Consider the following 1,153,433-nt stretch of genomic DNA (forward strand, 5'->3'; position numbering starts at 1 on the left):
TTCAGTCCTGTCTGGAGGTTTCGCAAGCTGCTTAAGAGGCAAGCTCATGTGGAATTCTTAGAGCAGAGCAAACACCCCAGCCGATGACTTATAGGAGACTCAACACATGTATTTCTGTACTTCTTCCAATTTAAGGCTCCCTAGGCTGGAAGACGGATTCTATTTTCAGAAATGGTGAGAAGTGAAAGTGTCATTTTTTGGAATCTATGAAATACAGTACTAGCAAAGAGGGCCTCTATGGGGACTGGTCATATTATATCACATACTTGGAGTGGGGAGATACGGTTGGAAATATTATACCCTTGACCTCTCTTCCCCAAGGCCCCATCTGTCAGCATGCCAGGGCACATCCTTGTTCTGGGATAAAGAAGAGCAACTGAAGTTTACCCAGATAGAAGCTTCCCCATACCAACAAAATCCTTGTCAACTATTTTAGAAAGAGGAAAAAAATCAACTTAGAGCATTTATTTAAAAGTTAATGATAAAAATGTAAATATGGAAACAAATTATCCCCACACAATCTATATTTTTAAGTAATTTATTCCAATAGAAATATTTCAGAAAACTGTACTTAAATTCATTTTAAGTTAGATTATGCAAACACACTGAAGATCTCACACTCACATTTGCATATTAAACAGAAACAAAAAGTGAGAGAGGAACCAAGCTGCACGTCACTCCAGGAGGTCATAGTGCAAATGAGTACTTCATCTTTGTACCTCAAGTTAACCGGGATGAAGGAGAATAAAAATGGCTTGTGTTTTCCTGTATATTATCATCATTGGATATTCATCCCCACAGATGCTTTTATCTCCTTTAGATTACACTGTGAACGAGTTCCCCACCCCCTCCCCGCACATAACATACTTCAGTCGGCTGTAAAACAATGGATTTGTCAATAATCAAGGTATAGAAACTCTTTTGAGTGTCTGGTGACTTATTATCAGCTACTCTGTCAGACCTAGTAAGTCAATAATTACTGGACTATATCTGTGAATAGTTCTAATAAGTGGTATCTTCATGGGAAAATTAATATTTGTTACCTCATATCTAAAGCACAGCTAAGTATGAAATTTTCTACTTGTCTATTTTGAAAAAAAGTTCAATCCCCAAACATTCTAATTATGTATTCCTTTAATCCCATCACCACTTTGCAGTCCAAATGACTAGAATCAAACTTTAATTTCTACTAACAACCCCTAAGGACGAGTTAACCCTTCATTTGGCTTTAAACACTAAATTTACTTGCCTATTCTAGAACATACTAGCCCTTTAAAAAATGTGAAAATAGCATCTTGACTCAGTTGAACAAGAGTAGCTCCAGATCTTGCAATAATCTCGGAGAAGCAAAATGTTTCCAGGCTTTGCTTTTACTGAGAATTGGCTTACTCTCTTAACTTCTCTTTAATTTATATTTTGGAGCTGTTTTCACTTTCCTGACATAGTATTTTCAAGTAAACAATAACTGGTAGGTTAAGTGACTGCTTGTTTGGTCTGAGTCTTATTTAAATACAAGAATGTACTGAACTAAATCTCACTTCTGGGAAAAGGGACTCTCATTTCGGGATTTCAGTAGCTTTAACAAAACCCAAACAGATCTTTCTGGCTGTACTGCATTCTTTTAAGGATTTTCTGAAAGGACATAATTAAATCTATGTTCAAAACAACAATTTCAACAACACAAAATAAAAATAAACTCAGCTGGATGGATGCTCTTCAAAGTTGTTCTCAGGAGTGCTCATCTAAAGGCTGATTTGGTGGGTTTAATTTTAATCTTCTACCCTGGAAGGAGAGGAGCAGGGACGGAGCTTGTCTGAAAAGACTCAAAGCCAAGGTGGAATGCAACAATTACCTAGAGTGATCTGCACACATTTTCTTAGACCTGCTGTGAGAAAGAGTAAGCTGGTGGAGAGAGGGATAGCACACACTCCTGAAATAAGAGGAGTAACAGGGCAAGTGATTATTGTCATACTCGATGCCCTAAAGTTGGTCTTCAAATTGATAAGGCACTGACCAAATCTTCCCCACACTACATACTTGAGATACCAGTGTAATGAAATTGCTTTCCAAAAGCTTAAAAGTTTGCATGCACAGATGTCTTTCATTGGAATCCTCTAACAAGAGAAAAGTAATTACTTTAGACACAAGCCATTTTTAAGGAAGCAAAACCAGAAATACTTAAATCATTTTGAAAAGGTTGACTTCACACAGAAAATAATTATCACCAATGTGATTAAATAACAATGTTTGTTAGAAAAAAACAGAATACTACTCTGGCTGTAAAATTATAAATTTACTATGTTTGAAAGAAATATAAAAGAAGAGAGAGAGAGAGAGAGAGAGAGAGAGAGAGAGAGAGAAAATAAAAGCAAACCCTAAAAGATCACTGAAGAAGTCAGACAAACCTCACCACTTGCTTTGTATCACTTATTCATGCAACAGCTGTACTACTGTTCCACGGGGACACAGTAAAAATTCATCTTCATTTTCAAAAAGGGATCCAATTATTTCAAAAGCCTTTGAAGCAGAGAATTTTTTAAAATTGATGATTATCTTCTGTTAAGCAACGCTGGTACCCCTTGTTTGCAGAAGAAGATAATATGGTGGTTTAAAAACTCGTTGTAAAGGAATGTGCCTCAAAAAAACAGGAAGGAAATCAATAGTGGATACATTCTTCTAAAAAGTTAATGGATTAAATCTACTATTATTGTCGATTTCTAATTAATATGATGTCCTATAGTTTTGTCTTCAGTAGTAAAGGCATATTTAACTTACAGATTTAACCTTAAAAAAGAAAAAAGAAAAAAGAAAAAAGACTTCCGCTCAAATCATTTGGCCAGGTAAATTCTAGTAATCCTAAGAGAGCAATAGGCCGGGCTGCTCTTGGAGGGCCCTGGTTTCAACTAATACATAAGGTGTATACACTAGAGACCGTAAACATTTTTTCCTTCTATAACAGTGCACCTTGGGCTCCTTTATAAATCTTCTAGAAGAGGAATAAAGCCACTTACAGAAACTTTGCAGCTACAAACACCCTAGTTCTTGACATACAAAAAGACACAATACCAAGACAGTCCATACAGAAAGTAGTGCAATAGTCATATGGCATTTTCCACACAGGAAAACATTTGTCATTGAAGTACATGCCTGGGGAGTAAAAAATACTCAAACTCAAATTGCTTGGATCCCTTTTTGCAATGTTTACGCAAATAATATCTACACAGTGAAGAAAATGTAATAGGAAGGTGTGTTTGATTGGTTCTTTTAATTCTTACAGTTTGGAGGTACAGTAAAAATAAAGCCTCTGAAAAAAATAAGCAGAACTCAAACAAAGAGGGAGCATGAGACCAAAAACAGTGCTCTTCGAGGTCAGCAGTTATTTTTATAGTTGTATTTTAAAAACTGTTATGTTACTTCTGCATGAAAAATAAGCTTCCATGTTCAAACAAACAGTTAAATAAGATGTGCCTCAAACTGTATTTTGGGTGGTATTATACTATTACACCAGGCTGGATAATATACCAATCATTATGTTTACCAAAAAGTAGCTTAAATTATAATGGAATTTCCAATGAGGTCTTCTTGACTTGGAGAGAAACAAATGAGCTTAATATTGGTGGAAATTTCAAGCTTTTGAGTCGCTACTTTACAAATTTATTAAGGGTAGGCCTTACAAGAGGAGAAAAATTTCACCTTCCCACTAATACACTGCCTAAATATTTAATATATTTTGGTAACATTTATTTTTCCTTGAATTATTATTAGGTCTCATTTGGTGAATTACAGATAAAAAATTCACCTACACTATTTTAATTCACTTCCTTCACTGATCTTTGCTTCAAATGCTAAATTCACCTTAAAAAGCAATGAGCAATCTTTTGAATGGACAAATTTGAAGACAAAAATAATGGTGACGTCCGCTGCACGGTTCAGTTTCAGTCAGTCAGAGGCCACAAATCTATATATGGACTTAGTCACCAAACCTGAACACTGTTCTCACGCTGCACAAGCAGCCTCATGTTTAGCGCTGAAAATATCAAACACATCTTCCAGTGGAGCTCTCTCTTTGGCAAAACTGTGGGCTGTCAGGCTCTGACTTCCAGGTGCATATCTCCACAGAAACTTATCTACTTTAGCTTATTTATGACAAACAGAAAACATAATAAAAAATCCACAGGGTTTTCATCCACAGTGTTTTTTAAAAAGCACATACACTGTTAAAAACACTTATTTCTGAAGAGAAATAAACAAGAAAATTAAAACAAAAGTCCGATGTGCAAGGTCTACAGAGTAATACTGCTATGCTGGTTATGCAGAGGGCCTCTTCTCAGCGCCCAGTGTGGGCTATGCTGGGAGATAAAATCACTAGCATAGGCCACATTTTGCCCTCTTCCAGCTCATGTCACTTTTCACAAAACCAGAAGTAATGGTATTACTAACTGTGCTATATGAGAAAGATATTTGAACTCTTAATATCCTTTCCAAACAGAACACTAAATTTAAAAACTAAGCACTCAGGGAAAGCTCTTCTACTTTCCAATGGAGAGATTTTTTTAGCTAATTATTCTAATAAGCAATATTTTCTATTTAAGTTTCATGGATTCAAGGATGAAATACTTATGATTAAAAAAAAGCATAAAATTCTCCAAGAATACAATCTGAAAAATTTTATGTGAGGCCCAAAGTAATAGAAGTCTATCAGAAGTTACCAGTCAAAAAGCACTTCTTACTCTGGGCCACAGCCAAAATCCATGATGCCTCATGAGTTTGTAACATCCAACACACAGCCTTTTTTCAAGTGCCAGTTTTTTGTTAAAACTCTAAGGCATTTCACCTGCAAACATTTTTTGTAACTTAACATTTATTTCAAAAGTTAAATGCATTATTGCATTAAAGAACTCTCACAAAACTGCTTGATCAACTACTGACAAAATATGGTTTCATTGTAAGGACCTATAGTAAGTTTTGAGAAAAATGTTTGTAATAAAGGAAGCTTAAGTAGGAAGGAAAGTTTTGATACTTAAAATTCCCAGCATCTCAGTCTTTCACCTTTTTCCCTTTGAAAATTATTTTGTATGCCTTATAATAAAATACATACACGCATACGTACATACGTCGACTCTCTTTTAAACAAATGTGATCCTGAATCTCATATTGATCAAAAATAATGAAAATGAATAACAAAAAAAATAACTGGCATTGTGCACATGAAACACTGTAAAGGAAACTATCCTGATAAAATATCAATACATCACCCTTGATGATAAAAATCACCTGTGAGTGATAGAAGGGGTAATCCAATTCACTTGAAAAATGTAGTTATTGTAAAATCTTCTTAGAAAAGTTTAGGTAGGGATTACAGTTCTCTACTAAGCAGATCTGTGGTCCAACAATGAACTCATATAGAAGGCCAAGCTTTAAACCCAGCTAAAAACAACCATGTTTTCTGGAGCCCACTTGAAAAAAGTGTCTGGCATATGAACACTCAGCCTTTATACCTCCTGCAGGAAATAATGTACCCCAAACAGTACTAAATTTCAGAAGTTTAGTGTTTTTAAAAATCTCCCCTCATCCAAAACAACCCCCCCCAAATCCCAAACAAACTCCAACAACTCACATTATTAACATTTCTAATTCCTACACTCTTGTTGTGAAAAAGCGAGTGAGGCTGCAGACTAATGGAAGCTCAAGCAAACCTTTCCGCTAGGCTGCTGGTAGAACCCTACTAAGCTGGAGTAGCTTTACACCTCACTTTAAACCCAGCTCCTAATGTAACCCATAAGAAATATGTTTTTCTTTTTAAAGTGTATCTAAAAAAAGGCGATTCTCCCCTCCAAAATTAGTACAAAGTTAAAAGAAATGCAAATTAGCTACGATCTATTCCAAGCACAGCACCGCCAGAAGATTCACACACACTATTTGGTGTTTCATGTTGGTTTTCCTTTCATTCTTTTAAGGCAGTGGTTTCCACAGGTCAGTTCAGAGATAAGAAGCATGGTCCATGGCAGTTTGTTTTGCAACTCCAATTTGTTCTCTGGGAATATCTCACTTCATTCCCTGAAATTAGTGCTTTTTTGGTTCAGAACTCCAGAGGCTGAGATGGAACCTCTGGGCTCTTCCTGGCACAGGATTGGTTTATAGCTGGCGCTCTTTCATCAGGTCCTTGCTTTCACTTAAGATAACAGTTCACCTTGTTTTTTATCAGGCTTTTACTCAAAAGTCATCAAGTTTGTAGGAACCTAAAAAATATAAGCATTACAAACTGACAGTATTTAAAAGGTGTTTTTCAAAGTACTATTTCTTATATTTCCTTGTCATTCTAAGTAAGCCCAAATATTAAAATCTTTCTGACCTAAATATCTTTTTAAAAAAGGAATTTGATAGAAGGTACTGTAATTGTTTATGAATAATGAATAAAATACACTAGAACATTTTTGAGAGGAAGTCACTGAGATGAGTTAATACTTTTTCCAATAAATTGAAATCCGGGTGGGAAAAAGGGCAGAGACAGTATCTTTCTTGTCTAACACAGGGGAGCTCAGGAGATGTTTGCTGAGTGAATAAATGAATGAGGAAAGAGTAAGTATGGCCGTAGTAGTGTGAGATTCCACACAAAATGCTTGTCATCATTTATTTTTTCATTATATGTATTACAATGAATTCCTACATGCAAATTTTAAAATGCAGCACAGATAATTTTATAACAAACATTACTAAGAATTTCTTTGTGAAATCATCATGAAAATGAGTATAAAAGAATAAAACTCATTGCTAGATAAACTCTTACCTGAAACTTTGTGACTCTGAAAAATCTATAGGTTATATAACAGTTTGCTGCTTATAGACTGGATCAAATTTAATTTGATTTCTTTTAAGTCTGAAATTCAACAATAATTCTTAGAAATATGAATATATTTTGTTTTTAAAAATTAATGAACCCTCTAGTCAAGGACTAAAGAGGGCTTCACCATGCTAAAAAAAAATGCTCTTAACTTTTACTACCAGTTTTCCAAAGTTGTGCTGGTAGAGAAATTCATGCATCAGTGGTCATTACTCTGTCCTTTAAAAGAGCTTAACAGTTCCCACACTTTAGCAACCTTTTTCTGAAAACCTGGGATACTAAAAAAAAAAAAAAGATTAATCTCTTATGTGTGTCAGCTTCTGAATGAAAAATTATTTGACAATATAATCATAACTGAACTATAAATACAACAGTACAAATCCAAGAGTGCTTAAATTAAAGTATAAATTCTCAGGGTCTGGTTCTAAGAAAACCAATATTTTAATAAAGTAACACTTTCATTTCCTCCTAAGTTGCCTGACTATGGTTTAAGGTGTTGTACCTGAGTTAGAGTCTTCTACTAAAAGTTTTCAAATTTCACAGCTTCTATTTATAAATTTGCTACTTCTCTGATTCTTCCAAGTATAGGAACAAACAAATTAAAAAAACCCCATTTATACACATCTGGTTGGCTTATTCAGTAGCAAAGTCCACTAATATAATAAAAAGAAATTGAACCTCTATGCTGGTACGCATACCCTGTCTAGATTAATCTTGAAACTTGAGATTGAAAAGAAATGATACAGTACTTTAAGCTACATTTAAAGAAAATGTACGGCATGGAGCTGAATCCTGAAAAACTTGGTTTAGGCAAAAGAAGGTTTGTTTCCTTCATTCTGTCCCAGACACTAACTTGACAGGGGCAAGAAAGTAATTTTTGCTCTATGGTATTTCATGTCCTTAAGGGACATTGTTAAGAATGGTACCAAATATTGCTATTAGTCTTTCATATATTTTTGAAATAAAAATTGTAAGAGAACAAGGCCCATTCCAACAATATTTAAGAAGAATGAATCTATAGGATGAAGACAGAGTTTGTGTCATCTCAGGTCCACGATTTTTTACTTGTTTGACCCTGTGTAGGTCATTTAGGATTTCCGAGCCTTAGTTTCTTCCTTTATCAAAAAAGGGATAATAACTTGGGTCCTGATAGCACACAGTGGAAAATACGTTTATAACCTTTATAAACTTGTATAATGTATTATATTATTCAAAATTAGCTATTGATAACACTTACCATATACTTCTGTATTTCAGTACCTTAAGACAATAAAATTTTCAAATATATTCAACTGAAAACTGGCCTAAAAAAGTCTATGTTTATTTATGTCTGCCCTACCAATTCATGGTTCAACTTTAAATCTGCAACCGGGTTTGGGGAAAACACCACTATGGATTCATTCCCCTTTGTAGCTGAAAGCCTTTGAGTTAGACCATCTTTGTTTCAGTAAAAATAAAAACAAACAAAAAGTCCACATAGTTTTGGGTTTCACTGCAAGCACAGGAACCCGCATAAAATTGTCAATAGAACAAGTAAAGACAAATCAGAATAATTTTTGTTAAGGTGCCATCATATTTTTACCTCTCTAGAGTCTCCTTGCCTCCCACTACATTCTCCCAACAAGGGCTACAGTTCCCTGTTTTGAACACCTGAAGCTTGTTCCATCTTCAGGGTCTTTGTGCACTTACTCTTCCCTCCACCAGAACTTTGTTCCCCCTTATCTTCACATGGCCCTTCCTTCCTGTCATTCATGTCATTGTCATCTCCTTAGGGAGATCTTTGCTGTTCACTCTTATTTATTTAAAGTCTGTCTCTACTCCCATCACTCCGTATCATGTAATTCTATTTTGTTCATACGGTTTTTACGACTTGAAATTTTGTTATTTGTTCGCTTGTTTATTACCCATCTCCTCTCTAAAATGTGGACTTCATGTCTTGCTGACTGTGGTCAACAAGAAATAGAATATGAACAGTTTCCCTACTTCACTCCAAAAATGAGTCCACTTACTTCTCTTTGGAACTCTTTTAAATATATTCGCAATTTATGGACTATTTTGAGGGTTAAGAGAGATGCTTACCTGTTGTTTGTTACTTTGGCAGGCTGCACTCAAGTGCTTAAACCACAGCATTGCATTCATCCTACTGCCAGCTTGAAATTTGTATGAATTTCCTAAAATTATTAAAAACAAAGGGAAACAATAAAAATTGATGACAGTTCTCCGTTTAAGAATTCTATTTCTCTAACACCTGATTTTCCAATACATATAAAACGAAGAGTTCTCTGTGCTACATTCACGTGCTATCATTTATGCAGAAAGTCACTGTTTTGCTGTTTATGAATTGGAAAAGAAGTATTTTGCCTCCTTAAATGCTCTTTAAAGTATATTTAAATAAAATAATCGTTTGGGGCTTCCCTGGTGGCGCAGTGGTTAAGAATCCACCTGCCAATGCAGGAGACACGGGTTCGATCCCTGGTCTGGGAAGATCCCACATGCCGCGGAGCAACTAAGCCCATGTGCCGCAACTACTGAACCTGCACTCTAGAGCCCACGAGCCACGACTACTGAAGCCCGTGTGCCTAGAGCCTGTGCTCCGCAGCAAGAGAAGCCTCCGCAATGAGAAGCCTGCGCACCGCAACGAAGAGTAGCCCCCGCTCACCGCAACTAGAGAAAGACCGCACGCAGCGAAGACCCAACGCAGCCAAAAAAAAAAAAAAAAAAATAATAATAATTGTTTGGCTTCTCTAGATTTGTATGAGTGGATGAGAGTGCAGGATATCACTTCTCAGCACTATTTAGATGATCTAAATATTAGTAGATGCTAATACTGAATTTTTATAGGCCAGAATGCTTTAACATGTTTAACACTTAAATATTAGCTATTTAATGTGATTAAGGATTAATCAGCTAACATCAATATAACCTATGCTTTTAGTTTTTAGTTAACATTTGTCAAAATTATTAGAGAAATTTCTAGGTCTAGTGAGGGCTTATGTGAAAAATCTGAGAAGGCAACTCTTTCTCTTTTAGAAAATTAGAAATTCATTTGTTTCATGTGTGTTGTATGTATTTAGACCTTATGTTGACTCTAATTCAAAACTGACACATAATAAGGATATTTTATATGTTTATATGTATTAAGGTAATAAACTGAGAAAAGAAGAAAGGACTCATGTAGTATAGGTGCCCTAAGTTGAGCTTAATTCCCCTTTTTCACTGACCTGAGTTCTTTTTATCTCCCAATTCTTACTGAGTGCTACTCTTTCCTTTATAACTGAATTCAATGGCTCAAGAGCCTCATCTATATGCAGGTGTTATATAGCTCTTCTTTGAGATTTTCTCAAAGACTTTTTTTCACTTTCAGAGGCAACAGCTTTCTTCACCAAATGTTTAATTACTAAAATAACACTGTTTTGCTTGTTAAACACAGATGCAAACATTAGATCAACCTAAATAGCAGACGTATCTGATCAGCTGGCCACAGCTGCCATTTACCTACTCTCTCCTCCCTTAAGAAGACCATCAGTACAGACTTCATAAAAACCTTGTACTCTGAAACGGTTCTGTCAAACACACTAAGGAACTGATGGAAGACAAATAATTTGTTAACTTAACCCCATGAAAATGATCTTTTATAAATAATGAAGGCCTTTGGGATTGGCAGGGTGGAGGCTGGGGCTTTGAATTCAGAATGTTGAGTAGGAGCTCCTTACTCTGTAAGTCAACCTATTTCATCTAAAAACATAACATTTTGCTATTATTTTTTTCTGTACTAACTTTTTCTGCGTATTTTCTTAAATTTTTACTTAAAGTACCACAATATCCTAAAAGCCGAATATCTGTGGATATGCATTCTAAATAAACAGAAGTCAGAGTATAATTTTACAGTCAGTAAATGGTAATATAACTTCATTTTAGTAGTAGTGAGCTGCTGAAGTGGAAGATTCTGGGCAGATATGAAAGAATTTTCTTTCTGGCTTCCTTTGTGGTGCTTATCAACAGCTGGCAGATTTTACGAAGGAAGAGCTGCAAACACATGAGGATCTGTTCTGATGACCACTGAGGTCTCCACAACTGGCACAGGCAGGGTGAGAAGGTATGATCTGATTCTACTACACAGCCCACCCTCCAACCTCTCTCATCCACTTTTAAAGTTTAAAGTTTTAAAGTTTTTAAAACTCCTATGGTCAATAGCCAACACTTTCACTCATAAATGTCTCTATACATTGTAAGCTAAGTATTATAATTAAAATTATACTTATTTGGAAAGTGGTTTGAGTCAAATTACCAATTAATTTAATTAAAAGTAATGGAATAAAAATCATTTAAAGGAAAACTTCTGCCACATTCAGAGCTTAAGAATAACAATTGATCTCAGAATATAAACGAAGGGGTACTGCATATTGTAAATCTGAGATTTTAAAGTTAACAGTGGTCTATAGATTCTCGAATTCCCTCCTTCCTTTTCTGGTTATTAGCTCTCTAGGGATTATTTGGGTTTTTAATTTCAAGCTTATGCCCATGTAGCAAAGAAAATAAGCTTATTTAATAAGCTTATTAAATAAGCAATTAATAGATATTGATATCTAAAAATATTGCTATCATTAGTATACATTACATTATGTGACACAAATATTTCCCAAGAGATTGAACTACACAAACAATGCCCCTAGTCGTGTATTCCAGTTAAACTATTGATAAATTTTGGCTTATCGAAAGTTGTGTACATGCAATACCTTAAGCCCTAGTTATTTTAATGATTCACCTTTCTCAGAGTCAGTCAGCAAGAAGAGATCTGGATGTTCCGGGTCATCAGCCATCATCACCATCCATCCTACTACAGACACGTTCTTATTTGATGTTGATTTGAACTGAGAGATAAAAAAAATAATTAATGGAAACAAAATTTATGGCTTATTCTATGTAAAAATTAACTGTTAGAGAGCATATTTTCAGTTTCTCCTAGAGAGAGACGAGATTTCATGCTGGTCAGGTCTGCTCCCGGTCTCTTACAACTAAATTCCATGTAGGCATGCCCTCTTCAGATAGTCTCTTATACTTTCCAGATCTTTCCCAGCTTCAACTCTTCATCAAAAGTTAACTGTCCTAGCGTCCACTCCCAAAGACCATGATCTGTTAGTAGATCTGGTAAATTTTTCTGTATTGTTTTTTTTTTGTTACTGTGCTACACCTCACCCCTTCGTTATAGGAAACACACTTCCATTTTAATAGAGGTGTTATCTCCACACACACATCCTTTACTGAATATAACTGACATATAACATTGTATAAGTTTAAGGTGTACCAATGTAATAGGGGTGTTATCTTAAACCTGATAACCTGATGATTTAATGAATCAGCACCGCCATCACAATTCTTAATAATATATTCTTGCCTGTATTTCTCAAAAAGAAGGTATTCTTAGCATGCTTGTTACTTGTCTAGTTATTCTTTATTTTATAAAGTTACACTTTAGTAATGGAAAAAAAAGGGCTGTTATAAAAGCAAGAAATTTAAGTTAATCCTACTCATGAACATAAATGAAAAAATGTTAAATAAAATATTGGCAAACTGAACCTAGCAGTGTATAAAAAAGCTGGTACATGATGGCCAAACTGGATTTATCCCAGGAATATGAGGGTGACTTAACGTTAGAAACCAATGACTGCAACTAAGTTCGGTTTATTTCATGAAAGCAAGCTTAGTTCAACTTTAGATAAATTATTAAAATAAATCACCATATTAACATTAAAAGAAAAAAGTATGATCAACTCAGTTGATGTAAAATAAAACCATTTGCTAAAATATAATGCATATCTGTGTGACTTGGAATGGAACAGAATTTCCTAATTCAATAAGGAGTACCTACCAAACAAACAACAACAAACTCCCCACAAAACCCGAACAAAACAAAGCAGGAAAGAAAAAAACAAAACAAAACAAAACCCAAACCAAAACCCTGCAACGCATGCTCAAGGGCAAAATGCTAAAAACACTTCAAAATCAGTTTTAAGACAAGGATGCCCACCATTGCTACTTCCATCCAACACTGAATTGGAAGACCTAGTCAGCACACTAAGATAACAGGAAAGAAATAAAAGGTATAAGGGTGAGGAAGAAATAAAACTGCCATTACTCACAGATGATATTATCTACACAGAAAATCCACCAAGTTAATAAGAAAGATCAGCAAGGATGCTTGGAAAAGATCAATATAAAAGTCAACTGCGGGCTTCCCTGGTGGTGCAGTGGTTGAGAGTCTGCCTGCTGATGCAGGGGACACGGGTTCGTGCCCCGGTCCGGGAAGATCCCACATGCCGCGGAGTGGCTGGGCCCGTGAGCCATGGCTGCTGAGCCTGCACGTCCGGAGCCTGTGCTCCGCAACGGGAGAGGCCGCAACAGTGAGAGGCCCGCGTACCGCAAAAAAAAAAAAAAAAAAGTCAACTGCAATTTTATACACTAGAATTATAAAAGTCACTTATAGGAAAGGTACCTAGTAATATATGTAACAAAAGACATACAGGAAAGTGTAACAGTTAAAAGACTTTCAAGAAGACCTAAATCAACAGAGAAAAACCATGAGATGAAGAAAAAGGTTCAATGTTGTAAAGATGTCAATTCTCCCTAAATTGGTCTACAGATTCAGTGTCATTTCAATAAAAATTCCAGTAGGGTTTTATGTGGAACTTGAGAAGCTGATTCTAAAACTTACATGTAAGAGCAAAGGATCAGAAATAGCCAAGACACTCCTGAAGAATTAGGCTGGACTTGCCTTGCTACACAAGACTTATAAATCTACAGTAACTGAGACCATGAGCTACTGGGACAAGGACAGACTGACAGGGAGATGGAAGTCTAGAAAGCAATCTGTGCACATAGATGCAAACTCAAACGATAAGAGTGGGCTCTGCAGATCAGTGAAGGAAGAATGGACTGTTCAATAGATGGTGCCAGGAAAATTTCTCATCCGTGCAGAAAAATCAAAATGAATGCCTATTTCATAACACATTTCACACACACACCCCTCTGACTCCAGGTGGATCAAGGATTTTAAAGCAAATTGCAAAACTTTAAATCTATTAGTAGAAATTATAGGAGAATATCTTGATGATCTCCGGTTAGAGAAGTATTTTATTTTAAAAACATGACTCAGAAACTGTTACGCATAAAGGAAAGGATAAATTTTATTACTTTAAAATTAAGAACTATTCACTAAAAACATCACAGAGTAAAAAAAAAACAAATCAAACAAATTGGAAGAAGATATTAGTAACACATAACTGCTAATAGATTAGTATCCAGAGTATATAAGGAACCTTTACCAATTAGTAAGAAAACACGCTATCCAATAAGCAAAAGATTTATCCAGGCATTTTAGAGAAGAAACATGAATGACCAACAACATGAAAAAAACTTCAAACTCATTAATAATCTGGGGTGTATACATTAAAATCACAAGGTACCATTTCATATTTACTAGGTTAGCCAAAATTAAAAAGCCTGACAACAAGTATGGTGAGGGTGTGGAACAATGAAAAACCTCATTATGCTGTTGGTGAGTACGTAAATCAATTTGGCATTTTCTTGTAAAGTTGAACGTTTGCCTTCCTTGGTATATAATCTAGAGAACATATGCACAAAAATATTCATAGTAGCTCTGTTAGATACAGCAATAACCTGGAAAGCATCCAAATATCCATCAGTAGAATGATGAATAAATTATGGCAGATTCATAACGTGGAAGACTATTCAAGTGTGAAAAGGAATAAAGGACAGCTATATGCATCAACAGTGATGAATCTCATCAACAATATATTAAGCAACAAATGGAGTGCTTAAAATTATATATGTGAATCCATTCAGGTACAGTTCAAAAATGAGACAATGTGTTAAGGAAACATATATAGTAAAATCCTGAACAAAAACAAGGCAGTGAGGAACATGAAATTTAGGACAGTGATAGGCTGTGGGTGTGGCTGATAAGGAAGGAAGAGGATGCTATCTGGGAAGTCTTGGATGGTTCTGGTAATGCTCTGTCTTCTTATGCTGCGTGGAGTTATAGAGGTGTTCATTTTATTTATTATTCTTTAAAATGTACATGTATACTATATATTTTTGCATGTATATGTTTCACATTTTAAAGAAATGGGGAAAAGAAGGAACACATCACATTATTTGTAACAACATGGGTACTACAAAAATGAAAGCCAAAGGGATTAGGAAGTTTTAATACTATGGAGAATCAAATTGGCAATACTACAGAACAGCTGATTTCACAGCTAATAATTTATGTCAAAGCAGATAGCATGATTTTCTAATATTCTTTTCCTAGCCCCCAAAACATCTGCATCAATTGCTTCTTTTTTCAATTAAAAAAAAAAGTAATTCAAACAGTATAAGCCCCTTTACATAGAGTACAAATGCCCTCAACCACCAGCTGAATGTCATTCCACTCCCCAGAATTCATCATCCTTTGGGGTGTAGCCATCTGGACCTTTCTCTATGCATTACACCAAAGACTGACTTTTCTGTTGCTGTTCGTTTTTATATACAAATGGAGGTATACTTACTCTGACTTGTGGTTTTTACCTATCAGTATTTCCTTAATAATAAGTATTTTCAGTGTTTGCAGATTTCTGATACTATAAATATTCCAGGAATATTCTTCTATAGATATCTGTGCACTTGTTCAAGGATTTCCATAGGACAGACTTTCAGATAAAGAATCGCTGGTTATTAAGTTATATACTGACTAGAATTGTCCACCACAAAAACAATACCAATTTAAATTTCCACCAACTGTCTATGTTTCCCTACATCCTGGCTAGTGTTATATTATCAATCATTAAAATTTCTGCCTAATGGCCAAAAAAATGGGCATCTTCTTTAATCTGTGTTTTTGATACCTAGTGAGGTTCATCACCTTTTCATGTTTATTAACCATTTATATTTCACCTTCTTTATCTCCCTATTCCATTTTTCTACTGTTGTTTTATTCTTACTGAGTTGTGGAAGGTCTTTATATAGGTTACAGATTTCTTTTTCAGGTGTAGCCTTGGTTTTTAAATTTTAACTTATCAAACAGTATTTATTCACTCATTACTATGCAGAGATAGGCTCAAACATATCTGCAAAAAAATTTTTTAAATGAATACACTTCAATTAAAAATAATTTTACAGTGAATGTTTTCACCTTAAAACATTCAAAAATATAGACATAATAAAACCATAGTCCCCCTCCTTTCTTCCCAGTTATTCTCTCTTCCCAAGTCTGCTCTGCTCCTCACAGGCAAAAACATTCATACTTTAGAGAGCAATAAAACATAGAGGTGTAGACTTCCAGATTTCCTCCTCCCGCATTTATTTATATATATATGAACAGGTATACTTTCATTAGTGACACTTTTTCCTCCTCCAGCTTTTAATTTTGAAAAGGTTCAAACTACAGAGAAGTTGAAACAATGCTACAATGATTACCCATATATCTACATTTTTCATTTGCTTGATCTCTTTGAACATTTAAATGTAAGCTGCACACATAACATTGGACTCTAAATATTTCAACATGTATCTCCTAAGAATATATTACTATATAACCACAATGTAACATATTCAAGAAATTTAACAGTCACAATCATATAAAGTCCATATTACAATTTCTTTGATTGTCCTAATTATGAGCTTTATAGCTTAAAAAGACTTCCTCCAAGATTAAACCAAGGTACATACATTGCATTTAGCTGTCAAGACTCTTTAGTTTCTCTTAATCTAGAACAGTCCTTCTGTTCTCCCTACCCTATTCCATCTGCCAAATTTTGGTCTTAAGAATCCAAGCCAGTTGTCTTATAGGAATGTTCCACAATGTGGATTTAATTGTTTCTTCATGATTAAATTCAGGTTAAATTTTTGGCAAGAACACTACATAGATGGTGCTGTGTTTATATAAAAGATTTTAATCTCTTATCTATTGCTTATGTATAGCTAATATTTTCTTCCAATTTGTATTTTAACTGTTTGAAAATGATTAAAATTTTTTTTCCTTCATTGCTTCTAGTTCTGTGCCCTATCTTTTCTATCCTAAAATTGATACTAAATATAAACATGGGCTTGTCTCTATACTCTATTTTGTTCTTATAATTTTCTTTAATCTTAACAGTTTAAATTAGAAAAGATGAGGAATACAGTCCATTTCCTCGGCACTCAGTTGGGCTCCCTTCACAGCCCACTATGCTCTAATTTCTAAACATTTCATATGCATTATTTATCACTTCATATAATTAAAAGCCCAAACTAGCATATTATTATTCTCTATGTATAAGTACCAATGCCAAACACAAAAAGATATTTAACATATGTATTAGAGGACAAATTCAGTTATTTAATCAATTCTCTAATTTGGCTTCTTTCTAATTAAAGTTAGGAAAAAACAAAAAAAAATTTACCTTATACATTTTACTTCTTTATCATAGTCAACTTCTTTATAATAAGTGAAATCCAGCCAAGTCTCTGGAAGTGGCTAAGTGAACAGTTAACTATATCTGAAGATGACAATTTAATTTAGCTATATCACCCTTTTTTTTTTCCCCCTCCTTTGAGTACAGCAGTACTAACCAGAGGCAATTACTCTGTAAAACGTTCTAGTGAAACTAAACTGTAGCTTTGTCAGGTATGTGGGCATTATAGTCAATTTGACTAGAATACAAAAAACAGTCCTTCACCTCAATGTGAGGACTATATCTAGATAATTCTAACATAAGAGTGAGCAAAAAAGTCAGTGCTCAGGAATTTGTATGATTCCATTCAGGTACAATTAAAGAATGACACAATGTACTGTTTAAGGAAACATATGTGGTAAACTCTAAAGAAAAGCAAGACAATGATTAACATGAAATTCAGGACAGTGACAAGGTATGGGTACCGCTGATAAGGAAAGGTAGGTGATGCTATCATATGGCACTTCCCACATTCATTTAAACCGAAAACGTATTCTCCTCTACCCCTGGTGTGATTAAAGGGCTAAAACTGTGAGAATAAAGAAAAGCTTCTCTAATGATAATGTCTGAAGTTGAACTTGTAACTGGCCTCATCCAACCAAACTTCAAACTAGGGATTATTCTTACTAAAAGGAACAAAACAAAACAACAACAAAACAAAAAAACACTGAATCCCAGTAAATTTAGTCAAAGTGTTTGGTGAAGTAATACCTGATATTAAAATGTATACAAGTAATGTGTGTGTGTTATAGTTTTTAAGAGCCATTGTTAGAATAAAAAAACACGAAGTGATAAATGCCCTCCCCCGCCGCCCCCCTACCGCCTCCAAAAAAAAAGGTCTTCTCTGAATTATGCAGTATCACTGGGTAACGTATAAGTAGTAAAAGAACTTAATTTTTTTTTTCAGTGGCTTACCTTTCCTCAGTATGGTAAACCACTTAATTCCCCCCCCACCCCCAAAATACACAATTTAGAAATAAAATTCCTCTCCAGGGGACTGTGTTAACGCAACATGGAAAATGGAAACTTAGTTTTCCATTTTCAAATATTGTATCACTGGCATAGAAAAAACAGCATGCAAAAAAAAAGATTTATAGGAAGATTCTACATCTGGAGAAAAGAGCATTTCAAAGCTTCTTTTAAACACAAGAAGGTGATCACAGTAACCTTAGTAACTATTATTCCTCTTCACTGCTGGGAAAATCACTCAAACAGAGACTGAGGTGGAAAGAACCAGAGATGCTGGTCCGAATCTTTCATATTTTACAAATTAGGAAACGAGACTCCAAGGCGATAGTTTTCAACCATTTTCTGACCCAAAAAACCCAGGTTTGAGAGGGCTTGGAAGTGAAGATAGATACTTGTAGTGCGCAGTTTTGACATTTGCAATGGAAAAATAGCATTCAAAAACGAAACTACAAAATATGGAAGTTGTTCCAAGACCTTCCTTGGAATGGTCTTACTAAACAAAAATAATTCCATTATAATATTCCAACAAGGAAAGTGTAAGAACTTCTGGGTTAGAATGTGGGAAAAAACCGAAACCCTTGCATCGCATTAGACCTACTTTCTTTACAACCATGAAGAGGCTGTGAAAGTATGCTAACAACTTGGAACAGGAATACTTACATGTTTTCTTTCTGTAGCCTTTAGAGATTTGGCAGCATAGTAGAAAAGTTGTGTCCCACACAAAGCTGCCCAATATTTCGTCCAAGATGCTACCTGGAGAGGACAGACACATGAATATACTACGCAAATGCTACTGGCTTCTCAGTCACTCTGCTTTCTCAGTGCCAAAGATCTTTAGCTCCACTTCACTTCCACCACCTTAGCTTCGAGTTTCATCACTTCTGAAATCTTTATCTCAAATATTCTTATCACGTCCACTCAATACATTCTACTTAGGACTGACCAAACAAAATTGGCTGAATTCTATTTTTTGGGGCTGTCACTCTGTTTTCTATTTCTTCTAAAATTACTACTTAAAATACTTCTTAACGGGATATATTTTCAAGGTTCTCTAAGAACTATATTAGGGAGCAAAGAGAAGTACAGGAGCATCTTGATTTAAACACCCAAAATGTATGATTTAACCAAAATCTATATGGCAGGTATAATAACACTTTAAATTAAATAACATTGTGAGGCAAAGGTGTATCTTAAATTATTTCAAGTGTATTATATATCTGAAATATATTTTATTTCAACTGTCTTCATATTTTTTAGGGTCCTATTCATTTGCTTAATTTTAGAACGTGTATTAAAATATATTAAATTCTTACTGTAGGCTTTTTGCCTTCTTTTAACAAAGTTTTTCTCCTGAGAACACCTTGAATAGTAACAGCTCCTGGATATAAATGTACTGCCAAATCTTCTGATTCTGCAGAACTATAATAATGAAATGAAGAAAAGAAGATATAAGCGCTTTAGTGATTATCAAGTAGGTACTTAAATAAAATGTAATTATTCTTAATTTTAAAACTGTTACTTTATTCAGAATAAGAAGACACTGACAATTATAAAGGCTTACTGATCTGAAATTTGTAAGCTGTCACAAAATTAACAGGAAGTTACTGAAGTCAGCAGATGGTTAAAAAACACATTTTATTGCATATTTGAACAAGTATAATTTAGAAAGAATACAGAGATTCACCCTAGTAAAGATTAAATTAGGGATTTAAGACTTTTCTTCTTAACATGCCACACTGCAGCACTGCTGAAACCTTTTTTTCCCCAGTAGAAACTTAAGTCCTAGTGGGAAAGATGAGGATTCTATTTGTTAAAAGTATTTAAGCATATAAAACTCAAAATAAAAATAGCAGAATCAAAAGGAAAAAAGCAAAAGAAAATCCATGCTTAATTCTAAAATAGGTGAAAGAAGTAATGAAGGCGATTAACAACATATTTAAAAAAACCAACTTTCTGCATAAAATTTAATGACATTTTAATGTCAGCAATGCATCTAAGTGATTATAGCTTAACAGCTCTCCAAGAAAGGAATAACTCCAAACTCAAGATTTCTTTTTCTTGTATCTTAAGAAAACCATCACAAAATAATCAAACATCTAAATATCTCTCCCCAACTCATTTAAGGTCCAACAGTTAAAATAAGAACAATTCCTATATAATTCAATTAAAACATAACACACTGATTAAAAAAAAAAATCTGTCATTCCTCTGGTCATTTGACATGAGCTGCAGAATTGCTACAACAGTGAAGAAACCTGAAGTTTGCAAGTTTACCCCTTTTTTATTATTTAGGTGTCTTCAAAGTGACTTAAAAACTTAGAAACCACTAGAAATTTCATGCTGGAACTATTTATATTCAAGGAGGTATATATTCAAGGAGATTAGACACCATTAAATTGACATAAAATTAACTTTAAAGTCTGCTATTTTGTTGTATTATGAGAATTGGTGGATTATCCATTACTGTTAACCTCTAGCCCCCAATCAATCTACTATACTTATTTTCTTCTGCAGCTAATGTAGTACAGAAAGAGACCAGGTTTAACAAGATAAACAACTGAATGAACATGAGTTTAAACACAGAAATATTATTTAATAAAAAAGACTTGTCTAAATTCAGGACCTGAAGTTAACCTGAAAAATTCTTAAAAAAGATAAATTGAATGTAGTAAATTCTTCGATTGCAGCCTTGAATAACAAGTGGATTTTTGTACTGCTTATCCAATAATCAGCAACATTAGAAAGACCTGTGCAGTTAAAAAGCGACAGATTTGGAATTATTTAAAAATGTTGACATAATGATGCAAGTTCTAGCAATTAGCTCTGGGATCAGAAAGAATAGTTCAAATTTATCTCTAGATTAAATCTTGGAAAGAAAGTTTTCATGGGCATTTTGTTTAGTTTTTAAACCAATTAGTTGAGAAAGAACAGAAATAATATGAGACCACACCCGTGTAAGCCAATCACCAACACCAGAGGGGAGTTCTGTGACCCCTGAATGCAGGGGAATTGTACCTGCTGGCCTTCATGTGGCTTCGATAGCCATTTCGTGCCACTCTTGTCACCGGGCCGAGAGAATGGTATAATCTGTTCCTGTTGGATTCCATTATAAATTGTATATATTACTTTTACTCACACAATCATCATCAATAACCTAGAACAGCATAATAATTTCTTTGTGTAATACAGCTTTCTAAATCCTACAAAAGGATAGTATGTGATTGCTCCTCTTTCTTTTTTTAAAGCATACAGCATAAATTTCAAATTATTGTTTCTTCTACTATTGACTATAAATACTTAAAGGTGTTTATTAGTTCGAACCATATATTTATATACATTCACTTTCACAAATCTGCTAAAATAATTAAAGAGGTATTTATAACCAAACACTATCAAAGCCTGAAAAATACTTAAAATATCCTTTTGTTCATATTCCAGTTCTTGGATTCCACTTTAAATATGATACCTGGATTTATATAACAATAAATTTTTATTGTATGTCCCTATAAAGACAACTAAAAGCAATGTGACCTATAAACTTAAAAGTAATGTGGCTTAGGGCTTCCCTGGTGGCACAGTGGTTGAGAGTCCACCTGCTGATGCAGGGGACACGGGTTCGTGCCCCGGTCCAGGAGGATCCCACATGCCGCGGAGCGGCTAGGACCGTGAGCCATGGCCGTTGAGCCTGCGCGTCCGGAGCCTGTGCTCCGCAACGGGAGAGGCCACAACAGTGAGAGGCCCGCATACCGCAAAAAAAAAAAAAAAAAAAGTAATGTGGCTTAAACACCTTATTTTCCTTTCTTTTATATAAAATCCAAGAAAACTACCAAAAGAGATGAACTGAGTAATAAATAAGGCAGTCTTCTATTTCCACATCAATTAAAATGAATACATGATAAAGCCAATAAATGATAAAAATGGTATGAGTTAATATTCATCCAAAATGGCATGTGATACTTAACAAAGGAAATAAAAACACACACACACACACACACACACACACACACACACGTAGAAACACTGTTACTTCTTTGCCTAGGAAAAGCCAAAAGTAGCACTGTTGATAAATGATATTTAAAACAGAAAGTATTATTTTATCAACTTAAGGGGCAACATATTTGATGTCTATTTTCGAAGTTCACTATCCACAGGTAGCATTTTAAATCCTAGTTCTTTATTCACTTTTTAATATTTCATGTCTGAGTCTTGCTGGGCAGCATTAATTTGCTCTCAAAATGTCCCAAGAGCCACTGATTTAAACTTGGCACAAGCACAGTACATGCTTTTGGCTGCAAATATCTGCAAAGCAAAACTTCTGTCAAAAGAAAAATACTGTTTTGAGATGTGAAGGTTAATACTGTTAAATACCATCTTCATAAGTAACCTGCTGGGATAAGAACAGATTATTTAACACAACACCATTCTGGTTACTCGCTCATAACTCATGCGATTTGAGGAACAATTCTGTTCATCAATGTTTCTTACTTAAATACAGTACACTCTGAAATCAACATCTGATGATATTATGTTCTTACTAGAGGGAAAGAACTAATAAGACAATTTGTACAGACAGCAAGCCAGAGGCAACTCTTGTGTTTTTCCTGTTTCAGGCAAACCCAAATAAAGAGATTGAAAGAGTTGAAAGAGAAATAATATGTAAAAACAAATTGTTAAAAATCCCCCAAAACAAAGAGAACAAAACTTAGGAACACTGACAATTAGAGTAGAAAGGTTCAAAAGCAGTTTGAAATATTAGATTTGCAAGTAAAATCTTAATCACATAATGGTGAGAAATCTTTATTAAGTTTCAAGAACAAGGATCTAATTTTCCAGTTACATCATGAAATTAACCAATTCAAGTATGTATAGTTCAATTTCAAATATATAGTTAGTATAATTGTTTTCTATTAAAAAGTGACTGACAGGGAGTTAGGTAACTGAATATATTCAACTTCATCAATTTTAACATGACATTCAAAATTCAATCTAATCTTGTTGCTTAGAAACTTAGATTGCTTAGTTTATATACAAAAGGGAGCAATTATTTTGCTCATGATTCAAGTATCTTAATATGACAATGGCAGAATGGAAATGGTCAAAGACAGTAAAATTCTAATGGATATTTTTAAAATAACAATTATTTACACTGTTTGACTACGTTTTTAGAAAAATCTTATTTTGGAAGATCAATATGGCATATTTGCCACAAGCAGATGACAGATCTTACAGCTTAAAGCATCAAGGAAAAGAAAACAGAACATGACTTACATTATTTCAGTACAAATCTGTGTGCTTTGTGCAAACTTTGAATTAATGACAATTTAAATTCAAACTTTTAGCTGCTTTACTTACAGTATAATTTAAAATTTACTAAGTCATTTTGCTCTTGACAAATTAACTGAGAATGAATGAAGCTGACCACTCCACTAAATGCCTTAAAATTACTTAAATGAACCATAATTTAAGGAAATAATTTTTTTGTACACATATGTAGGTATGCTGTGATTGGTTATTATTATTTTTAAGTTACAATTTAAAATGTACTAAAATTCAAATATATGTGTCAAGCCTCCAAATAAACATGTCTTTACTAGGTAACACTAAATTCCAGGCTTAAATATTAACTTTTTTTTTTTTTTGCCACCAGCAGGAAGCCTAAAATACTCCCTTGGAGATATGTGATAAATATTATGTCTTTAAATTCACATTATCATATACTTTAAGACAGACAAAATAAACTCAAAATAGTTTAAATGGGCAATTTTTCTTACCTTTCAAAAGCAGGCCATGAAGTCTCTTCACTTAGTTCAGAGCCATCACTGCTACCTAAAATCAAAAGTTATCTTATTTTTTAAACATCGTAATTAGGGTTTGGATGTTGTCTTTTAAAAATAAATACTCTAACGGTGCTTATAAAATGACAGTCACATTATTTGTGGGTGAACATCCACATATCAATTCTTCCTTCTAATAATCATGTGCTTGATTTATTTTGCAATACATTAGAATAGAGTTGACAAGACTACCCAAAATAACAAAATAGCATAAAACATTTTTGCATGTATAGTTACGGCTTAAATTCATTAGTAAACACTTTTCCTACCACCAGAGAATGTACATAAGCACAAAATTTTTCCTTATTAGCTTTGCCATAATTTAAGACCAATATAATTATGCATTTCTTACAGGTTCATGGTATACTACTTCCCTTTGTACTTTTTTAAAAACCCATTACTACCCTAAGGATAAAAAAGCTTAATGACGTTCAATTTTTGCCTTTGGGGACAAGGCAGAAGAGGACAGAATCCTTAAATTCAGGAAAAAAAAAAAAAAAAAGGTGCCATAACAATGTAAAAGTTTCTCTTAAGAGACCCAGAATATCAGTTAAAATAGAAAGTTTTAAATTAGCTTAATCTGAGGGGAAAGAATTTGGAGAGTCTAAAACAGCTTAGGTTGATTTAAAAGTTATTTTAAAGATAATACTGGCTCTCAATAAAATCAATAATTAATACGTCCCTTATGTATCAAGTTGAATCGTCTATCAGACTTTCACAACCAGGGTTCTGTGAGAGGCTCAAACTTGACTACTATAAGGAACCCATTATATGTGATGGAATAACACCTCTTCCATGCATTTAGAATGGCATGAGTTATGTCCCATTCTTTGAAGAACTGAGTAACAGTCACTGAAGTAATTTTCTGGTTGTGTGGTTCAGATAAGAAACTGGAAGTAATCTGTTGCTGGCAGTGGGGTCTTGTAGGTTATCTTTTGATGTAGAATTATGTGATAAAGACTGAAAATTTAAGCATAGTTAGTATGACTTATTTGTAGAAAATAAAAGTTTCTTCCAGAAGCATGAAGTTCAGAGTGGATACACCTCCTTTATCTGGGCAAGACTACTTTAGGTTACCTAGGACATATATACCATGTTAAAAAACGTTAGAGGCCATAGTCCCAAGCACTGGTGAATTTCTCCAGAGTACTTTCTCAAAGCCTCCAAGGGATATATTAATATTGTATGTAAAAGTTACAGCTGAGGAAAAAACCTTTTTGTGATTATGAATTGCGTGTGTGTATTAACAATTACCATCTATGGTTATAGACTTTCTTTTCAGAATGTTTTAAAGCAAACACCCTGGAAGGTAATGCCTATGTCTAATGTTTTAAATTTATAAACAAAGATGTAACAATCTCTACTGCTTATCTCCTTAGCCTTGGAATAATTAAACAATAAATACAAAGGCAAAAATTGAATTAGCCTCTTCTTATTCTAAAAGACAGGTCTCTAAACTAAGACACTAACTCTAATGGAATGAAATAACTATCTTGTGGTAACAAAAAGAACATCTATGGAAAGTAAAAGCCACAAATAGAGAATAATAATCATTATAATACTTATGATAAGTATTACAGAAAAGCCAAATATTCTGTACTGAATTGAGAGCTGTAATTTTTAAAATTACTATTTTTGGCTTAAAGTGACAGGCTAAATTCCGTAAGTGTAACACATTTTTAATTGGAAAAAGGTTCTTCCTCTCTTTTTTGCAAAATTATTCTGTGTATCATTTTTTCAGATTGAGGTTGATATTTACATATAGGCAATTCACAGTATTAACAGAGATGTACTTCAAGAGGCCAACTTGTCTTCTGTTTTGTAAATTTTGTCATCATTTAATCATTTGTATTTATAAAAAGGGGAATATTGGAATAAAACTGCTGAATGGAGCATTCCAGCTCCAAAGCAATTTCACTTTCAGGGTTTGAAACTCTCAAGCGTTAAAGGAAGTCAACATGTTCAAGAAAATGAACTCCTACATTTCTTTCTATTGACTGTTCATCAATATTGAAATGATCGTATTAATTATAATAGGCTTAGCCTTTGAGAAACCTGGCAATTAATCACAGAAGAAGACATTTTCCTCCATTATTCCTTTTAAAAATAAAAATAACACTGTATGGAGATTTCCTAACTCCAAACATCCAAAGAAATAATGCTCATCTAGAAGGTTCAGAAAATAAATAAAAGTTTAGGAAGTAAAACCAAACAAATTCCTCTCTTAATCTCACATCCTTTTCCAGTCCCAATTTTCTGCTCCCACTCCATAATAGCTATCCCTATTTCCTTACCTCTCATTCTCCCATCTCCAAGCTTTGCCCATACTACTCTATAAAGCAAATCTTGTCAAGGTCACCAAGTGACTTTTTTTTGTTTCTTTTACATCTTTATTGGAGCATAATTGCTTTACAATGTAGTGTTAGTTTCTGCTGTATAACAAAGAGAATCAGCTATATGTATACATATACCCCAATATCCCCTCCCTCTTGCGTCTTCCTCCCACCCTCCCTATCCCACCCCTCTAGGTGGTAAAAGCACCTAGCTGATCTCCCTGTGCTATGCAGCTGTTTCCCACTAGCTATCTATTTTACATTTGGTACTGTATACATGTCAATGCCACTCTCTCACTTTGTCCCAGCTTCTCCCCCGGCCCCGTGTCCTCAAATCCATTCTCTACGTCTGCGTGCGTCTTCATTCCTGTCCTGCCACTAGGTTCCTCAGAATCATTTTTTTTTCTTTTAGATTCCATATATACACGTTAGCATACGATATTTGTTTTTCTCTTTCTGACTTACTTCACTCTGTATGACAGACTCTAGGTCCATCCATCCACCTCACTACAAATAACTCAATTTCGTTTCTTTTTATGGCTGAGTAATATTCCATTGTACATATGTGCCACATCTTCTTTATCCATTCATCTGTTGATGGACATTTAGGTTGCTTCCATGTCCTGGCTATTTATTGTAATTAATGCTGCAGTGAACATTGTGCGACATGTCTCCTCCTGAATTACAGCTTTCTCCAGGTATATGCCCAGTAGTGGGATTGCTGGGTCATATGGTAGCTCTATTTTTAGTTTTTTAAGGAACCTCCATACTGTTCTCCATAGTGGCTCATCAGTTTACATTCTTACCAACAGTGCAAGAGGGTTCCCTTTTCTCCACACCCTCTCCAGCATTTGTTTCTAGATTTTTTGATGATGGCCATTCTGACCGGTGTGAGATGATATCTCATTGTAGTTTTGATTTGCATTTCTCTAATGATTAATGATGTTGAGCATTCTTTCATGTGTTTGTTGGCACTCTGTGTATCTTCTTTGGAGAAATGTCTATTTAGCTCTTCTGCCCATTTTTGGATTGGGTTGTTTGTTTTTTTGTTATTGAGCTGCATGAGCTACTCGTATATTTTGGAGATTAATCCTGTCAGTTGCTTTGTTTGAAAATATTTTCTCCCACTCTGAGGGTTGTCTTTTTGTCTAGTTTATGGTTTCCTTCGCTGTGCAAAAGCTTTTAAGTTTCATTAGGACCCATTTGTTTACTTTTGTTTCTTTTTCCATTACTCTAGGAGGTGGGTCAAAAAGGATCTTGCTGTGATTTATGTCACAGAGTGTTCTGCCTCTGTTTTCCTCTAAGAGTTTTGTAGTGTCTGGCCTTAGATTTAGGTCTTTAATCCTTTTTGAGTTTATTTTTGTGTATGGTGTTAGGAAGTGTTCTAAATTCATTCTTTTACATGTAGCTGTCCAGTTTTCCCAGCACTACTTATTGAAGAGGCTGTCTTTTCTCCACTGTATATTCTTGCTTCCTTTGTCAAAGATAAGGTGACCATAGGTGTGTGGGTTTTCTATCTCTGGGCTTTCTATCCTGTTCCATTGATCTATATTTCTGTTTTTGTGCCAGTACCATACTGTCTTGATTACTGTAGTTTTGTAGTATAGTCTGAAGTGAGGGAGGCTGATTCCTCCAGCTCCGTTTTTCTTTCTCAAGATGGCTTTGGCTATTTGGGGTCTTTTTTGTCTCCATACGAATTGTAAAATTTTTTGTTCTAGTTCTGTGAAAAATGCCATTGGTAGTTTGATTGCTAAACAGATTTTTTTTTTTTTTTTTTTTTTTAGCGGTACGTGGGCCTCTCACTGTTCTGGCCTCTCCCGTCGCGGAGCACAGGCTCCGGACACGCAGGCTCAGTGGCCATGGCTCACGGGCCCAGCCTCTCCGTGGCATGTGGGATCTTCCCGGACCAGGTCACGAACCCGTGTCCCCTGCATCGGCAGGCGGACTCTCAACCACTGCGCCACCAGGGAAGGCCCCCATTGGTAGTTTGATAAAGATTGCATTGAATCTGTAGATTGCTTTGGGTAGTACAGTCATTTTCACAATGTTGATTCTTCCAATCCAAGAACATGGTGCATCTCTCCATCTGTTTGTATCGCCTTTGACTTCTTTCATCAGTGTCTTACAGTTTTCTGCATACAGGTCTTTTCTCTCCTTAGGTCAGTTTATTCCTAGGTACTTTATTCTTTTTGTTCCAATGGTAAATGGGAGTGTTTCCTTAATTTTTCTTTCTGATTTTTTGTTTTTAGTGTATAGGAATACAGGAGATTTCTGTGCATTACTTTTGTATCCTGCTACTTAACCAAATTCATTGATTAGCTCTAGTAGTTTTCTGGTGGTATCTTTAGGATTCTCTGTGTATAGTATCATGTCATCTGCAAACAGTGACAGTTTTACTTCTTTTTTTCCGATTTGGATTCCTTTTATTTCTTTTTCTTCTCTGATTGCCGTGGCTAAAGCTTTGAAAACTCAGTTGAATAACAGTGGAGAGAGTGGGCACCCTTGTCTTGTTCCTGATCTTAGAGGAAATGGTTTCAGTTTTTCACCACTGAGAATGATGTTGGCTGTGGGTTTGTCATATATGGCCTTTATTACATTGAGGTAGGTTCCCTCTATGCCCAATTTCTGGAGAGTTTTTATCATAAATTGGTGTTGAATTTTGTCAAAAGCTTTTTCTGCATCTATTGAGATTATCATATGGTTTTTATCCTTCAGTTTGTTAATATGGTGTATCACATTGACTGATTTGCATATATTAAAGAATGCTTGCATTCCTGGGAAAAACGCCACTTGATCATGGTGTATGATCCTTTAAATGTGCTGTTGGATTCTGTTTGCTAGTATTTCGTTGAGGATTTTTGCACCTATGTTCATCAGTGATACTGGCCTGTAGTTTTCTTTTTTTGTGACATCTTTGTCTGGTTTTGGTATCAGGGTGATGGTGGCCTCATAGAATGAGTTTGGGAGTGTTCCTCCCTGTGCTATATTTTGGAAGAGTTTGAGAAGGACAGGTGTTAGCTCTTCTCTAAATGTTTGATAGAATTCACCTGTGAAGCCACCTGTCCTGGGCTTTTGTTTGTTGGAAGACTTTTAATCACGGTTTCAATTTCAGTGCTTGTGATTGGTCTGTCCATATTTTCTATTTCTTCCTGGTTCAGTCTTGGAGGGTTGTACTTTTCTAAGAATTTGTCCATTTCTTCCAGGTTATCCATTTTATTGGCATATAGCTGTCTGTAGTACTCTGTCATGATCCTTTGCATTTCTGCAGTGTCAGTTGTTACTTTTCCTTTTTCATTTCTAATTCTGTTGATTTATGTCTTCTCCTTTTTCCTGATGAGTCTGGCTAATGGCTTATCAATTTTATCTTCTTAAAGAACCAGCTTTTAGTTTTATTGATCTTTGCTATTGTTTTCTTTGTTTCTTTTTCATTTACTTCTGATCTGACCTTTATGATTTCTTTCCTTCTGCTAACTTCGGGGTTCTTTTATTCTTCTTTCTCTAATTGCTTTAGATGTAAGGTTAGGTTGTTTATTTGAGATTTTTCTTGTTTCTTGAGGTAGGATTGTACAGCTATAAACTTCCCTCTTAGAACTGCTTTTGCTGTATCCCATAGGTTTTGGGTCGTCGTGTTTTCATTGTCATTTGTTTCTAGGTATTTTTTGATTTCCTCTTTGATTTCTTCAGTGATCTCTTGGTTATTTAGTAGTGTATTGTTTAGCCTCCATGGGTTTGTACTTTTTAGTTTTTTTCCTGTAATTTAGTTTTTTTTCCTGCTATCTAGTCTCATAGCACTGGGGGTGGAAAAGATAGTTGATATGATTTCAGTTTTCTTAAATTTACCGAGGCTTGATTTGTGACCCAAGATATGATCTATTCTGGAGAATGTTCCATGAGCACTTTAGAAGAAAGTGTATTCTATTATTTTTGGATGGACTGTCCTATAAATATCAATTAAGTCCATCTGGTCTACTGTGTCATTTAAAGCTTGTGTTTCCTTATTTATTTTCATTTTGGATGAGCTGTGCATTGGTGTAAGCAGGGTGTTAAAGTCCCCTACTGTGATTGTAACTGTCAATTTCCCCTTTTATGGCTGTTAGCATTTGCCTTATGTATTGAGGTGCTCCTATGTTGGGTGCATAAATATTTACAATTGTTACATTATCTTCTTGGATGGATCCCTTGATCATTATGTAGTGTCCTTCTTTGTCTCTTGTAATAGTTTTTATTTTAAACTCTATTTTGTCTGATATGAGAATTGCTACTCCAGCTTTCTTTTGATTTCCATTTGCATGGAATATCTTTCTCCATCCCCTCACTTTCAGTCTGTATGTATCCTTAGGTCTGAAGTGGGTCTCTTGTTGACAGTATATATATGGATCTTATTTTTGTATCCAATCAGCAAGCCTGTGTCTTTTGGTTGGAGCATTTAATCCATTCACATTTAAGGTAATTATCGATACGTATGTATGTTCCTATTACATAATTATCGATATGTATGTATGTTCATATCACCATTTTCTTAACTGTTTTGCTTTCATTTTTATTGGTCTGTTCCTTCTCTTGTGTTTCCTGCCCAGAGAAGTTCCTTTAGCATTTGTTGTAAAGCTGGTTTGGTGGTGCTGAATTCTCTTAGCTTTTGCTTGTCTGTAAAGGTTTTAATTTCTCTGTCGAATCTGAATGAGATTCTTGCTGGGTAGACTAATCTTGGTTGTAGGTTTTCCTCCTTCATCACTTTAAATAGGTCCTGCCACTCCCTTCTGGCTTGCAGAGTTTCTGCTGAAAGATCAGCTGTTAACCATATGGGAATTCTTTTGTATGTTGTTTGTTGCTTTTCCCTTGCTGCTTTTAGTATTTTTTCTTTGTATTTAATTTTTGATAGTTTGATTAATATGTGTCTCGGCATGTTTCTCCTTGGGTTTTTCCTGTATGGGACTCTCTGAGCTTCCTGGACTTGACTATTTCCCTTCCCATGTTTGGGAAGTTTTGGACAATCTCTTCAAATATTTTCTCAGACCCTTTGTTTTTCTCTTCTTCTGGGACCCCTATCATTTGAATGTTGGTGCGTTTAGTGTTGTCCCAGAGGTCTCTGGGACTGTCCTCAATTCTTTTCCTTCTTTTTTCTTTATTCTGCTCTGTGGCAGTTATTTCCACTATTCTATCTTCCCGGTCACTTATCCATTTTTCTGTCTCAGTTATTCTGCACTGATTCCTTCTAGAGTATCTTTAATTTCATTTATTGTGTTGTTCATCACTGTTTGTCTGCTCTTTAGTTCTTCTAGGTCCTCGTTAAACATTTCTTGTATTTTCTCCATTGTATTTCCGAGATTTTGGATCATTTTTACGATCATCACTCTGAATTCGTTTTCAGGTAGACTGCCTATTTCCTCTTCATTTGTTTGGGATGGTGGGTTTTTACCTTGCTCCTTCATCTGCTGCATATTTCTCTGTCTTCTCATTTTGTTTAGCTTATTGTGTTTGGGGTCTCCTTTTCGCTGCCTGCAGGTTCATTTTTCTTCTTATTTCTGGTGTCTGCCCCCAGTGGGTTAGGTTGGTTCAGGGGCCTGTGTAGGCTTCCTGGCTGGGGGGACTGGTGCCTGTGTTCTGGTGGGTGGGGCTAGATCTTGTCCCTCTGGTGGGCAGGGCTGAGTCCGGTGGTGTGTTTTGGGGTGTCTGTGAACTTAGCATGACTTTAGGCAGCCTGTCTGCTAATGCGTGTGGTTGTGTTCCTGTCTTGATAGTTGTTTGGCGTGGGGCCTCCAGTACTGGAGCTTGCTGGCTGTTGGGTGGAGTTGGGTCTTAGGGTTGAGCTGGAGATCTCTAGGAGAGCTCTTGCCAATTAATATTACATGGGGCCTGGAGGTCTCTGGTGGTCCAACGTCCTGGACTTGGCTCTCCCACCTCCAAGGCTCAGGCCCGACACCCAGCCGGAGCACCAAGCCCCAAAACCCCGGTTCTTCTCTCTTGGTAACCCTAGTATGATAACGACGTTGACAACGACAACTGCTTTATGGTGCTTCCGGTGCCTGAATGGGGGGGGCGACCACATTTGTGGCAGTGAGACCTCAGGCTAAACTGAACCTTCTGAGAGAACATCCGAAGAATGTCAGTGCAATGAACTGGGTTCTGACTGCAGACTGTCGATGCTTTGGAGGAGGCTAAATAAAAGTCAGGACATGTTAGAGAAAATTGTTTCTTTTTCTTTGTAACATCAAGTAAATCTTGCAGTGGCTCTGGGAGTGTTGTTACCCTTTGGGATCACTGAAGGGTTGTACTTGAGAATCAGATCTTTCAATACTTGCACCTGTTGAAAACCTGCCACAAGCTTTTCAGACATTCAAACCAAGGAACCCACTCTTGAAAGCTACGTCATCATCACGCTCACCCTGGCTGATGCGTCTTCGACGTTGCTGGTGCTCCACCCCCCACCATCTGAGGCACCCAGTGACTTTGATCTTGCCAAATCCAGTGATCAACTCCCATTCTCACCTTACTTCTCTTCTGTGCACTTTATATTGATACATTCAACACTTCCTGCCCTTCAGAGACACCTCCTCTACTGGGCTTTTGTGATACCACACTGTTTTTTTCCTTTGAAGTTTCCTTTGATGGTCCACCATTAAAAGAAGCAATTTTTTTTTTAAAATCACACTTCCAAACGTTAGAATGTCTTTCTTATTTATTTACATTCTCTCCCTAGGTGACCTCATCCAGTCTCATGGCTTGAAATACTATAAATATGCTAATTCTTATACGTGTATCTACAAACCTGACCTCACCCCATTAAGCGCCAGATTCATACATTCAATTACCTACCTGACAACTCAATATGGACCAAACATGTCCAAAACATAATTCTTAATTCCCCAAACCTAGTCATCCTTCACAAATACCTCGACATTTACAAATGGCTGCTCTTCTAGTGTTCTCTGCCTTGGTAACAGCACCACCATCTAACTAGTTGCTTAATCTAAGAAACCGAGAGTCATACTTGATCTGCCCTTTTCCTCATTCCCACATTCCAACTACATGCAGTAACCAATTCAATCAGCACATGTTCTCTTCTCACCATTCCTCAAATGCCTCCCCCTTTGAAGTCAAACCATCAAGCACTTTTCAAACAATTACGAATTATTAACTTCAGTAGCTACTAGTAGTATCATCTCATTATCTACTTTGCTACTTAGCTTTTATCAATTTTTTTCTACTTGTAGTAGGGTTAATTACTCATTCCCAGCTGAGTTTTATTAAAAATCTTATTTTTCATTAAGTTGGAATCCTCTCAGAGAATTATTTCTCACCTATTGATATTCCACTAGAAAGAGTAGAGCTTTCAGCTTGGCCTCGAGATGGTGCATGGGGCTCCATGACGCTATCATCTAATAGATGTCTTGGCCCTGCATTTGGGAACGTTGCACTCTTAAACTCTGCTGTGTTCATTTTATGAATGAAACTGGAAACAAAGAGAAATATTTTTCATATCTTTTATTACTGTTACTAATTCAGGATATAAAAGATACTCTTATATAAAGATTCAGGATATAAAAGATTTACCTGCTATCCTGAACTTACTTCCGAACTCTCATACTAATGAACACACAGATTTTATCATGAGAGCCTCAAACTGACAGTTTAGGGAAAGCTTTTTAGGAAACTAGGCCATATCTTCCTATGTAACAGAGAATACTTTAATTTTATCTTGATTCTTGGGTACATTAAAAATTGTTTTCACATTCACTTTTGGAAAATAGCTATTAAATTTTCACAAAAATCATGACAAAGGTGAACCTTGGGCTCCATTTTGAGAAAACAATCTTGCAAAGCTAAACAAAAAATCAGTTTCCCTTTCTTTATATTTAGGAATAAAAAGAACAATTTTTATAGGCTTCATTTACAGTGACTTATTTGGGTTAAGATAAGTGATCACTCTTGATACTTATGATAATTTAAAATGAAAATGGTATATTGCTTTCCTGATTTTATTTATGATGATGATCTGTAATGTTCATTTCTCTCCCCCAGATGTGAAGGCACTGTTGGAAAAAGCTCATTTCCAAATTAAGGTAAAGGAAGAAATAAATGCCTTTATGCAAACAAGATATTTTACTAAATCAGAAAAAGACTACTGTTACACAAATAAAACTATGCAAGGACACTATTTTCTGTCCAACTAGTAAAATAAATAGAAAAGAAAGCCAACTTAAAAAAAAACACAAAAATTTGAAAGATAAAATTAAAAATGCTGACTTATAACCCAAGCTATGGCACTTCCTATGTCCATGTGGAATCAGGTTCCGAGGGGATGGTGGTGTCTGTGGTAGCAAGGCTCCTTCAGCTGCCACACTTTTTCTTCCACTTTGTGGAGATGCTCCTACTTCAGGACCTAAGGGTTAAATTAAAAAAGAGAGAGAGAGACACACAGACATAGACACAGACACAGACATAGACACACACACACAGGGAGAGGGAGAGGGAGAGGGAAAGAAATTGTTACATGGTTTAAAAAAATTGTTTTATTTGTAATCCTCTGATATGAAATATAAAGTGTGGTTTAAATTTTAACATTAATTCTATTTAATAGACTGAACAAGAGAAATATTTATTTTCTGAATCCTAAGACACAAACCTCAATACATACAATATCCATTAATTTCTATCTATTTTACTTGCACTAAGTAGCCAGTATAAATATCCTCCCCATTTACAGAAGAAGCAGCAGAATTAGAAGAGAAGGGGTAAGGATCTCATATCACAGATGAAACCTGGACTAAACACTCAGGTCTTCTGAATCCTAGTTCAGTGCTCATTTAATTTTACACATTACTTCTTCACTCTTAGTTTCAGCTTCTTCTTAGATAAAAAATGCATAGGGTAGGTAGGTCAAGCATTCAAGTTAGAATTTAAATCTATATTGACACTGTTCAAGCTTATGGGAATTAAAAAAGTGGAACTCAAAAATGTACAGATTTGCAAAGTATCACTTTAAGACTGGAAAGAAAAGCAAACTTAAACAGATTTAGACTGAAATGACTTCCTCTGCTTGGAGTACTCTTCCCCTGAGACACTGTCATGGCTTTGTTCCCTCACTTCCTTCATACCTCATTAGATGGGTCTCCAAATATTTTTAGAATATACAATAATATAAAGCTTAGTGCCAAGGTCTGTTTTAGAATTTTAAAAAGGTTATTACTTATGAATTCTTAAAAAATAAATAATTCTCTTCAATTTTATATTTTTGATTATGTGTGATATACATATAAATCCCCATTGTAATGCAACAGATAAAAATTAAGGGACTAACACTATTTTTAATATTTTCAGTACTTGGTCCAGTATTAGAGTGAAATTAAAAAAAAAATTAAGCCACTAAAATTGACTCTTATAATTATTCAAATTAGAATTTCCCACTTAGACCACAGAAATTTCTAATGTAATCAAGCCTTGTTGCCTAGGACAGTGTATTCTTAACTAAAAAAAGAGTCAATATTCATAAACACTTATTATTTTCTGTTGGTTATATCTATTTTTCTTGATTAGTTGGCATATTTATTTATAAATTTATTTGTATTTATTTGTATGTATTTATTTGTACAAACTACAAGTAAGGAGTTTCTGATTAAACAAGAAAACCAACAGAAAAACGGACATATTTTAATACCAAAAAGAAAACTGTGCATGCAGAATAAAATGTGCTAAGTGTTATTCACTTTGGAGTGTATTCTTTCTTATTAGGTTATCTGGTTTATTACTCGGTAATGAGAGAAAGCTGCACTAACCTACTAAATCCTCCCTGGAAGCAGCAGAACGTGGTGTGCTTGTCCCTGGTTCTATCTTTAATGAAAGCCTGAATTTCAAAAAGAAACAAAGCACATAAAATGATTAATATTTGACAAAATAATATTAAAATCATGTATTTTCTACCAAAAACCTTAAAACATTTTTATAAAATAATCTCAGCTATATATTTTTCTTCAAGAGCAATCTTTAATTAAGTCTCCTTTCTCTTTCATACAAAGCTGATCTTACGGTGATTCCAGGATATATTAGGGAGGGAAAAAAACATCAAAAACTCATATTTAAAATCAGAGAAATCTCCCCAAACGACCCCAATGTTGCCAAACAATTCAACACATTTAAAGATATCTGATGAATAGCTAAAAGGTGATTTAACTTGAGGTTATATTGATAACTTGACAATTAAATTCAGTAACTTTCACATATATTATTAAATATATTATGCAAATTCTTTCTAGAATCTTTACTGGGTGGGCTAATGGCCTCTGTAACACTGAAAATTTAAAAAACACCTTATTTAAAAGTAACCATCCAAAAAAAACAACCAACTCAACTTATCAAAAGAGAGATCTATCTACACAAATAAAAAGGTTATTTACAGGATAAATCCCTTTCCTAAGTCAAAGTTTGTTAGTTGGTACTTAAGTTCCATTTAGGATAAAATATCAGTTTTGAGTTCCATGGCAAAAAGAGATTATAATTCCTATCAGTGGAAACTGTTTCAGGAAATAGGATACTAAAGCAGTTGTAGAAAATATTTTGATGTAGTCCATGAAATACACTTTGGTGTACTCTGTATTACTATTAAGCATTTGTCTGGAAATTAATAAAGACTTTTTATTTTTTAGCGTTCACCAACTGGAACTGGACAATGAAACCGCGCAATACAAATGATATCATACATGATATTATAATGATAAATCTATTATAGGTTCTTAACTTGTATTTCTTTGATATCCTAAAGAAGAAATTATATATAATTGTATTCCAATTATTTGACCATGTAAAATGCATGTATTGAACAGATGTTTTGATTAACCAGAACTCTCTGCTCTTTTTCTTTTTACAGAGTCGTTGACTTTAATTATTTGGGCGCCAGACTATGCTGCATCCATTCACTGAACACCTGTTTTGTGTCGGGCACTGTGCTCTCAGCACTGGAATATAATGGAGACTAAGGCAGACATGGTGTCTCCTCCCTTCTGAAGCTCACAGTTTAGTAGGTGGAAGACAAAGAAGTAAACAAAACAAGTACAATTTCCTAACACAGAACCAAAATAGAAAGGGACAGAAAGAAGGCTATGGGAGAATCACATTGCTATCAATATCAGCTGATAACCAAGAGCAGTATAAAAGCCGAAGCATTTAAACAGCACAGCAGTGAAGGCTAGTCAGTGTCAGTTGCCTGTATCATCATCAAAACACTATATATAACAGTGATGCTGATTCACTGAGAAAAGATATTATGCTCAGTATTAAAATGAAATAACTTTGAAAGATTTTCACCCCAATTAAAACATACACATGTAATTTGTAATATTGATATTGGCTGCCTATATAGATGAAATTGCCGAAAACAGAGGCCTATGGATAAATGAAGTATCATTTTTATTTAAATCTTTCATCATAAAAAAACATTTTTTTTCTAACTTATCACCTTAATGGTTCTTATGTTAAAATGCTCTGATTTTCAACACATTTAATCGGTAGGCTCGTGCAATACAACTGTATCTTTAGGAAAACACTATCTTCTTCAGTTCCCCATATGATGCTCCAACACCACCAAGAGACTTGTAGTTCCCCAAGCAAACAAAGTTTCCCACCCTATTCCTTTGATCATTTCCAAACCCTGGAACACCTTTCTTAACTCTTCATGTGGAGCTAACTCCGACTCACCGGTTCAGATGCAGCCTCAGGTAATAATGTCACCTCAAGCTGTTCATGTTTCTTTTCTCTTCACTTTTCCCACTTAAAGCTGAGTTAGGTCTCCTCTCATCTATGTTCCCATAGCATCCTGGGCACATCTCTAGTATAGTACTGTTTGAATTGTTTCGTAATTATTTGTTTTGTGGATGTATTTTGCATTAGACTGAGCTTCTTAAGGGCAAGAACAAGATCTTACTTTTGTAATCCCAGCAGCTAGCACAATAACTCGTCAATACCAAAAGCTGAATAAATATTTGTTAATGAATATAATGAGAAGGCTGCTTGAGTTTTAGCTACTCATGAAAACAAAAATCAGTATAATAGCATCGCTTTCCTACCAAAATGAAGCTATCTTATAATATGTCAGGTTACAGACAGCTAAAACTACTTAATGGCTTAACTGGCCAACTCTATCCTTTTAGAGTTAAAATTCACCATCCTCTATAATTATGCAACAATTTCTTAGACTTCATTTCTACTGAATAAACTTTAACTTCTTTTAAATCCATTAAGTTTCTTGAGCCGGATATAGAAATTTTACTAAGTACTTACTCATATTTTGAGTTTTAAGATAATCTTCTGTACGTAATTGGACAAAACATGAGTGTTTTGTGCTATGTCAGTAATTAGAGAGATGGAAGAAATAGTGATAAATATGACACAGACCATCAAACTCAAGAAGCTTACAAGCTAGGCCAACATCAGATCTGTGAAACAACTCCAACCTTAAAAAGCCGATCCACTGACTTCATACATTTTCAACTGAATTACCCTGAGAAAATATTCTGTAAAATAAAAATTGATATAGAAATATAAAGTGGTAATAATATGGTATGGTGGAGAAGGTGGCAATAAAGGTGTTTTAAAACATTAATAAAGGTTTAGATACATTTAAGTATAAATACAGAGCTTCTTAATATATTTAATATTAGAAGAAAAGTTATTGCTAGTTGTTTTCCAGAATTGCTAGTCTTTTATTGGTACTAATTCTGTACTGCAGAATTCTTTAAAAATTATTGAAACTTAGGGAACAAGGAAGTTGATCATCACTATCATACGGCATAAGAAAAATTTTATATAATGCATTAATACTGAAAAATAACCTAGTCTTTCACTTCGATAAAATTTTAAAGTATAACCTTTTACTGGAAAAAATATTTGTGGAAGACACCAAGTTAAATTTGAAAGCTTGGGAACAGCACAAAATTTTGAAATTAACAAATGAAGCTACAAGGAAGATGACAAGTCTCAAGAGAAATAAGCTCTTTATCCTCCTATCTTTTGGAAAAAAACCTGGCAGTCATGATGTATAGCTCACCACTGAAAAATAAAAAAGGGTTAATGATTTAAAAAATCCTTCCTCCCTTGGGCAGGACTGTGGATGGTTAAGGAAAAGGAAACGGATATCAGCTGTCTTAAAAGTAAGTTTAAAAATCTTTAATGAAGAAGGATTTGCTTGAGTAGAAAAAAGGGCAAGTGTGGTGCTATACTGAACAAATATGTCTCTAACCCGGAGTGCAGAAGGTTCAATATTCTCTCAATACACAAAAACAACTGAAAACGAGTTCAAAATTGTGTTAAAAATTACCACTAAAGGGCTTCCCTGGTGGTGCAGTGGTTGGGGGTCCGCCTGCCGATGCAGGGGACACGGGTTCGTGCCCCGGTCCGGGAGGATCCCGCGTGCCGCGGAGCGGCTGGGCCCGTGAGCCGTGGCCGCTGGGCCTGCGCGTCCGGAGCCTGTGCTCCGCAGCGGGAGAGGCCACAACAGTGAGAGGCCCTTGTACCGCAAAAAAAAAAAAAAATTACCACTAAAAAAGGAGTAATTTTTCTATTCACAGACTGTTTCATTAATTTTTCAGCCTATTCAAAGATAAATTTCCATAAAGATTTAATGCTTGAATTTAGAGAGAAAGGAAAGAATTTAAAACTAGAACTACCAAACATCAGCTCTCAACAGCTTGAGAAACATGAAATGCTTTTTAATGGAAGAACAGAGGAGGTACTTGTATATTGGCTCAATCACATCAAGTGATTAAAGAGAAATACATGTAAATAACCTTTACCATTGTAAATGTACAACTGGATTAGGCATATGCATGATAAAATGTAGGATTTCGATGTTTAAATACACGGTGATGAAAGGGTGGAGGACAGGACAAAGTTATACAAACCACTTCTGAAGATCCAACCTACTTGTAATTATCATCTTCCACAAACTTTTGTAGTTCTTCTATATACTGAACGGAGTTCAGGTATTTTTGGACGTGAGGCAACATGGGGATATCTAGGCAAAATGTGATAAATAATTATCTGATAAAGTACATCTTAGGCAGAATTTTTAAAGTTAAGCTGAGAAAAATATATTTAAAGGTAAATTAAGGCCACATGGCACCGAAATTTAAATGAACTCTAGAAGGACATTACTGAGGTAAATGTTATTTAATGTAAAACTGGAGGTAATTTAGAAAACTACAGTTGTATATTGTTTGTATAGATTAAAAAAGAAGAAGAAGAAAAAAAAACCCCCAATAGCCCCATTTACAAAGTCCCACGTACTTGAGAAACTTCATGGAAAAAAATCAGAGACATCATTGTGATTTATATTCAAACCTCATCTAAATACAAGATGTAAGGCTCTTTAGGTTTTTTATTTTTCAAGAAGCCTGGCTCACATCTGTAAAGTAGTTTTTTCTTCCCTACTTAGAAATTTCAAATATGATTAATTTAACATTACAATTTGATGTTATGTTAAAAAAAAATTGAGAAAAGTATAAAACAAGAGATTATTTGATATAGCTTTCAGATAATGTAAACTCACGGTTTTTAAACACCATAAAAATTATATAGCTATAATAGTCTATCTTTATTCCCTATCAAACTGAAAGCATCCAAACATTTTGAAACATTAAAACATTTTTTTCGGATCATTTGGGTTTGCAAAAGCTCCTTCTATAAATGTGTTTCCATAAAATACATCTTGCACAAAAATTGGTTATTTTTACTCAACATAGGACTCAAGAAAGCTAGTCAACTGTTAACTAGGATCAAGGGTCTCAGCTCCCTCCCTAACTAACTAAATAAAAGAACTATTTACATAATAGATCGGGGAGATCAAATGAGATGAAGAGAATAGAAAATAATTGTGAAAATTATGTTAGCAAAGTTGCTACAAAATAACAGAAAAGCAAAAGATAAAACTTAGCATTTTAAATATGAAATACTTCAATTCCTTAAAAGCAAGATCTTAAACAAGATGCTAAATGTTAAACAGTGAAATGATACAATCATTATTTTCCTTTATATTAGGATGATGTTCCCTGTTGTGTGAAAAGTGGCCATCAACCTGTGTAAATGAATCATACCATTATCAGAAACTCACCATATTCACAGGACTGCTGTAAATCAGAAATTATTCTAAGGATGTTGTTCATCAAATTTGATCTTTGCTCATTTTCTAGAATGCTGCCAGTTGATGGGTATGCTGAATCAATGTATGTTAAATCTGACAGGTAGATACCTGAAATGACATTAGATAAATGAGTGTTTTCCTACTTATAGTTTGGAAGAGTATAGTTTATAGCTGTATTTCAGTATATGCCATATTTAGAATGTATCATTATTAATACATTGCAGCCTTGTTAAAACATGACCACTGAGGCCTAGATTTCTGTAGAGTTGGGGTCAGACATGCAAGTATGTCTTCTGTAAATGTCCTCTTATCATACCATTTTAAAATACGGCTTGAGGCTGGAGTTAGAAACTCCAGTACCTACCTACCTATGGGTCTTAATGGAAAGAAACTGAGCTCCTGAACTGGCTCTTTTTTGCGGTACGCGGGCCTCTCACTGTTGTGGCCTCTCCCGTTGCGGAGCACAGGCTCCGGACGCACAGGCTCAGCGGCCATGGCTCACGGGCCCAGCCGCTCCGTGGCATGTGGGATCCTCCCGGACTGGGGCACAAACCCGTGTCCCCTGCATCGGCAGGCGGACTCTCAACCACTGCGCCACCAGGGAAGCCCTAGCCTGAAGTTTTAAGTTAGCCAGCCTAACCACTACCTGGCCATAGGGTAGTTACTTAATATTAGTTCTATACCCCCTTGCCTTAAGTTGATAACTGTCACTTGAGTCTTAATTACTTTGAAATTTGTCTCATTCTGGCAGAAACATCTTGTTTCAAAGATTAACAGCTGTGTCTTTGAAACAGTTCATGTGACTACAAATTGAAGTTAACCTTGCCCTTTCTCTGTACCAACAAAAAGAACATATACCCCCAAATAATTTGGTTGTACTAGTTCTGGATATGCAAGGTCACATCTATAAAAAATATTTCCTGAGAGTTTACTATGCACATGTAAAGTGTAAACGACAACTACAGCTGGAGAGAAAAATACACTTTCCTACTTTCTCCTCATTACTGCCCATTCATGAACTCTCAGAGTAAATGCAACTAAAATGATGTACTCATTGCCTTCCAAATAAGCCCTATGTTTTTTCTCATGCCACTTCTTCCATCTTAAATGAGACCTAGCCTCAACTCTGCCCATTTAAATCATATCTTATATCCAGGTCAGTGTCAACTGTTCTTTAGTTTTTTCACAGATTCCAAGAAAGCAATTTAGAAACTGTCTAGTCTAAACCCCTCTTTTTATAGGTGAATACTCTAAGGTCCACAGATATTAAGGAAGTGGCTAATGCCCTGTAAACTGTTAGTGACAGAGCTGGATCTCAGAGTATACACTTGTAGCCCAAGTTTTTTTTATTTTATTTTCTATTACACTCTGTTACAAACTCATACAGTATCTATACCATGCACTTGATCATTTTTAAGACTTTATAATCTTATTGAAAATCTTTTGTCTTTATATCTTATCTGCTCAAGACTATAAACTCATTCAGGCGGTTGCTCTATCTTGCACTCTAAAAAAATGAAGATCCTGACCAGGATTTTCAGACAATTAGCGCTTAACACAATGTAAAAGGCTGGCATGGCAATCCTTTCATTCATCCTAGTATCATTCCTATTCCATTCAGTAAATCTTAACTGTATTCTTTAAGCCACTTATCATAAATACTTCTTTTTCTTTAGAGATTCTCAACTTCATTTTTTATGACTTCAAATAAATCTATAGCCTGGCTCCCTTCCTTTTCCTCACATCTTAGAGGAAGGAGAATCCCCTTCCTCTCTCCAAATCTAACCTGCGATTTTGAACATAATCGCTACTGCCTCCTCTAGAATGTCCACTGTTGCCTTCACTATCACTCACCCTCCAATGGCTCCTTTCCCAAAGCCAATGCACACATTTAAATCTCCTCTATTTAAGAAAACAAAATCAAAGCCACCCTTCCTTTAAATCTGATCCCCTCCTCAAGATAGAACCCTTGCCCCTCCCTCTTTCAACAAACACATTGAAAGAGGAACACAGATTAGTACACTTACCTTTTTTATCCTTCATTCTATTTTTATGTAATATTTGGTACATATAAAAGTTTACTTGGGTCAGGAAAATTGCGACAGACTTTGGAATAGGCAAAAATGATTACTAGGTATATCCTCTCTTCAGTGCCTCCTTTTGGCCTGAGCTATTTTACAACTCTGTAAGTTGTTGAAAACTTGTAAAATACAAATTCTTGTCCATAAAAATACCAATGAATTATGTCCAGTGGGATGTAACTGATGATTGCCCCGTGGATGTTGACCAGTTTTGCAACTATCTGTAAATTCATTTCAGCATTCCTGACTGCCTGCATGTATGTGTGATACTTTGAATTCTCCCTTGAAGTGGCTGTAATAGCTTCCTGATTCCCTTATACATTTAATGATTTAAACAAAACATTTGACATGTATTCATTTTGCATGAGAAGCATAATTTTACCTTTTAAAAAATAACAGTTTAACACATAATATTGGTTGTTATCAAACAATGTAATAAATACCAGTCAACTTAAGAACTACAACCTCAGTACTGCTGCATCATCTACATGCTCTTTCCCTATGTTATCTCCCTGCCTCCTGTCTAGAGGTAACCAACTATTCCAAATTTTAAGATTATTCCCTTGTTCATTTTTTGAGGCACCTGTCTGTATTCCTGCACAATGTATTATTTTACTTTTGCTTATTTTTGAGCTTTAAAAAATCATACTTTATATATGTGTGATTAAATTAAATAATATCAGTAAAGTTAGAATGGGTACACAGTAAGTGATTTTAAAGTGGTTGTTATATCAATTTTTAAAAATATGGTTTTTGATTGCTTTGCCTTACTCACTATTTTGTTTCTAAGACTTACTCATGTTAGGTACAGCTGTAATTCCTTAAATTGAGAATAAACTAATATGTAACTATATCACAATTTACTTATTCATTTTATTTGATAGAGTTTTGAGTTACTTGCCCCCTCCCTCCTTGTTGCTACAGACATTCTTGTAAATGTCTCCTGGTGCGCACGTACAAGAATTTCTCTAGCAGAGATCTATACAGATATATACATACATGTATGTCTTACATTATAATGTTCAACTTTACAAGACAGCGCCACGTTGTTTTTAAAGCTGTATCAATCCATACTCCCACTGACAGTACATAAGTTTCTACTGATCCACACATGCTAACACTTGTAGATAATCTGAAATCCACATCTATCTCATTGCTGAAACTTATTCTGGCAAAGGCATACATGATCTCCTCATTACTAAAGCTTTAGACATCTCTCTTGGTCTCCTCCCTTCTGCTCAGTCTCTCTGCAGTATTTATACTATTCCCTTTGTTTCTTGGTCTTTACTGGCTTGAACCTTCCTCGCGTCCACCCTCCCACCATTCTTCTTTTTCCTCATGTTCCCTGGAATTGGCATTCCCCATGGTTCTGTCACTAATCTTTTCACTCTGCATGTACTTTTTCTGGATTATCTTACTTCTGAGGCTTCAACTGTCACCTAATTGCCGATGACTTTCCAAACCTCTGTATAGAACACACCTCCTGACTTTCATTTTCAATTTAACATGCCAAACTAACCATTATTTGTCCCTAAACACCTGCCATTCCACTTTCCAACCTTGGTTAGTGGTATTATTAACTGCTTTAAATAGCTCAAGCAAAGAGCTCAGGAGGAGCTTACTATCTCGTATTTTTCCAGATTAAGCTATTAGTGAATATAATATGATCACTGAATGATCAAGTAATATATTATATAATATAAATCAGAGGCTAGAAGCTGTCCCAATGTTTTTAAAATCAGGAAATACCATAAGACATATCTACATATGACCCTCTTTTCCTTAAAAAAGGGCGGGGGGGAGATCTGGCAACAATGAGGTATAGCTGAGAAGGGTGTAGATACCATTATACGAGTCATTGAGGATGCCAGTTTGTCATAACCCTATTTTCTTCTGCTCTCTTACTTCTGGTTTACTTCACTTATATACATTACCTGCTTCATTCTTGTTGTGAGCATTTGTAGGCCTTAGAGTATGGAACCCCTGCTATACCTATGTATGTCATAGGAATTTAAGAAATAATTAGTTCTGTGAAATAAGTAGAAACTATTGTAAGCTGACTTTAAATAAAGGATGTTGATCGACAAACAGTTGATGGTAGGGCCTGAGAAAGAGAACTTAGCACAAGGTAAGGCAACGAAGAGGGGAAAGTACACGGTATGCATAGAAAGTAGAAACGCACAGGTTTTATCTAGAAGCAGCAATCAGCAGTTATATGATCCAATGAGAGAGAGTGTGGCCGAATGCTTTGGAGAGAGATTCAAATCCCAGTTCTTACCGCTTAGTACGGAAGTCCTAAGCCAAATTACTTAAAATGTCTAAATCTGTGTCTCCTCAGCCACTGAGTTAATCAACATTCTTGATTTAATGAAATATAAAAGCATAGTTGGTACTCAACAATTACTAATTCCCTCTCCAGCACCCTAATTTCATAGCAGAAGAACTGGGCCAGAGGTAGGTAAAGTGACTTGTCTAAGTTCCCATAGCCAGCGGGGAGTCAGAATTCTCTTTTTTCTCCCACTCCCAGGCCAGGGTTATGTTTGCTTTTAAATCACAGCATCAACTAATAAGAATAACCGTATTCAGGCAAGAGGAGTCATGCTGCAGAATGGGAGGCAGTGACATTATATAACATCAGAATTTAATTATATAACATTAGAATTAAAAAAATGAACAGTTTTATCTCAGGAACATTACACAGTAAGATATAACATATTACAACATCAGGTTTCTTACAACTTTAAAAACTTCTGAACTGGCGACTCAACGTTTAGAAATTCTTCTAGGCTATAAAGAGTATTATATTATTTAGGGGACTGCCTCTTAGAACAGAGTCTAACTCTTGTTCTTTGTAATAAAAAACAAACTCATCAGCCTGCGCCTACTTCTAAGTGAAGTTGAGTACTATTTTTTCAGTGTTCAACTTAAAAGATCTCTGGGCAGCAGACTAAAATGTTTGTTTTATAATTGCCCGCTGAACTATGATAGTTTGTTTCCAGATGGTGCCCTTCCTTCAACCTGCACAGTCTCTCCTTGTTCGGAGCTTTTCAACCTCCTGCTGATCACACTACCCCCACCCCTATTTAAAGCTACAGAGAGGAAATCCTAAAGAGATTTTCCCCCCAAGTCTCCAGCAAATTTTTGGTGACGTAATATGTGGGCTGAACTTGAGTCTCCTGAGAAAGAGAGGGAATCACTATTCAAGGGTACTGTATATACAATCTGGGTCAGCTGCAGCTGGTTACTGAATTTCTCCATGTGGCAGACAGAGCAAAGCCACAATGCTTTCTCTGCTGTATTAAAGACAGCCCGCAGACCAGGAACTTCCACTATACTACTTAAAATTACATAGGTGGCTTGTCAAATTCAATTGATTTGTGCTGTAAGAAGAAAAAGAAGTTCCTTAGTACAGCTTGGATTCAACGGTCCAAAACAAAAATGCAGTTGCCATTAAAGTCACAGACGAACAAACTTCACTGATTTTTAAAAGCAAGAGTAAGAGCAGCAAGTCTCTGGGTTTGCTTTATCAACAGATGCAAAAGGTATTATAATATTTCTTTTACTTTTATTTAAAAATTCTATGTATGTTGAAATGTATAATTATTTTACATTTGTAGTAGAAATTTCAAAATCTCTTATTAATCCAAGAATTTTGGAATATACTACAATTTGTTTAGTCTGAAAAAGGTTTTGTTTTGCAACTTTATATAAAACTGGTCATTATATACTTTATGATGATTAATGAATTATTTGAGGTTCAATTTAATGGTATTTAGTGTATATGTTTATAGACTGATACATACATGCTGGGTTTCAGAAAACAAGTACTTTAGTGACATTAGAAATTTTAACAAGTAACAGATTAAATGTATAAGATTTACAGCACAGTGGTTAAAAACAAAGGGATACAGACTAAAGAAAATAGATGTAAACATGGTTTGTTTCTCTTTACATAGCTACAGTGTATATGCTAAAGATTTACATATACTGTGAAGATATCTTAAAGTATAGCTGCAAAACACAGCTAAGAAGATATAAAATTAACTGAAAGGCTCTGCAACAATACCTCAATTATAGCATAACCAAATATAACCTAAATATTAATATTTCATATTACTAAATATTAAAGATTTAAAACAAGTCTACGGTATTTCTTGCTAAAACTCAAATTTTTAAATAGTTTCATAGGCTTATATGCAACAGTACTTTAACTTGGGCAACAGAAATTAAAACTGCTACAACTGGAATTACGTGAAAAAGCAAAGCGATTGATACATTAAAAAATCCTAAAACCTTACAGATTAGAATTGAGGAGAAGAAACAAAAGGTGATAGAAGTATTGTGTAAGTCGTCAGCATTAACAATAGCAAATAAGAACCCAGAAGATACAATTACTTAAATACATAATTAAAAGACCAAAAATATAGGTCAACAAACACGATTCTTTCAATATTCTATCTGGGGGCTTTGTTTAATTGTATTACTAGAATTATTAAAAATAAAATTACTAGTTACCAACAATGAGCTTTAACACCAAAGACACTTAAATTTGTTATGATCTGGGGTCCTCTGTCCTTTTAAAAATCAAAGAAATTCAAGGTAAGAATCTTCAACAAGCAAAAAATGGTAAAGCTAAATAGGATTTCTTCTACTTTCATGTCCTTTCCTTAAAGATTCAAAACTCTCAATACTGGGAGGATCTCTGTTAAACATATTTTACAAGAAATTCCGATAAAATTTCCAAACAATACTAGATCCGAAATACTGTCATCTCTTTCTTTTTTTGTTGTTGTCTCTGAAAATACAGGACCTCCGTTAAACCTCAGTTCTTACTGAAGCCTTAGGCAAGCATTTAATCTGAAACCCAGATAACTATTTATCCCTTCCTTAAATATCTCCAGGGGATGAAACTGTTCTCAAGTCTCTTCCCAGAACATAATTCACAATCTAGAAGTCTTTATCTAAGGTATCTTTGGTGCTTCATAAATTTAAGTTCATTGCCTCATGCTGTTTTCAGTGCGTGACACAGCCAGTTAAATGCCTCTATGCGTTTACCATCTGAAAGGAAGTATATCCTAACTTTCATTTCTTCTCCCTACTAGCTGGCAATGTAGCAACTATGAAGAGAAATAGTACCAATAAACTTAACTCAAAGCATGGAAGGCTTTTTTTCTCCCCCCCTAAAAACAACCAAGCAAAGACATAGATTTAAACTTAAGTATACTGTGACTAATTTACAACATTCTCGTGGGACCTAGGAAAATTTTAACATATACAGAAAGGTTTTATGATGTAACACAGATTTATGGATCTTTCACTTTAAAAACTGAACATATGTGGGAAAATACAAATAAGAGAATGTTTTCATAAAAGGTAAACAGTAAATGTATTTTAAAAACTCCTTCTTTACTCATGATGTAGCTAGTCTGCTCCTTAAGAAGTGTGGTTCCTTATTCAGCTTTAGGTGACAACGAAGTCATGACTTTTGTAAAGGTTAAGGGAATTGTATTTGTTTTTTTAAAAAATAAACTTTTGGTTGTCTCCTTTAAATATTAACTTAGGTCAGAGTCTCTTATGGTAGACAAGAATTCATCTTATGATTTAATTATACAGGAACCCACAAAGAGCCAAGGCAGAACACACCAAAAGGAAGCTATTGCTATTTTAATTTAGATTTGTATTTTCACATTTTTGTTCTTCCATGATAACACGGATACAAAGTCACATTAGCAGACTTGCATTATATGCTCTTAGTTCTATAAAAATCTGTGTCTGATAGGAATACAAGATCTTCAGTCGGAATACTGTTCAGAAAAGTCTACATGTTTTGAGGTTTCATGATACTCTCTGAATTTTCCTTGTTTTGGTAGCTTATTTCATACTAGTTTATTTAGATAAAATAATTTTATGATCTAAGAGTTTCCATTCCATTCCTGAAGTGACTGAAATGAGTGCATCTGAACACTGGATACGTTAACTACGCAGGAGAAATGCTATACGTTTACCCAGCAGGCTGATGGCTTCTATTTTACTGTCTGCAGTTTTAAAAATAAACCATATCTAAATTCTATGAATCTGCAAGTATAACAAGAAATATTTTATTGGTTTTTGGTACAGGTAACTCTAGTATAGTTAACTAGAGTCCTTTTTAAATAAAATAGATGACACTCGGTCTAAGTTTTCTACTAATGTCCGAAGGCGAAGTATGAAAGCAAAAAACTAAAAGTACTCATCCAAGTGTACTTCTGGCTCTCAGTCAGCAAACAGAAAGCCTTTGACACAAACATGGAATATTACTATGCACCTCCTTCCTATCTTATGTTAGGAAAAGAAAAAGAATTCTGTACATTCCATCCATTCTTTGCTTTATTTTCATTATCACCTGTTTTGCAAACATTACTCATTTCATTTGAAAACACCGAAGTAAGGAGACATGGTCTTAGAAAGCAGTAGTCATCTTTATGACTCTAGTTGAAGAGTCCATATTTCATTGATACAACCTTTAATTTTAGGAGGCTTCATAATCAAGTTAGACAGGTAACTATCAGCTAACAGAATACATATGGAGGGAAAGGAGTGACAGCAGAAAAGTCTGGGATATAAAAATGATCCACAAATACCTGTGCATAATTAAGTTAATGGGTCAATGTAAAGAGATACAAACCACGAAAAGACTGTAAAAGACACGGAACACAAAGTTAAGACTCCTCTGCAGTTACTACATGACGAGGATAAAAATCACAGGTCTAGAAAGTTATGAGTAGAAGATCTGAATCCCAGTTGAGTGTTTTAGCTCCTCCAGGTTTATTTCTTTGCAAAATGGTAGATGTTTACTTCACAGTGCTGTTGTGAATGCAAACAGTTAACACGCGTTAAGCACTACAAAAATATAAGGGATTGCTACAGTGTTGGTGATAGAAAAAAGGTTAGAATACGTTGCCATATGATGTAGTTGTTATTGAAAAACGTGAACCCTGGAGTCTTCTGCCTGAGTTCAAATTCTGGTTTCATGTCTTAGAAGCTGTGAGGTACTTAACATCTGGATGCCAGTTTCTTCATTTGAAGATGAGGATAATAATAATCTACCTCAGAGGGTTGTGGTGAGATGTAAATGATTTAATACGTGTAAAAGGCTGAAACAATGCCTGGCACTTAACACGCACCCAATAAAAATGAACTATTGTTATTGCTGCATTGCTATTTATTAATAGCAGGCATAAACAACTTGGGACCTGGCTCCACAAAGCAAAAAACAAGTACCTGGGTGGAAAATGGGATAGAAAACTTCTTAGTATATCCACTGCCATCCTTCAGAAACAGCAGACAGGAATCAAGTTTATAAGAGAGAGAAGGTGGGCTATACTATAGCAGCTTGTTAATGAACCTGATGGGGTGACACATCTTACTCATTCTAACTGCTACTACTCTTTAGGGAGGTAACTAAAGAAAAAGAAAGCAGCTTTGGTTCTTGGAACTACTCTTATGGTTTCCTCGAGTGTTTCTATAGAAATTGTACTATAAAAGGCAAGTATGTATCTGCCACAGCAAAAATGGAACATTCCAAACACACATTTTAGCGTATGCGCCACTGCTATAAACACTGACTGAAGAGCCAGGGAACCTGAATTCTAGACCTGGTTCTAATATTACCTATTTGTGTGGCTGTGGCCTTGGCTTTCAACATACCCATGTGAGCAAAGAGGTCTTGTCTTGAATGAGATGAGATGGTCTTTAAGGTACTTTCCAACTCTAACGATCAGATTCAATGACAGATGAGTTTCTTTCCTTGGTAATCGTTACAAAAAATTATTAGCATTTTACTAAAATGAAGTTCAGTAGAACTTCTGTTAGAAAAATGAACCTGCTGAATCATATATAAGTTTAGAGCATATATATGATTACGATTTAGGCAACACAATTACCCACAATAATGACTGTGAGCATGCTATCATTCTTAAACTTGTCATCAATCCCAAAAGGACATGTTACAAAAACAAACAAAAAATATGATGCTAAAACTTTCTGGTTTTAGATTTGTCTAAAAATATTTTTTTAATTTGATAGATAAAAAAGATACTTATTAGAGAGGGCCAATTTAATTGAAACCGCACAATATAAATAAAAAACACGGGCAACTTTCATACTAGTTAGAGAAGATGTTTTAATTAATGCCTTACCAACATTATGTACCATTTTCCAAGCCTTAAGATAGCAAGTGAACTTTTTAAAGGTAAGAAAAGTGTCTTATCAGGGTCTCAGAAGCCGCAACAGCACCTAACAATATGCCTCAGCACACAGTGGGCACTCACCACGATCTGCTCATTGAGCTGGGGAACAAAAAGCATTACAATAAGGTGGTAGTTGGAGAGCTCATCTCTGAAACCTAATTTTTAAACAAATAGGAAGGTGCTTAATACTGAATTTAAGAAATTAATAACTTTAATTCTGGCCCAATTTATTAACACCAATAGATATTCAGTTTTTCCCTTAGATACTTTTTTTATGTTACTGACTTTAAAAGTAGATTAATATCAATTCTTTTCTACTTTTTCCCTTCATCTTTTTTTTTTTTTTTTTTTTAAAGACGTCATACAACCTCGTTTCAAAATGAAGGCTTTTATCTGGACCCTAAGTGTGCTATTCTTCCTACTAATGGGCATTGGACATTGCAGAGGAGGACAGTTCAAAATAAAAAAAATAACCCAGAGGAGATACCCTCGTGCCACAGATGGTAAAGAGGAAGCAAAGAAATGTTCATACACGTTCCTGGTACCTGAACAAAAAATAACAGGGCCAATATGTGTCAATACCAAAGGGCAAGATGCAGGTACCATTAAAGACATGATCACCAGGATGGACCTTGAAAACCTGAAGGACGTGCTCTCCAGGCAGAAGCGGGAGATAGATGTCCTGCAATTGGTGGTGGATGTAGATGGAAACATTGTCAATGAGGTAAAGCTGCTGAGAAAAGAAAGCCGTAACATGAACTCCCGTGTTACTCAACTCTATATGCAACTATTACATGAGATTATCCGTAAGAGGGATAATTCACTCGAACTTTCCCAGTTGGAAAATAAAATACTCAATGTCACCACAGAAATGCTGAAGATGGCAACAAGGTACAGGGAACTAGAGCTGAAATATGCTTCCTTGACTGATCTTGTCAATAACCAGTCTGTGATGATCACTCTGTTGGAAGAACAGTGCTTGAGGATATTTTCCCGACAAGACCCCCATGTGTCTCCTCCTCTCGTCCAGGTAGTGCCACAGCACATTCCTAACAGTTATCAGTATACTCCTGGTCTGCTGGGAGGCAATGAGATACAGAGGGATCCAGGTTACCCCAGAGATTTAATGCCACCACCTGATCTGGCAACTTCTCCCACCAAAAGCCCTTTCAAGGTACCACCGGTTACGTTCATCAATGAAGGTGAGTTACCTCTTACTGTTAAAAATGGAAGTACAAGGTTAATATGTTTTATGGTTTATGAGACAATGCTCGTAATACATGCCTATTCTTCATTTTGGTGATGTAATTATACATGAACATTAAATTTTCTGTTTTTGTTTTCTATCAACCAAGAATTGATCTTAAATACATCTCTCAGCTCTAAGAGTTCATAGAAACAGTATATTTCGTGGAAAAAGTAGTCTTTCATCCAAATTCTTACAATCTAAATTACTAGCATTGAGACAGGGATGAGTCCACAATCCACTCCTAACCTCTATGACCATCCTCTCGGACTCCAACTAGATCCTCACGACTGTTAAACAATCCTTTCATTTACCTCTTGATGCTCTTCCCATCACCATCTTCCTCAAAAGGAACATGTAATAATTTGCTTTCACTCTCCTAAAGCCTAGAATTAACCCCCTCTTATCTCCACTCTCAGCACATGCACCACCTACAGCTGTGCTGAGATTAAGTCTACTCAGGCCTGGGTTCCTTGTGCTTTCCTATCTTGAAAACATTTGCACAAAACCCATGCCTTCTTGCCCTCAGTCTCAAGAGGAAAAGATATCCCTCCTATTTTCCAAAGCTAAAATCCTACCGTTGTACCCTGTAACCATGTAAGTATAAGTAAGTCTTCAATACATTAAAAAACCTGAGAATTGATCCTAATATCTCTACCTCTGTTTCTAATTTCATTCCTTCTTCCCTTCATTATCAGTCACTCATCGAGGTGCCCAGAATAAAAAGATGAAGAATTCATCTTTGTTTCAGTCTAGTAATAAGCTCACTGCTAACTTTCTGAAAACATTTCTTTTACACCTACATCCAATTTCTCATAAGCCGTTCTCCTGAATTCTTTACAGGTTGATTTGTTTTCTTGGAGTAAAGGGAAAAAACCCAAATGCCCAAAAGTAAAAAAAAAAAAAAAAAAAAAATTAATTACAGTTCATTCACTTACTTTCTGAAAAGGCAGGACAAAAAACTGCGCACAGACTATGAAATAATTTTAAACAACAACAAAAACACAGAACAAAGACAAAGACTGGAAGTATGTACATCACAAAGTGGACGTGTCTTTCTGCAGCAGTGGACACCACTGACCATTCACATCTCTGCTTTCTTGGGCCTCCACATCATAATACTCTGACTCTTCCTACTTCTCTAGGTCCTTCAACTGGCACCTTTTTCCTTCTCCTATGGCTTAAAAAGGCTTTCTTGAAGATACTCTGTTTTAGAGGTCTATACTCCTTCAAGGCTACAAGTATCACCATTGCTCAGATGACTCCTGCATGGAGCTCTCCCTCTTGATTCTAACCAAAGCTAGATGTTTGCATCTGGTTATTCGACCATTACCTCACATGCTGCTGCTTCCTCTACTGAAATGCCTTCTTTCAGCTTATCTGTCAACCTGGCAGATTTCAAGGCTTAGCTAAAATAGTGTCTTAAATGTTATACCTACTCAGATACAGGCAAATGTATCTAGATGGCTCCTTCCCCAAATTGCTGACTATGCCTTGACTATGTTTTTTACATCATATTACACTGGAGCTATTTGTTTGCATGTCTGTCTCCCTGCTAGACCGAATGCTTCTGGAAGAAAGTGAACTGTCTTTTCATGTCTCTCTCTCAAACATCTAGCCAGGATTAGGTTTGGCATGCTGTACTCAGCACATTGTAAGCACTACAATAAATACTTGAAGAACGAATAAATAAATGAGTAACTAAACCCTAAAACAATCTTTTCCCTAAACCGGCATTCTCCTTTTAGAAATAAGTAAATTATTATTATAAAAGCAATAATTACCGAAGAAAATCTAGAAAACACTAACAAACTTTGTAAAAAGGTTTGCTGAATATCCAAATACTCAGAAATAAACTACAGTTAACACTTTGGTAATAACCTTCAGGTCTTTCTCACCCCTCCCGCCCCCATAAACATGGTAATCAATATTCTTGCAACTTTAAAAATTAACTTTGTTCTTCTTTTTTTTCCTCTATGATTATACTCTCAGGATATAAATTTCTGTAAGTAAAATTGACAGGTAAATGGATTTTGACTTCTCTAGTTTGGTGTATGTTACTACCCGTTTTGGAATTCGCTTGGCTCATCTTTGACACTTCCCTCCTGTCCCACACACGCAGTCAACTAAGTTCTATCCATGTTGCTTTTCAGTCTTTCACGGATGTGTCCCTTATTTCTATTCAGAGCCAGAACTCTAACTTAGATCCAAATTATCTATGGAAGCAGCTAGAGAATAGAGACATCCTGGATTTCTAACTGGGTGACCTTGGCGGGGCTGGGGGCGGGTGGAAAGGGTTCCTCTGTGCTTTAGAATGTCTCTACTCTCTGTAACACAGACACAACATTTCTTATATTCACTGTTGAATTATCAGTTACCTTCACATGTACACACAGTACTTGTACACACATCTAAATAAAATGCCTTCCATCTATAATACAAGCTCCTTCCTGGTAGATGGATACTGTGTCATTTGCAGATGCTAAATAAATGCTGGTTGACTTGATAACTACATTTTTACAGAGATTCTGAAAGTTGTCATTCCAAAGACCTTCATGAAAGTAATTTAACACATTTTATTGTACTGGAGTCATTCATTTTATAGTGTTCTAACTAACAGTAACAACTGGCTAGTGTTCCATTAAATTAGGCAAATGATGACCACTATTAAGATTTCCAAAGGAATAACGTGTATGAAATGATCACCTGGGTATAGAAAGAAAAAAATGTATTTTTATATTCTTTTAAAATGTCTTGTGTAAGCTTTTACTGTATACAATTTACCAGTAGTTTTTACATACAATTTATAAGTAAACATATCTGAAGTGTGTGAAATTTTTTTTAACTGATGGGATGTACAATTATGTAAGTATGGAGATGACTGCCATGGAGTATTTTCTGTGGGTACTGATCTTAACTGGAGGTATCACCAGTTCTAGAAGAAATGATTATTCACATATTCATACACTGACACACGAAAAATGCCTAAGCAAAATGAGATGTGTCAGTTCTAGGTTTTATTACACATTGAGCTGTAGTGCAAAAAAATCTAGTATTACAGACTTAAATCATGCTGAGGATTTAGCATATCAAAGGTCCCATTAAACAGACTTTTGCTTTAATGAAACAATGGTGTATACATCCCAAATAAACCAATCCTTAATGTAAAAATTAAGCACGCGCATAACTTTTTCTGTTATTCATTATTTATTTGTTGTTATAAGTAAACATTAACTTTTTATTTTTTTCTATAAATGTTGGTCTCTGAAATTCAAGGACATAATTAGCTACAAGGGAAACTGCACAGAATTAAGGAAACTTGTTTCCTTTGTTATTGACCCTGGGTAAGTCACTTTGCCTGTGTTTTCTCGTTTGTACAATGAGAGAGTGCTGGTTGGACTGGAAGATTCTAACACCTCTTTCTAGTTCTAATATTCTGTGATTCTTATCAAATATAAACTACTACAAGCAACAATAAATAGACGTGCTATTTTTTCTTTACATAAAACGTGCTAAAATCTTTGTTCATATTATTCTTATGTCAGACTGGAAAATATGTCTAAGCTGTTTGGGTACTTGCACAAAAAAGGGCAAAGATGGATGTCTATTGCTGTACTTACATATGCTTCTGGCACCAAGAAGTTCACATTACTGCACTCTACATGTAGGTACATGATCATTCTAAACTCTTTAAACGCATAATGTATATGTATTATTTAAAAAGTGTCCTAGCCAGTCACAAAAAAGTCAAATACTGTACAATTCCACTTATACGAGGTACCTAGAGTAGTTAAATTTGTAGAGATAGAAAGTAGAAATGGTGGCTGCCAGGGGCTGGGGTGAGGGGAGGATGTGGAGTTGTTATTTGATGGGTACAGAGTTTTAGTTTTGCAAGATGACAAGAGTTATAGAGATTAACTGTACAATAATGAGAATGTACTAATGCCACTGAACTGTATACTTAAAAATGGTTAAGCTGGTAAATTTTATGTTATATATATCTTACCAGCATTTTTTTTTTACATCTTTATTGGAGTATAATTGCTTTACAATGGTGTGTTAGTTTCTGCTTTATAACAAAGTGAATCAGTTATACATATACATATGTTCCCATATCTCTTCCCTCTTGAGTCTCCCTCACTCCCACCCTCCCTATCCCACCCCTCTAGGTGGTCACAAAGCTCGGAGCTTATCTCCCTGTGCTATGTGGCTGCTTCCCACTAGCTATCTATTTTACGTTTGGTAGTATATATATGTCCATGCCACTCTCTCAGTTCGTCCCAGCTTACCCTTCTCCCCCTCCCCGTGTTCTCAAGTCCATTCCCTAGTAGGTCTGCATCTTTATTCCTGTCCTGCCCCTAGGTTCTTCAGAACCATTGTTTTTTTTTTTTTTAGATTCCATATATATGTGTTAGCATATGGTATTTGATTTTCTCTTTCTGACTTACTTCACTCTGTATGACAGACTCTAGGTCCATCCACCTCACTACAAATAACTCAATTTTGTTTCTTTTTATTTATAAGCATTTTTTTAAAAGGTGTTTTAATGACAATTTTATATTTTCATTTAAAATGGTTATAAGAAAAATGCACCTCAAGAGAACAAACTTACTATGAACTTATGCCAAATAACAGAATACTTTTGTTGGTTTACAATAAATAATCTCCAGAAACATTACTTTCCCTCTACCTAAAAAACAAAATGTTTGAGAATGTAACTATACACTTGGCAAACTGCCATCAAAAAATTCTTAACTGTTAATGTTATTCATTGGCTACATTTTGGGTTAGTCTTTCATAAAAGAAAACATTTTCCTTTTACAAATGGTGTATTTATAAAAATACGTTCATTCCTTGTAGGTGAATGAAGTTGAGAAAGTTCCTTCATAGTATGTTAGAGAATAGATCTGAATACCAGGAAACTTGGATTCTGGCCAGGCTTTTCCTAGGCCCAGTTGCTTCTTTTGTAAAAGAGTTTGTTGTGATGATTAAATGAGGTGATGCATGTGAAAATGCTTTGTGTACAGTCTGAATATCATTATTACATTTTTTGAGTGCACTTTCCAATATATGCCTTGCCACGTATGGGAATATAAAAGGTAAGCTTAAAAAGTTAAATTTGAAAAACAGTCATTAGAAACTAAAAAAAATGCTTTTTAGTGGGTAATAAGCTAATTTTCAATTATTTATAATGTTTCCTATTAGTAAATTTTAAAAATGCAATTGGTTTCAGTGGCATATTTATATTAGCACTTAAACTAAGAGAAACTAAAGAAGACTGGTTAAGCAAAGGGGCTGAAACATGATTCCATTAACTACTTATAAAAAATAATCGGTATATTCTTAAGTAACTTCAATATAAAAGCTCAGGTTGCTAACTGCATTTTAAACTTATACATTAATAAAGTAATTCATATTATTACAAGAAAGAATCTATTATCACTTTAGAAAGTATTTGCCTCAAATTTCCCATTCCAGAAATGCTGTTGAATGTACTTACCTTATGCTTAACTCACAACCCGATTAAAAAGTTTACCTCTTAAAAGATTTTACTTGCTGACCAATTATTTGAAAGCTCTAAATTGGTTATGTCTTTTGTCCTATTTCTCCTATCACAAAGAGCACAGGATTGGGACAAAGTAAGAAAATTAATGAGGAATTCAGCAACAAAAAGAAAACGATTTTCCTTTTAAGTAATTAAACAGTTTCTTTATAGAAAGAGAATAGGTAGGTTAAATAAAGATGGTTCCCAGTAAAGGTGCTATTCAAAGTATGAAACCTCTTGTCTTTTGTAGCCCACTGTTCTGTTCAAAATACGGGTTCTTAATGAAAAAATACATGTTGGAAAGTATGTGGCATGACTGGCCAATATTTTTCTTTCTATGATGAATCAGACCTGTTAACTGGAGTTTGTTAGTCTTATACAAATTTTAATCATCAAAGAAACTGAGGAAGAAAGAGACTGGTCCTTCAAATTCAATGTACAGAATTCCATTTTCCCGCTTTGAGAAGAATGCAATTGTGTCATAGAAGATGACTATTTCAAGATTACTCAGTGCAAGTCACAGATGTAGAAAAAAAACTTATGGGTACCAGGGGGAAAGGCGGGGTGGGTAGGGATAAACTGGGAGATTGGGACTGACATATACACACTATTATAAATAAAATATTATAGATAACTAGTAAGAACCTACTGTATGGCACAGGGAACTCTACTCAGTACTCTGTAACGACCCACATGGGAAAAGAATCTAAAAAAGAGTGGATATATGTATAACTGATTCACTTTGCTGTACTCCTGAAACTGACACAACATTGTAAATCAACTATACTCCAATAAAATTTAAAAAAAAAATTACTCAATGCAAACAAAAGGTTAATAAAATTCCTATTTTGAAAGAAAGGTACTTCCAGTCTATACCCTTTGAACCATTAATAACAAATTCCTCAATCATATATAAATATCATAGATAAATAAATCAATTAATTTATTTCTGATAATATAAACCAGCAAGTTAAAACTGGCTTCTCAAAAATAAAGCTGCTACTTTTTTACTAGTCATTTTAAGAATTCCTATTAAGCATTTTGTATGGTACAGAGAAAGCAGTAAAATATTTAATGTAAGAATGATCTATAACCTAATTCTACAGCAGAAAATGAATAAGATATGCAAGTTAATAATGAGAAAATATTTATGCCAAGACCAACAGTATACACTGGGCTAAGGTTAATGGTTTACTTATAAAAATAAACAAATACTAAATTTTGATATTTACTATCTTTACTGACGAGAAAAAAAACAGCTATGAGCACTGCTAATTTTATCCATATGTCTTGGAAAAGAATTTCAACCACATTTTCCTAAGCCTTTATATCAACCAAGTCTAACAGGCATCCAAACTGTAAACATGAAGCCCACTACGAAAAAGTGCGTTGAAAATTAAAGTTGAAGATAATTTTAAATTTGCATAAATTGAAGTCTTATCAAATCAAAGCTGGATCTAGAAAACCCAGAACTCCCCAGTTTGCTTAAACACCCGAGGGCTTATTAAATAGCAGGAAAGGAACAAATGGCATTTTACAAATATTCTGTCAAGATTCAAAACCTTGATGTTTCTAAATATTTTAACAGCAATTCAAATAATCTAATGAAAGTCCAACTTGTGAATATATAGTTAAACATAAAATGTAAACTGTCAAAACTATACTCAAATGAGTGCAGAGCAAACATTTACAAAGATGACATTCATAGAATAAGCAAATTTCTGAAATAAGAGAGAGATCTGTATGTATCGCAACAAAACCACTTCATGTGTGCCTTAACTACAATACTAATAGGTTTTAAAATAAGAGCAATGCTCCTCAGATATCCTTGACTATTGTGAAAGTGGCAATTTAGAAAAAAAATCTGTTTAACGTGGTAAACAACTATGATGACTGCATTCTTAGACTGAAGAAATCAATTTCAACCGTACAGACAACCTCAAGAGCTCTAAGTACCACCCTCCAACCACTGACATTTCAGACATGCAAAATTTGTAACTCCGCTGGAACATCAAGCTCTCTTCTGTCCCCACGCCTCAGCACATTTCACCCATGTGTGGCCTTGATCAGACCCTCTACCCCTAATGGCCAAACTCCTACTCAATCTTCACAACTCAGCTCAGATGGAGCCGACTCCAGCTCTTCCCCACAAATCTAGGTTAGCTAATTCTTAGCCAGTGTTCCCGGGTGCCCTGCTGATTCAATCAGAGTACTCAGCAAGCTGTAGTGGAGTTCTCTCCCCCCACTTCCCACTGGACTCTATGGTTGTTTCCTTAACCCTGGAGCCTAAAGATTTCTAGGCTATCACAGATGCAGAAAAGACATTTCTGGGAAAAATAATGCAGAACTGAGAAAACCACTGTGGCTGCCAGGAATCATTTAGTTCAACAAATATTTGAGCACCTAAGTGGGTTAACCTGTGGATACACAACCAAAAATTACAGTTCTTGCTCGTGAGTAAACAAATAAACACGTTACCATGCATTACACAAAATAATTTAAGATTGAACCTGGAAATCATACTTCATTTAAACTTCTCTACCCTTCTCTGACTTGACTACAATGCGTGTTTCTGTAACGTGAAGTAGCTCATACGTGACTGATAAAAAAGGAGAATAATATCAGCAAAACAAAGTGGTCATATTGATTCATATGGAATTTTCCCCAAGCATATTAATGTTCTGTGCCACAAGTAACTGCAGCTGAACACAAAGTATGCTAACAGCTAACATCAGCTGCTATTTTTAGTGCACAGTTTTGCAGAACACGAGATTTTTCAGGAATACGTTATTTTTCTGCAATAGAAATGACTGTATATTCATCTTTGAATAGTCGCATTAAATTTATGAATTAAATAAACATTTATTACACAAGCTCCTTAAATTACGCAGTAAGTGTCAAGGTCAGCAACGAAGAAGAAAAGGGAACAAAATTACTGAAGATGACTACTTTGTAAAGCATTGTGTTAAAGGCTCTGAATACTCTGTAATTTAAATTCAATAACTGAGAAACTAGATAGCATAAAAATAATTCACACTGAATTTAAATGGAATGTGATCTAATTTATGGCCAGTCTGAAAAGGGCAAACATTATTTTTAGAATAGTCCTCCCTAGCTTAAGAAACTATTTACGAGCTTTCACAAACTAACAAATATCCTCATGACTATAAAAGCATAAATTCTGAACAAAATTTTAGCAAATCAAAACAATCTATACATAAAAACGATAACATGACAAAGTTGAGGTTATCCCAGGAATAAAAGGTTGGTTTGACATTAAAACTACAATCCACAGAATTTATCATATTAACAAAAGAAAAAAGAAAAACCATATCATCATGTCAGTAGATAAATAAAAAGCCTTTGACAAAATCCTAAATCCATTCATGGTAAGAACTCTCAACAAACTAGGAAATAGAAGGAACAAGAATTTTTAAAGTAGTTATTACGGCTTAAAGGAAACTATGTTCATAATAAATGCAAGACTGGAATCTCAGAAGAGAAATAAAAACGATAAAAAAAATAATCAAATTGAAACTCTATAACTAAGACATTTAATACCTAACATAAATATAACCCAAGAAAGATAGCATTACATATTTCCAGTTTCCGCAAATTTTTAATAGTAATCTGTAGTGCTTACAAGTCACTGTATTATAATTTTTAAAAACCTGAAACATAATAAAAACATGGACTAGAGAATTGATCATCTCTGATTTTTGTGTGTGGTTTTCAATTTCCTTGTTATTTAAAATGTGAAGGCAACTTAGTTGATTCATTTGCTTAACAAAAATGTATTGACCATCTACTTAATAGTTAAAACAGTGATGACATGAAGTCAGAAGAAAAACAAAAACAGTCTCCATCTTCAAGGAGGAATCTAGAGGGAAGAGTTTATAGTCTCTAAGAATCCCTTCTAATGACGTAACTGTGGAACTGTTTATTTAATGAGATTAATTCTATCCCAATAAGGCCCCATAAGGGACCCTGTATATACTTGGCACAGTATAGATAACACATTCCTCAAAATTTCAACAATCCTATCATCATTACAGTACAGACTTTCTTGGATGAATTTTACTTGACTAAACTCTCTTACTTTCACACATTTTCTAAAAATTCTACATGTCAGAATTTAAAAATTTTTAGTAAAATATAAAATTTGACAACTGAAATTTCTATACTTTTTTGGTTGTTCTAATAGATCTTTAGGGTAATTCTTATTTCTGAACCACTTCATATCTTGACATACTTACGAAAAAAAATCAAAGCATCAAAACACTGGAGAAGGGTGAAACTAAATAATGTTCAGTAAAACTAGAAGCTGTCTTTCTTTAGATCAAAAATATGGAAATCACAAGTTCAAGAGTCAAGACACTCTACAAATGATTTTACAAAATGTTTTGTCATTTTAAAATTTATGAAAAACTTATCAGTGGATTAAAAAATAGGGAGTGAATTCATAAAACTGTGAGATAACATGGGGACAACTGTAGCACAGCAGTTCAGAGCATAGATGCTGGGATTAGAAAAAAGTGGGTTTAAGCCTATGGTTTAAAGACTAGTTAGTTAACTGTTTCATCTACAGAACATCTGTAAACTATCAGAAAGTCATTGTGTAGATTAAATAAGAAAATTACTATCAGTCATATAAATTGATACAACACTTTAGAAAGGCATTTTGCCAACATTCCTGAAGTGTATTCTTATGAACTGTTGTATGAGGGAAAACGTTAAAAGATTCCAAAAGTTTGGGAAACTGGTTTACTTCAGGGCTTCTCAGTCTTTAATATGTGAATGTATATTGTGTTTCCGAAAGGGTAACATAATATTTAGCAGTCTAAAACTTATTTGACTGTGGTATGCCATTTTCACTGAGCATCTCAAGGGACTAGTGTGTTCCACTGAAATCAAATTTTGGAAACTAAAAATTGGGCACTATGAAGAACTGTAAAGCTGTTTGTACCATTTTGATCCAGTAGATCAATCCTGCAACACTTTTATAAGTATGAAAAAATGAAGCCAATAAGAAGACACTTTGTACAGTGTTATTTATAATAGCAAAAATCAGATAAAACCTCAGTGTCCAATGGCAGTGGAATAAACATGATATATCAACATCAAAGATTGCATATTATAGCTACCGCAGGCACTAGAATGGAGACAATGGAAATGTTTGTTAAAATAAAAAGACAGAATCCAATTTTCTATGTGTGTTAGAATTATAACAATACAAAAATGTATGTATTTGGACAAAGACTTGCAAGAACAGTGGAAGATAAAACAAGTTAATGTTCCAGATAGTGGGACTAGGGTAATTCTTTTATTTAGCTTTTTTTTAAATATAAATTTAGTTTCTTTAACTTGTATTGTGTACACAATACATAAAAAGTGGTATCTGTAAAGAAAGATACAAAGGTAAGTAAGACTCTTGACTAAAAACTACTTTAATATGGCTCTTTTCCTATTAAGTTTCCTGGCAATCAAAGATATTCTGATTACAGGACCATTCAAAGACTGTCAGCATGCAAAAGAAGCTGGACATTCAGTCAGTGGGATTTATATGATCAAACCTGAAAACAGCAATGGACCAATGCAGTTATGGTGTGAGAACAGTTTGGATCCTGGGGGTTGGACTGTTATTCAGAAAAGAACAGATGGCTCTGTCAACTTCTTCAGAAATTGGGAAAATTATAAGGTAAATCAGAGTTTCAGACGTGGGGGAGAGGGAGGAACAAAGCAGCTCTTGCAATAATAGTCATTATATGCAATAAATAAGATACACAGTTAAAAAAAAAACTATCCATCTGTTTTTCATTATCTGCATTTGTCAGAAAGACAATTCTCATCTCTGGTTTTAAAGTCAAAATTAAAACGCAGAAAGGAAACTGAAGATGTACTTTAAAATGTTTCCTTTCAGTCTGAATGACTTACATATGTATTTAATTCTTTGCAAAGACTGATCCTAATTTCATTTTCTAAGAAGACAACTGCTTTTTTAATCATGACCACATTTGTGCCCATTATCAAGTACATTTAATCAGAGATAAACAGTCCTAGAAAAACGGTCATGTGCTGGAGGTCCTATACTTTATATTTACTTACTTATTTATTTAAAAGATTTTTTTGATGTGGACCATTTTTAAAGTCTTTATTGAATTTGTTACAACATTGCTTCTGTTTTATGTTTTGGTGTTTTGGCGGCAAGGCATGTGGGATCTAAGCTCCCCCACCAGGGATTTGAACCCGCACCCCCTGCATTGGAAGGGGAAATCTTAACCACTGGACCGCCAGGGAAGTCCTCTACTTTAACAAGGGGAAAAAATGCTGCAACACAACCCCCCTGAAAACACATTTAATGTTAAGATCAGGTTTACCAAACTTATATTCTGCTGCATACCTGCAATGGCAAATGCTTACTGAAATAGGATAGTTAATTGATTTATTATGTTTTTCAAATATTAACCTACAATCTTTCAAAGAAGGAGCTTTGAAGATTACTGTTTTATCTTCTTACATTTACTAATTTTATTTCTAATAGAGTCAAAGAAGATAATTTGTTCTAGAACAGATACTATCATTTTTATTGAATATCATAAAAATGTTAGATGTCCTATTTGTTTGACTATGGTGGGGACAGTATCTATATACAAAAAATTGTTTCTTTTTATGAGTATGAGAGAAATCAGGAACCCTTTTTAAGGGCCTGGGTAGTTTACTTAGTTAATGTTTTTAGTCGCTATGAATAATTTTAGTCCCTTCTGCCTTTGTCTTATTTGTAAAGTTTGGAGGTAGTTGTGCAAATAAATGCTGACAAATTAAGAGAAAGCAAAACAAAACAAAGTGATTATATGGGACTTCAGTAGAACAGGTGATCTACAAAAGCGGAAGGTCACATTACCACTTAAATTGTCAATATTTTTATGCTATCAAATGTTTAAAACTTATCTATAAAAAGTTTACTATCTCTATACTTATTCATGTAAGCATGCTCTCTGTTTATTAACAGAAAGGATTTGGAAACATAGATGGAGAATATTGGCTTGGACTGCAAAATATCTATATGCTTAGCAATCAAGATAATTATAAGTTGTTGATTGAATTAGAAGACTGGAGTGATAAAAAAGTCTATGCAGAATATAGCAGCTTTCGCCTGGAACCTGAAAGTGAATTCTATAGACTGCGCCTGGGAACTTACCAGGGGAATGCTGGGGATTCTATGATGTGGCATAATGGTAAACAGTTCACCACACTGGACAGAGATAAAGATATGTATGCAGGTGAGTAAGAAAAAACTGATGTGTAGTCTCTGTAGAATCACCACTTTCTACGCATTAAATAGAACCCTGTTATTAAAGTATTGCCATTAAAGTCTTTTCAGAAAGGTTGTTTTGGACTCAAAGAGAATACAACCTGCTGAAAGGAACAGCTTTTAGGAGCTCTTCTCTAAGGCAATCCCAAAGTGTGAACTCTGTGAACAAGGTTCTGTTGTTCTACCTTGATGGGGTGGGGATGGGAAACAAAACATACTCATCTGGAAATAAAACTTCCAACTGCCTAAAATTGCTAACAAATCCCACTGGACCCCTACCATGTGCTAGACACTGTTGTAGGTGCTGAGGAATACAGCAGTGAACAAAGTTCCTGCCCTTTTGGAACTTACTTTCTAGAAGGAGACAAGATGATTTGTTAGGTGGTGACAAGTACTTTAGGAAAAGTAAAACCAAATAAGGGAACAGGGGGTGGGTGCCGTTTTATGTGGGTTGGGCAAGAAAGGTAACATTTGAATGTTACCTGAAGGGAGTGAAGGAAACAAGCCATTTGGGTACATTGGGTAAAGGCACTTCTTGGTAAAGGGGACTAGCAAGACGACTGCAGCATGTGGTACAGGAATAGCAAAAAAGCTTTATTCAGAGGGGAAATAGTCTCTTTAGAAAGACTCATTTAGGCCATCACATAATTTTTAATTTAATTTTCACATACTTTTGCCTTTTTAACCTAGGTTTCTGGCTCTGATAAAGACATACCCCTGAAAGTTGATTTATTTTTACATTCAGCTGTGTCTTGGCAAGCAGCGCATAGGTCTCTATTTCACACCAGCAAAAGAGGAAAACAAATATCATCATAATACATGCCTTATTTATAGAAATTCATTTGATTGCTAATAGTACTATTTCATATTTTTTTTTGCTATTTTGAAAATCAATTTTCCCCAAACTTTACTCTGTTTAGCAACTCCATATCCTTCCCTCCCGATCTCTCCAATCTCTCTCTCTTGCACACAAAAACTACTTGCATTTTATTTACCCTGCTAGCCAGAAAATTAAATCACTTAACAACAACAACAAAAAAGCAGGTACTAAGCAAAGGGCAAAATAAAAACGGCAATTCAAGTGATCTTTCAAGTAGGTGATACTTAAGCAACAGTAACAGAATAAATGAAGAAACAACACTATGAAGATAAAGGTAACTGAAATCAGTAAGAAAAACTCACATTGTTCTAAAAGTAGAATAAGTATTTGATGGTTTACAGAGTACCACACTTAGAAGAAACTTTTACTCTGATGTCTATATTTTTTCCTCAAAGGAAACTGCGCCCACTTTCATAAAGGAGGATGGTGGTACAATGCCTGTGCACACTCTAACCTAAATGGAGTATGGTACAGAGGAGGCCATTACAGAAGCAAGTACCAAGACGGAATATTTTGGGCTGAATACCGAGGTGGCTCATACTCCTTGAGAGCAGCTCAGATGATGATCAAGCCTATTGACTGAAGGGAGACAGTCTCCAATTTAAATGACATAGAACTCTATTTTTCAGTTCCTAAAAATGTAAATGTTACATGTATATTATTTTGCACAATTCATTTCTACAGATATAGTTTTTTAAATGAATTTTACTACAACTATAAAAGGGGATTTATGAATGTAGTCTCATCTTCCCTTAATATACTGCAGATTATTTGTATCTATAATCCAAGTTATTTTAAAAATATTATTGACTAATTACAGGCAAAGTTTGTTCTCTAAAATGTAAATATTTGCCACAATGTAAAACAAATTTTAGCTTTATTTTAAATCAAAATTCAATCATGTTCAAGATCCTTATCAATTTATTTAAAAACTTTATGAAAATGCTATAACTTCCAATGGAAAAATAATTTTAAGATTTCAGCAAAATAATACATTTTATTTATAAAAATATAGACAGGAAATTAGAAGAAAACTCTAGTTTTGCCAACATTCTACATTGAATAAAAGTTACTTCAAAGTGAATTTGTGCCTTTCACATGAAATGATTAAATATAAATTCTTGACAATATATTTTATGTCAATTTCCCAAAAGAATTAAGAAACCCACTGTATTAAAATACGTATCTTTAAAAACAAAAAAATAATGTATGCCGTATTTAAATGGTCAATTTATAAAAACAGAAATATACAAATGAATTTTTCAATATTATCTTCATATGATTTGCTAAACATCAAAATCTCCTGAAATCTATTTTATGTTGTTATATCAGTAAAGTGTTGATATTACAAAAGTGCAGAATATTTAGTGAGCCAATGGTTTAAAGAACTGAATTATAACTCTAAGTTTATTTATTAATACTTTTTCCTCCCTAATTTACTGATCTTCACTATTTAGAAAAAACTTGTCTGCTAGTCAAGTCAGAAAGCTTGGACAGCTTTACAAGCATTACTGCATACTTACGGGTGAGACTAAAACAACTTCAAGAAACTGTTAGATATTTTTCCAATACTGAGATTCAACAGCTTCAGAATGGAATACACAGGGGTTTGGCTAGTCCAAACTGCCAATTCCAGTGTGTGTGTGTGTGTACCTTTAACTCATCTTTGCAACTAACAACTTTATTACCAATCTTCCAGAACAATTTTCTTCTAGAAATTATGTTCTGCTTAGAGCTGACCTTCCCTTAATTCATTTGTGAACTAAAAATTTTAGAGAAATCTCTTGAGACTTTTGCTCAACCAATCAAAACTGAAGATAATTATCTGAACAACTCAAGTCCATCAACACGACCAATGTTTTTGCTCTGCCACATCTCAAAATAAAACTTCTGGTGAAAGAAGGTAAGAGAACATCAAACCCTGAAACCCTGATGTTATTCTTTGTTTTACCTGTGGTCCTTTCGGGATGGCTTTAAAGTCCCTCTCCACCACCCCCAGAACCAGAAAAATCTGCTATAAGATTTCTGGGAGAAATTAGGCATCTAATTGTTTCATCAAATCTTAACTGAATAAAATTTTACTAGGGCATTCCATTTATTTGCAGAACTACAGCATTTCACTTAAACATCCAAAACCCTATTAAAGACCAGTCTTAGAGAATTTTCACAGAAGAGGAATATTATTAAAGCTAGAATCATGTGAAAGTCAACAAACTAGAAAACTGTGCTGAATGCTAACTGCCTTGGCCACAGGGTGCATTGTGCTCTCCTTTATAGAGGTGATATAGCTCTGCTCTGAAGTTCCTGGAAAGCTTAAGAATGACTTAGGCAATGAGTTCCTTGAGATCAAGGAATAAGAAGCAGTATTGGGCTTCCCTGGTGGCGCAGTGGGTGAGAGTCCGCCTGCCGATGCAGGGGACACGAGTTCGTGCCCTGGTCCGGGAAGATCCCACAGGCCGCGGAGCGGCTGGGCCCGTGAGCCATGGCCGCTGAGCCTGCGCGTCCGGAGCCTGTGCTCTGCAGCGGGAGAGGCCACAGCAGTGAGAGGCCCGCGTACCGCAAAGGAAAAAAAAAAAAGAAGCAGTATTATGTCATAGCTAAGCATAGGTCCTGAAGGCAGAACTGCTTGGGTTTGTGGCCCAAATCTACCAGGTACATGTGTTCCCTGGGCCAATTTATGTATTCCTGCCTCAGTTTTGTTATCTATAAAATGGAGATAACAACAGTACCTAGCTCACATAGTTACTGTGAAAATCAAAGGAGGTAATACATGTGGTAAAACATTTAGAATAATGCCTGACACTAGTAAGTACTCAGTAGCCTTTAAGTACCAGATTACTACTGCTCATCTATGTACTTTCTGCATTACCTATCGCGGTGCCTTGCATAGAGTGAGTAATAAATGTACTAAAAGAAACAATATATCCAAATTTTCAGGTGCAAAATTACACTGATCCATGATCTTCATTTGCAAACCTAACAGAGCTATGTCAGCTGTTACAGCAGGTAGTTAAGAGAATGGGCCGTAAGAAAAATTAAGGTAAGAATAGCTATAGTAAGGGATTTCAGCCTAATGAGAATCTTGTCAGAGATTAGATAAGTCACATGTATGGCAGGCAAGGTCCGATAGCTAGCTACTTTACAGGTTACCAAGGAATAAGGTATGGTTGCCTGACATTCAGTAGGATTGAGCTATAACCTTGCAGCTGGTTTATAGAAGGATTATTTATGCTTAGTTATTTTTAATAAATGAAATGAAGCTTATCCTAAAAATGACTTAGACTCTATTCTCCACTCAATGGGATACCATCAATGTCAAGGAAACTTGGCATCTCTGAAGTAGACTTTTAAAACATGAGATATTGGATAAGGCCAATATTAGAAACCATCCCGAAATTTAGTAGATATGAACTAACAAGCTCATCCTCAGGCTCCAAGCCTGGTTGAGTATAAAGATCAAATTTTCAGTCTAATATTCACTTGACTCTATGAGTCATGATACAGGAGTGCTAATTCTTCTAGCATTATATTTCTTAGGACTCCTACTGGTAATAATATAATAAGCCTGTAAAAACTTCCACAATCATGAAAATGTTTCAAATTACTTGTAAACCTTTACTAATGTGATATGATTTTTATATATTTAAATTAATCAATGGTAAGTTAAAAATGATTATATCCTAACAATTTTTTAGTCTTTTATTTAGTGTCTGAGAAAATAAGAAAAGAATGATTCCACTTACGATGATGCCATGACCCCTCCTCAAAAAGCCATCTAAAAATAAGCTCAGTTTTCAATTTTATCAGTGGGGTCAATAGTTATTACATCGTAATTCTATAGATAATTACAGGAAAGACTGAAGAATGAACTCAAAATTAAAACTAAGGACAGATTTCCAAAATATTAATATAATTCCACAATGCTTTCTTTGAACTATAAATGAAATGGTTATAATGCATATCTTTATAGCAAGTGAATTTAACCTCCCTTGCCCCAGTTTCTCCACTTATAATATATGAATAATATCATGTATCTTATACATTGTTGTTAAGAATTAGATAATTTATGTAAAGTATACAGTGTTGGGCATAGAGGATTAAGTTGCAAATAAATGTTACTTATTAAGATTTTTATTATTAGTCTCCTGTTAAGGTTTGCTAAAAAATTTACAAAATACATTACTGAAATATCAGCTGTTGGAAACACTACTGGCAAAGCTGCTGCAACTGGGGGAACCTGATTCTGTTTATGATTAAAATGCAGATCTGTATAGCTTCTACACATGATATTTTTTAAAGATACAAGGCCACTAAGAGAAAAACTATGAAAATGGGAAAGAAATCAATGTAACCCCATCCCCAGCCCTTTTTTTTTTTTTTTTTGCTGTACGCGGGCCTCTCACTGTTGTGGCCTCTCCTGTTGCGGAGCACAGGCTCCGGACACGCAGGCTCAGCGGCCATGGCACACGGGCCCAGCGGCTCCACGGCATGTGGGATCTTCCCGGACCGGGGCACGAACCCGTGTCCCCTGCATCGGCAGGCGGACTCTCAACAACTGCGCCACCAGGGAAGCCCCCCCCGCCCTTTTATATCACAAGTCTTTGAGTGGTCTAAAGTAAACTTCAGAAAATATACTATTAAAGAATGTTAGAAGAATTTTAAATATATAAAAAAGAATGAGGGTAAAAGCGGATATAAATGAGGTAATGGAAAATGGGAATGTAATTCTGGCTAAAGAAAAAGCTAGGGCTAGCTGCCATTTGGTCAGAGCTCATTCTCAAGATTCAAAAGAAAATGACTGAACATGCTTTATTGCTGTTTTAGAATTCAATATGTAATCTTAACGAGAAGAATAAGGTAAAGTAATCCGTGGTGTGTATTATATACAAATTAAACAAAAGAAAGGAAAATGGAATAAAACTCTTAAAATATGAAAAGCCAATGACATTTTTTGACCATTAGGCATTTTTGAGATCAGTGTCACAGACTTCTATACATTTTAACCAAGTAAAATTCTACCAATGGGGCAGGAAAACAATCTCATTAATTCCCAGAGAGCTGCAGAAAGCTTTGGACTTTGTTGAAATTATCTGAATAGAAATGCGAATAAAAAGCTACTATTTTTGAAAATATTTATACATAGATTAGCAAAAATTTCTCTAACGTAAAACTAAAGAACTATATTCTACTCAGAGATCAACATAGGTTAAAAACTAGTGAAACATAAAAGAGGATCAGATAAAATCTGAAAGTCCTTGTAAGTTTAGGCATGCTTTAAACATCTCATTAGCTGTGATGAGGACACCGCTATCAAGGCCTAGTAATGCTATGTACCTCTTTCATGACATAGGATATAGGAGAGATTATTCACAAGGTAATGACATCAACTTGAGCCTTTGGCATTAAAGAGATGTTAAGTTCCACAAAGGAAGGAACAAAGTCCATTTTGATCCCTGTTCTACATCTATCACCAAGAATAGTGCTAAGCAAACACTGGATGGCCAGCTGATGCACCAAAAAGAAAACTGGGGGTGGGTAGGGAGTTGTATACAAAAGTGCACACAAATAAATGTATTGTATTTAAAACAAAAGAAGTTGCTGGAACAATGGGAAGAGCCAGAAAGGGATCATATAATTAATTAAGTCAACCAATAAGTAAGTGCGTGCCTGCTTTTATTCTATATGCTAAACATAGAGCCCTGGACCAAGACAAATTCAGGGCTTGTACACTGCCGAGGGAAAGAGATTAATGAAAACAAAATGGTGCTTGTCAGAGGACAGGGGATGAGAGGGGCACTATATTCCATATTACAGATGGATATAAGAACAGCTTTTCTCTTCTTAAAAAAAAAAAAAAAAAAGGCCTATTATGAAAATCTTTAAGTTGGGGCAGGGGACTTTCTCTACAAGAGATGGAGTCATACGTAGACACATCAAAACAGTGTACTCATGTCCTACAGAAGGGCAGGAGAGTTTAAAAAGACTTCTCTGTAACATTCTGCTTCTACTTAATAGAAAGCAATGTATAGAACTGCAACAACTTATTTCCATAGTTCTAAAAACATATGCTTTCCTTCTCAGAAAACCACCTAAGCTGGTTGAGCTACTGCATCTTCCCAAAATTACATAAATAAAGTAGAAATGAGGTTAGAAAATGCACATGAAAGAATATTTATCATGTTTCATACAACTAAATTATTTTTGCACAATGTTCTTTTTCTCTCTCTCCAGCAAAGCAAAACTTCCCATGCCAAATTCTGCAATAAGCTCCTTAAGATTGTTCTCCAATGACAAGAACAAATGAGTGCTGTTAATGATTTTCAGATTTAAAGCAATAATTCTCATATAAAACAATTTTTTCCTTGAGATTTGCCAAACTATTTCTCTCCAGAAAAACTGTATCCTTAGTCTAAGAATTTTTCACTATATTGTCCAGGCTGACTAATTTTTACCTTGAATGCAAACCAACAGAAGAGACAATTTTTCAAGGGATGATGAGTTGAAAGCCAAGAAAACATTTTCTACTTCTTATAATTTAATCCACATTGAATTATAAATAAATCTGGCAGTATCAAAATAAGAGTTTTGTCAGCATACAAACCTCCATATTCTTTTTTAAGCTTCACAAAAAATGGTTGGTTCTGATCATAATTTTTAGGGGCAAAAACACCAACAGTTTGGATCATGTCTCTCATGTTAAGAAATAGATAATTAGCCTTCACCTTTTCTCTGTGCACTGTAGACAGATTCTTTTGATTGATACATTTGTTCCAAAAGAACCTTTGCAGACATAATGGATGAAGGGTAGCATTATGCAAATTCTGTATATTTGAAGAGAGATAGTTAAATAGGAGCTACCAATATGAATAATGAGCATTATCTTTCAAATGTCTTCGGGACAGGTTCTCTCCTATCAAATGTACAGCATCTTGTAAATGTTGACATTTTTGGCATCTATCTGCACTGGGCCTAGTTTAATATGACTGGTAAAAAATTCTGAAATAAAGAAAAGTTAAATTTAAAAATCATAATCCTAATTCATTTTAAATTAGAACAAAATATGAACAATGTAAATATTAACAGGATATAAACTATTGTAAAATCTTCATTCTTCAATACACTTCGGTATTGAAGATTAGGAATGAGAAAATGAACCAGCTGTCTATGACATAAATAAATCAAGCAGTCAAAAAGTTGTATGAAGTTGAAAATGCTTCACATTTTCTTAGGAAAAGCATGTATGTTTTGATAGATGGAATGAATACATTTAATCTCAAAGTTTGTGATAAAATGAAACTGTCACTACATTAAAAAGACGATTTTCATGCTGGAAATGAACTAAACTGAGTCACAATAACTTGTCTGACAAACGTTTCAATGTTTCACTTTCCCTTCCTAAGTCTACCAAATGTTTGTGCCAAATGTTCCACAATCATCTTACATTCTCAGATGCTTCTTCACAAACTGGTATAGGGATGAATAATTATATGAAGAATCCAATGTATAAAATTATGTAGATGCTAAAGTGTATGTTCTCTATTTTAAGTTAAGTTTTTGCCATTTCCCACCCCCCCTTTTGGCTTCTAATTCTTGAATAACCCTCAGAAACATGCATCTTGCGTCAACAGAGAATATAAGAAGTGGAGGAGGAGAAATCCAGTAAAAAAAAAAACACAAACAAAACTCCCAGGTTTCTAGGGTGGTGGAGCAGTGCAGATAATGCAACACTGTGATCACTAGTAGACTAAGCCAGGAAATAAGATGGGGATCAGGTATGGAACAAGGGGAAAAATGATGAGTTTACTTCTGAACATGCTAAATTAAGAGTTACCAATACATATCTCGTTCAATCAGTATTTGAGTATTTGAGTACCTAAAATGTTACCAGGCTGCAGGAATTACAAAGACAATTAGATGTACAGGTCTAGTCTAAGATTTGGGAGTCATCAGGCAATATACAGAAAAAAACTGCATGAGACTACTCCAAGTGAGCGTATAGAGGAAGAAAAGAAGTGGACTGAGACCTTTATAAGAACAGATTTAAGAGAAAGGCAGAGAAAGAGAAATCGATATAACAAAAGCCAGAAACGTAGAAGGCAAATCAAGAGAGGCTGGTGCTACAAGTGGAGAATTTCAATAAGCAGAAATAACTAGCATCAACCTCTCACAAAATTACAGGTAATAGTGAGAAAGGAGATTCTGGGTCATGAGAATATATAAACTGAAAAAGAACTGAATTGAGGAGTCAATGGAGACCAAACTGAAGACACAGGAAAGATCATGGTTCTATTATTTTCTCCAAACCAACTTCTGCACCTCAATATTTGCCTCATTTGCTTTAACCCACAGGAACAATTACTCTGTTTTAGGTACCAGTGCTGGGAGAAAACAGGTATATTCTTTAATGGAAAACCTTTCCAGATTCCACTATTTCAACGATTTCCCACCCCGCCCCTGTACGTGCATGAGAGTACGCTTATGTGCACATGCACAGACAACATCAAATCTTGTACTGAAGTCTCTACTGTGAATAAATATAAAACAAAGACCTCTGAACTAGACATCAGAGCACAAGGATTTATATTGTTATTTTCTCATTTTCAATAGGAAATAATCTTTTTCTAAAAAATACAAATTACGAAATTTGAGAAAAACATTTCAATGAGAAAAAAATGCAATCATAGAATCAGTAAATTTTAGAATGAGAGTTTAGCAGGTATAATTGGAAAGATGCTAGATCAGAACTTCAGATTTGTCATTAACTAGGTTTTAGGATTATGAACCAGCTCTTTTACCTTTCTGGACTTCGGTTTTCTCAATTGTAATATAAGTGAATTAGATACAAGAGACCACTGTGGTCCCAGCCAGCCTTAAGAAGAGCATGATTCTGGTCCTATGTGTGCTATTTCTAGGTAAAGAAAACAAGGCTTAAAGAAGACAATCCAATGACTTGAAAAGTTAGTATGGTAGAGCCATTTTGGAATTTATGGTTCCCAATTCTCAGTCTAATGTTCTTTACGCTATAAAAAGTTTATGTTTTTATGGAGTAGGAAGATATTGATGACTTTTTAAAATCCTCTATTCTTCCTCTCCCCAAATTACATCTTTCAAGAATGGGCACAGCCAAGGTGACAAGTGGTAAAAAGTGAAGCACATGCAGAATGTCTTTCCTAATATCCAGCTTACAGCCTCTCTGATTGAGTCATGCTTATTATGGCCCTGAACTATTTATCAAAGAAACAGACAAATGGTATGTAGTGGCCACTATCTGTACAGTGCATAGGAGTATTCTGCCTTCAATTCAGGGTGTATAACATTCCCCATTATCACTGGAATTCTAGAATGTCCCACAATGGTCTAATAAGTTCAAGTCTTCTCTGACAAACTAAGGCTGATGCCGTAGAGCAACTGAATGACAGTGTCATCAACTGTCTTTGTCCCTACTTTGTGTTCCGGTCACTGGTATTGTAAAGACTTCAAAGTTTACACTGTAGAGTCTCCTAAACTAGTAACAGGTTTTTCCATTATTTTCAAAAATAGTTATGGTGAAATCCAGTATGAGTAGTTACATAAAAGACCAAGTGGAGATAGGGGAGCAAAGGGGATACTGGGACAAAGCAAATGTTATCATTTGATTACTCTCTACATGGGATCAGACCAATTTATTTTAATGCATATACTAGGTGTATATAATATAAAGTATTTTCTGTATTTAAATTTACATATACATTTAAAATGGTATAGTTTCAGTCTTTTTTATTCAAATACCTGATAAGGCACTACTATTCATATTTTGTTGAACATAAGCTTATAATGTTTAGGTTCAATACTTCTTGGAATTCATCAACACTGTAAACTATACAGTAAAGAGATACATTCTTAGGCAAATAATATGTCAAATACAGATTTGTCTGTCTCAGCACTGAGCTAAATTTCCACAGCTAAACAGCTAATTTCTTCCAGGAAAACAGTAACACCAATATTCATTGAGACTGCTTTTCATAATTCACTGTAAAATATCTGCCAACTACATAAAGCGAGAACTCACAATGTTGCAAATAAATTCATTAAATCTTTTGATCAATTTCTTTAGTTAATGTTAAATATTTTGACAGCATTAAACTTCACTGCAAACTATTGGTTCATTCTTTAAAAGCATTACTAAAATAGGTAAAACATATTGCTTTACCATACGGTCCATCTCTAAGAAGACATGAAAATACACTCCAGGTAATAAGTTAACACATTCCTCTAGTCTATTTTTTCAACTTAACAATCCTTTAATTTCTTTAAAGGACACACGAACTTTTAAAATATATTGAATTTTATATAAACTACTGATTAAGGCAGAGCAAGAACCAGGCATAATGAACACACATGATGTAACTCACCTAAATAGGGAATGCAAGGTGTCATCTTTAAGCTACTTATATAGTCTCTGAGTCTTTTGTAGTTATCTTCTTTACTCATTACATATTCTAATTTTTCAAAGGTAGTTTTGTCTTTTCGACTTAATAACTAAAAAACAAACAGAAAAGCCTAAGTTATTTCCGAATCCGATTTTATTATAGCAAAGACTTGAAGTTATAGTTACTATAAATTTGAATTTTAATTTCAGTTATATCTTCTTTAATTATATTTTGGTAGTATATAAATAAAACAAAATCAAACATGTCTATTAATATAATAAACCCAAATTCATTATTTTTAAAATACAATATACTTTGTATGTACATAAAATAATTAACTTACTAAGTAGTAAATTATACATTATTTCTTATCTTTACTATTTTAAATGGCTAAATAATTTTTATTAATCATTTTCCTAATTTAAAATAATTATGGGGCTTCCCTGGTGGCGCAGTGGTTGAGAGTCCACCTGCCGATGCAGGGGACATGGGTTCATGTCCCGGTCCGGAAAGATCCCACATGCCGCGGAGCAGCTAGGCCCGTGAGCCATGGCCGCTGAGCCTGTGCGTCCGGAGCCTGTGCTCCGCAACGGGAGAGGCCACAACAGTGAGAGGCCCGCGTATCGCAAAAAAATAAAAAATAAAATAATAATAATTATGTATTCATATTCAGCTCAAATGCCCAAATATTTTCATGCATTGTCCCCTGCCTCGTCAAAGATAAATCTTACATAATCATTAAGAAATAAATACTGCATTTCATAATTTAAGTAATAATTTTCCTTGATAAATCTAATCATGGCTAGTCCTACCAGTAACTATAAAACTATGATTTAGGGTTTCCCTGGTGGCACGGTGGTTAAGAATCCACCTGCCAATGCAGGGGACATGGGTTCGAGCCCTGGTCCGGGAAGATCCTACATGCCGTGGAGCAACTAAGCCCGTGAGCCACAACTACTGAGCCTGTGTGCCACAACTACTAAGCCCATGTGCCACAACTACTGAGCCTGTGCTCTAGAGCCCGTGCTCTGCAACAAGAGAAGCCACCACAATAAGAAGCCCACGCACCACAATGAAGAGTAGCCTGCACACCGCAATGAAGCGTAGCCCTCGCTCTCCGCAACTAGAGAAAGCCCATGCACAGCAATGAAGACCCAATGCAGCCAAAAATAAATAAATTAAATAAATAAATTAAAAAAAGAAAAACAACTATGATTTACATGTTTGGATTTTTGACATTTTTTTCTTTGATCCCTTTGATCAGTGCTATATTGCATTACAGTTGATCAATCAACAGCAGCTGTTTTAGGAGGCTTGAGGAGTAGATTTGTAGTGGGTGCCCTTTGAGAAAAAATGGAGCTATCAAGGGGAATAAAAGAAAAGCAGGGTCAGTCACCCAAAAAGTATTAACTAAAAGATTCAGAAAATATGTATTTTTAAGTATTCCAAAGACTCTGAAAAAAATTTTTCTCTTTAAATATGTGAAGTTACTATTTCATTATGATGTAATCAGATTTCACTTTGTATCATAAAATATTTACGTTATTTTATAGTAGGCAAAACACTTCCACCAATAAAATTCTAATTCTCCTATAAGGTTAACAGAAAAGTCAGAGGATTGATTTAAAGATGAGGTGACTGAGATTCAAAGGAGAAGCAGTACATATCAACACTCATCAGTCATCCACTCACAAAGACTAGGTCCTGTTTTTCAGGGTCCTGTTTTTCAGTCTGGTCCTGGAGACAGAAAACTCTAACACCTGCTCTTTCTAGTCTTACAAGTAGTACAGTTGGAATTGATGTTGGAATCTATTTTTCACAGGCTCCAAGAGGCAGATTACCGTTGGATAATCTTTATCAAGAAAATGTCTGACCAATATCCCTCTCTCTTTAAAACACAAGAGTTCAAGGAGTTCTTTGCCTGAATGTTTTAGATAGATTTTCCAGGGTCTGAAACACTGGTTTCACAGCTTTTTGTGGCCCAGCTTCAACACACTTGATCGGCATTTTCAAGATTAGGTGCAACTCTCTGCTTGAGTGACCTGTAAATCCAAACATCCTTTTCTCTCCCACATAACAAAGCATTTAAATGTGCAAAATATACTGACATGACATAGCAGGGATAAAAAGAAACTTATTCTTTTTTTCCAAAGTCAATCATTCTAAAACTCTGGTACAGTATCAGGAGAAACAAATTACTTGGGACTCATAACTGATCTTGACACATCTGAAACACAAAACTAAAGAACCACACAGTCTAACATGTATAAAAATAACTTATATTTTGGAATTTTCATAACAAATCAATAACTAGATTGAAAGGATTCACTCTCCAGTGGCATAGCAGAGACTTGTTTTCAGAAGACTATTTTAAAAGGCTGTGGTAAAATATACATAATATTTACCACTTTAAACATTTTGAAGTATATAGTTTAGTAGCATCATCGGCCAATCACTGCAACCACCCAAGGACAGAACTCTTTTCATCTTCCCAAACTGGAACTCCACACCCATTAAACAGAAACTCCTCATTGCTTGTTCCTCCCAGGCCCTGGTAACCACCTTCTACTTTCTGTCTCAACCAATGTGACTACTCTTGGGACCTCATATATATGGAATCATTCAGTATTTGTCCTATTGTGTCTAGCTCATTTCATTTAGCATAATATCATCAAGATTTATCCATGGTGCAGCATGTGTCAGAATTTCATTCCTTTTTAAGGCTGAATAATATTTCATGCTATGTTTATACCACATTTTGTACATCCATTTACCTGTTGGTGGACATCTGGATTGTTCATACCTTTTGGTTATTGTTAATTATACTGCTTTGAACACTGGTGTAAAAATATGTTTGAATCCCCACTTTCAGTTCTTTTGGGTATACATCCAGAAGTGGAATTGATGGATAAATGGTAACTCTATGTAATTCTAATTTTTTGAGGATAAATCCTATTATTTCTAATCATTTTTTTCTGACTGTGCTGGCTAAGATCTCTATGTTGAATAGAAACGGTGAAAATGGGCATCCTTTTCCTTGATGTTAAAGCGAACGTTGCTAATATTTCCCCCACTTGGATTTTTTCTGGTACATTCCCTTTGTCGGTTTTAAAGAAAACCCCAAACACTCTCAATTCTTCATTCATATGATCTTCTAACGTGACCCGATACCCTACCCCTCTCAATCCTTTCCAACTGTACCCTCTAGGACTCAGGGCCCGTTCTCTGCAAAAGTCCCATCTTTGACCTTTTCTTGAAGCATTCTCTTTCTTTTCTTACAAACGTTGTAACATCAGTCTGGAGTTCAGTTAGGTGCCGTTCTTCCTCCTTTCTCTTCACAATTCCTTCCAGCTTATTGTCACACTATCCTCCCCAAAATCTTCCAGCTGCTAATTAAGTTCAAGCACTAGACCAGTGCTGTCCAATCAAATTTTGTGTGATGATGGAAATGTTCTACGTCTGTGCTGTCCATACAATAGCCACTAGCCACATGTGACTACTGAGCATTTGTAACATGGCTAGAAAGACTAAGGAACTGAACCTTAAATTTTATTTAATCCTAAGGATTTAAATTTAATAGCCACATGTGGCTAGTGGCTATAGTACTGGACAAAAGAACACTAGATTACAACACTTATATTACTGTCATTAATAGAGCTACAAGTTATTTTCCCATCATTAAGATTTTAGTAGTTGGAGAAGAAGAGTCTATGAACCAATATTATTCTTATATCCTGATGACTGCAGTCTTTATACAGACGATACTCCCAATACCCTGGTTTCTAAGTTTCTTCACTCCTCTTTGAATCATCTCATCTTCCACCACTCAGCCTCCACTCCCTAGGACGTCCTGAACCCAATAAATATTTGAGGGCACCAGGATTTCCACCAGTTACCATACTACCTTTTCAATGTTCATTATCTCTTTCCTTTTACTTGGGTTAAACTCCTCGTCTATCACTAAAACAACTTTTACTTTTGACTACTTTATCTCTTATACTATCCTTGACCCCTCTGTGGTACAAACAAGCCTAAAAAAATTCCATCTCTGCTTAAATACAATTATCTGCACTTCTCCAGGTTAATGCTGAACACCTGAACCTGGCTGGAGAGTACATAACTTTCCTGACTGGTTTCACTGTAAGTTCCCGACCAAAAATCTCAAATGGACCTTCATAAGACCTACCAAACCTACAATGTTTCTCTAGTTAATTCACTCTCACACTCTCCTAGATGACTTTCATCCTTTCCTCCTTCTGCAAACCAAGACCTCCCCCACTCTCAACTAATGACCTTGCTTCTTATGTCTTATGAAATAAAGCATCAGAAGAACTTCTGCAGAATCCCACCACCAAATCTACCAACATACCTGTGTCTGTAACCAAATGCATCCCTTCTCTCCTGTTAAAATGGATAAACTGTTCCTGCCCCACTAGAGTACTGGACCTCATTCCCTCGTGCCTAATCTAGTAGGTATCACTGGAGTGACTCTTTTTTCTCTTACTATTTCCTCATTCTATTATATTAGATCATTGCACCAACATACAAATATATTGTCATGGATCTCATCTTCAAAATGAAAACAAAACGCCACGAACCTTTAATATCCTATTTCCCTCCAGCTACTGCCAGATTTCTCTACAGGACCTCACCCCAGTCCTTTACAGCAAAATTCCTCAAATGCATTCTCTGTACTTACTGTCCCATTTTTTTCTCCACCATTCTCTCAAATCCAATCAGTCTTTCACCCCACTACCGTACTGAAGCCACCTCTGCCAAGGTCACCAATCCTTTCCAACTGCCAGATTCAATGGTCATCTCAAAGTTCTCATTTGACACAGGTGAGCACTCTTTCTTGAAACACCTTCTTTACCTGACTGTGGAAAACTTCTACCCGTGATATTTCCTTTGTTGATTACAACCTCATGTTTTAAATACTATCTTTATGCTGATGATCACAAAAATGTATCTCTAGCTCTAACTGTTCTATTAAACTTGTATACCTAACTCTGACCTTATAGTTCCACGTGAATATTTTCTCAGCCAACTCAAAATTGATATGTATAAGATAGAACCCCCCCAACACTCCTTCTCTATACCTCCCTGAATATCAGTAAATTGCATCTGCATTCTCTTATTCGATGCCATCTCTCTGAATTCAGCTCCTGTCATCAACTACTCCTTAGCTTGTTTCACTCTGCCAACACTGACCACCCTGCTATTCTGTGAACATTGCCAGGCCCTTTGCACTGGCTACTTGTTTGGAATTCTCTTCTCTCAGATATGCACATGAATGTTTTCCTCAGTTACTCTAGGTCTCTACCCAAATGTCACTTATCAGAGCCTCTTACCACACATCATAAAAAGGAAAGCACGGAAGTATCTTATATCTCACTTACTCTGCTTTACTTTTCTACAGAGCGTTTATCACTATTTATGATATATCATTCATTTATTTACAGCTTATCTTTCCCCAGAAGAATGTTAGCTGTACAAGAATGGACTTTGTCTGTATCATTCACTATGCATGTCAAGCAATTAGACAGTGCCTGGCACAAAGTGGAATATTTTAAAATTTAATATAAATACCAAAAATTTTATTCAGATTAATAATAGAGCTGCTACTAAATTTAAACAAAATTATTCTCCATGCAATACATGAGGGAGACAACGAAAATAACTTCAAGGAAAATAAAAATTAACTTGAGGGAAATGTATCTCATTTCTAAACCACAATATAAACCAGAGTATAATTCTTTTCCCTAAAACTTCAAAGATGGAATTCATAACTGTATATTTATAATCATTTCCATTCCCTCATTAAGTTCAAATTTTAACAAATAAGGTCATCATTAAAAATAATTTTTAGAGTAGGAAAACCGTTCACTCAGGTGTTTCTAAAATACAAATAAAATATAAAGAGGACCATAAACTGTTCCAAGCTAATGTTTTTCCAGTATAGAAATCTACCCTGATTTTCATGAGAAACATCTGTCTCTTCAGATACTATGAAAAGTGAAAACAGCACTAGGCTAATTAAAAACAAAGTTATATTTTATCAAGTAAAAAAGTGTTTTAAAGTCAGTCAAGTCTTTATTACAGGACAGTAAGAACACACTAACCCTTTGTACAAAATGTAGTAAACAAAATCATTCCTCTTTTACATTAAAGAACAGTATTAAATATGAACAGATTTAACTGAATCTAAAATTTCAGTTATATAAAATCTAAATGAAAAATATCTAGAAACCTTGAGGCCAGTATCCGGTTAATCAACTGTAAAAGTACACAAATTTGCACAAGCAAAAATTCACACCCTGACCTTGTTAAAGTAATAGAACCAAATATGATTAGCATAATACCACAATGTGCAGAAACACTGCCTACTTTCATGTTAACTATCAGATTTCCCATTGTTCCTAAGGAAACAACCTGAGAGTTTATTGACTAAAAAATAATGGAAATCTGAATCAGTAAAATTTTTTTTGAAAATTACAATTTGTATCTTCCTCAAATTTTCCAAAAGCATAATCTTTACATGATTAACACAATTTTTTTTTTTGCATTTACACTTTCCCATCAATAAGCTTGAAATGCTATGTTGTCAAAGATGTTTAAAGAGGTTCTAGAAAAATGAGTTCCTAAAGAGCAGAAACGAAGCACCAAGTTGTTAATTTACCCAAAAAATACCTAACAAGTCTAGTGAAATACTTATTTAAGGAGAGAGAAAAAAGTATGTAGGTTTCAAAGAACAGTACAAAGTACTTCAAAAATCCTTATCTATTATCATAATATTAACCTTACTAAGAACTATAAAAGGAACTAACACATCTTTACTTCCAACAGGAAGTCTAACCTTTCATTAACTAAGGAAAATTACTCACCGCCCATGTTTTAGTCAACCTGAAAATTGGGGCACTCTGTAAGCCAGAAACCACTGCCATAAGTGCGTGAAGGTTATTCAGCTCGTACAGTTTCTGGAAGATTTAAGAAAAGCAGGGAGGAGAGATGAAAAATAAACAGCATGAATACAAGACAACTTTAACAACAAGTATAATCTAGGCAACTGGTAGTGTTCTAGTACTTATTACCCTCATTGTTGAGATTTGTCTTTGGGGTATCCACTATATTTACAGTAAGCTGATTTCGGCCCACAATAGAACTTCCACATTCTAATTTGGCACTGCCCCCAAGCTCTGGGAACAAATCTACCTCTAGTTGTGTAATACATTAAGAAAACCAAAATTACGGCTCAGTATCAAGGTTACCTGGTATGACCATGCATCCTCATTTCTTGTAAGCAGTTTCCTTCCTTATACTGAAATATTACTAGCCTCTGCCTTATGATCTGAGTTTAAAGGAAGGGTCCATGCCCAGGATCCTGATCTGGTGTCCTACTCAGGATCCCCATTATTCCAGGGCTAGGGTTCAAACCTGCTTTCCATAGCCCTCCTCAATTTCCTGCTTCCTCCTGGCTGAATCTTCAAATCCTTTGTTCCTTGTTCATGTTGGGATATCCACCTGCTTCCCAATACCAGACATTGCTTTTTACAGCCTCCGTGCAGAAGGCTCCCATCTAATGCTAGGTTCCAACCGTTTACGGAGAGATCTACTATTTTTGTCAAATTATTGCTAATTGCCCAGGTTTCTTCAAACTATCAAACGCTTACATCTCAATGGTCTTATCATTTAAAAACTGTCCTCACCATGAAGCGACTCCAAGGCAAAAATGGCCTGTTCTGAATATGAAAACCAAGGCAAAGTGAAGGGTTCTATTCTTCTGAAGAACCCTAACTAATACCACCTTAACTCAGGTCTCAAAGAACCCCCATAAAATTTCAAGAAATATGAACTCAAGTAAGAGAAAAAAAGGAAAAGGATAAATACAAGGAAATAATAATTCACAAATGGAGAACATCAGGTATTAGCCTCAAATAAAATGAAGATTAAAAATGAAGGCATTATCTAGAAAGCAACATAAAAGCCAAAGGGTCTTTTAAAAAATGTGAAATAAAAGGTAAAGAGACATCAAAGGAAGAGCAAAAAAGGCCAACATTTATCTTAATGGAGCTTCAGACGGACATGATAAAAAACAATGGGGTAGAAACAATATGAGAGATAATGGTGGATTATTTTCTCAAATTACCAAAAGACACTAATTCCCAGGGCTAGTAAGTTCAAGAAATCCCAAGTAGAGTAAATTAAAAACAAAAACAACTGTAAGTCTGGAATAGCATTTTTCAAGAACAAGGATGACATAACAATGCTTCCAGACAAAAGAAAGAGAACTTTTTAAAAAGATTTAAAAAATGGTGCCAACAGGATTATTCATATGGAAAAATATGAACTGGAATCCATAATTCCTACATATTATATCTAAAATTTCAGATGAATTAAATATCAAAATCAAAGCTGTACAACTTTTAAAGAATAATATAAGAGAAAATCTTTGATATTCTCAGAGGTGAGAGTAAGATATTTAAGTGAGATATTCTTAAATCAGAAAATGAAAGTTACAGATTAATACATTTGACTATTAAAATTAAGAGCATCTATATCAAAAGATAACATGAAAAGAGTTATAAGACAAGTCACAAATAGGAAGATGTATGCAAAGAATATAGCAAAGAACTTTAGTATCTGGAATTATATTTTTAAAACTGCTATAAAAATCAAAGACCAATACTATAATAGAAAATTGTTCAAAGATCTTGAACAGACATTTCAGGAGAGAAAACCTAAACAGCCAACACACAAAAAATGTTATTTTTCACCAGATTCAATGAAAGTTAGTGGTGTAACTGTCATTTCTTTGAAGATAAATTTGTCTTTTCTCCCTATATTTCTAGGGCTTTAACCTGCAGTTGAGCACCAAGAGACTCACACATGAATGCTTTATAAGCAGTGGTACTTATAACAGCAAAAATCTAGAAACTCCTGCCCAAGTTTCTAGGCTGTCTGCCCTACAGATTTCAGATTTGCGTTTCCCCCCACCTAATCACACGAGATAATTCCTTAAATCTTTTTATACATTATATACATATATATATGTGTGTGTGTATTTTTTTTTTCTGTCTCTACAGAACCGTAACTGAAACAACCTACTAAAAGAAGAGAAAGACCTGCCAGTTTTATAACAAACTGAATACAGAAGGCGAGTCTAACTACAGGGATTTAAGAGACAGAAATGAGACAAAAAAATTATGAATTTAGGGCTTGAGATGAAAGTAAACACCGTCAAAAATAACTCAAAGCCTAAGAGTCTGAATTGGAATTAAATGATTATTTGATGAGGATAATGGCAGGTTTGATGGACAAAATTTGGTGGTTCTGAGTGGAACATACAACAAGTACATAAAAAAAAAAACTAACAAAAATACCAGAAAACAATAATGCAAATTCAGGATCTATGGAGAAAAGTCATGGACTTCTATTAGCTAAAACCCAATATTTATCTAACATATCACAAAGAATGTTTTTAAAAATTTTATGACACTTCTGCAAAATATCAAATTTTCAGAAGGCTAGCTCTGCCACCTAGTGCCATAGAATGTTAGAATACAATTGTTCCAAGGTGCTCAAGGGGGAAATATGGAAGAGTTATGACTTACAATAATTACATTTTTACAATAATTTACAATTGTAAAAATGATATCCTCATTTTATTCCATCTTTGTTCACAGGTGAGATAAGTTATGCATTTATTATAAGAATAATGACGGATATGGTTACAATTATACCTCTTTTTAGTTAACATCAATTTGGAGTTGTTACAAATTTTAATAAAATCTTGAATGTTCTATTCCATCCTCCTCTCTAAATTTTGACTATCCTTGAAATCCATGTTTTATTTCTCTTGCTGCATCTCTTATCTACGTTGCTCAATTAAGGTATTTGGTTAACATCCTCATTTATACTATTTAAAAAAAAATAAAGTCTTATCATTCTCCATATGGTTGGCAGAGTGATCTATTTCAAAGGCAAATAATTGATACGTATTTTCCTACTTAATCCTATAAGGCTTTTTCAATCGCCTGCAGAATAGACCAGTATTTTATAAATATTAAACTTCATCATAATCTGACCTCTGCCCAGTCAAATATTATGTAATTCAGCTTCTCTGAGAGAGGGAGGAAAAGTATAAAAGAAAGGGGAGGAAGACAGGAGGAATAAAAGAAAAGGCAAAGGAAACAGGCATTCAATTTAAAAAACAGACTTATATTAGTCAGTAGGCCATATTTTCTAGGGTCGATAAAAAGTGAACATAGTGTCACAGGCAAACATTTACTTACAAGCGTTGCTAAATGATTAAACTCAAAAATAGAAACACAAGTTTGTCTTACCTTAGCAGTTTTAATATAGTGGCTCAAAACTTCTGCTCTAATTTTTAATGTTTGAGCATGAAGAATCTCTCTAACAACCCAAAAGCTTACCTGCAAATAGAAATTAAAAATAGTTGAATAGCAAGATTCTTTACTTACTAGGATCAAATTAATGACAAGAGCTATTTGAGAAACAGATAGCTGTTAAAAAAAAATACTTTCTCTTTCCCTTGATTCACCGCCAGGACATAAACAATCTTCAAATGTTGCATACACTTCATATATACACAGACAGATACAGAAATGTATATAAGTGTGTACACACACATAAAAACATCACTACAATTTTTAATTTATAAAAGCTAATACAAATTTTGAAGGAAAAGAGAATGCAATAAAACCAGAGTGATGCAACATGAGCACTATAAAAGTGTTTTCTGCTGTATTTTGAAACACTTTGGCAGAAATAGACAAGCTCTAAGATCAGACATTGTAAAACATGCTATAGTATGTTTTACTGTGGCTGTGTAATCCCATGCTGCCATTTTATTTACATTGAGTAGAATCATAAGTGTAAAGAATCTCAAGTACAGTTTTACTGGTATGAATAAAATGAAATAAAATATCATAAAGAAAAATACATCTAAGTCATTCTAAAATTAAGATTGTATTTTTAAAATTATGTAATGTTTTCTAATTCAATGAAACCATTTTCAAGATTTCTTTTAAAAAACATTAAAAATCATTCATCAGAATGCTGACTAGATCTGTAACATTACTAAAATGCTCTACTCTGGTGAAAATAGTGGGCTTATCATATGATATAAAGTAATATGTATGTAACATATTCATGTACTATGAAAGCAAAATCAAAGCACTATCAGTTGGTTCAAAATTATACAAACCTAAAAACAGGATGCAGTTAGAAATCTTAGTGCAAAGGATAAAGCCACTGCCTGATATTTTGTCACCTTTTCTTAGTGAGAAATATTTTAGATTTTACTTACAACTTTCACCTCTAAACAAATGTGTAAATGTAAAATGTATATATTTTACCAAGCCATCTTTATATTTGTTACTATACTTGAGCTACTAATGGCAATAATTATCCCTGATTCTAATAAAGTTTACTTCTACAGTATATCTAAAGTTATACTTTAGATATTTTAACAACCTTAGCAAATATTAATTACGATTCAATCTAAACTGCATAATCATTGATTTAATTAAATTTTATGTCAAATACTACGGTAATTAAAAAAAAGAATCTAAAAAAGAGCGGATATATGTATTTGTGTAACAGATTCACTTTGCTGTACACCTGAAACTAACACAATATTGTAAATCAGCTATACTTCAATAAAAAATTTTTTAATTAAAAAAAATAAAAGTAAAAATAAAATTAAAAACATGGCCACAAATTCTTTGTCACTCTTCACATTGAAAGTTGGGGTGTATGTCACCTCTCATTGAACCTAGACAAGCTCATGACTGCTTCAAGAAACAGAAAATTAACAAAACTGATGCTGGCTTCCAGGAAAAGGTCATAAAAGAACATGCAGCCCCTGCCTTGATTGCTGGAACATTCTCTCTGGGACTCCTAAACTACCATGTAAGAAGTCCAACTACCCTGAGAGCACCATGCCAGAAAGGCTAAGTGTAGGTGCTCCCCAGTTGAAAGTCCCAGCTAAAGCCAACCACACCTGAGAACACTGCCCCAGAATGATCAACACTGAGGCATAGATTAATGAAATTACTGGACTTAGAGGAAAAAAATCTTTAGGCCGAGACAAAAAGAGAAAGTGATTTTTAGGGAAAAGAAAATTTAATTATCATCAGACTTTTCAATAGCAACACTCTGCCAGAAAAAAAATGGAGTACTATATCAAATATTATCAAGAAAGAAAATTTCATACAAAGGACAGGCAAACTTGTCAACATGTAAAAAACTCAAGAATTACTGTTCCGATGAACCCTTCCCAAGTAATTTCCTGGAGAACGAGTTTCAGACAGTCAAATGACTAGAGAAACATCAACATGAGGATGGTAGTGAGCATTAAATATGCACTTATTCACAGAAATAAGAGTAACGAGGGTTAAAAGAAGGAGAGTACGTTATATAATGCCTATATGCCCAGACAATATATACAATTATAAAAAATACAACATTTGCAAAACATATAGTTACCTCTTTATAGGAATATTATTGGTATTAGTATTGTTATTCTGAGACTGTTACTTGTTATGTAGGCTAAAGCAAATGAGTCACACAGGATACTGTATCATGCCCTGTGTTCCCTGAAAACCAGATTGTGGGTATGGAAGAAAGGATATGCAGATATAATATGGAAGAGGTGAAGTAAAACTCTGGTCCTGAATTTGAATTAGAAGTATTAATAAGAATTCATGAGATATTTTATCTTTAAATATTTGTGTGTGTATGATATATAGATATCCTAGCTATATCTGCTGAAATGGCCTAGAAATTATGGTCACCCTAGTAGCAATGAGCATTTTTAGCACCCAGGTCCATTTCCCACTATAAGAAACCAAGGTTTATTAAAGAAATGTTGATTCCAGGCAGAGGGCAGGTGATGGACAAAATGAACATGCAACATCTTTCCACACAAATAGCAAAGAAACTGTTAACAAGATTACTAGGGTCTGCCAACCTGAAGAGACTTCCACTGGGCAAAGATGGGACAATGTGAGTTTCAATAAGGGTAATAATTGCAATGGGTTGAAACACATCATCTTTGTTTACATTTATGAGTTCAAAATAAAATTAAAATAAACTACTTGGTCTTCGTTAAATGACAACACCAATTCATTATCTTCAGAACTGCTAAATAAAGAGAAAAAAATCCAATATTTATCCTTCCTTGCCATAGGAAATGGACCTCTGGGTATGCAAATACTAGATGAGGGAAAAATGTCTCTTTATAAAAGCATTCCCACTAATAAATAAAAAAGAATGAAATGAGAATTCACTTTTTAACAACCTCAAATAATGGATCTAGACAACTGCTAACATCAAGAAACAGACCTGATGAAAAAACCCAACACAACCCAGACTCTTGCCAAAGGCACTGAACCCAACTGAACCTTTGGAACCAGAAGCTAATTTCTAGAAAACACAGAACATATTAAACTGCACTGAATGCAGTCTAGACTGTGGGAGACTCTAGAGGTTCCTCCACAGGTAAATAGTAAGGAAAAGGATAAAGGGAGAAACTGTAAATTAAAAAGTGGTGGAGAGAGGAACCAAGATGGTGGAGTAGAAGGATGTGCTCTCACTCCCTCTTGTGAGAACACCAGAATCACAACTAGCTGCTGGACAATCATTGACAGGAAGACACTGAACTCACCAAAAAAGATATCCCATATGCAAAGACAAAGGAGAAGGTGTAATGAGATGGTAGGAGGGGTGCAAACACAATAAAAATCAAATCCCTTAATCGCTGGGTGGGTGACTCACAAATGGGAGAACAATTATACCACAGAAGTCCACCCACTGGAGTGAAGGTTCTGAGCCCCACGTCAGGCTTCCCAACCTGGGGTCCGGCAACGGGAGGATGAATTCCTAGAGAATCAGACTTTGAAGCTTAGTGGGATCTGATTGCAGGACTTCGACAGGACTGGGGGAAACAGAGACTCCACTCTTGGAGGGCATACACAAAGCAGTGTGCACATCGGGAGCCAGGGGAAGGAGCAGTGACCCTAGGGGAGACTGAACCACACCACCGGCTAGTGTTGGAGGGTCTCCTGCAGAGGCGGGGGGGTGGGGGTGGTGGCTCTGGCTCACCATGGGGACAAGGACACTGGCAGCAGAAGTTCTGGGAAGTACTCCTTGGTGTTAGCCCCCCCATAGTCTATCATTAGCCCCACTAAAGAGGCCAGGTAGGCTCCAGTGTTGGGTTGCCTCAGGCCAAACAACCAACAGGGAGGGAACACAGCCCCACCCATCAGCAGACAAGCGATTAAAGTTTTACTGAGCTCTGCCCACCAGAGCAACACCAGGCTCCACACATGACCAGTCCCTCCCATCAGGAAACTTACACAAGCCTCTTAGATAGCCTCATCCACCAGAGGGCAGAGAGCAGAAGCAAGAACTACAATCCTACAGCCTGTGGAACAAAAACCACATTCACAAAAAGATAGACAAGATGAAAAGGCAGAGAGCTATGCACCAGATGAAGGAACAAGATAAAACCCCAGAAAAACAACTAAACCAAGTGGACATAGGCAACCTTCCAGAAAAAGAATTCAGAATAATGATAGTGAGAATGATCCAGGACCTCAGAAAATGAATGGAGACAAAGATCAAGAAGATGCAAGAAATGTTTAACAAAGACCTAGAAGAATTAAAGAACAAACAAACAGAGATGAACAATACAATAACTGAAATGAAATCTACACTAAAAGGAATAAATAGCAGAATAACTGAGGCAGAAGAACAGATAAGTGACCTAGAAGACAGAATGGTGGAATTCACTGCTGTGGAACAGAAAAAAGAAAAAAAGAATGAAAAGAAATGAAGACAGCCTAAGAGACCTCTGGGACAACATTAAACACAGCAACATTCGCATTATAGGGGTCCCAGAAGGAGAAGAGAGAGAGAAAGGACCAGAGAAAATATCTGAAGAGTTTATAGTCGAAAACTTCCCTAACATGGGAAATAGCCACCCAAGTCCAGGAAGCGCAGCGAGTCCCATACAGGATAAACCCAAGGAGAAACACGCAGAGACACAGAGTAATCAAATTGGCAAAAATTAAAGACAAAGAAAAATTATTGAAAGCAGCAATGGAAAAACGACAAATAACATACAAGGGAACTCCCATAAGGTTAACAGCTGATTTCTCAGCAGAAACTTTACAAGCCAGAAGGGAGTGTCATGATATACTTAAACTGATGAAAGGGAAGAACCTACAACCAAAATTACTCTACCTGGCAAGCATCTCATTCAGATTCAAAGGAGAAATCAAAAGCTTTACAGACAAGCAAAAGCTAAGAGAATTCAGCACCAACAAACCAGCTCTACAACAAATGCTAAAGGAAGTTCCCTAAGTGGGAAACACAAGAGAAGAAAAGGACCTACAAAAACAAACACAAAACAATTAAGAAAATGGTCGAAGGAACATACACATCAATAATTACCTTAAACGTGAATGGATTAAATGCTCCAACCAAAAGACACAGGCCTGCTGAATGGATACAAAAACAAGACCCATATATATGCTGTCTACAAGAGACCCACGTCAGACCTAGGGACACATACAGACTGAAAGTGAGGGGATGGAAAAAGATATTCCATGCAAATGGAAATCAAAAGAAAGCTGGAGTAGCTATACTCATATCACATAAACTAGACTTTAAAATAAAGAATGTTACAAGAGACAAGGAAGGACACTACATAATGATCAAGGGATCAATCCAAGAAGAAGATATAACAATTATAAATATACATGCACCCAACAGAGGAGCACCTCAATACATTAAGCAACTGCTAACAGCTATAAAAGAGGAAATCGACAGTAACACAATAATAGTGGGGGACTTTAACACCTCACTTACACCAATGGACAGATCATCCAAAATGAAAATAAATTTCATTTTAAAGCTTCATTTTCAGAAGCTATAAATGACACAACAGACCAGATAGATTTAATTTATATTTATAGGACATTCCATTCAAAAACAGCAGATTACACTTTCTTCTCAAGTGCACACGGAACATTCTCCAGGATAGATCACATCTTGGTTCACAAATCAAGCCTCAGTAAATTTCAGAAAATTGAAATCATATCAAGCATCTTTTCTGGCCACAACGCTATGAGATTAGAAATGAATTACAGGGAAAAAAATGTAAAAAACAGAAACACATGGAGGCTAAAAAATACATTACTAAATAACCAAGAGATCACTGAAGAAATCAAAGAGGAAATCAAAAAATACCTAGAGACAAATGACAATGAAAACACGATGATGCAAAACCTATGGGATGCAGCAAAAGCAGTTCTAAGAGGGAAGTTTATAGCTATACAAGCCTACCTCAAGAAACAAGAAAAATCTCAAATAAACAATCTAACCTTACACCTAAAGGAACTAGAGAAAGAAGAACAAACAAAACCCAAAGTTAGCAGAAGGAAAGAAATCATAAAGATCAGAGCAGAAATAAATGAAATAGAAACAAAGAAAACAAGAGCAAAGATCAATAAAACTAAAAGCTGGTTCTTTGAGAAGATAAACAAAACTGATAAACCATTAGCCAGACTCATCAAGAAAAAGAGGGAGAGGACTCAAATCAATAAAATTAGAAATGAAAAAGGAAAAGTTACAACAGACACCGCAGAAATACAAAGCATCCTAAGAGACTACTACAAGCAACTCTATGCCAACAAAATGGACAACCTGGAAGAAATGGACAAAATCTTAGAAAGGTATAACCTTCCAAGACTGAACCAGGAAGAAATAGAAAATATGGACAGACCAATCACAAGCACTGATATTGAAACTGGAATTAAAAATCTTCCAACAAACAAAAGTCCCAGACCAGATGGCTTCACAGGTGAATTCTATCAAACATTTAGAGAAGAGCTAACACCCATCCTTCTCAAACTCTTCCAAAAAACTGTGGAGGAAGAAACACTCCCAAACTCATTCTATGAGGCCACCATCACCCTGATACCAAAATCAGAGAAAGATACTACAAAAAGAGAAAATTACAGACCAATATCACTGATGAATATAGATGCAAAAATCCTCAACAAAATACTAGCAAACAGAATCCAACAACACATTAAAAGGATCATACACCATGATCAAGTGGGATTTATCCCAGGGATGCAAGGATTCTTCAATATACACAAATCAATCCATGTGATACACCATATTAACAAATTGAAGAAATAAAAACCATATGATCATCTTAACAGATGCAGAAAACAGATGCACAAAATTCAACACCCATTTATGATAAAAATGCTCCAGAAGGTGGGCAGAGAGGGAACCTACCTCAACATAATAAAGGCCATGTATGACAAACCCACAGCAAACATCATTCTCAATGGTGAAAAACTGAAAGCATTTCCTCTACGATCAGGAACAAGACAAGGATGTCCACTCTCACCACTATTATTCAGCATAGTTTTGGAAGTCCTAGCCATGGCAATCAGAGAAGGAAAAGAAATAAAAGGAATACAAATGGGAAAAGAAGAAGAAAGGCTGTCACTGTTTGCAGATGACGTGATACTATACATAGAGAATCCTATAAATGCCACCAGAAAACTACTAGAGCTAATCAATGAATTTGGTAAAGTTGCAGGACACAAAATTAATGCAAAGAAATCTCTTGCATTCCTCTACACTAATGATGAAAAATCTGAAAGAGAAATTAAGGGAACACTTCCATTTACCACTGCAACAAAAAGAATAAAACATCCAGGAATAAACCTACCTAGGGAGACAAAAGACCTGTATGCAGAAAACTATAAGACACTGATGAAAGAAATTAAAGACGATACCAACAGATGGAGAGATACACCATGTTCTTGGATTGGAAGAATCCATATTGCGAAAATGACTATACTACCCAAAGCAATCTACAGATTCTATACAATCCCTATCAAATTACCAATGGCATTTTTTACAGAACTAGGAGAAAAAAAATCTTAAAATTTCTATGGAGACACAAAAGACCCCGAATAGCCAATACAGTCTTGAGGTAAAAAAATGGAGCTGGAGGAATCAGACTCCCTGACTTCAGACTATACTACAAAGCTACAGTAATCAAGACAATATGGTACTGGCACAAAAACAGAAACATAGATCAATGGAACAAGACAGAAAGCCCAGAGATAAACCCACACACCTATGGTCAAATAATCCATGACAAAGGAGGCAAGGATATGGAGAAAAGACAGTCTCTTCAATAAGTGGTGCTGGGAAAACTGGACAGCTACATGTAAAAGAATGAAATTAGAACACTCCCTAACACCATACACAAAAATAAACTCAAAATGGGTTCAAGACCTAAATGTAAGACCAGACACTATAAAACTCTTACAGGAAAACATAGGAAGAATATTCTTTGACATAAATCACAGTGAGATCTTTTTGATCCACCTCTTAAAGTAATGGAAATAAAAACAAAAATAAACAAATCATATCTAATGAAACTTCAAAGCTTTTTCACAGCAAAGGAAACCATAAACAAGATGAAAAGGCAACCCTCAGAATGGGAGAAATATTTGCAAATGAAGCAATGGACAAAGGATTAATCTCCAAAATACATAAACAGCTCATGCAGCTCAATATCAAAGAAACAAACAACCCAATCCAAAAATGGGCAGAAGACCTAAATAGACATTTCTCCAAAGAAGACATACAGATGGCCAAGAAGCACATGAAAAGCTGCTCAACATCACTAATTATTAGAGAAATGCAAATCAAAACTACAATGAGGTATCACCTCACACCAGTTAGAATGGGCATCATCAGAAAATTTACAAACAACAAATGCTGGAGAGGGTGTGGAGAAAAGGGAACCCTCTTGCACTGTTGGTGGGAATGTAAGTTGATACAGCCACTATGGAGAACAGTATGAAGTTTCCTTAAAAAACTAAAAATAGAATTATCATATGATCCAGCAATTCTACTACTGAGCATATATCCAGAGAGAACCATAATTCAAAAAGACACATGCACCCCAATGTTCACTGCAGTACTCTTCACAATAGCCACGTCAGGGAAGCAGCCTAAACGCCCATCGCCAGACGAATGGATAAAGAAGTTGTGGTACATATATACAATGGATTATTACTCAGCCATAAAAAGGAATGAAATTGAGTCATTTGTTGAGACGTGGATGGACCTAGAGACTGTCATACAGAGTGAAGTAAGTTAGAAAGAGAAAAACAAATATCGTATATTAACGCATGTATGTGGAACGTAGAAAACTGATACAGATGAACCGGTTTGCAGGGCAGAAGTTGAGACACAGATGTAGAGAACAAATGTATGGACACCAAGGGGGAAAGCCATGGTGGGGTGGGGATGGTGGTGTGCTGAATTGGGCGATTGGGATTGAAGTTTATACACTGATGTGTATAAAGCTGATGACTAATAAGAACCTGCTATATAAAAAAATAAATAAAATAAAATTCAAAAATTCAAAAAAAATAGTGGTAAACATTTAACAAATTAAAAAATACTGGCAAGGTTAAACTAGCGATCACATTTATGTGATAAAACCACAAAACACCAGACAGTGGGAACTATAAAAGTCAAGACAGTGGGTATTGCTGGAAGAAGAAAGGGTGTGGACTGAGATGAGGCACTTGGAGGAGTTTGTAGAGTAGTTAGTAAAACTTCATTAAACCATATATTTGTTTTGTGTGTTTTTTTGTATCCATGTTTTATTTTACAATAAGTGATTTAAAGTAGGAAATAAGAGAATAATACAAATGACTGGAGAGATCTGAAAATGATAGAACTTCTGAAAATGAAAAAAGAAATATGTGAAATTAAAATTAGGAAGAACTAGAATGAAAAGGTACACGAAGAGAGTGGTCTCTGTTTTTCTTATTCACTAATATATCCCAAACATCAAGACCAATGTAGGAGCTTAATAAATATTTAGTTGAATGAGAATGAAAGCTGAAGTCATTTTATACCAGATTGCAAAGTTTGATGATACCAAATGTTGACAAGGATATGCAGTAATGAAAGCTCAATGCAAATTTGGTACCATCATTTTGGAAAAAAAATTAGACACTGTCTTGTGTAGTTAAACATGGATATACTCTTTATGACACAAATTTTACATCTAGGCACATATTTTTTCAAACAAATCAGTGTTTTTCACCCACTTTATGGTATCAGTTTAGTAAGTCTAAGCAGCAATGTTTTTCAACTGCTTTTTTTTTGCAGAGAAAGATCAAAGTACATATCATCTAATACAAGTAAATATTATTTCAGAAAACTTTAATTTCTGTATTGGGTTGAAATGTAAAATATTTCATCTTATTGTGGGTCATAGTCAAAAAGTTTGAAAGCCGCTGCCTAAGAAACTACTGCACATGGGTACCAAAAAGACTCTTAGAATATTCAGAGCAACATACTTCATAACAGCAAAAAATTAGGAGACACATCTCATGTCCATCCTCAAAAGAATAATAAATTCTTTCTGATACATTCATGCAATGAAACGCTAGAAGATAGCACTGAAAGTACAATGAACGAGAGCTACATACATGACCATGGATATGGCAGAGAAACACACAAGTGAAAAAAGGCATCCAGAGAAGACTACATATAGTCTGATGATATATTTTTCAAAGATGAAAAACAAGCAAGATATACAACATGCTGTTTAGGGGTACAAATATTTCTGGTAAATCTATATATATGGGAATTATGAGACGAGTTAAAATTTTTTTTAAATCAAGTTTAAAAAAATACAAAAGATAGAAGAAAATAAAAATTTTTAGATAATGGTTACCCCCCTTAATTGAGGATAGAACAAAGAATATGTAAAATACTTCAACAGTTTTGGTAATATTCTATTTCTTAGTTTAGGTGGTGAATTCACAGTTGTTTATCAGAATATTTCCTAATATATATTAGATTAACCATACGAACTTGCCAGTTTTGTAGCCTAAACATGGTCAAACATTGGCAATTTCATAAGATTCAAACAAACATTTAACACATTCTTAAAAATGTATCAAATATTTCATTAAGAAGTAAATCCTGGAAAAATTTTATTCATAGGCTATTTTTAACTCTAGTTGCTTTATTCAGGGTTTTATAATCATATAAAAGCATTATGAAAACCTTTTATTTGCAGCCAAACATATGTTAAGCTTTTAAAGACAGTTTCTTAATTTTTTATCATGGAAATCTTTAAATGTATACTGAACTAACAGATGATAGTACTGAAGTCCCCAGTACACATCAACTGGCTTCAACAACCAAGATATGGCCAAGCTTTCTCACCTCCACCCTCACTCTACCCTCAAGTGCCCCATTAATACTGTGAAGCAAATCATGGACAATATATAATTGCATCTATAAATATTTTCTAAAAGGAGTATTTTTATAAACATAACCTAAAATCATTATCATTCCTAAAAACATTAATTCCCAATTATTAGTCAAATTTCCGATTATCAAAAGGTAACATTTAAAAGAAACTTAGACAACCCTTCCCCCAATAAAAAAAAAAATCAGGAAGCCACTGGCCAGAAGGCATGAATACAAGTTATCAGAGAAATAGCCAAAATAGAGTGATTATTAAAATTATGAAAGAGTCAAGTCATAGGAGATTATACAGATACTTAAAATGTTTTCAAAATGATTTTATGATACAATAACATTTCATGGTATGTTAAGACAATAGGACTGTAAATTACACGTACAGCATTATTTCTATGAGATTAGTAAAAAAATAAAGAATGGAAGAATATATACTAAAAATGTTAACAACAGTCACCTCAGGGTGATTTCTCCCCGCACCTTTTAATAAATTTCTACCTTGTTACAGTTTCCCTGCAATGTATGTTACTGTTTCGATAATTAATAAAAAATCATAGTTTTAAAAGGATGGGGGACAGTTCCATTTCTGGTAATGTGGAGAAGCAGGTATCTTTGGAAATGCTCATCTGATTATAATTACAAATTATAAAAACAACTATTAAAAGCACAAGAGAGGAACCAAAAGAAGGCAGAAACTGGAGAACAGATCTTTGGAAAAAGTAAGATGCACTGGGTGAGAACTGCACTTATAAAGTTTATTGTCTGAGGACATTCACCAGTTACAATGTGGAGCACCAGAAACTCAAGCAGAAGACCACAGTCTTAATGGCTTTGAAAGTCAGAGGACAATTGGCTAGAAAGTGAGCGGGGAAATTCTGGAAAGGCGAGAAAAATCCCCCAAATCTATATAAAAACTCCATCCAGGGGCTTCCCTGGTGGCACAGTGGCTGAGAGTCCGCCTGCCGATGCAGGGGACATGGGTTCGTGCCCCAGTCCGGGAAGATCCCACATGCCACGGAGCGGCTAGGCCCATGAGCAATGGCCGCTGAGCCTGCGCGTCCAGAGCCTGTGCTCCGCAATGGGAGAGGCCACAACAGTGAGAGGCCTGCGTACCACAAAAAAAAAAAAAAAAAAAAAAAATTCCATCCAAATCTCTGGCTGACCATGCAATTGTGCACATGCAAGGGAAACTCGAAGAAGCCCAAACAAAGATAAAATCTGGAAAGACTTCTCCAAGGAGAAATATGTTCTCCAAGGAGAGACAGAATTTAGACTTTGAGTCCAGCCAAGTTAACTGCCTGATAAAATAAAAATCAATAATTTTCTAAAGAAGACAACAAAATCCAGAATCTCTATAACATATTATCCATAATGATGACAATACAATTGAAAAAATTACCAGACACACAAAGAAACAGATTCAAAGTTGACTGTTAAGAGAAAAAGCATTAAAAAGAAACAGACTCCAAAATAACTCTTTTGTTGGAATTAGTGACAACTAAATGCAATGTGGGATCCAAAATGGTATCTTGGAACAACAAAAAGGATATTGGTGGGAATACTGAAGAAATTTGAATAGGGCCCTTAGTTTAGTTAATGGTATTGTACCCATGTTAATTTCCAGGCTCTGATAGCTATATTATACTTACCTAAGATGTTAAGATTAGGGGAGGTTAGGGATATACAGAAACTCTCTTTGCATTTTTTTCTAGGTCTAAATTGAAAAGCAGAGATTGTCAGACCAGACCAAAAAAAAGGAAGACCCAACTATATGCTATCTACAAGAAACTCTTTTTTTTTTTTTTTGCAGTATGCTGGCCTCTCACTGTTGTGGCCTCTCCTGTTGCAGAGCACAGGCTCCGGATGCACAGGCTCAGAGGTCATGGCTCACAGGCCTAGCCGCTCTGCGGCATGTGGGATCTTCCCAGACCGGGGCACGAACCCGTCTCCCCTGCATTGGCAGGCGGACTCTCAACCACTGCGCCACCAAGGAAGTCCTACAAGAAACTCATTTTAAAAATAAGACTCTCTGTAACTTCCTTTGTAATTTGCTACCTTCAGATTTCCTAACACCCTCCTAGGAGAAAATGACAGTAATGGAATAACTAAGTAATGGAGCTTATTACAGATCAACTGTAATCTTGATTAGCATAAGAGCTTTTGGTACACTGTGACATATTTGACTCTAACAACCTTTTGGCTTACTTAAGAATAATATGAAAAAAAAAGAGAAGAATATGAGTGCTTAAAAATCTAAAGTCAAATTTATGGGTATTGTTACAATGTTTTTGTATGGCGAAGAAAAAAGTTTTACTGTGATGATAAATTCTGACCACCTCAGAAAAATTTTAAAACTTCTAAATAGCTTAAATAAGGAATTCAGTATAAGACATGTTTGTCTAGGCCCCTTAATAATGGTTTAATCTAATTAAAAAAAAAACTTTAACTCATTTCCATTTTGGGTATACAGTGAACCAAATAACTTGAGAAACTATTTGCTATAAACCCCATTTTTAAACCCCAACCATTTTTAAAAAAGTGTATAACTAACTTGAAAGGAAAAGAAAAGATTTCACTAGAGGTGGAAAAAAAAAAAAAAAAGGAAATAAAGGCAAAAAAGGAGAGGGTACTACAGCTGTCCTTGGAAGATTTCCTGTCAAGAGCATAGGGACTAGGGATTTAATACTCCTTCAAAGTCATAATATAAGGCCTCACACCTCTACCGTCCCCTGTCTGTTCCTATTTAAGGGATCTTCAAAGGGCTACAATTTTGGTGAAAAAGTAGACTAAACAATTCACCTACTGACAGAGGGAGATGACACAGAAGAAGGAGAAAATTAAGCCTTTCACAAGAATTTGTAACTTGCCCTTAATTGGATTTGGAGCTTAAACTTTCAGTACAGATGTTCCCCAACCAAAACACATAACATAAAAAAATAGTCCTACTTCTGTAATAGCCCTTGGTATTGGCAAAAGCAAACAAAATGCCTCTTAGACAGTATACACCCTCAATCTAGGCAGCAGCAAAATTCCCACAGCTAAAGCTTAAATGAACATGAGCTCTCAATTCAAAATTACAAAATCATAAGAAAACAAACCATTTTGAGTAAGGATCAGCAGATACAGAGAATTAGTACTCCCAGGACTTTGGATAATAACAGAAATTATAAAATAAAAAGTTGAAAATGATTTAAGAAATTTTAAAAATAAGAAAAAAAATGACACTAGTGTAAAAGCACACAGATTTGAAACAGATTTGACACATCTGAAAAGAATTAGTGATCTGAAATATAGATCTGAGGAAATCATGCAGAACAGAGCACAAAGGGATAGATGAAATATGAAAGGTTAAGATACAAGTAGGAAAGAATGTCAAGTTCCAGTAAATTTCCAATAGGAATTACAGAAGGAAAAAAACAGAGATCATGCAGAGACAATATTTGAAGAGATATTGGCTGAAAATGCTCTAGAATTGATGTAAAAACTTAAAGCTATTTCTTAATGAAAATTATAAACTGAGAAACTGAATTTCAGAAACTAAATATCAAAATTTTATAAGCAACTCACATGATTAAATCTTCTTGTAAAGGCAACCGCATTTGGTGCAGAACTGTATTTTTCCTTTTTATTCCATCCACAACTTGAAAGCTCCTGAAAAATTAAGTTGAAAATTAAATATAAATTCAGGAAATAGCCCAGTTTTCCTGTTGCATTAATGGTTTCAAAGCATTAAAGACAGTTGTGCACTTTCCCAGAACTGTTTTATTTAATATGAACACATTTAATAGCATAACCATTCAGTTAAAACACAAAAGGAAATTTTATTAGAATATAAGAGGGCAAAATTACTTGTCTATGTGAACACAGATAATTAGACTTATACTCCATATGCAGAATGATGGGTTCTTCTTTCAAGAGGTTTGAATCCCAAGAGGAAAAATCTATCTACAAACAATGAAAGCTGAGCATCCCACAACATAGAGTGAAGCCCACTAGTTGTCAAGCCCCAGTCATTCATTCAGAGCTTCCAATCAGCTTTCTAGTATCTCAATCTTTGAGCTGACAGCCAACGACCCCAGGTATTTGAAGAAACCTCTAATAAAGGGGTGTTTGATCCCCCACAGGGTCTATCAATAGAATTCAAAGGGCACAAGAACTTGGATGTAAAAAAAAAAAAATTAAATTTTTGTTTTACACTAACCTCTAAATGAAATGACGTTCCTTTTAATTATACATGCAGGCTACAAATTATAGAAGAATTGTCAATACATGTGACTTTGTCACTAATAAAAATCACAGATATTTTCATAGCACATTACAACTGGTACAGATATCTCAAAAATATCATTCACCCTCATCACTACTTTGAAGTTGTAATCTCATCACCTATAAATCTTACTTAATATGTTAATAAGGAGGCACATATATTGCCATAGAACAATTTTTAAAAATATTTTAATAAGTGTATCTTATTAGGACTGATTTCCTTTGATATTAAAGAAGCGTTCAGTTCCAGAAGCTTCAGTTTGCCAAAAGGGTTCAAGGTTCAAAATAGGTTAAGAACCCTGCTGTAATACAACCACCACCACCAGAAAGAGACAGAATCCATAGGAAAAAAGAAAAACCTCTGAAGAAATCAAGTTAGGTCAGAGAACAAAAGAAAACTGAGAAAAGAAAAGGACAAAACCATATAATTATTACTTTAAGACAGATATTTCTCCCATTAAATGGCAAAAACAGAAGGATACAAATAAGAAATATTTAGAAAACAAAACTTTTGGACATGAAAATATAATACAAGAAATTTAAAAAATCAACAGAAGAGTTGTGAGATAAAGGTGATAATATCTTTTAAACAATAAGCTAAAAGTAGGAGCAAAAATATTATGTTAATTAGAAGAGTCAACTTCAGTCAAATCCAGTCAACTTCTGAATAATAAAAAGAATTTTAAGAGAATACAGAGAAAATAGAGGAAAGTAACTTATCAAAAAAAAAAAAAATGCTAATTCAAGAAAATACCTCCAGAACTTGAAGGACAAAAGACCTGTCTAATGCCCATTACAAAAGATTAAAAAAAAAAAAAAAAAAGAAAGAAAGAAAAGAAAAAGAAGACTCAAACCAAGGCCTAGCATCAAAAACCTGTAGCACATTGGAGACAAAGAAATAATAAAGTCTATCAGTTCAAAAACAGAACGAAACAAAAACAGATCACCTACAGAAAACTAGGGATCAGAAGGTGTCAGAAATCTCAATAGCAACCCTAGAAGTTAAAAGACAACTGAAACAAAGCCTTCAAAATCCTAGAATTCTTTATCCAACAAAAATATCAATTAAGTATGAAAGTATACCACAGACATTTTCAGACATGAAAGTCTCAGAGAATTTGCCTTATATGCACCTATTACCAGAGAGCTAGTAGAATATGTGTTCCATCAAAACAAACTAGCAAAGAAAAAGGAAGACAAGATCCAGGAAACCGAGGAACCAACATAGAAAGAAAATATTGGAAATTCCCAGATAAACAGTAAAGGGAGATCCTGGGACAAAGCAATGAGCAGACCTTAAGAACAACAGTCCAGATGGTAAGTAGCAAGGATGGAAATTCGAAGAGACATCTCTGAAAGATGAAGCAATATCTGGAGTGTTTGAACACATTGAGAAAACACACTCACTACATTCACGTCTGGCAGAAAAATTAGTGACAAATGTAGAGAAAGCTAAAGTAAGTTATTTAGCTCAAGGAAAACAAAATTTAAGTAAGTAATCATGGCTCAACTGTTCTTTAGCTTTCTCTACACTTGTAAAGAATGGTTGAGCCAGTATTACTTACTCATGTCAAAATTGTGACATAACTACACAGAAAGAGGAGGAAGTAAATTGTGTAAATGTGAGAGGAAGAGAAAATAAGAGACTGAAATCATCTTCTATAGTAGAGAATCAATAAATCATAACCAAAATTGAAAAATCATAAGCAATAGGCATTTAGACATATTATCTTAAAAACATACAAATTCCTCCAAATAAGAAACACAAAGAGACTTGGATGGGCGTGGGGCTCAAGGGTGGAGGCTGGAAGGGTGGGAGCAACAGGACAGTGCTATATTTTGTTCTCCTATGGAAATATATGGCTTCTTAAACATGATATATGCATATCTTCAATAAAATTTTAAAATAAAATAGAAACAAAAAAGAATGAATTGATTCAAGGGAAGACTGAGGAAACAGTTGTGATGATATTATAATGCTTCAAGAAAAAGGTAATGTTCCTTGAGTAGGGTAGTGTCAGTGGATATTGAAAAAAACTGGTAAAATATTCAAGATATTTTGGAGGTAGGCAGGACTTGGTCAAAAACTGGATCCACACAGTGTAAGCTAAGAATGACGTATCCAGAAGTACTACAATTCCCAAGTTTCTGGCTTGAGCAATTGAGACAGGGAATACTGAAGAAAGTGATGAAAATTATCACTTTAACACAATAGATAAACAGTAAATGCTCTGAAGATATGAATTACTTTTTTTAAACCTAAAATTAAATTGCAACTTTCAAATTCGAAATTACTGACGGAAAAAAAAAGTGACAGAAGCAACTCTACAGTAAAAGAAATTTTTGGTACTTGATACTCAGCCTAGATACACGCTCATTGCACATTATCTCCCTGTAGAGACAGAAAATATTTAGTGGTAGATATTAACATAAAATGACATATAATAACTATATTAAAAACATCAAACTTCTAGAAGACATGTTTGTTCTTTCTAAAAATCACAGCCTATTTATACAACCATATAAAGATGTCACAGTTTAGGACAAAATTCCTAGATTTAAATCCATCAACTCTGAATTTGTTTTTTAACCAGTTAATATAATTTCCATATTTATATTAATTCTATAATCAAAGTGTCTCTAACAAATTGTTATTAAACTTATCAAGCCATTTGATAAGCCGTTTTCCTATTATAAGGTTACACTATAATGAACATTCTTGCACCTTTTCTGACATTTCTGATCATTTCCTAAATATATAGTCCTAGAAGTGAAATCACTAGGTCAAAGAGTAGGAACCTTTCAAGGCCTTGATCCTTGTCAAACTGCCCTTCTGAAATACTGAATCATTTATACTAGCACTACTGAGTGTCAGTTCACAAGAGTCATATCAAAACTAGGTATATTTAATTCCCTTTCTATATATTATACTTTAATTTCCCCAACTGTAAGAGGAATTATGGTCACTAAATGTATTTGTTAAATAGAAAATGGGGGTTAGGGGGCCGTAAATCACCTATAAACCCACCACCCGAATAAACCTATGTAAACATCTTCCCAATCTTCTTTATGTGCATATGGGGGCTGGCTTTTGTTTGTTTAAAGTAGCCAATACACCTGTCCTTTTCTGTGTGATCTCATCTTCTGATTTTGTGCTTAAAAAGTCCTTTCTTCCTGAGAACATATGTCTTAACAGCAGCAATAAAAATAATAGTTAAAACTAACATAGAGATCACTATGTGCCAGGCACTGTTCTAAGTGCTTTAGACATATCAACTCATTTGATCCTATCTTTATCATTATAATTTATTATGATAAGAAACACAGACAAAGGTATTAGTGAATTGTGGCCCTATTTTTTACATTAAAATTTTTTTTAATGCTTTTCTGATTCCTCAACTAAGAAATGCTAAGACGTTTTGAAAAATCCATTCAATTTTTGGGACATTTCAACACCATTAGCTTAATGAAAAAATGCTTTTCCCCTTTAATAAAACTCTGTTTGAAGCAGACTGAAAGAAGGCAGGAGTTAAATGAACCTCCAGTCACATTACTTGGGAGCAAATAGGTTAAAATTCCATCGGAGCCCTCCATCCTAAAGAAACTTATAATTAAAAAATAAGAACAAGCAGGTTCTTAAAAACTTAAGATAGTAGTCTCTGCTTCAGAAAACATTTCCCCTTTGAAACAATGTTACATTACTAGCCCATCTAAGACAACAACAAACTAGGGCTATAAAGATAGAGAACAGCATAGTGGCTGCCAGGAGTTAAGGATGGTGGGGAATGAGGGTGGGAGTAGGATGGGTGTGACTGTAAAGGGGTAGCACAAATGAGAAATCTTTTGTGGTGATGGAATAGTTCTGTATCTGGATGGGGGTAGCAATAAGACAAATCTACACAAGTGATAAAACGTGGTCTTCCCTGGTGGCGCAGTGGTTAAGAATCCGCCTGCCAACGCAGGGAACATGGGTTCAAGCCCTGGTCCGGGAAGATCCCGCATGCCGCAGAGCAGCTAAGCCCATGCGCCACAACTACTGAGCCTGCGCTCTAAAGCCTGTGCACCACAACTACTGAGCACACATGCCACAACTACTGAATCCCACGCGCCTAGAGACCATGCTCCACAACAAGAGAAGCCACTACAATGAGAAGCCCGTGCACCGCAACGAAGAGTAGCCCCCGCTCGCCACTACTAGAGAAAGCCCACACGCAGCAACGAAGACCCGACGCAGCCAAAAATAAATTAAAAAAAAAAAAAAAAAAGGTAAAACGTCACAGAACTATACAGACATGTCTTGTACAAACATCCATTTCCTGGGTTTGATATTGTGAATCTAAAATGATCCTTGTACTATTTTTTGCAACTTCCTGTGAAACTGTAATTACCTCAAAATAAAAAGTTTAAAAAACAACGAAAACAAAAACCAAGTTAATGGATTATGAAGTAGGCATTGCACTGGGACTCCAGGAACTCATCCAGTACTTTCTTCTTAAACCTTGACATGCATTTATGGTTAACTGGCCTTAAAGGAATTTTGCCCTGCCCCATCTCAACCTCCCAATAGCCACTAAATATCTCTGTGAGAAAAAAGATGCTTTTCCCTTTGTCTCTGCCTCTTTTTGTCTCAGAACCTAGATTCTTTCTCCAAGTGACACTATACAATCTAAGAAATAAATTCTCCTACCAGATCATCTTGTATTGACAGCTTATCAGCCAGGTCAAGTTATTCTATACTAATCCATTTCCCACGAACACCAAAAAGTTAAAGTAAACTTAGTGACTCAAAAGACGTTTTTTGGGGGGTCTAACTTATGAATAAGACTGATTCAAGTTGAGTACACTGCGTAAATAAGCCTCTGTTTTAGCAAAGGCTAAATGAAACAGAACCGCCTTGATGCCTCTTAAAATTTGTTCAAATGGATTCAACCTTCAATTTTTAAATCAGGCAGTGAAGAGAAATCTTCTAACAGTAACTCACATATACAAAGGCGATTTCTTAATAGTCATTAAAAGTGTATTTGAAAGTATATTCACGGACTGATTTTGAGCCATTAAACAGATTATTTTGGAAGCACGTGGGAAGGCAAACACCACAACTGATGACCACCTACCCTATGAAAGAACTACTGAATTTCTCAGGAGCCACAGCTTCTCTTACGTCTTGTAGGTTTGTTCTGTAAAGTCAAATTCTTGATCTAAATTTCATCTTGTAGGTTCCAACACTTTTAAAAGCACTGCTCTAAGGGTGATGTTGTAGGGATACCTATAGATAGAAGAAGAGAAAAGGCCAATATAGACCAGCATGTAGACAGAGACTGAGGCAAAGGAAAGAAAAAGCAATGGAATTTGTAAAAGACTGTGGGCTGTGGGGGCCCTCAGAGTGAGAAGATGACTGCTGCTGAGGCATTCCTAGGCTCCAAAGCTGGAAGCTTTACCGGGGCATAATACAGCCATTAGCATTCAGCCTGTATGGCTCTTTGGAAAGAAGTCTCAGCCATAGATGAGCGCTCACCCTGAGATGAGGGGCTCACCGCGATTCCTATATTCTTAATGGGTAGAATAAGCCCTGAAACTATATAATTCTAATGGAATATTTAAATCAAAAACACCACCTCACTCTTCCGTAATGTAACGTACTCACATTCTTTCCTCCCCCAACCTCCCTCCTTCCAATACCTTAAAGCCACCTCTATAGGGAGATCAGAGAGAAAGGCAGAAGCTATCTTCTGCCACTGATACTGTGATATACCTACTCTCCTAGTCAACAGTTATCTTCCCTAGTTCTAATCTAAGCCTGCCCTTACTGTATATAAAGGAAGTTCGCAGTAAGGAACAGCAATAATATGAACTGACAAAACAGCTAGCTTTTTCTAGTCCACAAGAAGAGTCACATGTCTTCTTTGCTTTCTTCAAACCTCCCACTATATTCATGGATTTTTACATTTTAATTCTAATGAAAATGATACTTTTCATTAAAACAAGGATAGAATTATGATATTCCTGATGTTGGAATTTTGGATGTTGCCAAGATTATAGGCTGTTTGCATACAGAAGAAATTTCGCATAGAGAAAGCTCTTTATACATAGTCAGAAATATCTCAATTGTAAGTTTTTCAGAAAAGTTTTAATAAGATTCAGAATGACCTATTATGTACTTTCCCTCATTTAACCAGAATTCTTCCTCAATCTCTAGTGCATCCCAGTTATTCAGGAGGGCCTTATCTATCCTTTGTATTTAATGTTTATTGATATAATCTAAATGACTTATTATATTGACCTACCAGAACAAATGATAAAGTGTGGAACTTTCTTCTTTGAATGTAATACACATCACAGGACTTTCAGTCAGAGCCTGTCACTTTATAAACACTTGGGAACCTCATGAGAGAGGTAAACATTATTCAACGTAATGACTACACGACAGATTTCAAGCGCAGTTCACCCCCCTTACTTAAGACTGATCAAAATCACCAGAGAATTGCTATTGGAGAGAAAGCCTGATTGCAAGAGAGCTTTGTGTCATAACTCATCCTGTGTTGAAAAACATAACACTCATTCTGAAGAGAAACCCCATCGGCGTAATGAACGTGGCAATGCCTCCAGGAGAAATACAAGCTTTATAGAGCATCAGAGAATTCATAATAGAAAAAAAACCCCAAAATCCTATGAATGTAATAAACATGGAAAAATCTTCAGAATACAGTCTTTGCTTCCTCGACATGAAAGAACTCACAATGGAGGGAAGCCCTGTAAATGTGTAAGAGCTTTCTAAAAGAAAAAAACCCTTCACAATCAGAAGAGAAATCATACTGGGGCAACCTATGCATATAAGAAATGTGGGAAAACTTTAACAAGAGCTGAGCTTCAACTAAATACCAGAAAATTCATACTTGAAATTAATGAGTGTTTCCCTTGTAAACTTTTGCCCTTACTGAACACTGAAGAATTCATACTAGGGAAGAAAATGGTTCTGAATTGTGGGCAGAGGGGAAAAAAATTCTGCTTCCATAGAATGAGTGTTACTTTATAAAAGTTACATTCTTGGACTGGGTAACAGACTTTTGCAAAAATAACTCCAAACATGATAAACAATGGAAGACGATATGCCTGTAGGCTGTACAGGATAAAGCCTTGGAATGGTCACTCATCAAACGCAAATACTGAACAAGTATTATTCAAGCACTATAGATACATCAGTGAAAAGAGCAGACAAGTTTCTGCCCTTGTGGAATTTACGTTCTAGTGAGACCCCCAATCTCTAAGAACTTGACTTATGACCACCCCCAACAATTATCACCTCCTTAAGACTTCTGCAGTTTTGGTCAAAGTCCTATTTATTACTGATTGACAGCTACACTTAACTGAAGCTCTTACTCTGAAGTCACCCCCCAAAATTATTCTACTTCCAGGAACTTCTCAAAAGACCTAGAAGGTATTTTATTTTATTTATTTATTTAAATAAAATTTATTTATTTATTTTTGGCTGTGTTCGGTCTTTGTTGCTGCGCGCGGGCTTTCTCTAGTTGCGGTGAGCGGGGGCTACTCCTTGTTGCAGTGCGCAGGCTTCTCATTGCGGTGGCTTCTCTCGTTGTGGAGAACCAGCTCCCGGCGCATGGGCTTCAGTAGCTGTGGCTCGCGGCTTCAGTAGTCGCGGCATGCAGGCTCTAGAGTGCAGTTGAAGCACACGGGCTCAGTAGTTGAAGTGCACGGGCTTAGTTGCTCTGTGGCATGTGGGATCTGCCCAGGCCAGGGCTTGAACCCGTGTCCCCTGCATTGGCAGGTGGATTCTTTAACCACTGTGCCACCGGGAAGTCCCTAGAAGGTACTTTAAAGGTCAAGTAGTCCAAAATCCCTTATTTCACACATTTTTTTTTTTTTAAGAAAGGCTGAAGATATGAAATAGGTTGTATTACTGGCACAATCTATAGATGGCAAAGCTGAAACAAAAATGCATCTCTTCTGGCTCATTGCTTTTACGTTTTGCCACTAAAAATTATCTTTTGGGATTCAAAGGGCTTTAAAATTAATTTTAAAGGAAGTCAAATTAAGTAATTAAGCATTTTCTGAGCACCCATTCAGAGAGCTGTGAATGTTGGACACTGATTAAAAAAGAAAAAGAGGCAGCAAAGTACATGGAAATTTACCCCCAAAACTGGTTTAAATTAAAGAACAACAAGAACAAAAAGACAGTGAGCAACTCTGTGGAAGTGAGAGTTGTAAGGACATGTTAACAGAGGGTGAGTGCAGATGATGGAACTACTAACTTTTCTCCTTCCTTGTAATCAGTATAACTTCAGTGCCAGCGACCATATTATTGTGTTTCCTTCTAGTCCCTATCACTAAGAAATGGCTACTTATTAGGAGGAGGGGAGAAGAATGAAAAGACTGGTTTTGTGTGAGAGGGATCACACTATCCATAGAAGCCTCCAAATTCGGCCATGCTGCTTGGGCCAAAGGGCAAGTGAAGATTCGTAGGATTTCTGTAGCACTAGCTATGGGAATATCAGGGCAAAGTGTTCAGATGAAGGGGGATCCACCAGTATAAACAGATAACAGATCGAGCTGAGACCTGTCTCAGGCCCAGCAACCATGTACAGGCACTAAGGAATGTTCATACTTCTAGAGCCAATGAGCAGCAGCCCTGAAAAAACACTGTGCTCTTTTAATAAACAACCTTCAGAGTTCATAGGGAAGGGGAAGGGGAGAAAAGTTATTTAGGAAGTAAAATCGACCGGAGATACTGGAGAACAGAGGAAAGAGGATGCAGGGAGAAGGGAAAAGAATGACTCGAAGGTTTCTGACTGGTATTAAAAATGGATAAATGGTACAAATCATTCAGACAGGGGACCTTAAAAACTAAAACCAGAGCAAACATGTAATTATATTCCTACTAAGTAGTTTTTAAAATTACTGGACTTTTCCTTTACCATTAAATTCTTTTCATTGGTGAACATGTTTTTCTATTCTTCTCTACCATAAAACAAAAAACTAAGAAAGTGTCGAAATCTGTTCTTTTGTTTTCCTTCACTCTGAGGTAATTTCAAGTGTGATACAAGGTTGGAGAAAAACCAGACTTAGCATTATGTTTGCTTCCGATCTGCTTACTTCAAGATGTGATTTCGTTGTCCAGTATTTTACTGACGACTAAGACCAGTCCCTATATAATAAAAAATAATTTTTAACATCTCAAAGATAAGGCCAATAGTTTTTAGAGGGAAATAAAAGGCTTGGAATTTTTCTTTTTTCCCTGAGCAATTCTGAGGTAGACAGTGTAACAGACAGGCAGATAAGCAGCTTTATTCTGAGAAAACCACTGTGCTTCTTATAGCTGCCCCTTTCTTTCTACAAGTCAAGAATAAGTTTAGGGACAAAAGTTTAAACAAATTCTGCTTGATATGAAAGACTTGGGAATACAGAATGCCACAAACTGGTAAGAATGACAGGGACCTACTTAGGGAACAGAATTAATAGGAGTTATATATTTCAATAAGTTTCAAATAACTCAGAAATTGCCTCTATTGTAGAAAACTGAGTGAGACCTGTGTGGTTCAATCACCAATTTGCAAGAAAAATCACTAAACCACATAGTTGGATTCAGAATCTATAATCTTCAAAGCTCAAATTTAGAACACATTTTATTTCAGAAAATGTGAATAAATCATCACCTGAAATAAAGTTACATGTGGATATTCACACATAATAATGAGTTTTGATTGAAACAGTTTTAGTGTAACTTAACTAAAGATCTTTTTAATAGTCTCATTATATATATATAGTTTTTTAAGTTTTACATAAAATTATATATAAAGTAGAATGAACATTGGTATAATGGGCAGAAACATGAAGATAAATTTACTGGGTTCAGTGATAACACTATCTTTTCATATCTGAGGTTAAATTTGGATTTAACAAAAATAATTCATTCTTTAGTAAAGTTAATATTCTAAATACATAATAAGGTAGACACCATTTTATGCTAATAAATGAGACTAATACATTAGATTGGCCACCATCGTGGCTTAAAAAATCTTCTGTTAAAGTTATCAACAGCAAGAGTTTCACATAATAAACAATATCTGTACAAACAGCATGGAAAACAATTTGGCAGTATTTAATAAATTTAAGGATGTTAATGTGCTACAACTCAGTAATTAATGCCCTAGAGTATAAACATGGATGCTAGTCAATGATGTTAGACATAAGAAGCTAAAGAAGAAAAAAAACAGGATACCACTTACATAAAAAAATCTGAAACCTGCAAAAGCACATATTGCTAAGGGATACATATACTTACAGAAAATCTGTATCTAAATGCACAGGAATGATACAGATCAATACTGGATAGTGGTTCCTTTGGTAGGAGGAGGGAAGAGAGGTGAATATGGGAGGACGCAGAGTGGCTTCAACAGTACCGCTTAGGCTGAAGGTTGAGATGAGAGGTTCATCTCATTACATATGCCTTGTTGTATGTCTTAAATATCTCAGGATAAATTAGAAAACATTTTTCTGCCAGATGACAAAGTCCTGTTTACGCTGCCAGATTTAATGTAATCTTGATGATTATATGAGATGGATACATCAGAATATTGTGGTGCTACAGCATTTCTTCCAAGGGTTCCTATTTCAATTTTTTAAGACATTCTCTCATTGAACAAACATTTACTAAACACTGTTCATTTTCTCATTCTAAATACTGAGTTCCCAGTACATGCCAGACAGATAAAATAGTGAAAGCAAAATTATCCGACCTAAGTGTCCTCATGTAGCTTAAAACCTAGCAGAAGTGGCAAGCAATGAACAAATAAGCACATGATTAACACCACTTTGTACCTGATCACGCCTTCCTTCTTAAAAATGTCTTTCACTTGGTTCATCGAATTTCACACTAACCTAGGTTTCCTCCTAAATCACCCGCTGCTGCTTCTCAGTTTCTTTTGTTAGCTCCTCCTCAACACCAAATAGGTCCCTTCTTTTCTGCATCTGTATTCACTCTCTTGGTAATCTCACCTATGCTTTAAATATCCCTACACTGACAACTCCCAAACTTACACTTCCAGTCTGAACTGAAAATATACGCTAGTATATGTTACGTAACTTAACATTCTCTGTGGCTGTCCAACAGGCAGGTAAAACTAAACATGTCCAAAGCTGAACTCAGGGTCTTCCTTCAAAACCCGCTCCTCTGGCCCTTCTCCACAGGCTACACTGCGCAGTCTATTCTATATAAATGGCAGCCCCAGGAGCTATGAACACAATACTAATAATTTTCCATCTCAGAGACTATCAACTACATGTGTCCAGTGTCAGGCCAAAAACCTTGTCATCATCCTTGACTCCTCTTGCACATACAGTGCCTGACAACTTCTCACCACCTCTTCCCTCACACCCTGATGCAAGCCACCTTCATCTCTCACCTGGTCTCCTCGATTCAGTCCTCGGTACCAGCCCCTCCCCACCCCCAGGCTTGCTTCCCCACATACCCTGGTCAGTAGTCAGGAAGAGCTACTTAAAACCCAAGTCAGAAAATGTCACTTGTTTGCTCAAAACCCTCCCCTACCTTCCGATCTTTTTCAGAGGAATGGTTTTCAAGGCACCATGCCATCCAGCCCTCTCTACGTTTCTCACTTTCTACTAGACCCTCGCGCTCACTCACTGCAGCTCACTGGCTTTTGCCCTGGGCTTCACACCTCACACCAGTAATCTTTTCCCTTATGTGAGCATAATAAATGGCTTACAATGGGTAGATGCATAATAAATGTTAGTCTTCTTTTAAAAAAAATGCCTTCCTTGATTTCTTTCTTGTCTCTAAAATACAACACACAGTCATATTATAAAGTCATAAAATAAAAGTATACTGAAAAGCATCCAGGGCCATTGCAGACTTGTATATACTACAACAAACACACTATATTTTGTTCCCGAAAGAACTAAGAACGAAACTTACAGTAGTAAGTATCAGTACTATTTTCTCTGCCTGGAACACTCTTCCCCTAAACACCAGTACGGCTTGCTCTCTCACCTCGTTCAGGTCTTTCTCAGACGGCACCTTTTCAGTGAAGCCTTTCTGACCATCCTATCTAAAACCACAGCTCCCACTGCCCTTACGCCGCCCTGTCCTCTTCTGGCTGTTCCATGTTTTTCATGACACAGTGCTAGTTCACCTCACTCAAATGTAAGATGCATGAGGGCAGGAATTTTAGTCTCTTCAGTGCTGTAAGCCAGTGCCTGGCACAGAATAGACACTCAGTAAATACTTGTTGAACCGCAACACATACATGTAAAACTGCAATTGACAAGGCCAGTGAAGAACAAGGAAGTGCTGGGAGAGCCTGTAGGAAGAGAAGAAAGGCTCACCTGAGAAAGTCAAACTTGATCTGAGAACTGAAGGATGAGTAGCAGTTAACTAGGATGTACACAGGCTCAGTGGTGAGAGGGGCTAAAAGGCCACTGTAGCTAGACCAGAATAAGGTGGAAAAGGTATAAGATAAGGTTGGAGTGGGTAAGAAGAGGCAAAACTTTGAAGAGATTTGTAGATGATATTAGGATAGTTTGTCTTTACCCTCAGAGTGACAGGAAGCCACTGAAGCATTATAAGCAGAGGAATCCGATGAGCAGATTTACATGTTGAAAGATTACCTTGGTTATTGGGTAGAGAAAGTTTAGAAGGGTCTGGGTGGATGTGGACAGATCAGGTAAGAGGGCACTGCAGTAATTCAGCTGAGTTACAATGGTGTCTTGGATTGGGGTGTTGAGAGTAGAGAGAGAATGGATAAATAAGATACTTAGGTTAAAAAAAAAATCAGTGGGGTTGGTGTTAAATGAGATCAGGAAGTGGGGTCGAGGGAATTTTTAAGGTTCACTTCTATGAAGTTTACAAAGCACTGTTAGATGTCCCAGGGAAATAAAAATTTCCCATTGACTTGAAGTTTATGTCCTTAAGTAATAGTCACTGTCTAGATCTTCAATGTCAAACCCCTCTCCACAAATGACTATCAAGCACAAGCACTTGCAATGTGGCAACTCCACATAAAGATGTGCTGTAATTATACAATATACACTGAATTTCAAAGTCTTAGTACAGAAAAAAGAGAGTACAACATCTCAATAATTTTTATACTGATTACAAGTTGAAATGATAATTATTTTGAATGCAGTAGGTTAAATACAATTATTAAAATTAATTTTACTTGTTTCTTTTTAATTTGTAATGTGGCTACTAGAAAATATAAAGTTATAGAAATGGTTCACATTATATTTCTACTGGATGGTACTAATGTTGTATGAAACAGAAATATAGTAATTGCAGTTTATTCAAAAGGAAAAAAATAGGGGCTTCCCTAGTGGCACAGTGGTTGAGAGTCCGCCTGCCGATGCAGGGGACACGCGTTCGTGCCCCGGTCCGGGAAGATCCCACATGCCGTGGAGTGGCTGGGCCCGTGAGCCATGGCCGCTGAGCCTGCGTGTCCGGAGCCTGTGCTCCGCAACGGGAGAGGCCACAACAGTGAGAGGCCCGCGTACCGCAAAAAAAAAAAGGAAAAAAATATGTCTAAGGAGAAGATGGCTGAACTTCAGGGCAAAAAAATGTAATTTTTATAAAGAATTTAGTTTGCTTTGTTTTGTTCGGGGATGTGAGGAAATGAATATTTCAGTTACTATCATTTAAATACAAAAGCCATTTTCTGTTTGTGCCTTATTTATAGACTAGATGGTTTCTCTTCCTCTGTTGCTAAACTAATGGTTCTATTGAGGGTGTCCTCCATGGTAAGCAAGGAAAGTTAGAAAAACACAGAGTTGTGGAAATGACAAAGACTCAGAGATCATTCAGTCCCATCCTTTCATTTTGTTAAGTGACAGACTTGAGATACTCAGACATTAAGTAACTTATCTGAAAAACACAGGACTAATACTGTCTATACTACTGAAGATACAGATGTTTTCTGTAACATCTATGTTATAGTTGACTTGAAAATACTGCAACAAATACACTATATTTTGTTCCCAGAAGAACTAAAAAAATACCTTATGGTACTGAATATGTCGGTATTATCAATGCCTTAGTTTTGAGATACAGAATCATATTAATATTCTTACCTGATAAGAGTGGGAAAAGCATCAGTTTTTAGAATCTGAAAGCCAGTTCCAACACTTAGCTGTGTATCGGGGACAAATGTCATTCTGTTTTCTCATCAGTAAAATAGATACTTCAGTAAAATGATGAAGCCAAATCAACCAAAATGATTCAAACAGTACTATCTATGACTCAACAGTGTATAGCTATGAATGCCACATGAGTTTTTGAGGCTGAGTAATATACAGAGAAGTTACATCAAAAGCTTTAAACATTTAAAAATTAACATACAGTGTAATTTGTCACTTCTGAAACTTCTTAATTGGGGATACTATAATTCACCATCTTGTATATTTTAAAGGAAAATTCTTAAAACTACTCACATCTGGCTGAATGGCTTTAAATACTGGAACATCCATTAGCGTTATCTGACCCTGATATAAAAAGTAAAAAAATTACAATTTCTTGGCATTCCATAATGTGACATATATTTGCAATTAAAATTATATTCTGTACTAAAACATATTGAGTACTCAAATCTTTACCAGAAAGAAATCCCAGTTTTATGAGGGCTTAAGAAAATGAAAATTTAGCCCTTATATCATTAAATATAATTATTTCTAATTATCTCATGCCTATTCATATTGTTTTGTGAGATAAATAAGGTAAAGCTACAAAATAAACAAAACTAATTTTAAACATTTGAACATGGTCATACATTAAATCCAAATAAAAAAAAAAACCTTGGATCTACTGGTTCATAGAGCAGTGTTGTTGTTGTGACTATTAAATCATATCTACTCAAACAGTAATATAAAATATGACATTAATGAAAAGGTATTCTTCCCAATTTATAAGAAGTAACTGACTCTACACTAGTGGCAACTCATATTGAAGGACTTCACAGGGACCTATCTCAACTGTGGCTATAGATGTAAAACAAAATCTAGCAATATACCAAGGAATAATATGCTATGGCCAAACACAGTTTACTCCTGGAATGCAAGAGTGATGCAATATCAGGAAATCAATATATTCTGCTAACAAGTTAAAGGAAAAAGCACAAATAAATGAACACTTACATCAGTTAAGAATTAAAAGTTTTTCTAGGTATCCTTCATGATACTGCAATAATGCCTTCAACTTTAATTTTTTAATTTAGAAAAAAGTAAAAATTCTTCTTACATATGTCAATAAAGTACAGTTAGCTTGGGGAGGTGGTATTGGTAGGGACAAAAGCAATTACCATGAAGGTAAATACTTATTATTACTTACCAAGTTGATAGTGTAACTTACGAAGCTGCTCTAAAAATATCAATGGATTTTCTTACCTTCTCCTGTTCATTCCTCTGCTTGCTCCATTGTTGTGCTACTCTCCCCATTGATTCCCACATCCAGTTTTTTTAAAAAAATCTCCTCTGTTGGGCCTACAAATTCTAACTGAATAGCACCAATATGTAAATTATGTGCAAAAACTGGAGAACAAGAGGTGGGAGGCTTACCGCATATTCTTCTGGTGTAACCTTAAGGACATCAAATACCACAGCATCAAAGCTTTTCTTCAATTCAGAACCTTTGTCACTCAATGACTCAGAACTGCTACTTTTCTGTTAAATTGGAAAAAAAAATGCAGCCATTTAAAAACTGTCTTTCAGTTAAGTGTCATGGAAACTAGACCGGCCTTAAAACTGAGGAAGCTAAAAGTGAGTTAACAAATGCTGTAGAAAAGTTGGGCAGAACACACTGCTTCCTTGGAAAAGCACTAGGAAAAGGGTCGGGCAACTTGAAATCTAACCTCAACTTTAGGTTTTTAGGTTCTCGAGTAAGTTTTCCTGTCTGTTTCCTCACCCTGACATCCTATCATTTCCAAAAGAAATAAAAGATATTATCAATAACAAGTTCAATGATTTTCAAATGGGGTAAAAGAAGTTAGGGGAGAAGGACACACCCATCTATAATTTTTAAAACTAATTTTTATTAAGAAAAAGACAAATTATTTTCCTAACATAAACCACAGGAAAACATTCAGAACTCCATTAACTAAATAACCCAGTCTAGTTTGTTAAGTGAATGTCTGTCTGTGATAGTACAATTGATACTCTTCTTTTTATTATAGTACAGATTTAAGCATTTTCTGCTTTAATTTTGAATTTGCTGTTGCTATATGCAGAACAAAAGGCGGCTTTTGGCCCTGAAAATCTTATTTCTGTTAAATTTCCACTTCATCTGTACTACAAAATAAAAGTGTTATTTTGCAATCAGTTTTGGCTGAAACCAGAGTATCATCCCTGCAAGAACATTTAGATCACTCTCTGTGAAACGGTGGTAGGATATCAGGCTACAGTCAGTGGCAGAAAAAACGAACCAAAGTTTCGTTTACAGAGGTATAATATTATGTATGTCAACCTATCAGTTATTATACATCAATTTTGAGCACCTGTCATTATGCTTCATTTTTACTTCCCTTGCAGTAGCAACTAAATATCAAAATCATTACAAAGGAAGGGATCTGTCATTAATTTTGGAAAATTCTCAACCATTATTACTTCAAATATTTCTTCTGCTCCTTTCTCTTTCTCCTCCTTCTGGCAGCCCTATTACGTACATGCTACACCTTTTGTCATTGCCCCGCAGTTCCTGAATACTGAGTTCCATTTTCCTCATTCTATTTTTTCTTTGCACTTCAGCTTGGGACGATACTATTAACATGTCTTCAGGTTCACTGATTCTTTCCTTAGCTGTCTACTGGTCACCAGTCTACTGGTGAGCCAATCAAAGTCACTCGCCATTTCTGGAACGACGTTTTCGATTTCTAGCATCTCCTTTTGACTCTTAGAATTTCAATATCCCTGCTTCTACTATCCATCTATTCTTGCATGTTGGTCAGTTTTTTCCATGAGAGCTATTAGCATTATTAATCATGGTTATTTTAATTCCCAGTCCGTTAATTCCAAAATCTTTGCCATATCTGAATCTGGCTGTGCTGCTTGCTCTCGCTCTTCAGCCTATGTTTTTTTGTTACTTTTAGCATGCCTTAAAATTTGCTGAAAGCCAGACATGATTTAGTGGGTAACAGAAACTGAGGCAAATAGGCCTTTAGTGTAAGGGTTTACGTTTATTTGTATAGGAGTGATGCTGCTTACTATTTGTTGTGGTTAGAGGTGCCTTCACTTTCCTCTAGTGTCCCTGTTTTGGTCTCTGGGTTTTTCTAGAAACTCCTCCTTAGATAAGAGTCTGTGCCTTGCAGTTCTTTCAGCTGTGATCCTTTACTATTATACAGGAGCCCTGTTGATATGGTGGTAAGGTGTGGGAAGAGGAGAAGCGTTCCATTGCCCTACAATCAGGTACTTTAGTGAGCCTGTGCCCTTCCTTGGGCTGTGACCTTAGGTGCTTCTCAGTACCCCGGACTCCCCTTAGAAAGTAAGACAGGAAGGCTAGAGGGCCCAGAGTTGGGTATTTCTCTTTCCGCAAGTAGGTTAGGCTCTGGTAAAGCAGTCTCCCCTGAGGTCAGGTGGGGAATACAATGTGCTGGGCATATTTTAGGATGATTACTTCCCCCTAGTATATTTCAAAATGGTTACTTTCCCCTCCCTCTGCTGGAAACAGGAGGGATTTTTCTCTGAACCTCACTGTGAGAACTTGGTGGGGCTCCTGGAGGTAAAACTCACAGAAGTGGGGAGGGAGACCTAAAACCTAGCCCCCAGGAGTTCTTAACTCTCAAGCTAGTCCACACACTGCCTCCAGCAGTTTGTCAATTACAGTAAGCTCTCCTACCCTTTCCTGGCTCCAGGGAATTCTGTTCTTGGTAAACAGTGATTCTCTGTATTTGCCTCTTTCTCCAGTTTTCAGGGCATCACTGTCAATTTGCTCTGTGACATCAGTTCTCTGATAGAGCTAAGACGAGTTATTGGTTTTCAGTTTGTTCAGCTTTTATCAAGCTGTGAGGACAGGAGTAATGAATTCCAAGCTCTTTACGTGTCTGAGCAGAAGTCCAAAGTCTCATAAATGGATTTCATATATAGTATCTTATTTCATGTGCTTAACCTCTGTAACTAAGACTAGCTTACAGTATGTTGACAAAGTTACTTTATATTCCAAGACAAATATAGAAATTTATTCATGTTAAGCATTCAAATAGACATCAGTTAAGCAGTATATACTAATCCAATAACTACCAAATAATAAATATATTGTCAAGTAAATACATTCATTTTAAACATAATTTGGTAATTTTCTCCAAGTTTCTAACTCATTCAAGACAGGTGAGCAAATCATAATGGCAATCTTATTGCTTATCAAAGTCAGTAATCATTTTCCTCTTTTCCTTCTTACAAGCCATTAGTAGAGGCTTTAAAAATTATGAGTGATGTGCTTCTATCTGCTTTCCCACTACCAATAAATAAGCTGGTAACGACAAGATGCTAAGCAGTACTGAGACATAATGTGCATAGTAGTAATTCTTTATTCACAACAAGACTAAAAAACTACTGACACTTCTAAATGTCTGAAAAAAGTTTGCCACCACTCTACTGACCAGAAGCTTAAACAAAGGTTAAGTCTAGAAGGCAGAGACAGGAGGAGTCAATCACCCATCAAATACCTTAAGTACTTGTGAGGTTTTCACATTTGTGAAGTTTGCATTTTGATATGTTAACACATCTTTAGTTTAAGAGAAGGTAGAAAAACATATATTTTTAATTTTATCTTCTTGCCACAGCAGGAGGACAATTTAAAAGGCAGACTCCCCCCCCCCACCCCGCCCCTTACTTCTCATGTAGTAAATTATATTACTCTGAGGTCTGATGTAATTCATCCACTTTCAGACAGGCCAACACAATTTTTTATATGAGTGAAATGATCTATTTTATTTAACAAACAATTGTGTACTGTAATACTAGCTCATATGTTTCAGGATACATAGTCATAAATATACTATATACATATACACACATACATTTAACATAGTCAAGAAATATGGTCATAAAAATACCATGTAAATATACATATATTACAGACATATTTACAAACATATATAATCCCTGTCTCAAGTAGGAAGAAAAGCTATGTATAAATTTATGGAAAAATTATTTAAAATGTTTTTTTTAAGTGATAGTTTCAAAAATCAGAAAGCTCCTATCTGTTCAGGGAATCAGGAGAAAACTTCCCTAATTTTTTGAAATAGAAAAGGCTAAGGGTTTATACAAACATCAACAAGATGTAGTATTCTTTCATTAGAATGTAAATTTCACATAAAGAATTAGTAGCAGTTAAATCCATTAGAAAGAAAATTTAGGCTCATTTTGATGGAAGTCTTAAATGCAGGGCTGAATGTGTATTTAGTTAATATTTAGTTAGTAGGTAATGAGGAACCATGGACAGTTTGGGAATAAAATAAAGTATAACAGCTATTTTAAGAATATTAAAATTGAATTACAGTCAAATGTACCAAAAATAGCAGGGAATAGAAGTGCAAGATCAAAATAAAAGGCCACTATAGCATTCTAGACAAGAAATAATAAATGACCAAACTAAGATGGTACTAGTAGAAATAAGGAGTAAAGGACTAGATCTCAGAGATAAGGTGTGGTGGACAGGCTCTAAGCCGGCTGGCAGGCCTCTCTATATCTTGGTGGTCACCCCGCTGTGTAATCCTCTCCACTTGAGTGTGGGCAGGATGAGATGTCACTAGATGATTACATTACAGAGGATTCTAACTTCTGTTTTGTTAGCGGACTCTCCCTGCTGTGATGTGAAAATGGCTGTGGTGGGCAAGGGGAAGCAGGTTAATGCCAAATCTACAGATCTGAACTCTGATGCTAAGGAAACGGTGCTGCTACTAACAAAAGTCAGAGAAAGAGGGTGGCCTATTTTCTTTACAGGTAGTGCAGCAGAATAGAAACAAAGTAACCTGATTTTGTTCATACTGTAAGTAAAAAGTCCATCCATCAGAAATGCTTAATAAAATTCATAAGGGAAGCCAGAGCTAGAGTTAAAAATACAGAAATCATACTCCAATAAAGATGTTAAAAAATACAGAAATCATCTAATAAGAAAAATAATTGAAACTACTGACTTAGAATAGAATATTTTCAATGACAGCAAGGCCTAAGTAATTTGGCTTGGGCAAAATGAATTTATCAAGGAACTCTGAGGTCAAGGCGTTAAAGTGTCATAAACATTTATTCTCATCCTCTATGGTAAGAGTAAAATTAAGGAGAAATATAGAAGCTAAATACAAAAGTTATTAAGGAAAGCAGGCCAAGTACCCTAGATTTACAGACAAAGCAAAAAAAAAGGGGGGGGGGTAGGTGAGCACCTAGTTCAGTCTTTATCTCCATCTTTAACACTCTGAGCTACATCACCGGAGTAGCTTTCAACATTCCAGCCTAATAGGTCTTTGATCTCCTTCAACAGGCTTGGAATCAAGGGATCTGACAGTGTCAATATTATGTCATTCTTTGCCCTATTTGTACTGTTGCCCTCAAGGTTCATAAAATGTAAAAACACTTTGAAAAGAAATTCTATGCATTCTTTAAAACTAAACCCAAGAAAGGGTTTTAAGTAATCATGATTTGTCAAGTATATGAAGTAGGTAGGGATGAACTCCTAAAACGTACAATGAACACATGGATGGTACAATGAAAATAGTTTTTTGAAAACTGAAAAATCCGTAACGCTTTTTCTCAAGCTCTGATTTACATCTGTGACCAATCATAATGCTTAAAAAATCAGAATGCCAGGTAAGAAATTTTACAACTAAACTTTTTAAATGTCTTACCTCAGAAGCAGTAGCAGCAATATTAACACTGCTTGCCTGCCCGTTCATTAGGTCCATGCTTCCCACAACATCAGTCCCTGACGCTAGTTAACAGCAACAGAAGACTGATTGCTTCACGTCCAAGGCCACAAATACATTATTATTCCTGTAAAAAATAAATAGAAAACTTTAACTGTGTGTCTTATTGGAAGTTTAAGAAAAGAAACCCATGCCTGTCACCACGCCAAGAAATAAAATACTTCAAATTTACTAAACTTTATTTTTCACTTCAGTTAAATCACTAAATCTGGTTTGAGGACAATCCTATTATGCTATTTTCAAACGATCAGAAACACCAAATGGCCAGTGGTCAACACATGTTGCTGTTATATTCTTTATCAGCAAAGCAAAGGTATAATTTTTCATTTATTGTGAGAAAAATTCAAAATCTTTTTAGTCTTAAGAAAAGTGAAAAGTGTAAAAAACATGTGGCAAAGTAATATATGGTCTAATGAAATAAATTTTAGAGATCTGAATGACATCCCTAACTCAACCATACTGAATAAGTTTAGCAGTGTTGATAATGTAGTTTACAAAGATATCATGAATAATTAAAAATAAATTATTATGGAGCATGTTATAAAAATACCACAGTACATGATATATTTATTTGTATAGGGCTTTAAAGTTTACTGAGTATCTTTACTCCATTATCTCACTGATCTTCACAACTACCAATAAGACTAAGGAAGATATCATGATACTCATATAACACAAACATAGCCTCTGAGGACACAGGCTGGTAAATGACGAGTCAAGAATAAAATTCAAGTCATCTAAAATTCTAGTCAAATATTCTTTCCACACCACCATAGTTTTTCCACTTTACTGGAAGTCAGAATGTTTACTTGAGAGTCTAATCCCTTTCCACAAAAAACTTGCTGTATATCACTGTGTTGGTAACTTCACCTATCTAGGAGGGAATTTCTTCCTCTCTGTAAAATGACACAAATAAACAGAGTAAGGTCCCTTTCCAACTTTAAATTTCAATGATATCTTTCATAAGAGAAATGGTTAATTGTCTATAAATTAGGTATTTAAAACTATATCTACTTTTTTATTGAAGTGTAATTGACTTACATTATTATATTAGTTTGAGGTGTATAACATAGGGATTTGATATTTTTACACATTACAAAATGACTACCACAATAATCTAGTTACCATCTGTCACCATACAGAGTTATTAACAATACTACTGACTATATTCCTTATGCTGTGCATTACAAAATTGTACCCACTTTAAAAACTTAGTTTGAAATATCAATAATAATTCTCTTGAAATGCTAAGTTTCCTCTCTCTGGAGAAGCAATATAGGACAGTGATTTAGAAGCACAAACTCTAGAAAAAAACTGCTTAAGTTTGAACCCAGGAAACTGTTTGCCTTTTCTGTGTTCAATTTCCTTACCTATAGAACAGAGATAGCAATAAGTACCCACTTCATAGAGTTGTGGTGAGGAGAAATTAATATATTCAAAGCACCTAAAACAGTGCTGACACATGGTAAGAGTGCTATTATAATGACACACACTTTGTCTACTATCTAATGAATCCACACAAGGCTTAAATTCAAGGGAGACTTCTAATTAAAGAAGACAAAAACCTTAGAAGTATACCTCTCACAAAACACATGTTGGTGGGCATCAGCAAAATCCTGACTGCAGAAATAATGAATGAGAATGCCTAAAATATGTTTCCTAGATGTAGCAAAACATGTTGCTGGTTTTCAAATGCTTAAAAAGTATTACTAATGATAGCAGCCTTCAGTCACATCTTCAATTTATCTTCATTTCTTCAGATATACCCTGAGTACCTGCTAAGAGCAAAACATCGTGCTAGAATTTTTAAAATGAGAAATACATTAGAAATAATGATTTTTAAAAAAAAATTTAGAAAACCAATATGAAAATGAATAGAGCATAGAAATACTCTAATTTCCTTCAATCTACAGTATTTATTTTATAAACGTCATTTATTCTTATTAAGAATCTTACTAAGAATCATTTATATTTATAGTACTATACAAAATGAACTTGATAATCCAAATTCTCTCTGAAGGCAACACTCAATTTGCAATGAAATGTCTTCAAATAATTTCATTTCATTCCACATGCTATGCCTGATTAATTTAGATATGAATTCATAAATCAACAGTGCCCCCTAGTGTTAAGAAAAATTAATCAAATCGTTAAAAAAAATGTATCCTTAGTCTAAAACTTATATATCAGATATATAAATGTTATGGTTAATATCTACTGAAAAAGAGGTAATACACCAGGAAAAAACATTAATACATTTGTAAACTATTAACAGTAAAGAACAGTTTTCTCTGCCTGCTTTTAATCAAAATGTCATTTAAATATCCTATGAAAATTGTCATATTAAAACCCATTACATGAAAAAAAAAAGTATAGCAAAGCATACCTCAACAAAAATCTTATTCATAATTACTTACAAATGTACTACATGTCAGTATTTAATACTGTTTAAGTACAGCAAAGCCTCATACGATACCATAAAAACACTGCAAGTCCTAAGAGACAGGCATGGGTTTATATTTTTATAATATGTGCCCCAAGACGTTTCTGTGCTTTGCACACAAAAAAGTTCAAATTAGATAAGTCAAATATATGCCTTAAAATTATTTACTTTTCCTAGCACTATGTATAAACAGCACAATCATTCATAATAAACACGAACATCACAGCAGCTCTTTTCTTAATGAAATTTATTATTTCCTATTCTCTTCTGAAACTTCTAAGGACATTTAATCTGTCCTTTAAAAGGGTTTAAATACCAAAACAGGCATAGTACTTCAATATAATCCCCAAATAGGAAATCTGAAATGTGTAGATTTACCTCCCCTGCTTGAGGTCATAAACTAGATTATTTAAACTGCAGGCACAATCATTCAGTCTCCTAACTCCTCACTTTCTCAATGGTATCCCCACAAAGAAACCAATGCTTTTTTAAAACAGTAAACAAGAGGGTAAAGTTAAAGTGACAACTTCTCACTAATGTAATCTCATTTCATAGTACCAGTTCTTTTCTAAAATAATTTATGCTATCATCATTAAGAATATCATGCTAGGGATTCCCTGATGGCTCAGTGGTTGTGAGTCCGCCTGCCGATGCAAGGGACACGGGTTCGTGCCCCGGTCCGGGAGGATCCCACACGCCGCGGAGCGGCTGGGCACGTGAGCCATGGCCGCTGAGCCTGCACGTCCGGAGCCTGTGCTCCGCAACGGGAGAGGCCACAGCAGCGTACCGCAAAAAAAAGAAAGAAAGAAAGAAAGAATATTATGCTAAAGACATTTAATAGTTTTACAAAACATGCTCTAGAAGAGCTAAGCAACTATAAGGAAAAAGGTAGTGAAATGTAATTAATTACTGCAATTTCTTTGGAAACATTCAGATAGTACAGAATTGATATGCTTACACATGGCTTAAAATCTCAGTACCAGAAATTCATCTTACTATAACTCTGGAGGGGACTTCCCTAGTGGTCCAGTGGGTAAGACTCCACAGCTCCCAATGCAGGGGCACGGGTTCAATCCCTGGTCAGGGAACTAGATCCCTCATGCATGCTGCAACTAAGAGTTCACATGCCACAACTAAGGAGCCCGCCTGCCACAACTAAAGACCCAGAGCAACCAAATAAATAAATAAATAGTAAACTGCCAAAGCTGGGACACTTGAAACTTAAAAAAAAAAACTCGGCAGAAAAAGAAAAAACTACATAGATAAAGGTTATTTAAATCAAGCACTATTTACAATAGTGAAAACCAGAAGTGACTTTCATGCCTTTGTATATAACCACATTAAAAAATTCAAATAGACAATTATAAGAAAAAAAACATAAGTGACAATTTCAACAAAAGAAACTGAACCTTCTTACTGTAAACTTACAAATTTCATGAGAAAAAAAAAGTAACAGGGTAAAGTTAAAACAACATAATTGCAACTCAATATTTAAAAGTTGTTATAGTGCTTGGCTCTCCTTTAAAATTTATTTTAAAATAAATGTTAAAGACATTTTATATGACACTCATGGAAGGTCCAAAGATTTAAATGTCTGTATATCATAGCACTTGCAGCATTTCTGACACTAAGCTAAACTTGCACTGCCTTCTTTATTTTTTTATCTAAGAAAATTAGAGATTAGTCCCAAATTCCCCAGTACTTTGTTTTAATAATTACAGCCATCAAAAGTCTGATGAGTAACGACAACAACAAAAAAAGATTTTGTCTTTGACATGATTGATACTGAGCTATTTTGACAAAAGTTTAATAAAGAATGTGGTTGCCTCTTCAAATCATTTCTGCTATAGCACTAAACAAGATCACCTTTGGTATTTGCTTATAACATGTTCAAGTTATTACAAAAGAAATTAAAAAGAAAGGGGTTCTGATGAACATCCAGGGTTATAAGAGCTCCCCAATGCCTCCCACAGAGAGGTCATTAGTCTCCTTCTTTTTGCTTCCACTGCTCTTCTGTCAGAATTCTATTGCTATATTTTCACACTGATATATTTAAATGTCTCTCCTTAATGAATTTTGAGTTCCTTGATTTTAAAGACCCATATTTAAAACAAAACACAACAGAAAAACCATTATTTTTCATCTTTGCACTCAGGCACATAAACACAATACTGACCTCAATTGCCTATTTAATCTGCGAAAGATGAATAAATGACTGAACAAAAGCAGTTATTCACAGGATAACATTAGATAAATGCCCAATTAACAATAAAAGTATAGGGAGAATGGCAATCAAATACTCAATACACACAATACTACACACATTTAAAAGAATATGATGACTATTTTCTATTTCCAGCAACATGGCTGAAAAACAACGTAAAAATCTTTGTACCACAAGAGAAATTTAGAAATGGACATTGACATCAGTTGGACAGAAAAAGCAACCAAGAGATGAGAATGGAATTGAGACATACACTCCCCACACCAACCCATCCACACACACTTTTACCTAGAATAAAGCCAGAGAGACTGATAGTCTACCCAATCAGTGATAAGATGGTCTGTAAAAAAAATTCTGGTACAGCAAGATAAGAAACTTGTGTGTCTTGGCCTGGGCTTACCACTGTGGCTGGTGGAGGGTGTCTACAAGATGATAATTTGTAATCCTAGGCATGCTCCAGCACAGACACAGAATTTGAATTTATACTACCAGCATGGCCCAAGACCTTCAAGACTAGAAATTCAAATAAAATGTTCACAAGCCAGTGAGACTTCTGGAACCCAAGGCAGATGGAGGGAACAAAATTTGGGGGGCGGGGGGGGGGAACATTCCTTCAACCCAGGCAATGCGGAATTCCCCCTGCCAGCAAGCTCAAAATAGAAATTTACCAACTCTATAAGCAAACAACCCACTGTAAGTAAAAGCAGGAAACACAACAATCATTAGGATTATCTCTTGAGAGCTTTAGATGAAAAATTATCAGATACAGGCTATAAAACCAGATTAAAGATTAAAGCCAGCGGCCTTAAAAGAAGACACTGAAAATACAATAAGACGTTATAAAAAAAAAGCGAGACAGACGTTTGTAAGGGAACCAAATAAAATTTTTAAAAAGAAAAGGAAGATAGAGTCACTGGAGAATTAAGCATCAGATTAACACAACTAAAGAGAGAATTTGTGAAGTAGAAAAGAGAAATGAAATTATGCAAAAATTCTAACGAAGGCTTAATGATATGTAAAATGTGAAGCAAGACTAAAGAAATGCACAATAGAACAAGATCTAACACGTCTAAGAGGAGTTCCAGAGGAAGAGAGATAACGAAAGGCAACATTTAAAGAGAGAAAGGCTGGGAAGTTTCCAAGATAGGGGAAAGACATATATCTTCACATTCAGGAACCACAAACTTTGAGCAGGATAAATAAATAAAAAGAATCATATTCTATATACATCACTTTAAACTGGAGAATACTTATTTAAAAAACAAGTGGGTAAGGTATTTTATTTACATAGGAACGAATTAAATGGAAAGCTTCTCAACAATACCAAAAGACACAGAAGACAATGAAATATTTTCAAAGTGCCAAGAGAAAATAACTGTCAACCTAAAATTCCATACCCAGCTAAATTCTCATCCAAGAGAAGGCAACATAAAGACATTTTTCAGGCAAAGAAAGAATTTATCACAAAATTAGTCCATGCAGCAAGCAAGTAAGAATGTCGTAGTATGTACCTGAAATACTAATTTATCTCTAGGTAGAAAAACTTGTCCTGGTTTCTGTTTAACTTTGTATCGAATAAAAGTAAAGTCAGGAATAGAAACAGTTATGTTAATCGAGACTGTTAGGATGATTAATGATTTTAGATGACTGTCAAAATGTTTAAAAGTTTTAAATTAACCTCTATTTAATAACTATTTTAAAAAATAACTTGCTTTTATGTCAAAAAGAAAAACTATTTCTCCTTTTATAGACACCCTACCATTTGTTTCATACATTAAAATACACAAAACGGTACAACAATAACAAACAAAAGCTAATATTTATGGTGTGCTTATTATCCAGGTCCTGCTCTAAGCACTTTTTCATTAAAAATTCACTCAATCATCAAAACAAACCCTATGAAGTTATTATATTACACCCCATTTTTAGAGATGAGCAAATAGGTAACTTGCCCAAGCTTACACAGTAGGAATAGGCAGCCAGAAGGGAGGGAAAAAAGGAGGACAGGTGGATAGAAAAACAAAAGACAGGAAAGAAGGATAAACTGATGGATAGGAAAAAACTAGGATGGGGGGCGGGGGTGGGGGTGGGGGAGAGACAAAATGAGGGAAGAAGGGAACCAGAGAAGAGAACCTAAAAGGTTGTTCTTCCTCTGAGCAGATTTATAAATGGCTAGAGGGGAAAGAGCAGAAATGAGAGAATCGGAGAATGCTACAACTTGTTAAGCTGTGATTCAGCTTCAAGAGTCGCATGATTTCTACAGGAGAAAATGATGTATAGGTTTATAAAGAAACACAGGTTGAAGAGTATGAAGAAAGGGTAAGTAAAAACCATCAAGGGTGCAAAGTTAAAAGTAAAGGTGGCCCAGAGAGAAGTTATGATGTGGACACTGACCTGCCTGGTGGGGAGAACCTTTCTGATGAGCTCTGGAAAGGTTCAAAGAAGTGACAGGACCAGATTGCAGAGGGTCTCAACTGTCAAAGAGGGGGAATTTAAATTGGAAGGGACAGGCACTAGGCATCATTAAAGGTTTCTGAGTAGGGAAATGACCTTACGAAACTAAAACCAGTATTTCAAGGATTACCATGCAGGGGTATGCCACTGGGCTTTAGGGAAGGTGAGTAATAAACAATACTCCCACCTTTTGCCAAAAAAGCAAAGCACCTGAAGTGACGTGCAGGCCCCTTTCCCACCCAGGCTTCTCTAATCTCTGCTCTCCAGGACCCTCTCCTAGTCTTCTAGTTGTATAAAACTCCCATGATCACATTCTATCCTCTTAACTTCTATCACCTTCATCCTCCATCACCATTCTAATTCAGAATCCCTGAGCCATGAAAATGGCAATCTCAGATGATATTTAAAAGAAAAAAATTTAACAAAATTCATATTAATTTGTGAATGCTGGTCCCGCCCACGCTAAGGGGTAGTGAAAGCAGTTCAGTGGGAAAAGCATAAGATACAGAATACTAATTCTAGGATTTTAAGCAGGTATGTGATGCTGGGTAAATTATGTAATCTCTGAACTCTGATTTAATTCTTTATAAATGAGGGACAATAAAATGTACCTCAGAGAGATGTTGTAAGAATTAAACGAAATCATATAGAAAAAACTCAATGCATCTAAAAATGGTAGAGTATAGCAGCAAGAACACAAATTTTGGAGTTGGAAAGCCCTAGGCTCAAATCCTAGCTTGGGCACTACCAGCCAGCTGTAAGGCCTTGAGCAAGGAACTTCCCTAATATTTAGGCAGAGGCTCACAGTCCATCTATCAGTAATGAGGCTTTAAACAAAAAAACAAACAACAACAACAAACAAAACAAAAGGAGAGGAAGAGGCAGACCTTCTTCTAAATAGAAGGCAGACCTTCTAAATTCCAGAAGCATGTGAATATTACAATATAAACTAATGAATTAGAAAAACTAAGTAAACTATGCCTCTAAACGAACCATTTTGAAAGCATATTTTGACACAAGTACACTGGAAAATAAATTTACTAAACAATTAAAAAAATTTTTTACTTAAAAAATATTCATTTCTTAGAAGTTCTAAGTGTGTAAACATGTTAACTAATAATAACTATATCTTTCAGAACAAAAAGGAGATAAATCTACAAATAGCTTGCAATACTATATCGTTGCATTTAACGCTGAGAGGTCCCTTAAGAGAGATACCACTTTGCATGCTGACTGACTAATTTCTAAGGATAAATTAAACATGAATGTTATAAATCATGTTATGAATTTATTCAGAAGTACACAACTTGAAATTATTCCACGTATCTTTAGTAGTACAGAATAAGTGATAAAAAATTCTAAGCTATGCTTTTTTTTTTTTTGCTTAATTCTTAATCAAAGGATAACAAGCATGTTTCAAACAATAGCAGTTCACATGGATAAGAACACCCTGAAACCGTAAGGAAAAAAAAAAGACGTTCTGGAGAAACTTCAATCACTGTAAAGCAAACCACAATGACAGGTTTAGCAATTTCACACACCACCCAGGTTGAAAAAAAAAAGATAATGTCTAAATTAATCTATATATTTAGAAATCTCCTGTCAAAAGAACTTAAGTTGTTTCCCGGCAAGACTGTTTACTAGATCACTTACCAAGTTACTGTTTAAGCTTAAACATCTCTATATTTTTTCCAGACATATATTTTATTTATAAATATTTTAGGTACATATTTAAGATGATTTTCAAAACAAAGTAAGCTGAGATCTTAAATTAGAAGGAAAAAGATGATAGCAGAAAATTGTTTCACTTACCACACTGCCACTTTAATACCCTACCTAGAGTGCATATATTAAAAGGGCAATGAAAAGAAACTGGTCCACTTAAACCTCCCCATCTATGAAACAGCAGATATTATTTCTCAGTGTAAAGGAAAGCTTAAAAATAATGAAGCTACTTTAAAGAATGTGCTTGGATTAAAACTGTTTTGCCTTAAGTCAATAAAGACCCAACACAAGTCTTTCTGATATAATTTTGTCGCATTTGTACTAAATTGTAGATGTAATGAGATGAACCATTTATAAACTGGCCCACAGCTACAAAGAAAGCTTATATTTCCATGTACCTAAACGGTCTAAAACGAATTAGCTGTAGGGGAAGAGAGACTTTCAAATGACTAGATATTAAAGGGGGAAAAAATCTATTAAATAATGCCTCTAAAGGTTATATTCTACCTCCAGCATAGAAGGTTCACTAAAGATAATTTGCCAAGTGATTCTAATACATAAGAGCTCTGAGATCTCCTATACGACCTGGCCCAAAATATAAATATAGGTTAACCAGAAATTCAGGTAACAGAAAGGAAGTTCCAAGCAAAAAGATGAACCGTGCTTCAAACATTTGTTTGTGTGTGTGTGTTCTGGTGGGTGTGTGTGCATTTTGGCCAGAAGCTCAACTCAGAAGACTAGCCCATAAAAGTCCACTCATAAGACTATACACTACTTGAAATTAAACAAAAATCCCAATACTGCACAATTTTAGCAATTAAAACATAAAAACAATTCAGTTGAATCAGAAATACATTTCTGAATTTGGCAAAAGTGTGCCACTGTAGGCCTAAGAATGATCAGAGAAAGGAACTCAGCTTGTCAGTATGAAATGGTGGAACAGAAAAACAGCATGGCGAGTCAGTGTGACAGGATCAAGACAGACGTCAGGACTCTATGTCGGAGCCAAGGAGCCAAGATTTCAGGTGAGGCAACAGTACAGCAGTGCCTCCCTAAAAACGCAAGACAAAATGGTCTAAAAAGGAGGGCAATTCAATAGCCTGGACACCCAGGAGATTCTTTTTTTTTTTTTTTTTTTTTTTTTTTTTTTTGCGGTACGCGGGCCTCTCACTGTTGTGGCCTCTCCCGTTGCGGAGCACAGGCTCTGGACGCGCAGGCCCAGTGGCCATGGATCACGGGCCCAGCCGCTCCGCGGCATGTGGGATCTTCCCGGATCGGGGCACGAACCCATGTCCCCTGCATCAGCAGGCAGACTCTCAACCACTGCGCCACCAGGGAAGCCCACCCAGGAGATTCTTATACCTGAAACATGAGGCTAAACTGAACATCACAGAACAATCCGTAGGCAAAGGATTATATACAATGGAACACTAGGCAGCCACTAAAATACCACAGGAGGATATACTAGTGATACATGGGGAAATATCCACAACTTACTGCTAAATCAATAAAGCAATCGGACAAACAGTATTTGAGGTATAATCCTTTTTGGTTGTCATTATCATTATAGCATAGAAGAGAGACTGTACCGACATACACTAAAATGTGGCTATCTCCAGGTTTACAAGTCAATTTTTTCCTAACTTTGGAAAATTTTTAAATTAAAAAAAAATTTTTAATTAAAAATTTTTCTACAAAGACTTTACTTTTTAAAAAGTACAAAAACACTGTTTTCCCACAGACTGCTTATTAGTTGCAAGAGGGAAAATAAGTAACTATACTGTGAAGAAACTGGACAACACCTTGACTGAGTGAATCAAATTTACCATCACCAATGAGGAGCAGAATGACATCGTGTGCCTCTGATGTGATACTCCGGGAGGGATTCAACATCACTTATGAGTACTCGAGCTGTGAATGCATAACCTGAATCTAATCTCAAGGAAATGGACAAAACTAAACTGAGGAATATTCCATAAATGCGTTCTTTAAAAAATGCCATTGTTACGAGGCACAAAGAAAAACTGAGGAACCATTACAAACTAAAGGAAAGTCAAGAGGTATGACAACTATACATCCTGTATTGGAGGGCAGTAAATGCTATAAAAGATGTTATAGGGACAATTCATAAAACCGGAATACAGACTGTAGATCAAAGTATTTTATCAGTTTCCTGAATTTGATAACTATATTGTGGTTATATAAAAGAATAGGTTTGTTCTTGGGCTTCCCTGGTGGCGCAGTGGTTGAGAATCTGCCTGCTAATGCAGGGGACACGGGTTCGAGCCCTGCTCTGGGAGGATCCCACATGCCACGGAGCAACTAGGCCCGTGAGCCACAACTACTGAGCCTGTGCGTCTGGAGCCTCTGCTCCGCAACAAGAGAGGTCGCGATAGTGAGAGGCCCGCGCACCGTGATGAAGAGTGGCCCCAGCTTGCTACAACTAGAGAAAACCCTCGCACAGAAACGAAGACGCAACACAGCAAAAATAAATAAATAAACTCCTACCCCCAACATCTTCTTTAAAAAATAAACAAAAAACGCATATGCCCTTTAAAAAAAAAATTTGTTCTTAAGAAATGAAGTATTAAGAGGTAAAGGGAGGGCTTTCCTGGTGGCGCAGTGGTTGAGAGTCCGCCTGCAGATGCAGGGGACATGGGTTCGTGCCCCGATCCGGGAAGATCCCACATGCCGCGGAGCGGCTGGGTCCCTGAGCCATGGCGCTGAGCCTGCGTGTCCGGAGACTGTGCTCCGCAACGGGAGAGGCCACAACAGTGAGAGGTAAAAAAAAAAAAAAAAAAAAAAAAGAGGTAAAAGGATATGAGGCATGCAAACTAATCTCAAATATTTCAGAAAAATAGCATGTATGTGTGTGAGAGAGAAAGAGAAAGAAATGAATGACAAAGCGAATGGGGCAAAATGTTGAAAACTGGTGAATTTGTATAGAGGGCATACAGGAGTTCTCTTTACTACTCTTATAATAACTGTCCTTTCAGTTTGAAATTCTTTCAAAATAAAAAGTTCTCCTGAATTATACAAAACCTCCTCGACGTAAAAATCTTCAACTTGCAAAATTTCAGAGAATACACATCTAATAAAAAGTAAAACTCTTCCTACCAACAGATGGCGTTAGTAGCCATTTATTTAGTGTCATTTTCAACCTCAGAGCCAAAATGATCTCATGAACAAGCCTTTTGGAACTAAGCTACATAAACTCTTAAATATTTTTGCCTCATGCAATAACACAGATGAATATTATTTAAGAGGTGGAAGGTGCTCTGGAGATCTCCCCTTGGAGTACATTTCAAACCCCCAGGTCTTCCTTTATTTTAATATTTGCCTCCCTCATCCCGGGAAATGCGCTACCCCTCCACTCCCCACGGAGAATCACCACTGTAGTAATTTACTATAAAGCAATGTGAAAGCATTGTATCCTTCAAATGTGCAAGAGTAAAAAAGAAGGGGAGGGAAGGAAAATGGAAGTAAAGAAAAAGAAAAGAAGGGACAGGCAAGTTTGCTAACCCCCTGCTTTATTCCAATCCCCCGATTTTACAGTAAGACAACACTCTAATGGGAGGTCATGTGGTCTGGCCAAGCTCACATAATCAGTTAAAGGCAGAGGTAGATCTTAAATACAAGTCTGCTGTTTGCTAAACTTTCGTGCTTTCTACAATGCCAAATTACCCTCTCTCTCTACCAATCCTTAACTGGATGTTTAAATACTGTGGAAATGTGGGGCAGTAGAGGGTAAAATATCTGGTCTCTCTCTCTCTTCACGTCTAACAGAAGTTCATTAGGTGAACATGAGAGAAAATACCACGTACACAGGCTACGAACAGTGAAAACCTTTGTCACTGGCATTCAGGGAACCACCAACAGTTGAGGGCAATGTAATTACAGGGTAAAATGCACGAGTAATGGAAAGCAACAGGAACTGAGTCTGGAGAAGTAGGTATAAAGGGCAACCCACAGTAAAAAGAAAAGCCTGGGCCTTCCCTGGTGGCGCAGTGGTTGAGAGTCTGCTGGTCCGGGAAGATCCCACATGCCGCGGAGCGGCTAGGCCCGTGAGCCATGGCCGCTGAGCCTGCGCGTCCGGGGCCTGTGCTGCGCAACGGGAGAGGCCACAACGGTGAGAGGCCCAAGTACCGCAAAAAAAAAAAAAAAAAAAGCCTGGACTTTATCCTATAGGCAATGAAAAGGCAGAGTCCTTATATATGGGACTATTAAATTATACGATCTTACAAGTTTCATTCAGAAGATATGCACACACACAGTGACAGAAAGATACTCCTGTTGAATTCATAAATCTCAACAAATGGATACCCTTCTGATGACTTCAAGTACAACAGATCCTCATGTTTATGAGGGATCTGTCCCAAGACATCTTGAAAAATCCCCGAATTTGAGAATATTACTATGGCATATAACACATTAAAGTATAACTAATTTTTTTACTCCTACAGACGTTCAATGACTCTAAAAACACTGAAATAATTTCTACTTACAGTACCATACAACTTGCAAAGTAGACTCATTCACATCATGAATCTAAACCACCACAGAATCTTACATTTTACTTTTTAGTTTATCCAAAATCCCTCTTCCTAGATATATTGCCTTTGCTCCTCTTTGGCCTCAGCACTACAAGCTGGCTCCCACAGCAGACGGTGCTGGCAATAATAATTAACTACACACAAAAAACGGAGAATAACAAATTACACGGAGATGTGCCTACCAGTGTCAGACTAGGATCAAATATGTGCCCAGAAAAATTACAAATTATCATATTTCATACACCCTCCCAGTCATTCATGGAAGAGTGAAAACCACAAGTGTTAATTTGTGAGAGACAGAGCTCTATTCTATCAGAACTGACTAGACAAAAAAAGCATCATTCTAATAGCAAAGACCCCACTGGCCTTTTAAAAGCAGCAATGCCTTTAACAACATAAATATTTGCATAGTGACTTGTAGCTCACAAAACACACCCTACCAGAATTTCAGCAGAAGGATTTCAGGAAATTTTGTTTTAGTAAATTTACAACCTAGTTTTCCATTAGAACATTTTATTAAGAGCCAAGAGTTCTGGGTCTCTTAAGATGTTTACTCCTGCGTAAGTTCCTGGGGCCACCCAATGACCAGGAGAAGATAATTTCCTGTATAAATATTGAGGTGTTATGGAGACTGGAACACTCTTCTTTATTTAACAGCCCCCTAAGATAAATATTATATTCAACTTAGGAAACTGAGGCTCATAGACGTTTAAGAAGAGGAATATCTCTTAAGAGTAAAGAAATCTTTCCTGGAAGTTTCCTCCTTCCAAGCTTTTCCCACCCCTCCCCTCCAAAAGAAAGGCTTCCCTACATGTATCAGTCGCCACAATTCCTTCATATTTATTTATGCCAAGGAGGAAATGTGAGGAAAATTTTCACAGAGAATCTGATATTTGAGATGAGTAGATATTGGGCAGATGCAAGGGAAATGGTAAGGACGTTCATGGCAAGAGGAAATAATACTTGCAAAGACAGAATAGGAGAAATTGGCATGACAGGAGAATGTTGGTTAATTCTTTGCAGAAAAAGCATGCGTGTGTGTGTGTGTATGTGTGTGTGTGTGTGTGTGTGTGAGTGAACATGGACAATAAACTGTAAAGGCAGACTGGAGTCAGATCATAAAGCATTAACAGCATGGGAAAGAAACATGCATTTTATTTTCTAAATCAAGATTTCTTAACTAAGAGACTATAAATTAAACCCTGGGGCCATGAAATGCCCAACTCCCCAAAAGCAGGAAAACTGTGTGATGAACACACAAAAATATCATTTTCCTGGATCCACAGCTATCAAATGATGTTTCAAAGGGACTCAGAAATGAAAAGCGGTTACGAATCACTATCCCAGGTGACTGAAAGTCATTGTATAATTTTACAGGTAGAGATATGTGCCATAATACTTTCATTTTAGAAAGGTAACTGGCAACATCTGTGGAGGCTGATGGATTAGGGAGAGAACCTTAAAAGCAGAGGGAGCGATAAGAAGGTACTGCCCTACTCTAGCCAAGAGGTTATAAGTACTTACATAAAAAAAAAAAACTAATTCCAGAAACTTTTCAAAGGTAAACTTGCTAGAATTTGGGTTGTGATCAAGAAAGGAACTCAGCCTGCCTTACCATTCTACTTCTCATTTAAAGTTCCTGTCATCTACTTATCACATACCATCATCAGGAAAAGCCATGCCATACAAGCAGAGCAGCTGCAAGTGAAAAGGTACCTCTTTCTTCCATTTGCAACTGGCCACCACTGGGAAACTAACCAGAAAGTGTCAAATGTTCCAAAGAGAAAATGCTGATAGCCTAGAACAGGGGCTGGCCAACTATAACCCACAATCTGAACCCAGGCCTGTTTTTATAAATTAAGTTTTATTGGAACACAGCCACACTCATTCATTTCTGTATTGTTTATGATTACTTTCATGCTATAAAGGCAGACGTGAATAGATGCAACACAGACTGTATGACCTGCAAAAAAGGCCTAAAGTATTGACTATCTGGGCCTTTATGCAAAGTTGGCCAACTCCTGGTCTAGAACAAAAACAGGGACAGATTCTACCTCAGAAAGCACTCCTTTAGTACAACAGATGGAATAACATGCAGAGGAAGGCTGTAACTGGACAAAATTCAGCCGTATAACATCAGTCTTCTGGGCACAACTGTAGATATATTTGTAGTACCAGCAAACTACTCCTAATCAAATTGAATATACAAAATTCCCAATATTCCTCTACTTGGAAAAATACTGTTCCTCGTAAGCAACATATTAATAAGGACCAATGTTCTCAACCCATTTCAAATCCTTGTTCTTTTCCCTCATTCTTCCACTAAAACCTACTTCTCCCCCAGGCTCTCTTTTTAAAAGGAAAAAGAAGAAAATACTAAAATCCAAGTGTCACCATGTAAGCTGCTGAACTTACCTAATCTGAGAACCAGGGTCTTGGCCTATTTGTGGAATACTGGCAAAAAGGAGGCTAGGCAGACATTTTAAATTAATGAATCTTAAATCTAAATTTCAGATATCAAGGCTCCACTAATTATTTCAAAAACAAACTAGATTTTAGTCCATCAATTAAAATTAAGCTCTACGGGTGGCTTCTACTAGACTAGCGTGGGAAATTATATGTATGGTGGTCATAATTTTTTTAAAACACTTTTTCCAAATGATATGAAAACAAATACTTCAACATATCCAAATTGATCAACTCCAGGTGGCTATATAAAAATCATTATTTCAAAAATGAAAGAGTCTCATAAACACATCATCCTCACATTCCCAAAAGTCTAAGACAATTTTCTCCAAAGGATTTTATTTAGCAACTTTTTTTTGCCAATAACATGTTCAACACAGGAATGTATAATAACACAGGTTTCAAATAATAAGTAGCTAAATTGACTTCAGATACTTTAAACCAAGGTTTCTTAACGTTGGTGCTATTGACATTTGGAACTAGGTAATTCTGTGTGAGGAGGACTTTGCTGTGCATTGTAGGCTGTTTGGTAGTAGCTGAGGTCTCTATCCACTAGATGCCATTGAACTAGTTTTGGCAATCAAACATCTCCAGATACTGCCAAATGTCTCCTGGGGAGCAAAACTGCCTCAGTTGAGAACCACTGCTCCAAACGAATTAAACTTAAAAAAAATTTTTTTTTAAAACATGTTTACTGGTAGATATTGCTTTCCAAGTCAATTGTTACACAGACATGTTGGGTGTCTGAGCTGGAAGGAACCTTGGAAATTATGTGGTCCAAACCATACATTATACAGGTAAGAAAAATAAGGGCTATAGAGGGCCACTTGAGGCAGTTGAGAGCGTAAGAGAGGCAGGAGCCCATGACCCTCAGTTCCAGGTCAGGACACCAAGAGGACCAAAGAGCCAACTCATTTCCACAGGTGCCTACTAAGCATCTCTTATTATCTTTCAAAGAGCACACATTATTTATTTATTTATTTATTTATTTTTGCGGTACGTGGGCCTCTCACTGTCGTGGCCTCTCCCATTGCGGAGCACAGTCTCCGGACGCACAGGCTCAGCGGCCATGGCTCACGGGCCCAGCCGCTCCGCGGCATGTGGGATCTTCCTGGACTGGGGCACGAACCCATGTCCCCTGCATCAGCAGGCGGACCCTCAACCACTGCGCCACCATGGAAGCCCCCAAAGAGCACACATTTTTAATTTGATAGAGTTCATTTTATCAATGTGTCGTTTTATTGGTTGTGCTTTTGGTGTCGTACCTAACAAATATTCGCCTAACTCAAGGTCACAAAGATTTTCTCCTGTTTTTGTCTAAAAGTTTTATATCTTTAGGTGTTACACGTAGGCCTATGATTCATTTTGACTTAATTTTTGTAGACAATGCAAGATACAGACTGAAGTTCATTTGCTTGTATATGGATATCCAATTGAGCCAGCATTTTTTTAAAACAGACTATCCTTTCTTCAATGAATTGCCTTTGTACTTCATTAAAATTCAGTTGTCTATATATTTACTGGACTTATTTTTGGACTCTTCTATTTCACTGATCTATTTCTCTATATTTACACCAATACTACACTGTTTTGATTACTTTAGCTTTATAATGAATTGTGATATCAGGTAGTATTAGCTCTCCAACTTTGTTCTCCTTTTTCAAAGTTGTTTTAGATATTCTAGGTCCTTGCCATTTCTACATGAATTTCAGAATCAGCTTGTCAATTTCTACAATAAAGCCTGCTAAGATTTTGATTGGGTTGCACTGAATCAACAGCTCAATTGGGGAGTGATTTCACCTTAGCAACAATGAGTCTTCCAACCCATGCACAAAGAATATCTCCCCATATATCTACATGTTCTTTAAGTTTTGTTCAGCAATGCTGTGCGTAGTTTTCAGTATTTCATACATGTTGCTATTGTCAATGGTATCGGTTTTATTAAATTTCAATTTCTGACTGTTCGTTGCTAGTACAAAGAAGTGCAACTGATATTTATATATTGATCCTGTATCCCATAACTTCACTAAACTCACTTAATAATACTTTGTGAGGCCAGAATAACCCTTATACTTAAACTAGACACAAACATTATGAGAAAAGAAGACTGCACAAAAATATTCCACATGCAAAAGTTCTAAACAAATTATAGGAAACTGAATGCAACATTTTTCTAAAGAAAATATAGTACATGATGACCAAATGGGGTTTATTCTAGGAATGCAAGTTTAGTTTAACATTTAAAAAGCAATGAATGGGGCTTCCCTGGTGGCGCAGTGCTTGAGAGTCCGCCTGCCAATGCAGGGGACACGGGTTCGTGCCCCGGTCCGGGAAGACCCCACATGCCGCAGAGCAGCTGGGCCCGTGAGCCATGGCCGCTGAGCCTGCGCGTCCGGAGCCTGTGCTCCACAACAGGGGAAGCCACAACGGTGAGAGGCCCGCATACCACAAAAAAAAAAAAAAAAAGCAATGAAAGTAATTCATTCTATGAACCAACTAAAAAAGAAAAACCATGTAATCAACTCTATAAATGCAAAAATAAAAAAGCATTTAACAGTCTTAATCTCCATTCCAGATAATACCAGAGCACATTTTAGAAAGGAACTTCTTCAACCCAATAAAGGGCATATCTGAAAAAACTACAAATAATGTAGTTTTAATGGTCGAAAACCAAATGATTTCTCCCTAAGACCAGAAATAAAACAAGGTTGTCTACTCTCACCACTTCTGTTCCACAGTGTACTGGAGATTCCAGACAGTGCAGTCAAGAAAAAAAAAGAAATAAAAGGCATCTAGAATGGAAGGGAAAAAGTGTCTGTTTTTTTTTTTTGCAAACATGACTGTGTAGAAAATCTGATGGAACCTATGAAACTACTAGAACTATTGATAAATTAAGAAGCACTCCCTCCTCTGAAATTTTCTCAAAGTGTTTCTGTAGAACTGTTATAATTTATTCCTTAAATACTTAGTAGAATTCACTTGTGAAGTCATCTGTGCCTGGAGGTATTCTTTTGGTGGGAATATTTCAATCAAAAATTCAATTTCTCTAATAGATACACGGCCATTCAGGTTGTCTATTCTTGAGTGAAGTTTAGTAGCATGTCTTTTGAAGAATTTGTCCTTTTCCTTTGTTATAAAATTTATAGGCATAAAGTTGTTCATAATATTCTCTTGTTATTCTTTTTTTTTTTTTTTGCGGTACGTGGGCCTCTCACTGTTGTGGCCTCTCCCGTTGCGGGGCACAGGCTCTGGACGTGCAGGCTCAGCGGCCATGGCTCACGGGCCCAGCTGCTCCACGGCATGTGGGATCTTCCCAGACCGGGGCACGAACCCGTGTACCCTGCATCGGCAGGCGGACTCTCAACCACTGCGCCACCAGGGAAGCCCTATTATTCTTTTATTATCTATAGAATCTGTAATGATGTCACCTCTGTCGGTCCAGTTAGAACTTCATCAATTTTATTGATCTTCCCAAAGTCAGTTTTAGGTTTCACTAATTCTGTCTACTTTTTTCTGTTTTCTATACTTAATTTCCACATTGGTCTTTACCGTTTCCTCTCTTCTAATTACTATGTTTTAATTTGATTTTTAATTTCTTAAGGTAGAAGTGGAGGTCATTAATTTGAGATCTTTTTTTTCCTAATATAAGCATTCTATGCTATAAATTCCCCCCAAGTTCTGCTTTAGTGGAAGCTCACAAATTCTGATATGTTGTGTTTTCATTTTCATTCCATACAAAATCTTTTAATCTCTTTGAATTGTGTTATTTAGTTTCCAAGTAAGTTTTCCAAAGTCTTCTGTTAGTAACTTCTAATTTAATTCCATTGTGATCAAAGAGCACAGGATCTCAATCCTTTTAAATTATGGAGACTTGTTTTATGACCCCAAAACATGGTCCATCATGGAGAATGTTCTGTGGACATGTAAGAAGAATTGAGAGGAATATTCTGCTATCGTTAGGTGAAATAGTCTATAAATGTTAATTAGGTCAATTGGTTGACAGTATTGTTCAAGTCCATTATATCTTTGTAAAATATCTTTGTAACTTTCAATGCTCAGGAAAGGGTATTAAAATATCCAACTAAAATTGCAGATTTGACTGTTTCTCCTTGGAGTTCTATCCATTTTGTTTCAGGTATTTTTGAAATTCTGTTATCAGAGGCACAAACGTTTAGAACTGTTATGCCCCCTTGATTAACTGACCTCTATTATTTTGTAATGACATTCTTTATCCTTGGAAACATCCTTTGCTCTGAAGAAATCTACTTTGTCTAATATTACTATAGCCACTCCATCTTTCTTTTGACTATTGTAAGTATAGTATATCTTTTGCCATCCTTTACTTTTAACCTATTTGTATCTTTATATTTAAAGTTATGTTTCTTATAGGCAATGATATAGTTGGGTCTTGCTAAATCCAATCTGTTAATCTCTGCCTTTTAACTGGTGTGTTTAGACCATTTATATTTAATGTGATTAACAATCTGTTTAAAATTAAGTCTATTGCCTTGCTATTTGTTTCTCTTTGTCCCATGTTCTTTTTTTCCCTCTTTTTATGCCTTTTTTTGCATTAAATGAGTATATACTCTGATTTCACTTTATCTCTTTTGATGGCTTATTACTTGTAACCTTTTTAAAAACAGAATTGCTTGAGGATAGTATGTATCTTTTCACTTACCATGGTCTACCTTCAAGTGATATTATACCACTTCACATACAGTATAAAATTCTTACAGTAGTATACTACCTAGTATCATATCTTGCTCACCTAACACTCTGTTCATAAATGCTACCTCTTTGTTAAAAATGGGAGAGAAGCACTAGAGAAATGTAAAAGAAATAGTAGCAACAAACTGAGACCTCTTCCTTGGCTTCATTTAAAAGGCAAATAAGAACTGAGAAGGAAATAGATGCTTAAAAACTAGAACTACAACCATAACACCTGGGTTCAAATCCTAGTTCTGCCACTTACATATTGTATAACATAAGACAAGATGGTTAGCCTTCCTGTTTCTCAGTTTCTACCTCTTTAAAATGAAAGTAACAACAGTACCTTCTTCACCAGGTTATTGTGACAATCCAATGAGTTAACACAAGTAAAATGCTTAGAACAGCACCAAGTAACTATGAAATGGTTAAAAAATAAAGAATACCTCTGAGATATTCTGAGTTCAGTTCCAGACCACCGCAATAAACTGAATATTGCAATAAAGCAAGTTTCACCAATTTTTTTGGTTTTTCAGTGCATACAGAAGTTATGTTTACACTATACTATGGTCTATTAAGTGTACAATGTTATGTCTAAAAAAATGTACATATCTTTATTTTAAAATACTTTATTTGGGGGACTCCCCTGGTGGTACAGGTTAAGAATCCACCTGCCAGTGTAGGGGACAGGGGTTTGAGCCCTGTTCCGGTAAGATCCCACATGCCACAGAGCAACTAAGCCCATGTGCCACAACTACTGAGCCTGCGCTCTAGAGCCCACAAGCTGCAACTACTGATCCTGAAGCCCACGTGCCCTAGAGCCCACATGTCCTAGACCCCATGTGCTGCAACTACTGAACCCTACGTGCTCTAGGGCCCGTGCTCCGCAACAAGAGAAGCCACTGCAGTAAGAAGCCCACGCACCGCAACGAAGAGTAGCCCCCACTCGCCACAACTAGAGAAAGCCTGCAAGTAGCAATGAAGACCCAACGCAGCCAATAAATAAATAAATGTACTCTTTCTTTAAAAAAAATCCTTTATTTCTAGAAAACACTAACCACCATCTGAGCCTTCAGCAAGTCAATCATGTTGTGGGTGGAGGGTCTTGCCTCAGTGTTGATGGCTGCTGTTTGGTCACATTGGTGGTTGCTGAAGACTGGGTGGCTATGGCAATTTCTTAAAATAAGACAACAATGAAGCTTGCCACACTGATTGACTCTTCCTTTCATGAATGATTTCTTTGTAGCATGCAATGCTGTTTGATAGCGTTTTACCCACAGAACTTCTTTCAAAAATTGGAATCAAGCCTCAAACACTTCCACTGCTTTATCAACTAAGTTTTTGTTATATTCTAAACCTTTGTTAAAGGTTTGTCACTGTATCTGCATCAGGAGTAGATTCTATATCAAGAAAACACTTCCTTGCTCATCCCTAAGAAGCAACTCCTCATCCATTCAAGTTTTATCATGAGATTGCAGCAATTCAATCACATCTTCAGGTTCCACTTCTTGTTCTAGTTCTCTTGCTATTTCCACCATAGCTGCAGTTACTTCCTCCACTTAAGTCTTGAACCCTTCAAAATCATCCATGAGAGTTGTAATCAACTTCTTCCAAACTCCTGTTCATGTTGATATTTTGACCTCTTCCCATGGATCATGAATGTTCTCACCGGCATCAAGAATGGTGAATCCTTTCCAGAAGGTTTTCAACTGACTTTGCCCAGATCCATCAGAGGAATCACTATCTATGGCAGCTATAGCCTTAGAAAATGTATTTCTTAAATAATAAGACTAGAAAGTCAAAATTACTCTCTGATCCATGGGCTGCAGAATGGATCTTGTATTAGGAGGCATGAAAACAACACTAATCTTGTACACCTCCATCAGAGCTCTTGGGTAACCAGGTGCACTGTCAATGAGCAGTAATATTTTGAAAGGAATCTTTTTTCTGAGCAGTAGGTTTCAACAGTAGACTTAAAATATTCAGTAAAACATGTTGTAAACACTGTTGGTGGGAATGTAAACTGGTGCAGCCACTATGGAGAACAGTATGGAGGTTCCTTAAAAAATAATTACCATATGATCCAGTAGTCCACTCCTGGGCATATATCCAGAAACGACAAAAACTCTAACTCGAAAAGATACATGCACCCCAAAGTTCATAGCAGCACTATTTACAACAGCCAAGACATGGAAACAACCTAAATGTCCACTGACAGATGAATGGATAGAGAAGATATGGTGTGTGTGTGTGTGTGTGTGTGTGTATACATATATATATATATACACACACACACACACACACACACACATACCCATACACACAGTGGAATATTACTCAGCCATAAATAGGGAATAATACCATTTGCAGCAACATGAGTGGACCCAGAGATTATCATACTGAATGAAGTAAGTCAGAGAAAGACAAATATTATATATCAGTTATATGTGTAATCTAAAAATATGATACAAATGAACTTATTTACAAAACAGAAACAGACTCACAGACATAGAAAACTAACTTATGGTTACCAAAGGGGAAAGGTGTGGGGGAGGGATAAATTAGGAGTTTGGGATTAACAGACACATACTACTACATATAAATTAAATAAACAACAAAGACCTATTATATGGCACAGGGAACTATATTCAATATCCTGTAACAACCTGTAATGGAAAAGAATCTGAAAATGAATATATATAACTGAATCACTTTGCTGTACACCTGAAACTAACACAACATTGTAAATCAACCATGCTTCAATAAAAAGTTGTTTTGAAAAACAAACAAAAATTGGAAAGAGATGTGCTACCCTTAAGGCTTTGTTGTTCCATTGGCAAAGCACAGGCAAAGTAGATTTAGCATAATTCTTAAGGGGCATAGGACTTTTGGAATGGTAAATGAGCACTGGCTTCAATTTAAAGTAGATCCCACAAGCCATGTGGTGCAGCCAAAAATAAATGAATGAATGAATAAATAAAGCCACCAGATGCATTAGCTGGTAACAGTAGAGTCAGCCTGTCCTTTGAAACTTTGAAGCCAAGCATTGGCTTCTCCTCTCTAGCTATCAAAGTCCTAGATGGCATCTTCTTCCAATAGAATGCTGTTTCGTCTACATTGAAAATGTGCTGTTTAGTGTAGCCACCTTCATTAATTACCTTAGCTAGATCTTCCGGCTAAGTTGCTGCAGATTCTCCATCAGCACTTGCTGTTTCACCTTGCACTTTTATGTTATAGAGACGGCTTCTTTCCTTCAACGTCATGAACCAACCTCTACTAGCTTCAACCTTTTCTTCTGCAGCTTCCTCACCTCTCCCAGTATTCATACAATTGAAGAGAGTTAGGGCCTTGCCCTGGATCAGGCTTTGGCTGAACAGAATGTTGTAGCTGGTTTGATCTTCGGTTCAGACCACTACAACTTTCTCCATTATGAACAATAAGGCTGTTTCACTTCTTATCTCAGTTTTCAACATGTCTTCCACACTACGCTTAATCATTTCTAGCTTCTGATTTAAAGGGAAAGATGTGCGACCCTTCCTTTCCCTTGAACACTTAGAGGCCAATGTAGGGTTATTAACTGGCCTAATTTCAATACCCTTTCTTGGAATAGGGGGGGCCCCAAGAGAGGGAGAGAGACCAGCGGGGCTGGGGGTGGGCCATGGCCAGTTGGTGGAGCAGTCAGAGCACACACAACATTTATTAAGTTCACTATCTTACACAGGGGTAAGGTTCGTGGTGCCCCAAAACAATTACAATAGTAACATCAAAGATGACTGACCACAGATCACCATAACAAATATAATAATGAAAAAGCTTGAAACATTGTGAGGATTACTACCAAAATGTGACCCAGAGACACAAAGTGAGAAAATGCTGTTGGAAAAATGGCACCAACAGGCTTGCTCAATGCAGGGTTGCCACAAACTTTCAATTTGTGAAGTGCAATAAAGTAAAGTGCAGTAAAACAAGGTATGCCTGTAAATATAACAAGTCCTATTATTCACAATGAATAAGACAGTATTTTTTAATGCCCTATACACTACCTAAAATAATCTTTACCAACCCACACACTGGGTTGCACTTCTCTAAGTGAATCTACAAGTAAATTAACTACTTAGGCTCTTTTACTTGCAATAAATTCATTCAAGTTACCCCAAATATCATTTTAGGTATATATTATGGTCTTAGTATTGTTGTAAAAGCTTTGTATGTGTCATCTCATTTAATCTTCACATCAACCCCAAAAGGAAAGGATTTACGATGCTCACTTTTTACAGATGAGGAATGAGACAGAGCAATTAAAACAACCTGCCCAAGTCACACAGATAGTAAAAGACATAACCAGAATTTGACTGCCAGAAGTCTGACCCCAAAGCCTGCATTCTTTCTTGGGAAAAAACTGGATGTCGTCTCAAGAAGGGCAGGAGCCACAGACGTACTAGAGGTAATGGAAGAAGAGTATCTACAGAGCCAGAAAGCAGAATCTTCAATCTCAGGCTCTGTGCCTGTCTTTCTCTCACCACATGGTTTCTTGCTTACAGCTTTGTGCTTCTCTCGGACAGATGCCCCATATTCTTTTCTGGTTACCCACTGGCTTTCTCAACTCCTTTATCATTTCTGTACTCATAGCTTCTGCTTATACTTACTTTCCAGTCTCTTAAACTTTAGTTTTACAGGATTCTGCACGAATGTATCCTTCCAGCATCAGCTCCCATGGCTCAATGGCAAATTAACTCCATGTTTCCTATAAATGGCTGTAATTTCCCCCATCAGACAATCCTAGGTTGTTAGCTGGTTTACAGATTAACAGCCCTTAGGTCAAATGCCCACTCCTGGACCAATCAGGTGCAATATAGTTCTATATGGTTAAAAACATAGCTATTAAAGTCTGTTCCTCTGCAGTGTACTGTGGAAAAAGGAGATTTCCTTCAAAGGAACTGTAGGCACACCAGAATTATAAAACACATGTCTAGGACACTGAGTCAGCTAAGTCACCATTAATCTGGGGCTCAAAAGTCTTTTCAGTATTTTTAATCTATTTAGTTATAGTGTAATTAAGGAGTTATAAATACAAATTTTGGTTGTTATTAAGGAGATCATATAATTTACAGGGTCGCACAAGTAAGACATGGGACACAGGCCCAGCAACTGTTAAGTCAAGGGTGGCCATACTACAGCAACAGTATTATGACTGAGAGAAGGAAAAACCCATTGCCATCTATCATTTTCAATTCTGCTCAGAGACAGAAGTAGTAAACATCAATAACCCTATCCATTCCTATAGCTATGTCTATTGCGCCACATTGAACTGAAGCAGAAGAGGGGGGCTAGATATGTTGACACTATTACTACAGCCAATTCACAGCTGCCCTTGCTGCCCACAGACGGCTTCAACAGTACTGCTAGTTCCCTTAAGTTCAAATCTTCAACATTATACCTCTAAAACTCTTTCTGCAGATGAGTTCAACCCTACACCTTTTGGCTTTCTTAATGGCAGAGGAAAGTTTTGAATTGAAAACCTTCTGCTACCTAATTAGCTGAGACCAAGTCATAGGGACAGAAAGGAAAAAGTAAACATATAACTTATTAATGTTACTTTGCTATCAATATTGTTTTAAACCTTCTTGTTGGGAAGATTACCTAATACATATATAACTAGAAGCCCCTCTCCCTTTTTTTAAAAGAACACTGGTTCTAAACAGTTTGGATTTTCCCTCCAGTCTTCATTTACAAATTATCAATTTACAGCCTTAAGAAGAAAGGAAACAGAGTGAGAAGCTAAGTTATTAACAGTATGTACTACCCCTTAAATTTTAATCTGCTTTACTTCTAAGGACTGAATAACCTGCCCATTTTACCAAGTTATTTCCCACTCCATCACTCCAAAAACCCTTCAATCCAAAGCATGCCAAAAAGACTAATTTCTGTTACTATATCTTCAGTAATGCTGTTCCCCAATATTTAAGTTCTTACCACCTTAATGAAACACATTTCTTAAGGACCACTCCTGCCCTCACTGAGCCTCCCTCCGCTCCTGCAAACTGCTCTTCAATCTGACACATAACTACATATGATCTCATGTTATTTACTGTGGTTTCACTCACATAAAAGACTTCATCTCTCACCAAGAAGATGTAAACAATGAGTGCAAGATCTAAAACTTATTCTTCTATGGTAACATTCACAAGTACTGGGCTCACAGAAAACATTCAGAAATACTGTTGACAAAAAGAAGCAAGTCAGGGCTTCCCTGGTGGCGCAGTGGTTGAGAGTCCGCCTGCCGATGCAGGGGACACGGGTTCGTGCCCCGGTCCAGGAAGATCCCACGTGCCGTGGAGCGGCTGGGCCCATGAGCCATGGCCGCTGAGCCTGCGCGTCCGGAGCCTGTGCTCCGCAACGGGAGAGGCCACAACGGTGAGAGGCCCGTGTACCGAAAAAAAAAAAAAAAAATATATATATATATATATATGTATATATATATATATTTAATAGATAATCCAACTGATAATTTTTAGACTAAACCCAACCAAAATCCATAGCCTTATTTTTCAAACAAGTACATCTGAATATATCATTCATTCCTCGATCAAAAAACTGTGAGTGTCCTTTAACTTTATGACAACTGGCTATTTGGATAAAAAGACAAAAATTAGATCTTTCATTAAAATAAATAGGATGAATTAAAGATGAAAAACATTTAAGGCATAAAAACACAAGAAGTAAACATAGGTGAGTTTTTTTTAATGTTGGCACAGGAAAGTCTTGGACTGATAACAGAAAAACAGAAACAGTAGAAGACTGATAAATCTGACTAAAGAAAACATGACACACATAGACAGCAGAACACATGTATTGCATCAATTCTAGGATGAATATTTTCTCATCTTTTAACATCTCTGAAATCAGGATGCCTCTTAAAACTAACAGAGTGTCATGGTTTAACTGACAGCATATTTCTATCCTTAACTGTTGTTACACAGTGTATCTCACAACTGAAGTCAACTTAGATTTAATAAAATAAGTGAGGTGACAAAAAAATAAAATAGGGAAAAGATCTACAACAACCAACAAAAACAATATTCTTCATACATAAAGAGCTCTAACATGTTAAATAACAGGGTGCTTCAACTGCACTGGTTATGTTTCATTTCTTAAGTTATGGGTTAACTGTATTTTTTTTTTCATTACGGTTTATCACAGGATATTGAAAATAGTTTCCTGTGCTATACAATAGGACCTTGTTGTTTATCCATTCTATGTTAACAGTTTGCATCTGCTAATCCCAAACACCCAATCCTCCCCCAACCCCTCGCCTTGGCAACCACAAGTCTGTTCTCTGTATCTGTGAGTCTGTTTCTGCTCCATAGATAAGTTCATTTGTGTCCTATTTTAGATTCCACATGTTAAGTGATATCATATGGTATTTGTCTTTCTCTTTCTGAGGTTAACTGTATTAATCTTTATGTACTTTTTGTTTATCTGACTTATTTCCTTAAAAGACTTCTAAGAGACTGAGCAATAAGAATATAAGATATGAAAAGGAAATTATACACAAATGTCCGAAAACATGAAAATATAAACTTCACTGAAAAAGTTAAAAAATGCAAATTATAACAAGGAGAATTTATTACATTACAGATCAATATTTATGTTTTTAAAGCTAATCACCAAGCCAGTAAGAGTACAGAGAAACAATTATACGCCATGGGCAAAAATACAAATGTACTTAACCTCCAAACAGCAATCCATCCTCCTTTTAGAAATTCATCAAAAGGAAATGATCAGAGGGACTTCCCTGGTGGCGCAGAGGTTAAGAATCTGCCTGCCCACTATGGAGAACAGTATAGAGGTTCCTTAAAAAACTAAAAATAGAACTACCATACAACCCAGCAATTCCAGTACTGGGCATATACCCTGGGAAAACTGTAATTCAAAAAGAGTCATGTACCGCAATGTTCATTGCAGCACTATTTACAATAGCCAGGACATGGAAGCAACATTAGTGTCCACTGACAGATGAATGGATAAAGAAGATGTGGCACATATGTACAATGGAATATTACTCAGCCATAAAAAGAAACGAAATTGAGTTATTTGTAGTGAGGTGGGTGGACCTAGAGTCTGTCATACAGAGTGAAGTAAGTCAGAAAGAGAAAAACAAATACTGCATGCTAACACATATATATGGAACCTGAACAACAACAAAAAGTGGTTCTGACAAACCTAGAGGCAGGACAGGAATAAAGACGCAGACATAGAGAATGGACTTGAGGACATGGGGAGGGGGAAGGGTAAGGTGGGACAAAGTGAGAGAGTAGCACTGACATATATACACTACCAAATGTAAAACAGATAGCTAGTGGGAAGCTGCTGCACTGCATGGGGAGATCAGCTGGGTGCTTTGTGACCACCTAGAGGGGTGGGATAGGGAGGGTGGGAGGGAGACCCAAGAGGGAGGGGAACAGCAGAAACTAACACACCATTGTAAAGCAGTTATACTCCAATAAAGATATTAAAAAAAAAAAAAAGAATCCGCCTGCCAATGCAGGGGACACGGGTCTGAGCCCTAGTCCGGGAAGATCCCACATGCTGTGGAGCAACTAACCCCACGTGCCACAACTAATGAGCCTGGGCTCTAGAGCCCACGAGCCACAAGTACGAAGCCCATGCGCCACAACTACTGAAGCCCACATGTAGCAACTACTGAGCCCTCATGCTGCAACTACTGAACCCCGCGCTCCGCAACGTGAGGCCACTGCAATGAGGAGTACGTGCACTGCAATGAAGAGTAGTCCCCGCATGCCACTAGGAAAGCCCACACACAGCAATGAAGACCCAACGCAGCCAAACATAAATAATAAAATTTAAAAAAGAAAGGAAATCATCAAAAAAGTACAGGCATAAGTATAAAAAAAGCGAACTCTATCACTCTTCATAGTATATAAAAGTTAGAAACAACCTAAGTGTCCATTAAGAGATTGATTAAATAAATTATGATACACCCACACAAAGTGATACAATACAGCCATTAAAAATGAGGGTAGAGAGAAACTGTCTTTCGAAGTGATATAACTAACCTTGGAAGTATATAAAGACTTTCTTTTTTAAGAAGATGACTTTTTAATTAATTAATTAATTTATTTGTTATTCCTGTGTTGGGTCTTCGTTTTTGTGTGAGGGCTTTCTCCAGTTGCGGTGAGCGGGGGCCACTCTTCATCGCAGTGTGCGGGCCTCTCACTGTCGCGGCCTCTCTTGTTACGGAGCACAGGCTCCAGACACGCAGGCTCAGTAGTTGTGGCTCACGGGCCCAGCCGCTCCGCGGCATGTGGGATCTTCCCAGACCAGGGCTTGAACCCATGTCCCCTGCATTGGCAGGCAGACTCTCAACCACTGCACCACCAGGGAAGCCCCTACAAAGACTTTTTATATGAGCACCAGATTTTTAAAAACTTATTCTTTTTTTCTGGCTTAAAGTGTTTTACTTTTCTTATTGAGATATACACAAATACTGAAATGTATTTATAAATTTTTACTATGTAGACATGCATGCAACCACCAATCAGATAAAGATATAGAGCAATTCCAGCACTCCAGAAGTCTTGCTCCCCTAGTCCGAACCCCTAACCACTGCTCTGACTTCCATCAACATAGATGAGTTTGACCTTTTCCTGAACTTCAAAAAGAGAATCACACAGTACATGCTCTTTTGTGTCTGGTTTCTTTCAACATTTTGTGATATTCACCCACATTTGCTAAGTATAGCAGTAGTTCCTTCTTTTTCACTGATGTATAGTATTCCAGTATAGAGCATACTACAAATTATTGCTCCATTATTCTGCTGACGGACATTTGGCTTGCTTCCAGTTGGGAGCTATTATGTAAAAAACTGCTATATTTTTCCAGATTTCATAACTTATTTTATTTGTATTGTTTCTTAATTTAGTTTCAGATAGTTATATTAATAAAACAAAAAGGATCAAACCCAGAAAAACATGATAAAGAAAAAAAACCCTGGTACCTCATCATATAGACAACTACCATTTTAAGATTTATGTTTTACATAACTGAAATGATGTTATAAATGCTGTTTTTTCTAAATCAACCCCTTTTCCTTTACTTTCTCCCTTCTTTCCCTCTCTCTCCTTTTTACCTTAGACCAACTAGGTAACAAATGTTTACATTTGATGTGCAACATTTTCTGCTTTACAAGATCACTTATACTCTCCCTCTCACACACACAGGGTTTTTATTGTTTGTTTTACTAAAATGGGTATTTTATATATTCCTCTGTTATCTTGCTTTTCTCAATTAAATATGGTGAAAATGTCCTCACATCACTGATTATTTTTGCCATGTCTTGTTTTTTTTTAATCAGCTTTGAGTTGTAATTCACATACCATACAATTCACCCATTTACAGTATACAATTCAGGGACTTCCCTGGCGGTCCAGTGGTTAGGACTCTGAGTTTTCACTGCCGAGGGCCCGGGTTCAATCCCTGGTCGGGGAGCTAAGATCCCACAAGCTGCGCAGCACGGCCCCCCCAAAAAAGTATACAATTCAATGGCATGTAGAACTATCACTATAGTCAATTTTAGAACATTCTTATCATTTTAAAAAGAAACCCCACACTCCTTAGACCTCCCCATTCCCTAGCCCCAACCTCAAACAACCACTAATCTGCTTTCTGTCTCTACAGATTTCCCTGTTCTGCACATTTCATATGAATGGAATCATATAATATGTGGCCTTTTGTGACTGCTTCTTTCACCTAGCATAATATTTTCAAGATTTACTGATGATGTAACATGCATCAGTACCTTACTCCTTTTAAGGGCTAAATAATAATCCAATGTATAGATATGTCACATTTTGTTTATTCACTTGTTGGGTAACGGACATTTGAGTTGTTTCCATTTTTTTTGCCTACAATGAATAATGCTGCCATAATCATCTGTGAACAATATTTTGTGGAGACATGTTTTCATCTTCCTTGGGTATATACCTAGGAAAGAACTGCTGGGTCATATAGTAACTCTATGTTTAATCATCTTAAGAACTGCCATGCTATCTTCCAAAGTAGCTATACAATTTTACATTCCTATTAGTGGATGAGGGATTCAATTTCTCAACATCCGCCTCTATACTTGTTATCATCTAACTTTTTGATTCTAGCCATTCTAGTAGTGTGAAGGGGTATCTCATCATGGTTTAACTTCACTTCCCTTATAGTTAATGATGTTGAGCATTTTTTCATGTGCTTACTGTATATCTTCTTTGAGAAATGCCTATTCAGATCCTCTGCCCGTTTTTAAATTGGGTTTTCTTTTTATTGAGTTGTTAAAGAGCTCTTAATGTATTCTGAATGCAAGTCTTTTATCAGATATTTGATTTGCAAATATCTTCTCCCATTTTGTGGGTTATCTTTTCACTTTCCTGATGGTGTCCTTTGAAGGACAAGTTTTAAATTTTGATGAAATAAAATTTATGTCATTTTTGTTTTGTTGTTCCTGTTTTTGGTGTCATATCCAAGGTCATGAAAATTTACCCCTATGTTTCTTCTAAAGTCCATGTCTTTTGATGTGCATATATATTGATTTCTGTTGGGTCTATATCAAGAAGTGAAATTGATGGATCATACGGCATACACATGTAGAGCTTTAGCAGATGCTACCTAAAGAATTTTCCAAAGTGTTTGTACCAATTTTCAAAGCCATCTGAAATGGATGAGTGTCCCAAGTGCTTTCCATTCTTGTCAACACTTAGTATTTTCAGGTTTTTTTCATTTACACTATTTCTGGTGGGTATGTACTCATATCACATGGTAGTTTTAATTTGCAATTCCCTGAAAATTATGTGTGAGTACCTTTCACTTTGGCCATATGGATAATTCATTTCATAAATGCCTTTTCTGGTCTTTTGCCCATTTGTTTTAAAATTGGGTTGCCTGTATTTTTTTTAATTGACTTGTATATTTTTCATATACTCTGGATACAAGTCCACTGTTGTACTATAAGTATTGCAGACACTTTCTCCACTGTGTCACTTGTCTTTTCACTCTCTTAATAGTATCCTTTGATGAACATAAGTTCTTATTTAATGAAGAAAAATTTATCAATCGTTCTTTTCTGGTATTCCTTATGTCTTGTTTAACAAAAACCTCTCCCTTCCATAGGGTCATGTAGATATTTTTCTATGTTTTCCTCTAGAAACTTTATTTTTCACCTTCGATGTTACATCTATAGTTCCTTCAAGGAGCACATAATCCCTATGTTACAAAATTATTTCAGAGAAGAGAAAAAAAGGGAGAGCTTCACAACTCATTTTATGAACCTACCACAACTCTGAAGTCAAACAGATACATATAAATCTCTGATAAATTTATCTACTGATAAAAGTAAATTTTTAAAAAGCTCTAAGGCAGTGGCAAATCAAGTTCAGCAGTTAGAGGGAGAAAAAAACGAATGCAACACAGCTATGTAGGGTTGGACGCAATAATGCAAACTATTAATGTAATACATCCTATTAGCGGATTAATGGAGAAAATATATATGATCATTTCTAACAATACAGAAAAAGCACTTGATAAAATGCAATACTTATGATATTATAAGAAAAAAGTCTTACAAAACTAAGACTAGAAGGTATTTCTTAACCTTTTTTAGTTATATTATCAAAAACTTATAGTAAGGTAGGGGAAATAGGGAGAGGTTGGTAAAATGGTAGTATAAACTTTCAGTTATAAGAAAGTTATAAGAAAAAAGTCTGAGGATTTAATGTATATCATATGGTAACTATAGTTGATAACACTATATTGTAAAACTGAAATTTGCTTAAAAAGTAGAACTTTAGTGTTCTCACCAAAAAAAAAAAAAAGAAAACTGTATGAGGTGACAGGTGTATTAATTAACTCAATGCAGGGAATACCTTCACAATGTATACATATATCAAATTATCATGTTGTATACTTTAAATATCTTACCATTTTATTTGTCAATTATACCTCAGTAAAGCTGAAAAAATACAGTTAATAACATCTATTATGTTCTCTTTTCTGCATAATTTTCCTTTCTTGTTAACGTCTCTGTGTGTGTTTAATTTAATTATGTTAGTTAGTTAAAATATAAATGTAATAAAGGCAAATGTTTTTGTCTTTAGCTGTATCCCCAGCACGAAGAACTATTCCTAGAACACAGAAAATGCTCCATGGCTTTTAAAAAATGAATAAATGAATGATATCTAAATCAAAATTTGCATTTGGGAAAAATTATAGTACTTTCTTTTGGCATTTCTCTAGAAATAAGCAGTTATATACAGGCCACGTTTGTATGTATAAAAATATACACATTTATATGTATATAGTACTTATGTATGAAAATCGTTCTGATGATTAATTTTTAAAACCCTATCTGATAGGGGAAAAAAAACACAAAACCTTCAGTAAGCTGTCATACTTGATGAGATTTTAGAGGTATTCCTATTGAAGTCAGGAACATGAAATTCAGGATCATCTCTCTCAAGTAGGCCCTTAATGCTGACTGGCAATCACACTATATTTCTCTATTCTATTGTCTTCTACTCTATTCTATTCCCCTTCCCACTCTTTGATGATTATGTCACATATTTTCCCTCTTGTCAAACCTCCAATACATACTCCCATTCTTCCCTACTCTCAGCTAATGATCTTGCTTCTCATACATTAACAGAAAACCTCAGATGAGAACTTCCTCAAGCTACCACCATCATGTCTCTTTCAATATATTCTGTTCTTCTCTCCTAATTCTGTAGACAAACTCTCCGTACTCCTAGTAAAGTTCAAAGGCTAATCCTTCCACCTGTGCCACAAGTCTATGTCTATGGCTGATTTCACGCTACAAAAGCAAAGCTGAGTAGTAGTGACAGAGACTGTACTGCCCACAAAGCCTAAAATACTTACTATTCAGCCCTTTAAAGAAAAAACTGGCTTGAGTCTTGTACTAGATCATCTCCGCTCTCATCTAATATGGACACTGCTGGTTGAAAAGGCCCACTAAGTCCCATGCATAAGAATGAAGTTAAGATCCACACAAGACCCATACAACATCAGAGACATATCAGAGACTGATGACAAAGAAAGGATCTTAACAGAAACAGGTCACATATAAAGGATGAAGACTAAAGGACATAAGACTTTTCAAAAATTATAGTACAATCCCTTAAATTTTGAGGGAAAATTATTTCACCTTAGAATTCTATACCCAGACCAGCCAAATTATCAACCAGGTGTCAGGGTAGAAAGAAGATATTTTCAGCAATACAAACATCTCAAAAATTTCACCTCCTCAAATATCCTTTCTTGAAAGTTACTGAGGGATGTATTTCACCAAAACAAAGGGGTAAACTGGAGAAAGAGGAAGACATGGATCGAGAGACCATAGGCTCTAATGCAGGGAAAAGGCAAAGAGAATTCACAGAATCATGAAGGGAAATCACAAGCTAAGACCAAGCAGAGTGGAGAGCCCCCTTGCAGGTCTGAGCAAAAGGATGGAGAGCCCTGGGATTTTTCCAATTAAAAAAAAAAATCGAATGATCAGTTACCTGATGTGTTTGAACATACTGAGACAGTTTCTGGGGAAGAAAAAAACAGAGACAAATAGGAAACTAAGCAAAAAACAAAAAAGAAAAATTTTAACTCCAAGAAATATCATCATAGTACACTGCACAGTTCAACAATAAACATGCATACAAAATCATAATAATGCAAACAATAAACAGCATGCTATAACTATATTAGGAGATAAAGGGAGAGGAACTTCAGGTGGCATAAGAACCCAAAACCATAGATAGACTCATCTTCCACAGGAGGAAGCCAACAGATATCTAAAATTGAAAAACAAGTAATATCTTAAAATATGGACGTAAATATTATAAAAAAAAACAGCTAAAAGTATCAAAAATGGTTGCTCTAGGAGCAGGACCTGGCAGGGAAAGTTGTACAGGGGAGTGGTGTTCTTCATTTTAAGTCTTATAGTACAGCTTTCTTTTTAACTGCACAGTTCTATTATTTAAAGTCAAAAGTTAATTTTTTTTTCAAAGAACAAACAAAACTAGTGAGCTTTGTATCATTTAATACCAATTAACTCACTCACTCCACAAATTTTATCTGGGTATTAACTATGCCAGGTACTTTTCTAGGTGCTCGGAATGCATCAGTGAACAAAACTAAGTCCCTGCCCTCATGAAGTTTATATCCAGAGGGAAGAAGATAATAAACAAAATCAATGTATGCTATAATGTCAGATAAATTAATGTTCTGAAGACAAATAAAGGTGAGGGTAGAGTGTAATGGGGATGCTGTTTAAGTAGGGTTTTCAGAAAAGGGCTGTCCAAGAGTCAACAAAAAGGAAATCGAGATAAAAAGGAAAAATCTGTTTTGAGAAAAGGTTATGTAAATAAGATAACAGAAGGGTACCAATTAAGCTCAAGGTGAGAGCTTCATTTTAAGCCTCTCATACTCTAAAGCCATGTATCATTCAAAAGCCAGTACCAAAGTTCCCTGTAGTGGCATACATAAACTGTCAGGCACCGTCAAGCTAAGTCCTATGAACATTGCTGTTCATACTCTTCCTACATCCCTAACTAGCCATTACTTATTAAAGTGACTGACTAAATTTATACAAACTTTTTTCTCTCCATAGAACAGGTGGATGTCACACATTTCAAACTCCAGTGTTTTTATTCCTATTACATAGTTAAAAGTTTTCCTAAATCAAAAGTTCAAGATGTTAATCAAGAAAGATTCCAGATTAATTCCAAGTTACCGAAACTATTCGCATCCGATCTTCATTTTCTCACTAAAGAGAAACCCTAAACCAGAGTTTCAGGCTATTGAATTATCTTTTTATTGAAAACTGAATAACTAAAAAAATGTAGCATCCAGATTAAAGCAACGTTTTATTCCAAATACAGTTGTTACACAATAAAAACCTCATATTCAGAAAAGAGGACTGATTTTAATGTCTTATTCTCAAAACACTTATAATTAGAAGTGAATCCAAACTGCCTTTTTTTATATAGCAAAAAAAGCAGTACTTTTAGATTTTAAGTAGGTCTTAAAGTTTAACTCACAAAAAGAAAACAAATTCAATTAATTAAATCTCAATTAACTGTTGGGCTTAAAGTTTAAAAATTATTTTGAAATTTCTGGAAAAGCAGGCTAGTAGCTGTAGTATAGCACTGGATGCTGCTGCTCTCCCCATCCACACTCCCCAGCTGGTGCACCGCATTATAGTAAGAGCTACAACTTGGGTTTAGGTTCACTGCTTGCTTATCGGTGGTGTGCTAACATCTTTAAACCCATTTCCTCATCTAAAATGGAGATAATAATGCCTACCTAAGGTCAGTGTTAATTGTTGGCACTCCTGTAAATAAGAAGTACCAAAACATTGAAGTATCGATAATATATATTAAAAAGCTTTGTAATCGGTGAAGAACTACACCAATGTTTGTCATATTTCAATTTAAAAAAACAACTAGCACTTTCAGTCAAAATTCTGATTTTAGTGATAATGGTTATCAGATTCTAAGGAAGAACAACGAGACCTTGGTCCACTCACACATACACAGCCAGAAGAAGAAAAGATGATTTTTTTTAAAATTTAGACTTAAAAAAAAAAAGAATTAGACTCCCTTATAAACAAGTGTCAAGAGAGCATTTTTAGCAAACATTTAACTATATAAACCAAAAGAATAAAGCTGTTTAACCACATGTAAACTGTGCACCATGTGACTGCAGGTAGAATGTTTATTTTTGGTGTACTTGGGAACCAGATGCCCAAAGTACATAAACATCAGCATATTTTTAAAACAACTGTCTTAATGCTTTTGTTCACTGAGTAATAATTCCCACTATTCTTAGAAGGAAAAACACAACAAATATCCTTAATCAAAAAAACTCATCAGAGGGGTTTTTACTTCTGAAACTTTTAAACTAACACTAAACAGTGTTATCTGACAATGAAGCAGTAGACTATTTTTGCCTACTTACCCTTTAAGCTCCATCAGGGCACAGACCTTTTTCTCTGTTGTATCACCAACATCTAGACAACTAACTGGCACCAAATAGGAACCCAATAAACATGTGTAGAATGAATGAATGAACAAACTGGACCTCTGGACAAAAGCTGAAGTGTTTTCAGTTGCAACAGAACAATTTCACCTGTACATCTATCCATCATTCACTACAAAAAACTACTGTCTCAACTGTAATGACACAAAAAGCTGAAAAAGACAAGAACTGGATACATAAACACACACAAATACATCACTCACGTGTATAATAAAAGTACACAAAGTAAAAGATTAACGAAGCCAGTTTCATAGTAGTTATACTTTCCCTCAGGAGATTTTGGTCTGTTCTTCCTGATAATCAAAATATACATTAGAAAAGCATGTTGCAATATTGATAACACAGCACTATCTTTAAAGTTCTGTTGCAATCTGGAATAATTTAGCCAAAATGAACAATATTTCCAGAGTCCCACCCTGAGTATTTTAAAGTCAAATTCAAATTAATTGAAAGAAAGGTCAATGAATGAATCAAATGAAAAAAACGTAGATCTTGCCATTTCAAAATTATTATACTGAATTTTAAAAAGAGAAAATCTAAGTTTAAAATAAATTATGTTAAAATTATTTATTCAAAAAGGCATCTTAGGTCCTTACACATGTCCCTTAAGCTAGTAAGACAAGTACTTTCCAAATCTTTGAAGCTAGATGATAAACTTTATGCCTACAGAGCTCGAGTAAGAGGTTCTTTTTACTAAAATAACACTGTTTGGATAAGTTCCTTTATAATTCTAAAGTCTACAGTAAAATATGCAGCAGTAACAGTAATACACATTATGATTTTACAGCACTAGGATAAGCATAATTATCTGGATGGAACAGGCTTTTACAGCTAGCAAGCTATGACTTGCTATGACTGTAATACTATGCTGCACGGATCGAAAAGTTTCCCAAAATTCTGATGGTCATCTTCAGAGAGACTTACACAAAGTCGATCTGATGGGGAATACAGAAAAACACCAACTCATAAACACTGGTACGAAAACAAAGCTCTCTACAGCAACTATAGCGTTGAAATTTTAAAACCCAGGGCATGTAAAAGATAAAGCTCAATTAATTGCTGCCTGTATTTCCTACTTTACGGTCTTAAACGCCAGGTATTCGATATTCCTTTTTAGCGCTCTCTTAAACAGAAATTTAGTGTTTCAATGGCCCCTCCTCCACAGCTAACATCAGTGCCCTTTCTTCCTCCTCCCTCACCCCTCCCAGTTAAAACAAATTAACATTTGTACTTAGGTACCTCCTATCAGCTCGCAGCTTCTTCCCAAACACGCCCACGTACACTGAAACTGGCCTGCGTCTACAACACAGCTACAGGAAAAGCGCTTTGATGGGGGCAGGTGGGGGATAATGTAGCTCCGCACAGGTTTACTGCTATTTTCCAGATACAGATAACAGCTTCTCACTCCTGTCTCGGGTTTTTTGCAAATCACCTCCAAAGCATGGTGTTTATGAGCCTGCCTAATCCGATACTGCAGTAGAATCCCGGATATTTGCAACTGTTTGATCAGATCGTGGGGAACCTCTTCTTTTTTTCAATACGCCCGTTCCTAGCGGTACAGCACCGGATCTCGGGCAGCGCTCCAGGCCCCGCGTCCTGCCGCGCGCCCGGCCCGGGGCCAGCGCAGGACCGCCCCTCTGGGTACGAGGCCGGCGGGCGACTAGGGCTACGGACCGCTCCGCAACAGGTCACCCTGACCGCGAGACTGCGGGTCCGCAGGCGGCCAGCTGGGCGGCCGGGCTTCGGGGGCGCAGCTGCTAGGGCCGGGGAGGGGGTGTGGCCCGGCTCGGCGGGTCCCGGCTCCCGGAGTCCCAGCTCCAGCTCACCTGAAGGGAGGCTGAGGCGCCGCTGGGCGCCAGGGTAGCGCGGGCGGAGCCCGGGGGCTTCCGCCACCCAGGAGAGAGGGAGGCGAGGCGGGCTCGGAGGGTCGCCGCGCCCCCGGCCTCGGGACAGAGACCCGGAGCCGGGACCCCATGGCCGCCTCCTGACGCCGAGAGCGAGCCGCCGAGGGAGGCGCGGCCCTGGGTTCCCAGACGCCGGCCCCCCTCCTCCCTCAGCCCAAGCTCCGCAGCTCTCTCTCCGCGCCGGGGTCGAGCAGCGCCGGGGCCCGCGGCCGGGAGATCAACACACCGCAGCGCCCGAGCCGCCGCCATTCCCCGCGCCGCCGCCGCTGCGGCTCCGCGCAGCCCGGCGGGGCGCAGCGCTCCCACCTTCCCTCCCCCGCACCGCCCACCGAGGCTCCGCACCAGGCCCACGGCGAGGGCACCGACCTGTGCAGCCGCGGCAGACGCTTCGGAGATTGGACAGACGGCGCCGGCCCCCCCGCTCCGCCGCTTTGCAGCCGCCGCCGCCTAGGCTAGCGCTCGGCGACCGGAGCAGTCGGCGTCTCTCATTCAGCGCCGGCCGCCACCGCGGCCGCTCAGGGGAGGGGAGTGAGCTGGATCCACCCCATCCGCGCCGGGGGTGGGGGAGGAGAGCGGACTGGGCGGGGGCGCGCGCCGAGCAGGCGGGGCGGAGCCGCGCTCGCGCACCAACCGAGCGCGCTCGCGCGGGCCCCGAGCGCCGCGGCCGGCGGGGTCTTCCCGGCGCGCGCCCAGCTAGCGGCTCTTCAGCTGTGCGGAGACCAACTGCTGCAGGGGGCCCGCGGCCGCGGCGCGCGCCAACAGCCGCAGTCCCTCTGCTGGGTGCCCGCCCAAAGGAGGGGCCGCTACCGGCCAAACGAGGGGGCGGGAAGGGTTGGCGGACTGACAGGTGTGGCCCCCGCAGCAGCCCCGCCATCCGTTCCCCGCATCCGGCCCTCCACGGTGAAATCCCCTGTGGTGGCCGTCTCCTTCAGCGCAGGCACCTCTTCTTTAAGGCCAGAGAACAAAGTCTGGAAACACTTGGGCTCCAGATCAAATATCCTGCCCGCGCCAGCCGTGTTTTTAGAAGTCGCTGCGCACAAGTGAGGGGGTTCCAAATGTGAAGAGCCACCCCACTGCCGTAGGATCATAAATTATAGTGATCAATACTCTCACATATTAAGATTCGAGAGGCGTTAGAAGTAGGCCTTTGTGTGATGCCCTTGGCTTAATGAGCAAATGACAGAAATCTGGCATCCCTTGGGTCTCAAATTGATGAGTTCCAGGTGAGCAGTCTATTCACGTTGAATGCAAGAACAAGATTCTGAAATATTAAATCTTTCCTGTGAATGAAAAAGGAATGGATTTGGTTAAACTGTGAAAGGGTGTTGTTTCGGAGGGTGCACTGTATGCGGTGGCCTACTTAGAATTAGCACCATTTGATGCAGTGTGACTATAAATGGAAGGTTTTAAGTGAGGCACCTTTGTATATGCTATCATTAGACCGTTTAGAAATGGATGATTATTGGATAATCTGCAGCCCTTTCTCTAGGCAATATGCAGTAGAATGTGGAAGGAATACTGTGTACCAGCATTGTGCATAAAACATGAAAGGGCCAAAATTATTCTCATTTGGTTTCTTTCCTCTCTTTAATAACCACTAAACAGAATGGATTAATCGTGATATTGAAGAATGCTAATTATTTCCTGCTTTGATTGCCTTGTGTCATAGCCCTTCACTCTAGTTAGGGAAGCTTGAATGCCCTTCAACCCCTTTCTTTCAAATAGTTACTTCTTTAAAGCCTCCCTCTCCCCCACCCCACACCCAAAGGTAGGTTAAAAAACAAAAGCAACAGAAAAAAAAACATAGGTTAAGCTCATGGTTCTTCATTTTTATTTCATTTACTCTTAAAGAAAGTCTTAAAAAGAATCATGATGAACTCACTAGAAGCAGAGAAACCAAAACCAAAACAAAACAAAAGGGCTTCCCTGGTGGCGCAGTGTTTGACAGTCCACCTGCCGATGCAGGGGACACGGGTTCGTGCCCCAGTCTGGGAAGATCCCACATACCGCGGAGCGGCTAGGCCCGTGAGCCATGGCCGCTGAGCCTGTGCTCCGCAACGGGAGAGGCCACACAGTGAGAGGCCCACGTACCACAAAAAAACAAAACAAAACAAAACAAACCAAAAATCTTTCAAATGAGAATAGACCAAGGCACAAAAAAAAAGGAAAACAGACTACTGGTGAAAAGGGGAGAAATGTATGATGCATACAAGAAGTTTTCCCCTAGATGTTAATTGCTTCAGGTTCCAAAGGAACAACAGGCAAAGAGAATTAGCAATTGGAGGAAAAATCCTTCCAGTTGGGTAAATCAAGTTGGGTAAATATTTAATCTTTTTTAAGTGTTAGTAAGGCAGAAATAGAGACACAGATGCAGAGAACAAACATATGGACACCAAGGGGGGAAAGCAGTGGGGGCTGGGATGAACTGGGAGATTGGGATTGACATGTATACACTAACTTGTATAAAATAGATAACTAATAAGAACCTGCTGTATAAAAATAAAATTTAAAAAAAAGAAGTGGCAAAAAAAAAGATTAAGGAAAAGGTAGATGGCTATGTGCCGACAGTAATACATACAATTATATATGTATATATTTATAAGCATATATGTATATATATCCCATTATCACTGCTTTTTAAAAAATGGGAAAACTGAGGAACAACAGGGAATTCTATTTTGTATAAATGTCTTGCAACTACTTTAAACTTGAATTAGGGTTTCATAAAAATAAATGAGCCTGTGTTCCCACATCTGCCAATAATTTTCACAGTTTACTGTAAGAGCAGTGAAGTTTTCATTTGGACTCTGAAGAGAAAAAGCCATGTGACTCATGAAGCTAGGCCATGGAGATACTAAATTCTTATACATACTGAATTTCTTATGTTAATAACTTGTAAAATAGTATTTTTATTAACTTTTAGAGTTATGTTAAGTTCAAATTTCTGAACCTGGTTAAGGTTAAGAATTTGTGTATAAAAACACAGAAAAAAGTTCATTCTCAATGTCTTTTTTGTTTTTGCCATAGGTTAGAAATTATTTTAGAAAGTCAGTGTCCCTTCCGATTCACTGATATGTAAATGAAAACAATGACTTCTTACACCCAAAGAGTACGAGCAGCGAATTTTCTTCACCAGAGCATCTTTTATCACTGTTAAATTCTCTGAGTTGCTTTATGTTTTCCATTTGCTTTTGCCAAAGACAAGAAATATGCAAAGTCTTAGTATAACAAAAAGTACGAATGTATAAAATAGAAATGCCATTATATAAAATAGAAATCAATAAGAATTCAATATGCTTAAAAGTAGTTTCAGAAGAATCACCATTATGTAACAGTTTTATTACTGTCCATCAATATATTTCCAAGGGATAAGCCAAGGAACTCATTTAGATGTAGAACAAGCAGTTTCAAAGACAAGAGACCACCACTGCAAAAAAAAAAACAAATCAACAAACAACTCATCTCATTACAGCTGTCAAAACAAAATCGAACTGATGTCACAAGAAAGATTATTTCAGTAACACCTAATTCTATTGCAACCAGCAGAATTTCAGTAATAACATATATCTATTATTTCTCTGGGCTGTAACCTTTTTCTCAAATATATATATTGGCTGGACATTTTGAAACAATCTGTTATGTTTGTGATAATCTGATTGAAAATATAGGCAAAGTAGCATATCCAAAATTCAAATGCACAGGGGTCTTTGAAGGGATAGACAGACATTCTCCAGAAAACTGACACCAAGTTACTAGGAGAGCCTGCCACAATTCCCAAATCGAGAGAGACATGCCACAGATACTAAGATACGAAGAACAAAGATAATCACCAGTCCGTTCAAATATGAGCAACAAATTTCAAAAGGCGTAAGGCCTTATTTTACGACTGAGCTATCTCTCACAAGGGCAACTCTATGCAGGGTGTGGATCAGCAGGGATGTATTTACTTAAGATTAATGTTTCTCTGGAACAACTCTTGGGGAGACCAGTTAGTGTATAAATAAATGTTTGCATGAACTAATAATTTTCAATATTAACTTTAAGGACAATTTCAGTAATGCCTCATTTATATGGCAGTGTAAGGAAAGGGGGCAGTGAGGGATTGAACATGATTAGATATTCTAGATAACTGAGGTTTTAATCTGCAAGCGCTAGTAATAGCTTCATTTAAACCACTTGTATTGATGTTTTTTCTGAAATATCACTTGTTTCTCTGCCTTAAACTGATAAAACGTGGTGTAGGGACTTTCCTGGTGGTGCAGTGGTTGAGAGTCCACCTGCCGATGCAGGGGACACGGTTTCGTGCCCCAGTCCGGGAAGATCCCACATGCCGCGGAGCAGCTGGGTCCATGAGCCATGGCCTATGGGCCTGCGCCTCCGGAGCCTGTGCTCTGCAATGGGAGAGGCCACAACAGTGAGAGGCCCGCATATAGCAAAACAAAAACAAAAACAAAAACATGGTGTAGCTTAACCTATACCTAATGACCCAGAGGTGTCTTAAATACAAAAGCTGTAATACCAAGATGTCCCCAGAAGCTTAGAAGTACTTAGTACCCTTCACTCTACAATAAATAATCATGGCCTACTATGTTCCTGCACTCCTTTGAGTCTAATTGATCTGGACGGTACTAATGACTGATCCCCCTGCTGTCCCTTCTTGCACCACTGCTACAGCACTGATTGTGTGCACACTCACACCTCCCTTTGAACTGTCTTAACATGCTAGCCAAATAACCAATATTTTAAAAATACATGTATAAAGTAGGAGTAAAGAACCTCAGAAAATGCTAAAGCAACTCTGATACTTTGGGGCATTTACTTAGTATAGAATCCATTTGCCTACTTTCGTATTTTCCTCTATATTTTGAAAATTGAGTTTACCAGATAAGTAAATTATTATCGCATTCTACTTCCTTTATAAAAATTCTAGGCATTGTTCTAGACACTTAATGGAAGGTGAGAATCTTTGTCAGTGATGGTCATCACAGTAGTTTCCTTATACTCATATACCCTGCATTCAAATTAAGGTTAGAATTAAAAAACAGCAACAGGAGTTCATAAATCCATACCAGTAATAAATAGATTAAATAAATAGAGAAGAAGGAAGTACTCTCGCTTATGCTAGAATGTTGAATGCCAACATGTAAATGTGGAGGGAGTACTGGAGTTGAGCAATCATCACTTTGCAATCATAGTAGCAAAGTTTGGGTAAGACAAGAACCATCAATTGATGCCAACTGTAGGGAGAAATTTTGATGAGGAACAGGATATTTGCATCATCTTAGAATTCTTCCTATAGACATCCTATCACTTGCAAGGAAGGAAAAACAGTAATTATACACTGGAGAAGTTGAACAAAACCTTGACCAGGTAATCAAAATTAACATCACGAATGAGGGACAGATGGACATTGTTTGCCTCAAGATGCAATCCCCAGAGGACACAGCATCTAATGAGGAAATGAGGAAATCTAATGAGGAATCTAATGAGGAACTATCAGATAAATCCCAAATGAGGAACTTGCTGTTGTCGTTTTTTTAAGGGGGGTGGGGGCTGTATTCTTCAAGATGTCAATGCCACAAAAGACAAAAAGTTGTGAAAATATCCCAGCTAAAGAGCCATGACAACTAAATGCAACATGAGATACTAGATCGGATCCTTTACTGGAGGGGAAAAATTCTATAAAGCACATTATTAGGTTGATTGGAAAACAGATGGTAGATTGATTAAAGTATTGTATCAACGTTAAAATCACTGAAATTCATAACTGTACTGTGATTATGTCCCTAAATACTGCAGTATTTAGGAGTAAAGGACTAGGATGTATGTAAGGTTGGGGGGGGAATACACACACACACACACACACACACACACACACACACACACACACACACAGAGAGAGAGAGAGAGAGAGAGAGAGAGAGAGAGAGAAAACAAAAGTTATAAAACAAAAGAGCTAAAATGTTAACAATAGGTGACTCTGGGTAAACGGTGTTTGGGTATTCCTTGTAACTTTTCTATAAATCTGAAATTATTTCCAAATAAAAAGCTTTTTTTAAAAAAAGTTATAATTTCAAAAAAAGCAGCAATAAGCCATCCATAGACTGTAACATCCTAATTATTTTAAATGACCACCTCACTGCCAAATCCTACATGCTTTCTAAAATTGTTGACTACCCCCATGAAATCGTCTCATCTCTTGGGTTAAAATTATAGAAACAATGAATTTTACAGTGAAAGGGACATCTTATCCAACGTTTTTATTTTAGAGATGAGGAAACTACAGCTCAGAGATTCAAGACTTACCCAAAATCCTTTAACCAGTTAGCATGTCAGAGCACAATCTTGAGTCTACTTCTATCTCAACAACTACTGAGCTTTCTTTCTACCTGAGCTTACTGCTCAGTTTCTAGCGCTTTCTCTTTTCCTCTTTGCTAACGCTGTTTCCTAAGGGCCTTGTATTCCCTTCTTTTTACGATTATACAGGGAATTTTTATGACTTTACTGTTTCAACTATCACTGCTCCACTGGTGAAACTTACCCAGACTTCAGTACCACATGTCTAATTTCCTCTATGGCCTCTAGATGAGGACACTTATCATCAGTTCAACCTCTACAAGGTCAAAACTGAAATCACCACAGGAAAAAAATAAAACTTATGAGAATACGTCTACCCTTACTGATAATCAGAGAAAGACACGTTAAAACAAGGTATGTTTTGCCTAATAGACTGGCCAGTTAACAAGGTTTATAATATTCAGGTTTAGCCAGAATGTGGACAACAGACTCTGTCAAACACTGATGGCAGGAGTATAAATGAGCATATCTCTTTAGTGGACAATTTGCCAAAAGCAAGGAAAATTTTTAAGGTACGTACCCTTTGACCCAGCAATTTCACACATAGATACTCGTCCTACAAAAATACTGTGGTGACATTCAAAGAACTATACAGGACTGCTCTTTAAGTATTGTTTATAACAGCAAAAATCGGAATACTTAATATCCATCAGTACAGCAGTGGGTAAATACAATTATAATGTTTCCTTGCATACATGAAAACATAGCTGTATATGAACCAACATGGAAAAGAACCCAAACAAGTTGAAGAGAACTGTGTATACCAGTCTCCCATTTCCTTTTAAGTTGGTGCATACATAGAAATCAGCCTGGAGAGCTATGCAAACAAACTATCACAATGGTTACCCCAGGAGAACGGAATTGGGGGAGGAGGAGGGGACTTTCATTTTTCTACTCTATATACTTTATATATTTCTATTGTTTGGTCTTGTGTTTTTTTTTTTTTACCAGAAGCATGTATAGCTTTTATAAAAGCAAGGACAGCAATAAAAGAACTTTCTTTTTAACCTGAAAACTTTTCTTATTCAGTCACCGTTCACATCATTTCTTCTCTTTAACAGGCTTTAGAATCAATGTTAACTCTTTTCCTTCCTTTAATGTTAACTCTTCTCCGTCCTTCCATTTACTCCTTAGCCTTATAAATTTTTTGCAGTTTTACACACCTTCTCCTACACCACTATTTTCATTATGTCACAGGTCTTCTCTACCCTTACTCACCTCCCAGTTGAAAACTCCCCAGTTCCTTATGGTTTACTAAGGCGGCATCCAGGGACTTCTATAACCTCAGTCCACCGTGCTAATTCACCTTATCACCACTCCACACACTAGCCAGGCCATTCTTTGATTTAGTCATTCAATAAGCAAACACTTATTTCTCCTCTTAAGCACCAAATATACTTCCATTCGTTTCATTCCAGCGCAACTTTTCCATGTCCCTCTTGTCTGACATTTCACACTGACATCTCCCCTCTCCAACCCCTGCTGAGGTTATCATGGTATCACTCTCTCACTTTGGAAATTTACTATGTGATGACATACAGTTTTACCAAGTGTGTGTTTCTTGTATCCCCAAATAGACTGTAAGCTCCTGGAGAGCACCATACAATCTCTCTCTCAATCTCTCTTTCAATCTCTCTCTCTCTATCTCTGGATTCATGTTTATTGAGCATTTACAATACAGACAACACATTAAATGTCTATGTCACCTCATTTTGTTCTCAGGACAACCCTGAAAGGCAGGTATTTTTACCATATTTTTGAAAATGAGGCTTAGAGAAGCTCAGTGATTTGTCCAAGGTCATGCTGCTAAGCAATGACAAAGCTGGGAGTCAAATCCAGGCAGTCTGACTCACAATCTCCATGCTGTATTGCCTCCCCAAAAAACTGTGCTTCTTATATATTCTTGTCAATTAACAGCACAACGTCATGTACATAAATGAAGCTTGGAAAATATTTATTGAATATAATATACTTTATGCTAACAATGAACAATTTGACATGAGATACCCAATACATGTTTAATTTTAAAATAGTATTTTCTAGAATCCAGTTTGGTTATAGAAGCTTATTCAAGAGTTCCAGAGTAAAACTGCTTTCAAAAATCTAAATGTTTTTAGAATAATGGGGAAAGTTAAATGGGAAAAAAAGGCATTAGATCCAATTCCCCATTTTGTCCAGCCAAATGTATTAAAAAATATATTATAGGAGATAATTTTCTACCATAGTAGTGTAGTAATAAAGTTGGTTATCACATTACAGATGGGAAAAGCTTACTGTATAACCACTGAGACCCTTTCCCCGGAGAGATGCAATTCTATCTGTGGTTTCACATTCCAGAAAGAAATATTCTTACTCCTTCTGAAAATTAGTAACATAAGCATTTAATACCTCTGTTAGATCAACCAATAAATTTTATGTAATTCTTACTGTATTTAATAGACTTCACTTAGACTTTCTTCATTATGGCTTAACCCAGCATACACAGATTTGAAACTCATTGTTGAACTGGCAATTATACTTGTCTTTAAAAACCACTATATCTATAACATAGTGGTTGTTATTTAAGAGTATTTGACGTGAGAAAGTATAAATAAATGGTGGCAAAATTAATTACAGATTGACTTTTAAACTGTAACTACAGTTGGAAAACATGACTTTATTAAAAACAGCCTAATATGTTAGTCACTTTTCCAAAAAATTGTTTTAAATTTACTGATATCTACTATAACATAAACAATAGCAGCACACACACTGAAACTAAAATAAAACCACTTTAAAACTAATGGGTTTGGGGGCTGAGTTATATCTAAACATAAATATTTACAAAGATGTACTTACGTTTCAGTACTTTTCTTTCTTAACAACATTATTAATTTTGCAATATAACCACAAGAAAAGCAGGGTTTCTGATAGATTAAAAACAAATTTATTGGGGCTTCCCTGGTGGCGCAGTGGTTGAGAGTCCGCCTGCCGATGCAGGGGACACGGGTTCGTGCCCCGGACCGGGAAGATCCCGCATGCCGCGGAGCGGCTGGGCCCGTGAGCCATGGCCGCTGAGCCTGCGCGTCCGGAGCCTGTGCTCCACAACGGGAGAGGCCACAACAGTGAGAGGCCGGCGTACCGCAAAAAAAAAAAAAAAAAAAAAAAAAAAAAAAAAAAACAAATGTATTGACTACCTTCTAAACTTGGTGAACTGAATATACATGTTTATATCTGCTACCTCCCAAAATTCACCTAAAATTATAATAAAGGACGAAAAGAATGGAAGAGGAGAGGATAATGAATAAAAATTTTGGGAAGATGAAAAAAATAAAGGACAAATAGATTTAATTAAGTGGAGAAAAATGAAATTAACTGCCTGCAGAGGAGAAGGGCCAAAAGAAGCCAGCTGATTTGCACAGCAGAACTCTGGAAAGTTTAGGAATTGGAGACACTGGGTACTGAGAAAAGTGGGAATGAAAGTGCCTCTAAAAATAGAATTGGACAAAAGTACTAGAAGGAACAATTGGACACACAGCCCCTGTTCCCCCTCAAGCTACCATCCCTCCCCCACCCCAAAGGGAGAATGGACTTTTGTTCTATAGAATATTAAATCAAAAATATTGAGGAAAGGTATCTGACCTTTACATATGAACAGTCAGTCAAGAATGGCCAAACATCTTAGAAAAGTCTCTAACGCAGAGCTGCCCCTACCTCTAAAAACAAACAACAAACCACAAACAAAAAACGAAACCAAAAAAAAAAAAAAGCACAAAGGGGAAATTTTTAAAAAGTTCAATCAGTACCTTACAGCAAGACACAATATTGCATTTATTAAGACTAATACAAGAAAGTTACAATCAAAGAACAGAAAAAAAGCTCTTATGAATTAAAAATGTAATAGCCAATATAAAGATGTCAACAGTAGGTTGGAAGATAAAATTGAGGAAATTCCCCAGCAAGTAAAAGACTCGAGACTTAAGCATGTCATAACTCTACACTCACCTATAAGTGTGAGCAAACCGATGTTGTTATGAATTGCTGATTAGAAGGAAATTGGTAAAATTTCTGCAGAGGGCAGTTTGGCAATTTCTTTCAAAATCAGAAATATAATTCCCTTTAATCCAGAAATTCCATTTCTAGAAATTTTATCCTGCAGATAAACTCACTTGTATACAAGAAGAACTATAGGGCTTCCCTGGTGGTGCAGTGGTTGAGAATCTGCCTGCCAGTGCAGGGGACACAGGTTCAAGCCCTAGTCTGGGAAGATCCCACATGCCGAGGAGCAACTAGGTCCGTGAGCCACAACTACTGAGCCTGCACACTTGGAGCCTGTGCTCCACAACAAGAGAGGCCGCGACAGTGAGAGGCCCGCGCACCGCGAAGAAGAGTGGCCCCCATGCACCGCAACTAGAGAAAGCCGTCGCACAGTAACGGAGACCCAACACAGCCAAAAATAAATAAATTTTTAAAAAATTAAAAAAAAAAAGAGCTATATACAAGGACAGTAATAACAGAAGTCTGGAAATATACTAAATGTCATCAATTGGAAACTGGTCAAAAAATTATGTTACACCCCTACAATAGAATACAGCCATTAAAAAAAATAAGGTCACTCAAGTTATATTCATATGAAATAATTTCTAAAGTATACTGAAAAAAGCAAGATGTGGAACCGTGTGCTTATATACAGAGAATACATTTCTGGTAAGATACCTCAGAAATAACAATGGTGATTACCTCTGAAAAGGGGTACTGGTGGCTGAGGGTACTGGTGAATGGGAGACTAAATTTCCATTGTGTACCTTTTCATGTCTTTTAAATTTTATATCTATTTCTTAAAAATTATTTTAACCTACTGAGTTAGTGCCTCCATTTATCATTTAAAAGGTCTTAATTTCCAATCAAACCTAAAGCCTTAGTATTTTTGGGTTGAAATGCCCCAAATTGGACCCTGTACTATAATAAACAATCCTCTTGAATCTGACATTTTATTATAATCAATGACTAGGTATATTGTCCTCTCTGGGATTTTTTCTATGTAATTTAACTTATTAAAATTTTAAAAAATTTAATTTATTTTTTGGTTTCTGGTTTTTAATGATAGGACAATACTGATAGCATATGAGCATATAAGACTTTTTTCATATTTGTTGTGTGTCTACCTCTTTACCCACACTTCTGCCATCACCCAGAGCCTGTGCTAGGATAGTGGCCTTAAGTGACTATGAACCGGTACCTGTTCCTCCCTTGACCACCAGGGCAAGCTAAACCATTCCACTTCTCCCAGAATTTGGAATAAGGTCACTGAGAAGCAGTCAGTTGGTCTTGGGAGCCAAACTGCAAGGTTATGCAGCACTCAGTGCATAGCAGAAAAGACACAAGGAAGCAGGAAAAGCAAGCCAGTCTCTGTAGAGGACTACAAGAATGATGAGAGCAGGGACAGAAGCCACATGAGAGATGATTCCTGACTTCCCAGTTCCAGGTCCACTGGCCTTGCTTCCTTTTATGTCATGATGTTTGTCTGCCATGTCTGTTTCTGAAGCTAGTGTGAATAGTTTTCTATTTCTTGTCCCCAACCATTTCCTGGGTAAAATAAGAAGTATGATGTGTGCCCACTGGCCTTGCTTCCTTTTATGTCATGATGTTTGTCTGCCATGTCTGTTTCTGAAGCTAGTGTGAGTAGTTTTCTATTTCTTGTCCCCAATCATTTCCTGGGTAAAATAAGAAGTATGATGTGTAGACTATTTTCAAGTCTTCTTATTAACAACTGATCTTTTATTTATTATTATTTCTCAATATTTATCCTGGAATAAATAATATCATGTTGGGAGCATGGTGAACTAGGCATTAGTCACCATTTTCCAGTAAACCACAATAAACAACTTAACTTTCCTTTCTGTATCCAGTTTCTTTTACTTTAAAAGTAGGATGATAATATTCATGCTGTCTTCCTCATATCTTTATTCTAAAGATTAAATAATATTATAAAAGTTAAAAAAAAACTTTGAAAAGTGTTTCTCTCAGGTTTTATAAGTAACGTTATTTGTTATGTATTATAATGTTAATTTCTAAGCACTTTTCTAAACCACCAACATTAATTTAAATGTTTGGTTCTAGCCAGAAGTTGTAAGACCTGAACAATCATAGTGTCTCCATTTTCTTTCCCTTGTTTTCAAATTGCTGCCCAGAAACATCAGGTCAATGCTGTGTTTACCTTGTTCTAGATGCCTTCCAATTCTCTGCTTCACCAACCCCTGGTCTAGTCTTGCCTGCCAATGTCCAGGTCAGGCTTTTGGACACTGATCAGGGCCCATCTTGCCTAGAAAGGGAATTCAGACAAACTTACCTGGGCAGCATTTAATCGACACACCTATTCTTTCTAGAGGTGTTCATATGATAAACCCATCTTGGGCTCTAAACTCACATTATAGGGCTTCCCTGGAGGCGCAGTGGTTAAGAATGCGCCTGCCAATGCAGGGGACATGGGCTTGAGTCCTGGTCTGGGAAGATCCCACATGCCGCGGAGCAACTAAGTCCGTGTGCCATAACTACTGAGCCTGCGCTCTAGAGCCCACGTGCCACAATTACTGAAGCCCACGTGCCTAGTGCCCGTGCTCCACAGCAAGAGAAGCCACTGCAGTGAGAAGCCCGCGCACCGCAACGAAGAATTGCCCCCCCCCACCGCCGCAACTAGAGAAATCCCGCGCGCAGCAGTGAAGACCCAACGCAGCCAAAAATAATAAATAAATAAACAAACAAATAAATAAATTTACTAAAAAAAACAACTCACATTATAAAAGCTTACTGTCCTGCCACAACCACATTTTAGGGAGGTGACTGAAAAATTAATCACCTTTCAACCTCTATCCCTCTAACTGAAGGACAAAGCTCCACCCTATCCTTACAAACACAAGTTCTTTCCTGACTTTCTTTTCCTTTGATATTTATTTCAATTTGATGTTACCTGTACACATGTCTTTCCATTAGGCAGGGCACCAGTGTGATTTTCTCAGGCTTCATATAACCCACTAGAGGCAGCCAAAGTAGTGCTTAGCTACAAATGAGTTAGGTTTCAAATGAAATATAAATCCTGTTCAATTAACCAAATAAAATTTGTTATATAATCAGCAAACAGAAGTCAAATCTAAAAATAGTATTCAAGATCTAGGACAAGAGATGGAGACAAAAAGTCAGGAAGAAGATGAAATTTTCAGGTAAAGAAATAATTCAACTATTAGAATAGTGGTATTTGCTTTCTACAGGAAGCCTTCCAACATAACCCATCCTGTAGAGAGATTTATAAGAAATGAAGAATCCTCCCTGAATGTCATCAGGAAGAAACGAAGAGTATAGCCAATGTAAAATGAGCTATCAACTTGACAATTGTAACATGCTAAAAATCCCTGTTCAGATGAAAAAAGAATGTGTAATAGTAGGAAAAAATGTAAAAAGAGGAATCTAAAAGGTAATTGTCTAGACTCAAAACTTTTATCTAGTTAAAACAGAAAGGTTCTTAGAGTGGAAAGGGTCAATCTATCTGACTGACACCAAGCAATCTCTTAGCTAATATTTATTCCCAAGATGACTCTATCTACCAGGCATGGTGAGGTGGGAGGTGGGGTGTGGAGAGAGAAGAATTAGGGCTGTATAGATGATCGGTCCTGTTGTCTTGCTAGGTAATTTAACAAATTCTCATCCTGATGCATCTCTTGCCCACTTAGTAAGTTCTCCTCAGCCTCTGTATCCTGATTAAATTTCTCATCCTGCAAAGGATGTCCTAGGGAGGATGAGTCCCAATACCTACTGTAACCCAGGAGACCCCTCCAAAAAGAACAAGATCTCTCTCATGTTCATTATTGCACTTGGCATCTGGGCTCCTTTGTGCACCAGATTAACCCATTTTGTAACGTGCTTAATAGAACTTCTGGAAACCATTGTGATGCTTTCTCCATGGCACTTTCTACTTTGCATTTTGTTAATACGTAACTTATTACAGACCTTAAGCTCCCTGAGGATAAGAGCTTCTTCAGATTTGTAGTCCTTTGTTACCACTATCCCAGTGTCTTGCACAGAGAAGCTTATCATTAAATATTTAACGTATCAAGATTAACAATATTGATAATGGACAAGTCACTTTTCCAGAATCCTTGAATGAAAATGTTTGTAGTGGTAAGCCAGCAGCTCCTTCAAAATCTACGTCATAGCTTACTTTCTCTTTTCTTTCCTTAATTCTTTACTGAGTTTTTATTAGTGATACAACGGTGTATACCTTGATGACATGAGGTGTTTTTATGTTGTATCAGTTCCTAAGACACATTATTAGCAGGTGCTTTCTCTTCCCAACTAGCTTCTAAGTTCCTTCAAAGTGGGGACCATACCTTCAGTCTAATCACACCATTCATAACTACTCGGCACCCAGAATTGAGTAATGTTGACCACGTGTCTTCCATGGATCAGGTGCTTTCTAAGCGCTTCACGCGTATTTAATCCTTTAACCCTTGTGGCAGCTAGTTCAGGGTTACACAGATGGGAAGTGGCAGCACCAGGATTTGATTCAAGGCAGTCTTGCTTCAGGCACATGGTCCTGACCACTCTACTTACTGCCTCCTAGATAGAAAACATTATTGTGGCTTCCTAAACCATGGGTTTAATCTAAAATATTTATTAAAGGCATGATTTTTGGTCAACAATGGTTTGTGATATAGTCAGGTAGAAGAAATTTTTCTCCTCTATTTGTTGTATTGTTTGTATTACTAAAATATCTCCCTTACTCCTATAATTCGATTTTGTTGTTCTCAGAACTCTCTCACCACCACCAAGTTATCCACAGCACTACAACTTCTTTATAGTTTGGTCATGTCTGACACTAGTGTATCTCTCAGAACACCAAACCCAAAGTCCCTAGCTGCTGCTACCTCACATAGGACAGCAACCTCAGACCCACCTGAGGGCAAGTCTCAGCTCTGCTCCTGACCAACTAGGGGACCTCAGACAAGTAGTTGAAATTCCCTCCGCTTCAGCTCTTCATCAGAAAAACAGGGATAATAAAATCTCCATGTGAGGTTCAGAGATGATATAGCTTAGGGGACTAAGACAGCATCTGGCACATAGTAAATGCTCAATTATTAGTAGTGGTTATTATTTTCTTAGCAATTCACCTATCTCTTGTTGCATGAGTAAATCAACACAGAGGTATTCTTAAAGATTTGCCCTCTCACTATTGCTTATTGGTGCTGTTATTTTTTCATTGTGCTGGTGTTAGTATTGATCAGATTATAAGTCTCATTGATGCTTGATCATTGCTCTAGCTCCCCGTCACACAAGAAAATTTGCTATGAGTTGGCTGGTCATTTCACCTCCCTTGGTTAGCTCCACAGCAGTCAAGTAGAGAGAACAATGACATCATTGACCTTGGGACATTTCTTGCAAGTAAAGAATAAATAAAAACTTCCCTATCACTCTCCTAAGGCAAAGATGTTTACAGCTGGGTCTCACAGGTGCTAAACATTCCTGGAAGTTCATGGCAGATTGTACAAGTTGATCTTTATCAATGAGGAATTATTATGATCCAGATTGTTGCAGTACCCAAAAGGAAAAAGAAAAGAAGTGATTGATGCTTACCACGGTCTAGTCTAAAGTCAGGCAGTGTAGCATAATTGAATCTTGCGTTTGGAAGACTTGGGATTTCCTCATTTTCCTCCCCTCTTCCACTTCCTCCAACCGGATATTTGGATTCCTCTGTGAAGACTGGCAGGTGGTCATTCAGCCTCTGCTGGAGAGATGGAGACCTGGGGATTGGGCTCTAGAACTAGCTGTGTCACTAGCCCAGACAACTCAACAACTGCAAGCACCAGTTTCTTCTATTGTGAAACACTGGCTGTCTATCTGACCTGCCCAGCCTAAAACTCCCCCACCGACCCCAGCAAACAGGCAGGCCCCAACTTACAAATGGATCCTGTTCCAAAAGATCATTGAAGCCTTTTATTTGGAACTCAGAAAATATTTCCTGTTGAAAGAGTATAAATGATGGTTGGGATCTCAGGTTTGTCCACAGCACTCTATTTCGTTTATAATGCAGTTAAATTGTGATACTAGTCCAAGAGTAAGAGGGAGGAAAAGAATTTCTGCCCCCTTTTCTGGATGCAAGTCAACACTAGACAAAGCTTTGAAATGTGTGCTATTTACTTTAAAACCCTCTCACTTCCTTTCCTTTTCCTCTCTTCCATTTTGTAATGTCCCTTACTCTGGGCCCAGAGACTTCACGTGTGGCATCCCATTCAGGTTCACTTCACTCTCCAAAGCCCTTAACTATTTTTATCCTCCCCATTCCTATCCATCTCTTTCCGGATTCCTCTCCCACCCCATCCCCTATCTCCAATTCCTCTAGTCCCAGGTCCCCCATCTTGTCCTCCCTTCAAACTTCCACTCCCTCAGTGAAGCAGTCCTCAGATTAGTGAGAAGGAAATCCGATTTAAATGATATATGTACACCTAAGCACAATAAGAGTTGACACTTAAGTAGTGCTTCCTGTGTGTCTGGCACTATTCTAGGCATGAATTAACTCTTTAGATCCTCAACAATCCCGGGAGGGAGGTGCTATATTATTTGCTTTCCACAAATGAGGAAACTGAGACAGAGAGAGGTTAGGTGACTTGTCCAGAGTCACTATGCTACAGTCAGTGATGGAGTTGGGTTCTGAATCCAGGCAGCCTAACACTGAAGACTGCGCTCTCACACTAAACTTCCCAGCGGGATTTGTCTCTTTAGTATGGCATGTTTCTTTCTTCTTTTTTTGGGGGGGGGGGGGCAGGCTTCTTTTTTTATTTTATAAATTTACTTATTTATTTATTTATTTGGCTGCGTTGGGTCTTTGTTGCTGTGTGCGGGCTTTCTCTAGTTGCGGCAGCAGGGTCTACTCTTCGTCGTGGTGCGCGGGCTTCTCATTGCGGTGGCTTCTCTTGCTGCGGAGCACGGGCTCTACATGCGCGGGCTTCAGTAGTTGTGGCTCGTGGGCTCTAGAGCGCAGGCTCAGTAGTTGTGGCTCACTGGCTTAGTTGCCCCGCGGCATGTGGGATCTTCCGGGACCAGGGCTCGAACCCATGTCCCCTGCATTGGCAGGCAGATTCTTAACCATTGTGCCACCAGGGAAGTCCCTTGGCAGGCTTCTTAACCCAAATGAATCTTCACGTTTCAGGCAGCATAACAGACGGGTGAAAATATTCCAGTAGTGTTGGAGAGGATTTTCTGTGATAGGGGGCCACAGAACCAGGGTGGCAAAAAAAAAAAAAAAAAAAAAAAGCTTTGCAGGGCCCAAGTAGATGATGAAAATGAATGAAATGGTGGCTTCACAATAGCAGCTTAGGTTGTATGCTTTCCTCACAGGCACAACCTGTAGGAACCTTCTACCCATCCATAGAAAAAACGCTGGCTCCTGTTTCTCTTGGTTCTCCTGTTCCACATTTCTCTTCCTAGAATTGTACAGATAACGAAACAAAGAATGGTTGACATTTCTCATAACACAATTCTAAGAAAGATGATAGTGTCTTGCGATGATAAATGGCAATCAGCCCTGGTCCCTGATGTGTGAAGCCCTCCCTAGAAAGCCCGTGCCCCTGTGGAGGGGCAGCACTTCTCAGCCCCAGGTGATGTTTAGTCTGCAGGCAGGCAGACAGTGTGACTCCAGAGCCTAGGCTCTCAACTGCTTGTTATACTGCCTGGGTACAAGTGACACCTGGACCACATTTTTAACATACTTCATTGTAATATATTCACTTTCATGGTGAATGTTTGCATATATGAATAAATTAGAAAGATGTCTGTACTTACCAGGACTCCTCCAGTTGTAAGTGCTATAAACTCAACTCGAATTATCTTTAAAACACACCCACATGTGTGGGAGTGTGAGGACATGATGTCAGACAGGAATGAAATGTAGGGGCCAAGCTATATAATCAGGCCCCCTTCCTCCATTTCCCAGATCTTGTTTTATTGGTTTGTTGAACTCATCTACTTCTACAGATGAGAAGATAGCACTCCAGATGCACACGCTTCCAGCCCCATAGGTCTAGAAATGCATGTTTCCCCTCCAGCTCTGGCTGAAAAGTCCCAGGAAAGGTTCATCTTGGTTGTGTGTCTACCCCTGAACCAATCACTTTACCTGGAAAGTTGGATCACTCTGATTAGCCAGGGCTTGTTTACTTACTTGTCACCATGACAGGGGAGAGTGGGTGGCAGATGACAGCCCCCCACCAAGCTCTAATAAAGTGCAAAGGGACAGTTCTCCAAATAAAGAATGGCTCTGAGCAATCAAAAACTATAGCTGTTCACTATAATGTTTGAGTTATCTATCGCATGAAAATTAGGGAAATTTAAGAGAAAAAATAGCTTATGTTGGATAACTCAAAAAATCAGAACTAGCTTTAGGACACTTTGTCTACATAATGTGTGCCTTCTTGATTATGATAAATGTCTAAATAGGGAATTCCCTGGTGGTCCAGTGGTTAATGATTAGTATAATCAAGCATAACTGATGACAATTAACACTTAATCATAAAATATGTATTAGACCTTGTTCTAGGATACTCTTGATCAAATTCTTCTCTATACGTCTAAAGTTACCATGACACATTTCTCATATTTCTCTCTTTTTGGAGAAAATTGTAGAAATAACTAAAATAACTCTAATTTACCATTCTCAAGTAAAATTTCAAAAAGGTAAATTTCAAAATATTGCAGTAACTGAACATGTCATACTTATATGTTATGAAAAATGCCTCTCTTCTAACTCGTGCTAGTTACCTGTTTACTGTTACAAGAAGAGAGAAAGATCTGGCCATTAGGTCATTTGAACCTACCTCCAAATGAAGTATAGTAGAATTATGACTTGCTTCTCTATAGCCAATCATTCTTGCCCCAAGTAAAAGGTCCTTACTTCCTGTCCGTTTGAAGCAGATAACTATTTGTGGGCAAAACCTCTTACGTCTGCCTGAAACCCTTTCCAAAAGTAAATGTGGTACATCCAGGTCTGTTTGCATTTGTGTGTGTGTGTGTGTGAGAGACAGAGAGATTGATTGATCCTCTGAAACCATTGTGACATCGGAGAATTTGTTTAGACCTCTTGTGTGACTGATTACACCACCTGGAATGACAATTGGTTTCAGGGAACCCTCTTTAATGATTAATGAAAGCATTCCTGCCTTTTTGTGTCCTACACATATTTCTGTTAAGGGTGAAGCTTCAAGTTAGGAACAGTGTTGATCTCATATTGGGATGGCCTAAATTCAGAACATTTGAAGCAGTATAGGTAAGTCATTCTTATTCTTTTAAATGAAACAATGTTTTAAAGTATAAACATTTTAAGACATTTAATAAAACTGATGGGTAAAAATTATATGTGATTTATTTTTAAATTGGCATGCTTTATTCAAGAAGCACACAAATGTATTTCAAATAGCATATAATCATACCCAAATATATATCAAATATGATATATTCAAGACATGCCATAAAACATTCCAATTTTAGTCAATCCTCACCTTATTTTAGTTTATAAAATATTTAGTATATTCTCTTTCTTATTAGGAAGAAATGAACTTATATGACCTATGATGAAAATTATACATGTTAAGCATGTGCAAGGGAACACGTATTTTCCAAAATTCTTATATAATGTGCACAGCTACGAGGTTTGAATATCACTGCTCTACAGAATAAAATCTCACCTCCTTAGTATCACTTTTAAAACCTTTCACAATCTGATCCCCAACTATCTCTCCAATTTCAATTCTTGGCTATATCTTGGTGTGAGTTTTTAAGACTCCTAAGCAGGATAAATAATTTTTTTTTGCAGAATGCGGGCCTCTCACTGCTGTGGCCTCTCCCGTTGCGGAGCACAGGCTCCGGACGCATAGGCTCAGCGGCCATGGCTCACGGGCCTAGCCGCTCCACAGCATGTGGGATCTTCCCGGACCGGGGCACGAACCCGTGTCCCCTGCATCGGCAGGCAGACTCTCAACCACTGCGCCACCAGGGAAGACCAGGATAAATAATTTTTAAAACTCATACTTAGACATATAATGTGACTGCAGAACAGCAAAGTGAAAGAGAAGACCTTAAAAGAAGATGGAGAGAAAAAAATATATTACTTTCAAAAGAATGGAAATTAGATTTAACTGTAGAAGTGGAAGTCAGAAAAGTGGTAAAGTAATATCTTTAATGGGCTGAGAGAAAAAAAAAACAAACCTAAAATTGTATAGCGGGCAAAAAGTATCTTTCAAGAATTGAGAGTTTGCCACTTTATTGAAGGAAATTCTGAAGAACATACTTCAAGCAGAAGTAACATAATCCCCAATGGAAAGTCTGAGATGCAAGGAGAAATTAAGAGCAAAAAAAAAGTGGTAAATGCTTGAGTAAATATAAACAAATCTAAACTACATAAAATAATAACAACACCTTGCTAGGTTAAAAATCAGTATAGACTAAAAGCACTTCTACAATAGCATATAAGTCCAGGAGAGATTAGAAATAGAAGATTCTTATGTTATTGAAAGTGAAAGTGTCAATAAGTGTTATACTTTGACAAGTTAAGCGATCAAGGAAGTCAGGTTCTCCTCCTGGAAAGGCCAGCCAGAGAGAGAAACCCTAGAAAGTCCAGGAGGAGAGAAAGGCCCCAGTTTTCCAGCCATCTTGGATCTTGTCCAGATTGCAGCCAGCCCTGCTGATACTACCTAGAACAGAAAGACAAGCCATCCCAGTGGAGCCCCACAGTCAACACACAGAATCATGAAAAATAATAAAATTCTTGTCATTTTAAACCATTGTGTTTTGGGGTTGTTTGTTACACAGTAATAAACACCTGATATAGTACACTAACAAAAAAACCTACAGCAATCATCATAATTAATGGGGACATACTGAAAACATTCTCTTTATTTTTTTTTTAACATCTTTATTGGAGTATAATTGCTTTACATTGCTGTGTTAGTTTCTGCCGCATAACAAAGTGAATCAGCTATACGTATACATATATCTCCATATCCCCTCCCTCTTAAGCCTCCCTCCCACACTCCCTATCCCACCCCTCTAGGTCATCACAAAGCATCAAGTTGATCTCCCCGGTGCAATGCAGCTGCTTCCCACTAGCTATCTATTTTACGTTTGGTAGTGTATATATGTCCATGCTACTCTCTCACTTCATCCCAGCTTACCCTTCTCCCTCCCCATGTCCTCAAGTCTATTCTCTACATCTGCGTCTTTATTCCTGTCCTGCCACTAGGTTCTTCAGAACCATTTTTTTTTTTAAGATTCCATATATATACGTGTTAGCATATGGTATTTGTCTTTCTCCTTCTGACTTACTTCACTCTGTGTGACAGACTCTAGGTCCATCCACCTCACTACAAATAACTCAATTTCATTTCTTTTTATGGCTGAGTAATATTCCATTGTATACATGTGCCACATCTTCTTTATCCATTCATCTGTCGATGGACACTTAGGTTGCTTCCATGTCCTGGCTATTGTAAATAGTGTTGTAATGAACATTGTGGTACATGACGCTTTTTGAATTATGGTTTTCTTAGGGTATATGAAAGCATTCTCTTTAAAATAGAGACAAGATCAGGGGTGCATCTATCCCCAGCTCTGTTTAACATCATACAGGAGATCCTGACAAGAACAAGAAGGTAAGAAGGAAGTTAAAGTATAAAGATTGGAAAGAAACTAACCAGTAAATATTACAAAGAATCTATGCAAAAATTAATAATTAATTAATTAGTTAACAAGAGTATTTAACAAGGCTGATGGCTAAAAAATGGTGTTACTGTATGCCAGCAACAGTTAGAAAATGTAAAATTTTAAAGTTACCTTTTATAATAGCATAAAAAATAAATCTCATAGAAATAAATGTAACAAAAGAAGTACATAACAAATGTCAAAAAAATTGTTTTCAAATTTATTGAGTCATTAAAAATGACCTAAATAAATAGAGAGATATTCCATTTTATGTCTTATAAGTCTTAATTTCATAAGCATGTAAATTCTACCCAGATTGGTCTATAAATTCAATGCAATTTCAATAAAAATTACAACACATTTAAATTTTTTTTTGCAATTTGATAAGCTAATTAAAAAATACATATGTGAAACAAGAGGCCAAGAATATCTTGAAGAAAAGCAAGGTTGGGGGTGGGTCTGGGGTAACTGTCTTACAAGATATTGAGACTTAACCATAAAACTGTAAGATCAAGAGTGTAGTGTTAGTTTAGGAATAGCCAAAATGGCGAATAAAACAGAATAAAGAACCAATAAACAGACCCACAAGGATGTGGAAAGTTAAATTAGGTCTGCATTATCAGCACAGGTCACGGGGAAAGGATCAACAAATGGTGCTGGGACAATGCTATATCCATAGGGAAATAATTAATTTGGACCTCTATCTTATACCATACCCCCAAATCAATTTCAAATGGATTAAATACATAAAAGTATAAGGTAAAACTATAAAACTTTTAGATAATAACACAGGATAATATCTTCATGATCTCAGGGTAGGGAAAGATTTCTTGAACAAGATTTTTAAAACATAAGCCCAAAAGAGAAAGATTAATATATTTAACTGCATTAAACAGACAAACAAAACCTGCTCATTAAAGACAAGCCATGAACTTGGAGAAGATATTTGTGAAACATAATTGACAAATAATTTATAACCAGATATAAAAGAACTCCTACAAAGCAAACAAGAAACACACAGCTCAATAGAAAAATGAGGAAAATATGTTTTAATGTTCTTGTCGCAGAAGAAACGTGGTGCTCAATAAACATATAAAAAGATGTTCAGCCTCATTAGTAATTAGGAAGATGCAAATTAAGATCATAACGTGACACAACTGTATAACCAGATTGGCTAAAACTAAAAAATCTGACAATATCAAGTGTTGACAAGTGTCTTGAGCGATGAGAAAAAACTCTCATACACAGCTGATAAGCATGTAAATCAGGACGATAAGTTTTGAAAACTATTTTTAGTATTATCTAATAAATTTGAAGAGGCACACAGCCAATAAACAATTCCACTGCTAGATTACACCTTAGAGAAACTTACATGTGTGTAGCTTGAGTCTTGTACAAGAATGATCTGTGTAGCATGATTTGCAAAAACCCAACCTGGAAACAATCTAAATATATATGAATAGTAAAATGGATAAGTAGTGGTATATTTCAAACAACAAAACAGCATACAGCTGTTAATGATTTACAAATATATTGGTGAATCTTAGGAACATAATGTTTAATAAAAAGTACAAGTCACAGATGGATACCTATTGTATGATTTCATTTATATAAAGATAAAACACATGCAAACCAAGCAATATAGTGTTTAGGGATAATGAACCCTTGTGATAAAACTATAAAGGAAAGCAAAGAATGCTGTTTACAAAATTATAGTCCTTACCTTTGAGGAGGAAGGGAAGAGGATTATGTGGGGAGAGGTTCACAGGTTAATTTGTTTTCTTAAACTTGAAGATTGAGTACTTGACATATATCTATAATTTATTATTCTTTTCAGTCTACTCAATATTTAGTAAAGATTTCATCAAGTGTTCAAAAACCCTCACGTTTAATCAGGATGACCTCAGGGAGGCACAACTGAAATGCCATTGTAACTCACAAAGCCTAACCTAACCAATCGTGGTGGACTTTGCAAAAAGAAGGCCTTGGAAATGCAACAATCTGTTCAGCTTCTCTGAAAGGAAATGGAGAGCAAGAATCTATCAGTGTCCGGGGCTTCCCTGGTGGCGCAGTGGTTGAGGGTCTGCCTGCCCATGCAGGGGACGCGGGTTTGTGCCCCGGTCCGGGGGGATCCCACATGCCGCGGAGCGGCTGGGCCCGTGAGCCATGGCCGTGAGCCTGCGCGTCCGGAGCCTGTGCTCCGCAGCGGGAGAGGCCACAGCAGTGAGAGGCCCGTGTACCGCAAAAAAAAAAAAAAAAAGAATCTGTCAGTGTCTGCCAAATCCTCCCTCCCCCGCCCCCCATACACCTTTTCCCATTCACTTCCATCCCCTTAATACTCTCACTCCTCCATCGCCACTGTATTCAGTTCATATTAATTTGTATTCTCAATATTTTTCATTTCCCCCCCTTTTGAGCAGATTCCCAGGCCCCTTCATGTTTCCTTGTCCTGGGGATTTTTGCCAGACAAAATTTACCAGACAGCATGAAGTCTAAGGCTCCTCCTGGGGTTTGTAAAAATCTCAAGTCCCTTGAAGAGGAGGATGTGTCAGATGTTCTGGAGGAAAAGGGCAGGGCACAGCAGACCGGAGAGGGGAACCAGGAGGCCCTCAGCACCATGGATTACCTTCTGTCTATATGTTTCAAACCTTCTTGCTCTTCTACTTGCCATGTACTTTTTTTTTTTTTTTTTTTGCGGTACGCGGGCCTCTCACCGTTGTGGCCTCTCCCGTTGCGGAGCACAGGCTCCGGACGCGCAGGCTCAGCGGCCATGGCTCACAGGCCCAGCCGCTCCGCGGCATGTGGGATCCTCCCGGACCCGGGCACGAACCCGTGTCCCCTGCATCGGCAGGCGGACTCTCAACCACTGCGCCACCAGGGAAGCCCTGCCATGTACTTTTGATGCAATGGGACATACTCATATTGTAATGTGACTTCTGGCCCAGGACCTTCATATCTCATTGAGGGGCAAGCTGGCTCAGTAAGCCGTAGAAGCATTCCTTGCAGCTGTTCTGACACTGGAAAACCAGCAATGACTTAACTATTTACAGAAGTGATTGTAAGCCACTAAACCCAAACAAAATGCATCCCCAGCTCGACTTCTCTTTTATCAGACCCCAAAAATGCCTGAACCATTCCAACGCCACCTTACTCAAGGGGAAGTGTGACTGAAGAGAAGTAGGAGTGCCAAGAGGTGGAAGCCTTAACTGATTGCATTTAAATTAGCTACTTTTGTTGCAAAAACATAGGAATGTATGAACATATTAGGAAGGCCCCTCCCATGGTCTTGAGACCCAAGCGAGGGACCATGAAACTTAAGCTTTAATAGCTTCAGTATATCTGCTAGGGGGCTTGAGGGATGTTTGCTGAGTGAGTAAGTGAACCAAATATGAGACACTTGCATTCTAGGAATCTCTTTTGTAGAGTAAGAATTTTCTATCTTACCCTGTCTATCAGGGTCTAGATATGTTATCTTTTACTAACGCCATACTCATCAAATCTTCTGACAAAAAAATTTATCCCCAGGTACCTTACATGGGGGAGGTGGTGTATACACAGCAGACCTGAGTGAAAGTACGTTTCCCAGTGCAAACGGACAAATTGTTAATCTGGGTAGAAATCCGTCTCTTGGGAGTTTGATTTGTGTAGCTGGGTCCTGAGAAACTGACACCTCAGAGTCCCTGACGGAATTCAGTTTCAGAACATGGAAATATGGCACCCAATGGACCCCAACTCGCAAAGCCTCATTGGCCTTTCTCAGGGAGAAGCACCTAATTCAACAAGCATACCTCAAAACTGTCACGCTGATGACTCAAAATAACTCTCAAATTGGGTGAGAATTATAGATTAACTGGATATACACAGGTGAGATTAAAAAGGGGGGATTGCCTTTTTCCCACTGCCTTTCTACACTTAAAAAAATTAATACTTGTCTTCATAATAACTTAAAATGAGAAAGAAAGCTTACTTGCCAGTATGTGGGATTAGGAAAGATTTTTTTTGCAGCTGTGAAACAAGCAGTTCTTAAACCCTCTAGGGCAAAGGCAGCTAAAAGCAGAAACCCCTTAGCAGTTGCTCTAAAATTGCCCAGGGACACATTGGGTATTGCTTCAAGATCATGACCAGATTCTTCATTCCTTCAAGTTTCAGGTGATTTGAGGGGAAGAGGAAAGGACTGAAGTGACATTAACCATTTACCAACTGAACCCATTCTTATATTTTAAGATTTTTAGGGCTGGAAGCAGGCAGATCATTGCACCTAGTCCCCTTATTGTACAGATGGGGAACCCAGGACCAAGGGAAGTTACTCCTGCAAGGTTACATGGTCAGTGGTAGATGTGGGGACTCTGGAATAGGTTTAGGATACTATTTTTAGGCTTAAGAAATTCAGAATTGAGTGTCACAGAGGCTGTAAAGGAAGATATATCATGAGCCAACCGCTGTCCCAGATTGTTTGCTGAAGGGGAGTCAGATCCCCACCACTTCAGCCAAATTAACAGCTGGTAACAGTTGGAGGCAACTGTCATTTCTTAGAATTTTGAGCTCGCAAAAATCTCGCAATTAATGATATTAGGGAAGGGTTGCTCCTGGTCCCATCCATCATTCATCAGAAGGTGCCTGGGACCACCAGCTGTCACATACAAGCTAACTTTTAGCCAGAGCAGAAATTGGAGTTGGAAAGAGGATAAAACCAGTATCCACCAGTGGGAAGCTGGCATTTGAAGAAGGTCCCGGGGGAAGGTCGACCTGGTCTTCTTCAAAAACATACAGGAAAGAAATTGAGGGAAGCATGGCAAAACAAGATAAAAAGTCTCAGATACATATCACTAGGGGAAAATGTGACCGTAAAAGAAAATGATAATAGAATACCTCTGGAAAGATAAATAAAGAACTGATAATTGCCTCCCAGGAGGGGAACCAAGTTTTGGGGCTTTAGGTGTAAGAGAGACATTTCTTTTTTCCTGTATAACCTTTTGTACATTTAGGTTTTGGAATCATGTGAATTTTTAATCTATGTTTTAAAACATTAGATTTTAAAAAAGAAAGTAACAAGGGACTCCTCCTTAAAATTATAGCAGCTTTTCAAAAATCCCTGTGAAACAAGGATGTGACTAGCTTAGTAAAATCCAGCCCTAACCAGGGCCTTTTGTGGCGATGCAGAGTGCGTGACCGAGGGTGTGCTGCCTCCAGCCTTGTCCAGGAGCAGCTGCGTCTGACTGTAGCATCACTTTCTAACATGAGGCCAATGCATGCTCCCATTCCTTTCTAGTATTACTTGCTATAACTACTAAATACCGCCCTGAAACCAAATATTTCCTTTTTTGGAGAAGGATTAAGTATAGGCAGAATGCTATTTTAACAGCTATCATCACGCTGTCTAGTTCAATATAACAAAGTTCGCATCCTGGCCAACAGCCCATACGAGCATGGTTTTGCTCATATTTGTTGGTATATACGGAGGCAGCAGTAAGGATTTTATACACATACACATGCATATATGGTATATACTCTTTTTCTTTAAAACTTCTCTATATACATATGTCTATATATACATATATATATACTTTTTAAGAAAAAGATTTCAGAGACACAGCATTATAAGGAATCAGGTTTATAGAAAATGGTGTCAAATAGGATATGAACTAACCCACGTAGCATGTAGGATGCAGCAACAGAGATGGGTGTGCAGCATAAAAGAACGTAGTGTTCAAGAGGCAGTGCAGCACAGCAATTTCAAGCATCGACTTTGGAGCCGGGCAGTCTAGGAATCCAGCTTTACCACCTAGTTAATGATGCAACTTTTAGCAAATGATTCACCCTGTTGTGACTCAGTGTTGCCATCTGTAAAATGAAACTAATGACAAAAATCTCAAAGTTTCATTATAAAGATTAAGTTAGTTCATAGGTAAGATGTCTGGAATAGCGATTGACCACATGGTAAGCACCAGGTATAAATATTAGCTATTGTCATTCTGCAAAGAACAATTTGGCAACATGGACCCATGCCATAGTCCCTACATGTAAGGATATGTTTGATCAAGGACAATCATGACCTGGGTGAAAAAGTCCTCAAGACAATCAACTTCTCTTAATTCCATGCTCACCCAGCAATTATCTTGATTACTAATCCAACTTTCCAGGTATCTGTCCTCAGGAAAGGGGGTATGGTTTTCTGAATGAGACAAAGGTCATCTGTTTCCTGCCCAGAAGGGTCATCTCCATTTAAAAATTAATGCATTAGTATTCTGGTTTACAGGCCCTTCTCATGTGAGTATTTCACTGAGTCTGCAACTCTGGGGATACACTCAGAAAATCTAGTTTGTGGACTTTCCCAACTGAGGTCCAGAATCTGGATCTTTGTGTAGTTACCAAGGAAATATCACCTCAGAGGCCTCTTGGGGACTAGTCAGCTGTCTCCTTCCTCAGATGAAACCTCCCTGATGCTACTACCTCATTGTAGGTAGGGAGCAATCATTCCACATGCTTGCAAAACACTGTGGTCACTTTGCTTAGAAAAATGTTACTTTTTTACACAGTATTTATGTATAGTAATTGTATTTGAAAACCTGCAGGTTTTTGAACATATATATGACAAAATTGAACTAAGGAAGAAGTTGGTGATTCTATTTTGAAAGCTAAAGCAGAAACAGAAGGGATTGAGCCTTTCTGTAGGGAAGGAACAGGTAGAAAGTACATTCTCAACTATACTTTCCCCTTTTCTCCTACAAGGTCCTGGGTGTTTAGGGCTTATGTTACAATTTGGTAAATTATTTGGGAAAGAAGGTAGTTTTCTGGTGAGAGTCGCTGGAATTGGGATGCCCAGAATCCTAATGCCAGTCTCAGGTTGAGTTATAACAACACTACATTCTAATCCAGTCTCATGAGAGGCCCTCTGTGACCTGCACTAGTCAGTCTCCATCTAGAATAATAGGTTTTATTCTGGGACTCTGGTAAGAGGGTCATTGACAAACGAGTTTGTCCAAGGGAAGGCAACCATAAGAACACCATCTCATGTGTATCAGTCAGGATATTTTTAGTTGCAAGTAACAAAACACTAGCACCAAACTGGGCTAAGCAAAAAGGAGAATTTGACTCATGTAAACTGAAACCACATAATTCTGAACCAGAATTGCCTTCAGACAAGGCTTTGCTGTAGGTTCACATGATGCAACCACGACTCAGATTTTCTCTCCACCTGCTTTTTGGATATTGGCACCATTTTCAAGTAGGCTCTTCCCTTCATGGTCTAAGACAGACATCAATAACTCTCAAGGCTTCATGCATCCTCACCCTCATCCCACACCTCAGAACCAATTTGCTAAAGTCCTGAGATTTACTCTAACTGGACTGGCTTAAGTCAAGTGCCCACCCCTCCTGCCATCACTGTGGCCAGGAGATTGGAATGTTAGCACTGGCCTTATCCTCTACCCTTGGAGCAGGGAGGAAGTCATGGAGTCCCACTTGGAAATCAGGGCTGGTGGGAAAAGGGAAGAGGAAATGGATGTTCCAGAAGTAACCAACAAAGGTAAGTGCTTCATCACATGATGAACATTTAAAGGAATAGGGATCCTCAGCCTGAGGAAAAGAAGACATAAAAAGAACAAAGTAGTTGTCTTTGAAGATCTGAAAGCGTTGTTTGGAGGCAGCATTAGATTTATTCTGTGTAATTCTAGAATTGATGGGTATACTTGCAGAGTGGCAGATTTTGACTAAATTTAAGGGAATGAAATGTAAAAATCTCCCTCCTTCTTTCCCTTCCCTTCCCTGCTACTCATCTTTTTCCATTTCTACTCTTTAGAGATAATCTCTATGAACTGTTATGAAAACCTTTCTTAAGATTAGAGTTGGGCTTCCCTGGTGGCGCAGTGGTTGAGAGTCCGCCTGCTGATGCAGAGGACACGGGTTCGTGCCCCGGTCCGGGAAGATCCCACATGCCGCGGAGCGGCTGGGCCCGTGAGCCATGGCCACTGAGCTGTCATCTAACTAATATTTCTGGTGTGGTCCTAATCACTAGCAAACAAATAATATACACTAAATTTGCTCTTTCATAGAATACAAGAGTAGTTAGTCAAAATGAGATTGTGTCTTGTCCAGACCTGGTAATAAACTGAATCTTAAAAAAATAAATACCATCTATTGAATGCCTACTCTGCTTCACATACTGCTTACTGTTCAGCACATCTCATTTAATAAAAATTTCAGAACAACCCTCTGAAGTTATTATTATCTCCATTTTACAGATGAGAAATGAGGTCTGGAAAGGTTAAGTAACCAAAGTCACACAGCTAATATGTGGTAGAACCACTTAGAACTGGGGCCTAGTTCTTTCTGACTATAAACCCATGCCCTTTCCATATGATGCTGCCTTTAAGCATGTAAGCATGTTTACGTGTGTATAGTGAGGGCAAGTTCATGACACTATGTGGTGTGAAATTATATTGAGAGCAATCTCAAAATACAAATTTTAATCCTCTTTACATATTTGTTGCACATAGAAACAAACAAGCGTATGGGGGGAGGGGAAATCATTGTAAAGAAATAAACATGCCATTTGGGTTTTCAGAGGAGTCTTTAAGTTCTTTGATGCTTAGGTATGTGAACTGCAAAACAGCCTTATTTTTTTTTCCTTTTGTTGTGGATTTGTTTTTGAATGAGTTGTATAGCAATGACACATTTGATTGTTATTTCTTGGGCTTGTTTTGAAATGTGTATTGAAGCCTTGTGAACTTTGCAGTTCCTAGGGTCACACATTTTTTCTTAATGACTGCTAAATGATGTGTTTTTCCCAAAACTCCTAAGGGAGTATGACCTCCTTTAACCAGCAGTTCTTAATTTTCAAAAAATATCCTTTATTTTTACCCTAAGCTGGACATTCCTTTTTCTAGTTTCCCTTTCAATTTAGCAAACCTTCATGTGCTTAGCCTCTGTGAGAGATTCATAAAGAAGACATGGTGGGTTGGGTAATTCTTCTATTATCAGCTCTTCAAACACCCTTCCCCATGCCTACCCTTATTACCATCTTATTATAGCACCCTCTTTATGACTTCTCACAATCCATGATTGTGTCATTTATCTACTTGTTTATTGACTGTCGTGCCCATAGGGTATAAGTTCTAGAGGGTAGAGACCTACCTCTCTTCCTCACTGTTGTGTCCCCAGAAACTTAGCAAGGTGCCTGGCACAGGAGGCTCTGAACAAACATTGTTGACTGATTGAATGAACCTAGCAGTGCCTACCTTGTGATAGGTGCTCCATGAATCTTTCTTCATAATGAGTGAATGAGGCCTGAAGTGGTTAAAGAAGATGGCAGAGTTTGATCTGGTCCTACAGTGGAACATTTAATATTTTGTCTGTCCAGAACAGACATTTCTTTTGCGGGGGGGGGGGGAATGCTCCTTAAAATCATGTGGGAGCTACTACCTGTGAAGTGCTTCAGCGGAAAGGCACATGGCCCAAGCTGAGTCGGTCGCTGTTCTCCATTCCTCTTGGCACACTGATCTGTCCCTGGATAAGCACAAGGTCCCAGCCAGTTCAATCAGTGTCTTTTTATCAATGTTTTTCAAACTTGAGCTGGAGAAAGATATTCCTTTTCCCTTTGGTCAGAAAGCTGCAAGGATGTACATCCAAGGCAGCTATGTCTTCTACTCCCACAGAGGAACTGGTCTGAGAGCATGACGCCAGAGGCAGGAGATGAGTAGAGAGCCCTGGTGGCCAGGGTCCAGCTGACACATCCTTTCAAGGCTTAACTGTTCAGCTTCAAATCTGTGAGCCAATCCAGTGTTCTCTCATAAATCACCCCGCTAAAGAACAAAATGCTTGAGCAGCTAGATTGAGTCCAGAAATCCCAACTAATACAAATGTGAGTAAGTAGACAGGAGTAGGGAGGGGCCTCTGGGCAAAAACACAGAGCTTATATTAAATATGATTTTTTAGGAAAGCTCAGAACTAAACACTTAAGGATAGATATTTATGACCTTCAGCCAACGCATATTACTGCTCTCTCTAGTATGATCCTCATATGCACAGTTAGCTTTGGCCATAAAGTAGGAAATAAAATGTGATAACATGAGGAAATACCTAGACGTAAAACAAAGTAAAAAAAATGGATACAAATAAATACACTGCAAGAGCACAACTATAGAGCACAACAATGTAGTGAAATTGCACAAACTTTAGACTCATACACTTTGATTTGAATCCAGTTTCAATTTACTAGAAGCATGACGATGAGCAACATTGCCTAACACTTATAGCCTTTGGTTTTTTCATCTGTAAATCAGGGATAATATCTCTCAGGGTTGTTGACATATTAAATTAAAAAATAGTAGGTAAAACCCTTAGCACAATGTCTGGCATTCAATAAATGTTACTTATATTCTTTATGTTAAAAATAACACTCACTGCATTTAAAATTTAAAAACACTAGAAGAGGGCTTCCCTGGTGGCGCAGTGGTTGAGAGTCCGCCTGCCGATGCAGGGCACACGGTTTGCGTCCCGGTCCGGGAATATCCCACATGCCGCCGAGCGGCTGGGCCCGTGAGCCATGGCCGCTGAGCCTGCGCATCCGGAGCCTTTGCTCCGCAGCGGGAGGGGCCCCAGCGGTGAGAGGCCCGCGTGCCGCAAAAAAAAACCCCCAAACAAACAAACAAAACACTAGAAGAAACACATCTAAGTGTTCATAGTACTTGTGTTTGGATTTGTTGATTTATTTAACAAATATTTATTGAATGCTGACAAGGAACAGGGACTAGATACTACAATGGGAGACAACAGTGAACAAAATGAAAAAGGTCCTTGACCTCATGGAGCTCAAATTCCTGGGGGATATAGACAATACACAAATAAATAAATTAAATGGTGGGTCACGTGGCCTGAAATGCTATAGTCAGGGAGTGCCTGGTGTTTGTGGGTGTGGAGGTGGTTGTGCAACGGTTTTAAACCCAATGTCCTGAAAAGCTTCACTGAGAAAGTGATAGCTGAGTAAAGACTTGAAGGTGAAGAAGCATGGCAGGACTGTGGATATTTTTTTCCCCTTATATTTGTTTTTCTGATTTTTAAAATGAGCATTTGGAAACTGATTTTTAAATAAAAAAATTTAAATGGAAACTAAAATCCGAATCTTGCTAAAAGTATTTATTATTATAACTTATCTATGGTGTTTTAGCTTTAAAAAATGTTCCTTATCACTTATTCTCAAAACACCATAGCACTGCTGGAAGGCAAGTAATATTTTTCTTCTTGTTTTACAGTTGAAAATGAACTTCCTCAAGGTCATGCAATTTCTAAGTGTTAGAACAGATTCTTGAAATTCAGATATTCATGCTTCAGATCTCGCATTCTCTAATAAATTCCTATTTCTTACAGCTCATATACACAGGATCATCTATCTTCTCCTGAAACTTATCTATTTATCTATACCTCCATGGGTACTGATCAATAACTTCTAACAACTCAGCAGTTATTTATTGTGTTCACTGGAGTGGGAACTGCAATAATATAATAGTCTCTACGCAGACGGGAGTGTATATAAATTTTTGAGTGGGGTTGTATTATTGAATAAGCCATATAGCAGTAACCTATGTGTTATTTAGTATGATGCTTTTTAAATTACCCTTATCTACATTTTTTTTGCTAAATTGTCTTGCTTAGAATGAAAATTGTCAATGATACACTACTAACATCAATCAAGTTTATGTTGTGGAATAACTTGCATATAGTCACTGTGCTCATTGACACTTCTTACCAAAAATGAGAGTTGGAGGGACTTCCCTGGCGGCGCAGTGGTTAAGACTTCACGCTCCCAATGCAGGGGGCCTGGGTTCGATCCCTGGTCCGGGAACTAGATCCCACATGCATGCCGCAACTAAGAGTTCACATGCCACCACTAAGGAGCCGGTGAGCCGCAACTAAGGAGCCCACCTGCCACAACAAAGACCTGATGCAACCAAATAAATGAATAAATGTTCAAACAAACAAACAAGCAAAGGTAGGTTAATAGCTAACTGTTGAAAATTAAGAAATGACAGTTAAAAAAAAATGAGAGTTGGAAAATGTGCCTTGAACTTGTTAGGAGTGAGGGACGAGTCGAATATTCCATTCTTCTAAGAGCCTGATTCCAAGTGAATAGTTCTCATCCTGACTTTCTTTGCAACTTTCCTGCCCACTTCCGTGACAGTTTTAGCTCAAACCCAGCATTTTTACTGCAATTCAGAATCAAAACATACAATTAAACTAAATACAGTAGTGACATTCTAACTAAAATGAATAGTTATAATAAAATACCGTTATTAAAAATATTGGCTTAGAGTTTGATATAATTAACCTTAGAGTTTGATATAATTAACCTTATAACAAAAACATACTTTTTCTATTTGTTAGAATCCTGAAAAATATGTCTGAGTCTTAGAAGCATAGCATTAAAATAAAGTAAGAATGGTCTTTTGTTTCTATAATTCCAAAAAGAAGAAAAAAGGGGAGTGAAGAAGAGAGAGAAAATTTCTTAACTGAGAGCCAAATCATTTGCCTCAAGAAAAGAGCCATGATTTCCTAATCTATGTAGATACATGTAGATATGGATGTAAGTTAAGTGAAATAAAATGTGTAAAAAGACTTAAAATAGTACAAAGTAGTTGTCCAAAATCTGTTCATTGCTTCTTCATCTGAATCTGCATTTGCATAGATTGCAGAAAATTTATGAATGATGGGACTTGGCACTCATCATTTCTGCCTTTTGCAAAATCTCTTTTGTTACTATTTCCTCAGTTATAGTAGCTCATTGACTTAGGTATTAAATTCAATAGAATATTTTTAATTGAACACCCAATATATTTTCTAAGCCTTGTATTAATGAGCATCCCTTAAGTCTCTCTTTTCCTCCCCAACCTCAAAGAAGGGTCAGAGTTGGGGTGACGGGTTTTCTACCTCAGGATCTTTTCAGAAAGGGCATGGGATATTTAAACTTGTGTCATAGTCACAACTTGTACGAAAGCATTCAAATATTTAAAAAGCAAAGTAGATAGTTTGAAGGGCAAAGAGAAAATAGCTTTGATCCTTCATGATTTCACCAGGAGCCATTTGCATGTTCTGTTTTGCAGAGCCTGCACATTTTTCTGCAGATCATAAAGCGTTCTGTGAACACTAAAGCAGAAAACTCCCTAGAGTGGATGATTAATGTAGGTCCATCTTCTCCTGTCCATTCTATCTCACAAAACTTCCCTGAGCTGTAATTCTTGCTTCTGTGCTTTTTAGACTTCATTGCTGGCAAGCATGGGCTCTTCATCACTGGGGGAGAAGGATCTGAGAACAGAAAAAGCAAATGCAATGCTATCCAATGGGGCAGTTTCTAAGTTCCCTGTTGCCACAGCACCTAAGTACTCAGCTGAAGGTGGCTGACCAGGAATACTGGCAGAAAATGCAAATTCATATTTGAATTTGAACTTGAATTCCTGCCTTTCCCTGTGGGAAATGTGGAAAACAAAACTATTCTATCATTAATTTTAGGGTTCGAGGACTTCACTCTTCAAATTTCTGGTGGAGTGAGAGTGAGGTGCGTGTTAGGAAGAAGGATGGCAGGAAAGATTGAAACCAAAAAGGAGCTGCTCTTCTTTGTCGCCCACATCCAAGCCCCCCAGTAAAACTGAAAACTTAAAACTTGTGTCAAGGGGCTTTGAAACTGACTGATCCTCCATCATTTCTTGGAAAGAAAGAAGAACTAGAAGAACTAGTCTGGGTTGATTCCTTAGTAGAGCAGATCCACCGAGGTAATTTCAAATACAGTTGAGCCTTGAACAATGTGGGGGGCTGGGAAGGGGGTTAGGAGTGCTGACCCTCCTTGCAGTTGAAAATCCATCTATAAGGCCCTCCATATCCACAGTTCAGAATCCACGGATTCAACCAGCTGAAGATCAGGTAGCACTGTAGTAGTTACTTGCAAAAAAAAATCTGCTTATAAGTGGATCCGAACAGTTCAAACCCGTGCTGTTCAAGGTCAACTGTACATGAGCAATCCAAGACTACCCATGTCAGATGACTTTTTTTTTTTTTTTACCTATTTTTGAGTTATACACAGCGTAAAATTTACTATTTTAACCATTTTTAGGTGTACAAGTCAGTGGCATTATTACCTTAATTACATTCATGAACAAGTTCATTCATTCATTCCATAGATTTTAATTGAATGCATGCTATGGAACAGGCACTGCTGTCTGTGAACAAAATAAAGATCCCTGGCTGCAGGGGGATTTCTTCATTTTAGCACAGAGAGGTAGAGAACTAACAAAAAACATAATAATTAAATGGACTCTGTGACATGTTGGCTTGTGATAAGGGTTATGGTTGAATTCCAGGTCACAGTGCTCCCAGCATCTGAAGGCTTCTGCGCCCTTCAAACAGCTCTGAGACCTTTGCTCATCCACCTCTTTCCCCACAAAGCCTCGCCTCTGATGACTGCTAGTGCTTTTGGAGGGTTCATTGGTTACCTGACTGGGTAATTAATAAAGAAGGTGTGTTCATTTGAACCGATCACTTACTAAATATACAACAAACCCTGAAGGCAGTTGGGCCTGTCAATAAAAAAGGGTGGAGGTCTCGGCTACACCTAAATAGTGTGCTTTTCCCAAGAAAACACCCTTACCTTTGAGAATAAGAGTCAAGGCACAGAATTCAGACAGGAAGACATGCATTCTTCACCAGTCATGTGAGGAGTTTTTTAAAAAGAGGGGGTTGTATAGAAGCATTTGCATTTTGAAAAGTCTTTCTCCTCAAAAACTTATAAGGGCCAAAGAGGGAAGGGGTGAGGAATAAAGTGGTTTATTGTGCCCCATGATGACAGTGGAAAGGGGATCCTGAAATGCTTGCTTCTGTCAAGTGCAAGGATGCTGTCAGAGGTTTCCTATGAAATGTTTAGCTTCTGCCCAGGTTCTTTCAGGTTGTGAGGAACACTTATATACCATAATAAACATTTATTTAAAAAATATGTTGGAAGGATGGTAACTAGCCTTATCATGGCGATCACTTTGAAATATATAGAAATACCTAGAATAGAAAAATGTATAGAAATACACTGTGCTGTGTCTCAGGAACTAACATAGTGTTGTAGGTCAATTATACTTCAAAAACAAACATAGACTCATAAAAAAAGAGATCAGATTTCTGGTTACCAGAGGCGGGGGAGGTTGGGAGTGGAATTGGATGAAGGCAGTCAAAAGGTACAAACTCCCAGATGTAAGATAAATAAATACTAGGGATGTCATGTACAACATGATAAATATAATGAACACTGCTGTATGTTACACATGAAAGCTGTTAAGAGAGTAAATCCTAAGAGTCCTCATCACAAGGAAAACATATACTTTTTCTATTTCTTTAATGTTGTGCCTATATGAGATGATGGATGGTCATTAAACTTATAGTGGTCATCATTTCATGATGTATGTAAGTCAAATCGTTGTGCTCTACGTCAAGTATAGCTCAGTTTATACAACGCTCTATGTCAATTATAGCTCAATAAAACTGGAAGAAAAAAAATGTACAGGGAGGAAAGTAGTAAGTACGTGATTGTGCAATTGGACTGCACCTTGACCATGATCAAAATTAAGATACCGATGTGGGGCAAAGGGACGCTTGTGCCTCTAACTGAGGTACTCTGCAAGCATGCAACATTACTAATGTGGTACCCTAGCTGGAAAGGCATAACCTGGGAAAACATTAGGTAAAATAAAATGGGAGAATATTCTATAAAATAACTGAACCAATTTCTTTAAAAATGGCAATGAAAGGCAAAAGTCTGAGGAACTGTTACAGATCAAAGGAGACTAAAGAGTGGGGTGACCAACCGTCCCTGTTTGTCTGGGACTGAGTGGTTTCCCAGGACACAGGACTTTCCGTGATAAAATCGGAAAAGTCCAGGCAAACGGGAATGAATCAGTCACCCTCATGAGGAGACACAATAGTTAAATGCAACGTGTGAAATGCGTGATCCTGGACTGGAGGGAAAATGCTATAAAAGACATTATTGGGACAAGCCACAGAATTTGAAATTTAAAAAAAAATTGTGGCAAAATATAACAGAAAATTACCATTTAAACTATTTTTAGGTGTATAGTTCAGTGGCATTAAGTGCGTTCACTACGTTGTACAACCATCGTCACTATCCATCTCCAGAATGTTTCCATCTTTCCAAACAGAAACGCTGTACCCAATAAATAGTGGCTGCCCATTTTCTCCTTCTCCCAGCCTCTGTTAACCACCATTCTACTTCCTGTCTCTGTGAATGTGCCTCTTCTAGGTACCTCATATAAGTGGAATCACACAACACTTGTCCTTTTGTGTCTGGCTTATTTCACTTAGCATGATGTTTTCAAGGTTCATCCATGTTGTAGCATAAATTAGAATATCATTCCTTTCTATGGCTGAATAATATTCCACTGCACGCACATACCACATTTTCTTTGTCCATTCATCTCTAGATGGACATTAGGTTTGTCCCTACCTTTGGGCTATTGTTTTGTTTTGTTTTTTTTGGCTGCACTGGGTCTTCATTGCAGTGCGCGGGCTCTTCGTTGTGGTGTGCAGGCTTCTCTGGCTGTGGCGCGTGGGCTTAGTTGCCCCGCGGCATGTGGGATCTTAGTCCCCTACCAGGGATCAAACCCACATCCCCTGCATTGGAAGACAGATTCTTAACCACTGGACCACCAGGAAAGTCCCCCTTTTGGCTATTGTAAATAATGCTGCAATGAACATTGGTGTAGAAACACGGACTTTTTTTTTTTCTTTTTTGCGGTACGCGGGCCTCTCACTGTTGTGGCCTCTCCCGTTGCGGGGCACAGGCTCCGGACGCGCAGGCCCAGCGGCCATGGCTCACGGGCCCAGCCCCTCCGTGGCATGTGGGATCCTCCCAGACTGGGGCACGAACCCGTGTCCCCTGCATCGGCAGGCGGACTCTCAACCACTGCGCCACCAGGGAAGCCCGAAACACGGACTTTATTAAAGTGTTACATTAGTGTAAAATTTCCTGAATTTGATGCCTGTGGTTGTAGAAGAAAATATCTTTGTTCTAAGGCAATACTCACTGAAATACTGAGGCAAAGGAGTATGATATACACATCCTATTCTCAAATGCTTCAGAAAAAAATGAGACACAAAGGAAATGTGGCAAAATGTTAAAAATTGATGAATCTGTGTAAAAAGTATGTGAGTTCTCCATATTATTCTTGCAAATTTTCCATAACTTAAGAATTTAAAAAATTCATAGAAAGTAAGGGAGAGAGAAATTTTATTTATGACAACCAGGCCTCGTGGAGCTAGAGGAATCTATGAAAAGCCAGCTGTCACAGAGCCTGAAATGTACTAAGAGGAGTGGAAGGTAACTCAGGATTCATCACAGTTTAATTTGGTATCTTGTCCCTCTGAGCGGAACTTGGCCACAGTGCACTTTTCTAGCTCTTTGTTGTTATGGTTTCTCAACTAGTCTGCTTCTTCTTCAACTGCTCCTGTTCCTACCAACTAATTTTTGCAACCTGTCTTGTCCTCTCTTCCTCTTGTCTTCCGCTTGCTCACAGCTTCTGCTTTCTCTTGCTTTCTACTTCCTCTTCTTTAAGTGCGTGTTGGTTGCCACTGCCATCTTCCTCTGGTCCAGGCAGCTGTGATGGGGTCATGTGGAACAGAACATGACAATCTTTGCATAGAAAGAAGGAGCGGCAGCCTTGACATGTAAGCATATTGCTTGGCCAGTTCAGTCCAGCTTAAAACACTATGCCTGTAATACTTGGTTGGTTTAGGGAGTTGGTATTGGGGGCACAGTGGGGAGAAAAGGCAAACCATCAGATCTCACCTCAGGCACTAATGGGTTTTTTTTTTTGGTCACCCTGCTTCTGGGTCTTAGTTCCCCAACAAGGGATTGAACCCAGGGCGATGGCAGTGAAAGCACTGAGTTCTAACCACTGGACAGCCAGGGAACCCTAATGATTCATTCTTGATTCATCTGGGAAATGTGTGATAAAAATAGAAACTATATATAAAAGTTCAAGAGAATTGAGGAGTCAAGATGTCATTATAATTTTGGAGAAAATTGTCAGAAAACCCTTCCTTCCTTCTTCCCTTCCCTTCCTTCCTTCCTTCCTTCCTTCCTTCCACAAAAATTAATTATGTGAAAGGCATTATAATGGATACTTTGGGGAATCCAAATTGTGTAAGATGTGGTCCCTGCCACAAGAAGCTTACAGTGTAGGACAAGGTGTTTTAAATTAAAGGTTGCATCCTGTTAGTATGCATCTGAACTGCATTTTTAAAAAAATGGCATAAAAGGGAAAATTATTTGAGTCCATCACATTTTGCAACAGTAAATATTGTTCAGTGAATTTTTATATGTGTGTGTATATATCCATAGGATTGTGATATTAAATGTATTTCTACTGTGGGCTACAGAAAAACTGTCTGTAAGCTATTGATCTAGTAGAACTTAAGCCTACAGCTTCAGTGATCACCCATATGCTGATTCGTATCTCCAGTATAGACCGTATTCCTGAGCTCCGGATATGGCTATCCAACTGCCAGCCGGACACATCAAGCTCAACCTAGCCAACATTGCCCATATCATCTTCCTCCTCAAAAAGTGCCCTTTGCCTACATTGTCTGTTGTATGATATCAATATCCACCAGGTAAGTCAAGCCAGAAGCCCTGGAGTTCTCTATGGCATCTCCTTCTCCACTCAGTGTTCACACCCAACTGGCCAGTTGGCCTCCTCTTCTCCATCCTCACTGATGGTCCTTGGTTTAGGCCCTGAGTAATTTCTCACCTGGTTTCTTGCCACCCTTTGCTAACTAGTCTCTTTGTCTCCAGTCTTATTTCATGACTCACAAGTCTGTGTATCACGTTGCTTCTCAAGTGAACTTCCAAAAGTGCTAATATGACCTTTTCATTTCTGGTTGGAAATCCTTCCATGGTTCTCTGCTGCCTTCATATTAATGTCCAATCATGAGAGCTAGAGTCTTTCTTGATCTGCCCCTGTGGCTTCTTCAGCCTCAATTACTGATCCTCAGCCCCATCTCAGATTCTAGAGGTACCAACTAACTCTGGTTCCCAAACAGCTCAGGTGTTTTCATACTTCAATTTCAATTTTACTCCTGCCTTGAATCACTTCCTTTATTTCTTTGCCTGTGTCTAAATCCTACCGCTCTTTCTAGACACAGCTCTAGTGTCATCTGGTCTTGGGACCTGTTCTGACCACGTGCCAAGGCTTCCCTAGCATCCTGGGTGTGCCGTTGTCCCAGCAGTGATGAGTCCACGTGGTCATTGCTGTCAGGGTTGTCTTGATTACGAACCAGCTGACAGCAAGGACTCTGGTTTGTTCATCTCTGTAAAACATGCAACTAGCCCAAAGCCTGATACACTCAGCACTGACCAAACATTTGTTGAAAGAAAGAGTGAAGATGAAATCTCTTACTGGCCTACTCCTTGATTGTAATGATAGTATAATGATAATGTTAAATAATTCTTGCAAATACTGTAGTTCTCAAGAGTCATTAGAACGGATAAACAAGGTCCTACTGTATAACACAGGGAAATATATTCAGATCCTGTGATAAACCATGATGGAAAAGAATATTTAAAAAATATCTAGGGCTTCCCTGGTGGCGCAGTGGTTGAGAGTCCACCTGCCGATGCAGGGGACACGGGTTCGTGCCCTGGTCCGGGAAGATCCCACATGCCACGGAGCGGCTGGGCCCGTGAGCCATGGCTGCTGGGCCTGTGCGTCCGGAGCCTGTGCTCCACAATGGGAGAGGCCACAGCAGTGAGAGGCCCGCGTACCGCAAAAAAAAAAAAAAAAAAAAAAAAAAAAAAAAGTCTAAATGTGTAAAAAAAAAAAAAGTCATTAGAACCAGAGGATTACTGATTGGCCAGATGTGCTTTGTCTAATTCTGATTCTATCATTCCCTTTTCCACCTCCCCCTTCTCTGTCTGGTTCCTATAACATGAGAATAAGAGAACATTACCATCTGCTTGTGGGAAACATCCAGGAATTTTCCCACCAACAGATCACTGTTTTTTAACAAAAAAGAAGAAAGTAAGAAAGAGATAGAAAGAGAGAGAGAGAGAGAGAGAGAGAGAAAGAAAGAAAAAGAAAGAAAGAAAGAAAGAAAGAAAGAAAGGAGGAAAGAAAGAAAGGGGGAAGGAAGGGAGGGAGGGAGGAAGGAAGGACTAGAGAAGAAGGCAAGTGGGCAATGTAGATCAAGTTTATTTTATCTTACACCTTCTTTGTTGTCCTTACTGTCCATCTGTAATGCTTTCTACGCCTTAGGGAGGTAGGTAGGCCAGATCCTTTTGGTGCTTACTTTGGATGTGACCCTGCTTGGAAGCAGGGTGTCTGATCCAAAGTGACTTTTGAGGAAGCTTCCAGTCTGGAGTGTATAATGCATGCACCCAAGGCTACCGTATGAATTCATATGTCCCCAGAGAACCATCTAGATTTTCTCTCTATGCTAGGCACTGGGGATATAGTGACAAAGATGATGTGGCCTGTGTCTGGAGGAGGAAGGGAAATATTTTTCTTTGTTCCTATGCAAACTCTTCTGTTGTTTCAAACTTCTGTTTTCTTGGATTTTGCTTGACGTAAGTGAAATGTAGTGCCATTTCTAAGTTATTCAGCAATTTTGTTTCAAAGGGTTCCACCTCTCTGTGACAAGACAGAGCTATTCTTAATGCAAAGGTTTGGAGCCCAGAAATGGGGGCTCCAAAGGTCAATATATTCCTTATCCAAAATAAATAGGCTGTGGAGGCAAAATGGTCTATGAGGTTTACTTTTTTTTTTTTTGCGGTACGCGGGCCTCTCACTGCTGTGGCCTCTCCCGTTGCAGAGCACAGGCTCCGGACGCGCAGGCTCAGCGGCCATGGCTCATGGGCCCAGCCAATCCACGGTATGTGGGATCTTCCCGGACCGGGGCACGAACCCGTGTCCCCTGCATCGGCAGGCGGACTCTCAACCACTGCACCACCAGGGAAGCCCTAAGGTTTACTTTTTTAATATGTAACATGGATGTGATATTATCTACCACCTTTACATGTGAGGATTCACTGAGCTAAAATATGTGAAGTACCAGCAGAGAGGTGGGTACCCAGTGCTGTAACATCCACAAGTTGTGATTTGCCCTTCTAGTGCATCAGAAAACAGAGGGGACACCAAGGCTGAACCAGGAAGCGGCTGGCACAAACTCGGTGTTCCCACCACCCTTGGAGATGCTGTGGTGTCTGACACAGTAGAGGCACAAGCAGGAATTTTTTTTTTAAGTGCAATAAATGGCCCAGTTACAGGCTTGTGAATAAAGTAAACGCTGAAGCATCTTTTAAAGTGTTACTTTGGGGCTACACATAATGTGCCTTTCTCATCTTTGAGGGGAGGTGGAAGTCAGGGAACTATAACACGTTTTACCATCTAATTAGTCACTTGATCTTAATAGAAAAATGACTGGGTCCTTTGGGTTTTGCTCTACTTATCTAGGTCATTTCCAGCTTTTTCTCTCAGTAAATCAATTCTCCACCTCTGTTACACAACATCTGGAATACATATGGTTTCTCAAAATGTCAGCATGTGCACCTTTAGAGCAAAGCTACAAAGTATTACTTAGAATCATAACAAACAATGTTTTTAGCGACAGCAAAATTAGGGAGGGATTTGCTTGAAATTCTGTTGTGGTCATTAAAAACCTGACATTTTCCCAACGATATCTCCAGTGTGTTTTCAGAAACGGCCCTCATTCCCATGGCTTCACACAAGATCCAATACTTCCCGGATTCTATAGCAACAATTAATTACTCCCTGACCGCTGAGTAATGTGAGGTCCTCTTGGCTGGGCTCATTCTCAGATTTGGCTGTGACCTCTAAGTTTCTAAGATGTCCCAAGAGCAAAGGGGCTTCTTCCTGGGATTTTAACTCAAGCTATGGGGGAAATGTGGTTGTAGAGCGCTCTGCTTTTCCCAAGGCTTCGCCTGAGTGTTGTACTGGTGGCAGAACTCTCCCTTATTCTCAGTTTCAACTCTACATGATGCCACACTTGTCACTGACACCTTGCCACCCCCTTGGAAGAGATCACGTCCGCATCAAATAACTCGTCTATGTGACACATTCAGCATTTGCTCTGGTCTGACCCTTCCTACTTATTCAACCTCAGCGTCCTTTTGTATCTGTCATTTGCTCTGCCTCTAACAGATCAGTATTTTTTTCATTGCCCCACAAATACTGTTGTCATATCTGGGCTTTGCTTGTACTCTTCCCCACCTGCTAAGCCCTTTCTTCTTTTTTTCACCTATCCAAATCCTTCTAGCCCTTGAAAGCCCAAATAGAATCTATTTCTTTTAGTGCTCTAATGCTCATTATTCTTCCCGTTCCCAAAACTCCTTTATTATTAATAACTGATATCCATTCATCATTCATTCATTCATTCTTATAATAAGGATTTACTAAGAACCCACGATGAGTTATCACCATTCTAGAGCTCAGGGTACCATAAGACAAAGTCTTTACCCTCTTGGAGCTTTTTTACACTTCTTTTAGTGTGGAAGACAGACCTTACGCAAGTGAAACAAGTGAGTAGTGTAGCTTTACATTGAAACAAGTGCTATGAGCAAAAAATAAAGAGGCAGGATAAGGGCTAGAATGTGACCATGGCAGTGGAGGCTGTTTTTCATTCAGTGGTCAGGGAAGGCCTCTTTGAGGAGGAGACATTTGATATTTGAGCAGAGACTTGAATTATGAGAAGAAATCAGCCATGAGCCAACCCAAGAGAAGGGTGCTCCAGGTAAAGGGAATAGGAAGTGAAGTCCTGGAGATAGAAATGTTCTAGAAAGATGAGGAATGTTCTAGAACAGCAAGAAGGCTAATGTGAGGCAGAGTGTAGCAGGAGATGAGGATGCAGAGGATACAGAGGTGAAGAAACTGTAGGGCTTTAAGGGAGAGAAGAATCATGGGTGACTTCTTAATGTTAAGTCTGAGTACCTGGTAGGGAAAGCCTAGGGGGAGGAAGGAAATAGATTTGTGTGAGCAGGAGAGATGTTGGATTTGGAAACAAGAGTTCATTTTTAGACGTATTAAGTTTGAGATCCCTTTAAGCATCTAAGTGTAGATGTTGGGTAGAGAGTTGGATATATCAAGTCTGAAACCCAATGAGAGGTCAGGCTAGAGTTACAAAAAGCCAAGGGTCTAGACAACAACACCAAGGAAAAGTGTAGATTGAGAAGACGCCAGAGCCCTAGGGCCCGCCAGCATTTAGAGGTCACGGAGAAGGAGACAGAAGGGAGACTCAACTTGTGGCCACTAAAGTTTCCCACATTTCCAAACACATCCACGGCACTGCGTGGTGGGCTTGTAGTTTCACGTGTGCCAGACCTGTCTTGACAACCAAGACGGCAGACTTTTTGTGATCGCTCTCCACAGGAGTGAAGGTAAAGATCTAAAGCAATTTATTGGTGCCTACAGTCTTGGCATGGTCCTTGTTTACTACGTATTTCTTACTGTTCCAAACTTTCTCACAGTGCTGAGTAAACACTGCCAAGCTATTGGGGGAAATATAGCTACTTCCTTTCTCAAGGACTGGATCTGTGAGTTAGTTAAGAATTCTCAGGCTTATTTTACTGGCAGTAAACTGATGCACAGAGAGATTAACTAATTTACGCACAGCCCACACTGAGTCAATAGTTAGCCTGAGGCCACACTGCAGCGATCAGTAGAATGTGTGCTGACTGCCAGCATCCCCTGGAGTGTTGGCTTTTTTTTTTTTAATTGCTAACATATATGGGTGATCTACTCAGTGCTTTACAGACAGTAACTTTTTTTTTTTAACATCTTTATTGGAGTATAATTGCTCTACAATGGTGTGTGTTTCTGCTTTATAACAAAGTGAATCAGCCATACATATACATATATCCCCATATCTCTTCCCTCTTGCATCTCCCTCCCACCCTCCCTATCCCACCCCTCTAGGTGGTCATAAAGCACTGAGCTGATCTCCCTGTGCTATGTGGCTGTTTCCCACTAGCTATCTATTTTACATTTCATAGTGTATGTATGTCCATGCCACTCTCTCACTTCATCCCAGCTTACCCTTCCCCCTCCCCGTGTCCTCAAGTCCATTCTCTATGTCTGTGTCTTTATTCCTGTCCTGCCTCTAGGTTCATCAGAACCTTTTTTTTTTTTTAGATTCCATACATATGTGTTAGCATACGGTATTTGTTTTTCTCTTTCTGAATTACTTCACTCTGTAGGACAGACTTTAGGTCCATCCACCTCACTACAAATAACTCAGTTTCGTTTCTTTTTATGGCTGAGCAATATAGATGTGTATATACTCGCCACATCTTTATCCATTCATCTGTCGATGGACACTTAGGTTGCTTCCATGTCCTGGCTGTTTTACAGACAGTAACTCTTAATCCTCACAACACTCCATGCAATTGGCAACATTGTCCCCATTTTACAGATGAGGAAACTTGAGACATAAATGGAGAATTTCATGTGATAAAGTGGCAGATTTGTCTGGCTCCTAATCCATGCTCTTAACTACAATGTTACATGCCTGCTGAAACAGAATATCTGGGAATAGGACACAAGAGTAGTTGGTATTTAGAAAACACTCTGGAACATTTTTTAAATTAATTTTTATTGGAGTATAGTTGCTTTACTATGTTGTGTTAGTTTCTACTGTACAGCAAAATGGATCAGCCATATCCCCTCCTTTTTGGACTTTCTTCCCATTCAGGTCAACACAGTGCATTAAGTAGAGTTCCCTGTGCTATATACTATGTTCTCATTAGTTATCTATTTTATACATACTATCAATAGTGTATATGTGTCAATCCCAATCTCCCAATTCTTCCCACACCCCCTTCCCCCTTGGTATCCATACATTTGTTCTCTACATCTGTGTCTCTATTTCTGCTTTGCAAATAGAATCATATATACCATTTTTCTAGATTCCATGTATACGTGTTAATATACAATATTTGTTTTTTTCTAACTTACTTCACTCTGTATGACACTCTCTAGGTCCATCCACATTTCTACAAATGACCCAATTTTTTTAGGGCTGAGTAATATTCCACTGTATAAACGTACCACATCTTCTCTATCCATTCCTCTGTTGATGGACATTTAGGTTGCTTCCATGTCCTGGCTATTGTAAATCATGCTGCTATGGACATTGGGGTGCATGCGTCTTTTTGAATTATGGTTTTCTCTGGGTATATGCCCAGTAGTGGGATCGCAGGGTCATATGGTAGTTCTATTTGTAGTTTTTTAAGGGACCTCCATAATGTTTTCCATAGTGGCTGTAACAATTTACACTCCCACCAACAGTGCATGATGGTTCCCTTTTCTCCACACTCTCTCTAGCATTTATTGTCTGTAGATTTTAAAAAATAATTTTATTTACTTACTTATTTATTTGGCTGTGTTGGGTCTTTGCTGCTGCACATGGGCTTTCTCTAGTTGCGGCGAGCGGGGGCTACTCTTCGTTGCGGTGTGTGGGGCTTCTTATTGCAGTGGCTTCTCTTGTTACAGAACATGGGCTCTAGGCACATGGGCTTCAGTAGTTGTGGCACATAGGCTCAGTAGTTGTGGCGCACGGGCTTAGTTGCTCTGTGGCATGTGAGATCTTCCTGGACCAGGGATTGAACCCATGTCCCCTGCACTGGCAGGCAGATTCTTAACCACTGCACCACCAAGGAAGTCCATATTGTTTGTAGATTTTTTGATGATGGCCATTCTGACCAGTGTGAGGTGATACCTCATTGTAGTTTTGATTTGCATTTCTCTAATAATTATTAATGTTGAGCATCTTTTCATGTGCCTCTTGGCCATCTGTATGTCTTCTTTGGAGAAAGGTCTATTTAGGTCTTCTGCCCATTTTTGGATTGGGTTGTTTGTTTTTTTGATATTGAGCTGCATGAGCTGCTTGTATATTTTGGAGATTAATTCTTTGTTAGTTGTTTCATTTGCAAATATTTTCTCCCATTCTAAGGGTTGTCTTTTCATGTTGCTCATGGTTTCCTTTGCTGTGCAAAAGCTTTTAAATTGCATTAGGTTCAATTTGTTTATTTTTGTTTTTATTTTCATTACTCTAGGAGTTGGGTCACAAAAGATCTTGCTGCGATTTATGTCAAAGAGTGTTCTGCCTATGTTTTCCTCTAAGAGTTTTATAGTATCTGGCCTTACATTCAGGTCTTTAATCCATTTTGAGTTTATTTTTGTGTATGGTGTCAGGGAGTGTTCTAATTTCATTCTTTTACATGTAGCTGTCCAGTTTTCCCAGCACCACTTATTGAAGAGACTGTCTTTTCTCCATTGTATATTCTTGCCTCCTTTCTCATAGATTAGGTTATGATATGTGCATGGGTTTAACTGTGGGCTTTCTATCCTGTTCCATTGATCTATATTTCTGTTCTTGTGCCAGTACCATGCTGTCTTGATTATTGAAGCTTTGTAGTATAGTCTGAGGTCAGGGAGCCTGATTCCTCCAGCTCCGTCTTTCTTTCTCAAGATTGCTTTGGCCATTTGGGGTCTTTTTTGATTCCATACAAATTATAAAATATTTTGTTCTAGTTCTGTGAAAAATGCCATTGGTAATTTGATAGAGATTGCATTGAATCTGTAGATTGCTTTACGTATATAAAGGTTGGAGCATCCAAGGTTCATGGGATCTCAAGTTTATTCTTTGAAGCTCATAATCATCTTAAAATTCGTTCTACTAAGCTGTTTATTTTTAATATCTCATCATCCATGTTAAGTTAATTTATTAGAGTCTCATAGACTACTCTGAGTAACAATTTTGTTAAACATAGGCAACAGCTTACAGGACAGTTTATCATTTCCAGAGAGGTAAAGCATGTAACTGTACATTGAACCAGTTTGCATTGTCTGATATGTTGACAATCATTACCTAACAATTTAAAGCCTCATGCCATGGACATTGATGTAGCCTACTCTCAACAAGAATAATGCATCTTTTCCCACTGTATTTATGATTCTACACATTTGCCTACTCAGCTCCATAAACAATAATGAAACAAATCAATCATAATGCCAGCACAAGAGCATGAATGACTCCATGTTGCTGGCTGAGAGGAGGTGGGAATGGGTTGTGTTTACACTCCCTAGGCTAGTAAAGAGAAAGACTTTTGAGGTAGGGGATGGCCCAGAGCCCTCAGAAAAGTCAGTCCATGGAGTATTCTCTGCCAACCTTTGCAGATGGTCTCAAGAGCTTATGGGATGAAAGGGAAATGGAGTCAGAGAAGTATTAAAAAAACAAAAACAAAAAACGGAAATGAATCCAGTTCTTGGGTGAAAAAAAAGATACCTATTGAAGTACAAGGCTTTTAGATCATAGGTGATAACATCTAGTAAACTTATTTCTGTTGACCGGGAATTGTGTTTTACTGTCACAGATCTCCTTGAGTTTGCATCATTTGCACAATGAGACTGGTTTCACCTGTTTGCAACTGTTAAACTCTTAGTCATTAGTTAAGTTGTTTAAGTCAATTTTCCCAGCAGTTTATCCTATACACTTTTTTTAAAATCCCACAATAGAAATCAACCAAGGCTGCACACCTGTTGTATATTGTCAAAGGGAAAAAAAAACAACTATTTGAAGTAGAAATGAGTGAGGCCATTACACTAGAGGGAACTGTAATCTGAATCTTTCATCTGAAAAGATACAAAGAAAGAGAAATATAATTGGGCTAGAGGGTGGAGAAGAGGAAGGTTAGTGGTGGAAGGGTGGGAATTGGGATGAACTTCTAAGGTGTACATCTTGGGTATAAAGTTGTCAGATTTAGTAAAAAAAAAAAAGAAAGAGAAGAGAAAGAAAAATATAAGATGCTAAAATAAATCTGAATTTCAGGTAAACAGCAAATAAGTTTTAGTGTAAGTCTGTCTCATGTAATATCTGAGACAGACTTATACTAAAAAATATTTGCTGTTTATCTGAAATTCACATTTAGCCAAGTGTCCTGTATTTTATCTGGCAACCCTAGTTGAGTAGTGCCTTTTAATCTCAGTTTGAAAAAAATCCTTTTAGAAGACAGATGTTTTCAGGAAACTGGGTCATGGATTCAACAACATAATACTTGCTAATTATGCTGCACAGTGTGATGAGATGATATATTTATTTAATATAAATAAACTAGCAATTGTAATGACTTACACTTAGCTATTCTGATTTGAAAAATCATCCACTTTATCTGTTTGGCATGAGTAGGAATAAACTAAAAATGGACAACACTGATTCTAAGACTTATAGACAAGGAAACATCCATCCATTCATTCATTTACTCATTCTTACTTTTTATCTGTACAAAGGCTTTCTGGTAGTTATGTTTTATTACATTTTATTTTAGTGATCAAATAATTATCATATATAGACTCCCTGATCCAGTTTCTTAAATAATTCTGCATGGTAATAACTTAAATTTAAAGAGATAATAGACCCAGCCAAAGACAAAACAAAGCCCCAAAGAAAGAGCCGACTTGCCACCACCACTTACCACAATCTGTCCAATTCCAATTTGTCCAGGATGGCAATGAACTAGCACATACAGAGATTGAAACAGTATAGGCTTAGAGTTGGGTGCTGAGATTGTAATGGGAGGAAAGAAGGGAGAAACAGCATGAAGGAGAAATAACGTCTAAGTAAAAGAAGTACAAATGCACCAGATTCTGGCTGAGAGAGGGTAAGGCAAGGATGGGGGAAAGATAAGGGAAGGAGGTGTGACCCGAGCTTGGTGGGAAAATGAAAGGACGGCACAGAGATGAGTGAGCAAGTGTGAGGATGAGAGTTTGTAGATTGTCCCATATTTGAGGGGATGTCAGATGAAAGGAAATTTATTTTGTCTAGCTCCAGAGAGTGAAACCAAGGTCAATAAATAGACATAGCAGGAAAACAGATTTTTACACCATTTTGGCAAGAGCTTCCTAAGCTTCAGAGTTGACTGCTGATAGCACAGCCCATCCCTGGAGATGTGTGAAGAAGTAGAGGCTGGCTGACTGGTGGGCAGGCCTGGGGTGGAGACGATTCCTGTCTTGGGTAAGGAGTGGACTAAACAGATGCTCTCCAAGGCCCCTTCCCACCTGTGGTGTATGTATCAATCCAGCAGGGCCTTGCATCTTTTATCAATTGCTATGTCCTCAGTGCCTAGAACAGTGCTTGACACACAGTAGGTCTCAGTAAATCTGTAGGGTCGCAGGGGAAGTGCTTTCTGGAGGAGGTGGTACTGTTTTGGGCCTTGGCCTTGATGTGATAGGGAAAGGGAAATTAGCTTAAATTAAATCAACACACAAAGAGCATCTACATTTGGAGGAGGACAGGCTATAGGGCTCTATTTTGTGGGAGCTACAAATTACATAATCCATGTTTCCCCTGTCCATACCAGCCTGGAGAGGAAAAAGAGAAAAAGATAATAGGCAAAAACAACATTTCTCTGGTTCTCTCATTCTCCTCTGCCTACAGTATTTTCATTCCCTTCAAATTTCTCACCAACTGGGCTTCCCTGGTGGCGCAGTGGTTAAGAATCCACCTGCCATTGCAGGGGACATGGATTCGATCCCTGGTCCGGGAAGATCCCACATGCCACGGAGCAACTAAGCCCATGCACCACAACTACTGAACCTGCGCTCTAGAGCCCACGAGCCACAACTACTGAGCACATGTGCCGCATCTACTGAAGCCCGCGTGCTCCTAGAGCCTGTGCTCTGCAACAAGAGAAGCCACCACAGTGAGAAGCCCGTGCACTGCAATGACGAGTAGCCCCCACTTGCTGCAACTAGAGAAAGCCCGCGCACAGCAACGAAGATCCAACACAGCCAAAACACTAAATAAATAAAAATAAATAAGTTTATTTTAAAAAAAATTCTCACCAACTAGTTCTAGGAGCCGCCAGGGGATGGCCCTCCTGCCTTCTGAACTCACAGCTATTAAAGGGTATTTGATTGTGTTACTTTTCTGTCCTCTGGCTTGCTGTTTTCTCTCCTGCTTTGTCATACGGTGGTGATGTGTCTACATTTCTATCAGCTCCAATGGCCACAGCTTCCATAAACCCCACCAAGCCACCAAGGCTGTGCTGCACCTGCTAAATATGCTCTGCCCACCACCATCAGCGACTGCACTCAAAGTACACATGTTGCGGGAGTGAATAAAAATCTTAAGGGAGAGAACACGGAGTCAGTTGGCAGCAGGAAGAGCAGAAGACACCAACAAGGGAGCCACTGAGCCACCACAACTGCGAAGTTCCAATGGGGGAGGACAACCAGGAGAGCGGCTGCATTGCACAGTGGGAAAGGACATGGCCCTGGAGCCAGAGCAGCTGGGCTGCCTTCCTTCGCCACTCTATGCCTCAGTTTCCCCCATGTGAAGCAGGGACAATGACAGTGCCTCTCATAAGGCTGTTGTGAAGACTAAGCGAGTGAGCAGAGGCAGAGCTCAGAGCTGTGTCTGCCCACGGAAGCCGTTGGTCTGTGAGACCCTTTATTAATGGTGCTGTCATGATTCTCTGAAGATGTCCAGTTCCCCTTGGGGGCCACTGTTCCTGTTTTCCTCAGTGGCACTGCAGCCTTACGATAAACTTTGAACTGAGCAGGTTTCTGCTCCTTGCAACAGAAGGAGCCTAATTACCACTACAGATTTGAATCCTCAGGCGAATGTAATAACTCAGATTCTCAAGGTGGAATTTTCACCACTATCCTTTGAGAAGCAGTAGAGAATAAAATCAACAGGTAGTCAGTACCCACAGTTATCAAATACCCACAGAGCCATCTTTGTCTTGGGGAAACAAGGCAAACATTCACTAAGTGATGATGAAATATTTGAACATCTGTTCATATCTTCAGCAGAAGTGATGATGCTAGCCCCAAATGTATACATTGTGGAAGCAAACTGCTTTCTTGTCTTGGTGTTATAGGCTGTTCAGCCATTAGCAACAAAAAAATTTTTTTAGCTTTATAAGAAATGTAAACAAGGGACTTCCCTGGTGGTCCAGAGGTTAAGACTCCACGCTCCCAATGCAGAGGGCCCAAGTTCTGTCCCTGGTCAGGGAAATAAAGATCCTACGTGCCGCAAGTAAGACCCGGTGCAGCTAAATAAATATATATATATGTATATACATATATTTTTAAATTTAAACAAATTTTTCTTTACCCTGAGTGGATTCCACATTTTGGTCAAGCTATCCTTTTGTTACCTAAGTGGGCCTCAAAGAGTGGCCTTTAATTTCAAATGTCTTGGGAGGAAATAACTTTTCATTATTATATTTTGAAAGTATTTTTAAAATATCTAGAGCCCATCAAGGGAGAAATATCTGCTCGCTGATGGAAATTTAAACCTAGCATTCAAGTGAAAGGTTGGGGCTACAGATATACAGACTTGGAAGGCATTAGTATATAGGTCATAATTGAAGCTCTAGGATCATTAAAGTGAGTGGGAAGAGGGATTGTATAAAGTGAAGAGAGAAAAAGACAAATTACTATTTAGGGCCTTTTTCGAAAAAGCCTTGGTCATCAGCTTTACATGTGGAGCCTGCTGTTCCAGGGCTCCACCCTGGACCCATTAAACCTAAATGACTGAGACGAGGGAAGTTTGTACCTTTTTATGCCCTTCACCCAGTTCACCTACTCCTCTACCTCCCAACCACCAATCTGTTTTCTGTATTTATAAGCGCAGGTTTTGTTTTATTTGTTTAGATTTCACACATAACTGAGATCATAGGATATTTTGTCTTTGCCAGACTTATTTCACTCAGCATAATGCCCTCAAGGTCCATCCAATGTCCTCAAGGTCCATCCCTTGCAAACAAAAGTTTGAGTCCCACAGAACGGAGGGAAGGGTATATTTGCATCAGGCACAGAAAAGGGTGCCAAACAGGAGGTGTAACAAATTGCCTCCTGGCTGGAGGTGGTGCATAGGTATCCATAATGGATTCTTTCCCAGATTTCTTGGTGGTGGCTTTTTCCTTGGCTTGGTTCCTGTAGTGCCTTGGAGCCAGAGAATCAGAGGCAGTGACACATGCAGATGCCGTTAGAGTGAAAGAACGTGGCTCACTTAAAGTAGAAGTGGTAAATTCTCTAAGGCAGCCTCAGCCAGGCCTTCAGTTTATCAGGCTCGGGGCCCCCTCCACGTCCCACTGGGTGAGGAAGCCATAGCAACACAGTCCAGAACCCACGCACTGTGAGAGACTGGGGGGTATCAGCAAGCCACAGGCCTCTGATCCCAATGTTGCCTTTCCAGAGATTGGGGAAGGGGGTCACATTGGACCTCAGAGTTGACTGGAAGCTCCAGAGGGCAGCCCTATGTGCGCTTGGGGCTGGGCGGGTTGGTGAGGCACGTCTGGAGAATTTAGGTGAAGAGGGAACCCGTGTGCCATCCAACAGAATCATGCTCATATCCAAAGAGCTGCAGCTGGCTTGCACATACCAAGAGGCAAGAGTTGAGTCAAACCAGTTGTGAAGGTGTCACTTAAGCCACTTGCTGGGGTGCTTTGCAGTCAATCCTGTAGGATACTTTGACTTTTACCTTGTAACTATTTTGTGAGGAACTCTTTCTTTAATATATAGCATTTTTCCTTAAGTAGTTCCACCTTCCTCTCAGGATGAATCTGCAAGAGTGACTTTACAGAACTTAATGTTGCCGAGGAGTGACAATTGCCAACATGCAGGAATGGGTGGGATTCCTCGTTATGGTGCATGTCTAGAATTGCTATAAACATAGAGGGGGTCATTTTGGAATAAAAATGTTTATAACTTGATCCCGGCATTGAACAACTGGGGCTGTTGAATCCAACCATACACCACTGAGATAGAATTATGTTAAATAACATAAATGTATTTAAATCCAGCCATACATCACTGGGACAGAATGTGTGTGTTCTTCCCCGTTACCTCCCTGAAGGAGCAAATGTAAATCTTAACTCGAGTATAACTTACACTTTCCTTTAGGAGGGAGGAAAAAGTAGGCCTGGGCAGCTTTAATATAACATTTATAATAGCTATTTTATATGTCGTGGAGGCTAGCATCTTAAAATTGCTTTGCCTTCACAGGCACCAAAGAGAGACGATGGAGCACAAAGGGTGGAGGGTGCTTATTAATGTGTTAAGCATAAATGTTTATGCTTATTTTTCCTTGTTATACGTGCTCATTGGAAATATTTCTAAGATCACAGAAATACAATCCCATCCTCTATAGACAAGCAGGGTTAACAGCTTAAATATTCTTGAAATTTTAGATACACGATCACACAGATGATGAAGAAACTACTTTCCATAAAAGGATAGGGAACATGCAAATCCCTGGGAAGCACATTCCCCGTGGGAGGGATGAGATAAACGCTTGTAATGGGCTGTATTAACCATCCTCGGAGACAAGATGCAAACAGTCAAAGGCAACAGCGAGCTGTGGCGTGACTACCGTGGGTAGCTGGACTTCATCCTTGCATGCAAACCAAAAGCCAAGAGATTTACCGAGCTCCCCGACACAGGCGCATCTGTCCCTTCCTTAAATCCGATTTTCTTACCATCTGTTCCTTTACTCCAGCCTTGGCTGTAAACAAAGTTTACGCACAGGGGTGCATTGTGTTGCCAGGCAGCTCTCCTTGCTCGTCTAAAACAGAGTCAGTTCTGGACTGAAAGACTGTGGGTCCCATTATTATCCATTTTCCCTAACAATATGAACTGTGAGAGCGTTGAGAGTAATTTTAGAAATGGCATTTTTAACTTCACTTGGTAAACGTGATGCGACATAACTATCTGGTTTTGAAAATTCTGTAAGGAAACAACACTTCATGCATTGGGATAATTTATAATAGATTGTGAAAAAGGATTTCGCCTGCCTTGCAGAACAGTAAGGACATTGTCGGGATAAGTCCCTACCCACAGTAAACGGATCAAGGAGAAACTGACGTGGCAGCTGCAGCGGGAGGGAACTCACCGCCTCCAAGGTTACAATTTATCATGGCATTGGGGGGAGGAGAGGCGGGAGGAGGTGAAGATGACTTAAAGATGTGTATCTAGGATGTGACGTTGTGTCTCTGAGAAGGTACTAGAAGAGCCGACCATCTGGCAGCTGTGGGGAGGGATCCGCTGATCTCTGGTCTCCAGCTCTAGTTTTTACAGCTATGTCATATTTATAATGCAATCTTCCTGGGAGAAGGTTGGAGTGCTACACATCTTTGAATGGACTTGGTTAATCCTTTTACTGTCCCATGAGTAATGAGAGAAGGAGAGAGGAGCAAACAGGAAAAAAAATTCCACACTGAAAGTGGTCACTGCCATGGCGAAGAAGAAAATAACATTCGCTCTGCTAAGCAACACCAGGAAAAGTAAACCTTGTGATTCTTTTCCATTGAGTCTCAGTCTAGGCCGTGGCAGAAGTGGTCAGAATTCACTCAAAGAGGGTTAATTCTGACCATGCAAATCATTGTCGACGAAAAGTGCCCCCATGGCAGGGGAGGGGGTTTGCCTGTTTTGGGGGCCACAGTCAGGGGACAAACTTTTGGCTAGTACAGCTGGGAGACTGGTGACCTACAGGGAGGACTGTGCAAATAAGTAAATGCATTGAGGATTTCTTGCTGTCAGAAGGGAATTACAAATATGGAAAAGGGAAAGGCTAGAATAAATCCTGTGGTGTTAGACTGGGAGTGGAGAAATCAATGTGAACTCATAGCTTTATGCAGACATGGATATAGAAATAGGTATAAATGTGTGTAGATGTTTGTGTGTGTGTATTCATAGATATCATACATGTACATACACATACACATATGTAGATAGATATATGCTTATATTTCCTAGTTCTGTCTGCTGAGAGGGCTAGAAGCAAAGATATCCCGGTAGCAATAAGCAAACCTCTCTTGCAGAACTGGGCTTCTGAATGTTATTCTCCATTTAATGGAACCAGGGTTCCTTAGAGAAATGGTTGACTCTAGGGCTGGGGTAGGAGAAATAAAAGGTGAGACAGGACCATCTTGTACCACAAACTAAGGCAATGCTTAGAGAATGATGGGGACATATCAAAAAGACAAAAGAGCTGCTTTCAGTGAGCTCCCACTGACCAAGTCTGGGGTGATTTGAGTATCATAGTAATGACAGTTACTGACTTTATCCATTTGAATAAAATAGGAATCCATGAGTCTACAATGATAAAAATTAAACGAAAAAATGGAGGAGAAAGAAAGCCCTATCTTACCATAGAAATCTAAAGGCATTTCTTCACAAAACAGTTGGGAATGACTCAGCAGAGAATCCTGTAAGACACCATCTTCACCAAATGCAACAAGAAAATTAGTAACAGGACAAATTGACATCATGTGTCTCCTGATATGGCGCAATGAGAAGAGCAAGGAATTACTTCTGAGGGATTCTTATTGCAAATGCATAAATCACGAGGAAACATCAGACAAACCCAAATTGCAGGACATTCTGTAAAGTAACTACGTGCTTCAAGAAATGTCAAGGTCATGAAAAAGAAGAAAAAAATGAGGAATTTTTCCAAAATAAAGGAGACTAAAGAGAAATGATAACTATAAAGGACCTGGACCTATTACTGGGTCAACAAGTAAAATTTGTTTTTGTTTTTATTGAAGTATAGTTGATTTACAGGGTTGTGTTAGTTTAGGTATACAGCAAAGTGGTTCAGTTTTTTATATATAATATATATATGTATAGTCTTTTTCAGATTCTTTTCCCTTATAGGTTACATGTATTACAAAATATTGAGTCTAGTAGTTCCCCGTGCTATACAGTAGGTTCTTGTTGGTTACCTATTTTATATATAGTAGTATGTATACGTTAATCCCAAACTCCTAACTTACCCTTCCCCCACTTACCCCTTTAGCAGCCATAAGTTTGTTTTCTATGTCACAACAGGTGAAATTTGAATGGGATCTGTGAATTATATGGATGTTGGATCAGTGTTAATTTTCTGATCTTGATGGTTATACTGTGTAGGAGAATGTTCTTGTTTATAGGAAATACAAAATACATGTTGAAGGATCAAGGAGTAAGGGGCATCATGTCTGAAGCTTTTTCTCAAATGTTTCAGGAAAAAACTTTAATGTATGTGTGTATGAAGAATAAGGCAGATGTGATAAAATGGTAACAATCGCTAAATTGAGCGAAAGGTATAGGGGAGCTTCAAGTACTACTTTTACAACTTTTCTATAAACTTTAAATTTCAAACTAAAAAATATAACAACAGAAAAAAAGCCTACTATGAGCCTCTATGTACACAGACCACAGTGAATCAAACTGAGCGGGTCAATTCAAATGGAATAATAATGAAGCTTAAAGCACGACATTCCCTTACTGAGTCCCTGCCCTCAAGTTGCTCACCAAGGGGTGCGAGGGGTACACTGAAATGATGGGGTGGGAGTGCAAGATAAATGGCGCGAAGAGTCAGCTGCTACAGCAATTCAAGGGAGCCAGAAGGCTCCACTGAGGTGCTGCATGAAGAGGTCCTGGACAGGATTGGGGCAGGAGACTGGTGGTCCTGTTTAGCATATAGCCACAGGATGTAGGCATTTCTGAGAACTCTATTTTCTTTTTGATCGCAGTGCAGGCTGGTCTGTTTCTCACCTCCACACTCTTGCTCCTACTGCTTCTCTTCCCTGGAAGGTGGGCAGTTTATGAGCTTGGAGGATCCACTGTGTCCATTTTTCAAGATTTAGCTCAGATCCCTTTCTTTGACTTTTCTGACCTACTTGCTCTGCTCCAGACCAGAAATTCCTTTTCTCTTGTGCCTCCATTGTTCTTAGTACCTGTATCACTGCACATGTGGCTCTTTACGGAGCTTGTCAGTTTGTCTGTCCATCCCTCCCAGCCTGAGTCTCCTGGACGGCTTTGTATCTTTATATCTCCAATGGATATAGTGGGAGCTTGGGAATCGCTAAAATAAATTAACCTGAGACTTCCCCTAAATGTGTTTCTTCCTCTCCTTTCCATTTTTACTCCTAGGCTAACTAAAGGCTTTCTTTATTCAGTGAAAACATGTCCTGGGCTTTTCAATTTCAGGTAGTGTGAATGCAAATTTGAGGGAAAATCTTTTCTTTTCTATCCTGAGACCATCGGTGAAGGTGGAGGGAGAGATGAACCATGTTGGGAACAGCAACAAGATCCACCACACCAGTGGTTAAATTCTTGATTAATGATTCAGTGACCAACCCACATAGAAATATGCAAACTACTCCTTGGGGTTATGCTGGGGAGGTACCATAATGACCACAGCTGATTGTAAGAGCCAACCAAAATTGTGTTAACCACTGATGCTTGGAAGCTTCTCACGTCAAAACAGCTGCTTAGACCTTCCTGCCACAGTAGTATTATAATAATAATTAGTAACAGCTAACATTCCTATAAGCACTCTTCATCCACGCACCATAAGCACCCAGCAAATGTCACAAATTCTGTGTACTCAGGCGTCACCTGCCCCATCTATGGAATGAGGCAGCACTGGGGAGCAGAAAGCAGCTGCTTCCTACAATGTATTATTGAGGCACCAGTTGCAAAGCTGAACTCCTCCTCTCCTCCATGGTAATTGCAGTTTGAGGTTTGAAAGAACATCTTTTGTGAGTCGATTTCTGTTCCACCTCTTACTGTATACCATTATGAGACTGCTGTCCTCTTAGGAGCAGTAAATCATCAATCTCCTACAGAATGCTGAGAGGTTTCTGACTGGAAAAACCTCTCCTTGCTACAGTGAATACGTAAGTGCTAAAGCTTTCCTCTGTCTGCTGTCTTCACCGGTTTTAAACATTTGTTTGCACCAAGTGCTGTTTCACCCTTGAGGGAGCAGCCTCCTCACCTCATAGGCCAGCTGGCAGCTGTGGAAGAGTTTTCAACACCAGATTATTTTAAGGCATCTGTAAAGTGGGTGAAAACTAACTCTAGTGAAAAACTGTCTTAAAAAAATGAACCTTTTAGAAAGAAATCAGAATAACAACCAAGCCCTGCAGAACAGCTGGCTCCTCGAACACCTAGACTTTTACATGGTGCCTAGCAGTGTCTGCAAGATTCTATCCTGACAACCGTGTCACGGGCCATCTTTAGCAAAGAATAATATGAACCTGCTTTCACATGCTATTCAGCAGGATGACATCGGACCAAAAAGATTGCTGTAATTGCAGTTTCTGGTTTCAGCGATTTCACACTGAAATGGTAAAACCAAAAAAGCTCATTGGCATATGTTATATAATTTTTAAACGTGTACTTAGTAGTAAATATCAGCTTGATTTTGTAGCTTGTTGATATGACCTTAAAGCAAATTAAAAAAACAAACCCGTTTTATTCTTACACATAACAGCACAGCACATTTCTCTGTCGTATGAGATCATACACCAGCACGGCTTAGTATGATTGAACCAAAGCAAATGGAGAAGCTTACAGACCATTACTTCTATATCTGCAGGGTAGTCCCCCAATCAGCCCAGCGTCACATAGGAGGCAGGGCTGTTACCCTCTCTTTACAGATGAGGAAAGGAAGGCCCAGAGAAGATGCATGGCAGCCAGACCTAGACTGTGGTTCTCATGGTCCTAAGTTTAGCTCATGAAGTCATGACATCTTTCTGGGTTAAGGATTATGGTTTTAAAACTGATTGCTCATGCAGCAATTCATTATTATAAATAATCTAATAATTCACGATGAAGGAACTAGAAAACCAGGGCTAGCAACAAGTGTGTGACAGCTTGAATTTTCACCAGCTGTATTCATTGGCTCGAGGCCCGGATGCCATCTGACCTTCAAGCTAGCCAAGCACGTGGGTATTTCTTATCAGCCCTCAGAACCAAAAACTCACTGTGATATTTTAGAGAGCCAGAATTTCGTTAGGGAGGGAAAAGGGTGAAGATAATAAAGATGCCGCCTATTTTGAGATGGACTTGTTATTTCTTCCTGGTTATGGCTCTGAGGGTGAGAAGCATCAATGTTATTAATCAAGTATCTTTTGAGCCCTTACTTATGGGTCTAGCCCTGCATATAGATACTGTAGAGAATAAGAAAAGGTTAAGGTATAATTATAGGCTCAGTGGTTTTCTATCTAGTTGTAGAAAGTAGAAACACATAAGATGCTGTCTGAGCAGCAATGGCAAACTTTGGCCCATTGATCAAATCCACCCGCCTCCTGTTTTTGTACAGGGCATGAGCTAGGAATGGTTTTCACAATTTTAAATGGTGGGAAAAAAATTAAATAAGAATAACATTCTGTGACATATGAAATTAAAATTTAATACCCATCCATCAGAGTTTATTGGGACACAGCCACTCTTGCTTACGTGTGTCTTCTCCGTGCCTGCTTTTGCACTACAGTGGGCAGCAGAGTTGAGTTGTTCTGACAGAGACCATATGGGGCCACAAAACCTAAAATAGTTACTATCTGGTCCTTTCACAGAAAAAGTTTGCTGACCCTGAGGTCGTTAATAATGGTGCTAAGTGGGGTGGTTTAGAGTCAGCTGAAGACCCAGAGGACTTCCACGAGGGGAGAGAGAATTTTGGGTGGGAATAAAGCTTCAAGGAGAAAGTGCCTCCAAGTAGAGCTTGAAGGATAAAGATATTGAGTCTTGCGGTTGGGGGAAAGGCTAGACAGATGTGGCTGTCCAGATGTGGCTGTCCACTTGGCTCCACATTGACAGCAATGTGACCTTGGTAAGTTCTTTAACTTCTATACCTCAGTTTCCTCAGCTATTAAACACAAATCATAATACCCACTTCCCAGGACTGTTGTATAAAGGCCACAGTTAAGATTTCATATGCAAAGTTAGCACATTACCTGGTACAGAGCTGGAGTCTCGTCAATGTTAGCTGTTGATAGTGGTGATTGCCGTTCTTTCTCACATTTGGATATCTATTAATGAAATAAGGCAACATTTCACCTAAAAATTAAACCCTTCAGAGTTTATTAGTGAAGAAGCTTTTAAAATCTTAGAAGATGAATTCAAGCAATTGAATCCCATGAAGTTGTTAAAATGATGTCAAAAAGAATTATAGCACGGGAGTATATTCCCAGTGCGTTCTGTGAAGATAAGTTTCATAAACATGAAAATTCTATTTTGCCAGTGCATCCAGACTGGAAACTCTCTAAGAGAGTCTAGCGAAAGCTATTGACCCCTCTCCTTGATAAATGCACGCTGCAAGTATACACTTGCTTTTGCATACAATCTTAGGGCTTAATGGATCCCTTGAAGCCCATCCCTGGCTTCTAGGTTAAGAACTCATGCTCTAGTTGCTCACTCATACTTATAAAACCCACAAGATATTGATATGTGAACTAGAATGCTAAATTATTAATTCATGAAGAAGAAATAATGTCAAGTGAACTAAAACCCTTGTATTGGCCAATCAGCTCATTATCTTGCTATACAAAAGCTACATGAAAAGCCAAAGCACAATTAAAACTGAGAATGGAATCATAGCAAAGGGAATTAGAGAATAGTCTTAATAGCTCTTGTCGCCAAACTATGACAGTCTAATGCATCAGTTTCCATTGAGAAGTACCCCTGCCAAGGATGCTGGAACAGTCAATCCAGGCCCTCTGCTGTGGACAGTTCTTGATGTTTGTTCTCTTTGCTTTCAGACACAGTGAAGGCTAATCTACTTCTATCATCATTCTTGATAAATAAAGGTACAGTACAAGCAGTTAGACACCCGCATGCAGACATGAGAATTTCCTTACACTATACCTAGTCTTTCTATATATATAGAATATCTGTATCTATATCTATACCTATGTCTATTATCTGTCTATCTATCTATCTATTTATGTATCTAGTCTCCCCATATATAAATTCCAGTTTAGGGTGGGTTTGTTGTGTTAATTTTTCATAATTTCCTTTCAGGAGGGATCTTTGTTCAAATTCAGGAGGTACCTTACTGTCCCCCACCTTTCCCCTACCTCCAATCCATGATGACTCCAGAAGAAAGGGATCCATTGTTTCCTTTCTCCTTCCTTCCTTCCTGTCTCTTTCTCTCTCTCTCTTTCTTAAATAACTTTTAATTTTGAAATAGCTTAAGATGTAAGTACAAGAAATTTCAAAAGTAGTACATAGAGTTCCCACATACCTTTCACCCAACTTTTCCCAATGAAAATACCTTACATAACCACAGCACAGGTCAAAACCAGGGAATTACATTGGTATAATATAAACTCAGGAATAGACCTTAGATTTCACTAGTTTTTGTGTTTTTTTAATAAATTTATTTATTTTATTTTTGGCTGCGTTGGGTCTTCTTTGCTGCGCGCGGGCTTTCTCTAGTTGCGGCGAGCAGGGGCTACTCTTCGTTGCGGTGCACGGGCTTCTCATTTCAGTGGCTTCTTTTGTTGAGGAGCACAGGCTCTAGATGCGCGGGCTTCAGTAGTTGTGACACATGGGCTCAGTAGTTGTGGCTCGCGGGCTCTAGAGTGCAGGCTCAGTAGCTGTGGCACACGGGCTTAGTTGCTCCGCGGCATGTGGGATCTTCCCGGACCAGGGCTTGAACCGGTGTCCCCTGCATTGTCAGGAGGATTCTTAACCACTGCACCACCAGGGAAGCCCAATTTCACTAGTTTTTACATGTACTCTTTATGTGCGCATGTGTGTGTGTGTGTGTGTGCGTGTGTGTGTAGTTCCATGATATTTTAATACACATGTAGACTGAGAAATGAACACCACAATCAGGATACCACAAAGAAACTCCCTTGTGTTACTCCTTAGCAGTCAGTAATTTTCTTTTATAAATACTCCATTTTCAGTGTTAGAAATCTGAGTCCAGCAGACTTTTGCTATTTCAGGCACCTGAAGTTCTTATGCAAATGACCCTGAGGGACAGCAGTTGTGACCTCACCAATCCCTTTCCCTGGGGAGTAAACACATTCACTAATACCAAGGCCTCAATGGCAACTTTTAGACCCAAATTGTCTTGAGTTTCATTTCTTTTCTTTTTCTTTTTCTTTTTTTGCTACACGTGAGCCTCTCACTGTTGTGGCCTCTCCTGTTGCGGAGCACAGGCTCCGGACGCGCAAGCCCAACGGCCATGGCTCACGGGCCCAGCCGCTCCGCGGCATGTAGGATCTTCCCGGACCGGGGCACGAACCAGTGTCCCCTGCATTGGCAGGTGGACTCTCAACCACTGCCCCACCAGGGAAGCCCATCTTTTTTTTTTGGTTAAGCCACTAAGTTCATGATAAATTTTTTACAGCAGCAATGGAAACTGATATACACCATTAATTATGATGTTAGGTGTGGCTTTTTCGCAGATGCCCTTAGTCAGGAAGTTCCTTTTTTATCTTGAGTTTGTTGAGTGTTTTTATCACAAGAGGGTTTTGGATTTTGTTAAGTGCTTTTTTGGCATCTACTGAGATGATCATGTGGTTTTTATCTTGTATTCTATTGATATGGTATATTATATTAATCGAATTTCACATGTTATATACACTTTGCATTACTGGAATAAATCCCACTTCGTAATTAATCCTTTTTATAAGTTGCTGGATTCAATTTTCTGGTATTTTGTTGAGGATCTCTGTACGTATATTGGTCCATAGTTTTCTTTTCTTTAGATGTCTTTGTCTTTGATATCAGGATAATACTGGAGTCACGTTGAAACCATTTGAACTCAGATTGGGACTTGAACCCATGGTCTTTTTTTTTTTTTTTTTAATTATTATTTTTTATTATTTAACACAATACTGTATTTTAACTTTTTTTTTTTGCAGTATGCAGGCCTCTCACTGTTGTGGCCTCTCCCCGTTGCGGAGCACAGGCTCCGGACACACAGGCTCAGCGGCCATGGCTCACGGGCCCAGCCGCTCTGCGGCATGTGGGATCTTCCCGGGCCGGGGCACGAACCTGCATCCCCTGCATCGGCAGGCGGACTCTCAACCACTGTGCCACCAGGGAAGCCCAGAACCCATGGTCTTTTAACTGAGATCACACACTTGGTCTCAGGACTTAATGAAGCTCAGGTTCTTGATGTCTCATTGCAGAAAGAATTCAGTGAGAGATAAAGCGATAGGTAAGAAGTGGGTTTATTTAGAGAGAAACACACTACACAGACAGAGAGTGGGCCATCTCAGAGGCGAGAGTGGCTTGAGTTTCATTTCTGAATCTCTGAATATTTTCTGTCTTTGAGCAAATTTTTTAATGTATATTCCTGCTAATAGGTAAAGTCCAGTAGGATTTTTGAAAGTTAGGATTTCTGACCAAAATTTCTTTGACTATAGTTGCATAATAAAAAATGTCTTAAATCTGTGAGATGTGTTGGTATATACCTTCATACAAATCTAAACTTGCTTCCTCTGGGCTCTGAGGTTTCCTATATATATGTCCTTCACATTGGCTTTTCACCTTGGTGAGTTGCATGTGGACACATTTAGGGCCAATGTCCTCTTATAGAAAATAACACCTGAGGTTACACTCTTCTGAAGTCTACTTTCAAGGAGTTCAGTTTCCTGGTAAATTTTCAGAGCAGTACACTGTTGTTTGCCTCAGAGTTTGCATAAGTACTTTTTCATGACCATCCCCTGAGACAGTCAAAAACTAAATGGTTATTGGAGGCAGCCCAACAAACTAAGTGTTTTAAATAAATAATGACATGTGCATATTGAGTGTAACTATCATAACTGTCTATTTAAGGTCATTACAGAGAACAAAGCAATAATTCAACCCAGGAGAGCATAGCCGAAACATTCTCCAGGACATAATTAATTCTTAGAATAAAAAATCTGGGAGTTGATCAAAGATAAGAGGATGCTTGTCCCATGATGTGGAGAGGAAAAAGGAACCCACAATTGGTGGTGGGAATGTAAAATGGTAAAGCCACTTTGGAAAACAGCTTGGCAGTTTACAGTTAAAAGTTAAACACAAAACTACTTGGAAATTCCACTCTTACCTAAGAGAACTGAAAATATATGTCCACACAAAGACTCACGTGCAATTGTTCATAGCTGCATTATTCATAGACCCCAAAGCTGGAAATAACCTAACTGTCCACCAAGTAGTGAAGGGATATGTAAAATGTGGTATATCCATACAATGGATGCTACTCAGAAATAAAAAAGGAATAAGCTACTGACATATGTTACATCGTGGATGAACTTTAATAACATCATGTTCAGTGAAATAAGTTAGACACAAGAGACCACATATTATATGATTCCATTTGCATGAAATGTCTAGAAAAGGCAAACTTATAGAGACAAATTAGATTAGTGGTTGCCTGGGGCTGGAGATGGGAACAGAATGAGGGCATAAGGGATTGTGTCGGGGGGATAGAAATGTTCCAAACTGATTTATAGTGATGTTGCACCACTTGGTAAAGTTACTAAAAATAATTGAATAGTGCACTTGAAATAGGTAAATGTTCTAATATGTAAAGTGTATCTTGAAAATGCTGTTTAAAAAAACAAAACAAAACAGGAAAGTAACCCATGTTTTTCTGGGAGACAGAAGGATCAGCTAGGGGCAAATGCTCTAAGAAACCCTGACCTTGGGAAGGGATTTTTCAAACCTCCATTTGGCTGAAGCATATGTTGCCAGTCACTCCGCAGAGGCCTCAGCTATCCTCACTGTATTTCTCTCTTTAGAAGGTGTTCTTCCCCTCTCGTTTCTAGTTTGAGACTAGAAACCATTTATAGTTCTGGTGGGTGCATGAGTGGAAGGACCAGCACTTTTGTTGCCTCTTATACCCTCTGCTTCTCTGAATGGAAAGGGCCAGTTCTGCAGATGCTTGCCGGAAAATCTTAGTGGGAGCAAGAAAAGTTTGTCAGTCCAGTCGTAGGGTAAATCTGGCTCGAGGAAATGGGGAAGGGGGTTCACAGGCCTGAAGAGAGAGAGTCCTGGAGACATAAGGGAGAGAAGCGGTGGATTCAGCCTACCTGATTCCCCTGGGGGGAAGGCCCAGGGGGTGTATAGGGGGCACCCAGGCCTGCAGAGAACCCATTCCTCTGGGGAACCTCACACTGCGATGAGAAGCTTCCCACCTTCCAGGGACTTTTGCTGCTCTCGGTAGTCCTGTGTCACCCGTGATATATGCAACACAGCATGGCCAGAGGAAGCTGAGTTGACCAGAGGGTAAGCAAGTGTGGTGTAGACCAGGAGAGGAGCCAGGGAAGAGGAGACACAGTCACGATGCCTGTCCAGTGTCCAGAAGAGGATAGCTTGGGCTAAGAAGTTACATAGGTTGAATAGAGTTGTAAAGTTTGCATTCATAGCTATCATTTATTAGCTCTGAGTTCTTTAGCAAATTAACCTCTAATAATGATCTATTTCTATGTACATTTTGTAGTATACTATACTATCATATTATTCTATAATTATAATTTGCCTAGGGTGGCTGCATTCAGCTGCAGGGTCAGCTGGGGGTTGAGCTCAGCTGAGATGCTGAACCAGTTGGGCCTCCCTCACCATGTGGTTCTTTTTATTCATTAGTTTCATCTCAGAGCCTTAAATGGAGGCTGGGTTCCAAGAAGATAAGCTCCAATGTGCAAGAATTTATCAGCAAGTCATGTTTGCTGATGGGTCATTGGCCAAAAAAAATCACCTGAGTCAGCAGGCAATCAATGTGGGACGGAAGTCTGTGAAGATGTGAATACTGGGGGGTCTGATTCATGTGGGGACCAGCAGTACAACAGTCTACCACACTTTCTAAGCCTCAGTTTCTTCATCTGTAAAATGAGGATGATAATATTTCATTTGGCTTCTTACGCAGAATAAATGAGATCATATACGTAAAGCACCTATCGAAAGGTCTAGTACTTAGTAAGTAATCAGTGGCTATTTGTTTTTATCATTATCACTAACATGGCTATTATTATTATGATTGCTATTGTACTTTCCCCTCAGATTTATCAGAGCGTCGGGAGATGTGAGAGTGAACCAGGAGGGCCTGACCTAATGTAGGAAGTCAGGAAAGACTTTCTTGAAAAAATGAATTTCTTTTTAAAGTTTTATTTATTTTTGACTGCGTTGGGTCTTGGTTGCTGCGCGTGGGCTTTCTCTAGTTGCGGCGAGCGGGGGCTACTCTTCGTTGTGGCGTGCAGGCTTCTCATTGCGGTGGCTTCTCTTGTTGTGAAGCATGGGCTCTAGGCATGCGGACTTCAGTAGTTGTGGCTTGCGGGCTCTAGAGCGCAGGCTCAGTAGTTGTGGCGCACGGGCTTAGTTGCTCTGTGGCATGTGGGATCTTCTCAGACCAGGGCTTGAACCCGTGTCCCCTGAATTGGCAGGCGGATTCTTTTTTTGTTTTGTTTTGTTTTTTTGAGGTACGTGGGCCTCTCACTGTTGTGGCCTGTCCCGTTGCGGAGCACAGGCTCCTGACGCGCAGGCCCAGCGGTCATGGCTCACGGGCGCAGCCGCTCCGTGGCATGCGGGATCCTCCCGGACCAGGGCACGAACCCGTGTCCCCTGCATTGGCAGGCGGACTCTCAACCACTGCACCACCAGGGAGGCCCTGGCAGGCGGATTCTTAACCACTGCACCACCAGGGAAGTCCCTGAGAAAATATTTCAACTGAGGTATGATAGATAAATAAAAATTTACTAGGCTAAAGACATGGAAGCAGCCTAAGTGTCCATCAACAGATGAATGCATAAAGAAGATGTGGTGTATATATATACGATGGAATATTACCTAGCCATAAAAAAGAATGAAATAAGGCCATTTTCAGCAACATGAATGGACCTAGAAATGATCATACTAAGTGAAGTAAGTCAAAGACAAGTGTCATAGGATATAACTTATGTGTGGAATCTAAAAATAGTACAAATGAACTTATTTACAAAAAAGGAAACAGACTCACCAACATGGAAAACATTGGAGTTTTTTTATAGTTACCAAAGGGGAAGGGGAGGGAGGGGTATATTGGGAGTATGGGATTAACAGATGCACACTACCATATATAAAACAAATAAACAACAAGGACCAACCAGGGAACTATATTCAGTATCTTGTAATAAACTATACGTAAAAGAATAAAAAAATTATATAGGTATATAGATATATAAATGTATAACTGAACCACTTGGCAGTACACCTGAAACTAACACAGTGTTGTAAATCAACTATAGTTCAATTAAAAAAATTTACTAGGCTAAAGGAATCCATGGGGAAGAGCATTCCAGGAGAGGGAACAGTGTGTGCAAAGGCCCTGAGGTTGGGTGGGGGGGGAGTATGTAGCAACTACCACAGCCATGAAAACAGCTGATTATACAATGTTAGCATTGTAAACTTAGAGATATTTCCAGGGTGTTATGAACAGGTCCACCTTTAACATTTGCAGGGCCCGGGACAAGAGTATAAAGAAAGGCCCATAGACTAAGTATTTAAAATTATAAAACTAGCTAACAAACTATCAATACAATATGTTCTATCCTCCTACCTTATCCTCCTACCCCTGGCTTCCCAACCCCAGCTCCATCCTGAACCCTGAGGGTTAGGTGCACATGCATGAGGACCCCTCAGATAGCATATCCAAGCTTCTCCCCAGCAGCAAATAGCCATTGCCCAGCCATCTCTCAGCACCCCTCAGGGTGTGTTTGCCAGCTCTGTGGTCCACTTTCAGGATGGACCTAGTCTGGAGAGCTGTAGGTCATTCAAGGATCATTCAAGGAACATTCTGGAATCTTGAGTACCCAGAATATGGTCCAGGAGGGAAGGTCCAGTCTCTGAATGGACACATCCCTTTGGTCCATGGGTTGTTTGTCCTGTAAGGAGGGACCAGTCAAAAGGAGGGTCAGAGAGGAACCCCTAAAACACAGGCCCAGGCTCGGGCCCCTCACACCCACAATAATACTGGTTAATGGGACCTAGGGAAAATAAGTGAGGCCACGGGAGGGGAAGGCTTCCTGGTGGAGGAAATGCCCAAGCCCAATATCTTCCAGCAGAGGAAGCATCTGCTTCAAAATTGAAGTACATGACATAATAAATCTAATGTTCCTTGAAATCAAATATGAAATGTTACAATCAGGTGGCAGATGTTTTAGCTTTGGTTAAGGCATTTCTCTTTTAACTCTTTTATTTGGCAAGATTGCAAGTATTCTGATCAATTGCAATTTCAGTGAAGTCTTACTCTACTAGGCTCAAATATGGCTTAGGGAAGAGCAGAGGGGTCTGTCTGCTCATTTCTAAGTTGTTATCATGCGGATAAGAGAGATTTTTTAATTTAAGGGCTTAACTATGAAAACTTTTTTAGTGACTCATACAATGAGATTTAAATGCAGCCCTTAGTGTGAAATACCCATTTGCTAAGAGTGGAAAGGGGGAAAATATGATTGGGTGAACACAGATTGGAATGCAGAAATGTGAGCCCTGACATATCCTTTCCCTTCCAACGAAATGCTGACCTAGGGCAATCGTTCACCCACGCCCCCTCATCCCCAAATTAGCTGTCCTTGAGATTTAAGCACTAGAATTCTGAGAGATGGAAGGATCAGTTCTAATATTTATTTATTTGCCTATTTTACTGTGAAAATGAGAATTGTGCCTTTGTTTGTGGAAGTCCAAGGGTGGGGAGGATTAAATGCACTAAAGAGAGCCAGGAAACCTTACATTTTTAAATATAGCAAGCTCGGTCATTTGGCCCAAGGGGAAATAGCAATGTCAGGAATGAGCTACTAATTACCAGCAACATCCCAGAAGGGAGGCGAGGAGAGTTGGTGGTGAAAGGGGCTTGGGGGCAAAGGCGTGTGACCCATGGGTGGTGTCTCCTCAGCAGCCTCGTCCAAGAGTCTTTGCAAGAACAGGGCAGCCTCTTAGGGAATTTGTTCCTAATTCTTCCTGCCCCATGCAAATCCCAACAAGAAAGGAATAATATAAAGGTAGATGAGGCCAAAATACCTGCAATGGAGGAGAAGGGGCCGGGGGTGGGGGGAGGGAGGTGAACTCCAAAGTTGCCAATTTGGAAGACTGGGAGAAAAGGCACACCCATACATCAATATTCAATTTAGGGAGAGTTTATTATTATTATAACTATGTTATCAATAGTGAATTTTTACTGAGTGCTTACTATGGGCTTGGCAGTGGTAAAGTTTATAAGTGTTGGTTCTATAAGGGATATACACACCCTATGAGGAAAGTGATATTATCCCGTTTTACAGCTGAAGACAAAGAGGCTTAAAGGGGTTGGGTCCAGGATGGTAGAGAAGATGATGGATTCATTTTGGATTGAGTGAATCAGTTCTAAAGACTGTCAAAAATGAGAAATTGAACCTGGAGGGTGGAGGCAGGGCAGGCAGGGGGGAGAAGGTCATGTAGATCTCCACTGTATACCTTTTTTAATATTTTGAGTTTTGAAGCAAATGAATATACATGCTATCTGTTTAATAAATAAATAAAAATGTAAAAACAACAAAAAATCAGAAATTGATGTTAGGAAAGGTCAGGACTGAAAAAGTAGCTTCGAGAGTCAGGTGGTGTTGAAGACAAGGGTGTGGCTGTGAGTGGAAAACCCTCAGTGATAGGAACCCAGTAGTAACTGGTAAACCAAGAATGGGAGAGACTTTTCTCTGTTTGTCGTTTTTAATCAGCCAATCAGAAGCAAACTTAACACTCTCTTAGGTCACAGCTTAAGGACTCTTAACAGACAAGAGTTAACTCTGGGTTTGTAGAAGTATTTAGAAGGCATTAGGAGAGATTCTTACCGCCTGAGTAATCCAGGAAACATTTATCCTGAAGAGAAGGCTGAGGCAAACTTTTCTAAAGGTACTAATAGAAACTCTCTGGAATGATTCACAGCCCCATTCTTCCTAGAAGTAACTGGTTCAAGCATTTTAGTAAGAGGCCAAGAAAGATAAGCCACTGTGTGGAACTTAATTATGCATCACTTGGTTTCTTTGATGTTTCCTGAACTAAGTAGGATTATTAAATGTTTTATGTTTAATCTGTACCTATTGCAAGCAGAGGTTGGGTCTAAATGCCCAGGAGAACTATTTCTCCAAAGTTCCAGCACTTCCAGCTTCCTGGCCAGCCCTTTGTCAGCACCAAATCAATGATGAATGAACTGGGAGAGGGGAGGTGACTTTTCTGAGAACGGGTAGTCCTCTGTAGGAGAGACAAATGAGAACCACAGAACATCAGCTAACATTAGGCTAATAGGGACCTTGGAGATGACTAGGACAGTGGTTCTCACGCCTGACCAAGCATCACGATTTCATGGAGGACTTGTTAATACACAGGCTCCATCCCCAGAGTTTCTGATTCATGTCTGGGATAGGACCTGAGAATCAGCATTTCCAATGACTTCCAGATGATGTTTTATTTCATCACACCTTGAGGCCCACCGAACTAGTATAATCTCTTCATCTTACAAACAGAAAACCAAAGCCCAGAGTGTATAAATAACTTGTCCTAGGTCCCCTAGTTAATGGCAGAGCTAGGATTAGAATCTTAATCTCTCTTTCTCTTTCCCTCATCTCTAAATTTTCAGCATGTATTTCCTAAAAGTAAAAACACTCTTTCGTAACCAGAGTACAATTACAATATCAGGAAATCAACATTAAAACAATATAAACAATCTACAGACCTTATTCAAATTTTGTCAATTGTCCCACTAGTGTCCTTTATTGGACCAGGATCCAATCCAGAGTTACACAAATTTAGTTGTGATGTCTCTGCAGTTTGCTTTAATCAGGAAAAATTCCTCAGTCTATCTTTGTTTTTAGGACCTTGATACTTTTTGAAGAGTACAGGCCAGTTATTTGGAAGAATGTCCCTAGATTCGGGCTGTCTGATGGTTTTTCATAACTAAATTCAAGTTCTGCTGTTTCAGCACAAATAGCACACCTTCTCAGAGTATCATGTCAGGAGGCACATGAGGTCCATTTTTCCATTTCTAATGATAGGAACCTTGACCCCTTGTTTAAGATGCAATCTGCTGGGTTTTCCCATGATACAGTTATCATTTCATCCCTCTGTAATGAATAAGTATCTTGTGAGGAGAAACCTTGAGACTATGTAGGTTTATTTCTTATCATGCTTCACCCGCTGATTTTGTCATCCATGAATGATTTGTACCTGAAGCAACTGTTAATGTGGTGGTTGCAAAGTGGTGACTCTAATTCTATCCTTTCTCCTACATGTATTAGTTGGACTCCTACTGTAAGGAAAAGTTTCCCCTTCTCCCCCGTTCATTCATTCATTCATTCATATCAGTATGGACTCACTCATGGATTCTTTTTTATTCTAGAATCTATATGTCTTAACACCTAAGTCCACTCTCTTTCCACTCTAGGGCCCAGCTGCTTATAATAGCATTATTTCAGAGATGACTTCTTAGTTTATCACATTGGTTCAAAAACCGAATTGCAATTTTATTCAGACCATAGACTTTATGATAGGTCTCCTCTTTCGTGACAGTACAGGTTCCAAGCTAGAGCCTAGGAATATCAACAGTCTTAAGAGTACTACCGCTGTTGCTCTGGGTCATATTTTCCAGGGTCATAATAACAATTTAAATTTTTTGCCTTAAAGCAATGCCTTCATCATTTCCCACCCACCTTAATTCGTCTTAGGCCATGTGTGTAAGGAGTCGAACCATGCTCATATTATGGTCCTTGAGCTAAAGGAGGATCCCATCCTTGAACTCAGAGAATGGGAGAAGGGTAGGCCCAGCTGGTCATGGCCAAACCTAGGTTTCTAAGAAGGAAAAAACTGCTTTAGTTCTCTCTTTAGTTCTCTCTTTCCTGGTCCTCCCACTCCATTGTCCCTGGGGTACCTGAAGGAGGGACATTTGACTTGCATTTGTACTTGGTTGTATAAGTCTAAAGGAGAATGCCAACTCACAAGTCAATATTTGCCATTTTTGACTACTAACTACATGATTTAAAAAAAAACGAAAACAAGACTTTACCACATCCTTGATTTCACCATCATGTCATTGTGCAAGAAAAATAAATCAGCTATTTAGCAGAAGCAAGATGTGACTTTTTAAAAAAAACCTAAGTGCTTTTTGCTTTTAGAAACAAATATAGCTGACTCAGAACCATAAAGAAATGAAAAATTTCATTTTGGGGTACACATACCTCTGTTCTCTAAGATGTATTCTAAGGGAAATTCCTCTCAGAATTTAGCCACTTATAACCAGTATTAGAATGCTCTGGGAATAAGAACTCAAACTGAACCAGGTTGAGTTGAAATGTCTAACGCCGTGGTTCTCAAGCTATGGTGATACTGCCCCATGAAGGGGCATTTGGTGGAGGGTGGATGTGTTTTTCTGGTTGTCACAATCAGTAAGGTCGGGGTGCTACTGGCATTTAACATGCAGGTGCCTAGATGATAAACATCCCGCCATGCATGGGACAGTTCCATATGCATGAGTTGCCCTGCCCAAAATACCGATAACATCCATGGGGAAACAATCAAAGAGCTTTCCCAGGAATTTGGAATTAGACTAAGACTCCACCTCAGTATAACTGCTCTCTTGAATTGAGGAGTTGTAACCCCAAGAACTGTTGGCTGTGGACATGATTTACATAGTGGATTGGGCAGTAGAGAGAGCTCATCTACAGTGAGAGGGGACTGACACAGATACGTAGATAGAAACGGGGAGAAGTGACAGAGTGAGGCTCTTGCTGACACTCTGCTTCAAGCCCTTGGCTCTGTTTACACTTCAGGCCCATCTATAACCCTGTTGTTGGTTTCTGTGACACCCTGTTGCTTGCAAACAAGGGTGTTAACTTCAGAGAAACTGCCATCTGCCATCACCTGGATGAGCAATGGAGAAAGCTAGTGTGTCCGGGGCAAGAGGGAGGCATCCATGCACCACTGGATGCTGCCTGAAGGCCTTAAGGTTCCTGGTCAGCTACTGCTGGACCAACCAAATGTGGCCTGAGAGGCGGGTGCTAGGAGATGGGTCTCTCCAGAAACTGCATTGTGACTGGAGAGGGCAGTTCCAGAAGAGGAGGAAGTGCTGGACAGCAAATTGTACAAGAGCTCACAGCATCCCCAGTAGGAGGTCAGCCCAGACTGAGACTGGAACTTCTTAAATCTCTTCCATGGAAAGGACCGGCATGAGTTTGGATTAGGTGAGCCTGTTTAATGTAGACCTGACTGCCAGGAGGTTACATCTATGGATTAGGGGTCAGTTAGGAAAATAGCTCCCAGCTGAAAACAGGAAATTCACTTTCTTTAAAAGGAAAACAAAATCCCTCACACTCAAGGGAAAACATCTCTTAAAATGCTAGCCTTGGTTTCTTAATTAGCTTTTTATCTACTCAAGTAGGATACTCAAGTTTGTGTTGAAGATGGTAGGTTTCATTTCTGTTACTATTAGAACTCCACGAGATAGAGGGGGAAGTGGTGGTTTCGTGGTGTATTTCTATGGGCCGCTGCTTCATTTCTTGGCTGTAGTTTCTTTAGCTTTTTGAAAAGAGACATCACAGAGGGAAAATATAATTCCAAGAACTTTGGGGTTTGCTAGCCTACAAACCATTTAACAATGATAAAGGTATGGTTCGGGAGGGGCAGTTATCATTTTCACCTGCCATTTCCAGGCAGTGAGTATAGACAGATGAAGGAAATGTGGTACATGGCATGGTGTTCTGGGACGTGGCTTGGGTTGTGAGATCTGAGTTCTTCCCTGCAAGGCTTCCATCCCAATCTTGCTTTTCTTGGATTTCAAAGACAATGCTGGGATTCCCTCGATTGATCATCAACGCTTTTCCCCGTGATCTTACCCTTGTTACTTCCCACCCAGCATTCCCTTAAGAGTCCTCTCATTCCTACACCTGTCAACATAGGATTAGCTTCAGAACCGGTTGCTTTAAAACATGCATCTTTCAAAAAATGTATCTCACTTTCAGGAATGGAAACAATTTTAAGAACAAGGCAAAAATCAAGTCGTGTGAAATACTCATCTGATTAAACCCCTACAGCTGTCTAAAGGAAGATGTTTCTTACGTTAACATGTCTTCAGCAGCAGAATTTTACCAATTCAGTCATTCTTGTTATTCAACCCTTCCAAGCCCAGAAAGCTCTAGACTGACAGGTAGAAAATAGCACCTGACACATGGAGGGCAATCAGTAAATGTTAGTTGAATTGAATTGAAGCCAAGCCTGAGTTCTAATCCTATTTGTGCTATCAGTTATCAGGGTGAGCTGGGCCTTGCTTTTTGCATTTGTCATAGGGGAAGATTAAAGGACTATCTTATCTGTAAGGTCTCTTGCAACTCTAAAATCTATGAGAAATAAAATGTTTTGTAGTGCAGTTAGTATTCTGAGCCATTTCTCAAGGCTTTTGTCTAACTTTTTGAGAGTTAGTTACATTATTGACCCCTGTGCCCCTGTCCAGTTTGCTTATTACATGCTCAGTGGCCTTCTCTCTGATCCATGAATAGGCCAGGTTCTCCTGCCCCTGAGAAATTGCTCTTGCTGTTCCTTCTGTCTGGGTTGCTTTCCTCCCACACTCTGCAAGGTTGGTTGCTCCTCAGCACTCGGGCCTCAGCTGAAATGTCATCTTCTAAGAAGTCTTTCCTGACGACTTGAATATCTGACACTCTCTATTACATCATCCTATTTATTTCTATGCAGTGCTTATTACAACTTATCTTTATCTTATATGTTTACTGTTTGTTTTAACTCCCTCCCCCTAGACTACAAGCTCCACAAGGGCAGGAAACTGTCTATATTCTTTTTCAATATGCCTTCAGAACCAGGCTTCCAGGAACCCATATACATGTAACGCCTTTTCCAAAATAGAAGAGGCTGCCTCTTCCTCTGAGAAGCCCCAGCCCCTTGCTGGGCACCTGGCTTGGTGAGCCAGGCATGGGATGGATTTCAGCCCTTCCTAGTCCCTTCACCAGGTACCATTGTTCAGTGAACAACCTACACAACTGTGTGCACTCTCTCTGCCTAGCACCATGCAAAGTGCCTGCAGATAACAGAAACATGTTAGTTGGATGAATAAATCAACTCTATTGAGGTTGAATTTACTTACAGTAAAATGCACCATTTTAAGTGTTCATTTCAATGGATTTTGATAAATGCATGTACGCAGGTAACCACTACTGCAGTCAAGATATAGAAATTCCATTACCCTAAAAATTTCCCTTATGTCCTTTTGCAGTTGTCTCCCCTCCCACACACCCCACCCCACCCTACCAACCTCAAGCAATCATTGAATCTTTTCATGGTATTTAGTTACATCTCGCCTCTTTGCAAAATAATTTTTTAAAAAAATATTTATTGACTTATTTATTTGGCTGCACTGGGTCTTAGTTGCAGCCTGTGGGATCTCCCCTGACCACGGATCAAACCCAGGCCCCCTACATTGGGAGGGCAGAGTCTTAACCACTGGACCACCACGGAAGTCCCTGCAAAAGAATTTGAAACTGACCTTAAAAGGGAATAAATATATCAAGATATATATTTATATCAAGGGAATAAATATATCAAGATCAATAAAAGGGAAGGAATAAAGAGGAGAAAGCAAGATTAACAGGCACAAGGGAGATATCCCAACTATAAGGGTCATAGAGCATCTATGAGTGACCTTGAAGGCTGAGGCTTAGCTGTAGCCTCCTTATAGGCCAAGACAAGGAGGGAAAAGTTGTACTTCAATTATCATCTGAGAGGAGGAAGCATTTCATTCATCTCAGGGGAGGTGAACTTTCCCTAGCACAAGGATCCGAGATATTCTTCACTTGGGTTACCAGATAGAAGTTTTGGGAGCATACTCTGAATGGCATCTTCAATGAGAGTTTCATAGCAAATGCAGTAGGGATAGTCACATGTCTATTTCGTCCAGATAATCTTCCGTAAACATTCCTATAGCAAATATTAGCCCTAAATAAGATGATCTCACTCGGTTTTTTCAGAAAAGTGGGATAGTAAACAATTCAAAGTTATCTTCTCTAGTGAGATCTGGAACTCAGGAATCCTTTGCTGTCATGAGCAGAGCATTTGCTTTGAAACCCAGGTGGGCAGGTAGGAGGGTTAATGCCCAGTTGTAAAACTTTAAAGGGCTTGGCCAGGATCCCTGTTTTGATCAAAGGCCTCCCCATCCCTGCCTGGAGCTGTGCTGTGAGCGGGGGATACGTCTGAAAAAAAGCCAGGATTTTCTCAAGGAATAAGTTTTGGAGCTGAGCCAACATGAGCCATGGCTCCGATGAGATGCCAAACGTCTGCGTAGTAGAACGTTCAAACACTAGAAATTGAAAGATATTGTGGGCAAGTGTCGACAGCTTCTCACTGCAGCCATAGAAATTTCTTTGTAATGTCCTTGGGAGACTGAGTTCTAAGCCACCTCATACTTGCCTGTTGATGGGTTAGAGAGGCCCTGAAGTTAATACCCTCTTTCCTACTGGGTTCGAATCAACTGAGAAATAAGACAAAGGGGTCAAGCAAATGGGAGCTAAAGTAATCTGTTCTGGGGAAGTGCGCCTGGTGTCTGTGGGCAAGTGAATTTTCCAGGTCTGAACCCCAGAATCAGGCAGCCTTTCACACCCCATCATAGGCAATACCTGGCCAGCACAGGCTTCTGTAAGAAGTGGGACAAGGAGGAACTGAGAACATCTGGTCCCTAATGGGAATTTGCTCCCAATGGGGGGAGGGAGAAAGAGGAAGGGGCTAGGCACCACCACCTCCCATTCATCCTCCAAACTCACCAGCCAGTTGCTCCCTTCCTCTGGGCTACCAGAATAATTTATTCCCAATTTATTTGTCTGTGGGGACAAATTAGACACAAAAGTACCACGGAAGGGCTTGAAGGCATGTGGTGGACTTGTTTGATATTATTTAAATGTTGGGGGCTGCCTTCTCAAGACAGCAGTCTTTGGGCAGCATCTTCGGAGGCTGAGGTTAAACCTTTCTTTTTGAAAGTAAGTAGCTACCAGCATTGTTTTCTTTCTACTTTTTGACTATACCTGCAGTTAATTTTGGCAGAGGGTGTGTCTATGTTATCTGAAAGTGGTCTCAGCCATTACGATCTATATTAAAAGAAAGAGGAAGCGGGTGGGTCCCAGTGCACCTTTGTTTTACACCACTTAACACTCACTTGTTCCTTCAAGGTCATGCTTTTCACTCCTTGATTTGGGGGCTGGTATCTCAAACAAGATTTTGCTAGAGCACTAAGAACAGTGATCTTGACATATTCATGTTGTGGGATCTGCAGATGGTTCTGCTCAGTGGAGTGCTGGTAAAGGCATAAAAAAAGACTCCCTGAAATAAAGCAATTCTGATTTATAGTGTTTTCTGTCGTATTCTCCAATTTCTATGGGGTAAGTTCTCCCTCCATGGTTGGTTTCAAGATATCAATGTGGCATCGCCAAACACAGAGTTGGGAAGAGGCACACCATCTTATGGTATTTCTACCAAACAGATATAATAGACCCAAATAATCTCAAGAGAATAGATATTATATGTTAGTTTTTTTAAAGCCAGTAAAATAATTAGGAAGTGATACATTATGAGCATTTATTACATTTGTTTTCCATATAATTTAATTGTAAGTTCATATAATTTAATTTGTAATAATGGTTGCTTTTAACAAATTAGCTCAAAAAATTCCTGAAATTTAAGGATCACTTCTTGTAAGCTGGTACACGCCAGCTCCAGCACATCACTCGTTCTGATTAACATAACTAAAAGCCAAAAAAAGATCAGCATCACTACGAGGGGAAAAAGTACCAATCAATGGTCAATACTGCAAAGTCTACGTTGGACAGAGCCCCAACCCTGCCATTTCTTGGGGAAAAGAGCTTCATGTTTCGATGGGCTGTCCAGCAACCTCAACGGGCCTACAGTTTTGAGAGAATAGAGAGGATTTGCCCTTTGAAGAAAATGGGATAATTTCTACTTTCAGTCAATCTAGAGAGAGGAACAATTCCACAAGGCTTAGAGCCCACCTGTCAGAACTTCGACAGTTGTGACAACAAATGTTTTGACATTTGACGTCAGTTTGAGTCTTGAGCAGTTTGCAGTGTTTCAGGGATGCTGTGGCTGGTGGGGCTGATGATCGACTAGGCTGCCCAGCAAAGGAGGTGAGAGGGAGACCAGGGCGGACAGGCTGTGGCAGAGTCAGAACGGACCCCCTCCTATGTTCATCAGGCCAGAGGTTAGAGCATCAGTAATCTCCCCACAAAGAAAAATCTGGAAATGTTTTCATCTCATTTTAAAGGGGACTTTTTAACCTTAAAGATAGTCAGCAAATGGAGATGATCGTATCAGAACAAGAAACTAGCATTTCCTTCTTTTTAAAAGAAAACAAGATTATTTTGTCTCTGACATACACACGTGCAGAGTGGAAAGAGAGGTGTGTTTGGAGTCAGCACCCCTCCAAGCAGCTTGGAAGGGGGCAGAGCACAACCTTTAAAAGAATGACATAGCCATGGGACGTGACAAAAACTGGTTAGAACCAACTAGGTCCAAGATGGCAGAAGATTTGACTTCCAGTAGACCTTGAGCCTCCTTATACACTCATTGTAATGCATTAGCATGCTAAATGACACACCCACCAGTGCCATGACAGTTCTGAGGCCGACCATAAGAGGTCAAAAAGTGGGTGGTGGCCCAATTCCTGGAAATCCCTGCACCTTCCCCGAAATAGTTGGAATAATCCTCCCACTCATTAGCCTATGAAATTTCCCAGCCCATAAAAACTAACCAAGCCATATTTCAGGGCCTCTCGCCTTCTGAGATGGCCCACACTCCATCTGTGGAGTGAGTTTCTCTCTAAATAAATCCACTTCTTCCCTATTGCTTTGTCTCTCACTGAATTCTTTCTGCAATAAGACATCAAGAACCTGAGTTTCATTAAGTCCTGAGACCAGGTGTGTGATCTCAATTAAAAGACTGCAGGGGTGGGGAACCTCCCTCGTGGTTCAGTGGTTAAGAATCCGCCTGCCAGTGCAGGGGACATGTGTTCGGGGGGCCCTGGTCCGTGAAGATCCCACATGCCACAGAGCAACTAAGCCTGTGCACCACAATTACTGAGCCTGAGCTCTAGGGCCCGCAAGCCACAACTACTGAGCCTGTGTGCCACAACTAGTGAAGCCCGTGAGCCACAACAAGCCACCCACAGTGAGAAGCCCACGCACCACAACAAAGAGTAGCCCCCGCTCGCAGCAACTAGCAAAAGCCCAAGCACAGCAACGAAGAGCCAACACAGCCAAAAATAAATAAATTTATATTTTAAAAAAAGACTGTGGGTTCAAGTCCCAATCTGAGTTGCACAGTTATAAAATAACCTAACCTCTGTTCCCTCCTCTGCAAAACCGGGCAGAGTGGGCTTAACGGTGTCCTGTGTCACTGTGAGGTCAGATGAGAGTGTGTGTGTCAAAGTGCCTTGCAGGCTCTAAAGCACTACCAACCCTTTAAAACCAACATGCTGCCTTTGTAAAATTAAAAATTCTTTTCTTGTCTTTTCAAACATTTTCTTGCCAGAGTGTACAGGACTTTGGAATGAGAAACTTGCCTTGCAGTCCCTACTCTGTTAGTTCACTGCGCACCCTGCTGAGAACAGTCATTTCTCTGAGAGGCAATTTCCTCATCTCCAAAATCGGGGGAGAACCAGTTGATTCCCGTTAACATTCTAAAATCCCCTTCACTCTTTTCTTTCAGCTCCTCTTACTACAAGCTTTATCTGTGCTTTGACTTAAAAGCTAACTCTCAATTCTTTCCACATTTGTGAGGCCCCGTTGCTTATAAGAGGCCCTCTTCACAGGGGTAACATTTCTATCTTTGTTTTCAGACCTTGACGGAGGACAAAGAGGATGATTCTGTTTTCTCCCTCAAGTTTCTGAGTCAAACCAAGGAAAACAAACACAAAAGATCCCAAATCACAGCGGTTATATATCCCTTAATATGGTAAAGACCCTGAAAAATGACCCGGGGTTCTTCCATCAATTTGGTCTATTTGCTGAGTTCAAGGTCATTTCAGGTTCAGCAGAATGTCATGCTGTTTTCCCAGCCTTTGGACAGCAAGAGAATGCAAAGCATGTTTTGTAATTAGGTTTTACACACACAGGGTTCCAAGATAAATTCAATACATATGTTCTGATTCATTCACACTTTATTCACTAAATATTCAATATCTAAGAAGGCTTCAGGGTGTTAATGAAAAATCTCATCAAAGTATTCTTTCCTTTGAACTCAGCAGTAATATTTTCCTAAGAATAAGAATGAATAATAGCCAGTAGAGTTTGTGGGTGTTTGAAACACTGCCAAAATCCCTCTTTTCTTAACTTCAGGGTTCCTTTAAAATGGATAATGTACGTAATCATAATTTTTTAAAAAATTTCTATACATGGGGTGTGTGTGTGTCAACTATGCAGGTATGCGCCAGGAATTGTGCTAAGCACTCTACATACATTGTCACTAATGTTTATAACAATGTTTGAAGGTAGGTATTACTTCTCTTATTTATAGGCTCAGAAGGTTTTATGGTTTGCCCAAGGCCAGAGCTGACAGTCACTATGCCAAGATTCTACTGAACTCTCTCTGTTTAAATCTTCTTAGTTAATTTTGTTCAATTCAGCAAATATTTATCGAGTGCCTCTGTGTGCCAGGTGCTGTCCCAAGCCTGAGAAGAAAAACAAGGAAAGACCTTGAGATGCTCCCAGTGAAGGGCTTCTTATTTTTATCCATCAGCATGTGATTGGAGACGGAAGGTAATTGGCGGGTTTATGGGGTTGTGTCAGTTAGGATGTGTTTGACTGTAAATAACAGGAAACCCAATTCAAACTTCCTTAAACAATAAGGAAGACACACAGTGGCTGAGAATGCTAGTTATCCCCAAAGATTCATTTCCCCCTTCTACCAGAAGAACCCCCAATTTTTAGCCAGACGTATGACGTCCCAGAATAAAGGCATTTTTCAGCCACACCTGAAGCTAGGTGTAGCCATGTAACTAAGTTCTGGCATGTAAACAGTGTTACGTGTGTCTCCTGGAAAGTGACTTTCCCTTTACTCTTTCTTGCTGACTGGACTCAGGTGTGATGGCAGTAGTTGGAGCAGCCATTTTGGACTACAGGGGAAGACATTATGTGTTAAGATGGCAGAGCTACCAGATGCAAAGTATACTATCCCTGGACTATCTGCCTGGACTATTTTTTTTTAAACCTGAGAAAGAAATAACCCTTTAGCTTATTTAAGCCACTTTTCCTGGGGTTTACAGTTACTTGCAACTGAACCTAATCCTAACTCATATATTCCCATCGCTCGAAGTCTAGAGGTAGGGTGGCTTCAGTGTTAATTTGATTCGGCAGCTCCGTGGTAATATCAACAAATCAGTTTTGTTCTAGGTCTTTGTTTTGCCTTTGGTGTCGATTTCATCCTATGGCTGAGGCAAGATGGCTGCTAACAAAAAGACCGATATGTGCTTCCTTATCAATTTTCAGAGAGAGAGAGAGAGAAAGAGTGACATCCAGAAGTGTTCCCATAAAAACAATGTAGTTCCTTTCCCAGAAACCCTCCGACATCTTCTTGCTTTTCACTGCCCTTAATAAGGTCAAATGCAGCCAGGGGAATGCCATGAAATGATTGGCTTAGTTCTGATAAAACCAATCACTGTGACAAAGGACCTGGGCTTACACTAATTGACTTGAAGTGATCAGGGTCCACTGCTGGAGGTGGTGTATTTTTTCCTTTTAAATTCGGTACAATATATTCATTTAGGGTCAGTACAGTCATTCTTGGCACTGATGAATTTAACCTTCACAGTTTATACTGTCCTTGAAGGGATCCAATGGTCCACTGTGTAAGGGGGTTAGCATAACACCTTCCTTGTGTGGCTGCTAAGAGGAATCAATGAAATGTGTAGCCCCCCTATTTCAGGAAATAGGAAGAGGCTGGTGGGCGAGAGGGAGTCATTTTACTGGTGAGTCCAAACAAAGGATCCACGGAGTCCCCAGATAAATCCCTTGGAAATGTGCATGGCTTGTCCGTACTACACCCCAGGGTGGTGTGACTCAGGGAGGGCTACTACCTGTGAATTTCTCTTCTATCCCCAACCCCTCCTCCAAGGCTACTTGAGGTGCCTATAATTCCGGGAATTTCTATTCTTTGGGATGAAAATATCTTTCCAGAAAGTCCTCAGTAACCTAGAGGGAGCGACACATTAAACCGCAACACAGATATGCTGACTGAATAAGGTCCCATTCCTCAACCCCCAGCACCGCCACTACCTCCTCTTACACCAGGGACACTGAGCAAAGTGGGCATCTGGGGTGTCATCATAGAAAAGAAAAAGTTTCCAAGTTCTGGCTAATCAAAGGGGGCACGGTGGGATATCAAAATGAGGGTCCCGAGTCGGTCAGGAGAGGAGACAGGGATAATAAGAGTGATCAGGAAGTGGAGATAGTGGGAAAACATCAAAGTCAATTTCAATGACTTAATAATTTAGCCCAGGGCTAGCCCCATGCAATCTATTCTGAATGACAAAATAGCTATCATTTGAGCCTGTGGCTGTTGAGAGACCACAGCTCTATTACTTCCCATCTTGGATGCACCACTGGTTGCCAGAATCTTTGAAGCTTTGTTTCTCCCTCAGCTATCTGGCCTGTGGCATGCCCACATGGCTCAGCACACAACCTTGTTAAGATGACAGGACTCCATTATTCTCCCCCAGATGGAAAGGAGGACATTCATTCAGTACGGAAATCGTGTCAGAGAAGGAGCGAAACCAGAAATACTGGCCCAAAATAGGATTAGAGGAAGCTAAGTTAGAGTGGAAAACAAGTCTTTTCTAATATTTTCAACCAACTGTAAGAGCAATTCTACAGTAAATATCTTTTTTTCTGTAGTAAATTTATTTGAGTAACATCTTCCAACGGGGCGTCAGTTCATTAACTTATTTAAGCTTATCGCTTACAGTAATTAGATATGTGACATTTAATCCCAAACTGTCGGGACCTAACTTATTTTTCTGAAGGGCCATTCCTGAAGTTCTTCTGAAGTGTTTTATTTTACCCTTACATTAGTATTTCTCTAAGTGTCATCCCTAGACCATTCATATACAAATCACATGACGGGGAAGGGTGGTGTTGATGGGGTTGAGGGATAAAAATGCAGATCTCCAAGCTCCACCCACAATCTACTAAACTAGACTCTGGGAACAGGGCCTAGAAATGAACATTCTAAGCCAGTGAGTCATGTGATTTTAATACACTGCAGGTTTAAGCACATTGATTCCTAGAGCATGCCAATCATGATACCTTACAGTTGATGGTACTCTATGCTTTACAAAGACTTTTGTATAGTATCTCATTTGAGCCTCACCACAAGCCTCAGGGAAGAATGTCAGAGCTGGTATTATCATTTCCATTTTATGAAGGAGAGCCCACAGCTCTGTGTGGTCAAGTAACTTGCACGAGGTCACGTGCTCATAAGTGGGGTAGCCTGGACTGTAATTCAGGTCTTACAGCACCAAATTCAGTGCTTCTGCCGTTACCCCGATGGTAACAACATTCCAATTGACTAAACGTGGAATTTCATCTTTAGCCACAGCCTAAAGGGAAATAGTCTGAGCGGCCACAGGAAGGAGCATCATTTATGGAAAGGGAAAATAAAATTATAAAAACTTGGAAGAGATCAACAGCCAGCATACATAAGGTCATTAGTGGTCTAATCATAATGTGGAATCAAACTACAGGTATAAGATATAATTATTTTTATTACATAGTTAGATTTGGCCTGGTTGACTCTATAATCTGAGCAGGAACAATCACGTTTTTACAGTAGTGAACCATGTGATCAGAAATTCAAGTAAGTTACATTCATTTATTTTTAGTGATAATGGTGTTGGAAGGCAGCTATGCTCACCACTATACCACCAGTGCTTGTTTTTTAGTGATAATGGTATTGAATGAAAATCCATGGGACTCAAATCTGAGTCAAGGACATTCGGGGAATTATTCACACCTCTTTTCCTTTTGTCAGCAATCCACGATGTCCCAGTTTCATTCTGAAATTTTAGTGGAATTAAATCTGAGGAACTCAAAAAACTATATCATGAAGTTTGGTTCAATTACAATTTTTAGCCAAGCCAAGCCTGCTAATGAGACACACGTGGGCGACTAGTTTCGCAACCATAGTGTTAGGCAGATGGGTAGTCCCTGCTGAACCCCTACGTACATGGGTGTTAATTTTATGTGTCAACTTGACTGGACCATGGGGTACTCAGATATCTAGTTAAATATTATTTGGGGTGTGTCTGTGACAGTGTTTCCGGAAGTGATTAGTATTTGAATTAGCAAACTGAGTAAAGCAGACTGCTCTCCCTAACGTGGGTAGGCATCATCCACTCTGTTGAGGGCCTGAATAGAACAAAAAGGTGGAGGGAGAGCACATTTGCTCTCTGCTTAACCTTGTCTAAATCGGGACTTTGATCTTTTCCTGCGCTCAGATTGGAACTTACACTATTGCCCCCCACCCAGGCCCTCAGGCCTTGAGGCCTGGATTAGAACTACACCTGCTTTCCTGGGTCCCTGACTTGCAAACGACTGATTGTGGGATTTCTCAGCCACCATAATGGCCTGAGCCAATATCTTATAATCTCAAAATCTCTCTCAACAGAGAGAGAGAGAGAGAGAGAGAGAGAGAGAGAGGGAAGGGTTGGTTTTGTTTCACCTTGATGTCTCGGTGGCCACACTGTGGGGCCATTTAGCCTTGACCCCTTGCCAGCTGCTGAATTTCTAACATAATGCTAAGGAGACCTAGGTTTTGTGTTGGGCCTCTGGCTTTGCTTCATGGCCTCGGGCTTGGCAACCTTCTTACAGTGTGAGAGCATGAAGTGGCTGGTTCATAAAGTCGGAAGGCCCAGACCCTTTTGCAGCATTGCTTCAGAAAACATCCTCTGGTGAGACACTGCACAAGCTGAATAAGTCCTTTGTTAACTTGGAGTCTGCACGAATGTCTACATCACATTTGGTAAAAAATGTAGATTACACTGCTGGGCTTACATCGCTGTAATTAAAACATTTTGTTAATAGTCACTTATGGATTAATTATAGTTGATCCGGAGTTAGAATAAATCCAGGCCATTTTGGGGCAATCTGGGTATACCATGTGATTGTATTTCTCTAAGTACCAGTCAGGCTGTATATTTTTCCATGATCCCTCTTGTCTAATCTTCTGTTTTTTATTTTTTTGACCCCAGAAATGTATCTGTCCTCCACCACCGGAATAAATATACGAGCTTGTTTTCTAATTTTCAAAATAGTTTGCGGTTGTTGTTTATTCTTTGAACCATCTGGGTTTATCAAAATGTAGGATGCATGTAATAGGTATGAATTGTTCCACTGCACTTAAGGTGCAAGAAAAATCACTTTGCTTTGTAGGCCAGGATTAACTCTTTGAGCCCAGTAGTAATTATTTAGGAAGGGGGTCCTCGCCCCCTGCCTCCCCAGGTTGTACCAGGCCCTCAGGGCCCTCTCAGTCTAGGAAGATTGGGAAAGAGGCCTCTGTCATTAATCCATTTGGTCACCAGAGAAGATGCTCCTGGCTCCAGTGTGCATAGACCTCCCGACAGCTGGTAGGCCCTGTAGCTGTACTCTCTCCTCACCAGGCCAGACAGCATGGCAGCTGCTCCCAAGCTGAGGGGCTTGGTGACTGGCCTTGATAATATCCCTGCAGCCATCCCCCACTCAAGGCCCTGCCACCCCCTGGGCACTGTGTGTCCCCCTCTCCTAGTGACCTCAAACCAGAGAACCAACCACTCTCAGCCTGGCATCAAGCCTCTCCCCAACTCCAGACACCTCATCCCCCCATCTCCCCCACCCCAGCCTCCTCCTGCCTGGGAACCAGGCTCGCAAACAAAAGCTTGATCCTAAAACACAAAATGCGTCCCTTGGGAGCCAGGAACACAGGAACACAAAGGCTGACTGCCTTCTCTGAGAGGGGTAAGGGGAAAATTCTCCTCAGTCTTTGCTCTTTGCTGATGAGTCCACAGCAGCAAAAAAAAAAAAGCTTCCACAAAACCATAAACCACCAAAAACAGTCAAGACACCAGATACTTTCTCAATAATTCATTCAAAGTATGACATATATGTATATATAATTATTCCCCTGTTTTTCCTACAGTTTTGCTTAAATAATGTTTCTTTCATCTATTGTTATATTGCTTATACTCCCTTCCCTCCCCCAGTATATTTTGTCCCTAAAGCTGTTGAATTTGTTTCTGGAATATCTATTTATTCAATTAGTGATTTTCCCCCCCTCTCATTGTTTTGATGTCAATACCATACAATTTTCATAAAGATTTAGTTGTTATATGTTTCAAAATCTAATAGGATACTTCAATAAATTAAAAAAATTTGATATTCTTGACTGCTCTTTCTTTTGGACTAATCTCACATTATTTGTCAAGCTGTATAAATTATCTTTAGGGAACTTTAATTCCACTAAATTTGCATACTAATTTAAGATATATTATCTTTACTGTATTCTCTTCTTAACCAGAAGCAAGGAAATTTTGCCATTTTTTGGTCTCCCTTTACTTTTCCTATTATGGTGTTTTACATTTCTTTCAATTAGATAAATATTTTTTATTCCAAGTTGAGTCAATCAAGAATTTATGTTTTTTGTTACTCTTATAGAATGGAATCTCTTTTTCTATGTGTACCACTACCGTAAAGAATAACACCGAATTTGGGGGATTTGTCTTATACACCATAGCTCTTTGTTACCTCTTGTCTCCTAGGTTTTATAAGTATGTAATAATATCGTCTCTCAAAGATACTTTAATTATTCCTTTCCTGTGTAGATGCCTCTGTCTCTTACCCTTCTCAGAACGTTGTTGTCAGCCCTTCAATATCATGCTGAGTGCAATGAGGGGCAGAGGGCATACTGGCTCTGATTCTGTTTTGAAGGGATTCTCCATTTTATATAACATTGGCTCATAGTTTTGGTTTTTTTAAGAAACTTTAATACAGAAACGCTTTTTGTTAAAATATTTAGAGTTTTCAAAAGGAACAAATGTTGATTTGATTTATCTGTTGGCATATTGAGATGATGAAGTCATTTTACAAATTTTTCCTATCAGCATGATGATTTAAAACCTATCCCTTGGGACTTCCCTGGTGGCGCAGTGGTTAAGAATCCGCCTGCCAATGCAGGGGACACGGGTTTGAGCCCTGGTCCAGGAAGATCTCACATGCTGCAGAGTAACTAAGCCCGTGTGCCACAACTACTGAGCCTGCACTCTAGAACCTGCGAGCCACAACTACTGAAGCCCACACATGTAGAGCCTGTGCTCCGCAACAAAAGAAGCCACCGCAATGAGAAGCCCGCGCACCACGATGAAGAGTAGCCCCGCTCACCACAACTAGAGAAAGCCCGTACGCACAACGAAGATTCAACGCAGCCAAAAATAAATTAATAATAAGAAAATAAATTAATTACAAAAATAAAATTTTTTTAAAAACCCAAAAAACAAAATAACCTATCCCATGGATATGTGGGCAATGCAGTCATATCTGGATTTGGCTCATAACTCAAAGCTTAAAAAACAAAGAAGCAAACAAACAAGTAAACAAATCAACCCAGTAGCTCAGAAAGGCCTGAGCTTCTTTATGAAAGAAGCATAATTTACTTGGGAGTGTTCATTCCCAGGAGGTCCACCACTAGCGGTCCTTTGAAAGGTGCTCAACTGATACCCAGACCATTTCTTGACCCCTCCTGCCCACTCCTGCATTTATTTGTCCTGTGGACTGTGGCGAGGCCTCTGCCTGGCCCTGAGGATGTACCTCTCTAACAATCTTCAGCTGAGCTTTGCAACCATGGTGCATTCTTTCTGGTCATTCAATCACAGGGATAAACATTTTAGTTACTGCCTCATACTATGAACCACAGCAATTTTATGTCATAAGATGACTTTCATGTCCTACTATAAGTAGGGTTGGGCTTTTATTGCTAGATGTACACTGACAATTAGCAATAAATAGTAGTTTCTGGTAAGTGGATACTGGGGTGAAATATTACAACCCTGAGTTACACAATCTTGGTTAGAAGAATTGTGTGATGACCTGATATATTTTGGACTATGCCCAATAAAAAAATTTGGACTGTGCCCAACACTCTGTATTGGGCAATGATGGATATTTTTTCTTTACAAGTATTTTGTTAAAGAATCCTTTTAAAAAAACCCACACATATCAAGTTGGCACAGCTTGAAAAAAAATTTAACCCATAGTAAGTGAGGGTGAGGGTATTTGGCAATATCTATCAAAATTGTAAATGCACATGTCCTTTTTCCCAGTAATTCCACTGTTAGGTAGTTATTGTTCATATGCAATTAAATGTGTGTGCAATGTATAAGGACATAAACAGTGTATTTATAATATATAGTATCAAAAAATCTAGAAACATCTTAAATATGTCTAAAAAATGGATTGAAGTAACCCTATGTAAATAACCTCTCCCTTTTGCTTAAGGAAGATGGATACATAAATCATCATAAAAGAGTGTGGATGTTCAGTAACAGAGACACACCCAAGGTTTTATGGAGCACTGGGGAAGTTGCTGAGGTGAGGGGTCAGGAATGGATTTCCATAGAAGATGACGTTGGACCAGTAGGAAGGGTGTTTCAGGCCTCGGGAACAGCATGAGGAATGGTATGATGGTGGGAACGGTAAGCAGTTCAGTGTTGCTGGAACATAAAGGCATGGAGAGGCTAGGAGTGAGGCTGGCTAGAGAGGTGGGCAGGGGACCAGTGAAGAAAAGTCTTGGGTGTCATGGGAAGGAGCTTGGACCTGATCCTGGCAGTCAGTGGTTCTCACCCCTGGCGCACATCAGTTTCCTAGGGAATTTCAAAAAGAAATATGGATGTCTCCTCCCACCCTGTCAGTTAAATCAGAATCTCTGTGGGATGGAAGCTGGGCACTGACATTTTTTAAAAAGCTGCCCAGGTGATTTTAATGTGCAGATAGCATGGAGTAACTGACAGGAAATCTTGAAGGGTTTTAAGCTAGAGATAGATGTGGTTTTAGAAAAATGGTCTTGGTAGTTGGACTTAGAGTATGAAAAGGCAGGCAGGGAGCCGGCTGGCAACTGTTGCAGTGAGCAGGTGAGGGCTGAAGAAGACCTGATGGTGGGCAAAGGTTGTGGGGATGGAGAGGAGAAGCTTATGAACACCTGTTCAGGAGATAAAATAGTTTGAACTTTAAGATTCAGTGACTGGAGAGGAGGTCGGAGGTAGTCAGGGTTGACCTGAGAGTCCTCACTTGGGAAACTGGAAATGCCTCAGACAGGCAGACAGGAAGAAAGGGTCTGGGGAAACTGGTGAGTTCCACTTCGGACATGTGGAATGGGAGGTGGGACCTGGATGTCCAGGCAGAGATCAGGCCGATGGACAGACCAGTCTAATGCTGGGGGTTCAACTAGGTGGAAAGAATTTGCAGTTTGCTAGCTGATGGAGGCTTGTTTTAGCTTTTTATCATTTATTCAGAGTAGCCTCCCCAAAAGTCACTTTTCTACCTCACAAAGGTGTTTTGGGTGTGAAAAGCAAGGGGTGGGCAGCACCCCAGATCAACTCCTGAGATAGGGTGTGATGTGTATCTCCCAAGTGCCTTGAAGTCAGGTGGCTCTCAGAGAGTTCTAAAATTAGCAGAGCAGCTGTGCTTGGTGGGTGGTAATGCTGGGACTCACTGGGCCGAGAACTGGGCCTTCCTGCTGTGGACTCTGTGTGAGTAGGTCAGGGATCAAGCAAGACTCTGTTTCTTTGAAGAATTCCCCCAGGAGCTGCGTGTCATGCCAGTGTGCTCTAAAGGGACAGAAGATGTCTTCTGTTGCCAGGTGAAAGGGAAAGATGGGGAGGGGTATACTAGAAGGAGACCCACTAGAAGGAGAGTCATTTTTCAAGGAAGTTCCCTGTAGAAAGGACACCCTTAAAAGCAGGTGAGGAGGCAGTTTGCATTGGAGGAGTGAGCATTAGGTTTGAAACTGAAAACTCGCTGTGCCGCTCTGTGTTTTGCACAGGAGAGTGTTGTGCAAATGCTTCCTGGTTTTGGTTTTGACTCTCTGGAGTGGTTCAGCCCCGGCCTCCAGATCTCCAGATTAGGGCTCTGCTGCCAGCTCCACCAACCTCTGTGTGTGTGTGTGTGTGTGTGTATAAAATCTCAAACCTCAAAACAAATAAATGGCTGGGGAGACTCAGAGGCGAAGGGTGGTAAATGACAAAATATTTCATCCTAGTTCCATCGTGTTGGATTTTCCCCTCCTTGAGCTTTGGTCTGCAGATTATTACACATGCAAAGGAAGGACGTCTGAGAAAACTAAAAGTGACCAGGTATAGGACTCACTACCTAACTGAAAAACGAATCAGTAACAAGCTGTCGGGAAATTATAAACCCAGGGGTATTAATTTACGTAGCATTTGTCTGGGGATGCTTTTTCTACAAATACCACCATAATCCCAGATAATCCCAGAAGATATTTAGTAGCAAGATTTAAAAAGTAATCTTGACGTGTCCTTTGGGTTAATGTCCTTCATTTGCACAAGTAGTCTCCATTCTCTGTCCAGAGAGGCGCACCAAGCTCTCTCCGTAACTACTGGGTATTGGTGAGAATGCCAGGAGTGGCAGTGAGAGGGAGGGAGGGTATAAAAGGGGAAGGCAGGTGGGATGTGAATGGGGCAACACTTAAGGCCTGAAAAGCAGGACTTTTCAGCTGGGTCTCCTGGTGTAGTACAGAGCTGGAGAAGAGAAACTGCCCCAGAAGCTCTGTCAGTTTGGCCCATGTGTGCCCTGATGTACATTATCCTAGGCCGAGCTGTATCTGTGCTCTGAAATGCTTCCCTTGCTTGAAATATTCTCTTCTGTAATCTTAGGTGTGTTTTCTTGGATGAATTTAAGGGGAGCTTCCAAAGCCAGGAGAGCAAGAGAGCAGCAAGTTCCCTGAGAAGGGAGGGCAGAAAGAGTCCCAGTGGAGAGGAAAGACTGCAGGTGGAGGTGCGTCCTAGAGTTGAGGGCTTTGGAAGAAAGGAGTTGGAGGCAGCTGGGACTGATGATGCCATACAAACCCTCCTTTCTCTTTATACTTCCCATCTTTGTCTTTCTTAATTTTATTGAACACTCAACATTCAACCCATTGACTTTACTTTTTATAGCTGGCAAAGGCCTTTACAATCCTCCTCCAGGGGCCAAGAGAAACCACTGGGCCAGTGTACTCTGTGTCTCTCCCTCACATTTAATGAAATGGTCCAGGGCAACACCCCGCCTCCTGCCCAGAACAGGCCCCAAGCCCCAGAGCCGGGGTATCTCCCCTGCTTCTCAGCTTCTCCTCCTCCAGCCCCTGACCTGGGATCTTGGTGGCTCCTCTTTGCCTTTCTTCAGTCCCCTTCCCTTTATAGCCAGGCTTCAGGGTGTGGTGCATGGCCAGTGGCTGCTTACACTGCAAAGCTACTCCTGGGCAGCTTGAGGCAATCTCAGGCTACTTGCCAGGTAAAGGAGAGGAATTTCCAAGCATGCAGCTGCCTTCGGGAATCATCTAGGGGAGCTATTTATTGTGAGGGACAGGAGGCTCCACAGAGAACCTATTGCCCACCTTTATCTGTGCTCACTTTTCATGCATTCAGATGCAGAGGCTAAACCACAAAACCCAATACAACATAAGATCAGAAAGTGGGCATATCAGCATTTCTGCATGTATTACATACAACGTTCCTTTTACCTTGACCGGTTGAGAGCAAATCTGCCCTATCTGAGGGCACAGGAATGGCATAGGCAGTATGTCTCTTATGTGGCATTTCAGCTTTATAAAGCTTCTCAAAGAGGTGAAGCAGGACATTTTGGTGATAACTTGCTAAAGGAACACATGACTACAATAAAGGCTGATGATCTAGACTCAGGAATTCCATCCCTTCTTATTCCTACTTGGTTGACCATTTGGAGACGCTCTCAGGATCTCCCTTTGCTTCTCCATAAACGGTAAAGGAAACCAACAGTTACTGAGTAACCAGTTCCATGTACGGCGCTAAACACTTCATATAGGTATATCTGTGTAATTTAATCCTTGCAACCATTCTGTGAGATAGGCGCCTGTGATCCCACTTTACAGATGAAAACTCTTTAAGAGTCACCACGAGGTAAAGTAACTTGACGGAAGTCTGAGGGCTCGTACGTGGTGGATCTGGGATCCTAATCCAGCCCATCTGGTGTCTAAGTCCATGTACGTTCTTTACACTATGCTGCCTCCCAGTAAAGAGTTAAATCCCTCTTCTTATCAGGTTTGAAAGAATGAATAAGGAACTACATGAAAAAGCTTTGATAATTATAAATCTAAGTATCTGTAAGTCAGATTTTTTTTTTAATACTTATTTATTTGTTTATTTGGCTGTGCTGGGTCTTAGTTGCTACGAGCAGGATCTTCGTTGCGGCATGCAGGATTTTTTTTAGTTGTGGCATGCGGGATCTAGTTCCCTGACCAGGGATAGAACCTAGGCCCCCTGCATTGGAAGTGCAGAGTCTTAGCCACTGGACCACGAGGAAAGCTCCTGTAAGTCTTAGGTTCTTAAGTATGATGAAAAGAAAATGGAAAGGGATCAGTTAAAGTCTCATAAATTCAAAATGTACTGCTGAGGAATCCTCAAAATTAGAAATTGTAAGTAAAAACAGAGATCTCAATCTTTTCATTCAGAAGAAGCGACTGAGGCTCAGTTTGCCTACAGATTCCAAACTGGTTAATGTGTATGTGCACACTGATAGAACAGCTTCCCAAGCTAGAAGAGCTCTCATCATCAAAAAATGAAGGGTTTATGATAACCACAATTTTAAAGAGGGCTATTAGTAAAGGAAATACAGACTTCCGATAGATTAAAACAGATTTTTAGAAAGAATCCATGACTGCTTTACAAAGTGCCTGTGTGATGGACAAAGACAGGGACATTAATTTCTATTTTCTGCAAGGGAAGGTTTATCTCATTTAATTCAAATCAACCCAACATTCCTCAGGATCTGGAGCCCTAGATCATTCTCCAGATTTGAGCCAGGCCAATGTTATAACATGTACAGGCTTAGACGTCTGAACAAAGTCGTATCATCCCAGAGGAAATGTTAACACCTCACAGAGGCTCTGAGGATAATCCATGACTTCGATTGTTTTGTAAAGAAAGCAAGACTCAGGACTGGTCTTTGAATTGTGACACTCCTCCTAGCAGTGCAGCAACCTCGAATCAACCTAGGTTCTCTGACTAGGTTGGTTTCAGTGCATTTGGTTCTGAAGTGCTCTAAACAAAGACATATTTTCCCTTCTACTCTAAAAAGATATCTGGTCTACCAGCAGAGTCCTATGATCGGGGATGCCACCAACATAAAGAAAATCCAATGTCTTCTTTTCACAGTCTAACTCTTTTGGATAAGATGATTTTCCTATCTGACTACATTTTTCATGTTGGCTAACTCCAGCTGAAGAATATGTCAGAGCCCATGTGGGCTCTTGGCTGAAAGTCTTGGAAGTTGAGGCTGTACACAGAATGTGTAGCCCCTTTCTGGGGAAGAGAGAGGGAGTATTCATAGAATCTGAGCTGGGGGGGGCCTTGGAGAGAATGTGCGGTAGGCAGCCTCTGAAATAGTTCCCAATGAGGCCTGCCTCCTGGGATTCATGCCCCTGTGTACTCTCCTCCCTTGGGTGTGGAGCTGGATGTAGTGAGTCAATTCTATGGAACAGAATACAGCAACAGTGATGGGGTGTCGCAAAGACTCTGACTTCCATTTTGCTTGCCCTCTCTTGCTCATGCTAATGAAAGCCAGCCGCCATGTTGTGAGTTGCCTGTGAAGAGACCCCTGGAGGGAGGCCTCCAGCCAACAGCCAGAGAGGGAATCAGGCTCTTATTCCAACAGTGACTCTTAGTCTAGAATTCAGAGAGGAATTGAATCCTGCCAACAACCTCCTGGGTGAGCTAGAAAGCAGATCCCCTCCACACTGAACCCTGAGATGACTGCAGCCCCAGCTGAAACCTTAATTGCAGCCTCAGAGAGACCCTAAGTCAGAGAAGTTGGCTATGCAGTGCCTGGACTCCTGACCCACAGAATCTGTGAGATAATAACTTTATTGTTCTAAGCTGCTAAGGTTCGGGTTGATTTGTGTCATCTTAGATAACTAATACTTCATCTAATCCAACTTCTATATTCTCAGTGAGCTGATGGAGACCTGGAGAGGTTTAGTATCTAGTCTGAGCTCTCACAGACTCAGACCAGACCAGAAGTCAGGTCCTGGAATTCCCAGGCGGGGCTCTCTCACCAATTTACAATGGCCTTTTGCAATTTGGTGTCACGGAAATTTGCCTGGCATGGCCTTATTTAACCCCCCTTTAAATGAGCCCACACTTTTTCCTAATAGGATAACTCTGTTTCTAGCTGGCCAGGAAGAGGATGGGGCAGAGTCTGGAAGCCTAATCTTGAAGCCAATCTGTCCCTTTCATGGCCCCTGGGCAGGGGTCCCTACTCCCAGCCCAGCCATATTCCAGGCACTGGGCTTTCTCTTCTAGAGTTGGCCCTCTGTATCTGCAGGTTCCACATCCACTGATACAATCAATCTCATATTTAAAAATATTTGAAAAAAAATTCCAGAAAGTTCCAAAAAGCAAAACTTGAATTTGCTGCATGCTGAAAGCTATTTACATATCATTTACATTTTATTTACAACTATTTACATAAATTACATTGTATTAGGTATTATAAGTAACCTAGAGATGATTTAAAGTATATGAAGGGGACTTCCCTGGTAGCACAGCGATTAAGAATCTGCCTGCCAATGCAGGGGACACGGGTTCAAGCCCCAGTCCAGGAAGATCCCACATGTCACAGAGCAGCTAAGCCCGTGCGCCACAACTACTGACCCTGTGCTCTAGAGCCCGCGAGCCACAACTACTGAAGCCCACGCACCTAGAGCCTGTGCTCTGCAACAAGAGAAGACACCGCAATGAGAAGCCCACGCACCGCAATGAAGAGTAGCCCCCGCTCACCACAACTAGAGAAAGTCAGCATGCAGCAACAAAGGCCCAATGCAGCCAAAAATAAATAAATAAATAAATTTATTTTAAAAAATAAATAAAGTATACAATGGGAGGATGTGCATAGGTTATATACAAATACTATACCATTTTCTATAAGGGACTTGAACATCTGGGGATTTTGGTATCCTGGGGGTTGGGGGTCCTGGAACCAATCTCCTGCAGATAGCAAGGGATGACTGTAGCTGAAAAACCTTGACATTTCCAAATCTCTCTGGCTCACAGATTCTAGCATTTTACAGCCTTTCTCTCTCCTTCTACAATTTAGAGCTATCTTGTCCTGTTAATTCTTAGTGAAATGAGCAGTCTCTCCTTATCCCATTCTCCTCAAGTCACAGATTTACGTTGTGTGCTGCCTTTAGCCCTGGGCCTTCCGAGGAGAGGAAATGAGGTGGGTCTGGGAGGGGCAGCACAGTCCCAGCAGCACAGCTTTGAGTGTGTGGATAGAGGATGGAGAGGATGGAGTGGGGTGAGCCTGGGTGAAGCTAGGAGCAGAGGGTTGGGCCGGGCCTGGGGAGTCTGGGCCAAGGCGAGGTGGAGACAGATAGGGAGTCTTTGTTGGGTAAAGGGCCAGCTGGGGTTGTGTGCTATGGATTTGAGCAATGGTATAAGGGTCAAACCACCGTGAGAGGCAGGAGGGGCACACAGCTTGGGAGACAGGACAGCTGAGGGCCGAAAAAAGGGCAAGGCCAGGCAGGGGATCAGGAATTCAGGCCTCAAACACAGGTATTGGCATGAAGTAGACCTTGATGATACTCAATCCTGGGCCTTGATGTGAAAACAGCTGTCTGCCCAGGTGGCCTGTTTGCTCCCAGTTACAGCAGAAACCAACCCCGGGGCATGGATATCCTTCATCTTCAGTGACTTTCCACCTCATACCAAGTGCCCTCACACTCAGAGAAAGGAGGAAGCAGGGTCAGGGCTGTTTGCCTTTCATGCTCCACAGACTGGCTCCCCAGTGGCCTCTGGGGTGAGGGTGAGGTGGAGGGGAGGGGGCAGTGGTGAGTTGTGGTTGTGGTGTATGTTTTCTGCTTTCCGGCACATCTGTGTCTAATAATGATAGAGAAAGAGGGAGGTGGTCTCCTCAGTGTTTGGCTGTTTTAAGATTTGGGGAGGGCTTCCCTGGTGGCGCAGTGGTTGAGAGTCCACCTGCCGATGCAGGGGACGCGGGTTCGTGCCCCAGTCCGGGAAGATCCCACATGCCGCGGAACGGCTGGGCCCGTGAGCCATGGTCGCTGAGCCTGTGCATCCGGAGCCTGTGCTCCGCACGGGAGAGGCCACAACAGTGAGAGGCCCGCGTACCGCAAAAAAAAAAAAAAAGATTTGGGGAGCAGTGGTTGTTGCTGGGAACAAGGGGACAGCTGCTTTGTAAGATTCCAGATGGATCCACAGAAATCTTCGATGCTAGAAACGTTGGCAAGCAGGAGAAATCGTCTACCTCTTCCTGCCACCTGGTGGATACTCCAGCTAATTTATAGACCATTTCTAAGCAGATTGTTCCTGAAATGACCTTTGTATGGAATGGAGAGGGGTCACAAAATGGCAGCATGCTGGGTCCTAGCCTCGGATAAATTTTGATTCAGCTCAGTATTTAAAAAAAAAAAAAAAAAAAAAGAGCCACTCAAAAATCAGGACACTTCACTCAAGCCCAGATTCCTGGCTTCTCTGGCCACACGGAGCTGCATTCCCTTATGGTGTCACGGCAAGGAGCCAGGCAGCCTCCTTCAGAGGGAGCAAGCGCTCTCTAGGGTCCAGGCCTCTCTGGCCCTCACTCACATGACACAGACATAAACACTTGAACCCTGTCTTTTTTACTCATTTACCTTATCTTCCTGGCCCCTGTACCCACCTGAGATTTTTACTCCATGAAACTGAAGGATCACCTGGGCCCAGAAGAGGATACAGGCATCATAATGCAAAGACCAAAATTCCTATACTTCAGATACATTTTTGATACCTGGGAAAGGATTTTCATAATCTCCCTAATTACATATCTGCTCCATGTTATTCTTTCTTCTGTGTTGTACTTTCAGGAGCTCTCATAATAGAAATTGTCTGAAAGAGCCAACTGTACTTATATAATTAGCATAATAATATTGGTCAAAGACAAATTAGCTCTGCACAAACATAAGATGAATACACCGAACCAGTTCTCATTAACCAAAAGAGGTCATACAATGTAGATTATATCCACAGATGCTAGTTTGATCAAAAGTAATCTGCTCTGATTAAAATAGAAAGAAAGTAGCTGAATTATAATAACAGAGAAGCTGCTAAACTCACTGTTGATTTCATCAGGAGACAAGGGATTGGGGACAACTGATGATGATTCTTGAGTCTCGCACAAAAAGAGGCACAGTAGAGTAATTTTCCCATCTAGTGTCAAATTATTAGCCATTCAAATGAACATTCCTAGTTAAATTCAATAGATAAATTGCTTCTGCTCCACGTTTTCTTTTTAAGTGCACTTTATATGATCACACTCAACTACCATTACATAAAACAAATCCCTACACACAGCTGTTCAATATATTCAGATTTAATTTAAAAATGCTTCTCAAAAAGATCACTGGGAACCAGTGAATTCTAATTTCTAGTTTGTCAGAATTGTTATTTTGCTCTATAATATTGAACAGGTGCTTTTTTTTCCTCCCACCCCCACCTCCCTTTTTCCACATTTCCCACTCTGGGAATCATGGACACCAGGGCTTGGGTTCTAGGTCTGTAACAAAGGCCTTTTGTATGAAGACTGAGGAATAGGAAGAGAGACTGTGAAGGTCTGTGGCCTAGAAGACTCTTTAAAAGTATTGAGCTATCAGCATTCCTCAGGATACTCTCCTGGATGTCACAAGGGGCTATGGTTTTTGGAGGATCACATGAGGAAAAGTAGTTAACTTTAAAAAGTAGACGAAGTTTAAAAAAAACAAACAACCAATCAAAAAATGGGCAGAAGATCTAAATAGACATTTTTCCAAAGAATACATGCAGATGGTCAAAAGGTGCATGAAATGATGCTCAATATCTCTAATTATTAGAGAAATGCAAATCAAAACTACAATAAGGTGTCACCTCACACTGGTCAGAATGGCCATCATCAAAAAGTCTACAAACAGTAAATGCCGGAGAGGGTGTGGAGAAAAGGGAACCCTCTTGCACTGTTGGTGGGAATGTAAATTGGTGCAGCCACTATGGAGAACAGTATGGAGGTTCCTTATAAAACTAAAAATAGAATTACCATATGACCCAGCAATCCCACTACTGGGCATATACCCACAGAAAACCATAATTCAAAAAGCTACATGCACCCCAGTGTTCACTGCAGCGCTATTTATGATAGCCAAGACATAGAAGCAACCTAAATGTCCATTGACAGATCAATGGATAAAGATGTGGTGTGTGTATATAGATACACACATATATATATATATATATATACACACACAATATATATATAATGAAATATTACTCAGCCATAAAAAAGAATAATGCCATTTGCAGCAAAATGGATGGACCTAGAGATTATCATACTAAGTGAAGTAAGCCAGACAGACATATACATACACACACACACACACACACACACACACACACACACAAACACACACACGTATATATATGTATATATATGGAACTGATTTGCTGTGCTGTACACCTGAAACTAACACAAGATTATAAATCAACTAAACTTCAATAAAAATAAAAAAACTATATGTATCAAAGTAGAAGGAAAGAACATAGATCAATACAGTGTTTCTAATTAGAATGAGGAACTAGGTCTAAAAAGGATTTAACTGAGAAACTAGGACTCATTGTATTACTCAAACATACACCCTATGGCCGTCTCTGTGAGTAGGCAACTGGTTCTATGGCATGATTACGGGTTACCAGCAAATGACGGTCCCTAAGGAAAGGAATCAAATCCATTTACACCTGCTGTTCTGGTGTCCTGCATTAATTTAATCAAAAGATGTGTACGGAGCCTGCCGCAATGCAGAGACCCTGCCTAATAAATACTGATAACTGAACAATGCCCCACTCTCAATTTGAAGTTTCCTCTATTTAACGGCTCTCCTACCTGCCTACCATAGAGACTGAAATCTGATTAGAGATGCATTTCAAGCTGTATGTGTGTGAGAGGTGGGCAAGCACACTGAAAACAAAACATTTATACCTGTGTGAAGACCACCAAAACGATACAGAGCCCCTGCTTATACACATGCATACATCACACTCTCACTTTGTGGGTGTGCAATAATTTTCTCTCTAATCTCACCCCAAAAATCTGATTTTTTTTTTTTTGGCCATGCCGCGTGGCTTGCAGGATCTTAGTTCCCCGACCAGGGATGGAACCCCTGCCCCACTGCAGTGGAAGCACAGAGTCCTAACCACTAGACCACCAGGGAATTCCCACAAACATCTGATTTAAAAAAAGATTTTTTTAAAAGATTTTTTGATGTGGACCACTTTTAAAGTCTTTATTGAATTTGTTACAATATCGCTTTTGTTTTATGTTTTGGTGTGTTTTTTTTGGCCACAAGGCATGTGAGATCTTAGCTCCCCAATCAGGGATCAAACCCAGAAGGCGAAGTCTTAACCACCGGACCACCAGGGAAGTCCCTGTTTTGTTTTTAATGTGACATGAAATTAAGATTTTTTTCCTTTTCCTTCAGAAGATATTAGAGGATATCTGCATCGTGGGGTGTAGAGATGTTAAAATCCTACTGTTTATCCTTGCAACTCCTGTTATTTTCTCCCATCCCAAGCATGAATATTTACCTCCAACAAAGCCAAAGTTGAAACGCTCAGTTCTTTATTATTTTTTAAAATAATTCATAGTTGGTGAAATGTGCAGTTTTTGAAAAAAAAGAACTCAAAGTAAACAAGGGGAAGACTGATTTCTTTTTAACAGACTTGCTAGCGTGGGACAATTGTGCTGGCAAGGGCAGGACTGAGATGCTGAGGGGAACTCCTGGACCACTACCCAATGTCCCATAGCCTGCCTCGGCCCCTGGAACTGAGTGCAAACAGCAGTCTTAGCTGCAGCAGAAAGGGATGTTTCTCCTTCTTTTTCCTCCTTAAATCAAGGACTTTTCCTCACCAAGGACTCAGAGAGGGCGGGACACGTTTTCTCTCTTTGGTTAGAAAAACACACACACACACTCTACACCTGCAGCTTCTCCTTTCAGGTCCATCACAGCCTCCCTTTTCTGCTTTGCTCAAGAGATGGAGAAGCTGCTCCACCTAATGTCCTGGATCATCCGAGTCCGACATCCCAGTCTAGTTCAGTTCCTAGGATACCCAGGCCCGCCACACACACCCCCCCCACCCCCCCCCCACCCCCGGTCCCAGGCCTTGGCAGGGAATCCCCGCTCCCTTTAAAGCACGGAATCATGACTCTTGCTGAGCCCCCAGGACTTGCTCTTTATCACTCTGGGGGCATTTTCTTTGAATGCAATCCAGTCTTTCAGATTCCCACGTCTAAGAAGCTGCTCTCTGTCCAATGGAACATTCTGTTGCTGTTCGCTGTGAAGCAGTCTTATTTTGTTCTTTTCATTAGGGAATGTTTCCATCAGGGGCCTGCCTGTTGAAAAGGCTCCCTGCTCAGAAAGAGGGTGGCTTTGTCTCTCCCGCTTTCGTGACCTCTGTCAGGAGTTCTTTGAGGCTCCAGACAAGACATAATGGGGAGAAATGCTTAGAGCTGCACTGATAAAATTTTGAGATTTGCAGGGAAACTACTAGCCATGTTCCCTGGATATACTAAAATGTCATCTCTATATTTCAGACGTGACTGGATTGTTTAGTTAATGCTAGAGGGGAAAATAGAGTTTTTCTCAAGGGAGAGAAGCAGAAGGAGAAAACAGGCATATGGACAGCTGACAGCATTCCAGCCACTTTGTCACAAAGAGCTAAATCCACCATTATTTGATCCAAAAATCATCAGCCAATTTGAGTCCCCTGGGAATGATGCTGGGGCTCCAGCAGAGGTAGCAAAAGGCCCCCTCATACGGAGGCAGAAGTATAAATTCTATTCTATTAACTCAATTTCTTAGGAAGGGAAGTAGAGCTCCTTAACATTCGTTATTAATTATGTGTCAGGCACTGGACGTGTGCTTTTATGTATGCTATTTAATTTAATCCTCACAGCAACCTGGAAACTAGGTATTATTACCGCTGTGCATCTTTGGATTTATTTGATTTATTTTTATTTACATTCACGTCACTCACATCCTTACTTGGTCAGGTCACTGCTCAAATATTTTCTTTGACAAGCCTTTCCTGAGCCCCCAGTCCATAACCACAGCACCTGACATTCTCTGTCTTATTTGGATGACCCCTTTGGAGCTGTTACCTTCTGGGTGAATTCCTCCCAATTCCAATTTGTTAATTCTCTCTTCAGCTATGTGTAGCTTAGTATTTATCCTACTGAGTTTAAAATTTTTTCAATGGTTATTTTTTCATAATTTCTAATCTTTATTTCATTTCTGCCTGTTTCAATGCAGAATATATCAGTGGCATATATGCAATGCCTTCATTTATCTCTTAAAGGATTCTAAATGTATATATTTTCAAGTCTTTTTCAGAATTTTTTATTATTCTGTTTTTTTCTGAAAAAAACTCATTCCAATTATTGATTTTATTGGCTATCTTTCTTGGTGTAAGATTTCTTCATGCATTTTAAAGTTGGGTTTACAGGATCATCAATATGTTCAATGCCTTTCTTTTTTCTCTATGCACCCCCCTTCTGGGGTTTGAGTTTTTTCCTGGTTCCAAAGGCACTAAGCTATACCCCTGGCACTGGTGAGCAGCAGGTTTTCCAGGCTCACTTCACAAGCCAAGGAAGCCCTGCCCTGGCTTCTCGTCGTGAGCTCTGAGCATGACTATGGTTCCCATGCCTTGTGTAGAGCACTTTTCCCCTGTGGTGTATCTGCCGAAGCCAAACTTGCAGTTCCTACTACTTACTTCCAGATCAGCCTCTACTCATCACTTGGCATTTCAATTCCAGGACCATGGACATATGTATCTCATTTTTGAGTGTGGTTATGACTTTCAAAATTCTCTTGTATATGTTGTCTATTATTGCTATGTGTTGGAGCAGAGGGGGCTTCAAAGCATTCACCTATAATACCACTGAATCTGGTGAATGGGAACAGGAACTGGGAAAAGTAGTAATAATGGCATAGAACCAGGAGGTGAAAAATGGGCAATTATGTACAGGTTGGAAGAGTAAAGAACTTGAAAAAATGGTGAGTTCAAGTATCACTGGTGAGTTGTTGTGCAGGAACCCCAGTTATCAAAATGGAAAGAAAAGCCATACAATTTAGAGCTGGGTTAAATGGCCATGGCTTCCCAGGTCCTCCCTCCCTTTCCTTCCTTCTTCTCAAACCCCCTTTCCCTCATGCCTTTTCATGTTGGTGATAGCCCTTAGGATGAGCAACCATTCTGGTTTGCCTAGGACTGTCCTGATTTTAGCATTGAAAGACCTACTTCCCAGGGAAGCATCAGTCCTAAGCAATCTGGGATGGTCCATCACCTGAACTCCCTACCTTTCACCTTGTGAGAACTAAGAGAAGACCTCTAATGCCAAAATCAACTTTACTAAGGGATAAGCTTGTGAGACAGTAATACGAGGGTGAAGAAACAGGAGTAGGCAATGAGCCTCTGCAGTCTTGGCTTGGGTGGAGGAAGCCACAGCCCAAGAAATACCTTTCACTTTGAACTGAGTAGAAATGTTGACTAGAAAGGGCTCTTTGAAGTATATGATTCTCAGAATTTACTTACTTGGAGAAATTTGAACAACCAGTGCAAATGGTGTTTATAATTCCGTATATATTGGGTTCTGAAATTACTTGCTTTTAGAAAGGGAGGTTGTATAAACATTATTTGATTTGATGTCTCTAGTCTTCTCGAGTTCAATAGCCATGCTGTCATTATTTAAATATGTAATATTAGATAATATTCAGTTCCGCTGACTCCACATTCATTTTCAGTGATCAAAATCATACATCATTTCACTATATTCAAAGTACCTTTATCTTAGGAATTGGTCAGTTTTATATCACCGCCACAGCCAAAAATATGCTGCCAAGGTTGCCCTTGACTGACAGCAGTCATGGCTAACACAACACTGATTTTGTTTGAATGATGGTGGAGGTCAGTGGTGTGTATCAGCAATGTAGCTTGAAGGGAATAAATTAAGATCGATAAATTCAGTCCAGTCATGGTTGTACTATTTCTCTTTGAAAGAATACTTTCCCATCCTCTCTTGCTGCAAGGAGTGAAATGTTACCAGCTGAGACCAATGAGACACAATAAAAGTTGGCTGGGATTTTCTAGGAAATATTTTGCTTTTCTGATAAAAGGGACAGACTTGAAGGAAAGCTTGCTGCCATCCTTTTTCCCTTCCTATCTGGAAGATGGATGTGATGGCTGGAACAGAGGTAGCCACATTAAGTCCAAGAGGCAATAAGCATAATCATGAAAAGCAATATGCCTAGTAAGTCAAAGTGAGAAAGAGAGAAAGATCCTGAGCCCTTGATAACACAGTTGACTCTCAGGTCACCCCTAAGACCATACCTCCGGACTTCTTGTTTAACAAAAACAAATGTCCTATTCATTTAAGGCACTGTTGATACATATCTCTTTACTTGCCACTGAAAAATGATTTCATACTGAAAAACAAAGTAAATAATGCTTGTAGTAATGGTATATGGCTATGGAAATGGGATAGATGGTGTCAGACTTGCCATGGTTTTTAGTGGACTTTCTTCATTCCATAGCTCTTTATGCTAAATAGGAAAGGAAAGACACTCTTTTGGTTCCCCTCAGTGCTCAATGATTATCAAGTGTCAGTACAAAGAAAGCATGCTACAGTGTACTATCACTGCAGTGGCTGTTCAGGGATGAGTCATGTAAGTCTACAGGTAGATAATGCCATACTAAAATTCTTCTGTGCATCTTGAAAATATAATCTCACTTGTGCTATATTGTTATGGGGCAAAAGGAAATAGCCTGAGGAACAGCAGATCTTCCAGCGCAATGTTTTTGCTGGGAATCTGGACTAAATCCACTGCAAGAGCAAGACAATTGCCTGTAGTGGGCTGGGAGTTATACCCATGAACGTGCTCCCATCTATGGAATAAGAAGAGGATGTGGGAATTCTCTGGCAGTCCAATGGTTAGGACTCAGTGCTTTCACTGCTGAGGGCCTGGGTTCAATCCCAGGTCGAGGAACAGAAATGCCGCAAGCCACATGAGATGGCCAAATAAACATTTAAATGTGAATAAGAAGAGGATTAAATTCACAGAAAGATAGACAATATGAAGAGACAGAGGGCTATGTACCAGATGAAGGAACAAGATAAAACCCCAGAAAAACAACTAAATGAAGTGGAGATTGGCAACCTTCCAGAAAAAAAATTCAGAATAATGATAGTGAAGATGATCCAGGACTTTGGAAAAAGGATGGAGGCAAAGATCAAGAAGATGCAAGAAATGTTTAACAAAGATCTAGAAGAATTAAAGAACAAACAGAGAGGAACAATACAATAAAAGAAATGAAAAATACACTAGAAGGAATCAATAGCAGAATAACTGAGGCAGAAGAACGGAGAAGTGACCTGGAAGACAGAATGGTGGAATTCACTGCTGCGGAACAGAATAAAGAAAAAAGAAAAAAAGAAATGAAGACAGCCTAAGAGACCTCTGGGACAACATTAAACGCAACAACATTTGTATTAGAGGGGTCCCAGAAGGAGAAGAGAGAGAAAGGACCAGAGAAAATATTTGAAAAGATTATAGTCAAAATCTTCCCTAACATGGGAAAGGAAATAGCCACCCAAGTCCAGGAAGCACAGAGAGGCCCATACAGGATAAACCCAAGGAGAAACACGCTGAGACACAAAATAATCAAACTGGCAAAAATTAAAGACAAAGAAAAATTACTGAAAGCAGCAATGGAGAAACGACAAATAACATACAAGGGAACTCCCATAAGGTTAACAGCTGATTTCTCAGCAGAAACTCTACAAGCCAGAAGGGAGTGGCATGATATATTTAAAGTGATGAAAGGGAAGAACCAACAACCAAGATTACTCTACCCAGCAAGCATCTCATTCAGATTTGAAGGAGAAATCAAAAGCTTTACAGACAAGCAAAAACTAAGAGAATTCAGCACCACCAAATCAACTCTACAACAACTGCTAAAGGAACTTCTCTAAGTGGGAAACACAAGAGAAGAAAAGGACCTACAAAAAGAAACCAAAACAATTAATAAAATGGTAATAGGAACATACATATTGATAACTACCTTAAATGTGAATGGATTAAATGCTCCAACCAAAAGACACAGGCTCGCTGAATGGACACAAAAACAAGACCCATATATATGCTGTCTACAAGAGACCCACTTCAGACCTAGGGACACATACAGACTGAAAGTGAGGGGATGGAAAAAGATATTCCATGCAAATGGAAATCAAAAGAAAGCTGGAGTAGCTATACTCATATCACATAAACTAGACTTTAAAATAAAGAATGTTACAAGAGACAAGGAAGGACACTACATAATGATCAAGGGATCAATCCAAGAAGAAGATATAACAATTATAAATATACATGCACCCAACATAGGAGCACCTCAATACATAAGGCAACTGCTAACAGCTATAAAAGAGGAAATCGACAGTAACACAATAATAGTGGGGGACTTTTAACACCTCACTTACACCAATGGACAGATCATCCAAACAGAAAATTACTAAGGAAACACAAGCTTTAAATGACACAATAGACCAGATAGATTTAATTGATATTTATAGGACATTCCATCCAAAAACAGATTACACTTTCTTCTCAGGTGCACACGGAATATTCTCCAGGATAGATCACATCTTGGGTTGCAAATCAAGGCTCAGTAAATTTCAGAAAATTGAAATCATATCAAGCATCTTTTCTGACCACGATGCTATGAGATTAGAAATCAGTTACAGGGGGAAAAATGTAAAAAACACAAACACATGGAGGCTAAACAACACGTTACTAAATAACCAAGAGATCACTGAGGAAATCAAAAAATACCTAGAGACAAATGACCATGAAAACACGATGATCTAAAACTTATGGGATGCAGCAAAAGCAGTTCTAAACGGGAAGTTTATAGTAATACAATCCTACCTCAAGAAACAACAAACATCTCAAATAAACAATCTAACCTTACACCTAAAAGAACTAAAGAAAGAAGAGCAAACAAAACCCAAAGTTAGTAGAAGGAAAGAAATCATAAAGATCAGAGCAGAAATAAATGAACTAGAAACAAAGAAAACAATAGCAAAGATCAGTCAAACTAAAAGCTGGTTCTTTGAGAAGATAAACAAAATTGATAAACCGTTAGCCAGACTCATCAAGAAAAAGAGGGAGAGGACTCAAATCAATAAAATTAGAAAGTTACAACAGACACCACAGAAATACAAAGCATCCTAAGAGACTACTACAAACAACTCTATGCCAATAAAATAGACAACCTGGAAGAAATGGACAGATTCTTAGAAAGCTATAACCTTCCAAGACTGAACCAGGAAGAAATAGAAAATATGAAGAGACCAATCACAAGTAATGAAATTGAAACTGTGATTAAAAATCTTCCAGCAGGGCTTCCCTGGTGGTGCAGTGGTTGAGAGTCCATCTGCTGATGCAGGGGACATGGGTTCGTGCCCTGGTCCAGGAAGATCCCACATGCCACGGAGTGGCTAGGCCCATGAGCCATGGCTGCTGAGCCTGCGCATCTGGAGCCTATGCTCCGCAACGGGAGAGGCCACAAGAGTGAGAGGCCCATGTACTGAAACGAAACAAAACAAAACAAAACAAAAAACTTCCAACAAACAAAAGCCCAGGACCAGATGGTTTCACAGGTGAATTCTATCAAATATTTAGAGACGAGCTAACACCCATCCTTCTCAAACTCTTCCAAAAAATTGCAGAGAAGGAACACTCCCAAACTCATTCTATGAGGCCACCACCACCCTGATACCAAAACCAGACAAAGATACTACAAAAAAAGAAAATTACAGATCAATATCACTGATGAATATAGATGCAAAACTCCTCAACAAAATACTAGCAAACAGAATCCAACAACACATTAAAAGGACCATACACCATGATTAAGTAGGATTATCCCAGGGATGCAAGGATTCTTTAATATACACAAATCAATCAATGTGATACACCATATTAACAAACTGAAGAATAAAAACCATACGATCATCTCAATAGATGCAGAAAAAGCTTCTGACAAAATTCAGCACTGATTTATGACAAAAATTCTCCAGAAAGTGGGCATAGAGAGAACCTACCTCAACATAATAAAGGCCATATACGACAAACTCACAGCAAACATCATTCTGAATGGTGAAAAACTGAAAGCATTTCCTCTAAGATCAGGAACAAGAGAAGGATGTCCACTCTCACCACTATTATTCAACATACTTTTGGAAGTCCTAGCCATGACAATCAGAGAAGAAAAAGAAATAAAAGGAATACAAATTGGAAAAGAATAAGTAAAACTGTCACTGTTTGCAGATGACATGATACTATACATAGAGGATCCTAAAGATGCCACCAGAAAACTACTGGAGCTAATCAATGAATTTGGTAAAGTTGCAGGATACACAATTAATGCACAGAAACCTTGCATTCCTATACACTAATGATGAAAAATCTGAAAGAGAAATTAAGGGAACACTCCCATTTACCACTGCAACAAAAAGAATAAAACATCCAGGAATAAACCTACCTAGGGAGACAAAAGACCTGTATGCAGAAAACTATAAGACACTGATGAAAGAAATTAAAGATGATACAAAGAGATGGAGAGATATACCATGTTCTTGGGTTGGAAGAATCAATATTGTGAAAATAACTATATTACCCAAAGCAATCTACAGATTCAATGCAATCCCTATCAAATTACCAATGGCATTTTTTACAGAACTAGAAGAAAAAATCTTAAAATTTGTATGGACACACAAAAGACCCCGAGTAGCTAAAGCAGTCTTGAGGGAAAAAAAACGGAGCTGGAGGAATCAGAGTCCCTGACTTCAGACTATACTACAAAGCTACAGTAATCAAGACAATATGGTACTGACACATAAACAGAAATATAGGTCAATGGAACAGGATAGAAAGCCCAGAGATAAACCCATGTACCTATGGTCAACTAATATATGACAAAGGAGGCAAGGATATACAATGGAGAAAACACAGTCTCTTCAAAAAGTGGTGCTGGGCAAACTGGACAGCTACTGTAAAAGAATGAAATTAGAACACTCCCTCACACCATACACAAAAATAAACTCAAAATGGATTCGAGACCTAAATGTAAGACCAGACACTATAAAACTCTTAGAGGAAAACATAGGAAGAACACTCTTTGACATAAATATCAGCAACAACTTTTTTGACCCACCTCCTAGAGTTATGGAAATAAAACCAAAAATAAACAAATGGGACCTAATGAAACTTAAAAGCTTTTGCAAAGCAAAGGAAACTACAAACAAGACGAAAAGACAACCATCAGAATGGGAGAAAATATTTGCAAACGAATCAGCGGACAAAGGATTAATCTCCAAAATATATAAACAGCACATGCAGCTCAATGTTAAAGAAACAAACAACCCAATCCAAAAACAGGCAGAAGACCTAAATAGACATTTCCCCAAAGAAAATATACAGATGGCCAAGAAGCACATGAAAAGCTGCTCAACAGCACTAATTATTAGAGAAATGCAAATCAAAACTACAATGAGGTATCACCTCACACCAGTTAGAATGGGCATCACAAGAAAATCTACAATCAACAAATGCTGGAGAAGGTGTGGAGAAAAGGGAACCCTCTTGCACTGTTGGTGGGAATGTAGATTGATACAACAACTATGGAGAACAGTATGGAGGTTCCTTAAAAAACTAAAAATAGAATTACTATATGACCCAGCAATCCCACTACTGGGCATATATCCAAAGAAAACCATGATTCAAAAAGACACATGCATCCCAATGCTCATTGCAGCACTTTTTACAATAGCCAGGTCATGGAAGCAACCTAAATGCCCATCAACAGATGAATGGATAAAGAAGTTGTGGTACATATATACAATGGAATATTACTCAGCCATGAAAAGGAATGAAATTGAGTCATTTGTAGAGATGTGGATGAATCTAAAGACTGTCATACAGAGTGAAGTAAGTCAGAAAGAGAAAAACAAATATCGTATATTAATGCATATATGTGGAACCTAGAAAAATGGTACTGATGAACTGGTCTGCATGGCAGAAATTGAGACACAGATGTAGAGAACAAATGTATGGACACCAAGGGGGAAAGCAGCGGGGGTGGTGGTGGTGTGATGAATTGGGAGATTGGGATTGACATGTAAACACTAATATGTGTAAAATGGATAAGTAATAAGAACCTGCTGTATAAAAAAATAAAATTCACAAATTCAAAAATTCAAAAAAAAAAAAAAAAAAGAAGAGAATTCAGCCAGTGCTCAAGTGAACAATGAGCCCAACCCAAGGCAGACAAAATAGCCTCTCTGTTGAGGGGAAACTAGGTCTTATCTTGGTCAAGGATGAGTAAAGTGATCAAAAATGAATTAAGTGGGGAAATGCTGGAGAACAAGGTAGAGGGAACATCATCTCAAAGACTCAGAGGAAGAACATGCCTGTGAAAATGGTTTACTGCAGGAACCACATTTGGGGAAATGTGTGGCATCCTTAATAGACACAAAAAATGTAAGCAGGAAGAAAAAAATACTAATAGAAACCCAAAGAAACAAATATGTTAAGAACGAACCATGCGACTTCTGAGTACCATTAACCTCTAAGGACCTACAGTGGACCACCACTGCACTAGGAGCTAGGGCTCAGAGGTGACATAAGTATAGTTCTTGACCATCAGGCGCTCACAGTGCAGTGATCTCATTTCAACCAAATACCTTATTCCAAATTGAATTGTAACAGCGAGCTATGATATCATGAGATCCTACTGCATTTAAAAATGTTTATTTTCTGGACACAGCCACTCTATTTTTGAAAGAAATTAAATTATCATCTCCAAAGTAAGTAAGTGCAGCAGGGAATGCACAGAGGAATGGAAACCACTGAATGTTTTTTTGAACTCTGGCTGTTTCATGCAACACACTCTAAGAAAATCCACCATTCTTTAGAAGATATATTTCTCCCAGCTTAACAAGGTAGTGATGAAATGTGCTCAGGAAGAGAGGTCAGGTAATGAGAACAACAAAAGCTGATGCCTCTATCTAACCACCATTCAGCCCTTGGGTTGAGCCATAAGCTATCTGAGAACTCAGATGACTCTGTGCACTAGCACAGGGACATATCAGGGAAGCTCACTCACTGCCTCTGCTACTGACAACTGTTGATCCAACCCTGGCCACCCCTCTACCTTCGGTCTTCCCCCGCCCTCCTCTGAAAACAAAAATTAAGCCAACGCACTCAGAACTTCCTATCTTCTCTTCCTCACCTCTGAGGAAATATTAGTTCACATCAGAAGAGTGCAGGGGGAAGAGGACAACCATTTCTTAACCCATTAATGAAGCTCTTCTCACAGGACCCGCCTTCTGGGTCACACTGATGGACCTAAGGGTGGGAGCGGGCCACAAGCTGGGCCAGTTATAGAGCCCATTACACCCTGGGCACGGTGGCTGGATAAAGGACAGACAGCTGGCCCATGGGGCCAACTGCAGTGTACCTTTGGAATTTATGACCTAAGGACCATAGAGCACAGTGCCCATTTCCTCTCTGTGGTGGAGACTAGCAGCTCAGAGCTCATCAAGATGGTGTTTCCTGCCGTGGGGAGGAAGCTGGCCTACAGTAGAAGGAATGATACCAACACCCAGAAATGCAGTATGACAGATGTGGTCCCAGGTATTCTCAAGGAACAGCCACACCTCGACCTTCCTACAGTCATATTAGGCTTCCAGATACATTTTACTTTGAGTCTCGAGCTTATACTGGGTTTTGACATTTTCAACAAAAAACAAAACAACCGTCACCCACCGATTGTTACACCCTTTGTATGTTTTGGTTTTCCAAAAGAACATTTTTTTCCTGATTATAAAAATGAGACTCATAAAAAGTCAAACAATATTGAAACGTATATTTTAAAAATTAGTGTAATTCCACCATCCAGACATAACCACTGTCTTTTCATATTCTTGAAAGTATTTCTTTCTTTTGAAATACAGATAATTTTATGACTACAATTTTATAACATACCATTTCACCTAAAAATATGTTTTTGTTATTTTTATAAAATAATACTTCTAAATCTACATTTAAAAAATGGGTACCTAGAATTTTATTACATTAAATCACCTTAATGTACCCTGTCCCTTTTGTTGGACATGTAGGTTATTTCAAAAACTTCACTATTATAAAGAACACAACAATGAACATCTTTGTAAGTACAGTTTGGAGCAGTTGATTACCTCTTTAGGGTACATTTCTCACTTCTCAAATTCTAATACTATAACTTGTTTTACGGGACTCAACAAGTTTTGGCAACTCTTCCTGTGGCCTGTCCTATCAGTTTCATATATGTCCTCTTGATTCACTCATTCATTCACAATGCCAACAAACACTTACTGAGTGTATATTATGTGCCAGTCATTGTGCTAGATTTGGGGGAAACAAATGTGGATAAATTTTGGGTTTTATCCTTAAGGAGGAAGGAGACACTAGCATCTATTTAAATCTGACCCTGTGCCAAACACTGTACAGGATTCTTTATCTCGCTTATTCTTCATTTAAAAAAACGAAACAACCACCCTGTGCAGTGGTATTATCTCTTTTATATAAATGAGGAAAAGGAAGTCAGAAAAGTTGAGTAGCTAGTCTAAGATTCTACAGTTAGTAAGTCCAAAGCTGGAATTCTAACCCAGGTCTGTCTGATTTCTTTCTGTCACATGTAGTTTAAGGAGAGAGATGTGAAAACAAATGACAAAAGCAAGCTGTAAGGGCCTTGTAAAATCTGAACAAATGGATGTATTTAGGTCCATCAACCGTGATGACAGCAGTTAGGCCTTAGGCAAATCTCGCAGGAGGCTTTTTATAGGCCAGGTTAAAGGGTCAAAACCCAACCTTAAATGATTTGCCCAACTCCACACAGCTCCAGAAGGCCCTTGGTAAGCAAGAATATTTGCCAAGTGGGACGCTGGGGAGAAGTAGGAGGCTGTTTCTAAACAGACCCTGTTTAGAGAAGCTGAAACCAGCAGGTGTAGTGCAGGGTTCCTGGAAAGCTCAGAACAGCAGTGAGAGAGCAGACAGTCGTATGAAAGAAGAGCTCGGAGAAAAAGGCAAACTGTTGGGAGGTCTGAGGGTTCAGACATCCTGAGTGGCCTCACCCCTTGACTAGGTGATTCCCCAGCAACCCTCGGGATAAGCATGCATTTCACTGGAGGCTGGGCATGGAGGAGCCCAGAAGAATTGCTTACCGGGCATGAGGCTGCAACAGCGGATTAAGCTTGGACAGCCTGTGACTCAGAGTCTGCTGAGGGCTTTAGATTTGTCTGGACAAGACCCACAAAGCTGACCAGGCAGCACCCCACGATGTGCAGCCAGGAAGTACTTCCCCAGTCGACAGGCTTCAGCTCTTTCTCTCCCTCCCTAAGACCTAAAGTGCTGAGCGTGCGCATGTGGGGAGTTTGCCTCTGGAGCTGTTATCTCCATCCCTCGGTTCCTTGTACGTGTTCCACGTGGACTCCTTGTCCTGAGGCTGAGACCCCACTGGAAGGATCATGGCAGAGTGCAGTGAATTTCCAACCTATATCAAACCCCTTTTTTACGCACAAAATCTTGAATGGAACACCAACAGATAAAGCAAACAAAACTGGAGCTGCTCCCGTCTGAGTGGGGACTGCGGATGCCAGGATCCCCTTCCTGTCCCAGGATGCTCTGTGGGGTACACAGTTTAAAAACCACTGCCATAGCTGCAAGACCCCTGAATTTAAAGTTAGAACACCCAGGTTCTAATCCAGGCTCTGCCATGTAGAAAGAGTGTGGCTTTCAAGAGGTCAATTAATCTCTCTTAGACTCCATTTTTTTCATCTGTGAAATGAAGATAGTAATTCTTGTCCACTTCAGAGGTTGCTGTGAGCATCAGGTACAACCACATGGGTAAAAGCAGCTGTAAAACGCCATAGAAGTGTGACATTTTCCTTTCCCTGACTTCACACGTGCATGGCCCATGACTGGTCCACATCCTTGGATAGGGGATGAAGTCACACCACTTGGGACCCAAACAATGTGATTTACTCACTTTTAGGGTTTCCAAAGAGAAACAGTCATTTCAAAGGCATATTTCTTAGGTTTTCCTCCCCTTCGTGTTGTTATTCTTGGATTGCCCTCTTCACTCTTCTCTGACAGACAGACAGACAGACCTACTTCTGTGCCTCAGTCCGCACACCAGGAAACCCAAACCTGCTGCCCTCAGGAGCTCTCTTCTGCAGTCTTCTGTAGCAGGAGCTCCATGAGTGCCAGCTGATTTTGTCTCTCGGATTTATGACTTTCTGGGAAATCCCTTTTAGCAGGGAACAACCAGGCCATCTCCTCTCCCCCTCTAAGCATACCCCAGGTCCATACAGAGCAAAAACGCCGAGTCTCTTCTCTGAGTTGTGCCAGAGAAACCGTTGTGTCTGGCGGTTCTCCCGCTGCTTGGTACTGTCTGTGGCAGCGCTGCATGTGGCGAAAGGCAGTCTGCGGTGGTGATAACACACCCACTCCAGGCCCTCCCACCAGCAAAGCCAGAGATCGCCGGAAGGAGGGTGATGGTGGTGGGAACAGTGGTTTATCGGTGGGGTTCATCAGAGGGGACCATGTCAACTCCTCAGTCACGGGCTGACTTCAATTGTAGGCTTGGTTTGGAGGGTGGTTTAGTGAACGATGGTGCCCAGGCTGTTCTCAGCTGCTCCCCAGCTGCCCACACTGCTAGGGCTCTCCTTCTATTGTGTGGTACTCCAGGTGGGTGACCTGAGTTGTAACTCCACGTTCCCAGAGAGTCACCCGCTAAATATCAAAGGTATATGTATGTTTGCTGTATTAAATTGGAGAGACTTTGTTTTCTGGGTAGGATCTCAGCCAATGGTGTGAATTCTATTGGTAGAGTGATTTCAGGCCAACCCCTTAAGAGAGAGCAAGCTGGTTCTCCTAAAGGGCCAGTGGCTTGGATGGCCCATTACGGGCAGGGTAGAAACTGGATTTCAAATGGGGGAGATAATTCTACCCCACATCCCATAGATGAATAGCGTTTAATTTAGCAGCTACTCAGAAGAGATTTACTTCCTCCTTTGGCACCTGTTTTGACATTTCCTATAGTTTCCTAGCCCACTTGACTTTAGTGGAGCCACAGAGACTCTTTCTGGAACTGCATAGCCCATCTTTGCATTTTCTTTTTTTCTTCTTTATCAGTAAAATCTTGGCACCTCATTTTATTTTTTTAAAATTTTTTCTTTCTTTTTTTATTGATATATAGTTGATGCACAATATTTTATGTTACAGGTGTACAATACAGCAATTCACATTTTTTAAAGTTTATACTTGATTTACAGTTATTCTAGAACATTGGCTATATTCCCAGTGTTGTATGATATATCCTTGTAGCTTATTTTATACATAATAGTTTGTAACTCTTAATCCCCTACCTCAATCTTTCCCCTCCCCCCTTCCCTCTCCCCACTGGTAACCACTAGTTTGTTCTCTGTATCTGTGAGTCTGCTTCTTTTTTGTCATATTCACTAGTTTGTCATATTTTTTTAGATTCCACGTGTAAGTGATAACATACAGTATTTGTTTGTCTCTGTCTTGTTTCCCTAAGCATCACATTTTCTTTTGAGTGACATAGTCCAGTGAAGAGGAAGGATAAATAAGGTGAAAGAAGTGAGGCCACTAGCAGAGAATTCTAGGCCTGAGAGTCCTGGCAGCAAGATCCGCTCTTCTTGCCAGAGGGGCCCTTGTGGCTTTCAGTGTTGGCCTCTTCCCACTACTCAGATCTGTTCCTTGATGGTCCTCTAATATGTGGTCATCCCTCAGGGCCAGGTTTCAGGACTTTGGTGTTCTCCCAGAGGATGACGGAGGAAGAGACATTTCTTTGCCTCTTCCACTGTGTCTGCTCCCACAGCCCATCCCCGTGTGTCTTTCCGCGGTGCCAACGAGACATCACACATACTCCCTGCAGCTACTACCCCAGCCGTCTACACAGGTGGGGCTTCCTGTCATTCAGCCTGCAGGCCGGTTGTGAGTGTGGTGTCACCTGGTGGCCTGGGTCCCAGCAGACCATCCTGACCTTGAGCTCACCAGCTTTCAAGCTGAAGACCAGAGAACTCACTGGTGAATGAGTGTAAAATGTGTTTTGTGCCTACACCCAACATTAACTCTACACACCACAAAGGTATCAGGGAGTGGATGGGATAATTGACATCTCAACTGGTTAACTGGTTTTAAATTCCTTCCCCACCAGACCTTTTACCAGAGCTTTTCATTTCTCCATTTTTCTCCTTTCATTTTCTCTGTCTAACCTCTACTTAGGGAGCTAATCAACCATGACAAGAACAAAATGCCAGCAGCCAGAGGAAGGGGAAAATAGGAGCCGGGATGCTCTGCACACTGAACCATGGGTTCTTGACCTGATCGTATCCCATCTCACAGAGGAAAGTGGGGCTCACTGTCCTTCTCCCTGCTTATAACTCAGGGCACAGACCTCCTCCATGAGGCCCCTACCCCCATGGGGTCCACCTGCCAGGGCAGAAGTGCAGGAAGTGTGGTTTTGCTACTGGGGTGGGAGGGGAGGAAGGAGCTGGCTGTTGCCAAGGGAATAAGGAGGCCTGGGTGAGTCCAGGATGTTCTCAGCCTCAGAAATGGCCGGTGAGCACTGAGACATGCACATCCCCACAGGTGCAGGATGTAGAACAGAAGTGGCCCTGGGTGAGGCTGACAGGGCAGCTGGTGACCCACTTTGCATATGCTCATGGGAGGCTAAAATTAGGTTCTGGCTCACACCAGGTGGATGGACCACATTTAGCTCTTCTCCACCACTGAGCTGGGGGCTTGCTATGCTTTGGCTACGATGGAGCCTGGCTTGCCCTTTCAGAGTCATACATTGGGCTCCAGGTCATCATTGTGTTGGGGTAAAGTCAGGGGAAAATCACAACTACTTCCCTTTCCCCCAAGTCTGGACATAATAGATTTAAAATCTGGCTGAGGGGCTTCTCTGGTGGCGCAGTGGTTGAGAATCTGCCTGCCAATGCAGGGGACACGGGTTCGAGCCCTGGTCTGGGAAGATCCCACATACCGCGGAGCAACTAGCCCCGTGAGCCATAATTACTGAGCCTGCGCATCTGGAGCCTGTGCTCCGCAACAAGAGAGGCCGCGATAGTGAGAGGCCCGCGCACCGCTATGAGGAGGGGCCCCCACTTGCCGCAACTGGAGAAAGCCCTCACACAGAAACGAAGAGCCAACACAGCCATAAATAAATAAATTAAATTCAAAAAAAAAAAATCTGGCTGAGGGATTCTCTGGTGGCGCAGTGCTTGAGAGTCTGCCTGCTGATGCAGGGGATGCGGATTCATGCCCCCGTCTGGGAAGATTCCACATGCCGTGGAGCGGCTGGGCCCATGAGCCATGGCCGCTGAGCCTGCGCATCCGGAGCCTGTGCTCCGCAACGGGAGAGGCCACAACAGTGAGAGGCCCATGTACCGCAAAAGAAAAAAAAATCTGGTTGAAATGGACAGAAGGATTGTCAAGTCTTGCTTAGTCATCCCTATGCCATCACGTCCTTCTCTCTCTTCGCTTTACCCCAAACCTAAAACGTCAAGATCCCACAAGAGAGGCCTCAGCCTGGCATTGCTCATGGACTTTACATGACCCCTTGCCACTAACCCATCTCCTACAACATTACTTGCTGTGCTCGTCACTCTTCTGACCTCTGACTCCATGATGGGCCTTCCTTTCTGTGGTCCAGCCTCTTTCCCTTACCCCCAGTGCTCAGTTTCTCTGGCCTTCAATTTTGCTTCCTTCCTTAACTATGGTTTGCATTTCTTTTGCAGTGAGCCACCTTGAGCCATGCAGGTGTGGGTCCAGCTGTGCAGGACCCAGGAGGAGGGCACCTGGAGGAGGGAGAGGGGTGTCAACCAAAGAGCCCATGGGGAGAGGAGGTCTGCGGGCTGTGTGCCAAGTGGAGATGTCTGTGCCCCTTGGTTTTGTCAGTGACCCCTGGCAGCTCTGGCCTCCTCTCAGCTGTGGGATCTGAACAGACCCCTAAAGTACCAGCCAGGAAACAATGGCCCTGTTTGCCACACCACAGGAGCATCCATGTTTTGCTAAAGGCATGGTGCCTCCACTGTATTTTCGAAAGACTACATGTTAGACAGAGGAATTGTTTTTTCTTTTTAAAAAGGGATGGGGGTGGGGAGGAAAGGGTAGTGGTTTTAGGCAGGATGTGAGGCATCCAGTCAGCTGCTTTACATCAGAGGTTGTCAGGGCTGGATGAAGTCCTGTCCACAGCGGTCTCTGTGACCCTGGGGGAGTGCGCTGGGGAGGAGGCCAGACAGGGTAGAGACGGAGGAGTGCTCAGAAGCCCTGCCCATCTCTACCTGGGGCAGCCTGCCAGGCCCGGTGAGTGACAGCACATCCACTTGTTTGGTCCTGGAAACCAAGGGCTGTTCCCTTGTCAGGAGAAAGCTGTAGATTTGAATGCTTTCAAAATTAAGAGGCTGCTTGTGACTGGACACTGGTCACTAGAACGACAGATGGGCAAGAAGAGGGACTGAAGAGGATGGGCACAGTGTTCAGGAAACCGTCACCCATCATCCCAGATGGCCCGTTTTTTTGTTGTTGTTGTTTTTTTTTTTTTTTTTTCGGTACGCGGGCCCCTCACCGCCGCGGCCCCTCCTGCCGTGGAGCACAGGCTCCGGACGCGCAGGCTCAGCGGCCATGGCTCACGGGCCCAGCCACACCGCGGCATGTGGGATCCCCCCGGACCGGGGCACGAACCCATGCCCCCTGCATCGGCAGGCGGACTCCCAACCACTGCGCCACCAGGGAAGCCCTGGCCTGTTTTTTAACATGGTCTTTTTCCCTAGCTTGCTGACAGTGTGACCTCCACAGAGCCAGCCACCGTGCTGAGCATGCTGGGGGGTGCACCAGTGACCGCAAAAGACACAGAAGTCTCTGTTCCCAAGGATTTAAATATCTGAGGGGGGAGGTGAGATAGGACCCAGGAACAGCCAGCAGGTTCTGTATGAACAAATATAAGAATTACGCGGGGATAGATAGCCACGGGGCAGACGTCCCCCAGCAGCCGTCACAGGCACGTAGACAAACACAACTACGGGGACCCTGAGATCAGCCTTGGAGATTGATCCAGATTCCTCAGATCTGTTGGAAGCTCTCAAATATTATTTCCAGTGGTTTATTCTGGAAGAGATGTTGGCTCCTCTGGGAATCACTCTGGAGCACAATCCCTCTAGAGACCAGCTACAAACATCAGGGATCAGGTCCCTGCAAAGCAAGATCACTCTATGTAGGTGGTGGACCAGGACCCCATAGAAGAGGACCAGGAATAAGGTGGCCTCAACAACAGTGAAAAGGCTGACCCCGTCCAAACCTCCACTCTTAAATCAAGCCGGTCATGCCACTGACCTCACACCTGAGGCACTGTTTTGTTTGCTTATCTTTTTCTCCTGCGTGGAAGGAAACAGTTGCCAGGAAAGGTAAGTTATAAAAGAAAACTACTGCCTTATCCTGATAAACTGGGAACAAACACAGAGCAGTGAAAGCTCTAGGGAGCAGAACCATGGGTTCTCACCCTGGGCACCACTGGCATGATGGCCTGGAGAGTTCTTTGCTCTGGAGGCTGTCCTGTGCATGGTAGGATGTTTAGCAGCATCCCTGGCCTCTGCTGACTAGGCCCTGCCTCTAGCTGTGACAACCAAAAAGGCCTCCTGACACTGTCAAATGTCCCCTGGAGGAAAAATCACCTGCAGTAGAGAGTCACGACTAGAGATGAGGGTGTTGGGCTTCCAGGCTGCACCGGGGACACACCCTCCCACTTGCTTTGGAAAGGGCTTGACTTCCAAAATGGGAACAGAATCACAGGAGGGTCAGTGAAGGTCACGGGGTTCAGCGTGGCTCAAATTCCAACGACATGTGGTGCTTTCTCAAGAAAAAAAAATGTTTGAGGATTTCCAGTGTTGATGTAAATTACTTTTATAGGATCGTTAGTTAAATATGTACACGCATGAAACTGGGCATGCATCCCACAGGCTTGTAACTTCTACAACTATAAAATCAAAAGAGCGTCACGATTTTGACAACCAAACGGCAAACCAATAAATCTTAAGTTAACAGCATTACTTTAACAAGACAGATGGCGTGATTTTGCAGAGTAAATTGCCCCTCACTTTGTCACTGGGTACCGAGTCACTTTTGGGGTTAGGTATTGTCCCCTAACTCACATCTCATACAATATGGTCTCTTCAAACTCCTGTGAAAACTCTGGTTGTGAGCCTTCCGTGAGGTCACTTGGCAAACGCAGACTCTACTCTTGAGGGTCACCTGTGCTTTCACCTTAGTGTCCTGAGACAACTGAAACAGCACATCAGGACCCCAACGTAATCATAATCACAGAGTGATCCTGGCACTGTCAGCTCTAAAGTGGACACACAGAGGACCCAGGTGATGTGCATGTTCTTTAGATTCTCATCAAAACGGTAAGAATTTCTTATTTAAAAAAAATTAAATTTCCCACAGAGAACTCCCAAGAATACACCAGAGACTTTCGGGGAGTTCTAATTAGGGCTGATCCTCTTTGCAGATGAGGATCGAGGCCCAAAGAATTGCCCAGGGAAACGGCTGCTGAGGGTCAGGGATTGCTGGAAAAGGGCTCTTCCTCTCCTCGGGCTGTCTTTCCAGCACTACATTGTAGAATTCTCATGTGAAACTACACATAAGATTTCGCTTATTGTTTTAAGTGTTCATTCAACTGAACATGTTCATTTTTTAAAGGAACTAAATTGAACTAGGAAGTTTCTTTTTTCAAATCTCAATATTTAGTATTTAATAGTTTGTGTACATGTGTGCAGGTGTGTGTGAAATATAACATACATACACAAAAGTGCATTAAAAATTAATATCCAGTTTAGTGAATAACTGTAAAGTGAAAACCCATGAAACCACAGCCGGGTCAAGAAATACAACGTTTCCAGTGCCCAGAAGTCTCGCGTATTCTTTGCTATCACAATCCTTCCTTTCCTCTAAAAGTAACTGCCATCCTAACCTTTCTTATAATGACTTCCTTGCTTTTCTTTATAGTTTTACCCTCTCTCTATGCATCCCTAAACAACAGACTGAGTTTTGCCTGTTTGTTTATGAGCTTTCTACCAAATGTGTCTTGCTTCTTTTGCTCAACATTCTGTCTGTGAAATTCATCCCTGCTATTGCAAGTGGCTCTAGTTCTCACTTATCCTTTCTATGTTGGGCAGACAACCTGGTCTCCAGGTTGGGGCTCTTAGGAACAATGTTTCTCTAGACATTCTTGTATATACTCTGGTGCACAGGATACATATAGACATCTACCTCCAGGGCATTTTCCCACAGTGGCATTTCTTCACTTGTGAACAGGTTGTGTGCATCTTCAACCTCAGTAGACAATGGTGACTATTTTCCAAAATCACTGCTTCAATCCAAAGTTCCACTATCGGTAGTTCCCGTTATTCTCTGTCCTCATTAGCGCTTATTATTGTCAAACTTTAAAATTTTAACTGTCAGGTGGGCGTATAGGGATATCTCATTATGGGTTTAATCTGCATTTCCCCGATTACTAAAAAAATAAGGCACCTCTTGCCACAGTTATTGGCCATGTGAATTTCCTTCTACGTGATGTGCCTGTTCAAATCTTTTGCCATCTTTATTGTCAAATTTTAAATTTTTTAAAATAAATTTTTTATCTTCATCAAAATTTTGCTTGACACAAAAGTATATCCATGTTCCAAGGTACCTCTGCTTACCTGAGGACTATATACAGTTCAAGGCAAAATGTCTTAAGTTCTATAAGCTTGGAAATGATTGTTTTTTGTATTTCACATCATTGAAAAGATAACAGTAGAGGTTCACAGAAAGATACCTATCCAGATCTATTTTTCTTGTCTCCATTTTCCAAATCTAACATCCTTTCATTGAATTTTGCTCCCTCTGTTTCCCTATATTTTCATAGAGAACAAACATACCCTTATACATCACAGTCCTTTGTTAAAATCACCAACTACAGACAAGGTCATTTATTATTCTATTCTGTGTCTCTCAGCACCATGTGTTGTATGCATTGCTACAAGTTAGCTAAATGTCAGTAATGAAGTGGTGCCTCGATTATGTATATGACAATGCAGCTGAGATATTATTAAGTAAAATACGTATATATGGCTCTAATAGTTATGCATATCTTAAAAAAAAAAAACAAAACAGCTCACCCAAGCCTGAGCTCTAGCTTTTGCTCACCTTATCTCCTTTAGACATTTCGGTATGAGCTCACTGGCAAAGAGTGAAGCCCATATAATCTACCATTAAATAAATTATTCAGTAATCTGTGATGCCCTTGTAACATGAGAATCCCCTATTAAAAAAATAAATAGCTGCACTGCCTACGGAGGCATGTGCCTACTATATATAGTCTTTATAGAAGTTGCTTTGCTAGTGAACCCAATTAGGCCTCCCTGGTAATCTACAGAATTGATGTTTGTTGCAGGGTTTTATACTAAGCCATTCATTACACACTTATGTGTGGGTGTGTGATGCATACACACACACCCAGAGGACCAACAGAGAAAGCCCAAGCAGGTGTGAGTTATTTGTTAGAGCTGTCTCATTTTCCCCCTTAACACATTAGACACTCAAATAAGGACAAAATGACTACAGGTCGTCTGTAGATTCAATGATATGCATTTCTGGCTGTATCCAAGCAACTGGGTCTCTATTTTTTTCAAAGTGAACATTCAGTTGTCTGCTAAAAACATCGATTTCCCTCCCAGACAAATAAAAACTTGGACACGGAGTTTCCCCTCTTACCTCTCATTTTTCCCCAGGGGCGAGTATGATGGCCGGAAAGCTGGTGTGGGACCTGGGCTACGTGGAACTGAGGAATCGAGGTGGAAGCTTACAGATCAGAACTGGGCAGAGAGGCTGAATGAATTCTCATTCTGGAAGGGCTGGAAGAGATATAGTCAGATGTCTATTTCTCATAGTTTAATTTTTTGATTAGAAAAATATTTTATGAATATAGAAACATAATTGGTACTTGGACAAAGCAATTCCCTTTATAATGGACCCATGAAGGCGAGAATAGCCCGTTAACTACACTATTCATGCAGTATATGTCACGTTAACTTCTGAGTTGACAATTACTGAAGATTTTTCAACATTGTGCATCAAGTCATCTATCAAAAGCAGACAGTGATAGAATTCTAAGCATATTGAAAAAAAGGGTGGATTGACAAGTGAAATGGAATTACGTGAAAAGCAGCAGAAATTTGGTGGAAAATTGGAATTTTTCCAACACTCCACACAGTTGTTTAATAGTAAAGAAGCTTCTGACAAATAATACACAAGACAGAGAAAGACACAGTATGACATCACTTATATGTAGAATCTAAAAAACTACAACAAACTAGTGAATATAACAAAAAAGAAGCAGACTCACAGATATAGAGAACAAACTACTGGTTACCAGTAGGGAGAAGGAAGTGGGGAGGGGCAAGGTAGGGGTAGGGGATTAAGAGGTACAAATTACTATGTATAAAATAAATAAGCTACAAGGATATACTGTACAACATGGAATATAGCCAATATTCTATAACTATAAATGGAGTATAACCTTTAAAAATTGCAAATCATTGTATTGTATACCTGTAACTTATATAATACTGTATAGCAACTATAGTTCAATTAAAAAAAAGAAGTAAGAAAATAAAATAATGTATTAGGGGAAAAAACAATACACGAAAGCTGCACAAATCAGTTTACAATTAAAAGTTGAAATATAAAGATAGATTTAAAAACTTAAATTACCACAATGAGATTTCACTACACACCCATCAGAATGACTAAAATAGGAAGTACCGTAGTGACAATATCAACTGCTGGCCAAGATGTACAGAAACTGAATCACTCATACATTGCTGGTGGAGAACATTTTGGTAGTTTCTTACAAAGCTAAATATGCAACTACCACATGACCCAGCAACTGCACTCTTGGGCAATTATCCCAGAGAATAAAAACTTATGTTTTAACTTTACAGAAAAACCTGTATATGAGTATTCATAGCAGCTTTATTCATAATAGCTTCAAACTGAAAACAACCCAGATGTCCGTCAGTGGGTAAATGGTTAAATTAACTATGGTACATCCATACCTTGGAATACAACCCAGCATAAAAAGGAACAACTTATTAATATATGCAAAAATTTGGATGGATCTCAAGGGAGCTGAGTCAAAAAAGCCAGTCCCAAAAGGTTACATAGGTTATGATTCATTTATATATCATTCTTAAAACAACAAAAATATAGCAATAGAGAACAGGTTGCCAGCGGTTAGGGCTGGGGGGTGGAGGAGGGAGCAAGAAGAAGATGTGGGGGGTTAGATGTCGGGGGCAACACAAGAGATAGTGATTGATAAACAAACCTCCACATGTGATAAAATAGCAAAGAACTCATACACACACACACACACACACACACACGATGAAGGAAACATGAATAAGATCTGGGGATTAGACCAATGTCAATATCCTGACTCTGATATTGTACCATAGTTTTGCAAGATATTACCACTGGGGAGGACTGGGCAAAGAGCTCATGGTATCTACCTGTATTATTTGTTACCACAGCATGTGAATCTACCTCAAAATAAAGTGTTCAATTAAATTTTTAAAATTAAATGCAATCTGGTATTCTCACAATAGGCATCTGTTAACCTTATTGTAGACAGAAAGAATTCAGATGTGCCGCTATAGAAAGACCAGTGGAGAGGCACCACAGCCTGGAAAAAGTTCAAAGTGGAGGACAAAAGCAGAGGCTGGAGTTATTCCTGCACCTGTGTGTGTGTGTGTGTGTGTGTGTGTGTGTGTGTGTGTGTGTGTGTGTGTCAAGGGAAGGTATCAGCAGAGGTTATTTTTGGGGTTCCAGGGCAGGGTGAAGAGGGAGCTCTTAGAAATAGGGATCTGCTGCATGCCAGTGAGGAAGCTTCCAGAGGCAAAGGAGGGGGACAGATGGCAGCTCCCAATGGGGCCCAAGTTCCAACCATGAGTTGTTTTTTTTTTGCGGTATGCGGGCCTCTCAATGTTGTGGCCTCTCCCGTTGCGGAGCACAGGCTCCGGACGCACAGGCTCAGCGGCCATGGCTCACAGGCCCAGCCGCTCCACGGCATGTGGGATCTTCCTGGACCGGGGCACGAACCCGTGTCTCCTGCATCGGCAGGCGGACTCTCAACCACTGCGCCACCAGGGAAGCCCCAACCATGAGTTTTCCAACTTAAGTAATTCAAACGTACACCATTAGATAGAGCTAAAATTACTCCAGCTGCTGGAACCCAAACTTTTCTCCATGTGTGTGAGTGTGTGTGTGTGTGTGTGTGTGTGTGTGTGTGTGTGTGTGTATGTGATGGATTCAAACCACAGTGGATTATCTTTGGGTGGCTGTGTATTAGTCACCACAGCTTCAATTGTGTTTCTGTTTGGTTATCAAACTGCAATTCCACTGATACCCTCTCCATGAGTGTATTCTCTGTGAGCAACATGAAAAGGAGCTCAGGTTGAATTGCAAACTTGTCCTGAATTTATAATTATAATATGACCTTCCTTATTCAGGCCTCAATTAACTCAGCTTTAGGATAATCCACAGTGAAGAAAAAGTTGAAAAAGAAAGAAAAGAAATGGGGTGAGTCAAGGCAGGCACTGGAGTCTGTTCTCTTAGACCTTGGGTGAGCTCAGCGGAACCTTAAGACCTGGGCTTACTCTGGGCCTCACCCCATCCCAGAGCCAGATGTGAGTGGAAGGGACTGATAATAACCTACTGACTGGTTAGAGTGGGGCTAGGAATCTAGGAGATTAGTGAGAAAAACAAAATAAACTTAGTACTTAGCATTCTGTTCAAGATTGCAAACTTCAATACTGATTTTTTAATAGCATTTCACAACCTGTACCTTACTGGTTCTTTATTCCCACTTCAGAAAGCAAGCAGGTTCTACAGCATATGTTTCTTAATAGCTCTAGTTCTGATTATCTGTCATCTTGGTTCATTTGCTGTCCTTCAAGCACTCATTGTTGTCCTGTGTTTAAAAGACACTTGATGTACTTTATTTAGATATCTTAATAAACCTCTATCAGGAATCTTCAGGTTGAACAGTGAGGTTTATATTTTTCACTCTCCTGATGGCCCACCAGAGTAAAATAGATGGCTTGGGGTAAATATGGCAAAAAGATGAGTTTTGGCGCCAGACAGATCTGCACTTGCCAATTCTGTGACCTCATCAAGTTATTTAACTTCTCTGAATCTGTACGGCAAAACAGTTAAAAGTACAGGCTTTAGGAAGATGTGGTACATATATACAATAGAATATTACTCAGCCATTAAAAAGAATGAAATAATGCCATTTGCAGCAACGCTGATGGACACAGATATTGTCATACTGAGTGAAGTAAGTCAGACAGAGAAAGACAAATATTGTATGATATTGCTTATATGTGGAATCTAAAAAAAATTATAGAAATGAACTTATTTACAATACAGAAACAGACTCACAGACTTAGAGAACGAACTTATGGTTTCCGGGGGAAGGGTGGGGGCAAGGGATAGTTAGCAAGTTTGGGATTGACATGTACACACTGCTATATTTAAAATGGATAACCAACAAGGACCTATTGTATAGCACAGGGAACTTTGCTCAATATTATGTAACTACCTAAATGGGAAGAGAATTTGAAAAGCATAGATACATGTATATGTATAACTGAATCACTTTGCTGTACACCAGAAACTAACACAACATTGTTAATCAACTATGATCCAATACAAAATGAAAAGTTAAAAAAATTTTTTTAAAAACCAAAAAAAGTATGATATGCACCAAGGGGAGAGAAATTTTGTGAACTTTGTATATTTCACCCAGAAAAGACCAGCAATGCATTGTTATTATATCAATGGGATTCAATTATATAAAATAAAATGTGCTCTATAAACATTAAAAAAAGTACAGGCTTTAGGATCAGACCACCTGATTTGAATCCTAGCACCACTACATACTGCCTGGGTGTCCTTGAATAAATTGCTGAACTTCTTTAAACCTTAGTTTCTTTACCTGTCAAACACATGTCACAGCTAGTTTCCCTCCTTCCTTGGTAATAAACTCTTGGTTTTTAGCTGCACACATGGCCTTCTAAATAGAGACCATATTTTTCAACCTCCCATGTAGCTGGGTGTGGCTATGTGACTACCTTCTAAAATATCATGTGCAATTTCTGGGAAGCATACTTAAAGGAAGGGCGTGTGCTCTTCTTCACCTCTTCCTTCTTCTTGTCTCCTGGAATGCAGATATGATTGCTGGAGCTAAGGAGTTTTCTTAGACCATGAAAATGAGGGCCAATGGAGGGTTGTCCGGAACCAGGGCCCAGAGGTCCATGGGGCCCAATCCTGGGCTATGAAAAGAGCTCAGCACTGCCAGCTCTGACCTGGAGCACCATGCCAAGCTTCCCCGCTAGTCAGCTGGAGGACCTGGAGCCCACCAAGGCGGAGCACAAATGCAGAGAAAGTCCTCGCCATAATAACGGCATGGAAAGAAGAAAGATGGCAGAGGAAAGATTCCAGTTGACCTGATTCTCTACACAGAAAATGCTGAAGGCAACCCCCCACCAAAAGAAAACAAAACAAAACAAAACTCAGGAAACTCAGTTCAATTGCAGGGTACAAACTTCATCGATGCTACAGAAATTGGTTGCCATTCTGTACACTCACAACAAACTATCCGAATGAGAAAGGAAGAAGACAACCCCATGGACAATGATGGTAACAACACAAAGAAAATACCTAGGAGTCCCTCTAACCCATGACCTACAAGACCCGAAACTCAGAAAATGGGATGAGAGACATATCAATGAAAGAAAATGAAGACGACACACACCCAACATGGAAAGATAGGTGATGCTCAAAGGTCAGAAGAGTCCGTCTTGTGCAAATGATTCCATGCCCCCAAGGCAATCCATAGAGTGGATGCCATTCCTCTCAAAATACCCACAGACTTTCTCAGACAAGTATAACCAAGAATTCCGAAATGTGTCTGGAAACACAAAAGAACCTAGAGAGTGTCCATATGCTCTTCAGAAAGAAGTGCAGATTTCAGATGTCCCACGCTGCCTGATTTCCAACTAGACTGCAAACCTACCATCATTAAGACAGCATGGTATTGGCACACAAGACATCCACATAGATCCAAGGAATAGAACAGAGAGCCCAGAGAGAAAGCCACGCTTGTGTGGTCAATTCGTCTCTGACAAAGGAGGTGAGAAGGTCCCATGGAGACAAGATAGCTTGTGCAATGAATGGTGCTGGGGAAACTGGACTGCCCCATGCACAAGCATCACACTGGATTCCTTTCTCGTACCACCTACAACAAGAACCTGACACTAAATCGACTACTGCAACGTAAAACCTAAAGCCAGGCCAGGCCTAGAAGAAACCCATAGGCAGTACGTTCTTGGACCTCAGTCTTAGAAACATGTCTGTGGATCAGTCTCCTCGGGCAAGGGAAACAGAAGCACAATAAAGCCAGTTGGGGCTCCAGGCGACTGAAAAGGGTTTTCGACGGCACAGGCAAAGTAGCCGCACGACGAAAAGGCAGTGGAGCTCATGTGAGAGAACACTGATTTGCAAACGATGTAACTGAGACGGGGGATCATCTGGAAAACAGACTGAGAAATTGCACAATGCAAGCCTTCAAGACACAAAAACCCTAACCCGAAGCTTAACCCTAACAATGTATGTGTGTTTACATATGTGCACCTGTAGGTATTCTATACGTAATATACCTAGATTATATATAGTAAAAAAAAAAGAAAAGAAAAAAAAAGAAAATGAGGGCCACATTCTAGGGCTGGCAGAGTTGAAAGCTGAAAGAAGCTGCTGTCCCTGAACAGTTTGAACTTATTTTTAAGTTTTAATGTGAGAGAATACAACCTGTGTATTTAAGCCACTGTTAACGCAGGTTTTTTGTCACATGTATATGAACCTAATCCTAACTGCTGTAATAAGAATCAAAATAGATACCAAGGAACATGAATGAAAAAGGACCTTCAAAAACTCTTTCCTCCATTAAAAACAATGAGAAAACTTGCCAAAATGGTCAGAATCAACTCTTTCCAAAACTCTGAAAATTAACAAAAGGTGTTTTGGTTAGCCTATTTATTCAATCCATAGGTATCTATTCAAGAAAAACCACTGGATCTCAGTAAGAACATCAAACTTTGTGACATTTTAACATGACCCCTCTCCAGCTCCATGGTGACCTTGAAAACCAAAAGCTTCCAATCGTGGTGAAAACTAGAAACCTGCCAGCCACTGGAGTGAGCAAAACAGGATTGAAGCACCTTTAAAACCTCATCCCCAGAGAATGGTCATTATTTGAGTTGTCTGGTGATTTTCTGAAAAACCCCACTGGCAAGGCTATCTCTATTTGACCTACCTTGGAGCTCACTCAGTGTGAAAAGCCTTTTACTCTGATATGTTTGTTGACAACAATTAGAGGCAATTATTTAACTTTACGGCTACCTAAAGCAATGGGTAACAGTGGGGCAAACAATAAGCTAAGCAAAAAGTTTAAAAGGAAAAACTGTGGAATGAAATGTTTATAGGAGCTTTGAAAAACCCTGACACATTCTCAGGAATCTACAAGGTCATGTGCATATGTTGGGCTGTGCACATGTTCGGCAAATACCTGAGAAGGCCCTAAAGTCTCACCTCTGGCTGACCTTGAAGCTCTGAAAAAGGAGGAAGTAAAGGCTAAGACAGAGTTGTCAACTGCCTGGCTTAGTATTGAAGGTGTGCTTCAACATTCACACAGAGTCCTCAGCAAAGACTGGGAGACTTATTAGTTCTAGGCATTTAAAGAAATCTCTGTGCAATCATTAGATGACCACTAAGCCAATTAAGCAGAGACTTCAGTGGCCAACTTAACAAAGAAAACAGACTTAGTTCAGAAAAGCCACTAAACAAACAAACAACACCAAATAGCAGCAGCAAAACAAACCTGGGAAGGGTGGAAAATCTGATTTCCAGAGTTGTCACATTATATTATTTAAAATATCTAGTGTTCAACAAAATATTACCAGACAAGTAAATAAGCAAGAAAGTACAGTCCATACACAGGAAAAAGCAATCAATAGAAACTGTCCCTGAAGAAGTCCAGATATTGGATTTACTAGATGAAGACCTTAAATCAGTTATTTTAAATATATTCAAAGAACTAAAAGAAGTCATGTCTAAAGAACTAAAGTATAAGAATTATATATCACCAAAAGAACTAAAGTATAAGAATTATGTATCACCAGATACAGAATATTAATAAAGAGATAGAAATTTCATATACATACATACATACATACAAAGAACCAAATAGAAATTCTGATGTTGAAATGGAAAATTCACTAGGGGAGCTCAAAAGACAATGTGAGCAGGCAAAAGAAAGAATTAGCAATCTTGAAGATAGGTCAATTGCAATTATCCAGTCTCAGGAACAGAAAGAAAAAGAATGAAGAAAAATGGATAGAACCTCAAAGACATGTGTGGGACACCATTAAGTGTACCAACATATGCATAATTGGAGTTTCAGAAGGAAAAGAGAAAGGGCAAAAGAACCTTTGAAGAAATAATGGCTGAAAACATCCCAAATTTGATGAAAAACATCAATCTATTCATTCAAGATGTTCAGCAAACTCCAAGTAATATAAACTCAAAATACCCACACCTGGACACATCAAAATCAAACTGTCAAAAGCCAAGGCAAAAAGAGAATCTTGAAAACAGCAAGAGAGAATTGACTCATCATATACAAAAGATCTTCAATGAAATTAACACTTACTCCAATTAAAAGGCAGATATTGGCAGAATGGATAAAAATAAACCAACATGATACAACTATATGCTTTCTATAAGAGACAAATTTTAGACACAAATAAGTTGAAAGTAAAACAATGGAAAGGATATACCATGTAAACAGTAACCAAAAGAGAGCTGGAGTAACTATACTGATATCAGATAAAACATTACATAAATTAATTACACTATGTTTTTTTGTTTTTTTTTTTTTGCTGTACGCGGGCCTCTCACTGTTGTGGCCTCTCCTGTTCTGGAGCACAGGCTCCGGACGTGCAGGCTCAGCGGCCATGGCTCATGGGACCAGCCGCTCTGCGGCATGTGGGATCTTCCCAGACCGGGGCATGAACCCGTGTCCCCTAGCATTGACAGGCGGACTCTCAACCACTGCGCCACCAGGGAAGCCCTAATTACACTATGTTATACTAATATGTGACAAAATTGTTGCTAGGGAAAAAGAAGAAAATTTTATAATAATAAAAGGGTTAATCTATAAAAAGATAAAACAATTACAAATGTATATGTACTTATCAACAGAGTCCCAAAGTACATGAAGCAAAAAAGACAGAATTGAAAGGAGAAATAGATAATTCAACAATAATAGTTGGAAACTTCAAAACCTCACTTTCAATAATAAATATAAAAATGAGACAGAAGATCAACGCAATAGCAGAAGACTTGAACAGCAGTATAAACCAACTAGACTTAACAGATATTTGTAGAATGCTCTACACAACAACAGCAAAATACACATTCTTCTAAAGTGCACATGGATCTTTCTCTAGGATAGCCCACATGTTTGGCTATAAATAACTCTCAATAATATTAAAAGGGTTAAAATCATACAGAGTAAATTCTTCAACCACAATGGAATGCAATTATAAACCAGTAACAGAAGGGAATTTGGGAAATTCACAAATATGTAGAAATTACACAACATATTCCTAAATAACCAATGGATCAAAAGAAAAAATAAACAGAGAGAGAGAGAGAGAGAGAAGGAAAGAAAGAAAGAAAAGAAAAAACAAGGGAAATTAGAATAAAGATTCTGATATGAATGTAAATGAAAACACATCATACTAAATCTTATGGGCTACAACAAAGAACATTCATAGAAGGAAATTTGTAACTAAATATTTTAAAAGAAGAAAGATCCCAAATCAATACATAATCTTCCACCTTAAGAAACTTGGAAAACAACAAATGAAACCCAACACAAGCAGAAGGAAGAAAGCAATAAAGATGAAAGTGAAAATAAATAAAATATAGAGAAGAAAAAAATTAACAAAACAAAAAGTTGGTTTTTTGAAAAGACTAAAAAATTGACAAACCTTTAGCTACACTGATCAGGAAATAAGAGAGAAAGCTCAAATTATTAAAATCAGGGATGACAGGGATTACATTGACCTTACAGAAATTAAATAAAAATAGGGGAATACTATGAACAGTTGTATTCTAACAAATTAGATAACCTAGATGAATGGACAAATTCCTGGAAAGATACTATCAAAACTGACTCAAGAAGAAACAGAAAATCTGACTAGACCTATGACAAGAGATTGAATTGGTAATTAAATATCCCCCCTCCCAACACACACACACACAAAAGCCCTGAACCACATGGCTTCACTGGTGAATTTTACCAAAAGTTTATAGGAAAGTCAACACCAATCCTTCACAAACTCTTCCAAAATATAGAAGAGACAGGAACACTTCCTAACTCTTTCTATGAGGACAGTAGTACCTTGATACCAAAACCAGACAAAGACATCACAGGAAAAAAACCAAACAAACAGGAAACTGAATCCAGCAATATATTAAAAGATTATATTAAATTATGTTTTATAATATATATTAAATGACATAGTAAATGTAAAAGGCAAGCACATAGTAAGTACTCCAGCAACGCTCATTTCTCTTCTGTTTTCCCATGAATGAGTGTGAAAGAATCACCACTGTTCATCAATCTGGTTTCCCTCTTCTATGTAAAACAATCCTCATTATTTGTGAGTTCCATATTTGCAAACTCACCTACTTACTAAAATTTATTTGTAATCCACAAATCAATACTCATGTTGCTTTCATGCTCATTCATGGACATGAGGAGAGTGGTAAAACATTTGAGTTGGCTGACACACATGTTCCCAGCTGAGGTAAAACAAGCTTTCTTGTTTCAGTTCTTATACTATAAACATGTATCCTTTGTGGGGGGGTTATCTAGTGATTTTTTTCCCCACATTTTTGTGCTTTTTGTTGGTGATTTCACTGTTTAAATGATTCCCAAGTATAATGCTGAAGTGCTGTCTAGTGTTCTAAGGACATGAAGGCTGTGATATGCCTTATGGAGAGAACACATTGTATTAGATAAGCTTCATTCAGGCATGAGTTATAGTGCTGTTGGCCATGAGTTAATGTTAATGAATCAACAATATATATTAAGTAAGGTGTCTTTAAATAGGTACTCTCATAAAACAACATTATTATTGATCAATTGATTAAAATGTTGTATCCAGAGGCTCATAGGAACTTAACCTTGTATTTCCCCTAGGAGCAATGGTTTAATATTTTCTATTTGCAATGACTTTATAGAACGTTACTACCATAAATAACAAGAATCAAATGTTCATGTATCCTGCTGTAATAGATTCAAACACATGGCTACAATATTTGCAACTCCTTCCACCAAGAGACTATTTCCCCATACCTTGAATCTGGGCTGGCCTTGTTACTGGCCTTGCTTGACCAATAGAATGTGGCAGAAGTGTTGTGCAAGTTCTGGAGCCTGGGTTCAAGAGACCTGGCAGCTTTTGCCTTTGTCCTCATGGACCACTGTCCTGAGACTAACATGTAAGGAAGTCAGCTGAGTCTACTGGAGGATGAGAAGCCACATGAAGACCTGAGGCACCCCAGCCAACAGCCAGCACGAAATGCCGGACATGTGAATGAGGACATCTAGGACTTTTCAGCCCAGCCGATCCAACCAAGTACAGCTGCACAAGTAAGCTCAGGCAAAACCAGCAAAGAAGTTGCCCATTCAACTCACAGAATCCCAAGAAATTATAAACGGTGTTATTGAAATCATAAGTTTGCAGTGGGGTTTTGTTTTGTTTTGTTTTTTACAGGAGCCAATATCTGATACACCTGCCTGCTCAGCGTTCAGTGTGGCTACGGGACTTGCTTTTGCAAATTAAATATGACGCATGCCACCTCCATTTATTTGCTCTTCCTTGCTTTTTCTCTGCTGTGGCAATCAGGGAAACATGCATTGATAAGGAAGAGCCTTAAGATCAAAGGCTCTTGGAACACTGAGTCAACATGTGAGGATAGTTGCTCTGGATAACTGTTCAGACCTCAGATATGGTGTGAGCCATAAATAAACTTTTGTTGCACAAATCCTAAGATGTGAGGGCTGTTTGTTACTATAGCATATCTAGCCTATCCTGATCAACACAGTTGAGATAGCTGGACTGGAGATTTAAACAGACATTTTCTATACAAGGTATTTTTCCCACCCGCCCAAGAATTTCTAGACCCATTCAGAAAAAGGAATTTAGGCTGATAGTTCAATGCAAAGTTGGTTCTCTAGGATTAATTACAAATATTAATCAGTCTCTTTGAATCCATTCATTCCACATACATCTGTTGGCATCCTTACTGGTTAATTGTACAAAAGACATTCCTGAGCCACCCTGGTGCTAATGTAATAGCTCTTTGGAGAAAAAAAAGGTGATCCTGAACCAGGTCAGTAGATACAGCATGCAGAGGAGAACAGAACACCGGTCAGCTGACCTTGCTGTCTTTGCTGAGCTGTGTCCCATTATCATAGTCAAGTTCACCTTACAGCTCAACTAGCTTGCAACAATTTTCTCATGTGTCAAATGAAATGAGAAGTAAAATGTGCCCTGAAATCTAAATGGCTGATAAAAACCATGGTCCTTAAAAATAGATACAGTCATTTAAGACCTGGTTACCTTCCCTGTCTTTGATATGTTAATATACTACATAGGAATATATGTGAATATGGATAAATATTTGCATCTTTATTTTAAAAAAATACACAGCAAAACCTCTAGTTATCTCTATAGGTGGAGCCCTGCATAGGGGCAGACACTAGTTAGGTTTGCAAGTTATAGCACTACCATGGTCTGAATGTTTGTGCCCCCGAAATTCATGTTAAATCCTAAAGCCCAGTGTGATGGTATTAGAAGGTGGGGCCTTTGGGAGGTGATTAAGTTGGAAGGTCAAAGCCCTCATAATGGGATTAGTGCCCTTTTAATAAAAGAGGCCCCAGAGAGATAACCTAGCCCCTTCTGCCATGTGAGGATACAAAGAGAAATCTGACCTGGAGGAGGGTCCTCACCCGACCATGCTGGCACCCTGATCTCAGGCTTCCAGCCTCCAGAACTGTGAGAAATAAATTTCTATTGTTTATATGCCACCCAGTCTGTGGTATTCTGTCATAGCAGCTGAGTGGATTGAGACAAGCAGTTGGTGGGTTTCTACACAAAACACCCTTAGCTTAACAAGGTGGGGCTGTGTTAACAAGAAAGGAAGAGCCTCACTGCTGAGAAAGTTAGACATGGGCTTATCTCTGGCTATCACACTGTAAAGACAGAAGATGGACTTACATGTGAGATAGGAGAGGGTTGAGGACATTAAACAGTGCTTGACAAATTTTGGATACACATGGACTAACAATGAATGCCAGTATTCCACGTTGTGGTTAATGTCTTTGGCTGCTTCAGATTGGTGTCTGTTAACATTGGAATTTATACCACTGGAAGAGCCAGGTGTTTCTGGATTTCCTTATAATTTGTTTCACCAAGTGGAAATTGTTCACTATCTTTTCTGCAGAACAATAGCAGCGCCTTCCTATGGCTACAGTCCTAGCCTCTGTACTAGTGCAATTCATTTTCCCAAACTGCTTGGCCCACGGTTTCTACTGATTCTGGCCAGAGCCTTCTTCCTTTGCCAGCTACCCCTTTCCCTACAGTTCTGGATGTTGTCAGCCAAAGTTTAGGACACTGGCAAGGATTCAGCTTGAGCCAAACCAGAAGAAATGGATTTGAATTTGAGCTAAAAGAGGAATGATTTGGAATAGGCATAAAGGAAGAATTCTTGATAAACACTTATCTTCAGATTTGGAAACCGATGCCCTGATGAGTTAGGCCAGCCACAGACCCCCTCTTCTGTGATGAAATCCTCCATGTGTGACCTGCTTGTGACTAAGTACAGTTGGGCTGCCGCTGCTTCCTTTCATGCCCAACCAGTCCCATCCCACTTCTGCCACTCCTCCCCCCACCCCATTAACTCCAAAAGCACCAACTAGTAACAAAAATCTGACTGAAGCTTTCATGGAGAAGCAAAGAAGGGTACATGCACACCACTCAGCCACAGTCCATCCCCTTTAGCATCTCTGCCCCCTCTCTGAAGTTCCTCTCCCAACCTCTTTTTCTACCTCTCCAGCCCATGCTCACTCCACTTCCATCCCCCAGATTCCCTCTCAGAATGCCACCACCTTGCACAGTCCCCTGAGAAAAACAAACCAGCAGAACAACATTCAGCATAATAAAAGATCTGGAGGTCCCCCATCTGGCCATCAAGCCTCTGGGGATGGAGGTGGAGGGTAAGCCTCAGACTCCCACGAGGGGAGCCCCAAAACATGAGGTTGAGTTCGGGGTGACCCTGGCCCTTTCTTCAGCTCTGAACTCTGGGGCAGATCATGGCACCCCGAGGCTCCCTCAACCAGCTAGGAAACATTGGTTCAGGCCTCCCCTGAGCTCAAGGGAGGAGGTTGGCCGTGTGGTCTTGGGTTGGTCTCTAGTGGCCACACGGTTCTGCGGTGAATCAAAGAAATCGTGTTACCAAGAATACAATCACCTGCTAGAAGCCAAGACGCTTTCCCTGGAGACAGAAGTTCTTGTGAAAATCAAGAATAAAGGGAAGAGGGACAGGTGAAAATGATGGCAGCAATATTCAACAGAAAATACTAGGAACTAAAAGACACAGTTTCTCATTTGATCTGACCTCAGACTGGCTGTTTGGGACCTTGGGAAAAATCACTCGGGTTTTTTTTTTTCCTCCACTTCCTCCACTGTAAAAATGGAGGTGCCCTTCCTACCTCATAGGGGTCATTGGGAGGCTAAAATGAGACAATGCGAAGGAAAGGGTGTTGAGCGAGAAAAGGCTTAGCAGTGAAACAAACAAGCTAACCTGCATTTCTTTTGAGCCCGAATATAGACTCCGGGATACAGTCAGACCAGCTTTTCCCATGCAAGTTGTTATGGTTCCCGACTTGTTAGTACTTGTGCAGAGCTTACTCATTGTTTGAAAAGAAAGCTCCTTTTATTGTGAAATTGTGAAATCGTTGCTCTAGCAAACCATTATAGCTAAAAGAGTAGGATCACTCATATGAATGTCAGAATTCTCCCTCATAAAGTGCCAAGGCGAGGTTGTTTCAAGGGATAGATGAGCTTGAAGGAGCAAATGGGGTTGGGGCCAGAACTGAAGAGATTCTTGCTAGAAACGCAGCTGGAACCAAGCCCAGGAAGGCCTGAGAAAAGCTAGAGTGTCTCAAGAGGGATGGTAGGTGGGGCTACAGGAAGAGAGGGGAGTGCTAACAAGAGCCCGTTGCCTTCGAGAGCACACCAGAGTTTTCAAAATGCTTATGCATCTGTTATTTCACTGACTTCTCTAAAGGACCTTGTGTTGTATGCATTACGCTGACCCTCATGAAATTGCCATACCAGTTCAGAGAGGTTAAGCGGCTTTCACAAGGTCACACAGTCAGTAGTAGAGCATGGCAAAGAAATGAGGTGGGGTAGTCTGGGACATGAGGACATTTGAATCTTTTTCCCTCACAACTTCTCCAGGACTCTCCTTTCCACTGTCATATGTTGCTAAAGGCAGATGCCAGTCTCAAGAGAGGAGTAAGTTGTAGATGTCACTTGGAGGTCTAGTAGGGCCAAAGTTTCAGTGGAAAGACAAACAAACAAACAAGAAGCCTAACTTTTTTTTTTCTTTAATCCCTAACTCCTTGTTTATCACCGAACCAAACTCAGTTTATGTGTCTCGCAGGTCTGCTCGCCCACCTGTCCTCTGTCTTCAGCAGCTACTGCTAATAACCTGGGGTGAACACTGGGCTTCTGCATGTTTTTTACTTGTCTGACACCAAGCCCAATCTGAATGAATGAAGCGTGGGGTCCGGGGTCCAGCTTCCCCGGTGACTGCTTACAGGAGACAGGTAACACACTCAGAACTGCGGAGGAATTAACACGCCATGGAGAGAATCTTGTGACCAGAGAAAGACAGGAGACAGGAAGGAGCCCGCAGATAAAGTCCTTTTTCTTCCTCTTCCTACTCTGAGCTGTGGACGGATCCCCTTGGCCTGTCTGGAAGACATCCTGTGCGACCAAGCTCAAGGCTGCATCATCTTGTGCAGCCTTACATTTCCTTCCTTTCCCCTCACCCTTGATATTGCGCCTTGATGCCTTGATATTGCGCCTCCCAATTAAGCCTCAACACAAACTTTGCCACGATACTTTTCTCTAGGAAGTTGAGGTAATCCCTCTGACCCTAACCCCCATTTCCTACCTCGTCTGTGGAAGGATCCCATCATCTCCGCGAAGTCTTTGGACTAAAGGCACAGGGCCGCTTCCCTTGGTGAAGTCTAGATCCAGGGTAGGATCAGCAGCATTTACGAAGCTGCCATTCCGGGCGGAAGCCTGAACCAGGTGCTCTGGATGAACACAAAGCCAGCTGGAGGCAACTTCTCAGGTGAGGCTCCCTGGGTAAAATGGTTCTCTAAGGCCCACAGGGACCACCCACAAAGAACGGCCCTCATTAACACAAATGAGACAGCTCTGTAAGAAAAGAGGGGCTTCGTGCTGCAGAGCAACTAAGCCCGTGCGCCACAGCTACTGAGCCTGCAAGCCACAGCTACTGAGCCTGCGCTCTAGAGCCCGTGAGCCACAGCTACGGAGCCTGCAAGCCACAACTACTGAGCCCATGAGCCACAACTACTGAGCCCGTGTGCCACAACTACTGAAGCCCGCACGCCTAGAGCTGGTCCTCTGCAACAAGAGAAGCCACCGCAATGAGAAGCCCATGCACCGCCATGAACAGTAGCCCCTGCTCGCCACAACTAGAGAAAGCCCGCACACAGCAGCAAAAACGCGACGCAGCCAAAAAATAAATAAATTTTAAAAAAGAAAAAAAGGAAAGAAAAGAGGAGCTTCAAGTTAGAATCTCTAAAACTAGGGAGCCATTTATATCCAGAAATGATCCATGTCTATAAAATGAGATTAATGCTCCCCCCACTTAAATAGTGAATAGATGAAGAAGAAAAATAACCTTGACACTTGTATGTGACAATCCATTATGTACATAAAAAAAAAAGTCCCAGGATCACGATCCCCATGTAGTCAAGGCATTTTTAAAGCCCCCAGCAGAGGGTTCTGGAAATGTCAGGTGCCGTTGTTATCCCCAAGTGGGTTTGGGACATAAAAGAAAACACTTTGGGATCAGCCATGGTTTCCACGCTCTGTCCTCCTGCAGGAATCTGTCACACTTCGCATTTGGTAACTTTACCCGGCAGGGCCATGCAGAGGCCGAGTTTGAGGCCAGGGCACAGCTGTAACCTGAGCCTTCCCAGGGAGTGGCCCTGGCTTGTCCCCAGGGAGAGAGCTGCTGTCAGGAGAGCAGAGCCAGCTGGAGCCAGAAGGAGGTGACACAGCCCAGGCCCCCTCCCTACACGTGTGAGAGCCGCATCCTGCTGGAAAAGTGGGCTCTGGCCTGGATGCAGACCAGGGAGCGACGGACCCCGCTCCCTCCCGGCTTCCTTTCCTCTACCTCCACACTGTGTCCCTGGTGTCCGTCTCCTTCCCTTCCTCTCTGCTGAGGGTCTCAGGCATCTCTCCTGTACAATGTAAGCTCCACACTGACCTCCTGAGCTCCAGCTTTGCTCCCCTCTCAGCCAGGTCTGACAGTCAATACATCAGAATCATGGGGGTGGAGGTGAGGGTGGGACACACGCAGGAGTTTAAAATGCAGATTCTCAGGCCCTGCCCTGACCTAGTGAATGACACTATCCAGGTAGGGTCCAGGAGTCTGTATTTTTAACAAGTGTTCCAGAAGATTCTGCTGCAGGCTAAATCATCCTGTCCTTGGCTGCCAGTCTAATCTTATTTAAACACAGATTTGCTCCTTGCACCCACTTGGTATAGGCACTTGAAGTGGGGGATGGGAAGAGGGTGGGTGTGTCTAGAAATGCCAGGTGAACTGGTGGGATTGGCCCACCCACAGTCTCCTTATGTGAGGGACCGAGGTGCTGCCTGGCCTGGGAAAGAGCTCCTCTTAAGAGAGGCGGCAAGACAACCTTGACTGTGTGAGGAGTGCAAGCCTCAGTGAAGGCTGAGGAAAAGTTGGTGTTTGACACCGAATCGATGCCTGGCCCTGACCTAGGGAGAGAGGGAGCTGTAAGTAGAAGCTGGAAAGACCATTGCACTAAACTCTAACACACACACACACACACACACACACACACACACACACACACACATACACAGCAGCAGCAGCATTTTTTAGAGGCCCCTTTGGGAGGGCATTTCTCCCACTTCTCCAAAGGGTGACCCTAGCCCCGTAGGATATCATGTGGCCGATGATGCCCGGCTGGAGAACACGAGGACTGCTTGAATGGGAGCAATGCCTGTGACGGGACACCAGATGTCCTGCTTTAGAACGAAGGTTTCCTCCCCTCCCACATATAACCTCTACCTCCCATTTAGATTCATCAACCTCTTCCCGAAGCAGGTTAAGTCATTCCAAACTTAACCTCTACCCGCTGCACGGGGTTAGGCTGCAACTTCTGTGGCTGGTCAGACAACTGGTGATTGAGGAACTTAAACCCTTACCAGAAAAATGGAGAGCAGGAGGTCGAGGCAAGAGAGAAGCTACTAGATCCTTTGTAAACACTTCGCACTCACTACAATAAAATCACAGGATGTCACATAGACTAATGACAATATTTGTGATATTTTTGCTCATCTTTATTAATTTCCATTAGAATTTGCAGAAAAATGTCAGGACCTTCTTTCCCTATATTTTAAGGGAAATCTTTGTGAATTAATTTTGCTTTACCCCCTGTGCTATACACACTAAGGCACTGCCCTTGTTTGTTTTCTTGTTTCTTGGTTTAAATATCATCCTGTTTTTTGGGTTTTTTTTTGCGGTACGTGGGCCTCTCACTGTTGTGGCCTCTCCCGTTGCGGAGCACAAGCTCCGGACGCGCAGGCTCAGCGGCCATGGCTCACGGGCCCAGCCGCTCCACGGCATGTGGGATCTTCCCGGACCGGGGTACGAACCTGCGTCCCCTGCATTGGCAGGTGGACTCTCAACTACTGGGCCACCAGGGAAGCCCCCATCCTGTTTTTTTTAAACCCAGAATTGTGAGCTATTAGCTGTGGGACTGTTCACAGGTCTCCCAGCTGCAGCGTCACCTGGGAAAATGAGTAACTTGGATGTTTGGACAGAAAACACACACTTGTCTTCTTGCCAGGATCACAGAGTCCTCACTGCCTGAGATCTGGGCCAAAGCTCACGCATCTCTGCTTCACTCCTCCTGGATCCCACCCACGCTCAAGGCCAAGGTTGATCTCCTCCTCTTTTTTTCCTCCACTCCTTCCTGGCCATCTGCTTTCCGTCTCTAACCTCTGTGTGTTTGTTAGAACTCCTTCAGCTAAAAGCTCTGGAATCAAAGGAAGAGCTGGAGGAACCCGGGGAAGCCCTGGGACCTCAGGGAAGGCAGGTGTGGCCTTGACGCTGCCCTCTCTCAGCCCCTTATCACTTTCTCTGGCTCCTTCAAGTGGCAGAAGTTGTGGCTCAACACCAAAGAGAGGAGGGAGGGTCTGACCTTCTAACTTCCACAGAAACATCCTATGGATGGGCTTCAGGCCCCCAGCAGGGGCACAGACCCACTCCTGCACTCACCTCTGGGGAAGAAGAGGGATGCTATGACTGGTCACTCTCTTCACTCACCTCCTTACTCTCATCTGCCTATAACCCAGGCTCCACGGAATAATATTTGGAAAATGGAAATCGATCTTATCACCTCCCTACTTAAGATCCTCCAATCACTTCCCATTCCACTTAGAAGAGAATCCAGGAGTTTGGTCCTGGCCTAGAAGACCACAGGATCTGTGACGTCTCCACCTCCATCTCCTACTTTCTCCCCTCCTACAGTTCAGCTACACTGGCACCTTCTTGCTCATCCTCAGATACAACAGACTCCTACCTGCCCCAGGGCCCTGGTACTTGCTCTGTCTGGAGTGCTCTCCCCCTGGAGCCTCCCATGGCTGGCTCCTTCCCTGCTAACATGTCACGACCCCAGAGAGGCCTTCCCTAATCACCTGTGTTCCTCCATCACCCTCAATCCCCTTACCTTGCTTTATTTTCATCACAGCACAGATTGCCATCTGCATCTCTCACAATTATTTATCTACTTGTTTACAGCTGTCTCCTCCGACCAGAACATCTGCTTTAGAGCCCAGGGACCTGTTCTTCTTGTTCATGGGTGTGACCCAGCCCAGCACCTGGCACATAACTAGTGCTCAACAAATGCTTACTGTAAACAATGAATCCAGACCTGGAGGTGAGGCGGCTTAGGAAGGCTGGGCCATGGAAGTGGCACACCCACTGGCAGGCAGCTGGATCCAGGAGATAAGCGGGCCTAAGGCTTCGACAGGTGAGCAGTGTTTCCTGGCGAAAGTGGGGTGTCAGCCACCAAGAGTGGGTGCTCTCCTCTGCCACCTTTTCCAAACTCTTCGTCCCCTTCCAGTTTCCATCTCATTCCCATTCTCTGCTTTTCTCAGATTCTGTCTCATTCAAACCTGCTTTCTTACCTTTTTGATTTTATAATGCCTATTAACTAGATTTGAATATGCCAATGCTTTACTTACAATTGAGAAAGCAGCTGGATGTTAACCTGCCTTCCAATGCACAGAGATAGTTTCCTTAGCTGTTGTCAAACGTTGGAAGCACTTTTCTTTCTGGTTTTTAGGAGCCTAGTACAGTTATTACTTAGATGAATTTGCCATAAAAAAATCTTATAAAATGATACAACATAATGATATTCCTTTGTTAAGCAGCTCTCAAACCATGTAAAATGAGACGGTCAAAGGAAAAGAAGCTGACCCTTAGATATGTAACCAATTTTCTTTTGCGTCTGAATTCACGTTTGTCTGCCACATTACAAACTTCATAAAATTTCCCTTCCACAGTACCAGATTCTTAATTAAATGAATACCACTGCTGCAATTTTCTGATAAATAAAATGATCATTTCCACATGAATTAGAAATGCCAACTTGTTAATAGCTTCCCCGAGGTTTTGTTACAAAATCAGCACTGTTTTTTGTCATCGTTCAGGCATAATACATACCATGTTCCAATCTGGAAATGAGAATGTTCTTCAAGCAGTCAGTTCCCAAGTGTGGACTGGATATTCCATCAGACAGTTTTCCCCTCATTCGTATTATAATCTATGGCAACAGTTAATTGGTTAGAAAAATATCTCATGTTGTTTTACTATAGTGAAACGTACCCTATTCAGATCAGTTGGAAGATGAAGCTGATCTGAGATTATTAAATTTACAAAATTTATAACGTTAAAAAAATACTAGATAGCAAACTTCCTAAAGGCAGAGAGCTGATTGTACCTGTCTTTGTATACCTAGTATTTAGCTGGCTAACTTGGGCACGGACCTTGGCCTCCCAGTGCCTCATTCTCCTCATCTGTAAAACGGCCATAATATTAGTACACAACATTTCATAGGCTTGTTGTGAGGGCTAAATGCTAGGAAAGCACTCAACCAAGGACCTAGTATGTAGTAAACACCTAGAAGATATTACCTATTGTTGTTAGGCTTAAAAGGACTCAATCATTACTGCTTAATGGGGATGAAATGCAACTTGCTACCTTTCAACAACTTGAAAGGCTCCCCAAGTCCTTCCATGAGATCCCTTTCAGCTCAGTGCTTTGTGACCACCTAGAGGGGTGGGATAGGGAGGGTGGGAGGGAGGGAGACACAAGAGGGAAGAGATATGGGAACATATGTATATGTATAACTGATTCACTTTGTTATAAAGCAGAAACTAACACACCATTGTAAAACAATTATACCCCAATAAAGATGTAAAAAAATAAAAAAAAATAATAAAAGCCCTAGTACCCTTTAAAAACAAAAAAGAATGGATGACCCATTTATAGTTCACAGCACCATTTGCATACCAACAATTACTGTGCTAAAGTCCTTTAAAGAGCTGATTTATTAATTAAACCTGACATTCCCCTTGCACTCCTGTTTGTCCGCTGAATTTTCTTAGTAAATCTTTTAAGTGGGGTAGAAGAAAGTGTCAATCTATCCTCACCATGTACATTTATCCATATTTTAGGTTAGTGGCATCTAAAAGAGTGAAGTTATGCTATATTTTAAATCAAAAGAGCAACACACAGAACCATTGCTACAAATGATACACATTTGTTTTTGAGATGGAGCCTTGGTATATTCTCAGTTCCACGTCAGTCACCTTTCTCTCCTAACCACCTCCTTTGCCTTAAACTCCCTTATTTAACATTATTTCCATCTTGGAACAGAGTCTTTGAATTCATTATGGGGAACTGCAGTTTCCACTTTGTTTTTTATAACTTATTATTTAGAAAGTCCCCTAGTTTTGTTTTTAAGCTTAACTAGGCATTTTATTATTTTGATGACTCGTTTCTTAGCTCCAGTTAGGTGACAGCACTAGCATGGGGAGAATTAAACAGAACCTTCAGGGACTGAGCTAGCCAGGACATGCCCAGGCTGCCTCAGATATGTATGGAGCCTAGAAGAAGAAGACCTCTCCGTGCCCCTCCCACTGCAAGCCAGGCAACCTCTGCCCATAAAGTGCCTCTACCTCATTGCCTTTTTTTTTTTTAACATCTTTATTAGGGTATAATGGCTTTACAATGGTGTGTTAGTTTCTGCTTTATAACAAAGTGAGTCAGTTATACATACACATATGTTCCCATATCTCTTCTGTCTTGCGTCTCCCTCCCTCACACCCTCCCTATCCCACCCCTCTAGGTGGTCACAAAGCACCGAGCTGATCTCCCTGTGCTATGCAGCTGCTTCCCACTAGCTATCTATTTTACGTTTGGTAGTGTATATATGTCCATGCCTCTCTCTCACTTAGTCACAGCTTACCCTTCCCCCTCCCCATATCCTTAAGTCCATTCTCTAGTAGGTCTGTGTCTTTATTCCTGTCTTAACCCTAGGTTCTTCATGACGTTTTTTTTTTCTTAAATTCCATATATATGTGTTAGCATACGGTATTTGTCTTTCTCCTTCTGACTTACTTCACTCTGTATGACAGACTCTAGGTCCATCCACCTCATTACAAATAGCTCAATTTTGTTTCTTTTTATGGCTGAGTAATATTCCATTGTATATATGTGCCACATCTTCTTTATCCATTCATCCGATGATGGACACTTAGGTTGTTTCCATCTCCTGGCTATTGTAAATAGAGCTGCAATGAACATTTTGGTACATGACTCTTTTTGAATTATGGTTTTCTCAGAGTATATGCCCAGTAGTGGGATTGCTGGGTCGTATGGTAATTCTATTTGTAGTTTTTTAAGGAACCTCCATACTGTTCTCCATAGTGGCTGTACCAATTCACATTCTCACCAGCAGTGCAAGAGTGTTCCCTTTTCTCCACACCCTCTCCAGCATTTATTCTTTCTAGCTTTTTGATGATGGTCATTCTGACTGGTGTGAGATGATATCTCATTGTAGTTTTGATTTGCATTTCCCTAATGATTAATGATGTTGAGCATTCTTTCATGTGTTTGTTGTCAGTCTGTATATCTTCTTTGGGGAAATGTCTATTTAGGTCTTCTGCCCATTTTTGGATTGGGTTGTTTGTTTTTTTGTTATTGAGCTGCATGAGCTGCTTGTAAATTTTGGAGATTAATCCTTTGTCAGTTGCTTCATTTGCAAATATTTTCTCCCATTCTGAGGGTTGTCTTTTGGTCTTGTTTATGGTTTCCTTTGCTGTGCAAATGCTTTGAAGCTTCATTAGGTCCCATTTGTTTATTTTTGTTTTTATTTCCATTTCTCGAGGTGGGTCAAAAAGGATCTTGCTGTGATTTATGTCATAGAGTGTTCTGCCTATGTTTTCCTCTAAGAGTTTGATAGTTTCTGGCCTTACATTTAGGTCTTTAATCCATTTTGAGCTTATTTTTGTATATGGTGTTAGGGAGTGATCTAATCTCATACTTTTACATGTAGCTGTCCAGTTCTCCCAGCACCACTTATTGAAGAGGCTGTCCTTTCTCCACTGTACATTCCTGCCTCCTTTATCAAAGATAAGGTGACCATATGTGTGTGGGTTTATCTCTGGGCTTTCTATCCTGTTCCATTGATCTATCCTTCTGTTTTTGTGCCAGTATCATACTGTCTTGATTACTGTAGCTTCGTAGTATAGTCTGAAGTCAGGGAGCCTGATTCCTCCAGCTCCGTTTTTCGTTCTCAAGATTGCTTTGGCTATTCGGGGTCTTTTGTGTTTCCATACAAATTGTGAAATTTTTTGTTCTAGTTCTGTGAAAAATGCCAGTGGTAGTTTGATAGGGGTTGCATTGAATCTGTAGATTGCTTTGGGTAGTAGAGTCATTTTCACAATGTTGATTCTTCCAATCCAAGAACGTGGCATATCTCTCCATCTATTTGTATCATCTCTAATTTCTTTCATCAGTATCTTATAATTTTCTGCATATAGGTCTTTTGTCTCCTTAGGTAGGTTTATTTCTAGATATTTTATTCTTTTTGTTGCAATGGTAAATGGGAGTGTTTTCTTGATTTCACTTTCAGATTTTTCATCATTAGTGTATAGGAATGCCAGAGATTTCTGTGCATTAATTTTGTATCCTGCTACTTTGCCAAATTCATTGATTAGCTCTAGCAGTTTTCTGGTAGCATCTTTAGGATTCTCTATGTATAGTATCATGTCATCTGCAAACGGTGACAGCTTTACTTCTTCTTTTCCGATTTGGATTCCTTTTATTTCCTTTTCTTCTCTGATTGTTAAGTTCCTCAGAGCAACACAAGGCTTGAAAGTCCAGTTCAGACATAGAATTTTTGGCCTCCTTGGAATTCGGTACTAGAATGCAGTGGCACAGGGAGAGAGTCTTGCTGCCCGGCCTGCCATCCAACCCCCTTTTATTCCCAGCAGGCTCTGGTGGCATGAAAGCTCTCACATGAGGCAGGTGGGTACCCAGCTCTGTGTCCAAGCAGACCCCCTGCAAACAGCTCCCCCTTGGCCATTCCAGGAACTGGCAACATGGTCTATCCAGGAAAAACAAACCTGAAAAGGGGCTTATGTGGCCCCAAGTACTTGGGAAATATTCCAGAAGGGAGGATGTGGGCTTATCCCATGAAAGTGCTGCATCAGGACCAGGATTCCTCTTGCCTGGATCTAAAGGCAGTGCTTACTAGGCATTATCATTCTTATTGAGGAGGTAGTTCCTGACCCCAAAGTGGGTATTGGAGAAAGGAGTCCAGTCAAATATAAGTGGATTTTTTTTTTTGAATACTGTGGTGTATTCTGCTCATTATAAAAACTTTAGATGAGGTTAAAGAAGGGAATGAGTTTGGGGACTTCCCGGGTGGCGCAGTGGTTAAGAATCTGCCTGCAAATGCAGGCGATATGGGTTCGAGCCCTGGTCCAGGAAGATCCCACATGCCGCGGAGAAACTAAGTCCGTGCGCCACAACTACTGAGACTGCATTCTAGAGCCCTCGAGCCACAACTACTGAAGCCTGCCACAACTACTGAAGCCTGTGCACCTAGAGCCCATGCTCCACAACAAGAGAAGCCACTGCAATGAGAAGCCTGAGCACTGCAACGAAGAGTAGCCCCTACTCGCTGCAACTAGAGAAAGCCCATGGGCAACAAGGAAGACCCAATGCAGCCAAAAATAAATAAATAAATAAATAAATAAATAAATAAATGTATTTATTTATTTTTTTTAAAAAAAGAAGGGAATTAGTTTAGATGCTAGTGTTGCTACAAATGCCTCCCTGGAGGAGACCTGAACCAGGTCTCAAATGAACATCTGGGGAACATCTGTCCACTATATTTTTTATTAGCATTTATGATGGCCTTTTCACTTCATGACATCACCAGTCATATCATGTATTTTCTTAGACATTTTTCCTCTTTAAGTTTTTGTCTGGAAAACCACCCTGGCAAGACCTCAGTTTTCTGCCCATCTCATTTTTGTGTGTCCCTCAAAATGGAGACAACTCCTTAAAGATCACCACTCCCACTCCTTGCCTTCATGGCACGTGGTTAAATAGTTTCTAAAATGTTTAGATTGGACTTCCCTGGTGGCGCAGTGGTTAAGAATCCGCCTGCCAATGCAGGCGATATGGGTTCGAGCCCTGGTCCAGGAAGATCCCACATGCCGTGGAGCAACTAAGCCCATGCACCACAACTACTGAGCCTGCAGTCTAGAGCCCGTGAGCCACAACTACTGAGCCCGCATGCCACAACTACTGAAGCCTGCATGCCTAGAGCCCACGCTCCTCAACAAGAGGAGCCACCGCGATGAGAAGCACGCACACTGAAACAAAGAGTAGCCCCTGCTCACTGCAACTAGAGAAAGCCCGCGTGCAGCAACGAAGACCCAACGCAGCCAAAAATAAATAAATGTATTTTTTTTTAAAAGCACGGAGTGCAAAAATAAAATGTTCAGATGAATTACCACATTCAAGGGCCAAGAAGGTTTCAGGAGTTTCAGAAGCGAAATGTTTGTCTGAAACAAGCTGCTTTGGATCATGTTTACATGACACAGGCGTGTTCCTCCTGGCCTTCCAAGTTTCGCCCAGAATCGTCCCCTCAGTCCTTTGCTTGGTGTCATTACAAGTAACAAATCAGAGTGTGAACATTTTCATTTTCTCTGTCTATCTCCAAAATGCCATTCTGGGATGGCCTGGTGGTGACTTAGGAAATAAATCTCAAGGCTCCGTGTAGCTGTCCTGTAGGTACTTGTCTTCCCCATGGGCCAGAGAGCATCCTTTGTGATGTTCATGTGATGTTCATGTTTATAACTGTAGAGTTTATTCTTTGGTTTAGGGCATGAAATGATGATCGGCTTACACAGCTCCAGAGTTAAAGCAGAGAAGGTGGGGACACAGATTTCTCAGGTCTTCAGTGAAACAGCTGAAGATCATTGTCCTAGCTTTTTGATGAAGTGGAAAGAATTTGGAATGTGAATCAGAGCAACTGGGCTTGATCCCAGAGCCCTTCTTCTGTCCTTTGTTGCACATGCACTTGCTGAAGCCCTTGGTGGTCGAGGCATCCGGGATGCCCAGGTGGGCGGCACCACTTTCAGTCGGGGACTGTGACTTGGGTCCAGGTTTTTAGCCTCCCTCAGCCTCCCTCTCCCCTTCTGTAAATAGGCAATGACACAGACCCCTCTCAGGGAGAATGGGGAAATGTAAGAAGTGGAAACAGCACATGGGGCACTTACGTGGTCAAAATAAATCTTGCAGAGTCAGTGTCCTGGAGTCCAGCGGCTGCCTGGAGGAGCCAGGTGTGGTCCTGTTCTCATCCTGGGCTGGGGGCCCTGCACTGGCTGTAGCTGCTGCAGAGCAAGTTCTCCGTGGCTAGCAAAGTAGCGGAACTGCCATTTCTGTAGTACAAAAAGAAGATTCTTGCAAGTTTAGCACCCTTCTACCCAACAAAGAAATGCATTATCTCTTTTTTTAAAAAATATTTATTTATTTATTTTGCTGCACCAGGCCTTAGGTGTGGCATGCGGGCTCTTAGTTGTGGCAAGCATGCAGGATCTAGTTCCCTGACCAGGGATTGAACCTGGGCCCCCTGCATTGGGAGCGTGGAGTCTTAATCACTGGACCACCAGGGAAGTCCTGCATTATCTCTTCCTTGAGGCCCTGTTAAATATTGGAAAACACATTACCGAATCTAACTTGAAAATATAATTTCTAGAAAGGGACAAACATTTTAGAAAAATGAAAATTTAAAGGGTTCTAGATGCATCGGGAGCTCAGTTATGACCTTCCCCAAGATCTCTCATCTCACCCAGAACCCATCTGCCCTCACGGAGCTGAGGGAACCTTTATTTTCCTGAACTCTCACGAACAGTTTCCCTCTGGATCCAGCTCCACGTAATTGGGCAGCCAGTGTCTTGGGGACACAAAGTCAGAGGAAATTCTGAGCCAGGCCCTGTATTTGCTGGGAAGGTAGAGGGACCATTTCCAATTTTTCACTTCTTGCTCAAAGTGCAAAAATGACAGGCCTGTGTGGCCTAGTTACTGCTTTCTGTCTCTCCAGGCGCCAGCACTCAGCTTCCTCCTTATTAATGTTCTGTGATGGTCTGCTCCTGGTGCTGTGTATCCATCACACAGGGTTCTTAGAGGGCAGACACCAGCAGGGAAGGTGTTGTGGGCTCACTCTCACAAATATCATCGCTTGTATTATCAGAGCAATTATAAAATACTGCTCTTAAAAATGCAATAATAAAACACCCAACCTTGAGGACTCTCTGTATAATTTATTTGTCTGCCAACTTTCTATTTTTACAATAGAAGGTTGAGCCATGAGGGAAAACAAACCCCAGAGAAGTTTAGTTACCTTAAGTTCTTCCAGGAGATCAAGAAATTTAGACATTTTCTATCTTTTGTTTAAAAAGAAAAAATTTTTTTTTGGCCTCCCTAATTCCATGAAAAATAAAAAGAATGAAAGAAATTGTGATTGACAGCGCAAAGACCTGGAGTTCAGGAGGCTCAGAGGAATGGGGGTGGGAGTGGAGGGGGTGTGTTTTAGGCTCAAATCAGAACCATTTAAGAAAAGAAAATGACGTGGTTGCAGAATGCAGGTTCTATAAGAACGGCTGGAAAATGAAAATGTCATTTCTTACAGAATTAATCCAATGCTGCACAACTGTTTGAGGATTCCTAAAAGTCCAGGTTGATGCTCATAAAGAGCTTACCTTCTGAAAGAATGGGGTTCAATGTTCCAGTGAGGTCAGGAAAAAGAAAAATAAGGAAAACCAGGCCCGGGAAAGCTGAGGACGAGGCTGAGGGCAGGGGACAAAATGCTCAAAGACCTGCTGAACCTGAAGCCACACCAAGCCAGCGGCGATGCTCAGAAAGGAAGGAGGAACTGCTGACTACAAGTGTCTCCTCCTGGAACAGTAGTGCCCAAAAGCTTTGGCTGGTATCTCTCCAAGTGTGGCCTACCCACCATGCCTTGGGATGGTGTTTGTTAAAATGCAGACTCCTGGGACCCGTCCTTGTCTTCCCGAATTAGAACCTTTCGGAATGAGAAGGTGGAATGTGCATTTTATAACATAGCCCAGGGGCACGTTATTCTCACGTCCCTCTCCAGTGCCCTCTTACGCAGTCGGACAATAAACACCAGGTCCCCGCTGTGTGTGGAGAAACATCCCAGGAGTGGTGTGGATGTGCTGCTCCAGAGCCTCACACCTCACCTGTTCCCCTTCTCACAAGCAAAAAGCAGATTCAAATTGGGCAGATGGTGCATTGCCCAGACGCGGAAGAAGCGTCAAGTCAGAAGCAGGGCGAGAGGGCAGGTTCCCACAAGTATCAGAGAACCTCGGGAGAAAATGCTAAACAGCTGTACCCAGGAGGGAGACGAAGTGGTGGGGCAGGGGAGGGCCCCACTTCATGCCAGCGGGCCTGGGCCCTGCCTGCTCCTCTCCGCTACTCTGCCCCTTTCCCCCCCTCTTGGCTCCCCTCTCCCGGCAGAACCTCCCAGTCCCGCCCCAGCACCTGCAGGAGAACCCCAAGACCAGGACGCAGCAGGCTGGCTAACTAGCAAACCAAGAAGGCTGACCGCGGGTCTGGCCTTGACCACTGACTACCTTGTGCCTCCTCAGTTCTCTCAGCAAGAGCCCCCCTCCTCCCTCTCCCCGCTCCGCCCCACCCCCTCCTTTTACCCCCGTTCCCGTACATCTGTGGCCAAGCCCGTGCGTGGCCTTGGAGCCTGCTCTGCGGGATGCGAATCCCTGAGGAGAAAAGTTTCTGGAAAGCAAACAAAAGGCTTTTGTCGGAACCCGAGCCGAGGTGAGGCCGCAGCGGACCTCCCAGCTCGGGGCTGCGACGCCGGGGTCCTCTGTCACAGATGAGGGGCCCTCCTCCTCCCGGGACGCCCTTCCTAGAGAGGTCAGCCCGCCGCTGGCTCCCGGCTCCAGACAGAGTGCGATGCCTGCGCCACCCAGTGGGCGCCACGGGAACTGCACCCCGCGAGCCCGGCTCCCTCCCGCCGCTCACGCTGGACACCGAGACAGTTAAGAACAATGCCTGGCGCCGAGTAGTGCGCGGTGTTAGGTTGCTGTCATTCCTGTGCCAGGAACGAATCCACTTTTAGCGAAAGAAGAGACCGGAATGGCAGTAATATCAACAGCGCGGACGAAGACAGTAACACTACTATTTCGGCGGCGCTTGAAATTTTCCCCAGGGTCACGTTCTGGGCCAGCGGACTCTATCACAGCGCGTGGCAGAAGTGAGAGGTCTGCAGGACTATTACCAGTCTATGTCTTGGGGACCTTGAGGTCCATGTCTTAGAAGCATTCATTTATTCACTGAGCTGCCCTTGTCCTTTAAACTTCAGTCCCTGAAATCCGAAGGAAGCTACCCAGGAAACTGCACCCTCTTCTGCGGCCCGGGGAGCTCTCCTATGGGTCTCGGTGCTTTTTATCTTTTCGCCTCGGAAAAACAAAGGGATATTTTCCGCTGGCAACTTCTCCTACCTGTGGGGACAGAGAAAGGCTCAGAGAGGGGAAGGGAGACTTCGGAGAAGGGGAGGGTGTTGTGGATTTCACCTCCTTGCCCTGAGGATGCTGCTTCCAGCCGGGAGGTGATAGAACACCTGAATCCATCGGGCTTGTCCTCCGCCCACCAGCCCTTGACATGGCCCCCTGGCTGATGTGGGAATAGGACAGTGGTACCTGGCAGCCAGAGCAGGACTCCTCCAGCCGACCAGGTCTGCATTCCCACACCTGAGGCTGCCTTGACACTCTGGATACCTCCCCAGTGGGGTTTGGGAGCCTCACTGAACACCATTTGTAGAAAATCAAGTCATTGTGAAGACATGTGTGTATATATGTACGTATGTATGCTTCCTCACACCAGGTACTTGCATGACTTTCCCCAATACTTGTTCAAGTGTGCCCACATGTCTCCCCAGAGAAATTTCCCCTCACCACCCTAGGACCACAGCCCCTGATCCACCTCCTCTACTCTGGCATTATTCTAGGTAGAACAGGGTAATGGAGGGAACAACTGACTCTCAGAGCCAAGGAAGGGAAGGAAGTTGTAGAAGATGAGGTGTGGCCAAGGGCCAAAACAGGTGGGGTCCTGACAGCCATAGTAAGGGGTGTGACTTATGTTCTGAGTCTGAAAAGGAGGGATGTGATCTGATTTTACATTTTTTTTTTTTTTTAGCTGCTCTGCATGGCTTGCAGGATCTTAGTTCCCTGACCAGGAACTAAGAAAGCACTAAGGCCTAAGCCCTGGACCACCAGGGTATTACTTTTTTTTTTTTTTTTCTGATTTACATTTTTTAAAGATCACTCTGGCTGCCATTTGGAGAACTGATGAGGAGAGTATGGCAATAACACGAGCAGGGAGACTGGTTAGGAGGCCATCGGAAGTGACGATGTAGCTTGGCCTAGGCCAGTAGCAATAGAGATGGTGGGAGGAGGTCAGATTTGGGATATGTATCTGAGGGTGGAATGGACAGGAATCGCTGATGGATTTGGATATGATGTGTGAGGGAAAGAGAGGAATAAAGGATCCTTTTCAGGGTTTTGTCCTGAGCAACTGGATGGATGACAACTCCTAACATGTACTGTTAGCCAGGCTAACTCTTCTGAACCCTTGGCATATTTTAAAGCCATTACAACTGGACAACAGGGGACTTCCTTGGTGGTGCAGCCAATAAGACTCCGCGCTTCCAATGCAGGGAGCCCGGGTTTGATCCTTGGTCAGGGAACTAGATCCCACATACATGCCGTAACTAAGGAGCCCGCCTGCCACAACTAAGGAGCCCATCTGCTGCAACTAAGACTCAGCACAACCAAATGAAAATAAATTTAAAAAAACTTGACAACACTCCTATGAACTAGGTGTTATTATTGTCCCCATTTTACAGAAGAAGAAATTGAGGCACAGAGAGTTTAATCCATTTGCATAGTTTCACATGGCTAGCAAGTGGAAAAGCTCGGATTTGAACGAACTCAGTGTTTAACTACTGCACAGCTCTTCCTCTTTATAAAAAAAGAAGTATGCCATTAACTGTGATAGGGAAGGCTTGGGGAGGAATGGGGTGTTGGGGGAGTATGAATCCAGGGTTCTGGCTTGCATGTGTTCAGAGGAGATGCCTTTCAAACGTCCAAGTTAGGTGTATGACACTGGTCCTGGAGACAGGGAGGGAGCATTTGGGGCTGGAGTACTAACCGTGGCAAGGAGAGAAGAGAGGTCTTGAATGGATGGTGATGGAAACTGATCTTTCAGTGCAGTCCATCAAGCCTTTGGGGCATCAGGAAGGTGTTGAGGAAATTTTGTTCTAGCAGTGCTTGTTTTCATCTGAAGATGCCATGAAAAGTTCTGACCTTGCTCCAGAAAAACTGCATGTGCACACATGCAACATCTTCCACACAATTTCAGGGTGTCCATGGGCCCTCAGGAGCCATCCATGGGCCATTCTGGTGTTACTGTCAAACCTCCCCTCACCCATCAGCAACAACCAGATGTTACCACATCCCATAGGGTCTGACAGGACCTCTGACCAAGTCTCCACAGGTCCCAGCAGCCTCTCTGGCTGCGTGAGGTGGCAGTTGCACCACTGGAAAAACAGACTCGCTGGAGGGTAAGAATGGAGTCATTTTGGAATGGCTACGTAGGGCAGAGCTCCTCACCCACCCCTCCACCCCCGCAGGTGTTGCATCTATAAATGTTTGCTTTGGGTACGACCCCATGTGGAATAGGAGGATGTGCCCACACAAAGTCTTTTGCTCTTTCATTCGTCTCTAGGTGATGTTATTAACCTGGATATTCTCTAAGTTTAAAGACAAGAGTAGCTCATCGTGGGCCCTGGAGGCTGTTGCTGTTTGTTTAGGCTGCCCCAGCTTCCAGCACACCTCCTCTTTGGAGGGAACCCCCTTGTGTGAGTCTCGGCAGGAGGCAGGATCCATCAGGCCCTCTGGGAGTTGAAGGCCCAGGTGTTCCCCCATCTCCCCACCCCCACGGAGCTTGTGGGCTCCCCGTCCTGGCCCAGGCAACTGGGGGCTCTGACCTAGGATGGGAAAAGCGCAGGGACAGAAGAGAACTCATCTGGGGCCGTGGCAGCTCGACCAGAAGACCATCTGTGAAGGCAGCGTTCCGTGCCCAGTGGCAGCAGTCCTGGCAGTGGCATCCTAACCGTAGCGTGGCCTCAGCTGGGTCTCCTGCCTTGGGATGTCTCCCCAGTGTGGGTCTCCAGCTTCCCCGCTGATGACATCTGTGTGCATCCCCACATCCACTGAGGAAGCTCCTTCCGTGCTTAAGCCAGTCAGCCAGTTCCCTGCCCCCCGCCACCCGGGCTCTGCTGGAGTGGCTGTGCTGAGCTTTCAGATGCCGTCTCGCTCTGCCTACAGTAATATGTTTGGGGTTCTTCTCCCGGTCCCTGACATTAGGATTCCTAGCCTGTCAAAGCCTTGCTATGCAACGCCTGCCAGATCCCCACCCGTGTCCCTGAATGCCCGTGCCTCACAGGAGGAGGGCTTCTATCCCAGCGAAGCCTCTGCAGGCGAGAGCCCCTATGTAGGTAGCAGCCAGCCCCCATCATAAAGGTTATAACTACCGCTGTCATGTCCCAGGGACAATGCTTTGACATTCCTGGCTCTATATGAGTCATCAAACCTCCCAGTCTCATGTCCCTGATATTTTTTTCTGACTTCACAAGACCAGCTGAGACTGGTAGTCCTCCTCCCAAGGAAGGCTGCAAGCCTCCAAGTCAGAGACTACGCTGGGAGGCCCCCAGCTTCTCCTGAGTGGGGCCTGGGCTATGGCTGGTGATGGCTGGGTCAGGATAGAGATGTCACAGCTTTTCCAAAGGCAGCAGATGACTGCAGGGTCCTCGGCACTGTGCTGGAATATACCATCCTTTTTGAGAAGGAAGGAAACCCAGCAGCTTCCGACTCACGACTGTGTCCTCCTGCAGACAGTATGCAGCTGAGGTGTCCAGTCGTAGTGTCTGTATGCTGGGCTCACATCTCGTGGCCACTGCCCCACCCACGGGCTGGGCAGAGCTTCCCTGGTACATGCTACTCACGGCCCCAAGGATCGTTGAAACCCCAAAACACTTCCATCCTGGGAGGTAAACAGCTGCTCCTCTGAGCCTACCCCCCAACCCAACTGTGACCTGCCCATCATTACCCTGGTCCTCCCCCAAGGCCCCGCAGACCTCCCCATAACCCAGCAACTGGAGGGTCACAGCTGGCACAGACGCAGGGTTGGGCTGGTGGTTAAATATTTTGGGTATCACCCCGGCCCTCAGGGGTTCTCAGAGCCCATTTTCTCCTGACGTGTCTCCAGTCACCACCCACATGACTGCGCAGTCCCACTACTTCTCACCCCCAAACTAATAGCCAGCCTGTATTCCTCACCTGCTTCAAGTCCTTCCTTCTCCAGGGAACTGTCCTGATCCCATAGGCCACGGATCTTGCCCTCATACCCACATCACACTGCCTTCCTCCAGGCTCATATGGACCCAAGGACCATATGAAGATCCTTGAGAGTCTTAAACTTATCCTTGCCCAGTTGACGGGATATAGATTCCTGTCTTATTGTTACCTGGGGGCAGGTAAGTGATGCCAGGACCTCTTGGGCCAGGGCCAAAGAGGGGAAGGTCCCAGGAAGGCCAGGACAGAGCGAGTAGGACTGGCCTGAGAAGGGAAGCTCTTGAGAGAGGCCAAGCCGGAAGAACTCCAGGGCTAGGAGCCGTGAACAAGGCTGAGCCGGCCAGCGGTCAGAGCAGGTACACACGGGTGGGGCTGAGGCAAGCGGAAGGTCAAAGGGTGGGTCACACCCAGAGTGGAATGAGGCAGAGCAGAAGGAGGTGTGGTAGGTGATCAGCTGAGTCTCAACCCCTGCATGGGGGGGCTTGGGCCTTGCTCTGCGCCACGGTGGATACCTGGGAATGGAACTTTGGAAACTCGAATCACATTTTCCCATAATGTGACATGATTGCTTAGAAACTACCTTCCTCAGCTGCCAGGGATCAGTGGCTTCTGACACAGACTTCATTTTTTCGTTCCATATATTTTTAATTGGTGTATAATTGCTCTACAGTGTTGTGTTAGTTTCTGCTGTACAACAGAGTGAATCAGCTGTATGTATACATGCATCCCCTCCCTCGTGGGCCTCCCTCCCACGATGACTTTAAATCTCTCTGTTCCCTGTCAGTTAGCTAGCTGAACTTTCTACGGTGGCACCGAGGAAGGTCAACATTCAGCGCCAGACCCAGGTCCCGAGGGAGGGATGTCGTTGCCGTGGAGATGGAATCTGGGCTTGGCGCTGCTGGCTTGGCCGCTGGGTGTTCCTGGGGTTGACTCACAGCCCAGCCCAGAGCAGGAGGACATCCTTGTGGACCCCAAACCTTTCCTTCCCCAGCTTGAGCCAGACCATGACTTCTGCTGGCCAGCTCTTTACCCTTGGTACCTGCTACGTGTCACCAAAACCTGGAGCCCCGGGAGCCCACAGCCAAGCCCACAGGAGCCAACCTTTGGCCTCCTTGGATCTCAGCCACACCCCAAAGACCCAGAGAAAAGTGACTCAGGTTGGACACAGTGGCTCCCAATGACCTCAAGGGACTCAAAGACAACAGAATGAGGTTGACACCCGGTGTTTCACTTACCAGCTCGCTTTGTCATTTAGCCGGCAGTGACTGCCATCATTACCCAGCAGGTTTATCCAGCTATTTAAATGTGGGCAGGCTGGCTAAAATCCTCTCACTCTGGCTGCGTGTCAGCATCAGTCACCTGGGGGAGCTTTGGCAATCGCTGAAGCCTCGGGCCTCCTGCAGAGATTTAATGGGGCCAGGGTGGAATCCTGTGCATCTGTGTGTTTCCAGAGCTTTCCAGGTGATTCGAATGTGCAGCCAGGTTTGAAACCCATGACTCTAACATTTGATTCTGTTGGGGAGAAGGATGCTAAACTGACATACTATTTCCACCCCCAACACGGCCATGACCACATCTGCAGCCTGGTCCATGCCCTCGGCTGGTGGGCCTCTGGTGTGAACTGAGCTATGCTCATTTCTGACCCATAATTCTTTTTTTTTTTTGGCCACACAGCATGGCATGTGGGATCCTAGTTCCCCAACCAGGGATCGAACCTGCACCCCCTGCGGTGGAAGCACAGAGTCTTAACCACTGGACCGTCAGGGAAGTCCCCCATAATTGTCTCTGTATCCAATTCTTTCTCCTTCAGTTTTCAAAACGTTTATGTTTCTGCTTCATTCTCTGGACTGTGAGTTGAGAGTCTCATTCTATAGAACACTTCTGAAGGCAAATTATTACGTTACAAAAAAATCTAGTCATGGGAAAGTAGGTTGAGAAGGAAACAAGAAACGTCAGCTTATTGTTCTTAGACAGTTACGGATCCTTTACCTACACTCTGTTTTGTTTTGCTTATATGTTTTTCTTACATCAACACTTTGTTATAAATCTTTTGTTTGTCTGTCTTAGCTTTTTAATTTTTGAGACTTTTGAACATACACCAAAGTAGACAGAATGCTATGATGAGCTATCACACACCCGTCAAACCCCAGCAACGTCCAAACTGGCCCCATCCCCCCCACTCTCAACAATTTAGCCCGTCTTCTGTTATTCTGAAGCAAATCCCAGATATCATACTATTTCATCTGTAAAAGTCTTAGTAAATCACTCAGAAAGAACTCTTTTTGTATCGTAACCAGTAATTCCTGGTGTTCGAATTCCCCAATTGTCTCAAAATTATCATAAATGGATTTTTAGAAAAACAGTTTGAATCAGGGTTTAAATAAGGTTCACCTGTTGCAATTGGCTGCTATAACTTTTGTTTTAATCTATAGGTTACTCCTGTCTTTTTTTTTTTTCTCTCTCAATTTGTTTGTTGAAGACACTGGGTTGCTTATTCTGTAGATTTGTCCACAATCTAGATTTTGCTGATAACCTTCCTATGGTGTAATTTTACAGGATCTCTGTCCCTATTTTTCCTGTAAATCCGTACTTGGATCTAGAGCTTAATCATATTCAGGTTTGGTTGCAGTAGTGGGATATTTTTCCAACAGGAGGCACCTGATGTCTGTTTGTCTCTTTCCGTGATATTAGATACTGCAGATTCAATGCCTGAATCTTTTGAAATATCACTCTTTCAAAATAGTCATATCTGATTCTATCATTTTCTCCTTCATAGAAGTATTCCTACTTATAAATAAAGGAGGAATAATAGAATCAGATATTACTGTTTATCTACTGTTTGACACCCAGGATAATTGCTTGATTTCCTCCCTTTATTTACCATTTTCAAAACAATGAATTGCTTTCTTACCATCCTCCAATAGTGAACAATCAGAGTTTAGTTTAGTTTTTAGTATTACTATGAATTCATGGATTTTTAACACATTTGATGTGTTTCAATTCGTTGCAGTTAATATTCTTACTGATGCTCAAGTGGCCCCATTTTTTTTTTTTTTTTTTTTTTTTTTTTTTGCGGTACGCGGGCCTATGGCTCACGGGTCTAGCTGCTCTGCGGCATGTGGGATCCTCCCGGACCGGGGCACGAACCCGTGTCCCCTGCATCGGCAGGCGGACTCTCAACCACTGTGCTACCAGGGAAGCCCAAGTGGCCCCATTTTGATCAGCGGGAGTCTCTTCCAGTTGGCTCCTGAATCTTTTAAACATTACTTGAGAAGACTTGTACATTTTCTGCTTAGACCTAGAATCAGCCATTTCTCCCAAAGCTCTGATGCCTTTCGGTGGGAAATGGTATTTGGAGACCTCACTTTGGACATGCAAAGTTGACATATTCTTTTATCTGACCAAAGTGTTCCCAGATTTCAGTTTCTCTATCCTGGTCTTAGAGTTAGAGTAGGTATTGGCTTTAGTTCTGAGGCCACTAGCACTGAATCCACAAATGCTGATGCTCACTAGGTGGGGAGAGACGAGGACAGTCGTAAGGTGTAGGCAGCAGGTAGAGGGGGAGGCAGGTGGGGGAAACCTTCTAGACCAGCGGTCCCCAACCTTTTTCGCACCAGGGACCAGTTTCATGGAAGACAATTTTTCCACGGCCAGGGCGGGGTGTTGGGAACCCCTGTTCTAGAGCAGTGTTTCTCAAATCTTAATGTGCGTGCGAATTACCTGGCGATCTTGTTGAAAGGCAGTCTGATTTAGCAGGTCCGCGGGGCATGAAATGTTGCACATCTAAAAAGCCTCCGAGGGATACAGGGATGCTTGTCCACGGTCGCACTCTGAGCAGCCAGGCTCTACAAGCAATAAGCAGTAAGTGGGATATCAGCACTAAATGCTAAAGGAGCTCAGAGCAGGGGTGAGGGAGCCGTCATAGAGGAGGTGGCATTTTTGCTGTGACTTTTTTTAAAAATCAGGAGCCACAGCAACAGAGAAGTGGCATCTTCACTTTTAAATTAAAAAAAATTATTATTAAGGTATAACATTCATAGATCGAAGGGAACAAATCATAAGTGTACCGCTTGATCCAGTTTTTGAGATAAAATTCACACACCATAAAATTCACCCCTTTGAAGTATACACTTCAGTCATCTTTCATACAGTCACAGAGTTGTATAACCATTGCCACTAACTAATTCCAGAACATTCTCATCATACCCCCAAAGAAATCCCATATCCATTAGCACTCATTCTCCACTTCCCCCTCCCCCAGACCCCAGCAATCACTAATCTACAATATTTTCTATCTCGGTGGATTTGCCTGTTCTGGACTTTTCCTATTAATAAAATCATACTATTATATATATAGTCTTTTGTGACTGGCTTCTTTCACTAAGCATAATGTTTTCAAGGACCATTCATGCTGTAGCATGTATCAGTACATCATTCCTTTTTATGGTTGAGTAATATACCATGGTATGGCTGGGTCACATTTTGTTTGTCATTCATCACCAGCTGATAGACATTTGGGTTATTTCTCTCTTTTAGCTGTTATGAATAATGCTGCTATAAACACTCACACACACGTTTTCTGTGTAGCACATATTTTCGATTCTTTGGGGTGTATACCTAGGAGTGGAACTGCTGGGTCATAATGGTAACTCCATTAAATTTTTGAGGAACTGCCAAACTGTCTTCCAAAGCAGCTGCACCATCTAACATCTGCAGTTTGATGCATACATTTTTATACATAGCACACACCCATATCGCCACCACCCAGATTAAGAAATAGGATGTTATCAGCACTCTAGAACCCTCCCCTGACTGAACCTCTAGTTTGACCTCTGTCACCATTGATGGCTGGGACTTTGAGAGGTAGAACTGGGGAAACATTTCCACAACGAACCAGGCAGGGCTTTAAATCCAGCTTTAAATCCTTCCATGTGGACAGGTACGCACCTCTTCCTGTTGTACCAAGGCCTGGTGAGCAAAGAGGTTTCCTCCCTCCTCACCTCACTTCCTGCACAGCCAGTGGACCCTTTCAGAGGAATAACAAGTGGCAGGTTTGGGATCCTCTGGGAGCCTCGGGAGCAGCTGAAGTGAGGAAGCAATGTGCCTGATGCCCAAGATTCATTCTGAAGGACAACTTCAGCCCGAAGCACCCTGGTTAAGCCTGCTGTGTGGCCCGTGGCTGCGATGGAGGAGTCTGCCTTTGCAATGGTCCTGTCACCATCCTCCCTGCCCCCTTAGTGTCCCCTTACCTCCCACCAGCAGGCCCTCCAGACCCCAGCCCGCCCATAGCCGCCGAGGCAGGACTTTCTGAGCAGGTCTCTGGCCATCAGGGAACCGTGCAGGGCAGCGGGCAGCACAGCCTTCTGTTCTGCGGCCAGAATCTGCAGAGTGTGCTCGGCCAAGCGATGCTCCCGGGAGGTGGCCCTTGCAGAGGCAGGCCTGGTGCTGCCACAGTGAGGCCCCGGCCCCGGGAGGCCCTTTCTCCTACCTCAGTGGTTCTCCTGCATCCAGCCCTGCAGTCCATCCTTTTCCCCTAAACTGGCCTTCTCCCTCTGGCCTTCTCCCAGCACACACAGGGAATCACACACACGCACACACACACACACACACACACGCACTCAAAACTGCTCAGAGAGATTAATCTCTGACCTGCAAATCTTTTATTGCCAATGACCTTTCCATACTAGCACCCACCCCCGCCCTGGAAGTCCCTCCTGCCAGCTCCTCTAAGAGACTGTGTGAGACACCCCTTGGCAGGTGCTCCGGCCTTTCTCTCAAAATACCACCCCCGACACAAACAGCCTGAAATTGTCACGTCCCTCCAGCCCACTGTCTGGGAATCTACCACTCAGAGGTGAATTTGGGTAATCTTGAAAAGATACACATGTCCCTGGGAGGATCAATCTGCCATATATCAGGGTGCGTTAGCTTAATGGATTACTCAGCTGCCAACACGGAGCTGAGAAGGGCAGCTGCAGGCCTGGGGGTGTGGACGGGGAGTGGAGGGGTAGAAAACTCTGGAGCATGGCCTCCACGACGGGCAGCGTGGGCTGGGGCGTGCTGCAGGAGCTCTGGGAGTGCCCCATGCAGTCCAGGGCTCTGGAGAGGCTAAGTCCCAAGTCAGGGTCTAGAAAGGGAAATGGGAGGAAGCCAAAACGAACTTTTTAAGGTTCCATATTTTATATGCACCAGGCAGGGGTTGGAAGCCAAACTGCCTTCCTCTTCCCCGGGGTCCCCTCGCTCTTCCCACACTTTCTTTCCTCTCCTCCACGCTACCCTTCCCCTATTTCTTTCCTCTGACCCTAGAACAGAAAGTAATCTCATTAGTTCTCTGATTTGAAAGTCTTTAGGGGGCTAGCCTTAGAATCTAACTATTGTTATGCCACCACTTTTTGGGAAAATTGCATGGTCTAGCCCTGTGCCTGGCTCAGCAGGTGCTCGACCAATGCTGGTTAAGTAAATAAGGGAGTAAAGGAAAGTCACTTCATTGTGAATCCCAAATGCCAGACTGGGCGGTGGCCTTTTGGAACCGATCCCTATGTGGGTGATCACTGGCTTGCCGGTGGGCACAGATCAGAGGTGTCAGGTGTCCTGGGCTCCCACAAGATTCCAAAGATGAAGCTGGGGTGGGACCCGGGACCCAGATCCCTAATCTTGTGTGATTTCCTTCCTTGTGTCTTTGCAGCTTTTCCTCTGGAGAGGTCAGTGGGGCAGGGACTGATGGGGTTACAGTGCCCTCTGCTGGTCAGTTTTCGTAGTCGGTTTTTACATACTTGGGTTTACATTTATGTTTACTCTTGTTTTGAACGGGCTTGGGAGAGGCTGGAAGGGTGGGTTTCTGGTTTTATTCCAGGCCCACTCTTCATGAATGTCAAGACTGAAGGTGGCGCTCAGTGATAAAAATAGATGTCAGGGTGGGCTCCCAGGCATTAATAATTTAATTGACAGTAGGTTTATATTTTTTTTGCAGTACGCGGGCCTCTCACTGTTGTGGCCTCTCCCGTTGTGGTGCACCGGCTCCAGCCGAACAGATTCCGACCGCTATGGCTCACGGGCCCAGCCGCTCCGCGGCATGTGGGATCTTCCCGGACCGGGGCACGAACCCATGTCCCCTGCATTGGTAGGCAGACGCTCAACCACTGCGCCACCAGGGAAGCCCTGACAGTACATTTTGTTTCTGTTTTAACAACCTCCCTGGCCCGAGTGCCTAAGTGTCAGGTGGAACTAGCTTCTGCTTCAGTCTCAGTGCTGCATCTCTGATGCCAATGGGTTCTCTCACATGCTTTTAAGAGGCACGGGTCTGGTTTTCCCTGAGTGAGCTGAGAGACCTTCCTTCAAGAAAGAGAAGCAACAGTGCCCACAGGAGGACTGGCTCCTGGACAGAGGTTGGCATTGAGTTTTCCCTCCTCATCACGAATCTTGGTTCCCCCCAAAGCCCAGCAGATACTAAAGAGCTCCTGGGTCGAGGGGTAGCAGGCAGGAGAACCACCCACAGGGGTAAAGAACCCAAGGCCACTAACCCAAACTGCGGCAGCCCCTTGCTCAATGAAGCCCCCTATCTTCCATACACCTGCTGGCCCAGCATAGAGCACTGCTTCTCAGACTACAATGGACACTGGAGTCACCTGAGAAGTCTTGTTAAAATGCAGGTCCTGATTCAGGAGGCCTGGCACATAGCCTGAGACTCTGCATTTCTAACAGGCTCCCAGGTAATGCCAATGCTGCTGGCCCAGGGACACACGGGGAGATTCTGACATCAGAATGCTCGGGTTCAAACTCCAGCTCTGCCACTTATTCTGTGACCTCAGACAGATTACTTTCATTACCTTCTCTCTCTGAGCCTGTTTCAACCTATACAAAATAGGGAGGATGACCATTTAAATGACTTCATAGAAAGACAGACAGAATGATTTCATGCGGTAATCGTAAGAATAAAATGAAACAGTGCAGGTGAAGATCTTAGTGCAGAGCCTGCAGTGCCCAGTACATGGCAAATATCTTTATACTCATGTGTCCGTTCAGCAAGTCCCTGTCAACTCCCTGCTATGCACTTGGCACTGCCCTGGGCCCTGCCGTAGAGCAGTGACGGAAACACAATCTCTGCTCTCAAGGAACTCACATCCGAGCAGAAGAAGACAGACCACAAGTGAAATGGATAGTATGTAAGTCGGTGCTAAGTGAGTTGGAGAGGAAAATAAAGCAGAGTAAAGAGGATAAGGAACGCTGGAGGTGGGGATATTGTTGTTTGTACAAATGGGGAAAGTGCCACTGAGAAGGTAACTTTGAGGTGACGGCCACACGGATAGCTGAGGAAGTGGGCAGGAATGTCTGTGAGTGCAAAGGCCCTGAGGCAAGAGTGTACACAGTATGTGTGAAGAAGAACAAAGAAGCCAGTGTGGCTAGAGCCCAGAAAGTAAGGGGGAGAATAGTATGTGAGTGTGAAGGTAGCAGGGTTGATGCCACAGGGCATTGCAAGTATCAACTTTGGATCCTGCTCTGAGAGAAATGGGCGAACACTGGAAATTCTGAGCATAAGAGCAACGAGATCTAAGTGACATTCTAAAAGGACAAGTTTGGCTTGTTGGGGATAGACTGCAGGGGCTCCTTCTCTACTCCAGACCACTGTAATTCCTCAGAGGAGAGAGGAGTGTGCAGAGACCCCTGGTAGCAGTGGTGGGAGAATACGTATCGAATAAGGGTCACTCATGGGTAAAAACATAAAGCCATTTTCATTTTGTTTTCTATTGTCCTTTTAAATTGTCCTTTTAGTGGTGTTAATTCGTCCCCTTCCTCTGGATGAACACATAGCCAGGGCATGACTTCACTGGCCACTCCCAGGAAAGAGAAAGGTCCAAGGTGCTTCCCATCAGAAAGGATTTGGGGAGATCTTACCTGACTTTGTTCGTAAGGGTCCTTCCTGGGCCACCTTTCTCTTCCTTAAAAAAAGAAAAATGTTATTAGTTTTATTATACAAACAATGCATGTTCCTTGTAGAAACTTTAGAGATTATAGATAGGCACAAAGTAAGACATAAATTGTCATAATCCTACTACTCAGAGAAAACCATTGCTGTTACTCTATCCTTGTATATATCCTTCTAAGTCTTTTCAGTTCATGCAGGCCTCCCTATGTGCACACACACAAACACACACACCAAATTTTTACCAAAAATGGGTTTATACTTTATTTCATAACTTGCTTTTTTTCATTTAACATTATATCATTAACGTCTCTTGATGGCATTAAATATATTTCAACAACATATTATTCTTAATATCAGTGGAGCATTCCATTTTATAGATGTGCCACAATTTATTTAACCAACTGGTGTCCACTTATGTTGTTTCTGATTTTTAAATATGTATATCATAAATGACTCCATGATGAGTATCCTTATAACTAAATCCTAGTGACCATCTGTAATGTTTTCCCATCTTTTAAAGCATCTGATATGTATCACTTAATTGCCCTCAGAAATATTGTATGGATTAGACTCATATTGGAGTTGCTCATCTCCCCACAAACTCATCATCCATAAAAAAAAAAAAACCTTCTTGGTCACGTTTAAAAGCTGATATTGATAAAAAAGTGTCAGGTGGGCAGAACCTTGCACCATTCTGCTCCATCACCTGCTGAAGGCATATTCTTCACCTTCTGAGTTCTCTAGAGTTGGAATTGGGGTTGGGCTTTCAGACTCATTGTTCATTCTCCAGAAGTGAGATTTTTTTTTTTTTTCTGGTGCGCGGGCCTCTCACTGTTGTGGCCTCTCCCGTGGTGGAGCACAGCCTCCGGACGCGCAGGCTCAGTGGCCATGGCTCACAGGCCTAGCCGCTCCGCGGCATGTGGGATCTTCCCGGACCGGGGCACGAACCTGCGTCTCCTGCATCGGCAGGCGGACTCTCAACCACTGCGCCACCAGGGAAGCCCCAGAAGTGAGATTTGATTTCTGTTTGGTTGTGTTTTGATCTAATATAGAGGGAAATACCAAAGAGTCCCATTGATCACACGTATAGGAGGGTAAATGACCTTTCAAATACTGAAGGGGGTTCAGGGAGGCTCTAGGGGTCCCTGGAGCCAGACAGGGCAACTCCCCTTAGGAAGATGGGTGGGTAACCCATTGTCATGGAAATGGATATACTCAGACCTGTTGCATCTGAGAGAGATGGGGCTCCCGTCTGTGGTGGTGGACACCTGAGCCCATCCTCACCCGCCTTTTGGGGCTGGCTGCGGCCTGTGACCGAGAGAAGGGAAGCTGTGAGTGGGGGTCATGCCAGGGCCCAGGGCAGTGATGGGAATGGATGACACAGCCTGGCCTCCTCCTGGGCCCAGCCCTGCCTGCCTGATGGCTGCTAAATGACGCACCCTCCTGTTTCTCTGGTGACTGCTTGAGTCAGGGCCTGGGGCTGCAGCACCTGTTACCTGCGCGTGAGCTAGGGTAAGCCGCTTACCCCTCACCTGCTGGAATCAGACACCGAGGTTACAGGGTGGGATGCTGTGTTACAAGGGACCACTCTGTACTCTAGAACAGGCAGTCCCAATCCCCATACCATTTTTATAATTTCTTGTTGATTGATTTCCTAATATACACATCCTTCCTCCTCTTAGAACATTTATTTTTTAAAATCGGAGTAGATCAAAATTCATTTTATTGCAGACCTGGTTCTGACTGGAGGCGGGATGGAGAATTGAAGCCTTTTAATCTGAAAAACACAGTTCTGACCTCATCATCATTGTTCTCAGAGCAATTTTTTTTAAAGAATTGAATTCCTCTGCATGTACTCTCATCTAACTCTCATTACACCCCCTTTGAATTAGGTGTGGTTATGCCCTCTTCACCCACTTTGAATTAGGTGTGGTTATGCCCACGTTCCAGATGGAAAAGCAATCTGAGAGGTGAAGTGACTTACCTGCGACCACGCCACTGATTCATGTCCAGATCCAGCTGACTGCCTTCTATCTCATCTTATTGCCCTTGGAAATACAGCTAGCCCCAGAGAGCCACAGAGCACTGGCCCAGGAGTCAGAAAACCTGGGTTCTGGTCCTGGCTTTGCTATAAATGGGCTGTGTGCCTGAGGGTACCTCACTGCACCTCTCTGGGCCTCAGAATCCTCACTGTAAATTGAAGAGATTTGACCAATCTCTGACATTCCTTCTAACCGTGGGGCCTCAGCTCAGGCTTGTTAGGTGGAAACAGAAAGCCACTCTGCTTAAACAGAAATGTGCACCTCGGTCCAAGGGTCCAGAGGCTTTCATGAAGCCAAGGCAGGGGCCAGCACCAGCCCAGCAGGGCCTGAGCCAGACAGTGGCTCTCCCAGCTCCCTCTGCGGAACTGCACGAGTCTCCACTTCTCTCAGTCCCTCTGTTTCATTCTTCTCTCTCTGCAAAGTGATTTATTTATTTTTTCTGTAGATCTGCGTCTTTGGCCAATGGTGGCAGAGGCCTCTTCAGTTCCCAATTATAAGTCCAGTTCTGGGGGCCAGCTGAGTCTCACCAAATTCCAATTTCAAATTCCCAGGGAAAGAAATCGATTGGGCAAGTTGAGTTGCCTGTCCACCTTGCTTGGATCAATTGGATGCTGCCGCACAAAGCAGAAATGGTGGCCCAGGTCAGGCCAATGCCCCCCAAGAGGCTCTGTACGCGGGACAGGAATAGCATCTTTGGGAGAAGACACAAGGTTAAGTATAATTCCCTTCCAGATGACATGACATTGAGACCTACAGAAAAAGCACAAGCTCACCAGCAAAGCTGGCCCAAGAGCACATTGGCAGGAATGGCAGGCTGTGGCTCCCCAGACATCCATTCCCAAGGGCAGACATGACAGCCAGGCAGAACTATCCCCCCCAACACACAGTGTCGTCCTTCTGCTGCCTCTGAGTTGGATGACATGGAACTAGGGCACGGGGGAGCTTGGAAAGGGTCAAGGGACAGGGACTGCAGAGACCACTGCCACCAGTCCTTGGGGGCTTGATTAGCAGTGTACCATCATTTGCACAAAAAAAGACTCAGCACTTCAACTGATCCTGACAGCCCTGTGTCCTTGATGACCTTGTCTCAGTTCTTAAAACTGGCACGTGTGGGAATTCCCCGGCAGTCCAGTGGTCAAGACCCTGGGCCCGGGGGTTCCTCCCATTGTCCAACATACATGCGCGCGTGCGCACACACACACACTCACACGCACACTTCTGGGATCACGCAGAATGGCATCTGATATCTTCAGGGCCTCCCTTCCTCTCTTTTGACCTGGGACATTTTCAGAACCAGGTGAAGAGGAGGGAAGCAGGGATGAGGGGGGAAGGATCATCCTTAGGAAGACCCTAAGGATGACCTGAAGAATTTTCCACCAAACCATCAGGAAGCAAGAAGAGAGGTTGGAGTCTGAAATACACTGATTTCAATCCAAAACAGTGACACTCCTTGCACACTCAAGTTTCAGGCTGATAGTCAACGCTTTGACTCCCGCTTTGGCTTTAAATGAAGATTTTACTCTCTGGGTAGAGGGAGACAAGGGCAGGGTGGTATGCAAGAGGGCAGCAAGCATTTGCTGTGCAGCTCAAGGAGTGGGGAGAGGCTGAACCGGAGCCGCTCATAGGTCCTGCGGTGACACTAAGTTGGAACTACGTCCTCAGTCACACAGGAGTTGAAGCACAGATAAATCAGAAAGCATGTCCAGATGCCGAGGGTGAAAAGGATGCCCAGGCCTGGTATGGAAGTTGCCTGTTATGTGGGGAGAAAGTCAGGAGCCTGAGGCAAGGTCAGCTCAGCAACTGGCAAGGCACCCTCCACTCCACGGGCGCCTCTAGGCAGCAGCCTCCAGGCTGGGCTAAGCAAGTCCTCCTTCGTGTGCCACGTCCTCTAAGGCTGAGTGGATGTGATGTGGGGCAGAGCCTGCATAACCATAACCACGGGTGAGATTTGATGGGAATGCACCCCTGAGCACACTGCCTTTGGGAGGACGGGGCACCGGATTGAGATAAGGGGCTTCCATGGATCTACCTACCACTGATTGTAGTTGTTCTTTGGGGGCACACAACAAGCATTTCTCCTATGGAGGACAGAAGCGGCACCAGAAAGATCATTTTTCCCTGGTCCAAGATGGCCAGGCTGCTGGGCACCTCATCAGGTCTTGCTATAGGAAAGGACAGAACAATACAGTTGCACTTGGGAACAGGTGCATCCAGGGTGGAGTCCTACTTGGTCATGGTTTCGGAATCACCCCAGGCCTATAGGGCAAGACCCCAGAGAGGACTCAAGACTAGGGAGGCATCCTGGGGCCAGGAGAGGAGTGGAACCAGTGCTTTACAGCAAGAGGTAAGAGAGTGAGAGAGCCCAGGGGAGGTCGGGGGGAACAGAAACCCAGGGGTGTAACACTGGGGCAGGGGCAGGGAGGGCTTCATTACACAGCAGGTATCACATTGGTGAAGGGAATCCATTGGATCTTTTTTTGGTTGTTGTAGCGCCGTCATCTTTTTGTGAAGGGCAAGTGGTGCTCCATCAGCTCCATCCATTTTCTTCCGCCGGATCTGTGGGTCTGTGTCCATCTTTCCTATCAGCCTGAGTTCTTGCTGCTCCTTTGGTCCTCTCCTGAGAGGACTGGGGAGTCAGGGAGGGGCAGAACTGGGGAGATAATTTTCAACAGGAAAGGAGATAACCGGTAGCATGGTTGGCCGTGGAAGGCCTTGACTACAAGCCACTGGGGAAGAGAAACCAAGAGAGCTCCTTGAAGGGTCTGGGAGTCCACTGAACCCTGAGGACACTTTGCAAAGCGAAGGGAGGAGATTCTTTAGGGTTGAGGAGAGACGGGTGCAGGTTACACTCACCGCTTGCTATTCTTCTGTATATTTATTAAAACATCCATCTCCTCATCCACATCCTTTTGCATTTCCTTCAAGAGAGAATTCAAAGCTAAAATCATCATCATGAAGGGCTTTTGAAGTTCCTTTTCCTGCCTCACTCTGCAGACCACTCAGAGACCACCGCAGCATCTTACTTCCTCAAGAATCCTCACCAGCCCTGGGTAGGGTGGCTCATCAGGATGTGCCTGACACGTGCTACCCCTCCCTGTGACCTCATCCATTCCATAGTGAAGCTGAAGCACAGGCAGAGTCATTGGGGGCTTGTCCAAAGTCTCCATGTGAGTCAGAGGCCAGGATCTATTTTACCTGATCTCACACTTGAATAAAACCCTTAGCTGCCTTGGTTCAATGCCTATGCAATCTTCCCCGGTGGCGCAGTGGTTAAGAATCCGCCTGCCAATGCAGGGGACACAGGTTTGAGCCCTGGTCCGGGAAGATCCCACATGCCACAGAGCAACTAAGACCGTGTGCCACAGCTACTGAGCCTGGGCTCTAGAGCCCAGGAGCCACAACTACTGAGCTTGCGAGCTACAGCTACTAAGCCCCACACTCCTGGAGCCCGTGTTCCACAACAAGAGAAGCCACTGCAATGAGAAACCCACGCACCACAACGAAGAGTAGCCCCCGCTCGCCACAACTAGAGAAAGCCCGCGCACAGCAGCAAGGACCCAACACAGCCAAAAATAAATAGATAAAGTAAACAAATTTATAAAAAGAAAACAAACCCCGTGACCTCCCCCCCAAAGACGTTTCTGACACCAGTGTTTTGACCCCTGCCATGTACGTAGATCCTGTGTATCTGCGTTTGTTCCATATTTTACCCAACTCCTGGCAAAAATGGTCAACGCAAAATAAAGTAGACAGTAGCTCAAATGGCACCTCACAGTTATTATTAAGAACTGAAATAATAATAAAATCTTCTTGGCAAATCTTAGATCCGTAAAATTTGACCTGGAAAAATTGGATAGAAATAGTGGTCACAAAGAACTTCTAAGATGGTGACAGTATTAGTGACAATATCTGTTAAGGACAAAAACAGGGTTGGATTGAATATCACAAAATATAAATGAAAAATAATTTGCTTTGGGGCTTCCCTGGTGGCGCAGTGGTTGAGGGTCTGCCTGCCGATGCAGGGGACATGGGTTCGTGCCCGGGTCCGGGAAGATCCCACATGCCGCGGAGCGGCTGGGCCCGTGAGCCATGGCCACTGAGCCTGCATGTCTGGAGCCTGTGCTCCGCAACGGGAGAGGCCACAACAGTGAGAGGCCCGCCTACCGCAAAAAAAAAAATAATAATAATAATAATTTGCTTCTAGGAAAACCATTTTAATAAAAAATGAAAGATCTGGGGAGAGTTTACTGATCTGGGGTAGAAAATTGATCAAGGAATTACACCGTCAGGATGGAAATGATTTCCAAAAAATATCTTCTTGAAAAGCATTTAAAAATGTTCATATACATTTTGAATATGACATTTGTATTTGTAAATAAAGTCAAATATCCTTGAAGTCAATATTCCCCTGGGTCTAAAACATCAGAGTCAAAACGTCCCATATTCTTAAAAGTCTCACCATCACTTCAAACTCATCACGTTCCAAACTGACCTCTTCACTTTCTCTTCTAAATTAGCTGCTTCCAAACTAGCCTGTCACTGTCACCACTTTTTTCTAATCGTCCAGATTAAAACTTTGGTGTTATCATGCACGCTTGCCTCTCCTTCATTCTTTATACTGAATCAATCACCAAGAATGTTGTCTTTCCTTCGCTGCATCTTTCAGATTTTTACCCTTTTCCTTCTGTTTCTACACTTGGTCCAGCTTTCTTCACCTTGAGCAGAGATGCGGCTTCCAGTTTGATATTCTTGCTCCAGACGGCCCCCACCGACTCCCCCGGCGCCCCCAGGCCACCTTGCAAGCAGCTGCCAGCTCAGCTTTCTGAAGTGCTGCTCCTAGCATGTTCTTTGATTAAGAATCTCCAGAGGCCTCTTACTGCTTACACAACCAAGTCCCAACCTGTCTGCCTGTCTTTCAGAAGTCTTCATTATCCACCGCCTTTGTGCCCATTCCATTTTATTTCTCACAGTTTCCCCCCATGATCCCTCTTTTATGACTGATCTCCCCACTGACTGAGAAGCTTCGCGTTCATCCTGCTTCCATGCTGTGTGCAAGCTGTTCCCGTGCCCGAAATAGCCTCCTTTGTGCCTTGTGATACCCAGTCCTACCCACTAACAAAACACTTACTGTGTTTGCATTTTGATATAGAAATAAGACATGCCCTTTGCAGAAAATTTGGACAATACAGAGGAATATAAAAGAAAAAATTAATCTCATCACCTTTCAATAACAGCAATTAACCCTTTTGGTATATTTCTTTCCAGTCTTTTTTCTATATATTTACTTACCAATTTCTTTTCACCTGTTGAGATCAGCCTGTATATATTACTTGCATCTTGCTTTTTTACTTCTCATTAAAAGTATTCTTTCTAAATTCTGTCTCCTATAGTGAATTTTCATTATATAGATGTATCGTAATTCTATTGGCTATTCCTCTACTTTTGAAAATAGTGGTTGTTTACAATTTTTTGCTATTATAAATAATCCTGTGATGAACTTCTTTTTATATATATCCATGCTGGCATTTCTGATTATTCTCATAGGTTAAATTCTGAGAAGTCAAGGAGTTGATAAGTCATGGAGTTTTGATATTTTTGATACCTATTGTCTAATTCCGTTTTAGTTTTGTACAATCTTGTACTCCAATCAGCAGTACAAGAGCATTCTTATCTTGCTTTATAATTGTCATAAATTACAACTTGGCTTATTTGAATGTGGCAGTTATCTAAGTATTGTTTTCATTTGCAGTTATTTGATTACTCATGAGGTAAAACTTGTTAATATATTTATTGCTTTTTAGTAAGATTCCCCTCTGTGGACTGTTCACATATACCCTTTTCCCATTTTCCTAGTTGGTTCTTATTGATTGTGTGAGCTTTGTAGGTTACAGATAAAAAGCTTTTTTTCTATGTCTATCATATTTGTGGAAAATTATTTCTCCAAAACTGTTGCTTACTTTTTCACTCTGTGTATGGTGCTTTTCTGTTATAATTTTTAAATTTTTTGTATTGTTAAACATTAACAATATTTCCTTTGTGATTTCTTCCATTGTAATTATATTTGGACCATCCAGTTAAATACATACTTCTTATTTTTATTTTTAAAATGCACTTTATATACTATTTCAGTTTATAGTGTTAACTGAGTTAAGCTTTTCCCTTATATAGTCAGGCAATATTCTTTTTTTTTAAATTAATCTTTATTGGAGTATAATTGATTTAAAATGTTGTGTTAGTTTTTGCTGTACAGCAAAGTGAATCAGTTATACCTATACATATATCCACTCTTTTTAAAATTATTTTCCCATATAGGTCACTACAGAGTATTGAGAAGAGTTCCCTGTGCTATACAGTGGGTCCTTATTAGTTATATACTTTATATATAGTAGTGTATACATGTCAATCCCAGTCTCCCAAATTATCCCTCCCCCCACCACCATTTTCCCCCCTTGGCGTCCATACATTTCTTCTCTACATCTCTCTCTATTTCTGCCCTGCAAACCGGTTCATCTGTAGCATTTTTCTAGGTTTCACATATATGCATTAATATACAATATTTTTCTCTTTCTGACTTCACTCTGTATGACAGTCTCTAGATTCATCCATGTCTCTACAAATGACCTAATTTTGTTCCTTTTTATGGCTGAGTAATATTCCATTGTATATATGTACCACATCTTCTTTACCCATTTGTCTGCCGCTGGGCATTTAGGTTGCTTCCATGACCTGGCTATCGTAAATAGTGCTGCAATGAACATTGGGGTGCATGTGTCTATTTGAATTATGGTTTTCTCTGTGTATATGCCCAGTAGTGGGATTGCTGTGTCATATGGTAATTCTATTTTTAGTTTTTTAAGGAACCTCCATACTGTTCTCCATAGTGGCTGTATCAATTTACATTCCTACCAAAGATGCAAGAGGGTTCCCTTTTCTCCACACCCTCTCCAGCATTTGTTGTTTGTAGATCTTCTGATGATGCCCATTCTAACTGGTGTGAGGTGATACCTCATTGTAGTTTTGATTTGCATTTCTTTAATAATTAGTGATGTTGAGCAGCTTTTCATGCGTCTTCTTTGGAGAAATGTCTATTTAGGTCTTCTGCCCATTTTTGGATTGTGTTGTTTGTTTTTTTTAATATTGAGCTGCATGAGCTGTTTATATATTTTGGAGATTAATCCTTTGTCGGTTGATTTGTTTGCAAATATTTTCTCCCATTCTGAGGGTTGTCTTTTCACCTTGTTTGTACTTTCCTTTGCTTTGCAAAAGCTGTAAGTTTCATTAGGTCCCATTTGTTTCTTTTTGTTTTTATTTCCATTACTCTAGGAGGGGGATCGAAAAAGTTGTTCCTGATATTTATGTCAGAGTGTTCTTCCTATGTTTTCCTCTAAGAGTTTTATAGTGTCTGATCTTACATTTAGGTCTCTAATCCATTTTGAGTTTATTTTTGTGCATGGTGTGAGGGAGTGTTCTAATTTCATTCCTTTACATGTAGCTGTCCAGTTTGCCCAGCACCACTTATTGAAGAGACTGTGTTTTCTCCATTGTATATCCTTGCCTACTTTGTCATACATTAGTTGACCATAGGTGTGTGGGTTTATCTCTGGGCTTTCTATCCTGCTGCATTGATCTATATTTCTGTTTTTGTGCCAGTACCATATTGTCTTGATTACTGTAGCTTTGTAGTATAGTCGGAAGTCAGGGAGTCTGACTCCTCCAGCTCCGTTTTTTTCCCTCAAGACTGCTTTGGCTGTTCGGGGTCTTTTGTGTCTCCATACAAATTTTAAGATTTTTTCTTCTAGTTCTGTAAAAAATGCCATTGGTAATTTGATAGGGATTGCATTGAATCTGTAGATTGCTTTGGGTAGTATAGTCATTTTCACAATATGGATTCTTCCAACCTAAGAACATGGTATATTTCTCCATCTGTTGGTATCACCTTTAATTTCTTTCATCAGTGTCTTATAGTTTTCTGCATACAGGTCTTTTGTCTCCTTAGGTAGGTTTATTCCTAGGTATGTTATTCTTTTTGTTGCAATGGTAAATAGGAGTGTTTCCTTAATTTCTCTTTCAGATTTTTCATCATTAGTGTATAGGAATGCAAGAGATTTCTATGCCTTAATTTTGTATCCTGAAACTTTACCAAATTCATTGATTATCTCTAGCAGTTTTCTGGTGGCATCTTTAGGATTCTCTATGTATAGTATCATGCCATCTGCAAACAGTGACAGTTTTGCTTCTTCTTTTCCAATTTGTATACATTTTATTTCTTTTTCTTGTCTGATTGCCATGGCTAGGACTTCCAAAAGTATGTTGAATAATAGTGGAGAGAGAGGACATCCTTGTCTTGTTTCTGATCTTAGAGGAAATGCTTTCAGTTTCTCACCATTGAGAATGACGTTTGCTGTGGGTTTGTCATACATGGCCTTTATTATATTGAGGTAGGTTACCTTCTGGAGTGGTTTTATCATAAATGGGTGTTGAATTTTGTGCATCTATTTTCTGCATCTATTGAGATGATCATATGGTTTTTATTTTTCAATTTGTTAATATGGTGTATCACATTGATTGATTTGCATATATTGAAGAATCCTTGCATCCTTGGGATAAATCCCACTTGATCATGGTGTATGATCCTTTTAATGTGTTGTTGGATTCTGTTTGCTAGTGTTTTGTTGAGGATTTTTGCATCTATATTCATCAGTGATATTGGTCTGTAATTTTCTCTTTTTGTAGTATCTTTCTCTGGTTTTGGTATCAGGGTGATGGTGGCCTCATAGAATGAGTTTGGGAGTATTCCTTCCTCTGCAATTTTTTGGAAGAGTTTGAGAAGGATGGTGTTAGCTCGTCTCTAAATGTTTGATAGAATTCACCTGTGAAGCCTTCTGGTCCTGGACTTTTGTTTGTTGGAAGTTTTTTTTTTTTTTTTTTTTTTGTGGTACGCGGGCATCTCACTGTTGTGGCCTCTCCCGTTGTGGAGCACAGGCTCAGCGGCCATGGCTCAAGGGCCCAGCCACTCTGCAGCATGTGGGATCCTCCCGGACCAGGGCCCATGTCCCCTGCATTGGCAGGCGGACTCTCAACCACTGCGCCACCAGGGAAGCCCTGTTTGTTGGAAGATTTTTAATCCCAGTTTCAGTTTCATTACTTGTGAGTGGTCTGTTCATATATTCTATTTCTTCCTGGCTCAGTCTTTGAAGGTTATACCTTTCTAAGAATCTGTCCATTTCTTCCAGGTTGTCCATTTTATTGGCATAGAGTTGCTTGTAGTAGTCTCTTAGGATGCTTTGTATTTCTGCGGTGTCTGTTGTAACTTCTTTTTCATTTCTAATTTTATTGATTTGAGTCCTCTCCCTCTTTTTCTTCATGAGTCTGGCTAATGGTTTATCAGTTTTGTTTATCTTCTCAAAGAACCAGCTTTTAGTTTTATTGATCTTTGCTCTTTATTTCTGCTCTGATCTTTATGATTTCTTTCCTTCTGCTAATTTTGGGTTTTGTTTGTTCTTCTTTCTCTAGTTCCTTTAGGTATAAGGTTAGATTGTTTATTTGAGATTTTTCTTGTTTCTTGAGGTAGGCTTGTATTGCTATAAACTTCCCTCTTAGAACTGCTTTTGCTGCGTCTCATACGTTTTGGATCGTCATGTTTTTGTTGTCATTTGTCTAGATATTTTTTAATTTCCTCTTTTATTTCTTCACTGACCTCTTAGTTATTTAGTAACATATTGTTTAGCCTCCATGTGTTTGTGTTTTTTACCTTTTTTCCCCCTGTAATTGATTTCTAATGTCATAGCATTGTGGTCAGAAAAGATGTTTGATATGATTTCAATTTTCTGAAATTTATTGAGGCTTGATTTGTGAACCAAGATGTGATCTATCCTGGAGAATGTTCTGTGCGCACTTGAGAAGAAAGTGTAATCTGCTGTTTTTGTTTCCTTATTAATTTTCCGTTTGGATGATCTGTCCATTGGTGTAAGTGAGGTGTTAAAGTCTCCCACTATTATTGTGCTGCTGTTGATTTCCTCTTTTACAGCTGTTAGCAGTTGCCTTATGTATTGAAGTGCCCCTATGTTGGGTGCATATATATTTATAATTGTTATATCTTCTTCTTGGATTGATCCCTTGATCATTATGTAGTGTCCTTCCTTGTCTCTTGTAACATTCTTTATTTTAAAGTCTATTTTATCTTATATGAGTATTGCTACTCCAGCTTTCTTTTGATTTCCATTTGCATGGAATGTCTTTTTCCATCCCCTCACTTTCAGTCTGTATGTGTCCCTAGGTCTGAAGTGGGTCTCTTGTAGACAGCATATATATGGGTCTTGGTTTTGTATCCATCCAGTGAGCCTGTGTCTTTTGGTTGGGGCATTTAATCCATTCACATTTAAGGTAGTTATCGATACGTATGTTCCTATGACCATTTTCTTAATTGTTATGGCTTTGTTTTTGCAGGTCCTTTTCTTCTCTTGTGTTTCCCACTTAGAGAAGTTCCTTTAGCATTTGTTGTAGAGCTGATTTGGTGGTGCTGAATTCTCTTAGCTTTTGCTTGTCTGTAAAACTTTTGATTTCTCCATCAAATCTGAATGAGATCCTTGCCAGGTAGAGTAATCTTGGTTGTAGGTTCTTCCTTTCCATTACTTTAAATATATCATGCCACTCTCTTTTGGCTTGTAGAGTTTCTGCTGGGAAATCAGCTGTTAACCTTATGGGAGTTCCCTTGTATATTATTTGTCATTTTTCCCTTGCTGCTTTCAATAATTTTTCTTTGTCTTTAATTTTTGCCAATTTGATTACTATATGTTTCGGCGTATTTCTCCTTGGGTTTATCCTGTATGGGACTCTCTGTGATTCCTGGACTTGGGTGGCTATTTCCTTTCCCATGTTAGGGAAGTTTTCGACTATAATCTCTTCAAATGTTTTCTCTGGTCCTTTCTCTCTCTCTTCTCCTTCTGGAACCCCTATAATGCTAATGCTGTTGCATTTAATATTGTCTCAGAGGTCTCTTAGTCTGTCTTCATTTCTTTTCATTCTTTTTTCTTTATTTCATTTCACAGCAGTGAATTCCACCATTCTGTCTTCCAGGTCACTTATCCGTTCTTCTGCCTCAGTTATTTTGCTATTGATTCTTTCTAGTGTATTTTTCCTTTCAGTTATTGTATTGTTCATCTCTGTTTGTTTGTTCTATAATTCTTTTAGGTCTTTGTTAAACATTTCTTGCATCTTCTCGATTTTTGCCTCCATTCTTTTTTTCTTTTAATTTATTTTTGGCTGCGTTGGGTCTTTGTTACTGTGCGTGGGCTTTCTCTAGTGGCGGCGAGCCGGGGCTACTCTTCGTTGAGGTGCGCAAGCTTCTCATTGCGGTGGCTTCTCTTGTTGCGGAGCACGGGCTCTAGGCACATGGACTTCAGTAGCTGCAGTGCGTGGGCTCAGTAGTTGTGGCTCGAGGGCTCTAGAGTGCAGGCTCAGTAGTTGTGGCGCATGGGCTTAGTCACTCCGCGCCATGTGGGATCATCCTGGACCAGGGGTCAAACCCGTGTTCCCTGCACTGGCAGGTGGATTCTTAACCACTGTGCCTCCAGGGAAGTCCGCAGACCTCATATTAAGAGGTTCTGATATAATTGCTATGGGGTGCAGCCAGGTGTAAAGAGGAGCTGTTCAAATCCACAGTACAGGTGATATCAGCACATAGCCAATGTTAATAACTACTGCTAAAGTGCTAAGGACCTGGTTCTCATCAGGAGCAAGCATCTGAAGCACTGAAGAGTTTTGAGCAACTGTGCCCAAACTTGGAGGTTTTTATTCAGTTCCTCTGGGCCAGGGCCTGGGTAAATGGACTTTAGAAATCCTCCAAAGTGATTCTCAGTGCATCCCTGGCAGAGAGGCTGTTACAGGATTATCTATGTTGGCTTCTTCATTTGTCTGGTTATCCTTGGGCTGTACCACCTTAATTTGATTATTAAGTTGGCTTCATTACGATTTTAATATCTGGTAGAAGTAATGCCCCCTTACAACTCTTGAAAAATTTATAAATAAATGCTTTTGTCTATTTATGCTTCTGCATTTGTTGTTCTCAAACTTCTACCTGGGGAACACGAACAAAACCCCAGGGTGCCAGGCCCATCAACACAGGGCCTGAGCTCTGTTTCCTATATTTGTGCTCCTGGTGATTCTGAAACCCACCAACGTCTGTAAACTGCTATTCTAGAATCTAGATGATCCTTTTAGTAATTATTGAGTTCAAAAATAATCTTACTGGGCTCTTGGTTAGATTCACATTAAACTTCCAATGCTGCCTTAAGACTCACCTTAAGGCTCACTTCCTCTAAAAGGACTTTTCTGGTTACCCCAACCCACATTCGTTACTCACTTCTCTAAACCCCTGGTTAGTTGACAACCAGTCATCATTTAGCTTGGTACTTACTTGTTATTTAATTCTTTTTTTGCAATAGAGTTTGGGTCTCTTATTAAGCTGTAAGCACTTGCAGGGCAGGCTCTGGCATCTCCTTGCATGATTCCTCGTATGGTACTGGCCCATGGAGGGCACTCAGTAAATGCTTACCTTTATAATCTCCACAAATTCCTGGAGTTTTTCAAATTCCTGGTCCATTACATCTTTTATCTAGTGAGGAAGAAAGGCAAAGAGCACATCATTGAATGTGGAGTTGTCTTTCAGGCATTTTAAGCTAAGGGCTGCAGCTGCTCCCCTGGAATGAGCTAGATAAAGATTAAGGAATGTTCTAATAATGGCCTACTAAAGCCACTTTCTTCCCAAGAGTCTGTGAAGGGACTAGGGTGAGTGTATCATCAAGTCAACACCAGCAGCAGCCTTGGCACAGCTTGGATCTGGTCATTGCAAGGCTGCCATGTGGAGCTCAGACCACAGCTTCAATTACACGTTCTTGCTTGAGTATTTCCTTTGTTCATAAATATGCTATAGGTGATTCCGTCAGAGAAACAAGAAGAGGATTCTTGCTCTGCAGCTTGCTCAGGGGAGGAGTATTAGGACAATGGAATTGGTCCCTGACTGCCCCCCAATTCCAGGTCAGCCCCTCTCACTCTGTCACTAAGGTTGTATCTCCCCACCCTTATCAATGAGATATCTTAGAGAGCCCTTATCATTCAAAATTTGGGTTTAAGCACGAAACAAGTAAGAAACAGATAACCTAAGCTGCTGACACTTAAACATTCTAGGGGATTTGGGCTCAGTTGGTTTGATTGCTTTTTCCATGCAATTTCTGATTTTCTTTACTATTCAAAGTTAGGCATTGCATTTTCCTTGAAGCTACACTTTTTCTCCGTGAGCTGAAAAGTCTCATCCTGTTACCTGTTTTATCTCCTTCATTTTTTCCTTGAGCTCTTCCCTCACCTCCCTGAGTTCATTCTGAGAAAATAAAATAGAGAAGGAGTAAAGAAATGTCTTGGATGGAAGGGAAACAGTCAAAAGGAGGAAAGGAAAGATCCTGGGGCATTGCCAAAAGAGGAGCAGAGAGATAGATGCCAGCAGGGAGGAAAGAAAGGATGCTATTAAGAAAATAGGATAGTGGGACACACAGACATCCAGTACCTCCAGATGTGATGCACTTTGAAAAGGTCATACTTTCACTCCTGTGGTGTGAGAACCGAAAAATGTATGGCCTAAGTCTAATGGTGAGGAAGCATCAGACAACCCAAATTCAGGGTCATTCTACAAAATAAATGATTTGTCATCAAAAATGACAGTGTCCTAAAAGACAAGGTCGAAGAACTGTTCCAGACGAAAAAAGACTGAAGAGACATGGAAACTAGATGCAAGGTGTGATTCTGGATTGGATCCCAGACCAAAAAAGTTATCTTCTCTTTTGTTATGAAAGACATTAGTGGGATAACTGGTGAAATTAGAATAAGGGCTGTAGGTGAGAACTGTATCAACATTAATTTCCTGCTTTTGATGTTTGGATAATTGTACTGTGGCTGTGTAAGAGAGTGTTCTTGTTTTGAGGAAATATATACCGAAATTTGAGAGAACCACTTGCTCGCAGATGGTTCAGGAAATATATATGTTATATATAGGTGTGTGAATATGAAAGAGAGGAAAAAAACCCACGATAAAATGCCAACATTTGGGAATCTGGGGGAAGGGTATACTAGAACTCATTGTACCATTTTTTGGAAAATATTCTGTAAGTCTGAAATTATTTTAAAATAGAGAGAACCAGAAGGAAAGGAGTCACAGGGGCTGGAGCAGAACTGTAGATGCTGGCAGTTCACCTGCTGCAGAAGTTGTTCTGTTGGCCCCACCTGTTCACTGTGCTGATCCAACTTCCTGTCTCCTGGGTCCACACACCTACCTTTAGCTCCTTTGTCCCTCCTGGTTTGGTAAATGGCCCTTCTTGTTTAGCTCCTTTGTAGTCATATGTCTGTTGGTTGGAAACAGAGACACAGAATATTGGAAACTGCAGGCGTGGGAGGGTGAGGCAGGAGGGATGACCCCGAGTTTCTGCTCCTCCCTTTGGGTCAGCGCAGAGGTAACCTGGCCTCACCTGTGCAGGAGTTTCCTCCATCCTTCTCCCCTCTCTGAGCTCATCTCATTCCACTCCCTTCCTGGCCCACTGGGCCTCAGCTTTCTGTCCCCTCCACGGACATACTCATTCCCACCTCAGGGCCTCTGTGCGCACTGCTTTTTCTGCCCACAGCGCTTGTCCTCAGCCCTCCAGGGGCCGCAGGCTTGTCCTACAGCTCTCAGCTCAGAGGAAGGCCTTCCTGATGCCCTCAACCCCCAGCAGCACCCCCAGTCACATCTCCCTATTTTAATTCCCTGCATCATAGGTAAAACTGCTGAATTTTTCCTTATTTATTTAGGTATCCGCTTTGTTCTGTGAGAGCAGAGAGCTTGTCTCTCTCTCAATATATCCGCCAGCATCTGGGACAGGTCTTGGCCACCAGGGACAGCGAATGACCCCTGACTCCAAGTCACCTCCTCATGCGTCTCAGGCCTGGCTGCCGGTATGGCCTCAAACAAGCTTCTTACTCTGATCAGCTCTGGCTTCAATTCCAGGCAAACTGCCTTGTAGTTCTTGTTCTGCAGAGACAGAGGCTGGGATTCAGGCTGCCAGGCATCAGGACTGGGGAGGACCCTCCACCCACCCGACCCTGCCTGTCCAACTGCGCTTAGGCTCAGGCCCACATACCCCCAGCGCCTGGGCCAAGATAACTCACATTTTCTCATGCTCTACTCCTCTCATGAGTGATACCTGCCTGTTCGGCAGGCAGCCCTCTCCCTGGGGAGCTGGCGGGGGTGAGGGCTGGCGGGGACACTTTAAGATAACTCAAGGAAGCCGTCTAAGTATTTTTTCAGGAGCATTGACTTTGGAGGTAGACAGACAGACTTGAATTCTAGTCTCAGCTGCCCTCCTTACCAGCTGTGTTGACTTAGGCACGTTATTTAGCTTCTCTGAGCCTTCACTTCCTCGTCTGTAAATTGTGGATGATAATTACCTTTATCTGATGAGGTTCTTGTGTGCCTTAAACACGCGGGTAAGATGCGGGCCTGGCTGGGGTCATGGCTCCGGAGTGGCCGGGATAGGGGTGGGGCATTTCGGTGCTCCTTTTCCTGGCGGGGGTCCTTCCCACCCCAAGCCCAGGGGTCCATTCCCCACCCTCCTTCCCGCCTGAGAGGCCACGTCATGCTCAGAGGTAGAAAGAAAAGCCGAGGGTTCGTTGGGGACTCTCTGTACCCCCCAACTCCATCCAGTGAGAGTTCAAAGAGGCCCCACATTGGCCAGCAACGTTTCTCCTTTACCAGGTTTGTTTTCTTCAGTTCTGCCCTCTTGGCCGACATGATGGAGGAGGCCAGAGTGTTCTTCAACTTCCCAACCTCCCCACAATGGGCCCCCGGGACCAGGCCACTGCAGGTTACAGGCTGAGGTGAGGGCAGGATGCCCACCTCTCTGTGTGTGGAACAGCTGAGGTCACAATGCCCAGGACCTGCATGCTGGCCGCAGTGTCGCTGCAACTTTGAGCCTGGGGTGCCTCGGCCGCTGAGAAGAGGACCTCAGGTCGGGTTCCAAAGCCACGAAGTCTCCCTCCTGCAAGGGGAGAGGGGCTGTCCTGGAAAGCCCACCCTGAAGGACCACAGCCAAGCACAAGGCACGCCCCAGGAGAAGCAAAAATTGCCGGCTCCTTTCCCAGAGGGACCCACCCAAAGACCAGGAGGAGGTGTCTGCCCTCAACAACGAGCTTCTCCTGGAAGCCCACACACCTGCTCTCCTGACCCTTCCTCGAGCCTAAAGCTATTTTGGGTTGGGATGCCCTGAAGTCTCTCCGGTTCAAGGTGCACGTACTGTGCTAATCCGGGGCTCTCTGTGCTGGGGGAGGGGTGCCAGTCTCGGCAGGACGATCTCTGATGCCCAGGCCTGACTGCACAGCTGGCTCTGTCCCCTCTCCCCTCCTACACCCAACTCCATTCTTTTCTCCTGGTTTTTCTACTATCCTGGAAGAGCGTTAGGGCAAGAAGCAGTATGTGGACAGTGCAGTTGGTGAAAAGCCCAGATGACGGGCGATGAAGAATACTGAGGCCATCCTGAGGGTAACTATGATTTGTGTTTTGAGAGTCAAAGGGATGTAGCCTCCCTGGGACCTAAAATTATTCAGCATTCAGGTTAGCAAGCCTAACTGGACGCTGAATAATTCTCTTTCCTCTTATCCTTGGGCATGCCTTCTTCCCTCTACTACCTGCTACAGAAAGGGCCAACTTGGGAATTCCTAGAACAGACAGTACAGGAAATGATGCAAATTGCACATGAAGTGCGTGTCCGCACCCCGGACGTGACTTATCACCCTCACCTTCCCATTTCCTGCGCCTATGCCTGTCCTTCCCAGAGGCGCTGAGCATTGGAGCTTCTTCAGAGTCACTTGCAGCATTTCTGATGCATTTCCTAGGGGGTTATTTTGCAGCTCCCAACCTGGTGAGAGCCTTCAATCTCAGCCCATCACAACCAAAGGAGAACGTCTGTCACTGTTCAGTGGGGGAGGGGAAGAGATGGGAGGGGAGGGGAGGAGAGAAAGTGGCGGGGAGCTTCCCAAGCTCCTCTCCCCCTTGTAAATGAGGGGTTGGAAAGCTAAGGTCCTTTGACCACTGTGCTCGGTCCTCCCAGATCCACTGGCCACATGGCAGGAGGGCCCTTTCTCCACAGGTTTCCAAAGTTCCCATAGGCTTGAGCAGGAAACTACAGTGAAAATGATGGTCTCCTTCTCAACATTTACCAGCTCTGCGAAAATGGGCACCTTCTCGTCTTTGTTTGGGGCTGAACTCCTCCTGGGCCCGCAGCGAAGTGTCCTTTGCTTGGCTGAGCAGTTGTTAAATGAGTCTCCTCTTGGCCACGCATGTCACATGAGCCCACTGGCCCATATAGCAGGAAATTGGGTGTGAAAGGAATCAAGGTCTCATTGTGAAAACTGCTTTTTGTAAAGTAGAAAATTATACACACACACACACACACACACACATCATCATCATCATCATCATCATTTGGACAGAAATTTAACTACAGACCCACAGCTCCAGGCTTGTGCCTTCGTATAGTACTTGCTATTCGTGTCCTCAAATACATCATTGTTGTCATCAGTATGTTCTGGAAGGGCTGGGAATATGTTTAATGAACCTAAATAAATGAGTCTGTTACTTTCTTCACTAAGATTTTGCAACTGCGTGAGGCCCTAGGTGGAAACAGCACTGTGATGTGGAAGTGGCTGTGGTATGACTTTGTTATATGCAGGCGGTAGGCCATTCTTTTTTTTTTGCGGTACGCGGGCCTCTCACTGTTGTGGCCTCTCCCGCTGCGGAGCACAGGCTCCGGACGCGCAGGCTCAGCGGCCATGGCTCACGGGCCCAGCCGCTCCGTGGCATGTGGGATCCTCCCGCACCGGGGCACGAACCCGTGTCCCCTACATTGGCAGGCGGACTCTCAACCACTGTGCCACCAGGGAAGCCCCGTAGGCCATTCTTACCTGGAGAATATCAGATAGGCTTTTCCTAACCCCGCTTCAGGGCAAAATCCACTGGTCCAGGGCAAGGACCGTAGAGCCCTCTGATGTTCCAATGGAGTTTGGTGAAAGGGGAGATTCCCAACATAGAGAAAGAAGCAGTCATGTGTCTCTTTTCCCCAAGTTGATGGCATTTGGATTTCCTTTTCTTTTTTTTTTTTTGATTTCCTTTTCTTTATAGGGGTCCTGATTTTTCAGTTTCATGAAGACAATGTTGTGTGTGGGGTGGAGTCCAGGGAAGGAGGATTAAAAATGGCCTTAGGCCTCTGTGTTTGGCCCCTTGTGATTCCAGAGGTACAAAGTTCCAGGGTCTGGCTTACAATGAAGCCCGGGCTCAGCCTAGACTCACATCTAGGCCCAGAGAAGGTGAAGAGAACGTCATCTGTGCTGAGGGGCCCATTTGACTACAGGGGACCCAGTGTTCTAAAGCCCTTTGATTCTCAAAGGTGCCCAGAGTCCTGACGGCCGTGGTCTCCAGTCAACCTTGCACGACACAGCTTGCCACACGTGACCTCGATGATTGGCCCCTGAACACCCTGCCACACACTGCGGTGTCTAGCGCTGCCGCCCAGGGGCCCGCTGGCCGGTTCTTAGCCCCAGGGCACCTCTCACGGGACTTTTATATGATTGGTTACTGCATTGTCCCACGTAACTGATTTATACACCTTACTTCTACACTGTGCAGGGTTCAGACATCTTTTCTCATTGACACATTGGTTCCTACGTAATCTCTGATCATTCCTATAAACAGTGTATTAGATCTTGGCTAGAATCAAGTCCCATTATATTGTTTCTATGGAATTTCTATCATGTGAACTTCTAGTGCCTCTATTTCAGGAACAAAACGTAATATTCTGAACAATGAATGGTAAATCTCCAGCTACCGCAATACAGCTTACGATAAGTTAAAAGTCAGAGCAAAGGCTTTGAGGATCGCAGGCTTTTTTCTCCTGTGTGTTCTCTACGACAGGGACGCATTTGCCAGGGCCTCCCAGGACCCAGGGGAACCTGCTACTGTTCCCACAGCCGACTGTTACAGTGCCGCCTGCTGTGAGAAATAAAGAGCCACCAACAATCAGAGGCTCCCCTGTCCGGCCAAACGTAGCTCCTGGGGCCTCCTTACTTGGCTGGTGTCCCTTTACCGTCTTTGGATGCAGCCCAAGTAGAGGATGATGGCAGTTATACTCCTGCCTCTTTTGGCTTCCCTGATCCAAGGCTCTCTACACTTGCTATCCCAGTCTGTAGCCTCCTCTCCACCTCTGACACCTCCAAATTCCCATTTATCACTGAAGCAATCAAACTGGTGCAATAGCCTCTTTGGATTGCCCTTGTTGGGGGGCTATGATTTGCATGGTGTCCATGGAGGATCACAGATGGGAGGATTCCATAGGTTAGTCCTGGGAGCAGCCTGCATCCCTCCCACTCACATTTCTTTGGCTACAGACTAACAAGCCCACACCTAACCAGAAAGGAGGCTGGGATGTGTGGCCACGTGTCTCCCAAGAATAAGAGGAAATAGGTTTAAGGAGCGGGCAACCAATCTCTGCCACACCTTCCTAAAGCATCTCATCTCTCCTATTTCACTTTATCAAGTCCTCTCGTAAGAAAGCTTGGTTTGGGGTTCTGGTTTTGGTGCAAAAGGGAGGTAGCCAACAAGGTCTGAAAGGGAAAATTACACCAGGTTCTCGAGCTGAGATGAAATCTCCTGACAAATGTGAACTGGCAGAGTTCAGGTTAGGGATCTACCTGTTTGTCACCTGAATGGCCAGTGGGTGGGACGTTGAGACAGAGATTGGGATAATGATCCTGTTGGTCCAGGGCTTTGCAACACAACAGTTCCAATCTATTCCAGTCCCATTCTGCAGAAGGCCCTGCACACCTCGCTCCCCTCCTGCAGGCATCAGAATGTGGGTCTGGTCTGAAGCTTCTCTTGCTGCTCTGAGCCCTCCAAGAAGCACTAGGGCCTGACCAAGGTGTCTGACCTTTGTCAGCCCCTTCACTGGGAGATGGCCCCACCACTGTCCTCTTGGCTGAAAGTCCATAACCTCCTTAGAGGAACCTTTGTGTCTAGTCCCACGAAGCCCCTGAACGTGACCCCTGCCTGGGGATGCCTACAGCTGGCCCCCGCTGCCAGACATGGACAACAATCCAGGCTGGACCAGCGTTTTCCAGAACCTGGGGATACTGGTCACTGGAGGGCTTCCTGTGGGGTCAGCCTGGCTGGTGCCTTTTTCATATCTGATTAACTTCCTTCTCTTGGCCATTCTGCCCCTGGGATCATTAGCATCTCAGAGCTGAGTCTAGGTGAAGAATGGCCCAGACTGTGTGAATCTTCTGCCCTCAGCAGGCATTCCAGGGCCTGGGCTGGGGAAAGCATCTCTGCCCTGGAGCTGTGAGTGGTGATAAAAGCAAGGAAGCTTGTAGAGCTCCATTGGGAGAGTTCAGTGAGCTGGAGAAGGCTGTTTAAACCAGTCTCCAAACAGAGGAGCCAGACACAGATTCTGAGAGCCGCTGTGGAGACAGGGTGAGAATGGCTCTTGGCAAAGGCCACCAGATTGGACGACCGCGGTGCATTTAAAGACTAAGAATTAGGCCGTTTCTAGAGGTTTGCGTCTTCGTTCTTGTTACATGTCTGTGCTCTAAACAGGGCTGTGGATTTTTTCCTCTGTTGGCAAAAAGCATGTATAGAATGCGTATAAATGGGTTGCTTGTTTTTCTGGATCTTGAATTCAATGGATTCCACATACCTCTTGCATTTCATGCCAAAATATTTGGCTGTTCTGATTTAGTTTAGGTTTAACAGAACTGAAAAACACCCCATATATCCAGATCCACGTGGACAGTCTGCATGTAACACTGGTTTTCGTTTAGCTCCCAGTCTCACCGTGGGGAAATTCCGCTGAGGCATCCTGTTTGCTGGTGCAGGTAGAGCGAATCACCGGCTCTGAAACAGCCAGTTCTCTGATGAGGGGCTGAATACTGTCCTAGAAGCTGGGAGTTCAGCCTCTTTCTCCAGCCCTCCCAACAATTAAACCAGCCGATGTGGATTCCTTTTGCAACTAAGAACGTGACCGGTGAATGGAGATGGCCCCGTGTTCCCGCTAATTGTAGGTCTTTGGAAAGTCACACACGTGCAGCAGTAACTCCTGCCTGGTGACCCACAAGCACATGGCCTACGGAAATGTTGGGGACTTCTATTTGGTGACATCTCGTGGGTTCTCAGGGTTGGTCATTTTAACTAGTGGCCATGATAAAAGCAGATCTGATGCCTTACTATCAAGCCCCTCATCATTTTTTACAACAAGTGATTTCACTTGGCTTGTTTTTTGTAGCCAAACATCGTGCAGATACATTTTTTTTTTTTTTTTTTTTGGGTGCAGATACATCACCTCGGATGACGGCCTTTACCTCACAAGAGCTTGCCGGCTCGTCGCCCTGTATGTTGGTTCTGCAGGGAGCACTTTCTCCAGCAGGCCTGTTCCCCTGCTCAGGAGACTGAATCCACAAGTCCACCCGGGCTCCACCCCCACCTTGTTCCTCGGGGCCACTGGCAGCTCCCCGCTCCACCCCCTGCTCCTGTCCACATGGCTCTGGGGTGTCCCTGGGCCACGTGACAGACTAACACTTTGAGAAGAACCCTCTGGGCCCTGGGCTCCACTTGAAGTTGAGGAAGGAGGCGTAAGTGACACCGCTCCTCTGGGTGGCAAAACTCGTGTGAAAAATCACTGTCTGGGAAAGACAACGTGGGTGGAGCCGAACACAGAAGCAGACCACAGTCGCTTGCCGAGCCTTCTAAACATAAGCGTTGACGTATTTCTAATTCTTGATCCAAACAAAGCAACCCCGTTCTCGTGACAGAATAAAACCTGTGACAATAACAAGCCATGCAGAGAGTCGTGGATCCCAGGGCCGGCCTGGCTCTCCACGCCACCACTCATTGGCAGGTCACCCTTATCCAGGCTCAGGGCCAGGCTGGGTCTTAGCCAGGAGCTCTGGGTCACTATGCAGGGGACTCCACAGCGAATCCCCTGCTGGTTCAACACACGTTTACTGAGCCTGACTGTGTGCCAAGCACTCTGCTAGGCACCAGGAGCACAAAGACACCTGGCGTGGCCCTGGCCCTAGGGACTCATCATTGATGGGCTGACAGGGCATCATTAGAATCGCGCTTACAATATGGTAAGTAGGCTCAGGGTGCCGAGAGCCCAGAGGAGGTGCACGACCCAGTTCTCAGAGCTGGCTTTCTGCCATGTTAACCTGGCCTTGTGAGCTTCCCAGTACCCTTCACGTTAGACAATTTTTTCTCTAAACCCAGTGCAGGAGGCGGGGGTGGGGGGTGAGGGGGAATGCTACCTACCACATGCCAAACTTTCCCATCGCCAGTGCCTGCCTGGGTCTCTGAAGATGACACGCTCCCCCCATATCAGTGGGACCATCCCCTCCATGCTGAGCCCTGGACGGTGAGTGTTTACCTGTCTCCCGTGTATCAAATGGGTCTTCCTTCCAGCAGAGAGAGTTGCTAGCCTGTCCCAGCAGGTGTATTACATACCAAATCAGCCTTCTCTATCTGCTCCATCTGGCCCACGTTCACCTTTACGTGGCCTTGTTACTCTACACAGCAGCTGGGACTGGACTTAGATCTACATATCCTCCAACAACGTAGAGCAAGAAGGTGTCCTCCGAGCTGTGAGTGTGTCAGGCTGACACTGCATCACGTCGCAGTGTCTGCAGGTAACACATGCCCGTTCTCAGAGGTCCTGTGGGTTCCTGCCTTGGGAAATAATGGGATATCCATAAATGTAACAAGCCTTGGGTTTTGTACGTGGATCTCCCTCAGCTCCCAGCACTCAGAGAATTGGAAAAATGGAAGCCCCAAAGTCCACACAAAGGAGACTTTGCAGTACCGACCTGGTGTCAGTGAGATTCCTTTTGCTGACGCCACTCAGTAAACTTACCTGGCCTCTGTCCTGCTGCTCCCTGCCAGGCCCTGCAGACACTCAACAGGCCTTCTCTTCTGCCTTCCACTTGGTTACTTGTTCTCCAGAGAAACAGGGTTGTCCAGAGAAACAGAATCGATAGAATATCTGCCTACCTATCTATCTATCTAACAATCAAGAGATTTATTTTAAGGAAGTGGCTCACATGATTATGGAGGCCAAAAAGCCCCGAAATCTCCCATCTGTAGCTGGAGACCCAGGAGAGCCCATGGTGGAAGTTTCTGTCTGAGTACAGAAGACTGAGGTCCCAGCTGTAAAACAGAGAAAGGATTATTTCTTACTCAGCCTTTTATTCTACCCAGGCCTTCAGCAGATTGGATGGGGCTCACCCACATTAGGGAGGGCAATCTGCTTTACTCAGTCTGCCAATTCAAATGTTAATCTCATCCAAAACACCCTCATAAATATACCCAGAATAATATTTAACCAAATTCAGCTGACCCTTGTGCCCGGGTTTGGATTGCACAGGTCCACTTATACGAGGATTTTTTCAGAAGAAATACTGCAGTCCTACGCTATGTGCAGTTGGTTGAATCTCCAGATGTGGAACCGTGGATACCAAGGCTGACTGTAAAGTAATATGCAAAGTTCTGACTGTCCGGGGGTCGGCACCCCTAACACCCACGTCGTTCAAGGGTCAGCTGTACCCTGTGACCTCGTCAAGCTGACATGTAAAAGTAACTATCATATTACCTGTCTCTGCTGCTTTCTTGACCCATGTCCTCATCTTCTGGGGCACAGCCTGTTTCCTTCCTTGAGTCGTGGCGCGTGAGGCCTGATCTCATGGTAACTGACCTCCGGCTTGGCCTCAGACCCTCGCCCCTGGCTCTTTGGACACCAGATCCCTCCTTCTTCCCTTTGTCCTTTGTTGGAGAGCTTTCTCCCACGCCACTTGCTGTGGCTGGTGGTTTCAGGGCAAAATCTTCTAGGAAGAGGGCTCTCTCTCTCTCTCTCTCTCTGCTCAGCGTTATGAATCAGCCCCCGCCAAGAGGTCACCCCTCCTCCTCTGCTCACTCGTGGTGTTTGTCTCCTGACACCCATCTAGTGGGAGGGTATTTGTCCGTACCCTCCTGATGCCCTGCTCTGCCAGGAGGGAACACCCTGTTTTTCAGATTCCCTTGCCGTCTCGGCCCCTTCTGAGCTCGTTCTCAGCTCAGAGCATGCCCCCAGCCTCTCCAGTCTCCTGCCTCCCTAGCCTGTCACACTGCTTGGTTAATGCCAGACAGGTGCATGGACGTGTGGGGCTACGGCATGATTTCCCTGTGGAAGGGCAGGGTAGCGCAGGTGTGAAGACATCGGCTACCTGTGATTCCTTGTAGTTTTGTTTTGCATTTCCCTAATGATTAGTGATATTACACATCTTTTCATGTTCTTACTGGCCAACACATTTACTTTTTTTTTTTTGCGGTACGTGGGCCTCTCACTGTTGTGGCCTCTCCCGCTGTGGTGCACAGGCTCCAACACATTTACTTTTAAAGGAATAAAGCATAATTTAAAAAAAAAAATCAGTTATTAAAACAGCACTTAAACAGAGGGGGGAAAATAAATGAAAAATTTGAGCAGCTGTAGTTTAGAATCCAAGGGTTCATGTTCCCCATGAGGTTCCAGGAAAAATGTTTCTTCAGGATTAAGGAAGCAGGGCTGGCTGCCCAGTATGGTGTGCTGCCCCCTAAGGGGTGCCCAAGAGCAAAGGACCCTGGGTGGCTCTCTCCAAGGGACCCAAGGAAGCGTCCCAGGAAGGCTCCAGTGACCTGCCCCAGGAGCTCCACTGCTTCCCCAGCTGTGTGGGGATCTAGAGAAGCTAGCTGTAACAGAACTTTTCCCTCAAGCAGGAATGGCCCCATGAGGCATAATTGTCTTCAACAGTTCATGTCCATGCTGAGAAAATTATCATGCATTGTTGGTGGGAGTGGAAAATGATATAACCCCCCTGGAAGAGAGTTAGCGGTTTCTTATAAGCATACACTTACCATATGACCCAGCAATCCAACCCCTAGGCATTTACCCAAAAGAAATAAGAACATATGTCCACACAAAGACTTGTTCATGAATATTCACAGCAGCTTCATTCATAATGGCCTCAAACTGGAAAACAATACCACATCTGCCAGCAGGAGAATGAATAAACAACTTGTAGTATTTTCCTACAGTGGAAGACCCTTGGACAATAAAAAGGAGTTAACTACTGATACATGGGACAAGATGGGTAAATCTTACAGATGTTTTACTGAGTGAAGTTCCATTCAGATGAAAGGCTAGAAAACAAATCTATAGTGACAGAACGCAGATCAGTGGCTGTCTGAAGCTGGGGTGGGGGAGGGATGGCTGCAAAGAGCAGCAGGGAATATCCTGGGGTGTTGGAAATGTTCTATGACTCGACTGTGGTGGTGGTTCCACTGGTATGTACATTCTGCGAAACCGATCAGACTGTACACTTAAAATAGGTGCATTGTATTGTGCATGCACCTTAAAATTTTTAAGTTGACTTAGAGACAAATAGATGATGCAGTGTTTCTTGCACATTGGAATTTGTGCAGTGTATCAAAGCCACTACAAAGATGATTTCATTTAATCCTCATAATAGCATTGTAAAATAGTTATTATTACCCTCATTCCGCAGATAAGGAATTGTTTAGGAAAACCACCCCCCAGCCTTTCCCCTTGTGTTTCTCCTTTGCTCTCACACCATGTCATACCACACCCACCACTTCTGACACCAGACATACGGGGGTTTTCACCTACAAGCAGCGATTCTCTGTGACACCAGCTGGGTGTCCTGCAATTTAATTCAGTTCTGACACTACTGGAGCTAGTGTCAGATCCCACAGGTTAAGGGCTCGGTCTTACAAGGCTCTCCACCCCCTACTCGCCCCCTGCTTCAGACGCCAGCCCCAAGTCCAGGTTGTTACCTGTGCTTCTGACCAAGTAGCTATAGATTGGAGACGCCCACGACCCCCTCCTCAGGTTCAATTAATTTGCTAGAGTGGCACACAGAACTCAGAGAAACATTTTACTCACCAGATTACCAGGAATACCCAGGTGGGACAGAGACACAGGGCGAGGTATGAAGAAAGGGCAGGGAGCTTCCATGCCCTCTCTGAGTGCACCATTCTCCCCATGTCTGCATGTGTTCACCAACCCAGAAGCTCTCTGAACCTCACGCTTTTGGAATTTTGGTGCAGACCACTTCTTCTTCTTCTTCTTCTTCTCCTTCTCCTTCTTCTTCTTTTTGTGTCTGCACCACGTGGCGTGTGGGATCTTAGTTCCCTGACCAGGGATCGAACCCATGCCCTCTGCAGTGGAGGCATGGAGTCTTAACCACTGGACCACCAGGGAAGTCCCTGCGGAGGCTTCATTACGTAGGCCTGAGCAATCATTAACTCTGAAGGACAGGAGGCTGGTGCTGAAAACTCCAAGCTTCTCAACAGAGCTCGGTCTTTCTAGAGACTGGCCCCAATCCAGGCGCCCACCCTGAGTCACTTCATCAGAAAAAAAAGACACTCCTGTCACTCAGGAAACTACAAGGGTTTTAGGAGCTCTGTGCCAGGTACTGGGGGCAGAGACCAATATATATTTTTTCTATTATCTCACAGGCATCAAGGCTTAGAGAAAAACCTCTCGAGTTGTGCTCGGCTGGACATCGCATCCACAATGCACATCTCTAACAAAGAGCCCAGAAAGTCGTTAGCAGCTCACTTTGCGGAAGAAAACCTGTCTGCTCTCAGGGGTGCTGAGAGCGTGTCCGAGTAATACGGCAAGTGTGGGAAATGCAGCTTCCACTCCGAGGATACAGATCTAGTTATCCTGGGAGATTGTGGGAAAGTTTAAGTTGTAGACACGTATGTACCTAAGGGTGTATTGTGTGCAGGTGGAAAAGCATTCCTAATCTGGGGGATGGGAAGAGATGCAACAGGGAGTTTCCACGAACCCCTTTGCCTCCTGTGGCTCACGCAAACCAAGTGTTTGTTCCTGGGTTGCTCATGAAGCCAGCTGCTTCCTTCTCTCTCTTCCCTTTATCCAGCCTGGGTTTCCTCACACAACTTGGGCGAAACTGGTGTCCCGGGCAGCAAGGCTGTGCCCTCTCCCCTCATCACTGGCCCTCCATGTCCAGTGTAAGGCCCCTCATTCATTCGTGTAAGCCAGATCTCCATAGACCAGACAGAGTCTAAGGTAGGAGTGGGACTCCAAAGAGAAGAATAATAGCAATCCCTCCTCATACAAACCATCGCACCTCCTCCTCACTGAGAGCTTTTGCTGTACTTATGGAGTGAGTGCTTTGTGACTATGGCGCAGTCCCAGCTCTCAAGGGGCTCGCGGACTAGTGGGAGAAAAGAGAAATGCACGTGGAATTTCAACCCAGAGTGCCAGGAGCAGCTCTGGGGGAGGTGAGGGTGCGAGGATACTGTGCCTCGCTCCACACTCACTGTGCTTCCCCAGTAGTTCTCTCTGCTCCCAGAGGGAAGCCTAGCAGGGCCCTTATGTCAAGAGACTGAGGACACCTGGGTGAATGGCTGGGGGAGAGGGGCCTGGCAGGGGTGGTGTTTTCCGGGATGGGACTGTCAGGTTCTCTTCCATCCCCAGAGAGTGGCCCTGGCACACACGGGTTCTGCCACTGGGAAGAAGTCATCTGAGGCCATCACTGCACAAGAGAATATTGTGCAGGACATTATTGTTGAGGCATGAAGCATTTTTTCCTCTTTCCCTTTGCCCTTCCCTTCAGGAAGGGTATGAAGGGGTGGAGGGCAGAAAAAAAGAGGCTTCCAGCCTTTGGTTTCCAACAGCTTAGCTCTTAGGGGAATGGAGTTATGGGCATAAACAGGGTGCTGGGAGGAAGGAAGGAAGAGTGAGAGAGAGAGAGAGAGAGATGTTCTTGGTCCCCCAGAGAAAGCACCGTGGCCTCTGGTCTGTACTTACTTGGGGAGCCAGAGCCTAGCCTGGGATGGGTGGCTTCTGGCCTCACTGAAGCAGGACTAGTTGGGGGCCCATCACCCCCCCACCTCATGCTTTGCAGAGATCTGAGCTTGAATTGTTGCCCTGCTACTTCCTACCCTGGAGGGTTTTTTTTTTTTTTTTTTTTTTTTTTTGCGGTATGCGGGCCTCTCACCGCTGCGGCCTCTCCCGTTGCGGAGCACAGGCTCCGGACGCGCAGGCTCAGCGGCCATGGCTCACGGGCCCAGCCGCTCCGCGGCATGTGGGATCTTCCCGGACCGGGGCATGAACCCGTGTCCCCTGCATCGGCAGGCGGACTCTCAACCACTGCGCCACCAGGGAAGCCCTACCCTAGAGTTTTGAGTCAAGTCATTTCCTTCTTGGAGCCACAGCTTTCTCGCCTGTAAAATGGGGATCGTGCTGGCCTCCCCCCGGCACTGTGGTTGTTGAGAGCGTGGGCAGGGAGGAGAGCGCAGCAAGCCTGGCCCACACCTGCCAGCTCCTGTCCCTCCTCGGTCCTCCCTCTTTCCTTCCCCTCGGCCCCTTGTCCCTCTGGGCCTTGAGGGCCCAGGAGTCTCAGCTCTCCTGCTGTCGGTCTGCGGCCCTCCTCCCTTCCCTCCCACGGTAACCAGCCCCGGCTGGGCCACGCCCCCCCCCCCCCCCCCCCCCCCCCCCCCCCCCCGTCTGCTCGTTAATTGCCAGGCGCAGCCTCTTCTAGAGGAGGGGAGCCTTTCTACCCGCTGTCTTGTCCTGTGTTGCAGCCATGCCGGCCTCGGGGCTGCGACTGTCCCTCTGCACTGTCCCTCTGCCACCGCCTGGGCAGGAGGGCACCAGGCTCCACGCACGTCCAGGGCACAGACCTGTGGGAAGGGTGCCTCTCCCCGAGGTGCCCAGACTTTGGGGTTGAAGGGGAGACAAAGTGGGAAGCAGTGACTGTTTCTGCATGTCAGCCTGGCTCCCCGCCCCTGCCCTGCCTCCTCTCACCCCTTCCCTGCCCCCCGCCTGCCCGCACCCCACCACCAGGGGTCAGAGCCTGGAGTTGGCTGTTTTATGTAGAATTTCACTCATTCATTTCTTCACTGACGCATCTAACCAACACATTAAGTGCTGATGGGTGCCAGTCGGGAATGGTGCCCTACCTTACGGAGCCCACATCCTAGTGGGGGTCAGAGACGTTCGGCAAGAAGACAGTAAACAAGATCATCACAGAATGTGACAAGAGCAATGAAGGAGATGATCAGGGTGACGAGGGACAGTCACAGGGAGATGCATGTCGGGGATTCTTTAGGTCAAGTGGGCGGGAAGGTTTCTCTGAGGAAGGGAGATTTGGGCTGAGCCTAAGGGCTAAAATGAAGGAACCTCGAAGAATAAAGCTAGAGAAAGGTCCCGAGGCCCGGGGTCGAGCCCTGTGGATGAGTAGGGTGTATGCATGAGCACGTGCGGGAGCCTGCGGAGGCTTTTCCTATGACAGCAGGGCCAGGACACACAGGGCTTGGGGACTGTGGTAAGGAGCCCGCCCTGTGGCCCGCGGCAGTGACAAGGGGAGCATGTCAGAAAGGTCCTTCTGCACGCAGAGTGGGGAGGGGACTGTGATAGTGGAGGATAGAAGCAGAGAGCGCCTTTGGGGCTGGTGCTGTCAGTCCCAGGGAGGGGATGGTGACTTGGGCCAGGGTGGCAGTGGGCACGGAAAGAAGTGGAAAGTTCAAGAAGGTCCAAGATGCACACTTGCTGTAGAAGCAATGGGATCTGCCAAGATAGAGACAGAGAGGCACCAACAGTGACTCCTGGGTGGGGCTTGAGGTGCTGGGGTGAGGGGCGCCATGTGATGAGCTGGGACGACTAGGACGGGCCGATTGGCAGGGTGAACCCATGTGCATGTGAGAAACCGACAGTCGGACACGTACACTGAGCTCCAGGGTGGAGGCTGTGTCTGGGAATTGTCATCGCAAGGCGTTTAAAGCCAGGAGATCAGCTGGGGCAGCAGGGTTTTTCACTGTGGGTTGGGACCCATTATGTCCTAAAGTCAATTTAGTGGACCACAGCCAGTGATTTTTAAAAAATAAACAGAATAGGATAAACAAATATCAAAGTGAATCACATATCACAAGAAAGTAATTTCTTTCTATTCCTTTTCTCCTGCCCAGGGATCCTCCAACTTCTCTCAGCGACAGGCAGCATCTTCTTGGCCTCTGGTGGGTGTGAGGAACATCATTCTTTCGGCAGGCACCTCATCAGGCCTTTCCCGTGCCCTCCCCCATTGTGCACATACTTGCCCCTCTGTGTGCCCGGTTTTTCAGTCTTATTTTGCTCTCCTAGGGCTCTGGCTTGAGGCTGGACGCCCCCCTCTCCCACCCCAAGACCCTGAGCAGAGCAGTCCTTAACCAGCCCTCATTTTTGTGGATGGATTAAGGAAGGAAGGAAGTGAACATTGAGTTCCTGGGGTTCGGGTCGGTTCCCGGGAGAAGTTTATGCTCATTCGTTCACTCATTCATTCATTTTCAATACACCCAGCCCCTCTGATGTGCTGGGCACTGGGAATATAATGATGAATAAGGCTGGTTCTTTGCGCCCAAGCTGCCTGGACCTGGTGGTGGAAAAGGTCCTTTTCCCCAGGGACTTTAAACAAATTCTAATGCTAGTCCCAGCAAGAGATTCAGATCCTTGCCGTTGGGCGTCTTGGTCATTGGTGTATTGGAAAAGTTCCCCAGGTGATTCTAATGTGCAGCCGCAGTTATGAGCCTGTGACACCTGCATCAGGGCAAAACCATGCTCTGTCTAAGGGCCTTGCCCACGGTCCCTGGGCCCTGGTTCTACCCCTTTCCACTGAGTGGCCTTGGCTAAGTCACTTAACTCTCAGTGACTTGGTTTTTTAATTTGTAAAACAGTCATGGTGATGTCTATCCTAGGGAGTTAGTTGTTGGAAAGGATTCAGTGAGCTAATCGCACCTGGTGAGTGCTCAGTAAACACTTTCTACTGTTGCTAAGCATTAACAAAGGTACATTGTGGCTCATAGGAAGGGAGCCTGCCCAGGATGGGGCAGAGGGAAGGGGGAGATGAGAAATGGGAGAATGGGGGATTGAGGGCGCAGGTGAGGATGGCCAGTCTTTCAGGCCAAGAGAGCAGCTTGTGCAGAAGCCTGGAAGCAGAGCTGTGGAGCTGTGCAAGTGGAGGGCGGGAGGTGAGGGGTGGAGTGGGTTAGGGGAGGCTGGGGAGGCTGCCTGTGGTGCGGTTGAACACCCGGGATTTGGGAGTAGGGTAGGGGCAGCCACACGATGACAATCTCTCCCGCCCCAGCCCTGCAGCTGACCAGTGAGAGCAAGACCTTCTGGAGGGTGGAAGAGGAGCTGAGCTGGTCTGAGGCCCTGGAGTGCTGCCGGCAGCACCGCACAGACCTGGCCGACCTGCAGAGCATGAGCGACGGGAGCAACATCAAGACGCTCTATTCCCTTACCAGCAGCACCGCGGCCTGGATCAGCCTCTTCTTCCACGTGCGCCTTGGGGGCCTGAGATGGTCCAGCGGCTCCACCTTCAGCGTGCCAGTGTGGAGCTCGCCGCCGTCTTCGAGGAGGGTCTCTGTGCCACTCTGTATTCAATAGCCATTTTCCCCAGCCTGGGGGCCGCCTCGTGCACTGCTCAGAAGCCCTTCATCTGCTACTACGGTGTGTTCAGAGTCATATTCTGGGCCTGGTCTTCCTCCTAGGGTTTTGCTTCTCAAGAGTAAATGAGAGAGAGAGAGAGTGAGCGAGCCTGGGTCTGGCTCAAGCCTTTCAGAGGATAACTATCAGCTTAACGCTTTTTTGCTACATCCTTCTCTGCCGCCTTAGTTTCTATCTCTTCTGTCCCTCATTCCAAACGCTCCATCAGAGAAGCGGGTGTAAATCAGGGTAGTCAAAAAGTAAAATCTGAAATGTTCCACTATGTCCCCTCCTCCTGCCAATTAAGGATCTGGGGAAAGAGGAAAAAGAAAGGGAGGAAAATGGGAAAGTCAGGTTGGGGATCCATTTGCGTCTGAGCAGAGCAGAGTCCAAGGTCTCTCTCCTCGTTAAAGCGCAGGGTGGCTTTATCTCGCGGGACTGGGGGAATGTGGAACAGCCACTCTCTGGGAGAACCCCTGCTTTGGGGAGGTATGTGGGTGCCCCTCTGCAGAAAAACCATTTACTCAATGCACCTGGTGCCGGCTGTTGGGGAACAGCCCCCCATCCTTGCCCCCTGGCTGGCTCCTCTCTGCCCAGGCAGCCCATGCCACTGACCCTTGTCTTAAAGGTGCTGAGATCACACGGGGGATGGTTATAGACAGCACGTTCCTGATAAAAAGTGCCAATTTCTGCTTTTCTCTCAGGCACACCCCAACTCCTCAAATAGGGGTATGGGGGACCACCCCGACGTGTCCCCAGTTCTCTGCACACCATGCCTGTCACGGGGCCTTGAAATGTAGCCCAGGGTAGCCTAGGTTTGATCTGGCAATGCCCAAGCCAGAAAAGAAATTTTTCCAGGAGTGGTGAGTGTGCCGGGGTGGGGATGGGAGCCCCCTTGAAGGAAGGGCTGCGCGTGCGGGGCTCTCCCTACTCCCCCTGGAGTCTTTGGACTCCACCCAGACGCGTCCTAACTGCATCCACTTCTCTCCAGCTCTGCAGGTCCACACACCAGCACAGCCCTCCGTGGCGTCTGCCCGGCCCACTCCCGTCTGTTCTGTACAGAGTGAACTCTTAAAAATGTAAATCAGATCAGTTTGCTTAAACACATTCAGTAGGTTCCCTTAGCACTTAGAATCACTTCCTTTTTGTAGCCAACCCAGCCCTGCTTGAGACCTTTGGCCTCATCTCCTATTTCTCTCCCTGGCCATACTGGCTGCTTTCCACTCCTCAAACACACGTGGCCCCTTCCCACCTTAGCTCTGCCCGGGGTATTCCTTCCTACCTCTTTGCAAGGCTGGCTCCTTCTCATATTCTCTTCAAGAACAAAGATCTTGCTTGTCTTATACCTGCTATTTTTCCAGGGCCTACGATAGTGTCTGTCACACAGCGGGTGCTCAATAGATATATCTATTTATGGACTACACGTAGATAGGAACAAAGGAGCCTCTCTACCCTGGAGCTACGTTTCTCCTGGCTTCAACTTGGCGGTCCCTGGTGCCCACAGAGCACGCTGGGCAGCCACACTCCCGCCGCATAACATGTGGCCCGTTTCACAGATCCTGCCCTGGAGCCCCACACCCTCCTGGAACCGGCTCTCAGCCTAACCACCTCTCCAAAGCCAGGTACACACACAGGGCTCCAGGGCTCCGCCTTCCCTTGCACTTGTCCACCTGGACCAGCTGGCTTCCCCAACCCCTGCCTGGCCCAGGGATCCCCTGGCTTTGCGGGCCCCCAGGCTGACACACAAGCAGAGGCTCAATGCTTTTGTTATTCAGCTGGCCCCGGGGGCGGTGGGGTGGGGAGAGGAGGAGCGGGTTGGGGGGTGGGGGGAAGGTCTCCAACCAGTCCAGGCTGCATCCCAGTCTTCTGGTGCCCCTACCCTTAGCGGCTTGGGGGTGGGGGGCAAGGGTAGCATTTCTCCGCAGTCCAGGCCCATCCACCTGGTGAGGGGGATAGTACTGCCCTGATATTTTACAAAGCGTTGCTTGGTGTCTGGTTAGAGACACTTCAAAGGAAATTCACTCCTCAGCCTGCTTTGTAAAGTTGGTTTTCTGCTCGTTGTGGAACATGGCGCTGTGGAGTGAAGATAGCACAGGCTTCCGGGGAGGGCGGACCCGCATTTGAATCTCGTCTTGCCACTTAATAAGGCATGAGTTTGGGCAAGTCATCACCTCCCCGAGTCTCCCTTTTCTCCTCCGTAAATGAGGTTAATAACATCTGCGTCTCAGGATTATTGTGAGGATTTTAAAAGATGACGTGTGCGACATGCAAAGCTCAGGGCTGGCGAGGACTAGGTGCTTGAAAAAGGGTAGCTTTAAAAGACCAATTTAGATAGGGAACATGAGGGAAATAGGCAAATCTTGACGGGGCTTTGGTGAGCAGGCATGTGTCAGAGAGGTTGGGAGGCCCTATTTGAGGATGTGATTCCCAATTTTGCAAACACAGGCGTTTCCTTTAAGGGGTCTCTGGAATCAATCCCTCAGGTGGTGCCAAAGCACCTCCTTTCCAAACTTCCCTTGTTTAGAATCACAGATGCTTGTGTGGGCAGATGAGACAGGCCTGACCAGGGGCAGGGCAGGCGGGGGCTGGAGGTAGAGGCTGTGAGAGGCTGAGTCTTGGTCTGAGCTCCACCAGAAGTCAGGGCCACTGACCAGCAGGTGTGCCCCTCGCCAGGCTCACCTCTCGTCCCTGGCTCTCCTGATGGTGTGAGCCTGAGACTATCACACACTCCCTCTATCCTGCCTCAGCCGGGAGCCTCCTGAGAGCCCATGCGGCAGGCACAGGCCCTGGAAACCACAAATGAGGCTGATTCCAGACCAGGATCGTCCCATCTCCCTCATCACCTCCCTGCAAAGTTTAACCCTACCATTTAATTGAGTGTTTAATATTTGTATACGTGGTTTCATTTAATCCTTTAAACGAAATACATTTAGGTACTATTATTATCCCTGTTGTACAGATGGAGAAATTGAGGCTTAGACTTGACTTGTAAGGCCATACAGCCAAGAGGAGAGTTCTTAACCCCTGCCTTTCCTAATGAATGGTCTTTCCCCCAGCTGCTGCTATGATAGCTCATTCACTCTCCCAGTCTGGTATTTAGTCTGCCTATAGACTTGTGGGTTTGATCAAACCTAACTCCTGAGGATGGGGAACAAGGGCAGGGCCCAAACCAGGGCTCTGTCCTGGGGGCGATGAGGGCTGAGCAGGCAGAGATCCTGGACCTCAAGCCTGTGGTCTCTACATTCTTTGCCCGCAGCTGAGGTTCAGATTGGCAATCTGAACTTCAAGCAATGTGACCAAGAAAGGAAGTGGCTGGCAGCTGTGAGGTACTGCCGCAGACACCGCACAGACCTGGCTGACCTGCAGACAGTGACTGAGGAGACAGACAAGGAGGCCTTGAAATCCATCACGAGTTAGACTGAGGCCTGGATTGGCCTCTACTTCAGTGCGGCCTCTGGGTCTCTGAGATGCTCCAGTGAGGTGGGTGCCAGCGTCCCGACCTGGCTGCAGGTGCCTGAGTTTGGGGCAGGACTATGTGCGGGTCTCCGCAGCTACTGGAGCTTCTCCGCCAGAATTTCTGCAGTGGCCTGCTTTTCCCTGAAACCCTTCATCTGCTTCCATGGTGCGTGACAGTCGTCCCCGCTGCCCCTTGACCCACCAAGGCTAGGCTGGGATGGGAAACGAGTTTACTTGGCAGCCGGAGGTGGTGAGGATACACCTAAGGAAGTATTTATAGATTCTTAGGGGAGCAAAGTTATTCTGGAACAGGTTTTAATTTAATTTAATGGCTAATTCCATCTAGCCTCAGGGCATTAGCAAGTAGCAACAGCAATTACTTATTGCGCAATAAAGAGGTTAAAAGTGTGGGCTTTGGAATCAGACTTTATCACTTGCTAGAAATAAGATGAGCGGCATCTCTGAGCCTCATTTCCCTCATGTGGAAAAAACAAAATGGTATTGATGACGCACCTCACAAAATGGCTTTGAAGAATGAATGAGAATAAATATAAGGGACCTAGTAAAGACCCTGGCACAGAGTAAGCACCCAAAAGATACTAGCTACTGACACTGTTGTTGTCACCACAGTCACATGGGAACCAGAGGCCCACCTGGTTATTCTGGATCTTGTGTGTGAAACGTCTCCTCAGCAACAGACTTCATCCTGCCTTGTCATTTCCGTCTCTCTTCTCTTTCCTCCCTTCCTTCTTTCCTCCTTGTTTGTATCAGCCTTATTGAGATATAATTCATGTACCTTTAAAATTCACTCTTTTGAGGTGGCCAGTATAGTGAGATTTAGTACATACCCAGGTGGTACAATCATCACTACTATCTAATTTTAAGACATTTGTATCACCCCCAATAAGAGACTCTTTACCCTTTAGCAGTGACCCCCCATTCTCTCACACCCTCAGCCCTGGCAACCACTCATCTACTTTCTGTCTCTGTGGATTTGCCTATTCTTGGCTGTTTTCTTTTTGTATTCTGGATTTGATGAGAATCATGATCCTTATCTGTAAAATAGGAACAATGGTTCCTCCCTTGTTGTGAGGAATAAAGATTGTGAACATACCTGTCCTGTGACAGGGGCCCTCCTGAGTTTGGCTCCTGTGATGGGAGGCTGGTCATCAGTGTCTGGTGGGATCTCTCACAGGCGTGTCGGCTGTGGCAGACCTGGGGGTGCTGTGTCCCCCCTCATCAGCCCTGCCCTCACACTCACCGGTGGTGTTTTCTTGCAGACCCCACCATTGGACACCGGGAGTCAGCAGCCCTCCCTCAGCTCTCCTTCATACCCTCCTCAGAAGTGACCATGGGGACAACGCCCAGTCCAAGTACCCTCCCCTGTTTTCTGCTCTCTGTGGGTGCTTTGAGCCTGTTCTTGGCTGGATTCTGGGGTCTCCAGGGCCTAGGAAGTGGAGAGGGTAGCCTGGATGCAGCAGCACAGGGTGGGTCCCATGGGATCCTCCCCAAAGGGCCAGGGAGGGGCCAGGAAAGAGGTGAACCAACGGGGTGGCGACCATGGGCCTCTTATGGAGAGGGATTTCCCTGGGTCCCCCCCTCTGCTGGGCCAGCTGGGGTTTGGAGGAGGAGGACTCGGTCACCATCAACCTTCTTCCTTGAACTGGACCATTGGACTTGCAGCTCCCGGGCCAGGGGACCCAAGAGAGGTTGTGCAGTCTCTCAGGTGAGGTGATGAGGGCCTGGCCTGGGAGACAGACGGGAAGACGCCCTCACTGCCCAGCTGAGCAGTACTTCTGAGGAAAAATCATCAGAGAGGCCTCTGAGGTTCAGCATCCAGAGAGGGAAGCGCAATAGAGGGCCAAATCCCTTTCAATTTGGGGCTTTTCTGGGAGGAGAGAAGATGAGAGATGAGTTGTGGGGACATGGCTGGGAATGACAGTGACAGTGTTCCTTCAGCATCTTTAAATTCCTGAAACATCTTCACAGCTATTGCCTCCTTTTGCTTCCCATGAGGTCTGAAGCAAACTAGGAATAACTGAGGGCAGAAATCACTGTTCTCCTGGCATCTTTACAGATTCCTACATCTGACAATGGTATTACTGCCTTTTTGAGGACACAGAGAAGTTAGGGGGCTTGCTCATAGTTGCACAGAGCTTTATTCATTCCTGGGACACAAGGAAAAGGCAGGGCCTGTTCTGAAGGAGCTGACAGCCAACTGGGAAGAGGGCTCCTGACAGGCAGTGTTGCTTGTGTAGTCACAGGCATGGTGGGGACACAGAGAAGGGGATTGTCCCCGCTCCTGTAATTAAACGAGGATTTCCTGGAGGAGGTGATTTCGAAGTTAACTTGCAGAGGGTGTGGAGGGGGTCGGGGTGCGTAGCGCTGAGCGGGGAGGCCGGGGCCCTGCAGGGGTGGGGTCCCTGTGAGCTGCTAAGGAACGCAGCCCTGCCCCTGGAGGCAACAGATTAGGTTGAGAAGAGGGGGAAGAGCCTGTCTTCTGCTTCCCATCGAGGTCTCACCTGGCCCAGGCCGCACCTGGCGGGGTCAGAAGGCCCTCCTTGCTTCGCCCTGTCTGCGATGGGTGTGCAGGGCCGGGCGCGGAAAAACCGCGCGCCGCGCACCGCGGTCCCCCCCCTTCACCCCGCATCCCCTCCCCGGCCGCTCGGCGCAGCGGGCCCCACGGAAGCCTTCTCTCTGGCGTAGGGGCCAGCGCCGGCCCCGCGCAGGGTCCGGCTGAGGCGGCGCGGCTCCCGCAGCTAGTCAGCCCGGAGCCCGCCGAGCTCGGCCCCCGCCCCCGCGCCCCCCGGGCCTTCTCCTCCGCGGGCCCTGAGGCGCCAGAGACCCAAGGGACGGAGGCGCCGAGCCCTCCGACCCACCTCGAGATCCCTGGGTACGGCCCTGTCCGCGACGGTGGGCCCTCGACCCCGCCGGTCACCGCCCAGAATACGTCCTTCGGCCCCGTGCCCCCGGCCTCCGCGCCGACCCCAGCCTCGAGCTCCGCGCTCCTGGGGAGCCCCTCTGTCCCCCAGGAAGTGACCGAGACCCCTCTGGCCTCCGCCTCGAGCCCTGCTCCTGACCCCGCGCCCCCGGAGGACCCCGTGACCCAGGGCGGGCCCGGGACGCCGCGGGGGGCGCAGCGGGCCCCTCGCCCGGCTCCACCCGCGGGGCCTTGGCTCAGCCGGGGATGGCGGCGCCCCCCGGGTCTGCCACGTCCAGCCGGTCCCGCAGCGCCGAGCTTCTGGGTACGGAAGAGAGCACCTCGGAGCCTTCCGGCTCAGGGAGCTCGGCTGGGCCTCAGAGAACAACGGCGCGCCAGGACGCGGTAGCTCCGAGCCAGGCCGCACGCCCGAGACCGCTGGCAGCCGGCCAGAGCCTGAGACAGGTGCCCGCCCACTCGCGTCGCTGGGGGTTGGGGACACAGCCCTGGCGCCTGGGTCTTCCTTTGGGGAGACCAAGCCCTAGTTTCCATTACCCGGCCACAAGTCAGGGAGGTTGAGGGGGTGAGGGTATGTGCTGGGCCACATCTCCCGGCCCCAGGTGCATTCCAGATCACTCCATGGGGGATCCTAGAGCCAGTTCACCCCCTCATCCTCCCCCTACATAATAATTTAGGGTGGGGCGATCTAGGGGAGAAAAACCTATCTTTGGCTAGAGGAGTCTTTCAGTCAAGGGTTGGAATGCTGGGTCTTCTACTTACCGTGTGGTCTTAGGCAAACTTCCTAACCTCTCCGAACTTCATTTTTCTCATTTTTTTTTTTTCTTTTTTTTTTTTAGTGGTGCGCGGGCCTCTCACTGTTGTGGCCTCTCCCGTTGCGGAGCACAAGCTCCGGACGCGCAGGTTCAGCGGCCATGGCTCACGGGCCCAGCCGCTCCGCGGCGTGTGGGATCCTCCCGGATCGGGGCACGAACCCACGCCCCCTGCATCATTTTTCTCATTTTTAAAGTGAAGAGAAACACCAAATGTCAAGAGTTATCTTTCAGTGCCTGGCATCAATGAATGGTAGTTATTACTATTCTAGTCTCAATTCAGTAGTGAAATGTTTAGTAATTCAGTCTCCCATCTGTCCTTACCTTATTCAATAGACAAGGTTGGCCTCAGTCTCATTTTATTAATTACAAATGATTATGAATGATCACAATTATGAATTATTAAGGTTGTGAAATCTCACAGGGCAGGGGCTGTTTTGTTTTATGCCTCTTTATATCTTTCCCAGGCCTAGAATAGTGTTTTGCACACTGGTAGATGATTTAATTCAACAATCATTTCCTGAGTACCTGTTTTGAACAAGGCAGTGGATACCAAGATGAGCAGGACCTGCTTCCTGTCTTTAAAAGAGCTTAGTCTAATAGGGGCTAATAGAGACAACCAGGACAGTTTAATTAGTGCTGCCGCAGAAGGGTGAACCAAGAGGCTTGCCAAGAAAATGACTCATTTATTCTGCCTGGAAAGGTGGTGGTAATTGGACAAAAGGTAATGGAGGATTTCATCAGGCAGCAAAGGCTAGAAGGTTCTTCCTGGCAGAGGGAACAGCATGGGCAAAGATAGGTAGATGTGGAAATGTGTGGTTTGGGAAAGACAAGCAGTCTGATGTGACTGGAGTGTCGGTCACATATTCGGGAAGGAAGCGGCAAGTGATGAGGGGAAAGAGGTAGACTGAGGCCAAATTCTGAAGGACTGGATCCTGCAGTCAGCACAGCCATCAGAGGTTTTTAGCAAGTGAGCAAAATGGTCAGCTCTGTAGTCAATAGAAGCAAGGTGGTTTTAATGACATGGGGCAATGCCTGTATCAGGATGCTAAAGGAAAACATGATTCAACATTATACATATAACACAGTCACAATAATGTTGAAAGGAAACATCAACCTATACTTGGGAAAAGAAGATTGTAAAGAAATGTGTGAAAATGTTAACAATGGTTAAATTCAGGCAAAAAGAATATGAGTGTTTCCCCCTTTCTGTGCTTCTGCATTTTACAAACTTATTTATTTCACTGAAGAAATGTACAATGCTTTGGGTGGAGTAAGAAGAGGGCATTTTGGAGAGAAGACACAGGAAGTGTATGTGTGGGGAAAGACTTGCACGGTCCGGGAGAGTGGAACCGAGGCCAGATCTGGAGCAGTGGAGCAAGGAGGGACATGAGGGAACTGATTTTACATCGTTTGCAAGTGACATTAATTGAAGAAATATAAATACAAACACATTTTAAAAAATGCTCAGCTTTGTTCATTGAATCATAGCAGTGCAAATTAAAAGCAAGATGCATTAAAAAGTTCTTTGTTTTAACTTAGCAGTTTGGCAAAGATCTGGGGTGATAATGCTGATAAGAATGTGAGAAAATCAGCACTGTCAGACACTGGATAGCACAGTAAACTTGTGCTACCATTCTTGCAATGCCTGTTAGTTCCGAAATGTGCATACTCTTTCATACAGAAATTCTGCCCTTGGAAATTTATTAAGGAAATAATAGTACAAGGTGCACATACACATATATACGTGTCCTCCACACACAGGTTGTTTGTTGCAGCATTGTTTATTACAGTGAAAAACTGGAGGCAATCTAATGTCCATTGAAAGCAGATTGATTAAATAAGTTACGGTACATTCAGTGAAATACTATGCAGCCTTTAAAGAGAATAAGGTAGATCTCTACGCATTCAAATTAAAAAATTCAAGTGTGTGAAAGATATTCTATAGCAAACTGTTAATAGTGGTTGTCCCTGGGTCAGGGGAGGGGATACTTCTGCTTAAATATTTTACAGTAATATACCACAAGAACAATATGGTTCAAATATTCCATATTAAAAAAAAAAAAAAGACATCTGCAAGGCACTGACAGGACTTTGGTGACTGAACGTGACAGCAAGTGAGAGGGAGTAAGGGAGCAGCTGGAGAGCCTCAGTAGACGGGCACCATAAAGGGGGTGAGAAGGCTGCTGGGGGAGGCTGAGCTTGGTTTTGGAATACGTACTTTGAGTTTGAGGTGCTACCCCTTGATGGAGAGGTTGGGGGTTCCTGGGTGCCATGGTGGGGGCCCTGTGTAGCTAGCAGACTACATAAGGGCACTGGGCCTCTTGGGGTAGGAACTGCTGAAAATAAACACTCACTCCTGAGGAGATATCTTATAATATTGCTAAGCCCCACAAATCCTGGTATCAGAGACACTTTATGAGAGATGATGCTGTAGCTACCGGGTACATGAGCCTATGGAGGTAAGTGAAGGATTGGCAGGGACTGAGCGTCCCACCCCGGATGGTTTCTGCAGGATGGTGGCTGCCCGTGCCTGTCTTCTAGCTCAGGGGCAGTCACCAATCTCAGACCACCTTGCTTCTGGCTGTATTTGCAATAACTCCTTTATTTTCCCCTCTTGTAGCTGTGACCAGTGAAAGGAGTGGCACTGATATAACAGATGCAGCTATTGCCACTCAGGCCCAACATTTGAGCTCATCTAATCACCCAGATTCTAAAGAAAACACTCTAGCACCAAAACCAGGTAACTGCTTCTGGTTACCAAGTTCCCACTCTTAACAACCAGGCAGTTAAATCTGGACAGCCACTCCTTAGCATAGGGTGCTCAAGACCTTTTTGTGAAAGACAGCCTGAAATGGGAAGGGAACAAGGATGAGGATCCTAGAGTTGGTTAGCTCCCTGGCGATTGTGAAAGCTCCGGGGGCATGTTTCCTTCCTTCAGAATCTCCTCTTTCTCATATGCAAAAGGGACGTAGTAAAAACGACCCTGCCTACATCACAGGGTTGTTTCAAGTACCCAGTGAGATAATTATGCAAAGGTACTTTATAAACTATAAAATGCTGTACAGATATAGAGTAGTCCTATTATGAGGCTGTAGTTCCTGTGATTATAGCGTTCATGGCCAAAGGCTGAGCCTGTTTATAGTCTCAGAGAACTTACGAGTTTTCTGTGGTACAGTTGGCCTTTACAAATGTGGGTCCAGGGGAGAGGTGAATATTTCCAGCATGGTGTGGGACATTTACTCAACAGATTTATTAAAAGGAAGAAGCAAGAATTCCCTGGCAGTCCAGGGATCGATCCCTGGTTGGGGAACTAAGATCCTGCAAGCTGCGTGGCATGCCCAAAAAAAAAAAAAAAAAAAAAAAGAAAAGAAAAGAAAAGGAAGAAGGAAAATACTGAGGAGAAAATAATTGCCTGAGGGTGGCCAGGATATGGGAGGAGAGCAGTGGTTACTCCACTCATGAGACTCTTTCCTGTCAGCCACTAGCTGGTTGTGGCTGAGCATTTTTCTGTCCAGCAGTTTCTTCTTTCTTTTTGAAATCCTAAATCACCATGTAGCATCTATGGTGTCCAGGGGATACTCCCGACTGCCAAGAACTTGAAGTTTTCAAATGGCTACGAGATAATCTCCTCTGAGCCAGGTAGTACTTCCTTTTTCAGGGCAACTCTTTGGAATCCTGAAAGCAGATTTTCTTATCCCAGTTCTGATGCACCCAGAAGACATGAAAGACCAATTCTTGAGTGAGGTGAGACTTCTCCGTCCTCTAATTTTGATCAGTCAGGTGACTTGACAATGCAAAGCGATACTGTCAAGCCAATACAGGAAGAGAAAAAGCTTTGGAAAATTAGCTCATCTGTTCCCATTGTCACCATCCTGGCTCATGGTGACAGGTTGGTTTATGTGCTCAGATCTTTTCTTACTCTCTCCATTTTTCCTGAGCTCTTAAAAAAATCAATACAGCATAGTCAGAAGGACCTAAGTTTGGGTCTTGGCTTTGAGCTTATTAGTTGTGTGACCTTGAGCAAGTAACTTAATCTTTCTGAGCCTCAGTTTCCTCATGAATTAGGAACAACAGTACCTAACTCATATCGCTGGTATTATGACAAAAGGAAATATTCCATAAAAAGTGCTTAGCAAATTGGCACATTGGAAGTGCTCAATATATATTAGCTATTATTATTATCTTATTATTATTCTGAATATACATTTGTTCCCTCTTGTTTTTTTTTTTTTTTTCCTCTTGTTTTTTTTAAAGTATTGTGAGATGAGAGATTGTGAAGAGGAAGAATTATTCCTAAATATTGTGACAAAAGCCTCAAGCTGATTTTTGAATATGACCTAAAGGCACATTTTTCAGTGATATCAGATTATAATCATAAGATGTCAGAGCTAGAGAGTTCCTCATAGCCCATCTAGCCAAAACCATAATTTTACAGACAAGGAAACTGATTGGCGTTAATCTGGTAGCTTATTGCAATTTACTCATAGGCCAAAGAAATAGCACCCAGGCAATTCATTCTAAAATCTCACAAACTGAAGTCTCTAGGAAGAACAGGTGTGTGTGTGTGTGTGTGTGTGTGTGTGTGTGTATGTGTGTGTGTGCGCGCACGCCCGTCCGCATGCATGCACAAATGCCTGCCAGGTAGCGGGGAGGGAACTGGAGAGCTTTCGGTGCATTTTGCTGTTGAAGAGCAGGTGCAAATGATGCAATTTGGCATCTGATAAATTTTTTAGTAAAAGTTCAAGTAATAAGACTGCAGTGCTGAGTATTAAGTCTACAAAAGTCAAGAACCGTTTTTTTTTTGGCAGGGGTGGGTTACCAAACCAGAAACCATCTACCTTTTATTTTAAATTAAAACCAATAATAGGAAAATTGGGGTCAAGATGGGGAGTTCCAGCTTCTGGTCACTTTTGTTGGAATATAGCTATTTCATATTAATGGAGAGGATTTCTACCTCACAGATATAAAGGATGGAATTGGTGGGGACAAGGTAGAGTATATTATCAGCTTTAGTAGCATTTACTGATAAAATTTGAAATAGGAGGCAAACAAAACACCTATAGCCAACTTATCCCAGTTCCATGGATGGGAACAGAGAAAACATTGTAACAGACACTCACACAGTGCTCAGAGAGAGATATGGACTAGTGGTTGTTAACCCTATCTGAACTTAGAATCCTGTGGGGAAGGTTAAAAAAAAAAAAAAAAAAAAAAAGCCTGGCCCAATCCTTAGAGAGATACTATTTAATTGTTCAATGGTGGGTCTAAAGGGGCATCTCTACTCTGATTTTTTCAAGATCCCAAGTGATTTTGATGAACAGTCAAGACTGAGAATCCCTGATTGTCATTTGTTTTAGTCTCCTTTGTCATTAAATATTTTTTGTATGCTGGGGGTGGTGGTGGTGACCTAACAAACTTGATTTCTGTACTTTCCTATTGGTGAAGGTGCTAACGACAAAAGGCAGGTAGCTGCAGGGAGGCTAAGAAAAATAAAGGGTATGGCTGGACATAAAGGGTGGACAGTTAAGGGCTAAGATGACTAGGAGGTTACAAGATAGCATCAACAACAGTTTCTCTCTTTTTGATGTTTCAGATCCAAGAAGTCTTAAAGCTTACATTAGGTCATGAGCAATTCAGATTGAAATGGGTTGGCTTTGAAGTAAACAAAAAATAGCACACGTCTACTGTGACCTGGAGTCTCCTCACACAATTTTCTCTGGATTTTGAGTGAATTTTAGTTTTTTAATTCATAGTAAAACAGAAGTAGAAGTCACTAGATATGTGAAGAGGCTAACTGGTGGAATTTCAGACCTATACTTAGCCTGTAAGAAAACTACTTATGGGACCTGCATCCTGGGGTTTTAAAGAATGAAGGAAAGCAGAAGATGGGGGTATTTGGAAATAACCTCGAGAATTACAAGCAAACAAGAACAAAAAACCCCAACTAGACAACAAAAATCCTGAAACAAACCACATTAATCTATTGGGGAATTAAGAGAGGATAGTACTGGTCTGGAGAGCTGAGTGGGGCCATACTTTCAATAAAGTGGAGGACATTTTCTTCACCAGTCACAAGCTAGTAAAGAGATTTCCAACTCTCCAGAATGAGGAGCTCTCTAAGGGTGTTATTACAATACAGTATGTGTTAATGCTAGCTCTTTGTCCTACAGCTAAATACTTTTACCTGTAAATTGGGAAATTCTAAGACGCATTGTTCATAATTGTTAAAATATACCTTCAGAATAATGTTCCTGCATACATTTTGTTTCTGGTTTTTCTCCAAGTGTCCTAATCACCCAGATAACATGCTAGAAGTCAAACAGTAATATGTCAAATACAGTAGCAACTTTAGTCTGAAATGTTTAAAGTTAAAGTTTATTTGTATTCTTTGTAGGAATATCAATAAAAGACCTCAAACGTATCTATATCTGTACATGTACAAGAACCGTCAAAAATTATTCACAGAACAAAAATAAATCTTCTTTTAGAACAAACCCAGGTAATGAAATGCAGATATGGATCTCACATATGGAACAATCTAAGTGCCACTAGCACAAAAATATGGCTTTAAAAATAAAATAAAATCTTGGGTTTTGTTTTTCTAACGTGTATTTCTCTTTCTTGAAATAAAAAATAAATTATTTAGAGCTATCATTGTAAAATAGTCATGTGTATTAACACACTCTTATTAAGGCCCTGGAGATGAAAAACAAAATCAAATTTAGAAGTTCCTCACAGGTGTGATTCAGGTTAATGGGCTGCTGTCTGCTTTGAGTTAATTTTAATGTAACTAGGAAATGTCTAAGCACCAGTCAAAATTTAACCTGTACTATTTATTTCAAATTTTCTGCAGGATAGTGGTCAATTAGTATTTAACCTTTTGGTGAACAGGGAATTGAATTTTTTCCCTTGGGAGTTTAGAAGTGACATAAATATGATAGTTATTCTTAAATATTTGTAGCCCCACACAGATGATCGAGGCCCCTAAAACACAGCTTCTGTGGAAATCTTTCTACAACAGATATATCTGGTTTTAAATCCCAAACTAAAACATTTCCTAGGGAAAAACAAGGGCACTGAAAAATAAGAACTGAATAGGAAATTAAAATGCATGCTGAAATCTGGACACAAACGACCACTTGGCTTTCCTTGGGTGGTTCATCGCCAAGCCTTGCTGGGTTGGTTCCTCAAACACCTGAGGATTAACTGATCAGGAACCAAAGCTATTTCTTTCTGTATCCTACTGTCGCATCAGTGATATTCAACTTTCTTTCTGTGACTCCCCAAGGTATCAATAATGATATCTAGGGTTCTTGAGACAATGTCAAGCCAAATTTCAAGTCACTTTAACTTATATATACATATAACACATATGGTACATTTTAAAGAGGAAAGAACCACTGTCATAAAATCTAACAAAGGAGAGCATAAAATCTAAAAAATCTCAAGGAAGTTTGGGAATCACTGCTCTATAAGATGGATTAACATTCAGAAAAGGAAGCCCTAGGAATCGTGTGTTTTGTGTGGGTACCCACATGTTGTCTACAGAAATGGCCTTTCTATATATCTACGTATTTCGAGATTGGGCAAAGGATATAAATCCTCCTGTTTCCTTGAACCGTTGGGCTATGGAGAAGGCTGCTGTGCATTAGTCCCCTTTTGGATCATGTATCTTCCTCAGGTTCTTTCACTCCTCATAAGATATTTATTCTGTCTCATGCAAATTTCATCACTTTTGTCCTTCCTAAACTCAAGAGCATTCCTAACTGGGTCATGACAGAATGCTTCTAGAACTAATAACAATCACTCAGACACAAAAAGGGATTCTATTTAAAAATTCAACACCCCAACATATCTTGCTTTTAAACAAACTGGCAAAATAGGTCCCTTCCATTGACATATTGATAAAAACAAAGTATCCCAAATTCTTGGCCCTCAGGTAAGGGGTGCGAAGGCAACCATTTACTGTTGAAGCGAGCAGGAGACTTCACTATCAGACTTGAAAAAGGGAAGGGGAATGGAGAAGAAAGCCCTTTTGGTTTTCCATAATCTGTAGATGGTGACGCCCCCCCCAAAAAAGGTGAAAACACAGGGAAGGTATGGTGTGGGCTCCAGAGCTGCTGAGTCAGGCCCAGTGACAAGCCTAGTCTGGTGTCAACTCTAGTTAGGGTCACATGGGCCTTAGGTAAATCCCAAGGAGGGTTCCTTCCCCAAGTTCAGTCCCACAACCAGCCTTCTCAGAAACTCCAAACTGGACGTAACTGGAACTAAACCTAGATGGAAGGCAGAACAAATTGTAATCAAACTCACTTGATGGCAACTGTCTTGCTCTGGGGCTTCCAAAAAGGAACTGCTCTCAACCCAGTGTGCCTCTGAGGACAGAGTGAGAAACGAGGGTCGCTAGAGCTACAGATCCATAAATAGACTAAGATCTAAAAAGCTTTACTTTTAAAGTCAAGTTAATTCTCAAGGGCATACAGCAGTCGTAGACAGGAAATCCTACTTTTTCTTTCACTGTGCAACACCATTACAGGGAAAGGGAAAGGTAGAAGCAGACTAGAGAAAGCTAATTCTGACCAACTCAATGCCAAGTGAAAGGGCAAAGTTACAGCAGCATGATGACCTCATTTTACCACATTTCCCTTACAACAGACTGCCCTGGACCCCAACAGTATCTTGGTGATAGTGCCTGGATCATAGTAAGTGCTCAAGTGTTTGTCATTGTTACCTAGTTATAATCTCCCCTCCTTCATGGCTTGTATTGCAGAGACTCAGGTAATATGATGACTTGAAGGAAATGTTACTCCTTTTTGCTGCTTTGGCTCAGAAAGCTTATTGCTCCAGTGAAAATAAAACGGAAATATAAAGCTTTTTTCCTAAATCCTACCAACATTGTCCTTGTTAATGGCCAAATCTGGTTGTCATCTGGACAAGCATTTTGCAAGCACTTCACGGGAATTCCAAATTCCATTCAGCCTTGGTCTATGCTGCACCCCACCATGTGGTGACATGTTGGGTGTCAGAAGGAGTGCAAGACATGCTATCATAATCCACCCACTTCTCTTCAACCATACACCTCCTCCCAGCAAGAGAGGTATGCACTTATCTGGGCTGAAGAAAAGCCAATTAAGCAATACCTCCATAAAAATTATCAGCTGTTGCTGACTTTTTCCATACTAAAAAAAAAAATCTTTCAGAATAAGTTCTATAGACTGCAGCATTCTCTAAAGAAATACTCAGAAAAATATTCGGACAGGAATAGGTTCAAAGGATAATCTAAAATTTAACATCTGGCAACTACACTGAACTCCTAGCTTACCTCTAATTTTATTATTTGTTTACTCTTTTCTCTTCATTCAAGATAACCTGATAATAGAGGGCTGCATAATCTATCCAAACATTTTGGGCATCTAATCTTCCAAAGTAGGCAGCCCTCTAAGAAGCTCCCATAATGCTGACAAGATGTACTGCGTCCATCAAAAACATATTTGATTTTGTGTCCTCCAACCCTCCAATATAGTTTATCAGTCCTCTGTCATCCGTAACCACCACCTGAGAGCTTTCAAACCTCAGTGTAAGACATCACCCATGTTACATACTTAAGGCCACTGAAACTGACCATTCTTTTACCAGGTTTTCTGAAGACTTTTATAAAGAATGGCTAGAGCTGAAAATAGCCACAAACAAGAACGGACCTATGTTTACATACCCTCTCCCCAAACACGAAGCACTACTTCAGAATTGGTGATGTTTCTTTCCTATTAAAATAAGTCATTTGGCCACAGTGTGCCCTCAGCTTGGAGGGAAGAGAGAAGAATTTGTAAAATAATGATCACGGGTCAAGAAAATGCACAAGTGCCAATACGTGTGGGCATGAAGTCTGTAGATCAGATAAGCACACTGGGCAGCTCCTGATTTAGATCTCTGACTGGCAGAAACACGAAGGGGAAATGTTTTAAAAGGTTGTGGGCTGGGGACCATGGTGAGGTTGCTGAGATGCAAGGCCCAACACAAAGACCCACCTGAGGGCAGTGCTTAAGAGGTCAGAATGCAAGCCTGGGGGTGCGGTGGGAATGGAGGTTTGGTGTCTCTATCGGAGCTTCACCCAAAAGGGGACACAATAAATGTTCTCTCGTCTCCTTATAAGTATTCTGCTATGTGGAAACACTCACTCCAGGTCTATGGCTTCCTCAGGTGGTTTTTTTTTCCCCCTCCTTTCTCCTTTTCCTTCTTAAAAAAAAATTCCTTAAGGTTTATAATTTCAACTAAACATCATTAACTTACTTGAGAAATGTTGTTGCTTTCTCAATATAAACAATTGCTTAGATCTTGCTTAAAGAGATTCTAACCCCTTTAAACATTATATCCAACAGCATAGAAGGCAGGAACTTTTCCTATTTGTGCAGTTATATGTACATATGTGTGAGTATATGTGTATATATACTTGTAAATATAATATCTGTTTAACTTGTAACATTCCATACTTCTGATAATCAAGGTTGCATTCAAGATGACATTTCACACCTCTGGAAAAAAGGAAGTAACTTAGCTTCCATGACTGTTTCTGTCCTACAATAAACCTGTCCTACAATAAAGCCAACGATGACAGCTAGTGAAACTGGGTTATTATTGCCAAATCTACAAAGAGCATGGGAATAACAGCTGGAATGTGCTGTCCTCCCACTTTTAGTATTTTATTTTTCATTAAGAGTAATCATGACTTTTAAGAGAGCAATGCTTCAGATTTGGATTTCTTTTCCAAATTTTACTGAGGGGATTAGAGGAAGAAGCAATTTAAAAGTTAAAGACTGAGATAAAATTACCCTGCCCAGAGATCTGCTAGTACACTGGGTAAAATCTTTATCCCAAACCAAAATTATAACTTACAAATAGAAAAAAATTTTTGATAGGAAATATTCAGAGATTGCTGCCATGGTATGGTATGGTTAGCCCTTTTCTGTATGGAAGAAAGGGTGTTTATTTCGGATGGCTTATGGACAGCATATTTGAATAACCTCTCCAGGGGAGAGTAAACCCTGTTGGTGATGACTGCTCCCACCATGGGGGAGGAAAGGGCAAGTGGGTGTGAAGATGCAGACGGTTTATAGAGACACAAATATTTATAGTTTTGTAAACTCTAAAGAGGAAGAAGAACACCCTTTATTACAGCTGGGGTAAAAAAAAAAAGCCCCCTATCTAAAATGGAAAATTCCCGTCTGCTACAGACAGAAGGAAATAAACAGCAACAGGAGTTCAATAGAAATCACTCCGAAAGTCCAGTTTTGATACAACAGCTCTTATCTGTGTCCTCTGGAACAGTGTATCCCCAAATCAGATAGCTGTCCATCCAGAACCAGTCTTCGTTGATCAATGGGATAAACTGTTTTGTTTGGATCTCGGTATTTGCATGTTTTCCTAAAGGACAAGGGAACCAGAGTGGGGTTTTTAAACTGGCAGAGGAATCCCTGAAAAACTCATTCTGACAATGTCCTACTGCGGTCTGTGTGCTCTATCAGACAGACACGTGGTCTCTACCAGGTGAGCCACCAGGCTCATCTCTCATTCACATGTACCTCCTACTTTGCCTCCTCTAACAACTGCAGTGCTTTCAACAAGAGGACAACAATAATAAAAATAGCAATAATTAAAAAGGTAATCTACATTATTAACTTCCTTTGGGTATATTACAGTGGTATTTTCTGTACATGGCCCAGAACTAAGTTCCCTATGTACACAGAGCCGGGGGGTGGGGGGGAGGAGGAAGCGTCGACCTTGGAAGTCTTAGCCTTATGCCCTGAAAGACAAGGTTCCTTTCTTCATTGGAGAGTTGCTTGCCACCCTGCTGTTCTGAAGTAGCAACATTCTGTAAACCTGGTGGGGCTGGGGAGAGGGCTGGGGACAGGAGAGCGGGGGCATTTCCTTCTGTCTCCTCCCACAGTCTGTCTATTCACAAAGCCCATCAGCAGCTGCTGTTTTTGAATTCACCATTCTCCGTGATGGAAAGCTTGGTGGGGTTGGTGGGGGAGATGCCATTGCGGACCTGCATGCTGTACCGCTCCTTCACTTGGGTCAGCGCGCTCATCAGTCTGGTGTTGGCCGAATCCAGCGACACGATCCGTTTTTCCTACAACACACCAATCATGGCTTTATTCTGGCTCCATGCAGGCAACTACACTGTAATATTCTATTGAATGACTGTTCTAATGCTTTCTATCAAACAGCAGTACACATGATGCTTCCCAGACAAATGGAACGTCTCTGCCTCTTTCTGCACCCTAGTCAGGCCAGCTTCCCCTGAGCCCAACGGGTCTGTGTTTATTTTCTCTCTTTTTTCCTTTCAGCATTAGCAGGATTTGTTATTAATCATCGCTTGGGACCCTAGGACATCATGTAAAAATGACACCATGTGTTACGTCAGACTATGAAACGGAGGTGTCAAGCTGCCTTGCTGTATTAAGTACTTTGGGTCAAAACTAAAACATGGGAATTAGGTGGCAAAGAAAGAAGCACCAGAGGTTTCATTTCACAGAGGAGAAGTGCATGTGATCTATGGGTTCTTAGACCCTGAAGGGGGCACATCAGTCACATTTGGAAAGAATTCACATGGTGCTCAAAACTGAAACAATACATGGTGGCAGTTTATAGTCACCAACAAAGTGAGGATGCAACAGCAAGAGGGGGAGAAGCAGCCAAAAGCTCAGACCAAGGAGTTATTTGAATATGGGAAGGGAGATGTGGCCAAAGGGGGATGCCAGAAACATAACACATGAAAACAAACAGAGAACACAAGCTCCTAGACTCATTCCAGCTCAGAGGTACTCCAGGAAAGCTACCCAATAAGGAGACTGCTTTCATTTTACTTTTGAATCTTGGGGAAAAAAAAAAAGGCTTAGAACAAATATTTTGGAACCAAAGACTGTTGAATACACAAAAAAAAAACCAAGAGAAAAAAGAGGGAAAAAATGGCAATCTAGAGAAAAGTAGGCTCATCTAAATTAAACAAAAATAAAAATCATCCCATCAAAATATTATCAGTCTCACAAAGACTAGGAGAGAAATCCTAATCTTAGCTTCACCAGCTAGGTAAATCATCCTAGAACCTTTCCTACATGAAGTTGCCATTTTTTAGAAAACAAGTTAACGCTGAGAAGGACAGTCTTTACCTACATCTATGATATCAAAAAAAAAAAGAAAACAAAAGCATGTGAGGAACAATCCTTAAAGCCAAAAAGAGCTTTTCTACCCAGGGAGTGTTTTAATTTACTCAGGGAAAAGCATGGTAAGGATAGTCATGGTCAGGTTCAGAGAGTACATACAAGGGCTGAGGGTTAGATGCTATTCCTTGCTGTTACAGCATAGCTCCACAGGGCCGTGAGCAGTACTGCTCTGCCAGAAATGTGCTGCCCAAGGATGCAGAGTGAAGACCACTGCCCTGGGGGGCAACTTAGGTAAAAGCATATGCAACAACAGCATCAAGTAAGGCTTCCCTTTAATCTCCTGCTTTGGGGGTGGGGCGGGGATCTATATGGCAGCAGGGCTGGTGGTCACAGTTTCAAAAGTATGAAAAAAACTAGCTCACACTTGTTATTATTAACATTTTTTTTTTCCTTTCCTTGATGCAGAACTCAGGTGGTAAGATACAAAAAAAATCAGCATTATTAACTAACCCCTAATCTAGCCTAAGATGCTTTTTACTTTGGAAAGGTAACTTGTTTTAAGGATAAGCAAAACTCAAAGAAAGAAAGAACTACAAGGCTTTAAAAAATAATAATTAAAAAAATTACGGCCAGTGGAATTTACTGGGATAACAAGTATAGATCTTTTAAAAGTCAGTAAGTAAGGGTTGGCCAGTGGTTACCAGGAGAAAAGGGGTGGGAGCCAGATATGATGTTTCCCCCTATGGTTAGAAATGATCTCTAAGCAGATAACCTGGTAATATCTAAAAATGATTAAAAAAGAAAAGATATATCAGTATTAGGATAAATTATAATGCCTCAATTCTAAGGAGTGCAGGATTCTCTAGGGTTGATCCAAAGAAATTAGGTATTCATGAAAAATTATTTGATTCTTAAAGGGTCAAAAAAGGCTAAGAATGATTTTCTTTATTTATTTCCTGCAAGAGTAACAGCTGAAGTCAAGCAGCCCTTCTACTAAACAGTTGAAAGTTTCCAAGTGGAGAAACTCCCTTCTGTAACTCCCCCCACTGCCAACCTTTCAAAGTAAAAGAAAAATAAAAAAAAAAAAAATCAAACAGGGACTTTTGAAAGTCAAGTTCAGTTGGCAAAAGATGGCCTTGACTTCTCCATTCTGCCTGGATTGAATGGCAAAGCAATCTAGTTCCTGCCTGACAGGAAGGATTTCAAGTGTGGGGAGTGCAGGAGCTGGAATGTGTAGGAGGCCAGTGCACCGGGCCAGGGCTGGGAACTGCTCAGCTAGAGAATGGACGGGTTACTTGCCTGTTTGCATAATCTCATCTCCATTTATGACCTGTAATTTAACACAGCGGAGATATCACTTGCAACAGTAACTAGGCAGCTGCTTGCTTCTCCTAGGAGGAAGTTCTCCACCTGAGTCATATAGAGAGATCCGGGGGTGGGGTGAAAGGTGGCACAGTCCCTGGTCTGATGTTTAAGAAATGGTCCCTTAGTACCATCACCAGGATCTCCATGGTGGTGCTACAAGGCCCAGGACAGGGTCACCAGGGGAGTACTCATCCTCTCCCAGTTCCAATAGAAAGTGGCTGACCCCGGTGGGGCCTTTGGAGCATAAACTGACTCGAGGAGATGGAGAGGCTGAGTTCAGGGACCAGCCTTGTCTGTAGGGGCACAGGGCTGCTGAGAGAGAAGATGGAAACCAGTTTGCTGGGTACCTGACCTGTCCTGTTTTGGGAAATATTGGGCCCATTGCTAGTATAAGGAAAGCAATTCATTTCAGAAATATTTTTTAACTGCCAGTGGCACCAAGGCAGATGCCAGGGACATAAAAGTATGGGTTCCCTCACTGGAAAGCTTTCACCCCCAAACATGTCCTCATTCTATTAAATAATGCCAGAAGGGCTGCTCTGCTCCATCAAACACTTAAGATGTAAGATTTATCCTTTCAAAGGAAAAGTCATTTGTTACAAAAGACACTAAAGGATTTTCATAGTCTTTTGCTAGAATAAGATTTTAATGTATCAGTGAGACAACAGCTGGAATTGGGAAACCTTCCTTTTAAGGAGATTATAATTTTTTAAAAAACTAGTTTTAGTGTTTATCATCTGTGCTGTGCATGGTGCAGTGGTTTTCAAAATGTGGTCTAATGGATTCTCCAAGTGTTCTTTAGGGATCCATAGTGAGCCTCCAGAAGAAAATTTATTATACAGTAATAAATTTCGTTGAGAGAAGCCCTTGTTCTTGAATGGTCAGCAGGAACAGCTGGAAAGCCATCTATGGGAGGCACCTCTGATTCCGCCAAAACAGTCCACAGAATCAAACCATTTGAAAACCACTGCCTGAAATATGGACCCAAACTGTTATCTAGTTTAGCCAGACCACAAGTCTGACATTGACTGATGCTTTGAGGATAACAGTTCTCCCATTCCTGAATGGTGACGTCCTCGTGTTAACTGAGAGAAGGTTCTTACTTTCCAGAGTTTTTGAGCCCTGATGAACCTGATTCCCTCCCTTGCTTTCACTTTCTATGCCTATGACTCCTGCTCCATACCCAGTCATCTTACTCTAGACGTCAAAATGGGGGCAGAGGTGGGGTAGAAATCTTCAGAAGCTAATGATGAGGTTGTCTTGACAGGCAACCGAGAAGGTGGAAATGCTGTATGCACAGAGCCACGACTACAACACCCCCAAGCTCCCTCTGCTTAAGACTGACTCGGTTTTAGACAAGCTGAAGTTATTAAAACGGTCTGTATGATTTCATTAGAACTAAAATCTATTCGGGTGTAGTTATTAATAGAACTCTCTCTGCTTTACACTGTCACATTGAAGATCCCAAAGTGAACACTTATCAACACTTGTTTCCCTGACTAAATTGCCTTCTTTATCCAGACTGTTTCTCTTAAGCCTCTCAGATGAATTTTTACAGTGTGCCTGTCGAGAAGGCCTTGTCTCTGCTACCCTTCCCTCACCTACCTTGGGGACTCCTAGAAAAGTTTAAAAAATGGACCAAGTAAGAACTTTCTTCTGATTCTTAGGAGGTCTAAATATCCAGAAACTGCAGAATTCAAAGGTCCAAAATATTCTGGGAACCGTGCTGACGAGAGAGCATCACAACTCACCCTCGACTGCCGGGTCTCGTGTATGTGAGGGAGTAGGAGGCCCATGACGCACTCTTCCCATGGCTGTGCTTTCAGCCTTACTCCCAATTCCTTTGAAAAATAAACCCCATCCCATATTAGCCCTGTTAGGAAACTAGACTGGGGGTAAAATGCGTGTTTAAGAATACTGGGGGCTCTGCCATAGACTGACTACTGGCTGATAAGGAGAGAAGAAAGTTGGACATAAAGTCCTTGCTCCCATTTTTATTTCAGAGCTGAGGGAAATGATATGGTACTTAAGGGTGAGAAACGCAAACCTGGCTGGGTGGTCTTCAGGGAGGTGATACATTCAGTGGCCAGACCAGCCACATCCAAGCTGCACTGCCGTTTTTTATTTGTTTCACTCTAAGAAATACAACCATGTTTTGCACTGATAAAATGAAAAAGGAATTAGAAACATTTCCTGCCTCCTGGATTTTGCTCTGATCACTGACGTGAACCTGGGAGGGGGTGCTCTTGGCAGTCATCCGTCATGCCATTATTATCACAGGTAGAAGCTGCAGTGAGCAGAGGCCCAGGTTCTGATTTCATCAACCAAAAGAGGCTCTCCAAGCACAGCGCCAACAGAGAAGGGCAGCCAAGCGAATCCCAGGCATCAATGCCAAATCCGGAACCAAAAGAATAACAAGGAAGGGTACCTTTTACAACCCTGTCTTTCCCCTGCAGCTAGACTACTGTTTGGGGCCAGAGGCTGATGGCACAGTGGACGTGACTGACAAGACTGTGAACATCATAGCCAAGCAATGGTCAGTGGAGGTCACAAGCCAGACACATGCAGTGTACTTTTCACAGGTACCCCCTTAGAGAATCCCCTCCTTTCCAGAAGGAAAGAAGTAAACCCCATCATGCACTAGGTTGAGATTCGTCGAGCAACTGCACTAAGCACGCTAAAACTTTGCTAGGTTAACAGACTTGTCACCAGTAAAGGAAAGAAAAGGTCATAGAGGTCACAAAGAAACTCTTTTACTCTTCACAAGGTAATGTTGAGAACTTTCCAGTGACCTATTGTCCATCATGTGCCTTGGCATTTGCAAAGGGTGGGAAGTCAGGAGATAAGTTATTATAAACAAGTGCCTTCCACTAGACTAACAACCTGCTTACCTGTGCATCAATTATTTTTTGCTTTGCATCGATAACTGCTTGCATCTCAGCATGATCCTTCTTCAATTCCTCTTCCACAGCCATTAGCCTAGAATGGGGTAGTAAGGAGAGATCAATATCTTCAAGGAGAGAGCTGGCTAACGTAGAGGACAAGAAACCCACACTCAGGACAGCTCAGTACTGCCACTCCTTCCTAGTACAAGATCTGCAACCACGCTCTATCTTCTCACCCACCTTAGAAGAAGACATCCAAAGTTGATTTCTCTACTGGGACTGGATTTTTACCTCCTCTGGAACAGCATTCCCACAATTATTATCTCCCTCTTTTCTATCAGATCCTTTCCTCAGCACAACTTATTTCATCTTAAAATAGCAAACCAACCCACAAAAACCAAACCCTCTCCTAATCTTGTTACCTTGTAACAGCTGACCTTTCTCTTCCCCTGAACAGCTAAGTTTCCTCAGAGCGTACTCTACACATAGTAGGTCTACTTTCTTTCTCTTCCACCATTCACATCTTAGCCCCCTGATGTTTAAACTCCATGAAAAGCCTCTCGGTAAGACTGCTAAATACTTATGTGCTGCTAAAACAGCAAACCTTCTCTGACTTTAAGTTACTTGACCTGCCTACAGCATTTAACAACACTGAAGCACAGTGGTCATGAGCATGGACTCTGGGGCTTGACTGCGTGGTTTCAAATCCCAGCAGCAACACTAAGTGACCTTGGGCAAGTGACTTAATGAATTTGTTGCCTGTTTCTTTATTTGTAAAATGAGAATAATAATAATGCCTACTTCAGAGGTTGGCATTAATCAAATTATTATTAACAGATTAAACAAATTTTATCTGTAAAGTGCTTAGAAAAGTACCTGGCCCATAGTAAGTGCTATGTAGTGTTTGGTAAAATTGTCCCCTCCATTAGTCTCCCTTGGACATCCTTGGCCTTCTCCTTTGATTCTCTGGCCCTGAAGACATCCCATGAAACTCCCTTCCACCTCTCTGGGCTTGCTGTAAAAAACTAAGTTAGGCTTTGACATTGAATATGTACATTTTTAAGATTCAGTTTTCCTCTAAGACCTCTCAAGTGAGTCACTAAGTTTTAATTTTTTCTAATTGTTACAACTAAAGGAAAATAGACTACCTCTATCTTCAAAGGAAGTGCACTAAGGTCTCACATTTAGAAAAGTGTAAGAGATATAGTCAGCCGTCACCTTTGTACCAAGTACCACAGAGGACATGCAGAGTTGCAAATGGCTTCTGCTGCCATTGCTTTAGGATTCTCTGGGTCATCGTCCCACCTCTTTGCAGCCCTAGCTACCTAGCCCACGTCCACCACCAGGTGGCCTCTGACCTGCTGATGATGCTCTTCATCTGGCTATCCTTCTCCTCCTGCTGCCTGCGCAGCCGCTCCTCGCTGTCCTCCAGCCGGGCCTTGTACTCTAGCAGCAGCTTCTGCATCTGCTGCTCCTGCACCAGCAACCGGCGCTCATACTCCTCTAGCCGCCGGCTGGACACTCGCAGGCGCTCCTTCAGTTTAGTAATTTCCTGTTCGTACTAGAGCAGAGGAGAAGAGGCACCACAGACAAGGAGAGAAATACTGGAGTTACGCTGGTTTTAGATGTTAGTGATTTATTTTTTATGATAGAAACCCTAGGCAATGGAGCTGGATGCTGCCTGAACTGCCATTCCACGGGCTGCTGACGTTCTTTAAAATTATCAACAGGCATCACTTAGGAGCTCTGCCCGCCTTCTAAAATTACATTTTTAGCCTTACCTTGGCATTCCAAATCTATATATTTATGTATCACTCTCCACATTAAACTACCAGTTCCTGCAAGCCACATCCAATCTGTGTATCAAATGGGAGCAGGAAAAAAAAAGATCAAGCATTTAGAAGCCTGACAAATGACTTAAAATAAGCCAAAAGCCAGTTGTCTACATGAGAAAAGATTTCTGTATCATCACCTGTACTGCAGGATCTCTGACATGCCTTCACTCATCAGACTGCCATTCTTTCACCCTACTAGAGCCAGCCCTTTAGAGAGCAAACAGCACTTCTATAATGTTAAGTTACTAAATCAATAAATAGAATTTTATGGCAGAATAGGCTATTGCTGCTTTCTCCCCAGCTATAAAAGTGTAAAACATTCAGGTCACAAGCTCTAAGCAAAAGGCCTACATGTTCTCTGGGGCTGATTAATACTGCCTCTTGGCCCATTTTCACTATATCGTTCATCTGCCCAGTTTGCTACTGCTTGTTGGAACACATGTCTGTTTTCTCACTAAAGCTTTATATAAATTTATATTCACTAAAGCTTTATATAATTCAATTGGTTACGTGGCCCTTTCTTGTACTGAAGCTGCTGTGGGTTGGGGTTTGAGTAACTGGAGTGTCAAATTTCTGGGTGAGGTGAGAAGCATTAAGCTGTCTTGTATATGGCCTATTTAAATTCATTAGTAATTAATGATAAATCCATATGCTGCTTTGTAAAATGCAATGTATTTTTACATAATATTCCATTTAATTGACAATCAGACAGTTAGTTTCTGCTTATCCAACGTCATGGTCCTACACTATGCTTATTAATCCAGAAGGTCAAAGATGACAGTTCTTATACAGTTTGAAGAGGTAGACTACGTCAATAAGAATAGTTTAGGTTCCTGCTGATAAGTAAGCAGAAGCTACTTGTCTGGCTGTTAATGAGGTAATGCCATACATGGTGTCAATGTTCTTGTTTGATAATCCTTATTCTTCATGTCAGCTTTTCTTAACAAAACAAAACGAAACAAAACTGAAGCAATAGATAATGTCTTTTTTTTTTTTAGTCAGTGTCTTTTAAAAAAACAGCTATAGTGTTACAAGTTCTTTACCCAGAAAAGGTGAAAAGAAAAACAAAAAAAGGGACTTCCCTGGTGGCGCAGTGTTTAAGAATCTGCCTGGCAACGCAGGGGACACGGGTTCGAGCCCTGGTCCAGGAAGATTCCCACATGCCGCGGAGCAACTAAGACCATGCACCACAACTACTGAGCCTGCGCTCTAGAGCCCACGAGCCACAACTACTGAAGCTCATGTGCCTAGAGCCTGTGCTCTGCAACAAGAGAAGCCACTGCAATGAGAAGCCTGCACATCGCAACAAATAGTAGCCCCTGCTTGTGGCAACTAGAGAAAGCCCTTGCACAGCAATGAAGACCCAACGCAGCCAATAAATAAATAAATAAAAAAACAAAGAAAAACAAAAAAAGACAAAATCATTACAAAGATATAGAAAGGAAGTCTAGTCCAAGGGTAATCTTGACTTTGGTTAGTTATACAGAAACACTAAATATTCACCTAAAATGACTAGAAACGAGTAGCAGAGTTTTCTCCAAGTTAAGTCACCTCATATTAAAAAAAAAAAAAAAATTAGAGCTAATCCTCCCACCCCAGCTTGATGGACATTTCCGCATATTTTCAAACACAGACACTACCTGAATTATCATACACAGATACGTATATAAGGGTTAACATAAGAGGTGGAGCTGAAGTTGGGGACCCTGGGGAGATCATCTCCTTGGCTAGACGACCCTTTGGGTGGCCTATCACTGTGTGGGCAATAAAGACAGACTAGGTTCTACCTTCTCAGCATGCTTGGCTTCATCTTGATTTTGCTCGGTTTCTTCTACATCTTCTTCATATTGCCCATTGTTCAGAACCCAGGCTGCTGTCCTCTCTACTGGGGACATTGTGGCAGAGTCCACAGGTGACTGAACCTGCGTCAGAAATACCTATTAGCATCTCCAAAAAGAGCTCATCCACAGTTAGGTTTCACAAAGAGAGCTATTCTTAGAAGACATTATTGTGATCCCTGTTTTCTGTTAAATGTTCCCAGTTCTAAATAATATTTTGTTACTGCAAGGGCTGGTGGTGATATCCTTTTTATCCTTATACAAGGATAAAATCTTCTGAAATGTTGTGAATAGAAATCACATCTAAGAACCTGCCGTTTTTTCCCTCCAAAGAGGGAAAGCCAAGGCCTTAAAATTGTTAATTAGTCCAATGGTTTCATTAGGTCATTACCTAATGAAATTACGATGATGACAGAATGAGAGAAGGAAAGCACAAGTTGATGGTTGATTGCTCAGGTGAGGAAACATCTGCTTAACCAGGGATGATCAGGAACCAAGGAATTGATTAATGCTAAACAACTCACAAGGTACCCATTTATATATCAGAATGCCAAATTCTTAATTTTCACATCAACCATTTAGGGAAAGAGAAAAAAAGTGATATTGGTCATTTTTACAGACACTGACTTCTTCATGGGTTAACATCACTCAGAAGTCCATATTTTACCAGAAAGTTTCTTGATGAATACAGGATCAAAACAATGGACATCAACATAGTCTAAGGGATATTTCTATCCAGTTAGGATAGCTAGATAAATTGCCCTTTTCCAATAGATATGCAGAGTGATAAGAATTCTGGCTTTGAGTAGCAATTCTGTTATTTACATTGTCACTTAATCTCTTAAATACTTCTTTCCAAAGCTATTGAATAGGGCTACCACTACCATCACCACCTATCCTGACCATCTCCCAGGGAGTTCTAAGGACTGAACAATATAATGTATGTGAAAGTTCTCTGGAAACTATGGAGTACTATAGAACTTAGATGTTATTACTGTATTTATGCTTAGAAAACTGGCCCTGGATATGACAATTTATATTGGGCTACTGAACATTAGTGCTTTCTCCATAAACAGTGCTAGAAATAGACAACAAATTCTTTTTCTCTGGCTTTCTTGAGAAGAAAGAGACAGATAGAACAAAGCATTTTTATGTGAGTTAGCCTTTTTATAATTAAAATGAATATCTATTTTGAGGACCAATACTCTATAAATAATTGGAAGGGAATTTTCTCTCCCATGCAGAGCTATGTACCTTAAGAATCTTTATGTCATTTTGGAATAAAGCCCGGTTAAACTCTAAATATATAGATATTTTAAAATAAGGGGTATCTTGATGACTTTGAGATTTAGAAAGACTAGATGAAAAAAATTGGTTGCAGAGACAAAAAGGTTCTTTGGGGGAGACTTTAAAAAATATTCATACAAAAGTAGTATGAGGGTATTTCCTAAAGGTTTGAAGAAGAACCTGGTTTGGCTGATTTACAAACAGATTACAGATACATATCGATAAAAAACAGCTTCATGCCTGAGGCACACACAAGCAACGGTGAATGAACTTTTAGAAATTCCTTCTTTAAAGCCATTTTCTCCACTGTGTCAAGAAAAACATAAACATGTCTTAAACTTCAGTACCCTCAGTTCTTAAAAAGTCTACCTTCATCTCCACTATGGTAGGCAGGCTTCTTATACTTCATTCATTTGTGTATCATTCTCATTATTTTTGTCATAACCACGTTGTCACTGATATATTATTTATCACCTCTTTAAAACAACCTTTTTCAGTTAGCTAAGTCCTTATGCTAAACAATATTATCCGTAAAATCATGAGTTTAATGTTATATATATTATAAATTTATAAATACATTTTATATTAATAGTTAGGTATTTTTCTAATATGTGTTAAAATAATTAAATGATTGATTAAATACCTTGTATATTTAAATAGTTTTGAGTATCACACTTTGGAAACACTGACCTATAGACTATAGTATCATTTATATTAAAAAAGATAATAATTATCTACTTCAAAAGTTATGAGAAACAAATGAGATGGCATGTAAAAGCAGTTTGTAAACTACAAGGTACTTCACACACACACACACACACACACACACACACACACACACACACACACACAGCCTAGTTCTCCCCCTACTGGATTTTGAAAGCGGAGCACAATAAATTGCTTTAGTATTTAGAGAAAAATAGTTTAAAAAGGGGTTTAGGTTTTTATTTGATATATGTACACCTGAAAGGCAAAATATTATGGTTCTGAGTCTTTAAAAATTAATAGAAAGTCAATACTTAAAGGAGACAAATGCCTTTTTAATTTTAGAATCTTATCCCTTTACCACATAGGGCACAGGAGAGCTGCTTTTCTGTGAAACCAGGATTTTCTATTCAGCTGCTGCTTGAGATAAAGTAGCCACTAAAATGAATAACTTTAATGTTTGGAATTTGTAACTTCAAGGAAGCTAATTCAGTAGCTTTCTGCTTTATAGTTAACAGTATGTTGTTTGCAAGAACTTTCTTCCCCTGTGATTTGTTATGAGTAACTATTTATTGAATGCCAATAAACTCAGTACAAGCTAATAGTATCCCTAAGAACATACTAAAGAGAGATCTTAGCCCCTAAAAGCATATTAAAAACAACTTCTTAGGTAATCTAGGCATAAAATGTAAAGTGAGAAGCTGTAAAAACAGAGTTGATTCATTTCACTGGTGTTGGTGGTAGCTACCATATCTTCAGAAGGACTAACAATGTCCAGTGAATTATGAGACAGTGTACAATGGGAACTGGGCATTCCAGTCTATTCCTATTTTATTGGTTGAATCTGTTTTTCAACCACTTCCTCATATACCCTAGCACTTTGCATGGCATACGGTAGGTGGTCAATAAGTTTTTTTGTTTTTTTTTTTTTTTGCGGTACGCAGGCCTCTCACTGTTGTGGCCTCTCCCGTTGCGGAGCACAGGCTCCGGACACGCAGGCCGAGCGGCCATGGCTCACGGGCCTAGCTGCTCTGCGGCATGTGGGATCTTCCCAGACCGGGGCATGAACCCGCGTCCCCTGCATCGGCAGGCGGACTTTCAACCACTGCGCCACCAGGGAAGCCCAGTCAATAAGTTTTAAAAAAATAAATCAGACTAATATAACTATTCCTTGTATTTATGATAAAACCTTTACATAATTATAAAGAGCAGAAAAGTAATATTGAACAAATCAGAAATAGTTTTATCTACATTGAAGACTATGGAGGTGATTTTTATTTGAAAATTTTTTTCAAAATTATTTTTTATTGTAATATGTTCTTCATATGAAAGAACTATATACTGTCTTTTACATCTACTTGATTGGTCTTCTGAGTGCTGGTCTTATTTCCTGATTAGACTGTCAACCCTTGAAGCATGGCACCATATATCATAGAATTTTTTTTCTTTTGGAATGGTAGTGACTATGTCATTGCACAATTAATGCTCAATAAAATATTATTCATTTATTATTATTTGGATTCTCTTTAGAATTCATTACCAAAGTACAATTTATTACTAAGAGAAGGATACCCTATGTTTTTCCTCTAATCCTTTGGAAGTACATCAAAGGCTTTTCCTCAGTGATTGTTCTATCTCCTTTATAAGCTGGATAGCTAACAAAATTTATTACCTCTAGTTTATAGTCAAAGAAATTGAGAAAAGAGGTTGGTAAATGTTTCAGATGCCATCTTGCTTAGCTATAGCCTTAAGAAGAGCATTTTCTTCATTGACTTCCAACAGTGGGTCATTAAAGAAAATGAAGGATGAAAAAGACGAAATGAAAAGGAGCACGGATTCCTATTAGGAATATCACCCTTTTGAGATAAAGCTTTTATAGGGTTTCTCTGGGAAAAATAATAACGCTTTAGGGCAAAAGGGCCTGAGAAAGCAGTTTCACTGATCCTACAGTTAGCCTGGCTATGCTGAGGATGACTGAGAACAGGCCGGCTCCCTGTTTATTTACTAGATATAAATAAGACTTGTTGCTTTCAGCTTCTCCATAGTCTGAAATAGTCAGGTTCCCATAAATGAATAACACTATTGCTATCAACACCAAAGAAAGAGCTGACTAAATTAGTAAGTAAACTGAGAATCCTTGAAGAGGTTGGTTAGGCGAGGGTTCAACAAATCCAAATGTGAAAACTGTAGCATCATTCTGATAGGCTTGTCAAATACCTATTTAAAAAGCCTCTTCAAATTAGAATTTCTAAGGTTAGGTAACACGCTATAATCTGAACAACTCATATATTGTAAATAGAGTCTATTATGTGCACAGAATACATGATACACAAAAAAACAAGATGGAGAGGAAAATGATTAAAAAGAAATCCAAACAGAGGCCGAAAAGGGTCAAAAAATTCCTTCTCTGTAGAACTAGGATTTTATTTCCTTCCTACTCAGCAAATGGAGAAGACTGAAACTAGTTACATTGCCAACAATGGCCGCTCCTTTGTGCTAAGATACAAATGGAATTTGCATGGGACAAAACCTCCAATAATTACAAATGCCGGCAGAACAATCCCCACAAAGAAATCCTCCAGTTTTTGGGAGAGAAGAATTCCCCAACACAATTTGCAATTAAAATATGTAAAGGAATTTACGTAAAAAATGTGCTGATTATATAGAACATCAGAGGCTTCATGGGACTGAGATGAGAAAAGCAAGCAAGAATGATAAGGAACAAAAAAAAATAATAACATACGTTTGAAAGAATAAAACATCTGCATAGAAAAAGCCAGTGTAGAAAAAACAGAAAATTGAGCAATCAAAATACAGTGATTTATGGTTTAACTGGTATGACAGTGGCAGCACCAGCAAAGGCACAAACAGGGCTGAATATGTAAAGCTGTGCTGTGGCTATGCCTCACTTCATGCCAACATAACATAGACATTCCCAAGCTCATTAATGGCTATGGCTCAAAAGTATTTTAATTGGTTGTCTGAAGACCATATATGCATTTCCTACCTCCCATCTATTCAAACAGCTTTCTGTTCACGCACAGAAACACGTAGTGCTTATATGATAGGTGTTATTGTTTTCCTACAGCACAGATATTATAAATGACAATTCATTTCCAATGATCACACAAAAGGCTATTTAATTTACAATATCTATTAACAGTCAGTCTGAGTCACGGGTCCTGGGAATTGAGGACAACATGATACAGGAGGGAAGGGTAAGCATTCTTCTTTTCTCTCCAGGGCTGGGACTAAATCCACCTTTGAAAAGTAGGCAGAGGGCCCACCCTGTGCCCTGTCTTGCCCCTCTCTGCCAATCTGATATTCTTCTCTACTCCTTATCTCATCCTCAGGGCCTTCAAGCTGCACTAAACCCCCACGTAGACATCTGCCTCCACACAGTACTGCATCTCTGAAATTACTTATCTTTCTTTTCTCCTCTCAGTCAACAATTTAATTCTCTGAAAGGGGTTGATCTCAACTAGAAGCTAGCATAAAATCAAAGTATGGAAACTAATTCACAATAAGATGGGAGAGACTGATAGCCTCCTAACGCAAATTAAATGTACATATATGACATATATATAAAAGATATATATATAAAAGCATTTTCATTTAAAGCAAAGGAAAAAATTATATAATATAATCATTATGTAAATTAATAAAGTATAATCTTTTTTCCTTTTCTTTAAATTAAAATGTGTATTAAATCAAATGAATTGGTGAAATTTGGGGAAATATAACAAAATAAAAATGAAAAATTTAAGACTGAAGAAAAAGTTTATTTCTCAGGAAAGAACTGATCAACTAGGAGGTTTTGCCCAGGAAGTTGCCTACCAGAATCAGCTTAAGTTTTCATCCCTTCTTCTACTTCTTTATCTAAGGATTCTGTAAATGTTCTAATTTTTTTTTTAAACAATAATTATCAAAGTAGAGGCAAGGGCTCTGACCACAGCAGAGTGGTGGCAGAAGCAGTCCAATCAGTAAATGCCTACCTATAAAAACGCAAATATACTAAAGAGATACATTGGGGGTCTCACTGCAGTCTCCTCTGACCAGTGATTCTGCTGACAAAAGGATTTGTCATAGAACTCTTCTAATCACAAAGCTCCCTAATACAAATAAAGTAGGATTAGGTTTCAAAAAAACTTCAACAAAGCTTTTTTTAGGAGAAAAATCTTTTTTAGATGAAAGTAAGATATGTATATATATGCATTTATAAGGTTCTTAGTTTATTTCAAGAGCAAATATGGATTGGTGCCTCAAAATGTAATCTGTAAAGAAGAGATGATAAAATTCTTAAGGAACATTTTTATTTGTGAAGAAAAAAGTTTGATCATCTTATATTAAATTTAGGTGAGACATGAGCTGGGCTTGTCCATGTAAATAGAAATATAAGAGATTTTCATAAATGTTTAGAGAATACTTGTCAACCACCTGTGTTTCTATCTTTTTACCTCTCTTCTTTACCTTGCTTCTATAGGTGCTCAGTTGTTTATTTTTCTAGCCATTTCCAGGAAAGGGCACACGGGGACTTACTACTTCCAGAGGGAGTTGGGGGATGGAGTAGAGAGCAGTTACGTTAAACTCTTGGCTGAAAGTGCAAAACTATATTCTGGAAACTTAAGAAAAAAAATTAAGGAGGATTAATGTCCAGATTCCCAAAATATATCCTAGTTGATCTGGCCTGCAGATTCACAGCTTAAGTGTCTAATTATTACTCAACCTCACAGATTGTTCTCAGTGCTGAGATCACAGCTCTGCTGCTTGAAGAGACAGAAAGGCCCCTGGAGTGGTTGTTACAGTCTCCTAAGAGTAATGAGGCAAGCTACATTCTGCTGCCTCATCTAGCCAGAAGCCTCCCAAACTTTTCATTTCCTCTTCCATTAAAAGGTTGCAAAAAATAGTTTTAAGTGGAAGCCCTGCTAGCAATTGGATTTCTCAATGATTTATATATAAAGAACCGAGGAAACAGTTGGACCAAGTACCTGGCAGCCCCCTCCAGCACTCACCCCTACCTGCTGTGTCTGCTGTCTCTGGATCGCTCTCACTTTGGGAACAGGGCTCTCTCTGGAGGAAGAGGACTGCTGCCGGGACCGGCTCCCATTTTGCACAGGTTCGGCCACCAGAGCTGCAGATGCCAGTGACATGCTCCCGGTGCTACGTAGGGAAGCACTGTGTGGCAGGGATGGTGGGGCTTTGGCTCGGGCACCTAGCCCAGCCTGGTCCATTTTTCGGATCTGGGCCTGCCCCGTGCTATTCTGCCGTGGCAGAGCAAGAGGTATGTGTCTGTCCGACACAGTGTGCCGCCTGGAGAAGTCCTCACTCTGAGTGCTACGTTTAGTGAAATCTTCCATGCTGCTATTGCTGGGTCCACTGAGTTTGAAGTCTTCACTGTTACTTTGGCTCCTGGAACTGGCAGTGCTTAGGTTCTCCAAACTGGAATCCACAGAGGCCTTTGGCATTGCTGGAATTGGGTTATTGAGGTGATAGACAGGGTTCTGGAATGACAAGGGCTGGAGGCTGCCTGGCTGGTTCAAGGCTGGGTGCAGGGGCCTTCGCACTTGGGGTGCGCTCTGGGGAGTGCTCTGGGTTTCCCGAAGTTGTTTGATGCTGGCCACCTGGGTTATGGAAAGCTGGCTTCCAGTCAGGCGCATTGGCATGTCAAGCATGACAGACGCATGCTCCACTTGGGCGGCATGAGTGTCCTGAAGGTCCATGAGGGAGATGCTCCGGCCATTAGGAAGGCTATTTTCCTTTTCATCCTTTTCAGAGTAAGTCATGCTCTGGGAGGAGGCTTGCTGAACCAGCAATAACGTTTTCCCTCTGAAATAGCTATCTGTGTTGTCCTGGCTTGGAGATTTTAGTTTATGCAAATCACTGTGGAAAAAGAAAGGACCCTTAATTACTCCTGAGGCAAATTCAACGGAGTTAAGATTCCTCAACTCAAGCACATGAACTCTTCAGAAGGCTCAGAGGTCTGGTGTGGAGACTTACATTGGTTTCTAAACACAGATTTCATCATCACAATTCTTAGGATAAGATCCAACATTTTTAGTTTTTCTTCAAAGGCGGAGAATAACACTGTATAGACCACTCCATCCCTGTCTTAGATTTTTACTAGAATTCCAATAATTGCCTAGTTAGGTTTTACACCTCCCAAGGTATTCCAATTCATAGTTAATTGGTTCTGTCTAAACCTTCAAGAAGCCCTGAGTACACAACCAAAGGGTCCCTACTAAAGACACAAGTCTTGCCAATACAGAAAACAAAGTCTAAGCATCAACACTGTATCTACCTGTTCAGCTGACACAGCCAGCTCTAAAATATTTTTCACTGAGGTTCTCAGATTTTTGAGCGCTACAACACCTGAAAATATCAATTTCATAGAGCTCTTAGTCTTCCATTAAGCAGGACATAGGTTCTTTTTATAAGTTTGTTGAATATAACTCTACAATATCATTCTAGAAAATAAGTATCCTAGATCATGTGTATTATTATGACAAACAATTGGATTTATCTCAGAAGATTCTTTCCAACTGCTCATCATTTTAAAGTTGTAAATTCAACAAGTAAGTTAAATAGATTTTTCCCAAATCTCTACATATTATCTCCCTCTGAGATAAGTAGTTCCAATTCTCTCTGAAATTCATACCTGTCAGTAGGGTCTTCAAAAATTTTCTGCAGCCCAGAGGAGAGGCTTCCACTGACATTTGGACTGGAGTTATGCTCAGTGAAGCGTCTCAGTTGCTGTTGTATTGGTGTAGGATTAGTCAGAGATTTGGTAATATCAGCAAGAACACGAGGGAGAGGTCCCAATTTTGCCACGGTCGCCTGTAGGAAGGAATTTTCACCCTAATTGGATAATAAGCATTGCGATATCCACCACAGATTGTTTTTGGGACAACGATGCCCATTGATGGAGGGGTGGAGGTTGGAGGGAAGGGTAGGTGTTTGCATATGGGAGTGGCAGGTTCATAATGCATTGTTATGGAGCAGCAGAACCATGGCGTCGAGATGAATGGAGGAGGCGAAACAAGATGCAGCAGACATTGAGGAAAGAAAGGAAATAGAAATTAGGATTATGCAAATAAAAATTAAAAGACATGCTCAAAACAACCAAACTATTGCCATTCCAACTAAAATAGACATGCAAAGCAAACTAAATCTTTGGGAGGCTGGTAGATCAAGGTGGGGGAGGGTAGGGGAAGAACCAAACACCTTCTAACCAAAAAGAACTTTAAGACCAGAGGATTGGCTAGTGTGATGAAACTTCCAAAGAAAAGGGATCATGTGAGGAAAGAAATGCATGCCGACATACAAGAAGGTGTTGCATTCAGGGGTCCAGAGCACTGCAGGGCACACAGTTGATATTGCCATCCACTAGCCATTTAATCTTGGGAACCCTGACCTACTGCCAGCTGAGTTTGCATCAGCAAGACAATTTTTTAAAAAAAATTTAAACAGCAAAGTTATGACACATCTATGAGATGTGTCTAGATAGATGTACTGCTGGTTCCCAGGACCAAACAGAAATTAAAAAGGAGAATGTGTGTTTACACAGCAAAGCCTGTTAAAAAGACCTTGACCCTGAATAAACCAGGTTGATTTCAGAAGATAACTGTATCTGCATCCCACTGATGCAGTTATTCAGTGAAGAATAACTTTTTATGATTTGCTTTATCCACCTCAATCATTTTTTTCTTTGGGGAATTCTCATTCTCATGGGGTCTTATGGGAACCTTCATCCATGAGGCAGTTTTACATGGCTGCCTCCGGGTTTTCGTTGTCTTCTCAACAGACTCTTCTACCCTGCTCAAATGAGTACAGTGCCATCTGAAGAATGTCTTTACTTGCTTGACTCTCTTGAGCCATGATTCATATCCAAGGAATTTACCCTCGGCATAGCTGCAACTTAAAATCTAGCTAGCATTTCTAAAAGTTAAGAAGGGGTCCTTGAGAATAAGAAACAGGTTATTATTTTACAAATGTTTTGGGCACCAGTGGACACCCTACCATTTATATTTCCTCAGGAAGGTGGTCTTTGTTAATAGGTTTTACTCCCCTCTCCCTCATTTTATTGGTGCAATGTTTTTAAAGATAATTGGGGGTGGTGGTGGTGGTGGGATGAATTGGGAGATTGGGATTGACATATATACACTAACATGTATAAAATAGATAACTAATAAGAACCTGCTGTATTAAAAAATAAAATAAAATTCAAAAAATAAAAAATGTTCTGACTCAAAAAAAATAAAGATAATAGGAAAATGGAGGAAAACAAATAAACAAATTCTTATCACAGAAAAATAACTTTGTTTTTTGAAGTTATTCTAACATACCACCACAGATATTTATAAAGTAGCTGTAGCAAACAAAAACATCAATAAATACTTATTGTGATAAACCTAGCCAGAGTCTGTTAGACTGTTTTCCATAACAAATTCTATTCCTCTTTGCAAAATTCGAGAAGGAAGAAAATGATTGGCATGGTATATATTTAGTTATTAATATGGTATACAAAAAAATTCTTAGCTTATAGTCAGAAAATAAATGATTAAAAATGATAATTGTTTTCTCTATTCTTAATTCACATCTACAGATGAAAAGAAAACATCAGGATTTTCAGATCCCACATAACTCTATAGGTACTAATAGTTATATTAAACCCTCTGACTTGCATGATAAAAATAAATCTCATGGTAAGTTACTTAAACGTGATAGTCTCAGTATTTTTCTAAGTCCACACTTCCATTAGAAATTACTACATGAAGTTTCTTCTCACTCTACTATACATGAATAAGGCTTCATACAACAATATTTGATATTAGTTTCTAGGCAAATACACAAACATATTCGTTTATAGAAATATATACTCCATTAATTCAGGTAACTACTTAAAAATATATGTTAATAATTTTGTGGCTTATTAGAATTTCCTGGTTTGTAGGGCACATATTTTACTCAGAAATCAAAACTATTTCCTCCCAGACTTCTAGGGCAAAAGGTTGCTTTCAACAAGCAGAAAGCATGAATGTGATTACTCTGTAGATATTCTCCAGAATCCAGGTGTTACATTAGGGTTCTCTACCTCCCATCTCCTGTTACCCTTCCCGCCTACTTTACCTTATCAAGTTGGGAAACTACTTCCCACAGTAAGGAATGCAAAACTGAAAGCTCTCGGCCCAGATCAATGTAACCATCAAAGCCTGGGGTGTTTGAGATGGTGTCCGGATTAGAGATCTCCAAAAGAAAGCGCTTCATTCCACCCCATTCGTGTTCTAAAAAATCATTCATGAATGCCATGTATTCCTCTTTGTTACCAAATCTGAAGTAGAGGGAGAGAAAATGAGAAAGAACATATTCAGGAAAAGAGATGTGATCATTTTGAATTGACTTTACACAGACCTATACATTTTTTTTTTTAATTTTGGGGAGGTGACTAATTTGTTTATTATCTATAAGTGATAAATACTAAAACATACTTTCTTAATATTATATTAATAGTCAAAAACTTTGAATAGCTTTCTATTCTCTATAGGGTAAAGACAAAATCCTTTTTTCCTGGTATTTAAAGCCATTGTAAACATTCATTATCAGTATAAACCTTCAATATTGCTAGCTTCTTCAAAGTCCCCCAAATACATTATACTCTTTTTCTTCTCCAAGCCTTTGCTCATGCTATTTATTTCTACTAGAGAACTTCCTCTCTTCTTTGCCTATCTAGGTTCTACCTATCTTCCAGGCCTAGTTTAAGTCCATAAAACATGTTCCAAAATAAACTAGAAACAATTTTTACAAGAATTAGCTCAAATATGGGTAAACATGTATATTTCTGTGTTAGCATATATATAGAGCACACAAAGTTAAAATAGTGCACTTCTAAAAAGCCACATGCTACAAAACAATGTATCTCATTGAAGTTCTAATCTTTTCCTTCAATACATTGCTACTAGAAACTTGTACTTAAGCTTCAATACTGAGTAAATCTGGGATCGATTTTGCCAGTGTGAATTGCTTCTCAGTGATTTCTTAAAATTGTTTTCTATAAATTATAAAAATTATACAAACTTAAGAAAAAATGGAAAACAATGAAAAGTGGAAGGAAAAAAGGGTAGGTGTACCCATTCCACCACCCAAACATCTGCTATTTACAGTTCAGTGCATTTCTTCTCCAACTGCTTTCTCCTAACGTCTCTTGAAAAAGTTGAAAGCTACAGAAAAGTTCAAAGAATATACAACGTACACCCATATGCCATTCACCTATATTAACCAACTGTTCCCATTTTGCCGTTTGTTTTCACTCTCTTCTCTTTTTTTGATTGAACCATTTTAAACTAAGTTGCAGACATAGCCTCTAAGTACATTAGCACCTATTTCTCCAGAATAAGGAAAACCGCTTCCATAAACCAATGCTACTGTCACTAAAACTTTTAAAAGACATTATTTATAAATTATCTCATATGTAGTTCATATTTAAATTTTACCAATTGTCCCCAAAATGATTTTTATAAATGTTTGTTCCAGTTCAGATCCAATTAAGATTCAAGCAATGCATTGTCTCTTTTAATCTAGAACAGTCCTCCCTCCATCTTTTCCATTTTTCATGATATTGACTTTTTGAAGGGGCCAGGCCACTTGTCTTAGATAATGTAACCATAGAATTTTGACTGATTGCTCTTCCCAATGTTCCTATACTTAGGTTTTTGTGTTTTCATATTGTTGGGATAAAAGTATACGCACCATTTGGTATCCTATCTTTTTTTTTTTGGCTGGAGCTTTTTTTTTTTTTTGCGATACGCGGGTCTCTCACTGTTGTGGCCTCTCCCGTTGCGGAGCACAGGCTCCGGACGCGCAGGCTCAGCGGCCATGGCTCACGGGCCCAGCCACTCCGCGGCATGTGGGATCTTCCCAGACCGGGGCACGAACCCGCGTCCCCCGCATCGGCAGGCGGACTCTCAACCACTGCGCCACCAGGGAAGCCCTTGGCTGGAGTTTTTAATAAAACTTTTCATTTAATATAATTATATCTGTATCATTTTGCATATTATTGGTTCTTTGTAAACACAACTTGCAGTGGCTGCAAATATTCCACTGAATGCACAGACTACTTAACCATTCCTCTATAAAGTGAATATTCAAATTGATTACAATTTTTTTGCTATTTTTAATAATACCACAATAAAAATCATGTAACATGAGTTACGAGGCACCCCATGTTCATCCAAAGGTTAGGCCTCATGTACTTTTTAAATAATGTTGTTAAAAAGTGGTTATGGTAGTGACACCTACTTGGCAAAGTTGGCCAGGTTCTGGATGACCTTGGCAATGAGAGTTAGAGTCCGAGATGTGCGGTCATCAGGATATTCCTGCATGAGGTTGAAGAGACTGGGAGACATGATGGCCGGGCACAGAAAACGGAGAAACAACGAGGCACTGATGAGCCGCTCGCTGATGTCTTGCTTGCTGCGGTTCAGGCACTGCTGCTTCCAGGATGCAAACACTTCTTTCAACTCACGAGGGAAAACACTGGGGAAGGAAGAAGGACCAAATATAAAAGTACTAGAACCCAAGGAAGCACAGGTGATCCCACTCTGGCCCAACAGAGCCAGGCTATGAGGAGGGCCTAATAGAGAGAGCTTCTGTCTGATTCATGCCTGAGAAGTGGTGGAAAATTCATAGACGTCCAGATGGAGACCAGAAACCCAAAGCTACAAAACTCAGGAATTAGTGTAAACTTAGGTTTGCAAAGTGGGAAAATGGCATGAGGCTCCTGACTAAACCATTTAGTTTACTACAGCTCATCATAATCTCTCTAAAGACTGTTCATCAAAAAGCTTCCAAAATCTCACCAATTGCTGGGGTTAGAATAATGATCAAAAATCATTAACACATTTGTTTGACACTAGTAAATATGTTTAAAAGTCCTCAAAATACTTTTGGTATTCGAGAATGTGGTGCTAATATTCTGGGGAAATATTATATTTATGTGGATAGTTCAGAGCAACTTCTGCTTACAAGAGAGATTTAGATTTTAGACAAAAGTGTATTAGGGAAACTTTCAATTTTTCCCATAAGTCCTTCCTTTGGTTGGGAAATAACAGTTAACACTGTGATAACTCATATTGAAAAACTGAAGTTCCAATAGCAGGGAGTGAAGCACCGACAGCAGCTCACCAGTAAGAGTTGATGATCTTGCAGAAAGCCAGCTCACAGCACATTTTCAGGTTGCTCTGATGGTCTATCAGTTCACTAGATGAACATTTGCTGGGATCCACTTCACAGTTTTCATCTGACTCATACAAAGCTTTGATGAACTCCCCTATTTCGAGAGAGAAGATGACGGACAGTATAACTATAAATAGTGTCTTCCTGAAGAGAATAAAAGAATGTAGGATTTCTGTACTAAAATGTGTAATGGGGAATTCGTTCTGATGCCTGACATGGAGGGCACAAAACACTGTTCACGAAGGGTTATTGCTCTGGAACCCAAGAGATACCACCTCCTATACGTCATGTTTATTTTCCTTACTCTGGAAGTGGAAAAACAGCACTCATTAACATCATCATCATGGTATTTACAAAAAGAATAATGAAACTACTTTAAAAAATGCTACAACTTTAAATCTTTTATCTGAAATCACAAATATATTTAAATAGCAGGAAATCATTACTTATTATAAAGCCTCTTTACCTTATGAATAATGTTGTTACTATTTTAGAAGAATAAATAACCCAAGTTTGAATGATTAGCTTACCTATGCTTTTAACTGCTAATACTGGTGCAAACACAGATTCAAGTAAGGGTCTCTAGGCTTACCTCTCCTAATGGGGATAGTCATTCAACATAGCACATAGCAGAGCATCTCTTTATATAATTTGGATGTTTTTCCAAATAAATTTAGCTTAGACGCCCTGTTCATATATCTTAGCCTCTATAGAGATATGCCCAGTATTTCCTGAAAGAGCAAATCCTTACCTTACCTGTTTATCACCTGTTTATCCTCCACCATGCACTATACCATGTATTTGTTCTGTTCTATGTTTCACACTGTTTTGTGCTTATTTGTTCACACGCCTGTCTCATCTTTAGGATGAATACCATTGAAGGTCAGGGACTGGGTTCTATTCATGTTCAAATCCCAAGCCTATTAAATAGCTTCCAAAGCATTGCAGGGGCTCAATAAATATTTGTTAGAGATGGTAGTATGTTTTTATTTTTTGTTTTTTATAGGTCTTTATGACAGAGGAGTAGAACTTTCACAGCTCCTTTCAAATCTGCTTATATTAACTGAAGTTCAGGCTAGTTATTAATAGATTTCATGAAAGTGAACAGTAATTCCTATAAAAAATTAAGTGGCAGCAGCAATATCAAAGAGCATTTTCTATCAAAATGGTTAGTACTAGGATAAATGAAAGATTTAAAAAATAGCTGTGATACAGGAATGGGAACTGATTATTTGGAAGAACAATGCTTGGAGAAGAGGAATCTAAGTGATGCACAGAAAAGAAAGTGGTGCAGAGAAAAAGTAAAGGCTTTGGAGTCAGAAAGATCTAGGGTCAAATCCTGGACCCATAACTTAACCAACTGTGGGGCCATGAGAAGTCACTTAACTAGTCTGAGTTTTGGGTGCTTTATTTGGAAAATAGCATTAATCACTCCAACCCTCTAGAGCTATGGTGAGGATCTGAAAATAGTGCATGAAAAGAAAAGTGTCTGATATGGTGCCTGGTACTTAGTAGGGGCTCCATATAATAAGTATTGTTATGTACAAACCTTGTAAATTTAGAATAACTTTTCATAGAGTGAAATAATCAAAACTGGTAAAAGCCTTTTAAAAATGTTTACCAACTCTCACAGGATTTCTATTGAACATGTTCTCAACATCACCTATGCTATGTGCTCCCACACAATTTACCTCATTTAAAGAGTACCTGAATTTAAAAATAAGTCATCAATGTCAAATACTTCATGTAAAAATCAATCCACCTCTAAATTTATATCATTAATATTCAGCTTATACCTAGGTGAGTTATACCTATTCCAGGAGACAATAACTAATATTAATAAATAACTTGTGAATTTTGAGAGTATTTTTCTTTTATTCTTCAAGAAAAGAACCAAATAAACAACTCAAGGGTCCAGAAGTAAATTAATTGTCTAAAGTTTTTTATTTTTACCTGATGATGATATATTTAAAATCCTCCAAACTTGAGAAAATTCTTTTCACTTTTGAAACTGTAACCTGGGACTTTCCTGGTGGCGCAGTGGCTAAGAATCCACCTGCCAATGCAGGAGACACAGGTTTGAGCCCTGGTCCGGGAAGATCCCACATGAGTGGAGCAACTAAGCCTGTGTGCCACAGCTACTGAGCCTACACTCTAGAGCCTGAAAGCCACAACTACTGAGCCCGTGCGCCTAGAGCCCATGCTTCGCAACAAGAGAAGCTACCACAATGAAAAGCCCGCGTGCCGCAACGAAGAGTAGCCCCCCACCCCCGACTCGCCGCAAGCACAGCAATGAAGACCCAACGCAGCCAAAAATAAATAAATTAAAAAAAGAAAGAACTGTAACCTATGTCTGATAGTGTGGAAAGTACCACATTGAAAGGTGAACTTTTATAGATCTGCAACTAGAAGCTGTTTAGCCCATCACAACTTACTGAGACAGATTTAATGATCCCTTCATGTCTGCTCTCCTGCCTTTAAAAAAAGAGATCAAGGACAAAGAGGATGGGTGCTCAATATGTTGTTTAAATTTGAGTTTGTGCCTAGAATGTTCTATGGTGTGTTTCATTAACTCATTATTATCTAGCATCCAAATTTCACGTATAGAAATAAGCCACTAGGTACGGACATACTATTGCTAAAAGGAAATTTGCCTCTGCCACCAGTGGTGGAAATTAGGCCTTTTTAGAGGCCCTCTAATTAGAGGGCCTCTAATTAGGCCCTCTAATTTAGAGGCCTTCTATATGTCACAGAAGATGGTGTTTCCTGTTGATCAGATGCATCAACATGCAAACTGATTTCAATGAGAAAGGTAAAAGGGGTTAACAGATGAAAGACTTAATTTAAGTCTAACTGAGGCAGAGTCTGTAAATAGTAATGCTTTTAATCAAGATAAATGAAGACTGGCTAAAAGGCAGGTAGATATTGTTTAATATGACTGGCAACTTTTAACTCAATTTTCTCTGAGAATTCTTCAGGTAGTCTGCAAATAACATCTATTTTTTTTTTTTGCCCAAAGTGTACGAAATACAACAAAACTTTAATTATTCAGAGTGCTCAGCTGTACTTATTAATTTGATTTTTTGGTTCACTGAGACTTCACTGTGAAGCCTTCTAATTTAAAACTTCTGATAGGGACTTCCCTGGTGGTGAAGTGGTTAAGAATCCACCTGCCAATGCAGGGGACATGGGTTTGAGCCCTGGCCCGGGAAGATCCCACATGCCGCGGAGCAACTAAGCCCGTGCGCCACAACTGCTGAGCCTGCGCTCTAGAGTCTCCAAGCCACAACTACTGAGCCCTCATTCCACAACTACTGAAGCCCATGTGCCTAGAGCCCGTGCTCTGCAACAAGAGAAGCCACCGCAATGAGAAGCCCGCGTACCACAACGAAGACCCAGTGCAGCCAAAAATAAATAAATAAAATAAATTTATATATATAAAAAAAAGGCTAACTAGAAATATGGGGAGTTTGATGGGGAGAAGACAGTAGAATCTCTTTCCTGAAGAAGCTTACCAATTAATTTTGTTTGTGCTTTGGAAGCAGTAGCCATTTTCACCACCCTGGTCCTTGCTTTTGGGTTACAAATATAATAGAGATCTTTGTGGGGTTACTTGAATTTCTTCCCCTGCTCACTGAATCAATTTTCAGGTCTCATTGAGCCAATCAGCTATTTAACTATTAACTGTTCTAGGACAGTTAATAATTAACTGTAATGATTAACAAAGGACTTGTCTCTCCTTTTCACTTCAGGAATTATTCATTTGGGAAGCCTATTTAGCACACTGATGGTAGAATATGAATATCGGATTTTTAAGAAGTAGATGGTCAACAAATATCTACACCTTTATCTCCCCAGAATAGAGAATACTGTTTGAGATGCATCATCATTGCTTTTTATAAGGCAGTGCAAATCATTAGAGCAAACCAAGATATGTAATTTATGATATGACTGTACAAGCTTTTTATGTGAAACTCTGATTCTGTACCTTTCCTAATGTCAATGAAAATCCATTTTTACTAGTCTTCTTTTAAATTCCTATTAGATCTTAAACTAAAGCACATGACTTAGAGAAAAGAAATAAATATGAAGATAGGAAGCAGAAGAAAAAATGTACTTCTCCAAAGTAGGAATTAACTGCTACTACAGTGAGTCCAGCATAGGTAAACACAACGGCCCTGTTTCTTGAGCAGTCATTCACTTTTTAGCCTGTGCAACCTGGCTCCTGTGCTCCTGAGAGCAGTCCCAGCCATCACGAGTCATCAAAATGCAATAGCCATGTTTTCTTTTTAATCTTTACTTTCCTCAATCTCTGACTCTATTGATACTTTTTTCCTCTTGGTGTCTAAGACACAGTATTTTCCTTCTTTTTTTTGCACGTGTGCATGCATGCTTCCTCTCTCTTTGACCACTTCCCTGATTCCTCTGCTTCCTTCTACACCATAAACCAGGTGCACTGTTAGAGCTGTCTTTGGCCCTATCCTCTTCCTGCTCCTGTAATCTTGTAGTTTCATTGATTCCCTCCACATGGGTAACTTAGTCCTAAATTTTCACCAGCCAGCTAGACAGATGTCTTGGGATTTCCTACCTAGAACCCCTGGGATTTCCTACTTGAACTTCAAGTTGAATACATGTGAAGTGAAAATATCATTTCTCATTCTTTCAAGCCTACTACTTTTATGTTCTCATTCTGTTAAGAATCTCATCATCCTTCTTGTCACTCAGGAAGGCCCCAAATTCACTGTAATATTTGATCTCCTCCTCCACCACGCCCTGCCCCATTCTCACAAACTGAAAAGTTGCCAAGTCCTATTAGCTCAACTTCTTTAATATTTCTTAGATCCAACTTTTCTCTTACTCTTGGCGATTACCTCATTCACAGTCTTGTTATTTCTTGCCTTCCTTATTATAATGGCTTCTTAACTGCTCTCTGCGTTCAGCTGCTTTCTTCACCAACCCATTTAAATCACTCTGTTAAACTGATTCTATTAAAAACACCCTGCTCAAAACTTCCAGTCGTTCACCAGTGATTACTGTAAAATCTACACTCCTCAGCCAGGCAGTCAAGGCACTCAACTAATTGGTTCTAGTTATTTGTCTAATCATTTTTGTTGTTGTTGACTTGTCTTTTTCACTTTATTTTCCAGCTAATTGGCTATATTCCAAACATGCCTGGTTCTCTGGTACCTCGATACCTTTTTGTTCATGAGGTTCTTTCCCCTATGTTAATCCCTGCCATTTCCCTTGTCCAATCTCTGCTTTTATAAACCTTGCTAAACTTCGAGCTACACACACACATCATAAATGTCACAAGGGAAATTTTATAATTCCATCAGGTATAATCAATTTCTTTAATTATTTGAAAAGGCACAGGATTCTCTTTCTCTTTTTGGTTATAGGGATATCCTTATCTTTCTTATCTATCTATATTGTAAGCTCTCTAAGGGCAAACATTTATCCATTCATTCATACCTTATTGTCTATTCTTGATAGTCTCATGTGACTGCTGAGCACTTGAAATTTGGCTAGTGCAAACTGAACGTGTAATAAATATAAAATGCACACAATTTCAAGAGTTAGGATAAAAAAGTAAAATACTTCATTAATAATTCTTATATTGATAACATATTAAATAATATTTGGATATACTGGGTTAAATAAAATGTTATCAAAATTAAATTTACCTGTTTCTCTTTACCGTTTTTACACTGTGACTGCTAGAAAATTTAAATTACTCACATGTGACTCACATTATGTTTCTTTAGGATGGTGCTGCTCTACATTCTATATGAAGTACTGGGGATATGGGGATAAAAAAAATGACACTGTTCTTCAAGGAACTCATGTCTGCTTTATCAGAATGTATATCAAAGTGTCGAGCACAGTGCCTTACTCCAGTGGTTAACACCTGAATTTCACGACCAAATATGGAGCTGCAAGTGGGTGGCCTAGTCATTGAGAACTACTGATTGGACAAAGATTAGTTGTGAAAAATTCTGTAGGTCTGGAAGGCAGAAATTGGGAGTTATGGGAATTGGAAGGAGTTTCTCCATTTTTGATGCATAATAACAAATGCTAACACTTTCAAGACTTAGGTAATGTATTTATATCATGATATAAATACCCAACACTTTGGGGAAGACAAGTCAACTAGAAATGACATCTCATTACTAACATTACTGTGTCTCTCAGAATCTCAGGGACTTGAGGGCATGGGGGTAGCTGCCTATGCTGATGAACTTTCTCTTTCGGTACATAGTGTAAGAAATCAATCTGCTGTTCCTCCCCTGCTGAGTATTGCAGAGACTTCTTACAGCTGAAACTCCAACTTTCACACTTTAATCAGCTAGAACCAGATAACATGCAGAATTTGAGTTCCATTTGGTTGTTTCATGAGGGTCTAAAAATCAAAAGGGAAAGAAAACAGATGTTTTTCTTCTCCATACCCAATGCATCATGAAGATACTGTTGTCCCACCAACTTGAGGTATTCCTCAATGGATTTGGTGGCAATGGTGTTCTCTCTGAAGATCAAGACATCATGCTCTCCACAACGATCCACCTCAGACATCACCAAGTCAGTCAGAAAATCCTGGTAGAATAATGTTCAGTTAGGCAGAAAGCAACTGAATAAATAATATACATTAGGAGAGACTGATGAAATATCAAACATCCTGGGAATGCTGCTTTAAAACTAAAGCTACCAGATTCATTTGAAAGAAAAAAGTCAGTCAGGATAAAATTTTAGGTGTCACCAATCCTAAGTTAAAAATTCCTTCAAAGGTTTTTCATCGCACTTTTGATATAGACTGTAGTTCTGAATGTGGCCTGCAAGTCTCTATATTTTCTGCTTTCTGTCTATCTTCCCAGCCTCATCTCATACCATTCTCTCTGTATTGCTCCAGTCTCAAGGGCCTTTTTTTTTCGGTAGGTCCTTGAATACATCAAGCCCTTTCTAATAACAATGTTGTCTATTCACCACAGAGATTTCTGCAAATGCTGTTCTCAGTTCTGCTTCACTCCCACCCTTGCTCAGCCCTCACTGCTATGGAGTTAATTCCTCAGATCCTTTGGATTTTAGTTTGCACATCTTTCTTCAGTGAAGCCTTCTCTTACCAACACTGCCCCTGAACTCCACTAGTCAGGTCCCCTTAATACACATTCTCACAGCACAATATAACTTTTTAAAAATCTGCACTTTTCGCAGTAATCACACATTTCCGTAATTATTTGATTAACATCTGTTTTCCCCAGAAGACTGTGAGTCCCATGAGACCAAAGACAGTGTCTATTTTTATTCACCTCTATATTTCCAGCATTTAACTGCTTCTGACACATATTAGGCATTCAATATATAATTGTTACAAATTGGTCTATAGTATCAACATGACATTTCTTGAACTAAACATCTGAACTCATTTTCTAGGCTGATTATATTTGTTTGTATGTATGTATGTATGTATCCCCATCCATCCATCCATCCATCCATCCATCCATCCAACCATCCATAGCGAACGAAGGCATAAGGAGAAATAAAGCCCTTAAGAAACAACTGCTTCATTTCTCATCAGTCTAAGGAACTTGATTTAAAGTTCATTGTTTACTGTTCAATTTGAAAACATCCTGTATTTTGAATGTTATATATTCACTGGATATTTCAAAGTTGTTGATTTACTTTTATTTTAAAATTAAGCATTTTAAACATGAACGGGATTTATTCCAGGGTAGATCAACACTGTAAAAGAGTCGTAGACTTAGGAGTCACTACTAAAACTCTTGTGCTAAGGGTCAGGAAGAAACTTGGGGGTGATGGTAACATTCTGTATCTTGACTGCTGTGGTTTCCACGGGTGCATAATCTGTCAAAACTCACTGAGTTTTTCACTTTAAATGGGTATAGTTTATGATATGTAAATTGTACCTCAATAAAGCTGTTAAAAAATCCTACATATATCCTTGAACCTTGAGCAAATGAAGAACAGAAAGAACATATCCATACAATTTCAAAGATGAGACTCAAAATTTCAATGACACATTTTTAACACCAGAAAGCTCAAAATTATTATTAGTAAATTCAACCACCAAAATGATAATCAGTAGGAAGGCAGTTAAATAAGGGACTAAATATTGAATATTTGATATATTCTGATTTGTATCAAGAAATTTTAAAAACGCTTTATTTTATTGTTCAGTTCTACATAAATTATTCTAGCTGTGAACTCCTCTAGATCTAAAATACAATTTTACCATGACCAATTTGCATATAATATAATGGAGATTTAGCCTAGTTAAGTGAATATGCCTCACAGAGGTGATAATTACCACAGTTCAGGCTGATCAAAGACTCTATCAATTGTTACATCTGAAACTAACACATTGTAAATCAACTATACTCCAATAAAAATTAAAAAAAAGATTCTATCATTTCTTTAGTGTTCTTTATACAATTAGTATATTTCTTTCTTTTATCTTCCTGAACTTTTACTTCTATCCAGCATGAATTGAGATAAGGTTATCATGAGACAGCTAACAATTAAATAACATCCCTTGGTATTTTAATTCCAAATTTAGATGTTAATCTCATGAAGACTCTTGTTAATGACCAGCATGTTTCTGGAATACCTCCTTCTGTGACTAGCTGGGTACAGTCATGAGTTAATCTTAATTTAAAATATAGTGAGGAATAAAACCATCATACAATGCACTCCAGAACTAAAGATAAATAATCTTGAACATATTGTGGGATTATCCACCAATCCTACCATTTATTTTGTCAGACAATAAAGAGCTAGCTGCGGTATCTCTATTTCATGCAAATAAACTTTAAATAAATACTTGTTAGTCTCCATTTTACTTCTTTACTTTTATAATCTCCACTCATAAGTGGATCTAAGAACCACTAATAGGTTTCCTTCCTAATTCTTTTTTTTTTGACCAATAGCAAAGCATATATCTCTAATTTGAATCTCCACAGTAAACATGTGTTTTTTCTTCATAAAAGGTAGGGAAGAGATTTTGGGTAACGCAACCCTCCTTTTCCACTTACCTTGGCTCTGCCAGTACTTTGAAGAATGTGCACTAAGGCACAGGCCAACTCTTCTTTATTTCTCACACTAATTACTGGTTCAAGAACAGAACACAACATGGTGTAGTTGCTGGTGACAAATTCTGCAAATTCTTTGTATTGCTCCATAGGCAGAATGGTGATAGTTTGGAAACGTGATTTAATCCGAATAGAAGGTCCTCCTGTCTTTCCTTTGTTGGGTGTAGGTGTACTCACTGGGTACCACTTTTCTACAAATTGGCGACCAGTCACACTGGCAGTAGGGATATTGACTAGCCCTACATAATTATTCTTGTCTTTTTTTTTCTTTTTTTCCACATCTTTATAAATGTGAACTGTGATGCTATGAAGAGGTGGAAGGCTGTAGAACTCAAAATGTTCACCCCAGAAAATATTGTCTGCTTTGGTCTTGCTGGTTGTACGAGCAAAGAGGGTATCATCAAGGCACAGTTCACAGAAATATTTCTTTTTAGGGGCAAGGTCCTTGGCTTCAATAATCCATAAACGGAGAACGTTTTCGGCTCGTCTGCAATTGTCCTATAAAGAAGTAACAAAGTTGTGTTTGAGAGTTGAAATCCCAGAAAGACAACATTTTCCTCTTAAAGTAGGTGATGCTATGTACTTCATTAAGGGCAGTCAAAAAATAATGAAGGGGATTGCTACCTCATTGTTCAAGATAATAGAAAGCTCTTAGAGAGCCACATACATTTTATTTTACTTGGGTTAAAAAAATATCATCCTGTAAGTTCTCATATAGCCAGTCTTGTGGCAACTGAATTAGCTTTCTGCAAATAAAACAGAGATAAGTAAGTAATTAAGAAACTTGTGTTCTAGTCCCATTTCTGTCTTGTACTAGCCTCTCACTTGGTCAAGTGACTTAACTTCTCTGAGTCCTCTTATCTAGGGGTCCCCAAACCCCAGGCCACGGACTGGTACTGGTCCGTGGCTTGTTAGGAACTGGGCCACACAGCAGGAGGTGAGCCAGTGGGCGAGCGAGCGAAGCTTCCTCTGTATTTACAGCCGCTCCTCATCGCTCACACAACAGCCTGAACTCCGCCTCCTATCAGCATTATGGTGAGTTGTATAATTATTTCACTATATATTACAATGTAATAATAATAGAAATACAGTACACAATAAATGTAATGCACTTTAATCATCCCAAACCACCCCCCGCCCCCCGCCGTCCGTGGAAAAATTGTCTTCCATGAGACTGGTCCCTGGTGCCAAAAAGGTTGGGGACCGCTGCTCTTATCCACACTGGTAAAATCATGATACTATCTGTAAGAAGATTATTTTGAGCATAAAAGGACAAAACGTATATGTGTTTAAAAGTTCTATAAAATTTAAGGTATTATTACTCTATTTACCTTCAATCAACTTACTGCTTATAGAGTTATACATTTTTTGGACATTCAAAGCCACTATTACCTTATTTGGTTGAACTGTCCTGCGAAGGTTTTCCATCCACTTATCTCTCTCTGAAGCAGAGTTACAGCTGAAGCATTTACTTCCACTTAAGTAGGTAACCTTCAACATAAAGATTAGAGATAAGGAAAAGGAAATGCAGGGCTTGGGGTCTCTATCTTCCTAGTTGTATCATGAAAGATTTAGAGATATGCTATGAACCCATATTATACTTACATGGCAACCAAAATTATATTTGCTGGTTTTATGATATCTATATGTACATCCACATTCACTTTTTGTTTTGTTATCTAGTTAGCATCTATTAGAATGCAGGTATGAAGACAAAGGCCATTGAGAATTCAGCTCAGGAACCTAAAACTGGCCTACAGTTCAGAAAGAACAAAACTAAAAATCTTTAATTAAACTTAAACCTTTAAAAATTACCTGCAAATAAATATGCTCAATTCTGAGTTAATAAAAATAACTAAAAAGGGAAGAAGGTCTCTAAAACAGCTTATTTCTTGGGACTGCCTTCATTATGTTACAGAAGGTTACTACGTGAAACTGAAAAGAGTTACCAGTATTGAATTACTTTGGAACCCATTTCTCTTCTACTAGGCAACCAGTCTGATTGCCAATCATCTAGTTAGGTTAGCCTGATGATTCTTATCAATGTCCTTTAAAAATGAAGCATGTTGTCTCTATGCCTAGAACCTAACACCTGGCTGGGCATACAATCCATTGAACTGAGTTCTACAAATATGGCAAAGTTCAAGTGACTTTTATACAAAAGAACACCAATAAATGACCTGTCCAAATTGCTAAAGTGGTTCACATATTAACTCAATCTCAGATTATAACCTAGTGAATCAGATCAGATGTTACATTCTGTCTAATATGGTAGCTATTAACCACATGTGGCTAGTGAGCATGTGAAATACTAGTCCAAACTGAGATGTACTGTAAGTGTAAAATATACATCAGGTTTTGAAGATTCAGTTTTTAAAAAAAGAATGTAGAAAGTTTCATTGATAATTTTTAGTTCCATGTTAGAAGTGGTAGGATTTGGGTTTAATAAAATTTAAAATTACACATGTGGCTTGCACTGTATTTCTGTTGGATAGTGCAGGTCCATAAGAAAAGGTATAAAACATCTTTCAACTTCTACAATATCTAACATAGGACTCATCACTAATAACTTTGTAAGTTTGTGCTCATTAATTAAATCATAACACTAACAAGTATATGGATGGTTTTGAAATTAAATTTGCAAATGGCCAATTGGCCATTTACTTTGGGAGGGGGAAATTACCTTACAAAAGGTGATGATGATAATTTTCTGGTGAAGGGCAATTTGTTCACTGAAGAAATTAGGCACCTGCAATGTGCCAGGGACTGGGCTAAGTGCTGGGGATTACAAAGATAGATAAGACATGGTCCCAGATCTTGAACTGCCCATGTTTTAGTTAGAAAAATTATGGTTTTAGTCAATTTCCTCAAAAGGATCATTAAAATTGGGGGGTTTGGCTTTCAGGAGAAAAATAATAACATATTGTGTGATATCTTTATCAATACTAAAAAATTAACATACTAACAATAAGTTATTATTAATCTTGTGACCTCTGCTGAGAATGCACTAAGAACCCATTTATTTATTTATTTATTTATTTTAAATTGGGGTATAGTTGTTTTAAAATGTTGTGTTAGTTTCTGCTGTACAGCGAAGTGAATCAGCTATATGTATACATATATCCTCTCTTTTTTTGATTTCCTTCCCATTTAGGTCACCACAGAGCACTGAGTAGAAGAACTCATTTATTTTGAAAGCAGACAAGCCCAAAAGGAATGAGAAGCCATCATTAATAACTTTAATCACCAACATAATCAGATTAGCAGATTTCCAATTTTTCCCCTGTAAGTAGGTAATTTTCAGCAACTGAAAACCAGTTAAGATGATCAAATCATCAATACAGTAATGCGATCATAGGAATACTGGATAGAAAAATCTCTTTGTTGTCTAACTACTCTTCCTTTTTCCTACACTTTTCTACCTCAAAGCAGAAGTCTTGTCCAAGGATGCTGCTATGGAGTGGCTTCACTGATACGGGCTCCCCTCTACCAAGATCCAGACATTCCACTGCACTGCATGGGCTCAGCAGGGATTCATGGGAACGTGACTCTTTTAGTTTAGGCAGCCCACGAGACCTAAAAGTAGAAAGAGATATTTATGGTAGTGTAATTACTTGGCCAACAAGAAAATAAAGGTCAAATGCAATGGAGGCTTAACCAAATGTATAAATGCCTAAGAGGAAAATAAATGAGCAAATTAACAGTTAATCTGTAACAATAATAATAGGACCATATTCATGTGGCACAGATAAGCCACATACATATTTGTGTCTGTGTGTACACACTTACTTTTTTCAACAAAACACAAAAATGTACTATAATTTTACTAGTCTCAAGGGAGCTTGAAGCTCCACCACAGACACTGTTTTTATCCACATTCCTGTGTTGGAGATGGAGAAATATATATCATCTAAGGTTATCTTACACATTTTTTTTATGCAAAGGTGTTATCAAAAGACATATCGTTTCTTTTACTTTTTTTTTTTTCCATGCTATAGCTTTATCCTCTATTATCAGTGACAAAATAGCAGTGACTGAACCCTCATTCTGTTTCCTTCTGCTTTGGCAGAATAAACATACATACACAAATCCAGAATCAAAGCCAAACTTTTCAGCACAAGACCCTGCTTTTCCAAAGGTCTGATTTCCATCTCTATATGGAATTCTTTTCTGGCAAGCTTTTGGTTCTATCTATGCTTTACTGTACAAATATGAATAAAGAGTAAAATGCCTTGAAGAAACTTCCCACCCTCAAAAGAAATGTTCAAACTAGAAGAACAGACCTTTGTCAACACTGTTCAGGCATTCTGGTTGATTCTGTCCCCTAGTTGTTTAAAAAGGAATGCGGGGAAGCATGACTCTTGTCACTACAGGAGCTAGTACTTCACTGCCTTCCCCTTGGAAGAATCAATGAAGCCAAACAATATAAAACACAATATTCTTGAATCCAGAACTGGATAGCTATGCAGTTTTACTCAATAATTATAGTATTTATTGACTGAAACACCCAGAGTTAAATACATATATTTCAAGCAGAAGTACCTAGTAATGGGGATAAAAAGAAATGCCTTGTGGAAAGACATTTGTTTTTGTAAAACACATTAAATAAGCAGCTTCATTCATTTCCTTGAAATAACCATGTTAACTTAAAAAGGAACCAAAATACTTAATGCCAGAGTAGCTTTCAGTTAAATTATAAAGTAATGAGATATAGGAGACTAGCACGAAAGGCTGCTCTTTTCCTTCTGTTTCCATTCTAACACTGTTTAATCAAACTCCATACAGTAAAAAACATCTTAAGCAATAGGACCTTAGTCCATTCTTCTTTCCACACACAAAAATGTGTGTTCTAATGTTCAGCAATCTTTTTATGGTCAAAAATTCAATAATTATATTTACCATTGATAATACAAAGGATGCACAAAAGCCACCTAATGTTTTGTACCTAAAAATATAACAATGTAATGGCTCCACATTTATTTCCTTTTGTTCTACTGGATAAGACAATGACATGTTATATACTGTCAACAGAGCATATCAACTATAAATAACTAAATGCAAAAACAAATTTTAATGTAATTACCATACAAACTTTCCCAATATGCTTCATAGGAAGCCTGGTTGAGGCAACAGGATACTGTAATCTTTTCTAAATACATGAAACAACAGTTCCAGCCCGTTTTTCCCAGGAGGAGTTGCTTGTAGGGGAAAAGGCTATCCTGCTCTGGGAGTGAGTCTCTCAACAGGGAAGATGAAGGCATATTTAAAATAGGAGGTACAAAATAAGGCTTACTTTTTTGTTTTAAATTCTTTAGGAAAATATTCTAAAACATAAATTAATTTTATCTCAAACCAAATAAATGTCTACCTACATGAAGCAACTGTACAGCCATCTTGCAGTGCACCCCAAAATCATAGCGGTGCCACATGTCATGGTACAGCAAATCACTTTCTGAACTACATCTCAGAAAACAACTCTGTGTTTAGAAGACAAGAACCAACAGAAGATGGTTTCCCCTGCTGCCTTTAGTTACTGATAACATCTCTGGATAAATGTTTTCCAGGTGTAATTTCAAGTCTTCACTAGAAGCAGAACAGAAACACATATTACAGAACATGAAGTCATCTTCCAAATAGGCTGCAGGACAGGTAATATTCTTCTCTTCCTCAGGCTGCATCCAGCCCCTCAGGTAACAGAAACAAGGTTCCTGGGCTCTAGGCTGGGCCTGTTGCCATGGTGCTACACCTATAAGGAGATTAGAGCCAAAGGCAGCTGGGAGAAGCTGTAGCTTGAAGGACTCAAGGAGCATGCTCTGCAAATGTAACCATTTTAAGACAGAAAGGAAAGAAAAGCGAGGCTCCACCCATTTCCATGAACAATTCTGGAGTCAAAAGCTGTAGGAAAAAAACTGAGGCAACTCTGGGGGTGGAGGAGAATCTCTTAACTGTGCTAGAGAACGAAGCTGCGAAGCTTTAGATGTTTCCTAGATGATCCCCAGCCCGCTACTAAAAGGTATTTGCCACATCCCACCTTGCAAGTACAATCTTTCTCTCACATCCGTTTTATTTCCTTTGCAGTTCTTATCCTAGTTTAATGTTTCTAGGTACTATTTTCATTAACTTATCTGAGTTACATTTTTTTTTCTTTTGGAGAGAGTTGGATAATTTTATTCACTGTATTTCCAGTGCTGAACAAATGTCATTTTGACATTTGTTGATATCTGTTTATGGCTGTATCTGGAAGGTTTAACTTCCAAATACAGCCATAAACAGATATCATAACCAAGCCACCTGGAATTAGAATTCAAAATTCTTCCTGGTTACAGAAATTTCAGCTGTTAATATGTATAGTTCAGGGTCTCCTATTGTTCAGCATTTATGTATGTTTGTGTGTATATACACACCTACGCCCATGAACTGAACACCAAAGTTGCTAATATGTGCAACATTGCTAATGAATAAATAAGCAAGCCCTTCCTGTATTGGGAAGAAAGTGTCTTGGAGAAGACAGAAGTAATTCCCAGAGAAGCAGGATTACAGTAAACAGGAAGATCAAGCAGCCTGGGAGTGGCAGCGGTGGGGAGGCATTATCTGTGCAAATATTTCTATATAATAGCATTAGTAAGCCCAAGTCCCCTCTAAGCATGTTTACCTCCTCCTGTACCTTCCTATGAGTTGATTTTTCTTAGATCTGCTAATTAGAGTTTTAGCAGCTCTGTATGGCACTACAGTTTACTTCTCTAATGGAAAGCGGAATGTGGATTTATTGAGAGAAAAACAGGAGTTTAAAACGACGCTTCCCAGTCCAATCTGACAATGGCCATCAAGGAACCTAACCTCAAAAGTGGACGTTGTGAATCCCTTGACTACTGGTTCTCTTCCCAACCCCTGCACCCCTACTCCCCAACCCCCATCATCCCAAACACCATGGAATAATTCAGGGCTCAATGTGATAGTTAAGGGTTAAAAATCTAATTGCTTTGCTGATGAAGATTACCTGCTGCTTCTGACCTATTTAAGAGAGAAACTACAAGGCAGGAATAGCTTTCTATTACCCACTACAGTGAATTAATATTATATTGCTTTAACCCACATCACTATCTGAAATCAATCTTACAAGACAAAAGTGAAGGGGTTGGGGGTGAGGAGCCAACACACACACCACTGGATTCACTGAAGAAAAAAAGGAGTCAAAGAACTCTGATTGGTGCAATGTTAAGTAAAACAGCTGGATTTTTCCCAGCTCAACCATCCAATCTTTTAAAAAGCATACTTCCCCCAAAGCACCAGTGGTGCTTGGATGTGCTAGCTCAATCTGCCACATCTTTACAGATTCAGTTCCAAATGTGGGAAACTTTTAATTAAAAATATAACTGAAAAAAATGCTTATTGCCACACAAAATCCTGTACTCCAGTGCAGGTGAATTTCTGCTTGGCGTGGCAGTTATGATTCTAGACTGCTTTGCTGAGTTCTTGGAAAGACAGCTCAGCCATAAACTGAGTACAGCAATATACGTTTGTATTCACCAGTATGTGTTCCTAAGGCACTTTACCTTGTTTGAAAATTTCCCAGGTAGAAATTAATAATATTCAGTATCCTAATACTCTACCAATAAACTTACAAAGGGTCTAATCAGTTTTTTAAAAGTTGCATCTGAGCTTTCACTTTGGGAAAAAGGCAGCTTTACTTGCTCCCCAGATTTTATTGTTTTTCAACCTCGTATCTGTGAAACTATCCAACTGATGTTTTCTGTTTGAAAGAGCAGATCCTTTCCTATAGTACTGAATATAAAGCTTTTCCTACCTGGATTAAAAAAAAAAAAGAAAAGAAAGAAATTAGAGCTCATTCATCAGAGTTCTGCTTGTGTGCTAAAAAAAATGTGCCCCCGAGGATCCTGACAGCCCTAGCTGCACTGATTTACCTGCTGCAGTTAAAGCCAGTCCCTACTGCTTATACTACTCACTGGTTTTTATGTTTACTTAAAAAAATACCATACAACCACTCACACAAAAAGCTATTATGGGGCTTCCCTGGTGGCGCAGTGGTTGAGAGTCCGCCTGCCGATGCAGGGGACACGGGTTCGTGCCCCGGTCCAGGAAGATCCCACATGCTGCGGAGCTGCTGGGCCCGTGAGCCATGGCCGCTGAGCCTGCGCGTCCGGAGCCTGTGCTCCGCAACAGGAGAGGCCACAACAGTGAGAGGCCCGCGTACCGCAAAAAAAAAAAAAAAAAAAAAAAAAAAAAAAAAAAATGCTATTATGAAAACGTAACATGTACTGCTGATCTTCCTTCTCTCTGTTCTCAGCCTCTGTTCTGACAGGATAGTCTAATGAACCCAGCTGCTAATGGTAAAGAAGGATGTTTGTCAGTCTGAGTTTTCACTTAAACTCATGGTAAGGAAATTTATCATCACGGTCAAAAACGACATTCAACCTATTTTTGGTACATATACATGTATACAGACAATTAAGACAAGCACAGAATGAAGACAAGATTATAAATATTAAAACATGTTCTGAAGGGCAGAAAACTCAACCAGCCTCCAATATGACAGGCACTAGGGAACAATCTCCTTACAGAAACTGTACCATATTGTAACACACCTTTTTTTGTTCTTAAATTGCAAATGGAATAAAATCTACTAGTGCCTATTAAACAAATTCAATGTAAACACAACTATACTGAATTAAAAAAAAAACCATGAAACTAAACCAAACCACACTCATAAACCACTCAATTAACATACTTACTAGTGTAAGAGTGAGTGGAAAGATTAGGTTTTTTTTTTTTTCTGAATTTAGGCTTTCAGCCTCATCGTTACCGTAAAATTAAGTATGGGTGAAAAGAGGGTAAGCAAGTTAGAGGGAATTCCCTGGTGGTCCAGTGGTTAAGACTCTGTGCTTTCACTGCCAAGGGAATGGGTTCAATTCCTGGTCAGGGAACTAAGATCCCACAAGCCGTGCCGCGAGGCCAAAAAAAAAAAAAGAAGTTAGACACGGATGAAGTTCAATGACACTTACTTCTAATCATCCCTAAATTCATGACTATTTGCTTTCCCATTAGTTTCAGCCATTATTTGGTTGAATAAATGAATATATGTATGAATCCATCTATCCATTCAATAGTTACTTTGTGTACATTATGTGCCAGGCACTATACTAGATACCGACGCAAGGAAACAAAGGTGAAGAAGAAAGACAAGGTCCTTGTACTCACACACAGTTTATAATCTAGTGAGTTAAAAATCTATTATAATACAATGGGATAAGATCTAGGAAAAAGGATGCAATAGTGGCTCTGTGGGCACTTAGTAGGGGTCCTGGATCTTCAGCTGGGGATTCAAAGAAAGTTTCTTGGAGTTAAAAGTAATGTGAAGTTGTGAACTAAAGGATGGAGTGGAATTAGCTCTATGAGGATGTGGAGGTACTGAGCATTCTAGAGGGAATGGCCAGCATGTGAGAAGGCCTGTAGTGAGAACATACAAATCTGGGGTGTTTGAGGAACTGAAAAGAATTCAGCAGTGTGGCTCTGGTGCAGTGTGGATGTGTGTTGGGGCTGAGAGAAGAGGCATGGGGAATAATGAGGCTTGAGAGATACCATGATGGGACCCGTAGTAATGTGGGTGTTCCAATTTGATCACAAGGCCAGTGGATGGACATAGAAAGGTTGTGGGTGGTGGAAGGTGAATGACATGATCAGATGTGTGCCTTGGCAAGAGTATACTTTGGCTAAAAAGTGGAGAAAGAGAGGGGTACACAGAGGAGAGAGAAATAATGAAAGACTTAGAGACTGGTTCATAGGTTATGATAGTAACCTGAGTAAAGATCACAAACTAGATCAGCAGAAATACAGAAGTGGATGGATTTGGGGGTAATTAGGCAGTAAATAGGCCTTAATGACTGCAATGCTGGAGGCATCAGGGAGAGGGTAGAGTCAAGGTTGAGCCACTGGGTAGAAAGATGGTAATGTCCTTTACAGAGATGGGAAGTGAGGGGCAATGTTGGTTGAACCAAGGGGGGAAATAAAATCAAGTTTAGTACAAGTTTGAGGTTCCTATGGGAGTAGATGTTTGCCGCAGACTGAATGTCTCACCCCAAAATGTATGTTGAAATGCTAACCTCCAATGTGATTGTATCAGGAAGTGTGACCTTTGGGAGGTGATCAGGTCAGGGGGGTGGAGCCCTCGTGAAGGGGATTAGTGCCTTTATAAAATAGACCCCAAAGAGATCCATCACCCATTCCCCCATCTGAGGACACAGAGAAAAGGAAGCCTTTTGAACCAAGAAGCAGGTTCCTACCACACACTGAATCTGCCAGAACCTTGATCTTGGACTTCCTAGCCTCCAGGACTGTGAGAAATAAATTTCTGTTGATTATAAGCTATCTAGTCTATGATGTTTTATTACTGTAGTCTCAACAGACTAAGACAATGTGAATACTGAAATAGAACATGCAGACTGAGAAATGCTAACATTTAAATCTACAAAACTGACAGAAGAGACTGAAGAATCTGAAAGACAGAAGGAAAACCAGGAGACTCAAGTATCATAAAAGCCCAGGGAAGAGAACTCTTAAAAGGATGGTTGTCCATTACTGTAGAAGATAGAGTGCATTAAAATATTAACAGTAGCCACTGGGTATATGAACTGAGAGATAATTGGAGATAACTGTAGCAGTTTCAGTGAAATGACGAGGACAAAAATGAGACTCCAGACAGTTGAGAAAATGAATGGGATATGAGAAAGTGGAGACTAACTCATAAAGTCTGATGGTGAAGGGGTGACAACTGGGAAACAGCTACAGGGAGGCATGAGGTTGAAATGGGGTTGAAGGAGGTATTCTCTAATTATTTTTTCCCCTTAAATAATAAAGTAATAAATGCTTTCGGTAATAAATGCCAAGAGCTCAGAAGGACAGAAGGTGAAAAATAAGGGTACCTCCCTCAATCTCCTACGGAAAATACTATTAATGATTTTTGTGACCCCTCCAGAAATTTTTTGTACACAGACAACCAAATATTATACATATACATATATGTGTGTGTATGTGTGTGTGTGTATGTATGTACACACATACAAATGAGATTCTACCATACTTTTTTTCCTTAAGAGTATATTTTGGAATTTTGTCTACACTGGAACATATAGATATAAATTGCCGCTTTTTAATGATCACTCTGAATTCCCTTATATGGGTCTATAGAAGTTTAACCAATCCTTGATGACCATCTAAGTCTCTTTTCTTTTCTCTTTTTTTTTGGTGATCACCACCAAGGTTCAAAAAGTATCTTAGTACATATACCTTGAAGCACATGTGCACGTATTCATGCTTTAAATTTCCAGGTGTGAAACTGCTAGATCAAAGGGCACATACATTTAAAGTTTTGATATTGCTAATTTATCCTCCATAATAGATGGCATCAATTTAAAGTCCTACCAATAGTGCATGTTTCTATACACTATCACCAAAATGAGATATGGCTACACTTCAAACATCTTTGCCAGTATAATTGGTAAAAAAGGGTATTTCATTTCTATACTATTGCTTTAGTATGAATTTCTTTAGTTATGAGGTTGAGAACATTTAAACATGTATATTGGCAATCTCAGTTCTCTTTTCTGTGAATTATGAACTGTTATTTCATGTTCTTAAACCATTTTTCTAATTGTTTAACAACTGATATGTATTGATAAATATTACATAAATTAAGTAAATTAGTACTTTTTCTGTCATATTTGTAATTATTTTCCCCAGTTTATGCTTAGAAAAGGTTCTTCCATTCCACGAGCATAAGAAATCCAGCTATATTTTCTTTTACTGATTCTATTTTAATTTTTCATCCAAACCACTTGGATTTGGAGGGAAGGGAAGATGATAGGAGCATAGTAGGGAGTTTGCTTTATATTTTACCAAATCGTGAAAATATAATGACCATAAATTGACTCACTGATTATTACTGCGTAGTATTCTACTCTTATTAAGAGTTGTTGTTTGGGGCTTCCCTGGTGGCACAGTGGTTGAGAGTCCGCCTGCTGTTGCAGGGGACACGGGTTCGTGCCCCAGTCCGGGAAGATCCCACATGCCGCGGAGTGGCTGGCCCCGTGAGCCATGGCCGCTGAGCCTGCGTGTCCGGAGCCTGTGCTCCGCAATGGGAGAGGCCACAACAGTGAGAGGCCCGCGTACGGGAAAAAAAAAAAAAAGTTGTTTGAATATGTTTGTGTGTATATATATGTGTATGCATGACTTTTCCGTTTGATCTTTCCTTCTTTCTCAATCATTTTCTCAGCAGGTTAGGCTTCCTATCAACACATGCAACAAAGAGGATAATGGAAAAGGCAATCAACTTGGACTCAAAAGCCCTACGTATTCATGTCAGCTCAAATCACTCACTAGCCATGTGATGTGGAACAAATAATTTATTCCTTCTAAACCTTAGTTATCTCATTTGTAAAATGTGGATAATGATTTCTGTTCCTATACCTCCCACAGTTATTGTGAAAATCAAACACAATCATCTATGATTTTACAAATATCTCATAAACTACAGTACCATACAAATGGGACTATCATTGCAAACATAGTTTTTCAAAGTGATATGACAAGCATTAGTTCATTTTATGTAAACTATTAGGTTAGGATAGCTATTCTCAAATATATTCCTTGCTGGAAGAATATGAAGATAGAAGGTATAAATGTATGGAAATAATTTTTTTCTATTAAGATAAAGCATTCTAATGAATTTAAAATGCTATCATGACATAATTAGAAACTTCAATTGTATTTTAGTTCACAAAACTAAGGGCTCCTTAACTGGTCCATATCAGTAAACACTGGTAAGGGAAACTATAATCTAGTTTCAATTAATCAATACAGCTAGGCTGTATTGATTAATTAATGGCCTGGAATCCAATAATTTCTGAGAAGTTGTCATTCTATCCAAGTACACCAGAGTGAAGGAGATTCTTCACCTCTATTATCTGGAATTTGTTTGGATTCTTCCCTTTTGTTTCAGGCCAAGAAATTAAGTTCCTTAATAGGACAGGCAGGTGGTAGGGGGTGGGGATAAAAAGATTGTACACTTGTGGAGCTTCCCATCTGCTGCAGTAAGCAGAAACATGAAAAAATAAATTCAATAGAAAGCAGTCAGTCCTATAATAAGGTGTATACAGTTGGCCATGGATGGGTAGGGTATATGGGGCAGATGCTTAGTCTAGAATGATGCACAGGAAGAACAAGGAAAAGAAGTCAGGGAGCATATGACTCCTGACTTGGGTACTGCTGCATATCAAAGGACACGGTGTAGGAATAGGATATGGTATTTGGGATAGAGAGGGCAGCAAGATTAAAAGTAGAGAAATATGAAACAGTTTAGTAAGTAAATGATGGACTTCTGGTAGGAGTGGTAGGAGACAATGCTGAGAGTTAGGGAATGGACAGAGCCATGTTCCATTTTGTATGTTATGCTCAAGACTATAGATTAGTAAAAGTATTATATACATATGTGATGAGATATTAAAATTGAAGTTTCAAATTGAGACTCTAAGGTAAAACAGGTGCATGCTGCAGTGAAGTACCAAACTGTAGAATCTACAAAGGAAATGTTTTGGAACCTATTCCATTACCTTGAACCTTTCAGTCAGAGCAGGACTATAAAAAGTGGTGACAGTATGGAGAAGGGAAAGGATTTTGTGAGAGATAATTTTTGGAGAAAGCTGTGAGGCTCATCCCTCCCATCCCCCGCTCCCCCCAACACACACAAGGGATATTGGTAGGGAATGCCTACAAGGTGGAGTTTGATTTTATCTGGGAAATCTAGAGGATGAGAAATGACTAACTGTTGGTAGCACAGCCCAAGTTGATACTTTTGGATTAGGCTGCACTCCTAGAGGTTTGTCAGGGCAAAGGATGTGTGAATATTTCCTGTAGACCAGAGGACTGGAAGGGTGAAGACTAGACAGCAAAAATTCCTTCCTAGAAACTGTGGAAGGAGTTGCAAGTGAACACCTAGAATAGAAATGTACCCAGGAAACTCAAAAGAACCATAGATGAGAGTTCCTCAAAGATGAGACACTTCTGAAGAATTCTTCAAAGTACCTCATGATAGAAGAGTCAGCTTTAAACATCTGCCAGACTCAGAGAGCATTATGGAAGGCTAAGATAGTACTAAAACTTTTCTTATTACCTTTCCCCTCCTTTCTGTCTCTCCCCTTGCCCCAAATCTGGAGGGCACCTAAAACCACGGGTAGTTAAGCTGGATGCGAAGAGTAGATGCGAAGAGAGAAGTAAGTAGTTTATAATACTCCCTTCTCCAAAAGCAGACTGTCTGCAATTGGCTTGGTTGGGCTAAGTATGAAGTTTTGATTACTATCTCGAAGTGAACACCAATAGGCTCGGAGTCAACACCTTTGATTTAGAGTAACCATGGATTAGCTACATGGATCATAGACCTAAATATAAAAGTTAAAAATCATTAAAACTTCTAAAAGAAAACAGGTGAAAATGTCTTGGGACATACACACACACACACACAAAACCCATAAAGATTGCTGGTGGGAATGTAAAATTGTACAGGTACTCTGGAAAATAGTTTGGCAGTTTCCTCTAAACCTAAACAAGTACTTATCATACAACCCAGCAATTGCACGCTTGCGTATTTACTGCAGAGAAGTGAAAACTTATGTGTACACAACTGTTCACAGCAGTTTATTCCTAATAGCTAAAAATCAGAAACCAGTGTTCTCCAGTAGGTGATTGGTTAACAAATTTTGATACATCCATAAAATGGAATACTACTCAGCAATAACAAGAAACACACTATTGACAGATGCAACAATTTGGAGGGATTTCAAGGGCATTTTATTTAGTGAAAGAAAAAGCCAATCTTAAATGGTTATACACTATATGATTCCATTTATATAACATTCTTGAAATAACAAAACCATAGAGGTAGAAAACAAAAAGTGGTTGCTAGGGGACAGGGATGGGTGTGGGGAGGTGGGTATGACTGTAAAGAGTAGCAGAGGGATTCTTTTCTGGTAATGGAATAATTCTGTATCTTGATTGTGGTGGTGGTTACACAAATCTATACATAGGATTAAGTTGCATAGAATTATAAACACACACAAATGAGTGCACATAAAAATTGGTGAAAAATAAAATCTGTAGTCTAGTTAACAGTATTGTACCAATGTCAATTACCTGGTTTTGATATTACACTACAGTTATAAGATATCACTATTGCGGGAAGTGCTTGCAAGACTCTACAACTTCTTGTGAGTATACAAATTAAAAAAAAAGAGAGTTAAAAAATTAGTTCTAATTAGGAGAAACTCAAGAAGCTGAGTATATACACCCTACAAATGAACACTACACTTATTCTTAGGTATCCTCCTGACAAAGAATAAGCGGACTACTTTAAAACCATGCTTTGTCAGTGAGCCTCAGAATCGAAGACATTACTGCAAAGGTTTTTACTTGAAGGACGTTTGAAGGAGTTGAGAAAATTCTATTCCATGTGCTTATCTTTACCTCAAGACTTGGTAAATTTAAGTAGCACTTCCAGAGTAAGGTTGGCACCTGACAGGCATTCGAAATCCTGGAATGCCTGACAAGCCTGTATAACCACGGGTTTTCAGTATTTCCTAGTTTTTCAAACTTTTGAAAGTGCATTTCAATATAAGGCAGAAATAAGGCAGAGTCTTCTCCTGTCCCAACACCCTTCCACATGACATGGCTTTAATGTGAAAATGCTGCCAATATTGATTCTAGGAAATCACTTTACTGGCTTTTATCTGATTAGATGGCTTTGGAACAATGATGATTTTGTGACATCCTATTGATTTTGCCTCTAAAATGCTTCTCCTATCTTGTCACTGACTCTTCATTCCCACTGCCAACTACCCTCTTTAGAGTCTTCCTTATTTCCTACAATAGCTTTTTTTTTTTTTTCTAATCGGTCTCCCAAACTTAGTCTCTGTAAACCAAGTCATTTGAAATTCCATTGTTGGATTAATCTATAATTGGCACAATTCTGATTAGGTCACTTCCGTGCTCAAAAATGTTTAAAGACCCCCCATTGCTTATACAATAAAATCCACACTCCTCATCTGACATTCAAGGACTGTCCTGTGTATGGAATACTGCGTTGAAAATAACCTCCACTCAGAATTTTGAAACTTTTGATTTTCAATATTCTATTGAGAATTCCAATGCAATCCTTTCATACCTCCTTTGTATGTAACCTATTTTTTCTTTCTAGAAGCTTTTAAGATTTTTTTTTAAAGCCTTGGTGGTGTGTTCTTTCATGATGATGTGAATTGGGGTGTGTGTGTGTGTGTGTGTGTGTGTGTGTGTGTGTGTGTGTGTGTGTGTGTGTGTGTTGGAAAGTCTTTTGTCATTTTTCATTCACTGTATTGGGAATTTGGTGGCCTTTCCAATCTGGATATTTATATTTTCTTGTTTTGGGAAATTTTCTTGTATTATTTCTTTGACAATTTCCTCTCTAAAGTTTTCTAATAAAACTTTTCTTTTACTAGAACCTTCTGGATTGATTTTCTCATTTTCTGTTCTACTTTCTGGGAGATTGACTTGACTTGAGCTTTTATATTTCAATTTCCAAGCTCTCTTTCTTGTTTCTTTGAGGTTCCTTTTCTTATAGCATCTTATTGTTTCATAGATGCACTATCTTATCTTTTGAAAATATTTATTATGCTTTGAAGTTGTTTTTGGCTCTATGCATTGTCTCTGTTTCTTCCGGGTTCTTTTTTCTCTCTCCTATTTATTTGTTTTTCTCTCTGCCTTTCATGTTGAAGAATTTCCTCAAATATCTGGAGATTCTTGGCCATCTGTTTATATTTAAGATTAAAGCACTAAAGAACTCAATGGAAGCTTTGTGTGCTGGAATAGAGCTTACAGATTAGTGAGTTTCACTGCAGAGTACTTCCTGGCCAGCTGTTGTTTTTTAAAAAAAAATTAACATCTTTATTGAGATATAATTAACATACCATAAAATCTACCCATTTAAAGTGTACCATTTTCAGTATATTCAGAGTTGTACAATTATCACCACAGTCTAAGCTTAAAACATTTCATCACTCCAAAAAGAAACTTCATGTCCATTAGCAGTCATTCTTCATTCATCACTTTCCCCTGCTCTATATCCCCAGCCTCTGGCAACCATTAATCTACTGTCGCCATAGATTTGCCTATTCTGGATATTTCACATAAATGGAATTGTACATTATATGGTGTTTTGTGATTGGCTTCTTCCACTTTGTATAAAGTTTTCAAGGTTTGTCCATGTTGTAGCATGTATCAGTACTTCATTCCTTTTTATGACTGAATGATACAGCGTTGCATGGATATATCATGTTTTGTATATCTATTCATCAGTTGATGGACATTTGGGTCATTACCACTTTGGGGCTACTATAAACAATGTTTACGAACATTCATGTTACAAATTTTTGTGGGGACATACGTTTTTCACTTCTCTTGGATATACTTAGGAGTAGAATTACCAGCTGACATTGTAACGTAGGAACATAAATGTTGGTATCTGTAGGTCTTTTTATCTGGTTCAGTTTCTCAAATTTGCTGTGTGATGAATGTACGCCTGGCTGCTGGCCTGCTAGAGCTGGGTGGGAGCTGAATCTTTCCAGAGTTCTGGGGGTGAGTGGGTAAATCAACCTCTTTCTTCTGTTAGAGATGCTAGCTGTCTTCCTAATGCCCATCTTTTCCTCCTTCCTTAATAACAGACTCTTGTGTTATTGGGGGCAACAATGTACCCATGTATAACATTTCCCAGTCTCTCTTGCAGATAAAAGTGACAATGAGAAGCCACTGGGTGAGGTTTCAGGGAAATTGCTCTAAAGGGAGATAACTTGGTTGGAAGACAGGTGTCCTTTTATGGGCCCCTCTTTTCTGGTACCTGAAACATGGATGCTATGGCTGGAGCTCCAGTAGCTAACTTGTGTTCCTAAACAGATCCTTGAAGACCTTGAGAATGGCAGAGGAAAAAGCCCACAAAGAGCCCTGAACCCTTAGTCCTAGACTGCCCACCCTCAGACTTCTTATAGGTGAAGAAAATATAACTTTACTTTGTTTAAGCCATTACCGTTTTGAGTATCTGTTAATTAGCAACTGATCTGAATCATTAAGCGATAGACTTTTTTTCAGAATTTCCTTCTGCAGGCAACTACGTCTCATCTTCCTCTAATTTTTTTTTTTTTTTGTGGTACGCGGGCCTCTCACTGTTGTGGCCTCTCCCATTGCGGAGCACAGGCTCCGGACGCGCAGGCTCAGTGGCTATGGCTCACGGGCCCAGCCGCTCTGCGGCATGTGGGATCCTCCTGGACTGGGGCACGAACCTGTGTCCCCTGCATCGGCAGGCGGACTCTCAACCACTGCGCCACCAGGGAAGCCCTGATCTTCCTCTAGTTTTAAGTAATCTATCATTCAAATTTATCCTAGTTTCTTCATCAAAGATGGAGTTCATATTTCTGTTTCTTATACTGAGTCATTTTTAAGACAAAAACACACAAAGTTTTTTACCTATCAATGTAAAAATTGGAACTTTACCTTTCCAATCATTTCCTACCTCACTCCTTTATATACCATGAACTACTCAGTATTTCTTTTCAAGCTCTGTAGTTTCCTGTTTTCTTCTTTTGCTCATTATTTCCATTCTGAGGAATGCTCTCTCCATGTGTCTGTTTCTCAGTTCAAATTATACCTGCTTTTTTAAGGTTCAACTCACAGGCCACTGCCCTCTAAGGTCTTTCTTGGTCCACCTAACAAGAAGTAATCTCACCTCCCCTATACCATTTCTTCCTGAGTATTTACTTCTTCTACTGGACACCTTGAGGTTGGGGCTGTGTCTTTAGTTACTCTATATTCCCTGGTAGCAAATGGCTTTCTAGTCTGTACATAACTGTCACAATTAGATATATTACTGTGTATCAAGAAATTTGGTTCTTAAAAATATTATTTGGCAAAGTTTTACTCCTTATGCCTATGCCCCACAACTTCACAAAGGAAATTCTGAGTTTAAGCATCATCATAAATTGATCCCCAAGGCAACATTGGTACCAAATTCCATCAGGGCCTTAGAGCAGAGTCTACAACTTGCAGATCACTGGGCTAGACAAACCTGGAGGGTCTTTTTGATCAATTAAGTCTGCATGTTAAAATACCCTATGTTCTTTTGCACAGAAAAGCTTACTTATCATATGTAGTAAACCTTCTTTAGATGAAATTAACTCATTTACAACTGTTTTTCTGCCATCTGAAAGCAGTAACTCAGACCTCATGAGGATAATTTTATCTTTTTAAAATGTAATGAGTGCAGATAAGGTTTGTTGTTATCAAAAAGCCTGAAGAATTCAAAATATCATGATCACTACTTCATTATCCTCCTAATACCCCAGGCAGAATATTTCCTCCTCCTGAAGAAGTAAGATATAGTGATTTGAACAGCATCATAATGAGAAATTTAATGAGAAAGAGATCCCTGGCTTCTTGAGTTCAGTGTTCTGGTCAAATTTGGTCAGGTAAGCCAACAAAGAAAAAGACTGACATGTTGGACCAAATGAAAATCTAAAACTTCTATATAATTCAGAGACATGATTTAAAAACACAAGAAACAGACTGGAAGAAAATTTTAACAACGTGCATAATAGTGGCTTACAATCCCTAGTAATAATAAGCACTACTTCAAAGCATAACAAAAAGGACAAATAGCTCAACAGAAAATGGCAAAGGGATGAATAATCAAGTCATAGAAGAAGAAAACTTGTGAAAAGATGTTCAACTTAGCAGGCATTAGGTAACTACAAATTAAAATAAAGAAATGCTCCCCACTTGCCTTTTTTGTGAGAGGCAATATAGGATAAATTAAAAAATGTAGACTTAAGAGCTAGAATTCTTGGATTGGAACCGCAGTACTGCCATCTTCTAAGCTGTGTGAACTTGTGCAATTTACTAATTTCTCTGTTTCAGTTTTCTCATCTTCAAAATGAGGTCATGACTGTAACCTGGGTTGTTGTGTTGATTAAATGACTTCATTTATGTAAAGTGCTTAGAACAGTGTATGGCACATAGTACATACTGTATATGTGTTTATTATTACTATTCATCCATCATACTGATAAAATGTAAATGGTTGTGTGAATGATAAAAGTAATTTTAAAAAATTGATGTATAGTTGATTTACAATGTGTTAACTTCTGCTGTACAACAAAGTGATTCAGTTATATATATATAGTTCCCTGTGCTATAGAGTAAAATCTAAGGGAAAAATATGAGAATAAAAGATCTTTTTTTAATGATTACCTTAAAACAAAAAGGTACAAAAGACATATTTAACAATACAATTACACTGCAAATTGAACATACTTGCAAATTTCACAGAACACCTCTAACGTGGTTCAGGGATAAGAAGAGCTGATAAAGCAGTAGCCTCTTATCAACTCAGTATGGGGGACAAGTTACTTCACATATAAAACGAGAGTAATTCTCTGCCTGGCAAATCTATAATCTGCCATTATAGAGATTATAATCTATATTTCTGTTTGTTATGCAGATAACTGGAAATAATGGACTTATTACCAAAAGTAAAAAAAAAACAAACATACACCCAAGTATAAATAAGAGTATAATTATGAAAGGCAGACATGAGTTTAAATCAAAGCTCTACTCTTAGCTGTGTGACCATGGGCAAATTTCTCAATCTCTTTTGCCTTAGTTCGTTATCTGTAAAATGAGGATAATAATAGTATCTAGGGCTATATTACATAAGATACTACATTAAAAATACTTGGCACAGAGTAAGCACTCAATAAATACTGGTGATGGTGGTGATGTGTCAAGAAACAACAAGTACCATTTCCTAAATTTTGAACATTGTAGAGACGTGAAGTATTACAAATGTGTCCTAGCATACATTCAATCATTTTAGAGGGTTGTTATCCTTAGCAAGCCATGCATTTGAGGTTTGCTTAAGCTGGTAGTCCTAATTATTGAAATCCAGGCTTCCTTTTCATACATATCTTCTAGATGTGACTGCAAATTAATGAGGCTGAGTCCATATACTATACACAATGAACAATGCAGCAGTGAAGACCATGGACTCTTAGAGCCAAATTGCTCAAGTTTAAATACCATTTTTGCTATTTACTAAGCAGTATAACCTTGGGCAATATTACTTAACTTCTCTGTTCCTCAGACTTGTCATCTATAAAATGGTGATAATATTAATATTTCTCTTACAGGGTTATTATTAAGATTAAACAAGAAAATGAATATAAAGCACTTAGTACAGTGCTCAAAAAATGTTAGCTATAGCCATCGTCATCCCTTATGGTCATCCTACAAAAGAAAGATACACCTCTGACCACTAGATCTTGATTCGACAGAAACAGCGCAACCGATTCTTAAATTAGTTCTTAGGTATCCACACAGTCTCCAATATTGTAAGATTTTTAAACTGGTTGGATATTTAAGCCAATATTTTGTACCTTGCCTCAATATGAGCAAGACAAAAAAGTAAATTTTGTATCGGATCTTTCCAACTATCATTGATGCAAAGTTAATGAAGACCAAAATGCACTGTAAAATTTCTTTCTTTGTTTTAAGCAAGTGAACTCCTACCTGTCATCTGTATTGCGAAGGGAGGGAAGCCGAAAGCTCGTGTTTCGGTCAAGCTTTGATTGGCTTTTGGTCCTCTTGATGGAGCCTTTCAGGCGCTTGCTGAAGAACCCCTAGAATGAAAAGGCAGAAAGTGATGGGAAGAAGAATCAAAAGGGAACCTTGCTGTCTCCTAACTCATCTGCACTGCCTTTGCAAAAGATACTCAGATTCTTATAATGAAGACCAGAAACAGAATTCAGCTTTTAATTTTTTAATTTGTAAAATATAGCTGCTGGAAACTACCTGATAATGTGATAAAAAATTTTTTCTTCTATGATAATTGGGAGAATTAAACTTTTTAAACAATTATTTATTTATTTTTAAACATCTTTATTGAAGTATAATTGCCTTACAGTGTTGTGTTAGTTTCTGCTGTATAACAAAGTGAATCAGCTATATGTATACATATATCCCCATATCCCTTCCCTCTTGCGTCTCCCTCCCACCCTCCCTATCCCACCCCTCTAGGTAGTCACAAAGCACCAAGCTGCTTTCCCTGTGCTATGCAGCTGCTTCCCACTAGCTATCTATTTTACATTTGATGGTGTATATATGTCAAGAATTAAACTTTTTTTTTTTTTTTTGCGGTACGCAGGCCTCTCACTGCTGTGGCCTCTCCCGCTGCGGAGCAAAGGCTCCAGACGCGCAGGCTCAGCGGCCATGGCTCACGGGCCCAGCCGATCCACGGCATGTGGGATCCTCCCGGACCGGGGCACGAGCCCGAGTCCCCTGCATCGGCAGGCCGACTCTCAACCACTGTGCCACCAGGGAAGCCCAAGAATTAAACTTTTAGATGGCACTTTATTTCTTAAACAGTTTCTATACTAGCTATGGTAAAGAAACTTCTAACTTCTAAGGTAATATGTTGGTGGTCTCAGCAGTGGCAAAATCTGATCTATGTCACCTTGGATATGGTACTTGTGAAGTTAAATTTTAAATGTAGTTTAACTATTTTAAAATGAAACAGGTATGTATCATGTATGAAACCAGTGAAGCACCCAGACTTCAGAAGAACAAAGTGCCTTATAGTTTTTAGCCCTGCTTACCTTCTGCCACTTCCACCAAACTATCTAGAGTGCCTCGAACATCTTCCTAGTCTTAGCACCTGGCAAATAATGGGCATTCAAAAAAGTTTGTTGAATAAAAGAATAAATGCAAGAATGAATTGGCAGTTCTACTGTTGGCAGATGAAAGGACATCTTATAGAAGTATATCAAAATGTCTTGACAAAAGACTATAATTCAAAGAAAAGTACTTTGATGTATGGAATTGACTCTAATCACCTTGTAATGAATATTAGCTTATAGAAGCTGTGTATAATAAATATTTCCATAAGGAAGGAAAAAAAAGACTAGGCCAATACCAGCACATCAAATCTGTTGTATTCTTTTAGTTACCATTAAAGCCCACTGTTTTGGGGTGAAGACTATATTAATCATGATAAGCTAGGTTATGCTTATCTAATAACCCCACAATCTTACTGGCACAAAATGTACTATGCGTCTATGAGCAGGTCAAATATGACGGGGACCTGGCACTATGCTGTCCTCACTCAGGGACTTAGGCTAAGGGAGGCTCCATCTTTGTGTTTCTATTAGTTGCTGCCTCAGGATAAAGGAAGTGTGGTAAATTTTGTACTTGCTCTTAAAGCTTCATGTCATTAGTGGTCTCATTTTATTGGACAAAAAAGTCACATGACCACACCTAACATCAACAGGGAAAGAATGTACAATCCTATAATGTATCTAGAAAGAGATATTTGGTGAACAGTAGTGTGGACTACCACAGTGCTTTTCCATGCCAAGTAAACACACAAGCACTGCTAGAGAAAAAATGGAAACAAACTTATTTGAATCAGAAGTAGAGCTATTTAGCTGACTGAAGAAAAATGCTTATGTTATTTCTTGTACTTATAGCCCAAAGAATAAGGGTAAAAACTAGAAAATATCACATAGACATAATTCCTTAAGCTGTTCTTTATTCCCCAGGCTGTTTTTTATTGTAGGTGTATTGAGATTGATTGGAGGGAAAAAAAACAGGGCTATTTTTTAAAGTACTATATTTCTGGGCTTCCCTGGTGGTGCAGTGGTTGAGAGTCCGCCTGCCGATGCAGGGGACACGGGTTCGTGTCCCGGTCCAGGAAGATCCCACATGCTGCGGAGCGGCTAGGCCTGTGAGCCATGGCCGCTGAGCCTGCATGTCTGGAGCCTGTGCTCCGCAACGGGAGAGGCCACAACAGTGACAGGCCCGCGTACCGGAAAAAAAAAAAAAAAAGTACTATATTTCTTAGAGACAGGCATTTGCCTGATCTCCTGTATAATCTTAGCATCATTAGAGAAAGTCACTGTCATCTGTCCTCTAAGGCAAAGGCTTTATTTACTACTTTCTATGATTCAATCAAGATGAGTCACCACATTTCCTTGTAAATGTAGTCAGCAAACCAGACCTAAATTTATAGAATTCTATTAGGATCATTTATAGTTGGTTCAAAAACCACTGGCCTAAGTTGAGATTCAACCTAAGGACCGTACCAAATACCATATATAAATACAGTTCTAACACACTACAGTTAAGCAGTTAATTGAGAATTTACTAGCAGATGTTCACTCATATAGTACTTTACCTTCCTGTGGCACTTACTGTATAATACTTCATATTTTAATCCATTTATTTATTATTTATTTTATGTGTATATGTTATAAAGCATCGTACTAGGTGTTGTAAGGGAAACAAAGATAAAACAAACACAAACTCTGCCCTCAAAGAGCCTGTAGTTTAATATAAGATTAGAAATAAATACAAATATAAATGACACAACATGTATTGGGAAGGTACATGCTCTTAATGCCTGGCATATTTAATCACAAAATAACACTATCATATTTCTTTGAATCTAGGACACCAGTGATTATAAGTCACACCATTATTTTATGTATACAAAGAAAAAAGCAGCCAATTAAACTATAACACAATGCCTTACCACTTAAAATTTTTATTTTGTATTAAATAAGTTTTTTAAAGACTTACTTTGGCTGGTTTTGTCATATATCACAGTGTACACACAAAAAGAATATATACAAAATCAGTTAAGGTATCCCTAATGCATCTTCATTCTTCTGAACTATATTTTGACTCAGAGTACCTGTTGTTCATGTTTTTCCACAGAATACCATGATATATTCTTTCTTTCAAAAATGTTGATGACAAATGGCATATGATAAAAGAGTAATTTGAGGGAGACTGGTTCAAGATGGCGGAGTAGAAGGACATGCTCTCACTCCCTCTTGCGAGAGCACTGGAACCACAGCTAACTGCTGAACAATCATTGACAGGAAGACACTGGAACTGATCAAAAAAGATACCCCACATCCAAAGACAAAGGAGAAGCCACAGTGAGACGGTAGGAGGGGCGGAATAACAATAAAATCAAATCCCATAACTGCTGGGTCAGTGACTCACAAACTAGAGAACACTTATACCAGAAGTCCACCCACTGGAGTGAAGGTTCAGAGTCGCACGTCAGGCTTCCCAACCTGGGGGTCAGGCAACGGGAGGAAGAATTCCTAGAGAATCAGACTTTGAAGGCTAGCGGAATTTGATTGCAGGATTTCAACAGGATTGGGGGAAACAGAGACTCCACTCTTGGAGGGCACACACAAAGTAGTGTGTGCATCGGGAGCCAGGAGAAGGAGCCGTAGGAGACTGAACCAGGCCTACCTGCTGGTGTTGGAGGGTCTCCTGCAGAGGTGGGGGGTGGCTGTGTCTCACTGTGAGGACAAGGACACTGGCAGCAGAAGTTCTGGGAAGTACTCCTTGGCGTGAGGCCTCCCACAGTCTGCCATTAGCCCCACCAAAGAGCCCGGGTAGGTCCCAGTGTTGGTCACCTCAGGCCAAACAACCAACAGGGAGGGAACCCAGCCCCACCATCAGGAGACAAGTGGATTAAAGTTTTACGGAGCTCTGCCCACCAGAGCAAGAGTCAGCTCTACCCACCACCAGTCCCTCCCATCAGGAAATGTGCATAAGCCCCTTAGATAGCCTAATCCACCAGAAGGCAGACAGCAGAAGCAAGAAGAATGACAATCCTGCAGCCTGTGGAACAAAAACCACATTCACAGAAAGACAGACAAGATGAAAAGGCAGAGGGGCTATGTACAAGATGAAAAGGCAGAGGGCTATGTACCAGATGAAGGAACAAGATAAAACCCCAGAAAAAGAACTAAATGAAGTGGAGATAGGCAACTTTCCAGAAAAAGAATTCAGAATAAAGATAGTGAAGATGATCCAGGACTTCAGAAAAAGAATGGAGGCAAAGATTGAGAAGATGCAAGAAATGTTTAACAAAGAACTAGAAGAATTAAAGAACAAACAAACAGAGATGAACAATACAATAACTGAAATGAAAACTACACTAGAAGGAATCAATAGCAGAATAATGCAGGCAGAAGAACGGATAAGAAAAGAAGACAGCCTAAGAAACCTCTGAGACAACATTAAACACAACAACATTCACATTATAGGGGTCCCAGAAGGAGAAGAGAGAAAGGACCAGAGAAAATATCTGAAGAGATTATAGGTGAAAATGTCCCTAACATGGGAAAGGAAATAGCCACCCAAGTCCAGGAAGCGCAGTGAGTCCCATACAGGATAAACCCAAGGAGAAACATGCTGAGACACATAGTAATCAAACTGGTAAAAATTAAAGACAAAGAAAAATTATTGAAAGCAGCAAGGGAAAAACGACAAATAACATACAAGGGAACTTCCATAAGATTAACAGCTGATTTCTCAGCAGAAACTCTACAAGCCAGAAGGGAGTGGCATGACATGTTTAAAGTGATGAAAGGGAAGAAGAACCTACAACCAAGATTACTCTACCTGGCAAGGATCTCATTCAGATTCAATGGAGAAATCAAAAGCTTTACAGACAAGCAAAAGCTAAGAGAATTCAGCACCACCAAATGGTTTCATTTTCACCAAATGAAAAACGTCATGGAGGTAACAATACACAGGGTATACACTAAGGAGATTTAGTTTGGTGGGTGAATGATTAGTAGTAGTGAAAAATAAGATTGGAAAGGTGATTTGTCCTGCTATTCATGTATAATTATTGTTCCCTTTGGCCCTTAAACTTCTGAGGAAAGGTATAATGCTATATCTATCTTAACATCGACCACAGAGTCTAAAGCTTAATAAGTGCTCAGTAAATACCTCAGAAGTATATACATAAAATTATGGTTGTTTAAGGAATATAGATAAGGGAAAGTGTAAGACTGCCCTAAGTGGTCAGTGATATTTCATGGAGGTAGTAGAATCTACTACAAAATTCTGTTTTCATTTCCTTGATATAACTGAAACATGGTTTTCACCCGAGAAGACTGTTTAGCTTACAGCCCTATTTGATAGACGTTTTCCATTCTCCCGAACCAATATTCAATGGTACTAGAAAGAGGAGCTGGGGTTTTCCTAGCTTATTACGACTGCTTCCAAACCTTTATTCCATAAAATAATGGTTTGGAGTAAAGCATATTCTTTGAGGTTCATATGACCTTGATTTAATACCCTTTATCACACTCGTTGCCGTTCTCATGTATTAATCTCTCTTTCACTTTCCTTTATTCATTAAGGACTTTAGCCCCCAGCCTGCAATATTTCTCTGTCTCTTAGCTCCTAACACCATGCTAGTAAATAACTGCGTAGTGATCCATCTAATATGCTAGCTTCACAATTCCTTAACTCCAATAACGTTTAACCTCCTCTCCAGCCACTCACTCCTAGAACCACGCCCTAGATATTATCATTATTCAGATCCCTCACCTCAGACACCTTAGACAGTCATACTCTTCTTTCTGACTTTTCTTCTGGACCAGGTATGTCTTTCTCCAAATACATCTACTCTCCAACCTCACAGAAACCGCTAGTCTCTTGACCACCCCGTTTTTCCCCGTGACCCCGCTTTTCTCCCTATTCAACCAAGACTCCCGGACCAATTATCTGAAGCTATTTAATCACCAATAACCTCCATTCCCTTAATGATCAGCTATCCAAAATCAAAACTGAATCAATGTTTAAAATCTGGTCCCATGATCAGGCTGTCCAGGAAGATCACATAGCTGAATGGGCTGATGCCACTAAATATTCACTATCTCCAAGCTTGGCTTGGCTTTTACTATGCCTCTGCCTGGACCAACCATGCACTGAGCCTTCCAGCAACATTATTCCCTCTGGGAAGCCTCAGAGTATATGGTATGCCCTCTTTCCCACGGGCCCCTTCTAAGCAATTCCTTACATACAGGTCAGTATGCTCTGTACCATGAAGAGCCCTGGCTATAGCTGAGTGGACCAGGGTAGATACTTGACCTATAGGTACCTAAAAGAGTGGTCCTGGTAAGAGTTCTCCCTGTAGAATACGGTATCATCTGGTAGCTACTAACTTCTCTAGCCGACCCCTGACCATTCCCTGCTTCATGCTTTACACGCCAGCAAACCTAAAAGCCTCCAATTCTCTATAGTCATCATGACTCTATGCTACTGTTCATATTTCCTCTCTTTTTCCTGGTTAAGTTATCCTTTCAGACTCAGCTCAGGCATGATCTCTTCTAAGGTGTCTATTTTGGCATGTCCTGACCCTGCTCTAGATTAGGTGCCCCTCCTACGTGCTTCCAAGAATCTATAAATAGAGCCAGCCTTACATTTAGCACACTGCATTCCCACTGATGTGTCAACAGACTTCCCTGCTAAACTCTGAACTCCACAGGACAGGGACTAAACAATTTTTGCATCCCCAAGGCAGGGCTGATATCTGGCCTTTAGTAGGGCCTCAATATATGTTTGTAGAACTGAAATAAAATAGGCAGTGAAATGAATAAAAGCCATCATGGTGTTTCTGCTACAACTGCCACCACAGAAAGAACAGGGAACTCAATCAGCAAGTGTGGCTTCAAATCCTGGCTCCAATTTCTCCTAGCTGAATGACCTTGGATAAGTCACAGCTTCTAAGTTTCAGACTGCTTATCTGTAAAATGAGGATTAAAAAATCCTCTTCCTAAGGCCATCCCAAAGAATAAGATAACTGAATGCAAAAGTAGTTTTAAAATAATGGAAAAAGGGTACCTATAAGTATTAATTGAATATAAATCTAGGATGAGAGACTACTGAACAGGCTAGGTGAAATCATGAGTCTTTCCTCCTAGAAACTACCACAACAAAGGAAGGGAAGGAAACTAGAAAAAAATTCCACAATATCTGGGATTTGGGGCTATTTTGTTCTGTGACGTATGCCAGTGCCTATAAATGATACTTGGTATATCCTAAATGTTCAATAAACATTTGTTGGCTGACTGAATTTACTGAAGGCTTCCTGGCTATCAAGCACTGGCCAGGTGCTTTCCAATATGTGATACCATTTAATCCATGTAACAACTCCACAAAGCAGGTATTCAGTAACTTGCTCGAGGTAACACAGTTAATAGGTGAGCAGTTAGAATTTAAACCCAATATATTGCTAGTACTTAAAAAGTTTCATTTGTGCATATATTTATTTGCCAGATACTTGAGGCACTTGAGATAATCAGTGAACAACCAAAAATCTTTGCTTTCATTATTCTTATATACCAGTGGAAGGAGACAGACGATAAACAAAGAACAAAATAAGTTAGCAAAAGACAAGCACTGTAGAAAAACAGAGCTGTGTAAAGAGGGTTGGGAATACAAAGTGGTCACGGTAGACCTTATGGAGAAGGATTATATTGAGTAAAGAAGAGGAGGTGAGTTAGCCTTGAGTTAGCAGATGCTGGAAGGGAAAAGCATTCTAGGCAACAGGATTAGGCTCAGCAAAGGCTTTAAGGCAAAAGTATGCCTAGTGTGATCAAGAAAGAGCCAAGAAGTCAGTGTGGCTGGAATGGAGAAAGCAGTAGGAAGGGTTGTGGGAAATGAGGTCAGAGAGGTAGCAGGCTGGTGTTGGTCCCGGTACTGGGGTAGGGGGTACAGTGTGCAGATCCTGTAGGCCACAGTAAGGACCTCACCTTTCACTCTGACTTCTAAGGAAATAACAATGAGAGACAAGACCATTCCAAGCAGTCATAAATAAATAAGCATTTGCTTTTCTGAGAGAAATACTTTTTACCTATGAAAATTTAATGTAATTTTGAGCAAGAATGCACAATATATGAAGAGTTCATTTTCTTCATCAACTATATATCAATAGCAGAGATACAGAGAAGCTATCTGACTTTTCCCGAGTCACACAGCTGCTAAGTCGCAAAGTAAAACTTCAAGTTCAGGCAGTCTGACTCTGGAATGCTTGCTTTTTAACCATCATACTGTACTAATTCTCCACATTCTAATTTCTCTTCAAATATTCTAGGCACTATAATATAATGCATTTCCCCCATGTGTACTATACTTAATTTCTATACACATCTTATTATAGAATTATATACCACAAAGAGGCAAAAATGCAGTATAACATTTCAAAAATATGAGAGAAAAAAGGAAAACAAACCAAAAACCCCACTAATGTGACATGTGACTTAGAAAAATTTGCTCCTAAGGCTCCTATCTCTATAATTAAACTAGAGTAAAATTGAAATCCTTTTGAAATTACTTTTATATGTAACTGATTCTGTGGTCACTGAGAAGAAAAACCCAAATATAAAATTTAAAAATAGATGGATGCCAATTAGGAAAATGTTTCTCTCTCTTTCACAAAAAGTTATGATATCTCTGTCTTATGTTAATTTGAAGGGTAAATGATGCTCCTATAAATGTACCCTAAAAATCCTGTATCATAAATTGAAACAAAGGAGAAGACCACAAATAAACTTGATTTCACCCTTCTGATACCAACCTAATCTGAAAGAACACAAATAAAACCCTCCAAACAAATCCTACTTCATACAATTCTCCTTTGGATTGCTGTTGCTACCATCTACAATTCTTAAAAATAATAAAAAGCGTATCATTTTAAACAACTATATCATCATAGCAATTGATACAACTAAAATGACTTACTTTAAGTAGTTGGTACTCACTATTTTTGGTCAAAATAAGGCTTAAAATTAGCAACTGCCAGTGAAAGATAAAAAGCCAAATGGTGTCTTTCTCTAGAGCTTGGTAAATATTAAGATAATAATAAAAGTTGTTCACCACCTGCAAATTGGAGTAACCCCTGAAGGCTGAACTTGGCTATCAGGGCATGATTGGTAACTGAAATAAGACTGCTGCTATGCAACTGCTCTCAGAAGCCTCAGTGGTGGTAATCAGAGACACTGACTTGCCAGCATCCTAGTGCTGCTGCTGTTCCCTTAAGACATGGAGAAGAGGCAGAGAAACATGTCATCACCTTTCACACAAAAACACAGTGATGTGCAACAGAACCCTGCTTTAATCCTGTTTGAGACTTTTCCATATCAGTGACCACACAAGGGATTAAACAATTTTAGGTGATTAAGTAATTTTAATAGCAGTTCCTTAAAATGTCATATGACTCACATTAAGAAAATGCCACCTTGTCAACTAGAAAGAACCCAGGTGAGAATTGTTTTTATTCTTGCTTTTTAAGTTATAGTTTAATTACTAACTTAACCTGTGTATTTTGCATATTTTAGCAGTTCATATTATTATGGATTGTAATTACCTGAGAAGAAGGGCTGGGCCATATATAAATTATTCCCTCCCTTGTTTTCTTAATATAACTTAGGAACATATAGATGTTTGATAAATGCTAAAATCTAATTGTAGAAAACAAGGAAAAAGGAAAAGGAAGGGTAACTGAAAATGTCAAACTCTACTTTTCAGTTATCATATTTTACCTAGTTTATCTTCTAGTTATTGGAAGTCTAAACAGAAGGGGAAACTCTAGGTAACAAGAATAATAACAAAACCACAAACAGTTACAAAGTGCTTTATACTTAATAAGCAGTTTCAATGTGAGTAATTTCTCCTCTAGTGGGGCTTTTTGATTTTGGATTTTTTGTTTTGTTTATGTTTGTTTGCAAATTTAAGCATCACAGGGGAAAAGAAAAGGTTCTATCATAAATTACAATTGTTTTTCTAGCCCAGGGCTGATGAATCAGACTCTTTGATATGAAGCAGTGATCTCCATTTTTAGAAGCATCCAATGATTTTTTTGTTAAATGAAGTGGAACTTTTATTATGAAACTCTTAAACATACAAAAGCACATAAGTTAATACAGTAAACATACACCCGTTAATCAGATCTAAACAATGCTAACATATTGATATTATGTTATATTAAAATGTAAAAGTAAAATATGTATATTATATGATATAACATATGTTATCTTGTTATATATAACATCATAATATAACTTACTGATATGCTGATTTACTAGGGGACCAAACAGACGATATTAAGCACGCCTCTTCTATCCCTAATGATATTCTTTGTCTTAAAGATTCATTTTCACTTGATAGAACACTGTTATGCCAGATTTCCTTTGATTATTTTCTTGTTAAAATTTTTTAAACTTTTTATTTTCAACTTTTATATATTATGTTTCAAATATATCTTTTCTATTAAAAAATTAGGTTCATTGAAGTATACTTTATAAAAGGAAAAATTCACTATTTTTCCTTTCCTATTTTAGGTGTATAGCTTGATGAGTTTTGACAAACGTATACTACCAGAATTGAGATATAGAACATTTCTATCACTCAAAAAATTTATTCGTTGGGCTTCCCTGGTGGAGCAGTGGTTAAGAAACCACCTGCCAATGCAGGGGACATGGGTTTGAGCCCTGGTCTGGGAAGATCCCACATGCCGCGGAGCAACTAAGCCCGTGCACCACAACTACTGAGCCTGTGCTCTAGAGTCCATGAGCCACAACTACTGAGCCTGTGTGCCACAACTACTGAAGCCCACGCACCACAAATACTGAAGCCCATGCGCCTAGAGCCTGTGCTCTGCAACAAGAGAAGCCAACTCAATGAGAAGCCTGCGCACCACAACAAAGAGTAGCCCCTGCTCACCGCAACTAGAGAAAGCCCGTGCACAGCAACGAAGATCCAATGCAGCCATGAATAAATAAATAAATAAATAAATAAATAAAATTTACTCATGCCCCTTTATAGTCAATCCCTTCCTCCTCCCTCAGCCCCTAAAAACCACTAATCTGCTTCCATATAAATGGAATTATGCAGTAGGGAGTCTTCTTTCACTTAGCATACTGTTTTTGAAATTTATCCATGTTGGTGTATGTATCAGTAGTTGGTTCCTTTTTATTTCACTGTATGGATGTACCAAAATTGGTTTATCCGTTCCCAACTGATGGACTTTTGGGATGTTTCCAGTTTGTATCTATTAAGAATAAATCTGCTAAAATTTTTTGTGAACAAGTCTGTACTTTTAACATGAGTTAAAAGCCTAGTTGGAAATTCACAAAGGAATACCAGGAAAGAAATGGCAACTAACATTAAGATGTTAATGAGGTGAGTGGGGGAGACATCTTGAGAAGGGAAGGAATCTCTGATATTTTTTCCTTTATATTTGGAAAAATAGTACAGAGAGTTTTCCTTTGCCCAGCTTTGTCTAACATTAACATCGTATGTAACCATAGTATAATTATGAAAACTAGGAATGAACATAGGTACCATACTTGATACAGGCTGGGACCTGGGACCTGGGACCCTTTGCTGTAGTGCTTGCACCTGGACAAACGTCTCCTCCAGCAACAAAATACAAAGGAACTAAAAATAACTGTGTACATGCGCAGTTGGGGAAAATTATGAACAAGATACAAAAAGACCAAAAACCCAAATGCCACTTCTGAGGAGCTGGGAGCAAAAGTGCCCTGCACACAGCACCACCAAAGGAGTGGGCAGACCACCTAAGCCACCCCTCCAGCCTGACCCGACCCCTGTACCCACTCCTACCCTCATCCCATATAAGGAATCAGCTCGCCTCCCCCTAGGGAGCGAGAAAGGGAACCTGTTGTTTGTTTTCGCTCCCTCCTGCTGCAGAAGGGGCCCCCATAAACCACTGCCTGAATTTCTTGTCTGGCCTCTTACCAATTTCTATTAATTAAGGAGGCCAAGAACCCTGGTGGGTAACATACTGACTGAAATTACAGACTTAATTCTAATTTCACCAGTTTTATCACTGGCAGTTTTCTATTGCCACTGTAAAAAATTACCACAAACATGGTGGCTTAAACAGTACAAATTTATTATCTTATAGTTCTGTAGGTCAGAAGTCCAACACAGGTCTCATCTGGCTAAAATCAAGGTGTCAGCAGGGCTGTATTCCTTTCTGAAGGCTCTATGGGATAATGCGTTCTTTGCCTTTCCCAGCTTCTAAAGGCCACTCACATTCCTTGGCTCATGGTTCCTTCCCTTCCTCCATCTTCAAAGCCAGTAATATTGCATCTCTCTGAAAGGTTCTCAATTTCTAAGGTCTCATGTGACTATAATGAACCCACCTGGATAATCTAGGATATTCTTCCCACCTTGAGGTCTTTAGCCTGAATCACATCTGCAACAGTCTCTTTTGCTATGTATGACTACATATTCATAGATTCTGCATATTAGGATGTGTACATCTTTGGTTTGTTGTTTGTTTTTTTTGCGGTACGCGGGCCTCTCACTGTTGTGGCCTCTCCCATTGAGGAGCACAGGCTCCGGACGCGCAAGCTCAGCGGCCATGGCTCACGGGCCCAGCCGCTCCGCGGCATGTGGGATCTTCCTGGACCGGGGCACGAACCCGTGTCCCCTGCATCGGCAGGCGGACTCTCAACCACTGCGCCACCAGGGAAGCCCAGGATGTGTACATCTTTGAAAGGCCATTACTCTACCTTGCATACGTAGTTGATGTAGTTAATTTCTTATGAGTGGGCATTTAGGTTGTTTCCAGTATTTTGCAATTAAAAACAATGCTGCAAGGAATACCTTGTATGTATGTATTTTCATACTGATGGAGGTTGTATTTTGAAGGTAGACAGCTAAAAGTGGGATTGCTGGGTGGAAAGGTAAATGCATGCGTAGCTTTGCCAAAATCCCCTCTAGAAAGGCTGTACCAGTTTGCATTCTTATCAACAATGTATGAGAGTGTCTGTTTCCCATAACCTTGCCAACTTAATTTGTCATAGTCTAGAGTTTTTGCTAGCCTAAAAGGTGAGGTAGTATCTCTATGTTGTTTTAATTTGCATTTCTCTGGTTATAAGTGACTATGAACATTGTTTTTATACGTTCAGAACAATTTTTATAGTTTTTGAGCATTACCTATTCATATCTTTATTTCAATTTTTCTATTGGGTTTTTGGTCATTTGTCCTTCATTTATATTTTTTTTAATTTTTAAAAATTTATTTTATTTATTTTTATTTTTGGCTGCTTTGGGCCTTCATTGCTGTGCACGAGCTTTCTCTGGTTGTGGCGAGCGGGGGCTACTCTTCATTGTGGTGCGCAGACTTCTCATTGCAGTGGCTTCTCTTATTGCGGAGCACAGGCTCTAGGGCGTGGGCTTCAGTAGTTGTGGCACGCGGGCTCAGCAGTTGTGGCTTGCGAGCTCTAGAGCACAGGCTCAGTAGTTGTGGTGCACAGGCTTAGTTGCTCCACGGCATGTGGGATCTTCCCAGGCCAGGGCTCGAACCCATGTCCCCTGCACTGGCAGGCAGATTCTTAACCACTGTGCCACCAGGGAAGCCCTGTCCTTCATTTTTAAATAACGCTTTATATGTTACGAATATTTTCTCCCAGTCAGTCGGTCGTTTTCTAATTTAAAAAAAATAATAAATTTATTTATTTATTTATTTATGGCTGCATTGGGTCTTCGTTGTTGGGTCTTCATTGCTGCGCATGGGCTTTCTCTAGTTGTGGCGAGCGGGGGCTACTCTTCGTTTCGGGGTTGTTTTTTAACTTTAAAAAAATATTTATTTACTTATGGCTGCATTGGGTCTTCGCTGCTGCACACAGGCTTTCTCTAGTTGCGGTGAGCGGGGGCTACTCTTCGTTGTAGTGTGTGGGCTTCTCATTGTGGTGGTTTCTCTTGTTGCAGAGCTCAGACTAGCTGCGCAGGCTTCAGTAGTTGTGGCGCATGGGCTTAGTTGCTCCTTGGCATGTGGGATCTTCCCAGACCAGGGCTTGAACCGGTGTCCCCTGCATTGGCAGATTCTCAACCACTGCGCCACCAGGGAAGTCCCTGTTTTTTAACTTTGTTATGATGTTTTTTACCATGCACTTAAAAAAAATTTTTTTTTTTGTCTCTGGCTTTTCAGTAACCATTCATTACAGAAGAATATTTTTTAAGGTTAAAGAGGCATTCCTCTGTTTTCTTCTAGTAGTTGTATCATTTATTTATTTGTTTGTTTGTTTATTTATTACACTTCGATCCCTAATCCATTTGGAGTTTACGCTTGTGTAAGGTAGCAGATACACCTTACATCTAATTTTATCTTTTTTTCCAAATGGCCACTCAGTTGTCCCTACACTATTTATTTTGAATACCAAATACTATTTAGTTTGAATACCAATGGTTTTGAAAACCATTCTTGATTTCTCTAATAGGAGTTAGTCTCTCACTTCTGATTACGTAAGATGTTTTGTTTATACTACTGTTTCTTTCTGTTTGACCAATAATTAGTTCTATTCCTATTTTATATCCCTTACTGAGTCTTAACTCCTAAAGGCAAACATTACTGAGCTCATCTTTGTATTTCTTCAATGCTTAGCACACAATGGGCTACTTAATATACATTTGCTAAACGCTAATAATGATTAACCGGAATTATTAAGAAAATTCCAATTCACTCAAGAAAGTAGGGAAAATATCTAATACATCTGAAGGAAAAAAAACCCTCAACATTATTAAAATAAAACCGAATCTGGTGTTTAAAGAGGGAAAATTTAGTATCTGAAATACGCACTTCTGTAGACCACCTTAGTTCCTGCTAATGAGGTATATGTTGATTTTCTTATGACTAGAAGAGACTGCTGATCTTACTCAAGTTCACAGAGTATGACTATTAAGGAAGATGGCTTTAAGGGATAAAATAATGAGAAACGAAGGGTCAAAACTAAGAAAGATAACACTCCCCCTAAGTGAGGACTATTAGTCTATTGGATAGTCTCCCAGAGGTTATCATGGAAGCCTGAAAAAGTATCATATAATGTGAAAGACGTTTTTTCATTGTCAGGGGAGATGAACTAGATGAATTTAATTGAAATTTTCTAGCTCTCATTTCTAGGACTCTAAGAATAACAGCATCATAGATGAAGGGGAGCTTTGGAGCCTATTAGTTGTTTAAAAAAATAAAATTCTTCCTGCCGCTGGTGAAACAAAATGCGCCTAAAACCCGTATTATGGAAATGGTGGTGAGCAAAAGGTACAAGTAAAACAACGTAATTACTCTTTACTAATGCCTATCAGGGTAGGCTTTTATTTATTTATTTTTAAAGTATAGAATAAAGTGGGGGAAGGCAGGGAGAAATGCACAATGGAAAAGATTTTACTAGGCATATTTATATAACTTCTAGAGGCTATTTCCTAACTGTACTCTTTTCTAATGCTGCAAAGATTTTTTTCCATTATGAATTCAGGCCCCAAAATATTAACAAATTGGTTCTTAGTACATGATACCTTTTAATCTGCAAACCTGAAAAGATCTTAAAATATTTGTGTGGTATTTCATTATCATAAAAAAGGCACCATAGGCCTTAGAAGAAGTCAAACAATTTGCTCTTGGTCACACAAGGGAGATGCTAGCTGAACATACATTAAAAAATACAGTTCTTACCACTCTTTTCCCTGTTCTATGTCCAAATTCTTAAATGCTTATAATATGAAGTCCTTGTACTGATACTCTGGCATAATTAAAAATGCAGGTAACACTGGCCCTAGATCACATGGACAGAAGAGTGTAAAGCCTTTTTCAACTGCAGGTAGCTGATTTTAATGGAGAAGTTCTCCTGAGTGACAGTGATGGTCTCACTGACTGCATAAGATATGAGGCCACGTAGCCAAGGACAGATCATCAGGTTTTGACCTTCACTTCTGCCAGATGTAGTATCTTTTTTTTTCATTTAACTTTTAAAAGGCTGAGAGAAGACCATATTACTACACCTCCAATTATTCTTTGAGTGAGAAGCAAACTAAGATAGTCCCCATGAGTCATTCTTTCTACCATTAATCTAATAGGGCTTTCAGTGAAAGAAAATTATTTCTTTCTACTCACTGTATTCCACCCTTAATTCTATTTTACTTAACAGATTAATGTAGAATCTTTTTTTAAAAATCCAGTATACAATGTTGATTAATTTAAAACTATCACCTAATGATGAAGATGCTATGGTATAAAAGGTTAATGTCTTTACAATGTGCATACGCTGGGCAATCATGAATGTCACCTATTTATTGAGTTTTCATAAACAGATTAAGAAAAAGAAAATGTCATTGCTGGAGTTGTAAGATGAATAAGATACAGTCTTGATTTTCTAAAAGAGCGGTTTTAAAAAAATATTGTCATTTTTTTAAAGTTTTATTTTTATTGAAGTATAGTTAATTTACAATGTTGTGTTAGTTTCAGCAAAGTGATTTAGTTATAGATACATATGTATCTACTTTTTTTTCAGATTCTTTCCCCTTATAGGTTATTACAAAATATTGAGTACAGTTCCCAGTGCTATACAGTAAATCCTTGTTGGTTACCTATTTTATATGTAGTAGTGGGTATCTATTAATCCCAAACTCCTATTTTATCCCCCTTCTCCCCTTTCCCCTTTGTCAACCATAAGTTTGTTTTCTATGTCTGTGGATCTATTTCTATTTTGTATATAAGTTCATCTGTATCATTTTTTAAGATTCCACATATAAGTGATATCATATGATATGTCTTTCTCTGTCTTACTTCACTTAGTATGATAATCTCTAGGTCCATCCATGTTGCTGCAAATGGCATTATTTCATTCTTTTTTATGACTACTATTCCATTGTATAAATATACCACATCTTCCTTATGTATTCATCTGTTGATGGACATTTAGGTTGCTTCCATGTCTTGGCTATTGTAAATAGTGCTGCAGTGAACATTGGGGTGCATGTGTCTTTTTGAATTATGGTTTTCTCTGGATATATGCCCAGGAGTGGGACTGAAGGATCAGATGATAGCTCTATTTTCAGTTTTTTAGGAACCTCCATACTGTTCTCCATAGTAGCTGTACTAATTTACATTACCAAAACTACAGTAATCAAAACAGTATGGTACTGGCACAAAAACAGAAACAGAGATAATGGAACAGGACAGAAAGCCCAGAAATAAACACATGCACCTATAGTCAATTAATCTAAGACAAAGGAGGTAAGAATATACAACGGAGAAAAGACAGTCTCTTCAATAAGTGGTGCTGGGAAAACTGAACAGCTACAAGTAAAAGAATGAAATTAGAACACTCTCAAACATCACACACAAAATAAACTCAAAATGGATTAAAGACGTAAATGTAAGACCAGATACTATAAAACTCTTGGAAGAAAACACAGGCAGAACACTTTTTGACATAAATCGCAGCAATATCTTTTTGGATCTATCTCCTAGAGTAATGGAAATAAAACCAAAAATGAACAAATGGCACCTAATTAAACTTAAAAGCTTTTGCACAGCAAAGGAAACCACAAACAAAACGAAAAGAGAACCCTCAGAATGGGAGAAAATATTTGCAAATGATGCAACCAATAAGGGATTAATCTCAAAATATAAAAACGGCTCATACAGCTCAATATCAAAAACCAAACAACCCAATCAAAAAATGGGAAGAAGTCTAAATAGACATTTCTCCAAAGAAGACATACAGATGGCCAAAAGGCACATGAAAATGTGCTCAACATTGCTAATTATTAGAGAAATACAAATCAAAACTATAATGAGGTATCACCTCACACCAGTCAGAATGGCCGTCATCAAAAAGTCTACAAATAGGGCTTCCCTGGTGGTGCAGTGGTTGAGAGTCCACCTGCCGATGCAGGGGACACGGGTTCGTGCCCCGATCTGGGAAGATCCCACATGCTGCGGAGCGGCTGGGCCCGTGAGCCATGGCCGCTGAGCCTGCACGTCCGGAGCCTGTGCTCCTCAACGGGAGAGGCCACAACAGTGAGAGGCCCGCGTACCGCAAAAAAAAAAAAAAAAAAAAACTCTACAAATAATAAATGCTAGAGAGGGTGTGGAGAAAAAGGAACCCTCCTAGAAGAGTAGTTTTTAAATTGTCTGGACTATGCATCAAATGAGTAAAATATTGTTGGTGTGCATTCCTAAAACTGTTTACTTATAAAATATAAGAATGTTCTGATGTATGACTATAAAACAATCAAGAACGTAAAAATTTTAAATAGTGAAATTTAAAAAATCAAACATTTATTATTTTCTTTCTGCAACCCAAATGGATTGTTCTGTGTACCCTCTGAGGTATGTACACCCCATTCTGGAGACTACTGACTAGAATATCATAGACCACGGAAGGCGACTATATACATAATGGCCCTACAATACAGTGGTATCAGTATTATAATGGGTAAATGCACATTCCGAAGGAAGGACAGAGGAGGTCAAGGCTAATATTGCCTACAAGAGGCAGGGAGACACTGGAGCTGAGTTTTGAAGGATGAGAATACTTTTAGGGAGTACAGAAGGTGGCCTTACTAGGCAGAAATGTGCAAAGAAACCTGAGAAAACTTGTTTCAGGAACTTAAGTTTGATTAAGATGGAGCACTCTTTAAGTTTGGAGGCTTAAAGAACTGGGGGTAGGGAAGGGGGTACTGGGTATAAAGAAATGAGACTGGAAGGGCAGCAGAAAACTAGATAATGAAAGGCTCTCTGTGCCAAGTTAACTTTGGTTTTGATCACCCAGTAAAATACAAGTTAAACGCAAAAGGTTTCAGCACATAACTGATGCTTTTTGAAGGAAAAGCTAGCTATGTCTGAAGACATTCAAATGAGGGGAAGGAAGAATGGAAAGAGGGAGGAGAGTGGAAAGAACCTACTGTGCAAGCCAAATAAAATGTACAAAATTTGTTCACGTCCATGGGTGTGGGACCATACAGAGCCACTAAAGGACTTTAACCAAGGGAGAGTCAAGTAATGATCAGATTTAAATTTTAAAGAGACCACTCTGGCAGCAGTGTGAAAGCTAAAGTGGGTGAAGGAGGAATCGGAGGCCAGGAGATGAGTCAAAATCCCCACTGTATTAGGGACCAACTACATATTTTGAGTGGCTCAGTACAAAATATTAGGGCCCTTGTTCAAAAAGCAGGAAAACAGTGCCGTTAAGTACTAAAATAGAAAATGTTTCCCAACGGTCTCTCTCTCCATCTGCTATGGTATTTTTCATTTGCTATTTAATGTCATGTTCCCTCGGGCGCCAAGGCAAGAAGTGCAGACCTTCACAGATGCCTGGGGCCCTAGCCCACAACTCACTGTGTGGGTGACCCACTGGCTATTAGGTTGCCCCTTCCCAGCCACCAAACCCATGTGCCATGCCCTGGCCCAGGGCAGGGAAGTTGAGCCAGGTTTCTTCCCTTCCCATGGCTGCCACTCCAACTCACTAGGTACCTGGAATTGGTGATGAACAGAGTCTTGCCTCAATTGGGTTGTGGTCTCTGGCCACCTGTCAGACACCAGTGAAGAGGACAGGTAAGGGCAAGTACAGCCCTGCCAAGAGTGCACAGCCTAATCCCTACCTTTCTTATGCTTGTGCACAGGCCCCGTTAGGGTGATAGCTGTGGCTGGGTGAGGCAGAGAGAAGAAGGGAGGCTGGTGGGAAAGTGGGAAATGTAGAATCCAGCCCAGAGAGGCAGTGGGAAGTGGTACTGTGCCTTGGTTCCAAGTCCCTGCACGTGCTCCATTATCCCATTGGACTTCACTTACAAAACACAAATCACAAATCCAAAAATGAATCATTAAGAATTTTGAGATGTCAACCACTGAGCATTAACCTCCATACAGAGGACCTTCCTGAGTGCAGGCCCTGTGCATTGCACTGGTCTCATACTCATGAAGCCAAGCCTGACTCTTAGGCTTTTGGCTCTGGGAAGTGAAGAAATTTGTAGTACTACAAAGTTAGAAATTCAGAGGGAAATGAGTTTTGGGGAAAAACATAAGTGGGTACAGTTTGGAGCAAGCTAAATTTAAATTACTATGGGACACTGGAACTAGGCATTAGGAGAATACTAACAGAAGACTGTTTAGAAGGCTGTCAAAACAATATCACTTTATATTCCCTGATTTGTGGATCATTAATTACATTGCTATAAAAAGTCATAAAAGCATCCCTCTAATATGAAGATCTCAGCACTAATGAAAGCTAAAAGAGTATTCCGTGCAAATGGAAAAGAAAAGAAAGCTGAGGTAGCAATACTTATATCAGGCAAAATAGACTTTAAAAGAAAGATTGTAGCAAGAGACAAAGAAGGACATTACATAACGATAAAGGGATCAATCTAACGAGAAGATATAACAATTGTAAATACATGTGTACCCAACAGAGGAGCACCTACATACATAAAGCAAATATTAACAAACATAACGGGAGAAACTGACAGTAAGGCACTAATAGTAAGTGACCTTAATACCCCACTTACATCAGTGGACAAATTATCCAGACAGAAAATCAGTAAGGAAACACTGGCCTTAAATGAAACATTAGACGAGACGGAATAATAGGTATATAATGAGAACATTTCATCCAAAAACAGCAGAATGCACATTCTTTTCAGGTGCACATGGAACATTCCCCAGGATAGATTACATGCTAGGTCACAGAACAATTCTCAATAAATTTAAGAAGATTAAAATCACATCAAATATCTTTTCTGCGGTATGACACTAGAAATCAAACACTAGGGGGAAAAAACTCCAAAAACAGCAGGCTAGTAAACAACCAACAGGTCACCGAAGAAATTAGAGGAAATTAAAAAATACCCGGAGAAAAATGATAAATGAAAACACAGTGATCTAAAATCTAAGGGACACAGTAAAAACAGTTCTAAGAGGGAATTTTATAGAGATACAAGTCTACCTCACAAAACAAGAAAAATCTCAAATAAACAGTCTAACCCTACACCTAAAGGAACTTGAAAAAGAAGGACAGACAAAACTGAAAGTTAGGAGAAGTAAAGAAATAATAAAGATCAGAGTGGAAATAAATAAAATAGAGACTAAAAAGACAATTAAAAAGATCAGTGAAACTAAGAGCTCGTTCTTTGAAAAGATAAAAAAAAATTGATAAACTTAACTCTGCAAGAAAAAAAGAGCTAGGGCTCAAATCAATAACATCAGAAGTGAAAAATGAGAAGTTACAACTGACAGCACAGAAAGACAAAGGATCATAAGAGACTACGAGGAGCAACTATATGCCAATAAAGTGGACAACCTAGAAGAAATGAACAAATTCCTAGAAATGTACAATCTCCAAGACTGAATCAGGAAGAAATAGAAACTATTAACAGACCTATTACCAGTTACTGATTAATTTATTAAATTATTTATTTTTGGACACGCTGTGTGGCTTGTGGGATATTAGTTCCCCAACCAGAAACTGAACCTGGGCCCATGGCAGTGAAAGTGCTGAGTTCTAACAACTGGACCAGCAGGGAATTCCCTGAATCAGTAATTTAAAAAACTCCCAATAAACAAAAGTCCAGGATTAGATGGCTTCACAGGTGAATTTTACTAAATATTTAAAGAAGAATTAACACCTATCCTTCTCAAACTACTCCAAAAAGTTGAAGAGAAAGGAATGCTTCCAAACTCAGTCTATGAGGCCAGCATCACCCTGATACCAAAACAAGACAAAGATATCAAAAAAAAAAAAAAAAAGAAAAAGAAAAAAAGAAAGAAAGGAAGAAAGAAAATTACAGTCCAAGATCACTGATAACACAGATTCAAAAATCCTCAACAAAATATTAGCAAACCAAATCCAACAATACATTAAAAAAATCGCATACCACGATCAAGATGGATTTATCCCAGGGACACAAGAATTTTTCAGTATTTGCAAATCAATCAATGTGATACACCACATTAACAAACTGAAGAATAAAAATCACATGATTATCTCAATAGATGCAAAATAAGCTTTTGACAAATTTCAACATCAATTTATGATAAAAATTCTCCAGGAAGTGGGCATAGTGGGAACATATACCTCAACATAATAAAGGTCATATATGATAGGCCCATAGCTTACATCATACTCAACAGTGAAAAGCTGAAATTATTTCCTCTAAGATCAGGAACAAGACAAGGATGCCCACTCTCGCCACTTTAATTCAACATAGCGTTGGACGTCCTAGCCACAGCAATCATACAAGAAAAAGAAATAAAAAGGAATCCAAACTAGAAAGGAAGAAGTAAAACTGTCACTGTTTGTAGATGACACGATACTATACGTAGAAAATCCTAAAGATACCACCAGAAAACTACTAGAGGTCATCAATGAATTCAGTCAAGTTGCAGGATACAAAATTAATATACAGAAATCTGTTGTATTTCTATACACTATCAACAAACTGTCAGAAAGAGAAATTAAGGAAACAATCCCATTTACAACTGCATCAAAAAGAATAAACCTACCTAAGGAGGTAAACGACCTGTACATGGATGGAAAGAATTAATGTTGTTAAAATGACCATACTATCCAAGGCAATCTACAGATTCAATGTAATACCTATCAAAATACTAAGGATATTTTTCACAGAACTAGAACAAATAAATTTAAAATTTGCATGGAAACATAAAAAACCCTGACTAGCCAAAGTAATCTTGAGAAAGAAGAACAGAGCTGGAGGAATCACACTCCCTGACTTCAGACTATACTACAAAACTACAGTAATCAAAACAGTATGGTACTGGTATAAAAACAGACACACAGATCAATGGAACAGAATATAGAGCCCAGAAATAAACCCATGCTTATGTGGTCAATTAACCTATGACAAAGGAGGCAAGAATATACAATAAGGAAAAGACAACCTTTTCAATAAATGGGAAAACTGAAGAGTTATATGCAAGAGAATCAAACTGGATTACGTTCTCACACCATATATAAAAATAAAATCAAGATGGATTAGAGACCCAGATGTAAGACCTGAAGCCATAAAACTCCTAGAAGAAAATATAGGCAGTATGCTCTTTGACATCAGTCTTAGCAATAGTTTTTTGGAGCTGTCTCCTCAGGCAAGGGAAACAAAAGCAAAAATAAACAAGTGGGACTACAACAAACTTAAAAGTTTTCACACATCAACAAAAAGACAGTCTACTGAATAGAATAAAATATTTGCAAACAATATATCCAATAAGGGGTTAATATCCAAAATATACAAAGAAGTTATACAACTCATCATCAAAAAAACAAACAAGCTGATTAATAAATGGGTGGAGGACCTGAAGAGATATTTTTTCCAAAGAAGACATACAGATGGCCAACAGACACCTGAAAAGATGCTCAAGATCACTAATCATCAGGGAAACACAAATCAAGACCACAATGAGATAACACCTCACACCTGTCAGAATGGCTATCATCAAAAAGACAACAAATAAGAAGTGGTGACAAAGAAGTAGAGATATGGGAACCTTTATACACTGTTGGTGGGAATGCAAATTGGTACAACCACCATGGAAAACATTATGGAGGTTCCTCAAAAGATTAAAAGTAGAACTACCATAACAGCCACCAATTCCACTTCCGGGTATTTACCTGAAGGAAACAAAAACATTAATTTGAAAAGACATGCACAGCAATGTTCACTGCAGCATTATTTACAATAGTCAAGATATGGAAACAATCTAAGTATCTATTGATAGATAAATAGATGAAGAAGATGTAGTATGTATGTGTGTGTATGTTTGTGTGTAACACACACATACACTAGACTGTCGGCCATTAAAAAAATAAAACAAAATCTTGCCATTTGTGACAACATGGATGGATCTAGAGGGTATTTTGCTAAGTGAAATAAAGTCAGACAGAGAATGACAAATACAGTATGATCTCACTGCTATGTGGAATGTAAAAACAAAACAAACAAATAAAACAAAATGAAAAACAGACTCATAGATACAGAGAACAGATGGTGGTTGCCAGAGAAGAGAGAGTGAATTAGGAAGGGGATTAAGAGGTACAAACCTCCAGTTATAAAATAAACAAGCCATGTGGATGTAATATATAGGATAAGGAATATGGTGAATAATATTGTAATAACTTTGTATGGGGACAGATCATTAGTAGACTTATCATGGGGACCATTTCATTGTATGCAAATGTCAAATCACTATGCAGTACACCTGAAAAGAACATAATATTGTACATCAACTAGTTTTCAGTTAAAAAATAAGTAAATGATAAAGTGAAATACATAGATGTTTAATATAAAACAAGCAAACCATTTAAAGATCCAGTGGAGTGGTACTGGCATTGATTATAAAATTAAATGGCCTGATGGTAGGAAGGCACCTCAGGGGTATTACTGTTTACCAGTAATGCTTGTACCTTGTTGACTATAGGTACAGCTAAGAAGTACAAAAATACCTTTCTGTACAGCTAACCCTAGCAAATCAAGAATTTGGCAAGGTTTCCTTTGTATATTTCTAACTTCCTAACTTCTTTGAAAGGAGAAAGCATCTGATATCAGTTATACTTAGTGGTTAACTATATGCTCCCCTAAGTGAGTATTAGCCCTTCAAAACGTTTATCTCTGGTTGTGATATGAAAGTAGTTAAGCCTCTACTTCCCCATTAAAACAGAAGAAAAATATCTTGGCTTTGAGGAGATGGCCTTATAGTACACTATCCTTAAGAAAGAACTATATTTGAGTTCATCCTGTCCTCTCTCTCAAACAGCCCTCTTCTCCTGGACAGGATAAGTTGGAATCTCCACTAGTTAGCACTATTGCAAACCTATTTCTAGGAATAACCATAGATTGAGGAGGTTTTCCATCATTCTTTGATTCTTTCAAGTTTAGGATCTTGGCAATATTCCCTGCCATTCCTGCTCTCTTCCTCCAGGTATTTGCTATCTGCTTTCTATCCTCCTTAAGGGGTTGTATCTATCCTTAATCCTTTTTTCTTTTCTCCAAATTTTACATTTCCTAGGGTGTTTATTGTTAAAAGATTTTAAAATTACACCCGTTCTGATTACAAAATGATTTAGAGGTATAGTTAATATTTAATATCTTCAGACTATAATTTTTCTTTTCAGACATCCCTATGTTTATTATATTATTTTTACCTCTGGTAGTAATATTTTGATAGACACATAATATGAATATGTATTCATATATACATGAATACAAATGTTCTCTTTATTGAAAAGGTATCACTGAAGGGTAATCCTACTATTTTAACTCCATGCAGATGGTCAGGAAAGAGAAGAAAGATGAATAAAGAATCTTTAAGCAGCAGAGGAAAGAACTTTAAGTGTCCTGGAATACAACAGCAATGAGAATATAAAAGTTGAAACAGGATTGTAGCTCAGGTGCTATGAATTCAAATTGAATATTTTACTGCTAAAACAGATTCTTAGGCTGGTCAAAGGCCACTCTGCCACAATAAAGCAAGTATTTTGTAAAATTAGACTGGTCATCTGAACTGACTGTGGTAAACACTCAGAAGGGCAACTAATATACAACACAGCAACTTGTTTGTGAGCGATAGCATGCCACTGAGAAACTATCACTTGCTAGTTTTTTATGGCAGACTTGAAGGTACAAAAGAAGGCACTGATGTCCACAGGGAATACATTGACTAAGTGGGTTCCTAATACTTTAACCACTCATTTAGACAAATAGTTCTCAACCCTGGTTGCATGTTAGAATCATCTGGAAAGGTTTTAAAAAATACAGAAGACTGGTTTCTAGTCCAGAGATTCTGATTTAACTGGTCTGAGGTGGAGCCCAGGCAGCAGTATTTTTTGAAGTTCCTTAGATGATTTTTGTGTACAGCCAGAGTTGAAAACCACTGGTTTAGACAATGAACACTTTCTGGTCTTTATTAAGTGGGCATGAAGCTTTCTGTCTCTTTGTTTACCTTGGAAAAACAAAGATCTTATTGAGGATTCTATTCAAAACAACGGCTAATACCAACTGAGTCCGATTATCTCAATACTTAAGGAAGGATGTAACGTTACTTTTTTTTTTTTTTTCAGAATTTAACTTAGTCTACATTTATTCCTCTAAAGCTTTACTTTCTTCTAAAAACTATGCAAAGGTTCCATCTTTTGACAGTCTTTTGTACCTAGTATGTCTGATTGGGAATGCTCAGGAGTCACTGTGACAAGAACACAAGGAGGGTTACATAGGAATAGTCGGTTACTGCTTTAGTTCAACTTTGCATTCTGGTTGTCTTGGCATGTATTTTAGTGCCTGAATTCTTTCAGAGCCAAGCTCAAGGCTAATATAAATGAAGCAGCTGCGACTGCATTGTGTTACATTCACAGGGAAGGCCAACTCAGACCATTGTGTTATGGAAATGAAAACACTAAGCGAAGCACCTGGCCCAGTACACAGCAGCTTTCTTTCAGCCAAAGCTAAATTGATGGCAACGTCTAAGGAGAAGTGATACAAAAATCATAAATATCAATAGTCACTTTATAAATAGAATATTAAAGAAAGAAGCCTGTCGCAAAAACTCAGGCAATGTGAAACAAATATATACAATTACAAGATGTTAGCATATTCCCTTCCTGAATTAAATTTAAGTACCTGGATAACTTTTCATTAGTTTACTCATTCCTTTCCAGTCACTCTTGTAACATCATTTAAATGTAGTTTTAACAATATATAAAACATACAATGGATATTTTATTTTAAAATATAGTTTTATATATAGTTTTAACAATATATAAAACATACAATGGATATTTTATTTGTGTTTAAAACACAAATATGACAAAGGCAAAAAGTCTAGCAGGATGTTAAAGAAAAAAATGAAAAATAGTATCTTTAAAAAGAGGCAAAAAACTATTCAAATGACTAAAATTGTTCTTGAAGAATGTAATAGTCAAAATTCAAATCTGCAAAAACATTGCCAGCTTATACGTATATCTGACACCTAAATTGTTCAAAGAAATATCCACAGAGATAAATCATTAAATAAAGAATCCTACCTAGTTTCACTTCCCAACCTAAGTAGAAAGAGTATATACTACATACATAAAATACCATAGCCCTGGATTCCAAATATAAATTAAGATCTCTCTTTGTTGAAGAGAAAAAAAAAAGGTAACTATTTTGCGCAGGTGCCCTCCTTTACTCGAAATGATCTCTTAGTAGTTATTAAATGGTTTAGTAATCCACTTGACTAGAGACATCATCTGTAATACCAAGAGAGTAAGTGTGAAACATAGTCACTTGATTCAGGTTCTTAGATAACTCATTTATATTTTATCCACTCAACAACTACTTGTTGAGTGTTTCCTATATGCAAGGCTCTGTCGTTAGACATTGGGGTAGCTACAAAGATGACTCTACTCAATGCTCTGCGGTGACCTAAATGGGAAGGAAACCCAAAAAAGAGGGGATATATGTATACGTATAGCTGATTCATTTTGCTGTACAGTAGAAACTACCACAACATTGTAAAGCAACTATACTCCAATTTTAAAAAAAAGTTAAGTAGAAGAGATATTTATTGTCTAATGAGGTACACAGACCTACAAACAAATAACTGCAATTGGAATTAAGGTGAAGAGATATGGAATCAGAGTGGAGGAAGAACTGAATAACTACCCTGCAGATCTCTGCTTTTCTTATGCCTATGATTAGCTATAAGTACAAATACATTTAAACATTCCCAAAAGCTGAGACCTTAACTTAACCTATAGGTTCAGTGGCCATGACTTCCTTGTTTCATTTCTTACATTCTTATTTTTAAACTTATTGACTCTGCTGTCTATCTGCATAAAGATGGATTAGACTAAGTAAGGAATATACATGAATATACTACTTACTAGTTATCCATTTTAAGTTTAGAAAATATAAGTTTGGGGGAATAAGGAAGATATACAAAGATATATATCCTTTCTGCCTTATCTAGCAGCAGTCAGCAGGATACAAACAACTCTTATCCATTGGCTTCTGGGGATCTCTCAAAGGCTAACCACTACTCTAGAACTACAAGCAGTGTCAGCTGATAGCCAGGGGTGGGTGCTGGACTGGCCTATTGAATGATAGCCCCTTACCTATCACCCTGAGTTCAGATAGTAATAGCAAGAAGAGTCACTTAGGTTAGAGTCAAGTAATTTACCAGTATGTCCCAGTATTTATATAACTTGGTTTAGCTTTTAAGCCAAGACAAATATTTCAATTAAACCAATCTTTAATGCTTTAGTGGCCAGCAAAATTTAGTTAAGCTTGACAAACAAACCCGCTCACAGTCTTGCCCCAACCTACCTCTCCATCCTCTCTCTAGCCATTTTTGCCTACATGCTTTTCAATTCCTGCCTCGAAAAGCAGGAAATGCTTTCCCATATTCCCTTGAAGCGTGAGTCACCTTATGAAGTGTGTCTTTCCAAAATGCTATTCCCTCAAGATGGAATACTCTCCTTCCCCTCTCAACTATTTTCATTCAGCCTTTGAAACGCAGCTGAAATACTGGCTCCTTGACAAAGCCTTAGCTTACACAGTGCATTGTTAAAAACCAGTGTCACCATGCTCATCTACCTCCTTACGAATCTGGTCATTTTTCTGTCTCTTGCTACTAGACTATAAGTTCTCTTGTATGGAAATTCTGTTGTGTTCATTTCTGTTTCCCCAGTACCAAGTAGAGTGCCAAGAAAGCATCAATAGTCTCATCAATATCAATTGGTGAATCACCAATACTTTGCCCAAAGTAAGCATTCATTAAGTGTGTCACTGTCAAGAATTTCCATCAAGACTTGTTAAAAATCTATTTCATCTGCCCTCAGGAAGCCTGAAAATAGATCTAGGAAGAATAAGGCCCTTTTGGAGAGTCCACAACTAGCTCCTTTTTGGGTCCTCCTGATGGGTAGTGAACCTGCTGTTCACCACAGCAAAGACACCTGAGTCTTTGAACTACAAGTACTTGTGCTTAAATCTCACTCCTGCCCCTTCATAAAGTTAACATGAAAATGATCTTTGAGGTACTATATAAGTAACTAAAAGTTAAGTATCTCAGTTAGGTTCCTTTTTGTACTGCTTTCCCATATTCAGAAAGTCTTTTGTGATATTTATTACAAAAATATTTTGTGTTGATCTGAAACTAGACATACTTCTTCTGGCAATACATTTAAGTGATGTAAGTCACATTAGCTATTGGTATCATATGGAGATTTAAAAAATACAATGTACTTCCACAGACATCCAAGTACTGCAGTGCCTCATTTAGCCAGCATATTTTGGTTTCTCTTAAAAGAATATAAATTATTTATCTAGCATTATCAAGGAGTGAGGAACTTCACAAACTAGATTTTTCGGAATAGCAATTTTTATAAAGCTTCACATATCTTTAAGATTTTAAATATTCTCAATGGATATATATCACACAATATTACACAGTTTCCAGTTTTAAAAAACAGCCTGGTACAAACAATATAATCTCACTTTTCCTTGATGATTCAGGACTATTATTATCAATGTCAATTACTACACTATGTACCATCCATCCTGTAATACGATGGTACCCTTAAGGACTATCAATAAGTATAAGGCTATCTGCCTTTATCCTAAATGAATTCAGATTGTTTTTATGACTCCTTGTTTTTCATTTTCTCTGCCTCCTCCCTCTACTCACTGACATTTTTTTTTTTTTTGCCATTAAAAAAAAATTGCAGTCAGTGTGTTTGCATGGTTATTTTTCCAAACAATTGTCTAGATGAAGGCTTATGAATGGCTAAATTCTACTAGAGAGCTAAGTGCATGGGCTTTGTGACTGCAATTTGCTAATCAGGGGACCCTTCTTTCCCTCAGTATTTCTAAATCCATGACGTGGCCGAGATTGTAAAAAGAATAACAAATGAGGGAATTCCCTGGTGGTCCAGTGCTTAGGACTCAGCGTTCTCACTGCCGGGACCTGGGTTCGATCCCTGAGTAAGTGGTCTGTGAGTAGTGCTAGTCTTCATGTATATGCACCATTGGTTTATTACTTTTACTCAAAAATAATTAGCCTTATTATTAAGGTAAACCTTAAATTAGCTGTCAATTTATTGTTTAAATATAAATGAAAATTGTTATTTCTAATTAATTCAAATTTTAAAAGGCCAGTCATGAACTTCAGATTCAATATAGGAAGTATTTCAAAGTTACCACATTGCAGAGGAATATTCTTCTTCAGCTACTGATGTTGAAAAAAAAAAAAAAATTAAGTATTCACCATTCTATTCTAGCATGACAGTAGTAAAAATTCAAATTTTAACTCAAACCTTTTCACCAAACTCTTTATATAGATAGTTAGTTTCACTATATTTGATTGGTTTCATCAGGAAAATAAGAAGGGGAAGGGAGAGAAAAGATGCTTTTTTCATTCATGAAAACAAATTTTAAATAGATAGTTATGTCTATTAGAATAAAGAAATTTAGTAAAAGGCATGAAATCCAGTATTTTAAAACTCCTGTCACGATTTGGTTAGAATATTAATCCAACACTTGCTTGTGGTCTTTAAAAATGAGAAGATTTGTAAAAATTTGAAAGGTGTCACAATAATAGATATTCACAAACTCTACAAGGCACCTAGATATAACAAGGGGAAATCTTGCTTCTCAGGATTAATGTAAAATAAAACATTCACTTTGGTTAATTTACAAGTGAATGCCAGCTTTATATCTCAAAATACCAGTTCTACTTAAAAGGTCATCCTAACTTTAAAAACTTGTATTGGAATAAAGAACACAACGTATTAACTTGGCTGAATTAAAAGAAAAAAAATCATTTTTTTCCCAATAGAAAAGGCTATTTCTACTTTATACTGATTTCCAGTGTACCTATAATAATGACTAACTTCACGGATGTAATTCTTTTCAAGTTTAAAAGTAATTAATTTTAATAAAATGATATGAATAGAAAGTAAGTATATTTCTTATTCAATAAACAAAGAAAATGGATGAATTAAAATCTAGGCTACTCCAAGTTATATCAAAGAGGTCCAAATTGCAACTGGTAGTCACCTGACCTGATCACTTACAGACTTTCCATCTCAGCGTTCCTTCATATTTAATATTGATTCTCAGTACTGCCTAGTCAGTTTAAGGAGTATTTTTAACTGGAATATTTCTTCCAGGGTATTTCTTAAGCACTTATATAGTCATCTAAAAGATGGCTTAAGCAAAGCATAGGCCAGGTTTCAGGATTAGAACTCACAACTGTCTAATTTTCTAATCTAATTTTCTGATTTTCTGCTCTGCAACTTTATGAGTCTCACCATTCTCTACTTAGGCTCCATCACTAAAAACACTATACGCCGTCCTTTAAAAAAAAAAAATTCCTACCAGCATCTTCATAAAATTGTGATAGGTTTTAGTTAGTAACTTGATAAAGAAATTCTTGAAGAACAAAATGTTTTGATTTCTTAGCAACTGTCTCTAACTCTAAAAAGAAAGGAGAAAAGTAAAGTAATCTTTTAGAGAAAAGAAACACTTACTGGTACTTTGAAGGGTGAGGTATTTGCAGTATCCATAGAGTTGGGTTTCTCTGATGTACTGGTCCCTGAGATACTCCGTCTGCGGGGGGACCTTTCTGCTGGCACCTCTGGAAAAGAAAAAAAGAACATCATAAAAAACCCAAATTTAGGATCTTTCGCTAACCTGAAAAATTATTGATTTTTTTCTCACAAAAAATCAGTCTGCTTTAAAGATACATTACATTCTATCTCTACATAATTTGTTTCTTTATCTCTAAAGAGATATTATTGAGACACTAGGGAGACTTGGTCACTGTTAAGAATCTGCTTTACTGTGACAGCTTATATCTTTATGCACATATAAAAAGTAATTTCCTCTGAGCTATGTTTAATATCTCTAAGTTCACTTAATATTTGCATCTCAGTATATGAATCTACTTCTCTATGTCAGCAATATAGGAGTTAATATAATCCAGTGAAATTTTTTCATATTCTTGTGAACAAATTTTGCCTAGTGAACATGATTTGATGGTGTCTGCACAAAGGTCAAAGTTCAGTTCTGTGCAGATAAGATGATTCACTAGCCTGCAGCCAAAGGTCCATGAGAAGACTAAAAGCTGCTGCTAGGATAAAATAACATATATGCCTATGCTGATATAAAAATAGATCAGCTTCTCCTTGTTCTGGCAATATGACCTCACTAAGATCTTACTCTGGAATCCTAAATCTGTTCAAACTGACCTAACAAGCTTCAGATTTTGCAGATGATGTGGTATTCTCCAATTTAATTACTATACACTATATTAAGGTTACATTAAAAATTTTTATAGAGTGATATACATATATATGCATATATATATGCACATAAACACGCACACACAGATGATAGATATATACATATTATACCTTTATCACAACTGCTTCCCATCTCCACTTCAACTGACAGACATAGGAATCCAGCTTCTCAGATAACATTAGATAATCTCAACATGGACAAGGGAAAAAAAAAACACATCCTAAAAAGAGTATTCTGTGTTATCTTCCAGATCTTAAAAAATAAGGAGTAAATCGTGACTCCGGAGACTGACATTTTGATTCCTGCTGTTCTCCCTTTAAAAGATAGATGCAGTTTAAACTTCCATTTCTGGCCTCCTGGCCCCTGGGATCCGTGCTACTTCCACTTAAGAGAAAGCGTTTTTTCTCGCTCCCTCCCTGTGTCTTGCTCTTCCCCCTCCCTCTCTACAGCTTGCAGAGAGAGCAAGCGAGAAAGCAACACACAGGACTGCAGCTATTCAATCAATTGTTCCGACTGCACATCCTCATTAGTTACTTTCAGGCTATTAGCAGACGCCCAACCACTGCCTCCCCTCAGTTACAGCAAATTTCACAGTATTACACTAATCTGCAGAAGAAAAAACATTTCCTGAAATTTATATTCATCTAGTGCCAAAAGGACACCATTTTACACAGACCCAGTAATACACACAAATCAATCCCTCCTATGAAAATCCAGTTGGGAGTGCTTACCCTATTACTATCTTTGCGTGCTGGACACTGATTTTCTTCCGTGACTAAACATTTCTTCACTGTGACATCCTGACCAGTAAGACATAAGCCAAATCGCAACATGCCTAATGACCGAGAGGTTGACAACACAGCATCTTAAATGCACGCAGTACAAGGAAGTTCCATGCTATTACTGTGTTTTAAAATTATGACCAATAACTGCCTCTCAACTTCTCTCTAACCATCTGTGGTTAAATGAGCCTTAATGTACAAAGCCATTTTCAGAATTAGGCACACATGAATTCTACTGCACATTTCTAAAAAATGGTACTATAATTAAAATTCATAGGAATGGCACAAAGCACTGAATTTAAACAAATCAGTTTGTCAGAGCACACTGAACAACAAGACCTTCAGACTCCAGGAAGATGACTTTAAAGGGTGATTATCTAAGTCAGGCAATTCTATATGGGGGGCAGGCAGGTGGGGATAGGGGCTGTTGAAGGTAGAAGGAGATCTCATCTTTTGTCTGATAATTACTGATCATTAGAAGATACATGAGATTGAATATTATAATATAATATATTTTAATCTCTGAATAATTGATGGAGAAACCATATTGGGAGAAAAATAAGTTCCATTAGCAAGGATAAAATGATCTAGTAAACAGTTTTCCTTAATTTGCAATGTTCTGGCTAAGGAAGGAAAAGAAACTTATCTCCTTACTGTCTTCCAAACATCTAATTTTAGTTTTCAGGCATATGAACTCATTACGTAAATATATTTCAGTGCTTTTAGCTATTTGAAATTATTTTGGCTATAATGAGCAACCACATTTCAAACCCTAACAATATGTTCTTTGTTATACTTATCTTTAGATTCTCTTTCTGTATCATGAAAAAAAAAATCACAACTCTGATGTAGCTTAAAGAGTGTCACTGGGGGCTTTCCTGGTGGCGCAGTGGTTGAGAGTCCGCCTGCTGATGCAGGGGACACGGGTTCGTGCTCCAGTTCGGGAAGATCCCACATGCCGCGGAGCGGCTAGGCCCGTGAGCCATGGCCACTGAGCCTGCACGTCTGGAGCCTGTGCTCCGCAACGGGAGAGGTCACAATAGTGAGAGGCCCGTGTACCGCAAAAAAAAAAAAAAAAAAAAAAAGAATGTTCACTGGGTTCAAAAAGAAGAAATTAAATTATTTTTGAAGTTTGAACAACTGCCATTAAAGAGGGAAAAGCAAGGAAACAAAATAAGCTAAATCAACTAATCATAAGAGGAGGAAGTCTACACTTCTTGACTTTCCCAGCCCTCACATCAGTGCAACTTATCTGCTGATGTCTTTGAATGTTAGGGTTGCTTAGTTTTCAGAAGATTCATAACTATTTGAAAGCTGAGAGAAGAACATATACCCAAAGAACTAATGACCACTTAGAAACAGGGGAGCAGCATCAGGAAGAGCAGAATTAACAACTTGCTGGATTAGTCACAGGCTGGCCTGCATGTTAAACTCGTCCAGCTACCTTTGACTTTAAAGCTTCAAGCAAAAAGGAAAGCTGCTACTATGCTCTTAAAGCTACATTTCTGCTGATTTGGATGGAAAATCTATACCAGTCCCAGTAGACCAAAATTAGACAGCTTTCTATCCTACCCGGCCCATTCTACATACTACTGCATTATTTTCACTTGCTGTAAAAATTAATATTCTTTTCATAGTCACAGTATTAAATTATAGTCATTTTAAAATATGCTCTCTCTCTAAGACAAGAGGCATATGATATTGTTTCGGTAGATAAAGGTCTAAAACTAATTTGTTCACTTTCTCACCCTCTAAAAATAATATTTTTCATCTTCAGATTGAAAGGCAAAAAAAGTTATAAAAAGTCCAGTTAAGTTTTAAATTTATCTCTTCATTTCCTTTGCCATTGGGTATGAACTGAGATGAGGTGACAACTTATAATAATGAGAGATAACCTCCAATACAGCTCCACATAGGATGATGTATTGAACAAAGAGAACATCTGGGTGCTTTTCTTAGCAGCTCTACCAACTATCTGTGTGATTACGTGTAAGCCATTTCAACCTTTCCTGCTCTGGTCTGCATTAATAAACTGGGTTATTCAGACCAACCAGAGATGAAGACAAGATGAATCAGTTTATATGCTTTGACCCAAAATTAGCTTTTTGGAAGAATGGGGCTCTCTAAATCCAAAATACATTATTACAATGTCATTTCCTCAAAATACACATTTTCTTCTATGTCAGTGTGCTTTGTTTTAAAAGTGTGGCAAAGTAATTGACAACTAGATAATTATAAGGGCAAAGGCACTTTTGGTGGAAGATGTGCCTATCTGACAAACAGAACTCAATTCTGCCTTTCAGACCTAATAGTGTGTTCATGGCCTTTAGTTTATTTATAATGAAGTCAATGTAACAAATGGTGTTTCAGGGAGGGAAAAAGAAGAGGACAGAGAAAGGGAGATGAGTAGGAACAATAATTTCACTACAGTAACTATAGTGAATAGGTAGATAGATGCATTGAGAAGGTGAGTGAGAGCCAATACTTAAGGAAGTGAAGAGGTCAGGCTTGTAGATTTATCAGGGAGGGAGGCTGCAGACAGAGGGAGAACAATACAGAGCTTCTAGGGTAAAGTGCAGCTGGGAGGCCAGTGGGGCTGCTGTCGGTAAGTGGGGACAAATAATAGCAGAAGGTCTAAGAGGAATTAGGGCAGGCGTGCTCAGATCATGTAGGCTTTGTAGGCCTACACATAAGGACTTGGCTTTTTACTCTGAAAGAAAAACCACCTGGTGAAATGCACTTCATCCAAAGGTACAAGTCACAAAGAAATACTATGGAGAGACACTTACTGGCACTTTCTTAATTTTTTTTTTTTTTTTTTAGGATTTTGAATAATGAACGTGATTGAAATGATTCTAGAATATTATTATGCTTGGAAAGAGAGTAAGGAAAATGCTTATATTAACTGAGGGTTAGGTTCTAAAAGCCTCTACAAATAAATGAGAAAAGTATCTATTATGTAATGTCATTATGATAAAATATCTATAAATATCAACTATATTTATTTTTTGTTCAGTCACATTTAACCAAATTTCATATACTGTCATGTCATACATGCATATACTTAACATAAACAACATAGCTAAAACTGTCATGAATTCTGATAATGTCTATTACTTAGAGTAAGTTACAATGGTTTTTTTTTGAAGTAGAGGAGATGATTCAAAAATACGTTTTTTTAGGAGAAAAAGATGTACTTCAAAATTATTTAAGTACCTCTTTTGTGAATAATTTGTCTAAGGCAGAAATATTTTTCTATTTTTATGATAATTTGAGTTAATGTTAAATGCTTGTTATGTGCTAACCACTGGGTCTAGTATCTCTTACTTAGTTCTTGTGGTAGCCCCTGAGGTAGTAGCAATTTATTACTCTCTTAGATGAAGGTGGAGGCAAAATCTAAAGAAGAGAATAACCTTACCAATGCGAAAGTAATTTCAGAAAATTCAAAACAAATGATAAACAAACCGAAGAAAGATATTTATAAAGTTTCGATTTGGTAGACAATGATGTAAGGAACCAAAATATCCTCCTTACAGCAAAATTCTCTAGTTATGACAGACCAGAAAAACATTACATGTTCACAGATGCAGTCAGATGGCATATACAGTATGTCTAAATACTTCACATTAACAGCAATCCAAGCCAATTCCTAGTAATTTTGTGTATAGAATTATAAAACATCAATGAATGCGAATGCTCTGTCAATTATAATTATTCACAGGCCCCATTAATATTTTTGACATTATATTTAGGAAACAAGTTCTCTATTGTTATCAAAAGGAAATTCTTTAGTTCACTTCAAAAACCGTTTCAAAAATCAAAAACATTTCAACAAAGCATGATAAAAAATTAAATACACACCAGAATGTTTGGTCACCCATTCAAGTCACTGGAATTTCAATGTGTATAGTGTTGCTGTGAATGAATCCACTTCGCTATCATCTATTTTCCCTTATATTGCAAAAATGATGACAAAATAGGATGTGATAAGTCCATGGCTCAAGTTATTAATGAATGAGTTAATAAGCAAATAACTTATTTCTCCATGCTGTGAATTCTAAATTAGGAGAATGCTTCTTCCACAGGAGGCACAGAAGACACTTAAGGAACAGAATAGGAAGGAAGGAATAGTATTAGGAAATGGGTTTGTACCTCTTTATCAAGAGGGCCTTTAATAACAAATGGCAAACATGAAAGAAAAAAAAAGGCTTCATGACGTTTCATACTTTTTGTTGGAGGATCCCTTAAAGGCAATGAGAGCTTAAAGATGAAGGTAGAGAAGAATTTTATAAAGGAAAAGTGACAAGAGCAAAGAGGAAAATTACATCCTGCATTTATATAGTTGCTAACAACATAGCACCTGGGTGTTTTATAGACTTCACCACCTGATTTTCAGTAGGACATTTTCTGCTGTATCTCACTTTTACTGCTGTAAAGCTGAGGCACTGACAGTCACTACCATTCAGCTCCTCTGGAGTACAAATCCCCAGAGCCACTTTAATTCATCCAATTTGTATCACTTAGACTGCAGTACTTCACTCAAACAAGCAGTCCTTTCAAGTTTGCATGCCCTAGACACTTTTCAATACATACGAATTGGTGCTAAGTACAGAAATGTGGTGAATTCTCAGAAAGTAAAGGCAGCTAGTCTCCCCCACCTTTTCTTTACTTCAACAAATTTATTCCCTATTATTATTTTTTAAAAATTCTTCTTGTTAATATAGTAGGAGAACAGATTTCTCTCTGGTCAAGCAAGTATTCCATTTCTTCAACTTAGGGTTTCACATGATTATACTGGATGAGATGATAGAGAACACTTTTCACTGTCAACTGGAAAGACACAGTTTATGGATATTTATACGGTTATCTTAATTTTCAAATACAAAGCGTATCTATGGTTCTTAGTGATAACAACCAGGGATCTTAGTAGTAATAATAAAAGTATAACAAGGATAACTGCAACACCAAACTAACATTTTTATTCCTTATTACATGCTAAGTGTTTTATATTAATTTTCTCTTCAATCCTCACAATTCTCTGGAATTGGAATTATCGCCCCCATTTTACAGATGAGGAAGCAAGATGTTCTATTACTCTGCCCATGTTTGCAGGGCTGGTAAAGGGCAGAATCAGAATTAGAACCCATGCAATCTGAATCTAGAGGCTATACTTTTTTTTTTTTTTTTTTTTGCGGTACGCGGGCCTCTCACTGTTGTGGCCTCTCCCGTTGTGGAGCACAGGCTCCGGACGCGCAGGCTCAGCGGCCATGGCTCACGGGCCCAGCCGCTCCGCGGCATGTGGGATCTTCCCGGACCGGGGCACGAACCTGTGTCCCCTGCATCGGCAGGCGGACTCTCAACCACTGCGCCACCAGGGAAGCCCTAGAGGCTATACTTTTAATCACCACGCATGCTATCCTGTTCTCCTTGTGTTTTGTATAATGGATTGTAATGAAGAAAAATAAGGTAAACAATCATGGAGACTTCAATTTTCTTACTTCTTCCTAAAAATAACTCAAAGAACTTTAACAAGTGCACATGATTCTTCATATTTTAAAGAGAATTAAATCATACTCTTTGGGGGATAATTTACTGCAAACAAAACCCCATCAAAGAAAACTCTCAATCCTGGAATGCTAATGCTATTAAGAACATTATAATCAAGAAACCAAGAGGGGTGAGGCAATGTGGTAAAGAAGGAGAAAAGTTACTTGCTTAACTTAATGGTGAAAAAATTTGAACAAAATAGGAATTAAGCTATAAAGAATATCTACCACTGATTCCTTGAATTAAAAAGTGACAAAAAACCCTCCAAAAAATAACCCACCCTTAGGGGGAGGGTTGAATAAGCAGAGCACAAAGGTTTTTAGGGCAGTGAAAATATTATGTATGATACTGTAAGGGTGGGTACATGTCATTACACATTTGTCCAAACCCACAAAATATACAACATTAAGAATGAGTCCTACTGTACTATGTACTTGGGGTGATTATGATGTGTTAGTGTAAGTTCATCGACTGTAACAAATGTGTTACTCTGGTGGGGGTACTGATAATGGGGGGAGACTATGCATTTGTGGGGACAAGGGTACACAGGAAAATCTCTGTAACTTTCTCTTAATTTTGCTGTGAACCTAAAACTGCTCTAAAAGAACAGTCTTAAAAAAAAAAGAAAACCTGCCCTTCTATCCTCATAAAGCAATCTTCAGTACACCTAAGTGGAAAGATAACTACTTAGGCCAATTCTATGAGACAAAAATAGATAAAAAGCATTGGTCAGCATAAAGTTACTGTTTTGAACATTTCAATCTAGTTATTTATGAGATTTTCTTAATCTCATAGCTTCATTTTGGTGAATAATATTTTGTCTTCAACTCTGGAAGACAATAGATCTTCTAATTTACAGAGATGCTCTAAGACCTTTATCTAAACTTTTTCTATAACTGACTTTATTAGTATGTTTCAAATACAATTCTGGGTAAATCTGATTTATTCATACATAATTTCACTGTTCATCTCTAAAATCTTTTTTCAAAAGATCTGATCCTTGATCATGCCAGGGTCTTTTAAGACTAATTTGGGTTTTATTCCAAAACAGACATTAATAGAAAGCACTGAAAGTACTGAAAACATAGAAATATTTAAGCCTCTAATAAAGATGAGAACTTAATCATTTACTGAGGACCAAATATGCATGCGGCGCTGCACAAAAAACAAAAAATCTTTACAGTGGACCTCACTTACTAGTGAAAGTAGCAGAAACGGGAGGAGCCTGTAATGTTGATTGGTACCCCTTTAGCCACCAAACACTGTCAGGTCTCTCTTTGAACGTTGACTTCATTTTGTTCTCTTTATTTCCACTACCATATATCACTCTAGTCCAGGATTTTTTATTTTCTCATGTAGATTACGGCAGGACCCTCCTAACTAATCTCACTGACTCCTCTCTCTGCTTAAAGCTATCCTGCTCACCATTACCAGATTAATCTCCCTCAAACAGTACTTTCTTAATGTAATTACCTTCCCAGAAATCTTAAAGATAGACAATCAGGCATTGAAAAAATATCACCTAGCCCCCACCTTACAGAGTCACTCTTTTCTGCCAACACTTTCCAACAAATTGCCTTAGTCAGATGATCTCTGATCTTAAACGGGCCATATTAATTCCTCTGTGTCTGTCTTTGCTAATGGTTTTCACCTATCTGCCAAATCTTAGGTAACCTTCAATACCAATTTCAATTCATCTGCTTCCCTAAAACCAGGCCTAATTATTCACATTTCTTTGATTTCCAAGTAATATATTTGTATAAGTTCACATTACTTGATTATATGTTCTCTAGTTTTGGATGCCAAACTACGTGAATTCAGGTCTTGCACTGCAAGATTTGAACAGTGGTGATCCTGTCTAAATTTTCAAATAAAATAAATTTTAATAAATAGAATTCTCTGAATTTTAAGTATTTCTCCCACAATGTTTCCATAAACCATTTGCACCCATTCTTGCTTGTCTCGCAGGGAATACTGAAACAGAATAAAAGATAATTGGTAACAAATAAATTTTAACTAAACAACTAAAAAATAGTTCAGCAGAGTCTGGTCACCATTTTTTTTCCTTTAATAAACACATGTGATTGTATAGAATTGCCATTTTTTTTTGTATGTTAAAATGGAAAAATATCAGCAATTTCATATGGTTCAACTTAATTCATAATAAAATTATTAATAAATTTTCTAGTTATTTCTAATTCACATATGGCATTAAAGTGTATCACTAATCAAGTTTAAGAATCACTCATTTTATGTCTATTAAATTGAATCTTCCACTATAATTGAGATTTTGATAAAGAAGTTTCATGGGAGATTAAGTTTTTCCTTCTATGCATCATTCTATTTAAAGATTCACAAATTTTCAGGTTTTATTAAGAAGCACAATTAAACATAAATTAATCAGGTTTATGTCTTGATATTTTCTTATTAACTTCTATTTTCTTGAGATATCTGTTCACCTTGATTTCCTTTAGTTTTTTACTTGCATATCCCTATAAGGACAAATTTTGAAAGAATTTCCTTTTTTTATTTTTCCTTTTCTAAGGATATCCCCTCAACAAAGGATGTAATACTTAAAAACTCTAAGGTAACTATGACCACCTGTGGGGTTCAATATGAATTGCCATGCTTAGGTTTTAGCATGGTTCTTAGCATTTGTTTTTTCAATTTAGATACCATTTATTCACTTGCAATGAAAAACTGAACTATCACTGAATGTAAATATTAATGCAAGTGTGATCCAGCGTTTATTCTTTTTCAGAAGTCAAGCTGTATGAGAAATCAAACCACAATCAGTGGTAGATTTTAAATTATTGATTCAATTTCTTTAATGGTTATAGGTAGCAGCCCTACTTACATTTTTTTAATTCCTACTGTAGCCAATTTTAATAAGTTATATCTTTCTTTAAAATGTCCATTTTCTTCAATTTTCTATTTCTTCAATAGTCTATTGTTTAAGTCTCTGATTTTCTGTAATTGTGTCCTTTTTCCCATTTCTAACATTGTTTATTTGTGGTTTTTCTTCTGTCTTGGTCAAAATCTTGACAGTTTTACCTTTTTTTTTTCCCCCGGTATGCGGGCCTCTCACTGTGTGGCGTCTCCCATTGCGGAACACAAGCTCTGGACGCACAGGTTCAGCGGCCATGGCTCACGGGCCCAGCCGCTCCGCGGCATGTGGGATCTTCCCGGACCGGGGCACAAACCCGTGTCCCCTGCATCGGCAGGCGGACTCTCAACCACTGTGCCACCAGGGAAGCCCAGTTTTATCTATTTTCATTGGACTTCTTTAAGAAACAACTCTTAGCTTTATTGATACTATTATGTTTAATTTCTGTCTTCTATTTCATTATCATCTGCTGTTATCTTCATTATTTCTTTCCCTAAACTTTCTTTGGTTCTATTCTTTCTTTTTCTGCCTTGTTGAGCTGAATGCTTAATTGGCTCATTTAATTTTATCCTTTTCAATATAAAAGATTAGGGCTGTAAGTTTCACTTAGTAACTATTTTAGCAATATTTTACAAGTTTTTATATGTACTATTTTCAGGATGTTTAGTTCTAAATATTTTATAATTTCCATTGTTATTTTTTTCTTTGACTAAAGAGTTATAATAAGTAACTTTAAAAGTTTCCAGAAAGAAAAATTTTAAGAGTAAATTTTTTGGTACTAATTTCTGACTTAGTTCATTAGATCAAGAGAATATGTTTGGGGGACTTCCCTGGTGGTCCAGTGGCTAAGAATCCACCTTCCAATGCAAGGGACACGGGTTCGATCCCTGGTCAGGGAACTAAGATCCCACATGCCGTGGGGCAACTAAGCATGCCCACCTCAACTACTGCGCCTGTGCACTACAATCAGAGAGCCCACGTGCTCTGGAGCCCCTGCGCCACACCTAGAGAGAAGCCCGTGCACCGAAAAGAAGAGCCTGCGTGCCTCAACGAAAGACCCCGCATGCTACAACTAAGACCTGACACAGCCAAATAAAGGAAGGAAGGAAGAAAAAAAGAAAGAAAGAAAGATTAAAAAAATAGAGAATACGTTTGTATGATATAAAGAATTTGATTTGTTGAGATTTGTTTATGCCCCAATCCACTGTCCGTTTTCATAAAGATTCCATGTGTACTTGAGAAGACTATATAAGTTGGATTCAGGATTCTATACATGTTCATTAACTCAAGCTAATTTTGTTTTTTATATCTTCTATACCCTTACTAATTTTTATAAATAGGATTGTAGATTTATCAATTTTTCCTTATACTTCTGTCAATTTTTCCTTATAAATTTTAAGGCTCTGTTATTGAGTGCATGTAAGATTGTTATAATTTTCTAGTGATTTTTATATGTTATCATTACATAGGGACCTCCTTTATTTCTAGTAACACTTTCTGACATAAAGATCCATTTGATTTCATTTTCAATGGCTATGGTATAGCTTCCTTTTAATTAGTGTTTGCCTGATATATCTTCTCCCAAAACTTTTACTTTTTTTTTTGGAGGAAATAAATATTTTAAAATTTTATTTATTTTTTTATTGAAGTATAGTTGATTTACAATATCATGTAAGTTTCAGGTGTACAGCACAGTGATTCAGTTATACATACATATATATATTCTTTTTAAAAATTATTTTCCCTTCTAGGTTACTACATAATATTGAGTAGTCCTTGTTGGTTACCTATTTTATACACAGTAGTGTGTATATGTTAATCCCAGCCCCTAATTTATCCCTCTCCTACCACCAAAACTTTTACTTTTAACCCTCTTGGGTCCTTGTGTGTGTGTCTCTTTTTTTGGCCACACCACATGGCATGGGATCTTAGCTCCCCGACCAGGGATGGAACCTGTGCCCCCTGCAGGGGAAGTGCAAAGTCTTAACCACTGGATCATAGGGAAGTCCTGCTTATGTCTCTCTTATTCACAGCATTTTAAAAAATTGAGTCTAACATACTTTACCTTTTTAACATTTTTATATATTGTTTTCTGATATAGTTGGATTTTATTTTTACCATGTGTTTTCTGTTTACTTTATTTCTATGCTTTTTTTCTGATTTTCTGTCTTTTCTCAGATTGATCAAGTTTTAAAAATTCATTTTCTCCTCTACTGTTTTTGAAATTATGCACTGTATTTTTATTCTTTTAATAGTTGTCCTTAACATTTTTTAACATGTGTACCTAAAGCCTAAAGCTAATCCTGATTTCTATCCTTCTCTTGAATAATTCAGTGATCTTAAAATGCTTCAATTTCAATTACCCCCTTCCTATCTCTGACATATTATTGTTGTCCACTATTTCTGATTTACCTTATCAGAACTGTGGTTATGAATTCTCAGGGGATTTTTATCTTCCTCCCTCCCCCATCAGTCCAGTCTAAGCTAAGTAAGATTTATCAATTTTGTCAGTGAGCAGATTTTAAATTTCCACTTTCACTCTACAAGTAACCCCGTCCTATGGGGAACAATGGGGTGGGGCTTTCGGTTCTAATTCCTCTCTTTGTTTGGTCCCTAAATCTATCTCCTATCTTGTGGCCATTAAACCTTAACTTTTTGGAATTCTGAGACAGGCAAATGTCCCCAGGGCAATTCACTACCTGGATTTTTAATTGTTTTCTTTTGTTCTCTTCCTGGGAATTTCCTTTCCCTCCTGAGAGGAGAGTTCAGCCATTTAGTTTTAAATGTTTCTTTCAAAAGACTCCAGGACACAGAGAACAGACTTGTGGTTGCCAAGGGGGAGAGGTTTGGGGGAGTGATGGAGTGGGAGGTTGGGGTTAGCAGATGTAAGCTATTATATACAGAATGGATAAACAACAAGGTCCTACTGTATAGCAAAGAGAACTATATTAAATATCCTGTGATAAACCATAATGGAAAAGAATATTAAAAAATGTATAAATATGTCTAGCTGAATCACTTTGCTGTACAGCAGAAATTAACACAACATTGTAAATCAACTATACTTCAATTAAAAAAATAAAATAAAATTTTCACTAATATGACATTTCTAGTTGTTTCCGTATTATTTTTCAGGATATCTAGTCTGACATATTGCCAGAAATGAGAGTTTTAATTTTTGAATATGCTTTCCACCGATGTTAGGTGTAATTAAAAAAAATCAGATAATAGTTGCTAATGCTAAATTATTAACTATAGTTAGTAGAGTCACTTAGATACTTAAAAATATATTTAGATTTTATAAAAATCATGTTCCTCTTTTATAGAATTATCCTATTACTTGAATGACTTAATGAAATGAATTCATGTATATCAGTTTAGAAAATTTAAAGGAGTACAAAATATTTGTTAAGTATTTTCTTTTTTTCTAGAATTTGGAAAACCAATTTATAATGCGCTGAATAATAATTGCAAACACTACCAATGTACCCTAAATGGTACTTGTAGGTATGAGAATAGAGAATAGTAGTAAAAGGTAGATCTGCCAGAATAATTTAGATAACTGTGAAAATGGCTGAATCTCAAACTTGTGGGTATCTGAACAGCATTCATTCATTCAAAAAAGTACTTATTAAGTAGTATTAATTAAGCACCTATTTACTACTATTCTGGAAAATGCCAAATATTAAGATCCCTACCCTGCAGTAGCAGGGGAGTGCTGGATGGGTACACAAATAACAACATAAATGGATACACAAATAACTAACTACAATGCAAGTCTGGATAAGACAAATGCCATAAGATTAATACAATGGCTATTATCTCCCTCATCTTTCCTACTTTCTATGGCTAAATCTCTGCATGCATCTTTGATTCCTGTATGAGTTTCTCCCTTCTCCCCCTCAAAAGGTTAATTGTGTGCCCTTAATCCCACCCTCACCCTCAAAACCATAAAGGATTTTTGTTCTCTCAGTTATCCTCCTCTCTTGTAAGTTCAATATCTTGTTCTCTCCTCCACCTAAAAATATGCACGTCTCCCCAATTTTAAAAAAAGGTACCTTTTCCTTTCTATCAGTCACAGATTTCTCCAGACCAGAGACCTAACCCGTGGCTCTCACTATCATCTCACCATCTGCTGTCTTTCTCAATATTATAAAATCTGATTTCTTCTCCCTTAAATCTAATGAATGAAATAGCATCGATACCTTCACAGGTTATTAAAAGCCTCCCAATTGTCTAATTCAGTGTACAATAGTTTCTGACTTCTCTTGGGCTTTTGTAACCAATGACACTATTGACCACACTGTTGACCTTTTCTATCTTTCCATTAGGATTGTTCTGTATCTCTTCTTCCTCTCTACCCCACCCCACCCCTACCTTTGGTGTTCTTCAAGATTCAGCCCCTGCTCTCCACTTTTTCTTGACAGTCTCTCAACAGTAGATAACCTACAAATGCTTCAACAATCTTTCTTCTCTAGATGGCTCCCAGACGCTGCTCTCTACCTGTGACTTCATTTCCAATCATCAGAACTATATTTCTATCCAGATGTGTACTAGTCACCTCAAACTCAATGTATCTAAATAGAAATTACCCTCTTCCCTTAAAATCTGGCTCCCTTTCCCAACTTCTCTATTCCTGTTAGTAGTACCATCAGCCTTCTAACTTCAAAAACAGTCTTTGATTCATTTTGTTCCCCATTCCTCTAATCGGTCACCAATTCTGCTGATAGATCCTTTATAATCTCTCCATATTTTCATTTCAGTTATTCATCTGAGCTGTGCAAATATTCATGTGCATCTGGAGTGTACTGGGTGCTGAAAAGACAGAGGATTGAGCCCCTGTTGTGGAGGCATTCACGATCTAGATTAATAATAAATAAACAACTAATTATAATATAGAGGGTTAAATCTTAAAATAGAGGCACTTATTTCATACCTGGACTACTGTAATAGCTTTCAAAGAGGTCTAACCACTTCTAGGCTCTTCCCCTAGTGTGACACTTTCAGATATGTCTTCCTAAAAGACTATTTTGACCATATCTTTTTTTTTGCTCAAGAATCTTTAATTCTTCTCAACTGCTTTCAGGATAAAATTGTCACTAATTAGCCTGCCATGAAAGATCCTAAACAGTGAGCCACCAAATATCCTTCAAGTATTATCTCTTATCTTACCACTTCTTTACATGAACTTTCCATTCTTTTCAAATCAGTTTACTCTTCGGACATGAAAATAATTTAATATTCCTCATGACACTCCCTTCATACAGCAAACTCCACCATTTCCATAAAAATATATTCTATCATTTAAGATCCAGGTTAAATTCTATCTCTATAAGGCAACCTTCAGTGTTCCTAATCAAAAATAATGTCTCCCTTCTTTAAATCCTCAAAGAAATTTTTGCCTGGATAAATCATCTCACAATCAGGTCCTGCCTTATTTTATTTTCTCCATTGTTGTCTTGAATTATCATTAATTTTTTCTCACTTAATTGTACATAGTTCATGTTTTCTCCCCAACCAAATTCTATGCTTCTCACAAGCAGCTCTATCTTATACTTCTTTGTATCCAGCCATAGTACCTAGCACAGTATCTTGTTCATGAGCAAGATTTGAAATAGGGGTAGGGTCTTGGAAAGTTCAGTTTGGATGAAGGAACACTGCCGATAGAAGAAACAGCACATGCAAAGGTAGGAAAGGGCAGTGCTTGTCCAAGATAGAGAAAGTTAATGAATTTGGTGGAATGAAGGGTCCTCCCTACCTCTGACCTACCACTGCCGAAAGGAATACTGGAATGTCAGGTGGAAGGGCCAGAATAAGTTCTACAGTAAGGTGTTTTATCTGATAGGTGATGAGGGAGCCATGGAATTTTTAAATAGACTAATGAAGAGGGCACAGTTTCATGAAATTTCATCAAACCAGCAGTGCACTAAATTAATAGGAAGGCCTGAACATCACTTAAGTGGCTATTGTGCAAAGATGAAGTAGTAAAGCCTAACCAGCATTGAGTGCTTTTCTTTCATCTCCTCTCCTAGAAGGATATCTGCCATAAAATTCCTTAGGTAAAGAAAGCACAATTGCATAGGTTATCTGATTCAATGTCCCTTTCAGTTCCACTTATCCTAGATTCACCATAAAGTAGACTGTTTTCTCTTGGCATCTTCCTTGGGAAAAGCACGTTCTCATCAATGGTAACTACATTAGCAAATGACTCACTGCAAGTTATTCCAAGCTATATCAAAGAGAGTTTGCTCCTAGTTCCTCTGGAGTTTATTAAATTCCTATTTATCCACAGATGGAGGTGTTTGCTACCTGTGCTCAGGACTGAGCTTCAATCCCTAAACTAAGACTTGCTGACATCCAGGGCTCAACCCTGCCACAGCAGAGCACGGGATACATAGCTTCTATTCACTCAGTAACTAACTTCTTGTTACAGCCCTTGAGCAGAATCATGACTCTGACTTACCTGTGTTTTATCTATTATATATTCTCAGGTTTCCTTCCACTAGGTGGATAATTTGTAGGAATTTGCACTTTTCTTCTAAGTATGTCCTAACATCCTTTGTCTTTATTATCCCCATCTGTGGATAAAGGGGAATGCGAGTGGGGGTGGGTGAGAGGGGGCACAAACTGTAGTACTTTTTATTTGCCCATCTCTATTTATTTGATCAAATCCTTTTTAGGCATAGTAGGGAAATAGCCAAAAAAAAGAAATGAATTAATCTCGAGGATTGATAATTAAAATTCATAAAAAATATCATGCAAGAGCAAAGGAAAGATCTTTAGTGATGACTACCTTTCTTGCCCACGATGCAGTAGGGTCTAAGTGGTTGGTTTTACTCAGGGATATTGATATTTCTGTATGTGTGTGGGGGAAGGGAATGTGAAGCAAGTAGACTTAGAGCAGCTTCAGAGAAATGAGGAGTTAAGAGGTACATGTATTTCTTAAAGTCACCAAATGCCCAAGATAAGCAAAGCTATGATAAACAAATTAAGAATAGGATTAATATCTAAATATATGTATCTGAGTCTTTATAGAATCAAAAAAAAAAAAAGAAAACCTGATTAGGATGACTCTTTACATCTAAACTGCATAAAAAAAGAAATCATTTATGGAATGTTAAAATTGAAAACATAATTGAATTAATAAAACAGAAACTTATATGCTAAATATAATAAAAGAGAGTAAAATAAGACAGATATCTTTTGGAATGGCAGAAGACTTTTCATAGGTCATAGAGAATATTTATGAGTAATAAATTAGAACACCATAAATTCTGCCCATTTATAATAAAGGTATATTTAAGGAAATATAGGATAAATCAAATTTATAAAAATGATAAATTTGAAGGCAATTATTAATCTAACAAAAGTATTCACAAGTAAGATTTTTATAAGTATCAAGCTCTCCTATTAACTTAAGATACAATTGAATTTACAACCTAACTTTCCTAGGAATTTGTTTATTATATCAATAATTCCATAACCAATAATTGCTTTACTTAGAAATTTATTAGAAAGCACCTGTAAATGGAAAGTTAAAGTAATAGCTGGTCCATGTGTCCTATTTTATATACTCAGTCAAAATCTTATATATGAACATTCCAAATATTTTAAACCTTGCATAAAAGCTACTTCTCAATCCATATGTTGGCTTTTCTTGCACACAAAGCCTCCTCCCACTCTCACGCGGCAAGCCTCATCATCACTGTATTGAAAGGTATAGTAAAACAATAATACATTTGGGCTAGTAGAAGTTCTCTAAATACCACGAACAGCTGACCAGATGACATGGTAAGGCTTGCATGGAGCTGGCACTCTTTGTTAAAGCCAAGCAAACTGTCTCTTATTTCTCATAGCCAATGTTGATGGCACTATTTCTACAGACATAAAACTTGAAAAGCAAACAACTTAAACATATTCTGTTAATTCCTCTTCCCCCTTTTAAAAATACAGAAGTGGATTTTAGAAAATTCAGGGTCCTACTCCCCAAAGTAAGAGAAGTTCAGACAACAAAGGGTTAAAAGAACAAGCAGAGCCCTACCGTACCCAGAAACGACAGAAGGCTCTTCTCCTCTTCCGTGCTACTATCCAACCACTCGGCCACATCACCGGGGGAAAGGAGACTCATTCTCCAGCCAGAAAACTTTTCCATACAGAGCACAATTACTGAATGATGGAGCGGGAAAAGAAAGATACAGAGACTAAATTCTTGGGGGTCTAATACTAAAATTGCTGGCTAGGCTGTAATAATGAGAGAGAAAATGTGATCCTCCCTCTACTCTGAATTCTGTCTCTGTGACACCAATCTAATACGGGGGGGGGGGGGGGGGGAGGGGGAAGGAAATAGAGAGGGTTAAAAGAGGGTGATAGAAGAGAAGGAAAGAGAGATTTGTCCTTCAGTCTCTTGGTGTTAAGCTTTAGCCTGAAAGAAAAGCCAGGAAAAAACTGAATAATGATTTGTGTTCAATGTCAGGAGACAGCAAAGGAAAATAAAGAATAAAGATACTCAAAGAAAAAGAAACAGGTTCCTACACTGAAGCAGCTTAGATAACCAGACAGCACAATAGCTAATCAGTTAAGTAAATCATATCATCAAACAAAAACAAAGGCAAAAGAACAATTTCAGCATTTTGTTTTGTTCTGAGAAGAAAGGTTTTCAAATTTCCTTTCAGTCAGCCGGAAAGAACTGCAGCCCCCAACCCCTTCCTGCTTTAGCTGTTTCAACAGCATCCCAGCCCCCTTTATGAAGATTTCCTGTGAGCAAAGGCAGGTTGATAAATCTGTGAATAGGAAGCTCTCATTCCTCCTTTCTTCTGCTCCTCCTCCATCCCTCCCCCCACCTCGCATGGCGACTGCATTGATCGACAATAATGGAATCTGTAACTGACTGCCAACAGCAACATTAAGGATATTACAAGTCCACTTCATAAGAATTCGAGCCGGTGGTCGGAACTTGGGGGCAACTCTGGGGTTGTAGTCAATAGCTTTGTCTTTCTTAGCAAGAAAGGAAAGGGTCTGTGTGTGTGTGTGTGTGTGTGTGTGTGTGTGTGTGTAAAGGAAAGAAGGCTGAAATCTGAAAGAAGTAAGAGAAGTGAGCTTGTTGGGCTGAAGATTCAAAGACCATTAATGGAGCAAACAACTGTCCTTCAACTCCTGTCACACTTACAATGTCATTGTGAAGGAGTCAGATCCAGATGGATTTTTTAATGTGATTTACATTACGTATTTACATGGTTTGATTTAGGATTATTTCACAGGCTTACACCTTATTAATAGGCAGAGAAAAATCAAGCAGAAGAGGTATTTTGAGAGACCTAATATCCCGGTTCTCTGGAGATTGATTGGGTTTGTTACTATGAGGAAAAAAAAAACTCTCTTGAAAAGATAAGAGTTTTCCCCTGCATTAGCAAAAAATTAGCTCTTTTCCCAATATTCTACTCTTTCTTTCTATTCTAGAAATCTGCCTTCAGAGTGAATTCTTACTGCTTAAGGGTTACTATCTCAATATATAGTGAATCCATACCCTCCTCTCCATGTTTACTTCATTATTCTTCTTCTGGACTCTTGTTCACTTTGTAAGTTCCCTGAGGACACAGCTTTGTAACCCTGACGGCGAGAGCAGTGCCTGGGAGTGCACTTAGTATTTACTGAAGTTTTGGTTGGCTGCTCTAAAAGCTTCAACAGCTTCCACATTGGCAGGAGGTCTCAGGTTGGATACTTTACGATCTCTTTTTAAAATCAGTCATTTTGACAGTGACTTAAAAGTCGTTGTAGCAATAGTACCAATTGATTGAGAAAATAGAAAATGTTAAAAAAAAAAAGAAAAGGGTATATTAGACCTCGGGGAAGATGGCGGAAGAGTAAGACGCGGAGATCACCTTCCTCCCCACAGATACACCAGAAAGACATCTACACGTGGAACAACTCCTACAGAACACCTACTGAATGCCGGCAGAAGACCTCAGACCTCCCAAAAGGCAAGAAACTCCCCACGTACCTGGGTAGGGCAAAAGAAAAAAAAAAAAGAAAAAACAGAGACAAAAGAATAGGGACGGCACCTGCACCAGTGAGAGGGAGCTGTGAAGGAGGAAAGCTTCCCACACACTAGGAAGCCCCTTCGCGGGCGGAGACAGCGGGAGGCGGAGGGGTGAGCTTCGAAGCCGCGGAGGAGAGCACAGCAACAGGGGTGCGGAGGGCAAAGCGGGGAGATTCCCGCATAGAGGATCGGTGCCGACCGGCACTCACCAACCCGAGAGGCTTGTCTGCTCACCCGCCGGGGCGGGCGGGGCTGCGAGCTGAGGCTCGGGCCTTCGGTCGGAGCCCAGGGAGAGGACTGGGGTTGGTGGCTTGAACACAGCCTGAAGGGGTTAGTGCACCACGGCTAGCCGGGAGGGAGTCCGGGGAAAAGTCTGCACCTGCCGAAGAGACTTTTTCTTCCCTCTTTGTTTCCTGGTGCGCGAGTGGAGGGGATTAAGAGCGCTGCTTAAAGGAACTCCAGAGACGGGCGCGTGCCGCGGCTAAAAGCACAGACCCCAGGGACGGGCGCGAGCCGCGGCTAAAAGCACAGACCCCAGGGACGGGCGCGAGCCGCGGCTAAAAGCGCGGACCCCAGAGATGGGCGCGAGACGTGGCTAAAAGCACGGACCCCAGAGACGGGCGGGAGACGCTAGGGCTGCTGCTGCCGCCACCAAGGGGCCTGTGTGCGAGCACAGGTCATTATACACATCCCTATTCCGGGGAGCCTGTGCAGCTTGCCACTGTCAGGTTCAGTGGGTCCAGGGACAACTACCCCTGGAGAACTACCCCTCCCAGGTTCAGGGGATCCAGGGACAACTACCCCTGGCAGGCCTCAGGCTGGTGCAACGTCACAATGGCCTCTGCCGCCGCAGGCCCGCCCCGCATGCCGTGCCCCTCCCCCACCCAGGCCTGAGTGCGCCAGATCCCCCGAATCAGCGGCTCCCTTAACCCCGTCCTGTCTGAGCAAAAAACAGATGCCCTCCAGCGACCTACACGCAGAGGCAGAGCCAAATCCAAAGCTGAGCCCCTGTGAGCTGTGAGAACAAAGAGAAAGGGAAATCTCTCCCAGCAGCCTCAAAAACAGCGGAATAAAGCTCCACAATCAACTTGATGTACTCTGCATCTGTGGAATACATGAATAGACAACGAATCATCCCAAATTGAAGAGGTGGGCTTCGAGAGCAAGATCTATGATTTTTTCCCCTTTTCCTCTTTTTGTGAATGTGTATGTGTATGCTTCTGTGTGAGACCTTGTCTGTATAGCTTTGCTTCCACCATTTGTCCTAGGGTTCTATCCGTCCATTTTTTTAAAAAATTTTTTCTTAATAATTAATTTAATTTTAATAACTTTATTATACTGTACCTTCTTTCTTTCTTCCTTCCTTTCTTCCTTCCTTCCTTCCTTCCCTCCCTTCCTTCCTTCCTTCCTTCCTTCCTTCCTACCCTCCCTCCCTCCCTCCCTCCTTCAGACAACGAATCATCCCAAATAGAGGAGGTGGACTTTGAGAGCAAGATTTATGATTTTTTCCCCTTTACCTCTTTTTGTGAAGGTGTATGTGTATGCTTCTGTGTAAGATTTTGTCTGTATAGCTTTGCTTCCACCATTTGTCCTAAGGTTCTATCCGTCCCTTTTTTTTTTCTAAATATTTTTTAATTCAATAACTTTATTATACTTTACTTTATTTTACAGTATCTTCTTTCTGTCTTTTTTCTTTCCTTCCCTCCTTCCTTCCTTCCTCCCTCCTTTCCTTCTTGCCTTCTTTCCTTCTTTCTTTCTTTCCTTTCTTTCTTCCTTCCTTCCTTCCCTCCCTCCTTTCTTTCTTTCTTTCTTCCTACTTCTACTAATTCTCTCTACCTTTTCTCCATTTTATTCTGCGCCGTGTGGATGAAACGCTCTTGGTGCTCCAGCCAGGAGTCAGGGCTCTGCCTCTGAGGTGGGAGAGCCAACTTCAGGACACTGGTCAACAAGAAACCTCCCAGCTCCACATAATATCAAATGGCGAAAATCTCCCAGGGATCTCCATCTTAACACCAGCACTCAGCTTCACCCAACGACCAGCAAGCTACAGTGCTGGACAACCTATGCCAAACAACTAGCAAAACAGGAACACAACCCCACCCATTAGCAAAGAGGCTGCCTAAAATCATAATAAGTCCACAGACACCCCAAAACACACCACCAGACGTGGACCTGCCCACTAGAGAGACAAGATCCAACCTCATCCACCAGAACACAGGCACTAGTCCTCTCCACCCGGAAGCCTACACAACCCACTGAACCAACCTTAGCCATTGGAGAAAGACATCAAAAACAACGGGAATTACGAACCTGCAGCCTGCAAAAAGGAGACCCCAAACACAGTAAGATAAGCAAAATGAGAAGACAGAAAAACACACAGCAGATAATGGAGCAAGATAAAAACCCACCAGACCTAACAAATGAAGAGGAAATAGGCAGTCTACCTGAAAAAGAATTCAGAATAATGGTAGTAAAGATGATCCAAAATCTTGGAAATAGAATGGACAAAATGCAAGAAACATTTAACAAGGACCTAGAAGAAATAAAGATGAAACAAGCAATGATGAACAACACAATAAATGAAATTAAAAATACTCTAGATGGGATCAATAGCAGAATAACTGAGGCAGAAGAACGGATAAGTGACCTGGAAGATAAAATAGTGGAAATAACTACTGCAGAGCAGAATAAAGAAAAAAGAATGAAAAGAACTGAGGACAGTCTCAGAGACCTCTGGGACAACATTAAATGCACCAACATTCGAATTATAGGGGTTCCAGAAGAAGAGGAGAAAAAGAAAGGGATTGAGAAAATATTTGAAGAGATTATAGTTGAAAACTTCCCTAATATGGGAAAGGAAATAGTTAATCAAGTCCAGGAAGCACAGAGAGTCCCATACAGGATAAATCCAAGGAGAAATACGCCAAGACACATATTAATCAAACTGTCAAAAATTAAATACAAAGAAAGCATATTAAAAGCAGCAAGGGAAAAACAACAAATAACACACAAGGGAATCCCCATAAGGTTAACAGCTGATCTCTCAGCAGAAACTCTGCAAGCCAGAAGGGAGTGGCAGGACATACTGAACGTGATGAAGAAGAAAAACCTGCAACCAAGATTACTCTACCCAGCAAGGATCTCATTCAGATTTGATGGAGAAATTAAAACCTTTACAGACAAAGCAAAAGCTGAGAGAGTTCAGCACCACCAAACCAGCTTTACAACAAATGCTAAAGGAACTCTCTAGACAAGAAACACAAGAGAAGGAAAAGACCTATAATAACGAACCCAAAACAATTTAGAAAATGGGAATAGGAACATACATATCGATAATTACCTTAAATGTAAATGGACTAAATGATCCCACGAAAAGACACAGATTGGCTGAATGGATACAAAAATAAGACCCATATATATGCTGTCTACAAGAGACCCACGTCAGACCTAGAGACGCATACAGACTGAAAGTAAGGGGATGGAAAAAGATATTCCATGCAAATGGAAACCAAAAGAAAGCTGGAGTAGCAATTCTCATATCAGACAAAATAGACTTTAAAATAAAGACTATTAGAAGAGACAAAGAAGGACACTACATAATGATCAAGGAATCGATCCAAGAAGAAGATATAACAATTGTAAATATTTATGCACCCAACATAGGAGCACCTCAATACAAAAGGCAAAAACTAACAGCCATAAAAGGGGAAATCGACAGTAACACATTCATAGTAGGGGACTTTAACACCCCACTTTCACCAATGGACAGATCATCCAAAATGAAAATAAATAAGGAAACACAAGCTTTAAATGATACATTAAACAAGATGGACTTAATTGATATTTATAGGACACTCCATCCAAAATCAACAGAATACACATTTTTCTCAAGTGCTCATGGAACATTCTCCAGGATAGATCTTGGGTCACAAATCAAGCCTTGGTAAATTTAAGAAAATTGAAATTGTATGAAGTATCTTTTCCGACCACAACGCCATGAGACTAGGTATCAATTACAGGAAAAGATCTGTAAAAAATACAAACACATGGAGGCTAAACAATACACTACTTAATAACGAAGTGATCACTGAAGAAATCAAAGAGGAAATAAAAAAATACCGAGAAACAAATGACAATGGAGACACAACGACCCAAAACCTATGGGATGCAGCAAAAGCAGTTCTAAGAGGGAAGTTTATAGCAATAGAAGCCCACCTTAAGAAGCAGGAAACATCTCGAATAAACAACCTAACCTTGCACCTCAAGCAATTAGAGAAAGAAGAGCAAAAAAACCCCAAAGTTAGCAGAAGGAAAGAAATCATAAAAATCAGATCAGAAATAAATGAAAAAGAAATGAAGGAAACGATAGCTAAGATCAATAAAACTAAAAGCTGGTTCTTTGAGAAGATAAACAAAATTGATAAATCATTAGCCAGACTCATCAAGAAAAAAAGGGAGAAGACTCAAATCAATAGAATTAGAAATGAAAAAGGAAAAGTAACAACTGACACTGCAGAAATACAAAAGATTATGAGAGATTACTACAAGCAATTCTATGCCAATAAAATGGACAATATGGAAGAAATGGACAAAACCTTAGAAATGCACAACCTGCCAAGACTGAATCAGGAAGAAACAGAAAATATGAACACACCAATCACAAGCACTGAAATTGAAACTGTGATTAAAAATCTTCCAACAAAGAAAAGCCCAGGACCAGATGGCTTCACAGGCGAATTCTATCAAACATTTAGAGAAGAGATAACACCTATCCTTCTCAAACTCTTCCAAAATATAGCTGAGGGAGGAACACTCCCAAACTCCTTCTATGAGGCCACCATCACCTTGATACCAAAACCAGACAAGGATGTCACAAAGAAAGAAAACTACAGGCCAATATCACTGATGAACATAGATGCAAAAATCCTCAACAAAATACTAGCAAACAGAATCCAACAGCACATTAAAAGGATCATACACCATGATCAAGTGGGGTTTATTCCAGGAATGCAAGGATTCTTCAATATACGCAAATCTATCAGTGTGATAAACCATATTAACAAATTGAAGAAGAAAAACCACATGATCATCTCAATAGATGCAGAGAAAGCTTTTGACAAAATTCAACACGTATTTTTGATAAAAACCCTGCAGAAAGTAGGCATAGAGGGAACTTTCCTCAACATAATAAAGGCCATATATGACAAGCCCATAGGAAACATCATCCTCAATGGTGAAAAACTGAAAGCATTTCCACTAAGATCAGGAACAAGACAAGGTTGCCCACTCTCACCACTCTTATTCAACATAGTTTTGGAAGTTTTAGCCACAGCAATCAGAGAAGAAAAGGAAATAAAAGGAATCCAAATCGGAAAAGAAGAAGTAAAGCTGTCACTGTTTGCAGATGACATGATCCTATACATAGAGAATCCTAAAGATGCTACCAGAAAACTACTAGAGCTAATCAATGAATTTGGTAAAGTGGCAGGATACAAAATTAATGCACAGAAATCTCTGGCATTCCTATATACTAATGATGAAAATTCTGAAAGTGAAATCAAGAAAACACTCCCATTTACCATTGCAACAAAAAGAATAAAATATCTAGGAATATACCTACCTAAGGAGACAAAAGACCTGTATGCAGAAAATTATAAGACACTGATGAAAGAAATTAAAGATGATATAAATAGATGGAGAGATATACCATGTTCTTGGATTGGAAGAATCAACATTGTGAAAATGACTCTACTACCCAAAACAATCTATAGATTCAATGCAATCCCTATCAAACTACCACTGGCATTTTTCACAGAACTAGAACAAAAAATTTTGCAATTTGTATGGAAACACAAAAGACCCCGAATAGCCAAAACAATCTTGAGAACGAAGAAAGGAACTGGAGGAATCAGGCTCCCTTACTTCAGACTATACTACAAAGCTACAGTTATCAAGACGGTATGGTACTGGCACAAAAACAGAAAGATAGATCAATGGAACAGGATAGAAAGCCCAGAGATAAACCCATGCACATATGGACACCTTATCTTTGATAAAGGTGGCAGGAGTGTACACTGGAGAAAGGACAGCCTCTTCTATAAGTGGTGCTGGGAAAACTGGACAGGTACATGTAAAAGTATGAGATTAGATCACTCCCTAACACCATACACAAAAATAAGCTCAAAATGGATTAAAGACCTAAATGTAAGGCCAGAAACTATCAAACTCTTAGAGGAAAACATAGGCAGAACACTCTATGACATAAATCACAGCAAGATCCTTTCTGACCCACCTCCTAGAGTAATGGAAATAAAAACAAAAATAAACAAATGGGACCTAATGAAACTTCAAAGCTTTTGCACAGCAAAGGAAACCATAAACAAGACCAAAAGACAACCCTCAGAATGGGAGAAAATATTTGCAAATGAAGTAACCAACAAAGGATTAATCTCCAAAGTTTACAAGCAGCTCACGCAGCTCAATAACAAAAAAACAAACAACCCAATCCGAAAATGGGCAGAAGACCTAAATAGACATTTCTCCAAAGAAGATATACAGACTGCCAACAAACACATGAAAGAATGCTCAACATCATTAATCATTAGAGAAATGCAAATCAAAACTACAATGAGATATCATCTCACACCAGTCAGAATGGCCATCATCAAAAAATCTCGAAACAATAAATGCTGGAGAGGGTGTGGAGAAAAGGGAACACTCTTGCACTGCTGGTGGGAATGTGAATTGGTACAGCCACTATGGAGAACAGTATGGAGCTTCCTTCAAAAGCTACAAATAGAACTACCATATGACCCAGCAATCCCACTACTGGGCATATACCCTGAGAAAACCGAAATTCAAAAAGAGTCATGTACCAAAATGTTCATTGCAGCTCTATTTACAATAGCCCGGCGATGGAAACAACCTAAATGCCCATCATCGGATGAATGGATAAAGAAGATGTGGCACATATATACAATGGAATATTACTCAGCCATAAAAAGAAACGAAATTGAGCTATTTGTAATGAGGTGGATAGACCTAGAGTCTGTCATACAGAGTGAAGTAAGTCAGAAAGAAAAAGACAAATACCGTATGCTAACACATATATGTGGAATTTAAGAAAAAAAAATGTCATGAAGAACCTAGGGGTAAGGCAGGAATGAAAACGCAGACCTCCTAGAGAACGGACTTGAGGTTATGGGGAGGGGGAGGGGTGAGCTGTGACAGGGCGAGAGAGAGTCATGGACATATACACACTAACAAACGTAGTAAGGTAGATAGCTAGTTGGAAGCAGCCGCATGGCACAGGGAGATTGGCTTGGTGCTTTGTGACAGCCTGGAGGGGTGGGATAGGGAGGGTGGGAGGGAGGGAGATGCAAGAGGGAAGAGATATGGGAACATATGTATATGTATAACTGATTCACTTTGTTATAAAGCAGAAACTGACACACCCTTGTAAAGCAATTATACCCCAATAAAGATGTTAAAAAAAAAAAAAAAACTTCCAACAAACAAAAGCCCAGGACCAGATGGCTTCACAAGCGAATTCTATCAAACATTTAGAGAAGAGATAACACCTATCCTTCTCAAACTCTTCCAAAATATAGCTGAGGGAGGAACACTCCCAAATTCCTTCTACGAGGCCACCATCACCTTGATACCAAAAGCAGACAAGGATGTCACAAAGAAAGAAAACTACAGGCCAATATCACTGATGGACATAGATGCAAAAATCCTCAACAAAATACTAGCAAACAGAATCCAACAGCACATTAAAAGGATCATACACCATGATCAAGTGGGGTTTATTCCAGGAATGCATGGATTCTTCAATATACGCAAATCTATCAGTGTGATAAACCATATTAACAAATTGAAGGAGAAAAACCATATGATCATCTCAACAGATGCAGAGAAAGCTTTTGACAAAATTCAACACCCATTTATGATAAAAACCCTGCAGGAAGTAGGCATAGAGGGAACTTTCCTCAATATAATAAAGGCCATATATGACAAGTCCACAGCCAACATCATCCTCAATGGTGAAAAAGTGAAAGCATTTCCACTAAGATGAGGAACAACACAAGGTTGCCCACTCTCACCACTCTTATTCAACATAGTTTTGGAAGTTTTAGCCACAGCAATCAGAGAAGAAAAGGAAATAAAAGGAATCCAATTTGGAAAAGAAGTAAAGCTGTCACTGTTTGCAGATGACATGATACTATATAGAAAATCCTGAAGATGCTGCCAGAAAACTACTAGAGCTAATCAATGAATTTGGTAAAGTAGCAGGAAAAGAAAATTAATGCACAGAAATCTCTGGCATTCCTATATACTAATGATGAAAAATCTGAAAGTGAAATCAAGAAAACACTCCCATTTACCACTGCAACAAAAAGAATAAAATATCTAGAAATAAACCTACCAAAGGAGACAAAAGACCTATATGCAGAAAATTATAAGACACTGATGAAAGAAATTAGAGATGATACAAATAGATAGAGAGATATGCCATGTTCTTGGATTGGAAGAATCAACATTGTGAAAATGACTCTACTACCCAAAGCAATCTACAGATTCAATGCAATCCCTATCAAACTACCACTGGCATTTTTCACAGAACTAGAACAAAAAATTTCACAATTTGTATGGAAACACAAAAGACCCCGAATAGCCAAAGCAATCTTGAGAACGAAAACGGAGCTGGAGCAATCAGGCTCCCTGACTTCAGACTATACTACGAAGCTACAGTAATCAAGACAGTATGGTACTGGCACAAAAACAGATGAATAGATCAATGGAACAGGATAGAAAGCCCAGAGATAAACCCACGCACATATGGTCACCTTATCTTTGATAAAGGAGGCAGGAATGTACAGTGGAGAAAGGACAGCCTCTTCAATAAGTGGTGCTGGGAGAACTGGACAGGTACATGTAAAAGTATGAGATTAGGTCACTCCCTAACACCATACACAAAAATAAGCTCAAAATGGATTAAAGACCTAAATGTAAGGCCAGAAATTATCAAACTCTTAGAGGAAAACATAGGCAGAACACTCTATGACATAAATCACAGCAAGAACCTTTTTGACCCACCTCGAGAAATGGAAATAAAAACAAAAATAAACAAATGGGACCTAATGAAGCTTCAAAGCATTTGCACAGCAAAGGAAACCATAAACAAGACCAAAAGACAACCCTCAGAATGGGAGAAAATATTTGCAAATGAAGCAACTGACAAAGGATTAATTTCCAAAATTTACAAGCAACTGACAAAGGATTAATTTCCAAAATTTACAAGCAGCTCATGCAGCTCAATAAGAAAAAAAAGAACAACCCAATCCAAAAATGGTTAGAAGACCTAAATAGACATTTCTCCAAAGAAGATATAGACTGCCAACAAACACATGAAAGAATGCTCAACATCATTAATCATTAGGGAAATGCAAATCAAAACTACAATGAGATATCATCTCACACCAGTGAGAATGGCCATCATCAAAAAATCTCGAAACAATAAATGCTGGAGAGGGTGTGGAGAAAAGGGAACACTCTTGCACTGCTGGTGGGAATGTGAATTGGTTCAGCCACTATGGAGAACAGCATGGAGGTTCCTTAAAAAACTACAAATAGAACCACCATATGACCCAGCAATCCCACTACTGGGCATATATCCCACTACTGGGCATATAAACCAAAATTCAAAAAGAGTTATGTACCAAAATGTTCATTGCAGCTCTATTTACAATAGCCTGGAGATGGAAACAACCTAAGTGCCCATCATCGGATGAACAGATAAAGAAGATGTGGCACATATATACAATGGAATATTACTCAGCCATAAAAAGAAACGAAATTGAGCTATTTGTAATGAGGTGGATAAGACCTAGAGTCTGTCATACAGAGTGAAATAAGTCAGAAAGAGAAAGACAAATACCGTATGCTAACACATATATGTGGAATTTAAGAAAAAAAAATGTCATGAAGAGCCTAGGGGTAAGACAGGAATAAAGACACAGACCTATTGGAGAACGGACTTGAGGATATTGGGAGGGGGAAGGGTGAGCTGTGACAGGGCAAGAGGGAGGCATGGACATATATACACTAACAAACGTAAGGTAGATAGCTAGTGGGAAGCAGCCGCATGGCACAGGGATATCGGCTCGGTGCTTTGTGACCGCCTGGAGGGGTGGGATAGGGAGGGTGGGAGGGAGGGAGACGCAAGAGGGAAGAGATATGGGAACATATGTGTATGTATAACTGATTCACTTTGTTATAAAGCAGAAACTAACACACCATTGTAAAGCAATTATACCCCAATAAAGATGTTAAAAAAAAAAGGGTATTATGAACTCATGTTTAAATAAATCTATATTTTATTACTCAAGATAACTATATAAAATTGAAAAGTAGGGATAAATACTTACAGAAGACATTTTATTGAAATGTCTTGCTTGTTTAGCATCTAAGCATGGATTGATAATCCCTTTGTAATAACTTTATAACGCATCAGTATCTCTGGAGCTCCCAGGTTGAAACCACTGGCCTAGAGCACTGAGTTCCAACTTTCTGGTGTGATATGGCTCCTGTTTTTTTCTTGGTAGGGGCCCCCAAACTCTCCTTGGCTCAACCCGTTACTGTTTACCTCACTCCCATGCCTTCGCATGTTACACTTAAAGTAATCTACACAAGAGCAGGAAAAATTTACCTGCTTTGTTCATTGGTATTTCTCCAGTACGAGCATTATCTGGCACACAGTAGGTGCTCAAAAATTTTTGTTGATTGATTTTGGTACCTCCTCTGCGAGGTATCTTTCAACCATATGTACTTGACAACATCAAACTGATCCAGTGAGGCTCAGCTCAAATATCACCTCTCCAGGTCTTCCCTGACACTTTAATGCGGAGTTAATAGCTTTCTCATCCACACTTGCACGGTTATTGCTCCTAGTACTTTACTGAAATTATTTGTTTAGGTAGTTATTTCCTCCACTTTACATTTAGAAGGCAAAAAGTGTGTTCTACTAATTAAAAAAAACTTTAATGCCTAGTATATAGTGGATGATTAATAAATGTTAATTGAATGATATATTACTGAAAGTAAGACTGTGATTCTATATGCCAAAGACAGATTAAAACAAAAGAATCCCATACATTCCTGAAAGGAATAGGGATAGGTAATGTTGGAGAGGCCTACAATTTTAGAGGGTAGCCAGGGAGGGCATCTCTGAGAGACTGACTTTTGAGTAAAGGGTTGCTAGGTTTTTAGGAAAAGGGAAAAACCAACAAAAAGGCCTAGAAGCAGTAATAGTCAGGACACTAGTGCAGGTAGATTGATATGACCCTCATCTTCATAAAAATATGTATTAGTCCTCCTTATGTAAAATTTTCCTTACAGATAAAGCAATGAAACTTACCTGACAATGTAACAATTTTTATAGTGGACTGTACATTTTGCTAAAATATGAATCAAAGGCACGAAATACTGTGAGTAGGACTCACAGTTAAGAAACAATGCTTGATTATAATCTTTTCAACAAATGACCAAATCCTGTAGATTTTGGCTGTTTATTGTGTGCCTGAAGTGTAGTAAGGACTTAATCAACATTTGTTGAATTTATTTTATTCATTATTTTCCTAATAATATTGAAAGTACCTGGAAAATGTGATTGAAAGAGTTTCTACTTGAGGGCATTTATGTTTCCGGGTGTGTGTGCGCACGTGCGTGCACATGCACACGCCACTTACTGGGCTACAACTTACTGAAGTATTTTCTGGTCACTTCACAAAGTGCTTTACGTATAATATCTCATTTAAAATTCTTAAACAACAATGTAAGGTGGGTATTATTTTCATTTTACAGATGAGGAAACCAAAGATCATAAAACTTAAACTTGTTCAAGGTAACACAGGTAGTCAAAGAAGAGAAATTTGAACTTCTCAATATCTGGCCAAGGTTCCCTACTATAATAATCTATATACTAAAAGGACTAATTTAGGCAGGTGTTAGCTAACTTCTCTCATAGAGGGTCATACAGTAAACATTTTAGGCTTTGTGGCCCATACAGTCTCTTTCACAACTATTTGAACTCTACTATTAGAGCCCAAAAGCAGTCATAGACAATATGTCGATGAATGGGCATGGCTGTATTCCAATATAACTTTATTTACAAAAAAAAAAAAGCTGTGGGGTGTAGTTTACTGACTCCTGATTTAGGCCCACACTGTCAATTCAGTCAATATTTTTTAAGTAATTAATATATGTGTAGATCTCTGCCAGGTCCTTATGATTGTAAAAAAGTAAAAGAATTATTTGCCTGCGTTAAAAAAGTTTTATTTTAAGAACTGAATAATTGTCTTTATTATTTTACTCTCAAGACACTAAACACAAGTCATTTCTTTCCTCCCACTTCCTTAGTCTCATGGTCCTATAGGAAACAATTTTTATTTGAATAAAGAGTATAAAACATGTAGCTCTCTCTTCAATTACTTAATATTCCTGATTTTTCTTATAGCTGCCTGTACTTATGCTTTCAGATTCACTTATTTGACAACATTAGTGATTAGTAAGTGCCAAGGACTGTTCTAAGCCCTCGGATTCAGCTGTGAATGAAAGAGGCAAAAAATCTCTGCCCTTATGGAGTTTATATTCTAGGGGGAAGAGATAAACAATACACAAAATTAAAAAGTAAAATATATATTGTGTTAGATGGTGAATAATGCCAAGAAGAAGAGTAAAGCAAGGAACAGGGATAGCTAATATTGGAGAGGTATACAATTTTAGAGGGTAGCCAGGGAGGGCATTTCTGCGAGATTGACTTTTGAGTAAAGGGTTGCAAGGTTTTTAGGAAGAGGGAAAAACCAATAAAAAGGCTTAGAAGCGGCAATAGTCAGGAGACCAGTGCAGGTAGATTGGAATGACCCTCATCTTCATAAAAGAAGATGAGGTCTGTGAAATAATAGGAAGCCAGATCATGTAAGGTTATAGGGTCTTTGGCCCTTCTCATTATTTAGATGGAACGACTTTGAGGCAGGAGTGATATGTTAGGCCTTTTTTCATATAAGAGCTTTATTGAAATATAATTCACATACCATAAAATTCATTTTTTAAAAGTGGTTTTAAATATGTTCACAAAGTTGTGTAACCATCACTACAACTTAATTTCAGAACATTTCCTCATCTCAAAAAGAAACCTTGCACCCATGAGGAGTTATTCTCCATTCTTCCCAACCTCTAAGCCCCTAGCAACTACTAATCTATGTTTTCCTTTTATGAGTTTTCCTATTGTGGACATTTCACACAAATGAACTCATATGATATGTGACTTTTTGTGCCTGATTTTCATTTAGTTTTTTTCATGGTGCAGCATGTATCACTACTTCATTCTTTTTAATGGCTGAATAGTATTCCACTGACAGACATTTGGATTGTTTCCAGCTTTTAATATTATAAATAATGCTGCTACGAACGTTCTCATACAAGTCCTCATATGGAACCCTTAATGCTTTAAAAGGATATCCAAATAAGATATATCATAGAATCTGCTTTTTCTACACCAGAAATTTTAAAATGCTACAGCATAAGAGAGCTATTTTCTAATTTTACAAGTACCAGGTTTTTCTCCTAATTCTTCTAGGATTTCCATCCTTCTTGAAGAAACCAAAACTACTGAATCAGTCTCTTTTCTCCTACTCTACTGTTCTTGCACACAGGAAAAGATTAATGCTAGATACTCAGGAATGAACAAAGGCAAGTAATATATGAAAATAGATCTTTTCGTAAATTGATAACTAAAGTTGGCAAAGTTGGTGGAGTTTTCTTGGGGGGGTAGTTTTACATTTTGATATAGTTTAAAACTTACAAAAAGGTACAAGTAGAGTACAAGGAACCCTTATATACCTTTTAGCCAGATTCACCAATTGTTTACATTTTGTTACCTTTGCTTTATCATTCTTCCTGTGTATATTACTATTATATTGATATATATGCATTTTTCTGAAACCATTTGAAAAAGTTGGAGACATTATGCCCTTTACTGCCAATGGCTTCAGTGTGTATTTTCGAAATCAAAGGACATTCTCTTATATAATCCAGAACAATTACCAAAATCAGTACATTTAAAACTGTTGTTGGTTGATATTTTAAGGATAAAATTAAATATGCCTCTATGTGTAAAATCTACTATACAAATTCTATTTCAATATCATACAAAGTCCTTTATTTGAAAAACAAATTGTCTTCAAGCAATGGTGACTGAGAAATCACAGGTACTGACTGCAAGTAATAATTAATTCAAAGTAAGAGTCTATATCTTATTAAAATAATGCCTATTATATTTCTGAAGGATTACTATTGAACTTATTAACATTCAATATACTGTTGTGATAAAGGACTAGAAGTAGAAATAACTAATTTTCAAAAAAGGCAACTAAAGGATAAATAAAGTGATTGCATTTCCATCCTGATATTCTTTTGGACATGTATAAACTTTTACCACTAAAGAGCTTCAAGTGAATGTCAGACCATAACTTTTCCTTATATTTTGGTGAGGAGATATTTTACTGTAATAGGAATAGAGTTGACCTTTACAAAATCTTCAGGGCAATACATTAAATAGTACTATTACCATACACACACACACACACACACACACACACACACACACACACATATACATATATATTTGTCAAACCACTTACATATTATAAGTTATATATCAATGAATGCACTCAACCATTGTTTTCACTTGTCAGAAATGTTATGTTATGACTAGAGCTGAAGAAATAATGAAGCTAAGCTGAATTTTCATCCATTTGGATTTAGAAAGCAGCATTTTTGACATGTGAAGCCACAGAGAAATAAGGATGTTAATATTATGAGAGGCATTCCTATTGTATGATTATTTAAAACATGTAATAGAAGGGGCTTGACATCCTCCAGTGAAAAGTGGTATCAAAATGTAAAGCAGTTTAAAAAAAAATAAAAAGGTAGTAACACTATCATGAAACAGAAGCTTAAAAGTAACGTGTCAAAGATTAATGGCAGATTTTGTTTGAGGAAGTTGATGATTATCTAGAATTAATGATAATCAGATTCCTTAAACACTAAAGCTATTCTTTTAAGGAAAAAATGTAAATAAAGTGACAGCTGTAGTTAATGAACAAATAATTCTTTCTCAAAAAGATCTGGAAAGTGGATAATGTATAATTATTCTTAAATGACTTTTCTTTAAAATAAAAAGTTAAACTTTGCAACTAACTGTACTCAAAGCAATTCTTGGAGTCTTTTATTTAGTATCTAACACAATATCAGGCAAATAGACCCTCAATATTTATTGAGTGAGTGGGTAGATGGATGGATAAACCTACACATCTAAGATTATCACTGCTATGCAAGTAAACTGAAAATATCTTCTTTAATGTCTCTAGAACCAATAATAGTTAGAACATTTGTCGTGAATAATAAAAGATCAAATATATTGTGCACTTACAAGGGTAGTACACGAAGTGCTTTATATGTGCCAACTGAAAATCGGCACTTGCCATCTGCCTCTACAAGAGTTAAGCCACTAGCCACTGCAGCTGGCTGCTGACCTTCAACACACTCTGAAAGGCGTTCAGGGTGGAGATCAGGAATGAGGCACTCTGTGCTCTGGGAAAAACTGGCAGAACAGGCCTTCACATAGTTAGATATTCTCAGGAGAAGATTTTATGAGCCCAAATTCTTTCATCTTCTCATATCTAAAAAAAGCACTAAAATCCTTAACAGAGATATCTGCTCCTCATGACTAGCAGTAACCTTCACAAGACTAGCAGCAGCCTTCTGCAAAAATGTGTGCTTGACTGCATGTATTCCCCTTCACCAAAATCACATATATACTGATCCTCCCCCCACAACCTCTTCAGTGCAGCTCCTCAGAGCTATCTTGAGATACTGTCTCCCGGGCTATAGTCCTCATTTTGCTCCAAATAAAACAACTCACAACTCTCATATTGTGGGGTTTTTTTTCAGTCAACACATGTTTAATCTCATTTACTCCTCATAACAACCCTGTGTGGTAGTAATATTTTCCTCATTTTATATCTGGGGAAACTAAGGTTTAAAGAAAACTAAGGCTTAGAGAAGTGACAAAGTCATATAGCCAATAAGGGGTTGGAGGTGGGTGGTGCCAGGACTTACACATTCCTATTCCAGAGCTGACCCTCTTTACCACATTCCATATTAGAGGTTCTTTTCCCATAAAATTTTTAGACATTTTGGGAAAAGTTTGAAAGGTGAACAGTCATTAAGTGGGAAGTAAAATTATTTTCATTGCTCAATGATCTGAGATAGTACAACAAGGGTAAATAAATTGTGTAGGAATCTAAAGATCCCAGCAAAATCAGGAAGGCAAATCCCATAGTTCCTAAAGTGAAGGTATGAAAAGATCAACTTGGATTTCATAGAGTACAGACATTTGTTTTATTCCTTTCTACCAATAAGTGATTCTGATAATCTGATTGTTTTTTCACAAGTATCTCTTAACAAAAGGAAAGTTAGTGCAATGCTTGGCCCAGGGTAAGTACTCAATATTTGTTAAGTGAATGAATAACTAAAAATATTTTCCATGCCTGATCAGGATATGTGACATGGTTGTTTGACCCTATAGGCATTTTAATGAGGCTGTTTGATGCTGTGCTTGACAGATTTGTTACCGCTAATTTTACAATGGAAAACATGTCAATTTTTATTCATCATTTTAGTAGTTTTTTCAAGTTAGAGAATGTAACATGCTTGGAGGAAAAAAATATAATGTTTGGTGGATTTAAGAGAAAACCTAACTTTGGACATGTGGTACCTAATAAAAATTAATGGGTACTAAAGATTATGGGTACATAATGATTATTATGACAATGAATGTATATATTATTACAGAAATGTTTTGGCAACTCAAAAAATCAAGTGGTTTCGTACTTCCCTTGTGGCACAGTGGTTAAGAATCTGCCTGCCAATGAAGGGGACACGGGTTCGACCCCTGGTCTGGGGAGATCCCACATGCCACGGAGCAACTAAGCCTGTGCGCCACAACTACCGAACCTGTGCTCTACAGCCTGTGAGCCACAACTACTGAGCCCACGCACCGCAACTACTGAGACCGCATGCTGCAGCTACTGAAGCCTGCATGCCTACAGCCTGTGCTCCGCAACAAGAGAAGCCACCACAATGAGAAGCCCGCACACCACAACAAAGAGTAGCTCCCGCTCGCCACAACTAAAGAAAGCCTGCACACAGCAATGAAGGCCCAACGCAGCCAAAAAATTAAAAAAAAAAAAAATCAAGTGGTTTCACATCTAGTTTTTTACATTAAAAACAGTAACTATCGGGCTTCCCTGGTGGCGCAGTGGTTGAGAGTCCGCCTGCCGATTCAGGGGACACGGGTTCGTGCCCCGGTCTGGGAAGATCCCACATGCCGTGGAGCAGCTGGGCCCGTGAGCCATGGCCGCTGAGCTTGCGTGCCTGGAGCCTGTGCTCCGCAACAGGAGAGGCCACAACAGTGAGAGGCCCGCGTACCACAAAAAAAAAACAACAAAAAAAACCCCAGTAACTATCAAAAATTTTAATAAGTTTATTTTCACTTGGATTGTTAAATCACCATACATAGACATGCTCAAAAAACAAACACTGCAGTCACCTATTTATTTTCCTTTTGGTTAATATTTGAATGTGTTGCAAATTGGGCTTTCGTATAAGAATGAATTGGAACAAAACAGTTGCATCAACAGATATGCAAAACATGCTCCATTTGATATTAAATGAGTTTAAAAGGCAGAACTTCTTTACTATTATCTACCCGGGAAGGTTATTCATACAAAAATGGAACACATACAACCCTGGCATCTAAAGATGAATCAGAAAAAGAACTTGTTCTCAAGAAGCTCATGGTCTATACTTCTCTGATGATCTACCCTTACCACCCAGATTTAAAGAGACAAAGTATCCTTAAGGTCTTTCTCATTTAAACTAAGCTGATCCTTAGTGAACAGTACATTAAAAAATAAATAAAAAGGAAAAAAGAAAAAAAAAAAAAGTACAACCAAAAGAAGGGTAAGGGGATAGTACTTTATTATTTGAAGGAATTTTAGGTTATAATTGCCTGAACAATCCACTCCCTTACTTAGTTTGTGCACAGACTGAAATGATTCTTCCCCTCCCTCTATTCGAAAAAGAACATTGAGTAGGTTATTTCCTATTGCCTCCCACATTTAAAATAAACCCAAAGTGGATTAAGTATCCCTACATTTCAAAGAAAGTGGAAAACAACTGGAGCCAGATACCTCCTCTGGGTTATTGGGAGGTGGCCTCTCTGCTTCCTCAAGTTCTCAGTCTTTACAAGCAGGGCAAAGAGGATTCAAAGATTATCTTCCAAAATGTCAGTGCTGGTCTAGAAAGGAGTACTTTCCCTGCCTATCTATCCCCACCCCACCAACCTAATAAAGAAGCACCAAAAGAATCACTTATAAAGACTGGGTGTATCTGACTAGTAATTCATTCTAGGTTAAAGAGCTGAGGCAGTAGACCTGCTGGAGAAAGGCAGGGGAGGGAGGGGAGAATAAAAAACATGGTATGAATTGTGTCTCCTAAAAATTCATAGACTGAAGTCTTAACTACCAATACTTTAGAACAGGACGTTATTTGGAAATAGGGCCACTGCTGACATACCTGGTTAACATGAAATCATTAGAGTGGACCTTAATCCAATATTGCTGATATCCTTATAAAATTGAGAAATTAGGACACAGAAGCATGCATACAGAGATAACACCATATGAAGATGAAGGCAGAGATCGGGGTAATGCTTCTGCAAGTCAAGGAATGTCAAAGATTGTCAGCAAACTAGGCAAGGAATAACATCTCTCACGGTCCTCAGAAGGAAGCAACCCTGCTGACACCTTAATCTTGGACTTCCAGCCTACAGACTGTGAGACAATACATTTTTGTTGTTTAAGCAACCCAGTTTGTAGTGATTTTTTACAGCAGCCTTAGCAAAACAATACACTGACCAAGATGCAGCAGTGGAGCAGCTTATAGCCTTGTAATTGTATGTTCAGCTAAGTAAAAACTTGTGTCCCTTTTCTTAATCCCCTTTCCCAGCTCCAACATCAGAGGAGTTAGAACCAGAAAAGGAAGGGAGGGGGCGGAAGGACTGAAAGAATCAGCTGGGTATCTCCCACTCAAGATAGGGTGGTGGGAGGGGCATTTTTAATTACTGAAAGTAACCAAAAAACTATTGGTTCCCTACCATATTATTAGAGGTCAGCTTTCTAGCACTTACAGTATAGGTGGGGGCTAGGACTGGAGAAAACAACACCCATTCCTGCTCATCTTGGCTTACACACAGAGGCAGACTTAGGGGCTGAGGGGGGCCTGAAGCTTGTACAATTTGTGGGCTATCTGTCAGAAAAATATTACAAAATTATAAACACAAATCTCTCTTTTCTTGTTTTCTCTAAAAGGTCTCATACTGAAAAGATCTTGAGGTTTGGGGCAGAAGAAACTGACAGATAAAAGAACTTAGTTCAACAACAGTAACACAGTCAAAGGTTTGTCAAAGTCCTACAGCCATTTATAAGAGAATCATTCACCGTTCACCGAAAGATAACATCATTTGGCTTTGGTGTGGAATCTATGGTAATAAGTCACTGCCTTGCTTTCCTTAAATGTATCCTTATGTTTCAGCAGTGATGTTATTTAGTCAGCATGAGGAAAGATTCCCAGGTTTTTCTGCAGATAATTTAAAAATAACAAAACTTTAAATCTCTTGGGAAATTCATTAGTGATGTTTTATAAAATAAAATTAGATAAGCAGAGTAAAAGGATAAGCACAAGGTCAGTATGCTGGATAACAAATACTTAAATATTCTAAGGGGTTTTGAGAATAATAGAAAGGATAATATTTATATTGCCAATGACCTACCAGATTTAGTCTTCCTGGCTTTATATCTGTGACTTGGGAGAAATAAATAAACATTTTAATATATTATTATGATAGATTAAAAGATAAAAACCAAATGATCATATCAAGAGATACTAAAAAGGCAAGTGATAATATCCAGTACCCCTTCTGAAAGTAATCTTAGAATATTTGGAATAGACTGGAACTTTCTTAACTTAAAAAAGGATATAGAAACCAGTAGTTCTATTATATATAAGCTTAAAACATTAAAAACATTTTTTTTAAGGTTAGGATCAACATAAAGATATCCATAATCAGCACTTTTTTAACAGGATGTAGGCTTGCCAGGGTCTATTATATGCTACTGCTAAGAGGTTCTAGCCAATGTGGTTAAGACAAGACAAGCAATAAGGAATATAAATATCAAAAAGAAAGAAACAAATGATAAGTATATGCAGAAAATAAGATGTATCCCTAGGTGAGGATGGCAACAGGGGACAAGACAATCAATTGAAAAACAATAAAAGGATTTAGTAAGATGATTAGAATAAAGATAAATATACAGTAATTGAGAATTTCCTTATACATCAGTAACTGCCAATTAGAAAAATTAAAGAGAGAAAAGATCCCATTCAAAAAATAAAAGAAGGAAACTATAAACTAGGGATAAGCTTAATAAGAAAAATTTAAGACATTTGCAGAAAAATAGGAAACTTTACATATGACAGATAGGGGTGCTGTTAAATCCATGAGGGAAAAGAAAGGCTATTCAATAAATATGGCAGGAAAAAGTTTCAACATGAAAGAAGTGTAAACATACAAAAACCAACTCCTGGTGGAGTAAGGCTTAAATGTCAAGAACAAAAATTTAAAACTCCTAATAAAAAATATCTTGAGGCCTTGGGGAAGGAAATAATTTTGTAAACAAGAAACAAGAAATACTGACTATAAAACATTGAAAGGTTTGTCTTTACAAAGTTATGAACTTTTGTCCATCCAATCACCTTAAAAAAAGAAAGTGAAAGGACTAGCTACAAATTGAGAATATATTCACAATACACAAAACTGTTAAGGGTGACTATCAAGAACATAAAAAGAACTCCTCCATATTAATGGAAAGAGCATAAAAACTCAATAGAAAAATGAGCAAGAGAGAAAAATAACCAAAGCATTAACATATATAGCCATAGAATTATGAAAAACTGTTAAGTATCATTGGCAATCAGGTTATGCAAATCAAACATTTAATCTTCATTACAAGACTAAAATTTAAAATTCTGACAATATCAAGTATTAGGCAGAATGTGGATCTCTCAGGAGTTCATATACATTGTTGATGGAAAACAACAAGTGCTGGAGAGGGTGTGAAGAAAAAGGAACCCTCTTGCACTGCTGGTGGGAATGTAAATTGATACAGTCACTATGGAGAACAGTAATGGAGGTTCCTTAAAAACTAAAAATAGAATTACCATATGACCCGACAATCCCATTACTGGACATATACCCAGAGAAAACCATAATTCAAAAAGACACGGCACCCCAGTGTTCACTGCAGCACTATTTACAAAAGCCAAGTCATGGAAGCAAGCTAAATGCCCATCAACAGATGAATGGATCAAGAAGATGTGGTACATATACACAATGGAATATTACTCAGCCATAAAAAGGAATGCAATTGGATCGTTTGTAGAGACGTGGATGGACCTAGAGACTGTCATACAGAGTAAAGTAAGTCATCAAGAGAAAAACAAATATCCTATATTAACGCATATATGTGGAATCTAGAAAAATGGTATAGATGAATCGGTTTGCAGGGCAGAAATAGAGATACAGATGTAGAGAACAAACGTCTGGACACCAAGGGGGGAAAACAGGGAGTGGTGGGATGAATTGGGAGATTGGGATTGACATATATACACTAATATGTATAAACTAGATAACTAATAAGAACCTGCTGTATAAAAAAAATAATAAAAATTAAAAAAAAAAACAAAAACAGGTGGTTAGGTATGGCTAGGTAACTAAGTTCTAGCCAATGGGATGTGAGCAGTCGTGACTTGCTCCTCTCCTAGGCCTGGCCTGTGAAGACCACCCACGTGCATATCTCCATTTAAATTAAGTTTTAATTTTATGACAATGATAGATTTGCATACAGTTGGAAGGAATAATACAAAGAGATCTCCCAGGAAAACTGTATCCTTTACTCAGTTTTCCCCAATGATACATCTTGCAAAAGTATAGTAAAATACCACAACCGGGATCAACACTGATACAATACACCATTGTTTGGATGTAAAAGGTAAATAAACTCCTGTATCAAGCCATTTAGAAAAAAAAATTTTTTTTAAATAAATAAAGAAAAGAAAAACATAAAAATTAAAAGCTTCAAATAGGAAAGAAAAAGACATCTTGAACAAATTTGCAAGGCTAGTTAACAGTATCTATCAAGTATGAAATGTAAACTACCTTTGATTCTATTTCTAGGAACCAATCCTACAAAAATATCAGCACAAGCAATTGATCATAGATATATGTACAACGTTGTTTAATAAAAAGTTGGTAATGGCAAAAACTAAAAACAATAAGTGTTCCTAAGTAGGGGAATAGATAAATCTACAATGGAATAATATGCAGCCTTTAAGGATCTACAGATGTAAATATAATGAAATGAAAAGATGTCTTCAACATATTATTTTTATTTGAAATATTAAAATAGCGTACAATTTAAGTGTAGAGTTTAATGAATTATCTAATACCACCAAAGCAAAAATCAGAACAGTGCCAGCAACCCGTAAGTCCCCAAATACTCCATGTGATCCCAATTCCCCCTACCCAATGGATAACCACAGTCCTGCCTTCTGTGCTAAACATTCTTTGTGTCTATTTACAGTTTTAGTACCCAAATGTGTATTCTTCAATACACAGTTTTGTTTTCCCCTTTCTTGAATTTTATATAAATGGTATAACACAACGTATGTATTTTTGAATTTGGCTTCTTTTGCTCAAGATTATATTTTTAAGATTCATTAATATTGTTGTGTGTCACTATAGCTTTTTCATTTTCATTGCTGTATTCTACTGCATGACTATAAAACTTTTTAAAAATCCCAATTTACTGATTTTTTTCCAGGTTGTATCCATTTGAGGGCTATTATGGATGTTTTTTATTTTTGTACATGTATCATTATGTACATAAATATGTATTTCTACTGGGTTAGCATTATTTTCAGTTTTACTAGAGAATGCCAAATTGTTTTCTAAAGAAACTGCATGGGCTTCTCTGGTGGCGCAGTGGTTTAGAGTCTGCCTGCCGATCCAGGGGACATGGGTTTGTGCCCCGGTCCGGGAAGATCCCACATGCCGCGGAGCGGTTAGGCCCGTGAGCCATGGCCGCTGAGCCTGCGCGTCCGGAGCCTGTGCTCCGCAACGGGAGAGGCCACAACAGTGAGAGGCCCGTGTACCGCAAAAAAAAAAAAAAAAAAAAAAAAAAAAAAAAAAAATCATTAAGAAACCGCATGAATTTTCACTCATACTAGCAATGTAAGAACTCCCATTGCTCTTAAACTCTTGACAACTTTGGTTTCATCAGATTTTAAATTTCAGCCAACCTAGAGGTTGTACGGTGATATCCTGTAGTTTTAATTTGGGTTTCCTTGATTTTTTATTTTATTTTATTTTTTTTTGCGGTACGCGGGCCTCTCACTGTTGTGGCCCCTCCCATTGTGGAGCACAGGCTCCGGACGCGCAGGCTCAGCGGCCATGGCTCACCGGCCCAGCCACTCCGCGGCATGTGGGATCCTCCCGGATCGGGGCACGAACCCGTGTCCCCTGAATCGGCAGGCGGACTCTCAACCACTGCGCTACCACGGAAGCCCCTCCTTGATTATTAATTAGGCTAAGCACCTCTTCCAATGTGTATGACCATCTGGTTATCTTCTTCTGTGAAGTGCCTATTCAGGTCTTTTGTCCACTTTTCTATTGAGCTTTCTCTTATTAATTTGTAGGAGTGCTTGATATATTCTTGTATTATTTTCTTTGTTGGTTTATGTAGCTTGCCTTTTTGCTCTCTGAGCAGTGTATTTTGATAAAGAGAAGTCCTTAAAATAGTAAAACTGATCACTTTTTCCTTCTTTACAGTTAGTGCTTTTTCTGTCTGATTTAAAAATTATTTCTCTATCCTAAAGCCATAAAGACGTTACGATATAAGCAAGAATATACAATGGAGAAAAGAAAGTCTCTTCAGTAAGTGGTGTTGGGAAAGCTTGACAGCCACATGTAAATCAATGAGGTTAAAACACTCCCTCACACCATACACAAAAATAAATACAAAATGGCTTAAAGACTTAAATATAAGACATGATACTGTAAAACTCCTAGAAGAGAACATAGGCAAAACATTCTCTGACATAAATCGTACCAATGTTTTCTTAGGTCAGTCTCCCAAGGCAAAAGAAATAAAAGCAAAAATAAACAAATGGAACCTAATCAAACTTATAAGCTTTTGCACAGCAAAGGAAACCATAAACAAAATGAAAAGACAACCTATGAACTGGGAGAAAATATTTGCAAACGACATGATCGACAACGGTTTAATTTCCAAACTATACAATCAGCTCATACTACTCAATAACAAAAAAACCCAACAACTCAATCAAAAATGGGCAGAAGACCTTAATAGATATTTCTCCAAAAAAGACATACAGATAGCCAAGAGGCACATGAAAAGCTGCTCAACATCACTAATTATTAGAGAAATGCAAGTCAAAACTACAATCAGGTATCATCTCACACCAGCCAGAATGACCATCATCAAAAAGTCTACAAATAATAAACCCTGGAGAGAGTGTGGAGAAAAGGGAACCTTCCTTACTTTGTTGGTGGGAATGTAATTGGTAAAGCCACTATGGAGAACAGAATGTAGGTTCCTTAAAAAACTAAAAGTAGGGCTTCCCTGGTCGGGCAGTGGTTGAGAGTCCGCCTGCCGATGCAGGGGACGCGGGTTCGTGCCCTGGTCCGGGAGGATCCCACGTGCCGCGAAGCGGCTGGGCCCGTGAGCCATGGCCGCTGGGCCTGCGCATCCGGAGCCTGTGCTCCGCGGCGGGAGAGGCCACAGCAGTGAGAGGCCCGCGGACCGCAAAAAAAACCAAAAAAACAAAAAACAAAACTAAAAGTAGAGTTACCATATGATCCAGCATTTCCACTCCTGGGCATATGTCTGGAGAAAACTCTATTTCGAAAAGATACAAGCACCCCCAATGTTCACAGCAGCACTATTTACAACAGCCAAGACATGGAAGCAAGCTAAGTGTTCATTGACAGATGAATGGACAAAGAAGATGTGGAATATATACACAATGGAATATTACTCAGCCAATAAAAAAAGAATGAAATAATGCCCTTTGCAGCAACATGGATAGACCTAGACATTATCATACTTAGTGAAGTAAGCCAGACAGAGAAAGACAAATATCATATAATATCACTTACATGCGGAATCTAAAAAAGTGATACAAATGAACTGATTTACAAAACGGAAACAGACTCACTGACACAGAAACCAAATTTATGGTTACCAAAGGGGAAAGGGGGGGTGAGGGATAAATTAGGAGTTTGGGATTAGCAGATATAAACTACTATATAAAATAGATAAACAACAATGTCCTACTGTATAGCACAGAGAACCATATTCAATATCCTGTGATAAACCATGATGGAAAAGAATGTGAAAAAGAATATGCACATACACACACACGAAACTGAATCAACACACACACACACACGAAACTGAATCACCTTGCTGTCCACCAGAAGCTAACACAATATTGTAAATCAATTATACTTCAATTAAAAAATATGATATATTTTATGTTATTAGTCATTTACATTTAGGTCTACAATCCATACGAAATTGATTTTTGTGTAACTAACATGTGAAGAAGGAATCACTTCTTTTTTTTTTCATTCGAATAACTAGTTGAGCCAGTACCATTTATTGAAAAGACCATAATTTCACCACCACTCTGAAGTGTCAATTTTATCATAAATAAAATGTACATATATGTACAGTTCTGTTTTAAGACTCTTTGTTCCACTGGTCTATTTTTAAAACCAATATCACTTTGTCTCAATTACTATAGCTTTATAAAAAGTCTTGATAGCTGATAGAGCAAGTCCTACCAATTTATATTTCTTCTAGAGATTTTGGTTATACTCGGGCCTTTGTATAATTTTATAATCCATATAAATTTTACAACCCATTTGTAAAATTCTTCTATAAAACACTCATGAGATTTTTACTGGGATTGTATTGAATGTATAGAGAAATGTGACAGAAAATTAACATCCTACAAACCAATATTCTGATTCTAGAAATATGGTATAGCCCCTTTTCAATTATTCTTTAATTTCTTTTAATAAAGTTTTATATTTCTGCTGTACAGCAAAGTGAATCAACTATACTTCAATAAAAAATATTTTACTGCTAAAAAAATGCTAACCATCATCTGAGCTTTTAGCAAGTTGTAATCTTTTTGCTGGTGGAGGGTTTGAAATGTTGTGAGAATTACCAAAATGTGACACAGAGACATGAAGTGAGCAAATGCTGTTGGAAGAATGGCACCATAGGGCTTCCCTGGTGGCGCAGTGGTTGGTAGTCCACCTGCCAATGCAGGGGACGCGGGTTCGTGACCCAGTCCGGGAGGATCCCACGTGCCGTGGAGCGGCTGGGCCCATAAGCCATGGCCGCTGGGCCTGCGCATCCGGAGCCTGTGCCCCGTGGCGGGAGAGGCCACAGCAGTGACAGGCCCGTGTACCGCAAAAAAAAAAAAAAAAAGAATGGCACCATAGACTTGCTTGATTCAGGGTTGCCACAAACCTTCAATCTGTAAAACACTCAGTTATCTGCAAAGTGCAATAAAAAAATGACAAAGTTTATAGTTTTCTAGATGTTTTGTACATCCTTTACTAGATTTATTTCCTAGGTAATTACTTTTTATGTTATTGTAAATAGTTATCTTTTTAAAAAATTCACTTTTAGTTTGTTGTTGATACAGAAATGCAATTGATTTTTGTTTCCAAATGTTGTATCTATCAACCTTGCTAAACTCATTATCTGTAAAGGTTCTTTTTTTTTTAATTTCCTGAACGGACAATTACATCATCAGCAAATTATTAAAATTTTGTATCTTTCCAACCCTTATAATATTTGCTTGCCTTGCTATACTAACTAGGACCTCCAGTATAATGTGAAATAGCAGAAGTAACAGTGGACATCCTAGCCTTGATTCTCATCTGAAAGGGGGGCTTTTAACCATTAAGTATGTTTGTTGAGAGGTTTTTGTAGATACCCTTTATCAGAGTAAGGAAGTTCTTTTCTATTCCTGTTTTGCTAAGAGTTATTATTAATGGTTGTTAAATTTTATCAAACATGCTTTTTGCACAATTGAGATGATTTTAAGTTTTTCTCCTTTAGTCCACTGATAGTGAATTATACTAATTATTAAATATTAAATGAACTTTGCATTGGTATAATAAACCCAATTTCGTTATAATGTGTTATTCTATTTACTAATATTTGTTTAGGATTTTGGCATCTGTGATAATGAATAAGATTGCCCTATAATTGTCCTTTCATGTAATGTTGTTGTCAGGTGGTATAGAAGTGATGCCAGTGTTATAAAATTAGCTAATGTGTACAGTCTCTTTTCTTTTTCAGAAAGAATTTGTGTAATCTGAAATTATATTTTTTCAATTTTTTTAATTGAGTGAAACATTCTTTAAATTCTATAGTGCTTTACAATTTTCAAAAGTTTCGCACACACAATTTCATATAGCAAGTCCCCCGCATACAAACAAGTTCCATTCTGAGAGAGTGTTCTTAAGTCCAATTTGTTTGTAAGTCCAACAAAGTTAGCCTAGGTACCCAACTAACACAAGCGGGTATACAGTACTGTACCACAATAGGTTATAATACTTTTCACACAAGTAATACATAAAAATAAACAAACACAAAAAATAAACATTTTTAATCTTACAGTACAGTACCTTGAAAAGTACACAGTAGTACAGTACAACAGCTGGCATATAGGGGCTGGCATCGAGTGAACAGGCAAGAAGAGTTACTGACTGGAGGAGGGAGAGGAGGTAGGAGATGGTAGAGCTGAAGGGCTGTCAGCAATAGGAGATGGAGGGCAAGCCGCAATTTCACGCACGTCTGACATTGATGGAATGCACGTTCGCATCCTTGAGAAGTTCGCAACATGAAGGTTCGTATGTAGGGGACTTACTGTAATCCCATAATAATCCTTTCCCCCCAATCCTATATTGCCCCTCCCCTCTTTCCTCTCCCCACTGGTAACCACTAGTTTGTTCTCTATATCTGCGAGTCTGCTTCTTTTTTGTTATATTCACTAGTTTGTTGTATTTTTTAGATTCCACATATAAGTGCCATCATACAGTATTTGTCTTTCTCTGCCTGACTTACCTCACTTAACATAAGGCCCTACAAGTCCATCCATGTTGCCACAAATGGCAAAATTTCATTCTTTCTTATTGCTGAGTAGTGTTCCATTGTATGAAATTATATCTTTCTTAAATGTTTGCTAGAATACTTAAGCAAAGTCTTCTGGGCTTGGATTTTTATTTGAGGTAAAGCTTTTAATTTCAGATTGAATTTCTTTAACAATATTAGGATCTTCTTGTGTCAGTTTTCAGCAAGTTGTATTTTCCTAAAAGTTTCACTAGTTCATCTAATTTAAAAATTTGTTTCCATAAAATTGTTTATAATATTCTGTAAGTATTTTTTACTGTATGCAGGATTGATAGCAACATACCCTTTTCCATTCCGGATAATAATTATATTTTTCTTGATCAGTCTTGCCAAAGGTTTGTCAATTTTATGTCTTTTCAAATAACTAACTCTTAGCTTTGTTGATTTTCTCCACTGTATGTTTGATTTGTTTAATTAATTCCTATTCTAATCCTTTTTTCTTTTCTTCTATGCTCTTTACTATGGTACTATTTTTCTAACTTCAAGTTCTACTCTAGCTAAATCGTACAAGTTTTGATATATAATATTTTCAGTATCATTTGGTTCTAACTTCTCTTATGATTTCTTCATTGATTTGTGGATTATTTAGAAGTATCTCTTTGATGCTTTTAAGAAGACAGTTTTTTAAAAAAATACATTTATCTCACTTATTTGTTTTCAGGAGGAGGGTTATTCAGAAAACCTAGCCCACCATTACCAAAACAAAGAGCCTATAATATGTTCTTAAGTGAAAAACACAGGTTGAACTACAACATGTATCAGTTGATCCTGCTGAAAACACAGAAAAATTGTCTATGTTCATGTGCTATTTACACACATACATATACGCACAAACACACATATAGAGAGTCTGGTAGGATAAATACTAATTGTTAATTTTAGTTATATGTGCAGAAAATAATAGAATTCCTGGAGTGTGGGAGAAGGAAGAGCTTTTATACCCGGTCCTGGTTTGAACTGTTAGGAATGTCAGCTATTAATGTTATTTTTTTAATTAAGATTTTATTTAAAATAGATCCACATAATACTTCAATTATTATAATGGATTAGAAAATTATATATAATCAAGGGAGCACAGAACTTGAAACTTTATTCAATTAACTTTTTTGGTTTTCAAGTAGGATTTATTTGACCTCAGGAAAAGTAAGATTTAACTTATGATGTCTCACAAAGAAGAAGATCCTAAGAGTCATAGTTTTAAAGCCCCAAACCTACATACTTTTATTTCACTCAGATTCTACATACTGCCACATTCTCTTTTTTCTCCTCTTAATGGATAGGGAAAATAGTTTGTGACAATGTTTTCATATATATTTTGGATTACTGTGTTCCTCACACTGAACAACCTTCATGTCTAAGTTTTCTTCAAGATCTTATTTTCTAGCCTTTCCATCACTGAAAACACATCCCAAATTTTTTAGATATGGCACACAGAAGAGAACACAGTACTCTAATAAGGACTACAAATTAAAACGGAAAATAACTTAATATCTCATGTTGTGTTTAAAAACATAATCTAATAAACAAAGCAAAATAAAAATAAATAAATAAAAGTTCAAGGAATAAGAGCGGCACAGGTTACCAAGAATTATGAGGCATTAAAAGATATGCATTTGGAAAGATCTATAATTAGAAGGCAGGATTGAAAATGGGCACGAAACTGTCATGATGGGCAGGATATACAACATCTTTAGAGGCCTAGGGAGTTCCCTAGAGTTCAGATCATTCTTCAACAGCAAAATAATTTAAGAATGGATAGGTCTGTAACTTTTTAATTCAGAAATTTTTAAAAATTCAGGACTGTCATTCACCAGTTGATGATAAATATGAGGTGGGGTCACATGTTCATCAACAGTTTATTTGGCATCAGAATCTGTTTGGCAATATTTGCATGATTATATTGTGTTTTCCTTTATTTTATTAAAAATGGGTGGCAGATTGAAAATGAAAATGCTGCTATCACAGAAAAGAAGCATAGGCCTCATAAAACTAATATTAATTTAACTGAAATAAAGATGAGATTGTTAACCTGCCAGAACTAGAGAATCATTAATTTCAATGAATAGTCTACATTCGATATGAAAGGGGGGGAAAAAGCACAATTAAGAATCGTGCACAAAGGCTTTGGTGTTTATGATGTGGGTATATATGGTACTCACATCTTTGTATAATCCTCTACCCTTGGGTGTAGGTGGGGCCCTGGATCTGTTAATATCATGGGATAGTCACTCCCTTGATTCGGTTGTATTATATGGCAAAGATGATGGTATAGTCATTCTTGTGATTATGTTGCATATTATACCGGACTCCATCATAGCAGACTAGAGTAAGGTTCTCTCACTGGCTTTGAAGAAGTAAGTTGCCATGTTCTGGGAGTGTCACAGGAATGAGACGCAAAGGTGGTCTCTAGGAGCTGAGAATGACTCCCTGCCAATAGCCAGCAAGAAAACAGGATTCTCACTCCTACAACTACAAGAGGACTCTGAGCTCCAGATGAGAATGCAGCCTGCTAATACTTTGGTTTTGACCTTGTGATACGCTGAGCAGGCAACCAGCTACGCTCTGCCTGTACTTTGGTTGTATAGAAACTGTGAAATAATAAATGGGTGTTGTTTTAAGTCATTGAGTGTATGGTTGTTATAACAGCAATAGAAAGCTAATTTAGTATGCTAACATGAAAACACTGAGCTTGAGTAAAGCGTGAAATATGAAGGATCTAGTGGAGAAGATTGCTGTAAATGAATCCATAAAGAGCTAAACACATGCATTTTAATGATTCAGAACTGGAAGGATAAGATGGAGGGGGAGATTTATGTGAGGAGAAGAAAGGCATGCTCAAGAATATATCATGTTTGTATTTTTGCAAAGAAAAATAAGGAAATTAACATTTATTAAGTATCTTCCATTTATTGTGTTGGATACTTCCACATTTCAGTGATGAAAAAGCTCTTTTAGACATTTCTCCAAAGAAGATATACAGATTGCCAAAAAACACATGAAACAATGCTCAACATCATTAATCATTAGAGAAATGCAAATCAAAACTACAATGAGATATCATCTCACACCAGTCAGAATGGCCATCATCAAAAAATCTACAAACAGTAAATGCTGGAGAGGGTGTGGAGAAAAGGGAACCCTCATACACTGTTGGTGGGAACGTAAATTGATACAGCCACTATGGAGAACAGTATGGAGGTTCCTTAAAAAACTAAAAACAGAACTATCATATGACCCAGCAATCCCACTACTGGGCATATACCCTGAGAAAACCATAATTCAAAAAGAGTCATGTACCACAATGTTCACTGCAGCTCTGTTTACAATAGCCAGGTATGGAAGCAACCTAAGTGTCCATCGACAGATGAATGGATAAAGAAGATGTGGCACATATATACAATGGAATATTACTCAACCATAAAAAAAACGAAATTGAGTTATTTGTAGTGAGGTGGATGGACCTAGAGCCTGTCATACAGAGTGAAGTAAGTCAGAAAAACAAATACCATATGCTAACACATATATATGGAATCTAAAAAAAAAAAAAAAGTCATGAAGAACCTAGAGGCAAGACGGAAATAGAGATGCGGACCTACTAGAGAATGGACTTGAGGACACGGGGAGGGGGAAGCATAAGCTGGGACAAAGTGAGAGAGTGGTAGTGTATATATGGACATATATACTCTACCAAATGTAAAATAGATAGCTAGTGGGAAGCAGCTGCATAGCACAGGGAGATCAGCTCGGTGCTTTGTGACCAGCTAGAAGGGTGGGATAGGGAAGGTGGGAGGGAGAGAGACGCAAGAGGGAAGAGATATGGCGATATATGTATATGTATAACTAATTCACTTTGTTATAAAGCAGAAACTAACACACCACTGTAAAGCAATTATACTCCAATAAAAATGTTAAAAAAAGTATTATTTTTCGTCCAATAAAACAAGTAATCACATATCCTTTAAAAGCATAGAAATGTTTTTAAAGCAAAATGATATTAAAGCCAAAGGTACAGAAAACTCGTATTAAATTTGTATCTAGAACTAATTAATAACTATATGTAAAAATTAATGTGTTTGGTATGAGTATATTTATATCTTTATATACACTACAGAAATATATATATAAATTGTTACTACTATAAAATATTTAATTCATATGAAAATTAGTGTTTTATATGTCTTTGAATGCTTATGAATGGTACTTTGAAAGTTTATGGAAAGCCTGGTAGTTCTATTATTCACATCCTGCAATTTTGTTTTGAAGATGCACTTATAAGCCCAGTCTATCTGAGGCTTTCCCCATCTAACCCTTTAAATGACTCCAAATGTAAAGTCCCTGACTGCACACATAGACCAGGCAAATTTATTTCTTTATTTTTGGCTGCACCACCCAGCTTGCTGCATCTTAGTTCCCCGACCAGGGATTGAACCCGTGCCCTCAGCAGTGAAAGTGCAGAGTCCTTACTGCTGGGCCGCCAGGGAATTCCCTAGGCACCTTACAATTTAAGAATAAACATGGGGTCATTCCTCACCCTCTATGTAAACAAAATGGACTTTCAAAGAATATCTTACCATCATCCTGGAAGTTTGCTTACTGTTTTTTGTTTGTTTGTTTGTTTTTGCGGTGCGCGGGCCTCCGGACGTGCAGGCTCAGCGGCCATGGCTCACGGGCCCAGCCACTCCGTGGCCTGCGGGATCTTCCCGGACCGGGACACGAACCCATGTCCCCTGCATCGGTAGCCGGACTCTCAACCACTGCGCCACCAGGGAAGCCCTTGCTTACTGTTTTTTGTTTCTATTTTGTGGTTTTGTTTTAGCAAAATGGAAAGATTATAAAAATATCTTTTCTCAGACTCTTTACTAAAGGATAACATGCATTCAGAAAAGTGTATAAATAATGAGTGCACAGGTCAATAAAGTTTTTCAAATGGAACTCATCCCAGTAAATAGTACCTAGATTAAACAAAATAGGACAGAACAAAACAGCATTACCAGCAACCAGAAGCCTCCTTTATACATCCTTTCCAGTCATTACCCCATAATAATCACTATCCTGACTTCTATCACCTCAGATGAATTTGAACTATACGAAAGTGGAATCAAACAATGTATATATTCTTTTGAGACTAACTTTTCATGCTCAATATACACTTGTGAGATTTATCCATTCTGTTGCAGGAAGCAGTACTTCTTTTCAATGCTGTATAGAATTCCATTGTGTAAGCAAACCACAATTTATCCATTCTACTACTAATGAGCATTTGGGTGGTTTCTAATTTTTAGCTATTACGAACATTTTTTGTACAGGTGCTTTGGTGAACCTATGTATGCATTTCTGTTGGGTACATATATAGGAGTGGAATTGCTGGGTCACAGAGCATTGTTCAGCTTTAGTAGATACTGTCAAATAGTTCTTCAAAGTAGTTGTACAAATCTATACTTTCATCAGTAGTGTGTGAGAATTCCTTTTGTTCTAGATCTCTGTCAACATTGGGTATTTTCTCTTTTTCTCATTTTAGACATTCTGATGGTTATGCAATTCCATTCTGGTTTAAATTTGCATTTCCCTGGTGAATAATGAAACTGAGCACCTTTTCATATACTGAAGACCCACTTGGATAGGCTCTTTTGTAAAATGGGCATTGAAGTCTTGCCTTTTTCTCATAGGTGTGTAGAAGTTTGTTATATATTATGATTGGATATTAAAATTTAAAAATATTTCTTTTCAGATTGTCAGAGAAAAATGTAACATAAGCAACATCTGGACTAAACCTGGAAAGCCTTAAAAAAAAAACAGTTTCTATTCTCCTGTAACACAGTTATGACAGGGGAAAAGAGAAACAAAAAGTCTACCTTTAAATATTTAATTCAAGAACTAAGCAAAATAAAAATGGGCTTATAATTTCTGACACTGGAAGAAACCTACTGGGAAGCTGTCATAAATCACAGTATTTTATAGCAATAAAAGAGTCACGTCCTCGAAGCTCACTATTTCTTGTTAATTAAAATTTGATTGTCAAATACATTTTGCAGTTTCTCAGAAGATATGTTTCTGAGAAAAACTGGTAAATAATTGGTTGGATTTTCTTTTTAAAAAAGGACCAGAGGAAAGCCTAGCTTCTGGTTTTAAATACCCTTCCATTTACTAATAAAACAAACAAGTAACTTCTAAACTTTCTAAAAAGACTTCTGCCTTTTATATTGCAATAAATTCCCTTTGAATAGTACACTTTGGTTTTGTTAATAAAAATGTTTCCAAGGGAGACTGGTTTTCATTCTTTGTAATGACAGCAATAACTCCTTGGATTTCTTCCTTACACCATGTTTTTGGTTTTGTTAATAAAGATGGTCAACACTGGTTCCAATTGGAAAAAAAAAATGAAAAAAGCTACTTCTTCGGAAAATTTACCTTTAAAAGTTGATCATCAACCAAGTATTTACTGAGTGTTGTATTTATAAGGAAAGGAAATGAATAAAACCAAAGTTACTAAAAATATATTTCATAATTTTAGCAATTGTCACTGTGCAAATATTTACAAGTAAAAAATGGTACTCATAAAACAGAGTGACATTTATTGTTTCAGGAAACTACCATGATGTTTCACTGAGTATTAAGTGGAGGCAAAAATGCTTCAAGAAAAATTTCAAGATGTACGTAAGCTAATTGTATGGAAGATAAAATAAAGATCTTAATTCATTAAAAATATTCTTATATTTCAGCTGTATAATGGAGACTCACAAAAATCAGACCAAATACTGTGATACAGTTTCCTTTACCATATGCAAAAGGTAAATAATCTATTACCCTTTCTTTGAGTGATTTGTTTCCCATACTTTGAGAAAATGCTAATAAGAAATATAACCATACTGAACAAAATCTTAGAAATGAGCTCTTCATAATGAGCTCTTGGTACACAAAAGATGATTATCCTTCCCTGTTCACAGACACATCACATCTTGTCCTGTCCTTTGACTGAGCAAACCCAATTCTTTCAATGTATTCACACAGGCTAGATTTTTTTGTGGCTCTTTTTGCACTACCTTTGACACATCATTCCTTTTTTAAACAAATGAAATAAATTATTTCATTTATTTAACTGATGCTTTACAGTCTAGGTGTTCCTAGAAAAAGGGATTATTGAAGTAGGTACCCAAACATCTTATCTTCTCCTATCTGAATCAACAGACCAGAAATCAAATCAACTACACACAACCCATTTGAAATGTAATTTAGCAAGAAAGTTACAAACCAGAGTGTTAAAAAGTGAAAGAATATCCAGTTTTTCTAGTTTTCATGTTAACTAAAGGTAATATCTATGAATAGTTAACTACACAACAGTGCTGCTAAGTTTTTCCAAAGGTACTCTATAGTCTGTCGAATTAAATGTAATAATCAGAGTAAGCAAATTGTCCAACAGGCTGGCTATCCTAGGTGACACCTGATCCTGAATGACACCGGCTTGATCCTGGCAGCTAAACTGGCTTGCTTACTTACTTTTGAAAGTCTGACAAAGAAGGGCAAGCAGAACCAGGTTATTTTTATTCTTCAAAGAACAGAACTGTATTAACCTGAACTAACTTTACAAGTTGCTGTTTCAGCAATTCACTTATTTATAAAATACCGTAAACCTAAGAATGACAGAAATGTGGAGTTTTATAGAGTCTAATTATTGATAAGAACTCACTGGTTCCCTCTCCATGTGTTTAAGTTCAGAGAGCTCCTCATTCAGCAGAATGGTACAGTCTGAGTAGGAGTGAGGAAGGTACCAGAGAAGATAAAGACCTTCATCTGAATTTTAATGATGATTCAGTAAGTTTCTCCTACTTGTCAAGTATGCACAAAGAAAATATTCTCAGTGGCAACGCTTAAGGCTTCCAGACACAAGCAGATATCATACCCATAATTACATGTGAAACTCTGATAGACTGAATCCCCATCAGCACGCACGTGCGCACACACACACACACACATACACACACATACATACAAAGGAAGACAAAAATAAAGAGAAAGAAAAGACAGCTATAAGAGGATTCATATTGCTGAGTCATAACTCATTTTCTTGACTCACTGTTCACTAGGAAACAACAGGACATAATCAATTTTCTTCTCTTTCTGCCCTAAAGAATTAGATATTTTAGAAAGTTCATGCACCTCAAGCGTAAGAATCTGCTGAACCTGATTTCACCAGTCACCTGCTTCACTAAAACTGATAGGGAACTGAAAACAAGAACAACCACAAACAACCACTAGAGAGCGTGAAAGAACAGAAAGAACAAAACCAGCATAACACTTTTCCTCTTTACAGGCTGCTGAGGAAGGTCAAGACTGGAGCAGAAGGGGCAACACAACCATGTGGTCTACATAATAGGATTCCCAGAGTTTTAAGTGGATAATCAGGTAATCTTTATGAGTAAAGAATTAACCTGACAACTCAGAGCATTACAAAACACTGAATTATACCCAAGAAGTAGCAAGAAATTGCAGCGAGAAAGAAGTAACTCCTCTGAATGAGACAAAAGTTTTGATCAACTATAGCCAAACTTTTATCAGAAAAATGTCAATGGCTATGATGCAGAGCTCTTTACCTTCTTTGTTAATTTAATATATAAACTATATGGACATATATTTCATGAAAAAAATTTAGAGAAACTGGTATCAAGGAAAAAAAATCAAGAGCAGTGAAAATGGGCCTGCCTTCAAAATAACAATGGTCAAAAGAAAATTGTTTCACATACATAAGAGAGTTTCTTTCCTGATGTCATTCATTTCACCCTACCCACTCCCTTCCCATTTACAATCTGTCTTTGGTCATAAAATGGGCACCTTATTAGCACACTGCTTTTCTCTAACAGAGAAAGTATAAACCTGCATAATCTGACATCTGTATTCAGGACAGAAAAAGGAGTATGTGTTTCCTTCTAATATTTTTCTCTTTCCAATGCATGGTAGTAATTTTATAATTATCAGATTGGTTAATAAATTAGTTTCTTTCAAGTTAGGTCAGTAAAATAGCAGCAACAGATTAATGACTTGATTGTTTCTAACATGGGGAAATACACTAAGGCCAAAAGTCCATCTTTATCCATCCATCCATCCATCCACCCACCATATACACACATAACATAATATACACACATATATCATGGCAGTCCTTTCACATACTCCAGCAGGATAAAAGATGAGAGAAAAAAGCTAAGCCCTGTGTAACAGAACATGAACACTGTTAAGTTGGATAGAGCATTATGTCCTCATTCTCACAGCCATCGGTCCTTTTATAAACAGTGTGTTTTAATAATGGATTCGGCAGTAAGACAGTCTCTTGTTTCCTTCTGGGTAGAGAATGTACTTTGTAGTTTGATTTACAATAGCTGAGAGCAGTAGTGAAACTGTTCCTTACAACTTACTGTTCATCCCTCACAAACTTATAAATCACAACTGCATCTACACAGACCTAGTCAAAAACTGGAATAGCAGGTCAAGCTTTAACACAAAAACACTGCATCCCTTCACTGTGCTTATAGCCAAATCAAGCTAACTTGTTCCCAGGAATTGTAAAGAGCCATGACAGATCCTTTTGACAGTGGCTATCTTTACTATTTAGCTCACTAGAATAGTGTGGTCTCTTTCAACCCCACAATGGTCTCCAGAAAAATGGAAAGGGCAGCAACCTTTTTAGGGACTAAATGAAAATGTATGAAGACAGATGTTCACTGTCTGTTGTCACTCTCAAGATCCTCCACTTAAGTTACCCTCTAACACATAATTCATGAGGTGAAGTAACAGAGGACCCTTATAAATGGAGGAAACAGAGCTGGACCTTGGATAAGGAAGCAACTGGTTCAAACAGTTGGATAATTTTAAAATGTTATCTTACATTAAAAAATATAAATATAGAGAAGGCAGTGAATATGGGATGATGTTTTGCTTCCAGTAAATAGATACAAGTTACCCCCAAACAGCTTTACTAACTTAAATTATACAGTTGCTAAGTCCCAAAGTCTTTAAAAGAAATTAAAATCAATTTGAATTTTAATTTCATATACAGATATTCAGAACATGCCACAGCTATGTAATTGTTTATATAAAAGCAACATTCAAACTACAGTTATTTTCCTTAACTGAAAGCTATTTTTCTGATAAATATTTTGTTATATATTTTTGGTTTTGAACAAGAATATATCAATATTGATGACATCCATCCCCCAATATTTCCTTCCCATAAGATTTCAATCTAGGTTTATGATGCATTTGGTCTTTAGGCAATAATTCATGGTACCTGAGCCAGCAGATACGGTATGGATAAAGTATAAAGCATAAATGTATTGATAGTTGGTACCATGAAAAAACCAGTAAACTGCAGATCATGAGACCTGGATTTTCTTTTCAATTCTGTTGTAATGCTGTGATCTTGAGCAAGCACCAACTCCCTTAGACCTCAATGTTCTCATTGAAAATGGAGAGAGTGGACTGCAGTAGACGTCTCTCAAGTCTCTTTCAGATTTAACTTTCAATGAGCTAATTAAAGTTTCTAACTTGTCATCTATTGGCAGAGGATATTAAAAGCCTGCTTGGGCAAAAAACCCCACAAAAAACAAAAAATAAGCAAAGTTCTCATTGTCTATGGATCCAACCTGTTGAGCTTTCCGAATTAAACAGATTTACTACATGCTACTGAGATTCAAGCACGGTTGCTACAATATTATTAATGGTCAATATATTTTGTCTCCCTCAGAGAGAAATGGGCTGTATCCATTCCCAGGTATCTTAATATTTCATAAAGAATCCGGGGAAGATACAGAATAAGAAATCCACTTCAAATTATTAAAAGAACAAGTAAATGTTGCAGTGTTAGTATTTTGCTATGATCATTACACCTTTAATTTATCTGAGTTTCTCAGAAGGCTATTCTTGAGCTGGATTTTGTACTGGATGTTGACGGCCTCCACACAGTATTCCTGTGAACTCACAGTAATGAAAAACAACCTATTTTTTAAAGCCAATAAGCACAAAAGTAAACAGTCAATCCATTTGTGTAATTTTGAAAAAGCACACATTCCCTTTAAATATGTACGAACTTTCAATTTCTGTCTCAGACAGACTCTAGGAACTCTTACCTGGGGTCTGCATTCCGTGAAGTTTCTGGGTGTTGCTAACATGATCCTTCCGGCATGCCAGTCAAAACACTTTCTATACCGTATGGTCACCGTGCTTGCTCACTTGCGCGCTCTCTCTCTCTCTCTCCACTTTTTTTTTTTTTTTTTGCTCTCGCTCTGTGCCTCAGACAGATTGGAATGTAGAAAAGCCAGAGCCAACGCCAGTCAAACTCCATCCCCCCCCACCCCTCCCCGCCCAGTTCTTTTGCTAGAGAGCACTGAACAATGGCTATCCTTCCTGCTCAGAGCGCCTCTCTTTCACAGCACTGGATGCAGGAGGCAATCTAGTTCAGGAGAAGCAATGCGATTTACCAAGCAAGGTAATTCATTTCTTCTGTCCCAAGGGTGGATAAGTACATCTGTGTGTTTTAAGAAGTGATTCATTTTTTTTTAAGCAATCTACTTCAAAATCTGTCCTATTTTAGGGATAGAAAAATAAAACAAATTTCAGAGATTCTTATTTTGAGTGTTATTGTGCTGAATTAAAACATAAACTTTTCTAAGTACAAAACCCAGGGAAATATCTTACAGCTGATGTATATATAGAAGTGTGTTAACACAAATATTATTATCTTAAAGTCACTCAGTGTGTCACCTTATCGCAATAGAAATATTTTAAATTCAGAAAAGAAAATTTTTATTTCTCGAAATCTTTCATTCAGGTCTTAAGCTAGAACTTCACTTTAAAAATAAAGAATAATTAAAAATTAATTTTATAAACAGAATGGCTCCTAACTGATTAGTCAACTAGTTGTGATGAAACTATAGATAATATCACTATTCTCAGTCATTATTTTGGTTTGTTTTCAAATCTGACGTATTTCTAGGGTTTGTTTTTTTCTACATTCCAAAAAAGGAAGGCAGGTCAATGATGTAATCTTCATTATTGGTATGGTGACCTAACACATTCTGCAGCTGCTCGTTTGCTGAGGTTAGCATGTCAGCATTGAGCAATTAAAAAATTCACTGTTTGAATCACTGAGCAGATTCTACCTGCCACTTCAGACAGTAGAACAGGACAGACATGAGAAGAGCCAGGTTTCAATCTTTTATCTACCGTTTAACAAACAGCTGACGGAAATAGGTATACTCTATCTCTATTTATGTATTTATATATATGTATTATATATCTCTCTCATATACTATCTAGATAAACATTTACACACAGATATATTTGTATATGTACACATACATACATATGTGTGATGAGTGTGAATGTATGTATCTTTGGCACCCTTTTTTCCCTCCACTTTTTCTCTCCAAGTCTCAATGATTCACATTTAAAGTCTCCTTTAATTCCATCATAATTTGGTTTTCGTTATCTGCTTTCATTTTCTTTCAAGGATCATAATACTCTAACATCGCATTTTCCTCTGCCTTTACTTTGAGTTTTCTATTTCTACTTCAGAAGAACTATTCCTATAAATCCTATTGCTACTCAAGTAAGAGTCATAGAGGGGGAAAAGACATAAACAAAAAGTTATACAGAAAAGAACAAACTAAGGATCTGACCATGAAGACTTACAGACCACGGACTCCCACCCTGCCCTATATGAAACAAAACACAAACAACCCCTACCCTCTTCTCACTCAGGTGAGCCTTAAGCTTTATCATTATTTGTCTCATTTATAATTAACCCTAAAATAGTGCAAGGTATACCAAAATTATTTTTACTTATTATTCCTCAAAATATTTATAAAAAATAAGTCATGGGGCTTCCCTGGTGGTGCAGTAGTTGAGAGTCCGCCTGCCGATGCAGGGGACACGAGTTCGTGCCCCAGTCCGGGAAGATCCCACATGCCGCGGAGCAGCTGGGTCCGTGAGCCATGGCCGCTGAGCCTGCGCGTCCGGAGCCTGTGCTCCGCAACGGGAGAGGCCACAGCAGTGAGAGGCCCGTGTACCGCAAAAAACAAACAAACAAAAAAAGTCTTGATTTCCATCATTCTATCCAAGAGTCAGAGTCTAAGTTAGAGTCTAAGCAGTGAGTCTAAATTATCAGGGAAAGAGATTTCAGCTCAATAAAAGGAAGTCAGAGCCATTGCAAGGCGCTTTCCGAAGGGGCTGCCTACTACAAGAGGCAGTGACGCCCTAACTCTTCCCACACGGGTTGGCAGCCCATCTGATGAATAACTGTAGTGCAGCAGCTTTCAAACTATGCTACTGAACTCGTGTTCTGATGATAAAAAAGAATAATAGCAATCTTCCGTGACATGACAGAGAAAGTTCATGTATACGATTTTCTCAAGTGTGATTTTTTTTCTTTTTAAATATATTTTAAAATGTTAGAATCTGTTACTGTTAATTAACCTTAAAGATGCCTGGAATAGTTCCAAATTCAGATCGATAATGACATTTTCAGATATTTGAAGGTGAATTCTAACAATAATTTATTGTGTTCTGCAAAAAGCACTTTCACTACCTAGAGTTCTGATACTTGAGTAAATCTGAGAAGCACTGTTGAGGAAACAATTTTTCATATACCCAAATATGATGTTATTCCATTAGTCAACACTGTTCAAAGGATATTATACACCATATTTTATTAATTTCTATACTAAATCTTTTCACAAGTATGCATTCCTATTTATAATCCCGTTTTATGCCTTCTAGCCTTGATGTTGCTGCTTCTCTATCTAGAAGTTCCTTCCTTGTCTGGTCTGCCTGTCATACTCTTATTTACCCTTCAAAACCCAGATTTAAAATTATATTCTTAGTGTGGTTTACCTTATTTCCTACCAGAGTTGATTACATTCTCCTCTGTATTTTTTTTTTTACTCTCCACTATTTTTTTTTCTTTATAGCCTTCATCATTCTCTAACATTATACTATGTACTGATGTTTAATGTCTCTTTTTCCCACCAGAACATGAGGTAGATGAGGGAGGGTCTTTGTCTTGTTTTCAGCTTATTGCTAGAGCCTAGAACAGTGCCTGGCTTAATAGGTACTTAATCAGTGATGCCTGGATGGAGAGATGGATGGATGGATGAAAAAATATATTTCAATTACCAAACCTTTGTAAGTACTTACACTGAGGAGTGCTTTAGAATAACTTGAGGACAGGGACCATAGCATAGCCATTTTCTGATGCCACAGCCTAGCACTGTATATGTACATGCGGTGAAACAAGAATATAAAGGAATTCGTCTCAGGTTTGTGCGATTTCAAGTTAACTAATTGAAGCCAATCGAATTATATACGAAGGGAAAATAGTCATTTCATCATTTACCCAATTAGGACCTACTTATAATAGGTGAAATCCTGATCCCTAGATGTTGCTTCTTGGAATAATTTTTAATGTCTCTGAACCCACAGCCATGTGTTGTGCTGCCTTGATCACAGAAATGCAGCTTTTGAGGTAGACACTGAAGAGACTGATAAAATCTTAAACTACGACACTAAGAAGGAGTTCTCTAAGAAGCTGGAGAAGCACGAGTAAATGGCTCACACTCCAGCCATGAGCTCAAGTTACAAAGTAACTGAAATCCATGTCCATGCAGAAAATCCCTCATGGGTTAGAAGAGCCTCATAGAGTCTGAAGGCATTTTGAAATGATATATTGGATCACATAACTAGAAAGCTCAATTCAGCACCCAGCATATTCATTTTGGTTAGATGAGGGCACTTGAGCCATTTTATTTTTGCAAATGGTCACTATGTTGTCAATATCTGGTTTCACATTTCTCCCCTATACAGAGAGTTGGATAGGGTTGTCTTGACTAATCCGTCTTATGCAGTCATGATCCAGCACTGTACTTACTAAATGGTTCTACTAGGTTGAACTACGTGAAAATGCCATTTTTGTAAGTCAAAAATAGTCGAATATCAGCAATGATCAAATGAATAATAAGAAAGATTCAAACACTGAATGAAGGGCTGGAGTAAATAATTTTAAAGGTCTCTTCTGGTTCTGGAATTCCATATTATAATTCAAACATAAATAAGAATATCAATCAAATTTAAAGATTGGTCACCACCCTGTCAAACTATGGTCCTATTATAACAACACAGCACTCTGTTCTTGTCCTTCTTGGAACTTATATAATGTTTGCCACATAATAAATGCTTAATAAATATCTGCTAAATAAACAAATAGCTTGAAAACAGGTATAAATGGACTACCGAAGGCTGTCTCTATGTGAGTTTTTAAGTTCAGTGTCAACGAATATTGGTTTTGTTTCTAAAAGGCTAGGATATTTTTTTCTAGTTATGAATCAAACAGTATGTTTTGTGAACTTGGAAGAATATGGATAGTACATTTTCTCCCTACCCCTTACAAAAGTAATTATGGAATTCTGACTTTGGTACAGGTATAGAAGTCAATGTAACAGCCATTAAGAAACCCTAAAACTATAGATGCATGATTTTCTGAAAATCAAAGGGCACACACAAAAAAGCTAGCTGCATATAATTAAAAGTTACTTGCACATCTACTTTCTTATCAAACAAATTAACAAATGAGCAAACAAACAAAAAATCCTGGTAATACATGTCATCTCCTCCTCCAAGCAGATACACATATTGATAGCAGTCAAACTGAGGTGTACACCAGTCTGTACGTGTGCTCCCTCTTCTGAACAGCAGATGATCAGAGACACAGCTTCTTCTAACCATAAACACAGTTTCTGTTAATGTCTCCCCATAAACCAGACTGACATTCTGATGCTGTGGCCTTCCTACTGCATTCTTTTCAGAGTTCATATTAGAAAAGGAAACCATTGTTTATAACTAGAATGACAAACACTAAAGTCACCCACTTATTCAGAAATGCCACTGAAATTCTAATTTTTATTCCATTTTATTTCTATATGATGGGACCACAAGGCACGCTTCTCTTCTGATAAAAAGGCATTATAAAGACCGAAGGATCTGTTAGTCATATGGTTAGCAAAGTACTCAGAGTGTTTAGAAAAGGCACATGCCAGACAGTGACAATTTTGATGGCCACACAACGTTTTTACAACTTCTGGCTAGGCATTAGAGCTTTGCCTTGCTTTTCCAGCTAAGATGATTTAGTAGACTGCATTTGGTTACCTGAAATGGCCATTGGTCAGGAGGAAGCATTACAAAGAGCAGGCAAAATCACACATCAGTCACCCTTCTCAATACTCAGGCTGTCATATGAATAGGACCGTACTTCAAAGAAAAATAAGTAAAACCTTTGTGGAAAAATCCAGGCAAATCTTTTTCTAGTTTTATTTCAGTGTATGAGTAATAATATACTACAGAAACAAAAGTAACACTTCTATTTCTATGAAAAAAATCATTAATAAACAGTAAGAAGCAACTAAAAGCTTTCTGGGATAGGGTTGGATATTAATGGATATCTCAATGTGTTCACAGAGCCAAGGACATGCCTGTGACACTGGCCCTCCTCATTTAAAAAAAGAGCTTAAACTGAACTTTAATAAAGCCTTCAAAAACTCATTTTCTTCAGTGGCTTTAAAATACATATATAACTATCTGCACCGCTTGGCTTGTTGATTTCCTGTTAAGCTAATCTGCTGTCACAACTGAAGTACTATTAGTCCACCTTTCCCATATAATGCAGATAACACTTCAGTTTCAGTAAAAATATGTCATTAGGCATTTATTTTTGCCTTAGTTTTAAAGAATATTTGCAAGTGTGGGCTACTGTTTCCATAAGTCTAATTATAAAAAGCAAAGATGTTATGGTACAGTCATCTTTGGCATACCACTGATACAACAACATATATATGTACTATATAATTGAAAACACTAGTGCATACGGCAGGTAAAGTCCACTTCACTCAATTTCCATTACTCTCTTACAACTAACTAAAGCAAGCTAAAATCTAGTAGAACTCCAAGAGATAAATCATGAAGCAAAGAGGACATCAAAATGGACAACAGACACATGAAAAGATGCTCAACATCACTAGTCATCAGGGAAATGCAAATCAAAACTGCAATAAGATATTATCACCTCACACCCGTCAGAATGGTTTTCATCTAAAAGACAAGGGACAACAGGTGCTGGTAAGGATGTGGTGAAAAGGGAACCCTCATACACTACTGATGGGAATATAAATTGATCCAATACTATGGAAAATAATATGGATGTTCCTCAAAAAATTAAAAATAGATCTACCATACAATCCAGCAATTCCACTACTGGGTATATACCCAAAGGAAATGAAAACAGTATTTTAAAGAGATATATGCACTCCCATGTTTATTGCAGCATTATTCACAATATCCAAGATACGGAAACAACCTTAAATGCCCATCAACAGAAGAGTGGGTAAAAAAGATACGATTTATATACCGATGAAATATTATTCAGCTATGAGATAGGAGGATAGCCTGCCATTTGTGACAACATGCATGGACCTTGAACACATTATGCTAAGTGAGATAAGTCAGACAGAGAAAGACAAATATGGTATGACATCACTTATATATGAAATCTAAAATGTCAAACTCAAAACAAGTCAGACAGTAAAATGGTGCTTACCAGGGGATGGGTTTGGGGGGATAAAACTGATGTTGTTTAAGGGTATAGACTTGCAGTGGATAGTAAATAGGCCATAGAGATCTAATGCACAATGTAATAACTACAGACAACAAAATTATATTACAATTAGGTAATGTGAAAATAGCATTACAACGGTAATCATATTACAATATATAAATGTATCAAAGTAACATGTTGTACACCTTAAATTCATATAATGTTACGTGTCAAATATATTTGATTTTTTAAAAGATGGTTCTGATTATTTTTTTAACATCTTTATTGGAGTATAATTGCTTTACAATGGTGTGTTAGTTTCTGCTTCATAACAAAGTGAATCAGTTATACATATACATATGTTCCCATATCTCTTCCCTCTTTGATTATTTTTTAATAGAAAAATCCATTCCCCAAAGGAAAATTGAAATTATTAAGCAAGGGGAAAATTAATGTGTGGTACTTCTAGTCATTACTTCTGAACCATTAGGATGGTGATAGTAATAAAAATTAGACCCTTTTATTCAATTATATTCTAGGCTCCAAGAGTGCATCTCTGTTCCACTTTATGATACTAGTGTTATAACATTTTCATTTCAAATATTACATTTTGAAATACATACATGTTTCCCCTATTTTTTTGAAAAGGGTTATTTTTGAAAGTTCCTATGTAATGATATGAGATTTTTTCTTATTTTAAAAGGTGAGATGAATGATCCGCCAATCTGTTAAAGTCAAGTGTAAAACACTATGGACATGAAAAATAACTCCATAAATATTCAGTTTCAGAAAATATCAGTAAATATGAAAAATAACTTTCAAGAGGTTAAACTTCCTTCTAAATTTCTGCACATACAGTATAAAAAAATCTTTATAGTTACTGAATAAAGTTCTACATAATAAGAAATAAATTAGACAGTCTTCCAGAAAAGGCAAAAGCGATGGTACAAAAGGTACAGAATTATGAGACAAGGCACATAGTCAATTCCAAACCAGCAGCCCTACAAAGAAAGCACCATGTAGTTCAGCAACAAAAATACTGCATTCAAGGATTGATTTACCATTTGCTTTAATAACAAATTTTTCGATCCGTCACAACGGATAACGTATTTTCTCTCCGCAATAGAATATGGCATCTAACTTTATTATTGCTGAAGCTAAAAACCAATGAAAAACTTGAAAATCATCTATGAGAGATTTGTTTCAGTGATAGGAGTGATGTAACCCCAATAAAAAACAAAAATTTGGGTTTTAACATATTCAAGAATTATGATTATGTGCCTGTACTATTCTTTAACATACCTTCAATAATGGTTACTATTAACAGATAAATCTGCCCCAGGATATAATAAAGTTAGAGCGCCTATGGCTTGGGTTTATGAACTAATTTAAAACTAAATAATGTACTTAACATGCTGGTCTTAAAATGTCATATTGATAGAAAACAAAAATAAGTGAAAAACAGCTATATTTAGGGGAAGTCTAATACTTCAGTGATATTTTATAAGTGACAAAAACTGAGAGATAAAAGAGGGGTTAATGAATTTGCTAAGGAAATAGTCATTGGTGACTAAGGGCAGAATCACACTCCCACTATTAGATCTCTCAAGAGGCCATCCAGAGAAATAAGAACAGGGATATTTGTTTATGGGAACTGGAAATATCCCTTTCCCCCTCATGTCAGGAAATAAATACAATGGTTTCTATCTCATTGGCAAGAGAAAGATCACAACACTGCTTTTAAGGATATAGTTTTGTCCTTTGTCCTTTGTTCTAGGCTTGAATTTGTAAAATGTGATTATTATGGATCATGGTTTACCCTGTACCGTCAGCTTTTGCATGATTAAAATGATCTCCTATAAAACATTCAAAATTTCCTAAGGTTTTCATGATACATATTTTAAATTCTATGTCACATGAAATTAAAAAGAATATGATGAACTGGAAAATGCTGAAAATATATTGTGCATCCTTGTTCACTGTTTAATTAGGCTCAATATTTATTGAGTGCTATTAAGTGCCAAACATGTTCTTGGTAGAGAAGTTCTCTAAATGATGCATGAAGTTGCATCTTTAAGTAAACAGAATTTCATTCATCACAGTTTTTCCTAAGATTGCCAATAGCAACAAGAAACCTATATATTTTGTTTTCATATTTTCAAATAAATGACTACACATTATTTTCCACTAAGTGATGGTAAAACAGACAACTCTGCTAATAAATTTATTTTTTTAACGGTATAAGGAGATAACCGTTGACAGCATCATAGGACTCGGGAGTACTCATCCCCTTTTTTTTTTAGAAGAGATTTTTTTTAAATTAATTAATTAATATTTGGCTACGTTGGGTCTTCGTTGCTGTGCGCAGGCTTTCTCTAGTTGCGGTGAGCGGGACTCAGCCTCTTTTGCTCACCACTCTAAGGTGAGCAGCAGAAAGAGCATAGAAGTTCAGAGGACTAACTGTAGGTGAGATTACCAGGTTCAAATACCAGCTGTGCCATTTACTACTTACAGAGTCTTGGAAAAGCCCTGCCTTGGTTTCATTAAATATTAAAAAAGTAAACAAACAGAGATAATAATAGTACCTAGCTCATAAAGTAAGTAACTATTTGCGAAGTGCTTGGAACAATTCCTGGCACAAACCACTATGTAAGCATTTGTTGAATAAAATAAAATAAAAATAGTATTCTGTGTGTTTGGGGGAGGGAGGCTGTAAAAAGGAGGGGGGTGGGAATGAGAACAGTTTTTATCATTCATCCCTGATTTGACATGGCATTCTTTCCCTCAAAAAGCTCACCTTCTTGTGATAAATATCTTTATGGATTTCTTCATTTACCAGGACTCACAAGCTATCATCACCTTGGATTCTCTAAATGGTTCTTTTCCTTCCATTTATAAAAATGTTTAATTCTTTTACCGGAGATCACTTTTAATGTGTTCATTACATGGTCTAGAGTACATCCCCCTGCAACTACAATCATGTGAAGAAGTCTGTAACTTTGTCAAAAAAGTATTACTCTTACCAAGACTATTAGATATAAGACACTACATATACCCTATACTGTAATAGTAGATGCCTCGATAAGAAAATGCTGACATCATAAATTACCCAAGGAGAGGTACAAATGAAATGTTCTGTGAAATAATTTCTCAGTAGGTATGTAGGATAGTAGCTTACAGAACTTTGGGCATATATTTCAAGCAGCAACAGTAAAACAAACTAACACATCACTTATGTTCCTCATATTATGGGCTAATATTAGCTCAATCTTCTGGACTTACTCAATGAAATAATTTTGAGAAAAGATTGTGCAGGGTTTACTAGTCACCTGATAGTAATGCTGTAATAAAGTGGAACTGAAATAAACTGGTGCCTTCACTTTAGCAGTCAACAACATTTATACTTTTCCTGCCACAAATGACTCTGATAACTTAAGGCAATTTAGTCAACAATATTATCAACCAAGATTTATTGAATGTATAATAAATACTGATCTAAATACTGCTGGAGATAGATTTCCCTGTCCAGTTGATAGTAAGAAGTACATCCAAAGTGGTTAAAGGGCATTAAATTTCGTCAAATTAATTGTTTGCTGTGTACTTCATTTCTGATTACATATTTACTATCTGTGACTGTTTTTTAATGAAAGGAGTTGTTCTCATGAAAAATCTGGCATCTAGAATGTTTGTCATAATCTATTAAACTATGCATAATTTGTACTTAAAGTCTGAAATTTCAGTACCCTACTTAAAAACTAGTTGGATTTTAAATGTGTTCATCCATCGATTGTATGGAACTCAAGATTTCTTTTCTTACAGAAAATACAGCAAAACTGGCAGAGGGAAAGAAACAAACATTTAATGAGCACCCAGTATGTGCCAGCATTCTTCTGGGGAACTTAATTTTAACATGTTATTTTTCACAACCCTGTAAAGTAGTAACTATCATGCTGATTTTACACATTCAGAAGGTTGTTTCCTTAAATTACACATTACTTTATTAAGTAATATATGTACACTGTGGGAAAAATCTCAACTATACTTAAAATCAAATAGGCTAATAAAAAAATAGCAACCCCATAATCCACCCCATCAAAGGCATTCCTTCTTTTAATTTTTAGCCTTGTCTTTTGGTATTTATCTCAACATTTCTAAATAAAACCTAGTGGTATAAGAATATTATTTAGATATGTTGAGATTAAATTGAGAAGGCCCTAAAAGCCTTCTATCCTCTTACCTCAGTTTGGACTGGACACTCTCTCAGCCAGCTACATGGCTGCCATCCCGGGACATCCCTTCACCAGTATTCTGGGGATTCCCTTTGTCTTCTTCTTGTCCTTTTCGATTTACCCCTTCTGTTACTTGACAGATCATTTAGCTTGGAATACAATTTCAGTTTAGAGTCATGATCGCTTGGAACTTTAATAGCACTACTCCATGGTCTTAGCCTCTAACATTGCTGTCAAGAACTCAGATGCCACTCTTATTCGAATGCTGTATAGCATATTTTTGTTTCTGTTTTAAATCCCTGAAAACTTTTAGGAGGTTCTCCTTATCTCAGATGTTCTGAAATTTCCTGAAGATGTGCTTTGAAATAGGTCTTTATTTACGTTGCTGAGCACTTAACAGCTTCATTTAACCTGGAAACTCATAACCTTCAGTTCTTGGAATTTTTCCTTCAGATCTTGACCAAATGTCCCTTAAACAGTGAGATTTTCCCTGGTCATCTCATATAGAATAATGTTCCTCTGCCTTCTTGCCCACCCACAGTACTTTCTAGATCCTGTACCCCACCTCTATTTTCCCCCACTGCATTCATCATCACTATATGACATAACGTAGAGCTGTCTATCTTTGTCAGTCTACTTCTACCAGAATGTAAGCTCCATGAAGGCAGGGGCTTTGGTCTGCACTGCTGACTGTTTTGAATGCTTTATTCACATAGGCCAGAACAGTGTGCAGCACATAACAGAAATTTTTAAAATATATATGATTAATGAAAGGATTATCTCCAAAAGGAAAGGTAATTTGCTAAGTCAGTCACTCTGTAGGGCTTTGAATCGGGAACAAAATCTTGGGAAGAGAGAAAAGACAGACAAGGTCTCACAGCCATTTGTCAGTAATTTAAGTCATTTAAAAATAAGAACTAGCCAATCAGTAATTGCGATTTGTACAAAGGGATGGGGAAGCACCATAATAAACTGGATTTTGAGTCATACATATTTGGGTTTGAATTTTGGTTCTGCCATTCACTTGGCATTAGTATTCTTGTCTATAAAATGAGGATAATAACAGCGTCTGTTTCACAGGACTACTGCCAGGAGTAGATGACAGAATGCATAGCCAGTCCTTAGCATGGTCACTATTTATTTATTATTATTATTTTTTTTTTTTGCGGTACGCGGGCCTCTCACTGTTGTGGCCTCTCCCGTTGCGGAGCACAGGCTCCAGACATGCAGGCTCAGCGGCCATGGCTCACGGGCCCAGCTGCTCCGCGGCATGTGGGATCTTCCCGGACCGGGGCACGAACCCGTGTCCCCTGCATCGGCAGGCGGACTCTCAACCACTGCGCCACCAGGGAAGCCCAGCACGGTCACTATTTCGTCATCATTGTGTCTATCTGGCCACACTTGTTTCTTCATATTCATAACTATTCTTTATTTTTATTCTAAAAATATAAAGAGATAAAACTGATAGAGCAATCAGTGATACTAAGAAACAGGAAGAATCAGAGATTCACATTTAAAATAGCCAGTTCATGGTATTGTATCCAAAAAACATGATAGGAGGTGAGATAAAGTCTACACAGCATACTTATTCAAGAATTTATTGAATTTATCAAAAACAAAAACAAAAAAAGCAAACAACCCTATTGCAGCAGTCTGCAACCCAGAAGAGGGCCCTTAGCAGACATCAAATCTGTTTGCTGTTTAAACCACCCAGTCTATGGTATCCTATTATAGCAGCAGGAACTAAGACAAGTACTATATAAGAATGTATTATTTAGGCATAAATACAACAGAGCAGTTAAATTCATTTCTAAGTTTGGGAAAGCTTATGGAAATTTTAGTATAATTCTAATTTATTAACCATAGAAACACATTTAGTTATAAAAGCTCATCTTTATCAATAACCCTATGCTATATCACTGACATTAAACATTATTAGAAGAGGCCACATTTTCTCCTCATTCCTATTTTGCATGTGGTTTCTTTTTTGGAAGGCTTACCTACCACAGTGGAACTTTCTAGCTTTGAGCAGCTACTCCAAGGCTATTTTTATCTAATTGTTTTGTGCACTGCTGATGATATTCTGCTTTTAAATATATTTTTCTCTCTCTTGCTGTCAGTCACTCCCAATGTATTATTTCACAGGCTCCCTCCCTAGCTCATCTGGTTCCTAATACACACATCTGAATACTTCCCTACAGTTCCTACTTTTAGAAATTACAAAAGGTTTGTTTAAATGTTTTTGACTCTTTGATGGCACAACTTTGATTAAAGGAAAAGGAAAAAAACCCAAAGGGCTCTAAGATATAAAAAAATGAACTGACATAAAATAATAACCTTTATTACCAGTTCTCTTTCTACTTCAGTCTCTTCCACTTCCTTCCTATCCCAAGAATTCATCTTCTTTTTACTTTTTTCTACCTTGAATTTTTCCTGTTATTCTCTACTCTGTAGTTAGAAATAACATGGCAAACACAGACAAAATAAAAATTATTTTGTAAGCAAAGGAAAAAAATGAAATGGATGGGAAGTTCCTGTTGTGATATATTAACTGTCAATTGAAATGGGAAAAAGTTAACGTGCAAATTTCTGAAGACAACAGGAAAGTAAATAGGCTGTACATTTCAGAGAAAAGAAAGTAGTCAGAACAATCCAGCAGACACAACAGCTTTATGAGAAACTTGGGAGCTTCCTTTCTTAAGTATTGTTACTATAGAAATTAGATGGCAGGGGAGTGCCAAGAGGGTCATAACAAAACACGCTTCATCCCTGGAGGCAGCTCCAGTCTGTTTCGGATACAAACTCAACTAGATTTTCCACCTCTCTGATTTACAAATCCTTCTGTTTGAAATATAAACTAAAAAGGCTTCAGTAAATAGCTGAGCCAAACCTGCTCCCTGCCCCCCCCCCAAAAAAAAGAACAGGAGGAGGGGGTGGGAAGGGTTGGGGAGGTGGGGGGAAGGAGAGAGGAGAGGGAGACACTGCTGGTGCAAGTAAAGTAAGCAATGTTTAGATAATTTTGCTCAACTTATCTGAATCATATATTTTTTCTTTTTGGGAAAGTTTCCATAGCAGCCAAGAGCCTAGATCAAGTCTCAAAAATAAATCTCAAGATGCACTATAAACAACTCCACTCCCATCTTTCTACCTCAAGTTACATAACAGAATGGTGAATTATGACTGTACTTTAGAAGAAAGGAATTTGCCAAACTGTGCAAGTAAAAATGGAAAAAACAAATGAGTAAAGTCATGAGATACAGAGACAGGATGCTTCCTAAGATGCCATACCTGAAACTTCTTTATTGGGTTGGTTTAAACCTATCCAAGCAAAATGGGAAACATAAAATAAGAAACCTAACACTTCTATTATCTCACTGGTTCCATGAGTCAGAGAGAACTGAAGTTTGTCTCAAATCAAAATTTATGTTGTTGGTCATGCATTCTTCTTTCAAATCATAATAAACATCTCTTCAGATAAGGAAGCTGAGGCTGACGGTTAAAAATGATGAGAAGAGGGGATTTCCCTGGTGGTCCAGTGGTTAAGACTTCGCCTTCCAATGCAGGGAGTGTGGGTTCGATACCTGTTTGGGGAGCTAAGATCCCACAGGCCTTGGGGCCAAAAAACCGAAACATAAAACAGAAGCAATATTGTAACAAATTCAATAAAGACTTTAAAAATAGTCCACTTCAAGGGAGGGGGTATCTGTACGTGTATGGCTGATTCATTTTGTTGTCCAGTGGAGGCTAACACAACATTGTAAAGCAACCATGCCCCAATAAAAATTAATGTAAAAAAAAAATGGTCCACATCACAAAAAAAAAAAATCTTAAAAAAAAAAAAATGATGAGAAGAAATGGAATTGGAATCCAGTTAGCGCAACTTCAAAGCTTGTGCCATTTCCACTGCCTCACAACTGTCTCTGATAAAGGCAATCCTTTCAGAGAGAATGGAGAGTTCCAGTCACAGGTATGAAGTTTCTTTCCTAAAGCAGTAAGCTCCCTACCTGTGAGATAACTGCTAAATCTGCTCCTGTGATTTTGATAGACTAATTAATCTCTTAACCAAAACTCCAACAATAGCACACATGTGTATGCTATCAACCTGAAATGCAAAAGAAAGGATAAAAAGATCATTTTCTATTATTAAAAGAACATATTTTATCTTACCATTCTGTATAGGAACAAGAAAATATTTAATAAAAGCTATTTACTACCAACAAAATCTTTAAAAAAAAAAAGCACAGATGCTGTGCTCACTAACACAACTATGGTTACAATATTAACCAGCAGCACAATCTAAGAGTTCAGATCTGACATTTGCAACCAGGTACACTCGACGCTATGATTTGTTAACTTGGACAATGGCGCATACCAACTTTGCATTTATCAGAACCAACAGTTGTGACTGTATAACTGTTTATAGTCCCTGTGGCCGCATAATGATACTAATTCTCTAATTTCGTTCCTAAAATATTTCTCTGAAGTGGATGTGGTTTTCCCTGCAGAGGATGGGGGTGGAGGGGAAATACTTCCCACACCTAAGATTACTTTTCACTTTGAAGTGCCTCACCTGAAAAAGTCAAGCAAAGGTTTCTCTAATGTGTCAGTCATTTGCTCAACAATCACTCACTCAACCTGCAACCATGCACAAAACAACCTGACTCACTCACTCAACCTGCAACCATGCACAAAACAACCTGCTAGTTGCCATGGCGACACCAAAATGAAGATAGTGTTGTCAACTAAGAGGTTCCAATCTAGTAAAGAAGATACACACCAACAACTTGTTAAAAGCGTAAGGACATACATTCATTATTAGAGGTAAAAAAGGAGCTGTTTATCAGAGATAAATGCTGTGAATTCGGATTAGTGGAATAAAAGGAAAAACTGCCAAGAGGTGATATCTAATTGGGCTTCAGGACAAATGGGACTATCATAGATGAGGGTGGTGGAGTGAGAGAACATAGCAAGATAATCCAGGCTGATGGCCCAATGTGAGCAGAAGCCCAGGTGTGAGAATGCCCGGGAAACCTGAAGCAGTCCTATGACCTGGACCCAGAATATCTGTGGTGGGTAAAGAAAGAGGAAGTTAGAGAGCTAAGTCTGGGTCAGAATTCAGAGGACCTGTAGTGTTATCGCAAATCTGGATTTCATCCTATAGATAATGGAGATCCGGCAAAAGTGTTTAAAGAAATAAAGTAATATGATTCAATAGTGATTTTAAGAAGATTAATGCCAAACAAGCAGTGAAAGGAGTAGCATGAAGGAAGAAGACAGAACCAAGAAGAGATAGATGGGTAGTTATTAAGACAACTAGGTAGAAACAAATGAGTAATGTAAGGTTAGAAGGACCAGAAGGATGGTGGTCATATTAACAGAAACAGCAATCACATAAGAACAACAGGCTGTGGGGAAAGGAGGGAATAAAGAAGGGAACTACACAAAGAGAATGGCTTCAGTTTTGAACATTCCAGTAGAGATGTTCAGATGACCAATTGGGAATTCAGGTCTGGAACTGAGAAATTAAAGCCAGAAATAGGGACTTAAAAGTTATTGGCACCAAGATGATACCTGGAAACATGAAAATAGGTGAAGTCATCTACAAAGAAAGGACAAAGCAAGCGAAGAAGGGTAAGGATAAGACCTTTAGATACCTGCACTTACAAAGAGGGAAATAGTCAAGAAGGTACAGCGAGGGAGAAACACAGCCAAGAGAAAAAAAGTTACAGGAGTCAAGAAAGGAGAGCTCTAAAGAGGGGAAGGAAGTCAACCATTACAAACTCTGAAGAGAGTTAGAAGGTGAAGAGGACAGCAGTTATGGAGCTTATCACAGCTCTGAGACTGCTAGAAATTTCAGTGGCAGATGAAATCAGATTTCAAGGTACAGAAAAATATGAGTAAACTGCTTTTTAGAAAAGGTTGATGAAGAACTGAACTAGTCCTAAAGTGTCCTAACTTATAGTCAGTTCTAGAACCAGATAATATACTAAAAATTAGAATGTGACAGTTACTGGAGAAGGATGTTAAGTGAATCAGTGAGAGAGCAGAACTAGGAATGACTCAAGTGTGCTATTTTGATTTTAACTTATCTAGCTTCTAAAATAGAGTAAATTTTATGAATTAAATACTTATAATAAAGTGGGAAGAAGCTGGCTTTAGTCATAAAAGCATTAATCTATGTTGCTTATCACCTCAAGTCTAAGAGGATATTACAACTAGTATTGAACAAGCATGGAAACTTGCTTTAGTTATTGTCATCATTTATTTGCTTAGATTTCTATGTCCTTATTGTCAATTTGATCCCAAATACGTTTCCTGTTGTTTCAATTAATTCAGTTATATCAATTTGGTCTTCTTGGAGGCGTCTTCACAGCAGCCTTCTGACTGCTCCAGTCTGAACTGGCTGTCATCACTCTGTGGCTGCTACCGAGCTATGTAACCGGGTTCCCGCTGCACCCTCCGTCTCTCCCCTGAACTGGATCTCCTATCCTATATCCCACATCCTGCTCGTTCGTGGTTAACAATGTATCCCATTAGCCTCAGGAGAAATGATATGTAGGAGGTAATTTTTTTAACCTTGTATGTCTGAAAATGTCTTTATCTTATCCTCATGTGCAATTAATGACTTACAGCTAAATACAGAATTCTATATTGAAATAATCTTCCTTCAGAAGACTGAGGGCATTCCTCATTGTTCTCTAGCTTCTGAAACTGCTGATAGAAGTCTGAAGCCATTCTGATTTCTGATCCTTAGTTTGTAATCTGTTTTTCCTTTCTTTGGCAGTTTGTAAAATGGCCTCTTTGTCATCAGAGACAAATTGAAATTTCCCGAAAATGTGCCTTGTCATAGGCACTCAGTAATTCCTTTCAATCTGGAACCTCATATCCTTCAGTTGTGGGAATTTTCTTAAATTATTTTGCTAGTGATTTCCTCCCCTTGTTTTTCTTTTTCTGGAACTCATTGTTTTGACTTCCTAAACTGATACTCTAATTATTTTATCTTTTTTTTCCTCTACTTCCTGGGATATTTCCTCATTGTCATCTTCCAACACTTCTATTGAGTTTTATTTCTGTTAAAATTTTTTTAATACACAGCAGCATTTTGGCTTTGTGTAACATTCAGTTCTTGTCTCACATATGTAATATTTTCTCTCTCTGAAGATAATCATAATTTTTTTTTTAAGTTTTCTACTCCCTGCATACCTCTGTTCCTCCAAGTTTCTTTTTCCTTTTGTTTTTATTTGTTTTGGATTTTTTCTTTCAAGCTAGAGGCTTTCCCTCTGATGACTACTAGCTTTGGGAATGTCAGTGTCCTTAGGTCTTTCCTCTTGGGCTGGTTAAATATCCCCATGGCACTGATCTCCTGCCTGGAGGGTAAAAGGCAAGTGAGGGAGACAGGTGGAGGGGTCTCATCATTCAGTATGCAGGTGTTCATTTTATTCCCTCGTATTTGGTAAAGTGCTCTGTGCTCTTAACTTTGCCTGGTGTAACCCAGTCCAGAGACCCTTGAGTTTTCTCCCCCACAGAATTAACCTACAGCCTTCCATTAGGGTAGAGATAGGGGCAGGAAGAGCAACAATTCAGTGGTCTGGGGGAGAGGAGAAGACTGAGGGATCTACTACTATGTGTTCCTGCTGCCATCGATTCCTGAGCTATTTGAAGATTCTGCGGTAAAAATCTGGTTGGTTCTTGGCTTTCTTCGTTGCTAGATTAAGATTTGGCTTTCTCAGGTCAGCTAGGACATTTACCACACTCCATTTGCTTTCCAGCTTTCAATTTATTATTATGTATTATTGTTTTTTTGTGGTTGTTTTCTTCTTTGCCATTCTCCTTATCCTTGAAGGATCATGTCTTTAAAAGAATATCCCTTTACTATAGTTGTAGTGGGGTTTCTGCGAGGAATACAAATTATATGCTTATGTTCAATCCACCATTTTTCTCTTCAGAAGTCCAGGCTGAATCAAAAACCATTCCTGATGCCACTCATTACTATTCCCACCCAATTCTCCAACTACCATAGTGGTTTACTAAGGTTAATATTGCCTTAAGACTGGTCGAGAGAGGCCCCTCACCTGGGCATCACATTTTAGAGGGCTCTACTTGGTTGGTAGCACCAACCCCAACAGAGCTTGAATGTATCAGCCAGGATGTCCACATGCCTGTTTGTAGGGTCTCTCATGACATGGGACCAAATTTGAAAATTCTAGCCTGACGTTCCAGATTGTTATAAAAGTATACAGTCAAAGTTGAAGAACAGAATGTATTTTATTTAAGTTAAAAAAAAGTCTGTTAGACTAACTTAAATATTAAGATATGATACAGTTTCTAAACTTAGCAAGTAGCTAGTCCACAGTTAAACACTGACTTCCTTCATGATCTCTCCTTCCCTATGTCTTCTGGATTTACAGCAACCCTGACAGTAGCCTATACAAATGACTTAACTGAATCAGAAAAGGAATTTTTTATTTAAGACACCCTACTGCCATCTGCCGGACATTTAAAAAAATAAGGACAAATCAACAATGAGAATTAGATGACATGTACCCCTAGTTGCTGGGCAACACATAATTTGCACCACCAGATGGGCAGCACTGCCTTGGAATCACCTTTCACAAAACTGAACTAATCTGTACTATTCCATGATGAGGGTGGGGAGGAAGATAAAAGAGCAAATCAGGAATCTAAACATCCTCTTATAACTTATAAGAGACTGTGGTCTGATACCTTCACTTAGAACCGATTTCCTCATTTAAGAAATGGTTTAGCTGTTAATCTAAATCTAGCTCATAAGAGTGAAATTTAAAAAATGGCTTTAGGACCAACAGGCTGGGAGCCACTGAATGAGGCAGGGCCTGGCAGCCTTCTGGGCTAAGAGCCAGCCCTACCTATCAACCCACCCATCGCTGTCAGCTCCAACACAACAGAAGGGCCCATGGAGCCCACACAGGGGACACCCCTAGAGTACATAGCTCTGGTGACCAGAGGGGAGTGTCCCGTTGGGCCTCATAGGATGTCTCCTACATAAGGCCACTTACCCAAAATTGGGAAATGTAACTGACCTACCTAATACAGAGAAAGAGAATTAGGCAAAACAAGGAGACAGAAGATGTTCCAAACAAAGGAACAAGACAAAAATCCCAGAAGAAAAACTAACCAAAGAAGACATAAGCGATCTAACCAATAAAGAGTTCAAGGTAATGATCATAAACATGCTCAATGAACTTGGGAGAAGAATGGATGAACACAGTGAAGTGTTTAACAAAGAGTTAGAAGATACAAAGAAGAACCAAACAGAGCTGAAGACTACAATAACTGAAATAAAAAATACACTAGAAGGAATCTAAAGTAGATTAGATGATACAGAGGAACAGCTCAGTGAACTGAACGACAGAGTACTGGAAATTACCCAAGCTGAACAAAAAAGAATAAAAAAAAATAAGGATAGTTTTTAAGATACCTCTGAGACAACATCAAGCATACTAACATTCACATTATAGGGGTACCAAAAGGAGAAGAAAGAGAGGGGGACAGAGAACCTATTTGAGGAAATAATAGCTGAAAACTTCCCTAACCTGGGAAAGGAAACAAATATCCAAGCCCAGGAAGCACAGAGAGTCCCAAACAAATGAACCCAAAGAGATCTACAACAAGACACATTATAATTAAAAGGGCAAAAATTAAAGGTAACAAGAGAATTTTAAAAGCAGCAAGAGAAAAGCAACTAGTTATGTACAAAGGAACAACCACTAGACCAGTGGTCCCCAATCTTTTTGGCACTAGGGACTGGTTCTGTGGAAGACAATTTTTGCATGGATTGGGGGGTGGTAGTTCAGGTGGTAATGTGAGCAATGCAGGGGATGGTTCAGGTGGTAATGTGAGTGATGGGGAGCCATGGGGAGCAGCAGATGAAGCTTCGCTTGCTCGCCCACCGCTCACCTTCTGCTGGCAGCCCGGTTCCTAACAGGCCAGGATCGGTATCGGTCCGCGGCCTGGGGATTGGGGACCCCTGCATTAGACTGACTTTTCAGCAAGAACTTTGCAGGCCAGAAGGGAGTGGCATGATATATTCAAAGTGATGGAAAAAAAACCCTACAACTAAGAATCCTCTACTTGGCAAGGTTATCATTCAGATTTAAAGGAGAGATAAAGAGTTTTACAAAAAAGAAAAAGCCAAAAGAGTTCATCATCATTAAACTGGCCTTACAAAAAATGTTTCAAAGACTTTACTAAGGGGAAAAGAAAAGATGACAATTAGAAATACGAAAATTACAAAAGGAAAAATCTCATTTGTAAAGGCAAACATACAGTAAAGGTAGTAAATCAACCACTTACAAAGTTGGTAGGAAGGTTACAAGACCAAAGTAGTAAAATCATCTATATCTACAATAAGTAGTTAAGGGATAGACAAAACAAAAGATGTAAAATATGATGTCACAAACATTAAATGTCGGGCGGTAGTATTAAATGTAGGGTGGTTAAAATGTGTTTGAACTTAAGAGATCATCAACTTAATCTTCCTGCAGCATGAACAGGGGGCTATAAAATATGTCCCACCTCCTTTCATGCAAGATGCATCCTTCTGTTAAGGACCTTAACCCTCTATTTACTTTACCATGTTGCACCATGCGATGATTTTGCCCACCTTCACCATTTGACTGTTGGTAAAAAATTATATTTTACTCTTTTGCACAAAGTTTGAATCCTGTTTTATCTCTGATTATAATTAACACTTGTTTCTGCAAGTTTAGCAAAATGATGACAATTGATGAAGTTCTGTAATGGGCACATGGATGTGTATTGCACTATTCAACTTTGTGTCTGAAAATTCTCATAATAAAAAAATAAAAAAAAAGAGAGACCATCAACTTAAAATAATCACATATAGACGGTTGTTACATATGAACTTCATGGTAACTACAAACCAAAAATATATAATAGATACACACCAAAAGGAGAGAAAGGAATCCAAACAAAACACTAAATTCTATGAGAAGAAAGCCAGGGTAGAAATACTTACAGAAAAACTACACTTTAAGACAAAGACTGTAACAAGAGACAAAGAAGACATTACATAAAGATAAAGGGATTAATCCAACAAGAAGACGTAACACTTGTAAATACATATGCATCCAACACAGGAGTACCTAAATACATAAAGCAAATATTAGCAAACATTAAAGGGAAAAATGACAGTAAGACAATCATAGTAGGAGACTTTAATACCCCATACCTCAGTGGATAAATCATCCAGACAGATAATCAATAAGGAAACACTGGCCTTAAATAACACATTAACTATTTGAATGTAATAGATACATACATAGAATAGTCCATCCAAAAGCAGCAGATTACACACTCCGTTCAAGTGCACATGAAACATTCTCTGAGATAGATCACATCCTAGGCCACAAACAAATATATTTAAGATATTTTATATTTAAGAAGACTGAAATCATATCAAGCAGGTTTTCCAAACACAACAGTATGAGACTAGTAATCAACCACAAGAAAAAAACTGCAAAAAACACAAACATATGGAGGCTAAGCAATATGTTACTAAACAATCAATGGATCACTGAAGAAATCAGAGTCAAAAAATACCTGGAGACAAATGAAAATCAAAACACAATGATCCAAAATCTACGGGATGCAGCAGAAGCAGTTCTAAGAGGGAAGTTTACAGTGATACAAGCCTACCTCAAGAAACAAGAAAAATCTCAAATAAATAATCTAGCCTTACACTTAAAACAACTAGGAAAAAAGAAAGAACAAGAAAAACCCAAAGACTGGAGAAAGAAAGAAATCGTAAAGATCAGAATAGAAATACAAGGAGACTAAAAAAAAAAGAAAGAAAGAAAAGATCAGTGAAACTAAGAGAAGGTCCTTGGAAAAAATAAACAAAAATTGATAAACCTTTAGCCACACTCATAAAGAATATGAATGAAAAGAGAGGTACCAAACAGATGAAATTAGCAATTAAAGAAGTTATGATTGACCACACAGAAATACAAAAGACCATGAGATTACTATGAACAATTATATGACAATGAAATGGACAACCTAGAAGAAATGAACAAATTCCTAGAAATGTACAATCTCCCAAGAATGAATCAGGAAGAAACAGAAAATATGAACATACTGATTACCAGGAAGGAAACTGAATCCGTAATTTTTTAAAAACTACCAACAAACAAATGTCCAGGGCCAGAGGGCTTCACAAGTGAATTCTACCAAACATTTAGAATTAACACCTTTCTTAAACTATTCCCAAAAATTGAAGAGAAAGGAATGCTTCTGAACACATTCTACAAGGCTACCATTGCCCTGATAACAAAATCAGATAGACACGACCAAAAAAAAAGAAAAAAAAAAGATTACAGGACAAGATCACTGATGAATATAACATGCAAAAATCCTCGGCAAATATTAGCAAACCAAATTCAACAATACAATAAAAGGATTATATGCCACGATGAAGTGGGATTTATCCCAGAGAAGCAAGGATAGTTCAATACCTGCATGTCAATCAATGTGATACACCACATTAACAAACTCAAAATAAAAAGTATACAATCATCTCAACAGACGCAGGAAAAAGCTCCAACAAAATTCAACATCCATTTATGATAGAAACTCTCAACATAGTGGGTATAAAGGGAAAATACCTCAACATAATAAAGGCCATATATGACAAACCCAGAACCAATATCATATGAGATAGTGAAAAGCTGAAAGCATTTCCTCTAAGATCAGGAACAAGACAAGGATGCCCACTCGGTCCACTTTTATTCAACACAGTACTTGAAGTCCCAGCCACAGCAGGCAAGAAAAAAAGAAATGAAAGGAATCCAAACTGGAAAGGAAGAAGTAAACAGTCACTGCTTGTAGATGGCATGATATTATATATAGAAAATCCTAAAGATGCCACCAGAAAAAACTATTAGAACTAATAAATAAATTTGGTAAAGTTGCAGACTACAAAATTAACATAAGAAATATGATGCATTTCTATACATTAATAATGAACTATCAGAAAGAGACATTAAGAAAACTATCCCATTTACAATGTATCAAAAAGAATAAAATACCTAGGAATTAATCTAAGGATTAAAAGACTTGTAGTCAGAAAACTATAAGATAATGCTGAAAGAAATTAAAGACAACATGGACAAATGAAAAGATATACCGTGATCACAGATGGGAAGAATTAATATTTTTTAAATGACCATATTATCCAAAACAATCTATAGATTCAATGCAATCCCTATCAAATTACCAATGACATTTTTCACAGAAATAGAACAAAATATCCAAAAATTTGTATGAAAACAAAGACCTCAAATAGCAAAAACAATATTGAGAAAGAACAAAGCTGGAGGTATCACGTTCCCTGATTTCAAACTATACTACAAGCTACAGCAATCAAAACAGTATAGGACTGGCACAAAAAAAGACACATAGATCAATGTAAGAGAAATAAACCCATGCTTATATGGTCACTTAATCAATGACAGAGGAGGCAAAAATATATAATAGGGAAAAGATAGCCTCTTCAATAAATGGTATTGGGAAAACTGAACAGCCACATGCAAAAGATTCAAACTGGCCTACTTTCTCACACCATATGCAAAAATAAACTCAAAATGGATCAAAGACCTACATGTAAGACCTAAGACCATGAAACTGCTAAAAGAAAACATAGGCAGTATGCTTTTTAACATTGTTCTTAGCAGTTGTTGGATCTGTCTCTTTAGGCGAAGGAAACAAAAGCAAAAATAAAGAAATGGAACTACATCAAACTAAAAAGCTTTTTACACAGCGAAGGATATATAATCACATATACTTTTATATATATAAATTTAATAGTCAATTTAAATATTGAGTGCTACTATACACAGTCATTATTTATCACCATTTAAAATTCTATTATTTAATGAACTTATTTACAAAACAGAAACCGACTCACAGACTTACAGGACGAACTTATGGTTACCGGTGGGGAAAGGTGGGTGGTGAGGATAGATTGGGAGTTTGGGATTGACAGGTACACACTGCTATATTTAAAACAGATAACCAACATGGACCTACTGTATAGCACACAGAACATGACTCAATATTCTACAATAACCTAAATGGGAAAAGAATTTGAAAAAGAATAGATACATGTATATGTATAACTGAATCACTTTGCTGTACATCTGAAACTAACACATTATTAATCAAACATGTACCAATACAAAATAAAAATTTAAAAAAATAAAATTAATGTGAAAAAATAAAATTCTATTATTTGAAAAATAGAAGGATATGTTTCTTATAATATTAAATCTTCATTACTCTCATTTCCCTTTCTTTCAATATTATCATTACCACCCTGTATTTTTATAAAAGATTCTAGCATCTTGAAAATACTTCAATCCTCCTAATAGTGAACGTCTTGGGAATAAAAAGAGTCATTAGTTTACACATAAAGTTAGACCTCAGCCTAATTTAACAGAGACGGTCAGGGTTAAAGCTAGATTTGAGTAATCAATATCCTCTAATAATTTTGACTAAATGAGTTATCCTTTTCAATAATTTTATAAATGTCTTAGTATATGCTGCTTTTTAATATTCCTTTTTTTAAAAATTTCCTCAAATTTTCATCACTTGGGTCAATAAACTTAGGAAAACATAGGTGCAAGACTGGTTTTTCCTCAAAGTTTTTCCAGTTTAGTTTCCCTTTTTTTTGGTGGTGTTATTTTAGATTTCTGTTTGACTTCTTCATTTACATAAACATGAAAATTTTGCACAGCTGCCTCTGACTCCAAAAGACTTCTAGTATTTTTTTCCTATGCTTGCTAACAGGTATCAAAAGCGTACTATGTGAAATTATAATTTTAAGTACGTTTACCAGATATTTCTGGGTTTTGAGGACTCCATGATAATGAAACAAATGTGATATCATAGGCACAGTTTTTTAAAAATCCAGAGATTTTGTAAGTAAGATCATGGGATACTTTTAAGATTTTATCTCAATGTAATAAAATAGAGGCATGGAGATCTCTGCAGCCTTGAATTACTAGATGTTTGGTTTTGAATGTGTCAGTTCAATTTGAACGATGTTTTTGAGAATTGAGAACGCATGCACTTATGAGTGTTTGCACTTTCTAATTAAACCAGCTTTATGATCACGTTTCTGACATCACCTGCAAACAAGGTTCTTGCTCACTTCAGGCTCTGACTTTGCTTTGCCCATTTGGGCATCAAAGCATTAACTTTACTGGAATGTCAAAGAAACACAACAACCAGACTGGACAAGGTTCTCAATTCACCTTTGTGCTATCCCCCAGGCAGGCAGCAGACAACATGCAGTAGTAGAGACACATTTTCTTCTATAAATGTATGTGTCACAAAAATGTTGTCCACTGTTCAGCTTTCATTTTTCCTCTGTTTAATAGTGTTCTTGAAAGGTGTCCAGTGGCTTTTTAAAAAAAGTTGAATTCACGTAGGTTATATTTACATTGAAAATGAATATTTACTCGTTCTAGTTCATGTGGTCAATTTATATACCTCCCTGTATTGTTTGTATGCAAAGACCCTACCATCTGAAGAAGTAATTTCCTTTTGAAAATTCAGTAAATCATGCTTTCGCATGGTTTCAATTTGACAGATCTTTTTTTAATGAATAAATTAAAATCTGGATATTGTTACCAGGGGAAAATAGTTTTTTCTAGGTTTTCTAAATTTGGAAATGGGTGCTTCAGGCCAGATGTTCATATGCCTTAAGAAAACATCTCATTTTCAATGGAAAAGAATTTGCTGTATCAAAATCTGTGTCAAATGCCAGGGTAAATATAAATTTTTTGTATTTTGGGTAATCTGTAAGCTGCTGAATGCAAGAGACTGAGAACTAGCGAGTGAGAAGTACATTCTGGGCTTAACCACTCCCCACTCTGCCTCTTCACACACACTTTTTTCTTCTAAGTTCTTGACCTTTATTAGGTTTCCCATCACTATGAATTTGCTCATGTTGAACAATGTGTGAGGCAGAAATAGAGGCCTTCCTATCCTTTTTACATTCATGTTTTTTCACCAGCTTGAAATCTCTGAAGGACGGTAAATTGGCAGCCACTAACAAAGGTTCTTCACATATCCTTTATATTCACAGGGCTCTTTTCTTTTATGAATTCTCTGAGGTAGAATAAAAGGTGCATGTTTTTCATGAGTGGGCATTTCTCCATAGCTGACTGCCTCACACCTGAAATCAAAATGTATGCCATGGTTTTACATCTGCAAAAACTGATCTGTCCTCCTTGGGGTTCCTCTACTGGTGAGGAACAAAGAGAATGCAGAGCTTGCAAAGGGAAAGAACCCTGCAAAAACAGAAGGGCTTCCCCACACACTTGACTTACTTATTTGGAAACAAAATTCTATATCTTCATTCTCTTTCTCTGGTCCATCCTTTACTAATGCGTCCTCATCTTCCTAATCTCTAAATGTTCCAGGGCTTAGTCTTAAGCTTTTCTCTTCTACCTAAATACACTTCCCTTGATGATCTCACTCAATCTCATGGCTTCAAACACCATCTATTTGCTAAAAGCCTGAATCTGTATCTCCAGTCTGTACTTCTCCCTTAATTTCCAGACTCACTTATTTCTATCTGTGTATCTAATAAGATCCTCAAACTTAAGATGTTCAAACTGAGCTCCTGGTCAGTCCCACATTCAAACTTGCTTCTCCCAGTGTTCCTTATTTTAAAAAATAAATTCATTCTTCCAGCTGCTCTAGCCTAAATTCTTCACTCTTCTGTTTCTCACTTCCCACATCCAATCCAACCAGCGAACTGGCTTGTTGGCTCCACCTTCAAATATAATCTGGTCACTTCTCAGCCCTTCCACTAATACCATTATGGCCCAAGTTCTACCATGTCTTGTCTAGATTATTGCAATAGCACCCTAATTAGTTTCTAAACTCCCAATCTTGCTTCCCTAGTCTCAGTATAGAGGTCAGTGGCTCCCCACCTCCCAGAGTAAAAGCCAAAGCTCCTACGATGACCTACAAAACCTTTATGATCTGCTTGCCAAAGAGCTCATCTTAGTTTGTCTTTCGGACCTGTACCTGGAATGTTGGAGACATTTAACAATTTACTACGTATTTCTCTCCTATAAGATCATAATAATTATTCAGACTACAACTACACTTCCTCAAAAATCAGCTGACTTTTGTGGATCAAAGTGTGAATAGTCAAAGGACCCTAGAGAAGTGGCAAAGAGAGTCTTCAACTTAACATTACAAATAATGACAGCAAAGGAGTTGAAAGAAGGTGCCTCTGAGCTAGTCCAATTCACATAGAACTTGTATGCGAAATACAAACAGGCTATAAAATGGTTACATCCAGGAAGGTTTGCAATATAATTTAAGCCCACACCTAAACTGGTTTCAACACATGCTAAAGAAGTACAATGGATGAGAGGAATATTTGATTTTTCCAAGTATGACCCATTGGAGAAAAGTGTTTGCTAACCTGACTAATGTCTAGAAAAGCAATAAATGTCACAGGATAAAAAGAGAACTAAAGGATTCAAATTCTGACTAAGAACCTGAGCTCCATTTAGAAAATGAAAGGAAATGAAGGAAAAGGCAAAAACAAACAAAAAAACCAAAACCCTGATTTTCAAAAATACAACAAAATCACAAAATTATCCATACTAACAAATATAGAGACAATAAATGAATCCGTTTTATCTACCTACTAAATGTCTATGACTAAATGTCAAGGTCCATTAAGCAAAGAATAATACCACAATGCAAAACACCAGAGCAACTCCTACTTTTCAAATTCTTTCATTATTTTACTTAATCTTAATTATGTTCACTTAAAATTACCTGACTGGTCTAATTATTTAAATATCCATTGGTAAGCATGCAAAACACCAAACAGAATCATTTGGTAGGAAACAGGGAAACAGCAGCTTTGATACTGACATTAATTCCTTTAGTATATAACAACTCAAGTGGGGTTTTCTGATGTATCCCTTCTGTCACCCACTCCAACCACAGTCCTGAATATAACTTACATGGGCCATATAAAATTAGCTCAGCTAAACTAGCCTAATCTGACATTACATTATACAAGACAACACCAGGAACTGTGTGAACAGGGCACAAACCATTTAATACTAAGTTTCCAACCAAAACTGGCTCCCCAGTGAATCTCAGTGCCTCAATAAGATCACTTAATGTTCTTTTAAAATTTAAAGCCAAGCAGTAAAATCAGAAACAACATATCATCCGGCTTGCCCAGGAGTTTACAGCAACCAACTAGCACTCAGATAAATTTTCTCTCTGCAAAATAACTTTGCTGCCACTTGGTTATAAAGAATAAAACTTTCTAATGACCTCTAATTCTTGGTTAACATACTATATTTTAAAGTACTTACTTAACAGTAAATGAAGGATGTTTTGTTTTATTGTAACACTCAATAACAAGTCCATAAATTACCGGATAAAAACTAGGAATTTCTTTCCTTTTACATTAGCTTACCCAGTTTAGCGGCGCCCTCTGGTGGGTACTCAGGAAACTGACCCTCGGAAGGGACACTGACAGTTCTCCTCAGGCATCGCCCTTTGGTGGAATCTGTCTGCTGATCCTGTCCTCCCTCCACAGGTATCTAGTAAACCAAGAAAGAGATGAAACTTAATAGTGCCATAACTACCTTGTGATTGAATAATGTTTTTAGTTGATGAAGGTAGGAGTGTGTAATCATCAGAGCAAAACAGAAGAAATGTAGAAATAATGTATGCACAAAGGCTAAAGTTATTACCAACCCTTTATTCAGGAATCTTTTCTTTAAAAAGAAAACTGAAAGATCAGGAAAGGTGAGTATGCAAATTAACTTACATGAAGTATGCACAAATCACATCCAGTTGTGTACCTGCTTAGGGAGCTCAGAAAACAAAACATCCACACAAATAAGATTCCTTTACATCAGAAACTGGTTCACAAGTCCCATTCCTGCCCAATCGTAGGTAAATGGAAATAAAAGTTGACCAGAAAGACTTCACTCCAAAATTCTCTTAAAAGAAGGTTTTGTTAGATAAAAGGAGTAAAATCAACCAAATTTTCTCCAATTTTAAAAGTAAGCACTTAGAGATAGTTAATGAAATACTATACTACCTATACATGTTTTTAGTGTATAGATAGTAATTGATACATAAAATGGCATATTTTATTCCACAAGTGAGATTAGTTTTTGAAATCCTAAAAAATAGTTTTTCTGGCATAACTTTTTTTTCTGTTTGTACATGTGGAATAAGAACTATGTATGGTACAAAAGATCTCTAATTCCATTAAATATTTTACAATTTACACACTGGTTATCACTGTAGAGTAATGGGATGGCTCTAAGTTGCTTTTTTTTTTTTCTTTTCGATTTCGGTAATTCTAAAAGACCAAGTCATCTTACTTTGGGGGTAGAGGGCAAAGACTTTTCACAATGAGATTTTATTAGTAACCTTTATCAGAATCAAGAATAGTATTTGTAACATCTGAAATAGTTTGGCAAAATATGTCAAGAATTATGTTATCAAGGCAGTTGCCCGGGAATCATACCTCCTCCCCTCCCTCCAATGGAAACTAACTACCCTTATCTTAGTTTCATGCTCAATTACAAAAGGAGGAAGCTGCAAACAGAAAAACAAGAACTGGTTAGAGCCAGCTAGGCCCAAGATGGCAGAAAACCTGATCTCCAGTGGACTTGAGCCTCACTGTACGTTCACTGTAATACATTAGCATGCTAAATGACACAACCATGAGCACCATGACAGTTGACAATTGCCATGACAATGGGAAAAGTCCATACAAGGACTGAAAAGGGGTGTTGCCTCAGTTCTGGGTCCAAACCACAGCCTTGTTCTCAGATATCTTATGAATACTCCTTCTCTTTACTCAATTCTTTCCCTTTTACCTGGACCCTTCTATATATATGGTGTCTCAGCCCTAATCAGGTTGAGAAGTTGATTTGCGAACTAAATTCCCACGCTCTTCCATTCTTTGGCCAGTTTCATTATTGGCTGTGTGAATCTGAGTGGAAAAAGAACCTCTCCGGCTGAGACCCCTCGGCCTAGGCTAGGACCCTGGTGCGGGTCCAGGCAACCAATTCGGTAACAATTAATCATAGTCTCTAATTCTTATGCCTCCAATACAGGCAATTTTAACAAATTTCAATAATAATGACTAGCATTAAATTCTTAGTATGTGCAAGGCTAAGGAATTTACATGTGTGACATTATGAGGAAGCCATTATTATTATACCCTTTTTACAGATGAGGAATAATTTATCTCTCCAGATGATTACTATGGGCATATCAATTGATACAGCAAAACTGGAATAGATACGGGCTTAAATGTACATGCTTTCTGCTTTGCCTCAGTAATCCAACTCCTAAGACTGGGTGGGGTCAAGGGGATGATACCAAGGGAAGTTTTCTCTGTGCTACTGAGAATTTGAAGAGCAAAATTCTAATGTCTCCATAAGGACTGAAAATTCTCATACTCTTTCCTCATTTCCTCATGACCATAACTACTGTTACTGCTTGCACACTGAGAAACCAAATGGCGGAATTAAGAAAGGTAAAATTCTAAAAAATAAGGGAATATCAAATAATAGCATCAGTAAAGCTAATAAGTCTTCTAAAAGTTCTCTGTAATATAAAACTTTAAGAACAGTAATCTAAGTCATCCACCCCTTTCAGGATGGAAATGATCTCTACATAAATAATTAAAAGAGTAGCACCAAGAGGTTAAATAACTCCCTCCTAGTAAGAAAGGTAAAAATGTATCCTCTACCTGCCTTAGGAAAGAAGGGAGGTAAATTTGGAAAAAAAAAAAAAAGTAGTCTGGATCTTTGAACAAACAATGAACATAAATAAACATAACTATTTTTGTAATAGTTCCCCCAAAATTCCTATTCCTGAAATAATGAAGGCCTAAGCCATAGAGAAAAGAGGAGCTATTTTTGACATTTTAGGAGGGAATGAGCTACAATCTCATCTGTGGAAATTTATAAAGGCCATATCCAGGAAAAATAAAGAAATGGTTTCTATTATCGTTATACTTTGTCTCTATCATATCTAAGAAGAGAATAAATAAAATATATCAAACTTTCTTATTCGGGCCTAAACTTCACTCACAATTATATTCTCAAAGTTTCAATGTAGACTCTTCATTTCCCACTGTTGAAACTTAAAATATGATGAACAGTTTTATTCACAGTATCACTCTTAAAGTTGAGGGCATTTTATCTCTGACTCAGAATATAAGGGAGAATAGTATTTACTTTTATTCTAAAAGTGTGTTTCTTAAGAATCATTTGCTTTTACACCACCACTGACTGTTTCTTACATAAATAATTCTTTTAAAGACACTGACCTGTTTCTTAAAAGTTAGTATAATATTTCAAGTATCTTCAAATGAACTAAGCTGGAGTTTACAAATCTTAGTATACAGCCAAAGAAAATCAGTTTTAAAAAGACTATTTTAGAAAAATGATTCTGTCCATTCTGCTTGTCCTAATTTAGTTTACTACTTCACATTCACTTGTTTACACTAAATTAGTCTAAAAATTGTATATCTTTCAGGTTCGGTAATGAGAGAAATTTTTCTTTTTCTTTTTTTTTCTTAAACCTTTTTGCCTTGTATGATACTTCTTCTGAGCCTTCTTTTTCTTCAGGGAGAATGGTGACCATCACTGTCTTTGGCTGCCTATTGTCCAATGCCTGAAAATAGCTGGTATATATAATTTTTTTTGAATTTTTGCATTTTATTTTTTTATACAGCAGTTTCTTATTAGTTATCCATGTTATACATATTAATGTATATATGTCAATCCCAATCTCCCAATTCATCACACCACCACCAACCCCCTGCCACTTTCCCCTCCTGGTGTCCATACGCTTGTTCTCTACATCTGTGTCTCTACTTCTGCCCTGCAAACCAGTTCATCTGTATGATCTGTATGACTTTTCTAGCTTCTACATATATGCATTAATATACAATATTTGTTTTTCTCTTTCTAACTTACTTCACTCTGTATAACAGTCTCTAGATCCATCCATGTCTCTACAAATGACCCAACATCGTTCCTTTTTAAGGCTGAGTAATATTCCATTGTATATATGTACCACATCTTCTTTATCCATTCGTCTGTCGATAGGCATTTAGGTTGCTTCCATGAACTGGCTATTGTAAATAGTGCTGCAATGAACATTGGGTTGCATGTGTCTTTTTGAATTATGCTTTTCTCTGGATATATGCCCAGTAGGGGGATTGCTGGGTCATATGCTAATTCTATTTTTAGTCTTTTAAGGAACCTCTGTACTGTTCTCCATAGTAGCTGTATCAATTTACATTCCCACCAACAGTGCAAGAGGGTTCCCTTTTCTCCACACCCTCTCCAGCCTTTGTTGATTGTAGATTTTCTGATGATGCCCATTCTAACTGGTGTGAGGTGATACCTCATTGTAGTTTTGATTTGCATTTCTTTAATAATTAGTGATGTTGAGCAGCTTTTCATGTGCTTCTTGGCCATCTGTATGTCTTCTTTGGGGAAATGTCTATTTACGTCTTCTGCCCATTTTTGGAGTGGGTTGTTTGTTTTTTTAATATTGAGCTGCATGAGCTGTTTATATGTTTTGGAGATTCATCCTTTGTCCGCTGATTTGTTTGCAAATATTTTCTCCCATTCTGAGGGTTGTCTTTTCGTCTTGTTTGTAGTTTCCTTTGCTTTGCAAAAGCTTTGAAGTTTCATTAGGTCCCATTTGTTTATTTTTGTTTTTATTTCCATTACTCTAGGAGGTGGATCAAAAAAGATCTTGCTGTGATTTATGTCAAAGAGTGTTCTTCCTATGTTTTCCTCTAAGAGTTTTATAGTGTCCACTGTTACATTTAGGTCTGTAACCCATTCTGAGTTTATTTTTGTGTATGGTGTGAGGGAGTGTTCTAATTTCATTCTTTTACATGTAGCTGTTCAGTTTTCCCAGCACCACTTACTGAAGAGGTTGTCTTTTCTCCATTGTATATCCTTGCCTCCTTTGTCATAGATTAGTTGACCATAGGTGCATTGGGTTATCTCTGGGCTTTTTATCCTGTTCCATTGATCTGTATTTCTGTTTTTGTGCTAGTACCATATTGTCTTGATTACTGTAGCTTTGTAGTATAGTCTGAAGTCAGGGAGTCTGATTCCTCCAGCTCCGTTTTTTTCCCTCAAGACTGTTTTGGCTATTCAGGGTCTTCCGTGTCTCCATACAAATTTTAAGATTTTTTGTTCTAGTTCTGTAAAAAATGCCATTGGTAATTTGATTGCATTGAATCTGTAGATTGCTTTGGGTAGTATAGTCATTTTCACAATACTGATTCTTCCAATCCAAGAACATGGTATATCTCTCCATCTGTTTGTAACATCTTTAATTTCTTTCATTAGTGTCTTATAGTTTTCTGCTTACAGGTCTTTTGTATCCCTAGATAGGTTTATTCCAGGGATTTTCTTCTTTTGGTTGCAGTGGTAAACGGGAGTCTTTCCTTAATTTCATTTTCAGATTTTTCATCATTAGTGTACAGGAATGCAAGAGATTTCTGTGCATTAATTTTGTATCCTTCAACTTTACCAAATTCATTGATTAGCTCTAGTAGTTTTCTGGTAGCATCTTTAGGATTCTCTATGTATAGTATCATGTCATCTGCAAACAGTGACAGTTTTACTTCTTCTTTTCCAATTTGTATTCCTTTTATTTCTTTTTCTTCTCTGATTGCCATGGCTAGGACTTCCAAAACTATGTTGAATAACAGTGGCGAAAGTGGACATCCTTCTCTTGTTCCTGATCTTAGAGCAAATGCTTTCAGTTTTTCACCATCGAGAATGATGTTTGCTGTGGGTTTGTTGTATATGGCCTTTGTTATGTTGAGGTAGGTTGCCTTTATGCCCACTTTCTGGAGAGTTTTTATCACAAATGGGTGTTGAATTCTGTCAAAAGCTTTTTCTGCATCTATTGAGATGATCAAATGGTTTTTATTCTTCAATTTGTTAATATGGTGTATCACATTGATTGATTTGCATATATTGAAGAATCCCTGCATTCCTGGGGTAAATCTCACTTGATCATGGTATATGATCCTTTTAATGTGTTGTTGGATTCTGTTTGCTAGTATTAGTTGAGGATTTTTGCATCTATATTCATCAGTGATATTGGTCTATAATTTTCTTTCTCTGTAGTCTCTTTGTCTGGTTTTGGTATCAGGGGGTTGGTGGCCTCATAGAATGAGTTTGGGAGTGTTCCTTCCTCTGCTTTATTTTGGCAGAGTTTGGGATGGACAAGTGTTAGCTCTTCTCTAAAAGTTTGTTGGAATTCACCTGTGAAGCCATCTGGTCCTGGGCTTTTGTCTGTTGGAAGATTTTTAATCACAGTTTCAATTTCATTACTTGTGATTGGTCTACTCATATCTTCTATTTCTTCCTGGCTCAGTCTTGGAAGGTTATACCTTTCTAAGAATTTGTCCATTTCTTCCAGGTTGTCCATTTTACTGCATAGAGTTGCTTGTAGTAGTCTCTTGGGATGATTTGTATTTCTACAGTGTCTGTTGCAACATCTCCTTTTTCGTTTCTAATTTTATTGATTTGCACCCTCTCCCTCTTTTTCTTGATGAGACTGGCTAATGGTTCATCAATTTTGCTCATCTTCTCAAAGAACCAGCTTTTAGCTTTATTGATCTTTGCTATTATTTTGTTTCGATTTCATTTATTTCTGATCTTTATGATTTCTTTCCTTCTACTAACTTTGGGTTTTGTTTGTTCTTCTTCTCTAGTTCCTTTAGGTGTAAGGTTACATTGTTTATTTGAGATTTTTCCTGTTTCTTGAGGTAGGCTTGTATTGTTATAAACTTCCCTCTTAGAACTGCTTTTGCTGCATCCCATAGGTTTTGGATCGTGGTGTTTTTGTTATAATTTGTCTCTAGGTATTTTCTGATTTCCTCTTTTATTTCTTCAGTGATATCTTGGTTATTTAGTAACGTATTGTTTAGTCTCCATGTGTTTGTGTTCTTTTCCCTGTAACTGATTTCTAATCTCACAGCGTTGTGGTCAGAAAAGATGCTTTATATAATTTCAATTTTCTTCAATTTACTGAGGCTTGATTTGTGACCCAAGATGTGATCTATCCTGGAGAATGTTCCGTGCGCACTTGAGAAGAAAGTGTAATCTGCTGTTTTTGTTTCCTTATTAATTTTCCGTTTGGATGATCTGTCCATTGGTGTAAGTGAGGTGTTAAAGTCTCCCACTATTATTGTGCTGCTGTTGATTTCCTCTTTTAAAGCTGTTAGCAGTTGCCTTATGTATTGAGGTGCCCCTATGTTGGGTGCATATATATTTATAATTGTTATATCTTCTTCTTGAATTGATCCCTTGATCATTATGTAGTGTCCTTCCTTGTCTCTTGTAACATTCTTTATTTTAAAGTCTATTTTATCTTATATGAGTATTGCTACTCCAGCTTTCTTTTGATTTCCATTTGCATGGACTACATTTTTCCATCCCTTCACTTTCAGTCTGTATGTGTCCCTAGGTCTGACATGGGTCTCTTGTAGACAGCATATATATGGGTGTTGTTTTTGTATCCATTCAGCAAGCCTGTGTCTTTTGGTTGGAGGATTTAATCCATTCACATTTAAGGTAACTATCGATATGTATGTTCCTATGACCATTTTCTTAATTGTTATGTGTTTGTTTTTGTAGGTCCTTTCCTCCTCTTGTGTTTCCCACTTAGAGAAATTCCTTTAGCATTTGTTGTAGAGCTGGTTTGGTGGTGCTGAATTCTCTTAGCTTTTGCTTGTCTGTAAATCTTTTGATTTCTCCATTGAATCTGAATGAGATCCTTGCCAGGTAGAGTAATCTTGGTTGTAGGTTCTTCCCTTTCATCACTTTAAATATGTCATGCCATTCCCTTCTGGCTTGTAGAGTTTCTGCTGAGAAATCAGCTGTTAACCTTATAGCAGTTCCCTTGTATGTTATTTGTCGTTTTTCCCTTGCTGCTTTCAATAATTTTTCTTTGTCTTTAATTTTTACCAGTTGATTACTATGTGTCTTGGCATGTTTCTCCTTGGGTTTATCCTGTATGGGACTCGCTGCGCTTCCTGGACTTGGGTGGCTATTTCCTTTCCCATGTTAGGGACGTTTTCACCTATAATCTTTTCAAATATTTTCTCTGGTCCTTTCTCTCACTCTTCTCCTTCTGGGACCCCTATAATGCGAATGTTGTTGTGTTTAATGTTGTTCCAGAGGTCTCTTAGGCTGTCTTCATTTCTTTTCATTCTTTTCTCTTTATTCTGTTCCGCAACAGTGAATTCCACCATTCTGTCTTCCAGGTCACTTATCCGTTCTTCTGCCTCCATTATTCTGCTATTGATTCCTTGTAGTGTAGTTTTCATTTCAGTTATTGTATTGCTCGTCTCTGTTTGTTTGTTCTTTAATTCTTCTAGGTCCTTGTTAAACATTTCTTGCATCTTCTCAATCTTTGCCTCCATTCTTTTTCTGAGGTCCTGGATCATCTTCACTATCTTTATTCTGAATTCTTTTTCTGGAAGGTTGCCTATCTCCACTTCATTTAGTTGTTTTTCTGAGGTTTTATCTTTTTCCTTCATCTGGTACATAGCCCTCTGCCTTTTCATCTTGTCTATCTTTCTGTGAATGTGGTTTTTGTTCCACAGGCTGCAGGATTGTAGTTCTTCTTGCTTTTGCTGTCTGCCCTCTGGTGGATTAGGCTATATAAGAGGCTTGTGCAAGTTTCATGATGGGAGAGAGTGGTGATGGGCAGAGCTCAGTAAAACTTTAATCTGCTTGTCTGCTGATGCGTGGGGCTGGGTTCCCTCCTTGTTGGTTGTTTGGCCTGAGGCGACCCAGCACTGGAGCCTACCTGGCTTTTTGGTGAGGCTAATGGCATACTCTGGGAGGGCTCACACCAAGGAGTACTTCCCAGAACTGCTGCCAGTTTCCTTGTCCTCACGGTGAGACACAGCCACCCCCCGCCTCTGTAGAAGACCCTCCACCACTAGCAGGTAGGCCTTGTTCAGTCTCCTGTGGGGTCACTGCTCCTTCCCCTGCGTCCCAATACGCACATCACTTTGTGTGTGCCCTCCAAGAGTGGAGTCTCTGTTTCTCCCAGTCCTGTCAAAGTCCTGCAATCAAATCCCACTAGCTTTCAAAGTCTGATTCTCTAGGAATTCCTCCTCCCATTGCCGGATCCCCAAGTTGGGAAGCCTGACGTGGGGCTCAGAACCTTCACTCCAGTGGGTGGACTTCTGTGGTACAAGTGTTCTCCAGTTTGTGAGTCACCCACCCAGCAGTTATGGGATTTGATTTTATTGTGATTGCGCCCCTGCTACCGTCTCACTGTGGCTTTTCCTTTGTCTTTGGATGTGGGGTATCTTTTTTAGTGAGTTCCGGTGTCTTCCTGGCGATGATTGTTCAGCAATTAGTTGTGATTCTGGTGCTCTTGCAAGAGGGAGTGAGCGTATGTCCTTCTACTCCACCATCTTGAACCAATCTCTGGCTGCTATATATATATTTTTGGTCTAGTCTTATTTTGTTTGCAATGGGAGGGCTAGTCTTGTACCAGTTACTCCATCACAGCTGGTGTCAGAAGCCTCTTATTCTCTCTTATCCAAACTACTAATACAGTCTCTTCATTGGTGATATTCTGCCCCTTAAATCTATCCTTTATATAGTTTCCAGAATATTTCTAAAATGCAATTATAATCATTTACGGTACACCTCCGTGAGATTCCTCCAATAACAGATCTCTCTCTTGCACTTTACTTATACATGGAATCATAATTAATCATAATTATTCATTTGTGCAACTAATTCCACATAAGTTAACAGCTTAACTTACCAGTCATTCTGAGACTTAAAGGCCTTCAGTTGCTCTCCTTTGCAGTGTTTTTCAAAGAAGTGATGGTATGTTTGTGTGTGCATGTGACAAGGGACCTATCTCTCTGCTTCAACCAGAGCATAATTCTGAGTTTATCTGTTGTACAGGGCTTCTGCATGAGCTTTTCTACAAAAGGCGTTGTTCTGCTAAAAGAGTTTTAAAACTAATATCTTACAGAGCAAGTGCAAGTTCCCTGATATAGTATACCAGGTTTTCCACAATCTGGCCACTGTGTAAGTAACCAGCTTTAGACTTTACATAGTAGGAACAACAAATTGCTTGCATTTCCCTAACATATTCCTCATGTTGTAGTTCAGTGCCTTTGCTTAGTTTGTTCTCTCAGACTGAAATATTTTCCCTCACTTTCTTTTCTATTCTATACCTGCAAGGTAAACTCCTAACCATCCTAAGGCTTAGGACAGGCATTGCTTCTTCCAGGAATCTTCCTTTCTATCAGTTCCCTAAGGGAGGTTAAGGTACACCTTCCTGAGGTTCCTCCAATAACAAATCTTTCTCTGGCACTATACTTATACATGGATTCATAATTATTCATTTGTGCAACTAATTCCACATAAGTTAACAGCTTAACTTACCAGTCAATCTCCAAACCTTAAAATAGCTCCAACTCACAAATGAATAAATGAATATTTGATAGGTAGAGATGGGGGCCATTTTAGGCAAAGGAAATAACATAACATCAGCCAAGAAGTTGGTACGCATACTATTTTTTTACTGTATTTGGAACCAGGAGTAGGCCAATTTAGCTAGAGCCTCTTAAGGGGGAGAAGTGGGAGAACACCAAAATATATTATAACCACATGGGAAGGCTTTAATACCAGGCCATGAATAATTCAGGAAGCACTGGGAAACAATTCAAGTTTTTAGATCAGAGGAATAGTAGTCTTGTAATTGGTCTGTCTCCTGCCTACCTTTCCCTCTTCCAATACATCTTACAGATTAATATTCATAACACATAATTTTGATCCCCTTCCTTTCTTAAGCTTCCTTTGGTAATTGCCCATTGTCAATAGCATCTTAATGACAGAGACTACAGTGCTTTAGAATAAATGGATTTCTTTCTTTTATTCTATCCAGTTTACTTGTGCTATTTATCAAATTCCATTTTAAAATTATTTTTCCTATTCCCACAACTAAATTTGGTACTGGGGAGAGGGGAAAGAACTGTGTCTTATTCTTTGTAACTCCTATCAGTGAATTCACATACAGGGGCACATTATGTATCTGCTGAATAACCTGAAAGTAGTTCTGAATGAAATATGCCATGGGTAGTTTACCCCAGGATAAATAACAATTGATTTTAGCTGTTTGCACAAAGCCTAACTGCTATTTTCATCAATATATCTGAGTGTAAATACTGTTTTCTAAAATCATGAAAAATATTTTAAAATATTTTGAAATTGCATTATTACTACCTTGCTGCCTTTACACTAGCATCAAGCTTTTAAAATTCCAAATACAGAAAGTAGAGTCTGACTGAAGAAAAAAGGAGCCACTTTTACCATTCTTAATGCCTTGTTATTGCCAAAAGAAAGGAACTCACAAATTCAGCTTTCTTTTATATTTTTATACTGGCTGCACACTGGGGAGTTCATGATTATCTTCTCTACCATTTCCCTCAACTCCTTAATCTCTAGTTTACTTGGTCTTATCTCTTGCAAGCAAAATGGAATTCAAATGGCCTCCTACGTCCTCTTTGAACGGGTTGGTGCCAAGCCAGCTGGGGCCTATCCTGGCATCCGGACAGGGAAGTAAATTCATAACACATAAGCAATGTCTATTTGGCACAATTTGCATGAAGCAATTTACTGAATCAGTGAATCATTTCTCAAGGTGATACTCCTGGCACCTCTTTCAGCATTCTGCCCAGATCTACTCTTCTGTTACATTCCCATTTTGGTAATTAGTATACTTAACACTCTTCCCATGTACATTGCCCAAGCAACCTTTTTCCCATTTCTGACAGGAAACATGCAGAGTTAAGGGAGAGCATTAAAAGATCCCACACAGTGAATACATGAGTGATACTAGACTAATATAATCCTCCCACATTCCAACACTGCCTGGCTAAGGATTCAGTTTAAACCCTTACAGAACCCTCTTAATTGATCTTATTAATACAGCAATAAACACCCCTGTGATTCGCTGATTAAGGTTTAAAACAGCTTTTTAAGATAATTTTAGCAGGAAATTCCTTAAACTCCTTGTTTCAAGGAATTCTAAGTTGTTCAATGCAAAACTCCAAAGATAAGAGTTATATTCTTCATGATAGTGTGGGTGGAAGGTAAAAAGAGTGACAGCATATTCTGGTCCTTCCACACACACACAAAAAAAAAAAAGTATTTCTAAACTTTTCCTATCATAAAATTAACAGAATATTAAATAAAATTCAAGTAGCAGGTGTAACAATGCCTTAACATTTTCTTATCCTAGAGATTTAATCCAGTTTCTCCAACTTATAGTGGTAGAACATACCCGTCTCAGGGCATTAAACTGTTTGCGTAAACTTGTCATCCCTTACCTGGTCTATTGCAATAACGTAACTCATCTACTTCCTTCCAATCCCTTTCACTCAATTTTCCACGTGATCAACAGAGTTACTTTTCTAAGAAGCAAATGTGATGATGTCATTGCCCTGTTAAATACCTTTCCATGGTCCAAATCATTTCTAGAATAAAGTCCAAATTCCTTAGCATGGCCTTCAAGGCACTTTATTATTCGGCTCTTGCCAGCTATCATTTTTCCTCTTGCAAATTATATTCCAAGAATTCTGAACATTTTGCAGTTTGCCAAAGAGATATAAGATGTTTCTTGACTTTGTATCTTTATATATACGTGGAATATCCTTCCCTTCTTTTCCTCCAAGTGAGCTTCTATTTGTCCCTAAAGACATGGCTTAATCACAAATTTATCTGTAGATACTTTTATGGCATTCTTTACTTTAAACAATAACCCACCCCAGGCAATATCTTAGTTAATCTTTCCCTTGTGGTAATGTAATAATCTTTTTAAAAAAATTGTATTGAGGTTAAATTCACATAACATAAAATTAACCACTGTAAAGTGAATACTTCAGTGACATTTAGTACATTCATGATGTTGTGCAACCACCACCTCTGTATCTAGTTCTAAACAGTTTTAACTTTTAATTTACCTCAGTGTGTTCCCAACAAACTGCATCTTTGCAACCACAATACTTTACACATAACGGATGCTCAATAAATAAAGATGGAATTTCATATTCAACAATTGAAAAGCATCTTATGGATTATTTTTCCCCTCTTTTATTATCCAGTCTTAGAAAAAATATGTAATTACACCTCTTGTTATGGGAAGACTTATCACATAAAAAAGAAAAGATAGAAGGTTCGTCTCCTCTCAAACTTAAATTAAAAAAATGGATATTCAGGAATCAAAGTTTATAATTTGGCTTTTTCAAAATTTATTCAACAAATATTTGTTAGAATTTACTTATGTGTCAGGAACTGTTCTAAGCACTGAGGGATATAGCACTGAAAAAAACAGATAAAATCCTCCCTGTCCTAAAAGCTTATATAAGAGAAAAGAGACAATAAACATAATAAATAAATTATATAGCATTTTAGAAGGTGGTAAATGCTATAGGGGAAAAAAAAATACAGCCAGGTAATTAGATTGGAAGTTCTGAATGGAGATACAGGGAGGGGTTGCAATTTTGAATAAGTTGGTCAGAGTAGGGCTTATTGAGCAGGTGATATGCAACCAAAGAGTTGAAGGAGGTGAGAAAGTGAGTCCTGCAAATATCTGAGGGAAAAGCCAAGGCTAAGGTCTTGAGGCAAGAACATGCCTCATGTGCTTAAAACAGTGACAAAGCCATATCCAAGTAGAGGTGTATAATGGACAGATGGATATATGAGTCTAGAGAAGAGAGATGTGTAGGCTTAAGATAAAAAATTAAGATCATCAGCTTTAGAGGGTATTTGAAGTCATAAGATTGGATGAGATTCCTAAAGAAGTGAGGTCCACGGACTGAACTCTGTAGCACTCCCCTGTTGAGATTTGGAGAGTAGAAGAGAAATCTGCAAAGATGACTCAGAAGGAACTGCCAGAGAGACAGGAAGAAAACTAAGACAGCACAGTGTCATGGACGCCAAGTGAAGAAAGTGGTTCTAGGAGGAGGAATGAGTGATCAACTGCATTAAATTCCACTAACAGATTAAGTAAGACAAGAAGTGAGAACTGACCACTGAATTTAGCAATGTGGAGGTCACCAGTGAGCTTAACAAGAGCAATTTTCACAAGGTGATATAGGTCAGAGTACGAATGAAGTAGGTTTAAGAGAGAATGAGAGGAGAAGAATTAGAGACAGTGAGTTTAGAAGTTTCCAGAATTTTTGCTGGTAAGGGAAGCAAAGAAAGGGGTAGTAACTGGTGGTAGACGTGAGATTAATGCAGGCTCACTTTTTCTTTTAAGATGGGAGAAATAATAGCATGCTGATGGGAACGATCTAGTAGAGAGCAGAGAGCTGAAGATGTAAAAGAGGTAAGGGAGAACTGCGATTGATACATCCTTGAATAGGCAAGAATGGGCACAAGGGGAGGGGCTGACAGTTGGACTGTAGGCAATCAAACCACAGTGAAAAGAGGGAAATCAGAGTATAAGGAAATAGTTGCTGGTGGATGGGTAGACATGGTAAAAGAGTTCTCTTTTGAGTGGCTGAATTTTCTCAGTGAAATAATTAAGCAGCAAAGTAATCAGCTATAAGTGAGGGTAATAGACAAGGAATTATAATGGAAGAGGAAGCATGAAAAAATCATCTTAGAAATCATCCTGGATTGTGCTACTCCAAGGTCCTGTGCTGTTCTGCAAACTGTTAATGGTCCACAATAAACAATTTAGCAACACAGAAATTGAGAATTGTGCCTGGTGTGATCAGTGGATTCATCTCATTGTACAGCACACTCTCCATGAACATGTACAATTTTTGTAATTCTATTCCTTATTTTCCTATGTATGATTATTATTGAACTGTAATTTCATTTTTGTTCAATCTAATAAAAAATTTGGACTTAGATTTTTGTCTTTTTAAAACTTCATTTTTCTTCACAATTCATATTATTGTATTTTATTGTTCATGATGAGGTAGGGAAAAACTTGGTCCTTTACCACGCATAGACTGCGAAGCACTAGTCCAGTAGAGTTGGAAAGCAACTGGACTAGGAAATGTTTTGTGATTGCCAAGCAGCATTAGAGGCTCACATGAGATTTGTAAACATTAGTTTAAAGACTGTCAGCAGGGTGGAGTGATTTTCTCCAGACACATTATGCTGCATGGAAGCAGGGCAGGATAGATGAGGAGCAGGATTTAACTGACCTATCACATTGCCAAGCGAGTATGATGATGCAAAAAAGGGCAAGGAAATAGTATGCAAAGATGAAAATGACTGACCATGGAATTCAAGCTGGGAGAAGAGGGAAGAGAGGGTATCAGAGGTATGAGGGGCAGAAAAGGTGACAAGATCAATGGCCCATAGGTCCCAAAGGATTGAAAAATTGTTGGAAAAAGGGATGAGCTAGAAAGATATGAGGTCAGACAGTAAGATGCACACAATTGAGAATATTGAGAAGTTGTAGCAATGAGGCAGGGTAGAGGAAGAGATTCTTGGAGGAGAGGAGTTCAAGGAACTTAGAGTCAGTGTGTTGAAAGAATCATCTCTGCAGATATTGGAATCATCACAAGTTAAGGCTGGAGTAGTGCTGGAAATAATGATAATGAGCCAGAAGCTAAAATCAACAAGAAATGACGGGGGCCGGGGGTGGGGCTGGAAGATGACTACAACATGGGACTCAGAGTCTGGGCTTTATAGGGAAAATGAGGGAGAAGAGACAGGAAGCAGCCATGAAAGGAGAAGGATGCCTACTGTAGGCAGCATGGTATGAAGGCTGTGGGAAAAAAACAGCCATCACTTGACAGGACTTCACAGATGACAGTGTCCTCAGGAAAGCTACAGGTTCTCACGAGACCAAGAAGTTAAGGAACTGCTTCAGAAAAGGGGTGGAAGAAACAGCTGATTTGGTTGATGATGGACTGTGAGTTGCAGAGGGCAAAGGGTTTCAAAAGGTGGGAAAGGAGAAAAGAGGATATACAGAGCAATATGTAGACGAGAAAATGAGGGGTTCCCCAGGTGTCTAGGGCTAATCTTGATGGCTGGCATAAAAAGCGATAAAGTACATAAGAAATTGTTTTAGAAATCATTCATCATGGACAGTTATTTTATGGGACTAAAGGGAGCCCAAGCCTGGATTACTCAATTGATCAGTATTATTTAATCCATGCATTATATCTTGGTTCTAGATAAGGAATGCTCTTGACCTTATGCTATCTATCTTTAGGCTATTTAATTTCTTACATTACTAATTGAATAAAATGTAGGTAAGGGCAAAAAGATGGCAGATGATATGTTCATATCACTCCTTATTAACAGCTCTGATAAAAGACTGCTGACAGAGTCGATTGGTTTAAATGCACATGTTAAATTATCTGTCTATTCAAATTGGATAATTAGAAATATTCTACACTAATATTCACTCTACCAATTTTTATTATGTATCTACTTAATAGAAACAAAGCAACATGTACTATACTGTTCCAGAAAGGGCTCACCTTTATTGAATTATTTTAATAAAATTAAGTTTAATTATATTACAATACTGGAAAAGGGTCATGGGTAGGGAGATGGTAACAAAAGTAAGGGACATTTTTCAATGGTTGGAGAAAAAGAATAACCAAGTTCATAGAGGGCACATTAGCCAGGTCCTTGCAAGTAAGAATTGCCTATGAAAATAAAAGAAGAAACTGAAATTGCTTTAGTGCTATGACCTTGCCTTTACGATGTTAAAGAATGGTAAGTAAGAGAAGAGATGCAAAAGAAAAGGGACAGAGGGGGAGGAGAGAGAGAAGAGAAAAGGGAGGTAGAGATCCACAGACTAGAATTAAGAAATGTGTTTTCTGCGCACTGCTTCCTCTGAACTAACTTTTCCAGAGGGATGGCTTATGAAATTGATATTCTACCTACAGTTTTCTAGTTATTTATATATATTTTTGGCAATTAATCTTTCTCCTTCATCGAATGAGATCTCTTCTTCTCCTTCCCTCCCATTATCCCTCTTCTTGTCAAGATCATACTAATTTTTTTATGTTGTGGAGTAGGATGGTTTTTTGGCCTTACCAAGTCAACTATCCAATACATCACCAATAAGCAAATGAATTATTTGGATGTGGAAGGACTTGTACACTGTAATAGTTTGAGGAGTAAAGTAGTAATAGTATATGATAAGTTCAAGGGTTTTTTCACTTAGAGGGACAGAAAGTTTACCTAGAACTAGATGTCTGTAATAATTACATTCTGTCTGCCTCTCCAGATATACTCTCTGCCCTTCTCTCCCTTGCTGTGCTTCAGGAAACAAATCTCTACAGAACACATCAAAAGCAATCTTTTCCTTTGGCTTCAAGTTAGGTTTGGCCAGTAGGTAACACTGGCAAGAAATCAGAAAGCAGGAAAGAGACCTGGTGTGTCTGTTCTCCCTTGCTTCCTCCCTGCTGGCCATTTTTGTTTTGGTAGAGGCTGTGTTCTTTTGTGTATAGCCATAGCAACTGTTATGCAGTCCTTTCATGCAACTACAGTTCTCTGGGTTCCAGAAACATTGCTCCCTTCCCTTGCCCTGAAGGTCTAGGGTGACAACTGCTTTCTGCTGTTGCCAGTTCATGTGTACTTTATCCCCCTCTGATGGGTCCCCTATGCTGCCCATGACTCTGTATAGTCCCTTCATTAAACCGCTTTCAATTAATCTGCTGACTATGCTATTTGTTACTTGCGAGGAGCTAGACTGATACAATTTCCAATAGCCTCTCTGGACCACTTTCAGGGCCAGGTCTACACAATCCAACCCATTCTCATTCCAAATTACTCAACTCAATATCTCTTTCACTATTCCTTAGTGAAAATCCAGCCCTGTTTTGTTGACGTCACGCCTTTGCGGCAATAACGTATCATCATGATGACATCAGCAGTCCCTTAGACCCACTTAGAGTGTGTCCTTCATAAAGTCTCCATTTTCATAAATGCAACTCATCAAGATGCAAATAAAAACTAGATTATTTCAGGAATTTGGTCAGAAAAGGGAAGTAGCTTTCCTCGTAATATCCACCTCACCTCCTTTTCCTTGTTGAGCAACACCAGCTGGCTGTCTGTAAGGATGCAGTACTTCCGCTCCCATGTTGTTGTGTCGGTGTAGGGTGACTGGCCACAAGACAGACGATGGGTAGGTGGCCCTTTCACATCTGTGTGACAAACACAAAAAACAAAAGTGACAAATCATTGCCATGTTTGGTAAACTTGTAGTTCAAATGTAAGATTCTTCAAAATCAAAGTAAGGAGGTCTAAACATAAATCTAAATGGTAAACTGAAAACTTAAATTCCTCTGACGAAAATAAAAAGTTATATACAGAGGGAAAATTTTGCCCCATAGTCCGCAGAAAAGAGGGCTGAGACACTAGGAAGAATTGTTAGTACAAACTTGACATAGTAATCACCACTGTGCATGCACTAAAATAATGAGAGGTCACTTCAGAGCAAAACTAGTATCATTCAAAAGAAAGAGGTGGGCATGACTCAGAGACAAGAACAAAAGATAGACTATCTTTAGGAAGAAGATGATATTGCATGTACACTCAAGAGTGCTGCTGATCCAGTACTGAAAGAGTGAGTTATTGGCAGCCTATGTCTTCAAAATAACTTTATTTCTAGTCAGTTGTAAGATTTAGAAATGGTTAAACTACAGCATCATATTACCACTAGAGGCCAGTAAGATCTTAAAAACATAGAAGGCAATTTCCTCAAGGAAAGATCTAAACATATTACCATCATGTCTCTTAAAGGTGGAGGCACACAATATCAAAGTTAAATGTTTCAACTCTTCTAAACGTCTCATTTCCTGTTACTTTAGTTTTTTTTCTTTTATTAAGGTATAATTGATGTGTAACATTATACTAGTTTCAAGTGTACAATGTAATGATTCAATATTTGTATACACTGCAAAATAATGACCCCAATAAGTCTAATTACCATCTGTCACCATAAAAAGTTACAAAAAAAATTTTTTTTCTTCTGATGAGAACTTTCTAAGATTTATTCTCTTGGTAACTTTCAAATATACACCACAATATTATAATCACCATGCTACAGTTGACATCCCCATGACTTGTAAGTGGAAATTTGTACCTCTTAAAACCTTTCACCCCCTCACCCACCACCCCTTCCTCTTGGAAATCACCATTCTGTTCTCTGAATCTCTGAGTTTTGTTTTGTTTGTTTGTTTTGGTTTTTAGATTCCACATATAAGTGAGGTCATACAGTATTAGTTTTCCTCTGTCTGACTTATTTCATTTAGCATAATACCCTCAAGGTCCATCCATGTTGTCGTAAATGACAAGATTTCATTTCTTTCAATGGCTGAGTAGTATTCTATTTATCCACCAATGGACACTTAGGTTGTTTCCATATCTTGGGTACTGTATGTATCTTTTCCAATTAGTGTTTTCATGTTCTTTGGATAACACCCAGAAATGAAATTGTTGGATTGAATGGTAGTTCCATTTTAATTTTTTGAGGAACCTCTATACTGTTTTCCATAGTGGCTGCACCAATTTACATTCCCACCAGCAGTGCACGAGGCTTCCCTTTTCTCTACATCCTTGCCAACACTTGCTATTTCTTGTCTTTTTGATAATAGCCATTCTAACAGGTGTGAGTGATATCTCATTGTGGTTTTGATTTGCATTTCCCTGATGATTAGGGAAGTTCAACACCTTATATACTTGTTGTCCATCTATATGTTTTCTTTGGAAAAATGTCTATTCAGATCCTCTGCCCATTTTTTAATCAGACTGTTTTGGGTGTTTGTTTGTTTTGCTGAGTTGTATGAGTTCTTCATATATTTTGGATATTAATTCCTTATCAGATATATGATTTGCAAATATTTTCTCCAGTTCAGAAGGCTGCCATTTCATTGATGGTTTCCTTTGCTGTACAGAAGCTTTTTAGTTTGATATAGTCCTACTTGTTTATTTTTGCTTTTTTTACCTTTGCTTTAGGGGTCAGATCCAAAAAGATCAATTAAAAACTCTTTAATATGATCTGTTTGTTCATTTGGCCTGTTGAAAAACTTGGAACATAATTTAACCATAAGTACACATTAGATTCATTGAGTAAGGCTTTTATGACAGTTCAGTATATATTAAAAGTTCTTTATGGGGCTTCCCTGGTGGTGCAGTGGTTGAGAGTCCGCCTGCCGATGCAGGGGGCGCGGGTTCGTGCCCCGGTCCGGGAGGATCCCACATGCTGTGGAGCAGCTGGGCCCGTGAGCCATGGCCGCTGGGCCTGCGCGTCCGGAGCCTGTGCTCCGCAACGGGAGAGGCCACAACAGTGAGAGGCCCGCGTACCGCCAAAAAAAAAAGTTCTTTAGCCATGAAGGACTAATTCCTCTCAGGAATATACTGCAGGAAACAGTAAAATACATTACTTATTACTATTAATTATTACACTAGAGGAGCACCTCAAACTGAAGAAATTAGAAAACAAACACCCATGAGTGCAGGAGAGTTGTAATAATAAATAAGCACATTTTACCTATTAGGTGAGAATCTTCATTACTATTACTTTCTAAGGACTTTTAGTCTTTTTATCACAGGATGATAGGTATTCCTGGTATTGACTGACTTCAAGGAAATTCAAATGATTTCCTAGATGTTTTTATGCTACAATTATTCAAATATGCATACCTATAGCTGGAGATCTGTAGAAAGTAAAGAAGTTAGTACTTAGGGCATTAGGTATATGTCTCTTTTCTTGCATCCCCTTATGTGCCCAAGATTATCTTCAGTGCTCCTTCTGGCTTAACTTCTTTGCTCTCTAAAAGTCTATCTAAACTTGTTGCTCTGCACGCTTGGGGAACTTATCAACTACCCTCCAAAATAACTCAAAATTCAAGAACTAATAACATTACCAGGGCTTGGCTTGACATGTTACTAATTCTTAGAAGTTCACTGTTTTTCCTTTTTCCCCTTGTTTTTCCACTTCTATCTCCTCTGAACCTCGCACAACCAGTACATGCTGCATCGATAGCTTTTCCATTCTACGCCAACTCTCTCATCACGCGGGCCTCTCACTGTTGCGGCCTCTCCCGTTGCGGAGCACAGGCTCCGGACGCGCAGGCTCAGCAGCCATGGCTCACGGGCCCAGCCGCTCCGCGGCATGTGGGATCTTTCCAGACCAGGTCATGAACCCGTGTCCCCTGCATCGGCAGGCGGACTCCCAACCACTGTGCCACCAGGGAAGCCCCCTTAACTCTTTTATTTCAAGCATTTAAATTAATTTAAAGTTTTCTTTATATGTCAAATTTTCCTAAAATTATCACAAAAAGCTTTAAAGGAACTGACTCAATCATTTTTGACACAGATAAAAGATTCCTGCCTGAACTTAAAAGCCATGTCAAAGCTGATTTTCTTCACATGATTTGGATAAACAAATGGGTTAGATTTTTACCACAGTGTAGGCCTATTTTTAGAGTCGAATACCAAGACCACTTCAACAGAGAGGGATGCACCTACTTTATGTAGAAATGTGGTGGTTTTGTGGCCTAGACAAGTTTTCATTCAAATGACTAACCTTCTTATGTAAGTTGGCCGTGGGTGACCTAAACTGCCCCCTGCAATTTAATCTGAATAGTAATCTTATGATCCACACTGAGCAAGAAGACATTGACAGACTCTGTCCATAAAATTAGAATATAGGAAACTGTATTACAGCAGGAAACCCAGTTTTCCTGACAAAATATAAATCTGCATCAGCACTGAATTTAAGAAAACCTAAATTATCTTCCCTGTGTCATCCTGAGTTAATTCTCTTACAGTCTCCCTTAATGCTCTCCCCTTCTCCAACTGCAGCTTTGTTCCTAGTTTCTTCATGGTATTGTGAAATGAGACAATGTCTCATAAAGCATATTGGGGACCCCAAATTACTCCTCTCCAAGGCTAAAGGTAGAATGAAATAGGGAGCAATACTTCTATATTTTACATTTTTCTGTCAGTCTAAATTATGAGGTTGATTAGCCACATTATAAATTTTATAGTTTCACATTTTTTTCTACTCTCTATTATCCATATTTTGATCATTTTATAAGAGTGCATAAAAGGAAGAAAACAAGAAAGAAGTTAGAATAAGTAGGATTTTTTGGGTTCTTTTTAGCATTTCTGGATTAAGGTTTGAAGGGCACTTTAAGTAACAATTTAAATAATTTTTTTTAAACCTATAAATTTAATTTATTCATTCTATCTTGTCCTCATTTCCATGGCTAAATGAAGGTTTAATAGTACACTTGTAAAGCCTGTTTACTGAGACTATATTAACAGGACAAACTCAGATTATTGCCGTATTTCACTTTACCAATTCTACCAGTCCTCCCCTCCCTCCCTCCTTTCCTCCCTCCCACCCTCTTTCTCTCCTACTCTGGTGACACACTTCTAATTTCTGACTTGCAATTACATTTAGTATCTAAAATTCACTACAGAATATGATAACTACCTTAGAATTACAAATAAGAATCTTAATAGCAAAACTGGAAAAAAATTTTATATTTGCGCTGTCCCATTCCTATAAGGATACTAAGGATATTAGATGCTGGCCTTATTACAAAAATTGAATAATTTTAGAAACATTAAAAAGAATCAGCGGTTACTCAATGAATCCCATTGGAGAGTGCTTCTTTGAGACTGGATATTACCATGTAGACTAGTAATTATCAAAATTTTTTGATCTCATGATCCCTTTAGACTTTTAAAATTGAGATTTTGTTTCTCTTTGTTTTCAAAGAGATTTTGTTTATGTGGGTTATATTTATCAATATTTACCATATTAGAAATTAAAACTGAGAAATTTTTAAAATATTTACTCATTTAACAACAATAACAAACCTACTGCATGTTAACATAAATAACACATTTTTGATGAAATGCAACTATTTTCCAAACAAAACAAAATAATTAGTGAGAGGAGTGACACTGAAGTTTTGCAAATCTCTTTAAAATCTGGCTGAATAGAAGACAGATGGGTTCTTGTATCTGTTTCAACTTTTAATCTCTTGCTTTATGTTGTTTTGGTTGAAGTATAAGTAGAAAATCTAGACTCACACAGATATATAGTTGGAAAAGGGAAGAGTATTTTTTTTTTTAATTTATTTAGTTTTGGCTGTGTTGGGTCTCCGTTTCTGTGCATGGGCTTTCTCTAGTTGCGGTGAGCAGGGGCCACTCTTCATCGCGGTACGCGGGCCTCCCACTGTCGCGGCCTCTCTTGTTGTGGAGCAGAAGCTCCAGACGTGCAGGCTCAGTAGTTGTGGCTCACGGGTCTAGTTGCTCCGCGGCATGTGGGATCTTCCCAGACCAGGGCTCGAACCCGTGTCTCCTGCATTGGCAGGCAGATTCTCAACCACTGCGCCACCAGGGAAGCCCAGGAAAGAGTATTTTAATAGCATTTTCAGGTAACTGTGCCTCACCTTTTCTAATACTATAACAAAAACTGGCAAGCAGTTGCTCCTTAAAAGTAAGTAAATTGTGGAATTTGACACCACTTCAATAAACTTTTCATACTCTGTTAAGTTAAAAATCATTGGTCTACCTTGCCCTTTGAATGGATCTTTTTACCCATATGCATGACTTTGGGGCACTCTGCACTGATCATATAGGAAAAAACGGTTCACTTAGTTTTGCAGATCTTCCAAACATTGACACTTTTCATTACATAATATCAAAAAATCACACTCATTAATCTTCAGAAAGTCTTGGTCATCAGAAAAGTCTATAAGTACTGGGAAGCTGTCAAGCTCCATGTGGCAGATTCAAGTTTTCCAAAATACTGATCTTTGTTTTGGATCTTAAATTTTATCATCGTCAATAAATACTGTTGTTTTTTTCCCCTTAAGAGACAGGTTTGTGTCTTTTTTTTCCAGAAAATGGATCACTTGTGGCTAGTCAGGAAATCCCCTATGCTCACCATCACCCTTTTTAAGAGAATAGAAGACAAGCAGGAGATAACATATGACTCTTCTTTCTGGTGAATTATTTCCTTTAGCCTAAGGTTTGCAAACAGCTCTTCTGCTGCCTTACTCTCAGTCTCAGCAGCACCAGGGGCTAAGCACAGGGGTTATTCTAACTCTGCTCCATCACACTTAACTGAAAACAACGTAATAAGTTCCTTAAAGGCATGACTGACTTAAGATTCTTTATCAACTATTCCTTGATAAAGGTAACACTTTTCTTTGCAGAAGAACTAATTTTAGTTTGGGAAGCCATTCCTATGATGGTTCCACCTTGCTTCTCCCTTCCACATCACTAGTACACAGTTTGCATTGCACCTTATCACTTGTGCCATGCAACAGCAGGCAGAGCAGATCATTTCGTTTTCCTTCACTTTTTAGATACGCATTAGAAGAAATAAGTCCCATAATTGCCACATTGGGCCAAGCACAGCTAAAGCAACTATATGGCTTGGGTAACTGAATGGAATGTTATGAATGATGCCATGTTAAGATGACAAATGGCAGTCAATCACAGCTTGCTCTTCAATCCTAATAGACAACTCACATCTACAGTTCATACTCTTATCTAAACAGAAAATACTCAAAATAAAATAATTCATTTATATACTCATCCTTAGAAGGAAAAAAAGGGGGTCTATTGCAAGTTTTCTTAAACAGTCAAGCACTGTGCAAATATAAGAAAAGTGTAAGAAAATATAAGTCTGCCACTTAAAACATAACCATGGTGTTGTATAAATGATCAAAACTCAAGATCCTTTTTGTAGCTCATGTTCCTGTTACTGGTAGAAAAACAAACTATACTAAGAATTAATCTCAAACACTATGTAATACTCAATCTTCTTGTTATATTTAGTACCTCTTCCTATATTAATATATCCCCCATGCCTGCCTCTTTTTGAATTGAATCTCGTCACTTTCCTTTAGGGGCAGCTGCTGTGGGGAAAGAAGTAGAGCTTTTAAAAGAATGTGATTCTTAGAGGAGAAAGGGAAAAAAAAGTAAATAGCTTACCACTATTGAGAGATCAGTTTCTAGGGTTTTCACAATTGGTTATACTGCCAATACTGTGTCATTATCTCACTATAGCGGAGTAGAAGAAGGCAGACTGCATTAAAAAATAAAACTTATCAAGAGTTTGGCAGCATTAAAAAATTTTTTAATAGCTCTACCTCTCTCCACAGTATCAAATGGAATAGAACACAGACCTAAATTTGCATCTTTTCTGAATTGTGACCTGTTTGAACCACAAATCACTGAGCTTACAGTGAAAATTATCAAGGAGATAATATGTGCAGGCTTCTCTAAAGAATCCTATCAGTCACTCACTGCTAAGTCACCAAGCCAATTCAGTCAGCTAGGTCCTGACACAACTCAGCTGACTTACATGAGAGGTGAAAAACCTTTCCTGTTATCAAAAAACCAATGACCTCAAATGAGTAAGGGGAAACAAACAACTAAAATACGAGACTATAAAGCAGTAAAAGGAAGCATTTCACATTTTCTCTTCAATACAATCAACACAAATAGAACGTACATCCCTCCTATCTAAATCTAGTCCATTTCTGAAAATGTGCTGGATGGCAAATTTTCACATAACGGAGACTATATTCTGATTTTAAGTGGAAAAAGAATAATTCAGTTCAAGCCCATCTAAAACTCCCAATTAATTTCCCCCAATATTAAGTATTCTTAAGCCCCCCTATACAATCCACCAAAAATTTCTAAATTAAAACTAAACTTATAAAATCATTTAATATTTAATAAACTTGTTAGTGAATACATTTGCACATATATACGGTATTGGATACAAGTTACATCTTCCTTTTTTACTGCAAACGTGTTCTATAATGTAAAGAAACAATTATCTGTTAAAGATGCATAATGAATGCAAATAGCACAACAAAATTAAATTAACTATGAGTTTTCAAAAACTAACATCACTTTCATAATTTTATTTTTTCTCACAAATAGGTAAAAATCATATGTATAATACATCAGAACATGTGCACAGCCAAGTTTATATCTTTTAACTTTTTGTCTTTTGTCTCTCAGCCTTTATCATTTCCTAACATAAGAGCTTTTCTAATCCTCCTAGGCTCACCTACTTTTCACAGGCTTTTCCATTATCTTAAAAGATAATTGGAGCTTCCCTGGTGGCAAAGTGATTAAGAATCCGCCTGACAATACAGGGGACACGGGTTCGGGCCCTGGTCCAGGAAGATCCCACATGCCACAGAGCAACTAAACCCATGCGCCACAACTACTGAGCCTGCGCTCTAGAGCCCGCGAGCCACAACTACTGAAGACCGTATGCCACGACTACTGAAGCCTGCGTGCCTAGAGCCCGTGCTCCGCAACAAGAGAAGCCACCACAATGAGAAGCATGCACTTCGCAACGAAGAGTAGCCCCCGCTCACCGCACCTAGAGAAAGCCTGTGCGCAGCAACAAAGACCCAACGCAGCCAAAAATAAATAAATTTTTTTTATTTAAATAAATAAATAAATAAATAAAGATATTTTTAAAAAAAGATAATTTAGATTGCATGAAACCTTTAAACAACATTATCACGAAACACAATCCTGTTGTGAAAACAACGGATTCACGGACAATAGTCTACTCCATATTCTCTCACTCAGATTAACGTGCAACTTAATGTTTTTGGCCGGAACATACATGCAAGTTTCTTTCAATGATATTTCAATGTGAATAGTCAATTTTAAGTTAAAAATTTCCAAGAGATCGTAGCAAATATTTAAATGGTGAGAGTTCAGATATCGAGGGATACATTTCACATTATAGACAGTAAAGAGAAAAAAAAGAATATAGGGAAGCAAATAATGATGAGAATCAAGTGGGAGAAGAAATTTAAAAAATAAAGGTCAACAGGATAAGAAATGCATAGAAGAGGAAGAAGGAGACCCTTTGGGAAACAAATCAGAGTTGAAAGATCTTGAAGGTCAGTAAATCACACTTCCTCAATTCATAGATTAATAAAATGAGGCTCAGAGATATAAAATTACTTGTTCAAAGTGACACATCTAGCACAGTTATCTTAGAATTTAGTCTGATATATAAACTAGGATTTTTTCTAGCATATCATAAAGCTTCTCCTTGTTTTTTTGTTTCATTTGGTTTTGGTTGTAATTCAGTAAGTATTTATGCACTGTGTGTAAAGCACTGTACTCAATGCTGGGGATCTAACAGTGAACAAGACAGACCAAGCCACTGAACTCATGGAATTTAAATTTAGTTGAGGGGTCAAATACTGTACAATTAGCATACGATTAAATAATTATGATACACACTATAAAGAAGCAGTATAGGGTGCTGTGGGAGCACAGAATGAGAGCTATGGAATTAGTCTGGGGTATTATTGCAGCTGGGAGCATGGTTACTGGTGTGTCAGTATGGAAAGGACTATAAGTATTAGCATTTCAGACAAATGAAATCACAGGCCCAAAAGCTCTTGAAGAATAAAGTGGTTCTGCTCCTCTAACAATCTGAAAAGGAGGCCCCTATGACTGATGCGTGGGGAGCAAGAAGGTAAGCGCAGAGTTAGGGGGCTGGTGAAATAGTCCAGGCCAAGAACACCCAGAGACCTATAAACCAAGTTAAGGATGTTGATCTTGATCCTAGGAAGGAAAGGAAGCCCCCAAAATGTTTTAACAGGAGAGTGACACCGCTGATTTGCATTTGTGTGAAGAGGTGAATGGGGGTTTCATTTACTGAGACTTGAGGATATTGAGGGGGGAAGGGTAAGCTGTGACAAAGTGAGAGAGTGGCATGGACATATATACACTACCAAACGTAAAATAGATAGCTAGTGGGAAGCAGCCACATAGCACAGGGAGATCAGCTCGGTGCTTTGTGACCACCTAGAGGGGTGGGATAGGGAGGGTGGGAGGGAGGGAGACTCGAGAGGGAAGAGATATGGGAACATATATATATGTATAACTGATTCACTTTGTTATAAAGCAGAAACTAACACACAATTGTAAAGCAATTATACTCCAATAAAGATGTTAAAAAAAAAAGAATTCTGGAAGAAGATTAGGTTTGAGGGAGCAGCTGATGAATTTAGTTTGGTTCACATCAGGAAAAAAAAAAAAATCAGTCAAAAGCTAGGATCTGTCTATCTAGGTCTAAGACTTCTAACCTTGGCCTACAAAAGAACCCGGAATTACTTCAAGAGGTCCACAAATGCCTTATTCAAATTTCATTTCAAGAAATACATGGCAGCTACTAGGATAAAATGGCAGACTGAACATATAATTTCAGTCCTTCTCAAAACCCCACTGAAACTACAGTAAAGATAAATTTATATTTATATGTAGAGACAGTGACGATAACCCACAACGACAGAGAAAACGGAGAGAGGAAATAAGTAAAAATTTTAGAAGCTATAAAGAATACATTCAAGTGTTAACTGACTTAACCAGACCTGAGAAAATTGAATCCTGAGATAAGAGTGAGAAAATGTAAGAACCAACCCAATTTATACTAGAGAATCCTCAAAAAGCTCAGGGATAGGCCAGCACTAGGTACCTCTCAATGGGGAGAAGGGGTGGTCTAAAACAAGAACTGGGTAAAACTGATTTAAGAATGAGAGTCCCCACAAACATAGAAAATAAACTTATGGTTACCAAAGGGGAAAGGGGGGGGCGGTGAGCAGGGGTAGAAATTAGGAATTTGGGAGTAACATATACACATGACTGTATATAAAACAGATAAACAACAAGGACCTACTGTTTAGCACAGGGAACTATATCAATATTTTGTAATAACCTATATGGGAAAAGAATCTGAAAAAGAATATATATATAATATGTAAATATATGTATAATCACTTTGCTGTATACCTGAAACTAACACATTATAAATCAACTATACTTCAATTAAAAAAAAAGATGAATCAGAGTCCCAAGATTCTCTCTCTGACTATTTAATGGGTAACTATCTCCCCAACCCAGGTAAAAGAACAGAGGTTTGCTTGCTTGGAAGGGTAAAATAAGGGGTGGACTAAAGGATGACTGTCACAGTTGAGAAGAGCATCCTGGAAATGTTCAAGGAATGCTTAGAAGTGCTTCCTCCAAAGTTCTCTTCACCCGCCATTTGACTCTCATAACAGGCAGATAGACTTGTACTCAGCAGGCAGGCAATTAGAAGAGCACTCTTTGGGAATCCGATCAGCTCAAGAGGAAAGAACCAAAGATACTAACCAAAGGGGCTCTCCCAACAAACAGCCACCCAGATCACCTTACGATAAAGCCCTCAGTGGACAAGGCCCAACCTCATACTCAGATCTTCCAGGCAATTTTCTTATAATCCATTCTTAATCTGAATCAGACAAACAAGGATTACCAGAGATCAGAGGAAAGCCTCTAGCATGAGAAAACAGAGATCAAAACAAACAGAAAAAGGCAACTTGAAGGAGATACAAGTGATATAGGAGGAAAAAACCAACAGCCACCATTATCCTCAAAGAGACATGAGAAGTAATGGCATCCATGAAACAAAAACAGGATACCTTTCATAAAAAACAACATTCATAGAACTAAAAAGAGCTCCTGATATTAAAAACATGATAGAAAAAAATATAAAACAAAATTCAACAGTACAAGTGGAAGATAAGGTTCAGAAAATAATCCCAGAAAGCAGAACAAAAAGACAAAGAGATGGAAAAGAAAAAAGGAATATTGAATAATGATTTTTAAATATATAGATAGATAGATAACTATGATAAGGAAGTTGGGATGACTGTATATGACAGCTTAATCCTCACCTATCATAATAGAAAATCAACAAAAAGCTCTAAAATTGACGAATAAAAATGCAGTAGTATATGCATATTGTTCAGAATAAAGAGATGTATAAATGCCAGAATAAAAACTAGAAGAGTCAGAAGTTCATGACTCAGAAAAAGGGGACAGAGGTAAGGAAAACCAATATATTCTGTTAAGAAAGGGGCAGACATCCAAATGAAAAATGGGCAAAAGACATGACTACCACTTCATAAAAAAGAGTATCAAAATGTCCACTTAACATGTAAAAAGTTGCCCAGCTTTATTAATCATCAGGGAAATGCAAATTAAAACCACAGTGAGATATTACTACACACCCACCAGAATAGCTATAATGAAAAAGATACAATGTTGGTGAGGATGTAAAGTAACTGCAGGTGTGAGTGTGAATTGGTAAAATCACTCTGGAAAACTGCCAATATTTACTAAAACAGAACATATACATATCTAGCAATTCTACTCCTAGATATATACCCAAGAGAAATGTGGACACTTATTCAGCAAAAGACGTGTCAGAATGCACACGGCAGCACTATTCTTAATAGTAAAAACTAGGAACAATCCAAAATGACCACAAACAGAATGGTTAAATTGTGAAAATTTAGAAAATGGAATATTATATACCAATGAGAGTGAAAAAACAACTACATGTAACACCATATATAAAGCTCACAAATATTGAGCAAGAGAATTCAGACATAAAAGCCGTATAATGGCTTATGGAAAGTTCAAAAATGTAAAATTCACCTACAATATTAAACTCAGCATCATAGTTAGTTTTTGGACGTACAGTGACTGAGAAAGGACATAAGTGAGTTCCTGGGACGCTAGTAATGTTCTGTTTCTTCAGCAGGGTCCAAGTTACTCAGGTATGTTGTCTTTATGCAAATTCATCAAGCTATACACCAAGCTATAGGATTTGTGCACTTTTCTCTGTGTACATTATATTTCAATAAAAATTATCTTTAAAAAGATTCTAGATCTTCTGTTTATAAGTTGTGTGACTGGTCAAACTACTCAACCTAAGTAAACCTCAATTTCTTCATTTTTAAAATAAGGATGACAAAACAACTATTCTCTTAGGGATTTCTGTGAGGTTCAAATGAGATAATACATATCAAGTGCTTCATAAATGCCTCACACATACTAAGCACAGAATAAAAGTTTATTTGTTAGTATTATTATTAACCACCTGGGCATTAAAAAGGTAGGGGAAATCACTATATGGTCCCATTTTGAACAAATCTAACTCATATGAAACATGAATTTAGCTGTGTAGTCAGATGATTATATTCAAATCTGCTACTTACTACTTCTATGATTTGGGGCAAATGATTTAACCTCTCTGATCCTCCTTTCTCAATTATAAAAGAGAATAAGATCATGGTATTGTGTGTGTGTCGTGTGTGTGTGTGTGTGTGTGTGTGTGTGTGTGTGTGTAGAGATAATTTTTAAAATAGATTAAAAGTGGAAGATAGTTCCAAACAAAGAGTGTTTGAAACTATGTAAGTCTATCTATATTTTCATATGAGTATGTGTGAATCATGAATTCTTTTAAAATATGAAGGTAAGTAGTAGAAAAAGCCTCTAAAGGAGCTGAAAGTGGATGCCTGCATGGAACAGAAACTAGCTGCAGCAATGGGTAAGGAAGCTAGCCACTCTTTTGCATTTCAGTCCTTGTAGTACCCACTTGTAACTATATACATCTACTACTTTAAGATTAAATTTTAACTCCAATAAAAATTAATTTTAAAAAGATTAAATTTTAAAATAACTTTATTCAATAAAAAATAGTTAGATACTACCAAATTAGAAAATGATTAAAGGCAAGCTCCAAGCTTAAGTTGATCAATTATCAAGCTGATGGACAAGAAACAAGACAAAGTTTAAAGCACTTCAATACATCCATAATTCAACTTCTCTATCGTGGTACAGAGTGTGGGTGGCATAGAAATGCTAACTTTGAGTCCACAGATTCTTAACTTCCTCTATTAATAGTCAGAGAACCAAAAAAAAAAAAAAAAAAAAAGCCATTACAGAACCACCTGTTACTAGGGAACCACCTATTTTTAACTAGTTCAAGTCTACTTAAAGAACCTAGGAATCAAAAAGGAAATGCCGGCTATAAGGCTTTAATATATATATAGCATTTGGAACATGGAGTTGAAACTTATACTCTTCTTATGACTCTCTAAGGTTTTAATTTCCCCTGGAAGATAAGTAATAAAGTACTTCAATATACAGGAAGGTGATACTAACTCACAGTGCCCTGGCACATACTGACCTCGGCTAGGATTCTTATATAGAGCTGCTTAGCATAACTCAACCCTGATTTTCAGCAGATTTGAATTGTTTACAAAGATCTTTGAGAAGCGACTACTAAAACCAGAAATTTGGCAGTGAGGCTCAGAGTCATGGCAGGACCCATGTCCCCAGCGTAGGTTATTTGATTAAGTTAACACACTAGAAAAAGCTGAGAACAATTTCTCAATTTCTGGCACAGGGAAGAAATTCTGGCTCAATAAATATTAGTTCTCATTATTGTCACTGTTATTGAGAGACATATTTTCGAGGGGTTAAGAGCACAGACTCTAAGACTGCTTGATAAGGAATCCCATGGTTTACCAGCTGTGAGACTCTAGTCAAGATACTTAACCTCTCAGGCCCTCAGTTTTCTTACTTTTAAAATGGGAACAATATGGTTTCTCTTCACAGGGAAGTGGTGAGGATTAAATAAGAAATGTCAAGCATTTAGACAGTGTCTGGCACATTGTAAGACGTCAGTAAATGTAAGCTCTTATTATTCTTTTTACATCATGTATCTGAAATAATGGAGTCATTTCTTAATCCAATTCAAAACTACTGATGCTAAAAATATTGGGAAAAAATGAGGGGAAAAAACAATTTAAACTATGAATGATCATCAGGATTATATGATATATATAAATAAATTTTTCCATGGAAATATTCTGGGGAAACAAACAAACTACACAGGTTTGCATCTGTTATCATTGGACAGGTTCTGGTAGATCACTGCACCATGAATATACACAACATTCCTGATGCAAACTTTACAAAGGAAGAGCCAATAAACCTATAGCCACTTGGCCATAGAAACAATTATAAGCAGAAGTGAATGTAAGAGAAGAAACACATTCTTGTTTTTGGACTGGTTTGGTCAAATTAATGTACATCATTTAAGTCAGCCTACCAATTACGTCTGAGGTGGGGGGAGTGGGGGGAGGGGAGGGAAGGGAGGAGGGGAAGGGAAGGGGGAGGAGAGGGGAAGGGGGAAGGAGAAAGAGAGGGAGGAGAAAAAAGAAAATAATCTTTTCAATGGCATTGTTTTATTCTAACCAATTAGTTCAAATACTCTCAGCTCTATAAGCCTCTTACCACTGCACAGCTGATGGCTAAACTTGAGAGTAGCAATTAATTCTCATCTGTCTCTCTACAGGTTTCAATTAGCACAAAAACATGTATATACTCCTCAAAAGCAATCACAAGAATGTGAAACAAAAAGAAATTTAGGGCTTCCCTGGTGGCACAGTGGTTAAGAATCCACCTGCCAGTGCAGGGGACACGGGTTTGAGCCCTGGTCCGGGAAGATCCCACATGCCACGGAGCAACTAAGGCCATGCGCCACAACTACTGAGCCCACATGCCACAACTACTGAAGCCTGCATGCCTAGAGCCCGTGCTCCACAACAAAGAGAGTAGCCCCAGCTCGCCACAACTAGAGAAAGCCTGAGCACAGCAAAGAAGACCCAATGTAGCCAAAATATATATAGATAGATAGATGTAGACATATATATCTATATATACATATACATACACACATATAAAAAGAAATTTAGCAGGTGATATTTTTTTCTTTTTTAAAAAAGTTGAATCCAAACTCAAAAGATTAAGGAATGGATAGTAAGATTGTCACTGGTTCTTAAAATTAAAGCCTCAGAGAAAACTCTCTCTCTCTTCAGGTGCTTTTCCAAAACTATCTGAACTCCTCTGCAGGTCCACAAACAAGAGATCCATTGTGTGGATCTGTAAATTGTGTGACATCATTGAAACACAAGCACCAATTGGTATCACAAACAGTTTGTGTTTCCAAGGATACCAGGAACTTTAAATACCCTGCAGTTATACAAAGCCCAAGAGCACGACCTTCATAACAATACCAGGAGCCTGCACACTTTCTTTTTAGTCACTGTTTCCAGCAGAGAAAAGGCACTGATTCTGCCCCAATAATTCTTCCAAATAATAGTCTCAAGAACGTTCCTCAATCATTCAATTATTCATTTTTATATTCTCAATATAATGACAGCAAAAAAGAGGATTAAGAATTTACATAGCCCTATTAATAGAGAGATTCTCAAAAGGCCAGCCTAGGGTATCTTTAATGAAATCACACTATTGATTTTTAAAATGGAATGCACATAAACACTTCTGATTACTCTCTACAGTAATGTTCCTCTGTGTTACAGAGTACTCTTTTAGTAAAAGTAAAATAACTTCTTCCTTGTGTGCCTTTCCTGGAAAAGTTATTTTTCCTTAATATTAGCCTTTAGCTCACACATATGACTTTAGAATGTAAACTTGTTTATTCTAGCTAGAATAACTACTGCAACATAGAAACACAGGCTAAGTGTGAGGTGATTATGATTAACTATATTATTGTTAAAAGTCAAACAAGTTTATAATCTTTTATAAAGGACTCTTTAGAAAGGCGGTAGTTTAGGGCTAAATTGTTATAAAAGGTCTATAGTAAGCTCGTCTCTAATATCTGTCTATCCAGAGTTAAACCTAAGTACTTATATTATCTTTACATCAACTTTATTTGTGAAATGTTTTCCATTAATTACGTGTACCATTGAGATTTTGAACAGTTCCAGAGTTATTTTTCTATTTAGGAGATAAATATTTTAAGCAAGTATTTCTCCAAATGCTGGCTGGAAATGTACAAGGAAAATTGGGAGAACTCACGGAGACTGCAGCTAGAGAGTTCCCAAGAGCTGTTTACGGAGGATGGAAGCAAGTAGGGAGTTTGAAGCTGTAAGAATGAAAAGCCACACCTTGTGGTTTTTCTCCATTATACTACCTCACATTTGGACTGTTACAATGCCAAGATTACAGGGCAAAGAAAGAGACTCTCTCTCTATTTAGTCATTTTTGTACTTTTTAAAAAATAACATTGTTGATTTTTTTAAAAAATAACATTGTTATTTTTTTAAAAAATAACTCCTCTGGGGGAAGGTTGTATTGGGTTTGCCAAAAAGTTTGTTTGAGTTTTTCTGTTAGATGTTATGGAAAAACCAGAATGAACTTCTTGGCCAACCCAATATTAGATGCCTGTTTATCTTAATTCAAGTTATTAGATGTCTATTTATCTTAATTCAAGTAATTAAGTACTGAGCTTATTTTAGGGAGCTTATACATTGCTTGGTACTTTTGAAGATATATATTACATTGTTTTAATCCTTAGAAAAGTCAGAATCTTAGTGAAAAAAATTTATGCCAGTGACTTATTTAACCATTCATAAAATCCTTTTCAATAAAAGTAATGTAAAGAATGATGTATATAAAGGCTCAACTACATGATGCTCAAAATACAGGAGAGAGATATAAAATCTAAAGTTTTTTTAACTTTAGAAAGCCACTTGAGCTTTATATAAGTCCCTTAGAGCCTCCAAAAGTAGGAAATATTGCCTAGTCATCAGTGTCCACATGAGAATTAACGAGGAAGGGTAGAGAAAAGTATCTATTAAATTCAGCAAGGCACTGGTACAAATCTGAAGCAAAAGAAAGTTTAAAGTACAATTCTCGATGGCAATAATTACAACAAAGAACCAGATCATGGGTTCTGTGCCTTCCAACCATAAAACTGAATTTTGTGACTGTGCACATCTTTATCAAGCCAAGATTTACATGCAGGTGCATTTCTTTGTCCAAAAGACGACGATCGTAAGATGTGATTAAACATATTTTGCTTATAATAAATCACAATTAATTCTGTCAAAACGGGTATCTACTAAAAGTAATTCTTCAAGTGGAATCATCTCACCTTATTGTAAAAGTACCTAATTTCATTGATTAAAAGCCAGTTTTATCATTAATGACAGTGCTTTCAAATTGTCAAATCTAGTCAAGCGTTTGAGATAAGTAGCTAAGAAGCTACTCAGTAACTCCTATAATTTCATACTTTCCATTATATCCAAGTAGGAAACAAGGAAGAGTGGGATAAAATGGCCAGGAGCCTATAGCAGGACAAATGGAAGAAGCAATGTCCACTGAAGCAGAGAGCAAAGAAAGAAATGGCAGGATATTACTACTATAGTGTAGCCATTGCAGACCAAAGACCAGACTATGTTTCTCTAGCAATGCAGACCAAAGACCAAACTGTATGTTTTCATAACTATGCCAAGCACAAGCACATGAAGATTATCTGGATCAAGAGGGTGAAGCATATGAACCTGCCCAATCTCTAGTAGTTTACTATATAAACTCTCAGTCCTACAATAAATTAGATAAACAAGATGGCATACATATTAATTTATTGATGACACAGAATTGAGTGGAATGGTACATATGATGGACACACAATCAGGGTCCAAAATTATCATGATGATTAAAAAAATGTGCCAAATTTAATAAGCTATAATTTATTGATAATATATTGTTTGCACTGTCTGATGTCCTTTATCATCTTTGAGAATTATTTTTAAAGTAGTATTGTACCATATAGATGTAGCAAAATTCGAGTGAATTTCTTATGTTGAAAATATAGGTTTGCGCCAATCTTTCGATTTTATAAATAATTTCACAACAAATATTATATCCGAAGTTTGTATGTATCTCTGATTGTTTCTTAGAATAAGCTGTAAGAAATGTAATTATTGAATCAAAGGTTTACAGTTTTTAAGACTCTTATACACATTTTTCCAAACAATCCTTCAGAAAAATGTATGTACAAACTTATACTCTCCAATGCAGAAAATGAAGACATCCATTTCGACACATCTTGAAGAAAATGCATGTCATTTAAATCTATCAATTTTAAAGGGTAGAAAAATGTATGATCTTAAACATTTATTGAGTACTGCTTTAAGCAAATCATTGTGCTAGACATTAGGAAGAAAAGTACAGAGTCCATTGTGATAGACACATAATCAGATATTAGCAATACAATGTGATACACACAAAGAAAAACAAGAATTAAGTTCTATGGGTAGACAGAGGGAATAATTATTAAATTTAACAGTTGCAGGTATCCAGAGATGGAACAGAAGATATTTTATTCTTATCAATGGTTAAGGATAGGGAGGACAACAACTTGACTGCAAACTTCTTGTAAATGATGGTATGTATGACTATTAGGAAACTAGGCCCAAAGTATACTAGATACCTTTTTATGTGATCATTTTTTTTTAACTTTAGAAAGCCATTGTCAGCTAAATAAAGAATTTTTTTTAAGTTGTACTTGCATGCCTTAAAAAGTATATTTTAAAATCACACATATAAGTGCAAAACCACTGGCCAATATTTTGTTACAGAGCCAAGCCTTCTTTTAGAATGTAAGTCTACTGATTCATAGACTGCACAGTATTTTTGCACAAACCACACCCATTATATACCAACTATGATTTCCGGTTATTGTTTTTATTTAATGAAAACCTGAAGACACTGATGAAATAACTGGAACACAGAATCTTTCCAAACTTTTTCCCCAGTTTTTTATAGCTGATCATCAGATTAAGAACATTTGTAAACAACCTCTGTTTATTCTTTCCAAAATACGAAAATTTAATTTAATGGAAACAAATTTTTGCATTCATACTTCATCAATTTACAAAACATGAAAATTTAATGTAATTCCAATAACAAAAATAAAACTGGCAGGTTTGCAAAGAAACATCATTGATTCTTGGTAAGCTTCCAACTTCACTGAAATGTACATAAGTGAGGGTGCATGTTGGAGAGCAGCCTTTTAAGCCCCAAATGTCCAGGGCGTCCTGAGCGACAGTCACAAGGTTTCACAGAAGGAATGGGGAGTTTTGGGGGATTAATCATATCACCTAATCCACCAAGTCTTTTATAAAATGCTCCAGCTATTTTAGCAATGCTACTTATTGAGGCTACAAAAAGACTTCAAATTATAGAAGAAATAAAATAATGAAAAATAATTTTATATGTAAGCTAACTTGTTTTTTCTTCTTTGTATAATTAATCGACTTTAAAATCTGACAGCAAAAGTCATAATGTTAAACAAAATGAAGATTTTTAATATTTAAAATATTGAAATAATATAATTCTAATCAACTTAATTAAGAATAAGATTTAGAGGGACTTCCCTGGTGGTCCAGTGGCTAAGACGCCACACTCCCAATACAGGGGGCCCAGGTTCGATCCCTGGTCAGGGAACTAGATCCCACATGCCGCAACTAAAAAAGAGATCCTGAATGCTGCAACTAAAGATCCCGCACGCAGGAATGAAGATCCCGTGTGCCGCAACTAAGACCTGGCACACCCAAATAATTAATTAAAAAAAAAGAATAAGATTTAGAAAAAGGATCCTAAAATCATAGAACCTACCATTACATTTCTCCCTTCCCTAAAACTAAAACTAAGAAGGAAACCTCCCTATTAAGTCCATTTTCTAAAGAACAACTGTCTTTCATGTCTTTCGTTGGTTTACTATCATATCATATTTCATATTCAGGTTGTAATTTCTACCTGGAAAAAGACATTTTTCATGTCACTGTTTGACACAATTTGATTTATACTGAGCAGAAGTCTTAATGCGAACTCTAAAAATGTTAACAAAAGTTAAGACTGTAGAGGAAGATAAAGCTAGAACATATACATACAAGATAAAAGACATCAATCTTTTTTGGATCTCCAAATGTGCTAAAACAACTTTTATAAATTTATTTTTAAGATAACAAAATTAACATCTACTATGAAGGCAAAGCAAACCTCCCATTTCAGGCAATTTATATCACTCAGTCTAAAATAGAAGATTTTTTTTCAGTAACTCAAATCACTAAAAGGCTGTTTGTGGCTGTATGCTACACTCTAAAGTCTAAAAAGCAATATAATGGTTATAAAATAAACAATATCTGTGATACCAAAACACATGTAATTTACCTGGGGAGATAGACATTTCTTTTATAGTAGCTTTATTGAAATATAATTCACATAGAATAAAATCAACGTGTATAATTCAACGCTTTGTAGTATACTCACAGAACTGTGCAACTACCATCTCCATTGATTTTAGAACATTTTCATCACCTTGAAAAAAAGTTTCATCATGCTTTAACTATCATACTCAATCTTACCTTTTCAATTCTAAGCAACCACTAAGCTACTTTCTGCCTCCATTATATCTCACTATTCTAGATATTTCACATGACTAGAATCACATAATATGTGGGCTTTGCATAACACTTTTAAGACTCATCTATGTTGTAGCATATATTAGTACACCATTGCATGTATATACAAATTGGGTTATCCATTCATCAGCTGATACACATTTAAGTTGTTTCTGCCCTTTAGTTCTTATGAATAATGCTGCTATAAAAACATTCATGTACACATTTTTATACAGACATATGTTTTCACTTATCTTGGGTAGTTATCTAGAAGTCCATCTATTGAGTCATATGGTTATTCTATGTTTAATTGTTTGAAGGACTGCCAGGTTGTTTTCCAAAGCAGCTGCACCATTTTACATTCCTACCATCAGTATATGAGGGTTCCAATTTCTCTACATCATCATTAATATTTGTTATTATCTGACTTTTTAATTCTTTTTTACAGAAATACATAAGCTCTACTCTCTTAGCAAACTTCAATTGTACAATATAGTATTATCAACCATAGTGACCATGTTATACATGGATCCTCATACCATATTCATATTATAACTTAAAGTTTGTATACTTTTACCAAACTCTCCCTATTTAGCCCAATTCTGAGCCCTGGTAGCCATACTACTACTCTGTTTCTATAAACTCAACTTTCTTTTTACTTAAACTAGATTTACATATAAGTGATACCATTAAGTATTTGTCTTTCTCTGTTTGGTTTATTTCATTTAGGAAAATGCCCTTCAACTTCATACATATTGTTCCAAATAACAGGAGTTCCTTCTTTTTTAAAGCTGAAAAACATTCCATTATATATATATATATGTGTATGTGTGTGTGTGTATTTATTTTTTTATCCATTATCCATAGACAGACATTTAGGTTGTTTCCATACCTTTGCTATCATGAATAATGCTGCACTGAACATGAGAGTACAGATATATCTTTGAGAAAATGATTTTCTTTCGTCTGGATATGCATCCAGAAGTGAGATTGCTGGATCATACGGTAGTTCTATTTTAATTTCTTGAGAAACCTCCATACTATTTTCTTTAGTGGCTGTACCAGTTTACATTCCCATCAACAGTATTAAAGGGTTCCCTTTTGAGAGGGGGAAGATGGCAGAAGAGTAAGACGTGGAGATCACCTTCCTCCCCACAGATACATGAGAAATACATCTACACGTGGCACAACTCCTACAGAACACCTACTAAACGCTGGGAGAAGACCTCAGACCTCCCAAAAGGCAAGAAACTCCCCACGTACCTGGGTAAGGCAAAAGAAAAAAGAATAAACAGAGACAAAAGAATAGGGACGGGACCTGCACCAGTGGGAGGGAGCTGTGAAGGAGGAAAGGTTTCCACACACTAGGAAGCCCCTTTGCGGGAGGAGACTGTGGGTGGCGGAGGGGGGGAGCTTCGGCGCCACGGAGGAGAGCACAACAACAGGGGTGCGGAGGACAAAGTGGAGAGATTCCCGCACAGAGGATTGGTGACAACCGGCACTCACTAGCCCGAGAGGCTTGTCTGCTCACCCGCCGCGGCAGGCGGGACTAGGAGCTGAGGCTCAGGCTTCGGTTGGAGCGCAGGGAGAGGACTGGGGTTGGCGGCGTGAACACAGCCTGCAGGGGGTTACTGCACCACGGCTAGCCGAGAGGGAATCCGGGGAAAAGTCTGGATCTGCCGAAGAGGCAAGAGACTTTTTCTTCCCTCTTTGTTTCCTGGTGCGCGAGGAGAGGGGATTAAGAGAACGGCTTAAAGGCGCTCCAGAGACGGGCGTGAGCCGCGGCTAACAGCACGGACCCCAGAGACGGGCATGAGACGCTAAGGCTGCTGCTGCCACTGTCACCAAGAAGCCTGTGTGTGAGCACAGGTCACTATCCACACCCCACTTCCGGGGAGGCTCTGCAGCCCGCCACTGCCAGGGTCCCAGAATCAAGGGACAACTTCCCCGGGAGAACGCACGGCGTGCCTCAGGCTGGTGCAACGTCACGCCGGCCTCTGACACCGCAGGCTCGCCACACACTCCGTACCCCTCCCTCCCCCACGGCCTGAATGAGCCAGAGCCCCCGAATCAGCGGCTCATTTAACCACGTCCGGTCTCAGTGAAGAACAGACGCCGCTGGCGACCTACACGCAGACGCGGGTCCAAATCCAAAGCTGAGTCCTGGAAGCTGTGCGAACAGAGAAAGGGAAATCTCTCCTAGCAACCTCAGAAGCAGCGGATTAAAGCTCCACAATCAAATTGATGTACCCTGCATCTGTGGAATACCTGAATAGACAACGAATCATCCCAAATTGAGGAGGTGGACTTTGAGAACAAGATTTATTATTTTTTCCCCTTTTCCTCCTTTTGTGAGTGTGTATGCTTCTGTGTGACATACTGTCTGTATAGCTTTGCTTTCACCATTTGTCCTAGGGTTCTATCTGTCCGTTTTTTCTTTTTTTCAGTTAAAAAAATTTTTTTTCTTACATTATTTTTCATTTTAATAACTTTATTTTTTCTTACTTTATTTTCTTTTATCCTCTTTCTTTCTTTCTTCCTACTTTTTCTCCCTTTTATTCTGAGCCGTGTGGATGAAAGGCTCTTGGTGCTGCAGCCAGGAGTCAGTGCTGTGCATCTGAGGTGGGCGAGCCAACTTCAGGACACTGGTCCACAAGAGACTTCCCAGCTCCACCTAATATCAAATGTCAAAAATCTCCCAGAGATCTCCATCTCAACACCAACACCCAACTTCACTCAATGACCAGCAAGCTACAGTGCTGGACAGTCTTTGCCAAACAACTAGAAAGACAGGAACACAACCTCACCCATTAGCAGAGAGGCTGCCTAAAATCATAATAAGTCCACAGACACCCTCAAACACACCACCAGACGTGGACCTTCCCACCAGAAAGACAAGACCCAGGCTCATCCACCAGAACACAGGCACTAGTCCCCTCCACCAGGAAGCCTACACAACCCACAGAACCAACTTTAGCCACTGGGGACAGATGCCAAAAACAACCACAACTACGAACCTGCAGCCTGCAAAAAGAAGACCCCAAACACAGTAAGATAAGCAAAATGAGAAGACAGAAAAACACACAGCAGATGAAAGAGCAAGATAAAAATCGACCAGACCTAACAAATGAAGAGGAAATAGGCAGTCTACCTGAAAAAGTATTCAGAATAATGACAGTAAACATGATCCAAAATCTTGGAAATAGAATAGAGAAAATGCAAGAAACATTTAACAAGGACCTAGAAGAACTAAAGAGGAAACAAGCAACGATGAACACCACAATAAATGAAATTAAAAATACTCTAGAATGGATCAATAGCAGAATAACTGAGGCAGAAGAATGGATAAGTGACCTGGAAGATAAAATAGTGGAAATAACTACTGCAGAGCAGAATAAAGAAAAAAGAATGAAAAGAACTGAGGACAGTCTCAGAGACCTCTGGGACAACATTAAATGCACCAACATTCGAATTATAGGGGTTCCAGAAGAAGAAGAGAAAAAGAAAGGGACTGAAAAACTATTTGAACAGATTATAGTTGAAAACTTCCCTAATATGGGAAAGGAAATAGTTAATCAAGTCCAGGAAGCACAGAGAGTCCCATACAGGATAAATCCAAGGAGAAACATGCCAAGACACATATTAATCAAACTGTCAAAAATTAAGTACAAAGAAAACATATTAAAAGCAGCAAGGGAAAAACAACAATTAACACACAAGGGAATCCCCGTAAGCTTAACAGCTGATGTTTCAGCAGAAACTCTGCAAGCCAGAAGGGACTGGCAGGACATATTTAAAGTGATGAAGGAGAAAAACCTGCAACCAAGATTACTCTACCCAGCAAGGATCTCATTCAGATTTGATGGAGAAATTAAAACCTTTACAGACAAGCAAAAGCTGAGAGAGTGCAGCACCACCAAACCACATTTACAACAAATGCTAAACGATCTTCTCTAGGCAAGAAACACAAGAGAAGGAAAAGAACTACAATAACAAAACCAAAACAATTAAGAAAATAGGAGGAACATACATATCGATAATTACCTTAAATGTAAATGGATTAAATGCTCCCACCAAAAGACACAGACTGGCTGAATGCATACAAAAACAAGACCCATATATATGCTGTCTACAAGAGACCCACTTCAGACCTAGAGACACATACACAATGAAAGTGAGGGGATGGAAAAAGATATTCCATGCAAAATGGAAACCAAAAGAAAGGTGGAGTAGCAATTCTCATATCAGACAAAATACACTTTAAAATAAAGACATTTAGAAGAGACAAAGAAGGACACTACATAATGATCAAGGGATTGTTCAAAGAAGAAGACATAACAATTGTAAATATTTATGTACCCAACATAGGAGCATCTCAATATATAAGGCAAATACTAACAGCCATAAAAGGGGAAATCGAAAGTAACACATTCATAGTAGGGGATTTTAACACCCCACTTTCACCAAAAAACAGATCATCCAAAATGAAAATAAATAAGGAAACACAAGCTTTAAATGATACATTAAACAAGATGGACTTAATTGATATTTATAGGACACTCCATCCAAAAACAACAGAATACACATTTTTCTCTAGTGCTCATGGAAGATTCTCCAGGATAGATCATATCTTGGATCACAAATCAAGCCTTGGTAAATTTAAGAAAATTGAAATTGTATCAAGTATCTTCTCCGACCACAATGCTATGAGACTAGATATCAATTACAGGAAAAGATCTGTAAAAAATACAAACACATGGAGACTAAACAATACACTACTTAATAATGAAGTGATCACTGAAGAAATCAAAGAGGAAATAAAAAAATACGTAGAAACAAATGAAAATGGAGACACGATGACCCAAAACCTATGGGATGCAGCAAAACCAGTTCTAAGAGGGAAGTTTATAGCAATACAAGCCCACCTTAAGAAACAGGAAACATCTCAAATAAAAAACCTAACCTTGCACCTCAAGCAATTAGAGAAAGAAGAACAAAAAAAAAAAAAAAACCCAATGTTAGCAGAAGGAAAGAAATCATAAAAATCAGATCAGAAATAAATGAGAAAGAAATGAAGGAAACGACAGCAAAGATCAATAAAACTAAAAGCTGGTTCTTTGCGAAAATAAACAAAATAGATAAACCATTAGCCAGACTCATCAAGAAAAAAAGGGAAAAGACTCAAATCAATAGAATTAGAAATGAAAAAGGAGAAGTAACAACTGACACTGCAGAAATACAAAAGACCATGAGAGATTACTACAAGCAACTCTATGCCAATAAAATGGACAATCTGGAAGAAATGGACAAATTCTTAGAAATGCACAACCTGCCAAGACTGAATCAGGAAGAAATAGAAAATATGAACAGACCAATCACAAGCACTGAAATTGAAACTGTGATTAAAAATCTTCCAACAAACAAAAGCCCAGGACCAGATGGCTTCACAGGCAAATTCTATCAAACATTTAGAGAAGAGATAACACCTATCCTTCTCAAACTCTTCCAAAATATAGCAGAGGGAGGAACACCCCCAAACTCATTCTACAAGGCTACCATCACCTTAATACCGAAACCAGACAAGGATGTCACAACGAAAGAAAACTACAGGCCAATATCACTGATGAACATAGATCAAAAATCCTCAACAAAGTACTAGCAAACAGAATCCAACAGCACATTAAAAGGATCATACACCATGATCAAGTGGGGTTTATTCCACGAATGCAAGGATTCTTCAATATATGCAAATCAATCAACGTGATACACCATATTACCAATTTAAGAAGAAAAACCATATGTTCATCTCAATAGATGCAGAGAAAGGTTTCGACAAAATTCAACAGCCATTTATGATAAAAAACTTCCAGAAAGTAGGCATAGAGGGAACTTCCTCAACATAATAAACGCCATATATGACAAACCCACAACCAACATCATCCTCAATGGTGAAAAACTGAAAGCATTTCCAATAAGATCAGGAACAAGACAAGGTTGCCCACTCTCACCACTCTTATTCAACATAGTTTTGGAAGTTTTAGCCATAGCAATCAGAGAAGAAAGGGAAATAAAAGGAATCCAAATCGGAAAAGAAGAAGTAAAGCTGTCACTGTTTGCAGATGACATGATACTATACATAGAGAATCCTAAAGAAGCTACTAGAAAACTACTAGAGCTAATCAGTGAGTTTGGTAAAGTAGCAGGATACAAAATTAATGCACAGAAATCTCTGGCATTCCTATACACTAATGATGAAAAACCTGAAAGTGAAATCAAGAAAGCACTCCCATTTACCATTACAACAAAAAGAATAAAATATCTAGGAATAAACCTACCTAAGGAGACAAAAGACCTGTATGAAGAAAATTACAAGACACTGATGAAAGAAATTAAAGATGATACAAATAGATGGAGAGATATACCATGTTCTTGGATTGGAAGAATCAACATTGTGAAAATGATTCCACTACCCAAAGCAATCTACAGACTCAATGCAATCCCTATGAAACTACCACTGGCATTTTTCACAGAAATAGAACAAAAAATTTCACAATTTGTATGGAAACACAAAAGACCCTGAATAGCCAAAGCAATCTTGAGAATGAAAAACGGAGCTGCAGGAATCAGGCTCCCTGACTTGAGATGGTACTGTCACCACTCTTATTCAACATAATTTTGGAAGTTTTAGCCACAACAATCAGAGAAGAAAAGGAAATTTAAAAAATCCAAATTAGAAAAGATGAAGTAAAGCTGTCACTGTCTGCAGATGACGTGATACTATACATAGAGAATCTTAAAGATGCTACCAGAAAACTACTAGAGCTAATCAATGAATTTGGTAAAGTAGCAGGATACAAAAGTAATGCACAGAAATCTCTGGCACTCCTATACACTAATGATGAAAAATGTGAAAGTGAAATCAAGAAAACACTTCCATTTACCATTGCAACAAAAAGAATAAAATATCTAGGAATAAACCTACCTAAGGAGACAAAAGACCTGTATGCAGAAAATTATAAGACACTGATGAAAGAAATTAAAGTTGATACAAATAGATGGAGAGATATACCATGTTCTTGGATCGGAAGAATCATCATTGTGAAAATGACTCTACTATCCAAAGCAATCTACAGATTCAATGCAATCCCTGTCAAACTACCACTGGCATTTTTCACAGAAATAGAACAAAAAATTTCACAATTTGTATGGAAACACAAAAGACCCCGAATAGCCAAAGCCATCTTTTTTGTGTGTGTGTGGTACGCGGGCCTCTCACTGTTGTGGCCTCTCCCGTTGCAGAGCATCAGGCTCTGGACGCGCAGGCTCAGTGGCCATGGATCACGGGCCCAGCCGCTCCACAGCATGTGGGATCCTCCCAGACCAGGGCATGAACCCGTGTCCCCTGCATCGGCAAGCAGACTCTCAACCACTGCGCCACCAGGGAAGCCCCAACCAAAGCAATCTTGAGAAAGAAAAATGGAGCTGGAGCAATCAGGCTCCCTGTCTTCAGACTACACTACAAAGCTATAGTAATCAAGACAGTATGGTACTGGCACAAAAACAGAAATATAGATCAATGGAAAAGGATAGAAAGCCCAGAGATAAACCCACGCACGTATGGTCTCCTTATCTTTGATAAAGGAGGCAGGAATGTACAGTGGAGAAAGGACAGCCTCTTCAATAAGTGGTGCTGGGAAAACTGGACAGCTACATGTAAAAGTATGAGATTAGACCACTCCCTAACACCATACACAAAAATAAGCTCAAAATGGATTAAAGACCTGAATGTAAGGCCAGAAACTATCAAACTCTTAGAGGAACACATAGGCAGAACACTCTATGACATATATCACAGCAAGATCCTTTTTGACCCACCTCCTACAGAAATGGAAATAAAAACAAAAATAAACAAATGGGACCTAATGAATCTTAAAAGCTTTTGCACAGCAATGGCAACCATAAACAAGACCAAAAGACAACCCTCAGAATGGGGGAAAATATTTGCAAATGAAGCAACTGACAAAGGATTAATCTCCAAAATTTATAAGCAGCTCATGCAGCTCAATAACAAAAAAACAAACAACCCAATCCAAAAATGGGCAGAAGACCTAAATAGACATTTCTCCAAAGAAGATATACAGACTGCCAACAAACACATGAAAGAAGGCTCAACATCATCAATCATTAGAGAAATGCAAATCAAAACTACAATGAGATATCATCTCACAGCAGTCAGAATGGCCATCATCAAAAAATCTAGAAACAATAAATGCTGGAGAGGGTGTGGAGAAAAGGGAACACTCTTGCACTGCTGGTTGGAATGTGAATTGGTACAGCCACTATGGAGAACAGTATGGAGGTTCCTTAAAAAACTACAAATAGAACTACCATATGACCCAGCAATCCCACTACTGGGCATATACCCTGAGAAAACCATAATTCACAAAGAGTCATGTACCAAGATGTGCATTGCAGCTCTATTTACAATAGCCAGGAGATGGAAACAACCTAAGTGTCCATCAACAGATGAATGGATAAAGAAGATGTGGCACATATATATAGTGGAATATTACTCAGCCATAAAAAGAAATGAAATTGAGTTATTTGTAGTGAGGTGGATGGACCTAGAGTCTGTCATACAGAGTGAAGTCAGTCAGAAAGAGAAAGACAAATACCGTATGCTAACACATATATATGGAATCTAAGAAAAAAAAATGTCATGAAGAACCCAGGGGTAAGACAGGAATAAAGACACAGACCTATTAGAGAATGGACTTGAGGATATGGGGAGGGGGAAGAGTAAGCTCTGACAAAGTGAGAGAGTGTCATGGACATATATACACTACCAAACGTAAAACAGATAGCTAGAGGGAAGCAGCCGCCATAGCACGGGAGATCAGCTCAGTGCTTTGTGACCACCTAGAGGGGTGGGATAGGGAGGGAGGGAGGGTGACAGATGCGAGGGGGAAGGCATATGGGAACATATGTGTGTGTGTGACTGATTCACTTTGTTATGAAGCAGAAACTAGCACACCATCGTAAAGCAATTATACTCCAATAAAGACGTAAAAAAAAAAAAAGGGGTTCCCTTTTATCCACATCCTAAGCAGCATTTGTTACCTCATGTCTTTTTCATGCTAGTCATCATAGCAGGTCTGAGGCAATACCTCACTGTGGTTTTGATTTGCATTTCCCTGATTTTTAGTGATTCTGAGCACCTTTTCATATATGTGTTGGCCATTTGTATGTCTTCTTTTGGAAAGTACCTATTAAAATTATTTGCCCAGTTTTTAATTGGGTTTATTTTTTTGCTATTTATTTGTATGAGTTCCTTGTATATTTTGGATCGTAATCCCTTATTGGATATGTGGTTTGCCAATATTTTCTCCCATTTCCATAGGTTGCCTTTTCATTTTGTTGATGCTTTCCTATGCTGAGAAGAAGATTTTTAGTTTGATGCAGTCCTACCTGTTCATTTTTACATTTGTTACCTTTGCTTTTAAGGTCAAATCCAAAAAAATCATTTCCAGACCAATGTCAAGGAACTTACCGCCTATGTTTTCTACCAAGAGTTTTATAGTTTCAAACCTTATATTTAAGTCTTTAACCAATTTTGAGTTGGTTTTTATGTATGATGTTGGATAGAAGATCAGTTTCATTCTTTTATGTGTGGATGTCCAGTTTTCCCAACACCATTTATTAAAGAGGCTATTCTTTCCCCACTGTATATCCCTGGCTCCTTTGTTGAAAATTAAATGACCATATATACACAGTTTTATTTCTGGGTTCTCTATTCTGTTCCATTGATCTATGCCATTGTTTTTATTCCAATATCACATTGTTTTGATTACTGTAGCTTTCTAGCATAGTTTGAAATCAGAAAGTGTGATGTCCCCCAGCTTTGCTGTTCTTTCTCCAGATTGCTTTGGCTATTGGGGGGTCTTTTGTGGGTCCATATAAATTTTAGGACTGTTTTTTTCTGTGAAAAATGCCATTGGAATTCTGATAGGGATTGCAAAGTGACTCTGTAGGTCACTTTGAGTGGCATAGACATTTTAACAATATTAATTCTTCCAATCCATGACACAAAATAGCTTTCAATTTATTTTTGTCTTCTTCAATTTCTGTCATCAATCTCTTCTATTTTTCAATTTACAGATCTTTTATCTCCTTGGTTAAATTTATTCCTATGCATTTTGTTCTTTTTGATGCTATTATTATAAATGAGATAGTTTTCTTAATATCTCTTTCCAATAGTTCACTATTAGTGTATAGAAATGCAACTGATTTTTGTATACAGGCATACCTCACATATATTGTGAGTTTGGTTCCAGACCACCACAATAAAGTGAACATTGCAATAAAGTGAGTCACACAAATTCTTCTGGTTGCCAGTACATATGAAAGTTATGTTCATGTTATACTGTAGTCTACCGACTTTGCAATAGCACTATGCAATTAAAAAAATGTATATTCCATAATTTTAAAATAATGCTATTGGAAAAATGGCATCAATAGGCTTGCTTGACATGGGTTATCATAAACCTTCAATTTGTAAAAAGCACAATATCTACAAAGTGTAATAAAGTGAAACACAATAAAATGGGGTGTGTGTATATTTATTTGTATCCCGGAACTTACTGAATTTGCTTATTAGTCCTAACAGTTTTCTGTTAGAGTCTTCAGAGTTTTCTATATTATAAGACTATATCATCTGCAAACGCAATTTTACTTCTTCCTTTCCAATTTGGATGTCTTTTTTTTTTTCTTGCCTAATTCTTCTGGCTAGGATTTCCAGTGCTATGCTGAATAACAGTGATGAAAGTGAGCATCCTTGTCTTGTTCCTAATCTCAAAGTATTCAGCTTTTCATCATTGAGTATGTTAGCTGTGGGTTTGTCATATATGCCCTCTATTATGTTGGGGCACATTTCTTCCATACCTATGTTGTTGAGAGGTTTTATCATGAAAGAATATTGACTTTTGTCAAATATTTTCTCTGCATCTGTTGAGGTGATATTTTTTAGCCTATATTTTGTTAATGTGATGTAGCACATTCACTGACCTGCATATCTTGAACCACTCTTGCATGCCAGGAATAAATCCCACTTGATCATAGTATATAATCCTTTTAATGTGCTGTTGAATTTTGTTTCCTAATATTTTGTTGAAGATTTTCACATCAATATTCATCAGGGATACTGGCCTGTAATATTCTCTTCTTGTGGTGTCATTGTCTGGTTTTGATATCTGGGTAATGCTAGCTTTGTTAAAAGAGTTTAGAAGTTTTCCCTGCTCTTTATTTTTTGGAAGAGTTTGAAAAGAAATGGTATTAATTCTTTAAACGTTTGATAGAATTCACCAGTAAAGTCATCTGGTCTTGGACTTCTGTTTGGAGGTTTTGGATTATTGATTCAATCTCCTTACTAGTAATTGGTCTGTTCAGATATTCTATTTTTCTTGATTCAGTTTTAGTAGGTTGTATGTTTCTAGGAATTTGTTTCTTCTAGGTTATCCAATTTGTTGTCATATAATCTTTCTTCGTACCCTCGTCTGATCCTTTGTACTTCTGTGGTATCATTTGTAATGTCTCCTCTTTCACTTCTGATTTTATTTGAGTCTTCTCTCTTTTTCCCTTAATCTAGCTAATAATGGTTTGTTAATTTTGTTTAACTTTTCAAAGAAGCAGCTCTTAATTTCATTGATCTTTTCTATTGCTTTCTAGTAGCTATATGATTTATTTCCACTCTGATTAGTTACTTCCATCCTTCTTCTAGTTCCTGGAGGTATTAAGTTAGGTTATTTATTTAAGATCTTTCTTTTTCCTTAATATAAGCATTTATCAATATAAACTTCCCTCTAAGAACTGCTTTTGCTGCAACCCATTAAGTTTTGCGGCATTTAAGATATATCATCCCACAACCTTCTGGCTGACAAGTTTTCTGCTAAAAATCTGTTCAAAGGCTTATGGTGATTCTCCTGTATGTAACATGATGCTTTTCTCTTGCTGCTTTTAAGATTCTCCTCTTGTCTTTAACTTTTGACAATTTAATTATAACATGTCTCAGTGTGGGTCTCTTTGGATTCATCATCTTTGAAACTTTCTTGGCTTCCTGAATCTGAGTGTCTATTTCTTTCCTCAGATTAGGGAAGTTTTCAAACATTATTTCTTTGAATAAGCTTCCTATCCTATTCTCTCACTAATCTCCTTCTGGGACTGTTATAATGCATATATTGGTCCACTTAATGGTATCCCATAAGTCCCTTAAACTATCTTGACTCTTTTTCATTATTTTTTCCTCTGTCTTAAAGCTTGCTGATCCCTTCTTCTGCTTGATTTAGTCTGATGATGAACCCCCCTACTGAATTTATCAATTCAGTTGTTTTATTCTTTTGCTTTATGAATTGTTTGGTATTTTTTAATATTTTCTATGTCTGTTGAAATTCTTACTTTGTTCATGCATTGCTCTCCTGACCTGAGTAAGCATCTTTATGACCATTAACTTGAACTCTCTATTGGGTAAATCAATTATCTCCATTTCACAAGATCAGATTCAGGAGATATATCTTCTTCTTTTGTTTGGAACATACTTCCCTGTTTCTTCATTTTCCTTGACTCTCCGTGTCAAGGTTTTTGCACATTAGATAAAACAGTCACCTCTCAAGCCACTCCTCAAAGTCTTAACCTACTGGTCTTGTGTAAGAGATAAATCTTGTCAATCAGCCCAATCTGATAAATCTTGTCAATCAGCTCCTGGTTGTCTCTTGAACCTCTGTGATTGTCCAAAGCACCTTCTTTCTTCTTAGTGGCTCCCAGTAATTGAGGGTGTGCCAAGACCCATCAGTATCTCCAAGGTGTGAGAATTGCCCATACAGGCTCCCAGGGACTACAAACTGACTGACCCTTCGGCTCCCCAATGTAGGCTAATTAGAAACATTTCAGGTGGGGGCTGGGAGAATCAGGACATTCAATAAATAATCTAATTCCAATCAGGGAGAAGCTGGGAGTTGGGCGTTTTTGCTTACTCACTCTGTGGTGCTTGTGCACTCAAATAGAACCACCTCTACGTTTGTTTTTTGTGGTCCTGATGCTGAAAGCTCGGCCTCTGTGCACCGGTGCCAAATCAAATCTCAGAGACGGAGTTTTGAGTGAAGTAGAAAAGAGTAGCTTTATTGCTTTGCCAGGCAAATGGGGACACAGTGGGCTCCTGCCCCCAAAAACTATGTGTCCCAACCTGGGAGGATTTGATAAGGAATTTTATAGCAATGGTTCAACGGTGGGGTTACTGATAAGATTAGGGTGTATGCAGGGCCTGCACTCCTCTAATCTCGTCTCAGGTAATCTTCTTGATGAGCTTCTCTGGTTCCTGGCCTCTGGTGGTCTTCTCTGGTATGAAGAATGCTGACAGCTTCCATTTGTTGGGTTTTAATTCCATAAAGAGCTTAAAGAATTTGTGATGTGTATCCTTTGAGATGGAACCAGGACGCTGCCCCAAGGCTGCACTATTGTTTCTTGGCTCCCTTCCTTTCCCAGATTAGCAACTGTTCGAATCTGCCCTTTGGAACTCAGGGAACATCATGGAGGCTGGAGTCTGTTCCCTACAAGAAACGAGAGACATGGAAAGGTTTCTGCGCCCAGGAGCCCCACAGGGTCCTGCTCGGTTTTAGTCCTGGGGTACCTGTGAATGCCAAGCCTGTTCCCAGAGCGATGTGATTTAGGAGCCAGTCCCTTGGGTGGCAGCCTTAACAGTTTGGGTACTAGATGTGTAGACAGGCTCCTTCCAGGGAGCTGGCAACTTGATTTAACTGTTGGAGTGAGACAGTTGGAAACAGCGGGGGATGTGCCCACCAGGTCTGTCGGGCCCCCTCTAGTATTTCAGTTAGCACATGCAGCCTGATTAGAAGCTGGAACCTCAGGCAACAACTAGGAAAGTATGCAGTCAAATCCCTTCCAGGCAGAAATTGGGAAACTGCCATTTTTGCCTGACTTTCTGGCTGAGCCCCATCACCCTAACTGTGGAGGGGTGGGGTAAGGATAGCTGCAAGAAGTGCATGTGCACCCATTTGAAAACTGTGGGGTTTTTTGCTTGTTTTGCTTAATATGGTCCTGTGGGACTCATGAATGCCAAGTCCTGTTGGTTGTCAGGGATAGGAGATATGATAGCCCGTCCCTCAGGTGGCAACTGTAAAAATGTGGGCACTAGACAGGTGGACATGCTCCTTCCAGGTAGAAACTAAAAAAAATTTTTTTTTTTAAATAAGAGCAAGCCAGTGGGAGAATGCAGGGCAAGTACCCACTGGCTTTTTCGGTCTCCCAGGAGGATCACAGTCAGTACCTCTATGCATGCTAATTAGAAGCTGTACCCTCAGGCAGCAGCTTTTAAAGTATGCAGCCAAATCCCTTCCAGGGAAAGACTGGGAGATGGGCATGTTTTCCCCTGTTCCCTTTGCACTGAGCCCCAGGGGAATAGCTGCAGTGAGTGCTCACACACTCATTAGTAACTACTTCTTTGTCTGCTATACTCCTGTGGAAGCCCGATTGGTTTTCAGAGCTAGGTGATTTGGGGGCCAGTCCCTCAGCTTTAAAAGTTGGATCCTTGGGGCTTCCCTGGTGGCGCAGTGGTTGAGAGTCCACCTGCCGATGCAGGGGACACGGGTTCGTGCCCCGGTCCAGGAAGATCCCACATGCCACGGAGCGGCTAGGCCCGTGAGCCATGGCCGCTAAGCCTGCGCGCCCAGAGCCTGTGCTCCACAATGGGAGAGGCCACAACAGTGAGAGGCCTGCGTACCGCAAAAAAAAAAAAAAAAAAAAAAAAAAGTTGGGTCCTAGATATATGATCTAAACCCTTCACTCCTCAGGGAGCAGCTGGGAGTTGAGGCTTCCCTCACAATATGGTACTACATCTGGGATGAGATTTATGGCAAGGATTGTCTCAGCTTTTTTTACCTGTTTTGATATGAGTTTTTCTCAGCTACCCAATATATAGGAGGCACTCAGCTAGTTTCTGGATTTCTCACAGAAGGAATCATTCTGTGTGTAGCTGTGTATTCAGTGTGTCCATGGCAAGAGAAAGTTAGAGCCTCCTATGTTGCTATCTTGGTGATGTCTCTCTCATTGTAGTTTTGATATGCATTTCCTGATGACTAATGATGTCAAACATCTTTTTTTTCCCCCTGTATTAGGGTTTGTTCAAACATCTTTTCATATGCTTATTATCATTAGTGTATCTTCCTCGGAGAAATGTCTATTCCTTTGCCCATTTTAAAAACTGGGTTGTCTTTTTATTTTTGAAATGTAGGAGTTCTTTATATATTCTGGATAAAAATCCAAATCAAATAGTTGATATTCAAATATTTTCTTCCATTCTGTGGGGTTGTCCTTTCTTCACTCTCTTGCTGGTATTCTTTAATGCACCAAAGTTTTAATTTTGATTAAGTTCAAATTATCTATTTTTTCTTTTGTTGCTCCTACTTTTGTTATCATTTCTCAGAATCCTTTGCTAAACCAAGATCATGAAGATATACCTCCATAATAATTCTTCTAAGAGTATTATAGTTTTAGCTCTTATGTGTAGGTCTTTGATCCATTTTGAGTAAATGATGTATCTGGTGTGAGGTAAGGGTCCAATTTCAATTTTTGTATCTGCCTATCAAGTTGTCCCAGAACCATTTGTTCGAAATACTATTCTTCTCCCACACTGAATGGTCTTAGTACCCTTGTGAAAAAATAGTTGACCTGAAACACACGATTTTATTTGTGGACTTCAATTCTATTCCACTGATATATATTTCTGTTCCTGAGCCAGTAACACACTGTCTGGATTATTGCTGCTTTGTAATAAGTGGTAAAATTGGGCAACATGAGTCCTCCCACTTGGTTATTTTTGATTTTCAAGATTGTTGTGCATATTCTGGTTCTTAGAATTCCGTATAGATTTTAGATTTAGTGTATCATTTCCACAAAGAAGTCAGCTGGGGTTCTGATAGGGATTGCACTGAACCTGCAGATCAGTTTAGGGAGTACTGCCATCTTGACAATATTAAGTCTTCTAATTCATGAACTTGAGATATTTTTCCATTTATTGAGATCTTCCTTAGTTTCTTACAATAGCATTTTGAAGTTTTTCAGAGTAAAAGTTCTGCACTTCTTTTGTCAAATTCATTCCTAAGAATTTTGCTCTTTTTCTGATGCTACTGTGAATGAAGTTGTTTTCTTGGTTTCATTTTTGTATTATTCATTGCAAGTTTATGGCAATACCACTGATTTTTGTATATTTATCTGGCATCCTGCTGAACTCATTTATTTAACAAAATTTTAGTGGCTTTCTTAGGATATTATACTTGAGCATTTCATTTTCAAATAGAGATATTTGTACTTCTTTCTTCCTTCCCAATCTAAATGCCTTTTATTTCCTTCTGTTGCCTAGCTGCCCTGGCTAGGACTTCTAGTAAAATATCAAGTTGAGATGAGGTCATACTGGAGTATGAATCATGTCCTTATAAAGAGAGGGAGATTTGAAGACCCAGAAGAGACACACAAAGAAAAGGACCATGTGATGATGGAGAAACAGACTGTAGTGATGAAGCTAAAAGCCAAGGAATACCAACAATCAACAACCTGAAGCTAGGGGGAAGGCCTAGAACAAATTCTCCCTGACACCTAGATTTCAGACTTTTGGTCTTCTGAATTGTGTGAAAACCACCTGTGTTTTAAGCTACACAGTTTAGGGTAATTTGTTACAGCAGTCCTAGGAAACCAACATAGAGACTATTATGGTAATCCAGGCACGAGGGATGGTAGATTGGGGTCAGTGTGTGGTAAAAGAAATAAAGCAAGGTCATATTAGAGAAATATTTAAGTGGTAGAAAGGACATGACTTGATGATGAACTGGATTTGGTAACAGAAAGGGAAAACAAGGTGTTATTGAAGAATCCTCAGTTTCTGGACTACCAAACTAGATGGTAGATTGTGATTTCATAATGCTTCTTAGCATTTGATCCTTTTTCTAAATATCATTGTAAACTTTTTGCCTTTAACTTTTATCTAAAAATTTGTTCTTGAGCTTTCTGGGCCAATGCTTGAGTTCTAATCTTAATAATTAATAGACTTTTTCATTCCTCTTTCTATGTAGCATTTCAGAGATCTGCAACCGAAGGAAAAAGACTAAGAGAAACTGGTTGCCAGTTCCTAAACATCACACTAAAGAGTCCCCTTAAAAATAAAATATAACTTATCATTCATTTTCTCATCTTCATGTAACTACAAACATTAAAATACAGTTTACTTTTTATTTAAATATCAATGTTCATATTGCGATCTTGCTGGGATAAGGTAGTCCTATCCTACTATTCTCCTCCAAGAATAAGTGAGTAGCAAGATCCTAGGGTGAGTTTACTATTTGAATATTCATAATCTATACCTGGATTATTCCAATTTTACATTTAAAATGTAAATTCATTTAAAATGTAATTCATAGGTTTAGAATATAAGTTTTCACTTAATTTTATTTTCAAATCTTGAATTTCTTTCAATTCCTCAGAATTACTTTTGAAGTGAAAATCGTTCAGGTTAAATCTCAAAGTGAATTGTAAGGAACAAAAAGCTACCTAAAATAATTTTTCAGATTACACAAGTTTCCAATTATTTTATTCTCCTGAATACATAACTTTTTCCTTTATTTAAAAAATATAAATTAGCACTGAATCTGGACTACAATGAGAAATCAACTTGGCAAATTTAATACCTTTTCTGACCTGACCATTTGACCTTTTGAATCTTATAAAAATATTTAGCTAAATCTCACTAATTTAAAATAGTCAAAATCTTGTGTAACATTTCATTTCATATACTGCCTCTACCTGCAACCACTATCAGCTACAATGTTAAAGATAATGTAAGAATAAGGTAAACAGTTACATTTTAATTTTCCCTAATAGAATGTAAGCATGTAAGGAAAAGAACTGTCTTACCTTTTTCCATGCACATAACAGCCACTTGATCAATAATTACTGAATTGAATTAATTAAAATACAATTCTAGGGCTTCCCTGGTGGCGCAGTGGTTGAGAGTCCGCCTACCGATGCAGGGGACACGGGTTCGTGCCCCAGTCCGGGAAGATCCCACATGCCGTGGAGCGGCTAGGCCTGTGAGCCATGGCCACTGAGCCTGCGCGTCCAGAGCCTGTGCTCCGCAACGGGAGAGGCCACAACAATGAGAGGCCCACGTACCGCAAAAAAAACAAACAAAAAAACAATTCTACTGTAGCAGAAGAAGAGACTAAATGTTCTTACAAGTTACCTTTAGCCCATTTTATTGTCATTATAATTAATCAACGAACCATTCTTTGCCCCCATTTTCATACTTTTTCATTTCTTTGAAAAGACTCAAATCTACATTATAATTAAAACTAAGTATAAAAATGAGAAATTATTGTTTGGTCAGTATCCATAATTTATACATCTTATATATATATATATTTCTAATATAATGTGGCAAGGAGGATCTATGTTTTTAAATGATGAAGAAAACACAAAAGAAAATGTTCTAACAGAATTATCATCACCCACACATTATACATATATAGTAACTTTGGACTACTATTTATGCTGATGAAAAACTGTATACATATTTAATGAGCAAGTGAATGTCAATGCAGAGATGAATAAAGTTATAAGCTTATATAGCACCTTTCTCCCACAGATCTCAAAGCATTTTCCAAAAATTTTTTACCATCTTCCATGAAGTGAGCAGATGGCAAGATTCTTCTAGCTTTAGATTGCAAGATTTAGACACAAAAAGGTTAAGCAGTTTCCCAAAGAGTCCAAGTGAGTCAGGAACAAAACAGAAATAGAACCCCAAACTCCTGATTCTTAATCTCACACTGAAGCTACCAGACCTCACTTAACCCTTACCTTTTCTGATCTTAGGATTTTACAAAATAACAGTAGTAATAACACCAGCAAACATAATACTTACTAAGTGCTAGCCACCTACTGTACTAAAGGCTTTATAGGCATAATCTCATTTAAGCCTCACAGCATCCCTGCAAGGTTGGAACTATACCTGCATATTACACATAAAGAAACTGAGGCACAGAGAATTTGAACAAATTGATCACAGTCACACCGTTAGTAGGGAGTAAAGTCAGGATATGAACCAAAGTAGTCTGACTCTGTAGCCCACAATCATAATCATAATGCTATGCTACATCAGGGCTACCCCAACAGGAGTCAGGAGATTTGGGATCTCATTAAACTAAATTATGTACTTACTAGCAATTTGATCATTACTAGTATGACCACATGTCCCAGATTATACCTGTTGTCCCGAAGTAATTGTTAATAATGCCCCCTTTCAATCTTCAAAAGTCTCTCTGTTTAGATTACAAATTACAAGGTCATCTTAATATTAGGCATGTCTTTAATATTTTACCTGTGTGTAAAATAAAGATACAAGAGGACTTTTAAGGTCTTTCTAAATTCTAAAGTAATATAACAAAATAAAGTAAAATGACATAAACATACAGGAAGGTTTTTGCTTATATAAGTATTCATTGTAGTCCTCACAGTTATAAATTTTTATAGAGAAATAAAAGTTTACCAAACACAAAAATGTTCACTAGTTAACTGACTCCTTATAAAACTCAATCGCCACTTGAACAGTATCATCCCTAAACCTTTGTTGATCACTGTTGAATACTGTATGAGTGCAAAATAACTACAGAGTCAAACTGCTAATCTTGTTAAAAAGAGATAGAATTTCACAAAGCTGATGAGAGCTATGTTGGGAAAGAACTCAGATTCCAAGTAAAAGTTCTTATAAGACAGGATACAGAAGATTTATATTGTTGAACAACTGAAGAAAATTGACATAGATGATCACAGGTTAGGCACTCTAAACAAAAATGTGAATAACAAAGAATTAAGAATGAGTCTTGGACCAGACAAGATGACACAGACTCCTGTCTTGCTGCTGCTCCCTGCTAAATACAACTATAAACTTTGGAACTTCAAAAGGTAGCCATAGGACTCTGAAAATATAAAGAAGGCTGACTTGTTACGTGTCTTCGGAATGGAATGCTTCTTAGATTAGCTTCAGTAACAAAGGTTCAAGTATGTCCCAAAAGGGGTAGTGTGAGAAATGGGAGAAAGGCTACAGGAATTGGATTAAACCATAAGTTTGTACCAACCTGGTGAATGCAGACAGTCTAGTTTCCATGCTGCAGTGAGGACAGCATAGGGTATCACAGAAAAGGATGGGCCCAGGAAGAAGAGATGCAGGAACTCCTAAAGAACAAGATGTGCCCTATGGGTGCTCTGGTATGGGATATTCCCAAATCTCTGGGGTTGTGGAACTGATGGTAAGTGTAAGGGCTGCTTGGTTCATATGTTTTGACTTATTTATGTAAAGTAGATAATTCTAATTTTCACTGAATTGGCAGAACATCTTACAACCCCAGGTTCAACAAAAGAAATTGACCCAGACCTTGTCCCAAACCTAATAACAGGCAGTGCCCTAGGTAGGCTCATTACTTTCAATGACACTAGGCAAGCCCAACAGCACTGGTAAGGGGGTATTGATGGGGAGGACTACAGACAGTGAGCGGCCAAGGAAAGCACTCTCATTCCCCCCCAGACCTGAGCTTCCCCTCTCCCACTGACACACTAGGTCGAGGTATTGAAGGTGGCATTGGAAAGAGGGACCTACCACAACAAGGGCTCAGCCTGGGAATTGTTCTCCATCTCCTACAGACAGTGGGATCCTACCACAGCAGCCCAGCCCAGAAAGCCTCTCTGTATCCACTAGCTGGAGACTCCCTTCTCCCTTCTAGAAGCACAGATGGCATATTCTGGAGAAGCTCATTCCATTCCCTGCAACCAGCACTAGCAGGGACCAGTAGGAGGTCCAGATAAACCAAACAGACTAAAACAGTGCTGCAAAGGATCTGAAAATTAAATTGTCATTGGAACCATGCCCCTCAATGGTAGGCCTAAAACTACATGGTAAATCTAAATAGGGTGACTGCCTGCTAAAATACAAGATTTAAATAAACCCAGAGTTTCCTAATGTAACAGTCAAAATGCTCAAGATTCAATTAAAAAGAAAAAATCATCCATCATACCAAGAAACAGGAATATCACAACTCAAATATGAAAAGAAAATCAACTGAGATGAATCAGATGTTGAACTTATATGAGAAGGAATTTAAAGCAGCCATCATAAAATGCTTTGCAAACAATTATAAATTCTCTTAGAACAAATTAAGAAAATAGAAAATCTCAGCAGAGAAATTAAAATTATTTTTAATAAACCACATGGAAATTACAGAACTGAAAAATACAATAACAAATAAAAATTTCACTAGAATAGCTCAACAGTAGAATGGAGACGACAGAAGATAGAATCAGTAAACTTGAGGACAGATCAACAGAATTTACTGAAAATAAACAACAGAGATAATAAAATAGACAGAAAAAAATAATTTAAAAGGAATAAAGACCTGTAGGACAATATCAAAAGATCCAATATTTGTATCATCAGGGTCCCAGGAGAGGAGTAGGGATAAAAGAGTATTTGAAGAAACAATGGCTGAACACCTCCCAAAGGGTAGGCAAAGACATAAGCCTACACATTCAAGAGGCTAAATGAACCCAAATAGGATAAATCCAAAAAAAATCCAAGACAAGACACATCATAATTAAACTTCTGAAAACTAATGACAAAGAAGAAATCTTGAAAGCGGCCAGAGAAAAATGACTTATTACCTGTAGGGAATTCAGTGGATTTCTCATCTGAAATCACAGAGGCCAGAAGGAAGTGGGACAAAATGTTTCAAGTGTTGAAAGAAAAGAACTGTCAACTGCAAATTCTATACCTGGTGAAAGTATCCTTCAGAAATGAAAGGGAAATAAAGACATTCTCAGACGAAAGAAAACTGAAAATCACTAGCAGACCTACCCTTAAAGAATAGCAAAAGAGGGTTCTTCAAACAGAAAGGAAATTATAAAAGAAGGAATTTTAGAGCATCGGGAAGAAAGAAAAAAATAATGGTAAGTGCAGAAATATGAAGACATATAATATTCTACCCTCCTCATGAGTTTTATAAATATTTATTGATTGAAGCAAAAATTACAATGCCATCTGATACTCAAGAAAATGTTATTTTAAAGTGGAGGGGCTTAAATGGAAGTAAGATTTCCACACTTCACTCACTCAAAGTGGTAAAATGTTGATACCAGTAAACTGTGATATCGCATATGAATATTGTAAGACTTCTAGAGCAACCACTAAGAAAACTATACAAAGAGATACACTCAAAAACACCATGAACAAATCAAGAAACAACCTGTGGGTGAAATAAGGCAGTTCTCTATCCTGGTGCTCAAATAGTGCTCCATGAGTGAGTGACCAGGTGAACTGAGGAGACAGCTAAAGGTAAAAACCATAGCAAGAGAATATAAAATCTTCATATGGAAAGAAGTTTCCAGACTAAGCAGTCCAACTGTAGCCTCTGCATGTACCTCTCTACATATGTATGTATGTGACAGGGGTGGGGGGTGTAATTCATCTGTACTATTATCTGCATGTATCAGTTAACCAGATGAAGAGTAAAGTTGTTCAAGATACTGCAATGATAAGTTAGGAGGCTGCTTGCCACCCTTGGCTCATTGCCCAGTACAACCTTGGTCATCCTTCTCTGGCAGAGGAAGAAAAGGTATTAGTAAAGGTTACTGAATCTCACTCATGATCAACGCTAGACTTATTCTAATTAAATTAATGTAAAGATAGAAGGATAGAGATATCAGATTGGTGGAGGATTCAGGTCTAACTCTCAGGATCTCCCATTTCTCAATTTCAAATCCACAGCCACATTTTTAAGAGGAAAGAGCTTCCTTCTGGAAATACAATATTTATCTCCATATATAAAGTGTTTTTCCCCATAATAAAGTGAACTTACTACTTTCTCCACAATGTACTTATCAAATAACACATGTGATAGGGTTTGAAAACTACAAAGAACCCCCAAAATATACAGTACTTCTGTTGCAAAACAGCTCGGAGATCTTTTGATGTCTGTACATAGAGAGCACTTTATTCTTTAATACAGTTACTCAGCACTCTGCATTTTATACCAAGGACAGACAAGATTTATATCAATAATACTCCTTTAGGATATGTAAGTTCTAAATACATAGCACTCCAGAAGGAAGCATGATTATCAACACCTAGATATTCAGGTGTATTCATAAATTCATTCTATTTTAAAATTTTATTTATAAATTGTAAACTATTCTTTCTTCAGAATTTTTCCTTGTGCTTGATGTCTCGCACTTTAATTTTAAAACAATGTTGTTAAATTAGAACAATGAAAGAGATCTTTCAATGAAAGAGATCTTTCAATGAAAGAGATCTTTAGTATCTTATTTTAAGGGCACAACACCTCCATCCAGCTCAAGGACCAGTAGTAATACAAGAAGGCTTATTTTTTAAAACCCTTGGTTTAGGAGGCTGTCAAGAGGATGGAGGTAAATAAAACTTAAATACTAGAATGTCAGTGCCTCGTCTCCACATATTAGAATCATCACACAATCTTAAAGCATGTTTCTTACTCTGAGATTCTGGAAAGTAATTCTGTGAAATGGATGAGTTCTACTAGGTAGAATTTTGAGCAGTCCCTTGGGGAGAGTAATGTCTAAATACTTTGAAAAAAAATGTTCTTTATAAGTTGCTTAAAATACCATCACTAGTACTTAGGAATATTAATCATGTTTTTCTTGAAGACAGCTTAAAGAATGGAATCACAAAGTACCCATGACAGTTATCATTATTTTACCTATACTATCGGTAAGTTGTCGTATATTATTCTGCCAACAGTATAAAATCTTCACTAGTTACAATGTATTTACAGTATATAAAGCACTGTACTAAACATATACCAAGCATAGTCTCTCTCTTCAAAAAAAAAAGCTTGGATCTGAGAATAAACCCACAAATGCTGACAACAACTCTTATGTTCTTGCCACCAGATACCACTTTTCTCCAGAACAACAAACCACACACATAGCATTCAAAATATCCTTTATTTTCACCATGGTTATGGTTTTATACTGTGCTAAATTATAATTAAATTGGTATCCCTTAAGCTTCAAATTACTTTGACATTTTGGTGACAATGTCTAAAAACATGGATACAACACAGGATTTCTGTTTTGTAAAGGCAAATGAATAATCATCATTGAATCCAGAAATAAACTAAGAGAAAAAGAAACTAAGGATATCTCAATGAGAAAATTCACAAGAAATGACAGGAAAAATGCCTGTGGTTTACTGACTAAAGCTCAGTAACTACGAACCTGTATACTCATATGGATGAGGTTTCATAATCATAGATTCAGAGTCATTACTCATTTTACTCTTCTCTTTGCTTCCTCAGAAAGATATACCGACCTTGAGCATGAGAAATTAAATGAAAACTGCCTCAGGCAGATAAAAACATGACAATCATCCTGGCAATGAAGACAAATCACCATGTTCATTACAGTCAAGCTACCAAAAGAAAACTCTAGATCACACTAAACTAAAAACATACTTACGTTTATGTTTTCATTACACATGTAGGAAATTGCCAGTTACTGAAAGTAATTGTAGGATATGCCATGTAGGAAATTGCCAATTACTGAAAGTATTCAATTAAGACTAGAATCTTATAAATACCTTATACAAATATTTATTGAGTAAATATACAGATATAACACACAAATAAAATGGCAAAATTGTTACATGTTTAGATAAAAGATGGGAAACTAAATGTAACTTAAAGTCTCAAAACACTAATCCATTATCTTGGACGCAGGATGTGTCCTTCAAAAATAGAAGGGTAAATACCCAAGAGAAATGAAAACATGTCCACGTAGAAACTTGTTCATGAATGTTCAAAGCAGCATAATTCATAATATCCAAAAAGTAAAAACAATTCAATGTCCATCAACTGGTGAATACATAAATAAAATGTGATATATCCATATAAGAGAATATTACTTGGCCATTAAAAGAAGCGCTCATAGATGCTACAATATGGACGAACCTTGAAAACGTTATGCTAAGTAAAAGAGGCGATACACAAAAGGCTATATATTGAGTGATTCCATTTATATGAAATCTAAAGGCATATTTATAGTCACAAAGCACATTAGTGGTTACCTATGGCAGGGGGAGAAGGGGGTGCTTTGAGAAGTGATTGCTAATAGGTACAGGGTTTCTTTTTGATGTTATAAAATTGATTGCCGTGTGACTGCAAAACACCATGAATATACTAAAAACAACTAAATTGTACCAAAGGGCAAATATTGTGTGATTCCACTTACATGAAATACCTAGAGTAGTCAAATTCATCAAGACAGAAAGGAGAATGGTGTTACCAGGGGCTGGGGAGAGAGAAGAATAGGGAGGTATTTGTTTAATGGATACAGAGTTTCAGTTTAGAAAGATGAAATACTGTGAGAAGAATGGTGGTGATGGCTGCACAACAATGTGAATGTACTTAATTCTACTGAACCCCACACTTAAAACTGTTAAAAAATAAAATGTTTAAAATGGTAAAATGGTAAACTTTATGGTATGTACATGTTACCACAATTCAAAAAAACCCAATTGAGTTGTAACTTTAAATGAGTAATTTGTATGGCATGTGAACTATATCTCAATAAGCTGTTAAATAAATAAGTTGTGTGGGGTATAAAAGTAAGAATGTTAAACTTGCCACCACGATAGGTTAACTCCAAGTCTATAACTGTAAAAGTTGAGTGGCTCTGCTAATAGACTCTGGTTAGCCTGGAGTAAGATAGCCGGATGTGCCAAGGTCAGGGTGCTAGTCTTGACACACTCATTACCCTCACACTACATCCTCCACTGAGTGATTTCATACTCTCCTGTGACTTCAACATCCTTGTATATCTTCATATGGGACCTGGTCTCTACTTTTGAACTCCTGCCCCTTTATTCCTCAATGCTCATTGGACAGCTATTCCCAGGTTTTTGAAAAACTCTCAAACATCACATCACAAAATGGAGGGTAAGAACAGGAGCTTGAAGTCAGAGAGACCTGGACCTAGCTGAGACACCACTTAGCTGCATAGTCTAAGGGAAGTAACTAAACCTTTCTGGGCCTCTACTTCCTTACTTTTAAAATGAGAATAATTACCTCACAGGATTATTCAGAGGGTTAAACCAGATAAATGCATATAAAGTACCCGGAGGTTGAAAAACCAAGCATATAGAAAATACTGAACACATGTTCACTGACTTCCCCTACGAACTTGTTCTGCTTTATTCTCAAATTTAGTTAAAGGGGACACCATTTTCCAAATCTACAAAATTTGTTACTATTGATTCCTATTTGTCTTTTGCATTATTCTTCATATTCTGTCAATCTACCTCAGAAAAGTCTTTTTAAGTCTCTACCCTCAGTCATTATCAACACTTTAATTTAGGCTTTTATCATGTCTCATTCTGGCACAATTTAATTGTATCTCTCCATCATTAGTCCACCCTCCATGCTAACATAAAATTATCTTCCTGCTTATCTCCTACTTTAAAATATCTGTTCAAACTTTAGCTTGGTACTCAGCATAGAATGCTTCAAACAATGACCCTCCACTGTCCTTTCCAGTCACATCTACTCATCTTCACATACTCTACACTTTTTACCTTGCGAACTTCTCACCATTCCCTAGATGTACTCCTGGCTTTCACACTGTTCCCTCTGTCTAGAATACCCCTAACTCCTTTACTTAACTTGGGAGACTTTTATTCATCCAAATCTATTTCAAATGACATCTTCTCAGGGACTATTATTTATCTGTTTACATATCTGCCTCTTCACTATGTTGTAAAGTAGTGTGGAGTATGGATAATGGGCTATATTCCTTTCTGTATCATCCTCAGCGGCTGGTGATGAAGAAAAAATGAAGGAAGTCAATAAAGAATGGAAGATCTGGATCCAGTTACATTAAGGTATCAGAGCCCAATATAAAAAGCCACAGGTTAATTTTGCTCCAAGGTAAATGCCAGAGATCCTAGTGTTTGGTGAAAGTCACAACATAAAGTTCCAACCAGTGAAATAAACTATTAATCACAATATTTAAAACCAAATTCTTTCTGATTTTTTTTCTTTTTGCTTTACTTTGCTTGTTAAGACTTTACTGGAAAACTATGAGCAACTGAAAACTAAGGAATTACTAATCTTTATAGGCTTAAGGAGCAAAAAATGACCCCGCTGCAAGTATATAAAAAAATATATTATTACTTGGATGACTAAGCAAGTTTTAGAATGGTTATTGAGAATTCTACTAGCTTTCAGCTTATGTCAAAAATTAGAATCTCTGATTTTGGAAACTGAGATTATCAACAAATTCTAACGCTGAAAGACAGGTCCAGATTACATACCTATGAAGTGATAAATTCTATTCAAGGTTAGAGGTAGCTCAGCACTCAAGATTATTGGGCATAGACTAGAAAAACTGCTATATGGTTGATGTCACCATTAACTACCATTTGGACCTAATATCTCAGTAAAGAATATCTTCTGATTATCTAAGGGTTTGATAATCAATGGCTCTCTACCTTAAATTTCTACAAAATGAGCATGAAAAAAGATACTGGCGGCCAGGAGAAGGTGGGATAACAGCTGAATAATTTTTTTTTTTTTGAAAACACACTAGGATATTTTAGATAAATAAATAAATAGCCAGGAGATTTTATTCCTTAGGATGCTGGCTCTCTATAAGTTTATCGATTTACTTACTGACTTGATGAATTTAAGTTAAACTATTTTGTTTTAGATAAGAAAATCAAACCAGTTATTTGTTAAGGAAAGTCTTTGCATATAAAGCACATATTTTTTTCATTTTATTATTCAGATTGCTCAGAAATTACATAACCACATGGAAAGAGTGAAATCTGATCATTTAAGCATGAGACAAAAAGGACAAGAAAATTCTACTTTCAAGAATAGATTCGTTGAAAATAAGAAAGAATGTATGTATATGTATAACTGAATCACTTTGCTGTATAGCAGTAATTAACACATTGTAAATCAATAAAAAAAATAAATAAAAATTTTAAAAAAGAATAGACTCATTGAAGCATTTGATACAAATTCATTGAGGGAAATAAACTAAAATATTCAAGCAAGTTCTTTTTATTGATTATACCTAATAATTAGCTGCATTTATATTAATTGGATTTACTTAAATATGAGGCAAAAATAAATGAAAATTTTTATTAATGTTGGAGGTTATTTTACTTAGCACATATTAATATACTGAAAATTTACGTGAACATAATTTAAAAACAGAAAGCACCAAAGTGAAACAAGAGGTAGAAAAACAATTATCAATAATAGGGAATGCAAAATATTAAATCACCTTTTTAAAAATATCACTGAATAATTAAGGCACCATGAATGAATTCACTAGAGATAATTTCCAAAGTATTATATATCATTCTAATATTCAGAAAAGGATTATACTTTATTCAAGGGGCTAAAAACTAATACATAGTTTTGACCACAAAATCACTCAAAATAAGATTTAAAAAATTACTGTGCAATCTCAAAGAGAAACATAGTTACAGATGACTTACAAAAAAAAAAAAAGGGCTAACATACCTCAGCAAAAAATACCTCAAACCAATTATCCACCATACATAGCTTATCCTAGACTTTCAATGTTAGTAAAATAATAGAAAAAGAATGATAAAAAAAATAGATCTCAGTAGATGACAATAAGGCATTTAATAACAACTCAGTATTCAACTTTAATTGATACTATAGAATATCAAATATAAAAGTTCTTCATGTGAGAAAAAGCATATTTATTTCTAGAGTCAAAATCATATTTTCTTCAATAATGCTAGTTATTAACTCTAAATATTTAAATAATAACAGGAGTTAACAGTGGTTGTTGTTAAACATTTAACACTGCGGCTCCTGAAACACCACCATCACCCCAACCACCACCCCTCTCTGATCTGTAACAGTTCTGGAGTATAAATAGTCCCACCATGTCTAATTTAAAGCTATCATTGCCATGTCACTATGGGAATTGGGAACAGATGCACAAAACTGGCTTCTGCTTGCTGCCTCCAACAAACCACTGAGTATTAACTTATTGAGCTCTTACTATCTGATGAGCACATGCTATGAACTTTACACATCCCCTTTCATTTGACCCTCACAACAACATACAAAGTAGATATTACTTCATCTTACAAATAAGGAAACTGAGGCTTAGGGAGATAAAGTAATTTGCCTAAGGTCACATTACTAACGAGTGGTAGAGGCAGAATTTAAGAATATCTTTAATCACTTTAATTATCATTCTTCATTCATGACCTATTATTATTAAGGAGTCATGCATGGCCTGATTTGTAAATTAATCAACTCATCCATTTATCTCCTTATTTGTACCGCAACATATATTGGTAAAACCATAATTCAACCCCTAATGAAAACAATACCAGTGACTTACATCAACCTATGCATTCCTTCCCTTCACGTCTGCTTAGTTCTCCCCAGCAAAGGTATATCCTAAAGTTGGTGTTAATTATTCTCTTTAAAGCCAGGTTTACATCCCAAATATCTGTAAAGAAAACCTCAGATTCTTGACAACTGCATTACGTTGCTTTTTAATAATCTTTCAATATAGATATTGTCCTTATTTTAAATATGAGGAAGGTAATTAAGGCTCAAAAAAGTCAAACAAACTCACCAAGAATTACTTAGCAAATAGATGACATAAAAAGAGTTTGAAAACAGGTTTTTATGTCTCCAAAGACCAATCTTTTCACTAAAATATTCTGCTTCAAAAATAAGGTGATTTTAAATATCAAATAATTAATCAGTAATAAACTAGAGCTCACCATAAAGATCAATGTACCTCCTTACCATCTTTAAAATTAACTGTAATATATGCAATAAAAACAGAGCCCAATCATAAGTATAATAATATTTGAAGGTTAATTTTTTTCTCTTATTAAAAATAATATGCAAAATTCCAATGGAAAAAATTAAAGAAGCCAAGAACAAATGGAAGTGTATACACACACACACACACACACACACACACGCACACACACACACACACGCACGTGGTGCTCTTGATTGGGAAGACTACATACTGTAAAAAATTGCAATAGTTCTTCTATTAATTAAACAGTTAGCAAACAGGAAGCTAAAGTAAAGTATTCCCAGAATTTAAGAACACATTTAGAAAATAACACTTAGACAAAACTGATTTATAAATATATAACTAAGATTGGAACATTTTTATTTATTAAGTCTACTGAAAAAAGATTCCAAGGTGTATCTTCATGAACATACAGCATTATTATTATTTTAAACCATTAATTGAGCTCTTACTATAAGTTAGGTAATGTGCTTGACACATACTATCTGATTTAATCCTTATAATAACTTCATGACATTTGTAATACTAGCTCTATTTTATCGTAAAGAAAATAGAGAATCAGATAGGTTATGCATAAATTTTAAACAGAAAATTTTTTTTTACTTTTATAATTGGAGAAAAGGCTATTTCATTTTGCAGGAAGAAAAACACCTTATTGCTTCTAGAAATAGAAAAATCTGTGAAATAAGAGAAATTCCAGGGAACATTTAAAAACAGACATAGAGACATTCAGAATATTTTAAATATAAACACTACCAAAAAAAGAAAATTACAAGCCAATATCTTTGATGAATATAGATGCAAAAATTCTCAACAAAATATTAGCAAACCAAATCCAATAACACATAAAAAAGACCATATACCACGATCAAGTTGAATTCATCCCAGGGTCACAAGGATGTTTCAACATACACAAATCAATCAGTGTGATACACCACATCAACAAAAGAAAAGACAAAAACCCCCCGATCATCTCAATAGATGCAGAAAAAGAATCTGATAAAATTCAACATCGATTCATGATTAAAAACTCTTACAAAAGTAAGTATAGAAGGAACATATCGCAACATACTAAAAGCTATTTATGACAAACCCACAACCAACATAATACTCAACAGTGAAAAGCTGAAAGCCTTCCTGGCAAAATCTGGAATAAGACAAGGATGCCTACTCTCACCACTTCTATTCAACACAGTACTGGAAGTCCTAGCCACAGCAATCAGATAAGAAAAAAGAAATACAAGGCATCCAAACTGGAAGGAAAGAGGTAAAATTGTCATTATATGCAGATGACATGATACTATATATAGAAAACCCTAAAGTCTCCACACAAAAACTACTACAACTGATAAATGAATTTGACAAGGTAGCAGGATACAAGATTAACACATAGAAATCTGCTGCATTTCTTTACACTAACAATGAAACATCAGAAAGGGAAAGTAAAAAAAGAATCCCTTTTAAAGTCACATCAAAAAAATAAAACATTTAGGAATAAACCTTACCAAGCAGTGAAAGACTTACATGTTGAGAACTACAAAACACTGCTAAAGGAAACTGAAGATGATTCAGAGAAATGGAAAGATGTCCCATGCTCTTGGATTCGAAGAATTAATTTTCTTAAAATTAATATTGTTAAAATGGCCATACAACCCAAAGCAATCTACAGACTTAATGTGATCCCTATCAAATTACCCATGACATTTTTCACAGAACTAGAACAAAAAAAATCCTAAAATTTATATGGGAGAATAAAAGACCCAGAATTACCAAAGCAATCCTGAGAAAAATGAACAAAACTGGAGGCACAACCCTCCCAGATTTCAGACAATACTACAGTAATCAAAACAGCGTGGTATTGGCACAAAAACAGACATATGAATTAAAGGAACAGAATAGAGAGCCTAGAAATAAACCCAGACACCTATGGGCAATTAATCTTTGACAAAAGAGGCAAGGATATATAACGGAGGAAAGAAAGTCAGTTCAGCAAGTGGTGTAATGTAAATGTAAATCAATGAAGTTAAAACACTCCCTCACACCATACACAAAAATAAACTCAAAATGGCTTAAAGACTTAAATATAAGACATGACACCATAAAACTCCTACTAGAGAACATAGGCAAAACATTTTCTGACATAAATCATAACAGTGTTTTCCTAGGTCAGTCTCCCAAGGCAATAGAAATAAAAGCAAAAATAAACAAATGGGATCTAATCAAATTTATAAGCTTTTGCACAGCAAAGGAAATCATAAACAAAATGAAAAGACAACCTATGGACTGGGAGAAAGTATTTGCAAACAATGCAACCAACAAGGACTTAATTTCCAAACTATACAAACAGCTCATACAACTCAATAACAAAAAACCAAGCAACCCAATCAAAGAATGGGTAAAAGACCTAAGTAGACATTTCTCCAAAGAAGATACACAGATGGTCAATAGGCAAATGAAAAGATGCTCAACATCATTATTAGAGAAATGCAAATCAAAACTACAATGAGGTATAACCTCACACTGCTCAGAATGGCCATCATTAAAAAGTCTACAAATAACAAATGCTGGAGAGGGTGTGGAGAAAAGGGAACCCTGCTACACTGTTGGTGGGAATGTAAATTGGTTCAGTCACTATGGAAAACAGTATTGAGTTTCCTTAAAAAACTAAAAATAGAGTTACCATATGACCCTGCAATCTCACTCCTGGGCATATGTCCAGAAAAGATGAAAACTCTATTTCAAAAAGATACATGCACCCCAATGTTCACAGCAGCACTATTTACAATAGCCAAGACATGGAAGCAATATATATATATAAAAGTGAATCACTTTGTTTTATACCAGAAACTAACATTGTAAATCAACTATACTTCAATTTAGGGACTTTCCTGGTGGCGCACTGATTAAGAATCCACCTGCCAATGCAGGGGACATGGGTTTGATCCCTGGTCCAGGAAGATCCCACATGCTGCGGAGCAACTAAGCCTGTGCACCACAACTACTGAGCCTGCACTCTAGAGCCCGCAAGCCACAACTACTGAAGCCCGCACGCTCTAGGGCCCGCGTGCCACAACTACTGAGCCTGCATGCTGCAACTACTGAAGCCTGTGTGCCTAGAGCCTGTGCTCCACAACAAGAGAAGCCACCGCAATGAGAAGCCCGTGCACCGCAATGAAGAGTAGTCCCCACTCACCGCAACTAGAGAAAGCCTGCACACAGCAACAAAGACCCAACGCAGCAAAAAAAACACCAAAAAACTATACTTCAGTTTTTTTTAATTTTTAATAAAAAAGAATATTTTAAACACATACTGAAATCATGTAGAAAGAAATAATTTGTTACAAAGGTTTTAAGTTACAAATAATTTGCTTATTATCTCTATACCTCACTTCATACAACTAAATCAATCCCAGATAGAATATAATTAAGCATTAGCAAAACAAATTTTTAAAATAATTAGCTATAAGGATATATTTGTACTAACTGTTAAGATAAATTTTCTAAATAGTCAAGAAATGAAGAAGGATCACAAACATGCTTTAAGGTTTGAATAAGTCTTTTAAACTGCACAAATTTTGTGTGAAAACAGAAATATCTGGGATAAATGTAAATGATTTTAAAAGCTACAATGTAGAGTAACTGAAAATAAATGAAATATTGCTACATATACTCAGATTCCACTTGATAGTCAAAAGAAACAAGAGGGTCTATGTGAAAAATACTCAAATATTATATTACAAATATAAACTATTTTACAGAAAAATATACCACTTCACTAATAAAATAAAAATACAATAGTAATATTATATACCTATTAAACTAATAATCATAAAAATGTTATTAACTAAGTACCTAATAAGAGCTAGATATCTTGTTTCAGTTACTATTTATAATAACCCTACAAGATGTTATCACCATTCCACACTTTACTGATGAGAAAATGGAGGCTCAGAAAGGTTATGTGAAACTTTCTCAGTCATATAAAACTAGACAACCGCATGGGCAAAAACCTGAACCTACTCATCCAACTCTAAAGATCTTTTCTTTTTCCTCATTCTATGCTATGAGTAAAACACAAATCACAGAACTATAATAAAGCAATGCTTAAGCCCAGATTTGGTAAAGTCATGGGGGGAAATTGTACTCATAAATTGTTATGGGCATTATTAATGTGTTATATCTTTCTAGTGGAAAATCTTATAATATATAATGAGCTACGAGATAGTCATATTCTGCAGTATAATCATTCCTAGTATACCCCCAAAGAAATAAGCCAAATCGGGGAAAGGGGGGTGGGGCACATATCCATAAGGAGAAACTGTAATGGAAAAAAACTATAAACAACTGAAGTGTCCAACAGAGCCTACTTCAACATTTCAATGTAATAGATTAGCAGAGTATCCCACATCCTCAACATTATTATTGGTCAATAGACGGGAATGTATATGAAATAGTCTTAAATGAAAAAAAGGAATACAACTTACACTGTTTATAACCATTTTAAAAATATACATATACAATGAGAAAAATAAGACAAATTTAAAGTGACATAGCCTATTTTTCTCTAAAGCTACTTAACTTCATAACAAATTATTTTAAGTTTGAGCATATATATGACTATGTCATATAACATTTTAAAATTTATGCTAGTATATTGCATTAATGACCTCATAATTGATGAGACCTTTGTTCCCTGATGTTATGGACTGAACTGTGTGACCCTGAAGTTCGTATGTTGAAGCCCTAGGCCCCAGTGTGACTGTGGGCCTTTAAGGAAGTCATTAAGGTTAAATGAGGTCATAAGGGTGGGGCCCTAATCTAATAGGACTGGTGTCCCTTTAAGAAGAGACAGAGACAATAGAGTTGCCTGTGCACAGAGTAAAGGCCAAGTGATAATACAAGAAGATAGCCCAGTCTACAAGCTGAGGAAGCCTCAGGAGAAAGCAGCCCAACCACACCTTGATCTTAGACTCCTAGCCTCCAGAACTGTGAGAAAATACATTTGTTTTTTTAAGCCACCTAGTCTGTGGTATTTTGTTATAGAAGCTCTTGCAGACTAATACACCCAGAATACATTTATTTAAAAACAGAAGAATTATACTGATATGTTGGATAATTTTAAATACAATAAAGTTACATGTAAATAGCATAAATTATTAAAGTTCATTGCCTACGTTTTTAAAAATATATTTATTAACTTCAAAGTTGCTTAACAATAGACATCATAAATATCATAAGTGACAAAACGTGGGACTGACAGCTGCAAGACAGCTTAAAAGCAACAGATGAGTGACAAACTGCTAGCTGGGTAGGGGTTATGCATACTGAAATGCAATGATTCTTAGGAGAAATGGCAGGAAAGGAACATATTTCTCTGCATTTTGCAAAGAGGTCTCTTTTAATTCATTACGATATAAAGCAAATAGACAGACAAGATCTGAGGTATTATATGTACATCTTATGAACTGAGTACTCTATTTTTTTTTCTAATTTAGGTACTGACTCCCTAGAATAAGTGAGGAAGTCACCAGTTACTTAATTAAATAATGTGCTGTGTTCCCAGTACCAAGAGCAGTGTCTGTTGATTTAATGTGTAAGGCCCTTTTGAATTAGATTTTTTATTAATAAGTTGATTAAATTTGAATGAGACTATTAAAAGAAAATTATCTTGAAGAAAAAAGTAAAGCCTTCTAATTCCTAAGTTAGGAGGTCTTTAAAAATGTAACACGGGGAGAGAGGATATTGTTATTACTATGACATTATAGATAAAGACAACATATTAACTGTAACCAGAAAGGAGAACTACATAAGGTATATTTAATTTCTTTTCCTACTTTTTTATTTAAGCTTTCAGTCCTATCTATACCTACTGACAGAGGAAGAAAAATAATTTAGGAATAAAATTGCTTCCCAGTAATCCTCCTTTTAAGTGTTATACACATGGGATATATATAGTTTACATCCCATGTATATTTATATTTTATAGTTTCTTCTGAGTTTCACACAGCTAATAAGTGACAGTTATGTAGACTATATGGTATTCTGTTGATTTTATATGTCATAATCTGTTTAGTTAATCCTCTTTTATTGGGTGTTTCAATTTATTTCCACTATTGCAAGCATGGAGACACCATTAGACATGGGCCCAAAGCAGTTGGAATTACTTTTAGCTATAAGAAGCACAAGTTTTATTTTTTATATTGTAGCAGGTGAAGGAATACATACTGTATAGCTGGAGGGTTAAACATAGTACAGTAGTGAAACCTCTGAGCTTTTACCTCTTCAATTGGTTAGTAATCCTGAGTATGGTATATTTCATTGCTTTAAGCATGAGATTAACTGTATTCAGCTACGACACAAAGAATTGTTACTTATATATACTCAGACATACACATGCTCAGAACAGATTCAGATTCACAGAATTTAAGACTAGCACATTACAATTTATTTACGTTTGGTAATTATAACAAATTCAATGATCAGGTATCCTCTTTCTCTTTCCTATTTTTTTAAAACTATATCCCTATAAGTTCACTTTCTTAATAGAAACAATATCAAATATATACTGAACACTGTAAATCAACTATACTTCAAAAAAATGGAAAAAAACATTTTGACTGAAAACACATTAAAAAAATAAAATATATATATATATATATATATATATATATATATATATATACTGAACAACCGCTATGTGCCAAACGCTATTTTAAATGTTTTAAATACATACTATATTATTTAATGCCCCTCATATGCTGCAATTCCTATCAAACAAGAAAAGTAACAAACACTAGTGGGTTTCAAATTTTAAAGTATATTGATTTTCTTAAAGACATCTATATTTTAATAATTTCACACCTTGCCATAATACTATAATAGCAACTCTAATAAGAACACGTTCTACTCACACAGCATTTGTGAATAAATGCTACATAAACTATAATTTACATAGTGTTTCCAAATTTCATTTATCACTTTGTAAGAAAGAAATTACTACCCCATAAAAGTGTAAACAGAAATTCAGAGATTAAATTTCAAAAATGAGAATTGGCATAGATGGAAGTAGAATTCAGGTCTCCTGGATCAATGTATTCTTTCCCCTGTGGGGAATGAGAAATGAAGAAAGGTTCACAACTGCAGAAAGTTAGAAAACCACTTACGTAGACGCTAGGCTGGGTAGAAGCTACCGCCCAAAGAGAAAAGGAAATCTCTACACAAGAACTAGCTCCAGTCTTTGTATTAAACAGTATATTTCTGCCTTAAGAGCTTGACTCTCCATTAGTGAAGCACTTAGGAGATATCATAGTTACTGCTAAATAAAAACTGCTGATCTGACTGGTAGGAACACTATGTACTGTTCTTTACTTCCTGGACCCGAAATCCCTTACAATAGCACCTTAAACTCTGTTTAAGCCTCCATTTGCATAATTATTATATGATTAGAATGTATAAGGTATTATGAAGTAATAAATATAGAATATTTTATATCACTTTAAGTAGACCATAAATGTGTAAGAAGCAGGGACACATTCTCAGAGCACCTCACACATAAGTGGGCTACCAATAGGTTGGCATAGTTGCTAAAAACTGAAAGTTAACTACGAAAGTCCAAAAATGTTTGTAAATACAAATACCAAAAAAACCTCAAAAACCTATAGATTTCTTTAGTCAAATGTATACATGTTAACCACTGAGAGGCACTGATTCTAAGAATTTCTTTTAAACTCTTTATTTCCTTTGATGCTCCTTTACTTAGATCATCCTATGATCACCTGGAAAGGAAATAGACATACTAGTATCCAAGGAAATGCAACAACCTAGCCTTTCAAAAATTTTAGCGGAATGTTAATAGAGGCACATCAAGAAAGACTTTATTCTTTTGGTAATTATCTATAAGTCAAGGGTGGGAAGAAAACATATTTACTTAATAGTATAATTAAAACTCATCGGGCAAAGGGAAATCTAAGGGAGGACAAGGTTTAGGAGAAATACTGAATTTCTGGCACAAATATATTTGAAAAATTACTCAATTTTTCACTTATATTATTTTTAAAGAAATTAAATTGTACTCCAATAAGAAAATTATTCAACAATTCCCACAGTTTTAGAAAGAGTTTAAACTTCTGCTGATGTGGTCAATCTCATAACAAAGATAAGGTAAAGTTTCAGTGTTAAGGTTTTCAAAAGTTTCAGTGTTAAGGTTTTCAAAAACAAAAAACAAACATAGGTCCTAACTCATAATTGGAATACTTCATCAGATAAGGTCAATCATTTCCAAGGCAATCAGATAAAAATTTAAGTTCTTTTTGTAGTTTAAAATGCTATCTCAATATAAAACTTTTTAAAATTTAAACAAGTCCTAAATGAGTTTTTTTAAATGTTGAAGACTCTTATCTGAAACGCATCAAACACGAATTTCTATTTTGTCATCTAAAGAAATATTCAAGATTTGCATCTTCTGCTTCCACATTCAAATTGTGTATTACTATGACATGAGCAAATCAAAAGCCCCACTTATTAAAAGCTATCAATACACTTCAGCTCTAAATAGTTCTCTCTAATAACATTTGTCAATTTTTATGAAGAGATAATAGTAGAAATTCTGCCTTTTAATTCTCAACTTTGTCAGGAGAAGATGATTTGATAATTTCTCCCTCTAAATTGCATTTAATGTACAAAAGTAGATCAACGGGATGAAAAAGGGTAAAAGACAAAACAAAACAAATAGTTTTACACAGGCCCCAAAATAGAGTTCAAGAGTATAATGTAATAAAAAATTTCTTCTAAATCCATTTTTTACTATTAATTACTATCATTCATTGAGTCTCTAAAACAGTGTTTATTACTTTCTAAAAACTGTACTAATTAAGTAAATTAGTTTATAATGAGCAAACAGAATGGTTTATTATAAAACACAAATATTAAAATTCCAACAGTCATTAAATCTGAGCCCTCCCACTTTCCCCTTATTCATTACAATATACCTTCTCTTACTGGCTCATTGGTTGATTCTCCTTTTAGACTCAGCATCCTGGAGAAGCCACTGGAAAGAGTAGAGAAAATGCCACGGATGAAATATCCCTGCTGCTCAGACTCCATTGACCCCACTGAAGTCGGCCACCGTCTAACAAATCTGATACTGCAGCGGTGCTCTGGCTCTGAAAGAGATCTGCTGAATGGAACCCGAAGTGACCGAGTGTTGACCAGGTTCTGCTTCTCCACTGATGTTCCAAGGACCTCATTAGCAGAGGAAGAAACATTATCCCCAACCATCTTTGGCAGGACCTCTTGTTGTGGTTCATCCAAGCCTCCTTTATTATTTTGCAATTGCTCCCTTTTGTCCCCTTTCCACCTAAAGCTGGGATGTGTTTGCCACTGATAAGCACCCAGTGGCTTTCCTAGATTGGAAACAGCCTGTTCATTTTTCTTCCTCTTGCTTTTCATTGGACCACACCATGGATAACTCTTTACGCTTGTTCCTATCTCTGAATGTGCATAATCAGGTTCTGACAAAGATCTTCGATAGCTCGGAGGACACGGTGATGTTTGTCTCCTAAAGATGCTCATCTTCCATGACTCCATTTTTTAACAACTTCTCGAAACTTTAAATTTCCACTGCTCTGCAGTCTTTGCAGTTGAACCACACTTGTCCGTGCAGTCCAAAACATTCAACTGCTTAAGCAGCTTTCTTTGTGCGGCTTTGAACCACAGCAGATGTTGCTGCTTAAGAGCTGGTGTCATGTTATTACCCCATTTTCCCAGATCTCCGAAATTTCAGCAAGCACCCAAAAACCTCCTGTCTGAAGCAAATTATCTTCATAATACAGCAAAAGAAGATCATCTCGCTTCCTGCAGTACGTTATATTTCTGCACTGAGTTTTCAGGAAATGGTGTTTTTAAAAAATGAGAAGTGAAATGAAAGCGATAAAAAAGCCACAAACACCTTTATGGACCAATAGCAGTTAAGTGTTCACTATGTGAATGACACTGGGTTAAAAACAGATTGTGAAAGTACTCAAGCTGACATCCACACTTTCCGGAAGAAGAAGAAAAAAATCTGCCTAAAAGCCTGCTCTCTAAGTGACAGCTCTTCAGAATAGTTTTTAAAGTTTGCATTTCAAGAAAATCCTTGTTATTTACACCACAACTTCTCTCAAAGTTAATACTGTTTTTAAACTAATAGGTAAAGTCATATACTGTTTTGTGCAAGTAGGCATTTGCAAAGATGAGGAAAAATGGACAAAAGAATGTCAAAATATAAAGCTATTTTTAATGTAAACATACTAGGGAGAATTTTAAAAGCACAAATGGATTTAAAAAAAGGGATAGAGGATATTTGCTATGAACTATAGCAAAGGAAAAGGAAAGTCTTGAGGCAACATCTTGTGGAAACTGGAACACAGGAAAGTACATACTTAAATGATTTCTAGAAGGGAAAAGTTTGCTTTGAAAATGTAATTGGGATAAGTTGTCTGGAAAAATATTCCCTATCTACTTAACCAAATAAATTCCTTTATTCCTCTTTGTGCTATTTACAAGTTAAAAAAAAAAGAGCTGACTACCTAAAATTTTGTTAAAGCAAGTACCTTATATTGAACCAAGATAATGAATGCCAAGTTTTTGGCTGGTTAATTTTTTTTCAACTGTCTGCTCATAAACTCCTGAAAATAGGGGTTTCGAATGGAAAGCCTGACAGACTTTAGACCACCAATAAAAGAGATATAACACGGCAATCAAATCACTTCGCAAGTTGTATAAAAAAATGATGATTTCATGTGGAAAACTAAAAAACCATCCATTTATTTGTAGAATATATACAATGAAAAACAGTTCTTACACTACGTCTCTTTCTTACTACTGCCAAATAGTAAAGTTGGTAACATACCTATTCTTTGAAACATATTAAAATGTTCTCGTTATTTCCATTATCATAAAGCAATAATCTCATCTTCATTTGTTTATATAGTCTATAAATTTACACATTTCTATATTAAAGAAGTTTTGAAGAACTTGGCTTTCCCAAAAGCATAATATATCAAACTAGAGTGTATTACAATTGTAAAATTTTCCCTTGTTTTAAAAAAATACTTAGAAATGTCAATCCGCATAAAGAGAAAAACAATAAACATTAAATTCTAATCTCTATTTGTGGCACATCACACAATCCACAAAAACTAATCTGTGATGGAAAATAAACCTAAATGTAAAATATAAAATGATAAAGCTTGTAAAAGAAATCACAAGAGAATATTTTTGTGAACTGAAGGTAAGCAAAGATTTCTTAGAGTACAAAACGTAATAACAATGATAGGAAAACATTAATAAATATGAATTCATAAAAATCAAAACCTTAATATGTCTAATAAGACATATTAAGAAATCAACAAGCAACCTACAAAATGGGAGAAAATATACACAATACAAACATCTCACAATTTGTACCACAAGATATAAAGAACTCCTACAACTTATTAATAAAATGAAAACCCAATTTTTAAAAGTAGGCAGACAGAGCTGAACAAATCCTTCATAAAGAAAGCTATATGAATGGTCAATAAGCATATGGAAAACGTACTCAACCTCATTAGGATTTAGAGAAATGCAAATTAAAGCCATAATGAGATATCACTCACATTCACCAAAATGGCTAACACTTAAAGGGCTAATAACACCAGACGTTGGTGAGGATGTGGAGCAACCAGAAATCTCATAATTAGTAATAAAATTAGTATGAAATGATACAATTGCTATGGAACAAACGTGACAAAATTTTTTTACAAAGATAAACACACATCTACCCAATGCACATCAGTTCCACTCACAGGCACTTAAGAAAAATGAAAATACACAAACTTGTACTTCAATCTTCACAGCAGCTTTATTTATGATACCCATAAACTGAAAACCACCCAAATATCCATCACAGTAGAATGGATAAACAAATTGTGATGTTTTCATACAATGGTATACAACTCAGCTATAAAAAGAATAAACTACTAATAACAAAACAATGTGAATGAATACCACAGATATTATGCCAACAAAAGAAACTAGACACAAAAGAGCACATACCATATGATTCCATTTCGACAGAGTTTTAAAACAGGCTAAACTAATCTACAATGGGGGAAAAAATCAGGAATGCAGTTGTCAGGGGTAGAGGCATTACTAACAAGAAAAGGACACCAGGAAGCTTTCTGGGGTGATGGAAACTTTCTAAGTCTTGATGTACATGTGAGTATGGGTGTGTTTATTTGTCAAATTCATCCAACTGTTCCCTTAAGATTTATGCATTTTTCCTTAATTAAATTTTACCTTAAAAAACTGTAAATACTGTACTCTAGTTAGTAAGTTTACTTATCCAGTGTAATGGGTTAGCAATTTTGAAAGCACTTTCTGTGTATTTTAGGCTTGAGGAAAGGAGTAAATACATTGAAGAGGATGAATGAATGGATGAATGAATACATACATACAGACAGACAGACGTACCAATACTGGAACAAACCAATATTATGCAACTCCTGATATGATGAACTGTGAAAGAATAGCTTGTGATTTTTTCCTGCCAAAAAAAAAAAAAAATTGCATAACCTAAATTTAATCACAAGTAGCATCAGATAACCTTGAATTAAAGAAGATCTACAAAATAACTGTATCCTTTGCTTCAAAAATGTCAAGGTCAAGAAAATCAGAGAAAGGCAATAGAACTGTTGTAAATCAAAGGAGACTAAGGAGAAACAATTAAAAATAATGCATAATTTTGGATTTGATCCTAAAGTGGGGGGGGAGAAGCTATAAAGAACATTACTGGGACAATTGACAATATTTTAATATGGAGTATGGATTAGATAATAGAACCATACCAACATTAAGCTTCCTGATTTTGATTATGAAAGAAAATGTTCTAATTCTTAGGAAATTCACACTGAAGTATTTAGGGATCTAGAGTCATGATGTTTCCAATTTACTCTCAAATGACTCAAGGAAAAAACTATGCATGTAAAGGTAGATAAAATATGACCAAAGAAATGGGGCAAACTGTACACAATTATTGAATCTAGGTAAACGGTATATGGGAGTTTCTTGTACGCCTGCAAATTTTCTATAGGTTTGAAATTTCATCAAAATAAGACATTACACAAGCAAAATTTTTTTAAATTTCAAACTACTTCCTTTGGGTCTGTAAGATATTTTTATTATTAATAATGTAATATTATTAATATTACATGTAATATTATTAATACTATTTCAGAGTATCTTTTGAGTAATACATATAACAAAGTATCTAGTTTCACAGGTTTCATGAGAGGGAACTTAATCAAGATCACCCTATTAAAATACCTCAGTGAAAAATTAAATTAAAACTACAATTTTGAGAAAAGTTGCACCACAGGAGTAGAACTTGAGCCCCATAACCAACATTGTAAAATTCAGAGACTCAATGTTAAATGAGAAAATACTTTTACACACTAAATAGGTAACATAAAAATAACTGCCATAGTTTCTAAGGAACTACTACAATTCTTCTAACCATAAACTTCCCTATTTAAGGAATATGGAAATGGAAAATAATAAACAGCACAGAAAAACATTCAAGCAAAATCAGAAAGCAAAAGAACTATAGATTGAAGAAGTGACAGTCTCTAAGTAGGAATAATCAAAGAAATGAAGAGATTCACCTCTCTCACAGTTGGCTAAAGGTGGATTTGGCAAATGCTTCAAATTATCTTCTATCATTATGAAAGCCTAACATCATTTATGTTAGTTATTTCTCCAAGTTTTATCTTTCATCTGAATATAAGACAACTTGACACTTCATTTTCTGAATTTTATTAAATATATATAATGAATTCATAATTTTTAAGAAAATATTCACAGGTTTTATAATTTTTAAAATTAGAAACAATGACACTAGTGCCACTGAGCTACCACATTCATTATGAATCCTAATATAAAAATTGGCTGCTGATTGAAGTGTCATAACAAGAACATTACTGCCATCTCAAGTATCAACTAATTATTATTAATTTTCTTAATAGAAATCTGTAATATTTAAAGCACAGCTTTAAGAACCACTCTGTTGCTAAGTCAAAAGAAACATCTGAATTCTCTAAATAAATATACAAGTACTTATATTCACATAGAGCCATATTTTAAATTGTTATTGAGTACCTGCCATGTATCAGGCACTGTATTAAGACTAGAGGGGCTTCCCTCGTGGCGCAGTGGTTGAGAATTCGCTGCCAATGCAGGGGACACGGGTTCGATCCCTGGTCGGGGAAGATCCCACATGTCGCGAAGCAACTAAGCCTGTGCACCACAACTACTAAGCCTGCGCTCTAGAGCCCGTGAGCCGCAACTCCTGAAGCCCACGCGCCTAGAGCCTGTGTTCTGCAACGAGAAGCCACCACACTGAGAAGCCAGTGCACCGCAATGAAGAGTAGTCCCCATTTGCCACAACTAGAGAAAGCATGCGTGCAGCAACGAAGATCCAACGCAGCCAAAAATAAATAAATTTATTAAAAAAAAAATACTAGAAGAACAAAAAAGAATAGAACACTGTCCCTGCCCTCTTGGAACTGCCAGTTGACTAGGAAAGACTGACATTAGGAAGGGGGGTCTACAGAATGTTAGGGAAGTGATTTGTAAGGGAATTTTGAACCATGTCTAAGGCATAAGGCATGGAAACAATTTCTTTTGAGATTCTCTTAATCTTGAGATTCTATTGTTATACTCAATTCTGCTATAATGTGACATGCATTTCTAAAAATCATCACACTATACAAAATTGCATAATAAAACTTCAAGACTTATGAGGAAGTGGGGTTGGGAAGCAACGTTCAGAAAAAATGACACATAAAAAAAGATAAGAAGCTAATAAAAACTGTAGACCATTTTACACAGGTTAGTTAAGAAACACCTAAATGCCAAAATAAATATAGCACGCTACTTTGAAAAAACCCTGAAGTTTGCAGTGGGCATCAGAAGGGTTGTAGCTTTTGTGTTTTTGTGAAGTGATGGAAGGAGGGTTATCTGAAACCTGAAGGACAGCTATAACACTTAAGTGGATGGATGTGGCTCATAACAAGTATGGGGAACTGAGGCAGCCAGTAGTTGGTCGAGATGTATGCCTTTCAGTATTTGCTACAACACGATGCTTTACTTGGATACAGTTTTCTGTATTCAGCTAACGTTTCTCAAACAAATGGCACATAAGCAAACACAAAATTCATGTAATGCTCAAATTGTTCCCTACTATCAATCATATGGTACAAATCCTCATTTTCAAAATAAGCGTGATATAAAATAAAATTTAATTTAAAGAATTTTTTAAAAACATGTAATAAAACATGTAATAAAAATAATAATAAAAAAATAATTTTATTTTTAAAACACCAAAAACAAAAACAAAACCAAGCATGATAGTAGAACTGACTATATTTTCTCTTTTCCATATAACTGGTATGGTAAAAAAACAGGTAAAAATCAACAGGAGACCTTACCATTGAAAGGCACAATAAAAGCAGAGGGGAAATAGCTCTTATCCTTAGTAAATTCCACTCTTTAGTTTAAACTTTTCATTTTTTTCTTTTCTTCCTCCTCTCTATATCAGAACAATAAGAACCAAAGGATCAAACTCATGATGTGGGCATAGAGGACCAAGCATAAAAAGGTAATGTAACAGATCTGCTTCTAAATTGGTGCTTCTCACGTTGTAACATGTAGATGAATCACCACAAAATTGAATTAAAATGTAGATTTTGCTTTAGTACATGTGGGAGAGGGCCTGAGATTCTACATTTCTACCCAGTTCCTAGGTGATACCTATGCTGATTCATGGGCCAAATTGTGAATAAAAAACTACAGACAGATTTTTAAATAAAAGGACTAATGGAATTCTCAAGGCTCCCATAAGATTCAGTCAAGTTCACCAAAATAAAAAAATTGTATTGGGATTGAGGGTAAAGTGAGAACATTTGCCTGAAATATTCTGTGAGAGCATATACATCACATAGAGACTTAGCTCATGGTAGTGTACTGAGAATCAAATATACAGTAATCCAAACCTCTTCCTTGGAGACAGCAAAGACTATCTACAACATATAAATAAAGCACAATTAAAAACTGAACAATCTTCTGCACTTTATGAACTGCAGCATTTTTTTAATGGAAGGAAGCAAGGGAGGAAGATGTAAATGACCATCTATAGGAGAGTGACAAATAAATCACAGTACAGAACTATGTAAAAACAAACACATATATTAGGGTAAGCTACAAAGACACACATTTTTAAAGAGTGATGCCTGTGAGGAGTACAACTGAGAAATCACCTTAGATCCTTAAAGTTTTATTTTTTAATTGTTAAGTATATACTATAGTCATAATAGTAAGAAAAAACTTAAACAGAAATTTATGTGGTAAGAGGTCTAAGAGATAAGGTAGAAAAGCAATATATACTATAAAAAAGTAGATCATGATCCCACTTTTACTGAAGATTATCATTAATACATCAGTACGTACATGGTGGAATATGCACGGAGAGAAAAATCTGTTGCTATTTTTTTTAAATATTTTCTTTTTTAACAATAATAAAATCTGTTGTTATTTTTGTTACTACAGGAGATTTTTTTTTATATTATTAATTTCTGTAATATATGAAATTTTACAACAAGTGGGTATTTTTATTCCTTTTGAATGCAGAAAATTTAAATTATTATTATTATTTTGGCCACACCACACAGCATGTGGGATCTTAGTTCCCTGACCAGGGATCGAACCCACGCCCCCTGCATTGGAAGCATGGAGTCTTAACACTGGACCACCAGGGAAGTCCCTAAATAAATATATTTTTAAATCTACCCAGAGTGAAAAAGGAAGCCTTAATGTTAACCCACAGAATCAGAATTAGAGAATAGAAAACTAAACAAGTCATCACAGATTAACTTAACCAACTCTTTCATATAAGCAAACAAGACCAGAGAAAAGAACTTGTCCATGACTACTTAGTTAACAGCAAAAAACAAAACAAACAAACAAAAGGAAGAACACAGGTGTATCCTAATTCCCAGTTCAGGATTCCAAAACCTCTTTAAATTAGCATTTTCCAAATTACGATCCACAGAACGTAGCTGAGAAATTTAGGCTTACAGAGCATAATTGTGACATTAAGGCCAGACATTATAGTGTTATTTCGTTTAAATGCTAAAATTCTTTCTTTTTTAAAGGTTAAAATAGGATATCAGTTTCTCATTAAAATGGCTTTTTAAAATTTATTTCAACTAAGGGAAGCAAGTGGAGATGAAAAGGCAAAACTTGAGCTTTCTCAGTTTACAAATACTAGTCTGCCACCACTTCCTTTCTTAAGACACACCTTTTCTATAATGAAATTCTATACTATAAATCCCACATGCTCTTTTATAATAGAAGACATAACACATGTTACAATTAACAAAGAGTTCTGGAATTCTGTTATCAGAAAAGAGAGTACATACCTCTTAGATCAACTCATGAAAAACTTTAAAAATAGGATTAATTTCTATAAACCAGAAGAAGACATCTTTTAAAAATACAAAGTCTTTGTTTATACAAAGCTAAGTAATTAATAACAAAACATCCCCTTCCCATCTCCTATCACTGGAGCACATCTGCTTCCCGATGAAACACTTCCTGTGGCAAAAACTACCTCCCTTCTAAGTACTAGAACTCAAAGACACACCTGACACGTACACAACTGCTTTTCATTTAAGAGACAAAGATATGTCTAAAAGCACTAAATAAAGATTATTTTTAACAGACAACTTCTGGAATCGATAATAATTTTTTAATAAGAAAACACTGTAAAATGAAAACAAAAACATAGATGACTCCTAATGCCATTATTAAAGTCTTTTTTAAAAAAAAAAAAAACTTCTGCTTTTCCTCTGAACTCTCTGGTCACACCTTTTCTGTCTCCTTTGAGGTGCATTCTTCTCTATCTAGTCTCTAAATGTTAGTTCTTCAAATTGGGTCCTAGGCACCCCCTTCTCCATATTCTCACCATGCACATCATCATTCACAGTTACCACAGCAACTTATACCTCCAGTTCAGACCTTGTCTCCTTTGAGCAACATACTCATATATTCAATTTGACAATTTGTGGCCTCTCAAATTGAAAATGTATAACACTTAACCTGTGATCTTTCCTTTAAAATCTGGTCTCATTCCAGTGTTGCTTATTCTAATAAAAAGCACCGCATCCACTCCACTGTACAGACCCCAAACCTTAGTCCTCTCCCTCTCTTACCATTTAATATCAATTCCATAAGACTCACTGATTTTCCCTCCTAAGTATTATTTAATCTATCTACTTCTCACCATTTCCTCTAAATCAACCTACTATCATTTCTCACCTAGATTATAACAGCCTCCTAAATTAGTCTACCTACATCTACTACAGCCCCTTGCAAACCATCATTCCCACTATAGTCAGAATAATCTTTTCAGAATACAAATTTACTGCATACTGTTTAAAACCTTTCAATTGCTTCCCAATACTCTTGTGAAAACAACACAAAATAAACCAAAATTCCTCAACAAAGGCTGGTCCCTACCTATCCCACCCCTTCAGCCTCCCTTGAAACCTTTTGGTCCTTCATACCAGCTACTCTCCTTCCCCGCCATAGGGCTCTTGCCCACACTGCTCCCTCTACACGGAAGGATCTTTCTCTCCTCATTATTGCCTACTCATAATTCACATTTCAGTTCAAGTGTTACCACTTCCTGAGGGAGGCCTTTCCTGACCTCCCTGACTAGGTCAAATCTCCTTTTATAAGCATTTACAGTCCCATGTATCTCCCTATTACAGTTATAGATATATTTGGATATTTCCTTGTGAGATTATTAATCAATGACTGTTTTACCCACAAAACTATCATTTCCATGTCTGTTTTACTGTCCACAGAGTTCTCGATGCTTGACATATGGTAGGCACTCAATAAATATTTGTTGAATTCATTAATAAAATCTGAGAAAGATCTAAACTAAAAGCACCTAACTTCAGACTAGTAGTAAGAAGGGTCAGTGATCACCTATTTGAGTTTAACATTTTCTCTGATACCAGGAAGATCACATTAAAATACACGATGGGGGAGGGGGACAGGGGAAAGAAGATAGTCAGATATACTCCAGGGAGTTGTTTTCCCTGAAACAGGAAAAATAAAAGAATTCTGTGAAATGAGAAGAGGGCAAAAGGGAGGCAGGAAATATTGCTTTAATTGTTAAGAAATTTTTTTCCAGAAATGTCAATTTAGTTGATGCAGAAACCATTATCTGGCTTTTCTAGGTTTTCTTAAAAATTATTTTTAAGAAAAATTTTGGCATCACTGTTTGCAAAAAATCTTTAAAAAGCATAAAAAAGATAACTACAAGCACTCAACAAGTTATATACATTCTTAATGAACATATACTTGGAAAATGAACAACATTCTGATAATCTGAAATAAATATCGGCATTGTACATCTGATAAATAACCAAGCAGCTTGTACTAAGGTAGACTTAGCTAAGCACCAAAATTGGGGATGCCAAAGGAAGGAATTAGGAATATTTTATTATTATAAGGTACTTGCATTACCTGGGAAACAATATAGTATCATTTGAAAGTGGACTTGGATTAACTGTAAATATATATTGCAAATTCTAGGGCAAACACTTAAAAACTTTTTTTAAAAAGTAAGAAAGAAAAAAAATAGAATGATATAAAATAATCAATTAAAATCACAAAAGGCAAAAAAAGTGGAAGACAAATACAGAAACAAAGAACAAGAGCAACAATTAGAAAACAGTAACAAATATAATAGATATTGACCCAACTATATCAAAAATCCCTTTAAACATAAATGGTCTAAATAGTACACCAATTAAAAGACAGAGGGCTTTCCTGGTGGCGCAGTGGTTGAGAGTACACCTGCCGATGCAGGGGACACGGGTTCATGCCCTGGTCCGGGAAGATCCCACATGCCGCAGAGCGGCTAGGCCTGTGAGCCATGGCCGCTGAACCTGCGCGTCCAGAGCCTGTGCTCCGCAACGGGAGAGGCCACAGCACTGAGAGGCCCACGTACCGCAAACAAAAAAAACAAAAAAAAAAAATAGAGATTGTCAGTGGCGATCAAAACACAAGGCCCAACTATATGTTGTCTACAAGAAACCTGCTTTAAATATAAAGACACAAATATATTAAAAATAAAGGGATTGAAAAAGATGTAGTATGCTAACACATGTAACATATAACATGCTAATCAAAAGAAAGCTAAAGTAGCTACAGTAATTTCAAACAGAGCAGAATCCAGAGCAAGGAGAAGAATCAAGGATAGATAAAGGCTTATGTAATGATAAGAGTCAATTCCCTAGGAAAATATAAGAATCCTTAATATATATGCATCTAACAGCAGAGTGTCAAACTGCATGAGGTAAAATCTGCAAGGAGAAATAGATGAATCTCCATTATAGCTGGAGATTTCAACCACCCTTCTATGAGAAATGGACAGATCCAGTAGGCAGAAAATCAGTAAGACACAGCTGAACTCAACAGCACCATCAATCAACCAGGTATAATTAATACCTATAGATTACTTCATCCAACAATGGAATACACATTCTTTTCAAACTCACATGCAGCATTCAAAAAGATGGATCACAGTCTGAGCCATAAAACATACCTTGACAAATTTGAAAAACTAGAAATCATACAATGTATGCTCCCAGACCCATGAAGAATAAACTGGAAATCAGTAACAGAGAGATAGCTGGAAATTTTGAAAATATGTGGAGATTAAACAATACTCAAAGAAGAAATCTCAAGAGAATTTTTTTTTTTAAATTTTGAACTAAATGGAAATGAAAATAAGACATCAAAATTTGTAGGATGTAACAAAGAAGTACCTAGAGGGAAACTGAATGCATATATTAGTAAAGAAGAAAGATCTAAAATCAGTAACCTAAGCTTCCACCTAGGATACCAGAAAAAGAAGAGGAAATTAAATCCAAAGTGATTATGTCTAAATATAATTCTTATTGCAAAAGTGAAACTCAAATATTTCAAAACTATGCTATTTAAAGGTTTATATAACAGTCTAAGTCAGACATATCACCCTCAGCATGACTCAAAAAAAAAATGATAAAGACAGTAGATAAAGTAGGAGAGACTACCTTTCAAAGAGGTCTAATTCCAAGAAGAAAGGTAACCTTGAGCTAGGCCAATCCTAGCACTAGGGAGAGCCTCCACCAAGTTGTACTGTTCTGACAGGAGTTGGAAAACCTGAAGTATTTGGTCCCTGGAAATACAGGATTGTCAGGGTATCCCTGTATTAATGGAGCTGAAATTCCTTGATCTCAAAGGCCCATTAATCAACTGAAAGTAAAAGATTCCTCCCGTACTTTGCATCTGTGTTTGAAAGTACAGCGACATCATTAGGCAAATAAGGAATTAGTGATGACAACCATATACTCAGTAAATTCTATTGAGATATAGTCTGGGTAATGGAAAGAAGCCCAAGCTCCTCTTCATCAGACTCTGCCTTTATCTTCAGTGAACCAACCACATTCTGGAACGAGAACAAAGGAGCTGATACTCTGGATCAAAATAATGAAAATTCCATCAAAAATGAGAAGCCTAGCTAGATGGTCACTTTCCAAGTCTGATCTCATTTAGTTCATACAGGAATTTTATAAAATCTCATGCATTTCATAAAAGCCAACACCTATTTGATGCTCTACATGAGATAATTCCTCAGGCTTCTCTTTTACATAGGTCTGTATTATTACTATAATTCTCCTAGGATTTACATCCAGAAATTTACCACATCACTCTTAAGTAGTATAGTTCACAACTAGTAGCAATGTTCTACAACTGTTTGTCAATATAAATATCAACATAATTCCTACACTTAAATAAAATCTCAATTTCCTAAGCTTTTTAAATTACAATTATATAGTTATTGTCAACATTTTTTTCTGTCAGCTAAAAATCAACGCTTTCCCATTTTTTTTATTCCTATTCTTTCATGGTATGTTTCATACTTAAAAAACAAGACAAAACAAAAAAACAAAAACTCAAGCTACATCACTCAAACTGTATCTTACCTGTAAGTGTGATGGGCCATCACCTCTTAATGGCAGCCATACAGACCTCAAGCATGTGAGTAATAATGTTAAATATCTTTATTTCTCCTAGTCATCCTTTCCCTCAGGCTATTAGCAACCAACAAGGATATGCAGTTCTTGGGGAGTTTGGGGGAGAATGTATACATTGGCTGAGTTGCTTTGCTGTGCACCTGAAACTATCACAACATCATTAATCGGCTATACTCCAATAGAAAATAAAAAGTTAAAAAAAAATAAAATAAACCTAAAAATTACCAAACCACACACACACACACACACACAAAAAGATATGCAGTTCTTCAAATGCCCTACTTGGGATTATTTCTTATACTGCTGCCATATCCTAGTACCAGTTCCTATATGGGCTAATTGGCATGAGCCATTTAGTAGGTCATAGAATTCACATAAAAGAACCATACAGACAGAATCTGAAAATGCTATTTTTATATTTGTTTAGTTATTTCAACTTATTATATGGTTCACCATATTATTTGTTGGGTGAGTTCTTTTGTAATTCACTCATTCGACAAACACTTTCTGAATGCCTACTACCTTATGATGAACTGAACTAGTTGAACATGTACTCTGCCAGTTTTTGGTGACCTCCAAAATTTTACAGGGACTTTTAGACATCCTTTTCCAAACTGTAGATCATCTCAACATGTAATAGGATACTAGAATTCTACAAGATAAAACTCTAGAAACTATATAATGTACTTCTTCATTTTATAGTTCATTATGAATACCAAGTGAGAAAGATTTTACAATACTGCTCAGGTCAAAACATTCATTCAATTACTTCAGCAGACATTTTTAAGGCACATATTGTATTCTCAGAGTTAGGCTATGGAATGGGCATAAGTTACAATGCATTCTATATCCCCTCAATGACCTTAGAGTCTAGTAAGGAGAAACAGACATGGACACTAATAACTGCTAAGATAGGTTGGTTAGTCCAAAAGTATTAACTACATATGGAATATAATAGGGACAAAATGGAAACCACAGTCTACTCTGTGGAAAATGAGGTGATAAGAGAATACATGAAGAAAGTTCTACAGAAAAAAAAACAACAATTTTCCCAGGTTTTAAAGGATGAGAAGTTCTTCAGGTCAAGGGGACAGTGTTTGAGGGTAGAAGAAAGGCACTCCTAGCAAAGAGAAAAGTACAGGCAAAGATACAAAGACATAAAATATTTCAGGCAAAGATTAGCATACAGAGTACAAAGAGAAAGGCAATGGGAGACAACACTACTGTAGAGGTAGGCCAAGGGAGGACTAGTGAGACACTTTTTTTCTTCATCTTATAAATAATGAGAGCTACTAAAAAAGTTTAAGTGAGCTAGTAATGTGATTGTGTTTGGGTTTTTTTAGAAAGCTACTTCTGGTAATAATGGTCAGGAAGTTAGATGGCAAGGGACATGGCTCAATGGAGAGAGACCAGCTAGAATATAACTGGAAGTAAAATAATGAGAACCTGAACTGAGACAATTGGGTTAATGATCCCATTCCTGGTTCCAAGACCTACCAAAGATTTCATGTTATAAAACAACTAACCATGGTGAGGAAGTACCTGAATGAGACAACAATCCAGAGGAGTAAGCCTGGCACTGGAAGCAGTTCCTACTTGAAAGCCTTTGCTACCAAAAAGAGGTCCTGAGAAACTGAGCTATGTTGTTAATAGGCAAAGGGTCTAAAGAGATAAAAAGTCAGAGACCAGGGAAAGACAGGGTTGGAAACCCAGGTTACTAATCTCCTTCTCTTTAGCCCACTTTGGACTGGGACTCCAAAGAGTCACCCTAGGACTAAAGTGAATTACAAGTAAACCAGATTTGTAAAGAGCTTGGCTTTTACTCTTTTAGGTTAGCTCATCAAAAATCTCAAGAATTGGGGGCTTTCCTGGTGGCGCAGTGGTTGAGAGTCCGCCTGGCAATGCAAGGGACATGGGTTCGTGCCCTGGTCCAGGAAGATCCCACATGCCGCGGAGTGGCTGGGCCCGTGAGCCATGGCCGCTAAGGCTGTGCGTCCGGAGCCTGTGCTCCGCAACGGGAGAAGCCAAAGCAGTGAGAGGCTTGCGTACTGCAAAAAAAAAAAAAAAAAAAAAAAACTCAAGAATTGAAATTGGATATGATTATTCCAGTTTGTTAGAACCTTTGGTGTTTGGCAGGAAATAATAAAAATCTTACTGAGAGAAATATAACATTATCCCAAGTCTCAAATTATTTCTAGAAATAAATTTTCAAATAGGTCCACTATTGTTTATCTAAACTTTCAGGCTAAATGTGTTTGAGAATTTGGAAGATTTCACATTTTAGAAAGATAATATGGTACATATACCATGTATTGTTACATCAGTAGGGTATGGGGCATCACCCTGTTATCAATCTGACACAAAAAGTACAAACATTTACACTAAGTTGGATAAGATTAAATAGCTTTGTGTCACTTCACAGCAGGTTTGGACAATAAATCAGTTATGAAACAAATTTAGTTGCAGAGCTTTCTGGATTTCTGTAGATAAAGGACTCTAATGCTATATAATGCTCAGCACAAAATAAAAGATAACAATGCACATGAGAAGGCAATAAATCATGAGCACAAACAAGTAAAACCAACAGGTAATAAAAACATACATATCTAACAGAGTCATTAATAGAGGTATGGACTTGAATTGCAAAACCAAGTCTATATAATTACATGCCTACAATATACAGGACAATAAAATCCAAGCTTTGAGATTTAGCAAAACATTGCAAATTATAAAAATGTCATAGTAGATCAGAAAAAGAACTAAATAGAAGTCCTAGATCTCAGAAAAACTACTAGATACTGCTGAAGAGAGAATTAGGTCAGGGGAAACTATCCAGAAGAAAGCATGGAAATACAAAAACATGAAAAACATAAAAATATAGAAAGTATTCAGGAGTAAAAATATAGGAGTAAAGAGACCTAGAAGTTACAAGGAGAATGTTTAACACGTTAAATTGGAGCCCCCAAAAGAAGAATGAATGAAGACAGGTATTGTTTGAAAGGTAATGACTAAGGATTTTCCGTATTTGATGAAAGATATCAATCCACAGCTTTAGGAAGTTTGAAAATGTCAAATAATATTTTTTTAAAATCCAGGAAATGTAACTTTGAGTTTTTTTTTTTTTTGGCGGTTCGCAGGCCTCTCACTGTTGCGGCCTCTCCCATTGCGGAGCACAGGCTCTGGACGCGCAGGCTCAGCGGCCATGGCTCATGGGCCCAGCCGCTCTGCAGCATGTGGGGTCTTCCCAGACCAGGGCACAAACCTGTGTCCCCTGTATCGGCAGGCGGACTCTCAACCACTGCGCCACCAGGGAAGCCCTAACTTTGAGCTTTAAGATAAATAATAAGCCCTCTTATTACTGCTCTCAGAATGATTCATGCAGATATTTGCCTTCATTAAAGAAAAACAGGATGCTATAGAAAAAAAGCAATTTTTAAAAAATTAGCCTTCATGTGGTTTATAAAATTGCCCAAGAATCTTAGGGTCAAAAGTAAAAGTCATATTACTCCTGCCTCAATTTTTACCACTAAAAATACACAAACAAAACAGTTGAAACACTTGTACATAGAAAAATGGGCAACTGTATTATGCAACCTCATTAAGACTTTAATTGTTCCCTAACTTCCAATCTATCCATTCCCCCCACCCTTCGCCCCTGGTAACCATAAGTTCATTCTCTAAGTCTGTGAGTCTCTTTCTCTTTTGTAAATAAGTTCATTTGTATCATTTTTTTCCGATACCGCATATTAGTGGTATCATATGATATCTGTCTTTCACTCTCTGACTTACTTCACTTAATATACACTACTATGTTTAAAATAACCAACAAGGACCTACTGTGCAGCACAGGGAACTCTGCTTAATAATCTGGGAATATTATATAAATGGGAAAAGAATTTGAAAAAAAATAGATACATGTATATGTATAATTGAATCACTTTGCTGTACACCTGAAATTAATAAAATATCATTAATCAACTGTGCTCCAATAAAAATTATTTTTTTAAAGACTTTAATTGTTGTATCTTTAAAATCATGTGTATGGGGCTTCCCTGGTGGCGCAGGGAAGAGAGTCCGCCTGCCGATTCAGGGGACACGGGTTCGTGCCCCGGTCCGGGAAGATTCCACATGCCACGGAGCGGCTGGGCCCATGAGCCATGGCCACTGAGCCTGCGCGTCCAGAGCCTGTGCTCTGCAACGGGAGAGGCCACAACAGTGAGAGGCCCGCGTACAGAAAAAAAAAAAAAAAAAAATCATGTGTATGGTCAAATATCAAATGTTACAGAGAGCACACAGTAAAAAGGAGGTCTATATCCCACCCTTGTCCCACAGTGCTTTTTCCAAGAGTCAACAATATGACTTGTTTCTTATATCCTTTTAGAACTAATCAATACACACCCAGCATTTAGGTAGGTGCCTCCTTTTTATTTCCCTCAGGTGATAACATGATATAAAAACTATACAGGACTTTGTTTTCTTTTCTACTATTTCCAACATATCTTGGCAATTATTCTATGTTAGAATGACCAGAGTTATCTCAGTGTGGAAAGAAAGCAATTATATTACAAGAAAGAACTGCTGGGAATTCAAATTAGCCAAAACAAAACTAAAAGATAAAAACAAATTCTCAAATATCACTTGAAAAGTAAAGTTGGGAAAATGTCCTACAAATAAGGACCAAAAAACAGTATAGATCAGTATAGAACAGTATAGAACAGATCAATCTATGAGGTCTAACATTTAATTAATAAGAATCCAAGAAAAAAAGAATGGGAAAATGGACAGGACGATATTGTTATATAAAAGAAACAGAAAGAGAATTTTCCAGAACTGAAATGCCAAGTCTTTAGATTAAAAGAACCTACCAATTATTGAATGAAAAAAGACCCAACCAGTGCACATCATCACAATATTTCAGAATATTGGGAATAAAGAGATGAGCTTAAAACTTTAAAGGAAGGGGGATAAAAATGTCACCTACAAAGGAATGAAGAAAATGAAAAAGCACTGGACTTTTCAGGAGCCACAGTGAATACCTTCAAGATATTAAAGTGTTATTAGACCAGAATGACATGCAAGGACTCAGAAATTTTGATCTCAGTGCACCATTTCTTAGGAAGCTACTTGATGATATGCCTCAGCAAAATGAGAAGTAATTCAAGAAAGAGGAATACATTAGATCTAGGATATAGGGTATCTAATCCTGGAAAGCAATTAGAGAAAGTCCCAAAACTAGGTCACAAAGCAGGAAAGAATATAATCAAAGTATGGTCTCATGTTTAAAAAAAACACTTTTTTCTGATTTGACTAAACGATATACAGCTATTTTGGAGATGCTGTAGTGAAAGTGGGTGGTATAAGAGTCCTAATGTCTCAAAAGAGGAAGAATTAAATATATAATATCTAAGATCAAGAAATAGAAAATATTGTCACATTACTTATTTGAGAAAACCCAGAGTAAACCATTTAAAGAAATTAAAAGTAGTTGCTCTGGAAGTGAGAAGGCGGAGGGAGGAGGGGACTGTTGTTTTTCATTACAAGCCTTATAAGTTATTAACCATAGGCATACATTAGTCTGTTTAGCAATAAAAGAATAATCTAATATCTCACCACTCAATGAACATTTTAGTTTATTCTCTTCTGGTATTTTTTTAATGTGTATATGGGTTAGGTATATGTATATTTCCTTATAATCGAAATCATAATGTTTTCATATAACACATTTCCAGTCATCATTAAAAATGCTTTAAGCTCATTACTTTTATTTTCTATATTATATTACATTGAATAGATCACCATAATTTATTCAGCCATTTCTTTAATGATGGACGTTTAGTTGTTCCAGATTTTTCATCAGTTTATCTTTGCTTTTAAAAGTAACATTGTGACAAACAACTTAGTACAGATCTTTGTTCCAATATTTACTTTTCTGGAGTAGATTTTTAGAAACAGAATTCACGGTTCAAGGACTTTTACCAAAGAGTAGTGACTAGGATGGGATCTTAAACTGAAAAAGAAGATAATGGTGAATTGCAAAGAACATGGACGGGCTTTATAGCCAGACAGCCTTCCACATCCAGTATTAGTTCCATTCCTTATTAGCTGTGTAACTTTGCTTGGGCTTGTCACTTAACTGGTTTCCTCATTTCTAAAATGAAAATTAATACTTCTCTCAGAGTTTTTGTGGACAGTGTCACACACAAGTATTGTCAATAACTCTTAGCTGAGAGTCTGACAAAGTAGAAAGGGAATGGTTGAATATTCAAGAGAGAAAAGCATTGGTGTGGCAAGGTCTAGTAGGGAATAGGAAGGGAAAGGGAAGGGTAGAGGTAAAGTATAGCTTAGCCATTTGGTCTCTAAAACAAGATCTTTAAGAATAGAACAGAATGCTACTCCTCTTTCCTCTCTGGCTTTCTTTATTCCTATCTTTCCTGAAACCTTCATCTAAGCTGGCTTGTTTGGGTATACAAGAGTATAAAGAGAACAGAGTACACAGAGCAAGAGAAATACACTGATGAGAATTTTATACTTAAGGGAAGGGCAAAGGACTAGAACTGAGGAACAGTCAGAAAAACAAAATTAGGACAGTAACGTTAAAGAAACCAGAGAAGAAAGAATTTCAAGGACAGTACGGTTAAGCATCAAACAGAAGTCAATAATGTCCAGGATTTAGAAGTTGCCATTAGATTTAGCAACTAGGACCTTCGTGATTTCAGTAAAATGTTAAGTATAGATGTCAGGTTCCAATAAGCTAAGAAGTAACTCTGTTTCTGGCCTTTAACTAAATCATTCAGGGAAAAAAACCACTTTACTAAAAATTCTATAAGATCTGATATGGCCTGTTAAATCACATAAGCATCTATTTTTCCATAAACATGAACCAATTTTTGACAGTATCTGAATGACAAAAAGGATTCTAAATAACTGGCTTTACTAATTGCTTGAGTATACATTTTTAACTAGTAATTCTAATATTTCTTTTCCCTTTTTATCATGGATATTTTAGGCCCTAATTATGGTCAGGAATGAATTTGGAAGCCTTTATATATTCCCCCAGTTATGAAATACAATTATATTCCATTTTCTGGAAGAAAGTACATGATAAATTGTAACTGAAATTAAAATGGCAAATGATTTGTCTTTAACTGTATAAGCATTTTAGTTTGTTTGTTTTTTTTTTTTTTTTTTTTGCACAGGCTCCGGACGCGCAGGCTCAACGGCCATGGCTCACGGGCCCAGCCACTCCGCGGCATGTGGGATCTTCCCGGACCGGGGCACGAACCCGTGTCCCCTGCATCGGCAGGCGGACTCTCAACCACTGCGCCACCAGGGAAGCCCTGTATAAGCATTTTATAAACGAATTGGAAAAACCCATGAAACAATTTCATAAAGGGCTTTTATTTTTTTCTGTATAGACTATAGGATGATTTAATCAAATTTTAACGTCAAGGTTTCTCAAAATACAGTGTTGTACTTTTTAATTTGTGGAAATTTTCAATATTTGGCTTAAGAACCATCTCTTTCAATTTTCTGCCTCCATCAAGATCAGCAAGCAGCCTTCTTCTGGAGATCATTTTTAAAAATGCAAAAATCTTCCAGTTTGTATTTCCCCCTTAGGAGGATACTGCGTTCTACATATGCTTGAGGAACAGAATGAAATTATCAGAGGTGCAGAGAAGAGGGAAAGTGTTAGTAGAAGGCTACATTTGTTTAGTGCAGGGTCGGGCTCCCTCTTGTCTGCCTCCAGGCAGTTGAGGCTAGAATTTTTGCCTCCAAAAAATTACAAGAGTATCTATAATAGGCTATGAGCATGTTTAACTTTAGCAAGTAAAGCTGAAGAGTTTTTTTAAAGTGCTGTACCAATTTACAGTCCCATGAGATGTATTAAATAAGAATTCCTATTGCTGTATATCTCCTTCAATATTAATTCTAAATGTTTACTGATCTGATGGTGTGTGATGGCGTTTCCTTATATTTTAAGTTGCATTTTCCTGATTAGTTACTAGCAATTTCTGTTTCTTCTTTCGTGAGATGTCACTTGAAGTCTACTAATTTTCTATTGGGTGGTTTATCTTTCCCTTATTAACTTATAGGAGTTCTTTATTTTAGATGTTAATGCTTTGTTTTATATTGATACATTGCAAATATCTTCTCTCACTTTTGACTTTTCTTTGGCTTCTCCTTCTCTTTATAGTGTTATAGTTAATTTTTAACATGGTTTTAATGAGTGTGAATGGCCCCCCAAATTTGCAAAGCAACATTTTTAGGCATATATGATACCACTGGCAACTATTCACTTTTTTTTTTTTTTTTTTTTTTTTTTTTTGCGGTATGCGGGCCTCTCACTGTTGTGGCCTCTCCCGTTGCGGAGCACAGGCTCTGGACGCGCAGGCTCAGCGGCCATGGCTCACAGGCCCAGCCGCTCCGCAGCATGTGGGATCTTCCCGGACCGGGGCACAAACCCGTGTCCCCTGCATCGGCAGGCAGATTCTCAACCACTGCGGCACCAGGGAAGTCCTCACTTTTTTTTTTAATCAATGAAAACAAGTATCACAAAGAGAGAAAAAGGCTTTTGAGAATTAAAGAGTCTATCTACTTTACTTCTTATATTAAAAGCCTATACTATTTTACATCCTTCTTTCCTTTTTTTTATTTACTATGGTTATACTGATATCCTCAAGTATTTCTGAGATCTAGAATCCTCTTAAGTCTTTGATCTCGGGTTAGTGGATTTATATCTTTAATATGTTACAGAATCCTAAGATTTACATAAGTCACTTGAATAGTGTGGACAATATATACTAATCACATGGAAAAATATGAATATACATATGTGAATGGTATGAGTTGAGGGGAAACTGTCAGTAACCTATTTTTTTATGATCACAATAATAGCCATGGAATAAGGAATCCAGTATATTTAATTCAGAGCCCACCATAATTAGCTTATTTTTTTGTCCTGGGTATATAAGTTACGCTTTGAAGAGTTCTATCCAGAAAATAATGTGTAGTTTGATGAATAATTCTGTTTAGTCTTGACGTCATAAAAAAATGATCCATCTTCTGCAGCAGTTTTTTGAGAGGGAAAATAGCAAGTATGCTAAAGGATAATAATACATACCATTTATTGAATACTTAACATCTTACATTATCTTCTTTAATTCTCACAGCACCCTGTGAGGTAGGTATTATTCCCATTTTATAGATGAAGAAAATGAGGCTAATTCCCAAAGCCACACAATTAGGTACCAGAGCCACAGTTATTAAGTGGTAGAGTAATATTCAGCAGGAGGCAGAACAATAATTCAACACAAGCCTAGTAACTCTTAACCCTCGTAATAACCAAAGTTGCATATTATTGAAAAGATAATAATCAGCTGTTCAAGTGAAATTAATTAAATAGCAAATTTTTTTTTTTTTTTTTTTTGCGGTATGCGGGCCTCTCACTGTTGTGGCCTCTCCCGTTGCGGAGCACAGGCTCCGGACGCGCAGGCTCAGCGGCCATGGCTCACGGGCCCAGCCGCTCCGCGGCATGTGGGATCTTCCCGGCCCGGGGCACGAACCCGTGTCCCCTGCATCGGCAGGCGGACTCTCAACCACTGAGCCACCAGGAAGCCCAAATAGCAAATATTTAATGAACTTTTACTATAGGGAAAGTAGTGTCTTGACTGCTGGCAAAGTAGAAGAGGTCTGGATTGTAGGATAGAATATAAGCTTTACAATCAGAAAAAAGATGAGGTCTAGCTGGTCCCACCCACGACAGTCTAGCTGGCTGACCCTGAGCAAATCAGTTAATATCTCTTGGCCTTACTTTACTCAAATAAAAAAGGGACTATAGTGGAATTGAATTGTGTATGTGTATCTGAGCTGAGTGAAATGAAAGCAGGAGTGGAGTTAACTCTCAAAGTAAAAGTTAAAATTGGGTGGAGTCAAAAATTACCCTTGAAAGTTTTTAAATTACTCAAACTACAGTATCAGAAGTACTATCTCTTACAGTGTCCTACACAACTATTTTTATTTTTGTTTTTCATCAATTGACTATGGCAGGTAGAGCAACAGAAAAATGGTTGGCAAACATTTGGTGGGCATACTGAACCAAAAATATCTACATTTAAATCTTAAAAACATTCTTTGTGTCAAGTCCTTATAGTTAGATTTGTTTCAGTTTCATACATATATGAGGCAATATAAGTTGTTAGCTACAAGGAAACAAAGATTAGGTCCCTCTCAAAGAGGACATTTAAATCTAGGTAAAGAAGTGATACATTAAGTACCTGTGTTAGCTGCTGAGCAGGAGTCGGGGGTCGGTGGTTGGGGGAGAGAGAAAAGAGATAGAAGTAAAAAGTTAAAGAAATGAAAAAAGGTTAAAGAATTTCCAAACAGAATTAAGTTTGATGAAGCATGATGTCATAAAACCATGTCCTCGGTTTTTTAGGCCAGTGCTAGCTTATTTAATTTTTGTTCTTTTCAATATAGAGGACTCATAAAATTATAAGCAAAAGCAATTTATTTTTACCGTTTTAAGACTTTTCCAACAAACTTCTCATCAGGAAGGATGGAAAAGACGGTCTATGGCATTTATTGTGGACTTCAACATTCGCTTGATAACATGACCTGTTCTTATCCTATGAACCATATTTGGAGAACATTACACAGTTGGCAAGTGGGGTTAAAGCACAACAGAAGATTATCAGTCAATGTTTGTGAAGGATCATCAATAAAGGTAATTGCCACATGAATCCACACTGATTTATGTCATGGCAGAATAATTTGAAATTGTTGGGATGGGTTCCCTCAAATGTGATCCAGATTTAAATATATTTTTTCATTGCTTCTTGTTTAGCTGAAGAAATCTGATCCTACTAAGGGCCTTTATTCCTTTAAAAAGTAATTTTCCTGATTCTCAAGTTGTGACTCAGTCTGGCTGTGTCTATCTGCCTCCTGCCAAGGATCAGCTTCTCTGTGGGAACTGGAAATGTGCGCATACCCAAGAAGTGATGCAAGATCTGAACTTTCCCCGAGGGCAGTGCCAGCATCCTAGGACTTCAGACTTCTGTACTTCTTCCCTCTCCTAAATCAGTCTCTCAGAGACGGAATGCAAAGGAAATAGTTGTGCAGCCTCACAGGAGGAAGTCCTGAAAATTATACACTCATTTGCCTACTCAGTCACACTTTCAAGGCAAAAGACTGTATACCTCTAAATTCCTCACCATTTTCATCTCCTGTAGATTAGAGGCTAAATTTAAATTTCCATTTGTTGATGGGCTGCTTAAGCTAGATCAATATGGTCTATCTATCCAACCACCTTTCTCTAAATTATCAATTTTATTATTTAAAGAAAATATTAAATCTACTTCAATACAGATGTGTCATCTATAAACACTTAATTTTAAAATAATCTAGACATATTTTAAATTTCTTCATTACTCTTCTATTGCAGTATCTAATGCATTTTACTCTGTATTTTAGTTAGTTTTATATATTTTGACTTATTCACCAGATTTTAATCTCCTCACGCTCATGTTCCTTTGTACTTTCCAAGGTGCCTAGCAGAGTGCTCAGTAAGGTATCATCAAATATACATTAAAATAAATTGAAAGAGTATGATGGGATACCAAGTTGCAGGAGCAAGAAGAAGGTATCAGTATAGCACAAAGTAACCTTCAAACTCTTAGGGCACTAGTTTTCAAGCCCTTTCCCCATCCTAACATCCTCCTCCTCTGCCAAAAACTGTTTAAAACAGTGTTGCTAGCAGGTTAAAGTGGTTTAAGTTCTTTTTTTTCTCCCAGTCTGTGTTATACAGTTACAAAATGCGTGTATGTATTCGTCTGCTTTTCTATCAAGAATTATTTTTAGGGCTTCCCTGGTGGTGCAGTGGTTGAGAGTCCGCCTGCCAATGCAGGGGACACAGGTTCGTGCCCCGGTCTGGGAAGATCCCACATGCCGCGGAGCGGCTGGGCCTGGGAGCCATGGCCGCTGAGCCTGCGCGTCCGGAGCCTGTGCTCCGCAACGCGAAAGGCCACATAGTGAGAGACCTGCATAACGCAAAAAAAAAAAAAAAAATTTGATTCACATAGACATAAAATTACTAGTCTAACTTTTGAGACTAATAAGCTGTCTTCTTTTCTTTCCAGAAAATGAAGTTTTCCTCCACCCAGTATGTACTGACATTTGGAGCCTTAGGATTTTGCTGCATTTATATATTCAATTCTTATTTCATTCATCGAGCAGATTTTTACTTATTGCCTGCTATGTGCCACAAACCTTCCTAAATCCCCAGTTCTTAAGGATTGTTTTTACATTTTCCTTAAATAAAATAAATGAATTAATAAAATAGTTGATAAGATGAAGCCCCCTTTGAAGTAAAGTGAGAGTACAGATGATGGATTACCCAAGTCAGCTTGGGTAAGTCGAGGAAAGCTTTGCAGAGAAGGTCATACTTCAACTGAGATTAGGCAGGAATTTGTACTTAGTGAAGGCTAAGTTGCAAACAGTAAAAAAGGAAATTTTATTTCAAATAATTTCTATTGAAATCAGTCCTATTCAAAACTTAGTTCTCAGACCTCTGGTGGTCCACAAACTGCTATAAGGCTGTGTCAAGATGAATACAAAAATCGAGAACAAGTGTTTAGAAAGCTTTACAGAAATTTGACAGAGTAATTTTATATCTCTTGAATCTAATAAAAATTACAGCTTGTTTTTTATTTCATTTCTCTAGTTACCCATTTTTATTGTGTTTTGCTAAAGTACTGGTACACAACAGATTGAAAAAATTTTTTAGATGGAGATAGTTTGATATTAAATGTATCTAATTCTCACTATAACTCTCCAGTTGCTCCCTCTTTAAAGCTTCTTTCTGGATTTAGAGGGAACTCGAGAGGCTTATCCCCTGACTTCAGGGAGAACCTCATATATCAATTAGATGATGATCCATTTTAATTAAGAATCATGCTAACAATTCAGCTATGCTGACCAAACTCCTTAAGCATCTTAGTAGAGTGAGGAACAGCTGGTTCATATTCTTGGCATATGTTATCAAAAGTAGAAGCAACTAGATGGTGATAGAATACTGTTCTATTTCATTTTTCTAATACTTGAAGCCATTAATCCTTACACAATTCTTTTTTGAGGCCAGCCTTGCACCTCTTTGGAATCGTCTTAATTCAAAGCACACAAGTACACATAGAAATAAGACACATTTGATTCAGATATAAATGCAAATAAAGACAGGTCTTCACTATCTAAAAAATTGTGCTCTGAAATGGAAAACACACAGTGAATGTTTATTCCTACTATAAAAAGGGTTTTTTCTATCCCTAGGCTGTAAAAACCAAAATAAAGTTTAATATGCAAAGAATAATGTACTGAAAGCACATAAACTCAGAAATAAAATTTCAAGTCAGAATCTTTCACCAAAATCATTAGACCATATAGTCTTTGTTCTTTACTTTGCAAAACAGTTCATTCTAATTGATGATGGATTCTCTCCTGTCAATCTTATCAGTAGCTACTTTCTTTTTAGATTTCAATGCATCAGGACACCAATTTAATTTATAAAATATCAAAAGGTTTGGTAGCATACAAAGTAGAATTTGATGAAGTGTAAAATCACACACAAATATTTAAGATACTACTATGTGGGCCTTCACACACGTTCTTACTTGTTTTCCTCTAATTAATTAGATTATCCTTTTGGTTTTACAAAAGTCTGGATACTTACAAGTACCTTCAGTTCTTTTGGTGCCTATTTTTGAGATACTAAAAATATAGACATACACACAGGAAAGCCCAGTATTAGTCTAAGGTGAGATGAAAAAGAAAAATGGGCTAGACTCACTTCTTTGTTATCCGTCTCTCAAGGAAGAAGAAATACAGCCTGTAGCAAGGTTTCTCAAATTCATTTTAGACCACATGATAATTCTTTGTGTGTGTGTTTGGTGGCATGTGCTAGCAGAGAAAACTGTTCTGTGAACTGAAGGGCATTTAGCAGCACACCTGGCTTCTGCCCACTAGATACTAGAAGCTCCCTGAAGCTACCCTTACTCCCTAGTCATGATGATCAAAAATGTTTCCAGACACTGCCCCCAGTTAAGAACCGCTGATTGACAGTAGAGAATAATAGCGCCAAACTTTTTTTGCCAACACATACTGTCATTAAAAAATAAATTTGAGCATGCATCTCTATCTAGTTATATTTATTTATAAATTACATACATAGACTATTTTACTAATGTTACATACATTGTAAAGCATAAATTTAAGCAGAATGAGATTTTAAAATATCAATAGCAGTGCTAATACTTTTAAGACCTGAACCCAGAGGATTATTTTGTGTACTCCCAGGGATGTACACACCACACTTTTGAGACAACTGGTATAGATTATATTCACAGATTGGAGATTTGGTTCTTTTGCTAGCTCAGTTACTGATCTATACTGAGACTTAGAGACAATCAGAGTTAATATAACTCTAATATATGGTATAAAAGGTTATTACGACCTTTGTTGAAAATGAAATAATTCTAAAGCTTTCAAGACACTGTATTAATTAAATTCTTGATATTATTAAGAAGTATGATCTTGAGACCAATGACTCAGGATGAATTCTCTGGTTGCCTATGATCTTTCCTTCTCCTATATCTGATACTTGTACATATTATTAGTTCAAAAAATGATAGATGCAGTATTCCTACCAGTTACCACAAAGTTCCACAACCCTTATTTTCAACCGACTCCAATACTGGACCAGGAATTAGTTATTATATCCTTACATGATAATCAATCTTTATTAAAATTATGTGGGGTATATGTACCAGGGAATATAAGAACTATAATTATAGCTATTGCTAAAAGTCTCTTATTTATGCCATAATGATCTCGTCACATGGTTTTGGAGACTATCATGAATCGTTTACTTATGGTGCCTCATGGTTGATAATGATGCTTTGATATCTGTGTAATCGCTCCAGATTTTACAAAGGTAACATAGATAAACATTAGAAGTGGATGACAATAATTGCTATGGTTACGTGCCTATATTTTGGATGCTTCTAACAACCATATAGGTCTTTCTTTTATAATTGGTGCAAGTGAATATGGCTCCATATTAAGCAAACTTAGTGGTCCCATCTATGAATCAAAACAGAAGAAATGTCTGAGGAATAGGGGCTTATATAATTGAGAAATTAAGTACTTTCAGTGACTCCTAGAGTTCTTCACCCTAGAACAATGCAGTTTAGTTCATATTTAGGCTATTATACAGATATTTGTAAATACTAAATATAATTTACCTTCTAAATAGTAATACTCCATAAATGTTTGTTGAATTAGAATTAAACGTAGAATCAGAAAGTAAGTTTAAGGATTTTACTATTTCTAGGTTTTATTTAAACATGCTTTGTGACAGGAAATATTTTAAATTATCTGTTAAGTAAAATTACTTTAGTGGTAGACTTTTTGGTGACATAATTAATATTGTGCTAAAAGCGAAACTACAGTCATCCATTTCCTGCCATGACCAAGTAACTGATATTGAACTTGCCCTCCTGCTGTAAACAACTAGAAAACCAGACAAAATATACGAAATAAGATTTTTCAGATATTAGAAAACAGGAAACACAGGACTGTGATGCCTAGGAAACGGAAAACATGTCAGATAAGCCTTATGACAATCCTGGGTTTTAAACTGGAGGCATTTTCTGAATATTGGCACAGGCCAGAACACAGGCAGAACACAATCATCTCACTAAATTTGAGGAGACAAAAATGGGAGTTCAGGGAGATTGAGACTGATGGAATTTGTGGGTAAAGTATTAGAGAAAAGGAAATTACACAGAGAAAGAGATCCAGAAATCTGCATGGGGATCCCTTTGAGTGACTGGTTGCATAATTAAGCTGCATGTGTGGAGGATTAAACTTCATGACTACTGGCCAAGAAAACTACTAGGGAGCTATAAACTGGAAAATCCTCACAACTCAGGTCTGGAAGATATTTGAGATCCCTCAAGTCAAAGAAGAAATCTTGTTTAATACCCAAAGCATGTGTAGATATCCCCAAAGGTTATGCATTGGTAGCAGGACTAAATTAGCCCAAGAAAAAAAGGCTACTTTAGACCCATCCTAACACAGCTTTAGGTCAAACCTCAAAACTTAACAAACTGATTCTCAATAAATGTAAATTCAATCATAATTAGAGGAAGACAACAAAGAGCAAAAAATCAACAATGTAAAATGCACACTGTCCAAAATCCAATCAAAAGTTACTATCCGGGCTTCCCTGGTGGCGCAGTGGTTGAGAGTCCACCTGCCAATGCAGGGGACATGGGTTCGTGCCCCGGTCCGGGAAGATCCCACATGCCGCGGAGCGGCTAGGCCCGTGAACCATGGCCACTGAGCCTGCGCGTCTGGAGCCTGTGCTCTGCAACGGGAGAGGCCACAACAGTGAGAGGCCCATGTACCACAAAAAAAAAAAAAAAAGTTACTACCCATGTTGAGAAGTAGGAAAATGTGAAACATATCCAGTAGGAAAATTAGTCAGTAGTTATAATACAAGAAATGAAAGAGATGATGGACTTAACAGATAGAGACTATAAAAGTACTATTAAAATATGTTTAAGGACTTGAAGGAAGACAAGATAAGAGGCAAAGAAATGGAAGAAATTTTTTAAAGGACCAAATGGAATTTATGAAACTGAAAAATACAATATCTGAAATGAAAATTTTACTTGATGGGTAGAAGAGCAGATCAGATTACATTCCACAAAAGAAAATATAGTTAAACATGAAGAGAGAGCAATTCAAAATATATCAATTGGAAAACAGACGTGGGAGAGGAGGCTGGCAATAATGACCAGTAGTCTGTGGGACCATATCCAGCAATTCCTGAAGGAGAGGATAAAAGGGGAGGTGACAGAAATAAAGTTGAAGAAGTCTGAAATCTGTAAAAATTTGAACTAAAAATCCATAAAACCAACAACAAATCCCAAGCAGGATAAAGCCAGGGAAACCACACCAAGACACATAATACAGTTGACCCTTGAAAAACACAGGGAGGTGGGGTGTCAACCCTGCCACATATAACTTTACAGTTAGCCTTCCTTATCCCTGGTTCCACATCACCAATTCAACCAACCACAGATCTTAGTACATATTTACTGAAAACAATCCACATGTAAGTGGACCCCTGCAGTTCAAACCTGTGTTGTTCAAGGGTCAACTGTAATTAAATTGCTGAAAACTAGTTATAAAAAGCAAAATAATAAAGTGAGCCAGTGGGTTGGGGGATATACCATGAAGAGGAACAAACGTGAGAATAACTTGATTACTCATCAGAAAAAATTCAGACTTCAAGATGATGGAACAACATTTCTATGAGCAGGAGAGAAAAAAAAAAAAAACACCGAACAAACAAAAACACCCTGTCATACTGAATTCTATATTTAGGGGGAAAAAAAACCTTCAAAAATGAAGGGGGGACAGAAAAGACATTTGGGGGTAAATAGAGCTGAGTGAATTCATTCAGCGCTTGCTTAAGTGTAAAACAAGCAGGGGAAAAAAAAAGAAAAGAAACAAATAAATGGAACTGAAAATGGGAAATCAATAGAGAAAAATCAACAAAACCAGAAGCTAGTTCTCTGAAAGGATCAATAAAATTTCTAAATCTCTACCACAGGTAAACAAAAAGACAGAAAACACAAATTATCAATTACCAGGGGAAAAAAAGAGAAGTCATAACTACTGATCACACAGACATTACACAATAATAAATATTACAAACAACTCTGCCCATAAATTTGAAAAGTTAAATGAAATAGTTCCTGAAAGACCTAACTTACCAAAACTCACACAAAAATAAAAAACGTTAATAACCTTATGTATATTAAAAAAATGAATCAATAATTAAAACAGGGAAGAATAAATCTGACTCCATATTGGATCTGTTTCTTTTACTTTAATGTTTGTATTCTACTGCTTTTGCTACAAATTAATCACTGAAGGGATGTTGCCTATAGCTTAGCGCATACATAATGGCCCATATCTCCAGGGAACCCTGTTTCCCACACCTGAACTTTAAGTTAAAATACCTTTGTTTAAGGTCACAGGAAACATCCTGACTTGGCCCACCTGTGCATGGTGGCAGGAAAGAAGAAATTAACACAGGCCCTGTAAAGTCTGGCAGAACCAGGAAATACTTGCAACAGCTTATCATCTTTTTTACTTTACCTCCCCGTCTCTGCTCTATAACAGAAACTAGCATCCAAACCTGGATAAGATGTTTCTTTGGGACACTAGTCCACTATCTTCACGGTCTGCAGGCTTTGCTAATGAAATCATTATTCCTTGCCCCAATACCGTTTCTCTTGATTTACTGGCCTGTGGTGTGGAGAGCAGTACAAGCTTGGACTGGGTAACATAATAATCTTCTAAAAACAAAGAACCAGGTCTAGAAAGTTTCAGTGGTGGATTCTACCGAACACATTAAGGAACAAGCAATGCTAATTCTCCATAATATCTTCCAGAAAACAGAAGCAGAGAAACCACCTTCTAACTCATTCTATGAAGCGAGAATTATCCTAATACCAAAATCCCACAGAGACTTTACAAGGGAAAAAAAACGACCGGGGCTTCCCTGGTGGCACAGTGGTTGAGAGTCCGCCTGCCGATGCAGGGGACACGGGTTCGTGCCCCGGTCTGGGAAGATCCCACATGCCGCGGAGCGGCTAGGCCCGTGAGCCACAGCTGCTGAGCCTGCACGTCCAGAGCCTGTGCTCCACAACGGGAGAGGCCACAACAGTGAGAGGCCCGCGTACCGCAAAAAAAAAAAAAAACGAAGAAAAAAAAACGACCGAACAATCTCTCTCATAAACATTGACATAAAAATCCTCAACAAATATTAGAAATCAAATCCAATAATGTACAAAAAGAATTATACACTACAACCAAGTAGGATTCCAAGCATGAAAGAATAGATCAATAATCAATGTAATCCACTATATGAACAGGATAAAGAAGAAAAATCATAAAATCATCTGAAGACAAAAAAAAAAGACTTGGAAAATCCATATAATATTTTAAATCAACTATACTTCAATTTAAAAAAGGAAAAAAATCCAACACTCGTGAATTTTTAAAAAACCTTCAGCAAATTTCCTCAACTTCATAAAGAATATCTACAAAAAAACTTACATAGCTAACATCATATTTAATGGTGAGAGACTAGACACTTTTTCCCTAAGATGGGAAATACGGCAAGGATGTGCACTCTCACCACTCTTACACAACATCCTACTAAAAGTCATAACTACTGCACTAAGACCAGAAAAGAAATAAAAGCCATCCAGATTGGAAAGGAAGAAATAAAACTGTCTTTATTTGCAGATGACATGGATATCTGTAGACAAAAAAACAAAGAATCTACAAAAAAATCTGGAACCAGTAAACAATTATAGCAAGGTCACAGGATACAAAGTTAAACAAACATTAATTGCTTCCCTATACACCAACAAAGAACAATTGTAATTAGAAAATTTTAAAATACCATTTATAATAGCATCTCACCCTCTTCCAAAAAAGAAAAGAAATACTTAGGTATAAATCTAACAAAATATGACCAGAAACTATATGCAAAAACTACAAAACGTTGATGAAAGAAATCTAAGAAGATCTAAATAAATGACGAGCTATTCCATGTATTGGAACACTCATTACTGAAAAAGTGTCAATTCTACAAACTTGATCTATATATATCAACACAACCTCAATCAAATTCCTAGCAAGGTATATTGTGGATACCAAAAAACTGTTTCTAAGGCTTTATAAAATGGAAAAAGACTAAGAATAACCAACATATAATACTAAAAAAGAACAAAGATGAAGGATCACACTGCCAGATCTTAAGACTAACTATAAAGCTGCAGAAATCAGGACAGCATGGTATTGGCAAAAGAAGAGACAAATAGATCAATGGAACAGAATAGAGAGCCAAAAGGAGACCCACACATATATAGTTAACTGATTTTTGACAAAAGCAAAAAGGCAATGCAACAGAGAAAGGATAGTCTTCCAACAAATATGTAAAACAATGTACCCAGACACAGATCTAACACACCTTTCACAAAAATTAACTAAAAATAGAACACAGACCTAAATGCAAAATGCAAAACTATAAAACTTGTAGAAGAGAACATAGGAAAAATTCTATGTGACCTGGCATTTCATGTTTGGTTTTTAGATATGACATCAAAAATACATAATCCATGAAAGAAAAAATTGATTAAGTAGGACTTTATTAAAATTAAAAACTTGTGCTTTGCAAAAGATAGCTCTAAGAGAAAAGACAAGCCATATTTTCTGCAAGAAAATATTTGTAAAACACGTATCTGACATAGGACTTGTCTTCAAAATATACAAAGAATAATCATAATTCAACAGTAAGAAAATAAACAACCTATTAAAAAATGGGCAAAAGAGCTGAAGAGATACCTCATCAAAAATATATACAGATAGCAAATATGCATATGAAAAGATGATAATGTGTCACTGAGGAAATTCAAATTAAAACAACAATAAGATAGCAGATACAAACTACTATATACAAAATAGATAAACAAGAAGGTCCCACTGTATAGCACAAGGAAGTATATTCAATGTTTTGTAATAAACTGTAATAAAAAAGAATATGAAAAAAAATATGTATAACTGAATCACTTTGCTGTACACCAGAAACTAAAACATTGTAAATTAACTATACCTCAATTTAAAAAATTTTTTTTCATTTAAAAAAAGAACAGTAAGATACCACAACACACTTATTTGAATAGCTAAAATCCAAAACACTGATAATACCAATAGCTGCTAAGAATGCAGAGCAACAAGAACTCTCAATCATTGTTGGTAAAAATGAAAAACGGTACAGATGCTGTGAAATACAATTTGGCAATTTCTTGAAAAGCTAAACATAGTCTTATATAGTCATATGACCTAGCAGTCATGCCTCTAGGTATTTACACAACTGTTTGAAACTTATATCCACACAAAAACCTGCACACAGATGAGCATGAGCTTTATTTATAATCACTAAAACTAGAAGCAACCAAAATGTCCTTCAATAGGCAGTGGTAATAATAAGCTATTAAACAAAAGAAAGGAATGAGCTATCAAGACACACAAAGACATGAAATCTTAAATGCATATTATTAAGTGAACAAAGCCAGTTTGGGAATCCTATATAATATGTATGATTTCAATTGTATGACATTCTGGAGAAGGCAAAATATAAAGATGGTAAACAGATCAATAGTTGCCAGGGTAAGAGGGGACAGGGGTGTTGAACAGGTGAAGTACAGGGAATATTTTTAGGCAGCAAAACTCCTCGCTATGATACTGCAATGGGGGATACATGATACTATACATTTGTCAACCCATAGAACTTTATAGCATAAAAGACTGCACCTTAAAGGATACAAACTAAAAATAAATCATTTAGGAAGTCGGGGGATCCCAGGATTGAATGCAGAATCTGATAAAACAAACTACCTCTCATACAAATGAAACAATCTCACTTTAGGTGGTGGGGATAACAAGTGCTACTGTAAGTAACTCTGGAGTCTGTAAGACTGAAAGTAAAAGAAATTATATATAAGCACTCTACTTTAGATGATGAAGTTATTTCCCACAGATGTGGATTAACAATTCTGAAACCCCTACACAGGTATACTGAAATTGAACAATTAAGTAAATGGGTGTCAGACTATGGGAGCCAGGTTTCTCCTTGCTGGAGTGGGAATTCACAGATAAGCCATGGAAGGAAGGCAGACTGATCCATGTGGTAACAGAAAACAGAGACATGAGTACGAACTTATGTTTTAGCTTATATAGATACAGATGGTTACATTTAAAAATATTTATTTATATGTGTATATACACAGGTCAATATACACTCATATATGTCCTTCCTCTGTCAGCTTAGAAAGCCAAGAAGCAACAGAGCCCCAGTATAAACAAGAACACCTAGTGCCCAGATCTTGAGTCCTAATATCATTCTCCAATAAAAAAAAGGAACCAGGGGCTTCCTTGGTGGCGCAGTGGTTGAGAGTCCGCCTGCCGATGCAGGAGACACGGGTTCGTGCCCCGGGCTGGGAAGATCCCACATGCCGCGGAGTGGCTGGGCCCGTAAGCCATGGCCGCTGAGCCTGTGCGTCCAGAGCCTGTGCTCCGCAACGGGAGAGGCCACAACAGTGAGAGGCCCGCCTACCGCAAAAAAAAAACCCAAAACAAACAAAAACAAAAAAAAAAGGAACCAGGGCTCTTTGGAGAAATAGCTAATTCTAGGACTGGGGTAGAAAATATGTAAGATGGGCCGGAAGCATCCTGTAGTTCCAGAAAGTAAGGAACATTTTCAGACAAAAGCACAATGATGGGGTATGTCAAAAGGACAAAGAGCCAGCTGAAAGAGCTCCCAAAGGCTAAAGTGAGAATAATATGAACAAGAAAAAATATAAAGAGTATGGATTGTAACCCAAAGTTTGAAATAGTGATATAAATAAGTAAATGGGGAGAAGGGGGAGACAAGGAGGAATAGACAAATCTCCTGTGCAGAAACAATTTCAAATAATTCATGTAGATACTCCAATTTCAAGAAGTTGGAACATAACTCATCACTCCTTAAGTGTGCTGACCAGTGGACTTCCTTCCCAAAAATACAATATGAAAAAGAGGGGAAAAGAATGACTTCACAGTGTAGAAACTTGACAAATGCTATCTCAGCCAGCTGATCAAGGTCAACATCAATTGTGTTAAATCATGTTCTTAAATGTAATACCTGAAACTGTAAAACTAGATGAAAACATAGCAAAAAAGCTTCTTGACATTGGTCTGGGCAATGATTTCTGGGATATGATGCCAAAAGCACAGGCAACGAAAGCAAACATAGACAAATGAGATTGCATCAAACTAAAAAACTTTTGCAAAGCAAAGAAACAATAGAGTGAAAAGACAACCTAAAACTGGGAGAAAATATTTGCAAACCTTGTATCTGATAGGGGTTAATATCCAAAATATAGGACTTCCCTGGTGGTGCAGTGGTTAAGAATCCACCTGCCAATGCAGGGGGCATGGTTTTGAGCTCTGGTCCGCGAAGATCTCACATGCCACGGAGCAACTAAGGCCGTGCGCCACAACTACTGAGCCCGCGCTCTAGAGCCCATGAGCCACAGCTACTGAGCCTGCGTGCCACAACTACTGAAGCCTGTGCACCTAGAGCCCGAGTTCTGTGACAAGAGAAGCCACCGCAATGAGAAGCCCGCGCACTGGAACAAAGAGTAGCCCCCACTCACAGCAACTACAGAAAGCTAGCACACAGCAACAAAGACCCAATGCAGCCAAAAGTAAATAAATAAATAAATTTTTTAAAAATAAAAAATACATTTAATAATTAAAAAATATATATATATCAAAAATACATAAGGAACTTCAACAATTCAATGGCAAAAAAACCAAACAACTGATGTAAAAAATGGACAAAGGCCCTCAATAAACATTTTTCAAAAGAAGACATACAAGAGGCCAAAATATATATGAAAAGGTGCTCAACATCACTAATAACCAGGGAAATACAAATCAAAAGCACAATGAAATATCACATCACATCTGTTAGAATAACTACAATCAGAAAAAGGGAAAGATAAGTTGGTAAGAATGTGGAGAAAAGGGAACCCTTGTACACTGTTGGTGGGAATGTAAATTGGTACAGCCTTGTGGAAAATAAGATGGAGGTTCCTCAAAAAATTAAAAGTAGAACTACCCTATGACCCAGCAATCCCACTTTTGGGTATATATCCAAAGGAAATAAAACCTGGATCTCGAAGAGATATCTGCACTCCCATGTTCATTACAGCATTATTCACAATGGCCAAGACACAGAAACAATCTAAACGTCAAAAGATAAATGGATAAAGAAAATGTGAGATATATACACACACATACATACATACACACACATATGCAATGGAATACTATTTGGCCTTTGTAAAGAAGGAAATCCTATCATTTGCAACACCATAAATGAACCTGGAAGACATTATGCTAATTAAGTCAGACACAGAGACACAAATACTGAATGATCTCTCTTACATGTAGAATCTGAAATACACATACAGCAGAATGTGGTTGCCAGAGATTAGGGGGGTGGAGAAAATGGGGAGATACTGGTCAAGCACAAAGTTTCAGTTATGCAAGATGAATAAACTCAGTTGATTGTACAGTATAGTGACTATAGGTAATAATGCTGTTTTGTATACTTGAAATTAAGTCAGTAGATCTTAAGTGTTCTCAACACACACACACACAACTACGTGAGGTGATGGTTATGTTAATTAGCTTGACTGAGGTGATCATTTCACAATGTATATCAAAACATCAACTTGTATACCTTAAATATACACTATTTTTACTTGTCAATTATACCTCAATAAAGCTTAAAAAAAAGTGTTTCATTGATAGTATGTACTCTTGATATGATGTAATGAAAATGGCACTTTACCTCTGCATCTCTCTCCAAGAAACTCCTAACCCAAATCTAATCATGAGAAAAATGATACATAAATCTCAACTGAGGCACCCGACCCTTACTCCTTAGAATTGTCAGGGTCATCAAAAACAAGGAAAGCCTGAAAACTGTCACAGCCAAGAAACACCTAAAGAGATAATGATAACTAAATTTAATGTGGTATCCTGGATAGGATCCTGGAATGGAAAAAACTCATTAGGGAAAAACTAAGGAGGGACTTCCCTGGTGCCACAGTGGTTAGGACTCCACACGCCCAATGCAGGGGGCCCAGGTTCGATCTGTTGTAAGGGAACTAGATCCCACATGCATGCCGCAACTAAGAGTTCTCATGCCACAACTAAGGAGCCTGCGTGCCACAACTAAGGTGCCTCCCTGCTGCAACTAACCCCAGCGCAACCAAATAAATTTTTTTTAAAATAAGGAAATATGAATAAAGTATGAACTATAGTTAATAATAATATATCAATATTGGTTCATTAATTGTGGCAAATGTGCACTAGTCAGATATTAATAACAGGGGAAAATAGGTGTGGGGTATATGGGAATGCTGTAGTATCTTCATAATTCTTGTATAAATCTAAAACTATTCTATTATTAAAAGTTTGTTTAAAGAAAATGTAACAACATCAGTAACTACGCATATTGACTGCCCCTCTCAACAAATACACTCCAACTCTTTTTCTGGAACAGGCACTAAATTATGAAGGAAAAATAATGCAGTGCACAAAATACAGATATGATCAAGATGCCATTTACCTTGGATTTCTACCTCTTTCTAGTCTTCAACGTATCACGGGCATTTTCAATGTGTAGGGATTTGGGGTAGGAGGATAAAATGCAGCTGACCTGATATGAAAAGGAGGAGGGAAGTGAAACAGTAGTTGATGTCCCAAACACACCTTCCCCTGATCAGGGAGTTGGGAAGATGTTATTAAAGGGTACAAACTTGCAACTAGAAGATGGTTAAGTCCTGAAGATCTAGTGCACAGCATAAAGATTATAATCAACAATACTGTATTATAAACATCAAAGTTGCTAAGAAATTAGACTTAAATGTTCTCACCACAAAAAAATGATAAATTATGTGATGTGATAGAGGTGTTAACTAAAGCTACAGTGGTAATCATACTGCGATATGTAAATGTATCAAATCAACACGTTGTACACCTTAAACTTACACATTATATGTCAAATATAGTGCAATTTAAAAAATAAATTGGGAGTTCCCTGGTGGCCTAGTAGTTAGGATTCTGGGCTTTCACTGTTGTAGCCCAGGTTCGATCCCTGGATGGAGAACTGGGATTCTGCAAGCCGCACAGCATGGCCAAAAGTAAATAAATAAATAATTTAAAATTTTATGCATCACTGACACAAAAAGCTGGTTTTCTGGAGAAAGATTAATAAAGTTGAAAAACCTCTAATCAAATTAACCAAGAAAAAAAGGTACAAACTACCAATATCACAAATGAAATGGAGACGTCACTATAGAGTCTAGAGACACTAAAGAGGTAAGAAAATATTATAAATAACATTATGTCATTAAATCCAGCAACTTAGAATGGAATGTATATCTTATGAGATACCAGAACTGGCCAGTAAAGAGACTGGTTCAAGATGGCAGAGCAGAAGGACATGCACTCACTCCCCCTTGCAAGAGCACAAGAATCACAACTAACTGATGAACAATCATTGACAGGAAGACACTGGAACTCACCAAAAAAGATACCCCACATCCAAACACAAAGCAGAATCTGCAATGAGACAGTAGAAGGGGTGCAATCACAAAATCAAATCCCATAACCACTGGGTGGGTGACTCACAAACTGGAGAACACTTATACCACAGAAGTCCACCCACTGGAGTGAAGGTTCTGAGCCTCACGTCAGGCTTCTCAACCTGGGGGTCTGGAAACGGGAGGAGAAATACCTAGAGAATCAGACTTTGAAGGCTAGCAGGATTTGACAGCAGGACTTCGACAGGACTGGGGGAAACAGAGACTCCACTCTTGGAGGGTACACACAAAGTAGTGTGCACATTAGGACCTGGGGGAAAGAGCAGTGACCCCATAGGAGACTGAACCAGACCTACCTGCTAGTGCTGGAGGGTCTCCTGCAGAGGCTGGGGGTGGCTGTGGCTCACCATGGGGACAAGGACACTGGGGCAGAAGTTCTAGGAAGTATTTCTTGGCATCAGCCCTCCCAGAGTCCCTCACTAGCCCCACCAAAGAGCCAGGTAGGCTCCAGTGCTGGGTCGCCTCAGGCCAAACAACCAACAGAGAGGGAAGGAACCCAGCCTCACCCATCAGCAGACAAGTGGATTAAAGTTTTACTGAGTTCTGCCCACCAGAGCAACACCCAGCTCTACCCACCACCAGTCGCTACCATCAGGAAGCTTGCACAAGGCCCTTTGATAGCCTCATCCACAACAGGGCAGACAGCAGAAGAAGAATACAATTCTGCAGCTTCTGGAACGAAAACCACATTCACAGAAAGATGTACAAAATGAAAAGGCAGGGGCCTCCCTGGTGGCGCAGTGGTTGAGAGGCCGTCTGCTGATGCAGGGGACAAAGGTTCGTGCCCCAGTCTGGGAGAATCCTGCATGCCGCGGAACGGCTGGGCCTGTGAGCCATGGCCGCTGAGCCTGCACGTCCGGAGCCTGTGCTCTGCAGCAGGAGAGGCCGCAACAGTGAGAGGCCCACGTCCCACAAAAAAAAAAAAAAAAAAATGAAAAGACAGAGAATTATGTAACACATGAAGGAACAAGATAAAACCCCAGAAAAACAACTAAATGAAGTGGAGATAGGCCACATTCCAGAAAAAGAATTCAGAATAATGATACTGAAGATGATCCAGGACCTCGGAAAAAGAATGGAGGCAAAGATAAAGATGCAAGAAATGTTTAACAAAAACCTAAAAGAATTAAGGAACAAACACCTAGAAGAATTAAAGAACAAACAAACAGAGATGAACAATATAATAACTGAAATGAAAAATACACTAGAAGGACTCAATAGCAGAATAATGGAGGCCAAAGAACGGACAAGTGACCTGGAAGACAGAATAGTGGAATTCACTGCGGTGAAACAGAATAAAGAAAAAAGAATGAAAAGAAATGAAGACAGCCTAAGAGACCTCTGGGACAATATTATATGCAACAATAGTCACATTATAGGGGTCCCAGAAAGAGAAGAGAGAGAGAAAGGACCCGAGAAAATATTTAAAGAGATTATAGTCGAAAACTTCCCTAACATGGGAAAGGAAATAGCCACCCAAGTTCAGGAAGTGCAGAGAGTCCCAGGCAGGATAAACCCAAGGAGAAACACGACAAGACACATAGTAATCAACTGACAAAAATTAAAGACAAAGAAAAATTATTGAAAGAAGCAAGGGAAAAATGACAAATAACATACAAGGGAACTCCCATAAGGTTAACAGCTGATTTCTCAGCAGAAACTCTACAAGCTGGAACAGAGTGGCATGATATATTTAAAGTGATGAAAGGGAAGAACCTACAACCAAGATTACTCTACCCAGCAAGGATCTCATTCAGATTTGAGGAAAAAATCAAAAGCTTTACAGACAAGCAAAAGCTAAGAGAATTCAGCACCACCAAACCAGCTGTACAACAAATACTAAAGGAACTTCTCTAAGTGGGAAACACAAGACAAGAAAAGGACCTACAAAAACAAACCCAAAACACTTAAGAAAATGGTAATAGGAACATACATATGGATAATTATCTTAAAGGTGAATGGATTAAATGCTCCAACCAAAAGACACAGGCTTGGGCTTCCCTGGTGGCGCAGTGGTTGAGAGTCTGCCTGCCAATGCAGGGGACACGGGTTCGTGCCCCGGTCCAGGAAGATCGCACATGCCGCAGAGCAGCTGGGCCCACGAGCCATGGCTGCTGGGCCTGCAGGTCCGGAGCCTGTGCTCCGCAACAGAAGAGGCCACAACAGTGAGAGGCCTGCGTACCGCAAAAAAAAAGACACAGGCTCGCTGAATGGATACAAAAACAAGACCCATATATATGCTGTCTATAAGAGACTCACTTCAAACCTAGGGACATATACAGACTGAAAGTAAGGGGATGCAAAAAGACATTCCATGAAAATGGAAATCAAAAGAAAACTGGAGTAGCAATACTCATATCAGATAAAGTAGACTTTAAAATAAAGAATGTTACAAGAGACAAGGAAGGACACTACATAATGATCAAGGGATCAATCCAAGAAGAAGATATAACAATTATAAATATATATGCACCCACCACAGGAGCACTTCAATACATAAGGCAAATGCTAACAGCCATAAAAGGGGAAATAGACAGTAACACAATAATAGTAGGGGACTTTAACACGCCACTTTCACCAAGGGACAGATCAACCAAAATGAAAATAAATAAGGAAACACAAGCTTTAAATGATACATTAAACAAGGTGGACTTAATTGATATTTATAGGACATTCTATCCAAAAACAGCAGATTACACTTTTTATTCAAGTGCACATGGAACATTCTCCAGGATAGACCACATCTTGGGTCACAAGTCAAGCCTCAGTAAATTTAAGAAATTGAAATCAAAAAAAAGAAATTGAAATCATATCAAGCATCTTTTCCAACCACAACACTATGAGATTAGAAATCAATTACAGGGAATAAACCATAAAAAATACAAACACATGGAGGCTAAACAATACATTACTGAATAACCAAGAGGTCACTGAAGAAATAAAAGAGGAAATCAAAAAATACCTGGAGACAAATGACAGCAAAGAAAAGACGATCCAAAACCTATGGGATGCAGCAAAAGCAGTTCTAAGAGCGAAGTTCATAGCAATACAATCCTACCTCAAGAAAGAAGAAAAATCTGAAATAAACAATCTAACAGTACATCTAAAGCAACTAGAGAAAGAAGAACAACACCCAAAGTTAGAAGAAGGAAAGAAATCATAAAGATCAGACCAGAAATAAATAAAATAGAAACAAAGAAAACAACAGCAAAGATCAATAAAATTAAAAGCTGCTTCTTTGAGAAGATACACAAAATTGATAAACCTTTAGCCAGACTCATCAAGAAAAAGAGGGAGGGCTTCCCTGGTGGCGCAGTGGTTGGGAGTCCACCTGCCGATGCAGGGGACACGGGTTCATGCCCCGGTCTGGGAAGATCCCACATGCCACAGAGCGGCTGGGCCTGTGAGCCATGGTCACTGGGCCTGCGCATCCAGAGCCTGTGCTCCGCAACGGGAGAGGCCACGACAGCAAGAGGCCTCACATCCCGCAAAAAAAAAAAAAGAAAAGAAAAGAAAAAGAGGGAGAGGACTCAAATCAATAAAATTAGAAATCAAAAAGGAGAAGTTACAATGGACACCGCAAAAATACAAAGCATCATAAGAGACTACTACAAGCCACTCTATGCCAATAAAATGGAAAACCTGGAAGAAATGGACAAATTCTTAGAAAGACATAGCCTTCCAAGACTGAACCAGGAAGAAATAGAAAATATGAGCAGACCAATCACAAGTAGCGAAATTTAAACTGGGATTAAAAATCTTCCAACTAACAAAAGTCCAGGACCAGATGGCTTCACAGGTGAATCTATCAAACATTTACAGGAGAGCTAACACTCATCCTTCTCAAACTCTTCCAAAAACTTGCAGAGGAAGGAACACTCCCAAACTCATTCTATGAGGCCACCATCACCCTGATACCAAAAGCAGACAAAGATACTACAAAAATAGAAAATTACAGACCAATATCACTGATGAATATAGATGCAAAAATCCTCAACAAAATACTAGCCAACCGAATCCAACAACACATTAAAAGTATCCTACACCATGATCAAGTGGGATTTATCTCAGGGATGCAAGGATTCTTCAATACATGGAAATCAATCAATGTGATACACCATATTAACAAATTGAAGAATAAAAACCATGAGATCATCTCAATAAATGCAAAAAAAGCTTTTGACAAAATTCAACACCCAATTATGATAAAAACTCTCCAGAAAGTGGGCATAGAGGGAACCTACCTCAACATAATAAAGGTCATATATGACAAACCCACAGCAAACATCATTCTCAATGATGAAAAAATGGAAGCATTTCCTCTAAGATCAGGAACAAGAGAACGATGTCCACTCTCGCTACTATTATTCAACATAGTTTTGGAAGTCCTAGCCATGGCAATCAGAGAAGAAAAGGAAATAAGAGGAATACAAATTGGAAAAGAAGTAAAACTGTCACTGTTTGCAGATGACAGGATACTATACATAGAGAATCCTTAAGATGCCACCAGAAAACTACTAGAAGTAATCAATGAATTTGGTAAAGTTCCAGGATATAAAATTAATGCACAGAAATCTGCTGCATGCCTATACACTAACACTGAAAGATCAGAAAGAGAAATTAAGGAAACAATCCCATTCACCACTGCAACAAAAAGAATAAAATATCTAGTAATAAACCTTCCTAAGGAGGTAAAAGACCTGTACTCAGAAGACTGTAAGACACTGATTAAAGAAATCAAAGATGACACAAACAGATGGAGAGATATACCTTGTTCTTGGATTGGAAGAATCAATATTGTGAAGATGACCATACTACACAAAGCAATCTACAGATTCAATGTAATCCCTATCAAATTAGCAGTTGCAGTGTTTTACAGAATTTGAACAAAAAATCTTAAAATCTGTATGGAGACACAAAAGACCCCTAATAGCCAAAGCAGTCTTGAGGGGACAAAAAAGGAGCTGGAGGAATCAGACTCCCTGACTTCAGACTATATTACAAAGCTACAGTGATCAAGACAATATGGTACTGGCACAAAAACAGAAATATAGAATAATCGAACAGGATAGAAAGCCCAGAGATAAACCCATGCACCTATGGTCAACTAATCTATGACAATGGAGGCAAGGATATATAATAGAGAAAAGACAGTCTCTTCAATAAGTGGTGTTCTGAAAACTGGACAGCTACATGTAAAAGAATGAAATTAGAACACTCCCTAACTCCATACACAAAAATAAACACAAAATGGATTAATTACCTAAATGTAAGACCAGACACTATAAAACTCTTAAAGGAAAACATAGGAAGAACACTCTTTGACATAAATCACAGCAAGATCTTTTTTTTTTTCTTTTGCAGTATGTGGGTCTCTCACTGTTGTGGCCTCTCCCATTGCAGAGCACAGGCTCCGGACGTGCAGGCTCAACAGCCATGGCTCACCGGCCTAGCTGCTCCGCGGCATGTGGGATCTTCCTGGACGGGGGCACAAACCCGTGTCCCCTGCATCGGCAGGCGGACTCTCAACCACTGTGCCACCAGGGAAGCCCGTAAGATCTTTTTTGATCCATCTCCTAGAGTAATGGAAATAAAAACAAAAATAAACAAATGGGACCTAATGAAACTTAAAAGCTTTTGCACAGCAAAGGAAACTATAAACAAGACAAAAAAAACCCTCAGAATGGGAGAAAATATTTGCAAACGAGTCAACAGACAAAGGATTAATCTCCAAATATATAAACAGCTCATACAGCTCAATATTAAAAAAAGCAACAACCCAATTAAAAACTGGGCAGAAGACCTAAATAGACATTTCTCCAAAGAAGACATACAGATGGCCAAGAGGCACATGAAAAGCTGCTCAATATCACTAATCATTAGAGAAATGCAAATCAAAACTACAATGAGGTATCACCTCACACCAGTCAGAATGGCCATCATCAAGAAATCTACAAACAACAAATGCTGGAGAGGGTGTGGAGAAAAAGGAACCCTCTTGCACTGTTGGTGGGAACGTAAATTGATACAGCCACTATGGAGAACAGTATGGAGGTTCCTTAAAAAACTAAAAATAGAATTAGCATCTGACCCAGCAATCCCACTACTGGGCATATACCCAGAGAAATCCATAATTCAAAAAGACACATGCACCCCAATGTTCACTGCAGCACTATTTACAATAGCCAGGTCATGGAAGCAACCTAAATGCCCATCGACAGATGAATGGATAAGGAAGATGTGGTACATATTTACAATGCAATATTAGTCATTAAAGGAATGAAATCGGGTCATTCGTGGAGATGTGGATGGGTCTAGAGACTATCATACAAAGTGAAGCAAGTCAGAAAGAAAAACATATATTGTATATTAACGCATATATGTGGCATCTAGAAAAATCGCACAGATGAACCAGTTTGCAGGGCACAAATAGAGACACAAATGTAGAGAACAAAGGTATGGACACCAAGGGAGGAAAGTGGCGGGGGGTGGTGGTGGTGTGATGAATTGGGAGATTGGGATTGACATATATATACTAATATGTATAAAATAGATAATAAGAACCTGCTATATAAAAAATAAAATCAAATTTTTTTAAAAAATTAAAGTTTCCAAAAAAAAAAACTGGCCAGTAGAATTAAATTTCAGTGGTTTCTTCTTTCCAGCTTCAATAGGTACATTTGGTTGTAAGCTATAATTATTTGTACACAAGCAAAGTGTGTTTTACTATACTATGTCCGTTTTTTATAAAGTCCCTGTTCAGGATTATTTTAGTATTTTCCTGAATAAACATTTTAGATACTTATAGTTGCAAAACTAACTATAAAATTTGTGGCTAAGGTAGGGTAATGGTGCCTTCTTTTCTTCTTTTCCCATATCCTATTTTTAATACCAAATATTTTACAAGAGTGGGAAAAGGAAAGATTTATAAAATTAATAATGTGTTGTCTTTCTTGTTGGGTGTTAATGCTACTTGGCTCAACTCAGCCTTTATATGCTTCATGAAAGAATCTAAATACCATTAAAAGAACTCAGAACATTTCAGTAAAATACATGGTTTTTAAGTGATTGGTTATAAACATACAGAAAAACTTTTTAATCTGGCATCTTATATATCTCAAAGCTACATGTAGTAATAGGATTTTACTGTAGATAGACATATTTCTATGAAATAGAAATATTATGAAATACATATTTCATAATCAGTTTCTGTAAAATTCAAGTGAATGAACACTCATTCTAGATGTGCTCGGAAACCCTCTCTCCCCTTGTTATTTATAACAATAAGCATTTTTGCAAATGCTGAATATACGACAGCATATTTGGCTTTCTTTTTTACCCCAGAAAATTGTGATCATTTTCTGTGTCATATGAATAAGAGATTGTTATTTATTATCTACATTAGCTACTTTGTTGGACTGTTTTTGTGTGCAATGGTGTGGTCACTGGTTGAAGATGGTGTGAATAAGAGCGGTAAGAATAGATCATCAGTTACAGGAAGGGGGTTGTCTGAACACAATCCCACTTAAGATATGGTAGCCATTATTATCATTTCTATATTCTGTGCAGCCTCTTGAGAGTGAAAAAAATCACAGTTGGTTGCTACCATTTTGATAAAACTTAAGTTACCACTTTAACTAAGACTTATGTTTCTCTTCCCCCACTCCAACATGGTCTGAATCATTTGCTCTCAAATTTCAGTCTTAAAGCTCCTTTCTTCCTCCTTCTCCCCTCCCTCCCCCTTTTCTCTCCCATCTCTTCCAATTCTTTGTCTTCCTCAAGTTAAAAGGGCAGTATTCTACTAATTTTTATCCACAAAGGAAAAGGAGTATTCTAGAGAAAGTACAGTCTTTAGAATCAGACTGATATGAGTGTGAATTTTGCTTTTATCAAATTAGTTATTTTGTCTTTAAGATCTCAGTCAGTGGTTCACGGACTTCATCTGAAGTCAGCTGATAGGTAACTTGAAATCAGCCATGGTGGGAGCATTTACCCCACAGAAATCAGCAAATGCTTCAAATCAGGGCTTTTTTTTTTTTTTTTTTTTAAACCAAGGAGCCAGTCGTTGAACATTCACCAACACAACACTGAACACTGGCTTAGTTTCCACACTTCTCAAACAGGCCGATAACGTGAACCCTGAAAATGTGTTGTAAGAATTTCAAATAATATAAATAAAACACCTAGCAAAATGCCAGACACATATAAGGCACTTAGTATGTGGTAGATGGCAACATTGTTATGGTATTACAGAGTCTGGCTATCTGAAAGTAGAGCATTAAAAAAACCATATAAGCCATGAAATCAATATGAAAAAGTATAATAAAACACTTGAACTTTATTTTAGTAGGGCTGTTGGATCTTTCAGAATTTATAAATGGAAAAAATTAGCACAGTATTCCATACAATACCCCTCAATTAATGAGAACAAAATTTTTTTTTGCATTTACTCCAATTTTCCAGGTTCACTTTTAATTATGACCTCTGTTCAAGTTGTCAGCCACCACTACATATCATATAAATGCAGACTTTTTGAGTAGTGACTTGGAAGGATTCAGAAAGCCACAAGACTATGAGGAAGTACCTAAGTGGGAAGTCATAAATAGAGGTAATTTAGTAACTGTAATTAAGCGTATAAAAAAACTCTTAGGGGGCTTCCCTGGTGGCACAGTGGTTGAGAGTCCGCCTGCCGATGCAAGGGACACGGGTTCGTGCCCCGGTCCAGGAAGATCCCACATGCCGCAGAGCGGCTGGGCCCGTGAGCCATGGCCGCTGAGCCTGCGCGTCCAGAGCCTGTGCTCCGCAACGGGAGAAGCCACAACAGTGAGAGGCCCGCGTACCGGGAAAAAAAAAAAAGCAACTGGAGAGAAAAAGATAAGCATTACATACATGTAACCAAGTTGAAAATAAATGCTTGCTTTATTTAAAAAAACAAACAAACCAAAAAAAAAAAAAAACTCTTAGTTTCATCATTAGGATCACCTGTTTACCATTTCTTCTGACACTGAACCAAGATTTTGGCTTCCACTAGAAAAAGTGGAATTTTTTTTTTTTTTTTTTTTATAAATGTGACATTCTCCTAAACAAGGAGGCAGAAGAGAAGGGATTATTGTGACCAATAATCTTGGACTGTAATCCCTACTTCTGGGTCTTGTGTTTGAGGCTTTCACAGTTCATTTTACTGAAGGCTTCAGAAATTTGAGCAAAATCTCTTGCCTATAGCTTCTGCATAATAAACTGACTTACCATACTTCATTTAAAAAGATCACTTGAAGGCCTCCAAGTGTCTCAGAGTAAAAAGTGTTTATAAATCTGTCTAGAAAGATATTGTTTTTCTTCCTTCATTAAATAATGATTTGAGTGGTTTTTTACTTCAGCTCTTATAAATAAATACCAGTTCTTCATTTCAGATTATCGCTATGTTGCAAACATAAATGAAATAAATCATTTAAATAATTTTTTATTTTCACATTCTTTGTTTCAAGTGGTTACTACTCACATTTCCTACTCAGTCCTATATGTCCTCTGATGCTGATTTATTACTTGTATTGAAGTTAATTTTTTTATGGTAATCTAATGTCTAAATGTTTGCACTGGTGTTCAGAAGCTCTCAAATTCCTTTCTTATCACTGACACAAGTCTTATGATAGCTAATACTCCTAAAGCCAAAAATCAACTCAATAAGCAACACTCAACACAAAATTTGAAAACTGTAATCACAAGACAGATAGATAAAACTCTTCAATATGAGATTCAGGTTTTAGCTATGAATAGTTTGAAACTTTATGGAATTAACATCGAGATTAGAAATGTTTTTCTAGTCTAGAACATTTATAATGGTAGTATGGAGCATTATCTATTATGAACTACAAAAAGTATTTACAGAACACTTTAGAATTAATCAAGTCCTGTAGTCATTTACATTAGCTATTTTTACTGTAGGCCTGTTCCCTGCCTACTTTCTGGAACAATCTGACACCATCAATGACCCTTCACACCCAGCATTATTTGGTTTCTTTAGTTTTTCTAATACACTATCCTTCCTCATTCCAAAGGGCCTTTCCAATGTTGTTCCTTCAGACTGGAATGTTCTCCCAGTGCTCCCTCCACTTTAAATCCCAATTCAAATATCACTTCCTCAGAGAAATCTTCCCTTATCTCCCACTGAAAGTCACAGTCCTTTTCTTGACACAACTTACCAGTTTATATTTATACATTCATTGTCTGTGACACTAAACTTTAGGCTCCATGAGAGCAGGGACCTTGTGTATTCCTGTTCACCATTATAACCTCAGGATGTAGCATGGTCTCTAGCACATGGCAGGTGAATGAATGAATGATATATACAAATTAAGTTTCAAGATATATTAATCCACAGTAGATGTAATTCAAGATCACGGTATAGTTACTGAATCCCAAACAACACTGATCTGGATACAGCATTATCAAAACTTAAGAAAAAGATCATACTGAAGCCTACTGATACCACTAAATATATCAGCTTCCAAAGACATCACTCAGGCATTTTTTTTTCCAGTAGCAGGGAGACTTTGAGTAATACTCAGGCAGTATCACACGCTGTATTCATGACACTGTTCTCTCACCTACTCATGTTACCCACTGTTCCTTTAAAAAAAAAAGAAGAAGGAAATATTCAGAGGAAGGAGATTCTAGAGATAGCAAATTTTAGATCCGTTTTCCATATAATGGTCTACACTGATAGGATGCTCCAAACAGAACTTTAAAATTACAGTGGTTTAATTTTACATGGTTTAATTTTATATGTGGTTTAATGTTATATGATTAACCAACTCTGATGAGTCAACACTGACTATCTAAAGTATATATTAAGAAAGATCCTGAACTCTACTCAATATTCTGCAATAACCTTCAAGGGAAAAGCATCTGAAAAAGAGTAGATATATGTATATGTATAATTGAATCACTCTGCTGTATACCTGAAACTAACACAACATTATAAATCAACTATATTCCAATATAAAATTTAAAATTTTTTAATTTAAAAATAAAATTAAAAAAGGAAAGATCCTGAGGCTGAGTCTAAGCTCAGAGAAAAGAGAATTGTGAAGGATTATTAATGAAGTATCAGCCAGGAGTGCAAAAGCCCAGGAGAGTAGTGGCATATATGTAATGAATTTGCTCATCCTAGTTAAATGGCATGGATTTATTTTATTTATGAGAGAATTTAAAATGTTTATGTATTTTGTGAATCACATTAACATTTTGTTTATCTGAATATATAACTGGACTAAATGCCAGTAGGGGAAAAGAGCATAGGTAAAAGGACAGTGTATTGAGAGGCTGTAACTACCTAAATTACTGATTGTCTAGACAAAGCAGAGAGGCCTCAACTACATAACTAGTTCTGACAGGTTTCTTGGACTTGGAAACCTTGGCATGGAATATTTCCACTCTGAAAATAACACCCCACTTTCAGTGCCATATGAAAATGGAAAGTTTTGACATAGTAAGTTTTTAAAACATGTGAACCAAATGGAAAAAATTATAAAATATAAAGCACTATCACCATTACTATTGTTGTTTGAAATTATATCACATACCTTCTCACCATCTTTAAAATGGAAGAAAAGTACTAACTGATCATAAATTATTTTCTAATAAGGATCAAAGTATAGTAATGGTCTAACAAAGTAAATTGCATTAAGTAAATAAGTTAGTTATTAAATAACTGTAAAACTCTATAGCCATTATTATTTATGTATAATCTATTTCAAAAGAATGTGTTTAAAATAAATATAAATAAATACAAAATAAAATATAAAAATAAAGTAAAATATAAAATATGTTTGGTGAAAAGTGGGCACACACATGCATTCAAACACATATGTGCTCATGCATGCATAGAATATTTCTGAGTGGATACAATGGCATTAATGGTTAGCTCTGGGAGAGAGGCCTGAGAAATTGGAAGAGTCTAGGGTAGGAAGTGGACTTCCCTTTCATCATACTTCCTTGTAGTTATAATGTTTTCCATACTCATATGACTTCCCCCCCTAAAAAGTTAATAAAAATTTTCTAAGTTAAGTGAATGGAATTAAGTGGGAATAACTAATCATTCCCATAACTTAACTAAAAGGGAAAAAAAATGTTAGAATCATGGAAGTAAAAGGGACCTAAGATTACTCTCTGCAATTTATTAATAAGAAAACTGAAACAGCAATTAAGAAAATGTTGTTTTCCTAAAGTCAACAGTCAACTCAAATGAATGGAATTAAGTGGGAATAATTAATCATTCCCATAACTTAACTAAAAGGGAAAAAAATGTTAGAATCATGGAAGTAAAAGGGACCTGAGATTACTCTCTGCATTTTATTAATGAGAAAACTGAAACAACAATTAAGAAAATGTTGTTCTCCTAAAGTCAGCAGTCAAGTCAGTGACATCAGCTCTAAAATCTAGAACCTCCCTATTCTCAGTAATGTGCCAAGTACTATATCATTCTATCTCATCTTAGTTATAAAAGTATCAAAAGCTCCACAGAACAGCAGAAACCTTTCTAAAAGTGTCTCTTGACTGACTCTAGGTAAGCAATATACAGCAATCAGGATTTGACAATAATTTTTACTGATTTGAAAACAGGCAACTCAAGCTGAAATCTGGCAAGGATGATTATTTTTTAAAGTGAGCTCAGGAAGGAGCTGAATTTAGCTCATCAAGGAACTAGCTGCTGCCTGCAATTGTCCTTGGAAAGTAAATGCCAAAGTCAAAGGGTTCATGCATGAACTCTTTAGACTGTTTAAATCCAGAAGCAGAGGCAGGAAACTAATTAGCCTCTCATTTATTATCTGTTCAGGCCTTCTTGTCTGACCTAATTATAACTCATCTCCAACACAACCTAATCATTTAGGGAATTTGGCCTAGAAACAGTTTAACTTCATCTAACCTATGGAATACATAACTTAGGTGCCACCTTGATAAGAGAAGCCCCCATTAACTCTTCTTCCCCCAATGATATACTTACTTGAAAGATATTTTATGGCATCATTCAGATTATATGTGTTAGAGAAGACACATTTTGTCTCAGCAAAAATTGATAAATGCTTTTAGAATTTTCCAAATTAATACAGTAGAAACTATTATCAGGTAAACATTAATCTTGGATGGCAAATTAAAAAGGAAATATGACAAATATTAGAAGAGAGAATCCTGATACCAATTCCCAAATAGTAAAGACCTAGAAAGATACAGACAGATAAGAGATACAGATATTCTAAAAAGACTACCAGGAGGATACAGGATAGGGTAAAGACAATATCACAAAATGTTTACTATAAGAAGTAGACAGTGAGTGTGACAGAGTTGAGAATCATTGATCTAGGGATGACAATATTACATTTAAAAGGGAAAACTGTCAAGCTTCTTTATAAACTGAATATTGTTAAATGATAGTTTATAGGATTAATTTATGGGTATTTTTATCCATCTCATTATGCTAGAGGATGGGTTTATAGTCAGATTACCACCATTTCCACAAGTTACGCAGGCCGTAGTCAGAAGTAGTCCTTCCTCTCACCTGAACCCTTGACACACTATTACCTGGGCCAATTTGTAGGTATACTTGATTCTGTGAAATTGGATGAGGGGAAAAAAAAAAAAAGATTAAAAGGACTTGCAAATTCATTAAAAAGACATCTCTTTCATGTATCAATTTTTCTTTGACAACTTCTCCAAACAGGGCACAGTCAATAATAGTTTCAAATTTAGTCAGGCCTTGACCAGGTTCAAATTTGGAAAAGGGCTGTCATAAATGAACGTTAAGGAAGAGAAGAATGGAAAGAGGGGAAAAGGAAAAAAGAACCTTGCTCAGGTTGGTAAGGCTACACACGAAACAGAAGATGAAAAAGGCTCTCCAGGAATGGATAAAATTTATATGCCGATAAACTTCTCAATGATTAAAACAATCTTAGGCATAATAAATCTTTTCTAAAACCCTTGAATGATCCAACCAAGTAAGAGGGTAAATTTATGGACAGGGTTACTCCCGTAAAAGACTGTGAAAAAACAAAGCAATTAATATTTGGGGGGGGCGGGGGGTGGGGGAGTGTTCCCGCTCCTAGCACTTCAGTCTCCCATCTCCCCCCAGGCCAAAACTTCGTAAAATATCTCCAAATAAGCCACCTGATTAAAATAGCTTAAACTTTGATTAAAATAGCTTATATTAAGTACTGGGTAAAGAACTTTTGCCACAGAAACCGTTCACAATCTACTCTTTCTATGAGGATCTGATCGACCAATTATAAAAGTATCAAAAGCTCCACAGAACAGTAGAACCGGTTCACTCCAATTCCATGGGTACAATATCATTTGAAAGGACAAAGTACAATCTACCCCATTTTCAAATAGTCCTTGCTTCCCTCAGAACCACTAACTGCTCAGACTTCAAGACTGAATTTCCCAGACCAATATTTTACACAAGTTACTCAAGTTTCAATTCGTATTTTCATTCTTCTGTAGAGAAAGCTGCTCACATAATATTAGAGTTTGCAGGTTTTATTAATGTTTCCTTAGCCTCTACCCTGTGGACAGAAACCAGTTACTGGTTAAACTGCCTGAGCTCTATGGTATTGATGCTTCTCAAAACAAAACCAGGACCAATGTGAGGGTAAGAATGAGGAGGAACAACATGCTGATAGATCAGATTACTTTAAAAGGCTTATGTTTGTTCCTTATCTTTTCAACTCATATCTTCAGGATTAGAAATTGCTTTTGGATGGCCTAGAGATGTAGTATGTGGATAAAAATGCTCCATACTCTCAGGAACAATTGGTGTATAGTTGTGTATGAATTTACTGACTGCTGATTAAGTAAATATTAATTATTAACTTATTAAAGACATAAAGACAAGCAAATTTATGTTGAACAAGAGCATATGCCAAGAAACTTAGCCAAAATGAATTTACTGCTCCCATTCAAACTTGCTGAGATAAAATGTCATTAAAAACCAATGAGAAATGATGAAGGAAGAAATGGAATGATGAACAATTCAAAGCAACAAAACTTAAAAAAGAACTGATCATTTTAAACAGAAAAACACCCAGGCTGCTATGTATGTGCATATGGGCATGCATGCATAAGTGTGTGTGTGTATATGTGTGTATGTGCTTAATTGTAAACAGATGCTGATGCATGAATGATTAACATTTGAAACCTGAAGACCTGAAAAAAGGCTAAAGATAGAGCAGAATTCCTGAATAAATAAGATCTGTGAAAAAAGCATGAAATACAAGTAAACAGCATGTCTTTCAGAGGACAAAGCAAACTGAATCAGCTTAAAAAGTGAACACAGAAGGGTCAACCATAAAAAAAGAACCACCAAAGAACTCCTCTTGAAAAGTATGCTGTAAAACAGGAGAGAAAATTTTAAATAGTTGCACATGTGAATGAATATTAAAAATATTTTAATCCTCCTAAGAAGCATGTTTCTAATTAGATATTCCCTTTTCTGATTATATATTTTATTGCAATGGAGGAATTAACTATGACTTAACTCTTGCCACAATAGCAGCTGTTAGATTTAACTTAGCAGCTTCCTCTTTTATGCTCCTACCAAAACATATGTATACTACGTCTTAACATACTTCTTCTGGGGAAAGACCACAGAATTTCTGTATCTCAATTTAGCTAGTTCCTAATACAATTTACTGTATCTTTTTCTATGTTAAAATAGAGAGGAAATCCTTTAATCTACTCCATAAATGTTTAATTCTCTGGTCAACACTCTATTCCCTATAAAATGCAAGTCGAAAATCCACTTTCAAATGTCTTGGAATCCTTCTTAGCAACCAAGTAATAGAAAGTATTGCCTATTTTCAACCTATATATTCAGAAATGAGGAAAAGTTTAAACCAAACAAGACAAATCTAAAATAAGTCAGGGTGAGGAGGATGGGGAAGGACAAAGTCACACACTAAGTATTTTAAGAGTGAAAATAAATGTATTCATAATCACTTAGCCAAACTGCTAATCTATTTTAAAACTTCCATTCTTCCATGACATGTATTTCTTTGAAATATAAAAGTGGAATGTTAAGAAGGCAGCACTCTGGCAAGCATAAACACCCTAGTAATTTTTACAAGTTGCTTTTTGGAAAGGCCCACCACCCACCTAACTCCATCCCCATTTTAAAACTGTGCTGTCCCATAATTAAATAATATGACCTTCATTTTAAAGGTAAAACTTCAAACTGTTCTCCACATTTGGAACTCAACATATGGTTGCAAACCCTAAAAGGCAAATTCAATCATAAATAGAATGTTAAGAAAAAGAAATGGTAAGAAAAATAATTCTCCACAAATTTGAGAATTGTGGAGAGGAATCTTTAATTAATAATTTTGTCATAAGCAAGATCAATAAGACTTCTGCATATCTCTTGCCTTATACCTCCTCTATGGGTAAAAGATAAAGACCATCTCTTGGATCTACTCAAAAGTTAGCATCCTCATTAAACACCCAAAAAAGCAGGCAATTAGTGTCAACTGCAGTGATTAAAAAGAACACCTTTCAGGCTTCCCCGGTGGCACAGTGGTTGGGAGTCCGCCTGCCGATGCAGGGGACACAGGTTCGTGCCCCGGTCCGGGAAGATCCCACATGCCGCGGAGCGGCTGGGCCCGTGAGCCATGGCCGCTGAGCCTGCGCGTCCGCAGTCTGTGCTCCGCAACGCGAGAGGCCACAGCGGTGAGAGGTCCGCGTACCGCAAAAAAAAAAAAAAACCTTTCAAAAATGAACTCATCCAAGAATGAACCTACTGAAAAGCCTTATCTGAAAGACATATAAAAATAAATGAACACTTCACCAAAATAAAATCTTCTAATAAGAACGGTCACCAAAGATCCCTTTGGGTTTTTCTAAATTGTGAATACAACTTGTCAATCAGAGAGGGAAAAAAAGTAACCATTACAGTTAAGTAAGACTTGGAGATATTCAAATATAAATAGACATTAGGCTGTTTTCTTTGAGTACACACTGGCTTAAAAAAATAAAAAGGTAATCATAAAAATGTCAAAAAATTGACAAATGTTACATTTTAAAGGGCAGGTGGACAACTGGTATATGCAGTTGCATATACCAATGCTAAAAATAATTTTTAAAGATTATAGCTTCTATTGCTCTATTACTGCCCTAATAAAAGATGAAAACTAAGGATAATTTCATTGATCTTTCCTCATTGTCTTAAAAATCTTAAATTTAAATGAAAATTAGTTTGGTAGTTAAAAGAATAAATTTATAGAGCCACAATTAACTTCAACATTACCGTACATGCTCAAAAAAATATTAAGACTTTGGTTTCCATATATGAGCTGTATAACATTTGACATAAACATGACTATAAAAGAGTTCATTCTGGGGGCTTCGCTGGTGGCACAGTGGTTGAGAGTCTGCCTGCCGATGCAGGGGACACGGGTTCGTGCCCCGGTCCGGGAGGATCCCACATGCCGCGGAGCGGCTGGTCCCATGAGCCATGGCCGCTGAGCCTGCGCGTCCGGAGCCTGTGCTCCGCAACGGGAGAGGCCACAACAGTGAGAGGCCCACGTACCGCAAAAAAAAAAAAAAAAAGAGTTCATTCTGTGTGACCCACTACCCACTGCTCACGTGATGGCACAGACAGCCCCACTGACTGTTGTGAGGTTGAATATAAGCTTGTAGGCAAAAATCTCAGAAATGCAGAGCCCAGTGTGCATTTCCACTAGCTTCCAAAGCTAGCAGTGCTATTGCTAAGACCTTCGGGCCACATTAAAGGCAGAACATACCACAATCCCAAATTTTAAAATGAGACAGTAAAGTGGGAGTAGAAAATATCATACTCAGAACAGAAGTGCTCTCTCACAGATTACCAGTGAAAACTTCTGATTACAAATCGGTCCTTTATAAAGTACTTTAAAGGAATTACCTCTGGAAATTAAGCTAAAGGTGTGAAAAGAAAAAAAGGTTTCTAGTAATAAGATTTCTGATGAATTTTCTCCTTGGAGGATACATCTACATCTACATATAATAAATATGTAGTATTTTGCCAGTAATAAGACAGTCAACTTTCTGGTCTACCATTTTCACTTTTTAGTTTGTCACAGGATCTGAAATAAGACTAAATCTTAGCTATTTGTGTGCTATCTCTGATTTCAACTTCAATCAATGTGTTAAAACTGTAGAGAGTATTTGAGTTTAAAAGTGCACAGGATTTTATGAATACTAGAACATACGCAGGTGGGTGCTTGAGGAATTTTCTGCCCATTCTGCCAGAAGCAGGATGCCATCTGCTTGTGCCATGAATCAAGCTAACCCTCAGCAGTTTCCAAAGTTGACAGGAAAATCTGGTTGTTTAGTTAACATTGAAAACACACTCTAAATCCAAGATGAACTGATATTTTTAAAAATGCTCTTAGATGTAGTTAAAAACTTGTTTCCCCCTTTAAAAGCAGCTGTCTGTTTTTATATCTTTTTTTCTCATACAACTAATTTAAAAAGAACTGAATTATGCAAACTGTTGATTTCAAAATAGTACTCTCAAGTAACTGAAAATCTATTATTTTGATTATCTGAAAAACAAGCTCATCTTTTATACTGGAAATTATTTCTCTCTTGTATGGTACAGATATCAACAATAAGACAAGAAAAAGGCAAAGTAAAATCATTTACGTGACTATGATTCACAACAGTTAAGTGGAAACTATAAATCTTCATTCTCTCATTCTGTTGTTTATCTGCCTCTCCAATTTAAACTTCAAGTCTTCTGGGCTAAAGTCCACTGTCATTCTGTCATTGTGTTTAAATAGCATAAAATACTAATAACTAGTAGCATATGCACATTCTTAGTGTGCATACTACTAAAAGTCTTAAAAAACCCACTAAAGATGGAAAATATCTTGCCAGATGTTGGTGGAAGGAAAAACAAATCTTGTTGGATGTATCAATTAGGGAAGTTTTTTGTTTGATTGTTTTGATTAACAACTGGAAATGCATTCCTCAGAACAGAAGCTAGAAAGAACTGTAATAAAACTGTAAAAAATCCATATAAATGACTAAAATTTTAAACTAAAAAGTGACCAGCATTCACTGATTTTTTTCTTATTTTTGCTTCCTTTTTGAATAAACATACTAATAATGAGATATCTACCTCTGTCTTTTAAAACTATATAGAACTTTTAGCCATGTCTTATTCATATAAGGCACCTACTGATTTTAGTTCCATAAGTATGTCTGTCATTTCATTAAAAACTTTCCCCTTAAAATTGTTGATAACATGCTTTGATTTTTTTTTAAGTGCATTTAATTGAAAAATCCCTTAAGTGACCACATTGGTATTGTCACACAGCAATTATTTTCACAGTTTGCAACACTGAGATTGATCACAGCACACAACCCATTTAAAAAAAAATCCTCCTATCTTCTCTGTTTCTAGCACCATTAGGAAACGAAGTCTTGTTTTACTTTCAGGAAGCTGAAAACAGATGAATTTGGCTTTGGTGAGATCAGGCAACACTTATGCGAAACTGGCTTTTTGGCATCTGCAGTGGGGATAAAGTGAATTTGGAGAACTGTGTATGAGTATGCATGTGTGTGCATGTGCATAAAGAAGGGGAAAGATCATGAATGCAATTCTACCATCTCACTCATTTACAACTAAAGCCTTTAAAGAGCAAAAGGCAAATATTAGGTTAATGTTAGGCGGGAGATCTAGTTTAAAGGTTCCTTTCAGTTCTAAAAATCAAATATTCATTGAATATCAATTACTAGGAACATAAAAATGAATAAAACATAGTTTTAGCCCTAAGGATGATTTGATGAAAAACTCAATCACCATGTTCATTGTAACTACATACTTCTGGACCTAAGGCTGATTTGATTAAAAACTGAAGCACCATGTGCACTGTTTCTAAATAATTTTATACACACACACGTGCACATGCACGCACACACACATACATGAAATGTTTGAAGAACAAAAGCATGTCTTCTGAAAAAACTTAAAACTTTGGTCTCATGAAATGAGAAAAATAAGTAAAAATGACAATATATCACTCCACTAAAATAAGTAATTTATCAAGCACAGGACTGCCCAAGATCAAGCTTTTAACACCATGCTCAATAACCAGCCATACATATTTTTGCCTCCTTTAAAGAAGACAAAAATCCTGCATTCCTAGAGGAAAACGACATCAACAAATTTAATGATAGCTTATTTTCAGGAAAGCACTTAGAACAAGGAAGGAGAAATATGGTTTAAACACCACACACATACACATATATACAGACCACAATGCTATTTATCATTGTAATTCTTGCTTAGATGCTTAAAAATTAAATGTTTCCCATGAAGATTTGGAGTCTGTTCCGTTTGGAAAGAACCAACTTTTTAAATAATTAGAATTTAGAATTAGAAATGACACTAATCTATCTGATTGCTGGCACAATAATAATTGCCAAAACAGAAGATGTTATAATTGGCGTCCTGAACTCAGAAATGCACTCTATTTTTGCCTACCCCACCCAGTACTGCCAAATAGTAAATTATTGGCAAATCTAAGAGCTAATTCCTGTATCTATCAGTTGCCTTATCTTCCTTTTATGTAATGTTTTTAAAACTTTTTTTGTGAAGTAATTTCAGACTCACAGAAAAGTTGAAAGAATTGTACAAAGAATTCTCATATACTCTTCACCCAGATTCTCCAAATGTTCTTATTTTACTACATATGCTTTATCATTTTCTCTTTTTTTAACAAAATAGCATGAAAAAGAACAAAATACTTAGGAATAAATTTATCAAAAGAAGTGATAGCCCTGTATATTGAAAACTATAAAACACCAGTATAAGAAATTAAAGATGACCTAAGTAAATGGAAAGATATCCCATGTTCATGGACTGGATATCATTACAATGGCAATAGTCCCCCACCCAAGTTAATCTACAGATTAAACAAAATCCCAATAAACATTCCAGCTGATTATATTTTGGCAGAAATTCATAAGCTTATTCTAAAACTCATGGAATTGCAAGGAACCCCCAAATAGCTAAGACAATTTAGCTGTCAGAAATTAGAACTTAACATCTAGAAAAAGAACAAATTAGAATACACACACTTCTCAATTTCAAAACTAACTACAGAGCTAGTAATTAAGACTGTGTGGTACAGACACAGGATAGACAAATAGATCAAGGAAATGGAAAAAACCCATATATTTAAGAACAATTGATTTTGACATGGGTGCCAAGACAACTTAATGTGGAAAGAATAGTCTTTTCAAAAGTGGTGCTGGGGGCTTCCCTGGTGGGGCAGTGGTTGAGAGTCCGCCTGCCGATGCAAGGGACACGGGTTCGTGCCCCGGTCCGGGAAGATCCCACATGCCGCGGAGCAGCTGGGCCCATGAGCCATGGCCGCTGAGCCTGCGCGTCCGGAGGAGCCTGTGCTCTGCAACGGGAGAGGCCACAACAGTGAGAGGCCTGCATACCGCAAAAAAAAAAAGTGGTGCTGGAATGACAGGCTACCCACATGTAAAAATAAGAAATTGGACCTCATACCTCATATCATACACAAAAATTGACTCAACATTGATCTATGTATATTCTGGACATTAGTTCATTTATCAGTATACTTATATCAATATATGATTTAAAAATATTTTCCTCCATTCTGCAGGTTGTCTCTTCACTTTCCTGATATCTTTTGAAGCTAAAACTATAAAACTTTTAGAAGGAAACATATGCATAATTCTGTGTGACACTGGAGTAGGCAATGGTTTCTTTGATAGGACACCAAAAGCACAAAAAAAAAAAGAAAGAGAGAGAGAAAAAGAAACAGGACTTCACTGAAATTTAAAACTTTCATACTTCAAAAGACATCATCAAGAAAGTGTAAAAACGACCTGCAGAATGGGAGAAAATATTTTCAAATCATATATCTGATAGGGTCTGGTATCCAAAATTCTTACAAATCAACCATCAATTTAAAAATCAGGCAAAGGATTTGAATAGATATTTCTCCAAAGAAGATATACAATGTCCCATAAGCACATGGAAAGACACTTAGCATCATCAATGACTAAGGAAACACAAACCAAAACCACAAAAAGATGCCACTTCACACCCACTAGGGTGGGTATAGTGAAAAAGATGGACAGTGACAAGTGTTGCTAAGGAAAATTCCAGTGAAAAAACTGGAATTTTCTTTCATCACTGGTGGGAATATAAAATGGTACATTTCTTCATTTCCTCAAAAAGTTAGGCACAAAGTTACAATATGACCCAGAAATTTCACTCCTAGGCATATACCTAAGAAAACTGAAAACCCATCAACAAGCTTGTTCACAACCGTTCATATCAGCATTATTCATAATAGTCAAAGAGTGAAAACGGGCTTCCCTGGTGGCGCAGTGGTTGAGAGTCCGCCTGCCGATGCAGGGGACACAGGTTCGTGTCCTGGTCCAGGAAGATCCCACATGCCGCGGAGCGGCTAGGCCCGTGAGCCATGGCCGCTGAGCCTGCACATCCGGAACCTATGCTCCGCAACAGGAGAGGCCACAACAGTGAGAGGCCCGCGTACAACAACAACAACAAAAAAAAAAAGAATGAAAACAACCTACATGTCCATCAACTGATGAATGTGGTATATTCACACATTGGAATACTATACAGTCATAAAATGGAATGAAGTACTGATACATGCTGTAACATGAATGAATCTTGAAAACATTACGCTAGGTAAAATAAGCCAGTCACAAAAGGCCACATTATATGATTCCACATATATGAAATGTACAGAATAGGCAATTCCATAGTGACAGAAAGTAAATTAGCGGTTGCCAAGGACTAGAGGAGGGGAAAATGGGCAGTGACAATTGACGCATAGAGGGTTTCTCTTTGGGGTGATGAATATTCTGGAATTAGACAGAGGTGATGGTTGCACAAGTTATTGAGCAATATACTAAAAACCACCTAACTATACATTTTTAAAGGGTAACTTTCATGGTATGTAAATTATATCTCAATTTTTTAATTATTTGAGGGGAAAAAAAAGAAAAAAATGTGTTTGAGACCTTTGTCAGTAAAAAGAGAAAGAAAAACAGCAGGACAGACACTTGGGAGAACCCTCACCTACATGGAGCAGAGAGGAAAAAGAGGCCAGAGAAGCAATCAGAGAGAATGTGGAGTTTATTATGTCCCAGAGAACACCACAGACACTGCATCAAATCCCTTTGGCAACTGATTCTGAGTGATGAACACGCTTAATACAAGTCTCACCCAGTCTAAAAGTTCTCTCTCTTACAAAAGAAGCCTGGTTACTACTCCCTCTTCCTTCTCTAGTGTGGGCTAATCCTGCACATTATTGGAAGCAATCAAGCTATCTTCTTTCAAAATGTTCCATAAGTCAGGCTGTTCACTGTCTGATTGACCTTTTCTTCATTAGACAGGCTTAGTAAATATTTCCTCAATAAATTTAATATAAAAAAAAATTTTTTTTAATTTAATATAAATGGGATCCCTTCATTACCAACCTTGACCCTGATCTCATTTCATGAGTTTAGTTATTAAAAGAAAATCTATTCTCTTGACAATCTTATAAAGTAATGATTTTATTACTTTATTATTTTTATGAAGTTATTTCTTTTTTTCCTCTGGACAAGTTCTACTGTAGTTTTCAAAACTACAGGAAACTTTCCCAGAAATAACTAGAAATTTTAAAGTTCTGATCATTTTGATTTTTGCTTTGCCCACACTCATCCAAAGTGGTATTTTATGGAATACATGCAGAAGAGAAAGAAATTTTTTCTTATTTTTCAATAATTGTCTAGTAAGTGAAAGCATCTTAGAGAAGAACAGGTGGATGTGTAAATCAGTTTGTCTTGAAACACTTTCCCTGCATCACTTTGTTTTGTTTAATTTTATTTTCTAGGGCATCTGAAAACTACTAGGCTGTTAAGCAGACTGTCTGGTTAACCAAGACAAAGCCTTGGCACTACTTTGAAATAAGATATGCCAGGTCTACCCTCCTGTATTATGTGACTGGCCTAGTTAGAGGATATATATACACATGATAGTCAGAGAGACATCATCAATATGGATGCTATGGGGTCATATCTCATGAGCAATGTTTCTTGTGGCAATGATGTGCATGCTAAATCGAAAAGACAAAAATATGAAGGATAAAGAATTCTAAAATAAAAACCCAACATATCCAGTGTAATACTAACTTGCACAATTTAGTTGGAAACACCAAGTACGGGCTTAAACTTTCACTCTTTTAAAACTATATTTTATATTCCAAGAATAATTTCTAAATTAAGTCTTCTATTATTTATTCTATTTATATTCCAAACTTCAGGTTACATTTTTACCTGCTTCCAGTATGATTCCAGTATGATTAATACTTTTTTAAGCCTATATTTTGGCAATATAGAGTTCACAAGGTAAGTACTATCCAGTAATCTAAATTTATGCCTTAGAATCTAGACGTCATCAAGAAACATTTTTATTACAATACTTTTTAACACTTTCATGTTGTCCCATGTTCTATGACCTCAGAAATATCGGGATGAAATGGATACCTACTAAGAGAAACATCAAGTAAATTTTAAGGGAGAAATCCATTTAAATATTTCCACAAAGAACTTGGGGATTTGAATTATAAGGTAAAAAAGGATGGGGGATCAAAGTAATAGGTACTACTAATATTCTGAGAAAGCTACCGTGATACTAGTGGTTCTTCTGTCTACAGTAAGAATCACTACCATTTATGGTGTACCTACCATGTGCCAGATGCTACATATAAATTGTCTCTTAAATTAAATCCTTAAAAAGAATATTATTTTCCCCATTTTACAAATGAGGTGAATAAGATTTTGTCAACTACTTTGTCCAAGGACACACAACATATGAGGCAGAGTGGGGTTTTGAATCCAAGTTGATCTAATTCCAAAACCTATCCTTTCACTATACTATGATGTCTGTTGTTATAAAGCAGGGTTGCAAACTCAAATGTCAACAGGAGACTGCAATTAAAATAAAATGTATGCAGTGAGTTAAACAAATAGAGAAAAAAAAACAAAAACAAATAGAGAATAAGGTAGCTTTGCAACCAAGCATACACCTGCCTAACCCAATCTGGCCTCTTGATGTATATTGTGCAAGCATAAGAAAGCAGCCAAACAAAATACATCCACTGGCTACTAATTTTCTAGACACATGTAAAAAAGAAAATTACCATTTAGAAATCAGCAAACGATGAAAAGCAATCCGAATAAAAAAGTATTTTTTGAAAAATTAGTGGTTTTCATATGAGATGTGTAGGGTTGAAACCAGTTAACACTGAACTAAATAAAATAAAACACTGACTGACTTTTTAAATAACTCCTTTAACTTCTGAATCTTATATACAAACTTGGTAGCAATAATAAACTCTTTACTAAAGCATCACTTAATACTGGTTGTCCCTTACTTTTATATTTAACATTTACAAAGATGTGCTTGAAGGCTGAATGTGTACAAGTCTAAAAATAGATATATATGCTATAATGGTGGTAATATTCTCAGAGTACTAAAAGATATAATCATATCCCTAATTAAGGCTTTGAGAGCCTGTTACCTGAACCAGCTACTCAGGGAGCAGCAGATAACCCTCAGAGGCACCTCAATAATCTCTGGCCTTGCGAATTAGAACCAGGTATTTCTCCTTCCTACAGGCCTACAGCCCTTCCACTGACCAAGCCCCAATCACCACAAGAATAAAAACTGGGTGGTAAAATGGCAGAAGGATGACAGAAAGGGAATGGAAGACATGGGGGAACCCTGAGTAGATGGGCACCACTGTAAACAAATTCTAGGCTCTGGCTGTGCGGTGATCCAGGGAAGCACCTGGCACTGTAAAATTTCTGGGAGGCTCTCTCTACAAGTCAGGACGCACTGAAAATATTTAAACTATTGCCAGCCCAGTCACACTAAGCTAAAAAACATTGTGAATGATCTGGGGCAAGAAGTGTCACAATGCAATAGTTCAAAATCATCAAGATTCAGGAAACAGAATATGGACGATGGGGATGCAGAAAGGAATTCAGGAAGTCTATATAATGTTCAGAAATAGGACTTTTATGAAAGTCAAGGCCCACCAAATATGTACTATCATTTTATATACACAAAGAAGGCTACCCATAATGTCAGGTATTATAAGAAGAGATGATACTAGGGAGTAGGTATTTAGGTTAAATAGAATTGTGGATTTATAGATGAAACGCCATTCTAGGCATTCAAAAAATGACTCTGCCAAGGGTCTTATACATAATCACATTTTCCAACCTGTCCTAACTTTATGTTTATTTTATTTTATGTTAATTAGTATCATCTATCTATACACATTCACTGAATAAGGTTTCTAACACTGACATTTTTCACTGTGTTTTTAAGACTAGCATTTACTGGAAAGTCTAATACAAGACCTGTTAAATGCCAATCATCCAAAACTCCATCACTTACTCTTCTAAACAGAATTTCTAAATGGCTCTAAAAAAGTCTAGTACTTTAGCTAACACGAATAATTTAGCCGCTCTAATTTCTTTCAAATAAAAAAGTATGCATCTGAGCACAGCTGACATTCTGACAACAAAAAAAAATACATATTCCCTAATCCCATCCACAATTCTGTTATAACCACCAAAGTTCCATATTAACATTCATATCATATTTTAAATTTACTGTTTACAAGGAATCCACTAAATTAACACATAACTCATATTCATCCTAGAACTACTTGATATAATAAAATGGGGAAGAGGGCAGAAATCACACAATGCTTACTTAGAGATGAATGATTTTTATAATGTACAAAATGAAAATTAAATTCAGGTAAATGAGAGAAAATTCTCAAAACAAACAATAATTTATATCACTATCATTTCTAAATAAATAGCTTCATTTCTTCTCATTTATGTTTGTGCTTTCAACAGCAAATAGTGAATAATTTGGTGGCTCAATTCCAGTGTTTAATACGCCTCAAATGAAATCATTTTTAAACCTCCAGTTAGAAATTTGGGGACTGCAAGTTTCTATTATAAGGAGTAATTATGAGCTCCCAGCTGTGAAGTAAATATTACCTAAACAGAACTTCTTAAAATACTCTTTGCGGGCTTCCCTGGTGGCGCAGTGGTTGAGAGTCCGTCTGCCGATGCAGGGGACACGGGTTCGTGTCCTGGTCCGGGAAGATCCCACATGCCGCAGAGTGGCTGGGCCCATGAGCCATGGTCGCTGAGCCTGCGTGTCCGGAGCCTGTGCTCCACAACGTGGGAGGCCGCGACAGTGAGAGGCCCGCGTACCGCAAAAAAAAAAAAAATACTCTTTGCAATAAAATACCTAGTAATCATTAAACAAGGCAAGAAATATAAGGTTTATGGGGGTTGGGGGATCAATGAAGCACGATTTTACAAGTTTCTGGAAACTATGAATTCAACTGGCAGATTACTAATTACCAGGAAGGAGAAGCGATCTTGGTTCTAAGATCTCTGTAACAACTTAGATACAGATGTAATAGCACCTAACTAAACTGTTCCCTGCATAGAAAAAAAGCCCTGTAGCATACACCACAGTCTGCTGAAAGATAGTCATCAGTGGCAACCAGTCATTCACGGGGGCTTTAAGTAGAACTAACAGAGGAAGTCCAACATATTCTGCATAAAAGTAAAAAAAATTAGGCTGGCAAGATGACGGCGATCCAGCAAAATCTGTCTCCTGTGCTATATAAAAGATGTAGGAGGCTGCTTTAGAACTTACTAAAAAAATCTCCTGGAAGACATTAACAGATTTTTTAAAGGTAACATGTAAATTATAACAATAGGATGTCACCACATTTCTAATCTTTTTTTTTTTTTTCCCCTGGGTTATTATGTACTGAGCTATGTTCTTCAAGGCAGGGAAAAACTTCCTAAAAATGTCTTAAATTTTAAAAATAAAGGGCAAGTTTATCAGGGGAAAAAATGCATAAATTATAATCAAGAAATTTTGTTAGAAGACAAAGCATGCAACCAGATGAAGATGACTCAGAACCGAGTCATTTACATCAGAATGGCATCTATATCCTGAAATATGCTAATGCCCTCTGGGCCCAGAGAAGAATATAGAATCAAGGTCCTATTTCCTGGTACTATATCTAGATTATCTGTCTAAACCCTTGTTTATACTTTATAGAACTAGATTTTAGTGTAAAAAAGACTGAATCAATGAAAGAACCAAAGTGAATGACTATTTCTTTCAACAATATATCAATCAGTCACCAAGACTCAAAATCTAGGAGTTCCTTTCCCTTTCTTTTATGTCATATAATTAATCAATCACTAAAAACTAACTCTTCTCTCAAAATGTTCCTTACTAATTAGCACAGCCTCAGGATATCTCCCTCAAATATTGATTAATTACGTGGTAGGTTTAACATGTGTCCACAAATTCTTTGATATGCCTCCTTCCAGGGGGTGGAGCTTAATTCTCTTCCCCTTGAATAGTGACTTGCTTCTACTGAACAGATTATGGAAAGAGAAAAATAGCAACTTGGCAGTGGAGAAACCTTACCAAGTGATCAAAGTTAACATTACCAGTGGTAAGTCATGTTGATATCATGTATCTCTTTTTTTTTTTTTTAAGCCACACCACGCAGCATGCGGGATCTTCCCCGACCAGGGATGGAACCCATACCCCCTGCACTGGGAGCACAGAGTCTTAACCACAGAACCGCCAGGGAAGTCCAATATCATGTACCTGTTGATATGACACAGTGAGAAGGGTTCTTCACAAGTGTGGTATTCTTCCCAGAAAGGCATAAATCCAGTCTAATCATGATAGGACATCAGCCAAACCCAAATTGAAAGACACTGTACAGGATATGTAACTAGTACTCTTCAAAAGTATCAGGTCATGAAAAACAAGGAAAGCCTGAGAAAGCATTACAGATTGGGAGAGACTAAGGAGATATGACAATTGAATGCAACATGATATACTGGATTCGACCTTGGAATAGAAAAAAGGTATTAGTGGAAAAACTGGTGAAATCTGAATAAAGTCTGTAGTTTAGTTAATGGTATTGTATCAATGTTGATTTCTTCATTTTGATTTAAGGTTACATTACATATTAACATTAGGGGAAGCTAGGAAAAAAACACTTGGGAACTCACTGTACTATTTTTGCAACACATGTAAATCTAAAATTATTTCAAAATAAAGGGTTTTTTTTCCAATTTCTTAACCACATCTTCCCTTACTTTTAGACAGCCACTACCCTAACTCATAACCCTTATCACTATTACTGAGATTGTCCAGATTCCCATGTCTTTAGGATCTGCCCTCTCCAATTTATCTGATACATATCGAAGGATCAATCTTAATTTATACCACCTCCCTATTCAAAAACTACACACTCAAACCTATAAATGACTATTCAGTGCCTCAATATTATTTATCACTAAGCTTATCACTAAAAGGCATCTACAAAACAGCCATACACTGCTTAGCTAACCTTCTATCACTACTAGAGATACTTGCTTTTTTTTTGAATTTTATTTCTTATACAGCAGGCTCTTATTAGTTATCAATTTTATACATATTAGCGTATATATGTCAATCCCAATCTCCCAATTCATCCCACCACCATCACCCCCCACCTGCTTCACCCACTTGGTGTCTATACGTTTGTTCTCTACATCTGTGTCTCTATTTCTGCCTTGTAAACCAGTTCCTCTGTACCATTTTTCTATATTCCACATACATGCGTTAATATATATTTGTTTTTCTCTTTCTGACTTACTTCACTCTGTATAACAGTCTCTAGGTCCATCCACGTCTCTACAAGTGACCCAATTTCGTTCCTTTTTATAGCTGAGTAATTCCATTGTATATATGTACCACATCTTCTTTATCCATTCGTGTGTCAATGGGCATTTAGGTTGCTTCCATGACCTGGCTATTGTAAACAGTGCTGCAATGAACACTGGGGTGCATGTGTCTTTTTGAATTATGGTTTTCTCTGGGTATATACCCAGTAGTGGGATTGCTGGGTCATATGGTAATTCTTTTTTTTTTTAATAAATTTATTTATTTATTTTTATTTTGGCTATATTGGGTCTTCATTGCTGTGCACGGGCTTTCCCCAGTTGCAGTGAGCAGGGGCCACTCTTCGTTGCGGTGCGCAGGCTTCTCACTGCAGTGGTCTCTCCCATTGTGGATTGCCAGCTCTAGGTGCGCAGGCTTCAGTAGTTGTGGCTCACAGGCTCTAGAGAGCAGGCTCACCAGTTGTGGCACACGGGATTAGCTGCTCTGCGGCATGTGGGATCTTCCCAGACCAGGGCTTGAACCCGTGTCCCCTGCATTGGCAGGCGGATTCTTAATCACTGCGCCACCAGCGAAGCCCTCATATGGTAATTCTATTTTTAGTTTTTTAAGGAACCTCCATACTGTTCTCCATAGTGGCTGTATCAATTTACATTCCCACCAGCAGTGCAAGAGGGTTCCCTTTTCTCCACACCCTCTCCAGCATTTGTTGTTTGTAGATGTTCTGATGATGCCCATTCTAACTGGTGTGAGGTGATACCTCATTGTAGTTTTGATTTGTATTTCTCTAATAATTAGTGCTGTTGAGCAGCTTTTCATGTGCCTCTTGGCCATCTGTATGTCTTCTTTGGAGAAATGTCTATTTAGGTCTTCTGCCCATTTTCTAATTGGGTTGTTTGGTTTTTTAATATTGAGCTTCATAAGCTGTTTATATATTTTAGAGATTAATCCTTTGTCCATTGACTCGTTTGCAAATACTTTCTCCCATTCTGAGGGTTTTCTTTTCATCTTGTTTATAGCTTCCTTTGCTGTGCAAAAGCTTTTAAGTTTCATTAGGTCCCATTTGTTTATTTTTGTTTTTATTTCCATTACTCTAGGAGGTGGGTCAAAAAAGATAGAGATACTTATTTTTAATCTTTAATCATATACCAATGATAAGTTAAGAAAGTTTTTAAATTCAGTAATAAAACTGGGCAATAATGGAGGACTTTTAAAAAGAAATACGGATTTTGCTTTTAGAAAGATTACAATCTTGTTAGGTAAATAATGGTTATTTGTTTTGTATTTTTATCTTATTTCTTATCACTTTGCCAAACTTTTTAGTAATTTTCATAGGTTTTGTTCAATTGATTCCTTTACTTCCTAAATATCTGATCATATTTGTATAATAAAGCAATCTTATATTTCCCATTATTTGTATCTACTTCTGGCAACGGTTAATAGTCTAAATTAATTTTGTTTTTACTTGAAAATAGTAATAACAATTCTCAACAATTACAAATGATGACATTATAAAACGTTGCAGTAAACACACAGCTGACCCAGAAGAGGATAGCTGGTCACAGAATTACCAAATCTTATCAACACACCCTAAGAAGCCTCCATGGAATGTTTACTCTTCCTTTTTCCAGGAGGCTTTTTCAGTACATTTTAATGGACAAATAGTTTTCTAACTACCTACCTTAAAAATATTTTAATTATATCCACCAAGTTATTTTATGAATATCAACAATCTGGTTCTAAAGTTTGTATGGAAAGGCAAAAGGCCCAGAAAAGCCAACACAATACGGTAGGAACAGAACAAAGCTGGATGCCTGATGCTACCTGACTTGAAGACTCCCTATGATGCAAGAATAATGACACTGTGGCATTGGCAGAAGAACAGACAGATAGATCAATGCATAGAATAGAGAACCCAGAAACAGACCCATATAAATATAGTCCACTGATCTTTGATAAAGGAGCAAAGGCAGCACAATGGAGAAAAGAAAATCTCTTCAACAAATAGTGCTGGAACAGCCAAATATCCACATGTAAAAAACAAATCCAGACACAGATATTACATCTTTTACAAAAATTAACTCAAAATGGATCATAGATCTAACTGTAAAATGCAAAACTATAAAACTCCTAGAAGATAACACAGAAGGAAACCTAAATGACCTTGGATATGGTGATGTCTTTTTAGATACAATACCAAAGGCATAATCCATGAAAGAGATAAGCTGGATTTCATTAAAATTTAAAACTTCTGCTTTTTGAAAGACAATATAGAGAGAATCAGAAGACAAGCCACAGACTAGGACAAAATGAATACAAAATGGTCCAAAGACCTTAAAAGACACCTCACCAAAGAAGATATACAAATGGCAAATAAACATATGAAAAAAATGCCCCACATCATATATCGCCAGGGAAATGCAAATTAAAACATGGAGATACCACTAACCCCTATACAGGCCCAAACCTGGAACACTAACAATACCAAATGCTAGCAAGGATGTGGAGCAACAGGAACTCTCATTCATTGCTGGTGGGAATGCAAAATGGCACAGACACTCTGGAAGACAGTTTGGCACTATCTTACAAAACTAAACATACTCTTACCATATAAGCCAGCGATTGTACTCCTGGGTATTTACCCAAAATAGCTGAAAACTTATGTCCACAGAAAAAACTGCACATGGATGTTCACAGAAGCATAATCCATAGCTGCCAAAAATTAGAGCCAAACAAGATATCCTTCAGTAGGTGAATGGATAAGTAAATTGGGGTACATTCAGACAATGGAATATTAATTCAATACTAAAAAGAAATGAGCTATCAAGCCATGAAAAGACATGGAAGTACCTTAAATACGTATTAAGTGAAAGAAGCCAATTTGAAAAGGCTACATACTATATAATTGCAACTATATGACGTTCTGGAAAAGGCAAAACTATAGAGACAGTAAAAAGATCAGTGGCTGTGGTAGGAGAGGGAAACGAACAGGCAGAGCAGATTCTTAGGACAGTGAAAATACTGTGTATGATACTATAATGATGGATTTATATCATTATACATTTCCCCAAACCCACAGAATATATAACACCAAGAGTGAAACCTTAGGTAGACTATGTGATGTGTCAGTGTAGACTCATCCTTGTAAAAATACACCATTCTGGCATTCTGGTGGGGGGGCGGGGGGAGGATGCATGTGGGGGACAGGAAGTATATGGGAACTCCCTATACTTCCCTCTCAATTTTGTTGTAAACTTAAAACTGCTCTTTAAAAAAGGTCTTAAATTTTTAAAATTGTATTTATAAACACACAATACATATTCATATACTGAATATTGTATCTGATTCTTTATAACTGTTTCAGTTGGTTACGCTGCTTCCCTTTCCTTCTTTTCATTTAACCTTATGAGCCAATTAAACCCAAGTATCCATTTTGTCTTTGTAAGTCATCTGACTTCCCCTTTAATTTATCCTTTGTCTCAGTGCTACAGATGTGGGGAAGAGCACTGATGAAAGTCAAGCAAACTGGGGTATAACCTGACTCTGCTTATAACCATACAATTCTCCAAGTTTCAGATTCTGCATCTCTAAAATGAAGTTTAGAGACTAAATAACCTCCCAGTTCTTCCTAGCCCTAACCCTTTACAATTCTCAGTAACAGGTACAAGTAAAATAAATGTGAAGGGATTTGGGGAAGATGATGAAGGCTGCAGACTTGTGAATTCCCCTAAATTTCCCTGTGAAAACAGAACAACTAGGATACCTAAACCAATAATTCACAAACAACATTTATTTAAAAACTAGATAAAGTGAAATTCCCACGAACCTCAAAATATAAGCAAACAAGGCAATAACACCAACAGCTACAAGATGTGTATAACCAAAGATTCTATAGCAACACAAACTGACCTTAAAGTATATTGGCACATATTTTTATGAACATGCAAGAGCCCAGGGAATATAATTTCCTTGAGCCCTTCCTGAAAACAGACTATAAACTGGCACTGCCCAGTAAAAGTCTCTACAATGATGGAAATGTTCTTTCTATGCTATTCAATATAGTAGCCACTAGCCACATGTGACTATTAAGCACTTGAAATGTGACTAGCGTGACAAAGGAACTGAATTTTTAATTTTATTTTAATTAATTTAAATAGCTGTGTTGCTAGTTTTTGGTCGTGCAACTACAGAATGAACATTAGACAACTAAAATGACTGGTATGCCATAAAGACAGGCAATATCTTTGAAAATAGTTTGGCAGATTTTTTAGAGGTTACTTATAGAATTATAATATTACCTGGCAATTCCACTCCTAAGTATCTGCACAAGAGAAATGAAAACATATGTTTGCACAAAAACTTACATACAAAAGATTATAACGGTGGGACTTCCCCGGTGGTGTAGTGGTTAAGAATCTGCCTGCCAATGCAGGGGACACGGGGTGGAGCCCTGGTCCGGGAAGATCCCACATGCCTTGGAGCAACTAAGCCCGTGTACCACAACTACTGAGCCTGCGCTCTAGAGCCCACGAGCCACAACTACTGAAGCCCACTGACGCCTGCGCGCCTAGAGCCCGTGCTCCACAAGAAGCCAACACAATAAGAAGTCCACACACCGCAACGAAGAGTAGCCCCTGCTCGCCACAACCAGAGAAAACCTGTGCACAGCAACGAAGACCCAATGCAGCCATAAATAAATAAATAAATAAATAAATAAGCGAACAAATAAATTTATTTTTAAAAGATTATAGCATTATTCTTTTCAGTTTTTCCAGTTTTATTGAGATATAATTGGCATATAATATTGTATTATATGTTCAAGGTGTACAACAAAATTATTTGATATATGTATATATTGCTAAATGATTACCACAATAAGTTTAGTTAACATCAATCACTTCACACAGCTACAATTTTTTTCCCAGTGATGAGAACTTTTAAGATCTAGTCTCTTAGCAACTTTCAAATATAAATGCAGTATTGTTAACTATAGTCAATATGCTACGTATTATAAATCCCCAGAACTTATTTAACTTGTAAGTGAATTTTTTACATTTTGACCACCTTCACCCATTTCCCCTATTCTCCCATCCCCCTGCCTGTGGCAACCACCAATCTGTTCTCTGTTATCTATCTTTAGGTTTTTTTAGATTCCACATAAAAGTGAGATCACACAGTATTTGTCTTTCTCTGTTTGATTTATTTTACTTGGACCTTCAAGGTCCATCCATGTTGTCACAAATGGCAGGACTTCATTCTTTTTTATGGCTAAATAATATTTCATTGTATAAAAATATACCATATTAGGTTGTTTCTGTGTCCTGGCTATTGTGAATAATGCTAATGTGAATAATGCTGTGATGAACATGGGAGTACAGATATTTCTTTGAGATAAGATTTTGTTTCCTTTGGATATATACCCAGAAGTAGATTTGCTGGGCCATATGATAATTCTATTTTTAATTTTTTGAGGACCCTCATACTGTTTTCCACAGTGGCTGCACCAATTTACATTCCCACCAACAGTGTACAAGGGTTCCCTTTTCTCCATATCCTCACTAGCACATATTATCTGCCTTTTTGATAAAAGCCATTCTAACAGGTGTGAGGTGATATCTCACTGTGGTTTTGATTTATATTTCCCTGATGATTAGGGATGTTAAGCACCTTTTCATGTATCTGTTGGCCATCTGTAGGTCTTCTTTGGAAAAATGTCTATTTAGTTCTTCTGCCAATTTTTTAATTGGATCGTTTTTGCGTTTTGTTTTTGTTTTTCTGCTTTGAGTTGTATGAGGCAACATTATTGTTAAGAGACATCAACTGGTGAATGGTCAAATGTGATATATCCATATAATGAAATACCATATTGAACAATAAAAAAGAACTAATTACTGATACATACCACAACATGGATGAATTCAAAAATATACTCTGTACTAAGAAGCAAGACACAAAAGAACATGTTTTCTATGACTCCATTTACATGAAATGTCAAAAAAAAAAAGCCAGGGGCAGAAATGGGAAGTGATTATAAATGGGCATGATTAGTGTGTTGCAAGTGTTCTAAAATTGTTATAATAGTTGCATAACTATAAATATAGACTTTCATTGAATTGTTTACTTAAAGCTAGTATATTTTACATTATGTACATTATACCTCAATAAGGCTGTTTAACAAAACAGTCTTGCCAAAAAATCTAAATCAGATCAAGCCCATGGATCTAACTACAAATATTTAGGAAGTGCAGGGGCAAGATGACATGGTAATGACACCACAGGGATGCAATCAGCAAAACTTAGACTGTGGGAAACTGCAAAAAAGAATCAATCCTATTTCTTCAACAAAACATTGCAAGGGGGGGGCGGGGAGAAACAGAGAGAAACAGGAAGAACCTACAAAGTAAAAGAGACTTATGAATATATCAACGATTAAAATGCAGGAACTTATCTGGATCGCATTCAAATAAACTAAATGCAAAATGAAATTATAAAACCAGGGAAATATGAATAGTGATTGGGTATTAGATGATTTTTAAGAAATGATTAACTTGGAGGGATATAATAATGATTTATAGAGTTCTTATCTTTTATAAATACATACTGCAATATTTATGGGTAAAAAAATGTATGGGATTTGCTTCAAAATAATCTGAAGTGTGACTGGGGAGTAAACTGGTATAAATGATTGGCCACGAGTTAATCATCGTTGAAGTTGACTAATGGTCACATGGGACTCATGACACGATTTTCTCCACTTCTGTGTATGCTTGAAATTTTCTATCAAAAAGGTTAAAAATAAGAGAGAGAGATGTATCAGTTTCTATGCCTGCTTAACAAATTATCCCAAAAATTAGAGGCTTAAAAATCACAGTAATCATGTATCACAGGATCTGTGAGTCAGGAATTTGAGACAAGCTCTGCCAGTTAATTCTCACATGGGGTCTCCCAGGTAGTTACAGTCAGACGGCAGCTTAGGCTACATCCAACTGAACATTTGATTGGATATGGAAGATCAATTTCCAAAGTGTCACTCACCTGACTGGCAAGTTGGTGCTACAGCTGTGTACAGTTTTTTAAATCTCTGACACCAAATATATGGTGTCTTTTCCAACACCAATTCCCCAACACCAAGTGTCCAACAATTCAATTCAATTCTGACACTAACTACTCAGGGTTAGCACAGAGCCCACAGGTTAAAAGCTCAGTCCTACAGGACTGCTAGGTACTAGGTACAAGTCTACAGGGGGCCATCCATACGTCTGACCAACTGGCTCTAAACTGGGGGTTCCCACAACCCCCTCTTCAGGTTCAATAATTTGCTAGAACAACTCACAGAACTTAGGAAAACATTTTACCTACATTTACCGGTTTATTATAAATGATAAACTCAGGAACAGCCCAATGGAAGAGATGCATGGGCAAGGTATGGGGCAGGTGGGGAGGGGAGTCCCTGTGGAACTTCCATGCCCTTCCACACCACCCTCTCAGCAACCCCATGTGTTTACCAATCTGGAAGCTCACCCAAATCTCACTGTTCAAAAGCTCCTAAAGAGCTCAATACCTAGCTTCTCCTTCCTTCCCTGGAGGTCAGTTGGTGGGTTGAAAGCTCCCACCTTTCTGGTGACCAGCCCCATCCTGAGGCCAACCAGGTGGCCCACCCTAAGTCACCCCACCTACATAAACTCAGATGAGATCAAAAGTGGCTCATTATGAGTAACAAAAGACACTCCTAACATGCAGGAAACTCCAAGGGTCCTAGGGGCTCTATGCCAGAAACTAGAGACAATGACCAAATACATATTTTTACTATACCTCAGCTGGGGTCCTCAATTCCTTTCTAGGTGGGCTTCTCTACAAGAGTACATAGATGTCTTCTGGGTACAATAGCTGACTCCCCCAAGAAAGAGCAATCCAAGCGCCAAATTTGTAATAATGCCTTTCATGATCTAGTCTTGGAAGTTACAAATCATCACTTCCACAGTATTTTATTGGTCACACAAGATTCAGTGTGGAAGGGGACTACATTAGGGTGTGAATACAAGGAGGCTTGGATCATTAGAGGTCATTTTGGAGGCTGGCTACCACACTGTACAATCGATTCTCATTATTTGTAGTAGGTATGTTCTATAAAGTCACTGCAGACACTGAATTAGTGATTACTAGACCATTACTGCTAAGGGAAATAGTCGGTTAAGTTCCTGTGTGCCTCTGCTGACAACATTTTCATCAACTGATCAATATAATCTTGTTTTATGTGTGTTTCTGTTTAAAGCATCTTAATATATATTGTTGATTCACTAACACTGAACTCACAGCCAACAGCACTATAACTCATGCCTCAATGAAGTGTATCTAACATACATGCTTTCTTCATAAAGTATATCACAGCCTTCTTGAGCTCAGGAACACAAGACAGCACTTAAAACACTATGCCTGGGTGCCATTTTAAATAATAAAATCACCAAGAAAAAGCACGAAAATAGGATAAAATGTGGAATTAAATAGAGAGCAAAAAGGACACACATTTACAGTATGAGAATTAAAACAAGAAGGTAGAAGGTTGCCCTGTTTGATCTCACCTGGGAACCTGCACATCCGGGAACTCAAATTTTCTGCTGTTCTGCAAATGGCCACAAACGCATCAGCGTATTGATTTAAAATAAAATTTAGCGAGTAGGCAAATTCTCAAACACAGAATCCATGAATAATGAAGCACAATTACATATGGAAAGCACAATTACTTCAAGTTGCACATCCATTTGGGGAGTTTCAGTGATCATCTGCGATTACTAAGTAGTAACTCCTTAAGGAGAATGGTCTAAAATGTAATACCCTACAATGCTTAAGGAGATATAGAGCCAATTAAATGAATCCTTTTTTGACATGAGAAATTTCAGCAAATTTTACTGATACCCCTGAAATTTTAGAAGTAACTAGCTGCTTTTTATTAATATTCATTTTGCCTTTTATTTTTAACCCCAGGTAAGCATCTTGTTCGATGCAGATGTTTATTTTCTTTTCCACTGGGGAATATTTTTGAAGAAAAAAATTTACCAAACTATCCTAATGATCATTTTAGGGTTATAAGCAGTATTTAAAGTATTGTTTCACCTGTAAAACAGAAAATGTACAAAAGACCTAAATAACCTTTTATTCAACCTCCACAACACTAAAAAGCAGGCAAACAAACAAAAAGCACTAATTAAAATATTCCACAAAAAATGTACAGTCATCCCTCGGTATCTGACGGGGGGGACTGGTTCCAGGACATCCCATGGATTCCAAAATCTGCAGATGCTTAAGTACCTTATATAAAATGGCATAGTATTTGCATAACCTATGTACATCCTCCCATAAACTTTAAATCGTCTCTAGGTTACTTATAATACCTAATACAGTGTAAATGCTATGTAAATAGTTGCCTGCAAGGGCAAATTTAAGTTTTTCTTTTTGGAACTTTCTGGTATTTTTTTCCCCAAATATTTTCGATCCCTGGTTGGTTGAATCCAAGGAAGCAGAACCCGTGTATACAGAGGGCCAACTACCATCACCATCTAAGCATAGCTTTATAACTTTACATACAAACTTCACACATTTTGAAACCTAGATACAATAACCTATATTTTTTAAAAAAATCAGAAAGCTACACATCTTTAAAAATGTTGAGCCCATTCAAAGCAAGTGTTCATTAAACCACTGTCACTGTTAACCCGAACTGTATTCAGGAGACATGAATTACTATACTAGCGCTTATACCAGCTTTGGTCAAGCTATTTATCTTCTCAAAACCTCAATTTCCTTACCTTTGAAATATAAAAGTTGACCTGCAATGAGAACACTTCCAACTCTATAATTTTACAATTACTACTTCCTCATAAATTATAAAATAGCAAGAATCCTCAGCCCTTAGAGATCTATATTTAACTGTCAAAACAATTATCTCTAAGACAGCTATGCCTGACACTTCCACCTCTCCAAAGATTACAAAAATCCCCAGTGAAGATATCACTCCTCCCCTACTCACAGATTTTTACAGATCTTACTTCCCTTTCTCTTCCCCTTTCCTCCCACTCCCAAAAGCTCAAGGAAATGTAATATACTGAAAGGTTGAGAGATCCTAAACTACAGTTTAAGAAACAGATGATGATGCTGATGATAATGATGATGAAAGAATTTTGAACTACAAACAATCCCCATAGAAGCAACAAGTATTTATTATTTCTATATCATGATATTTGAATTTAATCCCTAAGGTCCCCATTAATATAACAGCAGGTGATATTTTATCTTTTATGGAGAAAATAATCAATGGATTCTTATTTTGCCTTTAAAAATACAAAACAGTTAAGTCCAATAGGGTATAATTTCTTAATTGAATCAGACAACAAAACAAAGCTTTTAATTTTTAAAAACATCTCAGAAAATCTATAAAAGATGAAAAGTTTAAGGAACAAGCTTATCTAATGACCTAATAAGGAGCTAATTTACAATCTAACTCTCCAAAAGAGGACAATACTTTTAAAAATGGGAAAATTACAAGTTGAACCATCTAAAGCAGAAAACAACACTAACAGAACTCACAATGTTTATATACTGGGGTTGAGGCAGTTTCCAAATCCAATCCACTAACAGCCATTCCTAGTCTAATTGTTCCCATTAGCTAACGAGGGAGGATAACCAATGGTCAGACAATAGATAATTAAGAATCAGTGATCCTATTTGCATCTTAAATGTATTATTTTAAGTGTAACAGAAACAGACTGCACTATTTGATCAAATCTGCCTTCCATTTAGGAAGGTGGTAGAAGGAAGGATGATGGGAAAGTGTTTAAGGAGAATATAGCACGGTGGTTTTTTTTGTTTTTTTTTTTTTTGGCTGTGTTGGGTATTTGTTGCTGCATGCGGGTTTTCTCTAGTTGCGGTGCGTGGGCTTCTCATTGCAGTGGCTTCTCCTGTTGCTGAGCACGTGCTCTAGGCGGTGGGCCCCAGATTGCATGGGCTTCCGTAGTTGCCGCACGTGGGTTCTAGGGCATGCGAGCTTCAGTAATTGTTGCACATGGGCTCAGTAGTTGTGGCACATGGGCCCAGCTGCTCTGCAACACGTGGAATCTTCCCAGACCGGGGATCGAAGTCGTGTCACCTGCATTGGCAGGCAGATTCTTAACCACTGTGCCACCAGGGAAGTCCTATAGGACGGTTTTGATTTCATACAAAAAAGAACATCCTTTTTAAAGTGACTGCTTTGTTCCGATGTGTCTCACAGAAAGAACATGGAATCTCTCTTCAAGTGGTACTCAAAATGTTTGGCAAAAAGATAAATTAATGATTAAGGCAAAATATGGAAAAAAGACAGACAGCACACACCATTAGGCAAATAACAGAAAATTAAGAGATGACACACAGAAGAGAAAGATTGCCATGGTTGAAGAGGCACTGAAAGAAATATTTAGGCTAAGGGAGAAAAACAAGTTAAAACCACAGGAATTTTGCAATTTCTTTTATTGACAATGTGTACAACCATCAGAAACAAAAAAAATCTACTTAAAATACATGTTTAGGGCTTCCCTGGTGGCACAGTGGTTGAGTCCGCCTGCCGATGCAGGGGACACGGGTTCATGCCCCGGTCCAGGAGGATCCCGCATGCCGCGGAGCGGCTGGGCCCATGAGCCATGGCCGCTGAGCCCGTGCGTCCGGAGCCTGTGCTCCGCAATGGGAGAGGCCACAACAGTGAGAGGCCCGCGTACCGCAAAAAAAAAAAAAAAGATACATGTCTACTTAATCAGACTTTGGCATGCTCCTTAAGAGGTTAAAACTCCTACAAGTGCCTAGTATGTTCCCTTGTATACATCAAATACTCAAAAATATCTAAGAACATAAACTCTTCCTATCTTTATTCTCCATAACTTAGGAATCGCTAAAAGGCTTCTTACTTTTCATATCTCAATGTAACACATAAATTAATGAATAGTTTAGATATAGCTTATGTCCTAGAATAACCTAGCTCAACAAGCACATTTTTACACTGGTGTAGATCATCCACATGGCAAGATCCTCCCTAATGAAATAATTTTAATTATCTATATTTAAAAGAAGTAAGGAAGGGAAGATGAAAGGTAGTGGGGTGGGGTGGGGGGGAGAGGCACAAGCAAGCACGCACCTAACCATCCCAGTAGTCTCGTTTTTTTCCAGATAAGAGATACAGAAGACAAGTGGAAAATTATAGTAAAAGAAAATGTAATTTGCAAAATTACAAAGGCAATCTCCAAGACTGCCTCAATAAACCCATATATTTACATGCTGATATTCGTTTAAGTGTAGAGTAACAGTTTTAAGTAGCCATGGACAATTCTCCAAATTTCTAAACTCTAACCTAGTAAACAGTAAAGAATAAAATAGATAAAACATAGTCGGCCTGTTGATTATGCTTGTAATAAAATGACTGTGTTTAAATTCGCCATTAAGGAGACAGTAACTAAATGGTTTTCCTTTGGACAATTTAAGATGTATATATGAAACTTGCCCCTGAAGGGTCAAAATTAAAAGTCAAAGCAGTTTACCAAGCCTTACTCTTTTTTGTCCCTTCTTTTATCTAATCCCTTACTTATGGTATTATACCCTTTTTAAAAAATGAGTAAAGAAAAAAAAAATGAACATCAGAGAAATACCAGTTACTCCAGTGCAGATGCTTATGGTAAACTAACAACTCAATCATTTTATGGCTAGTCTGGAAAATGAAAGCCACATCACTTCAGGAATAAAGTTGCTCAGTAAAGTGAGCTTTCTCCAGCTGTACATTATGCACACAACATTGTTCTCTTACTGCATCTCAGACCACCAGGGAAAAAACATCTTGCTTTGTATAATCTCATTTATTTGCCAAAGGGAGTCTGTGAGCTTATATATATTTTAATAGATTGTTCATATTCACTTACCCATTTTACTGCTTTTATAAACAAACTTAAGGAGAGTAGAATGGAAGGTAAAGGTGAAGACAAAATATCCAATCATCCTAATACAAAAGTTCAAAATAAAACAATGAGTTATTTACCATAAGCATCTACTTTTGGCATAACCAATTCAAAGGAAGATTTAATTATAGCTATAATGTGCAACTTTATAAATAATCCAAGTTGTATGGAATAAATGAACCAATCTTAAGAAAACTGGAAACAGCCAAAGGCTACTGTTAAAAGAAAGCATTTTATGCTATTAAGTGACTTTGGCATTCATACCAAGCCTTTATATAGACATCTCCACCCACAGGTTAGCCTGACATTATGCCATGCTGAGACTAGGTCGGTGTGGGAAAGGTTACTGCCATCTATCACTGTGAAAATTAATAGCTTTGTAATAGTTGAAGAAATAAAGGTATGGCACAGCAACCTCATAGCAAATATAATTTGCTACCAAAAAAGCGTAGGCAAAATCCATTCATAACATTCCCTTCCCAAGTCCACCTACAAGTTAATTCATTATTCAAATGCCAAAGACAGCAGCAGGCACACATACTCAGCCAATAAGTCACCATTATAAAAGCTGCATAAACATTTCCAGCTCAATCATCTAAGAATAACAGAATGAGACAGGAACATGTTTCCCAAGTATCTCAGCAATAAAACTTGCAACAGCTTTGAAAACAACATGATTGCATGCAAAAATAGGCACAACTAATATTTTTTGAGTGTCTCATGGAATAATTTATATATCCCAAGTTCTCTCTAATTTTCTTTTTGAACTTCAGAAAACAAAGAATGAAATCTAACTAGAATTGGTATGCACATAACAGCTAAATAAAGCTTGCAAAGGATAATGTCAGAATTCCCTTAGGACTCCAGAGCTTGAGTATGAAGAGTAAAAATAAGAAAGATTATTCCTCTCTATAGTGAAAAATCAAAGTATAATCTGTCTTATTTCCCAGAAGTACCTTTTTAAAGCCCTCTGAATATATGTCCATGGCAATCGTCCATGTTCCTTCCAACAATAGATGACTAAAATTAATTTATTACAAACTTGCAATAATCAACAGAATTTTCAGAATTACCTATTGTATCTCAGTAGAAACAGAAGCTATTATTTCCTTCTCTATGGTAGAGAATGCTACTTTCCTATCCAATACGCACTCTTCCTTCCTTAATAATGGAGCCCCAATTTTATTTAGGGCAGTAATGTATCTAGTTTACTTTCTCTTATAGACAGGTGTGGCCACATGTTTAAATTCTGGCTAATGAGATCACGTGGAAATGTTGTGTGGGACTTTCTGGAAAGGTTACTTATATGTAATTGGTTCAAGTGAACAGTGGAGTCTTTTGGTCTTATCCCCCTCTTTTTTTTTTTTTTAGCGGTACACGGGTCTCTCACTGTTGTGGCCTCTCCCATTGCGGAGCACAGGCTCCGGACGCGCAGGCTCAGCGGCCATAGCTCACGGGCCCAGCCGCTCCGCGGCATGTGGGATCTTCCCGGACCGGGGCACGAACCCGTGTCCCTTGCATCGGCAGGCGGACTCTCAACCACTGCGCCACCAGGGAAGCCCTAGAAAAGGTATTATATAATCTTAAAATTATAAATAAATCAGCCAACCATGGTTGTTATATTTTTAATAGATATTAAAAATAGCTAACACATATAGCATTTATTACGTAGCAGGTACTAAGTGCTTTATGTATATACTAACTAATTTGATACTCAAAAGAACACTTTGAGGTAAGTACTGTCATCAAATCTCTGAAGGTGGCTAGTTGCTATGATCTTACCAGAAGGTATCAACAAAAGATTTTCAAATAGTTTCATCTCTATTGTCATCTGGCTAACAGTAAGACATAGCAATCATAAACATACATCCCAACTTCAGAGCACTTAGAATATGAAAAACAAATGTTTGCAGTTCAGAATCAAAGGAAACAGGGCATTTCCATTCCATCCAGAGATAAGGGAACTACGGAATAAGAAGGTCCTGGTCCTGCTCAGGGTTATGTGACCACAACTCTCCATTCTGAAAAGAGACCAACAGAGATGTCTGTGATGCATTATAGAGAGAACATGCATGATAAAGTCAGTTCTAATTCAGGCAACTATTCTGAAAAAGTATTCTGTAAAAAACTTTTACAGCTGCGATATATCCATATGAGGCATGAAAGAACCACAATTATGACAGCCATGTACAAGAGTATATGATATCGTTCATCTGACAAAGTAAAGGAACTTAAGGAGAATTAACTCATGAGTTTAGAACTGGTTATCAGTTGTTATTCTCCCCTTTTTGTAAAGGTGGCCAAAAGATCTTCAGATTCCAGATTCCCTCCCTGTGTAGGCAAATGCAGACATCGATCACCATTTTTCTATTCCTACAGTAATGTGAATGCTTAACTGACATATCTAAAAATATTTAACCTTCATGTCATTCACATGGAAAACTTGTGAAAAACATAAAAGTGACAGAAAATTTACATTAACCAGCTTTAGGAGATAATATATAAATTTCCTCCCAACTGAATCTTGCCAGTGACTTTACTCTCTAGGACTATATTTGGGATCTTACTTAAAGGACGTAACAAGTAGATGCAATGCATATACTCGACTGATACTGGTTTGGAAAAATCAATTGCAAAGGAAACTTTGGGGTTAATCAGCTCACTAAAAAAAAGATGAAAATTTATTGAAATGTTGAGAGAGCTAAAAAAAAGGCAAAGTAACATTAAGTGTTCAGACAATGGTAGGTGCTAAATGGTGGGAATTTAACTTTTTTTGCTTATCTAAATATTTAAGTAAAATATAAAGTATGTATGCATTTTATAATTTTCAACAACACACCTAGATTACTTCTATAATAATAAAAGGGTTTTTTTTTTAAAGGAAGGGAACAAAAGGAAAGAAAAGAGAAGAAAGAAGGAAGGAGAAGAAAAGAAAGAAGGAAGATAGAGGAGGAAGGGGAAGGAGAAAAAGGGAAGAAGGGAAGAAAGGAATGGAAAAGGAAAGACAGACATGGATTCAGAATTAGACAGACCTGGTTCAAATCCTGACTGCATCAGTTAAGAGATGTGTGACTATGGGCAAGTTACTCAATCCTTTAACTTCAGTTTCTAGAGAATATCACCTGTGTTATAAAAATGTTTATAAGGATTAAATAAGACAATTAATTATTATCTAACACTAAAGATTCGTTAAATATTAGTCATTTTCTTCCTCTTCCTTCTCCATAGTTAACAGAAGGTGGGAAAACAAACTCAGCTCCTCTCCTGAGCGCTTCTGGAAAGTGTGGAGTGGGAGAGAAGCGAAAGCATCTCTGTTTCCACAGTGTTTTTGGCAATCCAGAAGAGGAGAAATGGTGGGAAAAAAACTGTACCTGCTACAGACACATTATATATTTTTACTTAGTTTAAAAAGTATTTGGTATTGGTTTAAACAAATCATCATAGTCACAGCCTTGATATTTTGGCCACAAACAAATCATTTCAAAAAATCCTTAAGTCTGCTACTATCTTGAAAGTCAAAATAGGTGACTATTTGAAAGCATCAGTCAGCATCTAAGGCTGACTCTTCCTAAAAGCAGTGACAAGATTCTTCCTTTCAAAGTTAACAGAGGTTAATAAATTAATCACCAATATTATTCCCTACTATATATCCCAGATGCATAGCAATAGAATATTGCTGGCATGAAGAGAAAAAAGGGATGGGAGTATATGTGCCTTCGAAGTGTTCCAGATAATCTGCTTAGCCAACAGTAAAACAGTGCAGCACTCCACAGAAAAACAACAGAGGGAGACAGCAGAATTCACTTCAAATGCTCAATTCCTAACTTCCTTAAAAATGCAGTAATGGGAAGAAAGAGGACAGAGGAAAAAATAACTTCAATTCTGGGAGCAGAAACAGAACAGAGAGGAGGGGGAGAGTGTATCTCAGTCCCTGCAGTTATTTTAAAGTTCTTGCTGAGAAAGGATCTTAGATGTACATGGATCTCCTCTAGAAAATTTTATTCACTGGATTTTAAAAAATAAAAAAACCTTGAAACCAAGTAATAAACATTAGATTCTCAGATTCTGAATAATAAAAGAAAATTAAATCCTTCTTCTGGGATTAACTGCAGCCTACTGTCTCAAAATTTGGGAAATCAGAGTTGCAGCCCCTGAGGATTTAAACTCTCCAATGACTCCCACTACACTCAGAATTAAATACAAATTAATGCTTGCTGCAACCTCAAAGAGCTTTAAGAGTTGGCTCCTACTAAGTTCTCCAATCTTATCCCCACTCTGTGCAGGCACCAAGCCTTTGATTAGTTCTCTAAACTGTCAAGCTCGTCTCCACCTACAGCCTTGCACACGTTACCCCCACTGCCTGGACAGAGCTGAACCTTTAGGTCTCAGTTTAAACATACCTCCTCAAAGAAACCTTTCCTGACTGCCTTAAAATGAAGGTAATTAAAATTTACTGAGAATCTAAGAAACACGGGGCAACCCTTTACATGATTTCCACTTAATCTTCACTATAAACCTCAAGAGATTGGTACTGTTCTTATAGATGAGAAAACAGACTCAGAGATTAAATTGCTGGTCCAAGTTCACACAGGTAATACAAAACAAAGATTCAAGCCTGAATTTGTCTAATCCCAAACCCACAATCTTTCTGCTGTACTATATTGCCTCTCTGTTTAAAGAGAAACTACCTTACTAGGAAGAAATGTTTAATTAAATACAAAGTACAAAAAGGATCGTAGTTTACATAAAGATCTATAAACTGACAGTTGGGATAATTAACTCTATTCAGAACTCTCATTTGGTATCTGTATTTCTTTTATATTAGCAATTAGCTAACTAGGATCATTAAAGGGAGAATGGCTATTTTTCCTAAGACTAAAAGAGTTCATGAGATATATTTAAAATGTTGCTATTTCTCTTCTATATTTTATACAGTTGGTATAATAGGCAAATCAAGTAATTAAATTACCTGAATACCTGAGTTTACACTAAAGAGTTCAACTAACACACACTCAAGAACAGCACATTTTTTGTTAATGAAGGGAAGATTTTTTAGCATTCTCCAATTAAACTTAATAAATTGAAACAATATGAGGAAAAGTTAATTTGAAAAAATTCACAAGTACTCTGGAAATACATTTTATCTTCGTTTCTTGTTGTTTATATACATGCCTAACTTTCCCAACTAGGACTACAAAATCCTACAGGGCAGAGTCTTTAACCTATATATATCCATAATACCTTGCAATGGAACAACTCAAAATATTTTCTAATGCCAGATATTAGGGAAAAAAATTTTGTTTTATATCCCCTATGTTAGTTTTAAAATATGTCCACAAATTCCTTAGCATTCCTCCCATTAAAATATGAAGCCTAATTCTCTCCCCTTGAGGGTGGGTTGGCTTAGTAACTCCCTTCTAAAGAAAAGAATAAGGCAGAAGTGACAGTATATGATTTCCAAGACTAGGTCACAAAAGGTACTGCAGCTTCCTCCTTGCTCCCTCTTTTGAATCACTCACTCTAGGGGAACTAGCAGCCATGTCCTGAGAACATTCCAACAGCTCTACAAAGATGTCCACTCTGCTGGGACTAAGGCTTCCTGCCAAGTGAGGAAGTAAGGCCAGTGAGGAAGTGAAGTCTCGTAACAGTCATGTGAGTGAGCCATCCTCCAGCCCCAAACAAGCTTTCTGATGATTACATCCTGGCTAACATCTTGACTACAATGTTACCACACCCTGAGCCAGAACAACCCTGCTAATCAGCTCCTGAATTTCTGGTCCACAAAACTGTGTGAGAGAATAAATGTTCATTATTGTTTTAAACTGCTAAGTTTGGAGAGGTGGGGGGATGTTATGCAGCAATACATAAAGAATTAAGAAATCTCTCAACTGTTAAAATCCTCTTATTGATACCAATAAACATCTGCTTCAACCTTTTTCCTTTCCCAACATTCATCAGAATCCTGGGGAGCAAGGTAGCTATTTATTTAGAAAAGGTCCTCCCACATGATCCTGTCACACTTCTCCCTGATTTGACAATTACTGATAAAGAACATAATAATCTGAAAATAAATGAAATGCCCTTTAGATGTTGAGTACAGTAAGAAAGATAAGAGGATTTGTCAGACTTAGCACCCAGGTTCTCCCAGGACTTTCCTAACTGGTATGATTTATCTAAACCTCAGAGGGATTCCCCCTACTCTCTCTTTCACATGAGCCCTATGAAAAGGCTTTCATAGGGAGCAGGGCAAGAGCCCTACGCATAGGGAAGAGAGCATGAGCCCCACCAGAATTCTTATGGAAACTCTAATACATTAAAGTACCTAATTACATATAAGACAAATTTTCAAAGTTTTGTTAGATAGTTAGTTATAGAACAACTTAAATTACTACCCCTCCCACCAAATATGCCCCCAACCTCCTCTAAAAACCAACAACAACAAAACAAACAAACAAACAAACAAAAAAAGACCAACAGGGAGGTGTTTTCTGGTGGCACTTTTTTAAGTGTGAGAAAAGTAAATACCCTCTTTGCACACATGCCACATTCAAGTCTGTCCTGCTGCTCATAGAACTGTCAGGTTTACTCATGGCTGATACAACAAGACCAAAGTGATCATAGAAAGGCAGGTGACAGGCAGTTTCGTTTCATGCCATTTAGAACTTAGAACACCCCCCACACCCCTACAAAAAAAAAAAGAAAGCAAAATACAAGACTGAAGCTATTTCCTCAGGCAAGTTTATGAAGGGGTTGGAAGTAAGGAGAGGAAAAGAATGGATACAGTAAAAGGATGATGGCAGACAGAGCACTGAGCACTAACAGACACCAAATTGTACTCTTAGCTCATGGATCTCACTTCCTTGCCCCAATCAATATTCTGTTATCATCTAAATTTCCAAATTGCAAAAGATGAATGAAAGTAACATAAAAGATGTACAAATCATACAGTTATAGCACTCATCCTCCAAACCTCAAGAAAAACCCATCCTGCTGTTCAAATTCTATCTCTGAGTTAAATACCCAGAGAGATTTCTCCCTTACTTTAAACAGCTATCACTCATCAATTCATCAATTCATCACTGGGGAACTGCTTCTACTATAGTATTGAACTGTTACTTAAAGTTATTGTTATTTACTTTTTTAAGCATTTATTTATATTGTGAAAATAAAACAAGCTCATAGCAAAAATTTTAGAATACAAAAAGTTCTCCCACATCCAGACCCTAGTTCTATTCACTAGAGTTAATGGATACATCAATGATGTATCAAAATGACACATAAGTTTCCTGTGTATCCATAAAACTGGAAATTATTTACTTTTCACATACTTGTATTCTGTTTCCTTCTGAAGAAAGAAGCTATGCTTTATATTTATTTGCATCCTACCCAGCACCATGCATACAGTAGAAAATAAATATTTGTGGATTTGATTTGTTACTAAAAAGTACCTATTGTTCATTTATTCCCAGAATTGACCATTCCAATAAACAAACTTGCTTGTCTGCATACATTTCATATAACCTGAAATGAATAAATCTACAAAAATCATGTCGTAGTGCCAAGAAGATAACTGGAACAAAAAATGTAAGTTATGTTTAAACACAATAATGAAGTATTTGATCCTTCTGGAAAAAAATCTTGAGTGTCCCACAAGACATTTTACTGTAGTAACACTCTGCATCTTTGGAGATAATTTATCTTGCAATTTATGTTATCCTGATTTATGATCTACTCACTTTTAGATTAGAAATATTAACAAGGTTGTTTACCTGATGTTCAAGCCTACAGAAGATTAGAAAAAAAAATAAGAGGGATAAAAACAAGTATGTTTGACCGTAGTAAATTATCAAAAGAAAAAAAGAAGAAAAAGAAGCCATAAAATGAGGAAACAAAAACTAGAAAAGCAGATGTACAGACCCCCCCCAAAAAAAGAATAGCCAAATTGGGATTTTAATACAGGAATAAACAGTCTTACTGAGGGCATTCTAGTACTATATAACTGCTGATTTTTATAAAGATGTAGAGGTAATGCTGCATAGTGATTAAGAGTTCAGACTCTGTGGTCAGACTGCCCAGAATTTACAGTAGCATTCTGCCACTCACAACTCATGTGACTGGCAAGTTACAATTATTTTACTGCCCTGGGGGTGATTCAATTAATCCTTAGTCTAAAGATACTAATACTTAATTTGTGTGCTAATGAGAAAATAAGATAGTTGATATAAATGTTCAGCCAAGTTTCTGAAAAACACCATCACCATCACCACTCCCAATGGTTAAATAAAAATAACGAGAATGTTAAATTAAGTTTGGTGTTTACTTTCTAAGAGGGCAAGAAAATGAACTTGAATATTCCCATCCAAGAAGCTTGCCGTTGAAAGGATCTTGACACTTAGCAGGTTATAATCTAATTATACGGAAATGTAATTATACAAATCCATCTCATAACCTAGCAAAACAAAATTACAAATATTTTATTTTTTAAGTGCATAGAAAGAAGGGAGGGAGGAAAACAGGAAGGAAGGAAAGATATGACAGGAAAAGCGAAGTCAGAAGATCAAAATTAACATTTGATTATACCTGCCCAATAAGGTAAAGAAAAAATCTTTAACCTTGAGGTTTATCGCCAAAGGTAACACCCAAAGACTGGACATAGACCAGACATATTGTAAATGACATATGGCTTCCTTATATTTCCCATATGATAAACTATTCAAGTCAACATACACTGTAGTCAAGACAGTATTCAAGATTTAACTTGTATAAAATATACAAAAAAAATAAGAATACATTCTATCTCTCACACAGAGGTGATGTGGTTGAGGTTACATAAGATGTTTTAGGAAAAAAAAAATGCTCTTTCATATGCCAAAATAATAACTGTGGCCCTGGCCCCCATCCCCCGCCGCAGCCGGTGGAGCAGGCTAAATTTGGTTGCTTGCTGGCCTTAACACATGCCTCCAAATTACAAAACAAGATTTACTACTAGGTACACATCGGAAGAAGCAGGTGTTAATACCACTGGAACTTTGCCTTGCAAATTATTTACATAATCTGGCCGTGTGGAGGACTGGCTCTGGCTGCTCCAGTCAGGCATAAGGGCTGTGCCACTGAGGTGGGAGAGCCAAGTTCAGGACACTGGTCCACAAGAGACCTCCCAGCTCCACGTAATATCAAATGGCGAAAATCTCTCAGAGATCTCCATTGCAACAAAAAGAATAAAATACCTAGGAATAAACCTACCCAAGGAGACAAAAGACCTGTATGCAGAAAATTACAAGACACTGATGAAAGAAATTAAAAATGATACAAATAGATAGAGAGATATACCATGTTCTTGGATTGGAAGAATCAACATTGTGAAAATGACTATACTACCCAAAGCAATCTACAGATTCAATGCAATCCCTATCAAACTACCACTGGCATTTTTCACAGAACTAGAACAAAAAATTTCACAATTTGTATGGAAACACAGAAGACCCTGAACAGCCAAAGCAATCTTGAGAAAGAAAAACGGAGCTGGAGTAATCAGGCTCTCTGACTTCAGACTATTACTACAAAGCTACAGTAATCAAGACAGTATGGTACTGGCACAAAAACAGAAATATAGATCAATGGAAAAGGATAGAAAGCCCAGAGATAAACCCATGCACATATGGTCACCTTATCTTTGATAAAGGAGACAAGAATATACAGTGGAGAAAAGACAGTCTCTTCAATAAGTGGTGTTGGGAAAACTGGACAGCTACATGTAAAGGAATGAAATTAGAACACTCCCTAACACCATACACAAAATAAACTCAAAATGGATTAAAGCCTAAATGTAAGGCCAGACACCATCAAACTCTTAGAGAAAAACATAGGCAGAACTCTCTATGACATAAATCACAGCAAGATCCTTTCTGACTCATCTCCTAGAGAAATGGAAATAAAAACAAAAATAAACAAATGGGACCTAATGAAACTTAAAAGCTTTTGCATAGCAAAGGAAACCATATACAAGATGAAAAGACAACCCTCAGAATGGGAGAAAAAATTTGCAAATGAAGCAACTGACAAAGGATTAATCTCCAAAACATACAAGCAACTCATGCAGCTCAATATCAAAAAAACAAACAACCCAATCCAAAAATGGGCAGAAGACCTAAATAGGCATTTCTCCAAAGAAGATATACAGAGTGCCAACAAACACATGAAAGAATGCTCAACATCATTAATCATTAGAGAAATGCAAATCAAAACTACAATGAGCTATCATCTCACATCAGTCAGAATGGCCATCACCAAAAAATCTACAAACAATAAATGTTGGAGAGGGTGTGGAGAAAAGGGAACACTCTTTAACTGTTGGTGGGAATGTAAATTGATACAGCCACTATGGAGAACAGTATGGATTTTCCTTAAAAAACTAAAAATAGAACTACCATATGACCCAGCAATCCCACTACTGGGCATATACCCTGAGAAAACCATAATTCAAAAGGAGTCATGTACCATAATGTTCATTGCAGCTCTATTTACAATAGCCAAGATATGGAAGCAACCTAAGTGTCCATCAACAGATGAATGGATAAAGAAGATGTGGCACATATATACAATGGAATATTACTCAGCCATAAAAAGGAATGAAACTGAGTTATTTGTAGTGAGGTGGATGGACCTAGAGACTGTCATACAGAGTGAAGTAAGTCAGAAAGAGAAAAACAAATACTGTATGCTAACACATATATATGAAATCAAAAAAAAAAAGAAAGAAAGAAAATGGTCATAAGAACCTAGGGACAAGACGGGAATAAAGATGCAGACCTACTAGAGAATGAACTTGAGGATATGGGGAGGGGGAAGGGCAAGCTGGGACAAAGTGAGAGAGTGGCATGGACATATATACACTACCAAACGTAATATAGATGGCTAGTGGGAAGCAGCCGCATAGCACAGGGAGATCAGCTTGGTGCTTTGTGACCACCTGGAGGGGTGGGATAGGGAGGGTGGGAGGGAGGGAGATGCAAGAGGGAGGAGATATGGGGACATATGTATATGTATAACTGATTCACTTTGATATAAAGCAGAAACTGACATACCACTGTAAAGCAATTATACTCTAATAAAGATGTTAAAAAAATAAGAAAGAAAATAAAAATAAGTGTGGCCCTGAGGAATATTTAAAAGCAAATGTCCCTAAAACAGAAAAGAAACTTAATTAAGCATTTTTCTTTTGACTTTTATCCTCTGAAAGTTGTATGATCTGCCAATTATCAATCACATATTACTGGTATTGAAATTTGGGTAGAAGTCAATAAGCAGAGACCCAGAATGACAATAAATAAAGAATGCAGGGACTGATCTTTTAAACAAATCATGTTTAATGTGAGCCATGATTTAAAATGTGCTATACTTCTTTTACAAATTGCCCTGACAAATTTGGATATAATACAGAAAAGACCTGTTCTATATTTGAAATAAAGATTTTCCTTCTTCCGTTATGCAAATGTCCATATCCTATAAAAAGCAAAGGGCTATAATACTGGTACTTATATTTATGCTAAAATATAAATCTTGCTAATGAGCCATAATAGTTTATTTTAATTATTCTAATTTACTGTGCTGAAATAAAAAGAAAAAAATGTTTCAATGTACGTACAACATATCAAAAATTCACTAACAGTCTTACCTTATGTTCCATTATTTTTCAACAAAGATGCTAAGATCATCTGATGAGGAAAGGACAGTTTTTTTAAACAAATGGGGACAGGATAATTGGATATCAACATGAAAAAAAATGAATATAAAGAATTTTACCTGATACCATATATAAAAATTTACTTACAAATGGCTCAAAGACCTAAATTTAAGAGCTAAAACTACAAAACTTCTAAAAGAACCATAGATCATCATCACGACCTTAGGTTAAACAAAGAGTTCTTATACAATATATGATACCAAAAGCCTAATTCATAAAATTAAAAAGTTGACAAACAAATTCACCAAAATTAAAAACTTATACAGTTCAAAAGACATTATAATAAATAAAAAGACAAGCCACAGACTGGGAGAAAATATCTTAAAATCACATATTCTTAAAAAGACCTTGTATTCTGAATATATCAATAATTCATAGAACCCAGTAATAAGATAACCCAATTTAAAAATGGGCCAAAGATATGAATTAACATTTCACTAACAAAAAGATATAGTAGTGTCTAATACGCATTTAACATCATTGGTTATCAGGAAAATGCAAATTAAAACCACAGTGAGATACCACTTCACACCTACTAAGATAGCTATACAAAAGACACACATACACACGCACACACACAAAGAAAATAAGTGTTGGGGAGGATATGGAGAAATTGGAAGCCTCATACGTTGCTGGTGGGAATGTAGAACAGTGCAGCTGCTTTAGAAAACAGTTTGGCACTTCCTCAAAAGGTTAAACATAGAGTTATCGTACAACCCACCCCTTCCAACTGTAGGTATATACCCAAGAGAACTGAAAACATAATAACAAAAAACTTGTACATGAATATCCATAGCAGTATTAGTCATAATAGCCAAAAGGTGGCAACAATACAAATGCCCATCAATTAATGAATCAATAAACTGTGATACATCTATACAATGGAACATTATTCAGCCATAAAATGAAATATGAAGTACTGATTCATGCTACAACATGAGTGAACCCTGAAAAGATTAGGGTGAGTGAAAGAAACCAACCACGCATTATATGATTCCATTTATATGAAATATCCATAAAAGGCAATTTAGCTAGTCAGAAAGTAGATTAGTGGTTATCTAGCACTGGGAGTGGGAATTAACTGCAAACAGATACAAGGGAACTTTTGGGGGCGATGGAATTGTTCTAAAATTGGACTGAAGTGACAGTTGCACAGCTGTATAAATTTACTAAAAATCAGTGAATTGTATAATTACAATAAGTGAATTTTATGGTAAGTAAATTACACTTCAGTAAAGCTTTTTACAAAAAACATATACCCAAAAAAAGTGTGTTATGTTTCAAATTACATAAAATGAGTCTCTTCTTTCTGTTATAATGTTACCAATATGAGATACTGAGTAATTCACTTAATCTTTTACAATAAGCTAGACTTCTATTACTATCTCCATATCACAGTCCAGGAATCTTAGACACATGAAGATTAAATAACCTGTTATTCAGTTAATAAACTGCAGAACCAGGATTGGAACTCTAGTTTATCTGACTTCAAGTTACAAACTTGATAGGTACTTCATTTGTTTATAAAATGCAATAAGCATTTTCTATATGGATCAATGTTTTTAATCCTGTGGTTTTCAACAGGAGAAATTCTTTAGATCACTGAAGAGATCATAAATACCTAAGAAGTGACATAAAAAGAACACTTCATCAGGGTCAGAAGGCCCAAGTTGATAAACCTTATGTAAAAATGAGAACTGAACTAGGTTGTCTCTCTAAAATAAAATGCCTTTCAGGGACTTCCCTCGTGGCACAGTGGTTGAGAATCTGCCTGCCAATGCAGGGGACACGGGTTCGATCCCTGGTCCGGGAGGATCCCACATGCCATGGAGCAACTAAGCCCGTGTGCCACATCTACTGAGCCTGTGCTCTAAGAGCCCATGTGCCCCAACTGCTGAAGCCTGCGCACCTAGAGCCTGTGCTCTGCAACAAGAGAGGCCACCGCAGTGAGAGGCCCGTGCACCGCAATGAAGAGTGGCCTCCGCTCATCGCAACTAGGGAAAGGCCGCGCGCAGCAACGAGGACCCAATACAGCCATAAATAAATATATATATATATATATACACATACATACATACATAAATTTTTTTAAATGCCTTTCAATTCTGTTTCACAAAATAAAATGTCTTCTGAAGAAAACAGACACTTTCACCATAGGTTTTCTATAGCTTTCTGTAACATAGCCACCATGGCAATCATTTGTTCCCTCCTAATTTTTTAATGTGCTTTAGTAGGTAGGGTAGAGAGGCACTGCTCTCTGTCTGGCCCTCTCTTCCATTAGTCACTCATTGCAAACTTCTATTCTTTAGGAACAAAGTAACAATGCCAGAATTCAACTGAAGTTATGTACAATTGTCCTGATCAGAAATTGAAGGGGAAATGTTTATGGGCTAGGGAAATGTACATAAGAAAAGTCTATATTTGAGAATAAGTATTGAGCAAAGAAAAGCAAATGTACTAAAGGCCTTTTATACAAAGATCACCACTATAGGAATTTATCTCTAGCCTAAAAGTAACAAAGTTACAAAATGTAATGTTCATTCCATTTCCTCTGTGTCTTAAGTTTCATATATCTATGCATCTTAAATGAAGTTCCAAAGAGATGTGTTCTTCCCAAATAATCTATGCTTGAAATTTTAAAAATTAGAGAAAGCACTATCAATGACTCAAAGGAATCAGTTTTACTTACTATTTGGGGATGAAAAAAATTAATGCTATTTTTGTTATTCCCACAGTAAAAAAAAGGGACTAAAACTTCCTTGTGTCTTTAATGCTTCCATTTCAGAATAGAAAGCATTTTTTTTATGCTGCCTAATTTTTAAGAGGCTGTATATCTCACTAAAACTCAAGAACGATTCAAAGTCAAGAGAAAATGTTAAACATACTTAAATATAGTATCATTAAGTACTGGATAATAGTGATTGTTAGAAAGAAAGTTACTTTAAAAACAAAAACCTTTCTTAAGTATCTTCAAACCACTCTATCTTCCTATCTGTGACACACTGTGGAAATAAGAAAACTAATAAGAGTAGAATCAACCTATAATCTTTGGGTGACAATGTGACTGAGGGCAAAAGAAGCTATCTATACAATGAAGGACCAAAGAATGAAAACCATTCTTAATCCTCCAGCTGCTCTAAGTGGATGTTTGCCTCCCTTGAGGCCAGGCCTCAATCAAACCACTGAGTCAGATTTACTCAGAGTCATGAGGAGGCAGACTGCACATGACAGCATGCTGTGTAATGCATGACACAGACCTGAAGTTTTTTGTTTGTTTGTTTTTGGTTTTTGACATACATTTAGACTTTATTACAGTACCTATGGAAGAACCAAATTTAAGCATTCTTTGTTCATATTTTCTGAAATATCTTACAAAGCCCTCACATAATTTTTTTTATAACATTTAATTTACCAGGTTCTCTTCTATAGCAAATGAGAATAATTAGCAAGTGTGATGATGCCATTTTCCAAGTTTATCCACACAGCTGAAGCTTTCAGGATCAAGCTGCATTCGCCAAAATGACCGCATTCTCTTCTGCCGTGTTGCTCTCTCCCCCACTGCAGAGCCTTTGCTAAGTTACATGCAGATCGTGACGGAGATCGTGGTACCTACAGTCTGCACCCTCTGTACACTAATCACTGCAGTTCTCCTGATGCTTCTGCTGCGGAGCCTGAGCTGAGACAGGGTCACCCATTTTGTAGCTGCATGTTTCACAGAGAACCTTTGGGATCTTCAGGATCTTCCTCCTTTTTCTCCTTCGAAGGTTTACATACATCTGTTTTCAGGTTCTGTGATAATTACCTTCCCACCATCCCTCTCTCTCTCTCTCTCTCTCTTTTTTTTTTTTTTTTGGCTTGAGCTTACAGAGGGCCCCATCAGCACACTTCACTTGAAATGCACCTGGCTGCAGGTAACCATGTTAGTAAAGGATATCCTTTTTTCCAGGCTACCATTTAATGTTAATTCAGAAAAATCATCTCTACCAGGTTTGTGAAGTATTAAAACACAGCTAACAAAAGTCATTTATGGGGGGTTGGATGAATGCAACTGCCCCCTTCTTTTCTTCCCTCTCCCCATCTTCTCCCATGGATTATGAAGAATGACTTTCAAAGGGTAGTACAAGTAGAAATCCCTTGAAAAGGCAGCTAGGTTATAAAATATACTTGCTCTTGAAGCTTTATCAGATTTTAATTTAAATAGACTTCAAAAACAAGTGAAAGAATGTTAATAAACTATTCAATATGACTACATATTCATGGCTAAAAAAAATTTTTGAATGAACAAACAAAAAAAGTACTGCCTAAAAGAATGGTGTTTCTTTCCATCTTACCCACATAGAGTAGATACACATAGTGGAAAGCCCATCCCAGTTCTCCATAATATTATGCAACAATACTGCGAGAGTCTAGAATTCTGATTCTGCCTTGCTATGCCAATCTTTGACTACTAACTGGACCCATCTTTCTCCTTATTGCCTTTATTTACAGTCTACAATGTTTAAAAATATATATTATATATCTTTGCATGTGTTAGATACATGTCACCTCAACTAGACTACAGGTTATTTGAGGGCAAAAAGCATGTCTTCTACTTTCTGGTATAGAGTACAGGTTAAGAGCACAGGCTCTGGAACCATATCACCAGGGCTCAAATCCAAGCTCTTTCATCAGCTTTGTGACCTTGACCAAGATATTTATCTTTCCTATGCCTCAGTTTTCTCATCTGCAAAGTGAAGATAACAGCACACAGCTGTTGTAAAAATTATATAAGCAATAAATTCTGAGTGCCTAAAAGTGTCCTATACATAGTAAGCACCATAAAATATTAGTTATTATAATTATCTGTACCCCCTACAATACCTTGTACCAAGCTTTGCTCCTTTAGTAGATATTCAAGTACCTACTAATTGGCAAAAAAATCTACAACTCTTATCAGCAACACAATTTCTCGTAACACAGCCATATAATTTATGAGCAATGTAGTCTCTACAGTTCAAGAACACCTTCTTTAATTGTTTAAGATATTTTGCTCAGTCTAAAACATAGCATCATATATCCCTACTTTTCAGTCTAGTGCTAGACTAGTTTGCATACATAGTTTTTAATAGCAAACTACTAAGATAGAAAATTTTAAATATGTTATATTTTTTTGCTGTAGTAGGGAGACTAAACTTGATCCAAACCATCATCTTTGTGGCTCCAACTCATTACAATATAGTTCCTAAGAACTTAAATTCATGGGAGGTTTGCATAGAATGACTGATTAGTCATAGCAAAACTTTGCACTAGGGGTGGGAGAGATGTAAGAAAAAATCATTTGTTTCATAATAGAACCAGAATCACAGCTTTATAAGACCAGTGAGTAAGATGATACCAGCAGCGAAGAGAATGCTGGTGTGTATGCTAGGAGAGTTTGAGGAGGAGGTTAAAAAATAACTACTAAGCACAAAACAAATTCTTCAGTTCGACAGTCCCAGCTATGAAGTATGAGAGAGCAGAAAACCTAGGGCAATCCAATTTTAAACTGGTTAGAATATCACATACATTATCAGAATACAGGAACGTTTACTGTTATTTTTTTGAAAAATAATATAAGTTCTTAATTTCAAGAGCAAAACAAAATAACATATTTTAGAGACATTCTTCACAATGTAACAAAAGAAAAAAAAAGCTTGTGATATTAAAACCACAATGAGATACCACTTTACACCCATCAGAATACTATTATCAAAATAAAAAGAAAAGAAAAAGGAAGGAAGGAAGGGAGGAAGGGAAGGAGGGAGGGAGAGAGGGAGGGAGGGAGGAAAGAAATAACAAGTGTTGGCAAGGATGTGGAAAAATTGAAACCTTTGTGCATTTCTGTGAGAATATAAAATGGTGTAGCCACTGTGGAAAAGAGTATGGTGGTTCCTCAAAAAAGTAAACACGGAATTAATATATGATGCAGTTCCACTTCTGGGAAGATACCCAAATGAACTGAATGCAGGGACTCAAACAGATATTTGTACACCAATGTTCACAGCAGCATTATTCACAAAAGCCAAAAAGTGGAAGCATCCCAAGTGTCCACTGATAAATGAATGGAGAAACAAAATGTGGTATATAATTCACTGGAATATTATTTAGTTTTACAAAGGAAGGACACTGTAACACACGCTACTATATGGATGAACCTTGAAGACATTATGATAAATGAAATAAATCAGTCACAAAATGACAAATATTATATGATTCCACTTATAAGAGGTACCTAGAATAGTTAAATTCATAAAGACAGAAAGTAGAACTGTGGTTGCCAGGGCTAAGGGGAGGAAGAATGGGGATTTGTTATTTAATGGGTACAGAGTTTCAGTTTGACAAAATGAAAAAATTATGGAGATGAATGGTGGTGATGGTTGCACAATAATGTGAATGTACTTAATGCCACTGAAGTGTACATTTAAAAATGGTTAAAACTGTCAATTTTATTAATATTTTACCACTATATGTTTGTATGTATTGATAGATTATGAGAGAGAGAGAGAGAGAGGGAGAGGACAGTCCCTTAGAAAACAGTTTGACAGTTTCTTATAAAGTTAAATATACTCTTACCATATGACCCAGTAATCTAACACTCCTAGATATTTGCCCAAGAAAAATAAAAACATATACCCAGACAAAAACCTGCATGCCAATGAATATAGCAGGTTTATTCATAATTGCCAAAAACTGAAAACAAAATATTCATCAACTTGAAAGTGAACAGATAAACCGTGGCACATTCGTATAATAGAATACACTCGGCAATGAAAAGAAATAAAATACTAACACATTAAAAAATTTAAAAATTAAAAATGGAAGAATCTCAAAAGCAACATTCTAAGTTAAAGAAACCAGACATACAAAGCTATATACTTTATGATTCCATTTATATGACATTCTGGAAAAGTCAAAAGTACAGGGACAGAAATCAAATTGGTGGTTGCCAAGGACTGAAAGTGGGAAAGGGGGACTGACTATAAAGGAGACAAGGCTACCTTTGGGATGATGGAAACACTCTCTATCTCGACTGTAGATGGGAGTTTACATGACTGTCTCTACTCATCGAAGTTCATATAATTGTACCCATTATATGTGAATTATAACTCAACAGCAAAAGCCTGGAGTACTATGATCAACTTAAACATCTCTGCTTCTATAATAAGTATTCTTAGTAAGTATTCAATATGTAAGACAACAGTAATTTTGTACTACTTTGCTCAAACAGAACAGAGGTAAAAATCATGTTTCTAGTTTCATCCTTCAAATTTGCACTTTATTCCTAAGACAAGGGGTTGAGTTCATCATGACAATACACTAGAAATAACCAAAGGGTGAGCAATAAATTGAAAAAAATGGGTTATCATAACATAAATAGTTCTTTGGGAACTTATCTTACAAATCACAGTAACCAGACACAGGTGGCAGTTCTAGCAGTTTCCACCTAGTGCAAACTCAAAAGCACTCTCCTATATACACAAAATTACCAAATACCACATAAAGCAGGATGGTCATGCATTGTTGCATGTAAAGTTAGTGTTTTCAAATGAGTTCTGTTTCTACTTCATAAAACTGGGTGAAATTAATAGCTAGCTGTTGTTTTCTACATCCATAGAAAGTGTTGAGGTACTAAATTTTTTACACTTTTATGAAAAATTCCATGCCTAGTTATTAGGTTCCTAACTTACCCAAGTTAGTAAGTATACTCTACATTTCATATAAAGAGACACCGTCCCACTGTCTTATGAAAAAAAATAGGGAAAAACTTTTAGATAAGAATAGTAAGAATATCGTTCCAACATTCTTCAACAATCAGATTCTTCAATTTCCCCTGAAATATAAAGCAAAAATTATCTGAAATGTGGTACACCTATTAAATATATAATGTCACAGGAACTGGGTAAAATGCTACATACGCACTGAAGGAAGCATTTGGGATAAACAGAACTTCCTTAACGTACTTTTTCTAATTAACATTTGGGCATCAACTCCCCCAGGATATCTGTAGGACTGGCTGTTAGGAAGGACCTAAGAAGGGTAGGAGGACTTCCCTGGTGGCGCAGTGGTTAAGAATCTGCCTGCCAATGCAGGGGACACAGGTTCGAGCCCTGCTCCGGGAAGATCCCACATGCCACGGAGCAACAGAGCCCGTGTGCCACAACTACTGAGCCTGCGCTCTAGAGCCCGCAAGCCACAGCTACTGAAGCCCGCACACCTAGAGCCCATGTGCCACAGCAAGAGAGGCCACCACAATGAGAAGTTCGCACACTGCAATGAAGAGTAGCCCCCACTCACCGCAGCTAGAAAACGCCCCCACACAGCAATGAAGACCCAATGCGCCAAAAAAAAAGAAGGGTAGGAGATAATTTCTTAAAGACTGAAACACAACATTCTAAACGTATATAGAATTTAATACTGAATTAAAATGCTGCTGCATTAATAGGAACAAGTTTATGGGGAAAGATTCTACAACTAGAAATACTTCCACTTTAAAAAAAGACAACTCACTTCAATAAAGGTGATTTAAAATTTCTATTTTAAAAAAAAGTCAAATTATCTGATAAAAGCTGGTCTTAAAATAAAAGCAAACTGCCCACCCAAGTTGGGGAGGGTGATTCTAAAAGAGAGGCTGTTGGGACCTCCCTGGTGGTCCAGTGGTTAAGACTCCATGCTCCCAATGCAGGGGTCATGGGTTCAATCCCTGGTCAGGGAACTAAGATTCTGCACGCCACACAGCATGGCCTTAAAAAAAAAAAAAAAAAAAAAAGATATCCTTGTTCTCCCCTGCCTTCAAAGATCTCCTAATTTAACTATCTTAAACAGAAGAGCAACATGTGTAACATGTTAAAACATCTGTAAAGGAGATCTCAATTTTAATGTGCCTCCAAATTACCTGGGTGCTTGTTAAAATGTAAATCCTAGACAAAGTTCCCAAAGATTTTGATTAGTGGGAGACAGGAATAGGAAAGGTCCAGAGATCTGCCTTTTTAACAAGCATTCCTAGTGATTCTTATGTAGATTGTCTGAAAGACTCATTTTTAATAACACTGGTTGACATGTTGAATGTGGCACCTATGTTATCTGTCATGAAATTCTAACAATCTCTATACACAGACTATACCATACTTGTTATTTATTACCACTAGCCTCTGGTCGACTCAACTAAGATCTAAAGATAAAAACAGATTTTAAATACTATACAATTAAATGGTCCAGAGCAGTGTGTGAGCTAAGAAATGAAAAGTAAATATCAGAGATTCATTTTATGATGAATGGCTAGGCTATAAAATCCAATAAATCTGTATCATCAATTTTTCCCTCATGCAAAACTACACTCACCACAGCTATAATTTTATCCCCCAAAATAAATAAACCTTTACTGGTTATAAAAATTCTAGCTCTCTGATAAAGGTTTTTTTTTTAATTTATCATCTTAATCTTTTTTTTTAATTATATATATGTTTATTTATTTATTTTTGGCTGTGTTGGGTCTTCGTTGCTGTGTGCGGGCTTTCTCTAGTTGAGAGAGAGCGGGGGCTACTCTTTCCTTGCAGTGCGCAGGCTTCTCATTGAGGCGGCTTCTCTCGTTGCGGAGCACGGGCTCTAGGCATGAGGGCTTCAGTAGTTGTAGAACGCAGGCTCAGTAGTTGTGGCTCGCGGGCTCTAGAGTGCAGGCTCAGTAGTTGTGGCGCACGGGCTTAGTTGCTTCGCGGCACGTGGTATCTTCCTAGACCAGGGCTCGAACCTGTGTCCCCTGCATTGGCAGGCGTATTCTTAACCACTGCGCCACCAGGGAAGCCCTCCAATAAAGGTTTTTCATGCACCCCAAACATACTTGCCCCTAACAAACAGTACAGTCAGCTCGCGAACCAGTCATTTTGATTCATTGCCTTCCTGGATACACGTTAAAATGACGTGCTAGGATGCAAACAGATAAATGACTTCTCATGTCATTTTGACATCCAATCATTTTTACTGCATTCCTGCTACAGTCTTCATTCCTGAAGACCTGAAAATATTGTTTAAGCAAGTGGCCATGTCAATTTCTTTTCCTCCATTTCTGACTTAAGCATAGTTAAAGCAGACGGCATTATTTTCTTTTTGACTTAATGTGCCTCCCAAAATATTCAATTTTTTAAAAAGCATTGGTTTTATAAAATAGATGAATAATTCCATACTTGTCTATTTTTTTCTTATACCATATAAAAATAGGATTACTGATAAAGCACACTAATGTTTTCACATTTCACCTAACATTCCAAACCCATTCAGTTGAACATTTCATGAGTCTCAAGCTAGTGGTACATTCAGTCATTGATTTTTTTTAGCAGTAACAACAGGAGTCAGCTCCATGGATTCTATGCTCCTTTGAGCAAACTTAGGGTGCCCTTTGTCTTCAAGGTACAGAATACCATAAATAAAAATGAGGCAGTCCTAGAGCCAGGCTTAGCTTTTAAAGAACATCTATCTCCAAAAGCTTCCAAAGGAACCCAGGAATGAAAACCATTATCAGAAAGACTAAAACCAAAAATGAGGTGAGGTTAGTGAAAAATGCTAAAGATAAAAAAAACAAGGCTGGGTTTTTTGTTGGTTTGTTCTTTGTTGGTTTGTTTTAAGCAATTTACAGAAAAACAAAGCAGAGAGAGATCTAGGGTTTGAAGGGAAAGAGTGTAATGATAACAAATGACCAAGAGAAAGCAGAACTACTGTACTGGAGTCTCTAAGTAAGTCCCAACCTGCTTCAGGCTCAGTTTCTTCATCTATCACCCTATTTCACAAAATTGCTATGAGGAACACAAAGGAAAATGCATATCTTACATGCCCAAGAGCTACACAAATATAAGTTTTTAATCTCTTAATGAACAAAATACATTTTTTAAAAAGGAACATTAAGAGGAAATTGGAAAAAGAGAAAAATTTATTCACAGAACTCTGAAGGTGATCTTATGTAAAGAAAACATTGTATTGATTTTCATAAAGGAGTTAGGGGTAGGTCCCAGAAACCTAACAGTTTAGAAACCTAAATCACCAGTAAGTTTGATGACACCTGGAAAAAGCTGAAAATGTATAATGAAACAGCTGATTTTTAAAAACCTGGGGGAAAGAAGGTTTCTGGGATCCTGCTCTGATGCCCTTTAACACATTAAAAGAACTTGAAAGAATCGTATTGTCATATTCCAAATCTTAATTGTGCTTTATTTATAAGATTTACTATTTCCTTCACTCAAGTACATTTATTTTTAATATAAGTAAATCAATTTTAAAATGCAGATTTACTAGTTACTTAGAATACACATTTAAGAGCTTTTTTTAAACTAAAATATAAAAACATCATACAATGTTTAAACAGAATGGGTTAGAGTTGAGTTCATCTCAGAAACTGAACCTGATTGAGATGACAGCCCAAAAAGCTATTCAGGTCAAATCATCCGAAAGATTACTATTTACAAAAGTATCATGACTTTAACACTCAAAGGGCTTCCAGTTAGATGTATTAGACAAAGTAAAAAGGAATATTTTGATCTTTGAAAACACAAAATAATCTCACCCCACGGTCTTCAAAAGTATCCTTTAATATATGGCATGGCTCTAAAAAATTAGAACAATATTTATCTTACCTACCTAATAGGGCTATTATAGGATTAGATTGAGACATATTATGTGTGAATATGTTTTGAACAATTACTAAGTCTTACACAAATGTTAGGTATTTTATAAGAACATGCTTAGCTCATCAATTGCAGACTGATGAATTAAATTAATCACCTATTTTGTTAAGAAATCTTGAGCAAAAGCAGATTTAACTGTAGTTCCTTCTTTAAAAAAAGTAATGTTTAATAATGACTAAGATCTAAAAATGAAATCATAAAAGACCTTTCTACCATTATGTTACCCTAATGAATTTTTCTTGTATACAGATATCTTTTTTTTTTTTTTTTTTTTGGCAGTACGCGGGCCTCTCACCTTTGTGGCCTCTCCCGTTGCGGACGCGCAGGCTCAGTGGCCATGGATCATGGGCCTAGCCGCTCCGTGGCATGTGGGATCTTCCCGGACCGGGGCACGAACCCGTGTCCCCTGCATCGGCACGCAGACTCTCAACCACTGCGCCACCAGGGAAGCCCTATATAGATATCTTAATGTACAAAGAGCTTTAATTAACTGAAATAGTATACTTCCTCATGGAACTCACACCTTACTAAGGTGATAGTATTAAAGAAATATTACTGTTAGTTGTGAGACTGTCAAATTCATTAAAGAATAGTTCAGTAAAGAAACAGTTACTATTAGCTGTGAGACTATCAAAATGAATAAAATTCCCACTCAATAAGCAGCTTTCAATACAATAAAGGAAATAAAACATATACAAATAAGTAGAATACAACAAGTTAGATGATGAAAAGTTCCATAATAGAAATGTAAACAAAGTTTAATAGAAGTTCAGAGAAGGGAAATGTTATTTCTAGCTATGGGGGAAAGTAGGCATCTTTGTCAGGGAAGAAGTCATATTTGTGCTAGGTCCTAAAGGATGAAGAGGACTTTGAAACGTCCCTAAATAAAATACACATTTCCCTGGAAGAAAAATGCTTCCAGTTCACTGGGGGGGGGGGGGGGAAACCAAAAAACAAAACAAAAAACTGTATCTCATTAAATAGTACCAATATCCCTCCAATATTCATTCACAATTAAACAGAAGTTACCCTTTTCACATCCTCCCATCCTTCCCCACATCTCAATGCCCCATATTTAACCCTTCACCAAATCTTACCCATTTTAACCTACTTAATGTCTCTCAAATCTGTCCACTTCTCTCTTCTCCATCACCATCTCCATAGTCTGAATTACCATCATCTCCTGCCCAAACTACAACAATAGCCTTCTGTCTGGTCTCCCTGCTCCACACCAATTTATCTTCTACACTGAAGGCAGAGTGGTCTTTTCTAAAGCAAATATGCCAGGCACTACCTTCCAGACCCAAATCATTAACACATGGTTACTTCTCTAGCCTCATCTTATACCATGTGCCCTCTCACTATTTGTGACCCAGCCACTCTTGTCTTTATTCCGAGTTCCTCAAACTTGCCAGGCTCACTAACACCAGGACCTTTGCACATGCTACCCTCTTCATCTGGAATACTTGCCCACTCCTAACTCCCCTCACCTAGTTAACTCCTATTCACCTCTTAGATCTTAGTCACTTCATTAAGAAAGTCTTCTCTATTCTCCCAAACTAAATTAGATCATTTAGCTATATACTCTTAGGGCCAACCCTGTGTACTTTCTTATACAGTATTGTTAGAATTGTAATTTTATATTTATTTTGTGTTTATTTGATAAATAATTACCTCCCTGACTAAACTTGTAAACACTATTAGGACAGGATTCACAAATAATTAGACCTGCCAACATACACATTTGTTCCTAAGTCAATATCAATACATTTTCTTTTCAGTCAAAATATGTATGGTGAACCAACAGGTATAGATGTCATTGCCCTGACTACACTACAACAAGTAGTCTGTACACCAAATTCTGGCCATTCACCAATTCCCACCTACTCTTGTTTCCCATTGTCTATTTGGCAAAAAATACTTTATTTTTTGACCTAATAAGAAGCATGATTTAGCAGCTTAATTGCCTGCTAGTAAGAAGATTAGGAAGTTTAGTCTAAACGTGGAAAAACTGACTTTGCTTGCCAAAAATAGCACCTTCAGAAAAGAAAAAAAGTATTTCATTGATTTATTCAGGTCAGGTAAACATTCCCAACTTCCACTCCACCATTTACAGGAAGAGGTGTGCTATGAAATTTGTAGTCAGGGCTTATGCCATTAATAGTTTGCAGCATATCTGGAGGAATTTAAAGTAGATATGAAGGTTTTTTATTGTGTTGAGTCAGATGGCTATATGGGTGACACTACACTAAGGAGATACAGTGACCTCGTTGGAGCACTGACTTTAAATAAGTATAAGGCACTAAAGAAACCCGACTTGTCAAAGCTTCAATAGCTCAAGGTCATACCTCCCTGAAGAGGTATGATTTGAAACACCAGATTTGAAACTGCAGAAAGAAAAGAAGAACACTGCTAATTTGCTCCAGGACATGTTATCATTCAGGTCCAAACCAGATATGGGGGGACTTCTATCAGTCAAGATTAACAAGGACCAGATTTACCCTTCTGTCTGAAACAACTAAAATTATTATTTTCCCATATTATATAAATCTTTTTAAAAGACTGAAGCAAAAACAATATTTTTGTGGGGTTTATAAGTAGAAGTAAAATGTATGACAACAATAGCACAAAAGCCAGAAAGGAAGAATTGTAAGTATAATGTTATAAGGTTCTTATACTATACATGAAGTAGTGTAATATCACTTGAAGGTAGACTATTATAAGTTAAAAGATGTATACTATAAACTATAAAGCAATCACTAAAGTGAAACAAAATAGAAAATTGAATCATAAAAAATACATATTTATTTCAAAAAGCATTAAAAGAGTAAAAGAGAGAAAAGAACAGATGACAAATAAAACATAAATAGTAAGATAATAGATTTAAACGCAACCACTCAATTTAAACCTAACCAATCACATTAAATATAAATAATTAAGTACAATCATATTAAATATAAATAGTCCAAATACCCCAACTGAAAGGCTGGATAAAAGATCAAGACTCAACTACATGCTGCTTACAAGAAACCCACTTTATAAAGAGACAAGTGGGTTAGAAGTAAAAGGATGGAAAAAGGTATTCCATGCTAACACAAGTCACAAGAAAGCTAGAGTGGCTATATTAAAATCAGATAAAATAGATTCCAGAACAAAGAATATCACGAGTGATAAAGATGAAAATTTCATAACAATAAAATACATAATGATATTATGTCTTCATCAGGAGGACATAACACACCTAAATGTTTATGCTCCTAATAACAAAGCTTCAAAATACACGAAACAAAACCTGATAGAGGGACTTGCCTGGTGGTGCAGTGGTTAAGAATCCACCTGCCCCATCATCAAAAAATCTACAAACAATAAATGCTGGAGAGGGTGTGGAGAAAAGGGAACCCTCTTGCACTGTTGGTGAGAATGTAAATTGATACAGCCACTATGGAGAACAGTATGGAGGTTCCTTAAAAAACTAAAAATAGAACTACCATATGACCCAGCAATCCCACTACTGGGCATATACCCTGAGAAAGCCATAATTCAAAAAGAGTCATGTGCCACAATGTTCATTGCAGCTCTATTTACAACAGCCAGGACATGGAAGGAACCTAAGTGTCCATCGACAGATAAATGTATAAAGAAGATGTGGCACATATATACAATGGAATATTGCTCAGCCATAAAAAGAAATGAAATTGAGTTATCTGTAGTGACGTGGATGGACCTAGAGTATGTCATACAGAGTGAAGTAAGTCAGAAAGAGAAAAACAAATACCGTATGCTAGCACATATATATGGAATCTAAAGGAAAAAAAAAAGGTTCTGAAGAACCTAGGGGCAGGACAGGAATAAAGACACAAACATAGAGAATCGACTTGAGGACACGGGGAGAAGGAAGGGTAAGCTGGGACGAGGTGAGAGAGTGGCATGGACATATATACACTACCAAACGTAAAACAGATAGCTAGTGGGAAGCAGCCTCATAGTACTGGGAGATCAGCTCAGTGCTTTGTGACCACCTAAAGGGGTGGGATAGGGAGGGTGGGAGGGAGATGCAAGAGGGAAGAGATATGGGGATATATGTATATGTATGGCTGATTCGCTTTGTTATAAAGCAGAAACTAACACACCATTGTAAAGCAATTATGCTCCAATAAAGCTGTTTAAAAAAATAAACACAATCTTAAAGATTAAAAAAAAAAGAATCTGCCTGCCAATGCAGGAAACACAGGTTCAAGCCCTGGTCCAGGAAGATCCCACATGCTATGGAGCAACTAAGCCCATGTGCCACAACTACTGAGCCTGCGCTCTAGAGCCCGTGAGCCACAACTACTGAGCCCATGATCCACAGCTACTGAAGCCCGTGTGCCTAGGGCCCATGTTCTGCAACAAGAGAAGCCACCTCAATGAGAAGCCCGCGCATCACAACGAAGAGTAGCCCCCACTCACTGCCACTAGAGAAAGCCCACACGCAGCAACAAAGACTCAATGCAGCCAAAAAAAAAAAAAACCTGATAGAACTGCAGAGAAAATTAGACAAATCCACAATTATACCAAAGACTTCAACAAATCTGTCAATAATTGATAGCAAATCAAGAAGAATATAGATTTGCACAACACTATTAACCAACTAGACCTAATAGATATTTATAAAACACTCCACTCCACGACAGCAAAATACACATTTAAGTGCACGCTATATTCTGGGCCATAAAACAAGTCTCAGTTAATGTAAAAGGATTCAAATCATACAAAGTATTCCCTGACCACAAATTAGAAATTAGTAACAAAATGATACCTGGAAAATCCTCAAATATTTGGAAACTATATGAACTTCTATAAGCCCATGAGTCAAAGATGATACCAAAGGAAAAATGAAAAATTATTTTGAACTAAATGAAATATCCCATATGTGTGGGAATGGAACTAATGCAGTACTTAGAGGAACACTTACAGCATAGAAATGCCTTTCTTAGAAAAGAAAAGTTGCAAATCAATGGTCTCAGCTTCTACATTAAGAAACTAGCAAAGGGATAACAAATGAAACCCAAAGTAGACAGAAGAAAGGAAATAATAAAGATCAGAACAGAAATCAGTAAAATTTGAAAGAAGAAAAAATAGAAAAAAGACAATGAAACCAAAAGCTGTTCTTAGACCAATAAATTTGATAAACTTAAACCTACCAGACTGATGGAGGATAAAATAGGGAAGACACAAATTTACAATATCAGGAATGAGAGAGGTAACATCATTAAAGATTCTGAAGTCATTAAATGGATAAGGAAATATCATAAACAATTTTATTCTGATAAATTTGACAACTTAGATAAAATGGACATAATCCTTCAAACACACAAACAACAAAAGTTCATCAAGAAGAAATGAATAACCTAAATGACCTTATATTTATTAAGGAATTGAATTTGAAGTCAAAAAAATCTTCCCACAAAGAAAAGTCCAGGTCCAGATGGCTTCTCTGATGAATTGTACCAAAAGTACAAAGAAGAAATAATACCAATTCTACACAAACTCTTCCAGAAAATCAAAAAAGAAAGAAATACTTTACACAACACATACTATGATGTCAGCACATTCTAAAACCTAAGCCAGAGAAATAACACAAGAAAACTACACACAAATATTCCTCCAAGAATATAGATACAAAATTCTTTAACATAATTTTAGCAAATCGAATCAAACAAATCAAGCAACATATAAAAAGATAATACATCAAAGGGTTTATGCAAGAACGGCAAGTTGGTTTAAGGCTCAAAAATCAGTGTAATTAGGGAATTCCCTGGCGGTCCAGTGGTTAGGACTTGGTGCTTTCACTTGTGGTGGCCCGGGTTCAATCCCTGGTCAGGGAACTAAGATCCCCCAAGTCTCACAGCCAAAAAAAAAAAAAAAATTGTAATTATTATTAGACTAAAAAAGAAAAACTATATGATCATCCCAATAGATGCAGAAAATGCATTTGACAACATCCATTACTGACTGAAAAAAAACTATCAAGAATAGGAATAGAAAGGGATGTCTTAAAATTGGTAAGGGCATCTACGAAAACACAAACTTAAAGCTAACATCACACTTAAACAGTAAAAGACTGAAAGCTTTCCTTTTAAGATCAGGAAGTCAAGGATGTCTGCTCTCACCACTTCTATTAAACGTTATCCTGGAGATTCTAGCCAGTGTAATCAGGCAAGAAAAGCTAATAAAAGGCATCCTGATCCGAAAAGAAGTAACATTCTTTATTTACAGACATTATATATGATCCTCTGTATAAAAAATCTAATAGAATCTACAAAATACCCACTAAAAATAACAAGTGAATTTAGCAAGGCTGCAGGATAGAAGACAAAAATGCAAAAATCTATTATAGTTCTATATACTAGCAACAAATAATTAGAAACTAATTTTTTTTAATATACTATCTACAACATCATCAAAAATTGTAATATACTTAGGGGTAAATCTAACAAAAGATGTGCAAGACCTGCACACTGAAGGCTTTGCAGAGAAAAATTTTAAAAGACAAAATACAGAGATGTACTGTTATTAATATTATTAAAATATTAATTCTCCCCAAATTGATCTATAGATTCAACACAACAACAATCAAAATCCCAGTAGGCTTTCTGTATAAAATTGACAAGATGAGTCTTCATTCAGGCATGGAAATGATCTAGAATAGCTTAAATAACTTTGAAAAAAGAAAAACAAAGTTAGAGGATTTATACCTGACTTCAAAACTTACTAGAAATCTATAGTAATCAAAATAGTATGCTTGTGAATCAGGATAGACAGTAGAAAGACAGAATATACCAAAGACCAGATGTAAACCCCCATGTATATTTGATCTTCAACAAAGGTACAAAAGCATTTGAGTGCAGAAAAAACAGTCTTTTCAACAAATGGTGCACGAACAATTAGATATCCATATTTTTAAAAGTAAATCTCAATCCTTATTTTGCACTATAGACAAAAATAAAATCAAAATGGATCACAGACCTGAAATTATAAAACTTTTAGAAGAAAACTCAGGAGAAAATCTTTACAACCTTGGACTAGACAAAACTTTCTTATGTAAAATATGAAAAGGACAATCCACAAAAGGAAAAGAAAATATTCATCAAAATTAAGAACTACTATTCTTTGAAGACAGTGTTAAGAGTATGATTAGGTAAGTCACAGAACGGGAAAAAGCAACTGCAAATCACATATCTGATTAATGACTTGTATCCAGAATACAGAAACAACTTATATAAACTCAATAAGGCACACCCAATCTATTTTTTTACTGAAGTATAGTTGATTTAAAAGTTGTGTTAATTTCTGCTACACAGCAAAGTGACTCAGTTAGACATATACATACTCTTTTTTATATTCTTTTCCATTATGGTTTATTCCAGGACATTGAATACAGTTCCCTGTGCTATACAGCAGGACCTGTTGTCCATTGACAAACCCAATTTAAAAATGGACAAAAGATTTGATTTGACATTTCACTAAAGAAGACAGATGAATGTCTGATAAGCATACGAAAAGATGCTCAACATTACTAGTCATCGGAAAAATGCAAATTAAGATCACTTTGGATATTGCTACACATCTCCTACAAGGGCTTAAATTAAAAAGACTGACCATACCAAGTGCTGGTAAGGCAGTAAAACTGGAACTGTCATATCCTGCTGGTGGTAAAATGACACAAGCACTTAGGACAACAGTTATGGCAGTTTCTTAAAATGTTAAACATAAACCTACCATATGACCCAGTCATTCTACTCTTAGGTATCTGCCCAAGAGAAATAAAAGTATATGTCTATACAAAGACTTGAACGCAAATGTTCACAGAAGCTTTATTTGTCATAGCCAAAAAACTGGAAACAACCCAAATGTTCAACAAAAGGTGAACTGATAAATAATCATGGAATATCTACAGTGGCATACTACTAGATAATACAAATAAATTAACTGTTGATACATGCCACAACATGGATGAATCTCAAAATGTGCTGAATGACAGAAGCCAGACTAGAAATAAGTGTATGTTATATGACTTCATTTATATAAAGTTCTTGAAAATCCAAACTAACCCATTAAAAACAAAAAAGCAGTTTAGTGGTTGTCTGGTGATGCGGTGGTGGGGATTGAGCAGGAAGATTACAAAGGGATGCAAGGAAATTTTTAGAGGAAATAGACGTCCATTTTCTTGATTGTGGTGATGGTTTCATAGTTATTTATATATTCCAAAACATATCAAATTATACTTTAAATATGTCAGTTTGTTGTATGTCAAATATATTATATCAAATTGGTTTTTTTAAGACGTATGAATTAGATCAGAATGTAACACTATAACTCACTTCCCACTGCTATAATGCCCATAACTCAAAGAATCACAGATTTTGAAGAACTGCAATTCATTAGTAGGAAAGTTAAATTTCAGAACTGGTTCACAGGTTGCTGTGTTTAAATCATGCTTTAAGTTTCTGAGTCCTTGAACTACAAACCTTAGGATATGTTTAAACTACAAAGCATATGCACCATAAAGATAACCAAGTTCAAGAGGAACTAAGATAAAACAAATCAGGAATGATGAGAGGCCAGTGTTCCTGGGCTTTTGGAAAAGAACATGTGAATTCTAAAAATATCCTAAAATGTCTCTTATATGGCCAAGCTCTGATCAATGCTTGGGTTTCCCTGGCTCTATGAAAGTGGATTCTCTTTTCAGAATTTCTGATATCAAAGGGGAGAGGCACTTGAAGTGTAAATCCTAGAATAAAGCTATGCCCCAGATGAAATGATTCATGGTTCTTATGATCGTGTGGTCTCTTATTTTTTTTTTTTTTTTTTTTTTTTTTTTTTGTGGTACGCGGGCCTCTCACTGTTGCGGCCTCTCCTGTTGCGGAGCACAGGCTCCGGACGCGCAAGCTCAGCGACCATGGCTCACGGGCCCAGCCGCTCCGCGGCATGTGGGATCTTCCTGGACCGGGGCGCGAACCCGTGTCCCCTGCATCGGCAGGTGGACTCTCAACCACTGCGCCACCAGGGAAGCCCATGTGTGGTCTCTTAAATTTCAGTATTCTCACTGGCTTGGTCAAACATCAATAACAGGCCGACAAAGGCATTATTGGGGAAAAAACACTATTTTTATATTTTGTATTACTGCTAAAAATACATAAATTTTAGATCACAAATAGACTTTGTGTAACCTTTTTTAAATATAGAAATATTCACACCACTCACCCACATACAGCTTCCTCATGTTGTCTACAGTTAATAAAACTTGGACACCTCTACGAAGATGTTCAATAGCATCATGACATCCAAAGCATATCCAGCACATCAAATGTCATTATTTTATAGTTACGGTGCTGTATAAAACACATAGGTAAACTTCAAGGTTCAAATTAACAAATATCACAGTGAATGCTTTTTATAATAAGAGTTTAAAGTTCTTATATATGAGAAACGAAATTATACAGTAGTTAAGAACACAGACTCAAGACTGAACTGCCTGAGTTCAAATCTCACACTAGCCACTTACTTGCTCCATAACCTTGGCCAAGTTCCTTTATATGTCTACGCCTCTGATCCCTCATCTATAAAATGAGGTTAATAATAGCATCTACCTCATAGGGTAGTTAAGAAGATTAAATAAATTAATAGGCCTAAAGAACCTCGAACTGTGCCTGGCTCATGGTAAGCAGCCAAGAAGTTTTACATTATTGTTGTTGTTATAATCATGCTTATGATTGTCACTGTTATTAGAGTTAAGATTACTATATAGGATAATTAACACTTATCACTGATAATTTGAAAAATACAAATATATCTACTAAGAATTAATATAAAAGAAGGATTTGAATAGACATTTCTCCAAAAAACATATACAAATGGCCAATAAGCCCATGAAAAGATGCACGGCATCACTCATGACGGAAATGAAAATCAAAACCACAATAAGGGTACTTCCCTCGTGGGAATGCAGGGGATGCGGGTTCCATCACTGGTCAGGGAACTGAGATCCCACATGCCGTGGGGCAACTAAGCCCGCACGCCACAACTACTGAGCCCATGTGCCACAACTAGAGAGCCTACATGGCACAACTACTGAGCCCTGGTGCTCTGGAGCCTGCACACCACAACTAGAGAGCCCACGTGCCACAACTACAGAGCCAGAGTGCTCTGGAGCCCAAACACCACAACTAGAGAGAAGTCTGCGCACCGCAACAAAGATCCCACGTGCTGCAACTAAGACCCGACGCAGCCAAATAAATAAAATAATTAATTTAAAAAAAAACCACAGTGAGATATCACTTCTCACCGACTAGGATGGCTTTAATAAAAAAGAAAGGAAAATAACAAGTGTAGGCAAGGATGTGGAGAAATTGTAACCCTGTGCAATGCTGGTAGGAATGTAAAAAGGTGCAGATGTTGTGGAAAAGTGGCAGTTTCTCAAAAGTGGGTATAGATAGTGGTGAGGGTTACACAATTTTGTGAATATATTTAATGTCACTGAATTGTACAGTGAATTGGTTACTCTCTCTAGCATCCTCACTTTTATTCCTTCAGTTCACCAATAAAGAACTCAATACCCATTCTTACCTACAAGGCTCCAAAAAAGGCAGAGAAGCTAGGATAAGACATACTGCTAAATTCTAAGAGAACTTAGAAAAGCATAAAGATGCTACTTTGATAAATCATGATAGGGACTTCCCTGGTGGCGCAGTGGTTAAGACTCCACGCTCCCAATGCAGTGGGCCCAGGTTCAATCCCTGGTCAGGGAACTAGATCCCACATGCATGCTGCAACTAAGAGTTCACATGACACAACTAAGGAGCCCTCGAGCCGCAACTAAGGAGCCCGCCTGCTGCAACTAAGACCCAGCACAACCAAATAAATATATTTTTTTAATTTATAAAATATAGCTCGTGATATATTTTAACACAACTATATTAAACTGGAAACAGTAACTATGAACTTGGATAACAGAGATGGGATAATTTTTCCCAAAAAAGTACTGGATTGTAACTCAGTTCCAATCTTACTCAGATTCCAATATAACTTCACCAAGAATCTTTAAATCACTAACTTTACATGATTACTTCCCAATAAAATGGAGAAAAGACTTATCATTTTTCATAAATTTATTGAAAAAAATACAGGGTATTTTCAGACTGTAGAAAAAAAGCAACTTTGTAAAAAGGTATCATTTTATAGAATATGCTCACAGGTAAATGGAATAACATTACTGGTTATATAAGTGAAACATTATCATTGCCAGTTATGCTACAGGCAAAGAAAGATTATCGGCTTCACAAGGTAATATGACTATTTCTCAAGGTATGACAATCAAGATGTACATCAAAAACATAACCTAAAGTGCAAGTAACTAAAAATTTCCTCAAACTGATTTAGGGGGTGCTTGAAAAAGAATGACTTAGGACTTTCTGACCTGAATAAAACAACAAGAAATATGGCCATATTGAATCCTCTAGAGAATCTTTCTATTTCAATAGGAATCACCACATATGATATTGTCCTTTCTTAACCATGTTATCAAACAAGATTCAAAAATTAGCAAATAAATCTTCATTTCTCTAAAAATGAAAACTACTATGAAGTCTTTATGAAGCCAGAAAATACTAAAAGTAGAGTCATTTTTTAGATTTGAACCACGTCTTTTTTTTAGTTGGTAGTTACTATGCTGGACATCTTTTTCAGGTTCATTGATACAGGCTAATCACCAACCACTGGGCAAAACTGGCCCATTTCAAAATAGGAACGTGCACTAGAAAGACCTTGGGTTTCCTCACTCGGGGGTATTCTTGAAATCTACAAATACATAGAAAATTGTACAGAGTCAAGCCTAAGGAAATCATGGGAACAAGATACTTATATAGTATATCCTGCCCAAATTTAAATCAAACAAAATCTCCTACAAACTTCCACAATATTAACTGAATACAGGATTCTTCATTTCACTCAAACTGCTCTATGTCACTATTAAAAGTTAAGCTACTTTGTTCCTTTCTAAGTGTGCTCCTATTACATGCTAACCAAATGACTAATGGATAAAAGAAAATTTGGCTATGATTTCAACTACATAGCATTTTGGAAAAGGCAAAACTACAGAGGCAGTAAAAACATCAGTGGTTTCCAGGAGTTAGCGGGGTAGTGGGTAAGAAGAGATGAACAGACAGAGCACAGAGGGTTTTTAAAGCAGTGAAAATACTCTGTATGATCCATAATGGTGGATACATGTCATTTTACATTTGTCCAAACCCACAGAATGTACAACACCAAGAGTAAACCCTAATGTAGACTTTGGGTAAAAATGATGTGTTAATGTAGGTTCATCAACTGTAATAAATGTGCCAGTCTGATTGGGGATGTTGATAATGGGGGAGGCTATGTATGTGTGGGAACTGGGGATATATGGGAAATCTGTTATCTTCCTCTCGTTTTGCTGTGAAACTACATCTGCTCTAAAAAAAATTAAGTCCTTAAAAAAAAAAAACGAAAACTGCTTAATGGTCTATACAAACTACGCTTTTTCAAAACAATTCCTATTCCTGCCCTTTTTTTTTTAAAGAAAATATTTTAAATTACTTTTGTCATTAATGTTAGTTCTTGTTGCCATTCCTCAAATTTGGCTCTGACATTATAAACTTCCCTAGAACATACCTAAATGAATCCCATGCTAAAAACTCAGCATTAACACAGTGCTATATAAGGTATACACCTCAGTCATTCATCCAGCTAAAACTAAATGAACCTATATTCAAATCACTGATGTCAATTCCTTCTAATACTCTGAGAAACAAAGAGTAGAAGGAGGACACGATCAGCTGAGATGAAAGCCGCCAACTATGTTCTTCTTAGAGTATCTAGAACATTATGCATCTGTGTCAGGTCATTTCAGTTGGAGAGTCTAACGTAGTATAAATAAGGCCATGGTCATGGATTTGATCTTTAGCAGACCGACTGCTTTGACTCTATACTCATGCTCCCCTCATTCACCTGGAAATATGCCATTAATCAAAGGGAGTACCATTGAGGAAAAACACTCAGTTTTGAAGGTCAGTGTTATAAACATTAGAACTCTGAGCACATTTAACATGTGCTAAATAACGTTTAAGGCACTACATGAAATCTATGCAAACATACTTCAATATGTTGAAAGTAGCAATACAGAAGTAGGACTTAAAATTATGAGCCATACTTTCATATACTCGTGGCAAGAACTGCTTTCCAAGAAGGTCACACAAATTTGGCACTAAGTCTCAGGCCTTTAAAAACATACTCTTCTAGGAATTCAGCCTAAGGACACAGTCAGAAGTTCAAAGACTTATGCACAAAGAGAATCAATAGACTGCTAATATAAAATTTTTGAAAAATGTTAATGTTTAAAATAGGATAATGGTTAAATCAGTTACATTCAATTAGTCATTAACAAATTATATTTTCATATAAGCCTCAGTAATAAAGCTGTGTGATACTGGCACATGAACATAGACAGACCAACAGAACATAATAGAAAATCTTGAAATAAACCAAAATGTATATGGCAATCTAATGAAAGATAAAGGAGTCATCTTAAATCAGTGGGGAAAAATTAATTATTCAATAAATGGTGCTAGGATAACTGGAAAGCCATCTTTCTAAAAGTGAAATTGTGTCTATATCTCATACTTTATACCAGGATGAATTCTAAATGGATCAAAGGTTTAAATGTAAAAATAAAAACAAGAAAGTACTAGACAAACCATTATTATTTTATAACCTCAGAATAGGAAAGGCCATTCTAACTAGGACATAAAACCAAAAAGCCATAAGATTGATACATTCGGGACTTCCTTGGCAGTCCAGTGGTTAAGAATCTGTGCTTCCACTGCAGGGACACAGGTTCAATCCCTGGTCAGGGAACTAAGATCTTGCATGCCACGCAGTGTGGCAAAAAAAAAAAAAAAAAAAAAAGAAGAAGAAGAAGAAGATTGATACAGTCAACTGCATAAAAATAATTTCCTCATAGAGGAAAAGAAAAAAAAAGATAAATGAAAATACCGGCAACTCATGGCAGACAAAGGGCTCTTAATATACTAAAAGTTCCTGCAAATCACTAAGAAAAAGATCCAACAACCCAATAAAAATGGGCAAAAGATATGTACAGTCACAATAAAAGGTATATTTAAATGGCTCTGTAAGATATTCAATCACACGTGATATAAGATTTGAAAGAATAAAATTAAACTAAGACTAATTTTTTAGATTGTCGCATTAAAAATCCTTGATAATTCCCTATGTACGGGGAGATGGGCATTCTCATACCTTGCTGGAGAAATATAAATAGGTACAACCCCTAAGAAGAGCAATTTGGGAATATCTTTCAAAATTACAAATACATCTATCTTTGACCTAGCAATTCCATGAATTTTTGTTATAGATATACACAAGCAAAATGGCTTATATCCAAGATTATTCATGCACTATCACTTGCACCAGCAAAATGTGGGGATTGGTTTAATAAATTATGATTCATCCAAGCATCATGCAGCCATAAAAAGAATGAGGAACCACTTTACAAATGGACAGGAAAATATATCCAAGATATATTAATAAGTGTGTGTGGAGGGGAGATGCGAGGGAGGAATAACACAAACTCCAGATCAATTCCTATAATGGGTTAACAATTCTGTAAAAAAGGAGAAAAAAGCATATACACAGTAAAAACTATGATACTATCAATTCAGATACTAAGCAATTAACAACTGGCTCCAGACCCCCAGAACACCTAACCAACTTCCTTTGGGGGTTTGTTCCAGTCACTTCATTAACCTCACAAAAAAATGACCCAGCCTTTTTTTTTTTTTTTTTTGGCCATGCGGGATCTTAGTTCCCTGACCAGGGATTGAACCTGTGACCTCGGCAATGAAAGTGCAGAGTCCTAACCACTGGACCACCAGGGAATTCCCAAACCCTGAATTTTTTTAAACTACATTTCTTGGATTCCACTCTTGGCAGAGTTTTTACCTATCTATCTATCTATTTCTATATGCCTGGAATAGGTATGGAAGGATACACAAAAATTTCCAACATTTATTCATTGTGTGGGAGGGAAATGATTGCCTGCCAGATGGCAAGTGAGGGGTGGGGAGGAGGGGTGAGAGAGACCTCATGACATATCCTTTTATACCTTTTGAATTCTGAAAGAAGGAAATGTATTTCCTATTTTTAAAATTACATTTAAAAATAAAAATATATTTGAAAAACTTTTAAAGATTTTCAAAGCCATAAGAAAATATGCTATTAGAAAAAGGCAGGATATAAAATAGATGCAGTATGATACCAAATATGTACAAACAAGTATATCTGTACACAGAAAAAACTGGAATAAAATATTAAAGGAAGAATTATCTCTAAGAGGTGGAATTATAGCTGATTTTAATTTTCTTTGGCTTTTCCTATAATTCAAATTCTTTACATTAAGCATGGATTACATTCATAATTAGGAAAATAGTATTAAATTTTTAATAATATGAATCAGAGAGGTTAGAAATTAAAAGGGAGGTATGAAGCTACTAAGGATTATCCAGGATTCTAAGGATCATAAATGAAACATTCAAATTTCCTCAAAACATCACTCCAATGGCAGAATAAAGAATTTAGGAAAAGATCTAATCTGTCCTCTAATCTACCTCCTAAGGATCACTATGAGATTATTCTCATCCTCCTACTTTCTGGATGTTTTGACCGTTTTTGTTTTCTGTTACCTAGGTAATGGTACTTCCAGCATTTCCCTTAAAGACTGTGAAACTAACAATCTGGTATTTCTCACTGACCTTCAGCTTTGAAAGGCCATCTCCCTAAGGGAAAGCAGTAAGATCTAGAAGCTATAACAGGAGGCTGAGGAATCTGAGGTTAAGAGTTCTAATCCTGACAAACTGTGGAATTTGTCTCCAATTTTGGGAAGAAGCTAAATTTCCTGAGTCAGTTTACTTAATGAGGAAACTTAAAAGATTATTTTGAAAAATATTTAGGACTATCAACTTTTTACACTTTTTAACTCTTCACACTATTCTTCTGAACTCTGTTTTCTTGCCTCATGTTAAATTTTCCTCTCTAAATTTTCACTCTTCCAAACAGTATCTGCAAGTGTTACCAATGTCTTAGACTTAGGAGCAGGGAGGGGATACTTTTAGAAAGCCTACTGTAAATGACACAACATGAACAGAACTTGAGCCAAGTTGAAGACAATTTATGGGGGAATAAGAATGCAATCAGGATCTAAACTGGACCCTTATGAGCAAAGTGGCCACAGACAACCAATTAATGTAACTACATTGAGTAAGGGAAGGTAAAACTCAAGACTCCTAACACCTGAACCCTGCTGATAGAGATAGGAAGATGATAACTTCTATGTCACAGGGCAGCAAATGAAGTTTTGTCATGCTTGCTTTCAAGGGCTCAATTTTTATTTCTTTTGTTTACCGTATTCCCTCCAACCCCATTGAGCTGGGCCTCAGGACATCTTTTTTTCCCTACTATTTACATATCATGTACTTCTTGATGGCTGCCTTCCACAAGAAAACCAGCTACATTAAACTTGTAAAAGGTTCTCTACCAACAGGTCTTGAGAAGCACTTGATAGCCTTTGGGAAGAAACAAACATCAGAGAGCAATTATCCCTCTGCCAAGGGCGGAGTGCCCTCAGCACACTTCAAACTCCTCCTCCTGGTTAACAAGACCGAACACCTCTCTAGTTACTTAAAAGTTATTCCAATAGGGTGGGACAAGGGAGCAGACAGCTGAATTTTTTCTGGATTAACTCAGTCATTAGTTCAATGCTTTTTTGTGGTTCACCTACTTAAAAGGTGATCAAATCACTTTGTGCTACTCCAGAGAGCAACTGCTAAAAACAATTACATAAACCCTCCACTTCAATTTACCTTATCCTTCTTTCTAATAAAGTGTAAGAAACCACTGCCTTGCTACCATTTCTTCAGTAATCTCAGTAAAGCCTACTTTGTCATATGAATCCCTTTTGTTTTCCTTAGCAAATCAGAAAATTTTATTTCATTCATCATAAATAGGATACAACTGTACATCTTTTTTTTTTTTTTTTTTGGCGGTACGCGGGCCTCTCATTTTCGTGGCCTCTCCCGTTGCGGAGCACAGGCTCCGGACGCGCAGGCTCAGCGGCCATGCCTCACGGGCCCAGCCGCTCCGCAGCATGTGGGATCTTCCCGGACCGGGGCACGAACCCCTGTGCCCTACATCGGCAGGCGGATTCTCAACCACTGCGCCATCAGGGAAGCCCTGTACATCATTTTTTAAAGTGCATACACTGAATCTTATTATCTGAAGAAGATAAAGGCAATCCTTATAAACAAACTATTCTCAGATAAACAGGGGCAATCTAGAACTTCATATTATTTACATCAGAGAATTTGTACAGATCCTCAATTCCATACCGGCAATTCCTAAACCCAAAAAGCTCTGAACACTCTTTTTTCATAACTTCTCTAGCAGTAAAATCTGACCTGCACTGACACCATGCTATGTATAGTGTTAAACAATACTTAGCATGAATGTCCATTTGTTTAATTGCAGAACTATTAACATGACTGATGTTGCTCCACACACCACTAGGGGGGTTATATCACTATATATACCATATTTTCTAAAATCAGAAGTTTTGAATTTTGAAACACTCTAATCCAAACAGTTTTGGACAAGGGATTGTGGATGTATAGTTTCTATTCCGCAAAAGTATTTTCGTTCTCTGAAAATGAAATAGCAATAAACCAACATGATAGAGGGTAGAAAAATACTAAGATGTTGTAAAGGAAATTGTCCACCATCTAAAACATTAGTAGAATACATTATTTAAATGATACATAAATTTTCTCTTGAAGGAAAAAAAGGAGGGCTATTTGAAATCAATATAATTTAAAATAAACAGTATATACCTAGGCCTTCTTGGAAGTTCTCTTTAATTTCAGTGGAGAACTGTCTACTCCTACTGTGTATAAAATGTATTGGAGATTATGGGAAAATGATGTGTCAACACTCAAAGTCATCCTTGAGTATTTCTTTTTTAATGAATGGGCTTAAATATATTTTTTTAATATTTATTTATTTATTTGGCTGTGCTGGGTCTTAGTTGCCGCATGTGGGATCTTTAGCTGTGTAGTGCAGGATCTAGTTCCCTGACCAGGGATTGAACCTGGGCCCCCTGCATTGGGAGCCTGAAGCCTTAGCCACTGGACCGCCAGGGAAGTCCCCATCCTTGAGTACTGAACTCAAGCTTAAGATCCCAAGGATTCCTAAAACATTAATACTCATTTGTAAAAGTTCAATTAATAGTATTTGAGGAAATTAAAACACTTAAGTAACATGAACATGTTTTGGGATATACTGAATACATAGTCACTGATTTTCTTCTGGCAATCAATTAGCTAGAGCACAGAAAACTTCTAGTCTTGATTGAGCAATTTCACTTATCTACATGTTACCACAAAACAGGAGTCATGGGGTGCATATGTAAGACGTGTAAGAATGAGTGATTTGCGGGACTTCCCTGGTGACACAGTGGTTAAGAATCCGTCTGCCAATGCAGAGGACATGGGTTCAAGCCCTGGTCTGGGAAGATCTCACATGCTGCGGAGCAACTAAGCCAGTGTGCCACTACTGAGCCTGCACTCTAGAGCCTGCGAGCCACAACTACTGAAGACCACATGCTACAACTACTGAAGCCCGCACACCTAGAGCCCGTGCTCCGCAACAAGAGAAGCCACCGCAATGACTAGCCCGCGCACCGCAACGAAGAGTAGCCCCCGCTCGCCGCAACTAGAGAAAGCCCACGTGCAATAACGAAGACCCAATGCAGCCAAAAATAAAATTAATTAATTTAAAAAATAATAAGTATTTTTTTAAAAAAAAGAATGAGTTGCTGAGAATATTCAAAGTGAATTATGCTAAGAACTTTCTGTATAAGGCCAGTGAGTTAGTCATAACTAATTCATACTAGACCAAAATAAAATAACTTCCTGGACTTGTTACTGGTTGCAACATTTTAAGTAAACATAGAAACATGTTCTCTAAAAATGCAATAAAATATACTTTTTTAATTAAATCATCCTTTGTTTTAATTTATGAAGTATAAGCAATATTACTTACTATAACCAGATAAGACTTCTGCCCCTGTCAACTCATAACCAGTTCATGAGAAATTCTTACCAAATTCCCATTGCCATATTTCTAGAATTGTATTATATTTGATGCAGTATGATTAATTCCCTTTTTCTTCTGCTTGCTGAAATAGTACCAGCCTTTAGAAATTTTCCAGGAGGTCCCTATCAATCATTAATAAACAATGAGCTATATATTAGCTTAATGGTAGGCAATAATGTTGATGTTATTTTATTAACTGAATATTTTAGATAAGTCCTGCCCATACTATTAAAATTAAAAACAATATGGTTTCTTGGTGATCACTTCATCATGAGAACTATATTTCCCCTCTAGCTATTTAAAAGCACATCTGTGCATACACCTGCAGATCTGTTGTACTGATGGGTGCAGAGCTCCAATGCGGGCACTGCTGGAGACTGGTATCTTTAATTTCCCCCAAATAGTGCCCTTCACTCACCATCCATTCATGGTAAAGTAGTTAATTTTAACGTCCTCATTGTTTACCAGAAAGCAGAGACAGTGAGGCTGGCTTTGCCGTTCCCGTTTCCTTTTGCTGGGCTGCTGAGCTTTTTCAGCCAATTGACTTCACTTTGAGGCTATAAATATCTGAAAAATGTTCTGCATTTGATGCTCTTGGATTCTGCATCCATATTTAGCTGTTTGTGGCATGCCTTTGTTTAAGCTACTCTACCACCCATACAGTCAGTCAGGTTGAGATCTGGATGGTCAAAGGACAGATGGATCAACATTCAGCACACACTGACTTACCGTGGGGGAGGCATCGATCTGCTAGACACTGTGACAATGAAGGGAGTGGCAAGATAGGAATACAGAGATAAACAAGACAGACAGATTCCCTGGTGTCAAAAATATTATAGTCTTGACGGGCATGGGCACAACTTATAATAATATTGGAATAAAACAAATGAAACACTTTGCAACTAAAAGAAAATGAAGAATAGCACAGCATAACTATTTTCTCTTGGCTGTGTCTCAAAAATGTGCATTTGTTTGTGTTCTAAATATAGGTCTACATATTATAAAGCTCTGGACATATTCCAAAAAGTTTGTAATCATGACAATACACAAAACTCTGAATATAGGTATAATCCACCAAAGAGCCAGACCTATTAGTAGCAAACTCAAAACAGTGCCCAGTCTTCAAATTTTGTGAGGCAAACTAATAAAATATTGTTTCCAAAAGTTTCTGTAAGTAAATAAATAAAATAAAAGTTTCTGTTAAGATATTTGGGGAGAGGGGTTACTTCTGTTCTTCTTGTTTGTTTGCATACTGATTTCAAACCTTAAGTATATTGAAGAGGATATAAACCATAGCCAGAAGCCAGGAGCACTTAATACAGCTCCTTACTTTGCATCTTATCTTTAAAACCCACAGGTCTATTCTAGGTTAGGTCTCAAAACTGAATGAGCTAGATTTGAGATCCCCATTCCCACCTTCCTATCTTGTGAAAACATTCCAAACAAATATACATCTGCCCTCAACATTCCTTCTTTCAAAACTCAGTTCATTGACCTTTTGATAAAAGTGCTCCCCAGAATCCTGATAGTCATGATTTAAATGTATTAAAGGCTTGCTTGATGCCTGGCCCCAAGAGTCAGGGTGGAATTGGGAGGCAAAGTTGTAGGTTAAATAATAGGGTAGGCCATAGAATCAGAAAACTCAAACTAAAATGTACCATAGATACAATTACTCCAGATTCCACATTTTATGTAGAAACCTAGACCCATGGACTTAAAATTACTTGCCCAAAGTTAAACAACAATTTGTGGCAAGGCCAGAATGAAAACCCAGGTTCTCAACCCCCAGTTGCATGCTCTAGACTAGTTTCTGGATTTCTTTAAAAAACGTTTGAGTACACTCATCAAAGTCTCTTTCAATTGTGTAAAAGAACCTTGATGCTCCAAAACAATCAGGATTTTGAACACACAAAACAAATAAACAAGAAAACCAAAACGAACTGTTTTCCAAATTGATTTTCTACATTCTATTTTTTTTACTTCAAAGAGCTATACAACAGGCAACTTAAAAACTAGCTAAGGACATAGAAAAGCCAAGAGTCATTCAGATAGTTTTGGAATATTTACATCAAACTAAAGACAATAAAGTAGTACCCAAGATGAGCTGCCTTAGAGGAAGGAAAGTAGCAGTACTAAACAGTAAATAAAAACTTCTGGTTAATTGATAGGGAAGACAAAAAAGTTACAATGCAGTAGAAAGTCTGCAAATTGGCTTTGAAATGCACACTATATATGTGTGTGTGAGAGAGAATATATATTTAAGAATATACACACAAACCTAGCCCTAGGAATGGACTACAAAAACAAGCACATAGGTTTATGAGTTATATGCAAAGAAGGTAGTTAATACTAAGTCTAGAAAAATCCAGACAGAATAGTTTGACACTGAAATACTGAATTGTCATATATACATATTCTTGCAGTTAACAAGGCCCTATCTCTAACTTCATATAAAAAACAATATGCAAAAGAAGTGTATAAGGACAGAAAGGATAGAATAGGAAAAAGTTGTAACCACAATATACTCTAATTCAAGCTCAATTTCAGATTCCCACCAACCTTTGTTATAAACCATCGGCTAAGTAGGAACAGCAGGTGGGTGGAAAAATCAGGCACTAAAGTTTTTAATCTGCTGAGAATGAACTGGGTGACCTTGCATCATCTCCCACTTCTTTGCTTTAATTCTTTCAGTTAATTAAAATAACATCAAGAAACATTTATAAACATCCAGCAAAATACAATTAAGAATTGGTTATAAAAATTGATGGATTTTTAGAACTACAAGGGCCATTAAGAGATTATTTAATCCAATCCACTCATTTTACAGAAGAGGAATGAGACGTCAAAAAAGTGACCTGCTCTGCTCCAAATCACATAGCCATGTAGTGGAAGAACTGAGACCAAAATTCAGATCTCTGGACTCCCAGTTCTATGATCTTTCTCATGGTGATAGACTTAAAGTCTTGAAATCAACTGAACTATCCAGGAAGACAACTTCAAAGTCACAGTCACTCTTGAATACTAAACACATACCCTGTTCAGGATGAAAAAAAAAAAAAAAAACATAATGTACTTGATCACTAACGGGTTTAGATGCACATGACTGCAGGATAACATCTTAACATTGTGTTGATCTCAGGTGCTTCAAATTTGCCATCTTATACTCAGTCACATTACTAATGTCTTTTATAGTCCTGTGAGCTAAGTGATAAACACCTTGACGTTTCAATATTTTGGAAAGCCACAGCTCAGTCCTGAATGCCAGGCTATAAATCCTTGGGCTATGGGTTTTCAAAACCAGCATGGTTTTAATGCTGCCACAAGGCTCGCCCTAATAGAATCTCATCATTCAGTTTTAATTAAAGAGGTGGTTACTAGGAATGCAGAAAGGGAAAGTTTTAGTGTGTTCATCACTTTTTAACTTGCTGAGTAGCAACCCAGTCACTTTACAAAGAGCACCAAAAACAATAGTGCAATCCGAAACAATCCACACCCCTTGGACTAAATGCTTGCCTTTGGAGAGTGAGGTTCAGAAAGAGGTTATAGAATTAGACTGTTCCCACCAAATAAATGCTTCTGATTTTTATTTTATTATCTTAACCTCTGCTAAGCTGTTTCATAATATCTTAGTTTCCAGCCTTGCCTCACTCCAGAGAAAGCAGTGAAACGCCATTCATTTGATTTCACGGTGTGTTCTTCTTGAAGATCAGCTGACACTTCCCCTGAAGTCACCACCTGAGAATTAAGTCTACATAGCCCAACTCCACCTTAAATGTACTGCAGGTACCTGAAAAGGTCCAAAGACCATACTGAGTCACATCTCTCTCCTCAAGTCCTAGTCTGGAGAAACTTGTCAAAAATGCACCCCAGACCAAAAGGGATGTGGGAAACGGACCCAGGATGGATGGGGACTGAGAACAGGACTGAGACCAGGGAATGAATTTCAGCCTGAGCAAAGACACAAAACATCAGCCTCTAAGACGGCCTTTGGTCCTTACCGTACACCCGGACCCAGCTCTGTTGCTGGCACACGGACTCCAGAAGGATCCGATCCAACATGCCACCGGCCACGGCCCCACTGACCGGGACAACAGCGTCCAGCTCCTCCGGGGGGAGCGGCGAGTCGGACTCCAGTCCCGGGAACATCTCCGGCCAGGAGAGCGCCTCCGCGGCTCCTCCGGACGACAGGGAGAGCTCCATGGTGCCCCTGAGGGACAAGGCGGCGGCGGGGCGGGCGCGCAGCTCCGCGCCCTGCCTGCGGGAAGGGGAGGAGGAGAGCGCAGCAGCGGGGGCAAGGACCCGAGAGGCAGCCGGCGCGGACGCGGCTCACCTCCTTCCCCGCCGCCCACTGCCCGCGGCTCGGGCGCTGCTGCCCACCTGCAGCCGGCGGGCGGGACCCACCCCGGGAGGCGGATCCAGCGTGGCCCCGGGTGGGGGTGGGTCCGGGCTCAGGTATGGGTCCCTCCCGGGAGGGGACGTGGAAAGACCCGGGAGGGGCGGCTCGCCCGCCCGCCCCCTCGGAGCCGCCTTTCTGTGCCCCAGCCGGCGTCACCCGCGGGCCGATCCGGCCGGGGCTGGGGATGGAGTGGGGCCAGACAGGGCTGGGCTGGGGGCGTCGCCGCCAGGGGCCGCCCCCTTTGACCGGCTCCCGCCGCCGCCGCCGCCGCCGCCTCAGGGGCTCCGAGTGTCCACTCCCTCACCCCTGGGTGGGGGGGCGGGGAAGGCGGTGGCCCCGGGTTCTCGCCCGCCAGTCCTCAGCACCCACCCCAGGAATGAGCCGGCCCGCCCCTCTAACTCTCAGGCCAAGGCTCTCGCCGCTGCTCGGGGTCCGGCTCCGACTCCGCGGCGGATCCCACAAGCCCGGCTGCCGCGGCTGTGGCGGCGGCAGGCGGCATCCCAGGGTGATAGGCCGGAGTAATCGAGGGCCGAGAGCCAAGCCGCGTGTGCAGTAGAGTAACGAAGCGGAGGAGGAACTGCCGCCGAAGGCAGGAAAAATCGGACCCCGAGTTATTCATCCAGCCAGTCCCGCCTACTTTCCAAATACCCTCTCCGCCACCGCCCTGCAGTGCGTTTCCCGGTCTACCAGTCTTCCCAGCTGCTTCTTGAAGTGGAGCCGGCGTGGAGAGGCGGGGTGGAAAGGGGGTGCGGGAAATTTAAAAAGAAAGGAAAAGAGCTTCCCTTTCCCCTTTTCCCACCCTTTTCCTTGTATGTATGCATTTATGTCTTTATTTATTTGGACCAACATTTCTTTCTCATTGGACGGAGAGATTGGAGATGCTGCTTTATTTTACAGTCACCCTAGGGGAAAAGCTTCCTTCCTTCCCAGAGAGGAGAGTTGGCAGCGGGGTCTGGGATTGTGGGATTGTGTGGGGACCGCGCTCTGCGACCTGTCCGCACTAAAGCTGGATTTGTCATCGGTTTAGAATAGCATGGTTAAGAAGTGTGGTGTGGATGGATGGACGGGCCTCGCAAACACATGAAATGCTCTCAAAAGCCTAGTATTAACCAAACGTGTTTCTCTTTTTTTGCCTTCGATCGTTGTGCAATATGTTGGCTTTTTTACCGAGGTCGCTAATGATGTCACTTGCGTTTTATTTTTGGTCTATCTGTAGACTGTCTCCCTTGACCTTGGGTTTAATTTTATGCCCACCCAAGGCAATATTCACCAGTTCAGATTTGAGTTGCTGGAAAAGTAATAATTATGATTTTAAAATTGAAAAGTAACAAACAGTGTCTTGCACATAGTAGGTCTCCAACAATGTTTCTTGAACATGGCTGCATAAAACCTAGCAAGGGTTCCATAAGTATACATTGCGTTGTTGTTTTTTTTAAACTCCTTTTGGGGGCGGTGTTTAGTGTTTGTCCCCCGTTTCTCCCTACTTGGCACAAAGAGACGGGTCTACAAGGGGACATTTTTGTTTTCTGTATTGTTTGGGCTTATCAAGAGGTATGAGGAGGCGTTTTGTAATTTTCTCTAAACTGTTATTTAGAGTAATAGTATTTCACAACAGGAAGTAACCTTAGAGAGAATCTCATCCTGCCTCCTGTTTAACAGGTGAGAAAACTGAGGAACAGCCATGTTACCTGGCAAATCAACCACCAATACAGATAGGTCTGCAATGCTTCAGTGATATTGGTTACTTCAACTTCTTTCCCTCAAAAACCTTTTGTGATTAAGCTTGTTGATATGTGGCTTGGTGATGTATTGAAGTGATCATTTCCAGTATCTAGAACCCTGATTTCTTACTATCTGACACCATAGTCAGACTTCCAAGTCTAACCATCGTATCCCTCAGTGTTTGGACAAAAGAAAGTGTTGAAGCTAGAGATTTAGAGCCCTGCACTGAATAGAGCTAGAGCATTTTTATTTACACTAAATTACTGTTGAAGTCATGGTAACAGAAGTCAGGGATTTCCCTGGTGGTCCAGTGGTTAAGAATCTGCCTGCCAGTGGTGCTGGGAAAACTGGACAGGTACATGTAAAAGTATGAAATTAGAACACTCCCTAACACCATACACAAAACTAAACTCAAAATGGATTAAAGACCTAAATGTAAGACCAGACACTATCAAACTCTTAGAGGAAAACATAGGCAGAACACTCTATGACATAAGTCACAGCAAGATCCTTTTTGACCCACCTGCTAGAGAAATGGAAATAAAAACAAAAATAAACAAATGGGACCTAATGAAACTTCAAAGCTTTTGCACAGCAAAGGAAACCATAAACAAGACCAAAAGACAACCCTCAGAATGGGAGAAAATATTTGCAAATGAAGCAACTGACAAAGGATTAATCTCCAAAATTTACAAGCAGCTCATGCAGCTCAATATCAAAGAAACAAACAACCCAATCCAAAAATGGGCAGAAGACCTAAATAGACATTTCTCCAAAGAAGATATACAGATTGCCAACAAACACATGAAAGAATGCCCAACATCATTAATCATTAGAGAAATGCAAATCAAAACTACAATGGGATATCATCTCACACCGGTCAGAATGGCCATCATCAAAAAATCTAGAAACAATGCTGGAGAGGGTGTGGAGAAAAGGGAACCCTCTTGCACTGTTGGTGGGAATGTAAATTGATACAGCCACTATGGAGAACAGTATGGAGGTTCCTTAAAAAACTAAAAATAGAACTACCATATGACCCAGCAATCCTACTGCTGGGCATATACCCTGAGAAAACCATAATTCAAAAAGAGTCATGTACCAAAATGTTAATTGCAGCTCTATTTACAATAGCCAGGACATGGAAGCAACCTAAGTGTCCATCAACAGATGAATGGATAAAGAAGATGTGGCACATATATAAAATGGAATATTACTCAGCCATAAAAAGAAACGAAATTGAGTTATTTGTAGTGAGATGGTTGGACCTAGAGTCTGTCATACAGATTGAAGTAAGTCAGAAAGAGAAAAACAAATACCTTATGCTAACACATATATATGGAATCTAAGAAGAAAAAAAAAAGTCATGAAGAACCTAAGGGCAAGACGGGAATAAAGACACCTACTAGAGAATGGACTTGAGGATATGGGGAGGGGGAAGGGTAAGCTGGGAAGAAGTGAGAGAGTGGCATGGACATATATACACTACCAAACGTAAAATAGCTAGCTAGTGGGAAGCAGCTGCATAGCACAGGGAGATCTGCTCGGTGCTTTGTGACCACCTAGAGCAGTGGGATAGGGAGGGTGGGAGGGAGGGAGACACAAAAAGGAAGAGATATGGGAACATATGTATATGTATGACTGATTCACTTTGTTATAAAGCAGAAACTGATACACCATTGTAAAGCAATTATACTCCAATAAAGATGTTAAAAAAATAATGATAATAAATGCATGTATGGGCACTGAAAAAAAAAAAAGAATCTGCCTGCCAATGCAGGGGACACAGGTTAGAGCCCTGGTCCGGGCAGATCCCACATGCTGCGGAGCAACTAAGCCCGTGCACCACAACTACTGAGCCCGCGTGCCACAACTACTGAAGCCCGCGTGCCTAGAGCCCGTGCTCTGCAACAAGAGAGGCCACCTCAATGAGAAGCCCGCGCACCGCAACTAGAGAAAGCCTGCACGCAGCAACGAAGACCCAATGCAGCCAAAAATTTAAAAAAATGAAGAATCCATCTTCAACGCTTATTTCAATCTCTGGTCGGGGAACTGAGATCCCACATGCCGCGGGCAACTAAGCCCACGTACCACAACTGGAGAGAAGCCCACGTGCCACAACTAAAGCTCCAGCAAGCGGCTGCAAAGACCCAACACAGCCGAAAATAAATAAATAAATATTAAAAAAAAAAAAAAAGAATAAGAAGAAAGAAAGAAGTCAGAGAGCAAGGGAATAATGGGCATCAGATGCACAAATTTGGGCATCTCTTTATTAGTCACTATATAAGGAATTTATTTACCCAAGCAGTTATTTCAAAGCAGCATTAGGAGTGGTGTATGAAATATTCACAGTGGTTTTTTTTTTCTTTTTCCTAGCTTGCTCTCTCATTAGCGTCATTCATTGTTGAGCTGAAGAAAAAAGCTTCTGCCAATCCCCAGTAATCCTACTTTCTGCATCCAGTTTTCCCAAATCCCAGTTCTTCCTTCACTTCCCCGTTCTGACCCCAGACTGGCTTCAGTGGTTATCTAGTTGCTTAAGTAACAGTATGTCTGGAATGTATCTAATGTTTATAATTTAAAGAGAAAATACTTTCACAACCTGAACAATAATTCTGTGAGATAAGCCTAACCAGTGTTTTTTAAAATCATCATTTAGCCGATGAAAAAACTTGAAGCATAGAATTGTATTAAGCAACCTACATATAGTAACATAGCTAGTTCATAGATTAAAACCCCAGTTTCCTAATTTTTTAATTCACTGATGGATCTGGATTCCTTAAGGGGTTCCCCCCTTTGGTAGGTAGAATTGTTCTAACAGTTGTGGAGCCAAAAGTAAACATTTCATGGTTTTTGTAAATTATTATCACTTAAGAAAAATATTGAAGAAAAATAAAATGAACAAAAGTGTTAAACCAATCGGCATTGCTGGGAGGCAGTTAATCCTACTTGGATTTATACCAGTGTTATCTGCCTGGTGAAATCCCAGATTTTAAAGTGAAGATAAATCCTTTGCTGTTAAAGTCTTAGTTTACATTGTAGTTTGCAAACAGGCCTTTGTGTGTGAAATACAATAAAGTCTCATTTCCCTGCCTGCCCTACTCTCTCCTCCTTTTTCCTCCCACTAGAGCTTCTGACACCAAGCTCCCAGAGGTGATCTACATATTTATTGTCAATGGAATTCAACTCTAAGAATCTGACCCAAAACCCAGGACCAGAGGGAACTAAAAGTTGGGGAACTCTGGAGGAGAAAAGATAATAAATTCCCTGGTCATAATCTGAAAAACAAAGGCTGGTAATAATCTGAGATTTCCAAAAGAAAGAAAGCAGTTTTGGGTTCTAAGTACACATTTTCAATATAAAGGAGAGATGAGGATTTGCAATCTTGGCTGTCAGTCTGAGGACCAGGTACATGTCCAATTTTCTCATCTGTTCATCTGTCAGAAAACACATACATAAGAGGCTCCATCATCACAAATGCTCTTAACTATTTTCTTAATAGCCAGTTCCTTCTAGGTAATCTAGACACTAACTCCAAACCCTTAATCACCCAAGCAGTAATGCAACTGTGGTTCACCAGCCACTCCCTTTCAATATTCCCTTTCCCCTTGGACACAATGATGTGGCACTCTCTTGATTATATTCTGTAACATTGGCCATGCCCAGTTCATCATAATGGAAGAATTTAGACATTTCTCAAGACTCTGTTGTCCGTCCTCTTCCTGCCTCACTCTCCAATTCCTTGGTGATCTTTTCACTTTGAGGATTTCAGCTCTTTCACTTAGATAATGTTGACTCCAAGATACCCATCTCCAGCCCCATCCACAGTACTGAGGTCCAGTCAGGAGAAGTTTGTGACTGTTGAACACCTCCACTAAGTTATGCATGCTTCCTGTGCTTCAAATTCAGTGCATGGAAAGTGAATTCTTTCCCCCTTTCCCCCACCCAAACACCCTTCTCTTCTTGAATTTCCTTTTTATGTTAGTAGAACTAGTAGGTTCTACCACTGACTTGCTTAAACACGGAGTTTCCTTTGAGTACCCTCCTCCCTCCCTAGCTTGCATAAATCCAAGCCATTTGAAATGCTTTCCATCCCACTTGACACCATCCTAGCTCAGGCTTGGTTAGCTTTCACCAAGATTATGCATTGGCTTTTTAGCTGTCCTCCTTCCCCTGAGACCTTTCCACTTCCAGTTCATCCTACACTTTGCTGTAGGTGAATTATCCTAAAGCACAGTTCAGGCCAGGTCACATCCAAGTTCAGAAAGACAGCTCCCCGCTGCCTACTAAGTAAAATGCATGCTCTACTAAGATTAAAAGGACCTCCCCAGGGCTTCCCTGGTGGTGCAGTGGTTGAGAATCTGCCTGCCAATGTAGGGGAAACGGGTTCGAACCCTGGTCTGGGAGGATCCCACATGCCGCGGAGCAACTGGGCCCGTGAGCCACAACTACTGAGCCTGCACATCTGGAGCCTGTGCTCCGCAACAAGAGAGGCCACGATAGGGAGAGGCCCGCGCACCGCGATGAAGAGTGGCCCCCGCTTGCCACAACTAGAGAAAGCCCTCGCACAGAAACGAAGACCCAACACAGCCAAAATAAAAATAAATTAATTAATAAACTCCTACCCCCAACATCTTCTTAAAAAAAAAGGGGGGGCCTCCCCAGTGTGGTCCCAAACCATCATTGCTACCTGACTCATAGCCTATGCTCAGCCACCCCAAATGGCTCATGTTCCCCAAATACATCCAGCACTTTTCTTGCCCCTTGCCTCCTCTTGTTTCTTATATCGGGAATGTCCTCTTCTCTACCTCTGCCTGCTAAAAACTCACCAACTTTCAAGCTCCCACCCCCTCCCCCATCAAATGCGGATGTCCTCCTCCAGCAAGTTATTTCTTACCGTCCAAGCTGGCAGTGATCTCTTCTTCCTCTGAGTTCCCATGGCATTTGTTCATGTCTGCCTCTGGAATCAATCACAGTTTATAGTATTTTGTGTAACTCTAATATCTGCTAGTATGTTATAAGCATCTTGAGGACAAAGACCTTGTGTTAATTCATGTTTACGCCCTACCTTGTCTTTCACATACCAACCCCTCAATGAAACTAGAAGCCAGGAAACAAGAAACTAAACTGAAAAAGAAAAATGGTTGGGTTCATAGATGTTTAGGGCTGCAAAAACACCTAAAAAAGTCAATTTAATGAACCCGGCCATGAAAGCCCATTCTCACCCTGCCCGTCCCCCATTTAAAAAAACATATATATACCAACAGAAATAGAGTCACAGATAGAGAGCAGTCTTGTGGTTGCCAGGAGAGGAAAGGAGGGGGAGGGATGAATTAGGAGGTTGGGATTGACATATACACACAACTGTATATAAAATGGATGACTAATAAGGACCTGATGTGTAGCACAGGGAACTCTTCTTCATACACTGTAATGACCTATATGGGACAAGAATATGAAAGGGAGTGGATATATGTATATGTATAGATGGTTCACTTTGCTGTACAGCAGAAACTGACACAACATTGTAAATCAACTATACTGCAATGAACATTTTTAAAAAATAAATATAAATAGAGCTAGACCCAAGAAAATGACCTGGCTTGCCCAAGGTCATACACCTAGTGACAGAGGAAGGATTAGAATTCCGATCTCCTGAATCTTAATTCATCAACTCCATCAACAGATTGTTTCCTTCCTGCTCTTTTCTGTCCTTCTCTAAATGGAGGTTTTTCTTGTTGATACAGTTTTCTTCAGTAACGTAATTTTGTTCTTTTACGTATTATTTAAGCTTAAAGCATTTGTGCCACATTCCTGGCCCCACATATAATTTTAGCAAAATTATACTTTTTTTTATAAACCAAAGGACCAAACAGAGACATCAGAGAAACATCTGGTCTGATTCATCAGGGTAGCAGCAACATTTCTATTTATACATGAGCACAGCCCTATCTTTGTAGCTCTCAGCTGTTCCTCATTGCTCAGTATGTCCCTCTTTTCAGCCTTGTCTGTCCCCCATCAAGAGAGCATCCTGCATCCTGAGTCTTAAGCAGAATCCTATGCAAAGGAAGAAAATAGATTCCCTACTCCCTAGAAGGGGTCTGTATTTCAAAGGAACTATTTCTCTACTTTCTGTCTTTTTATTCAAGAGCCTAGGACAGCGAGCCTCAAGTGGTTGGGTGGCTGCCATTCATTCTGCTGCATTCTGGGTAGAAAGAGTTGGATGAAAACCAAAGCTGTGGCATGAGTCAAGTTTGGAAGCAGGTCAGGTGGAAAGGAAGTGAGTATTCTAAACGGGAAACTGAGGTTGAGGTAGAGAACTGAAGGAACACTGACTCTCCTCACAGCAACATTTGACTGTGATTATAAATTAGAAACTGCTGGATCTTAGACATTCATCCATACCAAGAAAAACTTAGGGATCTTCTGGGGATTTGTGAGCACCCTTTTATACCTGGCCCTTGTTGCCTAAGAGAAAGTCACTGTTTGTACCAACCGATGACAGTATTGTTTGGGAAAGCAGCAGAACAGGCCAAACAGAGTTCCGCCAGTCATTTCTTTTTGGTACAACCTCCTCCAGAATAATAACCTTGCCTCAGCATTCAGCTGCAGGAATGCAAAAAGAATAAAAACACTCAGATGGAGCCACAAGGACCACCGACATCAGGGCCTCATTGAAACCTTTCGAGGTCCTAAGCACTGAAAATAATAAAGGGCCCTACTGCATACCATGTAATTAAAGTGAAAACATTGCAAAGTGTCAGAGAGAGCAACAAAGTGCTGATTTTTTTTCAGTGATGACCACTACAGAGCCTGTTTTAGAAATGGCAAGTATCGAACTCTTAAAATTTGTGTGTGTGTTTTTGTGTACTCCTGCTTTTGCCAGTGCTCTAAACACCGTATCTTTTCCAGCTCCGCCTGGAACATACAGTACCAACCATCTATTAACTAACACGATCTATGAAGGGGGTAATCTTTAGCAAATTAATTTCTGTGTTTTTCTAGTAGCTATAGAAACACTAAATTACTTCAGCCTAGCTAAAGAAAATGACCCTTTCCTTAGCATTTTTGTTCTAATGAGTCCCCAAAAATGCAATTTAAAAAATCAAAGCCAAATGATTCTAGAGTGGTGATTTTTTAAATGATTTTGCTGTCCTTATGTTATCCTGACAGCAATACTATCACCATTTGTCAACATGTGGAGGCTACACTGGCCCATTTTCATTTTGCCTCTAGTTTAATAAAGGTGTTAAGACATCGGTTATAATAGTTGGAGCCTATTTAAAATGACTCTTATGAGTAAAGACCAAAAAAGACCTAAAATATATCCCTAGACGGCTGTCATCTAAATATGGATTAACATGGTCATACCTCCCGAAATGTCTCACCATTATTGATCAGGGTGGATTGCTTTTGAGAATAAGAACTCTGGAAAGTTTTTTTGGATCATTTTCCACTTGGTCTGTAACAGGACATCCTTACAAGACAACTAGGGAGGAGCTAGAAGTTAGAAGCTAGTAGTCAGAAAGTGGGTACTGCCGTTCAACGTTGCTGGGGTGCAATGTCTGAGTGATGACAAGATATAGAATGTGGTCCTGGGAAGTAGATAACTGAAGTAGAGTGGAAAAGAAGGTTGCAAGTGTTAAGGAGGTACAAAAATTAGGAAGCTAAGTTATTGAACTTTTAGGATGGGGGTAGGAGGTGGGATAAAGAAGACGACTGTGAGTTAAGTCTCAAAGTCTTTGAGGAATGAAAGGAAGCAACCTGAAGGGTGGTTAGAGGCAGGGAGGAGGAGAGGGTAGTGATCATCCTTAAGAGAAGGGTGAACTTTTACATGAGAGTTGAAGAGTGATGGTCTGGAAGTAGCAATGGGATTACAAGTAGCCAAATACCAACCCCTGCACCTCAACTCCCTCTATAGAACAACATAACAAAGTGTATGAGAAAATGAACAACCCCAACTAGAGAAATTTGCAGGACAAATCCTAGCCTTGAAGGAAACTCCCTTAATTACCTTGGAGGCACATACCTCCAAGAAGAATAAGAATGTATTTTATTACAATGGAATAATGATCCATATGACTCAGTGGAAAGGATGATTAAGGGGCTTGTAGTGATAGGTACAAGAAAGAAGAAACACGGGGTTTATAGTGATAAGCTGAAAAAGTGAGAAAGTACTAAACCGTTAAAAGGACAAGGGTAAAAGAGAATAGGTGACTAGAAGCATTTCTCTTTTAATCAGTGACGAGGATTATAGGGAAGAGAAAGAGACGGGCTTCAAATATTACACTTTGGTGCACAGTTTTTGTTGTCCCAATAGGATAAAGCCTCTGTCAAAATGCAGAGATGTGGTGAGGGCTGCCACAGAGTTTCTAAAGAGGTCATGTAGACTTTGTTCTTGAACAAATTGTGTCTCTGTGTTTGGAGTTGTAGCAGTGAGCCTAGTTAGAAAAAAGCTCTCTAAATTTGTGGCTCAGCAAAGGGGCCATTTCTCCACTTCATGAGAACTCAAATCTGTTGATCTCTTTATTTGATTCCTAGACTCTCTTAGTCCCATGCCCTGCTTGGGATTAAGAATTGCTCCTCTGAAATACTCTCATGCGAGTCTTTTCCATTCCCTTGCACCCTGTCCTGCAGCATCAACTCTAGATCTTTCCTACAGTCTGCTTCTTTCTGCTTCTCCTCAAACAGCTGAGAGCTGGAGAAAATCACATAACCTAGAGTCTTGCTTTGCTACAGATTCAAGCTCATCCGGGCACTCAGAGACTCCATCAATCCCTTAACTTATTTTTGATCAATTCCCTCTCCCATTCTCTCCAGTAAATATACCTAATCTTAGGAGTTCCCTGGTGGTCTAGTGGTTAGGATTCGGTGCTTTCACTGCCATGGCCCAGGTTCAATCCCTGGTCGGGGGAACTGAGATCCTGCAAGACGCGTGGCATGGTTTAATCATACACACACACACACACACACACACACACACACACATACACACACTAATCTTTGTCTCTCTCCTCAGGACCTAGTCAACTCCCAATTCTCATTCTCAAAATATTTCTGCCTCCCATATCAAGGAGAAAAATTGAGGCCACCGAGAAAGATCTCCTTCAACATCTCCACCCCACCACCATCTTTTCCTTCAGTCTCAAAGAATGAGTGGTCCCTCCTCTTTTTCAAAAGTCAAACTCTCCCACCTCTTTCAGCCTCAACAATTATCTTCTTTCTTTTTTTCTTTCAACCACACTTTCAGCATTGAGGGCTTCTTCCCTCAGTTTATATGTTCATCTCTCCCATTTAATCAAAAAGCTCCTGACCTATGAAATGCACTGATGTCTGCAACTTTCTTTAAAGTGCATGCACTAAAATAAGATGTGTTGATGGGTGGATAGATGGACAGATATGTGATAAACCAAATATAGTATGTGTGTATGCAAATCTCTTGATGATTTTTCCTATTGAATTTGTCTTTTGTTACTCCATGAAACTTACATATACAGAATATATACTGAAATTTACTTTTTGCATTCAGTATTGTGTTTTTAAGATTTATCTACATTGATACTCATGGATCTAGTCCATTCATTTTAACTGCTGTGTAGCTTTGTATTGTATAAATATTCCAATATTAATTTATACATTCTGCTACTGATGGTTGTTTCCAAATTTTTGTGATTGCAAACAATAAAGCAGTAACCATCCTTAAGGCAATTCTCCTTGTGCATATGTATGTATAAGTGTGCCTCTAGATATATGTCCAGAAATTGAATTGCTGTGTATTAGGGTACACACTGATTTCACTCTGTAAAATATTGGCAAATTGCTTTCCACAGTAGTTGTACCAATTTACTTTCTCATTAGCAGAGTATGAGGGTTTCTAATTTCACATTCTTGCCAAAATATTATCAGATTTTAAATTTGTGCCATTCTCATATATATGAAAAACAGTCAAATTTTACATTTACATTTTCCTCTAGAGAGGTTAAGCATCTTTTTATATGCTATTGGCAATTTGGATTTCATGTCTCTGAATTGCCTATTCACAGTTATTGACAAGTATTTTTCTATTGCATTTTGGTCTTTTTCTTATTGACTTATAAGGTTCTCTTTATATACTGTGCCCTAATCTTTTGTCAGTTATTTGATTTGCAAGTATTTTCTCTTAGTCTTGTCTCTTAACATTGTTTATGATATCTTTCTCAATAGAAATTTTAATTTATCTTTTTTGTTTGTTTATGGTCTGTTTTTCACGCCTTGAAAAAGCCTCCCCAGGACTTCCCTGGTGGAGCAGTGGTTAAGAATCTCCCTGCCAGTGCAGGGGAGAACGGGTTCGATCCCTGGTCCAGGAAGATCCCACATGCCACGGAGCAACAAAGCCCGTGAGCCACAACTACTGAAGCCTGCGCACCTAGAACCTGTGCTCCACAGCAAGAGAAGCTACCTGAATGAGAAGCCCGCGCACCGCAACAGAGAGTAGCCCCTGCTCGCCACAACTGGAGAAAGCCTGCGCGCAGCAATGAAGATCCAATGCAGCCAAAAATAAAATTTAATTAATTAATTATTTTAGAAAACCTTCCCTACTTGGAAGTAATGAATATATTGTGCTCTATTATCTTCTGAAAACTTTATTATTCTGCCTTTCACATTGAAGTCTTTGATCCAATTGTTATTTATTTACCTGTACAGTGGGAAGGATCTAATTTTTCCTTGTATGGATAGCTAATTGACCCTGCACCATTTATTGAATAGTCCAGCTTTTCCCCATTACTTTGTACTTTCACTTCCATTATATACCAAGTTCTCATATGTGTTGCTTTCTGTCCTGTTCTATTGGTCCCCATTTATTTATTTATGCTCTAGTACCACATTGTGTTAATTTCTCCCCCTTATTTTTCTTTTTCAAAATTACCTTGCCTATTCTTGGCCCTGAAGTATTCCATGCACATTTTAAAATCAACTGGTCAAATTCCACAAAACACCCTCTTGGGATTCTGACTGTAAATTTAACAAAATTTATACATTGAGAATTGTCTCTTCGTAATATTGAGTTTTCCCTTCAAGAATAAGCTATTTCTCTCCTATTTTATATCTATCAATAAAGTTTTATTTGTTCATACAGATATTAGATTTTTTGTTAGATTTATTTCTGAATACATTATGGCCTTTCTTGCCACTATAATTCAGGGATTATCATTATTATATTTTCTAATTGGTTATTGCTTATGTATAGAAACACTATCAGTTTTTGAGCATTGATTTTGGGAATTCCCTGACCAAGGATCGGACCCGGGCCCCCTGCGTTGGGAGCATGGAGTATTGACTGCTGGACCATCAGGGAAGTCCCTTGAAAAAAATCTTTTATATGTATTGATTACATGTCAAAAGATTGTCTTGAATGTTCTCTGTAGATAATCATATTATTTTCATATACTGACTATTTTCTTTCTTTCTTTCCAATCCCTTTTTTCCCCCTTGTCTTACTACATTGGTTAGGTCCTCCAGGACAATGTGGAATGGACACACTAATTCTGTCTTGTTTCTGACTTTAAAGGGAATGTTTCCATTATTTCACCATTAACTATGATGTTTTCTATAAGTTTTTGATATTAATGATTCTCTGATCTATTTCTAGTTTTCTAAGAAGGATATTTTAAAATCATAAAGTGAGTGTTAAATTTTATTAAATGTTTCCTTTTGTATTTATTGAGGTGATCATTTAGTTTTTCCCCTTAATTGGATAAGATAGTGAGTTACATTAACAGATTTCAAAAAATAAAGTATCATTCCATTTCTGGGATTAAACCTTTCTTGATTATATTGTATTTTTAATGAACTGTAAATATTTTATTTCATTTTTATGTATCTATATTTATATGTGAGACGAACCAATAACTTTCCCTTCTGGTGCTGTCCTTATCTGGCTTGAATAACCTTCCTGGATACTCAAGGGGGTTGCCTCCTTACGTACTCCTCAACCTGTTTCTACTCTATGACAACAGCTCTCAAAATGATATCTAAGTGTATAAATTGAAAGCCCTATATTGCAATGCTTCTGTTACATATAACAATTAAATTCTTCCTTCTTAAAATTTACTCTTCATTTTAATAACACTCTCCTTGTTCTCTCCTGCATCTTTGAGCATTCCTTCTCTACCTTCTTTGTTGGCCTATTTATCTTCTCCCTGGAATCTCCCTTGATCAGCACTCTTCTCACTCTACAAGGTTTCCTAGGTGATCTGACGCATCCTCAAAGTTTCAACTATCCCTGTACAGAGGTGAATTTCAATGCTGTACCTTCATCTTACATCTCTCCCTTCAGTTCTAGCTTATCCTGACTCATTCTGGCTGTCCCAAAGTCACCTGGGACTTCACACATTTAGAACAGAACTCTCCATCTGTTCCATTAAACTAGCTTCTCCTCCTGTAGACAGAATCTTAGCTCATGACCCATTTATCCATATTTGTCATCCAAGAGAGAATTCTTTGGATTCTTCTCCTTCATTTCACAAGTCCGATCAATTACCATGCCTGACTATTTAACTTCCTCAGCATTACTTGATCTGCTCCACCTCTCTACCTTCACTATCCATGCCTCAGATAGGGTTCTCTTCGTCTTTTACCTGGACTAGAACAAAAATTTGCTAACAAATCTCCTTTGTTTTGTCTACCTCAAATATAGATACAACCACATGGGACTTCCCTGGTGGCACAGTGGATAAGACTGCGCTCCCAATGCAAGGGCCCTGGGTTCGATCCCTGGTTAGGGAACTAGATCCCACATGCATGCCACAACTAAAAGTTCACATGCCACAACTAAGGAGCTGGCAAGCTGCAACTAAGGAGACCTGGAGCCGCAACTAAGGAGCCTGTCTGCCACAACTAATGAGCCCATGTGCTGCAACTAAGGAGCTCACCTGCCACAACTAAGACCGAGTGCAACCAAATTAATAAATTAATTAATTAAAAAAATATAGATACAACCACAGGCACCACTACAACCACTTTCTAATTGTTCTCTTTACAGTCACTGAAGTAATTTATTTAAAATTCTAATCTTGCCATGGCACTTTTCTGCCTCAAAACCCTCTAATGTTTCTCAGTTGCAGATAGGATGGTCTACATTTTTTAACATGGCGTTCAAATCCCAGAGTTATATAGCCCTTATCTTTTTCTCTAGCTTCATTTATGTCTTAATCTTGTCTCCAGCAACTCAAAACCATGTGTAGCCTATGCATATTTTTCCTTCCATGCCTTTGCCATGTTGTTCCTTCTAGAAAGCACAGCTCCACTTCCCTTCACCTCACGTACCCCAACCGAAATCTAATTCCCCACCCCCATTTCTACATGACTAACTGTCCACATCCTTTAAGATCCAACTCAGCTGTCAGCTCAGTCAAAAACCATCCTAGGGCTTCCCTGGTGGTGCAGTGGTTGAGAATCTGCCTGCCAATGCCGGGGACATAGGTTTGAGCCCTGGTCTGGGAAGATCCCACATGCTGAGGAGCAACTAGACCCGTGAGCCACAACTACTGAGCCTGCACGTCTGGAGCCTGTGTTCTGCAACAAGAGAGGCTGTGATAGTGAGAGGCTCATGCCCCACGATGAAGAGTGGCCCCCGCTTGCCGCAACTAGAGAAAGCCCTTGCACAGAAACGAGGACCCAACACAGCCATAAATAAATAAATAAATAATAAAAATAAAGGAATTCCCTTAAAAAAAATAAAAACCATCCTAACATTGACCCCTCCTGCAGTCTTCACTAAGTGCCTCTCTTTAATCATCTCATAAAAGTCATTGTTTTTACTATATTTTGCACTTACCACATTGCACTGTAATTATCTGTTTGTATATCTCCACTGGACAGTGAACTTATCAAGAGAAGCAATTGGGTTTTATTCATATTTAAAGTTTGAGAACCTAGCACAGAAATGTTTGTTGAGTTCAATGAATAAATGATTTTGTTGAACTGAATATTCTCTTTGCAGAAACTTTTGGTCTTTCTAATTATTATTGCTTAAAATTTAGTTTTTGCTAGACTTTCCCACCACATAGACTTCATAAATTTAATTTTTTTGCCCTGGATAACCAACTCTAAGAATAGTTAAAAAAAACAGTGACCTATGATGTGGCTAATATGGTCTAGATTAGAGTAGAGAACCACCAGGGAGAATAGAAGCAAATAAAGTAGGATACAATGATGAAAGGAGAGGATCCAAATTGGAACACATACTGTCTATCATCCCTAACTAGGGTTTTCACTAATACTATGGTGAGTAGTAATGGAGTAATGAATATTTATCAGTAGAATCACACTGTTAATGTCTCCTGGATTATCTGGAAAGTCGGATATCACCTTGAGGTTTACGTAAACTCATCTGAAAACCCCATCCCATGTCTTATGGGGAAACCAATGCTCTCCCCAAACTCCCTGCAGTTTTTCTGGGCTCCCTATGCTCTTGATAACCTCAGGATTTGATTTCTGGCTTCTGCTGAATTCCCATTCTTCAGCTCTCTATCTTGCAGCTGTTCCTTTATCTTCATTTGGCACTGACTCAAGGGTGGGTTACAGCCCCTCCTCCTAGATTTCCCACCCCAAATTCATGAGAGGCAGCTGTGTGCAGTAGTATCTTCATGCAGATTCAGAGATAATGTTTGCCAGATAAGAGGCTAAATGGCAAATACGCAGCACTCTTCAGCAGCCAATTTAAAACTGAAAATTTGATCTTCTTGCTCTATTCCTACCAACCCAAAGTTAAGCCTCCTGACATTTTGCTCAACCTTCTCTCCCACTCTTCCTCCTCATTTACTTCTTCTTTTTCTTCTCATATTTCCCAATTTCTTATGCAGAATGACTTTGTGATCTTTTTGTTGTTTCTTTCCAACACATACAGAGCCTGTACTTTTGCTTCTTAGATGCCTCTCAACAAAGACAAGTTTTACCTAAAAAGAACTCATGTCAGTTCACAAAATAACATTTTCTCATTCCTTGACTAATTTCTATTTATGGTATATATGTTTATGTATCAGAGAGATAAAAATTCAATATTGTTCATTTTAATTCATGTGATTATTTCTTCCCAATTAAATCTTTTGTAAAATCTTTTGTAAAAGAACACCTTTGCTAATGATTGGTGCCTGAGCCAGGTGGTACCAACCAACATGTATAGTCACCACCCTGGTTTATAAGTTGGGACAAACCAAGGAGTAGTCTTTACAGAATTATGTCTGAACTGGGCCTTAAAATAGTCTCGACTTAATACCTTTAAATAAACATTCCTCGTGTTTGATACATGTATATGTGGTCAATCAGAATTGGATATTTCTGAACAACAGCAGATATTGATGGTTCCTAAACTTCTGGAATCCCAAAGAGATTTTCTCTTTTGGAAAGACTTGAATTCATATTCAGCAAATATTTGTCAAGAGCCTACCATGGGTCAGGCAGTATGGTAAACCCTAGGGACTGAGCGGTGAGGAAAAGAGTTGAACTCTCTGCTCCATTGGAGCTTATATTCTAGCAGGGAGCATAGTCAATAGGAAGGAAGTAGATATTCACACATTGTGGTGAGTTCTATGAAGAAAGTCAGCATGGCAAGTTAATAGAGAACAAGTGGGAGGAAAGGATAGTTTGGGAAGCCCTCTTTGAGCTTTGACCTGTTTTCTGAGACCTAAGACATGAGAAGGAACTAGTCATGCAAAGAAATGGGGAGATCAGTTAAGAGGCCATTGTAGCAGCCCTAGTAAGAGATGATGGTGGCTTAGACTGGGGTTGTGGCAGTGGAGAGAAAAGAAAGGAGATGTAGTCCAGATATGTTTTGGAGGTACATCTATAGTAGTATTGGCTAATAATGTATATATTTAAAGACAGAGAGAGAAAAAATGAGGGATAATTTCTATGTTTGTGGCTTGGGCAACTATGTAGTTCATTTTGACACTAAGATGAAGACTAGAAGAACAGGTTTAGGTTGGGAAATCTAGTGTTCCATTTTGGACCTATACATTTAAGATACCTCTTGGACATTCAGATGTGGATATTGTATATACGAATCTGGAGTTCTGGGAAAGGTTAGGGCTGGAAAGAACATATTTGGAGTAATCAGCACACAGATGCTATTTAAAGCAACAGAATTGAATGAGCTCTCCTAGAAAGAGAGTTATTCTTAGAGAAGAGGGCCCAGGCCTGAGCAGTGAAGCATGCTGACATTTAGAGGTTGTATAGAGAAATGAGAGACCGAAAAGGACTGAGAAGGAGTGGCCAGCGAGGCAAGCTAAAGCCAAGAGAGCATGGTATTATTAAGTCAAGAAAAAGTGGGACAACAATTAAGTCAGGGACGAGCCATGTTCACTCTATGTTGCATACCCAGTGCGAGAGTCTGCCCAACCTGTAAGTTTTCTTAGCCTGAAGATAGACATCAAGAAAGGTTTCTAACATCAAACCTTCCAGGGAAGGTTTTGCAGCCTAATTGGGTGTCTGAAGAGGCAGCAACTCAGGCCATTTGCACGAGTTCTGGTTCTTCCAGGCTGTGATTGAACACAGTAGTAGTAGGCAGTTAACAAGTGACTCCAAGCTGCCTTCATATTGACATAAATTTGTTGGCTGCTTCTTAGTCAATAATTCCAAAAGATCATTGTGTTGAGAACAAAGTGTAAAGGCATGATTATAAAATTAGTATGGGAGTTTCATGACTTCCATGGTAAAAGCTGGATCATCTTTGTTAATTTGTGCCTAATTCCTTTTTGCAGGAGTCATTGATAACTAGAAACAAAGAGTGGTGCCTCTTTGTCTTCCAGTTCCTTGTGGTTAACTCCAGCTCCCTGCTGAAAGTTGGAGCATCAATGGAAAGAAACACAACTTTTCACCTTACCTTGCTATAAACAGCACTGACATTCTAAAAAGCATTCCTTTGATGGCAAGTCCTGTGCCAATGTAGGTTACAGCCATTTTGATACAAGCTGTTTTATTATAGACAATTTGCTGACACACAGCTTTGACACAGTCATTTTGATGCCAGGAACATCTTGATGTGGCTGCCTTGAAGTGGCTGTTTTGATATGGGAACATTTTGACTCTGCCTAAAAACAAACCCATAAACTTTTTGTTTAAGAAAGTTATTACCGAGTAATGTGCATTGACAGACCTCCTCACCTACTCCCTGGGCTCCATCTCATCCCCACCCCCTTCAACAGAAGCTGGACTGCAGAGGTGGACAGGGGGACCCTTGAAAGGAGAAAAATCACCATGAGGGAGGGAGGAGACTGGAACAGTAGACCCAACTCAGCAATACAACCTGAAGAAAGAGGAAGGTAGTTGGGCTCTTGAACCCATCTGTCTCAGCCCCTTAAAAAAGTCATTTCATCTCTACAACACTGCAAGTGGCTGAAGGAACTCTGCTCTAAGAGAAACCCCCATCCCCTCAGCTTGCAAGAGCTGTGCCATGACCAGGCATTTCTTTTCTTTTCTTTTCCAAACAAAAGAAAAAACAAACAGAAGTTTAATAACATGTATACTTCCTATATAAATAGGAGATACCCAGGAAACTGAGTAACTCTAAGCAGGCATTTCTTTGACAGGACATGTACCATTGAATGAAACACAGTACCTTTGAGCAAGGAGGTTAAAAAGAGCCACAGCCCTGCCCACCCAAACAGGAAGCAGCAGCTCCAGGCTGCCAAGTGACCGATGTGGGCATGGAGGAATCCGATGGTTGGGTTGATCCAGGGTTGATATTTTGTCATTCAGGTGTGATTAGACAATAGGGAAAGGAAAATAAAATGCCTTGGGCCCATTGTCTCACTCATATTATCAGGGATCCATCAGGGATCTATTATCAAGTGTCCTATTAGATGAATGCAGAATATAAACTGACTTCCTCTAGAGCAAATTCTTTTTCTCTATAAGAGCTCTCTCTTTAAGCAATAATAGAACGGAAACACTCTGGGAAACCAGTTAAATCATTAATATGATTAATGGTATAATTTCTCCAGTACTAGATGTTCATATCATTTATGCTCATGAAATAAAATATTAAATATTTTCAAAAGGTGAATCTCTGTCTATTTCTGCCACCATTAAATGTTACTTAATTGAATTTGAAGATGTACATGGAGGGTATTGAATGAAATGTAATATGAAAATCTATACAGTGCACGTGATTTATTTCCTAGAAATAGAAATTTCCCTTCTCCCCAAACCCATTTACTTTTTGTTTTTTTTTTTTTTGGTATGCGGGCCTCTTACTGTTGTGGCCTCGCCCGTTGGGGAGCACAGGCTCCGGACTCGCAGGCTCAGCGGCCATGGCTCATGGGCCCAGCCTCTCTGCGGCACGTGGGATCTTCCCAGACTGGGGCAGGAACCCGTGCCCCCTGCATCGGCAAGCGGACTCTCAACCACTGCGCCACCAGGGAAGCCCTACTTTGTCTTTTATTGCTAAGCATTTCTGTTTTTTTTTTAAAAAAACAAGTTTATTTTCTTTCTTTTTTTAATTTTATTTATGGTTGTGTTGCGTCTTCGTTTCTGTGCGAGGGCTTTCTCTAGTTGAGGCGAGCGGGGGCCACTCTTCATCGCGGTGCCCGGGCCTCTCGCTGTCGCGGCCTCTCTTGTTGACGGAGCACAAGCTCCAGACGCGCAGGCTCAGTAGTGTGGCTCACGGGCCACGTTGCTCTGCGGCATGTGCGACCTTCACAGGCCAAGGCTTGAACCCGTGTCCTCTGCATTGACAGGCAGATTCTCAACCACTGCGCCACCAGGGAAGCCCGATTGCAAGCATTTCTTAGTGTTTTAGTTTCAGTCCTTTCCAAACACTCTGATTTCAGTTTAGGTCAGCAGATACGTATTAAATTCTATACTATGTGCCAGTCATTTTGCTAGGCACTACAGGAAACAAAAATATAAATATGAATAAGAAATAGCCTCTGCTCTCAGGGAATATGTTGGGAGAGATTAGACTTGTCTCTAAACAAAATACAAAAATAGAGATGTCACGAAGCACTCATGCAGTTGAATATCATCTGATAAACTGGCATAATCGAATGACCTGGGACTACACCAACTAGAGTAATTAAACTCTACTGGGAGAAGGAAAGGGAATATGGCATTTAACTGTGGATAGCCTGTTCTGTGATAAGCACTGTGCTAAGTGTTTTACATATCTTATCTCATTTAATCCTCCCAACAGTCCCATTTTACAGCAGCTCAGCAACAATTAAGTACCTTGCTCAAGGTCACACAGCTCTGGTGTTGGAGGCCAAATTCAAACCTGGAAGAATCCACGTTCCTTCCAGTCCCCTCAAGGAAGGTAGGAGTGTGGATTACAGTTGAGTCAAGAGAAGAACTGGTGCCTCTTGACATTCATGTTTGAAAGAATGACTTTGGGTTATTAAAACTGTATAAACAGAAGGTAAAACACATGGTAGTCATAGCCAATCTAGATCCACCACTGAGCAATTCAGCGGGCACTTCAATCAAAATGGCTATTTGGGGGACTTCCCTAGTGGCACAGTGGTTAAGTATCCACCTGCCAATGCAGGGGACACGGGTTCGATCCCTGGTCCGGGAAGATCCCACATGCTGCAGAGCAACTAAGCCCGTGCACCACAACTACTGAGCCTGTGCTCTAGAGTCCACGAACCACAACTACTGAGCCCGTGTGCCACAACTACTGAAGCCCGTGAGCCTAGAGCCCATGCTCTGCCACAAGAGAAGCCACCGCAGTGAGAAGCCTGCATACCACAACAAAGAGCAACTACAGAAAGCCGGCACGCAGCAACAAAGACCCAATGCAGCCAAAAATAAATAAATAAACTTATTTTTTTAAATGGCTATTTGGTAAATATGACTTTGTATAAGCTTTGTTGGGTTGTCAATGAGAGTAACAAATTAACAAAAACATACAGTTTACCTTTTAAAATGACTACTCCAATTCTTTAGCTTCTTTCTTTCTTTCTTTTATTTCTTTTCAGTATGCGGCCTCTCACTGTTGTGGCCTCTCCCGTTGCGGAGCACAGGCTCCGGACGCGCAGGCCTAGTGGCCATGGCCCACGGGCCCAGCTGTTCCGCGGCATGTGGGATCCTCCCGGACCAGGGCACGAACCCGCGTTCTCTGCATCGGCAGGCGGACTCTCAACCACTGCACCACCAGGGAAGCCCTTTTTTGATTTTTAAAAAATATTTTTATTGGCGTATAGTTGATTTACAATGTCGTGTTAGTTTCAGGTGTACAACAAAGTGAATCAGTTATACATATACATATATCCACTCTTTTTTTAGACTTTATTCCCATATAGGCTATTGCAGAGCATGAGTAGAGTTCCCTGTGCTACACAGTAGGTCCTTATTAGTTATTTATTTTATATATAGTAGTGTGTATATGTCAATCCCAAGCTCCCAATTTATCCCTTCCCCCCTTACCTCGTGGTAACCATAAGTTTGTTTTCTACATCTGTGACTCTACTTCTGTTTTGTAAATAAGTTCATTTGTACCCTTTTTTTAGATTCCACATGTAAGCAATATCATGATATTTGTCTTTCTCTGTCTGACTTACTTCACTCAATATGACAGTCTCTGGGTCCATCCATGTTGCTGCAAATGGCATTATTTTATTCTTTTTTATGGCTGAATGATATTTTAGCTTCTTGAATGTAGAAATTTACCTTTTACTCCAATGAGAAAAATTAATAATTATAACCAACATTTATTGATTACTTACTAACGCTGGGCTCTGTGCTGAATATATAGAACCAGAGACTGAGATCACGGATTTAGAACCAGGTTTAGAGGGTTCAAATCTTGGTTTCACCACCTGTTAGCTATTACCTTCACCAAGTTACTTAATCTCTCTGGCCTTAATTTCCTCATCAGAAAGACTCCATAGTGTCTGATAAATATCTAGTAAGATTAGCTGTTATTATGAAGTTGCAGTATGTTTAACTACTATCCTGGAGAGTGAGGGAGTTTCCTGAGTACACGCACCCATGAATAAATCCAGGCCTCCTGCTTTGGGGCTCACGGCAAGGTGGGGGTCACACACACAAGGTAAGCAGGAAGGAGCCAGTCTCCGAACATGGTGGCCATCACCCCTGCTGGAAGGCCCTGTAAAGTAAGGGGAAGTCTGCTGTGGAAGTAAAGTCCTCAAATGATGCCAAAAGGAAGTTGAGCTGGCAGAGCCATAAATGCTGATCACAATTCCAGGGAAGTCATGGTCTGCTCCCACTCATGCCTGGATGTTCCAACAAATGCCTCACAGTGTCTCTGATAGCCAGGCTCTGAAATAACCCCCAATGGCCCTCACCTTTAGTAGTCACGTTCTCGTACAGTTCTCTCCCACATTGTGACAGGGTTGATCTATGTAATAGGGCAGAAGTGATCCTAGATGACACATCCAAGATTAAGACACTGTGGCTTCTGTATGTTTCTTTCTTTTTTTTTTTTTTTTTTTTTTGGCTGTGCCGGGTCTTAGTTGCAGCACGCAGGCTCTCCTTCATTGCAGCATGCAGGGTTCTTAGTTGTGGCATATGGGCTCCTTAGCTGTGTCACACATGAGGGATCTATTTCTCCCACCAGGGATCGAGCCTGGGCCCCCTGCATTGGGATCTCGGAGTCTTACCCACTGGACCACCAGGGAAGTCCCCGTGGCTTCTGTCTTGGTCTCTCTCTTCTCTCTTTCAGATCACTTATCCTGGGTGAAGCCAGATGCTGGGTCTTGAGCATCCTGATGGAAAGGCTCACATGGTGAGAAATTGAGACTTCATGCTAACAGCCATGTAAGTGGGCTTGAAAGTAGATTCTCCAGCTCCATTTAAGTCTTCAGATGATGGCAGCCCAGCCAATGGCTTCACTGCAATCGTGTGAGAGACCCTGAGCGAGAACCACTGAGCTAAGCCACTCCCAGATTCCTAACACTCAGAAACTGCAGAATAATCAATGTTTGTTTGTTTCCTTTGACTGCTAAGTGTGGGGGTAAATTGTTACAGAACAATGGATAACTGGCAGAGTGTCCAGCAATAGAGAGCTTGCTGAGTTATCCCTCATTCCTATGGGCTTGGTTCTGTTAAGTCTTGACTTCTCTCCAGTGACACCCTCCTCCCCGTACACACACACACACACACACACACACACACACACACACACCCCCTTCTCTTTCAGCTCCTTTTCTTTATTGGCCACTCCACGTGGCTTGCTTGTGGGGAACTAAGATGCCCCACTAGGGGCACGGCAGTGAAAGCGCCGAATCCTAACCACTGGACCACCAGGAAACTCCCTCAGCTCCTTTCTCTCCAGGATGGAGGGAATCTTTTCTACTCCTCAGGGAAAATCAATCGCCCAGAGACAACCCTTCTCTTTTTTTTTCTTTACTACAAACTTTTATTATGCTAATATGTATTGTGAATGATCATAAGATACATTTAACATATAGTGTTTCCCATAATTAGTTTTCCCCAGGGCTCTTCCTTTGGGAAGCATCTCCTGGAAGTATGGTTGCTCACAACATACTTTTGGAAAAGCAAAATTAATCTCTCTGTCAGGGCAAGTGTTTCAATTGATTGCTTTTACCCAGATGAAGGCTGTAGATTTTCCCTTGATGAAGTTATTTGGTTAGCCTTTACCAGCCTGCCATAATGTTTTTTTTAATATATGTATATATGTCAATCCCAATCTCCCAATGCATCCCCCACCACCACCACCCGCCCCACTTTCCCCCCTTGGTGTCCATACATTTGTTCTCTACATCTGTGTCTCTATTTCTGCCCTGCAAACTGGTTCATCTGTACCATTTTTCTAGATGCCACATATATGCGTTAATATACGATATTTGTTTTTCTCTTTCTGACTTACTTCACTCTGTACGACAGTCTCTAGGTCCATCCACACCTCTACAAATTACCCAATTTTGTCCCTTTTAATGGCTGAGTTATATTCCATTGTATATATGGACCACATCTTCTTTATCCATTCGTCTGTCGATGGGCATTTAGGTTGCTTCCATGACCTGGCTATTGTAAATAGTGCTGCAATGAACATTGGAGTGCATGTGTCTATTTGAATTATGGTTTTCTCTGGGTATATGCCCAGTAGTGGGATTGCTGGGTCATATGTAGTTCTATTTGTAGTTTTTTAAGGAACCTCCATACTGTTCTCCATGGTGGCTGTATCAATTTACATTCCCACCAACAGTGCAAGAGGATTCTCTTTTCTCCACACCCTCTGCAGCATTTGTTGATTGTAGATTTTCTAATGATGCCCATTCTGACTGGTGTGAGGTGATACCTCATTGTAGTTTTGATTTGCATTTCTCTAATAATTAGTGATGTTGAGCAGCTTTCCATGTGCTTCTTGGCCATCTGTATGTCTTCTTTGGAGAAATGTCTGTTTAGGTCTTCTGTCCATTTTTTGACTGGGTGAGACAACCTTTCTCTTGCTATTGGCTTCAGATGTATTGATTACCTGGCATAATTTTCTTAATGGGTTTTGGGGCTCCTCAATTAGGCAGATACTTTTTTCTCCTTTTTTTTCTTGTCCTCTCTCCCCCACTGTACTTCAAGGAGTAGACAACAAGGAACAGTTCCAGGAAGAGATCTTGCTAATAACTTAAAAGTTAATATATTAAAAATATTATTCCACCAAATGCATTATCTCCTTTAAAAACCCTATGAGATAAATGTTCTTATTATCCCCATTTTACAGACAAAAAGTTATCTTGCTTTAGGTCATGTAGCTGGTAGGTAGCCTAATCAGGATTGAACCTCAAGTTTGACTGACTCCAGAGCCTGTGATTTTAACTATCAGGCAATATCACCTCCTTATATCAATTATTCCAATGTCGTGATATTAGAATCTAATGAAAAGATGCGATTAGTGGAGTCTGCCTATACACAGTAAAATACAGACCTAAAATGAATCATTGATGAATATTAATTCCAAGAAATATTTATTTATTCTAAGTCCAGTCAAGTAGCTGACATATCCACCTATGTTTCAAACTTGTTTGTGGAGTAGGATAAAACACTTTCCCAGGCAAGCTCCTGGGTCTCATACAAAGCAGGGAATTTGGCTAAAAGCAGACATCACAGTGGGGGAGGTTCTTCAATGTCACTCCGGACCCATCTGGGACCCTCGTAATATGTTCCCTTCCATGCTCCAAAGCGACCGTCACATGTTCTTCTCTCTCCGCAAATCTGCAGCCATCCTTCCCACCCACACATGTCACTTCCCCTTCACTCTCAGCAAGTGACTCAACACCCACGGATAGGGAAAGTACAAGCCACCCTAGATAGGCACCTCAGATTCCTACCCAAATCCTGCAGCCTGGCTCCTACCAGACATACCCCATCCGCCTTCTACTTGGTTACGATGGAAGTCCTCTTCCTCTTCTCTGCGGCTAAAGCCCCTACCTGTCCTTTGGATCCCAAACCCTCCCACTTTCTCAGGAATGTATTGTTTTCTCCTCCTCTCTTCACTGCCCACCTTTCCCTCCCAACAAAATCCTTTCATCAATATTTTCAAATGGTTGTCCCAGCTTAATCAGTCAAAAAAAAAAAAAAAAAAACAAGCACCCTCCTATGGCCTCTGTTCTTTCTCTCTTCCCCTTCTCAGCCACATGTCTTAAGGAATTGTCTACACTTGGTGTCACTAGTTCTTTACCTCCTACACACTCCTCACCCTCACCACATCTCAGCTCACGCTATCAACGTTTTTCTCTGTCTGCATCATCAAGGACACCAGTGACCTCCTTATTGCAAAATCCTAGGGACACTGCTAACTCCATTTATTTCCTCCCTTCTCAGTGTTTGATACTGTTGTTCACCATCTCTTGAACTGCTTTCTTTGCTTGGCTGGATTGTCTTTGTACCTCTCTGGCTGTACTTCTTTTAAGCTCCTCTTCCATTGGTCATCCCTTTCTCTTGGAGTTCTGTGTAGGGTCCATTTCATTGCTCAATCTGTACCCCATTTTCAGTCACATCTGATGGTCATACCTTTAACTATCTCTGGAATCCACTCACTTATTTTCATTTCCTCTACCACTGACTAAGCCAAGCCCCCACCCCCTCTAACCAGGATTACTGCCAGCATCTCCTGACTGGTCTGCTTGCATCCAATCTTGTCCTTCTCAAATCCATTCTCCATCTTGCAGCCACGGTGATCTTTCTAAGTGCAAAATTTTCAAGATAAAACCCTAACTTCTTGGCATGGCATGTGTGGCCTCTTGTGACCTGGCCATCTGTCACCAAGCTCTCCTTTGTCCCCTCTACCTCCATACAGTCTTCTCTCTGGCCTCAATGAACTGACACTGGTCTCTCTGCTAGCAGATTGTCCTTAGTCTCAATCTAACTAACGCCGCTTCTGCAACATCATTTCTCCTCCACTAATTTATATGCTTGCATGTTTCTACCTATTGTGGATTAGGCTGAAGTACTCTCCCAGGCACGCTTTTGAGTCTCAAGCAAAGCAGGGAATTTGGCTAAAAATGTGTGTCATCGTGATGGGTAGCTTGAGTCAATATATCTTTTAAATACTGTCTGATTTCCTACACTTCCTTCAATCATAGAACATTTGTCTGTTTTCTCTCTTTAGACCCAAGGCACTTGAGACCATGACAATCAAGTACACTGGTTAAGAATTCGGGCTCTGGAGCAAGATTGCCTGGATTCAAAATCAAACTCTGTGATGTTCTAATTTTGTGACATTAGATGACTTGCTAATCTGTGCCTTAGTTTTGTCATCTGCACAATGGAGATGACAAAGTACTCATCTCATAGAACTGTTGTTAAGATTAAATGAAAAAAGCTAAGTAAAGCATTTTGAATGGCGCCTGGCACATAGCAAGCATTCAAAAGAGGGCTGTTATTACTTTTGAAGGCAGGTACTGTATCATTTACTTCCATAGAGCTCCTCACTAAATATTTATGAAACGAATAAATGAAGGAGATGTTTGTATCTAAGCTTGTTTGTATCTAAAATGTTAACCCAAAAGTGAATAATAAATAAGCTAAGCACCGTGCATACAGATTACACCAATATGGTCGCTGGTCACCTGGAGCTTTTTGGAAATGAGGTCATTCTATTTCTACCCAAGTGCTCAGGGAATTATACTCTCTAGAGGAGGGAGGTCTGAATCAAACGGGACACCTCAAGGTTCTTCAAGGTGTCATGACTGACCCTGAGGTAATGTCTTCTTTACATAAATGTGACTGTTAAAAGCAAGGAAACATCAAGGTAACTGTTTTAACTTGTTTTCCAGTAATTTAAGACTGCTGGGCCTTCCATTCTGCCAGTGTCACAGACCTGTAATCTCACTCATCCAGCTCAAGGGAAGGGCTGCGTTCTGAGGGTGCTTTCCCTCCCAGAGTCATAGAAGCTAGACCTTAGTTCAGACCTCACAAACTTTTGTGATTTAAAAGTTGGTTTTTAATAACGAAAGTAGTGCCACCAGATGCTTAGTTATCAGGGGAGAGATAGAAGCAGAATAAAATTATTTAACAGAGGTGGGTTTGTTTCCAAAGAAACAGTCGAAGAGGGAACTAAGGTGGCCTAAGAGAAGTTTCAGAGTAGGAGAAAAAGCTCGACCAGACACATGCATGGCACCAAATTGCCAAATATGTGTACGTGTGTATACATATGTATATAAATACATATGCATCCCACTCTTATTACTGTTTGCCTTCCTCACTGGCCTCCTGCCTCTTCTAGGGATAGAGGCACTGACACAGTATTTCTGTCTTCATAAAGGAAGGCGGGCATCTAGGGAAATGACCTTGATAGACTGAACTATAAATACAATATTAATCAGAGCAATTTGCTCTTGAATTGTGCCCCCTTTCCCAATATCCCAAAGCAACTCCAGGAGAGAGGCAGAAATGCTCAATCACTAGCCATTTAATGCGTGTGCAAGTAAAGGTCAAATATTCCCACACAGTGGGAAAGTAACCTGAGCCCTGCTTCCAGGGAAAGTTATTTCCCAAGATTGGCTACATTTAAATAGATTCCATAGATCCCTATGCCAAAGCGTCTCTGTCTTGGTGTCATAGAGCAAGGTGGTAAGGAAAATAAGGTTAGGGGTTTAAATCACATGTAACTACTCACATTTGCTCTCTGAACAATCCTTATTCTTGGACCAGCCGTTGTGCAAATGTCTGTCCTCCAGAATGCCTGGGGTGGGGAAAAGCCTAAGAAAGGGCCAGCCTATGGTCCTTACTGAGTAAAGGAAACAGCAACTCACAATCATAGCCTATTGGTAATAAGAACAGCACATTACATTCATTTGTTCTATACTATCATTGGACGTGAGCATTACTTTTCAGGTCAAATAAATGCTTGATTTCAACAAGACCAGGACTTTGTGTCCCCCAATAAAAGTCATCAAGAGGATATTCCACCCAGTAAAAAAGAATATTTTTAGCGTAAAGGTTGAACACAAAAAGAAGAGCCCTCGGTCCTCCCTGCTTAAGAGCCTCTGCCGCCAATTTAGCTACTGTTTTACAAGTCAAAAGCTGGCTTTTCAGCTGCCAGCACTGGGCCCTCCACGCGAGCCTGGAGAATTGAGCTGCTCTCCCTCTGCCTCTAGTGACCTGCTGAGTAATAAAGGTTTGTGGAGTTGCTTTGTTTCTTTCTGTTTTTGTTTTTAAATCGGAACTAAGCTGACAGTCTTCATGACGACAGGGAGGGCAAGGGCAAGTTAAAATCCACCTCCAGCTCCTCGGGGAATGAAGAAGCTGAGGCCCCTTCATGTCAGCAGGTGTGAGTCATCCACACAGGGAGCAGCAAAATTGAGGAAGAAGGTGCCATTTTGTTGTCAATGTTCCCACCATCACTGCACAGAAATAAATAGTTGGAGAAAATGATCGAGGATAAAAGAATGATCCGGCTGGGAATCAGACTGAATAGAAGGTTCCCATTGAATACTGCTTCATTATGCAACTTTTCCTTTCACTGAAGGATTCCAATTCTTGGTGAACCAATTGTGACAAGGAAGTGCTGACAACCCTGGGAACCAGCAACTCGGGCCTTTGATTCGTCGCTTTGAAGCCCAGTCCTATCACTGGATTGTTAGTTGCGTGTAACCAAGTGAACTTGGCCTCCTCGAGTCTCAGTTTTTTAAAATCTGGATCTGTAGCCTTTACCTTTAGATTAATGTTTACGTATAGTGTCTGAGTTGAGGATACCATCGTGCCACTTTTTAACCATCCTCCCAACTTCCCCAGAGATACTCTCCTTGTCGTCTTGTTTGTTTTATTTTTAATTTTTTATTTCTTTTGGCCACACTGCGGGGCTTGCGGGATCTTAGTTCCCCGACTAGGAATCAAACCCGGGCCCACAGCAGTGAAAGCACGGAGTCCTAACCACTGGACCACCCGGGAGTTCCATCTTCTTGTTTGTTGCTGGAGGGATGGCGATTGGCTTGATGTTTAACCCACACTAGAAAAGCATCAAAGGAACCTAAACAGACTCAGGATAGAACTATCTCATAACCAATTTTCTAGTGAAAAAGATCGAAATTTAACCTCACAACTTCATTCTATATCATTAATCATTTCTGTATGCTTAAGCTTTAACTGTTTTGTAAGCTAGACATAGTTCATTCGACATAAATTTGGAAAGGAGGACCTGTAGTTCATCCCAGAGAGTGGGAGAATTTCTATAAATCCTTTCATTTGTTTCATTATAAAGTCCAGAATTTTAAACAGAAAAACCCACCAAATATTATTTTACAATTCTGTGGTTCTCAACCTAAAGTGTACATCGAACATACTTTTGAGCCCCACACCAGATCTACTAAAGCAGAATCTCGGAGGTGCTTGGGCAAGTGCAATCGGCAAACTTGCCACCATGTGATTCTGATTTGCACACTTGGATAAGAACGCAGAAAAAGTTACTCGGATCAAATGGACCCCAGGTGACCCTGGTGTAGCCTTTCCTTTCTCAGGTGATGCTTATTTCTTCCTTCCATTTGCTTAGGCCAAGAGCCTTGGCATCATCCTTAACTTTTATTGTCACACCTCACATCCAATCTATCAGCAAATCTTGTTGGCTCTCACTGCTTTCAAAATACATCCAGGAAAAAAAAATGTGTTCATATATCTAGGATTCATCACTTTTGCTGATACCCTAACACAGTCTTTTTTCTACCAAGCAGCTAGGGTGATTCCGTTAAAATTTTAAGTCTAATCATTTCATTCTTTTGCTCCCAAACCTCCTGTGGCTCCCTCGTTCACTCAGAGTAAAAGGTAAAGTTCTGACCTTGGCATTCAGGACTCTGCTGACCTAGAACCTGCCACCTGTCTGCCCTCTCCTCCTGTACTCTGCTACTCCAGTCACAGTAGCCTCCTTGCTGCTCTAGGCACATTCTCATCTCAGGTCCCTTGCATTGGTTCTTCTTTCTTTCAGAAAAGCTGTCCTCCAGAGGCATCCACGTGTACAACTCCATCAAGTCCTTGTTCAAGTGCCACCTTCTCAATGACCTCCTCATGGCTACTCTGACCAGCCCATTTCCTTTACCCCAGCTCTCCTGATTGCTCTTACTCTGATCTACTTTTCTTTTCCTTCCCCAAAGAACTTATCACCTTTCAATATATAATCTATTTACTATGTTTTGTTTATTGTTGATCTTCCCTGGCTAGAATATAAGCCCTACAGGGCCAGAATCTGTACTTGTTTTGTTTCCTAATGTATTACAAGCCCCCAGAACACTGAGCACATAGTAAATGCTCAATAAATATTTGTAACATTTAAGGAATACAAATTCTAGAATCCAGAGAGAGCAAACTAGGTAAGTGCAGAATGCTGCCTCCACAAAGTTCCCTTCAAATTGGGTTTGCCACTATGGGGTCAATCACAGCTTATATGAGATATTGAGACCTTTGTGGTGCTGTTGCTATAAATGCCATGAAATATGCTACTCTTGTTTTTCAAATCAAGAACTAAGAGTTGTCGAACTACTTCTACACTGACAACCAACAGCTAAATCAAAATCGTTGCCAGAAATTTTACTTTAGCTGCATGTTTGCGTGTTTTGTGTTATTATGTAGGAAACGGGGTGAGACAGAATGTGGCTTTAGTCCTGGGACCTCCAGCTTCTACCAGATGGGTAGGGGTCAAAAACCATACTGTCAGAGAGTCCCTCTCTGAAATGAGTTAGTAATAGAAACTCAATTCATTGCAGAGAAAATGTTTTTTTAAAAAGAGAGAGAGGGAGATTTCACTTCACATTTCTATTTTTATTTTATTGGGCATTATCACAATCTCCCCCCAAAATGGTTAGCCCAGCGGGGCAGAGAGATCAAGAGGAACATGACAGCGACCAGAGGCAGTGGCACTCACCCCTGGTGGAAACAGTCTCTGAAACCTTCCCCCTCCCAGGACAATGCTCTTAATTAGCTGTACCATATTTCCCAGAGAACAAAAGCTCCCCACCCCTCAGAGGAAAAGCTTTTCCAGGAGATATCTCATTGGGGAAGCGCCAGGCACACAACAGGGAGAGGAGAACAGACAGGCTGTTCTGGGCTCTGCAAAGAGACACAAACTTTGGATTCCCAAGGGAGTCTTAGAGGTTACCTGGCACATGTTTCTCCACGTGACAAGCATGTGTTTCACATACCCTGAGGTGGCCGACTTTGGAGGCCCCCTTTTTCTTTTCCCTCTCCCTCAGCCACTAGCTGGGGTTAGGAGTCTTGCGGGTGGCTGGCAAAATCAGCTGGAATCATCTTCAGAACTGAGCATCTGGGGAGCAGTAGGGAAGGAACTAGGAGTTTATTTCAGGTGACAGACATGGAGCAGGCCCCTATTTTTTTCCTGCGACTATAATAATATTTCTGAAACGGGGATGCTTGAATCATATGTCTCTTCATATCACTGTGTGGGAAGTCTCAGTTACAAGCCTAACAACGGAAGAGATGGTGGGGTTTTTAGGACTTGGTGGGTGCTGAGCAAAGGGGTCTGGAAGATTGCTGGGGGTGGGGATGGGGGATGGGAGTGGGCTGGAGGTGGGGAGTGCAGGCAGAAAAGGCAATTAAGGGCAAAAGGACTGCTTCACCTGAGCCTGTTTAGGGAACAAAGAAGAGGGGGCTGAAAAGTCTTCTCTCCATAACAATTTTGCTCCCCCCATTAAATGTGTTTTTTGAAAAAACACAGAGGAAAAAAAAAGTCTTGTTTAAGTGCTTCTTCCTGAGTAAGTTCACTGTCAGGAAAGGAAAATCCAAACGCTCAGATAGTCTATTTTTGTGCCCAGAGGCTCCAGGCCCTGCACACAGACTCTTCCTTACTCTGAAGGAAAGGAAACTGAGCATGAGGCCTCCCTGTCACAGAGGCTGGAATTGAGGAACCTGTATTACTCAAAGGGCTGTTCCCCGTACAACCTCCATTTTAGGAAATAAGGATATAGTGCAGGATGCTTTGGGAGGGACCTGAGTGACTGGTTAAAAAAACAAAAACAGAAACAAAGCTCATTATTCTGTAGGCAAACAATCATGGCACTGGACTTTAACTGGAAAGTTCAAGCAGCTGCCTCAGTGTTAGGCTGCTTCTAGTCATTACGATTTACTGCCACCACCTGCCTCTTGGCTACCACGCAGATAAGGATGAGAGGCCTGATTAAGAGTTTTGATGTGCAGGTCAAGCCAAAGTCCTAAGTCAGTAATAAGCATAATAAAACAGCAGTTGCCTAGGTAGATAAGGCCTTTGTACATTTTGCATAAATTTTCTACACCATTCACAAGTTTGTTGTTTTTCCTCTGTACTGCCTTTAACCAGTTCAAGGGTGTTGCTTAAGGTGTCCAGCCAAGGAAATGGGGTTCAGACCACTCCCCCTTTCAATCCAGCGTGACCCTGCCTCCCTGTCTACTTTGCCGGAGATTACCTTTTGTGAGGACCACAGGGTACACCGAGAAGAGCAGTCCAGCTTGTGACAATCACACCTCTTGGGCTGTTCCTGTCTCCTCTGCTATCTGGCCTGTGAAGCTGACCTTAAAAAGAGACCTCTGCTTTTAAAGGGTTTCCTGGGGAGCTGGTGACTGGGGATGGAGGAAGGAAATTGGAGAGATCCAGTTAAAGGGAGAGACTGATTCTTTACTGGCTTATTAACAGTGGCCCTGGCACAGGCAGAGCCTCCTAAAATGCAGATCTGATCGTGGCACTACCCCTGCTCATAATCCTTCAATGGCTCCCCAGTACCCTTAGGATAATGTCCACATATCCCCATTAAGGTTTACAAGGCTCCTCACTCGCTGGCCTCGGCTTGCACTGCTCCCCCAACACTGTTTAGCACATTTCCCTTGCCCTCCCTCTCTTCCCAACTCCCCCAGTTGAATTCACTATGAATTTCTTTCGGTTCCTCAAATATCTGCTTCTTCTCTTCCCCAACTTTCAAACATCCTTTTGTTTCTGCTCCTAACTCATCCTTTAAGTTCTTTCATTGAACATTTCTATCCCAGGAAGGCTTCCTTCACCACCACGACTTGGAGTTAGGTTTCTCCCTTATGAGCTCCCACAAACCTCCTACTAAACCTATTACTTACACACTACTTTGTAATTACGCGTTCATTCATCTCCCTGCTGGATGGTAAACACCCGAGGGCAGCACTAAGGTGTCTGTCTTGCCCACTGTTTTCTCCCCAGTGCACGGCCAATGCCTGGCACGTGGTAGTGCCCCACAGGGATTCGTTGAATAAATGGGCATTATGCCAACATGACAAAAGAAGTCCCAGTGGTCCTTCCCAGATTCGTGTTTGCCTGTTTATTTGTCTGCTGAGACACGAGGAAGAGCCCTGAATTCAAACGACATGTGTTGTACTTGGGCCACCCTGGACCCCGCTTCTCCTCTTCCATGATGCCTTCCCAGGGATCCCGGTGAGCAGTTTTCCCAGTCAACTCAGGGCCACCGGTGGAGTTCCTTGTTTGTGCATATACTGGCATCTGTTTGTGTGACATTTAGTAATTTATTCTCTTTTTTATTAATTTGAAAATTAATTTACCATTATTTAATTATTTTCAAATGATTTCGTATTTATGCCTTATCTTTCCCACATTTTTCTTGAGAGTAGGAAATATGACTTCTTTTATCAATCCTTTCAATACCTAATGTTGTTCACAATTTGTGTTTAATGAATATACACAAGGATGACTTAAAGTCTAATTTTTTCTTTAGAAATGAATTTATTACAGCGCCATGGTGGAAATGCATGGTAGACATATTTGGTGATGTGGCAATGGATTGTTTCTTAAAGGAAACTGTGGTTCCAGGATGGGCCTGGAAACTGTAGCCCAGAAGTATGAGGACGCCACAACCCTGGTCGGTTGGCAGAAAGCCTGAAGCCTGGGGAAAATGTTGTTCCAGGGTGCCCTCTAGTGATCCAAGGTGCCGCTACGTCAGAAGCCAAGACCAGATGTTCTTGAACTTCTGCAGGAAGCAGAATCCATGGGGGAGCCTAATAAAATGACAGATGCCAGGATGCCACGCCAGCTGGGAGACCAGTCCTTCTACTCAGCACCTTCAGGCATCTGATGCACAGTCCACAGATCATACTTTGTGAAATACCGACTAAGTGATGCCCATCAAAGAAAATGTTCCAGATATGTAGTCGGAGAACACCCAGTCTCATTCTTCTGCTTGTAGGGATGGATCACTGACTCCTTGCTGACTATTCAAGTATGGACATGAGTGAGAAAGAGGGAGACACAGAGATAGCCTAGACCTCTGGTATGAAATGCAGTCCAGGAAACACAAAAACAGTCAGCAGCATTTTTAGCTAGACCACTGAGAAAATGTTTTAGGGAGGATTGTGTTACCTTGATGTCTATTCTCCAATCTAATGGAGGGTAGCCCCTCTCCTCTTTTTTGCCCTTCCCAGCAATGGGTGACTGTTTTTTATTGAGCACACACTCTGTGGCCAACACTGTGTCAGACTGTTCATGTATATCAGTATATCATCTCTGGAGGTACCTGGAATCACCACAAGTGAGGCACGCCTTATGCCATACAAGCAGAGGGAAGGATTACAGGACAACTATTTCAAGCATAGGCAACAGCTAGAAACTGCTTTCCTGCATTCTATACCTATGCTCTGTTAAGCAAACTCACTAGAAAGATAAACAGAGCAAAACCCACATCATTTTCTCTATTGTGAAGGAGCTAATTCCTACTCAGAAACCAAATAACATCCATCGATGATAAAAAGAAAAAATTGTATCTCTGAATCCCTATCAGTACAGTCATCCCTTGGTATCCTGGGGGAGTGGGAGAGGGGAGAATTGGTTCCAGCACCCCCAGTGGATACCAAAATCCACGGATGCTCATGGCCCTTATATAAACTGGTGTGGTACAGTCTGCCTCCATATCTGGAGATGCGGAACCCATGGATAAAGAGGGCTGACTGTACTTTTTTTCTGTCCTCTTGAAAATTTCAGTTGAAGGCTGCTGCTTTAATTAGGGGCTGTTAGCACATTAAAATGTTTGTTGAACCTTGCAAGGTGATAAATTACTCTGATTTTCAGCCTAGTACTTAGGTCTAATTAGTTTATGTACTTTTTCACGTACTAACAGCACCTAATGAATTCACTTAAATGGTAAAATCACATTTATTGAGTGTCTATGTGTCTGGACACTGTGTTGGACCATGGAAATATAAAGGAGGCTAGGTGAGGTTGAGTGCCTACGCCATGGGGGATCAGAGCCTAGAGGGTACATTATCTCTGATGCAATGTGATGAGTACCTTATCAGAAATATGAACCCAGGGTTAGGATAGCACAGGACAGTTACTTCTCTCCATGGGAACCGACTGAACAGAGAAATGCTATCACAGATACACACTAATATTCTAATAATTGATGAACATCAGAATTTTCATGGGGAGTGGGGAAAACCACAACATTCATTTCCAAATTATCTTGGACTAAAGAGTTATCAAGGCTTCCCTGGTGGCGCAGTGGTTGAGAGTCCGCCTGCCGATGTGGGGGACACAGGTTCGCGCCCCAGTCCAGGAAGATCCCACATGCCGCAGAGCGGCTGGGCCCGTGAGCCATGGCCACTGAGCCTGCGCGTCCGGAGCCTGTGTTCCGCAACGGGAGAGGCCCGTGTACGCAAAAATAAATAAATAAATAAAAGAGTTATCAAATCTCTCTTCTCACAAATAGCAAAGTTTTCTTTCATACTACCCCACTCCCTTACTATATCTTTAAAACAAAACATGAGGTGCTGGCTTGATGCCATCTGATTTCAGTCCTGCTCATTTGCTTGTCCGGAAAACTTTAAGCATAGGCTCACAGAGCCCTTGATGAGAAAGCTCATTAAAAAGCTGTCTGAAAAGGGGAAACAAATTACATGTACAACACAGCCCACTCTTTTCCTCTTCATTTCCTTCTCCCCCTCTCAGACTGCGACATTATAAAAGACAAGGCAAAGTGAGTCATCAGGTCTGGAAAAGGCACTGCTGGATGGGTCCGTCTTTACCTTGCTGCTTTGATGACATTTATCTTGCTTCACTGCAGTACTAAAATGCTGCCCAAACAGCAGGAGGGCCCTGTGTGTGTGATGACGGCCTTGGGAAAGCCTTTGATTGTGTGTATTTGGGTGGAACTTGAGCTTGTAATTGGCAAATGCACACATCGTCTGATTTCAGAGCATCTCCCTAGAAACCTTGTTTATTCCTGAGGAAAGGGGAAGTTTCTTTCCTCCTAGGTATATCTGTGACCACTTTCTGAAGGTTTCCTCGGGAGCATTACTTCAGGATGGCAGTGATCATACTCAGGGCTGGCCCAGCCACAAAGTGTCTTATTAAGTCACCCCCTACTCCTCTCAAGTGGGGAATTTCATGAGCTAGGATAGGCTTCCTGCCTCCTGGCTCGAAAGGGAAGTGATGGGGGTGATTGTCCACTGGGAGGAAGAGAAAGGAGGTGGGTTTTATTTTTTCTTCCTTCTTCTCATCCTGGAGTTTGCAAAAGGAAGGCTACAAATACCAAACAATCCTTCCACACCTGGTAGCTGGGGCAGTGTTTGTGGGGAAAAGGAAATCCTTCCTGCCACCTTGCCCCTTGTTATATATAAATTGCTGGGGTTGAGGCACTTACGGTAAAATACTTGGAACATGGTTCTTTTCTGTGCTGAGGCAGAGAGACTATATCCTTTAAAGTCAGAAGACTACGGTTGAGGTTCTGTCTTTTCACTTCCTAGCTGTTTGATTCTTGAGAATTTGCAAAACGCCTCTAAATCTTATTGTCTACCATGTGCCAGGCCCTGTGCCAGGCACCGAGAATGCATAAATAGAGAAGTCACTGGCTCCACCCTGCAGTTTTGTGTAATCTCCTGCAGAGACAGACCCATGCACCGGCACAACACAATGTGGGATGTGCTTTACTGAAGCTGCGGAAGAGTTCCCAGGAAAATGGGAGGAGGGGACTGTGTATGTTTTGGAGGTGGGAGAGAAGAATGACAAGGTGAGAAGTGGTGAGACTATGGTTAGGGAAGGGCTCCCAAATCAGGAGCTTGGGCAGGATTTTGAAGAAAAAAGAGAGTTCACTTAGAGAGAAAGAGAGGGAGAGAGAGAGAAGGATGGTAGAAAGAACCCTGGCTGACAACATTAAAGAAGTGGCAGAGGAAAGGAATCTAAGAACAAGCCTGGGGAGTGGGCTGAGAAGTAGGAGGAGAACCAGCAGAGACTGGCTTCAAATGCTGCAAGAGGCCAGCTGCAATGGGGACTGACTGGCAAGCATCCATTGGACCAGTGGCATTTAGGGGAAGAGCACAGTGGAGAGTGAATGGAAGGAGAGCAGCGGAGTCACTGAGCATATTCCTTATATTATTATCATTATTATTGAGGAATAGTTGATTTACAATATTATATTGGTTTCAGATGGACAGCATAGTAATTCAGTATTTTTACAGATTATACTCCATTAAAAGTTACTACAAGATAATGGCTATAATTCTTTGTAAAATATATCCTTGTAGGGCTTCCCTGGTGGCACAGTGGTTAAGAATCCGCCTGCCAATGCAGGGGACAAGGGTTCGAGCCCTGGTTCGGGAAGATCCCCCATGCCACGGAGCAACTAAGCCCATGAGCCACAACTACTGAAGCCCGCGTGCTTAGAGCCCGTGCTCTGCAACAAGAGAAGCCACTGCAATGAGAAGCCCGTGCAACGCAACGAAGAGCAGCCCCTGCTCACTGCAACTAGAGAAAGCCTGCACACAGCAACAAAGACCCAATGCAGCCAAAAATTAATAAATAAAGTTATTAAAAAAATCCTTGTAGCTGACTTATATTATACATGGTAGTTTGTACCTCTTAATCCCCTCCCCCTACTGTGCCCCTTCTCCCTTCCTTCCCTCCACCAATGAATGCTAGTTTGCTCACTCTATCTGTGAATCTGTTTCTTATTATATTCACTGGTTTGTTTTACTTTTTAGATTGCACATATAAGTGATATCATACAGTATCTGTCTTTCTCTATCTGACTTATTTCACTAAACATAATATTCTCTAGATCCATCCACGGTGCTGCAAATGGCAGAATTTCATGCTTTTTATGGCTGAGTAATATTCCACTATACATCTTTTTTATTCATTCATCTGTTGATGGACACTTGGGTTGCTTACATATGTTGGCTATTGTAAATAGTGCTGCTATGAATATTGGGGTGCATGTATCTTTTCCAATTAGTGTTTTTGTTTTTTCTGAGTGTATATTTAGGAGTGGAATTGCTGGATCATATGGTAGTTCTATCTAACAAGCATATTCTTAATGTTCAGTGGACTTGGCTGTTAGGAGGAGATGAATAGGGTTTTGGTTAGAGAGGGATGAGAGATGAACAAAGATTTTTGTTGTTTTGTTTATGATTGAAGCTTGGGTGTAGTTATATACAGGAGGACAGGAGGAGTTAATTTAAAGGAAAAGGATGGGATTAAATGGGGTTAATTCCTACCTTGTAGAGCCCTTCTGAGAATTAAGTGAAATCTCCTGGGGAACCCTTTTGTAATGAGATATACACATGTGAATATGATTATCCTGCTATGGAAATAAAACCTCCACACATCACAAGGCATTTGAGCTCACTTATCACGGGCTGCTGAGATAGGCAAATCTCCCTCTCCATAGCCTTTTTGTGTGAGCTGCTTTCCTATTTCCTCTTGCCACCACTTTAGACTTAGAGCCCAAGAATGAATTGAGCCCTCCTTGACATTTCTTCCTGCCAAACAACACAACTCACCAGTTCCCCTGGATCACAACAGGAAGCTGGGGGTTGATAAGTGAGAAGCAATTAAGGGAGGGGACAAGAGCCTCCTCCTTGTTAGGAGGTGGGACTCACATCTAGACCTCTTGGAAACTTGGAAACTCGCTTTGTCAGTTTATTAGCTTTTTATCAGATAACTTTGGAGCCACATGGGCTATGAAGTAGACTGTCCCCTCACAGACACCAGTGGCCCCCTTTCCATCTCAGTTCATGAACTGCGAGTCCCAGTAGGGCAAGGATTTTTGTCTGTTTTGTTCACTACTATATCCCCAGTGACTAGAACAGTGTCTGCCACCAGGATGGTGTCTAATAAATACTAATATTAATAAGTGAATGAATTTACCCATTCATTCATCTTTCCATCAACTCAATCGAAATGGCCAACCACTAAGCTCGTCCTAGATAAACAGTGATAAATAATTCCTGCTATCATTAAAAAAAATGTACATTCTGTGCCAGGCACTTTACATACACTAGTTCATGGAATCACAATCATTTTACAAATGGGAAAACCGAGACTCAGAAAGAGGTCACTTGGTTGAGGATATTTGGCTGGAAAGTGGTGAAGCTGGGATTCCTCACTGTCTGATTCCAATACCTACGCTCTTTCTACACCACCATCTTCTTCTCCAGTCTCATCCCTCACCATTCTCCAACTCAAAGCGTAACTTCCATCATAACTGACCACCTATAATTCCTTGAGCATGTCATGTTCTCTCTCACACACTCCTTTGCCTGGGACACGTTTAGCTGTGCCCTCTGTCTGGCTAATTCTTCCTCACCCCTCTTCTGGGAGACTTTCTTAAAATGATGCTCTCCAAGTAGGGTAGGTTGACCTTCTCTGTGCTCTCACAGCCCCCTTTGCAGCCCCCTATCATAGGACATTTCACAGAAGCCTATATTTTTTTGGCCACATCATGTGGCTTCTGGGATTTTAGCTCCCCGACCAAGGATCGAACTCGTGCCCCCTGGGGTGGAAGCGCAGAGTCCTAACCACTGGACTGCTAGGGAATTCCCTTAGAAGCGTATTTTTTGCTTGCCTTTCTCCACTAGCTGGGCAGGGACTGTCTTCATAATAAGAGCTGGCATTTGTTGAGGGCTGCAATGTACTGGCTTATCTTGTTCAATTCTCACAGCTATTATTATGCTTGTTTTATAGGTGAAAAAATGGATGCTCAGAGAGGTTAAATAACTTTCCCAAGGTCACAATGACTGAGTGGCTAAGCCAGGAATCCAGCATAGGTACATCTGATTCTAAGGCCTAAATTATTTTCTCTTCAATATGTTATCATCGGAACCATCCACAGTGCTCACAGCTTAGCTGTTGGGATAAACAGATAAATACCACCTGAACAGTGAGATTAGCGAGCTAATCCAGGTTTATAAAATTCTTGGGAGGGAACATGTGGAAGGGAAGGGTTTGTTCTCTCTGGAGGAGGTGGGGTTGGAAAGGCTTCATAAAGTTGCCAGACTGCTTGGGAACTTGTAAACTGGTTCCATAATGATGGCTTAAGATGGAAAATAGATTCCTGCATCAAATATTGGTGACTAGTTTTGGAGGCCATGGCAGACATTGTTCAGGTCACCACTGCTTCCAACTGAGTCCATCTGGGTGCCAGGAATTTAGCCCAAATGCCTGCTGGTACTTGCAACCCAGTCAGCACATTGTTTCATTAAAATCTTATTCGCGCACGCATATGTGTGTGTGTAGATGTGAATGTGTGTGTGTGAAAACTACTTTACATAATCATAGTTTTAATATTACACAGTATACTTTAAATTTAAATGAAATCAATACATTTTCAAGTTTGTGGCTATAAGGAATAGGGTAGTACTCCTAATTATGTGTTAACTTTTCTTCCTGCTCTTGGGTCTTAACTGCAGGCATCCCTGGAGGCTGCTTTCTCTCTATTCTTCTCTTCAGGGAATTCATCTATTTTCTAAGCTTGAACTACTGTAAAATTCCTATAAAATTAAACTTAAAACTACAAGCAAAAAAGCATGGCTTTAAAATGTACGGTACAATACCTTCTTTGTCTGCTGCAGAAGGCGTTTGTGAGGGAGGGCACAGTGGGTGGCCAGGGCTCTGGCATCAGGCAATTAGGAGGCTTCTAAACTGCTCCATTTCCTAGCTGTGTGGCCTTGGGAAAGTTACTTAACTTCCTTAAGTCTGCATTCCCGATCTATAAGAGTGAAAATAATAGTATCCTAGTAATAGGACTATTGTGAGGACTAATAAAATAATGCAAAAGCACTTAGTAACTTGTTTGTTGTAAGTTACCAATAAGTGCTAGTTGTAACAATAATTATTATCACTCTCATCACTGGCAGGATAGAGCAATTTGGGTGACGGTGATTTGAAACCTGTGATGTACTATGAAAATGTGAAATATTATTGTTTTGTATAGTGTTGAGTGAAATCCAAAGAGCTCGATAGAAAGGGAATCGAACAAGAAATCAGGAAAGCCAGATCCTAACAGATCCTAATGCTACTTCAGCCACTAACCCTCACCGTGACCTTGGGCCAATCTCTCTCTGAGCCTCCGCTTTCTCACTTGTAAATGAAGCACTTTGCTTAGATTATCTTGACGAGCAATCCCAGCTCTGAAATTCTATGATTCCATGAGCGTTGGAGCAAATAAGTTATGTAGCAAATCTTACACAGTTCTTGGAATAGACTAGAAGGTTAATATGTCCCACATATACCAATGGCCAAAGTCCATCTCTGAGGTTGATAAAAGTTAACTGCAACAGTCAGAAAGAGCTATCCGGGGGAATTCAATGAAAAGGCAAACTACAACGCACCTCAAGACTCTTGGGAGACATCTTTTTCGGTAGAAGATAATAATGTATCTATAATGGCAATACTGAACTAGTCAGAAAAAAGGATCAGATCGTGCCCGGCAGCTGTATACTTAGGTAGGAAAGTAGGTGCAAGACCCCTTAACATTTTTGGCTGTGGCTTTGAATTGTAATGTGCTGGTAGCTCTCCCACACAGCTTGGGGGGCTCCTGGCTTCCTACCTTCCTAATGTACTGAGTATCTGCTGTGTGCTAGATGTAGTGGTCAACTGGGCTACTGAGACACACGGCCTCTATTCTCAAGGCACTGACAAACTATTGGATAAAGCATTGTAACTGTGGGGGGCTACTTTTACATTTTCAGCACAGTCCTGCATGGTATTTATATTGTTTATATACTGTTTGTCTATTATTCTGTGAAAACATAGCTGTTTGTGTATTCAGCTCTCCACCCTCAGCCCTCCAGCAGCTTCTGGATGTTAAATATTATCTCTTCATGTGAGCTGTACCAGCAGGAAGAGTCATCTGTTACTCTTTTACTTCCTAACGAGCCCTCAAACTGGTTTGTAGGGCAGTTAAAGATTCTTTCTTCGCAGAGGAGTGATCATTTCGGATTTAGTTTGCTTGGTCTTATTCTCCGCCAGGACTCAAATTTTGTTCTTCCTCTTCACTTTCCTACCTTACCCCACATAAAACAAAATAACCAGAAATGATAACAAAAACTAGACAGTATGGTGTGGTGGCAGCAATTTGATGGATCAGCTAAAATGCTTCTTTTGCTACTATAGCAGCTACTATTAAATGCCTTGTCACTTACCTTTGAAGTTCTTTGGAAAAGTGAAAGTTATTTTGCATGTAAGTGCTTAAAATCACCTCAATTACCTAAGATACTTTCATCTCCCTCCAAGATTCTTCTTAAAGGGCCTTTTGCTATTTTCTTCAGATACTGTTATAAATGTAGAATGCAGTATTGATAGATTTCTCCAAACTCACTGATTTTCATATGCCCTGAGAATAACAAAGATATTATGAAAATGACAATAGAAAAAATTTCCATAAAAATAATTAATCAACAATCAAAAACCTGATGCTTAGAGATACTTCCAATTATCTGGAAAATTGATACTAGGTAACCGACTGCTCATTCAACAATTCAGCGATAAGCGTGTATTAAGTGCCTAAAAGTGTGGCATTGTGCAAAGTACTGAAAACATAAAGGAGATTAAGAAATGGTTGTTGCTTTCAAGGAGCTCAATTAAAAATTGTTCCCTTTATGTAAACCAACTATACTTAATAAAAAAATTTTGCTTGCTTTATATCTTGTATAAAAACTTAATATTTTACAAAACGTTTTCCGCATGTAACAACTCATTTCATCCCCAGATCAATATTGGTTTCATACTTCATAAACTTGAGATTTCTTGTTGCTCACTCTTATTTGGCAACCAGAACGTTGATTTTGATGATGATAATGTTCATATTTCTCCACTATTCCTGGTTTGATTTTATGTACCTAATGACTTAAGAGTTTGCAAAGTGTTTCATGGAAGATAATATTTTCCACCTTCTCACCTTCTAGTCCGTGTTCCTCTTCTGCCCAGTTTCTTCCTGAGGGAGGTGGGGCTAAAATGACTTCAAATTCCCTGTGAGTGCTCTTAAGATAACGGTGACCTCTCTTACATACCTGTGGTGGGAAACTGGTTTTTGAATTCCTTTCCCACCAAAGCCTTTAGGTCATGATTTCAGAAATTCATTCCTACTTCATTTTTGCTTTCCATTTTTCCTTTATTCCATTCCGGATCATTCATAATTCTATGCTATCTTGGACTATTGTTTCCATCAAAAAAATAGGAACAGAATTTAGCAACTGAGGGATTATTCTGCCCAATGCTTTCACTTTATGGGGGAGGAACTGGGTTCCACAGCCATGAGGATTGCCAAAGCCATACAAATAGGTGGTAGAGTTGGGCTTGAACCTCAGAAGCTATACACTCTTTGACCAGATATCTTTTTTTTTTTTTTGGCTATGCCTGGAGGCTTGTGGGATCTTACAATAGTCCCCCCACCAGGGATTGAACCCTGGCCACCTGAAGTGGAAGCATGGAGTCATAACCACTGTACTGCCAGGGAATTCCATGATCAGATGTCTTTTTAAAGATATCAGACTTTTTTTTTTAAATAAATTTATTTATTTATTTTTGGCTGTGTTGGGTCTTCGTTGCTGCATGCAAGCTTTCTCTAGGTGCTGTGAGCAGGGGCTACTCTGTTGCGGTGCGCAGGCTTTTCATTGATGTGGCTTCTCTTGTGCGACACGGGCTCTAGAAGCGCGGCTTTCAGTAGCTGCAGCACGCGGGCTCAGTAGTTGTGGCACATGGGCTTAGTTGCTCTGCGGCATGTGGGATCCTCTCAGACCAGGGCTCGAACCCGTGTCCCCTGCATTGGCAGGCAGATTCTTTTTTTTTTTAGATGTTGGGGGTAGGAGTTTATTAATTAATTTATTTATTTTTGCTGTGTGGGGTCTTCGTTTCTGTGCGAGGGCTTTCTCTAGTTGTGGCAAGCGGGGGCCACTCTTCATCGCGGTGCGTGGGCCTCTCATTATCGCGGCCTCTCTTGTTGCGGAGCACAGGCTCCAGACGCGCAGGCTCAGTAGTTGTGGCTCAAGGGCCTAGTTGCTCCACGGCGTGTGGGATGCTCCCAGACCAGGGCTCAAACCCGTGTCCCCTGCATTAGCAGGCAGATTCTCAACCACTGCGCCACCAGGGAAGTACCAGACTGTCTTTAAAAGCTATCTGTCAAGTGAAACATTCTTCCCAGGATAACATTCTTTTATATTGCTAGTATATAAATATTTGGCTACTGTTGCAACAGAGACCTACCCAGTTTTACAATTTTTCACAGATTATACTGTTATGTTTTCAGTTTTCCCAGAGTGTACCTGTTCACCCAGGTACACTGTCCTTGAATCAATTTTTGAGCATCTACTATGTGTCACGCAGAACATAGGTGTTTTGGCCTGACTTTAATTGGAAGTAGTCTTTGGATTCGCGTAGAATCATTTAACATTGGATTGCTAGTAACTGTACAGTTTTAGTGTAAGTAAGTGGTCCAGTAAGTGTGAGAAAATTAATAACAAGAATTGAATCCTAATAGGATGTCGAAGGTAGACATTAAAGCCTTTATGCATTTAGGATTTCACACATGCAGAGGACCCCCCAACCCCTAATTATTTATTTATACATTGTCTTATTGAAGTAGTTGATTTACAATGTTATATTAGTTTCAGGTGTACAACACAGTGATTCAATATTTTTCTAGATTATACTCCATTTAAAGTTATATTGGCGGTATTCCTTGTGCTGTACATTACAACTTTGCATCTTATTTATTTTATACCTAGTAGTTTGAACCTCTTCACCTCCTTCCCCTATCTTGCCCCTCCTCTCATCCCCCCTTCCACTATTAACCACTAGTTTGTTCTCTGTATAAGAACCGCCAAGTGTGGTTTTTAAAGTCTCCTGAACTTGCTACAAAGAATGCCAACAAAGGTTAATCTCCGGCGATCTGTTTCTATTTACTCATCTTCCTCCATCCCCGCCCCCAACTCCACAGTGGGCTCCACCTGCAGGGGGCCCCGGGGGACCAGGGGGCCCGGGCGCCCGGCAGAAGCGCGGCACCCCCGCGGGTGGGACTGGCCCGTGGCGCGGTCCCGGCCGCTGCCGCCAGCCTGGGTCGGGTCGCGAGTCCCCGGCGGCCGGGGCGGGGCGGGCGGCGTCCTGCTCTTCCTGCCGCGCTCGGACCTCCCCCTCTGTCGACACTTGCGCGGGGCCCTGGCGTCGGCGTCGGCGTCGGCGTGAGGACTGTGCTTGCCTCGGGCGTGGCTCTGCAGGTGCGGCCCTGACTCACCACAGAACCTCCAAAGGCGTTAACCGGCTCGCCCCCAGGAACCCGAGCCTTTGTTCTGCGTTGCAGGAGGGCCGGGCAGGGCTGCGGCAGGCACTACCGCGCCGCGCTGGGCGCCGAGTTGAAGCAGCCCCTGGCCTTTGAGGAGGCGGTCCCCCGCCATCTCCGGCCCCGCGAGGTAGGGTGACTGGCCTGGCCCCGGGACCCCCTAGACGCCCCTTCTCCGCGGCCACCACCCAAGCCCCGCGGGCTCCCGACCGGAACTGAGTTCCCGAGTGCTCAGCTAAGGGGCGCCCGCGAGACTGGAGCGCAACTTCGTGCTGGGCTTCTAGAAAGGCCCTTTCTGGGGTCACAAAAAGGCCGAAGCGCAAAAGGAAGACTGTTCCCCAGAACACAAATGTAGAAGTCCCCAGAGCTGTTGCCTTAGAAACAGAGAATTCTGATTTGCACACGACTTTGCATAACCACCTGCAAGTTATTGATTTAGCACAGATAAATGGACCCCATGCTTTGCTTCCTCTTCTTCAATATCAGCATCTAATTATCTGCCCTCCCTCCTCCCCCACAGCCAGCCCGCTAACGCTATTTACATGATAATGTGCCTTGTTCCCTCCCCTGGTGTACTGCAGTGATTTGGGGTGGTGGGGTTATATTAGGGTTGTGGGCATTTACCCACATTTAGGGTGGTGGAAAATGGGGTAGCCACTTGGGCTTTGCCTGTTGATCACCCTGGTAACACTGTCACCTGGCGTGGAGAATGAGAACCTCTGACAAGGTGAAGCAGGCAGTGAGTCTCAGGGTTGGGGACCGCTGGTGAGAGGGAGAAATGTGACTGCAGCCCTGAAGTGTCACTAACACGGACCCTGTGACTACATAGATTATTTGGGTGAGCGCAGGACAGCAGCCAGTCTGCTTCCTGGGATTCACATGCTGAAAGATGTTCACCTTGAATCAAGGTGGAGTGGCTTGAGGATTTATAGGTGCTGTACATGTCAGCAACTGTGTCAAGCACACAATGTGCATAGGCTTGAGGGCTGGGCTCCTTTGTTCTGTTATTTGTCCGGACTGCTGTGTCAGATATTAGCTCCTGAGAGCTGGGACTATGAGAATTTATCCATCGTTAAATCCCCATAGGATTTAACGTTAAATTTAATGTTAAATCCCCACATAGGCATGTGGCAGATGCTTAAAATATTGTTGAATGAATCCATTTTGCCCATAAAGTATCTTCTCATAAATAAGGTCACCTCTGTACGATATGGGAAATGTAAACAAACAAATATATAAGTGAATGTCACCGATTCTGTCTCTCAGCCTTCATTTCCTCCTGTGATTCCAAGCCCTGTTGAGTTGGGTTGGTCTATGACAGTAGTTCTTTAACTCCAGGCTGCATCAGAATTATCTTGTCAAAACAGATTGCTGGGCTTTGTCCCCAGAGTTTCTGATTCAGTAGGTCGGGGGCTGAGAATTTGGATGTCTAACAAGTTGCCAGGTGACACTGAAGCTGGTGATCTGGGGACCACACTTTGAGAACCACTGCTTAACAAGGTCTAGAGAAATTGCTGCAGGCCTGCCTCTGCTCTAGCTCTGTCATGAAACACATAAGCTGGGGAATCCTGTTCTAGCTTCTAGAATTCCTGATTTCCAAAACAGCGGATCATGTTACCCTTTGCTTAAAATCTTATAATGGCTTCCACTGTTCCTACGCTAAAGATTAAGATCCTCAGCAAACCTTACAAACCCTCAGATGCTGTGGGCCTTGCTCTCTAGCCCCATCTTTTTCTCTTCTTTTTGCACTAAGCTGTTTTTTCTTTTGTCCCCACCACCGGGCCTTTGCACATGCCATTGCTTTTGTCTGTGCCAGGCTCCCTACCCCCCTATTTTGAATAGTTAACTCCTAGCTGTTCTTAGGTCAAGTGTTACTTTCACAGGGGATTCTCTTGATTTCCCCCAAAGGTCAAATCTCCCCATTATGTGGTTTTGTGGCACCGTATATTTCTATCTTAACATTTTGTGTAGGAGTTGTAATTTAACACATAAATCCTCATAATTATTTGGTTAATGTCTGTCTTCTCTGCTATACTCTTAGCTCCATGAGGTCAGGGACCTTGTCCATTCTGCCTCATGAATGTACACTGGTACTTAGTTCAGTACCTGGCATATAGTAGGCATTCAGTAAATTCAGTAAATATTATGGTGTAATTGAATGAACTTTGTTTCCAGCGATGTGTACTCCTCTGCCTTTTTGCTCTATTTCTTTTGCAGGTCAGAGTTGATGTCCATTTCTGTGGGGTTAACTTTGCTGATATTTTGGCCTGTTGTGATCAGTATCAGGAAAGGCCCCAACTTCCCTTCACACCCGGTGAGTACGAAGGGGCCAAGTGACTGCTTCAAAAAAAGAAGATATAGAGTGTTTTCAGAACCATGTGCTTCATCTTGGGCACTACGATGGCAGTGTCTGTCTGCTGTCAGTGGTGTCTTAGATATGTCAGCCTCACTACTAATTAGAATCACTAGATTGCAAGTGCTGTGAGGGAAGGTTCTATTACTGTCTTGCTCAACATTATTTCCCTCCCCCCACCCCCAGCTCCATTAGTACTCTTGTATCTGGCTCATAGTAGATGCTCAATAAATACTTGATGGATTGATTGATTGAAATATAGTTGATGTACAATGTTATGTTAGTTTCATGTGCACTACATAGTGATGTGACATTTGCATACATTATGAAATGATCACTATGGTAAGTCCAGTAACCATGTGTCCCATACAAAGTTATTACAATATTATTGACCATATCCTTATGATATATATTACATCCCTGTGGCTTTTTATTTTACAACTGAAGATTTGTACCTCTTAATCCCCTTCACTTATTTCATCCACCCCTCAATAAATACTTTAAAAATGCGTAAACGAACAAATACAATTTTACATATCATTATACTCTCCAGAATCCTGATCAGAACCATCATTGGCCGTAGTCATTCCCTTTCATTCCTTGACAGTGCCTCAATTTTGTTTTTACCCTGAAGGATCATAAACATCTGGTTGCAGCTAAAACTCTCAGTCCTCATGAATACATTCCCAAAGAAACCTAATACCAGAGGATCAGAAAGAAACAGTTTGTACATTTCTTAGCAGCCTGCTCTCTGATTTGCATTATGCCCAATCTGATTACATTTAGATCCTGAATATGTGGACCAATGACTGATTTTTGTTGCTGAAATTTATTAAAAGAGATATAAGTATAGTTTAGTATGTATCTGTATATATATATATATAAGTAATATACAGTTATATACTGTAAATATACAGTACATGTATATTTTATACAGATATATACTATTAGGGATACAGTGATTGCATATTAGGGATACAGTGATTGCGAAACAGTTGCTGTGTTTTGGCCTTAGGGTACTTGGTTAAGTCTCAACAATTGGAACCATTTCCCTCTGTTTGTATTTGTTGAAATGCTGGATGGGGGAAGATGTCATACTCAATTGAGTTATTCTTCTGGCGGCTCAAGTGGGAAATGTATGATAATTAAATTCAGAAATTTGGAGGTAGAAGAGGAAAGGGCAGACAACACCAATTCATCCAACTGAGCCAAGTACTATGTGAATAAATATAGTTCATGTCCTCGAGGGCCTCATAGTTCAGAAGAGGAGACATGGAAACAGATAAATACAATATGATGAATTTGTCATTGAGGTGCTGTAGGAATCCGAGGCCCCAGTGATCAAGGTCAAAAGTACTTGTGTACCCGTGATTCTCTGTGCTTTCGCCCATTCTTAAAATTTTCATTTGTGTCATGGTAAGAATGGGACTACTATAGCTTTTTAGGTTGTTATCACGAAATCTTAGTTCACTTTCCTGTGCTTTGGGTAAAACACTCTTACCCTTCTTCCTGGGTCGGGGGAACACAAACCCTCTCAGCTCCAGAGGACTCATAGGACGGCCTGTTGATCAGGGTTTTCTCATCTCTCTTGTGCTGGGCTTTACAGATAATCTTTAAACTATTTGTTTTAGGAATGGAGTTTTCTGGGACAGTATTGGAGACAGGCACAGATGTCAGCACGGTGAAAGAGGTAAATTAGTCGAATCTAGGGAATTGATGTGTGGGTAACTATGAGAAATGTGCTAACCTCATTTGTAGCCAAAGGGTCTTGCTCCTCCTGGACTTTGCCAGCAGACACCAAAGGGAAAACGAGACGGAGCAGGGAGAAACTAATTCTGAACTGAGGGAAGGAAGTCTGTGGAAGTTCCTGGCTTCGTTAAATATTTTATTACTAATAAAAGGCAACACCTGGATTTTTAGTTACTGAGAGGATAGAGAATTCTCAAGTTTCAGTCTCGTGAAAGAAATGAACACTGGGATTCTAATTCATATTAGTCTTTTTCTTTTCTTTTCTTTTCTTTTTTTCTTTTTTTTGCGGTATGTGGGCCTCTCATGTTGTGGCCTCCCCCGTTGCGGAGCACAGGCTCCGGACGCACAGGCTCAGCGGCCATGGGCCTAGCGGCTCCGCGGCATATGGGATCTTCCCAGACCGGGACACGAACCCGTGTCCCCTTCATCGGCAGGTGGACTTTCAACCACTGTGCCACCAGGGAAGCCCCATATTAGTCTTTTTCTTGCTCAGTCCTATCATTGTCCAAAATGTGCTCAGATTGGCTTGGCCACCTGATGGGGGTAGTGAGAAAATGGCTGAATTATTTACTGAACAGTAACACTGAACAGATAATTAAGGGAACCTGTGTCTCAGTGGGTCGGAAAGAAAGATTTTCTTTCTTTTTTGGATTAATTCGGGAAGGGATAAATAGCAAGGGCATGCATTTGAACATACCCTTAATGGTATTTTCCCTTCAGGGAGATGGAGTTATTGGCGTGAGTGGCTTTAATGGTATGGCTGAAGAATGCATCACTGACCACAAGGTAGCCCTACCTCTCAATACTAGTCCTTGGAGATATTTTTTCTGCTTTCTTTTCTTTACTTTTCATCTATCCATCATTCCTTCTTCTCCTTTCCCTCTCTTTCTTTGTATTCTTTTGGTTATATCTTGTTTCTCAGCCAAGCACTTCTTTCTTTCAAATGCTAAACGCCCCTTTTTTTTTTTTTTTTTTGCGGTACGCGGGCCTCTCACTGTTGTGGCCTCCCTCTCCCGTTGCGGAGCACAGGCTCCGGACGCGCAGGCGCAGCGGCCATGGCTCACGGGCCCAGCGGCTCCGCGGCATGTGGGATCTTCCCGGACCGGGGCACGAACCCGTGTCCCCTGCATCCGCAGGCGGACTCTCAACCACTGTGCCACCAGGGAAGCCCTAAACCCCTTTTTTATATCGGTGTGATAACACTTGCACAGAGGTTTGTTTGTGTAGAGTGGTTTAATGAAGAAGGGCATTTTGTTTTCTGAGCCCCGGAGCAACTGACTGGCTCTCCAAGTGGACCATAGTTAGGGGGTTTTGGTAGAAAAACTGGTTTGGGGCATTGAGCTGGATGTAATGGGTTTCTTCCCCACATCAAGCTTGTGAAAGAGAGAGTCCTGGGAACGTTGCCAGCGAGGGTGGGCGTGGGGTGGGCTATGTTTGTGCAGGATGTGAATGATGCCCCCTAGTGGTGAACTGTACACTTTTTTAAAAAACAGCTTTATGTGAGGTAAAATTTTTATACCATCCAGTTCACTCATTATACTACAGTGGCCTGTGTTACCTCCTCTGTAAGCTGGTTCCTTCCTGATCCAGATGCCAGCCTTAGGATTTTCGAAGAGTGATGCACCCAAGTCTTGAACTTGGCCACTGCTCGCTTGGTCTTGACTTCCACTGGGCTTGGTTCCTGACATGTGTTGCCCTTTGCAAATCAAATCATAATATATATATTGAGCAGCCTCTATGAAAAGGTACAGGTGCTTAATCTCTAAGTCACTGTTATCTCTTTTATAGGCACTGTGGCAGATTCCAGAAAGGGTCCCCCTCCGAGAAGCTGCTGCCCTGCCGGTATCTTATGGCACTGCTACTTTGGCCTTGGAGCGTCAGGCCCATACCCAGCCTGGGTGAGAACTGTGTAGACAATAGAGGGCTAGATGGTACCTTCTCTGATACCAGAAGTGTCCACCAAGACCTTGCCCCTTCCTTTCCTTTCCCTGACCCTTACCTCATGTCTATCTGAGGAAAGGCCGAAGGAAGGTAGCGAGTGACCCAAGATAGGAGTCTGGTGACAGTGGGGATATCCTTTTGTCTGAGAGGGAATGGTAGACTGAGAACTTGGCCAACATGTATTTGGAGAAATCTGTCCCTCAAGTCTGACTCCTCTGGATATCACCTCCTAGAAAACTTTACATTTTAGCCAGCTGGTTTATTTAAACTCGCTTCACTCTGGTTTTAATGGAGGCCTGTGGTATTTGTTTCTGTGAGGCTTGGTTGGGTGTACCTAAGTGGGATATTTCAAACTCAGAGGTGCTGAATTTCCCACTTTACCTGGAGCATAACTACAGCTTCTTGCTCTTTTCAGAGAGCCTCAGAATTGATCCAGGGAGATGGGCTTAGTTGAGCAGTGGCTGTTACCTTCTAAAATTTGGCAGTGTTTAGTAGGAGAATGATTTTAGGACAGAATTTATGAAGCAGAAATTGGAGTGGTAGTGCAAAGGAAGGCTGCCACTGGAATGAGGAAGAGACTACCTAGAGAGATTAAGGACCCTTACCTGGGAAGTCTTCAAGACGGGACTAAATTAGCACTGATCTACATACATAACCCAGCCTGAGAAGCTGGAGAGCATACATATATGTGTACATGTACATGAAAGGTCGAATGAAATGGCCTCTCAGTTCTCTTCTTGCTTGAAAATGTCCTAGCTTCAAAATGTTCGTGAAATCATACCGTTGGAGGATTTTTGATGTCTTGAGTAACACTCATCCTTCTCTGGCACAGAGAAGCTGTTTTAGTGACAGCAGCAGCTGGAGCCACAGGCCGTGCCGTGATTGATGTGGCAGCAAGTGTTCTTCAAGGTCACTTCAAGGTCAAGGTATTTGCATGTTTGATTCTCCATTAAAAAATATCATACCTCTTGTTTTCAAACATGGAATCTATTCATTTGTTTATTAAAAATCATATGCAAGTTACTGGGGATGTAAAGTAACCTAGAGTAGGGTCTTGCCATCTGTTTGCTTGCAGACTAGTGAGGGGACTTAGGAGTAAACCACTCATCCTTCTAAGTTACTAGAACCTGGCAAGGTTCAATTCGCTTCACAACCTCTGAAGATTCTATTCCTTCTACCTATAATGCTCTAAACTGTCCCCCCCGAGCTTCAAATTTAAACTCAGATGTTGCTTTTTTGGAGAAGTATTCTTTGTCCCTCAGGAGATGTTTGTCCCCTCCCCTGGACTATTTGTATGTGGTCTCATAGCATCCTGTACTTCTCTTTCATAGCATGTGGTTAATCCTTTACTTGTGTCATTACTAGATCAATGTGTCCCTCCCACTGGACTGTAATCCCCATCAAGGCAGGAGTAGTGTCTGTTTGATTCATTATTGCAGTCCCAGCACCTAGCATGGTGCCGAGACCTTAGTAGGCACTCAATAATTATTTCTTGAATGAATGAATAAATACATGAAAGCAAGACCCACCTCTCTACAGGGGCTTTTCTCGGAGGCTGCAGGTGTTAGAGAAGAAGGATTTCTTGGAGGAGGTGGACGTTTAAGCTGACTTTTGCAGGACTGATAGCAGTTGAATAGAAGAAGAAGGGAAGGGAAGGCCATTTTAGTGGTGGGAGGACATATTAGAAGACAGAGACATAGGTACTAACGTGATGCATTCAGGGAATTGCAAATAGCATCTGTGGAGCGAAGGATATGTGTGGGGAACAGTGGGAGATGACTCTAGGGAGCGGAGCAGAGATAAGATCATGAGACACTGAGGAATTTGAACATTTCTTGGAAGCTGCAGGAGCTATTGAGGATTTTGTAGAGAAGTGACATGATCATCTTTGCATTTTGCAAAGTTCACTTTGGTAGCAGTGGGGATGAGGGATAGGGGCAAGGTCAGAGGCAATAGGACAGATTCCTGGAGCAATCCAAGCCAGAGGTGATGATACTTGAAACAAGGCACTGGAAGCGATGATCAGAGAGATACCAAAGTAGAAGAAAATAGAGAATTTGGTGACTGGGGAGCATCCTGATATAGTTGAAGGAACAAAGACTTTGACATTAGCCTGACCTAGGGGCAAACTGTAGCTCTGTCTCTGGCTTAACAGCTTCAGTTTCCTCATTTGTACAATAATGCTTTCTCATTGGGTGGTTGTGGGAATATTGAGGTCACTCGTGCCATGTGCCGGTTTGAGGGCATGGTGTGTCATGGAGGATCCCTTAAAAAGGGATCCTGTTATTATTAGATATTGAGTGGGAAGGCGCAAACTAGGTGCACTTGGGGATTTGCCATTTGCTGGGACTGAGGACCCAGGAGGATATGGTGAGTTCAGTTTTGGATGTGCTGAGTGTGAGGTTCCTGCGTAGCCTGCGGTGGGGATATCCAGAGGCGCCAAGATGCTATACAGGTTTGGTGATAATTGGACTGGTGTGGAATTTCTCCAGGTGGCAGCTCTCTTTTCTCACATTGACTTTCTTTTGGGAAGGACATATGAGTTCTGAAAGCAGTCTTAGATACCAGGAGGCTCTTCATGGAGTATTAACACATTTCAACTCAAAAGTGAGGGCTTTTAGCACCTCTCTTAGCGGGGAGACCACAGTTAGTCTTATTAGTTAGTCTCACAGTTAGTCTCAAAGTCTAGAACCACTGACTATTTAACATTTCTGGGAAGATAAAACTGTACCATTTGTTTTATTTATTTTTTTTTAATTTTTTAAAAAAAATATTTATTTACTTATTTTTGGCTGTGTTGGGTTTTCGTTTCTGTGAGAGGGCTTTCTCTAGTTGCGGCAAGCGGGGCCACTCTTCATCGCGGTGCGCGGGCCTCTCATTATCGCGGCCTCTCTTGTTGCGGAGCACAGGCTCCAGATGCGCAGGCTCAGTAGTTGTGGCTCACGGGCCTAGTAGCTCCGCAGCATGTGGAATCTTCCCAGACCAGGGCTCGAACCTGTGTCCCCTGAATTGGCAAGCAGATTCTCAACCACTGCGCCACCAGGGAAGCCCTATTTTTAATTTATTTTAAAAGGAGATTCTGCTACTTTTTTTTTTTTTTTTTGGTTGCACTGGGTCTTAGTTGCAGCAGGTGGGCTCCTTATTGCGGCAGGTGGACTCCTTAGTTGTGGCATGCATGTGGGATCTAGTTCCCTGACCAGGGATCAAACCCGGGACCCCTGCATTGGGAGCGTGGAGTCTTATCCACTGCACCACCAGGGAAGTCCCTACCATTTGTTTTAAATAGTTATAGGAAGTTAAGTAGAGAGAAAAATTTGTTTTAATTCAGATATTAAAATTAATCTAAGCTGTATTTTCTTTAGCAGCAATAATGGTTTTAAGCAAAAACAAACAAAATATAATGTCATCATGCCACCTACTTGGAACAGGTCATTTTGATAACATCTTTCATTCACAGTATTTCATATTGCTTTCACATTGCCTCCACAGCAATTATCTTACCCTTGGTCCTCACAGACCCCTTGGGAGATGGGGAATGCAAGTGTTTATTATCCCTATTTCACAGACAAAGAAGGTGAGGCACGAAGAGAGAAAATGATTCACAGCAGGCCTCACTGGGACCTACAGAGAATCCTGGGGTTGGAATCAGGTGCCTGACCCTCGACTGGTGTCTTCCCTCTATGGCACTGTGTGCTGATAGCAGTCAGTGAAACGCAGATGTTTGAGGGTTCCACGGGGGAGTATATGAGGGTAACTTTCAGTTTCAAATAGTTATGGGTGAGTTTGGAATTTTTTAAGGACACAGATGTTCTTGGGTGTTTGCACATTCTGAATGTCACCTTGGGGCCAAAGTGCTTGGGCTAGTGGATGCTGCTCAGGGATAAGGCACCTCTAGGCAATTCTTGAATGTCTGAAGATTTTCTGGAGACTTCCAAACCCCAGACCTCCTCACAATATCGCCCACAGCCATCTATGCCATCTTTGGCAGGTCTTAGGCATGGCTTTCTCCCAGGGTGATGGAGTGGAAAAGCATGGGCTTTGGAATCAGCAGCATTGGATTTGAATAGTTGTTCTATCACCTACTACCTGGATGATCCTGGCTTAATTATTGGGTTGGACAAGAAGTTTGTTCGGTTAGTGAATACATTGTTCAGTAAAGTTCTTCATGAAAATGAAAAATGTGTCTTTTATTTTTACTTAAAACCGAACAAACTTTTTGGCCGACCCAATACTTAACCTTTCTGGGTCTTTGTTTCCATCTACAGAATGGGAGTAACTGTACCTCCCCCATAATGTTCTTATGAGGTTTAAATAGAATAAACGATTGCATATGTGTAACAATAGATTCAGTTTATCCAACACTTTGTTTTCTAAGTGCTTTATAGACAGTATTCCATTTAATTTTAAAAATTTATCTTATTTTATGGATGGGGTAACTGAAGCTTAGAGGAGTTGGCAGGCAAAATAGAGGCTAAAAGCATGAACTCTAGAGACGAATTACCTGGGTTTGGATCCCAGTTCTGCCTCCCATGAGCTGTGTGACCTTGGGCAAGATACTTAACCTCTTTTGCCTCAGTTTCTTCATCTTTAAAATGGGGATAATAATAGTATGCATATTATTGGGATATTAAGATTAAATGAGTTATTAATATATGTAAAGCATTTAGAATAGTGTTGGGCACATAGTAACATGTAAGTGTTAGTTCTTACTAAGTAATTTGCCTTAGGTAATACAGCTAGTTAGTAGCAGAGCCAGGATTTGAACTCAGGTCTGTCTGACTTCAAGATCTTTCCACTGAATCATGTTTTACCCTCTGAGAAGTTTTTCCTGATCTTGTAGATCGAGGTTAGATACCTCTGGCTTGCACATACTGGACCCAGTATGATGGCAGTACTTCTGCCATCATACTGCTGGATCTTGCTTTTTTTGACTCTAAGCTGGTTATTTAGCTTGTGTCCTTACTACTTGACTCATAGTGGGTACTCAATAAATGGTGGTTTTAATTTGCATTTGGAGAAGAACTTGTGAGTGTCTCCTGAACTGTCGCCTAGCTAGACCCACTGGGGTTCCAGGATTCCTGGAAATGTGGATCACGTTGCCAGTGGGTATGCAGGGGCCAGTGTGATGGTGTTGTGTGATGGGCCTTATGTGTTGGGTTGAGGCTGATGCTAGGACAGTGAGGTCACGCTGGTTTCCTTCTTTAGTTGGAGGCTGGGTGGTTGGGGTGAGCCTTCTTGGTACGTATTCTGGACCATCAGAAGCATTGTGTTCTTTATGTAGGTAATAGCTGCAGCCGTGCAAGCTGGCAATGCAGAGGGGTGCACAGTCCATCGTGAGCTACAGTCAGGGCAGCCTGAAGGAAGCAGTGGGGAAGCTGGTGGGCAGTGGCGGGGTGAACGTGGTCATTGATACCGTGGAAGGAGATGTCTTCCTGGAGGCTCTCCACAGGTACACGCATCCTCCCGAGTGGGCTAGACCTGGGGCTCTGCAGAAACCTTTCCAGACCTCTGTCTTCCTTCTGGCCTTGCTTCTTTTTTGTCTTTGCTGCTCACTTTTCCCGTAGCCACTGGCATCAACGAGAACAGCTGAGTGGCTGGGTGAAAAGGAATAGAAGCAGAGGGAAAATCAGGAAATGCTTAAATATAGCAAAAACAAAATAGCCAACTGGAAAATATCCAAAAAACGACTGCGGACTCTCTAGTTGGCAATATCAAATGTTTTAGAAATTATACATGTGTTAAATTCAGCTATGCCTGCCCCCACTAACTACTTTATATACATGGTGTCGGTAATTCTTGAGATCATTGTTCAGATGTTAGAATTACTGGGGTGGCAGTCTCCCAGTTCACTGAGCAGCAAGGTACAGACTCTTTTGATCTTACTGGTTTCTGAAGCAGCCACCAGTATAGGTGTCTCCTTGACTTGTTTTATTAAAAAAAAAAAAAATCACTGGAGATTTCATGGGACTGCTGTAACCACACCAATTCTCATTCTGTTTCAACCAGGGACCCTGGAGGGCTCTGATAATGTTAACTTCATTTCTTGTGTCATCCTGGTAAGCACAGTTTTGTGGTTTATCTTAAAGTAGAAGAAACAGAAGCAGAGAGAGTAGCTTGCCCACAGAAGGGATCCATGTGGTTCTATAGCCCCTGTGCATCACTGCACTGTGTCCACTACTGTGCTTAGACAGGAGGCAAAGGGAGGAGTGTGTTGACTAAATGGGGAGCCAGGACAGAGGACTGCTAATTCATACCCTTCTCTTGCCTTCCAGGTAATAGTATTTTGTCAATTATTCAAAATTCCCTAGAAAAGTATATAAATTAAATGAGTCCTAAAGTAAGCCTTAGTGTAAAGCAAATGATGCTTCATGAGAGAGTCTGAATTCTTATTCTTGCTTCCTAAGTTCAAAATTTTCAAACTGAGTTGTTCAGCATTGGAATGATATCTGTTTATACCTGATTCCCTTCCACAAAGTAGTTGAGTAGTTAAATAGACAGCTTTGATTCTAAAGTGGGTTCCCTTACAAGACTGGCTAGTTTCTCTGACCCCCTACTATCTTGCTTACGGCTTATTTTTCTATTTTCCTACTGAGGAATACAAATTGGTGTAGAATGGGTCACCCCTGCCAGTTTGTAAGGTCAATAGGAATTCCCAGCTGGGTGTTTAATGCATGTTGCTTTTTTTGTTAATTGTGGTAAAATATACAGTAACCTAATATTTAGCATTTTAACCATTTGTAAGTATACAATTCAACATGTTGACAATGTTGTGTCAACATCCCCAACAAAAACTCTGTACCCATTACACACCTGCCCCCCACCCCCAAAACCTACTTTGTCTCTCTGAATTAACGTACATTGCTTTCTCTCCCCTCATTCTGTGTTTTTTTTATTGTGGTAAAAAATACATAACAAAAGACTTGCTACATTTACCATTGTAAAGTGTAAGTTCAGTAGTGTTAAGTATATTTACATTGTTGTGAGACAGATCTTCATAAGTTTTTCTTCTTGCAAAGCTGAATTCTATATCCATTAAACAACAGCTCCTCTTTCCCCGCTTCTCCCCAGCCCTTGGTAACCACATTCTACTTTGCTTCTATGAATTCGACTACTTTAGATACCCCATATAAGTAGAATAATACAGTAGTTGTCTTTTTGTAAATGGCTTATTTCACTTACCATAATGGCCTCAAGGTTCATGCATGTTTTAACATGTGACAGGATTTCCTTCCTTTTTGAGGCTGAATAATATTCTACTGTATGTATATAACACATTTTGTTTAAACATCCATCAGTTGATGGACATTTGGATTGTTTCCACCTCTTGGCTATTATAGATAGTACTGCTGTAAACATGGGTGTACAAATATCTCTTCAAGACCCTGCTTTCACTTCTCTTGGATATAGATTCAGAAGTGAGATTGCTGGATCATATGGTCGTTCTATTTTTAATTTTTTGAGGAACCTCCATACTGTTTTCCATAGCATTTGCACCATTTTACAATCCCACCAACAGTCCATGAGGGTTCCATTTCTCTAAATCCTTGCCATCACTTATTTTCTGTTTTTTTTTCTTTTTTTAAATAGTAGCCATCCTAATGGCTGTGAATGTACATTACCTTTTATAATCTTTTTTTCTTCTCCTTTTCCCCTCAGCCTGGCATGGGAGGGCAGGATTGTGGTGGTGGGTGTTGCTGGAGGAACCATTGCTTCTGTGCCGGCCAGTCTTCTGCTCCTGGAGAATATCTCTGCCATGGGGCTGTACTGGGGCCGATACCAGGACCAGAACTTTCCCCTCTTCTTCAGAGGCCTGTCCTCAGCAATTCAGTACTGCCAGGAAGGGTGCATCCCGCCATACATTGGAGCGGTTTTTAAGCTGGAGGAAGTGAGATACTCTTAAGGGATGTGATGTAGATAAGGCCAGGAAATAATCTGTGCCAAACTACTGGATAGTTTCTCTCTAGGTACTATAAATCCTCCTTTTATAGAATTAAAGAGTAAACACAATGCAGAATAATGAGGTGTCACAGGCTGCAGAGTCATAGGATTTCTCCCTGTTGGGTTGCATGTCTGTATACTCAGGCCTAGTAAGCCAGTGGGAAACTGAAACTGTGAAGGCCATGAAGGAGCTGAATTTTGAGGGCTCTGTCTACATCACTGGTGTCTTAAATAGAGGGATGTGATAGTACTTAGAAAATAATTTACTCGTGTTGATATGAACTCTGAACTTCACAACATACAAGTCTAGAAAGGAAGCACTTAACTTGACCTTTGATTTTAGAATACAGACTCCTTTAAAGTACAACCAGATGATTTAAGCTGGAGTTCTGTGAACAGAACACCAAAATCATGCTCAGTATCATATGACTATATAATTCATCCATTAGTCACTGTAGTTAATTTCATTGGCTATTCAAGCCCTTTTTCATTCCCTCACAGTCCCATTAATGTGGCCTGAACTTCCTCCAAAGTATAATTGTGCGCATTCATATGCAGTATAGTTGTAAATGTGATTCTGTTATGCACTCACTGTGAAGGGTTTTTTTTCTTTTGGTTGCACCTTGTGCCTTATGGGACCTTAGTTTCCCAACCAAGGATCGAAACCCGGACCCTGGCAGTGAAAGTACTGAGTCCTAACCACTGGACCTTCAGGGAATTGCTGAAGGGGTTTTATTTTTGGCTTAATTTGTTTTAATGTTCAAAAAACTGTTTTGGTAACTCTAGTCAGCCACTGATGGAGGTGGTGTTCCATTCATATGCAGATTAGTGGAGCCCAAGCTGCCAGGCTTCATTGCTCTCCAGCCTTCCATTTTTATGTTTTTCCTATGATGAGGCACATTCTTCTCAAACATGTCTTACTTTCCTCCTCATCTTTTTGGTATGTCAGTCAAGAAGGTAATGTTCAGTGGTAAAAAGAGAACCTGACTGGCCGTCAGATAACTGTTGGATTCGATTCTGTTTTAGCTCTGTCCCCATGTGGTTACAACTTTGTGGAAGTCCTCTCACCTTTCTGACCTTCACTTTCCACATCTCTGAAGTTGAGGGGCAGGAATTCCCTGAGGGTCCTGTCGTTAGGGCGTGGCGCTTTCACTGCCAGGACCGGGTTCAATCCCTGGTCGGGGTATTAATAACCCATGAGACGTGTGGCATGGCCAAAAAAAAAAAAAAAAAAAAGTTGAGGGGTAGGACGGTATCAGTGGCTTTCAGATTATACTTCCGAGCCACATTCGGGATGGGGGGTTGCAGGTGTACACTTGAGCCTCTTGGGCTCTGGGACTCCATTTCTGCTGCTGAGGCCTGAGTAGCTGCACGTTTTTATTTTTTTATTCATGCTTTTCTTAAGAAAAGGTTTTGTGGCTTAAAAACTTGAAAACCACCAGCTTAGAGAATTTCTGGATCCCTTTGCATCTTGTGGCTTTTATTATGTGACTCGTAAACTGAGGTTTGCTTTACCTGTGGCTCACATACACCTGTTGATGGAGGATAAGCACAGTTAGGCAGTACCGGCGTGGAACCGCGTGCTAGTCTGTGCTGTTTCTTCTCTGCTTTGGTGTGTTCTAGGTGCATCTGCTAAGAGAAAAAGCCAGAGGTAGATTACGGTTTTAATCATCCACAATGATATCCTCTCTTCTCTTAAACACAAATTACTAACCTGCTGTCAGCTTGCATTTGCCCTCCTTTTCACTGAGGAGGGCACATAGGATTTTTCTAGTTCTTCCCACTCTGCTGACCTTCCCGTTATCAACTGTTCCCCGAGGCCACGCTCCCTAACATATTTCAAGCATCTCATTTACAAACCATCCATTTACTATTTCTTCCCTTTCTGCTTCTTTCAATATGCAAGCCATTTAGAATAATAGTAATAACGGCAGCTCACAGATGTTAGGTGCTTATTATGGGTCAAGAACTGTGCTAAGCACTTTACAGGCATCTTCTCACCTAATCTTCGCAACAACCCTTTGAGGTATGAACCATTTTTATCACATGTTGCAGATGAAGAAATCAAGACTTGTAGATCTAAGAAACCTGCCGTATTGTATGTAGTAATGACAGACCTGGAATCCAGTCCAGGTGTGTTTCTGACTCCAGAATTGGAGCTCCTTATGGCTATGTCAAACTCTCTCTTCAAACAAGCCAGGAAATTGCTTCTTAGAAACCTTATTCTAGTGTATGAAGTTTATCCATCTATCATGGAATCATCTATGTGAATGAACTATCTCACTGTTAAAATGACCAAGAATCTTGAATTTTCCTAAGCAGTACCAGAATTTATATATTTTGTTCTTTTAAAATGAAGATGATTAAATGAAATTATAATTAATTTCACTGAACTTTAAAGCCTGGGTAATCTTTTTTTCATGTTTCCAGGTATACATGTATGTGTCTGCTCTCTGCTTTCTATTCTATTCCCTTGGTTCACATATCTGTTCCTATAATAGTATCACACTGTTTTATGTTTTTAGCTTTGAAGCGTGTGTTAATATCTGGAAGAGTAACTCTTCCACCTGTGTTCTTCTTTTTCAAATATGACTTAGCTCTTAGTGAATCTTTATCCTTTTAGATAAATTTTGGAATAAATTTCTTTAGTTCGTCAAAAAATCTGGCTGAAATTTTGAATGGAATTGTGTTGACTTTAGAGATTAATTTGGAGGAGTATTGATATTTTTGCAATTTTAAGTTGTCTCATTTATGAACAGGGATATATTGCTATTTATTCAGATCTTTCATGTTTTTAAATAGAATTTAAAGTTGTTCTCCTTAAAGTTGTGTGGATTGTTCTATGTTAATTACAAGTACCTTACTGGTTTTGTTGCCCTTGAGAACAATATTTTATTTCTGTTATATTTCCCAGTTGATTATTTCTGATATAGAGAAATACCAGTAATTTTTGTAAGCTGATCTTGTATCTTGTAAGTTTCCTCCATGTCTTTTCATGGCTTGATAGTTCATTTCTTTTTATCACTGAATAATATTACACTGTATGGGTATACTACAGCTTGTTTACCCATTCACCTACAGAAGGACATCTTGTTTGCTCCCAAGTTTTGGCAAATATGAACAAAGCTGCTATAAACATTCTTGTGTAGGTTTTTGGGTAGATGTAAATTTTCAACTCATTTGGGTAAATACTTAGGAATGCGATTGCTGGATCATATAAGATTATGTTTAATTTTATAAGAAACTGCTATACTGTCTTCCAAAGTAGTTGTATCATTTTTGCATTCCCATCAATAAAGAATGAGAGTTGCCATTGCTCCACATCCTCATCAGCATTTGGTGGTGTTAGTTTTTGGATTTTAGACATTCCAATAGGTGTGTAGTAGAGGTATCTCACTGTTGTTTTAATTTACAATTCTCTAATGACAATATGATGAGCATCTTTTCATATGCTTATTTACCATCTATATATCTTCTTCTTCTTTTTTTTTTTTTTTTTTTTTTACCGTTACGTGGGCCTCTCACTGTTGTGGCCCTTCCCGTTGTGGAGCACAGGCTCCGGACGCGCAGGCTCAGCGGCCATGGCTCACGGCCCAGCCACTCCGCGGCACGTGGGATCTTCCCGGACCGGGGCATGAACCCGTGTCCCCTGCATCAGCAGGCAGACTCTCAACCACTGCGCCACCAGGGAAGCCCTGTATATTTTCTTTAGTAAAGTGTCTGCTTAGAGCTTTTGCACATTCGTAAATGGGGTTGTTTGTTTTCTTATTGTTGAGTTTTAAGAATTCTTTGTGTATTTTAGGTACAAGTTCTTTATCAGATATGCATTTTGCAAATAATTTTGTTCCAAGCTGTGGTTTATATTTTTATTCTTTTAAGTGTCTTTTGCAGAGCAGAAGTTTTTAATTTTAATATGTCCAATTTTTTTTCATGGATTGTGCTTCGGTGTTATATCTAAAAAACTCATTCCTAAATCTAAGGTGCCTTAGTTTTTATCTTGTCTTCTTCTGGAAGTTTTTTAGTTTTGCCTTTTACACTCATGTATAAGATCCATTTTGAGTTAATTTGGTGAAAGATATAAGGACAGTGTCTTCATTCATTTTTTTGCATTGGATATTCAGTTGTTCCAGCACCATTTTTTTTTCTTTTTTTAAAATGAATACATAAAGGCACACATTTATCTATTTATTTTTAAAATTTTGTTTAGTTTTGGCTGCATTGGGTCTTCGTTGTTGCATGCAGGCTTTCTCTAGTTGTGGTGAGTGGGGACTACTCTTCATTGTGGCACATGTGCTTCTCATTGTCGTGACCTCTTGTTGCAGAGCACAGGTTCTAAGTGCGCAGGCTCAGTAGTTGTGGCGCACAGGCTTAGTTGCTCTGAGGCATGTGGGATTTTCCTGGACCAGGGATCGAACCCGTGTCCCCTGCAGTGACAGTCGGACTCAACCACTGCGTCACCAGGGAAGTCTCCAAACTTACTTCTTAATGTGAGCTATTTTTCTATTTAAATGAAAGTTAGTTTTCAAAAATATCAAGATACCAACTTTGAAGCTAATTTTAGAATTTCCTGACACCTTTTGGGATAGTAGAAGACATGCTGGAGAGACCCCAGGAGAGAAGGAAGACAAATCAGGATTGAGAAAAGTACACAAGCCCCACTGGGAGCTACCTTTCCCACCATTCAGAGCTGATCAGTAGATATCACTAGTAATAAAGATCGATTGTCCCCAGCTCACTAATGTCAAAATGACTTAGATTGAAAGAGGCAGTCATTAAGGAGAGTGAGTTTCTTCAGGTTTAACAAGTATTGGTTAGAACCCCTAATGACCTGCTCTCTGCTTGCCTGTGTTCCTGCTTCATTAGAATGATTTTATTTGAAAGCATTTGACTCACATTTTAGTCATCGTTTGGTTGTTCTACCGTCTAAGCCATTAGTCTGAAAAAAGAATCAATGCAGCTCCAAGTGACAGCATTTATTCTGTATTCACAGACTTTTCCCAGCTCTCTCTTGTAGACTGGCTGCTGGAGAAATCACTCCCACACAGCTACCTCTTCTTTTCCTCTAACTGTGGGTCTATCCACCTGCACACACTTCTCTTGACAACTGAAGTGAGGTTTTGTGCTATTAGCTGTGGAATAATCCTGTCTGCACATCACCCGTGTATTTGTCCCTGCTCCTTCCTCTGCAGCCTGCGTGGCTGTAGAACGCTATCTTTTCTATTGGAACTATGGTAAAGACAACGAAAGATTTGTTCTTCGGCAAGTAAAGGAAAATAAAAGTATCTACACATAATCACTTTTATTTAACAACAACAAAAAAAAGCTAAGTAAACTAAGAAAAATTCACAGTATTGTTTGTTTCTCTTATTTTCCTTCTAAGATTGTATAACTAAATAAAGAGCAGTGATTTTTTCAAAATGTTTATTGTTTATATGGGTCATGTGAGGGAAGGAAAGGGTTGTATGTGATGTACATCCTCATTATGGAATACTAAGCAGTTATTAAAAAGAATGAGACAAACACATGTTGGCATGTCTCCTTGTTCTCTTCCGTGCTGCCTCTTTTTTCTTTTTTTTAATAGATCTTTATTGGAGTATAATTGCTTCACAGTACTGTGTTAGTTTCTGTTGTACACCAAAGTGAATCAGCCATATGCATACATATGTCCCCATATCCCCTCCCTCTTGAGCCTCCCTCCCATCCTCCCTATCCCACCCCTCTAGGTCATCACAAAGCACCGAGCCGATCTCCCTGTGCTACGCTGCTGCTTCCCACCAGCCAACTATTTTATATTCAGTAGTGTATATATGTCAGTGCTACTCTCCAGACACCGTGCTGCCTCTTCATCACAGCTAGATTGGAGACCTGATCTGGAAATATGCTGATTTCTGGAACTTTATCATTGTTGAGGAATCATACACAAAGTGGTTATTTTATTTTATTTTTGCTGTACATAGAAATGGCCAGTTTCCTGAACTTTGTTGAGTTCTATCATTATCTTTAAAAATGATATTGTTAAAATAATTACAATACCACAGGGTCATTGAAAAAAGTCAAACCAGCAAGGAGTTTTTGAGTAGAAGTTTCTATTCTATTTTTCTGTATCCTGTCTCAGTCCCTTTCTCCAGGGCAACCACTGTAAGCAGTTTGGTGTTAGTCTTGCAGACCTTTTTATTTGTATTTGTTTATTTTTTATTGATATTTAGTTGACTTATAATAATATGTTAGTTTCAGGTGTATTGCAGGCCATTTAAAACATATACACACATATGCATAAATACATTCACATGTATACATACACACAGAGATTTTTTAAAAATAAAGACATACATAGGTTTAAAAAATAACTGATCATAGTACATAGTACATTACTGTTCTGTAATGTACTATTTTAAATTAATAATATGTCATGGACATCATTCTGTATTAGAACATATAGACTTATTCTTTTTAACAGCTGCCTAGTATTCCATAATGAGGATGTATAATCCATACAACCGTTTCCTCATTAGTGAGTTTATTCATCTATCTAACAAACATTTATTGACGTGCTTCTGTGTTCCAAGCTCAGCACAGCACGGGGAATATGATGGTGAGCAAAAGTTTACAAATCTGGTGGGGGAGACAGACATAAATTAAAACCATGCCCAAGCAGTGCCGTGAAAAGCGTAGTGGAAGAATTTAACTCAGGGAGGTCAAGATAGGATTTCCTGAGGAAAGACCCTTGAACCTCTATATGAAGTTGGAGCCTTCTAGGAATCTAATTCTAGGAATTTAAATAATCAGGGAAGACAAGGAAGAATATGCTAGGACCCTGTGGCAAATGAAAGCATGGTGAGTAAAGAGGCCTGAACGAAGGCTAGTGGGGCTGGAGCTTAAGAAATGAAGGCGAGTGTTGTGAGATGAGGCTGGAGGTGGGACCAGGTTAGGCAGGGCTGGTGGGCCCGTTCTGGGTGTTTTGCCTTTACCCTACGAGCAATGGGATGCCATTGAAGTGTTCTAAGCAGGGGTGGGGTAGGGATGGCATGACCAGAATGGCATAGTCTATAGTGAGGAGGAAGGACTGGAGAGGGAGACCAGTTAGGAGTCCATGAAAGTCCAAAGGGGAGATGACGGTCTTGGACTAAGGTGGTGATTATGGGGAAGGAGAGAAATGGACAGCACGGGAGCTGTGTGGGAGGTAAAAGTGAAAGGACTTGGTGTTAGATTGGATATAGCAGTGGGGGTAAGGGGAGGGAGAGAGAAAAGTCATGACTCGTAGGTTCCTGGATAGGTATTTGAGAGGAGGAACATCAAAAGGGAACGTACTGAGACATCCAAGAGATGTCAAGTATGCAGTTTTATACCTTTCTGGTGCCAGAGTGGGGGTGTGGCCTAGAGATACAGATTTGGGAGGCATTTGCGTGGAGATGACAATGATGCCTGTGTTGTGGCTGAGATTGCCGCTGGAGAGCAGGTAGAGAGAAAAGGGAAGAGGGTTTAGATTAACCTTAAACATCTTTCCTTTCAGTAGAACTATAGAATATTTTGTGACTGTGCTGTGGCCACTGAAAAAGACTCAGAGAGAGGTAGTTTGGTGCTTCAATGTAAATCACAAGTGTTTAGAAGGAAGGCTACATTGCACAGTGGATAAAAGACCATTCTCTCGATGGAAGGCCAGTGACTGGGGCTCTAATTCCAGCTGTTTGACTGTGGGTTAGACTCATCTTTTTACTTTTCTCATGTGAAAAATGAGGACAATAATACATTTTTTCTACTATGCATGGTTCATGTGAGGGTCAAGTGAGATAATAATCTATGTGAAAGTGCTTTGCAAATTGTCATTTTCATAATAGATTACAAGGTTGACTAGTAGCGGTGTGTTCAAATTTATTTCAGACTTGAAGCAAAAATGTATATTTTTTTCATTCAGCCTATGCTGGGCTGACTTGGAGCAAAAGAATTGCTTGATTTTTAAAAGTGTCTCTCAAATATTTCTGCATTTGATTTTAGCTGAAGCCATTTGTGCTCTTTTATAAAGAATAATGGACAAAGTGATGAGGGCCTGATGATCTGATACACCTCAAAGACATACAGAGCCAACCAAGGTCTAGAGAAGGATGCCTAAATTGGGCCAGAGGGTCAGGAGAGGCCTTTGTGGGGGATGATGAAAGAATTAGGGCTTTTCATTCTGGAAAGACCCAGGCTGAGAGGGGAGTATAATTGAAATTTATAAAATAATGAAAATCGTAAGATAAAAATATGAACTTATGAAATCCCAGAGCACAAGAACTAGGGGCAACTTTATCATTTTAAAGAAATAGTTTTAGGGCAAAGTAAAAATAGCACTTCTTTCCACAGAAATAGTGAGTATATGGAACTTACTATTCTAAAATTTGGTTAGCACCAAGCCAACTATTATAAGAGAAAGGCATGTTGTTGGAGGGTAGAATCATAGGAGAGTACAAAATGAAATTAAAACTATTTGGGCAAATCTCCCTAATCTTGGAGGATGACATCATAGAGACTGCCCATTAAGCTTTCCTATGCCTATCTGGCATCTTTATCCAAATCAGTGTTCCTGAGTGGATATGCAAGAGATGACAGAGGACAGAATTGAGCTCAGAGGGCTGGCTGCAAGTTCTACCTCTCTGACCTTAGGGACCCACTTCTTTTTTATGTACCTCAGTTTCCTCAATTGTAAAAAAAAAAAAAGTCATATCAGCATTAAAACCCACCTAACTGTTGTGAGAGATTCAAATGAAGGCCTGTTCTGGAAGTGCTTTATAATTGATAAGCAGATATTATCTATATGAACTTAAGAATTTCCACATTTACTGTAACATCTCCAGTTCTATGTCCTCCAGGTGGGTTGACCTTCATGATCCTGGCTGGCCTCCTTGGGAGCAGTATTTCCCAACTCAGAGTGAAGGAAAGGACTGAGGGCAGGGAACAATCCCTCATCCTCTCGGGAGGTGGAGAGAGTGCAGATACCTCTTCTCTCATGCCTTTTCCTCCCTGGGAAGATGGAGAAATGAAAGCTAAGGAGAAATTTGCAGCATCTCTCTTCTCCTTCATATGTTTTGGGTGGTAAGATGTCACCTAAATAACTAGTGTGCTAGTCTCTGGGTAACTGTGAAGGTTCTTGTGGATCTTGGGAAAACTAAAAAAGGCCAATATAGGGCCGGATGAGAAAAACCATGGGGAATGGTTTCCTACGGTTTCTCATAGGTTTAGGATTTAAGGGAGAGAAAAAAATAGGACTGAAATTTCCTTTCAAGATGGCCATTGCAGTTCACTATGGCAGGAAAGCTGATGGAGATCTGGAGGAAGAGAGTGTGTCTTGCCTGAAGGGTCCTCTGAATTCTGTGTGTGAACCTTGGGAATCTGATTTAGGCAAAGCAGCTAAGGCAACAGCAGGAAGACACAACCGATAACCAATACCTTATTTCCTCCACAGCAAACATGGACTGCTTCACTGGCCTTCCAAGCACTCCACCATCCACCCTCCCCTGACATCATTTCCCATGGGGTATTGTGGAAAGGGAATGGCCCATGAGCTAGGCAGCCCTGGATTTGAATTTTGGCGTCACCACTAATTAGCTCAGTGGGCTCAGTCTCCAATCCATAAAATGGTGATAATAGAAACCCCCCTTATCTTTGAGTTGCAGTGAGGAGCAAGTGAGATTATATTTGTGAAGCACTTACCATAGTGCCTGGCACATTATAGGCCCTAAATAAATGTCAACTTTTGTCACGACCCACCAGTACCCTGGACTCTAAGGAAACTGATCTCTGGACAACAGCTCTGTGAAAGCAGGGACCAGGATGCACTTTGCTCATCATTGCATTTGTGGCGCACACACAGTGCCTGAAGAAACAAATCTCTTCACCCCAAGAACCTGTCACTCCCTTTCAGTGCAAGTTGTGTCCATTCTGAGCTTGGCTGAAGTCTCGTTTGTTCAGTGAAACCAACTTGTATTGATCTTGCCCTTCTTGGAACTCTCCTGGCACACAATTCAGCCCTCAGGTTGCCAGGGATTTGCACAGTTGTCTTGTTGCATTGTGTATGGTAGTCTTATCCTTCAGTGATGTTCAACATTCAGGGAACATTTTCTTTTCTTTGAAATTCATTTTATTTATTTATTTTTTATAGAGCATGTTCTTATTAGTTATCTATTTTATACATATTAGTGTATACATGTCAATCCCAATCTCCCAGTTTATCCCACCCTCCCATTTCCCCCCTTGGTGGCCATACATTTGTTCTCTACATCTGTGTCTCTATTTCTGCCTTGCAAACCGGTTCATCTGTACCATTTTTCTAGATTCCACATACATGCGTTAATATAAGATATTCGTTTTTCTCTTTCTGACTTACTTCACTCTGTATGACAGTCTCTAGGTCCATCCACATCTCTACAAATGACCCAGTTTCATTCCTTTTCATGGCTGAGAAATATTCCATTGTATATATGTACAACATCTTCTTTATCCATTCATCTGTCGATGGGCATTTAGGTTGCTTCCATGACCTGGCTATTGTAAATAGTGCTGCAATGAACATTGGGGTACATGTGTCTTTTTGAATTATGGTTTTCTCTGGGTATATGGCCAGTAGTGGGATTGCTGGGTTATATGGTAATTCTATTTTTAGTTTTTTAAGGAACCTCCATACTGTTCTCCATAGTGGCTGTATCAATTTACATTCCCACCAAGAGTGCAAGAGGGTTCCCTTTTCTCCACACCCTCTCCAGCATTTTTTGTTTGTAGATATTTTGATGATGCCCATTCTAACTGGTGTGAGGTGATACCTCATTGTAGTTTTGATTTGCATTTCTCTAATAATTAGTGATGTTGAGCAGCTTTTCATGTGCCTCTTGTCCATCTATAGGTCTTCTTTGGAGAAATGTCTATTTACGTCTTCTGCCCATTTTTTGATTGGGTTTTTTTTTTTTTTAATATTGAGCTGCATGAGCTGTTTACATATTTTGGAGATTACCCCTTGGTCCATTGATTCATTTGCAAATATTTTCTCCCATTCTGAGGGTTGTCCTTTTGTCTTGTTTATAGTTTCCTTTGCTGCAAAAACTTTTATGTTTCATTAAGTCCCATTTGTTTATTTTTGTTTTTATTTCCATTACTCTAGGAGGTGAGTTAAAAAAGATCTTGCTGTGATTTATGTCAAAGAGTGTTCTTCCTATGTCTTCCTCTAAGAGTTTTATAGTGTCTGGTCTTACATTTAGGTCTTTAATCCATTTTGAGTTTATTTTTGTGTACGGTGTTAGGGAGTGTTCTAATTTCATTCTTTTACATGTAGCTGTCCAGTTTTCTCAGCACCACTTATTGAAGAGACTGTCTTTTCTCCATTGTATATCCATGCCTCCTTTGTCATAGATTAGTTGACCATAGGTACATGGGTTTATCTCTGGGCTGTCTATCCTCTTCCATTGATCCATATTTCTGTTTTTTTTTTTTTTTGCCAGTATATTATTCTCATGATTACTGTAGCTTTGTAGTATAGTCAGAAGTCAGGGAGTCTGATTCCTCCAGGTCTGTTTTTTTCCCTCAAGACTGTTTCGGCTATTCAGGGTCTTTTGTGTCTTCATACAAATTTTAAGATGTTTTTGATCTAGTTCTGTAAAAAATGCCATTGGTAATTTGATAGGGATTGCATTGAATCTGTAGATTGCTTTGGGTAGTATAGTCATTTTCACAATATTGATTCTTCCAATCCAAGAACATGGTATATCTCTCCATCTGTTTCTGGCATCTTTGATTTCTTTCATCAGTGTCTTATAGTTTTTGAGTATAGGTCTTTTACCTCCTTAGATAGGTTTATTCCTAGGTATTTTATTCTGTTTGTTGCAGTGGTGAATGAGATTGTTTCCTTTATTTCTCTTTCTGATCTTTCGTTGTTAGTGTATAGGAATGCAACAGATTTCTGTGCATTAATTTTGTATCCTGAAACTTTACCAAATTCATTGATTAGCTCTAGTAGTTTTCTGGTGGCATCTTTAGGATTCTCTATGTATAGTATCATGTCATCTGCAAACAGTGACAGTTTTACTTCTTCTTTTCCAATTTGTATTCCTTTTATTTCTTTTTCTTCTCTGATTGCCGTGGCTAGGACTTCCAAAACTATGTTGAATAATAGTGGTGAGAGTGGACATCCTTGTCTTCTTCCTGATCTTAGAGGAAATGCTTTCAGTTTCTCACCATTGAGAATTTTGTTTGCTGTGGGTTTGTCGTATATGGCCTTTATTATGTTGAGGTAGGTTCCCTCTATGCCCACTTTCTGGAGAGTTTTTATCATAAATGGGTGTTGAATTTTGTCAAAAGCTTTTTTTGCATCTATTGAGATGATCATATGATTTTTATTCTTCAATTTGTTAATATGGTGAATCACATTGATTGATTTGCACATATTGAAGAATCCTTGCATCCCTGGGATAAATCCCACTTGATCATGGTGTATGATCCTTTTAATGTGTTCTTGGATTCTGTTTGCTAGTATTTTGTTGAGGATTTTTGCATCTATATTCATCAGTGATATTGGTCTGTAATTTTCTTTTTTTGTAGTATTGTTGTCTGGTTTTGGTATCAGGGTGATGGTGGCCTCGTAAAATGAATTTGGGAGTGTTCCTTCCTCTGCAGTTTTTTGGAAGAGTTTGAGAAAGGTGGGTGTTAGCTTTTCTCTAAATGTTTGATAGAATTCACCTGTGACGCCATCTGGTCCTGGACTTTTGTTTGTTAGAAGATTTTTTTTCTTTCTTTTCTTTTTTTTTTTTTTTTTGCAGTACACTGGCCTCTCACTGTTGTGGCCTCTCCCGTTGCGGAGCACAGGCTCCGGATGCACAGGCTCAGCAGCCATGGCTCACGGACCTAGCTGCTCCACGGCATGTGGGATCTTCCCGGACCGGGGCACGAACAAGTGTCCCCTGCATCAGCAGGCAAACTCTCAACCACTGCGCCACCAGGGAAGCCCCTGTTGGAAGATTTTTAATCACAGTTTCAATTTCATTACTTGTGATTCGTCTGTTCATATTTTCTGTTTCTTCCTGGCTCAGTCTTGGAAGGTTATACCTTTCTAAGAACTTGTCCATTTCTTCCAGGTTGTCCATTTTATTGGCATAGAGTAGCTTGTAGTAGTCTCTTATGATGCTTTGTATTTCTGCAGTGTCTGTTGTAACTTCTCCTTTTTCATTTCTAATTTTATTGATTTGAGTCCTGTCCCTCTTTTTCTTTATGAGTCTGGCTAAAGGTTTATCAATTTTGTTTATCTTCTCAAAGAACCAGCTTTTAGGTTTATTGACATTTGCTACTGTTTTCTTTGTTTCTATATCATTTATTTCTGCTCTGATCTTATGAGTTCTTTCCTTCTACTCACCTAGGGTTTTTTTTTTTCTTCTTCCTCTAGTTGCTTTAGGTGTAAGGTCAGATTATTTATTTGAGATGTTTCTTGACATAGGGCTGTATGGCTATAAACTTCCCTCTTAGAACTGCTTTTGCTGCATCCCATAGGTTTTGGATCATCTTTTCTTCATTGTCATTTTTCTCTAGGTACTTTTTAATTTCCTCTTTGATTTCTTCAGTGATCTCTTGGTTATTTAGTAACGTATTGTTTAGTCTCCATGTGTTTGTGTTTTTTACGTTTTTTTTCCCTGTAACTGATTTCGAATCTCATAGCGTTGTGTTTGGAAAAGATGCTTGATATGATTTCAATTTTCTTAAATTTACCGAGGCTTGATTTGTGACCCAAGATGTGATGTATCCTGGAGAATGTTCCATGTGCACTTGAGAAGAAAGTGTAATCTGCTGGTTTTGGATAGAATGTCCTATAAATATCAATTAAATCTATCTGGTCTATTGTGTCATTTAAAGCTTGTGTTTCCTTATTAATTTCTGTCTGGATGATCTGTCCATTGGTGTAAGTGAGGTCTTAAAATCCCCCACTATTATTGTGTTACTGTCGATTCCCTCTTTTATAGCTGTTAACATTTGCCTTATGTATTGAGGTGCTCCTATGTTGGCTGCATGTATATTTATAATTATTATATCTTCTTCTTGGATTGATCCCTTGATCATTATGCAGTGTCCTTCCTTGTCTCTGGTAACATTCTTTATTTTAAAGTCTATTTTGTCTGATATGAGTATTGCTGCTCCAGCTTTCTTTTTTTTTTTTTTTTTTTGCGGTATGCGGGCCTTTCACTGCTGTGGCCTCTCCCGTTGCAGAGCACAGGCTCTGGACACACAGGCTCAGAGGCCATGGCTCACGGGCCCAGCTGCTCCGCGACATGTGGGATCTTCCTGGACCGGGGCGCGAACCCGTGTCCCCTGCATCGGCAGGAGGACTCTCAACCACTGCGCCACCAGGGAAGCCCTCCAGCTTTCTTTTGATTTCCATTTGCATGGAATATCTTTTTCAGTCCCCTCACTTTCAATCTGTATGTGTCCCTAGGTCTGAAGTGGATCTCTTGTGGACAGCATATATATGGGTCTTGCTTTTGTGTCCATTCAGCAAGCCTGTTTCTTTTGGTTGCAGCATTTAATCCATTCACCTTTAAGATAATTGTCCATATGTATGTTCCTATTACCATTTTCTTAAGTGTTTTGGGTTTGTTTTTGTAAATCATTTTCTTCTCTTGTGTTTCCCACTTAGAGAAGTTCCTTTAGCATTTGTTGTAGAACTGTTTTGGTGGTGCTGAATTCTCTTAGCTTTTGCTTGTCTGTAAAGCTTTTGATTTCTCTGTCAAATCTGAATGAGATCCTTGCCAGGCAGAGTAATCGTGGTTGTCTGTTCTTTCCTTCCATCACTTTAATATATCGTGCCACTCCCTTCTGGCTTGTAGCGTTTCTGCTGAGACATCAGCTGTTAACCTTATGGGCATTCCTTTGTCTGTTATTTGTCGTTTTTCCCTTGTTGCTTTTAATAATTTTTCTTTTTCTTTAATTTTTGTCAATTTGATTACTATGTATCTCAGCATGTTTCTCCTTGGGTTTATCCTGCCTGGGACTCTCTGCACTTCCTTGGACTTGGGTGGCTATTTCCTTTCCCATGTTAGGGAAATTTTTGACTATAATCTCTTCAAATATTTTTTCGGGTCCTTTCTCTCTCTCTTCTCCTTCTAGGATCCCTATAATGAGAATGTTGTTGCATTTAATGTTGTCCCAGAGGTCTCTTAGGCTGTCTTCATTTCTTTTCATTATTTTTTCTTTATTCTGTTCCATGGCAGTGAATTCCACCAATCTGTCTTCAAGGTCACTTATCTGTTCTTCTGCCTCAGTAATTCTGCTATTGATTCCTTCTAGTGTATTTTTCATTTCCGTTATTTTATTGTTCATCTCTGTTTGTTTGTTCTTTAATTCTTCTAGGTGTTTGTTCTTTTAATTCTTCTAGGTCTTTGTTAAACATTTTTTGCATCTTCTTGATCTTTGCTTCCATCGCTTTTCTGGAGTCCTGGATCATCTTCACTATCATTATTCTGAATTCTTTTTCTGGAACGTTGCCTATCTCCACTTCATTTAGTTGTTTTTCCAGGGTTTTATCTTGTTCCTTCGTCTGGTACATAGTCCTCTGCCTTTTCATTTTGTCTGTCTTTCTGTGAATGTTGTTTTCATTCCACAGGCTGTAGGATTGTATTTCCTCCTGCTTCTAACATTTATGGAACGTTTGCTCTGACTGGGGTCCTGGGTTAGTGACCCAACCAGGGAGTAAATTCCTTAGACTCAGGACCTACCTCTGATACTTTTTCCCCTGCACGGGACCCCAAGGCTGGAAAGTGCCCATCTTGTCACAGTCCTGAGGGAAACCGTCTGTTCTTAGGTGCTGCTTTTGACACATGACACAGTGGGATGCTTTGCAGAAACATCTCACTCTGAGGTCCTGGGAGAAATAGTTTGTGGCACTTAGAGCTTCCTCATTCCTGGTATCTTTGAGCTGATGGGACAGCTGTGCACAGGTGGTTATATTATTGCTGTTTTTTTCTCAAAAAAACACAAAGCAGCACTCAGAATACCTTTCTTATAAGAACAGCATTCATATGTCAATTGGTGCCACTTTCATATTACTTAGGGCAATGGCTTAAAAGACTCCCCTTCTTTTCATCTTGTTCTGAAATTGCAAAAGCCAGTGGTAGATGCTGGGAACAAACCCACTGAATTTCTTTCTCTCTTTCTTCTCTGAAGAATGGATCAAGGGCAGTGTGTTTTTAAAGGGAAGGAAGGTGTGGGGAAGTGCACATGCACCCACACCTGCATGTCTCCTTCCATCAGTTTCTGCTCCAGTCTTAGGTCCATGTTCTGATGTAGATTCCAGACCACCCTTCTCAGTTCTGATAGAGCCAGGAAGTGCTTTCACCCACCAGGGACCCTCCCTGCAGCTTCCAAGTCAGGGTCAATAACCTAGCTGTTCCTATTGAATAGTTCCCTTTTGACTTGAGCTTGTAACATTTCTTAAATGTTTTTCCTTTTTATCCTCTCCTTTTCTTTAAAAGTTATATTTTTAAGTTAAAAATAAGCACAGGGAGACCTTGTGATCCTCTTCTCACTGACCCAGATATTTTAAGAGCTGGAGGACTGACAGCAGCATCTCATCTGGGGATACAGGCTGGCTCTCAGGAGCCAACTATCTAAATGCAATAATAAAATATTAATCCATTTATCCAATTTCCCACACATAAAACCCTATTTTTTATTTCAAATAAAAAAATTTATTTTATTGGATTATCCAATAATCCAATTTCCTACACATAAAACCCTCTCCTTGTTTTGCCTTATCCATCCAAACCCTGTTCATCCTTCAATGCATTGTAGAAAAAGCTATGGAGTTGAGGATAAAAGACTTGGGTTCAACTCCTGACTTGGAAACTTACAAGCTGTCTGACCTTAGGTGAGTCACTTTATGTCAGTGAACCTTGGTTTCTTCGCCTGTGAAACAGAGATACTGATAATCTCGTGGAGTGAGGGTTGGGGGTTTAGGGTCCATCCTGGTGACTGGGGTACACAGAACAGACTCCAAAGAAATACTTATCGAACTCCAGAAAGCCCCATTTGATTAATCCTGGAATCATTACTCTTCTATTTTTGGATTTCTGTATCATTGAGTGTATCTACACCATACAATTTAGCAATTAACCATACATTGTCTTTAATATGTGGCTCTAGTTTCTTCACATCCCCAACCGATAAGTTCGTTTCAGGGCAGTGCTGTTCATTTTATTTTTCTTGTGTCAATGCTACAATAATAGGCACTTAATCCTTGATAATTGATTGATGGAGTACCTTACTTTTTCAACTAAATTTGAGTTCTTTGCACAACACAGGTTATTTTCTTTGGCTTTATGTCTCCTTCACTGCTTGCTGCTAATGGTGAGGTAGCAGGAAATCTTTGAGGTTTTCATTATCTTGTCACTTTGTAGCTTCTCATCAAATATATGTTCTATGTATATTCAAAGATACTGCTGACCTGCTATGAACACAAAGTTTATTTGAACTGTCTATCCGCTATGAGGATGGGTTTTCCCTGAATCAGCTTTGTTTTCTCACTCAGGCAGGGTTGAGGACAGTCCACTGAGCATATGTGCTTGGTGAGGTTGCCCTTTCCCCTGCCTGGACACTGAGGTCTATAAAGTAGGCCTACTGCTGGCCCTCTTATGCAATGATAGGTGAGCAGCGGATTTAATAGAAACCCAAAGAGCCTGTGTTTTAAGAGTGTTCTTTGAACACTCTTCCTGGCTGTCACATCACCTCCTTAAATTGCCTGTTGTGGGTTGAATTGTGTCCCTCTCCTCCCCAAAAACGATGTGTTGAGATCCTAGACCTCAGTAGCTGTGAATGTGACCTTATTTGGAAATAGAGTCTTTGTAGATGTAATCAAGTTAAGATTGGTCATACTGGATTAGGGTGGGCCCTAATCCAATGACTGGTAGCCTTATAAGTAGAGAGAGACTTGGACACACATGGAGGGAAGACAGCCATATAAAGATGGAGTCAGGGGCTTCCCTGGTGGCACAGTGGTTAAAGAATCTGCCTGTTAATGCAGGGGACATGGGTTCAAGCCTGGTCCTGGAAGATCCCACATGCCACAGAGCAACTAAGCCCGTGTTTCCCAACTACTGAAGCCTGTGCTCCTAGAGCCTGTTCTCCACAACAAGAGAAGTCACCATAATGAAAAGCCTGTGCACTGCAACCAAGAGTAGCCTCCGCTTGCCGCAACTAGAGAAAGCTGGAGCACAGCAACAAAGACCCAATGCAGCCAAATAAACAAACAAACAAACAACTAAACAAATTAATTAACTAAAAATAAAAAGATGGAGTCAGAAATTGGAGTGAGGCAGCTATAAGCCAACGAATGCCACGGATAGCTGGGCATTGTCAGAAGCTAGGAAGAGGCAGAAAGGATTTTCCCCTACAGGTTTCATAGGGAGCATGGTCCTACCGACACCTTGATTGCAGACTTCCAGCTTCCAGACCTATGAGAAAATAAATTCTTGTTGTATTAAGCCACCAAGTTTGTGGTAATTTGTTACAGCAGCCCTAGGAAATGAATACACTGCCTAAGAGTCTAAATAAAATGCAAAAGAGAGGCTCTAATTAGAATCAAATACCCATCTTCCCCTGAAAGGCCTTGGTACTAATCCGTCATGCCTCCCCTTGTCATTATTTCAATGCAAGACTCCCGGGTCCCCTTTCCCACACAGCTTCGTGCATCTCCTTATTTGACTTTATCTCCCACCCTCCTGACTCCCAAACCTCCCCTATGTCCTCAACCTGTTCTCTGAATGTCCCCCTCATCTTTTTGCTCGAATATCTGGCTCACTTCTGGGGACATGGGGACACCCCTCAAGTGTCCCAGGGCCTAATGATGGGATAGGTGTCTGCTTTGCTCCTCATGGCCACTCCAAGACCATGGTTCCTCCCTGACCTTTTCCCACCAATCTGAAGGACAAACCCTCAAATCTCCACAAACCTCCATGCTGTAGTCTTCACCAACCTGCAGTCACTCCTCATCCAGTGAAGCTCTGCTGGCTCACTTCCCCCATCTTCACGCCACTTCTGTCCTCACTCGGTGGTTGGCCCACTTAGATCAGTCAGTCCCAACCCTGGCTTCACTCTAAAATTATTCAAGAAGCTTTTAAAAAAAAGCCCAGGTACCACTTCCCTCCCAAACAATTGAGCTGGAATTTTTGAGGGCTGGAGGCCTGTGTATTTAAGAGCTCCCCAGGTCATTCTAGTATGTGACCAGGTTTGAGACCACTGGTGTAGGTGGTCCAAGTAATATTCTGCCTTCTTGGATCCTTAACTTCCTTACTTTTAACAATCTTTTCTCCCCATTCAGCCACCCACTCTTACAGTAACACTCTGGTGTGTCATTACTAGTACCTGCCCCAACTCAAAAACTTTGGTTTCTGGCATCTCACTGTGACCACCACCTCCCCACTTCCAGCTCACTCCATCTAGAACCCCAACTCCAACCATCCTTCGACTTCACCAGGTGCACCAGGCCATCATCCCTACACCTTTCCACTGTCTGTCATGGCCCCTGGACCTTGCCTTCCACCTCATCAACCTGAGTCCATGACCCTGCTCAACTCCCCACCTCTCTCCCCCTCTCCTGCCTGCACCTGGTGGACCTCCGGACCTGATAACACTCTACTCACCTGTTCACGTCTGCATCCAAGCACCAGTTCTCAGAATGTGACTGGATGAAAACACACAGCTGGCTGGCTGGTCTTCATTTTATGGAAACAGGGCTCAAGTGGGTTCGACAGTGCTGCTTCATTTCTCTAGTTAATTCACTTTCTTATTCTTTGAGAGGCTCTTTTACACCTTCTCTCTCCAGACCAGCTCCCTCCAGTATCTCTGGCCTTTTCACACCTGCAATAGGTCACTCTTGTTCCTGCCTCAAGACGTGCAATTACAGTTCACTTTGATTCCACTCTTTCTCCAGATGATACCTAGAGCATGCCTCACTGAATTCATCTCACCTTCTCAGGGAAGTATATTTCCTGACTCCTCTACCTAAAGTAGCCTCCCATCTCAGCCCTGACACTCTCTATCCTCCGACTGTTCCTTATTTTCTTTAGGGCACTTCTTTCTGGTCTGCTAGTTCTTTCTGGTCTGCTAGTTCACGACTAGATCCCCAACACCAGGTACAGAGCCTGGCACACAATAAGCTGTCAGTGAATGAATAAATGAACAAATGAATGAATGAAAAAAAAAGGAATCTATGCTGTCTTTTTGTTGTTTTTTAATTTAAAAAAATTTTTATTGAGTATAGTTGATTTACAATGTTATGTCAGTTTTAGGTGTATGGCAAAGTGAATCAGTTATACATATACATATATCCACTCTATTCTTAGATCCTTTTCCATATATAGTAGTGTGTATATGGGTTTTTTTTCATCTTTATTGGAGTACAATTGCTTTACAATGGTGTGTTAGTTTCTGCTTTATAACAAAGTGAATCAGTTATACATATACATATGTTCCCATATCTCTTCCCTCTTGTGTCTCCCTCCCTCCCACCCTCCCTATCCCACCCCTCTAGAAGGTCACAAAGCACTGAGCAGATCTCCCTGTGCTATGCGGCTGCTTCCCACTAGCTATCTATTTTACGTTTGGTAGTGTATATATGTCCATGCCACTCTCTCACTTTGTCACAGTTTACCCTTTCCCCTCCCCATATCCTCAAGTCCATTCTCTAGTAGGTCTGTGTCTTTCTTCCTGTCTTACCCCTAGGTTCTTCATGACATTTTTTTTTCTTAGATTCCATATATATGTGTTAGCATATGGTATTTGTCTTTCTCTTTCTGACTTACTTCGCTCTCACTACAAATAACTCAATTTCATTTCTTTTTATGGCTGAGTAATATTCCATTGTATATATATGCCACATCTTCTTTATCCATTCATTCGATGATGGACACTTAGGTTGTTTCCATCTCTGGGCTATTGTAAATAGAGCTGCAATTAACATTTTGGTACATGACTCTTTTTGAATTATGGTTTTCTCAGGGTATATGCCCAGTAATGGGATTGCTGGGTCATACGGTAGTTCTATTTGTAGTTTTGTAAGGAACCTCCATACTGTTCTCCATAGTGGCTGTACCAATTCACATTCCCACCAGCAGTGCAAGAGTGTTCCCTTTTCTCCATACCCTCTCCAGCATTTATTGTTTCTAGATTTTTTGATGATGGCCATTCTGACCGGTGTGAGATGATATCTCATTGTAGTTTTGATTTGCATTTCTCTAATGATTAATGATGTTGAGCATTCTTTCATGTGTTTGTTGGCAGTCTGTATATCTTCTTTGGAGAAATGTCTATTTAAGTCTTCTGCCCATTTTTGGATTGGGTTGTTTGTTTTTTTGTTATTGAGCTGCATGAGCTGCTTGTAAATTTTGGAGATTAATCCTTTGTCAGTTGCTTCATTTGCAAATATTTTCTCCCATTCTGAGGGTTGTCTTTTGGTCTTCTTTATGGTTTCCTTTGCTGTGCAAAAGCTTTGAAGTTTCATTAGGTCCCATTTGTTTATTTTTGTTTTTATTTCCATTTCTCTAGGAGGTGGGTCAAAAAGGATCTTGCTGTGATTTATGTCATAGAGTGTTCTGCCTATGTTTTCCTCTAAGAGTTTGATAGTTTCTGGCCTTACATTTAGGTCTTTAATCCATTTTGAGCTTATTTTTGTGTATGGTGTTAGGGAGTGGTCTAATCTCATACTTTTACATGTAGCTGTCCAGTTTTCCCAGCACCACTTATTGAAGAGGCTGTCCTTTCTCCACTGTACATTCCTGCCTCCTTTATCAAAGATAAGGTGACCATATGTGCGTGGGTTTATCTCTGGGCTTTCTATCCTGTTCCATTGATCTATCTTTCGGTTTTTGTGCCAGTACCATTACTGTTGTGATAACTGTAGCTTTGTAGTATAGTCTGAAGTCAGGGAGCCTGATTGCTCCAGCTCCGTTTTCGTTCTCAAGATTGCTTTGCCTATTTTGGGTCTTTTGTGTTTCCATACAAATTGTGAAATTTTTTGCTCTAGTTCTGTGAAAAATGCCAGTGGTAGTTTGTTAGGGATTGCATTGAATCTGTAGATTGCTTTGGGTAGTGGAGTCATTTTCACAATGTTGATTCTTCCAATCTAAGAACATGGTATATCTCTCCATCTATTTGTATCATCTTTAATTTCTTTCATCAGTGTCTTATAATTTTGGCATTACAGGTCTTTTGTCTCCTTAGGTAGGTTTATTCCTAGATATTTTATTCTTTTTGTTACAATGGTAAATGGGAGTGTTTTCTTGATTTCACTTTCAGATTTTTCATCATTAGTGTATAGGAAATCCAGAGATTTCTGTGCGTTACTTTTGTATCCTGCTACTTTACCAAATTCATTGATTAGCTCTAGTAGTTTTCTGGTAGCATCTTTAGGATTCTCTATGTGTAATATCATGTCATCTGCAAACAGTGACAGCTTTACTTCTTCTTTTCCGAATTGGATTCCTTTTATTTCCTTCTCTTCTCTTATTGCTGTGGCTAAAACTTCCAAAACTATGTTGAATAAGAGTGGTGAGAGAGGGCAACCTTGTCTTGTTCCTGATCTTAGTGGAAATGCTTTCAGTTTTTCACCATTGAGGATGGTGTTGGCTGTGGGTTTGTTATATACGGCCTTTATTATGTTGAGGAAAGTTCCCTCTATGCCTACTTTCTGTAGGGTTTTTATCATAAATGGGTGTTGAATTTTGTCAAAAGCTTTCTCTGCATCTATTGAGATGACCATATGGTTTTTCTCCTTCAATTTGTTAATATGGTGTATCACATTGATTGATTTGCATATATTGAAGAATCTTTGCATTCCTGGAATAAACCCCACTTGATCATGGTGTATGATCCTTTTAATGTGCTGCTGGATTCTGTTTGCTAGTATTTTATTGAGGATTTTTGCATCTATGTTCATCAGTGATATTGGCCTGTAGTTTTCTTTCTTTGTGACATCCTTGTCTGGTTTTGGTATCAGGGTGATGGTGGCCTGTTAGAATGAATTTGGGAATGTTCCTCCCTCTGCTATATTTTGGAAGAGTTTGAGAAGGATAGGTGTTAGCTCTTCTCTAAATGTTTGATAGAATTCGCCTGTGAAGCTATTGTCCCGGGCTTTTGTTTGTTGGAAGGTTTTTAATCACAGTTTCAATTTCAGTGTTTGTGATTGGTCTGTTCATATTTTCTATTTCTTCCTGATTCAGTCTTGGCACGTTGTGCCTTTCTAAGAATTTGTCCATTTCTTCCAGGTTGTCCATTTTATTGGCATAGAGTTGCTTGTAGTAAACTCTCATGATCTTTTGTATGTCTGCAGTGTCAGTTGTTACTTCTCCTTTTTCATTTCTAATTCTATTGAGTCTTCTCCCTTTTTTCTTGATGAGTCTGGCTAATGGTTTATCAATTTTGTTTATCTTCTCGAAGAACCAGCTTTTAGTTTTATTGATCTTTGCTTTCGTTTCCTTCATTTCTTTTTCATTTATTTCTTATCTGATTTTTATGACTTCTTTCCTTCTGCTAACTTTGGGTTTTTTTTGTTCTTCTTTCTCTAATTGCTTTAGGTGCAAGTTTAGTTTGTTTATTCGAGATGTTTCCTGTTTCTTAAGGTAGGACTGTATTGCTATAAGCTTCCCTCTTAGAACTGGTTTTGCTGCATCCCATAGGTTTTGGGTCATCGTGTCTCCATTGTCATTTGTTTCTAGGTATTTTTTTATTTCCTCTTTGATTTCTTCAGTGATAACTTCGTTATTAAGTAGTGTATTGTTTAGCCTCCATGTGTTTGTATTTTTTACAGATCTTTTCCTGTAATTGATATCTAGTCTAATGGCGTTGTGGTCGGAATAGATACTTGATACAATTTCAATTTTCTTAAATTTACCAAACTTGATTTGTGACCCAAGATATGATCTATCCTGGAGAATGTTCCATGAGCACTTGAGAAAAATGTGTATTCTGTTGTTTTTGGATGAAATGTCCTATAAATATCAATTAAGTCCATCTTATTTAATGTATCATTAAAAGTTTGTGTTTCCTTATTTACTTTCATTTTGGATGATCTGTCCATTGATGAAAGTGGGTGTTAAAGTCCCCTACTATGAATGTGTTACTGTTGATTTCCCCTTTTATGGCTGTTAGTATTTGCCTTATGTATTGAGGTGCTCCCATGTTGGGTACATAAATATTTACAATTGTTATATCTTCTTCTTGGATCGATCCCTTGATCATTATGTAGTGTCCTTCTTTGTCTCTTTTAATAGTCTTTATTTTAAAGTCTATTTTGTCTGATATGAGAATTGCTACTCCAGTTTTCTTTTGGTTTCCATTTGCATGGAATATCTTTTTCCATCCCCTTACTTTCAGTCTGTATGTGTCTCTAGGTCTGAAGTGGGTCTCTTGTAGACAGCATATATATGGGTCTTGTTTTTGTATCCATTCAGCCAGTCTGTGACTTTTGGTGGGAACATTTAATCCATTTACATTTAAGGTAATTATCGATATGTATGTTCCTATTCCCATTTTCTTAATTGTTTTGGGTTTGTTATTGTAGGTCTTTTCCTTCTCTTGTGTTTCTTGCTTAGAGAAGTTCCTTTAGCATTTGTTGTAAATGTGGTTTGGTGGTGCTGAACTCTCTCAGCTTTTGCTTGTCTGTAAAGGTTTTAATTTCTCCATCAAATCTGAATGAGATCCTTGCTGGGTAGAGTAATCTTGGTTGCAGGTTTTTCTCCTTCATCACTTTAAATATGTCCTGCCAGTCCCTTCTGGCTTGCAGAGTTTCTGCTGAAACATCAGCCGTTAAGCTTACAGGGATTCCCTTGTGTGTTATTTGTTGTTTTTCCCTTGCTGCTTTTAATATGTTTTCTTTGTATTTAATTTTTGACAGTTTGGTTAATATGTGTCTTGGCATGTTTCTCTGTGGATTTATCCTGTATGGGACTCTCTGTGCTTCCTGGACTTGATTAACTATTTCCTTTCCCATATTAGGGAAGTTTTCAACTGTAATCTCTTCAAATGTTTTCTCAGTCCCTTTCTTTTTCTCTTCTTCTTCTGGAAACCCTATAATTCGAATGTTGGTGCGTTTAATGTTGTCCCAGAGGTCTCTGAGGCTGTCCTCAGTTCTTTTCATTCTTTTTTCTTTATTCTACTCTGCAGTAGTTACTGCCTCTATTTTATCTTCCAGGTCACGTATCCGTTCTTCTGCCTCAGTTATTCTGCTATTGATCCCTGCTAGAGTATTTTCAATTTCATTTATTGTGCTGTTCATTGTTGCTTGTTTCCTCTTTAGTTCTTCTAAGTCCTTGTTAAATGTTTCTTGCGTTTTCTCTATTCTATTTCCAAGATTTTGGCTCATCTTTACTATCATTATTCTGAATTCTTTTTCAGGTAGACTGCCTATTTCCTCTTCATTTGTTAGGTCTGGTGGGTTTTTATCTTGCGCCTTCATCTGCTGTGTTTTTCTGTCTTCTCATTTTGCTTATCTTACTGTGTTTGGGGTCTCCTTTTTGCAGGCTGCAGGTTCGTAGTTCCGGTTGTTTTTGGTTCTGTCCCCAGTGACTAAAGTTGGTTCGTTGGGTTGTGTAGGCTTCCTGGTAGAGGGGACTAGTGCCTGTGTTCTGGTGGATGAGGCTGGATCTTGTCTTTCTGGTCGGAAGGTCCACGTCTGGTGGTGTGTTTTGGGGTGTCTGTGGACTTTTTATGATTTTAGGCAGCCTCTCTGCTAATGGGTGGGGTTGTGTTCCTGTCTTGCTAGTTGTTTGGCGTAGGGTGTCCTTCACTGTAGCTTGCTGGTCATTGAGTGAAGCTGGGTGTTGGTGTTGAGATGGAGATCTCTGGGAGATTTTCGCCGTTTGATATTACGTGGAGCTGGGAGATCTCTTGTGGGCCAGTGTCATGAAGTTGTCTCTCCCACCTCAGAGGCACAGCACTGAGTCCTGGCTGGAGCACCAAGAGCCTTTCATCCACATGGCTCAGAATAAAAGTGAGAAAAAGTAGGAAGAAAGAAAGAAAGAGGATAAAAGAAAATAAAATCAAGTAAGAAAAAATAAAATAAAGTTATTAAAATAAAAAATAATTGTTAAGAAAAAAATTTTTAACGTAAAAAAGAAAAAACAGACGGATAGAACCCTAGGACAAATGGTGAAAGCAAAGCTATACAGACAAAATCTCACACAGAAGCATACACATACACACTCACAAAAAGAGGAAAAGGGGAATAAATAATAAATCTTGCTCTCAAAGTCCACCTCCTCAATTTGGGATGATTCGTTGTCTATTCATGTATTCCACAGATGCAGGTACATCAAGTTGATTGTGGAGCTTTAATCTGCTGCTTCTGAGGCTGCTGGGAGAGATTTCCCTTTCTCTTCTTTGTTCTCACAGCTCCCAGGGGCTCAGCTTTGGATTTGGCCCCGCCTCTGCATGTAGATCGCCGAAGGGTGTCTGTTCTTCGCTCAGACAGGACGGTGTTAAAGGAGCCGCTGATTCGGGGGCTCTGGCTCACTCAGGCCGGGGGGAGGGCGGGGCACGGAGTGCGGGGCGAGCCTGCAGCGGCAGAGCCCGGTGTTACGTTGCACTAGCCTGAGGCGCGCTGTGTGTTCTCCCAGGGATGTTGTCCCTGGATCCCGGGACCCTGGCAGTGGCGGGCTGCACAGGCTCCCCGGAAGGGAGGTGTGGATAGTGACCGGTGCTCGCACACAGGCTTCTTGGTGGTGGCAGCAGCAGCCTTAGCGTCTCATGCCTGTCTCTGGGGTCCGCGCTTTTAGCCGCGGCTCGCGCCCGTCTCTGGAGCTTGTTTAAGCAGTGCTCTTAATCCCCTCTCCTTGCGCACCAGGAAACAAAGAAGGAAGAAAAAGTCTCTTGCCTCTTCGGCAGGTCCAGACTTTTCCCCGGACTCCCTCCCGGCTAGCTGTGGCACACTAGCCCCTTCAGGCTGTGTTCACGCCGCCAATACCATTCCTCTCCCTGTGCTCCGATGGAAGCCCGAACCTCAGCTCCCAGCCCCGCCCGCCTGGGCGGGTGAGCAGACAAGCCTCTCGGTCTGGTGAGTGCCGCTCGGCACCGATCCTCTGTGCGGGAATCTCCCCGCTTTGCCCTCCGCACCCCTGTTGCTGTGCTTTCCTCCGCGGCTCCGAAGCTTCCCCCTCCGCCACCCTCAGTCTCCGCCCGCGAAGGGGCTTCCTAGTGTGTGGAAACCTTTCCTCCTTCACAGCTCCCTCCCACTGTGCAGGTCCCGTCCCTATTCTTTTGTCTCTGTTTATTCTTTTTTCTTTTGCCTTACTCAGGTACGTGGGGAGTTTCTTGCGTTTTGGGAGGTCTGAGGTCTTCTGCCAGCGTTCAGTAGGTGTTCTGTAGGAGTTGTTCCACGTGTAGATGTCTTTCTGATGTATCTGTGGGGAGGAAGGTGATCTCTGCGTCTTACTCTTCCGCCATCTTCCCCCGAACCCAAGCCAGTGTGAATATATTAATCCCAATCTCCCAATTTATCCCTCCCTCCCCCCTTATCCCCTGGCAACCATAAGTTTTTTTTTCTACATCTGTGTGTTGTCTGTTTTTGAACTGCTGTCTTGAGAGGCAATATAAACAGTGATGAAAGATTCATAGCCCTGGATTCAAAATCTGGGTTATCCTTGCTAGCTGTGGGACTTTGAGCAAATTACTCATTGTCTGCAAGTTTCAGTTTTCTCATTTATAAAGAAAGGGGAGAATCTTCTGGGTTGGTGAACACACTAAGATATGGGGAGAGTAGCATGCTGGGAGAGGATTTGGAAGCTCCTGGCACCTTCCCACATACCTTGTTCTGTGCGACTCTCCCATCTGGCTGTTCCTGAATTCACACCCCAAAATAATTCGAGATAGATCACAGACCTAAATGTGAAAGCTGAAACTATAAAGCTTCTAGAAGAAAGATTGGAGCATATATTCATAACCTTGGGGCAGGCAAAGATTTCTTTCATAAGATCCCCAAAGCATTAACTTTAAAAGAAAAAAGAATTGATAAATTGGACTTTATCAAAATTAAAATTTTCTGCTGATTAAAAGACAGTTAAAAGTGGGGAGGGATAAATTAGGAGTTCGGAATTTTATATATATATATATATATATCTGAATCACTTTGCTGAACATCAGAAACTAACACAACATTGTAAATCAACTATACTTCAATAATAAAAAAATCGTTAAAAAAAAAAAGACAGTTAAGAATTGAAAAGGCAAGCCACAGACTGGGAGAAAATATTCCCAATAGATATCTCTGACAAAGGACTTGGATCCAGAATTAGAACTCCTACAAATCATAATAAAAAGAAAAATAAAGCTTAACATGGGCAAAAATACGAAAAAAGAAGAGCAGTAACAAGAGCTACTCCATATGCTGCTGTGTGGATTACATAAAATTAATATAAGCGCTTTTTTCTGTAACAATTCAATTTCTCTTCTTTAACCTCATTTTACAGATAAGAAAACTGAGGCCCAGAGAGATTCAATTACTTACCTGACATCAGTGGGGCTAGAGAGTGGCAGATGAGCCAGGACCTCAGCCTGACAGTGTGGCTTCAGAGCCCACACACATAACCATTGTGGTATACTTCCTCTGCTCAAAAACCTTTTGTGTAATCTCTCCTGGGGAGTTCAAGATGTCTTCCCGTCTTTTGACTTAGTCTTGTGGTGGGTAAACATGAGATTTTTGGTTTGTTATTATAAGTAATTTAGTTTAAGGGTTGGAGCTTAAAATTCTTTCAAGAAGCAACATTTGTGCTTGTTGTTTCCTGCTGTGGTTTTGGTTTAGCAAAGTCTGAGCTAATTTCTTGAATCTGCTGATGATACTGCAAAGTATGTGCCTATGCGACCCAAAAGGTATGTACTTCGGAGCATAGCAGTCATTGCATTTTCTCCTTTTTATTTAACTGTTTAGTTACATACAGACAGGTCTATAACTTTCTCAATTTACCCGAGATGTCTGAGCCAAGGAAATTGCAGGTTTATGAAAATATGGATGTATGCTTTTTGCACATTTTCCTAATGTGTCTCTTTTTAAGTGAGGGAAATGTGTGGAAAATGAGACCGCTAGATGGTCTTCGGATCAGGGTCACAAGTCTCATGTAAACTAAGGCCCAGTATGGTCAATAATAGCCTGAGCAGTAGAAGTGTTCTCGAAGAAGAAACGTTGTATTTTGAATATTCTTTCCTATCTTTTTTTTGCATTGATTCCTTTTCTCACCACCCTTGAAATTACCTTGAGTTTATCTTCCTCTCCTGATTTCTCGTAGCTGACATCACACACTTGGCATTTATTTACATTCTGCTTTTTATGGATTTCTATTTGTGTTCTTCATTTCATCTAGTTGAGTGATTATTAACAAGGTAATGGAGACTAGACTAATCATAAGACAAGATGGTAAATGCAGGTCATATTTATTTAAATATTCTTTGCATAAAGCTAAGGAGGTGCTCTTTGCATATAAAGCAAGAATATGATAATTATAAGTGCCTTCTCTAGTTATGACAAGTCAGGTTAGGTAGGATCTATTCTTAATACTTACAGCACAATGTTGTGAGATGATCTCTGAGAGCCAGAGCCCTAAGTTCTACTGTGTGACCTTGGGCAAGTTATTTAACCTCTCTGAATCTCTAATTATTTCTATCTAAAATGATGAGTTGAATTCAAGATCCTTTTAGGATAAAAAATTTTTGCCTTTACTTTGAATTATTTTTTGTAGTTTAAAGTAAAAGAACAACATTTATTTTTAAAAGGTTATTTCTAAAACAGTTCTATAATTTAGAAATTTTATCTAAATCAGGTCTTCTTCTCATTTAAGTTTAAAATTGAGAGCTTCACCCATTCCTGAGTAATGAATATATACATATGATATATGCCTTCTGGTTTATACAAATATCTACTTAATTCACAGTCTTTATGGTGATGGGACATCTTGAATTTTCTGTGATTGCCCCAATTTAAAAAAACTCTGTGGTGTTTCCATATAAATAATTTTACATCCAAGTACATTCATATACCTCACTTCATTTTAATTCAGAAAATGTGGCCAGTGAATACATAGTGACCTTGCCCATATTTTAATTATGTAAAATGTGTTGGTTATTTGGTCATTGATCAATAAGAGCTTATTTCCCAATTTCTGGCTCTGTTGCCAAAAGCAGGATTGACTGGTCAATTCCAGCTCCCTTTTCCTCAATTGGCATTTTCCCAAATGATTCCTGAGTCACCTCTAGAGGCATAATCTGAGGCAGTATGGGTTACAGCCCCGTCACAACTTCTCTATGTGTGCAGGTGCCATGGGGCCCTCCCTCTGCACCACACTTCATGGGAAGGTGTGAAGATGTGACCCACCTCTGCCATCGATCTCAAAGGAGAGGAGAGCCGTGTGAGGTCTGGGCTAGAAGAGTGTTTTACATTTTGCTTTGGCATGGCTTGTCTGTTCCAGATAAGCACAAGAACATCTTCAGAATTCTGGAGTATATTTGGAACACAAAGGAAAAAACCCAAATCTGTTTAAAATTCAGCAGAGTGCCTCAGAAGCATAAGAGTTCAGGCAAGTTACCACTTGTCAATACTTTTTACATAATAGAAACAGCTTTGGGCTTCCCTGGTGGCACAGTGGTTGAGAGTCTGCCTGCCAATGCAGAGGACATGGGTTCGTGCCCCGGTCCGGGAGGATCCCACATGCCGCGGAGCGGCAGGGCCCGTGAGCCATGGTCGCTGAGCCTGCGCGTCCGGAGCCTGTGCTCCACAGTGGGAGAGGCCACAACAGTGAGAGGCCAAAAAGTAAAAAAAAAAAAAAAAAAGAACATTCATAGAAACAGCTTTATTGTTTGTTCTGATTATATAAATAAAACTTTTTCTTTGAAAAAGATTGAAACACACATAAAATTACAGAGAATAAAATAAAAATCATGTGGAAGCCCACCACCATAAGATATCTAATTAACACTTTTGTAAACTTACACATACTTCTCTTTATACATGCAGATAATTTTATAGGAATGAGATGTAATAAATGCTGTTTATTGTGAAGGCTTTAAAAAAGTTACTTCCATCCCTAGTCATTGCCCTTGTACATCCTCCCCCTCAAATAAAGGAAGTATTATTAACTGCCAGGTACATATCTTTTGTATACTTTTATCTATATAGATACATAGTCATATATAACCACATATAATCATATATATCTATGCATATATAATAGCATGTGGGATAATATTATACTTTTTCACTCAATAATATGTCATAGAAACCCCAAACAGAATAATATTATACCTTTTTTGGCTCATTAATGTTCCACAGAAACCCCTTCAAGTTAACTGATGTAGCTCTAATTCATTATTTGTCATTAGATATCTGAATATCCCACAACATAAATGTCTCATAATCTATTAAAAAATATTCCTGTTCATGAGGATTCACTTTCAGTTTTCTGCCACTCCAAGCTCATCATTTTGTTTCAGCTCAAGCTCATAATTTTTTAATGAACTAAAATCTGTAATGCTGACTACAAGTCTCTAAATTTTACTTTTTCACTTTCTAATCCTGATTTTTTTTTTGGTCACTTATCAACTTGCTGTCATGATTGTTTAGAAAGTCAACATAATATTTAGGTTCCTTTTGGAATTCTCATCTAGATACATGAAGGGGTATGTGCCTTCTTTCTGTAATTCTGTAATAAAAGAGGTAGTGAGCTCTTTTACTGAGACCTTCTCAATATGGTGGTCAGATCATGTTTCCAGCCTCAGGATCTACACACAAATCATTCCGTTGGGAAACTGTTGCTGAAGCAGAAAGGTTCTGGGCAGCTGACGTGGCATCATGCTTTACAGTGTCTGCCAGTTGTGAGTAACAGCAGGCTGTCATGTTGGGACATAGCCGAAGCAGCAGCAGCAACTCCTGATTTAGGGGCAAAAGATGTAAGTACTTATTTTCACCATTAACCAATTAACCTAAACCAAACTCAAACTGAAGAATACTGAGGGAATACAATTCCCACTAGAGACCCTTCTACCAGATTCATTTGAGAAACATTTTGTCTTAACCAGAGTAGAAAGTTTCAAGCCAGCACATGGTTTTCAGCAAAAGGAAGAAACTCACAGGGTCTTGCTTGAAAAAAACAAACAAACAAACAAACTTCAACTGTGGTTAATGCCACTTTCAAGTCCTAACTCCTTGAAGTACCTGCATACTCTGGCAGGGGCTGTCCCCTGTGGGATAGAGTGCATTGCTAATGTGCAAAAGGACATGTGATTTCAACTTATATAAAAATTTTAGGCAGGTTTGGTTATGGGAAGATGAAAGGAGGCTTAGCAGTTACAGTGTTTGGGGGAGAGGAGAGAGCCTGTTAAATATTTTAAGGTGGATTCAAGCTGGTTAAAGCTGACTTAGAGGCAATGGTGGAAACTTCTGTTCTCGAGGTATATAGATGACTAGGGGTATGGTGCCTGCCAACCCAATGACAAATGAAGCCCTGGCAGGGATCCTTAGGTTGAGCTGCTGTTCCCAAGGCTCCCACCCTGGAAATCATGTCTTCAGTGTCTGGTATTTTCAGAGTTTCTAAACCATGTGTTTAGGGGTTGGTGATTTTTTTTTTTTCTTTCTGTTGAGACCTTTTACTCTGATGCTCAGCTCTTCATAAAACCTCACAAAGACCAACAGTGGTCCACCCTGAGTGTGGTTAACTTACTAACAGATATTTTTGATTGTTACCTCTATGCTGGGGACACCTAAGTGAACAAGATGGAAGGGGTCCCTGGCCCAGTGGAGTTTGCTGCCCAGCAAGAAAAACAGATGTTATGAGAGGAGGGATGAACAGTGGATGGGGAGTCAGGAGACCTGGATTTGGGTCCTGGCATTGATCCCATTAACCATATGGCACTCTGGGCTTCAGTTTATGTGCTATAAAATGAATGGGTGGGAAGGATAACCCCATCAGTAATTGATTCCTCATCTAGTGTGAGTTTTTCCCTTGCTGAACAGCTTTTTACATAGCACTGAATTTTCTCCACATCCAATTTGGGAACGGGTGTTTTATTTATAAAATAGATCTCACATGTCACCCACCAGGCTCTATCAAATGGTGATTTTTCTATAACAGAAACTTGAAGGATCCTTCCTGGACGGGCCCACGTATGATATGATATTAATAGGAGGAAAGATTGTATCTGAGAAAGATGTCTTAAAGGTAGCAATTTCACACAGACTCACCTTAAATATCTATTTTCAAATGGTTATGGATCGGAACAGGTACTTTTCCAACTGCTGCTGATTTTTGAGGAGCAAAGACACAAGAGCCTGACACTAAGGAAAATGAAATTTCTTAAAATAAGTGTGACCCACAGGCTACAGCTTCAGAGGAATTAAACTGAATCAAAAATAAGCCAGACTGTGGTTTCCAATAGAATAGAAAATACAAAAAAAAAAAAAAAAAGAAAAATAATAGAAAATACCCACCACTGGGGACTGTGTGATACATCCTCAGCTTCCTGAAACCCAGCAAAATCAGCTCAGTCAATTTTAGCTTTGGAAACTGTGGGTGTCTCATTAACATGTTTTAATAGAATGAAGGAAAAGTCAATTTCTTTAGCATAATTAGTATGTATATTTTTTCTATCAGCCTTGCCTAGCCTAGCTCACAAAATTATCCACATGGGCATTCATACATTCCTTGCTGCCTCCCTCCCTTCTCAATGGCAAAAGTGTACTTTTTGACCCCTGAGTAATCTCTTCTCTTGGGCTATGAGCTCCATCTCCCTTGGCCTTCTCTCTTTTTCGTGTGTGTGTGCATTAAAAAAATTGTTTTTTAAATTTGTTTATTTTTTTGGCCACACCACAGGGCATGGCCTGTGGGATCTTAGTTCCCCTGACCAGGGATCAAACTCGTGCCCCTTGCAGTGGAAGCGTGGAGTCTTAACCACTGGACCACCAGGGAAGTCCCCACCCACCACATCCATCACTCATGTCTCTTATTCTCCCATCTCTTTAGTTTCTCCTCTACACTGTCTTTCCACCATAGGTAAAAACATGTTCAAGTGTCTCCCATTTTATACCAACCAACCAACCAACCAGCCAGTGAACAACCACTCATGGTCCCTCCCTACTGTCAAGTTCTTATGTAACTTGATCTCTTACTGTTTTTGTTCTCTTTACTCTTCCTCTGTTTTGACCCCTTGGCTTCCTTGATGCTGTTATGACTCTACCTTCTTAGTCTTCATGAACTTCTCATTCTCTGCATTTTAGCCTTAATTATTATTAGTTTTTTAAAATTTTGAAACCTGTGCTATCCCTTGCCAATCTCATTCATATCCATGATTTTAATTGTGACTTGTGTGCTGATAACATGTAAATCAAAGCACATACAAATCTTCAGGAAAGAAGCAACGTATAAACAAATGAACACCACCCACCACATGTGTGTCCCTGCAGACTTTTGTCAGGAGCTCCTGACTCATATTCACTGCCTGAGACACCCTTAAGTATATTGTCCTGCGGACAGCAGTTCAACTTGCTATGGTCCACCCAGAACTTACATTTCCTCAGAATATGTGCTTCTTCCAGTAAAATGCACTTCAATCTTGATCAGGGACATCGCCATCTACCATCACAAGGCCAGAGCTGTGTAAATACAGTGAACCTCTAGATCCCATTTATTCTGCTTCCTTGTTTTCTCTTGAATCCGACACCTACCTCCTGCTCGTTTTTCCCCTTCCACCAGTGCTTTAGTTAAGTTTGCATTGACTTTAAAACGGAGGATGGTGGTGACTGCCTCTTAAGGCTCACCCTGCCCGCAGTCTGGCACTCCCCAAGCTGTTCTCTACATTGTGACTTGTCTGGTTTTCTAAAATACCAACTTAATGATGTCACTTCTGCTTTGGGTCTTTTAGAAGCCGCTTGAAGTCTTCAGCAAAAATCCAAGGCCTTCACCATTCAGTGCCAGTTTGGCCATCTGGCCTCCTTTCTCCCGCTCCCCTGAAAGGACATTATCTTCCAGACTGATTGAATATGGTGGGTCATCAGAGCTTGTCCAGCTGGGCCTCCCCTCCATGCCTTTGAACTTACTGATTGCTCTTCTGGAACCACCCCCATGCCTCAGTTCACTTGACTAAGTCCTAATTATCTAACAAGGTTTAATGAGCGTTTTCCCCCCTAGGAGGATTTGCTTGAGTTGGCTGCCCTTCTGTGATCATATAATAATCTATGTAACATTTATCACTTTTAGTGATAATTTATTTGCCTTTCCAGTTGATGGTGAAAACCTAAACAACAGAATTATGTCCTTTATTTCTGTGTCCCTAATGTCGACAACAGCATGAGGCACATAGTATTTATTCAAGAAACTATTAGTGGGTGAATGAATGGGGGACAGATGGCTGCCTCCAGCTCCAGGTTGATATTCTATCACTTCAGTCAACCCAATGGGAAGCACACTTCTTTCCCAGTAGTTCAAGTATAAGTTCTGGGAGCATGCTTCTTGGACATGTCCCTGGACATCTGCTAACTGCCAAATTAATCACTTTGGCCAGGGAGCTGCAGGACTCTTACTGTCAGGTATGAATTTTGCGTCCATTCATAGAACAAGGGGTGGGGTCAGTCACATACATGCTGTATAAACTGAGAGGGGGCAGGGAAGCTCATCAAAGGAAAACTAATGATTTATTACCAGAAGCTGGAGGATAGGATGCAGGGCAGGCAGAAATAGCACATGTTTGCCACACTGTGTGCAAACAGTCTGGGTACTGGAGACAGCTGGGGCTACACTCCGCTCTACTTGCTGGCGGAGGCAGCTAGGACAGTCTCTTCAGTCTCAGCCCTCATCACTTCTGTCTTTATCCATTCAAGCTGCTATGACGTGGTACCATAGACTGGCTGGCTTATAAACAACAGAAATTTGTTTCTCACAGTTTTGGAGACTGGCAAGTCTAAGATCAAGGTGCTGGCAGACTGGGTGTCTGGTGAGGGCCTGCTTCCTGGTTCATAGACGACCATCTTCTCACTGTGTCTTCACATGGAAGGAGGGGCACGGGATTTCTCTGGGGTCTCTTTTATAAGGGCACTAATCCCATTCATGAGGATTCTGCCTTCATGACCTAATCACCCCCCGAAGTCTCCACAAATACCATCAGATTGGGGATTAGGTTTCAACATACAAATTTTGGGAGGACACAAATATTCAGTCTATAGTAATTTTTTTTGCATTCTAGGCTCCAACTACACTGAATATAAAACCCACTGATGATGTGCTGAGTGCACAGGCCCTCCTTCACCTCTGAGCCCTTATCATATCCATCCTCTTGCTGGGATCACCTTCTCTCGTGCTCTCCCTTCCCTCCTTCCAGGCTAATGAACTCATATCCTTCAGGTCTCCCTTGAGACATCTTTCCTTGCTGGAAAGCCTTCTCTGACTAGGTTTGGCAACTCTGCTGTGTATTTCATCTGTTTCTTACTGCCATCCTCTTAGCACTGATTATTGGTGTTGCCTGTTACTTTGTCTGCAGTAAACTAACTCCAAGAGGATAAGGAACAATCTCACCTTGGGCACTTCCTGTGGCCTGCACTTAACACCTAAGACAATGGTTGGCACATAGTAGGCACTCAATAAATACATGATGAGTGAAGTACTCAGTTTCTCACCCATTTCTTGGTTATTAAATAGGAACCAGGATTCTTTTGGTTTCCTTCTACATAGTCCTGGGGCTTAGCAGCTTTTTTTTTTTTTTCTTCAAAGAAGAGTGAGTCTTGTAGTATTTCTTTCTTTTTTTAAAAAAATATTTATTTAATTAATCTCTATTTGGTTGTGCTGGGTCTTAGTTGTTTCAGGAGGGCTCCTTAGTTGCGGCTTGACGGCTCCTTAGTTGTGGCATGCCTGTGGGATCTAGTTCCCTGACCAGGGATCAAACCTGGTCCCCCTGCATTGAGAGCATGGAGTCTTAACCACTGCACCACCAGGGAAGTTCCCTTAGCAGCTTTTTTAGGGAGACTGTGGAGAGCCAGCTCATACAGGAGAAAATATTCTTATTACAATAAATAATAAATTAATATTTGTCCAAAATATTATTTATTGAATGAAGGAAATCATTTGAAAAATTCTCCCAGGGGCAAGGCTATATACCCCAGTCAGATTCATTCAGTGGCCTCATCCATCCAATGAACGACGTTTGGACCAGCACTAAGACGTGGTGTCATAGTGTCACGATGTCGTGGAGCATAGAAAGTATCGCATCTTTAGTGAAAAAGGAAGTATTCTTAGGAGGCTTGTACAGAAATGTCACAGAAACAATGTTGGGAAAGGCAGTAAGTATTTACTCAGCATGCAGAGACTCTATAATATTCACTTATGGGCTGCTCCCAGAAAATAATGAACTTTGGCCATCTCCCTTGTGATGACTGCAGATATTTATGCTTAGAAAAGAAACTTCTCCATCAGCTTGTCGTGCCCTTCAGCGTCCTCCAGAAACTGAAGTTGGAGCTTTGTTTTTTGGCATCATAAGTGGCTCCTATGGAAATTGCCCTGATGTGCTAAATTCAGCAATAGAGCAGCACTCCTGGGGATCTTGGCTATATCCGCAGTCACTTATTCCAGGCTGAGAGAACAAGAATGTGAGTGCCACTAAAATACGTGTGTGCACTCACGCTGTGCACACACGGGCTATTTCTGTACGCGGAATATCAGGCAGAGGAGTAGGACCAGCAAAGTGATATGCGCCTTTACTGACTGACAAATGGGACAAGGAGGAAATACAGAAATTAAGCTTTGAGTTTCTGTTTTTATGAACATATATATTCCTATTTATATGTCAAATTGAATGAACCTATTTACAGTGACTGATAGCTTTGAAGATTATGGAATAGATTTTGAAATAATTGCATTTTTGTATTAAATATATCACATGGCTATTACTAACCAGTATGTTTTTCTGAACAAAGCTTTGACTAGAAGTCCTGTAATTGATTTTCCTCCAATTGATGACTGATACTGGCACTGCGTGAGTTTAGTGAAAGCCCTTACCCTTTCTGGTCTCACTTTCATTGCTCTCTAAATGGACAAACTCTGTTGTTACCACTGGGTAATGTAAATAAAGAGCCAAGGCTGCCCACCACTGGGGAAGACAAGCTATGAATGCAGTGGATTATGATGATGAGAGAGGAGGCAGGAGAAAAATTAAAAACAATAACCTAAGATTAGATTCTAAGTCAGTAATAAAGAATAGCTAAGACAAAAATTAAATATGAACAGCTATGATAAAAGCACATAAGAACATATACCCTGAATAGCCCAGAAGGGAACTCTCCTGCTATGTTCTTTTACACAACAACACTGGCGACAAGCACGTGGTGAACACTTCCTACGTGCAGGCGTGACCAGCGCTTGGTGAACACTTCCTATGTGCAGGCGCTGTGCCACGTGCTTTTCCTAGCTCGTGCATTCATCTAGAATCAAATATTCATTGCACGCCTCCTACATGCCGTGAACAGTCCTTTGTCTCATTTATCCCACAACAACCTTCTGAAGATATCCATTATTATACAATCACTTAACAAATAAGAACACTTAGCCTGAGAGGTTAAGGAACCTGCTTGAAGTCTCACAGCTAGTCGGGGGAGGCTCTGGGACTCATCCAATTTGGACTGCAAAACCTGAGCTCCAAACCCTTATACTGTACCACACTCATGAGCTTTGCATACAGTTTAGATTGTTACCCCTTTAACAGCAGGTAAGGAACCCAGAAGAGGAAGAGGCAAAGAGATTTATTGCAAACCTCTATTTAACAGGCACTTTGGTGTTTTTCCATGTAACATTTCATTTCATCCACATCACGGCCCTGTGGCGTACTTTTTAGACTGCATTTTAAAGAGGAGACTGGGGCTCATAGAGACTGAATGATGGTTTTACAAAGGCACATGGCTGGGAAATGGCGGTGTTAAAACTAAATCCAGGTTTCAATTCCTGTTTCCTTTCCCCTGGGCCTTTGCTACTCTTCAAAATGATTGAGGAAAGGAAGTTGTACAAGGAAACATAAACGGAATTGGGACTATGTAACCTGGAGAGGAGAAGGAGGCTGAGTGGCATGACGTTTTCCCCTATTCAGAGTTTAAATGGGTCTGAGTCATGCATGTGTGTTACCATCAAGGAAGAGTATCTTGACTCTAAAATATTGGGGTGTGTTTCTATTAGGAGTCTGATAATGTACCTTAACTGGAGACCAAACGCTTCCTGTCCCAGCTAAACTGGGAGAGTCACTGGCCTCCTGGGTACCCTGTAGAATCTTATATAATAGAGGATTTTTATCCAGCAGTGGAGAGCTTGGAGTGCTACAGGTCTGTAAATCAAAGAGCTGTATGCCTTGGCCTGAGTTTCTCTGGCTTAGACACTGCTTCACCTGCAGGGATGGATTCCTTCCAGAGATTTTTTTCCAGGTCATCAGTTACATGTCTGAATGTCTGCTCTTGTTCGGAATGTGTCTCTCAAACATTTCCATCAAATGGCAGGGAGTGATTCCTGGGGGTGCAGGGGATGTATATGTGAATGTGTGTGTGTGTGTGTGTGTGTGTGTGTGTGTGTGTGTGTGTGTGTGTGTGTGTGTGTGTGTGGTGTGTACCTGCCCGTTGCAAGTACAAAAATTTTTTGAAGTTTCTCATCGTTGTAAAAATTAATACAAATTTGAATTTTATTCCGTAATATTCAATAGTACAATATTTGTGTTTGTTAAAAATTAAAATAATATTTTAAACAGCTTATAAAATAAAATTAGTGCTGATCCTGTGGCATCCTGCACTGTCCCTGGGGCTACAATAGTCCAGAGTGAGAAGCATAGGACTGCATTTTCGTGAAGTTTCTAATTCTGATGTTTTTACGTTAACCCATTCTTTTTTGTCGTATGTAGTTATGAGACATAGTTTCTCGATTTTCCCTTGATCTCATGGTTCAGTGGGGACACCGGGTTAAATGTGAAGGAGGAGTTGTGGATTTCAGAGCAGTAATGGATCATCAATTAATTCCTGACTGATGACTTGTACAGAACGCTTCCTAAGCACTTTATAGCATTTTCAGGGAAATGGTAACAGTTAACATTTATTGAGCATTTACTATACGTCAGGTAGTTTGTAGTTTTTTAACCTAATTTTACTCTTAAACAATAACTCTCTGAGAAAAGTTCTATTATTGTCATCCCCATTTTATAGAGGAAGAAAAGGAGATACAGAATAACTTGCTCAACTTCTTGCAGCCAGCAGACAGTGGGGCTGAGATTCACACTCAGGTGGCCTTATTCTGCTTCCTTCCTATTGGCTTTGCGGCCTCGGAGGACACTCCCAGCATTTATAGCCTTTTATTTCATTTAGCAGGTGCATGAGTCACCTTTGCCTGATGGAGCTTGACGTGGGGTTAAAAGTCACAGCAGCATCCAACTGCCACCCCACTCATCCTGGTTCAGGGGGCATCAATAAAATGGGAGGGGCAAAGAGTGGAGAAAGTAAGGCGCCCTCTGCCAGCCCAGGGCTGATAAGGAAGAATGGAGGCCTTTGTCTTCATGAGTGGTACCCTCCTTCTCTAGCACCTGGTAGCAGAGGCGGAATCGGGGGGTCAGGTGTGCAGGCAGCCACAGGGGTGGCATTTAAAGGACCCCTTTTGTCAGGGCTCACATACAGAGTTCCTTGATCCTGTAGGAAACCAATAAAGTAACCAAACCTTCACTTCTAGGACTGTGGTGAGAGCAACAGTCCCAGGATTGGCATGAGTAGCTTGTGATGCCTGTGCCAGGCTAATTGTCTCTGGCCCTTAGACCATGTTTTCCTGGCACTCGTCCTTCCTGATAATGGAACTGCTGACAGGCACATGCTGCTCTGCCTCTCGCCTGCCACCCAGCTTACCGGAAGGAAGGGGTTGAAGCCTTGGTGGCCAATCCCTGGCCAAGGCCATGAGCTTCGGATCTCCAAGGCTGGCTTCAGGGTCTGGCTTTGCTGGAGTCAAGAGGCTGCTCGACGCTAAACCTTCCCCAGGTCTCCTTCCTGGAATCACAGCTATGAGATGCTGGCTGACTGAAAAGCATCTCAGTGTATCAGATATTTTTGGAAAGGCGGGTATAGGCATTATCCTGTCAGTCCCACTTCAACTAAGGTTTTTTAGTTTGAATTGTGATTGAATGTTTTTCTTTCACTGTCCTATTGGAGAGGGTCTCTTAAGTATTTCTAGGGACCTCAGTTTAACAAGGTATGCAGAGAATTTGTGTTTCTGTCTCATTTATGACCCACATGGCATACCTTTAACCACTCTCTGGTCAGTCTGCTTAACTCACTGCCTCAACATTCCCTTTTACTTTCTCTAGGAACTCCCTGTTAGAGTTTAATTCTATACTCAGGCTGTAAAAACTACTGGATACGATCTGCAGTAAGGCTGTTGCTGCTATAAATTTCAGATGTCCATTCATTTATAAATAAAATCTTTATTGCGCTCTTATCACACACTGGGCACCGTCTAGGCACTGTGGTCATAGCCTGGACCAAACACAGATACTCAATGTCCCCATGGAGTTTCAAATCTGTCTAAGGGTCCCATAACAGCTGCACTTCCTGCCTACTTGTTCCTCTGAGGACATGTTCCTGGTTAAAGCCCACTCCCAGTTTCCACACGGGCCAATCCAAACATTCATCACGTTTCTCAGGTCTCTCTCTAAATGCTCACCCTGATCTCTAGCAGTCTACCCCACAGAGAGGTCTCAGTATCCAGTCCCTTTTTGTACAAACTTGCCTCCATCCATGCCCGTCTTCACCCCCTTTATCTCTTTCTCGGAGGAAGAGATGCCCTTCCTCTTAGCTAGGCTTAACTTTTGCTCCTATGCTCTGGGTCCAATGTGATCAGCCTCTTTTGAGATTTATTCCTCCAGTAATTGTATTTGCTTTCTGTATCTCCAATCTCCGTATGAATCAGCATGTAACTCCCTTTCATCTTGTCCACCCTAAACCAATTCTTCAATCCCAAGTGCCTCATAGTAGTCCCGGCTATCGTCCCCTTTTCTTCACATCCAAGCTTCTCGAAAGAGTAATTCTACTTGCTTTCTCCTTTTCCTTACTTTCCATTCTCTGTGTAAGTGATTTCTGTGTCTAATTCCTCACTCCCTTGACCATAGTTCTACTGAGATTGTTCATGTTATGATCATCAAACCTCCTCGGTGGTTAACCCAGTGTGTGGAGAACACTTTCACGGTTGCCTCTCTCAGTATTTCTCCTATTGTCAGTATTGTTGACCACGCTCCCATTTCTGAAGCCATCACCTCCCCTGCCTTCTAGGACACCATCCTCTCCTGGCTTTCTGCCCACCTTCCGGCACTTCACTGATGTCTTTCACAGGCTCCTGTTTCTGTGTCCAGCTCTTCAATGTTGCTCTTCCTCAGAACTTCTCCCTAGGACTTCTCTTCTAACTTCAAGCTTTTCCTAGGCAATACTACCCATACCTGTGGCTTCAATCACCACGTCTCTCTCCCTAGACCCCTTTCCTAAGCTCTACACTCTTACAACTGACTTCTCACTGACCACACTTACCTCTGTCCACAGGCCCCTCACAATTAGCACGTTCAGAGCTGAAGTTGTCATCTTCTCCCACCAAACTGGCTCCTCTTCCAAGATTATTATCCCAAAAAGGGGCAGTGTGGTTCTGTCTTTATAGCCTGAAAACTTGAGATTGTCCTTGACTTTTCCTTCTCCTTCATTTTCTACATTCAACAGAGTGTCAATTCATGTTGATTCTACTTTATATTCATATATCTGTTCCTTCTCTTCCAACCTCTTTGCAGTTGCTCTAGTTGAGGTATTCATTGGTCTTGCCTGTTTGTGGGTTAACCTTGAACAGCACATCTCCCTGTTTCTAGTTTTGCACATGCCCCCGTGCTTCCTCCTATTTGAAAAAGTAGTGATTATACCCATTAGAATAATGATTGTGTTGCATATTGATTGCATATTTGAATTTCTACTGCTCCACCAGACTGAAAGCTAGGGCAAGGATTATATGCCATTTATCTCAGTATCCCCAGTGCAAGTGACAATGCTGGGCATATAATGGGTGTTCAAAAAACAGTTGCTTAGTGAATAAATGACTTCCAGAGTCGTCTTTCCAGAAGAGCAGACTGAGCACAATCGATCAATCTTGGATGCTTTGGGGAGCCACTGCTCCATTTTAGCAACATGAGTGCATAATTAGTTACTGACATGACAACACCACATTTGGATATAGTATTTTTATTTATTTATTTATTTATTTATTTTTTTTGCGTTACGCGGGCCTCTCACTGTTGTGGCCTCTCCTGTTGCGGAGCACAGGCTCCGGACGTCCAGCCGCTCCGCGGCATGTGGGATCTTCCCGGACCGGGGCACGAACCCGCGTCCCCTGCATCGGCAGGCGGACTCTCAACCACTGCGCCACCAGGGAAGCCCTGGATATAGTATTTTTTGTTGTTGCTATTTTTCATCCTTTAATTGGGAAATATTAAAAAGAATATCCAGTGTGGATAAGAATGTTCAGAAAGTTCTTCTCACGTAGAGAATAGACTTGAGGACATGGGGAAGGGGAAGGGTAAGCTGGGATGAAGTGAGAGAGTAGCATTGACATATATACTCTACCAAATGTAAAATAGATAGCTAGTGGGAAGCAACCACATAGCACAGGGAGATCAGCTTGGTGCTTTGTGACCACCTAGAGGGGTGGGAAAAGGAGGGTGGGAGGGAGACTCAAGAGGGAGGGGATATGGGGATTTATGGATACATACAGCTGATTCACTTTGTTATACAGCAGAAACTAACACAGCATTGTAAAACAATTATACTCCAATAAAGATGTTTAAAAAAAAACTTAAAAAAGAAAGGTATTCTTATGCATTGCTGGTGTGGGTGTAAATTGCTATAATATTCTTAGAAAGAAATTTATAAAAATTAACAAAAATATAACCTCTGACCTAGGAATCTTGCCTTGGATATAGTATTAATCAAAAATAATACTAGTTGATTTTGTCTTTTAAAATAATGTAAGTTTATTGTAGAAAAGTTAGAAAATATGGACAAACAAGAAGAGAAAAATAAAATCACCTGCAATCCCATTACCCAGACAGATAATTACTGTTCATCTGTTGACATAGGGCCTCTCAGTTTGTTTCCTAAATTTTTACTTTTAGTAAAGAAATGGGGTCAAGCCTGGGGCATGTCTCAGCTGCTGAGCTGTCCCTTGCAAGAGTCAACAGTCATTAAATCATAGTGCTCACGGATTCATGGCAAACCTGACCTAGATCTAGGTGGGTGTTCACATCTACCAGCACTATTCTGGTGGGAAGAGATTAGCAGCATCATTAGCAGTGATGATGCTTTCGTTAGATAGATGTCAAACTAGGGTAGTTATTCCTGGTTGAAGCAAGATCCTCTTAGTGGTCTGACGTTTGGAAAGGGTGGCAGAGACTGGGAAAGGAAATTCACAACAATTAGCAACTGGCCAGGGCTCCAATTCCAGTGGATAGTTGGAATGCAGAACAGGAATCAGGCAAGAGGACAGGACACTTGGGGAAGAGATAATGTGAAGACTATAACTGTTCTAGCATGTGGGAGCCTGTGGGATCATGCCAGGGCACTGCAGCCAGGACTTGAGGTGACAAGACCAATTTTAGCCCAACTCCTGTTGGGGATGAGCTGCTAATGTATTCTCAAACTGAGTGAATTTTGTTAGGAATCAGGAAGACTTGAGTTACCAGGTTGAAAGACTTAGTAACTGTTGATATATGGGGCTGGGGAAGGCAGGGACTGGTAAATCCCAAACTTTTGGAGTGGTGAGATCCCACGCGATCTATTTCATTCCATGACCCATATAACTGTGGTATGCCATATGTCTATATAAAATAATTTAAACTAATTAAAATTAATTTTGGTTGGTGAGTGTTTGAAGAGTTTCATAATAACACTTGAGATAATTAGGGACGCTTTGGGATGTCACAAAAGGAGCATTTGGAATAACTGAGCTAGATGTTTAAACCAGAGACGTGCAACGAAGCCTTGTAAAAGAATGACGATTCTGTGTTGAAAGAGCACTGGAATAGGAGTTAGGAGTTTGGAGTTGTAATCATTATGCCGATAAACTGATTATTGAAAAACAACAACAACCTGGCTTTGTAGCACTTGCCAATTTCTGTGGTGTAAATACTCTCACTGTGGTGGATTTCAAATAATCAATGGTCTAACTACTGGCTCACACAATTCCTGAATATTTAATAATCAGCTCTTGTAAGCCCAATGCAAGACAGGTCCAGTACATCAATATAATCTTAACTGAGTTTCTAGTTAGCTTTGTGACGTTGGGTAAATCACTTAATCTCTCTGGATCTTAGTTTTATTACCAACGAAGTGAAGTTGCTAAAATAACCTGTAAGGTATCTTCCAAAGTCAACATTTCAGTAATGTAGCTGGTGTTATAGGGCAGGACTAACGTCATGTTATAAGCCAAAAGAGTTACATCAGATTTTTCTGAATGTTATTGTGAGATATTGGGACAGATAATTTGATATCTGAGTCTGTGTCATAATCAACCATGTTCTGACTCCTGCTGTCAATGTGTGTGTCCTTCTCCAGTACCTCTTCCCAGGAGGATTAAAAATGGCAGTGCAGCCATTAGTGAGTCAAACCTCACCAGTGGGGTAAGAAACCATGACCCAGAGTCAGAGAATTCTACACTCAGTTGTCAGGTCCTAGGAGTCAGTTGTAGGGCTGTGACAAAGTCTTATAGCTCCGGTACCTTACCCTATCTGACCATGAGACCAACCGTGGCGGTCTTGCCTGGACTAATAACAACATGAGAAGTTAATTTGCTTGAAGCTTTTTAGAACCAAGGGCTGTGTCCTTCATGTCTATGTGTGTCAAATCCTGATACATAATAAGGACTCAGTGTTTGTTGAAAGAAAGAATAAACGATCTGAGCCTTTTTAGAGCAAATTCTGAGTTTTATTTATATTTACCCCCAGCTTTATTTAGATATAATTGACATATAACATATAAGTTTAAGGTGTACAGCATGATGATTTGCTGACTTTTAAAATATTAATTCAAAAGTGGACATGAGCTACTCTGTACTTACCTAAAGAAATGTATTTTTCAAACAAAGAAATTACTTTCTTGTAATAGAAAACTTCTCAGTGCCTTCAGTTCAATATTGGGAATTTAAATTTGCCTTCCATCTAGATAACACAACTGATGCACAACCAGAATCCAATGAAGAGAAACATGAATGAGAAAAACCCAAACTGGGCATTTACTACCCACCAGGGAGTACTCTGCCTGCCTCAACCAGTAGAATTAGCTCATCTCTTTTGAAAGGAACAGATAATACTTATTTAAAGAGCATACATAATTATATATCATGTGCCACCTTGCCAACATTTACAGGTATACCTCGTTTTATATCGCTTCACTTTACTGTGTTTTTTACAAACTGAAGGTTTGTGGCAACCCTGCGTCAGACAAGTCTGTCGGTGCCGTTTTTCCAATAACACTTGCTTTGTGTCTCTGCGTCACATTTCGGTATTTATTACAATATTTAAAACTTTTTCATTATTATTACATTTGTTTTGGTGATCTGTGATCAGTGATCTTTGATGTTATTATTGTAATTGTTTTGGCATTTTTTTTTGCAACAAAATGTTTTAAAATTAAGGTATATTGTTTTTTAGACATAATGCTATTGCACACTTTAATAGACTACAGTACAGTGTAGATGTAACTTTTATACGCCCTGGGAAACCAGCACATTCTTGTGACTCGCTTTGTTGCAGTGGTCCGGAACTGAACTGGCAATATCTCTGAGGTCTGCCTGTACTCCTCACGATGACCCTCATAAGCTAAGTACTGTTATTCCCCTTTTAGAGAAGAAGCTGAGAGGCTGAGCGATAGAGCCACTCGTGGCCGAGCCAGGAGTTCACAGCCCATAGGCCACGCTCTTCTTCCCGGGTCAGGCTGCCTCAAGGCTTTCTGCACTTCCTCTCCCTCGGGTCTCTGCTCCTTGTTTGCTGTGGGGGTCTGGATGCTTTGTCACATGTCACTTGTGAGTGAACCTGGCTCAGCCTACGACCAGGCAAACAGAAGCAGCAGCCTCTGACAGGGTTGTGAGCAAATACTCCAAGCCGGGTCTGGCCGACTGGGGGAGCTGCGCTGTACTTTGCCCTCGTGAATTGGCTCCATGGAGGCCGTGGCAAAGGTAGCTGACAGGCTGTAGATCTGAGGGCCAGGTAAGTCTTGGTAGATGTGGCACCTGGACTTTGACAGTGTCCAGGAGGAGAGCAGACACTCCTGGAGCTGCGCTGAGGGAAGGTGGTGGAGAGCCGTCAGAGCAGGTGTGTGGGAATGCTAGCGCCCTTGCTTGCTTTGTCTTGGCTGTACTTGCTGTGCTGTCGAATTAGGAAAGGCAATACTGACCTTAGTGGGACCAGGGAAGGTCATTTACGTGATGTGTGAGTATGACTTGTCACCGTAGATGTAATGCCTTCATTTGGAGAATCTTAGGTGCTTTTCATTTGGGGTCCTTAATTGTAACCTAAGGTCTAACCTGCTGGAGTTGATATCTTGGCAATGAAAATCAATTATAGTTGACTTTGGCAAAGGGACTGGGTATTGCGCCTTTGCAGTCGGAGGAGGGCTGTCTAGTGAAAATATCTGGAACAAGGTGGAAGAAGCTTTCTTCTTGTTGAAATTGCTTGTGTCCAAATGCTATCAAGTTCCGTGGGCCTTCAGGAAAAACCCATTTAGCCTTTCACTGTGTCCGGGGCATTTGGCCTCTGCTGGGATTTGCTGGAAAAGGCTCTCATCGCACCTGACTTTTTCAAGCAAGTGGGCTGACACGGGAAGGAAGGTGCAGGTTTTCCTGAGCTGGATTGCTCTCGAGGTGGAAGGCACTTCTGTGCTTTGTTCTTCTGGTATGTTCTGCTTACAGCTCTCGGCTCATAGCTGTGGACCCTGGCTCCGCCGCGTTCAAGCAGTGTGACGTCTTGATTTCAACACACACCCTTTGACCTTTTGTTCTGATATTCATTTTTATATTGGGCTGGGAGTTTCAGGAGTGGGAGCAAGTTGACTGGATCCGATCAGAACTTTTCAACGTAAAATAGTTCCCAAGGGAGAAGAAACACGGGGTGTGACTGAGCTGTGTATTCTGACACGAGAGACTCCTGAGCAGCAGTAAGGTGTGATGTGTGCTTTTTCTTTGGGGGCAGCTGGACGCGGGTGCTGCTCTGTGATACAAGCAGAGAAGCTTGGAAGGTATCTTGTCCTCTGGAGCTATTTCCCATTTTGAAGCATAAGTGGGGAAAATCAGTTTGATGCTGGGGAGACTTCCAGGTTTTAAAATCTCCAGACACGGCTCTCTAGTTTGTCAGGGAAGCAATCCCAAACTTGCGTCTCATCGCCTCCCCTGGAGCAGGGGCAGGAATGGCCAGATTATAGGGCCTAGTTCTTCTAAGACTTCAAGGATTCAGAAAAGATGTCTCTTGAGGTCACTTTAAGCTCCTTTTTATTTAGGAAATGTCTTCAGCTGCTCACACTACCCTAATCTTTATCTCTGATAACACTAACTGTTATTTATTGAACAATTACTATATACCAGCCAGAGTGTAAGGATCTCTGACTCTGACAGTGACCCTGTCAGCTCATTATGGTCCTCATTTTATGGGTAAGGAAATTAAGGCTTGAAAAATTTAACTAGCTAATAAGTGGCAGAGTTAGGATTTGAACTGTGGTCTAGCTCTGTCTAAGGCCCACTCTATTTCTATGACAGCATACGGCCTCCATAGTAAACGTTGAATAAACATTTACTGGTGGAATATGTGAACACACATGTATTTTTAAATTTTTATTTTATTTTTGGCTGTGTTGGGTCTTCATTGCTGCGCGCGAGCTTTCTCTAGTTGTGGCGATCGGGGGCTACTCTTCGTTGTGGTGTGTGGGCTTCTCATTACGGTGGCTTCTCTTGTTGCAGAGTACAGTCTGTAGGTGCACGGGCTTCAGTAGTTGCAGCACGCGCGCTCAGTAGCTGTGGTGCATGAGCTTAGTTGCTCCACGGCATGTGGGATCTTCCCGGACCAGGGATCGAACACATGTTCCCTGCCTTGGCAGACAGATTCTTAACCACTGTGCCACCAGGGAAGTCCAGCACACATGTATTTAATTGGGATACTTTGATAGTGTTTTGGAGCTTCATCTATTACTGTTCTCTCTCCCATGCCTCCCACATCTATTGTTGCTCCAAATATACTTTTTAATTTTTATAGCAACATCAGTATAGTTGTCTAGCCTGTTATTTATTTCAAATATCTCCTTAAGATTTTTTTCAGCTATCTCTGTATCAGTGCCTGTGTGGTTTGTTTTAGATAGAAGATTTTGAGGACCGTAGGTGCTTCTTTCACAAAACCTAATTAACCTTCATGTTTGGATATAGGCCTAAAATGATGATAATTTTTTTCTTTCTGTTTTGTCTGTAGGAAGATAAAATAACTACACAACTGACTCAAAACACGAGAGAAATTCAGAAGGTCAGGGATGAAGCCTTGGGTTCCCCAGTGGCCGCCTCAGCCAGAGGGGAGGCCCCCAGCACCATCAAGGGATCCAGACCGAGGGCTTCAGAGAGATAGATACTATCGGCCTATTCGTCACTCTTGGCACAATGGAGAGAGGGTCCAACAAGAACAAGACATGGGCAGGAGCCCCCAACCACAGCAGGACCCTGGGGCAGACCACCAGCAGCCTCACTACGCATCCAGGCCTGGGGAATGGCATCCGCCTGTGTCCAGGGATGACTATTATAAAGGTGGTTATCCCAGTCAGTTGTATTCAAGGTATGGGTTTAGAGCTGGAATTGACCCAGCTCTCCTAAATGCTTACAAACAGATTGCTCTTTTCCTTGTTCCTTTTCCTTTTATTTCTCCTCTCTTTCTTCTTTTTCCTTCTCCACCCTACTACACTGACTTAGCTATACCCTTTCCTCTCCCAAATTGGATTTTGGTGACTGAAAATATAATATTTTCCTTTCTTTATCCCCTAGGGGAGCTTCTTAAAGAAGCCATCACAATGTGATTGGGTGATGCGGGGAGAGGGTAGAAAGAATGATGAAATTCAAGACAGCAGATGAGACCCTCTTACTCTGGGATCACAAAAGGCAATGTTTGTAGACTCTGGAAAAGCTTTTCCTATGGACCTCTATAAAAAGTTCCTTATCCTCTTTGGAAGACTCTGACCCAGGGTTAGCACTGACCCACCAGCACCAAGAAGAGCCCTAGTGCCTAGAACATCACCTAGAGTGTGATGGGTACAGAAATAAACAATGTATTGAGTGAATGAATGGGAACTTAAAAAAAAATCAGAGAAAGCAAATACAAGCTTGTAGGCTCCAAATTCAGAATGAAGAGGTCTCAGTGAGGTAATTCTAGGAGAATCTGGAGAATCTGGAGTTCCTCCTCCTGGACTTCATATTTAATGTTGCAAGCCATCTATTTTCTACTTTAACTTTTTCAGGTGGGGTGATGTTTTCCTGCCTCCAGATTTAGGGTTGAAATTATGACAATTATTGTAAAGAATTCTGCCCCTATGAAATAGTAAAGAATTATTAATTGATAAAGATACTAACAACATGACGTTCCTTTGTTGAATTCACGAAGGAAGGTATGTTAAGGACAGAGGCAATAAAAGCAATCAGATTTAAGATGGTCCAACTTGACTTTTTCATCTCATTGCCATCTATAATATGCATGGGAATTGCAGTGGTATATGAGGCACTTACACAGTCTTCTTGGGAAGGGGTTTCCTAAGGTGATGTCAGAGCAGGGTTTTCTCAGGTAATATTTTGTGTTGTTGGTTGTGTGTGTATTGGAGGAGCAAGAGGGACCATGGGAGGGAGAATGAGACACTTGGCTATGGTTTTGCTATAAAAATTGCAGCCTTGTTCTGACACAACGGTCCTACTCCTGCTCTGATTCTGGATTTTTTGGTTATGGGATCCAGAATGAACCGTGGCTTTAGAGCAGATTCTAGACAGGGGTCACAGTTCTGTCCTCTGAAGTTGTTTCGTTTGTCAAGTCCTCCGTTGGTTTTTCTCTTTACCATGCTCATCCTTGAATGACTGGTCTTCTTTGTGATCCTTTAGGCCGGGCATTGAGGATCTCTATCAAAGCTATCACTCTCCAGCCCTAAGGGAAGAATATGCTTATGGAAGTTATTACTACCATGGACACCCGCAGCAGCTGCGGGAAGAAGGAGGTACGGAATAATCTCCAAGAAGCCTTTGGGATGGTGCAGCTGGTCAGATAGGGCAGAGGGCAAAGGGGCCGTGCTCGGAGCCTCACCCTGGGTCTCCTGCTGGGCTGAGGTAGAGCCCCAGCCTCACCTGCTTCTTGCTTGGCCAGATGAGGCCACAGCAATGACACTACTGCTAAATGTCTTGAGAAGAAGAGATAGAAAAGAGTCATTTTTCTTTGTACGCGTAGATGACGGCACTGACACTGTTACTACATTACTAGTATTATGGGTAGTTTGTACTTCATCCATATTTTTCTTCTAAGATTATAGTCTCTGACCAAGTAACAGTGAAGCCAGCTCTTAACAGTGAAGTCATCAAGTGTGTGGCTGGGCTGTAATGAGTCTGACCATCATTTACCCTGAGGGAGGCAGATATGTACAAAAAAAGAATTTAAACCTTACACCAATAGTAAGGCTTTAGGTAGGTACTAAAGGCATCTTCTGACCTGCTAGCAAAGAGAAACCTGTTTCAACGTTGAAAACACAAACATCTGTGCACACACATAAGAGCTCCATTGTATAGAGCTGTGCTCATTGGTTCAGAGAGATGCATCTTATGGACTTTCACTGTTGGCTTTTACTTATCAACTTTACTTTACTCAATTTGGCAAATACGGTCAGCCCTCCGAATCTGCGGGTCTGCCTCTAACTGATGATTGAAAATATTCGAAGAAAAGAAAATTCCAAAAAGCAAAACTTGAATTTGCTGCTTGTAGGCAACTATTTGCATGAGCACCTACATTGTATTTGCAACTATTTACATAGCATTTACATTGTATTAGGCATTATAATTCATCTAGAGATGATTTAAAGTATATGGAGGATGTGCATAGGCTATATGCAAACACTACACCATTTTATATAAGGGACTTGAACTTCCCCAGATCCTGAAACCAATCCCCCCCATGGATACGGAGGGATGATTGTATGTTTTTATACCTGCTGTGCTCCAGTAACTCAGCTTCATGGCTTGCTAGTGTCTTTCTGAACTTTTAGGAATAGGAAGTGACCTGTCTTTATTTTGTTTTTTTCTGAGGGTGCAGTGGCAAGGCAAGGGAGTCCTTATATCTGGCATGAAGATTATCGAGATCAAAAGTACCTGAATGAACACCAACATGAAAACCAGAATAGTCCGTTTGGAACAAATAGTGAGACCCAGTTCCAGTAAGTGTGAAAGGAGAGACCGGTTCAACGTGATTCAGCCAAACGCAGGCTATGTTAGGCAAACCTTATGTCATCTGGTGCTGGTCCCTCATCTTCAGAAGCCCGTCTGCTTTTGTTCTGGCCACAGGGGTGTGAGAGTAGCCTGGGTTGGCTGGGACCAGCTGTTCCCATGGACACTAGGAGGAGGGATTCTTAATTCTGAGAGGTGGTTCCCAAAACCTGTGAGATTACTTGAGGTCCATCTTAGAGGAGGGCGTTAATTCTATGTTGGCCTCGGAACAGATGTGGCCTTGCAGAAGTTCTCCTGATTGGGTCCTGCCTGGGGCTGGGGTGCTTCTCCTCTGCCCCCTCCTGTGCCCTGAGAATGGGCTCTCCCGTGGGATAAGGTGAGCAGGGAACAGCATTTTGTTCAAGCACCCGTCTGGTGCCCTTAGACCTGGTGCCTTAACCCTGCCTGGAACTCACCAGCCCAGCTGCTCTGATTTAACTTATTCCAGGACGTCAGGCTACAGAGACTGAGCCTCCTCTGCAGGGTTTGGGGCCACTTCTAGTAACTGTACTGTGAACCCCAGGAGCTCCTGTTTTTCTGGTCCAATAGACTGAGGCGGAGAAATGGAGGACAAGGCTTTTCCCTGCGACACACGGGCCAACCCGACACCTGCCCACGCTTTGCAGCAGAACAGCCTCCAGCAGAGAGCAGCTCAGCCTTGCTGGCCTGCCCTGGATCCCCTCTCACCTGCTCCTGTCATTTTGCCGCAGATCTAAGCATTGGAACCCTTATAAAGACAGTCCTGCTTCTAACTCTGGACAGGAGAGGCCTGGGGACTTATCTGTGGAGAGTCCGCTAACTGGGGCCCAGAAAAACAAGGTAACCTGAAGTGACATGGGGCTGGTGGTCTGTGACAGTGCATCACACCTGCCCTCGTCAGTAGGGGCAGAGCAGGGCCCCGTGGGGCGGGGTCCCCAGTGGCCAGCAGTCTGAAGGGTCCCATTCCTCCCCAATTGGCAGAGCCTCTACCCACCTCTTCCTTTCCCTGCTCCCTGTTTCAGTCTTCTGGATCTGGGGCCCTCATCTGGCCCTTTTGCATTTTTTTTGCCAAGTTGGCTGGATCAGGAAATGTCACCCAAGTCACTTCAAGGTAGGAAAGAGAAGAGGCTGTCACCGGTATCCCAGTGGATTAGCAATTCGGTTTACCCAGGAAGTGGGAAGTTGCTAGAATCTTTTAATTCAGGTCTGAAAAGCAGAACTTTTCTTGACTCTTCCACCTCTCTTTTCTAAAATCTTACTGTGTGTACCAGCTGGGTTACAAAATGGAGCTCTTGAATTTTTTTTACAATAAACTTTAAATTTTGGAATAATTTTAGATTTATGGAAAAGTTACAAACACACTACAGAGAAAAGCTCTTCATTTTTGACAGTCTTGTATTAATTTTGTATCCCTGATGAGATTTATATGATTTGTGGGGACAGTTTCTTCTGTACACCTGATGCTTCACAGGGCGGGGCACCTATCATGACTAACAGTAACAACAACACAATAACAGCAGCTGTACACACGTACAGCACTTTACAGTGTGGACAAAGAGCTTTTGTATCCATTGTTTGCATCCATTGTTTTACAGTCCTCAGGATGTAAATTCCGTGAATTTCTTGTACACCTGTATCCTTAGGGAAAGCATAGCACCTGGAGCATAGTAAGTGCTCATTAAACAGTTGGTGAATGAATGCAAGAGTAAGTACTTGAACTATATAGGGTAGGTATGATTATCTACATTGCTGATAAAGGTCCTGAGCTCAGCAAGTCTAAGTCACTTGTTCAAGTTCACAGCACTTGGTATTGACAAAGCTGGGATTGAATTCACCCTCCCTGACCCCAGGACCTGCATGCTTCCCACTAGGCCACAGTGAATCCTTTAGGAAACACCTGTCGATTGAATGATCCCTTCTTTTCCTTTCAGCACATCCACATTCATTATATTTATTTGAAAGTTTGAATTTTGTTGCTTTGAAGAAACACTTGGGAGGACCGTCTCTCTGAAAGTGCTTCCGATTCTTCCCATGTGTTTTGTTGTTTTCAATTTCAGCCATCACTGACCGAGGAGTCCAACCTTCTCCGGCAGCACGAGTCTGGTCTCACCTCCAGCAGCTATGAGCTCAGTCAGTACATGACAGATGCCTCTGAGCTGTATGATCCCATGGCTGCAGCGGGTTGGAGTCCAGTTCAGGCTGGTGGGTACTGAAGTGATCAAAGGAGTTGGCTGAGTCTGTTGAGAAGAGGGCTGGGTGGCACATGTCTTGGAAAGTCACCTTTGCCCTGTATTTCCAAGAGCAGACCATTTGTCTGCCTCATTTTTGTAGGTAGGTCTCCTGAGCAGAGTGGCCAACTTTGGCTCCATTTCCCCCCTTTTCTCTGGTACTGGAGATTGCATCATAGCTGATTCTTGGAAGGGAACACTGCCCCTAGCCATCACCAGGCTGGGAGAGGCGGAACTCAGAGGTACTGTTAGGTAATAGGTGAAGAAAATAAAGACCAGAGTCAGTTTGGGAAAGTGAAGGCAGGTCACAAAGGTCTGGATGTAGGAGACTTGCCCTGAGTACTGGGGCTATGAGAACCAGAGTTCCCAGCGTGTCACCATTGCTGGGAGTCTGGCCCTGGTACATTATCATTTGTGCCAAACCATCAGCTCCTTGCATTATATTCTGACATATTCTCAGAGGTTCAGCTCTTATTGGAGCATGGGCTTCTTCTAGTTATGTAGCCCATCCAGAATCTTATCTTGGTCCCAGGTGGAATTTGGAAAGAAGTGTGTCTGTGGAGTATTTCTAAAGTAAAGCAAAGCAGTGGCAGTAATGCTAACAGTGTCCATCTGTGTCTGTTGGTTAGAGGACATCTCGGCAGCTGGTCCCAAGACACCCATGAAGTTCTACATCCCTCACGTGCCTGTGAGTTTTGGGCCAGGAGGTCAGCTGGTGTGTGTGGGTCCCAGATCTCTCAGTGATGGACAGACGGCCCTTGTTGAACTGCACAGCATGGAGGTAAACAAGATTCTGTGTCCTCGGAATGTCAGCACCCTGCTCCCTGATTCCCTTTGCCTGAGCCCTGGGCATCTCCAGGAATAGGGTGCTCTTGGAGGGGACTGGGCCAGGCACCCTATGGATTGGTGTGTGTGTGTGTGTGTGTGTGTGTGTGTGTGTGTGTGTATGAAGGAATGGCTGGGGCTCTTCTGTGAGAGAAGTAATGCTAGACTTCTGTTTTTCATGAGATGCTATTGGGTCATATTCAGCAACTAGAGAGCTCATTTCTGTCCTCTGCTTTCTCCATGAGGCACTGAGCCACATCCTAGGACCATGGCTCTGGGTTCTGATGCTGGACTTAACTGAGCAATGGGGCACTGGGGGGACATAGTCTTAAAGACCAAACTTGATTTTTTGTTCCAGGTTATTCTTAATGATTCTGAGGAACAAGAAAAGATGAGGACTTTCTCAGGACCCCTGATTAGGTAAATTACCATGAGAGCTGCAAAATAAGGGCTTTTGAAACCTATAAAATCTTCCTGCCCAGATCAGCATTTTGGGGATTTGTTCTTGACTTCCTTGAAAGAAAATGTCTCTCCCCGTTGGAGTGGAATCTCCGTGCTACAAGTTGGAGCCAAATGTGGCCTGAGCCATTTTGACAAGCAATTTGAGTGTTGAAAGGCAGAAAGAAAAATTAACTTAAAAAGGTTTAAAAATCTGAAATCAGTTCTATTTTACAAAGCCTACATGGTAAGGGGTTTTAGCGTTCTGTGTACTTAATAGTACTTAAACTGGTAGAAGAGTGGAACACAGCCTGGGAAATCATAGGCAAGTGGATCATATGGAAAAATTTTTTCTGGAGAGATAAGTAACATGGCCAGCATTTGAGTTACTGGACAGTGTGCAAGTCTGCCCTCTGCAGGATTGAGCTAGAACTGCTTTTACATTGCTAGTCATGTTACCGATAAATATTCAGGATGCCCTTTGTCGTGGAGAGAGGAGTCCTGGCTGGTGTCAGAGGTGAGATAATGCACCCCAAAGCCCTTAAAATATCATCACTCCTGTGTAAATGTGTTCTTATCCTGAAGCTTCCCCCTCCAAGAAAATCCCCATAGTATTTTGACAGTTCCTTCAAGTAAAAATGAGTGTTGTCTCCATTTCTTACACACGGGTGTACAGATGTGGGGTAGAGCACCGAGCTGGGTATTTGGACACTAGGGTACTGGTCCCAGTTTGATTGATTTCATTGAATGATCTCAAGCAAATAATAATTCCTGTTTATTGAGCACTTATATACACTACACAATTGGCTAATTCCTTTTTGTACGGAGGTAGACTTTAAAAAAATTTTTAGTTTGAAATATAGTTGATTTACAATGTTGTGTTAGTTTCAGGTGTACAGCAGAGTAATTCATATAGATATATATACATAGGTATATATATCTATTCTTTTTCCAATTCTTTTCCGTTATAGGTTATTACAAGATACTGAGTTGGAGGTAGACTTTTTAACTATTCCTATTTTAGCGAAAAGAGCAGAGGCTCAGAGGAGATAAGAAACTTGTGTAAGCTGAGAAGTGGCTGGCTAGATTTAAACGCAGGGTTGTCTGAGCCCAAAGTCTGTGCTCTTCCTTGATACCAAACAGTCATTTCAGGTCTCTGGGCCTCAGTTTCCTCCTCTGTAAAATGGAGAGGGTGGACGAGAGAATCTCTGAGGTCCCTGCCTGTTCTATAAGGAAACAACTATTCTGTAGCTATAGACTCACTACCCCCGTCCTGGATTGTCAGGCTTCTATCCCATCTCCAGCCCCAGCAACACCCTCACACTGTAGGAGGGGACTGTGGTCCTACCCGGGGGAGGAATCTGTCCCTCACTCTTTGCTCCCTGAAATCTCTCCATAGGGAAGATGTACACAAGGTGGACATCGTGACGTTTTGCCAGCAGAAAGCAGCGCAGAGTCGCAAATCTGAGACACCAGGGAGCAGAGACTCGGCTCTACTGTGGCAACTGTTGGTTCTCCTTTGTCGGCAGAACGGGGTCAGTATCACTGCGCTGGCAGGTGGGCAGGTGCAGGCTGGGTTGGAACTGAAGTCTTCCTGGGAGAGAGAAGATTTGGCTTGTGGCATGATTGATTATAAAAGGTAACATTAAAGAAGCAACAAATGGCCTCAAGGGGAAAAACTGCTCAGATGTCAATGCCAGTTTGCTAATGCTAACCTTTCCCCTGCCCTTCTCCACTAGCCTGGGGTTATCGCCCAGTTCTTGGGTTACTGCGCTAAGCAGATGATACACCTGGGAGAGTGTGCATATTTCTGGTCATCGTTGTGGCTCCTGACAGGCAGAAAGCAAGCATGAGAGTGAAGCTGGAGTTTGAATTACAACAATCTAAGAAGGGGCTGTCTTGTGTTTGCACGTCAGCCTCTTCCTGAAGAGGGCAGGTGCTCTGGTGCCTTCCTTCTTCAGCCTGGGCTGCCAGCATGAGGATGAATAGGATTCTCTCCCAGGATGGCCCTCTTTCCCTTGCAGTCCGTGGTGGGGTCTGACATCGCGGAGCTGCTGGTGCAGGACTGCAAGAAGCTGGAGAAGTACAAGCGGCAGCCGCCTGTGGCCAACCTCATCAACCTGACGGATGAGGACTGGCCAGTACTGAGCTTGGGGACCCGGAACCTGCTCACTGGGGAGGTTCCCCCCAGCGTGGAGACGCCTGCGCAGATCGTGGAGAAATTCACTAAGTTGCTCTACTATGGAAGGAAAAAGGCAAGTGCTGTGCCCGCTTCTGCTTAAAAAAGTAACCGGCATCCCCACCACTCACCCCTCCCAATTGTATGAGTGACATATACTCATTTTATAGCACTTAAGTTCAGAAAGGTACAAAGAAAAAGAAGAACACCCATAATCCTATCACTAAAAGATAATGCCTGTTAACATTTTGATATATTTATTTCTAGCATTTTCAATGCGTATATATTAAAAATCAAATTAAATTACATATACAATTACTTCTTTCTTTTCCCCTTAAGAGTATATGGTGAAGTACTCTCATAGCATTAAAACGTACCATTTAAAAAATGGACTATATTCTATTATATGAATGTATCACATTTTATTTAACCAGTTCACTGTTGTTGAATATATAGGCTATGTACAGATTTGTCATCCATTATAAATTATACCATTCGAACATCTTGTTGTATAAACCTTTGGCTGATTTTTTAAGATACATTCCTAGAAGTAGAACTACTCAGTTAAAGGCTATTCACCTTTTTTTTTTTTTTTAAATTTTATTTACTTCTGGCTGCGTTGGGTCTTTGTTGCTGCATGCGGGCTTTCTCTAGTTGTGGCGAGTGGGGGCTACTCTTTGTTGTGGTGCGCGGGCTTCTCATCGCGGTGGCTTCTCTTGTTGCGGAGCACGTGCTCTAGGCTTGTGGGCTTCAGTAGTTGTGGCTCTAGGCATACAGGCTTCAGTAGTTGTGGCTCGCAGGCTCTAGAGCGTGGGCTCAGTAGTTGTGGTGCACGGGCTTAGTTGCTCTGTGGCATGTGGGATCTTCCCGGGCCAGGGCTCGAACTCATGTCCCCTGCATTGGCAGGCGGGTTCTTAACCACTGTGCCACCAGGGAAGTCCCAAGGCTATGCACTTTTAAAAGGTTCTTCACATATACACTAAGTCAGTTTCCAGAAAATTTGTTTACAAATGATATCCCCATCAGTTATATCTAAAATATACCTATCAATACTGAATACTTTAATTCCACTGATGAAGTGATGCCTTGTTTATTTTTTGATATGTAAATTAGAATTTATTAATTAAAAAATTTAAATTGAGGTATATTTGACAAAATTGTAAGATATTTAAAGTGTACAGTGTGATGGTTTGATATACATATACATTGTGAAAGGATTCCTCCCATTTAGATAATTAACACATCCATCACCTCACATGTTTCCCTATTATTTTATGCCTTGTTTAGTTTTGAAGTTGAACTTACATTTTACAAAAGTCTTAAATATTTGAATATATGACTGAAATCAATTTGAATCAATCTAATTAAAAAAATCAAAAGATGAAAGGGATATAATGGGAGAAATGATGCTGTCCCCCACCCCCTCGCAGCCATGCAATTTCTCTCATTGAAATATCCAGAGATATTTTCTGCATATATAATTATTTTCTCCTTTGTTCCCTTATAGCATACTATGTACCATTTCTTTACCTTCCTTTTGTCATTTAGCAAAATACTTTAGGAAACACTCTATGTTGGGGTTGGCAATTTTTTTCTGTAAAGGGACAGACAGTAAATATTTTAGGCTTTGCAGGCCATGGGGTCTCTACTCAACTGTGCTGTTGTCCCCTGAAAGCAGCCACAGACAATCTGTAAATAAATGGGTGTGGCTGTGTTTCAATAAAACTTCATTTATCGACATAGAAATTTGAAATATATATCACTTTCATGTGGTGAAACATTATTCTTCTTTTGATTTTTTCCAATAATTTAAAAATGTAAAAACTATTCTTAGCTTGTGGGGCTGTACCAAAACAGGCAGTGGACTGAATTTGGTCTTCAGGCCACGTTTTGCTGTCTCCTGTTCCTTATAGTATATAAATACCTTCCTCATTATTTCTTATGGCTGCATAGGTTTCTATAGATAAATTATAATTGATTCAACTAAACCTCTATAGATTGACATTTAGATTATTTCTAGTCTTTCGCTATTACAAATAATGCTGCAATGAATAACATTGTCATTTTGCCCTGTGGAGAGAATATATGTAAGGAAAGTTTGTAGAAGTGGAAGCTTTGGGTCAAAGGGTATATGGTTTGTAATTTTGATAGATATCGACAAATTGTTCTTTTAGAGGTTGTACCGATTACTCTACCAGCAATGTATGAGAGTGCCTGTCTCCCCACTCTATCACCAGCCCAGTGTGTTTCCAGACTTTTGGATATGTGCCAATCTGAGAGGTGAAAAAATGTATAGTAGTTATTTGCATTTCTCATTATAAATGAAGTTGAATATCCTTTAATCTGTGATTATTTTTTGTCATGGATTTTCCACATTTTTCTGTTGGATTTTTGATACCCACTTATTGATTTGTAGAAGCGCTTTACTTTTTTAGGATTTTCTGTCCAAAATCACTTTTTTGGGGTCATATTTAGAAAGGTTTTTTCTGCTTCAAAATTGATTTATGAAAATAAAGTTGAAGTACTTTTGTGACTTCACCTTTACATTTAAATCTTTAATTGTGTGTATGTATTTGTATGTGATGCTATCTTTTAAATGAGTGCAAGATATACTCAGTGAAAATTAATGGGATCAACTTATAGCATCTGTATGTATGTATATGTGTGTGTGTGTGTGTGTGTGTGTGTGTGTGTGTGTGTGTGTGTGTGTGTGTATTCATTATATAGTAGGGACTTGCTATTTCACCAGTGATTCATTTATTCAATAAACATTTATTAAGCAGCTGCTACTTCTAAGACATTGAACCCAGTCAGGGGATACAGAAGTAAATCAGTGATAATCTCTTTCCTTAAGAATGATAAATAATGACCATAACAACAGCAATAAAGCGAATATTTGAAAAATACTTTCTATGTGCCAGATACTCACTTAACACCTTACATGCATTATCTCATTTATCTTCGTAGTAGGTCCTATTCTTGTTTTATGTATTTACCAAGGAGGAAAGTTAGTAAATAATAAAGCCAGGGTTTAGATTTAGGCAGCCTGGTGCCTGAGCTTGGGCTTGTAATCACTCACCACATCTCCTGTCATACACTGACCCAAAGGTAAGCGGTGGGTAGGTAGAGCACTATGGGAGTTCACGGTGATCTATGAGGAGCTGGACACCACAATATCTTTAAAACCTTTAACACTTGACTGGGGTCTTATTTCTGGCATTGTGTGAGATTGACATCCTTGATATAAGTTCTCAATTTCTTCACTTATTCTTAAATTATATTTTTGGAGATGCAGATTTTTGAGTAAACTAGTAATTCTCAACCAATCATTAGTAATTCCTTTTAAAAATACTATTATGAAATAGTTTAACATACAAAAAGAGCATTTTTTTAAAGATTTCACTTGTTTTTCTTTTTTTAAAAATTTAAGTATAGTTGATTTACAATGTTACGTTAATTTCTGCTGTACAGCAAAGTGATTCAGTTATACATATATATACGTTCTTTTTCTAAATATTCTTTTCCATTATGGTTTATCGCAGAATATTGAATATAGTCCTCTGTGCTATACAGTAGGACCTTGTCGTTTCAAAAAGAGCAATCTTAATGTCATTTTTACTTCCACTGGATATGAGGCTGAATTTCTTAACTGTGATTGTTTAAATTTATTCTCTCTTCAAAGAAGATAACATGGGAGATGTTGGGATAATCAGATAAATTTTCGTTTGGAGGTGGAAATACCTCATTAGTGACCTCCTGTCCAAAAATCACATTATTTGGGGGGCACTAAGGAAATTATTAATACCAGGTCAACCTCACATATAAATTAAGTTCTTACTAAATAGGTTTGAAAATTAAATGAAGAGGTGAGTATGTGTGTGTGTATGTTTTAAAATTTGCAGCTTCAAACCCATGTCACCAAGTTAACGGTGTCATTAATTTGACGTATGAAGTTGATAGTTAACACGCACTTGATAGTAAGCAGTTAGTTATAGTATTAGCTGGGGGTAGGTTAACTATTATGTATACTGGCTTAAACATAACAGCAGCCTCGGGATTTCCCTGGCGGTCCAGTGGTTAGGACTCCACGCTTCCAAAGCAGGGGGCATGGGTTTGATCCCTGGTCAGGGAACTAAGATCCTGCATGCCGCGTGGTGCAGCCAAAAACAAACCAACCAACCAACGACCCTCCCCCCCCCAGACCATAATAGCAGCCTCTTTTTTTCCATGCGAGAGTAACGGGCAGGTGAACAGAAGATGGGGCAGCCCTCCTCCATGTACTCACCCGGGGACTCAGCTGTAGGAGGCTCCACCATCTTCAATGCAGAGTCTCTAAAGTTTCCGGGAGTCATCTTCGTTCCAGCCCGAGGGGGAAGAGGCCGTGGAGGGTTGAGCACGGGGAGGGGTTCTTTGGGCCAGACCTGGAAGCTTCACACATCGCTTCCCTTCCCATCTCAGTGCCACACCTCAGTGCCAGGGAGGTGGGAAATGCAGTCCGGCTCTTGGCCTAGGAAGGGGAACTTGGATTTGGGTGAGGAGCTAGCAGTCTCTGCCACAGTTGTTAATAAAGAAGTGGTTCCTTGGGGCTTCCCTGGTGGCGCAGTGGTTAAGAGTCCACCTGCCGATGCAGGGGACACGGGTTCGTGCCCCGGTTCGGGAAGATCCCACATGCCGCGGAGCGGCTGGGCCCGTGAGCCATGGCCGCTGAGCCTGCGCGTCCGGAGCCTGTGCTCCGCAACGGGAGAGGCCACAACAGTGCGAGGCCCGTGTACCGCAAAAAAAAAAAAAAAAAAAAAGAAATGATTCCTCAAGAGGGGGTATCTTTATGTGTATGGCTTATTCATTTGGTTGTGCAGTGGAGGCTAACACAACATTGTAAAGCAATCATACTCCAATAAAAACTAATTAAAAGAAAGAAAGAAAGAAAGAAATGGTTCCTCTACCACGCCCCCATGAACACCATCTCGCAACTCGTCTTTTGAAACCCAGTGCTGGGGGTGAGATGCTTCTCATATTTTTTGGTGCTTAGGTTCATAAAAGTATTGTGTGACTTTGGCTAAAGAGATAAAGCTAACTGGAAACTATGCCTCAGGGGGAGCTAATGCAATCACATAAGGGGTTTGATAAGGTGAAGCCTGGAGAAAGGGGCAGCTTAGAGAGAAGTACCTGCCAGTTAAAGCCATTTCTCTCCCGTTCCTTTCTCACGTTCGCAGGGGAGGCTCTGAGAGTCTTCCTGGAAGCTCGGCCTCTGCTGCTCGGGGGTGGGGGTGGGGCAGTCCCCAAGCACAGTCGTTTGCTGTCGCTCTTAGAGGCAGGTGAGCGAGGTGGTACTGAAGGTGATGTCTGTGTTTTCAGGAAGCCTTGGAGTGGGCCATGAAGAATGATTTGTGGGGTCATGCTTTGTTCCTTGCCAGCAAGATGGACCCAAGGACCTACAGCTGGGTCATGAGTGGGTGAGTTGGGGACGTGCCAAGAAGACCAATGGAGCAGAGCGGCCTCCCCTCCAAAGGTGGAGGTGAGGGTGGGGAGAAATGCAAGATGCGCTGAAAGGCCCCACCCTCCAAGCATCTTTCCAATTCTAAGTTGGACGTAGCATTTCTCTTCTCCAGATCCTAATAAACTAGACACAGACACATTCTTTCTAGCTGGTAAATTGAATAAAACATTTTACTAATGTTTCCCAGGGTCAAAGTTTCCAAAAAGTAAGTAGGTTTCTACATTGCAGTAGCCTTCTCTCTTTGGGAGGGTCTGCTCCGGAGAGTTCCATCAGTGAGGGGGTCGATCACTTAAGGGAAACTGACAGAGCCTGACGACTGAGAGTTAGTAACTTCCTGCTTCGTCCTGCAGCACGGGTGTGGGTGCTGGGAAGTAGGGAGGGATACAGGGTAGCAGGACTGCAAGCTGTGGTAGAAAGGGGTTTATAGGACTGGGGATCAGATCCAGCAGTCTTCATCTACTGGGAGATGTCAAGACTGAAGGCGTCCCTTCAGGTTACACTGGGCCACCAGGACCCGGGTGCCAGGGGGACCGGAAATAATACCCAAACCAGGACGGAATAGGAATGGAGGTGTGAGTACCTAGCCAGGAGTTTAGAACAAGGGCAATGAAACAGCTGAAGAGACTCAGAACCAAGTGGAGGTGGAGGTGTATGGGGTGCTGTAAGGGGTCAGCCCTTCAGGCTGCAGTTAGCATCCATGGACTGTCGGGGACAGATGTGTGGCAGGGGTGGGCTGGGGTGGGAGCCCTCCTATAAGGAGCAGCCTTGGGTTAGACAGAGAAAAGGATGGTACCTCAAAGTTTATCTTCTCATGTTGGTTAAAGCCACGAGGCTACCGTCTCTGCTTATCTTATATTTCAATCCCCCGTACATCCCATTGGGCAGAGAGCTGGATGAGAAGATGGACACCCACACTTTAAGTTCAGTCTGTGGGGCTAACGTCTGTCACTACCTGGGAGCCCATTCTTCACCATGGCTTCCATGAAATCTCTTTATTGCTCTGACCCTCGGTTTTCCCGGGGACTAGCGACACCACCACGTACTTCATTATGTTCAGAGACCGGAATGGTGAGAAGCACTGAACTTCTATTAGGAGAAGCACTCTGAGCTCCGGAGGAAAGGTGCTGTTAAAAAAAAGGTGGTGTTGGGCTTCCCTGGTGGCGCAGTGGTTGAGAGTCCGCCTGCCGATGCAGGGGACACGGGTTCGTGCCCCAGTCCGGGAAGATCCCACATGCCGCGGAGCAGCTGGTCCCGTGAGCCATGGCCGCTGAGCCTGCGTGTCCGGAGCCTGTGCGCCTCAGTGGGAGAGGCCACAACAGTGAGAGGCCCGCGTACCGCAAAAAAAAAAAAAAAAAAAAAAAAAAAAGATGGTGTTCCGAGGGATAAGTTTCCTTTGGGTTTTGGAAACGAACGTCCCACAACTCCACATTGTAGCATATATCTCGGCTACAGATTTTTGCCTTGGGCCATTGCTATCTGATGGGGCCCAGCGAATCATGAAAAATCTCTTAGTGAGTATGCTTAAACCTCAAATCAGCCATAGAGCTTATTATATCCTTGTTAAGCAGATCCCATGGTTGGTCATCAGTATGATCATTTCTGGTCCCTGCTCTACGCCTCTTGGGTTACTGAAAATGACGATATAGTGCTTGTGAGCAAAAAGCAGTAGAGACCCAGACTAGCGATGAGCCCGGAAAACAGCACTGAGAGCTGTGGGCTTGGGGAGGAGGGCTGCTGTGGGGCAGTGGACGTGGAGGGTGCCTGGGGAGGAGGTGCCCACCGTTGGGCTCTCAGGGGTCTTTGAAGTATTTGTGGCTCACCTCCGTGATGGACGGAGGCCAACAAAATAGTTACTCAAGAGTTAGGGAGTCAGTGCTAAAATGCCGAAGATCTTCCCCAGTAATGAGATCTATTTGGCGTGTGTGGTGGGATGGAGATCCGAACGTGGGATGGAGCAGAGGCACAACTGAAAAGAGAGACTCAAGTTCCGAAAGAAGCTGCTCCAATCAAATACAAGTAGATGAGGCCTGTGCCTCACAGGCAAGGGGTTAGAGGCTCTCTTGGCTGGATTCCCACTGATGGACGGTCTCCTCTCTCTGCAGCTTCACCAGCACGCTGGCGCTCAACGACCCACTGCAGACCCTCTTCCAGCTCATGTCGGGAAGGATCCCACAGGCAGCCACGGTACCCTCTGTGACAGGACCCCCTCAACACCCCAGCACCCTAAGGGTTTAGGGGGTAGGGACTGCTCGGGAATGAGGCGATGGCTTTAGAGATGAAAAATAAGTAATTACTGTTGGTTAATCCCCTCCCATGTGCCTGGCCCTGTGCTAAGCGCTGTGATGCATGTTATTTCGTTTAACGCACGGAGGTAGGAATGATTATCCCTCTTTTGCAGACGTGAGGACTGAGTCCCAAAGGTGTAAAATGACCAAGATCACAGAGCTAGGAGTAGTGGAGTCAGGATGGGCCCGGGTCTGTCTGATTCCAAAGACTGTGCCCTTTCCACAATCCACCGCTACCCGCTGTGTGGCAAATAGCGAGAGAACCCAAGGCTGCTCTCCACGCTTCCCACAACCAGGCTTTCTTTCTTCCCCACCACTGCACGTGACCCTTCAAAGCTGGACGTGTTAGATTCTACGTCATCAGTGTGGGATGTGGCTCAGGAGACCCTGAGGCCAGCTTGATAGTTTTCCCATTATAAGAGCGTTGATCTATTTGTCCCAAGGTATTCCTTCCCTATCCTCAAAGTCCAATAACTTTACTGAGATATATCTTGTTGTTGACTGTCTGTGTCAGTTATTCGGGGATACAGCACGCTCTTTTAATATGTGCATCCGTATCTTACAGTTCCAGAGAAATTTCTTGAATTATATCCTTCAGTATTTATTTTGTTCTCTTATTTTGGTTTTCTTTTCAGGAACACCCTCTATACACAAAATATATATAGTTCATATATATATATGAACTGTATACATATATACATGTGAATTATATATATATAATTTTCTCTTTAATTAAAAAAATTTTTTTTTGGTTTCAATCCTTTCTTTCTTCTTTTTTGCTGTGTGTCCATCCTGTGTGTCCCTTACTGTGTTTTCATCAGTGTCTCTTGGCTTCTGTGCTTTTTCCATTTTTGTCTTTATTTCTTTGATTTTTCTCCCACTTCTCTCCTGAGCTCTGCAGGTCACATTTACCTCCTCCTGTTCTCCACCATCTCTTTCCTCTGCTCCTGTAACTTAGCTTTAGACCCTTGCTTCATAGAACAAATTGTTTCATTATTTTACTTAAATTCATGATGAAATGTTTGGTGACAATTCTTTGTTTTGTGGAAACATTTTTCTGGTGAATGTTCTCTCTACCTTCCCCCCTCCTTTTGTCTTGATGGTATATTTGTAGCGATTCTGTACTTGTTCCTTCATAGGCTTCAGGTCTTCCCTGGATGGGTTATTTATGGGAGGTTTGAGCTGGGGAGGTGCCAGGGCCATATTCCAGGGCAGCTGGCATTTCCGCATGACCTGGTGTTTTCTGTGACCATTTTTGCTTCTCCTCAGCCAGTGGAGATGGCTGTGGGATCCCCTCCTTCTGGTATTCTCTCTGCCTCCTAAACCCACCTCTGTTCAATCTCCATTACTTTTGGAAGCCTTTTCTTGTGTTTAGAGGCTTGGATTTTTGCTGACACCTAGTTTCAATGAAAATGTACTTCACGCTTTTGCTTTTTTGCCTCTCTTATTGCTGTGGACAATTTCAAGAAAAGAAAAGAGAAATGATGACTTTCATGCCCCCTCGTCAAACCAGCTGGCTATACTGGAACATGGGGTGCACCTCACAATTCTGCCGAGGGCCTGTGCTCTGCAATGAAATTGCACCATGTCACAAAGCACTAAATGCAGGAAAAGATGTAATCAGCATACAGTCCATTGGGTCTCATTACACTGGTAGAGTTTGCTAAATGTTCCCTACTCTTGGGTGAGAAAACCGAGGAGCCAGAGGTGATATTTGCAGTATTTGAGCCTAGTGTTTGAGAGTTTCCTAGCATCGTAGCATCCAGTAAAAGGCTAGACTTTGGTACTTATAATAAGAGGAGTAGTGGAAAAAGCATGGCAGCTGGAAAACACAGACGTGGGCTTCTGTCAGAGGCTTAACCTAGACTCTACTCCTCACTGTTGTGGGAACTGGACCCTGCTACTTAATCTCAGAGCCTCAGCTTTTCTTCTTTGTGGGCATTTTGATGCCTAACAGAGCTACTGTAAAAATTAAAGGGGAGAGAATATCTGAACATATCAACCACCATGCTTGGCCCACTCAAGTTAGTTAATAAGCGTTCTCTCTCTCTCTTCTCCCTCCATAGACCTGCTTTACAGTGATTTTTTTTCCAAATCGCCGGGGGGAGGAGACAGAAGAATTATTTCTAAGTTTTTGTTCTTTTAGCAAGGGCTTTTCTTTTGCTAGTCCCTTTAGTTTCAGCAAGAAAGAGCCTGGCTCACATGTTAAAATGGGGATAATAATAGTACCCAATGCACGTGACTGTTCTTAGGAGACGTGCTTATTAGCACAGGCCGTGGCCCAGGGTCAGGGTGCAGTAAGTGAGAACTGCTGTTATTATTGTGATTTATTGTCATCCTCGTCCTCATTCACACTGCATTGCCCAGATAAACAGAGTCACTATAAAATGGAGTTGGATAAAGCATCCTTTGTTCTATGGGATAATTACAAAGACAATACCAAATAACTGTGAATTGTTTTGACCTCCAGATCTTAGCTATTACTGTCAATCTCCTGCTCTATCTTTTCAGTATAACAAATTGGAGGAGAGACGGGTCTGCAAGTCACCTCTTTCCTTTGCTGTGCTTCTGTGTGTGTGTGTGTGTGTGTGTGTATTTATATACATGTAATTTATAATGTGCAAACCAAGTGTAAGGCACTATGCTATGGGCTTCATCTAACTATATTATTATCAACAGTTATCCTGGGATGAAGTGAGAGAGTAGCATGGACATATATACACTACCAAATGTAAAATGGATGGCTAGTGGGAAGCAGCTGCATAGCACAGGGAGATCAGCTCGATGCTTTGTGACCACCCAGAGGGGTGGGATAGGGAGGGTGGGAGGGAGACGCAAGAGGGAGGGGATATGGGGATATATGTATACATATAGCTGACTCACTTTGTTGTACAGCAGAAAGTAACACAACACTGTAAAGCAATTACACTCCAATAAAGATGTAAAAAAAAAAAAAATGCTGGCAGGTAGACATCATGATCTCCATTTAAGAGATAAAGAAACAAAGGTTCAAAGACATAAAGAAACTTGCTCAAGAGGCAGGACCCCAGGTGAATCCAGGGACCGTGTCATTTCTGTGACATTGTGTTGTTTCCTTATTGATATTCCCTGTCCTGAAATTCCCCTTCATTCAGAAGCGCGGCCCATCATTCGCGAGGGGCTTCTGCCTGCTCCCACTTCTCTGATTATACTCTACCGCCCCCTCGTGGAGCTCTGCTGCCTCTGCATGGTCACCAGAGGAAGGGGACACAGTGCTGGCTGGGCCACTTGGCCTGGTTTTCTCACTCCTCAAGAGGCGATAGGAATTAGAGTTCACAGGGTTGTTGTGAAGATTAAAGAAGGTGATGTGTGAGAGACGGCTTTGGCTTTGTAAAACCAGAAAACATTAGCCATTTGGTAATAGGTATCAAGGAGCCCAGTGTTCCCCTGTCTTCTAACTGGCTTCTAACTCTTCCCATGAACCAAGGGTATTTGATCCTCTGCCTCCCACTGAAACATCAGTTGGTTTTTTTTGATTTTGTCCCTAGCTATTGGGGTTAGGGGCACCAGGAGGAAATCTGAAAATTATGGACCAAGAGTGTCATTCCATTTATCTACTCCCAACATCCCTGTGTGTGTGTGTGTGTACGTATGTGTGTAATGTGTCTGTCTGCCTGCCTATTCATCCTTCTAAGAGTTTTGCTTTTTTAAAAAGAGAACGCAAAATCAATGAGTGGCCACATTGCCAGCAGCATAATGGGCGTTCCCGGAAAACCAGGAAATAGACAACAACCTTCCTTACTTACCTATATTCTGGTCAGGGCTACATTACTCAGTCAATTTTCAATTTTTCTGCTGCTTTTCAGTGTTGTGGGGACGAGCAGTGGGGAGACTGGAGGCCGCACTTGGCTGTGATTCTGTCGAATCAAGGTGGGGACCCGGAGCTGTATCAGCGCACGATTGTCACCATGGGGGACACCCTGGGTAAGCAGACACCAGTTCCATCCCCTCCTCTCCTCTATTTCCAGGCCAGCTTTAACCACTCTGTGCTTAGATTCTTAGGTTCTGTGTTGGGCCCGAGTCTATGCCTCAGGCTTTCCTTTGACCCAGGAGCCTCAGTGCTTTGGGGACAGAAACTCCAGGGAGAGGGGTGTCCTTCTTGCCTTTCTGTTTCTGTTTTCCGCTGCGAGCCAGTGCAGGCCAGGCCCCTGAGACTCTGGGGTCTGCCACTGTAGGAGGCTCCCCTGAGTAGGTGATTCCTATGCCTGGGTCAGATTCCCGTGCAGATGGAGTTAACACATGGGGGCATCTCGCCTACTGTTGTTGTTAGTCCCGTGGTGACCCAGCTCAACCAGATAGGAAATTCTATTTTTGCCTGAACTACCCTGGGTAATCGTATAATCTTTATTTCTATCACCTCTCTGTGAATGTGGCCTCATAAACACTTAGGGGCTGTTAAATGTTCCAGATCAGTGGTTCTCAGATTTGGTCAAGGGCCAGAACGTCTAGAAATCATCGCTTTGTGGCACTTTGTGAAATACCGCTCTGCTAAACCTAAAATAGCTACGCGTAAGGTTGTGCCCAGTCAAATGGCAGGTTGTTCAGCACCGGGGTAGAAAGAGAACTAACTTTTGCCGAACCTTCTTGGGTGCCGGGCCCCGTGCTAGTTACTTTATCTATTTGAATTAATTCAATGTTGAGGTAATGGAAAATGTATGGGAGAACGTTTTAAAACTGGGAACAATTTGGTAATGAATGTAATTTTTATGATCACTGGGAAAGGTCTTCTATTGTTTGACTTCAGCAGGGGAGGCATTAGTGCCCCAAGAAGCCTAGTTTAAAAACGGCTACTCCCAACGGCCAGCTTCTCTGCTCGGGTGTAGGCATTTCTACCCATTTCTCCCTCTCCAGAAGGACTAAAATGCTTAGAAACGTCCTCATTGAAAATCCATTGGGGGAACGTGAAATAGTGCCTTATTCTGACTGAAGAGAAGTGAAATAATGTCGGAGGCCAAAAATGCGGTAGGAGAGGGAGTGGGGTTTGGGGTCTGTGACTCGTAGTGTGAAAAGCTCGTTCCTTTATCCCCATGAGGCTCTCCGCTCCGACCCCCAAGCCCCTCTCCAGCCCTCTCCCATCCCTCCCAGATGGTGGGTCCTCACGTGGGCGTGTTCCGTGACCGGGGCTTGTTCTCCTCCTGCAGCTGGGAAGGGGCTGGTGGAAGCAGCTCACTTCTGCTACCTCATGGCTCACGTGCCCTTCGGTTCCTATACCGTGAAGACAGACCACCTGGCCTTGCTGGGCAGTAGCCACAGGTATGCGATCTTTTGGGGGAAAGGGAGTGGGAAGGACATCTTCCAGGGGATTGGTTTAGCCCTTGCTGGGCTTCATGGCTCCATTTTCCATTGTCTTGTGTGAATTTCGGCCACTGCTGGTCCCCTCCTCTGGGATGGTTTTCCGCACAGGTAGGCTCTGGCGGAGGAGATGCCGGGTGGGTGCCGCATCACACCGCCAGGGGGCCTCAGGTCCAGGCCCTGCTCCGGGGAAGCTGTGAACTGGTGCCTGTGGGTTGCATTGTACCCCTATGGCCACTCGGTGGCGCCCTGGCCCCGTGATCAGAGAGTGACTCTTCAGAAAATGCTTAGCGGGAGCGCGGCGGCTTGAGCCTCTGCGTCAGGCAGCTCTGGACCAGTTCTCAGAGCCTGCCTTGGGCAAAACCCGAAAGTGGAAGACGTTTGTCTAGCCACCACACCCTACACTGACTTGGGGCACAAGCTACTCAGAGTCCCGCCTGTCACTTATTCCCTGCTGGCCGTAGTATTAGGCTTTTCACACAGAAGGACCTTAATAATCCCCCAGACAATGAATAAACGGACAAAAAGACCGGCTTGCTCTCTAGCTGCCCTCCACATTCTAGATCTCTCTTTCTCTTTCCCTGTAATAGTTAAGATTTCCTAAGCTCTTACATTGTGCCAGCCGTTTTATTTGCACTATTTCCTTTAATCATTACACATTTACCCTGTGAAGAAGGTACGCTTTTAATCTTCACTTTATAGAGGAGGGAAACCAAGGCACAGAGAGGTTAAGTAACTTGTCTAAGATGGTACAGCTAGTGTGGGGTCAGGTTGGACTTGGAATCCAGACTGTCAGGCTTTTCTTTGTAGAAACGCATCCTCTCATAGCCTGTCTGTCAAGGTCACGGTCTCTGATAGCACCTAGTTGGCTTGTCAAAGAGGCCTGTCTGGGCCAAATGGGACAGTAAGTGAAACGGTTTAATGTGTCCCCCTCCTATGTTTATATTGTACGAGGATGTTTCTGGAGATACAGTCCTGACCCCAGGCATAGCCCCTGTGATTATGATTTCAAACCTCACAGCAGCTGTTTTGGGACCCGTGAGGACTCTGAGGGCCCCTCAGATCACGTTCACCCAGCCTGCTTCCTCACTGGAATGAACCTCCAGCACAGGGACCGTCTTCTGATTTGGGGCTCCACAGTGCTACCCTCTCTCTGCCGGGCCTTCTTTCTTCAGTGCTTCCGAACATCACATCACTCCCTCTTTTCTGCTCTTCTGCTCAGGCTATGGTGGCCTCTCACAGACGCCCGCTCTGGGTTCTCAGGGCACTAAGGCTGGCTCTCAGCGTGCTTACGGGGAGGACCCAGTGCCCCACTGAGCTGGGTGTGAGAGCAGCTTGCCTTACGTGACCCTCCAGTAAAGATGGCATCGATCTCCCCCTCCCCCCAGTCTCTCCCCCTCGCCTTCCCCCAGAGCCTCTGGAGGTGCAGATTCTCTCCATTCTTGGAGCTGCCCCAAGGATCAGCCCAGGACAGAGACTCTACCATGAATGGATGCAGCTGGTGTTTGGCCATCTACTAGGATTTAAATCTGTCCCCACCTCAATCTCTTTTATTCTTATTCCCTGGTTTTTAGTCAAGAGTTTTTGAAATTTGCAACAACTGAGGCTATCCAGAGGACGGAAATCTTCGAGTACTGTCAGATGCTGGGCCGCCCCAAATCCTTCATCCCTTCTTTCCAGGTAACTGAACCCTCACGAGGCCACCACCTTAGCTGCGTCACATGGCTGTGGGCCACCGGGTTTTCCGCCTTGCTATCTGGCACGTAGTGGCTGGGCTAAGTCATCCACTGGACTTTTCCTCATTAGCTGGAATGTGGGAAGGGTTAGGATGTCTTTCTAGGTCCCCTAAAGGTTTGCATTTTAAGATAGGAAAGCAACACGCTGCAGCAGCCTCTGTGCTGGGGGCTCCTGCCTCACTGCTGACAATGAGAATTGTGCCAGCAGCCCTGGGGCTCCCCCGCTGTCTGTAGCTCCTTCTGTTCTTCTGTCTCCAGATCGCTCCACTTCTCCTCAGCCCCACGGTCATCCTGCTGGGAGCGGGAGCAAGAAGACCCGACTGGGGGCTCTTCACCCTTCCTCCTCTCCTCTGACCTGCCGCTCCCATCTCTTTTGGATGACTCTGTTTTGTTTTGTTTTTTTGCGGTACGCGGGCCTCTCATTGTTGTGGCCTCTCCCGTTGCGGAGCACAGGCTCCGGATGCGCAGGCTCAGCGGCCATGGCTCACGGGCCCAGCCGCTCCGCGGCATGTGGGATCTTCCCGGACCAGGGCACGAACCCACGTCCCCTGCATCGGCAGGCGGACTCTCAACCACTGCGCCACCAGGGAAGCCCTGGATGACTCTGTTTTTAACTCTGGAAATTCCTCCCTGCTCTGTCCTTGGCCCCCATCCTCCTCTCTTCCCCCCAGGGCTGCAGCTGTGCAGGTGGTGTCCACGCAGGTTCTAACCTCTCTTCTCAACCTCTCTACTGGATGCCCTGTTGTCCCCTTAAATCCATAATGGCTCCTTCTGTGCCTGTATTGAGAGTGCGCTCGGTGGCAGCAACACACACACACATGCACACCACCACCACCAAACACAAAACAAAGGCTTGGAAATGAATGAATTACTGCCTATAGGGCAATGACCCAGTTAGTATCTTCTTTAAGAGTTTTACCAAAGATCCACCTTCTCCAGCAGAGCCCTGCCTGAACAGCTCCTTTGGGTCCGTGCAGGTCTTCAGTCTCTTTCTTTCTGTTCTGTAGTCATCCCACCTCTCAGCTGTCTTTGGGCTGATAGCAGTGAGATTAGCTGTTTCTAGGGAATGAGTTCTACACGCCTGGAACTGTGTTACGGTGCTTTGACGGTATGATTTCTAATCCTGTGGTAATCCGGGCATGATTACCCCCCTTTTACAAAACAGGTTCCAAGGAGTTACATGCTATTGGCTCACATCTCTTGGGTACCATTTGTTCTAAGGACTTTACATGGATTATCTCACTGAATCTTTACAACAGCCAAGGGGTAGATCGTATTATCATCCCCATATTATAGTGAGGAAACCAAGGCACAGAGCGGAGGTGGGGTAACTAGCTCAATGTGCCACACCCAGCATGGAGTTGGGATTTAACTTGGGTCTGTCTGATTTCCAGCCCTCAAGCTCCATTTAGTTCTGTCACTCATGCTTCTCTGAGCCCTTACCTGTCTCTGTCTGTACACTCCCTTGGGCTTGAAGTCCCTTGCACCTCAGTCATTTTTTCTTCTTTTATCCGTCCTCCTGGTGCCTGGTCCTGTGCCCCACATACACCAGGCTTCCCAGAGATGGGGGCTGCCTGATAAGAGTCCAGTGCATTTCCATGTTGACCGGAGCCTAGGGAGATTCAGCTGATGTGCCTTCCAGCCCTTCCTCTATGAGGACGGAACTGCAGGCTGGATTTGGAATTGTGCCCATACACAGATAGAATGCCCCAAATGGCATAAGGCCCTCTTTAATATTTGGATCCAGAGTTAGAGGAAGTTGGCAGTCAGCTGACTTCCAAGAAGTCTTATCTCCACTTCTCTCCTTCTGTCCCTGCCTGGATGGGCTCATCACTGGCCCTGCTCCTCTTCACAGGTGTATAAGCTCCTTTATGCTTCCCGTCTGGCAGATTACGGCCTTGCATCCCAGGCCTTGCATTACTGCGAAGCCATTGGCACAGCCCTCCTGAGCCAGGGAGAGAACAGTCACCCTGTGCTATTAGTGGAACTCATCAAGGTGAGCTTCTCAGAGGGTTCTCTGCAGGTGTGTTATCTTCAGCGTTCAGAGGAAGCTATTGTAAAGTGGCTCAGACACCCCATTTCATCTTCTTTGCACATGCTGTAAAATTGGAGCCCGTGGCTGTCTTTGACCACATATGCATGTCCAGATGTGATAAGCAGAGGCCTGACACTGCACAAAGAAGGATGCTATGGGCGGGGATGGCGGCGGGGAGGGACGCAGTGAAATTGGGGGACTGAAAACCAGGCATGTGCTATGCAGGACATTCATTCTTGCATCTGCTTCTTTGGTACAGTAAAACTGCCTGTTATGGTAAACTGTTCTAATGATAAAAGCTGGGCTTAGAAAATATATTTTAGGGGTTAAAACAGGAAATGATCCTTATTAAAATGCTTTTAAATGCATGGAATATTTTATCACATGTGAGATACATTCAAAAAGAGAAAACAAAAACATATCAACCTTTAGTTCCTGAGAAAGAAAACCATCAAGCAAATAATTGTTCCAATTAATTGAAGAAAAATCCATTAGCTGAGAGTAAAAAGGCAGCCTACCGTCAATTTTTTCTTCGCTTTAGATGAGGCCCAGTGTCGGATTCTGTAATCAATAAAATCTGCGGGACTGAGCCCCCTTCATGGCAAATTTCTGCCAACAGGATGATGGTTGTAGGCAGCTCAGGACCCAGAATGGAGGAGTAGGGAAGTCTGGGAACTTAATGATGGAATAGCCTTACGATACAGGCAGTCCCTCGACCAGCAGCACAGGCGTCTCCTTGTAGGGAGCTTGTTAGAACTGCAGGACCTCAGGTCCCGCAGATTTCTGGGATCAGAACCAGCATTTTAGCAAAGGTCCCAGGTGGTTCCTACCGGGCTTGAAGCTTGAGAAGCGCTGCTCCTGAGGGCAGCCTTGCAGAGACATAAAGCACAGTGACAGTTTCTTCCCTGTTGCTCTCCTCCTCCCCTGTTGCTAGTTTATTTAGTGTCTAGCAACAGGAGGGGTTAACTGTTGGTTTATGTTGCAATTCGGGGAAGATATCTGCTGAATTTGCTGTTTGGCAATTCTTTGTAATCTGGTTTACGAGTCAAGGCTCCCTTCTTTATTCTTACTGCCTCTCCCCGTGTCTGTCCATTTCACTCACTTCTCTCTCTCCTTTTCCCTCTCTTACCGTCTGGAAACCTGGCACAGCTTGCAGAGAGACTGAAGCTGTCAGATCCTCTGGTTTTAGAACGCCACCGCCGTCACCGAGGAGACAGGGACCTGGAGCCGGACTGGCTGGTACACCTTCGGGGGCATCACAAGGAGCTGCAGGTAAGTGGGGGGGCAGGTCAGCGGGGTGGGCCTCTGTTTCCCTCTTGTCTGCCCTAGACCCAGAGTAGGTAGGCATGGAGGGCTCTGGGGGTCTCCTGTCACCCATGAAGCACAGCCTGATTGGGAAAGGGGTGGCACTCAGCTTCCCCGCTGCGCCCGGGTGGAAACATTTTCCTATGTTTGGTGGGAGACAGTGGGGCCCTCTTCCAAAGCACCCAGCCACCCTTCTCTGTGGTCCCAGAAAATACATTTTCTGACCATCAAAGCTTCCATCTCTCTGTGAGGAACAATGGCTCACAGCGGCCCTTGTCACTTTCATGTAATGTAGGGCAATTGCTTAAAAGACTTCCGGGCCTTTCCTTTATTTGTTCTGACAATTGCAAAAGCGGCAGGTAGTAACTGTTATACAGTAATTGGAACAGGGCCTCCTCCATGTTGTTTCTCCCTCTGTCGCTGAGAAAGGGCAGGGGGATTTTTTTAGGCACACACGGCCCTTGCTTCCTACATGTGCTGTGGGCTCTGGGGCCCACGGTTTCATTCCCTCCTCTTGCCCCTTCCTCTGGGAGAGGATTCTGCCCTGGTCCCTGCCTGCTCTGGGCAGAGCTGGGAGGTAGGAAGAGCTGGGAGGTAGGAAGGGCTGAGGCTGCCCCTCCCCCTCCCCCTCCAGCCCCTGCATTCACCTGCGACTCCCTTACCTTATCACTCCTGAAGTTTCTTTTCTGACTTAATTTTAAACCGTGGTTCAGTGTTTTTGTTTTTCTTTGTGTTGCTTAAGAGGTGTTTACTTTATCTTAATAGCAAAAGGTAGCAGGAGACATTGGGGATCCTTGCTCTGCTCACTCGGATATTTTGGGAGCCAGAAAAACAACAGGTACCCAAACCAATGAACTGAATGTGTAATAGCTGACTCTCAGGATCTGATTAGACAAGATAACGCAACCTAAAAGACTCTCCCCCTTCCCTTCCTGGAGTGCCTTCCTTGCCTGTGTCGATCTGACTCAGTGGTCTGGGCCCCCCCTCTCCACACAGCTCTGCTGACCACAGGCATCCCTGACACTTTTTTTTCCCCTTTTTTAAATTAATTAATTGATTTATTTTTGACTGCGTTGGGTCTTTGTTGTTGCGCGCGGGCTTCAGTAGTTGTGGCACGTGGGCTCCGTAGTTGTGGCGCACGGGCTTAGTTGCTCCACGGCACGTGGGATCTTCCCAGACCAGGGCTCAAACCCGTGTCCCCTGCATTGGCAGGCAGATTCTCAACCACTGTGCCTCCAGGGAAGCCCCCGTCCCTGACACTTCTGTTTCTGCATTATTAGAGTTTTTGCTTCACATTCAGGTTTTAATCTTGTTATGTTGTGTTGTTATCTAATTGCTTCACTTGTGTCAGTACTGTCTCCCTAGCTGAATACATTCCTTGAGGTGGTGGGTTATCTGTATTTCACGTTAGCGGTGGGGACATAGGAAGCGCCTACGGTGTTTGAGCATCAGTTGCTGCACACATGAAATAGGTTTCAAAGTGTTTTCAACAGACCCCTCCTCTCCCTTCAGGATGCCTCTGAGTGTTGGGTTGGGCAGACGTTGTTACCCCAGTTAATTCTGTGCCCTTTCCCCAAACAGCACTCCCTGGTGGGGTCAGGACGGGGCCTCATCTTTTTACTTCCGGCTGTTTCCCAGCCTTTTTCGCTTCCTTCAGGGATAAGCAAGGGGGCAGCAGGGAAGGGCAGGCCTTGGTTTCTGTTTCCCAGCTTTGCTGCTGTGTCCCAGGATCTGGGAGGGTGAAGGGCTGCAAGAGAGCAGGCTGGGTGTTTCTGAGCGGCCACTTCCGCTGGGAAGCAGCTGTGTCTCCTGTCACCCAATGGAGCAGGTGGGTCAGATGACCACACCAGTTCCATAACCTTGGGGCAGCCATTGTCCCCATCCACACCTTGGTCTGTCTCTTCAGCAACACGGCAGAGCCAGAATGAATACCACCAAGGTCCCTTCCTGGGCCAAGGTTCTGCTTCTTTAAAAGCAAAGCCATCATTTCTGTAGTCTGATTTGGGTTTTGACTGGCAACGTTCTAAGTTTCAAGTACCCAAGTCCCTTAGGAGATCCTTAAAAGAGAAAGTTTATCCAAATGCAAAAAATTGTGGAGTTAAATGAGATGGTAATTTCTGCCCTCCCAACCCGCTGGCTTAAGGCTCAGAGATCATACAAGGTAGTGAGGGAAATGGTTTTGTAAACTCTGAGTCATCAGCTGTGAGAGGTGTTACAATTACTGCTGTGTTGTACTTGTCATCACATCGATGGCAGCCACACCAAGTGGCCTGTCCTTGTCACTGCTTTCCAAAGGGCGGGATTGTTCCTGGTGTGATTAGTCCACACAAGTGCCACGTTACAGGTCTCACTTCCTCCTCTTTGCCCTATGTCCTTAGATGACACTTTCTACCAGGATCTTTCTGGACATCAAGGCAACTCAGAAGCCCTTGGGGACCGCTCAGCCCTGTGGCCAACACTGGAGCCGATGGGCCCGGCCCAGCCCAGCCCACAGCAGCCCTTTCCCCTCCAGCCCAGCTCCTACCCAGCAGGAGGAGGTTCCGGGCAGACGGGGGTCCCGGTGCCTCTTTACTCAGTTCCTGAGGCCCATCTGCCAGGGACCGGTGGCAGCATGGCAGTGACAGGGACTCCTGGAGGAAGGGCCTGGGAGGAAGCCCAGCAGATGCACCCGCCCCCCGGTAAGACCTGCCAGCGAGGCAGCGAACTTGGGTGACGAGGTATCTAGGGGTGCAAGCAGAAGAGGGAGGTGCAGGGACCAGTGCAGGGTGTGGGGTGGGAGCTGGTAAAGCCCTGAGTGGTGGGTGTGCACATGACTGAGGGCCTGGTACTTCACGTTCTTCTGAGGGAGACGGCTCTCTCCCAGTCCAGCCCACGTGTCTACTGGGACAAGCATAGCACAGCCAACCGCAGCCACTCTTGCCATCCCCTTGGATTCTGTAGTTTCTAGGATCTCGGCTGGAGAAGGCAAGGAAATGCCACCTGTGCCTGGAGCTGTAGTTTAGGCCAAGTCCTCTTTCTGAAGTCGTCAGTGTCAGGGACCGTGGGCAGAGGCTTGTGCTTCTGTCTTCTCCCATCAGACCTTGGACAACAGGGGCCGAGTATGGGTGAGCATTGCTGAGTGATGCCAGGGAAGTGTGGGAAACCACGCAGAAGGATCCGATCTTAGAGCTTCTAAGACAAGGTCCTGTCCAAGATGGGAGACTCACATGGAGGGGAAGGTCAGGGAGGATCCCTGCGATCCAGCTTGACGTGGCCCTGATTTCCGGGGTTCCTGAGGAATAACCTTGGTTCAGGGTGAAGGTTGGGTGAGCAGCATGTCCTGGGGTGGCTGGAATTCAGAGGCTTGTGCAAATGGACTTTGCATTTACTGCGATGCACTTGGGGCTATGGGCTCAGAGCTCCGGCTGCTTTGCAGTTAGGAAAGCCAACTGTGTCCCCATTACCCTTCTTCAGGATAGATGGGAAAGGCCCCACTTCACATCACGATTTCTGTTGTGTTTTGTGCCATAGGAGAGAACACAGTGTCTCCAGAAACCTTCCAGCATCCTGATGGGCAGAAGGTTGTTTCCAAACCGCAGGTGAGAGGACAGAGCCCAGCAGATGCGGTGCCCACTCTGAGCTGTGGGTTTCCTTCAGTTGCCACGGTTTCTCTGCCACTCACAGGTGCCTTCCTGTGCCTTGCACCAGCCCTCTCTTCCATGTTTCACCTTGTTTCTTTCTACACCAGATCCTGCGAGGTGGAGAGGAGGCTTGTTCCGGTTCATGTTCAGTCCTGCAACCTGTATCCATGGGGGCAGGGCCGGCAGGGCTGGGTGTAGCTTTGAACTCACACATCTGCTCCCTCTGTTGCCCTCTTCTTACTGTTGCACCAAACACTTGCTGTGCTCTGCCCCACCATGGAAGACTCTTGATAGTTCTTTCTTCCTTTTAATTTTTACCTTGCTTTATTCCCAAGAAGGACCTACCGCAGTTGTATCTCTTCTGCCCAGGTGTGCCGTCAAGTCTTGGAGGGAACCACGTCTAAGTAATCATCCAGCCAGCTGTTGAATGAATGAATCCCTTCCCTCCAACAGCAGGCATTGCTGGTCCCAAACCTGCCTGGCTGGAGGCGAACTTCCTCAAGTCGTAACCGGGCTGCAAGGCTTAAAACACTTTTATGCTTTACTTTTTTTTTTTTTTCTAACTGAAAAATTAGTACGTTATTGTTATAGAAAACTTGAAAGATGAAGAAAAAGTGTCATATAAGGAGTCAAACAGACATCACTCAGAAGCCCATAGTCAAATATTTTCGTTATTTCCTTCTAAAATTTTTTCTGTGTACGGGTTTCTCCTGCTATCCGAATATAGAGCCTTTCCATGAAACCTTTCGTACGTCTCAATGGCATGAAGGGAAGAAGCAGTTACCTCAGTACACATCTTGCCAACAACGCACAAAATAAATCGAAAGGAAGTACAGGTGCTCACAGATACAGCTCAAAGCTATGGCATCTTGATGCGGAGATGCTGAGCGTAGTTTCTGGGAAGGAGCTTGGCAGGCCACTCTCGCTGCTTGGGGTACGCTCTGCCTCTATAACGGCTCCCACAAAACAAACGCTGAACGCTTTTTTCACTTTCTGCCTTTTTTTTGTAAAAGCGAAAATCCTCTTTGGACTTTTGTTTAGTTAGGAGGGAAAACAGGTACTAATGTAGGTCTTTGGTAAAAGCAAAGTGGCATAATGCCAACTTTCAGAAAGTGGGGGAGACCTGTCTGTGTATATATGTGTATAAATGTGTATACATACACACATGTGTTTTTAAATGGTTAAGAACATATGCAGGTAAAACTTTATTTTCTATTTATTTAATACTATAAAATTGAGATTTTCCATGTCATTCCTAAACAGGATTTTTAATATTGGTGTGAGAAAATCCATTGTATGGAAATACCATCACTCATGCATTTATTCATTCACAAATACTGAGCTCCTACAGCATACCTGGCACTGTTACAGGGGCTGGGGGTACACAGGGAAGCAGACAAAGCCTGCCCTCCTGGGGCTTCTGTTCCGTGGAGGTGACTGCAAATAAACCACTGTGTGCATGAGGGATGTTACCTTACACGGAGTGGAAGGGAAGGCATCTCTGAGGTCAGCATGGAGGGTGGACGGAAGCTGGGTGAGTATTCAGGGAACAAGTGTTCCGGGCAGAGGGAATAGGGAGAGCAAAGGGCCTATGATGGAACTGACTTGGTACAGTCGAGGAAGAGCATGGAGTCACTGTATCTAGAAAGTGGAGAGCAACAGGGGAGAGGGCTAAGAAGCAAGACCAGAGAGGCAGAGAGAGACTGGGTCATGGAGGGCCTGGTGGGCCCTGGAAGGAGCTCAGATTTTAATTCATCTTTCCCCCATTGTTAAAACACTTCAAGTGTGTCTCTTTTCTTTCCTACTCTTTCTCACTACTCCTCCCTTCTCTTGCCCTCCTATGTAAAACACAATGATGGACATTCTAGTATATAAGCCCTTGTCTATTCCTCCAATTTATTCAAATAGGAGAAATTCCTAGGAGAGTCAGACTGCTTAGGTTTAAATCCTTGCTCCGCCGTTTACTAGTTATGTGACCTTAGGTTGCTTAACCTTTTTTAAAATTTATTTATTTTTGGCTGCGTTGGGTCTTCGTTGCTGCACTTGGGCTTTCTCTGGTTGCTTCGAGCGGTGGCTTCTCTTGTTGCGGAGCACGGGCTCTCCCCACTGCTTTACTGAGCGGGTCAGGTGAGGGAGTACGTGTAAATGTGCCTTTGCAACCTGTCAAGTGCTATAAAAATGCTACTTCTGGGCTTCCCTGGTGGCGCAGTGGTTGAGAGTTCGCCTGCCGATGCAGGGCACACGGGTTAGTGCCCCGGTCCGGGAAGATCCCACATGCCGCGGAGCCGCTGGGCCCGTGAGCCATGGCCGCTGAGCCTGCGCGTCCGGAGCCTGTGCTCTGCAACGGGAGAGGCCACAGCAGTGAGAGGCCCGTGTACCGCAAAAAAAAAAAAATGCTACTTCTGTTTTCTTTAATCCCAGGTGCCACTGATTCCCAGACCACGAACCATTTCTGAGAGTTCCGCTGTATCAGTCAAGGAGGATGACGGGGAGTCCTCCAATGAGGCAGAGAAGAAAAAGTCTTCCGAAAACACCTCCCAGAGAGGAAAGCTCGGAGACGCGAAGGAGAATACAAAGGTGGAGGGATTCTTCTGTTCCCAGATGGCGGAGCAGAGCTGGGAATCTGGGCTTTGGTGGTGCCCCTGTCCCTCCTGTCTCACCAGCATCACAGGTGGGGGAGGCTGGCTAATCTCATATTCAGAGGGAGAAGCAACACTGCAGGCCACAGAACTCGCCCTCCTCCCTCCAGGGCTTGGGGTTTGGCTGGCTCAGCTGGTTTCGCCCGAAGCCCGCCGGCGACGCGCCCCCCTCTGGAGATGAGGACGCATCTGACAGTCCTGACTCTGAGGTAACCTGGGCAGGGAGGGCGCGGAAGTTCCCCCTTCCAGGGGCCCTAGGAGGGTCTGGAGCTGGCATCCCTACCCTGGGCCAGGTGAAACAGGTTTAGTGATGGAAGATTGTGGGAAACAAATTGGTCCAGTGAGGAGAAAGGCAGATGATGAAAGGCCTTAGAAGTCAGGATGAAGAATTTTAACTTTCGAGGGCCAGGAGTTAACTTGGATCATTGAGCAGAGGACCGGCATAAAGAAAATGGAACTTGGGGGAGAGAAGGCCAGCATCTGGCCGCCATGTGGGCCCTGCAGGAGTACAAGCAGGCAGCACCGGTTTATTTACCGTCAGCGACACCTTCCTTTCTGCACTAAGCAGGAAGCCCCTCGAGCATCTGCTCCTCCCGGGCCCAGCCCGGGCCTCTCCCCGACGCCGCCCCCAGCTCCCCAGTCTCTGCCGGACGCTGGCGCCTTCTCCAGGGACACAGGTACCGCCAACCTCACGTCCTCTGGGCTGTCTGTGGTCCTCTCTGCACTCCCTGGGGGCGTGGGGGTGCCTTCTGGGAGTGGGGACTCCTCTGTCCCGAGCAGCGGGAACACCCCTGACTCATTGCTTCCTAGGTGGCAGTGAAGCCCGAGGATCAGCGTCCGGGGCGGGGAGAGCCGAGGGCACGGGGAACGGAGGCTTGTTGGGACCTCAGGTGAGCAGCCCACCAGCCGCCTCTGTGCGGACTGAACTTTCACGTGGGCTGCAGGTGCCGCCCTGTGAGGGCCTGACTCGTGGAGGATATGGAGAAAGCTTCTGTATTAGTTTGCTAGGGCTGCCAGAACGAGGTATCAGAGACTGTGCCATTTAAACACCAGAAACTTACTTCCTCCCGGTTCTGGAGGCTGGAGGTCTGAGATGAAGGTGCCGGCCGTGTGGGTTTCCCCCGCAGCTTCTCTCCTTGGCTTGCAGCTGGCCATCTTCTCCCTGAGTCTTTACATGGTCTTACCTCAGTGTGTGTCTATGTCCAAATTTTCTCTTCTTATAAGAACACCAATCATAATGGGTTAGGGCCACTCTAATGGCTTCATGTTACCTTAATCACCTCTTTAACTTTTTTTTTTTTTTTTGTGGTACACGGGCCTCTCACCGCCGTGGCCTCTCCCGCTGTGGAGCAGAGGCTCCAGACGCGCAGGCTCAGCGGCCATGGCTCACGGGCCCAGCCGCTCCGCGGCATGTGAGATCTTCCCGGACCGGGGCACGAACCCGCGTCCCCTGCATTGGCAGGCGGACTCTCAGCCACCGCGCCACCAGGGAAGCCCCCTTAATCACCTCTTTTTAAAATTTTATTTATTTATTTAAAATATTTATTTATTATTATTTATTTTTTTTGCGGTACGCGGGCTTCTCACCGCTGTGGCCTCTCCCGCTGTGGCACACAGGCTCCGGACGCGCAGGCTCAGCGGCCATGGCTCACGGGCCCAGCCGCTCCGCGGCATGTGGGATCTTCCCAGACTGGGGCACAAACCCGTGTCCCCTGCATCAGCAGGTGGACTCTCAAACACTGCACCACCAGGGAAGCCCTTAATCACCTCTGTAAAGACCCTGTCTCCAAATACATTCTGAGGTGCTGGGGTTAGGACTTCAACATATGAAGTTTGCAGGGAACAGGAGTTAGCCCGTAACTGCTTCCTTAGGTGATGTCTAGAGAACAGCCTTGGGACTTCCCTGGTGGTCCAGTGGTTAAGACTATGTGCTTCCACTGCAGGGGTCGTGTGTTCAATCCCTGGTTGGGAAACTAAGATCCTGCATGCCATGCGGCATGGCCAAAAAAAAAAAAAAAAAAGAGAACGGCCTCTTTCCCTGTCCCAGTAGGAGCCAGAGTTCACCAGTATCCTTGGCAAGGGCTGTGATAAACTCTTGATGAATCGTCCACACCAGGATGGATTTCATGCCAACTGCTAGGAAAACATGTTTATTTCTTGTGGCCTGGTTACAGCACTCTTGTAGTATTCCAGGTCTTTCAAAGAATAGGAGGTTACTTTTTATGATGCTATTAACACATTTATTATGGCCTTTTCTTCTCATGCAGCAGCACCAAGGCTCTGCAATGCCACCCTTGACCCAGGGGTTGGCTGTGCCCACTTGAACCACGTTTGTTTGTTCAAGATTCCCTGAGCTCTATCACATCTGCATCTCTTGACCAAAGTTGATGCTCAGGGAAGCCCTTGATGTTCTGGAATCTGGGGAGTGGTGACTAAGAGGATTTTCCATTATTTTCCATCACAGGGTGTTTCCTCTGGGCTCTACTTCAACCCTGGTGTTCTGCTTCCCCCACCCACCTTGAAAGGGGCTGTCCCTCTCTACAACCCATCCCAGGTCCCCCAGGTAAGGAGGCCCTGAGGGAGAGGGGTTAGGAGCATGGGTTCTGGATTAAGGAGACCCAGGTTTATATCTTACTTATAACAAATTACTGTGCCTGAGTTCTTGAGCAATGACTAACCTCTCTAAGCCTCAGTTTCTGCATCTGTAAAATGGGGTTAGTAGTAGCTACCTCAGTGGGTAGTTGTGAGGATTAAACCGGAGCATGTTTGTGAAGGGCCTGGCACTCAGAAAATGCTCAGTCAATGTCACTATTATTAATATTTCACTTGACCTTTCGTAAGTCTTGAGACTCAGGAGAGACAATTGGTGTTGGTGTCAATGGTGTGGTTGCACCAGGGCTGTGTCCTGGGGGCAAGGGGATCATTGCAAAGTTTGATTGAAGCTAAACTCCCTGCTTCTGCGTGATCTGAGGCAGACTGATTGTTCTGATGCATTACTGGCCTCCCTTCTATATAAAGTTGAATTTCTTTCTCCTTATTTAAGAGGTGAAGGTGTTGGGTGAAAGCAAATACTGAGAACACCACCATGGGAAGCCAAATACAGCAGAAGGGTTTCTAGACCCTCAGAATGCCCAAGCTCAATCCAGCCAGTCAGCCCTGGTCGGAGTCATGCTTGGGGCTATAATCTAGTGCCACGCTTGTTCTTTTCCAGCTCTCCATGGCTACCAGCCTGAACCGGCCAAATCGCCTAGCTCAGCGCCGCTATCCAACCCAGCAGTGACGAGAAGGACCACCCATCCCAGGCTGGTCTCCCTGAAGCACAACTTTTATGTTGTTCTCGTTTCTTAATCTCCCAGCCCCTCTGCCACATCAGGGCCCCCAAGAGGGTTGTGCTAGCCTGTTGCCTCCATGGGGCATAGAGAACGCAAGGGGACAGGGTCTCCCAGGACATAGCTCCGTTCAGTGTCTTAAGATTAGCTTCAGAATGATGGTGCAGATGGCTTCATCGGTTGGAAAAACTGGGCATAACAGCAGACTGGAGGTGAGCAGAATGCTGTGGCAGCAGCACTTAGAATGTGGCTTGAGATCTTCGGGAGATTCAGGGCCTAAGAATCCCACTGCTGGAATCAGTGATGACACCACTGGGCTCAGCAGCAGGAAATGACTGGGGGAGAGGCACTCAGGGCAATATTCTAGACTAACTTGCACAGGCTCCGGACGCGCAGGCTCAGCGGCCATGGCTCACGGGCCCAGCTGCTCCGTGGCATGTGGTATCTTCCCGGACCGGGACACGAACCCGTGTCCCCTGCATCGGCAGGCGGACTGTCAACCACTGCGCCACCAGGGAAGCCCTAGACTAACTTTGACTTCTTCCTCAGCCTTAGTTACAGACCAATTCATGGCTCTAGTTAGCAAAAGAGTTTTGAATCTCGGGAACTTATCATTGTTTCCCGTCATCATTCCCTCTTGGGTGACATTTTGGCAGTTTCCCTCTTGGTTTTAGTTTTGTGCACATTTTTTATGTGGTTCAGATTAATTATATTTCTCTCACTTTCTTAGCTGGTCCTATTTTTCCACATTCTGGCATCTGGCTATCAAGTTAGATTGCTGTAGGCATCATATTGTCATGGTAACTACTGAACCTAATGATGCAGATGGATGGAACATCAGTGTAATAAAGGATGGAAAATGTTCCCTAAAAATTCACTCCTTCCATAAGAGAGGAGGAATGAGTGCCCGAGTTTGTTAATACCTCCCTTCCTGCCTTGGGCCTTTGCAAATGGATGTTCGGAGGGTCAGAGGAGCCGGAGGGAGGAGGGGGACATCTTGGAAATTTCCATTTCTCCTTTCAAACCCACAATAGGAGTAACTCTTGCGTTTGTCAGAGTTGCTGAAAATTATTCCTCACAAAGAACATTCTTTGTATGTGTAATTGTACATACAGGTTTTGTACTTTAACGTAATATGGTTCTGATGTTGATAGCGATTAAACCACATAATTTTATAGCAGATGCTTGTCTCCGGCTGGTTTTTGCAGAGGGAGAGAGCATACTGAGTGGTCTCTTCCCTGAAGTCTTTCTAATAATGGTTTCATTGTGTGATAGGTGCGAACAGCTGGTAAAAGCCCTTTGTTAATGAAGAATCTAGGGAATGATCCTCTTAACTTCTAAGTCTACTGCTATTTTTTCAGTTAAAAAAATATGGACAAAAGCTCCTCTGATGCAAATTGGTTACTCTGTTAACTAAATATTGCATGTTCTGTTCTCTAAAAAGTTTATTCATCTCTCAGATTAAATTGGGAAATGTGTGCACCAGTGTTTTGCATCTAGAAGGCCCTCAGTAAGTGCTGTTCCCTTTTTCCCTAAAAAAGACTGCAGCCCCTTCAGTTTGGTATGCTGACACCCAGTGGCGGTACCATGTCAGTAGTTTGTGAGTTTCATAGGCACCAAATTGTTTAGACTTGAATCCTGGCTCATCCACAGTTCATCTTGTAGTCTTGGACAGGGTTATCTAACTGTCCTGTGCTTTAGTTCCCTCATCTATAAAATGAGGATGATAATTACAATAGTACCTACCATATAGGGACAGTGCAAGAATTAAAGGAGTCAAGCTCTTAAAAAAGTACCTAGTACATGCTAAGCATTTTATGTGTGTGTTTTAAAAAAATTATTAGTATATAATCTAATAAGTAAAATTGCCTTATCTTGTTGCCTGTGATATTAAACTGTAGATTTTTCATTCTTTTTTTTAAAAATTATATTTTTGAAGTATAGTTGATTAATTCCTATTGCACAGCAAAGTGATTCAGTTATACATATATACATTCTTTTTTAATATTCTCTCCCATTGTGGTTTATCACAGGCTATTGAATATAGTTCCCTGTGCTATACAGTAGGACCTTGTTGTTTATCCATTCTGTATATAATAGTTTGCATCTGCTAATCCCAAATTCCCAACCCATGCCTCCCCCACTCCCCCTCCGCCTTGGCAACCACAAGTCTGTTTTCTGTGTCTGTGAGTCTGTTTCTGTTTCGTAAATAAGTTCATTTGCGTCATATTTTAGATTCCACGTATACGTGATATATGGTATTTGTCTTTCTCTTTCTGAATTATTTCACATAGTATGGTAACCTCTAGGTCCATCCATGTTGCTGCAAATGGCATTACTTCATTCTTTTTTATGGCTGAGTAGTATTCCATTGTATATATGTACCACATCTTCTTTATCCGTTCATCTGTTGATGGACATGTAGGTTGCTTCTATGTCTTGACTATTGTAAATAGTGCTGCTCTGAATATTGGAGTGCATTTAACTTTTCAAATTATGGTTTTCTCTGGATATATGCCCAGGAGTAGGATTGCAGGAACCACAGCTCTATTTTTAGTTTTTTGAGGAACCTCCGTGCTGTTCTCCATAGTGGCTGTACCAATTTACATTCTCACCAACAGTGTAGCAGGGTTCCTTTTTCTCCACACCCTCTCCAGCATTTGTTATTTGTAGACATTTTAATGTTGAGCATTCTGACCAGTGTGAGGTGGTACCTCATTGTAGTTTTGATTTGCATTTCTCTAATAATTAGCAATGTTGAGCATCTTTTCATGTGCCTGTTGGCCATCTGTATGAGATTTTTCTTTCTTGATACAGGTGTGTAATGGGAAGAATAATTTAAAATTACTTCTCAATAGGTGTTCTTATGACTAAGCCAGTTTCTCTCCCTGAATCCCACCTGCCACCAATGTTAGGTCATGTGGCTTAGTGCCCCCAGGAACAATGACATAGGGGAAGTCCTACCCCATAAAAAGAAGCACTTTAGAGGAGGAGACTGAGGACCAAAGAGGAAGGTAAAGACATCGGATGCCTGTGTCCTCACTTCTGCCTCCTGTTGGGATTATTCATGGAAAACGAGTGACTACAGTGTCAACAAAGCAGGTACTGAGATTAGTTACTTCCCAGGCACAGGAAGTAATATGTGCAGCAGTGGACACATTTTATGAGGGGAAAATCAGAGGGTTTTATGCACTAGAAAGGGAGGAGGCCATGGTACTTATGCTAATGCATGATTGGAAGCTTGTACTCTGGCAAAGTCAGAATGCATCCATTAACAGGGAGCATGGTTGGTTAAAACAAGTCGTGTTGTTCATTTCCTGAGGGCTCGGGAAAGAGCCCTCAGTTGGGCCTAGTAAGGGTGTGATGAACTGGGGTCTCTCAGAGTTCTTAGTTGTTTATCAGCTTTTCTTAGTGGTCGTGATGGTGGTGAGTTTGCTAAAGGTCATGACTGTTTTAGAGCTTTAGGGGTTAAAACCAGTTGTGGTGAAACAAAGCAAATGCAGCTGTAAGAAGAAAATACTCTGTTCCTCCTTTACAAGGTGGAAGCTTGGGGAGTAGAACAGGTTGTGCTAGAAATATGCTGCTGGGAACGGGGAGCCTGAGAACACTGGGCCCTTTTCTCATCTATAGCTCCCGAGAGGCTGCAAGCCTCTGCAGGCCAAGGAGAAGCTGGCTTTGGCTTGGGAGCCATAGCATCTTGGCCTTGGGTTTGATCATGGTCTGAGGCAGAGCCTCCAGCTCCCTGCAGTCTGGTGTATGTGGCCTCTTGCAGGCAATGATTGCACAGTGTCCCAAAAGGCCACAAGGGACCAGTTGTCCCTTGCAGATGCCAGGTCAGCGTCGGGCCAGACCAGCTACCTGCAAGGCGTAAGGCTGACCGTGTCAGCCATAGGCCTTCTTTCCCATCACCACAGGCCATTTTAGGGAGAGGAGATAAACAGAATTCTCTCTCTTTTAAAAAAGGAATGACCCAAAGACACTGTTTAAAAGGGAAGAAACTGATATATTGTTAATTGGCAAGTTTGTTTGTGCCCCTACTCCTCAATGGGGTATGAGCTTGGAGGAAGAATAGTTATAGGAAATAAAGAAGCTACATTTTTCTTAAAAAACTGAGTGGTAATGTGCAAATTTGCGATCCTGCTATATACATATAATTTAATATTTATATGGAAACATTTAAACCTAATGTTCCGTAATTTGGAAGAGAATAAACTGTTAAATTCCATGTAAGTGTCTTCATCACATATCACCATTCCTGCCTTCTGTCTAATCCCCTTATATGGCTACAAAACTGCAAACAAGCCTGCTTCCTCAGTCACCTATACATACTCCTCTTTCAGCCCTAACTCAAGCTTCAGGTTGCTCAGGATCAAAGTCTCTGCTAGCTTTTTTCTTTACCCTAGAAATCTCCTTTCTCTTTGGTTTCTTCCTCTGAGCAACCAAGAAGGGCAGGAGACTGCATCCACCTCTTCACTAAAATCAGAATATTTTCTTCCCACAGGAAATATGCAAAGCACTCTCGCACGTGAAAAGAATAATAGGTGTGTAATTTGGGTCTCTCCACTCACAGAGGTTTCTCTGACACTTCCCCCACCAAGAGAGTGGCATGGAAGTGCCTTTTCCCCTCTTGTTTTTGTCATCTTAAACTGGAAATTGCATATGGCATGGTCTGTACATAATAGGGTATTAGGTACTTACCTGGGTTTGCCTCAAACACGGCCTTCAACACTGCCTGCTCTCAATGAAGTACTTATACCAGGCACCATTCATTCAGATCCTTCAGAAATGGTTTCTTAATGAGATTTAAAGTTATTTTGAATAAGGATTTAGAGCATATTAAACTGTTTTCATTGCAATCTCACTAAGTAGAGGAATCTGCTTCCCATACTCTCTTCCTTTTTATATGTGTCTCCAGGTAATGGTACTTTGCAGGAACTAGGTCAACAGCAGTGCAACTCAGACTTGACTGACCCATGCAAATGTTGTTCTTTTAATGTGAGATGCCTTCCTGGTGTTTATCCAACTTAGAGCCGATTAAGTATCCCATTTTTAAAGAATCTCAAGAGAGAAGGATTCCATGGATTCCCCTGAGGTTTCAGGCTAGGGTTTCACACTCTCACACATTATTAGGAAGCTATTCCTAGTACTTTCCACCCAAATCACTCATGTGGCTCTTTACGACTCTCAGCTGGTCCTCAGCAGAGACGGAAAACAGCAGCTCCCCACCACCTGTGCCTGGAGCTCTTCCAACGTTCTGTAAGCCCATTAAATCATGTCTCAGCTTGTGAAATGAAGGCTTGCAAAATGGGGTTTTCTTGACTAAAGTTGGGGATTAAACCAGCTAAATGCTTGGAATCTTTTGGTAGCTATGGTGACCAGACATTGTGAATTGCAGTAACAATAGAAATATATTTATTGAGTACTTATGTGATAGGGGCCGTGCGAGCGCGGATGTTAGAGCCAGACAGTTATCGCGAGACCCCGAGCGCGGCCGGCAGTCAGCCTCGCAGTGGTCCTCCAGGCGGAGGGTGCGGTGAGAGGCGGATCGCGTCCTTCTCCCTCGGGCCCTCCAGGGCCTCTGGCTTCGGGCCTGGCGGGTGAAATGGGAGGCCCGGGGACAGGCTGAGGGCTGTGTCCCGCAGAGCTCTAGAGCCCTCTCCACGGCCGCCCACTGGCCAGGCCCAGGCCTGGAAGCAGCAGGCCAGAGAGCAGCAGCGAACCTCTCCCACATCCCCACTTCTGCGACCTAATGGTGGTGGCATCTCCATGGGTCACAGTCCGTGGAGGCTTCAGCAACTGGAATATATGGACACTGCCACTAAGGTAACAGCTTCAACCAGCTTCAGTCTCTCTGTTCAAGTTTCAAAAATTGGTCCAGCTGGGATCAGTTGTCTACCCCTAGGAGGTGGCCAGAGGTCAGGGCTAAGTTGCAAGGACATAGCACATTATTACTTTGGGTCCACCTCTGTGGTTGGCGCTATTCCCAAAGAGGGGCAGTTGTGAGCTGGGAGTTAACCTTACTGGTATTTGCTACACATATTCCTATTGATCCTAAGCAAATGATTCTTTCCAGTTTAAATGAAAAGCCTGAGGGACTTCCCTGGTGGTCCAGTGGGTAAGACTCTGTGCTCTCAGTGCAGGGGGCCTGGGTTCGATCCCTGATCGGGGAGCTAGATCCCTCATGCATGCCGCAGCTGAGTCCGCGTGCCACAACGAGGATCCTGCGTGCCGCAACTAAGACCCAGCGCAGCCTAAATAAATACATAAATATTTAAAAAAAAAAAAAAAGAAAAGAAAAGCCTGAGGGCCAGCTGGGTCCTGGGAGCCTGGCTTCCTCAGTGATGATGGCTGGGCAGGGTCTGGCCCTGAGGGTGCCACCAGCTGACATCTGCCTCCTCAGCCGGGGCTGGGCACTGGTGGGAGGACCCAGACTGGGTGCTGGATGAATGCTCCCCGGGAGGGTAACCGGCCTGTGCAGGGACCCCTCCTCTTAGCCAGGCCTGGACCTCGGAGGGGGAGAGTTGAGCCTTGGGACCTTGTCCTTTCTTGTCAGAAGAAAGAATAATGTTTATTTTGGTGGAGGTTTACAGGAACATGGTGACCTGACCATGACCTGACCTCAAGAACAAAGAATCTGACACCAAGAAGTCTGCAACAACTAATCATGCCACTCCCTCACCTTTCCTATAAAGGGCTGGCTGAAAGCTTTTGGGGAGTTCAGGGTTTTTAATGCATGAGTCACCTGTCTCCTTGCATGGCCCTGCAATAAACCTTTCTCTGCTCCAAACTCTGACGTTATGGTATTGTTTGGCCTCACTGTGCGTCCGGCACATGGACTTGCGTTTGATAACACTTACTTTGTGTCAGGTGCTGTGATATACATTCTATGAAGTATATAGTCGTATTGCAACGTTTATAGATGAGGAATCTGAAAATTCAAGAGATAGATTAAAAATTTGTGCAAGGTCACACAGCTCGTAAGGATGGAGCTGGGATTAGAATCCAGGTAGTCTGGTCTCAGAATCTCTGCTTTCAGCTACATTGTCCCTGGACGTATGTACATTTATTTGTTCACTAATTCATCAAATATTAATTCAATGATGTGTCAGGCATTGCACAACTTTCTCAACAAGGTGGTCTTCACACTTAAAACACTCAAAGTCTAGTGAGGGAGACAGACAAATGAACACAGAAATTACTGCCTAATGTGAGAACTGTTGTACTTAAAAATATATTCAAAAAACTTAGTTACCATGATATCCTTCCTAATGTAGGAATGTCATATATTTATATAATTTGCAGGCTAATATATAATATGTTCAAATTATACCACATACTGCTAGTTACAATCAAGGTGAAGTTTGTTGCTAGTGGGTAGGAAAGCAAATTTAAACATTCGAGCCAAAGTTTAAAGAGGCATTAAGTTGTGGAGGGTGAGCATGAAGACTGAAGGAACAAGGGTCATGGAGCATTGTGATGACAAGGGCCATGGAGCTTTGTGATGACAAGGGTCCTGGAGCATTGTGATGACAGGTGTCATGGAACATTGTGATGACAAGGGTCATGGAGCATTGCGATGACAAGGGTCTTGGAGCATTGTGATGAAAAGGGAATGGAGCATTGTGATGACAATTTTCATGGAGCATTGTGATGACAAGCGTCATTGAACATTGTGTTAAAATGGGGCTTGGATCATTGTGATGACATGCGTCATGGAGCATTGAGATGAGAAGGGTCATGGAGCCTTGTGATGAGAAAGGCCATGGAGCATTGTGATGACAAGGGTCATGGAGCATTGTGATGAGAAGGATCATGGAGCATTGTGATGACAAGGGCATGGAGCCTTGTTGTGAAAAAGGTAAGGGAGCATTGTGATGACAGGGGTTATGGAGCATTCTGATCAAAAGGGTCATGGAGCATTGTGATGAAAAGGGCATGGAGCATTGTGGTGAAAAAGGTAATGGAGCATTTTGATGACAAGTGTCATGGAGCATTGTGATGACAAGGACATGGAGAATGGTGATGACAAGGGTCATGGAGCATTTTGATGACAAGGGGAATAGAGCATTGTCATGAAAAGGGGATGGAGCATTGTGATGAAAAGGGCATGGAGCATTTTGATGACAAGTGTCATGGAACATTGTAATGACAACGGTCATGGAGCATTGTGATGACAAGGGTCATGGAGCATTTTGATGACAAGGGTCATGGAGAAGTGTGATGACAAGTGTCATGGCTCATTGTGATGACATGTATTATGGAGCCTTGTGATGACAAGTGTCATGGAGCATTGTGATGACAATGACATGGAGCATGGTGATGAAAAGGGGCATGGAGCATGGTGATGGGAAGGGTCATCGAGCATCGTGATGACAAGGGCATGGATGATTGTGATGACAAGGGCATGGAGCATTGTGATGGCAAGGGGAATGGAACATTGTCATGACAAGGGTAATGGAGCATTGTGATGCCAAGGGCAGGGAGCATTGTGTTGAAAAGCGTCATGGAGCATTGTGATGACAAGGACATGGAGCATTGTGATGATAAGGGTCATAGAGCATTGTGATGGCAAGGGCATGGAGCATTGTGATGACAAGTGGCATGGAGCATTGTGATGACAAGTGGCATGGAGCATTGTGATGACAAGGAGAATGGAGCATTGTGATGATAGTGTCATGGACAATTGTCATAATGGTCATGGAGACATGTGATGACAGAGACATGGAGCATTGTGTTACATGGAGCATGGAGCATTGTGATGACAAGGGCATATTGCATTGTGATGACAGGGAATGGAGCATTGTGATTCCAGGCATCAGGGAGCATAGTGATTACAAGGGCATTGAGCAATGTGATGTCTGGGGTCATGGAGCATTGAGATGCCAATGAAATGGAGCATTATGATGCCAAGGGTCATGGAGGATTGTGATGACAGGGGTCATGGAGCATTTTGATGACAAATGCATGGAGCGTTGTGATAACAAGTGTCATTGAGCATTGTGATGACAAGGGCATGGAACTTTTTGATAACAAGGGCATGGAGCATTGTGATGATAAAGGCATGGAACATTGTGATGACAGTGGTCATGGAGAATTGTGATGATAAGGGGCCTGGAGAAGTGTGATGACAAGTGTCATGGCTCATTGTGATGACATGTATTATGGAGCCTTGTGATGACAAGCGTCATGGAGCATTGTGATGACAAGGGCATGGAGCATTTTCATGACAAAAGTCATGGAGCATTGTGATCCCAAGGGCAGGGAGCCTTGTGATGACAAGTGTCCTGGAGCATCGTGATGACAAGGGCATGAATGATTGTGATGACAAGGGCATGGAGCATTGTGATGACAAGGGCATGGAGCATTGTGATGACAAGCGTCATGGAACGTTGTGATGACAAGTGTCATGGATCATTGTGATCAGAAGGGGCCTGAAGCATTGTGATGACAATGTCATGGAGCATTGTGATGACAAGGGGCATGGAGCATTGTGATGACAAGGGTCATGCAGCATTTTGATGACAAGTGTGTGAAGCATTGTGATGACAAGGGCATGGAGCATTTTGGTGAAAATTGCATGGAGCCGTGGCCTTGGCAAAGAGGATGATCTGATTTACATATGCCAACCTGCCATCACAGAGTCCCTGCTTGCTCCTTCTGCCTTGTCCAAGATCCTGAGGCAGAAAAAGTTTGAATATTGCAGTGGAACTCTCTGAGGGAAGGCTACAAGGTGAGGAGTGTGTGTGAATTATGTGGGTTTGCACATACATGTACGCCATCCCATGAGGACCCATTCTCAATGGGTCTCTTTTCAGCTTTTCACTTTTCTAGACCTTTATTTCCTCCTTTTCCCAGTTACTTTTTATCTGGAAGACAGCCTCTCCATTAAGCTGGTATTGTGGCTGATAGTGTGTAGCTCTCCATGGAGTCCCATTTACCAGAACAGGGTATGACATATCATAGGTCAATCAATCTGAACTTTTGGCTAGAAAATTTTAGCCAGGTATTATGTTCCATCAGTCTCGGTTCTTAGAAATCAATGGCCTGGGCTTTTAAAACATGTCTTTGAGTTCTAAGAGCCAATGTAAAGGATGATCACTGACTGTTTCTTTTTCACTGTCCTTGTGTTCTACAATCATGATTTGACATCACGAGGAGACCTCTTTGTCCTGGAGGAGAAATAATTTGAGTTTTGCGCTATTAGATTTTATTTCTACTTCTCTGAGTATTTGGATGAATTACCCATAAATTGAGAACAAATCACAGCCTTACACTCATGACTTCTTTATGTAAATTTTCAGTGTCTTCTCCTTGAAGACAACAACAAACTGACCCCCAACCTCACCGATGGTGTTAGTCATCCTGATAATGCCCCTCAGTTAACATCTCAAGTCGGGATCCAGTTGCACTTGCTTTGTGCGACAGGTATTCGAACGACAAGCTGCAGATACATTGACATTTGCTAAATCAAATTAGTTTTAAAATGAACTGGAGTGGCTTGCAATTTGAAGGTAATTGATGTTAAGCCCCTAAAATTAAAAAAATGATTTGCAAAGAAAACAATCACCCCAAATGTATCTCTTACTTTGTAGAGGCTGTCTTTGCGGTCTCAGGGAAGGCACTGTAGTAAGAGCGAGAAGACTTCCACTTCTAGGCTCACATCTCCCACGAGCTAAACTGGTGACTTTAAGTAAGTTAATTGAATTTCTCTGTGTCCCCAAACTTCTCAGCTAAAAACTTGGATTTGCTCATTCAACAAATGAATTAGGACCTCCCATGATAGACAGGTGAAAATAAGGACTAGCTCTCAAAGAGCTCACAGATGAGATGGGAGACCAGGTGACCAAGTGTATTCCAAGATAGCTGTTGGTCCAAAGAGCTAGTGATGTGCTGCAGAGGCCCCTGATGCTGCCTACCAGGGAAGGAGGTGATTGGAAGTTTCTGGAGGAGGTAAATTTATGGATGAAAAGACCATGGACCAGACAAGTTAGTCAATTTTCCTAAATCCCCTTAATTAAAGTTTTGGCTTCCAGGCTGATGGTCTTTTCCTTTGAATATGAGAACATAATTTAAAATGTAAAGCCTTTTTATTATTATGTTGAGAGTGTGTCTGTAGTAATAAAAACATCAATAATAATAACTAAGATTTTGTGCTAGGCATTGTTCCCAGAGTTTGCATGTGTTTAGTCATTAAACTCTCTTCACATACAATGAAGTAGATATTTTGAAGAAATTAAGCACAGAGTTCAAATAACTTGCATAGCATTGCACAGCTAATGATGGAGCCGGGAAAGCATCGTGCTTGGTGCTTCACATACGTTGTCTTCTTTAATCCTTAAAATAACTCAAACAGGTAGCTTTATTAGCCTCACTTCACAGATGAGAAAATGAAGGCACAGAGAGTTTAAGTAACTTTCCCAAGATCACACAGTAATTAGGGGAGCTGGGATTTGAACCTAAGCAGTCTGGCCCCAGAACCTAGACCCTTACCTTCTGTTCTCTTAGTTTAAAGCAGTTGAATCTGTTCTGCAAACCCAAGCAAGACCACTGAAACTTATTTCCAGTTTGACACTGCCATCTCAGCTAAGGTGAATCTCTGCTCCTCTGCTTCTCTGCTCCTCTGTAACTGAGGAATATTACTTATTATCTTAAGTGTTTATGCATATGTCTATTTTTTCCATTAGACTTGTGACTTCTCAGGGACAGGGGTGATACAATTTACTCATCTTTATATTTCCAGCACCTTGTACAGTGTCTTATGCCTAATAAGGGCTCAGTATTCAAAACAGACCTGGATGAATAATTTCCCATCAGGAGAACTTGAAAACTGTTTGCAAGAAAATATCCACAAATTATTTCTGGCCTAGAGATTGCCATGTGGGGTCATCCTACGGTTTGATCCATCTCTGCATCTTTAGAATTTGAGACAGGTCTTGGTATATAGAAAACATTAAAAAAAAATCCATGAATGAATGAATGGCTTAGTAAGGGAGGCAAGAGGTGCAAATGAGAATCATTGCAGCTTTTGGGAAACTGTCCATGGGAGAGGTGATAGCAATCTCTGGGAGAGGGAGCCTAGGCTCCTTGCAGAGACCCCCAGCAGGCAGCCTTCGTGGCAGCTGATGGAAGGGAGGCGCCCGCTTGAAGTCAAGGCCAGTGATATTCTGCACTGACAGCTCCTCATTTGACCCTCAGGGGTGCTTATTTCTGGCAGAAGCATTTCTTGGTTTTAGAAGGTACTTCACCCCTTTACAACCTGTGTAATTGCTGTTGGAATGCTTTGCCCTGGTAGTGTCTTAATTATGTCAAATTTTATACCAAGGGCTTTAACTTAACGCTGCATTTGCAATTCTAAGACCCCCTACTCTTGGCACTGCCAGGAAACACATTTTCTAGATGTGGGACATGCTGACCCAGAGCTTGTTTTTGCATTCTTCCACAAGGAGGGGTGGGGTGGGGACAGGATCCGGGGAGCCAGGCAAAAGGAGACGTGTGTCAGGAGAATAATCTCAATGCTTCTAGAAAGAAAAACCCACCTCTAAGTTACCCTGCTCCAAGCGCTGCTTGGATGGAGGCTGCTTGGATAATTGCAGGATCCGAGGCTGTTCGCGTTTAGTTAAATTGTATAGTTTTGCTCTCTGTGGGTTTTACAAAAAAGCCACCTTTTTATTATCTGCCTTTCATCAAGCAGAACATGCCCCTAGAGTCACCTTTCCTCTCCCCACCATGCCACCCCAATAACGAGAAGGAAGCCATCTGCCAAGAAAACAAACACAATATAAAAATTACACAAATACATAATCCCCAACCCAGAAGGGAAGGAGCAGCTGCCACCTGGTACCAAGCAGAAAACAGTTTAATATTTATCCAGAATAGAAGGTCCCCCAACAGGCCGTAATTCCTCTGTGGGGTGGGGCGGCTGAGGGGAGGTCAGGGATGGGAATCACCTCCAAGGTCTGGGTCTAAATAGGGACATAATGGGAATCAATTCAGCGAGCTCAGTGTTGCTGTCTCCTGTCACGGGGTGCATTCAGGAGGCACCTGAGGAGGCCATCAATCTGTCACCGGAAAGGGGAGAGGAGCGGGGAGATAGGAGGCAATTGGAAATGAGCATCACTGGGGACTTTTCCTCCAGCTGGAAGTGTCGCTAGAGAAATATGGAGCAGAGCCATCCCCAAGGTAAGGTAAATGGGGGCTCTTGCCCCTGGCCTTGGGGAGTGGTGCCTGGGAGAGATGAAAATCTGCTCTATCGCATTTCAGACAAGGCTCTTTTCTTACTCCTGATCTGGTCTTGGATTGGGATGAAATTTTACTCCCCTTGCCTGAGAAATGCACTTTCCAATGCTTCAGCCGACTCAAGGCTTGCACTGATTTATATATAACTTGTATCTAATTCCTTAATCAAATGCTCTCTGACTGAATAGGAATGCAGTTATTAGAAATTGTGCAGTGCATGAGAGCGACTCAATCTTCCGTTTTATTGATAAATCAGCATGTTAAAACAACGATGCCCGCCGACATGACAGCTCTTTCTAAGGAAGAGGCAGTTTACAGAGCTGTGTAAATCAGAAGTGTCCTTACGCTGTGGTTGGGGAGACATGCTATGGCAAAATGTCTACCAATAAAGTGGAGTATTACAGCAAATTACCCAGTTTATACATGCAGGCGAAGCGTCGTTTCTCTTGCCATGTTCGAGAGCCGATAAAGCTTGCAAATGTGATGGGAGCCACTATTTCTGCCTCTGTGCAGCTGTTTATCAGCAGCCTTTTAACACATTTTCACATATTAATGAGGTGGCATAGCAATTCCAGAATTAGAACAGTGGGATGTATCATTGTCTGCCTTATCTCAAGATATGCCTGCTGTCAGCATCATTACCAGGGTGTGCACCACGGAAGATGGAAATTTTGGTGGATGACCCATGTGCACGTGACCTCTCCTTCCCGGTGCCCTCAACCCCCGCATCTCTGATCATACCTGCATTGGCCCTGGCACTGTTATTTGCAGGTCTTGCTGCATTTTGCAACTTTGTCTTTTTGTTTCATTTTTTCTTTTATTTTAATCAAAGTAGAATGGTCTTATTATATTAGTTTCAGGTGTAAAATAGTGATTCAATATTTTTATACATTATAAAATGATCACCATGATAAGTCTAGTTACCACCTGTCACCATACAAAGTTAGTCCGATATTATTGACTATCTTTCCTATGCTGTACTTTACATCCCAGTTATTTATTTTATAACTGGAAGTCTGTACCTCTTAAACTCCTTCACCTATTTTCACTAATCCCCCCTCCCCCTCCCCCTGGCAATCACTGGTTTGTTCTCTGTGTCTGTATGTTTCTGTTTTGCTTTGTTTTCTTTTTTAGATTCCACATAAAGTGAAATCAGATGGTATCCATATTTGTCTTTCCCTGTGTGACTTATCTCACTTAGCAAAATGCCCTCTAGGTCCACCCAGGTTGCTGCAAATGGCAAGACTTCATTCTTTTTTTTTATGGTGAGTAATATTCCATTACATATCTATATCTATATCACATCTTCTTTATCCATTCATCTATTGATGGATACTTAGGTTGCTTTCATGTCTTGGCTATTGTAAATAATGCTGCAATGAATATTGTTTCATGATTTATATGTCAATAGGGCTTGAAAATTCTTCTTTCCTTCTCCATTTTCTAAAATAGTCCCTGGCGTTTAATAGGTACTCCATAAATATTTAATGAATGAGTGGGTAGGTGGATGGATGAAAGTGTTTGTTTCCTCAGAGACGAACCTCTGTAGGCACAGTCTACCTGTCATTGTGGCTTCAAGGAACAAAATAGGTATGAGGCATGGTTTTCCCTGAATTTGCATACAAATGGTAAAATGGCAAATGAGATCTCTGAATTAAGAGCCAGCAGAGAACTTACAGAGCATTTAACCTGGAGATTTCCAAACACAGGTCTGCAGCTGGGGCCAGAACAATGCAAAGTTTTCACCAGTTTGCAGTGAGATGAGAAAATTAAAAATACAGTGAGTATTCATGGATCTACATGAATTCTCTGCTAGAATTCTTAGATTAGGTCTTTCTACTTTATTTGGCATTAAAACATCCTTTCTTTCATAAAATGATGGTAATAGTGGATGCTAGCCTTTCCTTGGCAAAACGAAAAGATCCTAAGTCCCCCACATTTTGGGAGGTTGGGGAGGGGAAGTTTAATTAGTCTGTGAAATCCCAACATCTGGAGCCATGGTTTAACTCATCTATGTCTTTTGAAAAAAATTCACTGAAATCAACCTATTGGTTTTAAGTGAGACACTGGGCTGCTTAAAAGAATTAGCTCATTTCAGCAAATGATAAGATGCCTCAAGCCCTACAGGCACCTCTCTGTCTTGTCTCTTCAGAGCAGGGATCCAGGCTGGGCCTCAGCAGGGATCCAGGCTGAGTCTTGCAGTAATGCCGTGACTAGGCTATAGGAGATTTCCTAAATCCAGGTCAGTCCCTGTAACAGGAGTACAGAAGCCAATACATTGATGTCTCATACATTTTCTTCTGTTGCAGACGTAGTTGCTGCTTTGTCTTTAGGCGAAACATATATATGCTCTGACTGTGTAAATACAGAGCCCCTCTCTGAGCTATGAGAATTCTAGTTGGTGTGGGAAAAAAAAGACTCTGCATAGACACATCTGCACAATCACGTCTCCTTTCTCCGAATCCCCTCAGCTCCTACTATCTATGCCACACAGCATAGCCCTTGGTTTTTACACTGTCTTCTGTGCTCTGTTTATTATTCACAAGTCTTATCTCCCCTAAAGAATGGGAACACTCTATTTGAATCCTGTTATTAATTGATAAATTTTCTTTTTGTCAACACAATCTTTTTTGGAGGCTGTTGGCCGCTCACGGTTCTACATATGTCAGGGAGATCAGAGATTCTGTCGACCTGGTTTCCAGCCCTGGCTCTGTGACTGGTGGATGACCAGTGTACGAGTGAGCACTGACTCTCACAGCACCTGGATCCCTGTCACTAAGAGGGAGTAACAGCACTGACCTGCCTCATGGAGCGAAGTGCTATATGCGTTAACTGCGTAATGATGCTAAAGCTCTTCGAGAATATAAACGGGAAACATTATCATTATGGTTAATACTAGTCTTCGGTTTTCAAGTTTTTTTTCCTTGAAGAGGAGAGGCAGAAAGATTATTTAAAGAAACAGTGAACAGAAGGCTACAGTTTGTTCTTAATTCATGACTGACTTTGATCAGAATGTCATAAGCAGTGGGAATGCGGTCTTGAAGTCCTGAAGGTAACTATTTCTACTTCAGGGCATGAAGGCTTCTCTTTAGGAAGAGAAATAGTGTTTCCTAAAAGCTTCTACTACAAAAGAGGCCAAGCTGAGTAGACAGAGCTGGCCTCAGTCTTGAACATCTTGCCATGGAAGGACCCAGAAGCAGGAGAGACTGCAATGATTTTTTAAAGTCCCTACAGTTTTTTTAGAATTTCAAGAGTGAAAGGATTCTTGGAGATCCAAAAATCCTTGTTCAGTGTCCTTTCCACTTGTCACAGGCATCGGTGGATCCCCAGTGGTATGTCTCCTATTGCTTCTGTAACAAATTACCACAATCTTAGTGGCTTAAAGCAACACAAATTTATTATTTTGCAGTTCTGGAGGCCACAAGTCTGAAAAGAGTCTTAAGGGGCTAAAATGAAGGTGTTAGCAGGGCTGGTTCCTTCTGGATCCGGGGGAGACTCTGTTCCTTGCCTCTTTCAGCTCTGGTGGCTGCCCACATTCCTTGGCTTGTTGCCACATCACTGCAATCTCTGCTCCCATCATCACATGGCCTTCTCTTCTCTATCAAATCTCCCTCTTCCTCCCTCTTATAAGGAGCCTTTTGATTACATTGGACCCACCTGGATAATCCAGGATAATCTCCCCATCTCAAAATCCAGACCAAGGGAACAGTAACAGCCATGAGGTCAGCACGCTGTGGGGGATGCAGGAGGAGGGGGCAGTAGGAGAAGAGCTCGCTGAAGGGTGTGGTGGTGGGGTGGGTTGTGGGGGGCAAGGTCATATAGGATTATGGGCCAAGGTCAGGACTTTGGCCTATACTCTAAGTGAGAGGGAAACTACAGTTGGATTTTGAGCAGAGGAATGACTGACATGATCTGACTTGCACGTTTCCAGGACCTCTCTGGCTTCTGGGTGGAGACAGGAGGCTCTTGCAATAATCTAGGCAATCGGTCATGGTGGTTGGATCAAGGTGGTGGGAAGTGGTGGATTTCTGGATATATTTTCAAGGTTGAGCTGTTAGAATTTGCTGATGAATTGGCTGTGGGGTGTGAGAGAAAGATAGGAGTAAAAGTTGACACTTAGGTTTTTGGTTTTAGCAGCAGGAAAGTGGGGAAAAACTGCAGGAAGAGTGTGGAGAAGGTGGAGAGTGTGGTATGGACATATTAGGATTTGAGAATTACAAGTGGAGATGTGTCAAGCTATGCAGCTGGATTTGCTAGTCCATGGTTCAAAGGAGAGGTAGGGAAAATCTTCAGAAAATAAATACTCAAAACCTATAAAGCCTGCTTACTTCTTAAAGGACGAAGGAGAAGCCCTTTAATACGACATCTAGGATTTTCTATGGGTTGGTTTTAGCCTCATCTCTCATTGAGCTCCTACACCCAAGGTTTCAATCACTGATATTTTTCAAAACCCCTTGCCCTTTCATGCTTCATTGTCTCTACTTGTGTTGCTCCCTCCACCTGGAGTATGCATCCCTCCCTTGCCACCAAAATCCTGTTCATCCTTCAAGGCCTGTGAGCCTCTTCTCATTGCTTTAGTTGAAATCCATCATCCCCTCCTCTGTGCTCCCAGGTAGACAGGTGGTGTGTTCTCCATCTACCTTATATCTGACGACTTGTGTTTGTCTATATCTCTACTAGATTGTGAGTTCCTTGAGAGTAGGGAAGGACCATGGTTCATTGGTCCTTATATCTCGAAGATGTCTCCAAGATGGAGACAGAAAGGGGTGTGATCCTGAAAATCAGAATCCTCAGTCTGTCAGTTTACCACTACTGGTTTTGAGGTAGAAATGCATGAAGACATGGCCAGACAAGAGTACACTATTGATGACTACACGTTGTTGGCCAAAACCCGCATGTGGAACCCATAGCCCAGGGAGCTCGCTTCACCAGGTGAGAGTCACAGTTTCTTCTTTGCCTCCTGAGGAGCTCAAGGATTAGACTAAAAACTGGCTTCCTTGGTCCCTTTCTCACACCCAAGGCTTGAACACTGTGTGTGAAGGCAAGAGGGCAAGGACAATTGAATCTAACAGGGAGATGGTCCAGGGAAATACAGCTTAGAGCAGAGCTGGTCTAAGTTAACCTCTGAGGCATTGGGAGATGGAGGTGGTAGGAAGTTGAAGGCTTAACTTATCACACTAACCAAATATAGGGACATAGTCTGGAAATTGAGGGACTAGATAGGAGGGGAGAGAGCCAGGCAGGGATGCAGGAGCATTTGACCTGTTGCTTATTGCACAGAATCTCCTGTGCTGCATCATGGTCCAGTAGTGCTCTAAGCAGTGTCCCACACCAGTGCACCTCCTCCTTGGCAATGAGCTGCAATGAGGAGAGCCTGATTCCACCACGAGATGGAGCCTGCCCCTGCATCTGGCCCTGATTTTCACCTAGCAGGTGCTGAATAAGTTTTCATTGGATTTGCCAAATTGGATAAATCCTCAGGAATGCACATGTATTCCCAATGGAAAGACTTAGGGGTTTCTCTGTGTCAATGACAGCAAGTGTGATAGAAATCTAAGGTTCTCCTGCAATCCTAGTATAAGACATAGTATAGTGTAGTGGGCAAGGGTGAGGGCTCTGGAGCTGTGTGATCTTGGACAAGTTAACCTTCCAGGGCCTCAGTTTCCTCATCCATAAAATGGGAGTAATGATATTTCTCACCTCAGAATTTTTTTGAATTAACTAAATGAGTTAATACTTGTAAATACTTATAACAGTGCTGGGCACATAGTGAATGTTGGATATGTTCTAGCTATTTTACAAGTGTGGGTTACCTATAGAATGTCAGAGAGTCGTATGTCAGAGGATGTCTCTAGGTCTTTGTTCTAAAAAGGTTTAAAATTTCTGAGGAAGAAAGATTTAGATTTTTATCATGCTGTCAGTCTCTTCTACCTGAATATTTTACCTGAATATGCAGCCCATATCCTGGCAGCAAACATGACTCTTCTTATCCAGAGGGACGACCATTATTGGAGCTGGTTATGGGGCTGATATTTAGGCAGCTGCCTTTTGGCATGATCCCAAGTGAAATGTTTGAGCTGGCTCTTCCCTCAGACTCAGAAGTCACCTGCTAATGTGAACTTCAATGGTCCTGGGATGCTCAGCTGGAATCTCTGGCTTGTGTCACACCAAGCAGGTGGTCCGGGACCAAAGGGACAGTAATTGGCAACAATGGTTGTTGGAAGGTTACCAAGGCCCGGGAACATTCTCATTGGTTGTGTGTGTGTGTGTGTGTGTGTGTGTGTGTGTGTGTGTGGTCTCTCCAGATGGGTAAAAAGGGTCATACTAGGAATCCCTGAAGCAGTATTTTCTTCTCAACTTTCCTGGCTTTCATTGTTCAGAATTTCATTTTTGTCTTGGTAGTTTAAGGATCTTTTCAGTACATCCTTCTGCTCTTTTCTCCCTCCTATTAATATTTGTCTGACCAGTTAGAACTGTGACCTGGGAATCCTACATGCCTTTCTGATGGTATCCTTTTAACTTTTTTATTTACCTTTTTAAACTACATTTCCCCCCATTTCTATGAGGATCATCCTTGAGCAGTGAAAACTCTTGATGGTAAGAGGTGTCTGGGAGGGGCAGAGGGACTCTTAGGTAAATAAAGACTTTTGTTTTGCTGCCTGATTAATTAAACCTCCCCTCTCCCTATATTCCAGTGTCAATGACTCCTGTCACTTTCTGAATTCCAAGAGGAGAATTTACTTTTGCAATCAGAAAAAAAAATCAATGCTCAAAGGTCTCTCTTTTTTTAACCCTATTTAGTTGGATCAGTTATAATCTTTTATTTCCTGTGATAGATTTTACACACGAATATTTATTCAACAAATATTTACTAAGTGTCTGCTGGGGCAAGACCCAGTTCTAGCGTTGAAGGGGAATATAAAATATATAATACATTTCTATCTATCTACACATATGATGTACATTATACTCTAACTAGGGGGGACACAGCATATGCAAAAGTGGGGGACCATACTGAAGAAAAAGTTGAGAAACAGTGCTTAGAACCTCATGACTTTTGCTCAGTTTGTTATAAAGAAACTTTTTTTTTTCTTACAGGGAGGAAATAATTCTGATGTCACTGAAATGTGTGAAGATTCATCCCTCCCCTGAGGGTATGTGTTCAAAGGGGGTGGTCCACACTTAAATTCTACCCAGAGCATTGTTGCTTATGGCCCATGAGCCCTTTGGGATGTACTTTGTGGCTGCCTGTGGGGTCCTATGCCCTCTTCTGAGAGGAGGCAGCTTAGTGCGAGGCAGATCCAGGTTCCACTCCCTGCTCCTCCACCTGCTGTGTGCCTTGGGGTGAGTTACTCAACTTCTCTGAACCTCAATTTGATCATCTGCAAAACAGAGATAGTAGCACCTACCTCATGATGTAAAAATTAAAGTGAGATCATATATGTACCATACATGGTTCATAGAAAATGAGCAGTTCACGTAAATTCCCTCTATTCTTATACCAAGATTTACATTTTCTTTTCCTTTTTTTCTTCTCCTTTTAATTTCCTTTTTTCTTGTAGTAGGGGTGAATGTCCGAATCACTTCAATTAGTCCATCTGGATTCCAGGCACATCTGAGATTAATATCAGCCAGAACTTGAGCATCATTGCCAAGATGTGAGCTCCTTAGGCTGACACATGGACCACATGAACGGACTTTCTTCTAGTGCTAGGTGATGCTAATTGCCATCTGATCTGAAGCCAGAGTTGCTTTCCTTTGTTTAATAATTTATATCTTCTCTGAGAACACCGAGCTAAGGTTTAAAACTACAGAAAGGAATGATTTATCTAAATGCCAACAAAGCTAAAGGCAGCAAAATCACCCAAACTCCCTTTGTGGGCTGCTACCCACTCACCACCCCAAATACCAGGTGGCATTTGAGGGAGTGTACACATGGGACAGCAAGAGAGTAAAGTTCCTGAGGTTTTAGGTCTTGGTCCAGCCTCACTCTGTAGGTGTTGCCAGCTCAGGCTGGCTGAGAAGCAGGCAGGACTCATGGAAATGAGCATATCACAGTCCCAGGGCCCACCTCCTGGGGCTGCACTGTATTTCAACTTATTTTTTCATCAAGCAGTTATGAATACCTACTATGTGGAAGGTTGTCTGCTGGGCATTGTGCAAAGTTCCAAAGCTGGAGATTGCTGCTCTCAAGCAGCTCACAGTCTGGTGCAGAAAAAAGTCCGCTAATAGTTATCCTGTTCCTCCCCTGCCCCATCCATGCTTCCCGAGTGACAATAGAGCAACAACCGCCTCCGGTATTTTTCCTCCTTTGTGGCATTTTGGGAGGATGGAATTGGGGAGGGTGGGGGAGTACGACTGGAATAACAGGAATAACCATTTAAAACTGGAATAACAGGAATAACAATTTAAAGCAATTGCAGTGTGCCAGGTATAGAACTAGGCATTTTATATCTCATATCTCATTTAACTGGTATATTCAGAACGAAACAGTTTCTGACATGTAGATAGAAACAGATCTGGAATTGTCAGCAGTGTCCCTTCCTGATCAGATTGAGAGATCCAGTTTCACTCTACAAACACACATTAGTTAACAAAGGGCTGTTGCTACTTGATTGTGCCTTGAAGCTGACCTTGTCTGCTCAGGCGCCAAAGGAAACTCTCTCCGTTTTAGGAAGGCTGTAACAGCTGTCACTGAGGTGTCGCTGGTCAGAGCACAGTGAACATTAACCGATCTTTGCACCTTTGGTTTCCTCTAACTGGAAGGTTCTTCCCCTCCATCCTCCTGGCCAGTGCCCCAACCTCCTCAACTTCCTGCAGGACCCCCTTCTCCAGCAAGTCTCCCTCAGCACTGTAGTTACACGGAGTACCCCTGCTCCCTGGCATTCTTGTCGTTGAACTTTTCTCTGTAGCAAAGATTGTCATCAAACAGAACGCATTTTACTTCTTTCTTCTTTGTCTCCTCCTTCCCCCCACAAAAGGTGAGCTCTAGGAGGCCTGGGAGTCTTGCCATTTAGGTTTCCCTGCTGTATTCTCAGCACCCAGAACAGTACCTGGCCCAGAGCAGGTGATCAATAAATATTTGTTGAATGAATCAATGACATGATGCTATTAGGAAGAAATGACTCTGTGTAGCCTAAGGGTGGAGTGAGACCTTTCCTACAATGGCAGGATCAGGGAATGTACCATTCATTGATTCATTCGTTCACTAGGTATTTACTGTGCAATTAAATTGTGCCTGGCACAGTGCTGCTAGGCTTTGGGGTAACAGATGTAATGAGACACGGTTTCTGCTTCTAGAGGACTCAGTCTGTTGAGGGAAATGGACCCCAAAATAATATTAATGGTGATACTGATGATGGCTTGCATTTAATGGAACATACTACAGGCCAGGTGCTGTTCTAAGCATGTTTATGCATTATTAACTCTTCTAATTCTTACAAAAAATAAGGTAGGTATGACTCTTATGCCCAATTTGTAGATGAGGAAACAGAGGTACAAAGAGGCCACACATTCTGAGGTGTGAATGGGGTGTGTGAAAACAGCTTACATTGTAACTGGTCACTTGCTTAGAGTGGAGAGGGCCAGGTGGGCAGCTCTGAGAGGCTTATGGATAATAATCACTCTCTTGCCCCCATCCCCATTGACCGGTTCTTATAGTTGCTGGACACTTCTACCTCCCTCACTTCAATCCTTGCTGCTCTAGACCTGGTCTCCCCTGAGCTCTCAGCAAATGCTCTCCTTCTGACCCTCATGACTCCCTGTTCTTATGCTCCTGAGTCTGCAGGCCCTTCCCGTGCTCTAAAGCAGGGAGGCTCAGCCCGGACGTCCCAATTCCCCACTCTGTGCTCTCAAAGCTGTGACTTCAGACACTTCACATTGGGTCCCGCTGTCCTCTGCAGGAGGGGAGAGACTGTGACCGGCCCAGATTCCACCACTGCTGACTCTGGGCAGGGTCCACGAAGGTCTGCCCTCACCAAAAGGGTCTTTTGGGAGTCTCCAAAAGAAGAGTTTAACACTGTCACCCCTCTCACCTTGTCTGTTCTCCCCGTAGTCCCTTCTGAGTCTTGGGTGACCACACTTTGTACATCAAAACCCTAGGCGGTCACTTGTCTTCCTCACCTAATGATGTGTTACAGAAAACAAGCTTCCATTACTTGCAAAAGTGTGATGGGAACATGAATATTAATAACTCCCATGGGTTTCCTGCAAACACCCATCACCACGGCTTAGAAACCTTGTTCTGGTCTGCTCAGTAGAACAAAAATAAAGGATTCATGAACCCAGCTTAGGCGGAGTACTTCCTGGGGCTTTGAACTGCAGTGCTCCTGCAGCACTGAGGTGGGGAATGTGCTCCCTTCCACCTGGGTTTTGGCAGGAAGGTGTTTGACTTTGGTCAGGGACAAGACTTGGCAGCAGCATCAGGACCCAGTGGAGCTGCATCAGGGATTTCTTTTGATCGAGAAGAAAGTTCTCCATGGTGACAGCATCTTGGTGAGCAGGTGCATTAGATCTAAGCCAAGTCGAGTTGGAACGATGCTAGAATCCAGAGCTGGTCCAGCAGCGATTCGTAGAACTTCAGGGCTCACCGATCATCATTTGGGGTACACTGAGGCCACAAGAGGCAGGAGAAAAGTCAGCAGCAGGGCCAAGGGTAGAGAATCTGGAGATGACCGTTCCTTTGGAGAACCCTAGAGCAAGGATGATGTTGCCCTTGTTCTACAATCAGGGTTTCCACTAAAGTCTGCTGACATCATTTTTTCAGAAAAAGTCCTTTTCTCCAGGGAATCTTCAAGTATGTGCCATTTTATGTTCCCTGGGTCTCTAGATGCCTGTTCAGGATCTCATAGGGTTGACTCGGGCTGTGGTAGAGCTCATAGGTTTCCCATGTCAGGCAACGCTGTTCTAGTAAGTAGTGCTCCCAGGATCTGAAGGGAATTCCTGGCTGAGCTGGAGATCGGATAGATTACAAGGAGACTGGGGTTGGGGAACGTATCGGCCCTGTTTCTTGGGTTCTGCTGCCCCAGGAACCCCATGTGATCTTTATGGTTTGAGCCCCTGGTTTGATGGCTGTTCAAGAACACTAAAGCCTGGGTCCCATAGTTGAAAAGTACTGTTGAAATTTATTTTAATGTGTATTGTGTGTGCATTTTTTAAATTTGGGATTAAAAAATCATCCATATTTCTAGCTCACAAAAATAAAATAAAAATCTTTTGGATTTTCTAGAGAAAAATATCTTCTTAGGTAATTTCAATGTGATCAAGGTCGCATCTATTTTGCTGAACTTTAGGTCAATCATTAAATCTATGGTGTTAATGGAAATGCTCATTTTCTCGGGCAGCAGCATGCAGAATCTCTCTGCGGTACAATTAACAGTGGTGGAGAAATCTCTGCCAGTTCTTCTAGCTGTCAGATTTTCCTGTAGTTGGCATGCCAGTGTTTCATCTCAGAGCAGGCCATGCAGGTGAAAGTCATGGAATAGTCATAGCTTTCTTCCTAATATACTTCATTGCAGGAGGCCAATCCCCCACAGAGTTCTGACATAGGATGCGTTGATCACAGCGGCCTCTGCCCAGCAATGTTTACCCAGGAGGCAGCCTGGTATCATCACGGAAGGAGTGAAAGAGTTGAAGCCAGAAGATCTACAGAGTGAGTCCTGGCTCTAAAATTTGCTAGCTGTGTGATTCTGCCCTTTCTGATCTTCAGTTTTCCCTTCCATAAAATGAAAATTAAAATAACAACTGCTCTTTCTACTTTATAAAATTATCCTGAGGATAATATGAAACCTTTTATGGGAAGTAGTTTTAAAGACTGTATTGCTGAAAGGTTGTTGCTTTTGTTGGCTATTGCATAGAAATAGAGTTAGTTAAACTTTTTTAAAGAATATCCAAAAGCATTCTTTGAACTATTGTTAAGTGATTGCCGGGCGTGTGCAATAAAAGCGTATAATATCGGAAGGCTACTTTTCCAGTCAAAAAGGAAGAAAAGCTGACATGGTGATTATAACAGATAATGTTGGCTATCTATTCAACATCTGTTCTTACGTCACTCCTTTCTCCTTTGTATTGGGTTGGCCCAAGAGTTTGTGCTGGCCAACCCAATAAAAGAACCCTGATTTTGTTACATATCTACCGTTATCATGACCACATGTTTCAAGGGCTTTAACCCAGAAGCAGGCCTAGATTGGTCTAAGCCAATGGTTCCTAAACTTTCACATGCATCAGAATCACCGGGACGGCTTGTTAAAACTCCAGTTGCTGGGCTCCCGCACGAATTTAGTTGGTCTGGGTGGTGTCAGAGAATATGTATCAGGTGGTGCTGATACTTTGGTCTGAAGACCATACGCTTTGACAGCCACTGTCTGAGCCAGTCCTGGTGGTCCCATCCTCCTTGCCAGTTACTGGTTAGATACAGATACATGAAGCAGCTCTGCCCAATGAGATGTGATAAGTGCTGGGGGCTTATGGGAAAGGGTTTCTCACTCTTCAATAGAGACACAGGGAAGAGGTGGCTCCTTTTCTACCTCTGGACAGTGTCTCTGGGTAGAGCCCCTGGGACTGCTGCAGGTATTCTGGCACTATTAAGGGAGCAACGCTGAAGACAAAGCAGACACTCTGAGAATGACTAAGCAAAAATGATGTAAGGCACCTGGGTCCCTAATGATGTCCTTGGGTCACAAAATTAACTGTGGAGTTGCCTACCTTTTATTTGTTAAGCCATTTTGAGTTGGAGTTCTCTGTTACTTTCAGTCAAAGTTAACTTAGTGGATAAAGTGATAATGTTAAAATTTCTTTTCTGTCATGGGGACATGGGGGTAGGTTATGGGACAGGATCCCTGAGCCTTACTGGGGGCAATGGGAGATGCCTGGCATTAGAGATTGCACTCAGCCATGAACCATGAACCTTCATCAAGGTCTAACTATCAGAAGAAGATTCGGAAAGGACCAATTTAGAAAGGGCTGGAGGTAGTGAGCAAATCAGGGAGTGAGTAAAGAGTTCCCAACCTGGGAGATGTGACCATATTAGAATAGGTTGGGAACATGTGATGGGTGGAGAGGTATGCTGCGTGCCTTAAGAATAGCAAATTTTGATGATTTTGTGGTCTGATGTGTGGGAAGGTGAGCCCAGGATTGGAAAGAACAGCTGAGGAAAGGCAGGCTAAGGGGATTGGAACTGGAAGCAGAAAATAAACAAATGTCAAAGGGACTTGGGAGCTTGTGTGCTGATTGAGACATTGTGTCCCCAAATGATATTTATTTACTATTGTTTTGACACCAGTAAAGCTATTCTCAGTTAAAAGGCAACATGGGTTCCTGAAGTGGCCTTTATCCAGTGGTTTGTATGCCATCGGGGGCAGCCAGTGATTTCACAATAATTACTAAGAACTCTCTTTTCCTCAGACTCTAGGACTGTTGCAACTGTGTTCTTCTAGCACCTGTGGGCCTGATCTGTGACCTTTTGGTGTTTGTCCCATTTCCTTCCTATTAGTCTCCCGAATGTCTTCAATGGGCTGGTACCTACCAACCTTACCTGCAAACATTACCTGCTGTGGTTCTGCCCCTTCTCTCCTGCTCATTGCCAGGCCCAAGGGTCCCTGTTCTCAGCATTGGTGATGCAACAATGAAAAGGCAGATCCTTGATCTCAGGATGCTCAGTCTAGGGCAGCGCTGTCCAGCAGAAATACAATGCAAGCCACGTGTGTAGTTTTAAGTTCTCTAGTAACCACATTAAAAAAAGTAAAATGAAACAGTGTTATTAATTCTAATAATATATTTTATTCATCCCAATGGTTCTCAACCAGGGGAGATTTTGCACCTGGGGGCATTTGACAGTGTCTAACAAGGTTACTTGGCAATGTCATTAGGCAATTTTTGGTTGTTATAACTGGGAGTGTGCTAGTGGTATTTAATGGGTGGAAGCCAGAGATGCAGCTAAACATCCTGCAGTGCACAGGGGACAGCTTCCCACAACAAAAAACTATGTAGCCCCAAATGTCCATGGTACTGAGGTTGAAAAATCCTGATTTAACTCAGTATATCCCGAACATTTCATTTCAATATGTAATCAAATATAAAAAAATCATTAATTTGATATTTTACATTTTTTGAATTTCTAAGTTTTAAAGTCTGGTGTGTATTTTACACTTGCAATACATCTCAATTCAGGCCAGCCATGTTTCAACCGCTCGACTGCCACGTGTGGCTAGCAGCTATAGCGCAGGCATAGGGAATGTATAGTCAGGGTCCAGGAAGCTCTCTGTGACCCCAATTTCCTGGACACAGCAAATATGGTGAGATGCAAAGTCCTGCTACCTTTGTGAGACCAGCATGATAAGGAATTGGGATAAAAGGGTTGCACAGGGTCTCTCTGATCATTAAATTAGGTAAGAATGCAGATACATTCAAAACAACATCTATCCAGCCTCTTACATTATTTCCCTGCAAAATGTCATCAAGAGGTGGTAATTTCTTATTCCCTCAAGGCAAAAGTCACCATACCCCATTGGGAAGATTACGGAGAGAGAGGTATCTTCAATGCAGCTTTGAGGATTTAGATATTGATCACTAAGGCTTTCATGTAGTTAAACAACCAAGCAACACCATTTGCTTCCTCCAAAACATGCTATAGATTTTCCCTTTTGAAAAATGAGAAATAAAGGGTTTCAGGTTAAAGAGAAGGTGATCGTGTAGTAATCAGAGCTTTAGAACAATCCAAACTGACCTTGGTGCAACATGCTGGTTTTTTTTGTGTTTTTTTTTTCTTTTGCGGTACGCGGGCCTCTCACTGCTGTGGCCTCTCCCATTGCGGAGCACATCTGGACACGCAGGCTCTGCGGCCATGGCTCATGGGCCCAGCCACTCCACGGCACGTGGGATCTTCCCGGACCGGGGCACGAACCCGTGTCTCCTGCATCGGCAGGTGGACTCTCAACCACTGTGCCACCAGGGAAGCCCAACATGCTGTACTTTGTAATCCCCAATTTGAAGGCTTTGCGGCATCTCATTAGTCTGGAGTTGCAGTACAGGTAACTCTGTATTGAGTGAGTAATTAAATGTGACACAGAAGCAGGCGCATGGATTAGTGACACACCCAGGGGTCTCTCTGAGGCGGCCTTTCCTGTCTCTGCCCATGAGGTAAGGTGTAGAGAGGGTTAGCAGAGCTCCTGCAAGAGGGATCCGGGTGCAAAGGCAGAGCAAGATTTCTTGCATTATCTGTGGGCCAGGGCAATGTGCCAGTAAGTGTGGGGATGTCCATTCTGGAAGCCAGGCCTCATCTATGATGTGACAAGGTCACCTCTGTGGTGCTGCTGATCCTTTCTGGGCTAACGCTGGGAATCCATCCTCAGCTTTCCTGAGCAAACTGCTCATTCTGTCTTTAGTAGTACAAGGGCCTGCAGTGTTACTTGAAGTCAGAGTGAAGAATGCTTCCCATTCTTCCAGAGCCCTCTGAAACCAGAGCGTATCTGACACAGTCAGGCTTTGTCTAAAATGAAGGAAGACAAAAAGAGCATTTCCGCATTTTTACAGTGTCAACATGACACTTATTTTCATAGAATCGAAGGTTAGGAGAGAGGCTCACGTAGTTTACTTTTCTGTTTCCAGAAAGGCTTTCATTCAGCTTTCCCACACACCTGAAAATCTACCCTATTTTTCAAAGTCTGCCAGGGAAGGAGTTTATAAAAATCTTTTTGGAAACAAATTCAGGTTCTCATCAGCCCTCAATGGACCTATATAGAGCACTGATCCTGTGCAAGGAATTACTTAGAAGCAAAGAGATTAAAGGAAAGAGAAGGCAGCTTCTCTTTTTAAGGAACTCATGAGAGAGACATAAAAAGACAGGGGGTAACAAGTGCCAAAGGAATGGCATAGCCATAAAGGCCTGTAGGAGTTGAGAAGAGGAAACTGATGCAGGGCTGGGTGAGAGGAAAGATCTCCTGGAATAGGTGAAATTCAAGCTGGTCTTCCGGGGTTGGAGAGCGGGGAAGGGCCTGGTGTGAGGAAATCCCATCTCATGCTCTCCTGTCCCCTGTCCTCTTTTTAAAGAGGACAGGGGACAGGAGAGCATGAGATGGGATTGTTTCAATGTTTCATTTCCTCCAATTATGAGGAAGGACCCATGACTTGGAGAAGTTCAGTGACTTGTCCAAGGGCACATGTGGGTCATGGCAGAGCCTGGATTGGAATCTGGTGCTTCTGAGGATGCCTTCTTAGTGCACTTTCAACGAGAGCAGGCTCTTTCATTAAACACCCTAAAGAGGAAGTTCTTGACCTAAATGATGGCAATGTTTCAGCAGCAATGCAAGGTACCACAGCTGCAAGACGAATCAGGCCTGCTCCCAGCCTCTAGGAACTCACAATGAACTAATGCAAATTTCCAGAAATTTGATCTTCCATAGAGATGTGACACGTGCTCACTCATTTAACAAATATTTACTGGTCATCTGCTGTGTGCCTGGTCCTGTTCTTGATGCTAGTGATACAGTGGGAAACAAGACAGATTCAAGCCTTGCTTTATAAAGTTCATGGTCTAGAGGTGTGGGAAACAACAAACAAATAATTACAAGTGTGATAAGAATTATAAAAAGGGGGCAACAGGTGCTATGGGAGTATGAAGATATTCATCTAATCTGGGAGAGAGGGCTTTCCTTGGGTAGTACTGTTTAAGCTGTAAGAGGGAAGAACAAATCTGACTCCATATTGGATGTTCCTTTTACTTTAACCTTTGGATTAATAAAGCATGAAATTACTTAAGTGTCATATTTATAATAAGTATCATCTTCTCTGAAGTAATGAAAAAGACAATTTTCACATTTTCAAAATACTAATGATAATTCAACACATTAAATTACTACAAACACTCAAATGTATGTGATCACGGGCCAGTTCTTCTGGTGTGTTTATTTTTTATCTTTTACACCATCCTCTATTGCTTGCTACATGTTAAGAACTGTTGCCTGTAGCCTGAAATATACAGGATAGCCCATTCTCAAGGCTCTGACCTTTAAAGGTATAACACTTTCCAATTCATATAGAGAAAAGAAGTTGCAGAACAGAGAATAACATTTGTCTTTTCAGAGGTTGACAGGGGCATCATGACCTGACCTATGTGGACAGCTGTAGGAGCAAAGGATTCTGACACTAAGAAGTTTACAACAACCAACCTCACCCCCTCCCCTTTTACTATAAAAGGAGCCTGAATTCTAACTTGGGGAAGATGGTTCTTTGGGAAACTAGTCCACCATCTTCTTGGTCTGCTGGCTTTCCAAATGAAGTCACTATTCCTTGCCTCAATAGCTTGTCTCTTGGTACATTGACCTGTCGTGCAGTGAGCAGTATGAGCTTGGACTCGGTAACAAAGCCAATAGGTGAGTGCCGAACTGAGTAAACCAGGTGAAGGGGGAGAGGAGAGCAAGGAGAGAAGGATGTGCCTGTCAGAAGGAGAAGACTCCAAAATATCCAAAGTGGAGAGAATGTGGTGCTTTTGAGGAACAGAAAAATGTCCAAGATGGTGGCAGCAAGGACGGAGATGAAGTCCAAGAGTTAGGTCAGGCCCCTTCTGGGCTGGAACATGACCACATGTGTCCCTGGCACAATGGCCAAAACAAATAAAAACTAAAACAAACATCCTGTCTTTTCTCCCAACGACAGGTGTGGAGAGGAGGCTGCCACATTGCACAGTTTCAGAGAGCTGGTGAAGACCCTGTGCATCTTGTCTAGGAGGGTCTCTGCCCAGACCCCTGCACCTGTCGCCTCCCCTCTACCCTCACCAGCCTCTGGACTGAGGACTCATGTATTCCCTCCACCTCCAAGCTCTGCTCCCCCTGGTCCCTGGGTTACTCCTGACTGTGAAGGAACTGCTGTGAGACTGAGTTCTTGAGTGCCTGGTACCCAGTCTGCTCAATGAGTGTGTGTTTCTGCTGTGCTGGGAGGGATGTCTGGTATTCAGTTTTTCTTCTGGTGGATTGGGCCCTGAACACCTGAGAAGGCTCCAGGCAGCAGTCTCTGAATACCACTGAGTTAGTTCATAATTGGACTTCTGCCTCAGTTTCCCTGCTTAATATTCCAGTTACCTGCTGAGGCTGGAGTTCTGCCCAGAAACTCCAGTACCCGCTGTTTACTGAGTGCCTGAGACAGCGTCAGGGTGCAGAGGATGGTGTAAAAGATAAAAAATAAACACACCAGAAGAACTGGCCCGTGATCACATACATTTGAGTGTTTGTAGTAATTTAATGTGTTGAATTATCATTAGTATTTTGAAAATGTGAAAATCGTCTTTTTCATTACTTCAAAGGAGAAGATGATGCTTATTATAAATATGACACTTAAGTAATTTCATGCTTTATTAAAAATTTTGATCTTGTAGGTGTCAACAATTGCTTCTTTCTTTTTCCAGTTGACAGATAGCAGTTTGAATATTCATTACATTTTTATGTTACAAAATCCAGATGAGATAAAAACTGGCACTGGTTCCCGAGATGGAACAGAGTCCAAAGTTCTTAATCTGACACTCAAAGCCTCTCACCATCCAGCTCCAACCTCCTGCCACTGCTCCTTTCCACGTTCTCCACCCTTAGGCTTTCTCCTCTATGTTTGTGCTCAAACCGTCCCCTTTGCCTGGAATGTCCTCCCCCTTCGTCTTTATATGCCATCATCCTCTTCCATGAAGACCTCTTCTCTTCTGTTTCCGTTGGCTTGCCCCTTTTCTCCTCTGGCTTTGAATTCTTCCTCTACCCCTGGTTCCTCATTTTCTATCTTCTTCTTTAGCATCTTTCACTTGGACCCCTGCTCAGACTCATGTTCTCATAAAACAGCTGTGTATAGCTAACATTGATTTTTGAGGTCTAGCCTAGAAAACTAATGAAAAAATGTCTTCCTGATTGTACAGTTAAAATAGTTTCTTTTTAGACTGGGGAAATATGGAAAGTATGAAGAGCACAAGGGTTTCCACCAGCTGTGGAGGAATGGTCAAGAGCACAGGCTAGTTACTTAGCCTCTCTGAGCCTTAGTATTCTCATCTGTGAAATGGAAGTGATAAACCCTGTCTCACTGGCTTACTGTGAATATTGCATGACTGTTATGTGTAAAACGCCCAGGAGAGTTTCTGATGAGCAATAAGCACTGCTCCTTACTTGGTAACTATTGTTATTATAACAACCATGGTAACATTTTCAAACTCTTATTTATACTGTTATTAAAAATACTTCATAAATTCCAGCCAGCAATCTTTCAGGCAAAATTCAGATCCTTTTCGTTTTCAAGCTGGAGGCTGCTTCTTCTCTCAGGGTAGAGAAGTGACCTGCCTTCTATCCCAGAAGCATTCACAGGTGTCACCAGGAAGTGGAACAAACATACTTGACTCTCTTGTCTATGCCTTCAGATCATGTGAAGCAACTGAACAGTCACTTGGGTGTGAAACCAACAGAAGGTGCAGGTTCAGTCACTTGACTCAGTAACAGGTGCTGTTTATAGCACCCAAGTTCTTTCCTGGAATCTTTTCATGTTTGTGACATGCACCATGTGTTAAGAGTGCACGCGTGCCATGTTTAGTCACAATGCGACAACCAATGGCAGGCACGACCTTTCGTTTAGGTGGAGCCCTCTGGGTCGAGTGTGGGCTCCTCCTTAGCTCACCCAACCTTCCTCCCTGCACCACTAAGGCCGTCAGGATGACTGGCTCACATCCTGTTAGGAAGAATTACCACAATCACTAATGGGTAGTTAGGGACAGCGTTCCAGTTTAAAGGCTTCCATGGGCTGTGAAAACTAGAGAGTAAATAATCGTTTATTAGCCAGTCACTTAGAGGATGCCACATGGAATGACGTTCCAGCGCTTCGAAATGCACAGAAGCCATATATCATAATGGACCATAAAAGTTACGTGCAAACAGGCTGTAAAACTGAACAACTGTTTACCTCGGTGAAGGTTTTATTTACATGCCCTCTGGCAGACACTTAAATGTACTTCATATGGGGCTGCCGATCACAGCTTCAAGCAGAGCCTGCATTAAGTGGAGATGCATTGGGTAGACACCGATTGCAATGTGATTTCAGGGGCCTGGGGACGGCCTCTCAGGCTCCCTCCAAAACGCATTTTGCCTGCTTGATGCTTAAAATTTCTTGAAATCAAAGCCCTATTTCTATAATTACAGAAAATTCAATTTGACAAGTTCAACATTGGATTCAACATAAAGTATCATGGAATGCACAAATAGCCAACATTTATAGTGCTATGTTCTTTACCGAGCACTTCCACACGTGGAATCTTCTTTGTCCTCCAACACTCCAGTAAGATGAATCATTTCCTCCGATTATGAGGAAGGACCCATGACTTGGAGAAGTTCAGTGACTTGTCCAAGGGCACATGTGGGTCATGGCAGAGCCTGGACTGGAATCTGGTGCTTCTGAGGATGCCTCCTTAGTGTACTTTCAACGAGAGCAGGCTCTTTCATTAAACACCCTATAGAGGAAGTTCTTGACCTAAATTCATACCATCCTGAGAGCCAGTTTTGAAAGGTGGGGATGTGGATGAGAGAGTTGGGTCAGCAGTCTTCCTGGGCCCTGCTCAGCTGGGGTAGGCCCAGAGATCTCCTTCTCTGCAGTGGCCCCTGCCTGCTTCAGGGATGTTCCTGCCCAAGCTGACTGGTGAGTGTGCACACACTTCCTTTAAGCTTTGCCGAGTTGATCCCATTCCACACTTGTGTTCCCTGCTGGGATTAGAGCCCTGTTCTGATCCCCAGTCTCCTTGGCTAAAGTTCTGGAAACTTGCTACTTCCTTGCTGGTTCTCTGTCCTAGGAGGCTACTCTGTGTCCCTTTTGCTTCTACCCTCAGCTGGTTTCTTTTCCTTTTTTAAAAATTTGTATTGGAGTATAGTTGATTGATAATGTGTTAGTTTCAGGTGTACAGCAAAGTGATTCAGTTATACATATACATATACCCACATTTTTTAAGATTATTTTCCCATATAGGTCATTACAGAGTATTGAGCAGAGTTCCCTATGCTAAACGGTAGGTCACTATTAGTTATCTATTTTATATATAGTAGCATGTATATGTCAACCCCAATCTCCCAATTTATCCCTCCCCTCTTTCCCCACTGGTAACCATAAGTTTGTTTTCTACATCTGTAACTCTACTTCTGTTTTGTAAATAAGTTCATTTGTACCATTTTTTTAGATTCTACATTTAAGCGATATCATATGGTATTTGTCTTTCTCTGTCTGACTTACTTCACTCAGTATGACAATCTCTAGGTCCATCCACATTGCTGCAAATGGCATTATTTCATTCATTTTATGGCTGAGTAATATTCCACTGTATGTATATGTACCACATCTTCTTTATCCATTCCTCTGTTGATGGACATTTAGGTTGCTTCCATGTCCTGGCTATTGTAAATAGTGCTGCAGTGAACACTGGGGTGCGTGTATCTTTTTGATTTACGGTTTTCTCTGGACATATACCCAGGAGTGGGATTGCTGGATCATATGGTTCCGCTGGGGTTTTGTTCCTCTGCACAGACCTGCCAGAATTGCATGCTGATTGTTGGGGTTTTTTTCTCTATTGCTGGAACTGCCAGTTGTTCATTATTCCTACATTCATTGAAGACATTTTTATAGAGCACCTACAACAGACAGGAAGACACAGTCCAGAGTCAATTCCCCTCGGCTCTCAAGGTAACCCTAATGAAACATGAGTTTGCCGCGTACCTTTAGAGACTATGTAAGTGCTACTGTTGACTAGCTCACCAGATGCCTTAAAGCTGGGTTTTTTTTTTTTTCTAAATCTCTGAACGTCCACTGTCAACCACAAGAACTGATGGCTTAATATGGGCACTGAGGAGGCTGGAGGTGAGGCTGGGTCATGGTTGGGGTCAGAACATGGGAAATGGGTTCTAGGAGAGCTTTAAGACAGCATGGGGATTTCTTAATATCAATAAGGCCTGGCTGGCCCTGGCTCCAGGTGAGTCTGGGAGCCAGTGGCTCTGCTGAGTGACAGCCAATGAGCCACACTGGGGTAATTTATAGAAAAGGGTGACAAGGAATGACCTTCAGCATCTTTGTTTAATAACATTACCTTCACAAGCTGCAATCCTTTAGTTTCACAGATACCAGTGGCAAGACTTGAATGAATTTTACCTGAATTTCTGCTTTATTTATTTCCCTGCTAACTTCATTTCTAAAATCACCTTTGCTGAATGACAACTCAATCAATTCAATAACATGCAATTTTACACAGTAGAAACCTATTCCCAGATCCCCCTTCATACTTATAATTGTCGGCTACTTCCTTGAATAGCTTGTGTGTTTCAAAGCCAAGTTATTTTCATCTCCAGACCCCCGAGGTGGAATGACACTGTGAGATGGACACAGTCCTGACCCGAGGCTGAAGATGCTCTCCTCTTCCCATTCTTTATTCACATGCATCTCTCGTTCATCACAGCCTGAGCTGCCAGCTCATGTTCAATTTCCCGTCAGATCAGTTGTGTTAAGGAATCATCGGCTTGATTGGCTTCATTTTAGAAGCTTTCTGAGATGCTGGGATTTTTTACTTTGTTTCACATGCTTTTGGAATCTTGCCAAAGTAAATGAAGGTAAAATGAACATGTATATTTTGGCTTTATTTTCCAGGACCAGGTAAAGTGATGGACAGGATTGTATTACTGGAGGAATGAAGGAGGAGGTGGGCTGCACACATATTCTGTTGATCCACAGAATCTGTGGGTAATGAACTGGGGAAAAAAATCTGCTGATTGAAAATGTGAATCATTAATAGCTTTGAAATATACAGCTTCTTTTAGATTTCAATCTTCTGTGATTTGCTTAGAGTCCGTGCTGCAGTGGTCTGAGCCACAGGTCGAATTGTCAGTCACAATGAGCAGGGTTTGCTCATGGCCTCTGTTGTTTCAGAGATTATATTAAACGCTTAGAAAAGCTGCAGTAACTCTTCCAGGGCTCTGGAGTAGTCATCATGGTATAGTACTCCCTGGACTTTCATTGATTTAGAATTTGCATTTTCCATTATTTGCAAATGACCCTCCAGATTCTAAATATATTATAATTTGTATTCTTATTGAAACATGAATTAAAATTGCACTAGCTGGATGGGATGCTGGGGCATAGCCGTGGATTACATTGCTGGTCTAACACTCTGCCCTCTGCCACTCAAAGAAAAAATGTTTTTCACTCATTGTATATACATATTATGAGGAAAATGATGTGATATAGTGGTTCTTTGTGAATTGGGGGGATTCATAAAGATATTGTAAAGAATTACTCATGAGTGTCAGGCTGTACTGTCAGTATATCTTATTGTCTTATTGTAATGAAACCGAGTATAGCAATGCCTTTCTCATCTGTGGATGACTTATCTGGACATTAAGAAATAATTTATTTTGTAATCAATAAGTAAAGAAAAAGCGCTGCTGAGAAGACAATATAGATGTTCCCACATCTATCCACACTAAAACTCATACTCTTAGCTCAAAGGTGATCTCCTCAAGCCCTCATCCAGAACTAACCTCTGCCCTTTTTGATTTAGATTCGACCTCAGGTGCAAAGAGTTGAAGTCATCATCCTAAGATGCTCATGGCATCTACCTGCTCATTGTGGCTCACAATGAGCCACAATGAGTTTATTTTAGTATTTTCTGCCTTCATGCCCATCTCTATGCCTGTTATCTCCTTCATATCTAGTAAACATGCAACATGCATACTCATGTGTTTAGGATATGTTACTGAAATGTACGACATTTAAATTTATATGATGGTATTTCGGTATATGTCTTTTCTTTTTTACTGTTTCCACTCAGCATAATTTTTCAGGATTTATCCATGCTGGTGAGTGTGCATGTGGTTAATTCTTCCACTGCATTTTCTTCCAGAGCATATGTCCACCATGGTTTGCTTATAGTCCCAGTTACAGATGCCACTGTTGGCTCAGTGCATTGCTGCCACATACAATGCTATGAAGTCCATCTTTTTCTGTGCCCCTTTATGGTCCTGGGTGAGTGTTCCTGGGGTGATAGCCCTAGAGTCAGATTATAGGTTATAGGGTAATTGTACGTTTCATCTCACATATTACTGCCAACTTACTCCCCAGATGACTGTTCCATTTTCCTTTTCTGTAGGAGTGAACTAGACTTCCTATATCCCCACATTCTCATCCATGTAAATTAGCATATTTCTCGGTATTAATGGTGTAGAACATCTCTTCATATATTTATTAGTCATTTGGATTTCCCCTTCTGGGAATTGTCTAGTCATGCCCTTGTCCATTTTACTATTGGGTTTCTTGTCTTTCTCATTAATTTGTTGGAATTCCATGTATATTTTAGACATTAATTTTTGTCAGTTTTAGTTGATGCAATTTTCTTCTGATACCTTTTGTTGAAGAGATTATTTTTTATATGACAAATATTTTATTTTGGAAGAATTTGAGATTACAGAAAAGTTGTAAAGATACTACAGACTGTTTCCATATCACCTTCTCCCCAATGTTAACATCTTACATAATTTGGCACACGTGTCAAAACCAAAAAATTAACATTGGCTTAATAATATTACCTAAATCACAGGTTTATTCAGATTTCACCATTTTTTTCCACTGATGTCCTTTTACTGTTCCCGGATCCTGCATTGCATTTAGTTGCCATGTCCTTAGTCTCTTTTGATCCATGCTAGTTTCTTAGTCTTTCCTTGTTTTTCATGACCTTCTCAGTATTGAGAAGTATTTTGTAGAATGTCTCTCAAATTGGGTTTGACTGCTGTATTCTTATGATTAGACTGTGCTTTATACATTTTTTGTAAGAAGACCACAGAGGTAAAATATGTTTCCTATCATATCAAGTCAAGGGATACATAATATCAACATGACTTATCACTGGTGATGTTAACTTAATCTTAAATACTTGGTTAAGGTGCTATCAGGCACTTTTCTCCACTGTCAAGTTAAATTATTTTCCTCTCCATCCTCTATTCTTGGAAGTGAGTCACTAGGTTCAGCCCACAGGGGAGAGGAATCAAACTTTACCTTCTGGACAAGGGAGTATCTACATATACTATTTAGAATTCTATAAGGAAGAATAAATCCTTAATTTTAATGTTATCAAAATTGCCAAATTTTCACCATATGGCTTGTGCTTTTGAGGTCTTGTCTCCTATCCCAAAGGCCACAAAGATATTCTTTTATACTTTCTTCACACACACACACACACACACACACACACACACACACACATACACATACACACATACACCAATATAATATTCATCTTTAATCTTTAGGTTTTTAATCCATCCAGATTTTACCTTTATATAAGGTGTGAAGTAGGGTCTAAATTAAAATTTTATCCTTATTTTTTTTTTTAAACTTCCTTTCTTGAACTGATCCTTCCCCCACTGATTTATTATGTCAGCTGGCCATATATCCAATTTCCAACTGGGAACCCTTTCTGGGCTCTATTTTGTTCCATTGGTCTGTTAGTCTGTTATTGTGCCAGTACATCATAGAGTTATACCATGGCATTATAGTATGCATTCATATCTGGTAGGGTAAATGTTGTGGGTTGAATAGTGGCCTCCACAAAGATTTGTCCACATCCAAATCCCTAGAACCTGTGAATGTCACTTTATTTGGAAAAAAAGTCATTACATATGTCATTAAATTAAGGTATTTGAAATGAAATTAGCCTGATTACCTGGCTAGGTCCTAAATCTCATGGCAAGCAACAGAAGAAGGAAAGACACAGACATACAGAAAAGAATGTTGATGTGAAGGCAAAGACAGATTGCACTGATACAGCTATAGGTCAAGAAAGCCAAGGACTGCCAGCAACCAACAGAAGCTAGAAGAGGCAAGGAACATATTCTACCTTAGAGTTCCCAGAGAGAATGTGGCTCTGACAACACATTGATTTTGGATTTCCAGCTTCCAAAACTGACAGAATATATTTCTGTTGTTTTAAGCCATCCAGTTTGTGCTATTTTGTTACTGCAGTCCTAGGAAACTAATGCAGTAACTGCTTCTGTTCCTTATTTTTTAAAATTGTCTTTTATTCATGGACATTTATTCTTCCATCCTCATTTTAGACAGTTTGATGAGATGTTAAAAAATCCTACTGAAATTTTTTTTGGTAATATCATTAAATTTATAAATTAATTTGGGGGGAGAATTTACATCCTTACCGTGTTAAATAATCTCATCCATGAGCATTGGGTTTTTCTCCATTAATCAGAGCTTATATGATTTAGTGGGCTTTAAGATTTTCTCCGTAAAATTCTTGTGTATTCTTTGTTATTTTCAAACCATGACAGTTTTGCGCTTCCCTTGCAATCTTCATGTCTTATTGCATTGGCCAAGACATTGAGGGCTATATAAAGCAGTTGCAGTAATAGTGAGCATCTTTGTCTTATTCTGGTGTAAAAGGGGATGCATTTAAAATGCACTGACTACATGTGAGGTTTCCTGGGGGTCTTTTATTTTATTTATTTATTTATTTATTTATTTATTTACTTTTGGCTGTGTTGGGTCTTTGTTGCTGCGTGCGTGCTTTCTCTAGTTGCAGTGAGTGGGGGTTACTCTTCGTTGCAGTACGCGGGTGTCTCATTGCGGTGGCTTCTCTTGTTGCAGAGCATGGGCTCTAGGCCTGCGGGCTTGGGCTTCAGTAGTTGTGATGCGTGGGCTCAGTAGTTGTGGCTCACAGGCTGTAGAGTGCAGGCTCAGTAGGTGTGGCGCCTGGGCTTAGTTGCTCCGTGGCGTGTGGGGTCTTCCTGGACCAGGGCTCGAACCCACGTCCCCTTCATTGGCAGACGGACTCCCAACCACTGCACCACCAGAGAAGCCCCTCCCGTGGGTCTTTTAGCAGATCTTCTTCCTCCTTTATCTACTTAAGAAATTTCTTTTTCTATTCCTGATTCAAGGGGATGGGAAAATAGACTGCACATCTTGATAGGAGTAGAGGCAAAGTTACATTGCAAAGGCCATGGACATAGTAATGAGTGGAAAATTGTCACCATTTTTGTCCAGTGTGACTATTGTGATGATCTATCCACTACACTTCCACTGGATAAGTTATAAGCTGTATTTAGCATAGTAAATTTCTGGTTGGAAGACAGGTGGGGAGTCAGGGGCTACTTAGTCATGAGAAAAATATCCATGACTTAGAGATGGGTGTGGTGAAATGAAACTTTTAATTTTTTTAAATTGCAACAGGGGCAACATGGGGCAGACTACTGAAAAATACAGTAATGCTTTTTGTTGTTGTTGTTGTTGTTGTTGTTGCTGTCTGCGGGATTCTCACTGTTGTGGCCTCTCCTGTTGAGGAGCACAGGCTCCAGACGTGCAGGCTCAGCGGCCATGGCTTATGGGCCCAGCCGCTCCGCGGTATGTGGGATCTTCCCGGACCGGGGCACGAACCCGTGTCCCCTGCATCGGCAGGCAGACTCTCAACCACTGTGCCACCAGGGAAGCCCTACAGTAATGCTTTGTGAAGATTTTTTTCAAAGAGTAAATTCCCAATAGGTACAACCATCAACTTGAGCACCAATTCATCAGCAAATATTTACTAAGTCATTACCATAGGCCAAGCACTGTCATAGTGGCTGGAGGAGTACAAAGAATAAGACAGTTTACCCTCAAAACACTTTCAGTTTATTAGGAAGATATAGCAGTCCCCCAAAGAGGGCCAATAATACAAGGTAAAATGTAAGAGACATCAAAAGAGAGGTCCAAAGAGATGGCAATAAAGCATTCAGCTCTTTAAAGAGATTAAAAAAACAGAAATATATCTTCAATAATATAATAAAAACCAGTGGAGAGGGAGATTCACTTTTCATAACTAGGCCACTAGAGTATTTAAATTCCAAAAGCAAGGGATGTTTATATTAAGATTTCTTCACAAATGACACCCTATTACGTGAATTTTCTAGAGGTTTGAAAGAATTATTGTGACTTTGAAAATAGCTTCCCACAATCTGACTCTGTGGATTAAATGGAAGAGACATGAACAGGTTTCCACATCTGTATTGGAGTCTCTCCACTTACAAATCACTAATAACAAAACTAGCTCAAAGCATGTGTTGACACGAGAATTAGCTAGTAGAAACCATTGCAAAGCACTGTGGAAATCGTAAGTGCTGTGGAACTAGGTCAGTATGGACGTTGGCTTGCCTCCAGTTGCTCCTGAAAGAGAGAAGGAGTTCGATGACAGTTGAGTGACCATTTAACCGGCTATTCAGGTGACTGGCGGGATGCCTGGTGATACACGGAAGAAGAAAATTTACAGAAGACAAAAGTAGGAGCAGCAAAAGAGATCAGGGACCATGCTTCTCATCTGGGGCACTGCAGGCATTTTGAACAGGACAAGTCTTTGTTGTACAGGACTTCTGGTGTGTTGAGGATATTTGGCATCTCCTCTGGTTGAACATCACAGAGACAGAGAGCTAGGAACCCTTAGGAAATGATATTGCCAGGGGGTTTAGAGGGAGCAGAGTTTGAAGATGGAACTAATGAAGAAATGGAAAGATTTAATAAGAATGGCAGCAATATTTTAGTATTTGAGTGGATTTCAGTCAAGTTAATCCATTTTGCACAGGGCTTCCAGACTATTCTTTCTTTTTCTTTTTCTTTTTTTTGGGCCGTGCCATGCGGCTCGTGGGAATCTCAAATCCCTGACCAGGGATTGAACCCAGGGCCATGGCAGTGAAAGCCCGAAATCGTAACCACTAGGCCACCAGGGAACTCCCCCAGACTATTCTTAAAAATTTGCTTTCACTCTGTATGACAGACTCTAGGTCAACCCACCTCACTACAAATAACTCAATTTCATTTCTTTTTATGGCTGAGTAACATTCCATTGTATATATGTGCCACATCTTCTTTATCCATTCATGTGAGTCAGAAAGAGAAAAACAAATACCATATGCTAACACATATATATGGAATCTAAAAAAAAATAAATGGTTCTGATGAACCTAGGGTTAAAACAGGAATAAAGACACAGATGTAGAGAATGGACTTGAGGACAGAGGGAGGGGGAAGGGTAAGCTGGGATGAAGTAAGAGAGTAGCATTGACATATATACACTACCAAATGTAAAATAGATAGCTAGTGGGAAGCAGCTGCGTAGCACAGGGAGATCAGCTCGGTGCTTTGTGACCACCTAGAGGTGTGGGATAAGGAGGCTGGAAGGGAGACACAAGAGGGAGGGGATATGAGGATATACGTATGCATATAGCTGATTCACTTTGTTATACAGCCGAAACTAACACAACACTGCAAAGCAGTTATACTCCAATAAAGATGTTAAAAAAAAATGTGCTTTCCTTGCATCATGGCTCTGCTCTGAAGCCTTCAATGACTCCCTATGGCTTATAAATGTAGACCACATTCCCAGGCTTGACATTTGCCTTCCCTTCAAAACTCAATTCCAACCCCCATCTTCCATTTTCTTACATGGACTTTTCCAGTTCTAGTTAATAGAGCCTAACAAAAGAAACTTGAATGATCCAGAATGATCAAGATGGGAAATGAATTAATGTTGAAGTCTTTTGTGGCTGAAGATTTTAATGAAGGGTTTCCAGTGGGGTTGACACCAAGGCTTATTCTTGTTGCTCTGATGTTGGTATTTGTTAACAATAGCATCCTCAGGTTGCATCCTCAGGACTTACCTTTCCCTTTGCAGTTTCCTAACTTTAAATCACCTCTTCGGTGTTGTTCTGATCACAGTCCTTCTATCAGAACCACAGACATTTGTCCTGTACCTGCGTCTTTACTTCTGTATGTTTCCCTGCCTCTTCCATCTGGTCTTCTTTGTACGGGCTGTCATTTCCAGGGGACTGAACCTCAGTAGTAGATGCTTGAATTAGATACAAGATCTATTGCTACCTGAAAAAATTGTCCATTTGAGGCTTCAGGATCAGAAATGAAGTGTTTTCTTTGTAAGCTAGCTGGTATGATTAAACTTCTCTTTAGCATTAAGATATCTGTAATATTGCACAGAAAAAGTATTGTATGAATCCAAATACTCTTAGGATTTCTAACTCATAAATTGAAACTTGACATTTCATTTATGATAGAAATCTGGGACTCATTCATCTCTGTCTCCTCTCCCTTATCTTCCTAACCAGTCCCATATCCTGATGACCTAACCTCCTAAATAGTTTGGAAATGAAATCGAAACTCCTTTCAATCCTACTGACAGGTCCTTAGTTCAGATTCTTACCATCTCTCACTTGGCTTATTACAAATAATCACTAAATGGTCTCTGCTTCTAGACACCTCCTTCCCCCTACCCACCCCCACCCCACCCTGGGGAAAACCCTCTCACTTCTACCCAAATTCAACTTTTACCATGTTACTGCCCTGCCAGAACCTTTCAATATTTTCTCTTTTGTCCCAGGATAGTATTTAAAAGACTTTAGTCCTTTCATGGTCTAGTACCTGCTCACCTTCCCTGTCTCATTTCCTACCCCTCCTCCTTACCCTGTGCCCTCTAGTGGTGCCAAATGACCATAGTTACAAAAATCATACTGCATTTTTTCATGCCTATATGCTTTTTTTTAAAAAACAATGCTGTTCTTTTGTTAATGACTACTCATCCTTCATGATGCATCTTTGGGGACTTCCCTGGTGGTCCAGTGGTTAAGACTCTGCGCTTCCACTTCAGGGGGCTTGGGTTCAATCCCTGGCTGGGGAACTAAGATCTCGCATGCTGCATGGTGTGGCAAAAAAACAAAAGGCCTCTCTGGAGTCACCCTCTCCTGGCAGCCTTTCCTGATCTACCTGTCTGTGCTGCATGCCTCTTCTGTGTTCTCTGTAAGCTGCCTGTGCAATTCTCTCTCTTAGCACATATCACACTGCATTGAAGTGATCTGTCCAGATGCCTGTCTTCCTCTCTTGACTGGAGCTTGGAACCTAAAGTCTGTCTCTGATTCATCCCTACATCTGCAGCCCCCAGCACAGTGTGGCATAAAATTGATGTTCAGTAAATGTTTTCTGAAAGGTTGAATTCAAATTTGTAAACTTTCTGAGTAAGGCCGAAGAAAAGTGTGAAGTTGAGAAACATCTGGGAAGTTGAGGTGATACTGACCATTCAGACATTTTAGGCCAAAAGACACCAATTTTTGTGATCTCTCAGCAAAGGATTAGACCAGATGATTCCATTTGACCTCTGACCTCTCCCCTGCTAACCTGGTAGAATTAAAGGCAGGCCGCTGAGTGAAACAGATCTAGGATACCGCCGAGGGCTGACTTAGCTTTGTCAGAAGAGGGTGGAGAGCAGTGCTTGTTATTGAAGGCTCCAGGGACTCAGTATTCTCTTGCCTTGGGGGTAGGTACTGCTGAGGGCTCTGTGTGTGTGTGTGTGTGTGTGTGTGTGTGTGTGTGTGTGTGTACCACACGTGGGCACATGGTGGTCATGACAACAAGCAGGATGTTTTGAAGAAGCCCCAGGGCGAACAGGGAGCCTTCTCAATCAGCCTGACTGTAAGGCACTTGAGACCTTGATGATGGAGGACTTTATTATTTCTAACAGCTAATATTTTATCGATCACCCACTGTGTGCCAGGCAATATTCGAAGTGCTTTATGTGCATTAACTCATTTAATCTTCACAACAAGCCCAGGAAGCAGGTACTCTCATTGTCTTCATTTTAGAGACGGGGAAACCAAGGCTCACAGAATTGAAGTGATATGTTCGAGATCAATCAGCTAAGAAATATCAAGGGCAGGAGCAATCCCAGGCAGCATGACTCAGGAGCCCAGGTCCAGGCTAACCTGCTTCAACTATTTTATCCTGCCCTTCATGTGCTGTCGTGGGCCAGAGCCAGTACTGCTCACTTCTGGGAGACCAGGTCTGCAGATGGTTGCTAGGAATGACAAGTGGGTATTGATCTTTGAGGAGATGCAGGGAGCCCCACCTGGTGGGCTTTTGGGGACCAGGGCAGCTGAGCTGCAGCCTGCGGGGAAGTCTCAACGGGAGCATATGCAGAGCTGTGATCTGTGGAGGAAGAGCTGTAATCACTGGCCAGATGATAGCCTCCCACTGCGCCCTCTAGTCCTGGTCAGAAGTCTGCAGGGGGCTGGTAGAGTGAACCCACCCTGTGAGCACCCTTGCAGTGGAACCTGCTAGGGCTGGAGATGGTAGTGGAGTAATTCATCCATAATTGGGGGGCTAAGTGCCCAGATCTGGGCTGGGAATCTACATACATTGACCCTAATTCTCAAACTGACCCTGCAAGGTGGATAAAACAGTCTCAAGAAGGTTAAATGATGTACCCAAGTTGCAGCATTAGTCTCTGAGCTGAGATCTGAATCCAGTTCTACTTGATTCCAAAGCCCATCTTTTTGACCCATATTCACTGCCTTTCTTATATAATGCCTGCATTCTTTTCTTTCATTCTCTTTTTCTATTCTTTTCTTTTCCTCTTCCTTTCTTCCTTCCTTTTTTTTCTCTCTTTCTTTCCTTCATTCCTTCTTTCTTTCTCTCCCCACCCCCAACTCTCTTACATTCCAGAACTTCCTCCTGGATCATGGAAGGAGAGTTGTGGCCTGTCTATGCAGCTGGAATATTTTCCCTGGATCTGGGGCAGTATCAGAACTGGGAGTCTCATGACATGCCCCATAAAAAGCACTGTCAAATTCTTTTTTAATCCCTAGGTGTCTACAGTCAGAATTCACCTCAGTTTTTGTCTTTGTCCTTTTTTGACTTTTTCACATGCCTGGGAAGTCAGTGTATGAGCAAAAGCTGAGCGTGCAGAGCCCAGCACTCCCTGTGAGGCTAGATTCATGCGGCAGCAGTGGGATGCACAGCCAGCTGGCTGGGGGCTGTTAGGCTCGACTGCATGGAATACTGAAGGCAAAGGGCACTCATAGCGTATTGTTGAGTTGGAGAGTGATAAAATCAACATTTTATGTGGATTATTCTGGAGTCAGGTGCATGGTGTGTTGGGTGGGGGAGAGACTGAGAGATAGGAGGTCCTGTAGGAATGGAGATGGTGGGATATGGGGCTGAAATTAGACAATGGAGTGGGAATGGGAAGTCAGGGACAGAGGGGGGAGGCATTACGATGCTGCAAAGAAGGAGTAACAGCACTTGCTGGATTGTGGGGAGTGGTAGTGCCATGAGATGAGAATGAACTGGGGAAATCAGAAATGGGAGCTCATTGGGGAGAAAAAGATTAATTTTAAACAGTTTTAGCATTTTGGAGTTTTAAGAGTATTTTGAAAAGGCTCTGGTTGGAAATGCTTCCATTGCAGAGACCATCCTTGCCTTTCAGAGCCATTGTCATTTGGGAAATACGAATCTTTTACCCATCTCTTCAGGACTCCTGAAGACAGAGGTGAGATTTCTGCTTCTAGTGATCATGGCTGGATGAAGCCAGGTAATTATCTCCATCCTTCCTCTGACAGTAATGGTGTTGAGGCAGGCAAAAATTCATCAGAGGCGGCCTTGCAAGCCCCAGGGCCTGATTGTCAGAATCCGCCTCTGCAGCGTTACACCAGGGTGGTGTAATGATGGCCGAGGGCCACATTATGCCTCCAGAGTAAAGAACTGTGGAGATGAAAAGGACAAAGGCACCTACCATCCTAGCATGGAACCAAGTCTGAGAGGATGGTCTGGGTCAGTAATTAGAAACACAGCACAATAAATATTGAAAGAAACTTCTGTAAACATTCTAGAGGACAATGAAATTAGAAATAACAAGCAGATGGGCTTTTATTCAAGGCAAATCATGCCAGATGGACGCAGTACCTTTTTTTTTTTAATGGATAAAAGTACAAAGTTGGTGGATGAAGGGAAAATGGCATGTTTGATGTCATTTGTTTGAAGATGGTTAAAGCGTTTGAGTCTTCCAAGAAGTCTGATTTGCAGAATTGGTTCAGAATGCCTGGAATAGAAGCACATACCTAACAAAAAAGTTGGATAAATGCTGCTAATTGGGCAATAGAAAGTACTGGAACACTGGGCTGGCAGGACTGCCTCAGGAAGGGTCTTCCAAGGGACCATTGAACTTTGGAGACTGAAGCGACCTTAAAGATTCTCAGTTCCAACCCTCTCATTTAAGGTTAAGGAAACTCAATCAAAAGGAGACCATGACTTCACAAAACCAGGGCTAGAACAAGGGTTACTTGACAATTAGTTCTGCAGTGTGAGTGCCAGGTCTCCTCTCTACCCAGCATCTCTCTTAGCTAGGAAAGGCAATAAATGTGTTCAAATACAAATTCTGAAAGGATTCTAAATACAGAGATGAAATAATGGGACCATGAGCAAACAAAGCCTGAGATATAGATCATGTCCCCTGAAGAGGGTGGGGCCTCAGGTAAAGTGGAGATGGTGGTTGAGAGAAAACTGGGAAGCGTCATGCCAGGCCATGCTCCCAAGGTCCCTGCATGGTGTTCAAGCCACTTTCAGTGATATTAACTCATCATTGCTATGAAGCAAATATTACCCATTTTGCAGGTGAGAAAATGACAGAACTCTAGGAGGTTTGGTGACTTTTCCAACTAAGGTCCAACAGCAAGCATGGAATCGAGCAAGGATGAAAGCTCATGTCCTCTGATTCTGGTCAGGCTCTTTCTCACCCACATTTTGCCTTTGGTAAAATTCTGATGGAGGCCCAGACCTGCCTGCCCTATTATCTCTCCAGAAAACTCCCTTCTTCCTCTTCTGGGCCCTTTCTCAGCTCATCTTCCTGCCCTTATACAGCTCCCCAGATGCCTGGCCTTCCTGACTTCACTGCATTCTCCCCATTCTTCATCAAAACATATCAGTCTCCTTTCCCATTTCTGCTGAGCTTTGCGCTAAGCCTTCTGTCACCCTAAAAACTAATTTTCCCCATTGCCTTTACAGGTGGTGGTTTCACCCCACCCCCCCAGCATGCTTCCTCATTTAAAAACCAAAACACATCAATGACACCTAGAATATTGTGACCTGTAGGGAAGGAGCACCATCGAGCCAATGCCTAAGAATAAGTAGACACTCTGTATTTATGAAGAGGATCGTGGGCTGGGAACTTTCCTCAAGACCCTTCTCAATAGTTCTTCCTTTCTTATGAAGAGTAATTTATTCCCCCCAAACCCATATCTGAGCACCCCGGCTCTAACCATTCAACAGAGGACCCTGTGGTTGTCAGGATCAGTCTTTTGAGTGGGTGGCAGGTTGAATAGGGAGGGAATGTTAATAAGTAATTTTGTTCCTTTCACACATAATGTTTTCCCTGTCAGAGTGTGGAAGAGTTTTTGCAACAGGTAGTTTTTTTTTTTTTTTTCCCCAAGAAGAGTCATTGCGATAAAGGGGAAAAAAAAAAGGAAGCCTAGCGGCTTCCCTGGTGGCACAGTGGTTGAGAATCTGCCTGCCAATGCAGGGGACACAGCTTCGAGCCCTGGTCTGGGAAGATCCCACATGCCGCGGAGAAACTAAGCCCGTGCACCACAACTACTGAGCCTGCGCATCTGGAGCCTGTGCTCCGCAACAAGAGAGGCCACGATAGTGAGAAGCCCACGCACCGCAATGAAGGGTGTCCCCCGCGTGCCGCAACTAGAGAAAGCCCTCGCACAGAAACGAAGACCCCACACAGCCAAAAATAAATAAATTAATTAATTTTTAGAAAAATGGAAGCCTATCTGCATTTCCTTCTACTGCTAAAAAATAGCTCCTTGGCCTTCATTGGTCCAGACTTTCAGCTCTGGGTGACCCATGGAGCAACACGGTTAAATACAATTCTTGAACTTATTTTTTATCTTTTTGGTAAAAATGCTCAATGCATGCTTACTAGGAAGCACCCTATTTACCATCTGCTGTGAATTGAATATTTTTGTCTCCTCAATATCTATAGGTTGAAATCCTAACCCCCAAGGTGATGGTATTTGGAGGCGGGGCCTTAGGGGGGTGATTAGGTCATGAAGGTGGAGCCCTCATGAATGTGATTAATGCTCCTTTACAAGAGACCCCAGAGTGATCCCTCATCTCTCTGCCACATGGGGACATAGCCAAAAGACAGCCGTCTATGAACCAGAAAGTGGGCCCTCACCAGATACTGAATCTGTTGGCAACTTAATCTTGGACTGCCCAGCTTTCAGAACTGTGAGAAATAAATTTCTGTTGTTTACAAGCTGCCCAGTCTATGGTGTTTTGTTATGGCAGCCTGAACGGACTTAAGCACCATCTGATGACTATAGTATTACTTTTTCGTTTACTTATCTTGCATGTGGGGTGGCACAGCAGTAAAGAAATGTGCTTTTCCCCCCTCTTCATGGAATGTGAGCTATTGGAAAGAGCTGGGTATTACCAGGCCTGTATTTTTTTCCCGCTTCTGCCACAAGGGAGCCTTGGGCATGTGTCTTAACCTGTCTGTGCTGCAGCCAGTCCTGGGTCTGTTGAATTCAGAACACTGTGACCTCCCTGAAGGTCGGAAATATAGCTTGTGTATTTTTATAGTGCTTGACATAACATGGACAAATTTAGTAAACATTTGGGAATCATACCTTTAAATGTTGCTGAAACACATTGTCACACACATCCATCACTAGCAAATATCACTCAATACAGTGCCAAATACATGCCTTTCATTACTTAATCTAATCATCACAATTTTGCAACATAGCTATTATCACTATTTTGCAGATAAGAAACCTGAAGCATAGAGAGATTAAGTGATTAACCTCTTTGCTAGTTGGTAGCAAAGTCAGGATTTGAACTCAGGTCCATCTACCTTTGTTCTACTAATCTGTATTCAGGACCTATGCTCCACATTTAATAACAATACAATTGCAAAGGGCTTTTGAGGTTTTAAATGTAACAGTCAAGATGCTTCTTTGCTCTAAGACACAGTAAGAAGAAGCCACAGATTTTGAAAAGGAAGATCCAATGGGCACTAATTGGCAAGGGGAAAAAATCTTGTCCTTGAATGTTTTTCTCCAGAACTATCCCTCTGGGGCTCCTCTCTCCCCCAGTACTCGACTTGATTTACCTTGGCTGGTGGGCTGTTTGCCTCACTCCTGGGTTCAGGTGCTCCCTTTCTTCCACTCAGCTAGAGACTTCAGTGAAATTATTGAGCCCTTTTACCTGCCACACATTGTATTGGCCCTGAGTATACCCTGTGAACAAGATGTGGCTTTTCTGTTTCTTCTAGGAGCTTACAGTGTAGCTGGGGTGATGGAGAAGTAAACAGGCAGTTTCTATGAGGAGGTAATTATAGGGAGCTGCATAAGTACACGGGGTCACATAACTTAGCCTTGGGAGCTGGGGAACGCAGGCTGCAGGAAGTGGCCTCTGTGTAAGGACCACAGGATGAGTAGTAGGCTAGCCTGGGGTAGGGCAGAGGTAACAACCTAAATAAAGCCCCGGAGGCTACAGAGAGCATTTTACATGTAGAGACTAAATTTTGCATTATTTTCTTTTGATCCATAGCTGCAATATTTTAGGAAAAAATTCATCCCCCTCCCTCCACCATACCCCAGTTTCATTCAGTAAGCCCACTGTACTTACTCTCTGGCTCGAAAATCAGACGAGCCATCTCCTCCCCCAACCCCCCTGTGGTGGTGTTTGCTGGGCTCCAGGCCTCTCAGGACTCCTGTATGAGGTCATTTTAGTAACTGAAGGGCTCTGTGCCACACCTGCTTCATATAAAAGTCAGCCTCAAAACAAGTAGTATTATATTTTAGAGCTGTCAGTGTCTTTATCTGGCATATTTTTTTACTCAGTGACAAGTATGTGCTTAGAAGTAGTCTATAATACTCGGTTTACATGGTTTTTTCGGTGTATAAGATGCATAAGGAACATCCCAAGTGGCTTTTACTCAGTTATCATGTTTCCTCTTAGTCTTCCCATGGCTAATAGTAAGCAAATCCCGTATAATTTTTTCTCTTAAATCTTTCATTGCAATCCCTAGTTGGAAGTTTGTCTTTCCTTCTTTTTTTCAGTACTTCTTTGATAGGTTTGATTAATGTCTTTAGAAAAAGAAAAGATTCGTTTTTCTTACCCCATAATTAGTATTACTGCAGAGGGAGCCAGAAGCCGGAGCCAGTGGAAGAAAGCCTGGGATGGTGGCTTCATCCTGTGTGTGACCCTCACCACCACCAGGACCCGGCAACAATGCGGCAGCCTCGCTTGTCCTCTTACTATCTTTGCAGCTAAAGATAGAAATCCTTCTACTTTCTCATATGCTGGGAAAGGTCTCTCCAAACAGCCTGCCTGTTGTCCCCAAAGCAAATCTACTCACAATGTGAAATATTGCATGCACAGCTTTTTCTGGTTTCCTTTTTCTTTTTCCTCCCCCCCAGGTTTTGCAAAGTAACTCTGAAACCAACTTCTGCAGTGGAATGAATCTGCCCAAGGGCTATTTTTTACCCTGAATAACAATAACTCCCCTAAGAGCAGAAGTTTCTTTTTGCAGAGCTATATTATTGTTATTTGGGACTGATGGACTGTCAGTCTTCTCTGCAGGAAACAGAAATGCTAATCAAGCCTTCAGCAATGATGGGACCGAGGACTCAAACTTCTCCACTTCACTCAGACCCACATGGACAACGGCTTTGCTGAGTCTTGTCTTTGTAGGTCCTTCTGGAGACGTAGCCTGTAAGAAACTCTAGCAATCTAGTGAATGTTGTTCTAACCGAGCTCACTGTAGTACATTTTTCACCAAATTACATTAGCATATAAAACTTGGATTATTGATTTCTTCTTTGTTTGTTGTGGTTTCTGGGCAAAAGTCCAGTTTATAGAAACAAAGAGAACATACACACACTTGGATTGAGAGTTAGTTGTCTGTTTATTTGTTCTTTGTTTTAGAGACCGGGGACATGATCCAGAGAGGTGGTATGACTTTGTATTCTGATTTTCTCTACCTAACACCTTCATTAGGCTGCCTTCAAACCTTCCGTGGCACAAGCTTTACATTTTGAATCCAACCTGGAGAGGGAGGAACAGGCAGGGAGCCATTTGCCAGGGACAACAGAGTACCTGCCCTTTGCTAAGCACCTACTGGGTATCAAGCAATGATGGCCCCGTACTTACAATATCTCCTCCGGGAGATACTGTAATATCCCCATTTTACAGATAAGGAAATTCAAGCTTAGTGAGGTTAAGTGACTTATTTCAGGTCACCTAGAAGCAAGTGCAAGATTAGTGGCTATTTACTTTAGAAAACAGTCTGGCAGTTCCTCAAAAGGTTAAACATAAAGTTACCATATGACTCAGTGATTCCATTCTTAAGTATGCACCTAAGAGAAGTGAAAATGTTATGTCCACACAAAAACTTGTATAACAATGTTCATAGCAGCATTATTCATAATAGCCAGAAAATAGAAACAACCCAAATAGCCATCGGCTAATGAATGGGTAAATAAAATGTGGTTCATCCGTATAATGGAATCTATTTGGCCGTAAAGAGAAATGAAGTATTGATACATGCTGAGCCTGGATGAACCTTGAAAACATTATGTTAGGTAAAATAAGTCAGTCACAAAGGAACACATATTGTGTAATTCTGTTTATACAAAATGTCCTGAATGTAGAGAAAATAGATTTGTGGTTGCCAGGGGCTGTGGGGAGAGAGCTTGGGGGAAATGGAGAGTGACTGATGATGGTCCCAGAGTTTCATTTTTGGGTGATGAAAAAATCCCCTGGAATTGATTCTGCTTGTCTCTAAATTCTAAACTGGCTTTAAAATTGATTGTGATGATGGTTGTACAACTCTGTGAATATACTAAAAACCATTGAATTGTACACTTTAAATGGGTGAATGGATGTGAATAACATCTAAATAAAGTTAAAAAAATTCGTGACTACTGCCCGCTGTGCTTATAGGGAGAGGCAATACCACTCAGATTGGGGAGTAACCGGAGATGTTTCTAATGACAGAGACCCAGGTACCAAATAACAAGCAGCAGCAGCATGTAGCTTTTAAAGTATTTACTAAATGCCTGGCACTGTGCTAAGCACCTTACATACGTTATCTAATTTCATCCTCAAATCAACCCCATGAGCTTTGTGTTGCTTTTATTCTCATTATGTAGGAGGAAATTGAGGCTTAGAGAGGCTTAGTAATTTTCTCAAGGTCACATATCTATTAAGTACTAAGGATGCCTCTACTGAATAAAGACCTTGGAAACAACTGTGTTGATTTGTCTAAGTCCCAGTATTGTATAGCAGTGGCCAAGAGAAAAGGATCAGCAGCTAGATGGCCTGGCTATGACTCAGCATCTGCTTCCTGGGTCCTGTGTACATGTGAGCAAGGTGCTTAAACTCTGTATTCCAGTTTTTCCTCTGTATAATGGGATAGTAAAAGTACTAAACACATAAGGTTGGAGGATAAATGATATAATATGTAGGAGGCATCTAGGACTGGGCCTGGCACATAGTAAGTGCTCAATACGGGTGAACTATTATTATATATAGTCTCCATTGGGGGATGGGAGGACGGGAATGAACAAGTCACAGCTTGTGGCTCAGCTCCAGGCTAGTGGGGAAGGCAGATGTGGACATAACTGAAGTTGGGGAGAGTGGTGAGAGCAGGCAGGAGGCACAGAGGCAGAGTGACTAATGAGGCACGAGGGCCGCTCTCGCCTGTGGTCCTAGATCTTTCCTCTTCTTGGCTCTGGTATGAGTGTTAACAGCAGCACAATTTTCCTCCCTTTCCCTCAAGGTTCCAGGCACATGTAAGAGTTATGAAATCTGGTGGGGGAGTTTCATGATTGCGTTTTTCCTGACAGCTTGTTTAAAAAAAAGGGTAGAGCAGAGAGAGTAGAAAAGGTCTTTTATTGGGGCTTCCTGAATATTTACCATTAGGTAGATCCTTAGGCTAATATAATAGAACCTTGATCAGGAGAGGAAGAGTCACAAAAGGAGAGTGCGTGAGGTGTGTTCATCCTCGATGTGGGTGTTTCCTCATATTCCAATTACGTGAACCTTAGGAATATGTTGGAGGTTAGCTATTTATTGATGAGCATGAACTGTAAGATTTATAAGTAAATGAGTCTATGTATATGTTATGTATACAAGTTGAGAGGGAGAGAATGAGAGAGAGGGAGAAGGAATTCAAAACAGGAAACTAGGTTTCCAAGTATGAAGGGGTAGAAGGGAGAACCAGGTAAACGGAGAAACTGTTTGATGCACATGCTCCTGTTTTAGTTCCCAGCAGTGCACCCGTCCGGTGCATAGTAGGCATCCAAAAAATATTTGTTCAATCTGAATAAATAGACGGTTTATAGTCTAGTTCATACATTGAGGACCTCTATGACCTTCAGATTCCAAATTTAAGTTTACTCTCTGAGAAGTTATTCCGAAAATCAAGTGATAAGTGAGATCACCTTTGTCAGGCATTCCCTCGGAGCAGTCACCCATCCTGGCGAAGATCGCCCCAGAGGACTTGGAGGGTGATCTGCTAGCGCACCCTGGCTGTACCTTAGCATCACCTGGGGAGATTTTGAAACATGTGCCTGCCAGGCTGGGCCTCAGCCCAGACCAATCAAATCAGAATCCCTGGGGGCGGAGCCTGGGCACTGGCAATTATCTTTTCAAATCCTCCCCAGCTGATTTTTATAGGATTCAGGGGTGATAAGCACCGGACAAGGGTGTCTGTAGATAAGAGGGCTGGTGGTATCTGCCCAAAATCTTGGCATGTAGTTGGCCAGAGGTGAACCACAAGTCTTGCCTGAAGGAGTGTGGAAGTGTCAGTCACCCTTTACGTTTCCAGGGTCATTTTCCAGGAGACCTCTCTGAACTTGAAATGAAGATATCCCGGCCCAGGGGCAGTGAGCGCACTGGAAGGATGGCCGCAGAAAGGAGGTGAGCTGTAGGAATAGGAATAGGCACTGAACTTTCAACTGCTGTAATTTTGAGATTTCCCACAGCCTGAGGCTAGGTACCAAAGGGAGGATGTGAGGGAGGGGAAGGGCAGCCCTAGACCTGGTCCTACTGAAGGTGCTGGGCTGGGTCAGCGGAAGGCTCCATGGCCTGTTGCGAGGGCTGCAGAGTTCTCTGGCGACCCGGCTCCCACAGCAGTGCTGGCTGCATGGCACCCCAGGACTTTCAGATGATCAAAGAGTCACTGGAGAGTTCTGGGGGCCTCTGGAGAGCTCGTGGGGTGTGTCTGTGGCCATGGGAGCATATGCATCTTGCCCTGGATGAAACTGCTGAGGGCGAAAACACAACCCATCCGCTTGTATTTTCAACAGGACCAGGACCAGGCTGTCAGTCAACCAAATAGCTCTGAGAGCTCCTTTATTTAGCAAACAGCGTCCCAGAAAAGATACCTGGTTTTTAGAGGCGGTGTGTCTCCTTTGAGATCTAAGCTTTCCCTCAGCAAAGGATGTTGTTGGGTCCCCTGCTGAGTTTGGGGAGACTAGTAAAAATGTAGGCTCAGAGAAGGAAAATTTTCACTGTACTTGAATCAGGAGAATTAGATTATCAACATCAACCCTTCTCCAAAATGCGTTTGTGCTCACATTGCTGTCTGCATCCTGCCGCCTTCTCCAGAATCTCTCTGCAACCCACCCCCAACGATTCCATCTCAGCTGTACCCACTTGATAGACTATCGCACAAAGGCGCATTTATTACTGACAAGCTTCTTTATCTTGGATAGTATGTCACAAGTAGTCAAGACTATAGTTCTTGAAGGTAGTTTCACAGATTTAAGATGAAGAAACAGTATCCATGTAGTTCCGGAGTCAAGGAATGTGGTAGCCAGCTGGTAGAAAAAAAAAAATACGACTGCTGGAGGGTGGCATTTTACTCACTAGAGCCGGCTTGGACTTCAGATATGATACGTTTGATTTATAGTTTCTATTTCACTCTGATAGAAAACTCTGCTTACCCTTATTGGAAGGTCGACTGTGTTGGGTTCTTTAGCTAAGATAGCTGTTAAAATTTATTTCACATTCAAGGAAAGGGGCGGTTGTTATTCACCATGTTCCTATTTTAATTATGATTTTTCCTGGCATGATTTTTAGCAAGAATAAGCTAAGGCCTGCAAGGAGTGATTTCCCCTAATCAGTTCTTAAACCCACCTCCCCCGCCCCCCCGCCCCCCTCCAAGGAACTGCTCCAGCTGCAGCTCCACAGATGAAACACAGAGGAGGACTGAGCAATTACCTGGTGGATCTGAACAGCGTAGAGTCAGCACTCAATTAGAATAGTTCACTTACGAAACTCCTTTTCTCTCCCATCTTCTTTGCTCTATAGAGCATCACCTTGATGCTCGCTGCCCCACCTGCCCTGCGTCGCAGCTCCTTCTCATCCTCCTCTCCAGTTAGGGTTTTGGGTCCCATGGCAGCCTAGCCCTCATCTCCAAGCCTCTCGGGAGAGGCTTACCTTCATCCTCCCCCAATTGAGTGGACTCAGAACTGAGCGCCCCCTGAATTCTCACATTTCCCAGGTGCGTACCCACATCCCCCTTGGCCCCTGAGATTGTGGGCACAGGTTTCTAGAACTTCCCTCATCTGAGACTCTCTTTGCACACCCTCTCGGTTCCTTGGACTCTTTCATTGATGCAGCTGCTGCCTGTTCTTGCCAGCTTCCTTCACGAGGGACTGAGGCCTGCCCCTAGCCCAGCGTGAGGAGGGGGCCTGCTCCCAGGCACACACCTCACAGATCTGGGCATGTGGCCCTGCAGGCTTTCTGAGAACAGCTGGGTCCCCTGCCCACTTGCACCTCCAGGGACTTCCTTTTCACCATAGTGTCAAGCACTTGTTAGTGTCTTGGTTAGAGACAGCCAATCCCATATTTGGCTGACCCCCCCACTGTCAGCCACATCTTCACCCTAGCAGTCATCTTGTTATAGGCCTTAAACATCTCTCTTCTGGCATGTCTTGCTGGGAATATGAGTCACCATACTAGATATTTATTCATTTATTCATTCACTTACTACATGTTTATTGAGCACCTGGTATGTGCCAGGCCCTCTGCTGGATTCTGGGCACTCAGAGTTAGACACTATATACATCTTACCCTTAAGGAATATGGATTAGTTTGCCAGGGCTGCTGTAACCAAGTACCACAAACTGGGTGGCTTAACAATAGAAATTTATCATCTCACAGTTCTGGAAGCTGAAACTTTGAGATCAAGGTGCTGGCAGGATTCAGATCAAGGTACTGGCAGGATTGATTTCTTCTGAGCGTTGTGAGGAAGAGTCTGTTCCAGACCCCTTTCCTAGGCTTGCTGAAGATCATCTTCTCCCAGTGTCTTCACATTGTCTTCCCTTTACTCATGCCTATGGCTGTGTCCGAATTTCCTCTTTTTATGAAGACATCAATCATGTTGGATTCGGGACCCACCCTGCTCCAGTGTGACCTCATCTTAACTAATTACATCTGCAATGACTCTATTTCCAAATAAATTCAAATTCTGAGATATTGAGGGGGCAGAGTTTAGGACTTCAACATACTGTTTTTCGAGGACACAATTTCGCCCATAAAGTAGGCACCATTTTATGGGGGCAATAATGATACTAAGAGGTGTATATATATGTTTACTGTGGACCCAGTGAGTGGGGGAATAGTTCTCTTTACTTCACTTCACTTTTCAGGACAGACACACCCTTAAGACAGCTAATATTTATCAAGTGATAGCTATGTTACAAGACCCTGTTTGTATTTCTTGAGCACTTACTATGGACTCAAATGATTTATATGCATTGATACAATCTTATGAAGAAACAGGCCCAGAGAGGTTAAGTAAACAGCCCAGCTTCACACGGTAAGGGGTGAGAAGCAGATCAGGTGTATTTTGTAGGAACTGAATCACTTACACCTTCTATCCCCCACCTCCACGCAGCACGGGGCTCTAATATTGGGGATCTCTCTATTGTTTTAGACCCTGCCCCTCACAGGGCATAGCTCACAGAGATTAACATGTAAGGAAGCTCTCTGAGTCAAGCATGAAGAAGCCCTATTGCTCCAGGCTTTTCTTCTCCATGGTCAGAACCTCTGTTTCATGTGCCCTTACAATAGGCACCTCCCATCCATCTCATGTTCTATTGATTACCTTTGCTGTATCTTTCAAATATAGTTCTCTTACTCATTTGCTCACTGTTTGTCTTGCTGATAGAATGTAAGCCCCATGAGGGCAGGGACCAATGTTGCTGCTGCCTAGCACCCTGCCTGGACTACAGAGGCATTCCAGAAAGACCTTTGGGTGAATGGAATCTGCTACAGATAAAGTAGATTTCTTTGGGGCCTTCTCAAAAATGAGATTTTTTTTTTAAGTGCAGGGCACAAAATGACTCTAGGAACTCATATCTTAGATAATTGAGTAAAAATGAGACACTTAGAGCATCATCGCTGGTCCCCAGCACAGCTGTGGAGGACACTGAAGATGTGACTCCCTGCATTGAAATCTTATTACAGTGTTTATTGATAATTATCATCCTAAGTGGAGCAAAGAACCCTACTAAAGCTCTCACAATGTAGCTACAGGTTTCAATTTCACTTAAAGTATTGATTTCCCACCCAGGGCCCATCAGCGTTTTCTCTCTTAAGAGCAGCCCTCTCCCACTCCTTTGTGAGAACAGGCTGCATATTCGAGGCAAACTTGACTGGGCTGAGTTCATGTGAAGGGGAGTAATGCACCTGGAGCAGGGAGCGGGGGTTGGGGGGAGGGGAGTGCTGGAGTTGAAAGGCCTTTGTTCTTACCCTGGGACATACGTAGCTCACAATTTATTTTGAGATTGGGTGTCCTCATTTGGAAAAAGGGGTAAATAATTTGTACCCTGCCTGCTTCACAGACTGATGCTGGGTTCAATTAAGATAATGCACAGAGAGGTGCTTCTGACCCAGCATATACACATGTAAAGAGTAATTACCTGGGCTTAAGAAAAAGAATATCCTGGAAGCAGCATGGCAGAGTGGAAAGAGCAGGAGCATTGATATCTGACAGACTTGGGCTCAAACCCCAGTCCTACTGTTTATTAGCTGTGACTTCAGTTATCTCTGTGTTTCTGTTTTGTCATCTGTGAAATGGGAAGAAGAATATCGACTTTGCATATTTATGAGGGCTAAAGGGGATGGTATTTGAGAAGCTCTTGGCATTTAGTAGGTGCAGTAGCAATAATGTTCCCATTGGTTTTACTTTGTCACTTAGATAATGCCATTCTATCAGTTTTCCATTGCTGTCATAACAAATTGTCGCAGATTTAGGGACTTAGAACAATACAAATTTGTTATTGATCTGTAGGTCAGAAGTCCAGTGGGCTTGGCTGATTTCTCAGCCTGCCTGACTGAAAAGAAGGTGTGTTGGCAGGCTTCTAGGCTCATTCAGACTGTTGGCAGAATTGAATTCCATGTGGTTGTAGGACTGAGGTCCCTATATCCTTGCTGGTTGGTGGCTGGGTTGTTGTTCTCAGCTTCCAGAGGCTGCCCACATTGCTTGGCTTGTGGCCCCCTTCAAAGCCAGTAATGGCCAGTGGAGTCCTTCTTACCTCAGATCATTCTGACCTCCTCTTCTGCCTCTCTGATTCCCTTTTCAGAGCCCAAGTGATTATGTTGGGCCCACCCAGATAATCCAGGATAATCCACAGCCCTATTTTATGTTCAGTAAATTTAAGTAGGCCCCTTTTGCTATGTAACCATTTTGTGCCAGTTTAACACATTCACAAGTTCCAGGGATAAGAACATGGACATCTTCGGGGGCCATTATTCTTCTTACAACAACCCTATGTCGATATCCTATCGCTTTATATGTATTAAAAATGTCTCCTCCACAAGATCTAATATTCACAATACTAGTTCAATGCCTGGCGTAGAGGAAGCTCTTGACAAATATTAGTTTCAGCTTTTGCTATTGATACGCAGATGACAACAAGTCTCTTATCTTCTCCATCAGTCCTAGCATATCCACCTCGCTGAGGGATATCTCCTTTACTCCCCATCTTCAGTTCTCTCCAGAAAGCCTTTCTGATCCCAGCCCTCGCCCACCAGCCTGAGTTCAGTGCCAGTCCTCTGTGTTAATGAATCATAGGACTTACCTTGTTTACTTTTCCATGTATCTCTCCTTATAACTCTTCCACCAGACTCTGAGCTTTTTGAGGACAGAAACTAATGCTTTTACTGGTATCATTTGGTAGAGTGTTTGGTAGTAGGTGCTCAATAAATGGTTACTGAATACATAAATGATGAGAATCTATTATACACTTAAAAATAATTGATCAAATAATTACTGGTTGGAACACATCCCTTGAACAACATAAATGTTGAAATATCCATTCAAGAGGGGGAAAATGTGTGTATCTGGATGTTGTACTTTCTAAGAGAGTTGTCTTTACACAGAGGTTTCTGAAAAATAAGTCCAGGTTGTGTTTGTGGATTGTCTAGGCCCAGATCTTGTGGAGGAAGGCAGTTCTGAAATTGCCACGGACTTATGGTAATGACTGTTTGGAATTTACTGAATGATTTTACCACTTTTTTCTCTAAATGCATCAGGGAACAAACAAACACAGTATTGAAATCAAACCACATCACCTTGGCTTACTTCTTATTTGCTTACTTACTGGGACTTATTATACACTAACAGCAAAATTGTACCCTAGTGTTATTTCTCTTGGAAATTCACAGGTAGCTCTTCCTTCTGCTCTTTTCCCCCCACATGTCAAATGCTCATTTTCTATCCATTTTGTGAAGTGTCCTAACAATACTGCAGAGAGGTAGTGATCAATAATGATCAAATAAGAGTAATGTTTACTGTTGCTGCATGTGTGTTTGTTTTCTGTATTTTAAAATTTTGTCTCTTTCAGTTTGTCACATTGATTCCAGATCAGCCAGGAGGCTGGCTCCTCTTGCCTGGGCCTGGATCCCTTCACAGCTCTTTTGAGCTTGGCTGGTCCTTTTTCAATAATCGCTCCCACTCAGGGACTTTGGTCTTTTGATATTTATTTTTAGGTTCAATATAGTCTCCATTATTTTAAAGGAACAGTTTTATTATCTGAAACAAACCACCACAAATAAAAAATTGGAGCCAAATCACAGGCCTCAGGACCCAGATGAGGAACAAAGAAAAATTGTTTCGAGCCGTAAATGCTTTCTTTGCAGTTTTCCTTCTGTCTATTGGGCTGGGACACATTTTCTGTAATCATAGACCAGTGATTAGGCATCAGATTATGTCTTGATGGAATAAATGTGCTGCCCTCTATTGGAAGTCTGGGAATCCTAATTTCCTTTGGATTCAGTGCTCCATTTTGGAACCCAGTCCAGCTCAGTTGTGAGGCTTATATGTGCATTGAACAGTTTTAGAGAAGTCAGTTGTCAACAGCCACCACCTCTGATTGACCGCCTTTGCCCAATTACTTTCAATTCAGCAAATGTTTATGGAACATTCACTGTGTGCCAGACATCATGCAAGATACCTGATAGATGCACAGAAGCCTCAAACATGGTTCCTGATTTCAGGAAGCTTCTGACTTTGTGAGGAAGACGGACTTATACACGAGTAAGTAGAATGGAAAACTGACGCTGCGAAGCTCCACAAATCCAAGGAATTTTAAGTGCTATGTGGGTAGTGGTGTGGCCAAAGAGGATTAGGACTCAGTACTGGACCGGTTGGGAATCCGCCTACCAATGTAGGGGACACGGGTTCGAGCCCTGGTCTGGGAAGATCCCACATGCCGCGGAGCAACTAAGCCTGTGCGCCACAACTACTGAGCCTGCGCTCTAGACCCTGGGAGGCACAGCTGCTGAGCCCACGTGCCACAACTACTGAGGCCTGTGTGCCTAGAGCCTGTGCTCTGCAACAAGAGAAGCCACCGCAATGAGAAGCCTGTGAACCACAGCGAAGAGTAGCCCCCACTTGCCACAACTAGAGAGAGCCCGCGTGCAGCAACGAAACCAACACAGCCAAAAAAAAAAAAAAAGTATATATAAGTCAAGCTCAATGCCTGACTTAACAGTGGGTGTTTTGTATGTGTGGTATGCATGATTGTGGAAGGCGGTGTAATTAGAACATGGTCAGGGTTGGGGGTGTCCGGAAGGGCTGTAGCCAGAACCTCATTGACATCTTCCTCTCCTATATACTCTGAGCATTACTAGAACCATGGTGGGTGACTTCATCTACAGCATAGTAAGGTGGCAGCATGACCAGAAGCAACACACTGATGGACTGTCCAGAAAGACCATGTCCATTAACAGACGGGACGGCTGATGTGCCACACATAGCAGTACTATGTGAGCCTGCATATGCATATGTGATGGCCCAGCTGGCTGAGTACAAAGAGTGGGCACTAGGGACCCATCTGTACCAGTAGTACAGGAAGCGGGGGAGAAGGTGAGAGATGTGGGTAGAGAAGTCATGGAGGAACAGTCATTAGGGCTTGGGATGTTGCAAGGATTCTGGCTTCATTCTTAGTAAAATGGGAAGCCATGACAGGGTTTTTGTTTTCTTTTTTTTTTAATTTTATTTTTTTATACAGCAGGTTCTTATTAGTTATCTATTTTATACATATTACTGTATATATGTCAATCCCAATCTCCCAATTTATCCCACCACCACTACCCCCCTAATCCCCTGCTTTCCCCCCTTGATGTCCATACGTTTGTTCTCTACATCTGTGTCTCTATTTCTGCCTGGTAAACTGGTTCATCTGTACCGTTTTTCCAGATTCCACATATATGCATTACTATATGATATTTGTTTTTCTCTTTCTGATTTACTTCACTTTGTATGACAGTATCTAGGTCCATCCACATCTCTACAAATGACCCAATTTAGTTCCTTTTTATGCCTGAGTAATATTCCACTGTATATATGTACCACTTATTCTTTATCCATTCGTCTCTCAAAGCACATGTACATTGCTTCCATGACCTGGCTATTGTATACAGTGCTACAGTGAACATTGGGGTGCATGTGTGTTTTTGAATTATGGTTTTCTCTGAGTATATGGCCAGTAGTGGGATGGCTGGGTCGTATGGTAGTTCTATTTTTAGTTTTTTAAGGAACCTCCATATGCTCTCCATAATGGCTGTATCAATTTACATTCCCACCAACAGTGCAAGAGTGTTCCCTTTTCTCCACACCCTCTCCAGCATTTGTTGTTTGTAGATTTTTGATGATGCCCATTCTAACTGGTGTGAGGTGATACCTCATTGTAGTTCTGATTTGCATTTCTCTAATAATTAGTGGTGTTGAGCAGCTTTTCATGTACCTCTTGCCATCTGTATGTCTTCTTTGGAAAGATGTCTATTTAGGTCTTGTGACCATTTTCTGATTCGGTTGTTTGTTTTTTTAATATTGAGCTGCATGAGCTGTTTATATATTTTGGAGATTAATCCTTTGTCCGTTGATCGTCTGCAAATATTTTCTCTGATTCCGAGTGTTGTCTTTTGGTCTTGTTTATAGTTTCCTTTGCTGTGCAAAAGCTTTTAAGATTCATTAGGTCCCATTTGTTTATTTTTTATTTTATTTCCATTTCTTTAGGAGGTGGATCAAAAAAGATCTTGCTGTGATTTATGTCAAAGAGTGGTCTTCCTATGTTTTCCTCTAAGAGTTTTATGGTGTCCAGTCTTACATTTAGGTCTCTAATCCATTTTGAGTTTATTTTTGTGTATGGTGTGAGGGAGTGTTCTAATTTCATTCTTTTACATGTAGCTGTCCATTTTTCCCAGCACCACTTATTGAAGAGACTGTGTTTTCTCCATTGTATATCCTTGCCTCTTTTGTCATAGATTAGTTGACCATAGGTGCATGGGTTTTACTCTGGGCTTTCTATCCTGTTCCATTGATCTATATTTCTGTTTTTGTGCCAGTACCATATTGTCTTGATTACTGTAGCTTTGTAGTATCCTTGGAGGTTAGGAAGTCTGAATCCTCCACCTCCGTTTTTTTCCCTCAAGATTGCTTTGGCTATTCAGGGTCTTTTGTGTCTCCATACAAATGTTAAGATTTTTTGTTCTAGTTCTGTAAAAATGCCACTGGTAGTTTGATGGGGATTGCATTGAATCTGTAGATTGCTTTAGGTAGTAGGGTCATTTTCACAATATTGATTCTTCCAATCCAAGAACATGGTATATCTCTCCAACTGTTTGTGTCATCTTTGATTTCTTTCAGCAGTGTCTTATAGTTTTCTGAATACAGGTTTTTACCTTCCTAGGTAGGTTTATTCCTAGGTATTTTATTCTTGTTGTTGCAATGGTGAATGGGATTGTTTCCTTAATTTCTCTTTCTGATCTTTTGTTGTTAATGTATAAGAATGCAAGAGATTTCTGTGCATTAATTTTGAATCCTTCAAATTTACAAAATTCATTGATTACCTCTAGTAGTTTTCTGGTGGCATCGTTAGGATTCTCTATGTATAGTATCATGTCACCTGCAAACAGTGACAGTTTTACTTCTTCTTTTCCAATTTGTATTCCTTTTATTTCTCTTTCTTCTCTGACTGCCGTGGCTAGGACTTCCAAAACTATATTGAATAATAGTGGCGAGAGTGGACATCCTTGTCTTGTTTCTGATCTTAGTGGAAATGCTTTCAGTTTTTCACCATTGAGAATGAAGTTTGCTGTGGGTTTGTCATATATGGCCTTTATTATGTTGAGGCAACTTCCCTCTATGCCTACTTTCTGGAGAGTTTTTATCATAAATGGGTGTTGAATTGTGTCGAAAGATTTCTCTGCATCTATTGAGATGACCATATGGTTTTTCTCCTTCAATTTGTTAATATGGTGTATCACATTGATTGATTTGCGTATATTGAAGAATCCTTGCATTCCTGGAATAAACCCCACTTGATCATGGTGTATGATCCTTTTAATGTGCTGTTGGATTCTGTTTGCTAGTAGTTTGTTGAGGATTTTTGCATCTGTATTCATCAGTGATATTGGCCTGTAGTTTTCTTTCTTTGTGTCATCCTTGTCTGCTTTTGGTATCAGGGTGATGTTGGTCTCGGAGAATGAGTTTGGGAGTGTTCCTCCCTCTGCTATATTTTGGAAGAGTTTGAGAGGGATAGGTGTTAGCTCTTCTCTAAATGTTTGATAGAATTCTCCTGTGAAGCCATCTGGTCCTAGCTTTTGTTTGTTGGAAGATTTTTAATCACAGTTTCAATTTCAGTGTTTGTGATTGGTCTGTTCATATTTTCTATTTCTCCCTGATTCAGTCTTGTCAGGTTGTGCACTTCTAAGAATTAGTCCATTTCTTCCAGGTTGTCCATTTTATTGGCATAGAGTTGCTTGTAGTAATCTCTCATAATCTTTTGTATTTCTGCAGTGTCAGTTGTTACTTCTCCTTTTTCATTTCAAATTCTATTGATTTGAGTCTTCTCCCTTTTTTTCTTGATGAGTCTGGCTAACGGTTTATCAATTTTATTTATCTTCTCAAAGAACCAGCTTTTAGTTTTATTGTTCTTTGCTATCGTTTCCTTCATTTCTTTTTCATTTATTTCTAATCTGATCTTTATGATTTCTTTCCTTCTGCTAAACTTGGGGTTTTTTTGTTCTTCTTTCTCTAATTGCTTTAGGTGCAAGGCTAGGTTGTTTATTCGAGATGTTTCCTGTTTCTTAAGATAGGATTGTATTGCTGTAAACTTCCCTCTTATAACTGCTTTTGCTGCATCCCATAGGTTTTGGGTTGTGGTGTCTCCATTGTCATTTGTTTCTAGGTATTTTTTGATTTCCTCTTTGATTTCTTCAGTGATCACTTCGTTATTAAGTAGTGTATTGTTTAGCCTCCATGTGTTTGTATTTTTTAAAGATCTTTTCCTGTAATTGATATCTAGTCTCATAGCGTTGTGGTCGGAAAAGATACTTGATACAATTTCAATTTTCTTAAATTTTCCAAGGCTTGATTTGTGACCCAAGATATTATCTATCCTGGAGAATGCTCCATGAGCACTTGAGAAAAATGTATATTCTGTTGTTTTTGGATGGAATGTCCTATTAATATCAATTAAGTCCATCTTGTTTAATGTAACATTTAAAGCTTGTGTTTCCTTATTTATTTTCATTTTGGATGATCTGTCCATTGGTGAAAGTGGGGTGTTAAAGTCCCCTACTATGAATGTGTTACTGTCGATTTCCCCTTTTATGGCTGTTAGTATTTGCCTTATGTATTGTGGTGCTCTTATGTTGGGTGCATAAATATTTACAATTGTTATATCTTCTTCCTGGATCGATTCATTGATCATTATGTAGTGTCCTTCTTTGTCTCTTCTAATAGTCTTTATTGTAAAGTCTATTTTGTCTGATATGAAAATTGCTACTCCAGCTTTCTTTTGGTTTCCATTTGCATGGAATATCTTTTTCCATCCCCTCACTTTCAGTCTGCATGTGTCCCTAGGTCTGAAGTGGTTCTCTTGTAGACAGCATATATATGGGTCTTGTTTTTGTATCCATTCAGCCAGTCTGTGACTTTTGGTGGGAACATTTAATCCATTTACATTTAAGGTAATTATCGATATGTATGTTCCTATTCCCATTTTCTTAATTGTTTTGGGTTTGTTATTATAGGTCTTTTCCTTCTCTTGTGTTTCTTGCCTAGAGAAGATCCTTTAGCATTTGTTGTAAAGCTGGTTTGGTAGTGCTGAACTCTCTCAGCTTTTGCTTGTCTGTAAAGGTTTTAATTTCTCCATCAAATCTAAATGAGATCCTTGCTGGGTAGAGTAATCTTGGTTGCAGATTGTTCTCCTTCATCACTTTAAATATGTCCTGCCACTCCCTTCTGGCTTGCAGAGTTTCTGCTGAAAGATCAGCTGTTAACCTTATGGGCATTCACTTGTGTTTTATTTGTTGTTTTTCCCTGCTGCTTTTAATATGTTTTCTTTGTATTTAATTTTTGACAGTTTGATTAATATGTGTCTTGGTGTGTTCCTCCATGGATTTATCCTGTATGGGACTCTCTGTGCTTCCTGGACTTGATTAACTATTTCCTTTCTCATATTAGGGAAGTTTTTAACTATAATCTCTTCAAATATTTTCTCAGTCCCTTTCTTTTTCTCTTCTTCTTCTGGAAACCCTATAATTCGAATGTTGGTGCACTTAATGTTGTCCCAGAGGTCTCTGAGACTGTCCTCAGTTCTTTTCATTCTTTTTTCTTTATTCTGCTCTGCAGTAGTTATTTCCACTATTTTATCTTCCAGGTCACTTATCCGTTCTTCTGCCTCAGTTATTCTGTTATTGATTCCTTCTAGAGTATTTTTAATTTCACTTATTGTGTTGTTCATCGTTGCTTGTTTCATCTTCAGTTCTTCTAGGTCCTTGTTAAACGTTTCTTGCATTTTCTCTTCTATTTCTAAGATTTTGGATCATCTTTACTATCATTATTCTGAATTCTTTTTCAGGTAGACTGCCTATTTCCTCTTCATTTGTTAGGTCTGGTGAGATTTTATCTTGCTCCTTCATCTGCTGTGTGTTTTTCTGTCTTCTCATTTTGCTTACCTTACTGTGTTTGGGGTCTCCTTTTTGCAGGCTGCAGGTTCGTAGTTCTCTTTGTTTCTTGGGTCTGTCTGCAGTTGCTAGAGTTGGTTCAGTGGGTTGTGTAAGCTTCCTGGTGAAGGGGACTAGTGCCTGTGTTCTGGTGTATGAGGCTGGATCTTGTCTTTCTGGTGGGCAGGTCCACGTCTGGTGGTGTGTTTTGGGGTGTCTGCGGACTTATTATGATTTTAGGCAGCCTCTCCGCTAATGGGTGGGGTTGTGTTCCTGTCTTGCTAGTTGTTTGGCATAGGGTGTCCAGCACTGTAGCTTCCTGGTCGTTGAGTGAAGCTGGGTGCTGGTGTTGAGGTGGAGATCTCTGGGAGATTTTCGCCATTTGATATTACGTGGAGCTGGGAGGTCTCTTGTGGACCAGTGTCCTGAAGTTGTCTCTCCCACCTCAGAGGCACAGCACTGAGTCCTGGCTGGAGCACCAAGAGCCTTTCATCCACATGTCTCAGAATAAAAGGGAGAAAAAGAAGAAAGAAAGAAAGAGAGAAAGAGAGAAAGAGAGAAAGAAAGAAAGAAAGAAAGAAAGAAAGAAAGAAAGAAAAATATAATTAGGTAAAATATAATAAAGTTATTAAAATAGAAAAATAATTATTAAGGAAAAAAAATTTTTTAAAGTAAAATAAAAATGGACAGATAGACCCCTAGGACAAATGGTGAAAGCAAAGCTATACAGACAAAATCTCACACAGAAGCATCACATACACACTTACAAAAAGAGGAAAAGGGGAAAAAATAATAAATCTTGCTCTCAAAGTCTACCTCCTCAATTTGGGATGATTTGTTGTCTATGCAGGTATTCCACAGATGAAGGGTACATCAAGTTGATTGTGGAGATTTATTCCGCTGCTCCTGTGGCTGCTGGGAGAGATTTCCCTTTCCCTTCTTTGTTCGCACAGCTCCTGGGGTTCAGCTTTGGATTTGGTCCCACCTCTGCGTGTAGGTCGCCGGAGGGCATCTTTTCTTTGCTCAAACAGGGCGGGGTTAAAGGAGCCGCTGATTCGGGGCCTCTGGCTCACTCAGGCCGGGAGGAGGGAGGGGTATGGAGTGCAGGGCGAGCGTGCGGTGGCAGAGGCCAGCGTGACGTTGCACCAGCCTGAGGCGCGCCGTGCTTTCTCCCTGCGAAGTTGTCCCTGGATCACGGGTCCCGGGCAGTGGTGGGCAGCACAGGCTCCCGGGAGGGGAGGTGGGGATAGTGACCTGTGCTTGCACACAGGCTTCTTGGTGGCGGCAGCAGCAGCCTTAGCGTCTCATGCCCGTCCCTGGGGTCCGCGCTGTTAGCCGTGGCTCGCGCCCATCTCTGGAGCTCCTTTAAGCAGCGCTCTTAATCCCCTCTCTTCGTGCACCAGGATACAAAGAGGGAAGAAAAAGTCTCTTGCCTCTTCGGCAGGTCCAGACTTTTTCCCAGACTCCCTCCCAGCTAGTCGTGGTGCACTAGCCCCTTCAGGCTGTGTTCATGCCGCCAGTCCTCTCCCTGCGCTCTGACCAAAGCCCAAGCCTCAGCTCCCATCGCCCCCTCCCTGGCGGGTGAGCAGACAAGCCTCTCGTGCTGGTGAGTGCTGATTGGCACCAGTCCTCCATGCGGGAATCTCTCCGCTTTGCCCTCCGCACCCCTGTTGCTGTGCTCTCCAACGTGGCCCCAAAGCTCCCCCCCTCCACCACCCGCAGTCTCCACCCACGAAGGGGCTTCTAGTGTGTGGAAACCTTTCCTCCTTCACGACTCCCTCCCACTGGTGCAGGTCCCGTCCCTATTGTTTTGTCTCTGTTTATTCTTTCTTCTTTTGCCCTACCCAGGTACGTGGGGAGTTTCTTGCCTTTTGGGAGGTCTGAGGTCTTCTGCCAGCGTTCAGTAGGTGTTCTGTAGGAGTTGTTCCACGTGTAGATGTATTTCTGATGTATCTGTGGGGAGGAAGGTGATCTCCGCTTCTCACTCTTCTGCCATCTTCCCCCTCTCTCTTGCTGTTGCTAAGTCCTGTTTGCTAGTATTTTGTTGAGGATTTTTGCATCTATATTCATCAGTAATATTGTTCTGTAATTTTCTTTTTTTGTATTATCTTTGTCTGGTTTTGGTATTAGGGTGATGGTGGCATCATAGAATGAGTTTGGGAGTGTTCCTTCCTCTGCAATTTTTTGGAAGAGTTTGAGAAGGATGGGTGTTAGCTCTTCTCTAAATGTTTGATAGAATTCACCTGTGAAGCCATCTGGTCCTGGGCTTTTGTTTGTTGGAAGATTTTTAATCCACTTTTTAATTTCGTTACTTGTGATTTGTCTGTTCATATTTTCTATTTCTTCCTGGTTCAGTCTTGGAAGGTTATACCATTCTAAGAATTTGTCCATTTCTTCCAGGTTGTCCATTTTATTGGCATAGAGTTGCTTGTAGTAGTCTCTTAGGATGCTCTGTATTTCTGTGGTGTCTGTTTTACATTCTCCTTTTTCATTTCTAATTTTATTGATTTGAGTCCTTTCCCTCTTTTTCTTGATGAGTCTGGCTAAATGTTTATCAATTTTCTTTATCTTCTTATAGAACCAGTCTTTTGTTTTATTGACCTTTGCTCTTGTTTTCTTTGTTTCTAGTTCGTTTATTTCTGCTCTGATCTTTATGATTTCTTTTCTTCTACTAACTTTGGGTTTTGTTTGTTCTTCTTTCTCTAGTTCCTTTAGGTGTAAGCTTTGATTTTTTAGTTGAGATTTTTCTTATTTCTTGAGGTTGGATTGTATTGCTATAAACTTCCCTCTTAGAGTTGCTTTTGCTGCATCCCATAGGTGTTGGATTGTTGTGTTTTCATTGTCATTTTTCTCTAGGTATTTTTTGATTTCCTCTTTGATTTCTTCCGTGATATCTTTGTTATTTAATAATATATTGTTTAGCCTCCATGTGTTTGTGTTTCTTTACATTTTTTTCTGTAATTGATTTCTAATCTCATAGCGTTGTGGTCGGAAAAGATGCTTTATATGATTTCAGGTTTCTTAAATTTACTAAGGCTTGGTTTTTGACCAAAGATGTGATCTACCCTGGAGAATGTTCCGTGTGCACTTGAGAAGAAAGTAGAATCTGTTTTTGGTTGGAATATCCTATAAATATCAATTAAATCTGTCTGTTGTGTCATTTAAAGCTTGTGTTTCCTTATTAATTTTCTGTTTGGATGATCTGTCCATTGGTGTAAATGAGGTGTTAAAAGTCCCCCCCCATTATTGTGTTACTGTCATTACAATACATTACAATACAATACATTACAATACATACAGGATCCATTCTGAAGAATGAAGCTGCCATGAACTGAGCTGGGGAAGCCCAAGGGAGGAGGTTGAGGGAATATTAAAATTCAGATATCTCTTAGATATCTCGCTGGAGATTGTGAGCAGGTAGTCTGGTGCTCAGTGGGGAGGTGTGGGCTGGAGATGCAAACTGAGGAGTTGTGAGCATGTCCATAGTGTTTAAAGCTAGGAAACTAAGTGAGGTCACCCAGAATACAAAGGTAGGTCAAGAAAAGAGAACCAAGTACTTGAGCTATGAGATTCATTTAGAGTCACGCTTGAGTTCTCAACTCTGACAATCCCTGAAGGAAAGAAAGAGGTTGAACGTCTCTTTTCCCAATTTATTTGACTGTGGAGCACACTTTCCCCCTGTGTACCTGTGGAATTGCTGTTCTATTGAATAGATTTTTGAGAAGGCCACGTTAGGCTTGGGAGGTAGCCTAGGGCCCTAAGGAGAGGAACTTTCCATGTTCTGCTAAGGAATTTGGACTTTATCTCCTAGGTGGTGGGAGGGCCACTGATGGGTTTTAAGAGAAGTAACAGGATGGTATATTTTTGTGGCAGTGTGGAAGGTGGTTTTGGCCGTTGGGGGGGGGGGGGAGTCTGAAGGAAGAAGACAAGTGAATAGGTGATTGAAGTAGCCTAGGTGAAAGATGATAAAGCCCTGAATATAGCAATTGGGAATGGAGAGAGAGAATCAGATGAAATGGGTATTTAGGAAGTTTAGAATCCATAAGATTTGAAGACCTGTCAGACATAGTAGGTGATGAAAAAGATTCTATGATAACCCTGAGGGTTCTGGCTTGGATAGGATTTTCTATAATTACCTGTATCCCTTAGGAGAGGTCTATCAATGCAAGCTACAAACCAGTACTTCATGTAATTAACTTTTACTTTTAACATGGTTCAAGTTATATTTTATTTTACAATGAAAAATGGGAATCGATTTAATGTTCAGACAATGCTGCCTGTCATTCATAAAGTCATATTACTTTTTCGTTAATACAAAAACATTTAAAATGGTACTTAATAGAGTGAGTGTGATGAACTGTTTGAATGTACATGGGAGCATGGTGGTGCTTTCTTTCTAACATTAATAGTTATATTTTGGGATTGGTGTGTTCTAATCTTTTGTATGCATAATACAGATTGTAAAAGAGAGCAGATTATACTGACTAGAAAAACGTTCCTAGGGGGTTAAGTTAAGGACCTTGGATATATGCCTGGGCCTTGTTTTCCAACACTGTTAGAAAGTGGGAGACATTCCAGTATTGCTTATTTTGATTGTTCTATGTTCAGAATGGTGGCTGACAAATGCTGGCATTCCTCTGGCTACTCCATGGACACTGGAAAGAAGGGATGCTTCTTTAGTGTAGTGATGGTATGTCCATAGCCTTTTACCTTTTCAAATAACCTCTTGCCTGCAGTGGTAGCATGTCCCAAATAGCTTAGGTTCTAAAAACTGAATTGAGAAGCAGAACCAAGTTGTTTAGGGTTATGCAAATGATGCATAATGTCGTAACTTGACTACTAATGAAGAAAGACTTTCAGTTTGACATATAATTAATTCTTAAGAAAATAAATGAAGATTTTGGGGGTAGTAAATATTGATTCTGTTCACAGGTATTTCTGGTTTTCTTCCCTCTAGGCACATGTAGGATTGAATCTCCTGATCTGTGTTATAGAAGACTGGCCATGTGACTGACTTCAGCCAATGAAATGTAAGTGGAAATGATGTGCATTACCTCTGGATAAGAGTCAGTAAGAGCTAGTGTATAAGTTGCTACATATCCTTTCCCTTGTCATGGTGCCCAGTGATGCTTCAGATGATGGAGGCTCTTAGTTTTTGTTCCTGACTGAGGCAATGTGGGGATGAGTCCTTAGAGGATTTGTAAGCTTTATTATTATTTTTTAATTTTTAAATTTAATTTTATTTATTTTTTATACAGCAGGTTCTAATTAGTTATCCATTTTATACATATTAGTGTATACATGTCAATAAAAATCTCCCAATTCATCATACCACCCCCAACCCCACCCCCCACTGCCACTTTCCCCGCTTGGTGTCCATACACTTTTTCTCTACATCTGTGTCTTTATTTCTGCCCTGCAAACCAGTTCATCTGTACCATTTTTCTAGGTTCGACATATATGCATTAATATATTAGTTTTTCTCTTTCTGACTTACTTCACTCTGTATGACAGTTCCTAGGTCCCTCCACATCTCTACAAATGACCCAATTTGGTTCCTTTTTATGGCTGAGTAATATTCCATTTTATGTATGTACCACATCTTCTTTATCCATTCATCTGTCGATGGGCATTTAGGTTGCTTCCATGACCTGGCTATTGTAAATAGTGCTGCAATGAACATTGGGGTGCATGTGTCTTTTTGAATTATGGTTTTCTCTGGGTATATGCCCAGGAGTGGGATTGCTGGGTCATATGGTAATTCTATTTTTAGTTTTTTAAGGAACCTCCATACTGTTCTCCACAGTGGCTGTATCAATTTACATTCCCACCAACAGTGCAAGAGGGTTCCCATTTCTCCACACCCTCTCCAGCATTTGTTTTTGTAGATTTTTGATGATGCCCATTCTAACTGATGTGAGGTGATACCTAGTTGCCATTTTGATTTGAATTTCTCTAGCAATTAGTGATGTTGAGCATCTTTTCATGTGCCTCTTGGCCATCTGTATGTCTTCTTTGGAGAAATGTCTATTTAGGTCTTCTGCCCATTTTTGGATTGGGTTGTTTGTTTTTTTAATATTGAGCTGCATGAGTTGTTTATATATTTTGGAGACTAATCCTTTGTCCGTTGATTCATTTGCAAATATTTTCTCCCATTTTGAGGGTGGTCTTTTCGTCTTGTTTGTAGATTCCTTTGATTTGCAAAGGCTTTTAAGTTTCATTAGGTCCCATTTGTTTATTTTTGTTTTTATTTCCATTACTCTAGGAGATGGATCAAAAAAGATCTTGCTGTGATTTATGTCAAAGAGTGTTCTTCCTATGTTATCCTCTGAGAGTTTTATGGTGTCTGGTCTTACATTTAGGTCTCTAATCCATTTTGAGTTTATTTTTGTGTATGGTGTTAAGGAGTGTTCTAATTTCATTCTTTTACATGTAGCTGTCCAGTTTTCCCAGCACCACTTATTGAAGAGACTGTCTTTTCTCCACTGTATATCCTTGCCTCCTTTGTCATAGATTAGTTGACCATAGATGCGTGGGTTTACCTCTGGGCTTTTGTTCCTGTTACATTGATCTATATTTCTGTTTTTGTGCTAGTACCATATTGTCTTGATTACTTTGTAGTGTAGTCTGAAGTCAGGAAGTCTGAATCCTCCACCTCCGTTTTTTTCCCTCAAGACTGTTTTGGCTATTCAGGGTCCTTTGTGTCTCCATACAAATTTTAAGATTTTTTTGTTCTAGTTCTGTAAAAAATGCCATTGGTAATTTGATAGGGATTGCATTGAATCTGTAGATTGCTTTGGGTAGTATAGTCATTTTCACAGTATTGATTCTTCTAATCCAAGAACATGGTATATCTCTCCATCTGTTTATATCATTACTTTCTTTCATCAGTGTCTTATAGTTTTCTGTATACAGGTCTTTTTTCCCCCTAGGTAGGTTTATACCTAGATATTTTATTCTTTTTGTTGCAATGGTAAATGGGAGTGTTTCCTTAATTTTTCCTTCAGATTTTTCATCATTAGTGTATAGGAATGCAAGAGATTTCTTTGCATTAATTTTGTATCCTGCAACTTTACCAGATTCATTGATTACCTCTAGTAGTTTTCTGGTGGCATCTTGAGGATTCTCTATGTGTAAGTATCATGTCATCTGCAAACAGTGACAGTTTTACTTCTTCTTTTCCAATTTGTATTCCTTTTATTTCTTCTTCTTCTCTGATTGTTGGGACTAGGACTTCCAAAAGTATGTTGAATAATAGTGGCGAGAGGGGACATCCTTGTCTTGTTCCTGATCTTAGAGAAAATGCTTTCAGTTTACCACCATTGAGAATGATGTTTGCTGTGGGTTTGTTGTATATGGCCTTTATTATGTTGAGGCAGTTCCCTCTATGCCCACTTTCTGGAGAGGTTTTATCAAAAATGGGTGTTGAATTTTGTCAAAAGCTTTTTCTGCATCTATTGAGATGATCATATGGTTTTTATTCTTCAATTTGTTAATATGGTGTATCACGTTGATTGATTTGAGTATATTGAAGAATCCTTGCATCCCTGGGATAAATCCCACTTGATCATGGTGTATGATCCTTTTAATGTGTTGTTGGATTCTGCTTGCTAGTATTTTGTTGAGGATTGTTACATCTATATTCATCAGTAATATTGGTCTGTAATTTTCTCTTTATTTAGTATGTTTGTCTGGTTTTGGTATCAGGGCGACGGTAGCCTCATAGATGAGTTTGGGAGTGTTCCTTCCTCTGCAATTTTTTTGGACGAGTTTGAGAAGAATGAGTGTTAGCTCTTCTCTAAATGTTTGCTAAATTTTACCTGTGAAGCCATCTGGTCCTGGACTTTTGTTTGTTGTAAGATTTTTAGTTATGGTTTCAATTTCATTACTTGTGACAGGTCTGTTTATATTTTCTAAGTCTTCCTGGTTTAGTCTTGGAAAATTGTACCTTTCCAAGAATTTGTCCATTTCTTCCAGATTTTCCATTTTATTGGCATAGAGTTGCTTGTAGTAGTCTCTTAGGGTGCTTTGTATTTCTGTGGTGTCTGTTGTAACTTCTCCTTTTTCTTTTCTAATTTTATTGATTAGAGTCCTCTCCCTCTTTTTGTTGATGAGTCTGGCTAATGGTTTATCAATTTTGTTTATCTTCTCAAAGAACCAGCTTTTAGTTTTATTGATCTTTGCTATTGTTTTCTTTGTTTCTAGTTCATTTATTTCTGCTCTGATCTTTATGATTTCTTTCCTTCTACTAACTTTAGGTTTTGTTTGTTCTTCTTTCTGTAGTTCCTTTAGGTGTAAGTTTAGATTGTTTATTTGAGATTTTTCTTGTTTCTAGAGGTAGGCTTGTATTGCTATAAACTTCCCTTTTAGAACCGTTTTGCTGCATCCCATAGTTTTTGGATCATCGTGTTTCCATTGTCATTTGTCTCTAGGTATTTTTTGATTTCCTCTTTGATTTCTTCCGTGATATCTTTGTTATTTAGTAATATATTGTTTAGCCTCCATGTGTTTGTGTTTTTTTACATTTTTTCCTGTAATTTTTTTCTAATCTCATAGTGTTGTGGTCAGAAAAGATGCTTTATATGATTTCAGGTTTCTTAAATTTACCAAGGCTTGATTTGTGACCCAAGATGTGATCTGTCCTGGAGAATGTTCCAGGTGCACTTGAGAAGAAAGTGCAATCAGCTGTTTTGGGGTAGAATGTCTTCTAAATATCAATTAAATCTGTCTATTGTGTCATTTAAAGCTTGTGTTTCCTTATTAATTTTCTGTTTGGATGATCTGTCCACTGGTGTATGTGAGGTGTTAAAGTCCCCCACTATTATTTTGTTACTGCTTATTTCCTCTTTTATAGTTGTTAGCATTTGCCTTATGTATTGATGTGCTCCTATGTTGGGTACATATATATTTATAATTGTTATATCTTTTTCTTGGATTGATCCCTTGATCAGTATGTAGTGTCCTTCTTTGTCTCTTGTAATAGTCTCTATTTTAAAGTCTATTTTGTCTGATATGAGAATTGCTATTCCAGCTTTCTTTTGGTTTCCATTTGCATGGAATATCTTTTTACATCCCCTCATTTTTCATCTGTATGCGTCCCTAGGTCTGATGTGGGTCTCTTGTAGCCAACATATATACACGTCTTGTTTTTGTATCCATTCAGCCATTCTATGTCTTTTGGTTGGAGCATTTAATCCATTTACATTCAAGGTAGTTATCAATGTGTGTGTTCCTATTACCATTTTCTTAATTGTTTTGGGTTTGTTTTTGTAGGTCCTTTCCTCTTTTGTGTTTCCCACTTAGAGAAGTTCCTTTAGCATTTGTAGTAGAGCTGGTTTGGTGGTGCTGAATTATCTTAGCTTTTGCTTGTCTGTAAAGTTTTTAATTTCTCTGTTGAATATGAATGAGATCCTTGCTGGGTAGAGTAATCTTTGTTGTAGGTTTTTCCCTTTCATCACTTTAAATATGTCCTGCCACTCCCTTCTGGCTTGCAGAGTTTTTGCTGAAAGATCAGCTGTTAACCTTATGGGGATTCCCTTGTATGTTATTTGTTGTTTTTCCTTGCTGCTTTTAATATTTTTTCTTTGTATTAAATTTTTGATAGTTTTTTTTAATATGTGTCTTGGTGTGTTTCTCCTTGGATTTATCCTGTATGTGGCTCTCTGCACTTCCTGGACTTGATTGACTCTTTCTTTTCCCATATTAGGGAAGTTTTCAACTATAATCTCTTCAAATATTTTCTCAGTCCCTTTCTTTTTCTCTTCTTCTTCTGAGACCCCTATAATTCAAATGTTGGTGCATTTAATGTTGTCCCAGAGGTCTCTGAGACTGTCCTCAATTTGTTTCATTCTTTTTTCTTTATTCTGCCCTGCGGTAGTTATTTGCACCATTTTATCTTCCAGTCCACTTATCCGTTTTTCTATCTCAGGTAGTATGCTATTGATTCCTTCTAGAGAATTTTAAATTTCATTTAGTGTGTTGTTCATCATTGTTTGTGTGCTCTTTAGTTCTTCTAGGTCCTTGTTAAACGTTTCTTGTATTTTCTCCATTCTATTTCCAAGATTTTGGATCATCTTTACTATCATTACTCTGAATTCTTTTTCAGGTAGACTGCTATTTCCTCTTCATTTGTTTGGTCTGGTCGGTTTTTACCTTGCTCCTTCTTCTGCCGTGTGTTTCTCTGTCTTCTCATTTTGCTTAACTTTCTGTGTTTGGGGTCTCCTTTTCACAGGCTGCAGGTTCATAGTTCCCATTGTTTTTGGTGTCTGCCCCCAGTGGATAAGTTTGGTTCAGTGGGTTGTCTACGCTTTCTGTTGGAGGGGACTGGTGCCTGTGTTCTGGTGGATGAGGCTGGATCTTGTCTTTCTGGTGGGCAGGACCATGTCCATTGGACCATGTCCAATGGCGTGTTTTGGGGTGTCTGTGACCTTATTATGATTTTAGGCAGCCTCTCTGCTAATGGGTGGGGTTTGTTCCTGTCTTGCTAGTTGTTTGGCATAGGGTGTCCAGCACTGTAGCTTGCTGATTGTTGAGTGGAGCTGGGTATTCATGTTGAGATGGAGATCTCTGGGAGAGCTTTCGCTATTTGATACTATGTGGATCTGGGAGGTCTCTGGTGGACCAGTGTCCTGAACTCGGCTCTCCCACTTCAGAGGCACAGACCTGACACCCGGCCAGAGCACCAAGACCTGTCTTCTACATGGCTGCTAGTGTTGGAGGGTCTCCTGAGGAGGCGGGGGGTGGCTGTGGCTCACTGCAGGGACGGGGACACTGGCAGCAGAGGTTCTGGGTAGTGCTCCTTGGCATGAGCCCTCCTGGAGTCCCAATAGTCTTTAAAATATATAAATATCCTGAATAATATTAATTGGTGGAGGAATGTTGTACTCTATTTTTTATATTTATATATTTTATAATTATATCATATAATTTATAACAATGTAAGATTTTATTTTTGTACTTTTCCTTGTTGTAAATAACATTCCAGTGAAAGATTTGTACCCATCTTTGCTTGGATTGCTGCTTATTTTCTTAGAGTAGATCCTAGAAGCAGAATTATTGGGCCCAGGATTATGCATATTTTTAGGAATTTGCCACATATTGCAAAATAGCCCAGGAGAAAGGTTGTACCAATTAACACTCCAGCAGTGAGAGATGGGCCATCTCACCACCCCTGTTGAGTATTAGAATTCCTTTTAATCTCTGTTAATTTGATAGGTGAAAATGCTATCTTGTTGTTTTATATTTGCATTCCTTTGATTACAAGTGATGTAGGACATTTATTTCATATGTTTATGAGTCATTTGCATTTTTTCTTATGGGAATTGTCTAAATGGATTCTCAAGTCCCCCAAACAACAAACTGTTAAACGGAAAGCAACACAGGAAGCCAGCAGTGCAGTTCTGTTACCACTGAGCCTCAGCACATGTGTTTTGAAGTGTGAGTGTTGAACAGGCTCCTTTTATTACCTCTTATCATCCTTGTTTTGATTATTTTCTCTCCAGTCATCTCTCTCCACAACCCATGTCACCCTCAAGCCTTGGTCTCCCTCCAAGCATCTATTGCACCAAGCTGCAGTCATGGCTAAACCTGAAATTTTGGAGAGAAAATGACAAATGTAATCAAAGTCAGTTTTGAGTGGAACAGCATTATTGTGGAAAAATCCATGAAGTGTCCCCCTTATGAAGGTCCCTCCCTATGAACTGATATGTTCCCATGGCAAAGAGGCAGTGGGCACATCCTCTCCTAAAGGGTCAATGATTAAGAGCACAGCCTGTTTCTCTGGCTTTAGGCTTGAATCACTGTCCCTGGTGGTAAAGCTTAAATTACTCTTCCCTGGAAGCATTCTTATTTATTTCATAGACATTGCATTACCTCCGATTGTCTATTTGCTGCTTTTAAGAAGAGAGAGGAAAGAATCTAAGGTTCCCCAAAGTAAGTGTTACTTTTTAGCTAGTGTGAGGTAAAAGACAGATTGAAGTGGAGCCAGAGGGACCTGCCCTTCACCCTCCATCTTCATCGGAGTTGGATGCTCACATTGGTATGTCAGGCAGCAGCTGGCAGGCTCTTTTATCATCATTAATTGTCCGCTGAGTTGTCACAAGGAGAGACTAGAATTCGGGTTTAATTACATCTGTATCATCTCTGATAAATTTCAGGAGATTCTGGTGGTGCAAAATAGGCATGGGCCAGTGATGTGCCAAGGATATGCTGTGAAGCAGAAACCATGTGTATCGTTGAGGGGGAAAAGGTGAATTAACTGAATTCCAAGGAAGTAAGGCTTTATCGAGGCTGAACAACTCTCATGAGATGTGGTGATGGAGAAGAGGGGGAAGGGAAGCTGTTAGTGGCATTGAGCTTGTTAAGGGTCATTTGGTTTCTGTGCAGAAGGTGTAGTGGGCCTTCCCAGGGAACAAGCAAGATTCATCCAATGCAATTGCTTGTTTTTATGGACAGTAACCTACTGCCAGTCAGGGAGCAAAGAAATACGTTTGGCTTTGGATAAAACAACAGCACTTCCACTCCCATTTCTTTTATGATATATGTTTCTTTGGGTGGTCTCTGATTTAGTTCTGGAAATATGTGCTGGTGCAGAGTGAGGCTTAAGTGACAATGAAGCTGGCTTTGGCTAAAACAGAACTAAACTACAGTTTAACAGAAATGGCAAGGAGTAGGTGGCATGGGAGCTGAGTGTTATCAGTAGCTCATCGTTTCATAAAAGAGTCAACAAGTGCTTAGAACCTTCATCACACTGTGGCAATGGCCCTTCTGCCCAGCTTAGCCACACAAGGTCTCATTCTGATCTTTTATCCGTCCTTGTGTACCTCCCTATCTGACTCTGGTGCTTTCGTTATTGACTGACATCTGAACTTTGTGCCCCAGAGTAAAGCAAATCTGCTCTGATTCCCTTCATTGGTACATGGATCTTGTGCTTAAGAATGTTAACCACTTGGCTTCATCTTAACTCTCACTTTCTGAAAGAGAGTCTGAAGCTCTTTCATGAGCTATCTCTTGTGGAATTAAGTGTTGTCAAAGAATCATATAGATTGGCCATCTGGCCCTCTGCTTTTCAAAAGGATAATTTTAGTGCGATTTCCACATCTTCTGAAGAGCAATTTATTTTAGTCCTTAGGCCCTCTTTCAGCATTAAAAAAAGTAGATCACATAAATGTAACCCAAAAAATCTAAAAAGAATAATTGTATATGGTTGTATGTGTCTCTGTACATAATAAAAGGGTTTTGCCCACATTCTAGGTCTCCAGTAAAATGTTGTGGTCTTTTATGTTAGGCCTCTTATACAAGCCACAAAACTAATCTTTGCTCTGATTTTTACAGCTGTGTACAAAACTCACAGGGGTAAGTTTGGAAAAACAGGTAAATCAAATTCAGAGCTCTCAGAAGTTACAATATACATTGACTAAATATAGATACATAAGAGGATTAAAGTTGAATACAAGAAGATATATATATTATATATTATATATATATAATTTATATAATATATATACATTATATATATTATATATATATTATATATATATATATATATAGAGAGAGAGAGAGAGAGAGAGAGAGAGAGAGATACCAAAGTTTATATGTGATTGTAAGTTTCTCGAAGCCAGAGGCTCGATGTTCGTACTTCTATCCAACAATACTAGGCCCAGGATAGATGCTCAATAAATATGTATTGAATGTGTAAAGTATTTATTGAGTGTGTTAAACAACTTTTACATTTACCATATGCTCTGATGGGCTAATCATATTCATTGAGGTGTGGACAGAATTAGAAGTAGGTGTGGTGTGCCAAAATACTGAGCTATGATTGAGTGCGTCCCACTTCATGGAAACTATCAGGGCTGCCCCTGAAGTCTGAGAGCAGAGGCACCTGCCTCAGGCCTCAGTGCTGGGTCTTTGTGCTTCAGGGACAGGTAGCTGGGTGTAACTCAGGCAGGCCTTTGATCAAGAAGGTTATATATACACATGTAACCATGAGGGGAAGTCAGGTAATAATCACTTTCTTGTCTCCTACTGCCTTTTTTAAAAAAATTGAAGTATAGTTGCTTTAAACTGTTGTGTTAGTTGCTGGTGTACAGCAACGTGATTCAGTTATACATATATATATATATGTATTCAGTTTCATATTCTCTTCCATTATGGTTTATTACAGGATATTCAATATAGTTCCCTGTGCTGTACAGTAGGACCTTATTGTTCCTCTGTTTTATATATAGTAGTTTGTATTTGCTAATCCCAATTTATCCCCCCCACCCCACACTCCCCTTTCTTCTGGTAACCATAAGTTTGTTTTCTATGTCTGTGAGTCTATTTCTGTTTTGTAAATAAGTTCATTTGTATCATTTTTTTAGATTCCACATGTAAGAGATGTCATATGATATTTGTCTTTCTCTATCTGGCTTACTTCACTTAGCATGATAATCTCTAGGTCCATCCATGTTGCTGTAAATGTCATTATTTCATTCTTTTTATGGCTGAGTAATAGTCCATTGTATATATATGTACCACATTTTTTTATCCACTCATCTGTTGATGGACATTTATACTGCTTCCATGTCTTGGTTATTGCAAATATTTCTGCTGTGAACGTTGGGATGCATGTATCTTTTCGAATTATAGTTTTTTCCAGATATAAGCCCAGGAGTGGTATTGTTGGATCATACGACAACTCTATCTTTAGTTTTCTAGGGAACCTCTATACTATTTTCCATTCCCACTGCCTTTCTAAGTCCACTCTATAGGATTTTTTTCCCCTCTGTTCCCCAAAGAAATACAGGCAGGTCCTATGACTCTTCTGTCCGAACCAGATCAACACAAATAGTTCTCCCATCACTTCAAGTCACACAACATCATCTTAGGATGCTAGTTATATATCTAGTCCCACGTTATAGTTAAAACTAATTTTGTTTAAAAATAACATTTCCTCTTTCTTCCAGTTCAGGCTTATTCCAGGCAGGAAGCCATGGTCAGGGAATGGGAATGTTTTCAACTTCTGTCTCCTCTCTCCTCACTGAGCATTTCTAATCCTCCTTGCACATTCTGCTAACTCTTGGGTTCCGACTAGGGAGATCATATGTCCTGTGTACTCAGTCTGGTCCCAGATACTTGTTGCCTGGGGCCTAGTTATTAACATTTCCCCATTGTATCATGGTTTTCCAGAGAAATAGAATCAATAGGATATTTTATATATAATAATATTATAATTGGCTCATGCAATTAGGGAGTCTGAAGTTTGTAGGGCAGGACAGCAGGCTGGAAATGAAGGCAGGATTTCTATGCCACAGTCTTGAGGCAGAATTCCTTCTTCTCTGGGAAACCTTGGTTTTTGCTCTTAAGGCTTTTAATATCTGGATGCCTCCTCATTTTTTTTTATTGGGATATAGTTGTTTTACAATGTTTTGTTAGTTTCTACTGTACAGTGAAGTGAATTAGAGTACCCTGTGCTATTCAGCAGGTTATTATTAGTTATCATATTTTATACATTGTAGTATATATATGTCAATCTCAATCTCCCAATTCACCCCACCCCGCCTTTCTCCCCTTGGTGCCCATATACATTTGTGCTCTATGTCTATTTCTCTGCCTTGCGAACCGGTTCATCTGTACCATTTTTCTATATTCCAATATATGCATTACTACACGATATTTGTTTACTATATGATATTTGTTTTTCTCTTTCTGACTTACTTCACTCTGTATGACAGTCTCTAGGTCCATCCATGTCTCTACAAATGATCCAATTTCCTTCCTTTTTATGGCTGAGTAATATTCCACTGTATATATATTTACCACATCTTCTTTATCCATTCATCTGTTGATGGACATCTAGGTTGTTTCTCTGTCCTGGCTATTGTAAATAGTGCTTCAATGAACAATGGGGTACATGTGTCCTTTTGAATTATGGTTTTCTCAGGGTATATGCCCAGTAGTGGGATTGCTGGGTCGTATGGTAGTTCTATTTGTAGTTTTGTAAGGAACCTCCATACTGTTCTCCATAGCGGCTGTGTCAACTTACATTCCCACCAACGGTGCAAGAGTGTTCCCTTTCTCCACACCCTCTCCAGCATTTATTGTTTGTGGATTTTTTGATGATGGCCATTCTGACCGGTGTGAGGTGATACCTCACTGGAGTTTTGATTTGCATTTCTCTAATGATTAATGATGTTGAGCATCTTTTCATGTGCCTCTTGAGAGGCCCCCTCATTATTGAGGGTGCTCTTCTGTACTTAGAGTCAACTGATTGTAAATGTTAACCATAAAACACCTTCACAGCAGCATGTAGGCTAGTGTTTAACCAAAGAACTGGGCACCAGAGTCCAGTCAAGTTGACACATAGAGTGAACCCTTATACCTTTTCTTTCTCAGAAGTCTCTCTGTATGTGTACTAAATTACATGGCCGCCCCAGCTCTGACCCCTCCCAAGAGCATGCAGGGAAGGAGACGAGATAAGAACACAGGAAACGTCTCTCTTAATGGTACCTCAAGATGGCAGATGTTTAAATCTGACTATTGCTCTTAGGGACATTTTTTGGGTTTTTTGGAAATGTTGCCTTCTCTCCCTCAACACTAGGCATCTCTACTCTTCGTTCCCCAGAGGGCACAGTCACTTCTATTCTGGTAGCCTGGGACTCGGCCCCAACGTAATGGATTCTCTTTCACTCTGCCATCACACCAGCTAGTAAGCGCACATCTCACCTCTGAGGTGGGAGTCAGATGTGTGCACAAGAAACACATATTAGGCTTTCTGAGGAGTCCTTTTGAAATATATTCCGTTAAGTGTGAGGTGACGGCAGGACCCACTCACCCCTTATACATGTCTTCACTGGGGGGAAGCTCAGCGTACAGATAACACTTACCCAAGGCCCTTTCCTATATATATGTGTAATATACATATTATACACACACACGTCTTACAATCTTACACTCTTGATGTGAGTGAGGGGATGCAGGGCTGATTAGTTTTTGTTTACTCCTTTGAAATTCTGCATCATGGCAAAGTGATATCTACGTTTCAAGATTTTAGCCTAAAGTCCCATTTTAATATTCTGTACAGATGCACACAAATATGCGTACTGCTGTACCTTTACCTAAAAATATTATCAGTCCACCGAACTCCCAGTAACAAAGAAACATAGGCTGGGGAATTGCGCCTCACACTGTCCTTCTTTGTTTTTTCTTTGATATTTTCCTGGATGTTTATTGTGACCTCATGTTGCCAGCAGGTGTGTGTATGTGTGTGTGTGTGAGTGTGTGTCTGTGTATTTGGAGCTGGCGGGGAGAGGGGGGGCAGCGTATGACTCTACAGTGGGTGATTAGTCTGGGTCCTCATAGTCCTCTGGGTTCAACCCTGGGTCTCACATCAGACAGGCTGTCTGGATGCTGTGTAAACCAAGCAGCGGGGTGAACTCTCCTGCTGGCATCACCCTTTGCTACAAAGGCATTTAAAACAAGGCCTGAGGCAATTAGGACATCAAATAACCCTATTGCTCTTATAATACTGAAATATTGAATATTTAAAAGGTAAGCAGGCTTGAAATTTGTAATGGAAAGAAAATATCCCTTTAGGTCATTAAAGAGTGTGAGGAGCCCTAGCCTTTGAAAAATAGTTGGAAAAGTTTGAAGAATTCATAAGGCAAAAGAAGCTGGGTTATAGTCACAAATATGCAGAGTCCTGAGTAATAAAATAAGGGCCAATTCAGAGGTCCATTTAAGAAGGTGACCAGAGCATAATTAAAGTAACTGGCTTCATAGCCAATTTGGAATTCTGTCACTAGGAAAATGGTTACTATGAGATAGTCACAGACAAGCCAGAGAAAATGAGCACACAAAACGGCATCAAAGAAGAAAATAAGCTGAGGTGGTTAAGAGAGCAGATTCTGGAGTGAGAGAGAATAGACCCTGATTTGGTCTAAATACTTTGCAGTCTGGGTGGCCTGACGATACATGTAGAACTTTCTCTGCCTTAATTTTCTCACCTGTAAATTGGTACCTATCTCATATGGTGGTTGTGAGAATGCTATCGGTGTGCTTGATACATAGTAAGTGCTCAGTAAACTTATTATTATTATATTTAGATTTTTTTTTTCTCCTAGAAGCACCAAAAGTCTGATACGAAGATGAACATTTCCCATAGAGAGAAGTAGTTAAGACAAAACCAAGCTCTAACCTGGAGTAGTTCAGATTTCATATTGATTGGATTTGATTATATAGTCACCAAAATAAATAATTCATTCAGTTTCAGATATAAAAGAGACAAAAGTATGCCAAAGAAAGTGTTTAATTCCACAAATAGGAGGAATGACTTTCAGTGTGCTCTGGTTTCTCAGTGTTTACTGAACCTGTTTTCTCCAGAAGAGAGAAAAAATTCCACAAAAGTTGTTTCATCTTCTGATTATATTGTTTTATACTGGTTTATAGATATACCTATTGGAGACTCAGTTCTTTATTCATGAAGATGTGACCCATGTTAATTAGAACAGACTACGTGATGAAACCAAGAAACCCAAAGTCTCACTGGTGTATATTAACAGACGTTTACTTATCCACCAGGCCACATCCTGCTGGAGACCAGGCAGCTCTCCTGGAGGGTTTTCCTCCAGTATTAAGGTAGTGACCTAGTACCATTTTATCCTGTGGCTTCCATGTTTGCTATGGCCTTTTTGGTGTCCTCTACTAGATCTTCAGTTTCCCCAACTGGTGAGCAAAGATATAGTATGAGAATGATAGAGTGAGATGTTTTATATCCAGCTTGGAAGTGGCAAACATTATTTATTCCCATATTCCTTTGGCCAGAACCTGGTCACATGGCCCCAACCTGACTGCAAGAGAAGCTAGGAAATGTAGGTTTTCTGTATTCCCATGCTGGGAAAGAGGGACTGGAGAGCATTTTAGTTAATCTCTGTGCATGACTTCTGTTGATGTGAAGTTAGAGTTTTCATACTTGGTAAGTTTTGATAGGATGGGTTGCAAAAGGGATGTTGAGAGATCTTAGCCACTAGATCAAGGCAAAAGCTTTTTGTACTTCAAAATGTGAATATGTGCATTAATTTGCTGAGTGATAAGGACTACTTTGAGTAGGATGGCCCTTGATCCACTGGGTAGGCAGAACTCATTTTGGCTTCCTTAAGTCAAGATGCTGAGGAAATGACAGTAACCATATGCTTGCTTGATAACATCAAGACCCTTTCTGATAAATTCTAGAGGATGTTGAAACCTCCTTCCTCCGGCTAATCTAATTTAACCTCGATGTTAACTTGATATTACATATCTTCTGTGTTTCCACTCTAGAATTTCCCTTAATATGCTTCATTTTTCACATCTAAGTCTGGATCATCAAAATGCCCCTTGCCTTGTCTTCACTCATGGATTCATACATCAAATAGTTACCAAGCATCTATTGTGAAAAGACAGGAAGAATAGTTTTTGGCTGTATCTTCAGATAGTAAGGTGGTTTTTACAAAGGGGTAGAAACTTTCATTTCATCAAACAATATATTCAATCATAGTAGTTCACAGCAGCACAATACAGTGTCCTGAAGTAATAATACTATATGGCTGCAAGCTTTTCATTTGTATATAATTAACCCCAGGAGAGGATGGGCAAATATAGTATTATACACTGTTGATCAACTTTGAAAGGAAGAACTTAAGACGACCCTCACAAAGTTTTCAAATGCCAGTTGGGCTGTACGATGATGGTTTGGTACTATTTTGGTCAAGGCTGGCTTGTCTCTATTTCTTTGTTTCTCCGTCTCAATCAATGGTAAGCTGGACCAGATAATCACTATAGCTCATTTCAGCTCTTAAGAGTTGATCATTTGTCCTTTCTGTCATTCAGCACACTTAAGGAAATGCTCTCCCTACTTCTTCTTCTTCCCTGCCCTGGTGTGAGCCTAAGAAAAAGCAATTTAATTTTAATGTTATCTGAAGTCAGATTTATTAGGAAGACAAATCTGTTGGGAAAAAAGTCTGCCTCCCCAAGCTAAATACTACAGTGTTGGCAGTCAGATCAAGCGTCAACTTAACACATTGGCTGTGCTCTGTGAGGTTTTCGCTAAAGGTAATTGTTTCCTTTCAAGATGGCATGATATGACCCATGATATTTACAAATTCTCAAGAGTAACAAGCCATGAACACACAGGATTTATTTGTATGCATGAGTTCTAAAAATCATCCTTTGATTTTGCATGCTAGGAAAAGTATCAGACTGGGGCAATGTTATCAAAGGGCCATCCAGATAATTGTTCAAAACACAGAATTGTGGGTCCCATCCCACACTTATTAACTTCAGATATCTGGGGTAGAATCCAATAATCTGAATTTCTGACAAACTCCTTAGCTGGGGGGCTTATTAACAGTCTGTCAACCACTAAACCAGTAGTCAGATCACAGAACTGTCTTCGTCTGTAGAAGAATATTAACACTTACTCTTTTTTTTTTTTTTTTTTTTTTTTGCGGTACGTAGGCCTCTTACTGTTGTGGCCTCTCCTGCTGCGGAGCACAGGCTCCGGACGCGCAGGCTCAGCGGCCATGGCTCATGGGCCCAGCCGCTCCGCGGCACGTGGGATCCTCCCAGACCGGGGCCCGAACCCGCGTCCCCTGCATTGGCAGGCGGACTCTCAACCACTGCGCCACCAGGGAAGCCCTAACACTTACTCTTTGTCATACAGAACTGTTGCATAGGTTAAAAGGTTAGCACAGGCCCAAAGACCTTCACTGAATGAAAATTCCTTGCAAATATAAGTTTGTGTTGTTATTGTTGGGGCAAAGCGTAGTCAAACTACCATCTTTTGCTTTTGCTTCTTGAAAATGTCTCAGGTCCCCCTCTTCTCAGGAGCTTAGGCCAGAGTATCAGCATGTGATGCATTAATTCTGGACCCCTGGCTTTAGAGAGGTTTATGTCAACTGTAGCAGCTCCGAAGTGCATGTGGAGTTAACTCAAAGCAATGTTCCATTTGTGCACTTACGGATTTTAAAGGGGACGAGCGCAATGTTCTTTTCTGTTGATCAGGGACAAGCAAAGCTATTAGCTCTAGGTCTAGGGAAAGGAAAAAAAAAAAATCACTTTTCATATTGTGCAACCAACCCTAAATCAGGTCAGTCTCTCCTTCACTGCTGGCTAATATCCAAGCCACAGTGAAAAGCTGATGTTTTTGTTTAGAATGGATTTTTGCAGCGTTTATAAACCAAGACTCCTTGAAATTTTCATTAGGAGGCTCATACAGTTCACCTCTTGTCCTGCCCTTTTTCCTTTCTCCTGGAATAGTTGAGTGACTTTGAAAATTCTCACTAGTTTAATTGATTAGTAGGGAGAGTTCATTGTGAAAGTCACCTTCTGCAAAGCAGAACTGAGATTGACATACAGTCAAGATTCTATAACCTTGGAGGAGGCAGCACAGGGGATGAGGAGAACGTGACCTTCCTCACAGCTTTGGATGTATGAGGAAGGGAAGGGTGCAATCATTTAGGAACTCAGTGCCAGCACTTTGCTAGGCACGGGAGACTCATCGAATCCTAATAATTTATAATCTTGTGACATAGGTTTATTACTATGTTTATAGGCAAGGAAACTGAGGCTCAAAGTGGTTAACTTGCTAATAGGTGGTGGAGCCAGGGTTATTTCTGTGTAACAAATCATCCTAAAACTGAATGACTTAAAATGGTAATCATCTCTTGTTTCTCACAAACCTATACAGACAGTATTGGCTGACAGGTCCTGATTCTGGAGCTGGTCTGGGTCATGTCAGCTAATCTTTTTTTTTTTTTTAGAGGAAATTATCATATTATTTGAAAAAGAATTTTTTTTAACTTTTTATTTTATATTGGAGTATAGCCGATTAACAATTTTGTGATACTTTCGGGTACCCAGCAAAGGGATTCAGCCATACATATACATGTATCCATTCTCAACCAGACTCCTCTCCCATCCAGGCTGCTGTGTAACATTGAGCAGAGTTCCCTACGCTCTACAGTAGGTCCTTGTTGGTTATCCATTTTAAATATAGCAGCATGTACATGTTGATCCCAAACTCCCTAACTATCTCTTCCCCCACTGATAACCATAAGTTTGTTCTCTAAGTCTGTGAGTCTGTTTCTGTTTTGTAATAAGTTCATTTATACCATTTTTTTAAGAATTCACATGTAAATGATATCATATGATATTTGTCTATTCCGTCTGACTTATTTCACTCAGTATGACAATCTCTAGGTCCATCCATGTTGCTGCAAATGGCATTATTTCATTCTTTTTAATGGCTGAGTAATATTCCATTGTACATATATGTACCCCATCTTCTTTATCCATCCCTCTGTCGATAGACATTTGGATTGCTTCCATGTCTTGGCTATTGCAAACAGTGCTGCATTGAACATTGGGGTGCATGTATCCTTTCGGAGGGTCAGCTCATCTTAGTTGAGCTTGTTCATGTATTTGCAGTCAGTTCACCAGTTGGCTGGTCTGTGTGTGTGTGTGTGTGTGTGTGTGTGTCTGGCTGACCGATTTAGGATGGTTTTCCTCGTGTGTCTGGCAGTCAGTTGACTGTTGACTAGAGTGATGAGGGTGTGGCAGGTTGTATTCTCCAAAGACGAACACAGTATATCTTATCCCACATATTCTTTCCATAATGTGATATTGCAGTTTTCTCATCTATGTCCCTTTCCCTTGAATCTGGGCAGGCATTTGAGACTGCTTTGACTGACAGACTATGTCAGAAGTAGTTCTGGGCTGACTTCCAGGCTTGGGCCTTGAGAAAATGGCAGATCCCACTTTCTTCCCTTCATGACTTTGCTCTTGGAAGTCACCTACGATGTGTGAGGTAGCGGAGCAGACACTTGGAGGGGCCGTGTGTAGATGTCCAGTCCACCATCCCAGCCAAGGTCCCAGCTGGCAACCAGCCTCAGCCAGCAGAAGTGTGAGCGAGAGAGCCTTAGATGACCCCAGCTCCTGGGTGTCGGGTCACCCGCAGACTTCAAGCTGCCCAGCTGATGCCATGTGGAGCAGAGATGAGCTGTCAGGGCCAGGCCCTACTCAAAGTGCTGATTTGTAAGGAAAGTAAATGATACTTGTTGTTTTAAGCCACTGAGTTTGCGGTGGTTTGTTATATAGCAATAGATAACTGCAATAGTTATGGGGTCATGTGTCTTATATCATCCAGCAAGCTAGACCGGGCTTGTTTGCAGAGTAGTAGTGGGGTTCCGAGAGAGGGAGAAAGTAGAAGCACAGAAGGTCTCTTGAGGCCTAGGCTCGACACTGGCACACTCTCACTCCCAGTGCATTCTGTTGTGCAAAGCGAATCGTAAGGCCAGCCTGGTTCAAGGGAAGGGGAAAGAGACTCTGCCTCTTGATGGGAGGAGCTGAAAAGTCACATTGAAAAGCACTTGGATAAAGGGAGATGAAGCCTTGTGGCCATTTCTGCAACTTATTACATTACACAACCTCCTGAGCCTTGTGGACAGTTCAGGTCTGTAAGAAAGGTAAAGTGACACTTAAAAACCCAAGGAACCTTAATGATTGTGTTTCATGTAACAAGATATAGAGAGTAAGGCCTGACTTCTGACAAGCTTGGCCATATAGAATGTCACTTGCAGGAAAAAACAGTCAAGAAAATATCTATCACAAAGCCCATCTACTTTACTGATAGCACAGATGTACCAACTCCCCATACCCCCAGTGGAGGAGTGGGGAATAAAGCTTGGAAGGAAAGGGAACAATTTTTTTTTATTGAAATATAGTTGATTTACAATGTTGTGCTAATTTCTGCTGTATAGCAAAGTGATTCAGTTATACATATATATATATATATATATATATATATATATATATATACACATTCTTTTTTAAATATTCTTTTCCAGTATGGTTTATCCCAGGGGATTGGATATAGTTCCCTGTGCTATACAGTAGTAGGACCTTGTTGTTTATCCAATCTAAATGTAATGGTTTGCATCGAACGAACTAATCCCAAATCCCAGTCCATCCCTTTCCCTCCCCCTCTCCCCCTTGGCAACCACAAGTCTATTCTCTATGTCTGTGAGTCTGTTTCTGTTTTGTAGATAGGTTCATTTGTGCCATATGTTAGATTCCACATACAAGTGATATCATATGGTATTTGTCTTTCTCTGTCTGACTTACTTCACTTAGTATGATAATCTCTATGATAATGGTTGTTTCCATGTCTTGGCTATTGTGAATAGTGCTGCTATGAACATAGGGGTGCATGTATCTTTTTGAATTATAGTTTTGTCCAGGTATATGCCCAGGAGGGGGATTGCTAGATCATATAGCCGTTCTATTTTTAGTTTTCTGAGGAACCTCCATACCGTTTTCCATAGTGGCTACACCAACTTACATTCCCACCAACAGTGTAGGAGGAGGAAAGGGAAAAATTTTATTCCTTTATGCTGCAGAATACATAGGGCATGTGTCAAAACCTGATTTACATTCATTCATTGATTTGAGAAACATCATGCCTATCAAGAGGTTGAAGTGATGGTCTTGGGACTATTGTCAAGGCCCTTTGCTGGGTCTAAGATCATGAACATCCACCTTTGAAGATGGGTTATATTGTGGAGTACGGGAAGCCCGGTTTATTTTGGAGCAAACAACATATTGGGTCAGCTTTGTAGTAAGTTTACTGACTCTGGTAGAGGCCTGACTTGTGGGAAATTCCAGTCAGTTGCCAGGTTGCTGGGCTGGGAACGTAAGGAGTGTCCTCTGGCCTCAGGTGTACAGAGGACCGGACTCTTTTGACTTCTTCTGACTAAGTGAACCGGATTCATTTCAATTCACTGCTACTCAAATAGTTATGGAGCACATCCTGTGCTCCAGTCATACTGTGGGTGCTGAACGCACAGAGCTAAAATAAGATCTGGGCCTTGCTTCACAGGCATTCACGGCCTTGAAATAAGTCAGTGAACCAATTCTTACCATTCAGTATCCTAAATACTATGATCGTGTCAAACAGGGTGTAAAAAAGGAGCACTGGATAGGGACAGTGAATACAGTCTGTGGGTCTGGAAGCTTCTGGGATGAGGAGTTAGTGGGTACCAATAGGTAAGGGGAATAGCACATGCAAAGACTTGGAAGCAAGGAGAGCTAGAGCAAAGAGTCTGCATATGTGTGATAGGAAAGCAAGAAACGAACTCATAGAGGAAGCTAGCGGCCAAGGGAAGTGACATGATCGGATTTAGTTTTGGGAATCAGGAATATGGAGAATGGATTCAGCGGATAAAACAAGACAGGGGAATTTTGAGAGGCACTTGTGATAAACCAGGCTAGAGGGGATGAGGGCCCCAACCAGGACAGTAATCACAGGGCTGAAGAGGACATTTTTTTTATTGAAGTATAGTTGATTTACAATGTTGTATTAGCTTCAGGGGTACAGCAAAGTGATTCAGTTATATATATATTTCTTTTCCAGATTATTTTCTCTTATAGGTTATTACAAAATATTGAGTACAGTTCCCTGTGCTATATAGTAGGTCCTTGGTGTTTATCTGTTTTATATGTAGTAGTGTGTATATGTTAATTCCAACCTCCTAATTTATCCCTGAAGAGGATTTTTTAAAAATATTTTTCAAATTTTATTTTATTGTGGTAAAAGCACTTAACATGAGATCTATCCCCTTAAAATTTTAAATGAACAATGTATTATTTGTTAGTTTTTTAACATCTTTATTGGAGTATAATTGCTTTACAATGGTGTGTTAGTTTCTGCTTTATAACAAAGTGAATCAGCTATACATATATGTACATTCCCATATCTCCTCCCTCTTGCGTCTCCCTCCCTCCCACCCTCTCTATCCCACCCCTCTAGGTGGTCACAAAGCACCGAGCTGATCTCCCTGTGCTATGCGGCTGCTTCCCACTAGCTATCTATTTTATGTTTGGTAGTGTATATATGTCCATGCCACTCTCTCACTTTGTCCCAGCTTACCCTTCCCCCTCCCCATATCCTCAAGTCCATTCTCTAGTAGGTCTGTGTCTTTATTCCCGAAGAGGATATTTTAAGGAAGTAGTTTCGCTGGATGCAGCGAAATGGGATGCAGCAGCAGGGGAATCCAGGGTGATGCCCAGGTTTGAACAATGGGTCGCTGGTATGGCCATTGTCTGACAGAGGGAATGTAAGAGGATGAGCAGGTCCAGGTTGGGACGATGCTGAGTTTGTCTTAGAACATGCCATGTTGGAGGGTTCAGCAGGCATCTAGTCTGACAAAGTGTACCCTGAAGACTTCATGACTGTTGTTCTAGTTCCTACCTTCTCCCTCTCTGGCCTGCCTCCATCCCTGCCTCCCCTTTGCCTTACAAAAACCAAACCTCCAAAATAGTGAAAAATGCATTTGAAAGAGTCTCTCTGTTCATATGAAGTATTGTACATGTCTCTACCACCTCCTAGGCCACTCTGTGTTCTCCCTTCAAAGACCTGCAGGTGCACAGCTGCATTGCTTGCACATTCCGTAAATGACTGTTTATACAAACATTGTCAAACATTAGGATGAGCCCACTCCAAGCTCACTTTAATGCACATCCTGGAAGTGGAGTGGTGGGTTGGTCTGTAAGGCACTCTGTGTCTGCCCCCAAATCTAAAAACTATTATATAATTTTGCAGTTGCAGTGCAGTAAAGTTACCTTCCATGACTTTATAACATTTTACAATGTACAAATTACAACTCTAATTTGTATCTCACAACAATCACCCCAGGTCTGTGGGAAAGGTACTGTGCATTCCATTTTACTGATAAAGGAAATGAGGCTCAGAAGGCTTGTGACTTGCCCACCGTGGTAGATCTGGAACACGAACCCAGGTCTCTTCCTCTAAGCTCAATATTCTTTCTGTCCTAGCGTCTTGTCCCTCTTTGGGCAAGAAAAGCCAAGAAACCAATGAGCTTGACAGGGTCTGGAATTAGATCTTCTAAGCAAACATGATATGATCTGACTTAGGGGATGTCAGCTTTCCCTACAGAAGTGAGCCTTCTCCACAGTGTCCCAGGTTATGGCATTGGTCAGAGGCTGTTGCATTTGTTTGCTGGGCCCTTTACTGAGGTTTTCTGGTTAGAGTGGGATCACTACAGTTCTTTGGGGAGCGCTAATTCATATATATATATATATATATATATATATATATATATATATATATGTATATGTATATATGCACACATATATGTATATAAAGTATATATATATATACATATATATATATATAAACTTTCTGTTTTTATGCATAGGTATTGTTATTCCTTGTCACATCATATTTTTTTCCAGCTCAGTAGCTGGTGAAGCTCAAGTACCACCACTAAACCGAGGGCCAGATTTCAGGTCTGAAACTGACAATGTAGTATGCAGCTTGGCAGCCCCTCACTTATAGCCTAGGTCAATAGGACCAGGGATCAGCAGAAGGAAGGACAGGGTAAAGTATCTCACTTTTCTTGGTTACTTGCTTGATGAGCCTTGGTGTGCCACCTGCCTGGCAGATAGTAGGCACTCATACCAAGAGAGTTTGAGAGAGGGTATATTATAAAAGGATATGCCATACATGTTCGCTGGCAAACTCCATGTCCCCAGTGTTGTGATGGGAATGGTATAACCCAATGACCAGTCTCTTATAGGAGCTAGGAGGGAGAGGTAATGAAAATATGATTATAAAGGACTTTAGTGTAAGATAAAGGATGCTCAACGTAAAAAAGAAAAAAAATGCAAGTGAAGACTGTACAAATCATCCCTAAGAGGCATTCTTTGAATAACTGATGGGTCATATTAAAGTCATTTGAAAGATACAGCACCAAGTTCCAGCATGAACGAATAGGGATAGTCTCATGAGAATAAGTGACATTCTTGTTACTCATTCTGGGGAGAGATCCTCTTCTGTTTAGGAAACTGACAAGTGAGAGTAGCTATATTTCCCTGTCCAGTGGTTCCCTCTGAACCCTGGAGGTTGAGTATCACTTGGCAGGTGGGGGGATGCTGAGCCAGGAGTGACAGAACCAACATGTCTCTCTGCCTTTAGCTACGGGCCAGCTTTGTGACCTCATCCCAATTTCTTGTCGGTCCACTCTTCCAAGCAGGGATGTCATCGGGGTACCTGAGAACAGCCTTGAGAAGGGAAGTGAACTGCAGTCACGGCAGCTTTAAAGCTTTAGCAGTGCTGTCCAAGAAGAGCCCCAGGGATGGAAGAAGCACAAAGCCAGCTGGGTTCCCTGTCACATCTCCCTGAAGCCCTTTTGGGTTGACACGGAGCTGAGCAGCAGCAGGAGACAGGCCTGTGGTCCTTCGCAGCCCATGGTCTATGCTCAGGAGCCCCTGCTGCCTTTTGAAATTCCAAACCATACCCTCTCCAAGAGGGTGGCTGGTGTTCCTACAATGTGTACTATGATTTAGCTTTGTCAGAATCAGTTGGGGAATCCTTCATTTGTTGGGAGGCAGTGTGGCTTTGTGAAAAGAGCCCAAACTGGCACCAGAAGTTCCTAGGTTCAGAGCCTGTTGCTGGCTGAGTGACACTGAGCTAGCCAGTTTAGCTGTTCAGAGTAGTTTCTACATTGCTAAGACAGGAATGAAATGATTGTATATGGAAAATTCCTACCTTATTGTTCAGCTGCAATCAGAACTCAAAAGTAACCATTATTATAGTTAGTATTGCTATTGCTGTCGATGGGGCTGGACGAAGGAAACTCTCCCTTTCACCCTGCCCCAGACTCCGTAGTGGAGCTCGCTTCCTGCCTTTCCCTAATGCTCTCCTCTGCCCCGCCCCCAACCCACAGCACACTCTCACTGCTGGACTCCCCTTGACAGTTCCTCGAAGGTGCTGTTGATGCTTGTCCCCTTTATAAAGACGGTCCATCAGCTCCCTGAATGCATGGCGGCACACCCTGCCAGCCTGCCTGAGACACTCCCAAACGTAGACGTTGCCACTCATTCCCCCCAACCCTTTCCCCAGGCTCCATCTAAAGCCATAAAGAGTGTGGGATGGAAGACTTTTTGGCTAGGCTGCAGATGGTTTTAATAATGATAATAATGATAAAAATGTCATCATAGATACTAATGACAGAATATCTGCTATGTGATTAGGTGTTTTCCCTTTTCATTTCATTGAATCCTTATTGTAACTCTTTTGGACTCTAAGACCATGTTTGTTCCATTAAATGTTGAGCAAACCTGGGGGCCCAATCATCCTGCCTACCTCCTACACCATTCATTCTTAAGGATTCCCAAGGCCTAGAGTTTCAGATCATTTATTCATCAGCTAAGGAACCACACAAGACAACTAGTCTGATGGTCACAACTGGTTTCTTTTCTCCATCAATCAACACCCCACAGCTGATTGGGCAAGCTGGGAGTATTCTATAAATAAAAAATGTGTCTTATTATGGGGAATTTCCAAAGGTTCAGCACTAGTTCTCAGCACCCTGAGTTTCTCTGTGACCTTCAGCAGCTCGGCCAGGTTTTAGGCAGCAAGTGCTTGCGGGGAGAGTCTGCAAAGAGAAAGAGAGGCTCTCCTGGGGGAGGATCTCAAGCCTTACCTGGGCCTGATCCCAGAGTGCTGCTTCCTTCTTTAAAGCTCAGGAAGGAAGACAGCTTCTGACTTGGTTATGCTCATGTAGTAGTACTCAGGAGAGAGATGAAAAATTAGGATGTGTTTATGTGTGTGTGTTGGGGGAAGGGATGGAGAATTGAGCTGCAAGTAGGTGACCAATCATCCCAGTTTGCCTGCAACTGAGGAGTTTCCTGAGACGCAGGACTGTTGCTGCTAAAACTGAGATGGTCCTAGGCCAGCCAGAATGGTTGGTAACCTTAGCTGTCGGAGGGGGTCACATTTAGTCATTATTCTGGGGGGTAGTGCGCTATTGTAGTTAATGGTTTAGACTGCCTTGGTTCAAATCCTGGGTCCACCTGGGCAAAATAAGCCCTGTACCTCAGTTTCCTCATCTGGAAACTGGAGATGGTAATCAACCCTACTTCACAGGTTGTTGTGAAGATTGAATGGCCCACCGAATGTCAGGTCCCTGACACACAGAAGTAACTGACAGCCACTGTACTGTTTGTTCTCTCACCTAGCAGCACAGCCTGGTCCCATGGGTGCTTTTTCCTGAGTCTAGTCGACCCAAGACCCTATGAGACGCCCTGGTGTCAGCGTGCCGTCCCATCTGCGTGGCTGCACAGCAACGTCCTGTGTGGCTCTTTGCCAGACTGAGAGCTCTGTGGGGTCGAGGGGAGCCGGGGCTGCACCAGGGTTCGCATCTTTCCAAAGACAGAGTCTGTGTTCTGATCACAGACTGTGACAGATGTCATACCCTAGGAAGGGGGAGCTTGAGGTGTCAGTGGGCAGAGGACCTGTGTCTCCACTACCCCCCTCTTTGAAGAAGGGGTATGTGGGAGAGGAGAAGATGGGAATGGAGAACTCTAATGTGCCGGATACCAAACACTGGGGTCAGACCCTTCTTGTCATCTGATGGTCACACTGTGATGACACAGTCTCTCTTTACACATACATACACACACACACACACACACACACACACACACACAAACACACGCAAACACATACATACACATTTTCTGCTGGTTCAGCATCCTCTAGAAGGCAAGATGTAGGGCCTGCTTTCCCCAGATCGCCTGATCTCTCTTCTCATCTCCATTAGGCGTGCAGACGCTGCAGACCTCCTTCTCCAAATTTTTCCCAGTGCCTCTTTCTGTCCGAGTCCTGTTCCGTGCCTGGCTTTTCTTCTCTTTGCTTTGAAGAGTGGGACCCTGCTTTGTAGGATAACAAATAGAACTGTCAAACACATCAGTGCTGCCGCCTGCAAAGATAAATGGGGCGACAAGTGGAGCAACCTCTGTGGATCCCAGGGCCCCAGCAGGAGCCAACACTGTGACAGATGGGGGGACAAGCAGCGCTGACACAATTGGGTCGCGTGAATGTTGAGGGGTGAGGGTGGTGTCTGCTCCTCCGTTGGCTCCCCTCCCCCTCTACCACGCACGTACTATGTTGCTGGAGATTGTAAAGAGATAGCAGGCAGGTCACCACTCCTCACCAGCCTTGTGCATCTTCCCTGTCAGCGGCACAGGGCAAGGAAGCAGGATGTCTGCAGAGCACCCTGCCGTCTTGGGGTGACAGCTGAGTTACGTGCAAAGAAATCCAGTCCTGGGCAAAGACCAGGGCAAAGTTTGTCTTTAACCCTGAACCTCATCTTTATCCAGGCCTGCCCTGCTTGTTGACACTTTCTCATCAGTCCTTCCAGCAGGCTAAACTCATCTCTGGTTCTCACCCAGGAACCCCTCCCAGGCCTTGCCAATCAGCCCGTGCAATCGATCTCTCCACTCTTTCCTCTTATATCAAAATTGCACCCTCTGTGTCCTGTTTCATTAGGCTTCGGTAGGATGTCCCACTGATGGCTCCCAAACTGCCCTCCTTTCTAAACAGGGTACACATCAGCACATTCCCAGGGAAGGGCTGGCCTGGGCAGGGTGTTTCGGAGTCCCTGATTGAGGATGGCCCACAGGATTGGAAACTCCACTCCAAAGGGAACCAAATGCCTCATAGTATTTTGGGACAGAAATTTTGGGTGGTAATTTTTCACTTCCAGTCTCCTTTTTTATTCTGCCTAAAGAGAAGCTTTCTTTTACTCATGGGTGCTGTTCTGAGTCAGGGTCTTCTCTGGGTCTCTGCCTTCAATATCCACTGCTAATGGGCCACCTGGGCCCATACAGTCAGTTCAACTCATTAAACATGTAGTGAGACTGCCTTGGTTCAAAGCCTGGGTCCACCTGGGCAAAATAAACCCTGTACCTCAGTTTCTGTAAAGCAATATGCTGACTGCTATGAGTAGGGGGAGGCAGAGGGATGGCTGCAAAGATAAATAAGCTGTGGCTTGTTTCATTTTGGACTCACGACTTAGTTGAGAAGAAAGACATGTATGAGTAGCTTTAGTAAGAGTTCAGCCATGAAAAAGAGCTAAAGGGGCAGAATGAGAACAGGAGGAGGAAGACTAATCTTGACTTGAGAGGAACAAGGACATCCTCAAGGAACAGGTGGGGTTAGGTGGGGCTTTGAAGGATGAAGAGGATCTGGACAGGATGAAATGGTGGGAAAAAGACTCTAAATAGAGGGAGATAGAGGGAGGAATATGGATTCAGACAGATGGGAGATGCAGAGTGTTCTGGGGTCTGGACTTGGTCAAACATGACCGGGGCACATGAAAAGTGTGTGTGTGTGGGGGTGTGTGTGTGTGAGTGTGTGAGTGAGAGAGAGAGAGAGAGAGAATGTTTGGTTGGGAGAAAAGATTGGGCACAGCCTTAGGAGTCTGGAATTCTGTATTCAGCTTTGGAAGGGGAGACAGAATGATTCTTTACTTTCCATTGCATCTCTCATTGCAAAATTCTCAATGGAATTGGGTGCTGCTCTTAGTAATGCGTAAGGAGATAATCATCACACAGTTCTCTTGGATGCTCCAAAAAACTGGAGGTGATGAGCAGTAGGGAAAGAAGGGACAGGGGAGAGGCCAGTACAGAGTGCCTTTGTGTAGAACGAATGAGCTTGTGCCAATTACTGAACCTCTTTCAGCCCCAGTTTCCCTGTCTTAAATAGGGATAACATATAATACCTGGCCTAACACGGGGATAATAATACTTCCCCCGTAGGGCTGTTATGAGGCTCATGGAGGAAATGTATGTAAAGTGTCTAGCACAGTATACCTCAATACCTGCTGGCTATTATGATGATTGTCCCCCTGCCCCCTGATCTATTTTAGCAGGCAAGAGCTCTCAGACTCTGTTAATGGGCAGCTGTATAAAAGAAGCACGTGGTTTGTCCACAGGAATGATGCTGCTGAGGGATGCTCAAAGTCTAGATGATGAGGAAACTTAACACGATCAATATCCCTTTTGGAAAAGATTATATGCTATACTAGGCAGCAAATAGACCATTGAAACTGGATTTGGAAAGCATTTGTGGAGTCTATTAGAGATGGTTAAACATAGAGAAAAATAAAGAGTGGATTACACACATGCAGCCTGTTAGCACTCTTTCTCTTTGTGTGCCCTTTTCTCTCCCTCCCCCTCTCCTTCCCCATTTTCAGGTTTAGGTAAGTAGGACCGATCAAATAACTCTTCTAAGAGAAGTTCAAGGAGAAAACGGCATGGCCTCATGGCTGTGTAGATCTAGCTATTTAGAGTGTGTGAAATTTTAGGAGCCGAACAGGAAGTGATGCTTCTATTTACAGTGGGCAGTGGACGAGTTCTTCCTGATTAAGAAGTTGATGGGTTTTCCAGGAATAACTGAGATCTTTCGGTTAGCTTTTTAAGGTTACTAGTGAGCAATTTAGTGCACTGGAGCAGGAATTTCGTGTTCTCTAGTGGCTTGAAATAATTAGATTATTTTGTGGAATGAATAAATGGGAAGTTAACTCACTGGCTCACTGGCCCGGATCAGTGTGGTAACATGATTTATTTCTTGTAAAGGTGAATACTCTAGAGTGTTGACCTTACAAATGATTGTTTTGACTCCCTCCCCTTTCTCAGTTGTAATATGTTTTGGGTCATTTTGTGAGGGAGGCTGCCCAGTTGAGTGGGAAGAACCTGTGGACTTTGGGATGGCCAAATCTTGATTCAGTTTTTATGAGGTATGTGACCTTGGGCAAATCACTTAACATGCCAGACCCCACTTCCTAATCAGTAAAGGAGTGGTAATAATACTTAACCTTATATGAGAGGCATACGAACTAAGCCTGTCACTGAAAGGAAAGCGTCTAACACAGCTTCTAGCCCACATTGGGAACCCAAGAAGACATTAGGTTCCTTTTAGTCTTTCTCCTTACCATATTATCTTTAAATGATTAATGTTTATACCAAGGATAAACAGCCAGCACATTGATAAATTATGATTTTACTCATTTTTTAGCTTAGAAAGAACTTCTGTCTTGGTAAAATGCTTTAATGAAAATGTTTACTGAGCCTGTGCTTTTGGGTGAAGGGAATGGGGCTTAGCATTTTGCTTTATGGCCACTAATGACCCAATTCAAGGCAAAACCTCTATCTTCAAACCAACCAATGATTACCTTAATATATAACGTTTAAACAGAATCTTGATTAGGGAATTGGTTTTGCATTCTCTTCTGTTATGGCATTGTATACAGTGGACATTCTATAGTGCTTAGATAAAACACAGAAAAGAAAAAAATCAACAAACAAGCCGCAGTTGGAGGTTGGAGGACCGTTGAAGTTTTGGTCAGTTGGTGATAGAAGTAGACGTTGCTTTTCACAGATTTGCTGGTTTTAAATACTTGCAGACTACCCAGCCATGCTGGGTTCAAGTGACATAATTCAGCGGGGTCGGATGGAGGTGGGTGCTCTGAGTTCCTGCTAGAACATTAGAGCATTAGAATTCTCGTTATGATTTATTCCAAGCTTCAAATCTGTATATCACTTATCCGCTGCATTAAACAAATTGAAAGTGATCACATTTAGGAACTATTGGTGGGAGGTTGGTGCTTCCTCCTCTTTAATAACACCTTGGGAGCTTATGGGGTTCAGTGATGTCCCTCACGTCCATCCCACCTCCCTCCGCACAAATGAGCTCGGTTGGAGGTCAGGTTTATCGACGTTTAAATGAGTATATTTGGCTCACTGTAGCGTGTATCTAAATGAACACTGCTTTGGTGCATTGAAACTTAATGATTTACTCTGCATCCAGGTGAAACAGGGAAATGTTGCAGCATTCAGGTGGGGATGAGGACATACGGAACACAAATCTTCCAGCCAAGAATTAATATATTGATTATATCATAGGTTATTTTGATATTGGGATGGGGAAACCTTAGGGATGTTCTACTGAGGCTAGAAAAGGAAAACAATAGTCAGAGAGGGGTTGGGGGTGGGGTGGAAATCAGGAGGAACGCCCTGGTGAGATTACTGACAAGACCAGTCAGTTTTTTCCTACAACATCATGCTCCCTCTTAGGGGACAAAAGACAACCCATTTGGGCTTTGGTGACAGAGCTTAGAATTTCTGAGGTAAAATCATGGAAACCAAAGTTCATTCCCTGTAAATACCAGTGGTCAGTCATGGCAGACCTGCTTCCTTGACTCCAGCCATTCTTCCATTTCTCTGATATGCTCTAATACAGACTTCTCAAAAGAGTTGTCTAAACACATTGTTTCCATGTCTTTACCTCCCAGTCTGTCATCAACCTACTCAAGTCAAGCTTCTGACTCTACCAATTGATGGAACACAATTTTGCCAAGATTACAAATGACCTCCATGTTCCCACATCCAGTCACTTTCTTTTCTCATCTGGTTTTTTTTTTGGCTGCGTCGGGTCTTAGTTGCCACACACAGGATCTTGGTTGTTGTGTGCGGCATCTTTTGTTGTGGCACACAGGCTTCTCTCTAGTTGTGGCGTGCAGGTTTTCTCTCTCTACTTGTGGCTCCAGGGCACGTGGGCTCTGTAGTTTGTGGCACACAGGCTCTCTAGTTGAGGCACACGAGCTCAATAGTCATGGCGCATGGGCTTAGCTGCCCCTAGGCATGTGGGATCTTAGTTCCCCGACCAGGGATTGAAGCCGCATCCCCTGCATTGGAAGGCAGATTCTGTACCCCTGGACCACCAGGGAAGTCCTCTCATCTTGTTTGACCTCAAAATATGTTGGGGCAGTCTTACTATCTCCTCCTTCTTGAAACCTTTTCTTGGTTTCTGTGAAAATTCTTTTTTTTCTGACTCTTCTCTGACCTCACTTGACCATGCCTCCCTGGTCTCCTTGGCTGGCTCTTTCTCTTCCACCTAACCTCTAAACGTTGAGATTCTTCAAAGCTTGACCTTGGCTCCTCTGCTTTGTATCTCCAAAGTCTCCTCCTAGCCAATCTACTCAGGTTCCATGTATTTAAGAGCAACATTTACACTGATGTCTCCAATATTTGTATTTTTCTCTCTCACTACCTCTTCTGAGTTCTAAACTTATAAATCCAACTGTCTCCTTGACATTGCTACTTGCAGACATTTTCAACTGAGTAATTCCAGAAAGGTACCGTTGGTGCCTGTTTCCCAACTCCTGAACATCATATCCATCATCAAGTCCTGTCAACCCAAATTCTACAATATACTTTGCTATGTCCATTGCTATTCTTAGTCATGGCCTACATCATCTTCCAACTGGACTACTGCAGCTGCCTCCTGATTGATTTTTCTTCTTTCAGTTCATTCTGCCCATAGCAGCAGCTTCCCCGCTCAAAACCCTCTAAATTTCCACATTGCTTCTAGAACAAAACTTAAGTTCCTATCATGTGCAGGCCATGATTGCTCTGGCCCTTAGCTCTCCAATCTTTTCTTACTAGACTTTTCTCCTTATTTATCGTACTTTAGTCATGACACTCTTCTTTCAGTCCCTTGAACATATCGTACTCCCTTACACATCAGGGTTTTGCATATGCTGTCCCCTTTGCCTGGAATGGTAATTTACATCACTAACTTAATGGCATTTACTGTAGGCCAGGCCAGTTCTAAATGCTTTTCATGGATTAACACATTAAATTCTCATATCACACACATGAGATAGGATCTGTTATTCTTCTGTTTAACTGATGAGGAAATTGATTCACAATTTTTCATCTGAATGTTCTTTCCCCATTTTCATGTGACAGCTCTCTCTTGTTTTTTAGACCTTAGCTTAAGTATCACTCTTCAAGGATGCTTTCTTGGACTCCCCTATCTAAAACGCTAATTTCAATCTCAGTCTTTAGTTTTGACTTTTATAGCATTAATTATAACTTGCAATTTTTTTGTTTACTTGAATTTTTGTCTGTATGGACTGGGATTAGGTCTTTCTCACTCATTGCTATATTCTCATGGCTCAGAATGGCAGCTGACTCCTAAATCTTTGTTGAACGAATGAATGAGGGAATGAATGACCACATTCCATGAAATTTAGTCAATGACCCAGGGAGAGGGAAGGGGAAGGGGAAGGGGTGGGACAGTATGCTGTATAGAGCCACCAAATGAGTCATAGATGTGTTGTCCTTGTCCACATGACTTGTTCCATTCAATCCTAGTTTTCCTGAAACAACAACAACAAAGCAAAGCATACAACCAAATTGAGTGAGAAAGAGTTTAAAGAGGAGAAGACTGGTTACTCATATATATATTTCTGATCATAGCCTAAGCACTAAAGTAATAAAGACCTACTGTGTACTCACTCAGTGGGAGAAATGGCATAGACAAAAACATGGAAACAGGAATCAGAGTTTGAAAGAGTGACTATAGTGGCCTGTCTGGGGTAGAGGGTTTGAGTGGGAGTGCAGTGAAAGATAACTTCAGGAAGTTGGGTTGGGGCCCTGAACACTGGCTTAGGGAGTGTGGATGTGAATCACTGAAGGTGAAAAACCACTGAAAATCTTTGTACCAGTAGTTTTGGAATTACCAAGAATCATGAAACCCTCAACATATTATAGACATTAAATTTGTGGTCTAAATGCCTTACTGTTATGTAAGTTATAAGAAGTGTATAAGTTATAAGAATGTATTTTCTCTATGTTACTCACTGTCCCATCTATGAGGACCCACAGTTTCAGTGCCACTAAAGCTATGTTATATGAAGTTAGCATATAAGTGATCATGTAGCTAATTGTGTTTCTGCCTTTGCTAGGGCTAAAAAGAATCTGGACATCAAATTTAAATGATTTAAATAATTGTGCAGGGCTTTTTGTCTTGCATTTCTATTATCACTCCCTGGCTTCATTTACTGTTAGATATTGATTATTTTAATGTTGTTTTCTTTATTTTTATTATTCTGTATTTTGCATATTTTATAATTTCCCACAAATCTTTTTTGGTATAAGCGGGTTAATATATACACAAAAGAAAGTTTTCATAGACTTAGAAATGTTTTTTTGGGGTGAATTATTCTTGCTTCACTAGCACAAAGGTGACAGTATTTATTTAACATGGAATAAGTGGAGGGGTAATTGTTTGTATCTTTTCCTTTAAACCAACTTCCTTTACCCTTGTGAGTCATTTGGTACTCAAAAGGACCAAACAGAATTAATGGAGAGAAAACACTGGTGTAGTAATGACCCTGCCTTAAATTTCATGGGACCTGATGTAAAGAGTACTAAGAGTTCTGGGGGAGTAGCTGTCTAATCTTAAAAAAATAATTAAGTGCCTATAGAGGAGGCTAGGTCTCAACTTGACATTCTACATCTCGCATGGGCATCTGTTCAGAGGTTTGACATGCCCAGATATTAGCATTTCCATTTCCAATTTCCCTCTTTTTTTCTTCCCCATTTCAAAGGATGATTAGATTTTTTTAATTAATTAATTAATTTATTTATTTATTTTTGGTTGCATTGCGTCTTTGCTGCTGCTTGCAGGCTTTTCTCTAGTTGCGTCAAGTGGGGGCTACTCTTCATCGTGGTGTGCAGGCTTCTCATTGCGGTGACTTCTCTTGTTAAGGAGCACGAGCTCTAGGTGTGCGGGCTTCAGTAGTTGTGGCACACAGGCTCAGTAGCTGTGGCTCATGGGCTCTAGAGCGCAGGCTCAGTAGTTTGTGGCGCACAGGCTTAGTCGCTCCACGGCATGTGGGATCTTCCCGGACCAGGGCTCAAACCCGTGTCGCCTGCCATTGGCAGGCAGATTCTTAACCGCTGTGCCACCAGGGAAGTCCCAGATGATTACATTATATTCAGATCTCTAAGTGTAGTCCAGGGATCCTTGGGAGGTCCATAAGACCTACCAATGGGTCCAAGAAATCAAAATTATGTTCAAAATAATATTAACACATTATTTGCTTTTTCCACTTCCATATTCTCATGATGTACAGTAGAGTTTTCCAGAGGCTATGTGGTATGATATCTCAAGAGACTTAATGCAGGAGCAGATATGAGATTCTAGTTACTTTCTTTAAACCAGGCATTAAAGATATTTGAAAAAATGCAGAACAGTGTCATTCTTTTCATGAAAATTCTTTTTATTTGAAAAATATAATTTAAAAAAATGTTATTTATGTTAACATGTGGGTTTATTACAATAATATTTAAATGAATGAAAAAATCAATATTTTAAACATTGCTTGTTTAAAATTTTGAATATGGTAAATATTGTGAGCATTAACAATTCTTATGGAAAATGTAAAAGAGTTTGCATTAAACAAAAGCCTTTGGGGATCCTTAATAAATTTTTAAGAATGTAAATGGATCCAGATGCCCAGAAGTTTGGGAATTAACACATCAAAATGACAGCATACCAGTAGTAACTTTTCCTTTGTCAAGCGAGGAACACTGAAGAATTAAAGAAATAGAACACCCAGGTGATATTGGTGAGGACAGTAGAGGGGGGATGGACTCAGAGTAGACAATGCTCTTGGAGGGCGGAGACTGGGACCTGCCCAAGTCCTCTTTGTCTTCCCTGTGTCCAGCATTATACCTAGCACACAAGAGTGGCTCAATACAATCTGAATATTGAACGGACTAATGAATAAATGATAAAACACAGTTCATCCTCGTGAAAAGTGCATTTGACATGGTGTACAAGGTCTAATTAGGGCCAGGCCTGCCATCTGCAATTGAGATGAGCTTTTATTCAATTTTCAATTTATCCATTTATTCAATGGTTATTTATTGAGCATCTATTATGTGCCAACTGCTATGTCTAAGTCATATTACATCTTCAATTTTCTCTTGTCTGAAAAGGAAGCTCAAATAATCTACGAAAACCCTTCTAGCAATGTCTTCCTCTGGATAATACAAGAACTCTCTCTTTGTCTCTCTTAGATAAGCTAACACAAAAAAGAAGATAACTTTCCTCAGGCAAAAAGCATTGTCTGCTTTAAGTGCTACTGCAGAAACTTAAGAGGCAGATGGTCCACAACTGCCTTGGCGTTTTACAGATGGAAATGGTCAAGTTTGGAAATGAAAAGAATTTAAAGCATGAAATCAGCTAGCTCAATCTTATTTTCTGGATTTACTCAATATTAAACTCCAACTGAATAATTTCAATTCAGGGAATTTGGAAACCCTACCAGTGTCTCCTCGTTAGCAGAAAGATGATGATCAGAAGTCTTTTGTGAGATATTTTGTGCAGTGAATGCAAGCCAGGAAACTGTGTCATTGGTCTACGTGGGCCATGATTTTGGAAAGAATGAATGCCCCCTTTCCTTTAATCACTTGTCCACAAGTTCCATTGTGGCTGGCAAAGTCTTAAGTGTTCAAGCTCCACATGCCTGTTTCTTGGAGACTTGTATGAACAGATTCCCACCTGTATTTGTCAGTTTTCATTAGGTTATGTTACAGTAACAAGAAACCCCTACATCTCAGTGGCTTACAACAAAAATTTATTTCTTGATTACATTTCGTATTGGCTGTGGGTTGGAATAGCACTGCTCCTGCTCCAAATATCTTCTTCCTTTAAGAATCTAAGTTGAAGAAACAGCCACCATTTGGGATAACTGTTACTATGGAAAATGAAAAAGATATGGACGAATCACACATTAGTATGTAGAATGTGGCATTCGGTTCACATTCAGTTGGCCAAAGCAATTCTCATGCAGCTTGCAGTCATTGGGGGCAGGGGAGTTACTCCTCTCACAGGGAGTTTCTGAAATCGCTTGGCAGTGGGCAGGGATGTATATCTCTCTTACAAAAGGGAGAGTGAACAATTGAGAACAATAATACAATCTAGCACACCATTCTTTGCAAGATATTTTATAAATGAATTGCTTTCTCTAGCCAGTTTATTTTATTTTATGATATCTAAGAAGGAAAGAGGATCTTCCTGGAGTTCATGAACTTCCAAGATATGCTTATGGGCCTATTAGAGCACAGTTTCTTAGCATCAGAGGTGAGTCTTGGTTTCTCTGCCATGGACTTGGAAAAATACAGGAAAATGAAAGAACACAGCCCTTCACCAAATAGAAGCAAAATAAACACATCCTCACTGAGAGCAGTGCCCCCCTTGTCCCTGGCATTCTATGATTGACAGAAGCAGTGAAGAAGAGATCTGGCTACTATGCATTTTCTCCTTCATCTCTGTTCCTACCTTGTAGAAACCCCACATGTCTAACCTCTGACCTGAGAGTATAAGCAGAGGCAATGCCCTGTCTTTGAACTCCACAAATGAAAATTCAAGAAAAACGCCTGGAAATGCAAAATGTACTCCTTATCCCCCCTTCCCCCCACCAATTCTCTAATCTCTACTCTGTTGCTTTAATTTGGGCCATTAACACTTTGCACCTGGACTATTATAATAGTTTCCTAATTGGTTTCTCTGCCTTCACATTTACACTCTGGTAATCTCTTCTCCACTTGAGTGATCGCTCTAAAGTATACACTAAACCATGTTACCGCCCTGTAAAATTATTCCCCAGTGCCTACTTCCTTGAGCCACAATTTCATTACCTGAAAATGGGAAAATAATATCTACTTTGTAGGGATGAGTGTGAGGGTAAAAGGAAATAATACATGCAAAGTGCCTGACATGCTATCTTAATAAATGGCAGCTAATGACGACTATTATGATAAAAATCAGAATCCTTTTACAAGCCCTACTAAGCCTTCCAGATTGGGCTGCCAGCAACCAAAGCAACTGTATTTGGCTCCACATTCCCACCCCACCATCCCTACCCACAGCGTCTGTTCTCGCTTTGCCGAACGACACTCAGTTCCTTAATCGGCCACCCTGTTCTTCAGCTTCATGCCACTGCGCTGTGCCATGTCTGGAATGCTTTTCCTCACTCAGTTCACTCAGGTCCCACTGCTTAGGATGCAGGTGCAAAAGTGCCTCACAGCCTGTGTTGCGCCTGTCCCTCCAGGAGAATGAACGGTTCCGTGCACTGGTGCCCCTGAATCGCTGTATTGTCCTCTTCTGTGTTCCTGTTTGTCTCTTCTGCTAGACTGTGATTCCTCTGAGGGCAAAGACTCTGTCTTAGTTATCTCTCCAAATAGGCCCCATTGCCTGGCATGTACCAGGTACTCAAAGAAATGACAGACTGCAGGAGGGGTTTGAATGAAAGATAGGTTATAATCAAGCAAAGACCATGCTAAAATATTAAGCTTGGAGTGGGAAACCAGAGAATAGGTCTATATCTTCTACTGCGAAGGGGCTCAACACAGCCTTGGGTAAAAGTGGCTTTGGTACGTATGCCTTTAGGAAGATAAATTTATCATGAAAAAAAAAATCCTGAGTTAAAAAAGACCTCCAGATGGGCTTTTTCTTGATATAGTAAGTAAGTCCTTTATAGATCCACTCCTTAGCATCCTAAATCTTGAGATGTCACGCTGCTCCCGGGGTTAGCCAGTTGCCTCAGGCTGAGTAGGCGTGCAAGGATAAGATTAAACAAGTAATTCTGTTGGGCTGCTGCACACACCATTGTTTAGCTAGAAAGATTACATTCCGATTCAAGCCTCTCAACGAGTTTAATAAATGCTTCCGGTGCATAGAACCCTGTGTGAGGCAGGAAGGAACAAAGCCATTCCCTGGGAGTGACACGTTTATTAACCTCACTGAGTAATGCAAGCCTGACACCTAGGATGCTGGTCAGGCAGTGGGTGGACCTGGCAAACACAGATGAATAAGACCTCCCTGCAGCGCACCTGTTCTTCTGTGACACAGCGTCGCTTGGAGGACAGGGCTCCTGTTTCAGCATTGGGCAGACCTGGGTTCAAATACCAGCTCTGTTGCTTTGAAACTCCTTACCTCCGATATGCCACTTGTTACTCTCTGCATCCCAGTCTTCTCAGCAGGTGCCATTTACGGGGAGCCTTTTATGTGCTGGCAATGTCATTTGTCTGCTTTAAGCTTGTTATTTTAAAACACACATAACATGAAATTTGCCCTTTTAGCCATTTTTAAGTGTGCAGGTCAGTGGCATTAAGTGTATTCACAATGCATCTGCTTTAATCTGATGTAACTCTGTGAGGAAGGTATCATTACCCCCTTCGTTTCACAGATAAGGAAACTGAGGCTCTAAGAAGTTAAGTAATGATGATTCTTATAAGATTCTTGGAGCTAAATATAAGGAAGCTACTATTATGATTTTCCTTTCAGGACACAGGCCAGAAGACACTATTTAGACCATTAGAGAGGGAAAGAAGAGTGGAAGTTCTAGATTCCTTAATTTTTCTTTTTGTTTTTAATTTAGAGAATACCTCATTAGTTTCTGTAATCAAACCCATGTAGATAAGACCTTTCATATTTAATACAGTGCCTTACCCCAGTACAAATGGAAAAAAATGTTTAACATTTCTAAACCAATATGGCTGTTAACTTCTGCACAATGCCAACGCAACACGGTACAACTGGAATAATTTTCCAAAGTTGACAGCACAGCTAAAATTTCCAAAGATTCAAATTATATATATGTGTATATGTGTATTTATTTACTTATATAAAAAGACCAATAGCAGTATGTCATGCATCAAGAGCAGTAACAGCTTTTCCAGGTTCTGCAGGCATCTGAACAAAATTAGAGAGACATCCAGCGCACTCCATTAAAAGAAAAAAAGGTAAAAAACAAAACGTCAGAAAACAGCAAAGTTCCGTTACTGGTAGGGTACCTGGTACCATTTTTTTTATTAGCTTCTCAATCACCATATGGAAAGAAAACCTTCCAGAATAACGTCATTATAAACAGATCTGATAAAGCACAATCACTACTACGTATCATAAAGCAGGTACAAGATATTTTACATTCAAGGAGGTATGATACAGTCCTGTTAGATTCCTTAATTTTTCTGACGCATTAGCAAAAGTGCCAGCCTCAGCCAATGGAGGGAGTGAAAACAGGCAGCACCTGGGCAGATGGGCGTCCAGGCCCCAGCTTTGGTGCCGACCTCGAGGGCTGACCCACTCCAGCCATAGCCCGGGGAAGGGGTGGGTGAGGAAGGAAACGAGTTAAGTCTGTCTTCAGACGCGTCTGTATTGATTCTGTCAGTTGCTTGCTGCTTGCTGACAGGAGATAGATGGCTCATAACCCAGCTGGGCACAGCACATTATGTCCTCGTCTGGGGCTCCTAAATCATTTCGAAATTTTAAATTCCCCAATCAATATTTTATGGCGAGCACGAGACAGTGATCAGGCCCACTTCTCTCCAGGGCGTGTGCTCGCACACGGGGACCTGGTGGAGGTGAATGGCTGGAGGGGTTGGCCCTGCTTGGGGAGGACTGTGGGCTTGGTTCTCACGAGGGTGGTCATCTAGGCAGGCCAGGACCAGGGGGCCCTTGCAAGTCAGGTGTCCCCAGGGTCCACCTTTAAAGGAGAAGAAGCCTGAGGACAAGAGATGGGGAGGTTGATCAGCTCTTAGGAAAACTGAGACCAGAACTCAGGTCTTCTGACTTCCAGCCCAAAGCTCTTTCTGAAAGCATGCCTAGCAGAGTGCCTATTACATAGCAGATACTCAACAAATATTTGTCGAGTGTTGAACAAACGTTAAAACTCACAAAGAGCCAAAGTTTGGGCCAAATAAGGTTTTGTACTTATTAAGCACTGACTAAGTGTCAGCCTCTGTTCTAAGTTCTATACTCGTAAAATATCAGTGTGTACTCACCATCCCATGAAGCAGGGACTGTCACTTTCCTCATTTTACATACAGCAAAACTGAGGCTCTGAGAGCTAAGTGGCTTGCCCAAGGTCACACGGCTGGTAAGTAAGAAGGAACCTGCATTGAAAGCCAGGCATTCGGGCCCTAGGCCCTGTGCCTTAGCCACTGTGCTATGTTGGTGCCCCACATAGATAGGGTTTGCTGTTCCCCAGTTGTGTTTAGACCCATATCCAATACACATCTGTGTTTCATCACACGGAAAAGACAGAAAAAAAAAAGGACTTTGGTTTTGTAACCAGCTAGTGGCTCAGAAGGTAAGCAATCCTGTAAGCAATCATCTCTCAAATATGAGACCTTCAGAGATGCTGAAAGTGAGGGCCAGACTTGAGAATGTTTAGAGGAAGCAGCAGCTGGATGGGAGGACAGTGCCTGGCTCCCCGAGGCTTATAGTGGGAAGTAGGTGCTTGACAGAGAAATTTTTGATGAGTCTGGCAATGAGCAGGCCTGTTTAAGTGCTGCAAAGAAGAAAGAAAGGAAAAAAAAATCCTCACCTGTTACACTGGCTCACAAAGCCTTCGCCACTGGATCTGATCCCTTCCTGACTTTTTCTCCTTCCCTTCCTCTTGTCACTCACCCCAACCCACTGTGTTGCAGGTTCCTGCACAGGCCCTGCCTCACCATCAGTTGTCCCCTTGACCTGAAATACTTGTCCAAATGGTTGTCCCATGGCTGGCTCCTTCCTGTGTTGTAGATTTCAGTCGAAAACACCACCTGTGCAGAGAGGCCTTCCCCTGCTCACCCAGTCGAAACTGCCCATTAGGCCAGAAGCTCCATGAGGGCAGGATCCTTCATGCTGATGTCTAGGACAGTGCCTGACACGTGGCAGGTGATGAGTAAATATCAACTAAATGAAAGAAAGGTAAATCCTTAGAAGGAGGCCCCTCAGATGTCAGGCAGAGCACACTGAAAGTAGGAGAGTGGAGTAGGATGGGAAATCGTAAAATAGTTTCATGTCTGTGAATGCCCATCTCCTGGGTTGGGGATCTCACCCTCCACCTCCCAGGGAAGTTCATGCTACTTTCTGATGGTTGCAAAGTTCTTCCTTATTTGGGCATGAAACCTGACTCTGTCGCTTCTACCCATTCACTGGTCTTGATTCAAATCCTGGGGCCCCTGAAAGCTGTGCTCCATCCGCGGAAAGCTCCTGAGACACAGAGCCCCGCCGTGCTGGGCAGTCTGTGCAGGTCAGGAAACAGAGGGAATAATTGTCAGGTCTGAGCTGCAGGGATTTTATGATACACTGTGTACAGTTTTAGCTGTCAGAAGTAGCTTGCTTTTCCAAGAGAACACGCAGGGAATTCTGGGTCAACATTCTTGAGTCCTCCGAGAGCAGTAGGAGGTTTTGTCAAGAGCCAGGAAGGAAAGCCAAGAACTTGGCTGTCTTCCTTTTAAAGGGTCCTGTTACAAGTGCAGGGAATAATCATGCTCTCGTCCACTTCCATGTTGTTTGATACATTGCAAAGCCCTTTTGGGCATATTATAGAATGTTCTCATCAATCTTACAAGATATCTCAGACAGGTATCACTGCCTTTGGAGAAGGAAGGACTTGCCTAAGACACTCTGCCTCTGACTTCAGGTCTATCTGTGATTACAGTGCTGTGCTTCTCAAAACTAAGCATGTGTAAAAGTCACTTGGAAAGTTTGCTAAAACACAGATTCCCAGAGATTCTGATCCCACAGGCCTGGGGTGGGACCTGGGTCTAACAAGCACCCAGGTGTTCCTGATGCTGGGCAGCACTGGTCCAGATAACTTCACCCTCCCCGGGTGGCTGTGAGTGGCTTCACACCACTGTCTCTCTGGTAAATAACAGGTAACTGTGGAAAGTGTGTTGCATATGGTATCTCATGTGATCTCACAATGACCCATGAGATAGCTATGTTTATCAGTCCCATTTTGTAGATGAGAAACTGAACGTTCAGAGCGGTCAAATAACTTGCCCAAAGTCCCTCATTTGGTAAGTGGCTGAGTTTGAGTTTTGTTGGACTTCAGAGCAATGGATTTAACCACAACGCCATGCTCCTTCTTGGAAGTGGGAGGGGTTTCTGGCTAACTGGGTCTTCTGTCCTCATTGGGAGAAGGGTCCTGCTTCCCACTGGGCACTAAGATGAAAGCTGAGGTCCCTTGAGTTGAGAAAAGAGCCCAACTTCTTTCCAGGGGTCAGAGCTATCATGACAGCTAGGTGCTCTCTACACTACCCTAGTTTATAAGGCATCAGATCCTACCCACAGGATCACTTTATACTTCTGCTAAGATCCAAATGCCATTGTCCAGGGCGAAGCAACCCTGGGCAATATTGCCAAACAGGTCTGTTGTGGGAACCTCCAACCCTGCGTGTTCCTGCTTGATGCTCTTCCCTGCTCTCCCCAGTAGCATTTGGGACCTTTCCTGCTTTTTGATCTTTAAATAGAATAAGAGCTATTAAAGTCTCAAAATGGAAAGGTTAGCAACTTCATGAATAACCCCTCCCACAGGTCTTTGCATTTTGAAGAGGATTGAGAGAGAAAAGCAGTGATTAACGAACAGAATTCATTTCTAAATGTTGCATTTCTGACATCACAGTGGGTAGGCAGGACTGATGATTTGGGACAGGGGGCTTCCTCTCTTTCCTCCCTGAACGCGGACTTCATGGCTCCAAGCACAGCTGCTGTCCCATAATTATAGTGGGGTTGCCTGTTTCATGACTGCTTTCCCACTGGACTATAAGCTCCATAAGGAATAGAGATTTCCTCTGCTTTGCTCTCATCGTTGTTCAAAACCAAGACCTGTGGTGGGTTTGAAGTTCAGTCACACCTCAGACATGCTAACTGTGATATTGTTTTTCTGTACCTGTCATTAGCCATCATTTTTTTGCTATTGTGGAAAGTCTTATTCTTTTTTCTTTATTTTTTTTATTTACAGTTTTTTTTACATCTTTATTGGAGTATAATTGCTTTAAAATAGTGTGTTAGTTTCTGCTTTATAACAAAGTGAATCAGTTATACATATGTCCCCATATCTCGTCCCTCTTGTGTCTCCCTCCCTCCCACCCTCCCTATCCCACCACTCCAGGCAGTCACAAAGCACCGAGCTGATCCACCTGTGCTATGCAGCTTCTTCCCACTAGCTATCTACCATACGTTTGGTAGTGTATATATGTCCATGCCTGTCTCTTGCTTTGTCACTACTTACCCTTTCCCCTCCCCATATCCTCAAGTCCATTCTCTAGTAGGTCTGTGTCTTTATTCCTGTCTTAACCCTAGGTTCTTCATGACACTTTTTTTTCTTAAATTCCATATATATGTGTTAGCATACGGTATTTGTCTTTCTCTTTCTGACTTACTTCACTCTGTATGACAGACTCTAGGTCTATCCACCTTATTACAAATAGCTCAATTTCATTTCTTTTTATGGCTGAGTAATATTCCATTGTACATATGTGCCACATCTTCTTTATCTATTTATCCGATGATGGACACTTCGGTTGTTTCCATCTCCGGGCTATTGTAAATAGAGCTGCAATGAACATTTTGGTACATGACTCTTTTTGAATTTTGGTTTTCTCAGGGTATATGCCCAGTAGTGGGATTGCTGGGTCATATGGTAGTTCTATTTGTAGTTTTTTAAGGAACCTCTATACTGTTCTCCATAGTGGTTGTACCAATTCACATTCCCACCAGCAGTGCAAGAGTGTTCCCTTTTCTCCACACCCTCTCCAGCATTTATTGTTTCTAGATATCTTTATGATGGCCATTCTGACTGGTGTGAGATGATATCTCATTGTAGTTTTGATTTGCATTTCTCTAATGATTAATGATGTTGAGCATTCTTTCATGTGTTTGTTGGAAGTCTGTATATCTTCTTTGGAGAAATGTCTATTTAGGTCTTCTGCCCATTTTTGGATTGGGTTGTTTGTTTCTTTGTTATTGAGCTGCATGAGCTGCTTATAAATTTTGGAGATTAATTCTTTGTCAGTTGCTTCATTTGCAAATATTTTCTCCCATTCTGAGGGTTGTCTTTTGGTCTTCTTTATGGTTTCCTTTGCTGTGCAAAAGCTTTGAAGTTTCATTAGGTCCCATTTGTTTTTTGTTTTTCTTTCCATTTCTCTAGGAGGTGGGTCAAAAAGGATCTTGCTGTGATTTATGTCATAGAGTGTTCTGCCTATGTTTTCCTCTAAGAGTTTGATAGTATCTGGCCATACATTTAGGTCTTTATTCCATTTTGAGCTTATTTTTGTGTATGGTGTTAGGGAGTGATCTAATTTCATACTTTTACATGTACCTGTCCAGTTTTCCCAGCACCACTTATTGAAGAGGCTGTCCTTTCTCCACTGTACATTCCTGCCTCCTTTATCAAAGATAAGGTGACCATATGTGCGTGGGTTTATCTCTGGGCTTTCTATCCTGTTCCATTGATCTATATTTCTGTTTTTGTGCCAGTACCATACTGTCTTGATTACTGTAGTTTTGTAGTATAGTCTGAAGTCAGGTAGCCTGATTCCTCCAGCTCCATTCTTCGTTCTCAACATTGCTTTGGCTATTCGGGGCCTTTTGTGTTTCCATACAAATTGTGAAATTTTTGTTGTAGTTCTGTGAAAAATGCCAGTGGTAGTTTGATAGGGATTGCATTGAATCTATAGATTGCTTTGGGTAGTGGAGTCATTTTCACACTGTTGATTCTTCCAATCCAAGAACATGGTATATCTCTCCATCTATTTGTATCATCTTTAATTTCTTTCATCAGTGTCTTATAATTTTCTGCATACAGGTCTTTTGTCTCCTTAGGTAGGTTTATTCCTAGATATTTTATTCTTTTTGTTGCAGTGGTAAATGGGAGTGTTTTCTTGATTTCACTTTCAGATTTTTCATCATTAGTGTATAGGAATGCCAGAGATTTCTGTGCATTAATTTTGTATCCTGCTACTTTACCAAATTCATTGATTAGCTCTAGTAGTTTTCCGGCAGCATCTTTAGGATTCTCTATGTATAGTATCATGTCATCTGCAAACAGTGACAGCTTTACTTCTTCTTTTCCAAATTGGATTCCTTTTATTTCCTTTTCTTCTCTGATTGCTGTGGCTAAAACGTCCAAAACTATGTTGAATAAGAGTGGTGAGAGTGGGTAACCTTGTCCTGTTCCTGATCTTAGTGGAAATGCTTTCAGTTTTTCACCATTGAGGACGATGTTGGCTGTGGGTTTGTCATATATGGCCTTTATTATGTTGAGGAAAGTTCCCTCTAAGCCTACTTTCTGCAGGGTTTTTATCAAAAATTGGTGTTGCATTTTGTCAAAAGCTTTCTCTGCATCTATTGAGATGACCATATGGTTTTTCTCCTTCAATTTGTTAATATGGTTTATCACATTGATTGATTTGCGTATATTGAAGAATCCTTGCATTCCTGGAATAAACCCCACTTGATCATGGTGTATGATCCTTTTAATGTGCTGTTGGATTCTGTTTGCTAGTATTTTGTTGAGGACTTTTGCAAGTATGTTCATCAGTGATATTGGCCTGTAGTTTTCTTTCTTTGTGACATCCTTGTCTGGTTTTGGTATCAAGGTGATGGTGGCCTCGTAGAATGAGTTTGGGAATGTTCCTTCTTCTGCTATATTTTGGAAGAGTTTGAGAAGGATAGGTGTTAGCTCTTCTCTAAATGTTTGATAGAATTTGCCTGTGAAGCCATCTGGTCCTGGGCTTTTGTTTGTTGGAAGATTTTTAATCACAGTTTCAATTTCAGTGCTTGTGATTGGTCTGTTCATATTTTTTGTTTCTTCCTGATTCAGTCTTGGCAGATTGTGCTTTTCTAAGAATTTATCCATTTCTTCCAGGTTGTCCATTTTATTGGCATAGAGTTGCTTGTATTAATCTCTCATGGTCTTTTGTATTTCTGCAGTGTCAGTTGTTACTTCACCTTTTTCATTTCTAATTCTATTGATTTGAGTATTCTCCTTTTATTTCTTGATGAGTCTGGCTAATGGTTTATCAATTTTGTTTATCTTCTCAAAGAACCAGCTTTTAGTTTTATTGATCTTAGCTATCGTATCCTTCATTTCTTTTTCATTTATTTCTGATCTGATTTTTATGACTTCTTTTCTTCTGCTAACATTGGGGTTTTTTTTTGTTCTTCTTTCTCTAATTGCTTTAGGTGCAAGGTTAGGTTGTTTATTCGACATGTTTCCTATTTCCTAAAGTAGGATTTTATTGCTATAAACTTCCCTCTTAGAACTGCTTTTGCTGCATCCCATAGGTTTTGGGTCGTCATGTCTCCATTGTCATTTGTTTCTAGGTATTTTTTGATTTCCTCTTTGATTTCTTCAGTGATTACTTCGTTATTAAGTAGTGTATTGTTTAGCCTCCATGTGTTTGTATTTTCTACAGATCTTTTCCTGTAATTGATGTCTAGTCTCATAGCGTTGTGGTCGGAAAACATACTTGATACAATTTCAATTTTCTTAAATTTACCAAGCCTTGATTTGTGACCCAAGATATGATCTATCCTGGAGAATGTTCCATGAGCACTTGAGAAAAATGTGTATTCTGTTGTTTTTGGTTGGAATGTCCTATAAATGTCAATTAAGTCCATCTTGTTTAATGTATCATTTAAAGCTTGTGTTTCCTTATTTATTTTCATTTTGGATGATCTGTCCATTGGTGAAAGTGGGGTGTTAAAGTCCCCTACTATGAGTGTGTTACTGTCGATTTCCTCTTTTATGGCTGTTAGTATTTGCCTTATGTATTGAGGTGCTCCTATGCTGGATGCATATATATTTACAATTGTTATATCTTCTTCTTGGATCGATCCCTTGATCATTATGTAGTGTCCTTCTTTGTCTCTTTTAATAGTCCTTATTTTAAAGTCTATTTTGTCTGATATGAGAATTGCTACTCCAGCTTTCTTTTGGTTTCCATTTGCATGGAATATCTTTTTCCATCCCCTCACTTTCAGTCTGTATGTGTCTCTAGGTCTGAAGTGGGTCTCTTGTAGACAGCATATATATGGGTGTTGTTGTTGTATCCATTCAGCCAGTCTGTGTCTTTTGGTTGGAGCATTTAGTCCATTTACCTTTAAGGTAATTATCAATAGGTATGTTCCTATTCCCATTTTCTTAATTGTTTTTGGTTCGTTATTGTAGGTCTTTTCCTTCTCTTGTGTTTCTTGCCTAGAGAAGATCCTTTAGCATTTGTTGTAAAGCTGGTCTGGTGGTGCTGAACTCTCTCAGCTTTTGCTTTTCTGTAAAGGTTTTAATTTCTCCATCAAATCTGAATGAGATCCTTGCTGGGTAGAGTAATCTTGGTTGCAGATTTTTCTCCTTCATCACTTTAAATATGTCCTGCCAGTCCCTTCTGGCTTGCAGAGTTTCTGCTGAAAGATCATCTGTTAACCTTATGGGGATTCCCTTCTGTGTTATTTGTTGTTTTTCCCTTGCTGCTTTTAATGTTTTCTTTGTATTTATTTTTTGACAGTTTGATTAATATGTGTCTTGGCATATTTCTCCTTGGATTTATCCTGTATGGGACTCTCTGTGCTTCCTGGACTTGATTAACTATTTCCTTTCCCATATTAGGGAAGTTTTCAACTATAATCTCTTCAAATATTTTCTCAGTCCCTTTCTTTTTCTCTTCTTCTTCTGGAACCCATATAATTCGAATGTTGGTGCCTTTAATGTTGTCCCAGAGGTCTCTGAGACTGTCCTGAGTTCTTTTCATTCTTTTTTCTTTATTCTGCTCTGCAGTAGTTATTTCCACTATTTTATCTTCCAGGTCACTTATCCGTTCTTCTGCCTCAGTTATTCTGCTATTGATCCCTTCTAGAGTATTTTTCATTTCATTTATTGTGTTGTTCATCATTGCTTGTTTCCTCTTTAGTTCTTCTAGGTCCTTGTTAAATGTTTCTTGCATTTTCTCTATTCTATTTCCAAGATTTTGGATCATCTTTACTATCATTATTCTGAATTCTTTTTTAGGTAGACTGCCTATTTCCTCTTCATGTGTTAGGTCTTGTGGGTTTTTATCTTGCTCCTTCATCTGCTGTTTGTTTTTCTGTCTTCTCATTTTGGTTATCTTACTGTGTTTGAGGTCTCCTTTTTGCAGGCTGCAAGTTCGTAGTTCCCATTGTTTTTGGTGTCTGTCATCAGTGGCTAAGGTTGGTTCAGTGGGTTGTGTAAGCTTCCTGGTGGAGGGGACTAGTGCCTGTGTTCTGGTGGATGAGGCTGGATCTTGTCTTTCTGGTGGGCAGGTCCACATCTGGTGGTGTGTTTTGGGGTGTCTGTAGACTTATTATGATTTTAGGCAGCCTCTCTGCTAATGGGTGGGGTTGTGTTCCTGTCTTGCTAGTTGTTTGGCATAGGGTGTCCAGCACTGTAGCTTGCTGGTCATTGAGTGAAGCTGGCTGCTGGTGTTAAGATGGAGATCTCTGGGAGATTTTCACTGTATGATATTACACGGAGCTGGGAGGTCTCTTGTGGACCAGTGTCCTGAAGTTGGCTCTCCCACCTCAGAGGCACAGCACTGACTCCTGGCTGTAGCACCAAGAGCCTTTCATCCACACGGCTCAGAATAAAAGGGAGAAAAAGTACAAGGAAAGAATTAGTAGAAGTAGAAAGAAAGAAAGATAGAAAGAAAGAAAGGTGGGAGGGAGGGAGGAAGGAAGGATGGAAGGAGTGAAGGAAGGTAAAAAAGAAAGAAAGAAGATAAAGTAAAATAAAAGAAAGTAAGATAAAATATAATAAAGTTATTAAAATAAAAATTATTAAGAAAAAAAATTTTAAAAACAAACAAAAAAACATAAAACGGAGGGAAAGAACCCTAGCACAAATGGTGGAAGCAAAGCTATACAGAGAAAATCTCACACAGAAGCATACACATACACACTCACAAAAAGAGGAAAAGGGGAAAAAATCATAAATCTTGCTTTCAAAGTCTGCCTCCTCAATTTGGGATGATTCGTTGTCTAAAAGAGGGAAGGAAGGAAAGAAAGAGAGAAGATAAAGTAAAATAAAATAAAGTTATTAAAATAAAAAATAATTATTAAGAAGAAAATAAAATTAAAAAAAAAAAGGACGGATAGAACCCTAGGACAACTGGTGGAAGCAAGGCTAGATAGACAAAATCTTACACAGAAGCATACACATACATACTGACAAAAAGAGGAAAACGGGGAAAAATCATAAATCTTGCTCTCAAAGCCCACCTCCTTAATTTGGGATGATTCGTTGTCTATTCATGTATTCCACAGATGCAGGGTACATCAAGTTGATTGTGGAGCTTTAATCTGCTGCTTCTGAGGCTGCTGGGAGAGATTTCCCTTTCTCTTTGTTCTCACAGCTCCCGGGGGCTCAGCTTTGGATTTGGCCCCAGCTCTGCGTGTAGGTCGCCTGAGGGCATCTGTTCTTCGCTCAGACAGGACGGGGTTAAAGGAGCAGCTGCTTCGGGGACTCTGGCTCACTCAGGCCGGCGGGAGGGAGGGGTACGGAATGCGGGGCGAGCCTGCGGCGGCAGAGCCTGGCGTGACGTTGCACCAGCCTGAAGCGCACCGTGCGTTCTCCCGGGGAAGTTGTCCCTGGATCCCGGGACCCTGGTAGTGGCGGGCTGCACAGGCTCCACGGAAGGGGCGTGTGGATAGTGATCTATGCTCGCACACAGGCTTCTTGGTGGCAGCAGCAGCAGCCTTAGCGTCTCATGCCCGTCTCTGGGGTCCGCGCTTTTAGCCGCGGCTCGCGCCCCTCTCTGGAGCTCCTTTAAGCAGCGCTCTTAATCCCCTCTCCTCGCGCACCAGGATACAAAGAGGGAAGAAAAAGTCTCTTGCCTCTTCGGCAGGTCCAGACTTTTTCCTTGACTCCCTCCCGGCTAGCCGTGGTGCACTAACCCCCTTCAGGCTGTGTTCACGCAGCCAACCCCAGTCCTCTCCCTGCGGTCTCACCGAAGCCTGAGCCTCAGCTCCCAGCCCCGCCCACCCCGCTGGGTGAGCAGACAAGCCTCTCGGGCTGGTGAGTGCGGGTTGGCACCGATCCTCTGTGCGGGAATCTCTCCGCTTTGGCCTCCGCACCCCTGTTGCTGTGCTCTCCTCCGTAGCGCCGAAGCTTTCCCCCTCCGCCACCCGCAGTCTCCTCCCGCAAAGGGGCTTCCTAGTGTGTGGAAAACTTTCCTCCTTTACAGCTCCCTCCCACTGGTGCAGGTCCCCTCCCTGTCCTTTTGTCTCTGTTTATTCTTTTTTCTTTTGCCCTACCCAGGTACGTGGAGAGTTTCTTGCCTTTTGGGAGGTCTGAGGTCTTCTGCCAGCGTTTAGTAGGTGTTCTGTAGGAGTTGTTCCATGTGTAGATGTATTTCTGGTGTATCTGTGGGGAGGAAGGTGATCTCCGCGTCTTACTCTTCCACCATCTTTCCCTCGTCCCCGCAAGACTTATTCTTGACAATTAAATGTAGCTTAGTCAAATTCTGGCTCAATATGTAGCCTCTTTTCACTAATTACTCAGACAGTGAAAACTCAGGTATTTTAAAATTCAAAATTTATACCAGGACCGTTGTTCCTTATCAAGTGTTCTTTTCTCATCTCTTACCTAGGATGGTGCAGGAATCATGGAATCAGGACAGCACAAGGTGGGAAGGTTCCCATGTGATTTGTGTTCTGGCGTCTGGTCCTGGCTGGCCTGTGGGGTGGTGGTTGGTCCCACCTGGTTTGGGGATATCGTTCTCACTCAACTGGTTGCCTCAGTGTCTGTAGCTGCTGTAATGTGTGGTTTGTCTTCCTGGTTCAATCCAAGTGACCCTGCTCACTGCCCAACCAGTTCGTGTCTTGACTCAGTTCTCGCTAACCACAACGATCTTCTGAAATTTCCAGGGTTGAAATGTCTGTGTGTGTGTGTGTGTGTGTGTGTGTGTGTGTGTGTGTGTGCGCTGCGGGATGATACATCCCCTCTGATGGGGCCCCTTCTTCCCACTTGGGATTCTGGAAACAACCCCCTGGAGGGGTACCCTGGAAGGGACAGGCTGGGTCCTCTCAGGACACTCACTTACATGTTAATTTAATTTTCTTGATTTCTTTCTCTGTGATATTCCTAGAGCTTCTCCTATCCAGTAGAGGAAAACTGTTTCATTTCATCTTTTCTATCCTGCCTACTCTAAGGAGTCCAGAAAGACTTTTTCATTTTCTCAAGTGCCTGGTTCTTGCACTGGAAAACCAGGGCTTTCAAGATTATTGTCTTTTCTGTGAATTTTAAAAAGTTAAAATATAATGTCAAAGCCTTTTTGGAAAACTTAATTCCAAATTCTTCTTGGAAAATTTAATTTAAATTTAATTTAAATTTAAATTAAATTTTTAAAATTTAATTTAAAATTTAATTCTTCTTGGAAAACTTAATTCCTTGTTTTCTCTTCCACCCCACCCCACCCCACCCCAAAGCCATGGATAACTCAGACTCTGAGGGTAGAGGGCTGGTTGGCAACACAAACTACCAAATTACCAGGAATGAGAAATACATAGAATAATATTTTAAAATACTATTCTGTTTAACTTTTTTTTCTTTTTTAAAAATTTATTTATTTAATTTATTTATATTTGGCTGTGTTGGGCCTTCATTATGGTGCACGTGTTTCTCATTGTGGTGGCTTCTCTTGTTGCAGAGCATAGCCTTTAGAGCACAGGCTCAGTAGTTGTGGCACACGGGCTTAGTTGCTCTGCGGCATGTGGGATCTTCTTGGACCAGGGATCAAACCCATGTCCCCTACATTGGCAGGCAGATTCTTAATCACTGTGCCACCAGGGAAGTCCTAAAAATTCTGTTCTGCTTGACGGTAGACACAAGTGTTTATGGAATAGACAATGGTAGCATTGACTCAGAGTAAATTCTGGACTAACATTAAGGCTCATTTTGAGGTTCCTAGAGCCTTGGAATGTTGCGTAAATGAGGGCCGATTGGAGACTCTAAGATAACACACGCTAGGGACAGCTCAGAGTAATGTGGTGATGATTATGACAATAGCACTTCATTTACAAGTATTTTTCCTACAGACTATTTTATAATTCATCCTTTATTTTATTAAGCAATATATTGTGTGAGGCATAGTGCTAGGACATGTTCCTCTGCAAGGAGACAAAATTTATTAAATTGGCAGTGTTTATGAATTTCCCTCTTTCTCCAGCCATTATTTGTTGAGAAAGAGTTTAGGTTAATCTGTATCACAAAGTGCTGAGAAGGAGGGCGTGAAGATTTGGAGGAAAAAAGTTTCTCTCCCTTCCTCCTCTCCTTCCTCTCCCCTCCCCTCCTCCCCCTTCTCTCCCCTCCTCTTTCCTTCCATTCCTTCCCCCTCCTCTCTCTTCTCCCTCCTCTGCTTCTCTTCCCCTCCCTTCCCCTCCCTTCCCTTCCCTTCCCTTCCCTGTCCTTACATCCTCTCCCCTTCCCAGGCACTCTCATTAGGGTTCTGGGTTTCTTTCCTTTGTGACTAGCCAAAGGTGATGACTCCCAAGCTCTGGATTCAGGCTTGGGAGAGCCAAGAGCCTATACTTGGATTCCAAGTCTGAGTTTCATGCTCACTTAGCTCCATCTGAGCTATGAGACAGGCTAGGACCTGGGACCCTTTGCTGCAGTGCTTGCACCTGAACAAACGTCTCCTTGAGCAACAAAATACAAAGAAACTATAGGGGACTAAAAGTAACTGCATGCATATTCAGTTGGGGCAAATTATGGGCAACAAGGTAGAAGAAGACCAAAAAAGCCCAACTGCCACTTCTGAAGAGCTGAGAGCAAAAACAGGGTCCAGGAGCAAAAGCAAGGTACTGTGCATGACCCCTGCACTCAACACCACCGAAGAGGTGGGCAAACCTCCTAAGCCACCCCTCCTGCCCAACCCCTGGGCACACCCCTACCCTCACCCCATATAAGGAACCAACGCATCCCCCGCTTGGGGAGTGAGCAAGGGAACCTGTTACTTGTTCTCCTGCTGCAGCAGGGGCCCCAATAAACCGTTGCCTGAATTTCTTGTCGGGCATCTTATCAACTTCTATTGACTGGGGAAGGCCAAGAACCTAGGTCAGTATCAGCTCTACTGTGGTGGGATTGAGCACTGGCCTGGCTAACAGTAGTGGTTCCTCACGTCCCAGTGCATCATTATTTCTCGCATGCCCAGCTTCCTCAGAATGTCCTGGATAAAGAGGGATTATTGTCAGGTTGGAATTTAGGCCTTTATTTGTCAAGCACTGGGGATCACAGGTGATCAAGACCAGGGATCCCACCCTCAAGGAGGTCCCTGTGCAATGGTGGAGAGGGACAAATGCACAGGAAAGGACAGCATGGGAGGGTGAGTGCTACATTAGACATGTGTGCCAGGTGCTGTGGGAGCACATGGAGGTCATCTCATCCTGCCTGGCTGGGGAAGGCTGCCTGGAGAGCGACACCTAAGCTAAGAAAGTGAGAACGCTGACAGAGGCAGGGGAGTGAGCAGCTGTGCTGGTTTGTGGAGTAATCTGATGAGGATGTTGGATCTAGGCAAGGTGACCAGAATTGACAGTGGGATTCCAGGTAGAGACAGAGGATAACTAGGGCCCACGATCAGGAAGGAGAATCAGGGATAGGTGGAATTGTGGGCATCTCCTCTCTCCTCGGGGGTGAGAACTGGAGCTGGGAATGGGAGTGAGGCCAGGGTTGGGGAGGAGAGATGGGGGCAGAGGGCCAAATACCAAGCCTGGGAATACCCCAGTTTCAGGGCTGAAAAGACAGAGGAGTTAGAGAAGAAGATAGCCAGCAGGTAAATCCTAGCAGCAAGATCAAAACATCACCAAGCCCTGGGTCCTCTTGGGGTCCAGCAAAATATTACGCAGTCCTCACGCCTTTGTGTTGCTGGCATTATAGGTGGTGTTCATCACAGCTTCATCTTTCAAGAGATTACCAAGTAGCAGGCACTATGCTACGCTCTAATGTGTGTTATCTTCTGAATTTCCTAGAATTCTGTGTGGTAGGCATGAGTTTTCCCATTTTATAGATGAGGAAACAGGGTCAGAGAGGTTAAGTGACTTTCTCAAGGCCCCTGTGTCACACAAGCTGGGTCAGAACCAGAATTGGAATCTAGACTTTTAAACTCTATGGTAAACACTGTTATTATCATCCAAAAGGGCTATTAGAAGTGCAACACCAGCATTTCCTGGGAGCTTGTAGAAATGCAGAGTCTCAGGCACCATCCCAGATTTGCTGAATCCGAGTCTGCATTTTTTTTTTTTTTTTTTTTTTTTTTTGCGGTACGCGGGCCTCTCACTGCTGTGGCCTCTCCCGTTGAGGAGCACAGGCTCCGGACGCGCAGGCTCAGCGGCCATGGCTCACGGGCCTAGCCGCTCTGCGGCATGTGGGATCTTCCCGGACCGGGGCACGAACCCGTGTGCCCTGCATCGGCAGGCGGACTCTCAACCACTGCGCCACCAGGGAAGCCCCCGAGTCTGCATTTTAATGAGTGAATTATCCACGCATTAAAGTTGAGAAGCTCTGCTATAAATTATGTTCACTCATCCCCTAGCTTCTGACCTTGTGTCAGGGGTCCGCTCTGCCCTTGATTCTTTGCCTCTTGTCCTCTTCTCCATCCCTTCTGTCCCAGGAAGACGTGAGCTTGGTGTTGTTTGGTTTACCTGGTGGACCTGCTTTGCTCTGGGATGGCAAGAGTTTTGCATTGCACTTCAGTGCGTCACTGCATGTTTCTCAATGGGATGGTTTCTTAAGGGAGTGTACGCATGAAGGAGAGGCAGCTTTTCCTTGATGACGTTCTGTCCCTGAAGATCTGGCTCTGGGCCTCGAATGTATTGCTCCCCAACTGTGCTGATCAGATCACTGTGATCCTGTTATTCTCTCTGAGCACACACAGAGCCGTTGAAGTTTGAACCTCTCCCCACCTGGCTCTTCAGTCTGCCCATCCCTCCAGGGAGGTCATCCCTCCCCTTGTGTGGATGTTTCCCATCATCTGCTTACAGAAGAGAAAGGAGCTCAATAGCTGTTGGCTGCTGCGCTCAGTTGCTGATTGACATGAAGCAACATTATAACAGTTACTTTCAATTTGGCACCTTCTATATGCCAGGCATTATGCTAGGTTTTATGATTTCCATTTTACAGATGGTGAAATGAATTCTTAGAAACATTAAGTGACGTGCTGAAAGTCACATGGTTAGTAAGTGGCTGAGATGGGATATAATCCCATGTTCATCTGACTCTGAAGTTCATGCTTTTTCCACATCATCTCCTTTTTAGACATGCTTCTCTTGAGAGGCTGATGGTTCCCAATTTCTCTTAGTCAAAGGGACAGATGCACGTAATTTTGAATCTTTGCAGACCTCTGGTGCAGTGGCTCTTAATTTTTAGTGCACATCAGAATCAGCAGGTGGGCTGGTTAAAACACTGATTCAGCCATTATGGGGTGGGGCTAGAGCATTTGCGCTTCTCACAAGTTTCCAGATGCTGCTGCTGCTGCTTTGAGTGGTTCTCAAAGTTTCCAGGCGACACGTTGAGAACTACTGCCCTAGCAGACTGGGGAAGCAGAGAAGTGTGGGAAACGAAGGACCCATTGTTCCCATCTTCTCTGCCCTGTGGCTGCCGGCTGCGCAATGCTGCTGTAACGTCTGTGGCTTGCTAATTTCTTCCTGAACATTATTTCACAGGAGAGCAGGAGCCTGGTTATTTGCATCTGTTTCAGTTCAGTGTCTCCTCTTATCCTGGTAGTGTGTGGGCTGGCGCATTGCCCTAAACTCATGAGGGTCACCTACTAACAAGGTGAGGATTTAAAAAGCATACAGTAACGTAATTAAAGGCCTGGAAACTGAAAGCATGGGCATTTCCCAGGAACAGGTAATCCAGTTCAGAGAATAAAAAAGCCCTGGCTCGTCCACCCAACTAGATGGTTCCTCTAAAGTTTGTGAGATTTGCAAAAATGGAATTCATCGTTTGCCTCTCCCTAGTGTTCTTTCCTTATTGTGCGTAGCCAAGCTTCCAAACAGGGTCAGCTTTGGATTTCCATCACGGGACATCAGGCATGTTTGGGAGAACACTAGGGGGTCTATCTACGCGGAAACCCTATGGGCATTCTGGCAGTGAGAGGCATGGTGTACAGAGCCTCGGGGCTGAGAGCGTGAGGCGGTGGAGTTAGGTAGAGCTGGTTGTGAATGCTGGCTCTGCGTTTAACAGCTGAGGGTCCATGAGCATATTACTTAACCTGTCTGAGTCTCATTGTCTCCAGAATCAAGGCTGATACAAAAAATATTTAGCCAACAGATATGGCACGGGCATCAGCCGGTCAGAATGGATGGAGGCCAAATCAGAAGCAACGCCATCTGTAAACAAGCCAGAACCAGGGTGGGTGACGGGCTTGCATCTTCACATATGATGTGGGTTCCATCTGTGGTTTATCTCTGTGCAGTAAGGAGGGTGTGTGTGTGTGTGTGTGTGTGTGTGTGTGTGTGTGTGTGTACGTGTACACACTCAGAGAACAGCAGGAGGCTTTCCTGAGAGCCCTGGCTGTTTCAGGGTCAGGAGGGATACCTCTTTTGGAGGCCTTGGACCATAGTCAATTTGGCCTGTCCTACCCCCTTCCCACAATCTGGTTGGTAGCCTGTGATGTGAATCCAAGAATGAGAGAGGGTCCCATTGGTTGATTCTTCTTATTCTGCTATCTTCGGGGAGAGGCAAGACCAGAAGCCTATTATTGCCTGAGATGTGGAAAAGTACAAAAGACTGCATAAAGGCCTCTCCACCCAGACACGGTGGAGAGGATCGGAACAGTCTCTGCCCTGCCATACACCCATTGGCTGCTCTGGTTTACCTTTTCTGGGAAATAGGACAACGTACCTCATTGGCTTGAACTGAGAAGGAAGCGAGATAACAGGTATTAAACACTGGGCACACAGGAAGAGCTCGATAACAGGAAGCTCTGTGTTGGACCATTGCTCTCCCAGGCTGTACGTCTAATGCAGCAGGAGCTCTGAGGCTCAGGAGGGCACAGTCCACTGCCTGAGAGCCAGTGGAGCCAGGGGGCTTTACTGTGATGCTGTATGGACTGTGCTCATTGATATCTGAGTGAGTCCTTATGGGAAACTTGTACCAAGTACTAAGATAGATGAGCTATTTATTACGCAGGGCAAGTAAGTAAAAGGAAAGTACTGTTAAGTTCTAACAAGCAGGGTGGAGGAGGACTTCCTGTTTGGGGCCTCATGAGAGTTTCAGGTTGGTAGCAGTACTGTAACCCCAGTGAAAAGAGTTTGGCCAGCTGCAGAGGCCAGGACTTGTCTGGCAATGGGGTGTATGACTGGTTCAATGTCTGTGAGGATGAGAGAAGGTGACCATGGGGTAGATGCACACCCCAATGTCCTCCTCAAGGTCAGATGTGGTCCTTGACAGCTTCTGCAGGGGCACATGTCAGCCACGAGGGAGCAAGTGGGAGGAGATGCTTCTCTGCTCCAGCTCTAGGGAAAACCAGGCTGCTGCAGCCCTTGAAGGACCTGGGATGGGGCAGTGGACTGGCCACGGGGCAGCTGGAGAGCAGATCCAGAGCCTTCCATCATCCGCATGCTCTTCTAGACTGCCATTGCCCTGGAAACGACCACTGACTACGTCCCCATCTTTGGACATTACACCCTGTGTCTCTTCCCTCAGTTTTCTTGGCCACTGTAGTCCTTACCTTACTCTTGGATTATTTTTCAAGTTGGCCACTCCCTCCTCCCTGAAACTCTTTTGTCTCTTGAATAATGTGATTTGCTCTGTTGATTATCCTTGTACCTCCAACACCTCTCCTTTGAAGTCTCTTTCCTCCACCTGCATCTTTGTTTTGGGGGCCCACTTTTATCCTCTCTCCAGGTAACTGCATCCGCACTTAAGAATTCCATAGCCCCTGTGCATGAGTCCGAAATCTCTATCCCCAGCAAGGAACTCTTTCTTTCTGCCTCTTTCTGCCTCTTTCAGACTTTCTTTCTGCCTCTTTCTGCCTCTTTCAGACTCTTTCTGCCTCCCAACTTGGGGGCAGCTCCAGGCTTACTCTCCTCCAATCCACACTCCTCCTGCTGCCCAAGTGTTTGTTTTTTTTTTTCCTAAATTACCCATTAGAGCATATTCCTGGGCATCTTCAATGACTCACCAATACCCACAAGAAAACTGCCGAGTAGGTTTAAAAGAACCGTGGCGTTTGGGGTCTGCTCCCTTGCCAGCCTCCTTGCTTGTTACTCCCCCAGTTCTCATACTCTGGCCTCCTGGAACTTGTGGCGATCTCTCAAATACAGTGTGTGCTTCTACGTCTCTGTGCCTTTAGACCTGCTGTTATCATTTTCTGGAATGTTCTAGAAAATGTTCCAGTCTATCTGCCGGTGACTTCTTTGTCTTTTCAGACTTGGCTTCCTCTGTGAAGTGGTACCTGACACCCAGGGCTGGCTTCATGGACGTGTCACCTGTGCAGTCACACAGGGCCCCATGCTCAGAAGGCCCCTGCCTTTGGTTTAATGCTCTGCTGTCACCATCTTAGAATTCTAAAGAGTTTTAAAGTAAGGGATCCTGCATTTTTATTTTGCATTGAGGTCCGTAAATTGTGGATCTGGTCCTGATGCCACCTCCACAGCAACATCCACACAGCACAGTCATGACACTTATTAGGTTGTGTTGCAGTTGTTACGATCTGCCTGCCTCACCCACTGGCCTGTGTGTAGGGTCCTTGAGGGCAGGGGCTGTGTCCCGTTCATCTCTATTCCCCAGCACCCAGGGCAAAGAATGACACACAGTAGGGGCTCAGTAAATGCTTGCTGACAGAACTGATTCAGGGCTGTGAGTCTCTTTTCCTTAGTCTGGGAGAACTGCCTTTCCCTTTTAAAAAAATTCCCCATGTGAAAAGCAGGCATCAGAAACGTTGAGTTTCAGTTTTCATTAATATTATCACTTTTTAACTTGGCTTTACTATCTAACCTAAAACTCCATTTACTCTCGGGGCCTCAGCTGACTTATCTAGGTAATGAATGGCACGACCAAACTTCAACACACGAGGGGCTTTAGGGCTGTAACTCTCCAAGTCCCTCCACCTCCATCTCCCTCTCTCTGTCCTGGGTCTCTTCTTCAGGACACTTAAGAATCCTCCTCCTTTACACTCTCTCTTTTTGTTTTTTAAACTCATCTTCTCTCTCACTTCACGTCTTTTGTTTTTCATCAGGAAAGGCAAGGCCAGGCTCTTCACTCAGCAAAAGCAGTATTTGTTGACATATGGAGAAAAAAAAAAAATGAAGAGAAAAGTCAAAGACCCTTCAAAATCTTCCTGTTTGAATGTTTAAAGACTATGAATGCTAGAAATGTTGACAGGTCCTGTGTCAGCCTTCATTCTGATCCCTAGGCCCCTTATTTACTCTCTATAAACAAAAGTAGCTCACTTCAAGGGTCCTTGTGCAGAACAGATTCGCTGTTCAACTTTTCTGCCTGTCCCTCACCCCCTGCCTCCACAGCTGCCTGACTGCTTTGCTGCCATGGTTCTCAGACTGTTCCTCCCTAGGGTGCCCCGGGGGCGGGGTAGGTGGGGGGAGATTGAGTTGGGAAAAGGACAAAGGCAGAGAACCAGGTAGTTGGGGCTCTGGGACCCCTCTCTCACTTCTACCACTTTTACTGCTTTTCTATTTGGTGGTTCTGTGTAAGATTTCACTGGAAAAAGGGGTTGCAGTGCTAAAAAAAAAATGCATGAAAGCCTCTGTCTACAGACCTGGGATCAGATCTCAGTCTGGCCAGTTGGACTGATTCTGTGTAAAAAGAATATAAATTGTTAATGCTTCCTGTTCTTACTCTCAGCCAAATTATAATGGGGGAGTAGGGTTCCTGGACTGGCCTCCTCACCTTCTCTCCCTGGCCACAGGCTGGGTTTTGTCTGGGGGTCAAACTCCTTGGCAAAGGCTAGGAAAGGGTGGTTGATAACATTGCCACAGATGTTAAATGACTGTGGAACCCACCTCTGCACCTGAGGGTCTGGACTCTTGCTAAGAGACCATGCACAGCAGGACTGGGGTCAGGGGAGCTCCGCTGGCTCTGAACACACCTGCCCTCTGACCCCCAGACCCAATAGTATTTTAATTTTTTCCTAGAGGACCCTATGGTCAGCCCGGCCATGGAACACTGTGGAACAGAGGAAGGCGCTGGGTTGGAGTCCCAGCTCTGCTGCTTAGCTCACTCTGAAGCAACTCAATGTGCCTGGTGCTATGCTAGATCCTGTGGGGCAAAAAGGAATTTGCATTCTAATTGGGGAGAAAAAAATCCAACTTCTTTGGGTGGTAGGAGAGTTTTCTTAGTCTCTTCACCTTGACCCACACTCCACCCCCAAAACAAGCCAGAGAGAAGCCCAGAAATTGAAGAGGAGAAACTGGGCACAGTATCTTTCACTGTGCAGGAAGTTTGGGAGGGGACTAAGGTATTTGGAAGAGTAATTAGTTCAAAATTACATTAACAGGAAAAATATGTGTCTCTTCAATAGCCCTGGTGATGGGTTTTGGCAGGAAACGAAACCTTGCAGTTTGGGATGTGTCTGGTATGTTTAGATACATATTTGGGGAAAGAGCAAACTGCAAACTGGAATGGTGGACCCTGAAGACCTTCCTCCCCCACATGGACCCAGAGCCCCCAAACACATGCTCAGCAGCAGAAACTGGGGGCAGAGTAGACCCATCTTTGACTCATGACAGAGAACAGAGCCAGAGCAATTGATGAGCTGCCCAGGAGGACTTGGGGCTACATGAGCATGGGGAGGGGGGTGGGTTCTGATTGGGTGGGGGAGAGTAAGGAAAGAGTGGGACTTAAGGAAGGAGTTAAAAGAGACAAGGACTGAGGGAAAAGGAAGGAAAAGCAGCTTAGGGAAAGAGGGCTTGGTCCCACAGAAGACCCCTCTGGGTTCCAGGGAGTGTCCACGTGCAGGTTTATGGAAGTTCAACCTCAGAGAAGGTAGGGTATCTCAAGGTGGCCAGGATGCCTCAGGGAACAGGCAGGATTTGAGCTGAAGGACCAGATTTTCATAGACACGTTGGGGGATCCGTGAGGACACTTCAGGTGCAAGACTGTATGGCTAATAAGGCCTGTTTTGGTCCTAGCCTCCCCTGCATTCTCCTGTCTCCTATACACTCCCACCACCAAAAAACAAAACAAAATAGGACTGCTGAGCCCATGCTCGTTATAGGGACTTGGCAGGTGTCGTGGCCCCCTCTCCTCGCCAACAAGGCTGGAGCATTTACTCGGGTCTGAGACTGGCCCTTCCTGGGGTCTGGAGGAAACGCAGACAGGCCTCTCCCTGCCTTAGAAGTCTACACAGAGGAAGGCGAATTTCACATTTCCAATTATGACACAATCTGCTCAGTGTGGAAGTGGGAGCCTGTTGACTTTAACAGCCCAGCTGTTCCCACCTCCCGGTAGGCAGTGAAAATATCTTCCGAGCAGAGGGGCGAACAGTCTGAAGTTCTGATGGGAGTCCTCCCAGATGCCACAGAAGAGCAATTTTGTACCTTAACGTGGCCCTGGGGGACTCTGTGTTCCTGTCCCGCGCGATGCAGATGGGACTACTAGGCCTGGCTGCGCTGGGAGCTATTTCCTAAATGTCACTATTCTGATATGAGTAAGTTCCATATTTCTTACAATTTCTTGAGGCCTGTATTACAGAGGCGTCATTTCTTTGGGCTTCCCACTGCCTTTCTTCCCTTACCCCTTCTCCCTGTCTTACACTCCCTATGAGAAGGTGGAAGGAAGCCCCCTTATTTCTTTCTGATCATCTCAGACTGTGCCCTGCCCGCTTTCCCCAACACTCATTCCTTTCCCTGTCTTCCTCTGATCCCCTGGAAGGGGCAAGCTCTCTCACCGCCAGGGTTTTTCAGATGGGTCTTTTGGGTTTCTAACTTCTAATTGCCTTCTAATGCCTCACCTTCTTCTATCCACCTTTTGAAACCCATTACTTGTTTCCAGCCTTGTAGAAGAGGCTGTCTCACAAAATTAATTGCAAAGCAATGGAAAATGTAAATGTGATAGAAAACATGATTAATCCCTCTTCTAAGACTAAAGTACAGTTAAAAACGGTTTATTCATTTTCCAGCTCAATCCTCTCTCTGATTAACAGCTGAGCTGGTTCAGCTGCTTGGGATTCCTGGTAAGGGTCAGTATGAACCCTTCCACCATTGTTCACATTTGAGGTTTTACTGTAAAGCAGTGAGTGTGATTTTTTACATAAATATAGCAGAATTTTGTGAAATGAAGACTATCCTCTTCAAAGTTATCAACTTGTAAGTACTTTACACCTACCACTCGTGTGCTTAGAATTGGTGATGCAAAGGTTTTCATCAAAATTTCATCTGAGTCTGTTCATAAAAAATTGACATATGTCAGAAAGTACAATATTTTGGCATCTAAGTTATATTTGCAAGATAGCTTCTTATACATGGAAGTGGCTTAAAAAGTCTTTGTCAGATCATGGGATCCAATTTTTAGTTTCAGAAAGTATCACCACAGGAACCATAACCTCATACCCAGGGTGCTGCCGTTGTGTAAAAACATTGATCAAACTTCAGGATCAGTTTATATGTCACACAAGAAAACCACATTCATCTCTCCACTGTGTCACCCTCATATTGACCCAAAAGGTTTCTACCTGCTGCACTCCAATGACATTTGACTGTCTAACCTTCGGATATGAAACTTGCCTATAACTGAAGGTATTGAAAGAATAGCTACAGACTCTGAATAGGATTCTTAGAGAGGAACTTAAAAATGTTCTCACAATTGTAGCATCAATAAAAAGACTCTGTCCCAGGGGTCCACTTTGAAGGAGCTGGCTATTGGGTTGGGGCATAGGAGGTGTCTCTGCCTCATGTGCCTGTGCTACTCTATCCTCTAGAGTAGCACTACTGGCTGATCCCTGCCTCCCCTACTCCTCCCAGGGAGCAAAGGATAACTGAGTCTGATGGTGACTTAGGAAGAAGGACCAGTGAGTTAGGGGGCAGTACTGGACATGGGGGGCTCAGCCCCTTCTGGGCTCTACTTTCAAGACCTGCCAGCCTGCAGATCTCTTGGCCCTGAAGTGAGAGGAATGCCCTGGAGGGGTCTGCATGGGGTGGATCTGATTAACTTGGAGATAAAGTATTAGCAAGCCCTCTTGGCCACAGATCTAAAACTTCATGGTTAATAACATTGGCAATATTTTGAATTCTATCTATAGGACTCTCATTTGGTTTTAATCTCCAGGTGATGAAGAAAGAGGTGTTATTTATTAGCCCTTTAAACACCATCAGCTATGTTCATTTGGCTCTATAAATTTCTGTTGTCTTTATGAGAGCAGCTCCTTTGCATCATTAAGTCTGACGTAGTAAAAAATTAAGAACCGCAAGAGAGGAAGTCTTCCTTGGCCCTATCCCTTTATTTTATTAACTTAAAAAATTTCTTCAGGAAATATGGAAGAAGAGGGAAATGCCCATTTCCTGATTGTAGAAGGGGTTGTAAGCTACTCTACTTGCTCTTTATGAAACAGGGCGATTTTTCACGATAGGTTATTTTTGGAATTGATGGAAATGAACAACTTTTGCTGTGATTCTTATTTCCTCCAAGAGTATAAGCTCCTACAGGGCAGGACTGTGCTGCTCAACGTGATCACACCTTCTTTGGCTGCCTTATGTATTACTAGTTCTCTTTGCCTCTTCCTGAGGCTCAGGCGTGGTTGTTGGAGAACATTAGGTGGAAGTATTCTGGAGAGAGGCCCAAGGGTCTTCACCCCTGTGGACCAGTGTCACAGCTGAACTCTAGGAGGATACTCTTTTCTTCCTGGTCTCCTTGGGCCCTTCAGACCCAAGAGCAGGGAGGACTTACTTAGCTCCCCTGTCCTTGGGGGCAAGGAGGACAGAAGCCTCACCCGGGACAGACGTAGACCTTCCCCAGCTGGGTTGTGTGTGTGTGTGTGTGTGTGTGTGTGTGCGCGCGCGTGTGGCATCCATGCACATCAAGCTCTACTAGCATCTGCAGTTCTGGCCTGGATGCTCTGAAGCTGGGCCTCCAGGCTTTCAGCAGGCCCCACGGTGGAGAAAGTCTCACCATTTCTCCTACAGAGTCCCTGAGGCTTCCCCCGTATTCATCCTGGTGTCTCCAGGCTCCAGTAGCTCCTTTGCTCAGGAAATAGACATAAGATGGAGATGGAAGTGTGTGTGTGTTGGGGGGGGGGGGGGGGACATAGTGTAATCAAACCACCATCTTTCCAGAATCTTCTTGAGTCCATCCTTGTCTGTCCCCAAGGAGCAAATACCATCACGGTTTGCAGCAATCACCTTGGAATCCCCAAGCAATTGACAGCTTGTTTGTCCCCAATAGAAAAAAAAAAAAATATATATATATATATCAGGCTCTCCAGCAAGGGTTAATCTGACTGATGTGCAATACAATCTGACCCCTTCCTAGCCTGGGCCTGGTAACTTGGCCAGGTTTCCCTCTTGTTCTGGTGGTCGTGGGAATCCCTTCATACATAGTCCAATCTAATTTCTCTCTGGGCATTCTCTACCCGGTTCTGAACTTCTGGTTTCCTTGCCTCTCGTCCCCGTGGTCTCTGAACTTGGGTTTGAATCCCATCTCTTCTGGGGCTTTGTTCTGGCTGCCCCTCTAGATCTTGTCTTTAGTAGGATGTGCCCTCTCTAGAACCCGACTCCAGCCCTGGACCCTTGGCGGGGGACCTGGCTGGGGCTAGCTGTGGCCTCTCTGGGTGGTGGAAATCAAATAGGTGCCTGATGTCAAATGTGACAGAACTCGGGGGCTGACTTGGGGGAGTTTTGCTGTGAATAATAAGTGGCCCCTTCCTATTAGCAGGTCTGGAGTTGCATGGTCACATCGTATGACATTTCCAGAATGGGTTTGGCAATAATGGTTTTTGGATACCCCAAAGCATCTCCAGTGTTTTTACAGCTTTCATGAAGTTCACATATACTTTTCAAAACAAAGTTGCTTTAACTTTTATTTTATTGAGAAGAGAACAATAAGCCGGAAAACAGGGTGAACAGGAAAAGAAGTGGGAGTGTTAAACAAATCAGAGACAACTTCTGTAAGATTCCTTTCTGTCCTACTGTCCTTATATCTGTGCATGTGAAAATTAGTCCAAAAGAGGCTTATGTAGGGAAAAAGAATTTTAACAGTAGAGAAGACTTGCCTCTAGATGTTTTATTTTCTCCCTCCTCAAATACCAACACCAGACCCATAAGTCAGGATGTTTAATTTCTGTTTCTAGGACACAGAAGGGAATCTAGGGTTTTTTAGAGCTATAAGAAAATGAGAAGTAATTTGAGTCAAACCTCTTGTTCTCTACGGGAGGTAACTGAAGACCAAATCAGTGAGCTGAGCCAGCCGAGGCTGCACAGTCCGTTGGCGGCAGGTGTGGAACTCAACGCTAATCTCCTGACCGCCCAGCTAGTTCTCTGTCCACTTATGTCCCTTCGTGTCCAGAGGAGGGAAAGGAGGTCAGAGAAGTGGGAGAAATGGGGTCCCAACATCCTTGCTCTCGGCTGACACAAGGATGCTGAGTGGAAGACAAGAGAGAGGGCACACAAGGAATTAGTTAAAGTGTGGCATGGTGATTTTAAATGTCAAGCTTAGGTCAGCTGGTTGAGAAAAATGCAGAGCTCATATCTAGGTGTTCACTCGATTCCTCTATATTTTGCAATAGAAGGTATGTAAGTCATGTGTTTAAAAGAGTATCCAAAAACCTCACAGAAGCAGTTATGAAATATTTTGTTTTACTGGCAATGGGACAAAAAAATAATTGGGCATTAAATCAAGGAAATGGGGAAAAGGGAGCTGCAAATCAAGGGAAATGGTGGAAAATTAGGTCTTAGTGGAGAGAAATGTGTACATATGAACTGCCTGATGTTTCAGAGAAAGAAAAGTAGTCTTGTAAATCTCCCCTTTAACCCTTTAAACTTGAGGACTGAGTCGTGCTTGCCTGTCAGGGTCTGGGGAGAAAACCACTCCTTGGGGGCGGGGTGGGGATTGGCTTCTGCCTGTCCCATATTGTCAGAAATGGGGTGTGGCGATTTAGATGTGGCTCTTGTCTTTAACAGGAGTTTGAGATCCATGCTGTGATCAAATTCCTGGGACTATCACAAGCACTGCATTTCTCTTGCCTCTGACTGGGCGGAGGGTGACCTCAGCCTGTTGGCAGCTTAGAACCCGGGAGATGAGCTTCCAAAGCCCTTTGCTGGAGGGCACTAGGACCCTGCTGACGTGCCACCTGGTTTCATTAAATCCCGCTGAAAGCATGCCTTATTATCTGTCTCCTATATACATAATTTCTATAAATTATAAATTAAAAAATAAATAATAAACACCTTTTTAATTACATATCCTCTTTTTTTTTTCCCTCTTGTCAATTAAAGCAACCTTGCAAAGCTGCTTAACACAAAAAGCTATGCAGCCAGAAACTCTTGTTAGATGTGGTACAAGCCGTTACACTGATTTTCCCATAGCTGAGAGGATTAATCACAGATAATCATCACAAAAGGATCACCCCCATATAAATAATATAAAAATAGCAAAATGCCCAAAGTGGAATCACTGACAAAAGAAGAAAATCACTTAAACATGGATAGCTCTGACTTACCACTTGGGGGATGAAGGAGAGGCATCAGAGAGAAATTAACGCTTGCTTTCGAAAGAACCCAGCTCTGCTCCGTTTGATGAGGGATGTGGGACCAGGAAAGTGGTCGAGTGACTGGCCCTGGGGTAGAGGTAGCCTTTAGATCCCTGTCCTTCATGATTACTTATTTGTCGGAGAGCAGCCTTTAACGCATATTGGCTAAATGTGAATGAGGTCATTGAATCTTAGCAGAGACAGGTGTGCACAGCTGGGAGCAACGACTCAAAGCTTCAGCAGAGATGAGGGAGGACTTTTTTAGAGAAGGCCAATGCTGACTTGATGACTGAAGAAAGAATGAGGTTCTTGGCCTAGAAACTGGTAACATAAAGATCAGTTCTCTCAGGTGACACGCTGGGTCTGGGGTGGTCAGATGGACAAGATGGCATCTGGAACTTCCCCTCATCCTGGGTTCTGTTATGTCTTGTGTCATCCCAGGGATGTGGTGGCACTTAACCCAAGACCACAACCAAGGTCACAACCAAAGAAACAGCTGTGAAATCCTGTCCTTGACCGGTGTTCTGTGGGCAGGATGTGGCAAGTGGAAACCCAGGTGGTGGTCTGCGATGGGGTAGTCTCAGTGTGAGGAGGGTCAGCACAATGGGCCTGCAGGAGGGAGAGAAGGCAGCATAGGACAGACCCTGCTTATTGCCCACAGGGGCCACCAACACGTGTGACCTGGGTAGGCAATCTTCAGGGTGACAATCTCCAACACGTGTGACCAGGGGAGCCAGCAGGAGACCTGAGAGGTTGGGGCCATATCCTACCCTTCATAAACGCTAGTGAATGGCTTCATTCACCCACATCCTTGGGCTGAGACCCCCTCTTGCTGTAGTTACAAGCCTAGGACAGGGAGGTTAGTACATGCTCCACTTTATGGTCACCTGGTTTGGGCAGATGGAGACTCAATCTGCATCCCAGACCAGAGTCTCTTTTTGGTTCCTTTTTGAGTGGCTCACGTGAGGAACAAGGGCATATGGCACTGTGTTAGAAGAAGTATTCATCTTTCTACTACGACTTCAAGGTTTCATGAAGGGACAGCAGTTTGAAGCCAACTTTGAAGCAAAAAAGGCACCTGGTCTGGGAAAAGGGCCTAGGATCGAAGAGACCACCACCATATGTGGAGAACGAAGGTACTGCTGTAATTGTACCATCTTAGAACCAGGTGTTGGTGATGGGATGGGCAGGCTGAGGCTCATGGGTGTTGGTTTGATCTTGCTCTATCAGTGTTTGAGGCTATCATTTGTACTTTCCTTGCGTGGCGTAAAATGAAATGGAGCTTGGGTGACATCTCATCAGGTTAAATATCCTGAGGTCTGAAATGCTTCTCTTCAGATGGTGGATGAGAATTGGGCTTCTATTCTGAATTGGCTCAGCATTTGAGTTTTCAAGGCTTGTCCAATCAACATCTTTCATCGACACTTGAAAACTAAAATTTGAAAAGGAGAAGGCTTTGTTTCCATGCTGCCTGGCTGGTCTTCCAGCACCTGGATGAAGAGTTTCACTTGCAGCCTGTGTTGGGATTCATGGCTTCACTCATGGAGACTGAGCCCCAGGCTGCATCCCTGGTGATCACCCCAGGTGATCACCTGGTCCTCCAGGAAGCCGAGATGGGGCATCTCAAGCTGTTCTGTGTGTTGCTTTCCAGTGTCAACTTCAGGTGGTTCTTCCTTTCCTCCCTCGAATCTTCTGGTTTGCTTTGCTTTGGAATCATGTGGCTGTCAGTCCTGAAGATGGCAAGATGAGGCGTCTGCAGGCTAATGAACGGCTGAGGGAAGATAATTAATGCTCCCCGACCTTCCTTGGAGCCTTTACCACCTCGCCACAGCACAGCCTGCAGCATCTGTGCTTCCCAGCAACCGAGCTGTAAAACACCCTTCCCTGCTCTTCAGGAAACAACTGTCAGATGGGCCGGCACACACAGTAAGGGCAAAGCTTACAAACCGCTACAAAAGGTGAGCTACGCTCTTCCCAAGACAAAGATGTTGAGTCTCTCCATGAGAGAGGAGTGATGAGAACTTTGGGATGTACCTGGTTCTGGTGTGGATGGGGAGGGCAGGTGGAGGTGGGGACAAGAGGACCAGTGAGGGAAGGGCTTCCAGTCCTTTCTTTCAGGGAAGGTCGCTGAACCTGCAGGCTTTTGAGCTAGTCCAGAGCTGCTTTGTCAATCACCAGAGGAGAGGGCGGGGTCATCTGAGACTTCTCAGTGGTCTCATCCAGGGGCAGCATTCAAAACAATGATTCAAACAGCACAGGCAACATGCAGAGCGGACACGGGTCATAAGCACTTGGTACAGAGCCGTTCTGGTGTGTACTTCCTGCATATCAGACCTGGTCTCATGTTCCATGATCCCTCTTCAACCTCAAACATAATAACACTTACTGAGCACTGTTTTTATGCCAGAAATGGTTCTAGGAGATTTTGATAATTTTGCACGTGAGGAATAATGCCTTAACAATAATGTCAGTTTTTTTCCCTGGTTTACGAATGCTAATTTGCATGCGTATGACTTGAGCCCCACCTACATTTGCAAGATCTCAGCTTCTTTGTAGTCTCACCCACCCTCATCCCCCATCTAGGTATTCCTGGGCATTCCCAGGGGGTGTCTCATCAGTGATCAAGGATGGGCATCGCATGTTCTCTTGGTCCGGGCTCCTGGTGGTGTCTTTTACTTCCAGGGCACTTGAGGGAGGGTATCCTGGGGCTGGTACCTTCCTGACTTGGGTGCTGTCTTTTGATGCTCTTGTCTGCAAACTCTTCTGACATTACCATGCTAACAAAGTACATCAGTGTCATACCTTGTCTTCTGTGCTCTAGTGTGGCACTGCTGTGTCTGGAATATCACAAATATTCCTGTGAAAACAGCTCCTTTGTTTCTGCTTGTGAACTCGGCCTGGATTAGGCAAAGCCCAGCTGGAAATCTTCACATAGTATCCCTCTGTTTCCTTACTTCCCTATCTCTCCATGCATGGAACCCCAACCTTCTCCCCTAGTAGGCTACTTCTTCACCTTGCAAGTATCTGGCTTGTGTGGTAGTGTGTGTCAACTGGCCCCATACAGACCCTTTTTGGCCTTAGTCCAGCATCAAGTAATTCAACTAATGTGAAGTCTCAAATTGCCTGCCCAGGGGACGTTTACTGGTATTACACAGGAAATGACATGGCATTATGCAAATATGGTCCAAATAATTTTGAATCCAAGCAGGAAAAGACTTTCTACCAAACAAACTTGAAAACCACCCTTGCTCAGAAGAATATAGAGACTTCCCAGAGACTTTGATGGTCAGAGAGACCACAGACACAGAGCTCAGGATGGGGATTTGATGCTGGAGGGTTAAAGAGGCATAGCCAGCATTTTGCAGAGCTGAGAAGGGCAGCACCTTCCTAGAAATGAACTGAAGTCAGTTCTTAAAAGATTTTTCTCTGGCCAAGTACTTAAGACAAGGCTCAAACTACACTTCAGCCCCAAGCAAGCCATAAAGGCAAAACCATGTGGGGCCTGCAGGAGAAGGCCCAGGCAGGCCCAGGGCTGCTTCCTGCCTAGAGTTCATCACTGATTCTTCAGGGAGGATGCACAGGAGAGGACCATTAAGATCCACTGTCTCAATAAATCCTTAAAAAAATCCTTAATAAATTCCCAAGTTAAAAAACTCTTTAGATGTTGTTAAAATAGAGACACCTGCCTGGAGAGGATACACTTGGCTGATAGAGTTGAGTCTCTGGTGCCTAGACTTTGCGAAACCATGATTTATTAGAGAGGTTGAGTTCTTTCTGAACCTACCAAGTAGTCACTCTTCATCATCTGATTTAACTTTCTTCCTTGATCTATGGATTCCATTCAATTTGAGCCTGGCATAAGAGCTCATCATGGTGACTGCCCTGGAGGGAAACAGAATGAAAGGCAAGCCCTGGTCCTCGAGCTGCTCATAGTGTAGAAGGAGAAATGGACAAAACAATGGCATAAGGTGTGAGTCCTGATATTCAGGGATGCATAGAGGCCGTCAGAACACACAGAGGAGATGCTGACATCAGATTTGGCAGGGATGACTCAAGGTGGGATTAGGGAAGGCTTCAGAGTGGAGGTAACTCCAGAGCTGAGTCTTAAATGTTCAGTAAGTGTTCATCAGGTGAAAGGGATTCTCAGAGTGAACAACCAGTGCAAAAACACGAAGCCTTGGAGAGCATGATGTGTCTGAAGAACTGTCATTAATTCACTACAGTTCCAAAATTTGATGTGAGTATATCGGGGCTGAGTTACGAGATTTGGAGAGAAACCAGTTCATGTAGGGCCTTGTAAGTGAAGGATGTCGTGCTAAGGAGACCGTAGTGTGTCCAAAAAGCAATGGGAAACCATGGATTGATTTAAGCATGGGATCGACATGGTTAGAGTTGCCTTTTAGAGTGTTCACTTCCCACTTGAGCTCCAAGTGTATCAACAGCTGCGTCATTCCTTATTAGAGCTGAGACAGAACTCGGTCTTGAAGGCAGTGACGGAGACTCAAGAGAGTATCTGCGATTCTCGGTTTCCTCATGGTTTTCCAAAGAACACAGAAGAGCGTCTTGGTTGGAGCCATGAGTGGACTGCTGCGAAGCCTACAGGATTGGTATCTGAGAGGCTTTCGTGGACTGTTCTCCGTTTACATGTTTAGACCAGCTCCAGCCTGGAGATCTGTGGATGTGCCCCATTGTCAAAGTGAGTGATTGAAGAATAACGTCAAGGAGCCTTGATTCTTTGTCCTTGGAGTAGTATCTTGGTCTTTGCGGAGGACATTATGTTGACATGGACTGAAGTCACCCCTGTGAGTGAGATAAGGGGACTGCTAGCTGGCTTAAGGCAGCTTCACGGGCTGCCCAGTTAACACCCTTCTCAGCCTTATGGATTTCAAGAGATTTTATTATCCAGCACACCATTATTTGGACAGAAATAATACTTTTTTTCATACTGTGTTATTTCTGAAAATTTGATGTATTCCTCCATGGCTCTACCTGCCTGGAAGATGTTTTTCTACAGTCAGGCAGAAGAAAACCTACACCACCGGCTGCTGAAAAGCGAATGCCTGCTTTTCGCAATGCAATTACCATGACAAGTATTTCTAATTGCCACTTCCCTTCCTCCAAGCCCTCCTTTCCTTCAGACATTGCGAATCTCTGGTAATCTTGGGGTATTATCACACTGAGCTGCTAACCTGAGTCATGACACTCCTCCTGGAGACCCGTGTCAGAAATAATTACAGCTGAAGAGAGGTGATTCTTCCTTCGTTATTAGCAGTTGGTGGGTGTTGGTATCTAACGATGATTAGCAGTTTGGAACAATGCATTCCTTGGGTTCCGACCCATGTTTTGTTTCTTCTTCTGTGCCTTGGAGGACAGCACACATTGTTCTCCATTCCTTTGCCTGTCTTTGCCCTTGTGTCTGTCTGTGTGTTTTGAGAAGTTTCCTTTCATGCTCCAGTGATTTATTTACTTCTAACGTTATTTTCTCCTCTCTTGTTTTTCAAACCATTTGCTGGGGCTGTTGGTGAAGTAGAGAGACTTCACCTCTTGGAACTGGGTGCTGGGTGTGGTTTTGGGAGTTCTGGGAGCTGAGACAGGGCCCTTTAGCTCCCAGTAACCCAGGTCTCCAGCAACAGCAGTAGGAGAGGACAGGGAGAGGCGAGGCTGGTTTGAACAGAAAGGTGGGAAAGGTAAGGGTTGCTGCTTGCACAGATGCCTACTGCCAAGAAGCCTCCTTCTTTCCTTTTAGACAACCCTTCCCTTGTTCCTTAGCTGGGATTGCTATGCGGCGGGAGATGGGGGATGAAGTTTATAACTACAGCTCTGGAAGGGGCCCATTCTCTCTGCTTTGGATGATGCGTGGAGGCACATATCCCTCCCAATTAAATATCACCCGTGTTCTGAAGAGGCTCTTGTGTGTGGTCGCATAGAGTCAAAAGAAATGCAGGAAAGTGGTATGAACATAGGGAAATTCCTCATCACAATTCTAATTCTTCTTTGCTTCTTTCCTCCTTCCCTTACTCCCCCTCTCTCTTGCTTTCTTTCTTGGATTAGCAGAGCAGAAAAATAATTAAATTAAGATATTTTTCGTTCCTGGTCTGTTTATTCTTAAGCTTTACTAAAGCCAGAAACTCAGTCCCCAAGTACAGGTGGCACTTGAACAATATGGGGTTAGGGGAGCTGATGTTCTGCGCAGTGGAAAACCCGCGTGTAACTTATAGTTGGCTCTTTGTATCTGTGGTTCCCTGTATATGTGGATTTAATCAACCCTGGATCGTGTAATGCTGTACTATTTACTACTGAAAAAAATTCGAGTAGCTGTGAGTTCAAACTCATGTTGTTCAAAGGTCCTGTTCATAGGTGCTTTTGTGTTACAGTGTGGTTGCCGTGCCTTATAGAGACACCTCCATTCTTCTGTCCTTGGATAGACACAGCTTCTTTGATTCTGAGTCCTAACTCTTGGAAAAGGCAGCTGCCCTAAAGTTCCTGCAGTAATTGGATTTACTATAGCATGGGATTGGGTGGCCACTGGAAGTCCAGGATCTCAGTGTAACAGCCTCATGTGACGTATAGTTTATCTGTTCATTTATTTTTCCATTCAATAAGCATATATTGAAACACTTCATCATACTGGGTGATAATCAAAGCATTATTGATAATTATTGATAATCAATTATGCTTCAGGAGCTTGTACATCTATTATTGGAGTGGCTGTGTTGCACAGAGGTTACTAATATAGACTTTGAACTCAAACAGATCTGCTTGAAGTCCCAGTGCTATCAATAGGTACATCTATGACTTTAGTCATGTCCACTAACTTCTCCAAGCCTCAACATGCTTATCTGTGAAATGGGGATCATATTACTTCCTATCTGGCAGGGTTGTTGATAGAAAGAAATGACTTAATGCATATTACGTTCTTCTATTACCTGGCACACCATATATTTACATTATCTGTTCTCATTTTCTGATTTAATCGTCACAAGACCCTGAAAAATATGTACGATTATGTTGCTATTCTATTTAGAGAACCCAATATTGCAGGTTTTGGAGAATTTATATCCTAGAATTTAGAACTTTAAGTCACTATGTTAACACTGTTTCATAGTTGAAACAACTGAGGGGCAGAGAGGACCCCACCTCGGGTGCCCCGACTCCCAGGCCAGGTCTCCTTTGTGACTTACCATCCCCCCTCACTTGCATTATAATCTTCACGGCCATCTAGAAGGAAACTCTTTGTCTGCAAACGTCTACCACCTACTAATGTTAGAATCAGCCCTCCCCTATCTGAAGGTTGACTGCATAGTTCATATTTTCCAGACCATTTTCATCTCCTCTTTCTGTGCACTTTGGGTCTTTCTGTCCTCATTAACACCTCCACCAGAAAGGAAATGTAAAGGGAAATAAAACGTAAGCCACTCAGTTTTGCTCCTTATTAGCAGCTCTTTTTAAAAGATCTGGTGGATGGGGAGGCTGACTTCTAGCTGCAGTGGGGTTTTTGATTATAGTCACAGATTTAAATTAGCTGGGCTATCTTACTGTTACCATGGATAAATGAGCGTCAGTTGTCTGAGCCCCGGTGGGCCTGTGGTCACAGAGACCCCTGTCCACCCAGCCAGTAGCTCTGGCCCTTCTGGCTCTCCGCACTCTCTGCTTATGCCCCCTTTGCAGATCCTCCAGTGGGGGCTTCTCATTTTGCATTGGAGACAGAGAGGATTCTCTGCAAGGTCACATGTTTGTTAGGGTCATCACATTGCACAGGTGAAAGGAGGCCTGGATTTATGTAAGGTGGTGGCCCTGGCCTGACTTGAATTGGAAAAACACAAAGCTAGAAATCAAAACACGTCAGACATTTTCTTTTTATGTTTTAAAACCTAGTTCCCTTTCTAGCTATACCACATTCTTCGGAGAGGAAAACTTCCCTTGGGGCCTCCGTGCTGCTTGTGATGTGGACTGCATTCAGCCAGGGCCTCGAGGGTGACCTGGAAGCCAAGCCTCCATTAACCCTGTCAAGTGGACCCCCTTCTGTTGGTTTTTAATCTTGGGAATGTCAGCAGAATACAGTTCCCTGATCATCGTGCTCTTTTGGCCTACCCCAGTTCTTAATTCCTTCTGCCCCTTTTATCACAGACCTTCGACACATCCTTTTGTCTTTTATTACCTAAAGTATTTCTCCCGTCACCTGACTTACAGCAACCAAGTATGGGTTGAATTTTAATGGTGACTATTATGCAGCCACTTGGGAACTGGGGATGGTAGCTTTGCTGTATAGCCTCGGTTTTCTCATCTGTACAATCATGGGGCCATTCTCAATGACACATGTGGTCCCATTTGGAACTAACTTCCTATGATTCTGTCGATACTTGTTTTAGGAAGTTCCTCTTGAGATTCATAGAACCAAACGGCAAATGTATATGTATAGGCAGGAAATCAGGCAACTTATATATATAGTCTAATAGTTTTATTAATGACATGATTTCAAATTCTATATCTCCTTTTTTTCCTCATAGAACCTTCTGTTCAAAGTCTTAGCAATATTGTGAGAAGAAATGGGGTACCGTGGGTTGAAACTCTAAGAAAGCTATTATTATAAACCTGAGGGATTATTACTAGCATTTTAAGATTTCTCTGATGTAACAAAAAAAAGTAGCTTATTTGGTTTTAAAGACTCCAGGTAATGCTCTTCCAGAATTTAGGGACACTCTTTTCATGCTGTATGCTTGGAGTTAGAAATAATTGTTTTGTAATTAAAGATTTTTTGATAACATATTTGGAAATTTTGGTAAAATTTAAATGTTTTTTTTTTCATAAGTAAGGAGATCAAGTTCAGGAAATGTGATGTGCTAGAGGAGAAAGTGTCAGAGATCCTGAGTTCAAGTCCCAACTCTGTCAAAACTGGACTATAAGCCCTTTGAGGGCAGGACTCTGTCTCTCCAGCACCCATAATAGCACCAGGACTGAATCCCTGGGGCTTGAGGTGCTTCATAAATATTTAATAATAAGTAGAATAAAGAATAATAAATAAAATAATAAAAAAATAACTGGGTGGGACTTCTCTGGTGGTCCAATGGTTAAGACTCCATGCTTCCACTGCAGGGGGCATGAGTTCAATCCCTGGTGGGGGAACTAAGATCCCACAGGATGCATGGTATGGCCAAAAAAAAGAAAAACAAAGAAACAAAGGGAGAGAAGCCTTGAAAATTCAGAGCAGACAAAATCAGTTTGGCATAGAAATAAAGTTTAACTGGACATATATGCATATATATATATATATGCATATATGCACTAATATGTACAAAATAGATAACTAATAAGAACCTGCTGTCTAAAAAGTAAAGTTAAATTCAAAACAAACAAACAAAAACTGGGTGACCTTGGGCACTGCCTTTAACTTTTCCGTGTCTTATTTCATTAACTCCAAAATTCCGGAGCCAAGGCTAGGCTCTGGGTGAGATGCAAGATAAAGTGGCCCTGCTTTTGAGGAGCAGGTAGGGTAAGAAGAGATAACAACCTCTCTTAAGCGACCGCTGAGGCTGTCTGGAGGAGGAAAGGGAAAGGGGCGTTACTGTCACTGTTGGCCATTCACAGGGATCTGAGAAGCTCCAGGCACCCCGACTCCTACGAGTTCCTGGGAAAACCCTTCACAGAGCGGTGGAACTTCCAGCAGGGATTTCCTCCTTTCATCCCGGTTTATTTCAACATCACTGTCCTCCATTGCTAACAGGTAGAATCCATCCTGCTGCAAAGGCCTGAACCTTCATTTCCTTGGAAGTCCTCTGCAAACAACTACTTGAGATTGGGGTCCAAGGCGTTGTATTATATGGAATATTTAAGTAGCCTCATTGAGCATGTCTGGCCTTCACGGGGATATGTAACCTGACAGGTGGGGATTGGTGTGCTCATGTTCTCCTGGCCCTCCCTTCCCCTTTAAAGAGATTTGATGCGTTTACTTCAGTCTGTCCCTGGTTCCCATCAAGATGTGGGACTAAATAACATTTTTAATAATTTGAGAAAGAGAGAATTTGGGGGCAGGGAAATGAGAGAGGTGAGTGGGTTGTCAGAACTGGAACTTTTAGGTTTGAACCTTGGGGAGAGAAAAAGAGGGACGATGCTGTGTTTGAGAAGGAAGGAAGGGAGAAAGGCTCAGTGGTGGGAGAATCAGGGGCACAGAGCCTGCTGGGTCTTGCTGCCCCAGCATGGAGTTCCAGGGAGGGGGACCTGAAGCCAGTAACCTACATATCAGGGAAAGGGTTGGAGAAGACCCTCTGGTAGGCAGTGAGGGTCTGCCTAGTTGATGGTGGACCATGTAGGTTTGCAATGGAATCCTCAGCTTTTCCCATCAGGGGCATTTACTTTACTCTGCTTCTCAAGAACTGTAAATGTACTGGAAAAAACAAGTTAACAAACAGGTCCCTCTCTTCAATTCTGGGAGACAGCCATGCTATATGAGCTTAACAAATATATTTTAAACTCTGCTGGGTTTCTGATTACAAAAGTCATGCTTGTTCCTTGTAGAAAATACAAAAAAGCATCTGGAAGAAAGTAAATAGCACCTAGAAGTCCTCTTCTGAGTGGAGGCTGCCGGGAATAGGCTGGTGGTAGGCTGTGCAGTCCACACACACATTTCTAACAAGCAGGATTATCACACCTATATCATTTTGTAACTTGCTTTTTCACTTCTCAGTAGATTCTGAACATTTTTATATGTCTGTACATATTTGCCCCCAACATAACTTTCAATGTATGGCGCTGGGTCTTAGCTGGTTCTTCCTGGTTACTGATGCTGCTGGGAAGCTTGGGGCGGATATGGACTCAACAGCTTTGTGCTGTTCCACGTGGAAGTTGTCTCTGGTTTCTGCCTCCCTCTGATTTGCTCTGTCTCAGAGATTAGAAAGCCCTATCTCCCCGTCAAGGCTAAGAAGGCTTCAACCCCTCTCTTGATCACATTCCCTTCAAGACACATGCTTGCTCTTCCCCAACCCCATCCCTGGTTTTTCACCACCATGGTTACGTCCCCAGTGCAACCCGTAATTCTTCCCACTTAGTAGGCCATCGTAAGAGAGTTCTTATTTATCTTCTCCCCTCCAGGTCTCTGCTCCAACCTGTTTTACACATGGTTGGCATAGTAATCATATTAAATTACAGCCGTGATCTATCCTCTGCTCAAATTCGTTTAGTGTCTCCCCACTTCCAACCACGTCAGGTTCAGACTCCCTAGACTGGCAACCAGGGTCTTTTGTATATGGCCTCACATCACCTAGGAGGGAGGAAACTTTAACCCTTCTCTCTGTCTTCCCAGCAAATTCGATTAGTCACAATCTCCTGTTGATTCTACCCTGCTCTTATCTCAGTGATTGGCCCTCCTCTCTACCTGCTTTGCTCCCGCCTTAACTCACGCCCTCCTAATCCTCTGAACCACAGTAGACTTGTCCCTGGCTTTCCTGCCTCCAGTCCTTCCCCCTCTACATTGCTCATCATGCTGCACACAGAATATTCTAAAGTGAAATACGACCATCATACACTCCCTTAAAATCTTTAATGGCTTCGCATAGCATTTGCAAGAAGTTCCCAGTTTCTTAGCGTAACCCAAAGGCTCTTCCCGATGTGTGCCCCATCCCATGTCCCCGTATCACTGTTTTGATGTTGATCTTGAGTCGCTCTAGGTGCCTTCAGTTCGCTGCTTACTCCAGAAGTACTGCCCTGCCCTCTTGTCTCCCCACCTTCCCTCTCCCTGCCCTTGGGGTAAGCGTCCATCCTAAGTTCTTCCTCAGCTCCTTGTTCTCTCCTTGTTCTCTGGCTCCAATCATATTGCATTATAATTGCCCTTTTACTTGTCTGTAAAGAGACTTGTGCTCCTTGAGGGCAAAGCTATTTTTTCATTTGTCTTAATATTTCCCCAACAGCTGGCACAGGGGATACAGCAGATTCATTCAATCATTTTTGGGGTATGAATGAGTGGATAAATATCCAAATGTTATGTATTCATGCATCAGGCCTTCAGACACAGAGAGAATGGGGCAGCGGGTGCTGACGGTCCCTCAGGGACAATGCCAGCAAAAGGAGTTTGGTAAATAATTGCTTGTATCTAACACACACTTAGATTGCTCTAAGTCTTCATCCTTCCGTCTGTGCTTGGGACTGTTGATACCTACACTGCTTCTGGCTTTCTACGTTCAGGGTTTCTTTAGGTGTTCGCATGTGCATTGTGGCTGGAACACTGTGTTGTCGGCTGTGATCCCAGAGGCGGAACCCCTGCCTGGGAATCTGAATGGAGTCATGACTAACCCAGGGCCGCTTTGACCTTTGCCTACGATTTGATAGTGATGGCAAGAGCAGTGATGATGATGGTGATGATGGAAAACACACAGAAAGTTGTATCTGTATCCAGTTCAGTCTGGGGATGTGAGTGATGCCTTTATTCTATACTGGTCACAAGGTGCATACCTTGTCTACAATAAGCTTGACATGTCCCTGGTCCAAGTCACTAAACACTATTACAGTTGCCTTTTAAGGGTCTCTATGCTTTTATTCAAGGCTCACACCACAGAAACATACAGATTGCTTTGCCCTTCCTTTTAAGACTCTCTAGCATCTTCCTGTTGCATTTGGATCTGAGGTCTTTTTAATGACCTATAAGGTCTTACCATGATCTGAATCCTGCCTGCCATTCCCACTCTCCTTTCTTCCTTAATCACCCCATTCCAGCCACTGTAGCCTTCTCTTTTCCCCTTTGGCATCTCTTCGTGTGCCATTCCCTCTGCCTGGAATTCTCTCCCTTTGCTCTTTGCACGACTGATTGCCCCTCTTCCTTCAAGTCTCAGTTTGGTAACCCTGACCATGCTTTCTAGGGGAGCCCTCCACTGTGCTCTGTCACTGTATGCTTCCCATTTTCTCACTTTCTTCATAGCATTTCTCACTAGCTATAACTATGATTTTATCTTTTGGTTCACTTGTTTATGGCTACACTTCAACTCTAAGCTCTAGCACTTACCGGCTGAATGACCTTGGGCAGATTACGGACCGAACTTTCACCCCAACATCCTCATCTGAAAATGGAGATATTTTTCTTGAGAGCTACTACTCTGTGCCAGGTACTGTGCTAATCACTTAACATGGATTTATTTAAGTCTCCCAGGGGCACAGAGAGAGTACCCAATTGCCCAAGGTCACACAGCTAGTTAATGGTGGCAGGATTTGAACCCATTTACTCTGGTTTCAGAGTCCACGCTCTTGACTGCTTTGCCAGGCGAAGTGCAAACGTTCACGGACCGCATCAATGAGAAACTTCCTCCTGAGCCCTCCTGCTTTTGCTCTGAAAACGTTTTGCATCATACCAGGAGCATTTACCAGCTTTCTAGATCCATCTAGAGTGCCTGAATGCCCCCCACCTTGCCCCACTTACCCTCTTTGGAAGAAAAAGTGGCTTTTCTGCCCCCTGAAGGCTGGAAACAAAGCCCCAGCCCCCAGGGTGGCCCTGATGGGGTAGAAGCAGAGGCCCCTGCCTTTGTGCATTGGTAGCAGCTTTCAGACAGATATGCCGTGTGTGCTCCTGACTGCATCTGCTGCCTACAAATAACCAGCTACAAGGAATTCACTCCAGGTTAATTCTTCCTTTCTTTTCCTTGACAAAAGGCAAGAATGGTGAGGGGAGGAAAACCTTTACTCTGAAAAGAATTGTTAAGTGCAGAGCCGGCCTTACCGTTCCACTGATCAGTTCTGAGGACCCAGGAGCCTGATGGCAGGGGCAGGGGGCTCAGCCCAAGAGGACCCAGGGGCTGAAGCCCCTCTTTCCCTAGTGGTCCTGCCGAGAGCCCGTGACCCACGGTGTGAGAGGTGCTGCAGAGAGACAGGCTTTGCCTCCTGGCTGCGGATGACAGATACCATCACACAATGGTCCACAGTTCCATTTCCAGAGGCTGCTTCTCCTTATTTTATGAACAGAGTATGTTGAAGGTCTGTTGGGATTCCTTTGAGCATCCCTCCTAGTTGATGAGCCCCACCTTTGGGGCTTTGCCTGCAGTAGCTGTGCTCCTTCTCTGCTCTTCATTCTACCAAATATGTCCCTGTGAACCAGGCATGCAGCGAAAATCTCTTAAATGAATGTATAACCCTCAGTGCCTCTCAAATGACCCTGAGCAAGTCTCCTCTACAGGGAAGGGCGTCGGAAAGAGAGGAGGTGTTGTGAACAGAGACGCAAGATCAGGGAATTGTGTATGTGATTAGGAAATCATGAGCTTGTGAATTTGGCTGAAGGTAGGATACAAGGGAGGAGTGTATGGGTTATTCTTTTGATGCCCCCATTCTCTATTTTTTTAATCTATTCTTTGCCTTTCTTGTCCCTGCTCTGAGCTCCAGGAGGCTGACTTCTATGGTTTGATCACATGGGGTTCCTTGCCCTGTGGTTTGCTGCTGGAATTGACCAATAGGAGGCATGGCAAGCCATCAGAGGATGGGAAGAAGGGGAATTTGAGTTGTTGTCAACCAAGCTTGCTGAGGTTCTGGCAGAGCTGCAGTCTCACAGTCCTGTAGCGCCACTTCTGTCACAGAAGTGACTTCCTTCAGCTGCAGCTCTCACAGGGATCTGGTAATACTGTTCCTACTCCTTGCTCTATAACTTCCTAGCAGCAGTTATGGCTTCTCATTGGTTACTGGTCCCTATGGGACTCACCTTCCCTGCTGGTTCCCTAATCCCTACTCACGCCCTTATAAACAATCCCCTGAGTGAATTCTCTGTAGTTGAACACTTTAGTGTGTGTACCATCTATTTCCTGGTGGAACTGTGAGCAATACAGAAAGTCCTGGGAGACTAGGCTAGAAAGGTGGCACTTAGATACATTTTGGAGAACATTGAGGTCTATGCTCAGGATTTTACATATTTTTAATCGGGCAACTTGGAAATCATTCAATGTTTCTGAACACAAGAAGGATTTGACCAGAGGTACCTGGCAACAGTCAAAATGAAGAGCGGTAAGTGCAGGAAAAGGTGCAAAGGTGGAGAAGTGATGAAGAGGGGGACTCACTGGATGTGTGAGACATGGAGAAGGAGCCTTCGAGGTTGGGTCCACGTCTCCAGGACCAGGATGATGGGGAGGACAGTGGTGCCACAGCAGAGCTGGGAAATGGAGGGGGAGTCGCTGCTACATTTGGTTGAAGTTGAGAATGCCTCAAACCCTTCTCTATAAATTGCGGTCATGGTGGTCCGCCTCGGAGGGACTGTGGTAAGATGAACTAGTTCATCATCACCTCCAAGCCTGTTGTAGTTCAGAAAATATTACACAGAGATGCTGAAAACCCTCTGTGGGTCTGAAGTTGGTAATATCCTGTTTCCTATCAATTCAGATGAACAGCGTGAATTTGATTGGTCACCCACATGGGGAGGGGGATATGCAGAAGAGAGAACAAATGTGCTTTGATTCCCTAGTGGTTCCACCAGCTGAGGAATTTCAAAGATTTCTTTTTAAATCTCAATCGAAATGGGATAAAAGTAATGTGCTGTGATGAAAGCATGTCTGCCATGTAGGAAAGGTGGCAGGTGAAGAATTTCTTGTTAAAAGGGGGCAAAGAAGAATCTCTTTGGGGCAAAGGTTGTTAAAAAAAGATACGTGCTTACCTAGAACCATATCTTGAAGGAATTCAGACATTTTTGTCCCTCCGTCTTCCATTTGATAAATCATACATATTATTTATAAACTGAGTTCAAGTTTACAAATTTTTCTATGTGCATCATTTCATTTTATCTCGTGAGGCAGGTGTGGCAAGTGATACTCTTTCCGTCAGATGAGCAGATGAGCAAATTGAGATTCAGAGAGGCCAGGTTTCCTGTTCAAGGTCATGAAGATGATAAGTAGATGAGCTGGGCTTTGAATTTTAACCCTGTATTCTTCCTACCCCATCATAATGGGATATTAGGTTATAAACTAACACTTATTGTGTATTTATTTTATGCCAGACACTGGGCTAAGCATTTTACCTGGGTTAGCTCATTCAGTCCTTACAACAATCCTCGTTTTCCAGAGGTGGAAACGGAGGATGGTCTCCCCAGCCTCTGGATCTACCAAAGCATAGACTGCAGTTTATTCTCAAGGTTGTTACAGGCTAACCTTATCTCTAACACTAGGATGAAAAAAATGTCAGTAGTATTCAGCTCAGGTGAGTATGTGCGTGTCTGTGTGTGTATGGGGTATGTGTATGAAGAGCTCCATGCTTTATCTATAACTGCCTGCTGGCCACCTCCACTTGGTTATACTCCCAGAAATGGAAATATTCCATTTCTCAGACTAAACTCATCATCTTCTCCCTAACACTGTTCCTCCTTTTGCCTTCTCCATTTTGGCCAGGTGCATCACTCAGGCTCAACATGTGCACTGGGTATTGGTGTTGAAGACCTCTGGACTCTACTTCAAACATATTGCTCATGGCCTTTCCAGCCTTCCCAGTCCCACTGCTGTGTCTTGGGTCAGACCCACATTACCTGGACTTTAGCCGTCGATGTCTAATGGGGCCTCTTTTCTCCTCCTCCATTCCCTCCCAATTGTTCTCTTTTTCCAAAATCTTCTTTGGCTTCCTGTTATAGTTATTCATTCCTAAGATGCTAATTGAGCAACTGCTAAGTGCCAAACGCTCTTTTAGGTGCTGGGTATACCGGAGAGAGCAAAGGAGGTACAGAGACCCATCCTTGTGCAGCTTGAAAAGCGCGCTCTTCAGCCTAGCATTCTGAAGCTGTCTGAAGTTTGGCTCAGCTCAACTTTCTGGCCTTTATCGTCTCTCCACACATCTGCAAGTAATATGTACATCCCCTGTCATCCAGTCAAACTGAGCACTCTTGGTGTCCTTTCTTTGTGCCTAGTTGGGCGGTTACCCAACCGAAACTGGAGTTCCTGCTCACCTGTTCGGATTTCCCGTGACCTAACTCAACTGCATCTCTTCCTTGAATTCTCTCCAGAAGCTGATCCTCACTTAACAACTCTGGTCAGAATTTATCTCACCTATACAGTGTATGGATTTTTTTTTTTTTTTTGGCCCCGCCTCGGGGCACGCGGGATCTTAGTTCCCCAACCAGGGATCGAACCCATGCCACCTGCAGTAGAAGCGTGGAGTCTTAACTGCTGGACCGCCAGGGAAGTCCAGTCTCACCTGTACAGTGAACGCAGTGCTCTTGTACGTTATGGTCATGATCACCGTCTGCATTATTTCTATACGTGTCTGTCTTCTCCTTAGAGATCCCTAGGCAGAGGAATGTCTCATCTGTGCTTGTATTCTCAGGACTTTACTCAGTCCCTGGCACTCAGTAGGTTCGTAATAAGTATCAGCCACTTTGAAATGGTTAGATGTAGAAGTTCTTGATAGGATTCCCCACCTTGCCATCATCTACCACCCCCCTAAAATCTCCTTAGCAAGCTTACTCACACAAATAAATTAAGTCTTGCGCAGCAGTGTAGAAGTGCAGGAAGGCACCTGTCAGCCTGTAGGTGGCAACGTTACTGTGCTCAAAGTAAGGTGGTGTGCCTCGTCCGGAAATTATATCAGCCCCTTAGGGTACCGGCTTCCTTCTCCTCTTCCTCCCTCTCTCTTTCCCTCCATTCCTTCCTTCCTCTCTTTCTCTCTCCCTCTCCTCCCATGTCCACTGCTGCTTATCCATTAAGTCTCTTCACAGATTCTTAAAAGCACCAATGTGAGGTTGTAAGGACCGAGGCAAACGAACAAGGCCTCCTGGAGACCCTGCCTTCTCCCTCACACACTCGGTGTAGAATTTTAAATTTATTTCGAGTATACTGCATTGAAATTTTGGAGGTGTGGGTGGGTATGCTCTTCAGAGATGGGAAGATAGAAAGCAGGTGTTTTAGAGGCAGTGAAGGAAACCATTCAAAATGGCCTCACACACGTCTGGTGGTCTTCATCCACGGCTGGATGTGTCACGGGTGCTGGAGGCTGAGGGAGCCCTCGGTTGCTCCGGGCAGATCCGAAACAGGCTTGTCGACCAGTTGTAGGGAGGGCGTGAGGCTGTGTCAGCCGAGGGTGTTTCACTTCAACACGGGACCCAGGCGGGCTGGCAGAGTTTGCTGGGAACCCACCTCAGAGGAGGAGGAACAGAGGGCGGGCGGGGGGGACGTGGGCAGCAGAGCTCCCGAGAAGGCAGGGCCGTGCAGGCGGGCTGTGCTCTCTGGGAACAAATCTAAATCTCTACCTGCCTGTTTTTCCATAGTGCCCACTGCTTGAACAATTCGGCATTTCAAAGCGGGGACGGTAGAGGAGGGAACTGGTCATTTAAGCATGAAAAATGTCATTTTGCCTCAGAGCAGACTGCCTTTCTATGCCCTGGTTCCTTTTGTGTGGCTTGCATTTAGGCATATCTGGAAGATCATTTGCCCAGTACTAATAGGAAGGCTCACTGTGCTCACTTGTTATGAGATGTAATGGGACTTCCCCTCACTGGGAGGCTAGCGGCTGCCTAGTGCCACTGGTTTCTATTTTCTGTGGCCAAGAAAACCTCTCTCTCTTTCTCTCTAATACACACACACACACACACACACACACACACACACACACCCAAGCCCCCTGGATTTCCACTTATAACTTTCTCTTTGAAACAATTAAAAGTCCATTCGCTTTCCTCCAAATCCGATTCTTCTCCTGCCAAAGGTTTAAGGTCATTTGGTTTAGCAGAGAGGCCCTTTCGTGTGCATGCAGTTAATGAATCCGACTCCTTCCTCCTGCCAAATTCCTCAATATCTTTTGCTTTCTGAACATGAGCTGTGTTTTCTGCTCCTTTCTGCTTCGAGTGGCATGTGTTTAGTTATACGTAACTTTGGGGAGCCATGCATCTATCGTTCAGTACTTGATTCCACTGTTATTATTTATCACTAAAAAACTGGGGTTTAGCTTTAAAGGAGGTTTAGAGATTTACTTGATTTTTCTGTCTCCCTATGAAAGTATGTTCCTTTTAAGAAATCTTTGTTTTATTCTGTCTCCTATTCTCTGGTTGGTGCCCTTGATCACTGCTACGCTTTGGGTATTTGGAGGCCCATGTGTTAGGAACCACGTTCTCCTGAAAGTGGTTGGAGCCTGTAGCCCTGTTGTCTGTTGGAGAGTCAACCTCTTCCTTCTCCACGCTTTAAATATGGGGAAGAATGAAGAGAAGCATCCCACAGATGGATCTGGAATTCAGTCAAAGTCTTTTTGGTTTTTTTTGGCAAAATAATACATTTATTACCTATGATCAGCAGATATATTGCTCAATATTCTCTCCATGTTTGGAAAGAATTTCAAAATAACAAAATAATTTTATATGCCATACAATGCAAAGCAGAGGTGGGCTCAGGGGACCACTTCATTGTTCACAGGGTGGGCAGAGCCCTCTGTCTCCAAACATTTTTTTGAGCTAGTTGACTTTCTGCTGTGAGCCTTGGTCCCAGTCTTAAAACCCCAAGAGGTTAAGTTCACCACCCAAGAGGGCTGGAATTCTCTCAGCCATAGGGATACAGTTCTAGTTCAGAGGTGAAGAGAGGGCTTCCTGGAAGGGACCAATAAATCCTCTGAAGCAGAAGCAGGAGGAGACAGGGGCAGAGGGCACTGGGGCTGAACCAAAGGGGCCTGACATGGGAGGAGGGGGAGGAGTCCTCTCCCGATCCAGCATTTCCCTGTGTCCACCCCTGCGTCTCCACTCAGTAGAACAGGGGCTGCCTTGGAGAAGCAGAAGCTGGTAAATCTGATGCAGGGACTTTCTTGTAGTAGCTTCCAGAACCTGAAGACAGGGCCCAGTAGGGCTTCGACTGGACCCAGGAGATCCCAGGATGCCAGGGAACTACAAGCCCTTGATAATTTTTTTTTTTTTTGAATTTTTGAATTTTATTTATTTTTTTATACAGCAGGTTCTTATTAGTTATCCATTTTATACATATTGGTGTATATATGTCAATCCCAATCTCCCAATTCATCCCACCACCTCCACCCACCCCCGCCGCTTTCCCCCCTTGGTGTCCATACATTTGTTCTCTACATCTGTGTCTCTGTTTCTGCAGATGAATCGGTCGAAGTCTTAAGAGTTCTCCAAATCTCCTTAAACAAAATAATATCTTTTTTCTTTTTCTTGTCTTCTCCGATGGTTTCTCAAATGTGGCTCAAACTGCCTTGTGCCTGGGCCAAGGCTGGCACCCGCTGTAACTCCTTGCTGAGTTTCTCTTCCTGTTGTAAGATTCCTTACAATTTAACCAGTGAACATAAGGAAACTCACTGCCCACCCATGTGAGATGTGTAAAGCCTGCCCACTGTGCCTCTCTCTGAAAAGGCATTTCTAGCAATTTTCTAAAAAATTGGCTGTGATGGAAAATGAAGCTATTCAGGAAAAGAAATGATGGCCTAAAGGGCACCCAGCAGCCTGAGACGTGGCTGTGGAAGAAGGATCGGATTGGCTTAGTGGTTGTGAGGGGGTTTCCAAGTCGGTCAAATTTGGGTTCCAATCCCCAGTCTGCCACTTACTTAGCCTCCCTAGGCTTCCATGCTTTATATAAAATACGGAGAATCATAGCACCTCAAAAGGTTATCCTGAGGATCGTATGACATAATGCAGGCAAAGTTCTTAATACAGTGCCTGGAACATGCCACGTGGTCAGTGAATGTCATCTGTGATCTACAATTAAGATGACTCTTAAGGCTGGAAGGTACCTTAGAGATCATCTACCGTCATTATCTACCATCTCTTCCAGCTGAGCCGAGTCTCTCAGGCTGCTGTCCACAGTCACTCAGCAAGCTGATGACAGCAGCTTCTGCTAGAAGGCAGGTCTCCTTACTCCTAACCCAGCATGCGTCCTCCTACAGTTGCAAGCCATAGGCCTTCCACCCTCTTCTGCTGATGGTAGCGGGTGGTGACACACTAGTTAGGATTACACAGTCATTCATTCAATAAATATTTATTGAGAAGATGCTATGACAAGTGTATACAGATCCTATATTCAGCAATCCTATTGTGTCATTGGGAGAAGAAAATATGCACCAGTAATGAAACTTCAGAGCATTATGATATAAAAGAGTATCTTGGAAGGCAGAGAAAAGAGACCACATAAAGCTGAAGGATAGGGTAACACTCAATCAACACTTATTGGGTCCCTGTGACGTGCTAGGCGCGATGGGGCATATAACTTTAAGAACAGGAAGTGTCTCTGCTTTGTCTTTGCATACTCAGCGGCATCTAACATGGTGCGAGCACGCGGTAGGTAGACAAGAAATGTTTGTAGGGGGAATGACTATCCTGAGGGCTCTGTCTTCTATTATTAGCCTAAAGGTCATCATGGGGACCGGCTGGCAGGACCACTGTCTGTGTTGCTTCTTCCTCCTCTGCTTGCTGCTCTCTTCAGTTCTGTGCCCGTAGGTGCCCACGGCAGGACAGCGGCCCTCAGAATTTAGCTCTGTGGTGGTCACCATAATTGCTCTGCCTTACAGAAGACTCTGCTCGAAGGTGTCTGACTTCTCCCGGGGGGCCATTCTCTCCCTTCCATCAAAGCCCTTTCCATGGGGTGTCCTGCACCCCATGCCCACAGTGCTCTGCGCTATGCTAATCTGATCAATAGTTCCATTCTGTGGTGTTATTCCAGCTTGGCTGCTTTGTCAGCAAGCAAGCTGAGAGGGATGATCTGATTTCCAGTGGGTTCTGCTAACTTTGGCTGGAGGATCAAGAGGATCAGTGTGGGTAGATTTATTCCTCAAATAATCCTCCCCAGACACCTGTGCTGGCTGTCTTTGTGGAACAAATGGATATCGTCAGTGTTATTGATTTGACCTTTTCCCCCTCTCTTGGTGGGCAGTGTCTGTGTCCTCACCACTCCATTCTCTCAGGAGGAGCGACACAAGTTAGAGCCATTTCTAGGAAACCCATGCTCTTCCCTTTGGCATTTTGGAGAAGGAAAAACATTTTTGACACGAGCACAAAATAATGGGGTTGCAGTGCCCCAGATGCAACTCTGATTGTGTGTCACACCGGCCCCCATGGAAAATAATTTGGTGGACATAGTTCTAATGCGGGCTTTTATTTCTGATGGAGGTTCCTTCTCTGCTGGGTTGGGCTTTTCAGTGATTTGTGGGTGGTACACAAAGGGGAATGTTCTGCTTTTTCCCTCATTCTGCAGCAGGGGAAGAATGTGGGCTCAGAGGACTTTCTTTTTAGTCTAGTAGTTAAATTGCCGCTGTCAGTGGCACTGTGTGTTCCTCACGTAGGGGAAGGGAAATGTGCTCAGAAGTGTCACGCTTGTGTAGCACAGTCAATTTTTAATAGAATAATCTTTATATTTATTTGGTTTTTTATTATAAAATTATACTTGTTCATTAGAGAAAAATCAGAAAATCAAATAAAGATAATCAAGAAAGAATTATTAAAACATCACAGTGCTAACAGCTTACAGATACTTATCTTTTTTGACTTAGCCTGGCCACTTTTCGGGGTCAGAGGACAGAAATGGCATAACTCCTTCTCCACCACTGAAATAAAAACCAGGGCTGCTTTATGTGAACTGAAGTTAATAATAAAAATATCTTGTATTTATATACTTTACTGAAGTTACAAAACACACTTGAGTATACCATCTTATTTAATCTTATAATGACTCTTTGATTTAGGTTATTATCACCCTCATTTTATAATTAAAAAACCCCTGAGACTCAGAAAGGTATGGTAACTTCCTCCAATTAAATAGCAGTAAATGGAAGAGCTGGAATTTGAACTGAAGTTTTTTGATTTCAGATTCAAGTGCAACTTACTAGATTCCAGTGGCCTCGTCATTTTATGGAGCCCTGTGTATCAATCAGTGATTGCTACAATAATGCTGTATAACAAACCACCTCAAAGTTCAGTAGTTCACAACAAGTACGTATGCTATCACTTACGGGTCTGCAAATTGACTGCAGTTAGCTGATTTAGCCTGGCCTTGCCTGGGAGGCTCTGCTTCAGGCTTCAGATTGGCCTTATTTGGCTTAAGCCTGTGTCTTGGGTTCACATCTGTTCCAAGTCATGTTTATTCTGAGGACCAGATGGAAGAAGATGCTCTTCTGATGGCAAATCAGTGGAATGCAAGATCTACGATGAACCACATAAGCACACTGAAAGTCCTTATTCCTACCATGCCTGGCCATGTTCCATTGGCCAAAGCAAGTTGCACGGCCAAGCCCATGCAATGAAGAAGGTTATAATACCCACAATGGGAGAGGAAGGGGAGTGAATAATATAATTCATCACAATCTGGCCTCATATTCATTGTTCTCCTGTATGCAAAATACACTTACCCCCATCCCAACACTCTTAAATTCCTCATCCTACCTATATCAGGCTTGATATCTAAGATCTTTTGCAATTTTACCGAATCCTGATATGGCTCCTATTGACTGAGACACTTAGGAAATAAAGAGACAAGTTATTTGCTTTCCAACCACCCAGCGTACAATGTTAACAGAAACAGAAGAAATTCAGTAAGTACGCCCATTTGAAAAAGGGAAGAATGGCGGCTGGCACATCACAGTCACTGATCCACAGCAGTTCTGAAATCCTGCTGTACCAGTGTAGCCAGGTTTTCTTATTGTGTAGGTGTAGAGTGTTCTTTTACTAGGCCAGGGGTTGACAACTTAAAGCACCAGCTAATAAATATTTTAGGCTTTGCAGGCCAGATGGTATCTGTTGCAACTTCTCAACTTGGTGTTGTAGTAAAAAGCAGCATAGAAAATATTTAAATCTGTGGGTGTGGTTGTGTTTCAATAAAACTTTATTTACTAAATCGGGTAACAGGCAGGATTTGGCCTGTAGGCCGTGGTTCACTGACCCCTGGATTAGGCCCTAGTTCTGTTCCCTGGAAGTGACTCACTGGTCCATTGTTCTCCATGTCTTTTGGCTCCAACTTCCAAGAGGTCTTTCTTTGTCCATCATCTACCATGCATGTCCACTTCTGAAGAGAACTTTAGAGAATACTCCTTTCTTTCTGGATCAGCAACTTTTTCAGCCTGCTTTCTGCTTATAGAAATTTGAGGACCAGAGAACTTTTGACATCTCAAACAGTTACAGTCTCAGGTTGATGACATTTTACCAATATAGATGTCTCAAAAGGTTTGTGAGTCTCTTATGTTTGATGTCAGTCAACTCCATGTTAGTTACATCTATAATAAATTTTGGGAGATGCCTCTCTCTTGAGACTGATTTTGGGTTTGTTAGACCTTGGGTTAACAAACCTTGGGTTTGTTAAGCCTCTGTGGGATCATGCTTTCTATCTTTCTAGGAGCACTTTGTTCAGCTGAAAAGAACTGATAGGCACCAGTTCAGTCCTTTCAAAAGTGACAAAGGATGTGACAATTGCACCCTTAATATAGTTTTTGTCCTGAGGCTGATAAGATGGTAAAGCGAAAAACAGTTTTACTTTTCAAACCTGCAAGTCCTGGAATTGCTGGGCTTTCTATATTCTCTCACAGTCTTGTTGGCCAGCTGCTCAGTTTCTTTATAAACTCAACTTTGTCTTGCAATACCTTACCCAGCTGGTAACAACCAAATTATACTATCAACGTTCTGCCCTGACACTTTCTTACTCAAGTTCATTAGGCACATTTTCTATCTTCCAAGTTATCACAGATCAGTTTTGCCAAGGGCTTCCTCACTACATAACATGGGATGGCATGTTTCCAGCTCTCCATAACAGTTTCCTCATCATCTGCTGCCTAATCATCAAACCACAGTCACATATTTTAGATTTACAGGATGGCAGTACTCCACTTCTGCTAACAATTTCTGTGTTGCCCAGCTATTGCTACAATAATGCTGCATAATAAACTACCCCCAAATGCGTTACTTATAATAACAAGCACTTATGCTCGCATCCACAGGTCTGCTGGATGATTTTCATTCAACTGTTCTAGGCTGAGTTCAGCAAGCGATCCTGTTTTAGGTTGCATATTGACTGGGGTTGGCTCCAGGCTATGTTTTGGGCTCAGGTCTCTCCCATCATTTCAGCCCAGCCTAAAAAGGGGTAGCAGCAGCATGGGGATAAGCTCTTCTTATGATGTTATCACTGGAGCACTAGCCCAGTTGAACTACACATTTGAAGCTTCTTCTTGCATCATATCCGCTAACATTCCAATGGACAAAGCACATGACGTGGCCAAACCTACCATCAGTGAAACAGGGAAGCATACTCTGTCCACAGTGGGAAGGGGAAGGAATGAATTTTTTGCTGAATAATAATTCAAATGATCACACTAGGATTCACTTTCAAGATACTGGTGTCAAAAGGAGAAGGAAAAGAAAATGGACATTTATCAAATGCCTTACTCAAGGCATCTGGTTTTTCAATTTATTCCTCATAACAACTCTGTGACCAGGTTCTGACTAGAGGGATGCAAGTGATGTGTGCACCTCCAGACTGTATCCTTGAAAGAAATGAGCATGCTCTCCTGTTGCTCCTTTGCATCTCCTGCTGGCTGGGATGTGATGGTGGGAATTGAGGAGCCTCTTTGATCCCCCAGTGGAAGCCACATGTTGGTGATGGCAGGCTGCTTTCCCAATTCATTATGTGAATAAGAAACTTGGCTCTTGTTTAAGTCACATTAAAAAAACAAATCTTTGTTACAGCAGCTTCGACTATACATGATACTTCTAGATTGTTACACAATAGGGGAAAAACTACCTGGTTTAAACCACTGTATTTTTAGGTGTCTTTGTTAAAGGAACTTAGTTTGTTTCCCATTTTTTTTGACTTTTTATTTATTTTTTTATCTTTATTTAATCTTATTAAGAGCATTACAAATTTTATTTTTTGTTTTTTTTAACTTTTTATTTTATGTTGGAGTATAGCTGATAAACAATGTTGTGTTAGTTTCAGGTGTACAACAAAGTGATTCAGTTTTACATACACATGTATCTATTTTTTTCAAATTCTTTTCCCAATTAGGTTGTTACAGAATATTCAGCAGAGTTCCCTGTGCTATACAGTAGGTCCTTGTTGGTTATCCATTTTAAATATAGCAGTGTGTACCTGTCAATCCCAAACTCCCAATCTATCCCTCCCCCCCCCCACTGTAACCATAAGTTCATTCTCTATGAGTCTGTAATAAAATAATTGATATAAATGTAAACATATCTAATCTAATGTATAGCATACAATTAATATAACTATTATAATTACTACCAATCAAGTGCGAGCCATAGCCAGGGCAGATTATCAAGCTCTTCCAAACTGTCTTAGTGCACAGGGGAGCGCCTCTTTCTTCTGCCTCCATATGGTAGTAGTTGCCTCTTCAGTGTAGTAGTTCAGTGTAGTAGGTGCCTCTACCATCGTCAACTGTGGCCCACTTAGACTGCAACTAGGTTGTCTATCAGTGGTCCTGAGAATAGGAAGAGTTAGAGAGGTTTATGTGGGAGAACTCAGGCCTTGAGTGAGATATAGTGAGTGTGGTTGGGATGTTTCAGTGGTTTCCAAAATAAAATAGCAGAAGTACTGTGTATCTTGTCCCCCTGGAACCACATAGTCTAGATTTTTAAATTATAGCTCAGTCCCTGCCAGACCCCTCTCAAATGCATATAGGTGGTTCAAGGAAAATTCATCACCATTTCTGGAAAAACAGCCTTACATTTAATAGCCTATGGACAGAAGATCAAGAATATTCTCTATGCATAAGAAGAATAGTATATCTTCATTATATATTCAGGGTTTATGGAGAGATGTCATGAGACTGGCAAAAAGAGTAGCGACTGTGCCTCAATCTGTCCTTTGTTCCTGCAATAAGCATTTATCGAGCATTTTCACAAGCCACGTGCTTCGTTGGGGATACAAAAATGAACGAGATGTGTTTTCTACCTATAAAGTGCTCACTATCTCATAGTTGCAAGAAGGCAACATATGTCATGCTTAAGAGAATGGACTCTGGAGTTGGTCTAGTTGGGTTCAATCCCTGGCTTTGATGCTTAGTAGCCTTATGACCTTGGGCAATGAAGTGATTTGTGCCTCACTTGCTTCCTCTGTCATATGGAGATAATAATGGTAATGTACTTCTTAGGGTGGTTTAGGCATTAAGTAAGTTAATACAGGTAAAACACTTAGAACACTGGCTGGCACATACTAAGTACATATTCTATGTTGTCCACTATTATTCACTAGACCGTAAGCTCTGTGAGGACAGGGTATCTTGTCTGCTTTGCTCACTGATGTATCTTTAGCAGCTAGTCTAGGGCCTGGAACCAGGAGGCATTCAATAACTATTTGTTGACTAAACTCATAGGTATTCGATTTATGTTTGTTGAATGAATAGATGATTGAATATAATGGCATTCAAGCTCTTTGTTCCTTGCAGACCCACCACCCTCCAAAAATGGGTTTTACTGAGCACTTACTATGTTCTAGACTCCACGTTAATTGATTTCATTTAATTATCCACAAGTTTGATGAGTTAGTTATCATCAACACTATTTATAGATATGGCAACTGAGGCTCAGAGAGATCAAAGTAACTGGCCTGAGGTCACACGAATGAATGCTAATTGACAGATTAGGATTTGAACACAGCACTTTCCTACTCAGGTGCTTGTGCTTTTGAACCCCTGCTCTCTCCTGCCTCCTGATGTCCTGTAGATGGGCAAGTTGATGGGGCCGTCAGTGCTCTCACATGCACCAACCTGTGTTTCCTTGTGCAGGTGCCATCTGCAGCATGCAAAGGGAGTTGGGCACATCGGGAAAGAAAACACAGAGACCTGGTGTCTTGGCTGCCACGTGCTCTTCACATGGTTTACCAGCTGAGAACTGGAGAGCGAGCTTTGGCTCCAGAGTGCTGAACGGCTCATTGCTTCGGCTGCTCCTGTCTTCCTTCATGTTCAGGAAACAGAAGATGCAGTTGAACTTGGAGCTAATGGGTTTGTTCCATTCATTATTTACCCAGGACAGTGCTTTATCACAGGAGCTCCTGAGTGTTTGACAAAGAAGAAGGCATCTCATTAGTGCCTGAGAGGTTATGGGCTGGGCAGATGGTGGCTGTTTTCTTCTTTTCATGGACAGAAACACAAATGTCTCAGAGAATGTAGTGGAAGCTTAAATTCTGCAGACTTCAGCAGGCAAGTCAGACAATCCCTCTCTCTGCCCCTTTCCTTATCTTCTGTTAAATGTAAAATAAAACTCTTTCTAGCCGCTTGCTGTCAAGTTGGTATTTATAGGCAGTGCAGTCCTAAAGGGACAAGAGAGAGCAGCAGTTCCTAGATGTACCTTGATATACATTCTTGACTTAGCAGCTGACCGCAGCCCTGTGTGAGTAGATGGGGTGGGGGTGGGATCTGCAGGTGACCCGGCACGTTGAATCATTGGCAGTGGTGTCTATACATGACAAGGTGTCATGTAGTGTCAGATAACTCTAGTTAATTAAATCTAGGTCTTTCATCTCCAGGAACAAATGGCCGGAAGAACCCTAACTTGATGATTTAATAATATCCTCATGTTGGATGGAAAATAATAATGATCACAATAATAGTAACCACGCTGATAACAATAGATAATATTTACTGAATGCTTCTGTATGCCCACATTGAGCTAAGGGCTTGGCAGGCACTATCTAATTTAGTCATTAGGACAATCTTATGAGGATTTCTTGTAACAACAATTAAGCACCTGCTATCTGCTCTTCACTGTTCTAGGCATTTGGGATAGATCAGTAAGCAAAACAGTAGGGAAGAATAAACAATAGATGAAATAACTGAGTTATATGGTATGCTAGAAGGTGATGAACTCTATGCAAAAAGAAAAAGAGCGGGGAAGAAATTATTTAGAGTGTGCAGAGGGACAGTTTGCAATTTTAAATAGGGTGTCATGGAGGAGGTGATGATGGATCAAAGACGTGACAGAGGTGAAGGAGTGAGTGGTTCAGAGAACTGGAGGAAAGGGAGCCAGCAAAAGCCAGGGCTGAGAGCACACTGGGTACTTCTGAGGAGCGGCAGGGGGGTGGGGGTGACGCAGCGTGGAGTGAATTGGGGGAGGAGAGCAGGAGATGCCACCAGAGAGGCGACGGAGGGCGCAGATAGTGTAGGAATGTAATGAGGAGCCATCAGAGGGTTTTGAACAAAAGAATATGATCTGACATATCCTGGCTGCTGTGGTAGATGATTAATTTATCATTCCTGTGTTATAGCTGAGGAAACTGGGATTTAGGTGGGTTCACCTGCACAAGGCGACAGAGCCGGTAAGTGCAAGAGCGGGACAGACTTCCAGGTCTACCTGATTGCAGACCCCATACTTTTTTTTTTTTTTTTTGGCAGTACGCGGGCCTCTCACTGTTGTGGCCTCTCCCATTGCGGAGCACAGGCTCCAGACACACAGGCTCAGCGGCCATGGCTCACGGGCCCAGCCGCTCCGCAGCATGTGGGATCTTCCCGGACCGGGGCACGAACCCGTGTCCCCTGCATCGGCAGGCAGACTCTCAACCACTGCGCCACCAGGGAAGCCCCAAGACCTCATACCTTTAATCACCACACTCTATTATTATATAATATACTCAACACTACCATTTCCCACAAACAAATGATTTTCATTTGTTCCTCTTAAGTCTTCCCTCTGCTGCACCTGCCCCTCTGCTCCCTGTGCAACCATGCTGGGATGTGGTAATTTTTGTTCAATCTTGTAAAAAGCTTTAATTTCATGCTCTCAGGGCACCCCCTTGCATGTTTATTTGCAGATTCATTCATACTAAGAGGGAATATTTTGAGGTCCCATTTTTCTCTTTTGTTACCCCACTAAGGGGGTGGTGAGTGTGTGAGGATCAATTTCAGGCATTGACCACTCTTAACATCCTCTTCAATGGCCTGGGGAGTTGATGGCAGAGGGATCATAGCCACTCAGTGGGAAATTGGGGCCTGTTCCATTCCTTTTCTTGGAACTAGCACGCCTGTCTCAGTAGGGGCCCCTTTAATGAATCAATTAAGGAGGGCATTATTATTGGAAGCTGTTTTCAGCCCAGTTAAAACCTTGCCACATGTCAGTTGCGATAATAAAATTGAGTTAAATCTCAATTTTTCTTTATTAGAGTGTTTATTAGAAGATTGAAACGTTCATTAGCAGGAGTAAAGCCACACATCCATCTTCTGCTCGTCAGAAGCACAGTGGAACCTGTATCACACTTAGGGTTAATGCGGTGGCCTTTTTTTATACGTGGAGCTGAGTTCAAACTCTGCTTCTGCTGCAGGTAAAAATAAATTCTCCAGGTCCACAACTCGCGGTAGGGAATTTTCTTTTGCCTTGTGTGACCATGGAAAAGTTGACTATGTTTTCTTGTTTAGAAGTAAGATAATGGGTCAATATTTGCTATATTGATGAGCCAGATATAAAGTTTGGGGAGGATAGAAACTCATGCCAGAATTTGTGATTAGCCCAGGGACTAAAAATCACAGATTTTGGAAGCTTTATAATTTTTGGCCATAAATATTTTCAAATATATAGAAAAGCCTAAGGAGCAAATTGTTAACACCCATAAATCCCTCCAGCCTTATTAAATCTTAACATTCCCCTTATATTTACTTCCACATTTTTTTGTTAAAGCATTACGGATTTAGTTGAAGCCTCTTGTGAAGTCCTCTCTGACTGGATTACCTGCCTCTACTCTGTTCCCAAGAGTTAACTATACTCTGACTTTGGTATTTGTCATCCCTTACAAGTTTTTATACCATTGCTCTACATAATGTATGTGTGTATTTATAACAATACATACTATTGTGTTTTTTTTTAACATCTTTATTGGAGTATAATTGCTTTACATTGTTGTGTAAACTACCAATGGCATTTTTCACAGAACTAGAACAAAAAATGTCACAATTTGTATGGAAACACAAAAGATCCCAATAGCCAAAGCAATCTTGAGAAAGAAAAATGGAGCTGGAGGAATCAGGCTCCCTGACTTCAGACTATACCACAAAACATATTATTGTTTTGCTGCTTTCAAACTTTGTATAATTTTTTAGCATAGAGTGTGTATCTTGTGTATATCTTTCTGTAGTTTGCTTTTACTCATGCAATATTTTGATTTTGAGATTTATTCATGTTGACATACATAGGTTTAGTTTATTTTCTTTGTTGTATGTGTATTTACCTCAATTTATCCATTCTCCTGTTGATGAACTTTTAAGATATTTCCCATTTTTCCTGATTACAAATAACATTGCAGTCAACTTCAGAGTATGTCTTTTTGCTCACACTTGCAAGAATTTCTCTAGGCTAGGGTTTTTCCAACTTAAAATTAAAAAAGGAAGAGATGCATTTTCCATCACAACGTAGTACATGCACATTTGCCTACTCATGTGCACACACACCACAAAGGAAAGCTTTGTGAGACGATATATCCTTTTACCCATGAAGCTCTGTGATATTTACTTTGTTTTTTTTTTTGTGTGTGTGATATTTACTTTGATTTCTATTCTGTTCTGTCTCCATTCTTTCCTATCCTATTCTATTTATTCCTTTTCCCACCCCTCTTTTAAAATTAAAAAAAAAAGTGTTGGTTGTGATTCACTAAATTGAGTCCATGACCCAGGAATGGGTCACAGACTAAGTCTGAAAAACACTCTTCTGTGATATATTACCAGGAAGTAAGAATTTTGGACATCTTGGATTTTATTAGATATTGAGAAAGTACTCTCCTAAGTGGTGTACCTTTATTTTTAATTTTTTGGATGTTTTGCTTTAGGTGTATCTGTTTTCAGCAATAATAGTGGTATTAAAAACAAATACCAATATGATGTTCTCTGATGTTTTATTGAGAATTTAATCTGCATATACACACAGAGATATATCATATTTGGACTTATTTTAACATTTTTATTTTGTTTTTATCATTGTTTCCCCTTCTTTTATTTTTTGCCTTTTTGCCTTCTGTGAATTGATAAATTTTCTATATTCCCATCATCAACCCCTTATTTTTTCCTCTGTTGGTTTAGAAGCCTTCAGTAAAAAGACTGTAGTACTATTCTTTTATTGGTAGCTTCCCCTACCCTTAAAAAAATACACACCTCACTATAAATAATTATTAATAATTTCAAGTTGTTAAGTACTTTTATTCTTCTTTTTGAACATAATATGGACCTACCATCCTTTTCAATTGAGTATAACTCTTGCATCTTATCTTGTTATTGTGGTCCAAAGTTTAGCTTTACATTTTTTTATACATAAAAATGTTTTCAATTTTTATGACCAGTAGTTAATTAGATTTATCAGCTTAAATTATTTCCTGTTCTCATTTTTCATTTCTTGCATTCCATGTTTTCCTCTGTATTCACTTTTCTTTTTGCTGAAGCACATGCTTTTGTGCATGTTAGCGAGGATGTATGGATAATATATTCTTTGTCCTTTTGTGACTAAAAATTACCTTTATTTTGTCCCTACTCCATTTTAGCATGTCTATAATTCTAGGTTGATATTTATTTTTTCTCAGTATTTAAAGGCATAACTCCATTGTCAATTATCCTCTTTGTTGCTAGTGAGCAGTGTGCTGTCATTTTAAATGTCATTACTTTGTGGGCAATCTGGCTTTTCTCTCTGGGGCTCTGAAGTATTTTTCTCTCTTTTCTCTCTGATGTTCCATAGGTTTACTAGTATCAGACATGGATTTATCTTTATTTTTCCTGCTCAGTTGTCAGTGGGCAGTCTTGATTTAATGACTCTTATATTATGAATTCTGGAAAATTCTTAGTTCTTTAACTTCTGCAACAGCACTGGAAATCTCTCATTCCATTCTCTATGCTTCTTAACTGCCTTTTAATTTATATTTTTGTTTTCTCTGTGATATTTTCTGAGTGAATCTGTACAAAAATTTTCAACATATGAATTCTTTGAAAGTTCATTCTAGAGTTTATCCCATTATTTGAGATTTAAATTCAGTGATATCGCTCATTTATAAGATTCCCGTCGCCAGATTATTGAGGTATAATTGATAATACAAATTATATATATTTAAGGTGTACATGGTGATTTGATATATCTATACATTGTAAAATGAAATGATTATCACAATCAAGCTAATTGGGACCTTTCTATTCCCATTTGGTTTCTGTAGTCTCATAATTACTTACTCTTTTTAAATGGAAGTTGTGACTTTATTAGTTTCTTTGAGTTTTCCAAACACAGCTTTTTAAAAGTCTTTGTCAGACTATTTCATAAAGGTAATTTAATCAGGGATGAATTCATGTTCAGTGCATGATTCTGTTAACTTTTTCTTAGCATTAGATTTCTTCATGTGTTTTGAAATTTTAGTTTTCTGGCTAAATATTGGTGGTTTCATCTCTCTCTCTCTCTCCCTTCCCCCTTTTACTCTTTGCTCATCTTCCGTGTCCAGTGGTTTTGTCATCTATTCCACCTTGCTTTTGCCACTCCAGGTTTAAATCACTGGGACTCTTGTTCTGAAGGGACATTGGTGGTAGCACAGATCCATTCACTATGACATGAGCTACTTAGTTCAATTTCTGATGGAGAGGATGTGTCTGGGACTTCCAGCAGCTCTAGATTTGCAGTGTGCTAAAAGCTCTGGCCTTAGGGAGGTTGTGGGACAGGGAAGTCTCCCCACCAAACTCTGGGCCTGAAGCTGTAGGCACTCTTTTATTCCTCTGTCTAGATGGTCAACTTCTTTGTATCCAGACCCAGAATTCAGCAGGCTGCAGCTTTAGTTCCACTCACCATTTTGGATTTCTATTCTACTTCTGGTTCACAGAACATGTATCTTGTTGTTGAGCTTGTTTCTGCCTTTTTTTACTTTCTATTTTCATGTTTTGTCTCTCATCCATAAGTGTGTGGAGCAGAGAGTATGTTACAAAGTGTAAACTCCCTTGCATGCTTGCCCAGGAGTGACTGGTTTCCCTTCAGTGGTCTTTCTCATTTTCTTCTTCTCTCAATTTTTCAAAAGAGCCTCCAATATCCTCTGCTTCTCTTATCAAATCTAAGAACCAGATAGTTTTGCAGATTAGTTCTTTTTTTGTTACCACAATGTCTAGTTAACATTCATCACCATACATAGTTACAATTTTTTTTCTTGTGGTGGGAATTTTTATTCTCATAGCAACTTTCAAATACATAGTATAGCATTATTAACTATAGTCACCATGCTGTACAGTATATACCCAGGACTTATTTATTTTATAACTGGAAGTTTGTTAGTTCTATTGGACCAAAACCTGAAGCTTAAATCCAAAGGCAGCTGAAGTACCATGGAAAGAGCACTGTTCTAGGTAAAGGAGATCTGGGTGATTTTGGCTGTACTTCCTTGGATTAGTCTTGCCACTTTTTTAAGGTTCAGTTTCCTTATCTGTAAAATGTAAATGGTAATCCTGCTTCTTAGGGCTGTGTTGAGGATGAAATGAGATAATGTGTATGTAAACGCACAATACCTAACAGGTGCTCAGTGATTGTTTTTTTTTTAACAAAGAGAAAAATCAAAGGGATTTGGCTACAAATGCCCAAAACACTGGGTCCTTGGATCCCAGTCTCAATCCACATTTGTGTAACTCCACCTGGAGGCTGGCCCCCCTCCACTTTTCCCTACCTTCAAGATTCTGCAGGCAGGAAGCAATAGAGGAGCATTGTGAGTTGGTAGAAAAGCCCCATGGCAAAGGTGATGGAGCCCTGTTTCACATCTGTATGATAGATGCTGCTCTGAAGAAAAATGACTTTCTGGGATGCATCAGGTTTTGCACATTCAGAGGTGGACGTTCTGAAGACTTGTAGTCAGAGTACTAGGGGTTGGGACATGTGTCTTATCCTATTTTCTCTCTCTTTGATTTTTTTCTCTTTAGACTCTACTTGGAGGCTTCTCAGTACTGTCCCTTACAGGATTCTTTTCCATCCCTTCCCATACTCTCTTCTACCTTAGCGTTCCCCTGGTTTTCTCTTTCAAGGTGATCTTGGGTGGCCTCGGCCTGCAGTGGCTTGAAGCAGGATTTCGGTTCCTGGCCAGAGACTGACGTCAGGCTGTGGCCCTGAGAGCCCTGAATCCTAACCACTAGACCACCAGGGACCGGTGGCTAGTTACAAGGTCCTGGCCCGTCAGCTGCGTAGAAATGAATTTCCACCTAGTGATGGAAAGTAGTGAAACAAGTAAAGTGTTTATTAGGAGGAAAAGGGGTACGTGTGGACTCAGAGAGAGAGTTGCATCTTCGTGGTAGTTTAAATCACTTATATGGGGCATTTCTTCTGGGTTTCCTCTGACCAATCATCTTGCTTTGCCTGGTTCTGAGTCCATATTTGGTCTATCTCAGGGTCCTCCCAAGTATGTGCACACATCTCTTAGCCAAGATGGATTCTAGTGAAAAGGCCTTTGCATAGGTTGACATCACTCTATTTTGACATCCAAGGAGCCTCTCTGTGCATGTATAGTTGGGAAAGTCTCCTTGACCTCTGAATGAGGAATATGTGGTCTTTTATCTCTTATCTGGGTAGGGCTCAGCTTTTCTTCCCTCCTGTTATTTTGGAGTATCTGTGCATGGGGGATGAACTGCAGCTGCTCAGCCTGGGGTCCATCTATCTCCTGCCTCAAAGGCTCCTTTTACATTCCCTTTGTGTTGAAGAGTTTGCACAGTGTTGGGGAGAAGGGATAGACTCCTGTCTATATCCCATAAGGGGATCCTTTCATGGCCAATGAATAGGGAGAGTGTCAAATTCTCATTCAAATCTTTTTTCCCTTTCTACTTTCCTCCTGATTCAAGTGTATTCTTACTGCTGTACACCTGTCTGTTGTTATTTCTAAAGGAAGTTGTGTGATCCTAATTCAACTCTAACCCTAGTCCTAAACTTTCTTGCAGAATCTTCAGCCTAAATTCTCTCTAACTGTAAAAAGGACATGCTATAACACTTTTAGTAGGGATGCTAGGGAAAGTGGCATCTATACGGTTCAAAGTTTGGGCACCATTTGAAAAGAGAATGATTGAAGAACATTACTGTAGAAATTAAGGCATTCACATCTATTCATACAAGAGAGAAATTGTCAAAAAAAAGTGGTTCCCCAAATTGGCTGTGCGAAGAGCATTCTGGGTATCTTGTTTAAGCCTCAGATTTCTGGTCCCTACTTCAGAATTACTGAGTCAGAATTTCTGGGGTTGGGACCTGGTAATCTGGATTTTTATCATGGGGCATTGAGCAGGGCACAGGTGATTCTGATGCAGTCTATTGTGAAATACTGGACAAAATGACCCTAAGATCTGTCCTCGTGTTACATTGAGTGGGGACTCTCACAGAATCTTAGATTTCAGTTAATATTTTAAAAATATTTTTGTCAAAGGAGGGATGAGTTGGTTCAAGTAATATCCTGACATCTTGCTGAAAGATAAAGATCTTAATTCTCTAGTTCATTAAAAACCACCCCCAAACCTCATAAACAAAACCCATCTATCCAAAGCTAAGCAAATCATGAATAGACCTGGACTCTCATGCCGGCAGAGTGGGGGAGAAGTAGTCTGTTGTTTTTTGAGGGTAGGGACATGGGTGAATTTATTTCACACCTTAGAGCAGTTGTCCTCAACCTGGCTGAATATTAGAAGGCTCTCCAGAGCAATTAGGTCAGAATCCCTGGAGGCCGGGCCCAGGTGTTGGTATTTTTAAAGAGCACCCTCAGGTGATTCTAATATGTCGCTGTGCTGAGAACCACGGCATTAAAGAAGGAGATGTGCTCTCAGGGAAGCAACACAAGCGAATCTCCCTGGGTAAGAATAGCAGCTCGTTTCTCATTTAAACAATCAAGCTGGGTGGGCTTATTCTCTGGAAACTTTGAGGAGACTAGACCGGGGACTGAGAGGAAAAAGGAGTGAAACAGAACCTGATTTTCACTTTAATTTGGAAGGAAGCTAGAAATGCTGGATGAGCTTTTTCTAATGTCCTCAAATGTATCCATGTCTCTATTCCCACCAACACCCACCAAACTACTAAGTGAATGACTCTGACTTAAGCCTAACCTCAAAGAAACCAAAATAGAACAATATTTATAATAACCATATTCTGGAGCTCTTTTGATGAGGCTAACCTGTGAAGCAGGCAGACTGCAGGGAATCTTATTCTTTCTTTCTTTCTTTCCTTTTTTTTTGCTGCAAAAAGCTTTATTGTTTCCATTTGTTCCACAGCTTGGGAGAGGGCTCCAGGGTGTTTAAAAAGCTGCCTGGCGGCAGCAGAGAAAGCCTCAGGTGGAAACCCTGACACCAGGGGGATGCGGAGAGGTCCCCTAAAGGCCACTGGGCTCCAGAGGCTCTAGTTGTGCTTGAGGGTGAGCCTTGGAAGACATACTCGCTCAGCCCAGCCTGGGGGCCACCAGCCCACGGAGGGCAGTCAGGTGTTCTCCATCTTCTTGATGAGTTACCTCCTCATCTAGGAAAGTGGTTTGTTACTGAACGCAAGCTTGTGTTACCCACATACAGTGAGGCCAAAGAAACTTTGAAATGTTGGAGTTTGGAGCAGAGAAAGGTTTATTGCAGGGCCATGCAAGGCGAAGGGTGCTTATGCCCCCCCAAAACCCCGAATTCCCTGAAGGATTTCAGCAAAGCATTTTTAAAGGCCAGGTGAGGGGGAGTGGGGGTGGTCGCAGGGTGTGTGATCAGCTCGTGCACAATTCTCTGATTGGCTGATGGTGAGGTAACAGGGCGGAGTCACAGGGGTTAACATTTATCAACCCTTAGGTGCCGGAAGGTCTGGGGGCTACGTGCTCGTTAGTAAATTTCCCCCAGTTGGTGGTGGTTTTTTAGCGTCTGAAATACTCTGGAAATGTGCATGGGATACTATTATCCAGGCACTTCAGAGAGGAGCCACAGCAGCGGATGTGGGCCAGGGGTCTGTCCTGGGAAGGCCTCGGTGGGTCCTGCTCTGTTACAGTTCTCTAAGAAGCCAAAAAGCTGGGGGCATGTGCAGGCAGAACTCAGGGCATGCAGACCCCAAACGGCCTGGTTCAGGTTTTTCTCCAGGGCCACCGTGGCTTCCCTGGTGTCCAAGGCTTTTCCCCACTCATCTTGGGATGGCTTTGGCATGTCCCAGTAGAGGGAGCAGCCTCTGCACTGGTTTTGCATCTTCAAGAGACGCTGGGCACGCTCGAGCTTTTCCCCTCTGCCAACTCGCAAAAGACGTGGCCCAGGCCCGCCGGAGCACCACTGTTGCGGTTAAAATAGAAGCCCAGAGAGAGGTATGTGTATGTAGCAGGTCCTCAGTTGCAGGTTGCCCTGGCGGCTGACGGCGTCCTGGGGGCTCATTGTTGGTGGACGAAAAGAAGCTGACCACAAAACCCAGCGCTGGCTGGCCCTGGAGGCCGAGGACAGCTGAGAACGTGGTCCTGGAGGCTGTGACTAGAAAGGAGGTTACGGGGTGGTCAGAGGCTGGAAGAAGGGGAGTCCCTGTCCTGTCCAAACGCTGTTGCAAGAGACAAATCCACGGGGGTGCCAGACTACTGCCTTATCCTCACTTTTTTGCAAAAGAAATAGGGAAGTTAGTTAAGGGTGGGAGGCAGGGCTAAAAGTAGGGCTGGGGTCTGTTGAAGTAAATTTCTAGGCCCATTATGGTACTGCTGCAGCCTGGGGTAGCATAAAGATCACTTTCTTGCCCCTGGAAATACTCCTTCTGAGCAGAAACGGTCGTCAGCTTATCCCCCAAAGCTAAGCCCACTCTGGGCCTTCTGCACACAAGGTTGATTACATGACCCCAGCCAACCATATTTTCTGTTTCTTTCTTCCTTGTTCTTTATTCTTTATCCTGTAAAAGCTTCTTTCTTTCTGTGCCATCTTGCAGTTTTCTGAAGGAAGACCATCTACTACAGGAGGTATTAAATAAAGTTTGTGTGTATCACCTAAGTATTTTGTGTGTGTGTGTGTGTGTGTGGTACGCGGGCGTCTCACTGTTGTGGCCTCTCCCGTTGCGGAGCACAGGCTCCGGACGCGCAGGCTCAGTGGCCATGGTTCACGGGCCCAGCCGCTCCGCGGCATGTGGGATCTTCCCGGACCGGGGCACGAACCCGCGTCCCCTGCATCGGCAGGCGGACTCTCAACCACTGCGCCACCAGGGAAGCCCCCCTAAACTGTTTTTTAAAATCTTTTTTTTTTTTTTTAACAGTTTCTGTCGATGAGGAGTGTGCTCCGAAGCTGACTGCTAGCAGCCTGACAACAAACGCACAGGTGAGGCGCCCCTGAGCCCTTTGAATTACTGTTCTTCTCGTCCGTACCGAGGGACCTGGGCAAGGCAGTCTTGGATTGGAGCTCCACTTGCTGTGTGCAGCTCTCTGATCCCAACTTTATTTTTTTAAAAAATATTCCTCCTGGATAGGTTCTGGGGACCTGTAAAAGTTCAGGGTAGTTATATTGGGAATCCACAATGGAGGACAGCTGTTCAGGAAGTCTCAAAGCCTAGAGGTAAGTCCACAGCATAAACTGCTAGGGGACTTGGGAAAATAAATTTAGAAAAGTTCAGACTGCTTTGACCCTCCGTCTAAGTAGGCACAAGTCAAACTATTAAAAGCCATCAGGGCGTCTGCCTCTACAAAGAAATCTTCTATGAAAGAAACAAAAGGCCTCTTATTGCTAATGGTGATCTCAGAAGCCAAAGATGCAAAACCTTGGGATGTTTTGACAGCTTTCCCAAATCAAAGTCTCCTTTAAAAGAACTGAGGTGTAATTGGCATAGAACATTATATTAGTTTCAGGTGTACAACATAACGATTCAACATTTGTATATATTGTGAAATGGTCACCACACTCAGTCTAGTAACATCTGTCACCATACATAGTTACAATTTTTTTTCTTATGATGAGAGCTTTTAAGATTTACTCTTGGCAACTTTCAAATATGTAATACAGTATTACTACCTATAGTCACCATGCTGTATATTACATCCTTATGATTTATTTATTTTATAACTGTTTGTAAAAGTTTGTACCTTTGCTTCCCTTCAGCCATTTCTCTTCCCCTCACTCCCACCTCTGGCAACCACCAATTTGTTCTTTGTATCTAGGCTTGTTTTTTTTGTTTTCTTGTTTTTGTTTAGATTTCACACAAGTGAGATCATACATTGTCTTTCTCTGTCTGACTTTATATTTCATTAGCATAATGCACTTGAGGTCCATCCATGCTGTTGCAAATGGCAATATTTCATTCTTTTTTTACAGCTGAATAATATTCCATTGTGCACATATATACCACATTTTAGTTAGCCATTCATTCATTGGTGGGCACTTAGATTGTTTCCATATCTTGGCTTTTGTGAACAATGCTGCAATGAACCTGGGGGTGTAGATAACTTTTTGAGTTAGTGTTTTCATTTTCTTTGGGTAAATACGCAGAAGTGGAATTGCTGGATTATATGATACTTCTATTTCTAGTTTTTTGAGAAAACTCTATACTGTTTTCTGTACTGGTTGCACCAATGTACACTCCCAGCAACAGTGCACAAGAATTCCCTATTCTCCTCATTCTCACCAACACTTGTTACCTCTTGCCTTTTTGATAATAGCCCTTCTAAGAGGTGTGGAGTGACCTCTCATTGTGGTTTTGATTTGCATGTCCCTGATGATTACTGATGTTGAGCACCTTTTCATGTACTTGTTGGCCATCTATAAGTCTATTTTGGAAAAACGTCTGTTCAGATCCTCTGCCCTTTTTAAACATCAGATTCCTTTGCTGTTGAGTTATATAAGAGTTCTTTATATATCTTGGATATTAAGCCCTTATCAGATATTATTTGCAAATATTTTCTCCCATTCAGTAGGTTGCCTTTTCAACTTGAGTTGATTTTTGTGTATGGTATAAGATAGTGGTTCAGTTTCACTCTTGCATGTGGCTGAGTTCTCTGCCTCTGCTTCTAAAAAATTCTCTATTGATTCCAGCTTCACTCACCCATTTTAGCTGCTAATCCTATTCGTGAGGAAGCAGAAAGGAATGTCTTACACCCTTCCTTGGCCCAGCACAAGCCTCAACTTTCAGGGCTGTATAACCCTCAAAGAGAGTAGCAGCACCAAAGACAGCTTGCGGGGAGGTACCATCCTCACCGCCATTAAAACTCCGTCTCAGCTGCAGCAAAGGAAAGCAGTGTGCTTGTCGGGCAATGCAGCCTTGAAACAAGCCACACAGCTAGTTCCTCCCTCCACACCCCTACCATATAGACATTCTGGACCCTCTATCTACCTTTTCCACCCCAACTGTCTCTCTCTCATGAACTCTGCTGTACAGAGTCGGCCACATGCAGTTTTGTCCTTATTAAACGCTGCCTGCTCTTGTGTTATGTCTTCTCCCCAAAACGGCTGCACACACAGGGCTGAGGACCTGCTCTCACCACTTTTGTCTCCGACCCAAAGCCCAGTGTGGTAGGTAAGCCACGAGTGCTTGCTGGTGGAATGGACTTCCCACCAGCACCCTTCCCTCTCCATTTCTCCCTTCCACCTCTTGCTTCTGGTCTGCAACGGCAGCCTGCTGGCACAATGCTCACTTCTAGCAATGCTGTTTCAACCTAAGCTGGAGGGGAGAGGTTTGACCTGAGGAACATAAAGACATAGCTGAGGGGAAAATATGACCAAGAAAACGTTCATGACCAGCTGCGTCACCGTCACACAACATTACATTGTGACAGCATGAGGGCTCCCGGCAGGGGCCCTGCAGCAATAATCTTTCTTTTCTGAAGGCACTGTGGGAAGGAGGGTGACTGAGCTGAGGACGTACGCTGGGTTGGGGGCAAGCTGGCCCTTTAAAGGCCATGAATGGCCGCTTAGAAGCATGGAAGGTTTGCAACCAAACCGTCCCCTCCAAACTGGAGTTCCCTGAGTGCGTGTATCAGAAGAAAGGCTGCGTTAGCAGGTTTGGAGAGGGAGCAAAGACGCTAATGAAGCGTGGACTGGCTGCTTTCCGCAGAGCCTTCTGGGCACCACGCCACCATCTCGCTTTCTTTCCTCCCCATTTATTTATTTATATTCTTAATTAATGGAAATTTCAACTCCCATTAGATCAGGAGGAGTGAGTAATAAACAGCCGGGGCAGCAGCTCTACTGGGGAAGGGCAGAGGCTTCTCTTTCTGCTCCCAGATTCCGGTCACATGACTGGCTTGGGTTCAGCGAGAGAAAAATCCATATGCTGGTTCTATGTATGAGAGCCAGGAGCCTGGGCCGACGGGCCACTGACCTCCACGCTATCTGAGTTTATCTTTAGGCATCCTTTAGCCATTCCCTGTTTAGCTGTGTTGCAATCAGGTGGCCCAGGTTTGAATCCTACCTGATTGCACGATCAGGTAACCTTGGGCAAGTTAATCAGCCTTGGCTGTGTCTCCTTCTTGTCTGCTAAAGAAAGTAATAGTATCTGTTGCAGAGGGTAGTCCTGGGTCTTAACTGAAGTCATGTGTGTGAAGTGCTTGGCACAGTGCCTGGTTGGAAGCGAGTGCTCACTGGATGGGAGCTCCTCTCATCATCATCTGGCATGTGCACATATCCACATGGCTCCTCCCTCGGGTGCCTCAAGCAGTCCAGTGGAAGCTCCTTCCAGGAGTAGGGCTGGTGAGCCCCCTCTCTCAGGAATGTCGCAGAGAGTCCTCTGCTCTGGGTTCTGGCATCTGATTTGGGAATGGCAGTGCGAGTTGGGTTAGGTGGGGTTTCTGAACCCACAGTCTTGAATTTCAGATCTACTGGCATCACTTATGAAGCTTGGAAACCTCTGCATGGGTATAACCCAGGGCTCCGATGTTCACATGGGTCTCAGGCTCAGCTAGAAAGCCATTGTTGGATTGGGACATGGTGAGTCATAGAGCTGGGAGTAGTCACTGATAGCCCATAGCAAGAGGACAGCTCCCCAGCTGGGCTTCAGTAGAAGGCTTCAGTGGGCTCCCAGATCCCCAGGCTGAGCCCTGTGCAGGCAGAGCCGGGAGGGGGAGTGAGTGAAGCTTCAATCTGGCATCACACCTTCTGGGTTTGTCTCCGGCTCTGCAACCTACGGGCTGCGGCGCCTATAGGACAAAGCTTGTGACCTTTCCGAGCCTCAGTCTCCTGACATGAAAAATAAACCTGATGACAACAGTGTTCTTTTCGTGAAGTTGAGAGGTTGACATGAGATAACATACAAAGTGATTAATAGAATGCCTGGCAAGTTCTCAGAACTGGTAGCTATTATGATTAGATCTGTTTTATTCATCCCTGTATTTTCAGTGCCTATCGCAGTGTCTGGTTATAGTAAGTACTCAATAAATAAGTTGTTAAATGGAGAATGTGAGACTTGGGACAACCCCCTAACCTTTTGGCCTTGCTAGTCCTGATGGAGGGGTCCTATCAGATGGCCTTGAATGCCACGTCCAGATCAAGACACAGGAATTCTGTGCCAGGTTCACAGAGAGTAGTGTGTTGTTTCATCTGAAAAAAGAAACTTCTTCCCTCTTTCTTGAAAGATGACTTGATGTATTGACAAAGAACAAAGTAGCTAAGGTCCTGGGTGTCACTGGAGGGGGAAAAAAAAACTGCTCTGTTTGAATTAAATTACTAGCTTTTGGGTAAGAAGGATCCACTAGTTATCTTGGCTGTGCTATTGGATATCTTTTCTAAAGGAAAGGGGCAACTCCAAAGGTGAGCAAGACATTAGTCGGTATTAAGAAAGAACTGGAGCACAATTGGGGAAGAATTGTTATTCCAACTGGTAAATCCGTGCTCTGTCGTCACCTTGACTGCCTCGTTCACTGTGCGGCTCACCTAATCTCGGGTAGGACACAGCAGAAATAGAAAAGGACCCCGGAAGGGCAGAGCAGATGTGTATGGGGGAGGGGCAACTTCCTCACGGAGAAAGATGAAATATTTCGTTCTGAAAGGGGCAGGGGAAAGGGGTGAGCCTGCTCAGAGGTGGCGAGTATAATAATGGGAAGCAGTCAGCCAATTGCAGGCTCCCCCTTGCCCTTTCCCCTGTTCAGAGAAGGAGGCAGCACTCGACAAAATTAAAAGGGAGCAAATTTAGAACTGATGAAAGGAAATGCTCTCCACCCAATGTATAATTAACCTATGGAGGAACCTAACCTGCTTGCTATTAACTGAGGCAAGCGGTTAGCTGGGCTTTCAGAGGGTTGGAAGAATAAGAGCCGTTTTGGCAGTTACACTGTTTAAGGCTGCCATTCCCGAGGTAATTCATCCTCTGCTACAGGACACGAAGTGATGGCCAGGATGAGCAAAGGCACCTCCCCTGGGATGCACAAGAGGGGAGGTGAGATTGGGCATTTAGACGGCAGTGAGGATATTGGTACTGCGAGAGGCCATGGGAATGATCCAGGAGAGTGAGAAGACTTGACTGAGGTCGGATGGCCACTTGGTGGTAGAGCTCAGTGTGCCAGCATCCTCAGCCAGTGTTGTCCCCTTTAGAGCATGTGGCCCCAGGAGGGTGTCAGGGTCCCAGCACTCACTCTTGTTCCTGCCTTGCTTTTCACCCCCTCCTGTGCTCAAGCCCCGTTAGCAGGAAGTGTATGGTCGGAATCCAAGCCCGGGAAGTCCAGGATATGGTTGGTTTGGGGAGCTGTTTAGTGTATGTTAGTCCTGGGCGGGAATTCTGCCCCACTTTTTATCCATGTGATCTCAAGTCTCCCACAAACAGCAAGGCAACAGTACAGAATACAGTAGAGCAACACTTGTTTTTAGGGAATAGGTTGGTATTACCCATTCAGATGCCATCCTCACTTCTTAGGTGTATGTATGACTTTGGGCCCTTACTTAATCTCTCTGAATCTGTTTCGTTATCTTACAACTACCTTCTTCAAAGACGTGTGAGGGTTAAATGAGACAATACTGAAAAGCAGTTAGCATGCAATGGTGACCATTCAAAAACTGGCAGCTAAAATTATTAGAACTGGAATTAGCATGAGCTGACCCATTAGGAGAAAATCTTTTAGATTTATTGCCTATTTTTTTTATTCTCTCATTCACTCAGTAAATACTTCTTGAACACCTAGTGTGCACTGTTAGGTACTAGATATGCAATGGTAAGTGAAATACGGTTCCTATCCTCTTGGAGCTCACAATTAATTGGAGGAGACAGTGTTACAAAAGAAAATGCAATGCTGTGTGATACAGGCTGCTTTAGAGTTAGGGATCTGTCGCGTATTGTGGAATCACAGAAGTAGCTTTTGTCTGTTAAATATTTATGACGCACGATGTGCTAAGCTCTGGGATAGGCATTCATCAAGTTACCAGTCAAGTAAATCCCACCCTCAGGAAAAGTGACATCTTGGAAAGGCATTCTGTACTTATTGGGAATTCCAGAGAACATTCCAAGAATCTGAGCTTGCACTGACAATGTGATCAAACATAGCTCCAAGTGAGCACTGTTTTATTACCGGAAAATATTTTAAACCTCTCAAAGGTGGTTTAAGGCAACTTTTGTTGTCTTGGGAAAAGATGTTGTCAAGAAGCCCCAGAAAACGATCAAGAAAGTTCCTGGAAACTAATAAGAACCTGCTGTATAAAAAAATAAATAAAATTCAAAACTTAAAAAAAAAAAGTTCCCGGAAGATAACCAGGGTTCTTCTAAGAATTTGTAGGCCCTCGGCCCTCTTACATTTGAGGCCTTAACCTAGATCTTATCAAACATTCCAAGCATATGATATGATATGAAATGCCTCCATACTCCCTGGTGAATTTATCTTTTTTTTTTGGCTGTAAAAATTTTAAATTATTTTCTAGTTTTGATTTTAAAATTATTTATGATGGATGATTTTTGGAAATTATATCCATATTCAAGAATTCTCATGGGATGAGAAAATCTTAAATGATTTTCTAATATAATGACTTTTTTTGATGAATACTAAATTGAGCAATTAATGAAGTTGACATAATAGTACATCTTGTAGACATTCAGTTAAACAGTAATTTTAGTGTTACACTTTTTGTATTTGCAACCACTTCCTTTTGTTTTTTAGGTTCAAGACATTTCTTTAGGCCTTTGAGAAGCTCTCAGGCTGGAGGCCTGGTGCCTCTGGACTGAACAGCCTTGGGGCAGCAGCAGGTGTCTCCCTCAGGTCAACTCCCTTCCCTTGTCTCAACCTAGAGGACCTCTGAGGATGATATAATGAGGTCTGTCTCGAGATGCTGTTATTGAGCCACATAAGAGTGGATTTAGGTCCCGGGGCAGGGTAGTAACTTGTGAGGCAATTGTTGGCGGGCCATTTCCCCAGCATATTAGTGAAGCTTGATTCTCTTTTCTCTTGGACCATCTTCCTTCGTATTTATCTTTACCCTGTTCTGTTTCTTTTCACCCTATCTCTTTTACCTTCTCTCCTGCCTATGGCTTTGTCCACCAGTGGAGTAGCCAATGGCTCCTGTAGACCTTCCCCACTCTGCTGGTGCCATTGAACTCACTTCTGGTCCCAGTGAAAGCATCATGGCAGGAGGGATGGCCATAAACCCAATACTTGCAGAATTAAAGACAATTATGGAAGCACTTTGATTAAAACTGGAAATACAAAGTGCTCGCCATGTATTTCTTTACAAAACCAATGTCCTAATGTCTTTTCAGAGTAGCCAGTGTGAAATGAGCTGCTGAACTTTAGTGCTTGGTAAATTTTACTGAGCAGAGAGACCGATGAAATTTTCTTGTTAGACTGTATTAGAAGGGTTCTTTGCTGCTATTGTCCTGCACACAACACCCTTCTCCTGTCTGTCTCGTGGCTGCATCCCTTACATCTCAGCTTCAGGTCATCTCCTGGTGAGCCCATCCTTGACCTCCCTGGGATTCTCTGGGCACTCTTGGTGCTCCCCCTGACCTTAATAGTGTTCACACACCCATTGAAGTGATGCCCATCTCTTGTTGTAATGGTTTGTTTTATTGACACATCTGACTCCCCCTGTAACCTCTTTCTGGGCAAAGGCCCTGTCTCCTCCGGATCTTCAGCTCTGAGCACAGCAATTGGCACACAGTCGGGTCTAAAGCAATGAGACGACTGTTTGGAAACCTGGACCCTTCTTTGCACACTGAGTTTTGAGTACTTTTCAACTCTGTCTAGCCGAGTCAGGAAAGACTACACGCTCGGTCTATCTTCAAGAAGAAGTCATGTTGAACATCCGCTCACCCCGTGGTGTCCCTTCCCCCGAATGTCCCCAAACCATGAATCATCAGACCCAGGATCTACCACCACCAGATATTGTAAACATCAGGATAAAGAAGAAAGGGTGCAAATAGGAATAAATACCTCTAGCCATAAAAGTGAAATAAATCAATATCACTTCGCTGTGGTCAGAGATGCTTAATAGACAGAGATCACTGCCAGATTGTAAAACATGTGTTTAGCAGGTGGCGAGGGCAAACTTGAGCTGCAGGAACGAATAACTCAACTGCTTTTCTCATTTTAGAGTGAAATAACTTTTTCTTTGGCATTAGACAATGCATGAAAGTCTGCATCCATGGGATTTGATTCTGGAAGTGCTGGTCTTGCTTTCAGGACCTAGAGAGTGTGAGCTGTCGAGGGTCACTGGCCACTTTCATCTGGGGCTGGAGATGCTGTTTAAGGTTCTTGCATTGGCCTGGGAGGCCCCATGACGAGCCTCTTCAGTGCATCATCTCATGCATGCTCATCTGATTAAAATAGGATAAAGTTCCCGCTGACACCCCTACCTACCTTCCCAGTCTCCTTTTCCTCCTTTCCAGGCATTTCTCTCTCCTGTCCTCTGCTCAGGCCTCACTAGGCTACTTGGACCTTCCCTGGATGCACCTTGTGTGTTCTTGCCCACCTACTTCTTTATGTCTCTCTGTCAGCCCGCAGTGTCCCTTTACCCTGCCTTGTTCACAAGGCTTGTTCTTCAAAGCTCAACCTAAAAGTCAATGCTCTTCTGACCGGAAGCTCTTCACCTGCCTGGAGGAACAGGTTTCTCCTTAATCTTTGATCCCACATGACCTTATGTATCCCTTAATTATGGCTCTTAACCACATTCTGTCATAGTTTATTTCTACAGTGATTATAATAATTAATCCATCAACAAATCCTGTCAGCACTACCTTCCAAATATATCCCCAATTTGACCACTTTCTACCACATCTGCCTCTGCCACTCTGGTGAGAGCCACGGTCATTTCTTACTGTGATTGCTGAGATGCCTTTGACCTGACATCCTCTCCTCCGTGTGGGCCTCCTACAGCGTACCTTCCACAGAGGAGCTAGACTGATTCTTCTAAAAAGTGAATTAAAGTATGTTATTCCTCTGCTCAGAACTTTTAGTGCTTCCTGTGTGTATTAGTCAGGGTTGTCCAGAGAGACAGAACCAATAAGATGTGTCTCTATGGAGAAGGAGATTTGCTATAAGGGATTAGCTGACAGGATTAAGGAGGCTGGCAAGTCCAACACCTGCAGTGTGGGCTGGCACTCTGGTGACCTAAGTGGGCCAGTAGTACAGATGAAGTCTGCAGGCAGCCTCCTGGAGAATTCCCTCTTGTTGGGGGAGGCTGGTCTTTTTGTTCTGTTCAGGCCTTCAGCTGATTGGATGAGGCCACCCATATTACGGAGGGCACTCTGCTTACTGAAATTCACAGATTTAGATGTTATTTTAATCCAAAAACACCCTCTATAAAATTCCCATCAGGGAATGTCATTTGGTGCTCATCCCATTCCCACCTGGCCCTACGTGACTGATGAGCCTCTGGGTATCTCTCTTGTCTTTCCTTGTGCTCCAGCCGCTCCAGCCTCTTTGCTGTTCTTTAAACACGGATGGCACATTCCTGCATCAGGGCTCTTCTCTCTGCTCTCAGAGAGAGCTTAGAGGAATGCTCTCCTCCCAGATGTTTGCATGTGTGTCTCCTTCTCCCCCAAACATCTGTCTGTATTCAAGTGGCGCCTCCTTAGAGAGGCCTTCCCTGACCTGTTTCTTCACTCACATTATTCCCCTGGCTCCTGTTACCCTCTAGTCCATTACCTGCTTTATATTCTTCCTGGTTCTTACGTGACTTTTTATCATGCATTTATTCATTCATTTTCTGTCTCCTCCATCTAGAATGCAAGCTCCATGGGGGCAGGGACTTCACCTGTTTTGGTCACTGTTGCACCCTCAGCACCTAAACCAGTGCCTGGCACACTAGAGGCGCTCAACAAACATTTTTTCAATAAATGAATACATGGAAAATACAGCTAACGTATATTAAGTGCTTACTGTTTCCTTTTATGTTGATAAAAACTAATGGAGTAGACTCTGATCTTATACTAGACTGCAAGGTCCATGAAGGCTGGGACTTTGTGGGTCTTGTTCAGGGCTGTATCCCTAGCACTTAGAACATAACATGTACTCAAAAATAATCTGCTAAATGAATGCATGAACAGGGCCACGTGTTAACCGACTAAGAGATTGAAGCATAGAGAGGGGAAATGATTTCCTAAGCCACTCTGTAAATATAAGTGCAAGAGCCAGGATTTCAACCTGGATGATCTAATCCCACAAACCCAACTTTAATGATGTCTGTTTCATGACTCGACCAACTATGATCTCTGTCAGGATGGCAGCTGTGACTTGTCCACCTTTATTTCCCTAGTTCCTGGCACAATGCTGGCACTAAATAAATGTTTATGAATAGAATGCATCCTAGTTCTCTCAGCTTCCAAGCTCTTCCATGATGGAGGTAGACCCTGAGGGCTCTGAAGTCAAAATTTCTAGGAGGTGACGTTGCACTTAGCCTTTCAGTGCAGGCATAAGGTAAAGAAGTCAGACTTTGCCGTGAAACAGACCCGGGTCCTTTACCTCTAGTGGTGTGAACTTGGGACTCAATTTTTCTATCTGCACGATGGGCGTAACATTAGCTTCTACTTCTAAGGATTATTTTTAGGGATCACTAAAGTAATGTATGTAAATCAGTTAGCTCTGAGCCTGGCACACACTAATTGCTCGACAAATGCTAGCTGTTATCACTTGCTGACCTCCTTCCTCTGAATTTCTGCAGCACATCTCCTGTTATTTGCACTTGGTGTAACACTTCTTAGGTATCATAGTACATCCTTTACCTGATGGGGAGCCTCTGGGACACGGGGTGGATAGAAACCATGCCTTGCTCTTTTGCTTTTTTGCGTAGGGTGAGAGTGGTGCTTTATGCCTCATGGTTGTTCAGTACTTAAATGAATCGATTTATTCCTGCAGCTCCCATAAGAGAGGTCATGTCACCAGATCTCCAGGATGATTCCATGAAAGTCTGAGGCAGGTTTCAGCTGATGGGCTTGGTAATTTTTGTCCACAAAACTACTGGGTGACAGTAGTTTAGGTGGCCTGAAAACAGAATACAAATGTATACCTTAGTGCATTCCTTCAAACTCCTGTCAGCCATTTCTTTTTACCCAGGAGTAGAATCATAGCAAATGCAAATGTCAAACAAAAATACTGAAAAAATTCTGCTTTGACCTCGATTCCCAAACACTTGAAGTGCAAGCCAGAGCACCTAGAATTCCTAGGGAATCTAGGCCATAACGCAAGCTGAGTGATGTGGGTAAGGGAATAGGGAGAACTGGGGGAGAAATACTGGATAACGTGGTCATGGAAGGAGACATCTGAGCAGAGATCTGAATGACAGGAGAAACCATGCCATGCAAATCTAGGGGGAGGAAGAGCAACCAGGCAGAAGGAATAGCAAATGCAAAGGACCCGAGACGTTAAGTATGAAGTATGTTAGAGGAACAGTGAAGAGGCCAGTGTGATAGGAGCATAGTGAGTAAAGTGAGTTGGAGATTAGGAAGCTGAGGAATTAGGGGGCTAGATCATCCAGAGCTTCCCAGGCAATGGCAGGGAATTTGGATTACATGGTAAGTGAGATGGGCAGCGACCGGGGAGTTCGGAGCAGAGGAAAGACATACGATTTACATGATTTACTTTTCTAAAAGATCTCTCTGGCTGCTTGGTGGCTTGCAGGAGGACAAGAGCAAACATAGGCAGACTAGTCGGAAAGCTGTTAAGTTTGAGTGAGAGAGTATGGTGGCCTGATGGAGGTGGAGGTAATGAGAATTGGTTTATTTTGAAATACATTTTGAAGGTAGATCCCATATAATTTTTGGACGGATTTGAAGTGTTTGAAATGATATACAGGATAAAAAGAGGAGGTTTTTTTTGTTTTTTCCTGGAGCAACTGATTGAACGATTTGACTTGATGAAATGGAGAGGACATAGAGAGGAAATAGCTTTCGGGCGACAACTGTGGAAATCAATCCATTTTGGATATGTCAAATTTAGATATCCCAGTAGACATGTTGAATACAAAGTTGGATGGAGAGGGCTGGAGTTCGAGGGGGAGGAGAGAGCTAATGGTGTGCATTTTGGAAACATCAACAAAAACGGGTTTTATTTTTGTCTTTTTTCCCCCTTTTTAAATTGAAATATAGTTGATTTACAATATTACATTTCAGGTATACAGCATAGTGATTCAATGTTTATATAGATTATACTCCCTTTAAAGTTATTACAAAATACTGGCTGGATTTCCCGGTGCTGTACAATATATCCCTGTTGCTTATCTATTTTATATGTAGTAGTTTGTCTCTTCATCTCATACCCCATCTTGCCCCTCCCCTCTTCCTTCTCCCTATTGGTAACCATTAGTTTGTTTTCTATAACTGTGAGTCTGTTTTATTATATACATTCGTTTTATTTTTCAGATTCCACATATAAGTGATAACATAGTCTTTTTCTGTATGACTTATTTCACTAAGCATAATATTCTCTAGGTCCATTCAGGTTGTTGCAAATGCCAGAATTCATTCTTTTTATGGCTAAGTAATATTCCATTGTGTGTGCCTGTGTGTGTGTGTGTGTGTATGTGTATATATATATATACATACACACACACACCACATCTTCTTTATCCATTCATCTGTTGATGAACACTTGGGTTGCTTCCATATCTTGGCTATTGTGAATAATGCTGCTATGAACATTGGGGTGCATGTATCTTTTTGAATTAGTGTTTTCATTTTCTTTGGGTCTATAGCAGTGGAATTTCTGGATCATATGGTACTTCTATTTTTAGTTTAAAAATGATATTTAAAGCCATAGAGTGAATGAGATTATCTAGGAGTGAAAATAGGGAAGGGAGGAGTGACAAAGTCTCAGTCCTGGGACACCTCAATATTTAGAGGTTGGGAAGAGGAGCCAGCAAAGGAGACTGAGAAGTAGCAGTGAAGTTAGGGAAAAAAAAAAACAGGAAGAATGTGGTGTCTCTAAAGTCAAGTTAAAAGTCCATGTTAAGGAGGGAGTGATTGCCCATGTCAAATGTCTCCAGGAGGTAAAACCAGGTGAGTATTGAGAATTGACCATTGTCAAGATACGTACAAGAATGCCCTTAGAAGCAATGTTTATTTTTAGCAAAAATATTGGAAGCATTCCCAAATGTCTATCAACAGGAGAATGGGTAAATACATTGTGCTGTGTTTGCACAATGGAATTCTGTTCACCTGAAAAAATGAATGAGTTAGTCACGTGGATGAATCCCACACATATGGTAGTGAGCGCAAATGTTGAAGAATATGTGTAGTTGCATACCATTTATAAAGTTAAAGCATGCAAAACAAACATATTGCTTAGAGAAACTTTCATAGTAAAAGTATAAAGAAATATGTGGAAATAAAAAATACTGAATCGGGACATTAGTTACTTGAAGAGTGCGGGAAGAGGAAGCCATCCGGGGGGATACACAGGAGACATTCGACAGTGTTGGTAATGCTGTGCTTTTTAAGCTTGGTGGTGGGTACACAGATAATCACTGAATTACTTATACTTTTTTGTATAATCTAAATATTGCCTAAGAAATTCTAAATGAAAAGGAAAACAATAATTTAACCACTGAGCTTGTCAATGTGGAAGTCGTTTGTGACCTGGATAAAAGTACTTTCAGTGAAGTGTTTATGAGCAAGCTGATTGGAGTGGGTTTGAGAGAGAATGGGAGGGAGAAAGTGAAAATGGTGCAGACAGACAACTGTTTAGAGAAGTTCTGGTTATAAAAGGGGCACAGAATGGAGTGGTAGCTGGAGGGGGTGCCGGATAAAGGAGGATTTGATTGACAGAGTGACTGCAAATGAAGTTTTCCGAGGCCAAGTGACGTATGAAATTAAAATGTAGTTTATGTTTAATTATTTATCCTTAGCAGATAATCCAAAGCACTTGGTTTCCCTTTGGTTTTTCTGCCATTTAACTATCGGTGTTCATTAGCATCTTCACCAGAGAAGGAAGAACTCAAATCAGTCCCTTTGGATACTGGTGAAAATAATTTAGTGACAGCCTCAGTTGGGGAGGCGTTGGAAACAACTCATTTAAATGAGGTTTGGGATTACTCATGGATTAATATAGATGGAGCGTTGAATAAAAACATCACACAGAATGCGCAGATTATTTCAGGTGTTTCAGAGTGTGTGGTTTCTGGAATTAAGAAGGTTGTTCAGGGCTTCCCTGGTGGCGCAGTGGTTGAGAGTCCGCCTGCCGAGGCAGGGGACACGGGTTCGTAACCCGGTCCGGGAAGATCCCACATGCTGCGGAGCGGCTGGGCGTGTGAGCCATGGCCGCTGAGCCTGCGCGTCCGGAGCCTGTGCTCCGCAACGGGAGAGGCCACAACAGTGAGAGGCCCGCGTACCACAAAAAAAAAAAAAAAAAAAAGAAGGTTGTTCAAACTGGTGTGCAAAGACCACTTATAACCATACCTTTCAAGAAAATTTCTTGAAGGTGGAGGGGCTTTTCAAACAATTGTTATTCTGCATGTAAGATCTGTTGCCATTAAGGAATGGGCCCTGTATTGCTGTGGTGGTTACTGTTGTTTTCCTAGCAGCTGGTGTGGATCTGTGAAGATCCTCTTACCCTATCTCTTTTTTTTTCTTTTAACATCTTTATTGGAGTATAATTGCTTTACAATGGTGTGTTAGTTTCTGCTTTATAACAAAGTGAATCAGCTATACATATACGTACATCCCTATATCTCCTCCCTCTTGCGTCTCCCTCCCACCCTCCCTATCCCACCCGTCTAGGTGGTCACAAAGCACCGAGCTGATCTCCCTCTGCTCTGCTGCTGCTTCCCACTAGCTATCTGTTTTACATTTGGTAGTGTATATATGTCCATGCCACTCTCTCACTTTGTCCCAGCTCACCCTTAGCCTATCTCTTGAAGCTCAGTTAGACCAAGGATACTATGAGCAAGATAATGAATGTAATAATAAAATATAGATTATACTGTAATTTACAGAGAATCTATTGTGTGTCATGCACTTTTCTTAGGCATTATGGCCCATTTCATTAAACTCGTACAACCTCCATGCAAAGTAGGTTTTATTATTTCCATTTCAGGTGAGGAAACTGAGGCAGTACAGAATTCCACAGATACTAAATTCTAGGACTGGGATTGGAGCCCAGTCTAATGCCAGAGCCTGGACCTACTTTTCCAGAGCCTGCTCTGCTTTTCCGTGCATCCTCTAAGGATGGCTGTGATCAGGCCTGTGACACAGATTCAACTTTACCCCCTCTATGGGACTGCAATTTCTGACCAAGGAGGCCAATCTTCTTGTTTCATGGTGTTTGTGTTGCTACTGAACATGAGGCAATATGGGTAGGAGTGGTCATTGTGGGAAATACAGCAACACATCAGTTGAAAGTTTTGAAGATCTGCAGTGAATTGGGAATAAAACTGTGACGGCACGTTTTGAGGCCTTTTACTTTATAGAGCATCCTGTGTTTTAAAACATCCACAGTGACTGTTGTTGTTCTATATTATTTAAATGAGCAAGTGTCCTAGTTTCAGGAGGAAGAGATTTTTTTTTCCATCAAATTTACCACACATCTGTTTAAAGGATGTGGCAACAGCATGCATAAATCTCCAATCAAAATATTACAGAACAAGCCAATTTTGATATTAAAAATGTATGGCCAGACACAATGTGCTGAAAATAAGAAATTGCCACGTGATGCCTTTTCTGCTCTGCTTATATTGGACTGTTTATCCCCAAATTAAATCTTGTGTAAAAATAGACCAGACTAAAAAGGAGTTAAACTTGGCACTGAACAATTAAACTGACGTCATAAAAGTGTGTCTGTATAATATGCCAGTACTGCAGACATAATTTTATAGCAATAGAAATTTTTGTAATATCTTAAATAGATTTTGAAACATTCAAATTATATATGCCATTACATATAATGGTGTTTCAGGGATATTGGATAATATCATAATAAATTTAAAAATTTTTAAACTCCTTTAGTAGAAGAAAATCCTCAAATGTTTTGTAAGTAACAGCGACTCTCCTTTTGGAGGATATCCTTTGGAGGATTTCTAGTGCAAATTGGTACTTTGTTTCTTTTGGGTTGAGATCATGCTGGACTTTTATATAAGCAGGCTAATACCTTCAGGCTTCAGAATAGAGACATCACCTTCCACAGAATACCTCCATCACCACCACCATCGCACCAATGCTGAGACTGCCAGTTGCCTTCTAGTTAGGAGTAGTACAGTATTAGTCATCTTCCCTACAACATTTAATTCTCAAAGTGGCCTGTGAGATGATCCTTATTAGTTCATTTTAGAGATTGAGAAACTGAGGTTTAGAAGGTAGTTAACTTGCTCTAGGTCGCACACCGAGGTCTCTGGCCCTGAGAAGCTTGATGTATGTAACGTTTGACAATTTACAGCATGGTTCTAGTTGTATCACCTTGGATGGTGATACTGCTCTGCTGTAGATGAGGCAGATGAGGCATGCCGCTCAGAAGGGCCAAGTGGCTCTCAAGGTCACCAGTGGTGAAGTCTGGGCTTTGGATTACTGACCGGTGTTTTCCGTCAAACTTCACAGAAAGCTTCTCCATGAAAAGAAAGCCCTTTATTGATTGGGCCTGTGGTGCACCTGAAGGGGAGATATGGAGGACAGAGACGGGGAGTGGGGGCATAGAAAGGAATTTAGACGAAAATGCTCTTTTTCTCACAGCGGTTTTCTCCGCTAGTCTCTGTGGCCTTGCATCTGATTCTTCGGAAGAGAGAGATTGCAAGCAAGAACCCAGAATGTGGATTTCACACAAACTTTTTGTGACACGTTGGGAATACCCCAAAGTGCTCTTTTAGGATAAAGAATTTGGACTATGGTCCCCTGGGGTGTGTGGGATGGGGGAAGTCTCCCCTCTTCAGTGGCTGGACTGCAGCTCACAGTGGTGCTGGTACAGGGAGACTTGGGGGTGGGGGCCGTACCCGGGGAACGGCTCCATCACTTGGGAGAGGGTCAGCACGTGGGCGTGGTGGCCGACATTGCTGATGGGAGTGGAGAGGAGACACAGTGCTGGCTGCAACAGGTGGTAAAGGCACTTTGTTGTATCCTGGGTTCTTCCAGAAAAAGCTGGGAAGACTTTGGGGAGGCATGGCTTTACAACAATAATTCAAGAGATACAGGTATGTACACACACATACCCATATACGTACGTACATACCTACCTTTGGAGGAAGAGAAAAGCAGGTGTTGGAGACATAGTGAGATCAGGGTGATAGAAGATATTAGAAATGGACGGAAGCAAAATAAGATAAGGTCAGAGAGGTGGTTTGGTTCTGGAATATAAATCTCAGATTGGTAAAGTTACTTTGATAGGGCCACAGGCATCACTTGAAAGTTTGTGAGCAGGGTAGAAGGGTGGTCAGAACTCAGCTTTAGGAAACTGAATTAGGAGGGGATGTACTTGATGTTTTAGGGTGGAAAGCCTCCTGGAATATGAAGAACCTGGTTAGGAGTCTTTGGGTAATACAGGGATACCCCATTTAGCACAGGGCATAGGTTTCGGAAAATGGGAGTGCTAACTGAATTGGTTCTATAAAGACTCAGTATAGCAAGTCAGCAAAAAAGCGATTCAGCAATGGGTCATGGAGGTTGAGATGCACGTGGAAGAGGAAGGAACTGAGGAGAGATTAGAGAGGTCAGCGGTCCTGGTGAGGGGGAAGAGCTGGTATGATGGGAGGAATTGAGTAAGGCAACAGGAAGGAGGGAATGTGTATGATTGCAGAGCACACTCTTTGGAGGTGAAAGAGTTGCAGGTGAAGATAAGAAATTGGATAGAGAAGTTCTTTGGAGGTCAGAAAGTCAAAGAAGTCCGGAATCGTGGTGTTTGGGACCAAAGCGAAGGCATGGATTCCAGAGGCATCGTGATAGAGAATTGGCGAGAATTAGCAAGTTTATAATGTGTGTGCATGTGTACATATATACGTGCACACTTGTGAGTTTAGTGGAGGAGAAAAGAAGGTCTCAAAGCCCACCTTGGGTTCTGAACCTGGGTCATAGGTAAGATTAGTGTATCACTGGCAGAAATAGGGAGGACAAATGGAGACACAACGTTGGAAACAAAACTGATGAGTTCAGGATTGAGGCTCAGGTTAAGATACACAGATGCAGAGAAGCAACTGAAAATGGTAATCTTGGATGCAAAGTGATAAATTCAAAGTAATGAAAATCAAGGGAGGAGAGAGACACAGAAGTGGCTGGTAAGGTTGTAATGAAAGAACAATCACTGGAAATTCACCCTCTACAGGGATTTAGTAGAACATCATCATCATCATATTATTATTATTATTATTATTTATTCTCCTCCTTAATACATGAATACCACAGATTCGTTTAGGCTTAATTTTTTTTTTACATAAAACATAGAATCTAAAAAAATATATACCAATGAGCTTATTTATAAAACAGAAAGAGATTCACAGACTTAGAAAACAAACATGGTTACCAAAGTGTGGGGAGGGATAAATTAGGGGTCTGGATTAACATATATACACTACTATATATAAAATAGGCAACCAACAAGAACCCACTGTATAGCACGGGGAGCTATACTCAATATTTTGTGATAACCTATAAGGGAAAATAATTTAAAAAAGAATATACATATATGTATGTATAATTGAATCACTGTGCTGTACACCTGAAACTAACATGACATTGTAAATCAGTGATACTTCAAATAAAAAAAACATAGTAATCTCTGTTACGTCCTCTCAACCTCCCAACAATTTTATGGGGTATATAGGGTAGCTATTATTCTCATTTTGCATATGAGAATGAGATACAGGGTGATTGTAATCTTAACAGGGACAGAACAGACTTCAGAGTGGGTCTCCCGATTTCCAGCTGTTGCTCATTCCCCTGGACCACCCAGCTTCCCCTCAGAGAGTGAGAGCCACACCGTAAGTGAGAGATTAGACTTCTCAAGTGTGGAGTAGGCCGCCACTTCATTGTCGTTTTTAACATACTGGAGTTGGAAGTAAGACCCATGTGTCTGTGGTTCTCAGATCTCCTCTGCAGCCCATGTCGTGGAGAGAAGTCACTCTGGCAGACTGCCACTCCAGTGGCATGTGGCCATTTGTAACTTCAAGGTTGCAGTTTGGCCAGCAGCTTCACGATTTCATCCTTGAGTTCCTTCAGACCCTTGAGTGGGTGCCGTCTACTCCTGGTAATTTATTTGTTTCTACATTTGTCAATTAGGTGCAAAGCATCTAGTGCTTTACCACCGCATTTTCTTTTCCCCTAATCCCTGTGTTCTGAAAGATAATTTGTGGCTAAGAATTTCTTCAGCATATTTCTCAGTAAGTACTTTATAAGTATAGCTGGAGTTTATGTAGGACCAAGACTGAATTTGTATTGGCTAAAGACTCAGAACATTTATCTGTTGAAGTTTATATCCAGATAGAAAGTGGGGTGAAATATTCCTCTGCTCTCATCAAGGGTTGTGGTTGAGGTTGGGGATTGCATAGAAAAACAGTGATCTCTTACTCATGGATGATATTTACAACGCTCCCCTCACCTGCCCCCAGCATCTCATCAGCCCTGTTATTCCCATCCTTCTAATGAAACTACTGTGAAAAAGTCTACAGATGGTCTCCTGAATAACAGACCTAAGTAGCTGGCATCTCTTTTGTTCTACTGGGATTTTCTGTGACATTTGACACATGTTTTCATGCCCAAATCCTAGGATTCATCCTTGGTTCATTTTTTGTTCTTGTTTTCCTTATGTTGTTGATGATAACATGTTTTGTTTTTTTCTTCTTTTTTATCTGTTAATATGGTGAGTTGCATCTACTGATTTTTTGAATGTTAAGTCAACATTGCATTACAGAGATAAATTCTACTTGGCCACAATTTATTATCCTTTCTATTATCCTCCCTGTATATTGTTGTTTTGTTAAAATTTTGTCTAGAAATTTAGTGTCTCTGTTCATGAGAGATTTTGTTCTGTCATTTTCTTTTCTAGCAATGCTTTGTTTGTTTTGGGTGTGAATTGGCCACATAGCCTGAGTTGAGAAGTATTTCCTCCTTTACATTTTTTCCGAGGAATTTGGTTTAAAATTGGTATTATTGCCTTAGTGTTTATTAGAATTCACCAGTGGAAACATCTGCACCTGAATATTTTCTTTTTGGGAAGGTGTTTAAGTACAAATTCAATTTCTTTAATAGAAATAGGTCTATACATATATTTATTCTTTCTTTTTTAAGAGATTATCTACATTCTGTTGTTCGTTTGTTTTCAAAATTGAAGTGTAGTTGATGTACAATGTTGTGTTAGTTTCTGGTGTACAGCAAAGTGATTCAGTTTTATATATATATATATTAATTTATATATATATACCCATTCGTCTGTGGATGGATACTTAGGTTGCTTCCATGCCTTGGTTATTGTAAATAGTGCTGTGATGAGCATTGGGGTGCATGTATCTTTTCAAATTAGAGTTTTCATCTTTTCTGGATATATGCCCAAGAGTGGGATTGCTGGATCATATGGTAACTATTTTAGTTTTTTTTAGTTTTTTAAAGAACCTCCATACTGTTCTCCATAGTGACTGCACTAATTTACATTCCTACCAACAGTGTAGAAAGGGTTTCCCTTTCTCCACACCCTCTCCAACATCTATTATTTGTAGACTGCTATAATGAGGTATCACCTCACACCATTCTGACTGGTGTGAGGTGATACCTCATTGTACTTTTGACTTCTCTGATAATTAACGATGTTGAGATGTTGAGCATCTTTTCATATGCCTGTTGGCCATCAAGGCTATATATTTATTCTTTTTTTTTTGGTTTCTTTTTCGGTCCTGTTGACTTCCTTTTTTTAAAAAAAAATTTTATTTTATATTGGAGCATAGTTAATTAACAATGTTGTGTTAGTTTCAGGTGTACTGCAAAGTTATTCACTTATACATATACATGTATCTATTCTTTTTCAAATTCTTTTCCCATTTAAGTTGTTACAGAATATTTTTTTTCCACACACACACACTGTATTTTATTTTTACAAGAGATAAATAGACTGACGCCAAGCATTGTAAATGGATGACCACAACAAAAGCAACAATGATTGCAATTACCAAACACGAAACACACTCATACGATGTCATAATATTGGCATTCAGTCCAGTAATCCTCCACAAGTTGTTACAGAATATTGAGCAGCGTGCCCTGTGCTATATAGTAGGTCCTTGTTGGTTGTCTATTTTATTTATTTTTAATTAATTAATTAATTTGTTTATTTTTGGCTGCATTGGGTCTTCGATGTTGGGTCTTCGTTGCTGCCCGCGAGCTTTCTCTAGTTGCAGCGAGCGGGGGCTACTCTTCGCTGTGGTGCGCAGGCTTCTCATTGCAGTGGCTTCTCCTGTTGCAGAACTCAGGCTCTAGGTGTGCGGGCTTCAGTAGTTGTGGCGCACGGGCTTACTTGCTCTGTGGCATGTGGGATCTTCCCGGCTCAGGGATAGAACCCATGTCCCCTGCATCGGCAGGCGGATTCTCAACCACTGCGTCACCAGGGAAGTCCCTGGTTATCTATTTTAAATATAGCAGTGTGTACATGTCAATCCCAAACTCCCAATCTATCCCTCTCACCCCACCTTCTCCCCTGGTAACCATAAGTTTGTTCTCTAAGTCTGTGAGTCTGTTTCAGTTTTGTAAATAAGTTCATTTGCATCATTTTTTTTAAGATTCAGCATATAAGCTATATCATATGATATTTGTCTTTGTCTGGCTTACTTCACTTAGTATGATAAAGCTACATATTTATTCTTAAGTCGATAGTTTGTGTCTTTCAAGAGATTTGTCCATTTCCTCTAAGTTGTTGAATTTATATGCATAAAATTGTTCACATTATTCTTCTTATCCTTTTATTACCTATAGAATCTGTAATGATGTCACCTTTTAGACCCGATATTGGTAATTCATGTTTTCTCCTTTTTTATTCCTTCTGCTCAGTGTTACTAGAGGTTTATCAATTTTATTAATTTTTTTCCAAAGAACTAGCTTTTGGTTTCTTTTTTTTTTCTATTTTCCTATTTTCTATTCACTTGGTTCCTGTTTTGACCTTTATCATTCCTTTCTTCTGCTTATTTTGGGGTTAATTTGGTCTTTCTGGTTTACTAAGTTTGAAACTAAGGTAATTGATTGGTGACTTTTCCTCTTTTCTGATATAGGTGTTTAGTGGTATAGATAGCCCCTTAAGTACTATGTTAGCAGCATCCCACAATTCTGGTCTGTTTTCATTTTCATTCAGTTAAAAATTCTTTCTAATTTTCCTTTTGATTTCTTATTTTATGCTTTTTTTTTTTTTTTAGAACTGTGTTATCCAGTATAGTAATGTTTGGGGGATATTTTCCATATATATTTTTGCTATTGATTTGAAATTTAATTCCATTGTGGCCACAGAACATACTTCCTATGATTTGAATCCTTTCATATGTTTTGAGACATATTTTATAGCCCAGAATGCTTTTTTAAAATCAGAGGGATTAAACTTTAGGAGATCACATTTATGATGGTCAGTCAGCAGTGCCCTGGTTAGCAATTTACTGCTTTTCAGTAGGTAACATCTAAATGGCCTTCTCCTTGTAAAACTCCCTTGCTTCTTCACTTCATCCTCCCAACCCTTTATATCCCTCAAGTAGCAGAGAGGACTTTTCCAGAGCAAGCACGAAACTCACCTTATTTGGTAGAATGGGAGGGAAGAGTGTGGAGTTAGCCTGAATAAAGTCAGAAGAGAGGAAAAGAGGGCAAATAAAGAAGTAGTCCAGGGAGAGCTGAGCTGTGGCTATAAAGAAACATTTCATTCTGTGGATCATAAACGGACTCAGGCAATTTGAAAAAATATTTTGAGCAATAGCAGCTCAAAAATTATTGGATGAAGGGTTGTAGCCTTGGAGATCACTTTGAATGACAGTAGTCATTTGGCTGTATGAGGTCCTGAGAGCTTTAGAAAAAATTGATCATTATTTTTACCTAAACACGTAATTATTTTAATGTACATTCCAAACTCAGCGCAGTATAAGCATGAAACAATTTTCCTTTCTCTGATTATTGCTTTCCACCATATTTTGTCCAACTTCCTTTCTTAAAACGGTATCACAGATGTTTTCCCAGAACTTTGTGATCACTTTCAGTTATTAAAAGTCCAGTACAGTCTTATTTAATTTCCTAGTCCCATTTCGTAGACTGACAATGGCAGAGGGATCTACTGTGAGGACGAGACAGGACCCTCTTTTGTGGTCTTTTTAACCTCAGGCATGTTGGGAAGAGGGACTGAGATTAGCCAATGGACACATAGCTCATATTCAACTGTTGCTTATCATTCTTGGTCAGCCAAGTGAGGTGTGTGTGGTGACAATGGAGGAGCGGTACCCAAAGAATCATTGATAGAAACTGGGAGAGCCTGCATACAGGGAAGACTGGCATCACATTTTCCAGGTGAACATCTGCTCCTGCAGTGGTGTTGATAACCTGCACGTGGGTAGAGTTAGCCAGGTGACCGGAAACGTTTTTCCTTTTGACCCACAGGGATCTCTCACGTTCTTGATGTGACAGTGGACGTTTAGTCAACTGAGCTTGTACTTCTCTCTATGCCTTGCTGTCTCCCTCTCATTCAGTTTTCACTTGCTCAAACAGGCATCCAATCTGTTACCCAAGCAGATATTGAACAGGGGAAGAAAGGGGCACTCTCCCTTCTTTTCTGGTGTCCTCAGTCTCTAAAAATACTTCAAGCCCCCCCATTTGTCTTGGAGGATGATAAGAACCTTAGTTGGAGGGAAGGGCAAAACCGTGTACTCCCTCCTTTAATGTAGCAGACAGCGTGCGCTAAATTTTGTCGTGGTGACAAACTCCCCGAAGTCTCAGGAGCTAAACACAACCAAGAAACATTTCTTAAGTTACTCATCCGTCCTAGTTGGTAGGGAGGCTCTGATCATCATTACTGACATAGAAGCTACCATCTGAATGGTGCCAGCCACTATGTCAGGGAGAGAAAACAGCTCTGGAAGGTCTCACGCTGACCATATGCCATTCTGGCCTGGAATGACTCATGGTCTACAACTTGTCACATGGTCCTATCTTAACAAAAGGGTCAGGACATGGAACTCTACTGTATGCCCTAAAGGGAGAAGAACCAGAATACTCTACTGACAGCACTAGTGACCACCATATTAGTCTCCATATCGTGCCGTCCAGTGGTTCTCTCTCTCCTCTCACACATCCCCCAGTCTCCTGCTTTCGTAGACAATTAGGAGGTGGGGTGGCACATAGGTGGCTGAGGTCATGGTTAAGGAAGGCAGAATCATATTCCATGTATTGTTACACACACGTTCATATGCATACGAGTGACACCTATTACAGCAAGGCAAAGTTCAAGACTAGTTGCAGGGATAGAAAGACTTGGGTTTGTAGATTCACCATCCAGCTCAACACGGGGCATTCTTGAATACAGCCTCCATTATACATTATAGTGATTAGAAAAATGTATGAAAAACAAGGTGGCAGAGGCTAAAGTGATGAGCTTCAGTATAGAGAAGATCTGGTTTACATATTTTAAGACCCAGATATATTCCATGGAGACTAAGGGTCAATGTGAATCCAAGGGCTGAGGTAAAGCTATAAAACTTGGTGAAATGGCAGTATAAGAAAGCTGAAATTCTTTATACTTTACAAATACTTGACTGGTAAATAATATGATTGCAATGTTTAGACTTGTGACAGGGATTGCTATCGAGAAGAGTGGATAAAAACAAAAGTTAGCAAGAAACGGCTGAAAAATCCTTAAGTCTTTTAAAATTTCACCACCTAAACATGGGTGCTTTTGCACCTTCTAATTTGTTGTAGTTAAAATAGAGCCATTATGGCATTTCTGCCTGCCAGGCATCTTCTCATCCTTTGATGTCTTTGTAAGGATCTTCTGCCCTTGAAAAAGTAAGGCCCCTTCATGAATCTCCCCAGACCACTGTAGCCCACAGTCATTTCTCCCCTCTTTGAACCACTGCACTCAGAGTCACTGCCACACAGCTGTTCCCTCTCTGAGCCTCAGTGGCTGAGCTGAGTGGTGATTAGAGGGCAGGGACTCACAGTGTGTTTGAAACACTACCATGCAAGGATTGTACTGATGTTAGAACTAGTGACAGACAAAAGAGGATCTATTTGGGGTGTTTGGGAGCTAACAGGATTGTGTGAAGGATGGTTGGTCTGCTCTCTTAGGCAGATTTTCATTATAGATGAGACACATCAGTAACGTTTTCATTTTTGGCGGGAGCAGGAGAGTGCTATGTTGATTTTGGAATCTGGGTCTCAGACACACGGATTTAAGCTTCTGAGCTGCACAAGTCAGCTCGGGAAGATAGGTGTGTGGGAGGAGAAACCGAGCAAGCCTTAATCCCTTCCAATTCCTACATTACAGTGTTTCAGCAAATATTTTGCCAAAGGATTTTTTGGGTGAACTTCAAACTGCAAGAGGTTCACTTTAGTGGCTCCAAGAGCTGTGCAAATGATTTTTTTTTTTTTTTAAAGGAAATGAACATTGTTTCAGCTGACATTTAAATCTCTATTCTCTTTTATTAGCCTGTTACCTTGCTTCATATGTTTTGGTCAGACACACTTCCCAGAAGAAAAGGGTATTTATAGGATTGTAGGACTGTAATATGGAATCCTCGCATCTGTCATTTTCTGCTTATGTAAAAATTCTAATAATAGGGCTCAGAACCCTGACCAACTTATGCCTCTTACGGATATGGTAGCTCCCATGGAAACAGCAATTTAAAAGGTGTAGAGTTTCAACAAGAATAACCTTACCTAGAGATCTTTTCAACTCTATCTACTCTTCTTTTTTTTTTTTTCAATTACTTTATTTTTTGGCCGCATTGGGTCTTCATTGTTGTGCACGGACTTTCTCTAGTTGCGGTGAGAGGGGGCTACTCTTTGTTGCAGTGTGTGGGCTTTTCATTGCGGTGGCTTCTCTTGTTGCGGAGCAAGAGCTCTAAGTGCATGAGCTTCAGTAGTTGTGGTGTGTGGGCTCAGTAGTTGTGGCTCATGGGCTCTAGAGTGCAGGCTCAGTAGTTGCGGTGCACAGGCTTAGTTGCTCCGTGGTATGTGGGATCTTCCCGGATCAGGGATAGAACCCTTGTCCCCTGCATTGACAGGCAGATTCTTAACCACTGTGCCACCAGGGAAGCCCCATGTCCTCTTCCTGACTGGAGTCTGAGACACTGTAAACCCAAGGGTTGTCTGAGACAGTTTTGGTTCTTTATTTCATTCCATTGGTCACAAAAATACACTGGAAATTTTTAGGCCACATAACCAGGTTTTTGGATCTTTAAATGCAGTCTGCATGAAAAGGAGTCCTTTAATGCACTTATTTGTTATAATCTTGGGAGTCTACATCAACTGTCAGCAGACTACAGCCTGTGGACCACACTGACCCACCACCTATATTGGTGAAAAAACAGGAACACAGCCCTACTTGTTCTTTACATATTGACTACAGTTGCTTTCTTGCTACAATGGCAGAGTTGAGTGGTTGCAACAGAGACTATTGCTTGCAGGGACTGAAATATTTACTATCCGGCCCTTTACAGAAAATATTTGCCAACTCTTGCTCTAAATTACTGACCCAATAATGAGGAAGAACAATTCCAATACCAGCTTCTCAGAGCTTTTCCTTCCCTTCCTCCCTTTCTTCCTTACACCCTCCCTTCCGTCCTTTTCGTTCAGAATCTTCAGGAGGAGAGTGTTGAACTAATTACACTCCTTAGTTCATGAGCATTATCATCATGAGTCTGAGAAGGACCCTATTTTATTTATTTATTTATTTTTTACATCTTTATTGGAGTATAATTGCTTTACAATGGTGTGTTAGTTTCTGCTTTATAACAAAGTGAATCAATTATACACATACATATGTTCCCATATCTCTTCCCTCTTGCATCTCCCTCCCTCCCACCCTCCCTATCCCACCCCTCTAGGTGGTCACAAAGCACTGAGCTGATTTCCCAGTGCTATGCGCTGCTTCCCACTAGCTAACTATTTTACGTTTGGTAGTGTATATATGTCCATGCCACTCTCTCGCTTTGTCACAGCTTACCCTTCCCCCTCCCCATATCCTCAAGTCCATACTCTAGTAGTTCTGTGTCTTAATTCCTGTCTTACCCCTAGGTTCTTCATGACACTTTTCTTCCTTAAATTCCATACATATATATATATATATGTTAGCATACGATATTTGTCTTTCCCTTTCTGACTTACTTCACTCTGTATGACAGACTCTAGGTCCATCCACCTCATTACAAATAGATCAATTTCGTATCTTTTTATGGCTGAGTAATATTCCATTGTATATATGTGCCACATCTTCTTTATTCATCCGATGATGGACACTTAGGTTGTTTCCATGTCCTGGCTATTGTAAATAGAGCTGCAATGAACATTTTGGTACATGACTCTTTTTGAATTATGGTTTTCTCAGGGTATATGCCCAGTAATGGGATTGCTGGGTCGTATGGTAGTTCTATTTGTAGTTTTTTAAGGAACCTCCATACTGTTCTCCATAGTGGCTGTATAAATTTATATTCCCACCAGGAGTGCAAGAGTGTTCCCTTTTCTCCACACCCTCTCCAGCATTTATTGTTTCTAGATATTTTTATGATGGCCATTCTGACTGGTGTGAGATGATATCTCATTGTAGTTTTGATTTGCATTTCTCTAAGGATTAATGATGTTGAGCATTCTTTCATGTGTTTGTTGGCAATCTGTATATCTTCTTTGGAGAAATGTCTATTTAAGTCTTCTGCCCATTTTTGGATTGGGTTGTTTGCTTTTTTGTTATTGAGCTGTGTGAGCTGCTTATAAATTTTGGAGATTAATCCTTTCTCAGTTGCTTCATTTGCAAATATTTTCTCCCATTCTGAGGGTTGTCTTTTGGTCTTCTTTATGGTTTCCTTTGCTGTGCAAAAGCTGTGAAGTTTCATTAGGTCCCATTTGTTTTTGTTTTTCTTTCCATTTCTCTAGGAGGTGGGTCAAAAAGGATCTTGCTGTGATTTATGTCATACAGTGTTCTGCCTATGTTTTCCTCTAAGAGTTTGATAGTATCTGGCTTTACATTTAGGACTTTATTCCATTTTCATCTTATTTTTGTGTATGGTGTTAGGGAGTGATCTAATCTCATACTTCTACATGTACCTGTCCAGTTTTCCCAGCACCACTTATTGAAGAGGCTGTTCTTTCTCCACTGTACATTCCTGCCTCCTTTATCAAAGATAAGGTGACCGTATGTGCGTGGGTTTATCTCTGGGCTTTCTATCCTGTTCCATTGATCTATCTTTCTGTTTTGGTGCCAGTACCATACTGTCTTGATTACTGTAGCTTTGAGGTATAGTCTGAAGTCAGGGAGCCTGATTCCTCCAGTTCCGTTTTTCGTTCTCAAGATTGCTTTGGCTCTTCGGGGTCTTTTGTGTTTCCATACAAATTGTGAATTTTTTTGTTCTAGTTCTGTGAAAAATGCCAGTGGTAGTTTGATAGGGATTGCATTGAATCTGTAGATTGCTTTGGGTAGTAGAGTCATTTTCACAATGTTGATTCTTCCAATCCAAGGACGTGGTGTATCTCTCCATCTATTTGTATCATCTTTAATTTCTTACATCAGTGTCTTATAATTTTCTGCATACAGGTCTTTTGTCTCCTTAGGTAGGTTTATTCCAGATATTTTATTCTTTTTGTTGCAGTGGTAAATGGGAGTGTTTTCTTGATTTCACTTTCAGATTTTTTATCATTAGTGTATAGGAATACCAGAGATTTCTGTGCATTAATTTTGTATCCTGCTACTTTACCAAATTCATTGATTAGCTCTAGTAGTTTTCCGGCAGCATCTTCAGGATTCTCTATGTATAGTATCATGTCATCTGCAAACAGTGACAGCTTTACTTCTTCTTTTCCGAATTGGATTCCTTTTATTTCCTTTTCTTCGCTGATTGCTGTGGCTAAAACTTCCAGAACTGTGTTGAATAAGAGTGGTGAGAGTGGGCAACCCTGTCTTGTTCCTGATCTTAGTGGAAATGCTTTCAGTTTTTCACCATTGAGGACGATGTTGGCTGTGGGTTTGTCACATATGGCCTTTATTATGTTGAGGAAAGTTCCCTCTGTGCCTAATTTCTGGAGAGTTTTTATCATAAATGGATGTTGAATTTTGTCGAAAGCTTTCTCTGCATCTATTGAGATGATCATATGGTTTTTCTCCTTTAATTTGTTAATATGGTGTATCACATTGATTGATTTGCGTATATTGAAGAATCCTTGCATTCCTGGAATAAACTCCACTTGATCATGGTGTATGCTCCTTTTAATGTGCTGTTGGATTCTGTTTACTAGTAGCTTGCTGAGGATTTTTGCATCTATGTTCATCAGTGATATTGGCCTGTAGTTTTCTTTCTTTGTGACATCCTTGTCTGGTTTTGGTATCAGGGTGATGGTGGCCTTGTAGAACGAGTTTGGGAGTTTTCCTCCCTCTGCTATATTTTGGAAGAGTTTGAGAAGGATAGGTGTTAGCTCTTCTCTTAATGTTTGATAGAATTTGCCTGTGAAGCCATCTGGTCCTGGGCTTTTGTTTGTTGGAAGATTTTTAATCACAGTTTCAATTTCAGTGCTTGTGATTGGTCTGTTCATATTTTCTATTTCTTCCTGATTCAGTCTTGGCTGGTTGTTCATTTCTAAGAATTTGTCCATTTCTTCCAGGTTGTCCACATTATTGGCATAGAGTTGCTTGTAGTAATCTCCATGATCTTTTGTATTTCTGCAGTGTCAGTTGTTACTTCTCCTTTTTCATTTCTAATTCTATTGATTTGAGTCTTCTCCCTTTTTGTCTTGATGAGTCTGCCTGATGGTTTATAAATTTTGTTTATCTTCTCAAAGAACCAGCTTTTAATTTTATTGATCTTTGCTTTCGTTTCCTTCATTTCTTTTTCATTTATTTCTGATCTCATCTTTATGATATCTTTCCTTCTGCTAACTTTAGGGTTTTTTGTTCTTCTTTCTCTAATTGCTTTAGGTGCAAGTTTAGGTTGTTTATTCGAGATGTTTCCTGTTTCTTAAGGTAGGATTGTATTGCTGTAAACTTCCCTCTTAGAACTGCTTTTGCTGCATCCCATAGGTTTTGCGTCATCGTGTCTCCATTGTCATTTGATTCTAGGTATTTTTTGATTTCCTCTTTGATTTCTCCAGTGATCACTTCATTATTAAGTAGTGTATTTTTTAGCCTCCATGTGTTCATATTTTTTACAGATCTTTTCCTGTAATTGATATCTAGTCTCATAGCATTGTGGGCAGAAAAGATACTTGATACAATTTCAATTTTCTTAAATTTACCAAGGCTTGATTTGTGATCCAAGATATGATCTATCCTGGAGAATGTTCCATGAGCACTTGAGAAAAATGTGTATTCTGTTGTTTTGGATGGAATGTCCTATAAATATCAATTAAGTCCATCTTGTTTAATGTATCATTTAAAGCTTGTGTTTCCTTATTTACTTTCATTTTGGATGATCTGTCCATGGGTGAAAGTGGGGTGTTAAAGTCCCCTACTATGATTGTGTTACTGTTGTTTTCCCCTTTTATGGCTGTTAGTATTTGCCTTATGTATTGAGGTGCTCCTATGTTGGGTGCATAAATATTTACAATTGTTATATTTTCATCCTGGTTCAATCCCTTGATCATTATGTAGTGTCCTTCCTTGTCTCTTCTAATAGTCTTTATTTGAAAGTCTATTTTGTCTGATATGAGGATTGCTACTCCAGCTTTCTTTTGGTTTCCATTTGCATGGAATATCTTTTTCCATCCCCTCACTTTCAGTCTGTATGTGTCTCTAGTTCTGAAGTGGGTGTCTTGTAGACAGCATATATATGGGTGTTGTTGTTGTATCCATTCAGCCAGTCTGTGTCTTTTGGTAGGAGCATTTAATCCATTTACATTTAAGGTAATTATCGATATGTATGTTACTATTCCCGTTTTCTTAATTATTTTGTGTTTGTTGTTATAGGTCTTTTCCTTCTCTTGTGTTTCTTGCCTAGAGAAGATCCTTTAGCATTTGTTGTAAAGCTGGTTTCGTGGTGCTAAATTCTCTCAGCTTTTGCTTGTTTGTAAAGGTTTTAATTTCTCCATCAAATCTGAATGAGATCCTTGCTGGGTAATCTTGGTTGTAGGTTTTTCTCCTTCATCACTTTAAATACGTCCTGCCAGTCCGTTCTGGCTTGCAGAGTTTCTGCTGAAAGATCATCTGTTAACCTTATGGGGATTCCCTTGTGTGTTATTTGTTGTTTTTCCCTTGCTGGTTTTAATATGTTTTCTTTGTATTTAATTTTTGACAGTTTGATTGATATGTGTGTTTTGGCATGTTTCTCCTTGGATTTATCCTGTATGGGACTCTCTGTGCTTCCTGGACTTGATTAACTATTTCCTTTCCCATATTAGGGAAGTTTTCAACTATAATCTCTTCAATATTTTCTCAGTCCCTTTCTTTTTCTCTTCTTCTTCTGGAGCCCCTATAATTCGAATGTGTTGGTGCGTTTAATGTTGTCCCAGAGCTATCTAAGACTGTCCTCAATTCTTTTCATTCTTTTTTCTTTATTCTGCTCTGCAGTAGTTATTTCCACTATTTTATCTTCCAGGTCACTTATCCGTTCCTCTGCCTCAGTTATTCTGCTATTGATCCCTTCTAGAGTATTTTAAATTTCATTTATTGTGTTGTTCATCATTGTTTGTTTCATCTTTAGTTCTTCTAGGTCCTTGTTAAATGTTTCTTGCATTTTGTCTATTCTATTTCCAAGATTTTGGATCATCTTTACTATCATTATTCTGAATTCTTTTTCAGGTAGACTGCCTATTTCCTCTTCATTTGTTAGGTCTGGTGGGTTTTTATCTTGCTCCTTCATCTGCTGTGTGTTTTTCTGTCTTCTCATTTTGCTTATCTTACTGTGTTTGGGGTCTCCTGTTTGCAGGCTGCATGTTCGTAGTTCCCGTTGTTTTTGGTGTCTGTCCCCAGCAGCTAGGGTTGGTTCAGTGGGTTTTGCAGGCTTCCTGGTGGAGGAGAGTAGTGCCTGTGTTCTGGTGGATGAGGCTGGATCTTGTCTTTCTGGTGGGCAGGTCCACGTCTGGTGGTGTGTTTTGGGGTGTCTCTGGCCTTATTATGATTTTAGGCAGCCTCTCTGCTAATGGGTGGGGTTGTGTTCCTGTCTTGCTAGTTGTTTGGCATAGGGTGTCCAGCACTGTAGCTTGCTGGTCGTTGAGTGAAGCTGGGTGTTGGTGTTGAGATGGAGCTCTCTGGGAGATTTTTGCCGTTTGATATTATGTGGAGCTGGGAGGTCTCTTGTGGACCAGTGTCCTGAAGTTGGCTCTCCTACCTCAGAGGCACAGCACTGAGTCCTGGCTAGAGCACCAAGAGCCTTTCATCCACATGGCTCAGAATAAAATGGAGAAAAAGTAGAAAGAAAGAAAGAGGATAAAAGAAAATAAAATAAAGTAAGGTAAAATAAAATAAAGTTATTAAAATACAAAAATTATTATTAAGAAAAAAATTTTTTTAAAGTAAAAGCAAACAAAAAAACCAGATGGATAGAACCATAGGACAAATGGTGAAAGCAAAGCTATACAGACAAAATGTCACACAGAAGCATACACATACACGCTCACAAAAAGAGGAAAAGGGAAAAAAATAATAAGTCTTGCTCTCAAAATCCACCTCCTCAATTTGGGATGATTCGTTCTCTATTCAGGTATTCCACAGATGCAGGGTACATCAAGTTGATTGTGCAGATTTAATCCACTGCTCCTGAGGCTGCTAGGAGAATTTCCCTTTCTCTTCTTTTTTCGCCCAGCTCCCGGGGTTCAGTTTTGGATTTGGCCCCGCCTCTGCGTGTAGGTCGCCGGAGGGCGTCTGTTCTTCGCTCAGACAGAACGGGGTTAAAGGAGCCGCTGATTCAGGGGCTCTGGCTCACTCAGGCCGGGGGTAGGGAGGGGCACGGAGTGCGGGGCGAGCCTGCGGCGGCAGAGGCCGGCGTGACGTTGCACCAGCCGCAGGTACGCTGTGCGTTCTCCCTGCGAAGTTGTCCCTGGATCCCGGGACTCTGGCAGTGGCGGGCTGCACAGTCTCCCCGGAAGGGGGCTGTGGATAGTGACCTGTGCTCGCACACAGGCTTCTTGGTGGTGGCAGCAGCAGCCTTAGCATCTCATGCCCGTCTCTGGGGTCTGCACTGTTAGCCGCGGCTCGCGCCCGTCTCTGGAGCTCCTTTAAGCAGCGCTCTTAATCCCGTCTCCTCAGGCACCAGGAAACAAAGAGGGAAGAAAAAGTCTCTTGCCTCTTTGAACTAACCCCTTCAGGCTGTGTTCACGCCACCAGTCCTCTCCCTGTGCTCCGATCGAAGCCCAAGCCTCAGCTCCCAGCCCCCGCCCGCCCCGGTGGGTGAGCAGGCAAGCCTCTCGGGCTGGTGAGTGCCGGTCGGCACCGCCCCTCTGTGCGGGAATCTCTCCGCTTTGCCCTCCGCACCCCTGTTGTTGCACTCTCCTCCATGGCTCCGAAGCTCCCCACCTCTGCCACCCACAGTCTCCGCCCACGAAGAGGCTTCTAGTGTGTGGTAACCTTTCCTCCTTCACGGCTCCCTCCCACTGGTGCAGGTCCCATCCCTATTCTTTTGTCTCTGTTTATTCTTTTTTCTTTTGCCCTACCCAGGTACGTGGGGAGTTTCTTGCCTTTTGGGAGGTCTGAGGTCTTCTGCCAGCGTTCAGTAGGTGTTCTGTAGGAGTTTTTCCACGTGTAGATGTATTTCTGATGTATCTGTGGGGAGGAAGGTGATCTCCGTGTCTTACTCTTCCGCCATCTTCCCCCATCTTCCCCACTGATCAGAAGGGCCCTCTTTAGTTTTATCTCAGTATCCAACCTCCATCCCCCTCCCTCCCAGAGGCAATCATCTACTTTTAAAATGTGTATAGTTTTGTTTACATGAGTCCTTATAAAATGTTTGTTTTTGTTTTGCGTTCATGTAGTTTTGTTTTTTGAAATACGTGTATATTCTGTATTATCTCATTATATTTCTGACTTTTCCACTAAGAACTATGCTGTAAGATCTCTTCAGGTTGGTGCATGTGAATGTATCTGTTGCATGTACCACACAGTGTGCATCCTCCACATTTTACTTATTCCCTCTCCCAGTGATGGACAACCAAGTTCAGTCCACTGTATACAGGCTGCTAGGTTGTCACCTGCGTCACTCCAGGAGCTGCTATTGGCATAGCTTACAAATAATTTACAGTGAACATCTTGCACACATCCCCTTTTGGACCTGTGTGAAAATTCATTTTAGATATATAATCGAGGAACAGATTTGCTAAGTCATAAGGTATGTGCATTTAGTTTTGTAAGTAATGCAAGACTTGTTTCCCCTGAAAATGGCATTGGTCTCTATTCCCCACAGCAATGCAGGGAAATTCCAATATAACTGTATGCCGTGCCCCAATGCCTGGCATTATCCAGTTTTCTAATTTTTGCCAGTTTAATTGGTATAGAGTGAAATCTCAGTGTTGTTTTAATTTGCATTTTTCTGACTACTGATGAGTTTGAGCATCTCTTGATATGTTTCTCAGGTTTTGGATTTCCTCTTTTACAAACTGTCTATTTATATTAGTTGCCCATTTTTCTAATGGAGATGCTCTCTTCTTGATGTTAATTTGCAATTCTTCTAGTTTCTAGATATTAATTTCTTAACAGTTTTAAGCATTGAAAATGTCTGTCTTCTAGCTCTGTCCACGATGTCATTCAATTTACAGAAATAATAAATTTTGTTGCCATAACATTCATTGAGTTATTGTTTTAGGAGTTACACTTAGAAAATTTAGAAAGTTCTACACTTTTACACCACAAAGCTATTCTCCTATATTTCTTCTATGTGGTATTAATTGGAGATTCAGTTATACTTTTCTCTAGCAAATCAGTTTTGCCCAAATGACTAAATAATTCTTTCTTCATTGATTTATATAACTACTTTATTGTGTATTATAGTCCTATAATGTCATAGACCTCTAAGTTTTCTCTTCGGTTCCTTTGGTCTCTTTACCTGTTTTTATGTTAATACCAGAGGTATTTTTTAAAAACTGTCATCTTATAACAATATTTTGCAGGACAAGTCCCTCCGATTTAGTCTTCTCTTTTAACAATGGCTTATCCATTAGTAGAGAGATTTTTCCGTATACGTGTTAGGGTATGTTTATCATGTTTCATGGAAATTTGATATAAGATTTTAAATTGATTGCTTTAATTTAAATATTAATTCAGAGATAATCAGTGTCTTTAGACTATTAAATCATCTTATCCAAGAGCCTGGGATCTCTTCATTTATCTGTTACTTGCGTATTATTCTCTTTTATGTCCTTTATTTGAGTTTTACATTTTCTTTATAGAGGTCTTGTGTACTTTTGGAGAAGTTAACTTTTAGATATTGATACTTTGTAGTTGTTGATATTGCAGTTGGTATTTTTCTCTCTTTAAGATGACATTTTCTGTTGGGTTTTACTAGTCTAGAGAAATTACTTTGATTTTTGTAGGTAGATCGTGTATCTGGCAGCTGTTGTGTTGAGTCTTCTAGGTAGATTATCACATTTACCTAGAAGACAATTTAAACACTCTTCCAATCCTTACACCTCTTATTTTCTTTCACTTTGCTTGTAACATTGACCTCTTATACTAAGTTAAATTAGTATAATGAGAGAATGCATCACCATAGGTATCAAACCTTATCAACTGCTTTTTCTGAATCAGCTGATATTATTATATAATTATTATATTATTTATTGATATAATTTTAAAAATTTATATATAATTATTATATATTGACATATAGTTGATTTACAATGTTGTGTTAGTTTCAGGTATACAGCACAGTGATTCTGTTATCTTCTTTTTCATATTCTTTTCCGTTATAAGTTATTACAAGATACTGAATATAGTTCCCTGTGCTATGTATACAGTAGGTCCTTGTTGTTTATCTCTTTTATATATAGTACTGTGCATCTGTTAATACCAAACTCCTAATTTATTCCTCCCCTCCTTTCCCCTTTGGTAACCATAAGTTTGTTTTCTATGTCTGTGAGACCGTTTTGTAAATAAGTTAATTTGCATCATTTTTAAAGATTCCACAAATAAGTGATACCGTGTGATATTTGTTTTTCTCTGTCTGACTTACTTCACTTAGTATGATAATCTGTAGGCCCATCCATGTTGCTGCAAATGGCATTATTTCATTCTTTTTTATGGCTAACATTCCATTGTATATATATATATACCACATCTTCCATGTGTTGGCTATTGTAAATAGTGTTGCTGTGGACATTGGGGTGCATGTATCTTTTTGAATTAGAGATTTCGACATTTCCAGATACATGCCCAGGAGTGGGGTTGCACGATCAAATGGTAACTCAATTTTTCGTTTTTAAAGGAACCTCCTTACTGTTGCTCCATGTTTTTCTTCCTTCTGATCATGATAAATTATGTTGTTAGATTTTTGATACATTCCTGAATAACTTCATTTGAGCTTGATACATATATATCATTGTTGATTCTGCTAGCTACTATTTTATTTAGTATATTTGTATTGAAATTTATAAGTGAAATGGCTCTAGAAATGTATTTTCTTATGTTTATCTGGTTTCAGAATCGAAATTCATTTCTCTCATAAAATGAGCTAAGTGAGTTTCCCTCCTTTTCTATTTTTTAGAAGCAGTGCTTAAAACTGGAATTCATCATTCCCTGAGAATTTTATAGAACTCTCCAATAAACTATCTGGTTAGTTTCGGGACAGGAAAGTCATTGAATTTCTTTTATAGCTCTTTTAAATTTGCTGGTTTCTTTAAGCTCCCCAAATCTAGTTGTTATAATTTTGACAGTTAAAAATTTTTAGTCTTTTGTTCATTTCATCAGTGTTTTCAAATGTATTCACTTACAGCTGTTTCTTTTCTTAATTTTTTCCATCCTTCCATCTATCCATCCTTCTTTCATGGGGAGGATGTGCAACGTTCCTCTTTTTTCCTTGATCAGTATTTCTGGAGATCTGTATTTTATTTTCATTATGAAACAAACAAAATATCTTTAGAATTTGTTAATCTTTTGTTGTTGTGTGTATTCTCTATTTCACTGATTTTTGCCCTGTTAATATTTTCTTACTTTTCATTTCCTTGAGTTTGCTCTAAGGCTCTTTTTCCAACTTATTTAGTTGCATGCTTAGCTAATTTACTTCTAACTTTTCTGGTTTCCTGATAATTTATTTAAACCTATAAATTTTTCTCTAAGCACGGCCTTATCAGTGTCCCACAGAATTTGACAGGTGTTATTTTAATAATCATTCAGTCTTGAATATTTCTAAATTTCCTTTATCATTTCCTGTCTAACCCAAGAACTATTTAATAAAATGTGATTTCATTTATATAACGAATATGTTATATAAGTTACACTTTTGTAGACAACTTCTAATTCTATTTCATTATTGTTGAAGTCTGATATTGTTCTTCAGTAATATATTGAGATTGCTTTAATGGTCCAATATGTGGCCTAGTTTTGTAACTGAGGTGGGATTAAAAACTGTATTCTTTATTTATTGGGGAAGAGTTCCCATATGTATTCTTTATATACTTGCTAGAATTTACTAATTATGTTATTTAGGCTTTAGATATCTCTGCTATTTTCTTCTGTTTGATATGTTGGTTTCTAACATATCCAGCACACCAGTTGATTAATCTCTTTCATCCTGTAGTTTAGACAACTGTTGCTTTGTGTCTCTGGTGCTGTATTAGATACGTAGGTTTATGTTGACTGTGGCTTCTCTTTAATCCCTTCCCCCTCTTATGAATTGATGTTCTTTGTTCCTTTCAAATCTTTTAGCTTTAAATTCTATCCTGCCCAAGTACTAAGATCACTACTAAACTTTCTTCTGGTTCATATTGTACTAATACATCTTTTCCATCCTTTTATTTCTGACCCATCTGTGTTTTTAAGTATGTATCTTGCAGCCAATATATTGTTGCACTAAACAAACAGAAAGGTTCTATATTTTAATTGAGTTTAATTAATTTATATTCTAACTACTATTAAGTTAGAACCTAGGTCTATCATCTTATTTATTTTTTCCATTTACTGTCCTTTTGTTTCTTTTTTCTTCACTCCTGCTTTTCATCGGACATATTGACATCTAATTCTGATGCTGTGGTGGTTGCTCTTATGACCCAAACTTATATTTATTTATCCCGATTGATTTTTAAAGTCGTTCTTTCTCCCCCCTCCTTCTTTCCCATGTTCCCTCCCTTCACCTCTCCATCCCTCCCTTTCACTTTCTTCACTCTATCTCCCTCTCTTCCTTCTAATAACACACAATACATTAGCATGCTCTTATGTTCTTTAGTATCTTTACCTCCCTACCTTCTCAGTTGTTAATTAGGATCAATAGCAGGTTGTTGTGATAAGTATGTGTAAATACCCAGCACAATTCAGGACACAAAATAGGTACCTGATGACATTATTTCTTTTTCCCCTTTAAAAGAAAACTTTTTTCTACGTTTTTCTGTTAAAACAGTCAGTATCAATCGATACATTTATTGAACTCCTCTAAGGTGTTATAGCACATAGAAAATAGAAAATGGCACAGGTGCATGACATCTGAAGAGCAGTACCTCTATGCTGTTATTTGTGTGATGGATAAACATGTTTGTGGTAGTCCAGATGGCTTGACATACATAAAGCATGAGTGTGAAGACATGGAAGACAACAGAGACTTGGAGCTTTAATACCTCTTTCTCTTGGCCCTAGGATCCTCCTTTGCTCACTCAACAATGGTCAGGTAAAAATCTCTTCTTTAAAATCCCTCAGAATGGCATCTAATGATGGTTGAGATTTAAAGTCAAGTTACTCCTATCTATTTTAATAAATACATTTGCTATGGAAGATGTCTAGAATAGGTTTCTTCTGCTAGTAGCCACAGGATCCTAATAGATACAGGGATTCTAGTACCACATATTGGGTTTTATAGCTCAAACTGTTCTGGGGTTTCTCACACAGGTTGGAACTCTAACTCATACTCATTCCAGTAGCTCCGTGGAGCTTTTTCAGTAATTTAGTAATAGCCCTGAGCTTTTGTGAATATCCTGTTATAGATATTTTATAAACATTAACCATTTAATCCTTTACAACAATCCGGAAATGTCGATGCATAATCCCAATAATTCACTTGGGGAAACTGAGGATCTTAAGTAACTCACCAAAGTCAGGTAACTAGCATCGGACAGAGCTGGGATTTGAATCTGTCTGTGCTGACTCTTCCTGTCAGCAAGAAGAGGTCTTGCTGTCTTTCTGTCTGTACTTTTCTTCCTCCGACTGTACTGCAACTGCTCCAATACAACTTCAAAAATCGTAAATGAGGGGAAAACCCCATACACACCTCTGAATCTCCCCTTATTTTATTTCAACCCATTGTAAGGGGCTCACATATACAACATATATGACAAAAAGTCAGTACCCATCAAAATCATTTCACTTGTGATCTGAAATCGTATTGAAATGCTGATCTCCAGAGAGATGGAATGCTGGTGGGTTATTGCATTCCTTGGTTTCTTGATTAAAATAACTAATTTTGCCCGTACCTCCTCATTTGTTTTTCTTTCCCTAGTGGTGAGGTAGTGGATGGAGCTGGGGGCTGGGAGAAGGAGCTAGGCAGGGGAGGCAGGTCTGGCTTCACTTTCATTGGAAGTGAAGGCCGTTAATAGCTTAGGGAAAGCAGGCTTCCTTGCTGAACTTTGCTGCCAGCACTGCCTCTCGGGAGGTGGTAGATGTGGTGGAGGGATGCCTGGGTTTGGATATCCCTTGATTGGTGGGGAGAGGATGCTGGGGCAAATGATGACAAGAGGACTCCCTCTTTCTCTTTATTATGAAGAGTTTCAAAAAGGTAAGTGCGAGAGAAGGAGACTGTAATGGGGAACAGGAGACAGCACAGCCTGGAGCCCAGGCCCAGCCTCCCAGGGCATCTCCATCTGTCCCAGTGGGGCTAGTGCCTGCTGTCACTGACTCTCGCTCCTGAAGCAAATCTCTCTCTTATGAGGCTCTGAATCGCCCAAGAACCTAGAAGTGCAGTACATATTCCTGAAAGTCACAGTGCCAGGTGGGAATGTAGCCAGATGCCCCACGCCATCCATTTATCATTCCATGTAACAGGCTGCTGCTGTGCAAGGTTCCTGTGGGCCAACTCTCCCAGCCAGCCCCTCAGCATCCCGACCTCCGTCAGGGAGCAGGCAGTTGGACCTTGACCGACCTTGGGGTGGGGTGGTGAAGACTTTCTGAGAAGCGGTTCAGCTTTGTCAGAGACCCTGCCTAGTGTTTTATTTTGTGCTACACATACACAGTAAGCTCATTTCATTTCCATAATAACTCTTTACTTAAAGGTAGATACAATTTCCCCTATTTTACAGAATCAGTAACTGAGGTCTAGGAAGTTAAATAAGTTCCCAACTAGTAAGTGGTAAGAGTGGGATTCAAAGTCATGTTTGGTTCCTTGTCATCTTTCTGGTGACATTGATCCCTCTCAGCTGTGCTATTCACCCTGTTGAGAGGACAACCCCTCCCTGGTCCTTTAGAAATGTGAACAATAATGATAATGATGAACAAGGATGGTGATCATCCCAGGAAGAATGAATAAAGCTTCCATTGAAAGCTCTTGGAATTTGTTTGAATTTCATCTTGTCTGAGTTACAGAAATTAATGAGCTACCAGATCTGGACCTGGTGTGCCTTGATAAAAGGACTTATTTTTAGTGGTTTAGCATTTAAAAGGATCTGTTATAATTTCATGCTTAAATACTACTAAATAAGGGCCTGTATTTGTCTAGCATAGTTGGAAGAAGCAAAGGAAAAGGGAAACAGTTACTTCCAAACAAATGGCATGACTGCATCTTGGGAGAAATTTGAAGATAGAGAAACCCCCCAATAAAACAAACACCAGGGCTTTAATTATCCTCCATGGAGAGCATTTCCCACAGACCAGAGATGGCCTTTAAGAACACAAAGTCCTACACAGCTAGGCTGGGGGTGTGTGGGTAGCTGTAGGGGTCAGAAGCCGGTGGGGGTGGTGGTGTGTGTGGCAGGATTGCCTCAGTTAGGAGTGATGCTGTCCATCGAATAGCTCACTTGAATTGCCTTAGGACAGGAGAGAAAACACAGGAGTGATTCCCTCCCTTTACTGACTCTCTCAGGGATGATGTGTTGACTTGTCCTTTTGCCTTTAACCTCACCATCTTAGTGGCCTCTGAGACCACCTAAGTCTAAATACCCAAGGCAATGAGAAAAAGTTGGCTGAAAAAAAGAAGGATGGGAGAGGGTAAAGCCTATGATGTAGTAAAAGGACTGCTCTCCCAGACTTCCAGGTCAGCCCAGGGTCCCTGAGTCTCTTTCCTTCCTTGCTCTCAGTGCTTTTTCTGCCCTGGGGCCTCGTCCTCAAGCAGCACCTCCGGGCCGCTCCCCTCTCATGGTCACGCCACTCTCTCCTCAGTCTTCACCCAGTCCCTGCTCTGTCCTCAGTCTCTTCCTCCCACAGTAAAATTTTGCTCTCTGTGCATTTGCATTTCTGCTGACTGCTAAGATCCGTTTAATTTCATGGGTGTCATTTCCTTCAAGAAGTCTCTCTCTGAGCAGCAGCCCATCGAATCCCCGATAAAACATATTTTCCTACGGTAATGATTTTATGGGCCCATAAGTCATGAATTTATTATGATCTCAGCCCCTGCTGCTGATTGCTGTAAAATGCAAAGTAATTAACAGCGAGCGGTAGCAGTTATTCCCACCTGGTAACATGTTCCTTCGTTTGCTGATGGGTTTGATTAAAGTAATGAGTAAAGAGTGAAGCCCGGCTGTAAAGTATTAGCATGATAAATGCTGTATCCTAATAAGAAACAAAACTAACGGGCACGGTCTGAGATATTAAAAAAAAAAACGTATACACACATCCTTCCTCTTCCACCCTCTCCCCGCCTTAAGCAATTTTCTGGCTCATTTAGGGTATGTCTTCCTTCTCATTAAATAATGTATGGATTCCAAGGCCAGGGGCTGGCTAACAGAGCATGTCACATAGTTTCCGTAACGTCTTAAGTGCTGGTGTTAATTTTGTCCCCTTCTTCTTGGACTTGCGGGATGGAGCTTGGGTGGCAATATACTTTGAACTACAGCCTAGGTAGCTCCTGAAGTGTCCCCTTCCTCTCTGCATGGGGCGTGAGGCCTTCATGGTCCACTTGCGGCATGAGCAAAAAGGGCTTTGGTGACTTTGCTTCTCCCCTTGACCAGCTGGAGCTGGGAGGAAGCTGTGGAGTCAGGTAAAGTGTTACTAGGGCCATCCCCAGCCAGAGAGCTATGACTGAAGTTGCTGACCTTCAACTTTATCTTCTGTAATGTTAGGAAAAACTTATCTCTAGTGTTGCACTGGTCTGTGGATAAACATATATGCCTACTTGGTGCCCGAACACTTAATCATTCTTATTCCTGGTGATATAAAGAGGTACAACTTTCTCGAAGCCCCGCTTTTCCTGAAGATCAAGTTGGAGGCCCTCTTTTTTTTTTTTAACATCTTTATTGGAGTATAATTGTTTTACAATGTTGTGTTAGTTTCTTCTGTATAACAAAGTGAATCCGCTATACATAAACATACATCCCCATATCTCCTCCCTCTTGCGTCTCCCTCCCACCCTCCCTATCCCACACCTCTAGGTGGTTACACAGCACTGAGCTGACCTCCCCATGCTATGCGGCTGCCCCCCACCAGCCATCTATTTAGGGCCTCTATTTGGGAGGCCCTCTTGACTGTAGGGTTGGAGGCAGTTCTGCCTGTGGAACTCCAGAGCATCTTGACCTCTCAACTCTGAGGTCACCCTACATTCCAGAGAATCAAGGGATGGTGCACAGGCACTGCCCTCCTGAAGTAGCTGTGGGCAGGCAGAGATTGGCAGGGAGCTGGCAGTGGGCTGGAAGAGATGGCCTGCTGAGGGAGGTCATGGAGAAATGGGAGAGGTATGCCTTTGCCTTCCTCCAGTGGCCCTGGAATTAATTTCACACTGACCTCTGTAGGCTGGGAAAGAGACAAAAAGAGGGATATGCAGGAATATGTGTGCAGTAGGAGGATTCTCAAGCATTTGACTCTGGAAAAGTTCAGGAGGGTCTTACGAGAGGATTGTTCAGGGTTGGAAGACTGGGTCTATGGGGAGACAAGAGCCCACTTCATTAACTCATTATTGAACACCTGTTATATGCCAGGCATGGGACTATAGTCTCTGCTTTTAAGAAACTCCCAGATTAAAAGCTTAACTGAAAGAGAAGATGATACATAAAACCTCATTGGTGAAAGCATGAATAAAACAAGAGAGGGGAACATTGGGACTCTTGGTCATCATTGCCTTGGAGAGGGGTGTGTATGAGGGGCTGGAGAGAGAATGCCATACTGCTACATAGGAGACAGAGGTGGATGACCCAGGTGGTACAGTTTGTGAATTTGGAAGGAAAGAGACCATCTCTTATGGGAGCAGTGGGCATCATTTTTCTGGCCCATAGCCGTGGAGAGCAGGGAGAACAGTGTCATCAGTTTACATCTCTCCTTGCTTTAGGAGTGCTCAAAACACTTCAAAATACAATGAGATCCCTGTGGGGGGAAGACAGGAGTGACGTATGTGGAACCATCTTAAGGATATGGGGCCCTAATTATGAAGAAGAAAATAATTGGTCCAAAGCTGCTCTTAGTAAGGGGCTGATGTGAGATCAGACCCCATGTCTTTCCCATTAACCAGTCATGCCCATTTGCTTAATGGAATGTGCTTCAGATGACAAGGTTCGGGAGACCATGCTTCCAAGCTGACAGGCCACCCAACTGGGTTTGAGCAAGCTACAAACAATGGCAAGTTTCACAGCTCTGCTATGAGTCCCTGGAATGTCACATGTGCTGCTTGGGAAAGAATCTGACAGAAGGGCATCAAGGTTTTTTTCCCTGCAGTAAAAACACAGCTGCTTCCCAAGTGCAAGGTATTCCTATATTTTCCTATTTTCCTAATCAAGGTGAGTTTGTGGGTTAGGTGAGAGGAAATCGATCTCTAAAAATACTGTCTATTTTCCTCTTCCCTTCCCTTCTTAATAAATTAAAGAAAAACCCCTTGTGGCATGATGTTTCAGAAATAATACAATAAACACACGCCTCTCTGCCTTTACTCCTCTAGCCCTTGCTTCTCAGGGGTAGATGAAGGAAGAGTTATGAGGATCGAGGTGCTGGCACCAGGAAGATAAATGCAAAGCCCTCCCTCTCTCCACCACTGAGCAGGGCAAAAAATGATTGTGTTGGGTGTGAAGGATTTATGTCTGCCGTGAGTCAGTCAGAGTATCGGGGTAAATCAAGGCTGACATTTTCAGCATCTGGGAAAAAAAAGCAATTGCATTTTATGCCTACATTTTGCTCGGCTAATCAAGGTGCGGAAGAGACAGTGTGCCTGGGGAAACTTTTCTACTTTTTATTATTTAGTAGGGTTTGGTTTGCCCCATAGATACATGGAGCAAGTCTATAAAGGCCTCAGTTTAGAGTCAGGAAGAAAGGAAAAGGCCCTCCCTGTCAGATTCGATTTAGAGAGAGAAGTTGGCAAAATGTACGGATGGCTGAGGAAGGGATCTGGGGAGGAGCTGGACACGGGGTGGGGGGCACGCACCTGAGCAATCTTAGGAAAAAGGAAGTGAATAGACACCTTTGCAAAGAGTTTTTCTCTTAGTGGGTCTCCAGCAGGACCTAGGATATAACAGACCCATTAAAAAAAAACTAGTTTGATGCTTTTTTGGCCAGCTGCTAATTGACCACTAGTCAGTCCTTGAACTGAAAAGTAACCAGCGAAATAACTAGGTAGATGAGTTGAAACTGTTGAAGCAGTTGATGTATATTGACATAGTTCAAGATCAAGCCACAGTTAAATGTGTGCAAGTGGAAAAGAAAAACGAACAAATTCACTAGTAATATTTCTTTTTAGCTTTCCATTTCCAAGGCTAATTATTGGTTTATCTAAGAGCTTTGCCTTGGTAAATGAGAATGTATTTGGATTTCAAAAGTCTTCTATTTTGCACCAGGGACTAGATTCAGCAATATACTTTCATATGTTAACCGATAGTAATCATGATAGCTAATTTCTTGAGAAGGAGGGGATTTCTCATTAAATCTCCAATGCCTCAGGAGATGCTTACAATCTCTGTTTTACAGAAGGGGAAACTGAAGCTTAGAGAGGTCGGGTAATATACTCCGGGTTATATCTGGCTCTTCATAGCTGGTAAGAGCTGAAAACCTCTTTGAACAGGGGCAATTCTCCCTCCACAGTCTTCATCACTAACTTCTATGCGTGCTGCTTCAGATTTGATCTCAGCAGAGATGCACCGTTATTCTAACAACGTTGGGACCAAGAGGTTTAACAGAAACACATTTCATAAATGACTAGATTTTCCTTTTCATGGCCCTGAAAAAGCTTAGGAACCAGCCACGGGTCCTGAAAGTGTGAGATGATGATGATAATAGCTAAAATGTATTGCTTACCTGTCATGGGCCAGACACCATGTTTTAAGTTCCTTATGCATATTTACTCATAGAAGCCCCACACAGCCCTAAAAAGTGAGCCTGTTATGAACCCAAGCTCCAGATGAAGAAACAGAGGGCCCAAGACGTTCAGAAAATTTCCCCTGCATTTAATTAAGAAGTGACAGCTAGGATAGGAAGTCAAGCAAGTTGGCATCAGAGCCCAGCACTGCTAGATAGAGCTAGGAATGGCTTGGCCAGGCCAGAACACGTTTCGGGTGAGACAAGAGTATTGGCAGTGGTTAGTTCATTACCTACCTTCTCTTGTGTTTGTCCTCAAAGGATTGCTTTGTGGTGTCTGATTTAAGAGACTTCTGAGTTTTCTCACAAAAAATTTAAACTCTTCATCTATTAGCACCTACTTAGTTTAAAAAGAAAGGGTCAATAAAACTGGAAGGAAAAAATGTTATCTTATAAAAGAAAGAGGAAGAAGAAAACATGATCTGAGATTTCAGTCAGTGCTTCCCTTACTAGGGCCCTAGGACCCCTAGAAGTCCTGTAAGGGGGAAGCGGGGACCTTAAAGTTATCTTCAGTATATCAAAAAGCTAAATTCAAATTGATTTACTGATCATAAGGCATCAACGTGTAAGTCAGACGCCAAGTTCATGGAGTTATATTTGCTCAGTGTGGTTATGTGGATTATCGCGTACTGATTGGTCTTTGATGCATAAGGATAGGGAAATGAAATATTCTTTAATAAAAGTTATCAATTAGACAAAAAATATTAAAAATAAGAAACCTCATAGGGAAAAGAATAAAAGAGGTCGTTGGTGACAGAAAGCCCGGGAGCCCCTGATACAAAGGTTTTTTCTTTTTGTTTCTTGTAGCTTGGCTATTTGTTGGAAATGTTAGCAAAATATCTTTCAAAGCCCAATGAGATAATTTATGTAAAGTGTTAGGCAAATACAAGTTTTTTTGTTATTAACGTTAACAGTAATAGTCATGGTAATGATCTTGCTATGGAGCAAGTGATTTCAGGGTACAATTGCATCAAGAACCTTAATTTTAAACTTTTCCTTTCCTGAGGTGAGATTTGTTTTCTTCTGCACTAAATCTCATATTAGCGTAGGTGTGCCCTGAATGCCGTGTGCTCTGTGTGCTCCCGTGTGTCTGCATGTGCAGTGTGTACCTACACACATGCCATGGTTTTGTGAAAATGATGTTGCCCTCACCCCCTTTGTCTTGTGCAGCTGCACATTACAAAACTCTTTGTTCAGAAAACTTATTTGAAAGGGTGATGAAGCATTTGGGCTGTGGTGTGGGTTTTCACTCCCACATTTTTGCCATTAATTAGACAAACGTCACCACCAAATCCTCTCCTGCCTCTGTGGAGGCTGAAGTGTCTGTGAGAAGCTAGATTTGAAAATCTGGCTGTCATTGTCTTGGGCCTGTGCCTCTGTACGCAAGGTGCTTTAAAGGTTGTGAAATCGGTGTCCCCAGGTACACACACCAAAATGGATTTGACTTAATTCTTCCTTTTAAACTAGTTGTTTTGATGCACTTTGGAGACAGTCTGAGTCACACTATTAATTGGGCAGAGATTAGCACATAATCAAGTCACATCTGCTTTAAAAAAAAAAAAAAGAGCACTCCTTATTAAAATAGAATAAAGTGTAAATTGATCTATAGCAATTTAGCTCTGCACTCCTGGTTAAGAAAAGGATATCAAGTGGAATGAGATTGGTACCTGCTCTAATCTTTGTTATCAATCACTTCTTAGTCTGTCTCTGTACTTCCTTTATCTTATTTCAAAGAAAGCCCTTATAGTTCTCACATGGCTCTCTGGGGTTTAGTCTGTTCGCAGCTTCTCTGCCTGCCTCATGGGTTTCTCTGGCCCCACTTCCAGGCTCACACGTACTGCCAGCAGGCAGTGAGGCCTCCTGAACACCCACAATTCACTCTGAGGGTCCACTTCTTACTCTAGACCTGTCCTCTGCTTCTCTCTTTGGCATGAAGCTAGCTGTCTTCTCTTGGGCTGACTTGGGTACTACTGGTCTCTTTCTAGCACGTAAAGCAGTAGGACATCCCTCCCCATTACCCCATTACACACGAGCAGGTGTGTTCTAACCCATTATCGGCCCCTTGCCAATCATTGTTGTGTTATTTCTTCCTTGTTCGGAAGCTCATTATTTGTTACTCACCTTTACATAGACTAGGCCTCTTCTACAATACCATTTTTCACAGTGTACCGAAGATTTTGCCAGGGACTTAAAATAATTCCACCCTCATCTTATTATTTGTATTACTTAGATTGAACAGGGTGGTGACAATGGCAGTGAGTAGTGGTTTCTCACAAAGAGGAAGCACCACCGTGGCCTCCAGGGGCTGCAGGCAGTGGTTCACAGGACAGGCATTGAGCTAGTGGGGGACATGAGTTGATTTGAATCGGTATTTTTTTCTTCACGGCAATCTCGGCAGCTTTAGGGAGCCAGAACATGGAATGAAATAGTGGCCAAAAAGACATGTCAAGAGAGCACAGCCGTCTACCCCACAGCCTGACAAAAGTGGGAAGGCTTTAGGCTTTCGAGTGTGACATTTTTATTGAAAATGGTGACTGGCTTCTCGCCGCTCAAAAGCCAATAAAGAGACAAGGTTGGTAGAAAGGAAAGTTTGCTTTACTTTGGATGCCGGCAATTGCGGGGGATAGTAAACTCCTGTCCAAAGGCCAACTGCCCTCCCTCCCCCCCTCCCCCCCACTGACAGCCAGTGGGCAAGAGCTTTTATAGACAGAGGGAGGGGGCTACGTGCAGAAACAGCACAGTCGGCTCTGACAGTCATCTTGCAATTGGTCATGCGGTGGTTTGACCAGTGTCATCTTGATTTTTTTAATCTTCAGTTCCAGGGTGGTTTGTTCCCATTTCCTTGAGGCCAGTTCTCAGAATTGTGGCAGCTTATGCCATGGCTACAGTCTGGTCACCAAGTAGTTAACTTCTTCCTCCTGGCCGGGGGTTTCAGTATCTATAAGACAGCTCACATGGCTCAGAATATTATCTATAGCCCTTGAGAAGGAACTAAAGGTCCTTGACTTTGCTTAATGACTAAACTATTATTATTTTGTCCTGTTTGACTGCTTTTCTTTGCTTCTGCATTTTCTCACTTCTCTGATTACACTTATTCTTTGGCTAAAGTTTTTCCACAGACAAAAGGCAGGCAGAGGATGTGGGGGAAGGACCATAGGGTCCTGCTCCACTTCAACCTGAGTTCAAATCCTGACTCCCTGATATGTTAGCTGTGTGACCCCTTAGTTTCAATTTCCTAACCCATAAACCAGGAATGATGATACCAACCTCACTGGGGGTTGTGAGGAAAAAACAATGAGATAATATGTCTAAAGCAGCTCGTAGAACACATTGCAGGTCCACTGATGTCAGGTGCTATAGTAGATTAACAGAGAGGTGGATATCCTTGGGGTATGTAAAACTTAAATTATTACCACAGTCATACTTCAAATAAATGCTGAACACTGATGAAAATAGATGAGCAGAGAACTGCCAGAAATGAAGTTCCTAAGGAAACTATAGCCTTTACTATATGCTGAGCCCTGCACTTCCTGTGGGCAGGGGATGCTCAGAGGACTTTGCCCCTTAAGTGGCAGGGAAGCAGGAGGCAGTGAGCTGACCCGAGCTAGTGCTCAGCCTTCAGGCAGCACCGCGGGTGGTAAAAAGGCATGACTCGAATCTTTAAAAGTTGAGAGAAGGGAGAAGAAGAGAATTCTCTACAAAGAACTGAGAGTCAGAAAGAGACTTAGAAGAACCCCAGACGGGTAACTTAAGAGAAAAATCAAGTGCCAAGGTCTGAAGGTTGAAACATGGGGAAAAAGAAGAATGCAAACTGTGGGATCCTAGAAGCAAGATTCAAAATTTCTGTACCTGTTAGAATCCTGTTAGAATTTTGGTCAAAATCAATAAGATAATAGAAATACATGAAGAGTCTTTAACTTACGATGTCAATTACAGGGGTATAGTGTTGTGTGTATGTATGTGTGTGTGTTTGTGCACACACGTACGCACATGCAAAGGATGATAGTCACTCCTCTTAACAAAGGTTAGTTCCTTCAAGTGTGCCCTGAGTTCCGTTCTTTATTGCCTCCATCAGGTCTTCAGTTTTCTCCTCTCTTCAGCATCATCAATTTCTCCCTTTCTTACTGCATCGCTCTCAACAGTTTGTACACATGTTGTATTTTCCCAAGTTAAAATCAGATCAAAATAAAACCCTCTTTTGACGGCTTATTTGCTCCAACAAATGCCTCAATTCTCTGCTTCCTTTCAAAATCAAACTTCTAAAAGTTGTCCAATTGTGTTTTGATTTTCTTGTCTTGTGCAGTCATTCTCTAATCCCCTCCTTTGCCCTGAAGGTGGCTCAGGGTCACTGCCTACTTATTTATTGTGCCATCCAAGGGTCACTTTTTCAGTCTTCATCTTCATCAGTCTCCCAGCCACCATCTCCAGGGCCAGCCTTGCTCTTCTCAGCATAGTTCTCTCTTGCCTTCCACGACTCCACACATTTCCTGGTTGTCCTTTTCCCCTCCGGTTCCTCCCTTAAGTCCGGGCTCTCTGAGTGTGGCTGTGCTCTAGGGCTTAGTTCTGGGCCCTCTTCTCTTCTCTCCATATACTTATTTCCTACATGATTTCTTCTATCCCTGTAGACCTAAATGCCATCTATATGCTGATGACTTATAAATTTATGTATCCAGTCCAAAACTTTTCTCTGAGACTCAGGCTCGTATATCCACCTGGCTACTTGACATCTCTACCTGGATTTCTCACAGGCAGCTTAAAGAAAGATGTAAAAATGGAATTTTGCGTTTTCCTCCCAAACCTGTTCCCTTTTCAGAATATCCTGTCCTCGTAAATGATGCCACCATCAATGCAGTTGTTCAAGCCTAAAGCCCTCAATTCATGAACAGGTACTGCCATATCTATTGCATTCATTTGTTCAGTTAGCATTTACCGTTGATTCTCATTATTTAGGCAGTTAATGTGCTATAAAGTTGCTGAGAACACCGATTTAGTGAATTTTGAACCATTGCTTCTAGGGAAATTACAGGGTTAGGTTCCTGTGAGCCTCTGGTCAAACATTTTTGCCAACTGCTCAATACATTCTGTGTGTGTTTCTGTTTAAAGACACCTTCTTTAATGTATATTGTTGATTCAGTAACACTGAAATCATGGCCAGCAGCCCTATCACTCATGCCTGAATGAAGTTTATCTAACACACGTATTTTCTCCATAAGGCACATCACACCCTTCTTGCACTTAGGAACACTAGAAAGCACTTGAGTACTACACTTGGGGACCATATTAAGCAGGAAAGGTACCAATAAAAAGCACAAAAATGAAAAAAGTGGCACTAAGTACACAAGGAAAAGGACACCTCTATACGGTATGAGAGCTGAAACAAGAAGGCAAAACGTTGCCTTGTTGGACCTCAGCCAGGAACAAGTGTGATAGGCAACTCAAAATTTTCACCTGTTTGCAAATGCTCATGTCTGTGAATGAGGGCAAAAGTGCCACAAGTATCGATTTGGGGGTTTCATTTAGTGAGTAGGTGAATTTGCCAATATGGAACCTGTAAATAATGAGAGTCCACTGTGTTCATATTTATATACCAGATGCTGTGCTAGTGAAGATATGCTGCTAAGCAAAACACACATGGCCTCTTCCATCGTGGAATATACTCATTCTGACTCTGGAGTATAATTTAAACTCATCTGCTTTTCTCAAATTCTTCCCTCAACTACTCTAGTTCTTACCACCAATATTTCTCACTGGGGCAATTACTTGTTAAGTGACCTCCTTCAATTTTGCCCCTTCCAATCCATTTTCCAAACATGGCCAGAGTCACCCCTTCAAGCATGAATTGAATTATGCCACCATCTGCTTTTTATCCTTTAATGGCTTGCTACTCAGATGTCTACTGTGGCAGCAGCCTGGTTTACCTCTGCGATCTCATCTCAAACCACAGCCTCCCTTCACTCATGCTCCCGTTATGCTGACATCCTTTCGGATCCTGTGTGTGGCCAGGCTCTTTCCTGCCTCTGAAACTCTGCACATGCCTTTCTCTTTGTCTGTGCCCAGAACACTAAGCAAACTTCTGTCTATCCTCAGGTCGAATATAAACTCTATCCTCTCAGAAAAGCCTTCCTTGAGCACAAGGTCTGCCCTGTTATACTCCATATAAATATACCTTGTTTATTAATTTTTTTAAAACACATTATTTTATAACATACCTATATTTTTGCTTGCTTACTAGTTTACTATGTCACCCCTACTAGACTTTAATTCCATGAGGACAGAGATCATGTTTGTTCTGTTTACTACTCATTCCTTATACTTAGTACAGTGCCTGATTACAGTAACCATGTAATCAATATTGTGAATGAATGGATTTAGTGGATCCATGAATGAATAGCTTAGAATGTCAGAGGGCCACTGTATACTGGCTTGTACCAGGTAAGGTAGAGAAGCCCCAGTATTGTCTTCATTCAAATTTCTTTTGCTATTTCCAATCATCCTAGGCAGCTGTATTCTAGTTCCTTACTCTGGATTTGTAATTTAACATTTTTGTTAGGTCCAGTAGTCCATCCTCTAATAAGCGGAACCAGATATTTGTCATAGCAACCTACCTTCTTGGAGCAGGTTCCCAGGGCTCACTGCATCACCATCATCCTAGAAAGTATTCCTGATGCTCTCCTAGCCAGTCAGTTCCTTTGGGGGCTCCCTTCAGACAATCCTACATCCTCGCACATTCACCAGCCAGTATATCTGGTTTACTTTAGGTCCTCTCACAGGTGAGAAAGAGCTGTCATGCAGACCAAATCTTCTGAACCATCACCTGAATCAAAGCTGCCCTGTCAATCATCTGTGACCCTGAAATACTCCGAGTTGCACAAAGGAGAACTGGTATCAATGGTCAGAAATTTCAGAAAGTCCTCTTTGGACCCAATATAAGGAAGAACTTTTAAAGTCAGCTGACTGAAGACAAAATAGGCTGCTTGAGTAGGTAGTGAGAACTCCGTCCTTCCAGGTGCTGAAGGGCTACTGTCTGGAATGCTGGAGAGAGGATGATTGTATTTGATGAGTTGATAACCTTAGAGATTTCAGATTCTGATCTGTGGACCACCTGCATCAGAATCATCTGTGGATGGTTGCAGGGCAATGGGGTTGAGTAGTGCACTGGATAAGTGGTACAGCCACATATGGTGGCCCTGGTATGCTTGTTAAAAACCACTTCCTGGACCCCACCCTAACCTTTGACATAGATTCTCTGGAGGATACAACATGGGGAATCTCTGAAGCTTGAAAATTCTGGCCTCGACAATCTCTTAAGGTTATGTCCTACCTTTAGATTTTGGCCTTGTGAGCCCATAATTATATATTCAACATTCATTCAACAAATGCTGATGGAAAGCTTCTAAGTGTCAGTCACTGTTCTTGGCTTTAGATATTGTGATGATTAATTTTTTGTGTCAACCTGTCTAGGCTATGGTACCCAGTTATTTAATTAAACACTTACCTAGGTGTTGCTGTGAAAGTAGTTTGTAGATGTGGTTGACAATTATAATCAGTTTAAGTAAAGATAATATGGATGGGCCTCATCTAATCAGTTAAAACCTTTAATTGCCAAAACAGGCTTTCTGCAGGAGTAGAAATTCTGCTTCAAGACTAAAGCATCAACTCTTGCTTGAGTTTCCAGCCTGTTGGTATGCCTTACAGATTTTGGACTTGCCGGACCTCACAGTTGCATGAGCCAGTACCTTAAAATAAATCTCTCAAATATATTCTTGAAGATAAAAAAATCTATCTCTCTATAGATAAATGTATGTATCTGTTTCTCTGGAGAACTCCACTTGATCCAGAGATACAGCAAAGAACGATACAATGTGTCTGATCTCATGAAGCTTAAATTTTAGGTTCCACAGAGGGCTATTATGTTTTCAGTGGTTTAAGATTTACTAAAACTTCTTTATGACTCAGCATATGGTCTTTTCTGATGAACATACCATATGCTTGAAAAGAATATGTATTCTGAAGTTGTAGGTCAAGGTGGTTGAAAATCTGGTTTAGATCATCTGTGTCTCTCCTGATTTTGTTTTTTTTTTTTCATTTAAGAGTTCTATTGGCTGTTGAGAGATGTGTGTTAAAATATCCTACTATGTTGCAGAATTGTCTGTTTCTCCTTTAATTCTGTAAATTTTTGGTTTATATTTTTTATAGCTCTGCTATCAGGCACATGCCACATTGATGATTGTTATATCTTGATAAATTGGTCCATTTATCATTTTGAAATGTCCTTTATCTTTAATGTTACTTTTAATCTTGAAGTCTATTTTATCAGATATTAAAATAACCACTCTGGACTTCATACTTATTACTATTTGCCTAGTATATATTTTCCATCCACTTACTTTCAATCTATCTACTTACTTCTTTTTCAAGTGGAATCTCTTATAGGCAACATGTAGTTGGGTGTTGATTTTTTAAATCTATTCTTACCATCTCTGACTTATATTGAGGTGTTTAGTCCATTCAGCTTAATGCAATTTTTGTTTGGATTTTGGTCTGCCTTTTATTATTTTTCTCCTTGTACAATTCGTTTTTCGTTCCTTTGTTTCTCCTTTCATTCTTTCTTTTGAATTAAATAATTTTTAGAATGCCACATTAACTTACCTGTTAAATTACATTTTAAAAACATTTTTTGGTGTGGTTCTAGGAACTATAATATAAATTCTCAATTTTTCACAATGAAGTAAGAATTAATATTGTACCAATTCATGTAAAATGTGGAAACTTTGCAACTGTATAGGTTCATTTACCTCCCCCAACCGTGCCTTTATTGCTATGGTTGTCATATATATTAAATCTAGATAAACCCTATAAGACTATGTGTTATAATTATATAACCCTGTATGTTCTAGTTTTTTAATTAAAAGGAAAATAGTATTTTATATTTATGTATATATTTGCTATTTCCAATGTTCTTTATTCCTTCCTAAGGATCTGAGTTTCTATCTGGTATCATTTTCTTGTAGACCAGAGAGCTTCCTTTACCATTTATTATAGTGTAAATTTGCTGGTGATGAGTTCTCATTTTAAAAAAGTATCTGAAAATGCCTTAATTTTGCCTCATTCTTGAAGTGTATCTTTGTTCAGTACAGAAGTCTGGGTTAACGGGTTTTCTCTGAGCACTTTAAAAGTGTTGATCCATTATCCTTTGGCTTGTAAGGTTTTCAACAGGAAGGCTACGGTAATTCTTATTTTTTGTTCTTCTGTATGTAATGTGTTGTTTCTCTCTGTCTTCCTCCAAAGTTTTCTCATAAAGTTTTGCAGTTGATGGTGATATGCCTTGGCAGGGTATAATTATTTTACTCAGGGTCCTGAGATTCTTAAATCTGTCATCAAATTTGGGAAAATTTTGGCCATTATTTCCTCAAACATTTTTCTTCTGCCACATTGTTACACCCCTCATATTCTGGCAGTCCAGTTATACATTGGATGTTTTGATATTTTCCTCGGCTCTAGCTTTTTTTTAAAAAAAAATCATTTCCCCCATACTCTTCAGATTAGATCATTTCTATTGATCTATCTTCAAGTTCCCTGACTTTCCTCCATCATCTCATTCTGCTGTTAAGCCCATCCTGTGACTTTTTAAATTTCAGAATCTGTTTTTTTCCTGGTGCAGAATTTAAAGTTTTTAAAAATAGTTTCTCTGCCGAGATTTCCTATCTCTTGTTCACTGTGAGCATATTTGACTTCATATCGCTGAGCATAGTTATAATAGCTGCTTTAAAGTCCTCCTCTGAAAGTGAACCCTCCTACACTGTTGATGGGAATGTAAATTGGTGCAGTTACTATGGAACACAGTATGGAGGTTCCTTAAAAACTAAAAATAGAATTACCATATGATATAGCAATCCCACTCCTGGGTGTATATCCGGAAAAGACAAAAATTCTAATTTGAAGATACATGCACTGCAGTGTTCATAGCAACACTATTTACAATAGCCAAGACGTGGAAGCAACCTAAATGTCCATCAACAGATCAATGGATAAAGAAGATGTGGGAGATACACCCCCCCACACATATATACAATGGACTATTACTTAGCCATAAAGAAGAATGAAATAATGCCATTTGTAGCAACATAGATGGACCTAGAGATTATCATATTAAGTGAAGTAATCAAAAACAATATCACATGATATCACTTATATGTGGAACCTAAAAAAAATGAGCCAAATGAACTTATTTATAAAACAGGAACAGACTTAGAAAACAAATTTATGGTTATCAAAGGGGAAAGTGGGGGAAGGGATAAATTAGGAGTTTGGGTTTAGCAGATACACACTACTATATATAAAGTAGGTAAACAAGAAGGACCTACTGTTGGAAATGCAAAAGAATATGAATATGTATATATATGAATCACTTTGCTGTACACCAGAAACTAACACAACATTGTAGATTAACTATACATCAATAAAAGTAAATAAATAAAAAATCCTTCTCTGCTAATTCCAACATCTGTGCCAACTTGTTAATCTCTGTTGATAACTTTTTCTCTTGCTTTTCAAATTTTCATGGTCCTTAGAACATCAAATAATTTTTATTTTACCCACAACATTGTGGCTGTTTTGTTGTGGACACTCCAAATTAAGTCATATACCTCTGAAGGATGTTGACTTTTTGTTTTAGCAGGCAATTAATTTGGTTGGATTTAAACTGCAAATTTCTGTCTGTTGGCCAACAGCCAGGTCTCGTTTTATCCTTAGCGGAACTGCTTTTGAGTCTGTCTGGCACTGCATAGTTCAAGGGCAAGCCAGAGATTTGGGTAGGGTAGAGTTTATGTACAGGATTTGGTGCCCCATCTCTCTGGATCTTTTGTTTGTGAGATTCCCTCTTTCCAGTGGCTGTAGTTGCACCAAACTCTATCCTCTGGTTCTTCAGGCCAGAAAGATTGTTTTTCTGTTTTGATTACTTTAAACTACCTTATAAAATTCTGGCTCATTCTTTTTTTTTTTTTTATTATTGAAGTCTAGTTGATTTACAGTGTTGTTTAGTTTCAGGTATGTATACAGCACAGTGATTCAGTTATACATATCTGTATCTAATATCTAAATCTGTATCTGTACTTTTTCAGATTCTTTTCCTTTATAGGTTATTACAAGGTATTGAGTAGAGTTCCCTGTGCTATACAGTAGGTCCTTGTTGGTTATCTATTTTATATATCGTAGTGTGTATATGTTAATCTCACAAACTCCTAATTTATCCCTCCCCCCCACTCTTTCCCCTTTGGTAACCATAAGTTTGTTTTCTATGTCTGTGGGTCTATTTCTGTTTTGTAAATAAGTCATTTGTATCTTTTTTTTTTAGATGCCACATATAAACAATATCATATGATATTTGTCTTTGTCTGGCTTACTTCACTTAGTGTGATAATCTCTAGGTCCATCCATGTTGCTGCAAATATTTCTTTCTTTTTCATGGCTGAGTAATATTCCGTTGTATAGATATACCACATCTTCTTTATCCATTCATCTGTTGATGGGCACTTAGGTTGCTTCCATGTCTTGGCTATTGTTAATAGTGCTGCAGTGAACATTGGGGTGCATGTATTTTTTTGAATTATGGTTTTTCTTGATATTACTAGCTCATTCTTAAAGTTGTAAAAATGGGAAACTCACTTCATGCAATTTCCTTCTTCAAAGTCTTGCTGCCCCTGTAGCATTTGCTTGCTTTTGTTTTTCACTTTCCAGTCTTCAGTTTATTTTTTTTTTCCTTTTTGGATTTTATCCAGAGTTTATAGTTGTTATCTGAGGGAAGGTTGGTATGATAGGAGCATGGTGTTTATTGGGGCACACTGGAAGTGACACTCTTTGAGATTTGGACAGACGTAGCTCCCAGCCCTCATGAAGTGGGTGCCTCTTGGGATAAATGGAAATGAAGGACAGAGTCAAGGGTCAAGGTTGTGGTGAGACCACCTAAGAGGGTAGAGGCACACATTTGTTGTAGTATCATGTTGCTGACCTTCATATCAGGCATTTGGTAGAAATTAATGAAGAGGAAAGTGTCTCTGCCATCTGTGTGTGGTGGTAATTGGGGTTAGAAGAAAGAAAATGCTTGGGTTTGGTAGACAGAGTGATGAGGATCAACTCTGCCCTACAACTTACTTGGTTTGTGACAATGGGTACAAGTTATCTAAAATTCCTCATTGGAAAAACTGATGTAATGATTCCTATCCTGCCTTTTTGGTTGTGCAGATTCAATAGGATAAAGTGCTTAGGGGCCCCTGCCACTTAACAAGGTACTCAACATTGCTTCCACCTCTTCTTTGTACTTTGGGAAATGGCCTCCTTTGCCTTGAAGTACACATCTCCCCATGTGATAGTGGAGAGAACTGAAGTTTAGTCTGCATCCCTGATGTTTACACAGCAGGATTTCATTGGGTTCTAGAGTTAACTTTTATTAAAATAAAAAAAAAACCCTACAGTAGATGAGCATGGTCTTTGAAGTCAGAGACCTGGTTTGAATCCCAGCTTTGCCAATTCCACACAATATAACTTGGGCCAATTATTTTCTCTGAGCCTCAGTTTTCTATCTGTGAAATAGGAATAATAGAAAACATTCCTCATAGAGTTTTAGGAAGATTACATGAGATCACATACATAATGCTCCTAAATCATCCATCAGGGCCTGGTACAGAGTAGGCATTCAGTAGATGTTAGTTATTGTCATTATCATTGTTATTTGTTTAATAAAAATGGGGGCTAACATAAAACCATTGATTTTTAAAACTGGGAAAGACTCAGTGGGAAGAAGGAAGAGCCAAAGGAAGTTGTGGGTGAAGGTAGGAGGAAGTTTATTTTCATAAGTGGGAAGAAAAGGGGTGTGTTTCTTTCTCTTTTAATTTTTAAAAACTATTTATTTTTGGCTGCGTTGGGTCTTCGTTGCTGCGCGCAGGCTTTCTCTCTAGTTGCGGCGAGCGGGGGCTATTCTTTGTTGCAGTGCACAGGCTTCTCATTGTGGTGGCTTCTCTTATGGAGCACGGGCTCTAGGCACATGGGCTCAGTAGTTGTGGCTCACAGGCTCAGTAGTTGTGGCTTGTGGACTCTAGAGCACAGGCTCAGTAGTTGTGGCGCGCAGGCTCAGTCACTCCATGGCATGTGGGATCTTCCTGGACCAGGGTTCGAACTCATGTCCCCTGCATTGGCAGGTGGATTCTTAACCACTGTGCCACCAGGGAAGTCCCAAGGGGTGTATTTCGACAATAAGACTAAACTGCCCATGGGAGAGAAATTAACCTGGGAAAACCTTGTGGAATTTTGCCCTTGGAGTAAGTCAGGCCCACCGTGGGCCTCTGCCTCAAGGGTTAAAGATGAGATTAAATATTTAATGTCCATTTATAATTAGGTCCTTAGAGGTCCTATGGAGCGTTTCACTAACACAGTCATTTTTCTCTCTCTATTTACATTTCCAGCTCTACGGGTAAAAGCATTGATTCTACAGTCTGATGTGCCTGTGTGGAATGATAGATAGTTCCTTAGCAAAATCATAGCTCAATTATTCAACATTTGCAGGTTTAGAGGACAGAGGGTGGCCATAGAGTCCTAGAGCATCTGTTTGTAGCCCTCAGCCAGGACTGGGATTGAAGGAGGCACAGCATTTTTTCAGGTTGCTGAGGAAGCGGATCTCTTGTAATTTGCATGGCACACAGAAGCAGACGTCATCCACCTTCACTTGAACGGCTATAAAACTCTCATTTGGATGAGCATCCCTCTAGGTGTTTAATGACTCTTTGCCGTAGATCACCCATTTGCCTTCCAATGCTACAACTTCAAGTCATTCTGCACAATCTTCCTTAGCTCTGCACCTAAATACGTATTCACATTTGTGTTTCACTAAATGTTTTGGTAAGAAAAGCAGGAGAGAGGCCAAAAGAGGAGGACCATATCTAGAGGAGGAGACAGCACTGATAACAGGTGGAGGAATTCAGAGGACCAGGAGCCTCTGCATCCTCGGCAGGAGCAGCAAAGGACAGAGGGAGTGGCAGGAGGGCCGAGTGCAGCCTCCAGGGCTTGTGGGATCAGCCTTCAGCTGCCCCACCTCGCTAAGCAAGGGCACTCACTGGCACATATCAGGCCTGAAGCTAACAAGCTGGCCCTCAGTACTCTGTCCTTCCACATGAGTTATTGATCTATTTGACGTATTTGAACTATGTCTCTAGCTCTGGGGCCTCTGAATCTATTCCAAACTACTACCTGACATGTCCTGGAAAATCAGAGATTCCCTTCTAAAGGATGCCAGGTCAGAAAGTTGGCGCTCTGCACTGGAAATTGGGGACCCAACCATGAACTTCTTGTGAGTCCTTGAGGAAAATCCACTTTCCGTGTCATGCCTCAGCTTCTCTGTTTTATAATATCCGCCTTGGCACCTACCCGCTCTCGGGTGAGGACGGGCACAGTTCTCGGGGAGGCCATCTGACCTCTCCACCTCCCTCACTTCCCATAGGTACTTTAACCAAGTTGGTAACAGAAAAACTTGGTCCCAACTCTGGACCCTGTCCCCTCTTACGTTTCCTGTCTTATCAAAGGGCCCCGCCATCCCCTCAGTGAAAGCATCTTCTTAGGTCCCACCTCTCCCTCCTGAACCTCTGCCCTCAGTCACTCCTGTATTCTTGTTGAGTCTACCTCATCTATATTTCTAAAATGTATCTACTTCTCCAAAACTCCACAGCCACTCACTTGGTTCAGACCAGAGTCATTTCTTGCGTAGGTGACAATAATCCTAATTCTTTTCCTTATCTCCAGCCTTGCTCCCTGTACCCCTTGCTCTCCCAACCCGAATGATATTCTGAAATGTGAACTGCATCCTGTTGGTTCCTGCTTAAAACTTTTGAGTGGTACCCTGCTGTCACCAGGTTAAGGTCCAAACACTTTGGATTTTAAGATCCCAAAGCCTTCAGTCGGGCCCCTGCTGACACCTCAGGCCTTTCCACTCATTATATCCTGCCTTCCCGCTCAAGCCCACACTGGACTCCAGTCTAGAGAAACCACTGACAGAGCTCTTTCTTGTTTCCCGATGGTCCCTCTGACTCTGGGCACTCTTCTCCTCTGTCTCTCCCACACCACTTCCCTTAGTCTGTGATTTCCCTTATCTTGCAGGTTTCCACTTTGGTATGACTTCCTCAGGGATGTCTCCCTTGGACTTTCATAGCCTGGATGCAGCACCCCTCATGTGTGTGTTTATATCCTGTGCTTCATCTGTCATGTAGTCCTTCATCATTATAGCAAGCGCTTTTGGCTCGTATGAATTCAACAGACCGTGAGCCCTGAGAAGTCTGGGCCACATCTGCCTGGCTCACCTCCATATGTCCACCTCCTAACATGGTGCCTGGCACAGAACAGGGGCCTGAGTCATATTTCCTAAATAAAGTAAACAGAAAGAGTTACTCAAATATAGGCTCTGTTTTTCTGAGTGGAGGAAATTTGTTATTAATTAAAGAAGAACCATATAAGGTCATTTTTATTCCAAAAGGTCATTGGCGTTTCTCTAATACCCAGTGCACTTTTCCAGGGAATAGGAAGGAGACGACATTTGTCACTCGCCCCTGCAAACGTTGTCTGGAAGGCTTGTCTCGTAAGATTGGCTGTGTTAGTTTGTGGGAGTCCAGCCTTGCAGGCGGAAAATGGCTTTCCAGAAAATTTGAGGTCTGTCAACTTCTCATTTTCTAGTAGGCCCGAGAGGGAGAGGATCTGGGAGAAATGGGCCCTTCGTGGGCCAGTGTGATCCTTCTATGTCTCTGGGCAACTAAGTTCAGAAAGGGTCTGGCCAACCCCAGTCGCCCCGACAACGCACAGGGAGTGAGTGCTGAGCCTCAGAACCAGCGGGCAGCTCAGTTCCCTCTATTCGGGAATGACAAGGCTGGGCCCTCAGGGTCCTGACAGGCTGCCAGCGTGGGTCTCATCCATAGTGTCTGCTGCCCTGCTGCTGGGAGAACAGAAAACAGTGGCATGTCAGCATGGAGGACAGGCCAACTGGGAAGACCGGATTCGGAAAGAAAACTTTTTATTCTGTCACCTGATTTAAAATTAAGGGGACGTGGTGAGTTCACAGGAACTAGATTAAAGAAAATGTCTCTGGCTCTGTTGTGTACTATAGAGCTGGTCTAACTGTGGCAACAACATTCTGGGTTTTTACAGCACCTTTCTTCCCTAGGGAGCAAGGTGCTTTATTGTCTATCAACAGGATTTCAACTGAATGGGTTCTCCTATGACCTCAATTCTGGTATCTGTAGCATTTGTTTTTTAAAAAAATTATTATTATAGTGCATGGAAAAATAAATTGAGAAATTGTATTGGCATGAACAGAGGGCTAGATAAGGGTATGTGTGTGTGTGTGTGTGTGTGTAGGTAGGTGTGTGTAGGGGTGTGTGTGTGTGTCAACCATTAAATATTAGCTGGAATAGGAAGATACACAATGAACAGAAGGGAGCTAAAGAAATAAGAACCACTTTTGCATAAATCATTACAATTCAGTTGTGGCATTGTTGGGAAATCAAGACCATATCATACTTTGGAAACAGTGAATACTTAGGAGAGAGGGTTTCTCTCTTATGCTCAAAGGCTGATGTTTCTTTTCAGAAGAAAATCTTTCCCTGTCCTTGAAAGTCATCACCAAATGAGTAAATATGAAACATGTAAAATGGTTTCATATGAAGCCATCATAATGACTGAACCATTTCTTCTGGGTTTTTGAGACTGAATCTAAGCTGACACTGATGAGATTGCCTCTACTTAGACTTCTGTAAGTAGTGTGATTAGAAATAGTGGGAACCACGTTAGAAAAAAAGGCAATAAGCATTCATAATGTTTCAGTGAAGCTGTTTACTGAAGGAAAAAGAAAACAGTTAATGAAACAGTAAACCTAAATATATATTTAGGTGCAGAGCCAAGGAAGATTGTTGAGAATGACTTAAGTTATAGTATTGGAAGGCAAATAGGTGATCTATGACAAATAGTCATTAAATACTTAGAAGGATACTCATCCAAATGGGGGTTTTATAGCAGTTCAATGTAAGGTGGGTGATTTCTGATTCTGGCCAAGATGGAGTAACAGAGGCTAAATTTGCCCACTCTCGTGGAACAACTAAACAGTTGGGTAATTTGTATGAAACAATTGTTTGTAAGATGTTAGACATCAGAGAAAAAGAACAGTGATCCCTGAGAGATAGAAAACAAATTTTGTGTCTCATGATTATCTCAGTGTACTACCAAGAGAGATCTTTCAGGTCATGGCATAGGATGGGTAAATGCAGGAAAATCTTGGTGGTCTCCCTGGATTGAGGAGACAGAACTGGGAGTCTGGGGAGGCCAATGTGGCTAGAGTTTTGCAGGGTAGAGTGTTCTGAGGAGGGAGTTGCAGAGAGAGCTTCGGAGATCTGCAGAGAATCTCCTTGTGTCTTCAAGTAGATAATGGTCAGCACATGCTTATAAGGAAACTGCCTGAAGCTGGGAAAAGAATAACTTGAAATGATTAGAAGGAACAATCTCCAAAACTCACACAAACTGTTCCCACCAGAGTGGAAAATCTCATAATTCATGTGATATCAGGAAGAGTAGTCAGAAGTATCCTGCCCCAGTAGTGGGTTGACATTGTCCCAGACTAAGCACTGCTCTGGTTCTACCTAACAAAGCTTAAAAAAATGGCCAGAAAGGATCAAACTGTTTTGAAGTAAATTAATGGTGAAGCAGAAGAAAATTCAAAAATATTAATAGAAGTACAAAAATATCCAACACCCAATAAGATAAAATTCATAATTCTGGCATTCAATAAGAAATTACCAGGTCTGCAAAGGAGCAAGAAAAGATATGATCCATACTCAGAAAAATCAGTCAAAACCAACCCAGAAATGGTATAGATGACAAAATTATTAGACAAAAGCATTCTGTATGCTCAAGCTAGAGAAAAGATTGAGTGTATTAAGGATTGTATAACAGAAAATATAAAAAAGAACTTCTAGAGGTAAAAACCACAATTTCTGAGATGAAAAATACACTAGAGAGGCCTAATGGCAGATGAGACAATGCAGAAGAAAATGTTATTTATCATGAAAAGACAGAGTAGAAACTATTAGAAATGAAGCAGAGAAAAAAAGACGGGAAAAAATAATAGAGCATCAGTTAACTGTGGTATACTTCCAGTGTCCTAGGGTACATGTAACTGGAGTCCTTAAAGAGAGGAGAACAAAGCACCAAAAGAATTTGAAGGCATAATGGCCAACTATTGTCCAAATTTGATGAAAACTATAGACCCATAATTCCAAGTTTCAACAAAAGCCCAAGAAATGTGAATAAAAGTACACCAAAGCACATCATAATCAAATTGTTTATAAATCAGTGATAAAGAGAAAAATCCTATAAGCAGCTGGAGAAAAAGCATGTCTTATGTATAGAAGAAAAAAGT

General features: G+C 39.9%; 7 protein-coding genes and 1 long non-coding RNA gene across 18 annotated transcripts; 4 read left to right on the top strand and 4 right to left on the bottom strand.

Annotated features, from left to right (window-relative positions):
* Window positions 1-206: 206 nt before the first annotated feature.
* RALGPS2 (Ral GEF with PH domain and SH3 binding motif 2) lies at window positions 207-164,110 on the bottom strand. Of its 3 annotated transcripts, none has more exons than XM_079929852.1 (20): window positions 163,800-164,110; window positions 123,774-123,918; window positions 118,498-118,602; window positions 117,379-117,429; window positions 102,226-102,309; window positions 87,642-87,731; window positions 84,183-84,275; window positions 77,281-77,407; window positions 41,568-41,705; window positions 40,382-40,472; window positions 36,244-36,311; window positions 34,715-34,850; window positions 33,769-33,920; window positions 24,075-24,129; window positions 21,319-21,396; window positions 19,617-19,722; window positions 18,964-19,056; window positions 11,607-11,712; window positions 8,921-9,012; window positions 207-6,239 (listed from the first exon to the last, which is right to left on the bottom strand). In XM_079929852.1, the coding sequence occupies exons 2-20, from the start codon at window positions 123,828-123,830 to the stop codon at window positions 6,210-6,212; spliced, it is 1,752 nt and encodes a 583-aa protein (XP_079785978.1). In that variant the 5' UTR covers window positions 123,831-123,918; window positions 163,800-164,110; the 3' UTR covers window positions 207-6,209. The 3 variants fall into 3 exon arrangements, with proteins under 3 accessions (XP_079785978.1, XP_079785979.1, XP_079785980.1); XM_079929853.1 differs by lacking the exon at window positions 163,800-164,110 and adding an exon at window positions 163,356-163,490; XM_079929854.1 differs by lacking the exon at window positions 21,319-21,396 and having other exon boundaries at window positions 163,800-164,108.
* Window positions 46,742-67,797, top strand: ANGPTL1 (angiopoietin like 1). Of its 2 annotated transcripts, XM_079912439.1 has the most exons (5): window positions 46,742-47,220; window positions 52,263-53,108; window positions 64,202-64,395; window positions 65,707-65,977; window positions 67,285-67,797. In XM_079912439.1, exons 2-5 carry the CDS (start codon window positions 52,286-52,288, stop codon window positions 67,470-67,472), a joined length of 1,476 nt encoding a protein of 491 aa, XP_079768565.1. In that variant the 5' UTR covers window positions 46,742-47,220; window positions 52,263-52,285; the 3' UTR covers window positions 67,473-67,797. The 2 variants fall into 2 exon arrangements, with proteins under 2 accessions (XP_079768565.1, XP_079768566.1); XM_079912440.1 differs by lacking the exon at window positions 46,742-47,220 and having other exon boundaries at window positions 51,600-53,108.
* A 58,788-nt stretch (window positions 164,111-222,898) lies between the features above and the next one.
* LOC307196188 lies at window positions 222,899-316,855 on the bottom strand. The gene is made up of 6 exons (XR_013831062.1): window positions 316,662-316,855; window positions 314,197-314,358; window positions 308,060-308,159; window positions 287,555-287,694; window positions 225,289-225,363; window positions 222,899-223,347 (listed from the first exon to the last, which is right to left on the bottom strand). It is a non-coding gene; the product is annotated as an uncharacterized lncRNA (long non-coding RNA).
* Window positions 316,856-333,883: 17,028 nt separating this feature from the next.
* TEX35 (testis expressed 35) lies at window positions 333,884-347,753 on the bottom strand. 3 transcript variants are annotated; one of them, XR_013829518.1, is made up of 8 exons: window positions 347,285-347,753; window positions 346,659-346,727; window positions 345,656-345,712; window positions 344,891-344,950; window positions 335,191-335,255; window positions 334,771-334,954; window positions 334,371-334,499; window positions 333,884-334,258 (listed from the first exon to the last, which is right to left on the bottom strand). XR_013829518.1 is itself a non-coding variant. In XM_079929986.1 (7 exons), the coding sequence occupies exons 1-7, from the start codon at window positions 347,534-347,536 to the stop codon at window positions 334,446-334,448; spliced, it is 741 nt and encodes a 246-aa protein (XP_079786112.1). In that variant the 5' UTR covers window positions 347,537-347,753; the 3' UTR covers window positions 334,253-334,445. The 3 variants fall into 3 exon arrangements, 1 of the variants encoding a protein (XP_079786112.1); XR_013829517.1 differs by lacking the exon at window positions 345,656-345,712; XM_079929986.1 differs by having other exon boundaries at window positions 334,253-334,499.
* A 15,798-nt stretch (window positions 347,754-363,551) lies between these two features.
* Window positions 363,552-376,797, top strand: CLEC20A (C-type lectin domain containing 20A; the record flags this gene model as incomplete). The annotated part of the gene is given in 9 exon segments (XM_079906605.1): window positions 363,552-363,834; window positions 363,837-363,938; window positions 365,471-365,536; window positions 367,171-367,328; window positions 367,332-367,540; window positions 369,886-370,374; window positions 370,481-370,755; window positions 374,782-374,867; window positions 376,717-376,797. Coding segments are annotated over 9 exon segments (1,749 nt in total).
* A 238-nt stretch (window positions 376,798-377,035) lies between these two features.
* Window positions 377,036-764,741, bottom strand: RASAL2 (RAS protein activator like 2). Of its 6 annotated transcripts, XM_079903335.1 has the most exons (19): window positions 764,420-764,741; window positions 575,346-575,473; window positions 557,702-557,828; window positions 468,807-468,913; window positions 437,173-437,282; window positions 418,947-419,100; window positions 416,917-417,015; window positions 415,468-416,022; window positions 412,870-413,014; window positions 406,373-406,517; window positions 405,488-405,724; window positions 403,322-403,523; window positions 400,851-401,050; window positions 399,214-400,075; window positions 392,153-392,287; window positions 389,889-390,091; window positions 388,537-388,624; window positions 383,164-383,247; window positions 377,036-382,538 (listed from the first exon to the last, which is right to left on the bottom strand). In XM_079903335.1, exons 1-19 carry the CDS (start codon window positions 764,619-764,621, stop codon window positions 382,491-382,493), a joined length of 3,831 nt encoding a protein of 1,276 aa, XP_079759461.1. In that variant the 5' UTR covers window positions 764,622-764,741; the 3' UTR covers window positions 377,036-382,490. The 6 variants fall into 6 exon arrangements, with proteins under 6 accessions (XP_079759461.1, XP_079759460.1, XP_079759459.1 ...); XM_079903334.1 differs by having other exon boundaries at window positions 377,036-383,247; window positions 400,851-401,029; XM_079903333.1 differs by having other exon boundaries at window positions 377,036-383,247.
* Window positions 764,742-816,297: 51,556 nt separating this feature from the next.
* LOC307178516 (quinone oxidoreductase-like protein 2) lies at window positions 816,298-825,436 on the top strand (the record flags this gene model as incomplete). Its single annotated transcript, XM_079906711.1, has 5 exons — window positions 816,298-816,381; window positions 817,384-817,493; window positions 818,369-818,462; window positions 822,825-822,985; window positions 825,193-825,436. The coding sequence occupies 5 exons, from the start codon at window positions 816,298-816,300 to the stop codon at window positions 825,434-825,436; spliced, it is 693 nt and encodes a 230-aa protein (XP_079762837.1).
* On the top strand, window positions 818,414-912,571 carry SEC16B (SEC16 homolog B, endoplasmic reticulum export factor). The gene is made up of 26 exons (XM_079935377.1): window positions 818,414-818,462; window positions 874,969-875,322; window positions 876,627-876,739; window positions 877,822-877,942; window positions 878,702-878,810; window positions 880,028-880,172; window positions 880,828-880,979; window positions 881,382-881,443; window positions 882,861-882,996; window positions 883,486-883,716; window positions 888,996-889,093; window positions 891,240-891,321; window positions 895,268-895,385; window positions 896,603-896,714; window positions 898,328-898,433; window positions 900,345-900,485; window positions 901,674-901,796; window positions 902,595-902,667; window positions 904,208-904,507; window positions 905,340-905,407; window positions 907,871-908,026; window positions 908,199-908,297; window positions 908,654-908,765; window positions 908,899-908,978; window positions 910,553-910,651; window positions 911,300-912,571. The coding sequence occupies exons 2-26, from the start codon at window positions 875,027-875,029 to the stop codon at window positions 911,366-911,368; spliced, it is 3,201 nt and encodes a 1,066-aa protein (XP_079791503.1). The 5' UTR covers window positions 818,414-818,462; window positions 874,969-875,026; the 3' UTR covers window positions 911,369-912,571.
* The last annotated feature ends 240,862 nt before the right edge of the window (window positions 912,572-1,153,433 follow it).

Source organism: Stenella coeruleoalba (assembly GCF_951394435.1).
Source record: "Stenella coeruleoalba genome assembly, chromosome: 1".
NCBI classification, from domain to species: Eukaryota; Metazoa; Chordata; class Mammalia; order Artiodactyla; family Delphinidae; genus Stenella; species Stenella coeruleoalba.

Excerpts from the sequence above, each read along its gene's own strand:
- RALGPS2 (XM_079929852.1), bottom strand. The coding sequence starts at position 123,830 with ATGGACCTAATGAACGGGCAGGCAAGCAGTGTTAATATTGCTGCTACT. Across the intron at positions 77,408-84,182 it reads GGTTGACTAAAACATGGGCG|TTATTAAGTCGAAAAGACAA; the intron begins GTGAGTAATTTT and ends TTTGTTTTTTAG. Across the intron at positions 11,713-18,963 it reads AGGCTACAGAAAGAAAACAT|TTCAAATCAACATCAAATAA; the intron begins GTAAGTATTCCT and ends TTTATCTCTCAG.
- RASAL2 (XM_079903332.1), bottom strand. The coding sequence starts at position 636,010 with ATGGAGTCATGGAAGATGAGCATCTTTAGGAGACAAACATCACCGTGT. Across the intron at positions 575,474-635,412 it reads CAATGAGCCAGTAAGAGAAG|ATGTGAAAGGGCCACCTACC; the intron begins GTATATTGTAAT and ends TTTGTCACACAG. Across the intron at positions 388,625-389,888 it reads ATGAAGAGCATCATCAGCAG|GCTAATGGCTGTGGAAGAGG; the intron begins GTCAGAGGCCAC and ends ACCCCATTCTAG.
- SEC16B (XM_079935377.1), top strand. The coding sequence starts at position 875,027 with ATGAAGCCTTGGGTTCCCCAGTGGCCGCCTCAGCCAGAGGGGAGGCCC. Across the intron at positions 880,173-880,827 it reads TTGGAGTCCAGTTCAGGCTG|AGGACATCTCGGCAGCTGGT; the intron begins GTGGGTACTGAA and ends TCTGTTGGTTAG. Across the intron at positions 901,797-902,594 it reads GGCATCACAAGGAGCTGCAG|CAAAAGGTAGCAGGAGACAT; the intron begins GTAAGTGGGGGG and ends TTATCTTAATAG.
- TEX35 (XM_079929986.1), bottom strand. The coding sequence starts at position 347,536 with ATGAGAAAATGTGAGTTATCTTGGCCCAGGCGCTGGGGGTATGTGGGC. Across the intron at positions 344,951-345,655 it reads AAATGAAGGAGATAAAACAG|ATAAAAGATGTAATGGACCA; the intron begins GTAACAGGATGA and ends CTTCCTCACTAG. Across the intron at positions 334,500-334,770 it reads ACCAATGTGATACCTGCTGT|CAAGACCTGATGAGGTGCCC; the intron begins GTAATGAAGCCC and ends CCTTTCCTATAG.
- ANGPTL1 (XM_079912439.1), top strand. The coding sequence starts at position 52,286 with ATGAAGGCTTTTATCTGGACCCTAAGTGTGCTATTCTTCCTACTAATG. Across the intron at positions 53,109-64,201 it reads GGTTACGTTCATCAATGAAG|GACCATTCAAAGACTGTCAG; the intron begins GTGAGTTACCTC and ends TTCTGATTACAG. Across the intron at positions 64,396-65,706 it reads GAAATTGGGAAAATTATAAG|AAAGGATTTGGAAACATAGA; the intron begins GTAAATCAGAGT and ends GTTTATTAACAG.